Below are 1,153,433 nucleotides of genomic sequence, written 5' to 3' on the forward strand. Positions count from 1 at the left end.
CCAATTTAAATCAAGGTAGAAGTTTAAATAAAAGTTCTACAATACTCTACACTATAAAAATTCGTAGTAAGTTTCGTAGAAACGTTTATATAATAAACATGGGCACCTATTTAAGTAATGTTAAGAATTAAAAATTAATTGTACACCTTTGCATAGTGAAATGGAAATATCTAAAATTAATCTGATTATCTCAAATCATCATCATATTATATAAAGCAAATTTCCAAAAACGTTGTAATCGCTAACCACGAAAACTACTTAACCAATTTTGCTGAAATTTTGCATACTAATGCTTGAAAATTTCTAGATTGGTTTTACAATTATTTTCTTAAAAAAATTAATAACTATAGCAATTAATAAGCACAAACTTTTGCAAAAAAACGCTACCTTTGCGCTTTAGTTCAGGAGGATTCGCTAGGTGTAGTCGAATTAAAATTAAAGCCACCTAAAATTGAACTAAGTGAGTCTGGTAATAACATTTTCGAGCAGAATTTTAATCACATAGTCGTTCAGTACGTTAAAAACAGAGCTGTTAGGCATGCAGCTAGGTATCCCGGCTCCCAACAACACTCAATAGTCAGTAACTAACACCAATTTCCACCCTGGATCGTCAAGATAACCGAGTGCTACGAAAAAAAGGTTTTCTGTACGCCAACGTCTACAGCATAATACCTAGAGATAACTGATCAGATCACTACCAGCTCCATTGCTTGAAGGCGTTGTGGCTGTTCTTTGATGTAAACGATTTCTATCTTATTACGTGCTGTAACACTTTCATAGTTACTTAAAATTTTCATTAAATTTTAATAACAGTCTGTATTTAATCAATATTCCTATAAATAGGCCACTAAATCAACATCTTATAGATACCAATTTTTAAACTTATAAATATATATAAATTTATAGGAATTTTATAGAAATTCATTGGCTGTGTACGGCCGATAGCTACGTGCATGCTGTCCACAGTAAATGACTACATGATTATACGAGTATTTGCAATAAAACTATAGTACAAAAACCATGCGGTTTCGTAAAACTTATGGATTTTATAAATCCACGTGGCTTTTTTAGCAAAACCGCATGGTTTCTTTTGTAAAACCTCATGGTTATAAAAAACCACGTGGTTTAGAAAACGTGGTTTGTTGTTGCTTGTACTCTGACCATCTTGCACTAGTGTCACTATCCAATAATGACTCTGTAGGCATCGGAAATTAACGTCGTGTTAGAGCGTGAGTTAAATATATCTATCTTAAGGTTATCTAAATAGATCTTGCATATATCATTTGCATCGTAAATATCATTGCATCTATTAACAAGCTGACGAAGCGACATCAAGTTTTCAGCGAGCATATTGGTGCATATCACTCTATCTAGGACCATTTTGTTTTTGTTATTACGACCCAAAACCCACTTTTCTCCCTCCGCTCTAAAGTTCACGGAGGATTTTTTATTCGCGTATTTAACCAATTTTCTTTCATAAATTTTTGGTTCCCCCTTGCGCGTAGAGAGCAAATTTTTGGGTCCAACAACAAATATACTACTCGATGCATTAGATCTAAGCAATTCTATAGTACTTTAACCTTCTTTATACTTGATTTAAATATTTGTAGGACAAGCCATTCTCGCTTTTAAACAGTGTATTAGAATCTGCAATTTTTACATCTGGTACTTTATTGACAATCTTATGGTAAAAGCCATCTCTTTTCTCATCTTCAAGAAAACTCTAAGTTTTACTGACAAGTTCGAAATCTATCAAAATCCATTCAAAATCCATCTTAGTCCATCGAGAAATTCGCAAAATTTAGTATCACTTTGCTTTGCAGGATCAAATCTAACAATTACAGAGTACTAGCTTTATGAAACACTTCACAAATCCTATCTACTGTTATATTTATCATATTTATAACATATATAATTACCACTCTTATACAATTTCGGTTTCGAACCATAGAAAAATAAAGCACATTATGTCAACATAACGACGGATAAAGACATCATAAGTATCATTATCAGTTACTTACTTTCTTTCTTCTGTAAATTTTTCACCATCTTTCTCACCCCACCAGCTGTCACCTCCCCAATCTGCTCGGTCTTACTAGTGGCTGATGTCAATCTCTACGCCGCCTTGTCGATGGCCTGTAAGAAAAGGGGCGCAAGAAAGTGCGGAGGGCAAAAAGAATGCGAGTAAACGCGAGATGGGCTCGATCACAGAGAAAAAAATGGCAGCTAGTGGAGGTCTTGAATACACAACGGCACTACACTTTTTAAGGCCCATAACCTGTTAGCAGTATGGATGTGTGGGTATGTGATCGGGCAATAAAATGTACAACACTGTCGTTTTTATTGTAAAACACGGACACGTTTATTCTCACTATCTTCAGTGTATGCTATCTTTAGTCTTTACAATCAAGGAAACAATCGGGAGCTGAACTGAAATAAAGCAAGATCAAATCAAAGGGAAAATACGAAAAGCAGGGAGTTCGTATCGACAGACTGACTGACCGCGCGAGAGTGGGTAAACTATAGGTATTAGACGCTGAAGTGCAGCGTCACGGCGTCTCGTCTTCTTGCTATTGCGCATGCGTTAGAATTCAGTTACGAGCACCAAATATACATCTAACAATTTTCTAATATAATGAATTAAAAATTATCATGATGTTCTGTGTGACATGGATAAAGTAGGATCATACTTTTTTAACTCCATCAATAAAAATTGATGTATCTATCAGCTGGCTTGCACACCCTTGCATAGTCTATCAGGACCTTTGCAATAAATGATTGTTCGGATTTTTCCATATAACTATCTTCATTAACACATTCACTGACACAGCTGCTGTAATATTGTCGATCATCATTATCATTATCATCACTGCCATCATCATTATCATCAGCGGTTTTCGGAATTTTTTTTGTTCTTGTCGAGTTCTCATCCGGCTTTCCATTTTCTTATACATCGCATTTGAATTTTCTTACAGTACAAACGAGATTCGAACTTTTCATCAATAGTACACGTTGATTTATTACTTTAATTTGTATACAACGATAATTTGGAGTAATTGGAGCAGAAGCTATAACCTTTAAGTTGAAGATGGACCTTCAGGGCCGAGCATGGTCAGTATATGGTAACCGTACCGTCAGGTCGCTTGAACCCCCCCGGACACGCACCTGGTAACGCCACCTACGGGGGCCATAGAAATTAGAGTCCGGTAGCGGGAGATGGCCCTGAAGGAGCCTTACGGTAAACGGAATCTATTTCCATTCGGGTATGCTTTCTGGTCTGTCGCAATTTTGTAGCAGTACCAAGTTCTCCACCAGTTGGTTTAGTGTCAAAAAGGTAGTAAATATATATATATATATATATATATATATATATATATATATATATATATATACTCAAGGGGCTGACGCCCCCCTGTGCGCTCCACGCGCCAACCCCCCAACTTTTAAATCGGTTAAATGCTTCCCTTTTATAAATAAATCATATCGTGGAGCTTAGGAATAGCGGAAAGTGGCTAAGGATAGCTAAAGCTAATTAACGTGGTAAAAACAAAATGAAAATAGAGAAAATTTTTTTTTATCTTACAACAATTCTGATGAACGGTACGTATAATGGCTCTGCATTGGTGTGTTACTATGCAGGTATATGCTATTGTCCTTGGCATAGTAAAAAACCTCGTCAGATTTAAGGGGGCTCCAGCGGGAGGAGTTAAGAGATCACAGGTAGCTTAATTGATAGATAAAAACACGTTGATTCCAACGGTGTCCTTATTTACCCTCTAACCCTGGAAAATTTTGAGATATTTGCTCTCAAAGTTCGTACATTATACATAGCCTCTCATGGAGCAACGTGAAAACATTGGTATTTTCTAACAACAATCAAGGAGTTACATATCAGGGCTGTAACTGTTTTGTAGAAAAAAATATCTCAGCTTTCAGATGGTAACTTCAAAAATATAGGTAAGCCTGTAAATATTTGAGATATTTCGTAAAGTATTGATCAAGTCGTTGAATTATCAGGGTCACAACGGGATGCCATCTTGTTTTTTGTAGGGCGAGCGCTTTTGAATATTTCAGAATTACACTGCAAGTACTTACATAGGATTCATGTCATTAATTGCAACTCTTTTTTAATCGTGTTCTTCTATGGATTACTTACACTTACTTTTTTTTTAATAAAATAGAACATTGAAAAATTTTAACTGCAATTATTTTTTATTTCACAAATTGCGCCAATAATTTTAATATTTAGAGTAACTTTTCATAGATAATAATAAGGTAATACCATTTGTAGGATCATTTTTTTCTTTTGATTGGCACTTTCTTTCATGTTTTATAACACAAAAAAACTAATTCTAAATAAAACGCTCTGTACGTGGCAGAAGCTGCTGTTTGTTTACCATAGGTACGGATACATCATGTATATAGATTTTTTTTTTTTTACATTATAGTGCTCTACGTCCGGCTTCTTTAATAAGGAGCACTACTATGGGCACTTAGCACTTGGGAAAGGGACAAAGAATGGGATGGGAGGCCTCCCATCACTGGGAGGGGGTAGGGGAAAATTAGGCAATGATGCTGCGAGGAGGTCGCCTAAACCCTCCTCGAGGAGCATTGCGTGGTGAAAAAGCACATGTGAAAAATCACAGAGGTACTTGCCCGAAAGTCGCACTAGCCGGGAATCGAACCATGGTTTTCCGCGTGCCAATCCACGACCTAGCCGACTGAGCCACCGCGCGCTCTTCATATATATAGATGATGGTGCTCGCCTGCTCGCATATATATACAAGTATATATAGATATATACTCACAGCAGCGATACCGACTAACCGAATAGTTTTTGGGTTGGTACCAGTGCTCGCTGGAGCCCCCTTCATTGTGACATCTATCACTTACACAACCAGTGTTGTAGATTACACCTCAACACTACTCAACACTACTTTTTCGCTTGGTAACGGTCGTCAATATGAACTTGTATTTTATTAAAATGGAGGTGAAGGGACTTTTTTCTTTTTCTCCTGTGGTTCTGGCTACTTCCAATGTATATAACCGTAGCCTAAAATTTGCAGTTTACAGGGTACTCTTATAAACATTATTATAATGTAAATATTTTTATATCATCAAGCTGCGATTGATATTAGACTTGAGAGGTATATAGAGATCTACCTAAGACTAGAGGTAAGTAAACATTGTCAACAAAAACTTTATTATGTATGAACTTATAATTAAAATTTGTACCTAAAAATTCCTTTACTTTAAGGTTTAGAAAAAAAGAATTTTCCACTAACAGCTTTGTCGTGGAACCTGATTATCAAAACGTTTTAAAGCCATAGATGGAAGTATTACTGTATTCAACACATCAGTCTTAGTCTTATAATATTATTTAGTTTCTTTGTAGAGTGAACATCACTGATAAAATATAATTATTTAGATTGGAAGATTGCAAAAAAAAAATCTTAATCTACGTGAATAACACATCAACGATTTTTTTAAGTTTTGAAATGAATGACGTCAAGGTAAAAGTAAAAGGTGACGGGAACTATTTATTCAGAACTTTTGCATTTTCTTTATACGGAGATATAGGAATAGACCTAAGTCTTCATGGTTTGATAGGGCTTTATAAGTTGACACATAAAATAAGTCATCTTAATGCGAAACTTCCACGGTTTGTATTAATGATAAACTACATGTAAGTAATTTAAATTTTTGTATGTATTGTTATTATTCATTCGTATATAAAATAATATAATACCCTTCTGATAAACATCACCTGATATATCATCTGAGATGTCATCAGACATGTCAGCTGATATGTCATGTCAAAATGTCATCTGACTTGTCATCTGACATGTCACCTGACATGTCATCTGATATGTCATCTTATCTTTTTATAAAAGCAGCCATGCACGTCTATATACGGTAGATGAGAAGCGCTGTTGTCTCAGAGGTATGCGTGCTTGGTACTGACACTATTCTAGGGGTCGTGAGTTCGATTCCCGGTGAAAGAAGATTGTTCTTAAAACTGTTTTCGTTAGAAAGGGTTTGTAAAGACTGTTAGTAGGGATTAGCGGATCCAATGCCAGGCACCAGGCAGAGAGCGCAGACCAAATTGAATGTATTCAAAATGAAGTTAGTATCGAAAAAACTTTTGACATTGATACTGTATGTGTTTACATGATCATTGATAATCTTATGTTACTATGTCCATTACCAAATTTATTACATTATTAACTTTTAAAAAATTTTTTTAAATACTAGTTGATTTTCTCGAAAATTGTAGTTCTATCATCAAAAGAATTGGTTGTTGTTATAATAACATTGTGTGATTAAGTCATAACTCCTACTGCTCATTAGTATGAACGAGATTAAGGTCTTCAACATTTCAACAGAAATCTGTAGTATCGGTTAAATATAGTTGTTGGGTCATACTGCTATAAATAAAGTATACATCGTGCGAATACAGAGGCACTAGGCAATGGCCAAATTTACCGTCTGGGAAACTTCTGAGTGCATATTTTAACAGAAACCTACAAAAGTTTTGGTCCAAAAAGGACCCTCCCTAAAATTATGGAACATGATATTTTAGACTAAGAACTTTGTAGGTTGCTGTTCAAATTTTTACAGTACTTTACAAGGTGACAGAGTGGACTCTTATTTAGTGCTGCTGTGTGTGAATTTTATAATATTTACTTTAATCGTAGTAATATGGCTCAAAAACTGTACTTTATCGGTAAGATGGATTTCTTTTTGAAAAGTTTATACTCCTATCCCCTTAATGATAGTAATAAAAAGTTTGATTTCGATTGTTTTAATTATAATAATCGTTTTACATAAGATTTTTATATGAATAATAAAAATTGAGAAATTTTTTGTATGAATAAAATTTTTTGATTAGAAGGTAAATTTTGTTATTCATTCATACCATTGCCAAAAATTGATGCTTTACAGCAACATCAAACACCAAAAAAAAATAACATGCTACGAATAAATTTTTTAAACATTGTTTATTTAATCATGTAACAGTGACTAAAAAAATATTTTTTAAATTATATGCGAACACAATAAATAACTTTTATTTAGAGACGTTTCTGAATGATCAGATAACCAAATTTTTATATGTAACCTGAAATTATTATTCTATTGTTCAAGAAAAAAATTGTATTTCTTGCTTGGACTGGCATTGCATTCTTTTAACTTCAAAAAAGTGTGACCAGCAATACACAGCTAATCACCATATTTATGTACACTAGTGGATCTCCACTTTCCTACGCGCTACGCGCGCTACCCCTTTGTTATTTTAATTTAAAACAAAAGTAAAGTATAAAATGTTAATGAATAATGCATATAATCTTTTAGTTTTTTTTAAAACCATATACTTCATGAACATTTATTAATCTATATTAATTGGTTAAATTTTATTAACCTTTTAACAATAAATATACTGCTTAGATATCCTCACTACATCCTGAAAGGAATTGTAATTACCAAATTTGGTTATTTAAATTTTTGAATGAAAAGCAACATTTTTTACAAAGAGAAAAATCAATTATTTTTATGAATTAAGAAGAATCGTGTGAAAGGAAAGCAAAGGGGTGGCAGGGGGACAGTCAGGGGTTTGACAAAATATTTATTAGGTTGAAATAATGAAGAAATGCCACGAATTTTCAATTAACTTGTGAGACTACAGGAATAGTGGAGGAAAGTGACGGTTATGCAAAGTGCCCGACACATTTAAATATATAATATAAGAAGGTATACATATTGACGGTTTCCACACATACAACATACTATCACTGTCTCTCACTCTCAATTTTTTTTAACTGTATAGTTAAAAGTTTTTTATTCGTCAGAAAAGCAAGTGATAAAATGTTACCCAAGAAGTATATCGAATTTTGAAATAAATATATATACCACTAACTATATATATATATATATATATATATATATATATATATATATGTATACATATTTTTTATTACCGGGTTACCACAACAACCTACTGGCCAAGTCGCCGGGGCCACTCACTCACGACCTATGTGTGGGGGTGTATTGCCGCACCCATTTCCAAACTCATACCTCACTCATATCCATATCCCATATCACTCAAGTGATATCATACCTAATCATACCATGGACGCGGTGTCAGTACCTTCGGTGGAACATATTGCCAGTTAAGCTGACACTCTTTGCACCAGTGGTGCATCGGGTCCACTCGGCACTGCGTAGCCTTCCCCCGGAGAAGACTCCATTATCTCAGGACGTCCTCTCCACGCCGGCGCTCTCTGCCGAAGCATCGGATCCAGGCTAATTAGCATCCCCGGAGAAGCTCCATGTTTCAGGGGCCACTCCTCACCGATGAGGTCTGCGCTCCCTGCCTGGTGCCTGGCATTGGATCCGCTAATCCCTACTAACAGTCTTTACAAACCCTTTCTAACGAAAACAGTTTTAAGAACAATCTTCTTTCACCGGGAATCGAACTCACGACCCCTAGAATAGTGTCAGTACCAAGCACGCATACCTCTGAGACAACAGCGCTTCTCATCTACCGTATATAGACGTGCATGGCTGCTTTTATAAAAAGATAAGATGACATATCAGATGACATGTCAGGTGACATGTCAGATGACAAGTCAGATGACATTTTGACATGACATATCAGCTGACATGTCTGATGACATCTCAGATGATATATCAGGTGATGTTTATCAGAAGGGTATTATATTATTTTATATACGAATGAATAATAACAATACATACAAAAATTTAAATTACTTACATGTAGTTTATCATTAATACAAACCGTGGAAGTTTCGCATTAAGATGACTTATTTTATGTGTCAACTTATAAAGCCCTATCAAACCATGAAGACTTAGGTCTATTCCTATATCTCCGTATAAAGAAAATGCAAAAGTTCTGAATAAACAGTTCCCGTCACCTTTTACTTTTACCTTGACGTCATTCATTTCAAAACTTAAAAAAATCGTTGATGTGTTATTCACGTAGATTAAGATTTTTTTTTTGCAATCTTCCAATCTAAATAATTATATTTTATCAGTGATGTTCACTCTACAAAGAAACTAAATAATATTATAAGACTAAGACTGATGTGTTGAATACAGTAATACTTCCATCTATGGCTTTAAAACGTTTTGATAATCGGGTTCCACGACAAAGCTGTTAGTGGAAAATTCTTTTTTTCTAAACCTTAAAGTAAAGGAATTTTTAGGTACAAATTTTAATTATAAGTTCATACATAATAAAGTTTTTGTTGACAATGTTTACTTACCTCTAGTCTTAGGTAGATCTCTATATACCTCTCAAGTCTAATATCAATCGCAGCTTGATGATATAAAAATATTTACATTATAATAATGTTTATAAGAGTACCCTGTAAACTGCAAATTTTAGGCTACGGTTATATACATTGGAAGTAGCCAGAACCACAGGAGAAAAAGAAAAAAGTCCCTTCACCTCCATTTTAATAAAATACAAGTTCATATTGACGACCGTTACCAAGCGAAAAAGTAGTGTTGAGTAGTGTTGAGGTGTCATCTACAACACTGGTTGTGTAAGTGATAGATGTCACAATGAAGGGGGCTCCAGCGAGCACTGGTACCAACCCAAAAACTATTCGGTTAGTCGGTATCGCTGCTGTGAGTATATATCTATATATACTTGTATATATATGCGAGCAGGCGAGCACCATCATCTATATATATGAAGAGCGCGCGGTGGCTCAGTCGGCTAGGTCGTGGATTGGCACGCGGAAAACCATGGTTCGATTCCCGGCTAGTGCGACTTTCGGGCAAGTACCTCTGTGATTTTTCACATGTGCTTTTTCACCACGCAATGCTCCTCGAGGAGGGTTTAGGCGACCTCCTCGCAGCATCATTGCCTAATTTTCCCCTACCCCCTCCCAGTGATGGGAGGCCTCCCATCCCATTCTTTGTCCCTTTCCCAAGTGCTAAGTGCCCATAGTAGTGCTCCTTATTAAAGAAGCCGGACGTAGAGCACTATAATGTAAAAAAAAAAAAATCTATATACATGATGTATCCGTACCTATGGTAAACAAACAGCAGCTTCTGCCACGTACAGAGCGTTTTATTTAGAATTAGTTTTTTTGTGTTATAAAACATGAAAGAAAGTGCCAATCAAAAGAAAAAAATGATCCTACAAATGGTATTACCTTATTATTATCTATGAAAAGTTACTCTAAATATTAAAATTATTGGCGCAATTTGTGAAATAAAAAATAATTGCAGTTAAAATTTTTCAATGTTCTATTTTATTAAAAAAAAAGTAAGTGTAAGTAATCCATAGAAGAACACGATTAAAAAAGAGTTGCAATTAATGACATGAATCCTATGTAAGTACTTGCAGTGTAATTCTGAAATATTCAAAAGCGCTCGCCCTACAAAAAACAAGATGGCATCCCGTTGTGACCCTGATAATTCAACGACTTGATCAATACTTTACGAAATATCTCAAATATTTACAGGCTTACCTATATTTTTGAAGTTACCATCTGAAAGCTGAGATATTTTTTTCTACAAAACAGTTACAGCCCTGATATGTAACTCCTTGATTGTTGTTAGAAAATACCAATGTTTTCACGTTGCTCCATGAGAGGCTATGTATAATGTACGAACTTTGAGAGCAAATATCTCAAAATTTTCCAGGGTTAGAGGGTAAATAAGGACACCGTTGGAATCAACGTGTTTTTATCTATCAATTAAGCTACCTGTGATCTCTTAACTCCTCCCGCTGGAGCCCCCTTAAATCTGACGAGGTTTTTTACTATGCCAAGGACAATAGCATATACCTGCATAGTAACACACCAATGCAGAGCCATTATACGTACCGTTCATCAGAATTGTTGTAAGATAAAAAAAAATTTTCTCTATTTTCATTTTGTTTTTACCACGTTAATTAGCTTTAGCTATCCTTAGCCACTTTCCGCTATTCCTAAGCTCCACGATATGATTTATTTATAAAAGGGAAGCATTTAACCGATTTAAAAGTTGGGGGGTTGGCGCGTGGAGCGCACAGGGGGGCGTCAGCCCCTTGAGTATATATATATATATATATATATATATATATATATATATATTTACTACCTTTTTGACACTAAACCAACTGGTGGAGAACTTGGTACTGCTACAAAATTGCGACAGACCAGAAAGCATACCCGAATGGAAATAGATTCCGTTTACCGTAAGGCTCCTTCAGGGCCATCTCCCGCTACCGGACTCTAATTTCTATGGCCCCCGTAGGTGGCGTTACCAGGTGCGTGTCCGGGGGGGTTCAAGCGACCTGACGGTACGGTTACCATATACTGACCATGCTCGGCCCTGAAGGTCCATCTTCAACTTAAAGGTTATAGCTTCTGCTCCAATTACTCCAAATTATCGTTGTATACAAATTAAAGTAATAAATCAACGTGTACTATCGATGAAAAGTTCGAATCTCGTTTGTACTGTAAGAAAATTCAAATGCGATGTATAAGAAAATGGAAAGCCGGATGAGAACTCGACAAGAACAAAAAAAATTCCGAAAACCGCTGATGATAATGATGATGGCAGTGATGATAATGATAATGATGATCGACAATATTACAGCAGCTGTGTCAGTGAATGTGTTAATGAAGATAGTTATATGGAAAAATCCGAACAATCATTTATTGCAAAGGTCCTGATAGACTATGCAAGGGTGTGCAAGCCAGCTGATAGATACATCAATTTTTATTGATGGAGTTAAAAAAGTATGATCCTACTTTATCCATGTCACACAGAACATCATGATAATTTTTAATTCATTATATTAGAAAATTGTTAGATGTATATTTGGTGCTCGTAACTGAATTCTAACGCATGCGCAATAGCAAGAAGACGAGACGCCGTGACGCTGCACTTCAGCGTCTAATACCTATAGTTTACCCACTCTCGCGCGGTCAGTCAGTCTGTCGATACGAACTCCCTGCTTTTCGTATTTTCCCTTTGATTTGATCTTGCTTTATTTCAGTTCAGCTCCCGATTGTTTCCTTGATTGTAAAGACTAAAGATAGCATACACTGAAGATAGTGAGAATAAACGTGTCCGTGTTTTACAATAAAAACGACAGTGTTGTACATTTTATTGCCCGATCACATACCCACACATCCATACTGCTAACAGGTTATGGGCCTTAAAAAGTGTAGTGCCGTTGTGTATTCAAGACCTCCACTAGCTGCCATTTTTTTCTCTGTGATCGAGCCCATCTCGCGTTTACTCGCATTCTTTTTGCCCTCCGCACTTTCTTGCGCCCCTTTTCTTACAGGCCATCGACAAGGCGGCGTAGAGATTGACATCAGCCACTAGTAAGACCGAGCAGATTGGGGAGGTGACAGCTGGTGGGGTGAGAAAGATGGTGAAAAATTTACAGAAGAAAGAAAGTAAGTAACTGATAATGATACTTATGATGTCTTTATCCGTCGTTATGTTGACATAATGTGCTTTATTTTTCTATGGTTCGAAACCGAAATTGTATAAGAGTGGTAATTATATATGTTATAAATATGATAAATATAACAGTAGATAGGATTTGTGAAGTGTTTCATAAAGCTAGTACTCTGTAATTGTTAGATTTGATCCTGCAAAGCAAAGTGATACTAAATTTTGCGAATTTCTCGATGGACTAAGATGGATTTTGAATGGATTTTGATAGATTTCGAACTTGTCAGTAAAACTTAGAGTTTTCTTGAAGATGAGAAAAGAGATGGCTTTTACCATAAGATTGTCAATAAAGTACCAGATGTAAAAATTGCAGATTCTAATACACTGTTTAAAAGCGAGAATGGCTTGTCCTACAAATATTTAAATCAAGTATAAAGAAGGTTAAAGTACTATAGAATTGCTTAGATCTAATGCATCGAGTAGTATATTTGTTGTTGGACCCGAAAATTTGCTCTCTACGCGCAAGGGGGAACCAAAAATTTATGAAAGAAAATTGGTTAAATACGCGAATAAAAAATCCTCCGTGAACTTTAGAGCGGAGGGAGAAAAGTGGGTTTTGGGTCGTAATAACAAAAACAAAATGGTCCTAGATAGAGTGATATGCACCAATATGCTCGCTGAAAACTTGATGTCGCTTCGTCAGCTTGTTAATAGATGCAATGATATTTACGATGCAAATGATATATGCAAGATCTATTTAGATAACCTTAAGATAGATATATTTAACTCACGCTCTAACACGACGTTAATTTCCGATGCCTACAGAGTCATTATTGGATAGTGACACTAGTGCAAGATGGTCAGAGTACAAGCAACAACAAACCACGTTTTCTAAACCACGTGGTTTTTTATAACCATGAGGTTTTACAAAAGAAACCATGCGGTTTTGCTAAAAAAGCCACGTGGATTTATAAAATCCATAAGTTTTACGAAACCGCATGGTTTTTGTACTATAGTTTTATTGCAAATACTCGTATAATCATGTAGTCATTTACTGTGGACAGCATGCACGTAGCTATCGGCCGTACACAGCCAATGAATTTCTATAAAATTCCTATAAATTTATATATATTTATAAGTTTAAAAATTGGTATCTATAAGATGTTGATTTAGTGGCCTATTTATAGGAATATTGATTAAATACAGACTGTTATTAAAATTTAATGAAAATTTTAAGTAACTATGAAAGTGTTACAGCACGTAATAAGATAGAAATCGTTTACATCAAAGAACAGCCACAACGCCTTCAAGCAATGGAGCTGGTAGTGATCTGATCAGTTATCTCTAGGTATTATGCTGTAGACGTTGGCGTACAGAAAACCTTTTTTTCGTAGCACTCGGTTATCTTGACGATCCAGGGTGGAAATTGGTGTTAGTTACTGACTATTGAGTGTTGTTGGGAGCCGGGATACCTAGCTGCATGCCTAACAGCTCTGTTTTTAACGTACTGAACGACTATGTGATTAAAATTCTGCTCGAAAATGTTATTACCAGACTCACTTAGTTCAATTTTAGGTGGCTTTAATTTTAATTCGACTACACCTAGCGAATCCTCCTGAACTAAAGCGCAAAGGTAGCGTTTTTTTGCAAAAGTTTGTGCTTATTAATTGCTATAGTTATTAATTTTTTTAAGAAAATAATTGTAAAACCAATCTAGAAATTTTCAAGCATTAGTATGCAAAATTTCAGCAAAATTGGTTAAGTAGTTTTCGTGGTTAGCGATTACAACGTTTTTGGAAATTTGCTTTATATAATATGATGATGATTTGAGATAATCAGATTAATTTTAGATATTTCCATTTCACTATGCAAAGGTGTACAATTAATTTTTAATTCTTAACATTACTTAAATAGGTGCCCATGTTTATTATATAAACGTTTCTACGAAACTTACTACGAATTTTTATAGTGTAGAGTATTGTAGAACTTTTATTTAAACTTCTACCTTGATTTAAATTGGGAACGAATGGCTTAATAGTTCTTGAGATTTTTGTAGACGTATATGCATATATGTATGTTTATACTTACAAACTATTACTTTTACATAATAGTAAGATTTATGATATACATATTTTTCGGGTTAGTTAATCTGACAATCGAAGCATGTTCAACAGTAGGGACGATTGCCTGAAAAAAGAAAAAAAATAGAGCTAGGGATTAAAACTGCTTATACGCTATCAATGATAACCTTGAAAGTATACGAATTATACTATCAATATTTTATTGAGTGTTAAAAATGCATTTTACAACGTTATTGCGTTTCATGTAACGTTATCACAAAAGGAATAGTTTACATATAAACTGTACGAGAAATTAATGTTATTTCTACTCGCAAGAATCACCGTCTTCCGAGCTGGAACTAATGCTAGAACTACTTTGATCACTGCCACTATCTTCATTTTCTTCAGAGTTATCTATAAAATAATAATTATTGAGTTTAAATAATAAATTTTGTTTTTTGTACTTATCCATTATACCTTTCCGTTTCAATTTCTGGGCTACCAGTTCTGTTTTAATTAGGAAGTTAATGCAGTCACCTGGCTCCCTTTTCCAGGCTTTTTTTTTGATTCTTGTCGTTTTCTTGTTTCCTTGACGTTGTCATCAAGAAATTTTAAATAATATTCTGAAACAATTTTTCACACGTTTAATTTACTAAGGTTTTAAAAAAAATGCTGTAAAAATACTGAAATAAAGTAATATTTAAATGAAACGTGAGACAGAGAGTTCTAAATAAATTGCTGTGTAACGCATAAAGAATTCTATGGATACCAGCACATTCACATAGCTACTAGAAATGACCAAAAGTTATAAACTTGAATTAAATCTTATGGAGCTTTAAAAATCATTGATTAAGCCATAGAAATTAAGACAAAAATGTGTAAAGTAAAGACTACTGTTGTTCGTAAAAACAGATTTATAATAACAGATCAAAAAATTTTATAAAGTAAAACAAATATAAAATTACGCTTATTTAGCAGACAGTATATGGATGTAGAAATAGTTCTTATAAAACTATATTTTAAGTAACTAACTGTGATACATAGAGGGTGGTGCAGTTATCGTTGGAATAAGGATATTCGGAAGTTGGATACAGTTAAATTATATTGAAAAAATTTTGAGAGAGTAAGACGCAATGAAAACTAAAAAATGTATCTATAGATACTCGTATCAATAAGTCAATAATAAGATTCAAAAAAATAAGGTTAAACATTGGTTGAAATATAAAAAAAGCCTAAAAAAATTAAATAAACAATTAGTGATTTATTATAAAGATGTTGATTTATTTAAAATTAAATAAATATTTATTTTTCGATAGAAAGATGCTTGTAAAAAATATTGTTTTAAAGTTTTTAAGAAAATTCATAAATCAAAAGAATAGTTTGTTCATGTATATAAGAGGTCAAATATTTAAAAACAAATGCATCAATAAGTGATTACTACTTATATTAAATATAAGTTGCAAACCACGACGCATAACAAGCATATAGAAGTTTTACTTAAAAAACGCAAATGGGAGAAAGAGAAATTCCGAATTGATTGTAACTATATCTTAGCAGCATAAAAAAATGGTTGATTGATTAACGATTTTAAATTATCTTACTTTTATAATTAAGTTATTTGTATAGTAATTTTTTTCTTTAGCTTATTAAATATTGTTCATAGATTTCAGACAAGTCCTAAAGAAGAAGATAGACGAAGATGGGAACCGCGACGTTTAAAGTGAGGTTGGTGATTCGTGGGTTTAAAGATAGGAATAAGTACGAGTTTCAAGAGACTTATGCTCCTGTATCTGGGTTGGCTCTTATGAGATCGGTAATTTCAACTTTTAATAAATTTAACTTAGAAACTTGTCTGCTGGATGTCAAGATAGCATTCCTGAATGTTTCAATCAAGGAAGAAATAAATATAGAGTTTCCTGAAGGTCTGCTTGACGAAGATTAACTTAAGAAAAGTAAAGTATGTAATTTAGAAAAAGCCCTTTATAGACTCAAGATCAGCTTAAAGAAATGGAGCAAGTGTTTTCGTGTGGTGCTGCACTGAAACTAGTATCACAAACGCACACCAGTAAAACTTGCCTTTACGCATGAAAAGAAAAAGTTAGCCTTGTAATCTTGATTCCATATGAAGATAATATCATGATAGCAAGAAATTAGTAAGTAAACCAAAAGAAATTAAGATTGGTCTGCAGTCTGACTTTAAGATATCAGATCTTGGCGAGGTTGGCACTTTCCTAGTTATCACAGTAAAAAGAGATAAAAAACATAATTTAATTTCACTTACGCAAACACCATACTTCGACAAAGTTCTGGAAAGGTTTGGATTTACCGACTCAAAACCACAAAGAACACCAATGGTGACAAATCAAGCCCTGAATCGGCAAAGAAAAGACAGATAAGAATCGGAAGAAACTGGAGAACTGAACAATAGAACTAAAACTGAAGAAAATGTACCCCACAGGTACGGCCAAGCGGCCGAACCAGGCGCACATTTTTTTTTTATTTGAGAAGCACGGTAGGGGTATAAGAAGAGTGGATTCACGTGGAAATGTCCATATAGGCGCACATTTTGGAGATGCGTGGAAGGGGTATACCGAATGTGCGCCTAGAAGGAGAGGAGTGGAAATGTCGGCTATATAGCTGTATATATCTGAGCGCACAGCCAAAGCAAGCGACGACACGAGTTTTTCTTTTTTGAGAGTCTTTTGACTCTGCAACCGAGTACATGCTATGTATATATTTAACTGACTTGCTCTCGGTCCGGCTTCAATGTTATCTATAAATCTTATCTAATTAAATCGTGGAACTAAATGCTCATTAATTATATACACAGCATTTTGGTTTCAATACATTATTTTTTAACTCTTCCGTACTCTTAAAATTCCCATATCCATTTATGTTTTTAAAAAATATATAGCTTCAACTATTTTTTAAGGTTTTCAGTGCAGCTTTGACCACTAATTTATTAATTTCACACATCTTAGCTGCTGTAAACTGTAGGACAAGCTCCGGAGGATATCCATGAACATATGTGACTTCAAAAGTGATATCTTTCGTTCTTTGGATAGCTAAGATGGTTAAGGCTTATGCCCCTGCGTAGATTGTTTAGCACTTAAGGGTTCAAATCCACTTCATGGTAGATATTTTTCTTAAATTTTTTTATTCAATGTATCATTCTGTCTTCATTTCTTTTATTTTTGTTTCGTTAATATATATATATATATATATATATATATATATATATTCATATAGGTTCCTTAGTACCATTTTATTATGATTCACTTATTACATGATCAAATAATGTATTTAAAAGGCATTGCAGTATTGTATTCCCAGCTACTGCAGTAACATCATTCTTGTACACTGTTGTAAATTCATACAAGTCTTTGAACATTATTACTCCTATTGTTAAAGTACAGCTCAAGTAAAACCCAACAGCGTATATTAAGTGAGAGGGTAACTGATAACGTTGTCATTTAAGCTATGTACAGTACAGTTTTAGCAGAGATACATAGAACGAAATTCCTATGCAAGTATCTGCTACTAAACCTACAATACGTGCTACGTAGAATACTTTGTAACATTTCTTCTGAACTCGCGTCAAATTCCAGTCACAATGTTGAATTTACGAAAAAGTGATTAAATATACACGAAGCAATAGTTCAGCATATACATATATACATTGGAATAATGGTTCGTTTCAGCCACCATCAGTAATATAGCTTAAGAGGATGAACATAAAATATAGATTTTATTGTAGTGAAATATCACGAAAAAATTCAGACTTTCTCAGTAATAGCAAACAATACAAATGTATAACGCTTTTTGAATCAGTAATGTCAAACGGAAATAATAAAAATTGTCTGGCACGTGCGTCACATCAACTCTTCCAAATTGCACATTGGTCAGAACAGAAATCGTTGGTATGATCGTCTTTTATTTTTTTAAATATCAGTCGTAAGGATAACAAATAAGTAAATTCGAGAAAAAGTATAAACAATTTAAAAAAATTATCATGCATTTGTTTACTAGTTCACGCACATATAAATGCTTGTTTGTACGCAAAAGATTTGACATTTCAAATGCTTTTTTTTCTATTATCGGTTGGTAGGGCTGCAAAATACAAACTTACTGTAGTATTTATTTTTAAATGCTCTAATTACAAAAAAAATAACAAGCGTATAAGATGAATGCTTCTGTCAGTCTATGATTGTTTCTCTAATACTACATTAACGCTTCGATTTCCAAAATTTATGATGTAAGGTACAGGTAATAAGATGTTATAGATTTTTTATTTATTATTTTGTTTTGTTTATTTTAGAATAACAGCATGGAACCTGAGCCTTTGGGTACAACTGTACAAAACGACATAATTAACAATATTCCTGAAAAAATTTTTGAAACTAGTTCTGATCAGGAATCAAGTGACACTGAAAATAAAGTTCAACATGCCAAGAGTCATGTAACAGTAAAGAAAGAAAAAATAGTTGTACCACTAAAGGTATAAAAATAAAATGTTTTATATAATATATTTGACTCGTCAACATACTTCATTATCAGTGTAATATCTAAAAAGTAATAGCACATGAATTACAAATGAAATAAACGTACTGTAGCAAAAGTATCTTCTAGGATTCATGCGTAAATAGCGATTACCACCATACTGATAGGAAGCAGAAGAAAAAAACAAAAAGGAAGCACAGTAGCAAAAGTTTGAATGATTTAAAAGATTCACAGTCCGCTAATAAGGTGATAATAAAGTTTAATACAATATTAGTATACATGTTTTATAAAGTCCACATGAAAATGACGGCAAAAAAATATTTCTCCAGTGCGTCGTGAGAAAATTTTGGTATACGAATTCTATAACAAAAACGTTAAACAATCGTGGCTCAGTTGCATAGCGCTTGATTCTCGTCCAAAATCATAGGGCTTGTTCCACACTATGAGATTTTTACAAATACGCATACTTGTATGAAAATTAAATCAAAGTTTACGAAGTGTATCAATTTGCAGGTAACTGCTATGAAAAAAAGAAAGGTCGCAACAGATGACCCTACAACGTATACAAAACCTTCTGGAATCCCAAAGATTATGAATACAGAAATTATTGCTAAGAAATACAAAACTGTTCCTCAGACTAGTCAGATAACTGGCAATATGGTATCTTATCCTCTCTGGCCAAGTGGTAAGATGCTTGCCTGTGAAACTGGGGGCTCAAGATCGTGTCCCACATAAGCCAAATTTTTTTTTTCCTATAATTGTTGATATTTTAGGTAATCATTTTATTGATGTATTAATTATAATTGTTGCACAAAATTTTTTAATTTATTTTTCTTTCCAAAATCTCACCTGAGATCTCAGATGAGAATTTGGCATGAGATCTCAGGTGAGAAATCACATGAGATATCAGATGAGATCTCAGGAGGGAATAAATGTTTACGCAATTGGAAGCTCAGACTTTCAAGGCATATATTTTTTAGTTCTTCTTATACTTTGGATTTTCGTTTAGTACTGCGTATCAAAGTACGTTGAAAAAATATTTAGCTTGAAATATTTTTTGAAGTTGATAGTATGGCTATAAGCACCTTAAATATAAATTATTATTTTTACTTATCATAATCGCTATGAACTGTAGGCCAAGCTCCGGAGGGTATCAATGAACATATGTGACTTTAGGTTATATGAGGTCCAAAGTTTGAATAGCTGAGATGGCTAGGGCTTATGCCTTCGACGGCATATTTTGGCAATTTGGGGTTCAATTCTGATTGCCATTGGATTTTTTTGTTTTTTTTTTAAATTTAATTCAGTATTCTATTTCAATTTTTTATTGCAACTTTCATTTTAATTTATGAATATTGTCAACACTTTTTTTTCGGGCACGTTGAAAAAATTTTATTTTTAAAATTGTGTCACGTACGTAGAATTCTACGCAACAACTGACTATTAAATAATTTATTACGTTAATAGTTATAGCTGGCAAGGCTAATTCATAATTTTAAAGGTAATAATTTGAATGATAGTAACATTGATAACTAACTAAATACTTGGTAGATCATATAAATCTTTATGTGCGTATTCGTATGCTTGCATGTGTGTGATCTCAGACTTTTTGACCGATGTCAATGATTCAGGACTCAGCAGGATTACTTTTTCATATTGTTACGATGGCTTGGGAAAAACAATCGTCATAGCTTTTTAAGGTTGTCATACCTCTTGACGATTTCTTGATTTTTTTAAGCAGATTGTTGTATTATTCAGGTGAAATAAATATTCTTATACGTATTTTAGTTCTACTTAGGGAAAATTCAAACAATTACATTTTTTTAAATCTTTCCATACGTTATACAGTTTTATTTTGAACAAAAAAACAATTTTTTTTCTTTCGATCCATGCATTCAAAATTAGTATTTCAATAAAATTGATAGAACAATTCCCTAATTTGTAATTTTAATTAATTTCTTAACAAGATCTTATTTCATACAGTACGAAAAAACCACATTTTCTATTTTCGTACACTCCATAAGAGTTTTTTTTATAGGATAGTTTTACTTTAATGTGATAAATATTATGATTTCATTGACAGGTTTTACACATCTGAGCTTGTAATTTATATATGTACATTTTAATACTTACTGTAGCTAAAAAAAAAAATGTAGTTTGGTTTGTTCCTTAATATCTTATACGATCGTTTTATTAAAAAAAACTTTAGATTGCAATAAATGACTAAAACTTTTAATTTGCTACTCAACATAATTTAATATTGTTGAATAAATTTCTACCTGCAGAGAAAATACTGAAACAGTTAACGATAGCTCTTTAGACTGTCAGAAAACTGAGTGGATTTTTTAAGATTTTGCACTAAAAATTTGTTTATTTAATGTAAGGCCCGATTTTTATTAATAATTTAGGATGTGGTTCAATTTTTTTTTTAAGTCTTACAATTTCTTGAATCGCTGAATAATGTCGGTGGGTCAGTGCAAGAAATAGTCTGTTCAGAGCAGAAGACATGAAAGAGCTTTTTTAAATCAAGAGGAAAGAAAGGGTTTCTTTGAGTAAATTTTTTTACCTTTAACTTCAAGTTGGCAATAGAAGTATGTATGTTTATATGCATGAATTGATTAAGCATTACTTAATAACACTGTGGTCAATCTCTATGTAACATAGGTCACTTACTGGCCACCTTCTTGAATAATTAATACAACATTTTTCAATAATAGAAATGCGTACTACCACATCATACGGAGTATGTGCGATCAACTATATCAATACAAATTATTGCTTCATTTGTGTGATTATACGCCAGAAAACACTCCGCTTTTACTCTGTATTTCTCAATAGCTTCCAATGACTTGTTAATCGAAAATTTTAATTTTTTTATACAAATTTCTATATTAAAAACAAGAATCTAAGCTTATTGTTTTACATAACTTCTTTTATTAAAGGGTATAATGTTACCAATAAACATATTTTCAGTGCAAAATTTGGGAAGAATTCACACAATTATCTAACACTTTGAATCGCTACCGAGAAACATATTACTGCTTTCTCAGCAATAAAAAAAATCGAAAAAATATTCAAATAAGCTTTTAAAAGTACATGTCAATTAAAACGTTAGATAAGTTAAATTTGTTTAGGAAAGCATAGTATTTATTTTATGAGAATAAAATTATTATTTAATGAAAAAAAAAATAAAGGATCTAAAAACTTTATGGAAAGAAAAAAAATAAAAATTAGGCAATTCGGGCTCTATCAAATAAAATTATTTCGAAAATTAAATTGATATTACAAATAAGGAAATTTTTGTATCAATTTTAATAATATGTAAAGTTTGCATGGATTTATCAAAGCCACTGGTGCAATTTAGATTGTAGGATTTGATATAATTTTAATATCTATGTGCTGACAGCATAAAAATACTAAGCACCCATATTCTTTGATTGAACAAATATTATTGAAGAAATTTACTGGTAATAATTGTTGAGGAAATTATTAAAACGAAAGTGAATTTTTTGGGCCTTTGGCTATTTTCTCTTGTAAACTGGATGTTTATAATTTTTAGAAAGTTTGAAACCATTTAAATTTTATTTATAACCTTAAAAATCATTTGTTTGGTATCATAAAATTATGAATGAGCCTTGCTATCGTTAAATGTTTCAGTATTTTCTCTGCAGGTAGAAATTTATTCAACAATATTAAATTATGTTGAGTAGCAAATTAAAAGTTTTAGTCATTTATTGCAATCTAAAGTTTTTTTTAATGAAACGATCGTATAAGATGTTAAAGAACAAACCAAACTACATTTTTTTTTTTAGCTACAGTAAGTATTAAAATGTACATATATAAATTACAAGCTCAGATGTGTAAAACCTGTCAATGAAATCATAATATTTATCACATTAAAGTAAAACTATCCTATAAAAAAAACTCTTATGGAGTGTGCGAAAATAGAAAATGTGGTTTTTTCGTACTGTATGAAATAAGATCTTGTTAAGAAATTAATTAAAATTACAAATTAGGGAATTGTTCTATCAATTTTATTGAAATACTAATCTTGAATGCATGGATCGAAAGAAAAAAAGTTGTTTTATTGTTCAAAATGAAACTGTATAACGTATGGAGACATTTAAAAAAATGTAATTGTTTGAATTTTCCCTAAGTAGAACTAAAATACGTATAAGAATATTTATTTCACCTGAATAATACAACAATCTGCTTAAAAAAATCAAGAAATCGTCAAGAGGTATGACAACCTTAAAAAGCTATGACGATTGTTTTTCCCAAGCCATCGTAACAATATGAAAAAGTAATCCTGCTGAGTCCTGAATCATTGACATCGGTCAAAAAGTCTGAGATCACACACATGCAAGCATACGAATACGCACATAAAGATTTATATGATCTACCAAGTATTTAGATAGTTATCAATGTTACTATCATTCAAATTATTACCTTTAAAATTATGAATTAGCCTTGCCAGCTATAACTATTAACGTAATAAATTATTTAATAGTCAGTTGTTGCGTAGGATTCTATGTACGTGACACAATTTTAAAAATAAAATTTTTTCAACGTGCCCGAAAAAAAAGTGTTGACAATATTCAGAAATTAAAGTGAAAGTTGCAATAAGAAATTGAAATAGAATACTGAATTAAATTTAAAAAAAAAACAAAAAAATCTAATGGCAATCAGAATTGAACCCCAAATCGCCAAAATATGCCGTCGAAGGCATAAGCCCTAGCCATCTCAGCTATTCAAACTTTGGACCTCATAAAACCTAAAGTCACATATGTTCATTGATACCCTCCGGAGCTTGGCCTACAGTTCATAGCGATCATGATAAGTAAAAATAATAATTTATATTTAAGGTGCTTATAGCCATACTATCAACCTCAAAAAATATTTCAAGCTAAATATTTTTTCAACGTACTTTGATACGCAGTACTAAACGAAAATCCAAAGTATAAGAAGAACTAAAAAATAAATGCCTTGAAAGTCTGAGCTTCCAATTGCGTAAACATTTATTCCCTCCTGAGATCTCATCTGATATCTCATGTGATTTCTCACCTGAGATCTCATGCCAAATTCTCATCTGAGATCTCAGGTGAGATTTTGGAAAGAAAAATAAATTAAAAAATTTTGTGCAACAATTATAATTAATACATCAATAAAATGATTACCTAAAATATCAACAATTATAGGAAAAAAAAGAATTTGGCTTATGTGGGACACGTACTTGAGCCCCCAGTTTCACAGGCAAGCATCTTACCGCTTGGCCAGAGAGAATGAGATACCATATTGACAATTTACGTCTATATAAAGTGTAAGTACTATGTGTTATTGTTTTTCTCATTCACAACTGAATCATACAATTATTAATAGATATAATTCTTCCTAATCCTAATTCTGATAGTTATAACCAACTAGATAATATTCAGGAACATTATTTTCTTCACAAAAAATATTTCCTCTCTTAAAGTTACTTCTAAGGAAGCTTTATATTTAAGTAGGGCATACGTTTTTAATAAGAATTATGAATGTTCATTTAAATGTAATTATAAAGAAAAACTACAATAAAAAACAGGGAGACTTGATGTGTTGTGAATAAATTATTTTTAAAAAATCCAAATTGCTTGCGTGTGTATTATTTTATTTAAAAAAAACAATTATAAAAGTTGGAAATATTTAAAGCTATTCATGTTATTCCAACTTTTCAATGCTTATTACACTCCGTGAATAATTACAGATAAAGTCATCACTGGAAATTTGTTGATACAATTCATGTTTAGTGAGTTAAATGTAATTGTTTTCCGGAAACCCAAAAAAGAAGTGAAAACCTACAGTTTGGTATAAACAATGGAACCTAACTCATTATAATACACATGTATTGTATCATTAAATTTACAGTAATTACTCTATATAAAATTCTTTAAGGAGTATAATAAGTTTAAAAAGTTGGAATAACATGAAAAGCTTTAAGGATTTCCAACTTTTATAAGTGTTTTTTCAAAATAAGGTAATATACACGCAAGTAATTTGGATTTTTTTATAATAATTTATTCACAACACATCAAGCCCCCCTGTTTTATATTGTAGTTTTTCTTTATAATTACATTTAAATAAACATTTACAACAATTATTAAAAACGTATGCCTTACCTGGATATAAAGCCCCCTCAAGAGTAACTTTAAGAGAGAAAAATATTGTTTGTAAAGAAAAGAATGTTCCTGAATATTATCTAGTTGGTTATAACTATCAGAATTAAGATTGGAAAAAATTATATCTATTAATAATTGTATGATTCAGTTTTAAATAAGGAAAACAATAACACATGGTACTTACACTTTATATAGACATAAATTGTCGAACTGGTATCTCATTCACTCTGGCCAAGCGGTAAAATGCTTGCCTGTGAAACTGGAGGCTCGAGTACGTGTCCCATGATGGTCGAATTTTTTTTTTTTTTTTCCTATAACTGTTTATATTTTAGATAATCATTCTACTGATGTATAAATTATAATTGTTGCACAAAATTTTTTTATTTATTTTTCTTTCCAAAATCTCACCTGAGATCTCAGATAAGAATTTGGCATGAGATCTCAGGTGAGAAATCACATGAGATATATCAGATGAGATCTCAGATGAGATTTGTCAGGAGGGTTTGTATGATTTAATTTTCGAAAAATAATATGGCTAGCTTCTCTTAAACTTTCATATGTTATAGAGAATTGTAAATTAAAATAGGTTTTTTTATTTTACAAATATTAGATGTGAAATCTTTTTGTCTTCTCTATTTCCCCTTAATTTCTATGACCTTATTTAAGAAGTTAGTAAGTATATAGCGAGAAAGACTCATCGCTTTCTTTCGCTATGATATACGCGGGTATATATAGTTATATAGCTGTAGTCGGCATTTCCATGCACCACACACCATGCACTCCTCTCTCCGTAGGCACATATTCAGTATACCCCTTCCACGCGTCTCCAAAGTGTATGCCTACATGCCCATTTCCACGCGAATCCGTAGGCACACACTCGGTATACCCCCTCCACGCTTCTCAAATAAAAAAAAAAATATGTGTGCCTGGTTCGACCGCTTGGCCGCGACGGGGCGCTCGAAACAGTGGCCAAAAGTGAACTCGCGCCGTAGCATTGCAGTCAGCAATCTTTCTACTAATCTCTGGCCATGTCGTGCGTCCCATAAGTCTTTATAGGAGAGAGGTTAGCCGCATGGAGAGTAATAAGTCTTCCTGGAGGTTGAGGCTTCCTGAAAATTGACTTAGGGATTATCGAGACCTCAGAGCCTGAGTCGATGAGGAACGTAAGGCGCGAGTTCCTATCCATTATGTGAAGGCGTTTTCCACTAAGTTGAGTTTGTCTCACCTCTGTCGCCTGAACCAGAGGGGGAGAGGTTAGTTTCCCTGACTCAGGAAAAAAGAGCAGGGAGGTGTGTAGTGTCTGGCCTTGGCACCAAACTCCTGATGGAACCAGCAAAGACGTCCACCTGGGCCAGCTCGTGTGTTGGATCTGCTTGGAGATCTGCCTCTCCTTTGACCACCTCTCGCAGGTTGGTTGTTGAGCTGCGGGCTGAGCTGGCTGACCTGCGCTGAGAGGGTCTCTACCCGTTGGGCCAGCTGACTGTCTGGTGTGGACACTGAAGTCAGGCTTGAGTCATTGAGGGCTGGGGTCGAAGGAGGCGGTCGAGTAGTGCTTGAGACTGTGAACACTCCTGGGTTGGTTTCGATCAGGTCGTTTGCCGTAGAGTCCAGCTCCTCCAATGAAGTGGTTTTTATGATCTTCAGAATACGAGTGACCTGTGGAGGGAGCAGGTGAAGCCATTTCACCTTGAGCACTTCCTCTGTGACTTTGTTGTCAGACAGAGATCGCATGGAGCGAAGAAGCTGCGACGGCCTCTTGTCGCCGAGCTCCAGCTTATTGAACAGCTGATCCAGCCTCTTGTCCTGAGAGTCTGTTAGGCGTAACAGAATGGCCTCTTTAAGGACTCTGTAGAGGTTTTCAGTTGGTGGATGTTCCAGCACATCCAGGAGCTCGTTCACTGTTGCTGCTTCGAGGGAGGCCACGACCAAGTCGTACTTGGCCCTGTCATCAGATGTGCCACTGACGTTGAACTTGGCCTCCGCTGACAGAAACCATGTCTTTAGGTTGCTGGCCCAGCAGCGAGGTAGTGAGCTGGGTGCTCTGCCTACTGGTTGTTGCTATTGTTGTTGGGTGGCATCTTCCCCGGCCATATCGGTGTCAGCCAGTTCCTGCAGCTGATGGAGGAAAAGTTGCTGTTCTCGTGATTCTTCGCGACGACGAGCACGCTCCTCGCAGTCCTTTGTCTGTCTGTCGGCCGTGGAGGAAATATCTGGGCTGCTGCTGTCCGAAGAGTTACCCTCCAGTGTCGACGAGATGATGCCGGGGATACAGGCGAATGGACGCCGATTGTCGTGTTAGCGGGCTGTCTGCTAGGCAAAAAGCCAAGCCACACGTGGCACAGTCACTTTGTTTATTTTTTGTTAGGTCTAATGTTCACTCACTCACGTCGTCGTGTATAGATGTAAAAGGTCTATACACGAAGGAAGTATAGGTTATACTGCGGCGAGGGGGAAAAAGAGGGACAGAGCGTTTGGCGGGATCAGCGCCTTGAAGTTCTCGGAAGAGAGAAGGGAAAGAAAATAAACACAAAAACGCCCGTCTGGCTCGTCAGAGGTTTTTACCCTTTTTTTCTCTTTTTTTTTTGCTCACATGGCTGGTGTGAGAGTAATCGCCCGCACAGGTTTTGGCTGGAAGGACACAAGATGCGAGGTCCAACGCGCGTGTTAGGAGAAAAGGCAGATTCGACGCGTTTTTTGTTGTTGTACGGCACTTCGAGTCGAGTGAAGAAAAAAACAATGGTGGTTTGCCGTTTTACTTACGACAGATCACGTCGGGGTCACCAATTGGGGAACCGCTGGGTATGCTCGTGCTTACCCGCGGATAGGAGGGTAGCGCAAGGTTCAAGAAGTTCGACCACACTTGGCTGTATTAAACGTAAAGGTTCATTTGTTAACTAAGTACAGAAATGCGTGTGTTGCTCGCGCAAGCCAAAACCGGACTAATTTGCTGGTCGAGGAGTTGCCAGCTTAACTAGCGGCACATCCCGAGCCTCGATTATGTAGGGGCTTACCCCCACTCTTATACTAGTCGTGCGGTGTAACCGCTTACTGACGACTTCAGTCCTTGCTGAGCTCAAGTCCGAGCCACATATGTCATTTTCTGATTGTAAACAAATGTTTCAAGTGCCAAAAAGAAAAATGGAAATAACAGCTTTACTGCTGGCGGGATTGCGCGGGATCACAGCAAAAATGTCACGAAAAAGAGCAAGTAGACCGACGTTGTCTGCTTTACTGCTGGCGGGATTGCGGATCACATCAGCAGTAAATCGACAGTAGCGCCCCCAACCACGCAACGTTGTCACGTGAGTCACGTCTTACATATGTAACTGCTAGCAGCGATTGCGGATTACATTACACCCATTATCTCTATGTATTGCGCGGCGCAATAGACTTAACACATCCGCTTGTGGGGAAATTCCTATCCTGGTCGCTCTATTGCGCTCTATGTGACTGCAGCCTTATACACCGTGGCTTGCATAGAGATACAAGAATTCTTATTTCTCTGTTCGTTTGCGTGAAAAAGTTCGAAGGTGAATTTTTGTTGCTTTTTGTTTACGCAACCGATTTATGGTAATCGCCAACCCCTTCTGTCAATGCGGAAATGACGTAGAAGACCTCAACCATGTCTTCTGGTCATGCGAACGTTTCAACGTGCAGCGAAGCACCCTTCTGAAATCCCTCTCCAAATTCAAACTCTTCCCCTCATTCACGATCAACTCTTTTCTCTCCTCCCCCTCAGTCAAACTCATAAAAATCCTACATAACTTTTTAGGTGACTGCGAAATTTTTCTCTTATTCTCTACAAACATTCTCACCTACTTGAAACCATCACCATCCTATCGTATTACTCTTAACTGACCTATAATTCTTCACGTTTACACTTCTACCCCCTCCCCCCCCCCAATATATTTACTCATTTGAGATGCCCGGAGCACTCCGGGCGGCCTGGGTACCGCTGGGGCTGGGGCGCGTATCTGCACTTGCGGCCAAAGCTGTAGGTGCGGTCGTGCGCTCCAGCGGCCCGGGGTTGCTCGAGATGCTCTGGACTCCCTAATCGAACAAACCTAATACTTCAAAATTTCTTTCACCGCATGGTGCATGCATGCCGCACAGCCGCACTTCATTGAGCAAGCAGACGATAATAAGTTTTGTTAATGGCCGTTCGGACTAAACCATAGAGGTATACCTCTATGGACTAAACCTAAACGCTACTCGGCTATACTAACACAAAAGTAGCCTCACTGGAGCCACTAACCCCCTCAAGAAGAAGAAGAAGAAGAACCGATTCATGGTGATCGTTTCATTTTTGAAAAATCCTTGAAGCCACCTTAATTAAGCCATAAAGAGAAGTGTGTAGACCGTTACTGATAACGGTTTATTTATTGTACGTAATTATTTATTTAACTGCTACAGATTATTTTCATTAATTGTAAATGCTTTTAGTATTTATAGTCTTTAACATAGAAACGAAGGAAGAGTGAATTTTCTTATCGCAATTACCGTGGATAATATCCTTCACGATTTAATACTTTGTGTAGGAATTCGTTGCATCATATGACATTGATACATATTTGCATTTAGAATTATATCAAGCCGTCGTCACTGAAGTGCTAGTCACTTTGACCCTTATTTAAATATACTTTCGTAAGAGTAACGGAAAACATTAGACTTATAGTAATTTCACTGCTAGAAATAGCTGCTGATACCATGGTCAATACTGGGCTATTAATACTTACTAATCCAGCAAAGGTGGCTAAGCTGTTACCAATCATTAAAAAACATGTTTTAAAAACACTTTATATTCAGTACCTTCCAGATAAAAACATTCTCTATTCTACTTCATACTCCCAGTTACCTTTTAACAAACTGAATGGACCATGTTATTCTCACATTGTTGCAAATATATATGCTTCTGCTTCAAGCTATTCTAACTGCCTGGATGTTAGAGTTTTACTGTTGAGCTTGAAAAATTCTAGTGGATCAACTATACGTACTAAAAGGCCAGTGGAATTGGTTATCTTTGATGAAACCTATAATACTAATGATGTCAATACTTTGATGCAAGATTACTTGGATAATATGTCAATAGATTGTAAATTCTTGATGCTTAATCAGAAAAATCAAGAGTTGAGTTGTGTTAAGAGTAGTACAAACGTACAGAGTTCTGATGGAAAAGTGTACAAGAATGTGGTCTTGGGTGGGACTTTTGACAGATTACACACAGGTCATAAGATTTTTCTGAGTGAAGCCATCCTTCGATGTTCTCACGAATTGACTGTAGGAGTTACAGATTCAAATATGATTCAAAGTAAATAGATTGTTTCATTTAATTTTATTAAATGTAATATCTTAGTGAAAACTATATTCATACTAATAAAATAACAGTAGTAGTGATACTTTGTTTTGTGTTTCAACTATCAGGAAAAATTCTGTGGGAACTAATAGAGCCATGTTCCAAGCGCATTGCATTGTTACAAGATTTTGCAGAAGACGTTGATCCATCGTTAAAATATTACATTGTCCCAATCACTGATATTTATGGTCCAACAAAGGATGATCCTTCTTTTGAACTGATTGTTGTAAGTGAAGAAACAAAGAAAGGTGGTGACTTAATTAACAACAGGAGAACTGAAAATAATTTAAGAAAGTTGGATATTCATGTAGTAAAATTAGCTGAAGATCCTGATCATAATGGACATGAAGAAGTAAAAATAAGCTCAAGTAACAATAGAATGCGTTTATTAGGAACAAGATTGAAACAACCTGTGAATATTTAAAGCACTAATTAAATTAATGTGATTCTCATTTCAAATTTTTAATGGAATTCATCGTATTTTAGAACAGAACAGAAAAACCTATACAACCATATATTATTGGATTAACTGGTGGCATAGCTAGTGGTAAGTCTTCGATAGCAGATAAGTTACAAAAACTAGGAGCAGGGCTCATCAACTGTGATTTCATTGCTCATGCATTGTACGCACCTGGTATGAATTGTTATCATAAAATTATTGATACATTTGGTAATAAGTACTTAAATCAAGATGGTCAAGTCAATAGAAACGCCTTGGGCAGTTTAGTTTTTAATGACAAAGTAAGTATAAATAAAATTCATTTAACCCTATGGATATTAATTAATAATATAACCAATTTGTTGCCTTCCAGAGTGAACTGGAAAAGCTGAATAAAATACTATGGCCAGCTGTTCTTGATGAAGCAAAAAATCAAGTCAACGAACTAAATAAAAAAGGTTTTAAAGTTGTAGTTGTTGAAGCAGCTGTCTTAATTCAAGCTGGTTGGCAGCAAGTTTTCCATGAAATATGGACATGCATAATTCCATACGATGAAGTGAGTTTTGGTTTCTATTTACCAATTTAGATAATATCATTAACTGATTTTTAAAATTACAATTTGTGTCTAAAGGCTGTAAAACGGTTGATGAACAGAAATAATTTAACGAAAGAAGAAGCTGAAAAACGTATTTTGGTTCAGCCTGGTAACATTGAACAAGTAAAAAATGCTCATGTAGTAATTTCAACATTATGGAGTTATGAAGTTACTCAACAACAAGTTGAGAGAGCTTGGAATGAAGTAATAAGAGACTTGTAAAAAACAATTAAAAAGTTATCATTTACGTTAATAATTATAATAATATTAATTTCTTACATCACTTTAGAACTTATTGTACTTTAAATCCAAAACTTGAAACAAATATTTGACCAATGAAAAAAAATTTGTAACAGTAATGAATAAGATCCATTAATTTTGCTATGCAATACAAAAATTATTCATGATAGATATTGTAGTACTGTCGATACCCCACTAATCGTGCGTATCAAACTTAACGCAGCAGAACATAATTGCGAGCTTCGACAATGTAGTGACAACTTTTTTTATTATTATTATTTAAGTTTTAATACGTGAGAATAATCATAACTATGACAGTTATGTTTTATACAATCGTGACATTTTCTGATTGTAAACAAAGTAAAGCAGACGACAGAATGTCGGAAAATGTCACGAAAAAGAGCAAGTAGACGGACGTCGTCTGCTTTACTGCTGGTGAGATTGCGGATCACATCACCAGTAAATCGACAGTAGCGCCCCCAACCACGCAACGTTGTCACGTCGTACATATGTAACTGCTGGCGGCGATTGCGGATTACACCCCAGGCCTGTTTCCGTTTCTGCCCGTGACGAAACGTAACAATAAGACGAGTTCCGTGTAAGTGCGTACAGCACACGCTCGTCAAACCATGATAATCCCGTAAATAACCGGGCGCCCGTGACCGTCCGTCACGGTATTTTGTATGAATAAATCTCGTAAATTTTCGTATGCCCGTGACTAACCATCACGGTTATTTTAGATAAATAGATCCCGTCAATTTCCGTATGCCCATGGCTGTCAATCACAGTAATTTCAGATAAATGAATTCCGTATACCTCCGTAGGCCCGTGGCTGTCCGTCACGGTAATGTTGGATAAAAGAATACTATAAATTTCTGGATGTCCGTGGCTGTCCGTCACGGTAATTTTGTATGAATAAATCCCGTAAATTACCGTATGCCCGTGGCTGTCCGACACGGTAATTTTAGATGAATGAATCCCGTATATTTGCGTACGCCTCTGACTGTCTGTTACGGTAATTTTGTATGAATAAATCCCGTAAATTTCCGTATGCCCGTGGCTGCCCGTCACGGTTATTTTAGACAAGATCCCGTTAATTTCCGTACGCCCATGGCTGTTTGTCACGGTAATTTTGTATGAATAAATCCCGTAAATTCCGTATGCCCGTGGTTGTCCTTTTTCACGTATCATCAATTCATCAGCCCGTGACTGTTCGTATATTAACCGCGTCATGTGTCGGTATTCAGGCTTGGAATCAATGTTAAAAAAGTTTGTGTGGATTTTGGATGGTTTGAGTACTGATATTTGTAACTTTTATCAAATTTTTCTATTGTTTTCATAATTTAGCAACGCTCTTAAATTGCTCCGATAGTTCCGATCGTTTCACATCGTATTGAGATGGCGTTATCGATTATGGTGTTACATCGCTACCTTGATCCTGCTCGGAAATTTAACTAGGCTGGCTCGGTAGTTAGAGGGGGCCTAGGTAGGCCCTAGGTACGTTTTGTTACGGTGGAATTGGTAGCAGTGTGCCGAGATCGTGGCACGATCATCGTGCTGAGAACTCGCGCACACTTGTGCGCAGCCGGCCTCCGATTGGCCGAGCGACTGCGCGTCGTTTGAACGTCCAAAACTCAAAGACACAGCGCTCAAAGCCCGAACACATGAAACCCAAATGCCTAATCCCCAACGACCCAGTGCGCTTACTTGGCCGCACTTTTATTTTATTTATTGGTAAGGTAAATCTCAAGCGGCTAATCCCCAACGACCCAGTGCGCTAACTTGGCCGCACTATCATTTTATTTATTCATAAGAACAATCTCAAGCGGCTAATCCCCAACGACCCAGTGCGCTAACTTGGCCGCACTATCATTTTATTTATTCATAAGAACAATCTCAAGCGGCTAATCCCCAACGACCCAGTGCGCTTACTTGGCCGCACTATCATTTTATTTATTCATAAGAACAATCTCAAGCGGCTAATCCCCAACGACCCAGTGCGCTTACTTGGCCGCACTTTTATTTTGTTTATTGGTAAGGTAAATCTCAAGCGGCTAATCCCCAACGACCGAGTGCGCTTACTTGGCCGCACTATCATTTTATTTATTCATAAGAACAATCTCAAGCGGCTAATCCCCAACGACCCAGTGCGCTTACTTGGCCGCACTATCATTTTATTTATTAATAAGAAAAATCTCATGCGGCTAATCCCCAACGACCCAGTGCGCTTACTTGGCCGCACTTTTATTTTATTTATTAGTAAGGTAAATTTCAAGTGGCTAATCCCCAACGACCCAGTGCGCTTACTTGGCCGCACTATCATTTTATTTATTCATAAGAACAATCTCAAGCGGCTAATCCCCAACGACCCAGTGCGCTTACTTGGCCGCACTTTTATTTTATTTATTAATAAGAAAAATCTCATGCGGCTAATCCCCAACGACCCAGTGCGCTTACTTGGCCGCACTTTTATTTTATTTATTGGTAAGGTAAATTTCAAGCGGCTAATCCCCAACGACCCAGTGCGCTAACTTGGCCGCACTATCATTTTATTTATTCATAAGAACAATCTCAAGTGGCTAATCCCCAACGACCCAGTGCGCTTACTTGGCCGCACTATCATTTTATTTATTGATAAGAACAATCTCAAGCGGCTAATCCCCAACGACCCAGTGCGCTTACTTGGCCGCACTATCATTTTATTTATTGATAAGAAAAATCTCAAGCGGCTAATCCCCAACGACCCAGTGCGCTTACTTGGCCGCACTTTTATTTTATTTATTAATAAGAAAAATCTCATGCGGCTAATCCCCAACGACCCAGTGCGCTTACTTGGCCGCACTTTTATTTTATTTATTGGTAAGGTAAATTTCAAGCGGCTAATCCCCAACGACCCAGTGCGCTAACTTGGCCGCACTATCATTTTATTTATTCATAAGAACAATCTCAAGTGGCTAATCCCCAACGACCCAGTGCGCTTACTTGGCCGCACTATCATTTTATTTATTCATAAGAACAATCTCAAGCGGCTAATCCCCAACGACCCAGTGCGCTTACTTGGCCGCACTTTTATTTTATTTATTAATAAGAAAAATCTCATGCGGCTAATCCCCAACGACCGAGTGCGCTTACTTGGCCGCACTTTTATTTTATTTATTGGTAAGGTAAATTTTAAGCGGCTAATCCCCAACGACCCAGTGCGCTTACTTGGCCGCACTATCATATTATTTATTCATAAGAACAATCTCAAGCGGCTAATCCCCAACGACCGAGTGCGCTTACTTGGCCGCACTATCATTTTATTTATTCATAAGAACAATCTCAAGCGGCTAATCCCCAACGACCCAGTGCGCTTACTTGGCCGCACTTTTATTTTATTTATTGGTAAGGTAAATTTTAAGCGGCTAATCCCCAACGACCCAGTGCGCTTACTTGGCCGCACTATCAATTTATTTATTCATAAGAACAATCTCAAGCGGCTAATCCCCAACGACCCAGTGCGCTTACTTGGCCGCACTTTTATTTTATTTATTAATAAGAAAAATCTCATGCGGCTAATCCCCAACGACCGAGTGCGCTTACTTGGCCGCACTATCATTTTATTTATTCATAAGAACAATCTCAAGCGGCTAATCCCCAACGACCCAGTGCGCTTACTTGGCCGCACTATCATTTTATTTATTCATAAGAACAATCTCAAGCGGCTAATCCCCAACGACCGAGTGCGCTTACTTGGCCGCACTTTTATTTTATTTATTAATAAGAAAAATCTCATGCGGCTAATCCCCAACGACCCAGTGCGCTTACTTGGCCGCACTTTTATTTTATTTATTGGTAAGGTAAATTTTAAGCGGCTAATCCCCAACGACCCAGTGCGCTTACTTGGCCGCACTATCATTTTATTTATTCATAAGAACAATCTCAAGCGGCTAATCCCCAACGACCGAGTGCGCTTACTTGGCCGCACTATCATTTTATTTATTCATAAGAACAATCTCAAGCGGCTAATCCCCAACGACCCAGTGCGCTTACTTGGCCGCACTTTTATTTTATTTATTGGTAAGGTAAATTTTAAGCGGCTAATCCCCAACGACCCAGTGCGCTTACTTGGCCGCACTATCATTTTATTTATTCATAAGAACAATCTCAAGCGGCTAATCCCCAACGACCCAGTGCGCTTACTTGGCCGCACTATCATTTTATTTATTCATAAGAACAATCTCAAGCGGCTAATCCCCAACGACCCAGTGCGCTTACTTGGCCGCACTATCATTTTATTTATTGATAAGAAAAATCTCAAGCGGCTAATCCCCAACGACCCAGTGCGCTTACTTGGCCGCACTTTTATTTTATTTATTAATAAGAAAAATCTCATGCGGCTAATCCCCAACGACCCAGTGCGCTTACTTGGCCGCACTATCATTTTATTTATTGATAAGAACAATCTCAAGCGGCTAATCCCCAACGACCCAGTGCGCTTACTTGGCCGCACTATCATTTTATTTATTGATAAGAACAATCTCAAGCGGCTAATCCCCAACGACCCAGTGCGCTTACTTGGCCGCACTATCATTTTATTTATTGATAAGAACAATCTCAAGCGGCTAATCGCCAACGACCCAGTGCGCTTACTTGGCCGCACTATCATTTTATTTATTGATAAGAAAAATCTCAAGCGGCTAATCCCCAACGACCCAGTGCGCTTACTTGGCCGCACTTTTATTTTATTTATTAATAAGAAAAATCTCATGCGGCTAATCCCCAACGACCGAGTGCGCTTACTTGGCCGCACTATCATTTTATTTATTCATAAGAACAATCTCAAGCGGCTAATCCCCAACGACCGAGTGCGCTTACTTGGCCGCACTATCATTTTATTTATTCATAAGAACAATCTCAAGCGGCTAATCCCCAACGACCCAGTGCGCTTACTTGGCCGCACTTTTATTTTATTTATTGGTAAGGTAAATTTTAAGCGGCTAATCCCCAACGACCCAGTGCGCTTACTTGGCCGCACTATCATTTTATTTATTCATAAGAACAATCTCAAGCGGCTAATCCCCAACGACCGAGTGCGCTTACTTGGCCGCACTATCATTTTATTTATTCATAAGAACAATCTCAAGCGGCTAATCCCCAACGACCCAGTGCGCTTACTTGGCCGCACTTTTATTTTATTTATTGGTAAGGTAAATTTTAAGCGGCTAATCCCCAACGACCCAGTGCGCTTACTTGGCCGCACTATCATTTTATTTATTCATAAGAACAATCTCAAGCGGCTAATCCCCAACGACCCAGTGCGCTTACTTGGCCGCACTTTTATTTTATTTATTAATAAGAAAAATCTCATGCGGCTAATCCCCAACGACCGAGTGCGCTTACTTGGCCGCACTATCATTTTATTTATTCATAAGAACAATCTCAAGCGGCTAATCCCCAACGACCCAGTGCGCTTACTTGGCCGCACTTTTATTTTATTTATTGGTAAGGTAAATCTCAAGCGGCTAATCCCCAACGACCCAGTGCGCTTACTTGGCCGCACTATCATTTTATTTATTCATAAGAACAATCTCAAGCGGCTAATCCCCAACGACCCAGTGCGCTTACTTGGCCGCACTTTTATTTTATTTATTAATAAGAAAAATCTCATGCGGCTAATCCCCAACGACCGAGTGCGCTTACTTGGCCGCACTATCATTATATTTATTGATAAGAACAATCTCAAGCGGCTAATCCCCAACGACCCAGTGCGCTTACTTGGCCGCACTTTTATTTTATTTATTGGTAAGGTAAATTTCAAGCGGCTAATCCCCAACGACCCAGTGCGCTTACTTGGCCGCACTATCATTTTATTTGTTGATAAGAACAATCTCAAGCGGCTAATCCCCAACGACCCAGTGCGCTTACTTGGCCGCACTTTTATTTTATTTATTGGTAAGGTAAATTTCAAGCGGCTAATCCCCAACGACCCAGTGCGCTTACTTGGCCGCACTTTTATTTTATTTATTAATAAGAAAAATCTCATGCGGCTAATCCCCAACGACCCAGTGCGCTTACTTGGCCGCACTATCATTTTATTTATTGATAAGAACAATCTCAAGCGGCTAATCCCCAACGACCCAGTGCGCTAACTTGGCCGCACTATCATTTTATTTATTCATAAGAACAATCTCAAGCGGCTAATCCCCAACGACCCAGTGCGCTTACTTGGCCGCACTATCATTTTATTTATTCATAAGAACAATCTCAAGCGGCTAATCCCCAACGACCCAGTGCGCTTACTTGGCCGCACTATCATTTTATTTATTCATAAGAACAATCTCAAGCGGCTAATCCCCAACGACCCAGTGCGCTTACTTGGCCGCACTATCATTTTATTTATTCATAAGAAAAATCTCATGCGGTTAATCCCCAACGACCCAGTGCGCTTACTTGGCCGCACTATCATTTTATTTATTGATAAGAACAATCTCAAGCGGCTAATCCCCAACGACCCAGTGCGCTTACTTGGCCGCACTATCATTTTATTTATTGATAAGAACAATCTCAAGCGGCTAATCCCCAACGACCCAGTGCGCTTACTTGGCCGCACTATCATTTTATTTATTGATAAGAACAATCTCAAGCGGCTAATCCCCAACGACCCAGTGCGCTTACTTGGCCGCACTATCATTTTATTTATTGATAAGAAAAATCTCAAGCGGCTAATCCCCAACGACCCAGTGCGCTTACTTGGCCGCACTTTTATTTTATTTATTAATAAGAAAAATCTCATGCGGCTAATCCCCAACGACCCAGTGCGCTTACTTGGCCGCACTTTTATTTTATTTATTGGTAAGGTAAATTTCAAGCGGCTAATCCCCAACGACCCAGTGCGCTAACTTGGCCGCACTATCATTTTATTTATTCATAAGAACAATCTCAAGTGGCTAATCCCCAACGACCCAGTGCGCTTACTTGGCCGCACTATCATTTTATTTATTCATAAGAACAATCTCAAGCGGCTAATCCCCAACGACCCAGTGCGCTTACTTGGCCGCACTTTTATTTTATTTATTAATAAGAAAAATCTCATGCGGCTAATCCCCAACGACCGAGTGCGCTTACTTGGCCGCACTATCATTTTATTTATTCATAAGAACAATCTCAAGCGGCTAATCCCCAACGACCCAGTGCGCTTACTTGGCCGCACTTTTATTTTATTTATTGGTAAGGTAAATCTCAAGCGGCTAATCCCCAACGACCCAGTGCGCTTACTTGGCCGCACTATCATTTTATTTATTCATAAGAACAATCTCAAGCGGCTAATCCCCAACGACCCAGTGCGCTTACTTGGCCGCACTATCATTTTATTTATTCATAAGAACAATCTCAAGCGGCTAATCCCCAACGACCCAGTGCGCTTACTTGGCCGCACTTTTATTTTATTTATTAATAAGAAATATCTCATGCGGCTAATCCCCAACGACCGAGTGCGCTTACTTGGCCGCACTATCATTATATTTATTGATAAGAACAATCTCAAGCGGCTAATCCCCAACGACCCAGTGCGCTTACTTGGCCGCACTTTTATTTTATTTATTGGTAAGGTAAATTTCAAGCGGCTAATCCCCAACGACCCAGTGCGCTTACTTGGCCGCACTATCATTTTATTTGTTGATAAGAACAATCTCAAGCGGCTAATCCCCAACGACCCAGTGCGCTTACTTGGCCGCACTTTTACTTTATTTATTGGTAAGGTAAATTTCAAGCGGCTAATCCCCAACGACCCAGTGCGCTTACTTGGCCGCACTATCATTTTATTTGTTGATAAGAACAATCTCAAGTGGCTAATCCCCAACGACCCAGTGCGCTTACTTGGCCGCACTTTTATTTTATTTATTAATAAGAAAAATCTCATGCGGCTAATCCCCAACGACCCAGTGCGCTTACTTGGCCGCACTTTTATTTTATTTATTGGTAAGGTAAATTTCAAGCGGCTAATCCCCAACGACCCAGTGCGCTAACTTGGCCGCACTATCATTTTATTTATTCATAAGAACAATCTCAAGCGGCTAATCCCCAACGACCCAGTGCGCTTACTTGGCCGCACTATCATTTTATTTATTGATAAGAACAATCTCAAGCGGCTAATCCCCAACGACCCAGTGCGCTTACTTGGCCGCACTATCATTTTATTTATTCATAAGAAAAATCTCATGCGGTTAATCCCCAACGACCCAGTGCGCTTACTTGGCCGCACTATCATTTTATTTATTGATAAGAACAATCTCAAGCGGCTAATCCCCAACGACCCAGTGCGCTTACTTGGCCGCACTATCATTTTATTTATTGATAAGAACAATCTCAAGCGGCTAATCCCCAACGACCCAGTGCGCTTACTTGGCCGCACTATCATTTTATTTATTGATAAGAACAATCTCAAGCGGCTAATCCCCAACGACCCAGTGCGCTTACTTGGCCGCACTATCATTTTATTTATTGATAAGAACAATCTCAAGCGGCTAATCCCCAACGACCCAGTGCGCTTACTTGGCCGCACTATCATTTTATTTATTGATAAGAAAAATCTCAAGCGGCTAATCCCCAACGACCCAGTGCGCTTACTTGGCCGCACTTTTATTTTATTTATTAATAAGAAAAATCTCATGCGGCTAATCCCCAACGACCCAGTGCGCTTACTTGGCCGCACTTTTATTTTATTTATTGGTAAGATAAATTTCAAGCGGCTAATCCCCAACGACCCAGTGCGCTAACTTGGCCGCACTATCATTTTATTTATTCATAAGAACAATCTCAAGCGGCTAATCCCCAACGACCCAGTGCGCTTACTTGGCCGCACTATCATTTTATTTATTGATAAGAAAAATCTCATGCGGCTAATCCCCAACGACCCAGTGCGCTTACTTGGCCGCACTATCATTTTATTTATTGATAAGAACAATCTCAAGCGGCTAATCCCCAACGACCCAGTGCGCTTACTTGGCCGCACTTTTATTTTATTTATTGGTAAGGTAAATTTTAAGCGGCTAATCCCCAACGACCCAGTGCGCTTACTTGGCCGCACTTTTATTTTATTTATTGGTAAGGTAAATCTCAAGCGGCTAATCCCCAACGACCCAGTGCGCTAACTTGGCCGCACTATCATTTTATTTATTCATAAGAACAATCTCAAGCGGCTAATCCCCAACGACCCAGTGCGCTTACTTGGCCGCACTATCATTTTATTTGTTGATAAGAACAATCTCAAGCGGCTAATCCCCAACGACCCAGTGCGCTTACTTGGCCGCACTATCATTTTATTTATTGATAAGAAAAATCTCATGCGGCTAATCCCCAACGACCCAGTGCGCTTACTTGGCCGCACTTTTATTTACGTACTCAGCCTAAGTAAATTGAAGCGCTCGCTTGTGTGCGCTTTCATTTATTTGCGAAGTATGTTACATTTCGAGAGCGTATTCTACTGTTAAGTAATTCGAAGTGCTTTCCTTGCCACAGTTTTAGTTATTTATTAATTATTGATCGTTTCAGGGGTTTATCCTAAGAAATTTGAATTTCTCGATTGTGTTCGCTTTCATTTATTAAGTAAATACACTTATTTATATAATGAACTAAACAATTATAATAACTAAATATAAAAAGCCTTATATAATTATAACATACTTTTAGAACTGTTCTTATGTTTGCTTATGTTTCTTTTTGGTTGCTACTTATTTAATTTTCTTCATTATTAGACAGGTTTCCACACCACCGAAGAGGTACTGTCTATGGCGCGTTGGAATTTTTATTGAAACCATTGTTTTTGTTGCCAAAGTGTCTAAAGAATAATAATGTTTTGACATTTTTTGAGAATTTTTAACATGTCATATTTTTAGTTTGAAAAAAAATTTAATTTAGTTTACTCACACATTAGTTTCAACTGTGGACTTCCTTCGCCAAGAGACCTTTTTTTGACTTATTTATCTTATTTCTAATTCTTTGGTAATGTTACTTTAATTTGGTAATAATACTCTTATCCTTAGTCAGTAAAGTTTAAGATCTAGTAATAATTTTCTAATTAAAAAGATCTCTAAGCCCTAAACCACTTAAACTTACTGCAAGAATACTGTTTCTAGTATCAAATCAGAATTTATTGAAACAAAATATATATCTAAGTTAGTCGAAAATTTACTTGGAGTACATATTAGCACTGTTGAATTTATTAAAATGGTTTTCCGTTAATACTAAGTTTTCGCAATTAATATTATACGCCTTTCCGTACGATTTTAAAAAGCATCGCGCATTAAGTAAAGGGATACTAGTTTGATTACTTTTGTCATCCTTAATTTCATTTACAGCAGAAAAAGTTCGCTCAGGTTCCGCGTTTGAGTGAGGTATAGCGAAAATTAATTTAACTAAAGATGTTAACGCAGGATAAAGACATTCGTTTGCCTGATTCTTTAAGTTTATGATTTTACTCCAAAAAGTTTCCGTATCAAAATTCATTAATAAATTTTTTTCCTGCTCGTTAAACTTTGTATGAATATCTTGCCACTCATTAGCAACAGTTTCGGCATCTAAAAATGGAAAATACTTTAAAATAATATTTAAATTTGGATATCGTTGTCGTTCCGTTTCATTTAACACTACTTGTGGATTAAGAAAATCTAAATGTTTGAAAATATCGTCGTTTTGAAGAAAACGCTTTTTGATCTCATGAAAACCGCGAATGTAAAATTTTTTGCAATTACTCCGTAAATTTTCGACTTCCTCTTTTGTTAATTTTTCTTCTATTTCCGAGCATAAGGGTCCTGTATAGATTTTTTCCAAGGACATCAGATTTTCCATTACATCAAAATTTGGTAAAAAGATATCTTCTATTACGTTTACATTTATGAAATTTGTTGCAAGTTGCATTAATAATCTTTTGATGGATTGATTAATCTGGTGTGTTTTATAAGCCTTCGATTGAAAGGCTGCATTAAAAGAGTTAAAGAAATTTAGGTTGAAATGTAAAAAACTTACGTAGGCTTTCACAGTATTATTTTGCAGTAAATTTAAAATTTTTTCCGCGTTCGATTCAGGCCCATTTTTTTCACGCGACAGGCATGTTTTTTCAAAAACTTCTATCGAAAAAAAAGCAATTAAAGCTGGCCACATAGAAAGAAGACGATCATAACATTTAAAAGCTTCGAGCCATCGCGTTCCCGAAAATTTGAGCGCTTTGTTATCAGGCAAATTCAAGTATTCTAAATTTTCCGACAATTCCGCGGTGCGTTTTGGACTAGAGGATAAATAAGAGTACACTGAGCGAGCAAGTTCTTCTATTTCTTTAGGAAGCATACTACAACAATTTTTTGCCACGATCGCGGCCGAGTGACATATACAATTCCGGACAATTAAATTAGGAACATAATCCCGAAGATATTTTTGAAAACTGTTATGTTTGCCGACCATTACACTAGCGTTATCGCACGAAAGAGCAACTATATTTTTAATGTTTATTGAATTATCGTCAAGGAATTTTTTAAACACGCGAAACAACTCTTGTGCACTACCTTTCTGAGCGTCGATTTCAATTAATTGCAAAAGTTGTTGGACAACAGAATTTTTTTGCGGTGAAAAATATTGTACACAAACACAAAGCAATTTTTTATTACTAATGTCGGTGCTTTCGTCAATAAGAACCGAGTAATAAGAATTATTTAAAATACTAGTTAAATTTTCAAACTCATTTTTATACAAAACGTTATTAATGACTTTTGCACATTTATCTTCTTTCATACGAATATTTTTCACGGCTTGAAAATCCTCGACAAGATTTTTAATAAAAGGAATTAAATTGTTTACTATTCGAACACTGACGGGGTTTTGCGCAATAAACATCGATACGCGCATTTCCAAGGCATGAATTCTATCTTGAAAAGATAGTCCTTCATTAACAACTGTTACAATGGTACCTGAATCGATCGCGGCGTTTAAATTATCGACGTGTGTAAAAGTTGTGCTATGAGCAATCAAGTCACTTTTGCTGAAAAACTTTAAATCTTTTTGACAAGCTTTACAGTAAGCCTTTTGCTTATCGGTCGCGTGCTTTACAAGCCAATCTTTTAATATCGGATCGCGTAACCAGTCTTCCTGGAACAAAATAGCCGACCGTCTTTTTTTCGGTGTTTCAGTTGCGCTTTTCTTCGGTCGCTTGTTGTTGTTAGTAATGTCATCAAGGTTAGAAACAAAAGAACTAAAAAAAATCGCGATAACAAGAGCTAATGTGAAAAAAGAAAAAAATAAAATCATCAACATATTCATGATGATAGACTTTCTGCTAACAACAACAAACAAGTAAAGTAAAGTGCAAAGACTGTCACAACTTAAATAAAAAGGTTACAAAAATTCACGTAAAAGCAGAATCTACAGATGTTGCTACAATTATTTACGAAACACAGTACAACTTCTACTCACACCACGCACGTATGTGTATGTTTTTGACACACTTTTACACAAAAATTAATAAAATACCTTATAAATCCGCATGAAGTTGGAAGAAGCAGTTGCTTTACGAAGACATCCAGGCCAAAGAGAGATATATAGATAGCTGTTTGCGACGCTTTGACGTGTGTTGACAGTTGACACGAGCGCGAGCATGCTTTTGCACGTGCATCGCGAATTCGTTTGTTTCGGCGCGAAATACAATAACTCAAAGTATAAAGGATGATTTTAAAAGAAGAGATTTTAAAAATAGAGATCTTTAAAAATTTTTAATAATTATTGTTCTTCTTGAGATTGTTCTTATTAATAAATGAAATAAAAGTGCGGCCAAGTAAGCGCACTGGGTCGTTGGGGATTAGCCGCTTGAGATTTACCTTACCAATAAATAAAATAAAAGTGCGGCCAAGTAAGCGCACTGGGTCGTTGGGGATTAACCGCATGAGATTTTTCTTATTAATAAATAAAATGATAGTGCGGCCAAGTAAGCGCACTGGGTCGTTGGGGATTAGCCGCTTGAGATTGTTCTTATTAATAAATAAAATAAAAGTGCGGCCAAGTGAGCGCACTGGGTCGTTGGGGATTAGCCGCTTGAGATTGTTCTTATCAACAAATAAAATGATAGTGCGGCCAAGTAAGCGCACTGGGTCGTTGGGGATTAGCCGCTTGAGATTGTTCTTATGAATAAATAAAATGATAGTGCGGCCAAGTAAGCGCACTGGGTCGTTGGGGATTAGCCACTTGAGATTGTTCTTATGAATAAATAAAATGATAGTGCGGCCAAGTTAGCGCACTGGGTCGTTGGGGATTAGCCGCTTGAAATTTACCTTACCAATAAATAAAATAAAAGTGCGGCCAAGTAAGCGCACTGGGTCGTTGGGGATTAGCCGCATGAGATTTTTCTTATTAATAAATAAAATGATAGTGCGGCCAAGTAAGCGCACTGGGTCGTTGGGGATTAGCCGCTTGAGATTGTTCTTATCAATAAATAAAATGATAGTGCGGCCAAGTAAGCGCACTGGGTCGTTAGGGATTAGCCGCTTGAGATTGTTCTTATCAATAAATAAAATGATAGTGCGGCCAAGTAAGCGCACTGGGTCGTTGGGGATTAGCCGCTTGAAATTGTTCTTATGAATAAATAAAATGATAGTGCGGCCAAGTTAGCGCACTGGGTCGTTGGGGATTAGCCGCTTGAGATTTACCTTACCAATAAATAAAATAAAAGTGCGGCCAAGTAAGCGCACTGGGTCGTTGGGGATTAGCCGCATGAGATTTTTCTTATTAATAAATAAAATGATAGTGCGGCCAAGTAAGCGCACTGGGTCGTTGGGGATTAGCCACTTGAGATTGTTCTTATGAATAAATAAAATGATAGTGCGGCCAAGTTAGCGCACTGGGTCGTTGGGGATTAGCCGCTTGAGATTGTTCTTATCAACAAATAAAATGATAGTGCGGCCAAGTAAGCGCACTGGGTCGTTGGGGATTAGCCGCTTGAGATTGTTCTTATGAATAAATAAAATGATAGTGCGGCCAAGTAAGCGCACTGGGTCGTTGGGAATTAGCCACTTGAGATTGTTCTTATGAATAAATAAAATGATAGTGCGGCCAAGTTAGCGCACTGGGTCGTTGGGGATTAGCCGCTTGAAATTTACCTTACCAATAAATAAAATAAAAGTGCGGCCAAGTAAGCGCACTGGGTCGTTGGGGATTAGCCGCATGAGATTTTTCTTATTAATAAATAAAATGATAGTGCGGCCAAGTAAGCGCACTGGGTCGTTGGGGATTAGCCGCTTGAGATTTACCTTACCAATAAATAAAATAAAAGTGCGGCCAAGTAAGCGCACTGGGTCGTTGGGGATTAGCCGCTTGAAATTTACCTTACCAATAAATAAAATAAAAGTGCGGCCAAGTAAGCGCACTGGGTCGTTGGGGATTAGCCGCTTGAGATTGTTCTTATGAATAAATAAAATGATAGTGCGGCCAAGTTAGCGCACTGGGTCGTTGGGGATTAGCCGCTTGAGATTTACCTTACCAATAAATAAAATAAAAGTGCGGCCAAGTAAGCGCACTGGGTCGTTGGGGATTAGCCGCATGAGATTTTTCTTATTAATGAATAAAATGATAGTGCGGCCAAGTAAGCGCACTGGGTCGTTGGGGATTAGCCGCTTGAGATTGTTCTTATGAACAAATAAAATGATAGTGCGGCCAAGTAAGCGCACTGGGTCGTTGGGGATTAGCCGCTTGAGATTGTTCTTATGAATAAATAAAATGATAGTGCGGCCAAGTAAGCGCACTGGGTCGTTGGGGATTAGCCACTTGAGATTGTTCTTATGAATAAATAAAATGATAGTGCGGCCAAGTTAGCGCACTGGGTCGTTGGGGATTAGCCGCTTGAAATTTACCTTACCAATAAATAAAATAAAAGTGCGGCCAAGTAAGCGCACTGGGTCGTTGGGGATTAGCCGCATGAGATTTTTCTTATTAATAAATAAAATGATAGTGCGGCCAAGTAAGCGCACTGGGTCGTTGGGGATTAGCCGCTTGAGATTGTTCTTATCAATAAATAAAATGATAGTGCGGCCAAGTAAGCGCACTGGGTCGTTGGGGATTAGCCGCTTGAGATTGTTCTTATGAATAAATAAAATGATAGTGCGGCCAAGTAAGCGCACTGGGTCGTTAGGGATTAGCCACTTGAGATTGTTCTTATGAATAAATAAAATGATAGTGCGGCCAAGTTAGCGCACTGGGTCGTTGGGGATTAGCCGCTTGAAATTTACCTTACCAATAAATAAAATAAAAGTGCGGCCAAGTAAGCGCACTGGGTCGTTGGGGATTAGCCGCTTGAGATTGTTCTTATGAATAAATAAAATGATAGTGCGGCCAAGTTAGCGCACTGGGTCGTTGGGGATTAGCCGCTTGAAATTTACCTTACCAATAAATAAAATAAAAGTGCGGCCAAGTAAGCGTACTGGGTCGTTGGGGATTAGCCGCATGAGATTTTTCTTATTAATAAATAAAATGATAGTGCGGCCAAGTAAGCGCACTGGGTCGTTGGGGATTAGCCGCTTGAGATTGTTCTTATCAATAAATAAAATGATAGTGCGGCCAAGTAAGCGCACTGGGTCGTTGGGGATTAGCCGCTTGAGATTTACCTTACCAATAAATAAAATAAAAGTGCGGCCAAGTAAGCGCACTGGGTCGTTGGGGATTAGCCGCTTGAAATTTACCTTATTAATAAATAAAATAAAAGTGCGGCCAAGTAAGCGCACTGGGTCGTTGGGGATTAGCCGCTTGAGATTGTTCTTATGAATAAATAAAATGATAGTGCGGCCAAGTTAGCGCACTGGGTCGTTGGGGATTAGCCGCTTGAGATTTACCTTACCAATAAATAAAATAAAAGTGCGGCCAAGTAAGCGCACTGGGTCGTTGGGGATTAGCCGCATGAGATTTTTCTTATGAATAAATAAAATGATAGTGCGGCCAAGTTAGCGCACTGGGTCGTTGGGGATTAGCCGCTTGAGATTGTTCTTATCAACAAATAAAATGATAGTGCGGCCAAGTAAGCGCACTGGGTCGTTGGGGATTAGCCGCTTGAGATTGTTCTTATGAATAAATAAAATGATAGTGCGGCCAAGTAAGCGCACTGGGTCGTTGGGGATTAGCCACTTGAGATTGTTCTTATGAATAAATAAAATGATAGTGCGGCCAAGTTAGCGCACTGGGTCGTTGGGGATTAGCCGCTTGAAATTTACCTTACCAATAAATAAAATAAAAGTGCGGCCAAGTAAGCGCACTGGGTCGTTGGGGATTAGCCGCATGAGATTTTTCTTATTAATAAATAAAATGATAGTGCGGCCAAGTAAGTGCACTGGGTCGTTGGGGATTAGCCGCTTGAGATTGTTCTTATCAATAAATAAAATGATAGTGCGGCCAAGTAAGCGCACTGGGTCGTTGGGGATTAGCCGCTTGAGATTGTTCTTATCAATAAATAAAATGATAGTGCGGCCAAGTAAGCGCACTGGGTCGTTGGGGATTAGCCGCTTGAGATTGTTCTTATGAATAAATAAAATGATAGTGCGGCCAAGTTAGCGCACTGGGTCGTTGGGGATTAGCCGCTTGAAATTTACCTTACCAATAAATAAAATAAAAGTGCGGCCAAGTAAGCGCACTGGGTCGTTGGGGATTAGCCGCATGAGATTTTTCTTATTAATAAATAAAATGATAGTGCGGCCAAGTAAGCGCACTGGGTCGTTGGGGATTAGCCACTTGAGATTGTTCTTATGAATAAATAAAATGATAGTGCGGCCAAGTTAGCGCACTGGGTCGTTGGGGATTAGCCGCTTGAAATTTACCTTACCAATAAATAAAATAAAAGTGCGGCCAAGTAAGCGCACTGGGTCGTTGGGGATTAGCCGCATGAGATTTTTCTTATTAATAAATAAAATGATAGTGCGGCCAAGTAAGCGCACTGGGTCGTTGGGGATTAGCCGCTTGAGATTGTTCTTATCAACAAATAAAATGATAGTGCGGCCAAGTAAGCGCACTGGGTCGTTGGGGATTAGCCGCTTGAGATTGTTCTTATGAATAAATAAAATGATAGTGCGGCCAAGTAAGCGCACTGGGTCGTTGGGGATTAGCCGCTTGAGATTGTTCTTATGAATAAATAAAATAATAGTGCGGCCAAGTAAGCGCACTGGGTCGTTGGGGATTAGCCGCATGAGATTTTTCTTATTAATAAATAAAATGATAGTGCGGCCAAGTAAGCTAACTGGGTCGTTGGGGATTAGCCACTTGAGATTGTTCTTATGAATAAATAAAATGATAGTGCGGCCAAGTAAGCGCACTGGGTCGTTGGGGATTAGCCGCATGAGATTTTTCTTATTAATAAATAAAATAAAAGTGCGGCCAAGTAAGCGCACTGGGTCGTTGGGGATTAGCCGCATGAGATTTTTCTTATTAATAAATAAAATGATAGTGCGGCCAAGTAAGCGCACTGGGTCGTTGGGGATTAGCCGCTTGAGATTGTTCTTATCAACAAATAAAATGATAGTGCGGCCAAGTAAGCGCACTGGGTCGTTGGGGATTAGCCGCTTGAGATTGTTCTTATGAATAAATAAAATGATAGTGCGGCCAAGTTAGCGCACTGGGTCGTTGGGGATTAGCCGCTTGAGATTTACCTTACCAATAAATAAAATAAAAGTGCGGCCAAGTAAGCGCACTGGGTCGTTGGGGATTAGGCATTTGGGTTTCATGTGTTCGGGCTTTGAGCGCTGTGTCTTTGAGTTTTGGACGTTCAAACGACGCGCAGTCGCTCGGCCAATCGGAGGCCGGCTGCGCACAAGTGTGCGCGAGTTCTCAGCACGATCTCGGCACACTGATTGGTAGGGACTAGGTAGGAAGCGTAGCTGGGTATCTTTCATCTCACTCTTTTTTATTATATATGTAAGTATTTTATTATTTATTATATATAGCTGAAGCCACAATGTATATAGGTACAACGTAGCTAATGACAGCCATTTTGGAGCAGTGCATGTAAGATAATTAACTGGCATGTTACGGGTTCTCTGCATTTTTATTGAATAGTTTTTTTTATTTTTTTTTGTTTGTAGAATGAGTGAGACAGTGAAACGATCGTTGTCATTAAGTGAGGATAGAGTCAAGAGATATCGTGCTTTCAAACGTGCAATTGCGGAAGAGGAAGAAGAAGAAACATATGATTGCAATATTCGTGCAAATTACGATGGGTTATTGGGTTATTGGGTCAAAACCAAAATGCTGAGGACTTAGACATTTAAAATATTCTGACAGTTTTATTAAATTGACACTATTTTTTCTCTACTGTATTTTTTTACATTGTAAAAATATCTAATTTTTTAAATAAAAGAGTTACCACCGTTCTAAAACATTTTACTATTTTTTATTCTCCTAGTTTAAGAATTCATTTCTTGAAGTATCGTATATTACGCAGACCTAGTGAGGGAGGTTAAGGAGCAGAGCAGAACCTATCGACGCTTCGTACGATGTCTAGCCTTATTCACATCATCTCATTCCAATTAACATTGGATTGTATATAATACTTAAAGAATTTTCGGTGGAGGTATGCAAAAAATACTAGAGGGGTGGCCTAGCCGCCTAGGTAGGGCCAAGCTAAGCAGCGTTGGGTTAGGCGGATTCATTATCGGAACTTTTTCCCTAGATCGTATATATAGCTATACGATCTAGGGAGAATGTTCCGTCGAGCAGACAGCACAGCAGTGAAGGGGCATTGCCAAAGACACGCGGGAATTCAAAATTGTAATATTAATAACACAAGCGCTTATCACCCAATGACCCAGGGCGCTAACTGACCACTCTGTTAAATAAATAATTTTTAATAACACATGCACCTATCACCCAATGACCTGGGGCGCTAACTGGCCACTCTGTTAAATAAATAATTTTTAATAACACAAGCGCCTATCACCCAATGACCCGGGGCGCTAACTGGCAACTCAGTTAAATGAATAATTATTAATAAATAACACAAGCGCCTATCACTCAGTGACTTGGAGCGCTTACTGGCCACTCTTTTAAATAATTAATTATTAAAATAACACAAGCGCCTATCACCTTATGACCCGGGGCGCTTACTGGCTACTATTGAATAATAAATTATCAAGGAATTACAAGAGCGCCATTTAAAAAGATCTTTGTCGTACTAAAAAGGCAATCAAAATTGTGATATGTTTACATATGTTATCGATCAAGTTTTTATTATTTAATAGTGTTCCAAATAAGTGTCCTGGATTATCAGGAAAAAGGTGCTTGACATTTTTATTAATAATTATTTATTTACTAGATTTGCAATTAGCGCCCCAGGTTATACGGTGATAGGCGCTTATGTTATTAATAATTATTAATTTAAAAGAGTGGCCAGTTAGCGCCCCGGGTCATTGGGTGATAGGCGCTTGTGTTATTAATATTACAATTTAGAATTTCCACGTGTCTTAGGCAATGCCCCTTCACTGCTGTGCTGTCTGCTCGACGGAATATATCCCCTAGATCGTATAGCTATATATACGATCTAGGGAGAAAGTTCCGACAGTGAATCCGCCTAACCCAACGCTGAAGCTAAGCTGCGTGCCATCACGCCATCTAGACCGGGCTCTAACAGTGATGAGCCGGGAAAATTATTCGCACCCAACTTTTTTGTGCTTTCGTGTTCTATTAATAGTAATGTACCTAAAAGTTTGTTAAACAATTTTTTAATAAACAATTTCGTCAAAGTTGTTTTTTCGACCTGAAAAAAATAATCTCAGATTCTTTGGCACATTTGGAACAAAAAACCAATTGGAATGTATGTACCTAAACACTACAGTTTTCGAGAAAAAAATTCCCAAAGTCTCAAAAAATGCATTTTTTCCGGTTTTGAGGGCTTCATGAAAGTGTTAAATAAACTCATTTTCATATGTTACAACACATGATCATAAACTATAGCCTTCCTCTACAATCTCTAAAAAAGAAAATGTCGAAAAGTCAAGTGTCAAGATTGTTTTTTGCAATCAACGTTCAGGGCGTTTCAGCGCGCGCTCATATGTGAGTGTATACCTATATATGTATACGTTCTCTATATGCATGAGCCACGAAACCTATATATAGTAATACACTCACTGTGAGTGCGCGCTGAAACGCCCTGAACGTTTATTACAAAAAATAATCTTGCCATTCAACTTTTCGACATTTTCTTTTTTGAAGATTGTAGAGAAAGGCTTACAGTTTATGATCGTGTGTTGCAACATATGAAGATATTTTAATTTAGCACTTTCGTGGAGCCCTGGAAACCGGAGAAAATGCATTTTTTGAAACTTTGGGAATTTTTAACTCGAAAACAGTGGGGTTTAGGTGTATACATCCCACTTCGTTTTTTGTTCTAAATGTGCCAAAGAATCTGAGAATATCTTTTTCAGGTCAAAAAAACTTCTTTGACGAAATTGTTTACAAAAAAAAATTGCTTAAACAATACCTGACCACATTCTTGAGTGTCAAGACAAACTTTCAGGTACATTACTATATTTTGAACAAAAAAGCACAAAAAAATTGGGTGCGAATAATTTTTCCCGGTTCATCACTGTTTGAGCCTGGTTTAATCTGCCTGTACTGTACTTACACTTTTGCCTCGCTAGGAAGCTAGGGGTTGTTAATCATATACACATAGATTTGATTGGACCGTTTCATACATCAAATTGACTTTACTTTAATATGATTGAATCGTTGCCTGTTGTGTCTCACTTATCTACTCAATAAACGCGCTAATAATTATTCTAATCTCGGTCTAATTACAGTGTTATGAAAATTGGAGACAAAAACCTTTCATGAATTCTGTTTCAGACCAACTATTTGAAAAAAAAAATCAAAAAGGGCATTACATTTTTTTACACGTACACGATTTTTCTGGTATTTCAGAGGGGTATAGGGAACATGATAAACTTTGTCCTGAGACTCGCCTTTCAAAAAAATTCTTATTTTCAAGTTACCTAAGCGGTTTTTTGTACAATATCTCATGTATAATACCTAATTCTTACAACCAGCCTCCGTTATTTCTTAGTAAATATATTCTCGGTAATCTATAATGAGTTGTCTTTCAGTTTAACGTACTTTTAAACTTTTCATCAAATATATTGATTTTTTATCGCATATTGACTTTTTCTATAAGCTCATTAGTCAGGTCGCCAAAAGCTCAAAACTGTAGAAAAAAATGGTGGTCTAGCCTTGCGAAGCGTATTTGGGCTTAGAATTAAGAAAAAAATATGAGGAACAATACCTAGAAGTCTTTACTTAAACCAAGATACGCGTCGTAGGTTTTTTAATGCAAAATAATTTTTTTTTCAGCTTTTTTTGATTTTTTTTTGATATTAAGAAAACTATTAATTCTAGAAAAAAATGTGAAATACATCATTTTTAAGGAGATAATATAGCATAAGAAGTAAGTATTTAAAAAAAATACAGAAATCATCTTTCATTGTATAAATAAGCGAGAAAGAAAAAACTGATCAATTAAAATGCGTCAAAATACATATTAAATTACTCTAAAAAAAGTAGAGTTAAAAAAAGTATTATAACTTTATTAAAAATAACTATATTTTTAGGAAAGCTTAGACATACTTACCTAATGACGCAAAAGTATTACGTTTAAAATAATTTTTATTATATTTTAAATAATTTTTATGATGCAGTAGCCCTACAAAAATTGTGACATGACATAAGAAAAATCACTATGTCCAACCTAGTAAAAATTGTGATGGTATAATTTTTGCCACACAACACAGTAAATTTTATTGTTATCGTTTTAAAATGTCCCACATTTTAGAGTAGAATTTGGTATGTGACATAGTAAAATTTTTCATTCCACTGTATTGCTATTCAGTATAGCAAAAATTACTATGTTCGACAGTAATTTCGTACGATGTATATAAGTATATACGCCTAATGAGCTTCGAATTTGAGATTATACGATTGTAAATATTGAAAGAAACATTTTTGATTTATCAGAATTAAAAATTGATACGTGCTAACAACTAATTTTGAATCGACTAATTATTCGTTGTTAACATCTTAGTCCACAGGAAACCCTTTGATTTTTAACTTTATTGTGTGTATGATAAACAGTACACGTTCCCACATGTACTTTATCCGTACTCGCGTGTACACATCCTATCCTGTGGTCTAGTAGTTGCGGAGCCTGACAAGGAAGCGAAAGGATGGAGATTCAAATCCCAGTCACTGCAGATCTTTATTAATGGTACATTACGTCACTAGGCACAAAGTACAAATATTCGGGTGCGCTTTTTGTAAGTTGGTGCCCATGAGTCTCGTATAATGTTTTTCTTACCGAGGGCGCAAAGTGCAATTTTGCGCCCGTGGGCACACTTTGCTCCCAGAAATCACTTTGGGCCCTAGGGCAGAAAAGTACTTTGGGCCCGGAGGGCGCAAAAAACTTTTCTGCCCGTGGGCCCAGAGTGATTACAAGGGCGCAAACTAAGGGCACAACCAGCCTCTCAAAAACGCCCGAGGTAAGAAAAATAATAATATTTTTATAACACATCAATATCTATGTACAATAAGAAAAAAATATCTATACACATTGAAATCTATGTAAAGTAATCTTCTGTTTAACATATATATATTCTCTGGGCAATGTGTATATATATATATATATATATTTCTTCTCTAACTTTAATATAAAAATTCTTTCTGAGTAAAGTAAAAATGACTGTGTCGAAATTTCAAACTTCAATGTTATCTGGTTTTACTATGTAACGTAGTAATTTTTATAATACAGCGAGTATGTCTCAGCTTTCCTATAAAATATAGTAATTTTTATTATAGTTGTAACACTTTTTCTAACACCAATTTTCTCAGTGTAGTAACAATTTTTTAAACAAACTTTACGTTGTAGCTAATAACATTCGCATAAATTAGCATAAATGACTGAATTTGCATAGCAATAAAACTACGAAAGAAATTATCACACTGGGAAACTTAACTTCAATTGCCGATAATTTTAAGAATTCAAAAAACCGAGCTCTTTAATTCATGTCGATGATATATCATTTGTTTATGATAAAATCAGACGAATACATTTTTGTTATTAATCTCTTATATTGATGCAACTCGAAATTACGTATCAGCTCCTGGAATCATACCTTCATTATAGTTGTGTACATAAAAAGTATCATAAATGTAAAAATCAAATTATTTTTGAGATACTGTGCTATTGGATCTTAGTATTTTAATGAACTATCAATAGTTAGTTAGTTTCCATAATAGTAGATCCACCGAATCAATTATGTCCCCTGGAAACCTAACTTCAATTATCTATATATTTGAAAAGGACGTAAAATTTCTTTTACTTGTATATTTATACCTATATTATTCCACTCGCCAACGATAATACAAAAAAATGGACTTTTAATCGGTACTAGTATAAGTTGAGTATAAGCACCTGCAAGTATAGTCTTGATAAAATATGTATAAAATTTTAAAATCTGACATTTTCCCTTAATACGTAAAACGTTATGAGCATAGACGTCAGACAAAAACGTTGGCTTTTGTTGCATTGATCTAGTTTTTCTGCAGAATTTATGTGAATATTGAAGATTGCTGAAAAATTAATCCACTGCTTCATTAATTTTTGTTTGTTTTATTTTTTACTTATTTTTTTTTTTTATGAACAATAACGTGAAAAAAATGCATTTTAAAAATTTAGTTAGTAATATTCTCCCTTCGGTGCACAAATCGGTATATTTTGTCGGTAGAAAATTTTTAGAGAATTACATCATTTATTAAATGAAACACGTTGTGATATTTTATATGCCATTGTTAACTTGCAAATAGCGTACACAGTTAAAAAAGCATGCTTTTCTCAACATTTTATAACTTAAAAATGAAATCATCTGCAAGTTTGAAAGTTCTATTAAATTTTGCTGTCACTGACATAAATAAGCATGATAATTTTCTAGAAAATCGCTTTTTAACTTAGAATTGTAACATTCCGTTATAATTTTTTTCAAAAAATTACAACCGATTATAAATTATGTAACTTTTGTATTTTTTAAAACAGGGCTTCCGCTTCTGTACAGCTTAAAAGTTGCTATTTTTCTACAAATAAAAATAAAAGTATCGTCGTCGTATAGTCCGGAGTCGCGATAATTTTTTTTTGTTTTTTTCCAAAAAATTCGTGTGCCCCCTGTTAGTGCACTGATTGATCTGTAATTTACAAATGTTGCAGCTAAGATCTTTAAGTTTTGATCAACAGTTATTGAGCATATTTTACTGGCCCTTAAATATCGTTAAAATCCACTTAAGGTAGGATCTCCGCCTAAATCTGGGGTACAAGACTGTTTATTGAACTGCTTAGCTCACTCGAAACTTATTGAAGAAAGTCTCGAGTAGAGAGCGTCAGCAGGATTATGATTTAATTAGTAATGTGGTATGAATGATTATCCAAAGGGAAGCAATGACAAAATAAGAAGTCGGATGCGTATCTTAAATCAACAAACAACTATAATTTTAATAAAAGAATTCAACTACATTTATCCAAAAGAAATACGATTTACATTGCTTTAGTTTTGTTAAGTTGCGCGGAAGAAACAACATCAATGTTTAAATGCAACTAGAAAACGCTGATTTTCGATTTAAAAAGAAAGGAACTGTCTTGAACGATAAAACTAGGCTCACCAAGCCGAGGACGAGAAGAATTACATCCCAAGCAGCAAAAGTAGAGAGGCAGCACATAATTATTGAATACCATGATGTGCTTCAAAGACTGTCCCGACTCAGCAGCAGAAAACAGGCTCTCCCGCAGGTGTTACTCGCACACCGGTCTGTAGGCGAAGAGGGCAAGCGCGGGGCCTCAGTGCGTCGAGAAGCCCGAGCGCTCGAGGAGCCGGGGCGGGGATACCCTCGTGAGAGCATGTGTGTTTGGACAGTGGAACTTGGAAGTGGAAATAGAAACTGTAGTAAGCGAACCACTACATTCGTAACACCCACGAGAGCTCCCCACCGCCGCTCCACGGGCGGAGGAATGTAATAACGCCGCTGCTTGGGCTCACCGTCGGCTTGGTGTTACAATCCTATTCTCCCGTGACCATAGCCGCCCGCCTTGACGCCGCTTGCGTCAAAAACGAGAGGAATCAACTCAAAAAAATTAAACTCGCTTATAAGAAAGAAAAAAAATAAAAGAAATTATCTAAATTTTACGTAAACATAATAGTTGAAAAGTCCTTTGGTAGGCAAAAGTACTAAAGATAAGCTATCGCTAATAGAAATAATAGGTCAAATTTGAATCTTTAAATGTAAAAGAAAAGAAAAAAAAAAAAAATGTTCAATCCAGAATGATTAAGGGAAGAGTTACGAATAACATCTAATAAGTAGAAAAAACTAACGGTCAGAATCATGAAAAAAAACAAAGTAAACTATAGAACTTTTAATATGTCAACTGTTAGTGTCACCTTCACTACACTTAGTCACTAGCTTGGTTCTTGAAGTGATCTTGATAACAACGTTGAAGCTCCAATTCAGTGGGTAGTTTCACTAATTTGACCTTTGGTCGCTTAAAGGTGGATGTGGCCGTCTGTACAGTTACTGCACGTACCAAATTGTCATCCCCTTTGTGAGTTATCGTCACCCGACCCAATGGCCAATGGCTTGGCGGAATATTGTCCTCCTTTAAGAGAACGATGTCTCCGACCTGTAGATTTGGCTGGGGCTTCAGCCACTTGTTTCGAAGCTGCATGTGATGCAGCACCTCCTTTTTCCACCTGGCCCAAAAGGAGTCTCTGAGGTCAGTCAGTAGTCTCCAACGGCTGACTCTGTTTGACGAAGTTGGCTTCTCACAGTAGGGCTCAGGGTAGGCCAGTAATGAAGAACCCACTAAAAAATGCGCTGGAGTCAGAGCGACAGCTGAAGCTTCGTCGGAGCTGAGGGGACAAAGAGGGCGTGAGTTCAAGCAGGCCTCTATCTTGGCACATAAAGTTGCCAATTCTCCAAAGGTGAAGGTTGATGTTCCGATCACCCTCTTGAAGTGGTGCTTGAAGGACTTGACTGCTGACTCCCATGTGCCGCCAAACTGCGGCGCTCGAGGAGGTATGAATGTCCACTTTATCTCTCTCATGGCTAGCTGGCTGTTGACGCCCTCGACAAATGCAGATGACTCGTTGAACAATTTGTTGAGCTCCGAGGCAGCTCCCTTAAATGTTGAGGCGTTATCTGAAATTAAAGTCGAGCAAGTACCTCTGCGTGCACAAAAACAGCTAAACGCTGCCAAGAAAGCGTCAACGGTCAAATCTGATACCACCTCAATATGTATGGCCTTAACCACCATACATATAAAGATTACCACGTAACCTTTAGTACTTTTAGCCCCTCTGCCTTTAGAGAACAGGATTAACAGGGGCCCCGCGTAGTCAAGCCCTGTAACTGTGAAAGGCCGAGTTGGGGTTAGACGATACGCTGGAAGTTGTCCCATTAGTTGACTTGCGTTCTTGGCTTGGTGTCGTGCGCAAGAGACACACTGGTGAAAAACTGCCGTGATGACTCTCGTACCCCGAATTATCCAGAACGTCGAGTTGAGAACCGAGAGCATCAACTGAGGGCCTCCATGAATGGTTAAACTATGAGCTTCCTGAACGAGTCTTTTGGTCAGCAAACAGCCTCCTGGGAGTATGATCGGGTGCTTTTCTCCGTAGGTTAGAGTAGAGTGATCAAGCCGACCTCCAACTCGGATCAAGCCTTGCTCACAGATAAACGGGTGTGAGCGTCTTACACTGCTCCGTTTGGTCAGATCTTTGTCCTCGAGTAAGCGACGTCTATCATCGGCAAAGTGACAAATTTGAGCCGCTCTGAAGCAAAATATTCTTGCAGCATTGATCTCATCCACCGTTGGTGGTCCGTGATTTCTCTGGCCACGAGAAAGTTTGGCATTGATTTGCCAACGTTTGGTGTAGGCAAGAATTCGTAGAATTTTTAAGAAACTAGTGGTTTGCTTAAGTGAGGGTAAGCAAAGAGATTCGAGTGGTCTACTAGGTTCGTGAGTGTCCACCAGTTCCTTGGCGAGGAGGGCATGAACTTCTTGCTCGTCCATTCGAGAGCGTGGCCAATCTAACTCGGGTAATGTGAGCCACGCAGGACCATTCCACCAAAGATCAGAGTTTGAGATTTCTGATGTTGTGAATCCCCGAGTTGCGCAGTCCGCTGGGTTCTGGGCCGATCTTACATGCCTCCAAGGGGCGTCTGGAAACGAGGAGATGATCTCGCTTGCCCTATTTGCGATGAAAGTCGGCCACTTGGAAGGCTGACCTTAAGCCACTCCAAGACGATTTGAGAGTCGGTCCAAAAATTATCAGTCGTTGGTGGTCGACGTAGACTTGCCAGGAGCTGTGCAGCAAGCCTGGTGAGAAGTAAACCTCCACACAACTCTAATCTTGGCAGCGAAACTACTCTTAGTGGGGCCACCTTCGACTTTGCTATGAGCAGGGTCGCCTTATTCCCAGGTAACACGAAGTAGAGGCAAGCTGCATAAGCTTGTTTGGATGCGTCGGTGAACCCATGAAGATGCCACTCGCTAGAAATAGTTGAGCCGGTCCACCGTGGTATAGCAATTTCAGCCACTTGAGCTAGATCGCCGCGAAAATGCAGCCAGCGCTGAAGCAATGGATCGGGTAGTGATTCATCCCAGTCCAATTTGTGAAGCCAAAGTTCCTGTAACAGTATTTTCGCGACGACAAGCACTGGGGCTAACAAACCTAGAGGGTCAAACAACCTTGCGATTTCAGAAAGCATTGTACGTTTTGTAGATTCAGTTGCATGTTTGGGCGTTGACACCCAAAAATTGAAATGATCTGTTTTTGTATTCCAAAACAACCCAAGAGTAGATATCACCTCGTTCAATTTCACCTCCACGTTTAATGTGTTGCTTGACAGGAGTCCATCGAGTTCGTAGGGCTGATTGGACGCCCACTTGCTTAGTTTTATACCCGCAGACGCAAGTAGGGAGATGAGCTGATCCCTTATATGACGAGCTCCTTCCAGATCATCCGAGCCAGCAAAGATATCATCGACGTAGAGCTGATACTGAAGAATGGCTGTGGCTTCTAGGTGTGTCTTTTCTCCCTCTAGAGCAAGCTGCCTCATAACTCGCAGAGCTAGAAAAATAGCAGATGCCGTCCCGTACGTCACTGTCGTAGTCCTGAACTCCTGAACTGGCTGTGAATCTTCAGCTCGCCAGAGGATGAACTGCCACTTGGTGTCGTCTTGATGGACCTTGATCTGTCGAAACATTTGGACTACGTTCGTAGTAAAAGCATATCTGAAAAAACGCCATTGAGTTAAGACAGCCGAAATTTCAGTTTGTAACTTAGGACCTGGCAATAGGACATCATTCAACGAGAGCCCAGTTGAATCCTTCTGGGATGCGTTAAATACAACGCGAATTTTTTTTGAATCGTCTCGCTTGACGACGGCATGGTGAGGCATATAATAACCCTCATGAGATCTGGCATTTGGTAATACCAATTCCATGTGATGAGAATCCGAATAGTCGAGCATGAGGGCCTTGTAGGCGTCCGAAAGGCTCTCATTGTGCGCTAACCGTTTCTCTAGACGCAGAAGACAAGCGTGAGCGATTTCTCGAGAGCCGGTGAATCTGGGTATTTGCGAGAAGGGAAGACGCACTACAAACCTATCCTGCTCATCACGATAGTGAGTATCAACGAAATGTTGCTCACAGAATTCTTCTTCTGGAGATAGAATCTTTTGGCACCGAATCTCTTCTATCTCCCAGAATTTTGTAAGAAGACTTGAGATCGACGGTTCCGTGTAGGTATGGAAAACCTGAATTGAACTATTTGTTTCAGACAATACTTTCGAATGGGCCTGACCCGTGAGAAGCCACCCAAACACTGATTGTTGTGCAACAGGTGTCCCAATCGGTCCTACCTTTAGACCATCCTTAATGATTGATGCGTAAATGTCCGCTCCTAACACACAATCAACCCTGCCTGGTTTAGAAAACTGAGGGTCAGCCAACGAAAGTCCTCGAATGTGAGACCAGAGCTGAACCACAAGTCTTCTCGAAGGAATGAGTTTCGTCAACTCATCCAAGACTAAAAGCGCGACGTTTAAGCTGAACTGTGAATCGACTTTGGATTTCACAGACAGGTGCACTTCAGCTTGTGACTTTGACGTGACAGCGCCACCAAGCCCAACAACTGAAATAGCCACCTTAGTAGGTTTTAACGAGAGTTGCTCAACAACTCGTTTGGAAACGAACGATCACTGTGAGCCAGGATCGATCAAAGCTCGAACGGAAACTGAGTTCCCCTTGAAGTTGACTAGCATCACTTGAGCAGACGCTAGTAAAACCATACTCTCCACAGAAGTTGAGTTAGCTACGATGAATGAGATCGTGGCAGAACACGACGTCGTAGCTTGCTGTGTCGAGTCATTGTGTTCTGAAGAGGAAGTGCAACCAGTCACAGGTTTTGAAGAGCAACCTGGTTTTTTGACGTTAGCACCTGGGTTATCTGAATGAAGCCTAGTATGATGTTTTCCTTGACATATAAAACACCGTTTGGCCGAAGAACATTTATCGGCAAAATGGGAAGCCTGAAGACAGTTCAGACAGAGCTTCTCCTTCTTGCAAAACTGAACCCTTTGTTGGATTGACATGTCTTTGAACTTTTTGCACCCGAAAAGCCAGTGCGTACCAGAGCACAACACGCAAAACGGGTTTGACTTGTTAGGAGTAGAATCAACAGTTTGAGCTGTATGGACAGCCGCTTGTTTTTTACTGACTGACTGAAAACCTGACCGAGCATCGGATTTTTCTGCCGTTGTACGCGACTGCTCCAAACTTTGAATTCTTCGTTCGAGAAACTTAGTTAGATCCTTATATGAAGAGAATCCCTGTTTTCCCTCTTGTGAAATCTCCCAGTTTTCTCGTGAGATAGGATCTAACTTCCGAATGATACAATGAGCAATAAAAGAATCAGCCTGAGCGACCTCACACTCTAAATCTAATAAAGCTCGTACTGTTTCCTCGACCTGATCTAAGAGATCGTTCAGGTCTTGTGCGTTCCGTGCACGAACGTTAGGAAGTTGGATAAGTTTTTCCATATTGTTATAATGCCTGAGTCTTATATTGTCGTACCGACGAGTAAGCTTTTCCCAAGCAATGGTATAATTAGCATCAGTGATTTCTAAGCCCTTCAACCTGTGCGCGGCTTTTCCCTGTACTGAAGCTAACAGGTGTGATAGTTTCACGACATTTGAGAGGTTCGTTTTGTTATGAACCAGTGAAGTGAAGCGTTGTTTAAAAGATTCCCACTCTTCGTGATTACCAGAGAAAGTAGGTAACGAGAGTTCAGGAAGAGAAATCTGATCAACTACCGCAGGATTCGGCGTAGGGTCAATAGTTGGCCGTGGGACCGGCGAAAGATCTTTGATTCGCTTACGAATGACAGATTTGGCACGGGTGTAACTATCTTCCGCTTTTGAGTAACAATTTGATTTGAAATAAACGTGTTCTGCTAAGTTAACCTCGTCGAGATTGTCATGAGATTCGAAAAACTGAGACCAGTATTTTTCAAGCATATCTAAACGGGTCTCAAAATGTTCTAAGGTTTGTCTCTCAACACGTACTTTAGAGGTGGAGTTTTCTAGAAAGTTAACTATGTTGTTGAACAGCTTAACCTGCTTTTTCATTAACTTGTCCATGACGAACAACAAAAACCAACAAAGGTTAACTTAGACAACTGAACAATATGTATTTAGGATAACAACGAAGATAAGCACTGTTTAACAAGACAACAAGCAAAAACGTAATAACAAGACTGAAGGTGTATAAGATTTCGAAAAAATAAGGAAAAAGCACTACTGGAATGTGAGAGCGAGAGAGAGAGACAACGTGTGTATACTTACAGTACCTTTCTGCAGAGAGCTTCTTCCCCCGCTCGCTCGACCTCGCTCGATCGTCGAGGAATAGGCGCTTACCGCTGCGAAGCCGACGATGGGGTGATGAAAGAGAAGGTTCAGATGTGACGTAATAGAAAAGGACAGCACGATGAAATGGCTGCCTAGTGTAGACGAGATTTTCCTTTCTCCTTTCCTCCCCGTGCCACCGAACCGATTGCCGAAGAAAAGATGGCCGACGTGTTGAACCACGTCGTCGAAAATGGATGCGGGGCCACGAGATTCCAGGAGACCATATATCTGCAGCTCTGCTACCAATGTTTATTGAACTGCTTAGCTCACTCGAAACTTATTGAAGAAAGTCTCGAGTAGAGAGCGTCAGCAGGATTATGATTTAATTAGTAATGTGGTATGAATGATTATCCAAAGGGAAGCAATGACGAAATAAGAAGTCGGATGCGTATCTTAAATCAACAAACAAGTATAATTTTAATAAAAGAATTCAACTACATTTATCCAAAAAAATACGATTTACATTGCTTTAGTTTTGTTAAGTTGCGCGGAAGAAACAACATCAATGTTTAAATACAACTAGAAAACGCTGATTTACGATTTAAAAAGAAAGGAACTGTCTTGAATGTAAAACTAGGCTCACCAAGCCGAGGACGAGAAGAATTACATCCCAAGCAGCAAAAGTAGAGAGGCAGCACATGATTATTGAATACCATGGTGTGCTTCAAAGACTGTCCCGACTCAGCAGCAGAAAACAGGCTCTCCCGCAGGTGTTACTCGCACACCGGTCTGTAGGCGAAGAGGGCAAGCGCGGGGCCTCAGTGCGTCGAGAAGCCCGAGCGCTCGAGGAGCCGGGGCGGGGATACCCTCGTGAGAGCATGTGTGTTTGGACAGTGGAACTTGGAAGTGGAAATAGAAACTGTAGTTAGCAAACCACTACATTCGTAACACCCACGAGAGCTCCCCACCGCCGCTCCACGGGCGGAGGAATGTAATAGCGCCGCTGCTTGGGCTCACCGTCGGCTTGGTGTTACAATCCTATTCTCCCGTGACCAAAGACTTATGTAATTAAATAGATGAAGACCCGCTATATTCAATGGTACCTTCAGTTATGCCCGATGACGGACAAAATCTCGAGATATTAAAGCTCAAAGTTCGAATGTTTTATACAGGCGCATACAAAAAAACGAGAAAAAAGTGACGTAATCACATATTACGAATAAAAAACGAAAATCTGAGTAAAGTGAGTATATGGAACTTGTAGAGAAAATCCTCTTCTTTCGGATCGTGTTGAGCACAATATGGGTTGACGGCCAATTTCTCGAGATATTTAACAAAAACGAACGTAAATACTGGTTTTGTGATTACGAGAGGTAGTCGGGGAAGCCGCCATATTGGTATATGTTAGCTCGCGGTTTTTTAAAAGCGAGTTGTAACGAAAATGCTTGTGGTGTAAATTTTTTTTTTGTTTTTTGTGCGCGAAACATAAAATATCGGTTAATGAATAATAAATTTGAATGAATATTAGTACAAAATTAATAATAAATAATGAATATCAGTAATAAATTAATACTATAATTAAATTTTATTTAATAAAATTTTTTTTGTACAATCTCATAAACACAGCTTTTAATCACATTAACGTTTGTTAAATTATAATGATTGAGTAAATGTTACAAACTAGTAATTACATTTTTTATTGTATTATTTATAATATTAACAACATCAAGGGAAGACGTTACTCGTACTTTACGATTAATGCTCGCTGATAGTAAAATTTTAATTCCACATTGTATATCCTGGCATCGATGGCTTATAGGCATCGATGAGAATTTGACGTAACGAGTGCCTGGATAGTTTGTTTGCAGAATCTTTTAGATGTTCATTCATTATTTCAAAAATACTTTACTGACAAAAATAACGAACAATAAAATTACTACTAAAAAATAACTACTCTGTCACATTAGCAGACGTACGTGTTTACGCACTGATGCGGGTACACACGTCGTCTGCATTATCGACACTGCTGCCGAAGTCAAACTTGAACTCGCGCAGTAATTTGACTAGTACGGTACTCAGAGGTCCTACCTTAATGTAAAGCATTCTAGCTCAGTGCGCTGAGGCTGATGACAGCACTGGAGTGAGGAGAGCGGGGGACTAGTAGTTAGCTTGACGAGATGAAACGATTCATCATGATTATTTCGATAAAAAAATTAATTTACAGATGGAATACGAAGTTGAAAATACTGTTGATTTTTTGGCTGCTTTTAAAAATCATATTCATTATGAACGTTAATACCAGACTTTTTTTAAATTATCATATGGTTAAGAATGAAATTCTACACCACATATTTAACCGAAAAGTTTATTTTTACACAAAAAATGTTGTTAATAAATAATAAAGTCTACAATCGCATATATTAATATGTATTTTGATTGTTTTGTATACAATTTTAACATCAGGTTCTGATTCTCCATTTAAATTTTCCAGTGCAAGGATCATCCAATCATCTATAATTTCTGCTCGTTCAGTGTCATGTTTGATCTCATCTTAATTGATCTCATTGCGCAAAATCTTTCTTGCAGTTTAAACAGTCGACTCCACAGCAGTATAAATAAAATTGTATCGGCTAAAGACCTGCTCGACTCAATCACAACTTATTTTACACCTACTGGTTCACGAATAGCGTATTTGTTTTAATATATTCTTAGGTACAAGCTTACACTCGCAAAAGATCGGGTCCATACCAAGCTTTGATTGCTTCCAAACCCAAGACAAAAAATTTAATTGGTTTCCAAATCACAGCTGTATCTGATTCTACACTCCTATAATGGTGTTGGACTGCTGTAGATTCTAATGGAGGTATAGTTGTTCTACGCTAAAATTAGCTTTAGATGTCTTAAACGAACTGTAACGAAACCAATTTATACTCATATTAAATTTTTTGGCGCCATACATAATCATGATAATTTTATCGCTTGCACTCCGCAATTTCTTCATAATATCCAAACCATGTGAAATTTTTAAATAAGTCTGGCATTAACGTTCATAATAAATGTGATTTTAAAAGCAGCTAAAATATTGACAATATCTTTGACTCAGTATTTCAACGTTAAATTTTTTTTTAATCAAAATTTTAATAGTTAATTTCATCTTGTCGATACCCACTTGTTCATCGCTCCCTCCACTTCAGGGCTGTTGTCAGTTGCAGCGCATTGAGCTAAAATGCTTTTAATTATGTATATTTTAACGGTAATAGACGGCTAGCTAATGGTGCCGAATAACTTTTGGCCGAAACTTACAGATCTTAGCTGCAACATGTGTAAATTACAGTTCAATCAGTTCATTAACAAGCGTACACAGTAGTGTATGAAATATCACAACAACGCATCTTATTTAATAAATGATTATATTATTATCTATGAATATTTTACTAAAAAAATGTACTAATTTAGGCACTAGAGAGGTGATACTACAAAAAAATTTTAAAAATTATATTTTTCCACGTTTTTGTAGAAAATAATTCGGATCAAGGCGAAAAAAAAACATTTTACCTATTTTCTATTGTCTGACGTTTAGGCTACATATTTTTTGAATATACATGACTATTATTCGAGACTTGCTTATCGAATATATGTGAATGACAATCGTTCTAAATGTTGTGTATTCTTGGTGTGCAATTTTTTACTCAATTCTTATACTAAACGTTTACCTTTATTACACAATCCATCTGATCTCTACTAACTCATTAACTTTGTCTCTGCGTTTAACGTCCTTAAGATTGTCATATTTTAAAAAATGGATGATTTTTTTTTTTTTAAAGTAATTATCACGAGTAAGTATTGCACGTAAGATTTTGTCGTTCACAATATTATCATATTACTGTTAGTATACTTTAAAAATTCTGTGTTTAACATTTTCTGTTATATTACATATACATTCTTTAGTTCTGATTACAGTTTCTTATATTCAATTAATATTTGTAACAAAGTACAAGGATGATAATAATAACCTATTTGTTTCATTATCACTGACAAATGAAGCAATATCTGTATAAGTATAAGATTTATCAAAATTTCTCGTATTTCGATAATACACACATAACTGAGGTTACGTACTTGTGATTTAGTGGCGTTTGGATACAACGTTCCTTAACAAATTTTTTTTGTTTATGATTCACCGTTACCAGTGGAATCAAACTATTAATACCAAAATTACATAAACTATTTCGTTTTTCGGTATTCTAAATATGTACAACAGAGTGAAGATAATGTAATATAAAGTTTAGTATTACTTATCACGTACGAAAAATGAACGTTTCATTCAGATTTCTCCAAACTCGCCAAGCAGGCTACAATTTTTAACGCAAATATGTGCACGTAATTCCTATCACGATAACCATGAAGATAGTTTTAATTTTTTCGTGGATGCAATCTTAAAAAATGTTGTCAAATTATGATAAAATACTTGATTTTAATGAAATTAAAATAAAATACTGGAATTAAATGAATAAATATAATATAGGTAAGAGTCAACTAGGAAACGAACTTCTTAAGTTGTCAGCCAAAGCCCCACTAAATTTATATATCAAGTTAGCTGTAACGACAACATAACAAAACGGAGTAATACATGATAAGGTTAAATTCGCAATGGTCTACAATATATTCATACGTAAATTTAATGGTGTACGTCATTTTACATAAGAAGTCTTAAGTAGTATAACACAATTTGTTTGAAACTTCTACATCATTTTTTAAGAATTTAACGTAAACGTATATACACAGTTAATAAAGGTTATGTTTGCGGGTGTTTAAACTTAAAATATAATTTTACGACATTATAGAGTTAATAATAGAAATATTTCCATCACATTATAACATGGGAATAGCTATGTGTGTTGAAAAACTGTTTTTTGAATACGAGGTGGTACAAACTGCTTCAAGAAATTTTTCTAACTAATATCATTTTCATACAATTATGTTGCTGGACGTTAGTATAAAGAAAAGAATACTGAACTGAAGTATATTTTGTAAGTGGATACAAAATTAAAATTCGTACTGTAATGTACGTAAAATCATGTATTTTACCAAGTCAATTTTTTTAGTAATCCATAACAAAAACAACCATAATCACACATCTAATTACTGCACTACTAGATACAAAATTTACTACAACAAACTTTTACGGCATGATATAGGAATGAAATAAATCAAAACATATCCATCATACAGCTCTCACACATATGTTACAATTCGTGGAGTAGCCTTTTTTATTTTAAATACTGAGTAGACGACTGATGTACCACTACAATAATTTTTTGCGCTCTAACGCGTGTGTTATAAAAAAATTAGTTAATAAATAATTTTGCATCAATTTTGTAAATCTTAACAGAAGCTGTTAGCTTCACATTACAATTTTCTGCCTTTTTTCAGAAATCACTGCCGAAATCTTTGTGATCCTGAAGCTAGTGAGGAAATAATCTTATCATTAAACGATGAGACAAACAGTTGCAAGGTAAATTAATATTTAAGTGCATTGTGTTATAACAGTTCATTTCGTCCGTAGGGTGCAATATGCTATATTGTGTCTATAGGCACAAAATGTGGCCACTAATATCTTTATACCTAATCGGGCCAAAAAATGATGTGATTTAATACAATAAATGTTATCTTCTGTGTTAAAACCACATAATTTACTACGCAATTATTCTTGCCTGGAAGTACTCAGAAAGCGTTCAGGTGGTTGTTGTATAAAACAACTGTCAGCAGAATCAAACAAGTGGCAACATTTATGCAAAACATTATGTATTTCATACAAAGCATGACAAATCCAGAAGATGCCAAAGCAAAAGGTGTTATTTGAATAACAGAATTTAATTTTAATATTATTTCGTCATCTTATCTGAATGATTATTAGTATCAATATTCTAACTTCGAATTAAAACTAACAAATACTTTTTCAGACATTTTAAAACGTGTTTCGATATCAAATATCTTCATAATAACACTATAGAGGTGAATTTAGTACAAAAAAGTGTATTTTTAGAAGATCTATTTTTCGTACTAACTTTTTGTCTAAGATATGTTATTCAAAAATTAGATGGTATTAAACGTTTCTTTGGCTATTTTGAAACGATTTTTCCGATTAAATCGTTAAGACAGCACATTACAACGAAATTTGCTGTACAAAAATTTTCATTTTGATGAGCTCTACAACTTTTGTATTTAACATTATGTTGTGGAATTGCAGAACTTCGAATAGTTGTAGAAATTTATTTCTGTAACAAACAAAACACGTTTTTTGCTGTTTTCGTATATATTTTGCTTTGCAGAGCATCTGCATTGCGATCTATAGCAAAGTGTATGATACAATAATAAATTGTACTTCAATGAAATCTATAACTTTTTCTTTGAATGTGGATGTGTAAAAAAGTTATCACTGAAAAACTGCAGATTTTTTGTCTCAGAGCGCTGCACTAAAAACGCTGTCAAAATTTTTGTTTTTGATGAAACTTGTCTAAATGTAAGCCGTTAGTTTAAACATTCAACTCGAAGTTACGAGTATAATGTGAGACCGTTTGGATTATGATAACTTGAGTTAGACGAAAAACTTGATGACGTACATACATTCTTCCATGCATACTATATGTGACCAACTCGGATGGCCCTGCATGATACTAGGTTAAACATTTATTTTACGCTACAAATGAACGATTCATAAGTGGTTACACTTTTTGCTCTGACATAATTATAAGGCACTCTTATATATTTGTCGTGCCCAATAATACTGAGAAATTCTGTGTACAGTTACAATAGACTACTTTTGCAAATTGTAGAGTATCTTGATGTATAAAAATCCTTGAAAATAACAAATAAAAAATGAACTCTAAACTTGTACTTTTACGGCAACTAAGCATTTCTTTAATAAAAGCTGTTATTTCAAAGCTGTTCTTTACTAAAACTCAATAACTCAATAACCCAAATCTTACATAATTATTTCTACAAAATTTTATATTTGATATCATGATCGAAAATTTTGAATGAGTACTTAATTTGATTCAGTAAACAATATTTACAAATAATGTTTGACGCTTAAGCAGTTATAATAGGTATTAATTTGACTGTCGCGTATCCAACTCACAAATCATGAAATAATCAGCTTCAGTAAAGCCCTAGGGTGCAAAGTGCATGTCCATGTAATACTTGGCATGATTAGTATAACACATCACTGTAAATTTAAGTGTTATTTCAAGCCTCTTTAGTGTGTAATGTCTCGTAATACTTTTTACTTACTGTTATCCATGAAACTTATTACAGGTTAAAGAGTGTATATTATAACTTGCATACGGTAAATGTCCCTATCAAGGCCACAAATTTTACCATATCAAATCAAAATATGCATCAGCAACTGATGTAATTTTTCCATTATAGTAACATACATATCATACTCGATGTCTTTAAATACTTCCAAATCTTGATATCTCTTGGTATGTTTTTTCAGATAAATGTTGATGAAACCGGAGCAAACACATTATTAACTACCGAACAACTTCATGAACTATTAACAAAAGTGTTTATATATCCTGCAACATACCATTTTGAGTAGTTGAAAGCTTACACTTCAAAAACTTTGTGGAAGCTTTGCAAAAATGTGCGAATTTTTACACACCTCCTTGCAGGCAGACTTTGGGCTCTTCTTGTGTACAACGTGTTAATAAGAAAATTACTGAGGAGAGGTTCAAGTTGCTCAATAACACACCAAGTGTTTTGTTAGTCGATGGTTGAAAGAATAAGAGCAACAACAAAAAATATCTAGTTTTTTCTCTTAAAATTAAGAGTACTCCTCACACCTTTTTGACATTTTTAGATTACACTTTACAGTCAGAGGATGGAGAGTCTCTAGCCATTGCTATAAGTGATGCCGTGGTTTTTGCTAAAGAAAACTACAACACTGAAGTATTAACCCTATTGAATGGTTCCGATAAAACACGATAAAAAAAAATTATATCATGATAGATGTGTGTCTTTGCACCAAAACCTGATATATTGATCAGTGTTTTCGTGTAAATATCCCACGATAATTTTATATCAACTTTATAGGATCATACAAGTTTTAAACAGTATTGTAAAATATATAAATTTTTTCTGATTCAAACATACGTCTTACAATTGTTTATAGGTTTTTTTAGGGAGAGTATAGAGCTGACACAAAATTGTATCATGTCGTATAAGATTAATTACATGACCAAATTATTTATCAGGATCCACTAAATTATTACGATACGTGTGACATGATGTTATAACGTGCTATAACGTACATCATATCATATATTTATGTTTCACGCATGATCACACTCAAATATTTTACCTGTGATTATACGGTCAGCTAATTAATATACGTGACTGAAAATTTAATATTTTTAAGAAAATGACTTTAGATGTCTGACTAGAACTCAAATCTTTTGGGAAATTCGATTAATACACTATTATAAAATTCTAACATATTTTCAGTCAAATGAAAATACTTTGTTGAAATTTAAAATAATCATTTGAAAAAATAAAAAACGTATTAAACGTGCCTTTTTTCGCGGCTTGCCTTTGACTAGACTATCTTTACATATATCTTATGTGTTTTTACGTACTTAAGGAGGCTTGGGCGTTTGGTGTCGTATCTATTGAGGGGCCCCTGTGGGGTACTTGTCATACAAATGATTCTTTGTAATATTTTTTTTAAAATCATTTTGATTATACACATGTGTGAACAAAATAGCAATAATACGCGGAAAAGTCATTGGGAAAATGGATATTAAAAAATTTTTTAGTTTTCCCGAGGTACCTTGTGTTAAGAGGACGGCCCTGCCACGATAAAGCTGACAACACTGTACTCTCTTGCTCTCATCTGCTATTATATACCTATACTTGTGTTAGACTTAAATTTTCATTCTTGTATGTTTATGAATGTACAGTGCATGCGCACTTACAGTACCTGAACAAAACATTTCTCATGTTCGATGTTTTCCTCGCTATTTTCTCAATATTTAACGAGTTGATCCTATTCTTTTATTTAAATAATAGATTCTTTATACTTTCAAGTACATGTACCAATTTAATGTGTGGACCCACAGCTTTTTATTGCGGTACGGTAGTCTATTGAATTTCGGGTTCCGTAAGGTTGCGTGTTAAAATGACGAATTTTCACAAGCGATTTTCTCGAAAATAAATGTGTTGACCTACCTATTTTTTTTTCCTAAAAAAATCTAGCAAACTTCATCTATATAATCTCTGAATTTCAGACCTAGCCAGCATTCAATTCAAAATCGCCCAAGCCTCCTTAAGAGCCTAAATATAGATCATATCTTAAATACTAAGTATTTATTTAATGTAATGTAGTTCATAAATTTTAGTCTGACAATTATTATTATTCATCACGTACTTACATAACTTTATATTAATTACCACCCTGAAAATTAAATGTGAAAAATTTCACCGTGAGTTTGATTCGAACCGGAGTCCACAGGTATTTGAATCCGACGTGTGACCGCTGAGCTATGGCAACATTGGATTCGAATGAAGAAAAACTGATATAAATTGTTTAACTGATATAAAAGTATACCTACGTCACGCGGGAATCCATCGATATCTTGTGAATCCGTTACATTGAAGCACACGTTAGAACGTGTATATCACAATTGTAGTTGTTCGTTTAATATTTACACAATATTTTGGCAAGCTCAGCTCCGTGGGCCCTAAGACAAAAAGTTTTATGTTGACATTGTCAGTCATATCCGCATTGAATACCAAACCAGTAGAAATTAGACGAGAATCATATTAATACATCATATGACACCATTTAAAGACTAAAATTATAAGAATATATGTGTGTATTTGCACCTGACATATTTTATAAGACCTGATACACCGAGAATACATCAAAATACTAAGAAAAAAATAACATACATGAAGTTAAATGTGTATGATCCTATATAGTTTATGCATAGTTATTAGCTTGTAAGACATGATACAAATGTATAAAGAATTTCCTTATTCAAACTTATCAGAAGTGTATCAAGAAAAACCTATGTCATAAAGTTTGCGTCGTTAAATAGAGATATTTAATTCTGGACGGGTAATACAAACAAGTCGAAAAGTTGTAAATAAAAATCAAGGTTCGCCATACGCAACAATCAGAAAATAACCTATTTAAAATAATACGTACAACTATTTTGTTAATTACCATATGTACTTGTTATCTACATATAGGTATATTTCGTTCCGAATCATGGTAAATATTTTTACATCATATACACCGATACATTGGGAAGATAAAAAATTTACTGATAAAATATTATACCTCGCAATTTTATGTCCGGTATACAAAAAGAAATTTATATCAGGTTTTATCAAGTAGTACCGGAACCATTTAACAGGGAAGTGTTGTGACTAATAACGACAGTAAGATTGTTTGTGGAGCCCGTTTAGCTGAGTATAAGAAAACACATTTATGGCAATCAACATGCAGCAGTCATAGTGATAATTTATTTTTAAAGACCCTCGTTGATCCCACGTTTGTTGAGATAGTGCGTGAAATAGTTAATGTATTTCGGGAACCAAAATTACAGTTATTATTAATTATCCACGGCGGTTCAAAAGTGCAAAATTATCCAGATACACGTTTTGGAAATTTTAGGGATAGTTGTCAATCTATTCAGGGAAATTTAACTAAAGTGCAGCAAGTAGCCATGATGGAAAATATTTACATAAATAATCATGTTTTCAATACTATGTTTGATGATAACTTTAAGATCTGTTCGTCAGAAACGATTGAATTATTGGATTATGTATGTGTGCTTATAAATACTTGTCAGAATCCGAGAAGTAATGTTGCAGATGCCGTAAAAATATGACTGACACTGAGATCATCTGAAAAATTCGAGCAGGCTTTAATTGATTCAAGGATCAGAAAAGCAATTTGGCCTATTGGTTATGCAGCGTACATACTACACTCGAAGTATCAAGGATGATCATTAAGCGAGGAAGAAGAAAAAAAAGCCTTTGACTTAGAGGATAATTTTGATCACGAAACATTGTGCGAGCTGGATAAATTTTTAAATAATCGATTAGATGTAGTCCAAATATTAATAAATAAATGCAGAAATCCTATAACGTTTTGGCGCTTTTGTGATATTTTTTATCCCCGGTTATCGAAAGCTGCAATTAAAATCTCACTCGTATCCGCTTTTACAGCCCAATAAGAAAGTTTTTATTATTAAAAGAAATAAAAGTCAAAAAAGCAAGACAGTGCCCTGAATTTTATTAAAACCATCTACATCTTCTGATTGTGTACAAGAGGGCGCGAGTTGTTAGTCAAAGTCACTAAAAAAAAAAAAAGAATGATTTGTTATCTCCGATTGTTATTTGTTTTAAAAAAAAGAAAAGCTGAGAATTGAGCGATTGGCAGCTTTCTCTCGCTTACTTCTTGCTCGATCTCAGACTAGTAGCATGTTAAAATCTAAAACGCATAACCTCGTAGTGAATTAAAAAACGCGGTTGGAATTGGCCATCCAACCCGGAGGCGACGAGGTCGTACCTCATCCCTACTGCTGCGAGCTCGGTGCTTCAGCTGCGATCGCTGCGATCGTAAGAGCGCATTTAAATATTGTACGGTAATATTTAATCTCTTGTATGACCTCTTGTAAATATATTTTCTCAACTCGTACCTCTTTTCTTGTTAAATTTGTAAAAGATGTTTTCGTTTAACAAAAGGGTTTCTTATGCTGCAAGGCATTTTTTTCCCACATACGTTGATCTTTTATTTCTATGATTAACAATTCTTAATAATCGGAATGGCGATTCTCACCCCGAAATCTAATCTTTCCACGTGTCAACAGAACAAAAAAAGTTTTGCTCATTATCACAAAATATTTTGGTGCCTCCTATGAGGTATGGATCACATCGTTGAGGCGCTCACTCGGCAACGCAAGCTGTTTCAAAGCAGCTGAAATTTGTCACTTCGTAGACCATCAACTACATTGCTCCTGTACTGACTTCCATCTTTTCTCCTGCCGTCAACCCAGTCACCGTTCCTATCTTTGCTTCCTTGCCTACCTCCTTCATCGCCCTACCAACGATCTACCGTCTCTAGATGCAGTGTGTAACGAGGCAAATTGAGCCTCCCGGCTCATGTTGCTCACGCTGACGCAACGCGTATGACTTCACCAGCAAAAGCTTACCTTCCCGGAATTCTTCTTTTGTTTTGGCTCCTGGAAAAAGGGGAGAAGAGGACGATGCGACGCGGGACACAGCAGCAACAGCGGCGAAAATATACGCGTGAGCGCGCGCACCACTGTTCGGGTCGTGGCGGCGGCCCTCGGGTATGAGAGAGAAAAAAAAAGTAAAAGTCGAGAGGTACGCGCTGTGGTTGCAGCGGGACGGAGAGTTAGTCTCAAGTCGAGAGCCTTCGCGCGCGTATTAACCAGAGATTTGTGAACGAAAGAGAGAGAGAGAATGTGCGAGAGAAAGTTGTTGGCCGATCAAGAGAGAGAGAGAGAAGAGAAAGCTGCTGTGTCCCCGTCGTCGGAGATCATCACCGCGAGGAGAAGATCCATGACGAGAAGCAGAGCGACTGCAGGACGAGAGAGAGAGAGAGAGAGAGCAGGACGAGAAGCAGAGTGGCTGCAGGACGAGAGAGAGAGAGAGTAGGACCGCCGCCGTTAGCTTTACAGACTCACCAGCAGCCCAAGGCCCAGCCGGACGCCAAACGCCGTTGCCGCGAGTCAGAGAGCCGAAAGGTAGTGTGTTTTCCCTCCGTTCTTTTTTGTGCGTCGTGCTAAGGATCGCGAGCGCCGGTAGGCCTCCGGGACTAAGTCCCGGAGTATACAGAGGACTGAGAGAGAGAGAGAGAGAGAGAGAGAGAACCAGGTTACGAGAAGTCGCGGGTGCATGCTTGGGAGTGCCGAATCTTGGGGGTGTTCGCGCGTTTTTCGCTCTAGGTGTGTAGAAAGGACGAGAGAGGGCGAGTACCCCGAACCCCTTTAGCCCACCTCGGGTGGGGGACGCCGGAGCCGATCCCCTCCACGACAACTGCAAAATCAAGGACCAAGGTATGCCAGTATCTTCCCGAAACATCCAGCTGACTTAGGCATGGATCCGGAAGGACCCTTACCCCAGGCTGGTAATCGGGAGGACCGAACGCGGCATGGTGACTGCAGAGAGGAATCCACCCAAGCCAAGGCCGTCAAAGCCCTGCAGAATTGGGGACTGCGTTACACGGGCGAAGAATGCGCGGAGGACCCCGAGGAATTACTTGACCGTTTAGAGGACTGTCGGGCAAGTGTGGGAATAAGCGACCGCGCTTTCTTGGGAGCGCTACCCTGCGTTCTGCTCAAGCGAGCAGCACGCTGGTTCAGGACGAACTGACGAGACTTTGCGACCTGGGAGGTATTCTGCGAGTCGTTTAAGAGGCAGTTTGGTGGAGAATACCAGGAGGAGGATTTACTCCAGGATTTGTACGCCCGGACCCAAGGAAAGACGGAGAGGATCTCTGTATTCTTGACCAATTTCTGATACATTGCCTCCAAGCTAAAAATCCTTCTGTCGAAGCGGACTCTGGCCGACAGGGCCTATCGGAACCTCTTACCAGAGTATCGAAGAGCCATGGCAGACAAAGTGATCTGCCATCTGGAGGACATAGAAAACTACGGACGGCGTTGGGAAAGTCAGAAAGACTTAGATGGACGGTACTGCCCTCCCCCGGGCATGGAAACCGTGCACGTCCAGGGGGCGGCTTATCTCAGCGTTGGGTTAGGCGGATTCAATATCGGAACTTTTTCCCTAGATCGTATATATAGCTATACGATCTAGGGAGAATGTTCCGTCGAGCAGACAACTCAGCAGTAAAGGGGCATTGCCAAAGACACGCGAAAATTCAAAATTGTAATATTAATAACACAAGTGCCTATCACCTTATGACCCGGGGCGCTTACTGGCTACTATTGAATAATAAATTATCAGGAAATTATAAGAGCGCCATTTAAAAAGATCTTTGTCGTACTAGATAGGCAATCAAAATTGTGATATGTTTACATATGTTATCGATCAACTTTTTATTATTTAATAGTGTTGCAAATAAGTGTCCTGGATCATCAGGAAAAAGGTGCTTGACATATTTATTAATAATTATTTATTTATTAGATTTGCAATGAGCACCCCAGGTTATACGGTGATAGGCGCTTGTGTTATTTATTAATAATTATTTATTTAACAGAGTTGTCAGTAAGCGCCCCAGGTCATGAGGTGATAGGCGCTTGTGTTATTTTAGTAATTATTTATTTAAAAGAGTGGCCAGTAAGTGCCCCGGGTCATTGGGTGATAGGCGCTTGTGTTATTAAAAATTATTTATTTAACAGAGTGGCCAGTTAGCGCCCCGGGTCATTGGGTGATAGGCACTTGTGTTATTAATATTACAATTTTAAATTTTCGCGTGTCTTTGGCAATGCCCCTTCACTGCTGAGTTTTCTGCTCGACGGAACATTCTCCCTAGATCGTATAGCTATATATACGATCTAGGGAAAAAGTTCCGATATTGAATCCGCCTAACCCAACGCTGGCTTATCTGAACCCAACGCCACGGACCAGGATATCGGAAAAAACTGAAGTGACTGAACGACTGGAGGGGTTGAATCGAACTCCACCTAGCGGTAACATTGAGAACGAGGACTATCAGGGGAGTGTTCCCCCGAACTTAGAACAGGACGCGCTTTTGGCCACCGTACTACTCAACCCGGTTGATGAAGACGCCTATGCGCAATTGGCTGCTCTAAGGGCCCAAGCCCACGCCAACAGCCAACGACAATCACCAGGACTATTCCCTAGGACGACCAAGACGGACTGGAGTAACAAGCCTGCGTGGAGGCAAGTGACAAGCCCTGCGACAGGAACGGCCGCGCAATCCGGCGCCAAGGAATCCGATAGCTCGTTTCTTGGGGCATGCTTCCTTTATCGTGGCGTAGGACACCGCTCTGCCCAGTGCCCTCTGGTGCAATGTTGTATATGCGGCGAGAAGGGTCATTTGGCCCGCCAATGCCCAACAAGGATTATCGGGACCTTGGACAGCTGTCAGAACTGCGACACCCCCGGGTACACGTTCAAGACGTGCCTGAATTGCGAGGAGTCAAGGAAGAAATTGGAGAACGGGAAGGCGGGGGACTCGATTCGATAGACGCATCCACGACCCCCGCAGTACTGTTGAAGGAGTTGTTAGGGGACTCGATCGGGACGGACGGACGAGGACAGAAACTATATGATCGTCGTGCTCGGAGGACAAAGATTTCGAGCGCTGTTTGACAGTGGCGCGCAATCTTCCATTGGCGGCAGCCACCTAGCGAAGTTATTCCAGTCACGGTTAGTTACAACTAATTTGGCGACCGAAAATGTGAATGGTGGTATAACCCCAATTTGCGGACTGCTAGAACTCAACGTGGAGTTAGCTGGGGTGTCCAAACCCCTTATCCTGCGTGTAGTGGACAACATCAAAAAAGACATGATCCTAGGAATGGACTTTATACGGGCGTTTGAACTTGAAACTCGTCTGGCCCAAGGACATTGGAGACTAATAGACGGCGTATGGTATGAATTCGAGGGAGAATCACGGATAAGGCTACCCGCAGTCGTAGCTGAGTGTGCTGGCATCCACGAGCTGAATCTCGAGGAACGGGAAAAGGTAGACCAGCTTGTCTCGCACACATTGGCAAAATTTCCGGACGAGGTGGGACGGACTTCCTTGACGGAACACGTCATAGACGTAGAGGACCCAACACCCATAAGACACCGGCTTCGCTGCATGTCCCCGAAAATGCTGGAGATAGCGACCCATGAGGTTGATCGCTTGGCTCGGGAAGGAATAATCGAGCGATCTTCAAGCGATTACTCTTGTACCCCGGTGATGATAAGGAAACCGGATGGCACCTACAGATTCTGCATAGACTACCGGGACCTGAATGAGGTGACTAAACGGGACGCCTATCCACTCCCAAGCATGGACTCAATATTGGACAGGCTGCGGAAGGCCAAGTACTTGTCAAAGATCGACCTGAAGCAAGCTTACTACCAGGTTCTCGTGGCTAAGTCGAGCCAACGGTATACGGCCTTTGCCTTGCCTGGCTCGGGACTCTGGCACTTTACTAGGATACCCTTTGGACTTACAAATGCTCCGATGACGTTTCAACATCTTATTGACGCACTCTTTGGCCCAGAGTTGCAACCCCACATTTTTGGGTACCTGGACGATATTGTCATTGGTACTGACTCCTTTGACGAGCATCTCCATTACTTGGAGCTAGTGCTTACTAAACTACGACAGGCCGGACTAGAGGTAAAACCTAGCAAGTGTGAATTCTGTGTGTCAGAGATAACCTATTTGGGGTTTTTACTGGACAAAAACGGACTAAGGCCAGACCCGGACAAGGTAGCGCCCATTCTCGAGTACCCTTCGCCTGTCAACATGAAACAGTTACAGCGATTCTTAGAAATGGTGGGCTGGTACTCGAGATTCATAGATAAGGACTCGGACTTGAAGGTCCCGCTATCTCGCCTACTGCGAAAAGGACAAGAATGGACATGAGGGGACGAACAACAAGAGGCCTTCGAGGAAATGAGAGTGGCCTTGACCACAGCTCCCGTGTTGGCTCGCCCGGACTTTAGCAAACCCTTCACTTTACAAACGGACGCTAGTAGCTATGCTCTTGGAGCCGTCTTAACCCAAGAGGGGGAAGACGGTGAACATCCCGTGGTGTACGTGAGTCGCGCCCTGACTCCGCCAGAGAAAAATTACTCCACCACGGAGAAGGAGTGTCTGGCAGTGGTATGGGCCATTAAAAAACTAAGGCCCTACCTGTAAGGTTATGAGTTCACCGTTATAACGGACCACAGCTCGTTAAGATGGCTATTCGGCTTGGCTGAGCCCTCAGGATGAGTGGCTCGCTGAGTGATGGAGATACAACAATGGACATTCAAGGTGATCCATCGGAAGGGAGCGCTGAAACACGTGCCGAACGCCCTTTCCAGACTATATGAGGACCCAGGGGAGATGGTGGGAGCCATAAGCTCCACCACTCTCGAGGATCCGTGGTATACTCGGATGTTGGGGGATGTGGCCGAAACCCCGGAGAAGTTCCCGGACTGGCGAGTTGAGGATGGAAGGCTTCACCGCTTCCGGAAGGACCCCTTACTGGACCCAATAATCTTCCGGGAAGAAAGTGGCGACTAGTCGTGCCAAAGGACTATCAGGAGCAAGTGCTGGAAGAATCCCATTGCACGCCCTTTACCGGACATCTCGGGATTGAAAAGACATACGATCTAGTCGCCCGCGAGTACTACTGGAAGGGGATGTATCACGACGTACACACCTTCGTGCGCCGTTGCGATACGTGCCAGCGGAATAAGGTGCTGTAATCCGGACCCCAAGGACTAATGGGAACCTATATAGTGGAGCGTCCATGGGCTGTAGTGGCAGCCGACTGCATGGAGTTTCCTCCAAGCAAGCAGGGATTCAAGTACGTAGTGTTGTTTCACGACCTTTTCACTAGGTGGATAGAGGTCAAACCCCTGCGGAAGATTGATGGGAAGTCGATCGCCTGTGCGTTTGAAGAGCTAGTCCTCTTTCGCTGGAAAACTCCGGACTATCTATTAACGGACAATGGACGTGAATTTGAAAATGACTTGCTGAATAAGACACTGGCGGACTATGGGGTAAAACATGTTACCATCCCCCCCCGTATCATCCCCAAGCGGACCCAGCCAAACGAAGCATCCGGACGTTTAAATCGATTATCTCCGCTTTTGTCGGCGAGGACCATCGTAATTAGGACATCCACTTACCCGAATTCAGACATGCCATGAACACAGCCGTGCAAGCCACCACCAAGGTTTCGCCGGCCTTTCTGAACTACGGACGACACCCTAAGCCTGTGCACAGTCTGCGCAACCAGGCTGAGGGACCGAGGCTGGTGAAAAAGGCTGATCCAAAGGACTGGAAGAACCGCATGAAACGACTCGACGCGTTGCGCGACTTAGTGTCGAGACACATCGATCGGGCTCGGGAAAAACAGGAGAGGCAGTACAATAAGGACAAAAAGGACGTACATTTTCCTTTAGGAACACTAGTTCTGCGACGCATCCATCCCCTTTCGGATGCGGCTAAAAGGTTCTCCGCAAAACTCGCACCCAAGTATGAGGGACCGTAAACCATTGTCGAGATCAAGTCTCCGACGGTGTACATATCAGGCGATGATCAAGGACCCACTAGGGAAGTTAACAAGGCTCATGTCTCTGAGCTGAAGCGATACATTCCCCCTAGGACAGTGTCTTCAGGACCTGGACAGGGGGGGAGGGACCCTACTTAGTCATTAGACTAACCTTTTTTTCCTTAGTTCCAGGTATTGAAGCCAAAGGACCACCCTCAACGGATATGGCCACCAAGGAGTCAAGGACATCTGACCCCTCTTCCCTGGAGGGGGACGCCCCAAAAGATATCGTTTTCCTGAAGGTAGAGGTCCCAAGGCACGAGCTGATCGAGGTGCCTTCCGACGGTCAGTGCGGACTCCACGCGCTGCGGGAGTCAGCGCGTAGCCTAGGCGTGGACGCGGTTATTGGGGGTACCTTGCAGCGTCTGGGCTAGACCAACATACCCCGACAGTGGCAGTGGACTGACGACGCTCTGGGAGCCATCGCCTGTACCGCGGGGGTCCAGCTCGTCATTTTTGACGTAACGGCTAAGACCGCTGTTAGTTACGGTTCCCTCGATGCCGTGACCACGATCTTCGTGCACTACGTCGGAAGGCGACTGCGGGGCCACTATCGGGGAGTCAGGCCCCAGGAGGGAGGATCGGGTTTGACCCTCAACTCGGCCCACACGACCTTCGTCCACCCCCGGGCAGCCATGGCCAGCATGGCCGGGCTGACCCTTCCCCCTAGACGTTGCAGCAAGGAACTGCCTCCGAGCCCCACCGTCACTTCATCTCTGAAGGACCGCCCCTTAGCACCTAGTGTCGCTCCCGAGGACCCCATTCCCCTGTCGCAGGAGGATGACCTGCTTCTGTCGGACAGTGAGGACGAGCTCTGGACCCTGGGTGAATTGGAGCGCACGGAGATCGAGAAGATGGCGACGGACGAGCTGGAGAAGCCTTCCCTCGAACCCACGTTTAAGATACCTCTACCCCGGACTACCAAGGACACCCTCATTCCCACTCGAGCTCTCTCAGGTCTGACGCTAAGAGAGGGGGTTGAGTGCCTGGTAGAGATCCCCATGGAGGTAGAATCTCCCGGTGCGCCCCTACCTCTTTTGGCAGACGTGGAGATGCTAGTATGGACCAAAGGAGCCAACCCCCTGCCTTCTCTTCGAGGAGATCGATGGAGAGAGGAGGTGAGATGATTGGAGGAGGTGGAGAAGCGTCAAGAAAACCTAAGAAAGGCCGAACTTCAAGGATGGCTGGATGCGGAGCTGATCCGCCGTCGCCTTGGGATCCGTGAGGACCAGGTGGTTGGCGAAAGGACCCCCATCACTGGACCCTGGGGCGTCGCCGGTAACCGCACTAACCCTGATAACCAGACGGTCCGGCCGTTGGCTCCTCGACCGCGATACGCACCCATCCAGAGCTCTTGGAACCCCCATGCTACAACCAGCCAGGGAGGCCCTGAGGGTCAAGCGGGGTGCGCAGCTGGTCGAGGAAGGACCTCCGAGGAGAACCAGGAGCCTGGAGACAACGGCGTGAGAGGAGGGCGCCCAAAGAAGGCCCGACGGCTGTGCCGGGGAGGCCGCACCCACCCCACCCAACGACCCCCAAATCCCAGCGGGGGAATCTTGCGACTGGAGGACTACGTGGCGGCAACTCCGGAAGCCGATTTGAGAGATCATCAGTCGGAGGCGGGTGTCCCAATCCGGCCCAAGGACAACCCCATCACGTCGCAGCAGGCGCATCCCGCCCCCGAAGGGGAACACCAGCCTCGCACCACGGGGGTGCTGTTCTCGGGATTGCGACCCATCAGAACTGACTCTGCTCTAGACCCACCTCCCCGAGCCTGCTTCAACTGTTGGCAGTAGGAGCATCGAGCCAAGGCGTGTCCCAAGCCCAAAGCCAACATCCACTGCATTAACTGCGGTAGATTAGGCTTGAGCGCGCCCGAATGTCCTCGCTGCGACACCGGCTACGTGCGGTACCGGGAAGGGCAGCGTGACTCCGCCCCCTCTCCCAGGGCCAAAGACCTAAAGGGGAGAACCTCTACCCCGATTAGAGATCCGAAGGATCGTCTTCCCCAAAGCCATGGAAGGAACACTTCGAGCCAGGCAACGAATCTCTGAGATCGCTCCGTCGAGGACGCAAGAGACCTCTTGCGCGGGGCCCCATGGCATGGAACCCTACACCGCAATCCCTGAGAGGGGTGAAACCGGGATGTAGCTCTGGTGTCCCCCACCGTGCAGCTCTCCCAGGTGATATCCACGAGCCGCCCGCTTTCTGAACGTCAGCTGGAGAGGGATAGGGCGCAGCGGGCTCAGGACCACCCTAGCTGGCCTTGGGAGCGAGTGAATCAGGTAGAGCGCGTCTGGGGGAGTCTTCAGGGCTATTCCCAGGACTTGCGGGAGCTGGTGCTCCGTAGGGTGTTCCAAGCGGAACGCGATGAGTAGGCCTGGGGCCTCCGGACGAAACGGACAACGGACTAGGACAGGGGGAGAGGACAAAGGACTAAGAAAGTAGATGACAGGATAGGAGTAGGACCACTGGACGCGAATTGAGGGTAAACCACCGGGACTCATTTAAGGACCAAAGGACTAGCGGACAACTACCATCAAAGATCCTCCCGCGGGGAAGAGGACACCATGGACCAGAGAGGGACCACCCAGGGAGAGGACACCGCTACGGAGCATCTGGACTCTTGGCCACGAGGCCAACGTAAGTATTTTTCCATCTTCTTTCAATTCTTCTAGTGTTGCGTCAGAGAGAGAGACAGAGCGAACCAGATCGGCTTTCGAGCAGCTGGGAGTGCTCTAGTCTAGGGGGGGAGAGTTTGCACAATTTGCACGCAACGCGTATGACTTCACCAGCAAAAGCTTACCTTCCCGGAATTCTTCTTTTGTTTTGGCTTCCGGAAAAGGGGAGAAGAGGACGATGCGACGTGGGACACAGCAGCAACAGCAGCGAAAACATACGCGTGAGCGCGCGCACCACTGTTCGGGTCGCGGCGGTGGCCCTCGGGTATGAGAGAGAGAAAGAAAAAGTAAAAGTCGAGAGGTACGCGCTGTGGTTGCAGCGGGACGGAGAGTTAGTCTTGAGTCGAGAGCCTTCGCGCACGTATTAGCCAGAGATTTGTGAACAAGAGAGAGAGAGAGAAAGTGCGAGAGAAAGTTGTTGGCCGATTAAGAGAGAGAGAGAGAGAAGAGAAAGCTGCTGTGTCCCCGTCGTCGGAGATCATCACCACTAGGAGAAGATCCAGGACGAGAAGCAGAGCGACTGCAGGACGAGAGAGAGAGAGAGAGCAGGACAAGAAGCAGAGCGGCTGCAGGACGAGGGAGAGAAAGTAGGACCGCCGCCGTTAGCTTCACAGACTCGGACGCCATACGCCATTGCCGCGAGTCAGAGAGCCGAAAGGTAGTGTGTTTTTCCTCCGTTCTTTTTTGTGCGTCGTGCTAGGGCTCGCGAGCGCTGGTAGGCCTCCGGGACTAAGTCCCGGAGTATACAGAGGACTGAGAGAGTGAGAGAATTTGAATTTTGAATTCAACAGAACTTATTAATGCCAAGGGTGGTAGATACCCGTATGGCAAAAGCAATTTTACATGGCATACATCGTATAATTATTAGTGGTTAACAATAAACTTAAATCTAAATCACAAGAAACCGCAAGAGCACCATCATTAACAGCATTTACAATATTTACATCAGCAATACAAAGCATTATGAACTCTTAAGTGTATGGTATCGCTACAATATACATTTCAATTTACAAAATTATAACTTTACGACGCAGGATGGTGACAATACAAATCATGAGTATCAGACAAAAGAACAAAAGAAAACGAAGAGCTACATAATTTGCTGTTTTGCGCTAGATAACTGCTTACGTACTTCTATTTTAATCAAACAGATAGTTGTAATATGCTAACTTAAATGATCCAAGCGAGTCCCGCAGTCAGATAGTTGGTGGGATTGAATCCCATAACTTCATTGCTCGCTGAGAAAAAGATAGAGCACAAATATTTAATCAAGTGCGTGAAATATTAAAACCCGACTGCGGTAGGCGCTCTGATCTTCGCAATTCCTGATCTGCCGGCAGAAAAACTTCATATAGATACCTAGGCTTCTGTGTAGTAAGTGTCGTATACGTGGTTACAGCCAAAAAATAGTCACGTCTAACACTCGGTCGCAATCACCCCAGCTTCACATAATATTTTTTCAGCGATGCATCGCGTCTGAGGTTAAATATAAATCTTACAACTGTGTTTGCAAGTCGATCCAATTTCACAGAGAGATAACCTGATAAGCCCCCATACACCAAGCATGAGTAATCCAAATGCCGTATGATGAGAGTGGACGCGAGCATCGCTTTAAAAGAGCTAGATAAGAGTCTTGCCCGATATCGCAACTGATACAGCACCCCGTGCACTCGCGAACATACGGAACCCACATGCGCATTTCAGCTAATATCGTCGGTTAGCCAAACGCCAAGTGTCTTAACCTTTTTCACCAATGGCACCGTCCGACCACCAGCCATGAGGGGTGGAAGGTCCGTCGCATCCACGCGCATGAGGGTCTGACATGTACCTGCCAGGATCGCATATAACTTTCCATAGTTAAATTGGAGCCCACACGCATCTGCCCAATGTACAACCCTTTCTATATCTTCGTTAAATTGATTGATGGTTTGCACCAACTCCACTGGCTTGCATGATAAATAAAGCTGCAAATCATCAGCAAAAAGTACCCCAGTTGCATAAAAGAGTACACTGAGTATTTTGTCAATAAAAATCAGAAAAAGCAGCGGTCCCGTGGATAAACCTTGCGGTATGCCCGATGTTGACGGGAGAAACTCTAAACGTCCGCCACCCGATCCAACCACTGACTGTGTACGACCCGATAAGTAACTGAGAAACCAGCGGAGCGTATTCTCAGCAAATCCTAGGCGGCTCATAGCTCGCAAAAGCACCTAATGGTTAACTGTATCGAAGGCTCAACGAAAATCAAACAGGACGAGTACAGTGACCCTACTCGCTTCCATCCCAGCACGTATATCATCCGTCAGCTTCAGCAGGGCCGTCTGCGTCCCTCTATTCTTTCGAAACCCGGACTGCATTTGTGAAAGCAAATTGTTACCCTCCAAAAACTCCGCCACTCTATTTGCGATCAATTTATCGAAAACCTTCGCAAAATGTGGTAAGTTCGCCACCGGCCGAAAATCGCCCGGGACCTGAGGATCAGTCACCTCGGGCAAAGGAACGATAATCGACTGACGCCACTCTGATGGGTAAGTGTTGCTAGCGATGGACCTGTTGAATATATTGGTTAGAAATGGCACGATAATTCTTATTGATGACCGGAAATAAGTAAGTGACAGCCCATTGAGACTACAACCCCGAGTATTTTCCAAGCACCCAGCGAAGGCTTGCCTAACCTCGATCTCTGTTACCGGCAACAAGGCAAAGTAATTCGCACAAATAGGTCTTTCCGCAATTATGTTCTCGAGAACCTCGGTTGTAGCAGCTAGATGCGCACTGGACACTCGCGAAAAATGGCGAGCCAACTCCTCGAGCCTGTCGTCAAAAATCGATGCACATCGAGCACGACCCACCACCCCATACCGACGCAAAATCGCCCAAGATGCTCCCGGGCCGCACGCGCCACGCAGTGCGTCCCGTAGATATGTGTCCCTAGCTAGTCTAAGATCCCTCTTTACAATACGCCTCTGCTGCCTATAACGATTCAACAGGGCGAAACTTCCTGTTCTCCGCGCCAATCCATAAAGCCGATCACGCTCGTGGCATTTGGCGCGTAACTCTGCATTAAACCATGGTGCCGGTCGACGTCGCTGCAATCTTGTTTCTAAGGGTGCGTGCTGATCTAAGGCCACTCTGAGGGCAGCGGATGAGGCCGCGAGAAATTCATTCACGTCCACAGGGCCCGGGCCTTCCAACCCAGCGGACGGCACGAGCCTTGCCATGAAGGCCTCCGGATCGAACTTACTAAAATCGCGGACCCTGTGTCGAAGAACCTCCTTTTGCACCCCAATTGAATAATCAATGAGAGAGAGAGAGAGAGAGAGAGAGATAGAGAACCAGGTTACGGGAAAACGCGGGTGCATGCTCGGGAGTGCCGAATCTTGGGGGTGTTCGCGCGTTTTCCACTCTAGGTGTGTAGAAAGGACGAGAGAGAGAGAGAGAGAGAGAGAGACCAAGAGAGAGAGAGAGGACCGGGACTAGGGACTGAAGGGGATAAGGAGCAGATTACCGAGAGACAGTGATAGTAAGAAGAGAGAGAGACAGGGTGAGAAAGGTTGACACGGGGCGAGAAAAAAAGGGCGCGATAGCAGAGAGCAGGTGTGTAGCGGGCCGGGAAAGGACAGGGACGAGAGGTTGCGTGTGAGGGTGCGCGTGTGTATGCGTGTGTGACGTGGCTGGGAGCGTTAGGGCAGCGGCCCCTCCTGGTCTCAGGACCCCGAACGTGCGTTCGCGGTTCGCGTGGCGAGGCGGAACCGCTATAGTCCCGTCGAGGAGTTGTGTAGAGCCGTGTGGAGAGTGCAATAAACGATTTCCTTACTTGACACGGTAGCATTCCCCAAAATTATTTCCTCTCGGTAGAACGAGAGGAGAAATCCCGTACAACTCCCCTTTTCAGGAGCAGAATCCAAGAGGACGAGGGACCCGGAGGACTTACGAGACGAGGCAATCCACTTCCTGCGTACCCCCCCCCCCTTTTTTTATTTCAGGGTACAAAGGCAGTGTGACAAGCGGCTCATCAGGTTTAAATGAGATAAGTCTTATTTTTATCATAAAAAAAAAACAAATAAAGACACGAGTAACAGCGTATAAAAAAAACAAGTATACATAACCTTCTTATAAAATTTCTTGTAAATTGTTATGGAGGTGAGGTGTAAAACTATAACAAAATGAGTCAAACGCAATTGAAAAGGATCGCATACATTATTCAAAAAGGCAAAACCTTCTCCGATCAACTAAAAGAAGCAAAAGATGCGCTTGATACTGGAGAAGTAGCTATTGCCAAAGTAGGAATACGTCTAAATCATTTAAACGAAATCTTGCGTAATTATGAAGAGCTTCACGAGTAACTCATTACTCTGAATTCTGAACATGAACAATTAAAGAAAATTCCAGTATTAAGACAACATTTTTATAGCTTGGCTGGACAATTGGACAGCTTATGCTCAACACGATTGAATGACATGGCGTTAAGTAATTTCGTGAATTCTACTTTTTCAGATTGGCCTAAGCTCCCAAAATTGCCGGCAGCATCAATTCCGAATTTCGACGGAAATTTGGAAAATTGGCTGTCCTTTCGAAATGCTTTGAAAACGATCGTTGATTCTCGTTCCGATCTCGATGACGTAGCAAAGTTCACATATTTAAAGGGTGCCTTACAAGGCGAAGCTTTAACAAAACTTTAATTAAAGGAACGATATCAATATAAAAAGAATTTCCGAAACAAATCAACAGCATTCAAATAAATTCCGTAAAAATGGGTTTGGTGCCCGCGTGTTAGTAACTAACGCAAAAAATGTTGGTTCACATTGTGGTGCCGATCATCCGATTTACAAATTTCCGGCTTTTGAAAAATTGAAAATAAGCCAACGATGGGCTTTCGTCGAGGAAAGGGGCATTTGTCGAAATTGTTTACGCATGCATTCTAGAATGTGTAACTCGGGTCATTGTAAACGCTGCAGTAAATTCCATCGTACATTATTGCATAGTGATAACAAACCCTCGTCTAATCTTCCGTCTTATTCTCTGACCAGTGAGCTAAAAAAGCATACGAATGATTGAAAGTCTGTCAAATGACAGTCGAGTATGATGTTGACATTAAATTCGGGCGCTACCGTATCTCAACTTATGATAAGTACCATCGTCATAATAACAAATAGTAGCAGTCAACATACGCGTCCCCGGACTTTACTCGATACCTGCTCACCTGTGCATTTAATCACTGAGAGCACGGTAAAGAATATGAAGTTGCCAACAAAAAAATGTTTGGTAGTAATTAACACTATTGACGGTAATAATACCGAAGCAAATCGGTACGTTATTATTAAAATTAAATCAATTCATAATGGCTTTAATAAAATGATAAGCTTTTTGATTGTTCCACGTATTGCTGATCTTGTTCTCATTGAAAAATTTCCTCGGAATGCAATCAAAATACCGTCGGGTCTCCCTCTTGCTGATCCTTACTTCGATTAACCATGAGGAATAGATGTTTTAATCGGCTCGGGAACTACTCTTTCCTTATTATCTGTTGGTCAAATAAAATTAACAGCAGAACCTTGCAATTTATTTGCAAAGAAAACGCTTCTCGGTAGGGTTATCGTGGGTGGACTAAACTATTATAACGCCGAAAGATCTGTGACGGGTAATTGCACTCAAATCAATCTTAAAATAAACGAATCAAACCAACTAATGGAAGTAACTAACCTAATCCGTAATTTTTGGTAGTCGAAGAAACAACATCAAAGAAAAATAAAAGGGAAGCAGAACAGTCCTCATATGAAACGCATTATCAACAAAATACGACGCGTAACTCAGCCGGACGTTACTTTGTACGTTTACCATTCCGAGCTAAAAATATAGAATTAGGAGATTCAAGAATATCAGCTCTACGCCAATTTTATTCTCTTGAACGTCGTTTGAGGAGCGACCCTACGCTTGAAACAGAATAGAGGCGCATGATGAAGGAGTATGAGATTTTGGGACAAATGTCACCGGTTCTTAACGAAAGGGAGAATGGTTTTTATGCGCCACATCATCCGGTAATCAAGCTTTCTAGCACGACAACGAGAGTCGTTTTTAATGCTTCATCGAAATCAGATAAAAAAATTTCATTAAACAATGTTTTAATGGTCGGTCCTACGGTACAAGATTAACTTTTTGAGCATCTTTTGAGGTTTCGTTCGTACACTTATGTTATGACAGCTGACATCGCTCAAATGTATCGACAAGTTCTCATTGACCCGCGTGATCGTAAATTTCAGCGTATTTTTTGGTGCAATGATCAAAATGAGATAAAACCCTTCGAACTAAATACGGTCACGTTCGGTGTTTCATCTTCCGCATTTCTCGCGATTAGAACCATACAACAGTTGGCCGACGATGAAGGTAATAAACATCCGTTAGCTCGCGATGTTTTAAAATAACATTTCTACGTAGACGATTTTATAACTGGTAGCAATTCATTAAAAAATATTCAACAAACAAGCGAACAAGTAATAAAAATTTTGTCGTTAGGCAGTTTCGATATACGTAAATGGGCCTCTAATCACGAGCATCTTTTGGATAATGCTGACAAAAAAACATTTAACTCAAATGAAGAAGAATCTGAAACAATCATGGCTAAAACTTTAGGAGTTGCTTGGAATTCTAGACGTGACGTGTTCGTATATTCCATAAAACCTATAAATTCTACTAATAAAATAACCAAACAATATATACTGTCAGAAATTGCAAGGATTTTTGATCCTCTCGGTCTATTGAGACCAGTCATTTTTTTTGCAAAGTCAATCATGCAAAGATGTTGGTGCGCTAAAGTTGGCTGGGATGAATCAATTACACACGACATTCATACTTCACGGATTAATTTTACTAACCAACTCGCTGTCATACAAAATTTAACAATTGACAGACATTTAATTTTTGACAATCCTGTGCGCATTGAATTGCACGGATTCTGTGATGCCAGTGATGTAGGCTATGGGGCGTGTTTATATGTAAGATCGATCAATTCGTCGGGAGAAATTAATACCCATCTTGCCTGCTCAAAATCTCGTGTTTCTCAGCTTAAGGGTGCATATACTACGCCACGATTAGAACTGTGCGGTGCGCTCTTACTAGTCAGACTTTTTAAAGAGGCACATTCAGCATTTCATTAACATTCGATAAAATTACATGTTGGAGAGATTCGACAGTCGTTTTATGCTGGTTCAAAAAGTCGCCAGAAAAATTAGACGCTTTTGTAGTACGCTTTTGTAATCGCGTGCTCGAAATTTGAGCTCTAAACATTGAATTATAGTGGAAACACGTGAGAAGCAAAGATAATCCGGCTGATGCATTATCTCGAGGACAAACACCCGTCGTCTTTTTACGTAACACAACGTGGTTTACTGGTCCGACGTGGTTATCTCAAAACGAAACAAGTTGGCCTATTAGTTTAGAGATCGTAGCTTCAAATTAGTCAGACTCTAAAACGGATATCTGCCTTATTACTACAACAAATTGTTCGCTTCTCGAACGATTTTCATCATTTTCGCGTTTGATTAACATTTTATCTTTTTGTTATCGACTGTCACGTGATAATAAATATCGAGATAAACAGATTAGTGTGCAAGAGCGATTAGAAACGGAAACTAAAATATTGCGTTTAATTCGGACCGAAAGATTTCATACTGAAATCAATTACTTACACTCTAGTAACAGAATAAAAAATACAAGACTGAGCTTTCTCAACCCTTTTCTTGATAAGAAAGGTTTATTGCGTGTAGGGAGACGATTAAGAAATTCTACAGTTTCTGAAAATCAAAAATGTCCCATACTTTTACCATGTAACCATCATATCACAGATTTGATTATTCGAGAAACGCATTGCGGCATAAATTTTGGATTTTAGACGGAAAAAATCAAGTAAGAAAGATAATTAGACATTGTGTAATGTATATTCTACATAAGCCTAAACCTATGAATTGTAGAATGGGTGATTTACCTGAAGCGCGCGTGATAAAAGCCGCTCCTTTCCTTCGAGTAGGCATTGATTTTTTTGGACCAATATTTATTAAAGAAAAGAAAGTTAGCGATCGTCAAAAGGTCAAGGTCTATGGCTGTGTTTTTGTTTGTATGGTAACGTACAAAATGTACACATAGGAATCATTAGCGATCTTACGACTGAAGGTTTTTTAGGTGGTTTCCAACATTTCATTGGCAGGCGAGGTGTGCCCGAGCATGTTTACTCTGATAACGGCACTAACTTTGTAGGTACAAATAACCAATTACGTGAACTATTCGAGTTATTGAAGTCAGGAAATTTCCAAGAAGGAATAAACCATTATGCTACTCAAAAAAATTTAGTTTGGCATTTCACACCCCCCCTTTGTCACCGCATTTTGGTAGTCTTTGGGAGGCCGCTGTAAAATCGTTTAAACATCACCTAAAACGTGTGATCGGCAAACAGTTGCTTACCTTTGAAACACTTAACACGCTTGTCATGGAGATCGAGAAAATTCTTAATTTACGTTCTATTTGTTCATTATCATCTGATCTAAATGATCCCATAGTTTTAACGCTTACTCATGCAATCATAGGGAGACTTTTGTCAATGTTGCCTACTCATGATTTCACTCTTGTCCCAGATAATCGCTTATCATCTTGAAACTTTGTCTCACGAGCCCACCAAGATTTCTGGAAATGTTGGCATATCGAGTACCTTAGTGAATTACAAAAGCGTTAAAAATGGCAAAATCCTGAAGGCGAAATTGATGTCAATTCTATAGTTATCGTTATGGACAAAAATGTCCCTTGTACGCACTGGAGATTGGGCGTGATCGTTGGGGTGCATCGAGGAGGCGATGGAGGCATTCGAGTGGCTTTAGTCAACACAGTAAATGGCATTTTTAAAAGGAATATTACTCTTTTATGTCCCTTACCTGTTAAAAAAAATCATGAAGGAAAATTAACGACGATCGTTTGGTTTTTTCACGTAAAGCAAACGATCGTAAAAAAAAAATCTTTTTTAATTTGTATAACGTTTATGAATTTTTAGCGAAATGTATATTAATCTTTAAATTGTTATTTTAGAATAAGTTTTTGCTCATTTTATTTTTCAACGGGGGGAGTAAGTACAAGAGGGAGCGAGTTGTCAGTCAAAGTCACTAAAAAAAAAAAAGAATCATTTGTTATCTCCGATAGTTATTTGTTTTAAAAAAAAAGAAAAGCTGAGAGTTGAGCGGTTGGCAGCTTTCTCTCGCTTACTTCTTGCTCAATCTCCAGACTAGTAGCATGTTAAAATCTAAAACACATAACCTCGTAGTGAATTAAAAAACGCGGTTGGAATTGGCCATCCAACCCGGAGGCGACGAGGTCGTACCTCATCCCTACTGCTGCGCGCTCGGTGCTTCAGCTGCGATCGCTGCGATCGTAAGAGCGCATTTATATATTGTACGGTAATCTTTAATCTCTTGTATGACCTCTTGTAAATATATTTTCTCAACTCGTATCTCTTTTCTTGTTAAATTTGTAAAAGATGCTTTCGTTTAATAAGAGGATTTTTTATGCCGCAAGGCATTTTTTCCCACGTACGTTGATCTTTTATTTCTATGATTCAAAATTCTTAATAGTCAAAAGGGCGATTCTCACCCCGGAATCTAATCTTTCCACGTGTCAACAAAACAAAAAAAGTTTTGCTCATTGTCACGTAACAGATTGTTTTAATAAAAGCAGTTTGATACTGTAGGCTAAACTTTTTACATAGATTGAAGTCCTACCTTAAGGTTTCAGTAAATAATTTAAAAAAAAAACATTTTAAAACTATCGTCAAAATGGAGAATTTGACATACTATCTTAGTTTGATAAATGAAGAAAAGTAACAGCAAGAATAAATATCACTTATTATTTTTTGTGCTTTGATTAAACCACTTTGAAAATTTCATCTATCACCATGGTATGACTATGACAGCACGTTATATTATTCTAATTGTTAAAGATTTATAACGTCATTTATAATAATACGTTCAATATTGTGTTCAAGGCTTATTATGTACGTAAAGTATATTTATTTTAAATATAATAGATTCGCAATTTTGGAGCATTAAATTTAAAACTAGTATTTTAATATATTTTTTTTTTTTGTAACTTTGTCATAAAGAACATCGGAAAGATCCTATTTTCGATATTGAATAATAATACGAATAAATCTTATTTGTTGCTGGTTTTTAAAACCCACTGATAAGTACAATTGTCGGAGTTACACATTTTAAAGCCAAAATATGAATTTTTCTTATTAAATTTATTTAGTGAACATTGTAATATGTTCATTTTACTTCGTTATAGATCAATCTTACCTTAAAATGTTCCTTAAGTTTTTACAAAAGCGTTTCCTTAAGATAGCTAACCCACCTGAAAAAAAATGTCGTAATTCTATGTGGAATTACTTCTGTAATACTTTCAAGAAAGCCATATGGCATTACACATGGTTTTACATATGGCATTACATAAAGGGTTTTAGCTTGGTGATGCCATATGTAATTTTATATGGAGAAACACATGGAATTACTAATTCGAAAAAGAAAAAATTTCTATGATCTAGAAATAACTGCAAAATACCATAATAAGTTATTTGCAGTTAGCAACTTGTCTTACCATCGGGATGATAACTCCAAAACAAGGGGGTTCAGCTGATTTTACTTCTATTTAAAAAAATTTTATTTTTTTTATTCCTGAAATATAACTTGAATCCCCTTGTTTTGGAGTTATCATCCTGATGGTAACACTCATTGTTCTCAGTAAATGACGCATTACAGTATTCTGCAGTTTTTTCTAGATGACAAAATTTTTTTCCTTCTTCCAATTTGTAATTCTACGTGTTTTTTCAAACGGAATTACATATGGCATTACCAAGCTAAAACCCCTTATGTAATGCCATACGTAAAACCATATGTAATGCCACATGGCTTTCCTGAAGGTATTACAGAAGTAATTATACATGGAATTCCGTCTTTCTTTTTCAGTCTTAAGACTTCAAACAATAATGGTATTAATTAAAAATCATACAAAACATCGACTAAAAAGGCATTATTATAAAACCAGTCTTGTGCTTCTAACATGGCACATTTAAACTGTACTAGTTTAAAATACTAAATGAATGTTAATTATTTTTCATAAATGAATGAAGATAATAGCAATGACATTTAATGAATTTTGTAATTTTCTTAGAGTATAAATGTATATTGTCCCAAGTTTAAACGATGTATATTTGTATTTTGTATTGATATAGTATTTTGTTTAATAACGTTTAATGTGTATATATGGACATGGTCTAAAAATAATACTGTTAAAAAGATTATAATTGTAAATAATTTGTATATTAAACTGTATATAAATTCATTTTAATTAAGATAAAGATTTGTTAATCAGTAGTGTATTGTCAGGTAATGAATAAACGTGTATAATTTTTTATTTCTATTGTATTAATTTTGTATAACCATCAGTATCCGCAATTTTTTGGGTACATAATAAATTCTTATCAATTGTTATTACCTCATAGATTACTTTTTCGTCCGACAAGTTAAGTGTTTATAAATTGTTTTAAGTTTGCTATGTATGTCCGAATGTGCAACAAATTTTTAAGAACTTTTACCATGAATTAAAAGAAGAATCATCTTAAAACTGTGATTGAATTATGTTATGTAATATTGACGAACTCTACATGCTAAGATATTTTTTTTTTCGAAACAGTTTTTAAATTGTAACTGAAGCTTTTATTCATTTTTTTTTTCACGACAGGCATTGCATAAATTATTTTGAGGTTATTTTATCTGTTAAAAAAAATTACATGGGAAAAAAAATGAGTTTATGTGGTTCTTCAATGGTTTGCAGTGTGATTTTACTTCTTTTTATACGGTTTTTTGGCTTTAAACATCAAAAATTTGTAGAAACACCAATGAATACGAAATTATGCACTCAAATAATTTGATTATCAGTCAAAGAACTTCGTCTATTAAAAAATGTAGTACAAAATCATGTGATTTTTAAGAAACAACAGTTACAAAACCATGTTGTGTTTTGAGCCAAAAAATCATTTGAAAACGAAATAAAAGCACTACATGAACCATACGAAAAGCACATGAAATCTTGTGGTTGTTCAATGTGGCCTATTTTTAACAGAGATCCCTCTTGTCCATGGTCCCACGTCATTATGATTTTTAGCTTAATTAGCTTTTCCCCACGGTGTTTTGGCGTTTTGACTGATTTAAAGATTATCATATCTGCACTGTGCGATGACATTACTCAGCATCATATATGTGAAAGTAAATCGCTTTAATCTGAAATCCACAGGATATAGTTAAAATAAGAGTTGAATTCGAGTTTATGTTGTTGCATCCCTATTCGTTATTTTATTAGACTTTTCGTATACTTATAGGATTTTGGTTTGTCCTATTCCAATATTTGTGTGGGTAATTTAAATCTTTTAAGAGTGATATTTTTGTTATTTAAATGTAGCGGTTACTCATAGCCCCTTGAGCCAGCTCTTCAAAGCGTAAGTCAGACGTACCTGGTTAGTCCAGCGATAGCCAAAGATCTAACTCAAGTTTCACTTGTAAGAGTCTGTACATTAATCGAGATTCTAACCAAATTTCTTTCAATCAAAAGCTTGGTTTTTAGCTAACTGATCCACTGAAGCACTAATGTTGTACGTTTAAAGTGATCCTAAAAATTATGTAAGTGATGTGAGCACAGGAAAAATTAAAAGAAAATTTTGAATACAATAAGTTAAGAAGTTACCTAACCCATTTTTTTATTTTACGAAAACTTAATATTCTTGTCTAAGTGGAAACTTCTAATAAAAAAATTAAATCTTTTTTTTTCCAATTTATTCAATACAAGCCAAACAAACTTTTACTGATTTTTAGAAAACAATACTCCCCCTGGTATTAAAAAAAAATTTAATAACTCAACTTGTGAAAGCTTATAGGCGCTCTGTGTCGGTAACCAAACCACTCTTAAAATTTATCAAATGTGAAAAAATGTTTTTGTTCCTATAAAATCATTATTAAATAAAGATATGTACTGTAATTAAAATTGTTGGTGATTCCGAGGGAAGTATTGATCTGCAATAATTTAAATTTAGTAAAGTACTGTGATTTACCAGTAAAAATCCTTATTTTGTATTTATTAATAGTTACAACTGTTACGTGGGATTCTCGGTGCGAGAATAAATAGAAGCGTGACTTGTTGTTACTTATGCTTTATTAGAATTACTTATATTTGAGGGAAGTTGTGCGTGTCTTCTCGTCTCGCGGACTTCGTCCTTACCCTCTCGCGTCTCTAGCTTATCTCCCTGCCCCTTCTCTCTCCCTTTCCTATCACCTCTCTTCTCTATTCCCCTACCTTTCAGGCCCAAGCCAGCAGAGGCGCACGCACGCATAGCTATATGCTATCGGACGTAACACGTCCGAGGCCGCGATGCCGACGTCTGAGGTGGCGATTTTCTTTTTGATGTGTATGTCTGTGTTATGTTGTTTGTGTTGTATAGCATTTTCCGGTTAGAGGAAAGAGGGTGGTTTGAAGCGCTCTATCCCTATTTCCGCTACTGGTTTAATTCGTTGTATTTTATGTGTATACATTTTTTGTTTATTGTTTGCACGCTTCCCTTGTACAAAAAATTTATTCTAGAATTCGCTTAGTTACTTATATTATATAATCGCTTAAGTACAGTTTTCTTGCTTATAATTTATGCACATATGCACTATACAGGATTATTAAACAGTTTATTCTCGCATTGGATAAAAATTAATATAATTGTCAGTTTCTTTTTTTTTTTTTTTTTTTTTTTTTGTCAAGGATGTCGAGGGTCAAGGTCTTACTGCGTTCATTAATTTTATTATTAATAAATTTTTTTTTCGTTTTGGTTGCTTGGACAATTATTGCCCTTGTATTAGTATGCCACTTAGATTTGTCTTGATACCTTCCTGTCAAATTATTGCTGGCTTTAAAGCCAAACTATTGTCCAGTGACGTTTCGTTGGCTCTCTGACTAGTGTTCTTTCGCTTGTTACCTGAAATCATTCTATAACAAGTCAGTAGCGGGGCCCCCCGTGAGAATGGCACTTAAATTCGACTATTGCTATAAGAAAAAGAAGGCAAGCTAAGTTAATATGCTGAATCTTTGCACTCAACGTAACAGGGTAAAAATGATTTGTTTAATATTTATTATATGCTAATAGATTTTGCCATTAGGTACTTATTTGTTTTGCACCCCTTTTACACATTATATTTTTCTGGCCTCATGTTCAATTCTTACTTTTCTGTAACAATTCTTTTTTTCGTGTACAAAATGCTTATACTAATTTTCTTATTAAATATAACATTGTTTTTTTTTCTTTCTTTCTTTTTTTTTTTTTTTTTTTGCTTACGTTAGTGGACTCTAAAGGATGTGTTGACTCCATACGCAATTCAATCATATATAAAATGTATTTTTTTTTCTTTTCGTTCAATGTCAATTTAAAATATTTCTCAGCTATAATACTTATTTGTTTCTTTCTCTGATTGGTGATCATGTACGTTGTTGGAAGGGAATTTTATAGGAAATTCGTTGGTATTTTGGCGGTAATTTTTTAGTTTTTATGTTTTTCATTTCTATATGATTTGCAAATGTTTGGTTTTTTTTTTTTTTTTACTGGATACATACTCTTGTTAGACAATACGAGGGTTTTTGACTTCCTATTACGTTGTCATAATCGAGCTGTTTTTTTTTTGTTTTTTTTGGTATGTATCTCTTCTGCCATGGTAGTGCTAGCATTCATTAATAACATTGTGTAGTGTTTCAGTAGTAGAATTGCTCTATTGTTCTGGCAATTTATGTTTTAAGTCCACTGTGGATTTTGAGGAATTTTATCACAGGTGTCTGCTTAGGATGTTCTGGCTTCGTTTATGAGACTAATGACTCGTATTATAGGGGTTTTCCTATATAAATACGTATGTATGTACATATGTAATGTACGTATATGTTTTTTTATTTTTTTTTTATTTTTTTTTTTGTTGAGAACTATCCCCTGTAGGCTTTGCTATGTTATATGACTATGCATGTAGATGCTACTGTTATTGTTGTGGTGAAATGCTGTTTCAGATTTGATTGTGATTTTGATCTCTTATACAGTGGCGGAAGTCTTATCTTATATGGTTTCCATACTAAATGTGTGTGACTATTTCCCTTGTTCAGTTTTATTTTAGTCTCGTTATGTAACCGAATCTCCAGAATTTTCAGTAATTGTTGTCATCCTCTGATAACCGTTGATTTTGATAGTAGGTAAGGAATTTTAGGATCGGCTATGAATAGAGTACTTGCTGGATTATAGCTGAGTGTGCAATTGGTAAAAATTTTTCAATTGCAGCTGTATTTCTTGGATTAAAATCAAAATCATTTGAAAATAAGATCTTTTTTTTTTTGTTAAAACTTTTCATGTCTCACGTCCTTTAAAATCTACTAATAACACTATTCTGAAGTGTGTCACATTTAATCGTAATTGTACTTGTAAATATTTTGTTATTAAATTCCTTTTTTTATGTATTGTTAACAATGTTTTTCTTTTGATTGTTCTTATAGAAAACAATAATAATTATTATTATTTACCTATTCATTATTATTCTTATTATATTTTTTTCTATGGTTTCAAGTACAAACATATAATATTCTTATTATAAACAATATTTCTTATTGGTTTTTTTTTTTGACAATGCCTGTTCTTTTCAAGGGTTGCAAAATACAATAACTTATCTTTTATCCTATTACTGATTTTTCTGTTAGTTGGATGTTGTACAGCCAAAAAAAATTTCACATAAGTATCTTCTTCTCTTTCTTAATTTTTTTTCTTCGCCTTTATTTTGTGTGTGCGTCCGAAGGTCATAACAAGAAAAAGTTTTTTATTTTTTTTTATTTTATCAATATTGTTCCCTTAGGAAAAGGCGGGTGTTAATTATCTGAATGTCTGTTAGTTACGTAGTTATTAGTTATTTTATATTTTCTTTCCGTATAATTTGTTGCTTTCTCTCGTGGCTCGTCCGAGGGCTGCGAATTAATGAAAAACAACGCTTTTTTCTATATATATTAATACACGTACGTTTCTGTGTATCCTGTCTTCCTATACAATATACTATATCGGTATACTATCTTTATTACTCTTAAACTCAGTATTGCTTCTGTAATTATTATTATTATTATATTACTATTATTTTCATTATGAACATTATTAATATTGTTATAACTATCGTCGTTGTATTCTCTTCGGTTAATGGCTTACAGTCGCTTTAAGGGTCTGGTGGGGGTGGTGGTTCAGGTGGGGGCCTTATACGCTTTTCGTTGGGCTCCCGCACTCTTTCTTCCTCTCTCTCACTCTTTTCCTCGCTCTCCGAATCCCATGCGTCCTCTTCATCGTTCTCTCCGTCTTGTCCGTTTACCTTCAAAATTTTCTTCTGTGTTATCTCGAGGTTCCTGGGTATCGGAATCGTCGTTCTGATTCTCATTATTATATTTGGGTGAGTGATCGCCGCTAGTTTCTTCTACGAGGGCTTGATAGTGTTGGTTTCTGAGACGCATGTGTTTAAATTCTGCGTCTTTCTTCCCCATGAATTGTTGGTATACTATCTTATCGGGTGATACTTGTAGGTGTATACATATGTTTGCTTCATATTCTTGTGAAAATATAAAAGCACATTCTCCGTCGCCGAATTCATGGCTGTTATTTAATGTTTGTTTGGTTCCTTTTGGGTCCTTACATTTATTTATCCATTCTGATCCGCGTAGAATTTTTCTGAGCTCGTCTGTTGATTCTGTCAATCCGTATAGAAGTTTTAGGCAATGGAACAGACAACTTCCGTCTCTAAGGACATCGATCATTATTAGCTGTCTGTAAGGTTCTGCGCATTGGGTCCCCGATACTCGAATCTTTGCATCCTCTTCTTCGTTCATTGCGGTTGGTGTGCTATCGCTTTCCCATACATCGATTCTTATGCCCTCTTTTCCTTTGATATCTTTCTTCTCAATGTCGATTGAGACTTTTGCTCGGAATCGATTGGTTGATTCATTAAATATTGACCTTAAATTGGTAATTTGACCTTTTTTATTATTATACTTATCGTTTCTGCTGTTGGGTACCTGTGTATCTGTCGGTTGTTTGCTCTCGTGTTCGTTCAGTGCCGTTCGGCTTTGTTCGGTAATTTCTGTTTCCCGCTCATCTACTTGCTGTCTACCTTTGGCTCTACTCTCTCTCTGGTCATGTACTTCTCCTTTATTTTCCGATTTCCCTTCGCTTTCTTTGTCTCTGTCAGGTGTTTTTGCTGCTGCTGTTTCCCCTATTACTTTCCTAGCTTTCCACTCCCTCTCTTTCTCCGCTCTTTCTGCTGTCTCGCTATTCCGCGCTAGTTGGTAACCCCAATGTTCTTCTTGCTCGGTATTCCTCTGCGTTGCTGTAGGTGTATCACAACATGCGATAATAATTTCCTTTGAGTTGTGCGGTTGCTCGGCGGTGTTAGAAAAATCTGCGATTTTCCTATGTAGAGTATCTAACTGTCGTTTACGGGTTCTGTGTTGTGTTTTCTCTGTTACACCCTTGTGGATAAATGGTGTGCTCATCGTTTTTACCCCTTTTTCCATGTTTTTCTCTTTGCACATGTACGCCAGCTTATCGTCCACTGGTCCTTGTGACAGAATTTCTTCTTTATCGTTTACCGCTGCAAGGGTGTTTTTATCTGCCTTATCTTTTAGTTTTTCCGTCATTTCCCGTTCTGATCCTGTGTCTGTACTACTGCAGTTGTGGGTACTTGATACCTGCTCGCTTTTTCTAAGTTTTCTGGGCTTTTTTTTAATTGCCTTCTCGTCTGGCTCTTCTGAGTCAGACGTTTCTATTTTGACTTTCCTGTTCTTTCGTAGTAGATTCCTCTGTCTCTTTGTACGCATTTTATACATTCGTGCTGGTGGTGCATTTATGTCTTCGTGATTGTCCCTTTCCTGTTTTTCCGCAAGCTCGTATAGCTCCCGGCGTGGTAGTTCTGGGTTTTCTTTCCCGTCTTTGAGTACTGGATTACGAGAAAGAGCATACGGTGCTTTATTTTTCTGTCCAGGTCTATAAACAATATCGTACTTATATCCACGGAGTTCTGCCTTCAATCTTGTGAATCTTCCGGTGGATGAGTCCGGTTTCTTTGATGTGTGGAAATGTTTGAGTGGTTCATAGTCAGTTATGACTGTAAATTTACGACCAAACAAATATGGCCTGAACTGCTCCTTGGCGTACACTATCACCAATAATTCCTTGTCGTATGTCGGATATGATAATTCACTGCCCTTCAAGCATCTGGATGCATATTCGCAAGGGTGATCTTTGCCTATCTCTCTCTGGCTTAAAATTGCTCCGATGGCGTAGTCGGATGCGTCGGTTGTTACGATAAAGGGTTCGTTTATATCTGGAGCCCTCAGCACTGGCTCACTGCACAGAGCGTTTTTAACTTTTATAAATGCATGTTCTTGTTTCTCTTCCCATTTAAATTCGGCTGTTTTTCTTGTAAGCTTTGAGAGGAGTTATGCTATTTTTGCGTAATCCTTGATGAAGCGTCGATAGTACCCTGCCAACCCGAGGAATTTTTTTATATTCCTCGCATTTGTTGGTTTAGAAAAACTTTTTACTGCTTCAATTTTTTCCGGATTTGTTTTGATCTGGCCGTTGCCTACAATATGACCGAGCACTTTCGCTTCTTTTCTAAAGAATTTTTATTTTCTTGGCTCTATTGTGAGGTTTGCATCGGCTAGCCGTTTTAAGAGCCTTTTGAATCTTATCTCGTGTTGTTCCAAGTTTGCTGCGAATACCATGATGTCATCCATATATACCTCTATCTTGCATCCTTGTAAGCCTGCTAGTGCCAGCGTTATTACTCGCATGAATGTACTTGGCGAGTCTATGCATCCCATCGGCATTCGTTTATATTGGTAATGTCCGTTTGGTCCTGAGAACGCAGTTTTATGAGCATCCTCCTCGTGAATCTCTACTTGGACAAACTCGCTCTTCAGATCTACCACGGTTATATATTTTGCAGCTGCTAAATTTTCCAAAATTTTATTCTGGAATAGCAGTGGGTAGCACGTACCAACTGTTATTTCGTTCAATAGCCAGAAATCTGTTACGACCCTCCAGCGTTTTTCCTTGTTTGGTTCCACGTTTTTCGGGACAATCCACATATTTGAGTTATATGGGGATATCGATGGCTCAATTATTTGTTGCTGCAGTAAATTATCTATTTCAACTTGTATCTGTTCCTTTAGTTTTATTAAGTAGCGTACCCTTTTGGCAACTATTGGCTTCTCCGTGCCGTTATTATTCGATGCTTAAGTAAGTTTGTAGCCTTTAGTGGCTCGCCGTCGAGGCCAAATACGAACAGATTGTACTCTATGAGATCCTGGATGTGGTTTAATTCCTCCATGTGGCAGACAGATGTATCGACTATTTCCATTATTTTGCTTACTCAAGCCACTATATCCGATTTCTTAATATCTTTGAAATTTTCAATGTTGTTCTTTATATCATCATTATTTTTACCGCTTACGGCATTTCTTTCTTTTATAATTTTATTATTTTTCACCTTTGCGTCTGAATTTTTAGTGTTAAAAAGCCCAATCATGGCTTCGTTTAACCCTTCAGCGTCGTCCCCAGCGATGCTGAATAGTTCCGCCCCTTGTCTGGTTTCACATTCGAAAACATTTACTTTTGGTACTGGCACGTCAATTGTTTGTCTTTTATTTTTATGATTCCCGCATATATTTTTGATTTTCTATTTTCTCCTATAAAATTTCCTAATAAGATTCCCTCCTTTATATTTTGTAGAGGGACCCAGCCGACTTGTACGTGGCTGCTCTCATCTTTTATACGCGCAAATATTATTTTCCTCGATTTTGCGGGGATTTGAAAATATTCTGATTTTAGTAATGGGATTCTGATGCCTTTTAATTCTAAATAATTTTCTTTGGCGCTTATGAGGCCATTATACAACTTAAAAACGTCCCAGCCAATAATGCCTTCCGTTTCTATCTGAAAGGTATCGGGGACTACGTGCAGATTCATTATTATACCGTTAAGAGGTATTTTAGTTGTCCTTAACGTGCAGCGTGTTCCGTGTGTGAAGCCAGTTATTAGGACTTTTTCTCTGCTCTCTATATGCGTGTCGGTAGTGAGACAGCATTCTTTTATAATTGATACTTCGGCACCAGTATCCGCGTAAAATTTTGCGCCATAAGATTGCAGCTAATTGCTGTTTAATATTACTGATGGTGGTGTGCTTCCAATACTCGATATATTTACTTCGCGGAGAGGTAGGTTCATGCTTTCATGGATTTTTTCTTTACCAGCTAAAGGGCTCCTAGTTATAAATTCTGTTTCAATTCTTTTTTCTTTGGGAGCATTTTCAGCCGTTTGAGGAGCCTGTTCGGAGTCTGTTTCTAGCGATACTTTAATTGTTTCATTTCTCGTATACTTTTCTTTGCGTGATGTCTTGCTATCTTCACCTCCGATGCGTATTTTATTTGACTCTGCTTGTTTCTCTCCTTCAGCTGACTCCGTTTAGTTTTTATGCTCTATCTCCTTCTCTATTCTCGGGGCCCGCTCGGCGCTTGGGGAGCACGACGAGCGTCCTGCGAGTTTAAATGTTCCGTTCTACGCGTGCATATTTTTTCATCAGGTGCATCATTTGTTTCATTCGGAGGTCCTCTGTCGTTATTATTTTCATCCCTATTATAATTTCTGTTGTAATTGTAATTTCCTCGATAATTATTGTAGTTACCGTACTGGTTGTTGTAATTTTTATAATTATTTCTTAAGTAATCAGCGTTTCTGTTGTAGTTATTATATCTGTTGTAGCCTGTATTGTTGTAGGGGTTCCTTCTATAATCGTTGTTATAGTTTTGGTCATACGTATTAGGGGGGTGATTATAATAATTCTGGTAGTTAAAATTTGCTTTCGTATTTTCCCTGTTGTCATTGTTGAATTGTTCGCGTCCATCGCTCCGATTTATTCTCCCATTCTCTGCGTCTCTTACCAGTGTGCGGCATTCGCTTGTATAGTGCCCCCTGCGTTTGCAGTAAGTGCAATTTTTATCCCTTACGTTTTGTTTATCTTGTGATACCTGCACTGGTGGATCATTTGCATTTATGTTTGGATTTTGAATTCTCTTATTTGCTGCGTCTGCTACTAATTTCATATATACTTTGTAGTATGCTCCCCGTATTCATTAAAATTTGAGCAATATTGATAATCCCCTGTTGTTTTATTTTTATCTGTTGTGTCGCGTACTTCTGCCTGCTCATGGCTGCTCGCACGATTGTCCGTATCTCTTGTTTTTGCTCTCGCTCGGTATATTTGGGCCTCGATTTGTGCCGGCATTATTTCTCGTAGGCTTAAGTCGCTTTCCATTTTCAGCGCGGCTACTATAGCTTCGCCTAACGTTTTCGGGTTAAGGCATGTTACCCTGTAGTTGTAAGGTGATTGTATTCCGTACGTATATTGCTTCATAGCTTCTTTTTCAGCGCTCTCTTATAATGCGTGTCGTTGCCCGGGAAATAGTGTCGTGTTCGAATCGTATAGGGTTATTATTCTATCGTATAATTTTTGAACGCGCCTACTGTATTCCCCTACTAATTCCCCTCTGTATTGTTTCACTACTTTTAATTTTGCCAACAACATGTCAACGCTTCCGATGCTGCAATATCTATTTTTCAATTCTACCAAGAATTCATCTACAGATGAAAACTGCGCCAGGCGTGGTATAAATTCGGCAGCTGCTTCTTTTAGCTTATTTGCTAGTGAGCCTATAAAAAATTTTTCATGTACGGGGCTCACAGTCCACGATACCACTCTTACCATTTGTTCAAAAAGGGGTAGTTTAACGAAATCGCCGTCAAATATCGGTATGTTTGCTGCTAGGTGACTTAGTGACGACAGCGTGTTCTGAATTGGGCGTTCGTAATTAAAATTGCCTGTGTAATGTGGGGGTGCTGTAAATCGGTCTTGGGCGTTTAAGTAATTTCTATTTGCCCAACCTGACTTGTTTTCTCCTACAGAATAAAGTGGTGCCGCTGTGTTTTGTTTGTAATAATTATTATTATTGTGGTTTGTATTATAAGTAACGCCATCGTTCCCAATTTCTTGCTTGCCTTGAGCTACTGGGATTCGCATTTGTGTTTGACGCCGTGTAACTTCTCCGTACGTCTGTTGTGATAATTGATGCTTTGGTTGTGTAGGTGTACGTATTCGATTTGTATATTGTTGCACCGCTTGTGCCGCTGCTTCTCTTATTATATCGTGTAGATTTGTGTCGTGTTTGACATGTGTTTTATTGCTATGTGGATTCCGATTGGCTCGTCGATTCATGTCAGTAGTCGCATTTTCACGTTCGGTATATGGAGTTAATTTTTCAAATACGGGGGGTCTATGTGTTTCTGTGTGGGATGGCGCATCAGTTTCGTTATCGCTTATGTCTTGTCTATGAGATAACTGTCCGCGTTTTATGCTTGGCGTTAATTTCCTTAACATTTTTATCATAAAAAGCTTCTGTTTTTTGCTGGCCTTCTGCCACTCTGTCCATGTTTCCGAATCATCTTCTAGATTAATTTATATTACTTCGTCATCTGTGTCAATTGGTTTTGTTTCGTGTATTTCTGTGCACCTCACGGCTTCCTGTACTCCCCTTCCTAGTGTATCATTTGTTTCTACGTCACTCATAGTGTTGCTCTTTAGTCTTTTTTTTTCTGTCGTTCGTCTTGTGCTTTTCTTGTTCGTATATGTATTTTTCTAATCGTAAAACGCCGTCGTTTCTGTGTACTTTGTATTAACCTGATAGATACGCGTGCTCTATCGAGTGTTAGTCGATAGTTTTTTTTTTTCGTTTTTGTTTTCGGTTGGCTACTCCTTGTACTTATTAACTAATTTAAAAAATCTTGTATGGGGTGTTTGTCGTTTGTATCGGTTATATGCTTGTGCATGCAATTATGGGTTGCCGCTAAGGTCTTAGGATATTGCGATTTAGAAATAACATCGATGTATAAGTTTTTTCTTTTAGGTTCGTATTTCCCTCGGGGGTTATGAGTATAGTATATACGAGTGAACGAAAATTCACTGACCAGATCGCCGTGACGATGGTCAGCATGACGATAATCCCGTACATACTTACGGGTCCCTTCTTTGATCCTTCCTGGAGTTGCTCAGCTTCTGCTTCCGCTCGTTGTTCCCTTCCCCTGTGCCGTGTATCCCGTGTTCTCTCTGCGGCTGTCGTCCAGGCTTGGCATACCGTATTTTCTTCTCTTTGTCTGTATTTTCCTGGGTTTAGTGAATGGCAGCTGCCTCTAGTGTCCTGGTATATTGGTCCACTGGCTTGATATCCAGTTTTTCCTTGTCTGGTATCCTTGCGGTATCGAAGATTTTTCCGATTATATCTTCCTGTTCTCCTCTACTTTTCCAATTTCCTTTATATTGTGGCCCTTGACATGCTGAATTTGGCGTCTGGCACTTTTGAATCTTTTTTTTTGCGACGAGAGATACATTCTTTTTATTTCTTTTATTTATTACGTCAATTAAGTCAAGAAAAAAATAGTTAAAAAAATTTTTTTTTTTTGTTCCGCGAGACTAAGTGATTTATACGCACGTAACAGACCGTAAAAAATTTTATCTGTATCCCACTTCTGACACTAGCTGTTACGTGGGATTCTCGGTGCGAGAATAAATAGAAGCGTGACTTGTTGTTACTTATGCTTTATTAGAATCACTTATATTTGAGGAAAGTTGTGCGTGTCTTCTAGTCTCGCGGACTTCGTCCTTACCCTCTCGCGTCTCTAGCTTATCTCCCTGCCCCTTCTCTCTCCCTTTCCTATCACCTCTCTTCTCTATCCCCCTACCTTTCAGGCCCAAGCCAGAAAAGGCGCACGCACGCATAGCTATATGCTATCGTACGTAACACAACATATAAAATTTAATTTTTCTGGAGGAGTTCGAGAAAATTTTTCGTCACGTGAATCACGTACGTAAGCACTGTGTCATGTTTCACTATTCAATGTTTCTTTTTATGACACGCATCCGAAAATTTTCAACAAAGCTTAGTATTCTGATTACATTATCAAAAATAATAATAATAGTAATAATAATAATAATTATTATTATTTTTATTTGAATTAAAATTTTCATTCAGTATTGAGTAATGAATAATAATAATAGTAATGATAATGATAATAACAATAGTAGTAGTAATAATACTAATTTTAATAATAATAATACTAATGATGATAGAAATAATAATAATGACTAAAATAAAAATAAAATTTTTTTGCAATGAACTTTCCGCTACTGCGGAATTGGTTGAAACTAAATGATAAAGAGTAATAGTTAAAAGTCTAATTTGTACAAAATATAAACATATTTTGGAACTGTAACCTTAATAAATATCTAATTTTAAAATACCTATTTCATGAACTTTGTAGAGAAATTTAGTGAAACGTTACATACTTAGCATTAATTTTGTCATAAACGGTAAAAACTTACTACCCATTAAGCTTTTTATCATTTTAAATAAATAATATAAGAAATTTAAAAAGGAAGCTTTTTCAATAGAATTAATTTGATAAAATAAATGATAAGAAAATACAAACAAAATTTTCTTTCAGCTTTGATAAAAACAATAAAAAAAAAAACGTGAGACAGATTAATGCCAAACATATTAAAGAAATCTTTAGATATAAACTCTTAAGAAAGGCATGTCGAAAGTTTTTCACTAAAAAAATGCTAATCAGAATTTTGCAGTGGAATTTGCTGCCTTTCGGCAGTTGGAACTATTGTTCTTATAGCTAAATTGTTCAGAAAAATTTATTATGAACTACTAAAGAACTGGAAACAATGTTTTTTACTTTTAAAAAATTTTTCATACGCCTACAGAATAAGTTGTAGGTGTTAAAAATACCTTAAAAATGAGCGTCGATGCGTTAAAATGAACATATATTTTTTTTTTTTGCAAATTCGAAAAAACAATAAAATCCGTATTTTGCAAAAAATTTGTAAATAAACGATTATTAATATAGAAATATAGAAATTTAGTATATTGTAAGTTCTAGTCCATAGTACAACTGATTTTTTCCGTATATGCTACGTAATCTCTCATTTATGTTAAATTTAATTTTTTCCATATTGGCAAAATTAAATTTTTAAAAACGTTTTAATGGATTCGCTTCAAGATATTTTTCATTAAGAATGCTCGATTTTTATCTGCATTAAAGAAATAAATTGATCCATGTACTAATTCAGCCGAGATGATTTTTTTTTGCAAAATTCTTGATGCGCTCTTTTGCAACGTAGACAATTGAAATTTTCAGGAATGGTAGCCTTACACTTACAGTTTTGTTAAAAAAATATCGTATAGTAATACACTCGAATGTATTACCGCATTAGCGACATTTAGGTAAATGGCTATATGGGAGAATGAAGAGGGAATCAGAAGTTCAGTACCAATTAAGGCTAGCAGAACCAAAAACTCAAGCGTTTTAAATCATGCGTGCCAGAAAAATTATCATCTCGGCTAGTCGGCTTCCTGTGATAGACAATTATAACGAACCGATTCGTTTTGGTTGACAAAACTACCTATATAACATATTTTTTTTGTAGCCAGATGCAACATAATAAATGACAATGTGCAAAAATTTGACGTAGCATAAAAAAAAAGACAATTGAGTCACTACAAGTTCACTCAACAAAAAAAATAGTAGTCTTCCTCCGAGTTTGAAAAGTCTCTGTTTGCGAACCGAGAGGTTTGCGGCCCGAGCCGAGGGCGAGGTCCGTAACGAGGTTCGTAAAGGAGACTTTTCGAACGAGTTCCGGAAAACTGCTTTTTCGCCCGAGGACGTACCAGCCTCCCAAAACCACCCGAGGGTGGAAAAATTCTTTTTTCATTTTTATTTTGTTAAGCTATCCCCAGCTAATTTTAACAGCTGCTTTACCTACGTCACAGACGTAAGATCTTACGATGCACGGTAAATTTTTTAGAAGAGGGAGACACGTTTTATTTCCTTAATGGTTCATAAAATCTTCTTGAACAATTTAGTTTTAAGTACGGAAAGGAAGCTAAGGTAATTGCAAGTTCCTGGTTGGCATTTTTTTTTTTTTTTTTAGATAATGACATTTTTCTCAGTCTAGCTTAGCTATAATTATGTAGACACATACACACGTAACGGTAATTCTAGAAATATATTGACATATGCGTAAAGCTTTTTCTTCCATAAGAGTGCATGATTGTTTTATAAATTTAATGCTTGCAGAACTCAAAAGATTATATACTTGAAAACAATAGTGTAAAACCGAACGACAATTATTATTTCTGTTTTTTACATCGATTCTCTGAATCTAGAAACTTGAAATAGAGAAACCGAAGGTATGCGTAGTTATAACTATTTCAAAAAATACCAAGACACAAATAGTTGTATTTATATGTACATACAAATACGTACAGCCTTGTATGTTAACATCGATTTATTTTATTTTGATGGAAATGCTTTTTTTTAAGAAAAATAAAAAAATATAGTTTTACTAGATTTTTTAATACAGCGAAAATAATTTAAAATAAAGCTTTAAGCTTTCAAATGATCTGTTTCAAAAAAAATTTAAATTAAAAAAGAGGGTTAAATAAAAAATATGTTTTCATCTTTAATGTGTGGAATAAAATAATAAATAAAATATATTTTTAAAAATACCCACACAAAACTTTATTACTTATTTATTGTATATTCGTCTAAATACATTTTTGTTTTTCAATGTCTCATTTTTTACACTCTGCAATATAACTTATTCTTAATGAACAATGCAAAAGGGAATAATTGTTTTTTTAATTTTGTGAATAAAAAATCAGTACGCTAAAGAGAAAAAAAAAAATATAGAAATGTATTATTTATTTTTATTTCATACAATTTTTTGAAACATAGCATTACATTTATTCGATAATCAGAACATAGTTTGGTGATACAGGTAGAAAAATCAATAATTATAAAAGACAAATTTTGAAAATCTTTGTTTAAAAAAGGTACCCACTTAACAGATTTTGCATATGATTGTAGTTAAGGAACTTTTTTCTTATTGCATATGTATACGAGGTGTGATCAAAAAGTAAGGTGACTTTTCATTTTTATAAGAAAATATTTATTTTTTCATCGAAAACTATGTTATCATCTTCAAAATAATCCTCCTCAGATACAATACACTTGTGCCAACGCTTTTTCCAGTCGTCAAAGCACTTCTGAAATGCTATTTTGGGTATTGCTTTAAGCTCCTCCAGCGATGTAGCCTTAATCTCCTCCATCGTGGCAAATCTTCATCCTTTCATGGGCTTTTTCAATTTTGGGAAGAGGAAAAAGTCGCTGGGGGCCAAGTCTGGTGAATACGGTGGCTGAGGCATAATGTAAGTACTGTTTTTGGCCAAAAAACTACTAACTAATAACGAATCACCATAGCCTCAGAGAGAGTCTATATCGAAAGGGTATCATAAACGACCCTACCTGCGAATGTGGATTTGAGGAGCAGAGCCTCAACCACATAATTTGGAACTGTGATTTATATTCGCCTCAAAGGAAAATAATGTTCCAAGATCTTCACAAAATTAATGTCAAGCCCCCTCTAAATATAGAATGTATCATTGCTAATCCCAACATACCAGCGTGCCTTATTACATTAAAGTTTTTTAAGTCATGTAAAATATATGTATAACATATTAGCAATTATACCTTCAAGTACCATTTAACCTTATTATTATTCTCTTAACTAATGTATAAAGTTAATCTCATTATGTACAAGAACGTCTCTGTCTTCGACGCCTCTTGAATTAAATTGATGTGCGCAAATTTAAACTCTCGCGCGAAACGAAAGACTGTTCCATACGAAGCTACTTTTAAGTTGTATTGACCTTTGTATACTTAAGCGACCCTATTATGTATTAAAACTTACTATCACTCTTGTATTATGCAATATATTTTTCTGAATAAAGTAAGCGTCCATACCTCTTGTGAGGTCAGAACCTTAATTGAAAAAAAAAAAAAATCTGTAGTTCGCTTAGACTGAAAAATATATTTCATAGATTCGAAATCTATTGTTCTGACAAAAAATGGTAGTTGTGCGTAAGGTAGAGCAGAGTTTGCCAATGATGTCAAGTTGCATTCAAGGTTGCTCACCTTTTCTTTCTTAATTAGTTTCCAAAACTTTGTTAGTGGGTACGTTTCATTCGCGTTTATAAACGCTGGTCTTGAAAACAGCTTATCATTGTCTCTATATGCAGAAAAAGCTTCTATACAGTCTTCGGCGAGCAAAACATACAGTAATGTAGACATGTCATTTGCATAATTATTAACCGAAAGATATCTCTTCCCCTTTAATCTGCGATTAAGGCAGTTTGACACAAGGGGTAAAGGTTTCAAGAAATGTTCCATCTCTTCTTTAATGGTTTCCACAACATTTACTGATGAGTTCCACTCCTCATAAAGCTGTAACAAATCCTCTACAGCCTCACCCAAGTAGTAAGTATCAGTTAATTTCGCCTTTACCCCATTACATACATCACTAAATGCTGCAAAAGTGTCACTTTCAAGATTTAATTTATTAGCTATGTTGTTAATAACTACAAAAAAAGAGTCATACACTGCAACGTTGAATTTTACTACTCTGCCATTAAAGTTGGCCTCCCATTGAGAATTATTTGAAATAACAATGTTACTCTCTAAAATAACGTAATGAATATTAGTTGTATGACAGTCATAACATTTTTCCACAGAAGACTTATAAAAGTTTCAGTTGTATCAAATAAGTTATCATTAAATTGTAATATTTCTGAGTCAATATAAAAGTATTTTTGATTTTTAATTATCAATGACACAGCATAATATTGGCTGCCTGCTTTGAGTGTCATCATCCCCAATACATTGGATAAATGTAACTGATAATGGTCTCCAAGAAAATACAAGCTTATTAAAGCTAATCGTTATTAAGTCTTTGATCAATTCTATCTTTATCATACTTTGTAGTAGGCTTTATACGGTTTCACTCGTCACCTTCAATACTAATCTCAAAAGTTGTTTTTTGGAAATTGACTGGAATTTTCGAACTATTTTTAAACTTTCATAAATATAAAAATATTATGTCAAACGTCATTCATAATTGCTTAATTTTTAACAAATAAACACCACACAAACATAAATTTTTACCTAATGCACCACGTAGTGTGCCGTTAAAGCTAATTTACAAGACCCGTAGATATAAATTTTCTCTTCACTTGATGATTTCATTCCAAATTTCAAAGGACTTTTCCAAGGGTTGAGGTTTCCTTGCTCAGCAAACTTCAGTGGTGCAGAATTTTTTACAATTTAACCAATGCATGGTGGCGGCTCCCAGTAATAATTTGATCATCTGAAATATATAAGTGCCACGTTAAATACGAATAAGAGTAATACGATGGAAAAATGTTCACAATACGTTTGTTACTGAAATAAGCCAGTTTTTTAGAAACTCGTTATTTGTTTTTACTGATAATTCGCGAATAAATGTAGGAATAAATATATAAAAATACATCAATACATGTAACAACACGCTTCGGCAAGTTTTTAAAAGTGTGCCTTTTCAGGTGACTTGAAACCCGCGAAAATCAAATTTCAATATCGGTAAAGGTAAATTAAAACTATTCATAACCGTATTGGCAAAGTTGTGCACAAACTTATCAACAAAAACTGCATTACCAACTGAAAGGAGTTGAAAACTTTTATAATTTTTACTTATGAAAAAAAAATTAACTAAGAAATATATACAAAACTTTGAATAGGTCGTTGAAACAGCAAAAGTTAATTAATTTTGATACATCTTATAACCAAAAACGCGCTACTCACCAAATTGAAATTGATAGTACTTAGAGCATTAAGATTCAGGAAGGAAAATTGCTTTTCGGCTTTTATCAGTCTCTTTGCAGCGAAAAAAAAAAAATTCTTGGTCTATTTTTCATTGCTGGAGTAATTATGGCAAACAGGAACTTATGATAGTAAAATCCCTATAAACACAGTGATAACGAAATAAGTTGGAATACTTAAAAATAACTTTGTTGTGCAAAATAGAATTTGAATATTATAGTACTTACATTTAGAGTAGCTGCTTTGGTAAATGTTAATTTACCTGTTTAGAATTGGAGTGGTTGAAACTATAAATTGACCAAGTTCGTCGATGTATACAACTTCAACCAGTTTCATCCTGTCTTCGTACACTTAATTCTTTATCAGATGACTTGTAGCAGAGAAGAGAATGAGTGACAAAATCCATGTGAACTTCCTTTTTCTCCCTCTCGTTTCCCATCTCAATTCCATCTCCTTCATCATTTATTGCACACAACGATGAAAATTACGCTGGATTCAGTGAACCTGTTGCAGAAGTGTCTTGAAAAACAATAAACACCACTCTGCAAATCCAAGAGTAAAAGATGATAAAACTATTACGGATACATGATTTAGTACTTGATTTGTGCGATTGATACTCACTTTAAGAAGGGATTCTACTGTTTACAATTGTACTTCTGATACAATTGATAAATACAATGTACTGCCATGAATTAAACGTGCAAATGTAGGTTATATTCCTATGCAAATCCTTTTTTATATATTACACAAAAAAATATCCTGGGACTCCAGGTACTAGTCGACAGTAATATTATATTTGTGACCCCTGGTATCATGGACACGAGTTCTTTCTTTTTGTTTTAGTTTCTACACTCGATGAAAGCGAATAGGTAATTTGGAGTATAAATATCAGTCCACAAAATATGTCGCAAATGGTCCTAGAGCTCAGAAAAGGGGATTTAATTCCAAGATTGTGTACAGCAAATTCCTTGTGAAGTTTAAAGAAAAACGCTCCAATGTTAAAACCCTGTAAAAATATTATTTCATAATTTTATTTGCAATGAATTTACAAAGAAGACATCTGGAACAGCTTATTTTGTTTCAACAATTTTTTTTAAATCTTCTAATTTGACGCTTAATAATTTAATACAATATTAGTAATGTTATACTATTTATGATTTTTTTTAGTCAACCAATTAGCTGTCCATGCATAATAAAATCAATGCCTCGTGATTGTTATCAATCATTGCAGTTAACTGTCTTTGATATAAGACATAATCACTCAGTAGAGGTAATGAATCATCGATATTGAATATAAGCAATTTGAAAAATGTGTAGTACAGTAATGTCCTATTTACAGCCGAGGAAGAGTCAAGGTGATCGTTTAGAAGTAATAAATACTTTAACTCAAAAGTTGGCTCTAATGCTCATGAAAGAAAGTTCTGAAGAAAGTTTCACAGTAAGCGTGCGTAAGCTAATTGATTGAAGCTCTCATTGATTCCAAAAAATATCTTGTTCCAACAGGGATTCTGTTAATGACATCCTCCCATGTGTTGTGGAAGTTATCGATGAATAAGTTATAAGTTTTCACTTCTAAACAGATTCTCTTTTTTACACCTGCACTTACAAATATTTATCACTTTTATAGTGCAGGTAAGAAACTTTAAAAAAAAAATCATTTTATGCAAGAACTCTACACATTTTCAAAGGAAACATAATTTAAAAAAAAAATTTCAATCAATACTTATCAGCAGACAATCATAATATTGTACTTTATCTTTTATTATTAAAAATTACAGGTCATACTTATAAATGTTTTTCTTTGTTTTTCGTGTATATATATAGTGATGAGAATGACATTTGCAGCATGAAGCAGGAGACGTCTCCAATTAACATTGTGCCAAAAACTACCAGAAAACAAATTTCTCTTAGATTAAAAAGCCCAGTAGAGCAACCCAGGGATGAATTAACGTAATTTTGAACGTTTTTGTTATTTATATTTTTTATATAAACTCATGATTCAGTGACAAATGAAATTTTTAATTAAAATTTTGTTACATTGTGGCATCAGTATATTCTCTAGTCAAAATTTTTTAATACGTTTCAAAAATTATATTAAGACGCCATCAAGCACAGTCTAGCATAATTTGTCATAATCTGGCAGAATTTTTGCCAATTTGCGACAAATTATGCCAAATCAAGCAACACTATGCAAGACTGTGCCTGATGAAGAAACTTAGGTTTAGTAGCGTGCATGTTACTATACATGAGTATTATGACAAATAATTTTTATCAATATACGTAAAGAGGCATGCCTTCAGATCAAAATATATTTGTCTGATTTCAGAAGTCACACTGAAGATACGAGTTATAGCGAGCCAAATAGTGGTACCAACAAACAAAGCTCTGAGAATACTGTGAGTCATCGCATTGAAAAAGAACAAAATCTTTTAAATGCAGACTCTTATCTTGAATCAAGCAGTGTGACCAGGTAAGAAATTATTTTATTTATAATAAGTTTCCATTCGTCATATTATTATATTAGTATTTGTTATTTCACCTCACTTTAACTTATTTTTCGTTAGCTACGGCTTCGATGACCAGGAAAAAATAAGCAAAATGGTGCTTGGAAACGCTTTTTCAAATACCGAAAAATCATCGACTTGTAATAAAAAAACGATTTAAGACATCAAGCTCCCAAGTCCATGATGTAAGTTAACTTAAGAACCATACGAATCATCAGAGCAAAAAATCATCGTTAAAACATTAGGACTAAATTCCTACTTCAATTTTAATAAATTTATTTTAGGTCGATTGAAGGTGATGTGTCTCTGAAACCATTATCATCAGTACGTCAGGACATCACAGTCTCATCAATCACCATTAGCAGATAACTCGAATTTAATAGAATCTTCTTTGTCTTTCAAGTGAGTGTTATTTCAAATAAAATCACATCCTCCGTCAAGTATTTTTTAACGCTAACTAGTCGTTTTTTGAGGCTCTTTTTTTCTCTTGATGTTGTATTTTTCAGCAAAGAAAAAGGAAGAGGAAAACGGGTGAAAAAAGCTACGTAAAAAACGAGAAAATCCCAGACTTATGAAACTTAAACCACTAAAAAAGCATTAGGAAAAGGATCTAGGTAAGAAATTATTACCGCATCCATTAAAATTCACGTCCCAACTCTAATCAGTTTATACCGTGTGCTGAGATTTTAATATTCATACTTGTATAAATAAATTAATTTTTTTCTTGCAGATCAAAGGGTAATACCCGCTACCAAAATAAAAAGAATAGTTGGGTTATTGGGGAATATACCAGTGAATCCGAAACAATCGTAGAACCAAATACATCGATTCGTTTACTCTCACCCAATAAAATAAAACCAAGAACTGCATTTATTAATATGACCAGAGAAATGAAATGAAAAATAATGCTGCGTTGGCTAGAGCTACCAGAGCTTGCCGTTGAAAATGTTACATAGAAATAGTTTCAAGTAAGACAGCAAGATTTAAAACTTAATTTTGCTGAATTAATTTGTAACATAAATGATCAAGACTTAAAAATACTTCAAGAATACCTTACAGTTGATTGTTTTAAAAAACTGACAAAAAATATTGAAGAATGTATGAAAACATAGGTATATTCTGTCTGTAAAAAAAATAATGATGGTGTAAAAGGCGCTGTATTTATTTTATGTGAAGCTTTCTTTCAGTATTTTGATTTAGAATGTATAGGCTTGTCTGAAATTCTGGACAGTCACTTTTTTTGTTTGTTCAAACAGTGTACTGCGTAGGAAAAACTTAATTGCAATTAATATTTATTTTTTTCCATGACTGATCCACGCAAAAATCATCGATTATTGCAGTTGAAAAAGAAAATAGCATGTTTTTGCCTCAAACACCAATAATTATGGGAAAGCCAAGACACTCTTTAAAAACAACAATAGAATTAAAAAAAAAGAATTTCTAAGCTTCAAAATACAATTTCTTTTGACAGCATGAGTTGCGTGAAGTTTTGTTATTGTATGAATTAAAATTATGGTTAAAATAATGTCTAGTAACCTTAAGTTGTAAAAATTAAAAATTCTGATGATAATTTAACAAGCAGCCAACATAAATAAATATTTTAAGAAAATAATAACAAAAAGTTTTCGATTTTATACGTCTTGTAAAACCTTGAAATAAAAATTTATAAGACTGGACGATTGTATTATTTCTGTAATTTAACTACCTTAATACTACTTAAAAAATATTTGGTTCATTAGGTTATAATTTCTATACATTTCTCTGCTAGCTTAACAATTATAATTATCATTGACTACGTACAAGATGAAGTAAAGCTACCAAAATCTTTTTAAAATCAGGCTAACAGAAATTTTTGTATACTACGCATAAGTATTTGGATTGGAAAACTTATTTAAAAAAAAGTTAGTAATAATAGATTGGAATGATTGTTTAGATAAAATACATAAATCCAAAATATGTACACATTATACAATATATTCATATTAATTCTTAAACAGCATATGATCTTTAGAATGATAAAAAAAAACGACTTTCTGTTATCGTTTACAGAATGCTTGTTTGTATTTAATGCAGTCATTGAAAACATACATATGTAGACTAAAAATTCAAGAACAATTAAAAGAAATTCTTGTCGTAAGATTTATTTTCGTTAGTAAGAAAAAAATCGATCCCAACTTTTGGAGTCGCGGTGGTGTTCCATGCCATCGTACGAACTTTGTTACAGTTGTTTTTCAGAAACTAGAGTTTCCTAAAATCGTGGCCCCACTGACTGAAACAGTGATTTTCGATCACGAACCTCGACAGCTGTCCTCTTTCATACAATGCTACTGACAAAGCAGAGGGGAGGACAGTGTTGCTTTGCCATTTCTCGATAAACTGTTAAAGCTTCTTCGTTTGACAAGCTGTTCGACATATGAGCAGCTAGAATTTGAAATTGATCGAGTTTTGTAGCATGAAACTTTGGAGATAAAAGTAAATCGATATAAAACACTTACATCCCAACGAAATAAGTGTTGGCACTTGATCGATGATCAAGCTTTTCAAGGGTGAAAGGACGATGGTTATTCCAGATGACATACTTTAACGCTGGTAGTTAATAATAAGAAAATTCGCTACTTTCCATGGACATCAGGATGAAACAATCGAATTCCGAAATGACGGCGTTGATGGATTGCTGCTGATTTAATCAAAACTGGTTCAAGACAAAATTTCGCCAGAATACCTAAAACGAATGACCATCTGGCGTAAATTTGTCTTTTTCGTTAAATTGAAAATAACAAGTTACCGTATTGAATTCATCTTTTTCATATCTAGAAGGTCGCACACCTGTTGGGTCAAGCTTCTTTCCATTCTATAAGATTTTGAATCATAGTTGAAACATTGATCTGAAAATAATATTGAGCGTAAATCATCTGACATAAGCAACAATAAAACTTAAATGAAATCATGGTGATTTATTACCAAAAGCACTTTATAATGACATTAGGAAATTTTTGACATCAATGACAAAAATCGACGAGACTAGGTTCGGATGCGTTTGAGGCTTGTGTTTTACCTCTAGCTTTACTCCTTGCGGAACTTACATCTGAGCTTCTTGCTCTGCTACTGGCCTTCAATGTCCTACAAACAATAATAAAACCCTCATTTAACTGTGTGGCCCCCCCGTCCCAGGAAAGGGGAAACAAAATAAAACCACGCAAGCAGCCTTTAACGACGTGCGAAGTCTTCGCAGCAGCAGCACCGTGCAGTACTGCTATTTTCTGGTGTACAGACTACTACGACCCGTCTCGCCACCTAAGTGTGGCGTTCTAACCAGTTGAGGCAGATAATCTGCCGTAGATTACGCTTAGCAGTCAAACAAGACACACGCGTGCCTAGCCAGCAGAACAAGCTGCATGTAAAATTGGAATAATCGAATAAACGTTGAACTTTATCGTACTCACACGAGTTTTCATTTCGTACGAGCTCCTTACCTTCGGCTACCCTCAAGCTCAGGATAAGCTACCCGGCAATATCCTAAAACTGTACTTGTTTCTTCCTCCATCTAAAATTAAAAGTATATTTGTGGCGCCCCAGGCTAGCGCGCCAACAACACATCCTCGCCGCAAGCAGAAGCTCGAGCCAAAAGAGCCCTTCTAACTAGGCAGTCCAAAACTCCCGCTCCTCCTTCCACTCTTGGCCTGAGCCGCCGCAGCTGAGGCGCCAGCAACGGCGTCATTAGAGCTCTCTCGCCTTCGTGCAGCCCGTCGAGACGCACGTAAATTTCTCTGGCTCACGTCGTGCTCAGAATCTTGAGAAGCTATACTATAAGTGACTCTGAATGTGAATTTCACTCCTTATTGTACTAAAGAAATAAAACTAAGCATTTTGTTCATTCTCTCGCGAGTGTCATCTCAACAGCCTGTGTTCCACCTCCTGACTCCTCGTCACCGAGGCACCCGTTATTCTCCTTGCCTCTAAGAAAAATTAACATAGAGACTCAAATATTAACGAAATGAAGCTTCTACTTGGACAAGCTTGAGGTTTGCGTGAATTTTTTGAAGTGGTCATTGCAAAAACTACTCCTCCTTTTTCTACCACGACACCTACCTCCAGAGTAGTTCCTACCAGTCTCGAAAAAATCTCCATAATCATCCTCCCCATAGGCTTAATATCCAGAACTAGCTTCTGAGACAAGAACGGCTGTGGCTCCTGCCGCCGCCGCTGCTTTCCCTGCCTCCTGCTTTTTGAACAGTTGCACTACAACAGACAATACAATAATCGTTGTCGAAATCAGGCCAATATTAACAAGCTAGTTGATTGTGTAATACAAATATATTTTTTCGGTGACATACTTCCAAGTTATTTCAAACAGAAATTTACCATACTTGTCGAAATTAGAATTTGTAAGGTAAGGTTATTTAAGCATGTCTTTCTCCGATTCCGTCAGCTTTTGGCTCAAAGCTCGCAATGCGATCATGTTCATGAGGGTATTGGCAGTAACGTCCAAAGCACTAGCGATTCCGTTGATAATCCCCACCAACTCTGTGTAGCACGTCTGCTTGAGTTCATAAATTTTCTCATCTAGATTGTGACTATTCTCGTTTGATCCTGGTGCATTAAGAACCGGAGTCGCTGTGGACGGAGACGCAACCTCGTCCATTGTTTATTCCAAAATCATCTACAAATCAATCCAAAAATAATGATTATCTGTTTTATTATTATTATTATATTTTTTAAATAACCTTCATGGTATTTGAATTCATAAACTCAGCAGCTTTTCCTCCAAAAGCTACGTGGGCACAAGAGGTTTTATTCTTAATGTACAAGTTTTCCTTTAGATAAATATCAACCACGAACTTGTGCAATAATCTTTCGATATCGTGCTTGGGTCACCCTTTTGCTTTAACATATGTAGAAAAGATCTTTATCAATATCTTGAGGAGAAACTTAAGGTAAAATTATAGTTTACGACTCCTTACGAGAAGTTAGCTTCAGAACTTGCAGTGTTATGACGAATCAAAAGAAAACTCTACCTCCACCTGTATAACTTTTTTTTCTTGTTCACTCATGGTTTACCCACAGTAATAGTTTGGTTATAGCTCTCTTGCGAGCTTCGCTGGCTCGAGAGCTGTGTTAAAAATAAACAAATCCTGTTTAGTACTGACAGAACAAGAATTACCGACCACATATTAACGCTCAAATTTACCACCTCAATAATTTAGAATTTTCTGCGTTGTTATGTTGGCAGCATTGCGAGTTCTGCAGTCAACTTCTCGTGAGGAGTCGTAAAGTACACATCCGCCAAACAAAAATTTTCTAACGAGTACTAGAATAAAAAGTGTCATCGAACAAAATTCAATATATTGTACTATTATTAATGACCAAAATCTCTTATTTTCTTTATGTTACTCACATTGTAGATGTTCACAATAAATATGAGAGTAGTACGCACTGTTGCTTCTATTTTTTGTGACATGTCTGATAAGCGTATAATGAGTTTTTTGGCTTGTGGTCTAACATCTTCTGCAATGAATTTTTTCGATCGCGTTGACAGTTAAAGCCCAGAGGCTTCAAATTACGGTATAACTATTAAAACTTATTGTTTGTTCACGTTTACGCATAAGATTTTGTTTTACATAATGGAAATGATCAGTCAGTCGGCTGCTATAAGTAAACTAGGAAATAATCAGTCAGTCGACTGCTATAGACTAAATATAGTCTTATAGGATATAATCCCGAACGGAAATTGTAAGTAGGCGATCAGTAAGTAGGGCCTACTTAGGCTGCCTCTCTTGCCAACTGAGGTCTGACGTTGGCAGCGTCAGGTAGCGTTTGGTAGGCCCTAAGTAGGCTGCCTCCATTTACGTAACATAACCACCTTTCAACTGATAAATATAGATATGTACATATGAGAATACATGTATTATAATTGAACAAAAGTCATGCTTCATTTCAAACGAATCATATTTAATTTCTTCATGAAAATTTTTCATCACGGCATTGTTGATCACGTGTAGTTACAAAAATATATTCCTAAGATAAATAGAAATTTTATATAAATGAAGATATAAATGTCACCTTAAAAATATCTCTCATTCACAATTGATATCAAGTTTACAGTATAAACATATGATTCGTGAGTTAGTTCTGAAGAACTATTAAATAATCACTATGTAATAAATACAAATTAAATGCTCACACTGCAGTTTGCTTTTTTTTATACAAAAACATATTGATTCAAGTAAATGACAGATGAACTTGATTTGACGGCAGACATCTAAATGACAGTGTATACAAGCTGTTGAATGTTAAATTTTACAATCTTAGTACGGTTTTTAAATAGTTTTTCTTAAAATTTTTTGAAGCAACCTTATTATTTTTAATTCAGTACTTTGAGAGACTTTGTTTAGTTGACAACAAATTTAATGTCGATTGATTTTGTCAGTCTCATATGGATAAGAATACTCATTAATCATTTGTATCAGATTCAATGAAAAAATAACTTGTGAACCTGTGTATAATTTTACGCTACAGCTTACACTGCAACTGTAGCTGATACAACTATATATACTATTCGAGAAGTAAGATAAAGGTAGGTTATGTAGGCTGCCTAATGAGAACCTCACGCGTACCCCCTGACGTGCCTACTTGTGCCCTCAGTAGGCTGCCTAAGTAGGGCCTCATGAACTAGAGAGGCAACCGACTTTCATTTCCGTCCGGGATAGCAATGTGAACTTGTAATCTGTAAAAGATAATTCGCTGGATATGATCAGTCAATCGGCTGTTAAAGCATAAGTAGGTATAGACTGTTGTTTCGATTCGGGGTCCCTCGGTCCCTGTCGTCAACGACCTGTCATGTGTTATAAATATAGGTATAACTATAAGGTGTGCCACAACTATCGGTATTGAGGTAGCGATATAACGCCATCTCAATACGATATGAAACGATCGGAACTATCGGAGGAATTTAAGAACGTTGCTAAATTATAAAAACAATAAAAAAATTTGATAAAAGTTACAAATATCAGTACTCAAACCATCCAAAATCCACACAAACTTTTTCAACATTTATTCCAAGCCTGAATACCGATACATGACGCGGTTAATATACGAACAGTCACGGGCTGATGATACGTGAAAAAGGACAGCCACGGACATACGGAAATTTACGAGAACTATTCATCTAAGATAACCGTGACGGACAGCCACGGGCATACGGACATTTACGGGATTTATTTATAAAAAATTACCGTGACAGACAGCCACAAGCGTACGAAAATTTACGGGATCTTTTCTCTAAAATTACCGTTTCGAACAGCCACGGGCATACAAAAATTTAAGGGATTTATTCATCTTAAGTAACCGTGACGGACAGCCACGGGCATACGGAAATTTACGGGATCTTTTTATCTAAAATAATCGTGATGGACAGCCACGGGCATACGGAAATTTACGGGATTTATTCATACAAAATTACCGAGACGACAGCCACGGGCGTACGGTGAATTACGGGATTTTTTAATTTCTAGATATTTCAATGGACAACCATGGGCGCCCGGTTATTTATGGGATTATTATGGTTCGACGAGCGTGTGCTGTACGCACTTACACGGGACTCGTCTTATTGTTACGTTTTATCATGGGCAGAAACGGAAACAGGCCATTTACATGCTAGATAAATTATCTGTACGGAAGATGACGGAATTTGTCTTTTTTTCTTCGTTATCTTGAACATTTTTCTACACGGAGACGAAACGGAGGAGTCTGAATATCCACTGTCGACAAAGAAATGTATAAACACTGAAAAACTGGCTTGTGAACTACCGATTTCTACTGTTACCACTTATTTTTATAAATGATTTTATAATTTATTTTCAATGAATTGATAGTTGTATAAAAGAAAGAGAAGTTTTGGGGAGAAAATAATACAAGGTTGTTTCTTACGAAAGACGGCGCTGGATTTAGCCCTTACTACGTCTTTTTTCTTTAAAGTATTTTATAAAAAAATCATATAGACATAGTCCTCTACAATACCATTTACTTAAACTATCAATTATTTCTACTGTAATGTAATCTTTTTGTTAACTATCTATTATTTTTATTTAAATATTACCTTTTTTCTCTTAATTATTGTGGTGAGTAGTCATGATGTAAAAATGTAAGGTGTAGCGGTGCGCATCCATTTTGATTGACCAATCAGGAACGCTTTTATCGCGCTGCCATGTCTGTCTGAAAATTTCAAAAGCTTTTAAAATGTAAAGCATATTAATATCAAGAAACTCGTGAAACAATGTATATTTTTCATTTTCATATTTTCTTTCCAGTTGTTTCAGTGACTAAACGTACAATTCGTGAATATTTACACAGAAAAAACTGACTCAATAGGTAATCATTCATCAACTGACGTACATGTATATTCATGCTTATGTATATATATATATACACATATATGTGTGTCTCATTTCGAGGTGGATGCGTGGGATAGGTTTTAGTTTCAATTTTGGCAATTTTGTTTCATTGTATAGACTCTTTGGCGCTGTAGTAGTCACATCTTTCTCAAATATAGCGTCGTTATGGAAGGCACAGAATGGCACGAAAATGAGACCTTGGAACGCCATACCGTGTATTTTTACATCATGATGAGTAGTAACGGAATTTTTTAGGATATTTATATAAAAAATAAAAAAAGTTTTAAGGGCTTCGACCAACGCTCTTATTAGTGAAAAACAACCACTCATTTGTGTTTCCCTTTAGGAAGTTAGGTCGCTTCCACAGAGAGGTAAAGGGGAGCACGTGTATGTGTGTAAGGCGTCGCATGGTGGGAAAAAAGCACTTTTTTTGTTCAAAAATCTGCCGAATCACAATTTTTAACGTAATCCTCCCATTTTTTTTTATAAACTCCTTAGATGTCAAGTGTTAGTGTAGCACTGCCACTTTTTCTCAAGAGTCCAAACCCTAAACTCAAGAAATCGGGAAATACAAAAAAAACAGATTTAAAAAAAAATTTCTATAAAAATTATTATTAAGGAGTTTTCAAGGTCTTTGATCATGAATTTGTTGTTTGTTTATACAATTTCCAAATGGCAAATACAAAATGGCGGCTAAAAACTACTAATTCTTTTTTATTTTACGTTTTTTTATATAAATTACTACAAACAATCTTTTTCGTCTGTGATTACGAACTTATTTCTTTTATTATGCCACAAGCTTTAGTGTATTACTGCCATTTTTTCTCAAAAGTCAAAACCATAACCTCAAAAAATCGGGAAATACAGAAAAAACAGTTTAAAAAAAACGATATTAGCGAATACTAGTTTTTAGGAGTTTTTAAGGTCTCTGATCATAAATTTATTGTCTATTTATATAATTTTATGATGGTGGATACAAAATGGCGGCCAAAAACTAAAAATTCTGATTTATTGTGCATTTTTTCATGTAAATCACTACAAACGATCTTTTTCGTCTCTGATTACGAACTTATTACTTTTATTATAAAATTTAAAAATGGTCGATACAAAATGAAGATTGGGATCTAAATTTTTTATGTAATAATCACTGTATGAACACTTTTTAATTCGAGTTTTGGAATACAAACTTTATGTTGTTTCCTAAAAATTAAAGTGTCAAATGCAATACAAAGTGATACACACTCAGATTCTCCTTGGTTTAAATTACAAAGGTATCTTTTGTATTTCAGAACTTAAAATAGTAGATACAAATACTTACACACCTACATGTGTCTATATATAAATTTGTGTATGGGACGTTCTTTGTCAAATGGAACAAAGATCTGTCCCAAATTCTATAGGTCGTAAACAATGTTTTAGGGGCACAAACTGTACCTTTGTAAGTAGACTGTTCACGAGGGAAGGGGTTTTATGCTGCTCCCAATCCAGTTCAGTCGTGTAGAGGTGGAAGTGGTTTACGGCGGAAAATAAATATAACGCAAATGTGCAATAAAAATATTTACAATATATTTACAGTGCTTAAATTATGAAAATTTGCTCAAGTGAAGGCAAGCGGAGAGAAGCTTTCTCTGCCGCCGCGGCGCGCTAACTAACTTACTTTGCTCGCAGAGCAATATTTATAGAGACAAAAGTTAAAGTAGAAATTCTAGCTCGAATTCTAGTACATTGATAAATAAAGGTACAAGAGTAAAGGTAAAACGGTCTCTTGGGCATTGCAAATGTACGCGATGATAAAGGCGTATGATCGGAAAATTACTTCAACTTTAATACAAGAATAACAAACGTGACGCAATTTGAATTTAGAAAAGGTTTGTCGGCAAATATTCAGGTACAAAACTGAACATACCGCCCGCCATACTACGGTTCGGGGTAAACGGAGTATTAACAATTAGCACTGCACTTATGTAAAACAAACTTAGAGTCTGTATTTTGAAAATGTCAATAATGTAATGGACCGGAAAGCGTCCAGCCGAATATGGTGCGCTGGGCCATGGGTGTCCCAGGTAGTCCGATGCGTAAGCCCTCTTGAAGAACTCGTGGAAGCACATCAGCTCCTAGCAGCAACTCGATTTCCGTCAGATCGGCTCGAAAGTCGTCTGCAAGCTCCAAACCCTGTAGATACTTCCAGTCGCCTGGAAGCTTGAAGTTTCCTGACCTGTAGCTGGATATGAGCGAGAGCACTAGAGCTTTGCACGTGAGCTTCCCGTCGCTAACCATGGAGGCGAGAGTAAGGTAAGTTTTTCCATGAACTCGCGGAGTCTTGATGCCACCGATGCCAATGACCTCCATGCTGGCCTCTTCATATTCCTGGCGAAGTTTACTTAGCAGGCTCTTTGCAACAAAGGATCGCTGAGAGCAGTTGTCGAGCATGGCACGAGCGATGAGTGTGCGTCCGTCCGGGCCTTGAATTCGGACGAGCGCAGTAGGCAACAGCGTAGTGTTTGAAGAGTCTGGCGATGCCATCCAATGACAGGATACGCGACTCCTTTTCGTGAGTGTAGCAGGCCATGCAGAAGATGCAAGATGCACTGTAGTGGCAGGATTCTCGTGCAGCAGCGTATGGTGATGCCCGTTGCAAGTTAGGCATCGTTTGCTTGATTTGCAGCTTGCGAGTTTGTGAGCACCAAGGCAATTATAGCACATGTTTTTGGCCTCAACAAACTGTTTGCGTTCATGTGGCGATTTTGCTTTGAAATCGGCACAGCGTAGTATGAAATGCTCACCTTGGCAAAAGCGGCATTTCTCCGTAAAGGCGGCATATGCATGCGAAGTAGAAGACGCCGTCTTGTCCTTCTTCCGTGTTGCCTTCTCTGTAGAAGACGCGACGATCTCGAGCATCGAGATGCGTTGTTCAATGAAACACACGAGCGTTTCAAGTGCAGGAGGCTCGTGGGTACTGCTGAGCGATGACTCCCATTCTCGGAAAGTTCGAGCGTCGAGTTTCCGAGCTGTAACAGCGACCACCAAGTCATCCCACTGGTCCGTCGGACGCTTAAGCTGCTTAAGTGCAGCCAAGGCATTTACAGTGCCACTGAGCAATGCCTTGAGTTCGAGCGGCGATTCGTTGCTTACAGCCGGCGCGGCTAGCAAATCGCGAGTTAGCGTGGCAACCAAGCGCCGCTTGTTTGCATAATGATCCTCCAACCTTTTCCATGCAGCCTTGAAGTTGGCGTCGATTACCTGGATCGTCCTCAACAATTCAGCCGCCTCGCCTTGCACATGCGTCTTGAGGTGCTGAAGCTTCTCGACGTTGGAAAGTCGAGAATCGTTGACTATGATCGCAGAGAAGAGATCCTTAAACTCGAGCCAGTCGTTGAAATGTCCGGAAAATGTGGGCACAGCAATGGACGGCAGGTTGCGAGAGTTAGCTGGTGGAACAGGAGCTGGGTCTGATGCGGGCGATGCAGGAAGTTTTCCGAGCTGTTCAGCCAAATTAGCTACCGAATCGAGGTAAGCTTCTTCGGCGATTTCGTAGCTGTTTTCATCGAAATAGCCGATGTCCTTAGTATCGTCTGGAGCAATGTTGAGAATCCTGAGATGAGTGTCCTTGAAGTCATCCCAGTTTATTCGTAGTTGCTGTATACGGCTCTCGATGATTGCACGAGTGAACTTATCCTTGCCGCGCTTCTTGAGGTTTTCGTAAGCATTGCTAATGCTTTTGTACAACTCCTGTTGACGCTTAAGTAAAATTTTGAGTTCCTTGACGTCTGCCATGACGCAGTCGATGTCGCGATGAAGCGCTTGATAATAGGGCTGAGTGTTGGCAGCTAACGACCGCCCGCCTTGGCAAATTCAAGCACGGAGAGCATGCACACACTCTGATTCCTTAAATGACTCACTACTGCAGCTTCGCGAGAGCGCGTTCACCTACACGGCATCAAATGGTCAAGGCAAAATTCAAGGCTTCACTGAGCACTAGCACATATCCACTCCTGCACTGACCGTCGGTCCCTGGAACCACGCTCTGCTACCAAAAATTTTCACGAGGGAAGGGGTTTTATGCTGCTCCCAATCCAGTTCAGTCGTGTAGAGGTGGAAGTGGTTTACGGCGGAAAATAAATATAACGCAAATGTGCAATAAAAATATTTACAATATATTTACAGTGCTTAAATTATGAAAATGTGCTCAAGTGAAGGCAAGCGGAGAGAAGCTTTCTCTGCCGCCACGGCGCGCTAACTAACTTACTTTGCTCGCAGAGCAATATTTATAGAGACAAAAGTTAAAGTAGAAATTCTAGCTCGAATTCTAGTACATTGATAAATAAAGGTACAAGAGTAAAGGTAAAACGGTCTCTTGGGCATTGCAAATGTACGCGATGATAAAGGCGTATGATCGGAAAATTACTTCAACTTTAATACAAGAATAACAAACGTGACGCAATTTGAATTTAGAAAAGGTTTGTCGGCAAATATTCAGGTACAAAACTGAACATAGACTTTTTTTTACCCTCTGGCTTTGTTCCACAATTCAATATGGCGGACCAATATGGTGGCTGCAGTTAGACAAAATCCTCCTGAGATAGCAGTTTTACCTCATTTAAAATTGTTTTGGACCTCCAAAAATTCAAATTGAAGCCTAATAATATGTATTTTTTATCACTGATCACAAATCTATGCTTATTTTTGATCGAGCACATAAATAATTATTTCTTACCTCAAAAAACTTCGAAAAAATGTAGTAAAAAATTCGAAAAATTTATTTTTTTGAACAATTATTTAAAAAAATTAATTTCACCTTTATTGTCTAATTTTTTCGGACTATCGTATTGTTTTTTTTTTTTTAGCAAAAATAACAGTATAGCACTAAACTGCTTTATTCCAGAAATGTCTGAAATAGAATTTCTGTGATGCCTACAAAATTAAGGACTAACACATGTAAAAAAAAGTAAGACATCTTTTTCTTTAATTTCGTAATATTTTTTAAAACAGTGAGGTTCATTATGAAAAAGCGCATAAAAGTATTTACTAGACAATGTAGTATGTTTGGTAAACAAATCATGTACAGCAGAAAAACCTAGGTCGTGTAAAGTATTTCAAGTCAAGTAAGACACAAGAAAATTATATTACTGTTTACTGTCTTCATAAGTAGTTTGTATATGGAATGTTTTATTTTAAAAGTGTGAAAACTTTAATCACATTCAGTTCTTCTTTTAAATAGATAGGTACAAATAAATAACCTTAACTTGAGATGTAGTATTTTTCGGATTGAAGAAATTGTGTACTAATTTGTATTTGAATTTGTATTTGAGTCAACAATGTAAATTACGACTGATTTAAATGTTCCATCATTCATGGAATCAACGTTGAATCAACGTTGGTTCAGCGTTGATTCAACGCTAAAATCAACGTTGATTCAGCATTGATTCAGCACTGAAGTTTTTGATAGGGTAGAGCAAAGCAAAATAAAGCAAAATTTTTAATTTTTGGGCCCATGTTGTCTCCGCAATTTTCAAATTGAGTATACAAACAAATAATTTTTGATCAGAGACCTGAAAAGCCCTGAGAAACTCATTTTCGCAATAATATTTTTTGTTTGATCTATTTCTTCTGTTTTCCGATTTTTTGAGCTTATGGTTTTGACTATTGAGGAAAAATGGTAGAGACACACTAAAGCTTGTTACATAATAAAAGAAATAAGCTCATAATCAGCGACAAAAAAGATCGTTTGTAGTAATTTATACGAAAAAATGCAAAATTAATCAGAATTTATAGTTTTTGACCACCATGTTGTATCCGCCATTTTAAAATTGTATAAACAAACAACAAATTCATGATCAGAGACCTTAAAAACCCCTGAAAACTAATTTTTGCAGAAATTTTTTTTTAAATCTGTTTTTTCTGTATTTTCCGACTTCTTGAGGTTAGGGTTTGGATTCTTGAGAAAAAGTGGCAGTGACACTTTTAAATTTGTGATGCTTGACATTTGAGGAGTTTATAAAAAAAATGGGAGAATTACGTCGAAAATTGTGGTGTCAGCAAATTTTTGAACAAAAAAAGTGTTTTTTCCCACTGTGCGTCGTGACAAAGTCTGCTGTACTAATCTAGCCCAAAAATGTCCGCATAGTCCATCTGATCTTTTTTTGATAAAAGTATGCTATGAATTTTTGAAACTAAAGATTTAAATGATATATCATTAAATTACTGCAAAGTCTCATTAAGGCCTATGCCAAGTCTTAGATCATTAATTTGAGTAGAACGGCTTTTAGAAGTGATTTTGTAAAAAGATCATGCCACGTAAAAAGTCAAGCTGACGACAAACAGTGTACTTAGTGCGTCCTTTTGTCTCCTGCATGAATGTAACATACGAGCTGGAAACAATTTTTTTTACGTTTGTGCAAATATCTCTATAACTGCAGACGCGATTTTGTTGAAACTTTGCACGTGTATCAATAAAATTGTCATTAATAACATATCAGTTTTTAAAGACGTTCTCATAGCTACGTCAAGCGTAATAGGTATTTTTCTAAAACTTTTTTGACAACTTACATTTGAGCCCATGTTAAAGACGATGAAAAAGAGAAATTTCATGAATTTTTTTCTCGAAATCTGTAGACGCGATTGTGTTCAAATTTAGTGATAACATCCTTACAATGTTTTTTTACAACATACATCTTTGTTGAAACGTTTTCATCGTTATATGAATTGAGCTCCAACTCTCTTAATTTCTTTTTCTTGATCTTCCTTCATTAAAATTAAGAAATTGTAAAAAATATAATACATAGTACGAAACATATAACTTATTTTTTATTATACTGCGCCGAAAGTGGGAGATTTCTTTCCGCTTCGCATGACGAAAACCCCTTCTCTCGGCGCAAGATTGATGAAAAACAGAAGACGCACCACGTTCGGAGGTTAAGAAATGCATTAGATTTCACGTTAACCACCCTCAGCTTCGCCTAGGGCGTTTATTCACGTGAAGTCTAAGACATTTTTAACCTCGCTCACTATGTGTGTAATATACTATATATATATTTTGCGTTTCACTGGTGTTGGAACTAGGTTTGGTAGGAAGGGCTGTCATTCCCAGGTCCATTTTACACGTGCGTGCGGTTTTTCTATCCCACAGCACCATTCTTCTACTGAAGAAAGCTACTTCAGTATCACAGGAATAAGGTGATTCATTTTGCAGTCCAATATTTTTAGATTTATAACTTTCCTGTAATGATGTAGGACTGTTAAAAATCTCTTGTAGAAAAGGAGGAGTTAGAATCATTTCTGAAATGTGTCTTTGCCGTGAAGGTATTGGTAGAAATAAGTGATGAGCTGCAACAGAGGTAATATTTTGTACGAAGGTAAGTATAATATACTCGATATTGAGTAGTTTTTAATTAACAAAAATTTATTAAATACCATGTTATTTTTAGTTGATGAATCAGGAAAGACCTTTGATGGAGAAGAAGTTGAAGATGTAGGAACTGAAATGAGAACTAGAAGGTGAACCTGCATAATAATACAACAAAGCAAGATATGAAAAATTTTGAATAAAATAATATTTTAACACACCTGTTTGATCTGATGCACGTCACTCATCTAAGATGATCCATTCTTCTGAAAATTCCTCGTAATGTACTCATGACGTCATGACTCTATCATGATATTCCATTATGTCTTCAACTCTCTTGATTTGCTCCTTCATCTTGTATTGAACGGCAGAACACATCCAAAAAGTTTTGTATGGTAGACATTGTGGTTCTGTTGATAATAAAAGCAACAAAAATAGTGATGTTATAAGCCACTGATAAATAATTCCTAACCAATGTCTTCTGAAATATAAGCAGCAAAATGGTAAAAGTATAAACTGCCAACTAATGAGACCTGCTACTGTAAAATACGTCGTTATCGTTAGCATCAGAGAGAGCGCCAAGTTATCATCGACAGCAGATAGCAGCGTCATCATCGAGAGCGGAGAGCACCACATCATCATCGCCATCACCAGAGAGAGAGAGAGAGAACCACGTTACCGAAAGCAGCGTTATTGACTGCAGCAGAAAGAGCACCACGTCGTCACCAAATCATCATGAGCAAATAGAAAGATAGAGAGAGAGAGAATAAAGGTGTCTATTACGTTTGTTGTAACTCTAAACTAAAAAATAAGTCCAAACACACGTACTCGGAGATGATGACCATACTTGACATCAGGCCGATGACGTGTTCAAGTAGTGCAGCAGCAGCAATCAAGAGCGGCACCAATGATACCAGTAGCACTACAACATCAACGCACACACTGGATGGCAACACGAGGTCAACAAGCCAAAACGACGTCGGAATCCCGAGAATACCGTCGACATCGACGGTACTAGCAGCAGTACAACGAATCGCACACACTTAACGGCAGCACGAGGTTAACACACGAAAACGACGTTGACGATACCCAGGAGTGGCATCGATGGCACTAGCAGCAGCTCAATAACAATGCTCCTCACGTCCTCACACTTAATGGCAGCACGAGGTCAACTCGCGAGAGCGACGTGGACGATACCCGATAGCGGCATCGACAGCACTAGCAGCTGTACATAAAACACACACCCTTGATAGCAGCACGAAGAGAATACGTAAGAGCGACGACGACAAACCTGAAAGCGGCATCAACAGAACCAACTGCATAGTAGGATAGAATTACCAAAAAAAGCATGGTTATTTTTGAAAAATTGCTTCTAATGCGAAAGAAATCTGGGCGGTAGTTAAGCGGTTTCAGAACAAATCCTAATAGTTTTAGACTCCAAATTGTGTCAGCTAACGGCAAAAAAAAAATTGTAATAGTGGCCAAAAATGGTTTTTCGCGTCTTGAAAAAAACTGGAGAGTGGGACAAAAGTTACAGCAGTAAAAAAGATGCGCGATTTCGAGACGAAGAAAATGAGCTCCGGTGGGATAAAATCGGTCCAGCCATTTTTTCGCAATTTGGAAAAAAGTGCTACGTGGGACCTTTTTTTAAAAATATATCTCACGTTCCTTTAAATATTAAGACTTGAAAATTTAATACAAGATATATCTTGTGTTCCTTAATATGCACACCAAATTTTAAGACGATCGTTTGTAAAGTTTTGCAAGAAGCAAACAATAGTTCATCTGCAAAAAAATTAGACGTGGCTGATTTTTCAACATAATACCATTTTTCAAATGGCATTGTACTCGTAAAGTTACTCTACAACCTACCCAAACTACCCAAATTGCTTGCGTGTATATTATTTAATTTTAAAAAAACACTTATAAAAGTTGGAAATCCTTAAAGCTATTCTTGTTATTCCAACTTTTTAAAGCTTATAACTACGTACTGCTTAGAAATATTTTTAAATGACATAAGTTTTAAATTAAATATAATTAACAATATTATAGGATATTAAAACATTGTGGTGGACGTTGCATTTCAAAATATTTTTTATTGTACGATCTAGTTGAATCAAAATAATATTTTGTGAACTATTTTCAAAATTTTTAACCTCCATACTTATGAATATTGTAAGGTACTGTTAGTAATATGACTTCTTAATTTTCACTTCCTGTCACTTAACTTTTAGCTTCGTAGTTAACCCACCTTTTATTCTCTTAGAGTCTTATCAGTAATGAACTTGTTTGCTCAAAATGTAGACAAATCAAAAAAATCAAATTTTATTTTCTTTAGCACTGCTTCCTCGACACTAAACTTTGGTCTAATTTCATTCCCATCAGTGTTCAGTTGTACAAAAATGTATTTTTTATCATACTGCACCGAACGTAGGAACTTTCGTCCTTGTTCGTGGAACGAAAATCCCTTTTCTGGGCACAGAATTGATAAAAAATAGTATACGCACTACGCTTGGAGGTTAAGACATTCTAAACCTCGCTCTCTAGGTGCGTAATATACTATTGACATTATTGTTTTATATTTTAAAAGAGTTTTATGAACGATAATGTTATTCTGCAATGGTAGATTGGAAGAAAATAAAATAGAAGTTAGGGATGAGGATTTGTGCGATTTTGTGGAATCTCGGCCAGCAGTGCAACAATCTCGCTACGGAAGATAAACTGTATCCCGAACATTGCGACGAAGTCACAGAGTCGAACACACGCACACAGAGACATGGCGGTAATAAACTCTCAAGTTTTATATGCGCGTGTCTGTGAGTGTGCTCGACACGATCGGGCAAGCCAATGCCTCTCAGGCCATGGGTCATGCGCGAGCGGCGCTGACGTGACTCGGGATTGAAAGGTGTGGCTTATTGGTTGGTGGTAGATAGACGGTTCGTGGCGGCGCCTCCAGCCTTCACTCTTGAGGGAGTGGAACGGTCTGAAACAGGAGGACCAGACCGGTGGAGGCGCCAGTATAATTTTCCGGTCAAAACCTTATGCCAAAAAGGGTTAAAGAATGATTGAATGAATAAAAGAGGGCGCTAGGGCATGATTAGCCAATCAGCGATCGTTGATCGACGGTGGGCGATCGATCAAGGGATTGATGGTAGGGACTGTTTTTAGTTATCGAGCAGGTGGAAGTAGCTGGGCTGAGCAGTAGCGAAATTTGAGTCTCTTTGAGTAGTTGTTGAGATTCCCTAAGCTCTACGTGATCAAAGAGAAGGATTTTGTAAAGTCTTGCGTGGCTCGCGATTGTCTGGGCTTCCTTCCTAGGATTTTGTGTCCAGGAAAAGAACTCCAAGGTCTTGGCTGGCCGGTTGCGATCGGGTGGCTAAAAAGGTCGAAGGAGCACCTGGGCCGGAGCCGACACCAGGCAACAGGGGACCCAAGAGACCGGGGAATCGCAAGCATCAGGGTGAGTGCTGTTGATACCTAATCAGTGGTGGTAGTGTGTGCAAGGGGCGCGAAACCGTGAGGAGGACGGAGCTGGTAGGGGCAGAGAACTCATGGCTAGTTTACTTCGGAGTAAAGGAAACTCGGGTCACAAGGTGCACTTCGTGCCGTCCTCGAGCATAGCTGGTAGTGACTCCGGGTCACGAGTAGTGGCTTCGGGGAAAATTAGTAGTGGCTTCCTGGGGGGCATTGTTAGTGGCTCGCCAAGTGTTAGCTACTTGATTGATTAATAAGTTTGATTAATAACTGCTGTGCAGGGCACTTTGAGTGGCGGCGCACAGTAGGCTGCAAAAATGCCGTTTTTTATGTCGAAATAAAATAGCGGCCGCTGTGATGGGCCAATCAAGGGGATTCTTTTTGGACCTTGAAACTCAAACACCCCAGAGTATAGGAAAAGTGGTCCAAAGTGGAAAAAATGGTTTTGCATTTCACTCCACATTTTTTAACTAAGATTTAACCCTTTCGTGATTTCATTCTTTGATGAAAGAATCAAAGGTTCGAACTCTTGTTTGTCAGAATCATAGTATAATCTAACTGAGATCTTTTTTGTACACGATTTATTTAAAGCATGTGTAGTAGTTAATACATTTAAGCTAGAATAAGACATGGGATCAGTGATTTCGTCTTCATGGGACCTACGATTGCTAGGGATTGTGTTAACGTATTGGTTGCTCGACTGCTGACACACTACTAAAGTAGGATCGGGTAGCAAAAAAAATGGGACTGACTGTTTTTCAGATCTCTCAAATTGTATCAATAGTAATCACATATCAGTTTTTACTTTCGAGTTGTAAAAAGTGAAACATTACTCTATGAAACAAGTGTCTGCGGGTTTCTTTCGAGTCAAAGTCAAATTTTTACGAGCTCTCGAAATATCATTAAAAACTGTACAAATATCAAGGGACTGGCTTTACTCATTGGTTATGTGATTCTCATATACTCCCATCTTAGCGTTTTTCTTACGGGTATGGTAAAACAGGTGAAGATGCAGAGTTTTGGGAAATACTAGCGCGTGGCTTTCTTTCAAGTCAAAGTCAAATTTTTACGAGCTCTCGAAAAATCATTGAAAACTGTACGAATATCAAGGGACTGGCTCTACTCGTTGTTTTTGTGATTTTCATATACTCTCATCTTAGCATTTTTCTCACGGGTATGGTGAAACAGGAAAAGATGCAGAGCTTTGGAAAATACTAGTGCAAGGCTTTCGTTCGAGTCAAAGTCAAATTTTTACGAGCTTTTTAAAAAAATGTACGAAAATTAAGGGACTGGCTTTACTCACTGTTTATGTGAGTTTCATACTCCCCGCTCCATGCATTTTTCTCTAGAGTAGGGTAAAAGAAGAGAAGCTACAGAGTTGGCGAGGAACTTAAGACCAAAAGGAAGAGTCAGTTTCTATCAGGTACTCGTAGCCAAAACAATATTCTCTTAGCCGTTGAAAAGAAGTAGTGCGCGTGTTTATCATGAATTCGATGATTGAAAAATTGCGGGCTGTAGTATTGCAGTGTGTCATGTATGGGTTCGCGCTTCATGACGTGATTAAATTGGAACACCCGGCGGTTTATATTAATAAGGTGCTACCAAATACATCAGTGCAAGAACTTAAAAAGGTGCTGTGGAAGTTATTCCGAGGGCTTTTTTCTGATAGTGAGGCAAATGTATTGTATGACATTTGTATACAAAAATAGTGAAATTGCTGTGGTTGTGGTAGCCGAAAGTTTACCACTCAACACACGGAACAGTGGCTGATTGAAGCCATTGTTTGACCACTACGTAATAAGTAAGTAAATTTTAACACTTCAAATCAAAGTAATTTTTACATTATTTTTTATGTAATTTTATTGTTACTAATTTCAGCGAATACGATAGCCGAAGAAAACCATTTTTTTTCTTCGCCGTCAGCGACGCTAAGTCCGATAACTTCTACACAGGTCATTGGAAATAGGAAAAGAAATACCGAGAATGATGATGAATTAATGGCTGGTCCATCGAAAATGCAAAAAAATTTTTTTATCTTAGGGCAGATAGAGGTAAATAAATTATCTCATTTAATAAATCATTATAAGTGTAGTTCATTGTGAAAATAGAATGAAAAAACTTTTTTATTTTGGCAGAGCTGACTGATTTGGAATCAAGTGGTCCACAAAAAGAAATAGGACAACAACAGCCTCAACAACAACAGCAGCAACAACAACAACCTCAGCAAACATAACAGCAACAACAACAGAAACAACAACAGCCTCAGGATCAACAGCAGCAGCAGCAAAAATCATATACGACACAGGAAACAAGTGAAGTGAATAGAAAAATTGATTGTGGGTGTAACTGTGCTTGTGCTCTTGTGCAAAAAGGTGGTGGTGTTACGAACGTACACGTACAAAAAGTTGTTCCAGAGGATCGTGGACTAAAAGGTATAGAATTTATTAATATAATAAGCGATGTAGAAAAATATATTAAGGCGTTAAGATTAACAGAGCGTCTGATTACGTTTAAGATGTTACCCTTGAATAAAAATTTAGTAACGCTGGATAAAATAAATGGTTGGTTAGCTTCCGTGATGGGAGAATTTGTAGATATGATTAAAAACCGTTATTCCCAACATAATTATTTAGTAGGAGTGTCTTTAGAATCGGACGGATTGACAGACGGTGCTGTCAGTTTATATTATAGATCTCTTTACACACTCACGGCCGAATATTTTAAAAGTGTTTGAAAGGATCGAACAGAGTAAGAGAATTTTCGATGCTTTACAAAATGTAATTGTTGAGGTAACATACGTACAAGTGCCTCAAGGGTTGAGTGCCTCCGTAGATATTATGAAAAATATAGAAAAGAAAGGAGTATTAAGTATTCATAATAATCATAATTTATGTCTATCTAGGGCTCTTGTTTGCGGCGAGGTTTATACAAATAAAAATGACACTGTCAAATATAAGAAACAGTGAAAAAGTATTAAAAATAAAGAAAAGCAAAAACGAAAAGCTCTAAAACTATTGAAGAATAGTGATATAGTTAAAAAAGATACAGATGTGTAACATTGGTGTATCCACATTAATTTTTTTTCCCCTTTCTTCAAAACTTTCCGTGCCGATTTTATAACATTAAAGGCAGGGGCCAATGTGCATCTGGAAAGAGGTGAATCACCTACAAGAATACTCGTAGCTAAGGTACTACGACCATGCATGACTCACATACATGCACGCTGGCCCACGCTGACCGGAAATGCAAAATAAAATATTTTTCTGCAACCGTAGATACAAAATTTTATCTGGGAACAGTTAAACTGAAATATTAAATGCAGATATAACGTTAGATGAACATAAAGTTAAACATTAGGATAGCTTAGAATTAACACATAGAAATAAGCAAAAATATTATTACAAGCCAGAATCGTCACAAACAACTAGTATGTACTACACCACTAGAAAACAACTACATTACATATTAACTATGAAAAATTTGGTACACAACATTAGTAACCGTCAAAGAACTATCCGATTTTTACCATTCAAGTTCGCAAACTCATAATTTACAGAGTAACAATTTTTTCATCGCATTAATGGTTTCATAAACATACTGCATAGTCTAATTTGTAATCTAGTTGATTGCTAACACTATCTCCGGAATGTAAAGGAAAAACGGAAAATAACCCTTCCCTTTTTCTTGACTCGGAGAGAGAGTCCGTATGCCTGCCTTCAATAGGAGTAACAGAGTTCTGATTCCCTAGGGTACCACGAGATAACTCCCTCTCCAACTACTAGCAGCAGAAAAACATATTTACCAAAATTAAACCAAAATTCTGCAATATTTTTGTAACATTATAAACATTCAAACTACCAGTAAAATAAATTATGTTAACTTACAACAGGCAAAGCACTAGTTTTCTAACAACTGCTATTCTTACTATCATTATTATTGTTGCTATTAAAACTATTGTTATTATTATTATTATTATTATTATTACTATTATTACTATTATTGTAAATACCACCGCTAATTATAAGTTAGTACGGCCGCAGCCACCGTTTTGGCGCTTAAGTAGTAGTATTAATTAACAACTCACCGATCGTTTGTTCACCCTAGCATCAACCGAATTGTTAAGCGATTTTTACCTCTCTTTTTGCAATGAGCTTAGCTGAATGAACAACCGATGTTTAGCATTAGTAAATATTAACAATATCTTGTCGTAATGTTTAGGTTAAAATATATTGAAATTCTGTCAACTTCGTTGTAAAAGGGAAAGGAAGGGCATGAGCCAGTGAATCTCCTTCCCTTCTCTTAGCGCAAAGAGGAGAGTGAACCGGATGTGGGAAGTGCCAATTTCTGAGTGGCTGAACTAGAGCAGTTCTAGCCAATAAGATTTTCGGCTATTATCGTTTTTGCAAGATTTTCCCCTGGCAAGCTCTCCTGCGTTGTTATCTAACCAGCGCGTCACCGAGGTCCACTACTCCTTATAAAAAGGGCCTGAAGGCACAGGAAAAACAGAGTTTAATTTTCACCCTCGAACGGTTGACTAAGTAGCTAGAGTCCGCCTCTACCATCCCACGGTCCTCCACGAGTGCGGTTTTCAATCTTCGATCTCGGATACCCCGCGCTGGTTTGCTCCGGTGTATACTTTAAGACCAGAAATAAAAGTAAGTCAAATTTTAATATTAAAGTGAAAGTTTTTTTTTCCTTTTTCTCTCGGTTCGAAATTTGGTATCGGTAAATATCATGTTACGAATTTAAATAGACAAATTACTTCTCACGTAAAGTCTAGGACAATCACATCTACCCCGGATGGTACTGGTGGATCCTAGACCGGTCGCGAATTTAAACCATTTTCCCCCCTTACGTAACCTCAAGACTGTAACTACCTTTGCTCGTTACGGTAGTGGTAACCTCTAGATCGCGAACGGGATACGGTACGACACATCACACCAAGTATCCTCGATAAATTCGAGGCGCGCTGCGAACAAGTACATCGCATTATGGCTTGACAATCGCGTCGATTTAATCAAAACGGTCGCCCTCACCCCCTTTCAAATACTCAGACAAGAAAAATAACTACCTTTTAGCCCCGCGGTCCACCTTTGCGTCCAGTGCGAGTCCCAAGCTATTAAGCGAAAGCTTAGGCTCGAATAGTACGTTGCGCCGATGTAATAGATGCTTTTGGATATTCAAAAGTTGTAAAGTTTCAAAAATATTTTTTACGAAAAAACATAGCCATTCGCGTTTTTGACTACAAACACTTTGAGACTGGCACGGCCTTAATTAATGACGGGTTAAAAGATATGCCATCAAATTACAGTTCATTTATCAACGTAATGTATGACAATAATATTAAACATTATAATTTAATTTTAAACTTTTTAGTAATCAGAACAAAAATTTCTCTGTTTACCGTGTCATAAAACATACAGACAAATAGTAAATTATTCGTATCCTTTTGTTTGCACGGCATGTAATGCAAACCCTAATTGTAATAATAATACTTCCGAAATGGAAAAAATGAAATGTGATGACCGTGAGCGTACTTTTAATAATAAAAAATGTTTTAAAAATCGTAAGCGTCCAGGGTCATATGCGCGAAGAAAAACACATTGGGCAGTCAAAAGATCTGTATGCGATACCTAAAAAATGTGTAGCTTTTGTGCAAAATTTTACAACCTAGCACAAAAGAAAACACGAGTGTGGAAAAAAACTCTGTGGACAGTGTAAAACTATGCATGCTTTAAATGAATTGTGTATGATTCAAGCTGTAAAAGAGAAAAATTGTAAGAAAAAAAATTGCTTTATTTTTTATGATTTTGAGACACGTCAGGACGAAACTGTGGACGATACGGTAAAAATACGCATACACATATACCGATTTTATGTGTAGCTCAAATTCGATGTGATGACTGTATGGATTAAAAATCATCCATTTGTGAATTTTGTGGTGTGAAAGAAATAATTTTTTGGGGTGAGGAATGTTTAAAAATGTTTGTTGACTTTGCTGTACGAGGAAAAAGTGAAACATTTTCTTCTTTTATATGTATAGCACACAATGTAAAATCGTTTGACGCTCAATCCATTTTAAAACATCTTGCTTCTGAAAACAAAACTTCTAACGTCATTTTAAACGGCCAAAATATCATACAAATAAACATTGGAAAAAACCAAATTCATCGATAGTCTTAATTATTTACTAATGAAATTAGCAGAATTTCTAAAAACCTTTTACTTGACAGATAATTTAAAAAAAGGGTATTTTTCTCATCTTTTTACGAGCAAATAGAATTTTAATTACGAAGGACCGTATCCAGCGATTGAATTTTTTTTACCAGACTCAATGAGTTTGAAAGAACATCAAGAGTTTGTACTTTGGTATGACCAAATTATCAAGGAAAAAAAAAATTTAATATGCAGAAGGATTTAGTAGATTATTGCGTACAAGATGTTAAAATATTGCGTCAGGCGTGTACAGCTTTTAGAAAAATCTTTCTACAAGTCGGAAACGTTGATCCTTTTGTAGAAAGCGTATTGATTGTAAGCACTTGCTCAGTTGTATTTAGAAAAAATTTTTTTAAAAACAATACAATAGGTATTATTCCAGAAAACGGATATACACGCTCAGGTCAATTTTCAGAAAAATCGATTAAATGGTTACTGTGTGAGGAAAAAATAAGAAATATTATAATAATCCATACAGAACGTTCATTAGCATATTGACTTATAGAAGGACCAGTAGTCGATGGTTTTTTAAAATCTATAGCCGGAGAAAAAAATTCTAAAGGTACGGTTTTTTAATTTCATGGTTGCTATTTTTACGGTTGTTCACGTTGTTACCCCGATGAGCGAACAAAGAAACTAACAAATTTCGAAAGCTATTCAGAGCGTTATAAAAATACACTTAAAATGATCTCGAGAATTAAAGAATACGGCTACACTGTAATTGAGATGTGGGAATGGGATTTCGACCGATATTTTGAAAAAAATCAAGAACTTTTTAATTTCGTCAAAAATCACCTGATAGCTCAAAATAATATCTTAAACCCAAGAGACGCTTTTTATGGGGGCCGTATGGGGAATACTGTTACGCAATATGACGCTCAAGAAAATCAAAAATTAATTATTTGGACGTATGTTCCTTATACCCATACATATATAAGACAGGAAAATTTCCGTTAAAACATCTAAAAATTTACAATGCGGATGATTGTTTCATTTTAACAGGAGTTAATTACAAAATTTTTAACGATAACGTCGAGGATTTGGTTAAATGCGCGATCTTACCTCTGCTAAATTTGTTTCATCCCGTACTTCCCACAAAAATGCATGGGAGACTACTTTTTGATCTATTCAAGACGTGTATGGAGAAAGTATGCGAGGATGAATGTTCTCATGATGTAAATGAGCGAATCTTAAAAGGAACTTGGGTTTCCGATAAAATAAAAAAAGCTTTAAAATTGGGTATAAACTTATTTGAATTGATGTAATTTGGCAGTACGAAACTGCTCAGTATGGCCCTGTTTCGTGGAGTGGTGGTCTGTTTACCGAATATATAGATACTTTTTTAAACATCAAAGAAGAGGCGAGCGGTTGGCCTACCAATGTAAAAACAGAAACAAAAAATAATTATTATATTATTTATTACGTAAACGCAGATAAAGTAAAACTAGATAGAAATAATATTTCAAAAAATGCTGGCTTGCGATCTGTAGCCCAGTTGTGTTTAAATAGTTTTTGGGGTAAATTTGGTCAACGCGAAAATCTTCTAAGAACGACCATAGCAAATGATTACAAATCGTCATTAAAGCTGTTATTTGATAAAGAAATTCACGTTAAACATTGTCTTCCGGCAAACGAAAATGTTATGTACGTCACATGAAGGTACAACGACGAAGCGGCACTTTCGTCCCCCTGTAAAAATGTAGCTATAGCTGCTTACACCACAGCTCAAGCACGATTAAAATTTTATTCCTGTTTGAAAAATTTAGGCGGAAGAGTGTTATATTACGATACTGATTTGATTATTTTTGTTACTAACACTAAAGATACCGAGGAATATAATCCGCCCACAGAATCGTTATTAGGCCAACTAACAGACGAGTTGGAGGAGTATGGAGAGGGTTCTTTTATAGAAACTTTTGTGTCCAGAGTACCAAAGTTTTATAGTTATTATGTACGTGTCCCAACCGGTGAGACGCATGACATATGTAAAGTAAAAGGTATTTGTATCAGCTACCAAAATACGTTAAAACTTAATTTTGATACGATTGCCTCTATGGTTGAGAAAAAATTTAAAAATAATAGCGATTATGTGAATAAAAAAAAAAAAAAAAACGTTAAAATTATACAAAACTCTATGATAAAAAAAACTAACACACACGACGTTACAACACGTATCGAAGATAAAACGTATGAAATTGTCTTAAAAAAAAGTGTTTTCATTGATGGAAAACGGTCTTACCCATTCGGTTATAAGAAAATTAAATAATTTTTAGAAACGATTTAAGTGTTTATTCGTAACCTTTTTTTATTTTTCCTAGGTTTATACGATGTCTTGCAGGAAATAAACAAAGGATTCTATATTTGTCCGTGTCAGTTTACACCAAATTGTACTCCGGATTGTAAACCCTACCCTGATTTTAAAAAATCTTTGGAAGGATTGGCATGGCACAGCATGTTTCACAGTTAATACGAACTAAAAAAATTAAAGAAAAATAAATGAGTTTTATACATTGCTAAAATTTGTACGAAGATTAAAATATAAGAGTAATATATCATTTAATGTCATTATCTTTGGTAAAATGCGTAAAGCTGTTTGTATTAAATGGAAATCAGATTCGGAAACGGTTTTACATGAGAAAAAAAATGTCATAAGGAAAAGGTGGAGAGTGGATGATATCATGATTTTAATAAATTTTTAAACATACATGTTTCTGATATAATAAACCTCATAGAAGAAAATGAAATTGAGTCGATCGAATTTGATATATCTAATAGATACCCAGACAGCAAAAACCACCCAAAATGAGTTTATTTAGTACTCAGGTAAATTTAATGAGTTCATCTAAATTCCGTAATATGAACGTAATATTAATTCATTATGAATTATAAACTCAACAAGTTATGTCCTAATAATTGAATTCTCAAAGAATTCATAAAGTATTCTCTAAATTAAAGAAAAATAATTAAATATTTGGTAAAAAATGCAGAAACTGCACTGGAAAAAAGTTGGTCGCCCCGCGCCACCGAATACAGTCACGCCGTGCACTCACTTTCTTGGTCGCGCCGCATGCCTGTTTTGGGCGCGTGGCGCACCCAAAGTACCTGGCGCGTGGGACAACTAAAATTTAGATGCGCGGCAGCACCAGCTACACGTTCGGCAACACGCCCAATGTTTAGGACTGCTGTCTGCCTGTTTTATGAATATATAATGCTATTAGCTTGTGTAGTTTAGCATTGTGAAAAATCACTTGCGTGATTAGTAATAATGTTAATAAAATTAATTTCTAGCATTAAGCACTTATTCAATTCGTACAGTAAATTATTAAACAATTTTTTTTTATTAGTAAGACATATATTTAATTATGTAATACGGTTTTGTATAACAACAATCATATAATGATTGCAGTTTGCTCGCCATTTAAAATGTGTTTTTAATATTTTATTAATAACAAATGACGTAACGTATAGTTAAGTAAAATGTTTTCTCTGGAGTAGGTATGCTTCGATGAAATGAGAAATTTACTTTGAATGATAAGTCTAAAGTAAGTAGAGTATTAGTAATATTCTTTAATGATGTAAATTACAATCATATAAATTTAATTATAATCTAACGTAATTACAAATAATATGGAGCGACAACTAACAAGTCTCCGTTAGATCTAGTATTTAAAGTACAAGGCGAAATGTAAGGTATCTCTGACTGTTTAATTAATCGATATTTATTTTTTTTGTAAATTAAAAAAGCATGAAAATGTTCACAATTGTAATTTCTTCATAAGTTTCCACAAAAAAGTAAACATTGTCGGAGTATACAAAAATATTCAAGATCTTACCAAATTCTTTTTCACTACACGACATGTCTAATACAATAATGTCTTCTGTTATATATTTGATACCATTTACATCAATATACTTGTATGCTACTGATTGACTTTCAAAATCTTTTAACTGAGTTCTAATTGGTATTTTTGGCCCAGATTTATCAACAGGACCAACATTTTCAACATTGTTACATTGAACGTTATTAAAGATTTGACACATTTTAAGTACTTGTTTTGTGGCGACAGTAACTAATAAATTTTTACTTCCACTTGTAGAACAAGCACTAGCTTTAATTCTTTGATTGTACGATTCAAGTCTCATTGTCCAGTAATGTATACAAGGGCCAAGTTTTTCTAAAATGCGTGGATAATGGGTAAGTATATGAAACTTTGGCTTAAGAGGCCCAATAAGAGCAATGTATTTACTGTTTAATTCTGTTATCAGTTCCTTTAAGGCTGAGCAGTCGAATAAAACGATTCGTGGAGACAGAAGAATTTCAGTAATTTTACGAAGAACTTTGTACATCTCCCAATACTCATTATCTTCGGGAACTATTTCACCTAAAATTAATCCGAGAAAACGCACAAGATTAAGCATCTCGGCCGATGACATTTTTAAGTTTAATTTTCCTTTTAGCCTATTGACGGTTATAGGTGGGGGCTTGTTAGTACTACTGCCAAAATTAAACGTTTGAATTTTTGTATTTAATGTGTCTAATGAGTAAATTTTTTGTTCAAATACATGTTTAAAAAAAATTGCTCTAAGTACATACTTACAAACCCCCTCCAAAAAATCATGCATCATATCAATGCTCAAATTCTCGAAAATGTTATAGTCAATAACGTCATGAAATACACATCTTTCTTCAACTCCAGTTTCAGATGAATTATTAATTTTTAAGTCTTTCCGATAATTAGTGTTATTTCGTAATTTTGTCTCATCCTTAACCGTTAGCTTGGCAGCTTCCTCAGAGGTAGCTTTACAAACGCGACAAAATGATTTTGATTTAAAAGACTCTGAAAAACCCAGTATGCTATTCAATGCCAAATTATCGCCAAGTATTAAAATTAATTGGAATTTTATGCATTTTTTCAGCCCATTAACAATAATTTCTATACCTGTTGATCGTAAATAATTCAGTTCTTCAATTACTTTCTTAAATATATTCGGATTTGTACACTTTTTTTTATCTTCAACTGAAAATAAACCCGCAAATAAGATGCTGTTTAAGCGAGATGCAATGTGTGGTGGAAGACATGCTATTAAAGCATAAATAACACCGAATTTGTTAGTGCCAGCATGCGATCCTAACGGGTTACCCACTTCCAAGTCATCATGATGAATGTATAAAGGCAAAACTGTTTCATTTTGGAACTTATTTGCGTACTGTGTAGTCCATAATTTACTTTGTATTACGTTTGATATTACGAAAGGCTCATTCTTTCATTTGTTCATGTAATTTTCAATTTGACTCATAATGTTTGGCATTTGTCAGAAACATTTGAGAAAATCTCGGAGCGGAACGTGAACTGCTTGTAAATTTTGTTGTAAATATTTTGTGCAATTATCAATGCACGTTTCTTTAAATGTTTTTCCGATGGTGAATAATTCGAAGTTCAACAAGCCATAACTTTTTAAAATTTCAAATCGTTTTTGTTCAGTACATACGTCATCGAAAACATTTTCGTGACGTGCTATACACGTCGTTATTTCTTCTAATACATTCATTTGCACATTGTGCTTTTTTAAAATATTGATAACCTCTAAACTAATGGAGGGCAAAAAAACCTTTCTGATAAAACCGTCAATTTGTTCAATAACCTGTTGCACGAGTTTTCTGGGGTAATTGGAATCACCATATAATTCAAGAATAAATGTGATTATACATCGCAAAATAAGTTCCTTATTTCTCATGTTGTACAATATTTATTATAAAATGACTCACACTAATGACAACTTAATTACTAAGAAATTTTTGTACTTGTTTGGTATTAAAATAATAGTTTTGATTTTACAGCTACTTGATGTTAGACTTTAAAGTTATTACAGCTGAAAAACTTTTAAAAGGCTTTTCGATCTTATATATAACTGTTTGGATAAAAGAATTCACATAGTCGCACAAAGTTGGCCAAGTTCGTAGTGCTGTTAAACACTTGTATATAAATTCTACGGCCTCCACTATATTTTTTTTTGTAAATTTTTCCAAGTTGACCACAACGTATATCTCACTAATATTGTCAAGGGTACCGCAAATCACAGTATATGGAAGTACTGGAAGCTGAAGATTTTTCAAAAATTCATGAAAACGTGCTTGTTCTCTATCTTTGTCTGCTATGTTCTAAAATAATAACAAAATTTTTATCAACCACTTATTATTTTGGCTTATACTCATTAAAATTCTTTTAACATTAGTCTTTACATTGTATCTTACCTCAATATGTAGAATAAAGCTTTTACTCAGCTCGCTTTTCCAAATCCCTTCTCCATTTACTTTTTTTGAAACTGTCATACACAGTAGTAACAATAATAGTGCTAAAATTTCATTGTGAGTACCTAGGTGAATAAACAATAATGCATAAAAAATAGGTGGGTACTTAACTATACTGCACCGGTTCTATGTAACGGGGTATGAAATTACATTAAAATATAATACCTGCTGTGAGAAGAATCTTATGTTTTTCCATAAAAGATTGTACCTCTGGTATACGAGATTTTTTTTTTAAATTTAAAATTTTTGGTGTGATAAGCGTCCACGTTGTACTGAATAATGACGGGTATAGCTTAGCAAGATCAGCATCGATGATGCTATTTTGTTGCAATAAAGCTGTGTGAGCGTCGAAATCTAGTTGAAACTGAGAAAATTTTGGTTGTCATTGAATTACTTTTACATGATAATTCATTTAAAAAGTAGAAGTATACCAGCGTAGTTCCAAGCGATGTAGTTAAACACGGAAAACTTAGAAAGTATGTTTCTAATGAATTAATTAGATTCTTTTTATTTACTAGAAGACTGGAGCACTCAACAAAACTATTTTTCCACTGCAAAATTACATCACATGGATTTACCAGGCACTTCTTAACATCCGATAAACAGTCATCCAACTGCACTGGACAGTCTGTAATTTTTTAAAATAAATTTAAAATCATTTATAACAAGGTAAGAGGTGATAAGCACAAAAATCAATAAAATAGCATTTGATAAAACAATCTAACAATAAAGGCTACTCCATCCGATGGCAACTGAGTTCGAGCCGATTAAATTTTTACTGTTAATAAATTTTCACGGGTTTTTTATTAACAATGGCTAATGTAATATTGTTGATCGGTCATAAGACCCAATATATTTGTTAATGTTTTTTTATATATTTTTACCGTTTTTTTGAACTTCAGAATCTTCATCATCGTATTGCAGTAAGCTACCCTCAAGTAAATATTTTCGCCAATATTTGTAGCCAGAATAAAGTAGACCTCGCGCACAAATCGTTTGTTGTTGATCATTAGTATAATAAGGCTCGTAAAAATATTCCTTGCTCTTGCCCTCCGGAAACAAATCAATAACTTGATCTCTCAAACTAATGAAGTCAGATTCCTTTAATCTAAAAGACAAAATGAAAACAAGAATTGTTATACCTAACACAGTGTTTGAGCTTCTTTTTTCTCAAAAATCCATAGACTGAATTTTGTATTCTTTTTTAATAATTAAATTAATATTAACAAAATTATGAATAAAAGTATCTTGATAAAGTAACACGCATAAAATAATTAATTCATTGCAGATACAATAATTTTGACGCCAGTAGTAGTAAGAGTATTTAATGCCATTGAAACTGTAAATTTGTAAATGTTATACCATAATCAATATATTTGTCTTACTTAAAACATTGTTTTTCTTCAAATTTAAAAATAATGCACTGATCCTTCAGACGAGCCTCATCAATTTTTTTAGTATGTTTGTACCTTTGTAATAGGGCATTGCCTATAAAATTACCTGGTGCACTTAGATATTTATATAAATCATTTGATACAAATGAATTGTTACCTAAAGAAAATAATTAAATAATTTATCTACGTGTGGTTTCAAAACCAAATGTATTTGCTCATCTAAATTCATTTTAAATCGAAAATAAACTAGTAAGAACTACGTACTATTTGTCATCATTACTAAAGTCTCTCAAATAAAAGAATAACTATAAAAATTTGCTTACTCGTCTGTTCATGTGAAAGAGTATGATTAAACCTATTAGGAGAGGCAGTAGAGCAAGGGTCTAGAGCTACTGTATGCAGAGATGAGTGATCATGATTGCTGGATGATTGAGTGGACATTGCTGTGGTAGTGTCAATAGGGAGTATATCTGATTTTTCGTGTAAAACGTCAAGTGCAAAGTTATCTACAAATTCCATGGGAATATCCGTATCCATCTGATCATTTTTTTCAAAACTTGCAACAACCTCATATTTGCCACGCATATTTTCATGAGTATTCCCTTCGCTTTCATAATCAGAGAGATTTACTACCATACTATCACTCAACTTTTTACCCTTCTCAAAATTATAATGACTTATGAATTCTAATACATCTCCAATCTCAAACTCCGTAGTTAAAACATTAATTAATTGAGTATTATCAATATCATAAAAATTATTGTCTGATATACCACCTATTCAAATCAATCAACATAATACTAACTGTAACAGTGTATACATATACTTAAAAATGAAAATTTATTTTTGGTTAGGTATACTCACGCTGCATAAACGACTTCCGTATATCGTCATGCTGATAATTTTGGAAAAACTCTTCCATTGCGCTTTGGTGAATACCAGTTTCAATACTCGAAGTTAAAAAATGATAAATGTAAACACAAGTGCCGTCCCCAGCTTTTCAAGATGTACACACTCCTGCAAGAGAGTTGATAAGGCTAACTGGGAAATTTTCGTTACGACGCATGCATGTAAGCGTGTATACGTAAGGTACACTGGTATATTACCTGGAAGATATACACATACACTTACAATAAAAACACTGCCACTAATTTTTACAACTATACATTAAATTATAAATAAAAGTTAACTGCACAGCGTTTAAGCCACATCACCTCTTTTAAACCAAAACAGGCAGACAGCAGTCCTAAACATTGGGCGTACTGCCGAACGTGTAGCTGGTGCTGCCGCGCATCTAAATTTTAGTTGTCCCACGCGCCAGGTACTTTGGGTGCGCCACGCGCCCAAAACAGGCATGCGGCGCGACCAAGAAAGTGAGTGCACGGCGTGACTGTATTCGGTGGCGCGGGGCGACCAACTTTTTTCCAGTGTGGGTCTCGAACTCGGGCCTTCCGCGTGCTAGCTTAAAGCTCTACCGTGAAGCTATAGAGTACTTCGACTATAAAAGCAATCCTGATCTACTTAAGATGGAGATAAATTTATTTTATTTCATTTCGCATAATACTTACTAACAAAACACATTTTCTTCATCATAATATAGTTTTTATTAAAGTAAAATTCAAACGTGATCCAGCATTATTATATAACATTCGTTATCCGTTGTAATAAATAAAGGTTATGATACAACACGTACACTAAAAGTGTTCTCAAAGAGTTCATTAAATATTCATTTTATACTACAGTGTCGCCAGATTTCAAAAATTAGCACTTTAGTAAATAAGTATTTTACACGTAAACGATGTTGTATATATAAAGAAAAATAATTTTGTCAAAATAGATAATCAATTTTAGTTTTTAAGCAAGTAAGTTTACATTATAATTAAAGTTAGGTCTAGAAGTTATCATAAGCACAGGGGTAGGCCAACGAACGTATGTAATCTTATTGCAGTGACATGTCTGATTGCTTATAGCAGAAGGGTAAGACGGTTACTTGTGGGCGCAGAGATCGTGGGGTCAATTCCCCGAGTAGGATATATATTTTTTTTTGTTATCCCGATATTTATGATTAAAATTTTTTTTCCAACGTTTTTAACGCATGAACAACTAGTCAAATTAATAGGTTTCAAATTATAAAACAAATAAGCAAACAAGTGTACACTTTTGTTTCCAATTAAAAGAAAATTATTTTTCTAGCTGGTCACGGGAGAATAGGATTGTAGCACCAAGCCGACGGTGAGCCCAATCAGAGGCGCTATTATATTCCTCCGCCCGTGGAGCGGTGGTGGGGAGCTCTCGTGGGTGTTACGAATGTAATCTATTTCCAAGTTCCATAGTCCAAACACACATGCTCTCACAAGGATATCCCCGCCCCGGCTCCTCGAGCGCTCGGGCTTCTCAACGCAACGAGGCCCTGCGCTTGCTCACTTCGCCTACAGACTGATGTGCGAGTAACACCTGCGGGAGAGCCTGTTTTCTGCTGCTGAGTCGGGACAGTTTTTTAAGCACATCATGCTATTCAATAATTATGTGCTGCCTCTCTACTTTTGCTGCTTGGGATGTAATCCTTCTCGTCCTCGGCTTGGTGAGCCTGGTTTTACATTCAAGACAGTTCCTTTCTCTTTAAATCGAAAATCAGCGTTTTCTAGTTGTATTTAAACATTAATGTTTTTTCTTCCGCGCAACTTGAAAATATTAAAGCAACGTATATCGTATTTCTTTTGGATAAATGTAGTTGAATTCTTTTGCTAAAATTATAGTTGTTTGTTGATTTAAGATACGCATCCAACTTCTTATTTCGTCATTGATTCCCTTTGAATAACCATTCATACCACAATACTAATTAAATCGTAATCCTGCTGACGCTCTCTACTCGAGACTTTCTTTAATAAGTTTCGAGTGAGCTAAGCAGTTCATTAAACATTGGTAGCAGAGCTGCACATCCATGGCCTTCTGGAATCTCGTGGCCCCACATCCATTTTCGACGACGTGGTTCAACACGTCGGCCATCTTTTCTTCGGCAATCGATTCGGTGGCACGGGGAGGAGAGAAGAGAGGAAAATCTTGTCTACACTAGGCAGTTATTTTTATCGTGCTGTCCTTTTCTATTACGTCACATCTGCACCTTCTCTTTTATCGCCCCATCGTCGGCTTCGCAGTGGTAAGCGCCTATACCTCGACAATCGAGCGAGGTCGAGCGAGCGGGGGGAGAAGCTCTCTTCAGAAAGGTACTGTAAGTATACATACGTTCTCTTTCTCTCTCGCTCTCACATTCCAGTAGTGCTTTTTCCTTTTTTTTTTTTTAATCTTATACGCCTCCAGGCTTGTTATTACGTTTTTGCTTGTTGTCTTGTTAAACAGTGGTTATCTTCGTTGTTATCGTAAATACATATTGTTCAGTTGTTTAAGTTAACCTTTGTTGGTTTTTTGTTGTTCGTCATGGACAAGTTAATGAAGAAGCAGGTTAAGCTGTTCAACAACATAGTTAACTTTCGAGAAAACTCCACCTCTACAGTAGGTGTTGAGAGACAAACCTTAGAACATTTTGAGACCCGTTTAGATATGCTTGAAAAATACTGGTCTCAGTTTTTCGAATCTCATGACGATCTCGACGAGGTTAGCTTAGCAGAACACGTTTATTCCAAATCAAATTGTTACTCAAAAGCGGAAGATAGTTACACCCTTGCCAAATCTGTCATTCGTAAGCGAACCAAAGATCTCTTGCCGGTCCCACGGTCAACTATTGACCCTACCCCTAATCCTGCGGTAGTTGATCAGATTTCTCTTCCTGCACTCTCGTTACCTACTTTCTTCGGTAATCACGAAGAGTGGAAATCCTTTAAACAACGCTTTACTTCGCTAGTTCATAACAAAACGAACCTCTCAAATGTCGCGAAACTATCACACCTGTTAGCTTCAGTACAGGGAAAAGCCGCGCACAGGTTGAAGGGTTTAGAAATCACTAATGCAAATTATACCATTGCTTGGGAAAAGCTTACTCGTCGGTACGACAATATAAGACTCAGGCATTATAACAATGTGGAAAAACTTATCCAGCTTCCTAACGTTAGTGCATGAACGATCTCTTAGATCAGGTCGAGGAAACAGTACGAGCTTTATTAGATTTAGACTGTGAGGTTGCTCAGGCTGATTCTTTTATTGCTCATTGTATTATTTGTAAGTTAGATCCTATCTTGTGAGAAAACTAGGAGATTTCACAAGAGGGAAAACGGGGATTCTCTTCATATAAGGATCTAACTAAGTTTCTTGAACGTAGAATTCAAAGTTTGGAGCAGTCGCATACAACGGCAGAAAAATCCGATGTTCGTTCAGGTTTTCAGTCAGTCGGTAAAAAACAAGCGGCTGTCCATACAGCCCAAACTGTTGATTCTACACCTAACAAGTCAAATCCGTTTTGCGTGTTGTGCTCTGGTACGCACTGGCTTTTCGGGTGCAAAAAGTTCGAAGACATGTCAATTTAACAAAGGGTTCAGTTTTGCAAAAAGAAGAAGCTCTGTCTAAACTATCTTCAGGCTTCCCATTTTGCCAATAAATGTTCTTCAGCCAAACGGTGTTTTGTATGTCAAGGAAAACATCATACTAGGCTTCATCCAGATAATCCAGGTGCTAATGTCACAAGACCAGGTTGTTCTTCAAAACCTGTGACTGGTTGCTTGTTGTGACTTCTTCTTCAGAACACAATGACTCGACACAGCAAGCTACGACGTCGTGTTCTACCACGATCTCATCCATCGCAGCTAACTCAACTTCTGTGGAGAGTATGGTTTTACCAGCTACTGCTTAAGTGATGCTAGTTGACTCCAAGGGAAACTCAGTTTCCGTTCGTGCTTTGATCGATCCTGGCTCACAGTGATTGTTCGTTTCCAAACGAGTTGTTGAGCAACTCTCTTGACGAAACTCATTCCTTCGAGAAGACCTGTGGTTCAGCTCTGGTCTTACATTCGAGGACTTTCTTTGGCTGACCCTCAGTTTTCTAAACCAGGCAGGGTTGATTGTGTATTAGGCGCGGACATTTATGCATCAATCATTAAGGATGGTCTAAAGGTTGGGCCAATTGGGACACCTGTTGCACAACAATCAGTTTTTGGGTGGCTGCTCACGGGTTAGGCCCATTCGAAAGTATTATCTGAAACAAATAGTTCAATTCAGGTTTTCCATACCTACACGGAACCGTCGATCTCAAGTCTTCTTACAAAATTCTGGGAGATAGAAGAGATTCGGTGCCAAAAGATTCTATCTCCAGAAGAAGAATTCTGTGAGCAACATTTCGTTGATGCTCACTACCGTGATGAGCAGGGTAGGTTTTTAGTGCGTCTTCCCTTCTCGCAAATACCCAGATTCACCGGCTCTCGAGAAATCAATCACGCTTGTCTTCTGCGTCTAGAGAAACGGTTAGCGCACAATGAGAGCCTTTCGGACGCATGCTCGACTATTCGGATTCTAATCACATGGAATTGGTATTACCAAATGCCAGATCTCATGAGGGTTATTTCATGCCTTACCATGCCGTAGTCAAGCGAGACGATTCAAAAAAAATTCGCGTTGTATTTAACGCATCCCAGAAGGATTCAACTGGGCTCTCGTTGAATGATGTCCTATTGCCAGGTCCTAAGTTACAAACTGAAATTTCGGCTGTCTTAACTCAATGGCGTTTTTTCAGATATGCTTTTACTACGGACGTAGTCCAAATGTTTCGACAGATCAAGGTCCATCAAGACGACACCAAGTGGCAGTCCATCCTCTGGCGAGCTGAAGATTCACAGCCAGTTCAGGAGTTCAGGACTACGACAGTGACGTATGGGACGGCATCTACTCCTTTTCTAGCTCTGCGAGTTATGAGGCAGCTTGCACTAGAGGGAGAGAAGACTCACCCAGAAGCCGCAGCCATTCTTCAGTATCAGCTCTACGTCGATGATATCTTTGCTGGCTCGGATGATCTGGAAGGAGCTCGTCATATAAGAAATCAGCTCATCTCCCTACTTGCGTCTGCGGGTATGAAACTAAGCAAGTGGGCATCCAATCAGCCCTACGTACTCGATGGACTCCTGTCAAGCAACACATCGAACGTGGTGATGAAATTGAACGAGGTGATATCTACTCTTGGGTTGTTTTGGAATACAAAAACAGATCATTTCAATTTTCGGGTGTCAACGCTCAAACATGCAACTGAATCTACAAAGCGTACAATACTTTCTGAAATCGCAAGGTTGTTTGATCCTCTAGGTTTGTTAGCCCCAGTGCTTGTCGTCGCGAAAATACTGTTACAGGAACTTTGGCTTCACAAATTGAACTGGGATGAATCACTACCCGATCCATTGCTTCAGCGCTGGCTGCATTTTTGCGGCGATCTAGCTCGAGTGGCTGAAATCGCTATACCACGGTGGACCAGCTCAACTACCTCTAGCGAGTGGCATCTTCATGGGTTCACCGACGCATCTAAACAAGCTTATGCAGCTTGCCTCTACGTCGTGCTACCTGGGAATAAGGCGACTCTGCTCACAGCAAAGTCGAAGGTGGCCCCACTAAGAGTAGTTTCGCTGCCAAGGTTAGAGTTGTGTGGAGGCTTACTTCTCACCAGGCTTGCTGCACAGCTTCTGGCAAGTCTACGCTGACCACCAACGACCGTTATTTTTTGGATCGACTCTCAAATTGTCTTGGAGTGGCTGAAGGGTCAGCCTCCCAAGTGGCCGACTTTCATCGCAAATAGGGCAAGCGGGATCATCTCCTCGTTTCCAGACGCCCCTTGGAGGCATGTAAGTTCGGCCCAGAATCCAGTGGACTGCGCAACTCGGGGATTCACAACATCAGAAATTTCAAACTCTGATCTTTGGTGGAATGGTCCTGCGTGGCTCACATCACCCGAGTTAGAGTGGCCACGCTCTCGAATGGACGAGCAAGAAGTTCATGCCCTCCTCGCCAAGGAACTGGTGGACACTCACGAACCTAGTAGACCACTCGAATCTCTTTGCTTACCCTCACTTAAGCAAACCACTAGTTTCTTGAAAATTCTACGAATTCTGGCCTACATCAAACGTTGGCAAATCAATGCCAAACTTTCTCGTGGCCAGAGAAATCATGGACCACCGACGGTGGATGAGATCAACGCTGCAAGAATTTTTTGCTTCAGAGTGGCTCAAATTTGTCACTTTGCCGACGATAGACGTCGCTTACTCGAGGACAAAGATCTGACCAAACGGAGCAGTTTAAGACGCTCACATTCGTTTATCTGTGAGCAAGGCTTGATCCGAGTTGGGGGTCGGCTTGATTACTCTACTCTAACCTACAGAGAAAAGCACGCGATCATACTCCCAGGAGGCTGTTTGCTGACCAAAAGACTCGTTCAGGAAGCTCATAGTTTAACCATTCATGGAGGCCCTCAGTTGATGCTCTCAGTTCTCAACTCGACGTTCTGGATCATTCGGGGTACGACAGTCATCACGGCAGTTTTTCACCAGTGTGTCTCTTGTGCACGACACTAAGCCAAGAATGCAAGTCAACTAATGGGACAACTTCCAGCGTATCGTCTAACCCCAACTCGGCCTTTCACAGTTACAGGGCTTGACTACGCGGGCCCCCTGTCAATCCTGTTCTCTAAAGGCAGAGGGGCTAAAAGTAACAAAGGTTACGTGGTAACCTTCATATGTATGGTGGTTAAGGCCATACATATTGAGGTGGTATCAGATTTGACCGTTGTTTGGTTTCGCGCCCGAGCGCGACAGCCGAGCGAGGCGCTGCGTGCACTTCCGCCATGCTCACGGGCTTCCTCCTTGCCGGGAGCCGCCTCTACGTTCGGGCACTTGAGCACTGCTCTCCAAGACGACCAGACGCTTGTCCCGCTCACACTCACGACGCCTCTCACGCTGTAATCAACCCTCTTGTACAATATCAAATAAAGTGTTTTACCAAACATTGGTCCTTTGAGAGCCAGATTCCGTGAAGATGACCAGCGACCAGCAGCCCAGAGGACAGCTGGTGGTTCTACATTATTTGAAGCAATGTAAGTATAAGTGACAAACAAAGCGCGAACATGGCCGCTGCGATCGCCATACTGCCCGTGGCCTGGCACCAGTCGTTCGGCCACGGCAATGTCGAAGCCGTGTCGCCCTGCCCGCGTGAAATGTTGTGAGGGACTGCCGCGACTGACAGAGCTCGCGGTCCAGTCATTTGGCCCAGCTACGGCGGCAAGCAGGCTGTGTCGCTGACGGCCAAAGTTAACGAGTGGTACAGACGTGGCCCGGCTTTATCAAGCCACCATTGTTGCAATGATCCGCCGACGGCCTCCTTGTCGGCCGTGGCGGCCATCTTGTCCGCTCAAGCGCGTTGCCTGCCGATTCGACTCGAATTGTCGACCCCTTTAACACCGCCAGCTGTGTCTCGGTGGCATATTCCGCTTAAGCGTCGAATACTAATGTTTCAGAATGGACGAAGGCTGGACCGCGCTGTTCGGTGCTCAGTCGGCTCTCGCCGAGGTTGTTGGCCGGGCCAGCCCGCACCATTTATGAGATGGAGCCAGTCCGCTGGAGCTCGGGCATGTTAGAAGCGAGGTCGGAGTTGCTCGGTGGATATTGGGGCGATTTTCAAGCCAACCATCTCAAGCTCATCGAAGCTCCGCCACCGGAAAAGGCGTCTCGGTTGGTCCAGCTGAACACTGACGTGGAAGCGCACTACCTCGACGCACGGTCTTGCCTCTACGATGCGAGAGACTCCCTGGCGCCGGCACCTGTCCCTCCCAGGCCATTTCCGGGCCCAGAGAACCCGGCTTTGAGCCGTGGGCCTCGCTTGCCGAGAATCAGCATTCCGAACTTCTCCGGGAGACGAGAAGACTGGGAGAGCTTCCGTGATCTCTTCCGAGCGCTGATCCACGAGGACTGCCAACTTACCATCGTCGAGCGCCTGTTCTATTTGAAGTCGCTCGCTCAGGGAGACGCTAAGACGGCCCTCGATACGGTCCAGGTAGCTGAGGCCAATTACTCTACGGCATGGGCTCTGCTTGAAGCGCGCTACGAGCACAGCCGCCTTCTCGTCCACGACCATGTCACAGCCCTGTGGAACATCAAGCCACTCAGAGACGAGTCCGCCCGCGGGTTGCAGAGCCTCTTGGACACCCTGGAAGAACATCGCGACCAGCGTCGCGCTTTAGGTCGTCCCGTAGCCGGCTGGGACGATTGGTTTGTCTCGTGTGGAATGACTGGCATGGATCCAGCGACGAGGCGTGCATGGGAGGAGGAGCTCCAACGGTTGGAGAGTACCATTTCCGGCTCCGAGGTTGACGTTGCCACATTCGCCACCTTGACCGACTTTCTTCAGCGCCGTTGCCGCGCCGCTAGCTCTGTCGAAGCCTCGCAGCCCGCACGTCCCTTCAGTGGGACAGCCTCACGCTCGAACTCCTCGACATCAGGACGCAATAACTACGCCTTCGCCACGAGCAACGATACGCCGTCGTGCCCGGCGTGCCACGAGGGCCATTATCCCGGGCGTTGTGCGCAGTTCCAGGGGCTTGATGTACGCGCACGGAGGGAGCTCGTCTACCAGGCACTGCTGTACTTCAATTGCCTCCGACCCGGGCACGCTGTGAAGTACTGCCCCTCCCGGTCGGCTTGCTAATATTGCCGAGAGCAGCATCACAGCTCACTGCATGACGGTGCCCGTCGCCGCCGCTCAGGGCAGCCCGACGGCTCTACATCATCAAAGCAGCCCCGGACGGACCCGCCCACCTCTTCATCGGGAGAGCACTCGACTGACGCATCACCTCAAGCGTGACTAGCCGTGCTTCCGACCGCCCTCGTCCATCTGAGCGGTCCTCCTGGTCGTCGAGTTCCGGCCCAAGCGCTGATGAATGCGTGCTCCGAGGTCACCGTCATCTCTGCGACTCTTGTGCGCCTGGTCAGCGCACGACTAGAAACCATCGAAGCCAGCATTTCCGGCATTGGCGGCGAGTCCGCCGTCCGGTCCAGAGTCCGGGCCCATCTCCACCTAGAGCTTCCAGGGCTCGCACCACCGGTCGCGCTGACAGCGCTGTGTTTGCCCAGGCTCGGCCTGGTATACCCCTCCACCCCGTTGCACCCGGAGGCAATCCGGTAGTGGGCTGACTGCGAGGGCCTCGCCGATCCTTCGTTTGGCACGCCACAACGCGTCGACCTCCTCATCGGCACCGACTACTACCACTTGCTGCTACGACCCGGCTACACTCAACGAGGAGAAATCGTCAGGCAGCGCACAGTCTTCGGCTGGGTATTGGCAGGCCGTGCCGTCGGGCTCGCTCCAGGTACGTCGGCCGTCTGTGCAGCCGCCCAATTCGACGTGGCTCCGCCTTGGCACAACGAGCTAACCGCTCTGCTACAGCGATTCTGGGAGATGGAGGATCTTACTCAGGCTCACCGCCGCTCAGATGAGGACATCGAGTGCGAGCGTGCGTTCACAGACCACCGACGCGCCGCGAACGGACGGTACATCGTGCACCTCCCGCTGAAGGGCAGCGGTTCGCTTCTTCTTGGCGACAGTCTTCAGAGCGCCAAGAACTCCTTGGCAGCCCTGCAACGCCGGCTTCGGCGAAGCCCCGACATGGCTGTGGAGTATAGTCGATTCATGGCTGACTATCTCGCGATGGGCCACATGCGCCCACTCACCAGCACTGAGCTTGCAGCTACAGCTGGGCGGCCCGTCAACTACATCCATCATCATGGCATCTGGCAGCATGCTGTTCGCAGGCGCAAGCTCCGAGTAGTCTTCAACGCGTCCAACCCGACTTCCAGTGGCCACAGCTTGAATGACGTCCTCCACGCTGGACCCAGACTCCAAGCCGCGCTCCCATCGGTGCTCATGCGCTGGCGGCGGCACCGCATCGCCTTCTGCAGCGACATCCGCATAATGTTCCGGCAGATTTGGATCGACTACCGTGACGTCGACCTGCAGCGGATCGTCTGGGCTGCCGATCCCAGCCAGCCTCCAACCCACTACCAGCTGCTCACTGTGACTTACGGCGAATCGTGCTCGCCTTACCTGTCGCTGCGTACCCTCAAACAGCTATGCCAGGACGAAGGCCACAACTGGCCCGAAGCTGTGTCAGCCACCCTGTGTGACCGCTACGCCGACGACTTTCTCTCCAGGGCCGACGACGTCACCGCGGCTCGGCGCCTCGGCGACCAGCTGAGCGGGCTCATGAAGGCCGGCGGCTTTCCCCTGCGGAAGTGGGTGGCCAATGTCCGCGAGCTGCTCGACGATCTGCCTGACGATGTCCGCTTACGTCCGACCTGGGAGCAGCTCAACGCTGAAGGCCTCGTCAGCGAGCTCGGGGTCAAGTGGGATCCACCGTTGGACTGCTTTCAGTTGACGCCTCCACCACTCCAGCCGCAGAGCACAAAGCGGACGATGCTCGCGGCGCTCGCGGGTCTGTTCAACCCATGCGGCTGGCTCGCGCCGATCGTGTTGAATGCCAAGCTCTTGCTCCAGGATCTCTGGCGCGCCAGACTGGGCTGGGACGAGCCTGCGCCGATCTCAATGACTCGCCGATGGGCGGAATTTACCGCCGAGCTCCAGGCCACCTTCACCTTACCGCGCTGGATCGGAATCGGGCCTTCTTCCAAGCTTCACCTGCACGGCTTTTCGGACGCCAGTCGCCGCGTGATGGCAGCCGTCATCTACTCTCGCCTCGCGCCCAGGGCTGGACCGGCGCTCTGCCACATTATTCTGGCTCGGACGAAGCTCTCGCCGATTCGCTCGCTCAAGTCGGCGCCAGAGACATCCGCGCGCATGACGATTCCGCGCCTCGAGCTCCGCGCCACACTGATTGCCGCCAAGCTCCTGCGGACCACTGCCGACGAGCTACGCGTACCTGTCGACCGCTGTCACGCATGGTGCGACTCACAGATCGTTCTGCACTGGCTGCGTTCCGACAGGCCAACCAACAACGTGCTGATCGACAACTATGTCGCCCAAATCCAGGAAATCCTGCCTTCGAGCGTCTGGCGATACGTGCCGACCCAGTCAAATCCAGCCGACCTCGCGACCAGAGGTGCCGACATGACCGGCCTTCGCTCGCAGCGCACTTGGTGGGAGGGCCCCGCTTGGCTCGCCGAGGACGTCGACTCGTGGCCCCTAGACCCGCTCCCCGCACCAAACCAGCATTCATCCATCTGCTGCGTAGTCGACGCCAGCTACCTCGAGCAATTCTCCAACTTACGCATGCTACTAAGCTTCCTCGTACACATTCGTCGATTTGTCCGGAGCCGCTTGGGCAGGGGCCCCGTGCTTTCGGTCGCTTCACCTCTTACGCCGACCGAACTCCACGACGCTTTTCTCGCGTGTGTACGCCTCAGCCAGGAGAGATCATTCTCGGACGACCTCCAGTGTCTTTGACGGGGCGAACGTCTGCGGAAGACGAACCCCTTGGTACCGTTAGCAGCCTTCCTCGATGATGACGGGATTCTGCGCGTCGGCGGGCGGCTCGAGCATTCACCGCTGACCTACGAGGAGTGGCACCCGCCAATTCTCAGCGGTGCCTCTTCCCTCGCTTCCATGGTCATCGCCTGGGCGCACTCTCAGGCGCTGCACGGTGGATACCGTGTCACCAGTGCCTACGTCTGTAAGCGCGCTTGGCTCCTCGGTGGGCCCCGGATGATCGAGGCTCACCTCCGCAGGTGCGTCGTCTGCATCCGGCTGCGAGCGCGACCGGCGACTCAACTCATGGCCCCACTGCCGTCGTCTCGAGTCTCCCCTTCTCGTGCCTTTGCCTGCACCGGAGTGGACTACGCCGGCCCTTTCCATGTACTCTCCGCCAGAGGACGAGGAGTCCGGACCACGAAAGGCTACATCGCCGTTTTTGTGTGCCTCGCCACCAAGGCCCTACACCTGGAGCTGGTCGACGATCTCTCGGCTGCGTCCTTCTTGGGCACCCTCCACCGATTTGCTGGACGCCGCGGTCGGCCCGGTGAGATATGGAGCGACAACGCGACTTGCTTCCGCCGCGCTGATGTTGAGCTGCGCGATGCCTTACTGACAGCCAAGCTGGACTGGGGATTGGTCGCGGGCTTTCTCGCCGATCAAGGAATTGCTTGGAAGTTCATTCCACCGGGTGCTTCTCACTTTGGTGGCTTGTGGGAGGCCGCCGTCAAGTCAACCAAAAGTCACCTCCAGCGCGTCATGGGGTCGCGCCATCTCACCTACGAGGAATTTTCCACGGTGCTCGTTAGCATCGAGATGGTCTTAAATAGCCGACCACTGACACCGCTATCTGGAGACACTGGAGACCTCGATATTCTCACCCCTGGGCACTTCCTTGTCGGTGGCCCTCTCAACTCCATCGTTCTGCCCGGCCCCCCTGCGGAGAGCTTGGATGCGCTCGCCCACTGGGAGCTCATTCGGGGGGTCCGCGCCCAGTTTTGGTCCCGCTGGAGCCGAGAATACCTCAACACACTCCAACAGCAGTCAAAATGAACTACTCCTCGCCGGAACTTCATCGTCGGCGATGTGGTCGTCCTCCTCGACGCTACACTTCTGCAGTCCAGCGGCCGATGACCGATCGGCCGTGTCATCAGCGTCCACCCGGGAGCCGACGGCTTTGTCCGCGCTGCTACCCTCAAGACAGCGACTGGCGTGTACAAGCAATCCATCACCAAGATGGTCTTGCTGCCTGTGTCAGCGCCTCCCGCGGCTCCGCCACCTTCAGCAGACTCCCCGACCGACCCCGGTTTGGCGGGCGGCACGTAGTTATTCGATCCAGGATCGAGGCGGGCGGATTGTTTCGTTTTGCGCCCGAGCGCGACAGCCGAGCGAGGCGCTGCGTGCACTTCCGCCATGCTCACGGGCTTCCGCCTTGCCAGGAGCCGCCTCTACGTTCGGGCACTTGAGCACTGCTCTCCAAGACGACCAGACGCTTGTCCCGCTCACACTCACGACGCCTCTCACGCTGTAATCAACCCTCTTGTACAATATCAAATAAAGTGTTTTACCAAACAACCGTTGATGCTTTCTTGGCAGCGTTTAGCCGTTTTTGTGCACGCAGAGGTACTTGCTCGACTTTAATTTCAGATAACGCCTCAACATTTAAGGGAGCTGCCTTGGAGCTCAATGAATTGTTCAACGAGTCATTTGCATTTGTCGAGGGCGTCAACAGCCAGCTAGCCATGAGAGGGATAAAGTGGACATTCATACCTCCTCGAGTGCCGCACTTTGGCGGCACATGGGAGTCAGCAGTCAAGTCCTTCAAGCACCACTTCAAGAGGGTGGTTGGAACATCAACCTTCACCTTTGAAGAATTGGCATTTTTATGTGCCAAGATAGAGGCCTGCTTGAGCTCACTCCCTCTTTGTCCCCTCATCTCCGATGAATCTTCAGCTGTTGCTCTGACTCCAGCGCATTTTTTAGTGGGTTCTTTGCTACTGGCTTACCCTGAGCCCTACTGTAAGAAGCCAACTTCGTCAAACAGAGTCAGCCATTGGAGACTACTGACTAACCTCAGAGACTCCTTTTGGGCCAGGTGGAAAAAGGAGGTGCTGCATCACAAGCAGCTTCGCAACAAGTGGCTGAAGCCCCAGCCAAATCTACAGGTCGGTGACATCGTTCTCATAAAAGAGGACAATATTCCACCAAGCCATTGGCCATTGGGTCGGGTAACGATAACTCACAAAGAAGATGACAATTTGGTACGTGCAGTAACTGTACAGACGGCCACATCCACCTTTAGGCGACCAGTGGTCAAATTAGTGAAACTACCCACTGAATCGGAGCTTCAACGTTGTTATCAAGATCACTTCAAGAACCAAGCTAGTGACTAAGTGCAGTGAAGGTAACACTAACAGTTGACATATTAAAAGTTCGATAGTTTACTTTGTTTTTTATGATTCTGACCGTTAGTTTCTTCTACTAATTAGATGTTATTTGTAACTCTTCCCTTAATCATTCTGGATTACACATTTTTTTTTACATTTAAAAATTCAAATTTGACCTATTATTTCTATTAGTGATAGCTTATCTTTAGTATTTTTGCCTGCCAAAGGACTTTTCAACTATGAAGTTTACGTAAAATCTAGATGATTTCCTTTTTTTTCTTATAAGCAAATTTGCTTCTTTTGAGTTGATTCCTCTCGTTTTTGACGCAAGTGGCGTCAGAGCGGGCGGCTATGGTCACGGGAGAATAGGATTGTAACACCAAGCCGACGGTGAGCCCCAGCAGCGGCGCTATTACATTCCTCCGCCAGTGGAGCGGCAGTGGGGAGCTCTCGTGGGTGTTACGAATGTAGTGGTTTGCTTACTACAGATTCTATTTCCAAGTTCCACAGTCCAAACACACATGCTCTCACGAGGATATTCCTGCCCCGGCTCCTCGAGCGCTCGGGCTTCTTAACGCAACGAGGCCCCGCGCTTGCTCTCTTCGCCTACAGACTGATGTGCGAGTAACACCTGCGGGAGAGCCTGTTTTCTGCTGCTGAGTCGGGACAGTTTTTCAAGCACATCATGCTATTCAATAATTATGTGCTACCTTTCTACTTTTGCTGCTTGGGATCTAATCCTTCTCGTCCTCGGCTTGGTGAGCCTAGTTTTACATTCAAGACAGTTTCTTTCTCTTTAAATCGAAAATCAGCGTTTTCTAGCTGTATTTAAACATTAATTTTTTTTCTTCCGCGCAACTTGACAATATTAAAGCAACGTAGATCGTATTTCTTTTGGATAAATGTAGTTGAATTCTTTTGCTAAAATTATAGTTGTTTGTTGATTTAAGATACGCATCCAACTTCTTATTTCGTCATTGCTTTCCTTTAGATAACCATTCATACCATAATACTAATTAAATCGTAATCCTGCTGACGCTCTCTACTCGACACTTTCTTCAATAAGTTTCGAGTGAGCTAAGCAGTTCACTTAATACTAGCAACCTTACTAACTAGCAATGTTGAAAGAATTATATTTTTTACTAAGCATGAATTACTAGACATTTACTAAACATGAATATTAAGGTAATATTTTTAACATAAACTTTATAACAAAAATCAAAATAAGTGTGCAATCATTGTTTTTTATATAATACGTAACCTCTTACTTACTTAACGTAACTATTTATTCGAAACGTTTCATGATAATTGTTTTCATCAAAATGAATGTAGTCACATCAGCGTATTATTCAACTGGAAATGGGATGCGTTTACCGAAGTGTAAGAATTCAATCAATAAAAGTACATATAAGCGAGCACAAGGCATTACTAACAATTGGCTAATGGAAAATACAATTATTCATTATATGAATCAAAGTGTCAACAAAAAGCATATTTAGAAATTATAAACACTATAAAGAAGCACGAAACTATAAGAACTTAAAAACATATCGTGCTTAAAGTATTTTATTTATCAAACAAAAAAATTTAATCAATTTAATGAACAAGTGTAAGATCAATAACGATACATTCAAATAACATAAAATTATCAAAAACATTGAAATGTAAGCTAACGAATCAAATATAATTATATCGACGGTTATGCAGAAGAAGGAGTCAGCTTAAAGTTTGGATAAAGGTGTCAGTTCTGAATTCGATTAAAAAATGTGTCAGCTCGAACTTATGCTGAAGAAGGTGTCAGTTTAATTTTGAGTTAAAAAGGTGTCAGTTAAAAACAAATTTTTTCCCTTGGTTTTGTAATGATAGCATTGATTAAAGCTCAATCCCTATGTTTTTTTCAAGACTCGAAGACATATTTATTAATTTATTATTATCTAAATGCTATTTAGTATAAAATACGCTCTGTAACTAATCCCAAGTATTTAATCTCAATTAACCCAACAAAGTAACTGGTATTTAAATAACATTATACCTATTTACTAAATAAATAAAATCACAAACAACTAATCCCCAATAACTTAATGCGCTAGCTTGCCTGCAGATTTGTTTATTTCCAAATAATCAGAATTCCAAACAGCTAATCCCTAATGACTCAATGCACTCGTTTGTCTGCACTTTTGTTTATTTTCTTAAACTTAACACACTTACAAGCTCTTCTTTAAAATTAAAGAAGAGTAAAACATCTAAGTAATAAGTACAACTTATGCTAAATTTAGAATAAATTTTAATTTACGAAAGCATACGCAATTAAAGGTTAAGCTTTTCGGTACATACTATGAACATATGTAAGTTCTTGTTTTAAAAATTGTGTAGTGTGTTAGCTCAATTGGATACGCACTTTGTTTTGGACCTACAGGTTGTGAGTTCGAGACACTCAAGGTCACTTTTTTTTTTTTTTTTTTTTTTTCGTATTAAGTTACTCAAAGCACTAGCTTGTGTGCCCTTTCATTTATTTACTAAGTATTGTACATTTTAAGAGCGTATTTTAATGCCGAGTAATCCGAAGCGCTCGTTCAGCCGTGCTTTTAAGTATATATTGATTAAGTCTTTAACATTTTGAGAGCCTAATTCCAAGTTTTTTGAAGCGCTCGCGTGTGTGCGCTTTAATATATGAAATAAATTTACTTACAATGAATATCATAATAAACAAAATAATTTTCATAATTAACATTAAAATGCATTATAAAGTTACGATGTAATATTAGAACTGTTTACAATAAGTAATAAAAGCGCACACAAGCGAGCGCTTCAAGTTACTTGAGATTAGGCTCTCAAAATGTTGAATTCTTGATAAAAAAATAAAAGCGTAGCTAAGCGGGCGTGTCGGGATACTGGGGATTACATGCTTAAGGTGTTGGGTGTTACTTACTAAAAAAAACGAGTGGACCAGTAAGCGCATTGGGTTTTTTTTTTACATTACGACTAATAAGTATATTTAAGCATGAGCGGACCGAGCGTATTGGGTTATTGGCATTGATTTCATGCATGCAAGTTTTCCTATAGTTAATCATTTATAAATATATAAATAGCTGAACCCATTCAAATACGAAATAATAAAAAAAAAAGTGAATCTTAGAGTCTTGACCTCACAGTAGTTGGGTCCAAAAGAGGGTGCGTATCCAATTGAGCTAACACACTACACGACCTGAGTAAACAAAAACTTACATATGTTGATAGTGTGTACCGGAACTTAACCGTTATTTGTAAAAGAAGAGAGTTTACAACTTCTTAATCCCAAAACGCCCGTTCTTCTGCACTTTTATTTATTTATTATGTATTTTACTGCTCTAGAGCCTAATATCAAGTAACTTGAAGAGCTTACTTGTGTGCGCGTTTATTATTTATTGTAAACAGTTCTAATATTATATTATAACTTTATAATGCTTTTTTATGCTAATAAGAAAAAGTATTTTGTGTATTATATAGTAATTATAAGTAAATTTATTTAATATATAAACTTTTGCCAAACTTTACCGATGGCACTGAGCCAAACTTTATTTGAACTTGTCAATTTTCATAGGCATAAGTTTTTATTGAGTTCTTAGAAAGTTCTTAGGAAGTTTATTTATATTTATCAAAAATTAAGTGGAAAATTTATAGTTATAGATTGATTTTAGTTTAGTATTGAGAAAGTTTTTTATAACTTTTTTAAAAACTACTTAAAAACTTTTTTTTAGTTATTTCAAACTTTTTATTAAAAAAAAATGTTTGAACAACAATATTCTTAAAAACGTATAAATTTGACAAATTTTTATTAACTTCGTCTCATTAATAGAAAGAATTTTTTTAGAAAAAAAAATCATTATCATAATTTATTAATCATAGGTGAACTGGCTATATTTTTTAAAATAAACAATAAATGATGTACAAGTTGATTACACAAGCTATTTTTAATTCCATTATCCTGTTATTCAAACAGATCATGGTAAGAATACAGCTGAGAGATCCTGTGCCTCAATGAATAGAATAAGTTGCTCATAAACTGAATCCATGGACCCTAGAGAATACAAAAATTTCACGAAGATCAATCATCTTTTCAATAAAAGAACATTTTGAAAATGAGTAGTAAAAAGGCAACTTATCTAATTAGGCTTCATTGAGGAATCGATTAAAAAACCCATGATTTTGTACAGCTTTCTGCGGACAGATTAAGCTACCAGCACACGTTCGTCTCTGCACCTGAACAAGCAGCATTTAAATAAACATGGCCTAAACAGCGAAAATCTGAAAATAATTTTATGTTAATTGTTGTAAGTTGTTATTATACCTATTATAAGTTATTGCAATCCTGATTTTGATCGGTTTATAATGATTGCGAAAAAAATTTTGCGTTAAATGGTGATATGACTGAGTTGTGAAACATTCAGTTCGTAAATCAAATAAAATAAAAGCTTGAAAAAGCCGAGAGACGTTCAACATTTATTAAAAAGAAACAAAGTTTAAAACGAAAAATTCCTGAAAAATTACTTTAACTTTTTTGCCACTTACACATTCATCCAACGAACAACAGCTTTTCACTGTCAGCCAAGAAATCAATTGAAATATTCATCACTTGAACGAGAAAACCTATGCAGAATCCAGCTATGCCCCCATCAGCAATCTTAGCTTGCACGTTTTTTGAAAATGGCAATGACGACGTTGTATAGGTTATACAAAACTGTGGATTAAAAAAATTGGTGGCGATGTTACAATCCGTTGAGGTACTATAAAATCAAACATTGCTCTCCAAGATAAACACAACAGCTTGATCGACACTCTTATTTGTACGCATTAATTCGACATCATTTTTTCTAAATCCGACTCATTACTTCCCTGAGAAAAAATAAATATTCAAGCTGATTCACCAACTAAAAAACTGGCAGCAAGTTGCTGTGACGAGAAAATTTTTTTGACACAAAACGTTTGCCACAAAAAAAAAAAAAACGTTCGTTTATTTAAATTACATAGAATACAAATGAACGCTCTTTTTTTTACGTGGCAAACGTTGTGTCGTTGAGTGTCGAAAAAATTTGCACGTGAATGTTCTGTGTTGTTGTTCCCTAGTACTGCAGTCCAATAAAAACCAATAAAAAAACGGTCAGTTTGATTGCACAAAATGAAGACCCAATAAAAATTTTATTGTTTCCTATTTGCCACTTATATGGCAAATTTATTTTATTCGAGTTCATAGTAAAGAGCCCATAATTTTTTTTCAAATAATAGTTTTTAAGATCGTATTTTCAGAGCCAAATAAATAGTTTATTGGAGTTTATAGGAATAATATTGAATCTAATCATATGAGGTAATCGTATAATACATTTTATGTGTGTTTATAGTTGTTCGTTAATAAAATTTTTATACGTTTTTATGAGTAAAAACCCTTCAAATTTTTACTGAAAAGAATTTTGTTGAACCATTGGAAGACTTTATAAGATAATTCTTATAATTTCTTTATTGTATTTTATAGTCAAATCGCAATTTATAACCATGCTTGTGATATTATCAAACGTTTGCAAATATATGAGGTAATTTTTTTTTTATTGCAATTTAAAAGAAAAGTGCATTTTTTAACTATGCTCATAAAGTTATATGTTTGGAATTCCACGTATCCAAATTGGGGTATACGGGTGCAAAAAATACTGATGATGGCCGCAATTTATTGAAATTTATTAGTTTCTCCCGGTTTATCAGTGTGCATAAATTTATTTTGTTTAATTTTTAGGCATCGATCCCTTTATCCACAACTTTGTTTTTTCTTAGGATACTAGTTAATTTCTAGTTCGCATGTATGCTGTAACAAGCTTTAATTCTCCTACACGTAATGTTTTCTAATGATTATCATTTTTGAGTTTGCTAAATAATAAATATCTACATAAATTGATGTTTAACATTCGTTATTAATTTTTTGCAGCTTACATCATAAATAAAAAGTTTACAGCTGACGGGACTCATCTGTAAAACCATCATGTAACTTATGCTTTCAATACGATAAATGAATTCTATATAAACTTAAGTATCGCATACAGCCCGTACATTATTTTTGGTAAATAGTTAACGTGTTATTTGCAAAGTGGAATTTAGGATAAGTTTGATTTTATAGGAATAATAATTTAACTCTTACTTCTATATAACTATTTAGAAATATTTCGACTTATAATTATATTGTCTTCATCAGTTATTTGTGTTTTAATTTGAGAATCACCATTTTATAGCATATATAGTTATTTAATCTCATTAGGTAATTATTGCATACTATATGTAACTTATCTAATTAATGTTATACACGCTTTTTATAATCTGTACGTTGGATTATTTGTCTATTATTTATTATACAGTGAGCGCTTATAGTAAATAAAAGTTTATTGATACTTATCCAGTTTTGGCAATAAAACTTACATATGAATGCATACAAATCGTAAAGATATAGGCAAACGCATGTCGGTCATTATTGATTGCAGTACTTTTTAAATAAATCACTTTTTATGATCGATTTTACGTTTAGTTTAATGTACCATCTTCTTCAGTGGATGATTTTTTGTCTAACATCGAAACGGGAATCTTATACAGTTTTCAATACAAAATTTTACTACTCAATACGAACCAAGAGAAATAATTATATAAATAGCTAATAAGTGAAATAAGTTCCAACAGATTTTAAACAATCGCGCTCAGAAATCACGTTTTTCTTATAAATTCCAATAAAATTTATCGGTCAAAAGTAGAGCTACAGGTATATCTACAAATGACGATAAGAATCCATAAGAAACTAATTATGTAGTAGTACAAATTCTGTTAAAAATCATAATACAAAGCAAGTACACTAGTTTAGTAGTACCAAATAACTACAATTGAGATTGGGCAGGTATTCTCAATAAGAACCAATAATATCAATGCCTCAAATCGCTGTTATGTATAATAAAAACCAATATTTCCTTAAAAGTATCGTGCCTTGTTCGAATTTTCCTTGTAAATTCCAATACAAAGTTAAATTTTAATGCAGGGCTTTTAGATTTTAGATACACCTGCAAAGTCGAATAATCGAATATGCAGTTGTAAAGTATTAATGTTGGGTGTATGGGAAGGTGGAACCGGAGCAATAAGAAGGCAGGCACCTTAACTAGAATGTATATATATATATACATATATACATATATATATATACATAGATATTCATGTATTCAATTACAGTAAAGAGTACATATCGAGTATTCGTGTACAGAGTAGGCCAGAGACTGCCGAACATTCGGTGCTCAACTAAGATAATCGGCGCTCGGAACTGTACGCGTGTGACTCACTCACCGATTTGGTAGCCGGACGGGGTGAGCGTCGGGGAAAAGGCAAATCACTCCCCATCTGAATTAATTGATCTACGTGTCGCTTACGTACAACGCCTGGTGCTAACCAACTTCATTTGTCGAAGGTGTTATTTGTTTTTTAATCTTAGCTTCGACTCTTTTACCACCTGCAACCCCGTAATTGTCTACCAAGACCGAGTCACCCTCCTGGAGGATGACCTTCCTATCGCCCTTACGCACCGCAATCTGAGCTTGTTGTCTTTCAAACATGGTGTCTGCTATCCTAGGCCTCATCAAATCAAATCGTGTTCTCATTTCACGTCTACAAAAACTGCGTCCTGTTGTACAGTGCGGCGTACTACGGTAATCCATTAAAAATATGTTAATTGCGTCTTGCAGTGTCTCTCCCCCTTTTACAATCTTTTCGACCTTATGTTTAAAAGTATTGACAAAATTTTCAGCCGCACCATTTGTTGCTGGGTGATAAGGAGGAGTATTCTTTACGCTGCTCTGCTTAAGAAACATACCAAATTCCTCGCTCCTAAACTGTGGACCATTGTCCGTTACCAAGCGTAATGGATCACCGTATCTAGCAAATAACTCTTTAATTTTAAGCACTAAATTAGTGGCCTTCGTATTTTGTTTAAAGTTAATTATTTCCGGCCATTTCGAGTGCGCATCTAACACAACGAGGTACATGCTACCATAAAACGGCCCCAAAAAATCAGCATGCACACGGCTCCAAACTTTCTCCGGCCATGGCCAAGGTGTTAAAACAGTGTGAGCGGGTTTTTTTGCTCTTCCAAACAAATTCTACACGATTTAACCATTACTTCAATGTCGCCGTCAATATGCGGCCACCACACATAAGACCTGGCTAACATTTTTATCTTAACTATTCCCATATAAGATTAATGGAATTCGCGCAATACCACGTCTTGCAGCCTTTCAGGAATATTAATCCTGTTTCCCCATGTTCATAAAATCTGCTTGAGCTTACTGGCTGGATATGGGGGGAGGATGAGATGCACGTGGGCGCAATGATCGCCTATATTGAAACTCAGAACACACTTTATTGAACATCTTACTTGTGTTTTATACAGGTGGTTAAACCGTCCAAAGCACCAATCAAAGCAGGGTCGTGCTCGACCCTCGAGAGAAAACAATAATAGTAAGAAACTTAATGGTATAGGTATTATAGAAAATCACGACGCTTCTCCTTTTGACACGCTGTTGGCTCTCTCCGTGCTTCTTGCAGAGCTCTCCACTATTTTTCCACAGTCTTGACAGGCTCCGTTGCTGCGATGGTGGCGCTGGCGTGGGCGTGTGGCGCGGAAAAACCAAACATACCGCCCGCCTCGTTCCAGGAACGATTGCACGTGGTTCATTTGTGGCCATTATGAGCCTGGCCGCCCGCCGTGAGCCCGGTAGCTGGTCCGACCAGGATTGTCTGTTGCGTGATCAGCACGCTCAATGACGGGAAGCCGGGCAATATTGGTGATAGGACGGACGTACCCTTCCGAGGCAGTTCTTACCCGAATGACGTGGATGGACCCATCTGGTCCTGGTTTGACGTCGACGATTCGGCCCAGTGGCCACTTCCCGATAGAGTTCAAAAGCACAAGGGTCCAATGGGTCAGGCGGTCTAGGTTTTCAGAAGTGTTGGTGGCAGGCAGAGAAGTAAGGGGTCCTCCGATCAGAAAGTGAGCTGGCGTGAGCATGTCCAAGTCCTCCGTATCTCCAGATAACAAGCCCAGAGAGCGACAGTTGAGAATCATTTTAATCTCTGCAAGCAGGGTTGAAAACTCCTTGACTTAACCCCAGCTTCCCATAAGCCTCCAAAGTGTGGGGCGGATGGCGGAATAAAATGCCAGTCGATTCCCTCGTTGGCCAGACTCTCAGCCACTGAATCCCAGTCGTGGTTGGCCCCAGCCATCAGTTGCTTGAGTTCGTGATCTGCCCCGTGGAAGTTTGTTGCGTTGTCGCTCCAGATTTCCTTCGGTTTTCCTCTGCGGCCTATGAAGCGAGTGAGTGCACCGAGGAAACTCGCTGTTGTTAGGTCTCCAACAGGTTCAAGGTGTAGGGCTTTTGACCACATGCAGACAAAAACAGCGACGTATCCCTTGACCGACTTGGCACCTCGACCCTTGGATCGGAGGATGGAGAAATGTCCCGCGTAGTCTACTCCAGTTCGGCTGAAGGGCCGAGCGGGCGTCACGCGTGCTGTTGGCAAGGGAGCCATGAATTGGTGAAGGGGTCGAGCTGGTGCTTTCGAGCATACAACGCACTGATGAACTCGTCGCTTTATCTCCACTGCTTCTGCAACGATCCAAGCCCGTCGCATGACGTGCGAGTACGTTGAGCGAAAGCCGCCGTGCAAGGCTCGCTGATGTGCCCAGTCGATCACTAGCCTCGACAAAGGACATCTAGCATCCAGGACTGGTGGGTGTTTCTCTTCATAAGCAAGTGGCGAGTGACGAAGACGGCCGCTGACTCGTAGTATGCCTTCATCGTCCAAGAAGGCGCTTAGCCGGCTGAGGGGTCTTGATGTCGGCAGAAAAGTAACGAACTTGACTGAGTTTAGCGCAGCAAAGAAAACTGTGCTGGAGTTCTGCGACCGTGATTGGAGCTTCGGATTTCATGCAATCGGGTATTCTGATACCAGTCATGAGTTTCTCACACTCGATACGAGCCCTTAGTATCAAGATAAACCGTCGGCATCTGACGAGCACTCGGAGCATGCGCAGCAAATTAGAAAAGTCGTCCATGAAATCGCGGCTTCCTTGCAAGATGGTCCGGCAGGTGGTTGACGCGATGGTGTGTCGATCTCCGTCGTAGTGACCGGTTGGAGAAGGCGGCTGCTGTAAGGTTGAGGGACACGTTTAAGGTGGGCCTGTTAGCCAAGACGGGCTGGTCCATCAGAGGATGTTGTATTGAAGAGTCGAAGGTTCCGCACCCCTGGTAGCGATGTTAGCCGGGTTGTCGCTGGAGGGAACGTAGCGCCAGGTACCGTGAGCTGTGAGTTCCTGAATGTAATGGACATAATTGTTGACAAGATCGTTCCCAACAGGCTCGCTGGAGTGTAGCCAGCTGAGTACCGTGCTCGAGTCACTCCAAAGGTAATACGTGCAATCCAAGATCGTCAAGCTCGCATCCACGAGTCTGAGTAGGCGAGCAGCAAGAAGAGCAGCTTTCAGCTCTAATCGGGGAATAGTCATCCGTGTATTCTGTCGCTCCGGTGGAACGAGACTTTTGATCGGAGAAAGCTTTGTCTTCGCGCTGATGAGACTCACATTTACCGTGCCAGATTCCTGCTCGACTCTGATGTAGACCACCGTCGCCAAGGCTCTTCTGCTCGCGTCGGCAAATGCGTGTAGTTGGATCGAACTGGCCGGGGACGGTTGAAGCCATCGAGTAAGGGTGAGTAGGGAGACGTCAGAGAGCTTGGAGCGAAATGACTCCCATCCCGCTTTGTCAGTGTATCGCTCTTGTTGAATGCAGGGGGGGAAAACCGAAAGCAATCAGCACTCGGATCCCAAGCAATTCCCAACTCATTCACTGGACCATCCGTGGTGAAGTGAAGCCAACTCGGTCGCAGAAAATCTTCGACTTTCAAATCGTGCAAGAGAGATGGCGTGTTTGAGACCCACTTCTTGAGTACGAAGCCGCCCGCCTTCAGGAGTTGAACCAGTTGATCTCTGCGCTCTCTGGCCGTGTCCTCGTCGTCTGCGCCAGTCAAGAAGTCGTCGACATAAAGATTTTGGTGGATCAACTGCTTCAGGAACGGCAGCTCCTTCGTCCTCGCACAGTTGCGTTAGAGTCTTCAACGCCAAATAAGGTGCGCTAGCCTCTCCGTAGATGACTGTAAGCAAGACGTAGAGAGTCTCCGACTCATTTTCACCTTGACTCCAGATGACTCGTAAATGCACGTCCTCCTTTCGGATTTGTATCTGATGGAACATCATCTTGATGTCTGCACAGAAGGCTACTCGGTAAAGTCTCCACTGAGTGAGGACACTGACAATGTCATTTTGTAGTTTGGGCTCTGGATAGAGAGCGTCGTTCAGACTGTATCCCGTTGAGGTGGGGCTCGAGGCGTTCAAAACAACGCGAAGGCGCCGCCCGCCATCACTGCGCTGCCAGATGGCGTGATGAGGTATATAGTTAACCCTCTGAGGGCAGTTCTCCATCTCCTGCTCCGACACTGGACGCATGTGGCCTAATCGGATGTATTCGCTCATAGCCTGGTTTAAGCCGTCTCCAAGTAGATCGATATAGTCTTCTTTGACAGGGAGAGGGACGACATATCTGCTACTGCTGTCTCTCGAGTGGTGCTAAGCGTAACAAGCTTCGCACTTGGCATCAGCTGAAGAGACTCGAACTACACTTGGTATTTCTTCGACCGCCCAATACCGCTGCATTAGTCCCACGAGGCACTCACTCCAGAGTCCCGTGTCCTGCAGCATTGCTAGGCTTGATGTGGTAGGAGCCGGGGGATCGCTTTGAGCTCCAGTAATCGTCTAACCAAATATCGTTCGTTGAGCGATGAAGCTCCCTCGGCTGACGAGGCCGGAACGAAGAATTTGGCCATACACGTCTGCCCCAAGGACAAAGTCGACTGGTCTGGGTGACGAAAAGTCTGGGTCGGCCAGTTTGAGTCCATGGAACAACGCGACGGCATTAAAGTTGAGCTTCCTGGAGGGAGTAATCAGACCGATATGCTGCAGCACGTGGGCGTTAACTTGAAAGACCTTTTGCCCATCGGAAAGGCTTAGCTTTGTGCACGCCAATGAGGAGCTCATGACACCGCCCGAGATTTCAACAACCCGGATGGAAGAGTTCCTTAAGCCGTCACCGTACTTTCGAGCTAGTCGTAAGGTGGTAAGAGTCAACTCTGAACTAGGATCGAGAAGGGCTCGAGCTCTTCCGGAACGTCCAGCGCCACCACCCACGCTGATGATTGCCGTTGGTAGAAGGCCTAGTCAGAATGACTCGGAGCCATTCGAGGGACCCTCGCTGGGTTGTGTGTCCAGCTTAGGGAATTTCGGAGGCCTATTGGAATCGGTGGAGGAGTTTGTTCGCTTTCCGGAGGCATCGTGAAGGGACGTGTAATGTTGTGCCCTGCAGGCCTAACATGACATTGAAGAAGGGCATTTGCCCACGGAGTGGCTCTCTCGCAAACAGTTGTAGCACAATCGATTTTTGGTGGCTAATCCATGCCGATCATTTGGTGACATTCGTTTATAGGTGGTGCAGCGCCCAACGTAGTGAGGTTCCTTGCACGCAGCGCAGCGCGCTGAGCCAGCTGTAGTCGCGGCCACACTACGCGGGTTGGACGAGCAAACGGGCTTGACTGCGGATCGCCCCTGGAAGTCGTAGCAGTTGATCTCGGTGCGTCTTTTGGCGCTAGAGACGAAAGGGTTCTGCAGCGACATCGGAGGAAATCGGCCAGGTCCTTGAAAGTAGGGTAGAAGTTTTCACTACCACTGGAGCCCTTGTCGGACACTTCCAGCTCTTCTTCCCAATCTCGCCGAGTGGCTGTATCCATGGCGTCGGAAGCAAGAAAGATGAACCAATCATCCCACGAGTCAACGGGGCGAGCCAACGTTCGCAGTTGGTCGCGGTGTCCCTCCAGATCATCGAGCAACGCTTGAAGTCTGTGAGCAGACTCTTCCTTGAGCTGGTGTAGAGATTTGAGAGCTTTAATATGCTCTTGAGTCAACAGTCTCTGGTGGTCGTAGCGGGACTCCAAAATGGACCATGCGACGGCGTAGTTGGACTTGGTGATCTGTAGGCTGTCAGTTGCTGCCTTCGCCTCGTCGAGCACGCATGTCTTGAGGAAGTACAGCTTGTCTACGGCAGGGATTGTGTCTTTACCGTGAACTAGAGACTTAAACAGGTCCCTGAATGTCTCCCAGTTCTCTCGTCGTCTATCAAATGTCGGCAGAGTGATCTTTGGCAGTATTGAGGTGCCGTAGTTCGCTTGGGGTTGGATCTGGGGAGGCGGGTCGTTTCGAGAGAAACATGCACGTTTATTGTACAGGTGGCCTCTAGCTTCAACGTAAAGGGCCTCCACGGCGAAGTACTTGTTATCTGTGAAGTACGGTGCGTCTTTCGCTTCAGATGCTGTCAGCAATCGGACATGAGTGTCGGTGAAGTTGGCCCAGTAACCCTCAAGGAGTTCAAGTCGACTGAGAACGAGATTTTCCGTCCACTGTTCTGATTGAGTATCTCGAACCACTCGAGAAGTATTCTCAATTACTTGACTCAGAGCAAGTTGAGAGTTGAGCATGTCCATGATTCTGAAAATAGATCAATTGCGTTGTAGCAAGGGTTTTGAAAGTAGTCACTTGAGTCAATTGAAGTGAGAAATGGTAAGAGAGGGGCTACAAGTATGCAAGCAGCGTCTTGGGTTGCATCGTTAACATGAAGGACTGTTAACGACCAGGGTTGTTCGATCTCTTTGTGTGAGCGTTGTTGCTCGAAAGGAGAGAACTGTGAGTCTCGGGTAAAGAAAAGTTCCATGGCTTTATGACCGTTGTTGGTCAATGACCTCCTGACCACCTTCGTTGAAGCGTCGTTGCTTGACCACAGTGGCCAGGCCGTCCTGTTGAATAAGCAGTTGTTGCTTTTGATGCTTGCACGTTTAGCGTTGGGGCTGTGAGTAATTTTTGATTCGAGTGGTCTCGTGCTGGGGACCACTCCATGTACGAAGCGATATCGGCAAGCGGCTGTTGTAAGCCCTTTGCCACATGGTATAAGAAGCCGTTCTAACCTCAATAGAACTGTCGCGAGAAAAGTGTACTCCAGCCACTCTGGGCTCTCGGCCCACACAGAACCACACGTACACACATGTATACACACATACGTACATACACATGTGTGTGTGTTAAAGGGAGGGACAGATATGTATGATTATTGGAGAGATCACGAACTGCATCGTGCCCTGCAGCAGAATGTAGTAAGATAACCACACATAGGCGCACGTACACACACGGACACACACATATAGATGCACACACACATGTGTGTGTGAGAGAGAGAGAGAGAATGATACATGATTTTTTGAGAGAGAGAGAGCGCGAACTGCATCGTGCCCTGCAGCAAAATCTAGCAGGATAGAGCACTGTTAACCTCCTGGTGCCCGGGCGTTTCCGCATCGCTGCACTCGGACGGGCACTCATTGCACACACCACTGTGCGACGAACGCTGGTTCGGGGCGCGAGGATGACAAAGCAGCGTAACGGTGGCTGAGCACAAAGAGCGAGGAAAAGAGCGCATCCCATCGCGCGCTCACGGGGTGCAGAGAGGGGCGGGCTAATAAGCCTGCTCTGGGTATCATAACCTGGCTGTCGTCCACGAGTGGGACCTTTTGCACGAGCACCGAGATCGTTCCCCTCAGATCCGGCTCGAAGGACCATGTTCAGAAAATCTGCTTGAGCTTACTGGCCGGATATGGGGGGAGGATGAGATGCACGTGGGCGCAATGATCGCCTATATTGAAACTCAGAACACACTTTATTGAACAACTTACTTGTGTTTTATACAGGTGGTTAAACCGTCCAAAGCACCAATCAAAGCAGGGTCGCGCTCGATCCTCGAGAATCAATAATAATAGTAAGAAACTTAAAGGTATAGGTATTATAGAAAATTACGACGCTTCTCCTCTTGACACGCTGTTGGCTCTCTCCGTGCTTATTGTAGAGTTTTCCACTCTTTTTCCACAGTCTCGACAGGCTCCGTTGCTGCGATGGTGGCGCTGGCGTGGGCGTGACGCGCGGAAAAACCAAACACCCCACAAAAGGCAACCCTCTTCTATTGCTAATTCGATTCGTCTAGTAAAAAATATCTTTTCTACTTCTGATAATTCACTGTTTTCCGGCCAACCTAAAGTGGAGTATCTCATAATTTTACTTAAAACAGTATCATTTTTGGTTTCTTTCGCAATTTCGATACAGTCAACTCTCTCAAGGCCTTCCTTAATGTAGTAAATTGGATTGAAATCCGCCTTAAAAATATTCAGATTGTCTTGCACCAGAAGCCGTGAAAGAGCGTCACAATTACCATTTTTTTCGGATTTAATAAACTCAATTGTATACTGAGATCCTGACATAAAATAAGACCATCTTTGTAGCCTGCTAGTCGCAGTTAGTGGAATGCCTTTATTTTTCCCTAGTATATACTCTAGCGGCTTACGATCTGTTTTGAGAATAATTTCCTTGCCGTAAATATAATCGTAGAATTTCTTGAACCCGAATACTATTGCACTAGCTTTCTTATCAATTATCGTCCTACTGATTTCTTGTTTTGGAATTTTTTTTGACGCGTATGCGATCGGATGCTCGCTACTATCCTTATACCTATGAGACAGTATAGCTGACAGACCGTACGCGGAAGCATCGCATGCGAGTACAATCTTCTTACGTGGATTATAATGAGCCAAGACGCGCGGTCATATCAACTCTCTCTTAACCCATTCAAACGCCTTGTCACACTCTGCATTCCGTTTAAAGTCTGTATTTTTTGCACATTCGTACAAGGCTTTGAGATTTTTGGAACGATTCGGCAAAAATCGAGCATAAAAATTAATTAACTCAAGAAATGTAAGCAATTGCTTTGAATTTACAGGCTTAGGCGCTTCCACCATGGCCTTGGCCTTTGATTTAGCCTTATGTAGCCCACGCTCATCAATCTCAAAACCTAGCACCTTGATACTCGCTTTAAAATACTCACATTTTAATCTATTAAGTCGCAACCCGCATTCCTCTGAACGCGTACAAACTTTTACTAAATTTTGAACATGCTTTTCATCCGTGTCCCCAGTTATATATATATATTATCCAGATAAGGAATAACGCCTTGTATTCCACTCAGAACGTTTTCCATTATCTTTTGAAACTCCCCTGGGCCTGACGCAATGCCCTCAGCGGCTTTTGTGCATCGTAAGTAACCAATGTGCGTTGCTATAGTCAACAGTGGCCTAGAACTTTCTCCTACCGGTACCTACATATACGCGTGCTTTAAATCAAGTTACGAGTATCTTTTGCCGCCTTGAAGAACGCGAAATATGTCTTCAATGAGTGGTAGCGGGTGATTATGCATAATAATAATAAATAAATTTATAGTTAATTTGAAATCCCCACATACCCTTACCTCGCCGTTACTCTTTATAATCGGAACTATGGAAGTCGCCCATTCGCTCGACTCAACCTGGTCTAACTGACCAGCTTTTATCAATCTTTTCAATTCGTTTTCGATTTTCTCTTTTAACGCATACGGTGCATGCCTGGCCCTTAAAGCTATCGGAGTCGTCCCTTATTTAATTTTAATGGAAATTTCCCCTTTGTTATAATATCCGGGCTCCGGGCTGAACAATTTCAGAAATTTTACACTTATTTCTTCGCTAACACTGATTGAATCTTGCTTAAAAATTTTGATCTGTTCGTTTACAAACAATTTGAGAGGCCACAAACCGAACGCTCGCAGCCACTGTCGACCAATCAACGACGGTCCTGCTTCCGATATTACCAAGCAACTTGAAGTTTCCGTTTTATCATTCAATGTTACTCACAAATTATTTAATTGGCCTATCGGATACAACGGATCATGATCATAGCCGCGCAAGTACGCATTCGTTTCGCTCAAATTAAAATTAATTAATTTATCATCTCTAGTTTTTTCCAAAATAACCGAAAAATAGGTGCCCGTATCTATTTCCATTAACAATCGTGTACCATTAATCATGACTTTAACATACATTGGCTTGGCGTCGCACGCAGTTACGTTTTGCTCCAATTTACCGTTAAAATACCTACAACTATGGTCTCTTAAACAAAAAAAATCGGTTTCACCGTAAAAATTCGCTGTGCCGCTGCTTGCAGCTTCTTCTCCGTCCTCTTCTTCGCCTTGCAGAAAATTCATTTCATTACCTTTAAGTTTCTTTTTACATGCTGCTTCTAAGTAGCCCCGGATTTTACAAAAGTTACAGGTTCTGAGTCTATGTTGACAAACATTGGCCCGATGATTGGCTTTACCACAACAGTAACAGAGACTTTCTATACTTCGATTTCCTTTGTTGCTGGCTCGCTGTTGTGTTGCTCTCGTGTGTACACTCGCGTCGCACAAGCTTTCCCTTCGCGCATGCTGGCCCCCAGCTTTGCTTGACTGTCTAAATTTGTCATTATAACTAGTTCTCAGTACAAAGATTTGCTCTTGAGAATTGCTGTGGCCTAATGTTTGTTTTGAACCAGCCGCATTTTTCAGCGCGCTTTCTATTGCTGTGGCCTCAGCTAGGGCGGAATCGAACGTTAATTTACTGGATTTAAATAATTCCACGCAAGTCGCTTCGTCTCTAATACCGCACACCAATTGATTTCGCAAAGACTCCTTTAGGTCCTTAAAATTACAATGCAAAGACATACTTTTCAACTGTGCTGCGAATTCTGCCACCGACTCCGTTGCGTTTTGCTTTGCTTGATTGAATCGACATCTCTTAATAACCTCCGATGGTTTTGGGCATAAGTGGTCATCCATTAATTTCTTGAGTTCGTCGTACGTTTTCGTAGCCGGTTTGCTCGGTGCACACAAATTTCTCAATAGCATAAATGCTTCTTCATCAAGTTTGGTTAACATTGTTACAACCTTTTTCTTATCAGTGGCGACTTCTTTAGCTTCGAAATAGATCTCCATTCGTTCTATGAATAACTCCCAATTGTCGTTTTTGAGCCGGAACTCTAGCCTGGATGACTCTGCCGACATTTCGCTGCCACTATAGCTTGTGTCCGAATCCTCACCTTCAGTGGCAGGTGTCTCTGACCTTTCTCTTTCTTCACTGGCTATCTCCTCGCGTACCACGTCAGCTAGCCTTCTTCGTAACGTGTCCAAGGTCTCACTCTTAGTTACATTTAAATTCCTGGCTTTTAACTCACTCACTGCCTGTTCTTTATTCAAATGGTAAACCCAATTTACGCCTTTGACCTTGTTACTATTCTCCTGTTCCTCGACGTTTATGTCGTCACCCATTAACTATAATTTGTACGCTCACTCACGACACCTCAACTTAACGATACGCGCACCAAATCCAACTTAATTTTATTTAATTACTCCCATCCTCGTCGCCAGTGTAAAGTATTGATGTTGGGCGTATGGGAAGGAGGAACCAGAGCAATCAGAAGGCAGGCACCTTAACTAAAATGTATACGTATATATATATATATATATATATATATATATATATTCATGTATTCGATTACAGTAGAGAGTACATATCGTGTATTCGTGTACAGAGCGGGGCAGAGACTGCCGAACATTCGGTGCTCAACTAAGATAATTGGCGATCGGAACAGTACGCGTGTGACTCACTCACATATACAATACAGCAGTAATCTCCACAACCATCCCTACTAAAAATATTCAGGTGACGTGTAATGTTATTGGTCAGGTGACATGTCAGGTAAAAATTTGTGCCAATTCACCATGTAGAAGTGTCGTGTTGAATTGTCATGTGAAAGTGTCATATGGATTTTTTTATAAGCTAGATCTTTACCAATTAAAAAATAAAAAAATAAAACTTGTACTTTTAACTGCTTAAAAGCTGTTAGAATAGCTAATATAATTAGTAAAAACAAAAAAAGCATCCCCTAGCTCTGGTAAAGGGATTTGAACCTGCTCCGGAACATTGGTGGTCAAGTGTCTTTACCACTTGGCAAGAATGGATTAGACACCTAGGACATAATTTATGTCCTAATAATGTACATCTGAAATTAAAGTTTATTTTATCATTTCGTGAATTACATTTACCGCTTTAGTTACCTAATTGATAATTAACTTTTTGTAAATGTACATTTTACATTTTCGTGTCTGTTTATACGTTCGTCAATAGTAAATTTAGTAATTGATTTTACAACTTCTTTTCGTTCACAGATTTTACTTAAACCTTACTTATACTATTTATTCCAAAGGAAAATATGTTGTAATTGCTACAACAAAGATATGGATTATCTATTCCTCTTTATAATACTTTCATGTGCGTATCGAATACAAGCAAAAAAAATAATTTCTCACTTATTTGAACAGTACTCAGATAAATTGTATAAATTCCTGCAACGTTAGCTTATACATAAAATAAGGTTTTTTCGAAAACTATTAGATTCAAAGAAAAATTTTAAAATACTATCTTAACTAGAATTGGAGATTTACAAAGCATTATTTTAAAGACATTCCTGCTGGTATTCGATCTACACATTAAAGTATTGAAGAGAAAAAAGTAATCCACAACTTCCTTGTAGCAGTTAAGACAAATTTACAACATTTTTAATAATAGACTTTTTTCTCTTGGAACGTAAGGTATCTGTAAAGATAAAGAAATGATAAAATAAACATTAGTCTCAGATGTACCTCATTAGGACGTAAATTCTGTCCCGAGTGTCTAATCTACTCTGGCTAAGTGGGAAAGACACTCGACTGCCAATGTTCCGCACCAGGTTCATGTCCCTTTACTGGAGCTAAGGGATGCTTTTTTTGTTTATATTAGCTATTTTAAGATGTATTAAGCAGTTAGAAGTAAAAATTTACTTTCTCATTTTTCAATTGCCAAAGATCTAGCTTATAAAAATCCACATGACAATTCTACATGACACTTTTATATGATAAATTAGCATGACTTTTTACCTGACATGTCACTTGACAAATAACATGAAAGTCACCTAAATATTTTCAGTAGGGATGACAACACTAAAAAAAATGTATTACTGTACACTAACATAATACACGATCAAATTACTAATTCATTTGGTCAATCCACTCTTAATAACCTTTTTTTAATTTATTAACAAATTTTCTTATAAAGCAGCATGCATTCTGGCGATCTTAGCGAAGGACAATGTCTCTCACTCGACGGCTTCACCTGACTTAGGCACATAGCAAATAGAAGACTCTGGGAGTACTGAGAGGACTGATGAGAGAACCGATGATAGTACTTGAGATGTGAAAACTTTAACTTATAAGTGAGAACTAAGAGACCTGAGAGTACTAGTGTGAGGACTCTGGAGGACTAAAAGTATTAGTGTGAGGACTAATAATCTATTATATGTGAGTAAGCATCGGTGATTAGAAACCCAATATTTTATCAGTGGATGTACTGATAAAATAATGTCTTTGGCGAATAAGCATCAACAATTAGAAACCCAATCGTTTATCAGTGAACTTATTAATAAAATAATCTTTTTGGCTAGTAAGCATTGCCGATTAGAAATGCAATATTTTTCTAGTGAGTTTATTAACAAAAGAATCTCTAAGGCAAGCAGGCATTGGTAATAAAAAATTTAATGATTATTAAGTATATTAATTGATAAACCGCTAAAAAAGTTATTTTATTAACAAATTCCCTAAAAAACGGTTGGTTTTCTGATCACCGATGCTCATTTGCCTAAGACATTATTTTATCGATAAATCCACTGATAAACTATTGAATTTCTTATCGCTGATGCTTACTTGCGTAAGGGATTATTTTATTAATAAATTCATTAAAAACTGTAGGATTTCTAATCACGAATGCTTAGTCGCCAAAGAGACTATTTTTTAAATAAATTTACTGATAAACGATTGGATTTATAATCGCTGATGCTTACTCACCAAAGAGATATTTTTATTAATAAATTTACTGATAAACGATTAAGTTTTTAATTGCCGATGCTTACTCGCCAAAGAAATTATTTTGTCAATTAATCTACAGTAAAACTATTAAGTAACTCATCTACTTCGTAATCTCAGTGTCTTGATTTATATCGTTGTCGTAGTTTTTCTTTAATTTACTTTTGTTCTCACAACTTCTCACTGGGGTACTCTTTGTTCTCTTTAATTCCTCTTGGTACTCTCTTTAGTTATCTGGTTATCTAAATATAAAATTTACTTAGACTAAGCATTGTTCGTTTATTAAATCAAATTTATTGCAACAAGAGCGGTGAAAATCGCCCAATATTTCATGTAGGTGTTGACTGAATAATCATCCACTGCGTTGCTGTATTAATAATAGGGTTAGTTATAATAATTTTTACACATTAATAACTATAACAGTTGCTAGAGTTGCCAGATACATTAATCGAACAAAATGATGGTTGGAAATAGTAATTGTTAACAGTGGTCCAACCATTTATCTGTGAAGCAGCTGTAGTTGTGGTCCAACTACTTATCGGGTGTTTGTCATAAGAAAAAAATTTTTTATTACGATTCCACGTAAAACACATGAACCCCCTGTTTTGGTGTTGCCATCCAGATGATAGTACTTAATTTGTCAATTTACTTGTATTCCATCTTGTGCTCGTAAAAAAATAGATATGAGAAAAATTAACGTTTGGACGTTATTGTTATTTATGTGATTTTCCTAGTGCAATAACCGAATATAAACAGACAAAACAAATTTTATCAGTTTTTGTTAGACATTTTCAATTGGGAGCGTAGTAGATACAGCGGTGGACTTCGGTGCAGCAGGTTCCAGGTTCGAGACTCCTCAGATGCAGATTTTTTCAGGACAATTTTCTGTTTCATGATTTCCCTCTTAGATTTGAGGAGGCTTCATCGCCTACTGTGGTAGTCAGTTCAGTGACGATCGATACGATGTCACTAGACGAAAGCACCCTTTTATACACGTAGTATATTGGTTTAGAAGTTTGTTCTATTTTCAACTGAATCCACCTGCTATTATGTATAGTTTACTACATATTTATGCAGTCAGCTGTTGAATAATTTAATATTAATTATTGCCATAATTTCATGCGTTATTACCTAACAAATAAAAATTGAAAATTCATTATAAAAGTTTTTAAGTTTTTTTCAAAATTCAACATTTTTTTATTGTGCGCGCTCCCTAGACCAATATGGCCAGTAGTGTTTTTCACTGCACTCATTGAACGTAACTGCAGACAAAAATAGTATTATAGCTATTTTATCAATTTTTACTACATGTGTAATATACATTAATAATACTGATATTATGCATGTGTAATTTACATTAATAATACATATATTATTTCTTGATATGTTATTATTAAATATTCACATGGGTGATATTTTTATGCGTAAAGAGAAATAAGTAAAAAATTATTAGATAATATTATATATTTTCTGGGTATAATATTGTTGGTACCAACGCTTAATATCTATTAGAATATATTTAAGCATGAGTATATATATTATTATAAGTTACTTATGACGTTCAAGGAGGCTTTATCACGGAATGTACAAGAACTTCGACTTATATATTATTAAAGTTGAGATTGCGCTGAATCCAATGGTATCTTTATTTTTATGGGTTGGCGATCAAAATTCGGACATAATTCAATCTAAATTCAGCGCTTTACAAGCTCGCTTTACACAGTCTCTTACGGTCGAAGGCCTGAAGCAAACTTTCGACAATTAATTAATTTCTACTAAAATGGGATGAACAAGCAAAAAAAATATACTAACCGTAACCCTGACCCTCTCATCTTAAAAAAACTGGTCGACTCTATGGGCGTTGGCAATGAAAAAATTGATAAAATAGCTATAATACTATTTTTGTCTGCAGTTACGTTCAATAAGTGCAGTGAAAATCACTACCGGCCATATTGGTCTAGGGAGCGCGCACAATAAAAAAATTTTGAATTTTTAAAATAACTTGAAAACTTTTATAATGAATTTTCAATTTTCATTTGTTGGGTAATAACGCATGAAATTATGGCAATAATTAATATTAAATTATTCGACAGCTGACTGTATAAATATGTAGTAAACTATACATAATAGCAGGTGGATTCAGTTGAAAATAGAACAAACTTCAAAACCAATATACTACGTGTATAAAAGGGTGCTTTCGTCTAGTGACATCGTATCGATCGTCACTGAACTGACTACCACAGTAGGCGATGAAGCCTCCTCAAATCTAAGAGGGAAATCATGAAACAGAAAATTGTCCTGAAAAAATCTGCATCTGAGGAGTCTCGAACCTGGAACCTGCTGCACCGAAGTCCACCGCTGTATCTACTACGCTCCCAATTGAAAATGTCTAACAAAAACTGATAAAATTTGTTTTGTCTGTTTATATTCGGTTATTGCACTAGGAAAATCACATAAATAACAACAACGTCCAAACGTTAATTTTTCTCATATCTATTTTTTTACGAGCACAAGATGGAATACAAGTAAATTGACAAATTAAGTACTATCATCTGGATGGCAACACCAAAACAGGGGGTTCATGTGTTTTACGTGGAATCGTAATAAAAAATTTTTTTCTTATGACAAACACCCGATAAGTAGTTGGACCACAACTACAGCTGCTTCACAGATAAATGGTTGGACCACTGTTAACAATTACTATTTCCAACCATCATTTTGTTCGATTAATGTATCTGGCAACTCTAGCAACTGTTATAGTTATTAATGTGTAAAAATTATTATAACTAACCCTATTATTAATACAGCAACGCAGTGGATGATTATTCAGTCAACACCTACATGAAATATTGGGCGATTTTCACCGCTCTTGTTGCAATAAATTTGATTTAATAAACGAACAATGCTTAGTCTAAGTAAATTTTATATTTAGATAACCAGATAACTAAAGAGAGTACCAAGAGGAATTAAAGAGAACAAAGAGTACCCCAGTGAGAAGTTGTGAGAACAAAAGTAAATTAAAGAAAAACTACGACAACGATATAAATCAAGACACTGAGATTACGAAGTAGATGAGTTACTTAATAGTTTTACTGTAGATTAATTGACAAAATAATTTCTTTGGCGAGTAAGCATCGGCAATTAAAAACTTAATCGTTTATCAGTAAATTTATTAATAAAAATATCTCTTTGGTGAGTAAGCATCGGCGATTATAAATCCAATCGTTTATCAGTAAATTTATTAAAAAAATAGTCTCTTTGGCGACTAAGCATTCGTGATTAGAAATCCTACAGTTTGTGATGAATTTATTAATAAATAAATCCCTTACGCAAGTAAGCATCAGCGATAAGAAATCCAATAGTTTATCAGTGGATTTATCAATAAAATAATGTCTTAGGCAAATGAGCATCGGTGATCAGAAAACCAACCGTTTTTTAGGGAATCTATTAATAAAATAACCTTTTTAGCGGTTTATCAATTAATATACTAAATAATTATTAAATCTTTTATTACCGATGCCTGCTTGCCTTAAAGATTCTTTTGTTAATAAATTCACTAAAAAAATGTTGCATTTCTAATCGGCAATGCTTACTAGCCAAAAAGATTATTTTATTAATAAGTTTACTGATAAACGATTGGGTTTCTAATTGTTGATGCTTATTCGCCAAAGACATTATTTTATTAGTACATCCACTGATAAAATATTGGGGTTATCTAATCACCGATGCTTACTCACCTATAATAGATTATTAGTCCTCACACTAATACTTTTAGTCCTCCAGAGTCCTCACACTAGTACTCTCAGGTCTCTTAGTTCTCACTTATGCGTTAAAGTTTTCGCATCTCAAGTACTATCATCGGTTCTCTCATCAGTCCTCTCAGTACTCCCAGATTCTTCTATTTGCTATGTGCCTAAGTCAGGTGAAGCCGTCGAGTGAGAGACATTGTCCTTCGCTAAGATCGCCAGAATGCATGCTGCTTTATAAGAAAATTTGTTAATAAATTAAAAAAAGGTTATTAAGAGTGGATTGACCAAATGAATTAGTAATTTGATCGTGTATTATGTTAGTGTACAGTAATACATTTTTTTTAGTGTTGTCATCCCTACTGAAAATATTTAGGTGACTTTCATGTTATTTGTCAGGTGACATGTCAGGTAAAAAGTCATGCTAATTTATCATATAAAAGTGTCATGTAGAATTGTCATGTGGATTTTTATAAGCTAGATCTTCGGCAATTGAAAAATGAGAAAGTAAATTTTTACTTCTAACTGCTTAATACATCTTAAAATAGCTAATATAAACAGTAAAAACAAAAAAAAGCATCCCTTAGCTCCAGTAAAGGGACATGAACCTGGTGCGGAACATTGGCAGTCGAGTGTCTTTCCCACTTGGCCAGAGTAGATTAGACACTCGGGACAGAATTTACGTCCTAATGAGGTTCATCTGAAACTAATGTTTATTTCATCATTTCTTTATCTTTACAGATACTTTACGTTCCAAGAGAAAAAAGTCTATTATTAAAAATGTTGTAAATTTGTCTTAACTGCTACAAGAAAGTTGTGGATTACTTTTTTCTCTTCAATACTGTAATGTGTAGATCGAATACCAGCAGTAATGTCTTTAAAATAATGCTTTGTAAATCTCCAATTCTTGTTAAGATAGTATTTTAAAATTTTTCTTTGAATCTAATAGTTTTCGAAAAAACTTTATTTTATGTATAAGCTTACGTTGCAGGAATTTATACAATTTATCTGAGTACTGTACAAATAAGTGAGAAATTATTTTTTTTGCTTGTATTCGATACGCACATGAAAGTATTATAAAGAGGAATAGATAATCCATATCTTTGTTGTAGCAATTACGACATATTTTCCTTCGGAATAAATAGTATATGTAAGGTTTAAGTAAAATCCGTGAACGAAAACTAGTTGTCAAATTAATTACTAAATTTACTATTGACGAACGTATAAACAGACACGAAAGTGTAAAATGTACATTTACAAAAAGTTAAGTATCAATTAGGTAACTAAGGCGGTAAATATAATTTACGACTTATCTGATTAATTTATCTGGCAACTCTAGCAACTATTATAGTAATTAATGTGTAAAAATTATTATTACTTACCCTATTATTAATACAGCAACGCAGTGAATGATTATTTAGTTAACACCTACATGATATTTGGGGGGATTTTCACCGCTTTTGTTGCAATAAATTTGATTGAATTAGCGAACAATGCTTAGTCTAAGTAAATTTTAGCAATATGTCATCTTAATGTCAATATTAAATAACATGGAAGATCTGTAAAATCTTGATGTAAAAGAGAAAGGAAGGGTGCAAGTGAGTGACACACCTTCCCCTTTCTTGACGCATGTAGGAAAGCTAGCCAGAGGTGGGAAGTGCCAATTTTGAGTGGCTAAACTAGAGCTACTCCAGCTAATTAGATCTCCGGCTATTGTCATTTCTCCCAAAATTTTCGACGGCAAGCTTTCCTGCGTCGTTTTCCAGCCAGCACGTGGTCGAGGTCCGCTACTCCTTATAGAAAGAGCCTGGAGGCACAGTGAGAAACAGTTACAGTTTAACTTTACCCTCGGACGGTTGACTAGATAGTTAGAGTCCGCCTCTGCTGTCTCATGGTTCTCCACGAGTGCGGTTTCAAATCTTTGATCTTGGACACTTTGCGCTGGTTTGGCTCTCTGTACGTTTCATACCGAAAATAAAAGTAAGTCAAATTGAAATACTAAAGTGACAAGTCTTTTTCTTTATCTCAGTTTTAACGCAGACGTGTTTTTTTTAGAGTTTTTTTTAGAGTTTTTATAGAAATTCTGTATCGGTAAAATACCACGCTACGAGATTAAATAAAAGAATTATTCCTCACATAAAATCTAGGACAATCACATTTACTCCGGATGGTACTGGTGGATCCTAGACCGGTCGCGAACTTTAACCATTTTATTCCCTTGCGTAACCTCTACAGTGTAACTACCTTTGCTTGTTATGGTACTGGTAACCTCTAGATCGCGAACGGGATACTATTCGACCCATTGCACTTGGTATTCTCAATAAATTCGAAGTACTCCGCGAACGAGTGCATTGCATTATTGCTCGACAACTGCGTCGATTTAATCAAAACGGCCGTTTTTGCTCCCTTTTAAATACTCGGACAAGAAATATAACTACCTTTTGGATCCACGTCCCACCTACGCGCCCAGTGCGGGTCCCGAGTTATCAAGCGAAAACTTAGACTCGAATAATCCGTTGCGCCGATGTAACACTATATTACTTTAACCAAGTTAAATTTTTTCTTTCTTCTAGAGAATATTAACTTGGAACTATTCAAGCATAAAATTTACTTAAATCTAGTATATTTATATTTAAATTTCCCATAAGAATTGACAATATATGATCTAATCAAAATTTAATAAAATGTAGTAAATTAAACTCTAATCTAAGTAAATATCAATTGAACATGGTTGTTTAGAATTAAGAAAATTAGTTTACTGTATTCAAGAATTTATTTTTTTTTTTCTAGAAAGTATTTTCTTATTTCTAGTATGTTTTACTTGTTTCTATGTAATTTTTTGGTTACCTTATAATTGTTTAAATACAAGAAAAATTCACTTAAAACTTAAAAAAATTTTCTTGAATTAGGTAATTAATTTCTTGATTTTACCAAATTTAATTCAAGTAAATGGAATTTCTTGAATCAAGTAAATTTTTTTTTTTAGTGTGCTCTTTCTCAAAAAAAGAGAGAAAATTTTATTTTTCTCTGAATAATAAGACGCGATTGAGCAAAATTATACTTCTATTTTATTTAACATACGTTTCCCTTTATATAAATTTCAATTTTATCGTTCAAATATTGATAAGTAATAATCAACTTAATTTAAATGATTTTGCTCCTACCTCTGCAATACGATTTGGCTTTGTTTACATACATTAGGTCATTTTCACAGATGGCCGCGAGGTTAGCAGCACAGGCGGTTACACATAGCGGATAGAGGAAAAATAGAAGTCTTGTTGTTGTAAGAAAAAAACAGGGAAAAAGCAACAAACAATATCAGTAAATGCGTCTACGGCGTTGAGTGGAAGCAAACAAAAATACCCTCATAATTTCTTCCCTAAATCTGACACCATAAGAAAAGAGAGACGAGAAGTGAGGAGAACATAGTATTAAAAGATGTAAGGATGAACAATACTAGAAAAATCTACGGCACAGGTCAAAACTTAAATTCTGAATACACTGCCGTGAAATGATTTTTTTTATTCATACTTAAAAATTGTCTTGACCAAAACACAAGTAAAATGTAAGACAATAGATCGTCAAACTATCAGACTCTACAGTGTTTTCGAATATGTTATATCCACGGTTGGGTAAAAGACACAGCCAACTCAGATAATTGGTGAAAAAGGAGCCAACTCGAAGTTTGGGTTGAGAAAGCAGTCAACTCAGATTTGGCTTGAAAAAGGAGCCAACTCAGGTTCGGGTTGAAGAAGCAGCCAACCTCAGCAGTTATTTTTTTTCATCAAATTTTGTCGTGGCAGCACTGACATTCACAATAAAGGTATATCTATGTAAACGAACAAAGATTTTTTAATAATCCAATGTTTCAGAAAAATAATTTATGTTATTATAGTAGAGCGTACTATATTTATTTAATTGTGCTTACTACTATTCTGCTGTGATCATATGAGGGAGAAAAAATGTTTAAAAAATATGGAATTGTTGTGTATGATACCTTATTTTTTCTGCACAAGAATATCACAGTTTTTATAAAAATATTAAAAAATAGTTCGCCATGTTGACATTGAATTCATGATTTTATAATTAGGAAAAAATTAGAAAATATAATAACTATTTATACTAAAGTTAAAAAAAAAATCATCATTAGTTAAATTAAGTTATTTTTTTAAGATGATGTTTAAAAAAAAAAAGATTAGTTTAAAATGTTTTAAATAACATTCAAAACGAATTACGTTTACAGTCTAATCATAAAATTATGTCTGATGGCAAAAGACTTGTAAAGTACACAATTTAATAAGTATAGTACGCTCTACTACAATATCATAAATTATTTTTCTAAAACATTGGATTATTAAAAAATATTTGTTTCATTCTTATAGGTGTTGTTAAAAGTGGCCTTTGTGGGTAAGCGACTTTGAACAAGGGGGGTGTTGTTCAACGCAACCGCTGTCACTTCGGGAGAGCCAAGTCGTCCCTTCGTGGATGAACGATGAAGGTGATATCGCCCTGACGTCGTACGTGCAGTGGGTACGCAGGCTTCGTTGAAGTTTAGAGCGTTGAAGGAGGGTAATGTCAGAGCAGTAATCCTTTATGACCTAGTTGACCTTGCTGGGGTTTTTGATGTCACCTTGAAAATCGTCTCGATGTTGAGAGATTTTTGGGTCTTGGACCAAAGGCAACGTCTGGCCTACACCTCGAGCAAAGGGTTTTTAACCTCCCTCTCCGTTATGGAATAGCAGCCGTCGGCAAGGTAGTGGAAGTTGCGACCTTCGGAGAGAGGAGGCACTCGTATTGAGGGTGCCCCGAGTAGACTTACGGAGAGTCGTCGATGATCGAGCGAGGTCCACTCAGTCCGAGTGTGTTTTCGTCGTCCAAGTGGCTCATATATACTTATGAGGCGTGAGAGAGAGATAGGAAGGGCGTATGGCGAGATTTAAAGAAAGTAATAGAGTGGTTTAGTGTACAGTGATTTTTATTGAATGTGTTTTCTACTACCACTGCTTCGTATATTTTAATTATACCAAGTGAGTGATTCATGCATTGCACGATATGCATGATCTGAGGCGATCTCGATAGTCGTCACGCAGGTCTTCTTATATACTTTACGTTGCCTTCTTACTTGCGATGTTCACTACAGACTAGTAGTTGCCATCTAGCAAGCGGTAGACGGTACTATCAAGTGAAAAGTTTGAAGTCGGAGCTGCGCGCGATATTTCAAAATTCAAATTTACGTAAAACGATCGAATTTAAAGAAAAATAGTTCTTTTAATATATAATAATTATTAAAATAATAGCCCAGACGGTCACAGTGTGTACCTATATGGTGAATGTCAGTGCTTACATAGAGTTTGGGCAAATATTTAGCACACGAACTGAAACGCTTGCTCGTAGGAAGGAACCAGGGTTAGCAACTAATATCTCACAGTTTTATATATTACAGGGTTGATAAATTCAGGAATGGGGCTTCTTTTTCTTATTTATAAGTACCTTCTATATCGTAGGGTCCTACTATTAAGGAGGTTCCCTCGTGCACAAGGGCCAACCTCGTCATAGGTCTCGAATTTTCTCGCAAACTTAGGTATAGTTGGCATCACTGGCGCAAGGGAATACACAATCAATATTGTTATACACTCAGCACACGATCAGAGGAAACTGAATGATTGGAACAGCAAAAATATTAATGTAAAGAGAACAGTGGTTCTCTACAACTGAATGAAAGAATGAGTGAAGAATATTAAACTACAGGAAAAATACGGATAACAGAATACAATACAGCACACACTTGCACACTTGCAAACAAATCTACATGCTAAACATCGTAAAAGTCAAAAAGCCAGCGTCGTCGAAGGCAACGTCACTGCCTCGGACGTGTTACGTACGATATGTTGGGCATATCATACTGACTCTCCCTGGTAACATCAAGGATATTCTAGCAGAGGGCATTAACAGGAGGGGAACAGGAGACATAATTAAGGCCCAGCGAGCCTTAAATCCGGGCAGTCGAACGTTACCAAAGCAAGAGACCAGGCAATAATTAAGGAGAACACGACGAGCCTTGAATGGAAACACAAGCACGATTTTGAATTATAAATGTGGTATCTGGAATAAAGGTCTTTAAGAAGTTAGCTGATGATCATTTTCGCGACGCACCTCCTTACCAATCTCTTTTCTGCGTAACAGGCGTTAACAAAGATGTTTTTTTACCCTCAGAGTCAGAAAATTTCTGTGACAGTGGTTCTATGCATAAATTATTGTATAAAAACGTTTTAAAAATTTTCAGCAATAATTATTTTTGCAGTGGGGATTCACTATTTCAAAGGTCTACTTTTAGGTTGTAGAAAAATTCCAATTTGGTCGCAAATAGTATCACTTGGGAATTAACTGTAATTGTAAATTGTATTTCTCATCCGTTGGACTACGTTACGGCTAGTATAAACTTGATTGCACTTTTTATATTCCAATATAACTTGTGATCAAGTGAAAAAATCACAAAATGACTTTGGATTTATTCGAATCCTGACTTTTCTCAACTTTTGTAAAACTTGAGGCAGATTTTTTTCACACACTCCGGGCTCAGCTCTTACTCCATTACGCGTCCCACCTGAAAAAGAAAAACGGAATTCCATGTGTGATTACTTCTGTAATACCTTCAGGAAAGCCATGTGGCATTACATATGGTTTTACGTATGGCATTACATAAGGTTTTAGGTTGGTTATGCCATATGTAATTCCATTTGAAAAAACACATAGATTTACAAATTGCAAAAAGGAAAAAAATTTTGTCATCTAGAAATAACTGCAGAATACTGTAATGCGTCATTTACTGTTTACAATTAGTGTTACCATCTGGATGATAACTCGAAAACAAGGGGATTCAAGTTTTATTTTAGGAATAAAAAAAAAAATAAAAAAAAAAATTTTTTTTCTATAGAAGTAAAATTAGCTTAACCCCCTTGTTTTGGAGTTATCATCCCGATGGTAATACAAATTGCAAACTGCAAATAACTTATTATGGTATTTTGCAGTTATTTCTAGATGATAGAAATTTTTTCTTTTTCGAATTAGTAATTCCATGTGTTTTTCCATATAAAATTACATATGGCATCACCAAGCTAAAACCCTTTATGTAATGCCATATGTAAAACCATGTGTAATGCCATATAGCTTTCTTGAAAGTATTACAGAAGTAATTCCACATAGAATTACGACATTTTTTTTCAGGTGGGTTGTACTCTCCGTTTAGTCATATAACTAGCGCAAAAATATAATAATTAAAATAAAAATTTGGACTTCTTTTTGACGCGGGAGAAGAAGAAATTCATCGAGATTTTCTCAATGTGAGTGACGTACCGTTACACTTTTTTACCCAAAAAATTGGGAGATTCCTACAAGTTATGTAAATGCTATTAAACGTGATTTTAAACATCGATTTTTTAAAATGTAACATTTAATATGTGTTACATATATAAAATACTGGTACAGTCAAATGAGCTGCAATTATTGTGGGTATTTTTTATGCTATTTCAATGTACGTTTGACATTTGAATAATATCTGTCAAAGAAACCATGATGAAGTGATGAACGTCCTGAAGGGACATTCACTGGGATATAATACTACCCTATTGTAGAAAGCTATAATACAGGATGGTTTTTCCTAATTTTCTATGTACAATTATATTTTAGATGTTAAATATGGACTAGAAATAAGTGTGGGATCGTATATATATGGTAGATGTGAGCGTGATATGTTACAGATGTAATCAGCGTATTAGGAATATGCCGGTACCAGGTGACATTGGGATATATATATATATATATATATATATATATATGCATGACAATAAGAGGAAAATTAGTACAGGCCTTATGGGAGAAATTAATTTTTTTTCCAGGTAGAAAAGGGTGTTGAACATAAAAAGTTTCCGGAGTACATATTTTTAACGTTGTAAGAGTTGGGTTCTTGTCTTTTTTATATGATGAAATCGTTTGTTAAGGCAGTAAACAGCGTTTTGAAGATACGAAGTACATATTAACCTAACATGAAGCTGCTTGTTTACCTTTGAGCAGGCACAACAGTGACCGCAGCAGCAGCAGAAACAAGTAGCTCAATGTAGGGTTAACTGTACTTTGCACCTTCAAAACGCTGTTTACGGCCTTGATAAACGATTTCATTGTATGAAAAAAATAACAACCTAACTTTCATAATGTTAAAAATATGTAATCCAATAATTTTTTGTATTCAACACCTTTTGCACCACGAAAAACAATAAAAACTTATTTTCTCCTATAAGGCCTGTACTACTTTTTCTCTTATTGTTATATAGATGTATATCGCCATGTCACGCAGTACAGGCATATTCCTAATAGGCAGTAAGAAGTTGTTTTGAAACCATCGGAAGATTTGATGAAAGCGCAATCTTGTACTGGCCAGCCTATATACTATTCTTATTGTATTGTTCCGTGACATATTTTTCATAATTTTCAACTCATTAAACATTAATTGAAATCATACTCAATCTATGAACGTATACTCATTCTCACGATGATTGCACTACCTTCGTACACAATATTGTTTTATACAAGGTATTTTTATACTTAAAATTATATTGTTTGCCATACAGTTTTATAGAAGTATAACTTAATACTTGGGTACTTAAGCACTCACTTTCTACTGGTTTTTATTATTAAGATGTATTTAATCATCATTATTTATAATGAAATAGAGTTAAAAAGTTTGCTCGTAATAAGAGTAAGCAGTATTTTTAGAGCCATTTACGCATCTGCTGAGCGTGCTGCTAGTATGTGGACCGTGAAGCATATGTTTTATAACTTATTAGTTTAAATGCTTATTACTTTACCAAAAATCTCATTTTTTGTTATGTCATCTTAAAGTTCCAATTTTGTTTTTAAAATCCAACCATTAAGTTTGGAATATTATTTGGAGTACTGTAGAGTGAAAATTCAATAGTATCTGTTTGATGTCTTTTTATTGAGGACACTTAATTAAATTTTCGCTGAAATATTAGATCTGAGTCTTATGGCTATGACTAGAGACTTTTCAACAGACTTACTAAACCCAGCAGACACAGGACTAATAAGCCTATCAGACGTCTGGTATCATCATAGAGATAATATAATAGAGGAAGCGAACTGTATATTCTTCTGTAAGTGGAAGCGTACGGTCAGTAGACAGAGGAAGACGACTGTGTTGGTCTTGCATCTCTCTCTGCTCTTTGCATTGATGGGCTGCTGCTTAACAGTTTATATAGTAGTAGTTATAGTAGAGTAGTAGGTATATATATTGAATTGGAGGCAGAAAAGGGCATTTAAAATAACCAATCAGGATAAGAGCAGAGAGAGATGCAAGACCAACACAATCTTCTTTCTTCGTCTAGCATCTGTATGCGGTCACGGCTTGTTCGCTTCCTCTATTATATTATCTCCATGGGTATCATAGGCATTTTTAATATGCCTGCCTACTATACAGTATCCATATTTCTTTGTCAGCAGACATCTCTGCCAGGTGGTTGGTGGGCGGCTGTAAGGCAGCACGGGGTGGCTGAGGGAAGGTGTGGTGGCTTTAATTTAATTAAAATTTTTTTTTTAAATCACGTCAAAATAACAAAAATTTGAGGTTATATTGTGTAATGATCTGGTGGGGTGGGGTGGCTAGTAGGCATGGATCTAAAAAGAACTGTATAATATAAAAATTAAGACACGTATACATACATACGTGTAAATATATAATTTTATTATTATTATTGCATGATTTCTTATTAGCAGAGTTAATTATACACTCGTTTAAGTTTTTAATACTTCCAAATTCAACTTATATGCGTCGATTATCTGGTCTCCATGCACTCATAAAATTTTTTTCAACTTGACAGTATACTTGTAGATTGTTAGTAAGTATTATGCGAAATGATGTACAATAAATTAAACCCTATGTTAAATAGAACAAAATTGCTTTTATTCTCAAAGTACTCTGTATTCCTGTGATAGCCCTATCCCAAGTTAAGACGTCATTAAAGACGTTATTAATGACGTTATTCAACATGTATCTAGAGACGTAATTAAAGACGTCTCTGAAGACGTAACCAAAGACATATCTAGAGACGTTTATGTGTGACAAAAGACCTCACTAAAGACGTCTGTTAAGACTATAAGACATCTTTAAATACTTCGTAAAGGACATTTATAATGACATCTTTCAATACGTCATTAGAGACGTCTTTAAATACGTTACCAAAGACGTCTCAGAGTCTTTAGAGACGTCGGTTATGACGTCTTAACTTTGGTTAGGGAGAGCTACAAGCTAATTCGTAGAGGGCCTGAGTTTAAGACTCAATGGCTGCATTTTTTTCCAAATATTTTATCATTTTACTTAAAAGTAAGAATGTCTAATGAACTCTTCAAGATCTCTATTATTAAGACATAAGTTTTTGAGTTTTTAAATTCATAAGGGATTTATATTCCGTTTATACTAATGTAGAAAATCTCTCAAAATTACTAAAAAAAATTAAGAAGTTGTTAACTTATTTAATGTTAAAAACATGGAGTATTTTCTGATTCAAAAAGAAAGGTCCAAATTAAATAGTCTTCCTGACACAAGGTTTAAGTACATTTGAAATACATGTGATAGTATTTAAAAGAATTTGAAAGATTTCTACGGGACCGTGGTTAACTTTGAGTTATGATAAAAACAGATTCAAAGATTAAATGCAAAACAGAATTTCGAAATGCTTTTATCCTGTAGTCTATGCAGCAATTTACCGTTGAAATACATGCAAAGGCAAAAGATTAAAGAAGCACAAAAACGGAAAGTCCTTAATTTCGTTAAGAAATGTACAGTTGTAGAGACGTTTGTGGAATTTATGTGTATTCCAATGTCTGAAAATAAGTGAGTTTGCTCTCGAGATTATAATGATATCAGCATTGACGGCAGACTTTGAGGGTATTTTTGCAAATAAACATTTTATTATTCTCTATATTTAAACAGATTGGGAGAAATTAAATCTTGTATACAAGCTGATATATTTTAACCATTTTCTCCAGCATTTTTAAAAGTAAAAAATCCTTGCCATGTATGGAACATTTAATTTATTTGTAGAGCTTGAATTATTTTTTGTACCAAGTCCAATTACAAATTAATCATCTAGGTCCAACTGTTTCACTAGACGGGGCCAAGAGATCTACCACATCTATTTCTTTGTTATAGAATGTCAAACATCTAATTCGTTAGTCATTTTAATATAATATCGGGAGGAGGTCAAGCGCAGAATTTGGTGGGTAGCCGTGATAGTGTCAGAGTGTCTTTAGGATCATGGTTTGAACTGGCAATAAAAAAAAGAGATGGTTATTACTAGGCATAAATGGTTTATGGGGGACTTTTGTCTGAACGTTGTGGGTTAGGTGATTTGCGCGAGTCTGGTAGTACGCCACCTAGAAGTGTAAATCGACTCTTAACTTACCTTTTGGGACCACAAGAGGGCAAAATACGGCTTCTAGTATCGGTCTCCAACTCAGTACTGCTGTACGACGTGGATGTGTGAACAGATGTACTGGCAAGACGGAGCGTCCGAAAGCACCTTACTTCTGTGTAGCGCACCGAATCCCTAAGAATCGGGTGCGCCTACCGCGAGGTCTCTTCTGCTGCCGTTATGGTAATTTGAAGCAAACGATTCCAGTCATGTTGCTTGCGCTAGAGTGACGAAGGAAATTCCTGGGCTATGGTGACGAAAGGCTGCGTTCACAGTAAAAGAACTTTCTGGCTGCCAAGATTACTCGTACCCCTGAACGTTGACTGGCCCTAGCGCCATCCAGCGCGATCTTGTGTTTTAAAACAATTCCTAGGACTCTCGGTTCAATGAGCATATCCAAGATCAGTGATTATAAGTCAGCCTCAGCTATCCTCTGGATCTCATCGTGAAATCCAGTGCATTGATAAAGCTTGGCTTTGTTCGGCGAACCACTATTGAGTAGATAATTCACATTGTCGAACTTTCTACAAAATTTAGGATTCTTACTAACTCGTCCTGGGATAAAACACATACAATCTCGATCACCACCTGAAGTACACCTGTTCAACCAAGCTGCTAAGGCAGCTCGTGTGACCTCCAAGTATGGCACGCAGACAACATGAAAGTATTGGGTAGTGCCTTGCTTAAGTTGCGTATGCACTTGTAAGCGACCCAATTTCTAATAAGGATAGTATAATCTGGCGAAATTGAGCTTATCACTATGCTACCGTAGCTTCCTTGCATTTTAATTTCATAATTATGCATATACATCAGCTGCGTTTTTGTATCATCTGACGCGCCCTTGTGCTCGTATTATAGGCGATGCCTACCAAGGCTAACAAGCACGTCTTGTCATCTGAGCGCCACTAATCATTTGCGTAGGACCAGTGATTTCAACCCCACCTAACCAGATTTTGTAATCATTCACTTGTCAGACATTCTCCAGTGGCATTCAACATGTCTCATACGTGGCTCCGCGTATCAGACGTACCTCAGCACAACCAAAAATATTCTTCAGCTATTTCGTAAGTGAGCAATGTTTGAGAGAGTTCTGAATGATCTATTTTTTTATATATAACCGTCTTCCCGTTAGACAAGCCCTAGTGCTACCTGACATGTCCACGCGTCCTTAGCATATCACAGCATTACCTAAAATTGTCCCTATATATCCGTGAGAATTTGGTGTGCTCGAGTGTAACCTAATTTATCCCTCACAGAAGGATGCGAGTGTTAGATAGAACCCACAGACTGTGTCTTCCACCGTAAGACCTTACGTCCTCTAAATCAGCCAGACAACTATTGGGTGTATGTTTAACCCCCTTTCAATGCGTCCAACAAATACTAGTGCACACAAATAGTTACGAAAATATGCGAGCATAGGTAAACGTGTTCTAGGAGTACTAGCATACACGAGCGCCTCTGAGGAACACTAGCGTATACGAGAATACGTGAACACAGCAGAGGAATACCAGCGTGTGCGAGTGCATGTTAACATATCCGAGGAGTACTAGCTTATACGAGCGCATGCAAGGACTACTAGTATAAACGAGCATGTCTCAGAAATACGAGCTTATACAGGCGCATTCAAAAAATAGTAGCTTATACGAGTGCTTCCTACAAACGCACGTCTGAGGAACACTAGAATATGTGAGCTTACGCGAACGCACCAGAAAAAATACTAGCGTACACAAGCGTGCCTGAATGTACTACAGCGTACACGAGGGCACGCTAGCGCAACCGAAAGAGCATTGGTGCTTCCGAAGGCGCGCTGGCATTATCGAGCGAGCACCTATCATATCTGAGCGAGCGCTGGCGTACCCAAAGGCGTGCTAGTGCATCCGAGAGTGCACTAGTGCATCCGAGTGAGCGCTGGTGCACCCAAGGGGGCACTCGTGCATTTAAGCGAGCGCTAGCGCATCCGAGGGCGCACCAGTACATCCGAGCGATTTAAGAATATAACAGCGTGTGCACATACAAGTAGTAAACTATTTTTTTTAAATCTAATTGTAATGTATAGCAAAACTTAAAGGTATTAGTGATTTTTAGTGACCAGTATTGTCATTTATAAGACGGTTATATTTTTTCAATAAATGAATTTTGTAAGAAAGAAAAATAATGTAAAAAGCTATAAGTTATTATCTCAAAACCTAGTAAGTTATCTGTACATTCAAACGTATAAGACCTTAATATCCAGTAATTTTTATTTTTTATGAGATTACAACCTTACATCCTAGGAAATTTAATGCTACAGGAGATTTTTTTTACTAATTTCAACTATACTTTTTGAGATTTTCACCAATGTAGTGCCATGTATCTCAACATAAATCAAAAAAAACTTTTGCAATAGAGGCTTCATTGGAACCTAGTGGATTAATTCTTTGATGTCGATATCCTTAAAGTTATACTTATACAAAAATGTCGTGCACTACACAGTTAGTCAATGATTTTTTATTGGTGACCTTGAGAAAATGTTAATGAAAGTAAATGTCTGATTTTATCTTCCTTCCCACCTCATCACCACTCACCACACTGCGCCAACCAATAATCTAATTTTATAGCATCATTTTCTAACGTGAATTCGAATTCAATTAGCGATATAAACATGTCATAAAATATCACAAATACAGCTTATCAAAGATTAAGCATCGAAGATTAAAATTATAAAAGCTAAGATTTGCAGGACAAAAGCAGAAGAATGCATGTTCGAAAATTGACTCACATATAAGCAGCTAAATTCCTACCAATAAAGACAAAAATTTTTTTGCTAAGATAAAAAAGTATTTTCGTAAAAAAAAATCTGCAACTACAAATATGTTTCAGAAAAAAATGGAAAAAACGGAATGGCATCTTAAACTTAATATCAGGATAAAAAGTTTGCTAGAAGTTTGTGAAAATATAAAGAACATTTTAATAAAAACGCTAACCTGTTAACATAACAAAAAATACTCGAAATGAAAAATGAAATATTTATGAGTTTAAAGTCTGACGTATAATTGCAATTAATTCAGAGATAAGAATTCAGTGTTAAGAAAAATAATTTTATTAGGAACTAAAGGGAGGAAGCTGTCGGGATTCACTACATTTTTCGAAAATATGCCAAAAAATACAGGCTACAGCGTGGAACCTATCTATCGTGGTAACTATAACGTCGTTGTAAGAATCTTTGACATTTAGGTAAGAACGTAACATAATCGATGGATTTATTTATATACTTTCTATTTTTAACAGTTGAAGTTAAAATACTAATATTTTAAATACGGTATATATGATATAATTTTGAAATTTGAACTATGTATGTAAGCACCTTGAGTTTCGTATTGTCAAAACAAATTTGACAAAAAAAAAAGAAGAATGGTAAAAATGTTTGGCCCCCCTCAACCCTTCTCTAACCCTTTCTCAGCCCACCTCATCAGCACTAGATACCCCCTTAGCTCCCATCAATATAAGGTAAAGTTAGTCAGTTTGTCCGTGACTTTATTAGGTTAAATTTTTTAAAGAATCCCCCTTTGACTCCCTTATTTTTATCATAACCTCTTAAACCCTATAGTACTTAATTTTCTCTTCAGTCTTTTTTATGCTTATGATACCATCTTGCCTTCATTCGACCCTCTCAATTTGAAACTATTTAAGTTTGTCTGTTTTTTGAGTGGGTAAGATTTTTATTTTATTTTCTACCTCCCAATGCTTTATGATACCCTCTTAGCCTCGCTTTGGCCAACTTTACTAGAAAATAAAACTATTAAAGTTGATTTGTTATTCGATTTAGTTAAATTTTCTATTAGATCTTCTAAGCTCCACAACTCCTTCTTAACTTTAACTTTAACAAATCAGTACCATATTCTGATCATGCAAACATTAAAATATTCTTTCAGATATCCGTGTCAAGAAATCAAGCTGAGAGAGTACTTCATCTGCATGTTCCAGCATCTGTTAATAAATCTCAACGTCAAATTGGTGAGTAGGAGCATGAAATGCCTAAAACGTCTTTGATTTCTGACGAGGCACCCTCATCTTTTGTTGGCCAAAACAGCTTTGATGAGTGTACTGATGGATTGTGTTTGGTGTTTTACAAAGCTTTAAAGTAAGTACTGATATTGAAAGTGTCAAAAAGATTTTGTCGAAGGCTGAAGTGTTAGAAGACGTTGATTTGATGCAAAAATTATCTGACAGCTCTTCTTATGCACACCACAATTCTTGTATGAGTAGCTTCATTCACAAGTATGAGACATTAATGCGTCCACAAGAATCAGATTCAGGAACCGGATAAAAATCAGGGCTTTCTATCGAAGTGCATTTGATTCTTTTGTTACATTTATTAATACTGAGATTTTACAAAACGACAAAGTTTTTTTCAAACGATCTTTATTAACGTTATACATTTTTACTCCTAGAGTCAAGATTGCAAAAAAGTGATTTCAAAAATTACCAACCAAAAAATTTGCAAGAAAAAATATCGATGTACTTTGGTTATCAAATTGAAATTATAAGTAGTTTCAAATGCAATAACAGAAAATTGTGTACAAAACTGGATTAAACTAAGAAGATTTATTACTAACACATGCTATCTCTGAAAACTTAAATAAGATGAAATATCAAAACTTAGCTTACGACGACTTGTGGCTGCAAATCCGTAATATTCAGTCACAACAAACACAAAATAATAGTATTACCGTAGAAAACATTTTAAATGATGATTGTACAGTTTCATCACTCCTTCTTGACTTTACTTGCAATCTTGTCCAAGGTCCTGATACAAGACGGAAGAATTTAACTGACAACTCTGTGAAAATAAAATCAATTTACAATGACATTATTTTTTTTACCAAAAAAATTAGAATAAGGCCAGCAAAACATTAACTGCTAGGGCTGACAATAAAGTTACTAACGAGTACTCGTAGGATACTCGATATAAATCGATTGGGCCATTCTGTAAATTATCCTGTTGCTGAAGCGCTCGAGACTGAGATGACCTACTCTGCTGGACGGAGTAATCGGCTTGTTTCGCCGGGACTACTGTTACGTCCAGAGCTTTGTACCCACTTGGCTAGTGACAATTATGACACCTTCATCAAAATTATCTAGCAAGGATACTCTTCATGACATTGTGTTCATAGCCTATCAGTGCTGCTCTCTAAGTGCTGGTAATGGCGGACCATCACTTAATATCGGTTCATTACCATTAGAGCAACTTCAAAGTTCCAATACTCTCACCGATGATTTTTTTAGTCCTATTCCTGCTAAAAGACGCAGAAGGTACGATGAAATATCTTGTGATATTCAGCCTTACCATAAAAAACCTCTTGCCGTGACGAGTTTGATTGATATTTGTGATATAAATTATTTTTTAAGTACATGCAAAATCTCTCTTGAAAATGTTTTGTGGTTGTTCAATTTCTCAGAAGTATTGGACACACTAATGTAGACAGGTTTAAATAGTAAAACGACAATAGATACCAGTAGTCAACAAAAAATTTTTTACTTACCACAAATAAATAAATCACTGATAATAAGTTACGTAGCTTATGAAACGTTGATGCGAGCCAAAAATTTGGCTACTGCATGCGGTCAAGATCAAATAATTATTACTTACGATCTAGGTATCTTCAAAACAGCAATGCAAACATAAATATCCGAAGATCCAACGTTTTGAAATGTTTTTATAAATCTTGGAGCATTCCACATTGAATGCGCTTTCTTTAAAGCTTTGGAAAAATATATTTACGGTTGTGGTATTACCGTAATCCTAACAGAAGCCAACGTACTGACAGACAGCTCTAATGGTTTCTTAGATGGTAAGAATTTTAATAGATGCAAGAGATTATATCCCCCTTTGTCAGTAGCTCTTCAAACACTACACATTCAACAGTTTATCTCAGAGTACAATGTAGAAGTAGCATTGTTGCAGGAAGAATTATGGAGATTAAAATATATTCGTACAGATTCTACAGTGCTGAGCATTAGTCCTTATTTAAATAATATTTTGAATGATTATATGATGTACGTTGAGGCAACAGTGGTCGATACTCTCGGGAAAACCGTGCAATTTTACATGCAGTATATTATTGCAATACACATGTATCTATCGTTTTCACATAGTATTAGATGAAGTGATTATTAGTTATATACATTTCGTCATTGTATAAATTATTGAACTAGTTTTTTATCACGAATCAGCCAAATTATGCAAGATATACCATTCTATACATTTGCAATTTAATGAATCTTAAAAATAAGATATTGTCTCTTTTTGAGCAATTTTCTAAAGAAGCATTTGGTGTAAAGAGAACGAAAGTACCTTGCTCTCACGCTTCTGTTGACCTTGGCTTGGAATAATCAATCAATCAACAAATAGCAAATACTTTGAAAGGAAATAGTAACTTTAGTAATTCCGTGACATTGAGACAACGTTAGGCAGTAAGTCATAGCTTACAAATGGAACTTTTGACAGCATTTTTAGAAGAACTGATACTACTGAGTACTAAAGGTACTGTTCGTGACCTTCAGCCACATCGAATCAATAAAGATCGAGAAGCATTTTGTAATTTCAGAGAGTGTGTCATAAAAAATTAAAATCGATTCAGTCCTGATGTTGATAAAGATAACCTGTTTAATGTAGCAACGGGAAGAGCTGCATCTAAAAGTATGACAGAATTTTTACTAACAGCAAACAGTTTTGGGAATCCACAGAAACAAAAATTTATTACAGAGTGCAGTATTAATGCTGAACAATTCGAGCAGTTATTGCCCTATCAAAAGTATTAATATTGATTCATCGTTAAAATCAACATTAATTCAATGTTAAAATCAACGTTGAATCAACGTTGAATCGACGTTGATCAATGTTGAATCAACGTTGCTTTTAACATTGAAATCAATGATTTAAACGCCACGTTGATCTATGTTGATCAACGCTGATCTGTGGATTACAATCAGCATTGATTCAACGTTAAAAACTATCCTAATTTAAGTATTTATTCTTAAGTGGAAATTGTTTTATGAATTATTACGTAATGGAGTAAAATAACATTTGTGGTAAATAATTTGAAACTTCGTAAGTACAGTAAGTAATTTATTTCACTTTTATTTTTTTCTGATCCAATTCTTATTCAACAACAATAAAGTCAATTTTAAAACTCGTTTCATGAGTTGCTCTTAAGAGTGTTTTTTAAATTATTTTTAATGATATAAATGTAAAAATGCAGTCACACTAATACATTTCCAGACTCTTCTTGATTGTATGACAAAATACAAAACTTTACTTATTCGATAAGCAACTACAGATATAATAACTAAAAATACATTTTAAAAAAGGTTAAAAAATATGTTAATTCAACTTTCGTTACGTTTTGTCTAGCTATCTAATTTTGTAGACAATTTTTTTTCAAATATAACATTTAATCTTATTTTTTTCAGCATCAATGTCATAAATAAATGTTTCTCTTAAAAGTAATAATAGTTTATTACGATGTTTATTTAATTACATACATGCTCACAAATTTCTGTTTTTTTCTTTGACACCAAAGTTGTAATCAGCGTTGATCAACATTGAAATCAACATTGATCAACGTTGCGTTTTATCATTGATTTCAATATTAAACTCAACATCGATCAACGTTGATTCAACGTTGATTTAACGTTGATTTTAACATTGAATCAATGTTGATTTTAACGAACTATCAGTATTCATACTTTAGATAGGGTGAAAAGAAACAAAATCAAAAATTTTGCGGCAGAATGTTTAAAAAAAAATATTTCAAAAGGTTCTAAGAATATAATACTAAAAATGGAGCGAGATATATTTGGGAGATTGTTTTCTGTTGTATTGGAAAACAAGATTGATATGTCCATTTGCTTATCATATCCTTTGGCCCTAGCTTCACCTGCCTTGTCTGACATGATTCAATGTTAAAAACAGACAAATTAGTTCTGTTGTCTAAAGTACGCTCTTTAACTAATCAGTGCTCACCTCCAAATATGTTGAACGTTGAAATTATTGACGTCTTTTACCTTATGAACCACTTGGGTCCTTAACCCACAACTTTTGATAAAATTGCAGAAGTAATCATGAAAAAGCTTTGCAATTCTTCAGCATCAGAAATTCACCTTATGTATAAAAGATATTTCACTCCGTCAATGAAAGACACAGAGCAGCGCACAGAATATAACGCTTCCTAATTCATTTCAGGTGGACCGCAAAAACGACCTCCAATCTTCATCAAATATTAAATTTAAAGAAGCTTTGGTACAGTTTCTATTAATTTTTTTTAAAAATAAGCCCATTACATCTGTAACTGGTAATAAAATAATTTATTTGACTGTAGATGATTGGTGTTACTCTTACGTATTAGGTAATCACAAAATAGTTAAAACAGATGAACTGGAATACCGATGTGACCATTAAGAAGCAGATGCAAGAATTATCTTTCACTTAAGCAAACTCAAAACAGCTTAAAACATTATAATTAAAGCGTCTGATACAGATATTATTATCATACTTCTTGGGAATTCTTATAAATTAAAATATTTAAACATAGTTTGTAGTTATATTGGTTCCAAACAATTTTTTTTTTTCAATTGCTTTAATTTAGCCAATACTTTGGGTGATAATTTGTGCAAATCACTTCCAGCTTTGCACGCCTTGACAGGATCAGACTACACGAGTCGTTTTTACAAAATAGGAAAAAAAACCGTTCGAAGTTTTAAGGAAAAATAATAAAATGGTGAAGTAATATACGGTATTAAAAATTGCCAGAGTGTAAATAAAGCAAGATTATTATTATTTCAAAAATCTTATTGATCTCACGATAACACCACAGATTTTTTAAGAAGCGTTAAATCTTTTATTTCAGCGTCTATTCCACCATGTTTTGAATCATTAAAGAAAAAAATTTTGCTCACAATATTCGTTAGCCGAATGTGGCTAAATGCTACAAATTCAAAATTATTAAATTTGGATATGAATCAATGTGGTTGGATCAGAGACAACGATAAAATTAAACCTCTTTGGTACGAATGTTCAAGTACACCTCTCCAAATTGAAGATACTTTAGCTGTAGATATAGACAAAGCAGAAGAAGATTAAAACGGTTGTTTTGACTCAAGTTTCTTGGATGACAGGTGCACTGCTGATATATAACTATATAAAAAATTTTCTTACTATATAGAGACGTGAAAACCAAAATTTTTATTTCTTATTTCTGTTTCATGCATAACCAGAATTATAGGAATTATCATTGTTTTATTTAAAGTTTAAGACCATTTTCGTAACAAAAATATATTGCAGCTTTATGGAAATTTCAATTTTTTTTTTAAATTATTAAATGCAAACAGTTATTTGTCATTTGTTTTTTAACCAGAATTACAAAATTTTATTTTTCTACTGCACTATCACAAAACAATTGTATTTTTGTGATCGATTTTTTTACAGTAAAGAAATTTAGTTAATATAAGAATTGCAATATTTTATTTATTAAATAAAGTCAATTTTACTTTATTATTTTTTTTTAATATAAAACGATTTTATTGTATTAATCTACTCTTACTCATCCACAGCCCAGGAACGAGGTAGTTTTAAGTGTTATAAGATGAAGAAATTTCTAAATTATTTTTAATACAAAAGAAGTTAAAAAGCATATAAGTAAGTAAGTATACACACAATCCCTAAAAATGTACAGTTGAACTTGAGTTTCCAAGATAACTATTTATAAATTTAAGCATATTATTCCATAAAAAAGATAAATACAGAATTGCATACAATTTTTTTTAGAACTATTTACCTCTTGCAATATAAATACTACTTTATAATTTATGAAGATAAATATTTGTTGAAAATTTAGAGAAAAGTACATTACAATAAATATTTCTAATGCTATAAACTTTGAAGAATGATGGAAAATAAAGCATAGCATTTATAACGTCAGAAGCACCAAAATACATTGATATTTGCATGATCTTACAACTATTATTATTTTTATATATTTATTTTTAAAAAACTTTTATCATGAAAATTAATTTAAAAAAAAAACTTTTTTCAAGAACATTTATTGATATTAAAAAAAAATAATCTCTGACGTCTTACAGCATTAAAAGAACTCAAAATAATTTGAGAGATAGGTATACGTTCATTATAAGTCGTAAGAGTAACCTTGTAAATTTATTGCCCTAGTGGAGAACGAATGGTACCACCATAAACGTCAAACTTTCAAAGTCTTACCCTTTATCTACTGCTTGTGGAGCATTATCATACATACATAAGAACATTCACTTACGTTATTTATTGATATTACGCTAAGCAATCATCAGTTTTTCTTTATTGTTAGTAGGATAGATATCGTGATTGAAACTGGTTTTGAGAGTATAATTTATTCAATTGAATTTACGCTGCAAGTTTAAAAATGGAAAGTAACTAATTACATGTCAGTAGTCACGCCGTTGTGCAAAGGAATACACAAGCAACAGTGTAATTTTTCAAATCGAGGCTACAGTCATTCGTCAAACAACAGTCACCTCAAATTCTAATAAATTTATTATAGGCATAAGTTTATTACAAAATGAACAAGTTTTTTATTAATTGTAGTGTTGTGTTAACCTTTTTATGTTTCTTTATGCGGTCATCCAGCTCAATATTTATTTTTTCTTGTAACAAATAGCAAAAGACATTCAAACTTTAATGCCTTAGCTGTTTTTGAGCGATAAGGATAAAATGCAACACAACATTCAGTTCTTTCGGGCACGATTGTTAACAATGAAAACCTAAGCTGCTTCGTTACCATACATACAGTATATTTTAGCATGAGTGTGTTATTAAAGGTGTACAAGCTATAAAATTTTATATGGTGATACTTCACTGTTGAACGGTAAACACACAGTATTTATAGTTTATATCGGTCTAAACACATCAAAAATATTTTTGGTGACTTATACCAAGAAATTAATAATTTATCGCAAGATTAATTGATTATTTTGTATGCTTGTGAGTGAGTATATAATAGTTGTAGGGGGTTAAACGCGTTACACCATCTTCTAGCTGCACTAGGCCAATAAAGAATCTTGTTTTAACATTCTAGGGCAAATATTCATTGTTTTCCATTTTGATGGAATATTAAGTATTTTCGTTTTTCTATATTTAATTTAGAATACTATTTTTGAGATTAACATGATGTTTTTAAAGCAATTATCGACATTTAATTTTAAATATGAAATTGAAATCAACAAAATGATTATTTAAAGGTTTCATTAATGACCATACTCCGAATTCTTCTTGTGAAAAAAAGTGTTTGACAAAAATCTCCTCCGTTAACTATCAATTTGTTTCCAAAAAAAATTTTCGTATTACAAAGACCATGTAGAGTATTATCTCATATTTCTGAAGCTTATTAATCATAGAAGCCTTACTCCATACATAGAAATCCACTTCTTTTTTTTCATGCATCCATGGTTTTTGCATATATATGTTATAACTAGCCATCAGCATGCATTTAAATACGAGTATATGTGTAGTAAAACTTCCTACTACTTCAAATGCTATCAACAATAAACTTAACACAAACAATTATTATTGTTTTTTCTATTTATTTTATTACTGAGATGATACATATAGTAAAGAATGTTATAGTTAATTTTGGATTACAAAACTTTTACTATATATAGAGTTTTTTTAAGGTACAAAAGCTCATTCCACAACGACTTGAATACATGAGATATTATTAAAAGAATTCTGAAGTATGCATAGAGATGCATACATAAATACAAATATGCATACATACATACATACACACACATAAATCTTCCTATATGATATAGTTGTATTGACGAAAGTGAGTCTCAGCCCCCCCCCGCTCCTTCTCAGCTCTCCCTCGATTTACGTAGTTATTTGCTTGTTTTAACGTCATTTTTTATCAAATTATATTTGAGTGAGCTCCCCCTCGCTCCCCCTTCACCTCCCCCTCCACCTCCACCAATGAATACTTATTTATAGAATGTTTTACCATCATAAATGTTAAAAAATATACGTAATTTAGTACCCAAGTCATACCTCATTTTTAGGGGTTTTTAAGTCACTGATCATAGGTCTCCCTCTGTCTATTTGCTCCACCTTACTCACTATATTTCTCTGAAGTACCATTATTTGTTTAACTTGGTTGAACTTTTACATTTCAAATTTCTTTCTGGTCCATGTTTACTTTACCCAAATATAAAATTCTTGATTACCTGAGGACTTTATTAACAAAAAGACAAAATTCAGAAGGAGGTGTAATTAAATAGACAAACACAATTAAGCTTTTCAAACAATAAATCATTCTGATAGCTTAATGTTGTAACATTTTATGTGTCGTTTTAACCTATCTGTTCTTTTAAAACCCTTTCCACGTTTTTCACATATTTGTTTTTCATGGTTTTTATGAATTAACATACATCTGTTTAAATGTGACGATCTTTAAAGTAAAATACTTTTGAATTACTGAAAAATTTCTTGCCAAACAATATTTTTAGTTTCTGATTTATTCTCAGATTCAATTCGAATAAAAATTTTTTTTGGATTCTTACATCTTAATAAAGCAACGTATAATCGTCTGTAAGAGAATAAAAATTTTTTAATATACAATCCTAAGGAATCAAAACTCTGTTTTTGTGATTTGTTGATAAACATAGAGAGACGTCGGACTGTTTTCGTTATTCTTAAATGTATTATCTATTATCCAGACAGTTTATCTACTACTACGGACTTCCTGCGTACTTAAATATTAACTTATTATTACAAATATTTATACATTTTTCCATACCGCTCAAGACATAAATCCATCGACTTAATGCATCGACTTTATGCAATTAATAGTTAAATTATTTAGATAACAAAGAGTTAGATGTTAAATAAGCTGATATTATTTAATTTTAAGTTATATAGTATAAATTTCTTGAGGTGCTAAGCTATTTTTATAGTAATATTGATGATAAACCATGCAAAGACCTTTAATTTTTCATTTATTTATGTATGAAATAATACTGATAAATACATAAATTTAAAATACAATTAATTATACTATAATCCGAAAGACAAAAGTATTGCCCTATTAAGAAAAAGAACTCACAGAACCACAAAAGTAATTTAAATAATATTTATTGTGCTATTAGATGCACGCATATTTCTACGGAAGCTTCAAAATTATTTTTGTATTTCACATAGAGTACGACAAAATAAAAATAATCATCTCTGTTGGAGATAAAAAGATGAAAAATATTTGTACAAAGCTTAAAGCAGTAGGTTCATTTAAACACAGTTGGCTTATCCTTATTAGAATTTTATCAAGCAGGAGAAAATTCTTCATACTAAGTATATCATTAAATGTGGGAAAAGAATCGATGTTAAATAACGTTTAATGTCATTTAATTTTTTTTTCAGCTTCAAATCAAAAACTAAAAACTGTGGACTACAGTCTCACGCTCCTTCACAGGCTGCGGGACAGCAGATAGTCCAACTATTTGTTTGTTTAAGAAAAATTAAAAGGAAGGAAAAAGTAGAGTGTTAAATATAATATCCAGATTAACTTACCTTTCTTTCCGCTATTATTGATTCTGATGGCCTGCACTTCCTCTTTCCGTTGATTTATAATTATTTATTTTTATATTTATTTGTTTAATATTTATTATTTTATAATAATTTCAATTTCTTTTCCAATTAGTTTTATATTACTTTGTTTTATATTACTAGTATACATATAAAATGAAACAGAAAAGGAAAAAAAATAGACGGAACGTCTGGTTGATCTTAGAAAATTAGTTATTACGTCTGTGCTTGATGAGCGGCAGCAGGCTACTAACTAAAATGCCGCGCAAAGAAATGCACCTTGCACAAAGTTTTAATTAAACTTCTTTGTCTTACTTGCTATAAGGCCGGTACTTGCTGACTTCATGTGTTTAGGCTTTGTGGCTCGCTTCGGTTGTCACTTGACACTTTTAAGAGCCACGAAGTTCACAGTCAGCTTTGTTAGGCGACGACTCTCGTTGAGTACGACTCTGTAAAGAGTCTTAAAATTTTATCATTGGGAATGAAATATAACAGGATAAAATAAAATAAAAATAAAAATTTATTAATTTACGCAAGTTGTCACCTAACAGCCTCCCCTTCTTAAGACTATTACCGTCCTCGGTGAATATAATATATTATATTATTTTAGTGGTTTTTTTTTTTTTTTTTTGCTATATTTTCATCTTATAAGGAAACATTTATGAGTTACATAACATTAACATTTTACAATAATCCTTATAGTAATGTAATAAAGTATTAATTTACAGAATTATTACATTTGTTTATTCGGGACTGAGAGTAAGGAAAGGAATGGACTCATGAATATTACGTCTTCTTCTTCTCCTTGGCCCTTGATTTTGTGTTGTTAATTACTAGTCTATTAAGTGCATCAAGATTTGCTGACACTCCCATCTCAAGGCATAGTTTATAGTGCCAGTCGTATTTTACCAAGTTGATATTTTTCTGGCATGATGGGCAGATCTTTTTTAATTTCATTTGTGTTTTGCACAGAAGACTGTGCACCTCAAGGTGGCATTTGGATATTAAATTTCCACCCGATGAATGTGTTATTATTTCACGGTTTTTTGGCGAGTCTTTTTGGGAGTAATTCACCCCATACATTTTGAGTCCTTTGAGGGCCCTGTCTGTCGATTCTTCGTTACAGTATGTAGCGAAGCTTAGGTATAACTGTCTTCCATCGTCGCGTATGACATCTAGTGGGTAGTAGTTTAAATGGCTCAAAGGACCAAAAATCATCAACAACCGGGTGTATTCATCTGGATTCATAATGGCCGGTACCTTAGATACTATTTTTCGCGGAAGGAGTCATTGTCCTTTGGATCGTTATTTATTTTAATCGTGTTTTCTGTTTTTGGTTCTTTTGTGATTACATTTTTTGGCTGCTGAGTTATGCAATACACTACTATCTGGCGCATGTTTTCTGCTCACTCAGCAGATCCATACGTTATATAAACGGGAACAATATCTTTTTGTGTTTGTTTTTTGGTTGAAAAATGAATATCTTCTATTGGATATTTGTTTTTGAAAAATTTAATAATATAGTTTGTGTTAATAGGTATTTTTTTAACGACGCTTATTTTAGTCCTGGTACGATTCACGCTTACAAATCGTAATATTGGACTAAGCTCTTCTTCAGTCATTTTTTAAAAGGTTTTGACCTTTGTCGTTGATTCTACATTCTTAGCTGGTGCTTCGATGTTTCGTGAAGATGATTTGTCTTCTATTTCTATGGATGTTGTATCATTTCACGTTGCTGCAGCAACTGCTGCATGACATAGTTGGTAATATTCGACCTCGTAGCTGGTGGACAGGGCCGAACATGGCTGTTCTTCTTATGATAACATCGGACCAATTTGTTAAGCGATGTTTCCAATTGACGCTTGTCAATTGGTTCTTCGGTCATTATGTTTAACCAACGTCCATTTTTTGATATATTGTGGACCTTGACTTGTCTTTTATTTGGCAAGGGGACAGGTGCCGTTGACTTTGCCCAATTCCTCTCGTCTGAAACATTCGACAATGAGTCGAATAGCTCCTGTAGCGTTGGCGCTGCATTTAGGTTATCAGCTGCTAACGCTGCCTCCCGTGGTAAAAGGAATGCCACTTCGTAACTTGAGTACCCCATAGCACAGGGTTCCCGTTCGATCGACTTCATTATCCTGAAGTTTTCCAGAATTTTTTTTAGCATTAGCCTACTATAACCCCCCTGCAGCAGTATGCTGAGCTGGGATCTATCAGCCATTGCTTCTATGATATTAGCGTTTTGTTTGTCCATTGTGTGTGTAATTCTGCAATCGTAAATATGATGGATGTTGTGAGGATCATCACTTGATACTGTACATGTATGAGTGTTCTTGTAGTGTACTTCGCGTTGTTATTGTTCGTAAGTGATGTATGGAATGCAGATATGAGAATAAAATTAGGTTTATAAAACTAGTGGATAATGGGTAGGGAATACATGGATAGATACAATTATTACTTATCATGCTATGCCAAAATAATTGCGTATTTGTAATACAATTGAATAAGTAGTTTTATTACATGCTAAAACTTAATATTACAAAAAAAGAGAGAAAAAAAATTTTGACAATAGAGTAACATGCAGCTAAAATAGAATACAACGTGTGCTTTTAAATTTAAAGCCTAATTCTGATTATTTTTATAATCATTACATTTATTTATTTATGTATATATATGTACAGCATGATATGTAACGGTGGCATTTCCCGAGAACCACGTGTAAAGCGATTTTTTCTGACGCGAACCCCGTTGGAATTAATTTTTTAGGGCAACTATCTTTTAAATGGGAGCCGATTGAAAATACGTTCCAAACTACCCCTAAATGGGGTTGGAAAGCTATAGCGCGCCCGCATAAGCTCACAACGTTGCCACATTGTTATTGGAGCTTAGTCGGTAAGCAGTGAGAATTATATTCATGTGGTACGCAAGAGCGTCAGCTACTGCTAGTATTTTGTAAGTTTGATGTAAAAATTTTTACCTTGAGGTAAATATTGTCTGCTCCTTATGTTGTCAGTTGTTTTATCCATCAAGCGCTTACTGTCTTTCTCACTCTCATGTTGGACAAAAACATCTTTAAATTTTTATACTTAAGTAATGTTACCTCGAATGAAAGTAAAATACCATATTAGTAGGGATTTTTTCACTCTACACGATAATATTTTTGCAAAAATAGTCGAGCTCTCGGTCAAAAATATTGTTGTTAGGTATGTCTTGCTTACGTTCCCGGGTAAGTCGTCTGTACACGGTTTAGAACGAGTCCATTCATAAATTGCAATAATCAAGTACCCGGGTAGTACCCGCCAAGTGCCCGGGAAGTACCCATCAAGTTCCCGGGAAGTGCCCGCCAAGTACCCGGGAAGTACCCGACTGTATTGTACTAGGCGGGGCACTTGGCGGGTACTTCCCGGGCACTTAGCGGGTACTTCCCGGGAACTTGGCGGGTACTTCCCGGGCACTTCCTTAGGTACTACCCGGGCACTTTCCGGGCACTTCCAAGGTACTTGGCGGGCACTTGGCGGGTACTTCCCGGGCACTTCCTTGGGTACTTGGCTGGTACTTTCCAGGTCCTTCCCGGGTACTTGGCGGGCACTTCCCGGGAACTTGCCGGGTACTTCTCGGGCACTTGGCGGGTACTTCCCGGGCACTTGGCAGGTACTTCCCGGGCACTTCCTTGGGTACTTCCCGGGCACTTTCCGGGCACTTCCCAGGTACTCGGCGGGCACTTTGCGGGTACTTCCCGGGCACTTCCTTGGGTACTTAGCGGGTACTTTCCAGGTCCTTCCCGGATACTTGGCAGGCACTTCCCAGGAACTTGCCGGGTACTTCCCGGGCATTTGGCGGGTACTTCCCGGGTACTTGATTATTGCAATTTATGAATAGACTCGTTCTAAATCGTGTACAGACGACATACCCGGGAACGTAAGCAAGATATACCTAACAACAAAATTTTTGACCGAGAGCTCGACTATTTTTGCAAAAATACTATCGTGTAGAGTGGAAAAATCCCTACTGATATGGTATTTTACTTTCATTCGAGGTAACATTACTTAAGTATAACAATTTAAAGATGTTTTTGTCCAACATGAGAGTGAGAAAGACAGTAAGCGCGTGATGGATTAACAACTGACAACATAAGGAGCAGACAATATTTACCTTAAGGTAAAAGTTTTTACATCAAACTTTCAAGTTACCAGCAGTAGCTGACGCTCTTGCGTGTGCACATGGACATAGTTCTCACTGCTTACCGACTTAGCTCCAATAACAATGTGGCAACGTCGCGAGTTCATGCGGGTGCGCTATTGCTTTCCAACCCCATTTAGGGGTAGTTTGGAACGTATTTTCAATCGGCTCCCATTTAAAAGCTAGTTGCCCTAAAAAATTAATTCCAACGGGGTTCGCCTCAGAAAAATCGCTCTACACGCGGTTCTCGGTAAATTCCACCGTTAAATATCATGCTGTATATATATATATACGTATATTTTTTTTTTAGTTTTACTAATAATAAACGTACTTCATATAAATCCTACAGATAAAATTTAAAAATAGACTGAAGTTGAGAAGAAGGAATACGTGGAAGAAGAAAATTGATTTTACAAATTTTAAAGATAGAATCTCAGAACTAAGTGATGTGTGTTCAACGTAGAAGGTAGCCAGTTGAATGGTAAGGTTCAAGTCTTGGGTTCATTTTCTGCTACTTTTGATCTTTTCTCGTAGATCAATGGTTTTGGTATGGATTGACTTTGTTTCTGTTGTTTGTGTACAGCGTTGTCTTCTGCATGTAATCACATGTCTGTGGTAAGTCATTAACTCAACTTGTTGTTGACATAATGGGTGAGTCAATTTTCGGTTCATTTTGTATTTTGTACTCCTTTTAATTGATTCAGCGTATTTCGTGCGATATTCAAGTTTATCGTTCTGCAATGCTAAAATAGCGCTTTTAGGATCCATGTATTTTACATATCCTTGGGATAATCTTCCCCGCCGATCTCTAACGGCATAACAATATTCTAGGGTGCCAAATTGAGAAAAATAATTAAAGTAATCTCTTTCCCTTTTCTTTTCTTTTATATCCCATGGCAGAAGACACATAAGTCTTTTTAAATCAATGTTTGGTGTATCATTGTTGTTTCTTGATAGTGTTGAGAAAGAGATCTTTTCTGCTTGACAAATAGTGGATTTTATATTAAAAGGAGAAAGTGGTTGTATTTTTTCTCCTGTATTTAGTGTTTCATCAGTTACTTTAGTAAATGAATCACTATTGTATTTGGCGGTTATAGTTCGATGTTCATTACTATGTAAATCCGTAAGTATGTGCATTTCGTTAATATTTCCTTTATTTTCTAATTGTTCGATAACTTCATGTGAAGGTTGGTTTATGTTGACTCTAGTCTTTATTGTTATTTTATATTCGGGGTTCATTGTTTTACCTGGAAAAAAAATAGTATCAAATAACTATTGATTTATGAGTCCATTTCCAGTTTTTGGGGTGTATGGCGTGGGAGTATCAAACTACGTGTCTTCATTATAGGTCTAGCTTTAGATGATTTAGGTATTTTTTGTCTTTCTTCAATTTCAACATACAGTTCAATTGGTTCGTGTTCATTTGGTTCTTGTTTTGTGGTTACTCGGGGTTCAGCATTCAGTGGGTTGATGGTACGTTTTATAAATTTTTCCGAGACACTACGTTTCATAATCTTCTTGAAACAGCTTCTTGCTTTGCTGATGAGTATTGCTATTATAATTTTAATAATAATAGCTTCAATGACATTTCATATTAAAGAAAAAAGAGAAGTTTGTTTTTTCTCCAACTTTCGGGTGCGTATTTTCTCCATTTGATTTATTATATTTTGTACATTTAATTCTTCATCTGTCCATGCTTGTTTATTGAAGTTTAATTCTCGAATAGATTTTATAGCGTCATGGAAGTCATTAGTGTCTTTTGAGGGTTTATGTAGTACTGGTAAGTTTAAGTTCACTTCTACCTGATAGATATATTGTATTTGAGTGATAATCTTATGTTCACTGGTTAAGGTTAATCTGTGAGTTTTTCCCGTACATTCATCATTCATTCGTAGAAGACCTATACCTCTTACTCTTTCTTGTTGATCCATTTTATTAGGACAGATAATGTTCAATTGTTCTTCATTGGGTGTTGAGAATAACCATGAACTATCAGCTGGTAAATAAATCCATTGGCTTTCGGTTTTCGGCGTAAACATAATTTCACAGTATTTAAATACTTCTGGTACAGGTCGTAATAACATAAGAATTTCACATTTGTTCATAGAATAGGGTTCCTTCAGCGGTTCCATAGCCAAGCATATATAACCATATACCGTCTTATCGCATTGGTTAAATGTAACTTTGTTTAGTCGTAAATACGAATAATGGTTTGCTGCTACTGCTAGGTAAAGGTACGACGGTCTTATGTAGGCAGATTAATTTTGCCCAGATTGGGGTATCATGACTAAATGTAGTCTATAAAGATTGTAAGAAGTTTGATCTACGAGTGTCAAATGTAATATTACCATGGTTCTATTTTCTTGAGGTAGAACATCTAATTTGCTTAGGGTACTTATTTTGCCAGCATAAAGGTTTCTATTGGTGCTACAAATTCTAGATTTCCCGCAAGGTTCTTTACATCCCGGGCTACTGTTCTGAATATATTTGAAGAAAATAGCTTTGGATGTGCTTGACCTCTTTGTAAATCATGCAAGATGTCAATCAAATCTTCATGGGAACAAATAATGTGATCTAGGGTAGCCTCAGTTCTTCTAAGGTATGCTGACAAATGAATCAGATATCTGTCAAGAGTAAAATCCTGTCCTGAAGTCAATACATCAGCAACTTGTTTTAAAATATGCTTATGGCGTTTCGTGGTATTAAATAGTTTTTTGAATGCGGCTGCAAAAATATGGCTATTTTGTTCGTACAATTCAATATATTCTTTTTGATTGGTATCCAAATTATTGATGTTAGTGTTTATAACGTTAATATCATCTTCTGTGACTAAGCCGTTAAGTCCTTGAGCAATACTCCCAATAATTCCAAAAGGTATCAGTCTTTTTGCTTGTATGCTGGGGCGTGGAATAATATTATCTCCTGCATGAATTCTACAGTATTTATTATGTTCAATAGTGTTGCTTTGAGATTTGTCAATCGCTTTATTTTTAAATTCAAAAGGTCCATTTCCATATAGCGAGTGCAATTAAAATAACCAAACTGTACAATACGATATCGAAAAGTTTCGTTTAATCCTTGAGTAGGTGTTTTTTTCAATATGAATTTATTAACATCCAGCCATATCACAATCTTCCAATCGGCTCTCTTAATTTTTGTCATACTGATTCGTTTGTAGTATATTCCAGGGTTTGTTTCAAGTGGTTCTATGCTATAGTTGCCATGATTAGCATAGTTTAAATCTGCGCGGCCTTCGAACGCTATTGTCATTAAGATGGGCAATGTAATCTGCATCGTTGTGTTTTTTTTCTCTGCAAGACATGTAGAATATGTTTCTTACAAGATATTATAATCGGGAAACTAGATTTAATTTATTCGTATGTTTGCGTATGGTTTCACCATTGATTTTTTAAGTAACACATTATTTTCCTCTAAAACTGTTCTAACCTTTAGGGGTTCATAATAAAAGCGATTAAATTTATGGAAACGCACTTCTTTCTTTACCCAAACGTAATCTCCTGGTTTAAAATTTAGAGTCTTTAATTTTTTATTATATTTTGTTTTTGCTTGTACTTTCATCTTTATTTGTTGATGTCCTGCCGCATTTTGCAATTCTTGAAGTCGCCTTATAAGATTTTGTAAATATAGTGGGTATGTTCGTAATCTTTTATCTTCAGGTATCTTTAAGAACAACCTCGCTACTCTCCCAAATACTAGTTTATAAGGCGCAAAATTTGTAGCTGCATGTACACTCGTGTTATACGTGAAAGCTGCAAATTTTGCTAAGTTGTCCCAGTCATCATATGTTTCAGAGTAAGTTCGTATAAAGTCAGCTAGGGCAGCATGACTTTGCTCTAGTGATCCATTTGTTTGAGGGTGGTATGCTAATGTAGTCAGATAATTAGTTTTGAGGGTTCTCATGAGTTGTTTCAATAAATTAGACATAAATGTAGCATGTCTATCTGATAGAACTGCTCTAGGCGCACCATAAACTAATATTAGATTTTGTACGAGTGCATCGGCAAGAGTGCTTGATCTAAGGTCTGGTACAGGGACTCATATAATATATTTAGTCAAACTACACTGTATGGTCAGCAAATGGCAATTACCATTTGGTGTTATTCCTAATTTACCAACGGTATCGATGAAAACCTTATCGAAAGCTTCTATAGGTGTATCTGTAAGTACTAAGGGTTCTTTTTTTTAGTCGTTCAATTTTTTTTTCTTGACACTTGCTGCATTTACGTTCATAATTGAAAATATTATTTCTCATTCTGGGCCAATAAAACCGTTCTCTTATTTTTTGGTAAGTTTGGTTTATTCCCTTATGTCCTCCAACAGGGCTGTCATGTAAGAGACAGTAATTTCTATGGGTGTTTTATCAAAAATTGTTAATAACATTTCTGTTATCAATCCAGGTTCTAATTTGTCTGTAAGATCTCCCCTTCTTGAAATTCGGAATGTTTTAAGATTTCGTCTCAATAAAATTTTTTTTAACGATTTAAAAGCTTTTGTAAGACTTTCTAAAGATACTAAATCAGTCGACGTTTCATTAATAACGATTGACAGTATATTATGTCCTCCATAAGGTGTTATTAAAACTTGGCCAACTCTTGGTTTCTTCGATTTCAAATAGCTAAAGTCCAGTTCACCTTTCGATTTCAACAGCCTTAAGACAGATGTGACTGGTTGACAATCCTTGCTAATAAAATGAACTATATTGTCTCTTTTGTATGTAAGGCAATATCTGGTGGTAATGACATTGTTTACTAGTTTAGCTCCATTTTCGTTCTTATAATTATCAGTACTACTGCTACTATCACTAAGACTTACATACACTTTTCCGTGCTGTTGTTTGTATCGATTGATGGGTTGAAAAGAGTATGAGTCCGATAGTAACATGAAATCAGGTGCAATAGTTCGATTCATTGATTTATTTTTATTGCAGTTTATTTGCTTGTTGTTTTCATTTCAGTTATCCAGGGTTTCTTTTGTTATTTGTTGCAAGTCCGACGCTTTAGATCGTCTGTTTTTTGCAGTAGCAAAAGTACTCGTTTGCGTCGGTGTGCTAGAACTTAAGGGTGTATTTTCTTGAATACGTGGGGTAATTGATAATTTTCCACTTGTCCTATATTTTCTCTAAATTTCTTCTTCATCGAATAGGGGTTCAAGACCTGTTGTCTTGATATATCCGCAAGTTTTTCATCTAATACAGAATCATCAAAATTATTAGGATTGTAGGTGTCCATTTCGGTTAATATGTTTTGAATTTCGTGGTCCGGTTTATCTTGTTTAGAAAATCTAGTTACTGATAGAAAATCAGCCTGTTCAGGCTCATCATCGTTGTTAGACTTGTCCAATTATTCTTGGATGCTTTGGTTGAATCTCTTTGTTAACTCTTCTATTTCTTGAAGCTTTATCAGTATTATTTGTCGTAGTTTTAGGTTGGTCTTCAAAAACGTCATCATTTGAACTTTCGCTGAGTGAAATTGGTGTATCGGAAATTTTAGTATTTGTCATCTCTGAGTCTGAATCAGTATCCGTATTTGAGTCTATTTCTGTTTCAGTCAGTTCTTGCCGTAGTCCACTTCGTCTAGGGTCATATATTGGTTTTTAAGTATCTTCTCTTGACGATTCTTTAGTATCACTTGGGTCATTTTTGGAAAACATACTCGTTCTTGACGATGCACCAAAGTTAATTATATCTCTAACTGGTAATTGTGTCATTTCCTCATTTTTGGAACTATTATGTTTTATTTCTGTAGTTTCTAAATTCGTATCGCTAGCCTGTGATGTTGAGGCTACTAATTCTGAAAAATTCACTTTTAATGAGCTAGAATCTTTTGATGTATTTTTAGTGACATTTCTTAATCAATTCGGTTGAGATGCAGATGATTTCTGTGGCTGTGGAAATGTTTTTGTTCGGGTTCTTTGAGCAATCACACTATGATCTAATTTCGGCCGTTCTTTGTTTGTTTTTAAACCAAGGAGTCGTCCAGGGCCCTTGATCAACTTAGGTACATCTGGTTCTGATTTGGTCATGCTTCTTGGTTTTGTTACTCCTATTATTTCCTTCGAGGTTGTTGGCAATGCTTTCGGTTTGATCGTCGTTAATTTGGGTGCTCTTTCTATTCCTTTCCTCTGACTTTGTAATTCTGTTTTCTTCTTTTCCTCTATTTTCTTTCGACCCATCATCATAACTCTTAGTCATGGTAATCCATTGTTTATATCATTTTCTGCATAAAAAAATGGTCCTACTGGGTTTCTACATAATGCATCAGCGTTGGTATTGAGTCTTCCTGGTTTGTATTTAAAAGTGTATTCATAATCGGTGAATTTAAACATCCAGCGCATTAAACGCTGACCTGGGTCTTTTCTTGTATGCATCCAATTCAACGGCTCATGATCGGCTACGAGAACGAATTTATTTCCTAATAAATACGAACGAAAGTGATGCATTGCATATAGTGTGGCTAGACATTCCTTTTCAGTCGTGGAATAATTTATTTCGGCTTTATTTAAAGTTCTTGAAAGGTAAGCGACAGGATGGTCAAACCCATTTTTTTTTTGACTCAATACCGCTCCAATTACACAGTCAGATGCATCTGTTGTTAACTTGAATGATTTACTTAAGTCGGGGAATTGTAAAATAGGCTCTTTGCATAGGTGATCCTTTAGTATTTGAAAACTCTTTTCCTGCACTTCAGTCCATTCAAACTTTTCTCCCTTTTTTATAAATCTGATAATGGTTTACCTCTTTTTGAAAAATCTTTAATAAAGCGTCTATAGTATCCTGCTAGTCCTAAAAATTGTCTAATATTTTTCATAGTTTTTGGTTTGGGAAATTTTCTAACGACTTGTATCTTTTTAGGGTCTGGTTAAATCCCTTGTTGACTCACTATGTGCCTAAAAAAGATTATTTCTTTTCGCAAAAATTTAATTTTATCTGGTTGAAGTACCATGTTCGTTAATCTCAATTAATCGAAAAATAACCTAACTTTACGGTCGTGATCTACTAGATCTTTTGCGGAAATAATAATACCATTTAAATACACTAGAATTTCAACATTCAATAAGCCTCTCAATATGAGATCCATTATCCGTTGGAACGTGGCAGGTGCGTTTTTTAGGCCTTCGGGCATTCGTCTATATTGGTAATGTCCATGGGGTATCGTAAATGCTGTTTTATACTTATCATGTTCATCGATGGGAAATTGTTGGAATCCACTTGCCAAATCGAAAAATGAAAAGTATACGGCTCCTCCCAACTGGTCCATAATATCTGCGATATTAGGCAATGGATATGCATCACCAATGGTCTTTTTATTAGGTTCTCGGAAATCAATTACTACCCTTCATCTTGGGTTTCCCTGGCTATCAGGTTTTTTAGGGACAATCTAAAGAGGTAAATTATACAGTGATGACGAAGGTCTGATTATTCCATCGTTAAGTTTTTTTGCTACGTGTTCCTCTAAAACTTTTCTATATACTGGTGGGTGACGATATTGTTTAGTGTTGATAAAGATGTTATTTTTTGTCGGGATTTCGTGTGCGACGAGGTTAGTACACGGTAAAGTGTCTCCTGGTTACAAGAAGATTTCCGAGAATTTAGAAATCAGTTGATATATTTGGTCTCGTTCTTCTAAATTTCAATGACCGGTGCGCACGAGTCCTTCTAGGTCGTTTATTCTATCCTGTTTATTTTAAACAATTGGTCTTTCATGTTCGCTGCTAGTATTGGGATCAAATTTAGGTGCAATGTATTCGAAACATAGGATTTCTCTTGGGTCTATTTCAATCGTAATATCATCCTTATTAGTATTTATCGCCATAATATTACATTGACCGTTCTCATTTTTTACTATTCCTTTTTCTTAATATATGTTATCACACCCTACATTTATTCGCGGTAAAAATCCTTTAGTTAAATTAGTATTAATTAGATTAATTCTTACTATTTGACGTGTTCAAGCCTTAATCGTATACGTAGTTGCTTTACTGGTGTTTTTTTGTTCCTTATTAGGGCAATGTTCTTCACTAGGAGTATTTTTATTCTGATCAATGGCATGAGATTGGTCAACTAATTCATTATTTTCACTGTATATCCCACTTTTATCAGTTTTATTATCAGTGGCCTTCATAAGATTTTTACCTCTTTCTGATAAGATCAATTTATCAAACTCATTTCGAAAATGAAAATCAGCTTTTATGTATCCAAATTTTTCGTACTTAGGTATATTTGACCTTTTGGGTGGGCCTACAATGTATTCGTCATAAAATTTCTGAAGGTTAATTTTATCCTTAGGGCATTCCGTTTCTTTGTTAGTATCAAGGGTTGTAGCTAAAATTTGATTTTTCTGTACTTGTTTTTTGAGTTTTATGGTTTTTTGTTTTTTTTCATCTCTTTCCAATTGCTCTATTTTCTTAAGAGTTTTAAAAAAAGGGATGGGATTCATTACGTCATCATCTAGTACTATAGCATCATGATAATATGATAATGTGGCTCGTCATTCCTTACAAGAGTTTCGACTTAATAAACCGCCATCTTTGATCGGAAAATCGTTAGGGATCACATGAAAAATTGTAGGTTTTTCTTGTATAGTCATATACGTTGTTTCTTTAGTTAAAACTGGGTGAGGTGTGATTCCAGTAAGGTTAATAATTTCACTAGTCTCTACTCGTGAATATGGGTGCAACTGATCTCATTTAATCAGATTTGTGGCGGCGCCATTATCGAGCATGAGTGTTATAAAGTGATTTTTTCCTTCTGGGATTTATAACCTTATGATTGTAGGCTCGTCGTCTACGCCAAGTTCCTGGCAGGTACCAATGTGGACGGTTTCAATTCTGTTGCTATTTTCATTACCTGCGCTGAAACATTTGGTGTAGGGGTTGAATTCTGTCTTTAGGGGCTCACCTCTGAACGACGATTGGGGTAAGCTGCCTGAGAGTTTAAATGATGCGGCAAACGGTCGCCTCCTGGTTGGTATTGATTTTAAAATTTCTGATTCTGATAGTTTGGATTAAAACTTTGTTGATTATAACTATTATAATTATCATTTTGGGATTACCTATTGTTAATCTGACCTCTGCCTCGGTATCCTTGATTATTACCAGGATTAAAATTAGCATTCCTTTGAGTGTAATAATCATTAGGATATTCGTTATTATATCGTCCGAAATTATTCTGATAATAATTAGAGTTTCTCGATTGATTTTGAAAATTCCAATTTCTTTCCTGATTCTGATAATTTTTACAGTAATTCTGTCCATTGTTTTGTTGTTGATATGGTCTATTATAATTTTGATAATTATTATACTGCCTATCAGCGTGATTATTCTTATTGTCGATCTGTTGTTCATTAACTTGTGCCACTTGATGTGATGAGAATGGCTGATCGGGATACCTATTCTGCTGTTGATATGAGTTGTTAAGATTATTTCTAAAGTTACTACGAGGTAGTTCTTGATATCGCGTATCCGGAATTATACCCACTCTCATTCGGCTCTCAAATCTCAACGCGTAATCGAAGGCGTTGGCTAGAGAAGCAGGTTCTTTTGCATCTACCTGCTGGCTTATTATAGGTGCTAGTGCTTTTATGAACATGTCTTACGCCATGTCTTTTATGAGGGTCATCATTTGTGCGTTGTATGTATTGCCTTTATCTTCCATCAAGGCTTTTTCAGCACCGCTTAGAAGTAGGTTAACATAATCATAATATTCACCAACCGATTGGCATTGTCGTTGGCGCCCTTTCTGTAGCTGAGTTTGATAGTAAGCAACGGTTTTCCCTGTTGCATATCTTTTTTCTAAATGGGTTTTAAATGCTTCAAGGTTTTCAAAATCTTGTCCACTTACGCTTATGCGTGCGGCACCTCGTAGATTTTGCAATGCTGCTATTTTATACAAATCTTTTTGATCATCTCTGACCCAGCTTTCTCCATTTCTCACATCTTGTATATAATCCTTCAGTGGAATATTTTTTCCATTAAATATAGGGATGTATTTAATCGCATTCTGAAATTAGAAGTTGGCATTGAGAGACTCCATCAGCGCTTTGGCTACTGTGATATCGGCATCATCGTTTCCATTGACTATTTTTTTAGTTGTATAATACCTTACGTGCGGTTTTTTTTTCTCCTTTTTTTTTTATGTTTTTTTTTCAAACCTTTTTTATTTAAATTTTTTTTTTTATGTTTTATTTGTGTAATACTTACAAAAAAAAATTATACTACTATTTTGCTTTGTTTCTTTGTTTTGGAAAAATATTCTATTGAATCCTTGACATTTATCGCAGAAGACATAACTTATAAAGAAAGAATCGTATATATATATATATATATCTGTGTATTTATTCGTGTGTAGATGTGTATGTATTTAATGTGAGCGTTTGCTTAACGCACGCAAGTGCAATAAGTTTGCTTTAATTTTTATAGGTATACGATAAGTGTACTATGTGTATGCCCAAAAACTAAAGTGAGAGAGTGTAATCGAGCACGCTAATATGATATCATCTGCTTTAAGCAAGGTAGTATACGGCGTAGGGATTTTTAATGTGGCATGTGCAGCTATACATACAAATTGCTACGCGAGCATTAGCTAGTGCGCGGTGTAATGTTGGAGGGCTCTTTCTGTACGAGAGTATCCGACTTAACTTAACACTTTTTTTTCTTTAAGCAAGAATGGGCTTGACGGTCACGGTTTTAATACCGTACTAATAATTTTTTGATATATTCGTATGTATATGAGTAATCTTCTGCCTATGCATTTATATGTTCTTGAGTGCCTTTAAGAAACTCTTTTTTCGCGAAAGCAATCAATTCATCAAATTGTGTATTTTATCGAATTTTAAAATCATCGCATTTCCACTGAACATTATTTTCTGAATTATAAAAATTATTTTTCTAAAACGTACTTGTTTTTCGATTTTTTTGTTTTTTGATAAATTACTGTTTAATGTATCACAGTTATAGTAATTTTGTAACTGATTATTAATAAAATCTAATTTTTTTTTAAGAATATTTTTCTCTTTTATAAGCTCCTGCATGAACAATTTTCTACCACTTTTCTTACCTTTTTTATTACTCGCAAAATTATTTGTTGGCTGTTTTATGAAATATTATTTTATAAACAATCGTGGGTATATAAGTGAAATCATTAATTATATTAAATCTTTACTCCGTTTTTTTAAGAATTCTTCTTCTACTAACACTATTACGGGCAAATATCTCTGTGTGTATGTATTTGTTCTTTGATAGACCGCTTCAAGTAGCAGATCTAGGGTAAGGAGTGTCCGCTATTTCAGCAGGACTAATGGGGATAAAACGCTCTGGTTAGCAGATTCAGGGTAGAAAGAGAAAGACCGCTCTGGTTAGCAGATCTTGGGTATAGAATTTCCGCTATTTCAGCAGGACAAGAGGGATGAACCGCTCTGGTTAGCAGATTCAGGGTAGGAACAGTGTATTTGTTCTGTCTTGTAAGCGTGTAGTATAAGAGGTCACTATTTTCTTATTTTTTTATTATCATTTAAAACACATTATTATATTTTTACGTTTATTTATTAATGTAGTATTATATTTATTATTCCCTTTTTCTAGTTTATTTATTTATTTATTTTTTTTTTAGTTTTAACGAAATATCGCATATACCATGCTATCCGCCAAAGCACAGCATACACGCGTCCGCGCACAGTGTACTATATGGGGTATTACGCGTCATTCATTAACATGCTTCATTGAATGGTGTTTGGTGTTTCTTAAGAGAAAGATAGTAATAAGAGAAAATATAATAAACAAAAAAATAGCTAGAGATCATAAACCACGCTCTGCTACCAATTTTGTTAAATAACATTTATTGTTATTTAAGTTTGTTTTTAGCTTCAAATTAAAAACTAAAAACTGTGGACTACAGTCTAACGCTCCTTCACAGGCTGCGGGACAGCAGATAGTCCAACTATTTGTTTATTTAAGAAAAATTAAAAGGAAGGAAGAAGAAGAGTGTTGAATATCATATCTAGATTAACTTACCTTTTTTTCCGCTATTATTGATTCTGATGGCCTGCACTTCCTCTTTCCGTTGATTTATAATTATTTATTTTTTTATTTATTTATTTAATATCTATTATTTTATAATAATTTAAATTCCTTTTTCAATTACTTTTATATTACTTTATTTTATATTACTAGTATGCATATAAAATGAAACAGAAAAGGAAAAAAAATAGACGGAACGTCTGGTTGATCTTAGAAAATTAGTTATTACGTCTGTGCTTGATGAGCGGCAGCAGGCTACTAACTAAAATGCCGCGCAAAGAAATGCACCTTGCACGAAGTTTCAGTTAAACTTCTTTGTCTTACTTGCTATGGGGCCGGTACTTGCTGACTTCATGTGTTTAGGCTTCATGGCTCGCTTCGGTTGTCACTTGACACTTCCAAGAGCCAAAAAGTTCACAGTCAGCTTTGTTAGGCAACGACTCTCGTTGAGTATGACTCTGTAAAGAGTCTTAAAATTTTATCATTGGGAATGAAATATAACAGGATAAAATAGAATAAAATTAAAAATTTATTAATTTACGCAAGTCGTCACCCAACAATCGAATCAAATCATTCTTTTTATACCACTACGAAAAAAACATCAGGACCTGAAAAAGTTTAAAATATAGGAGATACATGTGAACAATCTCTTTTGTTATTGCATGCAGGGGTAGATGGTCCTATTATTGATAGTCTAACAAAAACTTTTAGAAAACGCATGTAACGTTCAAATTTTACTAAATCATTTTATTGAGATTTGGATCAACATCAATTTTTCACCTCATTTTCTTCAAGTGTCCATTTTTCTTATTTAAAAAATTGATAACAAATATTTTATATTAATTTTATAAAAAACTTTTTAGCTGGTTTTATAATGTCAATGTATCCATCGTCGAGTTTCTATTATCAATACCGTTTGACCTAAACATTTTCTTACTTAGACTGTTTGTACATAAAGTTGCGTGCATGTTTATAAAAATTAATAAGTTTTTTAAGGTAACAAATATGTATATCCATGTAATGCATTAAAAACAAATCCAAACGATTATTTATTAAAGGCGAGATTGAGATTAGATACGCTGATAACTGAGGGCATTGGCTTAGGGGAACGATACAAGTAGTGAACTTAATATCGACTTTGTTGTTAATATAACGAAAAACAACAAAAATTTTGGAATAAAAATTATTTTAATTTTGGCTGAAAGTATTATTTATGCTATGTATGTAATTAAAGCAGTAAACTTTTTCCAACATAGTGAAATATTCATTTTCTTACGATTCCTGGTGCAAGATCTCTCGAAAACTTTAGTTCAATAATGTAACTTTCCTTTTTACATGTTTATTACATGAGAGTGACTGTTATTTAAACTATATGGGTTTTGTAGGCTACATTATCCCATAAATTTATAGAAAAAAAAAGTTTATACGAGTATATTGACCTGTTTTTAAGGAGGTTTGAGAGTATCATTCAGAGAGGTGAGAAATGCGGAGTCCCCCCTGCCTGTGGAGATGTATCCTCTTTACCACACACCTCCTTTTGCACTCAACCAACTTGAATCTGTCCGGCAGTAATTAATTATATTTACAGAGCGTCTATATGGCAATTTTTAGTGAATTTTATGATACAATAAAGTCATACTTTATTGAGATCGACAACCCTGGCTTTAAATACGAACGTGTAAAAAAAAGTATGTAAAAAAAAGTGATTGCTGAAAAACTAATTTTTTGTCTCTGACTACTGCACGAAAAATGCTGTCAAAATATTTCCTCTAAATAAAACTTGTGTAATTATAGATTATTAGTTGAACATTTTATTTAAAGCTACAAACATAATTTTATCCCATTTGAATCATAATTACTTGAGTTGGTCGACAAACTTAATATCGTACATATATATTTCTACATATATGCAGAAGTAAATAGCCAAAAAACTTTTTTACGCCATCTAATTTTTATACATCACGTTTTTAGATTAAATACTTAATACTAAAATCATAGATCTTCTAATAACAACCTTTTTTATATTAATCAATTTTATCTACAATGTTGTTATACACTTAACATCGAAAAACGAGTTAACGTCCCTGATTAAGCATTTTGTGGCACGTAGGTTTGTGGGTTTGAATTGAAAGTTACTACTGTTACGAAACAAGCTTCAGGAATTCTCGAGTAGATGGGGAGCAGGTAATTCCGATTTATTAAATAAATGGATTAAAAAGTCTGAAATATTGTAGAGAAATGCTCCGCCAAAAAGGCGGAGCAGGGGCTCGAACCCGTCAACTAATGATTCACAAAACTTTACGCTGACCGCTCAGCCACGACCGCCGCCACGAGCGGCTGTATTAATTGCACTCTTAGATGCACTCTATTGTGTCGTCAGTTGTACGCCAGTGTGCCAAGACACGGGCGCTGGCTTGACTGGAGCAAGCCACGTCCGTAATACTACATTAGTATTAAAACTCAGTTAGATATAACAGATCAATAGCAAAATTGACTTCTATTGTTTGAATAATACTTTTTGTTCTGGCACCTTGTAGATTGGTCATGCCTTACATGCAAGACATAAAGTTAAATTTTACGCTTTTTTCAGATTTTATGTCTAAAAAAACATTCTTTATATTTTTGAAGTCCAAAGGTGAACAAAATATTGTATAAATAATCATTATTTTTGAAAGCGACACTAATGCTTTAACTGTCCAAGCCTTTGATTTTAACTTCGAGAAATAAAGTAATTAACTGCTGTTTTGTACACACAAATTTTTCATGCCCCTTGAGGATAAGCAATAAAGTAATATTTTTTGTTCACTCGCACATATTTCCAAAATTATTTATTAGAATACCATTTCACTGAAAATACAGTGAATTGAAAATGTCTTCATAGAATGCCACTTTTTGAGTAAAATCGTTTTGGTTTAAGTTCATTTTTCTTAAAATCACTGAATTCAAAGATAAGTGTGATCTATCTCCAGTTTCATAAATGTGACGCATGTGCACAAGAGCTTGGTTTTTTGAAATAACAATAAAATTTTCTGTAGTAAATTTCTATATTTTTCCCCTATTTTCCAGTATGAATATTTTTTAGAATCAAGAACAACGGAAAAACTGTCTTTATTGAAAAAAACACATTTCTATATTTTTTTAATTTTGTCGACCTGAGTAATATGATTAACGAAACTCATATACATATTGCTTTTAAAAAAATGTTTATAATTAATGTTCATATGATTTTTTAAATTTTCCAACAATGGTGCAGTATATTTTTTATGATATCAGTTTTAAAAAGAATCGCTTACAATACTTAGAAGATACTATGTTTAATAGGCGTATTGCTGTATTTTCTTTAACTTTTTATTTTCTTCTAAGATCTTCAGATCCATATTAGAGGTATAGTTTTCAAAAACATTCAGATAGTTTAATGATTCTACAGAATTTTTGATTTGTATTCAATCAAACTAAACCGTCAGGAGTGTCTGCCATTTGTTAGTGAATTTTTTATTTTATTTCCGTTAAATTTTAATTTTTGCTTCTTTTCGAAATGTATATTGAATAAACTCTTATTCAGTAAACTTTATTGTATTGATTTCATTGTATTCAGTAAGCGATAAGGATTTGTAACGATACTAAAAATGTTAGTAAAAATGTAAATGTTTTTAATATTCCAACTGTATTAGATAGTTATATACTCATATATAATAATTTTTTAGCAAAAAGATTTGTAATTGTTAAAAGTTATCTCAAATTAAATTAACATTCTGATATTGGAAGCAAAAATATAATCGTTAAAAGAACATAACTTTTTACGTAAAAATTTTATAGTAAATGTATAGTTTCATGTAGGATTATGAAAAAAAAGATTTATTTAGCCAATGATATGAAACAATTAGAGATATAAGAGATAAAGAGAATTACGGGAGGTGAAAAAACTGTATTTGGGCTGGCAATAATGAATCTCAGGAGAAATTAGAGATGGATTTAAGAAAGATTATGAGGAAATCCGGAACTGGTGAAAGGCTTTGAGGAAGCTCCAAAGACAGAAATTTAGTGACCATAGCTATATATATGTATGTTTAGTAGTTATTAAAATGGAAGTTAATAGCAGTATATCTTAATACGCAACTGAAATAAGTACAACAGCCTACATGTGTTGCTATGGGTGCCATTATAAGCTCTATCTATTACCTTACACATTCAGGCTAAGCACTTTGGGAATCGACTGCTGGTAAGGGAAATCTTATGGATCTTTTGCACAAAAGAGTTCTTGATTGTTCCGACTTTGGATCTTTTTTTGGTCTGATGACCAATGGAACTACTGACACAATTGGCTCTAATTACTTCCTTGACTTAGTTGTTCAGGAAGTTGCTAAGAAATGTGGGCTCATTTCCAACTCTATTTCTCTTGTAAAAGACGTATCAAATGCTATCCTAAAGTTTCCTCAACGAAAGACTATTTTCTGTAACACTGTAATATGAATTGAAGGTTATAATTTAACACTTCAATCAAAATGACTAACTGTATTATGCCTGAATAGATGGTGTGTTGAAGCCAATTGAATGAGGAACTTTATAGAAAGTTTTGACCAAATTTAAGAAACTCTTGCAGTAATGCTAGATGATAGGCCGTTAGTATTTGTGTTTGCAGTTTAAGAGCTAGCAGAGTAAATGGCTCTGGAAATATTAAATACACTGCTCCTAGTGTGTTTCTGCACGAACATTACGAAGCTCGTAGAACTCAATGAGTGAATCTGATTTCGATCGTACGTGGACAGCTACATTAAAAACTAATGTTGATAAAAATGAGGAATTATTTATGCCTACAATGCCATATATTGAAGTTCCTCCAAAACACCTGGATCAGATTGGTGATAAAGCTGTAGCTATGCAGCTATCACCTACAGATAGTCTTAGCCAGAAATTTATTTTAGTGTTAGATTGGTCCAAAAATGAGTTGGAAAGGACGTTTGAACGAGTTAGTATTGATAACCTGACTTAGCTTTAATCTTTTATTCTGAATGGTTCAGAAAACTTGTCAGAAATTGACCTGGAGGCTCAATTAGGTGTGTAAGCAACCGATTTCGATATTAAGTTATTAACAGTGCAAATGAAAATAGCTAGAAAAGTGGTATCTTAAATGAAGACTATTCAGAATAACGCTAGAAAACTAGCTAACCTACCAAAATTATCGAGAGGAATGATTGATCCAGTAAAAAGGTTAGTAGTCTCGCTCCTTGCAGTACCAGATGCACCGATGTTATGCGAACTGTTGCTAAGTTCTTCCAACTTCTAGTCAACCAAAGATGACTAAGCCTACTACTGCATGTACACAGAGAATAGACGTTTGCTTAAGACTTGAATAAAATTCTTAGGGAATTCATTACAAAAATCTCCGAAAGGCACAATGTATTAAGAATTAACGGAATCTTTTAAGTTGTTCCTACTGAACTGTTAATATAACTTTTAAAGTTATTATAACGATTAATAAAATATTCTTTAAATTACTTCCACGATTCCTGGTTAGCTTATCACATTCAGTTTAAACGTGAGCAAATAAAAATACATTCGTTTATTTAAATTTTTGGTTACCAATATTCTATCATTATTTGATGGTTTTAAAAAAAAATAGTTTTGATAGACAAGTGAAGGTGTGTTTTTAAAGCATTAAATACACTGAGACACTCTCTTGATGTCATTTCTTTGCCTTGCCAAAAGTTGATGTGAAAATTATTTACTTAAATCTGGAAAAGGAACTACTTCTTGATAAATTTTATGAGAGTTTGTAATGAAAGTAATGCTTTTAGTGATTATTTTCTATTACAAAATAGTTTTATAAGACGTTTGATTTTTTTTTATTTCTCATTTTTGAATAAAGTTAATATAATCAAAACCCAGTCTTGTAGTTAAATTTTGCAATAAACGTAAAGCAAATAGAAACATATACTATCTTTGTTATGAAGTAATTTCTCAAATGTACGTAGCAAATTAATTATAGTGATTACGTAGTATTTGTATTAAACGTTACTTGACATCGTTTTATTTATTTTAAAAAATAATAAACATGAAATCATTGTATCTGCGAGTTATAAGAACAAATTTTATAAGACGTGATAATATCTAGTCTTCCCTGAAAAGTAGAACAGAATAATGGATCGATAAATAATTTATCAGCTTTAGCTGAAATATTTATGTTTCAAACTGTAGATTAGTTTTATCAAATACTTAATATAAAAAAAATGCAGGTATCGCTCATTATAAAGAAAAGTTCTAAATGCTATTAAGCATTTCATTTTCTTTGTAAAATTCTGTCATAATACCATGTCTGATATCATGCAGGCATCTCACTACAAATACTTGTATAGAGCAAAACTTAAAGCATTTTAATAGACTACAAACGTATATATAAATGTATTTTGTCAAAAGTGGTATTGTTTGTTTGACAAAAATATTCATTAATCAATGTAATGATTAAAAAGAACCTTAGGCACTCTGAAAACATAATTTTATCTTATAAATTAATTATTGTTCTTCTCTGCAATATATGCCCTAAAAAGAACAGTCTACACTGAGAGAGCGTTGATGACGCTGAAGCGCCAACTGTAGTTACAATAGCAGACTAACGTCGTGGTACGCACGCTTCACCAATTTTGGGAGCGCTCCACTCCTAAACAGTAGTGCACGTGCACCAACACGCCGGTCAAGACCTATACATTTTGTTTGCACAGCACTTACGCCGAATAAGATAAAGGACTCACCAACTTGTACTTACGTCTTAGTGCTAGTACTTTCTGATTTTTTACACAATGACACTCTTATTAAGGTGAAGTATTTGCGGTACGTCTCTAATGATATTGTACATATAGAAGCATAGATATAATGGGCTATATAACTTTGTATAGTTTGTGAGTAAGACCACGGGATTCCATCGATTGATTTTGATTAAAAATGGCTTTTTCTTTTTAATCAGAAGCTCATAACTGCAGAAGCAAAAAAAGTTTTCTTATCATTTTTTTAAATAAATTTTTCAGATCTGACGGTGGCTTCCTACCTCTACATTGCACACAATGTATATGGATTTATCAAGATGCCTGATTAAATACAATAATAAAGAGATAGGATAATATGGAATAGGGGTACTTGTGAAGATAGAGAAAAATTATTATATAAAATTAACAATTACGTTTTTATCTGATTTCAATTTTTATTAAGCTTGTTCTATTCCTAAAACAAGATGCTACAAACAATTGCATCTATGTTATTGCGCATTAAATATTTTTAAAAAATTTTCAATGATATTATATTCAATTTTCCAAACAGCACTAAAAAGCTATTAAAATTTACAACTGAATATAAAATTAAAAACATTTCTGTGTTTTTTGAATGCAATGGTAAAATTTAGATTTGTACACAAATGCAAAATAGTAAATTTTATAAAGTAATTCTTTTCAATCTTATAAATTACTCTTCTCTCGTATTATACTGTACATTTTTTATTGTATAACAACAGCTACATTAACAATTAAAAAATTTGTTCTATTTAGTGGTTGGGAGATACCCTAAGTGTTTAAAGATGCGTAATTTAGGAAATCATGAAATAATAAAACAAGTATTCTTAAAAAAAAGAAATCAAATCATAAATTTATAATGTTTCAGTATGATTAAAATATGTGTTATATTTACATATCAAGGAATTAAAAACTTGTGTAATTGAAAGAAACTGTATGCCAAAACGTTTAAAGCAGTTTTTAACCTATCAAGAATGTATACAATAAAAAGCCAAACAAACAGCAGGTGGTGATATATATTATAGATTCATTAAACAGGCGGTCAGTGGTTGTTCTCTCACACGAAACAAGAAGTGTGTCAGCTGTACTTTAGTTGGTAAGGTATCCAACATAACGTACTGGTAGTGTTGCTGCCCGACTTTTGGTAAGGCTGCAATCTCAAACGGGAGAGCAGCCCTCCCAAGATGTGAGGGCGCTGCGAAATCAAAACAAGGTATGGTAGCCGTTCCGTTCGGGACTGCAGCGTCATCAACGTTCTCTCAGTGTAGTTATTAAGAAACATAGTAAAGATGAGGATTTATTTACAATTTTTCTTATAATCATCAATATTTGTGAAATTTTTTATAAAAATCTGTTTTTTTTTTTTTTATCAAAACTAGCAAGCAAACCATTATTGTTAACAGTTAGTTAAGTGCGCCATTATACGACACGTTTTAAAGAAAGATGCCGTTTCTTACCATGAGCTATCAGCTATTTGTTAAAAATTGCGCTCATATGATGACAATATACTTACCAGCTTGTTAGTATTTTCTCATTCTCCTTCTACCTTTCTCATTAGGATTAACAAGAGCGGAAATCGTAGGGCATACTCACACACACACACAATAACTAATAATCATCTAATTATATTTTACCTTCTAGTACACTCCGTGAGTAGAGGACAAAGTACAAACATGAGCGCCTGATGGACGCAGTTGTTCTATGCTGGTGTCCAAGTCGCGTATAATGTTTTTCTTAAGGAGGGCACAAAGTGAAATTTTGCGCTCAGTAAATCTCTTTGGGCTCTGGCAGAAAAGTATCTTTGGCCCGGAGGGTGCAAAAAATTTTTCTGCCCGTGGGCCCAAAGTGATAACAAGGGCGCAAAGCGGCAGTTGCACTTTGTGCCCATGGTAAGAAATGTAAGATTTTTAACGATTTTTTAACATAAATTTAAATTTATACTACTTAATTGTTTAAATAAAGCTACTTTATTCAATGTATGAAAAAATTTCAAACAAAAACAGTTGAAAGTTGGAAAACTTATATACTTAACACATTTTTCATATTTTTTTAAGACATAAATCAGTCAGTTGGTATTATTAAAATTAATTATTATTCATACATTTTTTTACTTCTTTTATAAAAGAGTCAAGTGGTGGCAAATAGGGTTCCGTAAGTTTTAATAAAGTAATTTACATAGTAGTCTGACACCCTTTTCATTCATCTGGCCATGTTGTTGCTGCAAAGAAGAAAAAAATGAATTTAAATCCTCATAACATGCTTAAGCTTAAATATATAGTCATGCAAAAAGGTTTGACATCTTATAAAAAAATACAGACCTTTGTACCGCATATCTGTAGCCATCGTTGGGCATTTTGCTGTTTCTGATCGCTAAAATATAATCATGTAGAAATTAATTAAAACTTTTTGAGTAGTGTCAGAATTAATAATATATAATTGAATACAGTTTATTACAATGGTACGAAAAGTTAACACTTTAACGATTTCAAATAGCAAATATGAATATTAAAAAACACAGTCGATTCTTCTTAAAAAAAAAAAAAAAATTAACTTCACAAATATAACTCTATTCATAAACTATATCATCCAAACGTTAAAAAAAAAAAAAAAAGAAAAAAAATTGTAAAGGACCTGAATGCATTTCAAATAAAAGAAATTAATACTACAAATATATAAAACCACTGGTCAGTGGGCGCTTAGGTACCTAAGTATAAAGTTATGTTTCTGTGTTGCAAAAAATATGAATGGAATTATACCTTCTATGAAACGATATTTTAAAAATTCAATTCAATGTATCAAAGGTGGTGCTATTACTTTTTAAATAAGAATATTTAATAATCAAGTATGGTTACAAAACAGTTTTTTTTATATTATTGAATTAATAAATTGTAAAAAATATGTCGTACAAATAAGTAAGAGAATATTATCTTTGAGGTAGAATACACCTGTTTCAAATACGTTGTGAGCGCACGCCACTTCATGTTACATGTGTATGCTCGAGCTCATAAGCAGGCAGAGCTCGTCTGCACGCTGTAAAATATGATCGTGAAGCACTGCGTTAATATTGTGTGTAGATGACTGATTGGGATTTATTAAACTATTTTTATGAAGTAAATCATTTACTACTTGCTTTTGCCAACCTCTCCTCTGCCTGCCATATTATAAGGTCTTCATGTTATAGGCCTGCAACTGCATTTCACTGTGTGCATAGAGGTTGGTTTTATTTTCTTTTGTTAACGATATTCTGTACGATTAAGAAAAGACTGTATTCGAGTGAAAGATATCTGAAGAAGCCAGAAGTCATGAGATGGGGGATGGTTTACTCGATAAAGTGGTCAGCGTTCAGCCTCAACTTGGCGTTAACTTGCCAATCAGGAAAGACGAAGTTAGTTAACAAGACACTACAGTATTCCTTTTATTATTTTATTTTTGTTGCCATGGGTGTACAAAATAATGCGTTTTTATCATTGTCCCAGGTAGTATATAAGATTGTGTGAGTAGGTTGTCACATGCTCGCCTGGCCAGCTGCTCCTGTCAGCGTTGCTGTAGGTAGTATGGCAGCCAATTTTTTTTTGTTTCAATTATAGAGAAAAACAATTTAAACCTGTTTATAAAAATTTCTGATAAGAATTTGAACTTAAGTACATTGCACCAAGGCAAGGTTGTCAAAATGACACAGATAGAAGATATTATACAGCTTACAACTAAAACTGGCACCGAACATAAACTAGGTTTGCAAAATTAATTTTCTTTGTTCACGTTTAGCTGACAGAAAGCGCTAATGTGCTCGTGATATTATTTTAATCTTTAACAACAGTATAACATATATAATGTAGTTATTTGAAGAGGATTGAGCCTCTAATCCTCCTCCATCACCCACTAATTTCTTTAAAATACCTTGTTATCCGTTTGTTTTCTTGCTATTTTTTATATTTCATTAAATTCTTCACGCATCCCCCTTAAATCTCTCTCCATAATCCTCCATCACCCACCCATTCCTCAAACTTTAAACCGTTTCGTGGTCAAGGATTTTCCCCAAAGTTAATTAGTTTATTATTGAATGTCTTGAATTTTGATATCTTTTGAAATTTTTTAACTTTGAAAACCGATTTTCACATTTTGCACCAATTTGTTTAATTTAATGTTTACTGTGAATTTTCATCTTTCTATTTATTTGTTCCTTGTGCTGTTGCATAATTATAACCAATACTGTGTTGTAGAATGTGCCACTTTTTTCATACCGTTTCGTATTTCATTGTCTAATAATTAAGTGTATATGTTATGTGATGTTTAAATAACACAGTTAATACAAAAAAGTTTGTTTATCAAAAATTTAGCAGCAAAAGTCTTTCGTTTTTCATTCATATGGTATTATAAAAGAATTAATTTTACCTTCTCCTATAACTAATAAAAACGAAGCAAACTTTTCATTGAGCAATCTTTGATTTTTGTTTAATTTAAAAATATTAAAGTGTTTCCATGATAAGAGTCCTTCACAGTTTTTCTATAATAGCTGATATGAAGTTATTTTTTAAATCCAGTAAAATTTTTCTGTAGTCTCCGCCTAATATCATTGTTTTTTTACCAAAATGTTAATACGTTTAATTTATTATTTTGAAAGCTTTCTTTGAAATAATTGACACTTTATTTCATATTCTAATATGTACCTCTTTTAATTTTTTTGTCCGATTCACGTTCTAAAAATACTGTTTTAATCTTATTTAAATCTAAAGGTAATCTAAAAATTCTGAAATTTGCCATACCTCCTGGTCACTAAATAAAAGAAATTCTCCACTAATCTCCCACAGTTTTTAGAAAAATCCTGGTGGCCCCCACTGACCACCTCATTTTTCTGAAAAATCCAGAGGCCCCCCGCTGCCTCGCACAACTTTCAGAAAAACGTATCCATAGGCCCCTACTGACCCCCTACATATTTAAATAATACTTTGTCTTATTATGATGAGGTCTTAATTTTTTTTAAACTTTTAATTTCCTACACAATAGGTAAAAACTTTCGTTAAAAGATTTATTAAGTTTCTACTTTATCTCAAATAAAATGTTCTTGTGCAATTCACATAATTAAGATGTTAAGCAAATTTCCACCTACCTATGGGGTATTGCTAATGGCTTGCTGGTGACTTTTTATTGGATTTTTAAAAAGTATGTTAATGATATTGTAGAGAAAGTAGAATTCTACTATATGATAAAATTATACTAATGCAATATGCAATTGATCAATCATTTGAATATCTAAATCCTGGCTCTTGCCATTCGTCCTTTTTTTCACGAAAAAGCAATTTAAATAATTCAGTAGAGTTTACAGAATTATTTCGTTTTTTTTTGTATTTTTCAAGCAGTTCATATACTAGACCAAAAAATTTGTCATAAGCTTTTTAAGTATAAGTTAAAAATTTGTACTTTTCAAAAAGGAATTTTTTGTTCTACATTTCAATCTTGAAATCATTATTAGAAAAACTTGAAGATAAAACTATTCCGTAAAATTTGTTAATTTAATACAATTTTATTGCATTAAAAAACTTTTTTGAAACTATATTTTTTATTTCTAATTTATTATCACGATTAACTTGAATGAAATGAATCCATTTTTACTTTTGCATCTTAATAAAGCAACATGCAATAAACCTTGCAAGAATAATTTTATTTTAAAGGTGAACCGTTTTTGTCAAAACTCTGGTCGTGAGATTTATTTATTTATTTATTATGAATGGTCATTGAAAATACTAATACTATAGGAAATTTCATTTGGTACAAAAAGAAGGGTAATGAAGATTTATTTACAGTATTTAAAGTTATCTGTAAAATAAAAAGTGTACTTTTGATTTTTGCACCAGTTAAAACTTCAGCTGCAATGCTATGTTTAAATAATTTTATAATATATAATCTTGTGCCATTAGATAAACTATCAGCAACTTAAAAATTTCTAATTAGCATTACAATCGCTTTTGTTTATAAATTTAGCTCATGAGGTGGTTAACCTTCGTAAATATTAATAAAACTTTAAATAAAAAATTTGTCAATATCGTCGTCAGACTTATCAATCCTTTTATAAGTTCTATGCTATAGTTTGTGTTTACTTCTCTTGTGAATGATTTAGAATTTTGTTGTTTTGAAAAGAAGTGAAAATAACATTATATGTCGAACAAGCATAAATTATCAGTTTTAAATGTTTAATAATATTTGCATGATCTTATTTTTCTTCTTCGATTTTTAAGAATAATTATTAAAATTCTGGGTTTTACAGCAAATATTATCTTTTTTTATTGTATAAAAATATGATTAAAGAAACGATAACATATAACTTTTAGATATAATCATACTTCTATTACTCTTTCTTAAAACTGTCAGAATTTTACGGAAATCTCAAAATGAGTGTCTATATTACATAAATCACGCAAAGTTCTGTCGATTATTTATTATGCTCGTTTTAAAATCATTGAGGCCTCATTCCAAATTATTAAATATTCTTGTAATTTTTTTCTTTTCTATTTCACATCGATAAATCAACTGTCAGTATTATTCAAATCCAATGGTAAACGAAAAGTTTTTTAGCTGTTTATTCCTTAGGAAGTAATATTAAGGTATCACAAGTCCATGTTATCAATAAAATTTACTTAAGAAGAGAAATAATTTAATATATCATGGTTTTGTACAGGAATATTTTTTTAAACCATCAGGATCATAAATAAAGATATTTCTATTTTTTTCTCCGTATACCGTCTTGAAAGTTTTATTTAATCTGGATTTGATTTACCGTAAATATTTTAAAACATTTCTGTATGAATTGCAATTTACTTATAATTATTATTTTTCTTTGATTGACTAATTGCAGAAATCGGTAAGCTTAATGATTTACAAGATGTATCTTTCGATAACAAAATTAGATTTCTGTGTAAAAGAGCATGGTTATGTTTATTAAGAATAAAATCTTCCCTAAAATGATCTTAACATTTTTCTCAAATTTTATTACTTTGTATATTCTTCGTAATAAAAAACCAAGCTAAAATTTCTGGAGTTAATATGTTGACATAAAAATACTACCTTTTTAAAATAAATCATTGATTTATGACTTACAATTAATTAATCTATAGATTCAAAATTCAATCAAAGACTAAATTCATTGTTCTTTTGTTTATTCTGGGGGATTGGCGCATGGAGCGAGCAGAGGGCGTTAGCCTCACTAGTATATATGTGTGTGTTAACCCAATATCATTATTGATTACCTCCACCCTTCTGGCCCCTCACTGCTCCTTAATTTGTTCTTGCACCTGCTTGCCACCTCTTATTGTCTTTTCACGCTTTTCTTGCCCCCTCATTGGCCTTATTCGTTGCCTTTAAACTCGTTTTTACGCCTGCTTGCCCCCCCCCCCCCCTACTCATTGTCTTTTCACGATTTTCTTTCCCCCACCTTAGCCCCTTCTTATAAGGAGTCAAAACTTCGTTTATTTACATGTAAGATTTTTAACTAGTACAAACTGAGTCAATGATTCCATGTAATATTAACCGAATGTAGTATATTTTTATCTGCTTTTTTTATACCACCCATGACTTAAATAGACAGGTGCGTTGATCTTTTTTGTTGTTGTTTTTATGTAGATGCGTATATGAGATGTTGTACATATATACATGTAATTATAAAATTCTATACTATGGTAAAATGATAATTACAGTGGAGATTATCGCTAATCAGTCTTTTTGTGAAATCATGAAAATGTGCCCTATATTAAAAATGAAATTCGTAATATAATATAAAAATCAAAAGTACTCCTTAAAAATATTGCAACACAAAAAAGTAGCAAGTAATTAGAACTTTGAGGATAAAATATAATAAAACTATTAAAAAAATTTTTGTCTGTCTAAAAAATTTCTAAACTATGTAACGTGGACTTTTACTTTTTTTCATACATAATAATCATAGTAATATAATCATGAAAATGAATGTATATATATATAGGGACAAGAAACTTTTCTGCAGTAATGTAAAAAGTCAATTGCCCCATGAAACATGGCAAGACAGAGAATCAAAACAAACAATGACAAAGTCACTGTATAAATGATTGAAAAGTTTCGATCCACACAATATTTTTTACCTCAGTGCAATTTTCATTTTTGTTTTGTATGACAATACCATCCTTTGCCATACATTCTGATGAGGCAACATATAATTGACCGTATAAAATCAATGATTTCTTAAAATATAGTCCTACCGTATTAAAAGTTTGATCTTATAATTTATTTGTTGTCATTGCAAAAACTTTAACTAAAAGAAAATGCTTTCTGTATAAAACAAATAGAAATAAAGGTATATTTAAAGTATTTAAGGTAATTGTGGTAAAAAAACTATTTGTTTCATTTTTTTACTAAATATTATTTCTACCTTAATATTAAATTTAAACACCTTCACTATTTTTAACATTGTGCGAATACATAAACCATTAAATGTACTCAAATTTTTTGTTAACGTAATGACTACTCTAATTTTCAAATTTAGTTGATAAGGTAGTAGACCTTTACCTATTGTTCCGTCGGCACAACGTACCATTCGAGCCTAAGCTTTTGCTTAATAGCTCGGGACTCGCACTGGACGTGTAGGTGCAACGCGGGGCTAAAAGGTTTATTTTTCTTGTCTGAGTATTTGAAAGGGGGTGAGGGCGATCGTTTCGATTAAATCGACGCGATTGTCGAGCAATAATGCGATGTATTTGTTCGCGGCGTGCCTCGAATTTATCGAGGATACTTGGTGTGATGTGTCGTATCGTATCCCGTTCGTGATCTAGAGGTTACCAGTACCGTAACGAGCAAAGGTAGTTACGCTCTAGAGGTAACGTAAGGGGGAAAATGCTTTAAGTTCGTGACTGGTCTAGGATCCACAAGTACCATCCGGGGTAAATGCGATTGTCCTAGACCTTACGTGAGGAGTAATTAGTCTATTTAAATTCGTAGTGCGATATTCACCGATACCGAATTTCAAACCGAGAGAAAAAGGAAAAACTTTTACTTTAATATTACAATTTGACTTACTTTTATTTCTGGTTTAAAGTATACAGTGGAGCGAACCAGCGCGAGGTATCCGAGATCGAAGCTTTGAAACCGCACTCGTGGCGGACCGTGAGATGGCAGAGGTCTAGCTGCCTAGTCAACCATTCGAGGGTGAAATTAAACTCTGACTGTACCTTGCTTCGCAGTAGACTGGGTTGTAGCAGAGGCGGACTCTTACTACTCAGTCTACTTTGAAGGGCTATCGTCGAGCCGAGTCGAGTCGAGTTGAGTCGAACTCCGAACTGCGAACTAATTTTTCTCTGGGCCTCCAGGCCTTTTTATTGCAAAAAGTGGACCTCAGTCACGCGCTGGCTCGAAAATCGCAGGAAAACTTGCCAGAGGAAAATTTTGAAGAAAAGATAACAGCCAAAAATCTAATTGGCTAGAACTGCTCTAGTTTAGCTACTCGGAAATTGGCACATCCCACATCTGGCTTGTTCTCCTCTATGCGCCAAGAGAAGGGAAGGTGATCCACTTTGTCATGCCCTTCCTTTCTCTTTTACATCAAAAAGTTACAAGATTTTATCATAACTTAATATTAACATTGAGATGTGGTATTATCATTATTAACGAATAGTAAACATTGTTCATCCATTCCATCGAGCCCAATTTGAAAAGAGCGGTGAAAAACGCTTAATATTTAGGTTTGATTAAATAGATGTTCAGTACCTCGTGGTATTAATAATAGTCTTAGTAGTAGTTAATTTTAGATATTAATAACTATAATAACTGCTAGAATTTCCGCTAGTTACACCTGTACACGTGAGCATTGATCGGACTAATAAATAATCATCAATGATTAATTAACAATAGCGGTTTCTGTGGTTAAAATACTATTGTTTTTTTTTATTAGTGAACTATTATATTGTTAACTTACTTAGGTTTATGGATAGTTTCCATTCGTTGTTAGTTGTAAATGTATTTCGAAATGTTAGTAGAATTTTGTCAACTATGGTCTTCTCTGCTTGTTGTAGGAGAGGAAGTCGGCTCAGGATGCCCTGGGGAATCGGGAATTCCGTTACTCATGTTGGGGGCAAGAGTGACTCTCTCTCGACATCTCTGTATCAGGAAAAGGGGGAAGTGCCATGACTTTCCCGTTTTCCTTTACATTTGAAACAGTGACAGTTTTTAACAAGATTACAATTTAGGCCATTGCAGTATGTTTATGAAATTGTTAACGCGATACAAAAGGGTTGTACAGTTAACCATGAGCCTGTGAACATGAATGGTAAAAATCGGATAATTCTTTGAAAGTCAATAAGATTGCTTTCGTAGGCTTATGTAATATTGTTGCTGGCTAATGGTGTAGCGTGCACAGGTTGTATTAGTCATATTCTATGGGTCTTAACTCTAAGTTATCCTGGTTTTTAACATACTCAATCTATATATACTAATATCTAATATTAAATCTTAGCGCAGCTATTCCCAGTTAAGTTCTTTAAAGGTATTATTTTACGCTTTGAAAAGTACTTCATTTGATTTCTTTTCCGGTCAGCATGGGCCAGCGTGTATGTATGTAAGTCATGCATGGTCGTAGTACCTTAGCTACGAGCAATCTTGTCGGTGATTCACCTCTTTGCAGATGCACATTGGCCCCTGCGTTTCGTGTTATAAAATCGGTACGGAAAGGTTTGAAGAAAGGGGGAAAAAAAATTAATGTGGATACACCGATGTTACAATAGCTAGATTTGGAAACTTTACTAAAACAATGAAACTTATTATCACTTCGAAAACGAAAGCTATGCGAATCATAAAATTGATGTTGTAAAAGTTGTTTCAGAAGAAAACATAGCAGATATTTTCATCAAAGCTTTAGATAGAAAAAAGTTCGAAAGACTAAGAAATTTGTTGAATGTAGTTTAAAATACTAAAATTGAGATTCTAATATAAATTTAAGGAGGGGCTTAGAATATAAGTAAATTTACATTAGATGCGTATGTAGTGACATATATTATGTGGCATGGTCACTGTGAGTGCGAGATGATGTGTGTGTGCCTTGTAATTTGTACAGTCATGCATGTGAGAAAGACAGAACATAACCGTTGCCACGTATGCATGCTCTCATATAGTCTCTCGGTACAAGGAGATCTTGTAATCCTACTTAATCATTATTTCTAGTAATAAAAAGATTGTCTTAAGTGTTAATAAGGTTATATTATTGATCCACTACTTTATAGTATATTTATTTAATAGGAACTTTTAGATACGAAGCATCAAAAACGATTTAAGAATCTTCAAAAACATATTATCTACATCTGAACTTTATTATTTAAAATTTTTAGACATAATGTAAAAGATCAACTAATTTTTTAAATAATATTAAGCTGACCGATCCACAATACAATTGATTTGTTTCGTTTAATCATTCTCAATACGTAAGCATTTTATTCTCAAGTGATACCTTGTAGGCCAGGCTCTAATGATTTAATACAAAATGTTCTGATGACTATCAAGATTTTATTCGTTTGGATGAACTTAACAATTAAGATGTTAATTAATAACACAAGTGCCTATCACCTGGTGATCCGGGGTGCTTACTGGATACATTCAAAAACAAAAAAAAATTTTAACTTATAATACAAGCTCCTATCATCCAATGACCCTGGGCACTTACTGGCCACATTATTAAATAATAATATGTTAACGCATAACACTAATGCCTATCACCCAGTGACCCGGGGCGCTTACTGGCCACTCTATGAATTAATAAAATGATAATTAATAACCCAAGGACCTATCACCAAGTGACCCAGAGCACTTACTGGACACATTAAAAAAAAAAAAAAAAATTAACTCATAACACAAGCGCCTATCATCCAATGTCCCGGGGCGCTTACTGGCAGCTCTGAAAAATAGTAAAATTCTAAATAATAACCCAAGCTCTAATTGCCCAATAACATGGAGCGTTAACTGGCCACACTATAAAATTATAAATTATTAACTAATAACACGAGAGTCACCAGGTCATAGGCACTTATGTTATTTAAGATTTAATTATATCTTTTAGTGGCAAATAAGCGCCCTGGGTTATTGGGTGATAAGAGCTTGTGTTATAAGTTAACGTTTTATTATTATTTAATGTGTCCAATAAGCGCCCCTGGTCACTTGGTAATAAGCCCTTGGGTAATTAATTAACATTTTATCAATCCATAGAGTGGCCAGTAAGCGCCCTTGTACACTTGGTGATAGGCCCTTGGGTAATTAACTAACATTTTATTAATCTATAGAGTGTAGTAAGCGCCTGGGGTCATTGGATGATAGGAGCTTGTATTATGAGTTAATATTTTAATATTTCATGATGTGGCCAGTAAGCGCCCCCGGGTCACTTGGTAATAGGTCCTTGGGTAATTAATTAACATTTTATTAACCTATAGAGTGTCCAGTAAGCGCCCGGGGTCATTGGATGATAGGCGCTTGTGTTATTATTTAGGATTTTACTATTTATTAGAGTTACTAGTAAGCGCCCCGAGTCATCGGGTCATAGGTACTTGTATTGTTTAAGATTTTATTATTTCTTTTAGTGGCAAATAAGCGCCCTGGGTTATTGGGTGATAAGAGCTTGTGTTATAAGTTACCGTTTTATTATTATTTAATGTGTCCAGTAAGCGCCCCTGGTCACTTAGTAATAGGCCCTTGGATAATTAATTAACATTTTATCAATCTATAGAGTGGCCAGTAAGCGCCCTTGGACACTTGGTGATAGGCCCTTGGGTAATTAACTAACATTTTATTAATCTATAGAGTGTCTAGTAAGCGCCTGGGGTCATTGGATGATAGGAGCTTGTATTATGAGTTAATATTTTAATATTTCATGATGTGGCCAGTAAGCGCCCCCGGGTCACTTGGTAATAGGCCCTTGGGTAATTAATTAACATTTTATTAATCTATAGAGTGTCCAGTAAGCGCCCGGGGTCATTGGATGATAGGAGCTTGTATTATGAGTTAACATTTCAATATTTCATAATGTGGCCAGTAAGCGCCCCGGGTCACTGGGTGGTAGGCATTAGTGTTATGAGTTAACATATTATTATTTAATAATGTGGCCAGTAAGGGCCCGGGGTCATTGGATGATAGGAGCTTGTATTATGAGTTAAAATTTTTTTTTTTAATGTGTATAGTAAGTGCCCCGGGTCACCGGGTGATAGGCACTTGTGGTAATAATTAACATCTTATTTATTCATAGAGTGGTCAGTAAGCGCCCCAGGTTCCGAGTCGTTGCGTGATAGGCGCTGGTATGTATACATCATATATGTACATCAGCGATAGTTCACAGCTTGGCTGGTGGTGGCGCTGATAAAGAAGCGCTCTGAAGGTTGCGGTTGGCAGAAAATTTTTGACCATCGTGGGCAACACTGACCTGACAGGGATCGTACAATCTTTCTTGTACCTTGAAGTGTATACAGACATGTCCGTGTCATACATGGATTAATCTATTATTTTAAATCTGCTTTGTTATAAATTACTTAAAAAGAAAACTGTCTTGTCAACATGAATTATCTTATCGTCAAGAAAAAACTGAAAGTTATGATTGATTCAAGTAAGGTCGTTGCGCAAAGCGTCATTATAATTATATATTTAATTGTAAAGTTATCTGTTATATCATATAGTTAAATGTGTGGGGCATTTTAAGCAACGTTTCACCGTATAATACCATTTATGTTGGTCGTTAAAAAATTATTTATTTATTTATTTATGTCTTATTCAAAGTCTTTCAATAAAAATATAATTTAATGCATCGTAAAAATGATATGTCATACATATTTTTTAACTGTAAAAATGCTCATTTGTAAAGAATGTTAAGAAATAAAAACTTTTTTTTTTTACTATAAACTTTTTTTCTATTTATTTTTCCACACCGCTAAAATGGACTTTATACATACGAATAGTTATTAACCATTCCATTTATAGAACTAAGAGTACGATTACAAACTTGTTCCTATCAATTGTAGTTCAGTTTTTTTGTAAGTATTAAGTTCTTGGTACGCGAAGTTTTTGTTTTGTTAGCATTTATGATAAACTATGCGTAAAATGTTAGTTTTTATGTGTATATATTGTATCATTTCGTATATTTGTTAATAAAACTAATACGTACATAAATTTAAATTACATTTATTTACCATTCAAACCTACCGTGGATGTTTTGCATTAAGATGACTTATTTTATGAGTCAACTTATAAAGCCCTATTAAATTACGAAGACTTAGGTCTATTTCTATTCCGTTTTAAATTAATTTAAAAATTGGTACAATAGATGGACACAATATACATGTATGGGATGTATTATTAGGTAATAAATTTTGTCTATACATATAAGAATATTTAAATTATGTTGTTATTATTAGATACATTATAACTCATAATCAAAAATTTTTTCCAAACTATATTTTCCATATTTAAAATGTTTTCTCTATCGATTGAAACGAAAATTCTTTTTTTATTATTGCATCTCCCTTACGTAAGTTTTGATACATAAGATCATGCAAAAAAAAAACTGCAAGAAATCTTGCAAATTTTTTTGAAAGATTTCCTGCATAGTTATATGAATGTTGTATTGCAGCTGTTCTTGCATTATTTTATTCATGGTACCTTGCATTGATTTCGACCAATGGTGCAAAACATGGTACAATGTAATGGTCACTACGGTTGTTCCTATTGTTATCACAAAGGAAAGCAGGTTGCTGTTGGCAGAGGCCATGCCAGAGTGTATGACTATCGCCAGAAGCAGCTGCGAAATAAAAAAGAACATGATCGTCATGTCTTACAAACTAATAAAGGTGAAATAATAAAAGGGGTTAAGGGTCCCTCTCTCGTTTCACTTTTGTCTTCATTTGACATAATAAAATCATTTCCACCGGATTACTTACATAGTTAATTGCTTGGGGTTGCAAAATTGTTCTCCTCGGCTTGGTTTGATTCACAAAACTTGAATGAAATATACTACCTGGGCAACAAAGTAGATGTATGAAAAGGTCAAAGGCCAGTAAAGCTCCTGGTCTTTGGTTGATTTTTTGCCGGGACCGGGAGTACACCAGGTTGGGGAAAGGACGTTAGGAATTGAAGGGGTGCCGTAGAAGGTGTTAAAATAAAATGACACACAACACTGCACTTATTTTGAATAACATTAAACACAACCAAATTACTTTATTCGAGCAAATAATAAAAGGTACTATATGACCTAGAAATCACTATTGAGCGTATTGGATCAAATCATTTGAAAATAGAATTAGAAAACAATCGCAGTAGATGAGAACTATTCAACTAGTTGTGAACAGAGAGGTAAGTAATAAAACTGAATTTGCAGTGGTGTTCAAATAACCGAAAAGAAAAAGATGGCAGAGTTATGCCGGTATACGCGTGGGCAGCGCAACACGTAAAAAGGAGCTGCAGGAGCAAAGACGATGAAACACGTCTGTCCACTAGCCATGTACGAAGGAGACTTATCCGCACATCGCGTGTATCAGTGCACACGTTGCGCAGCGCTACACTCTCACCCATGCATACACACATGCATACATCTAGTCCTATAGTCACACGCTAGAGACTCCTAAATACAATGCAGTTAGCTAAGGCGGTCTATATTCCGTTTAATGCGCCCAACAAAACCCGATAAAGATCTTGAATTTTAAACAGTAGATGAGTTTAATAAGCGATTGATGTCTACAAAAGTTCTATGCGAAATAACTAGGAGACCGCAATCAGTAATAAATAAACCAAAGCGGATTCAAGAATTTTGCACTTTACTATTCCATACCTTGTCTGACGGGCTTGTTGGACAATAAGTGTGTAAAACATTGGAATACGTTTATTGTAGGTTTAAGTTTACTTTTAAGAGAAAAAATTTCTCCAGAGCAATTTTTTGGTGCCAAATTAGCTTTAAATGAATTTCTAAGTGGCGTTCCAAAATTGTACGGAAAAAAATATATGAAGTTTAACATGCATTTGTTAATGCATTTACCAGAATACGTGATAAATTATGGAGCCTTGTGAGCATGGTCAGCATTTCCATTTGAGGGCTTCAGTGCTGTGATATAAAATTTATTTTCCGGTACTCAATGCGTTTCAGAACAAATTTGTAGAGCGTATTATAGACTAAGATATCTTAGAAATAATGCCAATATTTTTGGTAACCCAAATTGTAATAAAAAAACTGTTTCTTTTTTTATCAACTTAATGAATGGCTGTCATGTAAAAAACTGTGTAGAGTTCATACTCCTCATGGAAGACTTAACCGTATTTGGCAATGGAAAAAATGTTGATTTAACAAGGCTTCAAATTTTTGTTATAGAAGAATTTCTCGGTGAAACCATCGAAGTTAAATGCCGATCATTTAATCGATGTATTTTGCAGTAAAATTTGCAACGATTCTGGCAACGCGAAATCAATGCAAGATACAATGCATAAAATTATGCAAGAATAGTTGCAATACAATATTTATATAACAATTTTTTTTGCATGATCTTATGCATAAAAACTTACGTAAGGGATAGCTTGATAAAGCCACGGACAATTGACCTTGAGAAAATAATGGTTTTTCTAGAATAATCCCACATTATCAAAGCTTTGACCTTGAGACTCGTTTATAGTCATAGCAAATGCTACGACCCATGCGAATTGTTTTCTATATTAAATGAAAGGTAATGATAAATTATTTTTGGTATTTATTGTAATTTTTGTAATGAAAACTTAATTACCAAATTTTTCTCCCGTAATTATTTTGCCTTCTACGTTATACTTAACCAATTTAGTAATTCGCAATCGTGTACCGTTGCATAAGCCGTCTGATATTCAAAAATTTCAAATAAAGGCTACTATTGTACCTATTTAAAATTTATGTTCATAAGGTGGCAAGCCTTCACTTATATCGTTTAACATTTCTATGGATAAATTTATTATGATATTTTCATTCAATATATTAACATCTTTATAGGTTGCATTATCGATGCTGTATGACAAATACAGCATGTCGATCCAATGGTATTTCCTTTATTATTTCGAGTAGGCGATGTAAGATGGAGTACATATACGATAGACACAAATTTTTAACAAGAGCAGAAAAGCTTATGTTGCTTCAATATTTCTTTTATTAAACTTTTTATCGACCAAATAGTAAAATTTTTAGTCCAATACTCTATGCTGGAAGATTAACGCAACAATTTTTTTTGCATGCATAGATTATGATAGAAAGCAATAGAATAAATTTTTTTCGCAATAACTGAAAAATTCTAAGGATTGAATGTTATCAAGGATTAATAGATCACATAATGGGTAGGGCCTTGAATAACTCTAAAAATTTTGAAAATAATAAAATTGGAAATATTTTTATTTCACATACATCGGTAGTAGTAGGTGTATGCAGAACACTATCAAGAAGATTCAATGGTAATAATGCGAAAGCTTAGACGATCTGATTTTTTTTATCACCGTAATGTTTAACCCTAAATAAAAATAAGCAAAGCAAATTTTGAAAAACTTTTTTAAAGGTACCATTCCAAATGATATACCGAATATAACTGTTATATTATTTCATACAAAATTAAAATTAATTTCAGACGATATAACTAAAAACAATATTTTTGGAAAAGTTGTTGCTTACGTTTATACCATTAAATTTTGAAGAAAAAGAATGCCTCATTCGCATATTATTGTAACATTGCATCCAAACAATAAATCATATACTACTACAGACATAGATAAATATATTTCAGCGGAAATTCCTTTTGATTCACAAATGCAAAAATTAGTTACAAAACGTATGCTCCATGGACCTCGTGGTGAAGATAGTCAATGCCTTACCAGTTATCAAAAAATTTGGACAAAAAAGTTTCCGAAAAAGTTCACTTATCATACAGTTTTTACCAAAAATAAATATCTAAATTACAAAATAAGTGACAATAGAAAAAATTCCAGTTTATAATTCAATGGTAGTACCGTACAATCCATTTTTATTAACAAAATATATTTGTCACATAAATGTGGAGAATTGTGCATCCTGTCGAAGTATAAAGTATATTTTTGATTATGTTCATGAAGGAGGAAATAGTGCATAACGTTAAATAACGAAAACATATACGAGTGATAAAAAGACAATGTAGAAATTTTTGATGAAATATCAGAGTATGTAGATGGCCACATTTTCAACCTCATGGAAGCAGCATGGCAATTGCAAGAGTTCCGTCTGTGTGGACGTCAGCGATGTTTTACCAAGTGTATCACGCACGTAGTCTATGACTGAAGAACTGAAGCACCGCGCAACGGCAGCATCAGTGTATACATAATAGTTATGTTAATAATTGTTTTAAAAAAAGATTTATTTATTTTTCATTACATGAACATAGTTATTAAGCGATTTTTATCATAAATTTTTTTTTACGTTTTCATTACAGTAGTTACTTGTAAAGTTTTCACGCTAAAACTGACGCGCTGTACCGCGGTGCTTTAGTTCTTCAGTCATAGACCATGTGCGTGATACACTTGATAAAACAACGCTGGTGGACGTAGTCATTCTGTATTTAATTTATCAGTATATATTTAAAATATACAAAAAAAATAGTTTTTTTGTTAAAAATAAGATCTTTAAAGCAATAGAAAGCTCTGAAACAGCATTAACTGCTTCGTTTGAATCAAATGAAATAGATAGTTTCGCAAAAATTACATACGTGAATGTTCCTGAATATTACTGTTTTAATTCGTCAGTAAAAACTTGGGTTAAAAAAGAAAGAGTTAGACGTAATTCAACAATAAATCGACTTAATATAGTTTCACCTCAGGACTTTGAGTGTTTTTTTTAAAATTGATTTTAAATTGGGTGAGTGGAGCTAAATCTTTTAAAAGTTCAAAAATAGTTGATAACATACATGACAGAATGTTTAGATATACTGCTACTGCTGAAGGCTAAGTTAAACACGACTCTAAAATATATAAAGAATCTTGTAACTTCATGCTGCCATATTAACTGAGAAAACTTTTCACATGGTTTTGAATATCCGAAAACGTTTGTGGTAAGTTTATTTGGGAATCACCCTAAAAATTTAATATTCAAGATTCAAAAGACGATAAACAAAATACTATGTTTTATTACATTTAAATGAAATCTTCAAGTTTCAAGAAAATTGATGTAAAGGTTATGGATCAACAGAACCGAATGAAACAGTAAAATCTGAGAGTATTGAGGACAATAAAACTGTTATTGATTAAGAAGCAAATTTTAAGGATTTATTTGCTACGTAAATAGTGCTGAAAAAATAATTTTTAATAAAAATAGTAACAATGATACAAAAATATATTTTATTAATGGTCCAGGAAGTTCTGGAAAAATATTTTCATACAAAACATTAATTTTTTTTTTGTTTGGCCAGGAATTGCTTTGATTTTATTACCTAAAGGAATGACAAGCGATAGAACATTTTGAATACCATTAAATGTATATAATATTGCAAGTTCTTTCTTTGAATACAAAGCTGATTGAAAAAAAGTTACGGGAAGTAAATGTAATTATTTGGGACAAAGCTTCAATGATCCCTAAAAATTTACATTTGGAAATAGAAGATAGACTTTGAAAAGTTTTATGCGATTATAATATTCTATTTGGTGGAAAATCATTTATTTTAGGAGGCGATTTTAGACAAAGTGATAAAGTATGAGTGTGAAAGTTCTATAATTAGTAAAACAATGAGGTGTTCATTTCTATGGAAACACTGTAAAATAATGAAAGCGAAAAGTAATATGCGGTGTACAAATTTGAAACTTTCATTATTGGTAATGGACATTGGAGGGAGGGAAAACTGATAATGTTTCTAAAAAAATTTATAGAGATGGTATAAATAGCTGCTTATACAAAGTAATTCTAACTACTCATAACGAACTTTCGTACATTTCAAATAATAAAATTTTGAGTTTTATTAAAGGAAAAGAACATACTTATAACAGCATAGATTTTGCAAAATATAAAGGTAGCGATTGCACAGATAAAAAAAATAAACATAAATTTTTCTATCGAAACTCTAAATAATATACATGAAGGATTACAGCTATATTTTTTAAATTTTAAAGTACATGCTATTGTTATGATGATAAGAAATGTGAATATATTTGATGGATTGTGCAACGGCAACTAGACAACGTAAAACAAAATTATTTAAATATAATTCGGAAGGAGAAATAATAACTGGTAAGAAATCTGGTTATAAAGTTTTCATTTCAAGAATCACGGTTAATACTGGTTATAATTCATTTTTAGTGATTATTATATACAGAAAACAATTTCCAATAGTTCTAGCTTCTTCCATGACAATTAATAAATCGCAAGATCAAAGTTTTGATAAATTAGGATTTTACTACAAAAGACCTTTATTTTCTCATGGTCAACTATATGTATTGTATCAAGATGTAAAAGTCCTGAGACTATATTTATATAAAGTGTATGGAGAACCAAGGAAACATTGAAAACATTGTATGGCAAAAAATTTTTTATTGCTAAAAATTTTATTGTTTGTTACTCAAGGTTTATTCCTTATAATTTCTTATTTTTCTCTAAAAAATTAGTTTTTTTAAATATATAGAATACATCTTGTAAATTAGAACCCTAACAAGTGAAAACATAAAAAAACTGATGTATCACGATACTGTATTTTTTAATTCTTCTATTAAAAAAAAAAATGCTCTTATTACAAACTTTTTCATGTATATTGTAACTTTGACATTTATCTTGAAAATTTTGAATTTTGGTAAAAAATTAATTTTACGAAATTGAAATACAAGACAGCTTCTAATTTCGTACTAGAAATTCTATAATGACAAAAATTGTCGTATATTTTTAAATCCTGATTTCATAATTATGAAATTTCTATACTTTTATTTTTTGTGCCAAATACCATATCCCTGCTACGTTATAATAATGTTGAATATTGATTGATAAATATTTTAATTCATACGATCGTACAGTTATGTACATTTTCCTTTTACAAAAACGACTTTCTACTGAAATCTTTATCTCTGAAAACTTTAACTCCAAATATAAGTTGTATTTCTCATTTAATAAAAAATTATGATACGAAACTATATGTTGTATGTATATTTTAAGTATATTATAATATAAAAAGCATTATGAAGAAACGTAAGCAAACTGAAAAACAATTGATTATTCATCCAACAAGTCCATCATTTTGTAAATATTAATTTTCAATTATACGTTGTTATTTAATTTATAAGTTTTAAACATTCTTGGGGGGTTGGGACGCAAAGCGTGCAGGGGGCAAAGCCCCAGTAGTGTATATATATTGTTCGATTTCAAAGGTTTTGGAAATTCCACGATTATGTTAAATATTAATGATGCTGACAAAATTTAAAAGATTAATGAAATTAAATTGTAAAAATGTGTAAGAGTAAATAAAATTCAAATAAAGTAACTTTTACTTGAAGAAGTGACACAATTAGAGTGAAAGTGCATTTTCACGAAGGAAATTTCAGGCGTAAATATAAGTTGAACTCAAAATTACGTTTTGATCATTTCTACGATTATTTACCATCTAAATTGAGATCGTTGGATTTATTATACGTGATAGAACCGAACGTTAGTTCTGCAACTGCTTATCCAATCTTTAAAGAGGAAAATAAATTTAAAGTTAGTGATATCTTAATAAATGGTATCAAATTAAGTTATTATTTAAAATACATTTATTTTAAAAGTCCAATAGGTGTAATTTAAAAATTACGCAAAGTTAAGAAAGGAGAGACAAACGTTACCTCGATTGTAGCGAAATAGAAATTAATAATAATCTTAATTTAAAAAAAGATTAAGCATCCAATTTTATTTGTTGATTTGAAAGATTATCTTGAAAATATGATAATAGTGAATACTGTCAGCCTCTTAGAGACGATGAAAAGTTTGAAATGTTTGAAGCAGTTATGTCTGTGCCAGACATTCAAAACTTAGATTTTTTATCTCCTCAAAGTACTGAAAAGGACTGGACGAATAAAGGCATTAAAAAGTTCAGTAACAAACTGGAGGCCCTAAAAAATTCTCGCGCTGATGCTACTGCTATGCAAATGGGTATATCATTGGAAAAATACTATGATTGTGATACTTATGGTGGTCACAATGTAATCTTGCCCATACAAGCAATTGAAATGAAAATTCTGTTATTGTTTGTAAGGAGCTCGCTCCTCATATTGCCATGGATTAATCTACAAGAAAAGCAGAACAAGCTGCTTTTAATCTGGGAGTGGTATCTCAAAAAAAGAAGCTTTGGTGGGGTTTCATTCAAGAAGATTTAAAGCAAGTTGGTTCTACTAATAATAAAAATAGTGACAATGGTTCTAATAAGCCTGGGTGGCTTAACAAGCGTAAAGCTACTAATTTAAATTATAATGATAAACGGCCTAAAAGTAACAAAAATCTGAATAAAAACACGAACAATTATCCATGCAGCAACTTATATTTCGACAATCTTAATCAGCCTGATTCCAATACGTTGAACAAACCTAGAGGCCAAAGTCCTAGTAACAAACCTTTAGGTAAGGAAGTTCTGTTTTTTGCTGCTTTTGGTGAAGGTATAGAATCTGTTAACGTAACAAATAAATCCATTGCTAAGTTCGTTGCAGACGCTGGCACTACTGACCATTTGATAAAATTAAGAATTATTTTCCAAACCTTTGAATATGATTGAAGCACTATTAAATGTGCTAACAGCAACTCAGAAGCAAACTTAGAATCAGAGGGAGTAGGAACGATCTTTGCAAAAAAATGACGGTAAAGTGATTGCTCTTAATGAAGTAATTTGTTCGAAAGATCTAGTTAAGAATTTTCTACCTTGGCATAAATTTATAGGGACGGGATTTGTGATTTATTCAGACAATGAAAAAAAGATATCATTGACTCAAAATCGAATAAACGTGTGATAACTGGTGTGTTAAAACAACTTTACGGGTCGATTGAGTTTAAGATTGATGAACTTATCAAAGATAGTAAAAAAAATTTATATGAATAGATTGTTGCATACTTGATAAAATATTTAGAAAATGGTCTGCCTAGATACATAACTTAAAAAGCAAGTGTGGCAATTAATAATGAAGATTTACCAGTCCGACAACTTACGTCTATATAAAGTGTAAGTACCATGTGTTATTATTTTTCTTATTCACAACTGACTCATACAATTATTAATAGATATAATTTTTCCCAATCGTAATTCTGATGGTTAACCAACTAGATAATATTCAGAAACATTATTTTCTTCACAAACAATATTTCCTCTCTGAAAGTAACTCTTAAGGAGGCTTTATATGCAAGTATAGCATAATTTTTTAATAATAATTGTAAATGTTTGTTTAAAAGTAATAATAAAGAAAAACTAGAATGTAAAACAGGGGGACTTGATGTGTTGTAAATAAATTATTAAAAAAAAATCCAAATTGCTTGCGTGCATATTATTTCATTTTAAAAAGACACTTATAAAAGTTGGAAATCCTTAAAGCTATTCATGTTACTCCAACTTTTCAAAGCTTATTATACTCCGTAAATAATTACAGATAAAGTCATCACTGAAAATTTGTTGATACAATTCATGTTTAGTGAGTTAAATGTAATTGTTTTACGAAAACGCAAAAAACGAGTGAAAACCAACAGTTTGTTATAAACAATTGTAGCTAACTCATGTATTACACATGTGTTGTATCATAAAATTTACAGTAATTACTCTATCTAAAATTCTTTAAGGAGTATAATATGTTTGAAAAGTTGAAATAACATAAATAGAGCTTTAAGGATTTTTAATTTTTATAAGTGTTTTTTAAAAATAAGATAATATACACGCAAGTAATTTGGATTTCTTAAAAATAACCTATTCACAACACATCAAGTCCCCCTGTTTTATATTGTAGTTTTTCTTTATTATTACATTTAAATAAACATTCATAATAATTATTGAAAACGTATGCCTTACTTGGATATAAAGCCCCTTCAAGAGTAACTTTAAGAGAGAAAATTTTGTTTGTGAAGAAAATAATGTTCCTGAATATTATCTAGTTAGTTAACTATCAGAATGAAGATTGGGAAAAATTATATCTAAAAATAATCGTATGATTCAGTTGTGAATAAGAAAAACAATAACACATGGTACTTACACTTTATATAGACGTAAGTTGTCGGACTGGTATCTCATCCTCTCTGGCCAAGCGGTAAGATGCTTGCCTGATAAACTGGTGGCTTGAGTTCGTGTCCTATTTAAGCCAATTTTTTTTTTTTTTTCCTATAACTGTTGATATTTTAGGTAATCGTTCTATTGATGTATCAATTGTAATCGTTGCATAAAATTTTTTTATTTCTTTTTCTTTCAGAAATCTCACCTAAGATCTCAGGCGAGATTTGTCAGAAGGGTAATATCTAGGTTAGCCTTGGATCGAGCTGTTCTAGCCACAGTTACTGAGTTTGACTTGGACACTAGACATTTGATGTAAAGACTGGCTTTTTAAATGGCTATATAACAGAGGATATGATTTAGCTAAAGTTTGAAAGCAAAAGGTTTGTAAACTGATTTTTTTTCATTTAACTTAAACAATCGTTTGTTTAAAATAAGATGTTAAATCATTTATTCTGTTTGTGTGGGTGACCAAAGGTGATTGAGGAGCTGTAGATACGCAAAACATCTGGGTGAGTGCTTGGTTAAAATTAATATTAAAAATTTATCAGCTACTTTTTATGATTTGTTTTCGAATGATTGATGGATTAGATGCATTAACTTGTGATTCCAAGTTTATTTCTTGAAAGTGATTGTATTAAACTTGATTGAGGACGTTCATCACACATAGCGTTTTCTGTACGATCTTCCTAAAATTTCAACAGGATGCTCACAATGATGTGAGAAAGTTACATATAAATTTTGAGATCGTTTCACTACATCATTTTTTAAATATTGAATGTTGAAAAAACTTCAATGTAACACGTAACCTTCTGGAGGAGTCACATAAAAAAGGAATTTATAAAAATATGGTATGTAGAATTTTTCCAATTTTTTTTGCATGACGCAATATCATAATACTGGTCTTATTTTCAATTTTCAGAGAGATCAACAAGTTACATTTGTAGTTAAATAAACAAACAGTATCTGACGCCTATACATAGGTATAAAAATTTATTCAAAACAGTTGCCAGCGCTGCCCCGTGCTCGCTCCCCCCTCACTGCACTCTCTACATTTCCCCTCTAACTGTGATGAACGTCCTTAAGCTACCTCATTGAAAAAGAAGTAGAAGAATATTATCTCTGAGGTAGTATACACTTGAGTATTAAATGTTGTGTGCACGCACCACTTCATGTTACATACGTACGCTCGAGCCCGTAAGTAGGCAGAGCTCATCTGCGCAACGTAGAGCACGTACATAATGTACTATATTAACATTATAAATTGCTGATTCAAATTTATTAAATGTTTTTTTGTTTAAAAGCTGTTATTAGAATTAGTATATTATTATTTTTTTTAATCAATAATAGTTTTTCTAATCTCTGGCAGTTGATAAAAAATTTTGTGAAAACTGCTTCGGATTTGTTATCTCGTCTGGACTCATGAGTCAAAATTTATAGGTTACGAAACCATCTTTGAAGTGTGCATTTTAGGAAAGCGATAAATCATCTTGGTTGTTTTGATTGACACACACATGCGCACAAAAAGGTGAAAATCAGCACGATACCTAAAACAATAAACACGAACGTTCGCACCGACAGATGTTTCAACCCTTTGAATTTGAAGGGTCACTCAAGTAAAGCATCGTAGTAGATAAGCTATGGCGATTCCAGCCCAGGTGGGCTCGAGTCGCCAGGCGATTTCGGCCCACTCCCTCTCCACGGCGAGCGGCCCCTCTTTTCGGGTGGAGTAGTCCCTGCTGCAGCCAATGGGCGAGCAGGAGCTGTGGATTCCTCGCATTCCTTGTGCGTGCGCTGCTTGAGGTTGCGTGCGCCAGCTGCAGTGCTGCTTGAGTTTGCGCGCACTGTTTGAGTTTATGCGCAATGTGCATTAGCGCCTGTAGCGCCGCGTGCGCCAGCTGGTGACGTGCTACGTAGTTTAAGTTTGCGCGAGATGCAATGTGCATAAGTCGTCTGCAGCGCTGATTTGCGCGCGCTGTTTGAATGAGCGAAATCGTGTGCAGCTTGTGCACGTGGTGATTATATGCATACAAAAACTTTTTGTGTTAGCGAGCGCGTTACGATTTTGTTAAACATGTTCTTAAAATACAATACAATGCATTCTTACAGCTCTATATTATTATTATTATCATCGTCATCATCAACATCAACCCATTCCATATTAAAGTAAAATTTTTTCATTCGCTTCACATTATGAAGAGCACACATGAATATGGAAGCTCCGTTGTGATGTGTGCAAGTAGTCATCAATCTTGGAAGTTCAAACAGTGGATAGTGTGTCATATCAGTGACCTTAAAGCCAAATTTTTCAAGCCACTTTTTTTTTTAATCTCAAATGACATGTATTTTTGTAGCATTTTTAAGATTCTCCCGTAAAATGTTTCCTACCTCCGTATACTCAATTTTTTCCGAGTTCCAGGTTAATCCGTGATAGCAAAGTTCAAGGTATAAATTTTCATGTTTATACTTTTGTGGTAATTTACGACAGGTAAAGGGTGCTTTTAACAGAAATACTTGGGATTCTGCATCGTTAGCATTAAGTAAAAGGATAGCCAATTCTTTGAGCACATAATCATTACTTGGTTTCTTGAAAACTGGCATGTCCACAAAATACTCCATCTTCCGCAACTACAATTTTTAATTTTATTGTTTTTGTATTTTTTCGTTACCTTCATTATTAGGACGAAACCCTTTGTTGATTTAATATTTATCGACAAAGTTATTTAGCCCAGATTTCTTATTTCTATCATTATTATCCTTAGTTTAAATTTTTTGATACTTGAAATTAGTTGTAAAATTACTCGTACACGGTTTACGTAGCATATTAATTAAAGTAAAGCTTACAACAATATTAATTATTTAACAATTTTACAGTCCTTATCTTTTGATTTTTTCGCTGATTTTGTTTCATCAACTTTAATGTATTTTTTTTCCTTTCTTCTCATAAATTTTTCCCACTCTTCTTGTCGTCGTTTGTTTTCTGCTTCTTCTTTACTCTAGCTGTTGCTCTGACCTTTATCCTTTGTGGTTGAAAATAAACTGATGCTAACAAAGCCCTGAATCAACTTTATATTTACACAAGTTTCTTGACATCCCCACTCATTGGACTGTATTGAACTATACGGTCGTGCAAAATTAAGCAACAAGCTGACTTATTGGCAGAAAAGTTTGTATGTGACTTAAATTTTAGCCTCACATCTACTGGAGCATTTTTTCAATGACTCGTTTTGTTTCAAACGATCGAGAACGATTAAAGGTATTCGATTAAGAAAGTGCTTCTTCTTAAACAGAAGAAGTACCAGAAAGGCTTAATGTTAATGTTTCTTCCATCGTTGTCAAAGTATAACTAAGAGGTTTCTCTTGACGTAAAAAAGTTATATTTGTTTTGAAAGAAACTTTAAGCACAAATGACCGCAGTTGTAAGAGTTAAATTTTTGATAACGCTTATAATTATATTTCACCTTATTAACTTTTAGTTATAACATTAAGTCGATAGGTGGCTGAAGATCTCCAAAACTGTCAAAATATACAACATTATAACCACGTTTTCGATAAGCTACCCAGTGAGTTCCAGGTCTATTCTTATCATCAAGATTTACTATAGGTGTTTCAAAAAACCGCGGGCCATCAGCAGGTAAGTTGTTTCTCATGAATACTCTACGAGAACGTGGGATTTTTAAGATTTTAGAATATTTCATCAAATCTATGTTGGTCAGAGCTCGATCAGGTAATTTTACTGCTTTGAACTTTTTTTGATTTGATTTTTTTTGTTTTTGTTTATTTTTTAAATCTTTTCCAATGTAAGGCTTTAAATAGACTCCTAATCTAGTTTTATGAGGCAGCTTTAATAATTGCACTTAAAGCACTACCTTGTTTTTTTAAGCTACTCTTTTTTCTTTTCCTTTTGTTAATACAATGTTTTTTCTTCTTCTTCTCCTTCTTCAGCCCCATACCAAATTTACTTTTAAGCTTCATAGCGCCAGTCACAAAGGTAGCTGCTGCTTTTTCACCAACACTTGAATCTGAAGCTTTAACTCTTTGCCAAGCCTTATCAGCAAAAATTTTATCTGCTTCGCGTCTGGCTTTTAAATCTTGTCGATTTTTTGAGTATGCTATATCATGCTCTTTACACGCGGCGTCCAGCGGATTAACTTCTGAATCTCCTCTAGCAAGATGATTAGCAAGCTTAGTACCAGGCCCACAATACTGATATCCAGGCAAACGAAGCCCTACTGGTAAAGAATTCGTGATTTTATTTACAAGACCTCGTCCTCTCTTACGATGCATGATCATGATGATACATAATGATGATTAGACTTCAGAGGTTGAATTATGACTAAGCGTTCGAGAAAACAAATAATGTATTCATAGCAGACGAATTTGTTACAATAAATAGCTCAAAATATAGAAGCGTTATACTATTTAATTAAAAGATTAGTTGTCACTCATTCTTCATACTAAATAGACATGGAATTCGAAGAACAATCCATAAAATTACAAGTGCCGAATTTTGACGCTATTGTAAAACAAGAAAAGCGTTCAAATCAACATGGTGAACTACTCCCTGATAGTATTCGTGCAGTATTTTGCGGTCCATCTAATTGTGGTAAGACTAATAGCTTATTGGCTTTAATCGTGCGTCCCAATGGCGTTAAGTTTGAAAATGTGTTTGTGTATTCTTAATCGCTGCATCAGCCAAAATACTAGTTTTTAAAAGATTTTTTGGAGCCTATAGAGGGTGTGAAATACTCACCTTTCAGCGAACATGAGACTGTAGTTTCGCCCGATGATGCTTTACCAAATTGTATGATGATTTTTGATGATATAGCTTGTGAAAAACAAGACAATGTAAAGGCCTTTTTCTGTTTGGGTAGACACAAAAATGTTGACTGCTTCTTTTTTTGTCAGTCTTATGCTCAAGTCCCAAAGCATCTTGTAAGGGGTAACGTTAATTTTTTTTTTTTATTCCGTCAAGATGAAGTTAATTTGAAGCATGTGTATAATGATCATGTAAACTTCGACATGCCATACATTCAATTTAAAAATTTATGCTCTAATTGCTGGAATGATAATAAACATGGATTTGTTGTTATAAATGAAGATAAACAAATGAATAATTGTCCATACAGAAAAGGGTTTGATAATTTTTCTGTTCATTCAGGACATACCTAGTGCAATCACTACAGTCAGTCGCAAGACATTGAAGCATCATCATCATCATTGTCAGCATCATTATCATTATGTATGAACAAGAGAAAAACGTTCTACATCAGTTAGTGAAGGCACGTGAGGCTGTTAGAAAAAAGTACAGACTATTGAAGTTTGGGAAAAATGAGGCTGAAAAAGTGCTTAGTGAAACTTTTAAACCAAGTACAGACCCTCTAATGGAAATTGTTGCCGAAACAAAAAAACGAAAAAATAACAATAATTCTGTTACTCATAATTATTTTTATAATAAAAACGATGAAGAAAATAATAAAGTTTATAAAGAAAAGCATCCAAAAGACAGAGAAAACTTTAGTGAGAGTGATATAGCATTCGAGTCTGCCATTAGTAAAAGTGATGATGATACTGATTTAAATAATACTATTCAGAATCAATCAGTTGATTCAGTGCAAATTAGTTAGAATTCATTAAATAATTTTTATTTACAAATACTTGATGAAAATCAGAAAGATTTATTAGATTTAAAGTATGGAGTGTGGAAAGAAAATGAGTTTTACAAAATTGGCGATTTGCGAGTAGAATTTGAAAATAATCATATCAAAATAGATGATTTAAAGTATCCAATGAATCCAGGATTAATAGAGCAACTCATCACAAAGCATCCTAATGAATCTCTGTTGACACAGGAGGATTTTGAAAAATACTACGTATTATTAAAAATATCAAATGTTCACAGAAAAGAGTTTAAAAAAAACGGAGCTATACGAACCCATAATAGTAATAAGTTTATTAAAATGATTGCTCCAATGTTCGATCTCACGGTTCGTAAAAAAGGTGGATCGCTGCTACCTCATTATAAAACTGCTCAAATAATGCAACAAGTAGATTATACATACTGGGATGATCCTAATTAGTTAGTAGATCGCTTACGCTTATTAATAGCTGAAAAGTCGGCAGGAAATACAAGTCTTGACAATGAAATTTTATCATCGAAGAGCTTCGTGAAGGAGGACATATATATTGATGTGCAAAATTTTTGCTTTAGTATCAAAATGAGTGTCGATGTATTCCGTCGAAAAGTAGATAAAACCGAAGGCGGTAGCCGAGGTTCTCCTGGTATTGGATATAAACTTACAACAGATGGGCAGTATGACTTAAATAAAAAAAGACTGTGCAATGTTGGAACACCAAAACAGCCTTAAAATGCAGTAAATTATGCTTACTTAATTGAAGTTATTAAAAAGCTTGATTAAGAAATAGATAGCCTTCCAATTTTTATCTTTAACTTACAAAAAAAATTTCTATTTATTCAAGCTGATTCAGAAAACTTAAACCTAGACAGTTAATACATGGAGCAAATCGTTGAGGAACTACATAAGGCAGCAAAGCGTAATTATCCTAGCCGAAAATTCAACATACGTGGTTAAGATGAGACTTGGCAAGCAGACTTTGTAGAGATGCAGCGTTACGCTTTCGAAAACAAAGGATATATCGGTATATGCTCACTGTAATAGATATTTTCTCCAAGTACGCATGGGCTGTACCCATCAAGAAAAAAACTGGTGAAGAAGTAACTGAAGCAATGCATTTGATATTAAAAAAAGGATGGGTACCAGTAAACATGCAAACTGATCGTGGCAAAGAATTATATCGTGCAAACTTCCAAAATCTCATGCAAAAATATAAAATAAATTTATACTTAACTTACAGCAATCTTAAAGCTTCAATATGCAAGCGATTTAATCGTACTTTAAAAGATTTGATGTGGAAAAAATTTAGTTTGCAAGGCAATTATAAGTGGTTGAATTTAATACAAACGTGAGTTAAATTATATAACAATAGGAAGCATCGAACAATTGGTTTGAAACTGAAAGACGTTACTGCTGAAAATAAAGTTTAAGTCTTGAAAAAACAAAAAAATAAAATATAAAAATAGCAGTGAGCCAAAATTTAAAATTGGCAATAAAGTACGTGTGAGCAAGACAAAACAAGCATGCGAAAAAGGTTATAGACCAAATTGGTCGACAGAAATATTTACAATCACGCGAGTAGCAGCAACAAATCTAACGACATATCACCTGAAAGATTATCAAGATCAACATATTTCTGGAGGTTTCTACGAGCAAGAACTGCAAAATACAAAACATCCTGATGTATACCTCATAGAGAAGATCCTTCAAAGGCGTGGCAATCGAGTTTTTGTTAAATGGTTGGGTTTTGACAGTACTCACAATAGTTGGACGAATAAATAACTAAGATATTTGAATTACTTTGAGTTAAAAAATTATAAGATTGTAATATGTATCAAGTAATAATGAAAATGTTACATAGGAAGAATGTTTTAAATAAATACTTGAATTTTAGAGAAAATTGTAATTGATTTTTTTTTTCACTTTTTTACATCACACATAAAAAAAAATAATGTGTTTTCCATTGTATACAATAAATAATTTAAATTTATTTACAGCATCCAATAATTTATTGTAGAATTCTTTGTTTTTAAACAAAGCTGCACTTATACTAGTCTGCAGAAAAATTTGAGATTCATCGTCAAGTTCTGCAACTTTTTTGGGTCCGAATTTAGTATAAGCTTTTTTTAGTTTTGACACCATGTAGTTTTGGTCAGGAATCAATTCGGAAAGTTTTCTTGTTGGGAGAAAATCAGTGTCAGCGATTTTGTTGAGTGTTGCAAGATCCATCTTTTAACAAACAAAAAAAAAAAAAAACATGAAAGTTAGCATAAATTATTCAAATATTACATATGCTGAGCGGATATGCACAAATATTTACTATAAGAAAAAAAAAATAAAAAAAATAAAATAAAAATGAAAATAAAAAAATATGTTACCTTGACTGTATTAGTTTCTTACGAGGTGGTTCACTTAAAGGTGATGTCAGCTTGTGTTGATTGAGTTTAACCTTACTTGGACCTCTGCTGGGGTGTAGAATAAGCTTTCCTGGTCGAGATGACTCCTTATATGGTACCGACCCCCTCACTGTAGGCTCATCTGCTAGTGTTCTGTCTATTTTTGAGGGATCCAATGCAGGAACAGTCCTTGCAGCTTCTTCTACCTGATTGGCTACCCCTTCTATCGATCTTTTCCTCTTATTGGAAGTTTAATCTCCCACCATGCTATAATGACCCCATGGTAGAGAATCGGTACAACCAGATTGAAAAAATCGTTTGTCGTCGTGTGCACTTAAGGCAATTTTCATTTTTTTTAGTGAATAGTTGATGATGACGAGATCTAATAATTTTTTGCTCTCGAGTGATGCTGGAATTTTCAGTCAGACACTTGATGTAATCTTCAAAGGTTATCGTAGCTCCTACAATTGCGCTTTTTACACCTTTAGCTTTTTTAAATATTTTTTGATTTTGAATTTTCACGCTATACATTTTACTTCGCTATCCTACAAATTCCAACATAATATTACCATTGCATTTATCTTTCATAAGACCAACAATTTTTTTGTTTTTACAAGGCATATTAAAGTCATTGTTGATAGGATAGTCCCACGTGTCAAATTCTCTGATATTCTCACGCATCATATTATAGATATTTTTATTCGTTATTTCATATATAAGACTATCAGTGTCGGTATACAACAGTTTGCACTGATCCCTAATTTTATTTCTCATAAAATCATAACGAAATTTATATACAAGTGTTTTGGACAGGTCCAAGACACTTAATCCTATGTATATTAGTTTTTTAATAAAAATATCAGTGCGCATTAATTGTATAGCAACAAGCTGCTCGTCAAATATGTCACAACTATGAAAATTGGGACGTGAAATATATGCTTCTACCCCAAATCTTCCTGCCCACTTGTTGATAAGCTTAAAATCAATTCGCTTGCGCTCATTTTCCATTGTTTTTCCATATACTGCATTATTAAATAATTTGTACAAAATCTTCTCAAAGTCATTTTTTGCATTTTGACGTTTTTGACTGTTTCAGTCAATGTATGTTTTTAACCAGGAACTTTGATCAAACTGTATGGCTCTATGAATTTTTGTTATATGAAGACCATGACTCACAGCTTGCTTGAGTGCCCGATATTGTATTACATATCGTTTTTTGCCGTACAGAGTAGTCAATAATTTTTTTTGTTTGGATCCTGGAGGTGTCAGGTGCTCAGCACAGAATGGCAAATCCTTGTGTGCGTTATGGAGAGTTTCGGGGTAAGTAAGATCTACTTCGAGTATACACCCGATTTCAGCATCATCTTCTACATTAAAAATAACTGTTTGGTTAATATTTTTAATCCATTTGAAACCAGCGTAAGGCAATGGTTGCGTCATGGCCCAACCATACAAATTATTGACATCATAATACATTATATATTTTTCATCCATATCATCGCGTTTGCCTTCTTTCATGTATGCATTATTTGCTTTAGCATAGCGATTACAACATTGACTGATGCCACCTCGTATGCCGCGCTCAATAAACATAAGCATGTCAATATCTGTTAACAATTCAAGCTTTACATGAAATCAATTAACATCATTAATATTATTATTTCATAATGAATTATGATTTTAAAAAGTATTTTTAAACCTTTGTATACTTCAACATGGTTTCCCAAGTTAAACCAGGTGTTGTATGATAATGAGCTGGATCTAATTCATTTGCTTTGAGACAATTGTTTCGAAAATTTTCGAAAACTTCGGCAAGTAGTAGCACATCAGTCTTCAAGTATAAATCTGAATACTGCCCAGGTGTTTAAATGTTAAAAGTATTTCAGATACTTTTAGCATGCTTATACTCTTCATCAGTAATATGAGCTTCGTATAAGCTACTATGAAAATCTTGTTTTGTTGGTATCTTTTTTTCTTCTAGTTTTTCAAACGAGGATATATAATCAGACGGGAATATGCCTCTCCTTTTTAATAAATTTATTAGATTCATATCGTAGTTATCATCATTTGAAAAAACACTTTCGATAATTTTCATTTCATCTAAATATGATGACAGTTTGTCGAGAGATGATGGCATAAATTTGAAGGTATCTATGAATCGTGGATTAATATCAGTTTTTTCAACATATTTTGTAAAAGAAATATACTTTTCTTTTGTCTGAGGTAAAAGTTGAACTCTTCCAGGGAAGTTAATCGCGAGTTCTTTTATAAATAAATGAGAATTACAACCACTTAAGTTATGAAAAATTATCGGTATCATTCGTGAATCATGATAATTAATATTACACTTGCTATGTGCAGGACCTCGAAACCTGCAATAGAAAAAAATATTTTTTTGTTTGGTGTATGAAATAATAATAATTGCTAAAGTAAAATAAGAAAATAAAAATATGCGTACTTTTCAGTCAGATGACAATGATCTCGTACTTTTTTATCAACTAAACTAAAGGGCTAGTTGCATATATGACATAAACAAGCTTGATCATACATGACCTTTTCTGCTGTTGTCAAATCAATTATCTTGATCGGATTTTTATACGATTCTTCCAGTTTTAAAGCAAGAAGGTAAAGAATATTGACAAACCATTTAGCAGGTGTCTCATCATTATTTACATCATTTTGTCTATAAATTTTATACTCTGATTGACTATCATCATAACTGAATTTGATATAACATCCAATACTATATGCTACATGATGTTGATACGCACGTTTATTTTCAACGGATTCTAATAAACATTCAAAGTGTGTAAATGTGTTGTTAAAAGTGTTCTTCAGTCAGTGACATCGATGTACTTTGAGAGTCACCGATCTCCTCATCAACTTTTTCATACACTGAGACTTTTGATGCTCTTCGAGCAGCCACAGCAGCAAAATATATTACAGAGCAAACAGCTCCACTTGATCTGTCGGTAGTCTTACAGCCGGCAGAAACCAAAACCACCATTATCAATGTAGAAGATGTTAAATTTAAAGGTGAGTTTAATTACTTTTAACTATTTTCTCTCTAGTTTTTCTAAACGTTTCTTCCTCTAATTTTTTTTCTTTTCGTTCTTTTTAACATTATTTTTTTATTTTGTTTAACAGATCATGAGGATTCATGTCCCTCAGGTAGTAAAACCGATATAGTTCGAGAATCACCGATCTCTCCAACACCATCGTACACGGAGACTTTTTATGCTCTTTGAGCAGCTACAGCAGCAGAGAATATTACGGAGCAAACAGCTCCACTTGATCTATCGGTAGTTTTACAGCCGACAAAAAGTGAGTTTAATTACTTTTAATTTTTTTTTTCTCTAATCTTCTTAAACGTTTCTTCTTCTTATTTTTTCTTTTCTTTCTTTTTAACATAATTTTTTTATTTTGTTCAACAGATTATGAGGATTCATGTTCCTCAGGCGATGAATCACTGGACTCTCCAACTCTTCCATACACTGAGAGTTTTTACTCTCTCGAAACAGAAATTGGGAGTATTTCACCGCAAAGAGTACCTTTAGACTTAAGCACATCACTCCAGTTAGCACAGGGGTCACAAATTATAATTATCGATTTGACCTCTTCGCCAGAAGTTGCGGTCATATCCATTTCTCCGCAGCTGAAAATCGAATCATCTCCGGAAATAGTTGAAGTTAAGAATTTATTAAAAAAAAAAGGGTTGAGGAAGAAGTTGAAAATGAAAAAAAAAAAAAAAAAAGAGTATGTAGCAAGTTAAAATTTTTATATTGTTAATAAATTGTAAAATATATTGAAAATAAATTGTAAAATATGTTGTAAATAGATTGTAAAATATATCGTATTTTGATAAAGAAATATTATAAAAATAACTGCATTTTAAAGATTACAGAGTCTTAAAATTTATTACACACTATATCCCAAGGTCCGACAAACTTGCTACCTGCATTTTATGACCAAGTGCACATAGCCATAAGTTTTCAAAGTATTATACGCACGTCAATAAAATGTATACAGTGAAAATCTATTTCAGATGTATTGAGGTAAAGAATTATGCTCAATTTACATAAAAGGATCGGGATGCATGGTTTATTGGGTATTTAGTGTAATGTACTTTAACGCTGTATTCATTTGTTTGTATACTCTCGACCAAAGACGGTATATTTCTCTTTTAGTGATGGAGTAAATTGTAGATATTTAGGGTTTTAAGACTACAAATAATAAATTTCTTTTTAAACAAATTTCATATGTCGAACTTGGGAGAAATAGGGATTCCATGGCAGTTGTAATAGTGCTTAAGCCCCCTTTCGCGTGGAAAAATTTATCTTATAAGGACAAGAAACAAAATCGTTAGTTGATAACTAATTTCCATGGTATACGCTGGAATGTCGGAAACATTTCCTATGAAACAGCGCTTAATATATTTAAAACTGAACTTGTTGACGCGAAAACAGTTTTCGTCAAGGGTCTTGAAAAAAAAAAAAAAAATACCTGGAAGAAATACTAACATGCAAGTATGTATATATGGTCACATGATAGAATATAATAAGGGTGCAAGTCATTCATGTTTTCTACACTTTTAGAGTCGTTAATATTGAGGAGTATGGATGCCTTCCACTTGCAAAACTTAACGAAGTCTATTTGCCATGCAAATACCATGCCTTTAACATTAACTCTTCATGTACTATCAGAAATGTTTCTGCAATAAGGGATTGGATATTTTTTTAATTAAATAAAAAAATGTGCTTAGTTTGATGTATAAAGTAGTTTTTCCTTATTAAAAATTTTTTTGCCAATAATAATAAAAAACTGTTTGAATATGTAAATAATAATTCAAGAATAAGATGTAAAAATAATTTTTAAAAGTAAAGTTGTGCTTCTAAGCTATTTCAATGACCGATTATAATCACAAAAGCGGCTCAGGCACTTGGAAAAAAGGAAAGCAACATCTCATACTTGCTCGTGGACAGAGATTGCGCAATTTTACGCAGCGCTGTTGGGTGGGCAGAGGTCACTAGCTCTGATAAAGAAAAGTTATAAATACAGGTTGTATATTATTATTCACTCAGCTTTATCCATGTGACACAAGTAGTAACAGGAATGGTGAAAATGAGAGCCTTGTCAAATAAAAAATTTATTAGAAAAAATAATTTTCAACTTAAATATTAACAATTTCTAAACATCATGGATTTCATCATTAGTATCTACGGCTTTTATAATGCTGACAGACACTTCATACCGAAAGAATTTTCAGTTGTTTCCTTGCAAGGAAACGTTGTTGGCCATTGGATAATCAAACCACCTTGCAATTTTAATAATTTACCGTCTGATATAAAAAAGCATAATAATTACCAGACGGTAGAAGTCCACGGAATTGAATGGTTTAAGGGTGATGATACTTTAAATGACTTAAAGTATCATCTAATAACTATTGCCAAGAACCTGAAAAGAATTTATACTTACGGAAGTGATGAAGCTAAGTTTATAAGTTCAATCCTGACACGTAAAGTTCACGATTTGTCCCAAATGCATCGTACTTTCAAAGACTTTGAAGAGAAAGTCTCTTCTCCAGTATGCCTTACACACGGACAAAACCATTTTGAAAAGAAAAAACTATCTTGTGCCCTACATAAAGCACATTTATTAAAACTATTTTGTGCCCTACATAAAGCACATTTATTATGTTTATTATGCACGTTGCGCATAAGCTCCAACAGCGCGCGCAAACTCAAGCAGCACTGCAGCTGGTGCACGCAACCTCAAGAAGCGCATGCACAAGGAATGCGAGGAAGCCACAGCTCCTGCTCGCTCATTGGCTGCGCTGCAGCAGGGACCACTCCACCCGAAAAGAGGGGCCGCTCGCCGTGGAGAGGGAGTGGGCCGAAATCGCCTGGCGACTCGAGTCCACCTGGGCTGGAATTGCCATAGCTTATCTACTCATCGTGATTGTAAAAAGTTACAACAGATTAACTACGTCAACTTAATGTACGAATAACTGCTGAGGATTTACAACAAAGAATTTGTGATTTCTGTCATCTGCACATCTCAAGAAGTGTTAAAAAAAATGAAGATACAGCTGAAGTTGAAATGGTATTACTTATATGACATGAAGTTTATGGAATATACTTATTTTTCAATCAATTTTCGATGCTAATAATCATGTTTTATCCTTTTATAGCAGAAAAATGAACTAGAGTCATCTAACGAAGTATCTGATGAATAACTGAGTAGTGATGGAACTTTGAGATCTTTAGGTGAAAACCAAAAGTTATTGAATGACAGTCTTAAAGGTCTAAATAAGGGATTGCTTTTCTTTATTAAAAAGCGAAAATTAAAACAAAGACGTTATTCTGAGCAAAAAGTTGAAAAAATTACTGGGACAATAAAAAAAAAGTTTTTCATGCAAATATCGATGATCCAGATAATATTGATAAAGTTGGTGATGATGTCGCAAATTTAAAAACCTTACAAGAAATTTTAAGCACTAGTAGAGACTGATGTCATAAAGCAAAAGTTATAACTATTTTACACTGGTCTTATCAAAAAATCCAGGTAAACTTCCCCACAGCTATTCGCTACATGATAATTGTTGCAACAAATATTGCTTAAGATAAAGGAATATTAGGCAACCCAAGTCTCAAAAGCCATCTATCCTTAGGAGTGGAAGTTATTAATAGTATAATGAACTTCTATCAATCCAAGGAACAAACACAAATTATGCTCGATAAAAAGATTTCGTCTCCGTGATAGTGGATGGTCACAAAATACAGATGCAAAAATGGCTCAATTTAAATAATTATAAGAAATTGTATGAACTGTTTAAATAAGAGTATCTGACATTAGAGTCTAGTTTTTTAAAGTTTACTATCCTACGACCAAAACATTGCGTACTGGTAGAAGCCAGTAGTCTCATTGAGTGTGTGTGTGTGGGTGTGTGGGTGTGTATCCGAAGCATGAAAATATTAAATTCATGATAGATGGAGTGATTTTAAAATGTATTACAGTTGTTTCTAAAAGACCAATAACTGATTATCATGATCGTTTGGATCAAATGATGTGTGATATTTAATCTACTAATTGTTTTTTAAAGTTATGTATTTATTTTACAAAATTCCATACAAGGTGTACATTAGACTAAAGATCAAGCAACTGTACCTCCATTCTCAATTTACTATAAAGACGAAAAAGATGAATGAAATGTTAAAAGTTTTGTTCGTATTTTCGAATGCTTCTATCATAACACAGTTGCTGTTCAAATATGTATATGTCGAATATGTATAATTGATAGTACACCGAAAGACAGCGCAGATTATGGCGGCAAATTATCTGCAAGTTGACTAGAAAAGGCGCTGCCACGCGGGGAAGCACGTTCCTCCTCCAGCAAACCTGGGACGCGGAGATTCACTGCCTACCCAGACCTAGAATTTTCCCGTGCCCTGGTACTAACCGCGATGAGTACGAGCCGAGAGAGAGAGAGAGAGAGAGAGAGAGAAAGAGCGACCACGTAGTAGAGATACTAGGGAAAGTGCCAGTGTTTCTTGGGCGAAGTACTTAGATAGATTATTAGAGCTTTACTCCAGGTACCCAAAGGCCCCAAAGACGACCTAGCCTTACATGACTCTTTCAGGATAGGCATAGAGCCGAGGACTAACACTCCGTGGCTGTACTTATCATCTGCCCTAGTCTAACCAAGTGTACGTCGCAGAGAATTTGTGTGGGAAAATTTATAAATCCTTTTAAAAATCCTTTAAAATCAAGATTGACAAAATTTAAAGTTAAAAATGTAATTTGTCTTGTATTCAAGCGCGAAATTCAACTTATTTTAGAAATAAAATGGAAACTTTTTGGTTGTTTATTAAAAAATTGCGTTAGTTATTAAAATTAATATAAGGGAAAAGCCCAGTGATTAAAAACATAATATTCTTATTAAAATAAAAGTGTATCAATTAAAGACAGAGAATAATTGATTGTACTAATTTTGTTAAATCTACCCCTCCATAGGTGATTGCTAGTCCCAATATAACTTAAAATTTATTCAAGAATTTAATTATTAGTAATTTTGTTATTTAGTCTATAATTTAAATAATAGAAATTTTCGTTGTTTTATCTATTTCTGAGTTTACGAGTGGATAATAAATTGAGTTATAGATAATAATAGTAAGTTTCAACGTATTAGATTTACATCTCAGCCCAACGAGATATAAATCAATTCACTTAAAATAAGAATGAATTACCAAAGGAGAAATTAATAAAGCAATAATCAAAAATAATCGCTGTATGTATTGCGGAGATTCATACATTATTTAACACCTAATTAAAATTTAGATAAAAGCTACTTAAAGATGTTTTTCTTCATAGAATTGGCAACCCGAGTGATTTCGCTTTTATACACTAAGAAACGAACCCATCCTTCAAGACATAATTACTACAATTGATTGTGTGTTTGCTCCTGATCTCAGAGTTTCCCTGTCACAGATAAAATTCTTAGCCGTTACGTAACTACCGCCAACTAGTCAGGGTTACACTCAAAGAAAGGGAGGTCGTAAACTTGTAGAATTTATTAAGACGAATTTGAATGGTGTTGACAAATTAATATACTTTCCAGACAGTGCAAGCACACAGTACAAAAATAAGAAAAACCTTATTACTCTGACTTATTATGTAGAAAATTGTGGAATATCAGCCGATTGGCATTTTTTCTCCACGTCTCGTGGCAAGGGACCATGCGACGGAATAGGTGGGATGCTAAAATGACTTGCTGCCAGAGTTTGTTTTTAAAGGATAAATGATTCTATTAGAACATTCCATAAATTATTTACTTAGGCAACAGAAGAGTTGCAAAGCATAACGTGTCGTTATTCAACAAATGATGAGTATGACGGGGTCATTTTTCATTTTGAGCCGAAAAACACTAAAACTCGACTCTATGTAAAATTTGATGTTTAAGGCTCGTTTTAATGCCCTGTGTACGTGTGTTTGTTTTTCATTATTTTTCATGTGAAAGTAAGAATAATAAGCAGAAATGCGTAATTAAAGGACTAAAAGTGGTATTAACGTCAATACTCTGTGCACAGGTATATCTACGTGTACATTTTAGTGTAAATCTGTAGGTTAGTGGGAAAATAGATGGGTTGTCGATTTGTAGCGATCATTGTAATTATTGATTGTATTTTTACTGTGTCTTTGGTAAAATTGTAATGCGCCGGGAATATAGGGAGTGTGTGTATATATGTGTCGTTAAGGGGAAAAAAGGACGTGTGCGAGCTTGGTTGTATGAGAAAAGTAGGGGAAAGAAAGAGATAGAAAAGATTTTGAGGCAGTAGGACGTGAGCAGCGAGACTAAGAGGACTCCTTGACGGGCCTTCAAGAGGGAAGAATGTAGAGCGTATGCGCGATCGAGACATCGTCCAACTTTCGTCCGTCACCAGCTCTTGGCGATCTACGGGAGGCGTCATCTGCAGCCTGGTTAAATACTACGCAATTATGAGAAGCAGGATGGCAGTGGGCGACATCGCGAGGACACGCTGCCGGCATCTATCCTGGAGATGGTGGTCTGGAGGTATTTCGCGGTATTTCGTCTGGAGGTAGTGCGTGGTAAGGTTAGCGACTAGTGGGGAAGTGAGGGAGAGGGACATAGAGTGTGGCATCAAGGTGAGGTTGTGCGGGGGGTGGGATGTGTCGAAGGTAAGGATAAAAAGCAGGCTTGTGGATGAGTGTGCGTGGTTGACAGTACTGTGAATTTCTTCGTGGTTAAGGAGAAGATTAAGAAGTGTACGCGAGGGGTCAAAGTTTCTGAGAGAGTGAGAGAGCGAGAGGAAGTGAGAATAAGGTAGATGTGAGAGAAACGCGTACGTGAGAGCGAAATCAGGTTGTCTGAGAGGAAGACGTTCGGGTCCGGGAAGAGATCGCTTTAATCGTGGGTGAGTCGATGCATTCAGGATCACGGAAAACTGTAGCACTGCGCGTTAAAGAGGTATTGAAAGTGTGTATGTGTGTGTGTGCGTATTTGAGGAGCTGTCTGAGCTCGGTAGTCGGTGAGAGGCTGCTTGCCCGTGGCAACAAGGTGAAGAGAGAGCGTGCGTATCCAGAGTCACCTGAGCCTTGGTAGTCAGTAAAAGGTCGTATGTCTGCTGCAATAGGACATAGTGGGAAAAGTGTGTGTGTGCGCGTTCGCAGACTCGTCTGAGACTCGGCAGACCAGCTGGTGAGGCCACCGGTAGGACACCTTGTGGACAACGAGAGAACGTGTAGCGTGTGTTCTAGTCGTTGAGTTGATGCGTGAGATAGCTCGTGATCAGAGGCGTTGCGTTATGGCCAAGTGCTCTCGTAATTGAACTGGGTTGTCGTAACCACGGAGCCAGCCATTCTTTAGGTAAGGGCAAGAACTTTGGGAGTGTGCGTGTGCGTGTAGGTGTAGGTAAATGTTCAAATGAGAGGTATGAGAGCAAAAATGTGCATGTACTGCGAATTGCGAGTTAGTGACGGAGGTAGCGTCGATTCTTCAGAAGTGTTTATCTATTGTAAATGAAATAAAGAGTAGACTACAGATAAAATTTGTGTTAGTATATTTATTTATATGAGTGTGAAATATTCACATCCTCGTCATTTCCCTCGGGAACTGTCCACCTCCTGTCGGACAGTCCGCAGTGGGGCCTCCTTTAGGTAAGGAGTCTACATCGGAAGAGCAGAGCTGAGCCAAGCCAAGGTGTTCGAGAGAGTATTGGGTCGCAGAGTTTTGTCGTTTTAGGTGTCGTGTGTGATCGGAGGTGTTTTAGTGCGTTGCATCGGGACAGCTTCGTGTGGACGAGAAAACGTCGATTCGGGGCTGAAAATGCAATGTTACATGAGTATGAGAAGGAAGAACGAATATTGTCAGAACAATTTCAAAAAGCTTTAACAATAAAAGGCACTTAACAATTCCATTGCATGATCTCGATCCTTCTTCAGAGACTAGAAGCAAAAATGTTTTTACTTAATGATAAAACAACAATTGTAAAAATCTTTAAATAGACTTTAAGTTGATTATAAGTCATCGTTCAAAATGGAAATAAATGAGTTCTTTTATTTACCAACATATTATTATTTTTTAAACCATTAATGTTATTGAGAAAAACGTAGGGCTAGAACGAGAGGTGTGCAGAGGTTGCCGTGCTTATACAACGTGCCATGCTACATAAATTACTGTATCCATTCCAGTAATAATAGTTTTCCCATTAATTAAAAACATATTTCTTATAGAAAATGTTATCTAAAATACGATGGTTGTATTAATTAATTCCTAAATTTTGGGGACCATAATTAAAAATTGATTTACGCATGTAAATTGTTAATAAGAATATGAAATCGTTAACAAGTTTTGTTGTAAATACATTTTTTATTAAATTTACTTTATTATCTTTCAAATGCAGAAAAAATTTACTCTTGCTTCAAAAGAACCGGAGTTATGAGTATTTGAAAACGAGTTTCCAAGGCAAAAATCACGAAACTCTCAAATTTGTAACCCCTCTATCGATGAAAAAATACTCTAAAAGGTTTATTTTTTTTTTTTATATAGAACCCGTAAAAGAAATTTAAGCCAAATAAAAATTGTGCTGGTCAGATTTTGCCTCAATCTGACCGGTTTGTCAAAGAATTACCCAAAAACATGTAGAAATACCTGTTAATGCCAAGGAACACTTAGAAATAGACTATTTTATTAAAAAACTGTTTTTAAATGTTTAACAACAACTTAAGCCACTAAGTCATTATTGTGCGCAAATAAAGCATCACAACCCAAATTTTTTTCATGACGGATTCTCGACTCTTTTAAACGACTTTTCACAAGAGGTAGAAAATAGACGAATTTTTATGATAACTGCTCAAGAGCCTATGTACTTTCACATAGATATATTTAGACTTAAAGGCAAGGCCCTTGAGAGTTAAATAAGTTCTTTTTTTGATTTTATTAATCAGCTAAAGAATTACCTTAACCAAGAATTTTCCCAAACCAAATTGTATTATAAATACATGGCAGAGCTTTGAAATATAAAAAAATGAAACAAAACAAGACAGTTAAAAATTTTTATCGTAGAATAATTTCTCTTACATAAAATATTTCAATTACCCTATTAATTGAATTAAAAAATAACAAACTTAAAATAGTTCAAAAACTAAAACTTGAAAAATTAGCACTACAAACGTTATTAACGATTTATCTTAAGTATAAAAATTAAGTATAGTACTTTCAAAATCTAAAGAAATTCTTTTCCACATACTAACGACAAAAATTATGTCAAGATGACTAAACCAAAATTTAATGAGTATGTTATGTGCGTATAGTCAAAAAATAGTACATACTGAACTTAGCTATGCACCTTAACGTCAATCAAATATTCCTACACCTAGTCATACACAGAATTTCAAAATTTTCAACCACCACTATTTTGTCTACCTAACTACGTTCAAACATAATATCCTTAACTACCCCACTCAACTCGAGACTATCCTTACCATCGACAAGCCCTTTTTCAGTACTACGTAGTAAGGTCCAAAAGTTTTCGGCCTAAACTATAAAATGAAGTAAAAATCTCAAACTACTTATATTATTTTTCAACATAATCACCCTTTATTTCAATAAATTTTCCACTGCGCTTAATCAACATTTCTATACCCTTGAAAAAATAGTCTGAAGTTTTCCTTTAAAAATGTGACAAAACCGCTGACTTCACTTCTCAATCAGTGTTAAATTTTTTTTCTCGTGAGCCCTATCTCAATTTTGAAAACAAATAATAGTCACTTGGGGCCAAGTCAGGACTATGCGGTGGATGATCGAGCTTAGTGAAACCGTATTATTTAATGGTAGCTAAGAAACACCTGATGTGGGAACTGGCACGTTGTCATGAAGCAACAACACTCCTCGTGACAGTTTTCCTTGACGTTCTTTTTAAATAGCATCTAACAACTGATGCAACAAGAAAGCATAGTATTCGCCGGTCATAGCTACTAATTGTTTAGTCTTAAGCCGTCTGTCCTCCAGTACTTTCTGCTCCACAAATTCAATGTTTACATCAGTAATGGCCTCAGATGGGCGTCCTAGACAAGGTTAATCTTCAATTGGTTCTCTTCCCAAACAAAATTGTTTTGCCCATTCTTTGACGGTGAAATACGAAGGAAACGATTGCCCGTATACAGCATTCAAACAATGTTTGATTTCGACAATTGTGTTGCTTTATTTCGTTAAGAATTTGATCACAGCTCGATACTGAATTTTATCCAATTCGAACTCTTAATCTACTATCTGACTTAAAAATGCTATATCTTTCTCATAAAATGAAGCGACTTAATATTTTTTATTGTGGGTGGGTAACTAAAAGTCTAGTAATTTAATGATGGGTTAGTTTTGTGTCTCCAATTTATATAATGTGGAAAGGCCAGAAACTTTTGGACCTTACCACGTACCACTAAGTCATATCAAAATAATTATCAAGAACGATACTGAGACTCTCGTTCTAATTCTCCAAAAAATCAGAACGAACCTTGTTATTTGAACTCAACTGCAAGCTTCAACATGACAATGAAATCCACAAAGCTTTCGACCAAGAACAATAAGAAATTAGCCAGCAGTTGAGCAACGTTGCGAAACATTTTTAAAAAATTCAAAAATTTTTGTTACATTTGGGCGTGGAAGTAAATGTTTTTCGTTATAACGCGATAAAAAAGGGCACAAAAAAAATTGGGATAATAGAAGTGAACTAAAAGGAACAGCTCCGCAGTTAATGTGCACTCTAGGTACTGTTATGGTTAAGTTATTAGATGCAGATCATGATTATTACGTAATAAGTCCTAAATCGCCAATAAATAATAAGCGTATTTCGAAAAATGCGTATTTTATTCAAGAAAACGCTAAAATAGATGATGTTTTTGATGCATTAATAGTGAGAAACAAACTAATTAAACTTCCACCCTGCAGGGGAAATTCTTTATCACCTATATAATATACAATTGTTATTCCTGTTACTTGTTTTAATTTTTTTTCAATAATTAATGAAAATACATTAAATTCACCAAGTTAAAATTTAAAGAGTTGGCGTGAAGCATATAATGTGCGCTGTCAAGTATGTACAAGAAGCTATATAAGATATGCACAAGGATTATCGGCAAATATGTTGTGATGTGTCACACCTTGCTCACGTTGCAGTCAGCAGCAAGACACGGAACATAAAAATTTAACTATAGTGCTAAATGGATAGGATGGATAGTTGGAACTTAAACACGTATGAATCAGTGAGATCAACATTCAAGCATTTATTTGCATTTTGTATTTCCTTGCAACTTAACACAATAATTCTATAAAAAGACTACACTGCCTAACTATCCGACCTGGCCTGACTTCATGCAGCCTTAGTCCTGCGGGTGCAGGTTCGGAAACTGCTGCTCGGCCCAACGCTTTCACGCGGTAGGGACGGGATACAAAGGAAGCAGGCCTACCGTTTTCACTACTGCAGGGGTATCTTCAGTAGCACTAGCTTCGGGCACTGGGAGATCCGATTGGCAGGTGTTGGCACTTGGACCCAACTGTCCTTGGCAGTGTGTATGTGTGGGTTGTCGCAGCAGCCTGGGTCGTCAACAGGTAGCCGTTGCTGCGTCTCCTGTTTTCGCTCGGTGAAGTATACAATACTATTGTAAACAATTCGCACACAAGGCCGTGGAAACTCACAGTGGATACCTTATAGTTCTCAGATCACGCGTCCTGACAGTAAGCAGACAAGAGCGAGAGTCTCTCTTGCCGGCCCGCCAATTCGTGCTGACTTGATACCTTAGCTACCTGCATAGGTGTGCGTTGATACGCACACATTCCAGCCACTGCACACGGTCAAGAGCTGGCCGTGCTGCCCATAATAGGGATAGTTGAAGGTACGAGGGCCTGGGATAAGGTAGGGTTAGTGCGCATTGTACCGCCTTTCTTCTTGTCTGCTACTGTAAAGCATGCATACTGCAAAGAATACAGAACTAGGAACACAGAAAAACATAGTAGACACGCTTCACAGGTTGGTTTAAGAAACAAACATACAAATGGTTATGTAATATCATTCAAGTTCAAAAGTGTTTCCAAAAACCATATTTTAATAATAAACTTTAGATAACAAATTATTTAAGAAAAAAAGCAATATGAAGATAAAATATAGTATTTTTCAATGACTATAAAAAATTTTTTTTAAGTTATAAGCAAACAAAAAGCATAGAACAACGTCATTTAAAGATTTAAAAACACATAAAAATATTGAATACAAAACGTTGAAGGACGCTGTAATAGTATGATAGATTGAGCTTCAAATTATAACGAGCGTCAGCTAGCTTTAGTTTAAAACGTCAATGTCCTTACATGCGCGCCGAAAGGCGCAAATTCAGGTGGTAATCAGCACCATGCTACTACAAATCGCTCCTTAATACCCTAAGACGATTGCAACAATACTGTATCAGCTCTATTAAACTCGGAACCTTTACTTACATGAAATTCCACAGTGGTCATCACTACTTCCAACACAATGGTAGTAAAAAACTATATAAAGAAGAGAACAACGGCTAATCGGCAGTTGACCAACAACCTACAGTGTAACTAGACGTCAGCATTTAATAAAGGATACACTAAACGGGATATTGTCTCCTTATCAAATACACGCGACAGGATATTGTCTCCTTACCCTACTTACCTAAACAGCAGAAAAAAACCCTTACAAGGACATTAGGGATATAAGTTTCCAATACTTATATCTGTAACATTGGTGGCAACGGAAACCGTCATTTGGATAAGTTTGGTGTCTTTGGACGTAGGCCGTCCACCTTTAAGCAGATCAGGACGTTAATTCCAGGATGCAATTTTAGATGCGGCATCACTTTATTAATGAGGATCACAAGGGAGAGCATGATAATAATTCTAGTTGCCTTTGCAAGCATTGTGACTCTGAACAGGTAAGTAGACATCAATATAAGGAATAAATTACTACCTATCATTGCCCCCCCCCCATAATTGCTCACAAATATATCACAATTGCTAACTGGTCACACCTCGTAAACTTAATTAGTTATCAGCTTACACTAGAAATTATTTTAAAGTATTAAATATCTTTTTAATTTAACCGTAAATTAATTATTTTATTTAAGTCACCTTTGTGCTTAAAAGAATAATATTGAAAAATATGTTGAAGAACAAGTTTGCGAAATTTTCCTCTAGAAGCGAAGATAATTTACATAATAAATCGTCAGAAGCAGACGAAAATACTATCACTTCTAAAGATTTATTAATGCATAAGCAGGTAGAATATGAGAAAAGTTTAGAAAAATATGACCCTAGACTTAGTGCGATTATTTGACAAGAGAAATAAAAATGGTTAAAACTGTTAACACAACCAGTTGATACAATATTCGATAACGGTAGTACAAAAGAAGTCAGATTTGACCGAGATATGGGTAAACACCAGCCTATGACAATGGCAGGGGCATCTGGGTCGAGCAAAAATAAAACAAAAGCGTTTAATGGGGATGAGAATCATTTTGGTCGACTCGGTACACTATCGGATGCAAGGGAGTCATCTGACACGAGTGGAGGTTCGCCGGGTAGTATAGGCAGTAAACTCCGCTACTTCGGCCGAATACTAGGCTTTAATTGGCAGTTCCAAAGTTTCAACGATGAGAAACTCGAAGAGAATTTTGACGAAAGTGATTTTTTACCTAATAACCCAGCTAATATAAGAATTTCGAATAGCGTAACAAATAAATTCATATTGACACCAAAAGAAGCCGAGAGTTCAGTTCACTACACAGCAACACACACTCAACACACATTAGAAGACCGAGCATTAGCATCACACAAAAAAATATGTAAGAAGCTACACACACACGAAAATTGGGAGACCAGGCCCTTGACAACACCACCTAACGCACATAGCACAGAGTTGAAAAAAACTATACAAAGCAGCACGCCTTTCGGCGAACAAAAGGATAAACGGATTGGCAGGCCAGTGAGAAAAGGACCCCCCAATGACCTCAAACATCAAATACCCCCTAAACAATCAAACATTGAGATGACACAAATAACAGAACACTGTTTGCAAACCCAAGCATGCGACACTTGCTCAACACGGTATCGGGAAATCAAATGCTGACCCTCGCCCTTTTTCAACCATCACCTTACGACACAACAAAGAGATTATGCGAATAAGCAAGCCAGATGGCTAGATGAACACTCTCTCGTCACTGGAATGTCTCTAATACTACTGATTGGAATGATTCCAACATTTGACGGAAACACAGACAGCCTTGCAAGGTTTTGTAGGAGAGTCCGACACGTCACCGCACGGCTCCCCTAGTACGAAGAGGACATTTTATTTAGTCTGGAGGCGAAACTGACAGGTGATGCCGCGGGTATATTTTCACCACACATGGCGTCCTATAATACGGTTAAGGCGTTTCTAGCAAGCATACCATATCATTATAACAGCACCTTTAATGTAGAAAGTTTGCAGGCACAAATTCGAGCAGTCACTCAGGGGAAGGAAGAAAATTCTGAAAAATACGGTCAACAAGTGCAAAGTCTATTGAATAAGCTTACGTTGGCTTATGAGACTGATGTGAACATGCCAGTGGAGGCAAAAAATTATCTGGTACGAATGGCAGGGGATGACGTGGTACAGTATTTCATGATTGGGCTGAGAGAGCCATTAAACATGTGGGTAAGGTGCTTTAGGCCCGCAGATCTACGTGAAGCAGTCGCATCTGTCCATCAATGCGAGGCAAAGATGCAAATAAGAGCCCCACTAGAGAAAGTGATCCAGAATACCATAACCTCATTAAAACAACCGTCTACAGATATAAACAACGTAACAATACCGAAACTCAACCAAGAGCGAATATTATTCCCACAGAATATGGTCGAGATCAAATACGCCACGGAAAGAAAGAATAATATCTTAGGTAATCAGTTTCAGAAAAACAATGATCCCCAACAGCATGACAAGGACGGTACTAAGAAGATTAATGCATCGTGTTACTACTGTGATAAAAAAGGGCATACCTTCCGGCAATGCAAGAAACTAGCGCGAGATTTGAAATCAAAAAGATCATCGCATGCATCTGAAGAAAACAAGGACAGAAATGAAAGTACCACTAACGAAGGATGGGCGCAAGCAAACAGCAGTGATAGCGAACAACGGAAACAACAGAATAAAAATGATAAAGCAAGAAATGACTTGGGTGCTCAGTACTAATCTCGGGTACGGAGCAGACAATGGACGATGCTGGCAACTTAAAAGAACCCAAAGTAGTTAACATCAACTTGATTTAAACGGGACACAGACCCCCCGTTATTTGTCTAGAGAGCCATAATTTGATGAATGGAAGGGCCTTGTTCATCGTGGACACTGGCGCGGATGTCTCGGTTATCAAGGAAAATCGGCTTGAAGCGGGTACACACATGAATACAAAAGTGATACTGCACATACAAGGGATAACAGATGGTATTAGCCGCACCCTTAAAAGTATCAATATTATGCTTAATGGACTACCATGTTTATAACACATGACTTTACACTAATGTTACACATAACTTTACACTAATATTACTCATAATAGGTGTAACTTTAAAAAAAAAATAAGTCGAACGCTACGATACAAAATAATGACTGCTGCAATTTTCTCACATGGAGAGGACGAAAATGCCTTTGCACTGTCACTTTTCACCGTAATCTAAATCAAGCAGACAGCAATTAAAAACTCACAAAACAACAGATATTCAACATTACATTTTGCTTTTGTCACCTTCCCGCATTCCCTCATTGGTACTGGCAGTGCGCTGTATAAAGCTGAATGCCACAATCAGCGTAACATAATCAATTGCGTATACTGTCAAAATATATGCACGACCGCATCGCCACACATTGCTCCTAATGTACAATTATAATAATAATAATAATAACAATAATAATAATAATAAAAAAAAAATAAGTCTACTATACTTATTATCTTGTGTAGTACTTCCTGATAGCTTGCCCAATATTATAAGTGAGTGGAAGAGGCAATTGCCTGGTGAATTGTTTGGTATTTTGTTCCACCTTATTAATTTCGTGTTTGGGTCGGCACAGTTATCCTGCACCCTGAATATTTCCGTAGCTATATTGATTTCATGTAAATCAGAGAAAGCTTAAATAAAAAAAAAAAAAAAAAATATTTCCGTGTTTATCTCTCTCATTATCTCTTCGTTATCCTCCTGTTCCGATTTCCTTAAGTCCATATTTAACGTTGTGCTGTTGTTACTATCAGATGATTTTGTTGTATTATTATGTGCTCTTCCAATATTTTCCTGGTCAGGAGTACAAGCAGCCTGGACGTTGCCAAATGTCTCTAGGTTGTCACTTAAACGCGAAAGTTCACGATTTTCTTGCTGACAGCTTATGATAATTTCCTCTCTTGTTATTTTGACCAAACAGTTCCGTTCTTTTGGCTTTAAAATTGGTTTATTTTTTCCTGTTTTATCAAATCTCTGGTTTAGTGTTGTGTTATCCTTTTTGTGTATTTCCAAACTCACTTTCTCATCATCTGAGCTTGCTTTTTCAGAATCTCCAACTTTGGTTTCTCCACGGTTGGTTTTGTCGTCGTTCGTATGAGTCATAAATATTCTCGCTGGAGGACTGATCTCGTTGCATAAAGCTTGTTCCTCTTGTACGTCTGCCAGTTAGTAAAACTCTTGACGAGGCAGTTCAGGGTTTACTTCCCCTTCCTTGACCACGGGATTTCGTTACAAGTTGTCGGGAGCGTTGTTTTTCACGCCTTGTTGGTACACGATGTCGAAGTTGTATCCTCTGAGATCAGCCTTAAGTCTGTTGAACCTAAGGTCAGGTTTCTTAGTCGTATGAAAATGTTTTAGTGGTTCGTGGTCTGTTACTACGGTGAATGGTCTTCCGTATAAGGATGGTCAAAATTGCTCCTTTGTGAATACGATCACCAGCAACCCCTTATCATAAGTGGGATACCTCAGTTCACTTCCTCTTAGGCAGAGAGAAGCGTACCCGCAAGGTTGGTCCTTGCCAATTATCACATAATCAGATGCGTCTATAGTCACTACGAATGGTTTATTTAAGTTTGGTGCAGCTAAAACTGGCTCTTTACACATAATGTCTTCAAGCATCTCAAAAGATTCTTGTTGTTTTTGGTCCCAAACGAAGTTGGATTTCTTTCTGAGGAAAGAGCTCAGAGGTTTCGCTATTTACGAAAAGTTCGGTATAAAACTTCTGTAATTATACATAAAGCCAAGGAATTGCTGAATTTTTTTAAGGGTTTGTGGAAGCAGGATAATTTCTTACAGGTTAAACTTTTAAAGTTTATGTTCTGATTTTACCAATTATATGCCCCAGTATCTTTGCCTCTTGTTTTAAGAATTGGCGTTTCTTAGGATCTACAGTGAGGCCAGCATCACTAAGTTTTTTAAGTCACTTTTGGCAACGATCTTTGGGATGTTTTAAGTCCGCTGCAGGTATAATTATATTATCAAGATATACTTCTAATTCATGACCTTGTAAACCAGCTAACGCGAGACTCATTGCTTTTGAAAACGTGTCTGTTGCTCCCACGCATCCCATCGGCATTCTTTGATATTGATAGTGGCAAGGGATTAACAGTTAAATAAGATTACAGTAGGAACCTGTGTATAGTAGAATATTGATAGTGGCCGTCTGGCCCTGAGAACGCCGTTTTGTGCATCTCTTTCGTCTATTTTCATTTAGATGAAACCTTGCCTTAAGTCCATTACAGAGATGTACTTTGCATCTGCTAATCGATCTATTATTTGACTCTAAAACGGCATTGGGTAACAGGTTCCTACTGTAATCTTATTTAACTGTTAATCCCTTGCCACTATCAATATTAAAGAATGCCGATGGGATGCGTGGGAGCAACAGACACGTTTTCAAAAGCAATGAGTCTCGCGTTAGCTGGTTTACAAGGTCATGAATTAGAAGTTTATCTTGATAATATAATTATACCTGCAGCGGACTTAAAACAACCCAAAGATCGTTGCCAAAAGTGACTTAAAAAACTTAGTGATGCTGGCCTCACTGTAGATCCTAAGAAATGCCAATTCTTAAAACGAGAGGCAAAGATACAAAGGCATATAATCAGTAAAATCAGAACATAAACTTTAAAAGTTGAAGCTGTAAGAAATTATCCTGCTTCCACAAACCTTTAAAAAAATTCAGCAATTCCTTGGCTTTATGTATTATTACAGAAGGTTTATACCGAACTTTTCAAAAATAGCGAAACCTCTGAGCTCTTTCCTCAGAAAGAAATCCAACTTCGTTTGGGACCAAAAACAACAAGAATCTTTTGAGATGCTTGAAGACATTATGTGTAAAGAGCCAGTTTTAGCTGCACCAAACTTAAATAAACCATTCGTAGTGACTATAGACGCATCTGATTATGTGATAATTGGCAAGGACCAACCTTGCGGGTACGCTTCTCTCTGCCTAAGAGGGAGTGAACTGAGGTATCCCACTTATGATAAGGGGTTGCTGGTGATCGTATTCACAAAGGAGCAATTTTGACCATCCTTATACGGAAGACCATTCACCGTAGTAACAGACCACGAACCACTAAAACATTTTCATACGACTAAGAAACCTGACCTTAGGTTCAACAGACTTAAGGCTGATCTCAGAGGATACAACTTCGACATCGTGTACCAACAAGGCGTGAAAAACAACGCTCCCGACAACTTGTAACGAAATCCCGTGGTCAAGGAAGGGGAAGTAAACCCTGAACTGCCTCGTCAAGAGTTTTACTAACTGGCAGACGTACAAGAGGAACAAGCTTTATGCAACGAGATCAGTCCTCCAGCGAGAATATTTATGACTCATACGAACGACGACAAAACCAACCGTGGAGAAACCAAAGTTGGAGATTCTGAAAAAGCAAGCTCAGATGATGAGAAAGTGAGTTTGGAAATACACAAAAAGGATAACACAACACTAAACCAGAGATTTGATAAAACAGGAAAAAATAAACCAATTTTAAAGCCAAAAGAACGGAACTGTTTGGTCAAAATAACAAGAGAGGAAATTATCATAAGCTGTCAGCAAGAAAATCGTGAACTTTCGCGTTTAAGTGACAACCTAGAGACATTTGGCAACGTCCAGGCTGCTTGTACTCCTGACCAGGAAAATATTGGAAGAGCACATAATAATACAACAAAATCATCTGATAGTAACAACAGCACAACGTTAAATATGGACTTAAGGAAATCGGAACAGGAGGATAACGAAGAGATAATGAGAGAGATAAACACGGAAATATTTTTTTTTTTTTTTTTTATTTAAGCTTTCTCTGATTTACATGAAATCAATATAGCTACGGAAATATTCAGGGTGCAGGATAACTGTGCCGACCCAAACACGAAATTAATAAGGTGGAACAAAATACCAAACAATTCACCAGGCAATTGCCTCTTCCACTCACTTATAATATTGGGCAAGCTATCAGGAAGTACTACACAAGATAATAAGTATAGTAGACTTATTTTTTTTTTATTATTATTATTATTGTTATTATTATTATTATTATAATTGTACATTAGGAGCAATGTGTGGCGATGCGGTCGTGCATATATTTTGACAGTATACGCAATTGATTATGTTACGCTGATTGTGGCATTCAGCTTTATACAGCGCACTGCCAGTACCAATGAGGGAATGCGGGAAGGTGACAAAAGCAAAATGTAATGTTGAATATCTGTTGTTTTGTGAGTTTTTAATTGCTGTCTGCTTGATTTAGATTACGGTGAAAAGTGACAGTGCAAAGGCATTTTCGTCCTCTCCATGTGAGAAAATTGCAGCAGTCATTATTTTGTATCGTAGCGTTCGACTTATTTTTTTTTTAAAGTTACACCTATTATGAGTAATATTAGTGTAAAGTTATGTGTAACATTAGTGTAAAGTCATGTGTTATAAACATGGTAGTCCATTAAGCATAATATTGATACTTTTAAGGGTGCGGCTAATACCATCTGTTATCCCTTGTATGTGCAGTATCACTTTTGTATTCATGTGTGTACCCGCTTCAAGCCGATTTTCCTTGATAACCGAGACATCCGCGCCAGTGTCCACGATGAACAAGGCCCTTCCATTCATCAAATTATGGCTCTCTAGACAAATAACGGGGGGTCTGTGTCCCGTTTAAATCAAGTTGATGTTAACTACTTTGGGTTCTTTTAAGTTGCCAGCATCGTCCATTGTCTGCTCCGTACCCGAGATTAGTACTGAGCACCCAAGTCATTTCTTGCTTTATCATTTTTATTCTGTTGTTTCCGTTGTTCGCTATCACTGCTGTTTGCTTGCGCCCATCCTTCGTTAGTGGTACTTTCATTTCTGTCCTTGTTTTCTTCAGATGCATGCGATGATCTTTTTGATTTCAAATCTCGCGCTAGTTTCTTGCATTGCCGGAAGGTATGCCCTTTTTTATCACAGTAGTAACACGATGCATTAATCTTCTTAGTACCGTCCTTGTCATGCTGTTGGGGATCATTGTTTTTCTGAAACTGATTACCTAAGACATTATTCTTTCTTTCCGTGGCGTATTTGATCTCGACCATATTCTGTGGGAATAATATTCGCTCTTGGTTGAGTTTCGGTATTGTTACGTTGTTTATATCTGTAGACGGTTGTTTTAATGAGGTTATGGTATTCTGGATCACTTTCTCTAGTGGGGCTCTTATTTGCATCTTTGCCTCGCATTGATGGACAGATGCGACTGCTTCACGTAGATCTGCGGGCCTAAAGCACCTTACCCACATGTTTAATGGCTCTCTCAGCCCAATCATGAAATACTGTACCACGTCATCCCCTGCCATTCGTACCAGATAATTTTTTGCCTCCACTGGCATGTTCACATCAGTCTCATAAGCCAACGTAAGCTTATTCAATAGACTTTGCACTTGTTGACCGTATTTTTCAGAATTTTCTTCCTTCCCCTGAGTGACTGCTCGAATTTGTGCCTGCAAACTTTCTACATTAAAGGTGCTGTTATAATGATATGGTATGCTTGCTAGAAACGCCTTAACCGTATTATAGGACGCCATGTGTGGTGAAAATATACCCGCGGCATCACCTGTCAGTTTCGCCTCCAGACTAAATAAAATGTCCTCTTCGTACTAGGGGAGCCGTGCGGTGACGTGTCGGACTCTCCTACAAAACCTTGCAAGGCTGTCTGTGTTTCCGTCAAATGTTGGAATCATTCCAATCAGTAGTATTAGAGACATTCCAGTGACGAGAGAGTGTTCATCTAGCCATCTGGCTTGCTTATTCGCATAATCTCTTTGTTGTGTCGTAAGGTGATGGTTGAAAAAGGGCGAGGGTCAGCATTTGATTTCCCGATACCGTGTTGAGCAAGTGTCGCATGCTTGGGTTTGCAAACAGTGTTCTGTTATTTGTGTCATCTCAATGTTTGATTGTTTAGGGGGTATTTGATGTTTGAGGTCATTGGGGGGTCCTTTTCTCACTGGCCTGCCAATCCGTTTATCCTTTTGTTCGCCGAAAGGCGTGCTGCTTTGTATAGTTTTTTTCAACTCTGTGCTATGTGCGTTAGGTGGTGTTGTCAAGGGCCTGGTCTCCCAATTTTCGTGTGTGTGTAGCTTCTTACATATTTTTTTGTGTGATGCTAATGCTCGGTCTTCTAATGTGTGTTGAGTGTGTGTTGCTGTGTAGTGAACTGAACTCTCGGCTTCTTTTGGTGTCAATATGAATTTATTTGTTACGCTATTCGAAATTCTTATATTAGCTGGGTTATTAGGTAAAAAATCACTTTCGTCAAAATTCTCTTCGAGTTTCTCATCGTTGAAACTTTGGAACTGCCAATTAAAGCCTAGTATTCGGCCGAAGTAGCGGAGTTTACTGCCTATACTACCCGGCGAACCTCCACTCGTGTCAGATGACTCCCTTGCATCCGATAGTGTACCGAGTCGACCAAAATGATTCTCATCCCCACTAAACGCTTTTGTTTTATTTTTGCTCGACCCAGATGCCCCTGCCATTGTCATAGGCTGGTGTTTACCCATATCTCGGTCAAATCTGACTTCTTTTGTACTACCGTTATCGAATATTGTATCAACTGGTTGTGTTAACAGTTTTAACCATTTTTATTTCTCTTGTCAAATAATCGCACTAAGTCTAGGGTCATATTTTTCTAAACTTTTCTCATATTCTACCTGCTTATGCATTAATAAATCTTTAGAAGTGATAGTATTTTTGTCTGCTTCTGACGATTTATTATGTAAATTATCTTCGCTTCTAGAGGAAAATTTCGCAAACTTGTTCTTCAACATATTTTTCAATATTATTCTTTTAAGCACAAAGGTGACTTAAATAAAATAATTAATTTACGGTTAAATTAAAAAGATATTTAATACTTTAAAATAATTTCTAGTGTAAGCTGATAACTAATTAAGTTTACGAGGTGTGACCAGTTAGCAATTGTGATATATTTGTGAGCAATTATGGGGGGGGGGCAATGATAGGTAGTAATTTATTCCTTATATTGATGTCTACTTACCTGTTCAGAGTCACAATGCTTGCAAAGGCAACTAGAATTATTATCATGCTCTCCCTTGTGATCCTCATTAATAAAGTGATGCCGCATCTAAAATTGCATCCAGGAATTAACGTCCTGATCTGCTTAAAGGTGGACGGTCTACGTCCAAAGACACCAAACTTATCCAAATGATGGTTTCCACTGCCACCAATGTTACAGATATAAGTATTGGAAACTTATATCCCTAATGTCCTTGTAAGGGTTTTTTTCCGCTGTTTAGGTAAGTAAGGTAAGGAGACAATATCCCGTTTAGTGTATCCTTTATTCAATGCTGACGTCTAGTTACACTGTAGGTTGTTGGTCAACTGCCGATTAGCCGTTGTTTTCTTCTTTATATAGTTTTTTACTACCATTGTGTTGGAAGTAGTAATGACCACTGTGGAATTTCATGTAAGTAAAGGTTTCAAGTTTAATAGAGCTGATACAGTATTGTTGCAATCGTCTAAGGGTATTAAGGAGCGATTTGTAGTAGCATGGTGCTGATTACCACCTGAATTAGCGCCTTTCGGCGCGCATGTAAGGACATTGACGTTTTAAACTAAAGCTAGCTGACGCTCGTTATAATTTGAAGCTCATTCTATCATACTATTACAGCGTCCTTCAACGTTTTGTATTTAATATTTTTATGTGTTTTTGAATCTTTAAATGACGTTGTTCCATGCTTTTAATTTGCTAATAACTTAAAAGAAACTAAAAACCGTACAAAAAAAGCTTTTTGCGAACTGCTATCAAAACTACAAGAAGATCCTTTCGTAAAATGTCTATAAAAAAGTTTTGGCGTAACGTAGGTTTATTTTAAAAAAACGCTTTACTTTGTCAAGAGTTTATTGATAAGATCTCTAAATACCGTTTCATTTAACTATAGGCAAGTATGTTAAGCAATAATTGTAAAAAACTGGTCCTCCTCGCTTGGCGCACTTGGCTGAGTAGTGGGATGGCAGTGACTTATCTAAGTGGCTCAGTTGTGAACAATTTACAACCGATCTAATTTGTATTTAGTGTGTATGTTAAGGGCACTGATACTCATCTACCTTGTTTCTAAATTTGAGGTCTCAATATTTATTAGAACGCGAGTTATTGAGTTTTAAAAAATGGCCGAAAATAAGAGTTTTTTTTGCAATTTTTGCGAAAGTGGCTTTTCCGTTTGGACTTTTACGCATCTTATTCATTCCGTCTCAAATTGCGCAAATTTTTTGTGTTTAACTTCTTTTCATACAATTTTTAGTTTTTCTTTTTAGGCACAAAAAACCTGTTTTGTGCCACTTTTACAAAAAGCTAATTCTATCATACTATAATTACTATAAGTTTAATTGATCGTTACTTTAAAATTGATGAAATTTTCAAGAAGCAGGCACAATTAGGCTCTTTTTCCGATCACGAAAATTTGTATGTGAACGAATTTTCGTACGGCGTTTATATCTACGTAACATATCTTAAAGTTATTCTATAGAAGATTTTTTTGATAACAAAGAAAACAGTGCTTTTCTACACATAAGCTAATGTTTTAATTAGAAGGTAAATAATACTTATCGTTTTAATTACCAGTCAAAAAAAAAACTCAAACTAGAACGGTATCGCTAAAGAAGTTGCTTTTTGTAAACACATGTCTTACTCAAAATGTCTTCATGGGAACGATGATCGAAAAAGCATTATTTGTCAGCAAACAAATACAATTTTTTTATTAATAGTTATTTAGTGACTATCAGCATAAATGAATAAATTTTTTCGTTATTTTATTTTCTATCATATTTATTCCCTTTCTCAATGATAAAATTTTAAACTTCTTAAAAGAGTCAAATTTAACAAAAATCGTCACCCAACAAAGCTGACTGTGTACTTCGTGGCTCTCGGAAGTGTGCAGGGACAACCAAAGCGAGTCGCTAAGCCTGAACGCATAAAGTCAGCAAGTATCGACCCCATAGCATATATGACAAAAAAGTTTTTATTTTATTAATTAATTTCTTCTCTAACTATTACCCTTGAGATATTCGAAAAAATTTAATACAATTATAAGATATTTCTTATCATTGACAAAATTTTTATCTCAAGTTCATTGTTTATTAGCGAGGTACATGCAATAGAAGCGCTCTAAAAAACGACAGTCCATAAGCCTACATGTAAAAATTAGCTAAATATGAATGTTAATTAGTTGGCTCCTAGGAACCCTCGTGCCTTCAAATTTTTACAGTGCTATTTTCATGACTTTATTCATTTATCAATAAATCTTCATCAATTTCTTATTGTTAATGCTGTAACCGATAGAAATTTCTTAACTAAAGCTTCGCGCAAGGTGCCATTCATCGTGTAGCATTTTAGTAAGTAGCTTTTCACCACTCATCGAGTGTGGACCCATTGTTCATTAATTTTTGTCAGAGATGCCACTAACCAGTTTATTATACGTGACCCAATAGTGGTTTCAATAATATCGATAAGTGTGATATAATCTGAATATATATATGTAAAAATAAAAGCTTAAATTTAATCAAATTATAATAGGACATGGTAACAACTTGTAAAGAGAGATTGAAAAGGTACATAATCTCCATGGAATGAAGAATAAGGTAAGTCGATTTAATATTTTCCGATACTTACACACACACTGTCTTGCTCTTTCTTTCTCTCTCTCTCTCTTTTATCTTTCTTAAATACTAAGCAAACAAATAGTTGGACAGCCTGCTGATACCGCAGCCTGTGAAGGAGCGTGAGACTGCAATCCACAACCTTCAGCTTCAAATCGAAGGCAAGGTTGAATGATAGTAATAGTAATTTTTACTTTTTTTCGTACAACCTTGTTACCAGAGCAACAAAGTCCTAGAGCTTAATCTCTCAATTTTTCATTGCTACGACGAATACAAATATTCATTATCCTATTTATTTAAAAAACTGGAAGATTTAATACTGTCAGGGTTATAACAAAAAGCTGATCTCTCATTTCAGAAATTCTTTATTTATTATTTTTTATGCTGCCTGCTTCAATCTCGATAAATGTACGTTCTGCGTCTGTTTCTTGACACAAAAAATTTTTAACATTTAAAGTATTTGAAGTTTTCCTTCCAATTCTCCCTCTTGTGACTGTAGGCATAGTTAAAACTTTTGTGAGCCCTAAAAGCTGTTTTTTGTCAGCTTTGTTAAGTTCTTATATATTTGTTGGCAAGTTAGTTCGACGTCTGATGGCTGTTAAAATGACTAGTGAGCTTCTTAAGTAAACTCCTTTTCGACTGAAGTTTCCAGCAAACATGACTGCTTGGATACCTCAGGGTTATATTCTCTGGCCTGCTGTTGTAGCACCAGACCGATCGGGAGGAAAACTACAACGTTTGAAGCATTAGAGCTAGTTGTAGAACTTTTTTCCAACGTCTTCTGACATTACACTGGAGACGTTGGTGTCTAAAGCACCTTTTTTTGCGGAGCTCTGTTTTTGGTAATTTAAGATGGGGGGACTGGTTCGTGATACTTAGTTTTATAAGTCTTACTTATATTTTAGTACATCTGTATGCTTGGATATTAAAAGAAAGTAATTAATAAGATAACCAAATACGAATAGTTATTATCAATTTTAAAGTAAAATACGAATTATGTTTTTTGATTTTTCTGAAATGATCAAGTAAAAAAAAATTTTATTTCATTACACAGTATACTTTTTCTATTTCATTGTTAAACTTTCGCAACTAAGAAAATAGATAATCCTATGGTCACAGTTATGTTAACTGAATAAAACAGTTAGGATTTAATTAAAAGATTTTTATTTAATTTTTGTTCAAAAATACTGTTTATATTAAATTATTTTGTATAAATCATGTACTATCAATAAATTATATTCATTTTTATTAATATAGTCCTCTAAAAATAAAGAATAATATTAATTATAACATAAATACAATGAGAACTTTACTTAACATTAGTCAAAAAGTTTTGACAAAGACATCGGCCAAATTGTAAATGTTTGCTATGAGAAGGGGAGGTCAAAAAAAGGCAATGGACGTAGTCATGAAAGCTTGAACGGATATAATGCGATAGTTAGATTCCTGAGTTATAAAATTATAGACTATACGACTTATAATAGAAAATGTAAGAAAAATCAAACAGGCAGTCCACAATCAGATCATGACTGTTGACTTAACTACTGCGGATCAGCCTCATCTATAGTAACGAATGTTGATGCAGATTTAGTAAATAATAGTAAAATTTTGAAAAAGAATAATCTAAAAGTAATCGCTGTAAGTAGTAAGGGTGAATAATTTCCAGACACCTCTGAAGTCACCGTCTGGCACTGACAGTCGGGGCTCGGGGTGAGTGTTTGGTCGTGCTGTTGGAGGAGAGGAAGGAGAGAGGTCTCTAGCTGGGGATTTTCGGGGCCTTCAAAAAGTGATGCAGTTTTTAAAGTCTAGTAGAATTTTGGTGGTTGGTGAGGGAATTGGTGAGGTGAAAATAATGAAGTTGTTAGAAGTGGGGTTGACAAAATTGATTTATAGCGAGGTATAAAGTAATACAAGTACAAATACAGTGTAAAAACTTAATATAAGTATTTATAGCATAAAATGCATTGTGATGTAATATTAATACATATAGGTAAAGTTATCACTGAAAAACAGTGTCGTTAATCTAAGAGGTTATAGTTTCACACAATATACGTCATAGGTAGATCGCGCGATGTCTAGTTGTTTTTTGTGATAAACTTCAATGCAAGGATGTACCTTTAAAAATTAATTAAAGTAGAATACTTCTAGACTAACAATTTTAATAACATGTTGATAATGTAATGTGCCTATTTTGTAAATGCTTACGTCTATTAATTATTTTGTACTAAGTTACACTTATTTTATCATTAGTTGATGAAGTTCTAGGAAATATTGAACATAACATACCCAAAGTGATACAGAAATGATGACATACTCGAGAGTCAATACTCTGCAATTGCAGTACGTTCCACTTGTAACTAATACATTTTCTTCTTAGTCGATCAACATAGTGTGAGACAGAGTGTAGCAACCCATTGCTGTCAAAGAAGACTCCGTGTCCACTGGTATTGACATAGAAGGCAACTCAATGCGTGCTGGGTCTTATGCTCTCGTCTATATTATCTACAAAGGCACACAAACTTGTCCAAACAAAACAAAAGCTTGTCTGCTTGAAATGACTCGACTGTTGGTGTCAGAATATGCTGGAGCACTTTTTGTAATTGTAGTGACTTATTTTGGCGTACACAGATGCAGTAGAGTCCTCACTTTTTCTAGATTTCAAAAGGTTAATGCTTTTCATAAGATCCCCAACCTCTTATGTAGCAGCAGCAGAGAAAGATGACGACTGGTTGAAACGTGCTAGTTTTATTATCGGTTTTTTTTTTTTTTTTTTTTTTTCTTTTTTTTATCGAAGGCATTATCTGGTGTGGTGTGAGAGAAAAAAACTTCTGTAGAATGCACTGTCTTATTGATCCAGGTTCGTAACGTATAAACACGAGTTAAATCACAGCTGAAAGCTTCCTTTTTTGGACCATGATAACAGCGAAAGGAATCATTATCACGAGAAAGATTCTTAAAAAATTGGACAAGAGTACTCTTCGAGATTTATTATTTAACACCCCAAAACTTTCTCACGTAATTTTTGCTTTCAATTACGTAGAAAGTTGATGTAAAGAGCCCTTCTTGCTATATCACGTAGAGCGCTATATACACCCTCGACATCAGCTTCACCATCCAACCACTCAAACTGTTGAAAATAACACGTTAAATAACTATTTGTAGCTAAAACTTCTGATGTCAATTCCGTAGTGTTGTAGGGTGATTTTATACTCTATTGTAAACTTAAGTTACAGTCAACGCCCACCACTCCGATTTCTTTTGGTAAAACATTATCATTTTGATCGTAAAGTGCTTGAATGTCTACGATGCAATTAACTTTTTTCATAGTTTATTGTGAGCCGCAGCGTTCAATATATTAAGTGGTACGTAGCATACTGATCGGTTAACGAAAGACTAATGACTACGGGATGAAAAAAAAAAGGTTTGTAACAGCGCTTAAGAAGTGGTGGTGAATATGAGAAAAGTAGTGATAGGGAAGTTGTGGTAGTAGTGGTACAAGGAAGGTAATGATAAGAGAGAAATAGAAATTCCTTTTAGGCGTTAAAATCCACAACTATCTTACGATTTGAGTCTATTTCTAACACGTTGTCAAACTCTGAGTAAAGAACGCAATTTATCGTTTTTGTCAAAGGCGTCTCAAAACGTACTTCTATTCAAAAAGAACCGTTTTTTACTAAATACCAATGGCCTAGAAAGTGCGCAGACAAATCTAGTGTAAGATCAAATCAAAAAGACAAAACCCTTTTGGGTAATTTTTTCTGTGTATGATGTTTCCCTTGTTCATGTAATGTATTTCAGAGCCAGAAAATAACGTATAATAATCTTTAACGTACAGAAATCCGCTTCCTGTGAAAGTAGCTTGTAATGGTTTGCTTGGAATTTGTACTCCATCAACATTTAATGACAAAAAAATTAATGGAGTAATTTTGGAAATTAAAGGAATTAAGTTTTCTGTCCCCGTTGAAAGCTTTATTGTCGATGAATCCTAGTATTATTCTTTTTGGTAACTAGCCAAGAATAACGTTTTCGAAACAGTCGCCTGTAATACCGTGCATAGTAAAAGATTTAAATTCAACACGGGTGATTGGATATTTTGCAGTAGTGCTTGCTAAAGTCTTTGCATATGCAATCAAAACTATAGGGCTTATTTTTACTTGTAGTACGAGAAGTGTTGCTTCGGTAATACTGACTGAATAATTCCTTGTAGATGCATCCATCAGACAAGATGCATCCTTCAAATGACACATTAAGTCTCCCTTCCTACCATCCTTTATATACTCTTGACGTTTTGAGAGAGATATATTTTTCTCTGATCCAGGTAGTTCATCCATCTAACCAGCCTCATCGGTTTTCCAAAGACTCGTGGACAGTTTTGCTGCAGGTTCGTAATTTTATAGTGTTTCGATATATACTCCGTATGGATAACCATTATTAGGAAGGGTCATTAGTTTTTGATTAAAATATTGGTTAATTGAATTAAATATAGTGTGTAAGAAATTGTTTACTGGAGCCACAGAAGCATCTCTATCCTTGTCATAAGATATTTATTTTACATAAACTCTCAGCATTGTGTGTGCGAGGGCTAAACAATCCTTATTTTGAGAGCTTAGGAGAAACTCAATTGGACTTTCGTTGGTCAGTAAAAAAACAGGTTTATAATAAATTCATCAACTTGCCTCTAACGCTGTCTAAGTAAGAGGGAAAAAAAAGATCCAACGCACTCTTGAGACACGGATAAGTGTGACTAAATAAGAAAGATATTATTAATATTTAACTAAAAATATTGGTCGTTTCAGATTTATTTGTTAAATAACATTTAAAGTCATTTAAGTTTGTTTTCAGCTTTAAACCAAAAACTAAAAACTGTGGACTACAGTCTCACGCTCCTTCACAGGCTGCGGGACAGCAGATAGTCCAACTATTTATTTGTTTAATAAAAATTAAAAGGAAGAAAGAAAAAGAGTGTTAAATATAATATCCAGATTAACTCACCTTTCTTTCCGCTAATTTTTAATTTGGATGACCTGTACTTCCTCTTTCCGTCGATTTATAATTAATTATTTTAATATTCATTTATTTATTATTCATTATTTTATAAGAATTTGAATTCCTTCTCCAATAAGTTTTGTGTCACTTTATTTTATGTTACTAGTATACATATAAAAAAGAACAGAAAAGAAAAAATAAGACGGATCGTCTGGTTAATCTTATGAAATTAGTTATTACGTCTGCACTTGATGAGCGGCAGCGGGCTACTAACTAAAACGCCGCGCAAAGAAATGCACCTTGCACGAAGTTTTGGTTAAAACTTTTTCGTCCTACTTGCTATGGGGCCGGTACTTGCTGACTTCATGTGTTTAAGCTTCATGGCTCGCTTCGGTTTTCACTTGACACTTCCAAGAGCCACGAAGTACACAGTCAGCTTTGTTAGGCGACAATTCTCGTTGAGTATGACTCTGTAAACAGTCTTAAAATTTTATCATTGGGAATGAAATATAACAGAATAAAATAGAATTAAAATAAAAATTTTCTAATTTACGCAAGTCGTCACCTAACAGCCTCCCCTTCTTAAAACTATCACCGTCCTCGGTGAATGTATATTATATTTTTTTTTTTTTTGTTTTGTTTCTTTTTTTTTTGTTATTATTTTATCTTATAAGTAAACATTTATAAGTTACAAAATATAAACATATTATAATAATTCTTATAGTAATATAATAAAGTATCAATTTACAGAATTATGACATTTGTTCATTCGGGACTGAGAGTAAGGGAAGGAATGGACTCTTGAATATTACGTCTTCTTCTTCTCCTTAGCCCCTGGTTTTGTGTTGTTAATTACTAGTCTATTAAGTGTATCAAGATTTGCTGACACTCCCATCTCAAGGCATAGTTTATAGAGCCAGTCGTATTTTACCAAGTTGATATTTTCCTGGCTTGATGGGCAGATTTTTTTAAATTTTATTTGTGTTTTACACAGAAGACTGTGCACTTCAAGGTGGCATGTGTATATTAAATTTTCACACGATAAATGTGTTACTATTTCACGGCTTTTTTGCAAGTCTTGTGGGAGTAATTTGCCCCATACATTTTGAGTCTTTGAGGGCCCTTTCCGTCGATTCTTCGTTACAGTATGTAGCAAAGCTTAGGTATACCTGTCTTCCATCGTCGCGTATGACATCTAGTGGGTAGTAGTTTAAATGGCTCAAAGGACCAAAAATCATCAACAACTGGGTGTATTCATCTGGATTCATAATGGCCGGTACCTTAGATACTATTTTTCGCGGAAGGAGTCATTGTCTTTTGGATCGTTATTTATTTTAATCGTGTTTTCTGTTTTTGGTTCTTTTGTGATTACATTTTTTGGCTAATGAGTTATGCAATACACTTCTATCTGGCGCATGTTTTCTGCCCACTCAGCGGATCCATACGTTATATGAACGGGAATACTGTCTTCCCGTGTTTATTTTTTGGTTGAAAAAAGAAAATCTTCTATTGGATATTTGTTTTCGACAAATTCAATAATATAGTTTGTATTAATAGATTTTTTCATAATGACGCTTAATTTAGTCCCAGTACGATTTACTCTTACAAATCGTAATATTGGACTAAGCTCTTCTTCAGTAACTTTTTTAAGGGTTTTGACTTCCGTCGCTGACTCTACATTCTTAGTTGGTGCTTCGATGTTTCGTGAAGATGATTTGTCTTCTATTTCAATGGTTGCTGTGTCATTTAAGGTTGCTGCAGCAATTGCCACATCACATAGTTGGTAATATTCGGCTTCGTAGCTGGTGTATGGGGCCAAATATGGCTGTTCTTTTAATGATAACATCGGACCAAATTTGTTAAGCGATGTTTCCAATTGGCGCTTATCAATTGGTTCTTTGGTCATTACGTTTAACCAACGGCCATTTTCCGATGTATTGTGGACCTTGACTTGTCTTTTATTTGGCAAGGGGACAGGTGCCGTTGACTTTGCCCAATTCCTCTCGTCTGAAACATTCAAAAATGAGTCGAATAGCTCCTGTAGCGTTGGCGCCGCATTTAGGTTATTAGCCGCTATCGCTGCCTCCCGTGGTGAAAGGAATGCCACTTTGTAACTTGAGTACCCCATAACACAGGGTTTCTGTTTGATGGACCTCACAATCCCGAAGTTTTCCAGAATTTTTTTCAGCATTAGCCTACTACAATCCCCCTACAGCAGTATGCTATGCTGGGATCCATCAGCCATTGCTTTTGTGATTTAGCGTTTTGTTTGTCCATTGTATGTGTAATCCTGAAAACGTAAATAGGATGGATGTTGTGAGGATCATTACTTAATACTGTACGTGTATGAGTGCTTTTGTAGTGTAATTTGTGTTGTTATTGTTCGTAAGTGATGTATGAAATGCAGATATGAGAACAAAATTAGGTTTATGGAGTTATTCGATAATGGGTTAGAAATATATGGATAGATAAAATTATTTCTTATCATGCTATGCCGAAATTTTTACGTATTTATAATACAATTGAATAAGTGGTTCCAATGCATGCTCAAGCTTAATATTACAAAAGAGGAAAAAAAAATTTTGACAATAGAGTAACATGCAGCTCAAATAGAATACAACATGCGCTTTTAAATTCAAAGCCTAATTATTATTATTTTTATAATTATTAAATTTATTTATTTATATTTAAATTTATTTTTAGATACATATACATATACATATATATTTTTTTTTTTAATTAGCAAATAATAAACGTACTTCATATAAATCCTGAAGATAAAATTAAACAATAAAGTGAAGTTAAGGAGAAAGAATATGTGAAAGGAAAAATTGAGCTTACAAAGCTTAAAGTTAAAATCTTAGAACTAAGTGATGTGTATTCGATGTAGAAGGTGGCTAGCTAAATGGTAGGGTTCAATTATGGGGTTTATTTTCTGCTACTGTTGATCTTTTCTTGTAGATCAATGGTTTTAGTATGGATTGACTTTGTTTCTGTAGTTTGTGTACAGCGTTGTCTTCTGCATGTAATCACATGTCTGTGGTAGGTCATTAACTCACTTTGTTGTTGACATTATTGGTGAGTCAATTTTCAGTTTATTTTGTATTTTGTACTCCTATTAATTGGTTCAGCGTATTCCATGCGATATTCTGGTTCATCGTTCTGCAATGCTAAAATAGCGCTTTAAGGATCTATGTACTTTACATATCCTTAGGATAATCTTTCCCACCGATCTCTAACGGCATAACAATATTCTAGGGTGCCAAATTTAGAGAAATAATTAAAGAAATCTCTTTCCCTTTTCGTTTTTTCTATATCCCATGGCAGAAGACACATAAGTCTCTTTGGATCAATGTTTGGTGTATCATTGTCGTTTCTTGATGGTGTTGGTGAAGAGATCTTTTCTGCTTGACAAATAGTGGATTTTATTTTAAGAGGAAAAAGTGTTTAAACTTCTTTTCCTGTATTAAGTGTTTCATTAGTTACTTTAGTAAATGAATCACTATTGTATTTGGCAGTTATAGTTCGATATTCATAACTATGTAAATCTGTAAGTATGTGCATTTCCTTAATATTTTCTTCATTTTCTAATTGTTAGATAACTTCATGTGAAGGTTGGTTTATGTTGACTCTAGTCTTTATTGTTACTATTGTTGACAAATAACTATTGATTTATGAGTTCATTTCCAGTTTTTGGGGTGTATGGCGTGGGAGTATCAAACTCCGTGTCTTTATTATAGGTCTAGCTTTAGATGATTTAGGTATTTTTGTTTTTCTTCAATTTTAACATACAGTCCAGTTGGTTCGTGTTCATTTGGTTCTTGTTTTATGGTTACTCGGGGTTCTGCGTTCAGTGGGTTGATGGTACGTTTTATAAATTTTTTCAAGACACTACGTTTCATAATCTTCTTGAAACAGCTTCTTGCTTTGCTGATGAGTATTGCTATCATAATTATAATAATAACAGCTTCAATTACATTTCGTATCAGAAAAGAAAGAGAAGTTTGTTTTTCCTCCAACTTTCGGGTCCGTATTTCTCCGATTTAATTTATTATATTTTGTACATTTAATTCTTCATCTGTCCATGCTTGTTCATTGAAGTTTATTCTCGAATCGATTTTATAGCGTCATGGAAGTCATCAGTGTCTTTTAAGGGTTTATGTAGTACTGTTAAGTTTAAGTTCACTTCTACCTGATACATATATTGTATTTGAGTGATAATCTTATGTTAACTTATTAAAGTTAATCTGTTAGTTTTTCCCGTACATTCATCATTCATTCGTAAAAGACCTATTTCTTTTACTCTTTCTTGTCGATCCATTTTATTAGGACAGATACTGTTCAATTGTTCTTCGTTGGGTGTTGAATGTAACCATGAACTATCAGCTGGTAAATAAATTCATTGGCTTTCGGTTTTCGGCGTAAACATAATTTCACAGTATTTAAATTCTTCTGGTCCAGGTCGTAATAACATAAGAATTTCACATTCGTTTATGAAATAGGGTTTCTTTAGCAGTTCTATAGCTGAGCATATATAACCATATACCGTCTTATCACATTGGTTAAATGTAACTTCGTTTCGTCGTAAATACGAATTATGGTCTGCTGCTACTGCTAAGTCAGGATATGACGGTTTTATGTAGGCAGATCCATTTTGTCCAGACTGGGGTATCATGACTGGATGTTGTCCATTAAGATTGTAAGGGGTTCGATCTACGAGTATCAAATGTTATATTACCATGGTTCTATTTTCTTGATGTACAACATCTAATTCGCTCAGGGTACTTATTTCACCAGCATAAAGATTTTTTATTGGTGCTACAAATTCTAGATTTCCCAAAAGGTTCTTTACATCCCGGGCTATGTTCTTAGTATATTTGGAAAAAATAGCTTCTGATGTGCTTGACCTCTTTGTAAATCATGCAAGATGTCAATCAGATCTTCATGGGAACGAATAATATGATCTAGGGTTGCCTCAGTTCTTCTAAGGTATGCTGAAAAATAAATCAGATACCTGTCAAGAGTAAAATCCTATCCTGAAGTCAATATATCAGCAACTTGTTTTAAAATATGCTCATGGCGTTACGTGGTATTGTATATTTCTTTGAATGCGGCTGCAAAAATATGGTTATTTTGTTCATACAATTTAATATATTCTTTTTGATTGGTATCCAAATTGTTGATGTTAGTGTTTATAACGTTTATATCATCTTCTGTGACTAAGCCGTAAAGTCCATAAGCAATGCTCCCAATAATTCCAAAAGGTGTCAGTCTTTTTGCTCATATGCTGGGGGGTGGGATAATGTTATCTCCCGCATGGATTCCAACAGTATTTATTATGTTTAATAGTGTTGCTTTGAGGTTTGTCAATCGCTTTATTTTTAAATTCACGAGGTCTATTTCCATGTAGCGAGTGCAAATAGAATAACTTAACTGTACAATACGATATCGAAAAGTTTCGTTTAATCCTTGAGTAGGAGTTTGTTCCAATATGAATTCATTAACATCCAGCCATATCACAATCTTCCAATTGGCTCTCTTAATTTTTGTTATACCGATTCGTTCGTAGTATATTCCAGGGTTTGTTTCAAGTGGTTCTATGCTATAGTTGCCATGATTAGCATAGTTTAAATCTGCGCGACCTTCGAACTCTATTGTCATTAAGATGGGCAATATAATCTGCATCGTTGTGTTTTTTTTTCTCTGGAAGACATGTAGAATATGTTTTTCACAAGATATTGTTATCGGGGAACAAGTTTTAATTTATCTTATGTTTGCGTATGGTTTTATCATTGGTTTTTTCAAGTAACACATTATTTCCCTCTAAAACTGTTCTACTCTTTAGGGGTTCATTATAAAAGCGATCAAATTCATAGGAACGCACTTCTTCCTTTACCTAAACGTAATCTTCTGGTTCAACATTTAGAGGCTTTAATTTTTTATCATATCTTGTTTTTGCTTGTACTTCCATCTTTATTTGTTGATTTCCTGCCGCAATTTGCATTTCTTGAAGTCGCTTTATAAGATCTTGTAAATATAGTGAGTATGTTCGTAATCTTTCATCTTCAGGTATCTTCAAGGGCAACTTTGCTACTCTCCTAAATACTAGTTCATAAGGCGTAAAATTTGTAGCTGCATGTACACTCGTGTTATACGTGAAAGTTGCTAATTTTGCTAAGTTGTCCCAGTCATCATATGTTTCAGAGTAAGTTCGTATAAAGTCAGCTAGGGCAGCACGTCCTCGCTCTAGTGATCCGTTTGTTTGAGGTTGGTATGCTGATGTAGTTAGATGATTGGTTTTAAGGGTTCTCATGAGTTGTTCCAATTAGTTAGACATAAATGTAGCATGTCTATCTGATAGAATTGTTCTAGGCGCATTATAAACTAATATTAGACTTTGTACGAGTGCATCGACTAGAGTGCTTGATCTTAGGTCTGGTACAGGGACTTATGTGATATATTTAGTCAAATTACACTGTATGGTCAGCAAATGGCAACTATTAGTTGGTGTTATTCTTAATTTACCAACGGTATCGATGGAAACCTAATCAAAAGCTTCAATAGGTGTATTTGTAAGTACCAAGGGTTCTCTTGTTTTAAGTCGTTCAATTTCTTTCTCTTGACACTTGCTGCATTTACGTTCATAATTAAAAATATCATTTCTCATTTTGGGCCAATTAAACCGTTCTTTTATTTTCCTATAAGTTTGGTTTATTCCCTTATGTCCTTCAACAGGGCTGTCATGTAATGTTTGTATTTTGTCATTACGTTCTTGGATTTTCGGAAAATCAACTTTACCGTAACAGACAGTAATTTGCATGGGTATTTTAAAAAACTAATATTAACATTTCTGTTATCAATCCAGGTTCTAATTTGTCTGTAAGATCTCCCTTTCTTGAAATTCAGATGGTTTTAAGATTTCGTCTCAATAATATTTTTTTAAGCGATTTAAAAGCTTTTGTAAGACTTTTTGAAGATACTTAATTAGTCGACGTTTTATTAATAACGATTGACAGTATATTATGTCCTCCATAAGGTGTTATTAAAATTTGGCCAACTCTTGGTTTCTTCGATTTCAAATAGCTTAAGTCCAGTGCACCTATCGATTTCAACAGCCTTAAGACAGATGTGACTGGTTGACAATCCTTGCTAATAAAATGAACTATATTGTCTTTTTTGTATGTAAGGCAATATTTGGTGGTAATGACATTGTTTACTAGCTAAGCTTCATTTTTGTTCTTATAATTATCAGTTCTACTGCTACTATCACTAAGACTCACAAACACTTTTCCATGCTGTTGCTTGTATCGATTGATGGGTTCAAAAGAGTATAAGTCCGATAGTAACATAAAATCAGGTGCAATAGTTCGATTCATTGATTTATTTTTATTGCAGTTTATTTGTTTGTTGTTTTCATTTAAGTTATCCGGGGTTTCTTCTGTTATTTATTGCAAGTCCGGCGCTTTAGATCGTCTGTTTTTTGCAGTAGCAAACGTACTCGTTTGCGTCGGTGTGCTAGAACTTGAGGGTGTATTTTCCTGAATACGTGGGGTAATTGATAATTTTCCACTAGTCCTACATTTTCTTAAAATTTCTTCTTCATCGAATAGGGGTTTAAGACCTCTTGTACGTCTTGATATATCCGCAATTCTTTCATCTAATACAGAATTATCAAAATAATCAGGACCATAGGTGTCCATTTCAGTTAATATGTCTTGTTACGGGGTGTACAACGCGGATCAACGAGGCGGAGTCTCTCCACTTCGACCGGGCCTGTGTTGCCCGGATACCTAACGTTGACACTCCCTGTAAAATATTTCGCGGGTCTCGTTCGCCGAGACACCGCAGGGGCCAAGTATCGCGGCGACCTTGAACGTCGTCGCCTCTCGTGACGCCTTTAATACGACACACGGGAATCGGGCACACACAAAAGGAAGCACTCGCGACCAAGTTTAAAATCAGAAATATATTTAACTAAATAATATTAAATGTAATACAAAATATTACTCGCGGATGTGTATGTTTATGTGTGTGCCTGTGTACGTACGCTCGTTAAGCGAGAATACTCGACGAGCACGCGGCGCAAACTCGCGAACCAGGCAGACAACGCGGGCTAATCTAGGGCCGCTGCCCTTTACAATAAACTGCCTGTTGGCAGGTACTTACGGCGATGCGGGGTCGCTCTCCGACGATGCCTCTCGCAGGCCAAGTCTACACGGGAGCAGTGGAGCGGCTACGCTAAGGTCAGTAGGCGTCCCTACTGGCAGCGTTCAAAGGCCGAGATCGGCGGTATCGGCCTCGGTGACCCTGAGTCCGGCGTCGCCTGCTATCCCAGCAGGACCCGGACACTCAGCACCAAGCACTGTACCGGGGACAGCTCAAGCACAGCCGCCACGACAACAATCGCAGGAACGGAAACACTCCAGAGGACGCGTCTCACGTCCTCCAAAACAGAATTCGCTTCTCGCGGGGGAAATCGCCTTGAGGAAATTGCTTCTCGCAACCCCCAATAAAAACTCGCTTCACGCGCGTTCGCTGGCCCAAGCTAATCTGATCTCTTTTCAGCCTTTTCTTCCCTTCCCATCCTTTCCTAACTGTCCTCTCCGTTTTTCCCTTTTCCTTCTTTCCCTATCGGTCCTAGCCTACCGATGATGGCTCGACGGTATCTCACCGTCACAGTCTTGAAATTCGGGGTCTGGCTTATCTCCATCAGAAAATCTAGTTACTGATAAAAAATCGGCCTGTTCGGGCTCATCATCGTTGTTAGACTTGTTCAAATATTCTTGAAGGCTTTGGTTAAATCTCTTTGTTAACTCTTTCATTTCTTGATAAGTAACTTTATCAGTATTATTTGTCAAAGTTTTAGGTTGGTCTTTAAAAACGTCATCATTTAAACTTTCGCTAAGTAAAATTGGTGTAACGGAAATTTCAGTATTTGTCATGTCTGAGTGAATCAGTATCCGTATTCCAATCTATTTCTGTTTTAGTCAGTTCTTGCCGTAATCCACTTTGTCTAGGGTCATATACTGGTATTTGAGTGTCTTCTCTTGACGATTCTTTAGCATCGCTTGGGTCATTTTCGGAAAACATACTTGTTTTTGATGATGCACCAACGTCAATTACATCTCTAACTGATAATTGTGTCATTTCTTCATTTTTAAAACTATTATGTTTCATTTCTGTAGTTTCTAAATTCGCATCGCTGGCGTGTTATGTTGAGGCTACTGATTCTGGAAAATTCACTTTTAATGAGCTAGAATCTTTTGATGTATTTTTAGTGACATTTCTTATTATTTTCGGTTAAGATGTTGATGATTTCTGTGGCTGTGGAAATGTTTTTGGTCGGGTTCTTTAAGCAATCACACTATGATCTAATTCCGGCCGTTCTGTGTTTGTTTTTGAACAAAGGGGTCGTCCAGGTCCCTTGATCAACTTGAGTACATCTGGTTCTGATTTGGTCATGCTTCTTGGTTTTGTTACTTCTATTATTTTCTTCGAGGTTATTGGCAATGCTTTAGGTTTGATCGTCGTTAATTTGGATGCTTTTACTATTTTTTTCCTCTGACTTTGTGATTCTGTTTTCTTCTTTTTCTCTATTTTCTTTCGACCCATCATCATAACTCTTAGTCATGGTAATCTATTGTTTATATTATTTTCTGCATAAAGAAATGGTCCTACTGGGTTTCTAAATAATGCATCAGCGTTGGTATTGAGTCTTCCTGGTTTGTAGTTAAAAGTGTATTCATAATCGGAGAATTTAAACGTTTAGCGCATCAAACGCTGACTTGGGTCTTTTCTTGTATGCATCCAATTTAATTGCTCATGATCGGCTACGAGAACAAATTTGTTTCCTAATAAATACGAACGAAAGTGATGCATTGCATATAGTGTGGCTAGACGTTCTATTTAAGTCGTGGAATAATTTATTTCGGCTTTATTTAAAGTTCTTGAAAGGTAAGCGACAGGATAGTCAAACCCATCTTTTTCTTGACTCAATACTGCTCTAAGTGCATAGTCAGGTGCATCTGTTGTTAACTTGAATGATTTACTAAAGTCGAGAAACTGTCAAATAGGCTCTTGGTATAGGTGATCCCTTAGTATTTAAAAATTCTTTTCCTGCACTTCAGTTCATTAAAATTATTCTCACTCTTTTAATAAATTTGATAATGGTTTAGTTATTTTTAAAAAATCTTTAATAAAGCATCTATAGTATCCTGGTAGTCCTAAAAATTGTCTTATATTTGTCATAGTTTTTGGTTGGGGTAATTCTCTAACGGCTTGTATATTTTTAGGGTCTGGTTCAACTCCTCGTTGACTTACTATGTGCCCAAGAAATATTACTTCTTTCAGCAAAAATTCAACTTTATCTGGTTGGAGTACCATATTTGCTTATCTTAACCGATCGAAAAGTAACCTAACTTTATGGTCGTGATCTACTAGATCTTTTGCGAAAATAATAATACCATTCAAATACACTAGCATTTTAACATTCAATAAGCCTCTCAATATGAGATCCATCAGTCGTTGGAACGTGGCAGGTGCGTTTTTTAGGCCTTTGGGCATTCGTCTATATTGGTAATGCCCATGGGGTGTCGTTGATGCTATTTTATACTTATCATGGTCATCCATGGGAATTTGTTGGAATCCACTTGCCAAATCAACAACTGAAAAATATACGGCTCCTCTCAACTGGTCCATAATATTTGCGATATTAGGCAATGGATATGCATCACCAATGGTTTTTTTTGTTAAGTTTTTGGAAATCAATTACTACCCTCCATCTTGGGTTTCCATGGCTATTAGGTTTTTTTGTGACAATCAAAAGAGGTGAATTATACGGTGATGACGCAGGCTCAATCATTCCATCGTTAAGTTTTTGCTACGTGTTCCTCTAAAACATATCTATGTACTGGTAGGTGACGAAATTGTTTAGTGTTGATAGGGATGTTATTTTCCGTCGTGATTTTGTGTGCGACGAGGTTAGTACACGGTAAAGTGTCTCCTGGTAACAAGAATATTTCTGAGATTTCAGAAATCAATTGATATATTTGGTCTCGTTCTTTCAAGTTTAAATGACCAGTGCGCACAATTCCTTTCAGGTCGTTTATTCTTCCTCGTTTATTTTTTACTATTGGTCTCTTATGCTCACTGCTAGTATCGGGATCAAATTCAGGTGCAATATATAAAAAAAGTAGGATTTCTCTTGGGCTTATTTCAATCGTAATATTATCCTTATCAATATTTATTGCCATAATACTACATTACTGTTTTCATTTTTTACTATTCCTTCTTCTTAATATATGTTACCACACCCTACATCTATTCGTGGTAAGTATCCTTCAGTTAAATTAGTATTAATTATATAAATACTTATTATTTGACGTGTTCAAGCCTTCTTCGTGTATTAAGTTGCTTTACTGGTATTTTTTTGTTCCTCTTTAGGGTAATGTTCTACACTAGGAGTATTTTTATTCTGTTTAATAGCATGGGGTTGGAGTATATCTTGGTCGACTAATTCATTATTTTCACTGTATATCCCACTTTTATCAGTTTTATTATCAGTGGCCTTCATAAAATTTTCCCCTCTTTCTGATAAGATCAATTTGTCAAACTCATCTCGAAAATGAAAATCAGCTTTTTTGTCTCTAAATTTTTTGTATTTAGGTATATTTGACCTTTCGGGCGGGCCTACGATGTATTCGTCATAAAGTTTCTGTTGATTAATTTCATCCTTAAGGCATTCTGTCTCTTTGTTAGTATCAAGGGTTGTAGCTAAAATGTGATTTTTCTGTGCTTGTTTTTTGAGTTTTATGGTTTTTTGTTTTTTTTCATCTCTTTCCAATTGCTCTATTTTCTCAATTGTTTTTAAAAAAGGGATTGGGTTCATTATGTTATCATCTAGTACTATAGCATCATGATAATATGATAATGTTGCTTGTCGTTCCTTACAAAAGTTTCAACCCAATAAACAACCATCTTTGGTCGGAAAATCGTTAGGGATCACATGAAAAATTGTAGGTTTTCCTTGTTTGGTCATATACGTTGTTTTCTTAGTTAAAACTGGGTGAGATGTGATTTCAGTAAGGTTAATAATTTCACTAGTCTCTACTTATGAATATGGGTGCAACTGATCTCATTTAATCAGATTTGTGGCGGCGCCATTCTCGAGCATGAGTGTTATAAAGTGATTTTTCCCTTCTGGGATTGATAACCTTATGCTTGTAGGCTCGTCGTCTACGCCAAGTCCCCGGCAGGTACCAATGTGGACGGTTTTAATTCTGTTGCTATTTTTATAACCTGCACTGAAACATTCTATGTAGGGGTTAAATTCTTCCTTTTGGGGCTCACCTCTAAACGACGATTGGGGTGAGCTGCCTGAGAGTTTGAATGATGTGGCAAACGGTCGCCTCCTGGTTGGTATTGATTTTGAAAGTTCTGATTCTGATAATTAGGATTAAAACTTTGTTTATTATAATTATTATTTCAGAGGTACCTATTATAATTCTGACCTCTGCCCCGGTATCCTTAATTATTACCAGGATTAAAATTAGCATTCTTTTGAGTGTAATAATCATTAGGATTTTCGTTATTACATCGTCCGAAATTATTCTTATGATAGTTAGACTTTCTTGATTGATTTTTCTTTTCTGATTCTGATAATTTTTACAGTGAATTCTGTCCATTATTTTGTTGTTGATATGGTCCATTATAATTTTGATAATTATTATACTGCCTATCAGCGTGATTATTCTCATTGTCGATCTGTTGTTCATTAACTTGTGCCACTTGATGTGATGAGAATGGCTGATCGGGATACCTATTCTGCTGTTAATATGAGTTGTTTAAATTATTTCTAAAGTCACTACGAGGTAGTCCTTGATATTGCGTATCCGGAATTATACCCGCTCTCATTCGGCTCTCTAATCTCAACGCGTAATCGAAGGCGTTGACTAGAAAAGCAGGTTCTTTCGCATCTACCTGCTGGCTTATCATAGGTGCTAGTCTTTTTATGAGCATGTCTAACGCCATGTCTTTTATAGGGGTCATCATATGCGCGTTGTATGCATTACCTTTATCTTCCATCAACGCTTTTTCAGCACCGCTTAGCAGTAGGTTTACATAATCATAATATTTACCAACCGATTGGCCTTGTCGTTGGCGCCCTTTCTGTAGCTGAACTTGATAGTAAGCAACGGTTATTCCTGTTGCATATCTTTTTTATAAATGGGTTATAAATGCTTCAAGGTTTTTGAAATTTTGGCCACTTACGCTTATGCGTGCGGCACCTCGTAGATTCTGCAATACTGCTCTTTTATATCAACCTTTTCGATTATCTCTGACCCAGCTATCTTTATTTCTAACATCTTGTATATAATCCTTTAGTGGAATATATTTCCCATCAAATATAGGGATGGATTTAATCGTATGCAAAAATAAGAAGTTGGCATTGAGAGACTCCATCAGCGCTTCGGCTACTGTGATATCAGCATTTTCGTTTTTATTGACCATTTTCTTAGTTGTATAATACTTTACGTGCGTTTTTTTTTCTTCTCCTTTTTTTTTTAATTTTTTTTTTTTTTAATCTTTTTTTATTTTATTATTTTTCCATTCTTCATGTGTGTAATACTAAAAAAAAAAATTATACAACTTTTTTTTTTGTTTCTTTGTCTCGGAAAAATATTCTATTAAATCCTTGACATTTATCGCAGAAGACATAAGTAATAAACAATAATTGTACGTATATATATATATATATATTTGGATTTGGTCTGTGTATTTATTCGTGTGTGAATGTGTATGTCTTTAACGTGAGCGTTTGCTTAACGCATGCAAGTGCAATAAGTTTTCCTTAATTTTTTATAGGTATACGATAAGTGTACGATGTCTATGCCCAAAAACTAAAGTAAAGAGTGATATCATCTGCTTTAAGAAAGGGAGTATACGGTGCAGGGATTTCTAATGTGGCATGTGCAGCTATATATACAAATTGCTACGCGCGCATCAGCTAGTGTGCGGTGTAATATTAAAGGGCTTTTTCAGTTCGAGAGTATCTGCCTTAACTTAACATTTTTCCCTCTTTAAGCAAGAATGGGCTCGATGGTCACGGTTTCAATACCGTATTAATAATTTTTTTTATATATTCGTATGTATATGAGTAATCTTCTGCCTATGCGTTTATATGTTCTTGAGTGCCTTTAAGAAATTATTTTTTCGCGAAAGCAATTAATTCATCAAATTGTGTATTTAATTGAATTTTAAAATTATAGCATTTCCGCTGAACATTAATTTCTGAATTATAAAAATTATTCTTCTGAAACGTACTTACTACTTGTTTTCCGACTTTTTTGTTTTTTGATAAATTATTGTTTAATGTATTACAGTTATAGTAATTTTGTAACTGATTATTAATAACATCTAATTTTTTTTCTAGAACGTTTTTCTCTTTTATAAGCTCCTGCATAAACAATTTCCTACCACTTTTCTTACTTTTTTTATTACTCGCAGAACTATTCGTTGGCGGTTTTATTAAATATTATTTTATAAACAATCGTGGGTATATAAGTGAAATCAATAATTATATTAAATCTTTACTCCGTTTTTTTAAGAATTCTTCTTCTACTAACACTATTACGGGCAAATATCTCTGTGTGTATGTATTTGTGATTTTGATAGACCGCTTTAAGTAGCAGATCTAGGGTAAGGAGTGTCCGCTATTTCAGCAGGACTAATGGGGATAAAACGCTCTGGTTAGCAGATTCAGGGTCGAAAGAGAAAGACCGCTCTGGTTAGCAGATCTAAGGTAAAGAATGTCCGCTATTTCAGCAGGACAAGAGGGATGAACCACTCTGGTTAGCAGATTCAGGGTAGGAACAGTGTATTTGTTCTGTCTTGTAAGCGTAGAGTATAAGAGGTTATTATTTTCTTATTTTTCTATTATCATTCAAAACATAATATTATCTTATTATTTATTTATTTTTTTGTTAATTTAACGACAGTTAACTCTTATTTTTTTTCCGTTCATTTATTATTGTAGTATTATATTAATTATTCTCTTTATTTACTTTATTTATTTATATATTTTTTTTTTAGTTTTACGGAAATACCGCATATACCATGCTGTCCACAAAAGCACAGTATGTACGCGTTCGCGCACAGTGTACTATATGGGGTGTTACGCGTCATTTATTAACATGCTTCATTAAATGGTGTTTGATGTTTTTTAAGAGAAAGATAGTAATAAGAGAATATATAATGAACAAACAAATAGCTAGATACCATAATTCACGCTCTGCTTCGAATTTTGTTAAATAACGTTTTATGTCATTTATGTTTGTTTTCAGCTTCAAACCAAAAAATAAAAATGTGGACTACAGTCTCACTCTCCTTTACAGGCTGCGGGACAGCAGATAGTCTAATTATTTGTTTGTTTGATAAAAATTAAAAGGAAGGAAGAAGTAAAGTGTTAAAAATAATATCCAGATTAACTCACCTTTCTTTCCGCTAATTATTAATTTGGATGACCTGTACTTCCTCTTTCCGTCAATTTATAATTATTTATTTTAATATTTATTTATTTGTTTATTATTTATTATTTTATAATAATTTTAATTCCTTCTCCAATGAGTTTTGTGTTACTTCATTTTATGTTAATAGTATACATATAAAAGGAAACAGAAAAGAAAAAAAAAAGACGGAACGTCTGGTTAATCTTATAAAATTAGTTATTACGTCTGCACTTGATGAGTGGCAGCGGGCTACTAACTAAAACGCTGCGCAAAGAAATGCACCTTGCACGAAGTTTTGGTTAAAACTTCTTCGTCTTACTTGCTATGGGGCCGGTACTTACTGACTTCATGTGTTTAAGCTTCATGGCTCGCTTTGGTTGTCACTTGACACTTCTAAGAGCCACGAAGTACACACTCAGCTTTGTTAAGCGACGACTTTCGTTGAGAATGACTCTGTAAAGAGTCTTAAAATTTTATCTTTGGGAATGAAATATAATAGAATAAAATAGAATAAACATAAAAATTTTTTAATTTACGCAAGTCATCACCTAACATTATTTTTTTTCTGCAACTCTTTATTCTTTTAAAGTTAACACGCTTATTTTTCTTACTATTTATTTTTGCCTCCTCTACTTTCATCCTTCGTAACAATTCTTTTCTTTCATCCTTGTTTTAACACTTGAGATGTTTTCTTCTTAGCAAGGGTCGTAGAAATGTGATGGGTAGCGCTTCTGTTACGAGATTGTGCTCAACGTTTATACGGTAAAGAATTACATCCGGATACTTCCATTAATTTTACAAGCTTTTCTGTTGCTTTACGTTTCAAGTTTATACCTGATTATGTTGCACTATTTTTTAATGTGTCTTTAAATGGCAAATTACGTTAACTAATTGTGTAAGTAATATTAATACCAGCTCAGAAATCTTTTTTTCCAATAGCGCGTGCACTTTTTGTTGAATATGGCATAGCTGTGTGAATAAGCCTCATTAAAAGAGAGCCTAATCTATGGCCTCTCTGTCCATGCAAACCAGTAAACACATGCTTAACACCTCTACCTCTACCACCGTACTGAGAATGATACACATCGTAAAAACTCATTTTGTATAAGGATTCTAAAAAAAAGCTTTTCTAAAATGTAACACTACCGTCAGTGCCCCAAGCTTGAATGCTATCAGCTTACCAAATTGGTCTCTTATATCTATATCGATTATATGAACTCTATTATTGAGGAGGGGTACGTATGAAATAGACCTATACCTCTTGACGATTATACTACCAAAATGAACTTCTTTAGCATCCAAGTTAACTATTTATGATAAAGGTGCAAGCATGTCCCCAACAATACACGGTTCACATATATTAGAATAATTAAAAAGTTTATCGGACACTGTTCTTGACATACTTGCTGGTTGTTTACCGTAAATCAATATCAGGTTCTCATCCTTTATTTCCGTACGATCTTTTTAGATATCAATTATTCTTTCTTCGAATCCTAAAGGGTTCCTATTCTTCTAAGGAGGCCACACCAATAAATACAAATCCATCGTCCTTCTTATTAATAAGCTTACGCTGATATTCTTCCTCTTTAGAGATATATTCCATCTATTTATTATTTATTGCTTCACATAAGCTATTTATAGAGTCGTATATGCCATGTTAAAAATTACATTTTTCTTAATGCTTAGGTGCACTTAGTGAAACGTCCTCTCGAATGACATATAAAACAGTGTATGATACGTGAATCTTGAAAATTTCAACCTCCCATTTTTCGCACAGCTCGATTTCTTTTGGTGATTGAGTAGAAACATTTTTTGTAGTGATGTTAGGAAAATATTTCATACTGCTGTTGCTTGGCAAAGTTATCATAAAATTGTTATGGAGCATTCCTAAACTTTTTTTTAAAAATCCACGTATTAAACTTTTCTGGGTAATCCACCCAACTAACAAAATATTGTTTGTTTATTCCTTACCTTTATTTGAATTATTTTTTTCGATTTTATGTTCCTGATTTAATTGTTGTTGTTTAGGGACTGGGCTAAGCTCCTCAGGGTAAAAAAATCTATCAGTACTTTAACCATTTAAATTATGCAAATAATATGTGTATAAATTCTGTATTTTGGAAACACTGACAATTTTAAATATTTCTTCACTCCAGGATTTCACGGCACCTTTTTTTAATACATTTTTCTCACGACTGATACGCACGTAGTCTCAAACTCTATACTTTGATTTAGCTTGACGATTCTGACGATGTTTTTGCTTTTGTGTTCGTGACTTAACTAAATCTTTTCTCGCAACATGCACGTTTTGTATAATTACTGCACTGTGTGCTAGCTTAATTATGGATTGGGGTGATTTATTGTACCCATCAATTAAATCTTGTAGTACATCGATGTAGTGGTATGTATTTTTACATGTAAAATATCTGTAAACATAGGCTTCTTTTCAATTGCATTATGCTTTAACAACTGTTAGAACTTGCTTCCAAAAAATTCTTTTTCCTGATCTGTTTGGACTGTTTTTGAAAACCAATAGTGTTTATTATCGAGAATTTTTTTAAAAGCTGTTGTTACTTCACAGCAAGTTTTATCACATAATGGTTGAGCTCATACAAATTTACTCAAAACATCTATTACAACGAGAATATACGATATACCGCTGTTGTATACTTTAATATATGCCAATTGAATGAGATCAGTTTCCCACAAGTCATTTGAAGCGTTGACATCGTAAAAATGGCGTGGAAACTTACGTCAAATAGTTTTGTGAAACGTGTAAATGCCTTATCCCTTCAAATATTCCTTTGTTTTATCTGATGAAACATTTTTATTTAACCTCTTAAGTTTCTAGCACCGGTAAAACCAGCCTCATGTTTGGGTGTAAGGTGTTGTTTTTCCAGTAAGTTCATTTTTCCAAAATTTATGCCACTGTCCTCCTCCTACTCTTCCTTCCTTTGGCAAAAGGGTAGATGTCTTGGATGGACTTTTGATGTCACTTTTAATAATATCATTCTCTTTAATAGTAGTTTATCCAAATAATTAAGACGCTTTACTGTCGTCTTTACTTGACAATTCATTGGTAATATCGTCATAGTCACGCTCTATCTTCTCTCTCTAGTTAAATAATTTTTTTCAAGTCTTTAATCAATTCTCGACTTGGTTGACGTTACGAATCTCCCTCAGATCATAATTTCCTATAAATTCTCAAGAAGTAAGGATCTCGTGCAACATATTACCAAATTTTTTTCTGCCCACAGATTTAACTTTTTTTTTGCGTCTTGAAGCATCATTTATTAACTCAATAGTATTAAAACCTCGTATTTTTTTACCATCAATGGTCACGACACCCTCACTTTTCCAATCAATTGTACGATTATTCTTCTTTAAATAATTTAAAAGTAATTCAGACTTTTTTGATATGCTTTAGGTAGAGTTTTCGGAATCATATCATCACTTATTCGACCATTTGCATCTGCATCATATTTTTCCTCCTCTTTTTCCGTTAATACGTATGGATTTCTTTGTTCGTCTACGAAATGGAAGTACCTTTGTAAGACTCTTAAGTATTCTTTAAAATATTCATGTTCTTCATTGAATGTATTGGAGTCGAGAATTCTTTTTATTTTATCACCTAAACGACTGACGTTGTTTCCAACAATTGGCGTAGATTGTAAAACTCGTTGCGACAAAGAATCGTTAGTAGCAGTGGAAACAGGTATTACAGTCTCATGGAGGGGTTTAACATTTTTATTGTGTATTCTTTTGAGCTGTTATTTTGAAATTAGAACCATTTTTTCGCTTTCTCCGTAACACTTTGTAACTTTGTATTTTATGAAGCTCTTATTAATATTGCACTTAACACTGCTTCAATTATAAAAAGAACAGACCATTACCTTGTTGTACAATAGTTTTTCTTCTTCTTTTCTAAGAATCTCCACTGTCACGGCCTCCTTTATTTTTCTTTATCTCTTCCTTCTTAAAAATTTCTTTCCTCAATACATTTTAAAATTTTTTAAGTTTTGACTTTAGTGATTTTTTTTAAGGAACAACACTTTTTAGTACATTTAAAACGCACTTCTAAATACTATGAGTTAATTTTTATTGGCTTTTCTTAAGAATGCGACTCACTGGTATTTTTTGAAATACTCGAGAGCTTCCAACATTATCATATATTTTTTTTTCAAACGGTATTTTTGAAGAAAACGAGGAGTTTGAGGACCTGTGACTATTTTGGTGTAAGTGTTGACCTGTCACCGTTGTGATGCAGATGCTTCCATCGTTCAAACAAAACTGGAGATACAAACTTTAGTAAATATAAATATTGATACTCATTAGGAAATATGCTTGTACAAAATCTAAGCCCGTTCAGTGGTACTTGCTTACAATCGATCATCAAATATCCATTTCCTTTTTTCGTTGCATCCTGATAAGCTTTTTGTAAAAATTTAGGATCATCAGAAAAAATTTGTCTTGCCAAGTGTTGTATTTAAGTACGATTACGACGATTTCTAAACAAAACAATAAACGAAGTGATGAGACATATCACGCGAATGAGTAGATTCGTGAAAAATATTTTGACTTATAAACATAACACTTATATTTTTATGATGATTGCCTTTTGTAAACAAATCCACAACAACGTTGTTTCACAATTCACACATTAAATCATCGATAATGAGTAATTTATTCTCTATACTTGACAATTTATCGATAAAATTCAAGAATCTTTTGACGATGATGGTGTTACTACACCCCGTAGCACGACAAATTATACTTGGCCATGGATAGTGCCAGCACGTATCCATCACATCATTTGAACTAAACTACGCATGTTAGTACGGTCGACTTTATAAAAGCATCGAATTTAAAAATTATAAAACAGATAAACCCTTTCGTAGCAGCGGTGGTGGTGGTAAGTACCGAGATTAATAACGTTTGAGTTGTACGTTTCACTTCTGCCGGGGGTCCCAAGATCCACACCTGGTTTTTTTGTTTTTTTTTGTTTTTAAAGATCGCATACTTTCAAATTTATCAACAATAAATGAAGATGTTTTATGACAGAAGGTGGTAACAGAGGTCAAATGATAGATGTAGGAAAATCTTTTGATGTATCGCAATCTGCCATAGAATGTAATATAGTCATTTATGAGTTAAAACAACGTTTTTTGAGCTTACCGCCCCGAGCAATTTTATATAGGTTAGGAAATATTTTAATAATATCGTGGTTACGTAGCTCTCGTTGGACCAATCTCACGTGGATACTTATTGTTGAACAGCTGAAAACAGAACTTTTAGGGCTTTTTTCATCAACGAAGGATTAATGTATAGTAGTTCTTACATTTTCTTTCCAGTGATACAATAAGTGGATTTAACCGAATGGTTATTCGTTTAAATACAACGATATCTGTATTTAACATGGCAAGAATTGATTCTACTAGATTCAATCACCTTGATGGGTCTAATGAGTCACCTGTTAGTTTGACTCGTTGTGTCCCTGTTCTATCATCGTCATCATCATCATAATTATCATCATTGTCGTCGTCGTCATCGTCGTCGTCGTCGTCGTTGTCATCATCATCATCGTCGTCATCATCATCGTCATCATCATCGTCATCATCATCGTCATCATCATTGTCATCATCATCGTCATTATCATCGTCATCATCATCGTCATCATCATCATCATCATCGTCGTCGTCGTCACCTCCTTTTTTCTTAAGAGAAAACAATTGATGCAATCTGTTCTTTACTCGACTTTCTGGATCACTTCATGCAAAAAAATCGTCCCCAAAGTATTCCAATAGTGCGAGTTCTGCACACGACACATTGCCAAGGGCACAATTAAACAAATGGGGCAACTTCCAGCATATCGTCTTGACCTAACTCGACCATTCACTGTAACTGGGCTTGACTATGCTGGCCCTTTCTCGATTTCGTTCTCCAGAGGCCGTGGTGCAAAATTTTCTGAAGGTTACGTCCTTATCTTCATTTGTATGGCAGTCAAAGCCATATACATTGAGGTGGTATTCGATCTGACAGTTGACGCCTTCTTGGGAGCCTTAAGTCGCTTCTGTGGACGCAGAATAACTTGCTTTACTTTGTTTTCAGACAATGCCTCAACTTTTTAAGGAGCTGCCACAGAACTTGACAAGCTGTTAAAAAAGTCGTCGTCATTTGTTGAGGGCTTCAAAGGTCTGCTGGTATTAAGAGGGATCAAATGGACTTTCATACCTCTAAGAGCACCACATTTTGGCAGTATCTGGAAATCGGCCATTAAATCCTTTAAGCACCACTTTAAGAGGGTGATCGGCAAATTAACGCTAACCTCTAAAGAACTATTGACCTTGTTCGATAAGATCAAGGCGTGCTTGAACTCATGGCCACTTTGTCTAATCAGCTCCAACGCTATCTCAGCAGTAACATTGACTCCAGCTTACTTCCTAGTTCGAACGTCGTTATTCGCTTATTCCGAACCCTACACCAAGAACTCTGCTCCTTCAGGCAATATAAATCGATAGGCTACTTACTAATCTTCAAAACTCCCTCTGGGCCGGGTGAAGAAACGAGGTACTACACCACATGTAGCTCCATGACAAGTGGCTGAAGCCTTAGCCCAACCTGCTAGTTAGTGACGAAAAGTTCTTTGAAAAGAAAACAATACTCCATCTTATCATTGCCCCCTACGAAAAATCATCGAGACACATCTAGGGGATGATGGCCAAGTGATTACAGTACAAATAGCCGCATCAGCATTTAAGCGGCCAGTCATCACATTGTTGAAGCTCCCAACAGAGTTGGAGCTGCAGAGTTGTTATCAGGAACATTCTTAAGACTAGTAACTATGTGCAGTGAAAATAGCAATTTACTATTTCTAGAGACTTCAAGATTTTTATTAAAATCAGCTTCCTTGAGATTATACGATCTTACTTCACTAGATCTTTTTTTGTGAATAGTTCTATATTTCATGTACTTAACTTCCATTTAATTTTTTTTTTACACTTTAGATTGTGCAGTTCACAAATTTTACACTGTTTAAAGTCTTTGATTTAATAAGTTAATTAGGTTTTATTCTATTTTTAATGATTGTTCTTTTCTTTTCTTCTTTTTTTTTTTTTTGACGCAAGATGCGTAAAGTTGGGCAGTTATGTTAAGTTCTTATAAAAAAATCCTGTACCACCAAGCCGACAGCGATCTCAAGTAGCTCATAACTTTGTTCTCTTTATCGATGGTAAAAAGGGAGGCTCTTGTGTGTGCTACGAATGTAGTAGTAGTCAACCTTCTAGTTTTTTTGTATGTCTCATAGCCGCGTGTGCATGTGTTACACACGAGCGTTGCCTCCCACCCCGACAACATGAGCGCTCTTCCCTTTTTCTCTGCGGCTTTGTCTCGCACTCACCCTCTCTTCTTTGATCTCTCTCTCTCTCTCTCTCCCTCTCTCTCTCTCTCTCCCTCTCTCTCTCTCTCTCTCTCTCTCTCTCTCTCTCTCGTTCGGATCGGTGTCGGAGACATACCTTAGTACCTTACTTAAGGAGCTACTTGTCTACTCCAGAGCTGTCGTCTCTTCAAGCAGTTTATCTGTCTTAACTTACTACACTTTGCTGCTTGAGTCCAGTCCTTGAGCAGGTGAGCCATTATCCATTATAACAAGATAAAACAAGCCTTTATTGACTTTCTTTGTTGTTGAAAGATACGTGCTCTTATTGAGTATTATTCTGACTTGTATTTGGTAAATACAGATGATAATTGTGAGTCAATTATCTTGTTCAGTTTTGTACCTGAACATTTGCTGACAAACCTTTTCTAAATTTAAATTTCGTCACGTTCGTTATCTTTATATTACAGTTGAAGTAATTTTCCGATCATACGCCTATATCATCGCGTACATTTGCAATGCCCAAGAGACCGTTTTACCTTTACTCTTGTACCTTTATTTATCAATGTACTAGAAGTTTCTACTTTAACTTTTGTCTCTATAAATATTGCTCTGCGAGCATACTAAGTTAGTTAGCGCGCCGCGGCGGCAGAGAAAGCTTCTCTCCGCTTGCCTTCACTTGAGCACATTTTCCTAATTTAAGCACTGTAAATATATTGTATAAATTTTTATTGCACATTTGCGTTACATTTATTTTGCCGTAAACCACTTCCACCTCCACACGACTGAACTGGATTGGGAGCAGCGTAAAACCCCTTCCCTCGTGAACATATCTCTTGAGTTGATTTTTTTATAATAAGTTCCTTATTCATTGGCTTAAATGGTTTATTCCTACGTCTCAAATTAAATACTAATACACATTTTGACTATTTGCTAATGCTCTTTAATTGAGACCTTAAAATCAGTCTAGAGTAAGCCAAGCAGTAAGGATAGGTACAGACTACAGTAGGAAAGGCTAAAGGGGTAGATCTAGAAATGATAAGGAATGGTTAGGGGCTTAGGAGTGGTAAACGAAAACGTTTTAAGAATTTAACTTTGTTTTGAAGAAGGTGAGAGAAGTCTCGATGGAGAAAGTTGGGGTTGATGAAGGGGAGGCGAGATGCGTAGAATCATCCTCTAAAATTACCATGTCTTATAAAACGATATTTCTTTCTATACTTCGTCGTTGTTCGTATTGAGTATTTTAGACAAACCCCCTAGAGCCCACTACAGACCCATGTGTCCTCCTACCACCCTCTACAAAATAATGAGAGATTCCATCATTTTCTCTCTTGATTCGGTGTAGTTCACATTTTTTCTAGTCCCCCCACCACCCCCACAGTCCTATCACGAACGTCTCTTACAGCCTCTCAGGAATCCCTTTAACTACCCTACCAACCCACCTGCAGAATTGTTCTTGACTTCCCCCACACCATTTTTTGTGAAATCGAACTAAAATCTGATGAACTGTCACTGACTCTTCCACCTTCTCACACCCACATATATTTAAACATATTATTTAGCTTTAAAACTAATTTTATCATCAAATTACCATGAGACATGAGTTTGAAAAATAAACTAATACATAAATGTACGCGTATTAGTGGACATTATTTGCTAGTATTTGATATGTATAACATACAATATCAAGCGTTTCCGTTGTTCTAAATTATATTATTTACTATTCAGACACACCACCACCCACCACTAACCTCACATGGGTAATTCTTTTATAAACCAAACACTTTTTGACCAACCCATCTCCGATTTAGCTGAAATTTTTTTTACAGTTTCTATGTCAAAAAATAAAAGGTACGTGTACGGAAAATTTTTTTTTACTTTTTTCTGTTGAACCAAGATTCGAAAAAAATTTTTTTTTTTTTGAGTCTTTTTCAAAAATTTCTTGCTCAGAACCCTTACGATCTAAAAAAATTTTACTCATTACACTTTTGTAGCTAATGGATTGAATTTTAGGAAAAAAAACTGAAGTAAAAAATTATCAACAAATTCATATTTTTATTAACAATTAAAAATTTTAATCATTTTTTAGCAATGATTACCCCCTTTTTTTGTTTTTAGCATATTGATCGTATTCTTCGTCGAATTTTACATAAAAAACTATTGTAAAATTTATGGGACCGCAATAACTTCTATTAGAGGTATATTGATTTACTAAGCGCGAGACGAGAAAAATTACGGTTTTTCCGTGTTACAACGAAATCTGTAGTTGTATCCAAAAAAGTTAAACATAAATGTAGATGATAAAAAGATCTACAACTTTTGTATCCACTATTTTCTGACATAACATCAAAATTAAGGAATGAAATGCAAAAAACGTTAAAAATTTTTTTTTTTTCAATTTGTTCAATACAAATGGCAACTATTTTACAAACCTTACACCTTTGTTATATACAACACTTTATTATTAGATGTAGTCATTAATATTTCTAATGGATAAAGTCAATTTATCTCACGCACCTCGTCATATTGTTTACGAGATACAATTTAAGTCACATTTTTTTACCTCGAATCGTATGTATTCGTAATATAAGTAATTGTTATACTTTTTTGATAAAAAATGTTACTTATTAGAAAAATCAACAGTATAATAACGCAACAATAATATTAAATGAATAATCATTATTTTAGCAAAAAAAAAATTTATTGAGATTTCAATCGATTATTACTATTAAATACGTAAGCATAGCTCTTACAACCTACCGAGTATTTACTTGAAAACTTTTACTTCATTACTTCTATCATAAAGGAGAACTTCCTTTGCTAGTACTTTTTGAGGAGACAGGAATCATACAATGGTATTTTAATGTGCCTTTTATGGTTACAGCCTTTTCAAAACGTTCCTTCAAAGCGTTTTTTCCTTTTCATAATCATCGTTAGTTGAGTAGTGACATGTGATACTCGGTAGAGCTTCTGTTGCCCAGTGAAACAGTTCGAATGGCTTCTGGATCGGGTCATTAACTGTTTGAAGACTTGCTCTGGCAACTATTTTTTTTAATGTTCCACTTATACCTTTACACGGTTCCTTTTCATGTGAGGTAGGGAAGAAGTGCCACTCAGCTGCCATCTGGAAATCTTCTAGGTGGTGCGTCAAATTGATAAAATTTTTCTTATTCTTGTATTGTCCACTAGTATCATCGGAAATGTACACTTTATTATTCATCCACGATAGATTTTCTTTCATAAATTCGATGACCTGTTTTTGAAAAAGGTGAATTGACACGGTATCATGACACAAACATTCAGAAATTGAAACAAAGTTTTTGGTTGTTTATTCATCCTTGTCATCTTTATAATAGAATAAAAATAGGTGTATCGTTGCTTGGTCATTATTCCAATAAATACCTTGAATAGATTTTTGAAAGACGGAAGCAACGTCTTAAGAAAAGTCATACATCACTATGCATTCATCTTTTGTTATAGTTTTTTTTTTATTTTATTTAAAAATTGTCTTTGCTTCGTCACTTAAGACGAATGTAATTATAACTTTTGTAAGATAGTAGCGTTTTTATTGAAGCCCTTTCCACCATGATCCACTGATTGTGTTTAACATTGTCAATGTATTTATCCTCGAATGTTTGCTCCAATCGTTTTACAATGTTTTCGACACCCGGGCACTTGTCACATAACCCTAAGAAACAATTAACTGATTTTTTGTTACATACCATTCTATCCAAGCAATCATTATAATTTGTTATTGGTTGCTGCTAATCTGCTGTAAGCAATGTAGTATTTACACCAGCTTTTAATAACTTGAGGTTTTCATGAATTTAGCGAGCACATACCGAGTGAGTACCACTAGCTCCAGCCGATACACAATTTTTCAATCGCAAAGAAGCAAATTTCGAAAAACTACATTTTGTTTCTGGGTTCTTACTTGTAAATAGTTTTTACAAATATTTCAAATCATTCAACAGTAGTTTTTTTTGTAGTTGCATTTTTTGTTCATCTACTTTGATGGTTACGTAATCTTTCTTGTCTGGCATCAATTGGGTGTTATCATCTGATTAATAAAAGCTGCCAATAGCGTTTACGTGTGATGTAGGTAAAGATGGATGACTTTTAGTATTAGAATCTTTTAATATCTCTTTATCTGCAGCAATATTTTTAGCTACGCTAATCATGTGGCAAGTGGCTGTTGAAAAACTTTGTTCAATTTTTTGGTAAGACCCATGTCTGAAAATTATCAAAATTCTGATTTTATGTTGTCTGTCCGTAGTAGTTGTGTTAATACTTTTTTTCAAAGTCAAATTCTTATATATTTACTTCTTCCATCTAAATTGCGACTTCTATCTATTTTTTTTTAATTATAGAAACGTCATGCTTTTTTTCAAAGTCTTTAAAATGGAAATATCATTATCGTTCTCATCGATGTCATCTGTGCCATCCACACTATTTTTTTTTAACATTTTTTCCTTCAATGCAGATAAAATTTTTTTGAGTTTCTCTGCCGAATACCTCTTTTGCTCCTTTTTTTTTCTTAATCGGTGAAGATTTGGTAAAGCTTAATGCTTCATTCACTGAGTTGATGCGATCATTAATTAATGCTGGATTTTCACTGGAAACGCAAGAAGATTCGCCACTGCCAATTTTTGGATCTAATTCATCATTTGAAAAAATCACTTCTCTGTTGGTGGTTATTCTGTGGCTGAAAAAAAAATCTAGCTTAATGATGACTACAATAAATCTAGTAATTAGAAACATTTGAAAAATAATAAACTTGAAGAAGGTCACTGACTACAAGTTTACGAGAAGTAGGATAGCAGAACGCTGCTGCAGATTATGGTGTACTTTTAGTTCCTCTATTAATGCATAAAATGTCTTACACGCAACAGCATATTTGCGCGTTGGGAAAGTAAGGTACTATCAAACTACCATAATATGATATATTAACCTACCATTGCCACTTGATTGTTCTCTCCCTCACTTGCACTTTCTTGTTTCGTATAGGCGATGCGCTTTCAACAAGCGTCGCAAATTTTGTATTCTTGCTTTTCTAATATTACACTCAAATTCAATGCTTGTAGTTGACTCTCATTTACTTTTCGTAAATTCAAACTTCTCTTTCTTGTATGTTTTCTTATCCTGAAGGGATTAAAACAAACATCGAAAAGAGTTTAGGGTACTTGCTCTCTTGCAAATATGGTCAATAACTAAGGATCTTCACAATCTGAAAGAAAACCAGAGCAAGAACAGGAACAATAAACACATATAATGAGAAAAATGAGGCCTTTAGGTTGAGGAAAAAGTACTACAAACAGCACTAACAACAATCGTTGAAAGCAGGCAAGCAGATGATTTAACACGTGTTAGGTTAGGCACGAATACTGTTGAACATTAAGGGTGTATTTTGATGGAGTCTGGTATTTTGCAGAATGCCAGAATCTCGCAAGTTTTGAATTTTTTGAAATATTTATTTCTTATGTCATTCAATTATTTCCATATTAACTAAAAAAAATTGATTTACTATTATCTATTAATTAAAAATTACTTGCATCACACTAAACGCAGGACAAAACGGGTTAAATATAGATGCTTACCTCGACGTAGCCTGACTAGAGAAAATTTTGATCTTACTTACTTGACACGTTTTATTCTGATTAAACGTTAATGTAATTATTATTATAATATATAAAAGGGAGTGAATTAATTTTTTTAAGTGTTGTATTTAACGAAAGTGTAAGGTTTGTAAAATAATTGCCATTTGTATTGAATAAATTAAAAAAAGAAAATTTTTTTACATTTTTTGCATTTTATTCCTTAATTTTGATGTTATGTCAGAAAATAGCGGACACAAAAGTTGTAGATCTTTTAATTATCTACAACTTCTACGTTCAACTTTTTTTGATACAAGCTATAGATTTCGTTGTAACACGGAAAAGCCGTAATTTTTCACGTGTTGTGCTTAGTGAATTATTATACCTTTAATAGAAGTTATTGCGGTGCCATAAATTTTACAATGGTTCTTTATGTAAAATTTAACGTAGAATACGATAGACATGCTAAGAACAAAAAAAATGGAGGAATCATTGCTAAAAATTGATTTAAAAATTATAATTGATAGTAACCATATGAATTGCTTGATAATTTTTTTTTTTTATTTCATTTTTTTTTTTAATTCGATCCTTCAACTACACAAGTGTAATTAGTAAAATTTTTTTTGATCGTAAGGGTTCTGAGCTAGAAGTTTTTGAAAAAGACTCGAAAAAGAAAGAAAATTTTTTTCAAATTTTGGATCTCTTGTATCAACGGAAAAAGCAAAAAAAAGTTTTCTGGACACGTATCTTTTATTATTTGATACAGAAACTGTAAAAAAAATTTTAGCCAAATTAGAGATGGATCTGACAAAAAGTGTTTGGTTTGTAATTACCCACATATTAAAAAATGTACTGTTTAATTCATATTTTAATTATACCGCATTAGGAAACAAATGCATGGACTTTATATATACGAATAGTTTATAATTAGGTTAATTAGATTTGTAAGAGTTAGGTCTCAAATTTATTAATGTTTATTCTATTTATATATAAGTATACAGCTCATGAGGTACTAAGCTCTTTTTTTGGTAATATTGGTCATAAACAATGCAAAATATTTTAGTTTTTTAGTTGCGTGTGTATAACATGATACCAATAAATACTTACAATGATGACACTGAAGTATACAATAGAACAAACCAGAGATATATTTTCCTTTTAAGAAGGTCAGCTTACAGAACCAGTTAAGTATTTAATAATTTGTATTTTACGTAGAGGATGACGAGGATAAAATAGTCATCTCCTTTGACGGTTAAAATTCAAAAAAATGTTTATAAAGCTTGGATTAGTAGATTTATTTAAAAATACTTTGCTAAAACCCATTGGAATTTAATGAAGGGGGAGAAAATTCGTTATACCGTGTTAATTATTAAACGTGAGATAAGAGTGAAATCCAAGAATGCCTTTTACACTATAACAGAAGGAATATTAGAATCTAGATAAGTTATAAAAATGGGAGATACATACGAACAGTTTTCCATTATTGCATGTAGGGTTAGACGGCCTTATTACTGACAGTCTAAGAAAAACTTTCAGGAAACTCATGTTACATTATGATTATAAAAAACCTTTGAAGTATTATTTGAATTATTATTAATGATTTATCTGATTTTCTGTAATAGTTCATTTTTCTGAATTGAGAGATCGCTGATTCATATTTTTTATCGATTAAATAAAAAATTTTTGATTTGGAATTATAAAGCCCTGAGACCGTTAATGTAACAATTATCAAGTTCCTATAATCTACGTAATATTTACTTACTTAAAATAATTTTATATAAAGGTGTGTACATATTCATGAAAACTGATGAGTATTCTTCAAAGTAATAGTTACGTACATCAATTTGTTGCATCAAAAATAAATCGAAATAAAAATTAATTTAAGGAAAGATTTAGGTGACACATGCTTCTACTGCTTATCAAGGGCAGCAATTTTAGAGGCACGATACAAGTAGTGCACGTATTATCGACTTATTTTGTTTTTAATAGAAAATAAAAAATAAAGAATTTAGGCAAAAAATTCACCATCGCGTAGTAAAAAATATTACGATATTGATGTTACATTTATGCGATGTATATCAACTAGGCAGCTAATTTTTCGTAAGATAGTGAAATATGCATTTCCTTATGGCTTTCAGTAAGTAATCACACAAACGCTGTAGTTTAATGATGTAACCTCACTTTTTACATGTTAATTACAAAAGTGTCAATAATTTAAACTTTGAGGGTTTCGTAGGCTACGTTATCCAATAAATGTAAGGAAAAAGAGTTTATGTGTGTATATTAACCTCTTAGAAATGTTTCCGTAAATGTAGCTCAGACCCTTGACAATTAAGACGGATAGGTAATAGGATTATCTACTCTGTTTTCAGAAAAAACTGTCTTATGTTGGACAAATACATTTTTTATTTAAATACATTATTTTCTACCTGAAAAAGTATGGATTAACTAAAAATTGTGAGAGTTGGCACGTGAAGCACGTAAGCTGTTAGAGTCTTACTAGTTTATTTGTATGTACATGTTGATCATAGATGACTTAAGTGGAAATTCATGAAAAAAATAAAAAAATTATTATAAAGTCAAAATTGTATATTTGCAAGGGTCTGCATGTCACTTTTTACTTATCTTCATATACATGTTTATGGGCATAGCTATGTGTTAGTGGGATTTTTTCCTCTGCACGTTTGGCGTGCTTAATGCTACAATTTTTTGTCATTCCATTCTTTTTTGGGTGTATATTTATGTACAAAATATATTTGTGCAATATGAAAATGTTTTGGGTCAAAGAGCGTGTCATGATAGATAACTGTTTGTATGCAGCTTCCATTTGATAACTTTTCTAGATCATGATATCTCTTTCAGGTTAGAACAGGGAGCATTCTTTGATGCCGCTCGTTTGTAAACATAATAATAAATCGCTAAACAATGCATTATCACTTAACATTTTTTTACATTGAAAAATGTGCCCCATGTAAAAAATCTGTCCCTTTTGATGAAATTTCTAGTCAATGGGAATCGAAAAATTGTTTTGAAAAAAATTGACTTTTTGAAGCTTCATGCACTATTTTGTGGATCAGTAGAAACAGTCATGTATTTCTAGTGCGTTGATTTCGTCCAAAGGTATATTCGGTCTTTAAAAAAATAGTTAAAAAATTTGCATGTGCTCTCCTCTCACACTTTTTTTAAAAAGCTCAGGCTTACACATCTCTCACTTCTAACCTACAAAAAAGTTTGTTTTTTGTTACCTTTATGTTTGTCAACTTTCTGGTTACTTAAGACGCAGTGCCCCAAAAATGTCCGTCTCTAGACTTAATATTTATGTGATGACGAAAACGTGGATCTACCTGGACACTTATCCTGAAACTTAAAGCACCGGCTCATCTTGATGGACCTTCCCTCTTGAGAGGGAGTTTGGTTTACAACCCAGCTGAAAGGTTTTTTGTTAAAAGGTATTGTCACGCTGCACTCCTGTACCTGTAAAGAGGGAAAAAGAAAAAGGGGGGGGGGGTAGTACCGAAACCGTGGATGTTACGCGTCTCGTCCGTCTCTTCGTTGTCCCTCATCCTCTGGATTTCTGCTCCTGTAATGAAGAAGTGGGGGTCTGTGCGGGATTTCTTTCCTTCTAAAGAGAGAGGGAATAAAGGGGACACAATCACTTTAGATTTAAGGAAATTATTAAATCAAACTCTTCCCCCTGTGGTACAAGTTTACTCCTCGACGGCCCTTCAGCGGTTCCACCTCGCTGTGCGAACCGCGAGCGCACGTTCGGGGTCTTGAGACCAGGAGGGGATGCTGCCCTAAAGCGCTCCTGGCCACGTCATGCACACACACTTACTCGCGCACACCCTCACACGCAACCTCTTGTCCCTGTCCCTTGCCTGCTGAACACACCACCTGACTCTCTTCTCCCGCCGCCCTTTCCTTCTTGTCTGGTTAAATTTTCTTCGCACTCTCTCTGTCTCCCGGTAACCTTATCCTTGTCCTCTTTTGTCCCTAGTCCTGGCCCTCTTTCTCTCGGCTACGCCCCTCTATCTTGCACACCTGGAAGGGGTACGTGCGAACACCCCAAAATCCGGCACTCCCGAGCATGCACCCGCAACTTCTCGTGCCCTGGCCCTCCCTCTCTCTCTCTCACTTGCACTCGTATATCCTCACCCTCTTTTTCACTCACTTTTCCAGTTCTCTCCTCTACTCCTGGATCTGGACCCAGCGTCCTGCTGGTGCTCGCGAGCCCTAGCACGACGCACGAAAATGGAGGGGGGGGAGACACTCTACCTCTCGGCTCCTCGAACTCATGCAGGTGGTGTATCAGCGTCTCGCTGGGGCTTGAGCTACCTGGTGGTCTTCGGGCCGTGGCTAGTCCTTTAAGTCTCTCTCCCTTCCTCTCGTTCGGATCCTCGCTTTCTCTGTCTCTCTCTCTCCCGGGAAGGCTGATGTCCTGGGGCACGGGCACAGCAGTGACGTCGCTATCCTCATCACTCTTCCTTTCTTCTCGTGACCCCGGATTCGCACACCCAAAGAAAGGAAGAATAGCGACACACACAATTTCCTTCTCTTCCTTAAACGAGTCACACACTATCTCTCTTTCGCATAAGAACAAAAAAAAACTTCGCTAGCACTCTCTGCTCACAATGGCTCCTTACTCGAGACTGCGTCAGCCCGTCCCGCGACAACCGCAGCGCGTACATCTCGGTGCCTTTTTCTCTTTCTCTCTCATACCCGAGGGCCGCCGCCGCGGCCCGAACAGTGCTGCACGCGTTCATTCTTATTCTTTCCCTGCTGTTGCTGCTGTGCCCTGCGTCTCGTCGTCCTCTTCCCCTTTTTCCGGGAGCCAAAACAAAAAAATAATTCCGGGAAAGTAAGCCTCTGCTGGTGTGATGTCATACGCGTTGCGTCATCGAGGGCAGCATAAGCCTGGAGGGAATATTTACCTTGTTACAAACCCTTCCTTTCTAGGCTAGAGCACTCCCAGCTGCTCAAAAGCCAATCTTAATCGCTCTAACTCTCTCTCTGACGCAACAACAGAAGAAATGAGACAATATTGAAAGGTTCTTACGTTGGCCTCGTGGCCAGGGGTCCGGATGTTTTGTAGCAGTGTCCTCTCTCTGACTGATCCCTATATGGTCCGTGGTGGCCTCTTACTGGCGGGATGGTCTCTAATGGTAGTTATCCGCTAGTCCTGTGGTTCTCGAGTGAGTGCCGGTGGTTTCAATGAAATCTTTTAAAATTTGGATATGTTGCAGTTCGTTATTTACTGAACAAACGTTGTCATAGGTTCAAGTCTGAAGAATGCACAGATTTTAAGAAATTAATTATTTAAGTTACCTATTTCAGACATGGTTAGTTTGAAATGCAATGGTGTACAGTCAACACTCAGGTCAGATTTCATATAAAAACAGGTAAGATAAGGTCAATGTCCCAATTATCGCTCGTTTAAGCTTCTGCTCCCACTCTATAATTGACTGTATTTACTCAAAAATAGAGAACTAATTAAAAATCAAACTACTTTTTTAAAAATAATTCATTAATTATTGTTAGCTATTAAAAAATATTCATTGAATCATGAAATTATACAAAAAATTTGAATTAAACAAACGCATTCATTGTCACAATTATCGCTCACGAAAAATCAGTTGTCTCTATTATTGCTCATCTTATGTCCCAATTATCGCTCATACATTTAAATATATTTTTCCACAGACTTTAATAGCTCAGATGCAGTGAAACAAGAGTGAACGAGATCAAATGATCTTCATTTTATAAATAATGCAACGTATAATACACTATCAAACTCTCATACATATCTTTTTGAGGTCATATACATTATTCAGTCGTTCAATAAAAATTGCGTGAAATTAACAAAAATGAGAAAGATTTAAAAAAAAATTCTTTTAACAATTACTTTACTTTTTCAACTTTCTGGTTTTTAATGCCTTAAATGTGTTTTCCTTTTTCATTTCTAACATTCTTAATTTTCTGTCTTCACGTTGTTTTTGCAGTTTCAATTTTTCTTCTTGCTTTTCCTTTTTGATTCTGATACTCTCAAGTTTTCTTAATTTTTTTTCGTCTTCTTCTTTTTTCTTTTTCTGCAATTCGTCTTGTTTAAATTTACGCCAATTTTCAGATGTGACAGTTGCAGGCAGCTTGACTTTTTTTACGTGTCTTGTATCTTTTGCTTTTGTAGGTAAATTATTAGGCCAGAATAAAGTTGACTTGAATGAATCCGGTATACCGTTTTGGACATCATCTGCATGAAAATAAAATTGTGTATACTTTTCAGAACAAATGTAAATAATGGTAACGAAATATTTTCTTACCACAAATATTTGAAAGCTCACTGTCCTCTATTTTTTTGTTTTCACTGATTACTTTTGAAGTTGTTGGAGCTTCGTTCACCAAGTTACTCGCTGGTGTGTGCCAACACTGATAAGTTCAGTCGCGTCTAACTGAGTAGTTAATGGCAAATCTTGGTAACAAACGATTTCAGCTTCAGCAAAACTATTTTTATCAACAGCATTTTCGGAGTCCACTATTTCAATAGGTATGTTCTCAAGAAGAGATGCATGATCTGTTATTTCCTCATGAATTGTTGAACTGATACTAATACCAGAAAAATCTTCATTTTTATCAATGCCACTATGATTGGGTGTCTTAGGGATGGCTCTACTTGAAATCTATAATTTTGTAATAATAAATTATAAAACATTAAAAAAGTTATCTAATTTAAAGTTAATACATTTTCTTTAAAAAGTTGATTGTATTGAATTTAACTCTAAAACAAATGTTTATAACAAAACATAATTATTATAAATTTTTTGAGTAAACTATTATTGAAGAAAATTTTATATAAAACTATTTGTTGGAAATAAATAGAACTTCATCAACCAGAATCTCTTCATTCTCCAGTATAGATGACTTGTGACATTTTTTTCATAAATTAAAAAACTCTTTATAGTGATCTTCTCGAGTCCAATCTCCATTGTGCAACTCTGTGACTTTAAATTCTGTAATTAATTTTTCATCAAGTGTTCTTGATAAGAAATCTGAAGTATTCTGGCACAGAATATTAAACATCTCAGTATTTTCATCAACCAATGTCAAAGAACTACTTTTTTTTTTTACTATTTCCAAGTAAAACGTTGTAGTTTATTGCATTTTCATCAAGCGGTGACAAACCACAGGTTTTAAATCCATGTGATAGTAGTGTACGTAAATCAATCGATAACAAAGCTTCCTGAAGGACGGGCGCAAATTCATGCTTCGTCAAAGCATCTCCACCATGCTGCATTCTAAATTGAGTTACACACTTTCTGTAAGAATTTTTCAATGATTTAAATATTGATACGTCCATAGGCTGTATAATATGCGTTGCATTAGGAGGAAGCAATATTAATTCAATGCCATTTTCAACACAAAAATCGCTCAAGGCAGAGTTGCATATGAAGAGTGACCGTCAACGTAAAGGATAATAGGAAATTCTATATTTTCTTTCAAACACCAAGGATGAAAAACGTTAGTAACGTATTCATAAAAGTTTTCAGCCGTCATCCAGCCAGAGTGAGATCGGCCAAGACCCCAATGCTTCGGCGTTGACTCAACAATGTTAGCTGGCAATTTTTTGTATGAGTGAATCACTAATGGAGGCGCTAAATCTCCTGCTGCACTACCTGAAATTGAACACATTTAAAATGTAATATCATTGGAATCGTCATTTAAAAATTCATTTTATGAATTACCTGTGATTAAAGCAGTCAAACACTCTTTGTCATTTGATCCACACATGGTAAAAGAATTTTTGTTGTCCTTGGGTACCAAAACTTTATCCCCTGTTGGATTTAGCATGAATGATGATTCATCACAATTAAAAATCCTGTTTGAATCTATCTTTAATAAATTTTTGTCTTTTAAGTACTTCGTTATTTCCTGAAACCAGTTACGAATATAACTTTCAGTAACATTTGCTCTGCTACTGGATAAATTTCTTGCTTTCTTCATTGATAATTGAGGATGCCGAGTCTGGAAACTCTCGAACCAATGCCGTCCAGGTCTACCATTGATGAATGGATTTTCTCTGGGTACATTTTTCAAAAGAAGATATACGCTGTCGAGTAACATAGTTTTGGTAACAGGGAAACCAATTTCGCTTAATGAAGTTATCCAGACAACGAGCTTTGCTTCCTCTACTGTCGACAAGACACTGGTAGGGCTAGGCTTCTTTTCGGGATCTTGTTTTTGTTTTATTTTATCTCTCAACGTAGAGAATGGCACTTGGTATTTTATACTGGCTTTTCTCACTGACAATTGTTTTGATTTAGCAGCAGCAACTGCTTGGACTAGGTCTTCTTTTTTATACTGCATCCTTTTTACTTTCACATGTTTTTTTTTACTTTTAACAACCTTGGCCTTCTTTTTCGACATAGCTTTAACCTACAATAGTGTATTTAATTTGTTTAATGCAACAAAGATATCATACTTATAAAAAAGTAAGTACAAGGCATGAACGGTACTTACGTACGTGTTAGGTGAGCGGTATCTAGTACAGTTAGGTTATGTCTATGACAACATCACCGATCACCTTTTTTTTCACTACACTATCGCAAATTCGTATTTTCTTACACCTGGAAGTAATAGTTCAGGAGTTTTTCTATCGCCCTCTGTATAATATAAACTATCTTGACTTAATTTACTCACCAAAAAAAGCTTGAGAAGCACGCGTACTCTCGATAGGTAGAACAACAGTATGTTATGAAAAATAGCTCTGTATCAGAACAGCGAGACAATTTTTTTTTTGGCGGTAAATTTAAATTAAAACGAACTTTTGAATCACTACATATATCAATTAAATATCAAAGATTACGATGTAAATTTTGTAAAAAATATCTTTCTCCTAATAAATTATTAATAATAACAATAATACTTTACTGAGCGATAATTGGGACGTGAGCGATAATTGGGACTTTGACCTATGGTTACGTCGTTCAAGTGCACTACCCATGTACACCAACTATATTTTAAATATATAATAGTCTTAGTGATATTTTTTAAAAATATTTTCAGGGATTAGGTTATTGCAAATACTTATTGAACAACTACAAGTTCCGTTGTCTCTTAATGTTCTCTTTTTACCTCGGTAGGTTTTAAGCGATTGCTGTGCCCATGGTTCTGAATATTGCATAGGCCATATGCGCATCTATCAAGAGTGATTACAATGATCCCATTCTTCAGAGATTTACCTTGTAAAATGTTCCATGCCCTAAATAGTATATACTCATAGTAATACTTATTTACGAAGAAAAATTGTTATTGATCATCTTAAAGTAGGATACGTTGATTTTTTTTTTGATTCCTGACATTTTCAGGAGCCTAATGTATCTTTCCAGAGTCAACATCCAGAATCTGCAGAGTCTACATCAAGACGATTATTAACAGCAGCTTTGAGATCCATTTCAAGACCAATATTTTACGTACTCAGAGTCTTATTTACTTGCCTTCTCCATGACTAACTTTGAAAGTCATTTTGAAACAGAAATTAAAAATGTACAAAAACACGTAAGAATAAACAGCACCCCCATGCATTCTTTACGTTGTCGGTTGAAGGAATCTGCCACTGGGACATGGATACAACAGTCCTTAAAGCACATGATGTTTAAAAAATGATTTTAAAACTTTGTAAAGTCGAAAAAAGGTTCTTATAATATTGTAAATACGTTTTGAAAAGTTCTGTGCTCTTAGGGAGTCAAGGGGAAGCGTGGATACAGATTCTGGATGTTGACTCTGAAAAGATACATTAGGCTCCTGAAAATGTCAGAAACCAAAAAAAAAAAAATCAACGTATACTACTTTAAGATGATCAATAACAATTTTTCTTCGTAAATAAGTATTACCATGAGTATATACTATTTAGGGCATAGAATATTTTACAAGGTGAATCTCTAAAGAATGGGATTGTTGTGATTACTCTTGATGGATAATTTCGTAACTAGTTTTAAGAAAAACATTTAGACAAGCACTGAAACTTATTATGAGACCAGGTTTTGTTACGCATTTGAGACCTATTATTACATCTGTTTTGAGACTTTCTTTCAGAATCATATGGAGACTATTTTTGTCTATTTTTTCTCAAATTCCTAGACGTGCTCTGGACTAATCCAAAGACAAACCTAAAGAGCAGCATTAGGATCTACGTTATGACCAATTTTTTTACGGAGTCAGAGACCTGTTTACTTGCATCCTCGGTGACAAACTTTGAAACTCATCTAGAGACCAGTGTTTTACGTGTACTCTGGGAACTACTTAAATACTTGTTTTGAGACAAACTTAAAGACTTGTTTCGTATTTTGTTGTGGGACAAACATTATGACTAGCTTTGAGACTTATGTTGAGACCAGTTTTCCACGCATTTTAAGATCTATTTCATTACGTGTTTTGAGACTTACTATGAGATTTACTCGGAGAATAGTTTTAAGACAAACATAGAGACTAGATTCAACATTGATAACTAATCGCTGCAATCGTTACAGTTACTCTATTTTGAAAGAATCATAGAGGACACCAGGCAAGGTGACAATAATACAGCAGTGACCACCATTACTCACACAATATTAAATTATTCGATGGAGCATGCACATTATTAATTTGATATCAATTTAATGTATGCTTTATCACAGCCATGGGTAGTGCACGCAAACGACATAACCATTCCAATAAGCAAAGTTTTTAGAAGAAAAAATTTTTTTTTTAACACTTGAATGTTCGCTTCAATAGAATTCTTAAAAGATCCTTGTACTGCTCTAAAAGTAATCGAAAAGAATTCTAATAGGCCTTATTTAAAGTATTCTTTTAGCATACTTAAAATAATATCATCTTATACTGTTATCTTAAAATAATGGCCAACTTTCAAGCTAAAAGAATACTTTTCAAATTTTTATATAATACTATAAGTGTACACAAAATATACTTTACGAAAAATTATTCATGTGTATAAAAATATTTTTTTCTAACTTTTTATGTATATTATAATTAATTATAAATTTTTTTTTTGAAGAATATCAGAATTTTGAACTTGATAAAAAAAAAAATTTTGCGTAGTTATTAAACCCCCTGATTTCTGGTCATTTTATAAGAACTACGGAGAAAAACTTTAGTTTTTTTTGTATTGTATATTTGCGTGATATCACGATGTTAGAAATACATACTTGTTTTTTACGATTTGTAATGCTGTCCATACGAAATGCGTAAGGGGTGTTGATTGCAGGAAGATTGAGCGATATCCCAAATAGCAGATTTTCGGGGTAAAACAATTGTTTGAAAAATATACGAATCTCTGCATGAATAGAATTCTTTAAAGATTCTTGCGGTGTTGAAAAAAGGATAAGAAAAGTTTTATAAACGTTAACTAAAGTATGTTTTTAGTATTCTTTAACTATTCTTATAAATTACTGTAGAATTAAAGTGACGTAGCCACCAGAAGCGTTACAAGAATCGTGTTACAAAAGATTTAAATTAATTTTATGTACTCATTGAATGATTTGCTAACAAACTATTATCTTAAAATATGTACTAAAATCTAACTCAATTCAAAAAACAACTCAAATTAAAGTTTTTTTTACAGTAAGAGATACGTAAAAATTATTATTCTAAAAAATCCAAAATGTTTTCATTTAGTAAGTTAGTTAACGAAAATAAGAATTGTATTTCTAATAAAGTTAAAGTAACGTCAATAAAATATAATACGTGATACTTGTACCTTATATTGATTTACTTATAGAATTTTTATGTTGCGAAGAAATATCCCTAAGCTGTACTAAAAGAAGTCTTATTTGACACTAAACTCTTTGCTTAATAGTAAACAAAAAATATGTACTACATTTGCGGTAAAATTATCCTTTTAACGTAAATGCACTTAGAAAATTTACTATTCCAGCTAAAAATTATTCATAAGAACTGTTATAAGTTCTCAGATAAGTTTTTGTACCAGTTTTTTGATAAGAACTTACATAAAAACTTATAATTAATTATCTTTTAAGGACTGACATAAACTTGTACAAAAATTTATAAAGTCTTTATGCCTGTTTTTGTTATAAAGAAATAAATTTAAAATTTAATTATAAACCCAATAATGGGGTGTTACAGTATTTCAAATAAGTTTTTAAAAAAGTTAAACTTTTTATCTTTTTTATAAATATTTACCTTATTAATTGGTATACATTAAAAAAAAATCTAAAAGAATTCTTATCAGCAATTAATGAAATGTTTTTCTTAGTATTCTTCAATTATTCTGATGTATTACTAGATAATTAAAGTGATGTAGCCTCTAAATACGATATAAATATCGTATACTTTTTTTTGTTAGATATACTTAAATAGTTTACAAATACATATATAGTTAAATTGATTTTATTTATTTATTTAATAATTTGCTAACAAACTATTACAAAACACTTAATAAAATTAAGCTCAACTTGAAAAAAAAGAGAACATAAATTATAATCCTTAAAGTAGAATAAAAAAAATTATTGCTTTTAAAAGACACAAACGTTTATATTTAGTTAGTCTACAAAAACAAAAATTATTTTTTTGATAAAGTTGCAGTACCATTTAACGTAAATAAAATTAGGTGTTTGGTATTTGTACCTTATATGGATATAAATTGTATGCCAAGTAGATAATCCTCTCCAGTCAAGTCAAAAAGGTACATGATTTCTAATCTCACGGATCAAGTTCGTGTCCTGAAGTCGGCCAGTTTTTACTTCTCTCACTATTATTGTAGTTATTTTTTATGAATTTAGGTGATAAAAGTATAATTAAAAAAATTTTTTTTTAATTTACACTAAATGAAGGTACTTCTTAAAAAGATTCTTATTTTGTTCTTCTTGATTAATTATAATAGTATTTTTACTGTGAATGAAAGAAATCTTTAAGACTTCAAATGAAGCGGACGTTTGTGTTTACTTGAAGACTTAAATTAGTGTTCTTTTTGATAACTTTTTGGAAGAAAGAATTCTTCCAGAATTCTTATTGTCTACATATAATAATCTTCATGCGTATTGGGATAGTATCTCATCTGTCTGTATATGAAATCTGGTGCGTATGTTGACTGTACACCGTCGCATGTCAAAATAACCATGTCTGAAATAGATGACTTAGAAAATTAATTACTTAAAATCTGTCCATTATTGAGACTTGAACCTATGTCAGTATTTGTTCAGTAAATAACGAACTGCAATATATCCAAATTTTAAGAGATTTCATTGAGACCCAAAATCATAGCGTTTGTGTGGGGTCCTTTGATTTATTATTTTAGTATTGTAAATACAATAACTGTAAATTGTTTATTCATGTTAAGTCCATCTATTTATCTTCTAGGTTATGCGGAACAATCGAGTCATGTGGGAGCGTGACGAGGCAATTAATTTGAGAAAGCAGACAAAGCCTCGGTGACTGCTAAACTATTTACTCGAGAATAGCGTACTTTAATTTTCAAAGCACGATAAAACATTACTTTTATTGGTATGCCCCATGTATTTAGATTCAATTCAGTATATGTGATGATAACATATAGATCCACTAAAAAATATTGGTGGAAGTACTGCTCTGATATTGTAAATGCGGTACACGTATATGGAAATGTTCAAATAAAAATTTCTTCAGTTTCAATTTTAGCGTGAAAATTTTTTTACCATGAAGTTGGCTGTGAGTAAAATTTTTTTTGCTTGAAACAGATGGACATGCTATTTAGGTAGTGTCGCTAACAATTGTGTAGTTAATGTAAGTTGGATACAGTTTCGTATATATATGGAATCACTGACGGTGGGCTTTCCCGAGCCCGAGGAAAGCCGGAGGTAGTGTCAGGTCGTGGAATAAGCACTCGAGACGTCTGAGTGTATTATAGTTTATTGAAGTAAGTTACATAAAAGGAATTACGGTGAAAAGTGTCTAAACGGGAGCACCGTGCAGTGAGAGCTCGTGCCGTCTCGCGCGAGTAATCGTCCGGAAGTGAAGCGTCGAGAGTGCCACACTAGCTGGGCGCCGTGAGGTGAGTCACAGGGCGCTGCTTGAGCCCTGAGATGGCGGCACTGTACGGGGACGTCGCGAAGATCTGGCGTAAGACGATTTGCTGCTTGCGCTTGTGTGTGGCTCGGTTTGTGGGCGAATTGGCCTGGGACGCTACATATACCCCAGCGGAAATTTGAAAACGTAACAAAATGTAAGAAAAAGTAAATATGTGTAATAATATGCCGTAGCCTGCAAGAAAATGTAAAAAATATAAGGAACTGTAATATTTTTATGGATTTTGGACGTTTTTTACATTTTGTTATCTTGTGTTACGTTTTCTCACATTTTCTTACGTTTTTTACCACACTAATAATTTTTCATAATAATTACTCAACTTTTTTTTTTTATTTAAGGCAAATTTTGTTCAAAAATGTAAGGAAATGTGTCTTAAAGTTATTAACTAACAAAATATTAAAAAAGTGTAATACATCGCCAAAAACTGTAAGCAGTTACATAATGTTACAGATGACAATACTTCATTACAGTTTATTTTAGGTTATTACAGTTGCTTTTTCACGAGATTCAAGTGTCTTTCTAGAATTATAATAGAATGTAACGAGTCGTAAGATAATGTTTTGGGTTGTAGTAGACTATTATCAAACGAAACAAAATGTAACAAACGGTAACTGTGGTCCAAAATCCAACCAAACTTCATATCATATCACAGAAAGTTACGGTTTGCTACGTTTTTTTACATTAATTTTTTCCCTTACGGTATACTTTACCCACAAACATGTGATGGTTTGATGATAAATTTATGTACATCTGACAGTGAGATGAATTGGACAGCTGCAGCCAGAGACTGGGTAAGACATTAAATTGTGAAATGCAAGCTCTTTAAGAAAAAAGATAAATGATGGATATTGTGTTTTAGAAAGAATTTCTGCAGGAAACAATAGGCTTATAATCTTGCTGTGAAGACAAGTTTTTACATAAATGATTTTATCACAGTCCACATAAGAAAAAAATCAATCAATAATTTGGCTCACAACAAGATCAATGTTGCTTGATATCAAGTAAGATTGTCAATCTAGCCTCAAAAAGTAAATTTCTTTTTTTTTGAAATTGTGATACAAGATTTCACACATGTAAACTGAGTTGGTACGTAAGCGAGAAATTTAAGTATCATACAACTAATATATGACTGCAGGTGGTCGATGAAAAAATTGGACAAAATCTTATGTGCTTGTAAGATCTCCAGTTGAAAGTCTTAAGCGCATTCGCTTATTAATAGATTGCTAACTTAATTCATGTACTAGTAAACGTGTATGTTTAATTGTTCAGACTCAGATAAACCTATAAAATTACTAATTTTTTTATTTAATATAACTTTCTAAGATTATTTGAGTTGCAATATGACCGATGGATAAAAAACTACTCTGTACCTACAAAAGTCAACAGAAATGTACATAAACTAAAAATTTAAACGCTACTTATAGTGCCTAGAAGTTGAGACAAATATTGCACTTCATTTGTGTTCCAAAAATTTCTAACAATTCAATCTGTTTCTTGAAGGTCTTTGATTACAACTAGGTATAAACTATTACTTTTAATCCATTCTAGCTATAATTAGATCTCTGTATCATCTTAAACCAGAAGCTGAGGTCTGAAGATGGTCAAAAATTAATACCAGCCGTAACTCTCGCAGGATTTGTGAATTGTTTTAATGCGTGAGGATCCAAAATACTTTTGTTATGTTTTATTTTGTTCAAAAATTTGTTGGTATTTGAGAAGTGCCATGTTAATTGTTAAGTATGACGGTGCTAGACTTGTGATCTTATAGCGTTGTTAGCATAAAAAGATCCGTATACTTCTTATATTTTTTTGTTACTTGAGGTTGATTATTTAACTTTTATAGACAATAGTATTGTACGTTATGGGTGGAATAACCCTTTTGTTTGACACACATTTTGTACGTATTGAAATTTAATCTTTAGTACTATAGCTGTGAATTATTTGCTTTTTGCAGTGCAGCAAAACCGTAGCACTGAATAAACTTTAATAATCATTTAAAAAACTTCTTACTAAATAATTTTGACAGGCTTTGAGAACAGTTATAAAAATATCAATTTTCTTGTGGAAATCAAACAGTTTTTAGAAGAAATTTTTAATAAATTTAACAAAACTATAGAAAATAACATTTAATAATGTTATTATGTCTTAAGGATATTGCTTATTTACAGTCTCTAATTCTAGTTGAGAAAAACTTTTCCTTATTTTGATATAAATCTAATAGTTCTTTAGAATACTTTATTTTATGTATAATCTTATGTTGTAAGAATTAATATAATTTATCTGAGTACTATATAAATAAGTAGAAAATTGTTTTTCCTGATGGTATTCGATACCAGATTAAAATATTAAAGAGGAAAAGGTAATCTACAACTTTTTTGTGACAATTACAATAAATTTATTACACTTTTAAATATCGACTAATTTTCCCTTGGAATGAAAAGTATATGTAAAGTATAAGTAAAATCAGTGAACGAAAAGTAGTTGTTAAATCAATTACTAGATTTATTATTGACGAACGTGTTAAAAGAGACACAAAATAATATAAAATGTACAGTTATAAGATGTTAATTATCAATTAGGTAACGAAGGTGATAAATATTATTCACGAAATGATGAAATAATAAACATAAGTTTCAGATGTAGCTCATAAGGACGTAGATTCTTTTCCGAGTGTCTCATCCACTCTGGCCAAGTGGGTAAGACACTCGACTACGAGTCCTGCAGACCAGATTCGAATCTCCTAACTGGTGCAAAGAGATGCTTTTTTTTACTACTTAAGTATATTAGCTTTTCTAAGAGGTTTTAAGCAAAAAAAATTTAAAATTACATGGGTTATAATTTATACTTTCTTATTTTTTAGTTGCCAAAAATCTTGCTTAATATTGTGTAGGATATCATGTAGACTATTATGCAAGCAGTCTTGCACGATATCCTACAAGATTTCGTGTTGGATATCTTGTAAGATATTGTGTAGGATGTCTTGCACGATATGGCACAGGAATTTTTTTACGGGTGATTTCCAATAAGTTTATCAATTGCACTACTCTATATTAACATAATAATTCTTTCAATTTTTAAATTAAGCTAATGTGGAGGTAAGCCTCCACAAATAGTGTTTAGAAATTCAATGGAAAATTAATGTAAATATCACTATCAGATTTGTCAACACTTTTGTAAGTAGCAAGATTTATGCTATAATATGTTCTCATCTCTCTTTTTACATGGTTTGGAAATACATTATTTAATAAGTGAGTATTTTTATTATAAGAAGTAAGTATAACTTTGTTTATTGAAAAGTTAATATCTTTACAATTGGGCTTCATTCTTTTTAGGCTCAGTCACTATGTATTTATCCATGTACTCTAGCTGTGACAACCTTACCGTTAAAAGGTAAGTATTATTGTCAATACAATTCAATGCGTTAAAGTCAATTTTACGGAAACACAAAAATAGTTTTTAGTATTCTTACATAACTTAGAGTGAATAAGAGTAAAAACAGTCATTTACCTCGAAGATAAAAGTTCTTACTCTTTTTCTGGGGGATCTATACTCCCAGGAAGTGAGTTAACTCTCTAGATAATCATAAGTGACAGAATTAGCTTGGCTGCATGATATAGCTTTATTCCTAGCTTTTTTTGGCTTCATTTATTTTTCTACGTCTTATCTTTCTCTATTGATTTTTCCCTCACTACTTCCCTCTCCATTTTTCTAAGACCTCATTATCCAGACAAAAAGTATATTTACTAGCTGGAGATCTGTATCATATTGAGTGACATAGCCCCATAGTAGCATATGTGTATTATCTGAGAGTAACTGACGTTTATTATATTAAGAACTGAGAGTTATTTTTTAATGTATCTCTGTAAGGACGATGTATAGTCTAAAGCGTATGTTTTTCTGATAAGTAACTGTAGGCTTATTAAAGAGACAATACCTATAGTCTTCAAAGTCAATTTTGGTCTTCATAGCAGCTGTTATTTTAGTACGTATTAGCTAGATGGCAACAAGATTTTCATCAAAAATTGAGTGATTGTGAAAGATTAGTCGAGCAATGAGTATTTCCATACTATAGCAGCCTTCCAACTTGTTGACCAACTCATCATCCACTCGTTCATGCTCATTCTCTATGATCTTGCCATACATGGCGTTAATCAATCTTGAATTTAAAGAACAGCTTCTTGAATTTCCATTTTACTCAGCTTGCTCCTCTCCGTATTCAAATCTTCGTAGGACTCAAGCCACGGACTTTTTCTTAACACGATACTCTATAAACTTCCTTGAGTACTAGTCCATGTCTAAGAGCTTGCTTTAGTACCTCTTAATGTATGCCATAGCACTTTTTATCATACAAAGTCATCATAAGCTTTTGCTGCTTAGAACGAGATGGAGCCATATGTTGTAAGCAGACACTCAAATTCCTATGATCATCGTGGATAGCTACTGAATACTCTGGATCTATTTTGAATATATAGCCATAAGAATAGTCTTGTATATCGAGAAAGTTCGATTCTATGATGACGTCAACCTATTGCAAATCTTCCATTCATAGTGGCTGCGTGATTTTCCATACTAGTTGTTTACATTGAAGCACATGAGGTATTTTTTGTTTTTCTGAAGATTTTTATCTTTACCCATTTATTTATTGTTGGCCTTGGCATAGTGGTTGTGGAATCGACTAACTTTTTCTTTGATTTTTTTTTCCACAAATAGGAGCATATCCATATTGATAAGTAACTCTACTTAAATTTGAGTGTACTGCAGCATGGCATCTGACGTTAGACTGGATATGGTATATTATGCAGACATACAAGTTGAGCAAAGTTCTCAATGATGTCTGCTAACAGTGAAACGTCGGTCTTCAAAAAAAGTTCATAGTACTCTCCAATTTTTATTCCGACTGATTGCTTAATATTCTACGCGTGCTCATGGACCCTCATCGGAAATTTCACTATTGCTACACTTGCTGTGAAATTGTGTCTTAGATTGCAGCACTTTTTCTCTTATCTTCTCCAAAAAACTTACATAGTCATGAGGGAATACACCATTCCTTACTATGTACACGTTGGAATTCACTTATAGTAATCTCATACTTATCTAAATATTATGCCATTTTTCTAATATAGAGGGCATGAATCAGAAGAAATCGATAATTCAAAAATTGATTCTACTGCCTTTTACGTGCTTTATAAATAAAATGTACTTCTCCTTATTTTCAGCGAATTCACTGATGGTCAACTCTTCAATGATGAAGTGTGAGTCATAGCTTGTTAGGTTATGGAATGTATCTTAAATTTTGGTAAAAGATGCGGCAACTTTCTTGTTCCAAACCTCTAAATTTTTTAGTCAGATGATGAGGATCTCGTTCTTTATTCTAACTTTTTTTCAATAAATCACAACAACCATGACAAGCTTCATTCTGCAATATATATTATATTATATTATTTTTTTAGTTCTTGAACAAACCACTATGCTAAAGTCTCTACATTATTTTTTCTTGGGCTGCTCTTTTAAACTGGTCCGCTGTTGTCGAAGCTGAATTTTATGTAGTAACCTATACTGTAGGCTTGATACTTTTTAAATCTACGTACATCTCTCTTTACAGGCTCAAGTAAACACTCAGAGTCCATATGGATGATGTTAGGGGCTTGTTGAAGAAAATTGAAGTGTTTAAACTTTAAAATATTGTTTCCTCCCATTGGAATCTAAATCTAACACTTGTCAGTATGGACACAATCACTTTCATGGTTTTTGAGTTTATCTTTAGTATAGAAAAAATGTAAATATCTATTACAAACTCCACATTTTATGTTTCTCTTTACAGGTTTTCTGACCTTAACAGATTTTTAATCCGTTCATAATGATGTTTTAGTTCTGGAACATTCTCATTCTCGTTTTTATTATCTGCATTATTATAAGAACTGTGTATAAGAAGTAATTTAACATTACTATTTTTCTCCGTGGAGCTTTTATAGCATAGTGGAACTGTATGTCTATCACACCATATTTCCACATCATATACACATTAACAGAGATAGGATTTTGTTTCTAAAATTTTTCCATTTATTCCAAAGTAATTGAGAATTTTATTCTGTTAAAGTTCAGTTGTTCTCGACAAGGGTACTTGTTAATAAGCGATCTAATTGTAAGTACTTCCTTTCTTTCTTTTTAATAAAATAGAAGTTACATTTTCGTAGGAGAAGGTGCTTTTCGAGCGTTTCAAGCATGATAGTCGTTGATACGTACTAGGGACACTTATGGCGCTTGTATTCTCGTCCACATATTGTATTATTAACACAGCTTAGTATCAATAACCGTCATGTTATTAAAAATTAGTTATAAGATAATCAGAAAAATCAAAAATTTTTATTTAAAAGTCATACATAGATGGCACAGACATGTAAAGAGTAAAACGTAAATTAAGATAGGTGCACAAACCAAACACACATCATAGGAAACAGTGATCATAAAGGGCATTCAGTATATCATTTGAAGTATCTACCTTACTGGTGGCCTTGCGTCAACACATTTTTTTAAATTAATAACTGTGTAGTTAGCTTCACGTAAAATAATGAGAAGAGGCACAAAGCTAGGACTCTGAGTAATAATTCTAAACAAAATTTATTACAATCCGTTAAAAAGTGAGAGAAAAAAGTTGCAACGTGTGATCATAAACGAGCATTGAAGTACTTTTTATCTGAGTTGTAGTTTTTAAAAAAAAGTAATGTATGAAATGCCCTGAAATTTTTACAGGACTTACAAAATAAAAACTTCAATGTGTCTTTTCTCATGTTTTAGGGAAATGTTGACTTTGAAAACCGAAGTTTTAACGACAACAGTGCACATAACCTGGAAATATACGTATTTTCTGTACATATCAAATGAAGAGATGTTTATGTATGACAAAAAAAAGAAAACACGTATTCATAGTTTGTCAAACAATGCATTGATAGTGGCTTTTTGGTGAAATTCAGAGAAATGTAGTAGAAAAGTACATTCCAATCCTGATATCATTACAAAGTAATTACAGAATATTAAATGTATTTGCTTAGTTATAAGCCTAGTCCCAGTTTTGTTTGAGGGAGGTCACCACCATGATTTATACCTACTGGCTGTGGGCTATCTATATTATAGGTATAATTATAACTTGATGTACACTTTGTATAGTTGTATAGTTTATTAGTTTCGTTACTGTATTAGTTTGTATACATATAATATAATTGCATAACACAATACAATTTTACAGTAACAGCAGTCTGCAGAAAGAGAGAGAGAGAGACAAAATTACACATGCACATAAACAGACACGAAACAAAATTACAGAAAAAAAATGATGACTAACGTGCTTGCGTGAATGGTGTTTGTTTGCATGAAGACTATTCTTTTTAGAGTTGCCATTACAAAAAGAGCTAAGGAAATTCCTAATTCTTCTTATGTACATATAGATGCCTGGATTATGATTTTTGTACAGTATTTTTTTCTATATATTTTTAGAGTAAGGCAATGCCGTTATACATACAGAGCTCATTTTTTGTGGCATATTTGAAAATAGTGTCGTTATTTTCTATTATGAGGTTAAATTATGTTGGAAGATCTACTAATGATTAGATTAACTTTCCAGTTGCTGAGTCGATGAGTATGGGGTTTTAATAATAAGGGCAAAAAATGAAGGAGTTTTTGCAGCTTGCTCTGCATCAACTGGGTGGTTTCTCTCTGGCATTTAGCTACAGGGAAGTCGGATATTATAGAGTGGTATATATTCAGTTCTTATGTTTTGGTTATAAGAGTTGTGTTATATTATGGTAAGAGTTTGAATACAAATTTATGTGAAAGAAGTACGATGCTATGTTATAAATGTGGTATTCCTAATTCAGTGTGAATTAAGTTGATAAGAGTAAATTCTCGATATTCTAAATTATTTGCAGCACTCCCATCATTAGATACTTCACTACACACAACCACTATATATTTGATGCTGCTATAACATTTGACAGTTTTTTTTGGTACAATGCATATCCCTGTTATAGTCCATTGACATGAATGGTATGGACTAGTAAAGTATATTTTTATCAAATAAGTTTATTGGCTTTGAATATAAATTCATATAGCCATGATACTCTATAGAGACGTATAAATATTGACATACTATAAAATATACATTAGGTACGGTTGTTACTATTAATAAATTACAATATATATGTGTTCATAAATGTATGCACAGAACGCAAATAATAGAGAAGGGATCAATTTGGCAGGTTTTGGAGTGTATTAACAAGGGGTGATGGACAAGTTTAATGAACGTATGCTAGAATTAGAATACAAGATTTTTTAAGTGTCAATTGAATCATTGGTGTTTATCATTCTAGAGGCAGGAGTTGTATATTTAAATGATAGTGTCTATTCGGACACAGTCCATGTATGTTCCGTGTAGAAAATTTTTGCAAACGGCTACAAAATAGAGCTTTCCGTTTATGTCTATGCTTGCAATAAAGTTGAATATTGCATAAATTATTTCAAAGTTCATATTATTAAACAGAGAAAGTATGGGAAACGGCCCATACACGTTTGGGTCATGTAGCTTTTTTATGACAACATCTCTTTGCGGTATGTATAGTATAACTCACAGACTCAAAATATATGTTTAATTACGTCTGGAGCCCTTTTGCATATGGATCATTCAGTCGTCAGTGGCTCAAAATGCCTTCAAAATCTTTTAAAAAATAATCAAATGAAAAAATTATTTTACATAGTAGTTCTACTTCAAATACCACCCACAACAAATATCCAAAGCAATTCTACTACAAAGTTTTTGGGTCTACAGATAAGTATATGGTTTTTTTGTAAGTAAATTTTAGTCTATTTTAGAAACAAATAGTCTGCTTCTGATGCGTGTAGCCAAGCTGCTTGCGTAGGTAAAGTGTTCTAATCCAAATTAAATGAAAGCTAGGATCAAACCCTAACGATTAGAAAAAAAATTTGTTTAATTTGGTGCCTCCGTTAAGTTAAAAAGTTATAGTTGTTTAAAGAGAAGCGATAAAAATCGCTAAAAAAGAGATTTTGTAGATTTTTGCTGGAAATTTGAAATAAATAAAAAAATCCCTATAACTTTTGATTGGTGGCACCAAATTCAACAATTTTTTTTTTTTTTTAATTAACACAGCTTCGTTTTAGCAGTAGTCGTTTAACTATATTTTGGACCTTCTAAAATAGTATATTTCTTCATTACTAATGTTAGAAGTGGAATCGATGTTCATCGATGTATCTTACCACAAAAGGCCAATTAGACCAAACGCTGAGATACGTGTCTCATGGTTTATCTCAGTAGCATTAAAGAAAAAGTTTCGTAAAGTTCTGATGTACGAAAGCTAGAATAATAGACACTTTTACCATTGGGAGGTACGGAAGTGACATTTCGAGCTTTGGAGTACTATTGCGACTCGTAGAGTTAACATAAACGGTTTTCCGCTAACAAAACATCTTCCCCCAAAAAATAGTACAAGAAAAAATTTTTTCCTTACCCGTATGAGTTACAGAGTGCTGGAGCCAGGGGGGGATGGAATAAGTGACCAAAATTTTTGTACACACGAAAATTAAAAATTAAAATGTGTGTCAATTAAAGAAATTGGAATTTTTGACAGCTTTGGCTTGTGTGTTTGTCTTATCATAATGTAAGATTTGAAAAGTGACCCCCAAAAGGTGTGACGAAACACACAAGTGTGGTATTTGAAGTGATTTCCGCTATAACCGACATTTTTGTTCGAATCGTAGGACATTGGAAATTTGGTTAAAACTCTTGTTTATATATTAAAAATAAATGTTACTATGGCATGAATGTAACACACGATGCATATACTTGACGATGTATGTGCGAGGATGCGGCAGAAAATGTTTTTTTTTTTCCAAGTAGGAGCTTTTAGGTGCGAAATTGAGATTGGGACAGGGTACGGAAGTAACATTTTGACTATATTATCTTATTTATCTCTTCGAGGAGTCAATGTATCAGCTTAAAAGTTTTTGCCAAAAAAGTTTAACACTCTCAACACAGCTTTACGCAATTTATACCTTTAATTTTAGTTTCTTGTAGTATACTACATATATACTCATGCTATAGCATGAGCTTTGGACACGAATTTGGCCACTTACGGCAGAATCACCCATATAAATGTGTCAGAGTCTACTATTTTGTACTTAAATAGGCAATTATTTAGAGAGGTATAATTACTTCTGATATAATTAATGGATGAGAAAGTTCTTCTGGTTTAGTTGAATTTTGAGAACCAGGGCTTTTTGGAGCTGTTACAGAAATTTTAATGATAGAATAATCCACTGTCCTCAATGATGTTATCGAGTAGGATATTGTTTTTTTCGTAACAAAGTTCTGTATGATAATAAACGAAGTCAGAGGAGAGGATGTCGAACGCCATTAGACCACCCCCAAGGCAGCTTTTTTTGCTTCTCTGTTGGTCTGCTCGTTGCCATGTTCCATCGAAAGGACAACTTGGTTTTTTCTGTATGTTAGGCGCCTTAAGGAGGTTGTCATGATATTTCTTTTTTCTTAAGAAATTTCTGAAAAAATTTGTACAGATATATTTCATTATCATAAATAACATATTAAAACTTCAAAGGGTCTAGCTTCACCATTTTTGAGGAATAAAATCGCAAAGTTGGCCACTTATACACATGCTCTAATGAAAGGCATTTATTACACGTGGTACACTAAAACAAAAATTAAATTCATACAACATTTGTAAGAACAAAAAAAAAATTTTATTAAAGTACAAATAGAAATTGATGATTACTGAACATATTCTTACAACAAACTTACAACATTCCACACAGATGTCAGTATTACAAAAAATTATTCATCATAATTCGTTGTGATGATTTCTCGTTAACAATTATACATAAGTGCGGTATGAATAAAAAAAATATTGCATAACATGTATGCAATAACCAATTTTCAGTCTTCAACGAAATAAACTCTTAAGATAAAAATTTGTTACAATAATGACTTTCATAGTGGGCAACTAGTTGTAACAGTGAGTAATACAGACACAGTCAGAAAAATAAAGATAATTTTCAGACTTTCGGAAAAAAGTGGACACATGTGAGAGAATGTCTCCGAAAATATTTCACCAACAATATTTCACCTACAACCAGAGATGAGTAGTCTACTTATCTCTGCTACAACTTGAACGAAAGTTAATAAGCCAAGCTTAAATAATGATATGTCAAAGAGTATAATTTACAAAGAAATCTTAAATTTTTGGAGGATTTTCAAACTTCCATAAATTGTGAAAACATGAGTAGGATAGTGTCTCCGGAAATCTTTCACCGACAGTATTTTACTTACAACTCCAGCAAAAGTTTATGTACCAAGCTATAATGGCAGTGTGTAGTGTGAATTTCTTAATCACATGATATATTTGTCAATAAATTATAAAAAAAAAATAAAAAAGTTACTATGCACACATATACCTCATGTATCTTTCTTAACTGTACAAAATTCTTGATTTTCTGACTTCCTCTAGCCTGTGTAGTTTCTGAAATATTTTCAGTTTATTAACAAGATTTCTTAGCAAATGGTTGTAACATCTAATTCTCATCGGTATTACATTGTACTCTTGGTACACGTTATTATCAACGATGTTTTTGTACAAGCAACTATCTCCATCGGCAACCATGATCTTATAAATCAGTCCATGAGTCTTTACACTATCTTGAAATTCTTCGACTAGAATATCTGCCTCCATTGCCGTTGATGGCATCGATGAATCCCAGTTTTTATAGCAATTGTGTAGCTAGGTAAAGTGGGGTAATTTTTTACACCTTTCGGCGTAGGCACATGTTGCACAGTATTTATTTCTTACACCTATGTGAAGCACCTTACCCGTGCGTTGACCAATCATAATTGCTAATTCCAAAAATGAATTATAATCAGTACCGTATCTGCGGGTCATCCAAGCACCATCTGTAATAACAGTTATCTATGGTATTTCATCTTGTAACTGTCCATTTTCCACAGCTAGTCACTTTTCTTTCTCTCCAGCCATTTTAATACTATGCTCCGCACTTTCTTTTAAATGGTCCAGTATAATTTGCTGATGAGTTGCAAACGTTTTTTCTGACAAACTGTGTACATTTATGCTTGCTAGTAAATCTTCTAACTGTGTTTGATCAATTCCAACATGTATAGATCCTAATACTGCTGCATCATTTATTGTTAATAACTCAGACTGCTTATCCTCTGACCATACAAAGTTAATGTATCCACAAGATTCACAGGTGTAAGTAAACTTGGTTCTTAGTTCACGACATACACGTTTTGCACATTGTAAAACAAAACCACAACCACTTTCTTTAACGTGATTGTGAGATATTTTTAATAACTCCCGGGTGAAATACTCCTATTCAACTATTTTTCGAACTCTGTTGATTGGACAATAATTTTCTGTTATTCTAATATCATTATCTATAACGTTACAGTTTTCTAACGACAAATCACCTGTTCATTGTTTACTAGAGTTTCCATTATCATTGCTTGACCTTTTCTCGTACATGAAATCTTCCGTTTTGTGATTTCCACAGTTTAAATCTTCGCTGTTCAAGAGAGGTTCATCGAATTCTCGCATACGGCATCCACAATTCATGAAGAATTCTTTATAAACTCACCAAGGAACTTGTTTTTGTATTCGCAAAGTGTTCCTAAAGTGTTCTTAGAGTATTCCTATAATATTTAACGTATGTCCCCTCTTTTAAATTCTTTACAAGTTCACCATGAGTTTTTTTTTTTAAATCTTAATCCATGAAGAGTTCTAAAAGTGTTTATTTTAATCCCACGGTACTAAAAAATTAAACTTAAAAAAAAAAAATTATTTCTTTAACAACTAGATTCTCTTCTGTACACACTTACTCGCTCCGGCTTCGGATATACACTAATATCCAAAAAAAAGTCTGCAGACAAGTGGAATCAAACCCAGGTAGCTAGAGCCCAAGAGTGACACAAACACGCTTCACCACTCAGCTATCAAGGATTCGGAAATTCCCTAACATTAAACGCCTACATTAACAATTTACAAAAACTATGATTCTTTGTTACTTTAATTCCCTCTTATAATTAGAAAATTGTGTGAAAAATATCTCTGCTCTTCTCGCTTATGAACAACGCTATCTTATAACTTTTTACTACACGCGCTCTTATCTCTACATATTATAGCAACATCGTATGATTTAGATTATGTGTAATTGTAAGTGCATGATCTTATACTGCGAATTATAAAATAAAGTCTTTGGACGTGTAAAAAAATTATTTTCAACACAAATAAATACCAAATTGAGATTGCAAAATAAATCGTAAAGCGAGCTTCCATTTTTAGGACAAGCTTCGGAGCTTCACCATAAACATAATGAACTTCCGACCTTAAGATTCCCAGTGCTTTTGTAGCACAGTTGGCTCGCACGCGTGTCTATCGTTTCATTTTTGCATTCTCGGGTTCGAATCTCAGTATGGAAGATGATTTTTTTTTTTTGTTTCAGTGGTCTTACTGGTTATTCTGTTTTTTTTACTCGACAAGCTCTTTTATTATTAATACTTATGCAGACATTTAAATTTAAATTAAATGTTTAATACCTGAAATAATTTCATTTTTATTGTCCAATAAGCTCCAGATTGTATTTTTGTATCTTATACATATTTCTTCTTTTAACTTTTTTTCGATTCATATAAATAAGTTTTTTCCTATTTCTAGAAAAAAATAATAAATAGGATGTCGTATAAAAATTTTTCTTATCACTTAATAATTATTCTTCAGATTTATTTTTGATTTTAGTGATAGCTTATTTCGTGTTATTTTAGTTGTTAGTAAGTAAAGCAGTGTTAAAAAATAATAAAAAATACAGGCACTAACGAAAAAAGTCTCGAAATGATTTCTAATTGAAGTTGAATTTATTTTTTGTAGAAACAGAAAAAAATCAATTAAGTAATGCACCATAATATACATTTACTACCGTATTAAATATTTAATTTTTACTTACGTATCTACTTAATTAATAGTAAAAGAAGACTTCAAGTAAAAGAAGTTGATAAATAAATAATATAATGATTAAAAAAAAGGTAGATCACATGGACGAAGATTAGAGTCCAAGATGAGAATTATTATTTAAAAGTCTTGCACGTGTAATCGAAATAGCTTACACAGCTTTCCCTTAGCGCAGATGGCTCGCGTGCAAGTTCGATGTTTCGTTTGAGCATTTTTGGACTCGAATCTTCGTCTATGTGATCTGACTTTTTTTTAAATTATTTTGACAGCCTTATTAGTTGTTTATTTACTTTTTCTACTTCAAGTCTTCTGTTACTATAAATTAAGTAGACACGTGATTAAAAATTAAATATTTAATACGGTAGTAAATGTATTTTATGGTGCACTACTTATTTAATTTTCGCCTGTTGCTACAAAAAATAAATTAAACTCAAACCAGATATCATTCCAAGACTTTTTTCGTTTGTGCATAAATTTTTTATTGTTTTTTAACACTGCTTTACTTTTTAACAACTAAAATGACACAAATATATAAGCTATCGCTAAAATTCAAAATGAATCTGAAGAATTATTATTAAGTTATAAGGAAAATTTTTATACGACATTCTATTGACTATTTTTTTTTTTAGAAATAGCAAAAAACTTACTTACATAAATCGAAAAAAAGTTAAATGAAGAAATATGTATAAGATACAAAAATACAATCTGGAGCTTATTGGACAATAAAAATAAAATTATTCAAGGTATTTAATATTTAATTTAAATTGAAATGTCTGCATAAGTATTAATGATAAAAGAGTTTTTCGAGTAAAAAATACAGAATAACTAGTAAGACCACTGAAACAAAAAAAAAATAATTTTTCATATTGAGATTCAAACCTAGAATGCAAAAACGAATAGATAGACACGCGTGTGGGCCACCGGTGCTACGAAAGCACTGTTAGTCTTGAGGTCGAAAGTTAATCATGTTCATGGTGAAGCTCCGAAGCTTGTCCTAAATATTGAAGCTCGCTATGATTATACAATTTATTTTGCAATCTCAATGTGGTATTTATTTGTGTTAAAAATAATTTTTATTACACGTCCGAAGACTTTATTTTATAATTTGCAGTATAAGATCATGTACTTACAATTATACATAATCTAAATCGTACGACGTTGCTATAATATGTAGAGATAAGTGCGCGTGTAATAAAAAGTTATAAGATAGCGTTGTCCAGAAGCGAGAAGAGAAGAGAGATTTTTCACACAATTTTTAATTTAAAAGAGGTAATTAAAATAACAAGGAATCAGAGTTTTTGTAAATAGTTAATGTAGGCGTTTAATGTTAGGGAATCTCTGAATCCTCGATATCCGTGTGGTGAAGCGTGTTTGTGTCACACGTGGGCTTTAGCTACTAGGGTTTGATTCCACTTGTCTGCAGACTTTTTTTCGGATATTAATGTATATCCGAAGCTGGAGTGAGGAAGTGTGGACAGTAGAGAGCCGACATGATAACGAAATAATTTTCTATTTAAGCTTAATTTTTAAGTACCGTGGGATCAAAATGAATACTTTAAGAATTCTTTATCGATTAGGATTTAAAAAAATGAACTCTTGGCGATCTTGTTAAGAATTCAAAAGAGGGGACATACGTTGAATATCATAGAAATACTCTAAGAACACTTTAGGAATCTTTTGCGAATACAAAAACAAGTTCAATAGTGAATTCATAAAGAATTCTTTATAAATTGTGGATGCCGTCTGGGTCTACTTCTGTTATTTCATACATAATTTCACATGTTTCTTCACATAATGGTCTTTTACTTTCTACATCTTTAGATTTAATGTTGATAGAAGAAATCGTATAATTCTAGATGCAGTTGATAACACATACATCATTCCATTCTTTAATACCTACACTATCATGCATGACGATATCTTGTCTTTGAACAATGACCATACTATCAGAAAGGGCACTTCGACTCAGATTGGATTCGAAACCTTTTAACTTAATGCGCCTGTACAATAATGAAAGATTCAACTTATTATATATATACATAGTAATTTATCAACTGTAACAAATAAATAATGACTTCAGAGAGGTAGGGATATTTGAAAGATAGAGGTGTTTTTGATTAAGTATAATACATACCATGCATATCATAGACAATTTCGTAGAAGTTGTCTATCGGTCTTACAAAGTTTTGCTTATTTTACTTTTCTTTATGAAAGGTAAGTTGCAGGCAATGTCGATAAAAAATAGTACAATACGCCACTAGAGTATAAAGTGTCACTTTAGGCCTGTGCGCAGTACAGTGGGTTGAGGGACAGTGCGGCAGATAGCCGCCATGTTTAAGTCATTTCACTATATATAGCAATTTACTACTACTGACTATGTATTGCGATATATACAAAAAATTAACTGTATAAATGTATAGATTAAAGCATTATAAACTATACCTATACGTAATGAAATATCTTAAACATGGAGCAGCCAATCAGGATCGCACTTCACTATCCACCACATGCACTGTCCATCGACCCACTGTAGTGGGCAGCAAAGTACTTTGTATCCACAAGGTGGAAATAGTATATTACGCACCAAGGGAACAAAGTATGCCATTCCCTCCTGGTGTGTAGTTGGCGCCTAAGTGAAGCGAGGGCGCCATACACCGGGAGTGAGTGGCATGATTTGTTCCCGCGGAGCGTATACTTTTTTTACCATACCCGGCCGAAAGTTCGTTCAATATTTTATAACAAACAAAGTCAGCTAGATACTGAAGGTTTCGTTATTTACAAAAAGCTCGTTTAGTACTGACGGCCAAGACTCATCTCTGCCAAGGCCATATTACAGCATTAGTTATTCTGCACGAACGCAAGTATACGAAAATGACAGTGTACACTGTACAGGTGTATCCGAAACTGTGCAAGATACACGACATAGGTTGTGATTTGTTCATGAGTAACTACTCTTTTTTAATTTGGTAAAAGGGTCCTGTAAAAACATAACCTATACACTAAAACCCGTTGTATACAAAGCGTCAAGTTAATTCACTAAGATTTGCATTCTGCTGAATTTCAACGGAAAATAACAGTAGTTATTGCTCTTATCAGGGTAAAGTCTCTCCGATTAGTAAAGTGTAACTGCGAGTAGAAACTGATAGCATCCCGTATCTTGTGTATTTGCAGTGTGTTTGCCATTGGATACTATAGATACAAATACTGTTGAGCGGATTCTCCGTGAGAAGGGATCGGCGTGGGGCTTATCAGGCAATGAAACACACAACACAATGGCAATATGAAAAGATATAAATGTATTCAAAAATAACAGAAAAAGGTCAGCAACATATCCACAAGAAAGTTCGTATTAAATTAAATTAAATAAAATTAACTGTACTGCAATTAATAAAACAAAGGTAATTGAATAAAAACACTCGCGTTTGAATGTGATACAGAAATAATTAATAGTCTAAAGAAAATAGTCTAAAGTTTGAGAAAAGTTTGAACAGCGCTGTAATTGAAAGTCACGTAACTTATATATTGAGAAATAAAGTCTTAAAAGTCAAGCACTAGCACAACACACACACACAATTCTCAGCGTCTTGAAAGAAGGGGCTTACTCTGCGTTGTCTGATGTAAACAAACACGGTGCCTGGAAATCAAGACAACTTGCGAATGCTTCTGGGTGAGACTGTCCTTGTGAGATGCCTATTGAGAACTCTGCCGCACACGAGTACTTCTATTAGCGTGCACTCATGCACACCAACAGAAAAACTACCGGTGGTGAAATCACTCACTATTAATTTGAGATGTCAAAAAAAACAAACCACTGCAGTAAGCAGCACGTTATTGTACAAATAACGAGTGTACTGTATGTTTGAGAAAACTTCATATCAATGAGACGCACCAGAGAAAATCCAATCGTTCTCCTACTAATAGCGATGGATGCGAGTGTCTCTCTAAGATAAAACCGAACAAATCAACGGCTCGCTCAACATTCAGCGGGCACCAACCAATCAGCGGCTCCCTAAGCGCCGCGCGACTTGGCAGTTGGCATCGGCGCCGACCGACAAGCACACACACACACGGGCGCGCACACAAACAAGCCAACACAGCTGAGATGGGACCATGGGACGGTCGTTTTCTAGCTTGATCCACGCAAGTTCTCAAACAAATACAGTTGCACGATTTTGAGTGCATTTATACACTGTCTCTTTTAAATACTGCTTAGATTTCTCATACCTACATAAAAATAGAGTCAAAACAGTTAAATGTAGCAGAAGGAGCTCAACGAGCTGCTGAGCCAGAGCAGTATACATAGTAATATTCTACTGCATGACGCAAATAATGCAAAGACAAACACATACGCACAGTATGCTCTGTGCATCCAAATAATAGGGAGACAATGGCTTGCTTTGCTCCCTGATATGCGGGAGTACACGCGAACTTTCGGCGTGGGGATGGTAAAAAGTACCTAAAGTAGTCGAAGGGCGCAAAGTTCGCACTAGTACTGGGAGTTAGCTCAGGCGCGCGCGGAAATGGCCTGAACGTTTATAGTAAAAAACAATGTTGCCATTAACTTTCTTCAAATTTCTGTTTTTGAAAGTTTTAGAGAAAGGTTTATACTTAATATTTATAAAGTGTATTTTACAAAAAATGTATTATTTTCATTCCTCACCAAAGCTCTGAAAATGGAAAGATTCGCATTTTTCAGAACTTTGGGAACTTTTTACTCGAAAACTGTGGGGTTTTGATATGTAGATCCCAATTAGTTTTTTGTTTTGAATGACTCAAAGAAACTAAAAGTATTTTTTTTTTATCGAAAAAACCACTTTTACCAACTTGTTTCAAAAAAGTTTATTTAAACACATGTGATCAGGTTGTGCGGTGGCATCATGAAGTTTCTTCATCTGCAATGTCACACGAATTTATGCAAGAAAAATTAATCACCAATAATCTAACACGACGCCGACAGTTTTGACCGATCTACTGGCTCGTAAAAAGACATGAGTGTGACGCGAGTGACCATAAATTTAGTCTTTACAAGCTTTGTTTAATTAACTATTACTAAAGTACAGCACTATCAACTTTTATTCATCTTTAAAAAAAAAAATGTAAAGCTTACGTTCATGATATATATATAGTTAGCGTTACCATTATGTCTGACAAGTCAAAGTGGTTAAAAAATACAATAATGTATGATTAATAGTGCATTGAGTCCTCAAAAATATGGCACATCTGCAATGTTCTCTCACCATAGGCTCTGTTACCGTTCTACTGTATCCCTCCAATGATCAAACACAGTAAATAGTTTTTCATCTGCAAACAAGTACGGTCCTTCTTACACACACGTATACACTCGTGCTATTGCATGAACTAACATAGAAGTGTGATTAAAGTGGTACGGTAGGTGCCTAGGTGGAAGTAGTGGTAGTGGTTGGCAAGCTGATCCCAAGCCTGACTTCTGGCGGTCGATTTTCTATACTCCCTCATTACCACCTTCGATATCCTGAATACCATTTAAGAATGATGTTCACAAAAAAAGATGTGTAGCATATAGTGTTTAGCTGACAGTCTAAAAAAGAATATACATAAAAACCATATTATAACTTGACGGTTCATATGGAACGGTATTCAGTTTATCAAAGCAATAAATCAGACTCCAGATCTAAAGTCAGAGATACATTAGGAAACGGAGCGCTGGCCTGAACAGAAATCTTGTTGAGGGGATCGAGAGGCCCTCTAGAGGATACGTATCTCAGACGGCATCCACAAATCATAAAGAATTCCTTATGAATTCACCAAGGAACTTGTTTTTGTATTCGCAAAGTGTTCCTAAAGTGTTCTTAGAGTATTCCTATAATATTCAACGTATGTCCCCTCTTTTGAATTCTTTACAAGTTCACCAAGAGTTGATTTTTTTAAAATCTCAATCCATGAAGAGTTCTAAAAGTGTTTATTTCAATCCCACGGTACTAAAAAATTAAACTTAAAAAAAACAAATTATTTTGTTAACAAGTCGGTTTTCTTCCGTTCACACTTACTCACTCCGGCTTCGGATATACATTAATATCCGAAAAAAAGTCTGCAGACAAGTGGAATCGAACCCAGGTAGCCAGAGCCAGCGTGTGACACAAACACGCTTCACCACTCGGCTATCGAGGAGTCGAAAATTCCATAACATTAAACGCCTACAGTAACTATTTACAAGAACTATGAGTCTTTGTTATTTTAATTCCCTCTTATAATTAGACAATTGTGTGTAAAATCTCTTTGCTCTTCTCGCTTATGAACAACGCCATCTTATAACTTTTTATTATACGCGCACTTATCTCTACATATTATAGCAACGTCGTATGATTTAGATTATGTATAATTGTAAGTACATGATCTTATAATGCAAATTATAAAATAAAGTCTTCGGACGTGTAATAAAAATTATTAAACACAAATAAATACCAAATTAGGATGGCAGAATAATCGTATAATCATAGCGAGCTTCCATATTTAGGACAAGCTTCGGCGCTTTACCATAAACATGAATTACTTTCGACCTTAAGATTCCCAGTGCTTTTGTAGCACAGTTGGCTCGCACGCGTGTCTATCGTTTCGTTTTTGCATTCTTGGGTTCGAATCTCAGTATGGAAGATGAATTTTTTTTTGTTTCAGTGGTCTTACTGGATATTCTGTATTTTTTACTCGACAAACTCTTTTATTATTCATACTTACGCAGACATTTAAATTTAAATCAAATATTAAATACCTTAAATAATTTTATTTTCATTGTCCAATGTCTAAAAATAATGTCCAATAATTCAATAAGCTCCAGATTGTATTTTTGTATCTTATACATATTTTTTCATTTAACTTCTATTCGACTCATATAAATAAGTTTTTGGCTATTTTGAGAAAATAATAAAGAATAGGATGTCGTTAAAAAATTTTTCTTATAACTTAATAATAATTCTTCAGATTTATTTTGAATTTTAGCGATGGCTAATTTTGTGTTATTTTAGTTGTTAAAAAGTAAAGCAGTGTTAAAAAACAATAAAAAATTTATGCACAAACGAAAAAAGTCTTAAAATGATATCTTATTTAAGTTTAATTTATTTTTTGTAGCATCAGGCGAAAATTAACTAAGTAGTGCACTATAATAAACTTTTACTACCTTATTAAATATTTAATTTTCACATGCGTGTCTACCTAATTAATAGTAATAGAAGACTCTAAGTAAAAAAAGTTAACAAATAAATAATAAGGCCTTTAAAGTAATTTAAAAAAAATCAGATCACATGGACGAAGAGTCGAGTTCAAGAATGCAAAAACGAAACGACGAACTTGCACGCGAGCCATCTGCGTTAAGGGGAAGCTGTGTAAGCTACAGTCAAAAGTCACTTATATTTATAACAAAGCTCTAAATCTTGTCCTAAACATCGCTGGGGCTCGCTGGAATTATTGTATTTATTTTGCAACTTCAACTTGGTATGTGTTCGTATTGATAATAATTTCGATTACACGTGCAAAAACTTTAAATAATAATTTTCATCGTTACAAGAAAACTCTGTAAAATTACATCACTGTTACTATAACCTTTCTCCAGTACACACCTTAAATTCTTTTCCGCCCTAACAAGAATTTGTTGGTTGGTCAATTATTTATTAGTTTCTTGAAGGCAAAGGCATGTGTGTGTCTCGCGCGGTGTTCCCTACTTATCGCCCGGCCTTTTGCCTAACAGACGCTCGAGTTGCTTTACAGCAAGTAGCTTGACTTTAAGAATTTTTAAGTATGGTGTAGTGATTTGAACAGTAGTTAAGTAGGGAATAACGCACGAAACACACACATGCTTTTGCCTTGAAGAAGCTAATAAATAATTGACCAACGAGTTAAGCTCTTTTTGTGACGCACCTCCTTACCAGTTTCTCAATCTCACGGAACACAGCATCGAAAAATTATTTATTTTGATGTATTTGACACAAAGAGTTGACAACGTACATAAATTTAAATAGAAGTTATACTAAGAAATTGAAATAGAATAATCCATAGTATTAAAAAAAAAAAAAAAAAAAAAAAAAAATGATGGTGACAATGAGGATCAGACCCAGCTTTGCGAAATAATCTCCCCATAAGTATGAGCCTTAATCGTCTGAGCTATCGAGACATTGTGCCATGATAGTTTGGAGGTCACACATGTTTATCGACAACCTCCGGAGCTTGGCCTACAGCTTATGATTATTAAAATTAATAAATCTTTTTACTCATCTGTGATCGTAAAGTACGTAATTTCATATAATTTGATTTCATTCTTGTTAGAATGGAAAAAAATTTAAGGTGTGTACTGGAGAAAGGTTGCAGTTACGGTGATGTTATTCCACAGAGTTATCTTGTAACGATGAAAGTTGTTATTTAAAGTTTTAGCACGTTTAATCGAAATTATTATTAATACGAACACATACTAAGTTGAGATTCCAAAATAAATATAATAATTCCAGCGAGCCCCAGCGATAAGCAATTTTAGTACTTTTGAGACACAATATCTCATTTAATCAATAATTAAAATATTTTTAGGTTAGATTTTTTTTCATTTATTAAACGATTGTCATCATAATTTGTTTACAGAATCTAGCAGCTCTCTTACTTTGAGAGATTAACTCTGTTTCTGTCCCTCACTTTTGTTGAATCCATACATATATTTATTGACTGGAAAAATGCTTTAAGTTCGGTTAGATACACGGTTATTTAGGATAGCTAAATAAGACCTACTATACGCCGCGTTACTTTGCCTCAATAAGTCCGCTGTAAGATACCTATAGAGGACCTCATGAACTAAGGAGGTATCCTCAATACATTTCTGTTCGGGGGAATGGACTGACCGAACGAACGATCGAAGGACCATTAAAAAAATACCCTAGAGAACACATTACAATGGGCTTGTTTCTAACATCAGGTGGCACTAGTGTGCCCAGGTAAGATTTCCATAGGAGTATATCTATATATTGAATAAAATCCATTTGGAATTCATCAAATGTATAGGTGCACTCCTATGGAAATCTTACACGGGCACACTAGCGCCAGCTGATGCTAGAAACAAGCCCATTGTGAAAAAGTATTAATACATCTACAGCATCATTTATTTGTTCGGAAAACTTTGTATGGTATTGAAATAACCCTCTCCTCTTTTGTACATTTAGGAAACGTCATAGGAAGAATATCATCTCAATCAGAATTTATTAACTCAATCGAAAAAAGGCTGTTATGCATTGTTGAAGATTACTTTTTTTTAACTTCATTTCCTTATTTCTAAGAAAATTGCTTATTTAAGAACCTACTATTAATATCCAAAAATAGTAAGACATATGTCACACTCAAATTTAAGACTAACTTGTTAAAAAATCTATGAATTTTAACTAACAATGTCAATTGACAATTCAAGTTACGGAAATGTGTACACTAAGGTAAATTTACCTGTAATTAGTAATTTTACCTACAAAGCCTACACAATCATAAAAAGTGTCTGTAGATAGGGATTCTTGCACTCGTTGTGATGCATCCCTTAGTGAACACGATGAATGCTTTCATAATGCTTGAGTAACTTGTATTTTTTTACAAATAAATATGCACATTTTTCTTATGTGCCAACTCTTTTGAAAAAAACCATATCGAAAAACCACACAGTAAAACCATGTAAAAAAACCACATAAAAACATGTGGTTTTACCACTCCGTTTTCATGTGGTTTCTTGTCTCAAATCACCATGTGATTTTTAAGTAAAACCATATAGTTTTTAGAGGCTTTTCTTTTTGTAAAAGAAATTATTTCTACTTAAATTTAACTATTTAAGAATCTTAATAACGCATCAACAATGAATACAAAAATAGAATAAAAGAAAAAAATATCTCTAAGGTGAATTGAACTTTGGCTAACAGATTCTTAGCCAAGTATTTTATCCATTGGGCTAGAGTAGATTTGATTCTAGTTTTCAATTTTGTGTCCTTATAAGGTACAGAAGGCACATTATTCTATTATTTATTGTATTTGTACATAACTAGTTCTTTACATATAAACTACAGTAAAATCGTGTGAATTTATGTATGCAACAAATTGAACAGTGTTATTATTATATGTTTTAAGATATTTGTTTCCAAGATAAAATGGCTACGGCAATTGAACCTTTAATTTAATTTGCTGATTATACATACCAAAATGATACACTTTTAAGTCATACATTATCCAATTATTATTTTAGTATTTAATAAATAACTAATCAAAATTATAACTTATGTGTTTTGCTATATATTTAAGAATCAAACAAATAACAGAAAAATAATAATAAGTGATTAAGCATTATAGTTTTTGTAAATTACCGGAAGATAAATATCATAATATCATGTATTTTAAATTAAACTCCTTGAAATTCATAGATGTAAGTAATACATACGATTTTACTCTAAATAACATATAATAACAATTTGTGTACCTAAGTATCTCATCCACATGACCAGAGGGGACTTGATGCTGGCTTAGAATTTTTCGTCTTTATAAGCTACACAAAATATAGTGTTATGTTATTGGTATTTGTACATACTTCTATTCATGATAAATTAATTTCAAGAATCTTCATTTGCAATATATATTTTTAGAATATTAATAATTAAGGGAAATTTTTTTATTTACAACTAAAAAGTAAAACACAATTATTATTTTGATTAGTTATTCATTAAATATCAATATAATTATTGGATAATGTATGACTGAAAAGTGTGTCATTTCAGTATGTATAATCAACAAATTAAATTAAAGGTTTAATCGCCATAGCTATTTTATAACGGAAACAAATATCTTTACACGTATTATTAGTAACAATGTTAAATTTATTGCATACTCAAATTCACACGATTTTACTGTAGTTTATTTGTAAAGAGCTAGTTATCTTCCTAATATATAAAGCAAAGTCGCAAAAACCGTTGTAATAGCTAACCACGAAAACTACTGAACCGATTTTGCTGAAATTTTGCACACTGATTCATGATACTTCCTAGATGGTTTTAGTATAGTTTTTATCATAAAAAATTTAATAACAATTACAATAAATGAGCTTAAAGTTTTGCAAAAATACGCCAGCTTTTCACTTTAGTTCAGTAAAATCCGCTAGGTAGCGTTGAAATAAAATCGAGGCTACCTGCAACAGAGTTAAATAAGTGTGGTTATAATACGCCGGAGCGTCTCGATAGTAATGCAGTCGTGCCTTGGCAGTTCAACGAGCTGCATAGAGAATGCTGATGATAGTCTTGCAGCTGGAGATCCCGGTTACGGACGACACTCATTTGTAAAGGGGAAGGGACCTATAGGTGTCCATTCAGCCTGAATCTCGACGAGTGCGAAAAAAAAAAACTCATGCCAACTAGTGACGTCTCTGGCATAATACCAGGAGACATACCTAGCCAGAGCACATTCTGCACTAACTCTTCAGAGTTGTGTGGCAGTCTCACCATCCTGCCTGGTGCAGATAGAGAATTTTTGGCTACAAATGTATACCAGGAAAAACAGCTCTGATGGGCATGGGCAGCCACAATGGCTACCTTCTTGGTCGTCGCGTCCCCAACGCGCTCACCCACATGTTTCCGTCTAACGATGAGTGGTTAGTTATCTGGGGAACGTCCTGAAGACGAGATATTCTTTGATGAGCAGCGCACCTCCCTCCGTCACAGTCTCCGTACATCGAGATTCTCAGGATAAGAATCAAGCTACTCGTAGCCAGCTCTTCATCATCAGGAATAATAATAAAGAATAGCCTGGAAGTTTTACCACTGACGCTTTACAGGGCCATTATAAGTATTTACGTTCCCTACTTCACCATCAATTTTGTCGGTTCTTTTTAGGGGCCCCCTAAGTGTAAACTACCTTGCCAACAAATACATTTCAACTACCGTTTCTGGAAGCGATTCGTCGACTAAAAGATTATATTAACTGAAGACGGGCACTATTGAACCAAGTCAGCCATTCACTAGCAGACGTCACCTGCGGAGTTGTATTTCGCAAGGCTGGAAAACCTGGTGACCGACGACCCTTTATTACCCTCTCGACTCTAAGCATTCAACCAGGAATCACTGATCCTCTCCAAGGTCTGCGCTGGGCAAACCTATAACAGCTATGAAGGAAAAAAAACTTGAGCCAACGGGACAGCCTACACTGGACGAGTATCACTAACCAATCTTCCCATCTAAGATCACCAAAACAACTGAATCTGCAAATAAAAAGGTGCTTTAGACACCAACGTCTTCAACGTTATACCGGGAGACGTTGGGGAAGAGCACTACAACTAGCCCCAAAGCTTTGAACTTTGTAATTTTTCTCCCGATCAGTCTGGGTTTTCAACAGTAGGCCAGAGAAGATTACCCTGAGGTATTCAGGCAGTCACAATTGCTGTTAACTGCAGTAAAGAAAGAGTTAACTTAAGAAGCTTACCGGTCTTTTTTGGGCCATCGGACGTAGAACTACCTTGCCAACAACTATATTAGATCTTAACAAAGTTGACAGAAAACAGTTTTTAGGGGTCACAAAAATTTTAAGCATGCCAAAAGTCGCAAGAGGGTGAATTGGAAGAAAAACTTCAAATGTATCTAATAAATACAATTTTACTTAGGCGTCAAGAAACTGACGCAGAAAATTTATCGAGATTGAAACAGCAGCGTTAAAATTGACAACTAAAGAGTCTATTACATGAGAGATCAGCTTTTCATTGTACCCTCACAGCAATCTCTGAAATCTTTAAAGGTCCTACTTCAGATTTTTAAATAAGTAGAAAATGTATTTGTGTTTTTGTGGCAATTAAAATGTAGGGTTGAAGGTCCAGGACTTTGTTGCTCTAGTAATTAAGTTGTGAGATATGAGAAAAAAAATTTTTTTTTTAATTAAATTTTTTGGGGGTTTGAAATCTTAACAGCTTTAAAAAAATAGCCCTTTTTGTGAATTACACGGGAGAAACTGTAAATCAACGGCTTTTTATGGCCACCGATTATTTTATGGCATAAAGAACGCACGGTATTTTTCAGCATAATTATTTTTTTGAATTTTTACACCTTATTATTAGACCAAATAAACTATATGGATTCCAAAAAAATTTGTTTTTAATAAGAAGATCTTTGTTCTGAGATGTGTCAGGAATATGCGTAAAATTACTAACTGAAAACGTTTAACATTACATGTCAACACACTTACGGTGTTTTATTTAGGAAGTCTCGGGCGAAGTCGAGACGGGGGGCTGCTAGTGTACAAATACAAATAATAGAATACTGTGTCTTTTGTACCTTATAAGGACACAAAATTGGAAACTAGAATCAATTTTACTCTACCTCAATGGATAAGGTACATGGCTAAGAATCTGTAAGCCAAAGTTCAATTCACCTTAAAGGCTTTTTTTTCGTTTGTTTTATTTTTATATTGATTGCTGATGCGTTCTTAAGATTTTTAAATAGTAAAATTTAACTAGAAATAATTCCTTTTATCAATAAATAATTAAGAAGAGCTTGTAAAAACCATATAGTCTTACTGAAAAACCACATGGTGATTTGAGGCAAGAAACCACATGAAAACGGAGTGGTGAAACCACGTGGTTTTACGTAGTTTTTTTACATGGTTTTACTATGTGGTTTTTTGATATGGTTTTTTTCTCAAGAAAAACTTCGTGTGCTTCTGCTCATGCAGCTTATCGTCAATTTTAGGTAAAAATTATGCAGATTGTTACAAATTGTAAATAAAATATAATGAAAGAAGAATATTGAATCTAAAAATTATACTTTTTGGAATTAAGATAAGAGTAACAATAACATTGTCCAGAGGCTCAGTTTGAAGGCACATGTTTCTGTTAAGTAAAATAAGAGCAGGCCTTTAAATGTACTGGTTATTTATAAAAAATATATAGTACGTGTATTAAGTGTAGAACTCTTCTGTAAGGGATCAGGTGATCGTAGTAAAGAGCAACAATGTGCATAACAATTAACTGACCTTTTGCGGTACTTGAATTTCTTTGAGCGTTTTATACTGTATGCTCCATTACGTAACTTTTTCCAACCGGAAGAGCCCATGATTCTTCATCTTACTACAAAATACACTGCAATTTCTAAATAAAAAAAAAAAAAAAAAAGAAACATTTGCGAGTAATCGTGCTATCGATCACTCGTGCTCTTGACAGTTTTTTGTTTTACCTATTAACCAAAAAGATACACTTATAAGTATGTTATAGGGGCAGTGTTGGCGTCACTCCGGTTCCTCAGCGCATCGTTGGTGCTGCTAATCCAATCAAATAACTGTCAAATTTAAATATTCATCACCATTTTTTAAATTTGCTTTTATACGTTGAGTGATCAGACCAGCAAATCTTTAGAACGTCAATTTACCAGTTACAAAAAATTGTTGAAGATAAACTGTATTTGGCTTGAATCTCGTAAAAGATTGAACGTGTGTGATGGAAATAAAATTATCGGTATAGATCAAAAAATTATGTATCAATTTAGTTTATTATTCATGTTTTGATACGCATAACTTGTAAGATTTTAATTAGCAGTTTTTTTTGCATTTGCTTGGAGAGTGGGTGAAAAAAAATACTAATACCATCGATTGATGTAATAATTCCCACGAAACCACCATGAGCACGAACACTACGAGCGACTTACAATATTTTTTTAAAAACAAAAGCTGTGAATTGCTATTACAAAAGTAAGTAAAATAACATATAGTCATATACTCTTAATAATGTTAACATTTTCATTACAAGTATGAAAATACTCATATTATGTATGGATGAGAAACTATTTATGTTCTTGTTGAAAAATGAAAATATTTAATCGTAGAATACACACAAAGAATTTTAAATAAATTTCTTACACTGATGTAATATATTAAATAATTGTCACAAGAAGGTTGTTGGTATACTTTTGGTAAAGCAGTTGAAATTCTGTGCTTAGAAAAATGTGTGCAGAGAATTTAAATACATTTGTATATTTATATACACAGTAATACATAATTTGTGCTATGAAGATGTTAATATTAACAGTATTTTCTTTGACAAAGCAATTATTATAACAAAATTCTAACTTCTATGGAGTTTAAAACTTAAGAAATATTTATACAAATTTGACTAGAAAAATTTAATATCTTAATGTTTGATTCGATCATTTGAATTGAAATGTGTAAAATGACTAAGTGCTTGCCAATATATATCTAATTTAAAGTTATAATTGAAACCATAGCACTGTACACATGTATGTGTTTAAAATCTTATGGATTCTGTGCATCATCACCGTTCGAATTGGGACGCTTTTTTTTCCATGGACATCTTCTCTTCTAATCTCAGAATTTTTATTGTGTACAACTGCATGTACATGATCAACGCTCCTTCCATCTTGCTGATTGTATCTACCTCTTTTTTCGTTTTTGTTGAATGATTTGTACCTTCCTCCGTCGTGCACAAATTTCAGTGTCTGAAATGATATTTTATAAAATTAATACACGCTTGCATGCATTTGAACCTAACGCATATAGATAAAATATATCTACATAAACATGTAAGAACTGAACATGTAATTTACAACGTTCTCGTGTACGTGTAAATTTATGTGCACATACGTATTTAATTTTAAAATAAATATATACACATCCTTATGAGGCCGGATACATACAGTTCGTTTGAAAAATCTTTTGGCTGAATTTAAATACAATACTCATTTATTACTGTAAGAAATAAAAAAAAATACTTTGTACATACCATGTTATCTATATGACGTATCTGCTCTCGCAGAACTTTATTTTGTGCTTCAAGATCGTGGATTTTATTTTTTTGTTTGTTGTAATTATACATAGTTATTTTATTTCTCTGAAGTATTTGTAACAAGTTATTAATATGTAAATAGTATTGAATATATATTTTTAAATAATTAAATAATCTGCGATTAACAAACACTACCCAAAAATAATCAACAGCATTTATACTGTAGTTATAAATTTTTTAAAATTAATCAAGTGCACTACATTAAAGGTGAATCACAATATAATGTTTCTGGAAATTTAAATTAACTATCCAACTTTGTTAACAATAATAGTATGACAATGCTTGTGTCTAAATACCTTATTTCATTTATCATATTTCTCCCACAATTTATTCAAGAGATTTACGTCTCTTTCTTCATTCGTTTCAAAACTGTGATTGTTACCCAAACGTCTATTTTCTGAAGCTTCAATCTCCCTCTCAATATTTTCTCGGCGTTGTGTAGCTTCTGCAACAGTCCTTTTTTCTTCTTGCCTTTTTTTTCATACTCTTGAGTAGCTCGCTGTCTAGAAGAGTTAATTAAATTAACTTTTTCTTGGGTAATCCGTTGCTTGATAGCAGAAATCGTATCATTCTCCATTTGAGCTAGGCGCTGTTTTGCATCCTCAATAAGCTCACTTTCCCGCAAATAAACTCGTTCGTTGATGGACTCCAAAAATTCAGCTTCTCTCTGCTTGGCAGCCTCTAAGAGGCTAGCTTCCTCGATCGAAACTCTTCGCCTTGCATCTTCGAGAAGAAAAATCTCAGCATGGGAGATTTTTATTTTTATAGCCCCCATAAGGTTTGCTTCTTTATTTAGGATTTTCTGTTACAAGGCTTCATAAGTGCTAACTTCTTACGTTACAGAAGCTTCTTTGTCTACAACTTGCTGTAAAGCATCTTTGACACAGTTATTTTCATTTAAATTTGTCTTTTAGGAACGTTTTCCTGTATCCATTGTTGTTTGAACATTATTACTGTTCTTTTCGATACTGTTATCTTTCAAAACAGTGGACTGGCTAAGCTTAGTTTGATGTCGTGTTGACTGGCTAGGAGACTTATCGTCATTTATAAACAAAAAGGTATTAGAGTGGTGCTTCTAAAATTTGATAAATGTCATGTCTATCTTAGTGTGTACAATTAACAAGAAATAATTTAAAAGTATAAATATTGACACATGTTGTAAAAGACAAACCTTTTTTTATTTTTCTTCCATATCGTCAAAACCCATCAGTTTACTTCACTTTGAAAAGATGCAGCGTTATTTATCAAAAGGTTTTCGTTGTTCTAATTAAAAGTCTAAGACTCTGCAACGTGCGTGCTATGTAGGTATATAAGCACACTAAATCCGTATCTCCGACCGTTTCATTAACTGAAGCATTACCAGCAGGATCGGCTTCCGCAAACATCGTCAAAAGTAAGTTCACTTGACAACAGATTATTAGTACAGTTGTAAGGGAGATAGCATGATACCTCGAAATCTCTCGCACTAACACCTTATCTGTATTTTTACTGTAGATTTGTTCGAGGCTGTAGCTCAAAGGTGATCGGAGGCCACAATATTCATATACATTTCAATGAAGAGCTTTAGAGGTCCCGGAGCTAATATAATATGCCTCGAACAAATCTTGTGAATGAGTGGCCTTACTAAACGGCATGCCGAGGTTAGAATCTGGCTGCCAGAAGTATTCAGTAAATGGTGGGGGGTTTTCTACGTTACCAACAGCCGTACCTCAATACATTTTTATTAATTATTAATTTATTAACTACTTTTACGCAAAATGATGAGAAAAGGCACAAAGCTTGTACTTTGAGAAATCGCTTAAACCTAAAGTTGTCATAATTCATTGAGAATTGAAGCTGGAAAGTTGCAGCTCGTGATTGCTAAAATTAAATCTTAGGCTATAAGCACCTCAGCATTCTTTTACAATCAAGCGTTGCAACTTTCTAGCTTTAGTTCTCAATGGATTATGATAAATTTAGATTTTAATGAATCCTCAACGTATTAGATTCGTGCCTTTCCTCATTATTTTGCGTAAAATTAGTTATTAAATTAATAATTTAATAAAATGTACTGAGATGAGGCTCTCAGTAAGGTAGAAGCTCTCACTGATTTACTGGATGCCCTGTGTCAGAGTATGTAACATTTCCAGTATATGACTAAAGGAGCTCTCCGATTGGTCAACATTTTCTCTGACATACAGTGTTGAGTGTTCATCTTGGTTGCATTTTACCTAACTATACCTTTCTTTTTATTTTGGGTAGTTGATTTTAGTTGTGTTCCGAATAGGCATTAGTAAGCTGGTTAGAAATTGGCAACGTTGCATTATGAGAACTGCAAGGGCGCAGGACCTTAGCAGCATAGTCAATTACCCAGTAAATTTGGCAATAGCCTTTGCAAAACGCATCCTTGAACTCAGCTAAAGTGCTGAAGCGTCAACAAGTATACGACTGCGGAGGTGCGGAGTATATGTGCTAATTTATGATGAATGTTGCAGAATCCGTGAGTCCTCATGGGATAATTGGGATTCAGGGACTTCTCCTTCGTTTTTGCACTTACTCCCTAGGCTTATTAGATGTTATATTTAGTGTTTACTCTCAGTAAGTAGTTACACTTATCAGTATCATTTTTAGTGTAAAGTTAAAAGATTGCTCGATGATCGAATGTGATGTCCTAGTCGCAAATTAAAATAAAGATTCATAAGCCGCATAAAATTGTAAATTTTCATTTATCACGACAAAAATCATTTCTGCTAAGTACATTGTTGACTTTTAACGTAGATATAACTTCTGGTGGGACTTATTAACTAAGACTAGGAAAAATACTGATATTAAAAGTGAACTAAGTGTATAAAGTGAAAATGAAGCAGATTTTAATCTCCTCTGTAACCTATATGTAGTATACAATGTGAAAAAATAGTCTTGCGTGAGTGAGCTTATTTTTGCCTTATCATTGTAAAAAAAATACCTCGTCTACCTCATACACGTTTGAAATACATAATGTGCTGAAAATGATGTGCTACATGAAAAAAATTAGGTGTATGACGTCTTTAATGTTTAGATGTAACCTGACTCCTTGGTGTAGGCCTACGAACAGACCATCGTCTAGCTCTCAACAGTGAATGGGTTCTTTACTGGAATCAATATCAGCAGATGGCGAGACTCAAGATACACCATTGCTAAATTGCTTGTGCATACACATACTGGTATTGGGCAGCCAAGCTAAACATTCATGTATATAGTCGTATAAGGATCATAAAAATAAAAAAATATGCCAAAGGTTAAAGTCTTTAATAATTTTTTTTTTTTTTTTTCTTACAAATAATAATAGCTGACCTTCAAAGCATCTGATTTTTACATAATGATGTTCTGTACCAGCAGGCAATGCACACTACCACCCTGTCAAAAAAATAAAAAAAAGAAATTAAATAAAGGAAATACAAAAAAATTAAAAAGATGTAATAAAATGAAGTGTGAAAAAAAATAAAACAAGAAACGAAAAAAAAATAATACAACAAGAAATGAATAAAAGAATAAAACAAGAAATTAAAAGAAAAAAAAACAAATAAAAAAATTATAAAGGAAATTAAAAAAACAAACCAGGGGGTATTAATGGGTCATGGGACCCACGGTAAGAACGAAGTTCTTTAAACATGAGATGGGTATGGACACAATTTCTCAGGTAACAAGGGGGTCGCCAGACCCACAGAAAGAAAGAAGCTCTGTAAACGTTAGTACTGCATTCATGAAAAAAAAAAAAAAAAATAAGTAGTTTAGTACTCACGATGGTTGAACTTCGTGAGTACTGTATTTATGCACGACGTTCTCACGAAGTTCAACCATCGTGAGTACTAAGCTACTTATTTTTTTCTTTTTTTTCATTCGTTTTTCAAGTTTTTTTTTTTGGTAAACAACATGAATGCAGTACTAACGTTTACAGAGCTTCTTTCTTCCTGTGGGTCTGGCGACCCCCTTGTTACCTGAGAAATTGTGTCTATACCCATCTCATGTTTAAAGAACTTTGTTCTTACCGTGGGTCCAATGACCCATTAATACCCCCTGGTTTGTTGTTTTAATTTCTTTTATAATTTTTTCATTTGTTTTTTTTTCTTTTAATTTCTTGATTTATTTTTTCTTAATTTCTTGTTATATTCTTTTTTTTTCATTTCTTGTTTCATTTTTTTTCATATTTCATTTTATTACATTTTTTTTATTTTTTTGTATTTCCTTTATTTAATCTCTTTTTTTATTTTCATATTTAATCATTTTTTTCCATTCCCTTTTTTATTTCTTTTTTTTTTCATTTCATTGTATTTATTCTTGTCTTTTGTAATTTTATTTTATGTTATATTCATATTTCATTTCATCAATTTAAAAAAAATTTTTTTTTCACTTATTTTTTTGCGATTTTATAGCCCATTAATACAATTTTAGTTTTATTTTTATATAATTACTCAATGACATTGGGCCATTATCTAATTATCAAATTAAAAATAAGTGCCCATAAAAACCATTAAATTAATATGAAATTCAGAATATATTTATATAATGATCTTGCATAATTCATTTATAATTGATGTAATGAATTACTTTATTTATGTAATTATGTGATATAGTAACATAATTTGTTTGTCGAATTCGAAATGAGCGCCTCTCAAAACCATTGATTCGTTCTTCAATTAATACGTTCTTCAACTCTATTCTACATAATTATTTTTTTTTTTTTTTTTTTTTTTTTATATGTATTTTTTAGAAAACAAATACATAATTGAATGTATTATCAGTGAATACATTAAAAAATGGAATGTTATAGTTACGAACCACACGATAAGTACAAGAAACCGAGTTCCCAAAGTCAGCAGCGCTCGTAGCAGAGTGGGTAATGTACTGGACTCATATGCAGGAGGTCGAGGGTTCAAATCTATTTATTGGAAAATGTTTTTTTTTTTTTTTTTTTTTTTGTTGGAATTGTAGAAGAAAAAAATTCAAAGTGAAAGAAAAATTATTGTGGGAAAATAAAATAAAAATTTGTTTAAAAATTAATCGCTTGGGAGTGTGAGGGGGAATGGTGGGTAAAGGTGTGCAGAAGAGTAACACGGCACGGTTGGCAGATATACACATATAGTGGGGAAAGGGGAAGTGTATAGAGAACAGTTGGTAAGGGGGACGGGGTAAGGGGGGAAACTTAAGAGGAAGAGACTCTGGGTAAACGACTTTCATTTCAAAAACAAAAAATCTGGCGGTTTTAAAATTCCAGCCCCCCGAGTAACGTGACATAAAGACCTTCGTTCTAATATTGAACAATATATCAAGTACCCACAGTGATCACCGGTATCCTAAACCACAAAAAAGACAGCAATAAATACTGATAAATGGTACTGATATGGTACTACTTGAACTGGCAAAGGTTAGTCATATTTTTTTAGTTTGCGTTATGTTATTTATCATGTGTACTTGGAAGGTGTACGTAGAAAAAATTGAAAGATCGAGGCTTATGTTGTAGTACTTCAAACGAATGGAGGAGCTTTAGAGCAACACAGTTTTCTGATCACCAGACTACAGAAAATTCTACATTATTTTAGAGATACATGTGCAATAGAAAAGGGGAGCAAGTACAAGAGAACCAGTCATTTGATATTGCAACCAGGAATAAAGAAAATGTTAAAGGTACTACTGCATATTTTGTATAATATTTTAAGAAGGGGTAACAAATTTTGTTTGGATGACTTGTGATAAGAAGTGACCTATATAAAAATGAATGAAAAACAAATTTCTTCACTCATTTTTCAGTTCAATTATCGTTGTTAAAAGTGTACGGCTCTCTTAATTAAAAATTTATTATTTTCTATAAAAAAAAAAAAAAAAAAAAAATTGAATAAAACCTTTTTTCTTAGTGCGCATTCATTAAAGTAATTATTATCGTTAGTGCATGGTAAAACTGTTATTTTTTAAATAATACTAGCAGACACTAAGAAAAAATGGTTAATAGCTTAGCATACAAATTAGTTGACATTTAAGTGTATTTATTTAAAGATGCCTAGAAAATTTTTAAATATGAGAGAATATTACTCTAAAACGTTGCATCACAAATGTAATCAGCTTGGTCAGCCTAATGTATTTTTATTTACAGATCTGTAAAGACCTGAGTACCCTCCAAAAACAATTATGTATTCTTGTTACTTGACGAATTTATGTCATGAAATAACATTTTAACCACGTAGTAAATTTGGACAACCTTGACGCGATTTTCTACGTTATGAACAATCCATGCCCAACAATCAGTAAGATGTAAGAGACAAAACGGTACGATACGATGTAAAATACGATAATGCTGGGTGAGTACAAGGTTTTATTTTGTTTAAAAACTTAATTAATGCATAAAATTCGTGCTTTACCAATTAAAATGAGCATTATTGATTTAGTACGAGTTCTAATTAAACGAGGTATTTCCAAGAAAGGAGAGAAGGTAATTCTATTACTTTTAAATTTCTGATTCAAAATACCTAATTTTGTAAATACTATCATTTCAAAACGTTTTTTTAACTTGCTTTGAATACGTATGCTAGATCTGCTGTCAAATAAAACAAATGTTTTAATCACATCTCCTTACCGATACATTAGTAAAAATTAAAGAAGATTTAATAAATGAAGCCAGAACTTAAGGCTTACTGTAAGAATTTTTATCCGATAAAGCTCAAAATTGTTGGATAGCTTCATGTTCGTATTTTAGAACATATGTTAATGTAAATATTCAGAGAGATTTCTTAAACGGGACAAAACCAATTCCTCCGCTACTGCAGAAATAAAAAGTAACAGAGTATTACTTTTACGCAAGTATGCTTTAGTAGAAAGACTTCGATATAAAAACTTGAAATTAAGCTGCAATATGTTCATTTAAAGTCCTGATGTAGGTTTAATATTAAAAAATTTTCTTTAGATGAAATGTGCAGTATTTAAAAAAAAACTATAAGTTATGTGATTTATAAATTTAGAGCTTACTTAAATGTAAATTTGTGGATATTGTAGAAGCACATGTCACCGCTCACGAACTAATTTATAAATGCAAACAGAGGGTATAACTTGAACCACAAATATATGTAAGGGAGAAGATTTGTTTCAAAAAAAATGCATGGCTTGTGTGATAATATTTTTCGCTTCAGTACAAATATGAGGAATAGCTATGAAGCATCTGAGTTTGATAAAATTTCATACTTTCAAAAACGTTTCTTATACTTTTGAAACAGTTTCTTTTTATACCAAAACATTCCGTTTCCAATCTGTTGTACCGAAAGGACAGAAATTTTTGGACCTTTTGTTACTTAGCTCCATAGAAAACCATCTGACATACCATTGTGAGTCGGTGTTTCACAAAAGAGTGTACTGATGCTTTTTAACTAAAATATACCTTTTTTCGTGCACGTATGGTGCAAATGAGTTATTGCACGTACAGTGCATAAATAAGCATTTATAATACTCAAACTTAATAATGCTTTAAGCTCGATATTCCTCTTGAAAGATCAATTTTTAGTAGAAGTATGCAATATGTACAAAAATCTGAAATTCCCTGAATTTTCAGAAAAAGATGGGTTAAAGGCCCAAAAGTAGATTTCATAACCTTAAAATTAAAAACTAAACTTTGAAAACTGAAAAAGAGGGCATGCAATCCAAGCTTTCAACCTCAAAAAATTTATGATGTCAGCTTAGTGAGCTAGGAATATGCTCCCACAAATCCGATTATGGTAGTTTTATGGTGTAGACAAAAAAACAATAAAGATAGACGGAGTTATTGCCAAAAATTCCGGTAAATTGCAGTATTTTGGTATTTTAACAACAGTTGCGCCATCTACAGCTACGTAGTGTCTTATTTTTATCAGTTATATACAAAAAAATTTATTAACTATGCAATGGTACGTTGAAAAAAAATTAATTGTTACCTAAACGTACGCGTTACGATGGCTGGAAACACTCTAAAATTACCCTCGAAATTTATTTTACTTTTAAAGTATGAATCACAAAATTTTATTACGTATTTGCTTTGTTTTGACCAAATCAATACGATGACACATAGTTTATATTTTTTAGATAAACTGTTATTTAATAGACTATTTACTAACAACTGAAAATGTTAATTAAAACATTAATTTCTAATATTTACTTTATTTTTGTTTGCGAGTACTTGTCACTACTCGAAAAAACCTTACATCTTCTAATTTTCTCATTGACGATAGGTATCTTACAGTGTTGTTGCTGCAGATCTTAAATTCGACTACTGTTTCTAAAACAAACAGTCAACTTTTTTACAGTTTTATTGTAATCAGTCTTCTCCGAGTATGCAAAGTAAACGGTCTTATAATTACCATAACTTTTCAACCAATCATACAAAGCTAAAGTAGTTAAAATTTGTTTGTCCGTTGGCGATCTGAAGCTTGCCTTCGCTGCAGACCTTTTAACAGATCCTCCTAACCCATCACATGCTCCTTTTCCATAAGCTGTTGGGAAATAGTGTCATTCTGCAAGACTCTAAAGTCTTTTTCGTGATAAAATAAGTTTAAAATATTCTTATAATTTTTAAATTGCTGTGGAGCACTATCAGTATAATAATATATTTTTTGTACTGTGAAATTTCGCATTAGATAATTAATAATTATTTGTTGATGTGTATGATCTGCAACGGTGTCGTGATATAAATTATCGGATATTGCGAAGAAACCAAAACTACCGTTTTTATTATTTTGTTTGTAATAAACGAACGCAGTAAATATTGTTGCCTGGTTATTGTTCCAATGAAAGCCAGGTGAAGCATTCTGGACGAAAAAGGCGTAGTTTTCTGCAAAATCTGAGTTAATGACAAACTCACCATCTTTCAAATTGTTTTTCAATTCTTTGAAAAATTAACTCTGCTGGTGAGAAACAAATGCATGAGACAATAACTTTGTAACCTCACCACAAAAATATTGGATAAAATCATGTGACTCATCAATAATGTTTTTCAAAGTCTTTACAGGAGTTGGCACCCATTGGTAGTAGCTGACCTCTTCAATTAGTGAAACTTCAAAAATTTCGTTCAAAAAAATCTGCAACTTATCAACACCTGGGCACTTTGAGCAGTTACTAAACAGAGATTAGAACGGAGATTGCCAGCGCCTATGGTAGAGAGTGTGTCGCTTTTTTTCCACTGTTTTAAGCGCCTCGTTGCGGCAAATCAGCCGTACTATACGCACGTTTTAGCAGCGGAGAAGACCAAATTGTGCGTACGATAGGTACCTAGTAGAGGGGGAAGGAATATGTGTGTATTAAATACTTGTACAGCTAAATACTGAGTTTTCCTCGTATAAAATATTTTAGGGAAAAATGAATCGGGAGCGCTAGGTGAATTTTAGTGAAAGGTTTATTACAATAAGTACATAACGACAAAGAGAACGTCTCCGTAGGACGGTAGACTGTCGACTGACTTAGTTTCCCGTGCAGCGGCGCATACTAGGATGGTACGAAATATACATGAGTCATTCATGCAAACTGAACTTTAGATATAAGTAACACACACAACACTTGATTACAAGCTAGTAACGTTGTACAATATCCAACACACCCCTGCAATGAGATAGCGCGAAATAGAAGTAAAAGAAAAACACGAATATGTTTAAAAACAATCTAAGAGAATAAAGATGACTAGAGTTAAAGCACGCCTAGCTCCTTCGTGCACTTCTCGTGCTTCGGGAAGGACAACGCCTTGGTCAGGATGTCAGCTGTCATCTCTTCCGTCGGTAGGCACTCGATTCTGATCGGATAATCCTGGATCGCCCTTCTGATGAAATGGTGCCGGATCTCGATATGTTTCGATCTCCCTTGAAAAACGGGATTAAGAGCGAGTCTGCGAGCCGACTGATTGTCGTTTCAAATGGTGATATTAGCCAGGTCTGGTCGCTTGAGCTCCCGCAAGAACTACTTCAGGTAGATGGCTTTCTTGGACGCTTTGAACAGGCATAGATACTCCGCCTCTGTTGATGGTAGGCCACTGTTCTTTGTTCCCGCGAGGACCAGGAGATCGCTCCTCCAAACATCACGAAGGCGTAGCCCGAGTATGACCTTCGGTCCACGATGCATCCACATCAGTCAGCGTCGGCAAACGCGGAAATTCCTTCTTTTCTTCTTGTGTATACCAGCTTTCGATCGATCGTGCCCTTCAAATAGCGTAAGACTCGTTTCGCCGCAGTCCAGTGCGTCAAGCCGTGAGCGTGGTTGAATTGGCTGAGCATGCTGACAGCGTACGCCATATTGGGCCTCGTCGCGATCGCCAGGTACGTGAGCTCCCCGATTAACTCTCTAAACGGAAACGTTTTGTCAGCTTCTAAGGGCCCTTCGGCGACGAGTTTTTCGCCTAGAGCAACAGGAGCCTTCACTGGTTCGCAGTCCGACATCCTGAACTTGTTTAAAATGTCGGCGATGAAACCGCTTTGACTCAGCGTGATCTGTCCGCTTGACTGTTTGATGTTGATCCCGAGGCAGTAGTTTATCTCTCCGAGGTCCTTCAACTCGAAGTGGCGCGATAGTACTCGCTTCAGCTTTGCCACTCGTTCAACGTCGTTGGATGCGACGACGATGTCGTCCACGTAGATCAGTATGTAGGTTGTTCCTTCGCTTCCGTTGCCGGTGTAAACGCAGGCGTCCAAGCTTGTTAGAGAAAATCCGAGCTCTCGAAGAGTTTGGTCCAATTTCTTGTGCCACTGACGACCAGCCTGTCGGAGTCCGTAGATCGCCTTTTGTCATCTGCATACCTTCCTGCCCGAGTTGAAATCTTGAAGCATAGAAAGGGCCTTGCGAGTTAATTCTGGGTCCTTTTCGACTTTTGCGATTCTTTCGAGCATCTGGGGCAGCAATTCAGGGGCCTTCATGAGCACCATGGTGTCCATTTCTCCGTTCAGGTACGCCGTCACAACGTCGAACTGAGACACGGTGAGGTTGCCTTCGACGGAGAGAGACAGCAGCAGGCGAAGGGATTCAAGCCTTGCTACGGGAGCGAATGTGTCAGTGAAATCCACTCCAGGGATTTGAGAGAAGCCTTGAGCCACTATCCTGGCCTTTCTGCGGACCAAAGATCCGTCCGCCCTAAGCTTGTTTCGAAGGACAACTCATCCCACGACCTTGCTGTTGGGAGGTGGTTGTACGAGTTTCCAGGTATCGTTGGCAATGAGGCTTCGGGTCTCCTGGTAGATTGCCTCTAGCCATTCGGCGCTGTCTGGACCGCTGATGGCATTGCGCAGAGGGATCTCGGAGGCGACCATGGCAAAGCACCCGTCCATGGGATCGCCAATGTTGCCTGCCCCTTCTCCGAGAGACTTGCCTTGCTGGCAGATGGCTTCGAACGCTTAGCGAATGACCTGGCTCTCGCTGTCTTCGTCCAGACTCATTTCAGGAAGTGCGTCTTCGAAGGCCTCGTCTTCCTCGGTCGCGTTGGCGTTCAGGAAACGCTCGGTCGAGCCGGATTTGTCCTTGGAAAATCCGTGAAACGGTGGTTCTTCGGTGTAGTCCTCGTCCGTTGCTTGATCAGACTTGCTTTGAGGTTCGTTGACGCGAGACAACAGTAGAATGTCCTGGGAGTCATCGACTTTCTCGGGCTCTTCGTCCGATGGCTTGGAGTCCGTGACAGGGTCCGGCAGGAACCTGACGTCTCGATACGTGCACACCTTCCGTTCGTTTGAGAGCCAGACGCGGTACGTATGCGTCGTACCGGTGTACCCCACAAAAATGCCCGGAATGCCCCTTGGATCGAACTTTCCTTTCGTGGGAGTTTTGTCGAGCAGGTACACCCTGGCGCCGAACGGTCGCAGATGTGCTACGTTTGGCCGCTTCCCTGTCCAGAGCTGATATAGATATATAGAGCTGTCCAGGGCGTCCCATGATCGATTCCCTTCGTTGGACATCGATTGCGAGTGTAGTTGGTGGTCGCGATGGCTTCTGCCCAAAAACTACGTGGCAGACCGGATTCAAGCAGCATGCAGCGCGCCATCTCCACGAGCGTGCGATTCCTGCGTTCGGCCCCGCCATTCTGTTGCGGAGTGTGAGGAACGGTCGGCCTGTGCAGGATGCCGCGATCCGTCATGATCTGCTTGAGCCTGTTATTGACGTATTCTCGTCCGTTGTCGGACTGAATCACCTTGATTTTCATGCCCGTGAGATTTTCTACTTGGTTTTTATATTCCAAGAACTTGTCGACAACTTCACTCTTGTTCTTCAAGAAATAGGTTTGGCACCATCGACTCTTGTCGTCGATGAAGGTGACAAAGTAGTGAGCGCCTCCTAAAGACGAATCTCTCATGGGCCCACAGACGTCAGTGTGAATAAGCTCGAGCAGCTCACTCGTAGAACTCTCGCGAGTAGGAAACGCCTGGCTGGACATTTTTCCCGCGAGGCAGATTTTGCACCGACCCTCGTTCTCTGGAAGTTGAAACTTGAGGCCGTCGACGACGCGGCTTTTCAACATCAGCTGCATGTTTCGTTCGTTGAGATGGCCCAGGCGTTTGTGCCAGGTAGCGTGTGTGTCACACGGCTCGGCGACTGCACATGTCTCGACACCCGCGTCCACGCAAAATAAATCTCCGACTTTATCGGCGACCAGCCGGATAGTTCCGCCGGGGTCTTTTACTTCTGCACGGTTTTTCTTGAAAACGACCTCGCAGCCTTTATCGACGATCTTGGCGACCGAAATGAGGTTAAACCAGAGGTTAGGGACATAAAGGGCATCCTTAAAGGTGACCGTACCGCCGTAATCTCCCTTAGCCTTAATTGTGACGTCACCTTTTGCCTCTATCGTTGTCGTGGCGTTGCTGGCGAGTCTCAACTCATGGTTGATCGCTTTGGGGCTCGTGAAAGCTTCTTTTATATTGCACAAGTGCGATGAACAGCCGCTGTCTATAAGCCAGGGAGCTCCTGTGTGTTGAGACTGGGCGTGGGCCGCGAAGCAGATGTTCGCTTTCTCGGCTTCAACCTGGTTCGCTTGAGCCTTTTTCTTGCGACAGTCCGCCTCTTTGTGCCCCACTTTCTTGCAAAAACCGCACTTGAATTTGGGGTTCTGCTTGCCCTGTTTATTCGCATTTCCGCCGGGTTTTGCCTGGCCTTGGTCCTTCGGCACGTGACCCGAGTGAGCAAACATTGCGCTAGAGTCGACGTCTTTTTGCTGTCTGGCGTCGTGCTCTTCAATGATCTTGATTTTGAGCATCTCCGCGTTTGGCAGCGCGTCGCGTGACTCTATTGCGCACCGGAAATTTTCGAAGCTGCTAGGGAGACTGTAGAGCAGCATGATGGCCAAGAGGTCGTCGTTGACTTGAACCTCCATGGCTTCCAGCTTGTCTACCGCATCGAAAAACCCGTTTAAGTGTTCGATAAGATCACCGCCATCTTGCATACGAGATTGCGTAAGTCGTTTCAGCAAGGTGGCTTTTCGGGCGGGACCCTTGGATGCATAGATGGCTTTGAGCCTTTTCCATACCTCTCTCAATGTGGTGCAGCCTCTCGTGTGCTGCAGCTCCGATGGCCTGATCAAGAGGATGATGTCGGATTTGGTGATCTGGTCTTCGGACAACCATTTTTGGTGGGCTGTCCGAGACTGTGTCAGGGTCGAGTCGGTGCCTTCTTCTTTTACCTCTGGGGACTCGCCCGATACATACTTCCACGTATCGTTCTTGACGAGCAGGGCCTCCATTTGGATCTTCCACGTGTTGTAGTTTTCCCTGGATAGCAACTCAAAACGGTCGACGTGTGAAGTAGCAGCACCTGCCATTTTTTTTTTTTTTTTTTTTTCTTTGTCCCGACTATCTCGTTGATTCACTACTCGTGCTTTCTGTTAACCGGTTAGGTTAACGAGTATGCGTTTATGCGTTTTTCTGGGCCCATAACCTTTTAGGGAAAAATGAATCAGGAGCGCTAGGTAAATTTTACTGATAGGTTTATTACAATAAGTACATAACGACAAAGAGAATGTCTCCGTGGGACGGTAGACTGTCAACCGACTTAGTTGCCCACGCAGCGGCGCATACTAGGACGGTGCGAAATATATATGAGTCATTCATGCAAACTAAACTTTAGATATAAGTAACACACACAACACTTAATTATGCGCAAGTAACGTTGTACAATATCTAACAAAATAAAAAATTTAGTTATAAAAACGTAAGCCCCGATATTTAATGTAACTTCTTGAAATTTGATCTCTGTATGATAATCATTTTTACAACTTGAATAATTTATGTTTTTATAGATTTATAAAAATTTAGCACATTAAAAATATCAGAATAATACACACACACTTCACTTTGATTTTTAAGTTTATTCAATAGAGAATGAATTTTTCTGTAATTCAAATGTCATTCTTTAACACATGTAACTTTTCTAATAAGAATAAGTAATTGTGAAAATATTCAGAAAAATAATTCTACTTGTAGGTCAAACTTTAACACACTTATCAATATAAAGAAAAAAAAAACTAATACTTAAACTTAAACCCTGAAACTTCACGATAAACATGTGTTACTTTAAGTGCTTAGGGAAACAGTGCGTTGGTAGTCGAGGTAGCTAAGTACCGCATCGTGTACTTTTGCTTTGAGCATTCTGGGTTTAAAATCTCGCCCGCAGCTGAATTTTATTTTTTTTTACGATTTCCTTTCTTTTTTTTTTTTTTTTTTTTTTATAGTAGTACAAAACTTTTTTTCGATAATACTATTTAATTTTTATGTATATGTTGCAACGACTACGCTTTCTAAATTCATTCCTTGTAAAGTTGGGTGATTTTGTTAGATATTTAAATTTAAAAAAAAATATAATATCATTAGTGAGGAAAATGCTAATTACCACTTTATCCTTTTTTAGATGGCTATAAAACTATTATTGATGATGTTAAAAATCATCCAAAAGTAATTTAATAGTACTAAGTTATTTTACACTATTCTAACAAAATGGTTATGATCTCATTTCGATGGGGATCACACTTTTTACAACCTAATTAATAATAGTGTAAAACTTATTCAAACAATTAATTAAACTATTAGAAACCAGGAAAATTTTTGAAAACACTTTTTATCAAATGATTTTTTATTGCTATTCCAAGTTAAACACGAGTTTATTGATAAAAAGCTTTGTTAACTGGAGAGCAAAGTATGGCATCGCTTAACATAAAGGAAACCATGAAAACATTAGGAAAATAAAAGGCAAGGTATTAAATATTAAGGACTTAAAATTTTTTCTTCTATTTTAGAACTAAATTTTGCCTATTATATACATATAACTTATGTTGTACAAGTTCTTGGACTAATTTTGATGATTCAGATCAAAAAATTTTTTCTAAATCCATACGGCATTTACCAAAAAAATTAAATTTATAGTACTTTATAATTTTTCCAGAGCCATAATTGTGACCACTTATTAATCGTCTATATTTTGTTTGAAAAATTTTTAATCTAATAAAAGGGTAGTCTGAGTATGTCTGATGGTGTATACATATCATAAAATGTATGTAAAAAAACGTATTGCGGGAAAACTGGGTTTTTTTTGTCCATGAGCACTGCACTAAAAATGCTCTCAAAATTTTACGCTTTGATTAAACTTGTCTGATTGTAAACCCTCAGCTGAGACATTTAGCCCAAATCTAACAAAAAAATTGCGGCCTGTTTAGATCATAACTTCTTAAGTTAATCTTAAAACTTGATAACATGTATATGCGTCCGCGTTCACAGACAGAGTTCTATTTCTCGTCAAAATTCAACTTTTAAGTACTGTATGTTTTGCTGCAGATACCAGTTAATGCAGACGCTTTATAATGCAAAATAAACATAAAAACATTAAAAAAAGATTTTGTATCTGTTACAGAAATAAAGCTAAATTCTACAACAAAGTATTACATACAAACTTTGTAGATCTTATAAAAAAGAAACTTTTGAAAGTGATTTTTTTTTTTTTTTTAATATCTTCTGAACGATTTAATCACCAATAATCGTTTTTAAATGGCTGAAAAATTGTTTAACACCATTTAATGGAAAAAAGCAGTGATAGTTTTCTGTGTTTATTTTCTATAAAAAATACTTAAATAAGACTACCACCTAAACAATGAAATAAAATGCGTTCATCAAACGTGGTCTTTAGATATCTTTAGTATAAAAAGTACTAGGTTGATTTCTGGGATAAATAATAATGATAATATTCATAATAATAATAATAATAATAACAATAATAATTAAAAATATTTCGAGTAGAATTTTTATAAAATCATTTAATAGTCTGCTGAGAAACTAGTGATTTCTCGAATGAATCGTAGTAGGTATTGAGAAAAAAAAATCTCTGCCAATTACTCAGCTCTTAACTTTTTATTAATACTTTTCATTTCCTAATTTTCATGTTGCACTAAATTAGTTATACTAATATTTATTGAATCCAGGTATAATTATAGTCACTTTAAAAATTTGGTTTAGTCCTATAATTTTTGTTGGAAAATATTTAATATTTGTCATTTAAAATATTTACATAATATCATATGATTCTTTATTTGAAAATAATAAAGATATCGATAAAAATTCAAGCAACTTTAGGCACGGGATTAGAAGCAACTAGGCTTACTAAATATTTTCAAAAGATTGTAGAGATATGTGAGTATTGATGCATACGTACACCCGAATTTACCTATATCAAATTTTATTTTTATTTTTATTTATTTAATTTTTTTTAATCATGCTTTTAGTCAGGAACTTAATGTTGCTGTGAAGTTTTAATCATAAAATATAACACTAAAAAAATAATTAAGAACAAAAAGCAAAACTTTTTTTATTTTAACATTGATTTTTAGAGGCTCATATGTTTTAATAAAAAACAAATTGACCGATTACATTGGTTTTTTTAGCTTTAGTACGTATACCAAAACAAAATCATAAGCTAAGGTTTATTAGAACCGATCATGAGAATTTTTTATTATAGGTACAAAAAATTATAGAGGTATGTAGTCAGAGATTAAAACTTACCAACATATTTACATTGAAATTAAAAAAATGTATAAGTAAAATTAAAATTTCGTCCATCGATGGTAGTACTAATTTTAAGATCAAAAATTTTAAGTTTGTTAAAATTGTTTCAAAAAGTTCTAAAATGTGAATTGTAACATATTGATGTGTGTACATATACATACACATACGCTTATTATATGCATCAATTGATGGGCATTTTTGTGAGATAAAGGTAAATCGAGTATTAACTCAAAAAAAAGTATTATTACAGTACTAAAAAGTTGTTTACAGTGTTAGAATAGTGTAAAATAACTTAGTACTACTCAATTACTTTTAGATGATTTTTAACTTCATCAATAATAGTTTTATAGCCATCTATAAAAGGATGAAGTGGTAATTAGCATTTTCCTCACTAATGATATTATATTTTTTTTTTAAATTTAAATATCTAACAAAATCACCGAACTTTACAAGAAATAAATTAACAAAGCGTATACGCAACATATACATAAAAATTAAATAGTATTATCGAAAAAAAGTTTTGTACTACCATCAAAAAAAAAAAAAAAAAAAAAAAAAAAAAAAAAAAAAAAAAAAAAAATCGTAAAAAAAAAAAAATTCTGCTGCGGGCGAGATTTGAAGCCCAGAATGCTCAAAGCAAAAGTACACGATGTGGTACTTAGCTACCTTGACTACCAACGCACTGTTTCCCTAAGCACTGAAAGTGACACATGTTTATCGTGAAGCTCCAGGGTTTAAGTTTAAGTATTAGTTTATTTTTTTTTTATATTGATAATTGTGTTAAAGTTTGACCTACAAGTAGAATCATTTTTCTGAATATTTTCACAATTACTTATTCTTATTAGAAAAGTTACATGTGTTGAAGAATGACATTTGAATAACAGAAAAAGTCATTGTCTATTGAATAAACTTAAAAATCAAAGTGAAGCGTGTGTGTATTATTCTGATATTTTTAATGTGCTAAATTTTTATAAATCTATAAAAACATAAATTATTCAAGTTGTAAAAATGATTATTTTATAGAGATCAAGTTTCAAGAAGTAACATTAAATATGGGTATTACGTTTTTATTACTTAATTTTATATTTTATAGGAGTAAAACTTAGTATTTAGCTGTACAAGTATTTAATACACATTTAATGAGTAATATATGACCGGACATATAATAACTGTCCAACATTCAAAACCGCTTTTGAGGGAACATCACATCAGGAATAGATATAGGTATACGCATGCATGCGAGAGCGGCGAGCTGCGAGAGCCGGGAGCCGAGAGCCGAGGCAGCTAGAATACATAACATATATAGCTATACCCGTGTACACGCACATGTTCCTTCCCCCTCTACTAGGTACCTATCGTACGCATAATTTGGTCTTCTCCTCCGCTGCTGAAACGTGCGTATAGTTCGGCTGATTTGCCGCAACGGGGCGCTTAAAACGGTGTAAAAAAAGCGACACACTCTCTACCATAGGCGCTGGCAATCTCCCTTCTAATCTCTGTTACTAAAATAACAGTCTGATGGTGAAGTACAAGATTGTCGATCACAAATTACAAAATTTAAGACATCGTTTTAATTTTTAAGAGCAGTTTTTCCGTTCTTTTTAAGTTGCGATAAGTTACAACCTGAAAATAATACTTTTTTTAAAACAAACTTTAGTCTACAAATCATAAGTTAATTTAGAAAACTTGTAGAAAGTAAGTTCTGTGCATATTGTGTTTGTTAAGTAGATATAAAATATAATTTATACATTACCTTCTATTAACAAAGTCACATTTTGATGTTTCGAACACACACACACAGAATGAGTACCACTGCTTCCAGCAAGCATACAACATTTAGACCTTAGTTTTGCAAACGTAGAAAAACCAACAGGTTCATTAGGGTAGTCTTCATAGAATAATGCATACAGTTTATTTCAATTGCACAGAAGTCAATGTTTTTGTATGCTTTGTGCCTCACCGTTCTCATTTTTTACAGTCCCATAATCTTTTTTTCCAGGTAACATGTACGTATTATCTTCGATCGCATAAAAACTGACTATTCAATTCTCAGTTGTTTGTAATAAAGATTTACCTGAAATCAGTGTTGTATAGAAATAAATAAAACTATTAATAAGCCACACCAATTTTCAAGAATTGTAAAATTAAGATTTTAATTATTGCACTGTTATTGCATGATGGTTTTATTTTCTTTATAGCTTTTTTTACTCTAAGAGGAGACATTATTCTTTTTGCACTTTGCAGCTGTCTGCTTAATGAAAACATATACTTTGATACTTTAAAATGAATTTGTGTGTCGGTGTAGGTCCAACTTGCAGGTAGACTTGTTAGAATTTGATACTTTTCGTGTTTTGTTGTATTGCAATCGTGGAATTTAAGGCCGCGTTCACAGTGGCGCATTAATCGACTATCACCGACAAGAACAGTAGTGAACGATGGTGCCCAAGCAATAATAAATAAAATTGTTTTCACAATTTTAATGTTCAATCTTCAATAAACACAATGACAATCAGTGTTGTATGATATAAGGATGCTGGGCTGTTGTGTATAAGAAGGAATACATGGAGTAATAATAATGTAATGTACATACAACGACTATAATAAAGAGCATTATAATTCAGTCACGTGGAAATCTGTAAAAGTCATAAATCACTTTCAAGTAAAAAACTACGAGCCATGCATAAACGGCTTAGGCAAAAATAAATTGAATTATCATGTGAAACGATTAAATGGTTCATCTAGTCATTATATCTGTGCTTGTTTACATGAGAATTCATTAGGATATCATACCAAACTAAAAAACAGATGGGCTGCTCATCAGTGGTTCTTGTTCTGCATAGAGTTGATAAATTTGTTGAAGTATTACTGGTTTTATATTTCACTTTTATTACTGCTAGTAAAACAGCTGCATGAATAACTGATATGAGAACTCAAAAAGTCAAAAAGCGATTAATTTTTGATTTGGTACACTTATTTGTATTAGTAATAGCAACATTTTTATAAAAAATTTAATTTCGTAAATGGTTTATGTTCGATGCGCAAAACACGTTTTTAAAACTTAAAACATTTGCGAGTAAACTAATGCATATAAAATATTGTAACACATCTTTTATTTCTAAAATAATGAAATTTTTTACAAATTGTCTATCGAGTGCGTGTACCGATTTATGGACCGGAAAAGAGATATTACGAAACAACAAAAAAAGAAAAATAAATTTTACGTTATTGTCGACAGCAAAAATAAAGCAGGACAATTTTTTGGCAAACTAAGTGTATTGTAATATCCACATAAATGTACCGATTTCTGCAGAGCAACTAGATCGAGACAAAAGAATCGTTTTACCAACTTTTTTTTGTCTAACTTCTAGGTCATACCTGAACAAGAGTCAGCGTGTTGACTACGAGTATCTCTCAGGTGGTGCCACTAACGCTGGAGCTCCGTACAAAACTTGCCAACATGAAACTATGGGGTATTAATATGGGAACGGTTATATTTTAATCACTTAAAATGATATTTTCATGTGACACTTTACGGAATCCGTACATATTACAAGAATTTGGTATACATTAATAAATACAAATTATTTTTGAGTGATTACTACATTCATTACGTTACAAAGTCAAAATTAATTTCATACTAGCCAGGCAAGGTTAGTCAGCTCATCGGATGTACCATATTTATAGGTGTTACTAATATGTGTTGTTTACCTGACTAGCTCCTTTACTCTTATGTTCTTGTTCTTCTGCCTATATATTTTTTCAATGAATTATTTTAATAACTGTTGATAGAACTAGTTTTATAAATTAACAAGTAAAAGTAAAATTTTAATTAATTAAAATATGACCATTCCTATAAAATCCCATGCTTTCATGCTAGCTTATTTAATACTACGCTCCTGCATTGTTGGCGCTATCCGAGATGTTCGCTCATAGTCAATACCATTATGCCCAAACGTACACTAACAAATCTGGGTATGATCCACTATATAACCACTAACTTTCAAAAATTATAATTATAAAAATAAAGATAATCTGAATAATGATGCTTCAAACAATATCTGAGGGGGTAAACTCAATATGTAAATATTTAATGCAATAACATGTTTATTGGACAATCGATATTATAGCAATGGGATTTAACAATGGTTATTGTTAAAGTAAATACATATTTATTGATGTCCTGCATGATGTTCAGCAGCATATTTTAAAATGACGAGACGAATCTCATTCCTAAATGATAATTTGTCTTCAGGATAAATATTGCGCACATACTGTAAAAGCTCTTGGAAGAACCGTTCATCTCCATCCATCTTGGTTTGCTGTTGTTTGTTGTAGAATTGTCTGGAAAAAAACTAACATATACATGTGCCCTACACATAGTCTTTGAAAGGATAAGAGAACCGTGCCCCAGTACTTAAATATACTATATTTGTGCATGCAACTCGATAAATCTTAAGAAATAATGTGAAAAAGAAATTGAAAATCGTTTGCTTGTCAGTGGATACAATAAAGAGAAACAGCATTATTTATGTATACCGATTCTTAATTCAATTACTCTTTGTAACGCTCACGTACAATCTTACTCACATAGTGATTATTTTTAATCTGATAAAAAAAATAAGCTTTTCACCATAAGCCCGCCCTAAAATTTAACGAATCGTACATAAAAATATACTGCAGTACAAAAAAAGACAGAAACTCTGCACAAGCTGGAATTACTCACAGTTTTTTTCGTCGTTTTAGAGTAATAATGAAAAAAATCACGTAGTAACACACTACACTTAATCTTCTTTTATATTGTTTTGTCAATATTCAATGTTTAGGACGTTCAGAGTGGTTGTTTCAGTATAAAGGTGCGGTATAAAGGTGCGATATAGTTTGAAGTATCATTATTCAGATTATCTTTATTTTTATAATTATAATTTTTGAAAGTTAGTGGTTATATAGTGGATCATACCCAGATTTGTTAGTGTACGTTTGGGCATAATGGTATTGACTATGAGCGAACATCTCGGATAGCGCCAACAATGCAGGAGCGTAGTATTAAATAAGCTAGCATGAAAGCATGGGATTTTATAGGAATGGTCATATTTTAATTAATTAAAATTTTACTTTTACTTGTTAATTTATAAAACTAGTTCTATCAACAGTTATTAAAATAATTCATTGAAAAAATATATAGGCAGAAGAACAAGAACATAAGAGTAAAGGAGCTTGTCAGGTAAACAACACATATTAGTAACACCTATAAATATGGTACATCCGATGAGCTGACTAACCTTGCCTGGCTAGTATGAAATTAATTTTGACTTTGTAACGTAATGAATGTAGTAATCACTCAAAAATAATTTGTATTTAATATTGTTAACCAATCTCTTGTAATATGTACGGATTCCGTAAAGTATCACATGAAAATACCATTTTAAGTGATTAAAATATAACCGTTCCCATATAAATAGCCCATGGTTTCATGTTGGCAAGTTTTGTACGGAGCTCCAGCGTTAGTGGCGCCACCTGAGAGATACTCGTAGTCAACACGCTAACTCTCGTTCAGGTATGACCTAGACGTTAGACAAAAAAAAGTTGGTAAAACGATTCTTTTGTCTCGATCTAGTTGCTCTGCAGAAATCGGTACACTTATGTGGATATTACAATACACTTAGTTTGCCAAAAATTGTCCTGCTTTATTTTTGCTGTCGACAATAACGTGAAATTTGTTTTTCTTTTTTTGTTGTTTCGTAATATCTCTTTTCCGCTGCAAAAATCGGTACACGCACTCGATAGACAATTTGTAAAAAATTGCATTATTTCAGAAATAAAAGATGTGTTACAATATTTTATATACATTAGTTTACTCGCAAATGTTTTAAGTTTTAAAAACGTGCTTTGCGCATCGAACATAAACTATTTATGAAATTAAATTTTTTATAAAAATGTTGCTATTACTAATACAAATAAGTGTACCAAATCAAAAATAAATCGCTTTTTGACTTTTTTAGTTCTCATATCAGTTTTTCATGCAGCTGTTTTACTAGCAGTAATAAAAGAGAAATATAAAACCAGTAATACTTCAACAAATTTATTAACTCTATGCAGAACAAGAACCACTGATGAGCAGCCCATCTGTTTTTCAGTTTGGTATAATATCCTAATGAATTCTCATGTAAACAAGCACAGATATAATGACTAGATGAACCATTTAATCGTTCCACATGATAATTCAATTTATTTTTGCCTAAGCGGTTTATGCATGGCTTGTAGTTTTTTACTTGAAAGTGATTTATGACTTTTACAGATTTCCACGTGACTGAATTATAATGCTCTTTATTATAGTCGTTGTATGTACATTACATTATTATTACTCCATGTATTCCTTCTTATACACAACAGCCCAGCATCCTTATATCATACAACACTGATTGTCATTGTGTTTATCGAAGATTGAACATTGAAATTGTAAAAACAATTTTAGTTATTATTGCTTGGGCACCATCGTTCACTACCGTTCTTGTCGCTGATAGTCGATTAATGCGCCACTGTGAACGCGGCCTAATTTTTAAATTATTGAGCAAGTCGGTAAGGTGTTTTAAGTTACTCACTGAAACTTCTGCGGTCAACAGTTCGTCATCAATTCAATCTTCTACAATACTGGAAATGTCTTCGTTGTAAACCTCCCTTTCACTAGAACCTAAATTTTGCGAGACAAATATTATGATTTTCAGGTAGGAGTCTCAGGTAAATAAAGTATTTTAAATTCTCACTTTTTGATGACTTTTCAGATTCACATTTACTACACAAAGTCAGCAATTGTAGCACACTTTATCACTCGTTGCTAGACGAGGGGAAAAAGAGTATTTTTCATTAAGACTTTTTCTCATTTCTAGAAAAAAATTTCTCAGGTTTTTTGTAGAACAAGACCTATCTGTTTCAAAGGGTTTTCTACATCTATTTCCACTTGCATGATGTAAGCTTCGTTTTTTGACATTTTTTTCATTTTCCTCCATTTCAGAGGTCGAAAGAAATAGTTTATTCAATGGAGTATAAGAAATTCACTACAAGACTATACTTTCTTGCTGTTTAATAAATTTAATATGCTATGAAGACATTTGTAAATAAGAAAACTTAAAGGCTCTGTCAACCCCAAAAAATTAATACATTACTGTGATAAAGAGCCTATTCCAAAAGTGGGATGCCTGAAAAGGGATGGAAATATACTCTGCAAAGGTGTACTATCCCTACATCGCTTAAAAAAAGTGTACCTACAAATAAAACTATGCTTTGAAGGAAACAACAAATGAAATTTAAGAAACAAAACGTATTGCAATCGACTAAGTCTCATACCGGTACATAATTAAAAATAACTATAAATCATTGCTAAAATAATATGAGTGTTCTTTTAACCTTTAGAATAAGCTTTATTCTATTACTTTTGTCAAAAAAAAGCAAATACGTAATGAAATTTTGTGATTCATACTTTAAAAGTAAAATAAATTTTGAGGGTAATTTTAGAGTGTTTCCAGCCATCGTAACGCGTACGTATAGGTAGCAATTAATATTTTTCAATGTAACATTGCATAGTTAATGAATTATTTTGTATACAACTGGTAAAAATAAGACACTTTGTAGCTGTAGATGGCGCAACTATTGTTAAAATACCGAAATACTGCAATTTACCGGAATTTTTGGCAATAACTTCGTCTATCTTTATTGTTTTTTTGTCTACACCATAAAACTACCATAATCGGATTTGAGGAAGCATGTTCCTAGCCCACTAAGCTGACATCATAAATTTTTTGAGGTTGAAAGCTTGGATTGCATGCCCTCTTTTTCAGTTTTCAAAGTTTAGTTTTCGATTTTAAGGTTATGAAATCTACTTTTGGGCCTTTAACCCATCTTTTTCTGAAAATTCGGGCAATTTCAGATTTTTGTACATATTGCATATTTTCACTAAAAATTGATCTTTCAAGAGGAATATCGAGCTTAAAATTACACTAAATCTTAAAAAACGCCAAAAATTGAAAGTTTAGGGGTCCATAGCTTGCTGTGGTGACTTTTAAAAAATCTAAAAAAATTCATCGGCATTTGTAACATTGTTTGAAATACATTTTTTAACTTTCATAAAGATCTATTTTTTTTTGCGCTTGATTTGACAGAGAATCACCCATATATATATAATTGAAAATGTTACAGTGGCATTCAGTGCTATCTATAAGGCATTTTACTTGACAAAAATTCTAATTTTCAAGTAATTATTTTAATTATTATCAAAGGTCGATAATGCAGATTTCTCAAACCCCATATAAGTGGAACTTTTGTACTAAATGCCCTTAATGGTTCCGAAAAATTTTTTTTAAATAGCTTACAAATTTATTTCACTGTGATTTTAGTTGCCTAAGAATAATAAAAATTTCTTATTATCTAATACTAACGGACAACTTCAAAGATTTACATTTTCTTTTTACTAAGAATGGCTCATTCGTTTTAAGGTGTAGTAAGTGAAGGGCTATGCTTGTTCTTGAATAGTGAGAATAAATGGTTGTCCCTCGAAGGTAAAAACGTTTGGTTAGGGCTCGTATGAAGCGTGCTTCTAAAAAAAAATAATTTCTAATTTAGTAAGGAAAGTGATAAGTTTTGTTAAATTACCGCAAGCATACATAGGTATAATTAATAATGAAGTCATATTTGTTATTTTCAAGTCATCTTTTAAAAAAATCCTAGTTTTTTTGGGTTCTCTTGGTTGTTTGTAAAAAAATGTGGAATAATATAAGCCAACTTTCATATATTTTAAATTGCACAGATTTACTTCTAAGAATAAAAACAGCACATGCACGTACACAAAAACTGCACATATCGTCTAGTTGTGTTTCTCATAAAGAGTTATTGGTTGTCCTGTATCCTGGAGGGAAAGTAATTAGGAAATAAAGAGCTCAGCCAGTCGCTAGACATTGTTAAGGATATATCTATCCGTCAACGACTTTGACCACCGACTAAGCCCCTTAGTTGTCTCATGACTGCTCTGTGTTGAGAAACGGTGAACAAACGGGAATAAGTCGTATGGATAGAAAAGGTAGGACGAGCGTGGTGGCACCATGAACATAGAGTAAGAAAGTGCTACAATCATATGTAACTAAGAGAAGTGTTAGGACTTGACCATGACTGTGCTCACACCACAGTAGTTCTACTGCAGCGGAGGGATGTTAGCACAAGGGTAGCACTAGCATACGTGCTGAATAGAAGAGGCTCTGCTCGCACTCCCATAGCTTATTTACTTCTAACACACGAACAAAAGGTTCCATCTATTTAGGTTTGTTATAATATGTGTAGGTAAGGTATTTAATTTTTGACTTTATGAATACTTTTTATGGTCTCTGTAATAAAAAAAAAAAGTTAACTCATTTTCTGCGTGCGTTCTTTAGATTTTTGTAAGCTTGAAAATCAATTATACTTTATAGGTTGGATGTCAATACTTTAATGACCTCGTTTTTTAAAAATCTGCTTAAAAGTACAGCATATGTGAAAAAAACAGCTTTCTATTCTCAAGATATTCTAAAACTTTACATTTGACTGAAATTTATACTTTTGAGTCTCATGTATATCTTGCATTCTTAACATGTCGAACATTTAATTTGTAATAATATAAGACGTCCAATGACAGTTGGTTACTAATTATAATAACGTCCAATGGTGGTACTGTCGAATTTTGTATTTATTAAAAAACGAAACGACGTTTCGGCCATTTGGACAATGTCCCGGCCCTCATCAGTTACAAAAATCTATGAGTAATAAAAAAATTCTTTACGATACAAATTCTGGTAAATACAATAAACGCAAATTAAGTCAAGTGCATAATATATCTCTCACTCTTACTAAGAGGATGTCAAATCGTAATGTAGTCAGGATTTTAAGTTTTGTTGCTTTTATACCCTGTACATACAGAAGTGACATAGTATACGCACATAATACAATCAAATAAGAATCGCAAGCAGTTCCTTGTGAGACACACGTTAACAGAACATGTTTTCCTAATACCATAAATAAAGGGGCCCTCAAGGCATGTATATCAAGTAAGCCTTCTTTCTTAATTGACTTAACAAGGGAGTTGTAACAATTTTTCAATTTTTTTTGTCTTGTTTTTTATTAATATTATTATTAAAATAATATATATTTAACATTTCGGAAAACAGGCGCTTTTCATAGTTTTGTTCTGTGTCTTAAGTTTTTATTGTATCAAAATTGAAGTTGTGTGTAAATTCAATGCCATGTTGTGATAGTACAGATGTATCCTTTTTTTCCTATGTCCCTTTTATGTTCTACCGTTATTAATTCTATAGCTCTCGATGTTTGACCGACATAACAGCAATTGCAATTTGCACATGGTATATATAGTAAACGACATTATTATTATCAAGTGGCTCGGTTACATCTTTTCCAAGTGAAAAGATTAAATTTAATTTATTGTTTAAGATGGCTCCAGCGCCTAGTGCCGTATCAAAATGGGGAGACTAAAAATTAATGATTCTTTTCTTTAAAATATGGTATAAAATTTTTGTAGAGACTGTTGTAAGCCATATTTTACATTTTATCTGTTACTTTAGTGAGTTAATATAAAAAAACAAAAAGTTTTATGGTGCCCTAATTGATGAACTGTTACGGTACGCTCCTAAGTTCAAGAGTAGTTACATCTATATATATGTACTCTGCAGAATGCAGACAGCTGAGAGCTGACTTGCACTCGCAACTGTACACTTAGTCTCCGATTATTTAAAGATTTTGTTCGATAACAAGACAATTTTCTCATGTCATCGAAAACTGCGTAATAGTATATACAAGATAGTATGTTTTTTACACCTTACGGGTTATTTATATAAGTGCAGCAGTAGGTTGTATATCGCGTAAGCTTGCATTTCCTATCCAACCCGTCTTAAAACTACGATTTTGTAAGCATGATTTCTTACAATTTTCATCGTCAACCTTAATTTTTTTTTCATACGAATAGAAAGATGGGAATTTAAAGAATATAATTCAATTTTATTAATCTCGGTTGGGTTATTTATAATTTTAACATTGAGGCCACTGGAGCCACCTTAAACTGTAAACAAGACGAATGTGAAGCTTATTACAAAAATATTTAATAGGACCGTGCAAGAGGGGAATATACGGTAATGATAATGTTAGTTTATAATTATTGTTGTTTCTATTGCAATTGTCAATTATTACGTTCATGTTTTTTTAGGTATTTATTATTTTGTTTAAAAATTTATCAATAAATTTTTGATAGTTGTTAGCTAGTAAAAATTTATTGATAAATTTTGAATGATCCTTGTGGAATTGAGTGTCGGCTTATTTAATGGAAAAGTCTTCTAAAGTGTAAATGATACCTATTTTATGTTGTATTGGATAGTGGGAGAAAAAATTCAAGTATCGGCTTAAATGTGTGGGTTTTTGGTACTAACTAGTAAGTACTGTATTATTTTGTTAAATGATAATTTTTAAATCCAAGAAACTAATGCCGTTGCATGTCTCAACAGTGAATTGTAATTCTGGACAATAACAAGTAAAAATGTTTTTAGTTTAGTTAATGTATTTAGTAGGTACACATATGACAATATCATTTACATACTGCACATTCAGTGTAACATCAAAACATAACTTCTTTAAGTATTAAATTTAAAGCAAACGCATTACAAGATCACACAGCACTGGACTACAGGAACTGCCCATTGGAGAGAAAAAACTTGTTTATAAAATTTGTTGATAAAATGAAAAAAAATTGAATTCAAAATTATAGATACACCTGTGCAAAATTCATTAAGAGAAACATTGATTTTACCATTCAAGAATTTCCAAAATTGTATAATTGCATTTATGATTAAGGCTTTACTAGTATTAGTAAATATACTAACATCATCTAGACTAATAAGAGTGTGACCAGGTTTGATGATAATATCATAAAATAAAACATTTTTACAGCAACAACAACAGCATTAGTTTCTTAGATTTGAAAATTATCATTCATCAAAATAATACAGTACTAACTAATTGGTAACAAAAACCCACACATTCAAGCTGATATTTTTTTTTCTCCCACTATTCAATACAACGTAAAATAGGTATTATTTACACATTAGTAGACTTTTCCATTAAATAAGCCGACACTCAATTCCATAAGTATCATTTAAAATTTGTCAATAAATTTTTACTAGCAAACAACTATCAAGAATTCATTGATAAATTTTTAAACAGAAGAATAAATACCTAAAAAAACATGAACGTGATTGACAATTGCAATAGAAACAATAATAATTATAAACTAATATTATCATGACCGTATATTCCCCACTTGCATGGTCCTATTAAATATTTTTGTAATAAGCTTCACATTCGTCTTGTTTACAGTTTAAACAATAAATTAAATTCAATCTTTTCCCTTGGAAAAGATGTAACCGAGCCACTCGATAAAAATAATGTCATTTACAATATACCATGTGCAAATTGTAAATGCTGTTATGTCGGTCAAACATCGAGAGCTGTAAAATTAAGAATGGTAGAACATAAAAAAGACATAGGAAAAAAAGGATACATCTGAACTATCACAACATAGCATTAAATTTACACACAACTTCAATTTTGATACAATAAAAACTTTAGATACAGAACAAAACTATGAAAAGCGCCTGTTTTCCGAAATGTTAAATATTTATTATTTCAATAATAATATTAATAAAAAACAAGACAAAAAAAATTGAAAAATTGTTACAACTCCCTTGTTTAGTCAATTAAGAAAGAAGGCTTACTTGATGTACATGCCTTGAGGGCCCCTTTATTTATGGTATTAGGAAAACATGTTCTGTTTACGTGTGTTTCACAAGGAACTGCTTGCGATTCTTATTTGATTGTATTATGTGCGTATACTATGTCACTTCTGTATGTACAGGGTATAGAAGCAACAAAACTTAAAATCCTGACTACATTACGATTTGACATCCTCTTAGTAAGAGTGAGAGATATATCATACACTTGACTTAATTTGCGTTTATTGTATTTACCAGAATTTGTATCGTAAAGAATTTTTTTATTACTCATAGATTTTTGTAACTGATGAGGGCCGGGACATTGTCCAAATGGCCGAAACGTCGTTTTGTTTTTTAATAAATACAAAATTCGACAGTACCACCATTGGACGTTATTTTAATAAATTTTTTTGTAAGTTTAATTTTTTAGAAAAGGACTGGATTTTCGTCTCACTGTAATTTTTTTTTGATTTTGCCTTAAAAAACAAAACAATTTTAAAAAAAATGAATTTTGTATTGGCTTGCGTTCTCGAAAGATGCATTAAAATTTTTTGCCTAATATTTGTTCTTTCATTACTTTTTGAGAACACGTTTTCAGCAAATATTATTAACATCTGATTGCTTTGTTTGTTTTTCTAAGCTCTAGGTTGTAGTACAATTTGTCGGTAAAATTCTAATTTTTTTGCCTTTCTAAAAACTTTTATTATTCCTTAAGATAGTGAAAACTTTACTTTGAGTAAAATTTCTCCATTGGAATTTTTTTTTTTTGAGCCTCATAAATATATTTTTTCTTACATTTTGAAAATCGAAATAAAAAAATTTTTTTAATTTGATTTTCATCTGCTTGTTTGTTTAAGGTACTTACTTTTAAATGTAAAAAGTTACTAATGGTTGCAAATAAAGTATTGATTTTTATTAGACTACATTAATTCTTTTTTTTTTATGTATTTCCAAAAATCTAAGGAAATTGAAAAAGTTAAGTGTACATTTGCTTGCAATCTCTAAATGTTCTAAAATCTTAGGACTATTTAAAATTTATGAGCTAGGTTTTTTTTGCCTTGCCAAGTAAGTTTTTTAAAATTGTTCTAAGAAAAAAAAAGGAAAAAAAAATTTAGTCTCACTCGCATTTTCGAGACATTTATGGATACAATATTTAACTATTTGTAAGTCTCATTCTTTTATACATTGCCTTTCTGTTTTTTTTTCGACTTTTTTTTACTATGTTACAATAAATAAAGTATGTAAATATAAAAAAAAGTGGTATCTGCTTGTGATTATATTTTACAGCACATGGCTTCAGTAATCTTTGGGCGTTAGATTTGGAAATTTTAGATTTATATGTATATGTATGTACGTAATGTAGTGATTTCAGAGAGGCATTTCATACATAGTCTTTTAACTCCCCCCCTCCCTCCCCTCAAAACCCATCCATCTTTTTAAAAAAAACACGTTAACTTTTTTTCAATTTCTTCGTTATTTTAATTGCTTTGAATATTTTATTGCTTTCCATCAACCAATTCTCTTAACCTCCTCAGCTCACCTTTTTATCTCAAGTCCCTCTCAGCTCCACCTAATATCAGGTTAAATTCGTACAGTTTGTCCATAGTTTTATTGAATTTAATTTTTCAAAGAATTTCAAGAAGAATTTGTTGTTGCTACTAATCTTCAGTTAAAATATTCCTAATAATAAATTTTTTTTTTCCTGTTAGTAAAGAAAATCGTTTATTTTAGTACTTCAGGAACTAACTTTACAGTTATATCTTACCTAAAAGCCTTCGGTTTCTTCATTGTTTTCGATATGGAATAATATTTTTTACTATTTACTTGTGGAAAAAGCAAATATTAATATTTGATTCTAAAATATAAAAATCAAACCTGAGAAATAGTTATTCAGATTATTTTTCTATGATGATGCTCTGATTACTACTTGTTGAAGTAGAAAGTATTCAACTAAAATTTCTTTTCAAACTATTAACTTGTTATTAAAAAATTTTCGTATCACGTTTAGTCTTTTTTTACATTTTCACAGTTTTTTTGAAATCAGAGAAGCATAATTCCACAAAATTTAATCAATTGCTTTTTTTCCTTTGAATCGCTTAATATAACAATCAATAACAAGAAAAAGGATTCTTAATTAATCAAAGAAGAAGCTGGAACTACAGAATCATCACGACTCTGCAAGCTTGAAACCTTTTCTTCATAAATTAAGAAAAAGTTAGACGTCTAATTAAATGTAACTTATGCTGAATTTATAATAGCATTTAATTAATTAAAGCATACACAAGGAAAAGTAAAGCTATGGTACACACTATAAACATACGTAAGTGTTTGATAGTAAAGGCTGTGTAGTGTGTTATCTCAGTTGGGTTTGTTTTATTTATTTTAAAACCAAGGATTGTGAGTTAGAGAGACGAAACAATCTTTTTTTTGTTTTTTTTTACATCGTATTTCGTATACATTAAGATATTTATTTATTTGTAAATTATTACAGGAAAGCATCTACATCTAAAAAACTAACTTCAGTAACCCAATACGCTCCACCCGCACAGTTTTCAAGCAGCTCATACTCAATGATGCAAAGCACTCGCTTGGCTACACTTTTATTTATTTCTTTATTATTTAAGTTTTTAGAGTCTTATTCCAAGAAAGTTAAAGCATTCATTTGTGTACTTTTTAATTTACTTATTTATTATTTCACAATTTGTCAGTTTGATCTCAAGATATTTCAAGCATTCGCTTGTGTGCGCTATCATTTATTTATTAATTACTCAACATTTTGCATGTCTTATTCTAAGTAATTCAAAGTGCTCACAAGTGTGTGCCTTGATGTATTTTCAAAGTGTTTCAGATAATTAATAGCATATTTTAATGCTCAGTAATTCGAAGCCCTCTCTTGGTCACCTTTTTTTCCATTCATTCGGTATTCAACATTTTGAGAGCTTTATCCCAATATATTTAAACATTTTGTCGTAAACTTTTATTTATTAAATAAATAATTTTTAGTTATTATAGTAAAGTTAACAATTTTTATAATCGAAGTCTAAATGTATTGTGAAGTTATCTATTGTTATGTTGGTGTGACGATTTATTCGAGTCTAAGCTTTCGCTCAATAATTCGGGATTTACGCTGGGTACATCGGTGGGACGCAAGGATAGAGGATAGTTACATTAAGCGATAAGGTATTTGTAAAGGGGTATGACTGTATTCGAGTGAAGTTAATCATTATGAAACGACTTAGAGCGGCTGTTGTGCAATATTCCGATGCACTCACTCACGGTTCGCCTAAGGTTTATCAATGCGACTCGGAGCGGCGTATTGAAATATATCCTGTTCGCGATCTAGACGCGATTAGTACCGTTACGAGTTAAGGTATCGTTTCTAGAGGTTACGTAAAAGGAGATGATTGTATTTTAATTCTTGACCTGTCTAGAATCTATCAATACCACCACGAGTAATGGTATTCATTCTAGTTTTAACGCGTGATTCCATCGGTTTTTTAATTCTCATGGTCCTGGGGTATTAATACTGTAGTAAGTAATGGCGTGCATGTTGACTTAATTATTTTACGGTGTTCCATGGCTACCACTAATGTAGCGAGTAACGGTGTGCATCTTAGAGTTTGTGCCCAAGCCGAAAAAAAAGGAAATTAGAAAAATAAAATAGAAATTAAACACTTACTTTCATTTAAAAAAAAAACGCTTGCATACGCAGCAAACCATTTCAAGAATTCCAAAATCGTAATTAAACCGTGCTTGTAAAGGACCGTATTGAAGTAGAGGTGGACTCTAGCTATTCAATCAACCGTTTAAGGGTAAAAATGGACTGTGCCATCACCTTGTGATGCACAGCAAGGTATAAGAGGCGGACTCTAACTGCTTATTCTACCGTTCAAGGGGTGAGAATTAACTGAGTAATTTTGAGGCTTCCAGGGCTTTTAATAGGGAGTAGCGGAATTCGGTCACACGCTGGCTCGAAAACCACGCAGAAGAAGTTTCCCGGAAAGACTCTTTAATAATAGTAATAGCTGAAAATCTTATTAGCCAGAGCTGCTCTAGTTCAGCCACTCAGAAATTGGCACTTCCCACATCCAGCTTGCTCTCCTACATGCGTCAAGAAAAGGAGAAGTGATTCACTCACTCCTGCACGTCCTTTCTCTTTTACGTTGAAATTTTACAGAAAATCATTATGAATAAACATCAACATTGAAATAAAATATTATAAATATTTCAATATGCTTAATGAAGTTCCTTTGTTCAGTTGAACTCGTTGCAAAAATAGTAGCAGAAATCTCCTAACATTTCAATAAATGCTCTGGTAAATCAACAGCCAGTGTGTTACGGTATATAAATGAGAACTAGTAGTTAATTAGTAGTAATAGTGGCCGTTGCTATGATAACTTATGATTATACTATTATTATTGTTGTTTTTATTACTATCATTAGTAGTAATAGTAGTGGTAGCAGTAGTTTCTTTTTTTTTTTTTTTTTGTGAAGGCAGGGAAAATGCACTTAAGCACATGACAGGAGCAGTGGTAGTGTAAAACTTGGTAGATTTTTTTATTAGATTACCCATACCCACTCAACCCCCCCCCCATGCAGCGTGGCTTTTGAATCCGTCCCGGAACCGCGTTAGCATTACTTCAGGGTGGAGCCACCAGGAAGACCATCGCGTCTCACAGCATTAACGAACAAGCTCGTCACCATTTGCTAGAGGTGCCAATCCTCTCGAGTCCTAAAAAGGACTCAGGCTCCCTGAAAACCAGCTCCCTGTCTAGCGCTCTATAGTAGGCTGCTTACTTAGCAAGCACAACTATAAGCTTGATGCTTTCACTTGCGGATAGGTAAAAGTACTTAGAGCAGCGTGGGTTTACATTAAACCACCTTTCTACTCAAGGCCCTTCCGTGTTATTTGCGTCCTGCCTGAGCTTTTTTTCTAGTCTCTTCTATCGCTTTTCTAAATAGCGAGCAGCTCTCACTGCCAGCTTCGTGCTTTTTGTCCGTCGTTAGATTGAGAAAACACCATGCTGGGCCTGAACACTCTTTTTTCCGGTAGTTGCAGCTTGCACACCGGAAGCAAAGCTTGGACCTACTTTCTTCTTTAAAGTTGCCTGAGACATGTCCATATCCCAGGCATTGGTAACATCTTGTTACTTCGATTCTTCGTCAGATTTGGCAGCTTACGAAGCTGACTCTAAGCCTGCCTTCATTGTCTACTTGTCTAGCAGTTGCTTCCTCTACCATTATTAACGCCAGCCTCTATCCTCTAATGCTTGGTTTTAAGAGAGCTCCTTAAAGTTTCTGACTATCTAGTCCAAAAGACTTTTTACCATAAACCAATTTTAAAATTAGAGTTTTTTTAGCATTCAGTTTATTTACAGAAATCCAAGTTTTATTTTTGTTTCAATAATCTATTTCTCCGATTTTCACTCATTACTATTCATCGCATCATTATAGGAAACAGGTGTCTCAGCATTTGTATAATTTACATAAATAATATTACTATGTACAAAATTTTCATCTCTCTATCTATCGTGATCTTTTCTTTCCCTAATTGACCGTCTTAAGTTGAAATTTTTATTTTTATTATTGCTGTTCGTATTTAATGGCCATTTATATTTTTAGAATAGTTTTCATTCAAACTAACTTTTACTATATAATTTTCTGACTCTAAACTAATACAATTTTGGCCATTCTCAGTAATTTCAACATGACTTACAACTACTATTTTATTATTTCTGAGAACTCTATAACCAACATTTTCATAACCTAACAAAATTCATAAATCTTCTTTTTTGTTCTATTTTTAATTTCTTTTTTTCTCTAGTTTTCTCATGAAAACTCTACTTCCATAAATTTTTACATTTTTTATATTAGGCTTTTCCCAAAACATAATTTCAGAATGTGTTTTATTCTTTTTAACAGTGTTAGTGATAATTCTATTTTTTCAATGAGCTGTTGTTTTAAAGATCTCTGTTCAAAGTCTATTATGAACCCTTGCTTTTTTTAATAAACATTTTGAAATATCCATAATATTCCTGTTATATTTTCCTGCCATTCCATTTAATTCACATACATAAGGTGGACAAGGTTCAATATATGTACCTTTCTTAATTGCAAAACTACTTATATCCTATTCTATACGTTCCTTTTCATTATCACAAATTAGTCTTTTTATTTTTTTCCTGTCTGATTTTTAATTAAACTGACATAGTTAACAAAACAGTTATATACTTGATCATTCGATTCAATACAATACGCTTTAGCTACTTTACTGTAATCATCGATGAAACTCAGAAAATATTTTTTGCCATTTAACTAGTAGTACCATGAGGTCAATTTAAATCGCTATGTATAACTTCTAAAATATTATGGGCTTTTAATATTAAATATAACTATTTTTACTAGCCAATGCAATTGAATTTCCATTTTTAATAAAAATCTTTGACGTATTTCCTATTGACACAATCTTGTTTGCTTTTTTTACTTTACCATTACTTATTAAATTTCTATATATATCTTTAACAAAGAAAAAATTTTTTATTATATTTATTTTACTTTGACCATCAACAATAAACTTTTGCCTAATATTACCAACTTTTGTTGCTTTGAGAAAACGACTATTACCTACTTTTATATTTATAGGCTTTTTAGAACGAAGTTCTTCGCGTTACTCGGGGGGCTGGAATTTTAAAACCGACAGATTTTTTTTTTTTTGAAAAAAAGTGGTTTACTTTTCCTCTCAAGTTTCCTCCCCTTACCCCGTCCCCCTCACCGACTATTCTCTATACACTTCCCCTCTCCCCACTATATATGTATATCGGCCAACCGTGCCGTGTTACTCTTCCACACACCTTTGCTCACCATTCTCCCTCACACTCCCAATTTTATTTTCTCACAATAATTTTTATTTCACTTTGAATTTTTTTCTTTTACAATTCTTGAAAAAGAGAAAAAAAAAAAAAAAAAAAAAAAAAAAAAAAAAAACATTTTCCAATAAAGAGTTTTGAACCCTCGACCTCCTGCATGTGAGTCCAGTACCTTACCCACTCTGCTACGAGCGCTGCCGTCTATAGAAACTCGATTTCTTGTACTTATGGTGTGGTTCGTAACTATAACATTCCATTTTTACATGCATTCACTGATAATACATTCGAATCATGATAAATTATATTTGTATTTGTTTTCTAAATACTTGATAAAAAAAAAAAAAAAAAAAAAAAAAAAAAAAAAAAAAAAAAAAAAAAAAAAAACCATGTGGAATAGAGTTGAAGAATGTATCAATGGTTTTTAGAGGCGCTTATTTCGAATTCGATAAACAAATTATGTTACATTATCACATAATTATATAAATAAAGTAATTCAAAGTTAATCAATTATAAATGAATTATGTAAGATCATTATATAAATATAATTCGAGTTTCATATCATTTTCATGGTTTTTAAGGGTACTTATTTTGAATTTGATAAACAAATAATGGCACAATGTCATTGAGTAATTGTATAAAAATAAAATAAAAATTGCATTAATAAGCTATAAAATCGCAAAAAAATAAGTGAAAAAAAAAATTTTTAAAAAAATTAATGAAATGAAATATGAAAATAAAATGAAATAAAATTACAAAAGACATGAATAAATACAACGGAATAAAAAAAAAAAAAATAAAAAAGGGAATGAAAAAAAAAGATTAAATATGAAAATAAAAAAAGGAATTAAATGAAGGAAATACAAAAAAATGAAAAAAATGTATTAAAATGAAATATCAAAAAAAATTAAAACAAGAAATAAAAAAAAAATTAAAACAAGAAACAAAAAAAAAATAAAACAAGAAATTAAAAACAAACCAGGGGGTAAAAATGGGTCATGGGACCCACGGTAAGAACGAAGTTCTTTAAACATGACATGAGTATAAAAACACAATTTCTCAGGTAACAAGGGGGTCGCCAGACCCGTAGAAAGAACGAAGCTCTATAAACGTTAGTACTGCATTTATGTAGTTCACTAAACAAAAACTTGAAAAACGAATTAAAGAAAAAAATTAAAAAAATAGTTCAGTACTCACGATAGTTGAACTTCGTGAGAACGGCGTGCATAAATACAGTACTCACGAAGTTCAACCATCGTGAGTACTGAACTATTTTTTTAATTTTTTTCTTTAATTCGTTTTTCAAGTTTTTGTTTAGTGAACTACATAAATGCAGTACTAACGTTTATAGAGCTTTGTTCTTTCTACGGGTCTGGCGACCCCCTTGTTACCTGAGAAATTGTGTTTTTATACTCATGTCATGTTTAAAGAACTTCGTTCTTACCGTGGGTCCCATGACCCATTTATACCCCCTGGTTTTTAATTTAACAGATTCATAAAAATATTGATCGTCATTTATAGCATGATTACAACATAAGCAATTGCTTTCGAGTTACCATTCAATCTTACTAACAGAGCTGTTTACTTAAACACGCGACTCATTAGGTCTTTTCTCGAATTCCGGATTAAGACTACTCAAATGACCATCTTCATTTTAATGTCCTGGATTATTTTGTCACCAACTGTCTCCTCGACGATGTTGACAAAAGCCTTTTTCAGCTTCACGACCATAGCCTCGGCCACCGCTGTTGTTGTTGTCACCCGTCTTGTGGCTGCTCCACCTTGCTCCCATGAGTTATCGCTTTGTCTTGTCCTCGCACACTGTGCATCGAAGTGTCTGTATTTTGCACACTTGAAACATGCTCCATAATTTTTTCTTTCAGTTTTAAATGCACTTGAACTGTTTTTGCTTCCATCTTCTTTTTATTTTAAATCAAAAGTTTTTATTTTACTTTTCACGTATACAACTGTTTGATCAAATTCTTGTCACACATGGGTTGAATCACCAATATAATTTAATGAACTTGGAAGCATCTTTATCATATAGCTTAGTTTTTCTTTTTCAGTCACATTTGCACCAACACTTTTCAACTCATGAATTAATATTTCAAACTCAGTAAAAAATGTAGTTGAGTTTTCAGAGTGTTTTATCTTTAATTTTTCTAACTTGTTTCTTACAAAAATTTGGAGAGCAGTAGACTGCTTTACATACATTTCATTACATTCCTTCATTATTTCGTATGGTGTTTCTTTATCTTTCATGAACTGTAATTAATCATTTGAAATTCGACTAAATATATTATATTGATAGCCTTCAAGTCTTTTTCATTTCTCTTTGAATTTTTTTAGTTTAAAATTCATCGTGACTATCCATTTTTAACACTCAATACCTTTTCCATCAAATTCCGAAATTTTCACTTCATCTGACATTTTCGTTTCTTCTTCTCTGTCTGAATCTTCTAAAATTTTATTTTCTATACCTACTTTTCTTATCATTTTCATAAGACTCTTTATTAAATGCTTAATTCGTGTTAGGTTGCCACTATTTTTAGATTTTATAAATGTTGGATTAATACTTTTGCTTGAACCCGTACTAGATGATCATCACAAGCTGCCGAAGCTACACGTGAAAATCAAAGAAGAGAAATACTAACGACGGACTCAGTTACCATGTTAAATAAATATACTACGAGGTAGTCAATTAATAAGATAACACTTGTCAAGACCTTAATTCTTATATTTTACAATAGAAATAAAGATTAAACAAGATTACAAGTTCTGCTCTTATATTACCGGGAGACTCCACAAGAAAGTGCGTTCAAGGCAACGGCCATCTTCTGTATCTCTCAACTGCATCACTGTACAAACTACAAAGCACACACACATCATTTCGCCCTCGCAGTGCCTATGCCATATGACAGATATCACTACTTACGTATCTAACATAAATTTACTTATATTCTAACAAGTATCTATTTTGGAAAGATGTACTAATGTTTCTCTTATGCTTCACTTCTCTGTCGTTTTTGGATGATTCTTGCCTAGTTACATTATTATAAGCCTTTATTTACATTCTTTTCTACAGTGACCTGATTTTTTGCAATAGTTATATGTCCTTCTCATTTGTTTAACTATTTGTGTCATTAGTTAAGTCTAATCCTTGTCAAATGTATTGATTTTGTACACTATTTCTTGGTTGATATGTAGAGGAAAGATAAATATGTTATGGTGGACTTCATGACACACGCTTTTCTAGTAACTTAATTCTAAGTCGTGTATAGCAGTGGCTTGGACGACGTTTGATCATAGACATAGAAATATAGTAAACGCATTCTAAGCCATCGTTTCGTCCTTTACTTGTCGAGTTACGTGATTGGCAGGCCTCCTCTCAACTACCTTGGCGTCTTGACTTTAACTTGGCCAACCAATCACTTAACTCGACAAGACAAGGGCAGAATGATGGCTTAGAATGCATTTTTATCCTTCTGACTATGCCACTTGCAAGCCAGCACAGCTGTCATGTACTCTGTTCTTATATCTCTATGATTATGGATGGTGTAGCATTGTACACGGACGGGGCTTGACGTGCTTGACTTACGCTTTGCATGGTGATCGTCAGTTAAAATAAATTCCAAATTAATTTAACCTTGAATTTCTTAGAGATTGTTAGTGTTATGTTTGGTAAGAAGTAGTTTAATTAAAAACAAAAATATAAGCCTTTTAAAAAAATAACAACTTTCAGCTTAATCCGTCTTTTGCTTTTGTAAAAAACATAACAATTTTTCAAAATTTTTTTTTGTCTTTTTTATGAAATCGTTTAAGCTCACCCTTAACTTTATTTTTATGTGTTTTGGTTGAGATAAAAACAAAAAAAATAGTGAACTTTTTTGAATTTTTATAAACTTTTTTGATCTCATTGAGATTTACACAGGTCATTAATTTAAAATTATTACAAATTTTTCTTGAAATTAAAACAAAATATCTCTATAACGAAGATGTGCCATGATTCGCGCTTTGTTTTCATTAACTAGAGAATGTTTGTGTCGATAAATAAATTAGCATATATATCTTGCACCCAAGTACCAAGAATATAGCAAACCACTCTGGGTAAATAAATACAAACTTATGTAGACAATAAAGGTACCTTATTTACTAACTCCACTTCTATTTTGTTTTTTCTAGCTTTTATGATGGCGGTTTTTCTTTAAGTAATTACTTACATCTATTTATTCACAAAAGATAAGAATTCATCTAGATTTAATTTATAGTAACCCAAAACATATGTACCTAACGTACAAGCATTTTCTAATATGTATAACTAAACTGGTCGACAGACAGAACTGGAATAGAAGAAAAAATAAGGTAAAAGCAGGTATACTGGGACAAATTTCAATGGGTATGATTTTCAACCTAAGATTTTAACCTTAAAAAGTTGATTACATTCAAGTAAAACTGTTTGTTCGAAAATACAGGTGTTCGAGATTATTAAAAGTTTAAAAAATCAATTATTCTCATTGTAATATGAATCTAATCCATGGTTTAACCGTGTCCATAAGGCATCTAAAGTGGGACACACCTTTTTCAACTGGGCAGGTAAATATGGACGCGCTGGCTCCTAAAGCTGGACAAGATAAATTCAAACATCTTTTGACTATCAAATTAATTTTTTTATTTAAATGCATATTGTATATACTATGAGCATTGAGATCGTAGTTAAGTAAAATATAAGTTACATAAAAAATATTTGTAAAGATAGGTAATGATAGTGGAATTAAGTGACTATAAATTTTTTTTTTTTATTCAAATTTAACTTTGAAATAAATTAACCTCACACTCTGTCATTTCTTTTTCAAAGATTTCTAATTGAGAAGTACTCTCTTTTAATTGTTGAAGAAGTTTCTGTGCGTGTTCCTTGTCCATTTCTGTTTTTAAATTCTTTTTCAACATTTTAATTTTTGCGTTTAATTCTTTTTTATCCTCCACGATTTTTTTTCTTTTCATCTGGGATTGTTTGTTAAGTGACTGTTCTTGTTCTTTCGCTATTTTGTTTTTTTCTCGATCTTGTTTATTAATAAGTGTTTGTTGTTCGTTTAGTTTTTTCTCCTCTTCTTTTTTCTCACAATATTCTAAAAATTCTTCTACAACAGCCACAGGCTTAGTTTTTTCATTTTTTTTTTTATTTGAAAGAATATTGGTATTCAGAAGAGTGGAAATGGTTTTTAGAATACTTGATGTTTGATCGTTCCCTTAAAAAAAAAAAAAATTCCTGATCCTCAAATTTATTAAAACTAAAATTAAAAGAAAATAAACACTGAGATCAAAAATTACAAGTTACCTGAACAGTTCGACTTTTTATGCTCATGAACGTTTTCAACTTTTAATTCAGTATTTTCTTCGCAAGAGTTATTAGAATCATTTAAAAAATTTTTAGTTTAAATATTGTTTTTTGTTGTATACGTCAAAAAAATTTATTAGTTACTCGAGCGTACCCGTAGGGTAACATGAAACTGATACTTCAATGTCGTTGCTTACACTCGATGAAAGAGATTTCAGATCTGCTAGTTCTACATTACTAGTACTTAAATCGTTTAGATTTGAAGTAGAATTAATTGTGACCAGTGCATTCTCGTTAACAGAAGTACCATCTAAAACTGGTACAACTTGCATTTGACCGTTTTCATCAAAAATTTCGACTTCAGTTATTTGAACATCATCATTACAGTCAGCTATCGAATGTACGTCTTGGATATCACAGCTTGATGAATCATGAACAGAAATATTAAATTTGTTCTCACTAATACCAATCAAGTTCGTAGGAATAGGTGAGTCATTGATAGGAATGGCAGAATTGTTTTTTGAAAATGAAACATCGTCGGAATCTTGGAGTGGATTTCTGAAGCTTATAACTAAGTTATCATAAAGATTTTTTAATTTTTCTGGAACTTTATCAAAACTAATAATTTTTGGTACATCGTTACCAACGCTAGAATTAAAATTTTTGCTACTGTCATCATGACAGTATTGAGTGACTTGTGTTTCTTGAACTTTATCTGTTAATTAGTAAAACAGAATTTATGGCAAAAATACTCTTCGTGAATTATATTTCATTCAATGTAAAAAAACTTTGGAACATAAATAGTTTATGATAAACGAAAATGTTATGTATGATGTAAATAAATTGGGATACTGTCTAAATATAATTGTGAATAGTTTTAAATTTACCAAGAAAGAGGATGCAAATTTTTGAGGAATAGTTGAGAGTTACAAGTAACAGTTCCTATGTAAACTCGGCTATTTTGGGGTGGGTTTTTCAGTGGAATCTTCCTTCAGAGTAATTCCATGATTTTTTGTTTGCCCCACAGGTCTTCACGCCTGGGTGAATGTGAAACAGTGTTAGGAGAGTAGGGATTAGCGGATCACATGCACCAGGCAGGGATCGCTGGCCTTACCGGCGAGGAGTGATCCCTGAAACATGGGGCTTCTCCGGGGATGCTAATTAGCTTGGATCCGATGCTTCGGCAGAGAGTACTGGCTTAACCGGTGAGGAGTAGACGTCCTGAAATATTGTGGAGTTCTCTCCGGGGAAAGGCTACTCAGTGGCAAGTGGACCCAATGCACCATAGGTGCAGAGAGCGTCAGCTTATCTGGCAAGGTGTTCCACCAGAGATACTCACACTGTGCCCATGGATTCAGGTATAATATCAGTAAAAAGGGTTGAAAATGGGCGCGGCAATACACCCTCACACACAGGTTGTGAGTGGGTGGCTCCAGCGACTAGGCCAGTAAGCTGTCACGGTAACCCAGCAAAAAAAAAAAAAAAATTAAAGAATCTGTAAATAAACACTAAGAAAATCACAGTTTATGATCTTACATTCAAAAAAAAGCACTTAAAAAACGTTGATTGTAATATGCTCTCTTCTAAAACTTATAGAATAATTAACAAAAATATTTACTTCTAGTAACTGCGGTCAAATAAGAAGTCATTGTAAATTAATAAAATACTTTTATTAATTTTTGAAAGACTCTACTACGATCATAACGAAAGTATGTTAGCAATTAAGATTTTATGAAGATTGTAATATTAAATTCTTCTATTATTTGATAGCTCATTCGTAGTTTCTTTAAGTAATTGCAGTTCTTTGAATTAAGAAACCTTTAAGATCGTAGCAGAAGAAATAGTGGATTATTGAGAATCTTTGACTCTCCTAATTTGGATAACGACATCAACTATAGGCTTTATATGAATAAAGATAAGGTTGTATATGTTTTTCTTATTATGTGTCTCATAACAAAAAAAATTCATATTTCTTACAACGTGCTGAACAAAAATCTATTGTTTATGAATAATATTTGTTAAGCCAATAGTTTAAGTATTTAAAATTTTATTAAGGATCAAAAAACAAACCTTGCGGAAGTCTATATTTGTTCGTACAGTTCTATGATAAAGTCCTTGTAAGGGTCTTGAATTGTTTCCAAGTGGTGCTTTTGGTGTATTATCTGGGCCTTGCATCACTCTTCTAAGAGCATAAAGCTAGTAATATAAAAAACGTGATTTAAAATATTATTGTAAGCTATTTGACACAAAAGAATTTTTTGTTGAAAATCGTATAATGTTTTAAATACTATCAAATAATTCCAAAAACTGTAGCTATTTTACATGCAAACCAATGAATATTGAGTTTTATATACTAGTCAATATTGCGATGTTTATTCATATCAGTGATGGGTACTATTATTTTGACTATGTTGTTATATAAAGGGTACCATGTATTGTACAACCTAATGAATTACAAATTCTGCCTATATATGTATCTTGTTGAGTTCATCTAAACAAATAAAATCTTGATAGTCATCAGAACATTTTGTATTAAATCATTAGAGCCTGGCCTGCAAGGTATCACTTGAGAATAAAATGCTTACGTATTGAGAATGATTTAACGAAACAAATCAATTGTATTGTGGATCGGTCAGCTTAATATTATTTAAAAAATTAGTTGATCTTTTACATTATGTCTTAAAATTTTAAATAATAAAGTTCAGATGTAGATAATGTGTTTTTGAAGATTCTTAAATCATTTTTGATGTTTCGTATCTAAAAGTTCCTATTAAATAAATATATAATATACTATAAAGTAGTAGATCAATAAAATGACCTTATTCACACTTAAAACAATATATTTATTACTAGAAATAATAATTAAGTAGGATTACAAGATCTCTTTGTACCGAGAGACTATACAAGAGCATGCATGCGTGGCAACGGTTATGTTCTGTCTTTCTCAAATGCATGACTGTACAAATTACAAGGCACACACACACATCATCTCGCACTCACAGTGACCATGCCACATAACATATGTCACTACATACGCATCTAATGTAAATTTACTTATATTCTAAGCCCCTCCTTAAATTAATATTAGAATCTCAATTTTAGTATTTTAAACTACATTCAACAAATTTCTAAGTCTTTCGAACTTTTTTCTATCTAAAGCTTTGATAAAAATATCTGCTATATTTTCTTCTGAAACAACTTTTACAACATTAATTTCATGATTCGCATAGCTTTCGTTTTCGAAGTGATAATGAGTTTCATTGTTTCAGTAAAGTTTCCAAATCTAGCTATTGTAACATCGGTGTATCCACATTAATTTTTTTTCCCCCTTTCTTCAAACTTTTCCGTACCGATTTTATAACACTAAACGCAGGGGCCAATGTGCATCTGCAAAAAGGTGAATCACCGACAAAATTGCTCGTAGCTAAGGTACTACGACCATGCATGACTTACATACAAACACGCTGGCCCATGCTGACCGGAAAAGAAATCAAATGAAGTACTTTTCAAAGCGTAAAATAATACCTTTAAAGAACTTAACTGGGAATAGCTGCGCTGAGATTTAATATTAGATATTAGTATATATAGATTGAGTATGTTAAAAACCAGGATAACTTAGAGTTAAGACCCATAGACTATGACTAATACAACAAGTTCATCGCATTATTGATTGACAACCACGCCGATTTAATTAAAACGGTCGCTCTCACCTCCTTTCCAATACTCAGACAAGAAAAAAAACTACCTTTTAGCCCCGCGTCCCACCTACGCGCCTAGTGCGAGTCCCGAGTTATTAAGCAAAAGCTTAGGCTCAAATAGTACGTTGCGCCGACGTACGTAACATTATACTTTTCGCACCAGAATTATCTTCACAGTTCTTAATTGAATTGCGAACTTCAATTTTTAAATCAAGCAGTAAATCTTTTATAACTTTTAATTTACTCACACACTCAGACAACGCTACAAACTTAGCTTCTGTTGATGATTTAGTTACACTAATCTGTTTTTTAGATTTTCAATAAATTTCATTTCCATACATTCTTATTACATAACCTGTCGTCGATTTTCTATCAATTATATCACCAACCTAATCAGCATCGACAAAGCAATGAATAGTATTATAATAACTACTTTTTTCATCAATGAGTTATAAATCCTTTGTTAAAAATAAATATTTAAAATTTCTCAAAGCATATTTGAAATGTTTTTTATCATAACTATTTTGAAATCGACTTGAATAATTTACACTAATGCTAATGTCAGGTGTTCCCGCCATTTTGAACAAAAGAGCTCCAATTAAGCTGATTACGCTACTTCTAATTATAAATTTTGGTCCGTAGGGCTTGCATACAATTTTAAATTTTAAATATCATACTCCGTGGCTAATTTTTTAATATAGTTTTTCTGATGGAATGTCATTTTTTCATTTTCATAGGCATAGTTGATGGTAAAACCTAAATAAGTTGTTATTTTTCCCAAATCTTTTATATTAAACTTTTTTAGTAACAATTTTTCAATAAAACTCAGTTTTTCATTATTTTTACAACAAAATAGTAAGTTATCCACAATAAAATTAGGTACACATTATTAATCTTGTCATCTTAGATCCATAAACAACTGTCATTCTCACTCCTTTTAAAATTTAAATTTTTGAAATAAGTATCAAGCTCTTGGGCTTTCTTTTGATCCATACAAAGCTTTATCTAATTTTAATACCTTATTAGAGCCATCATAGTAGCCTTGTGGCTGTTTTACATATACTTCAGATTTGACTTTACCGTTAAAAAATGCTCTTTTAACAACCATTTGTTCAATAATTAAATTATTTTGACAACAATAAGAAAGTAACATTCTTAGAGTTTGCATTCTTGCAACTAGTATATATATATATATATATATCATCAATTAAATCATTTTGCTGATAACCTCTAACAAGTAATCTGGCCTTAACAATATTATTAGCCGTTTAAGTATAAACCCATTTTACATATAAAGCTTTTTTATTACTTGGTTCATTTTCGAAAATCCAAGTCTTATTTTTATTTAAAGAATCTATTTCTCTATCCACTGCTTTTTTCTAATTTTCAGACTCATTACTATTTATCGCATTATTATATAAAACAGGTGTCTCAGCATTTGTATAATTTACATAAATAATATTACTATATGCAAACTTTTCATCCCTGTATCTATCAGGCTCTTCTCTTTTTCTAGTTGACTGTCTTAAATTAAAATTTGTATTTTCATCATTGCCGCTTACATTTAAATCGCCATCTTCGTTTTCATTCAAACTAATTTTTACCGTGTAATTTTCTGATTTTAAACCAATACAATCTGTGCCATCTTCAATAATATCAACATGTTTAGCTACTACTACTTTATTATTTAACAGAACTCTATTACCAACATTTTCATAACCTAAAAAAATTTCTAAAACTGTTTTCTTATTGTCCCATTTCGAGTCTCTCTTTTGTTCGGGTATTCGTCCAAAACTCAACTTCCATAAATTTTTATATTTTCAGTACTAGGCTCTTCTCCAAACATAATTTCAAAAGGATTTTTATTTTGTTCAATAGTATTAATCATAATTCTATTTTTCAAATAAGCTGCTGTTTTAACTATTTCTGGCCAAAATCTATTATGAACCCTTGCTTCTTCTAATAAACGCCTAGACATGTGTATAATGCCCCTGTTATACTTTCCTGCTGTTCCATTTAATTTATGTACGTAAGGTGGGCACGGTTCAACAGAAATACCTTATTCCTAGCAAAATTTCTTATATTATTATTAATATACTCCTTGCCATTATGGCATCTTAACCTTTTTACCTTTTTTCCTGCCTTACTTCCAATCAAATCAACACAGCCAATAGAACAATTATAAATTTAATCTTTTAATTTAATACAATAAAATATTAAAATAATACTGTATTCACTTTAATAAAAATTCTTCTAGTCATTTTTTTGAATTATATGAGAATTTTAAAAGAATTCTTTTATTAGGGATATTCGCGTATTCTTAAAGAATTCTTTTACAGTGAAAATCTGCGTATTGGGATTTTACTGTAATCATCTATAAATCTCAAAAAATATTTTTTACCGCTTGAGCCAGTAGTACTATGTGGTCCGTTCAAATCGCTATGTACAGTTTCTAAAATATCTTTGGCCCTTGACCTTTCATTTCTAAATGGTAAGTTATGCATTTCATTTTCCAAGCAAATCCCATATTTTGAATAATCAGGTTATAATTTCCTGGGTGAACCATCAAGAATTTGTTTATCACACATTGTGTATAAATAATTAAAATTTACACAACCTTGTGTTCTACGTAATTTTTCCTTTTCTGTTAACTTTTTTTTTGTCATTGAATTAGACTCGCTATACCTAATTTTACTAGTCATATGATAGATATCATCATTTTTAATAGCTAACGCAATTGAATTACCATTTTTATCAAAACTTTTTCATGTATTTTCTACTGACACGATCTTATTTGTTTTTTTTATTTTACCGTAACTTGTTAAATTTGTATTTATATTTTTAACAAAAAAAAAAAAACATTTTTCATTTTGTTCATCTTACTTTTTGACCATAGACATTAAACTCGCTCCTAATATTACCAACTTAAGTTTCTTTCAAAGACCTTTTGTCTCCTACTTCTACATCCAAGGCTATTTTAATTCAAAAGATTCGTAAAAATATTGATCAGCATTTACAACATGATCTGAGCAACTGCTATCGTGTTACTATTCAAACTTAATAGCACAGCTATTTACTTGAATACGCGACTCATTAGGTCTTTTTCAAATCCCGCATTAAAACTACTTAAATTCAAGGTGTGCAACAACCTTGAAGAAGCTATAAAAGCTTATATTTGGGAGATGTCTATAGTATTCAATTTCTTTGCACATCTGTGCTCTTTTTCCTTAGTGAATATGACGAAAATCGCTTCAGGTATTGTTTATAGACTACTTTGTCTCGAAATATTTTTGGTATTTGATTTAAGTTTTTTTGGGTATTTTGCCATCAAAAAAACGCCTTTTGCTATTTGCTAAAATGTTAGTGTACCAAAGTAGCATGTATGTCTTATGATAACTTATGTTACATTTCATCCATCTTTATAGTGCACATTAGTAGTTTATTTAGAAGTTAAAAGCTTTTTTTATATTAGACAGTTCGTCAACTTTAAAAAAAGTTATTTTTCCGCCCTCGGGTGGTTTTGGGAGGCTGGTACTTCCTCAAGCGAAAAAGCAGTTTTCCGGAACTCGTTCAAAAAGTCTCCTTTACGAACCTCGTTACGTCCCTCGCCTTCGGCTCGGGCCGCAAACCTCTCGGTTCGCAGACAAAGACTTTTCAAACTCGTAGGAAAACTACCATTTATGTAATTTAAAGTTTTTTTTGCCATGTGCATTAAGTGCAACCACCACTTAGCAACTTTTGGCCACGCTTTGCACCCTTGTAATCATTTTAGGCCCAGCAACAGATAAATTCTTACTCTCTCCGGGGCCAAAGTACGTTTCTGCCCTAAGACCCCAAAGTGATTTACTAGGTGCAAAAAGTGCTCAAGGGCGTGAAACTGCACTTTTTACCCTTGGTAAGAGAAAAAATGAATGTGACTCGGACACAAACGTACTATAACCGCACTCTTTATGTGCCCACGTCTGTACTTTATGCCTTAGTGACTTAATTCCAAGAATTTTCAGCACTGCCCATACAGCCAAGTATTAAAAAAGTACTATCATACTAATTGGTTAATACTGTGTTCCAGTCAATACTTGCTTCAATACTGATATGATAATTTTGGGCCAACATATTTGGAATAGAATTTTGCCATTCAAGATCACGTACTATTTTACCGTGGGCAATAAAATGAAATTCGAAGCATTGGCGATGTATACTATACCGTCTTCGTAGCAGTTTTTACACCTAATTAATAAAATATCTACCCTAATGTCAGATATGTTTAAACTAACCCTTTATTGTTCAAATGCTTAAATTCAACAAAATGCTACTTTAGCTACTATATAACTATTTAAAAAAAATTTAGAATATTGAAAACATTAAAAAAATTATCTTCTACAATTTTTATCACCAACGTTTTCGTAAACTTTATCTTTAATAGTACTGAATTAGAATTTAGAAAATAAAATTCTAACTGTAAATGTTTTAGCAGGAACTTAGTCAAATACTCAGAATCCTCCAAAAACTAAAAACAAAGTATTTACATTACTTATTTAGTAGACGATTTTTATATTTTTCAAGTTCTTTTTTACATGATTTTCCCAAAATCTCATACTTTTAGCCCTGACCTGTCATTATGCAAAATTAAAAGTGTCACTATGTACCTTGTTAATATGAGAAAAAATAATTAATCTTTGAGCATTAATATAGAGTCTACAAAATTTTTTTATAATTTGTAAGAGCAATAGAGTTTATTAATTTTTTTTTTTTTAATATTCGTTTTCCTTTCATAAGATTGACGTATACTTTCTTTAAATTTATTTATTTTTAACTGATTCAATATCTCTTTTTTTTAGATACCATACAGCACTCTAAAAAATATCAGTTTACTTTGAAAATTACAAGACTAAAAGATAATTTATATTTGTTAACTAAAAAATTTGAAAATTAGTAAACTGTTACATATTTTACACAAAAAAAGGTTGATAGTAGTTTTCGTTGGATATTGCCGTCGTTTTGGCGGCTATTTTGCGACCCAAGAGACGTAAGGTAGCTGTGAAGCGATGGCATTTATGTGGCGAATCCTATTTTTCCTACTAAGGGCATACCAGCCTCTCAAAAATGCCCAAGGCCAGAAAAAGATACTTTTCTACCATTGGCCCAAAGTGCAACTGCCGCTTTGCGCCCTCGGGTCCCACTTTTCACCCTTGGAATCACTTTGGGACCACAGGAAAAAAAGTTTGGATCTTTATTAAAAACGAAAAGAAATGTTTAGTTAGTCTAGAATCCTTTAAACAGCTAAATTTTACAAAAAATGTTTATATATTTTTTGAAAAAATTGAAGAGTATTTATGATAAAAATATTTTTGTAAGATAAAAATATTTATACACTTGTGAAAGTTAATGGTCATCCTTTCTTTAAAAATTAAAACAGATAATCTTTACCTTTTTAAGTAACAATTTATGATGAAACTTAGATCTGTAAGCTAGATGTGGTAGTGTTACGTCTGAACTTCTTAGTAAAGGATGAAACCTGTTGATTTGTTCTACACACAAATAAATCTCACTTTTGTTCATCAAGAACCAGCCGTTGGCCCAAAGGCCTTATTTACCTTACTCACAGTGTATTTTTCTTTTAAATCATCGATCTGACGTTGTGGTGTTAGTTTTTACCGAATGGTATGTATGGAGTGGTGTCAGTGGTAATAGTAGCGTATCTTATTTGTCTCTTTATTTTATGCCCTTATAAAAGTCCTTGTCATTTAAGATTTGTTTGATTTTTGCTTGGTATTTCATTTATTTATAAAAACTAGAGTTATGCTTCTATGAATTAGAATTTCGAATCTTGGTAGATTTGAATTAAGAAAATCAATTTAATTAGTAACCAAACAACGTCTTATCTGATGATTTAATACATTGAGTAAAGCCAGAAATAATCAACTTTTACAAATAATATAGAAGGATAAAGTTTTCAGTAAGCATTCACAGTATTTTAACAGTTTGTATTTTTTCATAACTTAACTTACTTCTACAATCGTTGGTTAGCCTTAGTCTTGCTCGAACCCTTGTACTCAACGCATGTTTTTTGTGCACGCCCACTACGCAACGCTCTTACTCAGACTTGAATTATCTTGTTACGGCTCTTTTCAGAGCTCGATCTCTCTCTCTCTACCTTTGGTCCTTAGCCTAATAAATCTACTCTACTCTACTCTACTCTACTCTCTTTCTCTATCTCTCTCTCTCTCTTTTGGTAACTGCGACTTCGTCGTATCTTGTGACAGTGCTTCCGTTGCTCCTAACACAAACGTACACGCCACTCTCAAGGGTAGCCTGCATAGCTGCACGCAAAAAAAATGCTAGCTCTCAAAGCCTGTTTGCATACGCTACCAGTGTTTAAGTGACGCTATAAGGCTCTTACTGCATGATTATTTGGGTCTGTTTGCGTCAAATATCGTTTCGTACGGGCACAAATAGGTGTTGAGCTGCCATAACACAACGATAAGTATGTCGGAAGATATATTTCGGATGTGTACAGCGCGCCATAGTGGTGAGCTATTAAAGCTTGTTAGGAAGAGCTGCGAAAGCCGGCCGATTGGGCTTCCACAGCACAAAGTCGAGGCTCGGAAGTAGTGAGCATCAGCTGACGTCAATTGGCAACACAGCATGTGCCCTGCTCTGGATTTTCTTGCAGTTTTTAGTATAAACAGTTAAAGAGTAATCGATATGATCATATGAGTATTGGATTGATGTATTAAAGATCTGGTAGCTTATAACAGAAAACATACGGCATACTATTTTACATGGTATAAATAATATAGTTTAAGATACGAATGCTTCCAGTTTTTCGTGCTTGATCGTTTAACCTAGAAGTAACCCAAATTTTCTTCATACATTACAATTGTCCTTTGATTACCAACTTTCTCACTTTTACGAATGTATAATTTTATCCAACATTAGATAAACAAGTATACATTTCATGTGTGAGTGCACCTCCAAGATCGTCAACAATATTCAGGTGAAATGTATAGTTATCTGGATCCAAATGAACATAGTGGGTTATCCGGTAAATCCTTGTTATTATTTACTTTGAACTATTTTCAATTTTGTATTATTCCATTCAATTGCATTACTAATCTATTTACAGGTTTTAGGTAGATCATTCATACATATTTATTGTATCGTAACATATTTATTTAGGTTACATTCTTCAAGCTACTCCGATAGCATTGATTGATGTTCCTTCGGATACACTCTGCTCAATACACTCGATACACTCAGTTCTTGTGCATAAAATCGATGACAATGGTCCATGCTTTTGTAAAATTGAAAAAATTTATAAATTATATGATTTTGCATATTTCTTAGTAAGAGAAGTCAACACTATCTATTTTTATCATCATCTGTATGTATATAAAGTAAATTTGAATAATAATTCTCAATTATTGTACAGTGCAAAAAATTTGCCAAATATAGATCCTTGTTTGCTGTATGAAAGAAATAAAGAATTTCATGTTGCGACTAGGTACAATGTTTAATTTTATAATAACAATTTATGTATATTTCAAATACAAATACATTCAATGGACAATTTTTCATGCATAGAAATTATTCATTATTTTATTGTTGATCCAATTAACTAGTCCAGCTTTTATATCAATTCCTGCTAACTACAATCTACAAATTCATATAATGATAAATTTCATTAAAAAAAAATTGCCAAATTTATAGCCTCTTCATTAAATAAATCAAAAAATTTACGACTTAGCAATTATCAATTATGTGTTTATATAATTTTTTTATATACACATAATTTTTAAAACTCTTAAAGCCTTTTGAGGAATCACATTTCAAAAATAACAATAAATATTAGAGACGAAAGTTAAGTACTTGGAAGCTTTAAGAAGCAGCCTGTACATTGAACTTTGACATTGTGCTGTGGATGCCCGATCGGCCGGCTTTTGCAGCTCTTCCTAACAAGCTTTAATAGCTCACCACTATGGCGCGCTGTACACATCCGAAATATATCTTCCGACATACTTATCGTTGTGTTATGGCAGCTCAACACCTATTTGTGCCCGTACAAAACGATCTTTGACACAAGCAGACCCAAATAATCATGCAGTAAGAGCTCTAGCGTCACTTGAACACTGGTAGCGTATGCAAACAGGCTTTGAGAGCTAGCATTTTTTTTGCGTGTGGCCCTTTGTGAGGGCGCAGCCATACATATTTGACGGTGGATAGTTCACAATTTACGGTCATTGTGATCAACTCTTTTCACGCGCTGTTGAAAGAAACTGCTCGTCATCTTCTGAGATGTCCGCGAGAAATAGTGCAAGTGCAGATGCCCGTGCTAGTGCCAATAGTGCTCAGTTTTCTCCAATGTCCTGTATTGCAGACAGCCAACTAGCATATCAACAATCTCTCAAGCTCAACAGCCGAGGCCCCTGCGTCATCCAACGCAACTTTCAGTGATGCCCACGATTGCCAAGGAACTTGACAACAAGCAAAAACAGATTCAGTACCTGGATCGTATAGCAAGTGAGTACTTTGTTCAGTTGTAAAACTCCATCCAGCAGAAACCTGCTTTGAAATGCTCTATCGAGTAGAAAGACTCAACTATAGCAGCACTTTCCGCGAAGTCTCCCTTCACCGTGCAAATTCCACTCTTAAAAGACTCGGACTTTATTAATCTATCAACCACAAATAGTGACCCCCTGAACTTTTTAAATTCTTCCACTATGGAAGTTGAACAATTGTTCTCGTTACCAAAATCATCGAATGACGCATCTGCGATATTCTCAGCTACAAAGCCAAATCCAAAAAAACAGCAAAATCAAAATACCGTCGTGGAAAATTCCACAGCCAAACTCTCCAACATCGATTTAGAGAAATCTCCGAACTTCTGATCAACACTAAGCTCTTTCTTAGCAGGGAAGAACGTATTTGACGGCTACCTTGAAGACTCAGCGCAACCTGAATTGAGGAGACTACTAGTACCCCCCCAAAAAAGGCACCAACTCCTATTATGATCTTGGAACAAAAACTCTAGCCCAAGATCAACAAAGCCCTCACCACGATAAATATTACTGTCCAACACGTGATCACCACCTCTCAGGGCACTTGCATATATTCCGAGAATGTCGACAGTTTCCGACAAATCGTCCACGACCTTGATGAAAAAAAGGCGATTTATCACTCACCAGCTTCACGGAGACCATAAAGTGGTAGTTGTCATCCGTGAAGTCAACATCGGCTATACGGAAACAGAAATCTTGGACATGATCCAAAAAAAAATTCCCTTCGCCTTTTGTGTCTATCATATGAAAAAAGGTGATGGGACCCTAGTCCTTAGTCATGGTATATTTTGACGCATCAGGCAACTAATACCAAGTTATTTACGACCTTGAGTCTTTCGGGGGCACTTCTGTCAGAGTGGAACAAAAACGCCAGTCTAATGACACCCCCCCCCCAACACCGTCACTGCCAAAAGGATCAGCCTACGGCTGCGCCATCATTATCTGTGGTTGCTGCAGTTCAAGCTACACTACCGCAACCTGTCTAAAAAAAAATACTTACCCAATCACTTCTCGTTGCACAAACTGCAACGGCAAGTACCACGCTTTTTACTAAGGATTCGAGAAAATCCCGCAAAAAGGAGCTCATGCTTTTAAGAAAAGCACTGCCTCTCCTCCCCCTTTTGTGAAATCCACTCACCGTGTAACAGTCCATGGTGGAGTCTTCTAAGCAGCATGAGACAAGAGCTCAACCCCAAAGTCCTCTTCTCAACAAACCCCCTACAATTGAGACTATCCTCCAGTCTATCATGATTCTGCTAACACGTTTTGATCACAGAGTATCCGGTCTCAAGGGCAACAAAACAGCAGCACGCTAGACAGAAACTTCTCAGTACTTAACTGGAACGCGAATAATATAACACACAAAACGATTGAATTCGTGCAAGGACTTCACTTGCATGCACTACCAAAATGCACCTAGACAGCACAAAGTCACTCTACATACTCAGCTACACGGTTCACAGATGAGACAAATGCGAGCAACCCCATTGCGAGGTGGCTACCCTTATTCACAAGGGCATCCACCATTAAGTCGTTAGAACAGTCACTGTCAACTACAAAGCAGTTGGAGTCAATGTATACACCACTTTATCCGCTTCTGTTAAAATCATCTCCCTCTATTCCCCTAAGTACGATCCTATCTCCAATGCATAACCTCTCTGTTTAACTTCAACATCGCTATGATCGTGGCTGGTGACTTAAACAACAAACACAAATCGTAGGGATGAAAACACTTATATCATAAAGAACGCTTTCTTCTCAAACACTTGCGTAACCTTAATATTAAAATTGGGGTTCCGACTGGACCAACCCATAATCCCAGCTTCCACAAACCAGGTCCTGGACTTCTTAGCCATATTCCTGACGTAAAATTCGACCATCCCTACGGAACCACAAGCCTCTTCGGATCTTCCTCGCAACCATCACCCAGTATACCTAGAAATCCCTAGATACCTCCTTATCATACTCGTTACTACCAGCAGCATTAACTGAGTCCACCTTGGCTACAACCTTGAATCCTCTGCTTTCAAACACCGGCCTATGAGATTTTAAATGGAACTCGACGAACTTTATAGGTATTCTCAAGATGCCACTAAAACAACCACAACTCCCCAACATGTACTTGAACTCCCATACGACCTTAGGCATATAATTAAGAAGAAGAAAAGAGTCCAGAAACTCTGGCAAAAACGAAGAAACCGCAAACTAAAGATCCAGCTTTACTCTTTTGAAAGAGCAGATTCATCCCAAGTTTTCTAATTCCAAAACAAAGAGCTTAACAAATTCACAGCCAAGGTGGAGTCCCACTCAATAAATGCTTAAAAGGTCGTTGAAAAACTTCGCAACAAACGGCCTTCCCTCCCACCCCTTCAACTAGGGAACACCCTTTATTTACTAGATTTAGAAAAAGCAGAGATTTTTGCAGATTTATTGCAAAATCAATGCTCATTTAATCTTAGCACTGAAAAATTAGCTGAGAAATGCACGAGAATTAATCGTATGGTGTAGCAACAGGTCCTTGACAACCCGAATTTTTAACACTGCACACCCTTTGAAAACAGATGTATCATCCACTCCCTAAAGACTTGGTAAGCCCCTCGAAGAGAAGGTATCTCCAACAGTGTCCTGAAAATCCTCTCTTAAAAATTGATTACGGTGATTTGCAGCATCACAAACGTCGTAATATGCCTTCGTTATTTTGCAAGAGCATCAGTACCTACATGATTCCAACGTGGCCCCGCAAAAGGAAACCGACTGAAGGGTATCCAAAGCCCTTTCGTGAGGATACTGAGGTTGGTCCTGAGTATTTCATGTTTATTTTATGGTACAAAAGAAATACTCAGATTATCAAGAAGTTTCACATCGTCCCTCCAATACAGCTCCTGTATTTGCGTCTGTTTAGTCGAAACGACTAAAATTCGTAGATCACCTCGTGAGCGGTGGAGGATCAACCTCGCAGCATGCCGAAGGTGGCATCACACTGAGTTCACACAAAATTCATCACATATTTACATATGCAAGTGCCGGTCAATTTCTTTCTTACCTTCATTCTTTTTCTCCTTTTGTTTCAGTCGGTACAATTAAGCACTCTCGCGCCAACTCTCATTATGTCTCTCTCTCTACACTCTCATTAGCTAGACATTTTCTCTCCTTCTCTATCATGCGTCTACATCTCCATCTCCTTTGCTCTTATTAAGTGTCCTCGGGTCATAGGTCTCTCCCCCTCTCTTAATTGCTTACATCATTCTCTCTCTCTCTTTTCCTGGCTTTTCACATAAGGTGTAAGGGATTAATGGGTCCTGACGACTGCAGCGGGTGGGAGAATTAAAAAGGGAAGGGGGGTCTTGCAACTACTTTGGGTGGGCGCGCCGGGTCAGTTCCGAACTATCTGTCTATACAGAGCGGTCTACAGTTGTCAACTGCGATCTCAAGTATCTGGCATAGCTGGGTATTATATTCGTCCTACTGGTTTCTACATTTTTCCTCATCATCATCACGCACACGTGTATCTGGGGGTCACCTTTTTGGAGTTAATTTCTCTCACACTTTCTTTTCTTATCATCATCGTCATCTGCATCATCTTCGAGAAGCTCGGCGTGCTGCAAGTAAAGCACGACGAAAATCCGCTTCACGGACCGTGCGATGTTTGTCGATTCGTGAGTTTTTCGAGACACGTGCGGACGCGCACGTATACGTTTTCTACACACAATACACAAATACACACTTTTCATTGCAGGAAGTTTATCTTAAATTTGTTGTTCAACCTCACTCGTTTGTATTTTCATTAATTTTTCTTCTCTTGGGTTTCTCTTCGGAGTTTTTCCCTTAAGCCACGAAATATATCTTCGTTCGCGGCTCATAATCAGTGCATTTTAAATTTATTTCACCTAGTTCATTCCCATCCTCCGTTCCGATAAATTCAGCAAAATTGGCTTTTTTCAGGTGGATTTTAATTAATCATTTGTAAATTGAGTAGTATTTTTGTGCCGCGATCCCTCCTAAATTTTAAGTAACAAATTAGTTGACTTCGTCAAAATAGACGCAGCCAACAGGGCAGCAACACTCTTGCTACAATGCAGCGTCCAAACTACGAGCCACCATTGTGGACCACGCAAACCCCACCATCACCGCACTTGCAAACATCCAACGTGGGCACTTCATCCCTATAACACGTCCATTCGCTCTCTCTCAGAATCTTAAGGATCCTCACATTACTCTAGGTCTTTAATCTCCCATGCTTTCATTGGATGCATCTCCATAATTTCGCCAAATAACTACGACTTCAATTCGTACCCTCCCATTAGAAATACTCTTCTGTCCACCGTATCCTTTACGGCTTGTACTTAATACAACACTTACACAAATCACAAGTACGCCTCTAAACACAATACACACACATATGATGATACCGAAGTTTAAACTCCTCCAACTCTATTCTGGAGCAAGCCAATATTCAAGCTTTGCCCAGATGCGTAAGTGCCACTCCTCTCATCCCTTTAAGAGCGAGCTGGCCTCTTAAATTCTCCAATGTTTTTCTTTTTGCTTCTTGTCTCAGGCCCCTTTTATCTTCTAACGGACCTATCCCATGCAAAGAGTTTAGTTTTTAGTCGGTAGGCACACTGAGTGAGTCCAACACTACTACCAGAATAGCCAGGGTGTCTCTGAAGATTTTTCCCTCGATCTATCAAACATTCTAATCCTACAGTGGCCTGGTTTACTTGAGATTTTCTCACGCTACTTAATCACCGAATTAAGTTTCAAATTTGCTTAAAAGCAACAACAGAAATCACCCTCCAATCTTTATAGTTACTTTAAAGCACTTGATGAAAGAGAAAAAGCCAATATTAGTGTGTGCAAGGAGTTCCTATGCTCTTGCATTTGAAAAGGATTATGGTGAGTGACACTAATACAAATACAAAGGCGTTTTGTGCACCAACATCTCCGGCGTAATACCAGGGAACGTCTAGCTAGAGTATAATCTGCTCTAGCAAACCTTTTAACTTACTTCGTGTTAACAGAGCAGATTTTGCTACAACGTCAAGCCAGGGAAAATAATCCTAAGGGATTCGGATAGATACAACAGCCTCCTCCTCAGCGGTTCATCCCACAGTATACCCCCAGAGAAGGTATTTTCCAGTCCCACTTTCCCGACTAACAATGAGTGGTTAGTTATCTGGGCGAGGATTGATCCGAAGATGAAACATTTTATGGCCAGTGGCGTACCTCCCTCCAGCACGGTCTCCATACCCAGAGACTCCGAGCGTAAGAGTCAAACTACCTGCAGCCAGCTCTTCATCATCAAGAATAATAATAAGCAATGGCTAGAAGTATCACCACACGCCCTTTTCAGGGCCATCAAAAGTATTCATGTTCCCTACTGAACCATCAATCTCACCGGTTCTTTTAGGGCCACCTACTGTTAAACTACTTTGCCAGAAAAAATATTTTTCCATTTCTGGCAACAATTCATCGACTAGAATACTGTATAAAGTCAACCACTAATAAACCAAGTCAGTTATTCACTCACCCTTCACACCAGTGACCAACGACCCTACATTCCATTACTCTCTCGACTCTAATCATTCAGCCAAGAATCACCGCTCATCTCCAAGGTCTGCGCTGGGCAAACCTAACAGCAACAAAGGAAAGTAAATTTGAGCAAATGGGACAGTCTCCAACGGGCAAGCATCACGAAGCGATCTCCCCACCTTAGGTCGCTAAAACGACTAAGCTGTGCAAAAAAAGTTGGTGCTTTAGATATCAATGTTTCTAGTGTAACACCAACAGACGTTGGGAAAGAGCTCTACAATTATCTCTAACGTTTCGGACAAAGCTTTCCTTCCGGTCAGTCTGGTGCTACAATAGCAAGTCAAAGAAGATCACCCGTGACGTTTGCTGAAAATTTTAGCCAAGAAAGAGTTTAGCTGACCGGTCCTTTTTGAGGCCATTCAACCTTGAAGTACTTTTCCAACAAGTTTATGACAACTTAACAAAGTTGAAAAAAACAGACGTTAGGGCTCACAAAAGTTTTAACCATGCTTCTAGTAGCAAGAGAGCAAATTGGAAGGAAAACTTTCAATGATTTAAATGTTGACAATTTAAGGCGTCAGGAAACTGTCGCAGAACATACTCGACGGCTCCGAAGAAAAAAAGCATTAAATAAATTTTAGCGAAAACTAATGACAGTGAAGACTTCTGACTAAAACTATCAACAATCACTTAGTTTCGACGAATACTAACGTTCACCGCTCCTTTTTGACTAAGACTATCAATATACACAGGTTTTTGAGAAAGACTAATAAAACTCAAGGCTTTTAATCAAAACTATCAACACTCGCTGCACTTCGACAAAGAGTAGCAAGAGTCGCGAGTCCTCCAAGCAAGATTATCAAAACTCACTGCTTTTTCAAGAAAATGAACAACAATAGCTGCACCTCAATAAAGAATAGTAAGAGTCCTAAATCCCACGAGCAAGACCATAAAAACTCGTTACTTTTTCAAAAAGATTAACAATACTCGCTGAGTTCAAATGAAAACTAACAAGAGCCGCGAGTCCTCCGATCAAAGCTATCATTCCTCTTCGATTAAGATCATCAATAATTGTTTTTCCTTGGAAGTAAGTAGCATAAATAATATTTATCAGATCCACAAATATTAGTTACACTACTTGTGCTTTTATTGAAATACTGATAACAGCTCAAAAGTCAAATAAACTTTTTAGAAATATCATGTGTTTGTTGTTTAATTCAGAAAAGTAAATTATGATTAAAAAACTTACAAATGACAAACAAGCAATTTTTTTTACACAGAGAGAGAGGGAGAGAGAGAGAGAGAGAGGGAGAAGGAGAAAGAGAGAGAGAAAGAAAGAGAGAAAGGCAGACATTTTTAAAAAATAATACCTTATTTCTTATTTCATATAAAATATTTTTATCCCCAATTTACGATATATTTTTTTTTTGCTGATACAAAACTTTTTCTCTTTAAATGCAAAAAAAAGCATAAAATTTTTCGTGTGATTCTTGTCTCATTACTATTTTATAAAATTACAATAACGTAAGTGCACAGTTTTTATAAGAATATTTATTTATAAGAAAAAAAAGTGTTTCTTCAGATTTGCATTTTCGTAGAGTGATACAAAAAAACACAAGAACATAACTAAAGAATTTTTACATAAATATTTGTTTAAAATATTTGTATTATTAGGTCATCAAAACTTGTACACTTATGTATTTGAAATTGAATTAAAATCTTGCAAAGACTCATGTGGTATAAGACCTTTTTCACCATGCTCTGTAGGTCTTTTTTCTTTTTATCTCCAAGTGGAATTCTTATGGTGTACGCTTGATTAATGGGACACTCAATCAATTCCGGAAGTAAAGCATTACTTTTCAAAATATTTATTTTCTGTGGTTGCTCGAAATGATTATATTCAACAAATACCGCAGTACTTTTTGGTATTACACTGATCTCACGAATGCTAGCTATTTTTAGAATTCTCCAAGTGCATTTATCTGCCACAGTGTCGAATTCAAAAATCTCGTTTTGCTCTATTTGCATCACGCTGTACGGTTTTCCATCTTTTTTACAAGATGAAATGTGAGTTGCCCATTCATTTTGCGTAAAAATAGTTTTTTTTCCAAGCGACTTTTCGATCAGGGCATGCATGCTGTCCTTCTGCTTGAGTATGCCCGACTTCCATATACCTATTAAACACAAAAGATTTATCGCAAATTAAAATTAATTAACACTGAATATCAATGCTTACGACAAAATAAATTAATAACCGATTGTTGAAATAATTCTACGGGCTTACAATAAACGTTGCAATTTTCAATAATATCTTAGTATTTTGCTCGTAAACAAGAGACACAACAGGCATATCAATGAGGTGAAGTTAGCTGCTAGGGCTAGCCGCTATGCTGTAAGAAAGGGTCCGTAAAAAAGCCGTTTTCAAGATTAAATTTAAGAGGCTTCAGTACGCATTAGACCTTTTCATTAGTAGTTACCGAAGACTAGTTTATAATAAAATGTGCGTGCAATGTATTTATTTAAACAAAGCCTCTAAATAATAATTAAGAGGTCCTAAAAAGCTCATTTTTTTATGCCTCACATTACGAAACTATTTTTTTTGAGGCACAAAAGTTATTAACAATGCTCTGTTTATACATAAGCTGCTGCAACTATGAGAAAGTAAGACTCTCTCAAAAAATATCATTTTTACAACGCCTCAAGCAAATAGTTGAAAGGTCCTATGGAGCTTTTTTTTTTTTTTTTTTTTTCAACACAAAACAATATCGAGTCATTTGATTTAAGGCATGACAGGTTAGAACAATGTTTCGTTTTTAATAAAGCTAGTTCAATGACGTGAAACTAACATTTATTCGAAGAAAATCATTTTTATGAAGCCTCAAAATGACAATGAGCTCTTAACTATTTTTTTTTTAAAACACAAAAATTATAAATAAAGACATGTTTGCAATAAAGCTGCTTAAATCGCGCGAAACTTAGATTTTCTTGAAGAAAATTATTTTTACAAAGCCTCAAAATGATAATTAAGAGGCTCTACGGGGCTTCATGTTCCTCTTTTATAATGGTTGATAATGTCTTATTAATTTATTCGAAACACGAAACTCATAAACAATGTTTTGGTCATGTTATTAACAAAGCATTGTTCATCTTAGAAAATCTTAGTTTCTCGTTATTGTAGAAGCTGTATTATAAACAAAGAATTGTTTATAAATTATGGACATATAGGACATCTTAATTATTTTGGGCCTCACAAAAATATCTTGCTACCAAAAATCTCTTTCCTTCGTCTATGAGTCAGAACAACTGAAATGTAATAAGATATTACGGTGATTTGCAATAGAAAATAAGATTTTATTAATGCCTCATAAGCAAAATCTACTGATAAAATAGCATTGGAATTGCAATGTTCTCCAAATTGCAGAAATATTGTTTTTAAAATGCAAAAATCGGTATGATAACCGTGGATAATTAAAAATGGTGGATGGATTTTTTATATATAACTGATCACACACACACATACACACATGCACATGCACTTGCACGCACGCGCGCGAAAGATACTATAAAAAAAAAAAAGTAAATTACTTACTGATCTTTCTTTGGTTGGAAAAATCCAATGTTAATGTTGAACTCATTATTAAAAATTGCATAGTACATTGACTCGTGAACTATTGTACTTAAATCTTCTGATCCCTTTTCGACTTTCTCTGCCTTATAGAGCCTGTACATTTCAGCAATGGTTAGTCCCTCTTCTAAGTACTCTTTCTTTGTGTTTTCACGACAGTAATAGTTTTCAACCGTCGGAAACTTTTTGATGTGGTCCCTTACTTCATTTTTTAACTCCTCGGGGTACTTATATGGGCAATTTTGATGGGTCCCCCTTAGATTTTTGGTTATAACCCCAGTGACACCTGCATTTCTTTTTTTTTCTTGGGCTGTTCTGACCACTTGATATGATATATCTTCGTCATACACAAGTTTATTATGTATACTATTCGGTATTTTTTTAACTGTTCAATTTCTGAGCTACTTACTAATTTATTAAAAAATGTGATGAATACATGGATTAAAATTATGATTGATCAAATGACATTATTTTTTGACATAAATAAATATATTTATCAGGATAAAAATTTATCACAATAACGTAATGGTCAAATTTTTACCAAAAAATCAATTGTTTTTTAAAGATACTCGCAATTCTGATAAATATTAAAAGCGGTCCAAACATACTTTAAATTTTCTATTTTATCACGACTCGACTTTATTTTATAAATAAAAATTTTTTAGACAAAAGTTTGTGGCCTTTTTACGTGAACTATTGAGAGGTACGAAATACGCATTCTCTTAAAGTGTAAATGTTGGGGCTAACAGTCGTGAATGTGCATGTGTGTGTGTGTAGAAAATAACTAGTATTGCAGTAACTGATTTTTTAAGCTCGAAATGTAATATACGTCCGTATCTTTTCCATCCAACTTAATAATCAGACTAGATATTTTTAACTCTTTAGGGCAATGGAACTTCATCAAACTGTTTTTCAAGCATTGTTGCATAAGCTGAAATTACATAGAACTGTATGGTACGAAAGGGGCATTACAATCAATTAATCAAACTATTATTTAATTACACTCGATAAATATCTCAAGAGAATTTATGCGTGCGGCAATGATGAAGCCAAGTTTGTTTGTGAAATCTAAGTAAGTGAGTATTCGGATGTAGCACAGACAGTCCACTGTGTCACTACAAATGACTTTCAAGCCATGGCATTACTTTAAAATTGGAAATTTTTCGCTAATGATAGTGCCCAAACTATAAACGCCCGTACCTCTGCGAACAATGGAGATATTACGAAATAAGCGATAATTTTGAGCCATTAAAATTCAAAAAATATTTTTTTTCAATTCGCGTAGATGAGGGCTTGGCCATCGTTTTAGAAATCATTTTAACAACTAAAATAAAAATAGTGTAAAATAATAGTTATAATGAAAAAGCTGAAATAAACAAGATTTATATATTTTCAAATTTGTGTCAAATATAACTTACACAAACCGTGTGTAGCCTGTTCAAATTTAAACATAATTTTTCTGTTTAAAATTAAACAGATTTTTAAATGCCAGTAACAGACGTACTTTTTTGAAAAATAATTTAAAACTCAATTTTATACAATGTTAATATTTCTAGTTCAATTACTTTGAATATTTTTTATCAATACGTTGTAAGGTAGGAATAACTTTTTTAAACCAACATTTCTGAAAACCTTTTTTAAAATCGTTTTGAGTTAGTTACGGTGGCATTAACCAAGTAAGACCGAAATGTGAGTTACTTATAAATAAATCGGAAAGTTAGTAACGACGCATTTCACGTTACTTACCTAATGTTTCAAGAAACATCTTCTGGCAGACTGGAGTAAGTCCAGTTGTGGAAGGAAGCATAAATTGACTGTATTCTTTTCTGGTATTTCTATCAAATAGTTGTGCTATCTCTGTAGACTCTTCGTCCGATTTGGTAGGTCTTACTGTCATTCAGTTATTTATGCAGTCCCACTGTTTGACTTAGTCCTTTAACTCCCAATAACTGTGAAAAGCTGTCTCCCTGTCCTCGGTCGATATCTTCTCACTACACTCGGATCTGCATTTGACATCATCTTCACTACATCCTGATTTCATACGTCTTGCAATAATTGCACGTTTATTACGGCCATCGCCTTCTTTTCTTTCATTATGAGCTTTTTTGGATTTTACATCAAGCCATTCAGTTGATTTTGACTTTCTTTTTCTAGTTGCCGATTTCGTAGCACTACCTTCGATCTTTTTTCCATTCAATAGTCTTCTTCTGATAACTGAAGGTGCAGACGAAGATTCACCGTCTACGACAAAAAATAATGTCATTAAACTTAACGTACCTCACAATCTTTCAAATTGACAAGATAGTTGATTATTTTTCATTGCAATTATTTATGATTTACGTAACTCTTCTTAAAAAAATCTTAGAAGATTTTAAATTTACAGATACCACAGGAAAAACTTTTAACTTTCCAGAAAGTCAAAAAATTGTTGAATAAGTTCATTTTCATGTAGATGTCCTAGTTTCATGAAAAACTGTACAACATAAAAGGATATTTTAAAAAACTGAGCGGAAAAATAGTCTGAAATTTAAATAAATTATGATAAGATTCATCGAAATTAACGTATCAAATTTTTTAAAATAATTTGTTGAGTAGATTTTTCAATATATTTAAACATTATTTTTTACAGGGCTTACATATTTATACTTCCCATGTTTAAAAGTAAAATTTTAATACCTTCTATTTTGACAAAGGTACGGGCAATCTTTTCAACATTTTTTACTTGTAATGTTTGGCACTATTACAAACTGTTACAAGGTCAAAAAGATTTTAACGTGATTACGCAGTACATAAATAAATCTTATGAATCAATGATAAAGCTTCGTTATAGACTGTTAATCACCTTGGGTTATTAGTTTACATTTGGTTGAAAATGTAGACATAATATATGATGTATTAAATGCCTCTTGACAGATATCGCCATCGTTGCAGTAGGGTGAAGAGAAAATTAATTTCACATCTTGTAATCATTTTTTGTAACAATTTATCAATTTTGAAACAATAGTATTTTCTATTTTGAAGATAAAAATGAATTTTATCTGATTCAATGTTTTTTTCTTGTAAAGCATAGTTAAAATTTAAATTAATATTTGTTTCAAATTATTAGATTTATCTTGCATCAGAGAAATACTAAGATTTAATTGAAAATAGGTCGTAATTTTTATTGCTAATGGGCAAATTGTAAATGTTAAACCGTTTCTGTTTAGTCCACGATATTTTATCAGTGCTATTTTATTAATAAACAAAATTTTTTTAACAAACAGCCATGTCTTAGAAATTTACCAACTAATTTTCATGATTGACGCATTTGAGCTTTAATTTATTTGTGTTGACAATTGTTTGATGATATTAATAATAATAGTAATAATAATAATAATAATAATAATAATAATAATAATAATAATATGGTTTAGGACTTAAATACAACTTTCAAAACAATTTTTCTACTTTTAGAATAAGCCATTAAAAATAAACAATTCAGACTTTACGTTAAAATAATTAAAGAAATACGATAAAATTTTCAAGTAAAAAATTTAATAAAAAAATAAATGTTAAGCAAATCTTTGGCATCACTATTCATGGTATTTTGTACTGGTTATATCATTGAAGGTTGCAATAAATGCATCAGTTTTGTCTCACATTGTCGAGTAGGTTTTTCAACTGAAACATTGCCCTTGAAGCTAAAACTAGAGTCAGGATCACCATCATTCACTTGGGATGCATGAATAATTTCCGGCACACTTGAGGAACCGTTCCCAAGTTCATTTGGTAACGGTTTATTGGTAGTTGCAACACAACAACTAATATCTATGAAAATAAATAGTGTAATAAAGTTTATCAAAATCGTATTATTGTGTTAATTACAAATTTTTTATCGTAGCATTTATGGTTGTGACTTTATAATATTTATTAAAGTTACAAAAGTCATATAAAAGCAAATATATTTTCATTTATTCAACATCACGAACTAAACAAATATGAACTACATAATCGCAACTCTTACTGGTTTGCAAATCGTTTCACATATTCAAACAGTTGTATAATAAATATATTTACCTAGTTAAGATGATGATGACTCCAGAGGAGAATAATCAAACGGCACAGAAACTGGTTGGAGTGGCTTTCTACACCAATAATCTACATTGAAATAAGTTAAAAGCTGTAAGTTATTATTTGTTTTAGAAAGTTTTGCTGAACTAGATATAAAATATTTTTTTTTTACGACGAATTTTACATTAATGTACTCGTAAGAGACATACAATTAATCCATTAAAAAATAAGCTATTTAATTTTTTCTTACCTAGTTGATCAAAATTTTTGGTTGAAACATTGTCAATAAGACTTGCACTCGAGCCAGCATCACTAGCATTTTTTGTAAGTGCACGAGCAATCGTTGGTATGCTTGAAAACTCATTTGCAAGTGCATCGTTGCACAAGGGTTGATCGTTGTGGACACTATTAATGCTAATGTCTACTAAAATAAACACTACGTACGGTTAATATCTATGTCAATAAATTATAACAACTAAAAAATTCGTTGTTGTATTTTTATAATTTGCTTTGATAACATCCCACAAAAAGTTGGATAAGCACAAAAACAATCAATTTGCTTGACTCTAACATCAATAATTCACATTTAAAAATGTATATTGTTTCAAAGCTAAAAACTAATTGTTAAATTTTTTAAAAATAATTTTGTTTACTATCTTAATAACTTTATCATTAAAAATTGTGTTAAAATCCTTTATAACGTCACGCACTATTCGGTGCACTAGGTCACCAAATTCCAAACATTTGAACAACGCGCACCTTTACGGCCAATCAGCGTTGATGGTAAATCTCGTGCGCAGTAGTGTGCGCGATTACAAAGTACGGTATCGGCTAGCGCCGTATATGTGCCACTCAGACCCGACACGTAAACGTAAACATGCATCTAACCTATAAAGAAGAACTGTTTTTCGAATTTAATGTGATAGCGCTACAAGTGGGAATTTTTTTAGTTGTAAAAAAATAATAGTTATGATACGATACGGGCTTAAATGCCAAATAAACACATGAGAGTGCCAATTTATGAAATATAAGACTATACAATACTTTCATGTTCGATTGCATCGTTTTTTACGAAAAATTTACTCGCAAATTCCGTGCCCACGAAATAAAAGAACGAGAAAAAGTTTTATAAAATTTCAATATTCGTATCACTTAGCTGCACGTCTGACGAACGTGTGGTAACACAGATTTTTGAGAATGTACACTACACAAAAAATACTCTAAAAATTTTTTTGTTTTACATAGTCGGCAATTGTATACGAATTGACTCTACACGAGTATTAAATTTATAAACGATACAATCAATGAACGAGCTAATCCTTGAGAGTAATCAATTGAAACTCTTTAGGTATCACTATAATTAAAACATGTTATGTACTTACCATCTTGTCCGTTTTCGTCCATCGAGATTCTCAGAATCCAATAAAGTTAAAATTAATATATAATACTCTACACAAACTCCGACACAAACAATGGCACTTTCAAGAAAAAGGTAAAAGACGAGAATTTTTTTCGCATTCTATGTTGCTGATGCTAAGGTTGGTGGGCTTCTGCTTTTTCTGTAGATAATTACACACATGTGGGAGATTTTATTATCCGTGAGACAGGGACAAGGAGGAAGATGCGTTATTACTACTGGTTGAGTTGGTGGGAACCAGTGAGTACCAAGTACAGAATAAAAATTTAATGGATGATTGCTTTGAGTACCTTAAATGCCAATTTTATTTAGTTTCGAAATAAAATAAAAAAAATAAAATAAAATATTTATTTGTGAAGTGCTTTATTAAACATATAACTCTAAATTGATATAAATTTTTTTTGGAACTTCAGAATTTTGGATATTTCAAAACAAGATAAACCACAGTCCACCAAGGTGCAAGAACTGAACGTAACCAGCAGATAATGTTTAGTGGTACAAATACTATTATAACTTTCTACGCAAAATTGACGGTTAGTAAGTATTATTCATTAATAGCAAAAAACTTATTTAATAGCAAAAGTCGATTATTATTAAGAAACTAGGTTAAAATTAAAAAAAAATTTTTTTTATAGTATTAAAGTTCTCTGTATTGTTAACAAAATGCCGTTAGAATTTTAGGTCTGACTATTTTTGTTGCTTTGAGTGAGCAAATAAATTTTTAAATTAACAATTGAATTATGACGTGATTTCTTGAAATAAACAAAAAAAAGCCTATGAATGGTTGAAGGTACTTGTAATAGATACTTTTAATAGGTCCTTAATCCCAATTTAAAATTTTTTTTCAATAATAAAGAAAGAAACTAGAAATACACAAGGATTGATTTTTAAAACAGAAAGTTTTAGATTTTTTGCAATGTAACATTGCAAAAAACAAATTTTTGAATAATTGGAAGGATCTAAATTGATAGGAAATGTTATTAGTGACAATTTTACTTTTTTATACTCTTTTAACTTTATTTAAGTAAATACAACCAAAAATGTGAAAAAAAATTCGATTAATTTTCACAATTTGTTTAATAAAAATTACAGTCGATGCCTTGATTGGACGAAACAATTCTTCTCCATTACAATCGTTAGCGATTAAAACGATTTCCTTCTTCATCAATTTTTCACACTTAAATTAGCGGACTATCAATCACTTGCTATTTCTAAATAAGATAATTATATGTAATAACTCAAATATCTTTCTGCAATTTAATAGATATTTCATACTACATTTAAGAATCAAGAAAGGCAGCGATAAGTCAGGCATAATTTTTTACAGTATTTAACACTTAAATGATTTAATATTTTATTTAGTAATTAAAAACTACGAATACATAACATAAAATTATCATAAAAAAGTATTTCTCCTCAGTTATTCTAGATACCCTCAGTGCTAAAAAGTGAAGCGTTATCATATCGTAAATTTGACGTTTCATTTTGGCCTGTTACAGGTATTTAAATTACAGCACAAGAAATTTTGCTAATGTTAGCAAATATGATCAATGTTATATCTGCTACTTACCGTCAAAGAACATTTGATTTAATTTTAGCTGGTCCTAATAAAAGGGTAATGATGGCTTTGATCGGAAGAGTCGCGGCTCTTGTTAGTTTTCATTTGAACTCAGCGAGTATTGTTGATCTTTTTGGAAAAGTAACGAGTTTTTATGGTCTTGCTCGTAGGATTTAGGACTCTTGCTATTCTTTATCAAGGTGCAGCTATTGTTGTTGATCTTCTTGAAAAAGCAGTGAGTTTTGATAGTCTTGCTTGGAGGACTCGCGACTCTTGCTACTCTTTGTCGAAGTGCAGCGAGTGTTGATAGTTTTGATCAAAAGCCTCGAGTTTTGTTAGTCTTTCTCAAAAACCTGTGTGTATTGATAGTCTTGGTCAAAAGTAGCAAGTATAGCTAGTTTTAATCAGAACACAACGAGTTTGGTTAGTTTTTGAAAAACGCTAAAATTTTCTGCTTTTTTTCTTATTACATTTATCGAGATTGAGTGGATTATATGAATGAGTAGAAACAACAAAACGTAAATTATTTTTTTATGACAACGATAAAACAATACTTATCTTATAAAATACGAAGAAATAAGGCTTGGTAAAGTCAGAGAGTTTCCGTAGAAATACCTTACAACCCAGCACCTGTCCTGATATTCTTTTACTTTGTAACAAACCTAACTTTTTTACCTAGACCATTTATCTCAAAAGATCTTACTTTATTGTAATCATTAGGCTGGATCAAACTTATTATTCATCCACACTTGATTACCAGACCTCCTGATTGTAATCAACGACGCACAGTGCGGCAAAACGGACTTTTTTGTACATAAATTAAATAGTTCCAGCTGCTGTGGACCGATGGACATGATTTTTTTTTTGAAATTGTAGGTAAATGCACAAGAAATACCAGAAAAATGGTCCCAACCTGTAAAAAGGTGTAAAAAGGGTTAAAACTACCCTTAAAAATTGAAAGAAAGGTAGAAATGACACATAGTTCCGTCTAGCTTATTTAATTAAGACTTATCAATACTTGAATACGGACATTTTTACATAAGATAGCGAGATTTTAACAAATTACATAGCAATGGGTTAATCTAGATCTCATGGAGGTTAATATAGTACAAAACTACGTATTAAATTTGACTTTTCGTACTGTAAGAAATAAATAAGTTATAATTCTGTAATTATCTCTAAAATTTATTTTATATTTCACAAACTTATCAGTTATGTTGTGAGTAAGTGCTGGAAAAAGTACAGCTTAGTGTTACAAGGGTTGAAAAATTTTCAAACTTACCCCAAAATTGCAATTTTTAGTGATATTAGTGTCAAATAAATAATGTTTTCCCGACTTTGTAAAAGAATATCATAGACTTTACTGAGAAGGAATAAACCACAAGTTCGATATAATAAAAAATAATTGGGTGATATTATGGCCTGAAGGGTGAAAAATTTAACAAAAAAACCCCTAGAAGAGTTAATTTACGTATATTATTTGCTCTTATGATTACTGAAAATCAATCCACAAGTAATGCAAATAATATATAATACATAGTCAAATATTTAGATTATGCTATACAGGCTTTTTCATATCACCAAACCACCCCTAAATTAAAATATTTTCGTATTACTTGTAACAAAAGAATAATATTTTTATAAGTTTGTCTAAAAATATTTTTAATTACGCTTAGGACAAATTAGTCAATGATTTTGTGACCAAATACTGCAGAAAAATATTATTAAGCTTAGTACGGGGGTAAAGTAATCTATAGTTGACCTTTATATAGAAATTATTTTTGTTTATTAAACAAATTTGTTATTCATTTGTACATTTATCTATAATTATATCGAAGGTTGCTGAAGCGATATCTAGCAGTAATTTCACGAAGATTTCTGGTGCACTGAATTCGAATCTGGCTTTATAATTGCTGTATCATGTGAGGTTCTTAAAACATCGTAACCAATAAGTGCAAGAAACACTTTTTTTCGACATAACTGAGGTTATTTTACACCCCTCAATATGTATTATTAAAAAAGCCGTTGGCACTCCTTTTTTTTAATTCTATATTAAATCATCTACATATCTTTTTTTTACCGACGTATAAAAATATAAAACTAGTTTTTACATTGATCCATACGGAAGCAAGAATTTAAATATGGGAAACAAATTTCAAATTGTTATATCTTGGTCACGGAAAAGATGTTTTGGCAGTATAAAATTTAGATAAAAAAAAAAATAATACTTTTAAGCAATGATAGTGGTTTACTTAAAATATAAATTTCTTGTGATGTTGACTAACCTTAAATATGTTCAAATACAGTATTTTTTGCGATTCTAGGTTACGTTTTCCCAACAATCTGACCTAATAGGGCAACTCTAAAGCCAGATTTGAATTCGCCGCACACAAATTCTTTGATTTCGTATACCAGTATTTATATTTCCAGACTCTTGTTTGACTGTTTCATTTATATAGAAGTTTTTTCTAATGCATAAGTTTTCCATTATATTTGTATACGAGTTATAAGTTAATCTTCAATGTTATTTAGGTAAGCGTATTGTTTTAAAAATAGTTTAAAAATAGACTGCAAACACATTTAAAAGCCTTATGAACAAATGAATTTAATTTGAAAATGTAGATAAAAGAATAATGTATTAAAGTTAGTTATACTTTCCTAAAAATGCATTTTTCTAAACATATCAGTACAGAATTTGTTAAATACATATTGTGTTGCACAATCCATAGTGATGATGAAAATTATTTGGATTTAAAAAAAATATTTTTTAATATTACAAAGAATTCTATAATATATTCATCGGCTTTAATAGATTTAAGGTACAGAATTAATTTTGACTTTTTTAACTTTGTTTATGTTAAATAATTTGATTACGCATACACGAACATTACTCTCAGTTTGGAAGATTATCTGTAATTTGGTGAGAATCATGTGAAAGTCTGGTGGACATACGCTGATTATCATCTGACACTAGGCAACCGGGCAGGATCAGTCCATAGAGTGACATACGTAGAGCGCGCATCGAAATAAAGAACGTGTAGTCAACATCGCAGGAATGGGAAGAGTGGGATGGGAAGGAATGGGATTTTAGTATACTTCAACCCCCATTAGGCATAACATTACTTCTCTGCAGGATTTTGTCACAAAATTATTGATCAATTTGTCAAAAACTAAACTATAAACGATGATAGACTAACCTTAAGCAATACTATTCTTTTGTTCAAAGCATAACAAAAACTCTTGAGTTCAGGGGTAGTTTTGCGATATTACGAAGCCTGTATAGCTTAATATGAACATTTGACAATTTATTGTACATTTTCTTTACTGATATATTGATCTTGAATAATCATTACAGCAATAACATACGAGCTTGCACGAATATCAAGTACCACATACTTTATGAGAAAATACCACTGATAGAGGTAGTTTTTTATCATATTAACTTATGTGTAGCTTTATAGTAGTTTTCACAAAATTTTCGTCACGAAGGACAGGTTAAATCGTTTTCAACAGTAACATAAAAAAAGGTTAGAGGAACAGTATTTATGTTACCTGTATAATAGGTAAAATAGCCTATTTATAGGTTGTTTAACGATATTTTTCCCCTGTACAGTGGAGAAGTACAATTTGGCTTTTTATCACACCTAATTCCTGGTCAATTTGTTATGAGTGCACTCCCTTAAAAACAAGTACAGATAAACAAAGAAAAATGCCCTAGAAGTGATGCCCTTACAATTATCCCAACAATGTTTAAAATAGGGGAAGTTTTGTATTATGGCAACCCGTTTACAGGTCAACAATTATTTTATGATGAACTGCAGGACAATGGTACAAATAAATTCGTTTTCAGTTATCTAACAAACAATCAATGATAATCTGAGCAGAAGTATAATAGTGCTAAGAAAAACATATGAATGTATATCAATTGTAAGGATAGTTTTTGGTTGATTCAGACCCTGTGTATCCTTGCAGTAGTGTTATCGCACTCTCCGTTACAAAGAATAGGTCAATTAGTTATTAGAAGTAATAAATTGCAAAGTTTAAGAAATATACTTCACTTGACCCTAACACGTAAATTAACTCTTGTAGGGGTTATTTTATTAAATTTTTCACCCTTTACTCCATAATATCACCCAATCATTTTTTATCATACGAACTTGTGGTTTATTCCTTCTCAGTAAAGTCTATAATATTCTTTTATAAAGTCGGAAAAGTATTATTTATTTGACACTAATATTACTAAAAATTGCAATTTTGGGGCACGTTTCAAAATTTTTCAACCCTTGTGACACTAAGCTGTACTTTTCCAGCACTTGCTCACAACATAACTGGTAAATTTGTAAAATATAATATAAATTATAGAGCAAATTACAGAATTATCAATTTATCTCTGACGGTACAAATATTCAAATTTAAGAGGTAGTTTTGTACTATATTAACCTCCATGAGACCTATAATAAACCATTTTAATGTAATTTGTTAAAATCTTGCTATCTTATGTAAAAATGTTTGTATTTAAGTATTGATAAGTCCTAATTAAATAAGCTAGACGAAACTATGTGTCATTTTTACCTTTCTTTCAATTCTTAAGGGTAGTTTTAACCCCTTTTACATCTTTTTTCGGGTCGGGACCATTTTTCTGGTATTCCTTGAGCATTTACCTACAATTTCCAAGAAAAATATGTCGATTGGTCCACAGCAGCCGGTGCTATTTTATTTATGCACACTAAAGTCTATTTTGCCCCACTGTGCAACGTATCAGGTGATTAGAAAAATGAAGATTAATGTATTAAGTAAGAAATTATTAAATTTAGTTAAAGTATTGTTCACTTACATTGCAGTTAATCTGTTCAACTTAATAATCAAATCTTAAGTAATGTTTTACTTTTTGTAACCTTTTACTAATTAAGTTTATTTAAACTTTTGATTTTATTTTTCAATGTATTCTTATCAGATGTATATCTGTAGCAAAAGAATCATGTGATGATAGAAAAATCAAAAAATGTGCTATTAAATTGAGAATCACAAGTCAACGAAGAAAAAGTAATCTATCTCACAAAAAATAATGTTTTCCAATAGAAAAACGAAGTACTTGAATGTATGATGTAAAAATCATCAAAAAATCAAAGAATGTAAACAAATTTGTATTTTAAATTACTTATTTATAACAAAAATTTATTGCACGGTTTTTTTCTTACTCCAAAACAGAAAGACAAAAAGTTAAAAAGTGGTTATGGAACGATTTATTTTTAAAGTTTCAAAACTGATACTTTAAAAGCAGAGGAAAGAAGTAACAAGAGTAATGTTATGATACATACGATTGAATAGGATCTGACTCATTAGTTAAACAATATTTTTTAAATTAGAAAGATACCAGAATTCTAATTATTATTACTAATCTTTTATTTTACATTAAGGCGTCGCTTCTACTCAAAACTTTATTGGAATTCCAAGAATGTAATGCAGAAGTTAATTTAAATACTTCAGTAAAGAACAAGTTAGTAACTACTTATGTTTTTATCACCTTGATTTGAAAGAAATCATTGTTCTTACAGATTTTAAATATTTGATAGTACCTTTGGATGACTAGAATTGTTATACTAAATAAGAAAATAATAAAATAGTACTAAAAAAAACTGAAAGTTATAAAAAATCAATAAGAAGTATAAATTATTAATCTCTGTCGTCAAAAACCATTGAACAAGAGTATTCAAGCTTTGATCGTTGAACGAAGAGATAAAAGAAAGAATACCTTAGTGGCATTGCATCGTACAAAAACACGAGAGCAATATATTGAAAAGTATACAAATAAATTTTACTAAAAATCATTTTTCTAGGCAAAAATAAAGTTGATTGTACTTACCTAATAGTACAGAAGCAATTTTATTTTGTTATTCAGGTTATAAGACGATAATAAATTATTATTTATTATTAAGGCCCACAACTCAAAAGTTTGAGGAGCCATTAGAGCGAATATAAGGTTGTATATCAAAGTGATTTTCTAGAGCTGGAGACCAAGGTGAACAGTAACAACAAGGACATTACACTAGTTACTGATAATATTCGAGGTAGTTAATAGAGAAGAATATTTAAATAAGGATATTCTTATTTTTTCTCGTTCCTAACCTGTTACTTACAGTGTCCAAGATGATACACATTAAATACTTGTTGATGTAGCTTATTATTTCAATATTTTGTTTGACTTATTTGTTAATACTTATATTCATTCATTATAAAAAGTGTGAATGTGAAATTTACGTCAAAATAAATTTGAGAATTAAATTTTAAAATATCGTTCGTTATTATTAACATAACTAGTAATATCACGATGCAAATATTATGGAGTAACTGAAAAAGTATTATATACTAAGAAAAAAAATCATGGTAAGCCATTACATAATCGATACGATGCTAGTAATTGATAATGAATATTACTTGAGCTCAGCATATAACTACAAAAAGAGCACTGAAATGAAGATGTAGGCTCAATATGATATTATTTCTATTATGATTTAATATTAAATCATTTAACCATTATTCGATGGGATGTACCACTTTTTAAGACCACACTGTAATGCAACTTATTAAAGCTGTCAACTAAAGTCATTGGTGGATTTGCCTCAAGTCTGCTTAGCTTCTTAAAAATAATTCTTTTTATTGTAAGACTTTTTCAAAAACCTAACAAAACTAATTCTCTACATTTTTTTTATTTCACTCAATGTATTAATCAGTTTTTAGCTCTTTAGATAGCTAATTTAACCGTTGTGTATTTTTCCAACATATGTTGCTACTTTTTGAAAACATTACTTTTTTATTGGCCTCCATGCTATGTACGTACATTGTTATACGATTTTACATCTTCTTGGGCGAATAATAAACAAAAGATTTTTTAGTTTAGCAACATTTTGTAAACTGCTGCGTTGATCTCTTAAGGGTTCTTTAAAAACTAATGAAAAATTTTTCTATAAGATGACTTAAGTTGTATAAAACATTTATACGTATGTATACATAAAGATATACGAATACGACTTCACCCTTTGTTCGCATCGCGTGCGAACCCCGCAATTCTCTATCTCAAAATAAAAATTATGTGATTTAATTTTTCTACTTTATTTTGAGACTTAAATTAGAAGTCATGTGATTTCATACTTTAAAAAGTAACGTAACTTGCAAGCAAATATTTTCATCATGGAATTTTAGGAAAAGAAGTTAAGTTAAATTTTTTTTTTAAATTTATGATATTTTCATAACAACCAAATATGAAAATCTCAATTCCCTTTAGAGTATTGGAAATAATTCAAGTAAATTAAATTAAAAATTTTTCACTAGTCGTTATCACACAAAATTCTATTTTGTCACAACGCAATTATTTTAAAATTAAGAAAAAACGAAAAAAAGTTACTAACAAAAGGTATAATGTTGAAAGAACAAAAAACGTAAATAGTAACACAAATATTAAAATAAAATAAAACAAAAAATTGTTTGGAAAAAAAGAGTGTCAACAAATAGAATAAACATGAATAAAAATGTTAAACACAAAGAACTAAAAATTTATAAAAACAATCTGTTACAGCGAACGTATTTCTACAGAAGTAAGGTCATCATATAGATGTACTAGAGGGGCTCCATCCTCCTGCGCACTCTGTGCGCCAACCCCCCAATTTTTGAATCAGTTTAATATTTTATTTTTTCAGTTCACTTTTTAAAGTTAAAAAAATAAAAAAAATTTTGTAAAGCAGCTTAGGAGTCAACACAAAAGCAGTGTAAATTTAATAAATACTTTTTTACAAACTTATAAGACCATTTCTGCCTCATTTCTAATTGCAGAAAACATCTTAGGAGATGAAATTGAAGGAATATTTTTAATCATTGTTGATTATATAGTGATTCCAAAAAAAGGTCTAACAGGTTCTTTTTACTTTACTTCAACATCCCAATATGAGATTTTGATTAGGCCTTATATCAAGTACAGATAAGAATATTCAAAGAAGTAATAAGAATTAAAAAGTGGTGGTTATAACGATAAAAGATTACAAATTATAAAATATACTCTCTGGCCGTAATGAATCTCTCTGATCGTGAATTACAATGTGAACAGATACAATTTTTTTTTATTAATGGCCCAGGAGGCTTAGGAAAAATATTTCTGTATAAAATGTTAGTTTCTTATTTCATTTTGCGTGGAAAAAAATTTGATCTATAGCAAGGACTGGTATAACATTAATAATACTTCCAAAAGGAATGACCAGTCATAGAACATTTTGTTTACCATTAGACTTAAACAATGTAGAAAGTTTGCTCTTAAAATTTGAATCTGAAAAAAAATTGAAGAAAGGAGATTTAATTATATTGGACAAAGCTTCTATGATCCAAAAAAAGCCTTAGACATAGTTAAAAGAACATTATGTGATTTATGTAAAACAAACATCCATTTTGGTTATATACTAATTGTTTTAAAAAGTGATTTTTGACAGATTCTTCCAGTTTCAAAAAATAGTAATAGAAGCATGATTATACAAGAAAGTGATAATATCTTTGGCCATTATTTCGTATTGTAAAACTTAATATTAATGTTCGTTTAACTAACAAAACATTTTCAAAATTATTATTAGATATTGGAGGAGGAAAACCTAAATCATTTTAAGTATCAAATAAATAGAAAACAACTGTTGTTTCTTCCGAAATTTTTGGTAAGAATATGAACTTTTACAAGGGTGTCAATACATCTGATAATAATATTTATATAAATTGTTCAAGTAAATTTCTAATTAATATTTATGAAGGCTTACCAACACATGAGCTTCATTTAAAAATGAGGGTAATTGTTATGTTGATACGAAATTTAAGTATAGTTGATGGCTTATGTAATAATAAAAGATTAAAAATTATAAAATTACTTAAATATAACATTAAAGCAAAAATTATAACTAGGGAAAAACTTGAAAAGATAGTTTTTATACCAAAAATAACTCTTAATACCGATAACTTTTATCATTGCCTTTTATTTCATACAGAAAACAATTTCCTTTAGTATTAATGTTTTCAAAGACTATTAATAAATCTCAAGAGTTTTAATAATATTTAATTATAATTGAAAAAACCACTGTTTTTGCATGTTTAATTATACATCGCGTTATCAAGATGCAAACGTGAAAATGAAATTTATAGTAAAATAGAATGTGATGATAATTTAAAAATAGAAAATATTGTTTGAAAAGAAATTTTGGACGTTAACTCATCGCAAGTAGATACTGAAGAATTTTATTTCTTTACATTAGCAAAAGTAAAAAGTAATACATCATATTCTTGCGCAGTTCTTGTAAATAATAAATAAATTTACTAAACCAATAAAATTATTATTTAAATATTGTTCCCTGACGATGCGCATTGTTTAAAATCTTTTGATACATATGATTTTTATCTTTTCGTGGTAAATAGGGCTACGAGCTTGATCTATGGTTTAAATATTCTATAAGTTTATTTGTTGTTATTGATAAAGTGAAGAAGTATAGTATAAAGTTCATATTTAAACTTAATAATGCAATTGATAAGCTTTTAAGAAATTTAAGAAAACAAAGCCAGCGCGCCATAGCACTACCTCAGCAGTGGTGCGAAAATGTGCTAATGTGTTAAAAATTATAGGCTTTCTTGAAACTGTGAGGAGATCTAAGATAGAAGATACAAAAGACACAAAAACTGATATAATTTGACCTTATTTACAGATGCAGCTGAAAGGTGACTGGAGCTTTTTAAAATTGTGTAAGATTATCGGGTTATTGGGTCATAAAGTTATGAAGGGGGGGGGGAAGTGAAAAGGGACTTAACAAAAATAAAACTTAATAAAAAAAAAATTGAAAACTAACAGTATAGAAGTGTGCTTACGAATCATACAGCTGAAATAATTATTAATTTAAAATAAGAAATAATAACGTGGAACTGACGAGAAATGAAAAGTGACTGTTTAGAAATTGTGAAAGGTCTGAGAGATTTTCTTCAAAAGCGTGAGAAGAGCTGAGACTTGGGGTTAGGAACGTTATAAAACTAAAAATAACATAATTACCGATGAAATTTCACTACATTTAGAGATGCTACTAATGAAAGGCTGATGACACTTTTAATTTATGAGCGAAGTTTATTGGGTTATTCGGTTATTGAGTTATAAAACTTTAAGGGCGAAAATAAAGAGACGGTGAAGGGAGGGCTCAACAAAAATTTAACCTAATAAAAATGACAATTAGATTTTAGTCTTTTAGTTTGAAAAAATTTTGCACATCTAAATTTGTTAAGTAAATATTCTTAAGTACTACTGTCTTAATTAAGTAACGAAAACTCAGGTGACACATTATAGTTCGAAGTAGATTAAAAATTGAACAACAGGTTGGCTTAATAAAGTGTCTCCTAAGGACTCTAAGCATTATTCATGTAAGCTCAACTTAACTAAAATAATGTAAAAAAGTTCCTAGATATGTTAAGAACAAGTTGATAAATGCTGCTGATGGTTAAGGTTAAATAAAACACGATCTTCCAATTTATAATATTCTTGAAGAAGCATGTACCGTTATAGTGACATGCTAATTCAAAAAATTTTTTGCGTGGCTTTTAATGTTTAAATATTTTTGAGGTGAATGATTTTTTGGGGAACATTAAAGCAAATTTTTTTTTAAGATTCTAAATTTAACCTTATAGAAAGAAGGTCAAGGATTATAAAACCAAACCTTATTTAAAGAGGGTCCAAGAAAGCGGAGCTGAGGGGATGGTGGAGGTGTTGTGCGTTAGGACCTTTTAAAAACTTTATTATAAATATTTATATGTATGTATCGTCCTATATTATATAGTCGTAAGAGATAGGGCGAGGTTTTGCAGCCCAACCCGCTTCCCCCACCACCCCTTGCACGCCCCTAGCTCCCCCTCTAATAAGGTAGTTATTCTTTCATTTTCTTGAATTTTTCAGATAATCTTACTTTTTTTGCTAGCTCCACCCACTCCCACCCACCTCTCCCTGCTCCCCCCAGCTCCCCCAGCTTCCCCATATATTGGGATTATGCCTCTACCACGTGACCTCAGTATATATATGACTAATATAGAGGCGAAATATTACAGGTCTTATGGGAGAAATCTTGTTTTTATTTTTTTTTGCACTTAAAAAGATATTGAGCTTAAAAAGGTTGTTAATTCCATGTTACTGACATAATGAGAGTTACGTAGTTATTTTTTTCCTTTGGTGAATTCGTTCATGAAGGTTGAAACAGCGTTTTGAACGTATACGAAGAGCCGTTTAACCCTACTTTGAGCTGTTTGTTTCAGCTGTTGCAGCTGCTGCGCCACTGCTGCTGATGCTCAGAGGTAAACAAACAGCTCAAAGTAGGGTTAAACGGCTCTCCGTATACGTTCAAAACGCTGTTTCAACCTTCATGAACGAATTCACCAAAGAAAAAAAATAACTACGTAACTCTCGTTATGTCAGTAACATGGAATTAACAACCTTTTTAAGCTCAATATCTTTTTAAGTGCAAAAAAAATAAAAACAAGATTCCTCCCATAAGACCTGTGTTATTTTGCCTCTATATTAGTCATATATATACTGAGGTCACGTGGTAGAGGCATAATCCCAATAATGAGAATAAATTTGTAAAGCCTTATATAATAACTGTTACAAATGGTCTAATTTTCACATATAATTTGATTTGACCATAACAAAAAATTTTGTTACAATCATCTCCCTTACGATGTTTATTTTAATTACATACTCTAAAATGTCTTTTGAGGTGCTTTGCTCTTACATGACATTTCCCACAATTTTGACAAATATTTTTTTGAACGTTTTTTTCATGACTTTTCAAATGTCTGTGTAAGTGATAATTGCTATTGAAACTTAGTTCGCACTTAATACACTTAAAATTTTTTTCAATGTTTTGGCATTCCTTTGTGTGACGCAAGTAGTTTTTCTTTTCCAATATGATAAAATGCTACACAGATCACGTACAAAAAATTCTTTTTGTGAATTTTTTTGTGCGATGATAGACACTCTTGATTTGAAAATTTTGAGTTACATTTGTCACACTGATAAAATTTTGCATCCATGATGGTGTATCTGAAAATATATTTACATAAAACGGATTGTTCATGATTTCGTTAATCTGGGTTCTAGTTGGTACTGAAATTTTCTTTTTTAATAGAGAAAAAATTTGCAAGGAAGTAAAAAAATATTAATGAACTATGGAATATTTTTTGGTTACTCTTAAATTTCATTCCAAACAATATTTTCAATTTCAAATTTATTTTCTGATTCTAATTAGACACTAATTTTTTTCGGGTTTCTACATCTGGACAATGCAACAAATAATTGCCCATGAGAAAGTAATGGTTTTTTAAGGTATACTCCTAAGGCATCAAAACTCTGACCTTGAGATTTATTGATAGTCATAGAAAAAGCTAAGGTAAATTGAAATTGTTTTCTGTACAATATAAACAGTAGCGAAAAAGAATTGCTTGTATTTAGGTTTATTCTTGGAATAAAAGCTTAATTTTCTTTTTTTCATCTGTGATTATTTCAGCTTCGATGCTGTATTTGAATAATTTTGTAATTCATTATCTCATACCATTGCAAAGTCCTTCAAATGTGTTTAAGTTTCGTATTAACATAACAACAGCGTTTATTTTCGAATTCAATTCATGTGGAGGAAGACCTTCTTTAATACTATTTAAATATTCTTTAGAAAAATTAATATAAATATCATCGTCTGATTGATCTACTTCTTTGGGAGTTGCTTTATTAATACTATAGTGTGTTACCAATGTTCCTACCATGTTATTTACAATTTTTTGGTATTAAAGTTAGTGTATTTAGTGTAAGATGTTAATATAGCTTTACTTATCAAAAAATCATTATCATCATTAAAAATTTTAGAACATATATCACTTGTTTTCCATGTCTGAGGAATTGTAAAAGTATTTATTTTGCCTTCCCCTGTATCGAGTGGCATTAAAAAGAATTTTTTATCAATTGAACGTATATTATTTTTTAATTAAAAAATAATAAATAAAGGCCAAAAATTGGAGAATTTTGTGGTTTCTTGAAGGATAGTAATTTTGCTTTCATTTTTTACTACTGGGAGAATTTAATGAAAGTCTCCATCTAAAATTATTATTTTATTTCGAAAAGGTTTATTACTACTAGATAAATCTTTTAAAGTCCTATCAACGATTTCTAACGCTTTTTTTGGTATCATCGAAGCTTCATCCCAAATAATTACTGTAACATTACGTAATTTTTGTTTATCTGGCTCAAATTGAAAGAATGCACTTTCTATAGTGCTTAAGTCTAAAGGATGTCTGAAAGTTCTGTGAGTGGTCATTCCATTTTGGAGCAGAATGGTAGCAATACCTTTGGGCCAAAATTTTGGTTTTAAAATTTTAATAGAAAAAAAACAATCAAATACCGATACGGTTAAAACAAAATTAATTCGTGATTTTAACAATATCGTTATTTTGTTATTTTTTACGATATTTAAAATCTTTTAATACGTTGTCGTTTTAAATATATAAAAATTAGGTATTAGTCAGGGAAAAAAAAAGTGATTGTTAAAAATTCATGTAATTAATTATGATCAATATACATTTATTATATACATAAATTTTAAGTAAGAATTATCATAATTCGGCTTTTTTTTCTATACTTCGTAGATGTAACTTGCAATTACGGGGGTTGGTGCGCAGAGCGTGCAGGGGACATATTTAGTTGTAAGAGCTTAGAAATATTTATTGACACATACAGAATAGACAGCTCATTTAAAAAAGGAAGCTACTAGAAGAAATAATAAAGCTCACTAACAAAAAGTCAAGGGCACATCCCTCTGTCTAAATAAACTTTACCACTTTTATTTGAAATTAGCAGCTTGTTCTTCATATTTTCTCAAAAGAAGACCAGTAATCATTTCCCAGCGCAGAAAATTTATTCCCAAGTGTTTTTGAAAAACGACATAGTCTTCAAAATTCTGTAAAATATACTTCAACATATTATTTTCATACTAACAATTAATTTTATTTTTTTTAAGGCTATGAAAAATATTAATACAAACCTTATTTTTAAAAAATAGCACTTATAACACAATAAAATGGGGGGTTGGCCCGCGGAGCGTGCAGGGGAGCGAAGCCCCACTAGTATATATATATTCGCTCCCCTGCCCGCTCCGCGCGCCAACCCCCTCTTTTATTGTGTTATAAATGTAATTTTTTTTACGTGATCTGTGTAGCATTTTATCATATTGGACGAGAAAAACTACTTCCGTTACTTAAAGGAATGCCAAAACATTGAAAAAAATTTCAAGTGTATTAAATGCGAACAAAGTTTCAAAGGAAATTATCACTGACACAGACATTTGAAAAGTCATGAAAAAAACGTTCAAAAAAATATTTGTCAAAATTGTGGGAAAGCTTATATTAGAGCAAAGCACCTCAAAAGACATTTTAGAGTATGTAATCAAAATAAACATCGTAAGTAAGATGATTGTAACAAAATTTTTTGTTATGGTCAAATCAAATTATAGGTGAAAATTAGACCATTTGTCACAGTTATTATATAAGGCTTTACAAATTTATTCACATTATACATGGGAAGCTGGGGGAGCTGGGGGGAGCTGGGGGAAACGGGGGGGGAGTTAGCAAAAAAGTAGGTTTACTTAAAACATACAAGAAAATGAAAAAATAACTACCTTATTTGGAGGGGAGCTGAGGGGAAGCTAGGGGGAGCGGGAGGGGGGAGCAAAGCCTTGCTCTAACTCTTATAACTATGTAATATTAGAAGATATAAATTTCTGTGTTACATAGTTATCTTAATGGGGAATTTCACACAACCTCTTAAAGCCCTCCACAGACTTCCTACTGCCCCCTAACGAAATAAGGTAAGAACTCGTCATTTTCTCCCTTATTTTAACCCATTGCAGTTTTTCACAAATCCCCTCACAGGTTCCTACACATTTGTTTATGATCCCTCCCCCTACTCCCTGACCCCCACACTATTTTTGGGAAAACTGACAGAAAAATCATTTTCTTGTGTTTGTAGCAATGATATATTAAGGATGCACTGTCAAAACTTCACTTAATATAATACCTAATACCGTAATCTAGATATTTTTAGAATTTTCGATCATAATATTCGGCTTGTTTTAAAAGGCACTTGAAGTCAGCATGTATAACACAAAGAATTTTTCCTTTTTAATAACAATTATCAAAGTGGAGCACTCTTTGATACTTGGCTAGAGGCTTTACTTAAAATTTATTAACCACTTCGTCATTGGTTTCATGTTTTTGAAGTTTATATTCAGCGTCGAAAAAATTGAAACATTTATTAAAAAGGAAGCGCTTACGTCAATTGCTTGATAAGTGACTTTTAACTAAACGTAAATAATTCTTAATCCATACATAGTAGATCTTAAGTTCTGGAACACTTATTTTACTAGCAGCTTTATCATGCTCTTCTATTTCTTCCTAATTTTCATCAGTACAGTAATCCTTAACGAGTAATAAACTGGTATGATTTTTTTTGTTTATCTCAGTTATACAGCATGGAACAACGTCGTAACTGTTTCTAACTTTTTGGAAGATATATAGGTTGTCAGAGGGAGAATTCTGTTTTTTAAATTTCTCAATATCTTATACTGATACTGGAAACGTTATACTACTTAAGTTAAGTTCATTTTGATAGTGCATGTACCAATTTATGTGTTTATTACACATTTTTACTGGAAGATAGCAAATAATAATAAGCTGTTAGCAATATACACGATTGCCTTTTTGCTCTGGTTAGTTTTGATACAGTAAGCTACTCTTCTTGTGTAGAAATCGTCTCCAAAGATAATTGCAGCTATCTACATAAGTCTGAATCATTTACATCCATGCTAGCTACATAATCTTATGAGTGCAGCAGCATTTATATTGCTACTGTGAAGTACTGTTAGTCTGTTATGGTATATTTGATTCTTGATTTAGCTAAAATGACTCCTAGAAAGTTATAACATAGAATTATTAGGTTTGTTATATCACACTTCTTATAAATAACTTTAAAGAAGCTCTTTTAATATTAGAAAGCATAAGAAGCAGAGAGATTGTAGATAGGAGCCCTAACTAGCACCCCCTTCTTGTGTTTAACCACTTTACAGCACAACTACTTTATAATCTTCTACCCCTAATAAGAAATTTTTTTTTTAAATCTTATTATAACATTAAATTTACATAGAAAGCAATACATAAAATAGTTAAAGGTTACATTTCCGCTGTGTTTCTCTTTTCAGTAATTTCTGAAGGTTTTGATTTTTTATCCTCAAATGCGGCGGCTAGTTAGTCGTAAGTATGAAACCAGTGATCTTGGTAGAGGTGATGACGGAGATTTTAAAAACATTAAATTAACGAATTATTTCAAGATCTTATCTGCTATAGACTAATAACAAGGATACTATTCTTCATCGTTTTATTTTTACTTGTCTTTATAAAGTTATGAAACCACTTAAGTTAATGGATATTTACCATTATCAACGGTATAAGAAGGATATATATAAACGTTGTTTGAAATAACCGTATCTTTTTTTTCAAAGTCTCCATTTTCAAGTTTTTATCACACGAATTTTATTTGTGGTGGTGAAGGTGGCTCAGTTTCACTTTCATTCTTAAGTTTTTCCTTATAAGAATCTGATGCTAACGAAGAAGGTGGGTCATTTTCGGAATCGTATCTGACTAGAACACATTCATTATTTCAATTGGATAAATTGAAAAATTCGACGATGGTAGCGAAGATAATGTTACTGAAGAAATTTTGTTTTTGACATAAGTTGAAACCAACAATTGTCTTTTGTCAAGATTAATGAAGAAAACAACCTTTTACTTACAATTGCAATGAGGTAAGTTGTATAATTAATAAAATATACATACATGAATGTGTATCTTTATTTCGATGATGATGCTCGTTGATGTGCTCCCAAGTAACTCTAGGTGAAGCATAATTGCTCTTCTACTTAGAACAGTAGAAGTCGAGACCTTCTGCATCTTAAAGGAAGTTGCAAATTACAGAGAGACCATTCGTCAGCGAGTTGTTGAACTAAAAGGATCTCCTGGAGCAATATCAGCTTAAGTGCTGATTGACAGATCTTCAACATGACGAGAAACTTTCTAAGCCAGATAGACTACGTCGTTGGACTGCAGGGCTTCAAGAGGTTTTTCCAATACCTTTAGCTTGAAGCAAACAGCAATCATGACAGTTCAAGAAGGTGCTACACCTATAGCTTAACTGTTTTAAGCACCTTGCAAGTGGTCAAAACTGTTACCAGAGAAATGCTGGACTAATCAATAGTTAGAATCCCATGACCATAATATTCTATAGGCATTAGCTTCTATACCTTAAGATAAAGTATTCTGCACCCTACACAACGCTATGAAAATTGCTTGGAAGATATTTATAAAAAGGTAAGAGAAAAGAGTTAGTATTTAATTCGAATGGGTTACCATGCTTCTCACCTTATTTCCACTATATTTCATATTATTTTAGAGTAATTTTTAATGTAAATGAGATGAGGTGTTCTTCAAGACAGAGCTTGAACAATAATAAACGAATTTTTTGTTCAAATCCTTTACTAAAGAAAAATTTAGTGTGTGAAACAAAATGGACACGCACTTAAAAAGTGACTTGTGAACTACCGATTACTGATATTTTCTCAAATGAAAGGAAAAGATATTACTAATTTTCATACATGATCTTATTATTAACTTTTAACAGCTTAGTAATTTAACAAAAGAAAGAGAAGTTACAGAGAGACAATGATATAAAGTTATTTCTTACAAATAAGGGCGTAGGATGGAGCCTTTACTATTTTTTTTTTTTTTTTAAAGTATATAATAAGTTTATAGACACTTATTTCTACACAATGCCATTTTTTTAAACTATCTATTATTTTTATTTTAATATTTTTTTTTCCCTAATTGTTTTTTAACTTTTTATGTTTCATTGGAGTAGAAATTAGGTTAGGTAGAGTGGGCTACCATTCCTAGGGCTATTTTATACGTCAAGTTTTTCTATCTCATGACAAAATCTTTCCACTGAAGAAAGCTGTTTTAGTATCTTCACTATTACAACACGTGATTCGTTTTGCAATCCAATATTTTTAGATTAATTGCCTTCTTGTAATGGTGTAGAGCTAAACATCTCTTGTAGGAAAATAGGAGTTTGAATTACTTATGAAATGTATAGTTGCTGTGAAGGTACAGGTAAAAATAAGCGATGACCTGGAACAGAGATAGATGTTATTTAATTTGTGATTAACAAAAACGTATATAATACCAATCTTTAATATTTTTTTTGGTGATGAATCAGGAAATACCTCTAATGAAAAAGTTATTGTCGAAGAACATGTGGAACTTGAAGAGGAACTTGAAGAAGACCTTGGATATAAAATCACGAGTGAAGCAAGACTTGCAGAATAATATAACAAAAACAAGATATGAAAAAATTTACATTTATTTCTTCCTCAACTCTGTATTAATATGCTTCTTTTTTAGCTTGTAGAGAACGACAGAACTTTTAAAGTCCAAAAAGTTTTAAATATATAATAATGTTTTGTTGATAACAAGAGCAGCAAAAATAGTGATGTTATAAGCCTCTGAAAAATAATTCTCAACGGACTTTATCTAAAATATAAGCAGCAAAATAGTAAAAGCATAAACTACCAATTAACGAGACCAACTGCTGTAAAACACGTCATTACCACTGGCAACAGAGAGAGCACCAAGTCGTCATCGACAGCAGAAATCAGCGTGTGTCATCATCAATAGTAGAAAGAGCACTACATCATTATTGCAGGCAACAGAAACAGCACCAAGTCATTATCGAGAGCAGGGAGCAGCGTCATTGGCTTTAGTAGAGAAAGCATCAGGTTGTCATTAAATCATCATAAGCAGATAGAGATAGAAGGAGAGAGAGAGAAAAGTAAACGTATGTATTGGATTTATTAAAAACCTACACTAAAAATAAATACAAACTGTGTTTAAGTAGAGCAGCAGCAGTGATTAAGGCCATTGCCAGCAGCAGCAGTAATCAAGAGCAGCACTGACGACACACTCTACAAACATCACGAAGTAAACGTATGCATAACATTTATTTGAACTCCTCACTAAAAAAATAAATACAAGTACACCTACTAATGACACTATTATTAACGACACTAGCAGCAGCACAATAACAACGCACACACTTGATGGTAATACTCGGTAAACATGCGAGAGCGACGTAGACCATACTCAAGAGTGGCACTGACGATACCAACAGCATTACATCGCACAAACTTTATGGCAGCATGACCGTAATGGGCGAGAGCGAACAGTCGAACACCCAAGAGCAGCAAGTTCAGCAGTGAAACTGCTGTGTGCCAACAGCACCTATGTGCCATATACTGCTATTGCGCAGTAATGTGTGCAGTAAAGAGTTGAGATAGTAGCATGTTGGGATTCTAAACGCAGTAAAATTTTCAGCCACCAAGCTAAAAAACATCTATAAGGGTTCTAATCCAATAAGAATTCCAATCCAGTAAAGATTCTTATTAACTATGTGGATTAGTCTTTTTACTGGATTATTCTTCTCACTAGATTAGAATCCTTATAGTTTACTTACTCTCAAAAAAAAAGGAGAAATGAATTGCTTATTATTTAGAAATCAACTTGTTCTTACTGTACGGAAGCTGCGAAAAAATTGTTCTGATAACGAGTTGGAAATTTTTGTAATATCAGTAGAAGTGTTACCTAAATTATTTTTAAAACATATGTCATGTTTATCTCTCATTAGTGATCCAAGATGAATGTGTAGCCAAGTAGAAAACTGACCTTTTATTACATGTCTAATATTTTAAGAAAAACTTTTCAACACAAGGGTAATTGTTAATGGTATGAAAATATTTATACAGCGTTGAAGAAATCCTTTGATGCAAAAAACAGTACTTTCATCTCGTAGAGAGTCTTGTGGTAGCAGTACTAGTGATAGGCAAGTAATGGAAAGATGTAATGTACTATCTAAATGTGATTCAGAAAATACGGTTATAACCATTCATGGCTTCACAGTCCAAGATATTTTTACTTCATATAACATAACAGGTTTTATTCCTTCTTTTAGAAAGGGTGAAGGGTACTTACCTTTGAAGGAGCTCTTGGAAGATACAAAATTATCTTAGTACTGTATATACGTTAAAAAGATAATTGGTCTGTTGAAGTGTTATGAAATATTTTTAACTAGGCTTCATCCCAAGTATCTTATTATAGCAAAAGAAATAACAAAGGTCTGTTTCATGCTCTATCAATTCAAGGGCTAGATTATAAAACAATAAGCCCATTCAATTCATATTTTATTTTATTTGTAACTTATAAACTTTCTATTTATTTATAACTGATTAGTACGATACATCTATCAAATCAATGTTTTTTTTGTGCGAACATCTTCAACTACTAGTAGTGTTACACAAACATGTTTGCATTGGGCACTGCTAGAATGTTCTACAGCGCATTTACATGAATTTATTTTCAACAATTTTACAATCCAGTTTTAAACTTCTACCTATGAGATAGTATACATGTTTTTTTATTTGGGCACTTCACTGGGACATAACACAATATAAATTATCCAAAGACAATTTGTAATTCTACTGCAACCTACACATTTTATTGATGTTGCCTGTAGTACATGCTATACAATATTTAACGAAATGTAAATACCCATTAGAATAAATATCTAGAATTATTCCTAGTTCTGCATCAAACAATTTAAAGTAGCCTTTTATATGATTTCTTGTAAGTTTAGTCTTTATTAATTCTTCTTCAAAAGCATCAATTGCTAAAACATTTCCGAAAGTGTTGTTGTTATCATAGAATAATAATCTACATACATTGATTACACTTAAAAAATGATGAGAGTGCATGCTAATTTTTAGTTATCATACAGTTGAATATTAACCAATTAATAAAATCTATTTTTCTGCCTCCACGACTAGCATTTCTGTTCCTCAATTCAACTATACAATTTTCATTGAGGCATACCTCAAACTTCTTTAAGATCAACTCATTTTAAATTTTATGCTACTCCATTCCTTATGATCTTATCTGTATACCTATAGTTTCAATACAAGAATAGTAGATATGTATTTGTAAATCTATATGAATTTAAGATGCTATGATGGCATCTGCCACAGTGCTGTAAATCAATCACCTTTGATGGATTACTATTTCCACAAGTAATGCGTTATGCCAACTGTTTGCCAGGTTTTTGACATATAACGCTTTATGGCGTGGCAAAAACTGGAAACTTAGTCCTCCTTAAATTTTTTTTTGCTTTTTTTTTTTGCTAGTTATAAGCCTCTGGCTCAGATATAGCCTTTCTTACACAAGCCAAGTATTTTTCAGCCATCAGTACATCTAAGTTATAACCAGATGTTCATACGTGTAAACACTAAGACCAACTTTATCACACCTATAATCACGTTGACGAAGCATAAGAGAAACAGTTATTAGATCTCTAAAAACCCACAGGACAGGTAAAACAGCAAAAATGAACTATACGGTAAAATATGACAGTTTTTACTTTATTTTTTAGCATAACTAAATAAGTTTAGCAAATAAATAAGTATTTAAAAGTTAAGGTATTCTTTTTATAGCAGCAAAAATGACGTTGGATGTATGAAAGTTATAGTGCCATAAGCTCGTACAGTAACCGACACTACTAATATTGGATATATATAGTCATACAGTAGCTATGTGAACTAAGTTTTGATATACCACTACTTCATAAATAAAGTTTTATTTTGGACATCTGTACGAAAATAGTTGTTTTTTGTATTTATGTTTTTAAACTACTTCTAACGACAAGTTTTAGTAATTAAAAACATTTTAATTTGATAATATTTGCGTCTAATTGTATCTGATATTTTACTTTATGGAATACGTGTTTTTGTGTGCTATGTGGCGTAACTTATGGTTTTTATATGATTGAATACGTTCTAAGTTACCAGTACGGGTATATTTCCTAATTTTATATGTCTGTTAGTAATTTGAAATAAAATTACTTCTGTCAAATGTCACTGAACTATAAATATAAATTAGGTTATCCTATACTACTACAAAAAAATTTCTTAAACTATAGATGGGCCAACCTTTGATAACAATATCCAACTGTGGCATTAAAGAAATTGAATTGCTTTTTTTAACTAACGTAAGCCTTTCTACAAAAGATATTTAAAGCTCTATTGTGGAATATCGGTGAAAATTACACTATCTGCGCTTTTTAAAATGATTCTAAAAATAAAAGAATATACTTTTCTTAAAGACTTCTTTAGCATTGCTTTGAAACTAGATGAAACATTAAAGTCCTATCATCAAGTGATTAAAAACTAAAATTTCCAGTTTTGCCGTAAGAATTTACCATGAATGTGTAAAAAATGCGAGCACTTCGAGATTTTAATTAAAAAACTTAAGTTTTCTTAATGATTTACTTTTCTTAAGGCACATCAAATAATTTATTTAATAAAAGTCCATGTACTCTTGGACCACCGTAATTTATTTTACATGACTTGAAAAAAAAGACCGTTAAGTCACATTTTCATTACATTCAACTTCTTAATACTCGTATTGAACATGATTTGGCAAAAAAAAACTTTTATTACTAATTTTAAATAATAAGTTAAAATAATTATTTAACTATCTCTTTTAGCTTCTTTTACGCAAGTTACGTTAATTGATGTATTAACAAAAGTCCCACAATCTCTTTATAAGAAATTTGAAAGGGTAATCCAAACGTATTCCTTAAATTTTTATAATCTTGTTTTTAGGTCGCATTAAGTAGTTTAAAATAAGCTTAAAAATGTTGGTTAATAAGTTCAACTTATGAAGGTTACTTCACTTCTTGATTTTATAAATAAAATTTTGTAATTCGAAAAGAATAACCACTATAAATAAATTCGTTTTCATAGTACAAGGTAGGTCACTTTTGAGTAAAAATGTAAAAACATTTTGAAATTAATTTTTTAATTTGAAAATGAACTTGCTATTTGTATTAAATCCAATAAGGAAAATTGATACGATAACCTGGTTCCAAACTTATTTTATATTTTGTATTCTAAGGAATATAATGTTTTAGGTCATGAATTCGAACGGCCTTGAGGTAACGTCAAGCATGCTGATGGATGACCAACATTATGATCTTTATAGTTACTAGCATAAGGCCATATTATGGTGGTTGGAAAAAAAATTTTCCATCAAAATTTTTGTGGAATTCCTCTTTTATGTATATTAGTTATACAACATTCAGAGTAGGTAAACTAAAAAGGTACGGGGTCACCTCCCCTCCATCAGAGTTTCATGCTATTGCACGCCCCTCCAGCCCTTCGTTTCGTGCTTGTGCTCGTTCCCACGTAGCTACGAACACAGGCTGTTTAAAAAGTAATTTTAGAAATTTTTAGATTCAAAAATCATTTTTATTCCGTTACCGTACCCCACACTTAGCACTGAAACCTTCAGGTAAAAAAGATATTAGTAAGGAGGTGCGTCGCGAGAATGACCAACACTTGTTATTTCGAAGACCTTTATTCAAGACACCGTAATCACAGACAAAGTAGCGTGTGTGTTTTCCTCGAAGGCTCGCCGTATACTTCCCTGATAGACTCTCTCCTAGCTGGCACTTCCCTTCTCTTGGCCCTAGGGCCCCTAGTTACGAGATTTAAGGAAGCGGAGCGTAAAGTCTCACCTATACTTTCATACGGTACAGTTGTTTCCATTTTTATTTTTTTATTTTTATTTAATATTCAATATTATATTTATTTAATATTTAATATTAATATTTAAAGTTTATTATTATATTAATTTAATAAAAAATTTTCCCCTCGTACAGGATTCGAACCTAGGTCTCCAGGGTGATTCGAAGTGTTAAGTGACTAGTAGCGCTGCCCTGAGGGTTCGATTTGGAACTATATGTTTCCCCAAAGTATGCGTTCAAATCGTCGCGGTCGCAACGACGTAAAAAATGAGTTTTTCTATTTCCTTAACCGATTTAATGGATTATGTGGGTAAAGGTTCACGCAAATACGTGGAAGGTGAAAATGTGGCCAACGCCAACCACATTTTTTACTGTACTATCGAGGCACAATCGTTCAAAGAAGTAAAATTAGTATGCTTGTGTTTGAAGTCCACTGAAATATGATTAAAAATAAAAATTCATCAGTACTACCGCGACTGTTTGAACGCATACTTTGGGGAAACATATAGTTTAAAATCGAACCCTCAGGGCGGCGCTACTAGTCGCTTACCACTTCGAATAGACAGGTATGCTAAGAACTGTGCTATTGAATAATTGGAAGGTACCTGTACTAATACTAATATATTTAGAAGATGGTATCGCATTGTCTTATCAACACAAAGTGTAGATGTCTTAAAAATAACCTTAGGATCATCTGGTATTGTCTTAAAAATTACTTGAATATAACTAAAAGATGGCTTTAAAAATAACTGGAAATTGACTTAAAAATAACTTTAACATGCCTCTTATACTTTTTTTACCCATAAGATGTTTCGAAGAAGTTATACTTCATTGTAATGCTTATTTTGTGGCAAGCTTGATAAGAGCTCCAACCAAACGCTCTTATCCATAAGGTACAACCTTCGAATCTTACCTCTCCAAAGAAGCGTAGAAAAATAAGTTAGTTCGTCTTTTGACTGCTAGATAGCGTTCGTAGAATAAAAAAATATTTAATAGAATGATTAAAAAGCAATGATTACATTCATTTTATGGACTCAGGCAAATCCAAAAGAGACTTTTTGTACAGTCTAACGTTATGATGCTCACAGTTTGCCTTGTACACCCGATTATAATGAGGGAAAACAGTAGGTGAACAACAGGTTTACAACAGGTTTACTTATTTAAAACCCCTTTATGATCTATTAAATAGCGAAAAATTTAAATGGAACAACCATTGTCAAAAATCTTTTGAATGGGTTAAGAACGAACTCATTTCACCCCGCGTATTGGCTTATTTTGACCCGAACGAGGACGTTGTACTGGCTTGTGATGCTTCAGACTACGGATTGTCTGCTATTTCGTCCCACCGCTACAAGGATGGATCGGAAAGACCCATAGCTTACGTGTCTAAAAAAATTCCGAACAATGAGTTCAAAAGAGCCATAATAGACAAGGAGGCTATGGCTATAGTTTTTGGATTTAAGCGATTTTTTCAATTTGTATTTGGTAGAGAGATAACGTTAAGAACTGATAAAAAGCCACAGCAACTAATCCTCGGGCCAAGAAAAGGGATCCTGGTTACAGCGGATAACAGGCTTCAACGATATGCGTACTATTTATCGGGATTCAGATATAAGATCGAGCATATTAAATCGGAAGCAAATGCTAACTGCGATGCACTTTCGAGACTCCCGGTAAATGACGATACGCAGATACTGGATACTAACTTTTCAAACGTATATTATTTCGAGGAGGGAACTTCTGCATTCGACAGTACAATGCTAGAGTATGAGAGCAAAAAAGATTGCGTTATTAGCAGTGTTATTAAGTATGTTGTAACTGGTTGGCCGAGTTTTAATGAGTTATCTTACGAGAAAAAGCTGTATTTCAAGAAACGATTTGAATTAACCGTTGATAAAGGATGTTTATTTTGGGGACTCCGTGCGAGTATTCCTGAAAATATGCAACCTATTATTTTGAGAGAACTACATGCACCCCACCTTGGCATTGTAAAAATCAAAATGCTTGCAGGGTCTTACGTAGGGTAGCCAGGGCTGGATTCTATGATTGAAAACTTGGTAAACAATTGCAAAGTACGTTCATTTACACGAAAAAAACCCGCAAACACGCCATTAATTACGTGGCCTTGGTCAAACAGGGTATGGAATCGCATCCATTGTGATTTTGCGGATCCATTTTTTGGAAATATGTATTCAATTGTATTGGATGCTCACAGTAAATGGCCCGAAATTATTAACTTTAAAAATAATATGAAAAAGTATAGAGTAATTAAGCAATTTAAAATATGATTCGCATGGTTTGGACTTTTACTTCATTGTGTAACGGACGGCGGTCCACAGTTTCAAAGCAGCGAATTCAAAAATTTTTTAAAGAAAAATGGAGTCAAACACAGCCTCTCCCCCCCTTGTCACCCTGCTACAAACGACGCAGCAGAAAACTTTGTTGAAACTTTCAAAGATAAGGTGTCTAAAATTGTCAAGGGAGGAGAGTCGCTGGAAACAGCAATAAATATATTTTTGCGAAGTATAGCGCACTGTACTACGGGCTCAAGTCCCTCACAGTTAATGTACAAGCGTGAACTCAGGACGCGATTTGATTTACTTAAGCCGGATGTCTCTCAAACGGTTGAGACACACCAGAGAGCGCAGATATTAGCTAGGAAAGGGAGTCAAAAAGTGAGCGTTAGAAGTGGCGATGAGGTATTGATGGATAACTTTAGGACAAATGGAGAAAAACGTTCAAAAGGCGAAGTGTTAAAGCAAGTTTCATTATCGACATATTTGGTAAGAACGGATGATAATGCCTTACAAAAGCGACATATAGATCAAATTATTAAACGTAAAAATAAACCTATACGCAGATCCCCTCGTCTGAACACAAATTTAAAAAAAGAGGGAGAGTTGTAGTGTATGTGAGATACGTAAGCAATAACACATTGTAACGGTCGTTTTTGTAATTTGCGTCGATACCGAAATGAGTCAGTCACAGTCAGTCGCACACTAGCTCCCGAGCTGCAAACACTTCGTCTCGAGCCCAAAGCTCCATGTATTCTTTAAGTATAATAAACTCTACGTAATACGTTCATTAAACAATATATTGTGTATTATTCTTTGACACTAAGACATTACACCCAGTATACTATAGAAGCAGCATTTCAACCATAAGTTTTCTCTTCTGTATTTGTCTGAGAGCCGTTGCCATGGAAATGGCTTTTTAAAAAGAAATACTATAGATTCACCATCAGAATGGAGTAGTAGTATAGCTAATTCCTTGAGAGCTAAATTGTTGACAGGTTTATTAAGGCCTTCCATATCAACTGTGTATTCCATGATTCGCTCATAAGCTTCTTCCTATCATATTTTTAGATACTTTCCTACCCAATCTTTATTTTTAATTACTTTTTTCTGATTTTTTCTTCTTCTGCTCAGTCCACTTTACGTATGTGTCAATGAAGTCTTAATACTTTTTGTATCTATCGTATTCTTTTTTCTTTACGCTCTGACTTTGTCCCATGACAGTTGATATATATATATATGATGTTAGCAGAGTTATGCATCAGCCTTATAGCTTTATCCTACCTCCATGATATGTAATCCATTAATCACAATTGCTTATAACCTTTACGTTAAGGAAACGATGATGTATTTGTTGAAAAACTTTTCTGTTAAATCCTTCAACCAAGATTTTTTCTCATCCTTGGTAAAAAGTTTTTGATCTTTTACGTCGTTAGTGAATTTGCTAACAGTCAGCTTGTAAGACATGTCGATAAATGTCTTATGAAAAATAATTCACACTTTTTAACTTTCTCCTTTAATTTTTTTCCATCTATTTCTCTGCCAATCTTTTCTGAAATTTTTCCCACTCTTCTTCTCGTCATTGATTGTCTCCTTTGCTCTCCTGGCCTTTCTCCATGATGGTCGGAAGACAAATGATGTTAGCAGAGCTATGCATGAGCATTTATAGATTTAAATGAGATTCTTAACATCTCAGCTCATTGGACTAAATTGAACAATACGATCGTGTAGAATTGTAGAAGCAGTAGGCTGACGTATTGACGGAAAAATTAGCGCGAGATTTAAAACGGACAAGCCAAAAAAATATTTTACCAGTCTTCTTCAGGAAGAAGCCATTTCAAGGTGTAAAAATATAAAGAGCATCGATATGATACCATAACGTCAATTTTTTTATTTAAGCTATGTTTACATGATACAAATGATTCAGAATCATGATTGAATTATTCTTAATCGTGAATCATTTTTAAACCATCATAAAAATGTGATGATTAAATTTTAAGATCATTGTGTACTCATGAATGTTTCAGACATTCGATTCAAGTGATAGTTCTGATATTTTTTGAAGATAAAAATCGATTTACAGATCATTTAAATTTCAAATTACATACAAATAGGTTATAATTATAACCAAGAGCTCGTAGCATCTCAAAGCGTCAAGATACTGCTACTATTACTAATATTTATACAAATATATTAGAGTCGTCCAAGACAGATTTCTTTAAGAACTTTTTATTTCACCGCAACATATAAAAAAAGCTGACTCGGCCTTCCTTTTATTTTCTGCTTGTAGGTATGGCCGAGATTCAGATTGGATTAAATGAAAAAAAAACTTTCGTACATAAAATATAATATTTCAGTTTAGGTTTGAATTATATTTTGAAGATCTCATTTTTTTCATCGTTAATAAGTGTGCTCCTATAAATAAGTCTGTGAATACAGCTTTAAAAGATGCCTAAAGAAAGATTAACTAACTGTTGGTTAAAAACTATTTTTATACTGTAAAATTTAAAGGTGTTCACTAAGTCCTTCAACTGCGGTGTACTGATACAACTTATCCAAAAAAAAAAAAAAAAATCAGGGACAATTAACATATGATTTCCAAAGTATTCAAAAATGACTCACAAAACGTTCAACAATGATTAAAAAAAAAATTGAGTCATTCGTCATACAAGTTATGAAAGTTCTTCACTACGTTTTTACAAATTTTTCAACACATTTTCAACAGTGTGGTTTTTTTCAGTTTGTTATGGCACTCTTGTACATAACACTACAGAAATTGTTTTAACAGGGAATTAACTTGGTAATAGCAAGAAAATTTATTCATTAAACTTAAAAATCAGTAGACGAGCGCTATGTCTTTTTACTAGTATGTTGTGATTCAGTAACAGTTAAACATATATATATTAAAATATCTTCGTATATTATATAGTCATAAGAGTTAGAGCGAGGTTTTTCTCCCCCCGCTCCCCTCCACCTCCGCTCCGCTTTCCCCCAGCTCCATCCATACTCCCCCCGTTTCCCCCATGAATAATGTGAATAAATTTGTAAAGCCTTATATATTAACTGTTACAAATGGTCTAATTTTCACATACTATTTTATTTGACCATAACAAAAATTTTGTTACAATTAACTTATTTACGATGTTTATTTTGATTACATACTCTAAAATGTCTTTTTAGGTGCTCTGCTGTTACATAACCTTTCCCATAATTTTGACAAACATTTTTTTTAAACTTTTTTTTCATGACTTTTCAACTGTTTCTGTGAGTGATAATTTCTTTTCAAACATTTCAAACATTTAATACACTTTAAATTTTTTTTCAATGTCTTGGAATTCCTTTGTGTGACGCAAATAGTTTTTCTTCACTAATATTATAATGCTACATAGATAATATACAAAAAAATTTTTTTTGTGAATTTTTCCGGGCGATGATAGACACTCTTTATTTCAAAATTTTGAGTAACATTTGTCACACTGATAAAATTTTGCATCCATAATAGTGTATCTGATAACCTATTTACATAAAACGGATTGTTCATGATTTTATAAATTTGGGTACTAGTCAGTACTGAAATTTGCTTTTTTAATAGAGAAAAAATTTGCAAGGAAGTATAAAAATAGTAATAAACTATGGAGTAGTTCTTTTGTTACTCTAAAATTTCATTACAAGCAATATTTTTGATTTCAAATTTGTTTTCTGACTCAATTTGGATAAAAATTTTTTTTGGGCTTCTACATCTAGACCATGCAACATATAATGACCCATGAGAAAATAATGGTTTTCTAAGGTATAATCCTAAGGCATCAAAACTTTGACCTTGAGATTTATTGATAGTCATAGAAAAAGCTAAGATAAATTGAAATTGTTTTCTGTACAATATAAATGGTAGCGAAAAAGAATTGTATTTAGTATTATTCTTGGAATACAGACTTTAGTTCCTATTTTTCACCTGTGATTATTTCAGCTTTGATGCTGTATTTGAATAATTTTGTAATTCATTATTTTGTACCATTGCAAAGTCCTTCAAATATGTTTAAGTTCCGTATTCACATAACAATAGCGTTAATTTTCAAATTTAATTCGTGTCGAGAAAGACCTTCTTTAATACAATTTGAATATTCTGTAGGGAAATTAATTATTAATATTATCGTCCGATTTATCTACTCCTTTGTGAGTTGCTTTAATAATACTATAATACGTTACTACTGTTCCTACCATATTATTTAGAATTTTTTTGTTCTAAAGATGTGTGTATTCATTGTGAGATGTTGATATAGCTTTACTTATAAAAAAATCATCATCATTACTTGAACATTTAAGAGCATATATTATTTGTTTTCCATGTCTAAAGAATTCCAAAATTCTCAATTTTACTTTCTCCTATATCCAGTAGCAATAAAGAAAATTTTCTATCAATTGAACGTATATTATTTTTAAAACGAAAAATATTAAAAAAAGGCCAAAAATTGGGAAATTTTATGGTCTTTTGAACAATAGTAATTTGGCTTTCGTTTTTTACCACTGGGAAAATTCGAAGAAAGTCTTCACCGAATATGAATATTTTATTTTCAAAAGGTTTATAACTACTAGAGAAATCTTCTAAAGTATTACCAACAATTTCAACGCTTTTTTTGGTATCATAGAAGCTTCATCCCAAGCAATAACTTCTACATTACTGAATTTTTTTTTATCTGGCTCAAACTGAAAGAACGCACTTTCTTTAGTGCTAAGGAAGTCTAAAGGAAGTCTGAGTAAAATGTAATATAATTATAAAATAATTATCATTTCATTTCTTAATTCTATTTTTAATACTTTTGAGTTTGGATAAAAACACAAATATATTTTATGAACTAATAAAATCGGGCTTTGCTGACAACATAGACGTACGTCACAGCAAGATTGCGAGAGGACACCGAGCGCAAAATATGGTGGACGGTCGCGATAGTGTTTTGATCCTGCTTGGGCCTCATTCCTGGCCTCTTTTAAGGCTCTTCTAAACAGAGGGCAGCTTCTGCTGCCTGCTTCGTGCTTGTTGTCCGTTGTTGTGCGAAGGAAGCACCGTGCTGGACCTGGGCACTTTTTCTTTTGGTGGTTTAAGCTTCCACACCGGAAGCAAAGCTTGGATCTGTTTTCTTCCTTACAGTTGCCTGAGACGTGTCCATATCCCAGGCATTTGTAACATCTTGTTACTTCAATTTTTCTTCAAATTCAGCAGCTTACAAAGCCAATTCGTAACCTGCCTTCCTTTTGTACTTGTCTGGCAAATGCTTCGTACACCTTTATTAAAGCCAGCTTCTGTCCTCTAGCATTTGGCTTCAAGAGAACTACTTCTAGCTCCTGACTCTGATGTCAAAAAGTCCTAGCGAAAGCCTTTTTGACCTCATCTTTCTCTACAATGGCATCCAGGTCCTGGACCTCTAATGTCACTTTTCTGTTGCTCATTTTGACAGTACCCTGTCCAGCTACCGACTTTTCAATTTGCTGTGAGAATGCAGTAGTATTCTCTACACCTTTGGCCTTAATAAGTATGTCTCCTTTTTTTGTATTGACAATACTTTGGACTGCCACGTTAGCCTTATCGAGGTCAAAGTTCGCCTTCATCGTCTTCAGCACCATTGCAAAGGTCTGTCCTTCAGCCATTTTTACTACAACTGTTGTTGTGGCGTCCACTTTGTTGTTTGCATACATATTTTCTTTATAAAAAAAGACTTTTCTTAGCACCTCTACTTCTTGAAGATGTTTAAGCGTGGCATTAAGCCGATTCTTAACAGCGTTTGCTGTGTTGCCGTACTTATCATTGATTAATTGTAGCGTCTCTGTAATACCTTTCATTGCTGATTTGACTTTATCAGCCACTTGCTGTCGCTTTACTCTGAGCTTAGCACCACTTTTTTTTAAAGAGGCAAGCTCCTCCTGGGTCTGGTGGCTAAATACTTACACGTTACTGTCCTCAGTGTCGTTGGTGCCCATGCTTGACAGGCTTCCTCTTCGTCCTTCGTCCATTAGAAAGGGCCATGGAACATTAAGCAGTCCCTGATGGCCGTGAGACACGTCTTTGTGCCCCCCCACCCCCCAGAATCCGTGGGACCTGCGACAGTCACATGGGCTTTCACCGGATCGGAACTGCTGGCGGATTTTTTCAGAGAGGTTACCACCTGGGGTACAAGTTTTGCATCGACGTTTTTCATGTTGGCATCTTTTTTAATGTCGTTCTGACCCACGAATGCCAGCACTACCCTTCTTTTTAGAAATGAGTATTTATAATGGGTTATTATCAGGGCAGCAGCCCTCTCTGTTGCCAGAGAGAACCGCTACTTGCTTTGTCCGGACGGGAGTCGCCACTCTCCCTTAGTCCCACCCACAAAGACTGCCCTGGCGTTGAGTAACAAGTCTAAGAATGGTGTTTATGAGTATTGTATGTGTATGTTGATACACTACGGTTATCCCAGCGAGACGAGGAGCAACGTTTGGTCCTACGACCGCGCAGACAACCCAACAAAATGTGCTTGCGAAAGGAACTAAGGTGCCGCCATATAGCCTCCTCAGTGGTAGTAAGTCTAGATTAGTCAGCCTACCACGTCTTTTTTGTTCATGAGGCGTACAGCCATATGAGATGTTGTTACCCAGACTTATCTGGGCCTAATCGTCCGGCTTTACTCACCGCCAGGCGTCCTAAATGATCCCTGAATTTTTTTAGATTAAAAAAAAAATATCTATCTGTGCCTATTTAGAAATAACGGTTTTTAGTTCACGTATGCATGTTATACTTGATATAATATACGTTTTCAAATGAGTTTACTTAAAATTGACTTTTAACGATTTGGAAGACAATTATTTTTCATATAAAATTTGTCGTAGAATCCGAATTTCCACCTATTTTCAACCTTAAATTTGAAAATAAATCTGATGCACTTGCAAGTACTCCGTTCGATTCATCTTAATTAATGTAATAGCTATGGTTTTGCTTGGGTGTTAAATCTGATGTCAAAGGCAGGGATGTTAATGTAAGTGGAGTTTTAGTTTTATGAGTTATACAAGTTATACAAGTTATAGGTATAAGTTATATAATTCAGCCTAGTAAACCTTGTCAGAAAACAAATACACGGAAATTACTACTACTAATCTGTCACTTTTCTATTCGTACGAGGCTGACTTGTATAACTTACATAAGTTATACGACTTCCAAAACTAAACTTACATTGAGGCCGCGATCACATGGGCCAGGAGTAGATAAAATTATAGAACGTGATTTGTTGTTTCAACGGAAAGGACCAATCGCATTCTATGCTCTATTCTATTTCTGGTCAGGGATGGACGTGTCATTTATTACGTGTTATGAGTTGAGTTTATGACGCGTCTAAAATTGTAATAAAAAACAGTATGACGAACCTCAATTTCTGACACAAGGGTATTTACGACACGTAAGTAGCCAATGCTTGGTGAAGGCGAGCTTACACTGCTCCACTGCTTCCAAAACAGAGATCCAAGTGATCCAACCCAGTGTGAAAATTCAAAACTTTGCAGCTTAAAACACAAGCGCCTATCATCCAATAACCCAGGGCACTAACTGGCTACTTTAATAATTAATAAAATGTTAAACAATAACATAAGCACAATTCAGCCTATGACACAGGGTGCTTACTGGCTACTCTATTAATTATTCAAATATTTATTAATAAGAAGCGCCTATCACCTGATGACCTGGGGCGCTTACTGGCTATTTTATTAAATAATAAAAAATTAATTCGTAACTAAAGTGCCTATCACCAAGTGACCCGAGGCGCTTACTGGCCACTTGAATAATAAATCAAATGATAATCAACAACACAAGCACCAATCACTAGGCAACTTGGAGTGATTACTAATCGCTTTATTAATCAATAAAATGGAAACTAATAACACAAGCGCCAATTACCCAATGATTAAGGGCGCGTACTGGCCACTCTATTTAATAATCCAATGTTAAACAATAACACAAGCGATTATCACCCGATGACCCAGGGTGCTTACTTGCCACGTTAATAACCAATAAAAGATTAATTTATAACTATAGTGCCTATAATCAAAAGAGCTGGGGAGCTTACTGGCCATATTACTAATTAATAAAATGTTAAACAATAACACAACTGCAAATCGTTAGAGAATCCAGGGCACTTCCTGATTACTACATTAATTAATTAAATGGTTAACAATAACACAAGCGCCTATCACCAAACAACCTAGGGCATTTACTTTATTTGCTTTATTAATTAGTAAAGCATTGAATCATAACACAAGTGCTAATCACTAGGCAAATCGAGGCGCTTACTGGCTAAGTTAAACCTTGGTTTGTCTGGTGATTAGCATTTGTATTATTGTTTAACATTTTATTACTTAATAAAGTGGCCAGTAAGCGCCCTGGGTCATTGGGTGATAGGTGCTTGTGTTATTAATTGAACATTTATTATTTAATACAGTGGCGAGTCAGCACCCTTTGTTATAAATTTTACACCCTTTGTTATTATTGGGTTATTGGCGCTTGTGTTGTAAGCTTAAAAGATTTGAATTTTCGTGCTGGGTTGGGTACCGGTTTTGTGAGTACTGCACTGCTCTCTAAATTTAATATAGTGATATTTATACAATTTATTCAAAATAGTGGATATGCAGTGTAAATCAGTAAATATACACTATTTTAATAGTGAAACAGTCATTTTTAATATTTCAAAGTTGTATACTTATAACATTTTAAATAATGAATATTCACTGCGAAATAGTAAATATTCACTATTCTTCCAAGTTAACGTTTCACTATTTTAATTAGTTGTTAAAACTATTGTTAGTAGTACTTAAAAAATGTGGATGAATTGTGCAATTACCTTTATTTGGATATTTTATTGGATTACTGAAAAATAATTAGAGTTAAAATTTGTATCGATTGGGTGCCAATGAGCAACCCTCATTTTTCACTATTCCGCTAGTGAAAATCTAGTTCACTCGCGCAAACAGTTAAATTTTCACTATTTTAAATTTAGAAAATGCCTTTTTACAGTTCAGGCGTTTTTTTTTTCAGTTTATCTTAAGTTATTGTATCATTATTATTTATGGAACTTATTAGTTATTTATTCGATAGCTTTATCACAATAAGTGTAGAATTATCTTCTACTTGTTGACTCATTATCTTATTCGAATCTCACGCGTTTATTATTTTGATTTTGAATTTAGTGTCATTTATTACATATTATACAATTTACGACACTTATGTCATATTATACACCTCAGGTATCGTAAACTCAGTGTCGCACTATTTACCCATCCCTATTTCCTGGCTCATGTGATCGCAGCCTAACATCCCTGGTCAAAGGATCACTTGTTGTTTTCGGATCCTTAGGCTCAACTGTCATATTACTCATACAGTATCTCTATGATAGTACTATTGTAATGTCATAAAAGCATGCTTGAAATTTTGAAATAATGACAAAAATACTGAAAAATTTATGTACCAAGTATCAAGTTTAAAATTGAAAGCCGTATTATTTGGATGATAATAAGATAATAACTTCTAATTTTTCACTATAAAGGTATATTGTATACTTTTAACTATATTTTTATTCATTTTATCAATGAATATACCATTGGCTGTATTTTTGAAAAATGAGAATTTTGTATAATTTTAATATCTTATTTATTCATAACGAACGTATGAAAAAAATTTCAAGGTCATTTTTTTAAAAAATATCAAAAATGTCTTCTACTAGCAGATTAAATAATATTTTTTTGATTGGTGATGCTATGCCACAAATTATTGGTAATAAGCTACCGACAAAAAGGCAATTATTAAAAGTTTTTTTCTTTAATACAATGCATGTCAATTTAACTATTAAGGATAGTGTAGCTTTAGCAGTCAAAAAAGCTCTGATTTTTTGGGAGCAAGCTTTCATTTCAACCCAGAAGATTGACAGATGCTGTAAAAAGTTGAGCAATTTATATGAAGAGTAAAAAAAGATTCAGATTTTTCGACGGCACGCATGTTTTGAAGCTGAATTTTAAAAAAAATTTTATAATTTGACAAAAAATTTTATAGATGTAAAAGTTTAAGACAATTGAAAGAAAAGTATTAAAAAGTAAGAAAAAAAATAGTCCGTGGAATAAGAATAATTTCTTTTATTAAAAATGTGACTGACCAATTGACCCATTGAATCCATCCTGCCCCTCTTTCCCCTATAACTTGTATAACTTTTATAACTTCTAAAACTAAAACTCCACTTACATTAATATCCCTGCTTTTGACATCCAATTTAAGACACAAGCAAAGCCATAGCTATGACATTAATTAAGATGAACTGAACGGAGTACTTGCAAGTGCATCAGATTTATTCTCAAATAAAAAAAAAGTAAATTAATACTGAATTCAATCTTTAACAACTCACTTTGATTACTTGGGGTGTCACCGTCTCACATCTTTGCCGGGATATAAAGAGAGGATAGGAAAAATTTCACATTAAATTTAGATCAAAATATGAAAAAATTGAAGTTTTTCGTAAATATATTAATTTTTATTCATTGTTGAGCTTGCCAGCTCTTACAAATCCCTTTTCTCTGCAAAATCATTGTAAACTGGCTGGTAATGGCCATTGAAGACCTTTTAACACTATGTAATTAAACTGTAGCTTGGAAATAAGTAGAAAATTAGACTCTACTTTAAATTTCACTGTAAATTCGCTGCTTTTATTTAGTTACGAAAATTTTATCGAGCTTTAATGCAAAAAATCATTAAAAAACGGCCGTTTATCGAAATCAAAGACCTTTTCACGCTATTTGATGTAAATGGAGGTTAAAAATAAGTTAAAATTTGAGAACTATGATCAATTTTACTTTAAGAATGCTATTTTCGTTTATTTACGAGAGTGAAAACGAGCTCAAAGGGCTCTTTGATTTAAAAAATCGTTACGAAAAGGCCATTTAACGATGTAAAAGACCTTTGTACGCTATCTGGTGCACTCAAAGATAAAAAATAGGTGAAAATTCGGATTCAACGACAAATTTCACATGAAAAATAATTATCTTCGAAATCATTAAAAGTCAATTTTAAACAAACTCTTTGAGAAAGTATATTATATCAAGCATAACACGCATACATAAACTAAAAACCGTTATTCCAAAATAGGTACGGTTGAATATTTTTTTTAAAATCTGAAAAAATTTGGGGGTCATTTTTTCACCAAATAGAAGGTTTTTAGGGGGCGGCATGGCAAAAAAAAGATATTGATAACCAAGGGACACCCTTATATATAGATATATATATAATTACATTGGATACATACATGTACCAAAATACATACATATATACATACATGAGTTCGCTTAGGTTTAAATACTTTATGTTTTTATGTAAGAAACTTTTTATTCACTTGAAGCAAATTTATAACAACAATTTATTTGAAAGTTAAGCCTGATTTATATGCGATTGAAACACTAGTAAGAAATAATTTAAACATAAGTTCTTTGATTGCAGCTTTGACATTTCATATCCATGCTTTAGCTTTGCACATAATTATTTACACATTAATAATCTTGACAAACGCATTTTTTAGTTAGCCGTTATTATCTATACCTATTAAGATTATCCACGAAAGAAACTTTGTTAGAAACCAACTTACTTTTAATATTAACAATTATAATTAAATGCGGTGCCAAAAAATATACTATTTTTTAAATTCCCTTATAAGAAAATGAAGCTGCCCCTGATTCAAATTATCGAAAAATAATTTACAGATGATTCACAGGCAATTAAAAAAACATTCAGTAATGATTAAAAAAAAAAATTGAATCGTTCAGCATACAAATTATAAAAGATTTTGCGTAAGCTATTGAATACATTTTCAAAAGTGTGATAGTAAGGACAGAACACTTATTTCACGAACCCAAAAAACTGTAGACGATCGCTACGTCTTTTCTTTTTCGTTTACTGGTATGTTTTAATACATCAATAACTAAATATAGATAAGATTATATGTATCGATATTAATATAGGTACCGTATAATTAAGGTAAAATTTGAAAACGACGAAGAAGTCCTTTATCCCCAATGAACACATATAATTACTATCTACATTTGTAATCGAGTGCGGTGCAAAACAGTATACTAATTTTACGTTTCCTTACAAGTAGGTATCGGTTCCCATGATTGAAATCACCAAAAAGTAATTCACAGATAATTCACAGAAGATTCACAAAGTATTCAATAAGGATTAAACAAAAAATCGAATCATTTGTCATAAAAGTTGTTAAAGTTTTTTGCGTAATATGCTAATCAAATTATTGAAAGTAATTTTTTTTTTTTCTTGTAATGGCACTTTAGTACATACCATTACAGAAATTGTTTCGATGGCGAATTTACTTGGTGATAGCAGGGACATGTATTTTTCGATCCTGAAGAACAGTTGACGATCGCTACGTCCTTTCTTTTTCGTTTACTTGTATTTCTTGATACATCAATAATCGTACTTCCTAAAAATTCGTTATTTGTATACTTACATGTACAAAAAAAAATATACATAATAATTTAATTAGTATCTCATAAAAAAACTTTGACAACTTTTATGAAAAATGATTCGATTTTTTTGTTTAATCATTATTGGATACTTTGTGAATCTCCTGTGAATCATCTGTGAACTATTTTTGGTAGATTAAAGTTAACTTAAGTTTCAAAATTCAATTTTTACAAATATATTAATACCCTGTCTTTCCTATCATTACGTTAATTCTCTGTTGAAACAATTTCTGTAGTGTTATGTACAAGAGTGCCATAGCAAACTACAAAAATCACACTTTTTAAAATGTATTCAATAGCTTACGCAAAATCTTTCATAATTTGTATGCCGAATGATTCAATTTTTTTTTTTAATCATTACTGAATGTTTTTTTAATTGCCTGTAAATCATCTGTGAATTATTTTCCGATGATTTGAATCAGGGGCACCTTCATTTTCTTATAAGGAAGTTTAAAATATAGTATATTTTTTGGCACCGCATTTACTTATAATTGTTAATACTAAACGTCAATATCAAAAGTAAGTTGGTTGCTCACAAAGTTGCTTTCGTGGATAATCTAAATAGGTATAGATAACAACGGCTAACTAAAAAATATGTTTGTTAAGATTAATAATGTATAAATAATTATGTGCAAAGCTAAAGCATGTACATGAAATGTCAAAGCTGTAGTCAAGGAACTTATGTTTAAACTATTCCTTACTAGTGTTTCAATCAAATGTGAGTCAGGCTGAATTTTCAAATAAATTGTTGTGATAAATTTGCTTCATGTGAATAAAAAGTTTCTTATATAAAAACATAAAATATTTAAAATTGTATGAACTAACGAATGTTTATATATGTATTTATGTACATGTATGTGTGAAACATTATTTTATATATACATATATACACATGTATATATTCATATATTTAACTGTCTCACATATATATACTCATATATTCCCTGTTTAAACAATTTCTGTTGTGTTATGTACCAGAGTGCCATAACAAACTGAAAAAAAACACACTTTTAAAAATGTATTTAATAGCTTTCGCTAAAACTTTCATAACTCTTATGACCAATGATTTAATTTTTTTCGAATCATTGTTGAATGTTTTGTGAATCATATGTTCATCATTCGTGAATTTTTTTTTGGAGTTTAAATCAAGGATTACGTAGCTTTTTCGGAGTGCAATTAAAATTAACTTGGAACTATATAATCTTTTTTATTTTTGTAATAAAATTATTTTCGCTATCTAATTGTAAGTTGAGGTAAAAATAGTCGTACGAAACTAGTCACAAAACTATTATAAATGCTAATTTTCCGATTTTTATATACAAGTAGCTTAAATGTTATTTTAATAGAATAAGTGTTGCTTGTTGAACTTATGGATATAGAAGATAATTAATGAAGTATTAATAATTATGATTAATTAAAGAAGCAAATTACAATAAAATAAAATAAAAAAAAAACGAATGATGTAGTAATTCATCGACAGTTCACCAAGAATAAAGATGTTAGTCATGCAGCTGGGCATCCTGGCTACCAATAAACACCCTTCTTTCATGGACAAGCAAAATAAATCGTTTTTTAGAAATTCATACGACCAATAGTATACAAGCGAATAAATAGGAAAGAGAAAGGCGCACGGGCGCTTGCAGTGCCGCGTTACTGATGTGTTCGCGTGGAGAAGCGGGATTGGGAGAGATACCTCGAGACGTGAAGGTGGCAAGACGTGCCGTGTGGCCTGCGAGCGAGAATATGAGAGCGCGTGTACGTGCGAGACGTTGTCTGTGCCCACGACTCATTGTCATCTAATATTTAATAAATATTTTAATTAAAGTACCCCTTGAGCATCTCGCTGAGTTAATCACCCTGAATCCCGTTCCTTACAATTCAGATGGTATACATTCGCTAGTATACCATTGGTCGTATAAATTTCTTATTTATCGACAAGCATTAGAGTCACAAAACTACTAAATCGATTTTCATCCCGGATCGCAAAGACAATCGAGTGCCATGGAACAATAGGCGTTCGAAACGTCAACGTCTCTGGGGAAATACTAGGGGACGTATCTAGCCAGAGCAAAACGTGCACCAATACTTGAGGATTTTTGGCTTCTCAACCATCTTGCTTGGTACCGTCAGTGAACTTTCTACTTCAAATGCAAGCCAGGGAACACAGTTCTGAAGAGAAATGTCAGCAAAAATAGCCTTCTACTTAGTGGTCGTCCCAACTGCATACCTACGGAGAAGGTATTCTCCAGGCCCACTTTTCCGACTAACGATAAGCTATTGATCATCCGGGGAATGACCTGAAGACGAAATAATATTCCTTGGCCAGTGGTGTACCTCCCTCAAGTACTGTCTTCGTACACAGAGACTCCAAGGATAAAAGCCAAGCTACCCACAGCTGGCTCATCATTATCAAGAATAATAATAAGGAATAACTGAAAATTTTATCACTAGCCCTTTTCAGGGCCATTTTAAGTATTTACGTTCCCTACTTAACCATCAAACTCATTAGTTCTTTTAAGGGCCGCCTGAGTTTCAACTAACTTGCCAACAAATACATTTTTACTACCATTTCTGAAAACAATTTTGTGAACGACTAAAAAACTACCTGAAGCCGGCTATTATTAAACCAAGTTAGTCATTCACTGGCAGACGTCACGAGCGGAGTTGCTCATCGCAAAGCTGGGAATCTTGGTGACCGACGATCCTATATTACCCTCTCGACTCTAAGCATTCAACCTGGAATCACCAATCCTTTCGAAGGTCTGCGCTGGGAGAACCGAACAGTTAAGAAGGAGAAATAAACTTGAGCCAACGGGACAGTCTCCAACGGACAATCATCACGAATCTATCTCTCCACCTTGGATCACCAAAAAAACTGAGTCTGCAAAAAAAGAAGGTGCTTTAGACACCAACGTCTTGGACGTTATACCAGGGAACGTTGGAAAAGAGCTTTACAACAAGCTTCTAAGCTTTGAACGTAGTTTTCTTCTCAACCAGTGGAGTGCTACAATAACAGGCCAGAAAATATCATCCTGAGGTATAGAGGCAATCATGTTTGCTGGAAACTTCAGTCAAGAAAGAGTTTACTTAAGAAGCCCACTGGTATTTTTCCGAGTCATCGGACGTTGAACTACCTTGCCAACAAATTAATATATTACAACCTTATAAAGTTGGAAAAAATAGCCTTTAGTACTCACTAAAGTCACAAGAAGTAAAATTGGAAGAAAAACTGCAAATTCTAATGAATACAATTTTTGGCGTCAAGAAAATGACGCTAAACATTTATCAAGATTAAAGCAGCATTAAAATTGATAAATAAAGAATTTATTAAGTGAGAGATAAGCTTTTCACTACAACCCTTACAGTAATCTCTTGAATCTTCCAGATTTTTAAATAGGTAGAATATGCATCTGTATTTTTTCGGCAATAAAAAATGTAGAGATTGAGCTTCAGGACTTTGTTGGTGGGGTAATAAAGTTGTGAGATAAGAGAAAAAATTTTTTTTAATTACACATTTTTTGAGAGTTTTAAGTCTTTACAGCCTTAAAAAATAGCCCTGTTCATAGATTATACGAAAGAAACTGCAAATCAACGACGTTTTAGGGCCACCGATTGTATTATGGCATAAGGAGTGCAAGTTCTTTTCAGCATCATAATATTTTCTCACTTTTTACAGCCTTTTACTTGACCAAATAAACTGTATGGATTCCGAAAAGATATGGTTTTAATAAAAAAAAATTTGTTCTGAGAAGTGTCAGAAATAGACGTGAAATTTTTCACTGAAAACGTTTCACATTACATGGCAACACACTACAGTGTTCCATTTGGTGAGTCTCGGGCGAAGCTGAGACGGGGAGGGCCGCTAGCATACCAATAAAATCCATATTGCACACGATTACTAATATTTAAACGATGAAACTGATTAAAACACACAATGATTCTCTAATCTGTAATAGCTCTGTTTTGAAACAATAGTAGCATTGACAATAAATATGCTAGCGTACAACTAAAAGTAAGGACTCAGAAATCAATAGTAGTACGAGACGTAGAAATTGTGAATCCAAGGCGATTTGAACCCCGTAAAAAATCAAGCAGTAAGTGTAATTCTCATTATCATGCCTATGGCAATTTCTTTTCATATAGGCCTCGCCCACTGTGCCTATCATGACTCTGGGTTTTCTGAGTGGCCCCGTTTAAAATAAAAACGTGCATAAAAAATGATGCTATTTCGGGAATCACGTAAGATAAATTGATAATTTTTTTCTTTTTCAATATGGGGCAGCTTTTAATCATTAAGATTGTGCATATCGACAACTTTATATAAATAATTGGAGGATCTGTGCAATCAACGTTATTAATTTGTTATAACTAACTGTTTATTTGTTTTTCTCCTGCACTTGCCACAGTTGTAGGATATGGTTCTAATTATTTATACAACACTTTAATAACAATAATAAATACTATGAATTATTGCAAAATTATTTGTTTTTCACAATCAACTTTTTTCTTTTTCTAAAAAGGTTTGAAACATCTTAAGATAACTAATATTGAGCTGAATAAGTATGCAAATTATTATTATTTTTATTATTATTATTCTTTAATCATAAAATACATTATTTCTTAATATTCACCGTTTGTGCTTTTTCTACTGATATTGTTATTCTATACCTACAATGTTTTAGTACCCTCGTATAAATTTTTAATTTAATTACTGTTTTTAGTACTATAGCAATGACAGAAGAAACGGTAAATATTAAAAAATAATGTATATAATGATTGAGGAATGATAATAATAAAATAGTAATGATAATAATAATAACAAAAATGATAGTAATAATTTGCATACTTAATGAGCTCAATATTTCTTATCTTCAGATGTTTCAAACGTTTTTAGAAAAAAAAATTTCATTGTTATCACTAAATAACTTTGCAAAAATTTGTAGTAGCTGTTATTGTTATTTAGGTGTTGTATAAGTGATTTGAACAATAACCTACAACTGTGGCACGTGCAAAAGGAAAACAAAGCAACAGTAAGTTATAAAAAATTATCAACATTGATTGCACAGGTCCTCCAATTATTTAAATTATTTATATGAAGTTGTAAATACGAACAATCTTAATATTATTAAAAGCTACCCCATATAATAAGAATTATCAATTTATCTCACGTGGTTCCCAAGATATCGTTATTATTAATACGCGTTTTCATTTTGAATGCGGCTGCTCAGAAATCCCGGAGTCATGATGGAAAGAGTAGGCATGGCCTACGTCGGCGGCTCGCCGCGCCGCATTTCTGGAAAATAGCTGCTTTTTGACATCAATTTTTCTCGTACTTTCAGAATGTCAATCTGAGCGACGTTTTGGTAAGTTGTAAAATAACTCTCGATAAGTACAACGCTGTTTGAAAAATGGCAGTGTGTTGAAAAATCAGTCACGTTTAACTTTTTTGCGGAGAGACCATTTTTTGCTTCTTGCAGCAGTTTGAAAAATTTAGTGTGGATGTTAAAGGGCACAAGATCTACCTTGTATTTAATTCATAAATCTCAATGTTCAAATAAACGTGAGTTATAGATTAAAAAAAAAATGGTTTAAAAGAGCACTTCTTGGCAAATTGCAAAGAAACGGCTGGGCCAATTTTACTTCCCTGAAGCTCATTTTCTTCGTCTTGAAATTGCGCATCTTTTTCAACGGCACAACTTTTTTGTCCAAGTCTCCAGATCTTTTCTAGACGCAAAAAACCATTTTTCACCAAACTTACAATTTTTTGGGCCGTTAGTTGACACAATTTAGAGTCTAAAACTATTTAGATTTTTTCAGAAATTGAACAACTACCACCATCATTTTCTTTGCGCTAATAGCAATTTAATTTATCAAAAAGCTAATTCTATCCTACCATACAGGAATCATTAGTGGAGATAAGAATACGACCGCGTGTTAATTGTTTGAAACTATTCGATGATAGATTATTAGGCTATGCCTATGTTTCCTCTACGTGAATTCGTCACGTCGCAACGATGCGATCAGTTTAACAAATAAAAGGCACTAGTCCACACATCTCGCAGCAGTTGCCCGGTCGATAGCCGTACTATCCACAAGGTCTGACAAGAGGCACTACTACAGTTGTCTTTCATAGTTTTGTCTTGTTAATTGTCTTGTCATTTTCTTCCTAAGTTTCGTGGCAATTACTTCTATTTATTTTTATGCGTACGACACTTAAGTATAGCTCAGGTTTGCAATTAAATTGTATCAATGCAATCTATCTACCACTGCTATCTTAAACTAAAAATAAAAGTAAGTAATCAGATTTTCTGCTCTCTGTAAGAATTAATCCCAACCATACTCTGATTTCCAGTGGACGACTCGTGTATCTATGAGACTCCACATTCCAACACACTGACATCTATACACGTGGAAAAAATGCGTGGACATCAGTGCCAATACTAGTACTCTAAAGTTCACGCGAAACTATTTGATTTAGGGTCCAGAGTCCCTCGGTCTCAGGTGTCAAAGTGCATTGACCCTCGCCTTTTAAAAATCTGTCTCTACCAACCTAGACGAGCAGTAACGTAGACGTTCGATCGTGTTCCTAGTATATGAAATTCGCACCTAGGGCTAAAAGTAAGTAAGTCCTAGTTGCGCCCTTTCGACGTAACGTAGGTTGTAAGAGTTTTGATGCTTATATTAGCAGCTTCAAGTATAGAAACTTAAGTTTTAGGGCCCCTGAAATGAAGATTTTTGGATATAAGAGTCACGGGGTGTGTTTGTTTACACATCTTAAAAAATAAGCCACCATTCTTGAATTGTAACCCATAATATTTACAAATGAACTTTACATAGTTATGAAAAAAAAATTTTAAGCAAAAGTGTTGGTCTTGAAATTTTTTCTTTTTTAAATTTGAGGTAAAGAATAAGGTCCAAAAAACTTTATGTGAACTTGAAATAACCTAAATGTTTCACTTTTATATAAATAAATATGTAAAAGAAATAGTACGGTTTACCTAATTTCTTTGAAAACTCATTTTAAATTGGGATTTATTGAGCATACCCGTGAAACACAATAACTGACTAACAAAACTGATGAATATATAGAAGAGATGGACAAGCTACATACACGGTACAATCAGTTTGCTGTTCATCGTTTTAAAGTATACATCTCTGTAATAACTAATGTAAAATAATAGCTTTTAATGCTGTTTTTTGTTTTAGAGGTAAGCACATAATGTTAAACTTTGTAAATATGTAAGTACAGTAAATGATAAATAACTTGTTCAACAGTAAAACTCAGTGAAGTTATTATTTCCTTAGTTAAGTGATAATAGAAAAGTAAACATATTATAAGACGATATTAATTAAATTCATTTAAATAACGCAATGTATAAGTCGTGTTTTTATTTTGTAGTGATAGATAAACCAGAAGATTTAAAAACAAACATTCACGCGACAATATCCATTACTACTTTAAACAACCAAATTTTTATTATACCTGAAGAATTATAACTTATAGGAAATCACAAAGAAATCATAGAATGAGAGATTTTTAAAAAAGTAAAACCATCTTTTAAAAAAAGGCATGACAAAGGAGAAGTTTGAAATACTCTATCCAATGATTTAAAGGAAGCTTACATTAATAAAGGTAGTATTTAATTTAAAGGCTTTTTATTAGAAAAATGTCAAGAAATAAAGGAAGATAAAAATACAGAAGGAAGTTTACTAAAATTAATAGAAACATTAAAAAACAACGGAAAGGAAGACAGAGAATAACACAAGAATAATTTGACACATATAGAAGAGTTGGTGCTACAGAAATTTTCAACAAAAGTTACAGATGTTCTTCAATGGCCAAATGATTTTAAAAGTAAGCGTGATAGGTTAGGAATAAATACTGACACAGATAAGATCAGTGTATTATCATTGTTAATACAAAAATCTGCTATAGGCTGGTATAATTCTACAATGATAAAAAATTCAATAGATTTCAAATGGAGTATTTGGAAAAACAGCTTATGCAAAGCGATTTCAAATAATGGATGGTCACCAGTTAGATATGCATTGAATTAGAAATATAAATAAGGATTGATACTGGAATATGCTTCGAAAAAAGAAAAATTGTTGCTAGAAATAAATAAATCTATGAAAATACTAACACTTATCAATCTTATTGCCATAGAATTACCAAGTTACAAAGCAGATTATATAGATAGAGAAAAACTACAAACAACAAGTGGTTTCTTGAATTTTATCAGAGGATTCGAGCATTTAATGCGAAAAATAAACTTAACAGGAAAATATGATGACACACATTCAAAAAGCAATTATAAACAAAACAAATGACAATGTAAAATATGTAAAAAGAAAAAGAAAAGTATAAGATTCCACCTGACTCTGCATGCTTGTTTAAAAACAAACAAGATGACAAATATAAGAATATTTAACAAGTAATATATGATAACCTAATCGAAACAGAATTTATAGACATGAACCCAAAAAATCAGTTATGCTGCAATTAATTGACATAACAGTGATTATCAAAAATACACTAAAAAGACTAAGAATTCATTATCCTGTTGCAAATGTATTGACAGTTTATTAGAAATTGTTAAACTATAAAAATAACTAAAAAAAAGTATAATTATAAGGTAAAGACAATTATGCGTGAAAGATACTTTAGGCATGGTATCATTAAAAATAAAAATATTTAATAAAGAAAAGATAACAAATGTATTAGCGATGAATGAGAAAAATTTTTATCATTGCAAAAGACTAGTATGATGTAGAAACAGTGAAAGACTGTGAAGCTCGAATTAACTTAATAATTTATAAATATTGTTACAAAAGGCCACACGGATGCACGATTAAAGATAGAAAAAAAATAGAATCTTAAATATCGACTTTATTAAAAAAAGAATAGAAGATTCTTACAGCCCGTTTACTACTCCAGTAACGTTGGCTTTTAAAAAAGATGATAATTAAAGATCAAGGTTATGCATGAATTTTTGTGATCCAAACAAATAATAATCCCACAATTATAACCTTTTTCTAGAATTGAGGACCTTATGATCAAAATAAGAGTATGTAAATATTTCACAACATTCGATATAAATTCAGCATTCTAGTCAGGACCACTCCAGATCGAATATAAATGCAAAATAGCGTTTGTAACAGAGGAACAGAGGAAGGGCATTGTCAATGGACTTGTCTACATTTTAGTTTGAAAACGTTGTCTGCTGTTTTCCAAAGAATTTTAAGCAGTTTAAGTAAGGAATATAAACTAAATAATTTTACAGTAAATTTTATTAGAGAAATCACTTTTTATAGCAATACATCCCTAACTTATCAATAACGTTAGATCCCTTGTATAATTTACTTAAAAAAGATATAAAATTTATAAGGGATAAAAAATAAAAAAATGTAAAGATACATTTGAAAAGATGGATACACAATGTTTTAAACCCATACTGCCAATTTTTGATCCTAACTAACCAATATATAACTATAACTTTGTAAATACGTAAGTAAAGTTAATAATGAGAACGTTGTTTTACACTGAAACTAAGGTTAGTTATTGTTTTCTTAGTCAATTGAGATTAGAAACATAAATATGATATAAACATCATACGGATATATGCCCCTTGGCCCTTAACAATTTTTTAACTCTAGTCTAAGTAATTTTTTGGAGCCATGCATTTATAATCAGATAAAATAGGGCTTATCAATTGAAATACGATAATATGTGTAAGCCGTTACTCCATAGTATTTAAATATAATTCTTTGTGGGTTTGAGAATTTTTGGTTTAAGGTTTAAGATTTGTGGGCTTAGTGTTTTTCCAGTTGCAAATACAGAGCTTGTACGTTTGGGGATCGTGGGTTTGAGATTTTCAGAAATGTTTATGTGAAGCTTATGGAATAAGGGTATGTTAATTTGGAGTTTGTGACTTTTGAATAAGTAGATTTGTGAATATGAAGCTTGTAGTTTTATGGTTTGTGGCACTTGGTAGAACTGTGAATATGAAAATTGTGAGTCTCGATCTTGTTGATTGGGGATTTACGGATGTAGGATTTGTGCGGTTGAACTTACGAAGCATGTGGGCTTAAGATTTGCTAGTTTGGCTTTTGTAGAAATGTGAATATGGAGTTTGTGAGTTTAGGGCTTCGCGGTTTTTTAGAAATATAGAAATAGATTTTGTAGGGCTAGGGCTTGTTACTTTGGAATTTGCATATTAAGAGATCAAATTTCTACAAAAATTTTACAACAAATCTTGACGTGCTGGCTTAATTTGGCTAATGATTGTGTATTTAGCTACCTCAAAAACAATACGTATACCTATAAGAACCCTACTAGACCGCTGAAACTATGTTGTGGTCCTGCAATATACATACCTTCTTTTTCTTTTAAAATTTAAATTAAGTCTTCTAATTATAAATGTCAGCTGAATGTTTATCTTACTATGCATGAAAGAATACCTGCGTTATAAAATTATTACAGTTTGAAAAAAGACATATTATTATATTAACAACTTTTTGAGATCTTATTTAAAAAAATTATTAAGTTTGTAAATACCTCCTGAGCAGTAATATAAATAGGCTTATTTAAAATTAGCCATACAACAGTTTCCCAGCAACCTGGATGCGTCATACTACCCTCGTAAGTCATATATCCTTCCGTATCTGGTAGAAGTGTCTTTAGTGAAAGATGTTTTACTGGAGCTTTATCTCCTAAAATGTGAGTAAAAAATGAGATTAGATTGTGACTTTCTAAAAAAATGTTATGCATCGATGGACAATATTTATGACTATTTTTAAAACGTAACAAAAATCTAGTGGTATTAGTAAGACGAAGAACAATTAGATACCATTAGAGGAAATAAATTTTCTACAACTGGTTTATTGCTGAGTAACTAGAATTAATGTTACAATACTAACTTTAGTACATATGTTTTAAGTATGGTTTAAGTAAAATAAAACTCCTATCTTCATTTTTCTACCTTTTCACGGATGTTGCTCTCCTACAAATAAGCTTTTTCATTTTTCAAAATAAATGAAAAATGGTGGATACGAAGAGCATGACTATATAGATTAGTTGGATTCAGTTCTAACACTTCGTTGTTTTTCTGACGACCTTTTTAAATAACAGTATACAGGACATACACTTAGGTAACAAAAATAGTGTACAATTGAATTACAAAATATTCCCTATGCAATTGCGATGATTGAAAATCGTTCACAGCATGACCCATTCAAAGTCAATCCACTGGACCCGTAAAAGTATATCGACTACTTATAATGTTAAAACTAGAAATGTTGACAGTGAGTTAATCATATCAAATAAAAATATAAAAATAATATCAGCAACAACAAGATGGTAACAGTTTATTAAAACTTCTGGACCAGAAAATATGTGTTGTGAAATTTTGTGAGTAAGAAAGCAAAGAAGCTAAAGGGCGCATTCACATAACAGCCCATCATAAGGGTCTCTCCAAGACGTAAAGACCCTTCTAATACAAAACTCACTGCACTACCCGACTACTGTAGTGATGAGGATATGGCAAACAGAGATAGCACGAAGCAACAAAAGATGTAGTTGTGAACACCCACCACACTGGCTACCCATCATTTTTTTTACGTCACACAAAAAGATCTTGCATTTTCCCTGCAGTTTACTTAAGTCTAAATTTTAAATCATATTGTCACTTAAAAAAGTGAAACATAAACATTTTTCGAATTATCGTCTTAATTTGATATTTTCCTGGTCCATAATCCTAAATTAAAATAAAAATTATGACCGCAATTTTAGCAACGCATGGCAACTACCAAGCTTTTGTCATACTTATAAACCATGTTTATGCCATCGCCATTGATGTATACTAACGACCACCTTTTATTTACTGTGAATCAATCATTTTTACAGCAGTAGGGACTGACCATTTACACAGTTATGTACCGAATTCAAAATTTATTTAATAATTCTTATGATTATTCACCACTATGTCTCATTTTGTTAAAGAGGTTTGACAATGTTCAGTTATTAAGAAATTTATTATTAATAAGGAATTGTTAGCAGTTAAGCAAAACTTTAACAGAAGTTTCTCTAAAGCTTCTCAAATAGTATTGAAACATTCTGAGAGTGATAATATTATATAATAATAAAAATAATAATAATAATAAGAAAACCAAATTAAGTTTTTTTTTGTAAATTTCATAAATTTATTCTAATGTGGTTGTTATATTAAATACCATTGCAAAAACTGTGAGTGAGTCTTTGTGCAAGATTAGTTCAAATAAACTACTTAAAATTTTCGATAAACCATACGCAACTAATGATTTCAAAGCTTTATTAACAAATTTAAAAATACGAGTGTAGGTGTTTAATGATAATAGTAATTATATTATATTGTAATTGATACAGGTCTCTTAAATGAACTTATTTACTTAAACACTGAGTATGATCTTTCTTTTATCCTTGAGTAGAAAAAATCTAATCATCAGTTTCTAAGACTTTGCTAAGAAATTTGCTGATTTACGATAAACATTATTTATTTATCCTTCATTACAAATCACCCAGTGAATTCCAAACCTCATTTGCAGTAGCTGTTCAAGCACTGACATTGAATTTGTCATTCGACCCCTGGTTTGGGTGTATGTTATATTTTAAAATAAATGTTACCTCTAATTAACGAATTTATGACTATTATTTCACTAATCTCATAATTTTTTCTCCCTAAGTGGGAGAAACACTGTTGCTTTTAGTCATAAATGATGTATCACCCAAACAATATTTTATTTATGCCAATCTTATACCGTTATTTCATAACTTACTTTTATGCCAGTCTACCTATAACACGTGCAGCTTTACTGCATACACTCAAAAACCTCAAAAACCATTATGCATGCGCTGCTCGCATGATTAGTGGCTAGTGGCGTACAAGGGCTTGAGTATCAACTAAATTCATCCATAAAACACTAGAAATCTGAAAATAAAGCTGCAACTGACATGACACTGTTGGCAGAACTTTGTGTCTTAAAGGAAAAGCTTATCTGTATACTGTAGAGAAATAATTTGGCTTGCAGCTAACTTAAGGGTAAAAGCCGTTTCAATGTATCAATGAACCTGGCGATAAAAAATCTTAATAAAAGCATATTAACATTCACATCTCTTATTCACAGTTTCATAAAAGTTGTCTCATTATAATTTCTTGGTAAAGATATTGTTCAGAATTAAAAAAATTGAGCTAAGCAAAAGTTTATGTACATCGATGAATTCATGTTTTTTCGCTATTTAAAAATTCGAGTATGTGATTTTCAAGTAAATACTTGCGCAATCGCCAAGGCTTCATCTTCTTCACGAACTCTTCTCGTTGAGTTTCCGTATGACTTCAAAAGATTTATAAGTTTTGTATTAAACTTTCGCTCCCCACATGACATGTTAGAAAGTTATATGCAATGAAATTATTTTTTAAGTATTTTGAAACGATATCTTGGTTAAAAGTGTTGAGACGACCATATTATACAAATTAATCAATACAAGAAAATCTATTTTTCATAGAAGTTACCAATCTTGTTCTTTTAACTTTATCTACAAGAATAATGTAAAAAATTCGGATATTGAAAAATTAGTTTTAGGCCCTTTTTAAACGATTGTTACGATTTACTGATTTTTAGTGTATTACAATGGGACTACGAAAAAGAACATATCAAACAAAAAGTTTTAATTTAATAAGCTCTAAAACTTTTGTATGAAATACGTTGTCATGGAGTTAGAGCTTTTATTCCCGTAAAAATCTCTCATCAACAGATGACGTTACTTATTTTCATTTGTGACTAAAACAAAAGATTGTTGGAATTAAGGATTTGATCTAACTGAAATTAAATACAAGTATAAAAATGACTTGTAGTAAATAAACTGTCTTTATAAACATGCTTCCTTTTAACTTTCCATCGGTTTATGCTTAGTGTATTAGAAAATATCTTCGTGCTTGAAACTTATTACATATTTATGTATACAGAGTTTGTGATAAACTATTTCTGAATAACTTATCATAATACTGCCCTTTTTTGCATGTCTTTTACGTTTACGTCACTATAAGTATTTTACATATTACAAATAATGCCATTAATGATATGTTCTTTGTAATTATGCATTCCATACATTATAAAATGAATAACCACCTGCATTTAACACTTTTAGAACGTTAGTAAAATGTTTATTAAGACGTATTAAGAAAAAATAGGTCTCTTTCACTAAAAGAAAACAAACATAGGATTATTTGTCTTGACTTATTTAATATTTTATCATTCAATAAAATTTATACTATTAAAAGCTTATGAAAAAAAACAACTGTGTGAAAAAAGCAGCTATGTCTATGAGCTTCAGTAAATGCAAAAAAATAAAAATACTCTTATCAAGAACTATATGCTACCATAACATGTGTAGTTTACTCGAAAAAACCTGGATTTTCAATAGAACCGTTGTAAAATGTCTATCACAGCACTGATAAAGCAGCTTGTTGAATCAGTAAGTTGTCAACGTTCAGTAAATTCAACTTGTGTTAAACAATACGTTTTGGTTGCTACACAGAAGAGGCTGCTAGAATTGCTGCCAATTAGTAAAATCCAACTGAACTTGGCAGCTCTGGCCTAATTTGCATCAATTGAATACTGATAAGGTGAAAATGGATTTTGTAACAGAAGTTGGAAATGCAGTACCAACTGGAATTACCAAATAAAATTTAATGACAAGTAAGTCCATGCTGCACTAGTACCTTCTAGTTCGCCTCTAATTAACTTTGTAGCTGTTGCTACTAAACAAACTCACAGAGTATATGCTATAGCTGCTACCCATACAAAAAAAGCATGTCCAGATGCAACTATCAATTCTTATAAGCAGTAAAATTTGGTTATAATCCAATTGAAAATCGGCTGATACATTAAAAAGAGATTAAAATATCAACTGGTGGATAAACAGATCTTTGAATATTTAAAAAACCAAATTATTGTCACTGAATTGAATACAACAAAAAATCACTATGCTTCATGTTTAAAATAATCTTACAAGAACACTGCATGGTCAATAAAATATTGTGCAGTAAAACAACCTAGACTTAGTGTGTATAGGTATGGTAATCAAAAACGTTTAAAACACCAACAAGAAGATAAGGATAGCTACTTTCATTTCATTCCTGCAAAGTAACCAATGAAGAAAAAGATCAAATAACGAAAGTACGACCTAAACTTTTATTATGACCGGACTTGTTTAAAGTATGGTCTAAAGCGTTTTTTTAATGTTTTTCTTGGGTCTCTTAAAATTCAGCACGTAAGCAATGTTTAATTTTTTTAGTCAAGTAAAAATAATTATTTAAAAAATAAAGATGATTAAAATAAAAGTTTAATTTTTAATTTTTTTATTAAAAAAATTAAAACAGTTATTCTCTTAGGTAAAGTCCACTCAAATCACTTTAACAAGAGTTTTATTTTAATTATATTACTGATAAATAACTTACATCTATCACTGATTTCTGTTACTGCTGCTTCGAAGTTCTCTAATGCTTTGTGCAGTAATGTCCAGTGATTACTTAAATTACAGGAATGAGTTCGTAGTCTGTAAGATGTTGTGGTTTCTATTTTCTCTGCTATCGCTGGAACCACTTTCAGCGCACCTCCTTCGTTGTACCTCACTCCTTAGCGTAGTCAAATATTATTGATACTATCGAACGGCACCCGAGTTGCCTCAGCCAACACGTTATGTCTTACGTGTACAAAAGTAGACTAAAACTTTAGAGGACAGGTGACAGACGTAGAAAGAGTAACTTTCCCTCTTGATGGTGAGTTTTTATAGCCTCACAGCGAGTAAAAGGGGTTTTTGGTTCAATTAGGTCAACCAGTTAGCAATGTTCCTGTAGACTGCGTTGACAGCTAAACCGTAGGCTTGCACAATGATGTTACATGTTATGATTTTATATATCATGAAATAATAATACAACAGTACCAATCGCATTCGTCTGACAAGTTTGATTGAGTTTTTTGGGTCAGTAATGATAAAAGCTAACATCAGCAATAAAAAAAAGCGCCAAATACAAGTTCAAGTGTGAGAGTGAGATTACAAATTTCGAAAATAATCCTTTTGGAGATTTTATGATCACTTTATAATATAATAAAATATCGTAATTATTACAAATTTTCTAATCGGTATACGTTATTAGGAATAGATAATCAATGTGCAGTAAATTTCTTATTCATACATACAATACGATTTATGCATTCATACTTATAACGAACAATTTCCATACATACGTGCATTTTCACAAAGAAGCTGGCTGTAATTTATGTCAGTATATTATAAAACATTAATCTAAAATCTATTACACACACGCATATAGGTGACGTATAAGAGCGTCTTGTCATATGAGCTTCCTGTGTATTCACAATACGCCTTGTTTGAATTTGATGGACGGATAGCGTATTTAGTTATGATATGATTCGTCTGTATTAACTCGGGATGTTACACCACCCTTCTTAAACTGTTGCCACCCTCGTCATACAATCAATTACAGATCGATCAAGAATTCACGCCAGTTGATGAGACGAACTATTATAATATCGTTATAGACGTAAATTTCCTTTTGTTTTTTTTTTGTTGGAAAAATGATTGATTAATCATATACACCCCTACTTTCATCGTAAAGCAGTGTAGGTACCTAGTTGCTAAATATATATTAAATAAAATTGCGTGCATTACGTATTAATTACGTCATATTTTTTTTTTTTTTTTTAATATACATGGATCATTCTCTTACAAACCGAACGAATTTTACGAAAATAAAGCCGTCACCTCTCCGATTTGGCTCAAAATTTTTTTCCAGTTTCTATATTGAAAAACAAGGAATACATATACAAGGAATTTTATTTATCGCCTATTTTCGATTTTATAAGTTATAACAAATTTCATAATAGTGGTTTAAACAATGTATAGCTCTGAATCCTTAAGAGCAAGAAAACTTTTACTAATAGCCCTTTTGTAGCTAAAGAGGTAAACTATAAGAAAAAAAAGTTGAAAAAAAAAAATTAGTAACAAATTAATATTGTTACTAACAATTGTATTGTTTTAATTGACTTTTAACAATTGCCCCAAAAATAAATTGAGTTTTTATTATAACCATCGTTTTCTGCGTCAAATATTACCTAAAAATCAAATTTTTTGGAGACTTTTCAATTGTTATTGTTAATATATTAATTTATGTGGCACGTAATGGTAAAAAAAATTTGTTTTTTAAGTATAAAATGATATCTGTACATCGTATCAAACAAAGTAAAAAGTAAAAGTTGTTGATAATTAAAAGATTTACAACTTTTATACTTGCGATTTGTCAGTATATCCTAAAAATTTCGTATTATCATGCAAAAAAGCGAGACATCGACATTTTATTTATTTATTTCGTATAAATTATTAATAAATACAAATCATGAGCAACTTGTTTTTTAACCTTATCTCCTAAAAGATGAAAAACGAATTTTCATTAAAGAAAAAAAAAATCTATAAACCAATAGAGGAAAAATTAATAACAACACTCGACATAACATCAACACGTAAACTGTTTCTTGTTCTTCAAATTTTTCTATTGCTACTTTGTTTTTTATTGTTTTATTAATTGTTTGCTTTTATATAAAAAATAGATTTTTCATCTCTTTGATTTTTTGGAATTTTAAAATTTTGTGGGGAAGCCTACCTACAGTACGATCTGTGATTCAAAGTATTATCCACGCTTCTCACGTACATTCCTCGTACCACAAGTTTGTTGGCTATTGGATCAGCTGTGCTTTTATTTTAGTATACGACCTAGACATATTCTTACTTATTGTAATTTAAAGTTAAATAATTTTTACTTTGTAACAATGCCATTGAAAAAGGGACGTAAAATGCGTAATACTAGTTATCTATCAGACAGGTGTTTTAATCCTTTCAATCCCAAACGTCCAACAACAAACATTTTTGATTTCAGAACAGCAAATAAAAACTAACTTTTAAAACTGGACTTGGAAATTTTATCAGATGCATTACAATACACATACATATGCAAGATTTTTTCTATTTTTTTCTATTTGTATTGGTAGCTGCGTTATACTTTGTCAATATGTTTGTAAATTATTCGTCCGTTTCCTGATTCTAATACAACATTATTATTACGATGTCTTTCCTCGATTTTGAGAATTTCGTTATAAAATTTATTTTATTTTTTTTTCATATAGTATATATATAACCTCAAAGTCTTGCTCTCCATCTATTTAGCCTACTCAAATAGTCTTTAATAGACTTAATCCAAGATAGTGGTTTATGATCTTCGTGAGCCGTAAATTTTTTGCTGTTCATGTAATGCCGAAAATATTGATCTGCTAAAACTACTGCTAACCACCCTTTTTTCGTTGTAGAATGTTTTTTATCAGCTTTATTTAGAGTTTTTGACATATACGCAATGGGGTGGTCTTTCCCTGGTTCTTCTTAGCTTTATACTGCCTTAATAGCTATGTTGAATGCATCTGTTGTTAATATGAATGGATAATCTAAATCAACGCAAGCTAACATAGGTGCTTTGTATAATATTCTCCTTAACTCTTCAAAGCTTTTTTGCTGAGTATCTGTCCACTTGAATTTCTTTCCTTTCCTTAACAAAGACGTTAAAGGATCTGTGATTTCTGCAAAAATTTTTAGAAAACAACGGTAATACTTTGATAATCTTAAAAATTATCTAACTTTCGTTTAATTTTTTGGTTTCGGAAATTTTTTTCAGCAGCTTTTAATTTTTTTGAATCTGGTTTAACTCTGTAGTTTCCTATTTTATATTCCAAATAAGTTACTTCGGGCATTAACAATTCACATTTGTCCAGTAGTAACTTTAACTTTGATTTCCAAAGTTTTTTGAATAAATGAGTACTTTTAGCACATGATCTTTTAATGTTTTTGAGCATATAATTATGTCATTGAGAAATATAAATAACTCCATGCCTTGAAGTTCCGTCTTCTCAATAATGTATTGTACACATAACTCTCTCTTCCTTATTGCTTCGTATTCGTATTATTTTTGAGTTCGTTCATTCTATATAGTGCGTATACAAGATCAGTAGGGTGCTGACTGCCGTCTGTTTCACACGAGTTACATTCGGATACTATTTAATGTTTTAAGTTTAATCTCCATCAGGTGATTTTAAGTTGTGCGTCCGTTCTCTGTAAACCCCCCCCCCTTTTTTTGTTTTTTTTTGTTTTATGATTCCATATGTGCACATGTGTTAACTTTTAGTTGCCTGATGAGGTCCGAGAAACTTGGACGAAGCGCAGCAAAAATAAAACAATATATACACACTACAACAGTTTGCATATTTATATATGCTCACCCAAGATCCTTCAACGAAAATTCCTATATAATTTTTATTGTCATAATGATAAGTACCATTACTTTTTTCACTTTCATTATCAAAACAATTATTATTCAATTTATTATTATTTTTATATTATTATAGATTTCATTATTATTATCAAGGACATTATTATAATTATCTGCATCGTAGTCAAAATCATAAGCATTATTATCATCGTCGCAATTTTTTATTACTATCCACATTATTAATATCGTTAAAAAAAATATTATCTTTAGTCTCTTTATCATCGTCATCATGCTTATTAACGTTGTAGTTTTTGTCAACTCCATTATTATCATCATAATTGACGTCATCAGCATCACTATCATTATTATTATCATCACCGTCATCAGAATGATTATGATTATCATTATCATTATAATACAATTTATTTTTGTCGTCAACGTTGATAGTATTGTTCTTTCATTTATTATTATTATTATTACCATCATAATAATTATTTTCCTTATCATCATGATTATAATTATTATCCATATTATCATTATAATTAGGAACATCATAACTATCATCATCGTTGGTATATTTACCATTAATATTATCACGAATAATACTATCATAATAATTATGATCAGTATTAATTCTAGCATTAACATCATCATCATTATTGTAACAATTATTTTTCCATCATTACTTTTATAATTATTATCATCAACACCATCATCAACATTAGCATGATTGTTATTTATATTAACATTATCATAGGTTTTATCATTATTATCATCATAACCATCATTATTTATATGATTTGCATTAACATTAATATTATTATTTACATTTTCATCCTTATCGATATTATGATTAACATCATCATTATCATTATTAAAATCAATATTATTAGTATTAATATTACTGTAGTCATTGCCTTTGTCATTAAAAAGTATCATATTTAATAACATAGTCATGGTTATCAGTATTTTTTTAATTATTTTTATCATTATTATTGTTTTTCTTGTCTATACCATAATTTTAAATATTATTACAAGATTTATTTCTGTTTCATTATTACTACCATTATCACCACTATTATCATTATCATTACCGATATCATTAAAATCATTATGATTATTATCATCATCATCATGAATATTTTATAATTATTATTATTTTTCTTACTATTATTGCCATTATAATTATTAATATCATCGATGTCACAGCCATCATTATCGTTAGTGTATTTGTCATGATTATTATCAACGATATAGTCTCTGTCATCACCATCGTTATCATTATCAATATTATTATGATTATCATCAACATTGTTCTGCTTATAAGTATCATTATTTTTATAATCATGATCATGATTATTACGATTATCATTACAATAATTACTATCATCATTGTCCTTATTATCATCATCATTGTCACCATCATCATTTTCATCATCATTAATATTATCGTTAGTGTCATCACTATCATTATCGTCATTATTATCTTTATTATTTTTCAATTATCGTTATTATCGTGATCATTATTAACAATAATATTCTTTTTAGTATTATTACCGTTTTTCTTAACATTTTTATTAACGAAATCATCCATACGATCATTAGTATTATCATTATTACCATCACTATAATAATTATTGTTTCCGCGATAATTCTTCTTTTAATTATAAGAACCATTATTCTTTTGATTATCATTATAATAATAATTATTATTATTATCCTTATAATTATTATTATGATAATTATTATTGTTATTATTATTATTATTATTATTATTATAACTCTTACTATGAGTACTTTTAAAACTGTTATTATTTTGCTTTTGACTATTGTTATCATTATTATTATTGTTATCATCATTACTTCTCGCATTATTATTATAACTAACAATATTATGATTTTCACTGCTACTATCATCGTCAGTGTATTTGTCCTTGTCTTCGTCATCGTCGATGTTATGGTCTTTGTCATCAACATTATTATAATTACTATTACCATTATCATCCTCATCATTATCATTGACATTATCATCATTATAATAATCATTGTTAGAATTATAGTTATTATTACTGTTATTATCACCAATTTTCTTATCGTTCTCATAATTATTATTGTTATGAGTATTAACATTATAATCATTATTATTTTCATAATTCTTTTTATTACTTTTGTCAATACCGTCATCGTTACCATATTTATTATTAACGTTATCTTGATTATTATTGTCATTATTATTATTTTTTCTGTTATTATCATTATGATTGTTATTATCCTTATCTACTTGTATTATTATTATCATCATTGTTAATATTGTCATTGTCGTTGTGTTTGTTACTGTCATCGTCATTATCATGGTTATCGTTTTTGTCCTTGTAAATTCTATCATTCTTGTAACTGCCATTCTTATTGTCATTATTATCGGTATTTTCATCGTAATTGTTGTCGTTTTTTATACTGCTATTGCTGAGGTCATCGTCATGGTTTTTGCTATCGTCTTTGTCATCGTTTTTGCTATCGTTCTTCGTCATCAACATTGTTATCTTCATTAGTATCATTATTGTCATCCCCACTATTATCATTATTTTCGGCATAATAAACGTCATTATTATCATCATTATTATTATTTTTATGATCAGTTTCATTATTATCTTGTTTATTATTATTATTGTCATCGATTTTCTTATTTTCGTTAAAACTTTTAATGTTGTCGTCATTGTCTTTGCTGTTGTTATTCCCATAGCCATCTATCTTTTTAGGCATAGTTATTATTATTGCTATCGTAAAGGTCATTGTTATTATTAAAATATTTGCTGTTATCATCAGCGCCGTTATCATTATAAAAATTTGTATTATCATCATCATTTTTATTGTCATCATTATTACAAGTAACATGATTATTATTGTTATTATAATTATTATTATTGTATTAATTAATGTTATCTTCAACATAATTGTTTTTATTATTATTATTAATAATATTACAATTAGTATCATTATTATGAAGTATACTTTTGTTACTATTAGTATTATTTTAAGTATCGTCGTTATCGTCATCATCCTCTTTATCGATGTCATTTTTGTTATTATTATTTCTATCGTTACCTGTATTATTGTTTGTATTATTCTTTTCAATACCATTATAATCATTTTAATTAATGCTATTGTCATAAGCATTATTACTATAAATAGCATCGTCATTATTTGAACAATCATGACCATCATCATTAATATTAGCATGATTATCATTATTTTTATCATAATTAACATTATAATAATCATCATTAGTAGCGTCATCATTGTTAATATTGCCCTTTTATTGTTATTGCTATCATTATCGACATCTTTATGACCGTCATCTCCATTATCGCTATTGCTATCGTTATTGTCATAGTAATTACTATTGTCCTTGTCATTATTATCGTCAATGTTATTGTTATTGTCGTTATTATCGGCATAGCCATCACTGTTGTTATCGTCTTTATCATTGCTATGATCTTCGTCATTGTCATTATTGTTATTATTATCATCGTTTTCATCGCCATTATAAGAATCAAGAATATAACGTTTGTCATCATTATTATTATTATTCTTATTATTATTATTATTATTGTAATTATTATTTTTATTATTATTATCGTCATCACTATTATTTTTATTATTATTACTATTATTATTATTATTACTATTATCACTATCATCAATATTATTAGTTTTATTATTATTATTATTATTATTATTATAACCATAAATATCATTAATATCGTCATTGTCATTGTGATTGTTATCGTTGTCGTCATCGCTTATGCCATCGTTATTGTTATAATGATTATCATTATCATTAACATAATCATCATCATCATCATTATCAACATAAGTACTATTTTTATTATCAACTACACTCTCATTGTCATTGTTATTGTTATTGTCATCGTCGTTGTCATCGTCATCATCGTCATTATCTCTGTAGCCATTGCGATTGTCATCGTAATTGTCATTACTATTGTCTTCTTTTTTATTATTATTGGTATTATTATTTTTATCATTATCATTATTATCATCATCATTATTATCATCATCATCATTCTCGTCATCATCATCATCATTATCATCTTCATCGTTACCATGATTATTATTTTTATCATCATCGTCATCGTCATTGTTATAGTGTTTGACACTGTTATGGTCATAGTTATAGTCTTTGTCATCGCATTACTAATGTTGTCATCAGTATTATCGTCATTGTTATGGTCATTATTACCGTTTTTTTTTGTCACTGTTATTGTCATTATTATTTTCATTATCATTATTATTTCTATTATTATTGTTATTATCACCATCATTATTTTTATTATTATCGTTATTATCATTATTATTATAATCATTATTATGGCTATCGTTTATACTATGATTATTATCATTATTATTATCATTATTATGATAATTATTATTGTCATAATTTTTATTGTTATTGTTTTTATCATTATTATTATTATGATCGTCATCGTTATTGTTATTGTTATCATCATCGTTATTGTTATCGTTCTGGTTATCGTCACTGTCTATGTCATCGTTATCGTCATAGTCATCGTATTCGTTATCGTCATTGTCATCCATTATCATTATAACTATCATCATCATTATTGTCAGTATGATTATGATCATCATTGTTTTTATTATTATCGTTATCATTATTCGCAGGGCAAAAACTCTTCAAAAACAAGACTAGTAATTTGGAGCCTGGAGGTTGCGTACACTAGTTTTCGAAGGATTGGAACAACTAGAGTACATAGAAAGACACTGTTACTTTAAAGCATATTCAGGTGAGAGTGTCACGTGTGACAATAGTTGGCGCTATGTATAAGTCATTAAAAATGTCTACAATTCCGGCTATGTGTAACCTATACTATTTCGTTAAAATCATTTAAATACATTGCTAGAATAAAGTTTGCGTATGCAGTAACGCATTATAAAATTATATATTTTATTTAGATTAGGAATTTTTTTTGCTTATACATTGTTAGCACATTGAATAGTTTTTTTATATTTTTTGAAGTCTGGCATTGCATAGGCTTGTTCACAACTTTATGTTTGTACGCTGATGAAGCTCGTGTTCGAAGTATGATTATACTACGTTGATTAAGCTTGCGTTCGCAGTGTAGTCAGCACATTCACTGTACTTACCGTTGCGGATGCAAGCTCAGCAGATAATTGAAATAATTGGCCTATAAAATGTATTACTATTGCGTATGCAATGGTTTGCTTACGCAAGTTGGAGTATTAGAAGAGTAAACATATCAGTGACACATGTAGTTTCAAAGAATAGAATGCACGCTCCAGTAGTAATGTATGATGATTCACTACGAATGCAAGCTTCTTCAACGACATATAATTATACTGCAAACGCAAGCTTCATCAGCGTGTTAATATGGTTAATAGTTGTGAGTGTGCGTTTGTAATGCAAGACTTCGAAAAATGTATAAATCTATCCAATATGCTACTGCGTGCGTAGTTATAGTTGTATAAGCGAAAAATATCCTTGATCTTAATAAAATATATAATTTTTTTTGTGCGTTACTGGTTATCCAACTGTTATTGTAGTACTGCGTATTCAACTCATATTGTAGCTATTTATTCAAATGGTTTTAGAACATAGGTTACACACAGCCAAGATTGTGGTTATTCTCAATGGGTTGCATGTAGTGCCAGCTATTGTCACACGTAAGATCCTTTCATTTTTACATTACTATGTTTTAAAGATAGAGTTTTTCTCTTCTTAATCTAGCTGTTTTAATATTTAGAAAGTAGTGAGTGGCACATTCACCGCAAAAAATTACTAGTTTTGTTTTGGGCAACTTATCACAGGCTCTCATCAACATATTACGTGGTGTATGTAATATTTTTTTTATAACTATATAGCATATACTACAGCTATTTCACCTGAAAATTTTAAATTATATTATAATAAAACATCTTAACTTATTAATCTCTGTACAGAAAGCGTTGTTGTATTGTTTCTTAAACTCTCTTTAGTATCTATGTAAAGTACAGGTTCGATTATTTTTTTTTTTTGTCCATTCTACGCCAACAATGCAAGTGCATTAAAACAGTACAAAAAATTGGGTAGTGTAGCGTTGGAGGGGTGGTGGGAAAGCAATGGAGGAGTAGATTGGGGCAATGAGGGGTCATGACTCAATATTTTTTGGGTTTAAATAACGAAAAGGAATAATGAATTGTACCTTTATTTGTGTTAGGACAATAGAGGTGTCAAGGAAGGATAGTGAATGGTCTTTTGAGGGGCCGTGAAAGATAGTAGAGGGGCACTGGGGCGTGATGTGAGATGCCCCACACATTTAGCTATACAATAATATGGGATCTATCATATCCATGTACCGTCTTCTCACTGATATGTAACTGGTAAAACAAATATAGCAAAATTTCAAAAAAACACGCTTAAAATTCTTTTTACACACAAATATATAAAACTTTTAATTTATCTAAGTCAAAAAATTAAACGTATGCAAAATTAAAAAGCAACAATAATTATAAATATTGCAGTGGCATAGCTGCTTAACCAAATAAAATCATTATGAACACTTTATATGTAAATATTTTTTAGAATAGCCATAGCCACACAAAATAAGTTCATATTTGCAAATAATCTTTTGTACGTTATTATTATAGTTGCAAAAAATAAATACTTTAAAATAATAAATACCAATAATGGAGAAAAGTTTTATGTTCCCTTAACGTGATACATTAAACAAGAAAAATTTTCTTTAAATGTTTATGTATTCAATAAAGTTAGTTAAAAAAATCCATTTTATTATTAACAAGTGAATCTTTTTTTTTTAATTAATCAAAGCATTTTGTGATAATTTTTTTTTTGTTCTTGTACGTACCGTAAAAATGTCTTATAAAATCGATTAGCCACAAAATGACCAAATCAAGCAAACTAAGATACCAACGTAGAAACAAGCAACAAGAATTTGGAGTTTTATTAATAAGAATTAAAAAATAAATTATCTAATCTTGTTTAGAAATTGTGGGACTATATGCTTAAGAAAACAAAAATTAGAGAGTAATAAGCTGTAAGTAAAAATTATCTGAACCAAAAATATTATAAAGGAATAAATGTAAGAGTGTTATGACCGGACTTGTTCAGAGTATGGTCTTAACTCTTTTATTTAAAAGCCATTCGTGGGGTTCTTGGAATTCAGCTCATGAAATTTATTTGTTCTTTGTTTTATTGAATAAAAATCGTTATTTAAATAATATAAATAATTTATGTATTTCTTTATTAAAGCAATTTAAAAAAAATTAGTCCTTTTAAATGCACTTTATTCGGATCACTATAACAAGGTTGAGCGTAAATTTTTCAACTGATATTTTACTTACATCTATCACTGATTGATGTTACTGCTGATTTGGAGTTCCCTAATGCTTCGTGCGGAAACCTTCAGTGTTTTCTTAAACTACACAAATGAGTTCGTAGTCAGTAGGATGTTGCGATTTCTGCTTTCTCTGCTATTGCTAAAACCACTTTAAGCCGGCTTCCTTTGCTGTACCTCACTCCTCTGTGTAGTCCGATACTATTGATGTTCTCGATACGCACTGGAGTTGCCTCAGCCAACAGGTTATGCCTTACGTGTATAAGTTACTCACGAGTCGCGAGAGTCAAGAGTAGACTAAAACTTTAAAGGACAGGTGACAGACGTAAAGAAGGCAATTTTTTCTCTTGATGGTGCATTTTTATAGCGTCAGAGGAAGTAAAAGAGGCCTTTGGTTAAATCAGATCAACCAATGAACGATGTTCTTGCAGACTGTGTTGATATTTGCACGATGATTCTACATGTTATGATTTTACATATTAGGAAATAACAATACAACATTACCAATTGCATTTTCTGACAAGTGCAATTAAGTTTTTGGGTCAGTGATGATGAAAGCTCATATCAGCAATATAAGAACGCCAAATACAAATTCAATTGTGACAGTAAGCTTACAAATTTTAAAATTAATCGTTTTGAGGATTTTACAACCAATTTTAAATATAATGAAGTAATGTATGTATTACAACTTCTAAATTAGTATACATTATCAGAATTAAACAATTAATGAGCGAGTAACCATTCATTTATACATACATGAATTTTTACAATGAGGCTGGCTGTATTCTATGTCAGCATATTTTGAAGCATTAACCTTAAAACTAATACACACACATGCACACATAAACGACGTACGAGCTCCTCTTGTCAAATGAGCTTGCTTTATATTTACAATACGTCTTATCTGAATTTTGACGGACAGATAGTTTTTAGTAATATGAACTCGGGATGTAACAAGAGTTATAACGACAACTATTAACATAATAAATATAATGTTGATTAAAATAGAAAAAATAATAAAGACAGTCTCGCTGACAGATACAATAACCGTCCTAAAAATATAAACAAAGTAAGATAATAATGCAAGTTTGCAGTATTAAAAATTTGAAAAAAATACAAATAAAAACAAGGATAATAATAACAATGTCATTTTAATATGAACAATAATAGAAGAAATAATAATAACAATAATAATAATAAAAACAATAAAAATAATTAGAATAATGATGATAATAATAATGATATCATTAATAATAATTATGATGATGATATTAGTGATACTAATATTCATTAAATGATTAGTAATATCATTTACTTTTGCCTTTGGTTTGAAACCAAAGAATGTGGACTATAGTCTTACCCTTCTTCACAGGCTGTGGGACAGCAGATAGTCCAACTATTTGTTCGTTTGTATATTGGGGAAAAGAAGAACAAAAAAAAGAGAGAGTGTTATACTTTGTTATATATAAATGTCTACATACCTTTTCTTGCTTTTTTATTAAATTTTATATGATTGTTTAGTGCTGCTTCTGTTGATATTAATAATTTTATTGAATGTCAACTAATAAAATATTTTGCACAGTTAGGTATACTTTATCTTTTTCATTTATTTAGTTTTATATAAAATCACAATAATAGCTATAAATTGATCAAGCAATATAACTATGAACTTATTAAGTAATTATAACAAACTAGATAGAAATATTAAGCTAATAGTTAGGAACCACACTCGATGAGCAGCGAAAAGCTACTAACTAAAACGCCATGCAAAGAAATGCACCTTGCACGAAGTTTTAGTTCAACTTTTTTGTCTTGCTTGCTATGGGACCAGTACTTGCTGACTTAACGTATTTAGGCTTTGTAGCTTGCTTCGGTTGTCACTTGACACTTTTGATTGCTACAAAGTACACAGTTAGCTTTGTTGGGTGACGATTTTCATGAAGTACAAATCTTTAAGAGTCTTAAGACTTTATTATGGGGGAAATATATACATAATATGAAATAGAATAAAAAAAAAAATTATTTATTCATGCAAGTCGTCCCTTAACAATGATGAAATGGAGAGTAATAATAATAAACATCGACATAACAAATTTTTGGTAATAACAATAATAGAAAAATTCAAAAAACGATAAATATACTGTTAAAAATTGTGATTGTTATAACAATTATAATGCTTAATTTAATCTTGATATTAAAACGTAAGATATTGGTAGGGCTGAAAATAATAGAACACAATACAATTAAAGTGATAAACGTGTCGCGCACTGAAAAAAAAAAAAACATATAAAAAGAGTTAATGTAGCAATAAATATAATTATAAAAAAACCAAAACAACAATCGGTATTATGATAATAATAGTAATTATACTAATTATAGTAACAATAACAATAACAACAATAATAATAATTATAATGATGATAATAATAATAGTAATAATAATAATAATAATAACAATAATCATAATAATAGTAATGGGGGCTCAGGCCGCTGGGGCGTGGCCACGGGACGGTTGGTGTGCGGGATGGGAGCCTGCGTGGGTGTTTAAGCGTGTGGTGACTCCCTTAAACGGCTTCGCTCTATCACCTTCCTACTGATGAACAGTAGCGGCCTGGCAGCCCATGCTTTCGGATGCTCCGCTTCCACTGCCCTTTTTTTTTTTTTTTTTCTTTCTCCTGGCGGGGCTTCTAAGGTGTGGTCACGGGGCGGTCGGTGTGCGGTAAAGAGCTTGCGTGGGTGCTTAAATGCGGGCAGACTCCTGAGAACCACTTTGCTATATCACTATCCTACCGATGAGCGGCTGTACCTTGGTGGCCGAGGTCTGTGTCCCTCGGGCTCTGCGGTGGGTGCGCTACTTGCGCCTTTGTTGGATAATTAGGATAATGATAATCGTTATGAAAATTATAACGATACTAGTAATGATCATAATGAATACAATAAATATGATAATAATAACTATAACAGTATTAATGATAATGTGTATTGTAGTTAAAATCATAACCTTGACTATGATGATAACAGTTTTAATGGTAATGATAGTAGTAATAACTATACAAGTCATAAAAATTTTGATCAAAATGGCAATAATGCTGATATTAATAATAATAATAATGATAAGGATGCTGGCAGTAATAAAGATAGTAACGCTACTTACAATTTTCATAATAAAAAAAGATCTTATAACGATTGTGATAAATCATTTAAAAATATTGAGAATCATTATAATAGCAATAATTATTATAATAATAATGGCAATAGCCATAATAATAGTGATAAAAAGAAATTATAATCATGACAATAGTGCTGATAATGATAACAATGCTAAAGTTAGTAATAATGATGAAGCTTAACACAAAGATTATAATGATAATGATGATCATTTGTATATTAACAATGATAGTAATAATAACGATTATTATAACGATAGTAATGTTTGTCAGAAAAAAACATATTATTATAATAAATGATGATTGTAATAAAGATATAACAAATTCAAATAATGCTAATGATCATGAAGATACAAAAGATGATGATTAAAACAATTGTTATTATAATAATAATAATAGTAATGACAATCATAACAATCACGATAGTATTAATAAAGAAAATGATGATGATGATAATAATGATAAAATAAATGATTATGATTACAATGATAACAGTAAAAATAAAAATTATAATATTAATAATAATTATGATGATATTAATGATATTAGTAATAACGATAATAATAATAATGACAGTAAAGATGATATTAAAAATGATGCTAATGTTGACAATAATAATGATAATGATAATACCGTTGGTAATAATGATAATCACAGTAAAGATAAGGATTATAACCATGAGGTTTATAATGGTACTAAAAGTATTGACGATGATAATGATGATAATAATAATAGTAATGATAATTACTATTACCCTGGTGAAAAAAATAAAATCCACGGTAATGATGATTATAAGGGTGTTGTAAATAACGATAATAATAAAGATAATGATGATAAAAATAATAATGACGATGATAATACTGATGATAATGGTAGCAACAGTAGTGCTAATGATAAAGACAATAATGATGATGACAATAAGAGTGATGTAAGAAATTAGGATGTTAAAGATAATTAATATAATAATAATGATGATAATGACAATAATAATGATGATAATAAAAGTCACTATAATGATAAAGATAACGATATCAATGATAATGACTATGATGATAATGATAATAACATTGGAGATACTAAAAAGAGATTAACAGTAATAATGATTATAACAATAATGATGACGGTAATTATACTGAACATAATGATATCGAAGAAAAAGATAAAAATATAAATGTTTATAATGGTTAAGACTATGATAATATTTGTAGCTTCAATATTTATTATAATAATAAGAAAAATAAGACTACATTTTGGATGTGGATGATGATATCAAAAAAAGTTATAATTGTCATAATTGTAATGATAATAAAAATAATATTAAAGATGATACTCTTGGTGGGTATAATAAAGACATTAGCTATGATAATAAAAACAATGATGATGATACTTATATCAATTATCCAGATAGTAATGATAATGATGATAATGACAAGGATAATAATAATTGTTACGATAGTGAAGATGATTGTTATGACAATGATAATAATATAGATAACAATGATGATGGTAATGATAATGGTGATGACATTCAAAGTAATGATAATAAGAATAATTATAATATCGATACTGCCAATAATAATTATATTCATTATGATGATCATAGCAATAACAATAAAGATGCTACTCATAATTATAAGGATGATGATAACATTAGTAATAATAATAAGAATAATAATGATAATTAACATTATTATAATAATAAAGATGTTAACCATGTTGGTGTCAATTAATTTAAAGATTTTCATAATAATAATGATAGTGAAATAATAGTAAAGTTAGTAATCTCAATTAGTATAATAATTATAATTATAGCAATGACAATAATCAGAGTTATAATGATGTTGATGGTAAAAATGATGATAATAATAATAAGCGGAAAATACTGAGAAAGCCTATAGTAATGATAATAAAAATAATTTTGATAATAATAATAATAATAATAACTATAATGATAATAATAATGATAGTTATAATACTAATAATCATTATAATTATAATACTAACAATAATGATAAGAATAAGGATAATAAATATGATAAAAATGATGATAATCATAATAATAATAGTAATAATTATAATTCGAATAATAATGAAGATGACAATAATTCTGGTAATACATTTAAAAACAGTAGAGATTACAATGATAATAGTCATTACGATATTCTTAGAAAGAATATTAATGTCAATATTTATACTAAAAATAATTTAATTGATATTAATTCTGGTACTGTTAATATTAATAATGATCACGATGAAAAAAGTGATTATGATCTTCATAAAAAAATTATACTGATTACTAAAGTGCTGATAATAACTATAATAATAAAAATAATAACGATGTTGATAATAATGATAATTGTAATATGAATAATGACAATAGTCATGATTTTAATGATAAAGATGAAGATAACTATTACGATGCCAATAATAATGGTGATAAAAATAAAAATAATAACGATGTTCATAATAACAATGATGATGATGATAATGATGATACTAGTTTTAGAAATGATGATGACAGTGATGTCAATTATTACAATTTCGATGATGATTATCATGGTGATGATAACTTTACAAAAATTGATAATAACGACAATAATAATAATTATGATGATGGTAATAATAATCATGGAGATGACGATGAAAAGTATAATTTGATAATGATAATAAAATTTATGATAACTATGATCATAATAGAGATGACGATGAAAAAAATAATAACAATGATGGTGATAGTAATATAAGAATTATGAATAATAATGTTAATAAAAATATTTATAATGATGATAGTCATCACGACGACGACGATGATGATAATAATGTCGATGATAGTGATAATGTTAATGACGATGTAGATGATAATAAGTATAATGATGATCATAATTATAACTATTATGCTTATAATGGTAAGAGTTATACTAATAATCATAACTCTTATAATGATGATAATAGTAATAAGGATGAAAATGACGAAAATAAATATTATGATATGGATGATGATGATGACGATATCGATAAAAATGTATAACAATTAAATTTGTATGATAATGATGATAATAATAATAATGTTAGGGATGGTAATAAAGACAGAAATTATGATATTAATTGTAATGATGTTGATAATAATGATTATTATAGTGATAACAGTAATAAGGATGAAAATGACGAAAATAATTATTATGATATGGATGATGATGATGACGATATCGATAAAAATGTATAACAATTAAATTTGTGTAATAATGATGATGATAATCATAATGTTAGGGATGGTAATAAAGACAATAATTATGATATTAATTGTAATGATGTTGATAATAATGATTATTATAGTGATAATAATAATAATGACGATGACGACAAGAAAAATAATTATGTTGATAAAGTAATAATAATAAAATAATCGACGAAGATAATCATGTTAATAGAAATAATAATTATTATAGTAATAGTAGAGATTTTGACAACAATTATAATCATAATGAAAATAATGATGAGAACATAGATACTAATAATAAGAGTGATAAAGATGGTAGAGATAATTGTAATAATGGGTGATAATAATTATAATGGAGATAATAATACTAATAACGATAATGATAATAATAATGATAATGATGCTGATTGTGAAGATACTAGTTATGATGATGATAGTTATTTTTATAATGATAATAATTATTGTTTTGATGACAATGATAATAAAAATAATTATAATTATAATGATGATAATACTTAAGCTGATAATGTCAATAATAATGATGATGATCATGATTATAGATATGATGTTTTTAATAATTAGAGATGTAAGAGGAAAGATAACCCTTATATTATGAACTATAATAATAAGAAAAAAATAACAAAAATACTGATGGTGGTAAAGATGATGACAATAACGATGTTTTTTTAAATAGTTATGATGATAATATCTATGACAATAATAATGATATCAATGCTTATGTTAGAAATGGTTATAAAGACAACATAGATTATAACATTTATATTAACGTTAACAGTAATAGAAATGATAATCATGGTTATAATAACGATTAAAACATTGATGATGATAATATTTCATCGTTATTACTAGTATCGTTATTCTCCGAATTTTTCTAGGATTATTATCAGAAAAAACTTATTTTCTTTTATCTATCATTCGAAAGCAAATGACAACTGGAGGTCGTTTCAACGATTGGACCAACGAACCACAGGATACAGACCAGAATAGCCAAAATGAATATCAGCTGGCACTGGCTGAAACAACGGTAATTGCTTACCTACAGAAAATCTTGAGTGACACAGAAAAAAGTGGTTGAAGAAAAAGTACTAGGTAGAATGACAGGCGTCCTACAAAGTATAAAAAAAGCAATTGACAGGCAGTTTAACGTCAGCAGCACAGTTAAGAAAGCCAGAGTTTACCTGGAAGAAATCTGTGGGCTCTTAAAGGACCTTAAAGGCCGCCGCCAGAAGATTGTGAGGGAGATGTTCAGGACATCTCTGCTAGCTCGTGTGATTAGACAGCCTGCGAAAAGTAGAGATAGTGACGATGGCGCTACTGAGGATTAGAGCGTTTTGAAAAATAGGAAGAATGACGACGATGGCGAACTGTTGAGGGAAATCGTAAACAAAAGAAAGCAGGCAGTTATGAGCGGCAAGGAGCAAGTGGCTGCTAGAAAAAAGCTAGTTAGTAGCACACTGACTCTAAATAGAAACAAGCCAAAAATGGGAATAAAGAAGTAGATAAAGGCAAAGGAAATTAGCGAGGCCATCCTCATGAAACCAGCAGAAGGAAAGTCATATGCGAAAGTACTGGGGGCATTTCGTAACGCTGTAGATCTGAGAGACTGCAGCACGGAAGTTACCAGAGTACGCAGCACAAAGGCTGGTTGTATTCTGGTGGAGCTCACCAAAAGCACCAAAGACGAGGAGAAGTTGACGCAGGCCACCTCACTGGCTTCTGGTACTACAGGAAAAGTACAATCAAGAAAACCTAGAGTAACCCTGGAGGTACTAGATTTAGAGGCAGTCACTGGTAAAGAGGAAGTTGTAGCAGCTATCTAAGAGGCTGCTAAAACCAGAGAATACCCAGGTAAAATTGAAGTAGCTATGCTACCGCCAAATCGATGAGAGAAGAGAATGGCGCTGGCTAAAACGGATGAGGCTGATGCTTTGTCCCTTTTGAGGAAAGGGACAATAGCAGTAGGATGGATCCGGTGCTGACTAAGACGCAGGATCATCATTCAGCGATGCTACAGGTGCCTGGCATATGGGCACACAAGATACGACTGTAGAGGCCCGGACCAATCAGGCCTATGCTGGAGATGTGTAAAAGACAAACACGAAGCTAAGGACTGCCAGGCCGAACCACGATGTGTCCTATGCAGTGAATCGGCGCACGGAGGAGAGAACACCAATGATGTGCCTGGATCTGGAGCGTGTTAGGCCTTTAAACAGGCCCTGGACACAAAAAAAAGCCGACATAATGCCCAGAGTACTTTAAGGAAGCATGAACGGGGCAATCAACGCAGATACCCTTCGGCCACAAATATTATGTGGAAGAAGCGTAGACGTAGCGCTTATGAGCGAGCAGTACAAAAACTATAAGCTGGCTAAGTGGCTCATCAACGCAACAAATATGTTGGCCATTTCAGTTCCTAAACCTGACAAAATCCGCAAAAACAAGAGCGTATCAAAAAGACATTTTGTCTGATTAAAAAATGGAGACATAATGTATGTCAGCTGCAACTTTTTACCAATCACTTGTGTCGAGGAATTCGAGAGAAGAATAAATTCCCTTGAAGATAACATCAGAGATGGCATGGAAGGCAACCTTATAGTCGCTGGAGACTTCAATGCAAGAGCAGTAGAATAGGGAATAACTACAACAAATTCTAATGGCCGGGCAGTCCTAGATATGGTGGCAAAGCTAGGACTGGTTGTTGTGAACGAAGGAAGTACCACGACTTTCCGAAGGCTGGGATTTGGCGAATCAGTACTAGATATTACACTGGCTTTTAAGAGCCCTGCACCGATAGTAAAGGAATGGCAGGTAATTGAGGATGAAAATGGTAGCAATCACTAATATATCGTCTTTTAAATCACCGATAAAATAGACAGAAGAGGCATAGCACGCAAAATAGAATGGAATGTTGAGAAGCTCAACACAGAACGACTAGCAGAAAAAGTTAAAATTGGTATCGCTGCTATTGAAAGCAATGAACAAAGCCTTAACACAGTAGAAGGAGTGCAGAAGCTCACCGTGGCGGCCATGTGACTCCTTTAAACCGCATGCGAGATTTCCATGCCTAGAAAAAAAAGATTGAACGGCAAACGCCAATGTCTTAAGCACAGACGCCTCTATCAAAAGGCCAGGAACAGACCAGAAACTGGAGAAAGGTACTTCGAGTATTAGCTTATAAAAAAGACGATGCGAGTTGCTATTAAGAAACAACAAAAAGCAGTGCTGGCAGACTTTGTGCCAGGAAGTAAATAATGACCCCTGCGGCGGAGCATACCAGATAGTAATGGGAAGACTGAGAAGACTGGCACTAACTGCAAACAAAGACACAGATACCATGAAGCATTTCGTAGATACGTTTTTTCCGACACATTCAGAACTCGAGAATCCAGCAAACTTGGAGCTTATAGAAGGTGTACCTTTATTTACTCAAAAGGAACTGGAGATAACAGCCAGATTGCTTAAAAACGAAAAAGCTCCATGACTAGATGGTATACCGGCAGAAGTCATAGAGACAGTGGTAAAAAAACACCCACAACTGCTCTTTAGCCTATACGATGCATGTTCGAGGAAGGGATTGTTCCTAACTTTCTAGAAAAACGCACGGCTGATTTTTATCGATAATCTCGTTATCACTCAGGCCGTTATGCATACTGGACATGCCTAGAAATTTGTACGAAAAGCTGCTTAAGGCCCGTCTTCTACAGGACATACAAAATACGGGAGACTTATCCGACAGGCAGTACGAATTAGGAAAATAAAGGTCTACCATAGGAGCAGTAGAAGAAGTAGTAAAAACACCTTAGAGCACTCGAGACTTATGCCATGGAGACCCCTTTAAGACCCCTTGTTCTCCTGGTGACCCCTAATGTCAAGAACGCTTTCAACTCAGCAAGATGAAAGAACATGCTTCTTGCTCTGAAACACACATTCAGAACACCAGACTATCACTGGAGAGTATTAAGAGATTATCTCAAGGACCGTTTCTTGACCTATACGACAACAGAAGGCAAAACAAAAAAAAAACCAACTGCAGGGGTATTCCAGGAATCCATACTTGGACCTGATTTCTGGAACGTGTCATACGATAGACTGCTCTGCCAGGAAATGCCGGAGGGGACCTTTTTGGTAGGATACGTGGAAGATGCTGCTGTAGTAATCGTCAAACGCACGATGGAACTTGTCTAGATGCGACTTAATCAGGTGATGTTGAGTGTGGCTCCATGGATGGAGAACTACGGAGTCAAAGGTGCAGCAGGAAAGACGGAGATGGTACTATTGACTAGAAAATAGGTAGATGCTGTCGTCCCCCTTAAGGTGTAAGAAGAAAAAGTTATGACAAAGGATGTCGTGAAATACCTAAGGGTGACGCTGGATAGAAAACTCACGTTTTCGAGCGTTTTCAGGCAAGCAGCAGACAACGTGGTAGCAAGAGTAGTGGCATTAAGCCAAATCATGCCAAACATTAGGGGTCCAAGGCCTGCAAAATGCAGGCTCCTTATGTTTACAGCCAAGTCTATTATTTTGTATGGGAGTAAGATATAGAAAAATGAGATAAACGTTGAAAAAAAGGGAGTAAAAATCGGCCAAGTTCAAAGAATAGGAGCCTTTGAGATAGCTTGCGCCTATCACACAGTCTTAGAGTCTGCGATAATGGTGATAGCGGGCGTAATTCCCATCTACCTCCTTGGGAGGGAAAGAAGATTAAAGCACCTTACGTAAAAGGACCTAGGGAGAATAAAGGCCAAGAATAACGCCTGGGAAATCACCTGGAAACGCTGGCAACATAGATGACGAGAAAACTAGAGGTATGTGGATGACACGTCTGATAAAAGATGTCAAGAAATGGACTGAGCGAAAACACGGGAAAGTATATTACTACCTTACCAAATTTCTTTCAAATCAGGGGTATTTGCGCTTGTACCTCAACAAGATGTGGAAAACACATACGGCTGCTTTCAAATACTGCAGCTACGAGAAAGATGACGCAGAAAAGTTGTTCTTTGGCTGCATCAAATGCGAAGCAGAACGGAACGTGCTACAGGAGCGGATTGGAACTGTAAATGACAACAACGTCTAGAAAATAATGCTACTCAACGAAGAAAGATGGACTGTGGTAGCCCACTACATACTTATAGTTTTCTGGGCCAAAAAGGAGGACAGTTTTCTGGACGTCTAAGCGGAGGTGATGCGAGCGCGGATCCGGTGCCATCGTGGGGGCGTGGGGTGGTATTTTTACTGCAGCGCCCAGGGGGTGAAGGGAGGATGGTGAGGCCTTGGGGTGGGACCGCTGGGGCGTGTCCGCAAGGTGGTTGGTGTGCGGAATGGGGGCCTGCGTGGGTGCTCAAGCGCGTGCAGACTTCCTTAAACCGCTTCGCTTTATCACCTTTCTACCGATAAGTCGCTGTGGCCTGTGGCCCATGCTTCCTTATGGTGCCTGGTTTCCACTGCCTTACCTTTTTTTTTTTTTTTTTCTGAGCTAGGCTTTTAAAGTGTGGCCACGGGGTGGTCAATGTGTGGTATTGGGGCTTGCGTGGGTGCTTAAATGTGGGCAGGCTCCCTTAAACCGCTTCGCTCTATAACCTTTCTACCAATGAGTGTTTGTACCTCGAAGGCTCAGGTTTCCGCCCTACGGGATCTCGGGCGGATGCACTTCTTGCACCTTTGTTGGGGGTGGCCAGGTTTAGGCTCGTGCTGAGAAGTATTTGCTTATTATTTTGCTCCTTTTCTCTGAATAAACGAAGAGAAGCAGATAGGATGCATCATGGAAACTAGAAAATACCCTAGAGGATGCAAAAATTACAAGATGCGTTGGTAACAAAACACTAAAGGAAGCCTGGATCAGGGGCTAAGCTTCCGTGGCCCCAACTTAAAGTGTAATGTGGGAGCAGATTCCGAGTCGGGTGTCCAAGAAGAAAGGTCTTGCTGGACAGATGGGTGTAGTTATAACGAGTCCCACACAGGGGAGGGTTCGTACACCTTTCTTTCAAGCATGAAGGCATTCTATACGACCTCAGAAAAAAATGATAACAATGATAATAATAATTAAAGAAATTTTGTAATGAATATTTATAACGATAATAATATTTTTGATAAAGACAACAATAAAAACGTTTATTTTATATGTAATAAATAAATTAAAATTTAAATGATAAAGCTGTAGGAAGCAATAGTTATGCTTATGATAATAATGCCCATGAGCAAGATGATTATTATAATGATAATAATAATGATAATAACGATGATAATGTTAATAATGATAATGATAAAGAAGATTATATTCACAGTGATGTATATGATGATAGTGATAGTAATAATGATGATGCTCATGATGATGATGATAATGATAAAGATAACGATGACAGTTATGATGATGATAATGATGATGATGATGATGATGATGATAATGATGATGATGATGATGATGATGATGATGATGAAGATGATGATAATGATGATGATGATGATGATGATGATAATGATGATGATGGTGATAGTGATGATGATGATGATGATGATGATGATGATGATGATGATCGTGATGTAGATGAAAATGAGGATGATGATAATGATGATGATGATGATAATGATGATGATGATGATGATAATGATGATGATGATGATGATGATGATGATGATGATGATGATGATGATGATGATGATATTGACGATGATGATAAAAGTACTGATTGTTACGATGCTGATGAACAAGAAAATTTTTGTAATTAGAATAATAATAACAATGATGTTGATAATGTCAATAATTTTGATTAAAATGATGCCAACCATGATTATAATAATAATTAAGATATGACAGACTCAAACGATGCAAAGAATTACAATGAGGCGGAACATGGTAATAGGTATGTCAATTATGACTATGACAACGATAGAATCTATAATAGTACTTTTTATTGTTAAGAAAATAAACATGACAATCATAATAATCATGAAAATAATAATAATAGTAATGATGATGAATAAAGTGTCTATGATAATGGCGATGATAAAGACAAAAATAATAATGATAATATTAATGATAATAATCATAATAACGATGATAGTAATTATTATTATAATAACAAGAATAATAACAATAGTTATGATTTATAAAAGTATAATAATAATAATAATAATAGAGGCAATAATGATAACAACGACTTTCGGATTAATGATATTAACGATAATGGTTATAATCATCATCACAGGTTATAATCATAATGATGTTGACGATAATTATGATAAGAAAAATGGATTATAATAATGACAATGATGCTGGTGATAGTCATTTTAACTACGATGCTAGTAATAACAGCCATGACAGTCATGACAATGACGATAATAGTAATAATAATAATAAAATTACCATCCATAACGTTGATAATATTGAAGATAATGACGACGATTATAATAATCATGATAATGATAATAATAATAATATCAATAACAATGAAGATCATAATTATAAACGTTATAATTATGATAAGTAGGGTAACAATAATTATAATGACTTTCAAAATGATGATTATGATAATAAGGATAATAATGACGATGACAATAAAAATAATAAGGATAATAATAGTACAGATATTTAAAAAAATGTTTATGATAGTGATAATATTTATAATCATAATAATAAAGATGATAATAATGTTAGCGATAGTAATAAGGACTATACTCAAAATGATGATGTTAATGATGTGATTGATATTGATAATTATTATGATAAGAATAATAATACAAATAATTATACTTAAAAAAATGATGAAAATAAAAATGTTGACAATAATTAAAATGATTTCGATAACAATATCAATAATAAGAATTATTGTTACAATAATAGTAGTAATTATAACAACAATACATTAAATTTAAGCAATTACTATAATAATTATGATAATATCATTACTTACAATAAGATTATTACACATAACGAAAATAATTTTATTTATGATGTCAATAATGATGGCAATGACGATTATTATAGTGATAACGATGTAATTAATAATAATCGTAATGATGATGATATAGACAATAGCAGTTTGAGTAATAATAGTAACTTTTATCATAATGATGAAGATTTTTTAAATGATCATGAAAAATAATCATTAAAATGATAATAATGTAAATGATAATAATTACAATGATAACAATGACTATAATGATGAGAGTGATTATAATAATTTTTAAAATTATAACAACAAGAGGAATAATTATAATAATAAGGATAAAGTTATTTCAATAATGCTGATAATGATTCTCATGATGATGATAATGATGATGATGATGATGATAATGATGATGATGATGATGATGATAATGATGATAATGATGATGATAATGATGATGATGATGATGATGATGATGATGATGATGATGATGATGATGATGATGATGATGATGATGATGATGATGATGATGATAATGATGATGATGATGATAATGATGATAATAATACTGATGGTGATGATAATGCCGATGATGATGATGATCATGATGTGGATGAAAATGAGGATGATGATGATGATAATGATGATGATGATAATGATGATGATGATGATGATGATGATGATGATGATAATGATGATGATGATGATGATGATGATGATGATGACAATGATTGTGATGATAGCGATTGTGATTAAGATGACGTTAATGATTTATGATACTTAGGATTATGAGAATGACGATAATGTTTATAGTCATAATGAAAAGAATAATACTGATAATGATAAGAATGATGATCTCAACAATGAAGATAATGGTTTTGATCATGTAGATGACAATAGTTATAATGATGATAGTAACAATGATTGTAATGGAAATTATTGTGATAAATGTAATGATAATTATTATGATGGTAATGGAAATTATGATGAAGATGCTGTTCATAATAATAACGATGGTGATGATAAACGTTATAATAATAATTACATTTATGATAAAGACAACGACTGTTATAATAGTTTTAATATTTATTATTGTAATGATGAAACAAATGATGATAGTGTCAATGATAATATCGATGAGCATAATAATGATGACGTCGATAGTGATAATGACCATGATGACAATAATTATAATATGTATAGTTATAATAATTTTAATGATTTTAATGATATTAATGGTAATGATATTGATGATAATGTCATGACCAGACTTGTTTTAAGTATGGTCTCAACCTTTTTATTTTAATGTTTTTGTGGATCTCTCAGGATTTGTCACGTTATTTTTATTTGTTTATTTGAGTAAAGTAAAAATAATTATGCAAATATTATACATGACTTTAGTCAACGTTTTATTTTTCATTCTTTGATTAAAATTACACTTAACAGAAATTTTTTTGGATACAGTTCAGTAAGATTATGTTACAGATTCTTATTTTAATTATAATACCATTGAAAAACTCACATCTATTACTGACTGTTGTTACTTCTGCTTTTGGGTTCCCTTATCCTTCTTGTAGTGATTATCTAAACTACATGATCAAGTCCATGGCCTGTAAGGGGTATTAGTTTCTGCTTTGTCTCCTTCGCTTAAATCACTTTCGGTGGGCCTCTTTCGTTGTCCCTTGCTCTTCCGCATAGTCTGATATAATTGATACCCTTGAACTTTACCCGAGTTGCCTTATCTAACACGTTATGCCTTACGTGTATGAAGTACTCACGAGTTGCGGGAGTCAAAAGCAGACGTAAACTTTAGAGGACAGGTGACAGACGTGAAAAGAGCGAGTTTTCCTCTTGATTAGGAGTTTTTAGAATGTCAGAGCGAGTAAAAGAGGCCTTTGGTTCAATTAGATTAACCAACAAGTGATGTTCTTGCAGATTGGGTCGACAGCAAAACAGTAGGCTTGCATGATAATGTTACATGTTATGATTTTGTAAATCAGGAAATAAAGATATAATAGTACCAAGGGCATTTTTCTGAAAAGTGCGATTGAGTTTTTTCTTGGATTAGTGATAATAAATGCTTAAGTAAACATTAAAAAGACGCCAAGTACAAGTTAATGTGCAAAAGTGAGTTTACAAATTTCAAAATTTTTTTTTTTTTAATTTTGAAATAAATAACAATAAATTTTTAAAAACAAATTTTAAAATTGGTTGACGTTATCAGAAGTGGACAATCAATACGATTCAGTTTTTATTTTGGATCAGTGATAATGAATCCTCGCATTGGCAATAAAAAAACGCCAAACACAAGTTAAAGTGTAAGAGTAAGCTTACAAATTTCAAAATTATTCCTTTTCAAAATTTCACACTTAATATTAAATAAATAGCAATAATGTGTTGATTACAAATTTCAAAATTAGTTTGCGTTATTAGAAATGGACAATCAATGGGCAAGTAAATTATTCATTCATACATTTAATACGATTTATGCATTCATACATATAACGTATAATTTCATTACATACGTGCATTTTTACAAAGAGACTGGCTGTTTTGTATGTCATGATATCGTTAGACCCTTACCTTCAAGCTATGACACACACGCATATGAGCGACGTATAAGGTTTTTTCATCATGTGAGCTTGCTGTTTATTTATAAAACGTCTTGTCTGAATTGGACAAATAGATGGTATTTTTTTTTCATTTTTTTTTGTTAAAATATATCTTGTCTGTATCAATTCGGAATAATACACTCGCCTTTTTAGATTGTGGCCGCCATTGTCAACTATAGATTGATCAAGAATTTACGCGATTTTATGATAGAAACTATCGTGATATTGTTATAGATAATACTTCTTTTTTGTTTTTTGTTTTTTTTTGTTGGAAAAATGATTGATTAATTCCTTACACTCCTCTTTTTATCGTCAAGCAGTCTAGCTATCCAGTTGCTGAATACATGTCAAATAAAATTGCGTGCATTCAGAATTAGTTGTGTCGTATGTTATTTTTCCTTAATATATATTTATATATATATATATATCTTCCTATATTATATAGTCGTAAGAGTCAGAGCGAGGTTTTGCTCCCCCCACTCCCCCCAAGCTCCCCCCACCCACTCCCCCCAGCTCCCTCCAAAGATGGTAGTTATTCTTTTATTTTCTTGCATTTTTCAAGTAATCCTACTTTTTTGCTAGCTCCCCCCCGCTCCCCCCAGTTACCAACCCAACTCCCCCCAGCTCCCCCCAAGCTTCCTCATATATAATGTAAATATATTTGTAAAGCCTTATATATTTACTGTTACAAGTGGTCTAATTTTCACATATAATTTTATTTGACCATAATAAAAAATTTTGTTACAATTATCTTACTTACGATGTTTATTTTGATTACATACTCTAAAATGTCTTTTTAGGTGCTCTGCTTTTACATAATCTTTTCCACAATTTCGACAAATATTTTTTTTAACGTTTTTTTCATGGCTTTTCAAATGTCTCTGTAAGTAATAATTTTTTTTGAAACTTTTTTTGCATTTAATACACTTAAAATTTTTTTCAATGTTTTGGCATTCCTTTGTAAGACGCAAATAGTTTTTCTTGTCTAATATTATAATGCTACACAGATCACATACAAAAAATTTTTCTTTGTTCATTATTTCGTGTTAAATATGATAGACAAAGATGATAGACACTCTTGATTTGAAAATTTTAAGTAACGTTTGTCACGCTGATAAAATTTTGCATCCATGATGGTGTATCTGAAAACATATTACAAAAAACGAATTGTTTATGATTACATAAAACTGGGTACTAGATGGTACTGAAATTTGCTTTTTGGATAAAAGAGAAAATTTGCAAGAAAGTATAAAAATAGTAATGAACTATAGAATAGTTTTTTTGTTACTCTGAAATTTCATTTCAAACAATATTTTTAATTTCAAATTTGTTTTCTGATTTAATTTAGATAAAAATGTTTTTTGGGTTTCTACATCTAGACAATGCAACATATAATTGCCCATGAAAAAATAATGGTTTTCTAAGGTATAATCCTCAGGCATCAAAACTTTGACCTTGAGATTTATTAATAGTCATAGAGAAAGCTAAGGTAAATGGAAATTGTTTTCTGTACAATATAAATGGTAGTAAAGAAAAATTATTTGTATTGAGTGTTATTCTTAGACTAAAGATTTTATTCCCTCTATTTTTACCTGAGAATATTCCAGCTTCGATGTTGTATTTAAATAATTTTGTAATTCGTAATCTTGTACCATTGCAAAGTCCTTCAGATATGTTTAAGTTTCGTATTAACATAACAATAGCGTTGATGTTTAAATCTTATTCGTTTGAAAAAAGACCTTTTTTACTACTATTAAAATATTTTGTAGAAAAATAAGTATAAATATTATCGTCTAATTTATCTACTCTTTTGTGAGTTGCTTTATCAATACTATATATATAGCACGTTACTAATGTTCCTATCATATTATTTAAAATTTTTTTGTTGAAAAAGAATATATAAAAGAATTATTATTATCATTAACAATTTAAAAACATATATTATTTATTTTCCATGTCTAAGAAATTATGAAAGTTTTAATTTTGCCTTCTCCTATATCCAGTAGCAATGAAAAAAATTTTTTATTAATTGAACGTATGTTATTTTTTATATAAAAAATATTAAATAAAAGCCAAAAATTGAAAAATTTTATGATTTTTTGAACAATAGTAATTTTGCTTCTGTTTTTTACTACTGGGAGAACTTGACGAAAGTCTCCACCAAAAATTATTATTTTATTTTCAAAAGGTTATCACTACTAGATAAATCTTTTAGAGTCCTATCAACGATTTCTTACGCTTTTTTTGGTACCATTAAAGCTTCATCCCAAATAATTACTTTAACATTACGTAATTTTTGTTTTTCTGACTCAAACTGGAAGAATGCACTTTCTATAGTGCTTAAGTTTAAAGGAAGTCTGAAAGTTCTAAAAGTGGTCATTCCCTTTGGAAGCAGAATAGAAGCAATACTTGTCCAAGCCATCGTAAAAATTTTTTTTCAATTGATTTGAAATAATAAATTAATCTTTTGTATAGAAAAGTTTCTCTAGATCCAATAGGACCATCGATGAAAAAATTTTTTTTTTCAAATTTTATTTTTTCTTGAAAAATTCGACGTTGATCATAGCTAAGTTGTGAGAAAATTTCATGGAATTCATGTTTACAAAATATTTTTTCATCATTGTCAGTATCAAAATTTTTTTTCATCGTTTCTGTTGGTTTTGGTAAACTGAAATCTTTACAAGACATATTTTCAGAATTAAAAATTTTGTTTAAATGTAAAAGAACTTTATTTCAGTTATCTTTACAATCTTCAATGAAAAATTTTTTGTATTTGTTCCAAATAATATTACCAATAAAGTGTTTAGACATAATAAACCATGCAAAAATTTTTCTTAGTTAAAAAGGCAAAATAACGTTACATGATTCTTTAAAAATTATTTCGTTTTAAAAATCATGTTCTACTAATCCCATAGAAATAGCTGTTATTAGTCAGGGAAAATAAAAAAAGATTGTTAAAAATTAATGTATGTAAATTTGCAACTACGGGGGTTGATGCGCAGAGAGCGCAGGGAGCATATATAGTTATAAAAGCTTAGAAATATCTATTGACATGTACAGGATAGACAGCTCATTTAGAAATGGAGCCACTAGAAGAAATAATAAAGCTCACCAACAAAAAGTCAAGGGCACATGTCTCTGTCTATATAAACTTTACCACTTTTTTTAAAATTAGCAGCTTGTTCTTAATATTTTCTTAAAAGCAGACCAGTAATCATTCCTCAGCGTAGAAAATTTATTCCCGAGTATTTACGAAAATGCTATAGTCTTTCGAATTTTGTAAAATATACTTCATCATATTATTTTCATACTAACAATTAATTTTATTATTTTTTAAGGCTTTAAAAAATATTTATACTAACCTTATTTTGAAAAAATTATACTTCAAAACTTAATAAGAGGGGGGGTTGGCACGCAGAGTGCGCAGGGGGGCGGAGCTTCACTAGTAAATATAATATATATATTCCTATGTTATATAGTTTTTTGTGTGTGGAATTCCACATATCCTTTCCAACAGCCCCTCACAGACCCTCCACTGCCCCACAGACCCCCCACAGCCCCCCACAGCCCCCCTACAGCTTTCCACAAATAAGCTAAAATTTGACCGATCTTATCGCTAATTTTTCAGCTATAATCACTAATAATTACAGCCCTTTACACAATTTTACCTGTCCCTCCACAGCCTCCTCACAGGCCCCCCAAAAAATTTTGCCTGTCCCTCCACATACCCCCACAGCCCCTAACAGGCCCCCCACACCATTTTTCATACATCATGTCATGTATACTTGTTAAATGATGAAACATTAATGAGTGACTTTCAATTCATTACTATAAATATTGCCAATTGATCCATAAAATTATTTAGTAAGGTCAATTAATTATGAAAAAATCTCTTTCCAAACAATATTTTCTATTTCTGTATTTTTTTGCCTTTCTACTTGAATAAATAAGTTATTTTTATCTTTGCATCTTGATAAAGCCACATATGATTGACCATGAGAAAAAAAGGGCTTTTTTTAAAAACAAACCAACATTATCGAAACTTTGACCTTGGGATTTGCTTTTTGTCATAGCTGATGCAACAACGATTGGAATTGCTTACGATACAAAATAAACGGTAATGTTGAGGAGTTTTCCGTGTCTAAAGTTATTCTTTGAATAAAGATTCTATTTTCAATTTTTTTTCCAGTTATTATTTCTCCTTTTATATTATACTGTAATAATTTTGTGATTCGAAAACGTGTTATATTACAAAGTTCATCTGATATACTTAAATTTCTCAGTAACATCACTATTGTACAAATTTTTAAATTTAGTTCATGAGGTGGTAATCCTTCACGAATATTGTTCAACATTTCCACTGAAAAATGTAAACAAATGTTATCATCTGATTAATCAACCCTTTTATAAGTTGCGTTATCTATACTTTAGTAAGATTTAATTTCTCCAGTTAATTTATTAAGAATTTCATTATTGAAATAAGAGGTCTTCTCGTTATGCGATGTAAGTATAACAATATTTATCGAACAATTGTAGATATTAGAGAGTATTTAAGAATGTTCATTATTTAAGATCCAATTTTTAAGAATGTAAGAAATTTTAATTTTCCCTTTCCCAATGTGTAATAATAATTTTGAGAATCCTTTATCGTTAGAACAAATATTGATTTCTAATTTTAAAATTTTTAATGAGTTTCATCAAAATGCAGATTTAATAGTTTGTTGAAGTAAAATTTTTTTATTACCGTTTTTTATCACTGAGAGATTCCGACAAAAATCACTTCCTAAAATAATTAATTTACTTCCAAAATATTTTTCAGTGTTAAATATGTCTCTTAACGTAGTGTCTACTATTTTCAATGTTCTTTTTGGAATCATTAAAGCCTCATTTCAAATAATTAAATCGACTTCTCTTAATATTTTTCTATCTGACTTGAATTAAAAATGCACTCTTTATATTATTAAGATCTAGAGGAAGTCTAAACGTTCTATAACTGGTCATCCCCTTTGGAAGCAAAATTGATGATGTGCCAGTCCATGCCATTGACATGATTTTTTTATTCAAAAAAAAAAAACAAATTAACGTTTTATATAAATAAGTTTTTTCTGACCCTCTAGGACTATGTATGAAGAAAATATTATTTATTTGTTCACTAATAATATGAGATATATATTTTTCTGGTCAGTATTCAAACTTTCATACATCGAGTTAAACATTTCTTCATTGAAATGTATTTCATCATCTTTATCTTCTTTTTACTCTTCATTTTTTTTGGTGTAGGTAAATCAAAGCATCCACTTGATTTATCTTCTGATTCTGAAATTTGGTTAATATGTAGAAGAGCTAAATTATCTTTATTATTAGGCAAACTCTTCGTAAAAAATTCTTTGTATTTATTTTATATTTTATCACCTTGAACGTTTTCTGAAATTAAAAATCAAGCAAAAATTTGTCCTTATTGATATCTAAACATAACAGCAATTGCTTCTTTACAAATATCATCGATTTATTCATCATTGTCTATTGAACCCATTGCAATTGCAGTATCTTTAAAAGTTACATAAGGTATTTCTTTATATGTTCTAATGTCTTTAAACGATGTTGAACCAGTTACTTTATTAAGTACAAGTTAAAAAAAAAATCTTTCATGATCTTTTGGGGATGCAATGTTTAATCGACCAATTGCAATATTTTTTATTATATTTTTCTTTTAAGATTGATTTTAGTTTAAGATTACTATTTGAATTTCCATATGTTTAAATATCATTGTTTGACAAATTAACTATTACGTGAACATGTAGTAAATCTGAAAAGCTTTTAATTCCAATACTTTTACCACAAGTCCCATTTTTTGACATTATGTTGATATAATTATCATTACTTTTAACATTTTGATAATAATCGTTTTCTACTATAAATTTATAATTATTTTGCCATTTATTTACAACATTATTGATTACTAAAGAACGAGCTCTCATGTGGAAATCTTCGTCACTGTACAGAAAATAAGAAAAAGTTCTGAATAAATAATTTCCGTCCTCTTTTACGCTATCTTTCATATTGTGCATTTATAGAAATTTTAAAAATATTTAGTTTGATTTCAAATTGGATTTTAATAGTACAAAGTACGATTTTTCTAATTTACAGTTAGGAATACTGTGAAGAAATCAATTTCATATTTGTCATTGAATCTGAGAATGAAAAATTCTTTCTAAGCACTTATATCAATTAATAAAATATAGAATGAAAAATAGTAACAAAATTAATATAAAGTATGTTATATAAAATTGAAATAATTTGTATGTAATCAAAGTAATTAAAACCTTCCGTTGCTTAGAATTTAATCATTATAAAATAATTTATAACTTTTTTCTCTAAACATAACGGAGAGTTTCAAAAAAAACTCTCAACGTACCACAATAGTACCTTCTGGGTGGTGTGGAACTTTACTGATAAATATATAACGAATGCTTAACGATGTAAATCAAAAGCTCTTTCTCCTAACAAAATTCTGGGCAGCAACCTTTCCCCACTAACAGATGAAATTTTAAGACTCTCCTCTAAAGTTAGAACAGTAGGGGGGTGGCGCACGGAGCGCGCAGGGTGGCGAAGCCCCACTCATATATATATATATATATATATTAGTTTAATGGTTAAAGTATTAAATAAATGTTGTAGTTATAATCTTTTCCAGTAACATTCAGTGGATATAGCGGTGATAACGTTTGCTAATACTGTAGGATTGTGGTTTATGCAATACCAAAGTCAAGAAACAGAAAAGCAGCAATGTAATTAAATTTTCATTTCTGACTTTTTTTAGACTTTTTAGGCTCAAGATCAAACATTTCAAGTTTTTTCTAGATATTAAGTATAATATTAATTATATGTAATTACTGAATTCGTTAGTAACACATACATATATATATATATGTATATATACATACATATATATATGTATGTATGTATGTAAGAATATACGAGGAATGTAATACCGTTATATTGGTCAGATATTTAATAGTTGTACCTTGTATTAGCAAGTAATCATTTGTTGTTTAGTCAAAAATTGGTGGTGCTGGATTTTTAAAAATTTTTGTCAATCTACCTTACTAATCTACCTTTCGTTATTACTGCGTTTGTTGTGGACAGTGCGTGCAGGCGTTTAAGTGTTACGGTTGAATTGGCCCATGGTAGTGTATGTTTTTTTTTGTATGAATCAATTTCATTACAAATTTTTGACTGTTGTTCATTTTGTGTCATTAGAGAATGTAGGTGTTCTTGTGACGTGCTTTTCACTGCACTGATAAACGTTTTGTAAGAACTTTGTAAGAAAAATACGGATTTTTCAAAAGAGTTAGTTCATTCTCATACTTCTATTTTATGATCAATTTTTCTATTAACATTGTCTAATCGGCATGCTTCTTTGGTTGAACTTTTCAACTTTTTTATAACTTCTTCATTATGTCTTTCATTTTTTTCTAATTCTATATAGATTTTTTCAAGACATGAGCGTACAACATGAGTCTGTTGTGCTTCTAAATATTATGTTGTTTGTGTAGGGTTGTGAATATTATTTGTATCCATATTTATTGTATCTCGATCATTCGCAACCATGGATCCAAATGATTTTTTCGAAATCCACCCGACGAATTCTAGTGGTGCTCGTCTCATAATTATGAGGCTAAGGATAATATAGGCTTATTACAATATAAGCTTTTACTATATTGTTGGAGTTTATTTCTTTACTATGTATATGTATTTCAGGTGCCAAAAATAGTTTTAAATCTTCGTATGATGATTTTGTTTAGCGGATTATTATTTGACGCGTATCAAAGTATTAAGTTTTTACATTCTTGATTTTTAAGTACTCTAGTACACTATTGAAATACAGTATTTAGCTGTTCATAGTATAGCTCAGTTTGGTCTTCAATGCTACCATTTTCTAACGTAATAGTAACGTGCCATTCAAAACGAATCAGTCTGATTTCATTAGTGTATTTATAATACATACCTGGATTATTTACTAAAAGCGTGCTGTCATAAGGTTTTCCAGGTATCTCTTCTTTGCTTATTATAATACCAGGTCTTAGTGTTAGCAAAAGCAGAAAGGCAATGTTTTTACTTAACATATTGATCGGATCAATGTGTTACAACGAAATCATTGAAAATTTTCTTATTTTTTTCTTTATTGTTCGCTGCGCTTTATTTTGTAAATATGTTTGATAATTATTCTACTAGTTTCTGATCCTAATACGAAGTTATTATAACGATGTACTTCTTTAATTTTGAAGATTCCATTATAAAATCTATCTTATTTTCCTTTCAAGGGTTCTTTGTGCACATAGACTGTCATTCCAACTTTCAAGTTTTGTGGCTTTGACTGATTGTCCAAACGTGATTTTGTATTTTGCTTTGATATTTTAAGTTTATAACGAGCTATTTCTTAGAGGGTACGTCACGATTATACGTTTTTGATTTTAATTTGTTTTAAAGCACATAATAAAGCATTCAGCTTAATTTGCATACCAAATACGACAGTATACATTGGCTTTGAAAGACTTGACAAAGCCATAAATGCTATTCAAGCCGAGGTTATCACCAAGTAATAGAATCAATTGAAATTTTACGTTCATTTTTTCATTTTTTGTTAGTACATTGATTTCAATTTCTCGTAAAAAATGTAGTTCGTTAATAATATGTTTAAAGATCGCAGAATAAGAGCTTTTCTTGATATAACAGTTAAAAAAAAAAATATTGCTTAAACGTAAAACGGGGGTTGGTGGCAGACAACCAATAATAGCATAAATAATACCAAATTTGTTTGCTCCCGCGTGTGATCCCAGTGGATTTCCCACTTTTATCTTGTCGCTCGTATGTACAACGGTATTAATAAATTCTTTCTATTTATACAATTAAAATTTTTTAACCTAAATTTGGCTTGTATAATGTTAGATACGACTTTTTTTTAACTTTAAAGATTTAATAAGATTTTTTAGTTTGTCAAGCATACCAGGCACTTGTAGAAATAACTGTAATGAATCCCTTAGAGGGATGAAAAATTCATTGAGGCTTATTTCTACAGACCTAGAGTAATTCCCAAACTATTGTTCTTCAAATAATTTTCTGAATTTTCAATTTTTGCGGGTGTATGAAACCTTTGTTTTCGAGGGAATTGAGTCTATCACTTTTGCTTGAAACTTTGTTCAAAAATCTACCATGACTTTTAAAACAATCGTCTATTAGAATTAAATTATTTTTTCTTTCCCCCCCTCCACTTCTACGATTTTTAATACTTCTTTTTTGCAAAGTTGGAAGATATGTATTAATTAAAAAAATTTTTTTTAAATTAAGCACTAAATCTACAATGTTCCGATGTTTCGCGGTAATGATGGTTCTGAGTAAAACAACAAAATAAAACTTAAAAGTCTGCTTAAAAGTTCCTGTCAGTTCATTATGTATGTAACAGTGTAACTGCTTAAAATGATTACTTTTTTAATAAATCTTATTAAATGATTTCTTAAGCTCCAAAAAAGGTTATATATAGTAGTAATTTATAACAGCATAAAACTTTGATAACTAATACAGTTTTTTTCTTCTTTTTCTTTTACAGTCTCACTGAATTTGAGTACATTTGTATAATCCTTTGTTACGAATGCAGGAGATGCGTTTGGGTTAAGAGCATAAACTGTCAGTTGGAAGAAATACCAAACGTAATCGCTGACGAATGACCAAGGTTGCAGAGCAGTGCAAACTTTTAAGTAATCTTGGACAGCATCTAAGGGATTTCTATACTCATAATTCTCGTTTCTAATAATGAGATAAATTTTGGTCAGATTTTCCAAAGGTCCACAAAACACATTATATGAATGTATGTCCAAGTCTTATTTATATTATCTCTTGGAAAACGTTGTTTTGCAGGCTTCAATTTAAGATGCATTTTTTTGAAAAAAAAAAAGTAATTTTGACGAATTATTTTGTTTGAATAACGTAAAAGCTTCTTACTAGATAGCTTTTTCATGAATTTACTAATAACTATAATTGAGTATATTTGAACAAGAAAACGAGTGAAAATACTGTTTATGCGAGATAAGAAAAAAAATCAAATGTTCACCTCTACATAAATTATAAAATGTAATGCAATTTTACTTTTCCTTATAGCAACGTTTTCAAGCAATTTTAACTTCACGATTTTTGTCACAGATATAGCAAGTGGTAGTAGAAAAAGTTCAAGCAAGTCACATGTACCTAAATAAAATATTTTATGTTTATGGACACTGACGTCAGTTGAATGTAAGTCTTTTAGCTAAAATTTTTTTCAACGTACCACTAGTAATCAAGCTGGCGTTCTTTTTCCTACATTGCTTAACTTCCATTGCTCTTACTCTTTTAGAACATAAAATAAATTACCAGGTCCAAGGCTAAGGGACGTCTAAAACAAGTGAAAGTATATAGTTACGCTTTGTACTTTATGACTTTTTTTATTTTTGTTTTTTATTAGAATATGAAGCCTTTCCTGCAAAAAAGACTTCTAACGTGACAATACTTCTACTAAATCGTACTTTGTTTGATCACAACTGTTAAGCATTCTATATACGAATCTAAATAATGAAATTTTTTAAGTTAATATGTGGTGGTTGTAACTCTACTATGAACACGGAAACTTTAAGATTTTTAACGGTTACAAAGTATTGAAACACTCCTGTTTTTTAATTAATACAAATTATTTTCTGCATCACGTAGTTCGTGCTTAATGTTGTTAAGCATAAATAGGCAAGAAATAAATTCTTTGAAAATCCATAAATATAAAATCTTATGCTAAGTGCATATTTTTTTTTTTTTTAATTATTTTACAGGAATTGGGTCTTTAACATATCATTGTTTTCACAAATAATCCTCACTGAATTAGATACTCTCGGTACTTTTGAAAACATTCCAGCTCTACCTGATTCAGCCCTCTTCCATTTGTACCCATGGTAAAGATTGCCAGAAGCTCTAACTTCGTGTCCCAAATCATCTTTGTGATGTCGTTCGTACCAGTTTTTGATGTTAATTGTGGAAAACAATTCTTTTAACTGGACACTTACTTAAAAACATCGTTGTATCGTTATGCTCAACAATTTTATTAATTTAAAAAAATTAATGTACGAAAAGTTTATAGTAACCCCATTGTCAACTGAATTCTCTTACTGACTAAGTGATATAAGCTGTCATAAAAAATACGCTATTCATACCTAAGCAGGTATTTTTTATATTTTGTTAAAAGACAGTTAAACGGTGTCAATACAACTCATATTTACATTGTTATAAAATGATAGCACATATGAAATAATGCGTAAAGCCACATTTCTGTACAATAGTCAACTGTACTTTTTAATTTATTGACCATTTGCAAACTTCTAGGTTGGCAAACAAAAGAGATGAGGTTTTTTTTATGAATGTATTGTCTGCAGTCTCATCTGTAAGTAATAGGATTTTCACTTAGAAGTATCTTACTAATAACATCTCTCAAGGCTCGTTCATTCAAACATTTCTTATTTTTTTACACACCTAAAGCTATTTGACCATTTAAGTCTTCATTTATAGCGTAAAACAAGGTATTTTTTACATAATCAAAGCTATCTGAAAAGTTATTTAACAAAAAGAGCATTAAGTTAGGTCCCTGTCATAATACTAATTTCGACGGTTCGGTAAAAAAGCAGTACTGAACTCAAAAAATTCTTAGAACAAGCGCCAACGTAGAGCAATTTTTTTTTTCCTTTTATTTTGTAGTGTTTGCACTGCTGCTTTGATGAAAATAATACCCCTACTAATTACAACGTAAAACTACAGATACTGCGGTAATAAGTAATTGAAAAATAAGAAAAACATTGTCCTTGTTTTGACTGTAAAGAAAAAAACTTAATGAATATATTTTCGGCGTAGTTAATAAAACAGTGATATGTCAAGCTTGAAAGTAATTCGTTAGGTAATAAGACTAGTTTTCCTTAAAATAAAATACTCTAAAAAATGTGTCAGTAACGCCAGTACAAAAAGGATAGAAAAAAGTGCTTCTAATCTAATCAGTTAGAGCTTTTTAAAATAAATTTCTGAGTTTGCACTTTTTAAAGATTTTTGTGATTTAGCGTATTTTAAATAATTTTTTTCATTTGCGAAGTTTTTTCTTAGTTATCGATTTATTGATAAAAAACTTTAATAGAAATGAAAGTGCAAGCATAGAAATGTTTTCATATTTTTGTAATAAAGAACTATCAATATCGAATACAATAATTACATAATTGTATTATGTATTTTGGGCTGTACATTAAACTGCACATTTCTATCGCGATTAGTTTTGCGTATAACCTGGAAGTTCAGTGTGAAATGTTTCTGATTCATTATCGTCAAACTCCTTTGAGTCGATTTTATTGGTCTCAAATAATTCTTCCTCCTAGATAACAGCATTTTTATTTTCTGTAGTCTCTAGCACGTTTGAGGTAATACTTTCAACCTGAAATAGTGTTGATGAGGAATTAGTTCAATTTTCTTCAACTTGCTGAATGTTGCAGAGTCTTGTTGCATGTTTGGTGGGACTAACACTAAGAAAGCTATTTCTCAAAATTTTTTCTTTAGTCAAATCTGTACTAAATTTTGCCAAGGTAGGAGTCTCGTCACTTAGTAATTGAATCAAGTCACTGTCGGTTAGTGAAAAAAGATCTTCTGTTTATAAGAAATCTATACGAAAAGATGTTATGTATTCGAGTCAGTCAGAAAAAGTGTTGCAAAATATGTAGGTACATTACATCATTTAAAAAAAAGAGATGTATAAAAATTAGCCATATGAATAGGAAAGTTTACATTGTTAATTATGAGGACACAACTGTGACTCGTGCAATTAGAGCAACAGAAGTATTTTTGACAAGACCTTACGGATAGATTCATCTGCGTTAAAGTAGGCACCTCCCTCTTTGACCCCTGCCCAATAATCTCCAAAGTCCCCCAAGGCTCCAAACTCTCGCACACCCATCTCAACATATTTTTCCATGACCTGCCCCAGCGTGAAGACATCAACACGTACGTCCATGCAGACAACGCACAGTGGGGCAAATCGCCAAAAAGCTGGCCAAAAATCGAAAAATTAAGTAATTGATATGAAATTCAGTAGTCAGGGGTGTTTTGGAGTCATTGATTACGATTTTTATATCAAACACACAAAAATTCACTCTCTTCATAATTTAAAAAGTTATCAAGTTGTATGCCATTTTCAAGGTTTTTGGGGTCACTGATTTCAAATTCATATCAAACATACAAAAATTCCCTTCTTTTACCCCTTAAGTACCTCCCCTTGCTTAAAATATCACATAATTTATAAATTTATTAAGTTGTGTACCATTTTCAAGGTTTTTGGGATTGCTGATTACGAATTTCATATTAAACATACAAACAAATACCCCCTTTACCCCTCAAGAACCACCACCTTCCATGAAATACCACATAAATTACAAAAATACCAAGTCGTATACCATTTTCAAAGTTTTTTGGATCGATGACTACGAATTTTTTATCAAACATACAATAGTATACCCCATTCACCCCTCAAGAAACACCCCCATGCATGAAATACAGCATAATTTATAAAGTTACCAAGATGTAGAATATTTTTAAGATTTTTGGGGTTGCTGATTACGAATTTCATATTAAACATACAAAAATCTTTCCCCTTCACCCCTTGATGACATTTTTCTAGATTTGTAATAAGGATATCAGAATCTAAAGTAAGAAATAATTTCTTGTTCTTAAGCTTTTATTCATCATATCTATTTTTCTTGCAATGAACTTTTAAAAACTCAAAACTAAACATTAGTATTCAAACAAACTCTGGTTCTGAATCGGAATCACTAGATTTATTTTCTTTGTCACCAGAAATTGTAATACAATCAGTATCCAATAATAATTTTAAAATATCAGTTAAAAATAGCTTCTTCGTTTTCTCAGGTTTCATTTCTAACAATGAAATGTTAGGATCCGAGTGTGAAAGAGCTCCATGAATGATATTTTTGTTAGTCTTGGTACGCGACATTTTCCTGCTGTTGTCTCTTTTTAACAGTTTTGTAACCTTGTGTAAGGTTTCTTGAACTTCTTCTGAGAATCAACCAAGACACAATACGCAATGTAGTATCACTGATTCACCATGAATCAAAATCTAGAACGCGGTACAGGTTAGTAGATAGTATGATTTTTTTCCAACACATACAAAGGTCAAAATAAGGATTGGTGATAAATTAATTCAGTCCTGTTCGGTAGATTGCAAAATGTAGAGCTATTTAAGTTGTTCCGAACTTGAGTCGTGGCTTACAAATTTTATACCCTGTAGTCTGCTACTAAGTTAAAAGAAAAATAGTTACCTTATGAACCGATGGTGGCATGTGATACCAAGAGTACAACATTACATATCACTCTGCGGTTTCCAAGCAATACTTTTTAAAAGCGATTTCATCAGTTTTATATCCTAAGTTATTGTTATAAGTATATTATGAAATCTCTGTATTAGCTCTTCGTCGATCCCTGACAACGAGTCAATTGAAATGAATTTTTCTACAAAAATAGTGACAATGTCAAAAATATTAATTTGTATCAGTTATTTTTGCAGATTTTGGATAGTTCTCAAAAAATCTTCTAGCGGTGCTTCCATTGTTAAAATTTCTAAACCCTTGTTTTGCAAAGTCAACCCTTAATAACAACGGAGATGAAAATTTATTTTGAATTTTTTTTTTCGATTTTCCATTATTTCTTCATACCCACTTTTTACTGTCGCCTAAAAATATTAGGGTAAAAATTATAAATATACTGGTTTTTATTTTCAACAGTCCACATAGTGTTATTGATTGAAATACTTTTCATTCCTTATTTTTCGATGACAAACAATTTATGAACAAACCTTCCATGGCTTCAAATCTAGTCGGTAAGATATATGCAGGCACCAATCGTATAAGTGCAGCCAAGAGTGTAATATGGGTAAGCTGTAAGACAATGCTTGATCATTTTCTGCTTTTTAAATAATTTTATTTAAATCGTTTATTTGTAAAATCAAAGAGTTGCAAATGGAGCAGGCCATGCTTGATGTTGCAGTTAATTCATTAATTTTCAAAAATGGAAAATTAATTTTTTTCATTTTTAAGGCATAAATGAAAACTTTTAAGTTTTTTATAATAATAATTGATTTAAAAAAAAGTGTTCTTCACTATTAAATACCTCTTTATCAAAAGTGTGATATAAATAAAAACTTATTCACCTCATTCTTGGCCATAGTCAAATGAAGTGAAAATAGTATTTTTATGTTTTTTTCGGAAAATAGTTTCAGATAAGAAATTTCATTTTTGAACGTTCATTTTCTTGATGGATTAAGTCCTTGGTTTTTCGTTGCCATTGCAATCTAACAGGTCGACAAAATCTTGTAGAGCATGGCCTTGGGTTATCCCACACTACCACACCAGTGTCTACATTTTTTTATTGCAATGGAACTCTCGATGTAAGAAATAAACTATCGTAACTCGCGGTAAATCCGTGCCAAGATTACTTATACTGGGGGTATCCATAACTCCCGTCAAATTCAAATTTCAATATTAACAAGTAATTATTTTTATGCTAAGCATGAGAAATCAAAAGTCTTTGAAGTATCTTACTGCAAGTATTATTTAACAAAGACTGCAATGAAATTTTATAAGTTTTTTCCATTATTTGAATATCAGCTGGATAAGCAGCTTTTTCAGCTTTTACGATGTTTTTGTAAGTTGGATAGATATCACGATTTTTTGCTGTTGCATTTTGACGAATGGCTTCGTATTGTCGCTTAGTAAAACGGTTTCCAATTATAAAAGTTAAAGCCTTTTCAGGCGTATACTTAGTAATATTATTATATTATTATGTGAGTTTTTCCACGAATCTAAAATTTTTTTGCATGAGTTGGATAACTATCTGTGGTTTTCTTTAACAAATTTGCAGCAGCATCATTTTCATCAGAACGTAAAGCCATTGATGCTGCTGTCGTTAATGCATTTACACTATTTAAACTACAAAGAGATTTTGTTTCCCGTCTTTCACTACGATTAGAACTTTTGCCAAATGACTTTGATTTTCTTCCTCTTTTTGCATTTTCGTCTTTTTCTATGATTTAATCATAATAATAATAAATACGTATTATATTAAACGACTAAGTTAATCTTACGTAGGTGACTGTTTAATGTTAAATCTATTTCAGTATTCAACCAATCTAGCTCTTTCACAAAAAATTGATCATTATTACATTTTGATGCATTCCATTTTGAACTGTATCCGTTGTAAAATCTTGATCTTAGTTTATCTTGGAGAGTTTTTCTTGTAAAACAATCATCAAAAACATTTAATTCATCTTTTGAATTCTGTATAATTTTAACTTTTTTTCAGCTATTGATTTTTCAGTGGTCTTTAGGTGAGCATAATAGAGTTCAGACCGTTGTATTTTATTAATCGTTAAATTGTATGTATATGCGCAGAAAATTTACAATGAGCAAGACAATATTACTTTACTTAAAACAATAATATTGTAGTAGATTATTAATGGACTTCTTTCTTTGCACTATGCAACTGCATCTTACCTTCGATAGTTGTAATCTACTCGAACAGCGCGAAATTTAAAGTTACACAGTTGTACCTGAAAGCGTGGGGTTACCTGCCGAAAGGTTCGTTTTTAGTTAATAGGCACATTAGGTGAATCCAATACTACTATCGAATCAGCTGGGATGTCCTTAAAGATTTTCTCCTCCCCACTTCAACAAACAAAAAAAAAAGATGACAATGCTACTAATAATAAAGATAATGATAATGATGATGATGATGATGATGATGGTAATGATGATGATGGTGATGATGATGATGGTGATGATGATGATGATGATGATGATGATGATGATGATGATGGTAATGATGATGATGGTGATGATGATGATGGTGATGATGATGATGATGATGATGATGATGATAATAATAATGATGATGATGATGATGATGATGATGATGATGATGATGATGATAATAATGATAGTAATAAAAATCGTTATAATAGAAACAACAATAATCGTTATAATATTTCTAATGTTATTGGTATAACAAAAGCTTTGACGACTTAGTGGTTAGCATGCTAGCTTGTGAGCCGAAGATGCTCTAAACGCCGTTAGTTTCAATTCTGTTTATCATCTTTTACATTTTTCTCGGGCTCTTTTGACGAGTTAAGTGGCTGGAACACTAAAAAACTACGTAACTAATTTTTTTAACTAATAGTAAACGTTTTTGATGATTATAAATATCTTAAGACCTTTGAAAAAATTTTTTTTACTTTGAAAAAATACTATTACCCTGCAAGCAGAACAATGAAAGTTTATTGTGTATTTTAAAGGTGGATCATGCAAACTAATATAGATATTTTTACCTAAAAAGAAAGTCGCACCTTGTAGTTAAAGCACTGCATTTTTAAACCTATTTTAAAACTAGCTTATAAACTTCTTTATGAAAGAGAAAAAAAATATTAAAAAGTTTTTACATCATTACTACTTTTTAAGTACATTTTAATAAAGTTCTTAATACACAGATATAAATGTTGTGAAGTAAACACATTAAATGTTATTTTATACTTTTTATTTTGAAGAAATAATTTCAAGAAAAACAGTAGGAGGTCAATCGTAAAAGTTGTAAAGAAGGTTCATCATTCAACTTCATTTTTTATTTTAACCTCATCAGGTGTCTTCCACTCATGTTTATATTAAATGAGCGCCAATGCTGCATTCCAGATGTCGAACAAAATTCTACTGGTTTATGGTACTGTTATGACCAGACTTGTTTGGAGTATGGTCTTTACTTTTTTATTTAAGTGTAATTTGTAGGTCACTTGGGATTCAGCTGCTGAGCTTAATTTGTTTTTTTTATTGAATAATAATCTTTATTAAAGGAACGTGGGTAAATTTAATTAATGTTTTTCTTTATTAAAGCAGTTTAATAATCATTTGTTTTTTCAAATACAATTTACTCGGGTCATTCTTACTAGATTTGGCGATAATTTTATTACTTATAAATAACTTAAATCCATCACTAATCTATGTTACTGCTGCTTCAGAGTTGCCTTATTCTTCGTGCGGTAACCTTCAGTGTTTCCTTAAACTACACGAATGAATTCGTGGCCAGTACAATTTTGCGATTTCTGCTTTCTCTGTTATCGCCGAAACCACTTTTAGCCGGCTTCCTTTGCTGTACCTCGCTTCTCTGTGTATTCCGATACTATTGATGTTATCGATACGCACTCAAGTTGTCTCCACCATTACGTTAGGCCTTACGTGTATAAGGTACTCATGAGTCGCGAGAGTCAAAAGTTGACTAAAACTTTAGAGGACAGGTGACAGATGTGAAGAGAGCGATTTTTTCTCTTGATGGTGAGTTTTTATAGTGTCAGAGCGAGTACAAAAGAGGCCATTGATTAAATTAGGTCAATCAATGAGCGATTTTCTTGCAGACTGCGTTAACAGCAAAATACTAGGCTTGCACGATGATGTTACATGTTATGATTTCATGTATTAGTAAGTAACAATACAACAGTACCAATCGCATTTTTCTGACAAGTGCGATTGAGTTTTTTGGATCAGTGATGATGAAAGCTCGCATCAGTCACAAAAGTAACGCTTAATTCCATTACAAGTGTGACAAACAAGTTTATAAATTTCGCAATTAATCCTTTTGAGGATTTCACAATTGATTTTAAATATAATGAAGTAATGTGTAAATTACAAATTCTAAATTAGTATACATTATCAGCATTTAACAGTTAATTAGCAAGTTACTATGCATTTTTACATGCAATACGATTCATGCATTCATTTATACATGCATTCTTACAACGAGGCTAGCCGTATTCTATGTCAGCACATTATGAAACATTTACCTTAAAGCTAATATGCACACGCATATAAGTGACGTATGAGCTCTTTTTTTCATACGAGCTTGGTTCATATTCACAATAAGTCTTATTTGAGTTCAATGTTATATTAATTATAATATAATTCGTATCAACTTGGGATGTAACACCCCCCTTCTTAGATTGCTGTCACATACGGCAACCACAGATTGATTGAGAATTTACACGAGCTGATGATACGAACTATAACAATAAATGTAAATTTCCCTTCCGTTTTTTTTTTCTTTTTTTTCATAGGTAGCAACGTTTTACTTTGTCAATGTGTTTGTGAACTATTCTTCCGTTTTCTGATTCTAATATGACGTTATGATTACTACGTATTTCTTTAATTTTAAAAATTTTGGTATAAAATCTATATATTTTAATAATTCTAGGAATGTCGAAAGTTAAAATGAAATAAGGTTAATTAGGGTGTATCGAGACAAATTAAGTAAGTACAAAATTTCATCTTCAAAAAAAAAGATTCAACCACCTTCTGCAAATGTATTTATTAGGCTTGGCACAAATGATCGTTACTGTAATAGTATTGGCGCGTTGGATTGTGGGTCACTAAATTGTAAATAAGACGCGGTGTCGTGTTTGTATGACGAGTCCTTTATTTGAGCTCTTGGTGTTTCTTTTCTTAGTCTCACTTTTAATCTTTCTGCTATCGTAGGTGCATTTATTTTACCTTGTCCACCTTCCATACCCCGAGGTACTTTCAATAGTGTATCTGTAGGTTTATTTTTCCTTACTTTAGGGGCTGATATTATGCTTTCAATGGTATTGGAATGAGAGTTATTGGTTTTTGACACATTTTGGCGAGCTATCAAAGTTTTAGTTTGTTTAGGTTTTATAATTTTATAAGTAGCAAACGAGCTTTTGATAATATTTTTTTATTTAAAGAATTATCTTTCTCACTTTCGTCTCTATTCTATTCTATAGGATTTCTTGATAAAGCGTCCACGTTTGTTTTTAGTTTACCAGGTTTGTACTTATAAGTATAGCTATAACCTCGAAGTCTTGCTCTTTATTTATTTAGTCTATTTATATCTTTGATAGACTCAATCCAGGATGGTGGTTCATGATTTCCGTAAACCATGAATTTTCTGCCGTATAAGTTATGTTGAAAACATTGGACTGCTACAACTACTGCTAAGAATTTCTTTTCTCTTGTAGGATAATTTTTTTAACCTTATTTAGAGTTTTTGACATATATGCAAGTGGGTGGTTTTTTTGGTTCTCCTTGTCTTAATACTGCTCCAATAGCTATGTTAGATGCATCTGTTGTTATTAATAATGGCTTATTTATGTATACACTATTTATATTATTGCTATGAATAGCTTGAATTTAAATAACTAAGCTAGCACAGGTGCTTTGCATAATATTCTCCTTAACTCTTCAAAGCTTTTTTGCTGAGTATCTGTCCACTCAAATTTTTTTCCTTTTCTTAACAAGAACGGTAAAGGCTCTGCAAATTTCGTAACATTTTTTATAAAATGGCGGTAATAGTTCGTTAATCCTTCGGGCATAAATAATTTACATTTGTCAAGTTGTTATTTAAATTTTCATTTTGAAAGTTTTTCAAATAAACAAATAATTTTTGTCACAAGATCTCTTAAGGTTTTCAAACATACAATCATGTCATTAGAGAAAATAAATAACTTAATGCTTGCAGCCCTGAGAAAATTACGATTAATCGTCGTTGAAATGTTGCACGTGCATTTAATAGTTCAAATAGTATTTCTACATACTGATTATGATTGTTAGGTGTGCAAAAAGCAGTTTTATGTTTATCTGCAAGGTAAATTTCCATTTGATGGATTCTACTGGCTAGATCAAAAACGGAGAAATAATTCGAGCCTCTAATGTGCTCTAATATTTCAGTAATGTTTGCTAGTGGATAAGCATCAGAGATGGTTTTTCTCGTTTAGTTTACGGTAATCTAATACCAATCTGCATCTTTTTGTTTCATCAGATCCTTATTTTTTGGGTACTATATACAGAGGACTACTGTAAGGGCTGTTTGATTTTATTATTGTACCGTTTGCTATTAATTTTCTTATTTTAGTTTTAATTTCTTGTTGTAATAATAAGGGGTAGCAGTATTGATTATACAGGACGGTCGTATGTCGTAGGTGATTTATGTGTCATAATAGAAGTACGCGGAGCCAGGTCACTTAAAATATAAAATCAGTGAGCGTATTTTTCTATTATTCTTCTTATTTCTAATAGACTAGCTTTTGAGTGATAAGGTATTTTTAGCTTATCCATTATGAATTTAATGCAAATTTTTATAATGTTTAAATCATTTTCTTCGTAGTCAGTGTCGAAAAAGTCTTCAGATTCCATGACATCAAAAGTTTTAAGTTCTTGCACGGGTATTTCTTTTTAAGTTGGCTTATTTTTCGTGTTTATAGCTATTGTATAACAGTGACCTATTTTGCAATCTTCACTGCCTTACCTATATACACTCTGGGTACGGTAGTAATTTTACGAAGATAAGCATGGCCAGTGATCTCGTTTCTAGTTAGTCATTTAATATCTATACTAGTATTCTGTCTGGTAAATCATAACTTCTGTTTTAATTTACTTTAAATCCTTGAGAATTATACTTAATAGTATCGCGTAGGGGTGTGGGTATTTTATCTTCAACGTGAAATGAAAAAATAAAGTTTTCAAAAGTTAATTTGAAATTTTGTTCAGCTTTCAGTCTTAAGGATTTTTCTTGTTTCTTATTTAATTTTATAGATTTGATTTTATTATCTCTGTATAGAAATGGTAAAGGTTTAGTTGGTCTGCTTCCTACTATTAATGCATTTAATCCATAATCGATTCTAGCGCTTTCTTGTGTAAAGAACAGATCTCCTAAAATACGTACATCATTTATTGGCAATTTTGGTCTTATAACGTGAAATTCGTGACTTATCTTGAATAAATACTGTACAGAAAAAGTAAATTCACTATGGAGCTTTGTACCATTCTTCAATGCGTTATACTTATAATATTGACTTCTGTTCCTCAGTCTAATATAAAAATTTCCGAATCTTTCCAAAATGTTTTGCAACGTAACTTTACTGCTAATGAATTTTCTATTGTTCTTGCTCGGAAGGCTCTGTACATTTCACCGCCATTATTGATTTCAGATGCGTCATTAAATTTAAACTCGCAGTCACGTCCAACCAGCGAGTCTCGTTCTCGTTTCTTGGAGAGTTAAGGCGAGAGTCTCGGTATCGTTCTTGGTTATAATTTTGGTATTGTTTTCGGTTGTAGTATTAAACTGGAGCTTGTTGATGGTAAGTGTAGCCTTGAGTATGGGGATAGAGATAATACATTTGTGGGTAGTAAAGTGGATAAAAGGGTGGTGGTTGAAAATATGTAAATTCTTGGAAATTTGGAGGGTAATAATAGTGATGAGATTGATTCTTTCAGGGTGATGGTGGTGTATGGATTGGTGGTGGAGTACTTGATTGTTGTTGAGGTGCGTAGCTAAGAGCGGGATGTACAATTTTTCGACCGTACTCGTTAAATTTTGGTTGAGTCATCATGACATCATTTCTATCGTAGGTATGCGGTAAAGAGAATTTTTCTTGTGGTCCAATGAATCATTAAAACTGACGTATTTTTTTTTAAGGTGAAACTGAGTAAAGACAGAAACACGAATTTTTGTAACGTCCGATATCGAAGCTGTAGGAGTCGTAGAAGTAGAGGTCGTGGGTACGGCCTTGTAAATGTAATTGGCCTGATTGTGTACTAGTGGGCAAGTTCTTTTATTAAGTAAAGCAGCTTTAACTATTTCTTAAGCTCAATGGATCTTTTTGGGTTTCAAAAATGCGAGACTTAATTTTCACGAGTTAGGTTAACCATCAATAAACGTTTGTAATACTAATTTTTAAAGTTGTGGTTTTTGTGTTGTCTTGATTTGGTCATCATTTAATTCAGTCAAGTAAGCTGTTAAAATAGTTTCTGTAAAAGAAATTATTCTAAGATAAAGGTTTTAAACTATTTCGTTTTGTTTCATTGCAGTATTTAAAAATTCTGCCATGTATTCGCGATACAATTTGGTTGGTAAAAATTCTTATTTTAGATGTTTTTTCAACTGATCAATTGATGCAAAAGTAAAACCTACTAAACTCTCTCGAGTTTTGCCTTTGAGTCTAGAAATAACTGGGCGAAGGTACATAGGTTTTTAAGCGGCTGTTGATAGAATTCGTCCATTTTTTACATCTTATAGAAAGTCTTTTAAGGGAGTTAAGTATCCATCATAAAAAGATATGTGTTTAGATGCTTGGTTTATGCACATTAATGGATTAGTCGTACTTAATCCTTGAGAAACATTTGAAAAATGTCGTATAACAGAGTCGTCCACTGACGACTTTTCTCCACCATTTCCGGGCATTTTTATTTACTCATTTTTTTTTCTTATCTATTTCTGTATAATTTATTAAATTAATAATAGTAATTTTTTCTTTTCTTAACAAAACTCAGATTTGAGGAACACACAAGGGACTCCAATTTTTTATGACCGGACGTGTTTAGAGTATGGTCTTAACTTTTTCATCTTATTGTCATTTGTGGGTCTCTTAGGATTCAGCTCGTAAGCTTTATTCGTTTTTTTTTTTTATTGAATCAAAATACTTATTTAAAAAATATAGATAATTTTAATTAATTTATTTTCATACAAGAGCAATTTAAAAACTATTTGTTTTCTTAAATACAATTTACTGGGGTCACTTTACCAAGGTTTGGCGTTAATTTTATTACTGATAAATAACTTTAATCTATAACTGATTAATGTTACTGCTGCTTTGGAGTTCCCTAATGTTTCGTGCGGTAACCTTCAGTGTTTTCTTACACTAAACAAATGAGTTCATGGCCAGTGGGATTTTGCGATTTCTGCTTTCTCTGTCATCGCCGAAAACACTTTTAGCCGGCTTCCTTTGCTGTACCTCGCTCCTCTGTGTAGTCCGATACTATTGATGTTATCGATACGCACTCAAGTTGTCTCCGCCATTACGTTATGCCTTACGTGTAAAAGGTACTCATGAGTCGTGAGAGTCAAAAGTTGACTGAAACTTTAGAGGACAGGTGACAGATGTAAAGAGAGCGATTTTCTCTCTTGATGGTGAGTTTTTATAGTGTCAGAGTGAGTAAAAGAGGCCTTTGGTTGAATTAGGTCAATCAATGAGCGATTTTCTTGCAGACTGCGTTGACAGCAAAATACTAGGCTTGCACAAAGATGTTACATGATATGATTTCATGTATTGGTAAGTAACAATACAACAGTACCAATCGCATTTTTCTGACAAGTGCGATTGAGTTTTTTGGATCAGTTATGATGAAAGCTCGCATCAGTAACAAAAGTAACGCTAAATTACATAACAAGTGTGACAAATAAGTTTTTAAATTTCGCGATTAATCCTTTTGAGCATTTCACAATTGATTTTAAACATAATGAAGTAATATGTAAATTACAAACTCTTAATTAGTATACATTATCAGCATTAAACAGTTAATGAGCAAGTTACTATGCATTTTTACATCAATACGATTTATGCATTTATTTATACATGCATTCTTACAACGAGGCTAGCCGTATTTTATATCAGCATATTATGAAACATTTATCTTAAAGCTTATACGCACACACATATAAATGACGTATGAGCTCCTCTTGTCATATGAGCTTGTTTTATATTCTCAATACGTCTTATTTGAATTTAATGGATGGATAGCTTTTAGTTATAATATAATTCGTATTAACTCGGGATATAGCAGTACAATATAATTGATTGGGAGGTTCATTTATTTTATTATTTGTAGTTTTCGGCTTGCCCTAAACACTTTGTGCAAGCAAAATTTTTTTAGTACTTTCTCCTGCTATGCAAGCTTAATCAAGTATGATCAGACTTGTACCAGCTTTTGTTGATTTATTTATTATATATTTGGAAACATCTAACCCTTTTAACGTACTTTTTTATTTTTTGGTTTTGAACAAAATACTTGTTTTCTGGTTAAAGAAATGAATACTTTTTGTAAATTGTAATATATATTTTTTCTACACAACTTCTTAAAGTAGCGATAACAAGATGTGGAAATGTATCGTACTCTCAGAACCTATCGAATATGTATCGAACGTCTTTTATTCTGTTGTTTTCATATCAAACACTACACTGTCACAGTTATTGTACCTGAAACTTTTTAAAATTGTAAAGTTATAGGTCTATATATCATATGTATTACATAACAGTGAGCCTAAATAAGATTAGGCAATTGCAAGATAAGTATAAGAAAACATTTACGTACCCGCAACCAGACTAACACGATATTTTATAATGATTTTCAGCAGCAAGCCCTTTACGAAATTTGCTTTTTTTCAATTAAAACCGCTTAACTTTGAATCGTGCCTATTTCTTATGCTTAGCAAAGATAACTCTAGTGTTTTTTTTCGGAACTTTTGTGTATATCTCTCGGGTGATAGCTGTAACTACTTGTTCAGTCCCTGAAAAGAATTGTGGCCTTTCCTTTTTTGATAAACGTTTAAGCTAACTTGAAAGGCATTTGTGTCTTTTTAATGATATGCTACTCATAGTATGAATGTGTAAGGTAGGTAGCACTTTGTTGACTTTTGCTTCTCTGATGCCAGTATGCCAGCGTTCTTTTTTTCACGAAATAAATTACCAACACAATACTCAATTTACTTCAACAGCCATCGCAGAAGAGCTGTCAATTTTAAATAATTAATTATATGAAAAGGTAGTATTAAACTATTTTTAATACTTCAATTGCATTGAAACACTGCAGAACACAAGCACATTTGCTGTTTGTGTGCTGTACGCTATATTCAAATATTTGCGCATTAAAGTTGCGCTGCAGAGCCACGACGTTACAATATACTAGGTAAAAGTATCTTTACTGCAAGACATTTCGGAGTATCTTTGACGAAACTGTACGATTTCATAGACGTATAACTATTATTACTTACAATAAAAGCCTTAAAGCATCAGTAAATGAACATTTATTTGTTGAAAACGAATAACTTATAAAGGACAAATAGAAGTGTCTTGGACCACTAACGAGCGAAAACTCATTGTTTCACTTAATTATTGTAAAAAGAAATAGTTCAACTACTGTGCACTGAAATTTTTAACTATGTTTTTCTATTGTATTTGATTAACATTGTAGTAGTTCAATTTAAATTTCAAGTAAGGTATTTGTATTTGTTTCTCATACTATCCTGAATAAAAACGATTATCACTATAAAATCTTTCCTGGATCCATGCTTGGCATATCAGATTTGATATGGATCAAGTATACGGATAAGCGCATACATATTAAAACAACATCCTTATATCCTTATATCCTCATCGTTTAATATAATGCTATTGACACTATATTGTAATACGAAATATCAATATGCAATATATGTGTCACTTTTTAAAGTATGAAATCACATGACTAGTAGTTTAAGACTAAAAATAAAGCAGTCATGATAAACCGCACAACTCTTATTTTGAGACAAAGTATCAGAAATTCGGGAAAAAGTATATAGTTGTGGTCGTGATGCCACAGCGGTAAAGTTGCAGTTCCGTTGATTTCTGAGGTTAAGCAGCATTTGGCGTGACCAGTACTTGGATGGGTGACCGATCAAGTTTTGCCTGTGCGGTTGGTTCTCGAGGGTCGATTAACTGTATTTCTAACGATTCATTAACGTGATCATAGGTGTGATTGAGTTGGTCCTGGTGCATATACGTGCAGACATCTGGTCATAACTCAGGTGCATCGATGGCTGAAAAACGCTATTCTTGTGTGAAAAAAGCCATGTCTGAGCTTATGGGTAAAAATAAATAATAAAAAAAGTATATCTTTGAACTTGGGTTGAGAATAAAATCGAAAAATGCTCCTTCTACTATTACAGAAGGAATATCAGGATCTGGAAAAGACATTAAAATGGGAGATACACGCAAAAGGTTTCTCATAATTGCACATATTCTAAGCCAGAACTCGTTTGTATTGTTCAAATTCCTTTTTTTTTGTAAATATATTGAACATCACTTTAAGAAGCATAGAATAACAGATAATCGTGGAGGTTTGCACATGAAATGTGCTGGAAACGGAGATTGACTAGCATATATACTAGTGGGGTTGTACCCCCACACACTTAAAACGCTAACCCCAAGAGTAAAAATTCTTATGTTTAAAATTGGCTACTGGGGAGTTCTGTCTCTTCATGGTTTTTAGGGTTAACTGGATTTTTGTCATACTATCAAAAGATTCTCCATTACTAGAGTATAAAAAAATTAGACATTAAAATATTTTTATTAACGTAACCTTGCATGTATATGGGCCATTCTACTAAAACTAGCGTACATTAAAGGATTTAAAGGATAAACACTTAAAATGGGTTTTTCATTGTTAAAATTATTTTTGATATTGCCCGTGACCTAAATATTTAAAAATTCTTTTGCCCTGCCAGATCTGCACAACAGAAGTTTTTACCATGACCTTTTATTTTATGTTTGATAAAAAGACGCATAATAGGCTCTTATAAAATTTTATTTCAATTGAAATAATGGCGCTATCCATGAAAATACGATAGTATTTTACATTAGTATCATTCACTGTATAAGTCATATGTATAAGTCACTATCCAAGTCAATAATCCAACATTAAGCGAAGGTACAATGCTTTGATGAATTCGTTGCAAAATCAATATTGTGACACACCAAATGAAAATGAAGCTTTGTCACTACACTTATATTAATATAAAACATCTTGATTTTAATACGTATGACAATTATGATATAGAGTTATTGCAATTAAAAATATTTGTTTGAACTTATTATTTTTCTTCTGTTTGTTATCAATCAATAAAGACATTACCTATCATAAATCTTAATAATAAGTGATTTTTTGTTCAAGCATTTGTTGTCTTTTTAATATGAGTAATTTGTAGACTCCTGGGTCATTAGATTAGTTTAATTGGCTTGGAGTTACTTGTCATGCTGTTACTTTAAACTTATTTTTTAATTATCACTGTTTTTCACAATAAAATTTCTTAACTTAACTATCTATTACCCTATGGGTTATTAGATAAAAGTTCTCTTTGTTATGTGATTAAGGTTGTTGGGATTAATATTGAAAAATTTTTCTGTCATTTAAGACTATGAATATTTTTTTGTAAATCACTCGTCATCCTCTAAGTTATAAGATTAAAGTCAATTGGGACGTAGTAGTGAGCTTTGAGGGAGCAAGTAGCAACACGTGGGACAGTACCTTATTAGCTGTGACGAGTCATAAGATTAACACAGGATTCCACTCATTGCTTGTTGCAAAGTATATATATAAATACACACGCCTTCTAGATCTTACAACAAATGGCTATGATTCTGCTGCTCACTCCCTTGAAGCTCACTATGTTATAGAGGTCTGAGAAATATTTCTATAACATAATTGCACTTTGGAAGGTGACTCTTATCTTTTTAAATTAGTCCGTGACTTTACCAACCAATCAGCACGTTCTTTGCTCTTAGTGAATCACACTGGGTAGACGGACCCAATGCTCCCTCATGAATGTTGTCTGCTATTATTGTCATTCGAGAATAAGGAGGTTCCATTGACAAATATTAACTTGATACGTATGTCTACCGTAAAATACGTGGGTTGGAAGTACTGGGCTGGAGCTAAAAAGTAAGAAAATAATCCAAAAATTTTTTAGGAAATTATTCGTCATCCTCTAGGATATTAGGTTAAAGTCAATTGGGTTATAGACAAGAATGGGTAAGTGACTAACAATTAAAGTTTTTTACACATACATTGTTAGAAAATATCGGAAATATAAGAAAAATGTTGTATGTGTCATAAATGGCACGAACTATACACTGAAAAGAACATCGAGGAGCTGCCTCTCAGAAAATAAGGGACAGCGTTCCCATTACTGTTGAGAAGCCACTACCAGAAATTTGAGTAGGTGGTACTCGATGCAACCAAGTAGCAAGCACACTTTCTCACCGAGTGAAATTTCAAGCCTTGGAGTACCATTGTGGTTCGTAGACTCAGTACAAATGATTTTCGCTTACAAAATTTTTGTCATTAATAAATGATTCAAGAAATAAAATTTTACTTATATGTGTGAGTAACAGAGTGCTGGAGCCAGGGGTTGGCGGAAAAAACCAAAATTTGTGTGGACACGAACACTGAAAATTAAAATACGTATTAATTAGAACGATGAAAATGTTTGACAGCTTTGTCTAGTGCGTTTATCTTGTTCCAATGTGAGATTAAGAAAGAGACCATTAAAAGGTTTCACAAAATGAGATAGTGTTTTTCAAAGTGATTTCCTCTGTAAATAACATTTCATTTTATATCAAATCGTTGGACATTTGATATTTGATGAAGATTTTTGATAATGTATCAGCGACGATTTGACAGAAAAGCTTTTTTTCAAGTAAAAGCTCTTAGGTGCAAATCGATACTGTGACAGGGTGCGGAAATAACGATTCGACTATATTTTCTTAATTATCTTACTGAGAGGTCAATGTATCAGACTAGAAGTTTTTTCAAAGATAGTTTAACACTTTTAACATATTTTCACGCAATTTAAACATTCAATTTTAGTTTTTTCTAGAAAATCTTCAAAAATGCAAATCTATTAGATGTCATGAATGTCAGAATGGGTCAGAAAAAATAAGGAAATTTTTTTGGTATACACATTACTAGTAGATAGATAATAACATTAAAAAAATTAATAAAATACTTAACATAAGATGTAGGAGGTAGAAAAGTAGAGGCAATGCTTTTACTTTTATTATATGTAATAGCTGCATATTATAATATATCATGTCTTCATATCTTAAAAGAAATAAAAAAAGTCAATAGTCTTACTATTTTTCGAGTAATAAAAAAATGATCATACCTTTATAAATATGATACAATTACTCTGACTCTAAGAACTATACAAGTTCCCTTAAGAAAATATTATAGAGAGAAACAGGGAGCTTTATGTGAGGGGTGGACAAATTCAATATGATGGATTGTGTAGTGTCAGTGAGGGAGAGATGGGAAACGGCTCCTAAAAATTGGTGGTGAAGCTTAAAAACAAATAAAGTCCTTACAAATAAGATAGAAGACGAAAGAATTTCCTTTTATCTTGCATAGGGGCTGTTGACGGCCCAAAAAATTTGGCAGGAGGTGTTAAAAATTCTGCTAAAAACACTAAATAATATAGGAAAATTCAATAAGGAGGAGCTGGGGGGTGTTGGAGGGGAAGTGAGGGGAGGGAGGATATTAAAATTTTTTTTACTTTATATTACCACGTATAAATAACTCAGCATCACAAAGAAAAACACAACCATCCCTACCCTACATTTTTTGGGTCGCTAAAAACGAATCTAAACTCAAAAATTTTTCATTAGCTGGTATTGACTTCTTAACGAAAAATATTTGTGCATATTTGTAAGTAAAGAGAAAATTCGTTTTACAGTTAAATTGTTCTATTTAAATATATATTTACTTGCAAAATATATGCCAGCTTTTTGAAAAACTCTTATCTAAGGGTTCATTGTGTCGGACACTTATTATATACTCAGGAATCCCCATAACTTCATAATTCAAACTTCTAAAATGATTAGCTTTTTAAATGAAAATCTATACACTAGTAACGACTTTGTTTATAAGCTTTTCAACTCTTTTGACTTTTGAGCCAATTAGACAACTTTTAGGACACTCAATACTAGCTTAAAAATCTAGTAATCTGATAGAAAAAGCCTTTGAACCAATAGATTCATGAACCTAAGCTCAGAAACTTGTTACTGCTTTGGACATTGGCTCTCATAAGCGTAGCCATAAGTCATAGGGCTAGAGCAGAAATCTTAGATAAAAAATAAAGTTGTAAAAAAAAAGAATGAAATAGTACATCCATAAACATATGAAACAAGCAATAATATAAAGTTGTAAGGACTTAAATCACATGTATGTACATAGTACACGCAACAGAAGTTTTTTCGTTTCTGATTCTCAATTAAATTTAAATGAGAATCAGGTAAGAATCAGAAACGAATTAACTTTCTTCAGGTATACTATTCAATGCTTTTCTAATTACCTATTATGTGTCCAAGATTACTGCTGTGGCCCATAAGCATAAGCAAACGGATAAGAAAATAGCATGTATTAGTATATCTAGTATCTTCGAAAGTATAAGGCACAAGCAGTAGTGCTTGAATTTTACATGCATTAGTGATTTTTTCTGTTATCTACATAGACATACTCATTAATGCTATCTCCTTTTGCTAATACGCTTAAAATAAGTTCATTAATTGCTGATTTTCAATTGAATCTAACTATAAATCAGGTGAAATTAAGGACCAAACCAACTTCCCTTTAATGTACTTGTGCTTCTGCTGATCAGAATGGCTCTGCTTAGTACGAAAGCCTCAACACACAGTACGCTTAAAACTTATAAGCTAAAATTTAGCTTGTTTGTCTTTTTGTATATAAGCATAATGCATACGCGGTAGTACTTCTAAATGCTGCACAATTGACTCATCAAGCTACCTCCAGTCAATTGTTAGAGATGTAACACAAACTAGAGTTGAATTAAATATACATAGGCATACGGAGTATAGCTTTTTATACCTCTGCCTACGAAAATGACTGTAATAAAACAATACAAAGATCTCTTGCTTACGTTCTCACACAGCGCAATGCTTCGTACCTTTGTGCCAATGCTTATTCTTTACTTTTTGTTTCTTAACACATACGTTGAGCCTTTTTAAAGATTGCAGTAACGAAACAAAAATGTTGAAAATAGTCGACGTCTACTAGATTTACCATACTACAGTCTGAATTTTAGGTAAGTCTAGAAGACTTCAAGTATGTTTAACATCACTGGTAATAGGTCAAATCAATTGAGTAGTAATGAAAACTACTTGTCAGCCCTCGTCGATTCTTGTATGAAAAGTATAGATAAACCATTTACCCATGCTTTGCTTTGAATTAAAAAAATATTGAGCAGCAGTATCAAGGATTAAGGAACGATTATATGTTGGCAGATAACAGCTGGAATGTTGAAAAGGATACAAAAATTTTCCACAAAATAAAGCTGTAACAAGGTCATTCGAATCTCAAAAACAATGATATCATAATGAACAAAATTTAATTATTTACATAAAGTCACTTGTTTTTTATTAAATATAAAAAAGCATTACTATAAAGCATTTTTTAAAACTATAAATTAAATTTGAACGGTAAAATCGGCCTATCCAGTGAAAGATCGCCAGAGGGTATTTGACGATTCTGGTTTTATTCCTCGATTTTATTGTCATTCCTTACTGCTAATATATTCAGCGCACCGTTTCCAGGGTGAAAAGTATCATAGAGTAACGTGCACCGTTTTTGTATGAGGTAACTAGATTGTGCAATATGCTGCTGCTTTGTTCGGTTATTTGTAGTCACACTTATATGGTGCGGTGCGCGTGTGCTACAATTATTTCATAATGTTTGTGCGTGTTGACTTTCATGACTATTTAAGGAGTTGATTATTTTGAAAATAGATATGGTAGACTCCTACTCGACATGATACCTCTTTTCTTAAATTGGAACTAAGACTCCGAATGGACACCTAGGAACAATACGCTGAATAAATGAATGGTTGCCTAAAACCATTTGTTATTTGTCAATGACTTATTTGGTATTCATTACTGCAGTTATTAGTAAAGAGAGTTTCTTGTAACTACGTGTAAATTAAGTTGTTAGTTTTAGGTGAATTGGCCCATATGATCCCAGGGTGACTCGTGGTTATAATATGATATCACAAGGGACCTTGTAATATAGGGAAATACCTCCAAAAACCTTTATCGGGATCAAACTTATAATTACGGTTAGTGCAGAGGTTTACTCATGTATATAATACTAAATTTGTCTGAGTTTTTATAACAAATGTTATAATATTTTTAGTTATGCTTGTTAGAGGATAATTATTTTTACTTAATGTAATTCATATTTTACAATTTGAAATAGGTTGAGATGCATATTTACATGTATACACTTTCTTAAATTATCCGAAGACTTATGTTTAAGTCGGTATTATTTATGCAAACTGAGGTAGAAATCGTTTGGCTAAAGGTGCAACTTACTATTTTAATTATATAAGTATAGTTTTAGAGGGTGAGCAATAAGTGGCTTCCTTTATGAAAGTTATCATGGGTGACAAGTTGGTAAAAATAAAAGCTAAGTGAGCTAAATGAGAGTTTTACACCGTTATTACAGTTTGTAAGCTCTTGTTAAATTGTAGTTTTAAAAATAAGGCATTATGAAGTCCGTTAATTTATAGACTTTGTATCTCGGCTTGTCAATTCTATTCCACATTTTTTGTTTTACAGTCAACTTTAGTATTATACCAGTTATTGACTGGGTTGCCTTTGAATTATTAATCTACCACTATTTCAATTTCCATGCAAATTTGTAGATATCCACAATGATGTGTTCCTATTTTGCCATATGTATGGGTTTTGGTTTTTTCCTCATAACCCAACATTTTAAGGAGTTGTTTACAAAGTATAGATTGTATGTGTATACGTCGTTATAATGAAATTACCCTCTTCACCTTTTACGAGCTAAAGTAACTTTACAAAAGTGGAGTTGTAATTAAGTCATTATTATATTGATAAAAGCTGTGATATGGTACGAGAGTTTAATAAACAATTTTGGTAAATAAATAATCTGTCTTTTATCTCATGCAAACACAAATTTCGATTCTTTTTATTCACGAGCAATATATAAGATTATGCCACCTTGAGTTCGCATTGATTATTTATTCATTTGAAAATTTAAAATGTAATATATTGCACTATATTTAGAAAAGTGAAGCTTAAAACCTATGGTTATTAGGTCTTTAATTTTTAGTTAACTCGTTGATGACCATTCTGATGTCCATTTTGCAAGAGTTTTGAAACCCGGATCTTGATTACTGTTAATCTTGGAAATTCTCTGGTGTTGTGTTCTTTAATAATATTAATTACCTGTAGACTATTTTAATTATCGTTTTGCAACGAGTTGAGCCTTATAATTATGGGCAGGAAATCATATTTTGACTTAGTTGCTCTTGATTGGCTTGTTTGCTTGATGTTCTTATCTCGCAGTAATGTTGTCTGTAGCACAGTATGCCCTTTTGGCAGTACTAAGATACGTTGGTTGTTAAAACGTAAAATCAGAGTTTTGACAAGGTGGTATCGTACCCTTACGATGTTGCTCAATTCTTTGTGATCAGCGGTTTTTGGATTCTTGAATAATTATCATGCATTTTTACTCTTGTAATCCTTAAAATTTTTTGACTTCACATTTTATCTTCCTGTTTTCACTTCTGATAGGCCTTTATTTTTCAAAGTCTCCTTTAAGTAGCTGCTGGCAGATAAAGGTTCTTAAAGGTACGAGTTTTCCTTGTTGGTGTTTTCATTAGGGTTGACAAAACTTTTCTGAGTCGCACTATCAACTATGAAGATTGTGGGGTGACTATTTTGAGAGTATATATAAGTCTTAGGCTTAAATCTTTATACTTAAATCGATGTTTCTTGATTGGCCGTGAATTTAATTTTATTAATCGATGTATAATCTGTATTGTCTAGTGGTGACATAGATGTACTAAGACTTAAATCAAAATCTTCTTTACACACCTTAGGTGAAATAATTGACGTATGATCAAACCTATTACATATTTGACAAATCAGTTTATTTTACTGATACTTATTTTTAGTGTGTCCTGGCTTATTACATATTTAGAAGAATATGGTTTATGTCATTTGGTTAGTACAGCTTAGAGTTGTCGGACCACTTTCATTCCATAGTTAACAAATTTCCAGTTGAGCAAATTAAGTCACAGTAATTTTTTTTGTATTGTATCCTACGTTACGTCTGATATTTTTTTGAACTTTATAAGTACTTTAAAATTATTAAATATTCTTTTCACTGATTTGGCTCCAATTATTAAATGACCTAATTCTATTTTCCCTATTAACCTTTATTTTCATGTTATGTTTACCTTTAACCCATAGCAGAAGCCTGTGACAGTATCTTCTTGGAGAATAAAGAGAAATTATTCCGAGTCACCAACCCTTTAGGTATATTTCTTAGCTTTTGTAATTTCTTCTTATCGGTTTTGGATTCTATCTGCATAAGAAGAAACTGATTCGTAATCCCTTTGATATTTTTAAAATAATTTAAGAAATCGTTCGTCATATAATTTTATTTTGATTATTTTAATTATTTAAAGTTTATCTTTCACGGTATCTAAAATATTTGCTGCTTTGATAAAATTATCAAGAAATATGGTTCGAGGTAAATTGTCGCCACTTTCATTGGGAATCGTGCCAATGTTTCTTCCACTTTTCTTGAAACATAATTTTTTTGTGGACAAGGTAGTAGCTTCTTTAATGTTATAACTGATGTAGCAACAAAATAAAATTTGGCTTTATTGTCTGGTATCATCAATATCTTAAGCGATAACCAGTAAGTAGCGGTTAGCATTTTTGAGTAATGTACTGGAAGAAAAAGTGCTGTCGTCAACTCTGTTTTTATTTCTTCTGGTAACTTGTACTTTTGATTCAATTCAGAACCTATTCGGTTACCGTAGTTGTTATACATATAAATTCTTTTCGCTCGTGAACTATGTTAACTTCACGAGGTCTGCTTTTGAAACTTGAAGAAAATGATAATTCTGGAAAAACGTTTATATCACGTGGTAAAAAAAATTACGATATCCACTCTGAACCCATGTAGATGTAACCCTTTCTCTACTCAAAATCAGGTAAAAATTTTTGCATACAAACAAACAGCTTAGAACGTATATTTATGCGTGTAGCTACTTACTGTTGCCACTTGGCAGGCTAGAAAGAGAATGATGACTTCCTCCTGCAGTCCCTTCAGTCGGTTATAAGCAGCTATATGCAAATGTATATATATTCTAAGCTGTTTGCTTACATGCAAGAATTTTTGCCTGATTTTGGCTACAGAGGGCCCAATCCTTGCGTTGGCTTGGAGCAAATTGCCATTACACTTATGCAATGTACGTAATCAAAGCAGTTAATTTTTTACAGATAGTGAAATATGCTTTTCCTAATGATTTTTAGAAGAAGATGACAGACACGCTGTAGTTTAATTATGCAACCTTACTTTTTAGTTGTTTACTAAATTAAAAGGCTAGTGTAGGACTTTCAGAGTTAAATACTCGTGACAGGCTCAATAATAAGATCATCTAGCTTATTGCGATCACGAACTGTCTCGTCTTCCTTAAATAAATTTTCTAGGTAAGAATATTTTTTATTACCTGGAAAAGCACGGAATAAAAAATAATTATGAGGGTTGGTGCACGAAGTGCCCATTAGGTCAGACCCTTGATAGTACATAAATTAGTGAGGCTATGTCTCTCTGTATGCTGTACACGCAAACTCCACACTTGTAGTTTTTAAATTAATTTGAAAAATAAAAAACTTGCTCTCCCTTTATTTTTCTTTTTCTTTTTTTTAATATTTGAATGAAAAATAACCTTATTAAAAAATTTAACTCGTTAAATTTCAACATAAAATATTCAAACGTGATTATTTTCATAATTCCAGCAAAACTTTCAACAAATGAATTATTTATTGTATGCTGATCTTTGCGCGCTCTGCAAGCCATCACCATTAACAAAGAATGGTATGAAGTAAATTCAGAATACTGTACACTTCTCAATTATACATTATTTTAATATATTGTGAAAAGTATTACTTAAAATAAGTTTAGAATATATTGAGAAACATATCGAGTACTAAACTACAAACATAATTATGTGTTTCATACAAAACAATCATGTTAAAGAAGAGAACAGAAGATGTATGTTCAAAAATAATCAAAATGACAGATAATTTTTTAATAAAGCTTGTGATAATTACTTCTCACAACAAGTATACAGATTTTTTACATAATAAAATTTTGTATCAAATGGAAAAAAATTATTACGTAAAATAGTGTTGGAAAAGCAACTAATAAAGATGTGTATGAATCTAACCTTAACATCTGTTTTGATATTTCATTACAAATTTTAAAAAGTATTCGTAATAATTCTCTATCAATTTAAATTAACTTGAAACTTAGAGCAATTGTAATGTTGATAAAAATTTGAGTATATCTGACGGCTTATATTATGAAACATGATCAAAAATATCTAAACTAATAATACATTACATGAAGCAGAAATAATAATTGGTGAAAAAATAAGACAATGTGTATTTAATTCTATTATTACAACAAATTCATAACAACAAATTTTGTAAGCTCTGGAAACTTATCTTTTTTGCCATTTATTTTATACCTAAAACAATTTCTTTTAGTTCTAGCATTTGCTTTGATAGTAAATAAATAGCAAGGTCAAACTTTGGAAAAAGTAGATCTATATTTAAAAAAATATTATTTCCACAAGTTCAATTATATGTTGCCTTACCAAGATGGAGAACTAAAAATGGTGTTTTTATATAATGACAGTGAAAATAATATTGAATCAAAAATATTGTATGGGGAAAAAATAATTCATGTTGCATACAAGCTATAGAAGAAATAAGAAAGTAAGTATGAGAATGTAAGTAACTTACATAATATTGTTCAAAGGCACGATGTTATAATCTTTTATAAATTATAATAATGTTAAAAAAATAATTTATTTATACGATAAATATATTAAGAAAAGTTCATAAGTCAAAATAAAACAATAATTGTGAATATTATAATTATGAATTTTGATAACAAAACTAATTTTTTGTATGATTACTTTTATACGCATTAATAAACAGTTGTACATATTACATATTCTTAATGACTTTGGTAAAATTAATGATTGTTTAAAATAGAAATAATTAATTAGATTGATTAAAATTTATTTTAATTTATTTTTCTTCAATTCATATTCATGGCCGTATGAGACGGGCAGATTTAAAATATAAATTTATTGCATAACTTGATTATTGTTATTTCAGAAAATTATAAACATGGTACAATATGTGTTTCTTTTCCTTAATTAAGTATAGGACAGTTTCGTCCTTTTGTGGTTTAGTAGAGCTTATTGGTCTTAGGCCTAATTTTGAAATAAGACCACTTACTAAGTAAAAAAATAACAATAGGCAAATATGAACTAATGGTTGTTTTCGTCAGATAAGTGGCATCGTCTATGGTACTAAAGTAGTGTTAATGTTACTGTAAAAACTGTATGGTGTTATATGTGGATGAGATAAAGTAAGCCATAGTGGTATGCATCAATGATCATGGAAAGAAAAAAATTCTTATTCTGTCGTTTGGAAATATCAAAATACATTTAACCACAAATTTGATTGGGATAATATTGAAATTTTGAAACAAGAAATCTTTTAACAGTAAGAAATTATAACAAAAATATTTCACATAAAATTGCACAAGAACAACATCAATAGGAAAGAAGATGTCATTTTCTTCAATAAAGTATAACTTTCTTTAACCTATTTAACGGTTTACTTTGTTGCTTTGTCTAGATAAGCACTGATATGTTGCGTCATTTCTCATCATTCTAAAGTTTGGCTTTTGACAAGTAAGTTAAAACACTTACGAATTTTTACGTGATAGAGGTAGTAACTCGTATGCTACAGTTATATTGTTCTGTGTGTTCTCTTATTCAATTTGTTATTGTACCTAATAAAGAATGTTTTTGTCTAATAAAGCTGATACAAATGGTCGACAAAACGTTGCAACAATAAACAAAATGAAAAAAAACCTAAGATGTATTAACTTATTTCTTGAAACTTTTTTGGCCCAATAGGTCACTGATCTCTTTTATGAATTTATTTTCAACTGATAAGAAAAATTATGAACTAATGTTTAGTATTGGAAAAATTTGGTCTTTTTATGTTTAAAGATACGTGTTTTAAATACACTTAAATAAATCTAACAGATGAGTTTAATATAACTAATATAAACTACTTGCTTGCATAGCCATTTAAGTCATTATTAACATCAAACTTTTATAAATTTTTATGCAAGAGGTGATCATACTATCTTGATTTGATTTAAAAAAAGTTCGAACCATCAATGTCAGTTTCTTACTTTTATGTACTTACTTTAACTTACTGTTATGTTTCATGCGAGGCAAGAGGAGAGAAAGAAAGAAAAATACAGCTGGTGAGACTAGCAAGAGAAAAGTGAATGTGAAAAGTGAGAATATGAAGAATAAATATGTATTAAAAGATTCTAATTTATAATGATATTATAACTGTGTGTACAAGTATATATGTGTATATTTCAGTGTTATTTGGTAGAAAAAGTGGGAATACTTATGTTGTCAATTTTTACCGATTATCAGAATTATTAATTGTATTTTTACAGTGTCGTTTGTAAGTCGTATTGCACCAGAAATAAGAAGTGTGTGTGTGTATATACACATATAGTTGGAGGAAAGATAAGTCGTCTTTAAGCTAGTTTGTATGAGAAGAGTAGGGGAAAAAAATGAAGAGATTCTATGTACAGTAGGCCAAGAGCAGCGAGTTGGAATGAATTCTTTGACGGGCCATGTGCGCCATTGAGACATCATCCAACCTTTTTCCATTCACCAGCTCATAGAAACCTAAGAGAGGCATCATATGTGGCAGGGCTTGAGACTTTGCAGTCAACAAGAGGCTTGAAGGTATGGGGCAAAATTATGAGAATATGACGCAGAAATGTACTCTGAAGATGGCTTGCCAGAATAAGTAGTAGCATGAAGCGAGGTAAGATTGACGACTGGTACTAAAGTGTGAGAGCGGGACTTCGTATGTGGCGCTGGAGTGAGATTGTTCGCGTGTAGGCCTTGTGTAAAGAGTGAGGGTAAAAAGCGGGCGTGTAGATGTGTGTGTGGGGGTGTAATTAAGGCATGCGTGATCTTTCTTGTTATTGTGACCACTCAAATTGTGGGTAAGCCGATGCATCTGGAATGGTCGAGAGTTGCAGCACTGCTAGTTGAAGGGGATTAATCGTACACGCGCGCACGTGTGTGTATGTGTGTATGTATAATCATGATATTCGAAGAGTCATCTGAGCCTTGGCCGTCGGCGAGGGGTTGGCTATTCGTTGCAATAAGATAAAGAGTGTGTGTGTCTATTCAAAGAGTCATCTGCGCCTTGGCAGTCAGTGAGGGACTGTCAGTCCGTTTCAATAGGACGTATCAGGAAGAGTATCTGTGGGCGTGGTCGCAGTGTCGTCCCAGACTCGTCAGACTGACTGATGAGGCTGACGGTAGGATGCCCTGTGGACAAAAGAGAGGATGTGCAGTGTGTGCTCTCATCATCGAGTTGATGCATGAGGTGACTCGTGATCGAAGATGTTGCGTGGTGGCCAAGTATTATTGCAGCCATGGCCAGGGTTATTATAACGTCGGAGTTAGTCGTTCTCTGGGTCACGTTCGTGGAATTATGTGTGAGTGTGCGTGCGCATGTACGTTGATATGCGAGTGAGGGTGTTTGAGTGTTGAAGTGCGTGTTTATATCTGCAAATTTCGAGTTAGCGTCTGAGGTAGCGTCAATTCTCTGGAAGTATTTGGCTTGTGTGAATGAATAAGAGAGTAGTCTTTAAGTGAATTCTGTGTTATGTGTATTTATTTGTACGTGTATAATGTATATCCTCGTCATTTCCCCCTGGGAACTGTCTATGTCCCGACGGAAAGTCCGTTGTGGAGCCTTCTCTCGGTGAAGAGCTTACATCGGGGAGCAGAGCTGAGCTAAGCAGAAGTATTGGAAGGTGTATTGGGTCGGAGTGCTTTGGCGTTTTAGGTGTTGTATGTGTTCAGAGGTATTTAAGTGTGTTGCATTGGAACAGCTTCTCGTCTACGTGAAAACCTTGACAGGCTTAGTGAAATGCAACACTACAGGAGTAATAATCGTTTGGTAAATGTAACAGCCTCGAATACACATGTTATACTTTTTTGCGGAGCTTTCATATCCACACCAACCTTATTTTAAGTTCAGAAGTATTTAATTAAGTGTTTCACTGCTTAAATTTTTAATTACAGTCTCATAAGTGCATTATTTCAGAAAAAACGAATGTATCATATATTGTGAGCAAATAAACGAGCTGAGCCATTAATTTTAAGTGGTATTTTACGCTATTTGTCCAAGTAGTGAGATTATAAATATAGCAAGACTGTGTCAATTGTAAAAAATTAATTTTATTACTACGGATGTTTCACACAAAAAAAAAAAAAAAAAAAATTGTAATCATGTGAATTCATAACTCTTATTTTATCTTACAGCTACATTTAAAAGCGTTCTTAGTCATAGCTGATCATAGATACGCCCTATAAAAAAAAATTAATGTTCTTAGTATGTTTTATAATCCAAGCTTAGTAAACTCTTTGTTAATGTTTTTTGTAAAGAGCATGCTCAGTTTATGACGAATTCTAGTTTTCATTCAAAGTTGGCACTTATACCTTGTAATTCAAATTGTTCGTCCAGAAAATGAATATTTGAAATGCAGTACTTTCATAATACACGAGCGATTCTGACCTCACTTTTATTGAATATCATAATAAAGGTAAAAAAAATATACATACTAATTACAAACACTTTGTGGTTTAAAAATCCTCAAAGCTTGATTTACGCTCTTTTTTATTTAAAAAAAGATAAATCTACATTAAACATTTTTTAAATCCATAGCTCATACCTACGATAGATAAGAAGACAGATAAATTCTAATTTATAAATTAACTGTTAATTTCTGATAAAATAGTACCATGAATGTTGGAGGTGGGAAAAATTAATGAAGAAAAAAAGACTTACCACGAAATTGAACCCTGTTAAACACACTAGTTATTATACGCAGCTCAGGATTTGGTGTCTCACCAAGCTGTAATGTAAAAAAAAGACAAAAACATTAATATTTAATTGCAGTTTACTACGTGTTACTATAATAATGATTTTATAGACTTGGATTACTATGTAATCTTTTTTTTTGCTTATTTTTTTAATACACCAAGCAAATTACTTTCTTTTTATAGTTAGCTCATAAATTTTAACCACTTTAAAAAAAAAAATTTTTTCTTTTTTCTAATTGGGTTACTGTGACAGCCTCTTGGCCTAGTCATCAGGACTACTCACTAACCACCTATGTGTGGGGGTATGTTGCCACACCTATTTCACCATTTCTTCATTGATATCACACCTATGATACCTTCCTGGAAAAGACTCTATATTTCAGGACCTCTACTCCTCACAAGTTAAGCTAGTACTCTTTGCCGTAGCATTGGATCCAAGTTAACTAGCACCCCCAGAGAAGCCTCATGTTGCTAAGACTACTCCTCGCTGGTAAGGCTGGCAATCCCTGTCTGGCATCTGGCAAAGTATTCGCTAATTCCTACCTAAATCCCCAATCGGTTTCACATGAACATAGGCAGAACCTGTGGGGTAAGAAAAGAACTCTGGAATCACTATAAAGGAAAATTTCACGGAAAAACCCGCCCCAAAACAGTTGGCGTTTGAGAGCATCTTTTTCCGGTGCTTTTTATTAATTTCCTATGTATAAAATTACATAATAAAAAGATATTGCATGAAAGGCAAAAGGCAAAGAAACTTTGAAAACTAATGTACTCATTCAGGCAAAAGTACTGTAAAAGATATTAAAGCTGTCGCTACGGATTTGGAATATTGTTAGTTTAACTGGGAACCATGTCACTCTTTTCCTCTATCTTACTAGATTTGATGATAACTTAATCATTCTCAAGCTTTTTCTTGCTTGCCTCAGTATTTTCAGAATTTGTTTAAGGTAGGAGAAAAAAGAATCTGATATAATTAATACTCTAAGTATTTTTCACACAAGTATCGATTATACTACAAGAGTTTTTTATAATTTTTTTCTATTTCTTTAGGGACAAATTTTTTTCTGACTTCAATAAGCAATTTTATTCACAAAAAGTGACATACTTTGCTGGTATTTTCTGTACCTCTATGATTGGAGGAATTGATCGATTATTAAATCAACAATATCTCGTTAATTATCCATTGAATCCAAATTTTGTAAAAAGCTTTTCGAGAGCTTTTATATAGAATAAGCTGTATATAGAATGTTTCACGTCAACTGAAACAGTGCTCTAGACATTTTTTACGGATCTAAAAGAACGTTCATGGGCTTAAAATTCTGAAAAAATTGTACGCTTTCGAATGTTGACTGGCAGATTCAAAAATTCAAAGTGGTAGATCCTATATGGTGGATACTTTTCTAAAAATCATTGAATTAAGAAAATAAAAGAATTCTATCATTTTCTAAATTGAATTCCCAGAAGAAAACGATTTCTGCCACTCTTGGATTATTATTTTCGTTTTTGAAAAAGAAATTCTTGAATTTTTGAAAATTTTTTTGCGTGATAAAATACATATTTTGTTCTTATTCATTAAGTAATCGTCATATAATGAAGTTTACTAGGCACTGATATATCTAATCATGCATCTTACGAATTCAAAGTCAGATATTTCAAGACAGTTGAAGAAACAATGTCTGGGTAGATTAAAAATTGAAATTGCTTTGATCATTGAAAAATTGGCCATTATATTAAATCCATAATTTTGACTTTCTAGACACCTAGTCTTTAATTTGTAATCACCTATACCGTATTTTAGATTTATCAAATTTAATACACACCACTGACACATAGGAGTCCCTTAGAGTTTCACCTGCATCGAGTTCTACACACCCCACGGAGTTGTCAAGGAGCACCAAAATTCTACCCATGCCAAGTTCCATTTGTACCGAGTTCTACACACCCCACCGACATATAGGAGCGCATCACTGTTATAATAGCCAATGTTTGATGTTTCCTGTTGCTTATTATTATGGATCTGATAACCTTATTGAGCATAGCAGTTTTATTATACTATCTGATAGTACAGACAGTACAAGTCATGACACAGCTGCTGTGTACATAATTCAGCAAATAATAATGCCAAAAATTAGAAAAAAATGTTCAAACGTTAATAAAGTTATTTACGTCACAGACGGTGCTAAGCAACACTTCAAGAACCGATAGAAAATGTGCAAATTAGTGAATCACTTAGAAGATTCTAACGTTTTAGCTGAATGTTACTGCCACGCAACGGCTCACGGACAGTGCGTTTGCGATGGTTTAGGAGCCGTTTTCGAAAGATAAGCCACAAGAGCAAGTCCTTAAGCCCAACCAACCGAAGCCATATTAACGCTTGAAGCTCCATATGAATGGGAAAGAAAAAAATTTCCCAACATAAAAATATTATTTTATAGCAAACAACAGCACGAAAAAGTGCAAAGTAAACTAAAAAAAAGATTTTTTAATGCTCTTGTGGTCACAAATATTCATAATGGACACACATTTATCTGAAAAAAAATTATTTGTAAAAAGGATGCCGAAAACTGTATAACTACAATTCAATATTGAACAAATTTTGAGAAGTATTAAAATTTATTAAAAAAAAAAATTTGAAATGAAACATCGAATGGTATTTACAAAGTACTTATAACTTATAAGAAACTTAAAAATACCACAACTTATTATTATTAAAGTTTATGATAAAAAGTAGGCACTTACAAATGTTAAATAAATTGTACTTAATTTTCATAACATTTTTTTTGTTGCCATGCCTAATTAAGCGTAAATGAATAATTATTCAGTAGGACATAATCATGATTATGAAACATTTAACATCTCAGTACACGTAAAATAATTTTGAATACTGAAAGCTGGTACACTGTGGCTGTGAGAGTTCAAAGTATGTTGAACTGTGATAGCACGTCAGTATGCGCTGCTATAGTTCAATGCATTGTGTATGTACAGTTCAACGTAGTATTGAGCTGCATGAGCCCGAAGATTGTGCTCTCATAGCACAATCTCTAGGCTTGAGACAACACAACTCTGGGCTCGTACAGCTCAATACTACGTTGAACTGTACATACACAATGCATTGAACTTGAAGCAGCGCATACTGACATGCTATCACAGTTCAACATACTTTGAACTCTCACAGCCACAGTGTACCAGCTTTCAGTGTTCAAAATTATTTTACGTGTATTCTAGAAGCTTTCTTAACAAGACGAGTTTCTTCAACATAAGACTAAAATATGTATTTTGTCAAACGAAAAAATTTTGTCAAACAAAAAATTTTTGAAAAATTCAAGAATTTTTTTCTTGAAAACAAAGTTATAAATCCGTCAACAGCAGGAGTCATTGTCTTCTAGAAATTCAATCTAAAAAACGATAGGAATTTTCTATTTCCAGAATTCAATGATTTTTAGAAAGGTGGCCACCTTATTGGATCCGCCATTTTCAATTTGTTAATCTGCCAATAAACATTCGAAAGTATGTAACTTTTTCAGAATTTTAAGCCCATAAACGTTTCTTTTCGGATTTCTAAAAAATGTCAAGAGCACTGTTTCAGTTGACGTGGAACATCCCATGTATATATATATATATATATGGGTGATTCTGCCGTCACATGCTGATATTGTGCCCGGTCCTTCCACTCACATGCCACAATAAAATCCAAAACCTTAAAAACGTCAAATTGTGTTAAATGTTGTCGACTTAACTTGACATATTATCTTATACCAATATATTGATTGAACCCCTTATTGAGATAATCGATCATTTAGAGTCAAATTTTAATTTCCGACCCATGTCTGTAACTCAATTTCACTCATGAAAACTTTCACCGGTATACAATAAGGCTTATATGCCACTTGGGCGTGTAAGCATTATATTCTCTAGCTATTGGTGATTAGATTTGTACCTCAGTAACACCAAAAATCGACAAAGACGAGTGAGTTTTCACTGTATACATTATGTCCACATATTTGCAAAATCACTTCAAACTAGTAACTTTTTGGATTGGAAATGCTAATCAACGATCACTTTTCAAAGTATAGGACTAAAATAAATAAGTTCTCACTACAGTAGTACCTGAAGTTAATACCTCTCGAAAAGCCAAGCTCTTCTTTTCGCGTATTTCGCGCGTACAAACATTTCGTTCCGTTCCAACCCCCATGGAACAACCACTTTGTGTACGTGTGCAGGTACGCAAACTACAGTTTCTTATTGCATTTGAGGCTAGTAAATAAAGTATGGGTGAAAAAGTCATTGTAATATGTCTATGAGTCGTACGAGCACTACAAACATTAAAAATTCCATTCCAACCCTACCTCACCTCAAAGTGCCGTTTTTTTTCCTTTTAGAACTATCAATCTTAGCCAGACTTTTTTTCGTCACTGTTGGGCTAAAAGACGAGACATATGTCTCGGGGTTTCGTCCACTTGGCCCTTTTTCGCTACATAAATGCAAAAATGGTGGTGCTGCTTCCAACGTTGGTAGCCAAGTGCTACACTCCATTAGGTGGCTTTATCTGGGCTTAAATGGAAGCAAAAACATAGTCCTCATGATTAAAATACGAATTTTTTAATTTTATGCTCCGAAGGAAAAGTTATAGTGATTTTATAAAAAATACTGAATTTTAGCCAAAATCACATTAATAGCGATATTTACGTTTTAATTAAAACAGCTGTAACTTGTGAATGGAGGCACAAAATCAAACAAAATTTTTTTTTTAAACAATAGTTTTTGATCCTAGCTTTCATTCGAGCCTAGTGAAGGCACTTAAACTATTGAAGAAGCTTAGCCACACGTGCTAGAAAGTGACACAATTTTCCAAAAATCGATGAAAACTGCTTTTATAAAATTTCGTATAACTTTTGACCAGAAAATTTAATAGCTGTAGCGCTTTAAACATTTATTACTAATGTTGTGTACAGTAGAAATACCATGAAAAAAATTCTTTTTTTTACCAACTTCATTTAAAAAAATTTTTCAAGTCGATCTAAGCAAGTTACGGCAGAATCACCCATATATATATATAGTGTGTGTTCTTCCTCATTTTGTGTGTAATTAGACCGTAAAATAGTCAAGCAAGATAGCTGCCGTTGCTGCCTAATGTAACTAAAGAGTAATAGCGATTGAAAACGAGACCACGAAAGCGTATGTTTTCTACTATATTCGGCTCAAAGGACTCTGTTTGAAAATAAACAGTGTAATGTTATCCAGGCTGAATTTAAGTTAAGGAAACTAAGTCTTGTTGAATAGTAGTATGTACTAGAAATAAGAAAATAAGTAATTGAGTAGTTTCTCTTTAACAAAAGGAGTATAGTTGTGTTCAAACTTGGATTTTGTTAAACAGAGGTACTATACTGAATTAAATTTCAAGAACTTTTATTCCCTTTTCTAGAACCACAATGATACACTTCCACTGTCTTAACATATAAATTAATACTAAATGGCATAATGAAACTGTTAACAAAAGAAATTCGTGTTCACAGTACCGAGAATCTACTAGAAACATCGATATGAGACAGAGAGGTAGAGAGTAGCGTCTATTTTAAGGAGTTAACGACACACTCTTTTGAACAAGAGTCTTCAAAGAATGAAGTACTGCTTTAGCTAATTAAGTAATTTTTTTTAATTGAAGTAAATAAAACTATAAAGTTTGAGGAAATAAATAAATAAGACCAAGTAAATGCACGAGATGCACTTTTCTTTTTTGAAAATTTTACTTTTATCTCAAATCAGTTTCAAAATTGAGTAGATGTTGATTTGTAGATTAAAAAAAAAGTAACCAAAAGTAAAAATTGGGGCTTCTGCTCATCAAACACGCTTACCATGCTGAGCCTTACCGCCTACTTTAACTTTTAATGCTGAGAACGTTGGAGAGATTAAGAATAATTATGTTGTCATCTTAGATAATAATGCGATTAACAAGCCTGATGCGCAAAATTTTCTTGCTTTTTTTCAAATAGTCATGTGGTACTCCAGTGACCAAGAGGTTCAAGACCTATTGACACGTAGATGGAAAAATAAGCATTCTGATTCGCGCTGAGCTATCGCTCTGAAAGCGTGAGATTTTCTCTAGTTTCGTGATGTAGCTGTTATTTCTCAGACGATAAAGCTGATTAAATACTGATCGTTTTTAAGTAAAATCTTACACGTTAGAGAGGTGTGCCCCATAAACGTACATGTCTTGCTTAATCGTAACTTCGTTTATTATTTCTTATTCTTTTTATTTTCGTAAATCAGACTAAAAAGTTTGATAAAATAAAAATGTTTGACCAAGTAAATGCGTGAAATGAGCTTCTTCTACAGTATACAAAAAATTAAAATTTGATCTCCAAGTAGTTCAACGTTAAAAGATCAACAGTTTTACTGAGTATTTGAGCTTAACGCATGAGACCCTCTCACATTCTGGTTTTTTTTATCAGGCGATGCATGTTCAAAAAAATTTGAATTGAATTGTTTCTCTATAAAATTTACTAAGAAAAAAATTTGCACTGAATAAGTGTAGTGGACGTGCGTAATCATTTAAAAAAAATCAGATCTCCGGTTATAATACTTTGGCCTTGCTATTTGAATTTTGCGCTGGTACGGTAACTGATCAAATCTCTGCAGTCGGTAACCTTGTCTCCTGGCATACCTATTAACACCTTCTCCGTAAAAGATTTTAGCTATGCGTAGTCGCCCCTCCACAATGCTTAGGCCCCACCTCCTGAGGCTAAGTGCTCTGTGATTGGAGAAATTGATCGATTATTAAATCAACAATATCTCGTAAATTATCCATCAAATCTAAATTTTGTAAAAAGCTTTTCGAGAGCTTTTGATGAGCTTTATCTCGTGGTATAGTTTTTTGGGCTCAAAATCAGAACAACCTGTATAGTGGGGCTCTGATCCCCTTCATGTTTCACGCGCCAACCCCCTATGCATGCATTATAATTCTTAACATAGGCTTTAAGGCAGGAGGAAAAAGATTTTAAATGAAGAAATTGTTTTTTAATTGGAAAACATTAATTAAATTAGTAATGATTATAACAATAATGATATAATAAAAACCTTTCACATAAGTTAAATGTAATTGTTGTAAAAGAATCGGCTTCAGTTGATCTGTGGTAAACAGTAAAGAACGGTTTATAATAAAAGTTAATAAAATATAATTATTTCAATTGATAAAAAAAAATTCCAGCATAGTACTTGAGATATGCTAACATTATACATTATTATTCATCAGTCTTATTCTTTCTTTATTTTCTTTTTTATTCACACAAATATTTTAATATATTGATGGGTATATATTTAAACTGCAGCCAAGTTAAGTATCGGTAATCGTGAAAGGTGAAATTTTGATAAGTGAAAATTGACAACTGATTTCTAGCTACAGTTAATTGAATGAAAGTATGGTCTTACGAAATTAAAAATTTATCGTAATTATAGTGTGCGTAGTATCTTATATGTGCAGTTTTAATTAATTATTTGGTTTAACTAATTTGGTGAGATAGTTCTTTGAAAGCTTGAAAACTCGACATATTGTTGATTCAAGTTTGCTAGTTTTGATTAAATACCGATTAAATAGTAGTTTAAATTTAAAACAAGTTGTAACATAGCAATAAAACGTATAATAACAAATTTGTAAACTGTTTTTTTTATTTAAAATTAGTTGACATAAAATGTAGATACTAGTACTATCTTAAAAAATTCGTGAAAACCATACTATATGTATGTATGTAAAATTGAATTAAGTTATAAAAGCAGTTTGTAGACTCTCGATTGCTAAGGCTCAGAATTATTCAACATAAACATAATTATTTCCACCTTGCTATGTAGTTTTGGTTGAATGTAGCTTTCTTCGCTCTTCAAGTTGCAGGTTTAAGACTCACTTCATAGCTGCTGATTTTTTTTGTTTGATATGATCTTCGTCTACTTAGTCTATGACTTAAGAGTCTCTCAATAGTTACAACATACTTTTGCTGAGCTTAGTTTGTTGAATCTTTTTGTACATAGTTTGCTGATTTATATTTGAATTGAGAGTTAACTCTTGGTTATGAAAAATTATCGTCAGGTTTAAAGCGTAATCTATAAGAAAATGAAAGAGGTGAAGCGTCTACAGAAAGAAGCTTTTGGAGCTGTCGATACTCTTGCTACTCTTGGAAGAAACCTGGAGGGTACTGATGTAATAGTTGCGTTAGCTATAGGTTGGATTAATTTCAGACTCCGTAAGGAACGGTTCAATCACCTAGGTGTAGTTCTTCAAAAACCCTCAACTATCGGTCAGCTGAGATCTTTTTCACTTCGCAAGCTCAAACTCTTGAGGCGTTTCAAGGTCAGTATTTTAAGAGATACTTCAAAGCTACTTTTTTTAAATCAAAACTATTTTCTTACAGAATTACCAATGAAGAAAATGCTGACGCTTAAAAGTATTGTCCAGTTTTCACAGGATCGCCCTTGCTTTGGAGTTATTAATCTTTCAGAACGATGACTTGGTTGAGAAAAGAGAGGCTTTGCAAACTCATAGCCTCTTTCTGAATTGCTTCCAAGTACATTAGTTCAAAGATTGCAGTTCTATTTAGGACTATCAGAATTGCAAGAAAAAACATCATACCCTGTTACACAAGGATAGGGATGAGTTTTCTGTAAAAGATAAAGGGAGCTCTTGAAAACCACTTTTCTGACTACTACTTCTGTCAAGGCACCATATATTCTGTCTGGTCAGGTTTTTTATAAGACTAAATCATCAATGTGTGTACTCCTAGCTACTTCTTTCGTTAATGTGCAAAGCCTTCGAAGTGAACGTTATCAGGTTAGAGCTCTTGTAGACCCATGCTCGCAATACTCAGTCTTATAGGTATCTTTGTGTGGTAATAAGCTTTCAGGCTATCAGAGTGAATGTATCATTGACGGAAGTTAGTAGTCAAGTTTTCTTAATTAGCAGAAGAAAGGTTTTATTAATTTTGAAATTGAGAGTAAATCCTAGTTTCCCCTAAAAATTTAAGCTCTAGTACTTCCTCAAAAAGCTATCTATCAGCCACTATGCCTAACTAGCAACAAAAAACGAGTTATTTGAGTCAACTAGCACTGGCTGACCCACAATTTGACAAGACTTAAAGAATAGACCTGCTACTTGGCTTCACTGCTCACTCTATCACCATGCAGGGTGGAGTAGTCAAAGGCAATCCTCTTTAGCCTCTAGTAACATGTACTTGATTTGGTTGGGTCATTTTGGGTCTGATAGAAACTACGATGAAAGTCAGACACAAGTTTGCGCGATAGTTAAAGTCCCCTAAAGATGACACAATACTAGATGTCTTGAAACGACTTTGGGAAGTCGAAAAACTTTTTATTATTTCTTTGCCCCGTTCACCTAAAGCAAAACCAAACGCAAGCAACATTTCTTTGATCTTTACTCTCGAGATCCTTCAGACCATATCAAGTAGGAATCATGAATTTAGTGCATTATATAGCTGATTCGTACGAGATTATGTAGATTCTGGCAATATAAGAAAGAGCTAGTTTGATCAGGTTAAATGTTTCTGCCTTATTATGGCGTAGTCTAGTCGTCAAGTAATACTACCAAACTGAGGATAGTATTTAATGGTGCTTGTCGTCACTCTCTGTGTCCTGCTCCTAAGAAATATTTGCACCCCAGGTCTAATTTACTGTTAAATTTGGCTGATCTTATTTCTAATAAGAGAACTTATCGTTATGTTCGTACCGCTGACATTGCATAAATATTCAGACAAGGAGCAGTACACCTCAAAGATTAATCTTAACAGGCTAAATTGAGTCGAAATAATTCATCTAGGCCTATTAACATTTACTTGTTAACTACTGTTATATACGGTTCAGCTAGTTCTTCCTATTTGACTTCTAGAATCCTTAATTAGTTGGCTTTGGATCATAGAAGTAAGTACCCATTAGGATCTGAAGCTCTTTTAGAATGTAAATACATAGATAATGATTATTATATGACAATAAATTACAATTTATTGTCAGGGGGGCATAATTACCAGAACGTATCTAACGTAGAGACGAGCTATCAAATTTGACGAAGGCTGGATGTTTTCCTCTTTGAAAGTGGAGCGCCAGTTCTCCAAAACTCTTAGTAGGTTTGACACCCTTGTTATAAGCCAGTTTATTAGTTAAGTTTAGTAATCTGACAACATTAACATCTGTTTTAGGATACCTTGCTTAAATCCTCTTCAAAATCACTTCTACTTAAAGGTATCGATTACGTCATTAACGAAGAAATGGACTAAGAAAAAACTTCTGTCGAAAATATCAAAGCTCAGCGACCCCTTAGTTTGGATAGTTTCTACAGTTATAAGAGCCAAAACCATGATACAATCGTTATAGCTCCTCAAATTGGCTGGGGATTAACCAATTTCTGCCTTGATTGCTTAAGATTTATTTACTTGGTGCGAGGAGCTCCTCACTTTAAATAAATTCACAATCTCCTACTGAAATGGCTTCTCCAATGAGATAATTAATTGCAAATTGTACTGTTTTGCCAACGCTTCGAAAATGGCATGTGTGTCTGTTACGTATTCTCAGATAGTAAATAAAAAAGTGAAAGATGTCATTGCCTTGCTTCTGACCAAAACTAAGCTTGCACAAATATATGTATTCCTCGACATGAGTAGTATGGTGCTCACTGGGCTGACAAATGAGTAAGCTATTTTTTGACCAATAATTTTTCCTCTTACGATTTATGATTCATTCATTTATAGTTGGACTAAAAAGATGTGCTTTACTGGCTACAAGATGTTCTTTTACGTTGGCCTGTTTTTGGAACAAATCGTTGTGTGGATATACACACTCTAGTCCTTTTCGCTCAATGACATAGCTCATGGCAACAGTTTTCCTCACGGGAGTACTGGGTGAAAGGATTTTATTTCTTACATGAAGGCAAACCAATTTATCCTTGATTCAAATTAGACAATAAATAGGTTTATTAAATGTTGATACATGCTTGTACCTCGGCTCAATTCATAAGAAAACTTTCTAAAAAATCTGGGTCACTATATCTTTGGTATTTATCGTTAAAAAGACTTTTGGTAATTTCTTCTTCTGTACTTAGGTTTATTTACAAGTGTCATGTCAAAGCTCGCATGATAAGACCAGGGGTTTCTGTATATCTCTTTGATAAAGTAAGCAAACAAAAGAAACAGGATCGTTGATCTCTCAGTTCACTTTCACTCATCCACTAAATTACTAAATAGTACTGAACTGATCAATGCTACATATTGTTGGGTAAGCTATCATGAAGGCTTACATTTTTCAAGAGAAATGCGCATTATTAGTAACAACGAACCAAGACCCTTCGAAGAAAGAGATCCCTTACCCATATACAGTAGAATGGCAAACCTGAAGCTTTTTTTGAGTAAAGGACAAAGTTCGTGAATGATTGAGTGCTTTATTGTTGGATAAAAAGATGAAATTATCTCTTGTATAAACTCCACATAATTACTTTACCAACTTTATCATCAGATATTTGCATGAAATTACTTTGTACGGAGGTGATGAATTGATGGTGACCACTTTAAGAGCTGATTATTGGATTATAAACGAAAGTTAATTTGTTCCTAGCTGTACCAGTAAATGGATAAAGTGTCGACGCCTTTAAGCGTTTAGTATAACATAACAAATGCATAATCCGTCTCTGAAATGCAAGCGACAACCTCACCTTCTAACAAGGTTAGTGTAATTTAGGCTAAACCTTTTTACGTGAGATTATCTAAGAACAGAGGTAAATGAACCACGAAAGCTTATAGCATTGTCTTCATGTGTCTCTAAACTCTAGCTGTTCACTTAGAAATCGTCGAAGATTACATAGCTTAATCGTTCATCATTGCTTTTTAACGAATCACTGTAGGGGGGAGTTATTGCTCTGATTCATTTAGTAACTGTAGATCCAACTTTTTTAAGGGAGTTAGAATTAGCCATAGAAGCTCTGATAAAGGTACCAAAGCTTGCACGTTTGTAAACATGATTAAAAACAAACTGGCCTTTCCATTCTCCCCATACTCCTCACTTTGGTGGTATTTGAGAAACTGTAGTAAAGTCTGTCAAGTTTCACTTCAAACATGTCGTTGGTGTGCAAATTCTCACGATCGTGGAGTGTAGCACGTTATTTTGTAAAGTCAAAGCTTGTTCGAAATTTTGTTTGCTGACTCCTATAATGTTAGATACTTTTGACTCGTTCCCGTTAAATTAAGCTTGCCTATTAACAATGCGTCCTTGGTTTCTGTTGCCTAAGCTTAATGTAACCCCAGAGAAAATTCCAGTGCTTAAAAAATGAAGAATCATATCTCAACTATCTTAAAGTTTTTAGAAACGTTGCTCTTCAGAGTTTTTACAGAGCCTCTGAGTCAGGTGAAAATGGCTCCATTTAAAGGCTTTAAACCAAGTAAATAACCTTACAGTTATCCTTGAGAGACAACAAAACTCAGGTATGAGGAAGTAACAAATTTTTATTGTAAAAAAAGACAGTTTTTATTTACATTAGAATTATTTTATTCTAAAACATTTTATTCCAGACTTGATTTATCTTCTAATTGATACGATACATGAAGAAAGGAGTATGTTCCGGAAACATATATATCATATTTCACTTACTCCGTACGAAGATCGAAATTTTCACGTTAGTTGATGTCAGCAATGACCAATTAGATCTTTCAATGTTACAAAAAGGAAAGAGGAAAAAGGTAAAGAACAGCAGCTGCAGCAGTTTGTTCTAATCGTTTACCTAGTACAGAACGCTGTACTTCGCTCCTTTTAGATTCTCATTTAAAAAATTGTCTTGTTAGTGCTTAATACGGACAATACTTTTCAGCTCTCTATCTAGTCTTGACGTTTCAAGTAAATTCTCGTTACTTTAAACACAAATTACATTTGTTAACCGTGTGATTTTGCAATTGAGTATTAGTTTACACGTTAAGATAATCGAAGTTCATTATTGGGATTCTAAGAAAGGGAATAAAAGTGCTCAAAATTATATTGAGTATAGTGCCTCCATTAGATAAAATCCAAATTTAAATACGATTTAAGCCTTTTTGTTGTAAAGAAACTACATGATTACTCATTTTCTTATTTTAAGTGAACGTTACTATTTAATAAGACCTAGTCTCCCCATCTGTTTTCTGGGCTCGATTATATTAAATAGTCCATTTTTGAACACTTCTATTATCATTTGACACTATGCATACTGTATTTGAATGCCACGTCATGCTTTGCCATAACCGGATCTTATATTTTAGACAATTAAACTCCAAAAGTACAACCGAAAATTACTATTTACTTATTAGTAAGACTCTAATAACATTCAAATAATAGGAATGGTATACCTGACAGTTGGATTAAGGAAGATAATTTTAAAAGTTTAAGTGTTAATGTTTTGTTTATTACTTATGTAAAAATAACATCAATTATTTTACACTCTTGGTTTTGGCGTGTGAAACATAACTATAATATACTTCAGTATCATTTCTGTTGCGGGTCAGGCAGTAGCTATAAGTTAAATGGCTCAACTTATCGAGTTGGTGTATAGTGAGTAGCTTTATTTGGCATAACAAAATTACAAAAGAGCATGAACGTACAATTACACAACTTTTTACATTAATTTTTTATGTCAATAAATACGAAATACGAATTTAAGAAATTTTTCATACAGCCTATTTTGAAAGTATTGCTATGATACTATCTAATTGAGTGTCTTGATTTTTGAGTTCAACGCCACATCCAAGTACTATTTGTCGCAAATATTGATCATTTTTAAAAGAACACAATCACGTATCCGGATCTTTTTACCATACGACTCGCCATGCTGATAGATTAAGAATAAAAAATTATAAAATGTATTAATGGTTCTTTTGGTACAACACACACAAACAACAATATATTTTATTCGGCTGACTGTATGCTATTGAAGGACAAATAAAAATTACAAGAATAAGTAACATACATTTTGAAAGCAATATGAAGTTTTTAATAGTTATTACTTATTTTATTTTAACAAAAAGCAAATTTATAATATAAATTTATAAGTTTATGCATATTTCATTAAATTAAAAAAGCGTAATTTATTAACAGCTAATTTGCACTGTCAAATTTGCAAAAGAATTTTATAAAAAATACTTGGTTGTTCAAATCTCAGAACAGGTATAGTTTGTATAATTTGTTTTTCAGTTTTTAGAGTTGTTTTAAGTTTCGCATTTTTCTTTGTCCAATAGTTATCAATAATTCTAGAAACTAAGTATTATATGATAGACTACTTATGCTGAATTGTAAAGTATTTAAGGTTTATTGGGTTATTATTGTAAGTCAAGCATATTTATATATTTATATAAGTCAAGTAAGGTGATAATTAAAAAAATTTAGATATTGTAATAACTCCACTACTTTTTTTAGTATAAATAGTATTAATAATATTAAACAAATACATCATTAAGAAATATTTATTACTGATAGTTTGGCAAGCAAACGCCAGTGATAGATAATCCAACTATTTTTTAGTTTCTTATAGTAACTAAATTCATTTTTGGGCTATCAACCCCTACTGAAAAGTAGCTTAACTTTTTTTTCTTATATGATATAGCTAACAGCTCTTTTCTGTTATATGACTATTGATTAACAACAGAAGAACTTGAGTGTTCTGGGCCATGTGGCGTATCGTGTGTTTTGTTAAATTAAATTTGTTACCTCACTAATACATAAAACAGAGTCACAAAAATTTTGTAATCGCTAAACGCAAAAACTACTCAATGGATTTTTCTGAAATTCTTACATACTGATTTTTGACTATTCCTAGATGGTATCATATAGTTTTTATCTTGTAAAAATTTATAACTGTAGAGTTAAACTAAAAAATTAAACTATAGTCTTAGCTCAAACTCTTACGAAAATGCGACAGCTTTTCACTATAGCTCCGTAGGATCCAGTAGGTGATGCAGTAGTTAAATTGAATTAGCTGTTGAATTGAATTGAGTTAGCTACAATGCTGCAATAAAAGTAAGTGGGTCTCGTTATAATATCCCCCAGTCAATTACTGAATACGATAGTCTCCCACTGACAGTACGTCAAAAACAGAGTTGTTAGTTGTGCAGCTGGGTATTCTGGCTACCAACGACACTTTTCTTTAATGGGTAGTTGACGTACGTAGAATAACATCCAGAATCGCCAAGATTACGAAGCCTCACAAAACATAGGCCTTTTGAACGCCAACGGCTTCAGCGTAATACCAGGAGATGTCTTATCAAAGCACAATTTGTTCTAATACTTCAGAAATTTGTGGCCGACCTTCCAACCAATCTGATACTGCCAGAGCACCTATTACTATGACAGTAAGTTAGGGAAAATGACCCTCAGGGATTCAGGATGTGGGTAGGGTCCAAAATATCGACAATTCATTTTAATTTTGAAGTAAAGTTATGAATGTTTAATTTAGTGACGTTAATTTTGACGACAGTGACAGCTCAGTGCAACAACTATTCATTATTTGGATACCCAATTACAAGGCAGTTTACTTTGGCTTTATCTTGATACTACTCTGTGATTGGCTGTTGAAGTAGTAAACAGTCGTTGCATTGAGCTATCGCCGTCGTCGAAATACACGTCACTGAAATAAACTTTCATGTATGAACTATAGTTTTACTATAAAATTAGAGTGGGCTGTGGTTATTTTGGGCCCCCCCCCGTGCATCCCCATTGGCTAAAAATCTTATTCGTCTCCTCCTGAGTGGTTCATTCCAACAGCATACCCATGGTTGAGGTATTATCCAGGCCCACTTTCCTGGCTAGCAGTGAGTGATTATATGGAGAACGACCAGAAGACCAGACATTCTTCGGCCAGCGTTAAACTTCCTCAAGACGCACTGGGAGGTTAAGTTAAAGTTGCTTGCTCATTAATGAACATTCTTAGTTTTAGGCAGGAACTAGCAGGTACACCTTTTCTAGGTCCTAAAGAGTCAGTAAAATTGATGGCCATGAAGGTGGCTTGGGCAGTTGGTACCGTACTCAGGGTAGGGTACCATAAGGGCATCTAAAAAATCAATGCTGTTCGACGGTAAATTTTTCTATAAACATAGTTGTTTCGATAAAACTAAAGAATAATATCAAGAAATTGCCAGAAACATACCATGAAATTGTAAGTGTGGAAATCGGGAGATGTTGCAAGGCAAGCCAGATTACTGTTTCATTCTTTTCATCTGATTTTTTCTTAAGTAAATCGTTGACCTTATGTTTTTAAAAATGAAATCGATTCTTTGTAAGAAAATACGGAAGAACTATTTTTAATTTTTGAGGTCAATCAAAAATTTTCGAAAATATAGTCGATATTTGATCCCTGTCTATAAGAGTGCGTGTTAAACTGGTAAATTTTTAGTAGCGATTTGCGAAAAAATTAAGCCGTTGACCACAGTATCTTGTTATCGCAAATAAATTTGGTATACTTTATTTACACAATTTCAGAATTTTAAAGATTTCGATGAAGCCTATAAAAATTGGCCAAGCCAACTTAAAGCGCCTGTCCTAGCTCCCAAGCGTACTACTCATACAGCCTGATAAAATTTACCTCAAGGTTGGCATGGGTGATACACTTGGCATGCCAACGGGCACTCGATTTTTCGTCATATTAAGATAAGGCTAGACCAATCATATGCTTACACCTTTTTCGGAGTACCTCTGTCTTTCTTAGTATAACGCCTCACTTGAGAGGTAAGCACCAGAGTAGAGGAAAAAGTGGCAGCCTAAAGTCTGGAACCTGCGTACCTCTATGTACCTTTTAACAAACGATTATGATAATTACTATTTATTAATAGAAAAGAAACTAGAGAGCACAAACTTATTTTGTTACAGTCGTTCATTTCTCAACATTATTATTGTTTATAGAGGTAAGTAGTCAAACGAACTAGGTCACATTTTTTGAATCGCTTGTTGACCAACAAAAATTAAAATTTTCACAAAACAATAAGACTTGATCGCACTAGTTCAAAGGGAAACTATCTATAGGTATTTGTCTTCCTATAATATGTAACTGCATAAAACTAAATCATCATTATGTTATCATCACTTCTTCTTATGCTTTCTCACTCCTCCTTGCCCCTTCTCGCTCCTAATCAGCTTCTTTTCAAATAACATAGTTTCTCAGTAGTTTTCCAGTCATTTTCAACCCAATAGAATTGGGTCATATCTCATCCACAATCCTCATCACTTTTTCTTAATCCTCTGCACTTCTTCTTAGCTTCTCATTAGCTCCTTCTCCACCTCCCCCTCACCTCCTCCTTCACCTTCTCCTCTGCTCCTTCTCAGCTTCTCCTTAGCTTCTTCTCAGCGTGTCCTCATATAATGTAGTGTTTCAGTAGTTTTCCAGTGATTCTCAATCTATTACAATTTTGACAGTCCTCCACCTTGCTCCTCTATTCTTTTCCTAAATTCCTATCAGCTTCTTCTCTACTTCTTCCCCAGATTTTTCTCAGATGCTTCTCAGCATCTACTTGGCTTCTCTTCAAATAAGATGTATAGTTGTACTGTACCGTTTCTCTGATTTTTAACCAAGGAAAACTGTTTTGTTTCACCTTTTTTTTTCTCATAACTTTGCCTCATCTCTTCTTATCTATAAAAACGTTTTTAAAAGATTTGCCTCTACACCAATACTCTCTTAGCTCATTTTCATTTAAAAAAAACCAAAATGTATAGGATTTAATAAACATTTAACATTTAAACAAAAAAACCGATATAAATATTTATAGCAGTTTTCATTTAAACTTAAAAATTTACTGGGGCAAGACAAGTTATCAGAAAACCTCTACCACATAAAGTGTACACTTTTGTATGTCAATGTTTCTTATGCTTCAACATTCGGCTCAATAAATTTGAAGATTTGTTACATTACTTTTTATATATAATACGTTTAAACTTAATTTTGTATTCTCTCAAAAATTAAATATAATTTTTAACGTTTCGAAATCATAACTTTACAAGTATCACCTATATACAACAGCTTTCTATACATTTTCTTATGTAAAAAAAGTGTTTTAAAGATCTTATATCTTAATTTACAACTCTTGCACGTTAACATACAAATCATGCTTAAATGAAGTTTTCGAAAAACTGTTAAATAATGTTTAATATCATTTAAGTTTGTTTTCAGCTTCAAATCAAAAACTAAAAACTGTGGACTACAGTCTCACGCTCCTTCACAGGCTGCGGGACAGCAGATAGTCCAACTATTTGTTTGTTTAAGAAAAATTAAAAGAAAGAATGAAGTAGAGTTTTAAATATAATATCCAGATTAACTTACCTTTCTTTCCGCTAATTATTAATTTGGATGACCTGCACATCCTCTTTCCATCAATTTATAATTATTTATTTTAATATTTATTTATTCGTTATTTATTATTTTATAATAATTTAAATTCCTTTTCCAATAAGTTTTATGTCACTTTATTTTATGTTACTAGTATGCAATTAAAACAAAACAGAAAAGAAATAAATAGACAGAACGTCTGGTTAATCTTATAAAATTAGTTTTTACGTCTGCACTTGATGAGCGGCAGCGGTCTACTAACTTAAACGCCGCGCAAAGAAATGCACCTTGCACGAAGTTTTGGTTAAAACTTCTTCGTCTTACTTGCTATGGGGCTGGTACTTGCTGACTTCATGTATTTAGGCTTTATAACACGCTTCGGTTGTCACTTGACACTTTCAAAAGCCACGAAGTACACAGTCAGCTTTGTTAAGCGACGACTCTCGTTGAGTATGACTCTGTAAAGAGTCTTAAAATTTGATCATTAGGAATAAAATGTAACAGGATAAAATAGAATAAAAAAAAAATTTTTTAAATTTATTAATTTTGCGCAAGTTGTCACCTAACAGCCTTCCCTTCTTAAAACTATCACCGTCCTTGGTAAATATATATTATATTATATTATTTTATTGTTTTTTTTTTTTTTTTTTTTTTTTTCTATACTATTATCTCAAAGAGAACATTTATGAGTTACATAACATAAACATTTTACAAACATCCTTATAATCCTTATAGTAATGTAATAAAGTATTAATTTACAGAATTATTACATTTGTTTATTCGAGACTGAGAGTAAAAGAAAGAATGGACTCGTAAATATTACGTCTTCTTTTTCTCCTTGGCCCCTGATTTTGTGTTGTTAATTACTAGTCTATTGAGTGCATCGAGATTTGCTGACACTCCCATCTCAAGGCATAGTTTATAGTGCCAGTCGTATTTTACCAAGTTGATATTTTCCTGGTGTTACTATTTCACAGCTTTGCAAGTCTTTTTGGAAGTAATTTGCCCCATACATTTTGAGTCCTTTGAGGGCCCTTTCCGTCAATTCTTTGTTACAGTATGTAGCAAAGCTTAGGTATAACTGTCTTCCATCGTCACGTATGACATCTTATGGGTAGTAGTTTCAATGGCTCAGAGGGCTAAAGGTCATTAACATCCGGGTCTATTCATCCAGATTCATAACAGCCGGGACCTTAGATACTACTTTTCGTGGAAGTGAGTCATTGTCTTTTGGATCGTTATTTATTTTGATCGTGTTTTCTGTTTTTGGGTTTTTTGTGATTACATTTTTTAACTGCTGAGTTATGCAATACACTACTGTCTGGCGCATGTTTTCTGCCCACTCAGTGAGTCCACACGTTATATGAACGGGAATAATATCTTCCCGTGTTTGTTTTTTGGTTTAAAAATGAATATCTTATATTGGATATTTGTTTTCGAAAAATTAAATGATATAGTTCGTATAAATAGGTTTTTTTAAAATGACGCTTATTTGAGTCCCGGTACGATTTACTCTTACAAATCGTAATATTGGACTAAGCTCTTCTTCATTAACTTTTGTAAGGGTTTTGACTTTCGTCGTTGACTCTACATTCTTAGTTGGTGCTTCGATGTTTCGTTAAGATGATTTGTCTTCTATTTTAATAGTTGTTGTTTCATTTAAGGTTGCTGCAGTAACTGCTGCATCACATAGTTGGTAATATTCGGCCTCGTAGCTGGTGTATGGGGCCGAACATGGCTGTTCTTTTAATGATAACATCAGACCAAATTTGTTAAGCGATGTTTCCAATTGGCGCTTATCAATTGGTTCTTTGGTCATTATGTTTAACCAACGTCCATTTTTCAATGTACTATGGACCTTGACTTGTCTTTTATTTGGCAAGGAGACAGGTGCTGTTGACTTTGCCCAATTCCTCTCGTATGATTCATTCGACAATGAGTCAAATAGCTCCTGTAGCGTTGGCGCTGCATTTGGGTTATCAGCCGCTAACACTGCCTCCCGTGGTGAAAGAAATGCCACTTTGTAACCTGAGTATCCCATAGCACAGGGTTCTTCTTAAATGGACCTCACTATCCCGAAGTGTTCCAGAATTTTTTTTAGCATAAGCCTACTATTATCCCCTTGCAGCAGTATGCTAAGCTGGGATCCATTAGACATTGCTTCTGTGATATTAGCGTTTTGTTTGTCTATTGTGTGTGTAATTCTGCAAGTGTAAATATGATGGACGTTGTGAGGATCATCACTTAATACTGTACATGTATGAGTGTTCTTGTAGTGTACTTCGTATTGTTATTGTTCATAAGTGATGTATGGAATGCAGATAAGAGAATAAAATTAGGTTTATTAAGGGATTGGATAATGGGTAGGGAATACATGGATAGCAACAATTATTACTTATCATGCTATGCTGAAATATTTGCGTATTTGTAATACAATTGAATAAGTAGTTTTAATACATGCTAAGGCCTAATGTCCAAGAGAGGAGAAAAAAAAAATCTTTAACAATAGAGTAACATGCAGCTAAAATAGAATATAACATGCGCTTTTAAATTTAAAGCCTAATCATTATTATTCTTATAATTATTAAACTTATTTTTTTATGTTAATATTCATATAGATATATATATATTTTCTTTTTTTTTTTTTTTTAAACTAATAATAAACGTACTTTATATAAATTTTAGAGATAGAATTGAAAAACAAACTGAAGTTAAGAAAAAGAAATACGTAAAAGGAAAAAATAATTTTACAAAGCTTTAAGTTTAAATCTTAGAACGAAGTGATGTTTATTCGACGTAAAAGGTTGCTAGTTAAATGGTAGAGTTTAATTATTGGGTTCATTTTCTGCTACTTTTGATCTTTTCTTGTGGATCAATGGTTTTGTTAAGGATTGACTTTGTTTCTGTAGTTTGTGTACAGCGTTGTCTTCTGCATGTAATCACATGTCTGTGGTAGGTCATTAACTCACTTTGTTGTTGACATAATTGGTAAGTCAATTTTCAGTTTATTTTGTATTTTGCACTCCTATTAATTGGCTCAGCGTATTCCATGCGATATTCTGGTTCATCGTTCTGCAATGCTAAAATAGCGCTTTAAGGATCCATGTACTTTACATATCCTCAGGATAATCTTTCCCACCGATCTCTAACGGCATAACAATATTCTAGGGTGCCGAGTAAAAGAAATAATTAAAGAAATGTCTTTCCCTTTTCGTTTCTTCTATATCCCATGGCAGAAGACACATAAGTCTTCTTGGATCAATGTTTCGTGCATCATTGTCGTTTCTTGATGGTGTTGGTGAAGAGATCTTTTCTGTTTGACAAATAGTAGATTTTATCTTAAAAATAAAGTGTTTGAACTTCTTCTCCTGTATTTAGTGTTTCTTCAGTGACTTGAGTAAATAAATCACTACTGTATTTGGCGCTTATAGTTCGATGTTCATAACTATGTGAATCCGTAAGTATGTGCATTTCCTTGATATTTCCTTTATTTTTAATTGTTCGATAACTGCATGTAAAGGTTGGTTTATGTTGACTCTAGTCTTTATTGTTATTTCATATTCGGGGTTTATTGTTCTACCTGAAAAGAAAAGAATCGAATTACTATTGATTTATTAGTCCATTTCCAGTTTTTGGGGTGTATGGCGTGGAAGTATCAAACTCCGTGTCTTCAGTATAGGTCTAGCTTTAGATAATTTAGTTTTTTTTTTAATTTCAACATACAGTTCAGTTGGTTCATTTTTATTTGGTTCTTGTTTTATGGTTACTTGGAGTTCTGCATTCAGTGGATTGATGGTACGTTTTATAAATTTTTCCAAGACACTACGTTTCATAATCTTCTTGAAACAGCCTCTTGCTTTGCTGATGAGTATTGCTATTATAATCATAATAATAATAGCTTGAATGACATTTCGTATTAAAGAAAAAAGAGAATTTTTTTTTTCCTCCAACTTTTGCGTCCGTATTTTCTTCATTTAATTTATTATATTATGTACATGTAATTCTTCATCTGTGCATAATTGTTTATTAAAATTTAATTATCAAATTAATTTTACAGCGTCATGGAAATCATTAGTGTCTTTTAAAGGTTCACGTAGTACTATTAAGTTTGAGTTCACTTCTACTTGATAGATATATTGTATTTGAGTGATAATCTTATGTTCACTGGTTGAGGTTAATCCGTGAGTATTTTCCGTACATCCATCATTTATTCGTAGAAGACCTATATCTTTTACACTTTCTTGTTAATCCATTTTATTAAAACAGATAATGTTCAATTGTTCTTTATTGGGTGTTGAGAATAACCATGAACAATTAGCTGGTAAATAAATCTATTGGCTATCGGTTGTCAGCGTAGACATAATCTCACAGTATTTAAGTACTTCTGGTCCAGGTCGTAATAACTTAAGAATTTTACATTCGTTCATAGAATAGTGTTTCTTCAGTGGTTCCATTGCCAAACATATACAACCATATACCGTCTTATCACATTGGTTAAATGTAACTCTGTTTAGTCGTAAATACGAATTATGATCTGCTGCTACTGCTAAGTTAGAGTACGATGGTTTTATGTAGGCGGATCCATTTTTTTCAGATTGGGGTATCATGATTGGATGTAGTCTATAAAAATTGAAAGGGGTTTGATCTACGAGTGGCAAATGTAATATAACCATAGTTTTATTTTCTTGATGTACAACATCTAATTTGCTTAGGATACTTATTTCGCCATCATGAAGATTTTCTATTAGTGCTACAAATTCAAAATTTCCCGCAAGGTTCTTTACATCCCGGGCTACTGTTCTTAATATATTTCAAGAAAATAGCTTTCGATATGCTTGACCTCTTTGAAACTCATGTAAGATGTAAATTAGATCTTCATGAAAACGAATAATGTGATCTAGGGTTGCCTCAGTTCTTCTAAAGTATGCTGATGAATGAATCAGATATCTGTCGAGGGTAAAATTCTGTCCTGAAGTCAATACATCATCAACTTGTTTTAAAATATGCTCATGGCGTTTCGTGGTATTGTATAGTTCTTTGAATGTGGCTGCAGAAATTTGGCTATTCTGTTTGTAAAATTTAATATATTGTTTTCGATTGGTATCCGAATTGTTGATGTTAGTAGTAATAACGTTAAAATTATCGTCTGTGACTAACCCGTAAAGTCCTTTAGCAATGCTTGCAATAATTCCAAAAGGTGTCAGTCTTTTTGCTCGTATGCTGGAGGGTAAAACAACGATATCTCCTGCATGGATTTCCACAGTATTTATTATGTTTGTTAGTGTTGCTTTAAGGTTTGTCAATCGCTTGATTTTTAAAGTCAAGAGGTCCATTTTTATATAGCGAGTGCAATTAGAATAACCAAACTGTGCAATACAATATCAAAAAGTTTCGTTTAATCCTTGAGTAGGTGTTTGTTTCAATATAAATTTATTAAAATCCAGCCAGAACACAATCATTCAATCGGCTCTCTTACTTTTTGTTATGCCGATTCGTTCGTAGTAAATTCTAGGGTTTGCTTCAAGTGGTTCTATGCTATAGTTGCCATGATTTGCATATTTTAAATTTGCGTGACCTTCCAACACTATTGTCGTTAAGATGGCCAATATAATCTGCATCGTTGTGTTTTTTTTTCTCTCTGGAAGACATGTAGAACATGTCTCTTACAAGATATTGTTATCGGAGAACTAGTTTTAATTCATCTGTATGTTTGCGTATGGTTTCACCATTTGTTTTTTCAAGTAACATATTATTTTCCTCTAAAACTGTTCTGACTCGTAGGGGTTCATTATAAAAGTGATCAAATTCATGAAAACGCACTTATTTCTTTACCCAAACGTAATCTCCTGATTTAACATTTAGAGGCTTTATTTTTTTATCATATTTTGTTTTTGCTTGTACTTTTATCTTTATTTGTTGATTTCCTGCGACAATTTTCATTTCTTGAAGTCGCCTTACAAGATCTTGTAAATTTAATGGGTACGATTGTAATCTTTCATCTTTAGGTATCTTTATGGGCAACCATTTTACTCTCCCAAATACGAGTTTAAAAGGCGTAAAATTTGTAGCTGTGTGTACACTCGTGTTATACGTAAAACCTGCAAATTTTGCTAAGTTGTCCCAGTCATCATAAGTTTCAGAGTAAATTCGTATAAAGTCAGCTAAGGCAGCATGATTTGGCTCTAGTGATCCCTTCGTTCGAGGATGGTATGCTGATGTAGTTAGATGATTAGTTTTAAGGGTTCTCATGAGTTGTTTCAATAAATTAGACATAAATGTAAAATGTCTGTCTGATAGAATTGCCCTAGGCATTCCGAAAACTAATATTAGATTTTGTACGATTGCATCGGCAAGAGTGCTTGATCTTAGGTCTGGTACAGGGACTAATATAATATACCTAGTCATATAACACTGTATAGTCAGCAAATGGCAATTACCATTTAGTGTTATTCCTATTTTACCAACGGTATTGATGGGAACCTTGTCGAAAGCTTCAATAGGTGTTACTGTAAGTACCTAGGGTTCTCTTGTTTTTAGTCGTTTAATTTTTTTCTCTTGACACTTGCTGCATTAACGTACATAATTGAGAGTAATATTTCTCATTTCGGGCCAATAAAACCTTTCTTTCATTTTCTGGTAAGTATGGTTTATTTCCTTATGTCCTCAAACACGGCTGTCATGTAATGTTTGTATTGTCTTATTACGTTCTTGGATTTTCAGAAAATCAACCTCACCGTAACAGACAGTAATTTGTATCGGTGTTTTATTAAAAATTGTCAGTAACATTTCTGTGATCAATCCAGGTTTTATCTTGTCTGTAAGATCTCCCCTTCTTGAAATTCGGAAGGTTTTAAGATTTCGTGCTAACAATATTTTTTTAAGCGATTTAAAAGCTTTTGTAAGACTTTCTAAAAATATTAAATCGGTTGACGTTTAATTAATAAAGATTGACAGTCTATTATGTCTTTCATGAGGTGTTATGAAAATTTGGCCAACTCTTGGTTTCTTCGATTTTAAATAGCTCAAGTCCGGTGCACCCATCTATCTCAACAGCCTTGAGACAGATGTGACTGGTTGACAATCCTTGCTAATGAAATGAACTATATTGTCTTTTTTGTATGTAAGACAATATTTAGTTGTAATGACATTGTTTACTAGCTTTGCTCCATTCTCGTTATTATAATCATCAGTCCTACTGCTACTTTCACTAAGACTTACATACACTTTACCGTGCTGTTGTTTGTAGCGATTAATGGGTTGAAAAGAGTATAAGTCTAATAGTAACATGAAATCAGGTGCAATAGTTCAATTCATTGATTCATTTTCATTGCAGTTTATTTGTTTGTTGTTTTCATTTAAATTATCCGGGGTTCCTTCTGTTATTTGTTGCAATTCCGGCACTTTAAGATCGTCTGTTTTTTGCACTAGCAAAAGTACTCGTTTGCGTCGATGTGCTAGAATTTAAGGGTGTATTTTCCTGAATACGTTGGGTAATTGATAATTTTCCACTCGTCCTATATTTTCTTAAAATTTCTTCGACATCGAATAAGGGTTTAAGACCTGTTGTACGTCTTGATATATCCGCAATTCTTTCATCTTATACAGAATCATCAAAATTATCAGGATCGTAGTTGTCCATTTCGGTTGATATGTCTTGAATTCCGAGGTCCGGTTTATCTGAATCAGGAAATCTAGTTATTGATAGAAAATCGGCCTGTTCGGGCTCATCATTGTTGTTTGACTTGTCCAAATATTCTTGAAGGCTTTGGTTTAATCTCTTTGTTAACTCTTCTATTTCATGATTAGTAACTTTATCAGTACTATTTCTTGTAGTTTTAGGTTAGTCTTCAAAAACATAATCATTTAAACTTTTGCTAAGTGAAATTGGTGTAATCGAAATTTCAGTATTTGTCATGTCTGAGTCTAAATAAGTATCCGTATTTAAGTCTATTTCGGTTTCAGTCAGTTCTTGCCGTAATCCACTTTGTCTAGGATGAATACCGGTATTTAAGTATCTTCTCTTGACGATTTTTCAGAATCGCTTGGATCATTTTTAAAAAACATACTTGCTCTTGACAAAGCACTAAGGTTAATTATATTTCTATTTGGTAATGGCGGCGTTTCCTCATTTTTGAAACTATTATGTTTTATTTCTGTAGTTTCTAAATTTGTATTGCTAGCGTGTGATGTTGAGGCTACTAATTTTGAAGAATTCACTTTTAATGAGCTAGAATCTTTTGATGTGTTTTTAGTGACATTTTTTAATATATTTAGTTGAGATGTAGACGATTTTTGTGGCTGTGGAAATGTTTTTGTTCGGGTTCTTTAAAAAATCACACTATGGTCTAATTTCGGCCGTTCTTTGATTGTTCTTGAACCAAGGGATCGTCCAAGACCCTTGATCAACTTAGGTACATCTGGTTCGGATTTGGTCATGCTTCTTGGTTTTGTTACTCCTATAACTTCCTTTAAGGTTGTTAGCGAAGCTTTAGGTTTGATCGTCGTTAATTTTGGTGCTCTTACTATTCCTTTTCTCTGAGTTTGTAATTCTGTATTCTTCTTTTCCTTTATTTTCTTTCGACCCATCGTCATAACTCTTAGTAATGGTAATCGATTGTTTATATTATTTTCTGCATAAAGAAATGGTCCTACTGGGTTTCTAAATAATGCATCAGCGTTGGAATTAAGTCTTTCTGGTTTGTATTTAAAAGTGTATTCATAATCGGTGAATTGAAACATCAAGCGCATCAAACGCTGACCTAGGTCTTTTCTTGTATGCATCCAATTCAATAACTCATAATCGGCTAAGAGAACAAATTCATTTCCTAATAAATACGAACGAAAGTGATGCATTGCATATAGTGCAGCTAGACATTCCTTTTCAGTCGTGGAATAAATAAATTATTATTCATTATGGCTTCATTTAAAGTTTTTGAAAGGTTAGTGACAGAATAGTCAAACCCATCTTTTTCTTCACTCAATACTGCTCCAATTGCAGAGTTAGATGCATTTGTTGTTAACTTGAATGATTTACTAAAGTCGGGGAATTGTAAAATAGGCTTTCGGCATAGGTGATCCTTTAGTATTTAAAAATTTCTTTCCTGTAGTTGAGTCCATTCAAATTTTTCTACCTTTTTTAATAAATCTGATAATGGTTAAGATATTTTTGTACAATTTTTCATAAGGCGTCTATAGTATTCTGCTAGTTCTAAAAGTTGTCTAATATATTTCATAATTTTTGGTTGGGGTAATTCTCTAACGGCTTGTATCTTTTTAGAGTCTGTTTTAATCCCTCGTTGACTTACTATATGCCCAAGAAATATTACTTTTTTTTTGCAAAAATTTAACTTTATCTGGTTAGAGTCCAATATTCGCTGATCTTAACCGATCAAAAAGTAACCTAACTTTACGCTAGTGATCTACTAGATCTTTTGCGTACATAATAATATCATCTTAATACACTAGCATTTCTACATTTTATCAGCCTCTCAATATGAGATTCATTAGTCATTGGAACGTGGCAAGTACGTAGTTCAGGCCTTCGGGCATTCGTCTATATTGGTAATGTCTATGGGGTGTTGTAAACGCTGTTTTATTCTTATCATGTTTATCCATGGAAATTTGTTGGAATCCACTTGCCAAACCGAAAACTTAAAAATATTTGGCCCCTCCCAACTGGTCCATAATATCTGCGATATTAGGCAATGGATATGCATCACACATAATCTTTTTATTAGGTTCTCGGATATCAATTACTACCCTTTGTCTTGGGTTTCCATGGCTATCAGGTTTTTTAGGGACAATCTAAAAAGAAGAAATATACGGTGATGACGACGGTTCGATTATTTCATCGTTAAGTTTTTTTGCTACGTGTTCCTCTAAAACTTTTCTATGTACTGGTGGGTGACGATATTGTTTAGTGTTGATAGGGATATTATTTTCCGTCGGGATTTCGTGTGCGACGAGGTTAGTGAAACGTAAAGTGTCTTCTGGTAACAAGAAGATATTTAAGAATTCAGAAATCAATTAATTGATTTAGTCTCGTTCTTACAAGTTCAAATAATCGGTGCGCACAAGTCCTATTAGGTTGTATATTATATCTCGTTTATTTTTAATAATTCGTCTTTTATGTTCGCTGCTAATATCGAGATTGAATTCAGGTGCAATGTTTTTGAAAGGAGGGATTTCTCTTGGGTCCGTTTCAATCGTAATATCATCCTTATAAGTAATTAATGCCATAATATTACATTGACCGTTCTCATTTTTTACTATTTTTTCTTCTAAATATGTGTTATTACACCCTACATCTTCTTATGGTGAGTATCCTTTAGTTACATAAGTATAATTTAAAGTAGTTCTTACTATTTGACGTGTTTAAGCCTTAATCGTATGTTGAGTTGCTTTACTGGTATTTTTTTGTTCCTCATTAGGGCAATGTTCTACACTAGGAGTATTTTTATTGTGTTTCATGGCATAAGGTTGGAGTATATCTTTGTCGACTAATTTATTATTTTTACTGTATATCCCACTTTTATCAGTTTAATTATCAGTGGCCTTCATAAGATTTTTACCTCTTTCTAAAAAAATTAATAAGTCAAACTCATCTTAAACATGAAAATCAGCTTTTATGTCTCCAAATTTTTCGTATTTAGGTATATTCGACCTTTCGGGTGGGCCAACGATGTATTCGTCATGAAATTTCTGTTGGTTAATTTTATCCCTATGGAATTGTGTCTTTTTGTTAGTATCAAGGGTTGTAGCTCAAATTTGATTTTCCTGTGCTTGTTTTTCAAGTTTTATGGTTTTTTGTTTCTTTTCATTTATTTCCAATTGCTCTATTTCCTCAAGAGTTTTTAAAAAAGGGATGGGGTTCATTACGTTATCATCTGGTACTGTAGCATCATTATCATATGATAATGTGGCTCGTCGTTTCTTACAAAAGTTTCAACCCCATAAACCACCATCTTTGATCGAAAAATCATTAGGGATCACAGAAAAAACTGTAGGTTTTCCTTGTATGGTCACATACGTTGTTTTTTTAGTTAAAACTGGGTGAGGTGTTATTCCAGTAAGGTAAATAATTTTACTAGTTTCTACTCGTAAATATTGGTGCAACTGATCTAATTTAATCAGGTTTGTAGCAGCACCATTATCGAGCATGATTGTTATAAAGTGATTTTTTTCTTCTGGGATTGATAACCTTATGATTGTAGGCTCGTCGTCTACGCTAAGTCCCTGGCATGTACCAATGTGGACGGTTTTAATTTCGTTGCTATTTTTACTACCTGCGTTAAAACACTCGGTGTAGGGGTTAAATTCTCTCTTTGGGGGCCCACCTTCGAACGACGATTAGGGTGAGCCGCCTGAGAGTTCAAGTGATGCGGCAAACGGTCGCCTCCTGGTTGGAATTGATTCTGAAAGTTCTAATTCTGATAGTTAGGATTAAAACTTTGTTGATTATAACTATTATAATTATTATTTTGGAGGTACCTATTGTAATTCTAACCTCTGCCTCGGTATCTTTAATTATTACCAAGATTAAATTTAGCTTTCCTTTGAGTGTAATAATCATTAGGATTTTCGTTATTTCATCGTCCGAAATCATTCTAATGATAATAAGAGTTTCTCGATTGATTTTACAATTCTAATTTCTTCCCTGAATCTGATAATTTTTACAGTAATTCTGTCCATTATTTTGTTGTTTATATTGTCTATTATAATTTTGATAATTATTATACTGCCTATTAGCGTGATTATTCTCATTGTCGATCTGTTGTTCATTAACTCGAGCCACTTCATGTGATGATAATGGCTGATTGATATACCTATTCTGCTGTTGATATGAGTTGTTTAAATTATTTCTAAAGTCACTACGAGGTAGTTCTTGATATCGCGTATCCGGAATTATACCCGCTCTTATTCGGCTCTCCAATCTTAACGCGTAATCGAAGGCGTCGGCTAGATATGCAGGTTCTTTTGCATCTCCCTGCTGGCTTATCGGAGGTGCTATTTCTTTTATGAACATGTTTATCGCCATGTCTTCTATAGGGGTCATCATATGTGCGTCGTCTGTGTTGCCTTTATCTTTCGTCAAGGCTTTATCAGCACCGCTTAGCAGTAGGTTTACATAATCATAATATTTACCAACCGATTTGCCTTGTCGTTGGTGCCCTTACTGTATCTGAGTTTGATAGTAAGCAACGGTTTTTCCTGGTGCATATCTTTTTTTTAATAGGTTATGATTGCTCTGAGGTTTTCAAAATCTTGGCCACTTACGCTTATGCGTGCGGCACCGCGTAGATTCTGCAATACTGCTCTTTTATATCAACCTTTTCGATTATCTCTGACCCAGCTATCTTTATTTCTAACACCTTGTATATAATCCTTTAGTAAAATATTTTTCCCATCAAATATAGAGATGGATTTAATCGCATGCTGAAATGAGAAGTTGGCATTCAGAGACTCCATCAGCCCTCCGGCTGCTGTGATATCGGCATTATCGTTTTCATTGACCGTTTTCTTAGTTGTATAATATTTAACGTGCGTTTTTTTCTCCTTTTTTTTCATTTTTTTTTAACTGTTTTTATTTTATTTTATTTTTTTCTCTATGTGGGTACTACTAACAAAAAAAAAAAAATTGTACTACTAAGTTGTTTTGTTTCATTGTTTCATTGTTTTGAAAAAATATTCTATTGCATCCTTGACATTTATCGGAAAAGACATAATTTATAAGAAAATAATTGTATAAATTGATATATATATATATATATATATATGTCTGTGTATTTATTCGTGTCTGGATGTGTATGCCTTTAATGTGAGCGTTTGTTTAACGCATGCAAGTGCAATAAGTTTTATTAATTTTTATAGGTATACGATAAGTGTACTATGTGTATGCCCAAAAACTAAAGTGAGAGAGTGTAATCGAGTGCGCTTATTCATCATCTGCTTTAAGCAAGAAAGCATACGGCGCAGGGATTTCTAATGTGGCATATGTAGCTATAAATACAAATTGCTACGCGAGCATCGGCTAGTGCGCAGTGTAATAATGAAGGGCTCTTTCTGTACGAAAGTATCCGACTTAACTTAACACTTTATCCTCTTTAAGCAAGAATGGGCTCGACGGTCACGGTTTAAATACCGTATTAATAATTTTTTCATATATTCGTATGTATATGAATAATCTTGTCCCTATGCGTTTATATGTTCTTGAGTGCCTTTAAGAAACCCTTTATCTGCGAAAGCAATTAATTCATTGAATTGTGTATTTAATTGAATTTTAAAATTATCACATTTCTGCTAAACATTAATTTCTGAGTTATAGAAATTATTTTTCTAAAACGTACTTACTACTTGTTTTTCGACTTTTTTGTTTTTTTATAAATTACTGTTTAATGTATCACAGTTATAGTAATTCTGTAACTGATTATAAATAAAATCTAATTTTTTCTCTAGAACGTTTTTCTCTCTTTTAAGCTCCTGTATAAACAATTTTTTTATTACTCGCAAAATTATTCGTTGGCGGTTTCATGAAATATTATTTTATTAACAATCGTGGGTATATAAGTGTGCGTAAGTAAGAAATCATTGATTATATTAAATCTTTACTCTGTTTTTAAAAAATTCTTTTTTTGCTAACACTATTACGTACAAATATGTCTGTGTGTATGTAATTGTTATTTTAATAGACCGCTTTAAGTAGCAGATCTTGGGTATAGAATGTCTGTCATTTTAGCAGGACAAGAGGGATGAACCGCTCTGGTTAGCAGATTCAGGGTAGGAACAGTGTATTTGTTCTGCCTTGTAAGCGTGTAGTATGAGAGATTATTATTTTTTAATTCTTCTATTATCATTTAAAACACATAATTATTTTATTACTTATTTATTTTTTTGTTATTTCAACGACAGTTAACTACTTTTTATTTTTCCCTTTATTTATCAATGTAGTATCATATTCGTTATTTTTTTTATTTACTTTATTTATTTATTTTTTTTTTCTATTTTTTTTTTAGTTATAACGAAATATCGCAAATATCATGCTATCCACAAAAGCACAGCATATACGCAGCTGCGCACAGTGTACTATATGGAATATCACGCGTCATTCATTAACATGCTTTATTGAATGGTGTTTAGTGTTTCCTAAGAAAAAGATAGTAATAAGAGATTATACAATAAATAAACAAATAGCTAGAGACCATTAACTACGCTCTGCTACCAATTTTGTTAAATTGTGTTCAATGTCATTTAAGTCTGTTTTCAGCTTCAAATCAAAAACTAAGAACTATGGACTACAGTCTTATGCTCCTTCACAGGCTGTGGGACAGCAGATAGTTTAACTATTTGTTAGTTTAAGAAAAATTGAAAGGAAGGAAGAAGTAGAGTGTTGAATATTATATCCAGATAAACTTACCTTTCTTTCCGCTAATTATTGATTCGGATGACCTGCACTTCCTCTTTCCGTCGATTTATAATTATTTGTTTTAATATTTTTTTATTTGTTATTTATTATTTTATTATAATTTAAATTTCTTTTCCAATCAGTTTTATGTCACTTTATTTTATGTTACTAGTGTACATATAAAACAAAACAGAAAAGAAGAAAATAGACGAAACGTCTGGTTAATCTTATGAAATTAGTTATTACGTCTGCACTTGATGAGCGGCAGCGGGCTACTAACTAAAACGCCGCTCAAAGAAATGCACCTTGCACGAAGTTTTAGTTAAAACTTGTTTGTCTTACTTGCTTTGGGGCTGGTACGTGCTGACTTCATGTGTTAAGGCTTCATGGCTCGCTTCGGTTGTCACTTGACACTTCCAAGAGCCACGTAGTACACAGTCAGCTTTGTTAGGCGACGACTCTCGTTGAGTATGACTCTGTAAAGACTCTTAAAATTATGTCATTGGGAATGAAATATAACAGGATGAAATGGAACAAAAATTAAAATTTATTAATTTACGCAAGTCGTCACCTAAAAAGTACATTATAACTTGTTTTTAAATAATATTCTATAATGCCTAAACACACATCTTGGTGCCACACGTACTTGTTTACAACTGTGTTACGCTCGTTAGCAGGTATGGTGGATAAATATTGTGGATTTACAGATGTTTTTTATACAAAGGTCCATGGATAATGATAAATATAAGGGTTATGCAAAGAAATGTAATACATGTAAAGATTCAGTTTAATGAATGTAAGAATGGTAGCAGGGAGGAAAAAACCTCTCAACAAGTGCTCCGTTAAATATTTTTTGTGTCAGTCCAAACCAAAGTGTGCAACAGTTACTTGCATTATTTGTGAAAATGTTTATCCTCAGAGTGATTTTAACAAACTCAGTAGTGCTAGATATGTTGGTAATGTACTTGTAATTTACCTGGAACATTAAGACATAGATCTAACTTAGATAGTAGAAAAGGATAATCTTACTATCACAGCAAGAAGTATCATTGCCTAATTAGAAATTAAAAAGTAATCGGAAGATTTAAAAGAGCAATTATCATCGGAATTAGACAAAAAATCTCAAGAACTACATGACACCACTATAACCGTTTGTCGTATTGAATATGAATTACTCAAAACAGACAATTTACTACTTTAATAACTGAATAAAAAATGAATGAGAAAAATGCTATTTTAAAAGAGCTTATAAAAAATACATAAACAAAATCAAGTGTTATTGAGTGGCAAACAATAAAAAACTTAAGAAAATGTAACCAAGTCTTTTGATAATGCTTTAAGTAAAAAAATATCTTGTAAACCAAGAATTCCTAAAATTGTAATAAAAACAAATGAAAATGAAAAAATACTGTAAATATACAAAATGAAGTTGCACGAATAATATCTAATACTAAATATATACAAACAAAAAATATATACATTAACAACAACAAAATACTATTAATCTGCATGAATAGTAGACGTGTTAATATGATAGGAAGAATAATAAAAAAGTCACTAAAAGGATAGTATTAAGTTAAAACTGAGCAACTTAACAATTCAAAAATAAAAGTAATTGGGATAGGCAATATAAATAAAATGGATATGGAAGAACTTATAGAAGATATTAACACAAGAAATTTTAGTAAACATAAAGTTAAAGAAAAAGTTTAACACACATATATTCAACCAAAGAAAAAAATTCTTGTACAGTGATGATGGAAGTTAGTTCAGAAGCTTACTAGCAGATAAGAGATAACAACTAGAGAGTCCTTGTTGGATATCCAGTTGTAAATCTTATGATATGGTCATTGTTAAACCGTGTTGTAATTATGGAAGATTTAGTCACAGTGATTTTAAATGCAATAATACAACAGTATACCTAAAATGTTCTGATAATCATAAAGTTACTCAATGCAAAAGTAAAACTCTTAAGTGTACAAACTGTAACTATAGTAATATTGAACACAAAACTGCTTACGATACTAACTATCTAACAAATGATTCTACAAAATGTGTAATTTTACAAAACAGAAAATAAACTAATTGATATAATTGATTATTTCGTTCAATCTGCAATACCAACATGGACTGGTAAGAAAGCACGGTGACTCAGTAGGATATATAATCAACAGATTTTATCAAGATTGACGAATAAACGTGCATATTCAAAACAATAAAGCAAAACGTAAATATGCTTAATGACCTGCTGATGGATTTAGGCAAGCCAAATTTTTGTTACTGTGACATTAGGTCTCTTAATAGAAATATTAATAACAGAGAAAACATTCTATATATTAACGTTAGAAGTTAAAATGTAAATTACGGAAAATTCGAAATCTTTATTAAGAGAGTTAAGATGGAACTGATTATGATTGTGTGTGCTGAGTCGTGTATTTTCAAATATTACCAACTTTATGTTATACAAAGGTACAAGGTATATCTTAATTTTAGAAGAATAAATAAAGCTGATGCAATAGTAGTATATGTTAAAAACAGTATAAATAAAAAACACTGAAATTATTTAATAGAAAACCTACAAATGTAACGTACTTTAATCATGCAAAATACTGATATAAATATAAATTTAACTTTAATGTATAGATACCATGATTTTATTTGCTATACCTTCAGTTTGTGTATCAAAAATTTTTTGAAAAAAATAAGAAATATTAAAAATCACTTGATAATTGGAGACTTCAATATAAATATAGTAGAGCGCAGTATGATTAGTGAAGATTTTTTAAATAATGTAATATGAAATGGATATAATCCAGGTGTTATTGATACAACTAGACCAAAAAATGTTAGTAGAAATGGCTCATATATCAATAACATTCTAAATAAAAAAAAAAAACTTTAAAGTAAATACTTCTAACGTAGAACAGTCAATGCCTGATAATTATGCTTCGTTCATTTAAATAAACAAATATCTAAAAATTATACAAGATAGACAGAAATTTCGTTTTAATTATGATGAACTTAAAATAGTAACTTATAATTTAGATTGAAAGCATATAAAATCACAACATACACCAAATACATCTGAAAATAAAATTATTAATATAATAGAGTATGGTGTAAAAAAGTTTTATAAATTAAGTATTAATAGAGAAAAAATAGTAGCATCCGCGTTGCTAGGAAAAGCTGGAAAAGATACTAGACAAAGTTATAAAAGAGACCAAAATCAACTATAATACAAAATGTATCCAAACAGATAGTAAAAATTCTGGGAAACCTTGGTACATTACAAAATTTTCAAATAAGTAAAAAAATTTTTTAGAACCAGTAGACAGTGGGTGCTTGGGTACCAAAGCATAAAGTTATACTTCTTTAAAATTACATGGCAAATAATATAATTTTGAGTACAAAAATACCTTCAATGAAACAATATTGTGTACGAAGGTCGTGCAATTATCGCGGAAATGAGTATACCTACGTTAATTGGGTATGATTTTCAATAATATTTAATGAGTTAGCGGTTGTAAATAATATATAACGATACAATACAATAAAAATAATATATAGGCTGGCCAGTCCAAGACTGTGCACTTTCATCAAATCTTCCTGTCATTTTAGAACATCATTCTACTGCCTACGCTGATTACATCTGTAACGTGACGCTAACATATTTCACGCACGATCAGACACTTATTTCTGGTCCATGTTTAATACCCAAAATATAATTGTATATAGAAAACTAAGAAAAACCATCCTGTAGTATAGTTTTCTTCGATAGGGTAGTACCACATGCCAGTAAATGTCCCTTCAGGACGTTCATCACATTTAGGTTTTTTTGACAGATATGATTTAAACATCAACAGTATGTAGAAATAGCTTAAACAGAGATAAGTAGAAAAATTGCCAGTGCCTATGTTAAAGAGTGTGCCAATGTTTCAGTGCTAATTTGAGCGCCAATCCATCGTGGCCAGCTCAGGAACTATGCACACGTTTTCTAGTGGCTGGCGGCTTGTAGGTTCGGCTCATGGAGAGAGTTAAGGGGAGATGAATAAGGGAGACATGAGAATCCAAATGTGTCAATCAGTAATAGAGAGAGGAGAAGCTTAACCTATATGTATATGCATACAACGGGCTATATATCTGTAGCTATAGTTGTACACTGCTCAAACGTAAAAGAGCTGCTCGTATTACTTTTTTCGCTTTTCCTCCCTGAAAAAAAAACAAGCTTTTTAAATGCAGTTGATCATTCATTCAACTATAAAAACAATAACATAATTGTCAGGTTATTAACAATTTTTTTTTTAAGTTTTCGAAAAATGACAAGCTCAACGCAATGAACATATTGTTTTGCTTTATTAGTAAACAAGCGCCTTTATCCCAATAATCCAGTGCGCTCAATTGTTTTTCACCTTCATAATAAGTGAAGTTGTTAAATAATAAATGAAGGCATTCACGGCAACGACACAATACGCTATAATATTTTTTGTACTAAGTAATATTATTTACTAATATGCTGAACGCCTTTAACCAAACGACCCATTGCGCTGATATCTTTATTTGTTGATTGATATTTCTTCACCATTAAAACATAGCTTAACGGCAATAAAACAATAAAGCTTCAATTAAATCTCAAGCTTCGAAACTTTACTATAAACATACGTAACTTTTAGTTTTTCCTTACCCTACGCTGTGATAGCTCAGGTGGCTAGAGCTGAAAGGTAAATTTTAGTTTCGCGGCTCCAGGTTCTAATCTCACTCGGTACAACATTTTTTTTTTTTTTTTTCAATACAACATAACTTTAAATGTTTCATACTCATTTTTATGATTACTTACGAATTTTGTTTTACCAGTGACTAAAAAGATTTTTTTTCCAATATTGGTACACGATCCAAGAAAACTATTTTTTCATTCATAGCAAAAAAAATAATTTGACGCATCAAGTAAAAACTTTTCAAGTGCAGTTAATCATTCATACAAATAGAAGAACATAATTGTCAAATTATTAAAATTTTTTTTTGCTTTTCAAAAAATGACTAGCTCCACGCAATTAATATATTACTTTGTTTTATAATAAACGAGCGCCTTCATCCGTATAATCCCGTGCGCTCAATTGTTCTTCACCTTTATGATTAGTGAAAATATGGAATAATAAATAAAGGCATTCACCACAACTACACAATACGCTCGAATATTCTTTGTACTAAGTAATATTATTAACTAATATGCTAAACACCTTTACCCAAACGCCCTATTGCGCTAATATCTTTGTTTGTTAATTTATATTTTTTGTTAGGTGACGACTTACGTAAATAAATAAATTCTTATTTCTATTCTATTTTATCTTGTTATATTTCATTCCCGATGATAAAATTTTAAGACTCCTTAGAGAGTCATACTCAACGAGAGTCGTCGCCTAACAAAGCTGACTGTGTACTTCGTGGCTCTTGGAAGTGTCAAGTGAAAACCGAGGCGAGCCATGAAGCCTAAACACATGAAGTCAGCAAGTACTGGCCCCATAGCAAGTAAGACAAAGAAGTTTTAACTGAAACTTCGTACAAGGTGCATTTCTTTGCGCAGCGTTTAAGTTAGTAGCCCACTGCCGTTCATCAAGTGCAGACGTTAATAACTAATTTTAAAAGATTGACCAGACGTTCCGTCTTTTCTCTGTTTGTTTTTGTATATATACAAGCAACATAAAATAAAGTGATACAAGAGTTGTTAGAAAAAAAGTTTAAGTTATTATAAAATAAATAATTATCAATCAAACGAAAAGAAGAAGTACAAGTCATCCGAATTGGTCATCTGAATTAGTCATTAGAGCAGAGTTGCCAGTATAAGTTTCTAGAGGAAAGAAAGGTAAGTTAACCTGGATCTTATATTTAACTCTCTACTTCTTTCTTCTTTTTTTAAACAAACAAATAGTTGGACTATCTGCTGTCCTGTAGCCTGTAAAGGAGCGTGAGACTGTAGTCCACGGTTTTTAGTTTGAAGCTGAAAACAAACTTAAATGACATTAATCGTTATTTAACAAATTTGGTAGCAAAGCGTGATTGATGGTCTCTAGCTATTTGTTTATTTATTATATATTTTCTTATTACTATCTTTTACTTAAGAAACACCAAACACCATTTAACGAAGCATGTTCATGAATGACGTGGAATACCCCATTTTGTACACTGTGCGCAGACGCGTATATGCTGTGCTTTTGCGGATAGCATGGTATATACGATATTTCGTTATAACTAAAAAAAAAGTAAAAAAATAAATGAATAAATAAATAAATAAAGTACATAAAGGAAATAATGAATAAAATACTAAATTAATTAATAAACAAATAACAAAAAAATATATAAGTAACAAAATAATTATGTGTTTTAAATGATAATATAAAAATAAGAAAATAGTGATCTCTTATACTACAAGCTTACAAGACAGAACAAATACACGGTTCCTCCTTTGAATCTGCTAACCAGAGCAGGTTATCCCTCTTGTCCTGCTGAAATAGCAGACATTCTATACCCAAGATCTGTTAACCAGAGCGGTCTTTTTCTTCCTACCCCAAATCTGCTAACCAGAGCGGTTCATCCCCATTTGTCATGCGGAAATAGCGGACACTCTTTACCCTAGATCTGCTACTTAAAGCGGTCTATCAAAATAACAAATACATACACACAGACATATTTGCACGTAAAAATGTTAGTAGAAGAAGAATTCTCAAAAAATGGAGTAAAGATTCAATATAATTGATGATTTCACTTATGTACCCACGATTGTTAATAAAATAATATTTCATGAAACTGCCAACGAATTATTCTGCGAGAAATAAAGAAGGTAAGAGAAGTAGTAGAAAATTGTTTATGCAGGAGCTTATAAGAGAGAAAAACTTTCTAGGAAAAAAATTAGATTTTATTGACAATCAGTTACAAAATTACTATGACAGTGATACATTAATCAGTAATTTATCAAAAAACAAAAAAATTAAAAAACAAGTTGTAAGTACATTTCAGAAAAATGATTTTTATCATTCAGAAATTATTGTTCAGTGGAAATGCAGTAATTTTAAAATTACATTAGATACACAATTTAATAAATTAATTGTTTTCGCGAAAAAAGAGTTCCTTAAAGAAACTCAAGATCATATAAACGCATAGGCAAAAGATTACTTATATACATGCGAATATATGAAAAAATTATTAATACTGTATTTAAATCGTGGCCGTCAAGCCTATTTTTGCTAAAAGAGGAAAAAGAGGAAATTCGTATATATAGCTACAAACGCCACATTAGAAATCTCTGCACCGTATACTCCCTTGCTTAAAGCAGATGATAACATATAATCGCACTCGATTACTCTCTCTGACTTTAGTATTTAGGCATACACATAGTACACTTATCGTATACCTACAAAAATTAAAGCAAACTTATTGCACTTGCATGCGTTAAGCAAACGCTCACATTAAAGACATACACATCCACACACGAATGAACGCACAGTCATATACATATATATATATATATATATATATATATATATATATATATATATATATGTGTATATAAAAACAAACAATTTTTCCTTTATTACTTATGTCATCTGCGATGAATGTAAAGGATATAATGAAATATTTTTTTGAAACAAATAAACAAAACAAAATAGTAGTATAATCTTTTTTTTGTTAGTATTACACACGTAAAAAGTAGAAAAAAAAAAAAAAAAAAAGAAAGAAAAAAAAACGCATGCAAGGTATTACACAACTAAGGAAACGGTCAATGGAAACGATGATGCTGATATCACAGTAGTCGAAGCGCTGATGTAGTCTCTCAATGCCAACTTCTTATTTTAGCATGCAATCAAATCGATCCCTATATTCGATGGGAAAAATATCCCCCTGAAGGATTACATAAAAAAAGTTGAATATGGAAAAAGCTGGGTCAGAGATAATCGAGAAGATTGATATAAAAGAGCAGTATTGCAGAATCTACGAGGCGCCGCACGCATAAGCGTAAGTGGCCAAGGTTTTAAATACCTCGAAGCATTTATAACCCATTTAAAAAAAAGATATGCAACAGAAAAAACCGTTGCTTACTATTAAACTCAGATACAGAAAGGGTGCCAACGACAAGGCAAATCGGTTGGTAAATATTATGATTATGTAAACCTACTGCTAAGCGGTGCTTAAAAAAGCCTTGATGGAACGTAAAGGCAATGCATACAACGCGCATATGATGACCCCTATAAAAGACATGGCGTTAGACATGATCATAAAAGGACTAGCACCTATGATAATCCAGCAGGTAGATGCGAAAGAACCTGCATATCTAGCCGACGCCTCCGATTACGCGTTGAGACTGAAAAGCAAAATGAGAGCGGATATAATTCCAGATACACGATATCAAGGACTACCTCGTAGTGACTTTAAAAATAATTTAAAGAACTCATATCAACAGCAGAATAGGTATCCCGATCAGCCATTTTCATCACATCAAATGGCACAAGTTAATAAACAACAGATTGACAATGAGAATAATCACGCTGATAGGCAGTATGATGATCATCAAAATTATGATAGACAATATCAACAACGAAATACTGGACAGAATTACTGTAAAAATTATCAGAATCAGGAAAGGAATTAAAATTTTTTAAATCAATTGAGAAACTCTTATTATTATCAGAATAATTTCGGACAATATAATAACGAAAATCCTAATGATTATTACACTCAAAGAAAGGCTAATTTTAATCCTGGTTATAATCAAGGATACCGAGGCAGAGGTCAGAATTAAAATAGGTAACCCTGAATTAGTAATTATAATAGTTTTAATTAAAAAAGTTTTAATCTTAACCATCAGAATTGGAACTTTTCAAATTAATACCAACCAGGAGACGACCGTTTGCCGCATCATTCAAACTCTCAGGCAGCTCATCCCAATTTTCGTTCGTAAGTAAGCCCGCAAAGACAGAATTCAACCCCTACACCAAATGCTTCAGCGCAGGTAATAAAAATATCAACAACATAAAAATTGTCCACATTGGTACGTGCCAGGGACTTGGCGTAGACAACGAGCCTACAGGCATAAGGTTATTAATCTCAGAAGGGAAAAATCACTCTATAACCCTCATGCTCGATAATGGCGCCGCCACAAATCTGATTTAATTAGATCAGTTGCACCCATACTGACGAGTAGAGACTCGAGAAATTATTAACCTTACTGGAATAACACTTCACCCAGTTTTAACTAAAGAAGCAACGTATGTGACCATACAAGGAAAACCTACAGTTTTTCCTGTGATCCCTAACGATTTTCCGATCAAAGATGGCGGTTTATGGGGTTGAAACTTTTGTAAGGAACGACGAGCCACATTATCATATTATCATGATGCTATAGTACCAGATGATGACGTAATTAACCTCATCCTTTTTTTAAAAACTCTTGAGGAAATAGAGCAATGGAAAAAAAATGAAAAGAAACAAAAAACCATAAAACTCAAAAAAGAAGCACAGAAAAATCAAATTTAAGCTACAACCCTTGATACTAACAAAGAGACAAGATGCCTTAAGAATAAAATTAACCAACAGAAATTTTATGACGAATACATCGTAGGCCCACCCGAAAGGTCAAATATACCTAAATACGAAAAATTTGGAGACATAAAAGCTGATTTTCATGTTTAAGATGAGTTTGACTTATTAATTTTTTTAGAAAGAGGTAAAAATCTTATGAAGGCCACTGATAATAAAACTGATAAAAGTGGGATATACAGAAAAAATAATGAATTAGTCGACCAAGATATACTCTAACCTTATGCCATAGAACACAATAAAAATACTCCTAGTGTAGAACATTGCCCTACTGAGGAACAAGGAAATACCAGTAAAGCAACTCAATATACGATTAAGGCTTAAACACGTCAAATATTAAGAACTAATTTAATTAATACTTATTTAACTAAATTATACTCACCACGAATAGATGTAGGGTGTGATAACATATATTTAGGAGAAAAAATAGTAAAAAATGAGAACGGTCGATGTAATATTATGGCAATAAGTACTAATTAGGATGGTATTACGATTGAAATAGACTCAAGAGAAATCCTACTTTTTGAGTACAATGCACCTGAATTTAATTCCGATATTAGCAGCGAACATAAAAGACGAATTATTAAAAATAAACGAGATATAATATATAACCTAAAAGGACTTGTGCGCACTGATCATTTAAACTTGGAAGAACGAGATCAAATCAATCAATTAATTTTTGATTTCTCAGGAATCTTCTTGTTACCAGGAGACACTTTACTTTGTACTAACCTCGTCGCACGCGTAATCTTGACGGAAAATAACATATTTATCAACACTAAACAGTATCGTCACCCACCAGTACATAAAAAAGTTTTAGAGGAACACGTAGCAAAAAAACTTAACGATGGAACAATTGAACCTTCGTCATCACCGTATAATTTATCTCTTTGGATTGTTCCTATAAAACCTGATAGCCATGGAAGCTCACGATGGAGGGTAGTAATTGATTTTCAAGGACTTAATATAAAGACTATTGGTGATGCATATCCATTGCCTAATATCGCAGATATTATGGACCAGTTGGGAGAAGCCGTATATTTTTAAGTTTTCGTTTTGGCAAGTGGATTCCAAGAAATTCCCGTGAATGAACTTAATAAGAATAAAGCAGCATTTACGACACGTCATGGACATTACGAATATAGACAAATTCCCGAAGAACTGAAGAACGCACCTGCTACGTTCCAACGACTAATGGATCCCATATTGAGAGGCTTATTAAATGTTAATATGCTAGTGTATTAGGATGATATTATTATTTACACAAAAGATCTAACAGATCACAATCGTAAGGTTAGGTTACTTTTTTATTGGTTAAGATTAGATAATATGGTACTCCAACCAGATAAAGTTGAATTTTTGCGAAAAGAAGTAATATTTCTTTGGCATATAGTGAGTCCACGGTGAATTGAACCAGACGCTAAAGAGATACAAGCCGTTAGAGAATTACCCCAACCAAAAACTATGAAAAATATTAGACAATTTTTAGGACTAGCAGGATACTATAGACGCTTTATGAAAGATTTTTCGAAAATAGCTGAACCATTATAAGATTAATTAAAAAAGGGAGAAAAATTTGAATGGACTAAAGTGCAGGAAACGAGTTTTCAAATACTAGAGGATCACCTATGCCAAGAGCTTCTTTTACAATTCCCCAACCTGAGTAAATCATTCAAGTTAACAACAAATGCATCTAACTCTGCAATTGGAGCAGTATTGAGTGAAGAAAAAGATGGGTTTGACTATTCTGTCACTTACCTTTTAAAAACTTTAAATGAAGCCATAATAAATAATAATTTATTTATTTCACTACTGAAAAGGAATGTCTAGCTGCACTATATGCAATGCATCACTTTCGTTCATATTTATTAGGAAATGAATTTGTTCTCTTAGCCGATTATGAGTTATTGAATTGGATGCGTACAAGAAAAGACCTAGGTCAGCGTTTGATGCGCTTGATGTTTCAATTCACCGATTATGAATACACTTTTAAATACAAACCAGAAAGACTTAATTCCAACGCTGATGCTTTATTTAGAAACCCAGTAGGACCATTTCTTTATGCAGAAAATAATATAAACAATGGATTACCATTACTAAGAGTTATGATGATGGGTTGAAAGAAAATAAAGGAAAAGAAGAATACAGAATTACAAACTCAGAGAAAAGGAATAGTAAGAGCACCAAAATTAACGACGATCAAACCTAAAGCTTCGCTAACAACCTTAAAGGAAGTTATAGGAGTAACAAAACCAAGAAGCATGACCAAATCTGAACCAGATGTACCTAAGTTGATCAAGGGTCCTGGACGATCCCTTGGTTCAAGAACAATTAAAGAACGGCCGAAATTAGACCATAGTGAGATTGTTTAAAGAACCCGAACAAAAACATTTTCACAGCCACAAAAATCGTCTACATCTCAACTAAATATATTGAGAAATGTCACTTAAAACACATCAAAAGATTCTAGCTCATTAAAAGTGAATTTTTCAAAATCAGTAGCCTCGACATCACACGCTAGCGATAAAAATTTAGAAACTACAGAAATAAAACATAATAGTTCCAAAAATGATAAAATGCCACAATTACCATTTAGAGATGTAATTAACCTTAGTGCTTCGTCAAGAACAAGTATGTTTTCCGAAAATCATTTAAGAGATACTGAAGAATCGTTAAGAGAAGATACTAAAATACTAGTTTATGACCTTAGACAAAGTAAATTACGGCAAGAATTGTCTAAAACAGAAATAGACTCAAATACGGATACTGATTCAGACTCAGACATGACAAATACTGAAATTTTCGTGACACTGATTTCACTTAGCAAAAGTTCAAATGATGACGTTTTTGAAGACCAACCTTAAACTATGACAAATAATACTGATGAAGTGACTTATCAAGAAATAGAAGAGTTAAAAAAAAAATTAAACCAAAGCCTTTAAGAATATTTGGACAAGTCTAACAACGATGATGAGCTCAAACAGGCCATTTTTTTTTTAGTAACTAGATTTTCTGATGGAGATAAACCGGACCCCAAAATTTAAGACATATTAACCGGAATCGACACTTATAATCCTGATTATTTTGATGATTTTGTATTAGATGAAAGAATTGCGGATATCTCAAAACGTACAACAGGTCTTAAACCCCTCTTCGATGAAGAAAAAAATTTTAAGAAAATATAGGACAAGTGAAAAATTATCAATTACCCCACGTATTCAGGAAAAGTTTTAGCACACTGACACAAACGAATACTTTTGCTACTGAAAAAAACCGACGATCTTAAAGCGCCGGACTTGCAACGAATAACAGAAGCAACCCTGGATAACTTAAATGAAAAAAACAAACAAATAAACTGCAATGAAAATGAATCAATGAATTGAACTATTGCACCTGATTTCATGTTACTATCAGACTAATACTACTTTTTTCATTTCATCAATCGATACAAACAACAGCACGAAAAAGTGTATGAAAGTCTTAGTGATAGTAGCAGTAGTACTGATAATTATAAGAACAAACATGGAGCTCAGCTAGTAAACAATGTCGTAACCACCAGATATTGCCTTACATACAAAAAAGACAATATTGTTCATTTTATTAGCAAGGATTTTTAACCAGTTACATCTGTCTTGAGAGTGTTGAGATTGATAGGTGTGCTGGACTTTAGCTATTTGAAATCGAAGAAACCAAGAGTTGGCCAAATTTTAATAAAACCTTATGAAGGACATAATATACTGTAAATCGTTATTTAAAAAACGTCGAGTGATTTAGTATCTTCAAAAAGTCTAATAAAAGCTTCTAAATCGCTCAAAAAAATATTGTTGAGACGAAATCTTAAAACCTTCCAAATTTCAAGAAAGTGTGATCTTACGGACAAATTAAAACCTGGATTGATAACAGAAATGTTATTAACAATTTTTAATAAAACACCCATAATAATAACTGTCTGTTACGGTAAGGTTGATTTCCCGGAAATCCAAGAACGTAATAAATTGATACAAACATTTCATGACAGTCCTGATGGAGGACGTAAGGAAATAAACCAAACTTACCGGAAAGTAAGAAAACGGTTTTATTGGCCCGGAATGAAGAATGATATTCTCAATTATGTACGTAAACGCAGCAAATGTCAAGAAAAAAAAATTAAACGACTAAAAACAAGAGAATCCTTGGTACTTACAGATACACCTAATGAAGCTTTCGATAAGGTTTCCATTGATACTTGTGGTAAATTAGGAATAACACTAAATAATAATCGCCATTTGCTGACCATACAGTGTAATTTGACCAAATATATCATATTAGTCCCTGTACTAGACCTAAGATCAAGGACTCCTGCCGATGCACTCGTACAAAATTTAATATTGGTTTATGGTGCGCCAAAAGCAATTCTATCAGACAGACATTTTACATTTATGTCTAATTTATTGAAACAACTCATGAGAACCCTTAAAACTAATCATCTAACTACATCAGCATACCAGCCTCGAACGAACGGATCACTAGAGCCAAATCATGCTGCCTTAGCTGACTTTATACGAATTTACTCTGAAACTTATGATGACTGGGACAACTTAGCAAAATTTGCAGGTTTTACGTATAACACGAGTGTACACACAGCTACAAATTTTACGCCTCTTAAACTAGTATTTAAAAAAGTAGCAAGGTTGCCCTTAAAGATAATTAAGGATAAAAGATTATGAATGTACCCATTATATTCACAAGATCTTATTAGGTGAGTTCGAGAAATGCAAATTGCAGCAGGAAATCAACAAATTAAGATGAAAGTACAAGCAAAAACAAGGTATGATGAAAAATTAAAGCCTCTAAATGTTAAACCAGGAGATTACGTTTGGATAAAGAAAAAAGTGCGTTTTTATAAATTTGATCACTTTTATAATAAACTCCTATGGGTTAGAACAGTTTTAGAGGGAAATAATGTGTGACTTGAAAAAACCAATGGTGAAACCATATGCAAACATACAGGTAAATTAAAACAAGATTCCCGATGATAATATTTTGTAAGAAACATATTTTACATGTCTTCCAGAGAGAAAAAAAAAACACAACGATGCAGATTATAGTGGCCATCTTGATGACAATAGTGTTCGAAGGTCGCGCAAATTTAAACTATGCTAATCATAGCAACTATAGCATAGAACTACTTGAAACAAACCCTAAAATATAGTACGAAAAAATCGGCATAACAAAAATGAAGGGAGCCGACTAAAAGATTGTGATATGGCTGGATGTTAATAAATTCATATTGGAACAAACACCTACTAAAGGATTAAACGAAACTTTTTGATATTCTATTGTACAGTTTGGTTATTATAACTGCACTCGCCATATGAAAATGGACCTCTTGAATTTAAAAATAAAGCGATTGACAAACCTCAGAGCAACACTATTAAACATAACAAATACTGTGGGAATCCATGCGTGAGATAACATAATTCCATCCTTCAGTATACGAGCAAAGAGACTGACACATTTTGGAATCATTAAGAGCATTGCTAAAGGACTTTACGGCTTAGTCACAGAAGATGATATTAACGTTATAAACACTAACATCAACAATTTGGATACCAATTAAAAAGACTATATTGAATTGTATAAACAAAATAGCCATTTTTAAAATCGCATGTAAAAAAACTATACAATACCACGAAACGCCATGAGCATATTTTAAAACAAAGTGCTGATATATTGACTTCAGGACAGGATTTTACTCTTGACAGATATCTAATTCATTTGTCAGTATACCTAAGAAGTCCTGAGGCTACCTTAGATTACATTATTCATTCCGATGAAGATCTGATTGACATCTTGCACGATTTACAAAGAGGTCAAGCACATCCAGAGCTATTTTCTCAAATTATATTTAGAACAGTAGCCCAGAATGTAAAGAACCTTGCGGGAAATCTAGAATTTGTAGCTCCAATAGAAAATCTTTATGCTGGCTAAATAAGTACCCTAAGCAAATTAGATGTTGTACATCAAGAAAATAGAACCATGGTGATATTACATTTGCTACTCGTAGATCAAACCCCTTTCAATTTTTATAGACTACATCCAGTCATGATACCCCAATCTGGAAAAAATGAATCTGCCTACATAAAACCATCGTACCCTAACTTAGCAGTAGCAGCAGATCATAATCCGTATTTACGACTAAACAGAGTAACATTTAACCAATGTGATAAGACGGTACATGGTTGTATATGTTTGGCAATAGAACCACTGAAGAAACACTATATTATAAACGAATGTGAAATTCTTATTTTATTACGACCTGGACCAGAAGTACTTAAATACTGTGAGATTATGTCCACGCTAAAAACCGAAAGCCAATGGATTTATTTACCAGCTGATAAATCATGGTTTATGTCAACACCCAACGAAGATTAGTTAAACATTATTTGTCCTAATAAAATGGAGCAACAAGAAAGAGTAAAAGGTATAGGTCTTTTACGAATAAATGATGAATGTACGGGAAAAACTCACAGATTAACTTCAACCAGTGAACATAAAATTATCACTCAAATACAATATATCTATCAGGTAGAAGTAAACTTAAACGTAACAGTACTACACGAACCCTTAAAAGACACTGATGACTTCCATGACGCTATAACATCGATTCGAAAATTAAACTTCAATGAACAAGCATGGACAGATAAATAATTAGATGTACGAAGTATAATAAATTAAATGGAAAAAATATGGACCCGAAAGTTGAAGGAAAAACAAGCTTTTTTTTTTTCTCTAATACGAAATGTAATTAAAGCTGTTATTATCATGATTATTATAGCAATACTCATTAGCAAAGCAAGAAACTGTTTCAAGAAGATAACAAAACGTAGTGTCTCGGAAAAATTAATAAAGCGTACCATCAACCCACTGAACGCAGAACCCCGAGTAACCATAAAACAAGAACCGAATGTACACGTACCAACTAAACTGTATGTTGAAATTAAAGAAAAACAAAAAATACTTAAACCATCTAAAGGTAAACCTATATCGAAGACACGGAGTTTAATACTCCCACGCCATACACCCAAAAAAACTAGAATTGGACTCATAAATAAATAGTAATTTGATACTATTTTCCTTCCAGGCAGAACAATGAACCCCGACTATGAAATAACAATAAAAACTAGAGTCAACGTGAACCAACCTTTACATAAAGTTATCGAACATTAAAAAAATGAAAAAAAATATTAAGGAAATTCACATACTTACGGATTTACATAGTTATGAACATCAAACTATAACCGCCAAATACGATAGTAATTCATTTACTAAAGTAACTGATGAAACACTAAATACAGGAGAAGAAGTTCAAACACTTTTTCCTTTTAAGATGAAATCCACTATTTGTCAAGCAGAAAAGATCTCTTTACCAACACCATCAAGAAATGACAATGATACACCAAACATCATTCAAAAGACTTATGTGTCTCCTGCCATGGGATATAGAAGAAACGAAAAGGGAAAGAGATTTTTTAAATAATTTTTCCTCATTTGGCACCCAAGAAAATTATTATGCCCCTAGAGATCGGCAGGAAAGATTATCCTAAGGATATGTAAAATGCATGAATCCTTAAAGCGCTATTTTAGCATTGCAGAACAATGAACCAGAATATCGCATGGAATACGCTGAACCAATGAAAAGGAGTACAAAATACAAAATGAACCGTAAATTGACTTACCCATTATGTTAACAACAAGTTAAGTTAATGACTTACCACAGACATGTGATTACATGCAGAAGACAACGCTGTACACAAACTAAAGAAACAAAGTCAATCCTTACCAAAATCATTGATCCACGAGAAAAGATCAAAAGTAGCAGAAAATGAACCTAACAATTAATCCCTACTATTCAACTAGCCACCTTCTACGTCGAATACACATCATTTAGTTTTAAGATTTTAACTTTAAGCTCTTAAAATCAATTTTTTCTTTTTCGTATTCCTTCTTCTTAACTTTAATTTATTGTTTAATTTTATCTGTAGGATTAATATGAGGTACGTTTTATTTAAGTCAAAAAAAAATTATTATGTATACATATATACATTTATATAAATAAATAAATATGATAATTATAAAAATAATAATAATCAGGCTTTAAATTTAAAACCGCTTGTTGTACTTTATCTTAGCTGCATGCTACTCTATAGTCAAAATTTTTTTTTTTTTTTTTTTTTTTGTTATATTAAGCCTTAGCATAAATTAAAACTACTTATTTAATTGTATTTCGAATACGCAAATATTTTGGCACAGCATGATGAGTAATAATTGTATCTATCCATGTATTCCCTACCCATTATCCAATAGTTTCATGAACCTCATTTTATTTTCATATCTGCATTCCATACATCACTTGCGAACAATAACAACACGAATTACACTACAAGAGCAATCGTAAACGTACATTATTAAGAAATAATCCTCACAACATACATAATATTTACGCTTGAAAAATTACAGACATAATGGACAAACAAAACGCTAATATAACAAAAGCAATGGCTGATGGATCTCAGCTTAGCATACTGCTGCAGGGGGATTATAGTAGGCTGATGCTGAAAGAAATTCTGGAAAACTTCTGGATAGTGAGTTCCATTAAATGGGAACCCTGTGCTATGGGGCACTCAAGTTACAAGGTGGCATTTCTTTTACCACGGGAGGCAGCGATAGTGGCTGATAACCTAAATGCAGCGCCAACGCTACACGAGCTATTCGACTCATTGTCGAATGAATCAGACGAGAGGAATCGGGCTAGGTCAACGGTACCTGTCCCCTTGCCAAATAAAAGACAAGTCAAGGTCCACAATGTATTGGAAAATGGACGTTTGTTAAACATAATGACCGAAGAACCAATTGATACGCGCCAATTGGAAACATCGCTTAACAAATTTGGTCCGATGTTATCATTAAAAGAACAGCCATGTTCGGCCCCTTACACTGGCCACAATGCCGAATATTACCAACTATGTGATGCAGCAGTTGATGCAGCAAACTTAAATGACACAACGACCATTGAAATAGAAGACAAATCATCTTCACGAAACATTGAAGCACCAACCAAGAATGTAGAGTCAACGACGAAAGTCAAACTTCTTTAAAAAGTTAATGAAGAAGAGCTTAGTCTAATATTACGATTTAAAAGAGTAAATCGTACGGAGACTAAAATAAGCGTTATTATTAAAAAACCTATTAATACAAACTATATTATTGAATTTTTTGAAAACAAATATCCAATAGAAGAAATTCATTTTTTAATTAAAAAACAAACACGGGGAGATATTATTTTTGTTCATATAACGTATGGTTCCACTGAGTGGGCAGAAAACATGCACTAAATAGTAGTGTATTGCATAACTCAGCAGCTAAAAAATGTTATCACAAAAAACCCAAAAACAGAAAACACGATCAATACAAATAACGATCCAAAAGACAATGACTCACTTTCGCGAAAAGTAGTATCTAAGGTACCGGCCATTATGAATCCGGATGAATACACTTGGTTGTTAATGACCTTTGGCCTTTTGAGCCATTTAAACTACTACCCATTAGATGTCATTCGCGACGATGGAAGACAGTTATACCCAATTTTAGCTTTATACTGCAACGAAGAATCGACGGAAAGGGCCCTCAAAGGACTTAAAATGTATGGGGCAAATTTCTCCCTTAAAAGACTCGCAAAGCTGTAAAATAGTAACACATTCATCGTATCGTAGAAATTAAATATCCAAATGCTCCCTTGAAGTGCACAGTTTTCTGTGCAAAACACAAATGAAATTAAAAAACATCTGCTCATCATGCCAGGAAAATATCAATTTGGTAAAATACGACTGGCACTATAAACTATGCCTTGAGATGGGAGTGTCAGCAAATCTCAATGCACTTAATAGACAAGTAATTAACATTACAAAACTAGGGGCCAAGAAGAAGAAGACGTTATATTCACGAGTCTATTCCTTCTTTTACTCTCAGTCCTGAATAAACAAACGTAATAATTATGTAAATAAGGACCTTATTATATTACTATTAGGATAATTGTAATGTGCTTGTGTTATGTAACTTATAAATGTTTACTTATGAGATAAAAGTATAACAAAAAAAAATAAAAAACAAACAATAATATAATATAATATATATTCACCGAGGACGTTAATAGTTTTAAAAAGGGGAGGCTGTTAAGTGACGACTTGCGTAACTAAATAAATAATTATTTTTATTCTATTTTATCCTGTTATATTTTATTCCCAATGATAAAATTTTAAGACTCTTTACAGAGTCATACTCAACGAGAGTCGTCGCCTAACATAGCTGACTGTGTACTTCGTGGCTTTTGGAAGTGTCAAGTGACAACCAAAGCGAGCCATAAAGCCTAAACACATGAAGTCAGCAAGTACCGGCCCGATAGCAAGTAAGACAAAGATTTTAACTAAAACTTCGTGCAAGGTGTATTCCTCTACGCGGCGTTTTAGTTAGTAGCCCGCTGCCGCTCATCAAGTGCAGACATTAATAACTAATTTTAAAAGATTGACCAGACGTTCTATCTTTTCTCTGTTTCTTTTTATGTACATACAAAAAACATAAAATAAAGCGATACAAGCGTTATCAGAAAAAGAATTTAAGTTATTATAAAATAAATAATTATAAATCCAACGGAAAGAAGAAGTACAAGTCATCTGAATTGGTCATCCGAATTAGTGATTAAAGCAGATTTACCAGTATTAGTTTCTAGAAGAAAGAAAGGTTAGTTAACCTGGATATTATATTCAACTCTTTACTTCTTTTTTTTTTTTTAAACAAACAAATAGTTAGACTATCCGCTGTTCCGCAGCCTGTGAAGGAGCGTGAGACTGTAGTCTACAGTTTTTGGTTTGAAGCTGGAAACAAACTTAAAAGACATTAATCGTTATTTAACATTTTTTCACTATCAATACATAGCTTAGTGGCAATAATACAATAAAGCTTCAATTAAATCTCAAGCTCCAAAACTTTACTATAAACATACGTAACTTGTAGTCTTTCCTTACTCTAAGCTTTGATAGCTCAGGTGGCTAGAGCTAAAGGATACATTTGAGTTTTGTGGCTCCGGATTCTAATTTCACTCTGTCCAATATGTTTTTTTTTTACTTTATTACTACATGAGTTTAAATATTTCATACTTTTTTTTTATCATTACTTACGTATTTTGTTTGACCAGTGAATAAAAAATTTTTTTTTTTCAATTTTGGTACACGATCCAAGAAAATTTTTTTTTCATTCATGGCTTAAAAAACAATTTGACGCATCAAGTGAAATCTTTTCAAGTGCAGTTAATTATTTTAATTTTATTTTTTCGTTTGCATTACAATTAATGACATTAATAAATTCTTGAATTGCTCGAAAGTATTCCAAAAAGTATTTCTAAACTTTTTTAAAAAATTATGAGAGAAATGCTTTTTTTTATCTCTTGTACATCAATAATGATTGATTAGTATGTCTTAGACAGTCATGTAGAAAAAATAACTTGTTTCGTTGCCAAAAAATTTAGACTGTTTTTGTGTTGTATAAAAGATTTACTAGACATTATTATTATTATTATTATTGCTATTATTATTATTATCATTATTATTATTATTATCATTATTATTATTATTATTATTATTATTATTATTATTATTATTATTATTATTATTATTATTATTATTGGTATTATTACCCGTAATAAATTAAAATAATTTCTCGCTTTAAATGGTACACAAACGAAATACGATGCGCTGCTGTGTGTGATAGGAGTCATGAATAAAAATTTCTGTAAAAACATTGTTTACTACACGACATTCATTATTTTAATAACTATATACGTAATAAATACGTCACTAAGAATCGCATTATACTTTTCAATTCAAGTCGCAAAATAATCGTTTTACAAAATAATTATAGTGCTTCTGGAAAACAACTCAACTTACAAAAAAGTACTTTTAATTATTAGAGTTTCGAAAATTCGTAGTATTTATCAATTTGTTGTAGTATTTTATCAGTACTTTTTATTATTTAATTTGTCTTGAAGTAATATTTTCAATACATTCGTCAAGCACTCAACGAATATTAAAAAAAAAAAAAAAAAAAACGCGCGTGTAATGTGGTCACATTTAGTGTGCCAGTCTTAAGTTCACAAAAACTATAAAGAGAGCGTGCATTTTTTATAATAATCTATTACAGGTATTTTTACTAACAAAGCTGTAATGACTTTTTTTATATAATTACTTCTTGATAAGAAGTAATTGAAAAGAATGTTTTTGGTCACTGGTAAAACAAAATACGTAAATAATCATAAAAGAAAAGTGTGAAACATTTAAAGTAGTGTTGTAATAATTAAAATAAAAAATTGGCTCCAAATGAGATTAAAACCTGGAGCCACAAAATTATTATCTACTTTTCACCTGAAATATCAAAGCTTAGGGTAAGAAAAAACTAAAAGTTACACATGTTTACAGTAAAGTTTCGAAGCTTGAGATTTAATTGAAGCTTTATCGTATTATTGCTGTTAAGCTATGTATTAATGGTGAAAAAATTTGAATTAGCAAATAAAGATATCAGCGCAATGGGTCATTTAGAGAAAGGCGTTCAGCATATTAGTAAATAATACTACTTAGTACAAAAAATTTTTGAGCGTATTGGGTCGTTGTCGTAAATGCCTTCATTTATTATTTAATAATTTCACTTATCATAAAGGTGAAGAACAATTGAGCGCACTGGATTATTGGGATAAAGGCGCTTGTTTACTAATAAAGCAAAATAATATGTTTATTACGGTGAGCTTGTCATTTTTTGAAAAATGAAAGAAAAAATTGTTAATAACCTGACAATTATGTTTTTGTTTTTATAGTTGAACGATTGATCAACTGCATTTAAAAAGCTTATCTTTCTTTTAGAGAGGAAAAGCGAAAAAAGTAATATGCGCAGCTATTTTTTGTATGAGCAGTGTACAACTATAGCTATAGATATTATAACTGTGCCCCACCGTTAGGCCACATTAGTAGGCTAGGGCCGGTAGGGCAGCAGGGAAAAGGGGAAAGAGTAAAAAAGGGCCTAAGTGGAAAAGTGGAAAGGGAAAGTAGGGGAACGGGAGAAAAGGCCGTGAGAGTGGCAGATTAGCTTGGGCCAGCGAACGCGCGTGAAGCGAATTTTTCCTGCTTTGCCGTCTCTCTTTGTTTTTTTGTTGTTTTGGTGCGGGAAGTTTTTGTTGGAGCGATAATGTTTGGAGTTACTTTGACGTCACGGAAAGTGTTGGTGCCGTGAGCCGGCTTCTAAACCCGTTGACAAGGTCGGACCAAGGCCAGGCCTGACGACCTTGACCTCCACACACAGCCAGTAGGGACGCCTACTGGCCTCTGCGAACTCACGCCAACAGCGCCTAGTTCCACCTATCAAAGGCATGTACGAGGAGCAACCTCTTCGCATCGCGTGAGTACCTGCCAACCGGCAGTCTATTGTCAAGGGCAGCAGCCTTAGTAGGTCTGCTGGATTCGCGTTTTCGCGCCGCAAGCACGTTGAGCAATCATGCTCAACGTGCGAGAACCACACTTACACCCACGAGTACGAATTGTAATCTCTTATTTGTTTAATTGAATATATTTCTTACTTTAAACTTGGTCGCGAGTGCTTTCTTTTGTGTGTACCCAATTCCCTTGTGACGTACTAAGGTCGTCGCGAGAGGTGACGACGTGCAAGGTAGCCGTGATACTCGTCACCTGCGGGGTCGCGGAGAGCTGGACTCACGTATAAAGTTTTATCGGAGGTGTCGCTGGGGCTACCCAGGCAACACAGGCCTGGTTGAGGTTGCCAAGTCTGCTTCGCTACTCCGCATCGGCAGCACCCCGTAACATTGGCGCTCGACATAAAAAAACCCACGGTTAGGTATTGCGTGACGTCGTCTACAAGGTAGACGACAAATACTATTGCTATATCAATAGTAATAGTAAAATAGGTGCTGTACAGTAGCTACAGCAAAAACAAGAACACAATAGATCGCGTATATAGCGCGGAGAACGCGTATAACGCACGCGAGAGATACCGGCAGACTCGTATAGGTCGCGCGTGTAAACAAAGCAGTGGCTTTATTTACGTGACAATTTTGAGTCGTTGCAGATTTTTAGCACTTAAAATTTTTGTATACGAGTGCGAGCGAGAAGGGAAATAATATTTCGAGACGAAATATTATATCCGACGGCCAACAAGCTAAGCCTGTGAAATCTGATTTTCACAGGCGACGAACGCTGATCTATAGCACAAGTAGAGCACACAGCGCGTATACGCCGGTATATAGGTATACACAGCTGTTGCCTTCTTGCGACTCATAGTGGAAAGAGCAGGCTGGCAGTAGTGTACGGGTGCAGGTACACTAAACATAATTGTACTTAACATTGTACCACACACATACACACACAAAAGATAGACTTGAGGGAGTTGATTTCCCTACAACTGATAGCTTGTAATAAAAAGCTATAATAAATTATTAATTTAATTTAAAGCCTTAAGGCATAAATTTAGGTGGAAAGTTGCGTCCAACTAACGCTTTGACGCAAATTCCCCCTACCTGTCAGCTCTCTCTCTCCCAAGCTAATCTCTGCGTGCGGCACAGTACACTCACTGCCAAAAATTTTTTATTGTGTAGCGCGCACTTAGTATTAAAAGAATTCTGGCATCAATACCACAGGAGGAAGCTGATGCGGTAAATAAATTTATTAGGTCATCAATAAAAAATGACCTGGGAATAAATTTTTAAATAACCTCGAGCTACTAACGACTGGCAGCAATGCAATCAGGGCTCACCGCCTGTACCAGTGGCTCACTGGAAAATACGTCCCCAAAGATTTTGAGCCAGCGGAGGATGTCAACGATGCTATAATACGACGGATGGAGGCTCGTCACCTCATGATAGCAAAAGCCTGCGAGGAGTTTGAGAAAATAAACGAGCGATCGGACATCATACACCCGCTACAAATAGTGCGGGACAGTGAGGAGGTGAATAACCTCCTTAAAACCACAACGACGGCGGCAATGATAGACACGCAGGCTAAAACCCTGAATGTCCCGACAGCGGTGACAAAGGAAGACGAGCTCCTAATCAATACGTCCTTGCCTATCAGGAACTCGGACTAAAGTGGAGCAACTCAGTCAGAGCAAGCTCTCAAAAGAGAGAATAGATGGCTGCACGATTGGCTATTAAAAGCCAATGAAAAGATCGCGAACTTAATACGAATAAGTTCGGCTGTGGCATCGAACCAGAGTCAGCCACAAAGGAGGAATGTGACATCTCCAAGCGACAACGTGCCGGCGAAAAGGCGTGAAACTATATTTGGCGAACAAGCGTCTGCAAATCTCGCAGGTCCACAGGCTACACCATTCGGAAAAGGCCGATACAACGTTGACTTAGCGTCGGCGTCGGCATACATCCTAGCGCCACCGCCACCCACGACAATGGGACACGTATGGCCACCAAATAGAGTCAGCTGGATACAAGCGATATGCTCATAATGCGCAGCAACTAGCGCATACACATCATCGGTAAGCTACCCGCAAAGGAGTGGGTACTCGATTGCGCCACCGGCGCGTACAACGCAAACGCAAACGTTCATGACGTGGCCACACACGTATGCGGTGAGCGCATCAACACACCCGTCGTACTTAAACCTGCCCCCCTGCTTGGCTGCACCAGTTGACCCCACACGTCCAGCCTGGTCGGGGGGAGTCTCCCACCCTCCGCGGAAAGACAGTCGGGGTCAGGTAGGTCGTACGCCGACCCCGGATGCCGTGACTTAGGACAAATTGTCCGGCGATGGAACGTAAAGTTCATGGGGGAAAGTCACGACAACTTTGACTCCTTCCTCACGCGCATTACGGAGTGCCGCACAACTCCGGGGCTTATGGAAGCAGAGCTTTTCCAAGCTCTGCTAGAGCTTATCACTGGCATCGCAGTGACGTGGTTTCGCAAAAAATGCGACCAGTGGATCAACTGGGCTGATTTTTTAGCCACAGGACAGGAGTGGTATGGCTCAGGCGAAGAAGTGCAACGCCGTCTAATCTCGGATGCGCAAATGCGTACTTACTACGATGGTGAGCCCATACGAAATTTCTTAATGCAGATTAAGAATATCGTGCGGCGAATTCAACCTCCGTGGCCGGTCAAACGTCAGTTGGATCTATTTCACAGGAATATGCGTCCTGAGTTACAGGATCGAATCCGACGAGACGAGGTTCACAGCATGGCAGAGCTGCTGCGAAGAGCCACTGAGGCTGAACGCCTCTTGGAACTCAGGAGTGCGTTCCGTGAGCCACCCCCACCGGAACATTTCTACCTGCCAGAACCGGCATACAAGCCCAAGGCTAAGGCTACTGAGGCCAAGAAACAGCCCAGGGTTGCGGGTATAAGCGAAACCCAACCTTTGAGCGCTAGCATACAGAAAATAGTGGCTATCCAAAACGAGCAAGCTGCCCTTCGTAACCATCTTGGCCACTATACTCAGGACTGCCCGAATAAAAGGCAGGGAAACGAGAGAAGGCAGACGTTAACGAGGGTATAACGCCACCTCCCTCTACCCAATCCTCACAGGCCACAGTTGCATCGGAGGACGCGCGCCGGTGGTGGCTAAAGCTTAAAGTAGCTGGGTACAAGCTGCGAGCGCTATACGACCCTGGCGTTACGCACACGGTCATGCGAGCAGTCGGGCTCCAGATAGCCAATTGCTGTCTTTGGCAACTACGCCCCACGCTAGGAAGCGTGGCTATAGCCGAAAGACGACCGTCACACACCTTAGGCTTCATAACCCTACCCTTCAAGTTGGGAGGGGTGAAACGGAACGTAGACGTCATAGTGTTGCCCGAGTTAGACGCTGACTGCTACGTCGGGGCTAACTTTATCAGTGCTTTTGGGACCGTCCATGACCCTGTTGATAGAGTCCTGGTGCTGAAAGGACCAGGTACCAAGGTCCCTCTAGAGGTAGCGGGCGTGACGGCAACCGGTGAGGTCCGACTCGCTGCCGTCGGGCTGGACGAAATCTCATCCAGACAACAAGAGGAATTGCAGACCCTCCTGAACTGCTACGTCGAGCGTGAAGCTCCCTTACGATGCTCTACAGGAGGTAATCCATGCTCACGTGAGTGAGATGCTCAAAAGTGGCGTGATTGAGCCATCCAATAGTGGCTGGGCAAGCCCCGTGGTAATTATACGCAAGAAGGATGGGAAGTATCGTTTTTGCGTCAATTACCGAAAGGTAAACGTGCCGATCAGCCATTCGACTGAAAAGATGAACAGCAACGATCCTTTGAACAGACAAAGGCTTTACTGACGTCCTCAGTAGTGCTACAACGACCCGACCCCAAGAATCCGTACGTGGTGCAAACGGACGCCAGTGACTTCAGACTAGGTGCCGTATTGTCGCAGATAGTCAACGGGCAGGAAAGAGTGCTGGAGTTTGCAAGCCGTTCGATAACTCCAGCTGAGCGCAATTATAGTGTGACAGAGCGAAAATGCCTCGCGGTCTTATGGGCGATGCGAAAGTTCCACCCCTATATCGAAGGGACACGCTTTAAGGTCGTGACCGATCACAGCAGTCTCCAGTGGTTGGTTAGTTTAAACAACCCGACTGGACGACTGTCAAGATGGGCCATGGAACTTCAAAGCCATGGCTTCGAGGTTGAGCACTGAAAAGGGACGCAAAAATGCGTATCTGATGCCCTGTCACGACTGTATGAGGATAATGAGAGTAGCGCTGTGGCCACGCTCATGTGGGAACCCCCGGCTGGAGATCCTTGGTACCAGGAGATGGTATAGAAGGTACGGGCTTACCCACCGGGTCAACCGCGATGGAAAATCGTCGGGGGATACCTGTATTCGTATCGCCCCGATTCCACGGTTGACGAAACTCTTGGTGACATGGAAGCCCGGAAGCTGGTGGTACCTAAAAGCCAGCACGACCAAGTGCTTCAGGAGTGTTATGATACACTATCTGTGAGCCATATTGGCCGCGAGAAGACGTTCGCGCGTGTCTCCCGGTTGTACTACCGGCCGGGATACTACCAGGATGTTGCCCGTTACGTGCGGAGCTGCTAGGTTTGCCAACAAACCAAGGTAGATCAGAGGCTACCCCCAGGACTTATGGGGCGTAGGATCATCACTGCTCCATGGCAAGTAGTGGCCGCTGACATGATGGGCCCCCTACCAAAGACATCGCATGGCCACGAATTCATTCTCGTGATTGAGGATCTATTTACGAGGTGGGCCGAAGTCGTACCGCTACGGCGAGCCAATGGAAAGGCTGTTGTAAGCGCAGTGAGAGAGCGCGTCATCTGTCGACATGGTACCCTGGAAGCGTTGTTGACGGATAATGGCACCAAGTTCCGGAACAAATACGTCGATGGGTTTTTGGAGAGCCTAAGCATATGGCACATGCTTACACTGCCGTATCACCTGCAGGCGAACCCAGTTAAACGTTTGAACCGTACCATCAAGACCATGATTTGAGCTTTTGTCGAAGCCAATCATAGGTCATGGGACGAGAACCTGCCCGAACATGTGTTCGCTTACAACACAGAGAGGCACGCTTCCACAGGCTTCTCCCCCGCGATGCTTAACAGCAGTAGAGAGCCGTAAACCCCAGGTACGATGCGTCGACAGGCCCAACAACGCCTAGAGAATGAGGCAATAGAGAGCTGGAAGCAGCGCATGGAGCGTCTGCCGATGTTGCACGTAGGAGCAAAGCAGCGAATCGATAAGGCACAGGCCAATGCTACCCGGCATTGCAATGCCAAGCATCGCGACGTGGTCTACGCTCCTGGTGACCAGGTATGGTGGGAGAATCATGTCTTGTCCTTGGCAACGCAATACGTGGCAGCGAAATTGGCTCCAAGGTACGTCAGCCCCTTTACCGTCCGGAGTGCATTGGGTACGAGTCGTACGAGTTGGAATCCGAGGAAGGCACGCAATCAGGCCCCATTCACGTGAGGCAGCTGAAGCCCTACGTGAGCAGACCATCCGTGACGGCGGGAGAAGACCCTCCTGAAGATTCAAGGTCCGAAGAAAAAGTTGCTTGCGCTCCTCAACCACCGTTGGAAAGCGGCGAACAGGCGAAGCACGACTCACCCGTAGCGAATCCATCTGATGTAAGCAAGGCTGCCGGATCAGCCAGGCTAAAGCGAGGCCACCCGCGAAAAGCGACCGTGGCGTCGAAGCCATCCGCCGCGGCTAAGACGCCTGCGATTGAAGGCAGACCACGCGACGACGTCCGAACATGTGACCCAACGACGGGTCAATCGCCGAGCGATATGCGATGGCTGCGGCCCCGTAGAATAGAAAAAAATTTAATTTTGTAAGCGCCTCCATCCCAACTAATTGTGTTTTCTTCTTCTTCCCCACTTTTTGTTTCTTTTATTTTCTGGGGGCAGTATTGTTACAGAGATGGAGTCAGCGCAACTTAGCCTGGGCGGTCTTATTAGACGTCTCAGGCACGTCACCAACGAGCAGGAGAGGATCGTGCTGATCGAGGCCTTTCAACGAGGCCTCAGATTCCAAGTAGGAACGACTTCGTGGCTGGCCATTGAGCCTTGCCGCGAGGACGAGGCCGATCCATCGTTGGCGGTCCAACCAACCCCAGAGGCCACGGAGGCGCCGCAGCTCTTGGCTATCGAAGCCACGGCCGACCCGGACGATGCCTGGGAAGGCATCCTGGAGCGGCTCAACGAGGCCCGGGAATGTGTTGTAGCGAGCCAGAAGAAGGCGCTCGCCGTCTTCATGGAGGTCGAGGCCTTTGTTCGGGAGCACGGCTCCACGACCAAGACCGTCAAGGCCAAGAGGACGGCCCTGATCGGCTGCAAATGTTTTGCGGCTTTCAATGACGCCTGGATTGAGGCGCGCCAACTCCTCGCAGAGGAAAAGCGTCACCACGTCGAGGAGGCCCACTGCCAGGGAGAAAGAAGGAAGGCGGACGCCGAGGCTCAGCAACTCCGCCAGGAGGCCGAACGCCTCCTGACCAGGGCCCATGTGGTCCAGGCACAGGTGCCATGGACCACCGCCCGCCCCGTCTGCTGCTATATGTGCGGACTGCAGGGGGTAAAACGGTCCAAGGAGTGCCCGAGGCGCTCCAAGCACTTCCACTACGAGTGCGTGAATGGGGGCTGGACCCGTAAGTGATACGATCCTAGGAGCAACTAGCCACGGATCGACCGCCCGAATATGATTTTGTTTTGATTTACCTATTTTTTTTTCTTTTTTTTTCATTTTTCATTCCTTTTCTGTTCTTCTTTCTCCACTCACGGCAATAAATAGTGCCTTTTTTAAAAAAATAAAGCCAACGTTGTATTTTCTTTTACCCGCCTTTTTCCTTTTCCCTCCATTAGTTAAAACCCCAGCATTCATAAATGGCGCCTAGGAGGTAGAGTTTAATACTCCGGTATGCAACGTCTAGTCGGGGGGTGTAACGGTGCCCCACCGTTAGGCCACATTAGTAGGCTAGGGCAGGTAGGAAAGCAGGGAAAGGGGGAAAGAGTGGAAAAGGGCCTAAGTGGGAAAGTGGAAAGGGAAAGTAGGGGAACGGGAGAAAGGGCCGAGAGAGCGGCAGATTAGCTTGGGCCAGCGAACGCGCGTAAAGCGAATTTTTCCTTCTTTGCCGACTCTCTTTGTTTTTTCCGTTTTTTTGGTGCGGGAAGTTTTTGTTGGAGCGATAACGTTTGGAGTTACTTCAACGTCATGGAAAGTGTTGGTGCCGTGACTCGGTTCCTGAACCCGTTGACAAGGTCGGACCACGGCCAAGCCTGATGACCTTGACCTCCACACACAGCCAGTAGGGACGCCTACTGGCCTCTGCAAACTCACGCCAACAGCGCCTAGTTCCACCTATCCAAGGCATCTACGAGGAGCAACTTCCCCGCATCGCGTAAGTACCTGCCAACCTGCAGTCAATTGTAACGGGCAGCGGCCCTAGATTAGCCCACGTAGGTCTGCCCGGTTCGCGTTTTTACGCCGCGAGCACGTCGAGCAACCGTGCTCGACGTGCGAGAACCACACTTACACCCGCGAGTACGAATTGTAATCTCTTATTTGTTTAATTGAATATATTCCTTATGTTAAACTTGGTCGCAAGTGCTTCCTTTTGTGTGTGCCCGATTCCCTTATGTCGTACTAAAGTCGTTGCGAGAGGCGACGACGTGCAAGGTCGCCGCGATACTCGTCACCTGCGGAGTCTTGGAGAGCGAGACCCGCGTATAAAGTTTTATCGGAGGTGTCGCTGGGGCTACCGGGGCAACACAGGCCCGGTCGAGGTTGCCAAGTCCACCTCGCTTCTCCGCATCGGCAGCACCCCGTAACAATATATAGCCCGTTGTATGCATATACATATAGGTTTAGCTTCTCCTTTCTCTATCACTGATGCACACATTTGGATTCTCATGTCTTCCTTACTCATCTCCCCATACCTCTCTCCGCGAGCCGAGCCTACAAGCCGCCAGCCAATAGAAAACGTGTGCATAGTTCCTCTGCTGGCCAGAATGGATTGGCGCTCAATTTAGCGCCAAAACATTGACATACTCTTTAACATAGGCACTGGCAATCTCCCTACTAATCTCTGGCTTAAAAAATATCCACGATCATTGCAGCTGGTTTGACTGTACCATTATTTTATACATGATACATTTAAAAAAAAAGATATTTAACACGTAACCATGTGAAAAAATTACATCAAATGGCATTGATATGATATGTACAAATGTCCTAATTTTTTGGGTACAAAAGATTCCTCTAAGGTAACTCATCAAATTTTTAAGTTTTACATAAATTTAGAAAGAGGGGATGAGGTGTGCAAGAAAGCATGTATATGAATATATCTACGTAAGAAAAATAATTGCTAGTTTTACTGTACACATTAGCGTTCCTGTCATTTCTCTTATTTTTCCCCCACAAACTATGTAAAGAACGTCCTTAAGTCAAAAAATCATTTTAATTACGAACGAATAAAATCGGTTTTACAGACGTATTATAGCGATCTTGCTACAGTTTAAAAAAAAAGCCAACTTTGGGGTCAAAGCACTTGGCATTGAACAGTATGATCAGAGTTAATCATGACGTTTATATGGAAAAATACGCTAAGCTGAAAGCTTATTTAAAAACTAAACATTGCACATATTTAGTACTTAGGACTCGGGGTTCTATATAGTACAAGAAAATAATGTTTACAATCAGTACAGGTACATTAAAACAATAGCAAAACTATTAGCCGTAGCATTAATCAGATAAGTCGATTAATACGCAAATAAAATTAATAACTTAATGAATAGCTAAACAGAAATAACAGCAACAACAATTACAGATAACAAATTATTAAAAACTTATATACGGATTAAAGCAAGAGTAACATAAAAAAGCAAAAAAAAACAAATAAATAGATAACTAAAACAAGTGTAAGCTAAGAAAGTGTTAAATTTGTAAAGGGGTTAAGTAAAGAAGTACAAAAAACGAGTTAATAAAACTGATACAAAATAAAACTGATAGTGGTAATTAGCTAGTCAACAAGTTTGTGACGTAGATATGTAATATTGCGCTTTCTCGTCCTGTGACACGTAGAGTGTCCTGCCCAGGGCACTCCCGAAGCAACGCTCGGAGACACTCAATTATTACCAATAGCTGCACTGGAAACAACACGAATGGCACTGCACCTAAAACGCGAAAAATACCACCGCTTAACGACGCTCGTGGCTCGGCCAAACTCAGCTCGGCTCCTGGAGACTCTTACCTAGAGAAAGCCCCGTCGAGGGTAGCCCATCAGGAAGCAAGCTACTCTCCTAGAAAGAAACGAGTCCCACGACCTGAAAGAAAACGCTGTCTGGCAATGGCCTGTAAATAATGACACGAAAGGCGGATTTCTCGGATTATTAAGTTTATTTTATTCGTTACAATAATTACGTGGACGTCTAGGCCCAGAAAATCTCGTCGTGATCCAGCGCTACGCCACGGCACGAATTTTGACAATCACGCTTCTTCTCTCTCACCTGCTCCCACTCTAATGATTTCTTCGAGGCACGATCCCAGGGGCCAGCTCCCACGGCTCGCCCTGGCTACACGTGGCCGATACACACACACATGCTCCCACGCACTACTTCTCGTGACAACACTACACGCTACTTTACCTCGGGGTTTACCATCTTACTCTCTTCTTCAGCGACTGAATCGGCTGGTGACATTGACTTTGCAGTTGACAACTGATGACAGCGGTGATGGTTCCTCGGTCGTCGAGCACAAGGTCGGATATGGCTGGCTGATCATGATCGCTGGCTCTCCTTGTCCTTTTCCTCTTCCTTCTCGTTTCTCTCTCTCAACTACCAAAATCGCGAAAAACTCGGGAGCTTTGGTTCACGAGGATGCTACTACAGAAGTGACGCGTTAGACCCACTAATCACTGCAGCCTCCCGCATTACCACACTATATCTCCGTACATACGTACATCGACAGTCATACTAGCTACTCCTGCTCCTACACATATACTCCTGCTCATACACATACACTCGGACGCGATGCTGCTAACAACAATAGATGACGATACTTTTGGTACATATTTGAGGCGTGGTGGTTATAAGCATACATACGTATGTGACAAGGTACTACAAATTCTTATTTACTAAGTATATGTGTGTGTGTTTTCGTATGCCGTAACTCTTGATGCATGTATTCCTGCAACTCTTTTGTCCATTTTTCTCTCCTTGGCGCTACTCTTGTACTCGATTACTCTCACGTAGCACATGAGACACACAGACCCGGGCCTTCATTAGCTTCTTGTAAATAGAAATAGATTTTACCTTAATGACGCGTTTTGGTGCTTAATTCTGTAGGGTCAGAGAAAAATGATTTCGTTTTATTCCCCTCATATAGAATGAATAGCTCCCTGAGTGTTCAGTCTACTTCGAAAAACGTCTGAAGGGTACATAAAAAATGTAAAAAAAAAGAAAACGACGGTTACTTACCCGGGTATGCTAACTGGCAGCATACTGATCCCTTGGTTGGTGACTCTTGCTCGCAGCGCTGTTTGATACTCTAACATTAAACTTACACCTAGAGAGGAATAAGTAAAAGAGAAAACAGTAGGTACAAAAAAAATTCGAAATTTCTGCTACGTCCTATTTCGCTGTCCAATACGTGTGCAACGCGCTTCTTATTTCCATCGCGAAGGACAAACACTACCGGTGATTTTACTGCAACGATCTTGTACGGTCTCTCGAACTTTAGCGCTAGTTTTGCTGATAATTTCTTTGCGGCGTCAGACTGATGATGAGTATGCTTTATCACTTGCATACCCATGCTAAAACACACATCGCAATGTCGCCAATTATAATGCCTCTCCCGTTTTGATCTTACATCTTTAATGTGCTTAGCCACTAAGTCGTGCAGCGCATCCAGTCGCTTAACTCGATCCTCCCACGCATGTGGTAAAATCCGCTTGATTTTTTCTTTAGATTCGACCTCTCGGCACAGACTTTTCACTGGATTTGGATTTCAGCCGTAGTTTAAGAACGCTGGCAAAACATTTAACGTCGATTGACTTGCAGTGTTAACCATGTGGTAAAACTCATTCACATGCAGATCCCAGTTGCGATGGTCAGCGCCTACAAAAATAGCTATCATGCATCAGCCTTTATAGCTTTACCCCCACCACTATATGTTATCCATTAATCACAATCGTCTATAACCTTCACGTTAAGGAAATAATGATTCATTAGTTGAAAACTTTTCTGTTAAATTTTTTAACCAAGATTTCTTTTCATCATCATCTTTGGTAGAAAGTTTTTGATACTTCACCTCATTGGTGAATTTCCTTTCAGCTGGCTTATGCGACATAGCGATAGAAGTCTTTTGAAGAATAAATTTTTTAAAAATAATTAACACTTTTTTTTTTCTCCTTTGATTTTTTTTCTGCCCATTTCTCTGTGTGTCTCTTCTCAAATTTTGCCCACTCTTCTTGTCGTCGTTTATTATCTTTTTCTTTGCTCTGCTGACCTTTCTCCATGATGGTTGAAAGACAAATGACGTTAGCAGAGCTATGCATGAGCTTTTATAGCTTTATATGAATTTCTTAACGTCTCCACTCGTTGGACTGTATTGAACAATATCATCGTGTAGAATTAGGCAGTAGGCTGATGTATTGTCGGGAAAATTAGCGTGAGATTTAAATTCTAAACGTTCATCTGCTGGAGCATTTTTTAATGAGTCACTTTGCTTGGAGCAATCGATCACAATCAAAGGTGCGACGTTCAAAAAATCATATCTGTTTAACAAAGGTGCGGGGGATTTACCATAATATGAATTCTAGAAATGAGCATACATGTCATACAACAGTGCATACTGATTGTTTGTTATATCGAGATTGAGATCATCATAGGGATAATATTGTGAATTTAAATAGAGTCTCACATTTCTTATATTACAGTGATTGAACTTGCTAGCACTAGCAGCTCCATGATTCTTTCGGTTTGTTTAAAAAGCCAGTATAACATAACGTGGCTTTTTCAACTGATTCGACGTATTGACTGTCCAGATATGCTTAGATATGGTGGACAAGAGTAAATATTCATAAAGCTCCCAAGTACGGAAGCTCATAGATATCAATTTGTCTTTTTGCAAATAATTGACCAGACGACTTTAATAAGAATCTGACATCACAACATAGGGCATAAGCCATCCGAGCTTGAGTATTAATATTTTAAACTCTTCCCAAGTCGGTTGTTCATTAGCATTTGCAGCAGAAATAGCACCTTGAATAACTGCATTTAAATTATTTCTTGATTCGTTAGTATTAGTTTATGTTTCACATTGACCACAATTTTACGATAATCTTTCGCAAAACCTAGAATCATGCTGAGGGGAATCAAGACATCAAAGCAGCTGCCCTCCGTTAGACTTTAAGCGTGAGTTCCATTCTAACCTGCATTCTTACTCAATACATCTTGATATGGACTGAGTGTTAACCAATTTTTCATGAGGGTTGTTAAACCCACATTTTTACACTTATCTATCATGATAGCGTTTATATCATACCTAATTTCTTAAAATAGGTGGCAAATGGCATTATTCACTAGCTCAGTATTCGTAGTTGCTGTATTTTCGTCTGCTTTAATTAATTCTCCATAAATGTGTAACGAGCTGCGAGATGGTAGAAGTCATAGGTCTTGATGTTTAATTGATATACGGACTTCATCACTGTTACCATAAGTTGCGGAGGCGTATGTCTGATGAGCATGAATCTTATAGTATGCTATGGAGTCATCAAAGGTGACAGGAGACTGAATGCCTAGAATTTCTTCCATGTTTTACGCAACAACACAAGAATATGCAAGTTAGTTTCCACCACGGCCTTTTTTTATTCTTAATCCTAAACTTTTCAGAAACTAAGTATTTTGACGAGTCAGTTGTCTTTGACGTGTTGACAGTTGGACTGTTTGTTGTCGACTGACTGCTGGAGCACATGTTGAACTATTTATATAGCTTTTAGTGTTGTATACAATCCCCATTATGATGAAGGTTTTATATGTAACCTCACGGTTATGACTTCTCCACGAAAGTTTACTAAATTACTGTCCTGATTGACAATGCGTTGTTGTGTGTAGTCGATGACGCGTCCAACAATTGATAAATAGATAATTTGTGATGGTACTTCGATGATTTTATAACCTGCTGGAAAAAATTCGTGAATCGCCTGAACTTTTTCTCCGTTTATATAGGCTCCAGTAGTAATATTACACTTAACTCTCAGTGCGTTAACTTTGAGAATAGCCACAGGTAAATCTGAACTGTGGGTAGTGCTACCTTCAAGAAGACGTTCAGTGAAACCTAAGAGGTGAGCTATAGAATCTTTTGGTCTAAAATCAATCGTATGAGTACAAGTAATTTCGCTACGGAGTGTATTATTGTTGGGTTTGATATCAATAGTTATATCGTTAGGCTGTAATGCGTCAACTAAAAATGACTCGATATCTCGAATTTTGTAGCTGCCTGTTGGAAAAACGACTACTTGATCAGCCACGTAAAATTTATTACTACCGACGTCAATATTTGGAATCGAATTGAATGTTAGGAGTTCTACTAAGCCAAGAACGTAGTTATGTTTCGATGATAATTCGATAGGTGGAAAATATAGTGCTTCCAATACAGAAGAAGTTCCAGACAAACTTAGTGTCAGCGTTTCTTCCATGACTCCTGGAAAGCGAATGAATGATTTTACGCTATGATATTACCTTATATACTTTTTGAGATAAATTTTAAGCACAATTGACCACAATTGTGAGAATCATAATCTTGATATTTTACGCGGTTATACTTGCTATTGCTAACTCCCGAGTATAGCATTAAATCGATGTGTGGTTGTAGATTATCAAAACTGTCAAAATGGACAACATTATTACCGCGTTTTTGATACGCCACTTTTACATTTCACATAAATACTCCCCAGAAATTAGGGATTTTTAACTTTTTAGCATATTTCGATAAATCAACATTTGTTAGAGCTCTAGCGGGTAGTTTTACTTCAAGCTTTTTTTTTTTTTAAACCTTTTCCAGCATATGGCTTTAAGTATACACCTAATCCAGTTTTATATGGTTGAAGTCTTAGACCTTTTCCAAGTGCAACGGCCTCCATAGTTTTATTGTGTCTTTGGCTTTCTTGAAGTTGCTGTTTAGCAGCCTTACTTGCACTTATACTTATTAATATTCCAGCTACACCATTAGCTAGTGCACTGGTTGTACTCAAACCAGCAAATAAGGGTATTAGAGGTAGAGCACCACCAGTTTAAGCAGGGAGAGGTAAGATACGTGGTATTTTTACACTTTTATTACCACCTGCTTTCTTAACTGCACAACGTGCCCTCTTCAAAGCTGAACTAATAACTTTGGGTGCATGTTTGCTATTTATTTTCCAAGATGCAGCCATAATAACTGTACTCAAAGCAGTGCAAGGTTTCTTTCTCTTACTTTTCACACCCATACCTAATTTACTTTTAAGCTTCATAGTACTCGTGATAGTTAGAGCAGCTGCTTTTTTCCAAATACTCAAATCTCCTGCCTTGACACTTCGCCAAGCTTTTTCGGCTAATACTTTATCTGATGAATTTCTGGCCACGATGTTTTCTCGATTCTGAGAATAGGCTATATCGTGTTCCTTGCACGCTGCGTCTAGTGGATTTATTCCCTGATCACCTTGAGCCAGACGTTTGACAAGTTTAGTGCCAGGATCGCAGAGCTGGTAGCCTGGTATGTATAATTCTACAGGTAAAGTATTTATAACCCTATTCAAAAGATCACGTTCTCTTGCGCGATGAATGATCATCATTCTTCAGTGGTTGAATCACGACTAAGCACCTTTGTCTAAAAACATTGTATTTATAGGGTATAAAACCATTGCGCATTCAATTATCACATTAGTCGTTATCTAGCCATCATACCATGCAGACATGCAGTTCAAAAAGCAAACTATAAAATTGCAAGTTCCAAACTTTGATGCTATTGTAAAAGAGGAAAAGCGTTCGAATCGACATGTTGAATGACTCTCAGACAATATTCGAGCCGTATTCTGTGATCCATTCAATTGTGGTAAGACACACAGTCTACTAGCACTAATAGTAGACCCCAACCGATTAAGGTTTGAAAACGTCTATTTGTACTTAAAATCGCTTAATCAGCCAAAGTACAAGTTTTTAAAAGAGCTGCTGGAGCCCTTAGATGACATACAATTTTTTGCATTCAATGAACATGAAGCAGTAGTATCTCCAGATAATGCACTACCCAACTCTCATGATTTTTGACGACATAGCTTGTGAAAAGCAGGATAATGTAAGAGCTTTCTACTGTATGGGAAGACACGAAAATGTAGACTCTTTCTATCTACGCCAATCATACGCACAAGTATCAAAACACCTTGTAACAGACAATGTTAATCTTTTAGCTCTATTTCGTCAAGATAAGCTGAATTTGAAACATGCGTATGACGATCATGTGAACTCTGACATGTCTCGTATACCCAGTTCAAAAATCTCTGCACAAACTGTTGGAATGATGATGAATATGGTTTCGCTGTCATCGATAAAGATAAAAATATGAACAGTGGTTGACATCGCAAAGGTTTTGACAATTATGCTATAAATATAATGAAGCATCAACATGTACAAGGGAGAAAAAGATGTTCTTCATCAGCTGATGAAGGCCAGAGAAGCCGTCAAAAAAAAATATCAATTATTGAAGTTTGGAAAAGATAAGGTCGAAAAAGCTCTCAATATGACCTTTAAACCTATTACTGATCCTCTTCGGAAAATTATCACTAAAACAAGGACAAAAAAAATGATTCTGTAATTCCTAATAAGCCACTACCCATCAAACAAATGGAAAAAGAGAAATACAGCGACGATGATATGATGTTTGAGTCTGCTGTTAGTCAAAGAGATGATGATGATGATGATGAAATGAATGTTACCATTCAATTTCTTGACAATGTGTATTTACAAATAGTTCATGAAAATAAAAGAGATTTATTAGATTTGGTTTCTGGAATGCGAAAACAAGGTGGATCATACAAGCTTGGTAATTCATCGATAAACTTATAATCAAATTCACATGGGTGAGTTGAGCTTTCCAATAAGTGATGGGTTAATGGAGCTACTGGTGAAAAAACATCCTGATAGATCTCGCATGAGCCAAGATGATTAGATGAAATATTACTTGCTTTTGAATTCTTTCGAAACATTTTTTTATGTATGAATAATGAAAATCATATATGAGAGTCTTCGATATGACGAGTATGCTCAGACCAACATATATTGGTTTTCTCACGCTGATTTCTGTACAAGCAAGCTGAATAGCCTCAAGATTTTCCGCAAAAATGGAGCGACTGTGGAAGTTTGGTTCGGCTATAAGTGTTTCTGCACTGTATCGTCCCTCCCACTTGTTTACGAGTTTAACATTTACTCGCTTTCGCTCGTTCTCCATGGTCTTACCATACACAGCGTTGATCGTGGGTTTGAAGAAGAGCTTTTCAAACTCATTTTTACTCTGCTTCCTCTTCTTCGTGTTCAGATCAACGTATGGTTTGAGCCATGGACTTTTTTTAAAACGCAAGACTCTACGAACTTTTTTGAACACTAGTCCATGTGCGAGAGCCTGCTTCAATGCCTTATGATGTATGACACATCGCTTTTTATTATATAAAGTTGTTATAAGCTTTTGCTGCCTGGAGCGAGGCGGAGCCACATGTTGCGGACAGAGAGGCAAATCCTTGTGTTCATCGTGGATAGCTACTGGATATTCCATATCTACTTCTAGTATGTGGCCATATCCATCATCATCTGGTACATCGAGGAAATTTGACTCTGTGTCAACCCAATGGAAGTCTCTTTTTGGCAACGGCTGCATCATTGCCCATCCATACAAGTTGTTTGCATCAAAGTACATGAGATATTTGTCTTCAAACTCTGGATTATAATCCTCCATAAACTCATTGTTGGCTTTGGCGTAGCGGTTACAGCACTGGCTCACACCTCCTCTGATGCCTTTTTCCACAAACAAAGCATGTCTATATCTGTGAGTAGCTCTAATTCAACTTGGGTGAGCTTGAGTATGGCGTTCCACGTTAGACCGGGCGTGGTATAATAATGTGCAGGATCTAACTCATATGCTGCCAAGCATGTGGAGCAAAAGTTCTCAAAGACATCTGCCAATAGCAAAACGTCAGTCTTCAAGTACAGATCAGAGTTTTCTCTGATTATTTGAGTCTAAAATGTTCTCCATACATTCTATGCATGCTCGTAATCTGCATCTAAAATTTTACTATCGTTCAACTAGCTGTGAAATGCAGCTTTAGAGGAAAGCTCTTTTCCTCTGAGTTTTTTCAAGGAACTCACATAATCGTAAGGGAATACACCCTTTCTTAGCAAAACTTTTGTCTACTCCTCACTATATACACGTTGAAACTCACTGCTAGTGATGTCACACTTTTCCAGGTATGATGCCAATTTTTCCAAGGAGGAGGGCATGAATCGAAACGAATCGATGAATTTAAAATTGATGTCACTGCCCTTTATGTGCTTCGTGAATGAAATGTAATTCTCCTTGTTCTCAGCTAGAAGATTGACGGGTCCCTAGAAGTCTTCACTGGTGGCCAACTTTTTGATGATAAAGTGCGAGTCGTAGCCATTGAGATTGTGGAATATCACAGGAAATGAATCTTGAATTCTGATAATTAATGTTGCAACTTTCGTGTGCAGCACCTCCAAATTTTCTGATCAGATGACAATGCTCTTGCACTTTCCTCTCATTTTTTTCAAATAAACTACCACAAATATGACAAGCTTTAGCTTGTCTGAACTCATTCTGTTCTGTTTGAGTTAAGATCATTGACTTTAGATTCTCATATAATTCTTGCAGGTAACTTGCAATAGCCCTTAGTTCTCGAACAAGCCACTCTGCTGGAGTCTCCATATCATCTTCTCTTTGGTAACTCTTGTAAACTGATTGGCTGTTGTCAAAGCTACATTTTACATAATAGCCTACAGTAAAGGCTTTATGCTTCTGATATGCACGTATGTTATTCTCCACAGGCTCAAGTAAACACTCCAAGTCCGCATAGATGATGTAAGGGACTTTTTCAGCAGAATTAAAGTTACTGAACTTGATAATGTTGTTTCCTTGAATTGGTAGCTTTATTCGACACTTGTTTACATTAGCACAGTCAGTTTCATGGTTTTTGAGCTTATCGTCACTATAGAAAAAATGTAAACATCTGTCACAAACCTAACATTTCCACTTATTCTTAGATATTTGAGCTGCCACTAGCCTGGACAAATTTTTAATCCATACATAGTAAGTTTTTAGTTTTGAGACGTCTTTATCCTCTTCTTCTTCTTTAATAATCTTATGTAATACATTAGAATTAAAACAAACTTAATATAAAGTAAAACATAAAATTAAATCTCAAAGATAGTTAGCACAGAATACCTATATAGACATAAACTGTAATCAAGTATCCGATCAACGCTAGTTAAATAGATAAAATACCTTCCTCTTGAACAGACAAATACAAATATATTAATTAGCATAAAAAAATAGGATGTATATTTTTTGTATGTAGTTTACCATCAAACTTATGGATTATTCAATAATCAAGTATCTGAAACTCCACAATGTTATCCGTATGGTGATCTCAATCGCGATATGACTAACAATCAGTATGCATTGTTGTATGACATATATGCTTATTTTCAGAATTCATATTATGGTAAATCCCCCGCACCTTTGTTGAACAGATATGATTTTCTGAACGTCGCCCCTTTGATTGTGATTGATTGCTCCAAGCAAAATGACTCACTGAAAAATGCTCCAGTAGATGTGCGTTAGGAATTTGAATCTCGCGCTAATTTTCTCGTCAATACATAAGCCTACTGCCTAATTCTACACGATGATATTTTTCAATACAGTCCAACGAGTGGAGACGTTAAGAAATTCATATAAAGCTATAAAAGCTCATGCATAGCTCTGCTAACGTCATTTGTCTTTTAACCATCATGGAGAAAGGTCAGCAGAGCAAAGAAAAAGATAATAAACGACGACAAGAAGAGTGGGCAAAATTTGAGAAGAGACACACAGAGAAATGGGCAGAAAAAAAATCAAAGGAGAAAAATAAAAAGTGTTAATTATTTTTAAAAAATTTATTTTTCAAAAGACCTCTATCGCTATGTCGCATAAGCCGGCTGAAAGCAAATTCACCAATGACGTAAAGTATCAAAAACTTTCTACCAAGGATGATGATGAAAAGAAAGCTTGGTTAAAAAATTTAACAGAAAAGTTTTCAACTAATAAATCATTATTTCCTTAACGTGAAGGTTATTGACGATTGTGATTAATGGATTACATATAGTGGTGGGGGTAAAGCTATCATCATTCATTTGTTAACCGTTATGGGGCAAGGTCAGAGTGGACAGAAGAGAGAGTACGATAGGAAATATAAAGAGTATGAGAAGTTCATTGACAGGTATGTTAAGTGGACCAAACAGAGCGAAAAAAAATCAGAAAAAAGTAATAAGAAATAAAGATTGGGGAGAAAAGATTCCAAAAATGTGATAGTGAAAAGGTTGTAAGCAATAAATGGATTACATCTTACTAATATATAAAGCAAAGTCGCTAAGACCGTTGTAATCGCTAATCGTGAAAACTACTGAACCGATTTTGCTGAAATTTTGCACACTGATTCATGATACTTCCTAGATGGTTTAAGTATAGTTTTTATCTTAAAAAATTTAATAATAATAGCAATAAATGAGCTCAAAGTTTTGCAAAAATACGCCAGCTTTTCACTTTAGTTCAGTAAAATCCGCTAGGTGGCGTCAACATAAAATCGAAGTTACCTGCAACATAATTAAATAAGTGTGGTTATAATAGGCCGGAGAGTATCCTTAGCTGTATGGTCGAGCTTCGGCAGCTCATCAAGCTGTTCAGAGAATGCTGGTGATAGTCCTGCAGCTGGGTATCCCGGTTACGGACGACACTCTTCTCTAAGGGGGAAGGAACCCATGTCCCTTCACCCTGTATCTCGACGAGTGCGATCAAAGAAAAATAAATTAATTCCAACCGATGCCGTCTCTGCCAAAATACCAGGAGACATATCTAGCCAGAGCACAATCTACCCCAACTCTTCAGAGTTGTGTGGCAGTCCCACCATCCCACCTGGTGTAGTTGAAGAATTTGTGGCTACAAATGTAAGCAAGAAAAAACAGCTCTGATGGGCACGGGAAGCCACAACGGCTACCTTCTTGGTAGTCGCGTCCCTAACGCGCTTACCCACATGTTCCCGTCTAAAGATGAGCAATTAAGCAGTTGGTTATCCGGGGAACGACCTGAGACGAGATATTCTTTGGTCAGTGGCGTACCTCCCTCCATCACAGTCTCCGTACATCGAGACTCCCAGGGTAAAAATCAAGCAACCCGTAGCCAGCTCTTCATCATCAGGAATAATAATAAAGAATAGCCTGGAAGTTTCACCACTGGCACTTTTTAGGGCCATTATAAGTATTTACGTTCCCTACTTAACCATCAATTTCATCGGTTCTTTTTAGAGGCCACCTTAGTGTAAACTACCTTGCCAACAAATACATTTTTATTACCATTTCCGGAAGCGATTTGTCAACTAAAAGGCTATATTAACTAAAGACGGGCACTATTAAACAAAGTCAGCTATTCACTGGCAGACGTCACCTGCGGAGTTGTTCTTCGCAAGGCTGGAAAACCCGGTGACCGACGACTCTATATTACTCTCTCGACTCTAAGCATTCAACTAGGAATCACTGATCCTCTCCAAGGTCTGCGCTGGGCAAACCTATAACAGCTATAAAGGAAAAAAAAACTTGAGCCAACGGGACAGCCTCCACTGGACCAGTATCACTAACCAATCTCCCCATCTAAGATCACCAAAACAACTAAATCTGCAAAATAAAAAAGGTGCTTTAGACACCAACGTCTTTGACGTTGTACCGGGAGACGTTGGGAAAGAGCACTACAACTAGCCCCAAAGCTTCGGACTTTGTAATTTTTCTCCCAATCAGTCTGGGTCTTCAACAGTAAGCCAGAGAAGATCACCCTGAGGTATCCAGGCAGTCACAATTGCTGTTAACTGCAGTCAAAAAAGAGTTAACTTAAGAAGCTCACCGGTCTTTTTTAGGGCCATCGGACGTCGAACTACCTTGCCAACAAATGTATTAAAATTGACAAAGTTGACTGAAAATAGCCTTTAGGGGTCATAAAAGTCGTAAGCATACCAATAGTCGCAAAAGGATATATTGGAAAGAAAACCTTAAATGTATCTAATGAATACAATTTGAGGCGTCAAGAAACTGACGCAGAAAATTTATCGAGATTGAAACAGCAGCGTCAAAATCGTCAAAACTTAAGAGTCCATTACGTGAGAGATCAGCTTTTCATTGTACCCTCACAGCAATCTCTGAAATCTTTAAAGATCCTACTTCAGATTTTTTAATGAGTAGAAAATGTATTTGTGTTTTTGTGGCAATAAAAATGTTGGGTTTAAGGTCCAGGACTTCGTTGCTCTGGTAATAAAATTGTGAGATATGAGAAAAAACAATTTTTTTTTAATATAAATTTTTTGGGGGTTTTAAATCTTAACAGCTTTAAAAAATAGCCCTTTTCGTAAATTACACAGAAGAAACCAAATCAACAAGTTCTTATAGCCAATGATTATTTTATGGCATAAAGAACGCACAGTACTTTTCAGCATAATTATTTTTTTGAATTTGTACACCTTATTATTCGACCAAATAAACTATATGGATTCCGAAAAAATATGTTTTTAATAAGAAGATTTTTGTTCTGAGATGTATCGGGAATATGTGTAAAATTTTCTAAATAAAAATGTTTCACATTACGTGTCAACACACTACGGTGTTTTATTTAGTAAGTCTCGGGCGAAGCCGAGACGGGGGGCTGCTAGTAGTTGATATGCAAGGCTTTAAACATCCTGCCGATGAATTATTTCTCAAGGAATTAGCTATGCTTCCACTCCATTCTGACGGTGAACCTACAGTGTTTTTCTTCAAAGAGCTGTTTTCATGGCAACGACTCTCAGACAAATATAGAAGAGAAAATTTATAATTAGAACGCTGTTTTTATAGTATACCTTCGTAGTCGGGAAATTTCCCGTACAACACTATAGGAACAATTTTTCAAGAACACCTAAAAAATGCAAGAAAAGTGCATGTCTTTGTTTCATTGAGAAACCAACGGTTGGAGAGATTCAAATTCTTTTTTAATTTTAAATCTAAAAAATTTTAAGACGCTGCCTAGGTGAGGTTGCAGCATGGCCAGGCATGGGTGGAGAGAGTGGAGAAGTATGCAATAGCACCAAACTCTGATGGAGAGGAAAGGTTGCACCGTACCTGCCTACCTACGAGGCCATAGCTGGCCTTGGAGCGAGGATAGAGGGGAGATGGCCCCGTATCTGCCTAGCTACGAGGCCATGGAAGGCCTCGGAGCGAGGCCAGGGGGGAGGTGGCCCCGTACCTGTACAGGGACTGGGCTTGGCCCCGTACCTGCCTAATTTACCTACTGGTTATATTTTCTTAAGCTACCCCAGTTTAAAAAAATCGTTTTACGATTCACGGAAGCCGAGATGTCGAAAATTTTTCGACCACAAGTCGTTTTGAGCACGCTGTATAAAATTTTAAATCAGCCACGCGCAAGCAGCTGCAGCAAAAGGGTTCCCTTGAGCCTTGATCGGGACAGTCACCACGCAAATAACTCTCACTATTGCACTGTGTTTTTGATGAAAGTTGGCACTTAATGACCATCAAATATTTTTTCCCTTAAAATAGGTCTTAAAGAGGAACATGTCCAAATCTGAACTGCCTATGTTTATCAACAAAGCTGTGAGAATGAAGACAAAAAAAAAATTTTCTTGGCTTTTAGGGGCCGTAGGGCATATTTTTTATGCTTTTCAATTTTGGAAAAAATTTAAAATTTTTGTTGAAAAAGGTCTGGTAGGGATGACACTTATATTGTTAATAATATTTAATTTGCAATAAAGCGTTCTTCTTGCAGCTTATTTAACCACTAATTTATTACGAAAATTGTATTAATTTAAAGGGAAATGTTAAGTACAACTTTTAACAAACAAAATGAGCTTTCGTTAGACACTGTAGGATTGTCTAAAGACCCCAGGAATTGTCTGGAGATCAGAGATTTCCACCAATCTTAAATTTTTTATTTTTTATTTTAAAGCTGAGATGATTTCCAGGAGATCTTTGGTTGTCAATTAGAAAAAAAAAATTTCTTTTTTATTTAACAATCAATTAGTAAAAATGTTATTATTTACCTATTCACTTTTTTTTGCAATGACAGATAGATTTTTTATCCATATAGAGTATAAAATACTCATAACAAATACTTTACCGTTAGTTGAAACACAAATATGTAGAGGTTAAAACATAACATAACATAACATAACGTAAATGTTAATAACTTAACTTACTGTGAAAAAAAAGTTTGCTGGACTTTCTTAACTTTTATTCAAAAAGTTTTTTCTTGTAAAATTTTTTTTCTGAAAATAACTTTTAGTAATCTCACAATCTACAGCAAAAAAACATATCCCTTTTCACCATCAACAACTAAAAGCTCTTAAGATTGAGTGAGCTCACCATTTAAGCGAGTTAGCTTAGCGATTTTTGATTCTGTATGAATCCACTTATTTGTGAAAGAATTTTTCAAGTTGCAGGCAGAAAAAGCCAGTACTTCTTATAAACTTTTGAAAAGCAAAGTCAACAGCGAGTTTGAATTGGAAACACTGCTAACGTTAATAATTATTCACACAGTAATTTAATATTTATCTCTGTCATTTACAAATAAACGTTACAGTTTTTGCCCTTCCATATAATATTGATTCAAGCATAGCATTCAATTTATTTGACCTAATTATCTGCTTCATACGTAGAAAATGACTTATGGAGTACGATAAAATCAAGCAAGTTAAAACCACTAGATTAAGAAATTGCTCTGTGATTTTCTACACTATGACATCAAAAGCATGACTTAAACAATCAATACGACCCTCTTATTTTGAGTTGAAATAGTAAAAAGTTAGCTTAGAATATAATGTGTACTAGGTAAACTCTTAGATTAGGAACCAACACACAATTAATGTCAGTGATTATATATGTTGGAGAGCGGGTTCTTTGCCCAGTGTAAAAAAGCAAAGTGGCTCGGGTTGCCAATTCTATAAAGAAAAATATAATGTATTCATTTTTACTTTTTTAAGGAAGTTGTATTTTCAACCTCTATGCCTTTCACTTATGTTGATTTCAATAACTAACGCAATTTTTAAATTAACACTCACAATTTTTTAATTGTATTTCAAAGAATTTAAAGCACTCTGAGATGAGTTGAACCTCAAGCTTGGATACAAAATAAAATTATATTTTTAACTTTAATTTTTGCCAAACTGTATTTAAAAAGATTTAAGTTTTCCTGCACAAATTCTCTTCTACGCACACTTGGTTAGACTAGAGTGAATTATTAGTACAGCCGCGGGGTGTTAGTCCTGGGCTCTATGCCTATCGTGAAAGAGTCACTTAGGGCTAGGTCGTCCTCGGGGCCCTTGGGTGTCTTGAGCACAGCTCTAGTAATCAACCCAGGTACTTCGCCCAAGGAGCGTCGTCGCTATTCCTAGTATCTTTACTACTTGATCGCTCTCTCTTGCTTGGCTCGTGCGCACCACGGTTAGTATCAATGCACGGGGGATTTTCAGGTCCGGGTAGGCAGCGGATCTCCGCATCCCACGTTCGCTGGAGGAGGAACATATTTTCTTGCAAATCAGAGCCTTTTACAGCCAACTTGCAGATAATTCGCCGCTGCAATCTGCGCTATATCTCTGTACACTATCGATTATACATATTCGCCGATAATCCTTGCATATGTATTATCTGGCTTGTTAATCGTAATTGACAGCGCTCATTATATGCTTCGCGCTGACTCTTTTAATTTTAACTTTGTAAATTGAATGTATTCTTATTATTTATTTTAAGAGAAAGGAAAACAAATAAGAGGATGTAAACAGGAATAAATAGTGTGTATTATAAATTTCTAGGTGATAAGAAATGCGCTCTTGCAATACTTATCATTACAAATGAAACTACCGTTTCCTAAATTTCTTTGTTTAAAATTATAATTTTTTTGATCTAACAAGATTGTACAAAAAATTTTTTTTAACTTCTATTAATTACATCAGACCAAAGAAAACATGAGTACGTCAGGGGACTTTGGCAAATAAAGTAAGTGTTGTGGGATAAAATAAACAATTAAAAAGGAAAAAATAAGAAAACATACGAAAATGGAAAAAAACTATATGATACATGACTATGCTAACCGTACTTGTTCATTGAGCTTTAGAGCGAAATACCAAATATTATCTCAAGTAAGAAAATATTTTACAAACTAAACTAGAAACGGTGCAGTACACTAAAAAAGGAATAACTAAAGATTCAGTATTAGATCAGTTTGTACTCTGAACCCGTATCATAAATAGCAACATTATTTCGAACTGGAAATTATTTAACCAAGTAGCTAACATTAATGACTTATAAAAGTCTAGAACGTTTTTTTACGGGAAAACATAATCATAATTAAATATTATCTTATTAAATTCTGAAATAGCCACATATTGCAATGTATTCCTTTATCCTAAAAATGAGCCCAAAGATATACCATTTTATATTCATTCAAAATAAATTGTCAGAGTGTATTGACTTAATTAGGCTTTTTCATAAATCAGTCATTCTTAATAAATAATCTTAGACTTACCTGAACCATGAGAGAAATTGCAACTAATCCTTGACTTTTATATTGAGCCTCACTCATGTTATGGTAGAGTTCAGCGTTAAAGCCATAAACTTGAATCTGCAATGAAAATTACTAGTTTCAGAATTTAACATACGTTAAAAAGTTGTTTTTATTACAACTTTACAAGTTTAAAGTTGAATTTAGCAAACTTTAAAAATGTATTTCAATCATTGATACCTTATTAAAGTAGATTTGACATACATAAACATACATAAAAATTATAATATATGATCACTTTTCTGTTTTCACCGATAGCCAACATCCTATTTACAAAAATAAGGCTCCTATAACTTAAGATAACTAGTAGTTCGTGGCATCCTTTCTCAAGTATGAAGTAATACTTCTCTGGCAGATAATATATGGAGGCATATGTATCGTGTACGAAACTATATATTAAATAACTTACTGCAATTTTGCTAAGATGATAGATTTAATTATTTATTCTTAGAAGCATACGGTAATAATGTGTTATTTAGATAAATATTTAAAAATTTAAGAGATAAAAAATTATACAGAATAATGAATTCAAAACCAACTTCTAGACTGATTTTTTAACGTCGCACTCTTACTTGTCACATACGCTTACGCACTTTCCTTCAATCAAGTAAATAACTCCCACATTCTACATACATATATTTTAAGAAATAGTTTGAAATGAATTCAAAAAATTTTGATTAAAACATGTTTGTTCAATCATGAAAAATCGATGATTACCATATTGTCAATTAAAATATATTTCAAACATCTTAATAACTTATTGATAATATGTAATTAAAAATAAAAACAACGGTACCATTCTAAACATGTGCAATTTTTAAAAATATCGCAACTAATCATGTCACCTTATATAAAAATCACGTAAAACTGCATTTCCAAGAAAATGATCCGTAAAAATATAAAAATTTTTTTGTATGATGGAACGATATAGGTTAAACGTACTCAACTTCTAAATAAATCCGCAAATAAATTATTCAATAAAATGAGAAAGAATGCTTTGATTATGCGTGAAAGCATATGTGTAGGTATATCCATACAAACAGAATGATTGCCAACGTTACAGTATATTTGCGTTTCACTCATACGTCTGTAATATTTTCCAACTAATTGTCCTTGACATAAGAAATCATCTTAGTCACGAATAAAACAATTGTAAAAGAATCAGAGGCGAAGGAATTAATCAATGTATTTATAAAACCTCGTGAAAATAAGCTACTAACGGGAAAAGGATTGAAAAATACAAAACTGCTGAAAAACTCTGAAAAAATTAAATAATTTCTTAAATGTTTATTGATATGTTTGTGTTAAAACTGAAAAATTAATAAATATAAAATAAATCTACAATATGTAAAAAAGCTACTATGACAGAAAATTTTATTAAAACTTACAACAGAAAATTTCATTATGTTAATAATTAATTATTGTACATAATAAATAATTTATCTGAAAAAAATTAAATTAGTAAACAGTAAATGAATACTTCAATTAAATTTTTTTTTTAAAAGCAAAGTTGATAAATATAAATTGAACATTGACTTATGTCACTTTTCTTTCAAGCGTGGGACCTGACGTGATAGTAAATATTCACTTTCATTAAACTTTTTTCGAGAGCCGATATTTTAAAATCGTTGATTAACTTCCAAGAAGACATAAGGAGTAATATAACTTGCATGTTTGGTGTTTTTCTACAATCAAATATGTTAAATTTAATAAAAACAGATTAAAAATCTTACAACTTGCTACATAACACTTAACATAGGTAAATATATTAGGTTCTTGTTCTTGCTTCTGATTGCTAGATTTAAAAGTACAGTCTTTTGTAAAAAAGAACTCATATCAAACAAGCAGCCCCCCCGAGAACTACAAAATGGAGCACCCTAGTATAATGACATTTTGTGTAAAACGTTTTCAATTTAAAATTAAACATGTATCCCTATCACTTCTAGGAACAAAAATCTTCTTGTTAAAAACACATTTTCTTGGAATTTATACAATTCACTTGGTCAAATAATAAGCTGTCAAAAAAGAAAAAATATAATTATACTAAAAAGTACCGTGCGTTTCTTACTCCATAAAATAAATGCTGGCCCTGCAGGGCCGTTAATTTGCATTTTCTCACGTTATGATAAATAAAAAGGGCTTTTTGTTTAAACTATTAACATTGGAAACTGAAAAAAAATATATAATTAGAAGATCGTTTTTTTTAATTTTATTTTTTTGTAACCAGAGCAAGAAAGTCCTAGAGCTTAACCTCTCTACTTTTTATTGCCACAATGAAAAAGTACAATCACATTATATTCATTTTACCTATTTAAATATCTGAAATATTTAAATAATTACTATCAGGGTTAAGATGAAAAGCCGATCTCTCACGTAATGGATTCATTCTCTGTCAAATTGGACAATGCTCTTTTAATCTCAATAAATGTTCTGCGTCAGTTTATGGACGCTAAAAATTTTAAACATTTAAAGCATTTGAAGTTCTCCTTCCTGGCCTGAAGTGATTTTCTCTGACCTAATATTATAGCACCAGGCTGATCGGGAGAAAACTACAACGTTTGAAGCTTTAAAGCTTGTTGTAGAGCTCTTTACCAACTTCTCCTGTTGTTACGTCGGAGACGTTGGTGTCTAAAGCACCTTTTTTTTGCTGAGCAGACTTGCGACGGACAACTTCGCTTATAACGTCTGCCAGTAAATGACTCACTAAGTTCAATAGTAGTCGTCATCATATAGTCTTTTAGGGGGCAAATCGTTTTCGGAAATGTTAGTAAAAATATATTTGTTGGCAAGGTAGTACAAACTTAAGTGGCCCTTAAAAGAACTGATGAGATTGATGGTTAAGTAGGGAACATAAATACTTATAATGGCCTTGAAAAGAGCCAGTGGTAAAACTTCCAGCTAATTCTCATTATTATTCTTGATGATAGAGAGCTCACTACGGGTAGCTTGACTCATACCCTTGGAGTCTCTGTGTATGGAGACAAACAGTGCTGGAGAGAGATATGCCACTAGCTAAAAAATATATCATTTTCAGGTCAGTTCTCAGATCACCAACCGCTCATTGTCAGTTGAACAAGTAGGCTTAAAGAATACTTTTTCTGTAGACATGCCGTTCCTACGAACCACTGAGGAGGCCGTTGTGCCTACCCATACTACTCAGGGCTATCTTCCCTGGCTTGCATTTGTAGTGAAAAATTCTTTGACGGCACTAGGCCAGATGGTTGAATGGCTCAAAACTCTGAAGTGTTGGAGCAGGTTGTTTTCTGGCTAGACACGTCTCCTGGTAATTCATTGGAGACGTTATCGTTTAAAACATTTTTTTATTGATGACACTTGTCAATCCTGGTGGGTCAGGGTGGAATTAGACGTAGGTCGCTTGTCCATTAGAAAAGAGTGTGGTCGGAAGCTAGGATACCCAGCTGCACGATTATCAACTCTTTTCTTGATGTGCTGCTGGTAATCGTCTATGGAAATCGTTGAAACGCTCGGACCTATTATAACCACACTTACTTAATTCTATTGCAGGTAGCTTCAATTTTACGTCCACGCCACCTAGTGAATCCTACTGAAGTAATGTGCAAAACTTAGGTATTTTTGCAAAACTTTGAGCTTATTCATTGTTGTTGTTACTAATTTTTTGAAGATAAAAACTATACTTAAATAATCTAGGAAGTGTAGCAATAATCAGTATGCAAAATTTCAGCCAGATTGGTTAAGTAGTTGTCGTGGTTAGTGATTACAACGGTATTAGCGACTTTGCTTTATACATTAGTAAGATGACAAAAAAGATAGGTCAAAGGTTGTCACTGTAGTGGATATAAGTAAAACAATTTCTTTTATCGTGCCTTACTTAATGACTTAACTATCTGTCTCCAAAAATTAGTTTTTAGGCACGACTGATAGTTAAGAGTGCCTGATATTTTTTCCAGAGCAAAATGTGTAAGTACCTTTAAAACTAATTGTTTTTGTGTAAAAAGAGTTTTGGTACAAAAAATTGCGATCGTGGACCTCAGCATCAGGGGTGTATGTATGTATGTATGGACGTAATCAAATTTTTTGATTAACTCATGCAACTCTTGGATTAGGCTGAAATTTGACAAAAAGCTTTATATTTTATGTCTTACGTGATGGTGTAAAGTTCGTAAGGTTTTCTCTTTCAGAAAAAAAATGGCAGTCATTTTACGGTGATTCTTTCAGTAAAAAAAAAAGTTTTTCGGCTATAACATTATAACGTAATATTTTCGAGGTTTGCTGTGAAAGACAAAGTTGTAGGTATACTTAAAATACAATTTTTTCGTACTGAAAATTTTCGTCCATGATGTAACCTTTGTTGTAACCAACGTTTTGTGAGCCAAAAATTGCTGAAAAATCGCAAGCAAGTAGTTTTTCCCTATTTTACTTATTTGTTTTGTACTTTGAAGTATGATATTAATTGTAAAAAAAGTATATCTCATTGAAATACAACTTTTTTCATGTGAAAAATTTTCACCCAGGATTTAACCCACACGTTCTATGAGCTGAAAAGTGCTTGTAAAATGTATAAATAGTCGTTTTCTCCCATCCAACGTTTTTGTTTCACACTTCAGATGATAAGTTAAACGTGATAGTTAAAGATCTTATAAAAATATGACTTTTTAGTACTCAAAATATTTAGTTATATTATTAAATTTGTGCTCTAAGTTACGGAAATGCCGAAAAATTGCGAATTTATTGTTTTCCCCCATCTTACATACTCGTTTTTTTCATTTACATTTCAGATAACGAAGTTAACGTAAGATTAATAGATCTTGAAAAATTATACCTTTTTTATAACTAACACTTATGTCTGTTAGATGAAATTAACGCAATAAATTGTTCAGAACACATACGATTGACACTCAATGCAAAGTGAAGGGCGGTAATCATTGTGTTCTAAGGCTTCCTTTTTTTTTATCTCATGAAAATCTGTACATTTTTTCATCAAACCGTACTAACTTTTTACATAGTGAGGTAATAACAGTAATATATTCCCTCGTATCAGTCGTGCCTTAAATGCAAAACGTAGTTTTTCCATAAATTTAGCCGCTTGATAAAGCTTAGTAGCACCTGTCATTTATCTAAAAAAACTGTTTGTGCTTTAGTTTGTTACCTTAATTTGATTTCTTTATGACAACATATTTTTTATTTTATTTTTTAACATTCTTTTAAAAACTGTTTTAAGGTACAAGTTTGTACCACTCTTTGTTACTGTGTTACTATGCATATAATAGCTTTTATCAGTGATTTGGAATAAAAAACTTCTAAGAAAGTATTAAACAGTTACAACAGCATTCAAAACAACACACTTTGAATAGTTTCATGGTTTGGAAGATCTGGTTAAAAAACATATGTTAGATAACATCTTAGAAGTTTCAACTTTGTCTCATCTTTCTATCATTCATTCTTTTTACTTCCAAAAGTATACCGATACACTTTTTTTTCTATAATTCAGTATCCATTAAATATTTCTTGAGATACAAGGAATGTAGTAATAAAAACAAATACCAAAAATTTAATTATAACATAGGATTATAAGTTTCTCCAGACAAATTTTTTTAGCTTCATTAACTTTCATGGTACTCCAAAGTTACAAGATTTCTGTTATCTTCTTTTCACATACGTCTTTTTTTTTCATGTTAAGCATACCCAATATATGTAAGAAATATAACCATAAGACACTTATCTAGGCTTGTAGGATTTCTTAGAAAGAGAGATATTGACTATAAGAATGTGCTTTACTATGTAGAGCGATATAATTCGATTGGTACGTTTCTATGATTTCCTTGCATAATATGTATACAAAATGATTTGGTGTGAAACCAGCATTTCTCAACAGAGACTTGTGAAAAACAATTTATATTACATACCTTAAAAATTTTAAAGATGGTACAAATAGGGTTTGACTATTGGAAAAAAATTGTACGGATTAAAACAATTGGCTAGGTGCTGGTACACAAAATTTGTTGATTATTTGAAAAGGTTTAATTTACATCCTACTAGTGCAGGTTCTTGTGTTTTTACAAACAATTGTTCAAGGTATCAATCAGTTTTAATCACTTTTGTTAATGATGGAGCCGTAGTTTTTAAAAATAATAAAAAATAGATGAATTACTTAAATTTCTTTGTATTTATTTTTATATTCAAACAAACAATTTACAAACGTTCTTAAAAAATTAAAATTAGTTATTTACCTGATCAATTAATGCTTTTTTATCAACCAACATATAATGAAAAAGTCGTTCATCAATTTAGCTCACAAAATGCAAATAACGTACGTATACAAGCTGACCCTAGTGGTTTCACTTTAATTTTCTGAAATAATAGTAAAGGCAGTTTAAATATACCATATAAAAATGTTATCAATAGTTTACTATTTCTAGCAATAGTTACGAGTCCAGATATTACATTTACAGTGAGAGCTCTCAGCCGTTCTGCCGAAAATTCATCAAAACCTTATTGGAATGCCGTTCAACGTATTATAAAAAATATAAAAAAAAACATGAGGATATGGTTGAATTTAATAAAATAATAATTACCGTTCAAAAATTTCAGCGTTCAGCAATGTTGACTATGCAAATGATCATACAACGCAAAAAATTCGTTTCTAGATTTGTTGTTAAATTAGGAGATAGTTTAGTATCATGGGGCTAGTGTAAACAGAGCATCGCTGACTTTTTGACTACAGATTTTGAATTTCTAGCTATGTGTACTGTGGCCAAAAAAATTGTTTGGACAGAACTAATAATTAAAGACAAATTATATGGTAGTAAAAAACATACTTTGTACGTCGAAAACTAAAGTGCGATACAAATTTTGAAAGACGTACGTTATCATTGTTGCACCAAAGATATCGGTTTAAAATTTATTTCTAAAAAGTAACACTAGTAGATCGTTCGTATGTTCTAATGATCAATAACAAGATGTTCCAAAATAAGGCATTACCCGTGAAATCCTTGAAATATTTAAGAAGTTTAATTGGCCTTAACTTAAAATGATTTACTTGTTTTTTTTTTAAGATTGAAGCTCCATTTGAATTTATGATTTTATCGGTCCATAAAGAAAGATTTTTTTCTTAAATCTTGCTCGCTTGTATGTTTCTAGCTAGCAGTGTTGCATGTTTTAAAGAATCGCATCGTATGTGTAATTGTCTATGCATGTAAGTACATGTATCTTCTTATACTATAGTTATCTCGGTTGGGCATTCCATACAACCCCTCGTGCCCCCCCTCCTATGCAGCCATTAACCCCTACTGCCCCCTACCACCCCCACACTACTTTTGGGGATCGTGACAGAGATCATACAGTTTTTTTCGTACCTTAATATGAATACCGACGTGTACGTCGCATATAAATTAATCTACCATTTTTTAACTCCTCAATTATTAAATTGCTTAAAAACGAAACTGTCTCATTGACATAAATTATCTTATCGTCGAGAAGAAATTTTAAGTTATAATTAAGTTATAGGAGGTCGTTGCGCAAAGCGTTATTACAATGACATAGTGAACTATAAAGTTAACTGTTATATTATATAATTTAGTGTGTAGGGCATTCCAAGCTACGTTCCACTATATAAAACCGTTTATAATGGTAGTCAAAAGATTATTTATTCATTCATGTTTTACTTAAATTCTTTCACTAAAAATGTAATTTAATACATCATAAAAATAATATGTCATTTATATTTTTGTACTGTAAAAATGTTTATATCTAAAAAATAGTAACTAATAAGAAAGAGGTTTATATTAATAAACTTTTTTTTAAATCCATTTTTGCACATCGCTCAGGAAGCAAATAGATGGACTTCATACATACGAATAATTATTAACCATTTTATTTATACAACTAAGAGTACGATAAATAATTAATTTATATTAATTGTATTTGAATTTATTAATAAGTACAAAGTTTTTGGTATGCTAAGTTCTTTTTTGTTAGCATTTATGATAAACTATGTATGAAACATTAATTTTTATGCGTATGTATTATATTATTTTGTATATGTGTTCATAAAATTAATACATACGTACATTTAAATTAAATTTATTTGATCATTCAAATGAGCCGTGAAAGTTTCACATTAGTATGATATATTTTATGACTCAACTTATTAAGTCCTATTTAATCATGAAGACATCGGTCTATCCCTATTCTGTTTTTAATTAATGTTAAAATTGGTACAATAGATGATCACAATATACATTCATGAAATATATTATGAGGTAATAAATTTTGTCCATACATGTAAGAATATTTAAATCATGTTGCTATCACTAGATACATTATAACTTATAATAAAAAATCTTTTTCAACACTATGTTTTCAGTATCTTGTATGTTTTCTCTATCAATTTAATCAAAAATATCATTTTTATTCTTGCATCTCGATAAAGCCACGTACAATTGACCATGGGAAAAAGGTCTTTTGTAGTAAAATCCTCATTTATCAAACCTTTGACCTTGCGATTTATTGATTGTCATGGAAAAAGCTAGAACTTTTGGAAATTGTTTTCTGTATATAATAAACCGTTAAGATAAATTATAACCGGTATTGACCATAATTTTTGGAATACAAGCCATATCACCAAATTTTTCACCAGTTATTGTTTTTGCTTCTAAACTATATTTAAATAATTTTGTTAAGCTTTATCTAGTGCCATTGCACAATCCCTCAAATATATTTAAGTTTCTTATCAACATAACAATAGAATCTGCTTTAAAATTTGAAACATGTGGCTGGAATCCTTCACGTATATTATTTACAGTTTCTATAGAAAAATTCATGGTTACATTTTCATCAGTGTGATCACTACCTTTATATTTTGCATAATCTATGATGTAATAAATATGTTCTTTTCCTTTAACAAAACTAAAAGTTTTATTATTTAAAATGTACAAAAGTTCGTTATGAGTTGTTAGAATTACTTTGTATAGGCAGCTAATGATACTATCTCTATACAATTTTTTAGAAAAATTATCAGTTTTCTAACCCTGTGGAATTTTAAAAGACATTATTGTTCCATTTGCGATGTACGTTAACAATATTAAAAATTTATACTGCTCATTAATTTTTAATTTTATAATCGCTTAAAGCATACAAAGGGCAAAGCCCCACTAATATATATGTATATATATGTGTATATATATATCATAAAGTTATTTGTGCGGGGAATTTTACATATCTTCCTACAGCTCCCCACAATCTCTCTACACATAAGCTGAAATTCAACTGTGTTCACTGTTAATTTTACATTTTTACCTTTTTCCTGAAACCTCCCCACAGCCACTTCACAGCCTTCCTACATCCCCCCACTAATCCCCTACACCATTTTTCTTGCCCACCCCCCCTACAGTCCCCCACACCATTTAACTTGGTAAAGGTAAAAAGAAATGTCATCTATGTTTCCACACCGCCAAGAAAGCAAATGGATGGACTTCATACGTATTGATGATATATAGAACTCATGTTTCGTTATGTATTAATATTAATGAATAATGTATTGCAACACAAGTAACATAAAATTGTTTTTATTTATAAATAATTATAAAGTTCTCGGTGCATACACTTTTTTTGTGATACTATAATTTTAGAGCAATGTTATCTTCATTATTTTTCACATGCACATGTATGGCATGCTACAAATACATATACAAATCAAATCGTTTCACAATTATTAAATATCAATAGCTGTAAAAGTATCGCTTAATTGAAAGAGGTTAAGTGGATAACCCGTTAAATTTAGCTATACCATAATCACAAATAGAGACAGAGCTGCCAGTATCCAATGTTAAATTAGAAAAATAACTGACAATATTTATAAATATTGTGAATTTCTATATTTATTGTAAAAATAATAATTGTAATAAATAAAAATTTTTTTGTAAAGTGTATACTAAGCTATTATATTACAATAAATATTGTTACAAAAATTACAGATTCTTTATTCTGAAAAATTAAAGATTAAATTTTTTTTAACAAAAAAGTATGATTTAAAAAAAAAAATACATCAAGTCATGTATTATTGTCAAACAATGAAATGTTCCTAAGTATGAGAACTTTTATTTATTGCCATAAATTTTGTCAATTTCAAAAAAATTATTATTTATCTATGTAAAGTCAATTAAGTATGTAATATTTCTTTCCAAACAATATTTCCTATTTCTGCATTTTTTTCTATTTCTACTTGAACAAATAAGTGATTTTCATTTTTGCATCTTGATAAAGCCACATATAATTGACCATAAGAAAATAAGGGTTACTTTAAATACAAACCCACATTATCGAAACTTTGACCTTGAGATTTGTTTATTGTCATAGCAAATGCCACAACGATTGGAAATTGCTTACAATACAAAATAAAAAGTAACGTTGAGCTGCTTCCTGTGTCTAAAGTTATTCTGGGAATAAGGACTCTGTTTCCAATTTTTTCTCAAGGTATTATTTCTCCTTTTATGTTATACTGTAATAATTAAGTGATTCGTAAGCGTATTTTATTACACAGCCCATCTGATATACTTACATTTGTATAAGTAGCATCACTATTGTACCAATTTTCAGATTTAGTTCATCAGGTGGTAATCCTTCACGAATATTGCTCAACATTTCCACCGGAAAATTTAAGGAAATATTATCATCCGATTTATCAACTCCTTTAAAAGTTGCGTTATCTATACTATTGTAAGTTTTAATTTCTCCAGTTAATTCTTTAAGTATTTTATCATTCAAATAACGGGTGTATTTGTTATGTGATTTGAGTGTTACACTATTCATCGAACAATTATAGATATTAGAAAATATTTGGGAACAAATCATTTGATATCTAATGTTTAGGAATGTTAAAAATTTTCATTCTCCCTTTTCCAATTTCCAATTATAATTCTGAAAATCCTTTATAGTTAAAAAGAATATTGATTGCTTGTCTTAAAATTTGGAATGAGTTCCATAAAAATGAAGATTTAACAATTTGTTCAATTAAAATTTTTCTATTACCGTTTTTTATCACTGGGAGAATCTGACGGAAATTACCCCCTAAGATAATTAATTTATTTCCAAAACATTTTTTAGTATTACATCAACCTCTTAACGTTGTGTCTAGTATTTTCAATGCTTATTTTGGAATCATTGAAGCCTAATTTCAAATAATTAAATCAACGTCTCCTAATTTCTTTTTATTAGACTTGAATTCTGAAAACGTATTATTATTTTTTCTATATTATTGAGATCTGAAGGAAGTCTAAGAGTTGTATGACTTGTCATTCCCTTTAAAAGCAAAATTGATATTATGCCAGACCATGCCATTGACAAAATTTCTTTATTTTGAGAAGTAAAAAAATAACTTAACGTTTTCTATAAATAAGTCTAAAATTTGTTCAATATGTAAAAAAGCTACATTATCTTTATTGTTTTATGTCAATATTCAATTGTCAACTTGATAATTCAATAACGATATACAGCAACAACAGAGATAATATAGCTCTTTTACATATTCAACAAATTTTTGAATCAGAAGATAAATCATGCTTAAATTTACATGGATCAAAAAAAATAGAGACTAAAACCAGACGTATATACATACATATAAGGTATTCTTTGTGAACGAATGACCCCCTTCTCAAAAATTGGTTTAATTTATTTAAGTTCTGTAGGTAGTCGAAAAAAAGGTCTGAGCAACTAGTTTTCAATGCCAAGTGGCATTGATATAGAGTTAACATTTCTGATTCAATCTGGCTGCCTAAACCACTTGACCTACAGATTTTCTTCAACAAAACAACTATAAATCTCGTGACATGGACTCTGCAGGGATCAAAAAAGCCTTAAATAGAAAGTCTTAAGCTCTTCTAACAAATTTTGTATAAAGAAAATTCTTTTTGCTATAAATGGTGGCAATTACACGTGACCAACAGCTTTTATTCAAGAAAACTACTAAAAATCTCGCAGCCTGAACCCTATAGGGGTCTTAAAAGGCTTAAATAAAAAGTCTTGAGCTCTTCTATCAAAAGATGTATGAAAGAAATTTTTTGTGTGCCATAAAATCAAAAATGGCGGTAATAACACGTGACCTACAGATTTTTTTAAATAAAACTACTAAAGCCTCGTATCATAAATCCTAAATTTATCTAAAAAGGCTTTAATTAAAAGTCTTTAGCTCTTCTATCAATATCAGTATGAAGAAAACTTTTTGTCTGGTATAAAATTAAAAATAATGGCAAAAATACGTGACCTGCGGGTTTTTTTCAATCAAACTACTAAGAAACTAACGATGTAAGCCCTACAGGTATCTTAAAAGGTGTAAATCAGAGGTCTCAAGCTCTTCTATCAAAGCATGTATAAAGAAAACTTTTTGTCTACTGTACAATCCAAAATGTTAACAGAAAGACGTGACCTACAGCTTTTTTACAATTAAGCTACTGTGAGTCTCGTGGCATAAACCCTACAGGAATCTTCAAATTCTCAAATGAAAGGTCTTGAGCTCTTATATTAAGAGCTGTGTATTTCTTGTTAGCTATACAATCTTAAATGGCGAAAAACCACGTGACCCACACCTGATTTTTACTAAAACTATTATGAATGTGCTGCATTTACCCGACTGGGGTCTACAGAGATTTAAATATCGTAACTAGTTCTACACTGATGTATTATTACTATATTACGAACAAATAGATGTATTCTTCGAGTAGGGTATAGTTTTATGGTTTTACATATTATTCTTTGTCAATATGGTGGCATTAACCACGTTATACTAGTATTTTTACTACGAAATGTGTTTCAACAAACACTTTTACAAGGCATATTAGGATATATAAGAGCAGGAGAGAGATATACAATACTATTTAAAATGAAAAGTATTGTTTAGTAGTCTTTTAAACAAAATCGTGGCCAAAAACAAGTTGCATTCCAAGTTTCTTGACCAACCCAGTAACTGTTGTCAGATATGTTTATAATAATAAAAAACAGAACTTATGTTCTGAATCATGAAGTAAGAACAGTTTGTTAATGATGATCACGTATTTTTACGGCCATTTTAGATTTTATAGCAAAAAAAAAATTTATTTTATACATCTTTAGATAAAAACGCTTAAGACTATTTATTCAAGCCATTTCAGACTCCTCTAAGACTCACGCTACGAGATTTATAGTATTTTCCTTCAAAAAAAGCTCTCGGTTACGTGTTATTGACACAATTTTGGACTTTAGAGCAACCAAAAATTTTTTTCAAACATCTTTTGATAGGAGAGCTCAGGATTTTTTACTCAAGCCTTTTTTTACCCCTGCAGGGTATATGCTACGAGATTTATAGAAGTTTTAAAAAAAAAGCTGTTGGTGACGTGTTATTGACAATATTTTTAATGTTATAGCACACAACAAATATTTTATATGTATTTTTTTGATAGGAGAGCTTGAGACATTTTATTTAAGCCTTTTTAGACTCCTGTAGGGATTATCTTGCAAGATTTATAGTACTTTTCTTAAAAAAAAGCTGTTGGTTACTTGTTATTCTTACCATTTTAGATTTCATAGCAGACAAAAAATTTTTTTGTACAACATTTGATAGAAGAGCGTAAGAATTTTGATTAAAACATTTTTAGACCTTTGTAGAGCTTATACTGTAGATTTACAGTAGTTTTCTTGAAAAAAAAGCTGTAGGTAACATGTTATTGTCACCATTTTTAATTTTATAGCAAATAATAAATTTTTATTCTACTTAATTTGTTAAAGAAGCTTGAGACTTCGAATTTAAGCCTTTTTTACCCCTGCAGAGTCTATACTACGAGACTTATAGTAGTTTTATTGAAGAAAGTCCGTAGGTCACGTGGTTCTGGCGGCCATGTTGAATCTAGAATGTTGACTTAACATATATGCCACTCAGCATTATAAACTAGATGCTCAGACCTTTTTTTTAACTACCTACATAACCTAAATAAATCAAACAAATTTTGGATAAGGGGGGTCATTCGGTCACAAAGAACACCTTATATATATATAAGTATGTATGTGTGTGTGTGTGAGTTTATCCAGAGGGTACTTATGTTGATAATCACATGTAGGTGCAGGGAATTATGAGGACAGAAGTTAAATTATGTGGATGTCCACATAATTCTACATCATGTCATTGATATTCACTCCAACACTTTCTATAAACACGTACACACATTATATAAAATTTTTTAAAGATCTTGCTCGCTTGCATGCTTCCAACTGGAAGTGTTGCATGGTTCGAAGAATTGCAAACCCTGTATGTGTGTAATTGTAGGTACATACTTATAAATATACATTATATGTACAGCAGTATTTCATTAACTCTGTTACTATGTCTTTTAACTACATCTTTTCTTAGAAATTATCTTCCACACTATTTGCAAATTTTCTTGGGCTCTGGGTCATGTACATGTAAATAAAGCCCTCAATGTATTGATTTTTTAAATTTTCGGTCACACTGAAGAAAACGTATAATTTTACTGTACGTCTGCTTTCTTACATGGCGTATGTAATTTTTTTTATAACTATATTGCATACGCTATTAAAGAAATGTGTTGTTATTTTTTTCGTATGAATTTTCATTTTTATCGTAGTTCCAAAAACCTATGGGCAACATTTACTCTTAAGTATGATTGTTGACCTGAAATTATCAAACGAATAGTAGAAATTTGGGATTTTTTGCGATCAATCTTTTAGATTGCAATAAACATTTAAGTATTTGATAGAAAAAATATATACATGTATATATAAGCATGTTTGTGTATCCTCCAATAACATATATTAATTTTAAGAGCATTAAGACTGCAACCCCCTCCATATACTTTTATTCCTCTCCCATTCTTCACCTACCTCTACTCACTCCCCCAAAATACGTCGTTATTCGTTTAGTTTCTTGCTGTTTTTTAATATTCAATAACATTCTTCTAGATTCCCCTTCATCTCACTTCATTATCCTCTATCTTTCCCATTCCTTCACTCATCCCCTAAATATCTTCCTTAACTTCTACTTAGATGTTTATCCACTTATTAGTCAAAATTTTTCCATGAAGTTAATTCGGTTATCTTGGGGTTGGTTTCATCGTTTAGGGGTACATGGCGTGTGTGGTTTAATCATAGGTCTAGTTAGCTTTAATGTCCCTAATAGTACGTTAAATAATTGCGTTTATTTAAGTAGTTGATGTTTGTAGAGTTAATTACGCCAATCAATTTATGTTCTGCACAAGAGACTTCAATATTTTGTTTTGAAATTCTAAACTTGTATGATAGTGAAATTTTGTAGCATAATATCCTGGTATAATTGAGAGTAATTAAGTATTTGTTCAACGAAATAATAATTTATTTTAAAAAAACTCTTCACTAAAAACTTATTAATTGGAAATTTTTATTTGTTTTTTAAGATATGTTTTAATACGATAGTAATAATGTGTTCAGGTATGCATAACTTCTGATTCTCCCGCACAATTTGGCCTTATAAGAAAACGTAATGATTTTATGCCCATTTTTATTATTTTTCTAGTTTTTTTTAAAACTCTTACCATCGTCCCTAACAACCTCCCCATCCTTATCATTTACTACAGCCCTTCTTGCCCCCTCAAAGAACTGTTTATTAAACTATACATAAGTCTCTTTCTGCATGATATGTTTAGAGTCCAGAAAATGGTAACTAAACGTGTCTTGAAATTGTAAAACGGGTATTTAAAAGTTTTATTCTGTAATTTAATAGGCATTATGTGAATTTCATACAAAAAATTCACAAATTTTCAGTTAGTGATATAATTCATACAATTATTTATTCACCGGTTAATTCTAAAGACAAGCAATAAATTATTTACGGAGTAACAAAATTGGACGGATCTATTAATAACTGAAAAACTCTTCCAACAGTTCATTCGTTGTTTAATGGTTTATAACTTCTCTCTAATTTTAATAATTATTTGCCGTTTATTCATTCATCACTTGATTATACATTATATTAATTTATAATTATAACGAAAAAAGTTAAAAGGTTAGTAAACAAGCTGCTTTCATCTTATCTATGAATCTAGCATCAACGTAATCGTTAGTTATATCAAATTTTTCGTCGTCTTGGCCTTTTGATCTTTAAATTCTAATGTATACTCCATCGCTACTGCTACGAATGTAGTCATAAATATATTTCATACATTAGATAACACATTTAAGGTTGATGTGAGATTTACACTTAACTAATAGAAATTAATAACGAGAAAAAAACTCTTTACTTATCTACTAAAACTTTAGCTTCTGTTCAAGTTTTATAAATATGTATGTCAATTATATTATTTGTTTTTTTATATCACGAGTAACTATTTCTTTAGAACGTACTTTGAAACAACTGTAAAAGGTTCTGGAAATTTCTTTTCCCACTTCTGATAAAAAATAATTAATACAATGTATAATCAAGTGATTAATGAATAAATGGCAAATAATTATTAAAATTAGAGAGAAGTTATAAACCATTAAACAACAAATGAACTGTTGAAAGAGTTTTCCAGTTATTAATAGACCCATACAATTTTGTTAGCAATAAATTACGTAAATAACTTATTGCTTGTCTTTAGAATTAACAGGTGAATAAATAACTCTATGAATTATACCACTAACTAAAAATTTGTGAATTTTTTTTACGAAATTCACATAATGCCTATTAAATTACAGAATAAAACTTTTAAATACCCGCTTTTCAATTTCAAGACACGTTTAGTTACCATTTTCTGGACTCTAAACAGATCATGCAAAAAAAGAGTTATGTATAGTTTAATAAACAAATGCTTATTTCTCTCTAGTATAACGGGATATAATGCTATAATATATATGTATATATATGGGTAATTCTGCCGTCACTTGCTCATATTGTATCCGGTACTTGCAGTCACATGTCACAATGAAATCTAAATTTTTAAAAACGTTAAGCTGTGTTAAATATTGTCAACTTTACCTGACGTATTGTCTAATACCAATATATTAATGTCTTCATTGAGATTATCGATCATTTAGGGTTGAATTTTCCATTTCAACTCATGTCCACAACTCAATATCACTGATAAAAACTTTCATCGGTAAAAAAAAGGCTTATCTGCCACTTGGGTGTGTATGCATTATATACTTTAGCTATTGGGGATTGGATTTGTACCTTAGCCTTACCAAAATTAACAAAAACGAGTGAGTTTTAACTGCATACACTTTGTCCGCACATTTACACCATAATAACGGTTTTAACGAAAATCAGTTCAAACTAGTAACTTTTTTTATTCAAAATACCAACCAATGGTCACTTTTCAACGGATAGGACTAAAATTATCAAATCCTCACGACAGTAGTACCAGAAAGTATTACGTCTCAAATAGCCACGCTCTTCTATCTGTGTATTTTGTGCGTACAAACATTTTATTCCATTCCAACCCTCCATGGAACAACCACTCGGTGTACGTGTGTAGGTACACAAACTACAGTTTCTAATTGGATTTGAGGCTAGTTAATTAGGTATGGGTGGACAAGTTATTGTAATACGTCTATGAGTCGTACGAGCACTACAAACATTGAAAATTCCATTCCAAACTTTTCCATTCCGACCCCACCTCACCTCAAAGTGCCTTTTTTTTCGTTTTAGAGCAATCAATGCCAGCCAAACTCTCATTTCATTACTGTTAGAGTAATAGATGAGGTACAAAATCGAACAAAATTTTTTTGTAATCGATAGGTCTTCATTCCAGCTTTTATTTAAGCCCAGTAAGAATAATCTAACTCTTGAAGGAGCTCAGCTACATGTGTTAGAAAGAGATACAATTATTCAAAAATCGATGAAAATTGACTTTTCTAAGATTTTGTATAACTTTTAACTAGGTAATCTTGTAGTTGCATCCCTTTAGGTATTTGTTACTAATATTGTGTACAGTTGGAATACCCTAAAAAAATTTTTTGTAACCAACTTCTCTTTGAACAATTTTTTAAGTCTATCTGAGCAAGTTATGACAGAATTGCCCATATACGTTTATATTTCCTTCTCCATCATATAGTGAAATGTGCCGGGCATTCCACATGACCCCCTACCACCCCCTAAAAGATCCCGACTGTCCCTCCAATGCCACTACAAACTGATGTAAAATTTGTCTCATCCTGACCCAATAAATATTGGGCCAAGCCATCACACAATCCCCCATCTGCCCATTGTCCCTCCACACCATTTTTCTTGACTCTTACAGCCCCTTTCTCCCCCCCCCCCGTGTCGCCGTAAACGATTTTTCTACTGTTTTAATGTACTTTTATTATCGGCGTAGAACGGATGAAAAGGATAAACAGTAAAAAGGCCTGTACTAAACATATAAACTAAAGATAGTTTTAGTGACCATACAGGGGCGCTTACTATAATGAGATTGACTCAAAGATTGATCGCAAAAAATCCAAAATTTCTGCTATTCGTCTAATAATTTCAAGTCAACAATTATACTAAAAAGTAAATGTTGCCCATTTGTTTTGGAACTACAATGGAAATAAAAATTTATACGAAAAAAATAACAACACATTTTTTAAATAGCATATGCAATATAGTTATAAAAAAAAATCACATACGCCATGTAAGAAAGCAGACGAACAGTAGAATTATACGTTTTCTTAACTGTGACCGAAAATTTAAAAAATCGATACATTAAGGGCTTTATTTCCATGTACATGACGCACAGCACAAGAAAATTTGTAAATAGTGCGGAAGATAATTTCTAAGAAAAGGTGTAGTTAAAAGGCATAGCAACAGAGTTAATAAAATACTGCTATACTTATAATGTATATTTATATGTATGTACCTATAATTACACACATACAGCGTTCGCAATTCTTCGAACTTTGCAACACTCCCCGTTAGAAACGTGCAAGCGAGCAAGATCGTTAAAAAAGTTTATTGTATGGACCTATGAAATCATAGAATTAAAAGGAGCATGAATTTAAAAAAATATGTAAATCATTTTAAATTAAGTCCAATTAAACTTCTGAAATATTCTAAGGATTCTACTGGTAATGCCTTATTCAAAACACCTTGTTATTGATCATTAAAATATCCGAACTCAACTTTAAACGATCTATAAGGGTTATTTTTTAGAATAAATTTGTACTCAAAACTGATACGTCCGGTGCAACAATGATAACGTAAGTCTTTTATGATTTGTATGGCACTTTAGTTTTCGACGTACAAAGTATGTTTTTTGACACTACATTATAAGTCTTTAGTTAATAGTTATGTCCAAATATTTTTTTGGGCCACAGAACACGTAGCTATAAATTCCGACTCTATAGTCGAAAAAGGCAACGACACTTTATTTACGCGAGCCCCATGATACTAAACTATCTTCTAATTTGAAAACAAATCTAGAAACGAATTTTGACGTTGTATGATCGTTTGCATTGTTAACACAGCTGAACACTAAAATTTTTAAACGGTAATTATTATTTTATTCAATTAAGACATATTCTCATCTTTCTTTTATATATTTTATAATACGTTAAAAGGGATTCCATTGAAGTTTTGATAAATTTTTGGCAAAACGGCTAAGAGCTCTCACTGTAAATGCAATATTTGGACGTGTAACCATTGCTAAAAACAGTGAACTTTCAATTATCTTTTTATGTGGTATATTTAAACTGCCTTAACTACTATTTTTGAAAATTGAAGTAAGACTACTAGGATCAGTTAGTATACATACGTTATTTGCAATCGGTAAACTAAATTCATTTATGACTTTTTCAGTATATGTTTTTTGATTAACAAGCAATAATTAATCAAGTAAATAATTAATTTTAATTTTTAAGAACGTTTGTAAATCATTTGTTTGAATATAAAAATTAATTTAAAGGTACTTGAGTAATCCATGTACTTTTTTATTATTTTTAGAAACTACTGCTCTGTCGTCATCAAAAATGTTCAAAACTAATTGATCTCTTGAATAATTGTTTGTAAGAACTTAAGAATCTGCACCAGTAGGATGTTAATTTAATCTTTTTGAACAATTAACACATTTTGTGTATCAACACCTAGCCAATTGCTTTAATCTATACAATTTTTTTTAATAGTCAAACCTTATTTGTACCATTTTTAAAACCTTTAAGTTACGTAATGTTAAGTGTTTCTAACAAGTCTTTGTTGAGAAATGCTGATTTTACACTAAATCGTTTTGTATACATATTATGCAAGGAAATCACAGCTAGAAAAGTACCAATCAAATTATATCGCGCCACATAGCCAAACACATCTTTATAGTCAAAATCTCTCTTTTGAAGATATCCTTGAAACCTAGCTTCAAAATTTTGATTACTTCATGTCGGTTGTTTTTCATTATATATACTCATCAATTTAATGAAATTTGATTACGAGGAGCATTAACTAAAATCTAAGTTGTGTTAATTGAAAGCTTAAACTTTTTTGTTTATGGCTTCTTTTTATGCATTCAAATTTTGATCTTTCATTACTTGATCGTAAGCACTAAGTCCTAAAAGGGGGGGTGAAGTAGGGTTAAAGTGGACAAAATTAGTAAGTCTGACACTAAATTCGTAATCAGCAGCCTCAAAAATCTCGAAAATAATGCATGACTCAACTACGATGTAAAATATGGGGTAATTCATGCAAGCAGGTGGTGAATTAGGGCTGAAAGGGGTGCAATTTAGCAAGTCTGACATCACATTTGGAATCAGTGATCCCAAAAACCGTAAATATGATAAGTTATTCAAGTATAATGTGGAGTATGAGATATTTTATGTAAGGGGGTAGTTATTTAAGGTTGAAGTGGGTAAAATTTAGGACTTCTAAGGGTAAATTTATAATGATTGACGTCAGAAATGTCTGAGTAAGAAATTTTAGATCAGTTACGTAATTTTTTTATTTTTGGATAGCCTTTTGGGGCTTGGCTTTACTGTGCATAACTATGTTAATAAAGGGAAACACATAGGAAGTGCAGAGGGGTAATTCGATAATGGAGTTTGATTAATTTCCAAAACTCACCATACAAGAGTGTCTTTGAAATATGAAAATAATATAAGTTCTATTTACAACCACTCCTTATATTTCTTTAATTGTAAGAAATTAAAATCGAATTCTTTATCGAAGAAGAGTCAGGGTGTCTACTAGGTCCTTAAAATCCTTAAAGCCTTAAGATATCCTTAATTTTTTTTTATTATCCTTAAAGCCTTAAAATCTCTTTAAATTATAAACACGATCCTTATTTTTATTTCAAGAGAAGCGATGCATTTTTTATATGTATTTTTACATCAAAAATGTTTTTTGAATATCAAATTAATTTGTACTTTCTCGCCAATTAACGTAGCAAAATTCATAACATGGTCTAAGGAAAAGGTAGAGGTATGCTCTTACCGATGGAAAACGTCCACCAAACGCAGCAGTGGAACAAGCTTAAGCCAATTAGAAGGGTGTTAGCGTTTGTATTATTATATAATTACACTATCGCGTTGCATCATGCATGGTTGATTGATAGTACTAAAATTCTACCGCCAGAGTATGCTGCAGTTGCACATCATGGTGTACTATGTTGTCACTTCTGCCTTCTGATAGTGTAACAATGCCGAGTGCCGGACTATCGGCTGTGTTGGTACCTGAACTTAAACAAGTTACTGGGTGCACTCGCGTTTTTATTTATTCCAAACGTACCTACTTATTGTTGCATCACTTGTACATGGTTATTGAATTTGCTGGGCTTACATGCTCCATCGTATAACTAGTGTGGTGTATCCAAAACAAGTTTGAGCAAGCGTATGACTTTTAAAACTAACAACAACTGCCTGTCGATTCCCATACAAAAATCTATGTAAATACAGGTAAGAACCAGATTAACAAAAAATTTTTTTGATGTAGTTTGTAGTCTCGGTTGATTTACGAATAAGTGTTTAATTTACTTAAGTGTTAGTAATTTTATTTACCATGCAGTAAAAATACCTCTAGTGTTTTATTTTTGTATGTTGGTGGTTTGACTAGCCTCATCTTTTTCTTTTTTTAATCGTGCACAAAATACAAACATGATTAACTGATCTACTACTCTAGCTAAAAATAAACATTCAGGAGTTAATTCGAAAACAAGTGCTTACAAGAATCCTTCCCATCAATTTTGTGAGAGAGATTATCAGATAAAAGATAAGATACTTTGTGTTTACGTTTTTTTTTTTCATTGTTTTCGTCTATCAAACTCATGCTTGTTCGGGATTCTCATATTTCACAAATGACTTATTCTCATTCGAAGAGAGAAAATTGACTTTAATCAATGCAAATTTTATATTTACTAGATCTCATTAGCGCGCTACGCGCGCTGAAATAAATATTCAGTATAAATTATTAAGCAACGATGCGTTCTATTTATGAACCTATTATTATTAGAAAATAACACAGAAGAATGTTATAGAGATTCAATCGTTCGATGCAAATTCATTATCTTTGGGATGTCGCTTCAGTTAGGAAATACATGAAAAAAGCACATGTATGTGAAGACGCGCATTTTGCATGAATAAAACAATCTGTACCTTTTTTCAGCGGTATGTAACATTTTATATTTTTTGCCGGAACCTCCTTAAGCTGAAAGTTTTCTAATATTAGAAGATTAAATAATATATTATTGGTATACATTTAATAATTTCACCATTAATAAATATTGCAGATATAATTCTTTGTAAACGTAATTTCTTACATACATGTTTTGTCTTTGGAATCCAAGATAAATTGTTAGAGAGTCCCATGATCTTACCCGAGACATAGCTACATATAATTGTGCATGATTGAAGACATCTCTTCTGAAATCGATCCCTATTTTTTTAGACGTTTGTCCTTGAGATTTGGTTATAGTCATTGCGAAGGCTAATTTTACTGGGAATTGCCTTCTTTTAAAAGTAAATGGATATTCATTCTCACAGTAAAGGGTAATACGATTTAAAAATACAATATTGTTACATTTGTCTCCTGTCAAAACCTTACATTTTAATAAGTAATTAGAAAAATCAATAACCAGCAGTCTTGTGCCATTACATAAGCCTTCATTGATACTTATATTTCTAATCAAAATAATAATGCAATTTTTCTTTAAACGTAATGTATAAGGAGGCAGTCATGGTGGATTTAAAGTATTGAGGTATTCTGGTAAGAGAAGATCAGTAAGCTCACCATTATTGCAGTTTTTAATACTATCAATCCCAGTATAAATGTGTTCAGTAGATTTTTCTAATAAATTAGTAACTTGATCATTAATGTCATCGACATCAACATTTCTAGCAGATAAAATAGCACACTTACTCATTTCTTCGAAATTTTTTTCTTCTATAAATTTTCCGAACACTTCTTGAACAATACAACTTTTTACTGGTAGTATACAATGATTAGGGAGTTGAATATTATCATTCAAGTCATTTAAGGTAATATTTTCTACAGCTAATAAAAACTGAGTGAATTCAAGTTCTTACGGTAAGACTCTCATGTTTGTTTTTAATTGAAATTTCGAAAAATGATGCCATAATGAACTATACTTAGTAGATAAATTTAATATTTCACTTCAAGTTCCATGATTTTTAATAGGGAGAAGTTGTCTAAAGTCTCCACCTAAAAACATAATTTTTCCCCCAAAAGGCAAATTACTATTCATAATATGTTTTAAGATCCCATCTACTACTTCTAAAGCATATCTCGGTGCCATTGGTGCTTATTCCCAGATAAAAACTTTGGTATCTTTCAATAATTTACCCTCTTTTGATTGTGCCTTAATATGTGACGAAGAATCCTGAAATATAGGAACTGGTAAGCCAAAAGTTTTATGAACAGTTTTTCATTTGGTAGTAAAATTGTGGTGATTCCGGTGAAGGCAATCGAACAAATTTTAATGTTTTTTAAAATAAGTCTATTGTAAATGGTAGTACATACAAAAGTTTTTCCAGATCCTCCTGGTCCATCTAAACAAAAACAAGCACAACCATTGTAATTTTCATCCTGGGCAGCTTTAAGTACGATATCCACTATTTCTTTTTGTTCTGCATTCAACTGCTTATATTGACGTTCATTTTCCTCAATTGAGTGTTGTGATAACATGGGACAGTTATGATTTGTGTTCATTACAGATTGTTCCATTGTAGAAAAATCAGCTAAGCTTCGACCTTCATTCTGTAATAACTTGTTTATTTCAGAGTAAGCCATTTGATTACTTGCTTCACGTTCGTTTGTTCGCAAAAAATCTTCAGACATTGCATGTTTATATGCCTCCAACAATTCTTCAGGGTGAATCGATTGACAGTGTATAAGTATACGAACAAATAAAAGACGAAGTCTTTGAGGCATTATCCAAAGCGTTGCTTCTTCCATTGCTTTAATCCATTCTTCATTATCTTCTATAAGTCCGAGTGCTAAGCAAGTTGCCGAAAAAGGTGGTTGTAAGATATTATTTACTGTTTTCAGATCGGTGTAACTTTTGGCACCTTTCACATGAAGTAATAGCAGTCTTAAATAAAATAATTCTGTTTGAGTTGGGCTGACAGATAACATGCGACCTATACAGTTAAATTGTTTTTTTTGAATATTCTAAGAAGTTATAGTAATATTATTAACTTTTGTTTTCTTATGCGTAAAATAACTTGGGATTTCTGTACAAAAATATTGTTACGCTTCCTCACAACTTTCGTTCAATTTGAAATAATCAAGTAACATACTACTTGAAGTATTTAAGTTATCAACAACAACTGCGTCCTTAGCAGCATCTGAAATTATAACGCATTGTTCATTTGGTAAATGTATTGGCAATATAATAATAGCATGACTTTTATCTTGCAATGTTTTACTCAATATACGATAACACGCTTCTACTGGACCAACGTAACGAGTTTCAATGAAATTATGAATTTTGTCGTGAATAATAGTATTACTTTCGTCTGTTTCTCTTATAATCACAGTAGCAGCATCATGACCTTTATCAATATACCTATATAAATATTTAACTGCTTAAATGCTAGAAACAACTTTAACATTCATATGACAGTTAAAAATTTCTAACAGTTCTGGACAATAAGGAACAACCCATTTATTATCTACTAAATGATTTTCTGGCCGTTCATAGGTTATACCAGTGTTTCTTCTACGGTTATTAGGATACCCATTTTCATCTAACGTAGTTTCATTTTGAAATTGCTTAGGAAACTTTTTGGAGCACTTATCACTCACAGTACACCAATCCCCACATGGACCATGTATCATGTTTTTCATAACTGTTTCATGTAATGTAGGATTAGAAGTTTGATCAGGGATTTTAGCAGATATAAATTTATCAACTATGTCGGCTGTATTAATTTTGTAACCACGTTCTAATGTAATTAATAAATGCATGTGAGGCAAGCCTCGCTTTTGGAATTCAACAACATACACGAAACCCGCAACTTTTTCGAAATAATTTTTTTTAATGATAAGATCAAGTAAACGATATTTTTTTGAATGAAATACTCGTCCAACGATATCTGGTCTATCAGAAACTTGTTGTCCTGGTAAGAGATTTTCTTTAATATCACGCCAGTTTGGATTACATGTCATTGTGAAAAGAATATCTGGTTTACCTTTTCTATTAACGATTGCCACGGCATCTCAGTAATATTGTTGCATATGGCGAGGAGATCCATTATATGAGGAAGGAAGAGTTACCGTTTTACCCACGTTAGCCAATAAATCACGAGCAGACGTTTGTATATAATCATGTAAACCTTTGTACGTATCAGCTTTTAGTTGTTTTTGGTGATCTTTGCAATATTGAATTCTATCTTTTTCTATTTTAACATAATGGTCAACTACCCATTGCTGATACAATCTACGACCCATTATAAAAGGATTGAATTCGTTAGATCATTCGATATCTGGTGTAAGCCATTCGAGTTATACGTCGATGATCATTGTTTCGAATCATATTTCTGTGCCAACCTTGTGTACTATATGGATAAAATAAAGGATACATCCATGGTTCGACATTTGGATCCATAGAACTTGCCAACTCTAATTGTTTTGTGTTCTTGTTTCGCACAGTAATATAAGATTCTGGAATTTCTCCATCAGCTGTTGTACTAAAGATAGCTGCAACTTCATTAACTCTTTGAGAATTGTATCTTCGTATGTCTTGACCTGGTTTCAATGAAAATAACAAGTGCAACTCAGGCTGTTGCGTATCGCTATTCAACAGAAGTTGAGCATCTATTTCTTGCTTCATCATTTCATAGGATTTAGCAAAGATATTATTATTACGAATAATAGAATCTAACATAGATAAATGTTTGTAATCTAAAACAGGATTCTCAATCATCATATAACGCACAACTTCTTCTTGGTCAATAATAAAAAGTTGTCCGTTAGTTGGGGAGTCAGTATTAGAAGGACACAAAGAAGTATTAATTTGATAATATATTTGGCCTTGAATTTTAAAATAATATGGTCCAGGACGTCGAGTTTGGAAATTTACTAAATTAGCGTTGAAAGAAGCAAAAGATAAAGAATTACTGTAGTAACGAATACGCTCAAAAAAAGAGTGGACTTATCACTTTCCCCTTTGAATAGTTTTAATAAATCTTGAGGAAAATTTGGTAATGGGCTTAAAGTGACAGAACCGTGACTGCAACAATCGCTTAAAGATAATCCTTTGTTTCAAATTTATTCATCTTTAAAAAGATTTGCATTACAATGTAAACAAAGAACATCCATGAGACCTAAATAATCTTCTGTTGCACGATTATTATCAATAATAAGCTGTCGAGCAGCTTGTCTTCGTTGACGCTGATTCTCTGCACGGCGATCTCGTCTTTCTCTTAGAAACTCTTGTTGTTGTTCTTGTGTGCGATTTGATAAATGTGGCATATTGATTTTAATATTTAAAAGTATTGAAAACTTATCGTATTATAATGACGTCTATTTAAAATTAATCCTGTAACTATTGTTTAAAATAAAAATAAGATTTTTTGTATATTTCTCTTTAAACTGTCAATTTATCAAATGAAATGTAATTAAAGAGGAAAAAAATAAATTAATAAGTAAAGATAGTAACATCAGAAGTATATTAATAAACGTAATATTTTTTGTAAAAACTTGTCATTAATTTAATTCTTATCATCAATTTAGTGCCATGAATGCTCAAAGAAAAATAGAAAATAATAAAATTCAGTTATTATGGTGATTTAGACTATGCTTATGATTTTAATTGAAGCAATGATTAGGTAACGATTATGGTAGTTGTGGTTTTTATTTCAGTTGAGGTGATTTAGGTAACGATTATGGTAGTTGTGGTTTTAAATTCAGTTGAGGTTGTAATTTCAGTTATGGTTACTAATTCTGTTGTTGATATGTAAATTGTGGCTGCAATTTTAGTTTAGTTTTTGAAAGTTAAAATTTGTTAGGTTGTAAATTTTGTTTAGGCTTTAGATTTTGGTCAAGTTTGGTAAAAATATAGTAAAAGTTTGGTACAAGTTTGGTGAAAAATTGGTAAAAGTTTGGTAAAAGTGAGGTAAAAGTTTCATTAAATTGCAATTAGATTGTGAATAAAATTATGAGAAAAATGAGTTCTTATATTATAAGTAGAGTATAAAATTATGAAAAAAATAAATTCTTATATTATAAGTAGAGTATAATTTTATTTGTACATAGTTACATAAGTTTGTTTTGTAAATATGATATAATTATTTAAAAAAAACTTTTATTGAAGCAGCTATGACGGAGTATGATGGATACCTGAAAAGGAATATTTATAATTAAAAAAATAATGCAATCCACGAATATTAAAATTCATAAGCATCCAAATGTGTATTTGTGTCAGTTACGGTAGCCTGAAAAGGCACATGATATGGACATTAAGAGAGTATATTGATTATAATTTCCTATTTATAAGAAAAATATAAATCCTTTTTGCACACGAACACAAAAAAATATTATTTGCTAATGTTATCATTTTATCATTATTATACATAGTTCCCAAGATTGACGTATTTGTTTAATATCACTTGAGTCAGTCGTATGTATGATTACAATAAGACACTTGAAGCTAAGCTATCATAATTAAAAACTTGATAAGTTTCAGAACTGAAAATGATAGACTACTGGTATTGGCTTACGTACAGGTTAAATCTGAGCATCTAAATAAATTTTATCATCCTTGTGGGTGTCAAGAAAGCAAGTAAAGAAAAGGGTCGATATTGCAACTGTCACAGTGAAAGTAAACTTATTGGATTTTATTTCATGATGATTTTGCATGAAAAATAGAAAAAGGCATGAGCTTATTTCTATTGTGACAGTAATATTCTACTTGAAACTATCATCATTAAAAACTTGAAAAGTTTCAAAACTTACATTGACAGACTTATTCTGCCCTGTGTTAACACTAAAACTCGTTGTCTGATGTTTCAACATCCTCATGGATGTTGAGCCATTGAGTGAAGAGAAATAGTCTAAACTTCAAATCTCAGACTAAATTTGTTGTATGGTATTTAATTATAATATGTATTGTTTAAAAATTGTAGTGAAGTAAAATTTATGATTTTGAAATGATACTTTGATTTTAGAAGTATCTAGTCAATCAAGACAGCATAAATATAGTATTTAATTTTACTTTGTTCATAAAAAAAGTAAGAACCCTTATTCTTCAGTAATGAGACAATTAAAATTAAGCTATCATCTTACAATTAAAACAAAGAATCTCAAAAATGTTTATGATAGACTGCTTTTGTATACACACTAAATTTTATATACACATTAAATTTTATCAATATAATCATGGCTGTCAAGCTAGCAATCGAAGAAGAAGAGTAAAAAAATATGTCATGCTGTTTAATGATGACACATTTCATGGAAAATATAATCAAATTCTTCCAGTTTGCATGATAGCATACCGATACTGCCACTCATACGTAGGTTATGTTTACTAAAATTATATCTATTTTTACCTTTTATTTTGTTGTCTTTCGACGTCAACACGCTGTACTCGTTGTTTATGACTGCTTTTCAAGTTATCGAATTTTTCTCTTAAACTCGAGTCTGTCTACACAAACAATTAAAATGATGCAGCCCTTTTAATGCCAGCTGATACCTTCGTAGGTTTTATCTCTGAACCACTCTGTGTTTGTCTTTTGGCAGCAAGTCGCATTGAATAGGACTCAGCCTGGCAAATGTTAAACAGTTGTAGAAGGTTGTTAGTCACCCCGTACCCCCTCCAATCCTTCCTTCTTCTGTCCCTCGCAGTCAGGGCAAATATTTAAAAAACTACCCTGTTACATACGGTTAGGTTGGGTGTCTAGGTTAAGAGTGCTGCATTAAAGCTCATCGAAAGAGAGAAAAAGTTGTTTTCATACCACTCACTTATACAGGCTGAAATCCGGGTCACTGCCCTTCTGATATTTTTTTTTTTCGTATTAACTGTACAGTTGACATAAATGAATAAAGTAAACAATAACTTCAAAGTGTAATTTTATTTAAATACAAAAGGAGCTAAGCCTGGAAGATGAAGCACATAACATTTTATATAATGATGTAATTAAATTACAATTTTTTTTTATAATCTTTCCATACATATATTATTATTATTATTATTATTGTTATTATTATTATTATTATTATTAATGAAAATACATTAAGTTTAGTCAGTCTTCTTACTGTTTGTTATACATATTAATAAAAACCAATGTGCTTTTAGTCTTAAGGTAGTTGTACAGCAAATTGAAATATAGGATAGAAAATTATGATATTTTGCAGGATGGTAGATTAATGCATAAAAATAAAAAATCTAAATTTTTGTGACCCGAGGGTACCTATAAGGGAAGATATTCATAATTATTTGCATGCCTTGAGTTTTTGTTTACATGCCAATTCAACATGGCGTCTTATGGGAAACCGCGGAGCTGTCTGTATATTATCATTCGTATCGTTGCTAATATAGGATAGGTTCTGATGCCCTTTGGACAGTAGAAAGATAATTAAATGACAATTATATATTCGCTTTTAAAACCTTCCAAGGGTACTTGTGAGAAAAGTAATTAAATAGTAAAGCGTGAAGAACGTGCATTTGTGAGACGCTTTTTGAAAATATGGCAACGCCGCATAATCTGATATTACGCGCGCTGTTTAAAAGGTAAATAGGTACATATGATTGCTCGTAAATCCTGATTACTGCAATCTCTCTTGTAGACTTTATATATACGCATTATATACTTTCTCGCTTACCCTTACACCTTTCCAAAAAAACTTCTTATTTTTTTCTTTGCGCATGACTATTTTATCAACTAAAAAAAAGATACACACACTTCTCCTTTTGCTACAGCTGATCAAAGAAGTGCTCCTTCTATGATGCTCTGAACACACACTTACAGGCACACACACATGACCGCAAAGCGACGTTGCCAGATCGTTCTACTACACAAATCAAAAAGTTTCATGACTCTTGCGTTATCTGTACAACTACCTTAATGTAATTTTCTTATAATGTAATTAAATTACATTTTTTATTTTTATAATCTTTTCACCCATATATTATTATTGTTATTATTATTATTAATAATGATCACGCATTAAGTTTAGTCAGTCCTCCTACTGTTTGTTATACATATTAATAAAAACCAATGTGCTTTTAGTCTTAATGTAATTTTCTTATGATGTAATTAAATTACATTTTTTATTTTTATAATCTTTTTACCCATATATTATTATTGTTATTATTATTATTAATAATGATCACGCATTAAGTTTAGTCAGTCCTCCTACTGTTTGTTGTTCATATTAATAAAAACCAATGTGCTTTTAGTCTTATTGTAATTTTCTTAAACAGAAAATCAGTAGGAACTGAGAATTTTTAGAAAATAAGTAGAAAATCAATTAGTCGAAAAACTTAATTTATCCATGAGAATCATAAGAAGACTGTAAATAAAAAAAAATTTTTTAGTTATGATATAATAAGAGTAAAGTTATGTAAAAAAATGACTTGAACTCTTAGGATTCACGAATCCTTCTTTTAGGAGTCCTTATTCTTCGAAGCACGTCCATTGCAGAAATATTTTTAACAGAATTATCCAGTATTACTCCTAAAGAATTTTTGCACATTTTGATTATTGGGGCATCTGAAAAATATTTAAACAATGCAATATATAAAGAGAATGTCGTAAAGTGTAAATTACCATAAATTTACCTGTATCTTTTATAGTGCCCGTAACACAAACGTGGTGTCCCTTTTGAAAATCAAGAGGTGAATAGTTAGTTACGTTAACCGTTATCTTGTGAGACAGATCTGTTATCGCTCCTGATGCATACGTCGAATTGCCAAAGCGACTTGAGACAGCTTCAAACGTAGTTCGGATAAAGCCTCTAATGCCTGATAATATTAAAAAATGCAAATAAAATAGGATTGAAAAAAAGTTTAATAAGCAAAAAAAAATAATTTTGACCATACTTCATACAATTATGGGTACTAGTATTTTTTTTTATACTTACGAATAAGAGAGCCAGTGTCTTCACCGAATGTCATGTGGCTCCTCCAGCACTTTCGTATTATGCATACCCAAAAATTTAATGTTTGTGTGATTCTGAATTATTAATTCAAATGGGACTAACTCTTGCGCAGAGTATGAGGACTTCATTGCTTTGGTGTACCCACGTTCAATGTGGATGATCTGTGAATTAAAACAAAAAATTAAACGATAACTATAATAATGAGTATTTATTAAGAGTGCATATAGTAAGAATTACATTTTATTTTAACCTTGCAAAATGAGATGTCATCCTTGTACTTTGAAATAAGATCGCTACCCCATAATAAACATTGAATTTTTTTGCCAGTTCCATTACTGACAATGAAATTCATTAGTTTCCATTTTTTGTTCGTACCAACTTCATATGGAGCTGTCACTTCGTCGATGTACCCTATAATTTTGCTGTAACAAAAAATAATACAAAAGCCAATAAAAAATAAAAATAAACATTTTAAAAGTTTTTTTTTTAAATTAACTTACGCGTTTGTGTCCTTGTCAGATATCTCAGTAAAAAGTTTGTTTGAAGATTTGTTTGAAGAAAACGGTATCGCCATAGTTTTTCCTCAATAATAACCTGCGAAATAAAAAAAAATTAAAAAATTGTAATAAAATGTCATAAAAAAATTGACGTTAAAACCTTCTTTCACTTAATAGCCTTAACATTCGTAAAAATACATTTATACACAAACGGTCAAATCGGGTGTCAATCGGGTAAGTTAATGGTTACTTCGGGTGACTCGTTGAGTTTCTGTACACAAACAACATATATATATATATATATAACAGCTGTTTTTAATAGAAATCACCCGAAGTTACCATTAAGTCACCCGATTGACTCCCAACGCTCGTTCTTGTGCTGAGTTCGGGCGACTTCAGTTAAACCTGGATCGCCTGCGTTCGCCCTAAACTGGCTTGCGAACATACCTGACTAACACCTTAGTGTACGTATATTGATGTACATATAGGTATGTTCGGGGTCCAAGATTCGGCTGCCCGGGCAATCCGCGGCAGCCTGAGATTGCCCGAAGTTAACCAAAGAACGAGCGTTTTTTGGGCGAGTTCGGGCGACCCACGGTGACCCACGGCTGAGAATCAGCTGTGATATACCTATCAGTTTCACGCGATACAACTATCTCTCTAATACTCATGGGTATATCACAGCTGATTTTCATCCGTGGGTCACCGTGGGTCTCCCAAACTCGCCCAAAGAACGCTCGTTCTTTGGTTAACTTCAGGCGATCTCGGGCTGCCGTGGGCCGCCCACGGCAGCCGAATCTTGGACCCCGAACATACCTTATGTACACTTGACCGACCGACTGATGCAAGAAACAGCTGACATGCATGCACACTATTGGAACCACGTGCTCTTATCCTTAACATATATACACACGCACCCATACAAACTCACGCATGATACAAACGCCTTCTCCTAGAACATACTTGTACACGCACCAGATTGCAACGATTAATTACCCTACTTAAGCCTTCGTCCCCAGTACGTTTTAATATTTTTTTTTTTTTTTTTACGGAAACAAGACAAATATGCTTTGACATGCATGCACGAAACTGGCACATGGCACTACCCTGCACTCTCTCTCACATCCGAACACATCACCTTACGTACACAAATGAATACTATGGCACAAATGACAAACAGTAACACGCACCAGTCAACGTACGCCTTCCCCTCGAACACATTTACGATAACCGATTAAAGGTGACAGTCAAGCCTTCTTCTTAATACTGACTAACTGATCGACGAACGTTTTTGGTTTTCATGTCAAATATACCCCTTGCCCAAAATCACACAAAAATAACGTCACACCCTGCACATGATTAAAACCTACAATACCGCGTCTATTGTAAACCCACATGCTCAATTAACTCTCACGTTTTATTTTGTAAAAAATAATAAAAAACCTTACTTGTACTCGATTCTCCTGCTGAGATGTAGCAGGGCCACAGTAGTGAAGCACGTGGATGGTCGCTGTATTTATCTAATGGCACGTCTTGACGTCCATTCACTGGTACCACTCAATCGGAAATGACCGTTTTTTTTTTCTTCAGTATAGACAGTATGATATATGTTTAACTCAATCACCTCATGCCGCTCATTCGTGCACGTGACACCTTGCGGAGACAATTAAAACTAAACCAATTATCGCGCTTTATACGAACCGCCACCACTTGACCAGATTGGTATGTTACATACCCATCATATTATAATCAATGTTATGTATTAATTTTAATTATTCTGTATTTTATTTCACGTAATTTAAAAATAAATATTAGTTTTTAAGTGTCAAATACTGTAATTATTGATAATTTTAAACTGCATATCCAAGTTAATTTAAATATAAAAACTTTTAAATTTATTTTTTGTAACTAATATAACTGAAAAAGATAAAACTATTATTTTAATTTATTAATACAATTAATTGAATAAAATATCTGTACTAGATTGTTAGATGTGTTAAATAATATTTAAATAACAAAACTTGTATTGTGGATGTAAAAATTAAAACTGAACATTGAACTAAATTAAAAAATCAAATTCAAAAATAGCGCGCTTTTGAGGTAATGACCAATCACTCGTTGACCACGTCTTAGATTCAGCCAATGCTATTGAGGCTTCACTTTCAGGCCATAAAAATTTTAAGATAGGAGAAAATTTATTGTTACAGCTTCTAATTTCTGAGGTTTAATTAATACATCCACGTATCACTAAAGTAAATTATTAAATAACATCGACAAATCGAGATTCTCGATAGTTTTTCACGTTGTCCAATTTTCGGGTGATATGATTGTTTGGATAATATAATTTTTTAGTATAATTAGAAAATTTTGTCGTTTCAAAAAATTCTTATGAATATTTATTCAACCAACATATTTTTATTTAGAGTCAAGCTAGCAATATATCTCTAACTACTAGAATGAAAGGAAAATCTCATTTTCAAATTGAATGGCCAGACAAAAGACATTATCCAGAATTCTTTTGGCTAAGAAAATGCAAAGTTGATACTCAAGCAGGCTGCAATATGAGTACGTGTAAATTTTCAAATGGAACGATGGGAGTATCAGCTTCAAGAGTATATGCAAAGGGAAAAAAAACATCAAAGTGATGCCATAAAAAAAAAATACGTAACCGCTAGCTTTGGATACAACATATAAAACTGGTACAGCTGTCGATAGTGAGTTTTTGGTCAAGAATCTGCCGGAAAACAGTTCAATAGCTGTTTAGTAACGACTTGCGTAAATGAATCAATTTTTTTTAATTTTTATTCTATTTTATATTATATTTGTTCCTTCCATGATAAAATTTTAATACTCTTAAAAGAGTCATACTTAAGGAAAGTCGTCATCTAACAAAGCTGACTGTGTACTTCATGGCTCTCGGAAGTGACAAGTAACAACCGAAGCGAACCACGAAGTCAAAGCACATGGAATCAGTAAGTACCGGCTCCATAGCAAGTAAGACAAAGAAGTTTAACTAAAACTTCGTGTGGTTCCTAACTAATAGTTCAATATTTTAATCTTACTTGTCATAATTGCATGATAAGTTGATAGCTATATTGCTTGATAAATTCATAGTTATTATTGTAATTTATTGTGAAAGTAAGTAAATTAGAAGAAGAAGCATATTAGACTAAGCAGAATATTTTATTAGTTGAAATTCAATAAAATTAATAGTATCAAAGAAAGGAGCACTGAAGAATCATATAAAATTAAATGAAAAACCAAGAGAAGGTATGAGGACATTTATATTTTACAAATCTTAACACTCTCTCTTCATTTTTTTGTTTTTCTTTTCCCCAATATACAAACGAACAAATAGTTGGGCTATCCGCTGTCACGCAGCCTGTGAAAAAGCGTGAAACTGTAGTTCACAATCTTCGGTTTCAAACCAAAGCCAAAATTTAATGATATTATTAATGCTATTAGTAGCAGAGTATGGTTTATGGTCTCTAGCTTTTTGTTTGCTGACTACAAGCTCTCTTAGTGCTATTTTTGAAGAAACAATAAACACCATTCAAATAAGCATGTTTATAAATGATGCGTAACACCCCATGTAGTGCAGTAAGCGTGGACGCGTGTATGCTTTGCCTTTGTGGAGAGCTTGACATATGCAATACTTGGTTACAATGTACTAGCAGCCCCCCGTCTCAGCTTCGCCCGAGACTTACTAAATAAAACACCGTAGTGTGTTGACATGTAATGTAAAACGTTTTCAGTTAGAAATTTTTAACGTATTCCTGACACATCTCAGAACAAAAATCTTCTTATTAAAAACATATTTTTTCGGAATCCATATAGTTTATTTGGTCAAATAATAAGGTGTAAGAATTCAAAAAAATGATTATGCTAAAAAGTACCGTGCGTTCTTTATACCATAAAATAATCGGTGGCCATAAGAAGCCGTTGATTTACAGTTTCTCCCGTGTAATTCACTGAAAGGGCTAATTTTTTAAACTGTTAAGATTTTAAAGCCCCAAAAAATTTATATTAACAAAAAATTTTTTTTCTCATATCTCACAACTTTATTACCAGAGCAACAAAGTCCTGGACCTTAAACCCTACATTTTTATTGCCACAAAAACACAAATACATTTTCTACTTATTTAAAAATCTGAAGTAGGATCTTTAAAGATTTCAGAGATTGCTGTGAGGGTACAATGAAAAGCTGATCTCTCACGTAATGGATTCTTTATTTGCCGATTTTGACGCTGCTGTTTCCATCTCGATAAATTTTCTGCGTCAGTTTCTTGACACCTAAGTAAAATTGTATTTATTAGATACATTTAAAGTTTTTCTTCCAATTTACCCTCTTGCGACTTTTGGGATGCTTAAAATTTTTGTCACCCCTAAAAGCTGTTTTCTGTCAACTTTGTTAAGTTCTAATATATTTGTTGGCAAAGTAGTTCGACGTTCTATGGCCCTAAAAAAGACCGGTGAGCTTCTTAAGTTAACTCTTTCTTGACTGCAGTTAACAGCAATTGTGACTGCCTAGATACCTCAGGGTGATCTTCTCTGGCCTGCTGTTGAAAACCCAGACTGAACAGGAGAAAAATAACAAAGTCCGAAGCTTTGGGGCTAGTGCTCTCTCCCAACGTATCCCGGTATAACGTCGAAGACGTTGGTGTCTAAAGCACCTTTTTTATTTGCAAATTCAGTTGTTTTGGTGATCTTGGATGGGGAGATTGGTTAGTAATACTTGTTCATTGGAGGCTGTCCCGTTGGCTCAAGTTTTTTTTCCTTTATAGCTGTTATAGGTTTGCCCAGTGCAGACCTTGGGAGAGGATCAGTGATTCCTGGTTGAATGCTTAGAGTCGAGAGGATAATATGTAGGGTCGTCGGTCACCACGTTTTCCAGCTTTGCGAAGAACAACTCCGCAGGTGACGTCTGCTAGTGAATGGCTGACTTGGTTTAATAGTGCCCGTCTTTAGTTAATACAGCCTTTTAGTCGACGAATCACTTTCGAAAATGGTAGTAAAAATGTATTTGTTGGCAAGGTAGTTTATACTCAGGTGGCCCCTAAAAAGAACCGATGAAATTGATGGTTAAGTAGGGAACGTAAATACTTATAATGGCCCTAAAAAGCGCCAGAAGTGAAACTTCCAGGCTATTCTTCATTATTATTTCTGATGATAAAGAGCTGGCTACGGGTAGCTTGATTCTTACCATGGGAGTCTCGATATCTTATCCTGGGAATATCTCGTCTTTGGGTCGTTCTCTTGATAACCAACCGCTCATCGTTAGACGGGAACATGTGGGTAAGCGCGTTGGGGACGCGACGACTTAGAAGGTAGCCGTTGTGGTTGCCCGTACTTCTCAGAGCTGTTTTCCCTGGCTTACATTTGTAGCCAAAAATTCCCTGACTGCACCAGGCGGGATGGTGGGACTGCCGCACAACTCTAAAGAGTTGGTGCAGATTGTGCTCAGGCTAGATATGTCTCCTGGTATCATGCCAGAGATGTCTTCGGTTAGAATGAATTGTTTTTTGATCACACTCGTCCAGATTCAGAGTGAATGGAAACCTAGATCCCTTCCCCGTCACTGAAGAGTGTCATCCGTACCCGGGATGTCCAGCTGCAAAACTATTATCAGCATTCCCTATGCAGCTCGTTGAACTGCCGAAGCACGACTGCATCACTATCGAGACGTTTCGTCATATTATAACCATACTTATTTAATTCTGTTGCAGGTAGCCTTGATTTTATGTCGACGCCACCTAGTGGATTTTACTGAACTAAAGTGAAAAGCTGGCGTATTTTTGCAAAATTTTGAGCTTATTTACTGCTATTGTTATTAAATTTTTTAGGATAAAAACTGTACTAAAACCATTTAGGAAGTATCATGAATCAATGGGCAAAATTTCGGCAAAATCGGTTCAGTAGTTTTCGCAGTTAGCGATTACAACGGTTTTAGCGACTTTGCTTTATATATAAGTAAGAAAAAACGCAAGTGACTAAAAAAAAAGTTATTAATAGTAATACGTTAATAAATTAATGGTAAAATAAACAAGTAAAGGTTACTGTTATAAAATAACATAACATTAAGTTTCAAATAGCAGTAGAAAAATAAAAAATAAATAGTGATCTCTTGTACTACACACTTACGAGACAGAACAAATACACTATTCCTATCCTGAACCTGCTAACCAGAGCGGTTCATCCCTTTAATTCTGCTTGAGTAGCGGTTACTCTATACCCAAGATCTGCTAACCAGAGCGGTCTTGGTATTCCTACTCTGAATCTGCTAACTAGAGCGGTTCATCCCCATTAGTTCTACTGAAATAGCGGACATTCTTTATCCTAGAACAGCTACTTAAAGCGATCCATCGAAATAACTTATTCATATACACAAACATCTTCGCACTCAATATTATTAGTTGCAGGAGAAAAATTCTTAAAAATGGAGGAAGGATTTAATATAAGCTAATAATTTCAGTTATATACACATAATTGTTCATAAAATAATATTTAATGAAACCCCCACCACACAATTTTTCGAGTAATAATATTAAAGTAAAAGAAGTGAAAAAAGATTCTTTGTGCGGGAGCTTATAAGAGAGAAAAATTTTTTAGAAAAAATATTGGAATTAATTAATAATCAAATACAAAATAACTATAATTCACACGAAGTAAATACTAAATTATCGGAAAGTAAAATGAATAATTTTAAAGCAGAAATCGACAAACAATTCGACGATTTAATCATCTTTATGAAAATGGAACTCTTAACATTAATAGAAGAAAAATATAAAAAAATCTGGAAATTTACTAATAAATTATTAATAATTCAAAACTTATCATTATATCTCCTTGCCTTATTTATGATTCATAGGCACATAAATTGCGCGTTGCACATACATAACACTCGTATGGATGTATCAATATTATCCACCGTACAAGGTCGCAGTGCATATTTTCAGTAATGTATAACCATGGTAAACAAAATAAAAAGGGGTACAGACAACTGTTCTTAAAAATAACCAGCGTTGGATCCATCGGACTCCTTAAAGATGCCTAGAGGTATAGGCGTGCGTTAGTATACAGTGTGAGAAGAAAACTCTAACTCTTAAATTAAGTCAGAGAGACTCTATCTGTAGGATTGTAGTTGTTGTATGCAACGGGCTGTACGTAGCAGTGAATATGGTTGTAGGGCGCAGTATTCGAATTCTGCCCGGTATTCAAGCACACGCTTCTAGCTATAACAGTCTATCAAGTATATGTACTTCTATACATGATACACTAAATCTGCGCCCCTAGCGTATTTACATATAATCAACTCATATAAGACCTAGGCAGAGTGAACAAACACGACCAAACACCTTATAGGAGCAAGCATATGAGTACTGTATTAATACATACAGTATCATTGGCATTACGGCGTCAGCGCCTGCATTATTAAATACTCACATAAGTGTGTAGTAGAAACAGACACAGATCCATACACTGTTAACAATACGTATGCTAGTCAGTGGTCGAGAGTAGATATAGTGATAGCATATTTAAGCACGCTAGATGTCAAATACTTTCATTTAACGCAGAGAGAGAGTTTTAAATCACACCCTACATTGCGGTGGCATAGTAATTAGGATATATAGCTGCTCAGGCCATGTAAGGAATCCCTGCGAGGTATACTCCCTTGGTTAAAGCAAATGATATCATACAAGCGCGCTTGATTACACTCTTTCACCTTAGTTTCCGGGCATACATATATTACACTTATGGTTCTGTCGGCAGACGTATACTAATGAAAGTTAAAGCAAACTCATTGCACATGCATGCTCCAAACAAACGCTCATATTAGAGACATATACATGCACATACATACACATGTGTACATTTAATTATTTCTTTATTACTTATGTCTTCTGCGATTTATGTTAAGGATTCAATAGAATATATTTTTTGTTGGAAACAAATGAACAAAACAAAATAATAGTATAATTTTTTTTTTTATTACACACACTTATAGAATATAGGATAAAAATAGATAGGAAAAAAAGAAAAAAACGCACGTAAAGCAAATTATACGACTAAGAAAATGGTCAATGAAAACGGTGATGCCGATATGACAGTAGCTGAAGTCCTGATGTAGTCTCTCAATGCCAACTTCTCATTTGAGCATGATGTTAGAAAAGGAGAAAGCTGGGACAGAGATGATCAAAAAGATTCATATGAAAGAGCAGTATTGCAGAATCTACTAGGTGCCGCACGCATAAGCGTGAGCGGCCGAGGTTTCGAAAATCTCGAGGAATTTATAACACATTGAAAAAAAAGATATACAATAGGAAAAACTGTTGCTTATTATCAAACTCAGCTACAGAAAGTGCGCTAACGACAAGGTCAATTGGTTGGTGAATATTGTGATTATGTAAACCTACTGCTGAACGGTGCTGAAAAGGCCTTGATAAAAGATAAAGGTAGTATACACAACGCGCATATGATGACCCCTATAAAAGAATTGGCATTAGATATGTTCATAAAAGGACTAGCACCTATGATAAGCCAGCAGGTAGATGTGAAAGAACCTGCTTCCTCAGCCGATGCCTTCGAGTGTGCATTGAGATAGGAGAGCCGAATGAGAGCGGGTATAATCCCAGACACACGATACCAAGCACTACCTCGCAGTCTTAATAATATCTCAATAACCCATACCCACTTCAGAATAGGTACCCTGACCAGCCATTTTCATGACATCAAATAATACAAGTTAATGAACAACAGATCGACAATCAGAATTATGACGCTAATAGGCAGTATAATAATTATTAAAATAACAATAGACAATGTCAACAGCATAGTAATGGACAACATTACTGTGGAAATTATCAGAATCAGGGGAAAGATCGGAATTCTTGAAATTAGTCGAGAAACTCTAATTATTACCAGAATAGTTTTGGAGGGTATAGTAACGAAAATCCTAACGATTATTGAACTTAAAGGAATGCTAATTTTAAATCTAGAAATAATCAAGGAAACCAAGGCAGAGGTCAGAATTAAAATAGATATTCTAAAAATAAAAATTATAATGATTATAACCAACGATATTTCAGTCCTAATTATCAGAGTCACAATTTTAAAAATCAGTACCAACCAGCAGGTGACCGTTTGCCACATCATTTAAATTCTCAGGCGGCTTACCACAATCGTTGTTCGGAGGTGAGCCCCCAAAGACAGAATTCAACCCCTACATCAAATGTTTCAGCGCAAGTCATGAACATATCAACAGAATCAAAACCGTCCCTTATTGGTGCGTGCCAGGGACTTGGCGTAGACGACGAGTCTACCAGCATAAGGTTGTCAATCCCAGAAGGTTAGGATCGCTTTATCACACTCATGCTCAATAATGGCACCACTACGAATATGATTAAATTAGACCAGTTACACCCATACTTATCTGTAGGGACTAGCGAAATTATAAATCTTACCGGAATAACACTCCACCCAGTTTTAACTAAGCGTACAACGTATAAGACTATACAAGGAAAACCTACAATTTTCCACGTGATCCCTAACGATTTTCCAATTAAAGATGGCAGTTTGTTGGGTCAAAACTTTTGTAAAGAACGACGAGCCACATTATCAAGTTATCACATTGCTATAGTGTTAGATGATGACGTTATGAACCCTATTCTTTTTTTAGAACTCTTGAAGAAATAGTAGTCTCGTGCCAAAACAAATTTTTAACGCAAAAAAAAAAAAAAAAAAATCGAAGGCAAGAACCAGGTGAAAAATGTTGTTAAGGCTCCAAATTTAAGGGAAAAAGCATTTAAACACAAAAACATTAAAAATGGTAAAATAGGGATGCAATTCAGAGGTTGAAAACGGTTTTCTATGATTTACAACAAAACGTAACCTTTTAGCGTAAATTGTTCTATACAAAAGTTTTTGATGGTAAAAAAATCTAATAATTTCGTACCAAACACTTTTTTACATAACCTTAAATGAACCATTAAAATGGTGAAAAACCGATTTTTTAGTATTTACATTTTTTTCTTACGTAAAAATAATTTAATTTGCATGAAAATTTGTGAAAGTGTGTTTTTTTTAAATCGTAAATGAGCATGATTGTTTTGCAGTTCAGAATATGACTATTTCTGAAGTTCAGTATATTTTCGAAAAAAACGACCTTATCTTCCACGAATAATTGTTTTGACGTTTTTTTGTATGTCGAAGTTTCACAAGGGGTCATTTTAATCTTAAAAATGTATCGTAACCTGTAGTACTTTGAGTACGGTTAGCAAGTAGAAAAGCTAGATAGAGAAATAGAGGAATGTCTAAGTGCATAACGAGCAGAGAACAGCGGGAAATAGTAAACTTTGGGTTCAGTTAAGGGACACGCGCGCGCGACTCTGCTTTTACTGCATAAGAAAGAGATTAAAATAAAGAGTGCTGTTTAGAAGAGCACGTGGTGACTGATTTTTTGTTCAAAAAACAACAAAGTAATTATCGACAAGTACTTATCTGCTATCATCATAATATAATAAGGTAAATTAAATATTTGAAGGTAGTACCTCTTTTGTAGCATTGACGCAGACAATAGTTTGAATAATTTTGCTTTTAAAATTAGTGAAAATAAGATGATTAAAAATGTAAATTGTTAGTAATGTTAATATACAAGTGTGAAGTGTACATTTGCTTATAAATAGTAGTATCGTGTCAGGACGACGTGTACAATAAATCTAAGATTTATTGCAGGTTAGGCACGTTGTAGACTAGTTGTAGAAAAACCGTTGACACAGTAAGGAAGAGAAAATACTGCGCATTAACATCTGTCTGGTGACTCACTCTGTATTGTCGTATGTATGCTGTCATAAGGTAAATATTTAACAGTATCATTGTAACTATAAATACTTAACAAATCAAAAATACACATTACGAATTTCTGCAAAACGAAAGTTTTCCACGATCGTAAGAAGCTAATTAATTTACTGAACTTAATTATTTCAGACAAACAAAATGAATGTACTCGCTTGTATTATTTGTAACAAGTTTGATCAAGATGATTTGTATGAAATTAAAGCAAGTGCTATCAATCGTTTGGTTCAGTATAGCAAACTGAGATTCGATAACAAATACAAAACGATGAAAAAATCAACAGCTGCGCACATTCATAAAAAATGTCAAAGTAATTGTAATAGGCGATGTTCAATTGAAGAGTCGAAGAGATTGAGGCAACAGACATTATCTGAAGGTGAACAAATTACTTAAGATAGGCAAAAGTTTATTTTTGAATCTTTTTCCTTTTTTTGTGGTGAAATATGTGATAAATACCGGCATGAAATACGTTTTGTAACAAATGAAACAATGAGACAAAACATTATCGAGACTGCTGAACAACATAAGGCTTCAGATGTACAATGTAAACACGTGCTCGCTCGACTGCATAATGTCAATAAAATTGCAACTACAAAACTCGCATCAGCTTCCACTTTAATGGGCAAAAAGCAATCTGAACGTTCTCGTTGCAATAAATCTATAAATATACCTACGTTTGAATATCAAAATATTAGTAAAATACCGTTTTCGCAAGATAAATTTTTGTTTAATCAAAGTAACAAAAAAATTTAATTACAACTGTATCCGATAAACTGCAATCATATGGATTGTTGTGCAAACAAGCTTCCGAAGACGCTAGTGTATTAATTATTAACACTGCAATTGAATTAGCAAAAGATGACGATAAAACTGTCGTAGCCATTGGCCAAGACATAGACTCACTAGTCCTTCTGCATTAGCTAAATTCATATAGGTTATTTTTTTTCCATGTCTGGTTTTGCTGGTAAAGGAAAAAAAAAATAGTTAAATCGTTATAAAGTATAAAAATTTATCAAGCCTCGTCAGTATTTTCTATACTAAAAATGCAGACCCCATCACCATCGCGCAAAGTGTATATCAACTGATAGCTAGTATTTACAGAAGTAAGAAAATAGATGTATCATTAAATCAATAAAGATTTTAGCTTTACCAACAGGCAACTAACAAATCTACCTTTGAATTGAAAAAACTTCCTCGAACTGAAGGAGCTGCTGCGCAACACTCTTACAGAGTATAGTATCAGTTACAATCTTGGTTAAGTTATTTTGACAGTGAATCTGATAACAGAATAGCGGACAGTGGGACTGGAAAGAACATGAAGGCAGACTAGTGCCCAGATTTCTCTCAGACGGTTAAGACTTCAATTCCCGAAACTTATTAAAAAGTATAAGTTGCAGCTGTCAAAGTGGATATGATAAATAAAGATGTGGCTGCCGAAAACACGGTTAAAAATGTATAAATTTATGCACTAATTGTCATGGGAACTGTTCTAATAGAGATTTAATGATATTGAAAGAAGTAAGTGATTCAGAGGAAACTTTTGATGAGGTACCAGCAAAGAATTTTAATATCGAAATTTAAGACCCCAAGGATGTCGACGATTCTGAAGGTGCTTCTAAAATTTCAACTTTGATTAACGAAAAAGAAAAACAACATCGACACAAAAAATTTAAACTTAATTAGAATTTTATTTTTCGTAAATTTTTGTAAAATGGCATGTATATACGTTTAAAACAGAACAACTAGTTGTAAAAAATAATAAAAATGGTATGGATGAATTAGGTTCTTAGTATAATTTTGTTATTCAAATATTTTAACGTAAGTCATTAAGTATAAACTAGTTATTGTTATAAAAATAATAAAGAAAATCGAAAATTATAAGAAAATATTGAAAAAATCATGATTTAGAAAGACATTTTTTTGGTTTTTCGCAATTTTAAGCAGTTTAACGATTAATAAACCACTAACTTACTGTGACCACTTTATAGTAGACATTTTAAAGATTAAAATGACCACTTATAGGATTTTAAAATACAAAAAAAAACATCAAGACAACTGTTCGTGGAAAATAAGTGTATTTTTTTTTTAAAATGTACATAACTCCAAAAATAATTGTATCCTGAACTGCAAAAAACCTATGCTTATTTAACATAAAAAAAATACTTTTACGAATTTTCATGGAAATTAAGTTATTTCTACGCGAGAAAAAAATATAAATACTGAAATTCAGTTTTCACCATTTTGACGGTTCATTAAAGGTTATGTTAACAAGTGTTGGGTGAAAAATTTTTAGATTTTTTTACCATCTAGAACTTTTGTGTAGAACAATATCCGCTAAAAGGTTACGTTTTCTCGTAAATCGCAGAAAACCGTTTTCAACCCCTAAATTGCATCCCTATTTCACCAATTTAGATGTTTTCGTGTTTAAATATTTTTTTCCCTTAAAGTTGGAGCCTTAACAACATTTTTACCTGGTCCTTGCCTGCTATTTTTTTCGTTTTTTTCAAAAAGATGTAGGCATCAGCCTTCAGAGCAATTGGAAATGGATGAAAAAGAACAAAAAGCAAGAAAACTTACGAAACGAGCACAGGAAAATTAAATTTTAGCTATCACTTACTCTGCTAACAAAGAGACACAGAGCCTTGAGAATAAAATTGACCAACCAAAATTCTATGATAAATACATCGTAGGTTCGTTCAAAAAATCAAATGTACCTCAATATGGAAAATATGAAGACATAAAAGGTGATTCTCATTTTCAAGATAAATTTGATGAATTGATTTTATCAGAAATGTGTGATAATTTTATGAAGCCCACTAATAATGAAAGTAATGGGAGTGGGATACACAGTGAAAATAATGAATTAAACGACCAATATACACTCCAATCTCGTGCCATTAAACTGAGTAAAAATGCACCTAGTGTAGAACAACATTTTCTTAATAAGGAACGAAAAATCACTATTAAGCCAACTCAATATACGATCAAGGCTCAAACACGTCAAGTAGTAAGAATTAGTTTAATCAATACTAATTTAACTGAAGGATACTTACCATGAGTCGACGTAGGCATATTTAGGAGAAGGAAGAGTAAAATAGGATAACAATCAATGTAATATTATGGCGGTAAACACTAATGAGGATGATGTTACAATTGAAATAGACCCAAAAGAAATTCTCCCCTTCAAGTACCAGTCAGGTAAACTTGTAACAACGAGACCAAATTTATTGACTAATTTCCAAATTTTCAGAAATCATTTTATTACCGGAAGACCCCTTATCCTGTTCTAATCTTGTTGTGCATGAAATTCCGACGGAAAATTATATTCCTATTAAACACTAAATAATATCACCACCCACCGGTACATGGAAAAGTCTTAGAAGAGCACGTAGCAAAAAAACTTAATGATTGAATAATTGAGCCTTCGTCATCACCGCATTATTAACTCCTCTGGATTGTTAAAAAAAATCTGATAGCCATGGAAATCCAAGATGGAGGGTAGTGATTGATTTCTGAGAACTTAATAAAAAGACCATTGGTGATGCATATCCCTTGCCCAATATTGCAGATATTATGGACAAGTTGGGAGTGATCCGTATATTTTCCAGTTTTCGATTTAAAAAGTGGATTTCAGCCAATTCATATGGCTGAACATGATAAGTATAAAACAGCATTTACAACATTTCATGGACATTACCAATACAGATCGATGCCTAAGCGTTTAAAAAATGCACCTGCCACGTTCCAACGACTAATGAATCTCTCGACAAAATGTTTATTGAACGTTAAAATGTTAGTGTACTTAGATGATATTATTCAAGCGAAAGATCTAGTAGATTATGATCGTAAAGTTAGGTTACTTTTTAACCGGCTTAGATCAGCGAATATGGTACTCCAACCAGATAAAATTAAGTTTTTGCGGGACGACGTAATATTTCTTGGGCATGTAGTAAGTCAACGAGGAATTGAACCAGACTAAAAAAAACAGGCCGTTAGAGAGTTTCCTCAACCAAAAACTATGACAAACATTAGAGAATTCTAAGGATTAGCAGGATACTATAGACGCTTTGTTGAAAATTTTTTAGAACGAAGTTCATTATGTCGCGTTACTCGGGGATCTCGAATTTCAAAACTGACAGATTTTTTTTTTTTGAAACGAAATTCGTTTACCCAGAGTCTCTTCCTCTCAAGTTTCCCCCCTTACCCCGTCACCCTCACCAACTGTTCTCCATACACTTTCCCTCTCCCCACTATATATGTATATCTGCCAACCGTGCCCTGTTACTCTTCTCCACACCTTTACCCACCATTCCCCTTTGAATTTTTACTTTGAATTTTTTTTTCTTTTACAATTCTAAAAAAAAAAAAAAAAAAAAAAAAAAAAAAAAAAAAAAAAAAAAAAAAAAACATTTTCCAATAAAGAGATTTGAACCCTCGACCTCCTGTATATGAGTCCAGTACCTTACCCACTCTGCTACGAGCGCTGCCGACTATGGAAACTCGGTTTCTTGTACTTATGGTGTGGTTCGTAACTATAACATTCCATTTTTAAATGTATTCACTAATAATACATTCAATTATGTATTTGTTTTCTAAATAATACATCTAAAACAAAAAAAAAAAAAAAAAAAAAAAAGAAAAATAAAATAAAATAAAATAAAATAAAATAAAAAAAAATTTAATTAGCATAAATATATTTATGTAGATTAAACATAATAAGGCGCGTTATTACGCATTTTTTTATGCGTAATAACGCGCCTTATTATGTTTATTTTATTTATTAGTTTTTTTTTTCATATATCTTTCCTTTTTTTTTATATTTAATTTCATTACTTTTTTTTTCATTCTTTTGTATTTCCTTTACTTTAATAATTTATTTATTTATAAAATAATTTATTTATAACAGTAATTAGTAGCATTACTGCAATGCCAAAAAAAACCTCAGGTTTGACAAAAATCGGTCGGTATTTTATGCATCAAATGCATAAAATACAAATATTTAATGCGTAATAACGCGCCTTATTATGTTTAATCTACATAAATATATTCATGCTAATTAAATTTTTTTTTATTTTATTTTATTTTATTTTATTTTATTTTATTTTTATTTTTTTTGTTTTTTTTTTGTTTTAGATGTATTATTTTAAATAACTAAATCATTATCAGATTTTTTAAAAAAGGAAGAAAAATTTAAATGGACTGAAGTGCAAGAAAAGAGTTTTTGAATACTAAAAGATTATCTATGTCGAGAGCCTATTTTACAATTTCCCGACTTTAGTAAATCATTAAAGTTGACAACAGATGCATCTGACTTCGCTATTGGAGTGGTATTAAGTCAAAAAAAAAGATGGGTTTGACCATCCTGTTGCCTATCTTTCAAGAACTCTAAATAAATGTAACATCGTCGTATCCACATTAATTTTTTTTCCTCTTGCTTCAAAACTGTCCATGCTGATTTTAGAACATTAAACGCAGGGGCCAATGTGCATCTAAAAAGAGTTGAATAACCTACAAAATTGTTCTTACCTAAGGTACTACGCCCATGCATGACTCACATACATGCACGCTGGCCCATGCTGACTGGAAAATAAATTAAATGAAATACTTCTCAAAGCATAAAATAATAAAATAACTTTAAAGAACTACCAGATGCAAAAGGTTAGTTAGGAACAGTTGCGCCAGTAAATAAGAACTAAGACAAGTAGACTAAGATAGAGTTAATGTATAGTTAATAAGCAACCACAATATAAATAATAATGTAAAGTAGTATAAACCTAACAAAGCAAAATTATTAGTTTTCACTCGTTTTTGATACATAAGTTTCCAAGCTTCCCTCTTGCAGCATAAAATTTTTATACCATTCGCAAAAACCTTATTTTTGTAATCCGGACAAATGTTGCTACTTTTCAATATGTAAAGGAAAGCGGGAAAGTTAAGCCAACAGTCAACAATAGCTTCTTCCCCTTTTCCTGACTTAGATATGTCAAGAGAAAAAATTTGTACGACCGAGCCAGTATAAGTAACGGAATTTTCAAATCCCCAGGGCACCACGTGCTGACGTCCTCTCCAACGAGTAAGCAAAAGGAAAAATGAGAATTGATCATAGTACTAACATTTTGAAATACATCCATAGCTAACAATAACCGACAAGCTTTGTTAAGTTAACAATCGATGGGTCACGACGAACACCCGATAAGTGCTTGGACCACAACTACAGCTGCTTCAGAGATAAATGGTTAGACCGCTGTTAACAATTACTCTTTTCGACTATCAACTTGTTCGATTAATGTATCTGGCAACTCTAGCAACTATTATAGTTATTAATGTGTATAAATTACTATTACTAACCCTATTATTAATATAGCAACGCAGTGAACGATTATTCAGTCAACACCTACATGAAGTATTGAGTGATTTTCACCGCTCTTGTTGTAATAAATTTGATTAAATAAACGAACAATGCTTAGTCCAAGTAAATATCAGCAACATGTCATCCTAATATTAGTATTAAATAATATGGCAAATCTGTATAATCTTGATGTAAAAGAGAAAGGAAGGGTGCAAGTTAGTGAATCACCTTCCCCTCTCTTGACGCATGTAGGAAAACTAGCCAGAGGCAGGAAGTGCCAATTTTTAGTGGCTGAACTAGAGCAACTCCAGCCAATTAAATCTTCAGCTATTGTCTTTTACACCAAAATTCTCGGTGGCAAGCTTTCCTGTGTCGTTTTCCAGCCAGCGGGTGGTCGAGGTCCGCTACTCCTTATAAAAAGAGCCGGGAGGTACAGTGAGAAACAGTTACAGTTTAATTTTACCCTCGAACAGTTAACTAGGTAGTAAGAATCCGCCTCTGCTATCTCACAGTTCTCCACGAGTGCGGTTTTAAATCTTCGATCTTGGACACTTCGTGCTGGTTCAGTTCGCTGTACGTTTCATACCGAAAATAAAAGTAAGTCAAATTTAAATACTAAAGTGACAAGTGTTTTTTTTCCTCTCAGTTTCAACGCGGACGTGTTTTTTTTAGAGTTCGAAATTCGATATCGGTAAAATACCACGCTACGTGATTAAATAAAAGAATTATTCCTCAGGTAAACTCTAGGGCAATCACATTCACTCCGCATGGTACTGATGGATCCTAGACCGGTTGCGAACTTAAACCATTTTACTCCCTTGTGCAACCTCTAGAGTGTAACTACCTTTGCTCGTTACGGTACTGGTAACCTCTAGATCGTGAACGGGATACTATTTGACAGATTGCACCAGGTATTCTCAATAAACCCGAGGCGCGCCGTGAACGAGTGTATTGCACTATTGCTCGACAACCACGTCGATTTAATTAAAACGGCCGTTCTCACCCCCTGTCAAATACTCAGACAAGAAATTTAACTACCTTTTGGCCCCATGTCCCACCTACGTGCCCAGTGCGAGTTCCGAGTTATCAAGCGAAAGCTCAGACTCGAATAATACGTTGCACCGACGTAACATAAGGCTGAAATAAATTATTATACGACTGAAAAAGATTGCTTAGCTGCACTATACGCAATGCGTCATTTTCGTTTGTATTTATTGGTAAATAGATTTGTTCCTGTAGCTGATTATGAGCCATTGAATTGGATACATACAAAAAAAGATCAGAGTCAGCATTTCATGCGCTGGATGTTTAAATTTACCGATTATTAATGTTCATTTAAATACAAGCCGGAAAAACTCAATACCATTGATGATGCACTATCAAGAAATCCAGTAGGACCACTTCTTTGTACGAAAAACAATATAAACAAGGGATTACTATTACTAAGAGTTATGATGATAGGTCGAATGAAATTAGAGGAAAAGAAGAAAACAGAATTACAAAATCAGAAGAAAGGAATAGTAAGAAAATCCAATCAAACGACTATCAAACCTTAAACACTACTAACAAACTTGAAAGAGACAGTGGTAATGAAAAAACTTGGGATAGGGGCTAAATCAGAAGCAGATGTACCTAAATTGGCCAGAGGTCCTAGACGACCCTTTGGTTTAAAAACAAACAAGAAATGGCCAAAGGTAGATCATAATGTGATTGCTCAAAGGACTTGTACGAATACATGTCTACAACCACTGACATCATCTGCATCTTGACCAAGTATAGTAAAAAATATCACTAAAAATACCTCAAATGATTCTAGCTTAATAAAAGTGAATTTTTCGAAATCAATAGCCTTAACATCACACGCTAGCGATACAAATACAGGAACCACCGGAATAAAACCTAGTAGTCCCACAAGTGAGAAAATGCCACAGTTACTAGTCAGAGATATAATTAACCGTGGTGCATGGTAAAGGACAAGTATGTTTTCCGACGACGATCCAAGTGATACTGAAAAATCGTCATAAGAAGATACACAACCATCAGTATATGAATCTAGACGAAGTGGATTTCGGCAAGAATTAACTAAAATGAAAGCAGACTTAAATACAGATACTGACTAAGACTCAGACGCGACAAATTTTAAAATCTCTGTTACACCCATTTCACTCAGTAAAGGTTCAAATGACAAGGTCTTTGAAGACCAACTTAAAACTACAACCAGTAAAATTGATGAGGTAACCCATCAAGAAATACAAAAGTTAACAAAAAAATTCAACCAAAGTCTTCAAGAATATTTAGACAAGTCTAATAACGATGATGAACTCGAGCAAGCTGATACGGATTTTTTATTAGTAACTAGATTTTCTGATGGAGACAGGCTAGATCCTAAAATTCAGGACGTATTAATCGAAATGGACACCTACGATCCCGATAATTTTGATGATTCTGTATAAGATTAAAAAATTGCAGATCTATTAAGAGGTACAGCGGACTCTGAACCCTTATGATAAAGATGAAATTTTCAGAAAATATGTAACGAGTGGAAAATTACCAATTACTTCTCGTATTCAAGAAAATACACCCTTAAGTTCTACTATACCAACGCACATGAGTAATATTATTGCAAATAAACAGACGGTCTAAAGCACTGGACTTGGGATAAATAACAGAAGAAACTCTAGATAATTTGAATAAAAACAACAAACAAATAAACTGCAATAAACACAAATCGATAAATCGAAGTATTGCACCTGATTTTATGCTACTGTCAAATTTATACTCTTTCTTACCAATCAATCGATACAAACAACAGTATGAAAGGGTATATGTAAGTGTTAGTGATAGTAGCAGTAGTACTGACAATTATAAGAACGTAAATAGAGTCAAGCTAATAAACAACGTAACTACTACCAGGTATTGTCTAACGTGCAAAAGAAACAATATAGTTCATTTCATTAGCAAAGATTGTCAACCAGTCATATCTGTCTCAAAAATGTTGAGATCGATAGGCACACTGGACCTTAGTTATTTGAAATCCAACATACCAAAAGGTAGCCTACTAATAAAAACACCTTATGGAGGACATAATATACTGTCTATTATTATTATTGAAGGATCTACCGATTTAGTCACTTTAAAAAGTCTTACAAAAGCTTTTAAATCACTTAAAAAATATTGTTGGAACAAAATCTTAAAACTTTCCAAATTTTAAGAAGGGGAGATCTAACAGACAAATAAGAACCTGGATTGATGCCACGAATATTATAAGTAACTTTTGCTAAAACACTTATACAAATTACTGTCTGTTGCGGTAAAGATAATTCTTCCAAAATTCAAGAACGTAATGAAATAATATAAACCCTACACGATAGCCCTGTTAGAGGATATAAGGGACTAAACCAAACTTATCGGAAAATAAGAGAACTATTTCATTTACCTGGAATGAGAAATAATATTCTCAATTATGATTGTAAATGCAACTAGTGTCGAGAGAAAAAAATTGAATGAATAACAACATGAGAACCCTTGGTGCTTACAGGTTCACCTATTAAAGATTTTGATAAGGTTTCCATTGATACCATCAGTAAATTAAGAATAATACCAAATGGTAATTGCTACTTGCTAACCATTAACTGTAATTTGACTAAGTATCATATTAGTCCCTGTACCAGACCTAAGATCAAGCACGCATGCCAATGCACTTGTACAAAATCTAATATTAGTTTACGGTACGCCTAGAGCAATTCTATCAGACGGATATGCTACATTTATGTCTAATTTATTGGAAAAACTCATAAGAACCCTCAAAACTAATCATTTAACTACATCAGCATACCATCCTCGAACAAACAGATCACTAGAGCAAAGTCATGCTGCCCTAGCTGACTTTATACGAACTTACTCTGAAACATATGATGACTGGGACAACTTAGCAAAATTTGCAGCTTTTACGTATAACACGAGTGTATATACAGCTACAAATTTTACGCCCTTTAAACTAGTATTTGGGAGACTAGCAACGTTGCCCTTGGAGATACCAAAAAATCAAAAGTTACTGACCTATCTGTTGTATTTACAAGATTTTATTGAGTGACTTCAAGCAATGTGAATTGCAGCAGGAAATCAACAAATAAAAATGAAAATTTAAGCGAAGACAAGATACGAAAAAAAATTGAAGCCTCGAAATGTTAATCCATGAGATAAAATTTAGGTAAAAAAAAAGTACGTTCTCATAAATTTGAATGCTATTATAATGAACCCCTAAAGGTTAAAATAGTTTTAGAGGGAAATAATGTGTTACTTGAAAAAACCAGTGGTAAAATCATACAAAAAAATACAGATAAATTAAAACCAATAATAGTATCCTTGTAGAAATTATACTTAACATATCTTCTTGAAAGAGAGAACACAACGATGCGGATTATATTGCCCATCATAATGACAATGGTGCTTGAAGGTTGCGCAGATCTAAACTATGTTAGTCATGGTAACTTTAGCATTAAACCACTTAAAACGATCTCTGAAATACACTATGAACGAATTGGTATTACAAAAATAAAAAGAGCTGACTGGAAGATAGTAATATGCCTTGACATTAATAAATTTATATTGGAACACACACTTACTCAAGGATTAAATAAAACCTTTCGATATTGTATTGTACAGTTTGGTTATTCTAATTGCACTCGCTATATGGAACTGGACCTCTTGAATTTAAAAATAAAGCGATTGACAAACCTCAAAGCAACACTATTAAACATAATAAATACTGTAGAATTTATGCAGGAGATAACATTATTCCACCCCCAAGCATACGAGCAAAAAGACTGATACCTTTTGGAATTATTGGGAGTATTGCTAAAGGACTTAACGACTTAGTCACAGAAGACGATATTAACGTTATAAACACTAACATCAACAATTTGGATACCAATCAAAAAGAATATATTAAATTGTACGAACAAAATAGCCATATTTTTGGAGCCGCATTCAAAGAACTATTCAATACCACGAAACGCCATGAGCATATTTTAAAACAAGTTGCTGATATATTGACTTCAAGACAGGATTTTACTCTTGACAGATATCTAATTCATTTGTCAGCATACCTAAGAAGAACTGAGGCTACCCTAGATCACATTATTCGTTCCCATGAAGATTTGATTGACATCTTGCATGATTTACAAAGAGGTCAAGCACATCCAAAGCTATTTTCTCCAAATATATTTAGAACAGTAGCCCAGGATGTAAAGAACTTTGCGGGAAATCAAGAATTTGTAGCACCAATAGAAACCTTTATGCTGTCGAAATAAGTACCCTAAGCAAATTAGATGTTCTACATCAAGAAAATAGAACCATGGTAATATTACATTTGCTACTCGTAGATCGAACCCCTTACAATCTTTATAGACTATATCCAGTCATGATACCCCAATCCGGACAAAATGAATCTGCCTACATAAAACCATCGTACCCTTACCTAGCAGTAGCAGCAAACCATTATTCGTATTTACGACTAAACAAAGTTACATTTAACCAATGTGATAAGACGGTATATGGTTATATATGCTCGGCTATGGAACCGCTGAAGGGACCCTATTCTATGAATGAATGTAAAATTTTTATGTTATTACGACCTGGACCAGAAGTATTTAAATACTGTGAAATTATGTTCACGCCGAAAACTGAAACCCAATGAATTTATTTACCAGCTGATAGTTCATGGTTATTCTCAACACCCAATGAAAAACAATTGAACATTATCTGTCCTAATAAAATGGATCAACAAGAAAGAGTAAAAGGTATAGGTTTTCTACGAATGAATGATGGATATACAGAAAAAACTCACAGATTAACCTTAACCAGTAAACATAAGAATATCACTTAAATACAATATATCTATCAGGTAGAAGTGAACTTAAACTTACCAGTACTACATAAACCCTTAAAAGACACTTATGACTTCCATGACGCTATAAAATTGATTCGAGAATTAAACTTCAATGAACAAGCATGAAAGCGCTATTCCAGCGTTGCAGAACGATGAACCTAAGTAATGCACGAAATACGCTGAACGAATTAAAAGGAGAACAAAATACATAATGAACAAAGATTAATTTACCTATTATGTCAACAAAAAGTTAAGTTAATAATATCAAAGACATGTAATTATATGCAGAAGAGAACGCTGTACACAAACTTCAGATACAAAGTCAACCTATGCCAAAATCATCGATCTACGAAAATAGATTAAAAGTAGCAGAAAATGAACCTAATAATTGAACCCTACCATTTAACCAGCCACATTCTACGTCGAAAAACACATAACTCCGTTTTAAGATTCTTACTTTAAGCTTTGTAAAATTAATGAGTGAATTACATTTAGTTAATTATTACCGTCTCATATGCAAATTATATTAGTAAGCACAGATATCACGTAATTCTTTTTCTTAATTGCACTTTGTTGTTTAGTTTTATTTTTAAAATTTATATGAAGTACATTTGTTCTTAGCTATCACTATTAAAAAAGAATAAAAGCATATAAATAAATATATATAAAAATATACCACGTATTAAAACTACTTATTCCATTGTATTGTGAATCAGCGAATATTTTGGCATAGCATGATGGGTAACGATTGTATCTATCCATGTATTTCCTACCCATTATCCAATAGTCTCATAACTCTTATTTTATTTTCATATTTACATTCCATGTATAATTTGCGAATCCTTATAATTAATAAGGTCATGAAACACACTTCAACAGTACTCATAAATATACAGTATCAATTAGTAATCCTCGTAACACCCATCATATTAACGCTTGCAGAATTACATACATGATGAACAGACAAAACTCTAAAATTATAGAAGCAATGGCCGATGGAACCCAACTTACCATACTGCTGCAGGGGGATTATAGCCGGCTCATGGTGCAAGAGATCCTCAAGAACTTCGGGATAGTGCTGTCCATAGAACGGGAACCCTGTGCTAGGGGTTATTCTAGCTATGTGGTGGTGTTTCGATTACCACTAGAGGCAGAAATGGCGGCTGACCGTTAAAATACAGCGCCAACGCTACGGTAGCTACTGGATTTACTATCTAGCCCATCGGATAATGTGAGGAATTAGGTAACGTCAACGGCACCTGAGTCCCAGATACATAGAAAACAAATTAAAGTCCACAATATATCAATAAATGGACGTTGGTTGGATATAATGATGGAAGAACCAGTCAATACACACCAAATAGAAGTGTCTTAAAATATATTTGGTCCCGTGCTATCCTTTAAAGAACAGTCATGTACCACTTCGTACACCAGATATGAGGTCGAATATTACCAGCTATGTGATGCAGTAGTTACTGCAGCCACCCTGAATGAAACAGCACTCATCGAAATAGAAAGGGCAAGCCAATCACCAGTACAAAATGCCCAAGTGCTAGAAAAGAATGTAAGACTAATGACAAAAGGGAAAATCCCTGCAAAAGATAATCAAAAGGGACCTGGTCTAATACCACAATTTGTAAAAGTAAATCGTACTGGGACTAAGATAAACGTCCTTATTGAAAAACCTTACTATACGAACTATACCATCGAGTTTTTTGAACACACGTATCCGATAGAGAATATTTATTTTTCAACCAAGAAAGAAACATGAAAAGATGTTATTCCCTTTCATACAACATATGGATTAGCTGAGTGGGCAGAAGACATGCGCCAAATAATAGTATATTGTATAACGCAGCAGCCTAGAAGTGTAAGCACAAAAAGGCAAGAACAGAAAATGCGGACAGTGAAAATAATTCTTCTGAAAATTATGACCCACTACGGTGGAAAGTGATATCTAAAGTGCCGGCCATCATGAAACCGGATGAGTTGATCCGGTTGCTAATGACTTTTGGCCCCCTAAGCCATTTGAAATATTATCCACTAGATGTCATGCGCGATGGCGGGATACAGCTCTTCACCAAAATAATACAACTCTCAACCAAAAGAGCCTTTGAAGGGCTGAAAATGTATGGAATGAGATATTCCCACAACGGTTGTCAAAAAAATCGCGAAAAAAATGTACATTCACTGTATAGGAATTTCTTATATAAAAGTAATTTAGAGGTGCACAATTTTTTGTGAAAAATATAAATCAAGTTAAAAAAAAAATTGTTCGTCATGCCTGAAAGATATTAATCTAGTGAAAAACGATTAGTACTACAAGCTATGCTTAGAGACGGTTGTTTCAGCAGATCTTGATGCCCTTAATAGATTGGCAATAAACGACAAAAAACTGAGAACAAAGCAGAATGAACAAAAAACACAATCTACGAATAATAAATTATTAATAGTTATATATATATATATATATATATATATATATATATATATATATATATACTAATTATAACAGTTCACAAGTAATAAATCATGAATACCTTATAGTACTAAATCCTATTATCCTTTCGAATTGCACACTTCCCAGGAACTGTAATAGTTCCGTAAAATAATAGAATAAATTACCATTTTAGTGTAGTACGATATAAAAGTTACAAAAAAAAAACCCTCTTTTCAAACAAAGATGTTAAGATCATTGCTAATAAATTTTTATTTTGAGGTTAGAATAATTTTAAGGAAAGGAGTGAGAAGTGAAAAATTTTTCTTTCAAGTATTCAGTTTACCATGATCCACTTTTTACCTTAAATCAGATTAGATTATTTTAATGTATGTACATTCACCAAGGACGGCGATAGTTTTAAGAAACGGAGGCTGCTAAGTGACGACTTGCGTAACTGAATAAACTTTTTTTATTTTTATTCTGTTTTATATTATATTTATTCATTTCATGATAAAATCTTAAGACTTTTAAAAGACTCATACCTAACGAAAGTCATCACCTAACAAAGCTGACCGTGTACTTTGTGGCTCTTGGAAGTGTCAAGTGATAACCAAAGTGAATCACATAGTCTAAGCACATAGAGTCAGCAAGTACTGGCCCCATAGCAAGTAAGACAAAGAAGTTTAACTAAAACTTCGTGCAACGTGCACTTCTTTGCACGGCTTTTTAGTCAGTAGCTTTCAACCGCTTATCGAATTTTGTTCCTAATTATTAGTTTAATATTTTAATCTAACTTGTTATAATTGATTGATAAGTTAATAGTTTTACTGCTCTATAATTTTATACTTATATTGCTTGATAAATTCATAGTTATTATTGTAATTTAATGTGAACGTCAATAAATTAAAAGAAGAAGCTTATTACACTGTGCAGAAAATTTTATTAGTTGAAATTCAACAAAATTAATAATATCAAAATAAGCAGCACTGAATATCATATAAAATTAAAAAAAAAAAAACAAAGAAAAGGTATGTGGACATTTATTTTTTACAAAAATTAACACTTTTTCTTTATTTTTTTGTTATTTCTTTTCCCAATATACAAACGAACAAGTAGTTAGACTATCTGCTGTCCCGCAGCCTGCGAAGGAGCGTGAAGCTGTAGTCCACAATCTTTGGTTTTAAACCAAAGACAAAATTAAATCATATTAATTATTATTTAAAAATATCAGAAAGGTGTATAGATAATGCTATTGAAAGTGCTGGAGGCGTCAAGAATATCAACATAACTGACAAAATGATAATATATTACAAAAGCTCATTATTAAAACAAAAGATGCTTTAAAAGAAAGAGAAGACGCAGAAAAAAATTTGAACTGGCACAAGCCAAAGAAAAACTAGAATTAATTTAAACAAAGAAGTTAGAAGTTGCGATATTAGTAAGAAAAGAAACAAAAAATCTTGAATTAGAAGAAGAAAAACTGAAAAAAGTTCTGAGATCAACCAAAAAAGGTTAAGTTAATCAAAAATATGATCATTTTTGATAAAATTTCATTTTAAATGTATGAAACATTTATTATTTTAATGTATGATGAATTTAACTTTATTTTGTTAAAATAAAACTATTACTGTACAAAAAATTTTATTTACAATTTTATCCGTAAACACCTATATTAATATCCTTAAATATCCTAAAAATAGCCTTAAAATTTTTTTCGAAGCCTAGTAGACATCATGAAGAGACAATTAAGTATTTATATATTTACATATTTAGTATGCATTTCACGTATGACGTGAATTATGTGGAAAAAAATTTTTGTGTTTGATGATAAATTTAATGTATATAATAATTAGATCTATTAAAATACCAAAACAATGGAAAACACATGATGTATGTTTCAAAATTTCTAATGACATTGAAGATTTTTCGGTTAATACTCTAATATTGAAGTTCCACCTTCGATACACGTACTGTCTAAGGTACAAAATTGTAAATAATATGATAGAAGAAGCAGTAATCCGCTACAGCCTCGATTACGATACTCGTAATAGAGTAAATTAAACTGACGATAATTATAAGATTAAATTTCTTATAAAATTCTTTTAAATAATGAAAGAAATTTTTTCGCCAAACAAACTACATTTAAAAAATTATTTTACTAAACTAACAAAGAATTGAGGTAAGGGTGGAGCGTCTTACAATTAAACTCACTATTAGAAATAAGTAAATGATGTAATGATAACATTCAAGCAGAAACAACTACTGATAAAAAACAGAAGAAAAATTTTTTTCTCAACAAATAACATTAAATGTAGGTAATTCATCATCGTTACCTAACATTTATATAGAAATTAATTTGCATTAATTCATCTTTTTTCATAACTATTAGTAAGTCTTGAAACCGAACTTTTCTTTTTGCAGAATTATACTTCAAATGATTTCCATTTTTTCACAAACAATAGAATGTACTACGTAGTTGTAAGAATCTGAAAAAGACATCTATTTAACAAGAATCTAAAATTAAATCTGTCATAAAAAATATTGTATAGAAAAACGGTTATTATTAACACTTTATTCACTAAAGTTTGACATAATATTTTTATTTTTTCCTTAATAGAAAATTATTTTGTCTTCGTTGCTTATTTTTTATTTAAAAATTTATCTGCATTGTGGTTTTTTCATTTTCTCTCAGTTATGTTGCAAACATAAATAAAAAAAAATTCAAAATTATCTTTTTAAACTGTCAAGTTATATTTATTATTATTAAATACTCAAAATTCTTATTACTGAAGCTTACAATATTATTGTTAAATGGTTGTCAATATCATTTAAACCTGCCTTCAAATTAAAACTAAAGGTTTTGTACTTCAGCTTCATGCTCCCTTATAGGCTGTGGGACCAGCTCATAGTCCATTTATTCATTTGTTTATAAAGAACAAAAGAGAAAAAGTTTTAAGTTTCATAAAATATGTAAGTTAATGAACCTTTTTTCCTTCTAGCAAGTAGTTTTACGTCATTCAAGTCCTTCTAGTATTGTGCCTTTTTGGATACAGTTTATTTATTTAAATGAAACACTATTCACAGTTTTATTAGATTCAAATTTTTTTAAATTTAATAATACAAATGATAACTCGTTTTAGATTTGCAACTTAATAAACAAAGAATAAAGAATGAGGACCATATTTGATAAGCAGTGAAAAGGTACTTATTATAATCCCACGCGAAGAAATTCATCTTGCGCAAAGTTTTAGTCAAAACTTTTTCGTCTTACAAACTGTAGGGCTGGCACTTGCTGACTTTATGTGCTAAGGTTTAGAGGCCCACTTTGGTTGTCACTTGACACTTCTGAGAGCCACGAAGTACACAGTCATCTTTGTTAAGGAATGACTTTCGTTAAGGATGACTCTTTCAGGAGTCTTAAAGTTTTATCATTGAAAAAGAAAATATTCCTATTAACTAGGTGCTTTCTTGTACTCAATCTCTATTAGTATCATGTAACAAAACTTCTCAAATCAAATTCTAATCAAATTATCTTAAGGCATTTTTAAATAAGAGGTTTATTCTTTAAATTCCAGATATTAAAATTTTCTTACTTGAACTTTTAAAAACTGGAAGTGGGAAAAAATATACGTGGAGTTAGGTGTTGTTATAAAATAAACTATGATTGGAGAATAGAAATCTTGCTAAGAACTTTGACGACGACAATGACAGTAGATTCAAGAAAGACGCACATATGACAAGACTAGACCGTGGAAAAGTAAATCACAAACAGCCTTGTGCTCCACCATATGACTGGGTATTTTAAACCCTCGAGTACAACAGTGGAAATAATATTTTTTGTCCTGTAGACAATAAGAATAAAAGCTTGACGGGTGAAAATAATTCTTTTGTACGCCCAAGCAACGAAAACACAAATACCATGCTTGATTATTTGCAAAGTCCAGCTATAAACCAGCAAGTAAACAACTGACAACTAGAAGATACTCTACAAAAATTTCCCGATCGCCAAAATGTATGATTCCCCCCTTACACGCATAAGCAGCTGGTGGAAAGCCAATCGTTTTCAGAAAAATGGTACATCTGCCTCATAAGCAAAGTTAGACTAATCTAAGACCATAGATACCTGCAGTAAAGTTACGAAAAAACCGTAGCAATTATCAGTTATAAATTGCTGTAATAACTGAGTGAACCTGCCATTGAATCAATGAGAATGTATATATGTACACTAGTAATTATGATAACAAGGATATAATAAATATTTTTCTCATAAGTTACGTATGGTTGTTATAAACAAATTGCCTTTAGTTCGTCGGTGGAAAACGATAAAGAATGGCTTATAATAGAAGTAAATAAGATATAATTATCTAACTTAATGAAAAAAAAATCCAGCATAGTTCTAGAATACTGTTATAATATACATTTTTATTTATTAGTTTCATTTTCTATTTATCCTCATTATGATTTACAAAAATGTTTTAACATAATAATGAGTACACTTTGACATTCAATCTTCCTTTCCAAATAGTATAATCTCGGTTATAGAAAAAGTAAGAAAATTATAAATTGAACATTACTATAATTGTTGATAATCATTTACATACTTTAAAAATTCCTTATTCACTCTTTCATTAACTTTATCGTTATGCATATTATGTTATTTATTTTAGTTTCCAAAATGCAAAAAATATATATAAATAAGAAAACATGTCACAAAACCTTATATTTAATATTTGCTGTCTTAAACAGATCTGCTTATTTTGGTAAAAACGTTCCTACCCCAAATCTGTTTTTTTGAGACCTTGTTGTTAATCTAAGTTACCTGTATTGGATGATGAAGTAGTCAATGTTTTTAGCTGCTCACTACAGCTCTGACTAAGCTCTGCTGGTTGATGCTGTTTAAGAAGGTTCATACTGTTTAAGATATAATTTTTTTTTTTAATAAATATCTACTACCGTAGTGTATTTATTTTTAGGCTCTATTATAAACTAATACATATAGCCTTGCTACAGTAAGGAACATTTTACAATATTTTGGATACATATTACAAAGTAATGGTTAGATGTTGTCACATTATTGTTTACATTTTTAATATAACTAGATACAGTTGTAGTTCGTTAGTACAGTGATGATTTCACACACACCATCTCGAGAGCTAAGAATCTAAGTAAGAGGCTTATTTTGCTGAGAGAAACTCGCTCATCCCTTCACGAGGAGCATTTCATGGTGAAAAAGCCCATGTAAGAATTCACAGAGATACTTGCTCAGGAGAGTCCCACTGGCCGGAAATCGAACCGTGATCTCCCGCATACTGATTCACAAACCAGCTGACCGAACCAATGTGTGCTCCAAGATATATGTATTCTTCCACAATTGGTAAAATTTCTCCCTCTACATTAGGTACCTTTTGATTTGCTGCTAGTGTGCTATAATTTTCTGCTCATTTTTAAGTCATTCCCTTCTTTTTATTTTAATTTTATAATAGCCCTTAGGCACCGTATCTATAAGATAGTTTCATAAAATGTATTGCTTATCATCTCTGAAAATAAAAACAACTTTATTTTGCCTCTCAGTGTAGAGCTTCTCATAACATGATAGTATATTAATTTGCTTTTGATTTATGTTTATAATTTAGTCATGTAAGCACTTAGTATAATCATTAAAATCGATAGTTACTTTTACAACGTTACTCTTAACACCCTTCGCTTTCTTAATCACATTTTAATTTCAAAGAGAATACTATTCATCTCACTTCTGAGCCTAACAAATTACCATTACACTCAGCAATCGGACACGGCTAACGCGCCCTTGTAGATAAGAAATAGCTCCGTTACTTGGCAAGGTTCTGCGTTAAAATGGGCGAGCCAACGTTTGTCAGTTGAAAGGGACACACAGCCCGGTCTTCACAATGAAACAGCATACACTTTCTTCCAACTACTTCATACGCCCACTCTTAGAAGAATTTAAAAAAAAATTAACACTAAGATGCCTGAATAATGATAAGTGGAAAAAAAACCATTCGCTGATAAGAAATACTTACTCACGCTTGATCATCTTCTTCTCGCTATACGCTGAGCTTGTTAGTAGCCTTCACCCCTCAGGCCATCCTGACGTCAGAGCTCGATTAGCAGCTGGAAGAGAGTCGTTGGTACCATCTAACGCCATAGCTACCAGCATCCATATCAGGAGGTCTCCCAGACGTAACCGCCCAAGTAGTCTTCACCACCCACCACCTGATAGCATAGTTTCCCCCATTATCAGGAGGTACAATCTCGCTCCACTCACTACCTCTCTATTAAGCTGGCCATTCACCGCCTGATCGGCCTTTTCCTTAATTACCACTCCAGGGGGGAGATCTGAAGGAGTTCTAGAATTAGCACAGTTTACCTACCCCAATTAACAAGTACTTCGAGGCTTTTACTGGTTTATAATTAAACTAATTAAGCATTAATTATGAACACAAGCACTAATTACTAGATAGCACAAGATATCTATTTCTGGCCATTTTATTAATTAACAAGGTATTAATCAATTATACAAGCGTCAGTCACCAGGTGACATGGATCACTCACTGACTGTAGTTAAAATATTAAATCAATAGTGTAAAATATTAAAGTGACCAGTAAGTTCCCTATATTATTTAGTGATAAGTTCTTTTATTGATAATTAATTTTTTATTAAGTAACAAGATGGCCAGTACTCACCCTATGCTACTTACTAATGGACGTTTATGTTATAAGTTAATACTTTGTTAATTACGTGTATTACCAACTAAAAATCAGAGCCAAAAAATTTTTGTTAAAAAAGGCCCTTTTTCATAACTAAGTTTAAAAACTTACTTATATCTTACTTTGGAGGGACTCTATTTTACAGATCAGGGGTGGTATTGCATGACTTCTACACCATGCTACGCCACAACTTGACATTATGTTACAATGCATAAGTTAATAGTAACGTACAGTCAGTCTGTGGTGTGGCGTGGTCTAGAAGTTATAAAATACCATCCCTGAAAAACGTAGTCCGTGTCAATAAATAAAAAGAACCTTTAAAAAAACTTATTTAACTGCAAATTCATTCATTAATAAAAAATTATAGCAAGTTTATTTCTCACCATAGGAGCCTGTACTAGGAGAAACAACGTTATAAATTAACACATTCGTAGGGCAAAATCTGTGGAAAAACAACACAGTTTTTTAGTACTTTATAGCTTTGTTAAACGATTTACTACTTTGTCTGTATTTTTAAAAAATCATTAAAGCTCATTAAATAATTTCGAAAAAAAATTTTAGTTTTAGTTACTAATTACATTCTAACGTTTTTAACTAATTAAACAATCGTAGACAATCATTAAAAACAAGCCCAACTTCATATTCTATTCTAAAACTATTGTAAGCATTTGAGCGTGAATGTCATAACCATAGATCAGTAAAATCTGTCGAAGTGATCCTTATATTTATTGTGACATGGTAGCTAAAGTTATCACGTCACTATACACCTATATTTTTGGGCAAGTCATCGGCAGCTACCGAGTCCTATAATATTGTGTATATACATTTGCTATATAATGTATTTGTAAAGAAAGTGTTGTGTCTTCAATTTGAATTTAGCACGTCATATGCGCACTCAAAGAATACAGTCGTAAGATTTTCAGAGAACGATAAACGTAGAGTTACTACGTGGTTCAATAGAAGCACAGAAAGTGTGTACGAGAGGCTGACACGTAGAGGCACTACGGAGCCGTTTGTATCAAGGCGTGGGTCAGCAGTGCAGACTCAGAGACAGAACAGAATGCAAGGCAGTTGAATAGTGGATTAAGAATAAACAATAGTTGTCGTTTGTTCATTTACAGGTAAAATTGCGTATAACATCTATCGTTTGTAAATTATGTATAGAGGGAGAATAGCTAAATAAAACAATAAATAAAATCAACTTTATGTACAGAGAAACATATTGTGTTAATTTAATTATGAAATTCAACTTCTTTATAAAAACGACAACTTTTGATACAAGAAAACCGCAGAAATGGACAAATTGTTGTTTGAAGTTATAATAAAAGAGGTGGATGACCGAAAAAGTAATATAATGTGTGTAGGCTCAATTGAAATGGAATATAGAAGAAAGTTCATAGTACGTCCGAAGTTAAAACATATTGAGTGACATAAAGAACTTAAAAAAACAGGGAGTTATGAGATGTTAAGACAAACATTAACAAGAGGACACCAAAAAAGAAAAATTTTGATCAAGTTGACAAGTCTCTTGAAAAAGTGTACATGGAAAAAATGGATAATATATAGTTGGACAATAAACACTGAGAGGAAGTGAAAGGAGAAAAAGAACAGATGAAGAATCCAGAATTAATTACAATAATTGAAAAATTAATGAAGTCTACAAGAAAAAAAGATGATGAAGTTAATCTGAAATATATTGCAGAAAAATTTATCATAAAAAAATTTACGTGTATAAACTCTAATCCGACACAGTGGTTAGATATCTTCAAAAAAGAATGCACACGATTCCATACACAAAAGGATGAAATAAAAATAAAAATATTAAGATTATCCTTGGAAGGACCCTGCTCAAACTGGTACACCTCCATGTTAATAAAAGATGGTGTGGAAAAAAATATGGTCTGTATGGGAAGAAATCCTTTTAACCTTTGCTTGCTAATAGAGGATGAAACATGGTAACACATGCTCGCTCTTTCAAACATAAAAATGGACTATTAATAGATTACGCAATGAAAGAGGAACGTCTTCTGCTGGAGATAAATAAATCCATAGACCCTACTACATTGATTGACATCATTGTACTAAGACTTTCAGAATTTATTAAAAACAAGAAGAATAGAGATGACGCAAAAAATAGTATGGATCTATTCAACTAAATAAGGAAACATGAAAGTATGATAAATAAAAAAATGTATACCTGTAAGAGAACAAGAGATAATAAGGTAAATCAAATAAAACAAACAAAAGAAACCACGCAAATAATGTAAGAGCTCCAACAAAAGCATAAGACACCATTTTGAAGAGAAATGTTAGTTTAAAACAATAGAACTAAAGAAAATAAGAAACTATGGAGACATGGTACACAGTAACTCAATCATTGAAGTGAAATTTAACACGGAGGAAAAAACAAGTAATTTCACCATTAGTCAAATAAATGTTTTATTAAATGACAAATTTGGAAATAAAAAGAGTATACGATTCAGGCTCACAAATATGGTGAATTAACTAAACATTACTAAAAATAAATTTAAAAAAGAAAATGTTAATAAAGCACTTCTTAAACTGGCTTATAATGTGAAAAGTACAAAAAGGTGAATTAGCATGAGCATAAGAATTTTCAACGTTGAAAAAGAGATGGATGTATTGATAATCGAGAAAGACGATTTTGAACACTTAATAATGGGTCTAGACATAATTAAATAATTTCAATTAATTTGAAATGAAAATTTAGAAGTTTTACAAAAAAAAAGAAGAAAAACCAACAGTATTCTCGGTAAATTTTAATGAGAAAATAAACGAAGAGGAGTTTCAAACTAAAACTGATCATTAAAGAGAAAAAAAAAGACATACAATAAAAGAATTGATAAAAGATTACAGAACAGTATTTGCAAGAGATAAATATAATATAGGAACAAAAAAGGTTATGACGCATGCATAGACTTAGTGATAGACAAATACTGTAGTAAAAGGTCATATAGATGTATAATAGAAGACAAAAAAGATATTGAACAGCAAGTGCCAAAATTACTAGAAAAAAATTTGATTAAGAAATTTTATAGCCCATTTGCTGCTCCACTAACGTTAGCATTCAAAAAAGATGAGAGAAAAAATTCAGGTTCTGTACAGATTTTCAAGATCTGAATAAGATTATAGTACCACAAGCACAACCACTCCCTCTAATAAACGACGTAATAATAAAAACAAGAAACTGCAAGCCATTAGAAGAACTCAATATTAAAGCGAGGACTGACGAGGAACTAGGAGAGTTGATATACTACTTATCGCAATATCATTTTTAATTAAATTTCATACCAAGAAAAGAAAACATTGAAGCGATTACCTAAGGACATAGTTTCAGACCAAGAGATAAATGACGACATGAAGAAAAATAACCACAGTTAAAAAAAAGAATATAATATCTATTATAAAAAGGTGAAGGAAAAGAAAATCATACTATCGGAAGCATTTAGCAAAAATCTAATAAAACAAGTGCACAAAATTGATGCCATAGAGGCATCAGACAGATTCAAGATGAAATTGGCTCGCAATATACTACAAGAAACTTAACGAAAAGTGTATTAAAAGTATGTACGGGATGCAAAATATGCACACAAAATAAAACCAGAGAGCAAAAAAAATTTAGACTGATATCGTACCTTAGACGGACAACGAGACAATTCGGGATAGTATCAATGGACACCATAGGTGGCTTTGGAGGATCTAGATTAACAGAAGAATATTTACACCTCCTTGTGGACCATTCGATGAGATATAATTTTATTGCAATGTCAAAGACGCAAAGCGCAAGTGACTTTATCAACTGGCACAAAAGGTGCATGAAAATAATTATATGGAAGGAAGTCTTACAGATCAGTACCCGGGAATGAATTGAAAAGAATTTGAAGAATTTCTAATAGATAGAAACATACAACTCATCTTTATAACAGTAAATGCACCCTTTTCTAAAAGACTTAATAAAAGACTGAACCAAACGATAGTAAATAAACAAAGATGCGCGATAAGCGAACATAACAACAAAAATCGTAGACAATAATAGCACAAGAATGTATAGAAAAATGTATACTATACAACCAAACACTCAGTAACTAGTTACGCACCAAAATATCATCTAGATGGCTGTGCAACAACAGTAACATTGTACTGATGTAAATAGAAGATTTAGTTTATGAGATTTAAAATCTCGCGCTTTAGGATATTCTCTTACCTATAAGGGCAAATCATAAGCGTGCGCGCGTCAATTATTACACCAATAGACTCTGTTTATACTAACCTTTGTACAGCAGCTTGCTGCTGCTGCGGTTATCGTCAGTCAGCCTCAAACGCCCTTTTTGGTAAGTCGCTTTGCGCTCCTGTTATAATTTTCACGCGTATCGTTTTATATAAGATTATTATAACGAAAACGATACACAATTTAAATTGACACATAATTACTCAGTTTGACTCAAAAATTAGTTCTGTCTTATTTTATCTTGCATGTAAGCAAGTATTATGACTTGTTAAAATAGAGTTAAATAGAGAGATTGTTTTTATAATAAACGGCTAAAGTGTTTAAAAGTATGTTGTGCATTATGACAGTGTCCTCTAATTACATCCTTTTTCACGCTTCCCCAAATCCAGCGTGCGATATAAAAAAATATATACAGTCCACTAACTTACTGAGTTCGATTTCGAACATGGTCCTTCGAGCCGAATGTGGAGAGGTGAATTATAGGTGTAGGAAATTTTCCTTTTGTGTATGACACGTGGTCGTTTTATCGGCCATCTTGGCTTCTTTTCACGTTCTCGGGCGACGAGGCTAACGCGGTCAACGAGCCAGCGCGTAGTCTGTACGCACACACACACACACACACACATATAGCCATATCTCTTTCTCTCTTTTCTTTGTTCGTTTGTCGTCGGGTGTGAGCAAGTCCATTGTTTAAATAGGGGACTCACTGACTGCTGCTCATACTTTGGTCGTCGTCAGCGTGTGCTGCTGCCTGCCTCTGCAGGCTATTGTGACATTACCGCTGCTGCTGCTCGTGCTTTGGTCATCATCAGCGTGTGCTGCTGCCTGCCTCTGCAGGCTATTGAGACAACACCGCTGCTGATGCTGGCTCCACGGGTCCTTTCGTCGTCAGCGTGTGCTGCTGCCTGTCTCTGCAGGCTATTGTGACAACACCGCTGCTACTGCTCGTGCTTTGGTCGTCGTCAGCGTGTGCTGCTGCCTTTCTCTGCAGGCTATTGTGCCAACACCGCTGCTACTGCTCGTACTTTGGTCGTCATCAGCGTGTACTGCTGCCTGCCTCTGCAGGCTACTGTGCCCACACCGCTGCTGCTGCTGGCTTCACGGATCCTTTCGTCGTCAGCGTGTGCCGCTGCCTGCCTCTGCAGGCTATTGTGACAACACCGCTGCTACTGCTCGTACTTTGGTCGTCATCAGCGCGTGCTTCTGCCTGCCTCTGCAGGCTATTGTGCCAACACCGCTGCTGCTGCTGGCTTCACGGGTCCTTTCGTCGTCAGCGTGTGCTGCTGCCTGTCTCTGCAGGCTATTGTGACAACACCGCTGCTACTGCTCGTGCTTTGGTCGTCGTCAGCGTGTGCTGCTGCCTTTCTCTGCAGGCTATTGTGCCAACACTGCTGCTACTGCTCGTACTTTGGTCGTCATCAGCGTGTACTGCTGCCTGCCTCTGCAGGCTACTGTGCCCACACCGCTGCTGCTGCTGGCTTCACGGATCCTTTCGTCGTCAGCGTGTGCCGCTGCCTGCCTCTGCAGGCTATTGTGACAACACCGCTGCTACTGCTCGTACTTTGGTCGTCATCAGTGCGTGCTTCTGCCTGCCTCTGCAGGCTATTGTGCCAACACCGCTGCTGCTGCTGGCTTCACGGGTCCTTTCGTCGTCAGCGTGTGCTGCTGCCTGCCTCTGCAGGCTATTGGGACAACACCGCTGCTACTGCTCGTGCTTTGGTCGTCATCAGCGTGTGCTGCTGCCTGCCTCTGCAGGCTATTGTGCCATCACCGCTGCTACTGCTCGTACTTTGGTCGTCATCAGCGTGTGCTGCTGCCTGCCTCTGCAGGCTATTGTGCCAACACCGCTGCTACTGCTCGTACTTTGGTCGTCATCAGCACGTGCTGCTGCCTGCCTCTGCAGGCTGTTGTGCCAACACCGCTGCTGCTGCTGGCTTCACGTGTCCTTTTGTTGTCAGCGTGTGCTGCTGCCTGCCTCTGCAGGCTATCGTGACAACACTGCTGCTACTGCTCGTGCTTTGGTCGTCAGCGTGTGCTGCTGCCTGTCTCTGCAGGCTATTGAGTCGGCACTGCTGCTGTCAAGTCCTGCAGGTCTTTCGAACTCAACATAACTACGAATACTTGGTCCTGTTTACACGATTGTAAAATTGTATATTTTGTGGTATGTAATATCTGTTTCTTATAGTTTCTCGTTTTTTTGTTTACCGACTTGAATATATTTTTGCCAACTCAACTTCATGTAAGCACTTGTAAAAATTGAGAACACTACCGTCGTTTAGCGTTATTGTTGAATTAGTTAGCTTGTGTCTGACTTAGATTTGGCTACGGTGCGCGGTTGGTATTTATTTATTAAATATTTATTAATTGAATTGAAATTTACCTTATCAAAATGGATAACCTATATGAGGTACAATTTAAACTGTTTAACAGAATTAAAGGTCCCCTTACAATCCTTAAAAAACTTGACCAGGTGAAAATAACCAGGGGTCAGGCTGACTTTAGGCTTAAACAACTCAGAGATACTTTTAAACAGTTTAAATCCACTCATGATAACATTATGAATATAAAACCTTTACCCACAACTCATTATTATTTAAAAAATGAGTGCTTTGAAGTAGGAGAGGATACTTTTTGTTTAGTTCAGGGTGATTTTAACGATTTTTTCAATTCGCTTAATGGTCATTCGAATCCAACAGGCACCTTACCTCCTACTAATGCCAATGGTAGTTCGTTTCAGAGTTTCTCTTCTTTACCTCCAATAGACTTGCCATCCTTTGATGGTGATTTTGCTAACTGGGAGAATTTTCACGATGTTTATAGGGCTATAGTCCATAGGAAGCAAGAAATACCAGCTATTATTTAATATCAACATCTTAGGGCGCATCTAAAGAGTGTAGCTTTAGACCGCATTAAAAATATACCCTTGTCTGAAGAGAGTTATATACAGGCCTGGGATACCATAACCCGGTATTATGACAATAAACGTCGTCTCATTAATACGTATACAACTACTATTCTCAGTTGTCCAGCTATGAGAGGCAGTTCTTGCTCTGAAATGAAGCGCATATCTAAGGAGATGATAAGTTCTGTTGATTTCTTGATATCTTTAGAGAGAGCAGTAGGAGATGCTGACATATTTATCGCTCTTTCAGTTAGTAGATTTGATTTTCAAACGAACAAGGATTAGCAAAAAATGTTAGGTAGTAGCAGTAATCCTTCTACTTTAGGTCAACTACGAGACTTCATTTCGGCACAAATCATTACAATGGAATCGTTTTCTTGTAAACCTGTACATAAGATTGTAAATATTCGCGCAACTACTCCGTTTAAAAATATGGGATCTTCTAGTAGTAAACCTATATCTGGTGTTACTGTACATCAGACAGTTGCTTCAGATTCCATTGTTTGCCAATTTTTTAATCAAAAATATTATCTTGTCTCTTGTGATTCATTTAAATCACAGGAGTGGAGCAATAAATGGTCCCATCGTCTCTGAGTTAATTGTTTTGGTCCTCACCTTAATCGAGAGTGCTCTGGTAATAGTAAGTGTTCACACTGCAACCAAAAGCATCACACCATTATGCACACAGGGGATAAGTCTAGCTCTACATCTGTTTCTGCTAAAAATAAGCAAACGAAATCTTTAAATAATCTGACGAACTCCTTTACTGTACAAAACCAAGCTCAGATTTCTTCAGAGTCTAGTGTGAATGAACAGTCATGTAGTAGTAATAAAATCGTCTCAGCCAAGGTGCTTTTAGCTACTGCTCGTGTTTTCGTGTATGCCACTGATGGATCTCGCATATTGGTACGAGCTCTTATTGATCAGTGCTTACAGAGTTGTCTTATTACTAAATCTCTCTGTAATATGCTGCATTTAAAACCGAGATCAGTAAGTACGACTCTGTCAGGAGTGGGTGGACTGATTTCCATGGACGCTAGTAAATCTGTTGCTTTCAAATTTAGGCCTTATTTTAAGTCTGGTTTTGAGCACTTTGTTGATGCGTTAGTTGTGCCAAAAATTTCTTCCTACGAACCACCTCTAGGTAGTCGTTCGGCAACTTTAGATTATGAGAAGGATGTAATTCTAGCAGATCCAGAATTTTACAGTTTAGATAAAATTGATATTCTGTTAGATGCATCTGTCCATGCAATTATTATCGGTCAGAAAGTTCGCAAATTAGCCCCTGATTACCCAATTGCCTCTGCTTCGCAAATTGGTTGGTTGTTATCTGATCAGATGCCCTTTGGTTCAGGATCCAACTTGTCACAAAAATCATTTGTTATGGTTAATGTTAAGGAAACTCAGCTTAATGAGTTAGTTCAGTGGTTTTGGATTATTGAGAAACCTCTCAAGCCTCGAAAAATTTTGAGTAAAGACGAGATAGCCTGTGATGAGATTTTCATCAATTCACATTCTCGAGATTCTACCGGCAGGTATGTTGTACGGCTTCCTTTCAAAGTTAATCCTAAAACTCTTCCTGGACTACAAAGACAATCGTACCAATCAGCGTTGGCAGTTTTTCACCATTTAGAAAGGAGGTTTGTGAGAGATAAGTCTCTACATGATGCTTATTCAGCATTCATGTCTGATTATATATCTTTGGGCCATATGAAGGAATTACCGGTTGACAAATTAGCAGCTTGTTATCTACCTCATCATGGAGTTTTAAAAAACAACAAGTTGCGAGTAGTTGTTAATAGATCAGCTTCTTGTAATTCTAGTTCCTCGCTCAATTCCATTTTACACTCTGGAGAGAATTTGTTGCTTAGTTTATTTGATTTTATTATCAGATGGAGATTTTACCAATTCGTTTTTACTACTGACATTGAGATAATGTTCCGACAAGTTTTGATAGCTCTTAAAAATCATGAGTTTTAAGCCATTTTATGGAGACCTAATGCATCTGTATCTATTCGATCTTACGTCTTAAACACTGTTACATATGGTTTGACAAGTTCACCTTACTTGGCCACACGTGTTTTAAGACAACTTGCCAAGGATTACACTGAATCTCATCCTATAGCTGCTCAAGTTCTTTGTGAAGACTTCTATGTGGATGATTGTTTGTCTGGTAGCCATACGTTAAAAGATGCTAAGATTAAATGTCAGCAACTAATTGAATTGTGTGAATTAGGTCAATTTCCACTGAGAAAATGGTCAGCCAATTCATCTGAGTTGATAGCTGAGTTACCAGTAAGCCACTTATCTAGTAAGCCAAAGATCCTAAGTGATGATGAACCAATTGTTTCTGTTTTAGGCTTGTATTAGAATCCTAGTAGTGACGAGTTTCGGTTTTGCGTTACAGTAAACGTTGACACACCCGTTCGCTGGACCAAACGTACTTTATTAGCGCAGTTGTCAAAATTTTTTGACCCTTTAGGATGGTTGGCTCCAACGATAGTTTTTGCTAAAATACTATTTCAATCTCTTTGGTTGTTGCAAGTGTCTTGGGATGATTCTCTGTCACCTAATTTGGTTAAAACCTGGTCTCATTGGTTAAATGAAACACTTTCGTTGAACGAAGTTCGAATATCTAGATGGAATCATTTTTCGCTAGACTGTGAATCTCTCGAACTTCATGGTTTTTCCGACGCTTCTGAAAACGCCTATGCAGCGGCTGTTTGTTTACGCGTTGTACGCGAGGGTGAGATTTTTGTACATCTGCAATTAGCCAAAACGAAAGTAGCTCCGATTAAAGCGCTAAGTATTCCAAGACTAGAGCTATGTGCTGCAGAATTGTTATCCACAGTAGTTAGTCATTTCGTTGATGGTAATTCATTGAAAGAAATACCAGTTCACGTGTGGTCCGATTCTAGAAATGTCCTATATTGGCTCAATGGACTTCCTTCTAAATGGCCAGTTTTCATAGCTAATAGGTATTCAAAGATTCATGAATTGACTCCATATGCTAAGTGGCATTATATCACGTCAAAGCAAAATCCAGCTGATGTAGCTTCTAGAGGTGTTCTTCCGGGCCAATTACTGAATTAAATATTATGGTTTCAGGGCCCCCTAAGATTCTTCATGAATTGCACCCTAATTATCCAGAGTTTGGAGTAGAAATGATTGCCCCAACCTCTATAAATGTAAATAGTTCAATGCCTTCTGTAAATAGTTTTGTAAATAGTTCTGAGTCCTTTTATATGACTCTAATAACTCGTTGTTCCAAGTGGGAACGGTTGCTAAGAGTAACAGCATATTGCCTTCGTTTTACATACCGTTGTTTACATAAAGTTAAACAAAAGAATTCATATTTACCTATAGCTGGAGATCTTAAGCCCCCTTTACAGGCTAGTTTGCAGTTTATAGACTTGTATTTTTTTAATGAAGTTGACTCGATTCACCTTTCAACATTAGAATCTGATTGTGCTAGACTGTGTCTAGTTTATGAGCATCAACAATGTCACTTTTCCGCTGAGTTCAAGGTACTAACTCAAAATCAAGATCGTAGTTTAGAAGATAGCTTACCACTACTTCGATCTAGCCGTTTGCTTTATCTTACGCCGTTTATAAACTGTGGATTAATAAGAGTTGGGGGTAGATTGAGTAGAGCCCTACTTGATGATGATGCCAAACATCCCTTGATACTAACAGATAGAGATCGGTTGACACTTATGCTTATTGACTATTATCACCGATTTACTTTACATGGTGGAGTGCAGTTGACGATTATTACATTCCGTCAAACGTACTGGATTGTAAGTGGTAGACGGACTGTAAGAGCTGAGCTTACTCGTTGCATCACTTGTAAAAGATACAAGTCCAAACCACAAACTCAGTTAATGGGAGAATTGCCTCATTCTCGTGTCACTCAGAGTCCTCCTTTTCAAAAATCAGGGATCAATTATGCTGGCTCCTTTCCAATACGCTTGTCAAAACACAAGGATAAAAGAACTTTCAAGGGTTACATTGCAGTTTTCATCTGCATGTCAACTCGTGCAGTACATCTTGAAGTTGTGGAGGATTATACAAAGGAGGCATTTATAGCTGCCTTTCACAAATTTATTTCTAGACGTGGCCACTGCACTGATTAATTCAGTGATCATGGCACGAATTTCATCGGTGCTGATACTGAGTTGAAAAGAATGTTGGTAGAACGTAGTCATGACCCTAATTTTGCCTATAAATTAGGTATTTCAGGTACATAGTGGCACTTCATTCCTGCTTCTGCTCCACATTTTGGGGGCTTATGGGAATCAGCAGTCAGATCCACTAAACATTATTTGAAGCATGTAGTCAGCGATCAGATTTTGACAGTAGTTGAATTTTCTACTTTATTGTGTAGAATAGAGGCATGCCTTAACTCTTGGCCCTTGGCTCGCCTTAATGATGATTCCTCTGAGCTTGATCCTCTTACCCCTGCTCATTTTTTGATCATGAGGTCTTCATTTCTTGTGCCAGAGCCCGATATTTCTACTGAAAATGTATTGCCACTTAAACGTTGGAAGCTAGTGACACAATCTCTCCAAGTCTTCTGGAAAAGGTGGTCACTTAAATACCTTTCTACTTTACAAAGTCGTTGCAAGTGGTTGAATCCTCAACGCTTGGTTAAGCCCGGTGATCTCATGCTCATAAAAAACGAGTCTTCTCCACCTCGTAAATGGCCTTTAGGCATGGTTGTTGAAGTCTATAAGGATGCCAAGTCTCTCGTCAGAGTCACCAAGATTAGAACCGTTTTATCTAGTTTTGTAAGGCCAATACACAAACTCATATTATTGCGTACCGTATCTGAGCTTGAGTCAGGACACAATAATAATTAGTCATATTTAGATCAATTTATTTTCTTTAATTCACTATTATGATTATTAAATCTCATATCTTAAAGTTACAAACCTTCCGAAAATATATATAAAATTATCATTAATTTGTTTATTATGTGTTTTTTTTTTTTTTTTTTTTTTTTTTTTTCGAATTATTTGCTATTGTACGTGGAAAGCGTTTCACTGCTTTCAACACATGGTACTTAATTGTATGTTATTCCATTCGCCTGTCCATCAACCTTGGGACTATGTAAAACATCAGTATTACTGATTGTTACCGGCTAAATGTCATTATATTAAAAAAAAACTTCGTTATTGATATACATTCGTTACACTTCTGTATATCAACCTTGGGACTATGTGCAACATCAGTAACATTGTACTGATGTAAATAGAAGATTTAGTTTATGAGACTTGAAATCTCGCGCTTTAGGATATTCTCTTACCTATAAGGGCCAATCATAAGCGTGCGCGCGTCTATTAATACACCAATAGACTCTGTTTATACTTACCTTTGTCCAGCAGCTTGCTGCTGCTGCGGTTATCGTCAGTCAGCCTCAAACGCCCTTTTCGGTAAGTCGCTTTGCGCTCGAGTTATAATTTTCACGTATATCGTTTTATATAAGATTATTATAAAGAAAACGATTAACAATTTAAATTGACACGTAATTACTTAGTTTGACTCAAAAATTAGTTCTGCCTTTTTTTATCTTGCATGTAAGCAAGTATTAAGACTTGTTAAAGTTGAGTTAAATAGAGAGATTGTTTTTTATAATAAACGGCTGAAGTGTTTAAAAGTGTTTTGAGCATTATTACAGTGTCCTCTTATTACATCCTTTTTCACGCTCCCCCAAATCCGGCGTGCGATATAAAAAAATATATACAGTCTCCTAACTTACTGAGTTCGATTTCAAACAATGGCACTGATAAAAAACTCTTACCAGATAAACTAAAAAATATTGTGAAAGAAGATAACCTTAAGAACGATCGTGAATTATCAGTCAAAAACATTATAAAACCTTACGAATATAAAAAACTTTTATTCGATAAGAACAATAAAGATCACACATTTTATGTAGGAGATAAATTCTACATTGAGAGCAGTAAGAAGTTGAAAAGGAAAAAACTGGAGTCTTTAAGAATCGGTCCCTTCGAAATAACAAAAAAGTTATCAAACACGATTTATGAGATAAACAAGATAAACACAGGAAAAAGAAAATCTGAGACGAATTATTTCTATATAACAAAACTAATACCGATTTTAAACGAGACAGATACAGAAGACAAATGGAAAAAAAATGAGATTAACAGATACAAGAAAAGTTCTTAACAACTTTTACCCGGGGGGGGGGTAAGGAAAATGAAGTTTCATAGAAATTAATACTTTGTAGTTTTACTAACTATATAATAATTATACAAGAAAATTATAGAACTTTCACACCCATGTTTTATTACTGAAAATATTTGTCTAAAATCGCTTTCTAAACTGGATTATTTTCCACCAAATGGAAAATTATTATAACATTAATCTTTCACAGTTTTATTCACTATTTTCGAAGCTTTTCTAGGGATCATTAAAGCTTCGTCTTCAATAATTACATGTACTTCTCGTAATTTTTATGATTAGATTCGTATTTAAAAAAAAAAACTTTCAATGTTACTGAAATCTAATGATAATTAAAATGTTCTATGACTCGTTATTTCTTTTAGTTATTTAATTGAAGATATTCTAGTCCAAGCAGTAGATATTACTTTTTTCTTTTCAGTTTGCCTTTGCTTTATATAATGGAGCCTCAAGTACACATAAGCTTTGCTCAGGCTCAAGCGAAAAAAAGCTTTTCTCAAGCCCTAATGTGGAAAGTAACACGATTCATAACCCATCAACGAAAAAAAGCCTTACATGCTGAGCTTAAGCGAAGTAAAGCCTTACTCGCCACGCTCCAGCAAAAAGAGCTTTACTTGATGCGCACCAGCAAAAAAAAACTTTCTCTATACGCTCCAGCCAGGAAAAAGGTAACTCGCTGCGTTCCAGCGAAAAAAGCCTTATTCACTGCTCTCCCGTGAAAAAAAGCCTCACTCGTAGCGTTCTAGCAAAAAAAGTGCTGCTTATCTCTGTATACCTAGAAATAGTATCTTATACGTTTCAGGTTGGCAGAACAGGAAAAAATATTGTTATTGAAATAAATTGACAAAATTTCTAAAAAATTAAGATTTTTTAAAAGAATCTTCTATAACTTTTAATAAGATTGTAGGATTACTGTAAAAACTGATAAAACTTATCCCTGCATGCATAAAAATTTTATCCAACAACTATAATACCAACAGAAAAGTTAAAAATATTCTTATTTAATAAATTAATCGACAAAATCTCCGAAAAATCAAAACTTACGTAACGTATACCTTACATCTTTAATTTCAATAATAGTAAGACTTACGTCTGATGCAGACTTACCTTGCATATCTACTAATATTATGTTTTAACTATGAAGCCGGTAGGAAAGTTAAAAAAAATTATTAAAAAATTAAATTTCCAAAATCTTTGGAAAAATCAAGATTTTCGTGAAATATAATCCGTAACATTAATTCAAATGATAAGATACCTGTAAGAACCAAGACAGCTCATTCCTAAGTACGTAGAAACAGTATTTCATAAGTAAGATATCAGCAAAAAAGCTTAAAATAATTTTGTTACATAAATAAATAGACAAAATGTTTAAGAAAATCAATACTTTTGTGAAACACTTTCTACAAGTTCAATTCAAATAATATGACGACTGTAAAAACTGACAAAGCTGATCTCTATGATCCTGGCAACAGTACTTTTATGAGATTTGTGTCAGCAAAAAAGTTTAAAGGAACGTTAGTCAATAAATAAATTAATAAATTCTTCGGAATAATTACGATTTTCTTAAAAAGTTAATTTCTATAACTACAATTGAAATAATACTATTTACGATGATAGTAAAAATCAATGCAGCTTATCTATGTACCTACTAACAATATATTGCAACTATTATGTCTGCAGAGAACTTGGGAACTTAATAATAATTTAATGAAATAAATAAATAAACAACATTCCTTAACAGTTGTTTCATCGTTTGAATTAAAGTTATAGAGGAAGTTTTACAAAAATCTTGATTTTCCAAAAATTCTGTCTAATTATTTATTTAATGATATTATTTTCTACTTTCCATCTGACGTTGAACTGTAAAATAATGTTGCTAAGTATATAGGAACCAGCTGTGTCAGTAATTACAGTCATCCTATGGTAAGAATGGAAGTTACAGACACTTTTCTGAAAATGTTGATTTTTTTGAAAATTTCACGTATTTATTTAATTAAAAGTATTATTGTTACGTTTCTTACGACATCATAGTCGTAATATAATATTAGTAGATACACAGAGATAAGCTGCTTAAGTTTTTACAGTAATCCTATCATCCGAATTGAAGTGACAAAGGATATGAAATGTTATTGGTGGATACATATAAGTGTTAAAAGTGTCAGTTTTTACAATAATCCTGTTACCTGTTGAACATCACAGCTAATTTTTTTGAAAATATTGATTTTTCTGGCAATTTTTCCTATTTACTTAGTTAATAACATTATTTTTTACTTTTCTGTTGACATCAAACTTGTATATTACTGTTGCTAGATTTACAGAAATAAGCTGTATTAACTTTAACAATGACCCTGTTATTTGAATTAAAGTTACAGAGAGTGCTTCACAAAAATTTTATTTTTTTCTAAGATTTAGTCTTTTATTTGTTTGCTACAATTTTATCTAACTTTTCTGCTAACACTAAACTTATAACACACTGTTGCTAGGTACACAGAGATCAGCTTCGTTGGTTTGACAGTCAATTTATTATTTTAATTCAAGTTATAGAGAAGATATAACAAAAACCTTGATTTTTCCAAAAATTTTGCCTGTTTATTTAGTCAATAACTTTATCGTTAAATTTTCTGTCGACATTTAACTTATTAGATACTTGTGATAGGTACACAAAGTAAAGTTGTGTCAGTTATTTTAATCTAATTATTTGAATTAAAGTTGTACAGGATATTTCACGACATTTTTTAAAGATTTCGTCTTTTAAATTATTTAATAACAAAAGTATAAACTTTTCTGTCAACATTACAGTTGTATCATGTTGATAGGTCTTCAGAAAGGAACTGCTCTAGTTTTAACAGTCATTTTATCATTTTAATTGTAGTTATGCTGATGTATGACGAAAACATTTTTTCCATTAAAAAGGTTTTACCGAAGATTTTGTCTATTTATTTGTTTAATAAGACTAATTTGTAATATTCTACTGCCATTAAACTTATCAAATATTGTTGCTTGGTAAACAGAAATCACCTGCTTCAGGTTGATAGTCATATTAAAATGAGAATTAAAGTTACAGAGGATATTTTACGAAAATATTAACGATTTTGTCTATTTATCTATTTACTAACATTATTTATAACTTTTCTGCCAACATAAAAGTTTTAACATTATATTAGTTGCTACGCAGAGGTGAGCTGTGTTAGTTTTTATAATAATCCTGTTATTTAAATAGAAATTATATAGTAGATTTTCATGAAAAATCATATTCTTGAAGATTTTGTCTATTCATTTAACTACTTTTTGTAGAGGACTCCATATATTGCGTTGGCTCAATCAGATATCTAAAGTAAATTAGTGAAAATTAGCTACAATCTTATTGTTGATCAACTTACACCATTGTATTGTATAGTTGCGGTTAACTTTTTCAAATCTGATTTTCTAATTTTTTTCCTTTTTTTTTCTTTGTTAATATACTATACAACTTGGGGTATCTATAATTATAACGAAGGAATCGAATTTTCTTTTTTTTTTTTTTTTTTTTTTATACTACAAAATTAGTGGTATATAGAAAAACATTTTTTTTCTACTACAAAATTTGTGGTATGTATACAAATACATTTTTAAAATTTTTGTTTTATTTATTATTATTTTTTTTTATCATATTTAACTATATACGCTTTAAATCCTTATTTTGTTTTGGTGTTGTTTAGAATGATTCCTGTGTAAGTGACAAGATTGCATTGAAAACAAGGCTATAAAGATGAAAAATTAGCAACAAAAATTAAATCAGTTAAAATTAACTACCAATACATTGTTGATCAACTTACAACATTATGATGTATAGTTTCGGTGAATTTTTTCAAATCTGATTTTCTAATTTTTTTTTTTTTTTCTTTGTCAATAAACCACAAAATTTGTGGTATCTATAATTGGAACAAAAAGATCTAATTTTTGTTTTTTTGTTGATACTACAAAATTTGTGGTAAGTATAATAATGACAAATGATCTTTTTTTTCTAATTATATTTAACTATATAGGATTGACAAACTCATACAGTTTACGGTGGTATTTGAAATGATTGCTGTGTAGGTAAAATAAATTTGATAAAAAAAACGGCTGTAAAGATAAAAAATGAGCAACAAAAAATATATGAGTAAGAATTCACTACTATAACATTTTGAATCAACGTAAAACTTTAAGTTCTGTAGTTTTGGTTAATTCATTTAAATCTAGTTAAAAAATTTTTTTTAATATATACCAGAAAATTTGTGGTATCTATAATAGTAACAAAAAATCTAATTTGCCTTTTTTTTCATACTACAAAATTAGTGGTATGTAGAAGAATATTTCTTTTTTGTTTTTTTTCTACTACAAAATTTGGGGTGTATATAAAAATAAATTCATTAATTTCTTTGTCTTATTTATTTGTTATTTTTTTAAATTTTGTTTAACTATATACGCTTTAAAGCCTGATTTTATTTTGGTGTTGTTTAAAATGATTTCTGTGTAAGTGACAAAACTGCATTAACAAGGCTGTAAGGATAAAAAATGAGCAAGAAAAATTAAATAAGTTAAAATTAACTACCGTCACATTGTTGATCAACTTACATCATTTTGTTACGTAGGAAAGATATTAGTAAGGAGGTGCGTCGCGAGAATAATCAGTATGTACATTTTCTTAAACACTTTTATTCAAAATACCCATCTATAAGGCAAAGTCGCGCGTGTGGTTCCGTTTTAGGCTCTTCGTGTCCTTTCGTGGTTATTGAACGACGTTTTGATTCGGTAACGCTTGAGTCCCTTGTTAAGGTCCGACCCTCTTGATAGTGATTGACTACCGAAGGCTGAGAGCACGAATAAATTCCCAAATGCACAAATACTCGACTGTCGCGATTTGAGGGTCGCTGGTCCTTGTATTTCTATGTTCCCCACCTGTCAACGCCTTCTTGATAAAGTAGCCTCACTGTTACTAGGGAGAGTCAGTATGATATGCTTTTCATATCGTACGTTACACGTCTGAGGCTGCGACGTTGTCGCCCTCGACGACGCTGACCTTTCAATTTATGCAGAGTTGAGCCTGTAGGCTTGTTTACGATTGTGCGTGTGTGAGCTGTGCTGTATTCTGTTGTCTGTGTTGTTTATGTAGTTCAGTATTGTACACTTATCCTTCCGTTTAATTGTAGAGAACTACTATTCCCTTTACATTAATACTTTTGCTCTTCTAATCATTCAGTCTTCTCTCATTTTGTGTGGACTGTATAAAAATATTGATTTTGTATGCGCTTTGCCTTACATTACAATTGCATTTAAAATTACGAATTAGGCATCTGCTTAAGACTACTTTACATTAAGTGTTGTTTCACATACAAAATAATAAATTTGGAACAATACATTACGTTACTTTACATGGAGTTCTTATTTTGTCATTTCCCATACACCTATTTATCATTCGTTTATGTTGCAAAAAAAAAAAAAAATTTCATACAAATTTCTTATCATTAGTATGAGCGAGAAGAGAAAATTCTTTCTTGTCTTTGTCCTACGGACTGCGCTCCCCGACACAGTCGAGCGACTCCTGGCGCTCATATCTACTTATTTTTTTATTGATTTACTTTATGTGTTGTGGTTGACGGTAGTACTTTTTGTATATAATTAAACATACTTTACTGTTATTAAGTATGCCGAAAAAAAGAGAATTCTTTCTTGTCTCCGTCCAACGGACTGCGCTCCCTGATACAGTCAAGCGACTCCCGGTGCTCATTTTCGTTTGCTTAGTCTTATAATTATAATAGCTACAATTACCATGTGACCGACGATAGGTAGTTTTTTTCTTTATTTATTTATTATTTTTTTTTTTACATTAAGCTGTAACATTATTTTCGTGACATTACATATTTTGGAAAAAAAATTCTTTCTGACTCTTGTCCTATGGACTGCCCCCCCCCCCTCGATACAGTTGAGCGACTCCCAGCGCTCATTCTCATTTTTCTCATTAATATTATTGTCATTATTATTCTCATGATATTATAACCTTGTAATTTATATTATCATTACAGTATTGTTGTTAAAACATAATTCTTATTGCCATTGTAATATACTCGTCATTTTACTTATGTCTTACTTCTTATTTTATACTCCTTAATTTTGTTAATTCTTCCTCCGGCAATGAAAATCGCTGTATTACGTCACGTGTTTTATGTGGACTCGCGACCTTTGAAAGATGTTTCCGTGCTGATTACTGGGATGTTAATTAGGCGTCTTGGAGTCTTTTTCTGCATTTTGATGGATGTTGGCTGAGGCACTGACGAGTTTAATACCATGGTCCCATCTCTTTCAGAGTTGTTTCCATGGTGACTAACTGCAAACATTCTATAACATATTAGTAGTAGGCCCCCCCGCCGATAGACAAGACACTTATACATAAGAAAAAGAAGGCTCATTGCTGAATTCATCCACCCTGTAATATATAAAACTGTTAACTGTTAGTTGCTTACCCTAGTTCATGTAAGAGCACGCATTTAAGTCCATGTGCTAAATATTTTGCCCAGACACTATGTATACTCTATCGATAGCTATTCATTTAAGTGTATTACCGAATGAACCATACCCTTTTTCTTATTTTTTCTCTTTTTTTGTATCAGCGTTGAACTTCGAGTGTGGCTCTCCCCTTACATTTGAGTATATAATAATGGACGTATATTTTTTAATACTCTTTCTTTACTGTTTTTTATATAATTATTGTAATTTTTTTTAGTGTTTTTGTCAATGTGGGTATTTTTTTTTAGTTCAAAATTCTTAATCGTAAATATGTTTCATTACGTTATCTCTTATTTCGCATCGACCCTACGTGCGCATATGAGTCGCCTATTAAGTTTGTGAGAAGTCGGTTATAATATCATGCTCCCCATCTTACCTGTGGGGCCATATAACATATTCGAAAACATTGTAGAGTCAAATAATTTGACGATTGATAGCCTTTTATTTCACTTGTATTTTTTGGTTGAGACCAGCTTGGAGGTGTGAATGAAAAAAATCATTTCATGGCAGTGTATTCCGCATTTAAGTTTTGACCTGTGTCGTACATTTTTCTAGTATTTTCCATCCATAATGTCTAGAGAAAGTGTACTTTCTAAGGTGTTTGCGTGGCTGACTGAGTTCTCAAAGCTGAGCTTCAACTCTACACGTGTCACACGATTTTTTTTTTTGTGCGCCAGTAGAATCTTCGTGTGTGGTCCATATGGATGCAATCTAATTTTTTTCCCTTCCTGCAGAAGCAGGAGCAGCTCGTGTACACTGTTGCACATTGACATTATGTTAGTAACATCTTATGCGATTGCAAGCATCTTTCATTTCTTTCAGTTAAGCATGAGGGTTGTAGATTCGTATGCCTTCTCTCCAATATCAACGACCCTGTTTGAATGAGGATGGCCTGGTAACGTTATCCTTCGATGGCTAAGTTCTCAGAATTACTGCCGCACACTAGGGGTGGTTGATTATTCCTCGCGATAGTCAACCGATGATCTAGATTCGTTATTATTAGTTTCCCTTACATAAACGATTAAGTACTGGTCTATGTAGTTTTTGCAAAATTATGCTGACTTTGAGGTGGACGGTTTGACGAACAGTCTGTTCGTTGCCTAGGACATGGCAGTCGATTTGATACTTCATGACAACTGTGTGTGTCATTTCAGGCGTTCTGATTGTCAGCAGATCATAACGAAAGGAGTAGGCTTTTTTCTGATGAAGAGTGACGGAAGGGAGGAAGAAAAGGAGGTTCATCCTCTCGTACTTGACATGAGCTAGTGGGCCTGATAAAGAATAAATTATTTCCCTGCGATTGCTTCATTTATTTTACTTTCATTCCTCCATACTTCTCTCTACCTAACAGCAATTGCTAAAATAAGTTTTTCTTATACAACAATGATGTCAATGGGTTAAAAAAAAAATTGTTATTTGTTAAAACTTTTTTCGTTTGTTAATTTAACATTAATTTTTTTCGTATCTCTTGCATATATTCATTTAAGTTGACATATTTATCTTAGCCTATACGTATACATAATTTTGTCTGTTGTACCGTCTATAATATATACATTTTTCCTGTGAATTAATCCTACGCTAATTGGAGTACGTCTCCTCATTAGAGAGTGCCATATGCGCCCCTCATTCGCTTTGTTTTTTTCAATTTATGTAATGCAAATTCTACTATCGATTGATGTTATTAATGTTTTGTTGATGCGTACCTCCCCATTATATTTTTTTTTAACTTGCGTATCTGAGTCTAATATATTTATATATATCTAGTTCGTGGCGAGTCCAGGGGCCGCGAAAATTTTATTGTAAGCCTACTTAATCCCTTCTTTCTGTCATATTTTTGCGCCACGTCCAGGGGCCTCGAAAGTTTTAAGTGAAGTCAAATGTTCAAGCATGTCTCTTCGTGTCCCTTACCCTATTCGCATTCTCTGGCAGTGCCTTTACCATACATGCTTTTTTGATTTTGTCTACGCGGGATACTCTTATTTCGTTACCTCTCTGCAGTTTTACATTTTCGTTAATATAATGAATACCTGTTACTTCATACGGGCCCTCGTATTGCGAATCATATGTACCCTTTGATGGCTCTTTCAGCATATAAACCATTTCTCCCTCTAAGAAATATCTTAAATTCAGTTGGCGGTCATATTAATACTGTGATCAGTATTTCGCCTGAACTTGGTTTATTGCTGTAATGGTTCTCATCTCTTTCAGGGTCTCAACTAACTCTTTGAAATATTCATCCAAGGTTTGGCCCTTAGGTGGCAGTTTGATACTAGATGGTGTTCTAGCTCTTTATCCGAAAACTAGTTCGTGCGGTGAGTATCCCGTACTCTGATGGTCCGTGGTATGGTATAAATGCATGCACATATGTAAATGTTCGTCCCAGTGATCATTTTGTTCTACGTAGGCCTTGATGTACTCCGTAAGAGTATGATATGTACGTTCGATGGCGCCATTCGTTTGTGGGTGGAATGCTGTGCTGCCCATTTGGTCTATTTTAAACAGCCTTGCAAGTTCATCCATACTTTTTTTCATAAAATGAGTACCTCAGTCCGATAATAAATGTTTCGGCGGCCCGAAGTACGCTATAAACTTATCTGTTATCGCTCTTACCGTTTCTTCAGCTATTGCTCTTTTCACGTGTGCTAGTATTATAAATTTTGCTAGCCAGTCTTGTATAGATAAAATATATGTATACTGATTTGATGAGAGTTTACTGATCGGCCCGTACAAGTCCATAGAAATTTTTTCGAACAGTCTACTCGGTGTATCGGTGACGAGAATGGCTTGTTTCGTTTTAATTCGGACGAGCTTTTTCGTTTGGCATGATGTACATTCCGGGATGACTTGTCTTAAATTTGGGCACATGTTTTTCCAGTAGTAGTTTTTGGTGATCCTGTTATATGTCTTATTCATCCCCTATGTCCACCTATTGCCGCTTCGTGGTATTCTCTAATGATTTTAAATCTTTGATCTGCTGATGGAATTACTAGAGTGTTCGTGTAGATTACAGCTGCTAGTCTAATATCAGATTGAGGTTTGCTAGGTTCCTAACGATACCAATCGTTTTTATTTCATTTGCTATTATTCCCTCTTTAAGAGCCTTAGAACATTTTTTAATGTTTGATTTAAGCGCGGTTTCTTCAAAATGCTGCTTTATATATATGTGCATGATTTTTATTCTCCTTGCATTTATTATTTTAGATTCTCCTACACTTCTTTCTTCATTATTCATGCGTGTTGGATTAATATATCCCCTCTCGTACAGCACATCTATGACCTCTGTGTTGGGCACTTCTTCTGTTATCGTCATAAACGCTAAATTGTCTAAGTACTGAAATGGGTGGTCCTCAATCCTGTTTATTTTCTGTAGTAGGGATGGGTATTTCCCCTCTTTTGGTGCCCATGGTGGCCTTGCTGTTGGTAGGTGTGTTTTGCAAACTCTATATTTTTCCATCAATGGTGAGTGTATGACTGTGTTGGCTTTGTTCTCGCTCTCTGTTTTACATATCGCATCATTCAACTCGTTGGCTTGCTCTCTTTCTTCCTCTGCTGTATTTACATTGCTGTCATCGTAGTTGCTCGTTTGCTGTCTGTTGTCTCCCCGTTTTTCCGTATGCTTACTTGTATTTACTGCTCTTCTGGAAGTGTCTTGCCCCTTTTATAAATGACTTTCATCCTCCTTCCCCCGCTTGCCTCTGTCCACTCTCTTGTTTAGTTTGGACGCATGCTTACGCTCCTCACTTCCCTCACTACTACTACGGTCTCTTTGTGGGGTCTCTACCCCTGACTCAAGTTCTGTATTTATTGTGCTAGAAACTTATATATAAGGCGTATAATGTGCATTTTCACTTACGCCTTCTAGATGTAAATGGCCAAATTCACTGTCTGTCGTAGCAATATAATAAGTGTAAGTATAATTTCCGTTGGTTAGTGCAAAATGTACACAAATATTTTTCTTAAATTCTTGAGAGAACAGATAAGTACAATCGCTATTCCCGTCCATTGTTTGTGACTAAACAAAACTTCCAAAACAAAATTTCTTTTACTTTTTTTGGCTCTCTGCATTTTTGTAGTAAATTAGAGTTGCATAAAATCGTTTGTAATTTAGGAGTTGAGATATCAAGTTCGTACAACTATATAAGGCTGTGAAACAAACAGTTTTTGGATTGGTCGGATGGTATTTCCGATATTTTTTCCAGGGTCCTACCAGGTTGTTCGCATTCACAAGTGGCCGTTTGCGTCTCATCTTTTAAATATTCTAGCCATTTATCTGGGGGGGGGGCAACTTTTTCTAGCTGATCATCGCGTTCGTTTAGTACCGTGTTCTCATTTGTCTCTGACTAAGCCTGATTCCCCCCATTATGTGTGTTTTCGTTTACTTCGTCTCTTGTGCGTAGCGCTGCTTTATCTGTCATTACTATCTCACTGGGCTCCCACATATCTATCCTTATTCCTGGTCTGCCTTCTTCATCTTGCTTTTTAATATCGATCATAACTAGAGACCAAAATTCATCAGACCTTTCCTCCAATAAGTAATGTATATTCGGCTCTTCTTGTTTGTCTGTTGAAAATTCCTTCGATTGTTTCGTTTGTGTCTGTGCAAAATGTCAAGTTGTCGTTAGCGTGCTTTTCATAATTTTTCTTTTTGTTCTAATATTGCTGGCGTATTTGTAGCCATTATACCTTTTATAGCCTAATTTTTCGTCTGCTGAACCCTGTAAGATAAGTCCTTTTTTATCTGCAGCATCTTGTGTTTCTAATTTGTTTTGCCCCTTCAGTGCTTGCTGTGGTGGCAAATTATTTTCAAAAGGCTCCTCTAATTCAGAGTCCTCATCTCCATTTTCTTGACCTTCTGTACTCATGACTGAACCTTTTTTAATATTCTCACTGCAATATTGTTTCTTTTTCTGTATAATGACGTTCGAGTTTCCTGAATCGGTACAATGGTTTTTTATTTTCTTCGGCTTACCTTGAATTCTCTTCATAAGAGTTGCCCGTATTTTTAATATGCAAGCTAGAGGTCCGTTGCTATCAGCCAGTTCTTCATTTTCTTGTTCGTCCGCCAGCTGACATAGCTCTTGGTGAGGCCGTTCGAGATTTACTTCCCCCTGTTACAGTACTGGATTTAGTAATAATGCATCAGGTGGTTTGTTGTTTACGCCCGAGCGCTATATAACTTCGAACTCATACTCTCTCAGTTTCACTTCAAGTCTGTTAAAGCGAATGTCAGGTTTTTTAGACAAATGAAAGATGAAAGTGCTTAAGCAGCTCGTGGTCTGTAACCACCGTAAACTTGCGTCCGTTTAAATATGGTCTAAATTACTCTTTTGCAAATACAATCGCTAACAATTTCTTGTCATATGTCGGGTGGCAGACATCACTCCCTTTCAGGCAGCGAGAGGCGTACTCGCACGGTCTATCTTTTCCGATCTCTCCCTGACTAAGAATTGCTCCAATCTCGTAATCTGATGCATCCGTGGTGACGATAAAGGGTTTTTTCAAATCTGGGGCGATAAGTACAGGCCCACTTCACAGTGTATCTACGAGAGTTTTTAATGCCTGCTCCTATTCGTCACCCCATTTAAATGCAGTACCCGTCTTTAAGTGTCTTGACAATGGTTGGGCAATTTGAGCATAATTTTTGACATATCGCCTGTAGCAGCCTACAAATCCTAATAATTGTTTTACTTTCTTCACGTTTGTCGGTCAAGGATAATTTCAAGCTGCTTCAAGTTTCTTGGGGTCAGTCATTATTTGTCCATTGCCTACAATGTGTTTCAACAGTTTCGTGAATTATCTCTCATGTTTTTCAAGACTAGGAGCAAACATTATTATGTTATCAAGATACACTTCTATTTCATGGCCTTGTAATCCTGCGAGTGCTAGTGCAACAGCCCTTAGAAATGTGTTTGGTGAGTCCTTGCACCCCATTGGCATTCTTTTGTATTGGTAGTGCCCGCCTGGGCCTGATAATGCTGTCTTATATGGATCGTCTTCATGTATTTCCAATTGGAAAAATCCCGATTTGAGATCCACTACCGTGATGTAACATGCTGACGCCAGGTTCTCTAAGATATCACTCTGAAACGGTGGCGGGTAACATAAGCCTATCGTAACTTCGTTTAGTAGTCGAAAATCCTCCTGTTGCGTAGGAGTGTCTTCGCACTCTGCAGTATTGCATTCTATACTTCCCTGCACTGCGTAAGTACTCAGGCTGTTGATGCGCGATTCTGCCTCCACTATTTCTCGCTCCACCTCTTGCAGCCTCTCTCTTGCACCTTCTCTCTTGTCAGACACGCTTCTCTTCGTTTTTTTCTCTAATTCCTGTTCAACGTTTTAAGAGCACGCCGAACATCTTGCGAGTTTGAAGCTGCGGGTGCGTCTCTCCTGTTGTTAGGTTGTTAGGGACGTATGGGCCGTTTTCTCGCTAATGTGGGCCCCCATTCTACGGTGGCCCGTTCCTACCTGGGTCCCTGTTATAGCCGTTCCTGCTATCTTGATTCTTATTATTTTTTTCATAACGGTTAGATGTTTCCCCGATTTTGTTATTATACGGGTCACCGTAGCCGCGGTTGGTGTAATAATTACTGCCTGTGGAATTGTAGTTATTGCACCTGTTAATGTAATCATTCCTATCATTATAATCGTCGTATCTATTGTTGTAATTGTTACTTCTGTTTTTTCCATTATTGTAATTGTTGTTTCTGTTATTGTAGTTGTTATTCCCGTTGTAGTAGTTACAATTCCTGTTATAAGGCTCTGTTGGGCCATTGTTATAGCCCCTGTTATAATTATTATCATTATAGTTGTAAGGATTATCATTTATGTTCCCGTAATTACAGGTGTTTCTGTTGGTATTGATGTAATCTACGGGTTAGTTGTGCCCCTCGTTTCGCTGTCTCTTTCGCCCTGTCTTGCTTACGTGAGTGTCAGTCTCTCGCATAATGTCCCAGTCTCTGACAATAATTGCAGTTTTTCTTTGGTTTCATTCCATTATTTCTTGGCGTTTTTCTGTCGTTTAACACTACTAGCAGTTTTCGGCATTCCTTGACTGTATATACAGCGTTTTACTCTTGCTGCTGCTCCTCCTTGTACCCCATTAGTGATTTTCGTGATTTTTTCTAAATTTCTTACCAGTTTTACTAGTGGCTCCCACTCGGTTGTTGCCTTACTGTATATAGGCAGTGCATTTACTGGTATTGCATGCCGTAAGCTAAGGCCGCTCTCTATTTTCAGCGCTTCTATAATTGCTTCGCAGAGGGTCTTCGGGTTTAAAAATGTAATTTTATATATGTGTTGGGTGCAAGCCATGTGTAAATTGCTTTACTGCCTCTGCCTCTGCGCTTTATTTTAGAACCTGCTTCTGAATATGAAGTAGGTTTGAATTCAAATCATGTAACATGGTCAGCCTGTTATACAATCCTTGTACTCTTCCGTCGTAGTCCTCTATTGATTCCCAGTTTTGCTGTCTAATAATCTTTAGTTGTGCCATCAGCGTGTCCAAATTATGTATGTTTCAACATCTCCTCACAAGTTTCTGAAGAAATTCCTGAATTGTCGTGAATTGAGCCAGTCTGAGCACGAAATGTTTAGTTCATTTTCCTTTTAGTCTGCTCGCAAGTGTGCCGAGAAAAAATAATTCATTTTCTCGGCCCACCCTTTCCGCAGTCATCCTTACTATTCTTTCGAATAGTAGCAGGATCTCCATCAAAGAACGGAATGTTGCTTGCCATATGACTGAGCGTGGGCAGAATGTTTAGTTGCGCGTTTTGCGGTCTGTGTGGGTGGTTATGATTGCATGTAGCGTGTGTATCTTCTGTACATTGGGGCACAGTAGGTGCTATATCACTCCGTAGTCTATACTTATTCGAATCTGAATCGGCCCGATTTGTGTAGTTATCAGTTAGTGGTGGTACCGTTACCCTAAATGCGGCTTCTTTCATTTTTTCAAGTTCCTCTCTCATATCTTTTATTCTGTCTTATAGCTGTAGATTATGTAAGTCTCCTATCCTGGGGTTTCCTGATCCTTTATATTCGTAACAGGATGCTACGGAAGTAGGTCACTCCAGTTTCCTTTCGTTGCTGATTCGTCCACCAGAAAAAAGACCCGCTTCTTTGTTTATGCATCCTGTGTTTATGTCTGTGTCACCAGATATATCCCTGTGATCCCTACCAATCGGTGGCAAATTTCGAATTGTCTCTGCGACTACCTTATGAGGGACATTCACCTCCTCTGCTTTTTTTAGCTTCGCTCTAATTTTTGAAAATAAGCCCATCACTATTGCTTTAGTCTTTTCGTCTAGGGTATCTGATTTCTCACACTGCTCTGGTTCAAGCTCTCATTCTAACATTTGTTTTGTCATACTTTCTCTTTGCTGCTTTTTACTGGGCCCTGGCTTGCTTATTTTGGTTATTATATTATCACCTGGGCTCTCGTTATCACTTTCCAACTCATAGGTCATATTACTAAAATAAATCACTTTTTTTTCTACTTTTTATATGTATATATACATATAATGAGCCGTATCTTCCTTATTGATTATACTAGATCTTATGTATTCTCCTACAGTTGCGGGGCTCTGTTCAGTTATCCATGTCGCAGCCTAACAATAATCGGACGAGAGAAAAAAAATAGTAGAGGTCAAGGTAAGAGAATACAAGAGCGGTATTCTTCTCTCACTTAGTTTCTTTGGTTTTACCCTATATTCTGGTTTAGTGGTAAATAAGGGAAAAAATTTTTTGGAAAATTTATCGTCTAGTGTAAAAAAAAATGATAATAAAAACGGCAAAAAATTTTTCAGCCGATATGGATGTGAGTTGTAATTTCTGGATGTTTTCCGTGTCTTACCAAGCTTACTAATAAAATCCCTGTGATTTATGTTCGTTGTGCAAAAATTTTTCTCATCCACAGCTCATTTAACTCTGTTATTTTGTGTGATTTTTGTTTCGGGTCTTAAAAAAAAAAAAAAACACTAATAAGAGGAGCAAACAAAATAATAAAGATATTTCTTAATGATAAAAATTTCTCACGATCTAATTTTTGCCAAGTGAGTGCCTTCCCTATCTTGACTCGGGGGTAAGGGATAAAATTAATTTTATTATAAATGTACTTACGTGCTCGTAGATATGCACGCCAATAAGAATAAAATTTTGGCAACCATTTCCCTTCAGCGCTCGCCGCTTGTCTCCTTGATCCTGGGATTATCTGCGATTGATATTCTAGTCCTGTTGGCTTCCAGGCTGCTGACACCGCTGCTTGTCAAATATGACCGGAACTGTCGTCTTTGATCGGCTCCTTGGATTCTCAATTTTCAATTGTCGTATTCTCGCGGCACTGCACTATGTGTGCTTCTTGGCAGAATTTGTTTTGAAACGCATGCAATGAAAGAAAAAAAAACTCTGACTCTTATCAGAACCCACACTTAGCGCTAAAACTGTTACGTAGGAAAGATATTGATAAAGAGGTGCGTTACAAGAATGATCAGTATATCTATTTTCTTAAACACTTTTATTCGAAATATCCATCGTAACAATATTGTATAGTTTCGGTTAATTTTTTAAAATCTGATTTTCTAATTTTTTTTTTTTTTTTTTTCTTGTGGTATCTGTAAAATTTGTGGTATTTATAATCATAACTAAGAAATTTGATTTTTTTTTTTATTTTTTTAGTTTTTTTTTTTTTTTTTTTTGTTGATACTACAAAATTTGTGGTCAGTATAATAATGACAAATGATCTTTTTTTTTCTAATTATATTTAACTATATAAAACTTACGAACTCCTAGTGCTTACGGTGGTGTTTAAAGTGATTTCTGTGTAGGTAAAATAAATTTAATGAAAAAAACGGCTGTAAAGATAGAAAATGAGCAACAAAAAATATATTAGTTAAAATTGATCACATTGTTGATCATCGTAAAACAGCAGGTTCTGTAGTTTCGGTTAATTTGTTCAAATCTAATTATGAAAATTCTTTTAATGTATACCACAAAATTTGTGGTATCTATAATAATAACAAAAAAATCTAATTTGCATTTTTTTTTTTATACTTTAAAATTAGTGGTATGTAAAAGAATATTTTTTTTTTAATTTCTTTTTTTAAACTACAAAATTTGCGGTATGAATGGAAACAAGTTTTTTTATTTTGTTGGTTTTATTTACTTATTTGTTTTCTTTTTTATTGTATGTAACTATATGCGGTTTAAAACATAATTTTGTTTTGGTTTTGTTTAAAATGATTCCTGTGTGAGTGACAAAATTGCATTGAAAACAAGGCTGTAAGGATAAAAATGAACAACAAAAATTAAATTAGTTCAAATTTTTTACCATTACAGTATTGATCAACGTACACTTCTATGTTATATAAGTTCGGTTAATTTTTTCAAATGTGGTTTCCAAAATTTTTTTTTTGTTATTTTTTTTTATTTGTTAATATACTTACTTTATCTGTTAGTATAATTTATTTGTTATTTTTATTTTTTTTATTTGTTAGGATTTACAAACTGATTTTGTTCACGGTTGTGTTTAAAATAATTTCTGTGTAGGTAAAATCAATTTATTTTAAAAAACGGCTGTAAAGATAAAAAATAAGCAACAAAAAAAATTTAGTTAAAATTCACTACTATTACATTGCTGATGAACTTAAAACATCAGGTTTTGTAGTTTCGGTTAATTTATTCAAATCTAATGAAATACATTTTTTTTCTTCTATTTTTTTTTATTTTTTTTTTGTTGACTACAAAATTTGTGGTATCAAGAAGAAAATTTCTTTTTTTTCTATATTTAACTATATAGGGTTTAAAAACTGATTATTTTTGGTGTTGTTTGAAATGATTCCTGTGTTACTGAAAAAATTGCATTGAAAAATCGCGCAACAATGAAGGCGCAAAAATAAGCAACAATAAATGAATTAGTTATTATTCTCTACCATCACGTTTTTTTATCAACTTTACGCATTAGGTTATATGGTTTTGGTTAATTTTTTACGACTAATATTGATGATTAATGTTTGTACATTTTTATTTTGAAGGGAATGATATTTTGAAGTATTTTGAGAGTTTTTTGCAATTTAAAAAAAATTTGTATTCATCAGTTGGTACTAACTGCCTCGCGCCAATCTCAGTGCCATAGAAGCGCCTCCTTTACTTTTCATAGCAGCCTCACAGACAAGAAAAGTTTTACACACGTGCCTATTTGCTTTTGTGCGAAGCAATGGTCACCAACCTCTACAAGTTGCATAAAAAGAGACCACAGGCGTATTTTTTAAGCAGACTATTTTAAGTTTTTGTCTTTTTTGATCCATGGTAGCGTTAAGTTGCTTTGATGTTCAAGTTGTATACCCATGCATGTAAAAGTGCCTTAACATGCCTACACACTAAAAAAGTGTCTTTTTTTAACCTTGATACGCGTTTTTACATCGTTTCTCATTTATAAGTTGGGTGAATTTGGATCCTCAAATACAAAACATTAAAAAAGGGATATTGCTCATGGTTCTATGGCTGCAGATATTATTATAAACAGTGGTTGATTTATGTTATTGTGAAGAGCACAGCAGTCCATATTAAACATAGTTGCATGATGCGTTGTATTTTTATCTGAGGCAGCTACAGTTTTTTTTTTTTTTTTCTTACGCGTAAAAAGACGCAGTGCATCTTCTCTTTGATTTTGGGAGCACTCAACAGACATCTTGTGAAAATGTTCAGAACCTAATACAGATCTGGTCTTGTCGTGTAACTTACGTTACAATTCAACGTTGCGTTTGAGCAGTTCAGCAGATCTCAATTTCATATATTATACCAGATATCAGATTCTCATTGTATGTACATTTGTATTTGTTCATGCAACAAAAGGATTATAGAAAGTTTCTAATATATTAGTTACGCAGGAGTTTAGTGTGAACATTTTTTTTCGAAAGTATTTAAATGGCTTCTAAAATTATCCATTAATACGACAGGATACACTACTTTTTTTTTATTTAAAAATTTTTTACAAGTTTACTATGTAACTAATAATGACTTGTAATATTTTAGACAGAAGCTGATAATATAACAGACCATCAGCGCCTGTCAACAAAGTAGTGGAGTATCAAACAGAATCTTCATGTGTTTTGTTAGTGTCAGGTATGTTTGCATATTCTTGTCGTTAAGCTATTCTTTAAAACATATAATTTTATCTACACATCTAAACAAATGTTTTTTTTTTTTTAGATAGTGATTACAGGCACACACCTGAGGAATACAGTAGGACTCACATGACTCAAGATTCCAGAGAAGAAATGTACCAACGGTTATCCATTGCTGAGCAACTCAACCTTTATCTTTTTTGCGAGTCAACTCGTGGCTTTAATTCTTTTGCCAACGTAGCACCCTATAACGTGAAAGTTCTCGCTTCGGTAAACCATCAAAGATTCAACACCAGCATTAACTCAAACTTTACAACGGGCGCTGGTGCATCCATAGCATTACAAGCAGAATCAGTAGGAGAGACTAGATTAAACACTGGTGGTACGTTTGAACATGTGCTCCATACTAAATTTTTTCACGTTTATGTAGAGCGAAGAGTCAATAGTGAACAGAAAAAACGATTTGAGATTCAGTTTGTGGACTGTTTTTAATTTTAAGTTAAGGAATTCATTATTACACTTTTCGTGAATAATGTGCATTCTTCTCAGAAGACCTCCTGGCCTGAGGGCGGTTGGATAGCAATGCTCAAGAGATCGCTGGTATCACCTTGGTTGTATGTACATTAGTGGAAAATGATAATTTTTTTTATCGAATGCAAAGTAATCTCTCAAAAACGCCTGAAGTATGAGGAATACTAAAACTTATAGTATTTAAAATATCATTCTGAACATAAAATTTTTATTTTAGATAGTAGTTCTAGGCACGTAACTCAGGAGCACGGTACACCTTACATTTTTTGAGACTCTAATAAAGAACGATGCCACCAATTATCTACTGCTGAACAACTAAACCCTCACTCTTTGGGTGAAGCAACTAGAGGCCTTGATTCTTCTTCCAACATAGCAATCTTATGACGTTCAAGTTTCCGCTCCGTTGGACTATCAAAGAGTCAACACCAGCATTCACTCAAACCTTACAGTGGGCGCTGGTGCGTCCTCAGCATTACCAGCAGAAGCAGTAGGAGAGTCTATAGTAGACACTGGTGGTACTTTGGAACATGTCTTGCATACTGAATACGTTCACATTGATTTAGAGCGTGGAGTCAGTAGTGCCCAAGAAATACAACCATTTGGCACAGAGTCTCATGAAATCGTTAGGAATATGCCACCAGACGAGCCAATAGAATTATTCCATGATGAGCTCAATAAGACAAGTAATGTTAATGGGTGTCAGCTGCAAACAGATCCTTTGAGTGAGTAGCGTATAAATTTTGTTGTATAATACTACAGGTGGTTAAAAAAATTATTTTCCGCCGTCGAGTGGTTTTGGGAGGCTGGTACTTCCTCGGGCGAAAAAGCAGTTTTCCGGAACTCGTTCGAAAAGTCTCCTTTACGAACCTCGTTACGGACCTCGCCTTCGGCTCGGGCCGCAAACCTCTCGGTTCGCAAATAGAGACTTTTTAAACTCGTAGGGAAACTACTATTAACGATCCACACACATCTATTTGTTTTGATAATGGAATAACTTGTTTGACAGACAAAAAATCGCGTGTAAAAATAATACGTTACAAATACGATTCTGGAAGTTTGTAATCAAATCGCACGATTCACGAAACAAATGTGTTTTTTAATGCATATATAATTATGTGCATATGAGTAATCTTTTGTACTTTAATGTGTGCATACAACCTACTGTTTGGCATTTTTTAGTCAACGAAAAAATTTTATGTAATCAAAGATTTTTGTTTTTTTGATAATTAATAATTATTAATTTAACTTAATTTGAAATTATCGAAGGGTGTGTAAAATAATGTAATAACAGAAATATTAAAAGAAGAATTGTGTATGTAAGTGTGCACACTTACGTAGGCATACGCATAATAATCAGTCATGTGTTAAGAATCCCTCGGCCGAATTTAATTAAATTTTAAGAATTTAGACGCCTTCTAATAACCAACAACATAGGCCGTAGTAATGATTGATTAATTATTACTTCACAACGTAAAGTACGTACAAGTACAAAAAAAATAATTCCAATAAATTTCACACAATTTTTAAGCCTGAGGTATGATAATTAGCATAAAAATGGGGTGTCCGTTAAAGTTTGCTTAGTAACCAAATCAAATCGAGCTTATACCGAATCTTTTTTCAATTTTTGGGTAAGATTATGGAAAAGAAATTACCGTAACAGCTATACAAAAGTTTCAAGTCTGGAAAGTTTTCTAGTGGCAGTAAACTAGCGAAACTTGTAATCAAAATCACATTTTTCAACAAGTTCTTGGCAGACAGAAAATGTGCAATTTTTTGGAAAAATTTGAAAGTTTCTTTGCACCCAAGTACAATTAACAAGTGATTTTTGTTTTATCCCATTCTTATTGTTCTTATAATATACTTTTTGTATAAAAAGCATTGTTATGCAGTGTTACGGAGCTTGGACTAACAGAAAATTAGATTCTTTTTCTACGTATAACCCATTACTGAAATATGAAAGTTATGAAATTCGTAATTTTTTTTTATCTTGGAAATCAGACTGTAAAAATAAGCCTTGCAACCAGAACAAAAACAAAATCAATTTTTTTAATCGCCAGTGTATAAACATTCACCTTACGATGTGAAACGTTACTATGTTAAATAAATTTTTAATAAATATTACAAGCACCTATTACTCTATAATCCGGGGTGCTAACTTGTTACTCTGTTAAATAATAAACTTTGAATATATATTACATGAACCTATTACTCAATGACTAGGGGTGCTTACTGGCCACTCTGTTTGATAATAAATTATTAATAAATAAGGCGCTCTAGTTATTTATTTATAATTTATCACTTTACAGAGTGTCCAGTAAGCACCGGGGGTCATTGAATGATAGGCGCTCTTGATAATTATTGAAAATTTATTATTCAACAGAATAATAAGTAAGCGCCAAGGGTCATCGGGTAATAGCTGCTTGTGTTATTTGTTAATAATGTTTATTTAACAGAGTAGCCAGTGCGTGCCCTGGGTCATCGGGTAATAGGTACTTGTTATGTTAGATATTATTTACATTTCGCACCTACGTTTGGTACTACTTTTGGGGACACCCCTTATATTTACTAAGTATCTAGAAAATGATGGAATAGGAACAACGTACTGCCTGATCACAAAAAAAAAAAAAAAAAAAAAACGTACCTACAATTTTCGTGACTCCCCCCTTGGCACTTAGTACTTGCTATTCAGCCTACTGTCCGATTTTTCGGCTCATTGTTTGATTCGACTCAACGTTCGATTCGGCTCACTGCCCTAGTCTCCAGTATGCATACTGATGTACGCTAAGATATTTATTAAAAAATGCGTTTTTCATTAAAAGCTTCGCTATTTTACTGCCCTTAAAAAATTTGCTGGATCTGAAACTTTTGTTTAGCTGCTGCAGTAATTTTCTTACTTGTAACCTTAACAAAAAACGTGAAAAATATTTGGTATACACTTGGTTTCTTTTGGTTACCAAGCAACTTTTCACGAACACCCGATTTTTATACTGATTGTTTATCGAACGTCGCACTAGACAATTTAGTAAAATCCATTGTAATTGTGGTTTTTCTCACTTGTACTTATTTTACGTTCTTAAATGATGATAAATCATTACCAAAGCTTTCGTTATTGGTAAACTTTTAATTTATTTCATTTTGTGCTCAAGTAGAGAAATTAATTTTTTCTTACCAGGTGCAAAGGCTTTGCTTTATTTCGTGCCCATTATAAGAAAATTCAATTTTTATTGTATGAATTTGTATTCTTATTTATTCGTATTTTAATTTCATCGATTTTCTAAAATAAAAGTCTCGTACAATCGATGTCCAAGCAAGATTTGCAAACTGTTAATATTGAGGTTACTGATAAACATTGTGTCTTAGTAATTTATATTAAACAGACTATCAAATGTTCCTCGGGACCAAAGAACTTTATCGTATTTCTTATGAATAGAGAGACAATAATTTTTAATGACTTACAAATAACACAGGTTACTTTGATTCAGCAAATTTTTACATGAAATTTTTTTCTAGTAATAGTTTCGAGCAATTTAGTAAGTGAAACTCTCGATGAACAGTCTCAGACATGTAACAGCACAAAATCAAGTAAGTTCTTGAAAAGAAAATTTAAAAAAAAGCCAACCAAGAAGTTGTTTGTAATTACAAAAAAAAGGCAAAAATGACCGGCACTATGGATGAATGATTTGTCAAAAAAAAATCTCTTGGAAGGCACTGAAGAAGTTGGAAGAAATGGTCCCATACAAGCGAGAATACTGAAACCAGGATGTTCCGAAAAATGCAGATTCAAATGTCTCAATAAAATTTCTTTGCTTAGTCGACAAGCAGCTTTTGAGATGTATTGGGCGTTAGGTAATAAGCAGAAGTAGTGGGACTGCTTAAATAATTGGGTAACTGTAAACTGGCAACCAATGGTGAATGATGAGGAAGCTCTCGAGGTTGTACAGTTGATGAAAGACAGTAGAGAGAGAACTTTGTACAATTTTACTTCGCCCTCTACCACTGGAGCTGTTTCTGTATGTCGTATGTTTTGAAACCCTCGGTAAGTTGCGCAGTATGTTAAGGTGGTTTAGGAAAAAAATTAAAAATGGAGAGATGTGCCAGAAAAAATGTATGTTATATTTGAGCATATAAGGAGCGCACATAAATTTTTTCAGATTTCTTACACAGAAAATCTTCGAGAAAAAAAATTATTAGATGTTGACAGTTTAACACGGTCTCTTACGAGAGAGCAAGATTAGGTTTGCCTTTTAATTGAAATTACCGTGTACTCTAAATTTGTTGGGATGAAAAAAACATGTTTATAGATATCTTAGAAGGAAAGAAAGATTCTTGACAAAAAAAAATCAAGCCTTCTCAGGCGTTTTTCAAAAATATAATCAATTACTAATACAGTCGTACAGTTTTAGGTTTGTACAGTGCAAGAGAAGCTGCACGGTAAAGGGGGCCCAGCTGCGTGGGCAGGGGTATTCCCCGTTCCTCGCTTCTCTGAATGATACTCCCAAACCTCCTAAAGTTTCTATAAAATATCGCAACGTATTAGATAATAAATTAATTTATTTTATCATCTTATTATAATCTATTCAATCAAATAATCCAAACAGCCATAGAGAAAAAAAGAATTCTGGAGATACACGAGTAATGGCTGATGACCTTCGAGGTCGTCACTCAAACAGACCTCATACATATCCTGAAAACATGAAAAATGCTGTGAGAGATCACATTTGACTGTTTTCTGTAGTAAAATCGCACTATTGTAGAGAAAACAGTCATATGAAGTATCTAGAAGAGGGACTTTCTTTAGCAATGATGTACCGTATGTATATCGAAAAAATCGCAAAGAGGGAGGAAAATGGAGATATAGATGACACATCTATTGTGACTCAAAGCTTGTGTGCCAATATATCTAATTCGGAATTCAATTATAGATTCTTTAAGCCCAAAAAAGACCAGTAAGTATCGTTTTACCACTTGAATAAGTTTTTTCGTAATAGTGTATGAACAATTAGTGTTTTCCGGACTGTTAATTTTCGGGGGCACTGCAGCCTTTTAAAAACGCCCGAGATAAAACTTATGTCATATAATGTGATGAAAAAAAAGTAAAGCACAGAATTTGTCGCACACCTAAGAATTTCCTTAAAAAAATGCACCACGCTCAATTTGAAAAATTTTTTGACTGACATACATATAGCGTATATTTAAGTCTCTGTTGATTTTTTTCAAGTATGCCAGCACATTTTTCAGAAGAATGAATCACTCGTTAGTTAAAAATTTAATTTTTCAATATCTTTTTCACAGCTTCAATTTTTCCTCAGACATTTTTTATTTTCTTGCTTAGGAAAAAGATCATTCAATTTTTTGTGTATAGTGGGGGGGGGGGTTTCCGATAAAATTAGTACATGCGTCAACAGCAGCATCGTCAACAGTCAGCATCAACAAACAGCTCGATATAGGTACGACGTATCTGAGTTATACGTATGGGTACAAATATAAATTTTGTTTTGTTTAAATACAAAAAAAAATATCCTCATTAATTTATTTGACTACTTTATAAAATAAAGTGCATATATTATCTAAGGTAAATGCTACAAAAAAAATGAAATTGAAAGATACACAAAATTTTTTTTAAGTTGATTGTATCCAAAGAGAATTTGGAGGAGCATAGTAGTTTTAGTTGTAGTAGTTTCTTAACAACGATCGATAGATTTCAATTTTGATATCGCTCCCTGCACCCCTACCATGGGCTACCCTGGACCCAGTACTTCCTTAACTGCAAACTTATCACCTATACATATATATGCTTGCATGCGTAGTACGTTAGTGTATGCGTTTTGTGAGAAATGTACAAGTAACAGATTTCGTTTATTTAAAATATAACACTATTTTCCTCGCACATATTGCAAAAAATCATGTACGCAAATCTTGTGGAATGATTTCTCGCACTCGTGTGATTGACTTGTATGAGTTACAGGCAACTCCCGCTACTCGTGCAAGTCAATCACATATCGTTCGGGAAATCGTCTTTCCCGAACTTAATACGTAAGTAAGTATTCTACTGCAACCACTGCCGAATAACAATAGTCTTGCTGATTAAAATAATAATGATAGAGTAGTCAGTGCTTTATTAACAATAAATCTCGTGCTTATCTACAAAAATTTACATGGTGTCTTTTTGATAAAAGTATAGGAAATATTGCTATTACCAGCTCTGTTTCAGTTATAGAAAATTAAATTTCCCACATAGTGTATGAAAAAAAGTGTGGAATAATACTGTTCCCACCTCAGTTGTATTTGAGTGTTTGCTGTGCCCTTGATAAAAAAAAGCATACTCCACTCATTTGCATCAAATCAGGGCAGTCCCTACGTTTCCAGGAATCACCCTGGTCGGATAAAAATGAGTGGTGAATGCTGTTTTCCTTGCTGTGGGTACAGCAAACACCCAAAAATACCGCAGGTACATAAAATGTTGTATTTACCAAAATAGTAGAAGTTTCTTTAATGAAATGAAATGGAGTACGTTAAGTAGAAATCGCGCGAGATAAAATGGATTAATTTTTTGGATATAGTATAGTATGTAGAGAGCAGTTACTGGCGTTTAAATAACAATCTTATACTTGTGTATATTTTGACAAGGCCCTTTTTACTGTATCAGTTTGAATTTGCTTAACAATTACAGTTCGTTAAGAAAAAAGATTTCCTTTTTTTTCTCTAATCAGTATTCGTATTTGACGAATTTTATGCGGCTGATTTGGCTACTTTTTCTTATTTATACTATAAATAAATAGTTAGCATGGATAATTTTTATTAGTTTGGTAATTATGATTTACAAAAAATCTCAAGCACGCCAAAAACAGAACTTTCAATGATGTATTTTCTGTCAAAATTGAGTATGTGGAACTTTACTACATTCGAACTCGGAGTAGCAAAAGGGAATTCATTCTTTTGGAATGAAACAGTAGGCCACAGAGGATTAAACGAGATCTCTCCTTTTGTTTTTAAATTCTTACGAGCCAAAGTTGAATCTGATGTTAAAGAAGTTATTTTTTGCACTGATAACTGCTCGGGACAAAACAGGAATTAAAATCTGTATTCGATGTGCATAATGGCAGCTAATCAATTAGTAGTACAAGTAACACATCAGTATGTGTATCTTTACGATTATTATTTGAAATTTCACGGTTGTTATATTGTAGTAAATTAATAAACGTCAGAGTTTTAAATATTTTGATTAATTCGTAATAAAATTAAATTTGTATTAGTCAATTTTCAAATAGCTAATTAATTCATATTCAAACTTAAAATTAAAATTAAATCGTTAATAGTATAAAGATACCATTAACAAGTTAAATTGACTGTCAATAGAAAAACAGTTAAACTCCACATTACTTTACATTTTGTTTAAAAAGACAAGTTACTTTATTTAATTTCTCATAATTTCCACAGTATAAAATGCTATTGAATCATATAGAACACGCAGTAAATGATTAATTATAAAGGTAAATTGATAAATTACAAGATAAGACCTTTATTTATTGTCTCTACACTTTGTGCTATAAAATTACCTGTACATTTAGTAAGCTATTAGTTTAAATAAAACCATTCAGTGCCATTAAGTGTGAATATGAAAAGAAAATTTTTTGTTTTTTCATTTTTACATGCAATCTTTTAAAGTTTGATTATAAACATACATTTTTACATTTAAGTTGCAAGATTTTTTAATTTTTAAATTTTTAAAAAAGTGAAAAAATCTGATTGTCTAGCGAACGGGCAAAAGTTAGTTATCATTCATCCGTTGATTACACTTTTATTTATTATAACCCATTTTTATTTATTCTATGTGTCACTTTCCGGACAAACCGATTAAGTCAACTTCTGTAATTTTCTAGAAAAACAACTGTAAATATTAAAGAGCAATTTTTTTATCGCAATGACTGTATGTGTTTCTCGCTGCACCACTTTAGGTACTAACATAATGCCTTAAATATTTCCATTCACGATCAAAAAATACAATCGACGCTCACGCTACCTGATTTTCGACTTATTTGGTTAGTTTAAGAACATGGCACTTATTGGACCTGGCACATTTGCAAAGATCGAATTAACTAAAAATAAGCTTGAAAAAGCGGCCAACTTAGATTCAGGTTGAAGAAGCAGCCAACTCAGGAGTAATTTTTTTTTATCAAGTTTTGTCGTGTCAGCACTGACATTCACAATATCATAAATGTACCTCTCTAAAGGAACAGAGATTTTTCAGTAATTTTTTTCAAAAATTTTTAGTTTTATTTTGAATTACAAGTACTCTAATCAATATAGATATTTTTTAGCATCTCGATACCTTTAAATGGGTTCGTTGCTTTATCTTTTATAGTTCATTAGGTGAAATTTTTCTACTTTTCTGCCTTTATTATTTATCTATGATGTCAATCATCGCACTATGCATTTTGCATGTTATTTGTATCTAAAACGAGTGTACTTGTGCATTAAACCAAAGTTACTATCGTTGTATTCACTAGATTGTTATGAAATATTATAAGTAAATCGATGCGCTGGACTAAAATAACGTCGTCTTTAAATAATTTTTCAATGAAGGAAGATTAACTGTACATCGTGTTGTAGTTTTGTCAAACGAAGAATATTGTGATTCTTTTTGGTCAAGAGAAAATTATCTTCACAATATATTCCTTGAAAGATAAGTAAAACACGATATTTTTTCATAAGGAATACGAATTGAGTTTTTTTTAACATAAAAAATATTAAATCATGACATTTTTTGTAATATACAGAGACCCGATATTTTTCGTTCGAAGTATCGATTTTAAGAATAAATCTAAGAATATTTGAATAAACGATCAATGCTAGTTTCTAGTATAATAACATAAAAGAAAGAGTTGAGTAGATTGCTGCTAATGTTTTGTTATAATATAATGTTAGTTTATATTTTGTGAAATAGATGTAAGCCACTCTAGGAAAAAAATTATAAAGGGTTATTGTAAAGAATAAGAATTAAAACGCTTGTTTTGTAATACTTTTAAAATTTAATGCATTCTATCTTTTTCAATATTGATATTACTTTCTTATTTCTTTTTTATATAATTTGTACTTGAAGGGTACAGATAATCAGAAGTTTGAAAAGCACATCCAACTACAACACTATGACAGTAATTTACGCTAGTCACTATGATATCGCAACGAGCTAATTTCTATTTATTATATGAAACGCTACGAGTAAGGCTTTTTTTCGCTGGAGCGCAGTAATAAGGCTTTTTCTCACTGGAGCACAGTGAGTAAGGCTTTTTTTCGCTGGAGCTCAGCGACTAATTTTTTTTTCGCTGGAGCGCAGCGACTAAGTCTTTTTTTCTCTGAAGCACTGTGAGTAAGGCTTTTTTTCACTGGAGTGCTGCGACTAAAGCTTTTTTTTGTAAGCAATGCTTTTTTTCAGTAGATATTATGAGCGGTTCCTTTTTTCGCTGGATTCTGCCAAATATACTTTTATTCGCTTGAAGCGTCGATAAGGCCACACAATGCTGTTGAGGTAAAATATATCATTGATCTCAAACAATTATTTAAATGATTGTAATAAAAAATTATATTTCAGTTTAAAGGATTTATTCATCTGCAATGTATGCAAAACAAAATTTTTGAACCCTGAAACATTAATAGATCATGAGCGCGTGGTGGCTCGATCGGCTGGTTTGTGGGATGGCACGCGGCATAAAACAAAATTTCGTTAGGCATCAAAAAGAACATAATTTTTAAAAAACATTCACATGCACACATAGTAATAAAAAATTCAAAAGATCAACACATTTAGTTAGATGTATGAAAATTTACAGTAAATGTGAAATTAAACAAATTTGTACAAAATGTGAAAAAGGGTTTTTAAGATTAGAAAATTAAAAAAAAACATATGAAAAATCACAATTTGCTAATTCATAGTGTATAAATTTTTTTTAAATGAATTTATTTATTTTTTTTACTACTACAGGATATAATTCTGAAAAATGTTACTGTCATACAATTTTAAGACTTCTTAAAAATATATCTTATATACTGTCATACAATGTAAAGTCTTCTTATTTACGTATCGTGTACTACGCTTGAATTGATTAGCGCAATTAAATCAAGAACCAAACAAAATGCAATCATACCCTTAAACTTCCAAAAAGTGTTATAACTGCGGAGAACACAAACAGCAAGAAAACAAACGATTAACTAGGTAATTTGAGGAGGATGGGCCTACCCATAGGATGGAGAGATGGAAGGGGGTATAAAGGAATGAAGGGGGTTAGAAGCTGAATCCCCTAAAAATAACTATAAACTATATAACATAGGAATATATGTATATATTTATGGATAGTGACTTATACGGACTTTGTGTGCTTCTAACATGTATATCTATAACATGATAGAATTATGTGCACATCCGCATAATTCCACTTGTGTCCTCAGAATTAACCTTACATACATGTGATTGTCCGCATAAGTCACCTCTTCATAAACATATATTTATGTGTGTATATGTATGCATTCTTGACACATTATTTGATGCATGTTCTCGGTGCCGTGGACTATGAGCCAAGAAGAGAGAGAAGCACCAAAGGTAATGAAAGAAGTGAATGTGTGTGAGGTATGGTTGAGTAAGTGTATGTGTAAGAGGGATAAAGAAGATAGATAAGCTTGCGACGCGTCAAAAACAAACTGAGGGCCAGGTCGTCGCGTTGAGGAGTTTTTGAAACCTCCAACTATTTACCGGTTGTTAGGAATATTGGAGATCTTTAGATGCAAAAAAAGGGGCGCGCGCACCTATGCAGACTTACTGCATAGCATAGTCAGTATGGTACGAGGCATCAGAGAGAGCAAAGCATAGAGATTAGACTCACGAATCACAGGGGAACTGATGGGTGATATAGGAGATAGCAGTAGAGAGAGAAATATATAAGATGTAAAATTATGCATGTGGGGATAACGTGGATGTTAGATAAGCGTGAGTGTAAGCAAGATTTTTTTGGGTTAGTGACAAGCGCGAAGATGGTGACTGTTACGAGGAGTGCATGACATAGTTCGTCTGAGTGTGTGTGTGTATGTATAATAAATGCGGGCCTCAAACTGCCGAGCCAAGACAGCGAGGACAGCTGGAATACATATACATCGATACAGGCATACTGATCTTAAAAGCACCGTATATTAATGCAAGCATATATTTGTATAAGTAAGAAGAAGAGACGAGTAGAATATTGAGAGTGTGTAAAGAAGCGAATAAATAGTCCAGGCACAGGGTGTTATTTATATCAGTGAGTGTGTTTATTTGTAACAAGTGACCCATTTGGGTAGGGGGCTGATACTACACATAACAACTCTACACGTTACGCACAAAACGATTCAGCACATGGTTATCTCAACACAAAATTACTCAACACTATTATTTTCAATTGTGTATGGACATTAATGGGGTATGCACAAGTGTAGAAGCATAATTATGCCCCTTTTTCATTTACTCTTAGGAGTAATTGGCATTTCGAAGCCAAATACCTGTGGCAGACCTCCTAGAGGAGAGAAATCTAGTGTGTAGGATCTAGGTAAGTAACGTACGAGAGAATTTTGTGACAGGATATCAGGATGGCTGTTTATCGGTTGAATAATTCTCGTCACATTATCTAATAAAAATAAAAGAAACTCTTTAAAAATAAAAATAAATAAATGAATAGAAAACAATAATAGTAAATAAATTTAAAAAAAGACCATGGCATGTGTGAAAATGAAAAATGTAGCTATTTTGTGCTAAATGAAACAAAATTATGTTGGTGATACAGTTAATGTTACAAGTTATAAATTATTGTGAGGAAGAGCAAACTAAAATTTAAAAGCTTTCAAAATTTGGTCTATTAATTGAATCTTGTGATTTGAATATTCATAATAAAAAAAATAGTATTTTATTTGAAAAAATTAGAGTGCATAATGGATTTAGATATAACAAAAAAATATAGTTGTTGGAACTTGTGAGTACGTTAAATTATTGTATAAATTCAATACATTTTTCCCCATTAATAAATGAGCAATCTGCTGTAAAAAAATTAAAAAATCATCATGACAATCTTAAGAATAAATAACAATCGTTTCTTCTGAGCCATTAAGGTAAAAGCACCAGTACGTGAACACTTCCTAAAATTGCACCAGTAGATTGAACAGCTTGAATAAACTATTTTCAATTTAAGTGGATAAAAAAAAAAAATGTTTCTGATATCCTTTGATTGTTCTTTAGATAAAACAAAATTTATATTTCAGTAAGTCTTTATACTCAACGAGAAAAAAATTATTTATTTGTGCAACTTGTATGAGGTGGCTTGTGAGACTGTTCAGGTACTGGTACGTACCATTATGTTTTACCTATACCCAGTACTCGAACACATAAAAATGATTGAAATCACTGTTAATCAATAATAATAGTATGTCAAGCCAGTCGTTATAGTTTTCATAATATGTCACCAACGAAATTAGAAAGAAATTTTTCGATTTGGTTACTTGCAATACATAATAAAAATAGATATCAGTAGAAGGCAGCTAACATAACCTCTCTCCCATTTAATTAACATGGGATGTTCAAGTACTCGGTCAAAAATACGTATCGGTACCAATACCTGAACACGCTGTTCATCTACTGGGTCAGTGGTAAAAAAACTTTAAAATTAATTTATTAATTGTACACATGACCTAGAAAAACTTTTTTGTTTTTTTTTTAAAGGAAAAAATATAAACTTACTGGCGCAATGACTGTTTTGTTGTTATGCAAATCAGAAATTCAATAAAAATGAGAAAACAAAGACTTTCTGGAAAAAGTGTTCACGTACTGGTGCTTTTACCTTATAACGATTTCAAAAAGCAAGCCCTAAATCATTAGAATCAATGAAACAGTTTCTGAGATATCACTGATTAGACACGCAAACACATGCGTGCGTACAAATATCTAAAAACAAAATTTTGTAAGATAAACCATTATTTATCGTAGCTTTGAATGATTCTATGATTTTAGATAATATCTTTTCTAAAAAAGCTAAGCATTCTTACTATTTTCCTATATTTATGTGCTTACATCATTCAAATATTAAGCACTAACTCTTTAAAGTTAAAAAAGTAGCAGTGTTGAGATTTTCAGAATCTCAAAGTAAAGCCGCTTGTCATGAAAACTTTACGAGTTTTTTTTTATCTTCAACAAAATGGAACAAATCCGTTGCTTACGTTTATTTAGAACGTTTATTTAATATTAACTGCAATTACTAATTTGAAAGTGATTCTTTAATAATGAATGATATATATTATAAACAAAAGGTCTAAACTCGTGAGATTAAATTAAAAGTAACCAGTGATACAACTATTCTACTGTTCGAAAAAAGACTTGGCTGAATTGCATTATATAGCTAGAGGTGCTTTCTGAAAATCAATAATGTCAACTACATTGTGTTGCATATGAGGCACAACCAATCGACAGATTACTTGAAGTAAAACTACAATTGTTAAAGTAGGTTTTCAATATTTTTTATTAAAATGATTCAATTAGATCAAAACTGCCAACAACGAAAGTCTAAAAAAAATTACTCCTTTTTCTGACTTATAAAAACGCATTAACATTCCTTAATGAACTGTAGCATAAAAACAGCTTTGTCACTCTCATCTTTATAGTTTATTGAGTTTCTTTATTTTCCTTAAAAAAGTATTACAGTATTTTAAGAAATCTGTTATGTCTCAGAACTTTGTCAAATAATTGTAGTTACTACTTTAATGAAATGTTTCATTTATTATTATTCTTTGGGCAGGTTTAAATAAAAAAGTTGGTTTGCACTTCATTCAAAATATAGAAACTATTTAAATATTTTTATAAGACTGTTTTCTATTTTGCTTTCTTAATTTTTAATTGCTAATGAAAATTTTAGTATTTAGTAGTAAGCAGCAGACAGATGCTGATAAATAAGGTCTTATATAGACTTATAAAATGCAATTAGAATCGAACCCAAGATTGCAAAAGTATTCAATCAGTGGCATAAGCTGTAGCCATCTTGTCTATTCATACTTTAAACGTATTACATTTCGAAGTCACATACATTCAGTGATAAACTTCAGAGCTTAGCTTACAATATCATGGTGGTTATGAAGAGTAAAAACAGTTAATTATTATGAAGGTGGTTATAGCCATACTGTTAACCTCAAAAATAATAAATGCTAAACATTTTTAACCAACCATCTTTGATACACCATGTAAAAAATATGACATAGCAGTATGTGTATAAATATACATGCAATGTATACTTGCAATCTAAAAAATTTTTGTTCACTATTAAATACCCCCTTAATCTCTATGATCTTATTAAAGTATACTTAGAAAGCCTCGTCGCATTCGTTGTTTGCTTTTGTTGTATGCACTTATAGCTGTGTAGCTATAATCAAGATTCTCAATCCCCACTTTGTATAGGCACACATTCGGTATACTTCTTCACGCGTCTCCAAAATGTTCACCTATATGCACACTTCTACGCAAATATGCAGGCACATACTTGTCATACCCCGTCCATGGCTTTCAAATTATATTCATTTACTCTAGTAGGGCTTCACCCCCCTGCGCGCTCTGTGCGCTAACTTCACATAAACAGAGTAATAATACAGTATCAGCAGTAAATTGCTTAGTTAGAGGTGCTTGTGTTGACACTTATTTATTTAGAGGTTAATCAACCTTTTTTAATTTGCTTAAGTTGAACTGGTAGAAAAATAAGAGCTTATTTATGGTGAGCTAAGCAGATTTAAAATCATACGACTTTACTTTTTACCCTCCTACGCGCTTAGTGCGCTGACTTTCTTCAACCAGATAGTAGTTTAGTTCGAAAACATTCTATTTGATGCGCTAACCTTTTATCAGCTAAAATTTTAGAGCAATACGTGAACGTTAAGAGCTGGATGTATTTACTTCTTTAATAAAATAATGATTGTCTTTAGGAAAGTAATAAACTATGTTTATAGAATGGAATTTCACAAACCTGGCTCACCAAATGCACATTTTTTCGTAACACTTCATCCTAACAATAAAATAATTTTACCTGAAAATGATAACAAATTTATGTCAGCTGAAATATCTTTAAATAATAAGAAACTTGCAAGATTGGTTGTTAAACACATGCATCATGGTCCTTACACTAAAAAAAGCCCATGTTTAAATCCATCCAATAACAAATGTATCAAAAAATTTTTGAAAGCCATTTGCTGACATAATATCGTTAGAAAAAATGGTTATTCTGAATTTATCAGAAAAAATAATATTTTGGATAATCACGTATATTAGACTAAAAATAAACATAAAATTACAGTTAACAATTGATTGGTTGTACCGTATAATAAAATTTTGTTAATGAAATGTAGATGCCACACAAACATTGAATGCTGTGCATCTGTTCACAGCATAAAATACATATGCGACTACATTTATAAAGGTGGTGATAAAGCTTTTACCAAAATTAAAAGATTAAGTTATTCTGATGATAAAATTCTAGATAAAGTAAAAAAATATGTTGATGGTAGATATTTTAGCCCTATGGCAGCAGCATAAAAATTACAAGAATATCTTATTTATGGTTGGAGTTACAAGGTTGCAAGTCTTGCTGTGCAGCTCAAAAATAAACAAAAATTAGGTTTCGAAGAAAATAAAATTGGAAAGAAAATAAAAAAATAGCAGACGCATCTAACAGCTTGGTTTGAGATAAATAAAATTAATATATTTACAGAATCTTTAAGCTATGTTTATGTTCAAAAAATTGTATTTTTAATATTCAACTGAAAATTTGGGTAAAAAGAAAAAAAAAAAAATACTGCAATAGGGGGATTCAATACAGTATCATCAAAAAATCATAAAAAATTCTTTTTTAGATTAATATTAAATAATGAAATGGAGCCACTTGATTTGGAGGTGTAAAAACATACAAGCATACAAAATATAAATCATTTTAAGATACTGCAATTGATGATTTTTTCCAAGAAATTAGTACTTACATGCTTTCAATTTATTAGGAAAACTTTTTGCATGGTTTTTTAATACCAGAGAATATACAAGTTAATAAAATTTGTAATAAGTATGAAAACTAGAAAGAGAAGAAGTTTTTGATTAAGAGGAAATACTTTTTTTAAAAGAAAAAAAAATTTAACGAATTGGAAGTTATCACATAAATTAAAACATTATTATTTAGTAGTAGCATATGACATGACTTGCTTATATTTTATTATATAACAATTTGTTAGAAATCATTGAAGTTAAAATTTTAATTCAGGTTAACTATTTATAATATTTTCCTAAATAATATCCTTCTTTCAATACGGTGTTTGTTGAACATGCCGTTCTGCTCCCAATTGTTTCTATGATTTCTTGAAGTTTAGTGCATAAGCACACGATCAGTAAGAGCTAATTTAGGAGTGAGAATAAAAACTCCAAAGTCAGGTGTTAGTTTGAGCAACGTTTCGTTGGTCTTAACGCCAATCTCATCAGGCTCAGTCTATATCGTTAAGACGATCTGTAACGATTTACGTACTATATTACTGTAACGAGAAATTTTTTTATCGCCTATTCTCGATTTTCTAAGTTATAACAAATTTTATAATAGTGGTTAGAGACTCATTTTAAACAATTTAATGCTTCAAATTCTTAAGAGCTACAAAATTTTTACCAATGGCACTTTTGTATCTAAAGAAATAAAGTTTAAACAAACATTTTTTTTTTAATATCAACAAATTAACATTGTTATTGACAATTTCGTTGTTTTAATATATTTTAAACAATTGCCTTTCAGTATGAATTGAGTTTTCATTATTTAAAATATGGAGGCTTTTCAATTGTTATTGTTAAAATATTAATTTACGTAGCACGTCATGGTAAAAAAAACTGTTTTTTTAACATAAAATGATATCTGTACCTCGTATCAAAAAAAGTTGAACGTAAAAGTTGTAGATAATTAAAAGATCTATAACTTTTGTATTTACTATTTGTCAGTATAACTTTAAAATTTTGTATTATCATGCAAAAAAGCGAGAAATCACCATTTTATTATTTAATAAGAGTAACTCTCTACTTGCAAAACGAAGATGAGCAATAATAACTGAAGAAATTATATTTCATTAAATTTATAAAAATCTCTAATAAAAAACCAAGTAACCATTATGATTGCTTAATATTTATTCATAGATGTAATAAAATTTACATGTACAAGTAAAACTTTTTTTCTCCCTCTCCTAGCCGAAAGTACGTACCTACCTCCTGGTTGGTCTGCTTGGCAAGAAAGAGTCTCTTTTGTTTACAGTCAAGACACGAGTTTTTTCGTTTCGAGCCAAGACCAATTAACTTCAGTTTAGTGTCGCAGCAGTATTTCATGGAGTTGTGTGTTTACGAATCACGAGATAGTTGAGGATATCATCCAGTGACAAAATCAAAAAAAGTAACAAAAAAATACAACGGGATCCTCCATAATTAATAAATAACAAACCATTATTTATGTTAAATAATAAAAAAATAAAAACTTGTTTTCGTAGTTTAATAAAGTTTAAATGGTTATATTTAATTTTCGTGGCGATTTTGTGTCGATTCCTATGACATCATTTTTTATTTTGTTAACTTGTGCATGTGCTTTTTAACGCTCACCCCCAACCTGCAAGGCTTCGCCTTCAGCTCAGCCTTCACAGGGTCAGCGGGCGTCAAAACATACATGCACGGCAGCACAGCAGCAAGCATAATCGAGCAACGAGCTGTCAGCTCGTAAGCTTACACTGTTTGCGCATACATCCTCAATACCTAGGTATACATATCAGCATATGCTGTATGTACAGGTATTGTTAATTAAAAACGTACTTTCAGCTAGGGGAGGGAAAAAAGTACTATACGATACTCGGCCGGACAGTTTGAGTCGATGGCATGTGACTTATGACGGCCGAGGCGAAGCTATAAACTCCATTTTTCCGGCCTAGTGTCGTAATCTACTGTTTACAGTTTACTACAAAACTATGTCACTTAAAAATTTACACAATATTTGTTTTTTCGTGCAAAGAAAACAGCCTCGCTTCTAATTCTTGACGAGATAGTGGAACCATGCAATGATAATTTAGCATTCTCTTAATCGCTGTTGCTCTCAAAAATCTCTCTGACACTTAATTTCTTTCTTCTTCGTAATCATCATTTGTAGAATAACGACAAGTAACATTTGGCAGTGATACTGTGGCCCAATCGAAAAGTTCTCGCGGCGTTTGAATGGTATTGTTAATTCTCTGAAGTCTTGCTGTGGCAGCTAGTCATTTTACAGTCCCACCTATTCCGTCACATGGCCCCTTTCCATGTCAAGTGAGGAAAAAAATGCCACCATGCTGCTGCTTTAAAGTCTTCTAAGTGATGAGTGAGATTAATAAAGTTCTTTTTATTTTAATACTGTCCACTCGCACCGCCAGACGTGTATATTATTTTATAAACACACGGTGAATTTATTGTAATAATTCAATCAACTGCTTTTGATATAAATGTACGGCAATAGTGTCATGATGTAGGCATTCAGAAATGCAAACAAAACTTGAAATTTCTTATTCATCTAAGTCATTACTATAGTAAATTGAAAGTAAATTGAAGAATCAACAGTTTTTGCAAACCTTCACTTAACTTCTGTAAAAATTCATCAACGGTAAATATTAGGGTCTGCAATGAGGTTCTTTCAACCGTAACCCATTGTTTCTAGGTAACAATTTCAACATATTTTTCTTCAAAAATTTTCTCCAGTTGCTCAATAACATTCATCACGCCTGGGTACTTCTTACAAGAATTTAAATAACAATCAGTCGTTTTGTTTTTGTATACCAAACGATCTTAACAATCCTTATAATTGATCAAAGGCAGCTTAGAACTGGAAGTAAGTGATTTAAAATTGGCACCACTGACTAATAAACTAAAATTTTCATGTATAGGACATACATAAATAGAGTGAGTATCAGAAGCATCTGCCAAAACACAACATTTCGGCCTTAAGCTAACAAATTTTGAGAAACTATACTTTATAGTTGGATACGTATGAAAACAAATTTTATACAATTCTTCAAAATTATTTCGAAAAATATTAAAAATTTCAATTTTATGAACGCGGTCGGACGAAGTATTGAAACTTTCTTCCAAAGCACTTATTATCGAGGACTCGTCATCATCTGCTTCAAGATCATCTAGATCATCTCGGGTCAAATTAAAATTTTTGTATCAATTGCGGACGATAATTGTTTGATTTTTCTTTTAGATACCTTTTTGACGATAGTTTTCGTTTTTTGATGGGTGAAGATCCTAAGAAGCTTAACCATTTGTTGGAAAAATCCACTCATTCACTTTGCAAAGATAGATTATCTGCCGAAAATCCAGATGTACTTTCACTGCTCCCAACTTTTATATCAGATTCTTCACTTAAAGAATCCTCCTTTTGAGGCGTCTAAAAATAAAATTAGACTGAAACATCGGCATAAAATTTTACAAGAGGTTAGGTATGTCTGAACTCAATATAATAATCAAAATATTGTACGTACCAATTCTAGTAGTTTATTTTCGCTCTCTTTTGTATCTTCTTTTATCAACTTTGATAATTTCAAGTGGCAAGAAAAACAAATTTTTTGTTGTAATGCATCTGACGAAATTGCCAAGTTCAGTTTCAAAAGTTGGTTTTTATTTACTGCCCTCAAATCAGAAGTGCTTGGTCTTGGATGTTTAAGATTAAAAGGATTAAAACATCTGTCCAATCGATAACTAGTATTTTGCATTTTACGTGCCTGTTTCCGTGGCATTGTTATAAAGTAAAAATTATTTAACTTTAAATTACAACGAGTGAGAATGTCTTCGTAGTGGACCAAAATAAACGCCTAGCTGATCCAAAAGCCAACGCATTTGTTGTACGGGGAATGTACGTGAGTAGAGCGGGTAACACTTTAAATTATAGATCGTACTGTAGGCAGGCTTCCCCACGAAATTTTAAGATTTCAAAAAATCAAAGAGATGAAAAATCTATTTTTTATATAAAAGCAGACAATTACTAAGAAAATAGAAAACAAAATAGTAATAAAAAAAATTTGAAGAACAAAAACGCAAACAAAGTTATTGGGTCGTAAATTGAGGTCCAAGAACAGTTTGTGCCCATAGTAAAAACATTATTATTTTATTATTTCAGCTATTTGCTGAAGTAGGACATAGTTTTTCTTACTGAAAACTGTAGAATAAATGGCATGTAACCTAAGTTTAGCTTAACACTCAAGGGGAGTAACAAATAACCCTATCAAATAATGACAAATAATCTTATACTCCTGTGCAGTACTGTTCTGTCCGTATTATCACGTAATTATTTATAAGAGCAAGATTTGCGGGAATACTGTGGGAATAACTCCCTCACACTCATTAGAAAATAATTATGCTATTGAGTAACAAAACATTACCAGACACAGCTGTGCTTTTTCTGCATTAATATGACTGCACTCTGATGAAATTGAAGTTTTCATCGTGTATTTAATAGTGTCCTTACGTTATTAAGCTTATATTATGTATTCTTTTTTTCAATATTTTTATCATGGTTATCTCAATGCAAGCTTAAAGCATTTTTACCATGTTTTAGTAATTTGGTAAAATTTATTGTGCAAAGTGAAAATGTCTTATACAGCAAAAATTTTGAGCCAACAAAAAATTCTATACAATTTTTAAAATGTCTTTTTGTCATATAGCACTATCATTATTAAATTGAACAGCACTTTGTAAGATATTTTCTGGCAGGTCATAAGTTCTTATTTCTCAGGTGCTATAGTGTACATATTTTACTTTTTTCATTTACAGCTCAGCGCTTACTAGGTTAAAAAGATGTCGTTTGGAGTTTCTCAGGTGAAATCCAGCAGCATACCAGACCCTGGAGATGTGGATGTACGTATCTTGTGTATCTCAAAAACTTTATTAATAAATGTAAGGTAAAATTTAAATAGATTAATAAATAGGGCAAGTTTAATCTTTCGGAAAGTTAGAAGTGAGTGCTTCAGAATTCGATTTGCAAGACAGCTGCAGAGTTGAAAAACAGCAATGTACAATATCTTAGCTAATCTGCGTATTTAGTGGTAGTAGAGCAGCAATTAAATAAAGAGAAAAATTAAGTTATAAGTATTCAGTAAATGTAAATCGGGTTGAGCTACTCTGTTAAGGGATGCTTATCAAGTGCACTTTACTAGCTGCTACTGCTGGGGCGTCAGCTTAAATAGTGTTATAGGGATAAACGGTACAGTTATTGACACCTTAAGGTAGTGATTGACCCCTGTATAATTTGTATATATATATATATATATAAAGGCTCCATTTAAAAATGCATGTGGCGGTCAATCACTATCAGAGGGTCAACAACTGTACCCGTTACCCCTACTGGTTGAGCACAGGAAAGGAAGCTATAAAGTGGAGTTTTACGACGTGCTGACAATATGTTTGAATGTCTCTCAGGGGCTTCAAGTAATAAGTGGCACTTGAGTGCTATGACAAAAAGGCTGCAGTAAGAAGAAGCTTGACTACTCTTATCTTCACTTGCGTTTGCTCCAGCAACTCGTTCATTACACAAAGTGGGCCAAACACAGTGGAGCGCGTTAAGGAGATGCTAGCTGAATATAATGCCATTATTTGTACAGATTACAGTATTAGAAATATAAAATAAGGTGAAATAACATGCAAAACATACATCCTGTAAAAGTTATCCAATGACCACTAACTAGATAGTAGATATATTTCTGAATGAATATATTTTAGTTAAAGACTTTCAACTTACAAAATTTAACTTGACAAATGTTCGCTTCTGGCTTAAAACGATATTTATTGGTCATTACAAAAAAAATGAGTTATCTAAGGGTACCAAACTAGATTTTCCTAAATTAAAGATCTTAGTTTTGTATATGGCCTTCTGAAGTTAGATGAAATCAAAATTAGCTAAAAACTTTGTGGCAGCTACAGGAACATTTTTGTACAGCTAATGTTCATTCAAATCCAATTTTTTGAAATTTGTAGAAAGAACATTACAATAATGACCGATCCGTAACTTTTTTAACGCTACTGTTTTCGTGGTAACCCTAAATAAAAGTTTTACATCAAAATTGAATTTAGCATGTTTACTTATCAGGTATCATTGTATATCAGACATTATATCAAAGATAAGCATCTTCTGAACAGAGCAATGATTAAAACGAGATGTATATTGTGCAAATTTGTAAGATTACTCAGTTTGTGCACTTAAAATCGTACCTAAATGTATAGTGTAAATGTATTTGTGATAAGTGCGTCATAGGTGTAAATAAAAAGTGTTTTTAAAATGAAATTTTTTTGAATGCCTGAAATCACATAATCTAGCAGTATTCATCTAAGCCCGTAAGAGTGGAAAAGAGGGAAATGCACAACTAACCTACTACTACTTTAACAGAATATATTTTAATAATTGTTTTCAAACATAGACTAAATGAGCATCTCAGTATTTGTAAAATAACGAACGTTTGAAAAAAATGTAAATCCCGAATTAATCACGCTTATCTAATTGAGTTTTGCGTTCTTAGCATTATACGGGCTAACCACCATGGTCTAAGACTAATTCCTATCAAATTTTAAGACTCACTTAGTCCTCACAATTGCTCTCATGAAAATATAACTTAAAAATTGAATATTATCAGTCAAATATGGCCATCAATTATGCACTTATATACATCTTATTCTTTAATTTCTTTAATTTATGATCTTATTTTATACCCTCTAGTCTAAAACTTCTTATACGTATTTTTTTGTTTATTTGTTGTAATAAAAAACAAAAAAATAACTCTCTGAAATAACTAAATTCAAAAATTTTTTGCATCCCATGTAAATTCATGTTTTTTGTTGAAAGTTATGTTTGCACTCATCACAAATTATAGATTCATGTTTTCAAACTAAAAATTATATCAGCACTTATCACAAATCATGTGATCTTTTGTCTCGCATACTACATCATAACGAGAAATAATAATCATGTACTCCAAAAAATTGAACTTTGCTTGTCAACCAACAGTGTACCAATAGTGTACCAATAGTGTACCAAAGCAAAGTGTATACAAGCGCAAACACGCAAGCGCTTCCAAAAATTTGGAATTAGGCTCTCAAAATATTGAAGACTCAATCAAGAAATACTTAAAAGCACGGCTAAACGAGCGCTTTGGATTACTTGGCATTAAAATATGCTCTTAAAATGTAAAATACTTAGTAAATATATAAAAGGGCACACAAGCGAGTGCTTTCAGTAACTTGGGATTAAACTGTTAAAATGGCAAATACTTAATAAATAAATAAATGTGTGGCCAAACGGATGTTTGAGGATACTGGCGATTACATGCTTTAGGTGTTGGTTGTTTACTTAATAAAAAAATTGAGGGGACCAGTGAGCGCATCGGGTTATTCGGTATTAGCTGTTTGAAATTTTTTGTATTTATTAAATAAACAGGAGTGACGTTTACTGTGTAGCTAACAGTTAATTGCTTCAATTTAGTAAATATATTGAAGCATGTGCAAACCGAGAGTATTAGGTTATTAAAGTTAGCTTTTATGCTTGCAAGCTTTCCTATAGTTAGTTATTCATAAGCTTAAGCTTCGGTACATACTATGAACATACGCGAGTTTTTGTTTTTGAAAGCTGGGTAGTGCGTTAGCTCAGTTAAATACCCACTTTGTTTTGGACCTAAAGGTTGCGAGTTCGAGAAACTCGAAGTCATTCTTTTTTTTTTTTCGTATTTAAATAGATTAAGATATTTATTGATTTATGAATAACTAACTATAGGAAAGCTTGCATGCATAAAAGCTAACTTTAATAACCCAATACTCTCGGTTCGCACATGCTTAAATATATTTACTAATCGTAAATTAAAGCAATTAACTGTTAGCTTCACAGTAAACTTCACTTCTGTTTATTTAATAAGTACAAAAAATTTCAAGCAGCTAATACCGAATAACCCGATGCGCTTACTGGTCCCCTCAATTTTTTTATGAAGTAAACTACCAACACCTAAAGCATGTAATTGCCAGTATCCTCAAACATCCGTTTGGCCACACATTTATTTATTAATTAAGTATTTGACATTTTAACAGTTTAATCCCAAGTTACTGGAAGCACTCGCTTGTGTGCCTTTTTATATATTTACTAAGTATTTTACATTTTGAGAGCATATTTTAATGCCAAGTAATCCAAAGCACTCGTTCAGCCGTGCTTTTAAGTATTTATTGATTGAGTCTTCAATATTTTGAGAGCCTAATTCCAGATTTGTTGAAGCACTTGCGTGTATGCGCTTGTATACATTAAATAAATTTACTTATGATTACTATATAATAAACAATATACTTTTTCTTATGAGCATAAAAAAGCATTATAAAGTTATATATTCTAATATTATAAAATAATGTTCGAACGGTTTATGATAAATAATAAAAGCGCACACAAGCGAGTTCTTCAAGTTACTTGAGATAGGCTCTAGAGCTGTGAAATACGTAATAAATAAATATAAGTGCAGCAGAGCGGGCGTTTCAGGATTAAAAGCTTGTAAGAGCTCTTCTTTTGCAAATAACAGTTAAGCTTCGGTAAAAACTATCAACATATGTAAGTTTTTGTTTACTCAGGTCATGTAGTGTGTTAGCTCAATTGGACCCAACTACTGCGAGGTCAAGACTCTAAAATTCACTTTTTTTTCATTATTTCGTATTTGAATGGGTTCAAATATTTATATATTTATAAATGATTAACTATAGGAAAACTTGCATGCATGAAATCAATGCCAATAACCCAATACGCTCGGTCTACTCATGCATAACTATATTTATTGATCGTAATTTTAAGGAATAACCCAATGCGCTTACTGGTCCACTCGTTTTTTTGATTAAGTAAACAACCAACACCTTAAGCATGTAATTTCCAGTATCCCGAGACGCCCGCTTAGCCACGCTTTTATTTATTTATCAAGAATTTAACATTTTGAGAGCCTAATCTCAAGTTACTTGAAGCACTCGCTTGTGTGCGCTTTTATTACTTATTGTAAGCAGTTCTAATATTATATTATAACTTTATAATAAATTTTAATGTTATTTATAAAAATTATTTTGTTTATTATAATAATAATTTTAGGTACATTTATTTAATATATTTAATATATAAATATTTAATTTATTTAATATGTAAAAGCACACACACGCGAGCGCTTCAAAAAACCTGGAATTAGGATCTCAAAATGTTGAAGACCTAATCAATAAATACTTAAAAGCACGGCTGAACGAGCGCTTTGGATTATTTGGCATTAGAATACGCTCTCAAAATGTACAATACTTAGTAAATATATAAAAGGGCACACAAGCGAGTGCTTCCAGTAACTAAATACGAGAAAAAAGAAAATAAATAAATAAATAAAAGTGACCTTGAGTGTCTCGAACTAGCAACCTGTAAGTCCAAATCAAAGTGCGTATCCAATTGAGCTAACACACTACACAATTTTAAAAACAAAAACTTACATATGTTTCATAGTATGTACCGAAAAGCTTAACCTTTACTTGTGTGTGCTTTTGTAAATGAGGATTTATTCTAAATTTAGCATAAATTGTACTTACTTAATAGTTTTACTCTTCCTTAATTTTAAAGAAGAGCTTCTAAGTGTGCAAAGTTTTAGATAATAAACAAAAATGCAGGCAAGCGAGTGCATTTGGTCATTAGGGATTAGCTGTTTGGGATTTTGATTATTTGGAAATAAACAAAACTGCAGGAAAGCTAGCGCATCAGGTTATTGGAAATTAGTTGTTTGTCATTTTATTTATTTAGTAAATAGGTCTAATATTATTTAAATACCAGTAACTTTTTTGGGTAAATTGAGATTAACTACTTAGTATTAGTGACAGAGCGTATTTTATACTAGATAGCATTTAGGTAATAATAAATTAATAAAAATGTCTTTGAGTCTTGAATAAAACATAGGGATTGAGCTATAATCAATGCTGTCACTACAAAACCAAAGACAAAAAAATTAGTTTTCAACTGACACCTTCTTTACCCAAAAGTTAAACTGACGCCTTCTTCAGCATAAGTTTGAGCTGACACATTTTTTAATCAAATTCTGAACTTACACCTTTATCCAAACCTTGAGCTGACTCCTTCTTTTGCATAACCGTCGATATAATTATAGTCGATTTGTTAGCTAACGATATGTTTTTAAGTTTTTATAGTTCCGTGCTTCTTTATAGTATTTTGAAATTTCTAAATATGGTTTTTTGTGGGCTCTTTGATTCATATAATGAATAATTGTATTTTCCAACAGCCAATTGTTAGTAATGCCTTGTGCTCGCTTACATGTACTTTTATTGATTGAATTCTTACACTTTGGTAAATGCATCTCATCTCCAGTAGAATAATACGCTTTTGTGACTACATTTATTTTGATGAAGACAATGATCATGAAACGTTTCGAATAAATAACTACGTTAAGTAAGTAAGGGGTTGCGTGTTGTAAAAAAAACAATGATTGCACACTTATTTTGACTTTTGTTATAAAGTTTATGTTAAAAATGTTACCTTAATATTTATGTTTAGTAAATGTCTAGTAATTCATGCTTAGTAAAAAATGTAATTCTTTAAACATTTCTAGGTAGTAAGGTTGCTAGAAAAATAATTTTTTTATAATTGGAAACAAAAGTGTACACTTAATTGCTTATTTGTTTTATAATTTGAAACCTATTAATTTGATTAGTTGTTCGTGCTTCAAAAACGTTGGAAAAAAAAATTTTAATTAGGAATATCGCAATAAAAAAAAAATAATAAATCCTACTCGGGGAATTGACCCCACGATCTCTGCGCCCACAAGTAAGCGTCTCACCCCTCTGCTAAAAGCAATCAGATATGTCACTGCAATAAGATTACATACGTTCGTTGGCCTACTCCTGAGCTTATGATAACGTCTGAACCTTACTTTAATTATAATATAAACTTACTTGTTTAAAAACTAAAATCGATTATTTATTTTGACAGTATTATTTTTCTTTATAAATACAACATCGCTTATATGTAAAATACTTATTCACAAAAGTGCTAATTTTTGGAATATGGCAACACTGTAGTATAAAATGAATACCTAATGACGTCTTTGAAAACACTTTTAGTGTACGTGTTGTATCATAACCTTTATTTATTACAATGGATAACGAATGTAATATAATAATGCTGGATCACATTTAAATTTTACTTTAATAAAAACTATATATTGATGAAGAAAATATGGTTTGTTAGTAAGTATAGTGGGAAATAAAATAAAATAAATTTAACTCCATGTTAAGTACAACAGGATTGCTTTCATTGTTGAAGTACTCTGTAGCTCAACGATAGAGCTATAAGCTGGCACGCGGAAGGCCCGAGTTCAAGACCCAGTTTCTGCATTTTTTTTCCAAATATATAATTTTTTTTTTTAATTTAGAGAATACTTTATGAATTCTTTAAAAATTCTTTTATCAAAACATAACTTGTTGAGTTTATAAATTCATAATAAATTTATATTAGATTCATATTTTGGAATTTAGATGAATTCATTAAATTTACCTAAGTACTAAATGAATTCATTTTGGATAGTTTTTGCCGTTCGAGCAGCGTCAGTTGCAGTGAAATCAATAAACCAGTATCATAACCTTTTTCTCTAGAGTCATGCTAAAAAAATAGGTGTAAAAAAAAATTCATGCAAAGTTTACTTGTGGGCAACAGCTATTATTTAAATAAAAAAATACACCAGCTGACTAAACCGAATTTTGTACTATGATTCATAAAACGAAATTTTGGAACAAAGTAACATGATTTTATAAATAATAATTAATAATGTTTTATGTTTATTATCAGATCCTTGATGGTGTATTATTCCAAACTTTATTGCTTTTATTAATATTTTAATAATGTAAAAATAGTAAAAGTCAGTGGTGCACTAACGAACACTCTCGTCCTCAAGAATGTACACTGAATTTTATAACTTTGTTGCAAGTACCTACTTACATTAACAACTATGAGATTCAAATACTGCTTTTAAGGGGGCTCCTTCACGAAAGTCTCCAAACAGAGATATATTATTTCTTGTAAATAAAAGTCTACTGAATTTAATGGTGGTATAAATTATATTTCGAATGATTCAAAATTTTGAGAAATCCGAGCTCAAAGTTGTAATTATTAGCACGTGTTCCTATGGGGCAGCGTGAAAAACAATTCGTTTTCGTTTATAATAAACCTAAATTAAATGTCCCAGCAGACTGAATATAAACGTTTTGTAGATGAAGTCTTCCTCTATAATATGCTGTATTAAAAATTGTGGATAAAGGACCATTTTAGCGAGACATTTGTGATGGAAATAAATAAATAGTGTCCGGGAGGTCAGGAGGTCACGTGGGTAGCAGACGTACTTGTTCACCTAATCGCGCGAGTTTTCCAAAAGTTGAGATTCGTATAGCTTGAATTTTGTATGTACCTAGCATTATTCTTATCGAATAATTGTATTTACAATTAACATTACTTAATACGTCTCCATTTCATATTTCATCCAAGAATTAACTTTACAAACATACCTGGTATAACCTCTTGAGTGCCTTTTTTTTCTCATATTTTGTTACATACTTTTTTTTCACGAACTTGCCTTTCCTCCATCCTCTTGAGACTCTATGTGCGTGGTATTCTTTTTTTTTAGGTGGATTAGAAGGACCATCATCCATTGTTTATCAATTAAATGATGTTAATGACATACAGATACTAAACACTATAGAGGTAGAGTAATAGCAGAAAGGCATGCAAACACGACATATATATACCATATACCTATATATTACATCGCTATACTACACCAACAAAGGTGGTGTACCCACGTATGCACTAGACTGGTCCAAACGATAATTAATTTTTCGTACAAAGTTAAACTAAACACATAAATATCATTTTTCCCACTTCATACGTTATAAAAAATATCATAATGATTTTCAGACACATTTGTTTATTAAAAAACAAGACTTTATTTTTTGTTTGTCTTTGAACTCAGCCGTAGTCGTAGGAGCCCCCTCAACCATCTCTTGCAATGAAGGTCACAACAACTTTTAATAGCTGAGCTTCTGTCTGCAAGAGTAAAGTGGTGTTATTTAAAAATGTACAAGCAAAATAGTGGATCCTTGGTCCAATTAATTAATCGATGGACAGACTAACTGTTGCGCGGGATTCTTACCAGGTACACAGAGAGAAGTATTCACAGCTGGGAGGGAGGACAGACTGTACGTATACAGTAGCGTGCCTGACTACCCGTGAATTGGCATGGTGATGGGTGTTTTCCGCAATCGTCACCAGCAAGTAATTTAAGGTTGCGCTCTACATTACCGTCAGGTCGGTAAGTCAACTACCTTGAATTAAACTGGCGCGCTATTCCGTAATCTGGCCAGTTAAAATAGCAGACGACAGTCAACAGCGATGAAATCCTCACTTTTTCCTCGACTTTCACGTCATCTGCTGTCTTAACTGGCCAGATTACGGAATAGAGCGCCAGTTTAATTCAAGGTAGTTGACTTACCGACCTGACGGTAATGTAGAGCGCAACCTTAAATTACTTGCTGGTGACGATTGCGGAAAACACCCAACGTCCGCTTGTTCGCTGTTGCTGCCACTATGCCAATGCTATGATGGTTATCCCTCCTATTAGACTGTTAGGTACAGAGAGTACAGTAGCGATAGCAGTCCACTATTTAAGCAGTTTCTTCACTCCCATACGGCTGATACGACTAGTATGACAAGTCGTATCTTTGATACACGGGTACAACTTATCATGCCGTACAGGAGTGATGCACCACTAAAATAGTGGACTCCTACCGATAATATACACTGTACCTTCGTAGCAGCTCAGTAGGCATGATAACCATCACAGCGTGGTGCAGTGGTAGCAGCAACAACAGCAAACGAGCAGATACTACGCCATCTATGGTAGTTGAGCACACTCCTTTACGCAAACTAAGCGTACTCACTGCCTGTCATGCCTCCCAGATGTGAATATTTCTCTGGGTGGTAGTACTTAACTTTTATTTCTTCTACAAAATTGTCTGAAAAAACTAATTCATGCCTTAAAATCATCTTATGGCGTCTTTTAGATAAAAACTCGTTTGTTAAGTCAAAGCTAAGAAAGTTAGGTGCTACCACTTCCATGCGCTAGTATTTGAGAATCCTGGCATGGTATCGCGAGAGTTGGGAGTCGTGAAAGGTAAATGTAATGACTATGGTGTCAGACGCCAGTCTTCACCTGTATATTATGGCAGTATTGACCATAGATCAGAGAAATATTAAAATAATTCACTGACACATCGCATCATTTCTCTACAAGTATTTCTGTTAAAAACATTTAAAAAATTTTGATTACCAAACAGTATTTTATTTACTAATTGCAAGATTTTTCCATCCTACCATGGACATACAGACGGGCAAAACGAGACCCAGCCCAGAGGGGGGAAGTCATGACCCCCATGACCCACCCTGAATCTACCCTTGTATATTGTAATACGCCATGCGTTCTTTTATATCTAGTCTTGTGTAATAGTAGTTGACATACAGGGATATAATTATTTACTATATATAAACAAGGTGTGAAAAGTTTTCACCTCCTGATCGGATATCATATCTTGGCTAAAATAGGAACTTGTAATATGTATGTGAATATACTACATACAACTAGAAATAATAGCGAAAAATCGTAATTTAAACAATAGTGATGTTGGCGCCACAGCAGACTTTTAAAAAACCCCTGTGTGGTGCAATCGTGCCTCTTAATACCATAAGTCATACATTTAACAGTATACGTGTGATTAAAGACATTCTTTATATTACCTCCCTAATTGTGTAATATGCAATCTTATGATACCTTGGCCAGAAAATTAAGGTGTGATGAAAAATAATTTCATGATTATGTAAACAAGTTATGATGAAGCAAAGCCGGCATAAAACTTTTTATCAAGAGTACAGTTTATTCATTGTTAAATGCAATAAATAAAAATATAAAAAAACATTACTGCAACCAGTGTGTTGAAGGTTTTATTAAACTTACTAAAAATAATGTGATATGTATATATAAATGATATTAAGCTGAATAAAAGTGATAGTGACTATTTTGAAAAATTCATTTGATTACCCAAAAAGAAAATAATCCAGTTGTAATAAGTAAGACCAGACGTCTTGGTATCTCTGAGAGTACAAATATTCATCCTTTAAAATTCCTAGAAAAGAAACCTATTTAACCAATAGTAGCTAGAATGTTGTATCAACAAAATGTAGACATCCAAGCTACGAAGTACCGAATAAAGATGAATCCAACCCTGTATCAAGTTATGACGTCATTTGTGACATCGCAAAATTTGTCATTCATGACGTCATACATGACATCACATTGACGTCAACATGACGTCATTTACGACGTCGAAAAAGATGTACTTCACGACGCGCACAGTGAGGAAAATAGCCAAAAAGCTGGCCAAAAATAAAAAAATTTAGTAATTGATATAAAATTTAGTAGTCAGGGGTTTTTGGGGTCGCTGATTACGAATTTCATAACATACAAAAATTTACTCCTCTCACCCATTAAGAACCACCCCCTTGCATAAAATATGACATAGTTTAAAAAACTATCAAGTTTATACCATTTTCAATGTTTTTGGGGTCGCTGATTACGAATTTTATATCGAACATACAAAAATCTACCCTTTTTATCCCTTAGGAACCACCCCCTTGCATGAAATATAACATAATTTATAAAGTTACTAAGTCGTATATCATTTTAAAGGTTTTTAGGGTAGCTGATTACGAATTTTATATCAAGCATACAAAAATCTACCCCCTTCGCCCCTTACTGATATTTTTTTAGATTTGTAATAAAGAAATCAAAATTAAAAATAAGAAATAATTTCTTGTTTATAAGTTTTTATTTATCTTATCTATTTTTCTTGCAATAAAATTTTAAAAACTCAAAACTAAACATTAGTATTCAACCAAACTCTAATTCTGATTCAGAATCACTAGATTCGTTTTCTTTGTCAGCGGAAATTGTTATACAACCAGTATTTGTTAATAATTTTGAAATATTAGTTAAAAATGGCTTCTTTGTTTTTTAGGTTTAATTCCTAATATCAAAATGTAAGGATCCGAGTGTAAAAGAAGTCCATGAATGATATTTTCGTTGGACTTTGTATGCAACAGTTTTCTGCTGTTATCTCTTCTTAATAGTTTTGTTACCTTGGGTAAAGTTTCTTGAACTTCTTCTGAAAATCGACCAAGAGGTAATTCGCAATGTCGTATCATTGATGCACCATGAATCAAAATATTTATTTTAATATTATTAAATATACCATATCAAAAATATTTATTTGTACCAGTTATTTCTGCAGATTTGAAACAGTTCTCAAAAAATCTTCTAGGGGTGATTCCATCGTTAAAATTTCCAAACCCTTGTTTTGCAAAGTCAACCCTTAATGACAACTGAGATGAAAATTTATTTTGAAAGTTTTTTTTCGATTTTCCATTATTTCTTAATACCCACTTTTTACCGTAATCTAAAAACATTTGGGTAAAAATTAATTATATACTTGTTTTTATTTTCAACAGTCCACATAGTGCTATAAATAGAAATACTTTTAATTCTTAATTTTTCAATAACAAACAAATTAAAAACAAACCTTCCGTTGCTTAAAATCCAGTCGGTAAGATGTATGCAGGCACTAATCGTATAAGTGCAGCCAAGAATGTAATATGGGTAAGCTATAAGATAATGCTTGATCTATTTCTCCTTTTTTAATAACTTTATTTAAATCATTTATTTGTGAGATGGGAGAGTTGCAAATAGAGCAGGCCATGCTTGACGTTTCAGTTATTTCATTAATTATCAAAAATGGAAAGTTTTTTTTTCATTTTTAAGTTACAAATAAGAACTTTTACGTTTTTTCTAACAAAAATATATAAAAAAGATGTTCTTCACTACTAAATATTCTTTTAACAAAAGTGTGAAAGAAATAAAAACCTATCAACCTTATCATTAGCTATAGTCAAATGGAGTGAAAATATTGTTTTTATATTTTTTTGGAAAATAGTTTCAGATGAGAAATTTCATTTTTTTGAATGTTCATTTTCTTGATTGATTAAATCCTTGGTTTCGCGTTGCCATTGCAATCTTGCAGGTCGACAAAGTCTTGTAGAGCATGGCCTTTGGTTATCCCATACTACCACACCAGTGTCTACATTTTTTAATTGCAATGGAACTCTCGATGTAAGAAATAAACTGTTGTCACTCGCGGTAAATCCGTGCCAAGATTACTTATACTGGAAGTATCCAGAACTCCCGTCAAATCCATATTTCAATATTAACAAGTTATTGTTTTTATGCTCAGCATGAGAAATCGAAAGACTTTGAAGTATTTAACTGCAAGTATTATTCAACAAAGACTGCAATGAAATTTTATAAGCTTTTGCCGTTATTTGAATATCAGCTGGATAATCAGCTTTTTTAGATTTTACGATGTTTTTGTAAGTTGGATAGATATCACAATGTTTTGCTGTCGCATTTTTACGTATGGCTTCGTATTGTCGCTTAGTAAAGCGGTTTTTAATTATAAAAGTTAAAGCCTCTTCAGGTGTTTACTTAGTAATATTATTATGTGAGTTTTCCCACGAATCTAAAATTTTTTTTTGCATGATTTGGATAACCATCTGTGGTTTTCTTTAACAGTTTTGCTGCAGCATTATTTTTATCAGAACGTAAGGCTATTGATGCTGCTGTCACATACGTATTTACACTATTACAACTACGAAGAGATTTTGTTTTCCGTCTTTTACCACAATCAGAACATTTGCTAAATGACTCTGATTTTCTTCCTCTTTTTGCGTTTTGTCTTTTTGTATGATTTAATCATAATAATAATAAATGCGTATTATATCGAAAGACTAAATTAATCTTACGTGGGTGGCTGTTGAATGTGAAATCTATTTCAGTATTTAACCAGTTTTGCTCTTTCACAAAAAATTGATCATTATTACGTTTTGATGCATTCCATTTTTAACTGTATCCGTTGTAAAATCTTGAGTTTAGTTTATCTTGGACAGTTTTTCTTGTAAAACAATTGTTAGAAACATTTAATTTATCTATTGAATTATTTATAATTTTGACTTTTTTTTCAGCAATTGATTTTTTAGTGGTCTTCAGGTAAGCATAATGGAGCTCAGACCGATTTATTCTATTAATCGTTAAATGGTGTACATACGCGTGGAAGATTTACAATTGACGAGACAATATCACTCTACTGATAACATCAATATTAAAGTAGATTATTAAAACTTTTTTTCTCTTTGCACTATGTAACTGCATCTTACCTTCACTAGTCGTAATCCAATCAAACAGCGCGGAATTCTAAGTTACACGGTTATACCTAGTAGCATGAGTAGTAAGGAAACTACTGTTTCAGACATTTTCATAGATATATGTCATACGGCAATCATAGATGTATGCCATACGGCTGGTGCCGAGGACGTAACCTCCGAGGGTCTTATTTTTGGTAGACGACACGTGACCGGTGCGACAGAAAAGTTTAAACCAATAACCCCTGTAAATAATGGCGCTGGATTTTACTGTAAACAATGGCGCTGGATTTTGCGTATTATTTAAACATACTTACCAATATTGGCTGGTAACAATAATTTTTTTCGCAGACGTCACGTTATCCGGTGCCCAGAAAAAAGTGCGAGTTGTCCCGCGTATTTCAAATATAATTACCGACGTTGCTTGGTCAGTAACAATTTTTTTTTTCCAGTGGAGGGAAAATTAAGGAGCCCTCTAATTACGCCGATTGGTTAGTGTGAAAAATTAATGTATTCGAAAGTGCAAAAATTTTAATGCAACTGTGGTTGGTAAGCGCGTAAAATTTTAAATTCTGGAATTGGAAAATAATTCAAAACTTATATGCATATAAAATAGCATGCAATACTTATACATCCACCACTACAGCTAAAGTGTTATAGATGAATTTTTCAAATATATAGGAGATGTCGCTCCATTCTGTAAAAGATGTTATAAATGCATGTTGCTACCTGTTTATTACTTAGTATTTAACGATGTCGACAAGCAGTAAGCAGAAAAAGAGTACTGCAGAAGAGAAGACTCCTCTCCTTAAGATGGAAGACGAGGAGAAAAAAAAAATCCTTATTTTCGTCGGTAAAAGAATTTACAAACGATGGATTCTCCAGTAACCTAAAATCTGATCCAGAGAATAAATATTATAAAAGAGTGTAGTGATTCACCATCATGGATGTCGTAATAGTTATCCAAGTTTTTTATGACTCTGACAGAGATTTTATACCAAAAGAAGTTGTAATGGTATCGATACAAGCAAATGTCATGGTTATTGGTTAATTAAACCACCCCATCTATTTAACGATTTACCTTACGATGTAAGAAAGTATTATAATCACCGCATGCTAGAAGTTCACGGTATAGAGTGGTTGGACAAAGATATCACAATGAATTATTTAAAATATTGTCATATTACACTTACCAAAAATCTCCAGAGAATTTACATGTATGGTGATGATGGAGCCAAATTCAGAAGTTCAATACTAGCACGCGAGGTTCATGACTTTTTGCAAATTTGTACCTGATTCAAAGTGCAATAGAATAAAGAAATTGGTTTGCCAATTTGTCTAACGCATGCGCAAAAACATTTCGAAGACAAGCAGTGCATATAGAGCGTGCATGTTAAAAGAATGGAGTATCAAGACTTTATCTTTAAAAAAAGCATCATCGCAGGATAGTGATGCATATTATAACGCCTTCTAGAATCTTGAACGCCAAAGCCCGCTACCGCCGTTCTCCGGATGTCCAGACGTTGTGGATAGCATCAGTGATTATAAAAAAAAATGAAAGAATTATTTTTACTGTACGTTTTCGAAAAAAACTTATTTTAAAACAAAACCATTTAACTAATATTTTTGCTTTTTAAAGTGCTACCCTAACTAATGATTAATTTTTTAAATTGTATACTTACAAACATTAGGAATAGTAACAAATGTAAATAATTAAGAAAAATTGTACTGTGCAAGTCCTGAAAAACTCAAATTGAATCAACGTTCCATACCAATGAAATCATTAACCAACTAAGCCATTCAGGACTTGCATCTTCGAAAATTCAAATAAGGTACTAGTAATAAAAATATATTAAGATATTGGTCTTTGCTGCATGCTCATTCCATTTACCATAGGAAGTAGTTGAGAAAAGAAGAGAGTGGTGTTTGACGTGTACGTCGAGACAAATCCGTTGACGCTCACACATCGAACCAACCCATGCGTAGATTTATACCTACATATACGAGTATACATATACGTATAAGTATTACCTATATTACCATAGCATCGCAGCCACTACCACCACCTAGTAGGTATGCTTTTAGAAAAGTATTTAACTGACAAGCTTTTCGAAATATAATTAGTATGAAAAATATTGCTATAATAGAAACCCACTGGCCACGCCCATGGACAAGCATGATTTGCGGTCCAACGGGCTGCGGAAAAACAGTTTTTGTTAAAAGATTTTTAAAGAATTTAGAACAAATGGCAAATGTTACGTTTGACCGTATTTTATTTTATTATGCAGAGTGGCGGGATGGTTATAAAATAGAAAACTATTTGAAAAATTGACAGCAAATTGAATTTCACAAGGGGTTATCAAAACCTTCGGATCATTCGAACGATACACATCTAAAAAAACTTATAATCATCGACGATTTAATACATGAGTCGTCAAATCATGTTGTGGTGGATTTTTTTATAAAAGGAAGTCACCATAAAAATATTAGAGTAATTTTCATAACGCAAAATATTCTTCTCAAGTTAACTCATTCACGAGACATAAGTCCCCGTACCAAAATATCTGCGTGATATCCTGCAAGATATGCTACACGATATCTTACAAAATTTCCTACACGAAATCTTATGAAATATCGTGTAAGACTTCTTGCACGATAGTCTACATGATATCCTACACGGTATTAAGCAAGATTTCCGGCAACTAAAAAATAAAAAAGTAAAAATTGTAACCTATGTAATTTTAAATTTTTTCTGATTAAATGCTGTTAGAGAAGCTAATATAAGTAGTAAAAAAAAGCATATCTTTGCTCCAGTTGGGGGATTTGAACCTGGTCCAGAGAACTCGTAGTCGAGTATCTTACCCACTTGGCCAGAGTGGATTAGACACTCGAAAAATAATCTACGTCCTTATGAGGTACATCTGAAACCTATGTTTATTATTTCATAATTTCGTGAATAACATTTGAAATTTTAGATAATATAAGTGATTGAGAAGCTATACGTATAAACCATGTTGACGGTTTTTTATTGTAAAAATGAGTTCTATGTTTTTAAAAGTATGAAACTAAATGAACTTTACATTAATATTTTTAAAACATTTTTGTTTTGCTATTTTAATTTAACATGCATTAATAAGAATGCAAAGTAAACCCTATATGATACTTCTTCACCACATTTCACAAATTCTTTCTCTAACAAAACGATGGAAAAAGAATTATTATTATTATTTTAATTAAAATAAATACAATAAATTAAACACAACTTTATAAAATAACATTTGATAATATTATTATGTCTTTACGATAATGCTTTTTTACAGTTTCTTATTAAGTTGAGAAAAATTTTCCTAATTTTTGTTTAAACCCAATAGTTTTTAAAAAAACTTTATTTTGTGTATAAACTTACGTTATAAGAATTTATGTGATTTACCTAAGCACTGTATGAATAAGTGAAAAATATTTTTTTTCTGCTGGTATTCAATACCCAGATTAAAGTGTTTAAGAGGAAAAGATATTTACAACTTTGTTGTGATAATAACAATAAATTTATTAGACTCTAGTGGGAATTTGCAATCGTAACATAATGAAAGAAAAAGTAAACATGTGTAATAATACGCCATAACACGTAAGGAAACGTAAGAACATATAAGGAAACGTAAGAAGATGTGAGGAACTATTATTCTCATGAAATTCAGACGTTTTTTACATTTTATTAAGTTGTGTTACGTTTTCTTACAATTCCGTTAAGTTTTGATATGATTTACCACATACTATAACACTAATAATTTTTTCATAATAATTACTCAACTTTTCATCGTTAAAAGTAATTTTTATTAAAAAATGTAAGAAAATGTGCATTAAAGTTATTAATTAATACAAAATAAAAAACAGTGTAATAAGCTGCCAAAACTGTTAGCTGTCATAAAATATTACACATGACAACATTTCCTTACGTTTTATTACAGTTTATTACAGTTGCTTTTTCGCGAGATTCGAGTGCCTTTTTAGAATCATAATAGTAAACGTAACGAGTCGTAAGGTAATATATTTGATTGTAGTCGACTGTAAGTAAATGTAACAAAACGTAAAAAACTGTAACGGTGGTACAAAATCTAACCAAACCTTACATTACATCACGGAAAGTTACGGTTTGTATAGTTTTCTTACATCACATTTTTCCGTTGGGGCACTTTTACATATGGACTAATCTTTCCTTGGAATGAAAAGTATATGTAAAGTATAAGTAAAATCCGTGAACGAAAAGTAATTGTTAAATCAATTACTAGATTTATTGTTGACAAACGTGTTAAGAGACACGAAACAATATAAAATGTACATTTATAAGATGTTAGTTATCAATTAGGTAACCAGGTAACCAAGGTGGTAAATATTATTTACGAAATGATAAGATAATAAATATAGGTTTCAGGTGTACCTCATAAGGACGCAAACTCTTTTCCGAGTGTCTAATCCACCCTGGCCAAGTGGGTAAGACACTCGACTACGAGTCCTCTGGACCAGGTTCAAATCCCCCAACTGCAGCAAAGAGACGCTTTTCTTTACTACTTATATTAGCTTATCTAACAGTGTTTAAGCAAAAAAAAAATTTTAAATGACATGGGTTACAATTTATACTTTTTTAATTTCTAGTTGCCGAAAATCTTGCTTAATAACGTGTAGGATATCATGTAGACTATCGTGCAAGAAGTCTTACACGATATTCTATAACATTTCGTGTAGCATATTTTGTAAGGTATCATGTAGGATATCTTGCACGATATCGCACTGAAATTTTGTTACGGGTCTGAACGCGTCCTATATCCTAGTATTTAAGAACCCTCGTGATCGTGCACAAATACAATATTTGGCGAGATAGGTATATCCTGAAGATCCGAAGTTTATGCAAGAGGCGTATCAAGACGCAACGGTTAAAGGTTGTGGTTATCTTATGATTGATTGCAAGTAAAACACTTTGGAAGAGTTAAGATTCCGTGCAAGTATATTGCCCAACGACGAGTATCAGAACGTTTACCTGCCAAAATATGCTACGAGTGCATTCATGCTTCTAGGGTGAATTAACAGATTAAATAGTTAGCAGTAACGCTCAGCTCTCAGTTTTCTTTTAATAATGAAGCGACCAACATCGAAAAACGGGCGTTTTAAACAAGCCCCTCGTCGTGCAAACGACTCTCGCGAAGCCCCGTTCGAGAGAAGGTATATTGCCATTTTAGAAGCTCTCACTTACCTTAACAGAGAACAGAGAGATGCATTGTTAAAAAAAGGGGACAAAAAATTAATCGACTGCTTGTGCGAGTGTTTTCTAAACATTCTAAGAGGTATTGTTTCTCTGAAAAATAGTCAAAAAAAAAAGTTTAAAAAAGTTTAAAGGTATTTTAAGACACTTAATTACCTAAAGTAAAGGTAAAAATTCGTGGAAAAAAAGAGGAAGATTATAGTTCAAAATAGCAACGGTTTTTTATCGTTAATATTGCAATCTATTTTAGGTAAAATATTATCCAGAATATTGTAGAAATGATAAAATGGAAAAAGGGAAAAACATTTGAAATGGCACAAAAACAATTTCAAGTGGGATGCTACAGGTACAGTAATTTTTGAAGGTAAAAAAATCGAAGACTCGAATTTATCAACTTAATTAATGACGTTGCAAGACAAAGAAAAAATGTTTAGTCAGTGGGTAGAGAAATTTTTTCTAGAGTACTTCGAGAGATAAACATTCCTCAAGAACTTGTAGGAAACATCAACCTCTGGAAAATCGTGGACTGCGACAGTTCAAGTTTGCTGTTGGATGGGACCAGTAATATAAGGTCACTCGATGAAGACGAAGAGACATTTAAAAACGATAGTGTTCCATCACCTTTGGAAAAAACTGTACACCATAATAAATCTAATAATGATAAGCATGTAGTATAATCATCTACCCCAAAATCGAGTGGTGTTAAAAATTGGCTACGCTATTAATAAATAATGAATACGTTAGAGAAACAATATCTGAACCCACACCACGAAGCAGCATTTTCTGGTGCATGCCATTTTTTTAAGAGTGAATAAAAACAAAATCTTTTCCAAGAAAATCAAAGAATGGATGAAAAAATCTGACGCTTATACTTTTCATAAAACTATTCGACGAAAGTTTCCACGGTTGTTTTACGATGTTAACTCTAGAGATAAATTATGAGAGGCCGATCTCATTTAACCAACGTCATTAAAAAACTACAATGATGAAGTGTCTTTTATTTTAATTGTAATAGATGTGTTAAGCAAGTTTGTACAGGTGCAACCTTTAAAAGATAAAAGCTGTCGAAGTGTAACAGAAGGTTTTAAAAAAATACTTGAAAATAGTAAATCTCATTTCCCCTTTATGTTACAGATGGATCGAGGGACTGAATTTTTAGGCAATGAATTTCAACGCTTTTTAAAATATAATGCCATAAAATTATAAGTTGCCAAAAATCCTGATGTTAAAGCTGCCGTAGTAGAGCGTGTCATTCGAACGTTCAAAGAGCGTATGTATGAATATTTTACATACAAAAATACGTACTGATACGTAGACGTTTTACGAAATTAATTATTTAATGGATAGGGAAATAAATTAATGGATACAATAATACCCCCCACTTTACAACTAAGTTAGCACCAAGCAGTGTAACAATATATAATGCACATATTGCACGACAAAATTTAGTTAATTCGCGACAACCTAGAACATTACAATGTCAGGGTCAAAGTAAAGATAAATATAAAGTTGGTTATTATGTACGCATAAGCCACGCTAAAAATGTGTTTGAAAAAGGTGCAGTAAAAATCTGGAGTGAAGAAATATTTAAAATTACTTGAATTTCGAATAGACAAAATTTACATGTGAACAAGCTCAGCGATTTAGATGGTGAAAAAATTGAGGGGTTTTCTTCCTCTCAAGAACTTAACCCTGTTCACAAAGAGCGTGTCTCAGAACAGGAGCATAAAAAGAGGAGGAAAAAACGAACAATACTTTGTTAGCTGGGTAGGATACCCCAAAAAATTTAACTCGTGGATAAATTGAAGAGATTTAAAAAACAATGCATCATACCGAGTTTATAGTAATTCTATCTAACAGTAGTAGTATAAAATAATTTCCGAACAACACTACAACAAATTTTTCTACTCAGTTACCGAAAAAAATCGAGCTAAACGGTAGATGGGAGGTTGGAATTTCGGAGATTCATGTACCATTTACTATTCCACGTATCCGACTAGAAAAGGAAGTGATAAGCGAATCAAGTGAAAAAAAAAATGTTGTATTTAACACGGTACCAACTACTCTGTTCATAGTTTATGTGAGGAAATAAATAGAAAATGGTTGGAATATTATCATAAAGGTACGAAATGTCAGCAGCTAATTTATGATTATCGAGGCGGATTTGTATTTATTTAGTTTTTAATAACAGAGCCAGGACGTAAAAAAGAATGTGGCAAGCCCCCTGTTCTATCCACTACAGTGAAACGTATTATTGGGTTTGAGGAAGGGTTGTCAGAGATTGAACGCACCTGTACTAAAATAAGAGGGGATTACAGGCTATTGTTTCATGGTAAACAACCAGCAAGCTTATCAAGAGCAGTACCAGTTTTTATCTATTCTAATATATGTGAACCAAGTATTGTTGGCAATACATTTCCGCCCTTACTGAAGATAGTAAATTTAGCAGCTCAGGAAATTGATTTCGGAAGCACAATTGTCAAGAGGTATTCTCCGCCAGCCCACGTACCTCTCCTTAATAATAGATTTCATACGATCGATATAGATATAAGAAATCAATTTATCAAATCAATATCATTTGAGTTTGTGACACTGACCGTAGTGTTACATTTTAGAAAGTTTTCTTTTAAATGATCGTTACAAAATGGTTTATTACGAGGAGTATCATACACAGCGTGGGGGAGGAAGATTTATTGTGTTGATATATTGTGAAAATAATCCACCACTACTTGATACAGCGTCGTGTTAAGAAATTTCACACTGCTAAATAACATTCATTTTAATGATTTTGTTACCAGACTCTATAGATTTTTTTATTTCATCCGACGTCCATGTACCCACCAAAGCTCGCGCATTTACAGTATCATGAGGGCATTCATCATCATTCACTTCTTCCATAGATGTCCTACATAAACTAAAAACTAATCTACCATGCATTTTTGTGGGGAGCATGGGGTGGAATAAATTTTGAGGTGGTAAAACTACGCACTTTACTAAACCTTCAACGTTGTTAGAGAAATTTTCATAATTTTTCCCTGTTAAATTGAAACAATCATCTCCTGTGTAAATTGTAGGATGTCTTAAAGGGAACTTTCCAGTCTCAAATATAAAGGTGTACAAGGAGCATGCATCCAAATAACTTATTTTTTTAGAATTTTTAGCGTCGTATTATGTGACTATGTTACCTGTACGACCTTCGTAAAAAGCTTTTCGAGGGTTCAAAATAATATCTAGAGCAATAAGGTGATCTCTTACATAATTTTGAAAATTCGAATTTCTTGATAAATTTTCATTATATTCATGTTCCCACATTTCAAGTATATTATACTCACATTCTTTTATTATTAAACTTATTCTTAAACTATTTTCATAACGTTCGGTAAATGTTTCATCGCTTTTTAATTTTTTAAATCGGTCATCAGGACAGCAGTAGGGGCACCCATGGAATAACAATCGTGAAATTGAAAAAATGTTTTTTTACCGTTTAATACCGTACATGCGCTAGCTATACTGACGCTTTCAGCAAAAGGATCCACTTTTCTAACCTAAATAAAGATTTTTCTAAAAGCCGTACAAGCTTGACGTAATATTTTTACGTCTTGCACGCAATAATCAATCAATTCTTTAATCAAGTCGAAGCCTACATTCTCTTCACTCGTGACTTCTGAGTACCATTCTAAAAATTCTTTACGTTTTTTTAACATTCATTGAATTTGGTGTGTAAAATTCGGTGGGAGGATATATATCTTTATAGTTTAAGTTTTTTTTCGTTGTCAATAGGTGTGGAAAATATTCTTTCCTTATGTATCCGGGTAAATTGAATATTTTAGGGAAGTCTGCTAATCGCACAGGTAAATAGTTGAAACTATCTATAAATATTGTTTTCTCTACAGAGAATTTGGGGACTTCAAAAATTTATAACTTTTTCTTGTAAATATATATGCCAGATTCTTAGAAAAAAGATGTTTGAAATAAAAATTTCAATTTTTAAAAATATTTTTATAACTGTTAAAACAATTGTATTTAAGAAAAATTGTACCACTCTAAACAAATTGTAAATAGTCAATTCAGATTCTGCGTAAAAATATATACTAAAAAAAACTTTAAAAAAACCTTTATTCATCCGGTGTAGACTGCTTGTACACCAGAAAAGACCTAGCCCTCGGACGATTGCGCTAACTAAAGAAATGATTTTTCATCTTATTTAAAGAGGAGCAAATATGGGCAAGATTTATTGATAGATTTTCTTTCTAGGTATGTTTCGGTATATGAAATCGCTAGACGACCCGTGAAAGCTCGAGAAAACCTTTTCGATTTTCTACGTTTTCTTTAAATATTTGTATAAATACACCATTTTTTGAAAATAAAATTAAATACCAAAGGATTTATTTATTTCCATATATCAATAAGGAAACTGATTCTTTGTATCAAATTTAATAACATAAAAAAAAAAAAAATTTATGGCTTCATCAAAGCCAAAAATTTTATAATCAATTTAAGAAAAAAAATTCACACAAAAAATCGAAAGTATTTGGAAAAAGCAAAATTCACTCACTTGAAAGCTGCGTATGTTTGAGACCAAATTCTTTTACGTCATGATTTTTACTGATTTATATGCTCTTGAGTATCAAGAAACAGTAAACATCATAATAGATGGCAAATTTGAAACTTGAAAAATTGAATTTGGCCAGCTTTTTGGCGATTTGCCCCATTGTGCGACGTCTCAAAAGACGTCATTTACATAGGTTGTTGTTTAACAAAGGGCTGTGTAAAAAAAAAATTTTGTTATTATTGTAAAAATACTTGAACCACCCGGTTTTAGTGTTACCACCCTGATACTACCACCTACAGAGCCAACAAATGCTTTTAAACATCCCTTTGTTAAAGTACAACCTGTATAAATGACATGTTTTGAGACGTCGTAAGATACTTCTTTAGTGACGTCGTAAATGACGTCATATTGATGATGATGTTACATCATTTATGACATCATAAATGACGTACTTTGCGATGTCACAAATGAAATCATGATTGACGTCATAACTTAAGGTAAGGAAAGCTATTAAACAGTATGAGGATTTATTTCACACTTCAGTAATGACAGTTGGTCTTTTGGTTAGTCAATTAAAATCAACCTTGGATATGTGCTAGACTGGATGGTGTCGTTGACAATAATATGTACTAAACTGTTAAAATGAAGTGACCCATACCTTGTAAAAGTGTTCCTGTTGTAAATTTTGAAGAAAAATTTTTCAATGTCAAATACTTTAAATTTGTTGGAGAGTTTCCTTCTGTGACTGAAAATTCAATGTACTACATTTAAAGTACAGTATATAGCAGTAGCAGTAGTAGACCAAGTAAAATTTGATATTTATTGAAGGTATAGCTGCTAGAATTTGTCTGCTAGTTTCAGCTTCATATACTTAAGTACAAATACAACTGTATGTTTCTGGATTGATGCAATAGTAGTTATTTATTTGTATATGTACTCAAACATACTCAATGGATCTTGCTGTGTTCAAGTTAGTAGAAATGAAAACTTTTTGAAAACTGTTATATGCACCAAAAGTCAAACATTTTACTTTTAAGCTTATCTTCCAAAATTAAGGAAAGATGTTTTATGTAAAGAAAAATTTATTGTACAGGGTAATCCAAGAGTTAAACAAGAACATTAGAATTTTTAAGTAAAAAAACATAATTAATTCATAATGAGTTCGTTGAACTATATGAATCAATTTTAAAAGTAAATTATATTAAAGTAAATGTGAAAGAATATTAGTATTAATAGCCAGTTTTATCTTGAGTTATGACGCAGTAAGTTCATATTAGTCTGAGTAGACAAAAAATTACTAGTTGCTTAAGACAATGTTAACATGTATCTAGCATAACAAAAACAATATGATAACGGTGAAAAAAATTTAATTTTAATTATTTATTATTACATTTATTGCTTCCATAGTTACATCAGCGCGACGTATTATTTAAGTCTAAGCTTGCACTTAATAACTCGGGACTAACACTGGGTACGAAGGTGGGAAGCGGGGCTAAAGAACAGTTGAAAATAGATGGTAAAATACTCAAAAATACGGGACAAATACTTTTGAGCGAAGGGAATCAAGTTTTTATGCCTTGAAGCGGCTGTTATGCTGTTATCGCAATGCATTAACTCGCGACGCACCTAGGGGTTGTCAGTACTACCCAGAGCAGTGTATAGAAGTCGTTCCGTTTTACGATCTAAAAGCTACTAATATGGTCATGAGTAGAGGTAATTGTTCCAGAGCTTACGTAAGGTGAAAATGGTGGTTTAGTTTGCGACCAATCTAGAAGCCATCAACGTCATCAATAGTAAAAGTAATTGTCCTAGATTTTACATATAAACAACTGATTGCGTGTTTCCACGTGGTTGAAAGGGTATAAATACCGCAACGAGTAATGATATAAACACTAGAAATCAAGTCTACATAGACAAGAAAGGAGTAAAAAATAGGTTTAAGCAACTAAATTATTTTAAGTAACTTACTTTTACTTTTCTGAGTCAAAAATAGGGTTCATGCAGTAAATCAGCGTAAGGGATCCCATGTCGAGGTTAAACTGAACTCGTGAAGGACTGTATAATAGCGGACACCAACTCTAGCTGTACATAATCAACCCTTCAATGTACTTACTCGTGAGAATAAGTGTATAGAAGGCGTTTAGATCGGTTAGAAATCTAATGTGTTAGCCATCTAATTGGTTAGTAATCTTCAAATCTTTTTGGTTTTAATCGGTCGCAAACTAAACCACCATTTTCACCTTACGTAAACTCTAGAATAATTACCTCTACTCATGACCATATTAGTAGCTTCTAGATCGCAAAACGGAACACCTTCTATACGCTGTAAGAAAAGGTAAAAATAAAAACTGTGACCTCATCCCGTAAAAGACTGTGATGGAGCACAGGTGGAGTCTAACTACCCACTCTACTGTTGAAATGGTGACTTTTTCTATTAGAAAATGCAAACCTCAGTCACCCTCTTGCCTCTTGCCCAAAAATGACGCAGAAGAGCTTGCGAAAGAAAAATTTTGTAGTAGCAGCAGCGGCAGCAGCAGTGGAAGCAGCAGCAGCAGCAGCCGCAGTAGCAACAGAAGTATTAGTAGTAGTAAAAATGGTTTTTTTTTGTGGAGGCATATCGCAGACAGGCACAATGCAGGGACAGCGGTAGTGTGGGATTTGGTGGATTTTTTTATTAGACCACCACTACCCACTAAACCCCCCCCCATGCCACGTGGCTCTTGTTCCACCACGGAACCGCATTAGCATTACTTCAGGGGGGAGCCACCAGGGAGACTAATGTGTTTACAGCATTAGCGAGCAAGCTCACCACCATTTGCTAGAAATGCCAATCCTCTTGAGTCCTTTTCAGGACTCAAGGTCCTTGAGGACCATCATCCTGTCCAGCACTCCATAGTAGGCTGCTAACTTAGCAAGCACCACTATAAGCTTGCTGTTTCCCTTGTTAATAAGTAAAAGTATTCAGTGCATCATGGATTTACATTAGCTTACTTTTCTACTCAAGGCCTTTTCGCCTTATTTGCATCCTGCTTGGGCCTTTTTTCTGGCCTCTTCTAGTGCTCTTCTACATATGAGCTGCTTCCGCTGCCGTCTTCGCGCTTGTTATCCGTCGTTGGATATAGGAAACGTTGTGCTGGGCTGTGACACAATTTTTCCGGTGGTTAGAGCTTCTACACTGGAAGCAAAGCTCAAACCTTTTTTATTCTGTACAGTTGCCTGAGACATGTCCATATCCTAGGCATTTGTAACATCTTGTTACTGCGATTTTTTTTTGAATTGGCAGCTTACGAAGCTGACTCTTAATCTGCCTACATTTTTTGCTTTCTTTCTGTAGATTCATCTACTGTAATTAGCACCAATCTGTGACCTTTAGTATTAGATTTTAAAAGCATCACTTTAAACTCCGTAGTTTGTTGTCTGAAACCCTCTCAAAAAGCCTTCTACCTTCTTTTCCTCAACAATAGCATCCAGGTCTCGAACCTTGAGTGTACCTTTTTTGTCTGTTACTACCATTCCTTGTCTGGCTACTGACTTTTCAACTTGCTACGAAAATGTCTATTGATCCCTCACCCCTTTAGCTTTTATCAGCAAGTCTATTTTTTTGTAGTGACAACACTTTGTACCGCAGCATCAGCCATGTACGGGTCCTAATTCACTTTCATAGACTTGGGCACATCAGCAAAGGTCTACCCTTCAGCCACCCTTACTGATACTTTAGTCATCTCGTTTACTTTATTTTTCTGGCCTTTTTTGTCATTTAGAAGAACCTCTTCTTGTTGGCCTCTGCCTGTTTTCTTTTTCTTAGAGAGCAGAGCTTTTTAGCGTTGCTCAGAACTATCTGATGGGCTTCTGTTTCTTTTAGCTTGTTCTAGTTCCTTAAGAGCAGTGTTCAGGGTTCTTTTCTGAACATGCCATCGGAAATAATCTCTTCTATGTTTCCTGTATTTCAGAGATTCGAAGCACTCCTTCCAACCTTTTGTAAGCTTTTCTTCTTCAAAGTAAGCCTTTTCTAATTTTCTCAGCTGCTTTCAGGTATTTAAGAGCAGCTTTGAGGCGTTCACTAACGACGTTTGCCGTATCCCCATACCTTTTGTTAATAGCTCCGAGCGTGTTTTCGATTTATCTTGTTGCAGATTTAACTTAAGCAGTCTCTGCCGAGGCTGCGGACACTAAGAAGCCTCCTCCTCCGTTCTTCCTTGAGAAATGGCAATCGGACATTTAACAGTTCTTGATGGCCACGAATAGAGTCTTTGTGCTCCCCTTCCCCCCTAGAATCCGTGGGATCTGCGACAGTCATCCAGGCTTACACCAGATTGGAACCGCTGGTGGATTCCTTCCGAGAAGTTACCGGCTAGAGAACAAGTTTAACGTTGACGTCCTTTATTTTAGCATAATTTTTTATGATGTACTGACCCGCGAAGGCCAGCACTACCTCTTTTTTTAGAAATAAAGATACGGAAAGGGTTAAAACCAAGGCAGTAGCCCTCTCTGTTTCCAGAGAAGAAGGCTACTTGCTCGGACTGGCCGGAAGTCGACACTCTCCCTCTATCCCACCTACGAAGAGTGCCCTGGCATTGTGTAAGAAATGTGAAAGTAGTCATTGTGTGTAGTGTATGTATATGTAGGTACACTACAATTTTATCAACGAGACAAGCGGCAGGTATACATTTCCACGACCGGAGCAGATAACCTGCCAAAACGAGCTGGCCTATACAATGGACTAAAAGTGCCGCCATGTAGCCTCCTCAGTTTAAGTTACCCTAGATTAGCCAGCCTAATACGTCACTTTTGTTCATGAGGCATACAGCCATATCAGATGTGGCTACCCAGCTTTACCTATGCCTCATCGTTTGGCTTTATCCACTGCCAGGCCCCCCAAGCCAGTCAGAGAGAGACTCTGCCACACGCAAACCAAAGCAGTTTGGAAGTATATACGTGCTAGCTTAGTAAGAGTGTCATGTGTGTACCTAAGGTTTTATTTTTTTTTTTTTTTTTTTTTAATGTAGTGTAGGAAACCTTCTATAGGCACCTTTCTAGCGATGTAGTGCCAGATTCTTACTGGCTTAAGCCTACCACCACATGAAAGATCAGCTGTATTGGCTTTACATTTCTATAGAGAGAAGAAAGTAAAAGAAGTGGAGACAAAGATTAGAAGAAAACCAAATGGGACCGTGAAGAGTTGAGGCCAAAACAGAGTTTGAGAGTAGAACTAGTTTGGTGCTGACGCAAGATGGTGCGAGACTCGAGCAGAGTGTTAACCTAATAAATAAGAGTTGAGATTTCTTTACTAGCTGATGGCACTGAGGGGTGTGCAGGACGAGTTGCTAGTTCCGAGTAACTAGCAGATTTCAGGTGTGATTTACCTGAGAAGAATGTTAAAACTGCCGTTTATTTCTATACACGTCGGAGTGCTAGTTTTTGTTGGCCCGCCCCGGATATTTCAATTGCCCGGTGGCCATCATATATAAGAAGCGTGCCCCTATCTGCCACCTAGGAAGCGCGCGGTATGAAGAAACTATTAAAAACCCCCGCCATAAGTGATAGTAGTAGTAGTTTTTTTTTTTTTTTTTTTTGTGGAGAAAGGGGAAATTCATTGAAGCTTATCACAGGGACAGCGGTAGTGTGGCACTTGGTGGATTTTTTTTATTAGACCACCCATATCCACTTAAACCACCCCATGCCACGTTGCTTTAGTTTTACCATGGAACCTCACAGCATAAGTGAGCAAGCTTGTCACCAGTTGCTAGAGGTGCTAATCTTCTCAAGTCCTGAAAAAGATTTGGGGTCCCTGAGAACTGGCATTCGTGTCTACCACTTCCTTGTAGGCTGCAGCCTTTGCAAGCGCCACTAAGTGTTTGGTACTTTCCCTAGATGGTAAATTGAAAAACTCAGAGCAGCATGAATTCGCACAATTTTATCAGAGAGTTGGTTCCTTTCTTTTCTTCTCCCTGAGAACCGTCCAGGCAAATCCGTCAACAGCCCTCCAAGCATCGATGCTCCTTAACATGGCACAGATGATATTTTCAGGTGTGACGACCCCACATAAATGGCTCCAAAGCTGCTGCTGCTGCTGCTCGCACCACCTTCCGCACTGTAAACAAGTGTGCTCTGCTGTATCATCCACTCCAGGGCAATAATCGCAACTAGTTGTTGGCCTTAACGCCATGCGGTGAAAAAATGCATTAAACTATCCATGACCCGAAAGGAGATGGGTAAGGTAGGTAATGGTTAACCTTGCCATAACCATGCTTGAGCCACGGACGCAGGACTGGTATGAGCAGGTATGTCCACCTACACATAGTGGCATTATCCTACTCGTACTGCCAGCGTCGCACGCTTTCTTTCCTTATGACGTCGTCTGACTCTGCCCCACCTGCCAAAAATCTGACTCTGTGCTCCTGCGCTAAAAGGATGATACGCACGGTTCTCGTGATCACCATCACCGTGGCCAAAAACACTGTACGATACGCACAGGTGACTCACAAGGCCCCGATCCGCTGCACCGAAGTTAGGTGGTTTTAAAGCTATGCCACTGTCAACGCATCCACCCAGACCTCTGAACCATACAGCATGATGGAGTTCGCCAACGTGAGAATCCTTCTTTTGGACTCTCACGGCCCACCAATATTCGGCATCAGTCGTGACAGAGCCCGTGTTAACTTCAAGGCTTTTGTTGTAGTTCTCCTAATGCGTTCCCTGAATGTGAGTCGAGAATCGACCCACACTCTGGGGTACCTGACCACGGGGCTCTCACAGTTCGCTGCACCCGCGACGCTCACACGAAATTGTCACCAAACCATCGCTGCCTAGTGAGGACAACCATCTCCGTTTTGTGGCCAGCCAGCTCCAAACTGTGGTCCCCCCCAGCCACTCTGACACTCTGAAGGTCCCCCACTAAATCCTGAGCTCACCTTGGGCCCAAAATCTTGCTAGGATGACCAGGGCAATATCATCCGCAAATTCCACTAGCTTTACTGCCTCAGGCATTTTTAACTGCATGAACCCATCGTTCACTAGATTACAGAGGTCTGGGACCAGTGCAAAGCCCTGAGCCATCTCTGACGTTAATTTCACCTCTCGTGGTCCCTCTATTGTGTCTTACCGAAGGACACGGCCCTGGAGATAGTTGTCCAGGACCCTTGTCAAGTACGCCGGTACCTCCTGTTTGCTTTCTTTATGTCAGACAATCCTACCGAGTTTAAGGCATTCTTAACGTCTAAGGTAATCTCAGCAACAAGCTTGCGCCAACAACGTGTTTTGCTTTCTTTGATTGCCCTTACCAGTTTTTTCTTTGTATCCTTGTAGAGCGCTACCAACTCCTACGCATCTTCCTTTCGCTGGAAGCACTGGGATCCGTGAAGGAGTCCATGACGCTCCCTCCACATGTCCGCGATTTCCTCGGTCCACCAATAGTTCGATTTTCGACTTGACCTGGCGGATTTCCGGGGCATCCTCGTGTCATACCATTTTTTCATGCGTTGCATGGTGGATCCCACAAGCCGCCCAGTCTCCTTTGCATCTGGGATTGTGTTTAGGTCAGCCGGAGATGGCACAGTGGCTAGGGCTTCGTAAAGCGTTTTTCGATTGAGTCACGCAACATTTCACCCGACAGCTCGCGCGCTGAGGGCCTCTTGCGACACAGCACCATGCAACTCACCAACTTCAAATGAAATGAACTGATGATCACTCGCCAAATAGTCCTCCAAAATCCTCCAGACAAACACCCACGCTGCCATTTCTGGCGTTGCAAGCGTCATACCGACTATCGAACACCTGGTCCCTATTCGCCTAAACGTTGCCTCGTTACCAGAGTTCAACACTGTGAGCTCGAGGCTTGAGGCGATCCTCAACACAGCCCATCCTCTGATATTGATTTGCGATTCACCCTAAGAGGTGGCCTTGGAGTTCAGGTCACCGGAAATCACCACATCACCCATTTTCCCAAATCCACGCATGGCATCCTTGAGGGTAGCGAGCTGCTCCCGAAAAACGCCGATCGTTATGTTAGCGGAGATGTAGCAACTTACATAGGTAACGCGGCTACTCCTGATCCATACTAAACCGAGTCAAAGACAGGGAATTTGTCCCTGTTGCAGTCCACTATGGCCGCAATGCCCGTCAGGTCGCTGTACCAGGACGCCTCCAGACGGTCACAGTACTGCTCACTTACTACGAGCAGCACCGCTTCCCAGTCCTGAGAGCACTGATCTAGCAGTATCTGCGAGAGCCAGTTTTTTAGTATGTATATATTTTTTTTTGCACACACTAGATTTCTTATTCGTAAATGGTTTGATCAAACAATGCTTTTATCATCGTTCAAGCTCTTTGTTGAAGGACATTCCATCTTATCCATAATGTATATTTTTTTAAGTATGAAATATAATGTAAACTAGGTTAAAAAGCATGGTAACTCATTTTTAATGGTTACTTACTTGTAATATAAAATTTCTTCAAACCACTTATTTTCTCCAACATTTTAAAGACGTTCGGTAGAGATAACAGGAGAGAACCACTTCTGAGGCAAGGGGGAAGTAGCGATGAGTGAAGACTTGGCATCGCCACACGGGTCTCCAATGTATGAGTGTTCATGTACACACATGTAAACACACATTAGGTGGTGTACACTCTGCAGTGTCTGCACTGTCTGCTGCGTCGGTTATGGCAGCGTACGTGTATATTTGTAATGTATTTGTGCTAAAGATGTAAGTATTTGATTTTTATTCATTATAACAGTGTAAGAATAATGAGTAAATAATTTAAAAGATTTGTGAAAGATATCTGAACATACAATTATATTTGTAGCTAATATAAATAAAATTCTTGAATTTTTATGTGACTTGAAAGGTCTCATTGAAAGTCATATGTTAAATAATTAGGACAGACTCAAGTCTCTGCGATTACTACAAGCATGTGATGTTGCTATCTTGTGTGAAAAAATTGTATTGTATAAAAATTATTAATAATAAATTTTATTACAGAAAATAAATTTGTGATATTATAATACATTATTTTGTTATGGGTACGGGTGGAACGGATGTACATACACTCACACACATGTATAAGCTTATGTTTTATACAGTAATACATAAATATCTACCATAATATTCAAATATTTACTGATTTGTGTCCTGGAACATTTTGAATTTTCCGCTTATTGCGATGTTGCCGTTGCGTTTTTGTCGAACTATTATTTAATTTTTTTATTCATAAACGAATCAGACGATCGTTGTGAAACTTCGTGTACATATAGTTAATAACTTTATCTGTGACATACTAAAAAATTGCAGATATTCATTCCTCTAATTTTTTTAAAACTGAGTTTTTACAAGTATTCCCATAAGCGACCGAGTTAAAATGACTGAACTTTGAAATTTAATATCTCGGAAACGAAACTGACGAACCTCTTGAAATTTTAACAGCTTTATTGTAACAACAATAAGAACGTCTGGTTAAAATTTCAAAAAGATTTATCACAGCGTTCTATTTCTACCGAACGTCCTTAATATACATCTTTGTTTTATTTTTCAGAGAGTTTTAGAGGGTGAAGAGTACTTTATTATAAGATATACAACCTTATGCTTTGCACTGCCAAGGTGCTTAAAACTGGTAAACTATTCACTATGCGCCTATGTCAGGTGGTGCCGTCGAGTGAGAGAAATGGTCCCTCGCTAAGATCGCCAGAATGCGTGGAGTCTTGTACTACAAGATTTGAACAAATAAAAATATGGATTACGACTGTGATAACACAACATATTATACAAGTGTATACATATGCTTGCACTTGTGTACAGCTTAAGAAACACAAGTACTGCTTACATTTATCTATTTCTCACAACACAGTGTTCAATAAAAGTAAATACTAATGACAGGTTAGGTTTACTTATACACATTTATATTACGTTTCCATGGATTACTTGTGTCCTTTAAGTTTTACACAAGTGTAAGCATGTATATGCACTCAAATATGATATGCTATCACAATCGCAATCCATGTTTTTACTTTTTTCAATCTTGTAGTACGTATGATAACACCAAACAAAATTTATTACTCTACACTAACATAATACACACTTAAATTACTGATTCATGTGGTGAATTCACTCTTAGTAACCTTTTTTTAAATTTGTTTAAGAACTTACGTATAAGGCTCCATGTATTCTGGTGATCTTAGTGAGGGACAATTTCTCTCACTCCACGGCGCCACCTGACATAGGTGCATAGTGAATAGGTGTAGCACCTTCTTGAACAGTCATGATTGCTGTTTTCTTCAAGGTAAGATATTGTAAGATCTCTTGAACGTCAACAACGTAGTCCATACGGCACATAAAGTTCCTCGTCAAGTTGTAGTCTTGTCGTTTAGGGCTCAAGGTGCTATTTCTCCAGCAGATACTTTCAGTTCGACAATCAACCGATGAATGACCTCTCTCTGGCTTGCAACGTGCTTATAAAAAAGTTCTAGGTAATTCTCACCTTTTTTACTCACATGTGCATGCGCAGATTACTCTTACTCTAGTCATAGGATGATATAAGGTAGCACTGAGCATCACAGTAGTCACTCTTCATTTGGAGTCATTTAGAAGCACATCGGCAGCAGCAGAAGCAAAGACGTTGAGCTTTACTACACCTGCACAGATGATCTCCATGGTTTCCCTACTTACAGTACAGCGTCGGAAAAGTGGAAATTGGGTACCCAAATGTGCAGACGACAGAAGACAGCTGGGGTAATATTCTTTAACTTTCACACTACACCTCACTACAACTTAACGTCACGTAACAATGCATTGTAAATAGTAACGTATGCAAGTAAATAGTAACGTATCGTCAGCCTGTGGCGTGGCATATCGTAGAAAATTTTAGAATACCACTCCTGAGAAGAAAAACATGCAGGTTAAAATAGTTTCGAGGTCACTTAACAAGTATTAGTATATACTCATGTTGATGGCGTCGTCTGCAAGCTTTTGCATCCGAGTTGCACAATATGCTCACTATGGGCTCTTAGATCGTTTCACCTATCTCCTCCAACAACTCGTACTAAGGGAATAAGGTGTGATTAAGCAGAAGAGTAATCATTTTGCACATGGTGTTAGTCGGGAGAACATGAACAAGCATTATCGAAGTTAGGATATAATTTTAAATATGGACTAATAAGTAAATCATAAGTCAAGAAAATTTTTGGTATTGACTTTGTTGGACAAAGATGAACTATGTTTGGTAAGACTATCCCCACTAAGGTCGTCGAATTTTTCAATCCATTCGATTTAAACAGTGGATGCGTTCTGGTCATATACAATTTCAAAAACTGAGGCACCTCTTTTACCAGTATCAGAAGCATGTAAAAAAAAACTTGAGAATGAAGACTTCAGAGAAATCGATATGGTTATTTCAAACGACGTTTATGTAAATCGTTTTTGTAACGTTGATAATGGTAAATATTTATCAACTCAAGTGATCTCATTATTTGATGAAGAGGAGGAGAAAAAAAGGACATGGTGTTCTTGTCATTAATACCTATTACCAGAAATTGATTTTTCAAGATGGAAGTATATAGCGGATGAGATCTTGGATTAATTCATGAGTAAAAGCTTTTTAAAATCTGTCTTTACCTCTACCAAGATTATCAGTTCCAGATTTACAACTAACTAGCTGCTGTTAACTACTTAAAGATGGAAAATTAGATTTTTCAGAAACAACTAAAAAAAAGGAATGAAGAATAAGCCTTAAACAATTTTGTTTATACTTTTTTCATGGCAATTAAACATTATTTTCAAATTTAAGAAGAATTAGAAGGAGAAATATGTAGAATAGTTATGTTGTATGGTTGTTCTACACCAGGAGAGGGCGCTGCTTGAGGCCTTCTTTTATTTAATCTATTTATAATATTTATTGCTATTAAGAAAGCAAAAGCTGAGCCACAGTTATATGTAAAAAGTGTGATATGATAAGCCTTATCATTCTATGTTTGAACATTCTAGGAGTCATTTCAGATAAATCAAGGATCAAATACACTGTGGCAGTGAAAATGTTGCTGCAGTCATTAGATTATACAGCTACAATAGATTTTTATCATTTAGATTAACGTAAATGGCTGCAATCATCTTCGGAGGTAGTTACTTCACTTGAAGAGTAAGTAACTACATAAAAATTAACCAGAGCAAAAAAGCAGATGGGTATAGCGCTAACAGCAAATATAGTAAGCATTAGGAATAAGCTTACAAGATTTTGGTATAAAACTGGAGGAGAATTAAGATTACAATTGGACGTACAAGTAATACCTAGAAATACTGTGCAATCAAATGATACTGTGTCAGCTTTTGATAACCGTATAAAATCAGGTATTATACCAATCCTGCTCACTTAGACATTGAATCATTTTTAGATGAGGAAAAATTTTTGTTTGACGAAAACATTATGTCAGCTCTGCAGCCGTGCAGTGCATTAGAGGTAAACGTTAAGTTCTCAAGTAAATATGTCATAAATAAAGATGACTCTAAGAGTAGTGCAATTTAATATTTGAGGACTAAGAATGCTCCAATTTATAAGTTAACAAATCTCAGTGAGGGGCTTACTTACTATCTGAGTGAGCCATTAAAACAACAGATAAAAGAGCTTCAAGAAAGTGAGTTATGCCAGTCATTGCAATAGATTACATGTTTAAAGATAAGTATTAATAAGTTAAATCCAATGAAAGGAAGTTTTATTGAATCACCGCATGTTATTCAGAATAAAAGAGCTTTTTTCAATGTAAATAACAATGATGATATACGCAAGTAATTAAATTTATCGACATTTCCCATTAAACACACGATTTCCAAGGTAACTCGAATTTTTCAGTTAAAATTACAGTTTGTAGAAACAATGTTATACGTAGCAATTGAAAAAAGTGCCACCTCAACCAGGAGTTGAAGCTGGAACTCTTTACTTGCAAGGAAAATGCGTTACCAATTTTGCCGTCGAGATCTCGGAGACTCCTCTTCTCAATTGCTGCACTTTACACTGTTTCAGCGATTTTTCAGTCCAACGCCTTGCTCATATGGCATGTAAAAATATTAAATGAGATTGGATGGGAAATGTCGATAATTCAATTACTTGTATTCAATACTTACCCATCAATAAATAAGAATAAATTCTTGTATTCTCTCATATCAATGATGATATATGTTTTATGTGGACAGTCTTGTTTGCTATTTATCCAGTAGAAGTACGCAGCGGACGCATCAATGAGTACATGCAGTATCAAAATAAACACAACTTTAGTGGTATGAGGTTTCCAGTATCAGTGAAAGATGTTGTAAAATTTAAAAAACAAATTTTCCTCTCTGGCAAACTATACATTTTTCAAAAAGTAAGAAACAATTACGATTTTGTTCCATGCTATACAACTTATTCGATGAACAAAGAAAATCATGCCAGTTTATAGCTTGGTTAGGATTACTATACTGAAAAAAATGAGGAAGAAATAGAAGAACACAATGGAGCTGCTGGTAAAATGAGTTTTTCAGAACTTAAGATCCACTATATGTAGATTAAAAATTCATCACGTTGAGTTAAAAGTCTTTTACTGGGCGATAAACGTAAGTGCTTCATTTGTAATAAATGTTTGAATTTTCTTGACGCTAAATATAAACTTAAAAAACATGAAACCAATTGTGTAGTGGTTCATGAATATCAAGGAAAGCTTCCAGCCAAGGATCAAAGCGTGCTCCAGTTTAAGAGTTATAATTATAAAGGAAAAGTTCCTTGTGTTATATATACTGCCTTTAAGTGCCTCTTAAAACCAGTTGAAAATAATGATCGCAAATTCCAAAAACATCTGGCTCCCAGTATCAGATATTATATTTAGTGAAGTTTTGGCAGTGCACCCTTAATATATCATAGCTACAAACCAGAAAAAGATATTAATAGAGCTCAAAATCCTGCCGGTTGGTTTGCGGATAACCTTAAAGCTCTTGCAGATAAACTAGACCAAATGTGTAAAAAACCAAAGCCAATAAATCTTATGAATGGAGAAACGTTCAAGTTCGGATTAGCAAAATCATGTCGTATTTGTGAGAAAATCTTTAGAAAAAAAAGGGGCATTAAGTAATACATCAATGCCATTTAACAGAAAAATTCAGAGGGGCCTATTATGAAGGATGTAACATTAATGATAAAAGTTCAAGATATAAACCTGATGTTTTTCAGAGTCGGACTAGATATGACTTTTACTTTGTAATAAAGGAAATAACGACAGCTGTAGACTTCAAAGGTCGTGTCACAGTAATTGCTAGCTGTAAAGAAATGTACATGTTTTTTACAAAATATATTGATGGTAGTGATATCAACTTTAGATTTGTTGACTCATTCAGATTTGTACTGTCGTCGTTGGAAAAACTAGCATCTTACTTGCATTGATACGATATAACTTCGAGCACATTTCTGTAAGATGGTCACTTTTAAGATCAATTAAAGTTATTATTAGGAAAAGGTATTTTTCCGTATCATTACTTCAAATCCTTCGAGAAGCTCAAAGATGTACAATGTTCCTGTAAAGAAGACTTTTTCAGCAAACTTATCGAAAGCAACATCTCTGAAAATGACTACCATCATGCTTTAAGCGTGTGGAAAATATTTATTATCAAATCTCTTGGTCAATACTCAGATTTATACTTCAATACTGACGTATTATTGTTTGCGGATGATTTCAAAAATTTTGCACAACTTGGATGAACGCATATGGACTTGATCCTCCACACTACTACACGTCACCTGGCTTTGTATGGAGTTCTCAGCGAAAATTTGAAAATGTAACAAAATGTAAGAAAAAGTAAACATGTGTAATAATATGCCGTAACCCGCAAGGAAATGTAAGGAAATGTAAGGAACTGTTATATTTTTATGGATTTTGGACATTTTTTACATTTTATTATGTTGTGTTACGTTTTCTTACATTTTCTTTATGTTTTGATATGATTTACCACATACTATTACACTGATAATTTTTCATAATAATTACTTTATTTTTTTTCATTTAAGGCAAATTTTTTTCAAAAATGTAAAGAAATATGTCTAAAAGTTATTAATTATAACAAAATATAAAAAAGTGTAATAAACTGCAAAAAACTGTAAACTGTTATAAAATATTACAGATAACAACACCCTTATAGCTTATTAGAGTTTACTATAGTTGCTTTCTCACGAGATTCAAGTATCTTTCTAGAATTATAATAAAATGTAACGAGTCGTAAGATAATGCGTTGGGTAGTAGTAGACTGTAATCAAACAAAACAAAACGTAAAAACTGTAACTGTGGTCCAAAATCCAACCAAACCTTACATTACATCACACATAGTTACATTTTGCTACGTTTTCTTACATTAACTTTTTCCTTTGGGGGTGCCAAAGAACATACAATCTCATAGGTAAATTAGAGACTTTGGGTTGTAAGAACTTCCCAGTCTCTTTATCAGCCTCAAAAATACTTTTTCTGTCGACATTTTTACCATAAAATAAATTTTTAGCTCACTTAAAAATCATTGAATTAGAAGATCTTCAATTTTCCTCATTAATATTATTAGCTGTAGTAATGCAAACATTATCTTTCAAAATCAGCAACTTTTTTACTGCGTTTATCAACATTAAACTCATTAAAGCTTAATTTAACCTCAGTTATTTTTTTTTCATGATCTTTAATTAACACAGTGTGAGCATCTTTCAGTTTACCACTATCATGAAAACGTGTATGTTAATAATTTAAAGAGACATTAATCTTCATTAAATCTTGCTTCAACATGACATTAAAGTATTTAAGCGTTTGATCATCAGCACTATTCATATTACTAAATGACTTACTATCATTTAAATAAATTCAAAATACCTAAAGTACTATGATAAAGATCATGCCCCGCTATTATGCTAAGTCCAATTCTTTTCCCATGTACCTCTCATCATCATTGATTGCTCCAAGCAAAATGAGTCGCTAAAAATTCTCAGGTTAATGTAGGTTTGGGATTTGAATCTCATGATAATTCTCCTGCCAAGACATCAGTCTATTGCTTAATTCTGTATGATCACATTGTTCAATACTATCCAATGAGCTGAGATGTCAAGAAACTCATGTAAAATAATGGTGGGGGTAAATGGCGGTAGCGATGGTAGAACTATAAGCTCTCGTACCCAGTTCTTTTCACATCATTCGTCTCTAAATCATCATGGAGGAAGGTCACAGTGGCAGCAGCAGCAGTTGAAGCAGAGGTAAATACGAGAACAATCGGAGACGAGAAGAAAGGGAGAAATTAGAGAAGAGACCTGAGGAGAAGAAATTTGTGCATAAAATATCCGAAGACGAATCTAAGTATAAAAAAACCAGTGGGCAGTGGGGGCTTGGATATCCAATTATAAGGTTATTCTACTAAAAAGTTATATAGCAGACAGTAAAATTATCATTATTTCTCAAATGAAGAATAATAAACAGTATATTACGGCTCAGTACAATAAAAACAATACGTAGGCTGGCCTACAATTCTAAAGTCACGCTCACATCTCTCACGTACGCTTAATTCCTACTGCAAACGTTTTGCTACTTTATATTTAGTACCCAAAATATATATGTATATAAAATATTTAAAAAAACCATTCTGCAGTACTGCTTTCTTCAATAGAGTAGAATTACATGCCAGTGAATGTCTGTTCATGACATTCATATACATAGTTTTTTTTTGACAGATATTATTCAGACGTAAAACGTATTTTCAAAATAGCATAAAAAATACCTACAAAAATTGTAAGTTGCCTAACTGTATCATTTTTTGTAAGTATAATTTTAAAAAATTCCAATTTAACATGTCACCTTACAAAAAAATCATGTAAAATTGCATTTATATGATCTGTAGAAATCTCCTAGTTTCAGTTTGTATGAAATATTGCTTTCAGAGAAACCTACTAAATTTATAAATAGATTCATACGATGTTTTTTTTTTAATAATATAGGAAAAAGGGGTCAAGTATGTGTAAAAGCGGGTAGGTAAGTACATCCATATGAAAAAAAAAAGATTAGTGGATCCGATGCCAGGCGTAGGGCAGGAATCGCCAGCCTTACTGGCAAGGAGTGGTCCCTATAAGATGGGGCCTCTCCAGTGATGCTAATTTACCTCGATCCAATGCTTTAGCAGAAAGCGCTGGCTTAACCAGCGAGGAGTGGGCATCCTGAAATATGGAGTCTTCTCTGGGGAAAGGCTACACAGTGAAGAATAGACCCGATGCACCATTGGTGCAGGGAGTGCTAGCTTAACTGGCATGGTGTTTCACTGGAGATACCCCACTGTGCCCATGGTATGACATAAGTGTGGTATCAGGGATTGATGAATGGGTGTGGCAATAGACCTTCACACATAGGTCGTGAGTGAATAGCCCTGGCGACTGGGCCAATAGGCTGTTGTGGTAACCTGGTATGAAAAAAAAGTTTTTTAATTAGATATGAAATCGTTGATTTGCTCACGCGCACACCACGCCTATATAAAATTAACTTAAAAAAATTTTAGTATTGCTTACAAAGCTATCCATGTATCACTCAAGCCAATCTTTAAAAAATTTATCACACCTACGTGTAATGTAATAAACTTTCAACTAAGGCTGATGCCTAACTTTACTAACATCATTTATCTATTAACAGTCATGGGACAAGGTCAGAGTGTGGAAAAGAAAGATTACGATAAAAAATCTAAAGAGTGTGAAAAGTATGTTGACAAGTATGTGAAACGGAGTAAACAAAAAAAAAAAAAAAAGAATTAGAAGAAAGTAATGAAAAATAGTGATCCATTAGAGACGAGAGCATCAAGTATATAAAACTCGTTATGAGTTTTGGGATCCTCGATGGATGTAGAATGTCAAAGAATATGTTATTAAATTTGGTGGTATTTTCGTTCTCCCGGACACTAAAATTTGTTGTTTACGTCCACTAAGTAAGACATAAATCGACAAATACACGGCTGCGGGATTTCTTTACATCAGCTGAGTGAGGCGCTTCTACGAGATCCGTGCTCTCAAGTGTACAACAATATATTTATCTATGTATGTGGTATCTATAATGAATATCTGTACTTATGTACATGGTGGCCAAGTGTGGTTTTTTTTTTTTTTTTCTTGACGATGAAATGCATATGCACATCGTCTTTCTAGTGCCTTTCCTAGTCCACTTTTGTTATTGCGTCAAGTCAGTTTGCATCTATTAACTATAGCGCTGCTCAGTTTTTTACTTTCTCTTACTTATCGTTTACCATGTAATGTGCTTCTCGTCTCTTGTGCTCACGTTTTAAAAATTACCACTACATGCTTTTTAGAATCTTATTTTAAGTTCAGAGTTACTTATAAGTACTGGTGAGTAATTTTTCATGGCTATCTGAAAATCTTGTATAATCCAGAAAGAGTAAGGAGCTTAAATAACGATTTTTTATAGCTTTGCATCATCAACACATCTACTCTTACATAGTTATCAAAAATGTCGTGAGATAACTCAAGTGACCCTGAGCTTGATAAAAAGATAGCTGTGAGAAACTTAGAAAAAGAGGTGAAGTCAAGGGTTGGGTTTGATTCTCCATCGTTCGTTCGTTCACACTCCATTAGAACCAATGCTTACGGAAAGTTGATTTCACCGAATGACTCATTTTTTTGTTCGTTCCTTAATCATTAGTTCTAACGCCGATATCTAGGTGACCGTACATGAGCCACTTTACGGCTTCGTACCGTATGATACTATTATTTTTGTCACCCTAAATGATATTCATTTCATATTTATGTTTTAAAAAGACAGTTTATTTGTAAATATATATTTTCATCTGTGAGTATTATGGATTAAAAAAAAGCAAATAGTAAATGATGATTACATTTTTGGAGCTATACTCGCATAGGCACGTTCTACACTACAGAGTAAATGAACGACTTCAGATTAGTGACCTTAAGAAAAAGTGTAATGGAAGTGGATTTGGCATGATCCTCCTTTACCCCCCTTCCTTGCCCTGCTTACAGTCTCCTCCGTACCACACAACGCCACCACACCACACCTTACATTTTATAAATTATTTTCCTTTTTCTTTTTAGTAGTTGAAAAAAAAAAAAAAAAAATTACCAAATAGACTGGAACTTCTGACCTCTTGTACTGGAGGTCCTTACCCACTCTGCTACAAGTGAGTTTAACATGAAAATTCCAATTCCTTTTTTTAATGGTGTGGTTCATATCTTGTTTATTATGTTAATTTCTGCTAACTTTTCAATAATTAATTTGGCTGGATCATAAACGGCAGTAATAAATAAAAGAATTTTTTAATGTGTTTTTTTAAAATTTTTTTAATTTTTAATGCTCAGTAGCTTTATTGTGTGATATTAAAAATTGACTTTTTTATAACTAATTTGCTCTTTTTAAAATGAATAAATAGTTGTTTATACGATTTTCTCACATTTTTTAAAAATTTTTATGATTAAAAAAAAAAATATTTTTAGTACTGCATAAATACAATTATTGATTTTCATTGCATTTTGTTTCTTAACAATTTTTTCTTTGTAATTAAAGTAATTTTTTGACTTAAGGACGTTTAAGACGTAGTGAGGAAAAAGTTTAGCTCAAAGTTCAGAAAGGTGGGTCGAGTGTAAATATATGCAGCAACGCTGGAAATTATTTTCCTCATTTGGATGTATTTACATACACACTTTTATGTATACTTGATTCCTTCTTTCTTTTTTGTTAATAAATATATCTTCATAAAAATGAAACAGGTTTATCTAAAAGAAATCTTGTATACTAACACAACTTTAGAGATGTATACAGATAACATAAATGCCATTTCAAGTGATTTCTCCATAAGGTTACATGTTAAATAGCAATTTTTCAAACTAAGCATGTGAAAAAGGAATAGTTAAATAATCAGCAATTTCTTAGGAGGTACTTCTTATGCTTTTTTAAATATACGTTTGATATTTGAATAATATCTGTCGAAACAATTACAAATGTGTGATGAAGGTCCTAAAGGAACATTCACTGGCACGTAATACTATGCTATTGAAGAAAGCACGTACGACACAAAAGTTTTTCTTAATTTTTTAGATACAATTATAATTTAGGTATTAAATATAGACTAGGAATAAGTGTGTGAGCGTATCAGACAGATGTGAGCAAGTCGTTAGACATGTAATCAACGTTGGTGGTTGGAAGATGTTTATTAATTATCAAAAGATTGGAACTCTCTTGTACTGGCAAACCTAAATATTGTTTATATTGGATTGTGCCATAAAACATTGCTTATAACTCTACAGTTATGAAATATTAAAATATCAATTGAAACCACAGTAAACAAACGAATACTCATTCCAACGAAAGTTGCTCCACCTTCGTACACAATATCGCTCCATAGAAGGTATAATTATTATTATTATAATTATATTATCTGCTACATAATTATATAGAAGTATAACTTCATGCTTAAATATCCAAGCAGCCACTATCTACTGGTTTTTATTTATCAACATAAAAACAACGAGAACTAGAAACAACCATAATACACTGTGTATATTATCTATACTACCTACCAACATATAAATACATACATATATTCAACAGTACGTTCATGTGTATTACTTTCCCTGTCTTTGTCTCTTTTCATATATCTGTGAGTGAAATTTTCTGTCTCTTTGCGAAAAATGGGTTAACATAAGGTTTGAGTAAAAACAATTGGAAAACCCTGAACAAATTTTGAAATATAATTAAATCTCTATATTTTAAAAATAATCCTGTTTACAAAAAAGAATTGCAAAAAAAAATAATAAGAAAATAATACTAATTTCAATATTAATTAATTTTTTTATTAATGTATAAAGCAAAGTCGCTAAAACTGTTGTAATCGCTAACTGCGATAACTACTCATTCGATCTCACTAAAATTTCGCGTACTGATAATTAAAACTTCCGAGATGGTTTTAGTATAGTTTTTATCTCAGACAAATAAATAAAAATAGCAACAAATAAGCTCAAAGCTTTGCAAAAAATACGCTAGCTCTTCACGTTAGTTCAGTAGAATCCGCTAGGTTGCGTAGACAATAATTCGAAGCTATCTGCAATAGAATTAATTAAATGTTGTTATAATACGCTGGAGCATCTCAAAGATTTTAGTCGTCTACCAACTTTACATTAAAAATACAGTTGATAGTCATGCAGCTGAGTATCCCCGTAACCGACGACACTCTTCTTCAATGTTCCAGTAACCTACGTCTAATTCTACTCTGAACTACCAGGATTAACGAGTGCTACCAATAAAAAAATTTGTTAAACGATAAGGTCCTTGGCAAAACACCACGGGTATAGCCAGAGCATAACCTGCTGCAACACTTCAGGGTTTTGTGGCCGTTCAACCATCCAGCCTAATGCCATCAGAGAATTTTTTACTGCAAATGCAAGCCAGAAAAAAAAGCTCTGAGGACTATGGGCAGCTACAACGGCTTTATTCTTGGTGGTCGTCCTAACGGCATACCCTCAGAGGAAGTATTCTCCAGGCCCACTTTCCCGACTAACAATGAGTGGTTGGTTATCTGGAGAACAATCCGAAGATGAGATATTCTCTAGTCAGCGGCGTACCTTCTTTCAGCACGGTCTCCACACACAGAGACTTTAAGGGTAAGAGTCACGCAGCCAGCTCTCCATCATCAAAAATAATAGTAAGGAAAAGCTGGAAGTTTCACCACTGGCCCTTTCCAGGGCCATTATAAGTATTTACATTCACTACACAACTATCAATCTCATCGGTTCTTTTTAGGGCCAACTAACGCTTAACAAAATTGCCAACAAATGCATCTTTACTACCGTTTCTAGGAACGATTCGTTGACTAAAAAACTGTATGAATATAAACCCATCCACTATTAAACCGAGTTAGTCATCCACTGGCAGACGTCATGAGTGGAGTTGTTCGTCGCAAGGCTGGGAACCCTGGTGAGTGACGATTCTATATTATCCTCTTCACTCTAAGTATTTAACCAGGAATTATGGATTCTTTCCAAGGTCTGCACTGGAATAATCTCACAGCTATGGAGGAAAAGTAAACTTAAGCAAACAAGACAGTCTTCAACTTGCAAGCATCATGAACCAATATTCCCACCTTAGATCACCAAAACAACTGAGTCTGCAAAAAAAGAAGATGCTTAAGTCACCATTGTCTTTGGTGTAATACCAGGAGACGTTGGGAAAGAGCTCTACAACTAACTCCAAAGATTCAAAATTTGTAGTTTTCCTTCTGCTAAGTCTGGTGCTACAACAGCAGGGCAAAAAAGATCACCCTGAGGTATCTAGGCAGTCTTCACGTTTGCTGAAAACTTCAGTCAAGAAAGAGTTTACTTAAGAAGCTCACCAGTCTTTTTTAGGGCCATCGGACAACGAACTACCTTGCCATAAAATATATTTGAACTTAAAAAAAGTTTTAAAAAAAAGTCTTAAGGGCTCGCAAAAGTGTTAACCATGCCAAAAGTCGCAAGAAGGCAAATTGGAAGGAAAGCTTTAAATTTATCTAATGTATACAATTTTAGACTTCAAGAAACTGACACAGAATATTTATCGAAATTGAAACAGCAGCGTCCAAATCAATAAATAAAGAACTCATTGCGTGAGAGATCACCTTTTTATTGTACCCTCACAGTCAATTTTTAAATTTTCCAGATTTTTAAAGAGGTTGAATGTGTATTTGTATTTTTGTGGCGATATAAAATGTAGGGAGATAAGGCTCCAGAACTTTGTTGCTCTGGTAATAGAGCTGTTATGAGATAAGAAAAACAATTCTTATTGTAATGTTTTTTGTGAGTTTATCATCTTAACTGCTTAAAAAAATATACCTTTTCGTAGATTATACGGAAAAAACTGCAAGTCAACGGCTCTTAAGGGCCAACGATTATTTCATGTCATAAGGAACGCACGGTACTTTTCAGCATACTTATATTTTTTAAGTTCTTACAGCTTATTATTTGATCGAATAAGCTATATGAAATTCAAATAAACATGTTTTTAATAAAAAAATCTTTTTTATGAGAAGTGTCATGAATGGATGTAAAATTTTTAAATGAAAACGTTGCACATTACATGTCAACACACTACGGTGTTTCATCTAGTGAGTTTTGGATGAAGCCGAGACGGGGCGCTAATTTTCTATAATCTCAAAATATTGAGAAAACCAATGAAAAAGGCCTACCTGTATAAGTACAATAGAAAAAGCGAGCGTAATAGCAGACGATCAATAGCCCTCTCTATCTCACTTTTTTATGCAGGTATTGCCAAAATGCTTTTTTCAATTTTTTCTTTTTAACATTTGGCACTTATTGAAACAAAAGTAAAAGTGCTTATTATTGATGAAAAATGTGTTGCCCTACACTCTGGAATTTTTTTTTCTGTATCTCAAACCATTACAAAATATAAGCAAAATGAACTTTAAAACACGATTATAACGTTGATTACAAAAAAAATAGTGATCACTGTTTTATTTCTTATCAGCAAGCTGAATTATATAGAATATAAAAAACGCTCCATTATCAATAAATTTTTTGTTTAAGAAGTTACATGGTTAGTATCTATAAGTAATAAGAACAGAGATAGGCTTGCTTTGTAGCACAATTGATAACGCCTCTGATTACTAATCCAAAGGTTAAGGGTTCGATTTTCGGAGTCAGTATAATTTGATAATTTTTTCAACTGATATTTATGTATGTATATGCGATATGTTTGTGTGTAAGTATGTGTGTGTGCTCGTGCGTGCGCGTGTGTGCGTGTATGTAAGTATTATTTAATTTTTACACACACGCGTATTCATATTAAATAACACACAATCACATATATATTGCATTTATATATGAATATAAGTGAACATATATCATATAAATATATAAGTTTAAAAAATTATCAAATTTCATCGACTCCGAAAATTGAATTCTGTATATATATATATATATATATATATATATATATATATATATATACATTTATACTTCTGTTAGCTATGTATTCGGTTAGTACACTTTAATACAAACAAATCTGTGTATACATGGCAATATAGTTACAGTAACTGTGTATATGTATACTTAGTGGTACAAAACAAGCTTCGGAGATCCTAGTAAAGATAAAGAGCAGATAAATCCATTATACTAAATAAATGGATTAAAGTGGCCAAAATATTGTAGTCAGTAGATTTACCAAAAAAGTGGAGCTGAAGCTTGAACCGATCAACTGAGGATTCGCGAGACTTTATGCTGATCACTTAGCCACGGTTGCTGCCTAAAGCGAATGTCTTAATTGCACTCTTAGGTGCATTATTGTATCGTCAGTTGTATGCCGGCATGCCAACACATATGCGCTAATTTGGCTGACCGAGCCAAACCATGTCCGTGACAAAAGATACACAACATCTACCGCATATGTACGGATATGGACAGAGAAGGAGTGCATAAGTGGTAGAGTGATTAGCAACGAAGGCATGGACCAGACCCCTTACACGGCAGTTCACTGCCTACCATAAGATGTTTTACATCAAAAAAATATGATAGTGAAAAGAAGTCATCTAGAGGTTCTTAGCACTTGTGGTTAATGGATTACATAGTTGATATGCAAGGCTTTAAACAGCCTGTCAACCTTTAGTTCTCAAGAAATAAGCTACAATTCCACTCTGTTTCGGTGTTAAGCATGTAGTATTTCTCTTCAAAGAGCCGTTTTCATAGCAACGATTCTCAGACAAATACAAATGTAATAGAAAAAACTCATAGTTGGATTACTGTTTCCATGGTGTACTGCGGAAGTCAGAAAATTTTCCATCTTACTAATATATAAAGCAAAGTTGCTAAAACCATTGTAATCGCTAACCGTGAAAAATACTAAACCAATTTTGCTGAAATTTTGCATACCGATTCTTGACACTTCGTTAATGGTTTTAATATAGTTCTTATCTTAAAAAATTTAATAACAATATCAATAAATAAGCTCAAAACATGAAAAAACCCGTCAGCTTTTCACGTTAATTCAGTAGGCTTTGCTAGGTGGCGTCGACATAAAAAACAAGCTACCTGCAACAGAATTAAATAAGTGTGGTTGTAATATGCTGGAGCGTCTCGATAAATTTCTGCCGTCGTTTACTGGTAAGTCACCGAGCTGCATTGAGAATGAAGGTGATAGTCGTGCATCTAGGTATCCCGGTGACCGATAACGCTCTTCTCGAATGGGCAAGTGACCTAGGTCTATTGCCTGAAGTTTCAGGATCGACGAGTTCCACCAATAAAAAATATATTCTAACCGATAACGTCTCGGGTGGAATACCAGAAGACGTGTCTATCCAGAGTAACATCTGCTCCAACACTTCAGAGTTATGTGGCCGTACTACAATCTGGCATAGTGCCGTCAGAAAATTTTTTACTACAAGTGTAAGCCAAGGAAGACAGCCCTGAAGAGTACGGGTAGCCACAATAGATTTCTTCTCAGTGGTCGTCCCAACTACATACCCACAGGAAAGGTCTTCTCTAGGCCTAGTTTCCCGACTAACTATGAGCCGTTGTTTTTCCGGGGAACAACCTGAAGACGAAATATTCTTCGGTCAGCGGCGTACCTCCCTCATGAACGGTCTCCATACACAGAAACTCCGAGAGTAAGAGTCAAGCTACCCGCAGCTGGCTCTCCATCATCAAGAATAATAATAAGGAATAACTGAACTTTTCAGGGCCAGTATAAGTTGTTACATCGAGGCTGCGCTCGACGTACCTTTTTTTCCCTCCTCCTCTCCTTATCCTCCTCGTAAAGTCTTCCGGTTCTCGTTCCCTCCCTCCTTATACGTCAACATCGCCTGATGAAATTAAATAATTTTCTATCCTTCCCCTCTTCTGTGTCTTAACCATTCGTAAATAACCCGACGCGCGAGCTGGGATGTTGATCTACACATCGTCCAGCGTTCATGCAACGCAACTCGACAACAGCATGCTATACTCCTACCACCTTCTTTCTCTAACACTCACATATCCAGAGACGTCAAGCCAGAAAATAACGCGAACTATAATACGACCTAATCCCGATAAGCAAGCACTGGGATCAGTATCGTTACTATACTATATTCTTTAGCAAGTAAGCGTCACCCCAAAACCAAAACAACATATGTAAAGGAAGACGGAAAGCATATAGAAAATCTTTCCCTCTCCCTGCCATGAGATGATGCAGACTAATTCTAAGAACCTATGTGCGTCTCGTCGTCTCTGGCCGTAGTGGCAGTGATAAGGAGGCAAGATCTTCGGCTATATAAGCCCATGGCCTCCTGCACGAGCAGCTCAGTCTCAAAAAAATTCGTTCAATGGTCGGGCCAGCTTGGGTGTATACCTAGAGCAGTAGCCAGACTAAAGGCATACGACCTGGAGAACCCGGTCGATGCATTCAATGGTCAGGCCAGCTTGGTAAACCACCGAGAGTAGTAGCCAGACTGGAATACACGACCTGGAGAATCCGGTCGAAGTCTATTCGTGACCTGGAGAATCCGGTCCATAATTTCGATTTAAATTATATCCGGCCACTCAGATCTTGCCTCGACAGCCACTTACATTCCCCTTTTTTTTTTTTTTTTAATAAAAGTAAGTAACAATATTTTCTAAACTTAATTCTTATATATGCCCTAATAGTTTTTTTTTCTCTTCGTAAAACCCACTTTTGCGTGCCGTTCAATCCGGATATTAATGGCCAAACAGGTGGTGAAAAAATCTTTGAATTCAAAAAAAAAATTAATTTAAAAAATCAAGCAACGCTTAGTTGTGTGCCGGTTGGTGCAAATGCCGATGGCCAAACAACTAGCCTCCATTTAAAAATCAAGCAACGCTAAGTTGTGTGCCGGTTGGTGCAAATGCCGATGGCCAAACAACTAGCCTCCATTTAAAAATCAAGCAACGCTAAGTTGTGTGCCGGTTGGTGCAAATGCCGATGGCCAAACAACTAGCCTCTATTGAAAAATCAAGCAACGCTAAGTTGTGTGCCGGTTGATGCAAATTCCGATGGCCAAACAACTAGCCTCCATTTAAAAATCAAGCAACGCTAAGTTGTGTGCTGGTTGGTGCAAATGCCGATGGCCAAACAACTAGCCTCTATTTAAAAATCAAGCAACGCTAAGTTGTGTGCCGGTTGGTGCAAATGCCGATGGCCAAACAACTAGCCTCCATTTAAAAATCAAGCAACGCTAAGTTGTGTGCCGGTTGGTGCAAATACCGATGGCCAAGTAGCTAGCTAACCCTTTTTTAATAATCTACCCTGTTCCTACCCTAGTGCCTCGTCCTCAACCCTTGCTGTCGTGTCCCCAGGCTATTGAGCGAAAGCTTAGGCCTAAATATAAAATTTACTATTACGCCGTCTTCGACGTAACAGAGGATAATTTTTGGAGGCTCCAGAGGGATAGATAGTGTTAGGTTCGCCGTAGCAACGACGTAGAGCACTTGTGCAACAGAGGAAGTTAAAATTTTCAAAGGGAATTTTTTTTTTTTTTTATCTATAAAAGGATTAGGGCGAAGAAGATTAATTAGTTGACCCCCTTTTATTTTTATTTGTATGCGTGTGAATTTAAGTTTTTCTTTCTTTACTTAATTAAGTGAGCGTTCAACTCACCAAAGCTGCTAGAAGACGGATCGAACAGGCACCGTCAGAAGCAGATAAGAGAAAAATAATACGATATATAAAGAAACAACAGAGGTGGACCCTGAAAAATCGAAACAGAAAATTACTTGGGGCCTACCAAAAGAGAGGAGAGTCCTGGAAACCATCCAAGAAAAATCTGGACTTACCACTACCACTGTGGCCAAAAGAAGAGAGTGTTGCGGTGAAATCAAGTCATCACAGAAAACGATCTTCCCAGCCCAAAATTATCAGCGACATTATTTTACCTGCAACATCACAAATAAAGGCAATATATCCGCCAGCGCTAAGAAGGACGTTACATGATCCAAACGCTTATGATCCTGACTATCCGGAGATAGTCACAGCTGCTGATCACGAAATAGAAGCGATCTCACAGCAGCAAACGCCCTTACCCGACCGTCTGCAGCAGCTGATATACGATCCGGAACCTGCTCGTAAACAACCGGAACGCCCAGTGACGCCGGGCAAATGGTATGTGAGCAGGAATACAAGTGCAAAAGTGCAAGTGCAAGTGCGAGTGAGAGTGTGCAATAAAAAAAAAAAAAAAAAAGGGGAACACACACACAGAAAGACTAAAGTGATTTGAGTGTAGTTTCAAAATAATAATAAGTGAAATGTCCTTAAAAAAGGGAACATTTAGAAATAAATACAGTAAATAAGCGCATTTTTTGTATTAAAAAGAAAAAAAAAAACCCTAGATTAATTTGCTTTAAATAATAACGAGTTTGACAAAAATACAAAAATACAGCTTTGGTTGTTCTTTCTATTTGTGGTGCAGGCGAGCTACTAGATTTGACTCTGAAGTGACGCGACTCTAGTACATTTATTTGCGCATAGGCGTATCGAGTAAGCTAAGTCCCTGTGCATTCAATTGCACGGGCTAGCCGTCTCTACGCAACGCCTCCCTTAGGAGTTCAAATTGGAAGCTTGTACGCTCCAAATAACACCTCATCACTGAATACTGTATTTTTTTTTTTTATCAGTAATTATTGTTTTTTTTTTTTCCTTTTTTTTTTTCTTCTTTTTTTCAATTCTGTTTAATGAAGAGTCGAAGGGCAGAAAAACACAGGAGGCGATTTTTAGAAAAGGCACGGCTAATAAACGGGTCAGTTTTAAATCAGAGGATGGTCCAGAGCACCGCCTTAACTCAAACTAAAAAAAACATATCAATTAATAAAGGCGACTACAAAATATTGCAGCCTCGCTACCAAGGGCCCATACCCGTAGCCGTAGTAGCACCATTGCCTAACCCGAATCTACCAGCGCCTGACCAAGTTGCTCAATTACGCGCAATACAACGCATGCCCATACATGTTCTAGATATTATCGAACTCGAAAAGACAATTTCAACTAGGAATTATAAAAATAGTATAAACATTACTAATAAATTAGAAGCATAAAATATTCGGTATTTTAAGCATACTAACTCTTGTAAGGATAAAGGGCAACTAAGCCCGCACCTGTATGACTAAAGTAGTAAAGAGATAAAGGCAAGCCTTGTATTAAAGCTAAAGAGAAGAAAAAGAGAAATAACTGTCAGCAACGACCGAACAGAGATTCTAAAATATTATCTCAAGGTCAGGGACCATTACGGCCAGACAAGAAGTCAAGGGCTTTTAAAGGAAATAAGAGCGAGAAAACATACAAGAGCTCTTGTCTTGACAATAGGCCTCTATGCGTACAAATACGTTGACCGCGGAAAATTCTCACATAGTTATGTTTGAAATTGACGAAATCATCGAATTAGAGATCGAAATTAAAAGGGTAGAGCGAAAAACTCGCAAAATTTCATCGTTAATTTTTATGCACGCTGACAAACTTGTCGAATTCGAGGAAAAATTAGATATTTTAGACACTTTTGACGCAGACCGCTGGGCTACTGTCGCCTCCTTGTGCGATCAAGTAAAAGCCCTGCAAACGTACATCAAAAACTTATACTGAGTCTTGAAAAAAAACCTAAGTGATAAAAAGGATACGGATTTCGACGAACTGAGTGATTTATTCGCACAACTGCATATAGAGTAAATAACACTCAGCGTTTCGATTATGTCACGTGTAAACACGAGCTTTACGGCATTTGAGAAGGCCGCTTTCAATTTGCACTATTCAGCAGCTATTAATTTGACGGAAGCGTTCTACATCTCAAGGCGCGAAGTAAGAGTATATTTATATCACAAGAACGGATGTAGATCAGGAATTTTGAAAACCATTCCATACAAGGGACGCATTATAAAGTATTACGAAATTGACGCGACCGGTATTATTCCGGTCACTTTCTACGATTTGCCCATAAATATCGAATATAACTTGAAAACTGCTGCATCACTATTATGCGATAATGATTATCTTTGGCTCGATGCATGTTCTGGCTATTTCATTTCCACTTGGGTCATTTCAGATTTTGTAGCAAGTAGACCGGAAACGCTATATAGGAACCCCTTTTACTTTTTGAACAACAATTCGTTGCAACAAAACGCCAGACTACTTTGAGATTGCCCTACGTTCGCTATCGATGAAGCTCCTACATTTAAGGAAGTCGACATTCGTATGGAAAGACTCATAACATCTTGGGAAGAAAAATTAAGGCTAGAAATACGTCACACTTATCGCACTCTTACTATCATGTATAGTAATGAGCGGTAAACGCATTACACGGCAACAAGCTTTGCAAAGTAAAACACTTCAAGGCGAAGTCGATAAATTTGCGCAATTTCAAACTCGTTACCTGAATTTAAATACCAATGAAAGCGAATCGTTAGATGATTCGAACTTACTCTTTGATCGAAGTTCAAGCATCCAATCATTGGATATTGATAACAGTGAGTTAGACAAAACAATACGAGAAGTGAATATTTTTCACTCTACCGCAAGAGAAGACAGTGAAGACACTTTCAATAATACTGCTATCGAAGTAAAGGAAGAAAATGTCTCACCCCCACTGGTCGAGCCCCCTGTACCTAGACCTGTAAACCCATTAGTAAAAAATATGGCAGCTCAAACTATCACATTGAAGGACGCCTTAAAGGTGGTACCCGAGTTCAACGGAGAAAATATACCATTGAGTGTATTTCTTGAAGGCTGCGACGAAGCAAAGGAGATAGTAAGAGCCGCAGACGAAGCCAATTTGACCAAGCTATTGAGAAGCAAGCTAGTTGGAGAATCACGTTCAGCTATACATGGAGTAGTCTTCGAAAATATCGACGCCCTCAAAAATCACGTAAAAACTATTTATGCGTCAGCAAAACCCATACACCAATTACAAGGAGAAATGGCCAATGAATTTTAAAGGGATGATGAGTCTGTGATTACCTACGCTAATAGAATCAGAGATATACAAAAACGAATTTTAGAGGCTAAAAGGTTAAAGGACGGAGCTGCCCCACCTGCAGCATTTACTGCAGCTTTCCAGCAAAGTACTGTAGAGTGCTTTAGAAATGGACTTAAACCCGAAATTGAAACTAAGCTAAGCACTATTGCCAACGAGGAAATAAATGACGTACTAACAAGAGCCATCCGAGCTGAGAAAATACTTAAAGTACAACGAGCTTTACGCAATCAAGGAGTAAAACAGGAGCCGCGTATAGAAAAAAACGATATACTCTCCATTGCAACCTATGTCAATCAAGCGAACATACCGTAGATGACTGTGTACTAAAAACAATGTGCCAACTGTGTTAAAAGAGAGACCATACTGCAGACAAATGTAAATCGATAAACCAAGATACCGCTGAAAAATGCAGAATTTGTCGACGAAATAATCACACTGAAGAACAGTGTAGATTCAAACAATTAAGTTGTCAAATATGCAGAAAGGTAGGCCATTAGGCAAGAGATTGTTTCAGAGCCAACAATCAGAATACTCAAATTGTATGCCAATTATGTAATGCCGTAAATCATACTGCCACAAATTGCACCAATGTAGCTAGAACGCCATTATTTTGCAATATTTGCAATAAGCAAGGGCATAACAGAGACAACTGCTATCTTGCTAAAATGGTTTGTCAAATATGTGACACGTCAGGCCACATTGCTAGAAATTGCACACAACTTCAAACGCAAGCCAAGAATTCGCTGCATTGTCAACTGTGCAATAAAAATGGTCATACTGCCGCTACCTGTAAGGTGTGCGCGTATTGCAAAAACACCGGTCACACGATACAAGAATGTAGGAAAAAACAATATAATGAGCATAAAAGACAAGAAAACTAGGGAAACGATTCGGCCCCTCAGGTTATGAGTGCAACTTTAGGGACGCCGAACAACCCGACGCGCTCAGCAGATCTGAATCACTTACTCGACGAGTTAATACCCTTGGTGTAATATATAAAAATAAATGCATACCTTACGTAAATTTTCACTTAGGCGGAAATCCGATAAGCCTCATGATAGATTCTGGATCTCATGAAAATATAATCAAAATCGGAAGTTATCCTAATGGGATTGACATAAACTATCACGACGCAGTAGAATTTCATGGAATAATAAATGAAACTATTCCTTCCATTGGAAAAATTATCTTGAAATTATTTGGGATTAAGGTATTATTTTATGTAGTTGAACAGTCATTTGCCATACCGCACGATGGAATTTTGAGGATAATATTTTTACAAGATACTAAGTGTGAACTGGATTTTGAGCACAAGCTCTTGAAACTCCCAGGACGAGTTATAGGGTTTAAACAAATTTTTGGGTGTCATCCAACACCTACATGTCACTTGAATATTAATGAGACTCGTGGAAAATTTTTATACTTTAACATATATAGACCGAAAAAACAACTACTAGTAGACACTGGATCGGAAATCAGCATAATAAAAAAACGACTAGTTTCAAAAAATTGCAAAATAGACAAAAGTAACACTAGACTTATAATGGGAATCGGGCAAATTCACAAGGAAACTCTCGGTTTAACTACTATTAATCTAGGAGGTATTAATGTAGACTTTCAAGTAATCAATGACGACTCTAACCTACCATTTAAAGGGATTCTCGGCTCAGATTTTCTCACTAAATTTAAGACTAAACTCAATTTTTCAAATAAAATCATGGTAATAAATAAAAAAAAAATTCCCCTTTCAGTAAGAGACGCACATGTAGAATTAGAAAACCAAAAAGAATACGAACTTAGATATAGCGATTCGAATGAGTCAACGAGTGATGAGATTGATGCGTGCGAATCACAAGCAGAATCGCTCTCAGAATTAGAAGACGATGATGTTGAAGACCTTTTCAGTAACGGAGCTATAATCAACGAATTTTGTAGCCTTGGTGAAAGGGAAACGTACATAAACTCAGTACACGAAACTTTTAATGAACTCGATGTACCAATCAAACCAGTGGATGCGTATTTCATACAAGAAGATAGCAGCAGACCTGCAAACACTATCCCTGGGCCAAGAATAGCTCGACTAAAAAAAATAGTGGATTTAAATAACTTAAGTGAACTCGAAAAGGAACAAGCTTATAAATTGCTTGAGCGGCACGACGAAAGATCTTACTTAGAAGGAGACGAGCTTACGGCCACTAACATAGCCACACATCGCATACCAACAATAGACGACCTTCCTGTAACTACTAAGCAATACCGGCTTCCCCATGCCTTAAGGAACGAAGTCGAGCGCCAGGTACAGGAACTACTTGAAAGCGGTATTATATGGCGGTCGCGATCCGGCTATAACACAGCTCTTTGGATAGTTCCAAAGAAAAGTCGCGATGGGAAGCCTAAATGGCGTGTAGTTCTCGATTTCAGGCTCTTAAATAAAAAAACCATACCAATGAGTTTTCCTCTCCCCAACATAACTGACATATTAGATCAAGTAGGAAACTCTAAATATTACACAGTCATAGATTGCAAGTCAGGATTCCATCAAATTTTAGTACACCCCGATGACGTACATAAAACAGCGAATTCTACCCCAAACTGACATTATGAATTCGTCAGAATACCTTTTGGCTTAAGAAATGCCGCTGTCGAATATCAGTCAGCTATGTCACGAACTCTTGACGGATTAATAGGCAAGGGAACTTTTGTGTATATGGACGACATTGTCATTTACGCAAAAACACTTGACGAACACGAGCGACTTTTCGACCTTGTAATGGAAAGATTGAAAAAGGCAAATTGGAAACTAAAGCCTAGTAAATGCAAACTAATGCAACGAGAAGTAAATTACTTTGGGCAAATAATAACCGAAAAAGGGTTAAATCCTGATCCTAAAAAAATTAAAGCAGTAAAGTTATACCCTCGTCCTAAAAACATAAAAAATGTTAGGCAATTTTTAGGATTCGCAGGATATTACCGGCGTTTCATTAAAGACTTTGCTAAAAAGGCCAAGCCCTTAAGTAAATTGCTCCAGAACAATGAAAATTTTCATTGGACAAACGATCAAGAAATGGCCTTTCAGGAGCTAAAGAAAGCATTGTATACGGCACCGTTCTTACAATTTCCCGACATGAGTCAGCCGTTTATTATAACAACAGATGCCTCAGGCTACGCTATAGGGGGTTTTCTGTCTCAAGGAAAAATCGGAAATGATTCACCCATCACATATACTTCTTGCGTATTGAGAGGACCCGAGCTGAGATATGACACGTATGAGAAGGAAGCTCTAGCGATTTTACACTCTGTGCAAACTTTTCGCCCGTACATATACTGCCGAAGGGTTACCATAGTCACGGATCATCAACCACCTACATGGTTTCAAACTGCAGACCTCAATACACGAATACAGAAATGACGATTCAAATTATCCGAATATGATTATGAAATAATCTACCGCCCAGGTAGACTGAATTTGCCTGCAGATGCACTATCACGTAATCCGATAGTAACAGAACAGGTAAATGTGTTAACCAGAAGACAAAAAGCTCTACAAAATCTCGAAGAAAAACCCTTAGAGGAAAGCGAAGGTACTAAGGACGTGCTAGAACCTAAACCACGCGCTATGAGGCAGCAAAAACACCTCAAAAAAGGCTTGACGAGTGTCACACCAAATTTACCAGATAATACTAAACAAAAAATTTCACAAGTAAGAATCAAAAGGAAAAAACAAGACCGAACAAGAAAAATGAAAACCAGTGATAAAAATAAGGAAGAAATCACTGATCAACAACGCTTAGAGCAAGGAAAGGTCAAGAAAAAATTAAACAATCCCATAGACCCGGAATCATCAGACGATAACATCGATCAAGAAAGCGAAGCTGAAGATCTTAACCTTGACAATGATGAACCACTACCTAGGAGGGACTCTATTACCACTGGTGATGAAATCAGCAACACTCAACATGGTGTTAGCAATATCATCGAAACAAAGGACTTATTGGAGCATAGATTAGATAACGTAATATATTTTGTCAACACGACGGGCGCCCCGCTAGACGAGGGTGCGCGTAGATTATTTAAGGCTAATAAAATACCAGCTAACCAAAAATTAGAGTTAGGAAGCATTAAAATTAAGAAGTTAACGAATAAAAGATATCAATTAGCTCTCTGCATCACAGATAAAGAGCAAGTATCGCAAATTATAATAAAAACCCAGATGCAAGATTCTTTCAAAAAATTGCGACTTGTTTTGACAGATAAAAATTTAACTACCATAAGCATATCTAAAAATATAACCATATGTAATTTAGATTGGGCAGAAATATATAGTATGCTCAAAGGTACATTTAATGACAGTAATATCAAGGTCATTATGTGTAAAAATTCCCTTAAATATGTAGAAGATAAGGATAGAGATAACATTTTTTACGAACTCCATAAATCACCCGTTGGAGGACACAGAGGTGTCTCCAAAACTTTCGGTCACATACGCCAAGAGTACTACTGGAAAGGACTAAAGGATGATATACAACGACGTATTCAGCAATGTCTAGAATGTCAATTAAAAAAATTAGTAAGATTGAAAACTAAGCAGCCAATGCTTATACCAGACACGCCTGGCACCGTATTTGAGAAGGTTGCACTAGATATTGTTGGACGCCTACCTAAAACTAGAGAAGGAAATAAGTATATTTTAACAATGCAAGATCAGCTGTCAAAATTTTGCATTGCAGTACCATTAAAGGATGCAACATCTTCCACGATAGCCGACGCATTTATACGACGTTTCATCTGCATTTTTGGAGCACCTAAGGTGATTTTGATAGATCAAGGGAGGAATTTTCTAAGCAACCTAATGAAAAATGTTGCGAAACGCTTCAAGATTAAGAAAGTAAAAACAACAGCTTTCCACCCCCAATCAAACGGATCACTAGAGAGATCGCACTATGCATTGGGCGAATATCTCAAGCAATACGCTGATAGTGAAAACGACTGGGACGAATGGGTAGAGCTGGCTATTCTCAACTATAATACTTGCATACAAAAAAGCACCAAACATACGCCCTACGAAGTTGTGTTTGGAAAACTTGCAAGGTTACCATCATCTGCACCACCAACGAATGAGGATCATCTGCCTACGTATCAAGATTATATTATTAATTTAGTATCTAAGCTTAATTTTATTAGAAAATTAGCGTATGATAACTTAGTTAAAACAAAAATTAAGTCTAAATAATATTATGATAAAAATATAAACGAAAAATTCTTTAGAGTAGGCGAAAACGTTTACTTATTAAAAGGGGTTAAAAAGGGTAAATTCAGAGATTATTTCACTGGGCCTCATAAAATTCTAGAAGTGTTAAATAAATATAATGTTAAAATACAGATAGGAAATAGACACAAAATAGTTCATGCAAATAGGTTAAGAGTATCTAAGATGCTTCCTTTCAACAGAAAGAAAATTAATACGGACTCTAGCGAGTCAAGCAATGAATAAATCACCGAGTACGGGCTAATTTTGTACATAAAAATACTACCCACCCTCCCACCGATACCTTTCTTTCCTCTGTCCTTCTTTCTTTTCATTTCTCACTCATCCAATACGTATGATTTCAGACCTACAAAATGATGATCCTTGGCTTATCACTTCTGATAACAGCCCATATAGCTTACGCTATAGTGGGATTCGATTGCGGAGCTCAAAGCGTGAACGTAACAACCCTGCAGCTACTAGAAGTCGAACCTTGCGATATTCCTTTCGATACCATTAATATAACCAAACGCTACATATAATTGTTACAACTAATTAATTTTGCTATAACACACGTTGTGCAATGCAAAATAGAGATCCAAAGAACCATCAATTATTGTGGCATGCACTCACACAGTTCTATAGTGCATAACGGTGTAGCCGATTTCATAGATAATATTAGTCGTGATGAATGTATGAAAATATACAATACTGGCATATATCAGCGTGACCTACTGACCATAAATAGTGTTGCCATAAACAGATCAACTAGAGCCGCTGTGACCTTTGCAGGTTCGGTAAACTCTGAAGGAAAATGCAGCGGGGCATACTACGCAGATCGCTATGGGTCATGGATTGACGTCACCGTAGTTGGTACCCTCCAAGTAAAATTACAAGAGTTTTAAGCTCGTATAAATTTGCTTGAAGATAAAATAATACTACCTTCTGGAGTTAGGTGCCCTTTTAACGCTGACCACTGTATAGACCTAGACAACAGCAACACCTATTGGGATGTACTACCCAGATCTTCTTGCAACTTCGAATTATATGACGTTTTATTTGAAGGTATTGCTGACCGACTGGTAGACATAGAAAAACCTACAGGGGAAATAATATATTCGTTCAAGTCGGACGACGTAACATTCGCTTTGACAGTAAAAGAAAGAGATAATATTTGCGGGTACAACATATTCAGAACAGAACAGCCAAAACTTCTAATCTTCGAAACAGAAAGAGGTCAATCTTTTGCCACTAATAATGTAAAAAACCTCGATAATATGGATTTATTCGCATACATAAACTCCAAGTTCATCTACGTAGAAAAACACCTTCGATCACAAGTCAAATCTTTATACAAGGACATCTTGACTTAGCGTTGCAGAGTAGAGCGCATTGCACTGCAGAACGCTTTGGCAATAGCTGATAAATCTCCAGATCAATTTGCTAACAATGTTATGAAGGGACCCGGATATATGGCCACAATTATCGGTGAAGCCATACGTATAATCGAGTGTATTTCAATAGAAGTAGCGTTAACAAGGACTAAAGAATGCTACGCCAAACTTCCAGTAAACAACAACGGAACTACAATGTTCCTAACACCTAAAACACGCATACTAAAAAGATATGGTACGAAAATTACCTGTGACCATATTTTTCCACAACTATATAAGATAAACGATAAATGGTATCAAGTATCAGGTACTCCAGTAGAAGTAAAACCGCCCAACGCCTTAAAACCCATGACACAGGCCACATGGCACTATATCAAGCCATCTAATTTAGCAACCAGCGGCATTTATACAGCCAGTGACTTGGAAAATTAAGACATCGCATAATGTTCCCGATTGAGCAAAATTCACTCCTCAACGATCTAGCCCGTGATATGCATGGCCAACCATCCGGCCACGAAAAAAGCTCTATATTTAAACTACTGAACAAAGAATCTCTTAAAAAGCTAGCAAACTCAACGTAGAAGAGAATCTAGAACGGACTAACCAATTTCGGAACTGCAAGTGCCGGTTTCGTAGCATTATACATCCTATTTCAATTCATAAAAACGCTAGCAGAAGCAATGATAAATAGTTACTTACTACATTAAACTTATGGATGGTCTGTACGAATGCTTGGAGCTTTATGGAACATTATAGCAAATTTGCTACTTTTTCTTGGCGAAAGAAATAATAATAATCATCACAGGCCTAAAAATGAAACTCAATTTCATCAAGAAGATGTAGAACCCCAACCTCCGCAAATTTCTCATCAGAATCCAACATCAATTCATCAAGAAAGGTCAACAATGCAAGAAAAGATCCCATACTACCCACAAATTATATACACTCCCATGTTATCAAACCAAGGAAATACCCCACCTTCTTCAACCATTACACAAGCTACAATTCCAAGTGCCCCAACCGTCCAAGCCATTCCAATTATTAACAAACAAAACGAAAACCAATTCTTCGCTGTTCAGTAATTAACATACCTCACCAATTTACATGTACACTGTTAGACTTTACTCCTTAAAGTTTTTTGTAACTATTCTTGTTCGAGAAGGCTTCTAACATTTAATAAATGATTAAGTAAACGATAAGTTGTACTCTACAAAATTATAAGCACATGTCTGCGCAATACCATAGGTTATACGTGTTTTAACAAATATATTTTAAATCTATTATTCATCAATAACCTAACTGACACTTAGTTTGTAAGGAAAATTATAATCTTTACCAACACTACATTATAAATTATATACCATTATGTACCGTCCTTCTCCTAAAGCAACGTACTCAGCGGACTGTTCCCAGGTCATCATTGGAAGCCCTAGTACCAGTTTTAGGAGGGGGGTGATAGGAGAGAATTCGACTCAAAATTATAAAAAAATACCATTTTTTTTTTTTTAGATGTAAGTTCTTGCTAGTTACCATTAAAATATCAAAATCATGTAACCAATAAAATTAAAATAAGAATTAAACAACTAACCTTACAGTATAAAAGTAGTAATAAGTTTTTTGCAAAAACCATTATGTAATAGTTAGTAAGACCTAGTGCGATAAGATTCAATGAATATATATTTTCACACAGCGAACTGTTCCCAGTTCTTCGTTCGAAGTCCTAGCAACAGTCTTAGGAGGGGGGTGTTACATCAAGGCTGCGCTCGACGTACCTTTTTTTTCCCTCCTCCTCTCCTTATCCTCCTCGTAAGGCCGCGTTTTCGTAGCAAGCTAAATGACATACACGCACACATACACCAAGTACCGAAACTAAGGCTTCGTGACACACAAATAAAGAGAAACCGAGCAAGACAAAGAAGAACTAGTCTACATCTCCCTCCCTCCTTATACGTCAACATCGCCTGATGAAATTTTATAATTTTCTATCCTTTCCCTCTTCTGTGTCTTAACCATTCGTAAATAACCCGACGCGCGAGCCGGGATGTTGATCAACACATTGGCCAGCGTTCATGCAACGTGACTTGACAACAGCATGCTATACTCCTACCACCTTCTTTCTCTAACACTCACATATCCAGAGACGCCAAGCCGAAAAATAACGCGAACTATAATACGACCTAATCCCGATAAGCAAGCACTGGGACCAGTATCGTTACTATACTATATTCTTTAGCAAGTAAGCGTCACCCCAAAACCAAAACAACATATGTAAAGGAAGACGGAAAGCATATAGAAAATCTTTCCCTCTCCCTGCCATGAGATGATGCAGACTAATTCTAAGAACCTATGTGCGTCTCGTCGTCTCTGGCCGTAGTGGCAGTGATAAGGAGGCAAGATCTTCGGCTATATAAGCCCATGGCCTCCTGCACGAGCAGCTCAGTCTCAAAAAAACTCGTTCAATGGTCGGGCCAGCTTGGGTGTATACCTAGAGCAGTAGCCAGACTAAAGGCATACGACCTGGAGAACCCGGTCAATGCATTCAATGGTCAGGCCAGCTTGGTAAACCACCGAGAATAGTAGCCAGACTGGAATACACGACCTGGAGAATTCGGTCGAAGTCTATTCGTGACCTGGAGAATCCGGTCCATAATTTCGATTTAAATTATATCCGGCCACCCAGATCTTGCCTCGAGAGCCACTTATATTCCCCCTTTTTTTTCTTTTTAATAAAAATAAGTAACAATGTTTTTTAAACTCAATTCTTATATATCCCCTAATAGTTTTTTTTCTCTTCTTAAAACCCACTTTTGGGTGCCGTTTAATCCAGATATTAATGGCCAAGCAGGTGGTGAAAAAATTTTTTAATTAAAAAAAAAAATTAATTTAAAAAATCAAGCAACGCTAAGTTGTGTGCCGGTTGGACCAAATGCCGATGGCCAAACAACTAGCCTCCATTTAAAAATCAAGCAACGCTCAGTTGTGTGCCGGTTGGTGCAAATGCCGATGGCCAAACAACTAGCCTCTATTTAAAAATCAAGCAACGCTAAGTTGTGTGCCGGTTGGTGCAAATGCTGATGGCCAAACAACTAACCTCCATTTAAAAATCAAGCAACGCTAAGTTGTGTGCCGGTTGGTGCAAACGCCGATAGCCAAACGACTAGCTTCATTAAAAAAAATCAAGCAAGGCTAAGTTACGTGCCGTGGGTACGAATACCGATGGCCAAGTAGCTAGCTAACTCTTCTTTAATCATCTACCCTGTTCCTACCCTAGTGCCTCGTCCTCAACCCTTGCTGTCGTGTCCCCAGGCTATTGAGCGAAAGCTTAGGCCTAAATACAAAATTTACTATTACGCCGTCTTCGACGTAACAAAGTATTAATGTTTCCTACTTAACCATTAATCTCATCGGTTCTTTTGAGGGCCACCTAAGTTTAAACTATCTTGCCAAAAAATACATTTTTACTACCATTTCCTGGAACTTTATTCATCAACTAAAAGACTATGTAAAGCCGGCCACTATTAAAGAAAGTCAGTCATTCACTGGCAGACGTCATGAGTGGAGTTGTTTGTAGTAAGGCTGGAAATCCCAGTGATTGATGACTCTACATAACCCTCTCGACTCTTAGCATTTTACCAGAAATCACCGATCCCAACCAAGATCTGCGCTGGGAGAACCTCACGGCTATAAAGGAAAAATAAGCTTGAGCAAACGGGACAGTCTCCAGCGGGCAAGCATCACGAACGAATTTCTCTACCTTAGATCACCAAAACAACTGAGTCTGCAAAAAAAAGGTGCTTTAGACACCAACATCTTTAACGTTATACCAGGAGACGTTGGGAAAGAGCACTACAACTAGCTCTAAAGCTTCGGACTTTGTTATTTTTCTCCCGATAAGTCTGGGCTTTTAACAACAGCAGGCCAGAGAAGATCACCTTAAGGTATCCAGACAATCACAATTGCTAATTGCTGCAAGCTTCAGTCAAAAAAGCGCTTACTTCAGAATCTCACCGGTATTTTTTAGGGCCATCGGACATCAAACTACCTGACCATCAAATATATTTGAACTTAAAAAAAATTGAAAAAAAAAAAGGTCTTAAGGGCTCGCATAAGTGTTAACCATGCCAAAAGTTGCAAGAAGGTAAATTGGAAGGAAAACTTCAAACGTATCTAATGAGTACAAGTTTAGGCGTCAAGAAACTGACGCGGAAAATTTATCGAGATTGGAACAGCAGCGTCAAAATCGACAAATAAAGAATCCATTGCGTGAGAGATCAGCTTTTCATTGTACCCTTACAGTAATTTTTTAAATCTTTAAAGATCTGAATTCAGATTTTTAAATAAGTAAAAAATGTATTTGTATTTTTGTGTCAATCAAAAATGTAGAGATTAAACTCCAGGACTTTGTTGCTCTGGTAATAAAGTTGTGAGATGAGAGAAAAAAAATTTTTTTAATACATATTTTTTCGGAGTTTCAAATCTTAACAGCTTTAAAAAATAGCCCTATTCGTAAATTATCTGAGAGAAACTGCAAATTAATGGCTCCTTATAGCCAAAGATAGTTTTATAGCATAAGGAACTCACGGTACATTTCAGCATAATTATATTTTTCTTAATTTTTACAGCTTATTATTTGACCAAATAAACCGTATGGATTGTGAACAAATATATTTTTAATAAGAAAATTTTTGTTCTGAGAAGTGTCAGGAGTAGACGTCAAATTTCTAACTGAAAACGGTTCACATTACATGTCAATACGCTACAGTGTTCCATTTAGTAAGTCTCGGGCGAAGCCGAGACGGGGGGCCGCTAGTACAGTATAACACGAACAATTCTTTAAGAACATTAACAGAATGCTAGAAACGTGCATGTATTGGCTCCTTGAGGAAACAATCGTTAAAAAGATTCAAATTCATTATGAACTACAAAAACTCTAATTATTTCAAACTTTCTTAGTTGTTCACAATTCAAGATAAAATACAAGTAACAATTTGGTTTGTTAAGTTCATAAAAAGTCGTAGTCAACAAAATAAAGTGTTATTAATTTTTTTATATTCCAATTCATTGTTCATGATATGACTGATTTGCGCTTTCCTCCAACATGTAAAATAAAACCAATCACTGTTTGCCCGCATAACAATAAGGCGTACAAGGTTAACTGTGTGCATCATAGTGGTAGACTGTACAGAAAGTTTTTCCTAGATTTGCCTAATTCCATAGAACTAATATTTGTGATATTTATGAAACTAACATAATTAACTCCTATTTTTTGATCAAATTTTGGACAGATCAAATATCGTGTAAACACCAATCTTGGTACTGTGATTTTAACTTCCAACTGAAGTAATTTCAAACTAAGTTTCATTTCATTCTCAATGATGTGTGAAAGTTTGTCTTGAAAGCTGGTAGTTACTTAAAATAAATAATGAAAGCCCGTAACAAATAATAGCTTTTTGTTTTTCAACTTGGATATTAAATACTGAAAAATAGTTTATTCTTTCTAACGCACATTATCCTCCACTTCTCTATCTATAAGCGCAATGTCAATCTTGTTCCTCTCATATGTTGTTGTACATCGTATATTGTCGTTCATTAAATTTCTGTAAGAGAGTAGGTTTCATGATACTACGTTCATTCATTCTTAGATTTCTTAATTTCGTTGATAAGGTTGACTTAAATCGTCGAAGAGCTACTTCGACTACTTTAATTAAAACAATTATTTTGTGTCCTGTCTACATTTGGTCACTTTAAAGAATCACTATTACTTCAAAAACTAAAACAATTAGACGGCCATGTGTAAAATAAAGGTTTTTATATCAATGAAAATTGTCGATATTTTGCCCCTCAACGAGGCCTCTTCCAAATAAATTAACAGTCCTAATTGAGTAGGTGTCTCAAGCAGTGATGCAAGACGGGACGGCATCCCCCTCAAACCAAAGTTCAGTACTCTTGAGGCTCACAGGCTATAGGCTACTAGAGTACAGCTCAAAAAAGTCTCTACTGCAGTGCCCCGTCTCCTTTACTTTTCCTCTCCATGTGATGTGCATGATTACCCCAAGCCCGCTCAAACAGCTTATACATTACATTTGTACGCCCTCGTATACAACACACCGTAGCTAAGTGGATAGAATCATTTTCGTTTCTATGGTCTATTAAAATTAATCTATGCTTTTGAAAGCTGCATCGACAATTCATTTTTATTTGAGTTTTATACATTGACGGCTTTCAAAAAAAGATTAAATTCAAGCCCATCAAAAGAATAATTATGTGCCCTTAAGTTATTTTTTATTAATTGTAAATGATAATGCTAATTATCTTCTAAGGATTTTGATTTAACTATGTACTGCTGTTATGCTCATTTATTTATGTAGGATGTTCTTATATTGTATGGATTAATTTTAACGCAAATACCGTCATTTTTTAACGTCGTTATATTCTAAAGAGTCTTAGTAAGTTGTATGAATAGGCAAATACCTTTTTTTTAAAAATGCTGAAGACATAATTATTTTTATTCGTAATGATTTCAATAAATTATTATTGAAAAAAATGTAAAATTAGAGAAAAATAATAGAGCTTTTTCGTTTTAATACCGAAATGTGCTATTTTTTTGTTAAAAACAAGTAATCTTACATATTTATATAGAAAAGCCTTGACTAATTGATAATTAGTAAATTATTATAATATATATAATTATAACTAATACTTAGCAAAAAAGAAGCAAAATTTATTGTATAATGCTGTTTATTTGACTTTATTAATGTTACGAACTTCAAAACTTATTATTATTATTTATAAATGAAATTTCAAACAAGTCTTTAAAACTGTTTATTAACCTACCCCTAAGCTTTTTATGTTTATTAATTAGAACTGTTCTTAAAAAGTTATCTGAACAACGTAAGGCTATTAACAAAAATTCTCTTATTATATTTTATTCCGTAGCAATTATTTATTGCATTTATAACCAATGGTAATAAAAATTTAATACTCAGCATTTAACATTAGAAGTCTGCAAGTCTCTAGAGTACTAAGCTCTGATTTGAGGAAAATGCCGTTCTGTCTGGCATCACTGATCTCAAGCACTCCCCACAACTTACAATCTGCATGTGAGGAGTGCTTGAGGCACCTACTCAGGTGGGAGTGTTGATTTCTCTTGAAGAAGTCTCCTTGAGGGGCAAGACGTTGATAATTTTTATTGAATTAAAGATATTCAATCCACACATGTCTTTCTAATTGTTTTATTTATTGGAGATACACATACGGAGTAAGAGCAAGAAAAAAAAACCATGAAAATTACTATTACTATTATTTTGGCCTGAATTTGTGTTACAATTTGGGTGACTGGTTGTGTGCTTATGGTTAGAATTATTTCCATGATCACACTAGCTTGTATTTTGTGAATTTAGTGTTAGTGCTTGGAATTTTTATTATTATTTTAATTGGTGCTATAATTGACTGGTCTTCCAGAGTCTACAATCAAATGTTTTCTTTAATTTTTATGAAGCTACTTAATGCTCACACCGTATCTATAGAGTCTCAAAACACAACTAAATCGTCAATTTTGTTCATTCACTGAAGATTTAAAAACTGCTGGATAACCTTGTTACGTCAGCACGATGATGTATTTGAGTGTAAACTTTCGCTTGATGAATCGGGTTTCACGCTGGGCGCGTAGGTAGAACGTGGGGCTGAAGGATAGTTCAATCAAACGACACGGTAGTTGCAAAGAGCTACGACTGTTTGAACACAACTTGAAGTGACTATTATGCAATATCCCGGTGCATTTGCTCGCTTTAATCCGATTATTCTTGGGTGTTTTGGTAGTACCACTACCGTAGCGAGTAATGGTGTAGGCGTAAGAGCTTATTATTTCTCGGTGATCCACGGGTACCACTACTGTAGCCAGTAATGGTGTGCACGTATAAAATTATTATTTTCCGGTGATCCACGGGTATTACCATCGTAGCGAGTAATGATGTCCACGTTAGGAAAGAAAAGAAAAAAGAAATTGAAATTCTTATTTAACCTTGATCACGTACTTTTAGTCGAACAAAAATTAAAGACACGTTAAGCCAGCGTGAATTAAAGTAGGAACCACACTCGTGGAGGACTGGGCGATAACAGAGGTGGACTCTAGCTATACAGTCGGCTGTTCGAGGGTGACAACGAAAAATTGACTGCACTTCAGGGCCTCTAGGCCCTTTTTACATAGAGTAGCGGACCTCGACCACGCAATGGCTCTTAATTGACGCAGGAAATCTTGCCGGGGGGGAAATCTTGAGGGAGTGATAGTAGCCAACAATTTAATCAGTTAGAACTGTGTTGACACTTTCCACACCCGGATTTTCTCCTGTACGTGTCAAGAGAAGGGAAGATGATCCGTTGATTCAAGGTCTTCCTTTCTCCTTAACATCAACATGTTACAAAATCTTACTATTACTTAATAGTAACCTTTAGATAGAATATTATTAATGTTGACTAATGTTAAATGTTGTTTGCTTATTCAGTCAAGCTCATTAAAAAAAGTGGTTAAAACTGGCTAAGATCTTAAGAGATGATTGGGTGAGTAAACGATCAGTGTGTTATTATGTATCAATTAGCACTCATACTTAGATGGTAATAACAATGGTTGTTGCCATAATAGCTGGTAATTATAATATTAGTAGTAGTAATTATAATAATAGTAATAATAACAAAAATGAAAGGAATTAATAATAGTGCTATGTTTTTTGAGTCAACATTACTCTGTTTATGGGTATTTTTGACTGATTATAATGTTGAAAAAGAAAAAGAGAAAAAAAAATAAATCGGAGTTTTAGTAGAATTTCGATAAAAATGTTTTCGCCATTGGTCGTTGGAGAGGAAATCATGACGCATGCCTCTAAAAGTAGAAAATGCTATTGCCCACATTGAAGATAGATGTGTGGATTTTCTTACGCCTTATAAGCGCCAGGGCGAGACTTTCTTGTTTTCCTTTACCTTTGATAGAAGTGATGAAAATTTAACCAGTTTACAAATTAGGCTACTGCAGTTGGTTTATAAAATCATCAGTGTAAAAGAAGGATTACTCGATAAATCATGCATCTGCGAGCATGAACGGTAGAAATCGGTTAATTCCTTGGAAGTTAACGAAGTCGTTCTGTTAGATTCACCGTAGTTAACGCTTCTATGGCTGCTACTCGCTACATGTGTAGCATGTATGAGTTGTTTTATGTTATATGTGATAACTGTGGCATTTAGTATTATTTCTTTTTGATTTTAATCTACGTACATTGATTTTAAATGATTCTAGCACTATATCTCAGTGCAGTTGCTCCCAGCTAGATGTTTGCCATTATTGGTTTTTCCCTGAGGATGTTTTTATTTGATTTTGTATACAAAAGTACTATTTTTCATTTTCAGTTAGTATGAGCAAGCAAAAAAACTTATTGATTATTGTCGTCTATCAACGTTACATTCTAATTAAAATTATTTCAAAACTTTTTGATGGCTTCTGCCTCAGTTGGTAGAGCCCTTAGTATATTAACATAGCTATATAAATTAAGAACATATGTACTACGACGTATGTAAATCGCAGTTTCGTAAGTGCCTGCTGAACTTAAGCTTGGACAGTGACGTTCCAAAATTTACTTAATCACAGAGTATTAAAGTCCTAAATAAAGCGTATCTTTCCTTTTACCTGCTCAAACTAATCTTTAACTACTCAGTTTAACGCTCCCAACAGCAGTTACTGTTTTTCCTCGTCTGTATTTTTGATGTCTTACCTCGGCAGGAAATGCATAATTATTGATGCGATGCTCTGAACCATGGTTATTATCCAGACCGTAATGAATATAAATCTCTTCAAACTGGTAGTGATATGCCAGGGGCCCACCTGTAATGTTGACTCGTACTTTTGAATCCTTTTCAGCGTGGAATATCAAAAATTGTCCAGTGTTGTGCAAATTACCGGATACCTACAGAAAAAGTAAATAATTTTTAGTTATACTAAACTGTTTAATACATAACATGCTGAATAAATTTGTTAGTACTAGTTTTTCATTGATGATGCACTTGAAAGTTTGTTTATTTATATTCTTTAATTCATATTATAGACTTTTATTACATTTCTTTTTCTGTAAAATTCTTTAATTAAATACACTATTGCTAGGCTGACAAGATTTAATACGATATTCCTCATGAAACTGCTTGGACAATCAGAGCAAAAGTTCAACATACGTAAGGAAGATGTAGGTTCTTGGTATCAGTTAAATTTTTAATTACTATTCACCATAAAAGTTGATTTATTGTCTATTTCAATTTCATGGATGAATTTTAAACTATTATGGTAAAAATTTAAGACATGCAATGTAGAATCTGCGTTAACATTCTTAAATCAAAGCGCTACATTACCTACATAACAAAAATATGGAACTATGGTATACTTTAATTTTTTGTTTTTATTTAGCTTTGCAGTTTGTCTTCAAGTCATTTACTACAAGGACGGTGGATAAAGAAGATGCAGGAGAAACTAGGTTAGTCAGATCAAGAGATATGCCATATGAACTAGGTAACTACCACCGACAGTGACATCAGGTGACAGAATATTTTAATTAAGAGGTAAGAAAAGCTCAACAGGTGTATTATAACCATATAAAAAGAGCTATGTCATTTGTAAGTTAAAAGTGATTATAAAATGCTGAAAAGGATATAAATATAGTTAAAACGAATATTTTTTCATAATATGAGTAATCTACAAAACTAACATCACATGAAATGAACTGACTATGCGGAACCAGTTAAAGCGTGTAAGAGCGAAAGAGCTGCCAGCTCTGTTCGTCCCTCTCTCTTGCTCACACGTGCTTGAATAGATCGTTGCAAGAATTTAGCAAGCGTTATGTATAAAACGATTTCCAAATTTAAAACTCAAATAAAAATAATGAATAGGTAATAAAAAACAAAAGTAATGAGTACGCACATATGTTTTAAGCTTCAGAGAACGGTCGTTAAATAATACAGTATTTACAATATTTACAATGTAGTCGATGCTACTAACAAATAATACACACACAAAATCATTATAATAAACACATTAGCGGCTTGTACAAGTAATTGAGCATTTACATATATTCTTTTCTATTGATTGTATGTGTAGAAGAATTCATGTGTAACATTTCAGAAACTATTCTTTTCTAATAATTATTTTTCACATCTAAAATCATAACATTACCGAAATTAGAGCTGTTGTTTAATTCAAACGCATGCAAAGTAACTACAGAACTATCAGTCTTACTGTTTTCATATTTATTTAACTTTTTTTTTCAAGCCCTGTTTACTTCACCGTGATTTTTAGCTGGATGCATCGTGCACTTAAACCCATAGATTACATTAGTCTGGTTAAACTTGTCTACTTTGTCTTTCCTTAAAACAATGGCTTGATTTAATTTGTTAATAATGGTTGGCCTTAATTAAACGTTAAATTTATTTAAAAGTCTTGTGTAAGATTGAAAAAACTATATTATAAGGTATGGACAGTTTTATTTTTTTGGGCTTGTAGCGTTACTGAATCATCATTATTAGGACTGTTAGTATTGTTTGATTTGTATTTAATATAATTGCCTCTTGTTTTATTGTATTTTTCCATAAAGTTTTTTGTAAACTTATTGTTGTACAGAATCTTTTTAACTTGCAAAATATTTTTCCGTCAGCACTTTTATTGTATAATAACAAAACTTTTTCTATTAAGTTATAAACAGTATTAATTGTGAGAGTAATATGGTAATTAGAATCAAAATTTATCAATCTATTGTAGGCCATTAGGTTTTACATACCATCAAAATTTATTTGAAATTTTTGATGCATGAGAAACATAAACTAAGGTCTATTATTAATTTAAATTGCATGTGTAAGTTTTAAAGATTCATTTATGAGATCTGTTTACTGAACACATTTAATACTACATCAACAAAATCGTTAAGAATAAAGAGGCAGGAATCATTTACATAGTGTGTATAGAATAAGAATATGCAGTTACATTTTAATTTTAAGGTATGTTGAGCTAGCATTATCATTTTGATTACGTCCTGGAAAGGGTTTTTTGAAAATTCATTATTAAGGCAAGTTTTTTTCTTTTTTTTCTTAAGTATTAATAACAAATTGTAAAAATATGTTGGTGAAATGAGACGTGACATCTAAAGATATAAAGATATAATTATCAGAAATTTTTAATTGTTTAATATGGCTCACAAATTCGATGTTATTGTTAATATGCAACGAAGAGACTTTGGAACACTTCTCTAAGGAGTGTTGGAGTACAGAAAGCTAAAAAATTTGTTAGAGAGTTAACCAAAGAAGCAATAGGTCCGAATGAGAGAGATGGTTTATGGTTTTTTGGTAGTGCATAGAATTTTGCAAGCTGTGCACTTGCTTGAGTTGATTGGTCCTAATGATATTTAATATGATATTTGCGAGACTCTTCATTAATCAAATCTATAAGAATATTATATTCATTGGACGAAAAGTGAATTTCTTTTAGTTCTAACGTAAGTTTTGTCATTACTTAGTTGTTTATCCATTTGAGTTGTATGTAATTCTCTATCCAGACCCACAGTTACATTTTCCTTATTTAATTTGTGTCATGTATAACCAGGTGTGGGTCTCGGAACCCCCAGCAGAAGTAATACTTCCAACTCAAATGTGATTAAGCTTGGTATAACAAAAACTGAGAAAATAAGTGTGCATCTAATTTCAATAGATCTTTAAGAATCCCATATTCAAATGCGAAAAATATTAACATTATTACATATTCAAGCTCGCACGTGCATAGAATACATATACCTTCATATATTACTTATGTTATGATTCGCGTATTCTAAGTAAAAAAAGAAGGTAATTTTGTTCCATTACGTGGGACCAAAATTCCTTTTATTTGAAATTAATATTCGTGCATTTGATATGACATTATATTTGAATATTAAATTCTTGTTGGAATCGTTGTATCCGACAAATAAAAATTTTTCTTTATTTTGGCAACCATAAAAGTAACATAATCCACTATACCTTATTAAGATTAAGAAAAACAAGAAACATATAGCTATTTTTCATTGTAAAATTGTAATTTTTTATTTTAGTCGTTTTCTATAATAATTTAGAATCAAAAATTGAAATTCACCTGTGCTTAACTAATGTCTACTCATCTCAAAGTTTATAAAAAAATTTAGGTTTGGGTCAGGTGACAAGTTCTCTTATAATACATTATAGAGAACAGAAAATGAATCAATTTATAGGTAGGATATGAATGTTATTGTTTTTAAAGCTGCCTGCATATCAAGCCTTAAAACTCGCAAGCTGCTTAGCTTGCTACCAGAAACTTTATTACCAAACTGTAATTGGAACGTTTGCCTTTACTACATGTTGGTGCTTGTATCATTAAATATGGGAACATTCTTAAGATACTGTGAGTATTGTATTCATTGACAGCACGCTATCTGGCTTTCATCAGACCAACATCACGGTTCGTGAGCGTTATGCGGCCCTATGCGCTTGTGTAAGTGTGGCGATTCTCTGCCTGGGGCAGTGTGACTCACTCTGGTCAAGGCCCTAGTATTCTGTTACTTGGATAACTACCCTGGCCTTTTCTTAAAAATTTCACTTGACCTTCATACTAAACTGTGCCAATGTAAAAATGCTGCACTGCGTTTCGTTACTTGTACCAGGATCTACGAGCACATTACCCCTGTATTTAGGCAGCTCTGAGTACTTGGTTACAAGGATGATCGTAATTATCAGTGTCTGTGTCTGCTTGCTAATGTGCTCGGTCGTGATGTGCTCTGTTGCTTATCGAAAAGCTTGCAATTTAACACCGTAGACGGTCCAGGGTCAAAGAGACGTTTCGAAATGGACCTGATTATTTCCCACGCACGCACGGAGTGTTTCAAGCATTCTTTCACGGTCTAGACCTCAAGGCTATGTGACTTGCCATCGTTTTGAGGAGACAGACTGGGAGCCCGAAATTAAAGATACATCTACGAAAAAGTTTCCACTCATCCTTTCTCCATAATGTTAATTGACCTACAATAACTTTTCAGGGCTCAGCTTGCCCATTTGCCTTTGGACTTTCTGTACATGACATCTACTTTACGAATTTGTTAACTAGCCTATTTCCACTATCAGTTTTCTTTTATTTAGCTCTTGCCAACAACTTGTTCTTTGTACTTATTCACTTGACCTCTTAACAAATTTAACACTTTTTAACTTCCACATATTTCAGTTATTTATTTATTCATTTTTTTCTATCTTACATGACTCTGCTTTTAATCTGTATTTTATAATTTGTTGTCTGTTATTGTTGTTGCTGTTATTGCTACTTATCTATTCGTTTAGTTATTTATTTTATTAACGTATTAATAAACTTATCTGATTAACGCTCCAGCTAATAGTTATGCTATTATTTTAATGTACCTGTACAGATTGTAAACAATATTGTCATGTACTATATAGAGCCCCTGAGTTCTTAGTGCTGAATAAATGATTTGATGATTCAATTATCCTCTCTCTCTCTCTTTCTCTCTCTCTCTCTCTCTCTCTTTCTCTCTCTCTCTGTAAACTATACATAAACGTAACGTTACCCAACCATACGAAAATTTTAAAGTGAAAAAACGAGAAAGGACACCGCACCAACCCAATGAGATAGTGGTTCCCAATGAAATGGTCTGAAATTTTAATATGTTATAGTTTAGTCCTTTCTGAACAAAAGTTACTATAGTCACAGGACCCAAAAATGGACCGTTTTAGAGAAAATAATTATTTATGTCACGGATTTTGGAAAAGGTTAGTTTGACTGGCGGTATGGTTCAGTACAGACAATGAATATAGCTCGCTCGATGTACGGAGATATAATCGGAAATGGTTATGTCGAGTGCATCTACCATTTTTGACTATCAATGGACGCAATGTAAAATTATTTTAGTTTAGACAGTAGTAGCGTAGCTCATTGGCACAAATGTCTTGTATGATAGATCAATATCTAGGTAATAAGAAAAATCTCTAGTATGAGGAAGTGCTTATCGTAAGTAACCGATAAATATTTGGCTTTATAATTTTTTAACTATAGATAGCCGAAAAAATACTAAATCAGGTTCATTAATATAAGTTGTCATCACAATTATTCTTATTAAAATATACAAACTAATCCTATTTTGACAATAAGCCTCCAGCTAAGTTTATTGAAGATATCAGCTGGGCTTTGCTGCAAATCTTATTAGACAGTTTTCTCGCGAAGAAAAAAATTATCGATCGATTCCTGTTGTTTCAACTTTGACGTTGGTCCAAAAGTTAAGCTTATAGTAGATATCATCTGAGCACTGCTGAAAGTCTGGACGCAATTGAGTTTTCTAGCCATGTTTTTCCCAAAGAAACACGAAATCAAAGAACCGCGAGTGGGAAGGTTCGATGATGAGCCTCGAGTGAAGCTTATGGAAGATATCAGCTAGGCACTGCTGAGAACATTATCAGACCACTGTCTTGCAAAAAAAACTTTGACTGCAAGCCACGAGTAGATCTTATCGGAGATATAAGGTAGGTATTGCTGGAAGTCAACACGAACTAATTCTATTCGGCAGTGACTATCTTAAGTAAAATGTTATCAAATATGCTATTAGATGAAACTTTGACGATCGGCCTCTAGTAAAGCTTATTAAATATATTAGGTAGACATGGCTGGAAATCCGCAAAAACTGGTTTAACCAGACAGTTATTATCTCACAAAGTATGGCTCATACTGGTCCAATGTATTGCTGAATTTATGGCTGAATCTATGGCTAACAGTATGGCCAAATATCTGGCTACACGACTGGCATGTTGTCTGACTAATTGTCTAGAGTTGTACAGTTAGTATACAGAACTTGATGATTTTTTCTCTAATTTCAATCAACATAGTGAATTTAAAAAATAATTGTGTATATTGAACGGTAAAACATATATCATCGAACAGTTTGATAGACCTTGGACTTCAAACTTTGTCATTTGTTTTTTTTGTACAGGTTACAAATGCAGTAAAATTGTACCTAATGAGGATATAATTATTCTTCGTAGCCAAGAAAAACTAACCGTGCTAATTCACACAAGTTTTCAGGCACTTAAAAATGTGCATGGGAAATGTGAAACAATTTTCTTACTTGGTACGCAAATGATCAGAGTTGGTCACTTAAGCATGCCCATACGCATATGGGTAATTCTGACTTAACTAACTTAGACGATGCTTTGAGAACGTATAGGTACGCACACATAACTATTATGCAGTGATAACTTGGTCCGCATTTATGTTAATGATGACGCTCTTTCTCCTTGAATGATTAAAGCCAGAATTTGAAGCCATTTTCAACCTGTGTCACCTGTTAATTGTCTTACCTTATGGCCCTCACATAGCGAACACTGCGATTGGATATCTCAACTGCAGGTACACTTTAAAACTTGAGGATTTGTTAATCTTTGAATCCAATTGATAAGTAGTGTTTCAGTCACTACACCTCAAAAACAAAAAGTTCATGGCACTACATGTATTTTGGTTGTTTAACTGTAGTATTTAATAAATAAATTTGCAGTGCTCGTTACGCTAAGAGACTAGCTTAAAGAACTGCCAAAAATGTGGCTTAAAGTATGGCTTGAAGTATGGCTTAATGTCTGGCTTAATGTACGGCTTAATATCTGGCTAAAAGTGTGGCTCAAAGTCTGGCTGAATGTATCGGTAAAAGTATGACTCGGAGTATGGGTTAATGTATAGCTAAAAGTACGGCTTAAAGTATGGCCCAACTATGGCTATAAAATTATGGCTTTGAGTATGGCTAAAAGTACAGCTCTAAGTATGGCACGATATCTGGCTAAATTTATGGCTTCAAGTATAGCTCAAAGTCTGATACAATGTCTGGCTCAATGGTGGCTGAATGTACGGCTAAAAGTATGGTTAAAAGTATAGCTCAAAGTACGGTACAATAAGTGGCCTAAAAGTATGGCTTAATGTATGGCTTAAATTATGACTTAAAGTGTAGCACAAAGTATGGCTCAATTTATGGCTGAATTCACGGCTGAAAGTATAGCTAAAAGTATGGCTGCATAACTGACATATTGTCTGGCTAATTGTCTAGACTTATACAGTTAATCTACAGAATAGTGTGATCTTTCCTCTAGACTTAATTAATACAGTGCATTAGAAAAATAATTGTATTCATTCAATAGTAAAACATGTATAATTGAACACGATGCTGGACCTCGGAAACCTTCAAACTTTGTCATTTGTTTCTTTTCTACGGGTTAAGAACACAGTAAAATTGTACGTAATGACAATATAATTATTTTTCGTAACCAATAAAGACTTTCCGTGCTGATTTACGCAAGTTTTTAGGCACTAAAAGCTGTCTCTGAGCGGGAAACTTTGACATTAACCAAAGAGTCAAACTTACAGGAGTGTAGGCTAGGTCCTGCTGAAAATTAGGAAGAACTGGTTTTATAAGACAGTGATTGTTGTAAAGAAAATACACTATCAAAGATTCCCGCACGGGAAACTTTGACAATGGTCCTTGAGCTCTGCTGACGAAACAGATGTTATCTGACAACTTTTCCTGCAAAGAAAAAAAAGTATGAAAAGTGTTATGAAGCGCTGCTGCACAAAAAACTTTGACGTTGGTCTTTGAGACGAGTTTATCGGAGATATAAGCTGTAGTTCACCAAAAACTTTGCATGATCTAGAGTTGCCTTACCCTTATCAAAGATTCCTGCATGGAAAACTTTGACTATAAAATAAGAGTCAATCTTATCGGTGATATCAGGTAGGAACTGCTGAAAATTTACAAGAAATAATATTATTTAGCAGTGATTATCTTAAAGTAAAACGTTATTGAATATCCCCTTAGATAAGACTTTGACGATGGTCCGCAAATGAAGCTTATTTTAATATATTAGGTAGACACGGCTGAAAATTCGCAAGACCTAGTTTAATCAGTCACTTATTACCGCAAAGTAACACGTTATCGAAGATCTTCGCGCGGAAAGCTTTGACAATAGGTCTGGATCTAAGCTTATCGAAGATATTAGCTGGGCACTGCTGCATCTTATTAGACAGTTTTCTCGCGAAGAAAAAGTTTGTCAAACGATTTCAGTTGTGTTATCTTTGACGTTGGGCCAAAAGTTAAACCTATAGAAGATATCGTCTGAGTACTGCTGAAAGTGTGGACGCAATACAGCTTTCTAACCGTGTTTCTTCCAAAGAAACACGCAATCAAAGAATCCCGGCAAACTTTGACGATGAGCTGTGAGTAAAGCTTATCGAAGATGTAAGCTGGGCACTGCTGAAAATCATATCAGACAGTGTTTCTTGCTAAAAAACACGCTATCAAAGATACCCGCATGGGAAACTGTGGTGACAAAAATTTTGTAAAGTTACAAGTGAAAAACTTGGGGAAGTCGTCGGTCGATCTTGGGTTACTGCAATGGAATTTTCACATTAAAATTAGAGATTTGTACATACACTTTAGGTCTACAATCTAGTCAAAAAGTAGTGTACTGCCTATTACATTTGGAAAACAAGACTAAGGGGCTAATAGCATCGTAACTAGCAGGTATACTAAAGCTGATACTTACAGTTACTGAATCATAATGCTTTACACAATTGAGATGCTTGAATAAGTATGACAGTTAAGAAACAGAATTGAATTATGGTCTACTAAAATAAATTAAAATAAATTAATGGGTCTTAGGATTTAACATTAGGTTTCATCACATTGTTATTTATTAAATTAAGATAGTGGTTTTACTAATGAATCTCAACAATGTCCTTGTAATTTAAAAATAACATGTTATCATTATTCTTTTAAAAAAAAGTTGTAAGGATAAAGGTATTATGTGTCGCAAGAGATACTAATTCATCTTAGAAGAACTTGATCTTGTCTGGGAATTAGCAATCATTGCCACAGGTTAAGGTTCAGGATAATGGAGGATCAACAAATAGTAAGTCTTAGAGACTGGACGACAAAGAGGTGGTGGAGTCGAGATCCAAGTTCACTGTACCTGTAATCAATAGTGAAAGTAAAATTGTTAGAAGAGTGTAAATGTAAGATCTATTCTTTATCAGCAATTGATTAATCTTATTATTGACAGCATAGATTCTGCAAATAATAATGTTGTTAAATAACCAACATGTAGTTGTAAATTAGGGTCAGTTTGTCTATGTAAATATGAATAACTGTGACAAAAACTTATATTAATGAACCTGATTCAGTATTTTTTCGGCTATTTACAGTTAAAAAATTATAAAGCCAAATATTTATCGGTTACTTACGAAAAGCACCTCCTCATACTAGAGATCTTTTTTATCACCTAGATGTTGATCTACCATACAAGACAATCATGCCAATGAGCTACGCTACTACTGTCTAAACTAGAATAATTTTACATTGCGTCCATTGATAGTCAAAAATGGTAGATGCACTCGACATAACCATTTCCGATGATATCTCCGTACATCGAGCGAGCTATATTCATTGTCTGTACTGAACCATACCGCCAGTCAAACTAACCTTTTCCAAAATCCGTGACACAAATAATTATTTTCTCTAAAACGGTCCATTTTTGGGTCCTGTGACTATAGTAACTTTTGTTCAGAAAGGAATAAACTACAACACATTAAAATTTCAGACCATTTCATTGGGAACTACTATCCCATTGGGTTGGTGCGGGATCTTTTTCTCAGAAAAGTAGATAGTTCGGAAAATCATTGGACCCAGAGTAAAATGTATAAATAAGGTAAAACTGAAAATACTGGGACACCGAAAAAGTGTTACCTAAAACGGCATAGCATGACAAAGTATTGGTTATTAGTTTATAACAAGTAACTTCTATGAAACAAACATTTCCTTATGACATTGAGTATTCTAACTACACGGAGGAAAAAATTATGGAGCAAACACATTGCGGCCATGGAAATTCCCCCCTCCCTTTTTTGAACCTATGTGGTTGGCTCATAGCGTGTGTACTTTCAACGCATGTAAGCTATAGCACACAAGCATTAGTGCTAACCTTGGAGCAAATGCATGAGAACACTGGCTTTTTTTCCATTGTATGCGTTTTTGGGAGAGGGGGGATACGGTCCTATAGTAGTCAGCATAGGTACGTATACACTTCTAGTCTACTACACACTATAGCTGACTGTACACTGAGAGAAAATAAAATAAAAATTACTGTGCTAGAATGGTAATTTGGTACTATTCGGTCAACTAGAGACTTTTTACTTTTGAGACAATAATTTTTAGTGCTTAAAACAGTAACTTCTGTTGTAAGTGTAGTGATTTCTACTAATTGTACAATAGAAATTACTGTCCAGAATGGTAAAAATTAGGTTGGCCAAAGTAAAAAGTCCCTAGACGTCGAAATGACAGCAGATAACCATTCCAGCACAGTAATTCTTAGTATATTTTTTTCTTAGTGTAGGACGGTATCCCCTTTTTCCCGAAAACGCATAAGCACGATGGAACAAAAGCCACTGCCTTAATACGTTTGCTCCGTGGTTAGCACTTTATGCTTAAGGGCTATGGCTTACATACGTTGAAAGCACATGCGTCATGAGCCAATTGCATAGATTAAAAAAAGGAGGGGCATGTCCATCACTTCTCCATGTATGTATGAAACTCAGAAGTTTCTAAAATAATTATTGTTATGTCTTGATAAATATAGTTCTATTTACGCGTGACTTATTTTAATTGTCGTACTTTGAGTTGGCTTAAAAGCATTCCACATGTCTTAAGTAAGAAACTAAAAAAAATGTAAAAATCTCAACTTGTGTGGTGCAACGCAGTATCTCAGACTATCTGTCATTCCAACAGCACGAATTTATATGCATTAAATATCTTGTTTTTAATCTTACATACCTTTACCTATTGTTAGTTTACGAGTAAAATTAAATTTCTACATATTTAGATTAGGTGTTCCTTGGGCAAGGGTTGTTCCGGTTAAGCAAACGAAAAATTAATAAAATGAGCTGTTGTCCCACTTTAAAAGAATAACCTTTTTGTCTTTCAATATCATTTGAAAAACTTAAAGTGTTATAGTCAGGAATTAATTTTTTTTAATAGGTACTTGAATACAAAAGTTACTGATCTCAAAAAGATTTGCTCAAAAACATGATTATATTTTCTTTTATTAAGGATACATAAATTAGGTTTGTGTAAGTTGTCCTGGTATAAGGTGTTTTATTTTATGTCAAACAGTATGGCAAAAGTACGTCAGATGAATTGTCATACACGTAAAAAAGAATCAGTTAATCAAGTACGTGGGAAGAATAAGAAAATCCGGTCAGTTGATACGTAACACCTGAAAAGTATATGCAAACTCAAATATTGCCACCACCATCGATGCCATGTTTGCTCTTAATTTAGATAAAGTCGAATCATTTACATTTGTATTTTATATTTTTCTTACCACAAGCCTGTAGTTTCCACTATGAAAACTCTTCAGGGTTAATAACTAAATGTAATAATGACTAAGCATTGATAATCTTGGAATTTTGTAAGCGAAATAATGTTAATAAATAATTACTATTAAATTTTATGATTTTAAAATGCATTTCTTTATGGAAACTTCATTAAAGGTTCACTTTTACTATGGCTCCTACGATCCAAATTTTTTTTTCATTTTATTAAAAAACAAACGCAATTGAATGCCACAAGATATACATAAAAAAAACTAATTATTAACAGACATGATCCTCTGTTACAAGTTTTTACAAATAGTTACAAATAATTTTTCAATCCTTTATCTAGAAATCTAAATTTTCGAGGGATTCAAGAGAATAATGGTATTTCCCGATTTTAATAAGGCAGATCTCAATTTATTGCGGTGTGCATACTGTACGAGTCATTAAAACTATTAAGAGCCTTGCAAATGGCCACCACTTTAGAATTTTGTGTTTGGACTTTGTATTTATTGTTAAAGACACTAATGTTCGTAATCAACATAATGCTCACTAAATTTTAAATTATTTAACGTGTATTTTGACGCATTTTTGAATTTAGAGTTTTTTTTCTCAATTTTTAGCTTATTAAAGCGGCACAAAACGCCTTAACTTACATACCTAATTTTTATTTGTGTCATATTGACAGCAAAATATTATTCCGCACGTATATGATGCATCATAGTCAAATATAACAACTTTTTTCTATTATTGCCATCCAATAAAAATAAATAAAAACAATATTTTATTATTTGTTATTCAGTATTTTCACCTTTTCTTCAAGTATTATACAACAAAAATCTCTGCTTTACTATATTTTTTAAGTATCCCACGACTAATTTTTAATTGTACTTATCAGGTTTTGGGGGAGAGGATCTTCTGGAGGAAAGTTATTTCGAATACTCGTTAACTTTTATGAGGTAAATTGAATTTTCAAAAAATGAACATACATTTTTTGGTCTTCTCTTTCATTATATAGAAATTGTGTTTATACAAAAGTAGTTCTCATTAAGATTCATACGACTTTCTTATTAAAAAACAATACAAACGTATAAAATTAAATCATTAATAATAAAAATTTATAAATGTAAGAAACTGTTTCAAATCTATTTTACGATTATATCAAGTAGTAACATATTTAATAACAACTAATTTATTATCCTAAGCGCAACATAGAAATAAATTTTTTGTACGTGTTAATTGAGCTAAATCAAACTTTGCCAGGGAGACTTCTCATAATGCAATCATTTTATTGTGTGGTCGTTCGTTTGTATAAAATAATTTAAGTAAAAATCTAATTATTCAAAAGTAGTATAATTGTATTACTCTACATATTACAAAGCATAAGGGTAAAATAAAATGAATTCTGGAAACTTTCTTGGTATAATAGAAATAAGGTTCTCGCTTGGATTGTTGTGAAACATTTCTAGTCAATGCGTAATTAACTATTGATTTATAAATTATGATTTCAATTTGTCAGTTTTACAGTTACTTTTTAATATTTAAAAATACTATTAATAATAAAGCAACTCTCAAACTGCAACATATTATTGTAAATAATTGAATTATTAATAAGTTTTATCCGTATCTTACAATTGAATGTTTCCTCAACTACTTAGAAAGATGCAATATAAGTATTTGAGAACGATTCATAACTTATAATTATCTGTAGGTATAGGAACAGCAGAGTAGACGTATCCAAATAGATAAAGCTATTAGTATGGTAGAATCAGCTGAAAATCATAACGATATCTCTAAAATTCTAACTAGCTCGAAAAAAAATAGGGTAGTAGTTTAAATATATTGTAACAAATGAAAACAGAATTTAACCAGTAGAAATGTTAGCAAGAAATTTCAACTTCATCGATTCTAAAGTTTTCGCGAACCGCAGCACCAACCAAAAAAAGGTCCCTCCGAAAAATGGCTATAATAAAGTTGTTAGCCAACATAGGTACATTTTTCAAAAGTATTTTGCTTCGTCCTTATTTACTCTACAAGTACCTTAAACACCACTCATTTTTACCAACTAAAAGTATCTTAAAAATTAATTGCAAAAAACAGTTTTTGCAAAAAAAAGCACATTTCGCTTTAAATGCGCTTGAGGAAAACATGCATGCGGAAAGTATGCGCGGCCTCTAGCAACGGCTAGTCAAGCCTCCAATTCCACTGACCGAAGAGCAAAAAGCCGTTTTTTGCAATCAATTTTTAAGATACTTCTTATTAGTAAAAATGAATGGCATTTAAGGTACTTGTGGAGTAAATATAGTCAACGCAAAATACGTTTGAAAAATGTACCTATGTTGTCTAACGACGTTTTTACGGCCATTTTTCGGAAGGACCTTTTTTCGGTTTTTGCTGCGGTTTGCAAAAACTTTAAAACCAATTAAACTAAAATCTTATGTGTATGATAAGGGCTATAATATCTGTCTTGTGTTGAAATTTTAGCTCTAAATATTGTATAGAATACAAGAAATTGAATTCCAAAAAAATGGCCTAATACGGCAATCTTTTGCAATTTGCGAAAAAAAAGCTGAGTCGATTTGGGCCCAACGTAACTTTTTTCGTTCACCTTAAAATTGCATATCTTTTTCACCTCAAGCTTTTTTCTACGATTGTTAATCATTAGTTCTAGGGTCAAAAAACCGGTTTTGATCATTTTTACTAGTTTTTTTGAGGCTTTGGCTGACATATTTTTTTCTCCATTTCTGGTACAAATTGATGTTATACGTAAAAACTAGCAACTTAACTTTTTTGGAACTAACAACAATTTTCTTGCCCAAAAAACTAATTTTGTCCTGCATATGTAGGTATCATCACGCAGTACAGCTTGCTGCTGTACGTTGCATTGCAGCTTGAGGAGATCCTGGCCAGCCTACAAATAGCGTGGTCTACCTCTGAAACCCTTATTAATATAAACTGGCAGTTTTTTGCGATTTGCAAAAAAGCGGTTAAACTAATCTGAACCCAAGACGGTTTATATTGTTCCTTTTAAAGTTGCACATCTTTTTCAAAACACTTTTTTGTGTACGATTTTTTGGTTTTCTTCCAGACGTGAAAAACTTGTTTTTGACATTTTTGCCATTTTTTTGGGGGATCTTGCTGACATTTCTTCTTGTTCAATTCTGTTTAAATTTGTTGTAATACATTGAAACTACTACCCTTTTTTTCGATGTAGTCAGAATTTTCTGGGCCGAATAACTAATTCCACCATACTATATTAGATTTAACAAAACTAACTGAATAAAATTTTTATATCTATCTGACTCTTGTCAGTTTTTGCAACCGCATTTTGAAATTGGACTATGAATTTGCTCTAATGTAAGAAATAATATGAACTATTTTTTTTAACAGGATTATACCAATAAAAGGTATGCTAGAAAAATTTTACGAAATAAGGGTTTTGTTCAATCTTTCATACTTTAATAAAAATTGCACGATTCTTACAAACAAAACTATACGTAGATGGCATCTAAAAAATTCAAATACAACCTTATAAAAATAAACAATAGTATGAAATCAATACATTGCATTACATTTTTTATCGATAACAATACAGTGCTTGTATAGAGTCCTACATGTACAGTCTAATAGAAATATTTTTTAAATTTTTGAAAGAGATTGAACAATAAAATTATGTAGAATTTACTATTCCTATAAATCACTTATAAAAACAAGTAATAACTTTATTAGAAATTCTTGGATCAAAATAGAAGAGCATATTCTTACTAGTTTTCATAGGATACGAGTAACAAATTTAAATTTACTGACTTTCATATAGTTTACTGAATTCCACATTGTTTATTAACTCCTTCATAATTTACCTACTTTTATACAGTTTATTAATATGTTTATTCAAAACAAAACTGACATGGAAAGTTAATATGGATTGTCTTAATAGAGCAGTACCAAGGGTCCTCATCAAATTAACAACGGTTATTTGTAAGCAGCTGCTCAGGCTTCCCTTATGTTGGCTGTTATCAGAATATATAGTAATAGATATTACTTGTTAGGGGACAGGAAGCAATAATTGACTCAATTAATCAGCAGGAGCAGTACCAGATTATATCAATACTTTATTTTAATACTTAAACCTCGTAAACATAAAAGTATCTTACTTTATAACAGTTGCCCTTAAAGAAACTCTCTTTTGCACGATACAACATACACGTTATTAAGCGAGTTGTCTTTTCTCTGCATCAGTCCACGCATCTGTCAGACTCTCTGTCTCGATATGGTAGCCGTACTCTTGTGCCATCTATACACCTGAAGCCTCATTTACAACACTTCCTCCGCTTTAGTGTACTAACAAACCAAGCTTATGCATTCTTTAATCAAAGGAACATTTTATGCTCTAGGGTTATATAAAATATAAATGACTTAATTAAATACGTATGTACAAAATGAAGAATAATAAACAAAAAATGTAGTTAAACTCTGAAACGTACAGACGGAGCTAATCGACAATCACAGACTTTGTTTGACTTTTGATTAATCCTTATCTTCCTCTGCACTGCTCTACTCTAATATCTCTTTTTTACTTACTCTTACCTTACCTTTAGATCAGCAATATTCCATGAAATCCCCATGGGAATTAGCCATAGCAGGGTTCTTACCAGTCTTCTTCCTTTCAGTTAGTCTCTCTTTTATGTCTTCAACCTCGTAGTCAAAATCTTTTAAATAATGGCTACCTTTCGTTTGTATACATTTTTCAACAGACTTATTATCACACCATAATTTTACTGGGTACATAGATTTGCCCAAAATATCTCTTACAGGTTTGTTCATGGTTATTATTTCTTTACTTGCTCCACTGATAGTGAGATATTCCGCTTAACAAGTTGACAGAGATGGGTAGGACTGTTGTTGACTTCCCCATGCAACTGTGTTTCAAAAGAGTTTTATCACATAGCTGCCTGTAGAGAATGAATTCTTCAAGTCTCTGATGCTCAAGTCGATCTAGGCTTCTATCTTTTCTCCTTCAGCAGTATATGTAAAATCCAACTCTTTTTTTCCTCTGAAATAACAAAATATCTCTTAACATCTTGCCAATCTTTTTTTATTGGTGTCAACCTATTGCTTTTCTGTAAGGGGCTGTTATCAGTGTATTAAGATTTAACAAATCTTGTGTATTCTTTTTTTCCCTTCAGTATCTTCTTTTCTTCTTGTCTTGTTAGCATTGGTGTTTCTTGCAAATTACACTCTTTCATGTTAAATATTTTCAACATCTTTTCTATACACATAATTTTTTAGTATGACAGTTATTTTTCTCTTTATTTGATCTCTTTTGATTATCATGTCTAGAAAGTTTTCTTCGTCTCCCAGCTCTTTGATTTCAAAGGCATTTTTCGAGTAATCTGCAACTTGATCTATCTTCTCTTTATCATTACTAGTGGTTATTAAGTCATCTGCGTATAATAAAATAAATACTATTTCACTCTCATTTCACCAGGTGAATAAGCTTGGATCGTTTATATCATTTTCCCAGTCTAATTTTAGGATCTCATCCTTAAATTTTTCGTACCATATCTTGGGACTAACTGGTAAGCCATACAGTGTTTTAAATAATTTTTATACTTTAAACTCTTGATCTTGATTATTATACTCGTAGCCTTCTTGTATTTCTATTTAGACAGGTATTACTAGTTCACCTTTTAATAAGGCTTCGTTAACATTTTGCTATCCTCTTATGTCAAGTCTAGCTTTGTAAATAATTCTTCCCTCTTTCAGCATTTTTTTTTTTAATATCCTTCTGGAATCCAGTATGTAAAAGTCGAATGGTCTATCCACCAGTTTGAAAACTTTATTATTTTCTAAGGACAGTTTCTCTTCTTCTATTGCTCTTGCCAGAAGACTCTTGTGTTTGCTTTGTATGATACTTTGTAACTGCTAGGATCTTCATTCACTTCAGCCAGCATTATTTGCCTCTTTTCAGGACTCAAGGTCTCCTTGCTGTTTATATCTGCAGTATAAGCAAATATATTATCTCTCTGGAGTTTGTGTGGTCTCGAGGATATTCGGATTATTTTGTTTTTAGATTCAGTTTGGTTTTTCTCTTCTCCTAGTTCTCTTTTTTTAGGTCTAAGTTTTTCTGGTGCTTCTTCAATTTGAGTTAGAAGATTCCTAGTCTCTTAAAGTGTGTTCTCTTGAAGTATACTTTCTTGTGTCTCCTGCTTATTTTTCCCAACTCTCTTTCATTGAATTATGGCTCTGAACTAATATCATTATTTAAATTAAGGTTAATTATTAAATTAAATAAATGACTATTAATTCTATAGTCGATCCTCACTTTTATTTGTTACAAACGTTACAGCTGTTTCGATATCACAGTACCTTCTGTAGTCATATATGTGACAACACTAAGTAATATGCGGCGTTTAAATAGTAACAATACACACAGGCTTACATATGTTTCGGTTTTACAACAACAGATAATACGTACAAATCGTACATAGTCAATATACATATATTATCTTAATTCTAAATTTAGTAAAGGTGAGGTATTGAGATTTAGCATATCATTCAGTAATACGTTTGAATTTTTCAATTTATTAATCTCTAATGCTTCTAAGTAATCTAGCTTTTTACCCTTCTTACATGTATGCAAAATCTTAAAATTATCATTATAAGCATGATTACAGTCATTCATATGGGTAGCATAGCTAGAACTATCTAATATTTTTATGTGAGCATTTTTATGTTCGTTCATCCTATATTTAAACGCTATGCCCGTTTGTCCTATACACTTACAAGCACAAGATCCGCAATAAAGTTCGTAAACACCAGAATTATTTCTTTTTTCTATTTTGTCTTTATTGTTTTTAATGACTGTTTGTAGACTTTTATTAGACTTGAATGCTGTTTGTATATGATAGTTTCTTAAATGATTTTTTATTTTTTCTGAATACTTTTTTATCGCCATTTTATATTTATATTTTTAACTATTTTATTAATAACTTCCGTATTATAACCGTTGTTGTATGCTATTTGTTTGATAATATTTAATTTATTATCGTAACTAATAGAATTTAATGGTATGGAGAGAAGTCACTAAATGAAACTTTAATATGCAGACATTTCATGTAAGAAAAAATGGATGGAAGTATTATGTGTGGTACTGTCTGTGTGCGTCGGCTAATGAAAAATACTATACTCTATTTGACTGTTAATTCTGTGTAATGTTAGATCTTAAAAATTAGTTTTATTGTTGTTTTCTCATTCAACTGTGAATTCGACATTTTTATGTACTGTATTAATGTAATCTAAAAAAGTATTTAGTTGTCTATTTGTGCCAGTCCAGCAAAAAATTACATCATCGACGTAACGATACCAAAATAGTAAATCATTACTTAAATTATGCTTTATAATATATATCTCTAAATAATCTATAAAATATAAGATAGTTCTAGTAATGCTACCCATATGAATGACTATAATCATGCTTATAATGATGATTTTAAGATTTTGCATACATGTGAGAAGGATAAAAAGCTAGATTTTTTAGAAGCATTATAAATTAATGAATTGAAAAATTCAAACGTATTACTGAATAAAATGCTAAATCTCAATACCTCATCTTTACTAAATTTAGAATTAAGATAATGTATATGTATTGACTATGTACGATTTGTATGGGTTATCCGTTGTTGTTGAACTGAAACATATGTATGCCTGTGTGTACTATTACTATATAAACATGGTATATTACTTAGTCTTGTCGTACATAAGTCTGAAGAAGGTACTGTGATACCGAAACAGCTGTAACGTTTGTAACGAACAAAAGTGAAGATCGATTATTGAATCAAGAGTCATTTATTTAATTTAATAATTAATTTGACATGGATCTTCATCAAGTAGCGACCAATACTGTCAAACAATTATTTAAATTGTTTGTTTTGTACACATCTTTATAATCTGGATTTTCATGAAACGTAACGTTCCTCGAAGTTAAAAACTTATTTTTTGAGGGTTCTCACAAAATGTAATCTGTCTTAGAAAATCCAACTAAGATTGTCCTAATCGCTCTTTTAGTAAATTTTGATTCTATCTTAGCTAAGTATGAGTAAGCTGTGTATCCAAATCTCTTAATTTTGGGATTTTACTCTTGGATTTAATTTATTTAGTGGGATATCAAATACAATCGTTTTATGAGGAGTCCTATTATAAACATTAACCCCTGCCTCCATTACTAATACCCACATGAATTCATGTAAGCCAAAGTCTCTTAAAAGTGCTCTTGTTTTCTGTTGAAGAGTTTTATTGGATCTTTCAGCTGACCCGTTAAGTTTAGGAGTGTATGGTGGAGCACAGTTGACTTCAATGTTTTCTCTTTTCATTGTTTTTTTAAACTCTCCTTCTTTATTTTCTTTTACATTATCCATTTTAAAATCACATATTTTCTCATTTTTCCCTACTAAATTTCTCGTAGTCGTAATGACCCATAATGTCTGTGTAAATAGTATAAAGGGGCCTATCAGCCAGCGTTCTTGTCTCTTTGTATGGTAGTTTTTCCATCTTTAATAATTGACAAGCTTCGCAATTTAATACACTGCTATCAAATGAAACGTTTCTTCAATACTCGTTGCAACTCTTTAACTATTCTAAATATTGTAAATTAGGCTGTCCTAATATAATATGACAGAGCATACCTTGGTCTAGTTTTACTAGTTTATCATTTTCGGTATTCAACGCTATCAATATTGTTAATCTCTTCTACATTTTGAATGGAGTATATATCCCATATTTTTCAATTGATCGTTTGTGCATTAAATTTAAAATCAGTTATCTTTTGCTCTTCGATGACTTTACTTTTCTCTTTTTCCCTCGCAATCTCTGATTGTATGGCAATGTTTAAAATTTTCTCATGTACTCCCTCTGACTCTTTTCTTGTAAGCAATTTCGATTTATTCTGAGATTGTTTCGTAAGAGCCAATTCTAAAATAATCTCTGCATTATACGTATATGCAGTATACTCGTGCTGCTCTTAGTTTTTACTTTTGACCGAAAAATTTATTCTCCAGTTTGATTTCTCATAATGTCCCAATAAGTAAATCTCTTTCGTCTCTTTATCGAAAATTTTAAATTTCTCATTATCTAAGTATATACCTAAGTGTAAGTCTGCGAGTCGTCTGAAAAAGAAATAAGATTTTCTGAAATGTTTTCCGCAGCCAATGCATTTGTTAGTTTCATTTCATTACTTTTACATTTAAAATTAAGATTTTCTCTACCACCTATCTCGATATCTGCAGATCGATTTTTATTTTTGATCTTCATAATGGCATTCGGACATTTTTAAAAATTCCTTAAAATAAGACTCTTATTAATCATATACTTTGTTGCTTCTAAAGCTGCCAAAAACGTTATGTTATTTTTATTATTTAAAACTTAAGTATAATTACCTGTTATTTGTGTCTTCTGTTGTTATAGTGCTAGTGCTGTATTTGCTGGTGCTAATGCCACCTGTGATATTTTATTGTTGTATTCTTCTTTTTCTCTTTTTGTAACCCTACCTCTTGTATTACTCTTTTTGTCCCTCGTTCCACCGTTTAATGTTTCTCCTTAACTATTGTTCAAATTACCCCTAACTTTCTTTGCAGTTAATGGCTGCAAGGTTAACGTATAAGCTCTTTCCTCTTGATTCATAACATGATTGGCTCTCTTCTATGCTTCGAGCAGTTATTAAAAGTCTTTAATCTGGCTTATTTTTATCTCTCTTTTATTTTATTGTTTAAATGAGATGCTATAAACAATAATCTCTGGCATTGCATTACTTACTACTTGAAGGAATGTAGAATGCTTCTTTACGCTCGTCAGAGGAATTGCTTCACTACTATACTACTATTCTCTTATTATATTATCAAACTTGCGACAAAATTCTGCTACACTCTCATTTTTGCTCACCTGTGATACGTAAAGCCCCTCTCTGACGGACATGTGAGTCACGTTATTTTCAATCCTTATTTCTTCTTTTTTTTTTTTTCAATTTCTTTTGATTTTGTTATACTTATTATCAGTTTGTCATAAGTATCATCAATGTGGCTTACAATTATTTCCCTTACAATTGTTTTCCTCTTACTTCTTTTAATTTCATCAATGTTGAAAGGTTTTTGTACCATGGGGTCAATTACATCAATTAGTTTTTGAGATCTTAATTTTGTTTTTAATTTATCATACAAAATGTTACAATCAGATTCATGGTTTAAGTTAATGTTTCTCTGAACATAACTAGTATGGTTCGTTTGAGTTAAATTATTTAAACTACTAAAGATTTCGTTTAATTTGTTAGAAATTTCATTATTTAAAGTTGAGTTATTGGAGGAGCCTATTGAAGATAAATCTGTATGTGAAGGTTTAAAATAATAATTGGCAGCAGTAGAGTTACATAATGGGTTAACCTGAATTTTAATAGCATTAAGCTGTCTTGTGCGGCTCTCTAGGGTGGACCTTAGAGCTTCATCTTCTTGTTTGACTATTTCTAGAAAATCTTGGTAGTGGGTCTCTCTCTCATTTTTTTTCTCTCTTTTTCTTTCAGAACTTTTTAAAGCTTATTTATTCCGTCCTTCTTTTTCATCTTTTTGCAACTTTTTGGCTTCTTCCGCTTTTTTCTTGACTTCTCCTGGTTCCTTGTCTCTTTCCATTTTCTCTTTGAAATTTTTCTACTCATTCTTCTTCGTCACTCTTTCTCTTACATGCTCTTTCAGCATCTCTCTAAGCTTCTTGTATTTCATAGATGCTATAAGATTGCCAATTATTGCTCTTTATTTCAGCTGATTGAGCATCTGTTTTTTTCAGTCCATCAGGGAGTCGTTTATATTGCAGACTTCTGATTTAGACTCTTTTCGCGTTTGAGCTGGTTTAGGCATAGTGTTTTGGCGTGTGAGATAATTAAACACAAGGATTTATTTTATTGTTTTAATGTAAATAATAATAACAGAATGTGTGACGGAGTCACTTTTTCTCCTCCAAGCCTAGAGCGCCAGAATTCGATTCGATCGCAAAATGTGCCGACGCTCTTTTTTTTCGCTAATGCTATTGTGTGTCTGATTTGATTTTGGGTGAGACGAGAGGGAAGGAGACAGCGACGAGGAATCATAAGGCACCGGTTACCAGGACATTGGAAAGAAGATCGTGGGAATATGAAATATATAATAAGGAACGCGAAATGTACGAATTAGCTTGTAACGACCGTCGTCGAATTAAATATAGAGTTGTATTGTTCTAAAGGTGAAAAAATGTACGAGAGTGGCTAGTGTAGAGTATAGCTTTGGGGAAATACAGGGGAATGCGCGAGGTGTGGACGAATGGTGCCAATAGGCCAAGATGCATGGCAAATCAGCGGTGGGCTAGGCAGTATGAATGAGAGCGAGAGAGACCGGTAATTAGGAAAATTTGCGCGAGTCAGTGGGCCCGCAGGGGGGGGCACTTTTGAACTAGCTTCCAAGCAGTAAAGAGTAAATACGCGTGCGCTTCTAGACTACGCTAGATACAGCAGCTCAACCTCCATCCTGTTAACGACTTCACCAGCCTCAGATCAGCAACAGCCCTTGGACATCCTCCCCAAGGTCCGAGACCAAGACTCCGGAACTGCCCAAGGTGGAGAAAGTGGAGCCGAGAGACGAGGAAGATCGCGAGAGAAAGAATCCAGGAATCGACTCAATGGCTCGTATCGAGGTAAAGCGACACCGTGCGTAGGGAGCGGTACAGAGGATTTGGGTGACGCGAGAGGACGAGCGAGTGTGTGCGTGAGTGCCTGTAGGGATATCCGGGGTTGACGAAGTGATAGAGAGAGAGAGAGAGAGAGAGCCGCACCGTCAGAGGAAACCATCAGGGTGGGAATTTTTGCCGGAGTACATGAGGGTTTGGGATAGGCGATGCGTTGCGCCGGATGGCGCCAGTGACCTGGTGAAGTGTAAGCTTGGTGCCGATATAAATAAACGTGCGTCGTTGTATTATACCTGTTGTTTCTTTTTTTTGAGCGGCTAGTGCCCGACTAGCCGCCCGCGACGGGACCCCCCTTTTTTCTTTGCATGAATTTCAGGTTGGGACAGCTGGGTAGAGCTTTGCGGTGTAGCCCAGGAGGTGTGGAGGACGGGACGGCATACGTGCGAGAATTTTCTTCGTGCGAGGTGATCGGGACGGCCTGGTCTAGATATTTACGTCTAGGGGCCCGGTAAACGCCTCGTTACACTTTCGATTACGGAAAATGCATTTGTGTTCAACTCGACAGTACTCGTTAATGTTTAAATATTATTCTTAAAAAAAATTACAAAATATTCTTTAAGGTATCTAGTTTTTTCAGGTATTAATCAAATAGCCTAAATACTTTCTCTGTGCGAGATAAGAAATAAGGAGTAAACGGTATAATTAATCTGATTTTTTTTAAATAAAAGTGTACTATAAATTTTCGAAATTAGAGATTTTAATGGTATAGCATTAAATTATAAGGTCTCATTAAGGCTGATAACAAGTTTGAGATCATAATTTTGAGTAGAATAGCTTCTAGAAGTGATTTTGTGAAAAGCTATTGCGCCACGGAGAAAGTCGAGCTCACAGCAAACAGTGTACTCAGTGCGTCCTTGTCTGCCACATGAATGTAGCATACAAGCTGAAAATAAATTTGTTTACGTTTGTTTATATATCTCCATAACTGCAGACGCGATTTTGTTGAAACTTCACACGTATACGAATCAAGTTGTCATAAATAACATCTCAGTTTTTTAAAACATTCTTATCACTGTGTCAAAAGTAATAGGTATTTTTTTACAACTTTCTTGATAACTTACATTTGAGCCCATGTTAAAGACGACGAGAAAGGGACACTTCATGAACTTTTTTCTCGAAATCTGTAGACACGATTGTGTTTAAATTTGGTGACTACATCTACGCAATGTTCCTTTACAACATATATTAAAAAAAAAATATTTTCATTATTAAGTGAATTGCAACCCAACTCCCTTAAACGTAAGGTTCTGAAGTTTTATTATCAGAATGTGTTCTCCGAATTAAATAAAGTCTCTTTCTCAATGTGGGCACAAAAATACTCTGTTTTACGGTAAGTTACATAAAACTTATTCCTAATATTTTTTGTCTTTACTCCGTACAATTTTTTTATACTGAAGGTATAATAAAAGATGGGATTTGAATTGTACTAGTAGTTAATTAGTGTGCGTACTGAGTGCATGTATTTCATACTGAAACGATTTTCAATTTCGAATAGTCTACAAACACCCAATGGCATGTATTCCTTTTCTTACATTACAGAATTCATGACGGAAACTTAGAAGTCAGTTAAAAGATTTTCAAAGTCATGTTACGTCATTTGCATGAATGTAGATAGAGTCAGAATGACCCTTTGTACCTATTAGGTGTAATATTTAAAATCAAATTCTTGTTATTAAATTTACTAGTTTTCCAAACTTAAAAAAATTTAGAAAGTTTGGAATAACATTATTTTATTCGGAACTTTTCAAACCTTTGAAATGTTCGGCAAACTTCGGAGGTGAACTAAAATCGAAAGAAAGGCGAAAAGTTAATATTTTAATTTTATACAGAATTAAATAAATAATAACTCAACTAGAATCTGAAGGTTTTTAAGCCAGTATTTATGGAGAACTTCAATAATTAGTATTTCAAATGTATCAACTACAGAGGTCCTAAAAAAAGTGCTGATGGTCTGACTATACTTTTCTATAATATTCTTTCCAGCTAAAAGCAAATCTACAAAAAAAAAAGTAAAGATTTTTTAGGTAACTTATGGAAAAAATCGACAAATCCATCAAAAAATTTTTAATTTATAGTTTTTTTCTAGTTTTCTCAAAAATCTAGGTCTACACAAAAGAGTCTGAGTGTACATCTTTATCGTACTTTTTACTACTGTTTTCTATCACTGCAGAAAAAAACGTTTATGGGGGTCAAAACATTCGATAGCGTTTGAATTTTGAGCAATGAGGCAAATTCCAATAAACGTTTTACACATTTCAAAAAGCTATAATTTAATGCTGATACACAACGATTCCATGTATGTCAAACATTTTTACAGAGAATTACACGAAATACATTTTATATTCCTCCTTCGGATACGAATATTAATCATTCTAAAAGATAATTTTGTAACAAAAAATGTTTTTATCAGGTAAGTGTACCAATGCTTGACCACCTTCGTAGGCCAATTTTTAAAGTACTTCATAAAAAAAAAAAAGTGAAATTTCATGTCCTAATATGTATTATTGGATGGTTTTGATACTATCCTAAGCTGTACCCAGGATAATTAATTTTTTTTAAACACAAAAAAAAAGTTCTCATTTATTATTAGAGTTAGTCGAATGTCCCAATTCTTGGCTACTGTAAAAAAACTTGTCTCTGTGTCCAAAACTTCAAGTGCCAATAACTGACCATTCGTATGAATTGTACACAATTAAAGTTGGCCAGTTATTAGGACGCACCAAAAGTGAGGTTACGTTAACAGATGTCCCAAAGCCTGGCCAGACGATCAAAGTCACTTTCTAAAAACACTTTTTTGTAATTTTTGGATAAAAGTATCATCGAGATAACTTTTAACAATGAAGTGTATGTAATTTTTAAGCACGAATATTGGATAAAGTATATTTTACAGCTGCAGAAATTCGTATTAATCGTGAAATTGTGATTGTGTCCAAGTTTTGGGACCAATTTTTTGGAGGCCAAGCATTGGTACATTTACCTGAAGTCAAACAGATGGAAGACGATAGTTTTCACCGAGTTACAGCTGCCGAAGTCCTCAGTTAGAATTACCATTTAACAAATTGAAAAAGTAAAAGGTTGCAATCTTAAATGACCCAGTGCCTTTTGACGTTATCACCTTATTTTATGCTAGTGTTAGTCTCTTACATTATAATTATTTGTCCTAATAGCTATCTATAGATTGTTGTCCTTATTTTACTTATTACTCACACATTATATTATGGTTCATTTACACTATATTTAAAAAAGAACAGTAGTTATTGGGACACAGTAGCCCGTCACAACAAACCTCCACCACCGGGTGGGAGTTTCCGAACGGAGCCACTGTGCCAGCGCTCACTTACTAAAAAAGTAAGAAGGACTACTCTTACCCCTTCTCCGCCTATGATTACCTAAAATTTAAATAAAGGAGGTGGTAAGACGGGTAGGAAGAGCATGTGAAATCTTAGAGTAGTAGAAAAATCGACGTGGTGTAATATTATAGGTATCCTATTACATACTAAGTATGTAGCTTTGAAAGAGCCAAAGTGTTGCATTATGGAAGATGGTATGACCAGTGGGGAGAGTATAGGGAGTAACTATATTAAACATACTAAGAAAGAGAGAGACATATATTATGGCAAACAACTTACTACTTAGGAGAGCGAAAGAAAGAGATGCGAGTGGTGATACTGTTAGATGATTGTCCAAAGACGCTATTTTCAAGATTGAGTTCCTGAACAGAACCACTGTGTTGCCGTAAACTTACTGTAGGAGGGGATATCCTCTCCACCTGAACTAGACAGACTTTCCGGGGCAGACCACCGTACATTCCCCCTCCTCACATTTTCTTACCAATCTACTGCTACGATTGCCTAAGCCCTCTTTGTGTATGTATTTGTATTAATTGTTAATAAGCGAGTATACCGAAAGGGTTTTCGGCCTATTTACTTTCATTTTATATTTTAATTTGCATTGTAATAAGAACAAGAAGTAAGTTTACGGTTAAATGAAAATGAGAAGAACAAATTTATTTTATTTATTTCTATGATTCATAGCATTAACAAGGGCGTTTACATAAAAAGACGCAATATTGTACACAATATCATACATAAGATCTTTTGTCAAAGTCTCCTATTTTACAATTTCATGTGCTAAAATTTTTTCATACATACTCTGCACATCGTCATCATTCAAATCTCTCACAATATTTTCTACAATATTGGGTGTGTAGTAATCAATTTCCACTACATGCACATTACTACTTTTTTCTAAAATAAAGTTTATAAACTTCTGTGCTACGATAGGCATATAATTTGATATTTCACTAAATTTGTGTAAATTATAATCGACGCAATGTACAATAAATTTGCTTAAATGATCGAATGTTACTTTTTTTAACACTAAACTTCGATGATACTTTCTTGCAGCTCTCTCGTCTGCACATTGTCGTCTCATTACTTTAATCTCGATGGCTTTTTCCATACAGCTCATCGTAAGCTTCAAGGATCAGCTGGACCCGTAAATCTTGATATCTTGCAAGTTACTGTCGTCCATGTTAAAGTATTTTTCAATGTTGGAAAAGGCTAATTTAAACTTGTTCTAACTAGAAATTGTGAAAGGAATTTCTTTAAAATCTACGCTCAACAGACGACCAATAGGTTCCCAATCGTTGTCCAACAATTTTTCATATTCAAGCTCAATAATTATTTTTTTACCAAATGATTTGTTCAATCCGTAAAGCTTGCAAATAATCTGAGGGAGCGATGATAGTTGATGCTACCTTGAGGCTGACAGATCAAAAGCTTCTCTTTCCAAGACTCTTTTTTTCACAGGCTCCATTGTCTCCTCGTTACAATTTATTAACTGCTGGATGATAAGCCAGAGACTGACAGCTGTTTTTTGTTGAAGCATAAATGTATGCTACTCATTATTCAAAAGAGCGGGGGTATTAAGAACGCATGAAGGTGGTAAATAACGTTTGAGCTTGTCTGCACTACCAAGCGTTTTGGACGAAGGCACAACTTTTTCTAATTTTTTTTTATTTTTCAGCGTCGCCGTTGATTCAGTACCACTTTTATCAAGAAAACTCCTACTATTCAACGTAGATCTTGGACTCTTATTTGGCGATTTTGATTTATCATTGTCATCATCGTCATCGATCAGTAATATTAATATTCGTACATTTCCGACACACTCTTGTGAAATGTTTGCCATACGAAGTTCTACCGAAACTGATCACGCCCCACTGGTGTGCGTTTTTTCCTGTCCCTCAAGGTATTGTTCACCAGATCGACAATGATTGACTGTGGTATGCGAACGCCACCTATGATGACGGTATGATCATTGCTCCAGTCAAAGTTATCAGTAGCGCGCAATCGTCATACGATAACTGCAGCTTGTTGACGATACTTTTTCGGTACGCTTTCGATAACCTTAGCATCCTGTTTTTCCTCTTCTTTACGCTTTTCTTCGTCCTTGTCAACGTCATTATCACCGGGATCGTTATCTTGTGATGCCTTGGTGTTAGCCGTAATCACGTCAGCATGTCGCTTTTTTTCATAATCGAATTTCTTAAGCTGTTATACCGTTGCAAAATTGGTTGATATTTCTTCCACTTTTGTGGCTCGTTGGTATACGATAAATTCAAGATGTCGTTTATTTCTGCGTCTAGTCAACTCATCGTTGTACCCGGCGTTTGCACAGATTTTAGACCATCGTTGAGAAAAGTGCTTCGCAATCGGTCCACGCTTTCTCAAGGCAGAAGAAACATTTTTTTTGCATGCTCCATTTTTGTTATAGCATCGACAATACCGTTTTAAGGAGCGGACCTAACAAAGCAGGCAAGAAACTTCCTCCTTGCTGCACAATGATTTTTTTCTTTGACGAAGAATAAATTTTTGCGGTACCGAGTTTTCTGAGAATGTTAGCGTGTTTACGCAAGCGTTGTTTGTGTGACATGGTTAGCCGATCGTTTCCTTCGAGAATGTTCAATGCGCATTTGCAAATATACTTGATTAGCGTCGTGTCGGCTTTGCGCAACAGGGCCCTCTGTTGTTCAGTATCGAGATGATAAAGGACTCTTTAAATGGCGATGTGTTTTCGACCAAACGGGGAACGTCACTCTGACACCATTATAACGATACGATTGTAACTTAATTCACTGTGTCGCTTCCTTTTATCTGTTTTTTAGCCACGCATACGTACAGATACTCGTCATCTGGGAAAATAGAAGTTCGAAATCGACAATTGTCCCGTGTATTTTGCTTGAGATCCGAGAAAAGGTAACCAAATGGTCGGAAAGTAGCGTCCCAATACGCTTCTTGCAAGAACTGAGGATTTTTCGAATACAAAGTCTCGAAAGATGTTATATTCGTGCGTGCGTGCGTGCGTGCGTGCGTGCGTGCGAACTGAGGATTTTTCGGATACAAAGTCTCGAAAGATGTTATATTCGTGCGTGATATCGTAAATTTCTAAAGATAACAATGTATTGCAAGTTTAGCGATATATTGCACTGGCCCTTACCTTGATGAAATACATTTTGCGAGATAAAGATTACGCTCAAATTATTATAATGACTGCCTTCAGTAAATAAGTTGACGATACCACCTCTACCAGATGATTCGCGCATCAAATTATCAATAATGAAATAAATCAGTTTTGGTCTGTGGTCGCCCGCCCCTTCGCTATTTTGTGGCAATCCCTCATGGAATTCGATATTACTCCCAAGATATCGGTAACCAGACTGCCACTCACCGTAACAAAAAATGATCTGTTCGAAGCGAGTATCACTCATACGATCAATATGTCGCAAAAAACAAACACGGTTTTACCGCAACCAGTAAATCCACTCAGAGTGCACGTCTACGGGTATTGCCATCGAGTATCCATACTGTCAAACTAAACTCTGGCAAAAAAGCTGATTGACCGGCGGGGGCCTTCGTGGACCACTCGTGGGACTGTGAGCGCTGTTGAAGAACTAGCGCAAAGGTGGATCACGCAGACAATCAGCTCGTTTCGTGGATTCAACCGTCAATTAAGTTGTTGTTACCACCACCGCCACCACTGCCACTGCTGCTGAAACATACAGCTCGGATTTACTTAAAAGCCGTTTGCACGACCAATCAGTTTAAATACATGTTGTAATGGTGGCGATAACTTTCCAGAAAGTTTTAGTTTCCAAGACTAAAGAGTGTACTGATGTAAAATCTCTTAGAATATGTTTTATGTTTCACTAAACAATGAAGTATAAACATCCCTGGCAACGTTAGTGCTGAAGTTGATTATAAATCATTCACCGCAACACTTTTATTAATGTGCTCACATATAGTAACTAGATACATTTATACAACCAAAAAGCACGCAGAACATTCTCGCTTGAAATTTCATACTTTTTAATGAGTAAAGTGTTGGCCCTGAAAACGGCCGTTTTTTTCTATTATTTATTTTTTGATAAGTTTGTACCCATTTTTTTGGGATTGTGGAAAACAGTTTGAGAAACATATTTTTCATTTTTCTTAGCACATGATTTTTCTAAAAATGAAATCCGGCAATCGTTATCATTATCACTCTTTGAGTGAGATGCGATAAAATTTGATTTACTTAGTTTTGGATCCATCTTTTCGGTTAGTTGTTGAAGCGTACACCATTGGAACAGAAACGATCGAACCAAAGACCAGGGTCGTTCTTTAGGCTGTTAAGCATTTCCCGTTCCTCTACTCCATCATTATACTTTACAAAATGCCTTTTGCCGCAAAATGATTGAGTCATCACAATGCAAAACGCATCCATAAACTAACTGCTCAGTCGTGTGTTTTGTATCCGTATGGGTAACTTATATCTGCAGTTACAAATCTCTTTTTTTCGTAAACTAGTTTGCAAGTTTTTCTTTCAGGTTGTGTTATCACATCATGAAAAGCTGTTCGCCATATAACATTATTTGACAAGGTAATTTCTGATACATCCGATGTAATCAATTCGTGAACTGTGTCAAAATTTATCTAATGACTGTTGGTATAATTTAATCTAATACCCTTTACCTTGCAAACGTACTCTTCGTCATCGCCGTTAGTTTTTTTGTATTTGTACGCATAAAACTTTGGTTGACTAGATAAAAACGAGGTTATGTATGTACCGATACCTTTATCGGATAATTCATCTGTAATACAGCCAAGTGTTCTACCTAGAGGTAAATCGGGTTCTCCTTCTCGACTCACGTAAAAAATATAATCCGTATCATAATATAGTCCATGCGGTCCGAATACATGCAAATAGCTAAACAATTTAATCCGAACTTCGAGCTTGGGCCATAACAAAAACAGCTATAACTACGCTAGTTGACGCAGTTGGTGATAAAACCTCGATTTTATAACTCCAGTTCACGTACAAATTGTCATCGTCTACGGCCAAAATACCGTTAACATCTATTTCTGTACTGGTAAGCAATTCCATCAATCTTTTAGCTGTCATTACGACTTCTGGTTTTTTTTAATTTTCGGGTTGATCAAATTTACCCCACAAAGAATTCAGACACAATTTACCAACAGATTTTATTCCAGAATTTAAATTTATTTCACTTTTATCGAGGTCTAACCCTCCAGCCTCTCGTATTTCATCAATATACGTATCCTTGTCTTTATTTGTGAGACACTTGGGGGAAGAACTGGAGGCCTGTATTTTTTGCTTAAAAACTCGTCGATGTATTTTGCTAATAAACCTCCTTCTTTAGTTTCTTGATTGAATTGTGTCATTCTATACTGCCATATTTCATAAACATTTTTTACTACATAACCTACTTAAACAGCCATCTTGACTTCGTCAGATATCCATGACTCTTCAAAATACGGTAATTCAGATATTCGTGCGGACAACCTTCTTGAATCATATTTCCGCAACATGTATGACACAGTGAAAAAGTTAACTTGTTATGCATTTTGACTGGTAACACGAGATGGTATAAATTTTGCGGTGGTAGCACATCACACATGATTAAACCATTTACAAGGGATAAGTTATTGTTGTGTCCAATAATTCTTCGACACTCTACTTGTCCTACGTATTAATGGATGACTGACGGGAAAGTTACCACGTTTGCATACGTAAGGGTCCAATGAACAAACGCATTACGTGGGTTGAGAGGTTTTTATCTTCAATAACCTTTATTTACTTGAAGAAAACCTCGAAGGTTCTCGTTGTTACGTATTTTTTTATGAAAAAGCCATTTCCACTTTTCGATCAGCTGATAATTGCACGCCGTTATTCTTTCACTGATGGCACAGGTTCTTTCATATCTTCCGTCCATTGTATCGCTAGTTGTTAAAGAAAAATCTCTGTCTATTCTGAAACATCGTAGACAACCATGCCAGAAAAAACCATGAAACTGTAATATGATGCATTGATGGTTATCCACACCAATTTGTGGAATGCAATAGCCATTAACAACGATACCTTCTGGTAACCGTTTCTCTTTACATCGTCCAGCATGTTCGATGAGTCGATCGAAAACACACTTCTTTATCCAACACAGCCACTTTAGCGCTACTTCAGACTAATTATTTACTAATCTTTAACCTCTTAGTGGTATAATACCGATTTGATTTAAAAAAAAAATTTTTTTTGTAGACATGCATAAATGTTAGGCTATTGTCGTGCATTCGATTAAAGGATCCACTTTAAATTTTGCCAGATTTTTTCGATAAGCCACGCAAGCTAGTCCTAAAATTTTTACATCTTGTTGACAGTATTTAACAAATTCCCTTTGGAAATCAAATATACAATTATTTGTTACTTGTTTGCCGTACCATTTCAAAAAAACTTCTCCTTCTTATGCAGACATACTATCGGGCGAATATACATCCCATGGTGGTAGAGGACCTGTGTATGATTGATTTTCGCGTATGTTGAAAAAATGTGGGAAAACGCCCTTTGCAATACCAGTCAGACCATACGTCTTGGGTAGACTACTCAAAGGCATGTGAAAATGATTAAGACTATTGATAAATTTTATCTTCGTAAATTCCATCAAAATAATTTTAGACCCATTCATATTAACGAATGATGTCACTCGCTCGCTGTGTGTTTCAACGATATACTTATAAATAAATTGTGCGCCAAATCCTTGGGTATTATGGGCAATGCAGACAATTTGCGAAAAATGTTTTTAATGATTAAGCGCGAGATCTATAAAATGTTTCACCAGATTAATTCGAAAAATGCATTCACGTACTCCACAGGGATCGCATCTCGTTGAAACTGTCTCTTGTTCCGAATCAGTATAAAAATTACAAACTTGTTCCACGATGCATAAATTTACTACATGAATTTTTTTCGTCACCAACACAGATACTGACTGCTGCGTCTCAAAGTCGAAATACAATACTCCATACAGTGCTTTCTTATCAGACGTCTTAAAAGACTGTATATAACGGAGATGACTAATAGGTAAGTGTTCTTTATATGTATTGCAAAAAGAAATTCTACAAGCGTGTATTTGATTTTTGTTTGTTCACACGATTTTACAACATATTCGACAAACTTTAATTTTTTCACAAATAGTGGATGATTTATTAAGCGACCCTTTATCCAAGTGATTTTTAAAACAATTGTTATTAATAAACCATCGATTACATGAGCCACATTTTTTAGAGTCAACAGTTATTTCAAACTGTGATGATTAAAAACATTTGTAACATTTATTAGAGCATCTATGATCTTCAACGGGCCAAAAACTTTTACTACAAGGTATGCAGTACCCTGTACTTCCACTAGCGCCAAGCAAATTCAGAATCGGTTCGAAATGATGTTGATTTTTGTAATACATTAATGTTAGCATGTTACTTATGCTTCCGTATGTATCTGTTACCGGCAAAGTGTATAATCAGGCATTCTATAGAATGCCTAGGTTAACAGAGTTAGGCAAAATATATAATAAGTCTATATTTCACACTTTGCCTAGGCATTCTATAGAATGTCTAAGAGATACCCGGCAAAGTATGAAATTATCAACAAATGCTCGTTGATTAGCGAATTACTTCTCAGTTTGCTGTTTACTTTTGACGTACACGGTCGTAGTTTGAGGACTGGCTTAGAAATGGCTCAGGAAGCGAAAGAAATCATGAGGCAGCGTTTTGAGAATAAACTGAAATCAGTAGACAGCAAATCGAATTTGGTTATACTTAGTAATGTGAAAATCTTAGATCTAATAAAAGAAGTTAAAGAAGGAAAGTGCAAAGAGGCTGGTAAATCTTCACGACATTATTGGTTGCTGCAACACTACGATGTGCTAAACGTTGAAGGACGCGAAAAGTTAATTTTGCCAATTAGTGAAGCGAATGCTGATATTAAGTATTATTGTGCCATGGAAGATTTATTAATGTTCTTGCAAATCGCAATGTACGACAAAAAAATGTATATGTTTTAAAAATAACAGACTGTGTAATTCGTGATGTCATAAAAGTTTATCGTGTTGTAACAAATAAGTTTTTTTTAACCATATTAATTTAAATAGATCGTCTGTAAATAGTTTTGTAATTGGAATAAATGCACTTTTTCGATGCAACTGCAAATTCCGAGCCTCAAATAAATTTACTATTAACAGATTATCCTTAATTTTTACTTTGCCGGATACCTCTTAAGCATTCTATAGAATATCTAGGCGTTTCATAGAATGCCTAGGCAAAGTGTTGAAATAATCTAGTATTTCATACTTTGCCTAAAACAGCCCGGCATTCTATAGAATGCCTGAATTTTATACTTTACCGGAAACATATCCACGACAATACGTGTACCATCGTACAGGGGTGTATAACCGTGACCAAAATTTTGTAAAGAATATACGACGATGGCTGTTCCACGAGTGGCAAAAAAGAATTGAAAATCTTGAATTTCATTGAGACTGCATCCCATTTCCGGTACTCTGACCCTCACCTCTCTAATTAAATAATTAGCTGCTTTCTTGCGTCAGCCCGTAATCACATCTAAAAAGGTTCCAATATCAATGCAACCTACCTGTGCGTATCTTCCCCCTGATAACGTAAGCATAGGCTGCCGCCAAGGCTATCAGAAGGTAGAGGTTGTCATGGTTTCTGATAGGTAATATAGATTGTTTCTTCACTGTATCTTTGCTCAATCGTACGTGGTCACGCCTTCTAGTACCATTTACGATTGCACATGTAATCGACAGTGTGTCGTCAATTTCAAAGTCGTTTGAACTTCGCCCAGCGCCAAACAACACTTCCCACAAATCTTTGACACGAAAATCGTGCACTGGTCTAAATGACAACCATAAAGGTCCGTCATTGAATTTCTTTGAAATTATTGTTACACCAATGAGGTCGTTGGGTTTACTTTGACTAATAAGCTGTCTATGCAAATAATTCACGCACTTTTCTAGCCAGGTATATACATTGACGTTTGGTGGTGGTCTTGACAAGCATCCACGCACCTCTTTTCCTTTATAGTTAAAGCTACAATAACGTTAAACAACCTCAGACTCGAGAATAAAGAGTGGCCGCTCTTTTTCTTTATACTGTAATGGAAAATCTGTAATGACGTTTATAATAAATCAATACAAGTGATATTAATACTCTATATTATGTAGTGTGCCAGTATCACTGCTACTCATAGTGTCAGTGCTGCTGTTGCTACTAGTAATACTATCACTACTGCTACTGCTAGTAAAATCATTACTATTTTCATCTAAAAAGTAAATGCGTTGAAATAATTTTAAATATGGTTGTTAGACGAAAAATATAAGTAATTCTGTTACTTACCATCATCTCTGACGTCTTCATGTACAGTTTTGTCGACTCTGCTCGTTGACAGAATTTTTTTATCCACAAAAAAAAATTAATTGGAGTTACGATCATATTATTTAAATAAAATACATCGTGTACTCTATTCGCCTTCTTTCGTAGCTGCATTGACGTATTGCATTATTACCTCATCTCCGGATGTGTCGTTATGTATACGTCTAAGTACTGTAACAAGTACTTTAATGAAAAAAAAAAATCATAAAAAATTGATTTTATACGGATGAAAATAAAAAAAAAACTTGCAGGAACATCGTGTTAAATCTTTTGCCAGTGGGTCCTTATTGTCAACTCTTTGTTTGACTGCTTTCACAACTGTTTCGAGAATCACTATGTTGTTAAAAAGCCTGCGCTGAAACCCATCACTAATCGTTCTTATTGGACAATGCAGTACACGGAAATACAGCTTTTTTACTAGAAAATCCATCGATAATGATACTAAATGACGACTCCACTCACTACCGCACATTGTAGGAATATGAGATTCTTAAACATTTGCAATACGTAACATTTGCAACACCTAATAACGCTAATTAAATGCATTTTGGTAATACCCTCCATAATAGTACGTGTTGAACAAAGAGAAAGAAAATACTGTGGACTAGCAGCTCACAAAGTTTCTTATCTATAGAATGTGTGTATGACAAATGACAAATCCACAGAGAATTGTTTTGACATTTTATTAATTCGACGATGTATTCGATAAAAGAAATAATGCTGATTTTGTATTTCATACGAATAATAAATTGTCTTACATGGTAATTAACACAGTGTATGTTAAGGGCACACGCACATGTATGTAACTTGAGACTTCTGGAGCGTATTCTACATCATACGATATCTATTGAAAAAAAACTACGGCTTTTGCAAGTTTTTGTATTTTATTTGAACAATCAAATGTCTTACATGATGGATTTGTCCATCTTTACGCAAAAAGTGTCTATTACTAATTATTATTTTTTACCCAGGAATACTTGCACAGTGTGCATTTTTCAGTCGTCTGCACGCGCTCGTATGTAACCACAGACGCCTGGAGCCTTAGGCAGACTGTTTCGATGAAAGAATCTTGTACGACATGATCATTATTAAAAAAAAAAAAAAAAAAATACAATTTTTGCAGTTTTTGCATTTTATACCTCACAACAGAATACTGCTCTGAGATGCTTTTGACAAAAAGATCGTACGTCATGTAAATCGTATTAACGAAGAAAGTCGACAACTGTTTCCATTTCTGCGTAAAAGTCTCAACAAGCTGATTATAGTTTTTTGACTTTTCATCCAGGTATAATTTCACAGTGTGCATTTTACAGTCGTGTGCACGCGCACGTATGTAACTTTAGATGCCTGGAACCTTGGGCAGACTGTTTGACATTATATATATATTACAGTGAACATTATAGTGAACATTATACATACATGTGGGTGTTCGTATGTAACTTTTAACATGTAACTTATCGTCGTTTTGTCCAACGAAAGAAAACATACGTAGTGACAAATGTTCGTATGTGCCTCGCGTATAAAATTGTGCTAACTATAAAATTTCAACGTACCACATTATTGGTACGATATGTACCATCAAGTCAGTAAAAAATATGTTTCTGGAGGATAAGGAGCCTTCGGAAGGTGATAAAATTCCATATTATGACATTGTAACCGAGAGTGCGCGCGAACCGCAGTCTGATCCAATTTTTTTGGAAATTTTACAGGCACGGAGTGAACGACTATGTCCATTTACTAATTTTGCGAGAGTGCATGTAATCAGTGAAATTTTGTTGTTTCAGACTTGTTTCAGAGTGTAACAAACCAGTTTAGTGAGTTTTAAAATTGTGGCAAGAGATTTTGGAATCGTTAATCCACAATGGCTTTCCAGAAAAACATTTTACAGGGCCGAAATAATCGTCAACCAGTGTACGCAGTGATTTCTTTCAATCAAAATAATTACATAATAATAGAACATTGTTTAATGAAGAAATATAAAAAGTTAGTTTAACGCCGATACATTTTTTAAAAACTATGGTTAAAAACAATTTTTGTTCCTTACCTTTAAAAAAAACTACTGTCTGATGGAAATAACCCTGTTTTATTACATTTCAAAAAACGGTTCGTGAATAGTTTGAATGAAAATAGTGATAGCGAGTGGGATAAAAATATAGATATAATTATTTATAGTGCTAGTAATACGCTAAGTGATAATAGTGACAGTAAATGTGATAAAAAACAGTTATTGCATTAAACAGTGATGGAAATAGTGAAATTTCTGTTGGAAATGACGAATTCGTTATCTACAGTAATTTTGATTGCGTGGCGCATTTAAATAGTGTATCCAGTAATAATGAAAATAATGCGATTTTCTGTGTGATTTCCGTTGGTAGAGAAATAGCTTACAATTGTAAAGAGTACGGTAGTGACAGTGACAGTGAAAATAATTTTAAAGGATTTAGCAATGCTAACTATGACTGTAAAATGTCTGAGCAAAACTTAATCTCAGTAATATACGGATGTTAAAAAAAAAAAATAAAAGTTAGACTTGGTGGCAAGTTTGTATGGTGTAATAAAATTTATTACAAAGAGAAAAAAAAAGGTGAATATGTGTGGGGATTCTATAAAAGTGTTAATGTGTGGTTGTGCCAAAAATGCCAATCCAAGTTGAATGCCCATTAAAAACATGTATTTGCTTCGCATTGCAGCTACCAATCGTCGTCATTATAGATAAAGGTACGTATAAGATAACTTTTTTTTGGCATAAATTTTCGATCAAGTAAAAGCTAAGCCAGAACTATGACGAGAACTCTTATACTTTCTATTTCTCTCACTCTATCTTCATAAGGTAATTTATACTCCCTCCAATCAATTTAATAGAATAAAGCACATACATGTATGCAAACGGGGCTCCTGTAATCTTAATAGCGGTGGGGATAGGCAGGTGAAAGGAGGGGATCGTTGTAATCTCTCCTAGTAACTGTACAGCGTTACAGTGCCTCATCAGTAAAGTCTTACCAGTCTACACTGAAAGAAATTTGGATGTAGGATATCTCCAACCTTGGAACTATCCGAGCTCAATCCATTTCTTACTTTCAAAATACTACTGACATCAATCCAAACTTGGTAATACATCAAATAGAAATTTTTTGAAGTATTTTGTTTCCAAATTGGAAGGCTCATCGTACAAATTTAGTTGCGTCAGATGTCGACGAATCTTTGGACGCAGAGAGCACGACGCTGGAAGCGTCAAACCTCGGAGTTGGCGAGCTGAGCTTCCCAACTTGGGAGAGTAAGAGCTCGACATTAGTTGAGGTCGCTCGGTCCCATTATCGAGCCATAATACTTCGGCATTGAGTACAAAAAGTATACATAAAGACTAAAATATCTATAAATGAGAGGAAATATATATATACATCTATATATATCGACAGCTGCGACGAAGACAATCACAGAGTAACGTCACGCCGTGTTATTTCAAATGGGGTGATGGCACTCTGTGGTTGTGTTCGTCGCAGCCATCGATATATAAATATATATACAAATTTTAGGATTCATCCCAAGCAACTGATCCTCAGTTACCCAGTACGATCACATACTTTGATTCATTATTAGTTCAAACATAAATAAAAACTCAACAAACTAATTGCTGGAGTCCTGACACACTTGAAGGCCGCCGCTTAAAAGCTTTTCTTCTAAAATTGAGGAAAAGTACAATATCCAAGTAGGTTTAACTTAGGGTATACAAAACTAAAATCAAAATGTAATCAACGAAAGCATACACAAGTAAAGGTTAAGCTCTGGTACATACTATGAACATATGTAAGTTTTAAATTCAATCACCCATATTGAGTGTTAGCTCAGTTGAGTACGCGTTTCTATTTTGTACCCAATAATCATAAGTTCAAGACTCGATAGAGTCACTTTTTTTTCTTTTTATTTAGTTATTCCGTATTAAATATGTTAGGATATTTAATTATTTATAAATTACTAACAACAGAAAAACATGTATGTATAAAAACTCACTCACGAAACCCAATACGCACGGTTCACTCAATTTTAAATATAGTTACTAATCAAGAGTTTCTACCCAAGTAATTTCTCGCGCGCGCTTCACCACACTTTTATTTACTTAACAAGTATTTAAAATTTTAAGAGCCTTATCCCAAGTAATTTAGAGCGCTCGCTTGTGTGCGAGTTTTTTTATTTAATAAGTATTTAAAAATTCAAGAGCTTCCTCCGAAGTAATATTGAGCGCTCGCTTGTGTGCGCTTTGATTTATTTAATAAGTATTCAATAATTTAAGAGTGTCAAACATAAACAAACATGAAATAAATTTAACACAGTTGTAATATCAAATAATAACCTTATAAAAATATTTAATCTTAATAATATAATTTATTTGGTTATAATCATATTTAATATATATATATATAATTAGAGCGCACATGAGCAAGCACTTTAAATTACTTGAGCTGAAGCCCTCAAAGTTCAAAATACTTGTTAGATACATAAAAGCGCACACATGCGAGCTCTTAAGTCTCTCGGTATGAGGTTCTTACATACATGCAAATTTTAAGACTCATTCTCAAAACACTAAACAAGAAAATATATATACCCCCCATTAACATTACGCCAATACACCGTGATATGCCAAGTATATATTATACATTACTCCTCTCTCCCATCAATGTATTTGAATCGGTTTACCTACATACTTTTGACACTCAATGCCGAAGTATTATAGCTCGATAATAGGACCGAGCAACCTAAACTAATGTCAAGCTCTTACTCTCCCAAGTTGGGAAGCTCAGCTTACCAACTCCGAGGTTTGACGCTTCCAGCGTCGTGCTCTCTGCGTCCAACGATTCGTTGACATCTGACGCTACCAAATACGTACGGCGAGTCTTCCAATTTGTAAACAGAACACTTCAAAATTCTCCGACCTGGTATATTCCAAATTTCGTAGTGTTAGCATTCAATGTTATTAAGGTCTCTTGATACAGAGAAAATTGGTAAGATCCTACATCAAATTTTCTTTCAGTGTACGACACAGTGCCTCGTCACCAAAATCTCACTAGTCTAGGTGGTGGGGGTTTGTTGTGACGGGCCACTGTGTCGTAATAACTACTTAGAACATATATTTGGCACAGTTTAATCTAAGGTCTTCGTACAACTGTAGAAGGATTGTAATTTATCATTTATGTTTCGCTATCAATGTAGGATGTAACGTTAAAATTTCAAATTAAGGTAATCAAATAAAATGGTTACCACATATTAAGATTCAACATTTTTAATGTATCTTAATAAGCTTACAGTGAAGCATACGTACATTAAATGTATTTAATACCATGCTGTCTTTTTAAAAGTCGTGGTACAGCTAATTTCCACTCATTTTCAGATTTTATTAAATCATTAAAAAAATTTACCAAGGCCACTTTTTACTCTATGTTTAGAAGCTGTTACTAGGTTTTGTTTTCGTCTGTATTTGCGTTATACGTGCTTTGCTTCATGTTATCGCTAATTATTTATCGACGTTTATTGACACACTATAAACATACGATTCTAAATGTCTTATTATACATAATGGAAAAGTTACGCTAATGGTACAATACTTAAGATTACTACTATATCGTTGCTTTGTTTCTTGCTCATATCATTTATTTTCGGAATTTAATGGATTTTTTTTTATACCCTACAGTGTGAGGTGTTAAGTCAAACAATTATTCCTACGAATATCAATAAAATTCACTGACAAGTAATATAAGTAACTATGTACTATTGATTTTTTTATGATTAATAAAGTGTATGGTTAGCAACCATTACCTACAAAATGATGATGTTTGTATTACAAAAAACTCACTTTTTAAATATTACATACATCACTTTGTCATAGTATTAACTATGGAAAAGATTTATGCTATAAGTTAGACACTATTCATTAAAAATTTACATGACTTCTCATAAACATTAGTACAACACTTTTACACAATATTGAAAAGCTAAACATTCCTAGATTTAAGAAATTAGCACGAAATACTCACTAAAGAGCTTTAGTACTTATTTTAAGTCGTTTTTAAATGAAACTTTTATAGCTGCGTATTGAAAATCTAGTGGTGAGTGAAACCAGCTGATGTAACACATAAGTGTCCATTCGGTTCTTCATAGTGTGGGAAGAGCGGGGAGCGGGGTATGGGAGTAGCGCGCACGTGAATCAAAGTACATGTATGGTGGGAAGAGAGAAAGAAAGAAAGAGAGAGAAAGAGCAAGCGCATGCGTCTACAGAAATAGGTATATGTTTATTTAGAAACCAATATATTATATAGCAGAGACCCGAACCGTTTGCATGCATGTGTGCATGCACGTAGAGACTTTCTCTGTAAAGGAAACTTGTGGATCTAGCCACTGTAAGTATTAAATATTATTATTTTGCAACCATTCAGAGTTTCAACGATTTCTCCTTAATTGTGGATTCATTTATCACTTGAAATTTTATTTGCAAATCAATAGTTTGCAAGATATTTGTAGAATAAAAAGTCAAAAGAGAAAGTCGTGACACTGAAATATAAAAATCTAACTTAAAAGTACTAGTTAAGATTAAAATTTAATTCTACTTGTATGATTCGATTTCTCCTCACTTGCAGATTACGGAGGTACAAACATTAACGTAATTAAATGTCACCAAGTTTGTAAATCATGAATTTAATTATAACGTTAGAAAATCGTGTAAGGAAAAAAGTAATATATTTACGTTTTTTCTTTTGTTCTTTTTTTATTCGTTGAGAGAGCAAGGAATTTAGAATTGAGGCATTTACAGGGTGATTGTAAATTAAGTTTTTGGAAATAAAAATACGAATGTAAGATCACCTAAGATCCGAAATACTTGGTAAAAGCATAGTGCCTGTCACCGTAAATAAAACTAAATGTAATAAATGGGAATAAAATAAACAGAAATAATAATAAATAATTATTAAAATAAAAAATTTAAAGCAACTCTTGGAAAATATATAAGTTATGATCCACAATCAAATGTTGTTTCTTAATTCGTTTGTAGCAAATCAAATGGTTTTGGAATTCAGGCATTTTTAAAGTACTTTTTAATTTTATTTTCAACAAAGGTTAAAATACGTCAGTTCGGAAATACCTAAAAAGTCAGAGCTTTCATCTTCAAAAATTTAATTAAATGTAATAAGTATCAATAAAATAAGACTCTACAATAAAAAATTATATTAAAAACATTATTATTTAAGAAAGACGTTAAGTATATTTCTCATTGGTAGGGACTGAGACCGTGGAACAATGGCTCATTCATAATGTTTTTTTTTTTTTTTTTTTCACAATAACAATTGACACTGAAAGGATGTTAAGGTACGTACGTTTTAGCTTCATTTATTATTTTATATCATTAAAACCCAAGCAAAAATCATATAATAACAAAGTAGATTGATGGGCCATAGTATGTGTATATTTTGAATTCAAATTTCATGCCGTCAACGCATAACAACTGTAATTATGATAGCATGACTATTTATAAAATAAAGTGAATACAAGAAAGTGATCTACTTGTCAAGCTTTTTTTAAAATACTTACTATTAAAATCATTAAATTTATAAAAAGTGTACCTAACACTTTACGATTTCCAAAATCCTGAGTTCCATAACTCACTAGTTGGAAGTTTCACTTCTGCCGGAGGTCCCGAGACCCACACCTGATTTTTTATCTTTGACAGTTTTTAACAGAATAACTGCTGACTGTGTGACAGTCAAAAAATTATTTTTTGTACTTTACAGGGGTGCCAGATTCTCTTACGGTAACAATTGTTTGCAAAGTACTGAAAATATTTCAGTTTCATTTAAATTAAACATAAAGTTGTATTTTTATTTTAAAATTGAGTTTGTAATTTAATTCAGTCTTGACTAATCACAAATCCGAAAAATAGATCAACGAAAAATGTGTAAATCAATCTTGTATCGCAAGGTTTATACAAAAAAATTATGATAATACAGTTGAAAAATTCTTGTTGAAAATAAGAAACACATTTTTGTCATTATAAATAAATTTAAAGAATATAATCAGTATGGTGAACGTCCAAAAATCTTTGTATTCGAGCATCCCTTGATTTATATCGAGTTAAACATATTAATCTTTAGAATATCTTTTGTCGGGTTCAATGCAAAGATCCGACCTGTCTTGGTACTTAGACCACTTTATGTATATATTCTACATCTTTTTTATTTCCTTCATTCGTTGATATTAAGCCACTCATTTAATATAGTCCTATATACTATTATTTCAGATATCTCTGAACATTTATGCCATTATCCTGTAAATATTGTACTTGAAGTCTTAACCTCGTAGGGAATACGAAAAAATATTCATAAAAATGATCATCTCTGGGAATTAACGATTGTGATCTTTTACGCTGGACTAAGCTAAGATTTTATTCAGAAAAAGTAAAAAATTATAATAGTAGTACGTATTTGATAAATAAATCTGCCGTTCTACTAAAAAAAAGGTATATGTGCAGTTGGAGAAAACTGAGAAAATTAATAAAAATTAATTGCCCTAATAAATCAATGAAGTAAGTGGGCTTACGGTTTCTTCAGTTTTAAAGTGGCTGAACGTGTACTGACCTTCCAACAGAAATAAACGGTAACTAACATTTTAGAATTATTGTAAGCTTATTCGTAGTTGTCACTTATGGTATCAGAGCTCACGTATTTTCCAATATAAAAAAATGGTAAGGGCAGTTACCCTTTTTAGTTTGGAAATCAAGCCAGCTTTCGTTGACTTTTCTACGCAATAAAAGTGTTAATACGCTTATACTGCCGTCTCAAAGCAATTTTCTTGTTTTATATGACTTCTGGTGTTGCTCTAATGAATTTTTTTTTTAATATAAATAAATTATTGTAAAAAACAAATGAATAATATCAATTTTTGGATATTGCAGTTAGATTTGAAAACGTCTCACAAATCGATTGATATAAAAATGTTAGTTTTAACCGCAAACACTTATAATTTTTTTGCATTAGAAGGTAAAAATTATATCCGTTAAAGAAACATTTCTGATATTCACATACGCATCTACTCAATTGTAAAAAAAGTTGTTACACGCTATGTTTTAATGTTTATTATAGTTTTTGTATTGATAAATATGAAGACTTAACTGCTTATTTTTTATTCAACTGCTACTCGAGTAATAACATGGTTCTCTACCTTCATAATTGTGCATCCACACGATAGCAGTAATATCTGTCAAAATATTTTTTTCCATGAGATTTTATTATTTACACTGATATAACTTGTTACATTATTGATAGACTGTTCATTAGGTCTTCAAGTGTGCGGCTTACCTGATGAACGTTGGATGTGTGAACTTATAACGATTGCCTTTCTGATCACTCAGATTTTTGCTGTCTTATATGAAAAGCTTTGTGTAGGTGAAGAATTAAGTTTTTTTTGCTATATGTCAGAAAAGTCTTGTACAGTGTCTCAAGTGGAAAAACAAGTTTTCAGAATAAGTCTGGATATGCGTGTATAAGGGTATGTATGTTCTTATGTAGTCAGTCAAATCTAAAAAGTCCAACGACCGATTTTGATGATCCAGGGTTTAAAATAGTTTTTTTCTAATCTTTATGTCAGTTCGAAGAAATAATTATGTTTCATACCTTATTAAGGTTGTTATAATAACATTAGATTATCGAAAACCGTTTTTATGCCTTATGAAGGGTCTTAACTTAATAACGTAGAGTATTAAATGTTCTCATTAAATACAGTATAAGAATATCTTAATTTTTTGCTTTACGAACTCTTAATAACTAAATTATTTTTTTCAGCTTTTATATCCAAAATAATAAGATTTTGATGATAAATAAGTATGTCTTTTTCACAAATTAACACATTTTAGTAATCAATGGTTTAAAACCATGAATTTTTTATACTTTCAGCTGTACAGTATAACAAAATTTGATTTTACACGTTATTCATATTTTAATAATGATATTTAATTGTCAATAAAGGTTTTTTTGTTTGTTGGTGTAAAAAATATGATACACACATCTATAACTACTCTTATTCGATAAGATATAAAGAAACATTCATTTTCCATCATGCAGAGTCTTGATGATTAATTCTTTTAGCTTCATTTAGGTAGTACTACGATTTCAGTGGAAAACAGGTATGTCTTTTCATCGAATTGACATATCTAAAAAATTATTTTTTCAGTATTTCTTAGCTGTCCTACAAATAAATGACATTTTTTTACTATATTAACGTTTAAATTAGGAATTTTAATACTCAAGAACGATTTTTCACTACGCTCAACAAAAAAATGTTTTTTATAATATTACAAAAATAGTTACTAGTACAAAGCACCTTGTTTAATTTCAACAAAAGTCACATTTTATAGATCATTAAAATTGTATCATTCTTTGTTTGTAATCATAAGGCACAATTTATACTAACTTTCCATTATTATGTAAGCATAAATGACTATTTTTGCTTATTACAGGAACGATAAAGTTCATTGTTAATCTTACTTATATATATAAAGCAGTCGCTAAAACCGTTGTAAGCGCTAACCACGAGAACTACTGAACCGACTTTGCTAAAATTTCGCATACCGATTTTTGACACTTCCTACATGGTTTAATTATAGTTTTTATCTTGAAAAATTTAATAACAATAACAATAAAATAAAAGGTTTTGCAAAAATTCGCCAGCTTTTCACTTTAGTTCAGTAGGATCCACTAGGTGGTGTCGACATAAAATTGAAGCTACCTGCAACATAATTGAGAAAGTGTGGTTATAATACACCGGAGTGTCTCAAAAATTTCTGCAATCGTCTCTCGGCAGTTCATCGAGCTGCATCGGGAATGTAGATGATAGTCGTTCAACTGAATATCCCAGTTACCGACGACACTCTTCTCGAATGGGCAAGTGAACTAGATCTTCTTTCACCCTGAACCTTCAGGATTAACGTGTGCCACGAAAAAAAAAATTATTCTAACACATTACGTCTCCGGCGGAATACCAGGAAACGTATCTAGCTAGAGCACAACCTGCTCACAACCTTTAGAGTTATGTGGCCGTTCCACCATCCCACCTGGTGCTGTTACAGAATTTTTTACTACAAATGTAAGCCAGGCAAGACAGCCCTAAGGAGCATGGGTAGCCACAACGGATTTCTTCTCAGTGGTCGTCCCAACGATATACCCACAAGAAAGGTCTTCTCTAGGCCTAGTTTCCCGACTAACGATGAACCGTTGGTTTTCCGAAAAACGACCCGAAGACGAGATATTCTTTGGTCAGCGGCGTACCTTCCTCCATCACGGTCTTCGTACACAGAGACTTCGAGGGTAAGAGTCAAGCTACCCTCAGCCAGCTTTTCATCATCAAGAATAATAATAAGGAATAGCTGAAAATCTTACCACTGGCCCTGTTCAGGGCCACTATAAGTATTTACGTTCCCTACTTAACCATCAATCTCATCGATTCTTTTAAGAGCCACTTAAGTTTAAACTAGCTTGCCAATCAAAAAATTTTTACTACCATTTTTAAAAAAGATTATGTGAACGACTAGAAGACTATGTAAAGCTGCCTACTATTCAACCAAGTCAGTCATTCACTGACAGACGTCACGAGCGGAGTTATTTGTTGTAAGGCTGGGAACCCCGGTGACCGACGACCCTATATTACTCTCTCGACTCAAAGCATTCAACTAGGAATCATCGATCTTTTCCAAGGTCTGCGCTGGGAAAACCTAACAGCTATGAAGAAAAAACGAAGTTAAGCCAACGGGACAGTCTCTAACGGGCAAGCATCATGAACCTATATCTCCACCTTGAATCACTAAAACATTTGAGTATGCAAAAAAAGAAGGTACTTTAGACACCAACATCTTTGACATTATACCAGGAGACGTTAGGAAAGAGCTCTAATAACAAGCTTCAAAGCTTCAAACGTAGTTCTCTTTTCGATCAGTGTAGTGCTACAATAACAGGCCAGAGAAGATCATCCTGAGGTATAGAGGCATCTCATCAATCCTTTTCAGGGTCATCTGACGTCCAACTACCTTACCAACAAATATGTTACAACCTAATGAAATTGAAAAAAATATTCTTTAGAGCTCACAAAAGTCCTAACTATGCCCAAAGTTGCAAGAAGTCTAATTGGAAGAAAAACTTTAAATACATCTAATGAATACAATTTTAGGCATCAAGAAAATGATGCTTAACATTTATCGAGAGTGAAATAGCATTAAAATCAATTGATAAAGAACTTATTAAGCGAGAAATCAGCTTTTTATTACCCTCATAGTAATCTCTTGAATTTTTCAGATTTTTAAATAGGTAAGACATGTATTTGTATTATTATGGCGATAAAAACTGTAGAGATTAAGCTCCAGGACTTAGTTGCTATGGTAATAAAGTTGTGAGATAAGAGAAAAAAAATTTTTTTTAATTACATTTGTTTTGGAAGTTATAAATCCATACAGCTTTAAAAAATAGCTCTGTTTATAGATTATACGAGAGAAACTGGAAATCAACGACCTTTTAGGGCCAACGATTATCTCATAGCATAAGGAATGCATGGTACCTTTAAGCGTAATTATATTTTTTTACTTTTTACAGCTTATTATTTAATCAAATGAACTGTATGGATTCCTAATAAATATGTTTTAATAAGAAGACTTTTGTTATGAGATGTGTCAGGAATAGATGTAAAATTTCTTACTGAAAACGTTTCACTTTGCATGTCAACACAGCACGGTGTTCAATTTAGTCAGTCTAGGGCGAAGTCGAGATGGGGAGAGGCTTGTGCTTATTACATTCTAACTACATTGTCTAAACGTAATTATTGTAATACATTTTTAATTATTATTGCTATTTTGATATTATTCCGACCTATATAAATCTGGTATATGTGTTTCTAGACTAAAATTGTAGAGTTTTCAGACTTTTATAATTTTTTTTAACGTTTTTATACAAACCTTTAAAACTTTTCGAGAAAATTAACAGAGCACAACAATTGGTATACTTCCTGACCTATTAAGAATACAGAAATGTTTTATTGTGACTTAAGACAGTGATGATAACAAATTCACAAAGTATCAAAGCGATCGCTGCATTTTCAGACGACTGCCGAGCATCCGCTAATTTACACTGCTATATGTATGTTTATATGTATATCAATCACATTTATGGTGTATTGAATTAATCATTGTCATTGTCTTACAGTAAGTAATATATTTTTTGGTGTAAAGATTGATCGAATTAAATAGATGTCCTAATCATACATTTACAAGTATAATGTAGCCCCTTAAAAATATTTTTTAACAAAACTGAAATGTTAGATAAATTTGACATATTGAATTCATATTTCATAAGGAATTTCTGAACCTTTATACACACTTTTAATGAATAGTATTCTTCCTAATAAATATGTAGCCTCAAAAAGTTCTGAAATCAAAATATAATAACGGTCAAGTTTTTTTTTCTTTTTTTGGTGCAGCATACAATTTGTACGGAATTTGTAGTATAATACTGTTTAGTACTCGTACTTTAACAAAATTAAATTAAGTAATATTGCCTTTTGCCCTAATATTTATATGTACTTTTTACATAGCAAGGCATGAACGTTTTTGATCTGAGGTTTGCATGAAGTACCAGTTAAAAGTCAATGTTACTTAGTTTGACTTTGTTAAAGTACGAGTACTAAACAGTATTATACTACGAATATTGTATAGAATGTATGCTGCCAAAAAAAAAAAAAAAAAAAAACTTGACCGTTTTAACAGTTTGATTTCAGAACTTTTTAAGGCTACACATTTATTAGGAAGAATACTATTCATTGCCAGTGTGTACAAATGTTCAGAAACTCCTTACGAAATATAAACTCAGTACATCAAACTTACCTTACATTTTAGTTTTGTTAAAAGCTATTTTTAAGGGGATATAATAACTTTTCAAGAAAATACCATTTTTTAATGTTTAATGTTAAAAATTTAATATTATTAGATATTGCTCATATTAGAATGTACTGGATAAAAACGAGGTCTGTAAAACATAGCTACGGTGATCTACGAAAATCCCACTAAATTTCTACTTAAATTTGCTCATTTGAAGATATTTAAAGTATATATGAATGCAGTTAATTTATAGAAACATCTCCTTGATTTACCAAATAAAGTAAATTGTCTTAAAAAATACAGTTTCAGAATTTTTATCTAAGATAGTAAGATGCTCTTTACTTGTAATTTTTATTATTAAACAACTTTATCACATCATTCTTGGCAATTTTTCTTTAAGCTAACTACATAAATTCAATTACTTCTTCCAACCAATTTTTTAGATAAAATACTTAGTAATTATAAACATCGAAAATCCTAAATTTGTCATTTACTCAACTAGCTTTAATCACTATGTCTTTTCTATGTAATGATAAAATCCAAATATTCTAAGCTACAGTAATTTAATACCTAAGGATTTCTCACAAAAAAAAATTATTTATCATGAAAATACATACAAAAGTTGTAAAAGTGATGTATAAGTTACTAAAACAATTAATTTTATTCAATGATTTCCTACTTGACTATTACTTAAGAAATTGATTAATAATGTGTGATTAGTTATCACCCAAATCTCTGAGTCAAATGAGGCTTAGGTTTACAGCTTGTTATTCAGGGCACTCTGGGAAATAATTAGAGTTTCCAATCTAATCGATCAGATTGTGTTGATACTGTTACAGCTGTGGTACACGATTAATTTTAAATAGCCGAAAAAACTAAACTAAAAAAATAATACAATCGATTACTAGTAATTAATTTATTCATTACAAATTTTAATTAAGATACTGAAATTAATGTGTTTAAATTTAAGGCACACGAAATTCAGGGTTAGGATAATAGGATATTGAAGTATTATAAATATTTAAATTTTTATTTATTTTCAAAATTTGCCGCTGGTAGGTATCCTACCTTAACAACACCTCATCTTGTCTTTCATTGTTCAAATGGCTGGGTACATTTTACATGCTTATAAGTGCATACATACATAATGGACTTTGATTCGCAACATATTTTTCATTATTTGTGTTATTTATCATTTAGGGGACAATTTTACTATGAGAGAGTCAATATTCACCACCCCTTCTTCTGAGACATCGTTGGTTCTTGCTATTAACTGCAAATCTGCATGTCACGATAAAATTCTATGTACCAGTAGCCTATTTATATGATATCCTAGTGATTAGGTCATATTGTAAGAACCACCTAGTTACCCGGGAAAAGTGACGGAACGAAATCTCAAACCCGAGCTCTGCAGGCGGAAGCAAGCGCTCTACCACCTTAGCCACTGAGAACCCTTCGTCACTGCATGCTACCCATTGTGAAATTAGGAAGTACCGGTAGCCAACATTACACTGTTGACGGCTCTGCTTGACTTTAAGAACATGCCTATCCCAATTATACACAGGAAAAAATTTGCTTGCAGCTAACTTAACGATAAGACCATTTCTGGGAGACTGAACCTGAAAAAATCTTGTTTTGAGGGTTTTGAGATACACATGTCTCGTTTTCGTTTATCTAATAACTTTTTGACCTATATTTTTCGGTAAAACTGTGTAGTAGGATTAAAGAGACTGAATTAAATCAAAATTCATCAAGCATACCGGCAAAAATACTTATTTTTTAGTATTTAGAAATTCAAGTGTGCAAATCAGAAGTAGCGCTATCACCGAGGCTTCGTCTGCTTTCTCAAACTTACCTTGTCGTGCTCCCGCGTGACTTAATTTTAGTATGACATTGTACACTGCCATAATTATAATACGCTATGAATCTAGTTTTAATAATTTACCGAATAAATATTAGTTATCTAACATACGTAATGGATCTAAAATGTAGATGCATAATATTAGAAGAATTTCTTTACTCCTCATATTTAATTATTGTTAGCTACATATAAACTTCACTTCAACGTTACAAACGCTAAGGGCAGCAGTACATACAAAAACGTGCACCCCGAAGAATTGGGGAAGAAAGTCTTTAAAACAAACCATGAATATGTTGGCCACTCTACTGTCAACTCTCAAAAATCTTTCTCAGAATCTTCCAATGACAATGAATGTTTATCAGACTGGGATAATGATTTTTTTTTTGCATCTGAAGATGGCAACATAAGCGAGGAACTAATTTTAATAATGTGACTAAATCTTTTACCAATAATAGTAGAATAATGTTTTCAGGAAACAGTGTAACAGTTTCTGATGTACTTCTCATGCTGGAGACTATAACAGTTAAGTTCAATTGCATTTGGAAAATGCAAAATGCTTTATTCAATTTTGTACAGGTGTTTGCTGGAAAAAATTCGAAACATTATACTACACTCTGTATTTATTGTCTAAAACTTTGGCATGGCGTATAGAGCGAGCAACTTCAAATGCATCTTATTTGATATCCGTTTTTTATTTTATTAACTATGTAGATAATGGTGACAGAAATGTTATCAAAGGAGAAATTGTTTTAAATGTGGGTCAAATTTTATTTTGTGGGATAACTTCTGAAACTAAAAATAAGATCCAAATAATGTCTTTTGTTTTAAATATGGCACTCTTCGGCTTTCTACCTTTATAAAATATGTTAAAGCTACTATAGGTTTGAAAATTTATTACAGACGATAGAAATACCTAGTCAAAAATATTACATCTGTGACACTGTGTTTATATGTTTCATTCAACCAACTTTGCAACTACACACACAATCTAGTTGTTTGCCCTTTTTTCACAAGCTATAACACAGGTCTTACGTTATGGAGACATTAAATAAAACGAGCAAGAGATTGACGGTGCTTTACGTTTGAACACATGATAACGACCAACTAGGTTTCTATTCCAACACACCAGGCCAGTGCTACATGGTGAATTAGTTTTTATTATCTTTTGTCAGTGACTACTGAAAAATACATAGTTTATTTCATGAAAGTGCTACTTTTGCTTTTTTATAGAACTTTTTGACACTATAGTAGTTAGAAGCCAAACCAAAACGAGTCATGCATAGAATCAATTACTAAATTATCACAGCGGATTGAAAAACGAACATTATTTAGAAAAAAAATTTTTTTAATATAATTCTATCATTTTTTAAATTATCAATGACTAATTTTATTATCAGCGATAATTTAGACATATTCCCATACAGTTGAACACGTAAAATTGTATAATTTCATATGGGTAATACGAAAAGTATATCCTTCATAAAAGTGTATGTCACTCACAAAAAAGTGCAACTTTGAGTTATTTGTGTTTAACTGTAGAACAAGTTAACAATAAATATTGATTATGTTCCTTAAATCTAACTTATTGAACTCTTAAGAGTGTACTCAAACTTTGGGATCTCATCGAGATTAGTTAATTTGTAGATGATGACACATACTTGATGATTGGCTAAGGCTGTACCGATAACAATTAGTAATGAGCATATACATTAAAAATATCAAATTGTGAATTGTATAGTTCTCCTAAATTCCATGTATTTTTTATTATATTTTTAAAGGGTATCGATTCTAACAAAACTACACAATTTTTATGTTTGTATTTGGCATGAATTACCAGATTATATGTACGAAGCACTTCTTCGGGTCACGAAACAATTATTACTTAAATGGAAACGAGATTTGACCAAACAGCATTTGAAACAACTTAATACTCGTATAGAGAACTTGAGATTGATTAGAGACTTACGCCGTTTTCTACGTACACTAGAATTTATGAAAAAATATAAAGTACTAGAATATAGAATATGGTTGCTGCTAGATAGTCCAATATGTTTGAAAGAAGTATTGTTCATTGAAAACATGTATACACTTCTACGACATAATATTTCGCAGGATGACTATGACCGTTAGAAGTATAACTTATTAAAATTTATTGAGGAATGTCAGATATTTTATAAAAAAAATTCTGCACTTAGAACCTTCATAGTCCTTTCGAATACGCAAGGAGTGCAAAAAAACGGGTTTATTATGGGCAACATCGATTTTCCTATTCGAAGGCACAATAGAATTTTTCATGAAAGAGATCAATGCACCCAACGGTGGATGTCAACAAATCGCTAAAAGAACATGTTGATAAAATTTGTAGTTAACAATAACAAAAACTCAGCAGTATCTGTTAACTGCTGTAAAATACTTTTCCAAAGACCTTCACCAGTGCAACGCGTGACTCTCATTAGAGATGTGACTTTTATTGGTAAAGGACTGACAGTTGCATGCATGCAGAAGATTATTCAAACGTTTTGTAAAAAAAAAGTGCTTCCATTTAGGTTTGTCATAAATGTATAGCCAATAATATACTTTATTACTTTTTTGGATAGGAAAGAGCAAAAAAAACAAATAATTCTATAATGTAATTAAATAGTGGAAGGATTCTGGAAACTCATTACTTTGCCATTGATGACGAATCTTTGCTTGTTTGCGAAGTAGAATCGCTTACTTTTAGTAGTGAACTTAGTTATCAGGTTGATTCTTTAGCCAAACATATTTTAAAAGTGTCAAAGAAACAAACGAAATTTAAAGCATTTAACACCAATGTAATTAGGAAAAAATTTATCGTGCTGAAAAACAGAACGTAGCATATCTATCCAACAATGTCAAAGCGCATTAGATGGTAAGCTTCAGCTATAGAAAATTCAAGAATACATTACGCTAAACTACTAAACCTGACTGTACCTGCTTTATTAAATGCAAAGTTAAAAATCCACCTGGCTGAATGGGGGAGGAAGGGGGAAGAGAAACAGTTATAAACTATACAGAGAGTGTATGAGTTTTATACAAAACAGAAAAAAAGGCTTTTCGATTCAAGAATGCTAAACTAAAATTCATAAATCTATACTTTACGTTAAAATAATTTAAGACCTATAAATTTAGTAGAAAATCAAAGAAAAAATCAGAAAAATAGTAATGAAAGAAGCTTTTTGCTAATTTATTGTTAGCAGATTAGTTTTAACTATGTCATGTTCCACTGTATTAATTAACAGTTTCCCCACTTAGAAATAGAACATTAAGGAGTTAAGATTGGCAGCAGTTATACTAGATGACATATCCAAAAGTATTTAGTTTCTAGCTATAACACACATCTTGATAAGAAAAGGGAAAAAAACAGGCTTACACATGCCATAACTTAAACACAGCCAGACATTATCTTATCAAAATTCGTTTATAGTTCAATATCCACGTATTCAAGTACTAAACAAATTAAAAGGCACTTACTACTCAAATAACTTTGCTTTTATTTCTTTATTGGAGAAGCCGTTAAGCTAATGCTTTACTGCTTTATCTTTTAGAAGAATTAACAATTCTTCTGTTCCTTTAAAGGTCAATATTGGCCAACAGTTTGAAAACTGTGGATTATTATTATTATTGTGACAAATATGTTTCAACAATAATTGCTGTTGGAATATAGATAAATTTATATTAGATGTAGGGGCGCACAGCCCTCCTGCGGCCAGAGTCGACAACTCTCTGCTCTGCCTGACCGATCAGGCTCGGCGACTGTGCCATGGCTTGCGCGCATGCAACAGTCTCTGCTTGTTGCTTAAACTGAGCACATGTATTGGCTCATGTATCAGCTGTAATACAACTCGATCCTAATAAAGTTTCTTTGTCTCTAGATCGAGTTACTTCTCTCTCCTCCATCCACCTACCTGGCAGCTGTGGGCTGTCATCCTCTGACACTCCTGCTCAGGGTGATTAACATCTCACATTAGATGTGTATGTAGCGATATCTGTTATGCGGCATGGGCACTATCAGTGCAAGATGATGTGTGTGTGTGCTTTGTAGTTTGTAAAGTAATACAGTTGAGACAGACAAAACATGGTTGTCGCCATGCATTCACGCTCTTGTATAACCTCTCAGTACAATAAGAGGTGATCTTGTAATCTATCTTAATCTTTATTTCTATCATTAAATATATTTTCTCAAGTGTTAATAAGGGTAATATTATTGATCCACTAACTTACAGTAAATTTATTTAACATGGTAGCAGAGGTCCGTGGTAAGTAGTGGTATTTTTTGATTTTCACGTGTTGCTTCGGCGGGTCGCGACAATCAACTACTACGGGTTCAACTGAAAGTGTCAATCGAACACTAATTAAGAATTTGAGAAAAAGTTTCGTGAAAATAACGAGAAAAGTTCTTGCAGTAAGGAAAATTCTAGAAGATTAGAACAGAGAAAAAGAAACCAACATGCCGGATGAAGTGAAAATTCTGGTGTTTGATGGAAAAGACTATGAGTGTTGAAAAAGGAGAATCACGATGATTCTAAAACTGAAAAAATGCGACATAAAAGCAACGACAGCCATGACAAGGATATATAGAGAAGAAGAGTGGATCGAAAAGGACTGAAAGGCGATTAATGTAATATATAGTGGCATTTCAAATAATCAATTACAGTTTGTGAAAGACAAAGGAACAGCGTACAAAATAATGAAGAAATCCGATGAAATATGTATAAAAGAGTCTACTGCACTGCAAATTTGTGTAAGAAACACGTTAGAAAAATTTAAGTTGAAAGACTTCAAAAACTTGAAAGCATTTTTCACCGAATTTAAAGTATTGATGAATGAATAAAAAAGTGCTGGTGCAAATAAGACGGAAAAAGAAAAATTAAGCTACATGATAAAGATGCTTCCAAGTTCATTAAGTTATATTGGTGATTTAATCGATGTGTAAAAAGAATGATCAAATAGTTGAGAACGTGAAAAGTAGAATAAAAATGTGTGAAATAAAAGAAAAGAAAAGTGGAAGCAAAAACAGTTCAAGTGCGTTTATAACTGAAGAAAAAAAGAGGAAGCATGTTTTAAGTGCGGAAAATATGGAGACTTCAAGGCACAATGCACAAAAAACGAGACAGAGGGATAATTCATGGCAGCAAGGTAATGCGCAGCAGCAACGAGGCGGGTGCCAACAACAACAACAATAACAATAACAACATTAACAGTGGCAACATCATGGCAGCGGAGGCTGAGGTCATAGAGCTGGAAGAGGCTCTCATCAACATCATCGAGGAGGTAGTTGGCAGCAAATAATCAAGGACATTAAAATAAAGACGGTAATTTGAGTGGTTTTAATGCCAAATTTGAGGGCAGATCTAATAAGTCGCGTGTTAAAGTAAATAGCTATGCTAGTAAGGTTGAATGCTTACTTGATAGTGGTTGCTCAGATCATGTTGTAAATGATGATCGGTTTTTTTTATGAATCTGTAAAATTAAAAGACCCTATTAATGTGAAAATACGAAACAAAAGGTCTTTAAAGGCAATTAAAGTTGGTAATACAAGGCACAAGTTTAATGTCTATGGTCAAAGTAAGATGAATATAATTAAAAATGTTTTTTTTATTAAAGACATGGATAGAAATTTAATAAGTAACGGTAAAGTAACAAAACAAATAAGATTGTGTCAATTAGAAGTATGTCAGAAATTTTTGATAAAAATGGAAATTTAATTGTGTTGGCTATTAAACACAATGATATCCATCATATGACAAGTTAAATTATGTATAGTGAATTAAATTCAATCATAAAAAAATAAGTGCACAGAAAAATTGCATAGAACACTAGGTCATGTACATCTTAATAATTTAAAAACAATGTGCAATAAACAAATGCTTGATGGTTTACCCAGGGATAAGAAGCTGATTTTTAAGAATGTAAGATTTGTTTCAAAAATAAAACGCATAATTTACCATTTAAAAGTGAAAGGTCTAGGGCCAAAGATATTTTAGAAATTCTACATACCGATTTGAATGGACCACATAGTACTACTGGCTCAAGCGATGAAAAAAATTTTTTGAGTTTGATAGATGATTACAGTAAAATCCCAGTACGCGGATTTTTACTGTAGAAGAATACGCGAATGTCCTTAATAAAAGAATTCTTTTAAAATTTTTATATAATTCAAAAAGATGCCTAAAAGAATTTTTATTAAAGTTAATACAGTATTCTTTTGATATTTTATCAAATTAAAAGATCAAATTTATAATTGTTTTGTTGGCTGTGTTGATTTGATTGAAAGTAAGGCAGAAAAAAACATAAAAAGTATATTAATAATGATATAAGAAATTTTGCTAGGAATAAGGTATATCTATTGAACCGGGCCCACTTTACGTACATAAATTGAATGGAACAGCAGAAAAGTATAACAGGGACATTATAGATACGTCTAGGCGTTTATTCAAAGAAGCAAGGGATCATAATAGATTTTGGCCAGAAATAGTTAAAACAGCAGCTTATTTCAAAAATAGAATTATTACTAATACTATTGAACAAAATAAAACTCCTTTTAAAATTATGTTTGGAGAAGAGCCTAGTACTTAAAATATCAAAATTTATGGAAGTAGAGTTTTTGACGAAAACCCGAACAAAAGAGAGACTCGAAATGGGAGAATAAGAAAACAGTCTTAGGAATTTTGTTAGGTTATGAAAATGTTGGTTATAGAGTTCTGATAAATAATAAAGTAGTAGTAGCTAAACATGTTGATATTATTAAAGATGGCACAGATTGTATTGGTTTAAAATTAGAAAATTACACAGTAAAAATTAGTTTGAATGAAAACAAAGATGGTGATTTAAATGTAAGCGGCAATGATGAAAATACAAATTTTAATTTAAGACAGTCAATTAGAAAAAGAGAAGAACCTGATAGATACAGGGATGAAAAGTTTGCAAAAAGTAATATTATTTATGTAAATTATACAAATGCTGAGACACCTGTCTTTTATAATAATGCGATAAATAGTAATGAGTCTGAAAATTGGAAAAAAGCAGTGGATAGAGAAATAGATTCTTTAAATAAAAATAAGACTTGGATTTTCAAAAATAAACCAAGTAATAAAAAAGCATGTAAAATGGGCTTATACTTAAACGGCTTATAATATTTTCAAGGCCAGATTAGTTGTTAGAGGTTATCAGCAAAATGATTTAATTGATGATATATAAATAGATATATATATATATACCAGTTGCAAGAATGCAAACTCTAAAAATGTTACTTTCTTATTGTTGTCAAAATAATTTGATCATTGAACAAATGGATGTTGAAACAGCGTTTTTGAACAGTAAAGTCTTAAGTATATGTAAAACAGCCACAAGGCTACGATGATGGCTCTGATAAGGTATTTAAATTAGATAAAGCATTGTATGGATTAAAACAAAGCCCAAGAGCTTGATACTTATTTCAAAAGTTTTAATTTTAACAGGAGCGACAATGACAGTTGTTTATACATCTTAGATGACAAGATTAATTATAAATGTTTAATTTTTTGTGGATGACTTATTACTTTGTTGTAAAAATGATAAAAAATTGAATTTTGTTAAAAAATTATTTCTAAAAATATATAATATGAATGATTTGGAAAAAATAAGAACTTATTTACGTATTAGCATAAACTATGACTATGAAAATGAAAAAATGACACTTCATCAGAAAAACTGTATTGAAACATTAGCCACGGAGTATGATATTAAAAATTCAAAATTGTATGCGAGCCCTATGGACCAAAATTTGAAATTAGAAGTAGCGTAATCAGTATGTGATGATATTAAGTTTAACTATAAAACTTTACTAAAACAATCAAACTCATTATCACTTCGGAAACTAAAGCCATGCAAATTATGAAATTGATGTTGTAAAAGTTGATTTAGAAGAAAATATAGCAGACATTTTTACCAAGGCTTTAGGCAGAAATAAGTTCGGAAGATTAAGAAATATGTTGATCGTAAAGTAGTTTAAGATACTTAAATTGAGATTGCACTATAAATTTAAGAAGACGTGTTGGAATATAAATAAATTTATATTAGATGCGTACATAGTGACATCTGTTATGTAGCATGGGCACTGTAAGTGCGTGATTATTCGTGTGGCTTGTTGCTTTGAAATTGGCTGTCGAAGTTCTGAGATATAACTGAGGACTAACACGCACTTGCGTGCACGATAGCACACATACACGCATTCATGACATGTAGGTGGACAAATATTTTTGATTATAGAGATCAAATTACGTTTATTAGCTTGTTATCTCGAAATGTGATTTTTCGTAAATCACAGTAGTAGTAACGGAACTATTTCTCCAGAACGACTCATAGATTTATGTCAAATGGCTAGCACCGGAAGCGTCGCCTCGAAAAGTCCTACTTTTCGCAGACATCAGGTGATTCGGCGAGCCAATAATGCAATAACCTAATAACTCTGAGAATTCTGAAATAATAACGCTAGATTTTGCGCGTAATTTAAATGTAACCGCCAACATTACTTGGCTGGTAGAAATAATTTTTTTTTTGTAGGCATCATGTAACTTGGTGAGCCAATTAACCAATAAGCAGTGCACAGAAAAAAGCGTGAGATATCTCGCAGAATTTAAATATCATCACCGACGTTGCTTGGCCGGTAAGAACAAATTTTTTTCTAGCAGAGGAAAACTTAAGGGGCCACCTAATTACCAACTGTGCTGGTGGGTAAGCGTATAAAAATTAATAAATTCAAAAGTGCAAAAATTTGAACGCAACTGTGGTTGACAAGCAAGCAGAATTTCCGAATTCTGAAATTTGAAAATATTTTAAAACTTACATGCATAAAAAAAGTGTGCATAACTTATACATCCACCACTACAACCAAAGTTTTATTGATTATTTTCTCAAATATATAAGAAAGATGTTGCTCCATTTTGTAAAAAGATATTGTTAATGAATGTTGCAAACTGTTTTTTACATAGCATTTTACGATATCATTAAGTAACAAAAAGGAAAAGGGTACTAAAGAAGAAAAGTTCTCTCTGCTTAAGAGGAAGGACGTGGAGAAAAGAAGAAGTCGCTGTTTTCATCGGTGAAAAAATTCACAACCGATCGATTATCCAGTAACCAAAAATCTTTTCCAGAGAATAAATATTACAAGAGAGTATAGTGGTTCACCATCATGGATTTTGTCATCGATATCCAAAGCTTATATGACTCTGACAGGCATTTTATACCAAAAGAAGTTGCAGTGGTATCGATACAAGCAAACGTCATCGATCATTGGATAATCAAACTACCCCACTCATTTAAAGATTTACCGAACGATGTAAAAAAAATATAATCATTACCGAACGCTAGAAGCTCATGGGATAGAGTAGTTTGAGGTGATATCACAATAAATAAATTAATATATTGCCTTATTACAGTTACGAAAAATCTCAAGAGAATTCGCATGTACGGTAATGATGGAACTTAATTCAGAAGTTTGATATTAGAATGCAAGGTTGATGACTTATCGCAAATTCATACCACGCTTACAATGCATAATAATAAAAATAAAATTGCTTGACCTATATGTCTAATGCATGCGCAAAAACATTCCGAAGACAAACAATTATTTTGTGCACTGCATTGAGCGTGTTTATTTAAAGAATTGATCATCAAGACTATCTTTAAAAGCATCATCATAGGATAGTGATACATATTATAACACCGTCTAGAATCTTAAACGTAAAAGTTCACAACCATCATTTTTCAGTTGCCAAGTTAATGTAGGTAGCATCTGTAATAATAAAAAATAATCGCTTATTTTTTACTGTACGTTTTTGAAAAAAAAGTTATTGCGAAATAAATCCGTCTTACCAACGTTGTAGCTTTTTTTGGAGTGGTCTTCCATCCGAGAATTCATTTAAAAAATTATATACTTACGAATATTAGGAATAGTATCAAATACGAAAAATTTAAAAAATAAAATTAAAAAAAGAATAATAGCAATATGCAACTCCCGGAGAAATTTACTTAAATCAACGGCTTTCTACAAATAAAATTATTAACCAAATGAGCTATTCGGGACTTGCATCTTTCAAAATCTGATAATAAAAATATACATGTCGATTATCTGCGTCGTTGGATGCCAAGAAGGGTAATATTTTTGCGTTGGTTATTCGTTCCTTTTACTCATGGGAGTAGCTGAGAAAAGGAGAAAGTGGTGATTGATGTACATGCAGAGTCAAATCAGCTGACACTCACACTTTGAACCTGCCATGTGTAGATTGATATCTATATATTTGAGTATACATATATACACGTAAGTACTAGCTACGCCACCGTACTGTCGCTTTCATTATTACCTAGTATTTAACGTAAAAGCTTTTCAAAATATAAATAGTATAAAAAATATTGTCATAATGGATACAAGCTGGCAACGCCCGTAGACAAGCATTATTTACGGTCTGACTAGCTGTGTAAAAACAGTTTTTGTTAAAAGGTTTTTAAATAATATAGAACAAATGCCAAACGTTACGTTTGACTGTGTCTTATTTTATTATGCAGAGTGGTAGGATGGCTATAAAAGTGGAAATTTTTTGAAAAACGGACGGCAAATTGAATTTCATGAAGGAAAATCAATACGATCAAATTATTTAAATGATCTTTATCTTAAAAAAACTTTTAACCATTGACGATCTGATGCGTGAGTCGTCGAATCCTGTTGTTATAGATCTTTTTACAAAAGAAAGTCACCATAAAAATATTAGTGTAATGTTTATGACACAAAATATTTTTCACAAATTAACTTATTCAAGAGAATTCAGTCTGAGCACATCGTATAATGTCGTACTTAAAAATCCTCATGATCGCGCGCAAATACAACATTAAGCGAAACAGATGTATCCTGAAGATCTGAAATTATGCAAGAGGCCTATTAAGATGTAACTGCTAAGGGTCATAATTATCTTTTGATTCATTGCAAGCAAAACATTTTGGATGAGTTAAGATTCAGTGTAAGTATATTTTCCGACGAGTGTTCGTACGCTTACCTGTAGAAGTTAATCAACTGCTTGTGCGAATGTGTTTTAAATATTTTTAAAGTTGTAGTTTCTCTAAAAAAATAGGCAAAAAAATTGTTTCTAAGTTTAAAAGTGTTCTAATATAGATAATTGCGGAAGGTGAAGATAAAAATTCGTGGAAAAAATGAGCAAAATTCAATTCAAAACGGTCATGGTTTTTTACCGTCAATATTACGACCTATTCTTCAAAAAAATATTATTAAGAATATTGTAAAAAACATTAGAATTGAAAAAAGAGAAAAAAAGATTTTATGATCTAAACATCAGCTCGAAAGAATAAAGAGAGAAAGCACTACCATGGGCGCGAACCCCAGTCTTTTTACCCCTATAGCCGCAAATAATTTTTTCACACAACTTGTTTCACAAACCACGCAGACAGTCAGAGATAACTTGAGTCGGTCAGACGACTTGATGAAAATAATTCTAGATTTTAATTCGTATAGTAATTAATATAAAAAATTGAAGGAATACTTGAGAGTTTTACACAGATACCTATACTTTATTGATGAAAAGTGTGAGCCAATACTTATTGCAGAAAATGAGGTTGAAAATGTCACTACTACAGATGAATGTGGAATAAATGGTAATATAAGTGTCAGTATTGTACCTAAAGTGTACCAATAATATTCTATGCTGCTTTTAAAACATTAAAAAAGATACAAAAATAATACTTAGCAAGATAGTACATGTATAGAAATTTATAAAGGTAAAATCATCGAAGGGTCGAAAATTATCGACTTAATTAATAACGCTGCTAAGCAAAGATAAAATGTTGAATCAGTGGGTAGAAAAACATTTGCTAGAGTACTTTGAAAAATAAAAACTTCTAAAAAACTCGTGGGAAACACCGACCTTTTGAAAGTCGTAACCCACGACATTTCAAGTTTGCAGTTGGATGGGACCAGTCATACAAATTCGCTCGGTGAAGACGAAGAAACAAGTAAAAAGAAGAGTCTTTCATCACCTTTGGGAAAAACTGTACACCATAACAAATCTAATGACGATAAACATTTAGTACAATTATCTACTCCGAAATCAAGTGGTGTTAAAAATGGGCTACGCTATTATTAAATAATAAATATGGTAGAGAAACAATATTTTCATTCACACCACGGAGCAGCATTTTCTGGTACGCACAATTCAATAAGAGTAAATGAAAATAAAATCGATTCCGAGAAAATCAAAAAGTGACTGCAAAAACATGATGCTTATACTTTGCACAAAACTATTCGACGAAAAAAGAATGAATTGGTATCTTTCATTTTAATTGTAATCGATGTATCAAGCATGTTTGTATGGGTGCAACCTTTAAGTGATAAAAGTTGCCGTAGTGTAACAGCAGAGTTTTCAAAAATTCTTGAAAATAGTAAATCTTGTTCTTCTCTTATGTTACGAACTGATCAAGGGACTGAATTTTAAAACATTGAATTGCAATACTTTTTGAAAGATGATGCCATTAAGTTTTCAGTTGCCAAAAATCCTGATGCTAAAACTGCGGTAGTAGAGCGTGTAATTTGAATGCCTAAGGAGTATATGTACAGATATTTTACATACAAAAATACGTACCGTGACGTAGATGTTTTACGAGATGTAATTAGTGGTTACAATTATACTCCAGAACTAAGTTAGTATCAATCTACAATGCACATGTAGCAAAACAAAATTTTTTAAATTCGAGACAACCTCAAACTAAACAATGTTACAGCCAAGGTAAAGATAAGTATAAATTAGGAGATTATGTATGCAAAACCCGTGATAAAAATGTATTCGAAAAAGATGCGGTTAAAACATAGAGTGAAAAAATATTTAAAACTACTCGAGTTTTGAAAACACAAAGTTTAGTGTAGTAAATTTAGTACACAAAAAGTGTACAAGCTCAATGATTTAGATGGTAAAAAACTGAGGGGTTTTTTTAATTTGAAGAACTTAATCTTGTTCACACAGACCCTGTCCGTGAGTAGGAGCATAAAATTAATAAGATCTTGCAAACCAGAGGGAAAGGAAAAAACAACACTAAGTAAGTAGGGTAGAATACCCTGGAAAGTTTAACTCGTGTGTAAATTCAAAAGATTTAAAAAACAATGCATTATAACGAGTTTACGGTGACTCTACTTAGCAATAGTAGAATATAACTTTTCCCAAACAACACTACAACAAACTTTTCCACTCAGTTATCGAAAAAAAATTAGCAAAGCGGTTAATAGGAGGTTAGAACTTCCGAGATTAACGTACTATGTTGCATATTAGACATGACGAGACAATGATAAGTAAACTAGGCAAAGAAAAAGAGTAGACTATTATCACAAAGATAATAAATGTCAACAGCTTATTTATGATTATCGAGGAAGATTTGTATTTATTGGTTTTTCAATAACAGGGCCAGGACGTACAAGAACATGTGGAAAAACTTTAATCATATCAACGACAGTAAAACGTGTTATTGGGTTTGAGGAAGGATTGACTGAGATTGAGCATGGCTGTGCCAAAATAAGAGGGGATTACAGGCTATTAATTCACTTCAATTAAGTATTGTAGGTAATACATTTGTACCCTTGCTAAAGATAGTAAATTTAGCTGCTCAGGAAATTCATTTTACTAGAAAAATTTCCAATCAATTTGGTAAGCCAATATCATTTAAGTATGGGACACTAATCGTGGTGTTACATTTTAGAAAAGTTTTTTTTCAAGCAAGTCGTTACAAATTTGTTTATAAGCGGTGACTGTTTAGATAATGTTATCCTTGGACACCTTCTGAAAAGAATCAGTTAAGGTTTTGTAGACAACAAAGCCTACAATGGGGATCGTAAGATAAATCCTTTCAACTTTAAAAATCATTCTATAAATTTTTTGTTGTTACACGTTGACGGTGTACAAGTACTTAGTAAACCGCTACAACAAACTCTTACAGCACACCTATGTACATGGAAGCATATCATACTGCATTTTTAGGCATCAGGATCTATTACAACACGTATTATAACATTGTGAATATTTGTTTTTCTTATCATAGTATTTGAAGTATTTATGAAATTTTATTTGTGTTGTAAGCATCGTTATTAAATTTTCTATCAACCATGAAAGATGTTGAATCAAAAATAATTTTCAAAGAGTTTTCGTAATTGAGACGGATATGTTTACCTTCACAAGTCTCGTATGATTTACGGGAGTAAGGCCAGATGCGGTAACCGTAAAATTTTAGTCCCCCTGAAACAAACTTTTTTATAAAAGATTATCCCCCATACTCCACCAACTCATTCGTTAGTTCTCCTAAAAATGATGCTGCGGGAGATAGATACTCATAAGGATTCTAACTACTAAAAATTATTATAGAGTCTGTATCATTCTCCTATCTAGTTTTTCTAAGTAACTGTATCATTTTAACTGTGTTTGATCTGTTGTAAGTGCAGCAATTCCTACGTTTGTACAAGGTAAAGATGGTGATGCCTCTTCCTTAGAACGCCAAGTAACTCATACTGTATTATAGTTACCAGAAAGATAATACTCAACGAAAATTTCTAAATTACAAAGTAGTTTAAGTAAAATATTACAACCGTCAACTACACTAGTCTGAGCTAAATTTGCTCTCTGACCAAATTTACCCCAAAACGGATCCAAACACAACTTCGTGACAGACCTTAGTCCCGAATTTATTTCAATTTTTTTAACATCTAACCTAACCCCTTCTTTTTCCTCATACTGCTCAATATCTCAATACTCCTCAATACAATTTTTTCTCATCCTTCTCCATTTTAATATTGCTCAGCCACCCACCTGCTTCTTGTTTTATTTTTAAAAAAGTGTCGATGTATTGTGAAAATAATCCACCACTACGTGATACAGCGACGTATTGTACAATTTAATACTGCCAAATGACATCTATTTTAATGATTCTGTAACCACACTATAAATTTTTTTATTTTATCTTATACCCATGTACCCACCAAAGCTCGCACATTTACAGAATCGTGAGGGCATTTATCATCGTTCACTTCTTCTATGCATGTCCTACATAAACCGAAAAGTCATCTTCTACGCATTTTTGTGGGGAGCACTAGGTGCAATTAATTTTGCAGTGATAAGACTACGCATTTTTCTAAGGCTATGTTTGCATAGGCTCTGTTAATTTAAGTCAGTTAACATCACGTGATCATTTATAACCAGTGCGAGTGAGATGGTGACATTATGTTGTCTCCCTCGTACTTATGATAAATGATCAGGTGATTTTAACTGACTTAACAAACGGAGCCTTATGCGAACACAGCCTAAATCATTAACTTTGTTGGTGAAATCCTCATATTTTTTTCCTGTTGAAATAAAACTATAATCCCCTGTTTCAATCTTACGATGTCTTAAAGGGAATTTTTCAGTCTTGCATATAAAGGGTTACAAGGAGCATTCATCGAAATAACTTATTTTTTCAGAATCTTTAGCGTCGTACCTAATGACAATATTACCTTTACGATCTCCGTAAAAGGCTTCTCGTGGGCTTACAATAATATCTCGAGCAATAGGGTGATCTCTTACGTAATTTTGAAAATTTTTGATAAATTCTCATCAAAGCCATGTTCCCACATTTTAATTATATTATACCCATATTCTTTTAATATTTTACTTATTTTTTAAGTATTTCTATAACGTTTGGTAAATGATTCATTGTTACTTAATTTTTCAAATCAATCATTAGGATAGGGACATCCATGGAAATAACAACTGTAAAATTCAATAGCTGTTCCTTTAACGTTTATATTTTTTCCTTTTAAATAACCGTCAACAAGGAATTCTTCTTTTAAACGATATTCTTAAAATTGACGTGCTTGAATAATCTCTGTTTTTCTCATTTCCCTCCCCCCCCCCCCACAAAAGCCAATTAATATATTTTTTGTGAAATTCACTCACGCGACTATACCCTGTAGTAGGCATAACGCCAACTGTCTCTTTTATTTAATTCTTCTTTTATAATACCAAACACGTGCAAGCTATAGTCACGCTTTCCGCAAAAGGTTCCACTTTTCAAACTTGAATAAAGATTTTTCTAAAAGCTGTACAAGCTTAACTTAGTATTTTTACGTCTTGCACGCAATAATCACTTAGTTCCTTATTTAAGTCGAACTCTACATTCTCTTTCCTCGTAATTTTTCAGTACCATTCTAAAATTCTTTACAATCCTTAACATTCGTTGTATAAGATTCGATGGGAGGATATGCACTCTTGTAATTTAAGTTTTCTTTTGTTGTAAGTAGATGTGGAAAACATCGTTTTCTTATGTTTTCATTTAAATTGAATGTTATAGGGAAGTCTACTGATCGCATACGTAAATAGTTTAAACCATCTATAAACATTGTTTTCTTTACAGACATACGTATACTATTTCTATCAGAAAGTCTAACATCAGGAGTTATTCCATTATTATTATTCACTACAGATTTTAAGATAAGTTGTGCATCACCCGATTTTGCATTATGTGCTATGCAAATGAAGAAAGAGAAAGTTTTACTTTCAAACCTTATAACGAAATCAACAAATTTTTTTAAACACTCCTCTTCCTCAAAAATAAGTTGTTTAACTCTGCAACATGGGCATGAATACGAATACCGTACCACCTCTGGAACTTTCAAAATTCAGAAGGACCAAACCCATCTTAGTTATTTAAATCATTTTTACACGCTTGCATTAATTCAACTGTCTTACTATTTTGTTTTTTTTTTAGTTTTTATGTTACACCATTTCTTATACTAAGTAGTCGAGAATTTTTTTTTTGTCAAAACTTTACCTCATACAAGTGCTATAGCTAACATAGATTATCTTGATTCTTCGTAGAGGAGATACCTTTTTTACTTAAATTATTTAATACATCTTCCGGTGCACCCCACCTTCGTGGGAGTTTGACATACGTAACCTCAACTACTGAGCTTTTTGCGATATTGATGATTCGTTTACTATGTTCGATTTTTTGACATGAACCCCAGATATCGTTGAGACTTATTTAGAAAGAAGATTAGATTTTTTCATGTTTATTTAAATAAAACAGTCTAAGTTCCGTTAGTCTTGTACGGGGCATCGGTACTAAGACAAAAAAGTTTAGCTACGGTAAGGCGACATAAGTCAATAAAATGGATTTTGGATCAACAAAGTTCGATGCAGAAAATCACATGGAAAACTGTAAATAATGGTGGTAAATTTAGAAAATTTTATATTTTCATTAATTACGATAAACACAATATTCGTTCAAATACTTATAACATGTTAGTAAGTGTTAGAAATTATTCTATGAAATTTTCTAAACAACTCACAATTGAAATGGAGTCCAACGGCTAGTTGTGAGAATATTCTGCAAGTATTCTTATTTAAAACGTTACGTTATAGCATTTTATAATATTAAAAAAAAAGTAATATGTGGTAGTCCTACATAAAACAAAGTTTTGGCTCTTAAAGTTTTGTATACGAAGCTCTAATATCAAACGTCTCATTACTATACCAAACAAAAAAAATTGTATAGTGTTATTATCATAGAATCTGATAACTAGATGTGAGAATTATCTGAGGTATAATAATCCCCTATAGACAAAATGTTCTAACTCTTGTAAGAGCTTCTTTACGGAACTATGTACGTTACTGCATTCTATAAGAATTTACAGATAATGAAAAAGTTAACAAAAAAGCTCTATACACAATTATGAACGAATTTGGAACACTTCAAATTCTGGCCGTTATGGAGTTGGTTCCCAAAATCAGAAAAACAATGCAATTGGTTCTCGGCTCATTAAGATGCATACTGGAGTTGGTTCCCGGGTGTTTGAGAAGTATACTGGAATTGATTCCCAATACATAAAATCGTACAAAGAGTTAAAAAAAACATTTTTAACTTAAAACTCTTGCAAAAATAAGTAAACACTGCTCTCATAATCATGATGATAATCTATCCATGTAATAATTGATCTTGTAAGGAACTATATAGGTACATAGTATATGAAGCTCGACTAAAAGTAAACATGTGGTCATTCATCTTGTAAGGAACTGTGTAGTTATTGAGTGTACATAGTATATAAGGCTCGACTAAAAGTATATTCATAGAATCCGGGGCTCTCGACGTGTAAAGTAGTATTTCTTTTATAATATTCAGTGTAAGTTTATTGACATTCTGTTCATTTCATATAACATTGTGTTTAGCACTTGAAGAAGCAGCTGTAGTATTTGATTAGTTAACGAGTAATCTTGTTATTGTGTGAAATGGAAAGTATGACGGAAAATATATTGAACATATTAGTATGAAAGACATGGCACATTTTTTTTTACGGCCAGGAACCAACTCCAGTATGAATTCTAATGAGCTGGTAACCAACTCTATAATGATTATATCTGAAGGAATGCGTCGGGAACCAATTCAGGATCACGGCGAATTCTATACTCAAAACTCTTGTATAATAATGTTAAAAATAATAAAATATACTGAAAGTCTTATAGTTTGATAAATGCAAAATATAATAATTAGTAAAAATAAACTTAGCACTTATAAATCCTCATAAATAAAATGTTAGCTCTCAAACTTATAAGAACTTTTGTAGTAAAACTTTTAAGTTACAGCATTTTATAAGTTCTTATGGACATTATTGTACAACTTAATGAAATAGTACTTTGTTTGATAATTTTTTCCGGATGAAATATTATAAAATCTAATACATGTCTATAGCATAATACTAATATAAACGTTAACTTAATACTAATATAGAACAAATCATTTTATGTTTTAGTAAAGTTACAGATGACATGTTGACGCGACATATCAGATGAGATCTTAGATGAGATATCAGCTGACGTTCATTACGAAGCTACGGACCCACTACAATGGATAAAGAATGTATGTCTCTTGTAAAATTGTACTGTTTTATTTTAATTTTTTTTTTTTTTTTTTTTTTTTGCAGAACTGATAAATCTGCCAGTTTTATATAGAGTAGCTGCAGACGTTGCTAACGATTCCACAGTTTTGGGTATTTTTTTCAAATGAAAACTAGCAAGTTGCTCGCGGAGTTTGCAGAACCCTACTTACGCCATTTTCGGGACCACATGAGTGGTTTTTTTTGTAACGGGAAAGTAAGTGCGTCCATTAACTCTGTCAAAACTGTGATATTGTAGAAGTAAAAGGATTTATTTTACAAGATCACCAATAACCACTATTTCTCCTGCTGCTTGGCTCTAGATCCACTTCGAAACTACGTTAGCATTTTTCTGGGTGGAGCCATCAGAGAGACTATTGTATTTTGCTGCATTTTATAGTATAAGCGAGTTAGCATTTTAGATAAACAAATCGTTCATTGACTTTTTTTACCGAATACTTATGAAAAAAAAAGCAACAATCGCTGAGTATATTTCTGGACAGCAAATTTTTATGGAATCTCTGTGAAAAAACGTCGAAAATATCCGTAAAACAGGATCTCAGGGGTTTTCGATGCGAAAAAAAAATTAAATAAATAACGCTTAAAATTTAGAAATACAGCGTGACTGTATATCAATAATAATCTTCAAAACCCGATATTTCGACATCCTGCAGATGTCCTCTTCAGGGCAATAAAATTGTGAGGATAATACGCGATTTCGTCGCATGAAGCTCGCAAAAGAAAATTAGTCAATCATGGCTACTGGATAATGACACGCCAAACAAAAGTACTGCGTAATTTGTACATACATTTGTACATACAGAATGTATGTACAAATTATACGGTTCTTTTGTTTGGCGTGTCGTTATCTAATAGCCATCTGTAACTAATTTTTGTTTGCGCGCTTCCTGCAACGTAATCGCGTGTTATCCTCACACTTTTATTGCCCTAGGGACATCTGCAGAATTTCGAAATATTAGCTTTTATACATGATTATGAAAATACAGTCATGCTCTATTTTCAAATTTTAAACGTTATTTTTTTATTATTCAACAAGGGAACAAGTGTTTGAAAGATTTTTAACCTTAAGACATTTGATTTAGATATGGACGAACAAAAATTTTTTGACAAAAATAAAAAAATGTCTGAGATAACATGCAATAATGAGTTGTTTCAGATCCAAATCAGTCCACAACTTTCCCACAAAAAAATAAAAACTGCTGAAAATTGCCGTTTATTGACCTTTAATTAGAGGGCTTTTAATAAATAGTCCTAAAAACCTTTTTTCAGGGCTTAAATTGTAGACATTTGTAATATCTAGCTTTAATAAGAATTTGGTTGCCAAACTTGTTTTTAGTTTTTCCGTGATTCGTTGAAGCGTGAAAAAAAATGTTTTGTCAAGAGAACGGATAAATCGCTAAAAATGGGCCAAATTTAGTTTTTCAAAGCGATATGTATTCTGCAAATTTTTGTCCATGACACAATCATCGTTTTAAATCCTCATAATGTTTTCAAGCTTTAAAAAAACGTACTGAAAATTAGAGAAATTTTTCGGCTTTGGGCATCGAGGCAAGCCAGTGAAAAGGAAAGGATACATGGTAAGGAAAGCCTCTCTGCTGCGCTGGCTAGATTTGGCTAAGCGAACGCTTGAAACTGAATGTGTATCATTTAATCACCCGTGCTTTAAAAGAGTACCACGACTTTGAAAGTATGGGGCCGATTTAGATGATATTTTTTTAATACACAGTATCTTTGAGGCGTACAAGCTTATTGAAAAATGGCTTCAAACTGTAAAGAAATAGCGGAGTTTCCTTTAACCGACGATTTCTTTCTACCATCAAAATCATCGAGTTGGTGAACACATGCGTTTTAGTGCCATGTATTTAAGGCATGCATTGGCATAGTGTGGTTAGTGATAGAGTAGTACATAACTTGCCTATCCGGGTCTAGTAGAGAAACATCTGCAGAAAATGAATCACTTCAAAAAATTAGATTTGGATCATTTTTAGCGATTTCTCTATTATGTACACAAAACACCTATAATATATCATGCACCTAATGAGTGAGATTAGGAATGTCGCAGATTTCAAATTGTGTACACTATTTTTTTGCATACTCTTGTCGAAAGAGCTGATTATCTGTTTTGTAGCAGGGTAGGTATGAGACACTTTTGGCGGGGGTACACGGAAAATCTATTGTACGGATTATTTTGATGTTTTTTCACATAGATTCCGGGAAAATTTGCTTTCTAAAAATGTACTCAGCTATTTTTGCTATTTTTTTTATAATTATCTAGTTAAAAAATTGGGCGGGGAATTTTTTTGAAAATATGGGGTCAAACACGCTAATTCACCTGTTCTATGGGCTACAATTTTTTGAAGTCAAACTTTTCTAGGCATGCCTTATGTGGAGAACTAGCCCATAAAATGAACAAGTGAGTGAACAAACCAACAGTGGCGTGTACATATCTATGGATATCATCTACGTACTAGCCAGCGCTAACTGCAGCGCAGAAATCTTTTTGTCTGTCTCTCTCTTCCTCTCTCTCTTTTTCCCTCTCACATGCGCACAATGATGTGCCACAGTTAGTCTATCTTTATAATATGTAATACATGCTCTCTTTATACCTAGTGTTGCATGGTGGAAATCGTAACGTGGCTGTGATACTAGCTAAGCTGGGCCTATGTTGCAGCTAAGGTACTATCAAGTAAATAATGCCAGATATACCAAAAATAATTCCGCGTATAGAAAATAAGTGTTGAGATGCATAAATATACCTTACACGCATACATACAAACAATTAAAATAGTTCCAAAAATAATAAGAGTCGTATCTCAAAGACAAAGCTTCATCCTACATACAGTACCTATAAATTAATTGACTTTTTATTCTCAATTATGTATTGTAAGAATAACTGTCAGTTGACTGAAACCTACATTCTCAGTATTAATATTGTAAATGGTAGAAACTAGTGAAGCACGGGTGAATTTGAATGTTAAACTAAAATTAATTGTATAAAACAAATAAAATTACTGATTACAACCTTAAAATGAAAAAAAGCTATGTCTATTTTTTTTCTTTATCAGATTTAGCGGATTATTTTACTTTTATGGTAGACAAAATTCAAAAAAAAATTTTAATTTCTCGGATACACAGATTCCAACAAGAATTGAGTATATAAATGAAGTCATATCAAACTCACCAATAATACTTTACACACCTATACGGAGCAAAAGTAAAGTAAGTCTCAGATCTAACATAGATAGTCGTCCGAGGCATAGCCAGGGGTACCAAATGACGTAAGATCTGAGGCTTCATCACCTTTATCTATAGGGTGGAAACAATTTTTTACCAATGATGCACCGATAAAATAAATTATTGTCCCACGTAACGGAAAATTCCTTCTTTTGGCACCATATGGTAAAAATTTTTGTTTCGTTCTGCGTAACATGACCACCAATTCGTATATGTGTTAATACATATATCACAGCATACATAGAAGTATTTAGAAGTCGTATATTACGTGTATCATAAGTAGTATATTAAAGTATATGTACTTTATGCGCGTGCGTGCTTGAATGTGTAATAATAGTAAAATTTTCACTATTTTTACATCTCATTCTGTAAAACCTACTGAAATTAGTTGTACTCTAATTTTCTCACTTTCTGTTGTACCGAGTTCAATAACATGCAAGTTGAAACTACTGTCAGGGGTCCCGAGACCTACACCTGGTTTTTTTTATTTCTTTCTAATTGTTTTTATAGTAACAACAGATATAATGCTATTGATTTAAAAAATTAGTATTAAAATGTGACTAAGATATTGTTTTTTTTTATTTATGTCGCAAGAAAAATCTTATTTTTGTGTTGAATTTTTCATAAAACTTATTGCAATGTTGTGCGTATGAAGAATAAATTGATTTTCAAAAAATTAAGTAACATTATGCACACGTATACCCAGAAATTTTCAAGGTACTTATGTTTCAGGCGCAATACTTTTGTTGTAAGTTACATTGGAAAAAATTCCTTTTGCTTGGATAAACTATTGTGCTAAGGATGATAATTAAAGTTAAAAATAGTTTTTAGTCGATCACTGTAAACTGCACTGCTCTTTAGTAAACATATAGAAGTAAATTTTTTTTTGGATTTAACTTATAACTGAAGCGGCCTTTTTTTGTAAGTTTCAAGTACAATATTACTTACAGCTTACTTTTTTTTAAAATTCCATAGTAAACAAAATGACGTATCAAAAATTTTCCTGCACGTGAGAAAGCAGATATAGGCTTTGATTAATGATATTGTTAATTTACTTTTTAACGAAAAAAAATCAACATGGGAGACTTAGGCAAAAGTTTTTATGAATGCAATGAATTACAAGTATGGGTGTGATTAAACCATAAATTTCAGAATATTTAATAAGTATAAAAATAATTTTAGTGTACAGCAACAGTTATAAATAATGAAAATAAAAGTCATTCAATTTGATATTAAATTAAAAATTTGTAATTCCATTAAATGTCAATTGGTTATCTTAAAGTTAAAAAATTATTAACTTCTGTTTATTTAATAAATAGCTTCAAACTTTACTCTTTGATGTATTAATCGGGTGGATAAGAATTTCAAAATCGTTTTTTAAATTAACCGTGGGAGGAGATGCAATATTATTTTTTATTTCTGGAAGAGAGTATAATTATACACTGTGTAAACTGTGCACCCAGGATCAAGCTTGAATAGGTCTAGTTAACATAGACGGGTCACTATCTACAATGATCTTAGCCTGCTAAGCCTATAAAACAAGGAAAGTTTCCTGTAGACCTGGATTATAGAACAAGAAGTTTGCTAAATTTGTTTGTGTGTACGTTAAGCTGGTGAGTATGCGATACGCGATAATGAGAGAATTCTTAAAAATTACCTTATGCTTGTCTACATGCACTGGCCTTAGATGGGGATCAAAAAGTAGCTTCTCTGGCTCGATGTTAAGGGGGCTTTGCCTTCTACCTTTACTGCATAAAGACCATTGTGGATTAATGAGACCCCAAAACGATGGACCTGAAATTATAAAATGTTCTATTTATAATTTCTTCTACTTTCACCATTTAATTAATTTCTTCTATACATTTTTTTTGCTTCGTTCTTATAAACACTTGGGAATCATACATGCCATACTTATTCTACAAGGCACATATAACTCTAAGTAACGTACAAATAAGAAAACATAAGACTATAAGTAAACTTCATTAGTGATAAATAATTTTCTCCAATAAAAATGGGTATAATCGTTTACATTTTTGATCAGTAAATCGAAAGCCCAAAAACAAAAACAATTATAATAGAATTTAGTATTTAGGCAGATTTGACTAATCCCTCAACGACTTTTAATTTGCCTCATAAGAACTTATTTTTAGTACACAATTCAATCACCTTAGGTACAATTCATTAATTAAAGTCCTTAGGATTTTTTGAAAAGTTATTATAAAATAAATAACTTACAGCAGCTTCGATGAATTGATTTCTACATAATTGTTTATGAAACGGATAAAAGTTCTTTCTGAACGCAATGTCAACGACTAATCTATAACACTTGTCACACGCTGCAATGAAGTTAATAAAAACTGTTTATTGTTTGTTTTATACTTAACATCACAACAGTACTATTTCAATTAATTGCATTAGATTATAACACATACATGAAAGGTTAGCTCCTCTTAAAAAAAGCCGCCGTATTTCGTTTCGATGTAAAATTAAATTTTTTTTAAATGAAAACTTCTTTAGGTCCACCTTGGTCGGGTATCGAAGCAGTAGAAACGTACGTAACGTACGGCAGAAATCTATGTAAGGTACGAACATACCTATATATACTGCCACTCGGTAGTGCTCGAGTCTCACCGTTCGTTTTCGGATTCTACTGCATATATGTTCTTATGGTATTTAGTGATACAGTTTTATCAATGAATTAATTGAAAAAGCTCATTTTTTAAAAGATTGGAAAACTTCTCTTACTACCTTGATAGCTAAAAAAAAATCCTATACATCATCATCTGATGCACGTCCAATGTTAAAGCTTTCTGAGCTTTCCAAGGTTATGCAGCAACTGATATATGATCAACTGACTCATTACTTTGGGGCATGCAACCTGCTTGATTTTCACCAGTCAGATTTCTGAAAGGGGTATAGTATCCAGACAGTTATGCTTACTATCCTTGATGGAATATGTACTGGAATAGGCTGTAAAGAATTAACGATCCTAGTGCTGTTTAGTTTTTCTGAAGCCTTTAATACAGTTTTGCGCACCCTGCTGCTAGAGAAAATGCGGTACTTAAATTATGATGATTATTCTATTAGATAGTTTTACGGTTACCTCTATAATCGTAAGCAAGCTATTTCATAAGATGGACACGCTATTTCAGACTGGATGATGCCTACATCTGGTGTGCCCCAGGGCAGTAATCTACGACAACTATTGTTTTTAAAATTTTTTATTTTTTTTTTTTATATACCGGGTTACCACGACAGCCTACTTGGCCTAGTCGCGGGGGCCACCCACTCACCACCTATGTGTGGGGGGTGTATTGCCACACCCATCTCTAAACCTTTTTCCTCACATCCTACCTAAATCCATGGGCACAGTGTGAGCATCTCCAGTGGAACACCTTGCCAGTTAAGCTGACACTCTCTGCACCGATGGTGCATCGGGTCCACTCACCACTGTGTAGCCTTTCCCCGGAGAAGTCTCCATTATTCCAGTATGTCCACTCCTCGCCGGTTCAGCTGGCGATCTCTGCCGAAGCATCGGATCCAGGCTAATTAGCATCCCCGAAGAAGCCCCATGTTTCGGGGGCCACTCCTCGCTGGTAAGGCCGGCGATCCCTTCCCGACACCTGGCATCGGGTCCGCTAATCCCTACCTATAGCCCTAACACTCTTTCGTATTCACCCAGGCCCGAAAACCTGTGGGGCAAGGAAAAAACCCTGGAATCACTCTGAAGGAAAATTCCATGGAAAAACCCGCCCCAAAACAGCCCGGGTTACATAGGAACTTTTCCCGATGAAAACAGTTTTTGAAAAAATCTGCATTTACCGGGAATCGAACCCATGACCCCTAGAACTGCGTTGTATTAGTAACAAGCACGCTTACCACTGAGCCAACGCCACTCCTAACTATTATTTTTAATATTCATTAATAGTATCTCATACATGATTCAGTACTGTTAATTTAAACTCTATCCTGATGACTTACAAATATATTTCAATTTTTCTCCAGATGATATTATTGATTATTTTAATAAGGACATGACACTAGCAGCATAGCAGATTGATCGGATCTCCACTATCTCTACTATTTTAAAATTGACTTTCTTAAAATCTTAGTAATGTTACTTAGTGGTACTACTTTATTTCATAAATTTATCTGGCCATTCATACATATTTTGAGATTCGCACTTCAGCAGTGTGGTGCCCGTTATGCTTTGCGTTTTTGAAGTTTTTCTTCCATAGGCATGTTATGCCCGAGATAAATCAATGATTTCAGATTTGTGACGTTGAGAAGATGCATAATGGAAGTGAATTTTACATGTTACTCTCCCTTCACCCTACCTTTTTTGCCGTACCACTTGACGTCAGTTTCCTCCACATCACACAATTTCATACTACCATGCCACATATTTGAAATTTATGAATTTTGTTTTTTTATCTATACGAACACAAAAAAAGCACTTTTCATAAGACTTGAACTCTCTGTTATGGCGTGGTTCGTAACTCATTTTCAACGTAAAATTTTTATTACCAATTATCAATAAATTGAGTTTAATTATAAATTAAATTATTAAATAACTATTTCATTAAATAAACTTTTTCTTTTGATGTTATTTTTCAAAACTTAGAAATTAGTACATTTTAGCAGAGCTGCTTTCCAATGTATTATTAAATATTTTTGCTTACCCATCATTAATTTGTTACTTTTTACATCTGTTGGAAATGAGAGCGACCGACAGTAGGCCCGGCTTTTGTGTACATTGTGTACATTTGTAGTCTCTGTCGGCTCAACGCTCTGTGCGTGTGCGCTTGGTCGACTTGGCGCGCTGCAGGTGTGTGTGAGCGTATTCACGCGGCAAGCTTTGTATACTGTAAGCGCCAGATTATACTCAGCTCTCGTCGAAGAAAGACTCTCTTAAGTTACGTTGCCAAACTCTAGCATTCAAAGGTGCATACATCACCTTAAATGCTAGTGTAAATCTTCTGATTAACTCTCGCTATACAGTGGACAAAACTCAGTTGTGCAGTGCAGTGCACTTAGTGCTTTGTTTAAGTTGCTCATTGCATAATTTGTAGACCAGCTCAAATAGTTAATCTCATCGAACTACCAGTGATTATCAACAGCAAGACTGAGTGAAACTCTAGTGTATTTCCACAGACAGTAATTGTGCATTTTTTAACAGACAGTGGTTTATAGTTAATCAATATTTCGATCAGTTATACTCTATCAGTGCTTTCATGTTCACATTTATTTCGTGTAACTTTCAAACTCTCTTGCGAGCTCAAGGCCAGTGCGTGTTTACATATTGTGTTATTCAACTTGACTCTTTTCTTTCTACATTCTTCACATTTTATATTTCAATAGTTCATTGCTTTAAGACTATAGACAGTATTAATTTTCTCCGGTATAAGTTTGACCTTTACAATTTTTGTGAATATTAACTGTGTTTTCTTGACCTATGAGTGACATTAAAAACTGTTATTTTTATGCTGTTTAATTTTATTGTATTTTATTGTGTCTTCCCAATCACCCTATCCGATCCTAGTGTGTGCTAACGTATACGCCTCGTACAAAATCAATAAACCATTGTTTACACAGTTTTTTATATTACTTTGAAATTTTCAAGAATTAAAAAAAAGTTTTTTGTATTCTATAAATACAATTGATTTTCATCGCGTTTTATTCTTTTACAATTTTGCCATTCGTAACGAAGGTAATCTTCTGACTTAAGGATGTTCATCATGCAGTTAGCGGGGAAAAATTTCTGAGAGGTGAGAGGAAAGCAAATATAGGTACGTAGCAATGTTGGCAATTGGTTTTCTTATGTGTCAACGCATACTTTGCCTGTTTTTTCGGGTGCTATAAGATAAAAAAAACTTGTGGGTCTACTTGACAATTTAATAGGTTCATTTGAAACTAGTCTTTCATACGAAAAAAAAATGAGAGATTACTACACATCATTTTAATGCAATTTTACATAATTTTTTCATAAGGTTATATGCTAAATTGCGATTTTTTAAAATTAAAGAAATAAAAAAGGAGACAGTTTAATAGTCTGCTATTTTTATGCTTATCTTTTATGCTACTTCAAACATACGTCTTATGTTTAAATAATATCTGTCAAAAAAATCTATGTGAGATGAGCATCCTAAAGGGAAATCACTAGCATGTAACATTACTCTATTGAGGAAAGCGGTACTACAGGATATTTTTTCTTAACCTTTTAGTTTTAATTACATTCTGAGTGTTAAATATGGATTAGGAATAAGTGTGTCAGTGAGTGTGATAGACAAGCGTGACGTTAAAGATGGAATCAATGTAGATGGTAGGAAGTTCTTTTGAAATCATTGAAAGATTCGATAAAAGCGCTGGACAGCCTACATATTGTTTATGCTGTATTGTACCGTATTTAATTACTTATAATCGTTTATGTATCAAATATTGAAATATTTATTAAAATCACACCCAGTTTTTGAGTGTATACTCATTTCAACGATAATTGCACCATCTATCGTACGCAATATTGTTTCATAGTAGGTACATTCATAATCATAGTTATATTGTTTCCCGTATAATTTCATAGAAGTATAACTTTATGGTACACAAATACCCACTGCCCGCTGTTTTTTTGCTTTGGCATCTTCCTTAAGAAGGAAAGCATCAGATTTCTGACTTAAATCATCCAAGAGTTTGAGGACCCAGTATAGAGCTCATCTCAACAAAATGGTGTGCATGCAGGGCTATACCTAAATATTGGACCTTGCAAATCTTGTAGAGAAGAGTAAGCACGTCTGGCCGTTGCCATCTAGTGGTTATAAAGTAGTTCTAAGAACACTGATAGACAGAGGATAAAGAAAGAGGAGTGCGCAGAGACCCAAAAATCGTGCACATTACTGTGCAGATGGCGTCTGATTGGTCGAGAAGTTGCCTGTCTTTCAAACCAGAGAGTACTAGAGAGAAGGAAACTCAACTTTTTATACCAGGAATGGGTACAGTTCGTAGGACAAAAATCACCCAGTACGCTTGTTAAAATAGCTTGCTACTAATAGGTTTCAGAGCCTCAAGAGCTCACTAAAAAAACAAGATTATAAATAACAAACGGTCAATAAAATTTAAACAACATTTAGTAGAGATAGAATGCAATCACAAGAAATCACATACAACCAAAGCTTAGCTAATGAACATATGGCATTGCTTCTTTACAAAAGTGCTAACCATATTAGTTGCAAATTGTTTATTTTCTCAGTTTTTTGAATAGAATTCTGATAATTTTTTGTTTTATAATTTTACACATTTCAAGCATTTAAAGTTTTTCTCGAAATTCGCCCTCTAGTAACTGTAGGCATCGTTAAAACTCCTGTGAGCTCTCACGGCCATTTTTTGTCAGTTTTTCACATTGATATATATTTGTAGGCAAGGTAGTTTGACGTTCGATGGCCCTAAAAAGGACAGGTGCAAACAACAACTTATCCCACGAGCGCAATGGTAGCGCGCGTCATCTGCAGGGGAAGAAGCTCTCTAGAGCGCCCACCTTTAGGTGGCGAGTGCAGCCCACGACACAGACAGCTTTTGACTCTACCAGCGTCGACATCGGCAGTATCAGCACGCGCCCATCCGCTGCGAACGGAGCTACGACCCATTCAAGTTCTTACCTTACAATTTGTTTGTACTGAATGAAGAGTTTTCTTTTTTTATAAGTTTTTGTACACGTTGCTTTAACCTGTCACGCACCATCTATCGTCCTCGAGCTCCGGGGTAAGCTCCTCGTGTCAAACCCCAAATATATACATGGGGCTTCGCCTTTTGTGCGCTTCGCACAACAACATCCCAAAAATTATTTAAAACTTAAAAATCTTATAACTAAATATCTACGAAGTGATTGACTTGTTGGTTCTATAATCTAATTCTAAGGGGTGTTACTCAATTTGTTTAACTTTTTTTTACGATGTTTCAAATATCTTAATATACATTACATACATTAAATATACATACAACTTGTGATTTCGTATAACATTATTATATTTTAAGACCAACGTGTACTTAGAATTAAAATATTCAGAGATCAAAACTTTATTATAAAAACTTTTTTTGTAAAAAAAAAAATTCTACACAAATGTACGAAAGTATAAAACAAAATATTTATAAATAAATATCAAACTCTTTAATTACATAACAGCAACATGGTTTTTGGCACAGGAAAAAAAATTATAAAAGATTCATTATTATAAAATTTGTGTTTAAAAATAAACGAAGATTTTTTTAATGATAAAGTTTCAAGTACGAAAATTTTTTTAATGATAAAGTTTCAAGTACGAAATTGAAGGCTGTTCCATTCTTTAATTTTGTAAAATTAATTTCTCACTGAAATTCAAATTTTTCAAAATAGAAGTCACAGTTATAGTACAAATGAAGAATTTTGTATTGTTAATATTTCTTTTTTTTTCGTCAACGTAAGAATTTGAAAATGCAGTGTCGTTATGAATAAGCAATTTTTTTTTTGGCTTTTTCACTTGTTAAATGTCTAATTTTAAAGATGCATTTTACATGTTTTGAAAAAAGAATATCTTAGAGAAAACAGAAAAATCATAAGAAATAAGTTTTGACAAAAAAAAAAAAAAAAAAAAAAAAAACATGAAATTGTTTACAATCAAAATTTTCTTGCCACACAATGTTTTCAATGTTTGCTTGATTCTGCGAATCACTTTGTGTAAATATATTTTCAGGACGTTTATATCTTGATACTAATACGTATAGTTGATCATGAGAAAACAAACGTCTTTTGTAGTAAAATTCTAAAATTTACAAAAACTTCGACTTTGCGATTTATTCATTGTCATGGAAGAAACTAGAACTAAAGGAAACTGTTTTCTATATGTAATAAAAGAAAAAGACCAGTTCTTACTGGTATTCAGCGTGATTTGTAAAATAAAAACGTTGTTACCAGATTTTTCATCAGTTATTGCTTCTGCTTCTAAATTATATTTAAATTATTTTGTTATACGAGTTTTTTTACCATTGCACAAGCCATCGAATATTCTCAAGTTTCTTATCAACATAACAATAGTCACTAGTTGAAAATTCGACACATGAGGGAGTAATTCTCCATGTATATTGTTTAAAGTTTCTATAAAAAAATTTCTGCTCATATTTTCAAAATTGAAAATTCGAAAATTTATTATTTAAAATATGCGAGAATTGGTTGTAAAATGTCAAAATAACTTCGTTTAAGCAGCTGTTTATACGGTTCTCATTTTTTTGTTTACAAACAATATTAGTTTTCTGACCCTAAAGAATTTCAAAAGACTTTATAACTCCTTTTCGAATGTCCATTATCAATAATAAAAATTGTCAATCCGTACACCACATATTATTTTCCAATTTTATAACTTTTAAGCGCTTCTATCAAAAAAATACTTTATAGCTTTACTTATTATAAAACTTATACACCTATGCTTCATCACTGAAAGTGTTTGTTTAAGGTCACCTTCTAAAATAAATCATTTTTCACTGAATGGAATATTATTATCAGATAAGTCATTGAAAGTTTTATCCACTTTTTTCTAAGCTTTCTAAAGGATTATAAACCTTCGTCCCAAATAATCACATTTTTTCTCATAATTTTCTTTTATGAGTTTCGTATTCTCAAAAAGAGCTTTTAATGTTATTTAAATCTAGTGGTAATCGAAATGTTGTTTGACTCGTCATCTGTTTAAGTAATAAAATTATAGCAATTTCCATTCAAGCCATAAATATGACCTTTTGCTTTTTCAACAAAAAATAAAATTAAATGTTACATACAAGCATGTTATCACAGAACCTTCTGGACCATCAATAAAATATAATTTTGTATCACTATAAATAATTTTATTAAAAATATCTTTTGACCACTATTCAGTGTAACAAATAAATCCTTAAAATTCCTTTCTAAATTATTTACAGTTTCATTTTCTTCAGATAACCTTCACATAATTTTTGTTTAAATTTAAAGATTTCATTTAAATGTAATAAAGCATTGTTTTGCTGATCGTTTTTCAAAACTTAAATGAAAAAATTTTTTTGAATGATTTACAAAAAGTCTTACCACAAATATCTGCAAATATTAAAAACCATGCAAAACATTTTCTCAGTTAATATCGTAGCATCAGAGATTAGTACGGAGATTGCTAACTGCAATGCTACGGAGTATGCCAACTTTTTTCCACCGGTTCAAGCACTGCAGCCAAGCGGCCGAACCAGGTGCCCATTAATTTTTTATTCAAAAAGCATGGTAGGGGTATGCGCCTACAAGGAGAGGAATCTGAATATGCACTGGTTAGTTAAATACAGAATGACTTTGTCCACACACGCAATCGCCACACTACTTCAATAGGGCTTAAAAAGAGACCGTCTACGTACTCTGATATTTCATCAAAAATTCATGTATCGTCTTCTTTATTGCTTGTATATGTTCTCGTTATTTAACATAATGCTCTATCTCTTCCTTTATAAATATAATTAAAATTATACCTTTTACTTTACTTGTTCCAAATTAAAAAAAAAAATGTATTTTCTTTTTCAAATCTTAATCCCGACTAGTAGACTGTCAGCTGGTGACAGAAAAACTTAACCAACTATTTACAGTCTGCCAATTATAGGGGATATATTTACAGCCCCAAGCTACAGAAAAATGTATTAAATAAGATTCTATACGCGTTAATGCATTGTTAAACATTAATGTTAGTTTGCAAAAAAAACAGCTTTTCAAAACAACTTTTTACAATCTGCCACTTATTTAAATAAAAGACCAGACTGTTCAACATACTACAAATTTATTGGCAGACGACTACTCCAAATAATAACTTTTACATAATACTATTAATTTGCAAAAATATAAATAGTACTAGACACAATGTTTTACAGTCTGCCAAGGATAGTGTAGAGTTGCGTTGGAGAAATTTCACATGGCAGACGAATTTACGATGTATATATATTTTAGACGTACTGGCGAATTAGCATTTTTTTCCCAATAACTCGGAACAATTTTTTACAGTCTCAAACTTGTTTTGTTACAAGCTTAACAATGCAAAATGTTAAATAACATGAATGGCAGACAAAAACAACTCATTAAGGACACTGCAAAACTGTTTTCAACTTGCAAAAAAAAAAACCAATAATTTTTTACAATGTTTTCCAGTCTGCCAATTTTTTTTCGCAATATTTAGGTGTCAAATAGACAAACTACAAAATGGCAGACGATTAATTATGATATTAGTGTCCATGTAAAAAAAAAAAGATAAAATTTATTCCTCATACTGGCCTCTTACAGTATTATAACAAATAAATCAATTTTTTCCAGTCTGCCGCTATTTTGCAGCATTAATCAGTTGATTAATTAACAACATATTGATAGGCAGACGTTGTTACTCGTGGTAAAAGTGTTAATTAAACAGATTAAACAATTAATTGAACAAGTTAACAATTTTTTAGATATTTTATAAACCCAAAACTTTAAAACATCATATTCTGAAAAATTTTTTTCGACAGCTGCTCAGAAGATGAAAATGTTATAAGTACATATCTTATAAAAAACACGAAAATATGTAATTTTAAAAGCGTAGAAAAAAAAGGAAAATTAATGTTGCTGGTAAAGTACAAAAAGTAAGATTGCAGCGGGATTTATTTGGCAGATTAGTCGGCATCTCACTAGAAGCGAATATTGATCTGGAAAAGGTATTAGATACAACTTACGTAATATTAATAATCGTAAATTAAATGTTCATAAAAGAAATCGCATTTTGATATATATGCACCAACATATTTCAATCCAGTTGTTTAATTCTTCTGTATAACCGAACAGAATACTGTATTTGTATTTCCCATAATATCAAAAGTAAGAAAAATAAATTTATTGCTATTTATTTTTCAGATACTTTTTTTCTTACGACTATTAGTTATATGAACAATGTGTGAATTTTAGAATCCGTAATTAATATTTCTAGGTCACAGCTTTGTTAATAAATATACTTCATACTACTTTCACTAATTTTGATAGTAACTTAAAATATTTTTCGTATTTACAATATTCCGTAAAATAAATTATTTATCTTACATTTATTTTATCGAAACAAAAATTACCACGTATTTTTTAAGGAACTGTTCTTCCAGACTTCATGAAGGCGTTTTAGTTATAAGTTTGGCTAATATGGTCCAATTTGATGATGGTCTTTTTGTTTGGTTGCAGTTTGGAGTAGGAAATAATACCAGGTTTATTAATGTAAACGAAATCAGAAATAGTCTGGGCAGCCTACTCTGCTCTGCACTACCTGCTTTTCATGCGTTTACTGGTAGTGATTTTACGCCAGCATTTCATGAAAGAGGGAAAAGCAAACCCTATCAAAAACTTCAATGCTAAATCAACGTTGATTTTAGCATTGAATCAACGCTGAACCAACGTTAAATCAACGTTGATTCCATGAATGACGGAACACTGAAATCAGTCGTAATTTACATTGTTGATTCAACACTGATTCAACGTTGAATCAGCGTTGACTCAGCGTTGATTAAAATGTTAAAATTAAATTTTCAGAAATTAAAAAGTAGTATAATAACATTTGGAGCAAACATATTGACGTATAAGGAGGTACTATCCGTATGGTAACACCAAAACAGGGGGGTTCAGTTATTTTATGTGAAACTTTATTGAATACGCATTATATTTTTCTAATATTAAATTAACATTTAAATCAACGCTGATTTAACGGTGATTCAACGCTGATTCAACGTTGAATCAGTGTTCATTCAACGTTGAATCATTGTTGAATCAACAATGTAAATTACGACTGATTTCAGTGTTCCGTCATTCACGGAATCAACGTTGATTCAACGTTGGTTTAGCGTTGATTTATCGCTGAAATTAACGTTGATTCAGCATTGATTCAGCATTGAAGTTTTTGATTGGGTATGGATAAATGCGGTAGAAAATATTCCTTCATCATTAGATGCAACCAATTATGGTTGGATTTTAAGTGATGATGGCCATTACGAATTTAAATGGTTTGATGGCCCTGAAACACCAGAAACCATCAAAGAAATTCGATTGCCAACAGAATATTCTCATGGTATGTTATTATTAAAATAAATTGTCATAAGATATTGCAGTTTGTTTTGAAATTTTTGCCGATAATGAGTGTTATGTAATGTAAATTCTTTTTTTTATTTAACAGAAGAAGAAGACGAGAATGTGTTACAGGAAAACGAATCGTTGCATGATGATAGTGATGACTTTGATCATAATAGTGACGCGGAAAGCGATATCAGCATTGACATAAACATGTCTCATAAAGGTGAATCTGATGAAAGCTCTTACTTAAATTTATTTACTTATTGTATTTTCTAATTGAAATTTTTTTTTTACTGTTTTATACGATGTAATTTGTAAGTGCTAACTGTTGTGAAAGTAAAAAAAATTTTCATACGTATAACAAAAACTTGTACCATGAATAAGACGTCTGCCAATTAATATTTAGACAATTAATTAACTAATCAATGCTGCAAAACAGCGGCAGACTAGAAAAAATTGATTTATTCGTTACAATACTGTAAGAGGCCAGTATGGGGAATAAATTTTTTCTTCTTTTTTTTACATGGACACTAATATTAAAATAAATCGTCTGCCATTTTGTAGTTTGTCTATTTAACAACTAAATATTGCGAAAAAAAATTGGCAGACTGAAATACATTGTTAAAAATTGTTGTGTTTTTTTAACAAGTTTAACCTCGTCTGCCTACACGTCTAACTTTTGCGAATAAGTATGCCCATAATTTTAAATGTCATATTTAATTACAAATTTGCATTGATTAAAAAGGCAGACTGTAAAAAATTGTTCCGAGTTATTGGAAAAAAAATGCTAATTCACCAGTACGTCTAAAATATTTATACATCGTAAATTCGTCTGCCATGTGAAATTTTTCCAACCTTATGCTTGCGCAACTCTACACTATCCTTGGCAGACTGTAAAACATTGTGTCTAGTACTATTTATTTTTTTTGCAAACTAATAATATTATGTAAAAGTTAGTATTTGGAGTAGTCGTCTGCCAATAAATTTGTAGTATGTTGAACAGTCTGGTCTTTCATTTAAATAAGTGGCAGACTGTAAAAAGTTGTTTTGAAAAGCTGTTTTTTTTTTTGCAAACTAACATTAATGTTTAACAATGCATTAACGCGTATAGAATCTTATTTAATACATTTTTCTGTAGCTTGGGGCTGTAAATATGTCCCCTATAATTGGCAGACTGTAAAAAGTTGGTTAATTTTTTTTGTCACCAGCTGACAGTCTATAGACTTTACTTTGTAACTATATTTTTAAACTAAGTAAGTATAAAATAAGATTTCTTAGATATCATTTACCGATTAAATTAAAGTGTAAGGTCAAAATATTAAAAAAAAAAAAAATACTTTATAGTTACATTCATTATAAAAGTTTTCAAAGGAAAACTAACATCTGGCCAGCTCATCGAGCAAAGGCATTGTCAGTTATAAAAAGGTTAGTACAGTGACCTCAATAGTTTATTGGAAAATCTTTTTTTTATTTAACTTGATGATAGCTTAAGTATGATTAAGACCATCGCTGTACCCTATAAAAAGTACCCAGTAGGAAGGATAATATCGTACTATCATTGATTTATGAACTAAACTTTTTTTATTACTATTATTTATTTTGTACATGTAATTATCACATCTATCATTACTTATTTAACATGAAAATTAAACATGTGTGAAACTAAATTATCCTGATAAAATAAATATAATAAGATTAGTACAACATAACCGAATCATAGTGAGTAGCCAAAAAGGCGATCGGAAAAGAGTTTTAAAGTTAATAGAGGGCCAAGAAGAGGCAGGAAGGGCGAGGGAATATAGATAAAATTGGATAATTTTTAGTAGGGTAAAAAATAAGACAGAAATTTTAGGATTTTTTCCTTGTTCTCAGGGGGGCTTGAAAGATATTCCAGAATTTTTATGAAGGCGAGGGAGGTGAGGGAAGTGAGGAAGAGGCTGGAGACTGAATTTGGTTGTACAACTATATAATATAAGAAAGATACATAAACATAAACTTCTATAGCTTGCTTAATATGTTTGCGCACCTTGAATGCTTGTATCGTAGTGTACTGATTTAGTTCAATGGCCATCTTTGCATATAAATTTTCTAGAATTCGTGCAGCCTTAGCCTTGCTAGTTATACTACCAAAATATGGGTTGATCCATCTGTGTATATGTCATGGGGAATTGGTATATAATGTGTAAAAATTTGAGACTTATAAATCTTCGTTATTCCAGAATAATGACTCTCTAGGAGATGATCGGGAAAAAATATGAAGGAGATAGAAATGTTCTTGGTATTAGTAATACTAGTGCTTTTACGCGAACTATTTTGGAACGGTTTCATGATACCCTAAACGAGTGTACTTATCTTGTGTTCGCTACAATGACTCTGTTTCACGAGTAATAGGTGCTTCAGTTGTTGTCTTTTTGATGATTTATCAGTAACCTTATTAATCATATCAAAATCATATCTTGTATTATTTTGAAAGAAAAAAAGTAATTGTATAGATGAAAAGACGAAATTTTGGGTAGAAACCCAAGAGTCATTCTTACTTCATTCATATGTATATATATATATATATATATATATATATATATATATATATATATATATATATATATATATATGGGTACCAATAGCAAACAAGACATTAAAATGCTCAAGAATTAAAATAAAATTTGTTGTTTATTTAATTTTATCAGTTTTAAAATAATACAAAAGAAGCTCATCTCTTGTGATAATAGACAGAGCTAGTATTATTGACAATAAGTCTATTTTCTTGGTTTTGGTAGAGTTACAGAAGAAGGACTGTGAGCCGTAGGGGGCAGGCCTACGACTTTCTATCAACTCCTGGCTGGAACTACCACTCTATGCTGATTCTCGCTTGACGTTTCGCTTCGCTTCTTGAGCCACCTATTCCGCTATAATTACGTGATGTCAAATATAACATGTACAATTTATTTTACGTGCGTACGATGATTTTAAATATATAGGTTTTTTAAACAGTTTTAATAAGATACGATCGGAAAATTCTATTACAGTTATAGCATCAGATTCATTAGGGTTAAAAACAAAATGCTCTGAAGTGTTGGAGATAGTTCTAGTGCTGTTTTTCAATATCTTCTAGTGTTATACTGGAGACACTGATGTCTAAAGTACTTTTTTTTTGGCAGCACTTAGTCGTTTTGGTAATCTAAGGTAGGGAGATTGGTTCATAATGCTTACCTGTTAGATACTGTCCCATATTCTCAAGTTTATTTTTCCTTAGTAGATTCAATGGTCCAACTGCGGGCAGCTTGACTTTTACCCTACGAGTCTTTGAGTATAGAAATCATGCTGGAGGGAGGTACGCCGCTGACCTTAGAATATCTCGTTGTCAGCTTATTCCACAGGTATCTAACCGCTCACTGTTGGTATGGAAAGTGGGCCTGGACAATACCTCCTCTATGGAAATATCGTTGAGACAAATTATTAAACAGGAGGCTGATAAAAATTTTGGCCGATGTAACTGCCCAAACTTCTTAGGGTTGTTTTTCCTAACTTTCTCTTGTAGCAATAGTTGCTCTGGTACTATCAGATTAGTTGCAAGAACGCCTCAAAATTCTGATAGTGTTACAATAGATTGTGCTCTAGCTGGACGTCATCAAGTTTATTGCTAGAGACGATGGCATTCAGTACTTTTATTTCATCGTGGCACCCGGTAATCTTGGTGATTCAGGGCAAAATTCGACGTAAGTTGCGTGTCCATTGAAAAAGAGTGTCCTTGGAAGCCAAAGTACCCTTCTGCAAGAGTATCATCTCTATTTTTGATGTAATGCTGGTGAACGACTATGGTGATTGTTAATTTTCTCGGCAATATAACAATCAGACCCTCTCACTTCGATTGCGGGTATCTTACTTAGATTTTACTACGACGCCAGCTAGCAGATCCTTAACTAAAATAAAAAGCTATTTTTGTCACAAAGGTTTGAGCTTACATATTACCATTGTTATTAATTTTTTCAGGATAAAGACTATACAAAGACCATCTAGAAAGTCTAAGGAACCAGTATTCAAAATTTCAGCAAGATCGCTTGAGTAGTTTTCACGGTCACCGATTACAACGGTCTTTGCGATGTTGCTTTATATATTAGTAAGGTTAGTACTCATTCAGTAATGGCTCATGTTAAATGTTTTGTAATACATGTATTCATTTGTTCTGTGTTATTATATTTCATGCCTTCCTAGTGCATATTTGATTCTGGGTTCTCGTGGTGTGCTTCGCTTACAGGCCCACCACATCAATTTTCGGGACCGAGGAAAAATACTTAAATGGGCCCCTTTAAGAAAAATGGAATCTCTCTCACGCACACCACAATCGTGCGCCCGCGTGCCCACACACACACACACACACATAACGTCTTAGATAACATCTCGGTAGATAACGTCTTACTCGGAAGATTTTATATTTTGAAACTAGATAGGAAAAAAATGTATTTCACATCCACCTAGAGCATGGATAATCTATTCAGTAAAAAATAAATCCTAGAACGTCATGAGTTATCAATTAACTCCTATCATGCATGTGAAGACGGTAAAATACGGTTATATACCCTATTAAATTTAGCTGTAATGGAGGAGGTCACGCCAATTTGAGTTTGGACGAGTAACGAGAAAGTAGACGCAATATTTAAGGGTGTCTGTATATGGAAGATCTGCAGTCTAAATAATGACAGCCAAAGCTTCGACAAATGATTTTGTTTAAATGATTAGAGATTAACATTAACTTATTTTTTGCATACAACATAATAGACACCTTGTTTTCAATAGAACTATACTTTAAAGTCGTATTTTGATGTCACAAACACTATTATGTTAAGAAGTTAGAAAAAATTTTAGTTAAATGAGTAATCGGTAAGAAAGAAAATTGTGTTAACAGACATTTAGACGAGAACTTATTTTTGAAATATATTGATTCTGTTGCCTAAATAAGCTTCCACTGCTATAATGTAATTACATTATTAAGTTTTATTGCAAGAAAAGTATGTATTTATTTATTTCCCTGTATCTAATAGAATAAAATTGATGTTGGTCTTTATCAATTTGAATTGAATCACTTACGGAAGATGTAATTGGCCCTCTCCAGATTGCATCTTCCACATACAGGCACCTTAAGTACGACATTTTTCGAATGACATAGAAAAATATGATTCTTGTATTACAAGGGCAAGTGCATCTATCAAATACATTTTGCTTGTTAAATTGTTTCTTCATTTCGAAAATGTTATTAATGTGCCGTCTCTGCCAGGACTTGTTTGGACCTATGCTTGTACATAGGTTTTCCTATTGACAAGATACACTAGTGCAGCTCCACTAGTTGGATTAACACAACACTAGAGACAAATTTTTACAGTGTTACCAACATACATTCACTTAAAAATATAAGCTAGTCTTAAGACAACGCCATGCAAGAGCATAGCGTTAGTAGGTAAAACACATTATGTGGTTAGGGCAATTCTTAATCAATTTTAATTTAATCTCCCACCAATACCTTAGTAGGAAGTCTTAATACTTTTAAAGGTGCGGTCAAAATTTGAAAGTACTTACAACTGCCCTCAGACGTCCATGTTCAGGCACCCTAACCCGAATAACATGAACTGAGCGCTTGGTTCAGGAAAAAAACCTATTACTATTGCCTTTAACTCTAGCAGTTTTTTTTTACTTGAATTATCTGTTGCAAATTTATTTAATAGAGGTGAAAATACTATAGTCAGAGAGTAGGCTAACTGAAATATGTATTCTTTAAGTTGCAACGTAACACGTACTCCTATGATTTGGGTCTAATTTTATTGCTTTAGAGTGAGCTTTTTTCCACAAAACAAAGGATCTGTACAAAGTAGTAAGTTATGAGTATCTGAAAATGTAATTATTGTAATAAATGTAATAATTAGGTACTTGTATTAATACATAAGCTTAATATCTGCTTTCTTACAAAATGAGTTAATATACTCGAGAAAAAGTCACTTAGACAAAACAGAGCAGCTTATTAAGAGTTTACCTTGTCATTAACTACGCTAATTATTAAAGCCTTATGATATTTTTTATAGTCTACTGCTCATTTAAATAATAATTAATATAAGTTCTTTAGATTTATTGGTAATGAAGCGAAGTTACTTAAGTGGATCTAAAAAAAAAAAAAAATTAAAGAAAGCAGAAAATGTAAGAAAAAGAACAACATTCAATCAGTTTGGTATATATTACATTAGTAAAGATGTTAGTGATGTTAATCAAAAAGACGAAAATAATACTTTAAGTGACTTAATTGAAAATTATTCACAAAATTGTATTAACGAAACTAAAAAATCATTGTAAAACATAAATAATGCTTCAGAAAAAGAAAAAAAATCTGACGATTCAATAAAAATCTCAAACCATTACTCATTATCCTGGTACGTAGAAAAGTAATAGTCAACGTGATAGAGACTTTATTATATTGAAAGGTTCACCAAACCATCTACCAGAATTTTCCAAACATTTGTTTAATCGTATATTTGCCAAAGATATTTTTAAAATACAGCTACAAAATGGAGAAAAAGTTGATCGAGATTGCATACTCAGCAGATTATTATAGCTGTTAGCTACGTTTTTGGAAATAACAATAAATGGAAAATTCACGAAATATTTCTGGAATTTATCGATTGTGAAAAAAACGAAAGAAGATATCTCTAACGTTTAATTAGAAACTCTCGAAAAAAGCAAATAAATTTTCAAAACCTTTGAGGTCAAAGTAATAATAATACTTGTAACATGGCTAGAAAGGATAAAAAAGTGTATAGTAGCATTTTAGAAAAAAATCCTTCTGCTACTTTTTTTTTGTAAGGTTCACTTACTAAATTACTAACAAGAAGACAGTGATAAAATGAAAAATTTATTGAAAAAAATCCTAATTACCTGTAATTCTTGTAATACAATCTTGAACAAAGCTAAATCCAAAGCAACAAGTATGTATATCTCTATCGAATTTAAAAAAGTTTTGTAACGAGGTATCGTCCGATGCACACATTCACCTGAGCAGAAATTTAAAGTAGAAGTTTTTTCAACTAGAATTAATAGCTTTATATCTGATTTTTGAAAGATTATAAGCACAAGTGGTTCCATATAAGCTAGATTTTCGGCGATTCAAAAGTAAAAAAGTAAAACTTGTACTTCTAACTGCTTAAAAGCTGTGAGAATAGTTTTTATTAATGGTAAAAAAAGCATCCAGTAAAGGGATTTGAACTTGGTTCGGATAATTGGTAGTCGAATGTCTTTACCACTTGGCCAGAATGGATTAGACACTTGGAACAGAATCTACGTCCTTATCAGGTACATCTAAAACTAATGTTCATTTTATGATTTCGTGAATAACGTTTACCACCTTAGTTACCTAATTGATAATTAACTTTTTGTAAATGTACATTTTACATTGTTTCATGTCTCTTAATACGTCCGTCAACAGTAAATCTAGTAATTAATTTTACAACTTCTTTTTGTTCATAGATTTTACTTAAACTTTACAGATACTTCACTTTCCAAGGGAAAAAGTCTATTTTTAAAAATGTTATAAATTTGTTATAACTGCTAATACAAAGTTGTGTATTGCATTTTTCTCTTTAATACTTTAATGTGCGTATCGAATACCAACAGAAATGTATTTAAGATAATGCTTTTTACAATTTCCAATTCTAGTTGAGATAACAATTTCCAAATTTTTGTTTGAATTTAATAGTTTTCGAAAAAATCTTTTTTTGTGTATACGCTTACGTTGCAGGAAATTGTATAATTTATCTGAGTACTGTACAAATGAGTGAAAAATTATTTTTTTTGCTTGTATTCGATACGCACATTAAAGTATTGAAAAGAAACAGATAATCCACATCTTTGTTGTAGCAATTACAACAAATTTATTACACTTTTATTAATGGACTATTATTCTTTAGAATCAGAACTATATGTAAAGTTTAAGTAAAATCTGTGAACGAAAAGTAGTTGTAAGATTAATTACTAAATTTACTGTTGATGAACGTATTAAGAGACACGAAACAATATAAAATGTACATTTACAAAAAGCTAATTATCAATTAGATAACTTAGGCAGTAAATGTTATTCACGAAATCATAAAATAAACATTAGTCTTAGATGTACCTGATAAGGACGTAAGTTATGTCCCAAGTGTCTAATCCATTCTGGCCAAGTGGTAAAGACACTCGACTACCAATGATCCGGACCAAGTTCAAATTCCTTTACTGGTGGCTTTTTTTTTACTATTTATATAAACTATTCTCACAGCTTTTAAGCAGTTAGAAGTACAAGTTTTACTTTTTCACTTTTGAATCGCCGAAAATCTAGCTTATAAAAATCCACATGACCATTCTACATGACACTTCTATATGGTAAATTGGCACGGCTTTTGACCTGACATGTCACCTGACAAGTAACATGACAAGTCACCTGAATATTTTCAGTAGGGTTCAAATTCGTGTTAATAAATTCTACAAGTTGTTTTGGAAAATATGAACAGCAAATGTATTATGATGCAAGCGTTCAAAAATGCAAACAAAATTTTTAGCATTTAATTCATCTTTTTCGTCTTTGTAGTAAATTGAGATTGATCATTAGATTGATCATCAGATTAATAAATTGATCATTATTCCAGTGCACACCTTGTACGGAATTTTGTAAAACAAATGCATAGTTTTCGCTAAAATCACATGTTACAATACATTTATTTTTCATTAGTTTTTTCTTTTAATGTTCCAGAATTCTGTTTGTTTTTCAATAAAAAAAGATTGGATCAGAAATTTTTTCAAGCCATTGATGAAAAGTTGTAAGAATTCATCTACATTAGATATCAAAGTTTGTAATGCAGTTCTATCTATTATCACCAACTATTTATATTGCATATTTCCGATGAATTTACTATCGAAAGTCGTTGTGATTCTTCAATAAAATTATCTACACCGGGACATTCATTGTATAGTTCCAAAAAATAATTAGTAGATTGAATAAATAATCACACGTCACATGATCCAAGCAATCATAATATTTAGTTGTTGATCTTTTAGAGTCAACAGTGATATATTTAAAATTCGCTCCGTTTATCATGATTTAAATATTTTTATGTATCGGATTGACACACACCGAATGATTGCCACTGGTTCCTGCCAGTACACAATGTTTTAGTCGTATGCTAGCAAACTTTGAAACCCTACACTTTATTATCGGATACTCTTTTTCAAATAGTTCGTACAATTCATTTAAATTATTCAAAATCAGCCGTTTTTGCATCTGTATTTTGTGACCATTCACTATCACGGAGACAAAATCTTTTTACCAGGAGTAATTTGTGTGTGTCTATCAGATGGATGGAAGTTCATTGTATTGGTAATAACATTCACTCCTAAAGACGGATGGCTGTTGGGACTTGTACCGCCTAATATTTCATTATCTTTAGCAATATCTTTGGCAACAGTTTTTATATGGCGAGTAGCTGTGTAAAAGTTCACCTGAATTTTCTGATAAGACCAGTGTTTGAAAAAAGTCCAAACTCTTACTTTATGACATCGGTCTGTACTGGTGTTAAAACTTTTTTGTAAGGTTCTCAAAATTGCTACATCAGCATCAACTTCATCAACATCATTTGGATCGTCGATGTTTGAATGAAAAACTTGCTTTTTGATTGTCTCGGTAACTTTTTAAACTTTCTTCTCAGAATAATGTTTTTTCTTTAAATTGCGTTTTTTAATAGTCGATGATCCCAAGAAACGCAATCCTCTATTCAAATGATCAGCACTGTCATTCAATAACTTTTGGTTTTTACGTAAAGATCTCGAGGTTCCATCACTATTTAATTGCACATCAGATACTCGTTAGATGACTCTAGTTCATTTTCCTGCTGTGAGGAATAAAACATGATTATAAGCATCAAAGTTTGATTAAAAAATAAGTATACTCCCTAGATCTCATGTTGTATAATTAATACCATTTTAATTTCAGCTGTATCTTAATTTTTAAACATATTTTGAGACGTGCAGACAATCGGAATCGCAAATACTTTGTTGTAAAGCCTCAGCAGTTATTCGTACATTAAGTTGACATATTTGACTTGTAATACCTTTTCGCAGTCACGTCGTTTTACTTAGGTGACCTCTTAAATTTAAAGGGTTGAAACATCTGTCAGTGTACTTAAACGTTCGTGCTTATGGTTTTAGGCATTGTGCTGCTTTCAACTTTTCCCACGCGAGCGCGTGCATGTGAGTGCCAGCCAAAACAATCAAGATGACTCGTCACTTTCCTAAAATACACACTTTAAAAATAGTTTCGTAACCTATAAATTTAGATACGTTAGTCCAGACGAGACAACCAATCATATTCAAGAAATTTTTTATCAACTACCAAACAGAGATCAGAAAAACTAATAATTAAAAACAAAATTAATACATCCATTCTAATAACAGCTTTTAAGTAAAACTTTCAATGCTTTCACAAAGAAAAAAAGTTGTAACTCTAACAGTTTACGACAATGTACTAACAATGGTGACTAGTACATCTTGAGCATACGCTGTCATCTGTAGTTTATTTGTAACCACAATCCACTAAATTCAAAAGTAGAAACAACAAAATAGACTAGTAGTTTAATAGCCATAGCAAGAACAACCATAGAATAGAAGGAATAATATTTTTTAAATGATAAAACAACATTTGTAAAAATCTTTAAGTAGACATTAAGGTGATTATAAGTCATGTTCTAAAATAAAAATAAATATTTTATTTTATTTACTAACAATTTATTATTTTGATAAACATTAACGTTCTCGAGAAAAACGATGTAGGGTTAGAAGGAAAGGCGTGCAGAAGGGCCCACACACTGATACGACGTGCCACGCTACATAAATTAACGTATCTCTTCCAGTAATAATAATTTCTCCATTAATTAACAACATGTTTTTTTTTTATAAAAATTTTGTTGTAGAATACCATGGTTGTATTAATTAATCGTCTAATTCTGGGGACCATAGTTAAAAATCAATTCAAACATTCAAATTATTTATATCAACGTAAAGTTATTCATGAATTTTGTAGTGAATTTTTTTTTCTTAAAATTTACTTTACTATCTTCTAAACCAAAAAAAAAAATTCTTCTAGTTACGAAAAACTGAAGTTACAAGTGGTTGAACATGAGTCTCCAAGGCAAAAATTACATACTCTCAAATTTTAATCCCCCCTCTATCTAAGAAATAAAGAATCCTTGAATATATATGTACTTCTTTTTATAAAGAACCCATAAAAAAATTTTCAGCTATATAAAAAAATTAAAAACGTGATGGTCAGAAAGGTGTTCAGTTTGTAAAAGGATTACCTATATAGCAGAATCTGGTTGTCTTCAGTTTTACTATGTATAGGTATGATTTGTAAAAAAAAGTATATGTATACAGTGCAGGACTGAACCGAACAAAAATAGGGTGTAAACAAATTAATTGATTGCAGTTTAAAGATAACTTAGGTGAAGTATCGTATCTAAAAAAAACTACTCTTTTTAAAATTTCTGTATGATTTTTTAACCAACAAGACCATATCATTTACTTGACACCTGTAAGTATAACTTGTGGTACTTATTTCTAAGATACGAAAATGGCACTTGGATTTTTAAATATTGGATCACGAATACTTAAAAACGCCTGTTATTTATACATTTTTCATATTTATTTTAGTGGGACTAGTATGCATAGTATCTGCTTTCAAATCATTACAAGCACACGGTGAAACGTCATTTCCTACAACAGTATTATAGGTGTAAGTATTTCTTCACAATAAGATGTTACTATTAAGGGTATTATTTTATTAGTTATAAGTACTTAAAACAATCACTTATGATAATGTTTAATCGTTTTACATACATTTGATTTTCAAACATCGCACGCAGTTTAAATCTCAAAACTTCGTGCCTGATAGTACCACCTACCGTTCGCTAGGTGGTGACTACTAGTTCCTAGAGCCCAATCCTTAGCGATCGCATGGGTCCACTTGGGTGGTGAAGCCTATGCACAGCAGTGGCTGGGGCCAGTTTAAAGCTCAAGAAAATTCACTGTACATTACACAAACTTACTCTTGCGCACTGTCTATCCACACTCTCTGGCACTATCATCCAGAGACCGAGAGAACGAGACTCCAAGCACTTCGGCTACCAGCTCATCTTACCTGATGTATATCACCACGCATCCCCCATCAACGGTATCAGTTCCAGTGACATCTTGGGATCAAACGGAAGCACTACCTTATCACGCCTAGAGCCTTTGGTACAGAGTGCTCATCGTTGGTCGATCTTGACAGTCAATTTGACACCCTCAAAGGTGGCTCACGATCTCCCCAACTCACCCTCTGTTCAAAGCCACCTGACCCAACAGGTCAATGCTAACAATTTGGGGCCAACTCCAGGTCGAATTTTTTACTAACCAAGCTTACCCATACAGAGAAAACCGATCACCGTCCATGCTTAAACACCCGCTTCAACAGACTGGCATTAGTACTTCACATCACACTAATACTCCTCTTCAGAACTCACGCTCTTACTTCAAGTAAGATTGTAGATTTTATTTAAATAAACCTTCTAGGCTTAATCAGGGGATAAAGTCAACTATTATGTAAGCATTTAAACAAAGTGGATTAGTCAGTTAGACCGTTTTAAGTCAGCTTAGTTGAGTCACTTCAATTACTAGCAGAGCCACCCTGAGGCCCAGACAAGCCTAATCAAGGGTCTTGTTAAAATCAAAGGTATTGTTTCAATAATTATCAATTATTAAGGTAATAATTAATCATTAAGTTCAATCATTTTACAGTCGGTAAACTATGGGAGTTCCGGGCCAAGCCACATAGAAAAATAACAAAACTTAAATGATTAAAGGTCCTAAATAATCATGCAAAACCAAGTAACATGAAACATAAAATAATTTTTTTATTTTTCAAGAAAATATAATACATCCATGGCTTTGACTGGCATTGAATCTTTAAAACTTCTAAAAAATTAGACAAGCTATTAAAATTTATTTTTACTTTTAGATTAAGCCAATAGTAAAACTGTTATGCAGGGATTATAATCAGAAAAAAAAAATAAAAAATGATTTTATTATAATGTGGAACGAGGCTTCTATGATTCTATGAAAAAGCTAGAAAATAAAAAATAAGTCTTATCTAATTAACAGATCAAAGCGTATTTCTGTCGTATACTTCCTGTTAAAAAAAATTGTCAGCGCATGATCAGTAAAGAAACTGCTAAATTACCGGTCTCGTTAGTTTTCATTTTGTATATTGAAATTGTCTATTGATTTCATTTGGATAAAAAACAAGACTTTAAATATCATTGTTAAAAAATAAATACAGAAAAATAGAAAATTTTAATGCCACTGAAAATTGTAGGACAAAAAATTGTTGCGCAACAATGTTTTAACAACATTTTTTGTAAAGTAATAGCGTTAAACTTAAGACTTATAATAAATATACTTATTTTTAAAATTATCTTGAGATAATTTTACATCGTGAAATGTCGACTATGTTAATGAACTTGATGAAATTTTTTAAAGTAAAATTTGTGGGTTTCAAAATTACGTTTTTATGAAAAAAAATTTCTAACATTTGCAAGTACAGTTTGCTTCACTTTTATTAAATGCAAAAAGTGGTTCTTACTTACTAATTTATTTATTTAATAATTTATTAATTCTTCGTCAACTGTTCTGAACCATTGAACTCAATTTGGAGCAGCGATAACTTTCTTGTTATTTACAAGATCCTTGTTCAATCAAGCAATCAAGGCGTGCGTCAGTTCATTTTCAACCTCTGCGATCAAGTAATCGATATTATCCTCAGACTGAAACAGCTCATTCAAATTGCTCCAATGACTCCTGCAAACCTCGTTTTATTGACAGCAATATATTATCTGGCGTGTTCTTGAACAAGCTTTCTGTTTTTCCTTGGTCATTCTTACTATCTTTTGACTCCTTGCTCTGCCTCCATTCATAATAACTTTTAACAACTATAGTTATCAAACTTAATAAGCCATTTACTTTGTTTAGTAGCTATCTTAAGGTTATTGCAGCTCGTTATCTTATTCTTTGCCCATATATCTCCGAATATAATTCTAACATGGAATCTTATATCCCTGTACTTTGTGTGTCGTATTCGGATCTTACTTTTTTTCGATCTGAATACTCACCACACAATACAATCTTCTGATTTGAATTATATCCATCTTGCAATATAAAACAACCATATTTAAAAGAACCATCATTTTGTTAGACCAGTGTGGTGCATGATTATATACGTACACTGCAGAAGCCAATGCTGAATTCCACATATTTTTCCTAAACCTGAAGTCACATATGTCGGCTCACACTTTGCCCTGCAACCAAATTACTCTGTGATGCAGTTGTGTCTATCCAGTGTTTGGACAGGCCAGTTAGTGCTTAGCTCCAAGCCCCTGGAAAAATTCTACTGTTGAACCTTCCGTAAACTTTGTGCCCTAATCAGTTTATAAAAAGCACATCTTTGCTTCAAAGCCGAGATAACTCCGTGCGTTGGGTATGATAAAAAAATATCTAGACAACATCCTGCTTTACATTTTGTTTTTATAGGGTATGCCAGCGTTAATCTTTAGAAGTCCTGTATGTGAACAATTGTGAACTTCTATCCTTCAGGATTGGTAGCTAGACCAATTGATCCCACTGTGTTGGCGTAAGCTATCTCAGTTGGTTTGATTTCTCCCTCACTAATAGTGTTAAAAGGCAATATTCTAATTTCGGCTATTTGTATGTTGAAATGAAATTATCGAACACACCTTTACGTAATTTTTTGCTTTATTTGTCACTCGAAGTGAGACTAACAGCTATTTTAACAGTTACACCACTGTCAAAGGTTTGACATACACTGAATAAATAAGAGGTATACACGACAATGTATACGTATCTCTCTATTGTTTCTGATTAATTTAATTTTATGCTTCATTTGCAATTCATAATTAGATGCATTATGCAACAATTTTAGATGATTTAAGTCTGGAAAATGTCATATCCATCATTTGTCACTAAGCATTTTAATAGGGTTACCTCTATGCCGTAGTAATTTTTTCGTAAAGACATCGACAAAAATATATGAACAAAAGAGAAAGACACATTTTAAGTTTGACGGACTGTTTTAAATTATGTAGCACTAGAGTGTCAGTAAAAGTTAGTTTTCTATATAGTTCACAAACTAACTTGACATTTTTTTGTGTTATTTTTAAGGCTAGAAAGTTCAAACTATTATTTTTTTTATATTTCAATCGTAAAGTTAATACTGGGTTCAAGGGTACTTACGTAGTTAAACAATTTTTTTCATGAGTACTGTATTTATGCGCGATGTTCTCACAAAGTTCAACCATCGTGAGTACTGAACTATTTTTTTTATTTTTTTTTTTTATTTGTTTTTCAAGTTTTTGTTTAGTGAACTACATGAATGCAGTACTAACGTTTATAGAGCTTCGTTCTTCCTACGGGTCTGGCAATCGCCTTGTTACCTGAGAAATTGTGTTTTTATACTCATGTCATGTTTAAAGAACTTCGTTCTTACCGTGGGTCCCATGACCCATTTATCTCCCCTGGTTTGTTGTTTTAATTCCCTTTATATTTTATTCATTTGTTTGATTTTTTTTTTATTTCTTGTTTAATTTTATTTCTTTTAATTTCCTTTTTTTTTTTTTTTTGTTTTCATATTTCATTTCTCTTTTTTCATATTTAATTTCTTTACTTTTTTTTTCATTGTTTTGTATTTCCTTTATTTCATTACTTTGTTTATTTTTCTCTTTAATCTTACATTTTTCATTCCCTTTTTTTGTATTTGTCATTTCTCGTTTTTTTTCATATTTCATTTTATTTCATTTCATTATTTTTTAATATTACATTTTATTAGTTCATATTTCATTTCATTTCATTATTATTGTTTTTTATATCTTATTTTTTCATATTTTTCATTTATTATTGATGTAATAAATTACTATATTTATATAATTATGTGACATTGTAACATAATTAGTTAGTCGAATTAAAAATCTTAAAAACCATTGATATGTTGTGCAACTCTATCGTATATGTTTATTTTAATAATTTATGTACTTATAAAATGATTTATTTGTAACAGTAATTATTAGCATCACTGTAATGCCAAAAAAACCTCAGGTTTAATAAAAATCAGTTGGTATTTTATGCATCAAATACATAAAATACAAATATTTCATGCGTAATAACGCGCCTTAAAGAAACTGAGTTTCTATAGTCGGCAGCGCTCATAGCAGAGTGGATAAGGTACAAGACTTATATGCAGGAGATCGAGGGTATCAAATCTCTGAAGTGAAGTGTTTTTTTTTTTTTTTTTTTTTTTTTTTTTTTTTTTTTTTTTTTTTTTTTTTAAGAACTGCAAACGAAAAAATTTCTAAGTTAAAGAAAAATTATTGTGAAAAAATGAAATTAAAATTTGTTTAAAAATTAATTGCTTGGAAGTGTGAGGGGGAATGGTGGGCAAAGATGTGCAGAAGAGCAACACGGCACGGTTGGCAGATACACATGTATAGTGGGAGGAGGGGAAGTGTGTAGAGAACAGTAGGTGAGGGGGACGGGGTAAGGGGGGAAACTTGAGAGGAAGAGACTTTGGGTAACCCACTTCCGTTTCAAAAAATCTGTCGGTTTTAAAATTCCAGCCTCCCAAGTACGCGACATAAAAAACTTCGTTCTGAAAGTCAATCGCACTTGTCAGAAAAATGCAATTGGCACTGTTGTATTGTTATTTTCTAATACATCAAATCAGACGATATAACATCATCGTGCAACCTACTGTTTTGATGTTAAAGCCGTCCACAAGAACATCACTCATTGGTTGACCTGATTCAACCAAATGCTTCTTTGACTCGCTCTGACGCTATAAAAACGCACTATCAAGAGGAACAATCGCTTTTTTTATGTATGTCACCTGTCCTCCACAGTTTTAGCCTACTTTTGACTTTTGCGACTTACAAGTATCTTATACACGTAAGGCATAACGTGTTGACTGAGGCAACTCGGGTGCAATTTGATAGTATCAATAATATCGGATTACGCTGAGGAGCGAGGTACAACGAAGGAGGCCCACTGAAAGTGGTTCCAGCGATAGCAGAGAAAGCAGAAACCACACCAACCTACAGGCCATGAACTCATTTGTGTGATTTAAGTAATCACTGGACATTACTGCATGCATCATTAGGAAATTCCGAAGCAGCAGTAACAACAATCAGTGACAGATATGTAAGGTATTTATCTTACTAATATATAAAGCAAAGTCGCTAAAACCGTTGTAATCGCTAACCGCGAAAACTACTGAACCGATTTTGCTGAAATTTTGCACACTGATTCATAATACTTCCTAGATGGTTTTAGTATAGTTTTTATCTTAAAAAATTTAATAACAATAGCAATAAATGAGCTCAAAGTTTTGCAAAAATACGCCAGCTTTTCACTTTAGTTCAGTAAAATCCGCTAGGTGGCGTCGACATAAAATCGAAGCTACCTGCAACATAATTAAAAAAGTGTGGTTATAATAGGCCGGAGCGTATCGATAGTGGTATAGTCGAGCTTCGGCAGCTCAACAAGCTGTTTAGAGAACGCTGGTGATACTCCTGCAGCTGGATTTCCCGGTTACGGACGACACTCTTCTCTAAGGGGGCAAGGACCTAAGTGTCCCTTCACCCTGAATCTCGACGAGTGCAATCAAAAAAAATTAAACTACTTCCAGCCGATGCCGTCTCTGCCAGAATTACCACGAGACATATCTAGCCAGAGCACAATCTGCACCAACTCTTCAGAGTTGTGTGGCAGTCCCACCTTCCCACCTGGTGTAGTTAGAGAATTTGTGGCTACAAATGTAAGCAAGGGAAAACAGCTCTGAGGGGCACGGGTAGCCACAACGGGAACCTTCTTGGTCGTCGTGTTCCCCAACGCGCTTACCCACATGTTTCCGTCTAAAGATAAGCAATTGAGCAGTTGGTTATCCGGGGAACGACCTGAGATGAGATATTCTTTGGTCAGCGGCGTACCTCCCTCCATCACAGTCTCCGTACATCGAGACTCCCAGGGTAAGAATCAAGTAACCCGTAGCCAGCTCTTCATCATCAGGAATAATAATAAAGTAAAGCCTGGAAGTTTCACGACTGGCGCTTTTTAGGGCCATTATAAGTATTTACGTTCCCTACTTAACCATCAATTTCATCGGTTCTTTTTAGGGGCCACCTAAGTGTAAACTACCTTGCCAACAAATACATTTTTATTACCATTTCTGAAAGCGATTCGTCAACTAAAAGACTATATTAACTAAAGACGGGCACTATTAAACCAAGTCAGCTATTCACTGGCAGACGTCACCTGCGGAGTTGTTCTTCGCAAGGCTGGGAAACCCGGTGACCGACGACTCTATATTACCCTCTCGACTCTAAGCATTCAACCAGGAATCACTGATCCTCTCCAAGGTCTGCGCTGGGCAAACCTATAACAGCTATAAAGGAAAAAAAACTTGAGCCAACGGGACAGCCTCCACTGGACAAGTATCACTAACCAATCTCCCCATCTAAGATCACCAAAACAACTGAATCTGCAAATAAAAAAGGTGCTTTAGACACCAACGTCTTCGACGTTATACCGGGAGACGTTGGGAAAGAGCACTACAACTAGCCCCAAAGCTTCGGACTTTGTAATTTTTCTCCCAATCAGTCTGGGTCTTCAACAGTAAGCCAGAGAAGATCACCCTGAGGTATCCAGGCAGTCACAATTGCTGTTAACTGCAGTCAAGAAAGAGTTAACTTAAGAAGCTCACCGGTCTTTTTTAGGGCCATCAAACGTCGAACTACCTTGCCAACAAATGTATTAAAATTAACAAAGTTGACTGAAAATAGCCTTTAGGGGTCATAAAAGTCGTAAGCATACCAATAGTCGCAAAAGGGTACATTGGAAAGAAAACCTCAAATGTATCTAATGAATACAATCTTACTTAGGCGTCAAGAAACTGACGCAGAAAATTTATCGAGATTGAAACAGCAGCGTCAAAATCGTCAACTAAACAGTCCATTACGTGAGAGATCAGCTTTTCATTGTACCCTCACAGCAATCTCTGAAATCTTTAAAGATCCTACTTCAGATTTTTCAATGAGTAGAAAATGTATTTGTGTTTTTGTGGCAATAAAAAATGTAGGGTTTAAGGTCCAGGACTTTGTTGCTCTGGTAATAAAGTTATGAGATGAGAGAAAAAACAATTTTTTTTTAATATAAATTTTTGGGGGTTTAAAATCTTAGCAGCTTTAAAAAATAGCCCTTTTCGTGAATTACACAGAAGAAACTAAATCAACAACTTCTTATAGCCATCGATTATTTTATGGCATAAATTTTCAGCATAATTATTTTTTTGAATTTTTACACCTTATTATTTGACCAAATAAACTATATGGATTCCGAAAAAATATGTTTTTAATAAGAAGATTTTTGTTCTGAGATGTATCGGGAATATGTGTAAAATTTTCTAACTAAAAATGTTTCACATTACATGTCAACACACTACGGTGTTTTATTTAGTAAGTCTCGGGCGAAGCCGAGACGGGGGGCTGCTAGTTAGTAATATAATTAACGCTAAAGCTTGTTTAAGTGACCTGAGTAAATTGTGTTTGACAGAACAAATTATTTTGAATTGTTTTAATAACTAAATTAAAATCATCCATTTTATTTAAATAAAGATTTTTACTATACAACAAAAAATAAATAACACTCGCCAGTTAAATCCTAAGACATCCACGCATGATTCTACAATGAGATGGTTAAGACCTTACTCTTAACAAGTCCAGTCACAACAAATTGGCATCCCTTGCTTGTTCTTCAAATCTTAGTTTTAATAAAAAAAAAAATACCCAAACAATTTATAAATAAATAAATAATAAAAAAAGAATGAAAATATATAAATAAATAGAAATGCCTGGAAATGTTGGAGAAAACTCCTCGGACGACTCGATTATCCAACAGTTTTTAAAATGTCTCACAAAGATTAAATGCAACTAATTCATTAATGTGAATTAATCAAACATCTCAACACATACCCGTTCATGATTGATACTCGTCTTCTTCAAAAGACTTTTTACAAGACGTAGAAAATGGACCAACTCTGGTAACTGCCGCTCAAGAATCTATGAACTTTTGAACAGTTTCTCTCACAAAAATTACTTTCACTACTTAACTGACTAAATTAAATGACGATAAACTTGAGACGATATCAAAACCACAACTTGAAAAATAAGACTACAAACGTTCATTAACGGATTACCTAACTCGTGAAAATTAAATAGAGCACTTCCGAAACTTATCGATATAAATGAAGCTTAAGAAGCTGTATTACTTACTAAATAAACTTGCCAACCAGCATACAATCAGGCTAAAGACGTTGACAAGGTTGACCAGAAGTTACCAAAACTCCTGTTCCTGTCTCTACTCAGTTCGATCATCAAAATAAATGAGTCAGTTTCAACAACCCATTGACCCACAATAAAAATTTTTTTTCGCATACTTCCGATAAAAAAGATCTCAAGATGACTCAACCAAAATTCGACGAGTATGGTCGAAGAATTGTCCATCCCGCACTTAGCTACGCACCTCAACGTCGACCAAGCACTACGCCATGAAGCCAAACACCACCACCACCACCTTGAAGTAATCAACCTGATCATTATTATTACCCTATCAATTCCCAAGAATCTCCATATTTTCAAGTACCACCTTTTTATCCACCTTACTACCCACAAATGTATAATTCTTATACTCATACTCAAGACTATCCTTACAATCAACAAGACTCATTTCTGTACCATAATCAAAAACAATATCAAAAATATAATCCAGAATGATACCGAGCCTTCCACACTAACTTTCTAAAAAACGAGAACGAGACTCACCATTTGGAGGTGACAGCGAGTTTGAATCCGATCATGCATCCAAAATCAATAATGACAATAAAATTTACAGAGTCTTTCAAACAAAAATGATAAGAAATTCGCCAGTGGTTAAGTTACGTTGCGAAACATTTTGGAAAAATTCATAAATTTTTATATTAGTTTTGAGTGCAGAATAAAATGTCATTAGTTATAATGCATAAAAGAATGGCACAAAAACAAATTTTAATAATAGAATTAAACTAGAAGGAATAGCTCAGTAGAAAACATGCGGTGTAAGTACTGTTACGGTAAACTTATTTGATACAGATCACAAATTTTACGTTATAAGTCCAGAATTGCTAATAAATAATGTATATAGTTTTGGAGATCCATCTTTTTGCAAGAAAACGCTAGAATCGATTACAGATTAAATGCATTAATAGTAGGAAACAAATTCATTTAAACTATACCTTTGCTTTATCGAAATAATAAAATGAAGTCTATAAAATAAATTAAATAAAAAAACCCTAAGGTTAAAAAACTAAACAAAATGTCAAATAAACTTATGAAAAATTTATTTTTTCATTTCACAACGAAGAGAAAATACCCACACCCCCACGCGATACTTTTGATTATAGTTCTTAAGGATTTAAAATAAATAAAAATAAAAGTTTTAATTTACCAGACTAAACAAGAGTAGCTATTAAATTACCAACTTAAAACAAGGTCACCGGCCATGCTTAACTTTATAGAATTACTCCCGTACCCACAGTGTATATAGGCAAGGCAGTAGTAAATTGCAAAGAAGGTCACTATTATACAATAGCTATAAATACAAGAGAGGAGCCGACAAAAATAAAAATACCCGCACAAGAACTTGAGCATTTTAATATTATAGAATCTGAAGACTTTTTCAATACTGACTTCGAAGAAAACGATTTAAACGTTATAAAAGATTGCAGTAAATTTATATTGGATAAACTGGAAAGACTCATCACTCAAAAGCTAGTCAATCAGAAGTAACAAAAATTGTAGAAAGTTTCGCTTACTTATTTAACATTCTAGGCGATCTGGCTCCTCGTACTTCTATTATGACACATAAAATACCTATAAAAGACGACCGTCCTGTATATGTCAAATAATACCGCTACCCCTTATCGTTACACTAAAAAATTAAAAAAAAAATGAAAATTATAACCAGACGGTACAATCTTGAAATCAAACAGCCCTTACAATGGTTCTCTCTGAATAGTACCCAAAAAATAAAGACTTGGTGGAACAAAAAGATACAGATTAGTAATTGATTACCATAAACTTAACGAAAAAACCACCCCTGATACCTATTCACTACCAAAGATTACTGAAATATTAGAGAAAATCAGAGGCTCAAATAACTTCTCCGTATTTGCTCTGGCCAGTGGAGTCCATCAAATAAAAGTTGACCCTACAGAAAGACATAAAACTGCTTTTAGCACACCTAATGGTCATCGAATGTGTAGGAATGCCGTTTGGATTATGCAATGCACCTGCAACATTTCAACGTGTAATGGACGTTATTTTGTCAAGACTGCAAGGCATTGAGTTATTTATGTTTCTTTATGAGATAACTGTATAATCAAAAACTTGAAAAGATCATGTGACAAAAATCACTCATTTATTTGAAAAACTTATAAAATTGAATTTAGAATTACAACTTAACAATTGTGAATTATTAAAGCCCAAAGTAATTTATTTAGGACATAAAAGAGTTAAGCTAGATTAAAAAAATTAGAAGTCGTTGAAAAATTTCCAAAACCAAAAAATCAAACAAATGTTAGAAAATTTTTAGGATTAGCAAACTATTACTGTCGTTTTGTCAAAAATTTTGCAAAAACCAAAGAGCCGTTATTGTCCTTATTGAGGAAAGGAAAAAAATTTGACTGGATAGATACTCAGTTAAAAAGATTTGAAGAGTTAAGAAGAACATTGTGCAAGGCACCTGTATCAGCTTGCATACATTTAAAAAACCATTTGTATTTACAAAAAGCGCATGTTATATAGCTATTGGGGCCGTATTGAGCCAAGGAGAACCAGGAAAGAGCGTCCAATTCTGTATATGTCAAAAACACTAAATAAAGTAAAAAAAGTTATCGTACAACGGAAAAAGAATGTTTAGCAATAATTGTTGAAGTCCAATGTTTTTGCCATTACTTAAACGGCAGAAAATTTACGGCTTACGGAGATCATGAGCCACTATCTTGAATTGACTCTATCAAAAATCCTTGGAGTAGGCTAAATAAATGGAGAGCAAGACTTTAAGGTTATAGCTATACTTATAAGTAAAAACCTGGTAGACTAAATACTAACGCAGACGCCTTATCAAGAAATCTAATAGAATTAAACGAAGACAAAAGCGGTAAAAATAATTCTTTAGGCGAAGAAATATCATTAAAAGTTTGTTTGTAACCTATAAAATCTAAGCAAACTGAGACTTAAGTAGATCGCTAAAATACGTCAAAAACCCATTAATCTCATTCTTATACAATTAAAAGCATCCAGTTAGCACCTAGAGTAAGAACAAATAAACCTAGAGATACACTATTAGAAGTATCATGGGGTATGGAAGGCAGACAAGGTGAATTAACTGCTCCTACAACAGCAAAAAGATTTAAAGCGAGACGAAGAAAAAATACACTAAGAGCTTAAATAAAAGAGTTGTTATCTAAGCCCAACACTGCGTCTACTTCACAGTTTAGTGACCCACAATTCGACGCACAAATACCATTACAAGAGCGATTATTTATGCCAAGCTCAATAAATTCCCTTGCACAAGAGACCTTTCAGAATAAAATGGAAAACTTAAGTGATGAAAATTTGGAAATCAATGAAATTGAAGGAATTATCGATAAAAATGTAGGTTTTTCATCAAAACGCGCTTACATTACAATCTAACCCAGTACATCTAGAGCCAATGACATTAATAAAAAATCTGTAATATTTCAACCAGACAAAGACTCTACTTCTACTGACAAAGAAACTTTAAATTCAACTACAATAAAACCAGAATTTTAGTCTACTTTTCAATGCTCTGTACAAGATCAGGCAAACTATTCAAATAAAAATAAAGTGCACTTGTCGGATTTATGAATTAATACTTACAGTAATGAAGATTGTGACACAGAAAAATTTATCTAAGAATGGAATCGAAACTCATTATAGTGGGATAGTTACAACAAGAAAAATAAAATACCAAGTAACAGCATTCTTGGAGAGATACAGTATTTACCAACATCCCCTACTGAACGTCATGACGGCAGTTACTTAAATCAAGAAAAGTAATGTCACTTTTATCGTCACCTCAAAATTTAATCTCCCTTACTACAGTAAATGAATGGATCGATAAAACAAAGAATGAATTTGTTGTGAATGGAAATCCCATGAAAGCGAAATTTCCAATGAAGCCACACAGGAATGGTCCTACCAAAAACAAGTTACAAAACTCTAATGATGAACTATTCAGAAGAACTTTATTACCTATTGAACAAAAAAGCAGTGAAAAAAGGGACGACAACCTATCTGAATCGAAAAACATGAAAAATAAAACTGATCATGAAACCAAGACAACTTCCAATTAAAATATTTTACCGCAAGCAAATCATACCCCAGCGTTAGAACCCGTACAGAAAAATTGGAACTTGGCTTATAGTTAAAAAGTAACAAGAAATGTAAGTCTGGTTGAAGATCAATCTGATATAACTTATAAAGTAAATAAATTAAATTTTTTAATACTCGTGAAAATTTAACTTATATCAATGATAATTACATCCATTTTATCTCTGAAAGTGTAGATTTAAAATTAATAAACAATGAACTACTATCAAATATAAGAGTTACATCTAAAGAAGGATAAATCATTAAACTAACAAAACAAAAACAAAAAAAAATTAATTTATGTATATGTTTATCTTCCTATTTTATATAGTTATCTCGGTAGGGCTTTCTACACAACCCGTCAACAGCCCCAATACATTATAACTTATAATCAAAAAAATTTTTCCAAACTACATTGTCAATATCTAAAATGTTTTCTCTATCGATTTAAATTCAAATTTCATTTTTATTTTTGCATTTCGATTAAACCACGTACAATTGACCATCAGAAAATAAAGGTTTTTTCAAGAATGATCCCATATTATCAAAACTTTGACCTTAAGACTTGTTTATAGTCATAGCAAATGCTGCAACTAATGCAAATTCTTTTCTGTATGAAATAAAAGGTAATGATAAAGTATTTTTGGTATTTGTTGTAATTTTTAAAATTCATATTTTATTACCAATTTTTTTTTCCCATAAGTATTTTGCCTTCTACGTTATATTTCACTAATTTAGTGATTCGCAATCGTGTACCATTACAATAGCCGTCTGATGTACAAAAGTCTCGAATTAACGCAACTATTGTACCTATTTTAAATTTAAGTTCATGAGGTGGCAAGCCTTCGCTATTATTTTTAACATTTCTACAGGAAAATTTATATAAACATTATCATCTGATTTATTAACACCTTTATAGGTTGCATTATTGATACTGTATGCCGAATACAGCATATCGATCAAATGGTATTTCCTTTTTCATTTTCAGTCAGAGATGTAGGATGGAGTATATACAATAGACAAAAATTTTTAACAAGAGCAGAAATTCTCACGTTGCTTTAATATTACTTATATCGAACTTCTTATCGACGAAATAATAAAATTTTTAGTCCCGTACCCTATGCTGTAAGATTAACATAACAATTTTTTTTTCATGCGTATATTATGATAGAAAGCAATAGAACAAACTTATTTCACAATAACCAAACAATTCTAAGAATTAAATGTTATCAAGGTTTAATAGATCACGTAATGTGTAGTGCCTCAAAAAATTCTAAAAATTTTGAAAACAATAAAGTTGGAAATATGTTCATTTTACCTTCAACATACATTGGTGGTACTAGACTAGGTATATGCAGAAACATTATTAAGATGCAATTTCAATAATGCAAAAGTTTGACTGACCTGATTTTATTATCACCGTAACATTTAACCTCAAATGTAAATAAATAAAGCAAATTTTAAAAACTTATCGAAAGGTATCACTCCAAATGATATACCGAATTTAACTGTTAGATTATTTCATACAAAATTGAAATTAATTTTAGACGATATGACTAAACACAATATTTCTGGAAAAGTCATTGCTTACGTTAACCATTGAATTTCAAAAAACAGAAATACCTTATTTTCATATGATTGTAACATTGCATCCAAACAATTAATTATATACTACTACAGACCTAGATCAGTATATTTCAGTGGAAATTCCACTTGATTTACAAATACAAAGATTAGTTATTAAACACATGCTTCATAGACCTCATGGTTAAGATAGTCCATGTCTTACCAGTCATCAAAAAATTTGTACAAAAAAGTTTCCGAAAAAGTTCCACTAGTCATACTTTTTTTTATAAAAAAAAGAAACCCAAATTACAAAAGAAGTGACAATAGATGTGATAATCACACATATAGAATCAAAAATAGTAATTAAATAATTTTAGTTTGTAATTTAATGATAGTACCATACAATCCATTTTTATTAATAAAATATAATTGCCACATTAATTTTTAGTATTGTGCATCTATTTAAAATTTAAAGTATATTTTTGATTATGTAGTTGGCCACTATTTCAGCCCCATGAAAACAGCCTGGCGATTGCAACAGTTCCGTTTATGTGGACGTAGTCATTCCGTATTTAATTTACCAGTAAATAATGAAAATCAACACAAAATAGTTTTTCAAGAAATTAATATGTTTAAAGCAATAGAAAACTTTGAGATGGCATTAACGGCTTGGTTTAAATTAAATGAAATATATAGTTTCGCAAACAAAATAGATACGTAAATATTCCAGAATATTACTGTTTCAATTCAACAGTAAAAACTTGGGTTAGAAAAGAACGAGTAAGACGTAATTTCATAATAGGGCGACCAAATACAGTGTCACCTAAGGACTTTGATCGTTTTAAAAAAAAATTAATTTTAAATTGGGTGAGTGGAGCTAAATCTTTTAAACGTTTGGAAACAGTTGATCACATACATAACAGTACATTTAGATATACTGCTATTGCTTAAAGTTAAGTTAAACACGACTCTAAAATATATAAAATATTTAAAGAAGCTTGTAACGTTATGCTGCCATATGAACTGAGAACACTTTTCGCATGGTTTTTATAGATAAAGACGCTTGTAATAAGTCTATTTAAGAATCACTCCAAAAATTTTTTATTGAAGATTCAAAAGACGATAAATCAAATAATGCTTTACAATATTAAGATAAATTCTTTCAATTTAAAGAAAATTCATGTAAAAATTATGGACTACCAGAACCAAATGAAACAGTAAAATCTGAAAATATTGAGAATAAAAAAATGTAATTGATTTAGAAACAAGTTTTAAGGATTTATTGCTGACCTAAATAGTGATCAAAAAATAGATTTTTCATAGAAATATTAACAGTGATACAAATATATATTTTACTGATCGTCCAGGAGGTTCTGAAAAAACACCTTTATACAAAACATTAACTTTTTTTTGGTTTTGTTTAAAAAAAAAATGGTTATATCTATGGCTTGGGCACGAATTGCTTTAAGGGTTACTTTTATTTAATTTTATTACCTAAAGAAATGACAAGTCATAGAACATTTTGATTACTATTAGATGTCGATCACATTGAAAACTCTTTTTTAGAATGCAAAGCCGATTAACGAAAATTACGATAAGTACGTGTCATTATTTGGGCCAAAGCTTTCATGATCCCAAAAAAGCTTTAGAAATAGTAGATAAAACTTTGAAATATTCATGTGATAATGTTGTTCCATTTGTAAAAAAATTATCTACCTTAGGAGGCGATTTTAGACAACTACTTCCGGTGATAAAGCATGAGTGTGAAAGTTTTATAATTAATGAAACTATAAGGTAATAACTTCTATTGAAACACTGTTAAATTATGAAATTAAAAAGTAAAATGCGGTATAAAGATTAAAAATTTTTATTATTGTTAATGGACATTGCAAATGGAACAATTAAATCTTTCGAAATTCCACAGGGATAAAAAACTGACGATGTTTCTAAAAAAATTTGTAGAGATGGTATAAATAGCTGCCTATATACAGTAATTCTAGCAAATTATAACGCACTAACGTACATTTTTAATAATAAATATTTTAGTTTTATTAAGGGAAAAAAACATACTTCTAACAGCATAGATCATGCAAAATATAAAGGTAGTGATCGCACTGATGAAAATGTAAATATTTTTGTATAGAGACTGCAAATAATATACATAAAGGATCGCAGCCACATGTTTCAAATTTAAAAGCAGATGCTATTGTTATGTTGATAAGAAACTCGAGTATATTTGATGGATTGTGCAATGACACTAGGTAACGTATAATAAAATCATTTAAATGTTATTTAGAAGCAGAAATAATAACTGGTGAAAAATCTGGTAATAAAGTTTTCATTCCAAGAATTACAGTAAATACCAGTTATAATTAATCTTTATCGTTTATTGTATACAGTAAACAATTTTCAATAGTACTAGCTTTTAACATGACAATTAATAAATCGCAAGGTCAAAGTTTTGATATATTAGGATTTTACTACAAAAGACCTTCATTTTCTTATGGTTAATTATACATATTATTATTAAGATGAAAAGTCCTGAGAATATATTTATACAAAATGATTCAGAGAATTAAGCAAACATTGAAAACATGGTTTGGCAAGAAATTTTTAATCGTTAATAATTTTTTTATTTGCTTGCCAAAGTTTATTCCTTATAATTTTTGTTTCTCTGAGAAATCAAAACTTTTAAATACATAAAATGAATCTTGAAAATTGGAATTTCAACAAGTAAAAGCATAAAAAAAACTGATATATCAAGATACTGTATTTTTAAATTCTCTCATTGAAAAATATAGAAATGCTAACATTACAAAATTTTTTATGCATATTATAACTTTGACATTTATCTTAAAAATTTTTCAAGTTTAGTAAAAAATTAATCTTACGAAATTGAAGGACAGGACAGCCCTTAATTTTGTACTAAAAATTTTATAACGACAAAAATCGTCGTATAATTTCAATCGCTGATTTTATAATTATAAAAATTTCATACTTTTATTTTTTGTGCCAAATACCATTTTGCTGATATGTTTTGATGGTAATGAATATTGATTAATGAATATTTCATTTCATATGATGACACAGATTTGTAAATTTTCTTTTACAAAAAAGCTTTTCTAATAAAATTTTCATCCCTGAATACTTTAACTCTAAATAGAAGTTGTATTTATTATATAATACAATATTGTGATACCAAGTTATATGTTGTGTGTATATTTTAAATATACTGGAGTATAAGAAACATTATTAAGGAAAATGAGCAAACTGAGTAATAGTTGATTATTTATCCAACAAGTTCACCATTGTGTAGATATTAAATTTAAATTGTATGTTGTTATTAAATTTGTAAGTTTTAAGTACTCTCAGGGGGTTGTCACGCGAAGCATGCAGGGGGGCGAATGTATACATATATTTTTGTATGAAAAAAAAAAACATACGACGTAACTAATGTCTAATGCACGCAATTTTATTTAACATATATCTATCAACAAGATACATACACTGTTTTACGATAAAAGAAGAAGTGTAAATGATTGATCAATCATTATTTCAACAAAAAGAAAACAAAAGGGAATTGACATCTATAACGATATTATAATAGTTTGTCTCATTAACTCGCGAGAATTCTCGATTGATCTCTAGTCACCGAGGGTGGAAAAAAACTAAGAAGAGGAGTGTCATATCCTGAGTTAATACAGACGAACCATATTATAACTAAAAACGCTATCCATCTGTCAAATCCAGACAAGAAGTATCGTGAATATACAGCAAGCTCATATGACAAGAGAAGCTTATACGCTACTTATATGCGTGTGAGTAATAGCTTTAAGGTGAATGTTTCATAATATGCTGACATATGATACAGCCAGCCTTTTTGTAAGAATGCACGTATGTATTAAAATAACACGTCATACATATGAATGCATAAGTTGTATTGTATATATGAATGAATAATTTACTTGCGCATTGATTGTCCACTTCTAATAACGTATACCGATTTTACAATTTGTCATTAACGCACTATTTCATTATATTTAAAGTTGATTGTAAAATCCCCAAAAGGATTGATTGTGAAGCTGTGAGCTTATTTGTCACACTTCAACATGTATTTGGCGTTCTTTTGTTGCTAATGCGAGCTTCCATCATCAATAACCCAAAAAACTCAATCGCACTTGTTAGAAAATGCGATTGGTACTGTTGCATTGTTATTTTATAATACATGAAATCGTAATATGTAACATCATTGTGCAAGCCTACTGTTTTTCTGTCAACGCAGTCTACAAGAACATCGCTCATTGGCTGACCTGATTCAACCAAAGGCCTCTTTGACTCGTTCTGATGCTATAAAAACGCACCATCAAGAGTAAAAATCGCTCTTTTTGCGTATGTTATCTGTCCTCTAAACTTTTAGCCTACTTTTGACTTTTGCGACTCACGAGTACCTTATACACGTAAGGCACAACATGTTGGCTGAGGGAACTCGGGTCCAGTTCAATAGCATCAATAATATCCGACTACGCTAAGGAGCGAGGTACAATGAAGGAGGTCCACTAAAAGTGGTTCCAGCGACATCAGAGATAGCAGAAACCGCAACATCTTACAGACCACGAACTCATTCGTGTAGTTTAAGTAATTACTAGAAATAACTGCACAGAGCATTAAGGAACTCTGAAGCAGCATTAACAGCAGTCAGTGATGGATGTCAGTTATTTATCAGTAATATAATTAACATCAAAATCTTGTTAAAATGATCCGAACGGACTGTATCTAAAAGAATCTTAAGAATTTAGTTATCAGTACATTATTCAAAGTTATATACAGCAGCTTACCTGTGAGTATCTCCACGAACAAAAATTAGTAGGCACTTTTCATGCTTTCAATACATACTGTACTTTTTCTTTACCTCTTATAATAAGTAAGGACTGACACATAACTATTGTAAGAGTATTATAAAAACATTTAGTTTCACTAGCTTTCATTTTTCCTGTCCTTTAGTTTAGAATTAAAATATTTGAGAATCATAGCTACAAATTCAGTATTTGCTTTGTACACAAACAGCATTAATTGGAACTTCGAAACTCAATTTTCATTTGAAATACGTGTATTAGTCAACACTAGTACTGAACCTATAGATTTGGCGCTAGTATTGACTAGTGGACGTGTTTTAAATGCGAATCAGGTGTTAAAGTCCTAATTTTTGCTAGTTGTTCACGGAGTAAATATCCTATACTACACAATAAATTTACGATTTCTATCTTAGCGAATTCGGGATATAACGAACAGCCATTCTCTCAGCCTTCACAGTCATCTAATATATGCTCTATGGTTCCTGAATTTTTTTTTGCACAAAACACACACCCTCTTCTCCTCTTCTAACTAATATTTACCAGATGCTTTAAAACTATCACACCTCACTTTCACAATATAACTTATATTTAAACCTTTTTTACGAAATTTTAAATACTTAACATATTAATAGCCGCTATAGTATGATATTGCTTGTTTCACTCCAATACATTAATTTTTGTCTCACATTTTCGCTTTTCGATGTCTTTCAGTCTTTTACATAACTAATTATACATACTCTTACCTTTGTTTTTTTTTTTTTTTTTTAATTTAAATTTACTATATCCAAATCTATTAAAAAACTTTTTTCCGTCCACACTCGACTGCGATCTCGACTCTTCCTTAGATATTTCCTGAAAAAATAGCTTTATAAGCATATTCTCTTCAAGGATTGATACCTTATTTTCAAACTTTACGGTCTTAATCCAAAATCAATTGGCAGTTTATCATTTCCTGTCTCATTTAAAATCAAATATCGCAGAGTACAGAATTCTAATTTCAACACCCATTATAAGTAATTATAATGATTTTTTTTAGCATTTGAAACTCCATATGCTCAAAAAGCTTCACCCCATAGCTCATAACACTTTTTACTGAGTAGTTAAACAAGATCTAGCTTTTATTAAAGTCCTCTTTACATTTTATTTCTCCCAGGATCCAAGCTAACTTTTCTAACATTGCCCCCTTTTTCCTTAATTTATCCATACGATCCTTGAAATCTCCCTCACTGATAAAAATAAAGCCTAAATATTCAAACTTATTAACTTCCTCTATTATATCATTACACCTATACCAGTCTTTTTTTCTATTTCCAATCCTACTGTAGAAAACTACAATTTAGTTTCAACGCAGCTTAGTAATAGTTTCCTTTTAACTACAAAGGTTTTGAATGTTAGCATCATATCCAGAATCGCCTACCTGTTTAAGGCTTCTAAGACAAAGTAAGTTTAACTATAAACTAGTGGGGCTCCACTTTCCTGCGTGATCTATGCACCAACCTCCATTTTAAGAATTTAGAAGTGATTAGAAAAAAGGAAAAGTTTCTTAGTTTTTTTTTTGTTTTTTTTTACAACGGTTCAAGAAAAAGTAACCTCATCGAAAATTTTACTAAAAATGGTAAGAGAAATAAGACCATTTACTAAAAATATTAATAACAATAGAAAAATATGTATTATTATTAATTTTATCCACATATTAACATGTGTAATAGTAAAACGTTTCAGTATTTTTCTTTAAACTGCCTTTTTATAGATTGTGCACGTGACTAATTAGGGATGACTTCCGCAGTTGTTATCATTATATAAGTTTTGATCATTCAACATATATCTATATTATGTCACATACTTCCACATATTGAATAGAAGAATGTTAATACTAATGTACAAATAATAATAACACAAAAAAGGATAGCGCCAGTCTATATTAACTTCGTCAGCAGTGTGGAAAAAACATAAAAATTTTTTTAGTTTTTTTCTATTTTTTTTTTTTAATCGATAAAGGGTAATATGAATTAGTATAATCTAAGTAAAATATATACAAGACCATATTATTTGGAAACACGTCAGCAACGATAAAAATAAAGATAATGATACACTTAAATGAAGTAGGGTTTTCTTCAGGTTACACAAAAGTCATTCTAACGAAAAATTCTATTTTTTTCTTATACCATATTGGACATGAAAAAACAGTAGAATAGGAGTTTTTCGATAAGGGTGTGTGAAGGAGGGATGTAAACATACCCACCAAAATAAATATGTTATATAAAAATATGTAAACGTTATATAATTCAATACAACATCGTGACTTTAAACCTCATAAGCCACCTGCGTTGAAAAAATTTTTATTTATAATTTAATTGATTATTACTTAGAAAGAAACTAATGCAACAGAAAAAAAAACAAATAAAATTTTGTAAGCAGTAGAGGTGAGGTGTCGATAAATATACAAATAACAGATATCTAAGGACAACTCTAATTTTTTAATAAAAGGGATAGAGGATCATCCTCACTTGACGATGTCATTAAGAAATTTCACAAAATAGTTATAAGGTAATGTGAGGAGTGTGAGGGGTGTGCGGGGAGGCTGTGAAGTAAGTAACCCACATTGACCCTATGATAAAGTATCTTCTCAATACATTCTAAGTTTTTATAGGGGCGATGTAGGGAGTTGTGGGGTAGGCAAATGAACCCAAGTGTTTCTTTCTATGACATATTTTTACAAAAAATTTATGCTTGTTATGGGGGGGCTGTAAAAGGAAAACCTTATATTCAGAGCGATGTGTGGAGAAGGGTATGCAGGGTTTTTTTCTTCAAACTTTTTGTTAGGTGAAAATTACAGAAAAATGTAGAGAATTTTTTTAAGGAGGTATCGAGGAATAATAGGAGGTATAGAGGGCATCAGAAAGCAAGGTAGCTATAAAATTTTCAAGATATATTCCAAGTTTCTGCGAGAGGTATCAAAGGGATGAAGGGAACACTAATTTGGCGAAGAAGGGTCGTGGGAGGAAGTGGGATTGGGGGGGGGGTACAAACTTTTTGGGGTTAAATTCACACAGAAATATAGAGAATTTTTCATAGTTTTGTGGAGAGACTGTTAGGGGGACCGTGGGAGGAGAGTATGAAGGAATATGAGGACAAACCCACCAGAATAACCATATAATATAAAAAGATATTATCAATCGTGGCTTTCCCTTTCCTTCAATCTGCTTGCCCTTCCAGAAGTATCTTCCTTTGATCTCTTTTATGTTTTAATTGCATCCTAATTATCTCGTTGTAAAGTTTGTAAGCTGTTAGGAACAGTGAAATACCAGAACCATGGTTCTCTAATCCTTCGGAATCTCTTTATTCACCAAGATTTTGAAAATTATTCCTGCCAGTTTTTTAATAACTTCTTCCCCTAGACGAATGCTTAGCTTTAAATTCCATGGAACCCAGCTGCCTTTTTTTTTAATTTGATCATTTCTAACCTAATGTCCTTCTTACTCAGCAATCCAATTCCTGGTTCTCTGGCTATCATTTCTTCCCTGATTCAAATCTTTTTCGCTACTTTACCACCAGATAACAATCTACAATGCTCCCTCCATGTATCGACACTTAAATTATTTTCTATCGTTTCCTTTTGTTCACTGATTATATTCAGAAATGTTTAAACCTTGCTTTTTATTTTTTGAATGTTTTAAAGTCTCTAACTTAAAATTCTTATAATTTTTTTCTTTATTTGCACAATAGTATCTCTACTCCTTTTTTTCAATTACATGTTAGATCTTTGGGACTTTACTTGTTCTTAACTTTTTTAAAGCTAGCTCCACTGCTTTCTACTTCTTTATACAAGAGCTATCCCACCATGCCCTACATCCTTACTTCTACTTTTTTTAACTTCTTCTTTCACCATCGCCTAAATAAAATTTTTTTTTTAACTTTTCCCAGAGCACTTTCCCTATCGTCTACCCTCATTTCTATTTTTTCTAAATTACATTTATATCCTATGAAACAATTCTTAATCCATGAATGAACTGTTGTTTTTTTAACTCTTTTCTAAGCTGATTCTTCAAGTCCAGAACAATAATCTAACTCTATCTGAAGTGGTGGATGATCTGTTACATCTAGATTCTACCAAAATGTTGATTATTATTTTCACACTTGACTCGTTAACCATGATATAATCTATAACTAAACTGCCCCTTGCCCTCATATATCTATATTATACCTTGTTTATCCCCTCTCCAGTTGCTATTAAGTAGATACCTATACCAATAACCTTTATTATGCCATAGCTCAGCTAATTTATGCCCATCATTACTTATTACTAAGTCTTAGCTATTTCTTTTATAATTCAAGTTTTTCCACTTCAGCCTTGCTCCACAACTCCAACTTTCCATCTTTGTATTAAAATCTCTACCTATTATCATTTTTCCCTCTTCTAAAAAGTCTATGTTTTTTAGCTTTTTGATAATATTACCTAAGTACCCTGAATTATAGACCGATAGTATATTTATTTCATTACAGCCAGTTACTAATTCTGTTTTTATAAGTCATTGCTCTAAGACTTCTACCCATCTACTTTCTACTTATATCTAGTCTACTTTACAGCAGTTAACGACCCATTTTTTGCCATACCTTTTTAGTGTCTCCTGACAGTGGTTACTGCCTTCCACACAAAACTGTCATGATTATTTATTTTTTCATTAAATCCCAATTTTTAGTCTCCAGCCATGTTTCAGACAGACTCATAAAGTCAATGTCCTCTAAATACCTTCAAAAATCACAATTCTTATTTCACAATCTCACTATGTTCCAAAACTACATGTTTCTCTTTTACTTACATTTTTTTACAACTATTTTTTTCTCTGATTTTTCTTTTAACCACTGGTTCATTAAAAAATCTGAAAGATGTCTTCCTTCCTTCCATTATTTCTGTCCCCCTTTTTCTCTCTTTATTTACACTGTTTTTTATTTCCACGCTTACTTTATTTTTCAAAATGGTAACTATGCCTGCCTCACTTGGATCAACACTAAACAATTTATGTAACCCACTATCACTCATCATTTGCAAATTTTCCCATCTTCACCAAAACCCACCCACTCTGACTTTCCCTTCCCCGTTTCTACCTTGAAACTACTCTACATTACAATACAGAACTCTCTTACCAGTGAAAAACCACATGCATACAAGAGAATGTTGCATTCAAATTTTTCTGGTGCCAATTTTAGGGCACGAGTCATATACTTGTACACTACGTACAATAACGTTCTAAGTAATTAAAATCAAACAAAAACTAAAAACAAAATGGATTCACGAGTATAAATACCACAAGATTTAACAGTTTACCTGATATTAGAATCATATATATATAAGGAGGGTAAATAAATGTTAATGGCACAAAATAGATAGTGTAAAAGCAAAATTAAAAAAAATTACTGGCATGTTAGCAAACTAAAACTTCAATTACAGGAAATGAAGGGTACGATTTCTGATATAAATTTTAAATTATAATATTCCAGCCAACGTGATTCTTCTGCATTTTCTCAAATTTTCAAAATACTCAAAATCATTCTAGAGGTAGCAGAATGTTATTTCCGAAGAATCGACAAAATTTAGAACGCGTAGAATTGTTATGCATAAAACAAACTCATTAGCTTTCTTCTGTGTTACATACCTTCTGTGATCTTACACTTACTGTACATGAAACTAAACTTGATTCGTAAAAAGCGCACAGGCACGTTCATGTCAATAATGCACGAAAATACAGACAAGGGAGACGAGAAAAAAAAGTAAGACTTTACTGACAAAAATCAGTCATAGAAGACGTAGTACAGCTATTCGTAGAAAATGAAAGGTTGACTAAGTGATTACAAACAATTGATTATCGTCAAAACAATGAAAATATAGTTTTGCTACGCGATCAATATCAAGCTAAATTCAAAAATTTAGAACAGTTCGTGAACAATGTCACATAAGCATTATTAAAAAACAATAATGACGTATTAAAGATAATGAAAGATCAAAAAAATGTGGTCTAACGCGTTAAAAAAATTTTTGCAAATCACCAAAAGAAAACAGTTAAGTGTTTTGATTGTTTAATCAAACAAGTAAGTGCTTATGTCAAATTATTTAATGGAAAAATTTATAGAGCATCCCTAAATAGCGTTATGTTTCTAAAAATTACGGTACAACAACTTAATTGTAGGGATTGGGAAAAAGACTAATAAATACAATCTGGTTATCCAAGTCATGTTAAATTACATTCCATTATTTTGAGTTGGTTTAAGCATAACGCAAAGGATTAGTAGTATTTATGGAAAACAGAAGTTAAAAATTATAATCACGTTTTGAAAAAATGTAAGGACTGTTATTGGGATTCAAACATCCAACAATCTTTGACATTAGCTCGAGTTAAATATGCCACACAAATTTTGAGGTATCCACGGGTTTTAGGCATATTCTCCGAGGAAAAATCTTCTTTATTGTCCATCGCGTACCATTTTTATTGAGTTATACGCCAAACAATGATAAATGATCATAATGTTAATATTAATACCTTATTGAAGATGCTAGCGGAGTTCGATACCGATGATAACCACACAAATGTTAACCCTGAACTTTTAAATAACAATTGCGATCCTAATGATAGACCAAAGCAACAACCAAACAAAAATCCTGCGTATAATGATAGCACACAAAAAAATGAAACTTGGCCAAGAATGCACAAACATTCTCAAACGTGATAAACAGAACAAATTTTGTTGATAACAAAGCAGCACGCGAATCACAAATGCCAAAAAAAATTAAATGAAAATCCTAGAACCAGCGGATGGAATGTTTTCCTTTCAGCCTACGGCTACAAAGAATCAGGAATTGACTAAAACACTCAAAATAATTTTAATGTACACTAAACCTTCAAAAAATGACCTAAAGTTGTGCTGAATCCATGGGGGTACGCTTTGCCAATCTAAGCATGAATAGATACTCGACATCCCTTAATGAAGTCGTGGATCGAACATGAGAATGACTAGTACATTTATATAATTAGAGAAGAATTGTCAAAATTTTAAATAACAAATCCATTAAAGGAGTATCCCTTTTATGTATAATAACTTCAAGATTTTTATGATATTTAAATTGTCGATATTGTAGACAAATAATGGCAAGAAAAAGCTCCAGCTAAAATTTTAAGAGTGTTCAGAGCTTTGGAAGTGAGTTATCAATGAAAATCTGTCTTTCAATTAAACATGGCATTTAATAATAGTACGAATTTTTTGCCTCTTCATCTGTTAATATCTCAATAAATGACGTCAAATTAAGGTCATATTGTTTAATGAGAAGAATAATATACAAGAATCACGTAAGTGTTTTTTTAGTAACCACTCAGTGAACGTAAAATTACTAAGAAATGAAAAAAACAAACAAAAAACTAGGTTAAAACTCATATATACATGTATAAAATGTATTTAAAACTATGCTAGTACTATAGTTTTCCACAGCAAATCTAGTCAATTAAGGGCACACTCTCTTAAAATTTAAGGAAAAACAAAATGTTTTAATTTTAAGTGGAATAAAGAAAATGAGAATTAAAAGTAATCTCAACTAGATGCGCTAGGAGAGAATTTAAAGTTTTTCAATTTTAACACATCTATATCAGTCATTCCACAAAAAAAATTTCAATGCTCAAACCCAAATTACGTTGTACTCAAATTATTATTGAAATATTAGGGAAAGAGGTAGTACTTATCGATTGAGGTAGTGAAATTACGTGTGTATCTGAAAAATTTTATTAGTATTATAATTTGTTGAAAGACATTATCACCTCACCATTGAAGGTACGTCGGTGAAAGTTACTACTGGCCAAAAACTATGCGCGTTAATAAACAAGTATGTATGAATACTAAACTTGAGCACTTACATACTTTGTTGCTATTTGTGGTTGTTCTGAAATTAACGAGAAATGTAATAATTGGGTTCGATGTGATTGAACAATTGAGTATGATCGTGGAATCAACAAAAAATATAGTATCAACCAATGTAAATGATCAAAAAATAGATATAAGAAGGCTAAAACGAGTTAAGTTAGATGCATCGGTTCAGTCTTTTCAAATTGTTGTGAAGTTATATTCTGAAGGATCTACTAACCCGTCGCTAATTTTAACAAATGAGCATTTTATTGACGAAACCTTGCATACTAATGACTAGTCTTACTATGTGTGAACCTGAAATGAAACATATTTAAAAATTGGTTCTTATACAAATGTAAAAAGAAAGCAAAAATAACAACTGGTAGTATTGATAAATGAAAATTAAAATATGTTTGAAAAACAGCTGGGTACGATAAATACGTACCATTACTGATTAATTTTTAAGAACGATTATCCTTTTTTTTACGTGACAGTACCCTATCCCGTTTAATTATTGTCAACAGATACAAGATAAAATATGTAAAGTGTTGGATATAAATTTGCAGATCGAGTAGTCCTTATAGTAATTTCATGCGAATAATAATCGAAAACGAGAATACTGTGCGCTTATGTATGGACACGAAAAAACTTAAGGAGAACTTAACTAACGATTTTAAATCGCCTCTTCCCCTTGGGATAGAATAATTGTTTTCAAAATGTTAAAATACCAAGTTCATTTCTGAATAGGATCTAACATAGAGTTTTTAAAAAAATACACGGCGTTCGAGTTCGATCACCATGTATAAAAATAAAATGTTACACAGATTCATTCAAACAACCATTCTAATTTTTAAAATAATAAGTCATATCTCAAAGGTGAAGCTACATCCTACACATCCTAGATATAAATTGATTTATTTTTCATTCTCTATCATGTATTATAAGAATACTTGCCATGTGACCAAAATCTATGTTTTTATTATAAATTTTGAGATGAGTAGAAATTAGTTATAAGCACGGGTAAACTTTAATACTAAATAAAGTCACGTGAGAGTGCGACGAGGTAAGTTTGAAAAAGCAGACGAAGCCTCAGCGATCGTGCTACTATTTACTTCTGATTTGCATACTCGAATTTTTAAACATCGAAAATTAAGTATTATTTCCAGTAAGCCTGATAAATTTTGGTTTAATGAGGTCTATTCAATCCTACTCCACAAATTTACCAAAACATTTACGTCAGAAAGACGTTGTAACATCGAAAATAAGGCATGTGTATCCCAAAATGCTCGAACTAGGATTGAAATTTCTTTAGTTTTAGTTTCAGCCTGAAAATGTTTTTACCATGGAGTTGGCTGCAAGCTGAATTTTTTTCGTGTATAATTCAGAAGATAGGCATGTTCTTAAAATTAAGTAAAACTACCAACAGTGTGATATTCGCTACAAGTATTTCCTATAACGTCATAGTATATATCATAGATATCGTGCAGTATTGAAAGTTTGCAGTGGCTAACATGGTAGAAGGCTGGCTATCCACCTGGAAAGCTTGGGTTCGAGACTCCACTCTGTCACCTTCTTCTAAATACGCTGTGGTGTTCTTCATTTGACCTAATCACTAAGATATCATACAAGTAGGCAAGTTATAATTTAATGCCTATTTACCGTAGCATGCAGATTTGCAGATAAAATTACAGAACAATCATGCCTCAGAACAAGGAGGGTGGGTGTGTGACTCTCTCATAGTAGAATCTTACTAAAATATAAAGCAAAGTCGCTAAAACCGTTGTAATCGCTAACCGCAAAAACAACTGAACCAATTTTACTGAAATTTTGCATACTGATTCTAAATAACTCCAAAATGGTCTTCACATAGTTTTTTTCTTGAAAAAGTTAGTAACAATAGCGATAAATAAGCTTAAAGGTTTGCTAGAGTAAGATAGCTTTGCACTTTAGTTTAGTAGGATCTGTTAGTTTGCGTCAAGGTGAAATTAAAGCCACCACAATTAAAGATAGTTAACATGACCCATCGAGTTATCGATTATCGTAGTCATTCATCGGCAGTACACCAAGAATAGAGTTAATAGTCGTACAACTGGGCATCCTGGCTACCAATGACACACTTCTTTCATGGGCAAGCGAAATAAACCGGTTTTTATCCCGGATCACCAAGACAACCGAGTGCCATAAAAAAACAGGTGTTTAAAACGTCAACGTTTCCAGGGAAATACCAGAGGACATGTCTAGCCAGAACACAACTTGCTCCAACACTCCAGAGTTTTGTGGCCGTTCAACTATTCGGCCTGGTGCCGTCAGAGAATTTTGTACTTTAAATGGAAGCCAGAGAAGACAGCCCTGATGAGTACGGGCAGCCGTAACTGCCTCCTTCTTAGTGGTCGTCCTAACAGCACCCATACTGAGAAGGTATTCTCCAGGCCTTCTTTCCAGACAAACTATTAGCGGTAAGTTATCCGGGAAACGCCCTGACGACGAGATATTCTTTTATCAGTGGCATACCTCCCTCCAGTACGTTCTCTGAACAGAAAGACTTCGAGGATAAGAGTCAAGCTACCGGAAGCTAGCTCTCCATCATCAAGGATAATAAAAAGGAATAACTAAAAATTTTACCACTTGCCCTTTTCAGAGCCATCATAAGTACTTACATTCCCTACTTAACCATCAATCTCTCTGGTTTATTTAAGGGCCACCTAAGTTTAAACTACCTTGCCAACAAATTAATTTTTACTACCATTTCTGAAAACGATATTCGTCAACTAAAAGACTATGTAAAGCTGACCACTACTAAACGAAGTCAGTCATTCACTCGCAGACGTCACGAGAAGAGTTACTCGTCGTAAGGCTGGAAATCTCCTTGACCAACGACCCAATATCACCATCTTGACTCGAAGCATTCAACCAAGAATCACCGATCGTCTCGAAGGTCTGGGTTGGGAGAACCTAACCTAACAGCTATGAAGGAAAAATAAACTTGAACCAATAGAACAATCTCCAACGGACAAGCAACACGAACCAATCTCTCCACCTTAAATCACAAAAACAACTAAATCAGGCAAACGTGCTTAAGACACCAATGTTTTCGACAATATACCAGGAGACATTGGGAAAGTGCTCTACAACTAGCTCCAAAGCTTCAAACGTTATAGCTTTCCTCCCAATAAGTGTGGTGCTACAACAGTAGGCCAAAGAAGATCACCCTGAGGTATAGAGGCAATCACGTTTGCTGGAAACTTCAGTCAAGAAAGAGTTTATTTAAGAAACTCACCGGTCCTTTTAAGGATCATCGAACCTCGAACTACCTTAATTGCCAACAAATATATTAAAACCTAATGAAGTTGAAAAAAATATCCATTAGAGCTCACAAAAGTCCAAACTATGCCCAAAGTTGCAAGAAGTCTAATTGGAAGGAAAACTTCAAATGCATCTAATGAATACAATTTTAGGCGTCAAGAAAATGATGCTTAACATTTATTGAGATTAGAATAGCATTAAAATCAATTAATAAAGAACTTATTAAGCGAGAAATTAGCCTCTCATAACTCTCATAGTAATCTCTTGAATTTTTCAGATTTTTAAATAGGTAAGACATGTATTTGTATTTTTATGGCTATAAAAACTGTAGAGATTAAGCTCCAGGACTTAGTTGCTATGGTAATAAAGTTGTGAGATAAGAGAAAAAAAAATTTTTTTAATTACATTTTTTTGGAAGTTATAAATCCATACAGGTTTAAAAAATATCCCTGTTTATAGATTATACGGGAAAAACTGGAAATCAACGACCTCTTAGGGCCAACGATTATTTCATGGCATAAGGAATGCATGGTACCTTTAAGCATAATTATATTTTTTTACTTCTTACAGCTTTTTACATGATCAAAAAAACTGTTTGGATTCCGAACAAATATGATTTTAATAAAAAGATTTTTATTCTGGGTAGTGTCAGAAATAGATGTAAAACTTTTAACTGAAAACGTTTCACATTACGTGTCAACTCACTACGGTATTTCATTTAGTCAGTCTCGGGCGAAATCGAGACGGGGGCCTGCTAGTTGTCCAATATAATTAAAAATATAAATAATAAAATATTATGCGGCGAATTAAATTCGTGTGTATGTATGTTTGTGCATTTTTATTGCTGTAATGTAAAGGCAGGCAAGACGTGGCGTTGCTGAGGTAGGAGACTTACTTAGTGGCAAATTTTGAATACGCACGAAAATTCAAATATCTCGAATGCATTTAAATCCTATCGTTCTAACCCTGACTTTCATGTGCTTTGAACATAAACACCTTGATTTTAGTATCGTAATAGGAATTTTTGATAAATAAATAAATTATCAGCAATAAATTTTATCATTCCTTAGTGACAGTGGTAAGTTATTACTCGTACTATTGTAACGGTTTTCGTAGACGAATTAAACGTAGAAAGAGTTTAATTTTTGAAATAATTATAAATTATTGATAATAAACAATGAATAATAAATAATTAAAAGGAAATTGAAATTTTAAACTTTAATAATGAGATCCTTTTAAGTAACAACTTAATTTATAAAACTTACTAAAGAAGACTAGTATTTTATTTTTAAAAAAACATTTCTGCTCTACTCTACCGTTAATCATAATTAGTTAATCTCACATTTGGCAACCTAATTTGGAGCTCTAGGAGAAAAATAAGATGACAGACGAATAAAACATAACCTTATTTTTAATTTTTTAAATCGTGTATCATGAGTTAAAGATGCATTCAATAAATTTTTTGATTTACATATAATCCTCTCATCAAAAAAAGAGTTACACGTGACTGTCGTCGGAATAACTCTTGACCTGATTGGTCGAGAGTTAAGATGTGTTTACGAAAGGCGGTAAATTCAAAATTTAAATATATTACATTTAGTTTATAAAAAAAAAACCTTTGATACGTAATTATAAATATAACACTTAATTTAAATAACGATTTATAATGTTTCTTTATTCGATTATTTCTTACATTTCTTTACGACTTCCAAATAGAAAGCCCGTGCACATACGTATACTGTTTGCTTTGTGACTAAAGTGTAAGTGGTGCCACGCGTTTTTAATTAAACCCGAGCGCGAGTGGCGAGACGCGTCGCGATTGTCGCGAGTCACGAGTTGCGAGTCATACTGTATCTACATGTTTGTATAGGTATAGAACTGGATCAAGGATCGACATTTACTGACTTGTACACCGGTGCATGTAATCTTTTATAATCGCTAGGAGAAAACACATAATTTGTGAAATTCGTCTCAAATAAGAACGAAAGTACACCTAGCAAAGTTTATTTTGTACTATATTTGTGATTGTAAGTAATCGTAGTGATATACAATAAACTCGTGCGTTTGTTACGTTGTGTACATAACCAAACAAGCGTAAGCTTTTTGTATTATGTGTTATGTTTTTGTATTATGTATTATGTGGTGGTTTGCACCACCAATTAATCGAGGTTATACTCAAAGAAAGGGAAGTCGTAAATGGTACCCCTGGTGGGACTTGCAATCGTAAGAGGGAGTGTTTAAACGGGTGCAAAAAAATTTATCAAACGTTTTATATTATTTGTCTCTTTTAAAAATGGTTAAAACACGACGAGGGGGCAATAATGAAGAAACACAACAAGTAACGGCTCAGATTCACGGGGAAAACGAAGATAATTTAATTGGAATTTTTCTATTAAAGGAGTTACCTCAGTCCAATACAGTGGGTGGAAATGATGGAAATATTTTCGAGGTCATAGGGGTCCAAAAGCAGCTAATGGCTGAAATTCTACCTCTCAACCCTGAGAATAATTTGGAACAAATTATCGACAAAGTAAATAAAGTCATTACACAAACGAACACACTGAAAGAACAATCGATGCGACTTACACATACGTACGATGCACTGGAGATCCATATAGAACGACTCACACAAACACAAAATCAAATACGTACTTAAAACGCACAACGTCAGGCAGAACTCATTAGACAATCAGAAATACTCAATAACTTAAATAAACAATTCGATCAACTTGCACTAAACATAGGGAAAACAACACAAACATTTCAAAAACTTAATCAAACAGTCACGGCACAAACACAAGCCATAGTAAATTTAGAATAGGAAGATGATCGCATATACGAGGCTATTGCCCAACACAAAAAAGACGTGGAATCGATGATCACCCGAAAATTAAATAACGTACAAGGCAAAGGAGTTTCCCAATTGAAAGTAGATTTACCCACTTTTAGTGCAGCTGCAAGTGATTGACCAATCAAATTCCTTAAAGCCTTAAAAACTTACATTGAAATAACTTCCATAGAAACCGATACGATTAAATTAGTATTATCTCAAGCATTAAAAGGCCTGGCACTTGATTGGTTTGAGCACACCGAAGAAAGAATAAATTCCATGAATGATTTTGAAACTTTATTTTTAAATAAATATTGGAATGCAACGGTACAAGCTAAAGTTCGTCGAGCGCTCGAATGGAATGCATACGAAGCAACAAATAATATGAGCCGTAGCGAATATGTGCTAAATTTATACAGTTACGTTAAAATGTTATCAGCACCGCCCACTGAAGCGGAGGCCGTTGAGAAATTCGCAAATCATTTTGACGAAGTCATACAACAGTCTATAATTCAGGGAATTAACAAAATTGACGATCTCATGAAACTCTTAGATTCTATGGATGCAGTAGGCGCGTTAAATAGCTCAATTACGATTCGAGAAAATGCATACATAGATTCCGGGAGACAAATAAACTCAAGCCCTCCGCGGAATTATAGCAACTTCCGAACCTCAACACCAAACCCACCAAATAGCAATTGGCGTGATCGCGGTAACAATGCAAGTAACACCACCATTAACCGAAATACAAACTCAGGCCAAAAAACCAACAATAACAATAATTTTTCAAATCAACCATACGTAGAAAGACCACAAAGTAACTCATATAATCGAGGAACTCAGGAAGCTTAGATAAATTTAATTGAAGAAATCACCAATCAGGAAAACGATTAAACGTTGTATCTAAAACCCCAAAAGATTCTGAAGCAGATATCTTATGAGATACAACGACAGGAGAGGGCATTTTAAGGACCAATGAATCAAAACATTGTCCAACTAAACTAAAAAGAAACTACTGTATAAATATCCAAGGAGAATTCCCAGTAAAGGCACATGAATAATTAAGACCAATGGCATTCCCAGTAGTATTTACATTTAATACCCAATTTAAAGGGAAAAGGAAAGATGATAAGAAATCGGATACCATTAAAAATGCACACACAAATCAAAGCAAAAATTTTTCTTTAGTAAATCTGAAAATAAATACAGTGTTCGAAGATTTGAAACAGACATTACTAGAGGAACCGCAAAAACGGGAATCTTTCAACCAGTAAAACTTTTGTATGCCCGGAAATAAATTTTGAAATTAAAAGGGTTAAGCTGGAGGCATTAATAGATACGGGAAGTAAATTACCAAGTACATCCGAATACATTTATAAGAAATATAACGACACACGAAAAATTTTCCCGACTCTTCCGGTAATTAAATTTTCAACATGTAGATTTATTGGTAAAATTTTTCTTGAAGCTAAGAAACAATCCAAGGCTGAAGTAAAAATAAATACTAGTAAAATCGCACTCAGAGCCATCTCATGCGATGGGAACGAAAAAGGAATATACGTTGCAAATAGATCAATACAGGGGGCAGAGAAATATTATTCCACCACAGAGATCAAAGTATTAGCAATCGTTTCGATATTACACCAATTTCCTTCGTCCATATTGGATTACAGTTTTAAAACATCATCAATCAAGAGAAGTAAAACCGCGGCAGCCATTTCGATAAACCGACACATCAATAAAAAAGACCGAAAAAGTATCGAGGATTTTAATACATTAAAAAAATTGGCAAGAAAACCAAACGATAATATACCTTAACAATCAAGATTGACATCTAACGTACGATCAAACGATGAAAAATGGCACATAACCAAACAAAACATAATAAATGGACAGGAATATAATCGGTATAAACTGAAAGGGACAATCCTGTATAAATTATGTAACCATAGAAAGAAAATTCTTTTGCAAACATGCCTCGGAAAGGAGCTCATTACCTCTGAAGAAAAAATTCCTGCTGGTTAAAAAAATGAGACATCTAAAAAGCAATGATGTTAATAATAACTAACAAAACTTATTCCTCAAACCTAATTTGTTCAAAGAAAAAAATTTTTTTATTTTCACAAATTAGAGGGGGCAGATGCAAGGGGGCACTTCTATCACCTAGAATTTATAATATACGCTTTACATTTATATTTATTTTCTTGTAATAAAAAATCCGTCCAATAGACAATTCAAGGGTACACATTTTTTTTATACATAAAAAATTCCTATGTGAAACACGAAAATACAAATTTGAACGCTGCGCGCGGGAAATGTGCGTCTAGTACGTTAAGGAAACGCTAGAGCGCGTTCACCCAAAGAAGGGAAAACCTGCTACTGAAAAGGACATAACGTTAGCATAAAAGGCACTAGTGCGCAATGAAAAGATGAGTTTTCTTCCAGCAAGCCTTGGACGCGGAAACTCCGTTGCTCACCCAGACCTGGAATTTTCCCGTGCACCGGTATAATACCGCGACGAGCACAAAGGGAGAGAAAGAGACGAAGTACGAAGGCTAATAGCTAAAAAGTAAGTTTGTACACCACCAACAGGTAACACTTCCACTAAACGGTATCTACTTGGACTATTCGGTGCTCGACTGCTTTCAGCGTAGAGACGACGCATCCCCAAGTAGTCGAGGCACTAGGGTTAGCGACCACGTTCTTAGGCGAAGTTCCTGGGTCGACGACTTGAGCAGTGCTCAAGACACCCAAGGGCCCTGAGAACGACCTAATCTTACGTGACTTGGTAGGATAGGTAGTTACCTAACACTAACTTTCCGTGGTTGTAATAAAAAGTCGTATGAGTCTAACCTAACGTGTTTAAGCAGAGATATTAAGGAGGGAAAATTCAAATTGTCATTTATATAAAATTCTCTATTTAAAGGGCGGATAAATTTGAAGTATATTATCGAGTATATTATATATTTCCTTTTGTCATTATTAACGTAAATAATAGCGATTACTCAAACACAATTAATACATAAAGATACAATTTCCTTAGAATTATATAATTGAATAAATATAAGATAATTAAAAATAAATTGATTGTACTTATTTAAGCAAACCTTTCCCTCCACGTAAGATTTCCAGTTCCTTTTATAGTTTAAGATAAAAACTAAAAAAAATAACTGTTAAGATTTGAAATCGTTTATATAAACTGAGAATATTATCTGGACCTCAAAAAGGGACAGGAATAAAATAAAAAAGATATTAGATTAGAAAAATATTGAATAAGTTGAAAAAGATATTAAATTTGTTGGCATGTACGACTTTTCAATAGGCTGTATATATAGTGTGTAAGACAGCGCCACAGGCAAGGTGATACTTGCGGGCCCTGTGGTTAGTACAGTGTAAGCCACCGTGCCTTCTACACCTCTCGTCGTTTCTAGCTTTATTGTCTTTGTCTGATAAGTCGGTTTAAAGTCTGTAAAGTCAGTGAATTGTATCTGTTGTGTTCTACGTCGGTCGGCAGTTTTGTTAAATAAACTTTTTGTCTAACTTGTAATACTCGTTTTATTATTTCGCGCACCCCCTTTACTCACACCTCTTCAGGTTACGGGCCCCAGACTCGCTTCCACCGCGCGTGATCTTTGTTTGTGTGGGCGAGAGTGATAAAAGGGAGGATGGCGGAAAGGGCTGAAACAGCAAAGGATGGACAAGAGAGTCCGATCGAGGAAGCGGCCGAGAGCGTGACCCCTGGTGACCAGGCCGAGTCCGTTGTCGACCAGGCGTTGTCGACGCCGGTCGAGGAAAGGGGAGCAAATCTGGACGCCGGAACCGAGATCAGCGGTAGGTCAACACTTTGTCTTTTTCTTGAGTGATGCCTAGGTTGGACGCTACGACGTCAGGTAAAAAGGGGATTTCTTGTACATTCTGAGAAATGCGCGGGATTCCAAGAAACACGTGGCGTCGGTAGCGCGACACGCACATACAAGAGCGGGGCGGATCGAGAGGGGGACAACATATTGCGGCTGAGAAGAGAGTTTGGTCTCTCTCTCTCCCTCTCGTGATGACGCGAGGCTTTTTGACTGAAAACATATAACGAGGCCATTTGTGTTTTGTTTTCGTGCTTTCTCGCGTCTCTTGTTTTTGTCGCCTCGACTGTTGTGTGCGCGTTACAATATAAATGTCTGAACTGGGAAAGTTTGAACGTGTGTCGGCAGAAAATTATATATGTCCTTTCCCGGTGCTTTTAATTAATTGAACTCTAGGCAATAAATATTCAAGGTGGTTTTCAGATTTAGTCAGAAATGGCTGATATTTTGAAAGCTTACATTTTCTTTTAGACGAGCAAACTATCGATGTTCTGTCGAGAAAATGTCGGGGAATTTCATCCCAAGTCAAGTCAGAGGGGCGACAGCAAGCTGCTATCTTGTTGGTGGATAAAAGGGGAATAATGGCATGTGTCGGGCAAAGGGATATTCCCGCCAAAGGTGTGTAAACGAAATTATTTTCCGTGTGACTCGCACAGTCACGTTAGACTTGTGTTCGGTCGCGCGCGGCTGTGTGAGTGCCCAGCGTGCAATCGTGCTTTGTGTTCGAGCACGAGAACACGCTTCGGGCCACGTTGACTAGATTCGGCTTGCGTTCGGTCGATTTCTAGTTGACTCCCTAAAAACAATGTCCGTCTTTTGTTTTAGATTACCTGATCGGTGACGATTACAAATACATCGTTGAATTCCTTTGTAAAAAGGGAGGCAAAGTGACGTTGCCAGAAAATCTATTCAGGGAAGACGGGCAATGCGAGGAACCTGCTCGTGATAAACCCGGGTTATTTGAAAAGTCGGTCGATGTGTTTAAAATGTCAGATGAGAAAAAGTCCAAAATGTCAGAAGTCTGAAACCTTGATGAGATAAATGTAGACAGTGAAAATCTTTGGCAGAAATTAGGCGGAAATGAGTCTGTACACGAAGCACCCCCCTCTTCCCCGTCGCGCACACCGGAAAATACCCAACTTAAAATAAAGAAAGTGCGAACCATTAAAAACAAATATAAATGGATAAACGTCAGCAAAACGAAGTTGCATATGGCAGATAAACAGAAAAATGAAAATTTTTCAGAAAACACCAGCTGGCCAGTTTTGACTCAATGTTGGCCGCGATTAGTCAGATGATCAAAAGGCAGGAGAAAGCAAACGAGGAGGCAAGGAAGGCAGAGGAAGAACGGGCAAGGAAGGCAGAGAAAGAAAGGCAGGAGGCTGAGAGAACAAGGGAGGAGATAATTATGGTCATGCGCAATTTCGACCAGAGGTTGTCCCGGTTGGGCGAGCGGGTGAACAGGGTCGAGTCATCCGAGGCCCAATCGTCAACCGGGGCACCCCTGCAGTCATCAACTCCTCGCAACGACAGAAGACGGGTGAGTCTGCAAGACAAATTAAAAATGTTCTTGAATGACACAAAAAATGAAAATTTGTCAAAAGGCAGCGTGGAACTTCTCGCGACAACCATCAGTCAAATACATAAATTCGGCCGTGATACTCAACACATATACAATTACCATCTGTCTAAAGATATGAAGTTCGAAGTTTTTCTCGATAAATTTAAGTCTGAACTCCGGTCTAAAGGATTATTACATGTCATTGATTCGTCGATTAAAAATACGGAATTTACTAACGAAGACATGATCAAAGAAGACAAATTAAAAGTCAGAGATATTTTTATTAAGTAGAGTAACAGAAAAATATCATTTAAGAACTTTTCATCTGCAAGATCCGGTTGTAATATTAGAAAGTCTGAAAAAACTTAAAAAGGGGGAGACGCCCCTTACAACGGCCGCAATTCGTAAAAAATTGCATGAAATTAAATTTTACAAAGGGAAAGAATCAGTTGCTAAATTCATAGAAAAATTTGAGGAACTGGTCAGAAATTATGAGACTATAAGTACGTCTGGTCCCTTTTCTGAAGAAGAAAAGCGAGATGCCTTTTATACTTCCGTAATCGGAGCGGTACCTAGCGTGCAGGTGACAGACTTCACGCTTAAAATGCAAAGCAGAGATGGAAAGGGTATGACATATGAAAACCTCATGTCGTACATGTTAAAGGTCGAGTCAGAAGGCCTAGCAAAAGCCACTGGAGGTCGCCCCACGAGGGCAGCTTTGACTGCCTCTTGGCCCCAGGACCGTTTCCGTTGCTTCAACTGTGATGACTGGGACCACATGGCTGTCAAGTGTCCGAAGGCAGGTACCGGACTCAAAAAGTGTTACACGTGTGGCACGTTCGTGTATGACATCCCAGCTCACAAGAGAAGCAGCCCGAGATGTGGTGAGCAAAATAAGTCTGATTCATGGAATTTTAAAAGGCAGGGCCGTAGAAGTCGAGGGAATTGAGGTGGCTGCGGCGGTGGCCGTGGCAGTGGCCGAGGCCGCTCAAATTCCCGAAACTTTGGGCAGAAAAGGGACTCTAGCAACGTCAGGGACGAAAAAGATCCCAAAAGGCAGAAAGTTTCTGACCAGGGCCGGGAGACGTAGGGAAAACGAGATGCTTCAGGGTCAAATAAAGGTGAGTCTCTGACGTTGATCGAGCCCCCCAATACTCTGTTTTCAAACTCTGCAGGTTGGGTAAATAATTCAGAATCGGATGGAGAAAATAAAATTCAATTTGTCGCTGATTCGGGAGCTACTGATCATTTTGCAAAGTCAGGAAAATTATTTAAAAATATTGACAGAAACAAAATTGGTAAAATAAAATGTGCAAACTAAGACTTATCCGCAGATTTAAAAACGGAGGGAGTGGGAAATTTGCTGCTTAAGATTTGCAATAACGACGTTGAGTTGCAGGGAGTGGTGTGTGCTCGCGACTTGATCGGGAATTTATTGTCGCTTCGGAAATTTGCTGATATGGGCTTGTCAATCTATTTAGATGACAAGGAGATTAGTATTTTCGATGCTAATACTGAAAATGTCTGGATATCGGGAATATATGAAAAACCCTACTGGATGAATGAATTTGTTAAGTCGTACAACAAAAGAATGAAAGTCTTGACGGCTGAGTCAAAAGCACATACTATTCCTGAAAATTCAACTGCAGATATAAAATTGAATAATAAGTCGGAAAATTCAGAGAGCTCGGTCGGTAAGTTCAATAATGACAGTTTTGAAGATGTATTTTTAATAAATGACAGAAAATTTCATGAAGTCGGAAAAGTCCTGACCGAAGAAATAAAAGACATTCAAAGTCCGTTTAGCGAAAATTATAAAAAATTCAAAGATAACAACGGGGCCATGCTGTGGCATGTCAGACTGGGCCATGCTTCGTTGGGGTATCTAAGGGAACTGCAGAAAAACTATCCGGAAGTAAAAAGTCTGAAAGAAGCCATATTTGATGATGTGATTAAGACTTGTGATGTGTGTTTAAGAACAAAATCCCAAAAACTGCCTTTCCCTTCGGTACGCGAACGAGCATCCCAACCTCTACAAATAATTCATTCAGATACAATGGGAATTATTAGTCCACCCTCTTACCCAAAAAGATACAGATTTATTTCGGTATTTATTGATGATTATTCCAAATTTGCAATTGCTTACCCGATGAAAAACAAAAGTGATACGGGTGAATGTTTAGATAATTTTGTTAAAGGCTGTAGAAATCTTCTCGGGTTTAAAGCTGAAGTGTGTTATCTGAGGTCTGATCAGGGTACCGAGTACACGGAAAGCTCCGTGCGAAAAATATTAAATGACCTTGGAGCTAAACTCCAACTGAGTTGTCCGGATACCCCTGAACATAATGGCACGTCAGAAAGGCTGAACAAAACAATTCAAGTGAAAGTCCGAGCTCTGATATGTGATTCGGGACTCCCGGAAGACATGTGGGACTTGGCACTCAACGCAGCTGTATTTGCGTACAATCGTACTCCGCATCGCTCAAATAACATGGAAATCCCTTTAATGAAGCTGGCTCCGAATAAAAGGACAGACCTAAGTCAGATGAAAAGATTCGGCTGCATCGCGTATTTGAGAGTTCAGAAAAACACTGAAACTAAATTCCATGCAAAAGGGAAACGAGCAGTTATGGTAGGATACACGCTGACAGGGTATCGTCTGCTTTGTCCGGATGAAGGAAAGTTTTATGAAAGTCGGGACGTCAGATTTAACGAGCGTTTTGTGTATGGAGACGTTTTTGGTAAAAATTCAATTAAAAACTGAGAAAATGTGACTGTAGATATTAAATTAGACGAGTGGTTTTTAAAATTCGAAAAGGAAAGAGAAGAGACAGTGTCATCGGAGGAAGCGCCCCCGGTGGTACAACGGAAAAGAGGAAGGCCAAAAAGGCTGATAGAAACAATGGAGGCCAACTTGGTCCAAGAAAGTCGTGTAAAGGACGTCAGCTTGGCGGGCTTAGCTCTCGGGGAAGAATTAACAAAAGGCCTAATTTTTAAGAACGGTGATACTGAAACGTCAGGAAATAATGCCATTTATGCGAAAGATCTAGTTTACCACTCTTTGCTGGCAGAAATAAATAAGGATCCAGCTTCATATAAAGAAGCAATTAAGGCTGTGGATAAAGAAGGCTGGAATCAAGCCATCCAAGAAGAACTTGACTCAATGGCAAAGAATCAAGTCTGGAAGTTGGTAAACAGACCTGCAGGACTGGTAAATGGTAAACGTCCGAATATCATCGATTCTCGATGGGTTCTTAAGAAAAAGGTAGATGCTCAAGGATGTGAGAAACACAAAGCATGGCTGGTAATACGGGGTTTTAAAGATAAAAATGAATATGATCTTACGGAGACTTACGCCCCGGTGTCAAGACTGACTTAAATAAGGACTGCTTTGGCTGTAATCAATAAATTAAATTTAGATACATGTCAGCTTGACGTTAAAACGGCAATTTTAAATGGTAACCTACTATAGTAACTAATACTATAGTAACTTATACTATAGTAACCAGTTTCGTCTTAAAAAAAGTTTATAGTTTTGATTCTTCTGTTTTTTTTTTATTTTCTTAATTAACACTTTTAATATGATCAGGTATGTATCCGCGTTTATACATTTGATCGAATACGCGAAAAGCTTTATTACATGACAAAATTCGTGTTCCGATGGCTCAATACGTAACATGTTTTTCTTCTTTTTTTTTTTATGCAGTCAACTTTTCATTATTTTGTTTGGCGAACGCATATGATTTTCATGAGAATATCGTTCAATCACTTTATGTATCAGATTCCGTAGAGCAGCAGTACTCAACAAGCCACTGAACGCAAGAACACGAAAAAAACTTAAAAGATAGATAAATACATGTATTATTTAATTAATCGTTAAGACTAAGACTTACATATTCTAACGTTATTTGACTGATGTAGTTTTAAAGAAAAAAGTCAGAAACAGTATTAAATAAAGATATTGTTATATCAATCCAAAGTTTATCGTTTTCTTATAGTTATTAACGATAATTAAATATCTAACTTATATACGTTCATTGACGTTTCTTTATTACTAATAAATATAAGTATTTATTCATCGTACAAGAATTCAATCATTCAAGTTATTGATGATAAACCATTTTTTTACTAATTTAATTTATTTTGTAATCCTTCATCAACAATAAAAATGTTTAAGTGAACGTGAAATAGTGAAAAAAACTACATGTAACTAAGTATTATTTTGATATTAATTAAATTTTTTATTTTGAAATTATTACAAAAGACTTGAATTGTGATAAGAGTGATGCCTTACTTAAATATATTATTGTTCTTGTAAACATTTTCTAATAAAAAGCATGTACTGTACGTATAAAAATTTATCCTAATTCATTTCATTGAATAAATTTTATAATTATTTTGTTGTTACTATTATTATTTTTAACAGTAAGTATAAATATGTAATATGACAGATAATTATAAAAATTGTCGATGCGAACGATGTTTAAAAATCCTTACTCTGACTATTACTGTCACCGAGATATATGTATGTATATATACATATGTATATACATATGTATAACTATATGTATAACATTGAAAAAATCAATTTTTCAAATAAGGCTGAAGACACATGTACGACGAATGACGATTGACGAATGACCAATGCTCATAAGACGTTGTGAGAGCGACAGAGAGATTCCTATTCTGCAACCTCTCTCTCACTCCCACGGCATCTTATGCAGATTCGTCATTCATCAATCGTCATTCGTCGTACATGTGTCTTTGGCCTAACGGTTCATGTTGTCCGCAAGAAACGAGTGCACACGTTGTTCGTGTATTGTGAAGAGTTTTTTATTAAAAATACAAAAGCGACGCATTCTTTATTAGTGTTTACATACAAATTCCTATTTTGATTGATTATTTCTATCAAATTAAGACTACTAAGACGTCATCGAAATAGTAGTTACGTGTGCTGGTGTGCACATGTTCGGCTTTCAATTTTTGTTCATCTAATTTTCAAATGCAGCTCAGCTAAGGTTAAAAGCTATACATTATCATTTTTTTTGTACTTAACTCTACTTTTTCAAACAGTTGATTGATTAATTGATTATTTGACAAGAAAAATATTTATGTAAAAAAAAAAGTTATGTTTTCTCAATTTTTTTATTTTTTATTCTTATTATTAGAGAAAAAATTTGTGATTATTTTAAGATACAAAAGTAGACGTATTATAATTACAAAGATCGATTATTAAGAAATCTATTAAATTTCAGATTTGTAAGACTGCCTCAACGTCTTAGAGATAATTAAATAAGGGCTGGCTTTCGCTATCATCAGCAGTCTATGAAGCATTCTCCAGACAGCACAGCCAGAAAGTTGTCAATATTTTATGAACAAAATATGACCATTATATGATTTTACCTTTCATGGTAAGTTACATCAATAACTTCAAGATTAAAATACAGTTCTAGAAAATGTACACAAAGTATACAGTATAAAGTATACGTACTAGGACAAAAAGTAAACAGCTCGTGACAGGAGGGTTTATCGAATATAGACATCAAACCAACGAAAAATTTCAGTTAAAGGGCTATAATTTGAGATATGAATCATAAAAGAGCGTTCAATTTGCTTCAGCAATAATAATTTATGCTCACCATCACGTTTAATAGCGTAATTTTCGATTTGAATAGGTAACAGAACTGACACTCTGACCCTTAAATGATCTCCAGATCAAAGTGTGTACTTTAAAGTCAGGTCTTAAGCTGCAGTCACATGGTGCAGGATAGAGCTGCAGGATAGAATTTCTGCCGTGTTAAGTCTATCCTGCTGCAGGACGTGCAGGAGTGCAGGATGGATTTAACACGGCAGCAATTCTATCCAGCAGCTCTATCCTGCACCATGTGACTGCAGCCTTATAGCGTGACAAAGTTGGGCACCAACACTACACGTACAAGTTAAAAAAAAAATTTTTTTCTTACTTTAATTTAAAATATGTACGTTGGCACCCATAGGGTTACCTATTTCACTCTTAATTCTGCGCACGAGACCAGGACACCAATAGTGCAAGTTTCGCCGGAATGACCCATATGCATACAGTATATGTGGATAATGGGGATCTTCGTTTGGTGTCTCCAGTAACTGCCCAGTAAGGAGATCATGTGACCGCATCATCACGTGACTGTACTGGAAAATCGTTCGGATGATGAACAGTAAATCAGTCACGTGATGGTATCACGTGATGTCTTTACTGCGCTGCAGTTACTGGAGACACCAAACAAACATCCCCAAAATATATAAGTATTATAAGTATGCAAAACTCAGCGTGTTTATAGATATACCAACCAATACGTTAAAAGCTTGGCAAATGTTTCAACATCTCTCTCTCTCACACTCATGCGGGCTCATGGCGAGTTTTTTAACTCGAAACTCCATGTGTATAGGTAGCCTGACGTAGACTTTAAGGGGGCTCCTTCACGAAAGTCCCCAAACAGAGACATATTATTTTCCTTACACCTCCGCCGAAAGTTCGTTCCATCTGACCCGATTTTGAGCTAGAAAAAGCCTCATATCAGTCCTGCCATATGTGCGCAGAACAAAGTGCGCAGATATATATAGTTATATATTCAGCACCGAGAAGCAGCAGTAGTTATACACTACATATATATATATACGGCTAACGGAGTTATAACCTTTGTAGTTTATACAACACAGAAAATCGTTGGATATTTATTTACATAAATTATTGGACATATATATATTTTTTTTTTGCACAATTTACATGTATATATAAATTTATTAATTTCATATGAACAGAGTACACAACACAAAATTAAAACTACCAAACTAATGTTTTTTGATCAGTTACTTTCACTTTAATGATTTATTTAGTATATAAATGTAGTATATACATCTCATATTACAAAAATAAACTATGAAATCTTTTATTTAATCGAATTATGCTTATCACAATTATAATAGTTATTGATAATAACCTGATTTATTTTGCACTTAAGGATATAAACATTAGGATTTTTAAAATGATTTTTATAGGATCCATGATTCGAATTTAAACGGATTTCTCTTCCTCTCGTTTTGCCAGCACGACCAACCTGCACAAATCCTCGGCCCAATCTGATTCTATATAATATACTACAGTCTCGGCGAGCGTATATATATAGATATACCTATACACATGTACACTCATCTGCGTGCATTTAAGTGGTATTGTTCGAGCGACCGATCGATCAACAATAATGCATAATGCACTAAATCTTTGACTGGATCTTTGAACCATCATTTTTAACAAAACTAAAACCGTGGTGACGAACTTTCGGCGGAGGTGTAAGGAAAAAAAGTATACGTACCACGGCCAAAAAGTGGGGCTACATCTGACCGCGAATTACCGGCCTCGCCTTCGGCTCGGCCGATAATATAGCGCGGTCAGTAATAGCCCCACTTTCTGGCCTAGGTACGTAATATACTATTCTTGTAAATAAAAGTACTGAATTTAATGGTGGTCTAAATTATATTTCGAATGGGTCAAAATTTTGAAAAATCCAAGCTCAAAGTTGTAACTATTAGCACGTGTTCCTATGGGGCAGCGTGAAAAACAATTTGTTTTAGTTTATAATAAACCTAAATTAAATGTCCCAGCAGACTGAATATATACGTTTTGTAGATGAAGTCTTCCTCTGTAATATGCTGTATTAAAAATTGTGGATAAAGGACCATTTTAGCGAGATATTTGTGATGGAAATAAATAAATAGTGTCCGGGAGGTCAGGAGGTCACGTGGGTAGCAGACGTACTTGTTCACCTAATCGCGCGAGTTTTCCAAAAGTTGAGATTCGTAGAGCTTGAATTTTGTATGTACCTAGCATTATTCTTATCGAATAATTGTATTTACAATTAACATTACTTAATACGTCTCCATTTCATATTTCATCCAAGAATTAACTTTACAAACATACCTGGTATAACCTCTTGAGTGCCTTTTTTTTCTCACATTTTGTTACATACTTTTTTTCATGAACTTGCCTTTCCTCCATCCTCTTGAGACTCTATGTGCGTGGTGTTTTTTTTTTTAGGTGGATTAGAAGGACCGTCATCCATTGTTTATCAATTAAATGATGTTAATGACATACAGATACTCAACACTATAGAGGTAGAGTAATAGCAGAAGGGCATACAAACACGACATATATGTACCATATACCTATATAGTACATCACTATACTACACCAACACAGGTGGTGTACCCTCGTATGCACTAGACTGGTCAAAACAATAATTAATTTTTCGTACAAAGTAAAACTACAGACATGAATATCATTTTTCCCACTTCATACGTTATAAAAAATATCATAATGATTTTTAGACACATTTATTTATTGAAAAACAAAACTTTATTTTTTGTTTGTTTTTGACCTCAGCAGTAGTTGTAGGAGCCCCCTTAAGCTATGATATGTTTTTTTTTTTCAAAACTAGAACTTACCATGCGCGCTTCGCGCGCTCTATTTTCATGAATTTAAATTACTTTTTTTTTAAGTTTCAAAAACTAATTTTCTAATTAACCCGCTCTTGACCAGTCTTGACCAATCACAGAACAAATAAAAAGGCTTTATCACGTGACCCATCATTTTTTTTAGATAGGATTAAAATCTACTACAATCATTTAATTAAGATTTATAACCTAAATCGATCGAATCAGCTTATTCGATAACATTATTTTATGTAACTAAAAAATATTTCTTAGTTTGGTGATTTTAGTAATAATTTTTTTTTTTATTTATATGAATTATAATAATTTACATTTTTTCAATAAATGTATGACAACAATTTCCTTTTTTCTGTTTCAGGTTTTGGCAGAAAACCCATTAAAAGCCATTCAACACAGTGATACTGGATGTAATTTTATATCATTGACCATAAGTTTGTGATTTACGTACAAGCATATTTATAGCTATTGCACTTATTATTTACGTGTGTATTTGTAATATAGATTGATCTTATTAATGTCCATGTTTTTATAACAGTAATTTTTGTCAATAAATTATTTTAAATAAATAAATTATATTCGAATTTTTTTTTATTGTATCATTACTAAATTTATCAAGAAAAAAAAAAAGAAAAACAAAGTCGAAATCATTTGAACCTGGTTGTATTCCGTAACTTGAACTTTACGCTAAGTCTTGTGTTAAAAGCATAGCGAAAATCAGTTACGGATTACCACCAGCTTATAGAAACCGTGACCACTCAATTAAAACTGTAACCACAACTATAACTACAACCACAACTACAACCAATTATCAAAACCACAACTAAAACCATTTACCAAAATCACAGCTATAACCAATTATCAAAACCACAACTACAACCAATTACCAAAATCACAATTACAATAACAACCGTACCTGAAGAAAACCAACCATCTTCTAACTACATTCAACTGCTTTTTATAAAAAACAAACTAAATTTATGCAATAACTCGAAAATACCAAAACTATTGTGATCAACGACGAAAAATTTTACCTGTTACTGAAATTAACCACCACTGAAATAAGACTTTAAAAAAACTACAACCATCATTAACTTTAACTACAGTTTACTTGTGTATAAAACTTTTTTAATATAAATTAAAAATATAAAACATCTATTTAGTTTTTCTTGAAACTCCTTGTGATTTTATTGTAATCAAATTCCTGCAGCAAGACTTTTCAATTTCTTACTTAACTTGTCTTTATTTTTTGATTTAACAAAAAATTTTGTTTGGTTTAATTTTATTCAATTCAATTTTTTCTAAGATCGTTGTTCAAAATGCCTCGAGCAAAAGTTTCCCGTACAAATGAAGAACAAGAACTCTTCAATGCAAGAAGACGTGCACGAAATATAGAAAATAAACGTAGAGAACGTCAAAATGCTCGTCAACTTCGAATAGATAATAATCGTATTGCAGAATCACTTGAAACATCTCGTTTAAATCAGACTCCGGAAGACCATTTGGGACTCATGAATGAATTGTGTTTACATTGTAAAGCAAAACATTTTAACGACAAGAAGGTTTCAGGAAAGGGATTATCCTTTAATGATTATTGTGGACATGGCTCGGTAACGCTTTAACAACTACCTAAATTTTCTAATGATCTTGAATCTTTATTGAAAGGAGAACATTTACTTTCTAATCAATTTTTCGAACGAATTTGTCATTACAACAATTCTCTGTCTTTTGCGTCATTCAATACGAATTTGGTTAATTTTTCGTCTGGTCGACGAGGGCCGTTTTGTTTTAAAATACAAGGTCAAATATATTATCAAATAAACACTTCTTTGTATCCTCGTGATGATGAGTGCCCATCATATGGTCAACTTTTTATTGTCGATCAAGAAGAAGCTGTTAACTACCGTGTCATGCAAAATCCAGTCATTGATTATCAACTTATGTCAATTTTAGATACCATTATACGAAATAACAATATTTTTGCAAAATCTTATGAAATGATGCGAGAAGAAATAAATTCACAGCAACTTTTAGATAACAATGAAGGACAACCAGAATTACAATTATTGTTTTCCTTGAAGCCTGGTCAAGATGCACGTCGATACAATTTCCAGAGAGTTAATGAAGTTGCTGCTATATTCTCTACAACAGCTGACGGTGAAATTCCTGATTCATACGTTACCGTGCGAAACAAAAGTACAAAAGATTTACAATACGTAAGTTACATGGATCCTAATGTTGAACCTTGGATTTATCCATTGTTTTATCCTTATGGCACCCAAGGATGGCATAAAAATATGATATGCGATAATGATTCACAACGACGTATCACACGAATGTCTTATATTCGATATCGCATGGCTGTGAGACCTGAAGAATTTAATCCTTTTGTTATGGGCCGGAGATTGTACCAACAATGGTTAGTTGATAGCTATGTTAAAATTGAAAAGGACAGAATACAATACTGTAAAGACAATCAAAAAAAGTTAAAAGCAGACACTTATAAAGGTTTACATGATTACTAAGAAATTTCTGCAAATGATATAGGTGGTTACGTTGGTAAAACTGTAATACTTCCTTCAACGTTTATTGGCTCTCCTCGATATATGCAACAATGTTACCAAGATGCTATGGCAATCGTAAACAAAAAAGGGAAACCTGACATTTTTCTCACTATGACATGCAACCCTAAGTAGTGTGAGATTAAAGATAATTTACTACCTGGTCAACAAGTTGCGGATAGATCAGATTTAGCAGCACGTGTATTTCATTTAAAAAAGGAGCGCTTACTTGATCTCATTGTAAAAAACAATTATTTCGGGAATGTTGCTGCATACGTATACGTTATTGAATTCCAAAAACGAGGGTTGCCTCATATGCATTTATTAATTACATTAGAATGTGGCTATAAATTTACTACCAGACATTGTTGATAAATTTATATCAGCAGAAATTCCTGGCGACGCAGTAAGCCCCACTTTGCATCAAATCGTAATCAAAAATATGATACATGGTCCTTGTGCTGCTTGGTGTGTGAGAGATGATAAATGCACAAAAAAATTCCCAAAGCAGTTTAATGATGAAACAACCATGGATAAAAATGGATATCCTCAATATCGCAGAAGAAACACTGGTAAAAATTTATGAACGTCCTGGTAGTTATGAAGTAGACAATAAATGGGTAGTTCCATACTGTCCAGAATTATTGGAGATGTTTAATTGTCACATGAATGTAAAAGCTGTTTCAAGTGTTTCAGCTGTAAAGTATTTATACAAATATATATACAAAGGACATGATGCTGCTTCAGTAACAATAGGAGAAGCAGAGGGAAATAGTACAGTTGATCATGATGAAATTAAAAACTTCATTGAAACTCGCTACGTCGGACCTGTAGAAGCTTGTTATCGTATTTTAAGTAAACCATTACAAGGTAAAAGTCACACTATTACTAGATTGTCACTGCATTTGCCAAATGAGCAATGTGTTATTATTTCAGAAAATGTAGACGATCCAGTTATAATGAATAATTTAAATAATTCAAGCAGCATGCTTCTTGATTATTTTAAATTAAACATTAGTAATGAAAACGCTTGATAATATTTTTATTCTGAAATCCCAACTTATTTCACGTGTGAAAAAACTAAGAATGGTAATGTGACTACAACTTCATGGAATGGTCGAAAACAAAGATTCAATTGTATTGGGCGTATGATTTCTATAAGTCCAACTCAAGTAGAATTATTTTACTTAAGATTATTATTGCTACATATTAAGGACGCTACGAGTTATAATGACTTAAAAACGGTTGATGGCATTCTACAACCTTGCTTTACAGCAACGTGCTTGGCTTTAGGACTTATTGAAGACGATGATGAGTGGATTAAAGCAATGAACAAAGCTACGGTATGGATGATGCCACAAAGACTTCGACTTTTGTTTCTTCGTATATTGATACATTGCCAAGGGGCAAAACCATGTGGTCACGACGCTAAGAAAAGCTAATACTAAACTCGGCACGAAAGCTGTCGCCAAACTAGACGACCACTTTTCGGATATTTTTACCTAATCAAGTATCTGAGTATCTTGTGAGTGATGAACTATCATTTAATAGGTTGTTGGAATTCATCGATAGAAAGAAGCTGTCAGTTCACTATAATGGTGATAGCGTTGAACTTTTTAACCCATAAAAATTTAATTATACCAAAATGTGGAACTAGTTTTACGTGAGAAAAATAAATGATACAATTCATTATATGTTTCAAGTTTTTATTTATCTCAATGAACCTAGTGTAAAATATAACATTTGCACGTATAGCAAAGGAAAATTTCAGTTGCACACATAGTGGATTCCATTCAAAGACTATAACAAGTTTTATACAAATTTCTTACATTTTCTTAATTTTAATAATTTTACAGTACATATTTTAATTTTTTGTTATCATCAACCTAACTGTTATGGGTATTATCAAAGCCCAACCACTTGACGAATATTTAATTTCCTTGCCGACAAAGAATTTTTTCAACAAGATAAGTATCAGGATACTTGGTTTTCTGCAGTTCTTCCAGAAATTGGCTGATTTTGATAGTCCTGCGAATGTTGGGCACAACTCTTGCTTAAAAACGAATGTAAAAGTCGATGGTTGGAGTTTAATTACCACGATATTTGTTGGAGCTTGGTAGAAGTTTCCTGCGATGATCCAACGACAAACTTTTGAGTCATCATTAAAGAAGATGATATTATTTACGTGAAAGGTCTTAAAAAAATTGAATGGTTGCGCCGTGTGCTATTTAAACGTACATGACTCATAGTATGATTTATACGTTTTACTAAAATATGCATAATATAAATATTTTATAGGCACATTTATGATAATAGGCAATGTCCATCTTTAGAAAAAAGTAGTATGGATGATGTTGAATGCACGAATCACTTATTTAATTCAGTTCATTGTGCTGTAAAAAATGCTACAGCTTAAAAAAAATGAATTTAAAAACAGCAACAACGACAAAACGATATTCTTTACTCCTTGTACACCGGATACATAATACTTATGCAATAAATTAGTTGTTCATGAATCTATGTAAATTTTTTTAATTCACACCTCCTTATCACTGTACCGATTAATAGTTATTTACGTAACAAGTGCGGAAAAGACGATTTCCCGCACGAGTCGTGATTGACTCGCACGAGTGACCAGAGTTGACGGAAATGAGTGCCCGTTGAGCACACGAGTGCGTAGCACGAGTGTGATCGCATGGCACGAGTTACCGTCACCAACCACGAGTGCGAGTCTATCACACGAGTGCGGAAAATCGTGCCGCACGAGTTGCGTACAAGTTTTTTCGCAATAAGTGTGGGAAAAATAGATGTTTTCTGCTCTGATAAGAGTGTGAAAAATCGATTTTCCACACCAATATCAGTGCGAAAAACACCTATTTTCCGCACACTATTGCAAAAATTAACTGTATTGTATTAACTGACTGCATTCATTGGCAAGGTACTGCGGAGACGAGGAGTAAGCCAAGCAATGTTGGGATACGCCTTTGGTTATGAAATGGTATACATGTTCTCTCTGGCAACTAGTATCACTCGATACGTCCGCTCTTGCTAAGAAAAGATATTACGCTTGTGCATAATGTGACTAAGGAAGGAGCGGTGAATGATTAGTCACGGCTAAAGCATGCATGAAGATGAGAAATGATAGCTATATTTATTGGCAAGGTACTGCATCAAAAAAATGAGTGAGCAAGCAATGAGGAATTAAAAGGGATACGCGATTTACTTTAAGTAATAAAATAGTATACATGCATTCTCTGACAGCTCACATCACTTAATACATCAGCTCTCAAGAAAAAAAAAAAATAACTCTGGTACATTATACGCCTAAATGAGAAACGAAAAGTCATTGGTCACGGCTTACACATCTGTGTAAACAAGAAATAATAGCTCCATTACTTGGCAAGGTACTGCATCGAGTAAGCCAGCGTTGGTTAGTTGAAAAGGCTTCCGCTTTTCTTTATGAAAGAGTCTACATTTTCTCTCCAACAACTCGATACACCTACTCTTGAGAAAAAAATATTGCATCACCCGGTGCGCCCGCTCTCGAAAAGAAAAAATATTATGCTAGTACAGTATAAGCCTAAGTAAGAAGCTGTAAATCATCGTGCACAGCTAAAGCATGCATGTAGATAAGAAATGATAGCTACATTAGTTGACAAGATACAGTGTCAAAAATAAGTGATCAAGCGTTGGGCAATTAAAAGGGATATGTTATCTGCTTTGGTAACATAATAGTATAAACGTTTTCTTAGACATCTCACATCACTCGATACGCCCGTACTTGAGAACATAAAATATTGCGCTGATTTATTATTCGCCTCAATAGCAAGCAAAAAGCCATCGGTTACAGCTAACGTATCCATGTAGATAAGAAATAATATCTTTAAGATACTGCGTCGAGTGATCTGGCGTTGGTCAGTTGAGAGGGTGTCTGCTTTTCTTAATAAAAAAGTATACACTTCCTCTCCAACAACTCGATACGCCCACTCATAAGAAGAAATGATTTTGCTGAGACGCCTTAAATAATTAGCGGAAGAAAGAAAAAAAATATCCCCTGATAAGAAATACTCGTTCAAGCTTGATCATCTTTCTCTCGCTATATGCTGAGCTTTTTAGTAGCCTCTTGGACCGTCCTGATTCCAGAGGTCGATTCGCAACCAGAAACGAAGGCAGTCCTCGGTACCATCCAACGTCATAGCGAGCAGCATCCGGATCATAAGACCCCACGTTACCGCCCGAGTAATCCTCATCACCCAACGCCTTGTCAGTACCATCCAACGGCATAGCTACCAGCATCCGATTCACAAGGCCCCACGTTACCACCCGGAGTAATCCTCACCACCCAATTGCTCAATTTTCCCCACCACCAAGTGGCCCAATCCCACCCCACCCACCGGCTCTTTCTGCGACCCGGTCATGCTATAGCTCAAACCTCTCCCCCCTACACCACCACTTTCTCTCCTCTACCCACAGCCTGAGCCTCTTTCCCCACCACCACCCCAGGGGAAGATGGGGGGGTGCCAAAACCGCCACAGATTACAAAATGCTTTCCATATTTAAATAATTTATATTACTTTTTGATGGCTCCACTAGGCTTCACTTATTGATAGAGTACGCCTGTTTCTCCCTTGTAAATTTTGATGCTCTAACGTCTCCCAGTAATCTGAATAATGTATTATGTGTGACCTATATTTAGCGAGATTATCAAAATCTTTTCAATACCAACCGCTGTCAATTTTTTTCTTGTATGATAACGAGTCCTTATTTATTATTATTCCAACAGTTTCTGCAGAGATCTTTAAGCTGAATATATAACATGTAAGAGTTCACGTGATCATCATATACGTGTTCTGAATCTAGATTATCCTAACGAAATAGAGCTATAATGTTTATATTGCTTCTCACAAGGTGTTGATACTTGTGGGTATGACTGGTAGAGGTTGAAATAGTAAACATTGTTGTGTCTTCCCATACAGTACAAACTTCTTACATCATTCTACTTTCCACAAGCTTTGTTATCAAGTATTATGACAGAGTTGGGTATCGCCTTACCCAGAGATACTACTGCTTTATTTTCACTTAGTATAAATTATTATACATCATTTAAGGGCTCCAACAGCTCTTTCAAACACTTGGACTGTGGCAATGCTTACGCGATTTTAAATACAAATAAATGTTTTCGAACCTCAATCCGTTGGGGTCTTCAATTAGCACCAGTAGGCTATTTGTTTTATCACAGTTAGATAGACTACAGAATATGACTCAAATACTATTTAAGAGTAATTCACTATGTCGAATCAAATGCGTCTGATGTTTGATGATGGTTGAGGTTCCGATAAAGTTTGGAATTTACAGTTTTACAGTTAGTTTTATAAGCTACGTTTCCGTACAATATAGTAGCTAAATAACGACTTGAAGAATAACTGAATGTATAATAATTTTATAATATGGCTATACAGTGCTTTCAGATGACGGTGCTTAGTTGTAATTCAACAATCGAAAGAGTGATGATTATTCGTCTTACAAGATGATGTGGTCTTTTAAATAAGGTCATGAATACTTTACCTGTAAATCTGCACATAATACGCTTTCAGTACTGCGACCCAGGCACTAAACTTGTCAAACATCTGTTTAGAGGTGAAAAGGAAATGAATCTAGTAGATGCAGCATGCAAGAAACAGGATGTAGCCTAGTCTAAAAATTGAGACAACATTGAGACTAGAAACTCTGTAAATAAGATTTTAGTGGAGAAAGCTTGGCAATAACTAAAAGCCGGAGATTTAAGTATTGGAAAATTGTAACTACTATTGGAGGGTAGCTACATTTATCCGCAGAATTTTAGGTTTTGCTGAAGATTATCAAAAGATAGTTGTCGATATGAAACATTAACTCATACTTACGTGATCGAGAATTAATTTAAATTCAGTTTTGAAGGTGCTGTTTCTGCTGCAAATGTATGTTAATGAGCTGCCTACTTGAAAAGAGTTGAAAATAGTAGTAATTAAACTCGAATGGCTCATGCCCTATACAGTACGTTAGATTCTCATAATATTTATTTGCTCAATTGTTTGCAAGAAGACAAATCGCTATCTATGAGTTTTCGTACTTATAAGCTTTATGAATATCTACTTTAACTCATGACACCGAAGCATATCCAAATAAGCAAGAGATCTAATCAGTTAGGAAAGTTATGAAACGTTGTATTAGTTTTTCAAACAAACCGAAAAAATTAGAGAGCCGCTAATGCTAGGAAGTCCGATTACTATAACATAAAAAATGTAAAATCTTATTAAAATGAAAAACATTATCCTTATTGTAAACGTTATCAGTGTCGGAACAAAAGAGGGTAAGAAAATCATTTACAGAAATGTTAAGTTGGCTTAACAGAAGAATCGGAATTTAAAAAGTATTTAAAAAAGTTATCTTTCATAAAGTTAAACTGCAGGTATCAAAAACATGATAACAAAAGAAAGAGTGAGCAAGAGATAGCCATTAAATAAACAAGATAAGTATAAGTACCAGTTGTAACATCGGTGTATCCACATTAATTTTTTTCCCCTTTCTTCAAAACTTTCCGTGCCGATTTTAGAACACTAAACGCAGGGGCCAATGTGCATCTGAAAAATGTGAATCACCTACAACATTGCTCGTAGCTACGGTACTACGACCATGCATGACTCACTTACACGCTGGCCCATGCTGACCGGAAAAGAAATTAAATGAAATACTTCTCAAAGCATAAAATAATAAAATAACCTTAAAGAACTAACAGATGCAAAAGGTTAGCTAGGAACAGTTGCGCCGGTAGATAAGAACTAAGACAAGTAGACTAAGATAGAGTTAGTGTATAGTTGATAAGCAACCATAATATAAGTAATAACGTTAACTACTGTAAACCTGACAAATCGACATTATTAGTTTTTCGCTCGTTTTTAATACATGAGTTGCCAAGCTACCCTCTTACACCATAGAATTTTTATACCATTCACAAAAACCTTATTTTTGTAATCCGGATAAATGATGCTACTTTTCAGTATGTAAAGAAAAGCGGGAAAGTTGAGCCAACAGTCAACAATAGCTCCTTTCCCTTTTCCTGACTCAGATATTTCGAGAGAGAGAGTTTGTACGACCGAGCCAGTATAAGTAACGGAATTTTCAAATCCTAAGGGCACAACGTGCCGACGTCCTCTCTGACGAGTAAACAAAAGGAAAAATGAGAATTGATCATGGTACTAACATTTTGAAATACATTCGTAGCTAACAATAACTGACAAGCTTAGTTAAGTTAACAATCGATGGGTCGCGACAAACATCCGATAAGTGCTTGGACCACAACTACAGCTGCTTCAGAGATAAATGGTTGGACCGCTGTTAACAATTACTCTTTCCGACTATCAACTTGTTCGATAAATGTATCTGGCAACTCTAGAAACTATTATCGTTAATAATGTGTGTAAATTATAACTAACCCTATTATTAATATAGCAACGCAGTGAACGATTATTCAGTCAACACCTACATGAAATATTGAGTGGTTTTCACCGCTCTTGTTGTAATAAATTTGATTGAATAAACGAAAAATGCTTAGTCTAAGTAAATTTCAGCAATATGTCATCCTAATATTAATATTAAATAACATGGCAAATCTGTAAAATCTTGATGTAAAAGAGAAAGGAAGGGAACAAGTGAGTGAATCACCTTCCCCTCTCTTGACGCATGTAGGAAAGCTAGCCAGAGGTGGGAAGTGCCAATTTTGAGTGGCTAAACTCCAGCCAATTAGATCTCCGGCTATTGTCTTTTCCCCCAAAATTTTCGACGGCAAGCTTTCCTGCGTCGTTTTCCAGCCAGCGTGTGGTCGAGGTCCGCTACTCCTTATAAAAAGAGCCTGGAGGCACTGTGAGAAACAGTTACAGTTTAATTTCACCCTCGGACGATTGACTAGGTAGTTAGAGTCCGCCTCTGCTATCTCACGATCCTCCACGAGTGCGGTTTTAAATCTTCGATCTCGGACACTTCGCGCTGGTTCGGTTCGCTGTACGTTTCATACCGAAAATAAAAGTAAGTCAAATTTAAATACTAAAGTGACAAGTGTTTTTTTTCCTCTCAGTTTCAACGCGAACGGGTTTTTTTTTAGAGTTCGAAATTCGATTTTGGTAAAATACCACGCTACGAGATCAAATAAAAGAATTATTCCTCACGTAAAGTCTAGGGCAATCACATTTACTCCGCATGGTACTGGTGGATCCTAGACCGGTCGCGAACTTAAACCATTTTACCCCCTTGTGCAACCTCTAGAGTGTAACTACCTTTGCTTGTTACGGTACTGGTAACCTCTAGATCGCGAACGGACTATTTGACAGATTGCACCAGGTATTCTCGATAAATGTGAGGCACGCTGCGAACGAGTGCATCGCATTATTGCTCGACAACCACGTTAATTTAATCAAAACGGCCGTTCTCACCCCCTGTCAAATACTCAGACAAAAAATATAATTATTTTTTGGCCCAACGTCCCACGTACGCGCCCAGTGCGAGTCCCGAGTTATTAAGCGAAAGCTAAGATTCAAAAAATACATTGCGCCGACGTAACATAGTTAAAACGTTTTACAAATAATTATACATCAAATACAAAATTATTTGCCACGAGTGATAAATACAAAAATATAAAACAATATCAGTGGGTCAGTCTTGGAACTGTTAGTATAAACTATGATTCTTTGCCGTAATAAAAATATTGGAAAAGCAACTTTCAGGCCGATGCAAGCAAATACATGTGCTCATATGAAAGAGAAGTTGTAATTCACACGTATCCATACATTTGTAGATTAACATGTTTGATAGTTGTATACACATGCGTAGACATACGCAAAAGACATACGTACATAAACCCACACACACATCTGCGCACGTATACGCATACATATACAAATATAAATTCATTTCTATATATGTACTTATGTATTAGGTATACACACCTTAATATCAGTACACTATAGTAAAAAAGAATAGACATTTATGTGTGTGAACCTATACGCATTAGCAGATGTGAATATATTTATGTATACATATAGATATTAATATTTACATACGAATTGAAAAAAATACGTATACTTATATGTATTATACATCTTCCTACATTAAACAGTTCTTTGGTGGGGCTATCGACACCCCTCCTACCATATTTGTTTGCCCCTCTCCCCCCCCCCTATAGTGCCACCCCAAAAAACAGAAGAAAATTTTTTTTTGTTTTTCTTTGCGTAAACTTCATTCATTTTTAAGCCCCAACGATCCCTATCTCCTAACCCAAAATTTTTATGAGCTTCCCGCACCTTCCTCGACATCCCCTACACCCTTTGTCATTAATAACTTTAGTTTCCCTCACATCAGTTCTTATGGGCTGTCCTCTTAAAAAACTCTCTTTATTCGAACTAAACTATTAACAATTCTTTCAAACTCCTTGTAACTCTCTATTATATTAAAAAACCTATATACTTCTAAGATTTAGAATAGTCATATCTAAACTTGTTCTCTCTTAGTGTTTTAGAAGTAAGTGAAATTTGTCAATTCTGAACCCCACATTGGCCGTCAAAAAAAGTGATTGTTGTTTTTTTTTTTTTTAATGTGTTTGTCGCATTTTTTCTGTATTTTGACAATTACACCTTAACAACCAACTGCATTTTATCGTATAGATTTTTATACGAATAATAAAAAAAATGTGTTGCTTTTCATCACCAGGAGAAAAAATATGTATCTTACTAATATATAAAGCAAAGTCGCTAAAACCGTTGTAATCGCTAACCGCGGAAACTACTGAACCAATTTTGCTAAAATTTCGCACACTAATTCATGATACTTCCTAGATGGTTTTAGTATAGTTTTTATTTTAAAAAATTTAATAACAATAGCAATAAATGAGCTTAAAGTTTTGCAAAAATACGCCAGCTTTTCACTTAAGTTCAGTAAAATCCGCTAGGTGGCGTCGACATGAAATCGAGGCTACCGGCAACAGAATTAAATAAGTGTAGTTATAATAAGCTGGAGCGTCTCCATCACTGATGCAATCGTTCTTCGGCAGTTCAACGAGCTGCATGGAGAATGTTGTCGATAGTCTTAAAGCTGGATAACCCGGTTACGACCGGCACTCTTCCGTAAAGGGGAAGGGACCTAGGTTTCCATTCGCCCTGAATCTCGACGAGGGCGATAAAAAAAAATTTATTCTAACCGATGACGTCTCTGGCATAATACCAGGAGACATATCTAGCCAGAGCACAATCTGCACCGACTCTTCAGAGTTGCGTGGCAGTGCTACCATCCCGCCTGGTGCAGTCAGAGAATTTTTAGCTACAAATATAAGCCAGAAAAAACAGCTCTGAGGGGCACGGGCAACCACAACGGCTACCTTCTTAGTCATCGCGTCTCCAACGCGCTTACCCACATGTTCCCGTCTAACGCTGAGCGGTTGGTAATCCGGAGAACGACTCGAAGACCGAAGACGAGATATTCTTTGGTCAGCGGCGTTTCTCCCTCCATCACAGTCTATGTACATTGAGACTCCCAGGGTAAGAATCAAGCTACCCGTAGCCAGCTCTTCATCATCAGGAATAATAATAAAGAATAGCCTGGAAGTTTCACCACTAGCGCTTTTTAGGGCCATTATAAGTATTTACGTTCCCTGCTTAACCATCAATTTCATCGGTTTTTTTTAGGGGCCACCTAAGTGTAAACTACCTTGTCACCAAATATATTGTTATTACCATTTCTGGAAGCGATTCGTCAACTAAAAGACTATATAAACTAAAGACGGGCACTATTAAACCAAGTCAGCTATTCATTGACAGACGTCACCTGCGGAGTTGTTCTTTGCAAGGCTGGAAAACCCGGTGACCGACGACCCTATATTACCCTCTTGACTCTAATAATTTAACCAGGAATCACTGATCCTCTCTAAGGTCTGCGCTGGGCAAACCTATAACAGCTGTGAAGGAAAAAAAACTTAAGCCAACGGGACAGCCTCTACTGGACAAGTATCACTAACCAATCTCCCCATCTAAGATCAACAAAACAACTAAATCTGCAAAATTAAAAAGGTGCTTTAGGCACCAACGTCTTTAACGTTATACCGGGAGACGTTGGAAAAGAGCACTAGCCCCAAAGCTTCGGACTTTGTAATTTTTCTCCCATTCAGTCTGGGTTTTTAACAGCAGGCCAGAGAAGATCACCCTGAAGTATCTGGGCAGTCATAATTGCTGTTAACTGCAGTCAAGAAAGAGTTAACTTAAGAAGATTTTGTTTAAAGTAGCTTTTAACATAAGCTTACAACCCTGATATTACTCTCTGATATATCAAAGCTAAAATAACCTAACCTCAAACTCCCACAAATCTAATAACGTAAATTTTTCTACAAAACTCTGTGAATTTATGGACTCTTTGGCCTTACAACTAAAAATCTATCATAAAGTAGCTTCAAACACTAACCATCAACTTGAGGGTTACTGGTTAAACCACCCAAGCTGAAATTGGCCTGACCTAAAATGTTAAAAACCCAATAACTTTAGCTTTCTTATGAAATTCTGTAAACTTATGCACCAAATGGCACATCTAACAAAAGTTCTCCAACAGATTTACTTCAAACCACTAGCCAACGATCTTCAAATCTTGACGTGCTGGAGGAATTCTGAATGTCACAGGTTATATATTTACAGTCAAGTACGTAGTTTAAGATAGTGGAATCAAAATAGCTGTCAAAAAAAAATTCTAATTATAAAAATACTTGCGGTTCAGAGCATACGACTAAAAAATATGGGTTGCAGGAGACCCATGGAAGAGGCGAAACTTCATTGAGATTTTGAATGAAGAAACTCGTTTTTTAAGATATACATCTATTTGGAAATTGTTCATCAATATTATATTTTTTTTTTAATTAAAAAATTTATTGATGCTCATTTATTACGAAATTCTGTCATTGACACAAATAACTCATTTTGGCTTTTAACAGTAGTAACTATGGGAATGTAGTACAAAAAATATGAAATATACATCAAAGATTTGACGTTATCTTATTAACAAGCAAAGACAGATCGATGATTGTTTTATATACAGTGGTTGATTGCAATAGGTTATTATTTATATTTCAGTTAAGTTTAACTTCTAAAAATTGAATTATTAGGTGATATATGAATAGCTAAAATCATTGTCTCTTTGTCTATTGGCACAAGCCTTTTACATTGACAAACTTTTACTATTGAACTCTTGCTTATTTTAGCATTTGTTATATTTGGAATGCGAAAACTGTTTAACTGATCAAATTTTTGTGCCGTTTTATAACGCGTCACTTGGTTACATATATTTCTTTGATACTTTATCTTTGAAATTTTGTATTTGACCCATTTGATTAAGAGTTTTTTGAGTCTGATTTTACTTTTGAATTTTCTTTTCCATTTAGTAGTGTCACTCGATTTATAATAATTTTTTTTTTTTTGTAATGTATGAGTTACGTATCATGATGTTCTAATGATGAAGAAACGATAATACTGGTTATTCTAAGAAAAAAATTTTGGTACATCGTTCGAAATTTAAATACAGGAGGCCCGCGTGTCAGTCAGATCATCAGTCCACTATACTTTACAGCTCGACTTTTCTTGTTGCATAAGTTCAGTATATATTATACCAACTACTTCTTTACATATGTATCGTTGACAGAACAACAAAATAGAAAAAGAGAAAGAAAGAGAGAGATAGTGTTTACTTCACACGTACAAGAAACGTGTTTTTTTTCGAAAAAATGTAATACTAGAAAATTTTTTAATATTTTTGATGTAAAAAAAAAAAAAAAGAAAAAAAGAAAAACAAGATTTGGAAACCTTCTTAATTACTTTTACTTAGTTTAAATTTTGAAATCAGAAAAGAAAGAAAGTTATTTAATAATTACAAAACGGCTATCTTTGCTTTTTTTGCGCATCAAAATGGCACCTACCAGATGTCAATCAATAGGTTTATTAGAATCTCCACCTTTGTTACTTGACTTTTCCGTATTCGATGTTAACTTAACTTTTTTTTTTTGTTATTTTAAAAAGACCGTTTTTTTGACATTTGTGAATTTCTTAGCTCAACTTTTCTATCGATTTGCCGTAAACAAAGAACACTTAGTTTTTTGATTCGTTTTCTTTCATATTAATTTTTTTTTCGTTTTGTGATAACAATTTTGTCAAATTTCTTATTGAGCTTTCTCAGATTGGTTGGACTATACCTTTACTCAATAAAATATTAATAAAAATACAGAAATGCAAACAGTATTAAATTTGAAATGTCCGTAACTCTATTAAGGGTCCCGAAAGTCCCCAAACAGAGATATATTATTTCTTGTAAATAAAAGTCTACTGAATTTAATAGTGGTCTAAATTAGATTTTTAATGGGTCAAAATTTTGAGGAATCCGAGCTCAAAGTTGTGACTATTAGCACGTGTTCCTATGGGGCAGCGTGAAAAACAATTTGTTTTCGTTTATAATAAACCTGAATTAAATGTCCCAGCAGACTGAATATATACGTTTTGTAGATGAAGTCTTCCTCTGTAATATGCTGTATTAAAAAGTGTGGATACAGGACCATTTTAGCAAGATATTTGTGATGGAAATAAATAAATAGTGTCCGGGAGGTCAGTAGCAGACGTACTTGTTCACGACATATAAGTACCATATACCTATATATTACATCGCTATACTACACCAACACAGGTGGTCTGGTCTGGTGGTGTACCCTCGTATGCACTAGACTGGTCACAAGAGTAATTAATTTTTCGTACAAAGTTAAACTACACACGTAAATATCATTTTTCCCACTTCATACGTTATTAAAAATATCATAATGATTTTCAGACACATTTGTTCATTGAAAAACAAAACTTTATTTTTTGTTTGTCTTTGACATCAGCAGTAGTCGTAGGAGCCCCCTTATTATAGAAGTATTAGTACATTAAAAAAAATTGCATTGTACATGAGTTGCTGTAGCCCATTGTAAAAAAAATAAATTTTTTTTTATTTAATACTAATATTAAATAATTTATGTAATTAGGCAGTAAACTTCAATTAGCGAGAACTTTTATTTGAATCAACTAAAATATAAGAAACACAATTTTTTTAAAAGTTAATTTCATAAAGGTAGGAAGAATTGCCATTGAGGTCGATTAACATAAATCTGCTATTAAAGTCATTTGATTTTATTAATTTTAGAGTTTTAATTAAAATCATGAAATTTCAATGGTGATTTTTTCGATTTAACTAGATTCAATATAAAGAAGAAAAATTAAAGTAGATTAATAATTGATAGTGATTGCTGTTGAAGTCAATTAAATAATCTCATCCGGAATGCCTCATGCAATTGATAAGCTTTGATGCCTTTTTATTTTTAAAATGAATTTATTTAATCCTGTTCAAAATTCTGGTTTTAATTAATAAACTCTTATGCCAATTTTAACTATTTAGTTTAACCACAACTAAACTCTGGAACATTCCTATTGGAGTCAATTTATTTCAGTCAAATTAAGTTATTTATTAAGAATCCATACTATTTAGCTAACTCAGAAAGATGCTAAACGTAAGAACTGTGAAAATTTTAATGACTGTGAACATTGCGCAAACTTCAACTTATTTTTAATGAAGTAAATGTGAAAAATACCCTCATGATGAATCCAGTTACATCTACGTTTGACAACCCAAACATGATGAAATACGGAAAATTGTGTTATTAACCGTGCATTGTACCAGCAGAAGTCCTGAAGTTACACACTTTTATCTCACCATGGGCTCTTCAATTGCTTTGTGTTAACCCCAACAACTAATTGCAAGAAGTGAATACTCTGATAGGTTTTTAACTATAATACATCAAGTTTAATGAATATCATACCTCTAGCGCACGTACACATACGCATGCGTAGTGCATGTATGAATGTATTTATAAATTTACACACTGTACATTAGGGAGCTCAGATTTTACATGGCAAAGTTAGTCCCTATGCTGGTACAGAAAGAACCCGTACCACTCATCGTATTTTGTAGTACTGAGCACAGTAAATAATCTATCATGTAGGGCCCTGTCACTTATCATTAATTATAATCCAATCTTAATTTATATCTAAATACAATAATTCTATTTCAGAGTGGTGTTGAAGAGATCTCACAAAAAAATTGGCATAGGTAGGAACTGTGGGGTTAAAAGTTAAAAAAAATATAATTTAATTCCTTGGTATCTGGTACTAAAGTTGACAAGCTTACGCTTTTAATGCTCTTATAACTCTGCTTTCACTAGCATTGGTGAGTGATTGATCTTACTTTTCTTACAATGGGCTCAAGATTTTTGTACTCTCCAGTCTTGATTTGCACTTCAAATCATTTTGTGCTCATAAGTACATAAGTACCCTCAGAAAGAAGAATGACTTTCAGACCTAAGGCACAAACATACAAAAATCCTATCTTTTGAGCGAGATTTCCTTGCTTTTTGCGCATAGTACAAAGAATACTATTTTATGTTTTCTTATATGATTAAAATATTTACAAGATATTTTATGTGTACTTGTAGCTCAATATTGTCAGTTGATTTAAAAATAAGGATAAACGTTTTTTTTTTTTCTGTTTTACCTGATATTCCATCGTATGTCCACCAGTCATCCCAGCTAGCTGTAGCATCTGTAAAAGTAAAAATATATTGTTAATCATTCACTTAACAAAAATTTATGAATAATATAAGTAATGTAAGCTTAAGAAATGATCAAAAACAAACGAATGTAAAGTGAATTCCTCCTCAAAAAAAGAAAAAGTGACGATAAACAGCCCATACGAATGTAAACAGTTTATTTGTTATTATATTTAATATATTTTTTTACTACCTTATACATTTATTGAACATGTGCCAAAGAAGGTTAAAATACATCACTTAGTAAGACATTACATAAAATAGGATAAGTATAAAAAAAACTTTTACAATATGTAACGACATAAAGCTTGGGTAATAAACGATGTTTTTCTATGTTTAAACACTAGTTATCATCACAACATACTAAATTACAGTAAGGTCACAGTTTTTCTAGATACAATACTTTTGGAAATGGTACAAAGTTTTGGGTAGTTACAAAACCAGATAAGCCATTTTTTAAACAAAAATCCTTTAACTCAACTCAAAGAAAATAAAATATAAAAGACTGCAAATAGTCATGTCAGATCGTAGTGTTATACTTATTATCAGGGGCACACGCTCAAAAAAACATAAATGATTCATTTTAGCAAGATGATTCCACAACTATTTCAAAAAGTTAACGATCGCTTTTTTTATGTGCGATCCTTCGGTTTTCTTCTGGACGCAAAAAAAAAATGTTTTTGCCATTTTTTCCCATTTCTTTGGGAGTTTTTGCTAACTTTTCTACTAGTCAAATTCTGTGTTAATTTTTTACCATGCATCTACTACCCTATTTTTTTGAGCTAGTCAGAACTTTTGGGATATCGACATGATTTTTAGCTAATTCTACCGTATTATGTAAATTGATATAGCTTACTTACGAAAGCAGTAACAATCAACTTTGCTTACAGCATGCTTGTGGCACAATGAACGAGAGTTGACCTTTGAAAATCATACGTATGCATCATAATTTTTTTTTTTTTTCTAATGCCATTATTTTTAGTGGCCTTATTTAGTTGAGTTTGTAGTTTTTCAACATCTTGTAGTTCTTTTAATTCTTTACTTTTTCACATTTTGTTGTTTTCTATTTCTTTGCAATATTATAATTTGATGCGTACTCTTCTATCAATTAAAGGGTTTATACATGCTTCTGATATAGCATCACTTTATACCACTCTTGCTTCTTCGTTAATAGAAAATGTGTTAACTTAAACTGAGGAAAAGTTATTCATTTATTCAATAATAATAAGAATATCCGTAGATACATGCACTACATTGATAACTATGTTATTATAAAGACTTATTGCATGTTAAAGGTTTTTAAGTAATTCAATAAAGTTTATTTATACATTCAATTAACAGTAAAACTTACAGAAAATGACTCTCTTCTATGTTTAGATATTTAAATCTTTAATGTTCGCAATTCAATTTAGATTATACATTGGGCGTTTGTAAAAAAAATCTGATTTCGGACCTTTACTTCATTTCGTTTCTTATAAATCGGTTAGTCAAAAGAGAGCTATAATTTTTTTTTTTTTTTTAACTGTAACTTTTTTAACAATTTTTATAGAAGAGCTAGTTCAATGCTGAAATATTAGTAATAAATATTTAGAATAAAGTCATGCTCTTAGTATTATGACTTGTAGATTCTTATTTATTTATCAAAAAAGAAGCAAGTGTTTGGATAGTACATGTTTTTTTTCGCTAGCATTATCAAAATTATCATGATGATTATTATTATTTTTACTATTACTATGAATGTTATTATAAATAGTGTTGGTTAAGTCAATTTTTTCTAAATAATTTTTCTAATTTGATTTTTTTTACCTATATTTTTTTTGCTATTTTTTCTTTTTGGGCTCGTTCCTGGACCTTCTTTCTAATATTTTTATGGTAGTGACTCAGTTATATATTTTTTGCAATCTACTCTTCTTCTAAGTAAATCGCTATGCATCTTTTCCTCCAGTATTGGTTGGCTCGATTTGATCTTACTCAGTATAGTGGATCACTGCTTGCTATACCCTTGAATTTGTACTTGCTTACTCTACTCTTAAACTTGCGAAGCATAAGTCTCTATTTTAAGAAGAAAGAAAATTTTATGAGCTCGTGAGTGGCAGTGGTGACTGTAAACCCAAGCCTTAATAGATTTCGTTAAAATTGCACTTTCACAAAAACTCTGACTGACAATTCCTTGCCCTATACTGATTAGCAGAGAAACATAATATAGTGCATTAGTTGTTTCAATAAAAGGTTTATTTACATTGGGAATAATTAGTTCTGACTCACAATAAACAGCGCTTCTTTAGTTTTAAAAATTCTCATGCTGGTGGCTATTTCCTATCGAATTTGACTATTATTATTATGTGCTTTGAGAGTAACTTTGTGATTTTTTAATAATTTTTTATTATGCGTCGATAACGACCTTCAAGCAAAAAAAAACTTTATACTCGTATTAGTTGGTTTCATATAATTTTTTACGGCTTATATTTTTCCAAGTTTTGTGAATTTAGTGGTGCCCAACTGCATGGTCAAACATTTTTGCCTCTTTCTTGAGCATTTTTTGATTCTGTAGAGAAAATTGTAATAGGTAGCTGTTTTGAGAGTCATTTAAATCTTATCCCGTATTATTCCTCGTTTTTCAACTGTTAGATTAATGTATTTAGAGAGACCATGTTTTGGGGCCTGAAAAAGCTATTTTAAGCACATCCTTTTGACAAAGTTAAACTTTTGCAGAAAAACTCTCTCTTCAAATCTAGCCACCACCAAGTTTTTTAAAATTTCGTTCCAGAATAGCAATAAGTAGCATGTGCTTACTTTTACCTTGCTTAGCAACATCAGGTCAGTAACGACCTTCCAGCATTTTTCTTCGGCCTGTCCCAAATAATTTTAGATAATTTTTTTTCAACTGTAGAAAAATTCAGTAAATTGGATTATGACTTGACGTAAGAATTTATGTATCTAGCTAACCATTAAGTCATCGAAGCTTTCGATTAATCTGTTGTCGTTGTTGTTCTGTGTTCAAGAACATCAGTAGGCCTTAGTGATATCCCATCTAGGGCTAATACAAGAGGACTGAGATTTCCTAGTTTCCTGACATGCTCTGATTCCTGTTCATTACAGCTTAAAGTGTCCACAGTTCTTATTATTTTAGTAAATCGTACATTAGTGACACTATTGATAAGCTGCTATTTATCTCGATTTATAGGCATAGAGCTTGTATCACTAACTTTATCGACTTTTTTAGTATTTTTTTCATCATGAGTTCTTGTTAATGTTTTTATAGCCTTGTTAAAGCCATTCAAATAGACTACAATGATGCGCAATGTTCTGCTCCTTTTCTAATTATTCATTCGAATACATTTACCTATAGGTTAGGTACCTCATCCTGTTTATTTGTAATATTCATGATTTCCACGTATACCTTCCAAATGTTTATTTTCCGCTATAAGATCTACAAAAGAGTACCTTTTTCCATACTCTGTATAGGAAGCCAACTAGCATGTAATTTCTATTTTTGTTTTGTACTGAAACAAAAACTATTATTCTTAGTTTGAGTAATAGCTTAAAACATTTTGATTGTAATGAAAAACGTTTTGTTGCTACTTTAAAAACTTTTCCTCGTGAATACTAAGGATATTATATCATTCAAGCAAAATTAAGCTAATAATACTATGTATCTTGATTAAAAAGTTATGTGGAACAACGAACAGAGTTGTCATAATATCGTTAATTTTATCTTTTTAGTCTTTTCTCTTGTACAGCGTGCTATGTGTGTGATAATAGTTATAACGACCTTATCTTTGATATTAATGCACGTGTCTAAAGTAAGGTATTTTTCATGAATAATAAGATATAAGATACCAGTATCTTTATAAAAGTTTAGTTATTTCGATTGTTACTCTTTACTTCTGTTTAGTAGTGGTTAATCTGGTAGTTGTTCCTTTAATATTCCTACTCATCACAAAGTGGAATATAACTATTTTGATGTAAAAAATTTAAAGACTACAATTATTTGAGTTTTTTTTTTAATATTTAATAACTTTTAAGACTACTGTCAAGGCCAATCGGCGAAAAATACTTCAAACAGTAACAAATCATAGAAAAACATATTCTTATTTAAACAAGTATGACGAAAGTTTAACATTTTATGAGTAACAAAAAACATCTATCTATCTTAAAAATGGTAAAGCTAATAAGTAAAAAATCAAAAAATATATAACACTTCTTGTTCTACCCTAAATTTCTGCAATATCCATAACACCTATCGAATAAATGAAAACTCTGAGAAAAGTGCGTTGTGATATAGTGCATAGAATTCTAATTTTTGGTAGAATATTACGTAAAAATGGCTGTTACTCCACCTTTTTCAACGTAAGATCGTGTAGAGGTTTCTCAAATCTATGAGAAGTAACTAATAATAATCTATTTGAGATGCATCAACTAAATAAAATGATTTATAGTATATTGTGAAAAATCAATGATAAAATGATACAAATTATTGATACATATTACAAATTTTTTTTCTAAGAATCGTAGTTTTAACTGAAAAATTGAGTTGCCTTGGCAATCTCGTACCAGACGGGAAAATGTCGACAAATTCAATTACTCCCGATAATACTTACCCACCGATAAAATTAGATTAATTTAAAATATTTTTATATACTATAAGAGCAAGCGTCGACTAAAAAATCGCCAAAAGTATAAAATGTAGCAATTGAGAAGTGGAGTCACCGAGACCTTGGTGGCGAAAATGGTAACGCACTTTCCTGGCAAGAAAAGAGTTCCAGGTTCAAATCCTGGTCAAGGTGGCACTTTTGTTCAATTGCTACGTATGACAATTTTGTTACGAATCGTAGTTTGAACTAAAAAAATTGAGTTGTCTTGGTAATCTCGTACTAGATGGGAGAATGTCGATAAATTCCATTACTCACCTTAATACTTACCCATCGATTAAGTTAGACTAATTTCTAGTTTTCTTATATAATACAAATTTCTTTATCCTCTTGATTATTTAAACTTTCCTATCAGTGACACAACGATTCTAGCACCTTCTCTTTTAACTGCACAAATATATCGTTATTCGATAGGATGCTTCTACAGTTATTTTGTTGTTGTCCTTAATATTTAACCTCAATAAGAAGACTCCATTTTTTCTTTGATTACCACTCTAAGCCACAACAGCATTTTTTTAAATAAAATGACCTTTTTTTTTTTTTCTTAGTATGTAAGACCTCTGTTTACATTCTACATGCTCTAATAATAGTTAAAAACATACTTGGAAATAGATTTTCTTTAGTAGTTAAAATTTCAGATATCTAGTTTTATAACTGTTGACAAACTGTTGACTTAAAAGTCTGTACACAGTAACATTTATTTCTGTAGTACTTTATGATAACTTCCAATTATTTCTTTTGATTTCAGCCACTAAGAATATATTCAAAGAACTATCGCTTCAAAGAACTAAACTCTTACGTATCAATGTCATTAAACCGAGTTTGTAAACTTCTGTTAGTTGCAACTAAATCATAGTAATGACTTAGATTTTGTCAAAAGCTTTACCTGTTCTGATACGTTACCATAGTCTGAAGTGAAAATGTCATTTTAGTATTATGACATTACATTGTATATTATATTCCACATGTACAGATTGCAGAATTTTTACTCATTGCAATACCTACCAATGCCATGATTTTTCCCATAACCTCCTTTCCTTTTTTAAAGCATGCTAGTCTTTTGTGACAATATTTAATAAAAGGTTTTCGTTGGGCAATTTTTCCATTTATTTTTCTTGGTACCTTTTTTTAGGCAGACCGTTTCTTTTAGGGACACTCTAGCCATAGTCAGATGTTTAAAAAGGGCTTATCTAGATTTACTATACAAAAAAATTCATAAAAATGATCGTGATTTCACTGACAACTTGGTAAAGTGTGAGCTTCTTTCAGAAAGGAAACCCTAAGAGGTTTCTAATCTTCATTTTATTTGATATATTTCAAACTTATAACTCTGTAAGTTCTTCTAGCTAGAAGGCTAGCTTGCTAACTACTTAAATTGTAAAGATTCACGAAACTTAAGTATTATATGTACTTTACTCGTAAATTTTGCTCTGTTCATAAATTAGAATTGAGGACCCGGATCAAGGAACTGGCTCTGCACTTGAAGATCTCAAAAAATACTGTCCTGAAACTGAAACTTTGAAAAACATCCAGTCAATTTGAAAAAAATAAAAAAACTTTTAAAAAATGAAAAAATGCATCTTTCTCATATTTTAAGTTTTTTGGCTTGATACACAGTTTTCGAGATAAAAATTAAATGATGAACAGTTTGCACGACTCAAAACTATAGATTTCTTTAATTTAAATCTCTGTATCTCTGTAAATAATGCATTAACCAATTTGAAATTTTTAAAGTAAGTTAATAAGGTATATACGCTTGGTAGGTATCGCTAATAGGGCTGCTTATCAGCAGTAAGCTTCAATAACTTGGTGGAACAAGCTAGTAGAGTACGGCAGAACTATGTGAAAAGTGTTATTTTGTTTTCAAGTTTTGCGTGATTGTTAAGTACTTCGAGGCTTATAAATGTTTGCAACGATGAAATGAGTTATTCAAAAAAGAGAAACAAAAGTATTTTTAAACAAACGCTGTTTTATACAGCAGAAATCAACGGCTGAGAAAGCCTATTTAAGCCCATGAGAGCGAGAGAAACAAGAAACAGGTAAGTTCTGCTTGTCCCTTTTGCTGTCTCACTTGCTCTCACAGGCTTGAACAGGCTCTGCTTGGTCATAGATTTTAGCTTAATACAGCAATTTAGCTTTAAAATACGGTTGACATACTTATTTAATATGTAATTTCATTGTTACAAGTGTTTATTAGCCTCGAAGTACTAATAATCACACAAAAAATTTGAAAATAAAACTACCCTTTTTGAATGCTTATACTGTACCTTATTAACTTGTACCATCTAGCTATTGAAATTTTCACTCATAGGATGGCATGAGCGCTCCGCACCAGAGATACTTACCGAGCATATTGACAATGACAAAAAGATGTCTAGGAAAATGAAGACTGTTCATGGTACAATAATAATTAATTAATAAGTTTGCAGCATCAAAGGTTATGGCTTTCGTCATTTACTTAAAAAGTGCGCTAGAAGTTTTCCTTTAAATTTCAACAAGATCCAATGATTATTTCCTTAAACACAGTGATTTTAAGTCACGGCAGGAATTGCGTATCGTGCCAAGGTTCAGTCTGTACAAAAGTTTTTTGAGTAATCAATATTATACTACATTCATCATTGTATGGATTTAGCCCCGATGTATCCACGGAAGTAATTAATCAATTTTATTGAAATTTTGAAAAAAAAATTTTTTTGTAGAGGAATAAATCTTTGCTGAAAGTTCTCCCAACTCGAAAATTTGTAGCACACTTTTTTGAGGGATCATAAAAGCCATAACCCCTGATGCTGCAAGCTTATCAACTGATTATTATTGTTCTATGAACATTATTCACTGTTCTAGACATGTATCCAGCATCGCCAACACCGTTTTAACTTGTGTTAAAGTTGATTCATTAATTTTTTTCCAGACATACGCCGATTTAAATTTAAAAAATCAATAAATTTATTCCTCAATTGACAATCTTTAGAGTCAGTCAACTATTTTACTTTCATGACTCACTTCTGTGTTGTACTTATTACCACCGTAATTTACTGTGCATCCAAATTCTCTACAAACTTTTTTGACAAACTTTTATTTTTCTTAAGCAGTTAACTGCTGAATTTATATCTTTTAAATTATTATTCTCTTAGTCTTTTTAATGGTTACATTAAAAAAAATCAAGTCATTCGCAAATCAAGAAAAGTGCAAACACTTACAGCTCAGAATTAAAAATTATTTCCCCTAACTGTATCAAGATCGTGATCGCATGAAACAACTGACTTGAGATCTCCTTTTCCTGCACAACAAAATGATCTTACGAATATTAGTACTGTAGATCACCAAATCTCTTTAATTGAAATCAAAATTGAAAAGTACAGTACGATTTTCTTTGACCCAAACTCCAAGACAATTACATGATTTTAAACCAGATTTATTAGAATTCTTATGCAACTTAAAATTAGGTCATAGTATTTTGGTAAAGGAGAAAAGTGGAATATTGTACTTACGTGTTTATTTTTTATTAAAAATGCAAGTGATACAACAGAAAGTTTAAATCAAGAATTATATTCTTCAATTGATACTGCTGTATTGTTATTTCTTAATATATAAAATCATAACATATAACATCATCGTGCAAGCCTATTGTTTTGCTGTCAACGCAGTCTGCAAGAACATTGCTCATCGGTTGACCTAATTCAACCAAAGGCCTCTTTTACTCGTTCTTATGCTGTAAAAACGCACCATGAAGAGGAACAATCGCTCTCTTTACGTCTGTCACCTGTCCTCTAAGGTTTTAGTCAACTCTTGACTCTTGCGATTCGTGAGTACCTTATACACGTAAGGCATAACGTGTTGGCTGAGGCAACTCGAGTGCGTATCGAGAACATCAATAATATTGGACTACACAGAGGAGCGAGTTACAGCAAAGGAAGCCCGCCAAAAGTGATTTCAGCGATAGCAGAAAAAGCAGAAGTCGCAAAATTCTACTGGCCACGAACTCATTCGTGTAGTTTAAGGAAACACCGAAGGTAACCGCACGAAGCATTAGGGAACTCCGAAGCAGCAGTAACAACAATCAGTGATAGATGTCAGTTATTTATCGGTAATAAAATTAACGCTGAACCTTGTTAAAGTGACCCGAGTAAATTGTATTTAAAAGAACAAATTATTATTTAATTGCTTTAATAAAGAAATCTATTAATTAAAATTACCCATATTATTTAAATTATTATTCAATTAGAAAGGACAAATAAGGCTTACAAGCTGAATCCTAAGAGACCCATGAATGACACTTGAATAAAACAGTTAAGACCATGCTCTAAACAAGTCCAGCCATAACAATAGCAATAAATTTAATAAAATTATTTCTCCAATGTTCAATCTCATTATTAGAATACTGCAGCAAGTAGGTTATGTATACTGGGACTATCCTTATGAACTAGTAGACCGTTTACGATTACGGACAGCTGAAAAGTTAGCAGGAAATACAAGTTATTATAATGAAATTATATCAGTCATTAAAGAGCTTCGCGAGGTAGGGTATATATTATATTAACGTATGTAATTATTGATTTAGTATCAAAATGAGTGTCGACGTATTCGGTCAAAAACTAGGTAGCCGAGGTCCTCCTGGTATTGGATACAAACTCACCACAGATGGACAGTATGACTTAAATAATAGAAGACTGTGCAATGTCGGAACACCAAAACAGCCTTGAGATGCAATAAATTATGCTTACTCAAGAGAAGTCATTGAAAGTATTGAAAAAGAAATAGATATCTTTCGAATATAAAACTCGATGAATTTTCTTCATACGAAAACCATGATTTATGGCTTATTTAAGAGCTCGATAGTAAATCACGTATTGTTTTTTATCATAAAGCGTAGTCATCAACTTTCTTTTTTTTGAACCCGGTGGTGCTATATGCTCAGCACAAAATGGTAAATCTTTATGAGCATTATGAATTTTTCAGGATATTCCATGTCTACTACTTCAAGGATGGAGCCAATTTCAGCATTATTATATACACTAGAAACATCTAACTGATCAATATTTTCGATCCACTGAAAACCATTTTGAGGTAAAGATTGAGTCCTAGCTGAACCGTACAGATTGTTGACGTCATAATACATAATTTTTTCTTCGTTTTCACTAGGTTGATAGCCTCTTTTTATGTATGAACTGTTTTCTTTTTCATATCGATTGTAACACTGACTAATTCCACCCCGTATACCTCGCTTAACAAATATAAACATGTTGATGTCAGTTAACGATTCTAATGTTACCTGTAACATAGATATCGTACACAAATTTTTATTTTATTTTATTTTCTTATTGTATTTCCTTAAGTAATATAAATTACGTTCGTTTATTTCAGCATTGCGTCCCAAGTGAAACCAGGTGTTGTGTAATAATATGCAGGGTCTAGTTCATACGCTGCAAAACAATTTTTTCAAAAGTTTTCAAACACTTCAGCAAAGGGCAATACATCTGTTTTCAAGTACTAATCGAAGTATTGTCCAAGCATTTCGTTATTAAAAGCACTCCAAACTTTTTTTGCATGTTCATACTCTTCTTCAAATATATGAGCTTGATATAAGCTGCTGTAAAAATTGTCTTTCAAAAGTATACTGGCTTCTTTAAGTTTTTCAAAAAAGAAGACATAACTATATGGATATAGTCCTTTTCTTTTTAATAAGTTTATCTGTTCTACTGTATATTTATCGTTGTCTAAAAATATTTTTTTCAACGTGTCAAACTTCTTTAGATAACATGATAACTTGTCGAGGGACGAAGCCATAAACTTTAAAGGAGTCGACAAAACGAAGATTTATATCATTTCCTTCGATATAGTATGTAAATGAAATATATTTTTCCTTGCTTTGCGGTAAAAGCTATACTCGACCAGGAAAGCATATTGAGAGTTCTTTTATGAATAAATGAGAATCATATCCACTAAAATTGTGAAATGTGACTTGTATAACTCTTGAATCTTGATAATTAATATAATTAATGTTGATTTTTCTGTGTGCAGTGCCTCAATATCTATAGTGAGGAAAAAAATTTTTTTTTTGTAAAATAGACTATATCTTATACAATAAGAAACATAGAATTATACATATTTTCCTGTTGGATGACAGTGATCTCTTACTTTTGTATCAGTTGAGTTAAGAGATTTATTACATCTATGACATTGAGTCGCACTTTTAAACTCAGCTTGTTCGTTAAAGGTGAGATTTATCATTTTCAACAGATTTATGTAAATTGTCTCCAATTCTACAGCTAGAAAATGCAGATTTTTTACGAACCATGTAGCAGGTGTTTCATCATCTTCTTTACTTTGTGTATTGCTGTTGTACAACGACTCAGAATAATCATAGCTACATCTAATATAAAAACCAATGCTGAATACATCATGATGTTGAAATACATGCCTAGTTTTAACAGATTCTAGTAAACACTCGAAATCTGCATACACAACGAAAGGTGCACAGTTCTTGTACATAAAGTTTTTAAATTTTAGTAAATGCTCATTTTCCATTTTATTGGGAAGTACTATGTTACATTTATTGACATTTCTACAATCAACTTCGTGCGCATTTAACTTTTGCTCGGTGAAAAAGTAGTGAAAGCAGCGCTCACATATATATGTTCTATAATTATGTTTAGACAACTGTTTGCTCACCAAACAAGATGAATTTTTTTCCAAATATAGTGAAATTTATACTCTGCATGGACATTAGGTTTCTCCATTTTATTTTCTTCTGTTTAAAAGCGTTCAACAAGCAAAAGTTTGACGTAATTTTCTTTTTTTACACTTATCAAACGACTTGGTAAAACATTATATATATATATATTCAATACAAATAAATGGAGATTTTATTCTGTTCTTCACACTTGGCTATATTTCTTTTATCTGCTGTAAATTCAATACCATCAAAATTATACTTATTTTCATATGGAATGTAGTGTCTCTCAAGATGTGTTTTTCTGCACTGGATACAATGCTGACAAGATAGCCTATTCATAACATTGCTGGTCATTATTCTCTACGGTAACACAACCTTTTTATTTTTTATATAGTCTGGAAGTCTAATGTAAGAACTTTCTTTCATATGACTGTATTTATTGAAATTAACGACCAGGTTTAGTATGCACTGCCAGACCCAACCCCATTCTTTCTCTTGAAAATCTTCTAAATTTTCATCTATTGGCTGTCGTACGTTATTATGAAACCACTTACTTAAATCTGTTCTTTAATAAATTGTATAAGATTTTGTGTTAAAATATTTCATGTCAAAACTTTCTTCATCATCTTTTATAATTAAAAATTCAGCAGCTGGTACTGTATTCACTTTCAAACTTTCATAATCTTTTCAAGTTTCTTGAATGTATTTTAAAAACTGTAATTACACATCTTTTAAAAATTTTTTTGAGGTCTCAGTGTTCGAAGTTCGTTATAAGTGCAGTCCTTATTCAATTTTTAAAATCACTATTTACGTCTTTCCAGCCAAGAGATACATTTTCATCAGAATCCAACTTACTTTTAATTCCAGAATTTTTTCGTTGTTGAATGCTCTGCGCCTTGAACTGTTTCAATGGCGTTTCGTTTATTTTCGAATGTATCTTAATTGTAGAGCACTTTGTTTGTAGAAGTTTGTATTAAAACTATTGCAGCTTGTAATTTTTGTTTATCAGACGTAGTTAAATCTGATAGTTGACTGAAACTTTTAGCTTGTTTGAAAAGTGCGTTCGCTATGTTCATCAGTTTTTTCACTAGCGTCTTATCTTTTGTTTCTAAATTTTTTTTTTAAATACCAAATTCTCTCAGCTGCATCTTTAAAGTACTGTGCCATAGACGTGGTTGAGTTTGTCTTCAAACCGCTTAGGAGATCAAGTAATAGGAATGTAAGATTGAGGGGCTATTTATACAGTAGTATCAGGTATATAGTAACAGGAATAGAGAGGGAGATTGAAAGACATGATAAGTTAATATACGAGAATTTTGCAAAGTGGTGGAACACTATGAGCCTTGCGTAGAATCACAAACAGCGCCTTCAAACGAAACAGCAAAGATCACTCGTGGTTAAGAAAACTGCAAGTGATTTTTTTTCTGCTAAATCAAAAATTTTAATACTTGCAGTTTCAACTTATATTCTTTATTGTACATGCAACTGTATAAGGATCAAATATTGACAGTCATTAGGGTTACAAAATATTCATATTGTTATTGAAATTGTTATTACCTAAAACTACAAAATATTTTCCATAACTATATTACATAGTCAGCTTCAAACGAAGCTCTACTTTAAATAAAATCGCTTTGATACATAAGAGCTACAAGTATCTTTCAAATCTTTCTTCCTTTTGACTGATGTCTTGTTAAGCTGTCTTTGGAACCTTTCTTCTCTTTTTGACTGCAGTCTCACCGTCTTTTTTTTTTCGAGGTTAGTTTTTCTTTCTGCTTAATTTTTTTTTTTATCATTCTTTCTCTTCCCCTAGCCCTTATACTATTTTCCATGATTTCTAAGTTCAGTACGAATTTGAACTTTTCGTTTCTCGTCCTCGCTTAATATTAATACTTGTTTTCTGTAATTACTTATTTTTTCTTGTTCTTTATTCTCTTCTTCTTCTTTTTTTTCTTCTTCTTGTTCTTTATTTTCTTCTTCTTTTTCTTTTATTGTTTCTTGCACTTGTTTATTTACCATATTATTTTTATAAAAAAGTGGTTTTATTTTAAATCTTCTTTCATTGCTGATAACTTCATCCTTAAGCACTCGCAATCGTGGTATTAGCTTTGGTAGCGTTGTGAATGCTATTACTGGTGTTGTAGTGAGCTGTGATACTGATGGTATTGGTGGTGGAACTGGTGTTAGTTTTTTTTGCAGTGGTAATGATTGTGAAGCTGGTTTTGAAGGTTGTTGCATCAACCACCGTTTTATAGGGCTTCCGCTAGGTAAAGTCATATCTGCTACATTTGGTACATAAGATGCTGCTGCTGTTGCTGCTGCTGTAGAAGGAAGCGCTTCTGCAGCTATTGTTGGTAGCGTTGCTGCTGTTAGCACTTCTGCTGCAGCTGTTGTTGGTAGCGTTGCTGCTGTTGATGCTAACGTTGCTGGTGTTGATGGTAGCATTGCTGCTGGTAGCGCTGCTACTGCTGTTGATAGCATTGATACTGGTTGTGGTAGTGTTGCTGCTGCTGCTGTGGATGGTAGCATTGTTTCTGCTGTTTCTGTTAGTAGCGCTGCTACTTCTCAACCATGTTAAGGGAGAAAGGGTACTAAGAGATTAGGAAAGTATAATTTTGTACAAGGATGGCAAATCTATGTATACAAACCATTGAACTATCTCGTTAAGAGATTAAATAGGGGGTATTTTTTAGAATATAAGAGCTGAGATAGTAGTAGGTACGCAGTTTAATTGTTTTGGGACATCAATGACTTGGACTGTAATATTTTTGACTGCTGCAATTCAATGTATTGGAAGTGGTCGAGACAGAAAATAAGAGAAAAATTATTTGAAACTGCAAATGTGAAGTATGAATTGGCGTAACACTAATCATGCACTTAAGGTGATGGAAAATACCTGTTATTTAGGCAGCGTATTCCCTGTTCGTTAGACTCAATACAATTAGAAGAGAGGTAGAAAGGGCTAAGAAAATAAGTTTTGTATTAAAAATATGTAACTAGTAGAGAAAGGAGAGTGCATGCTATTAACACAGAAAAACTTTATGCATCAAAACTATATAATAGTTTTTGAGAACTTTTATTCATCCTCTACAGCACACATTGTTTGGCATGCATGCAGATGATGAATGAGCAAACACTGTCGCTGTTGATAGAAGATGACCTACCACATATTTTCAAAGAGAAATAATTTTCAGCAAGAGCTAGAAGAACGCCTCGTATGTTATGGTAATGACACAGCCTCTTAATACTCTGCTTATTGGCGCTGAGAGACTATTCACTGCATAGCTCGTCCAATAAGAGCGGTCTGCATCCTGACCACATGCGAAGCAAAATATGATTTTCCGAAGAAAAAAAAAAATTCTGATTAACATACAAAACAAAGTATGCGCTAACTCTTAGTCAACGCAAACAGTGTGCACAAAGAGAGAGAAAAAAATATTTCCACACTTTCTTTAATTTTTCTGAAAAAAAAAGAAAAATATAAAAAATATCACATACCCGGTATGCGCTCTACATTCGTCAACGCTTAACAGCGCACGCAGAGAGAGAGAGAGAGAGAGAGAGAGAGAGAGAGAAGACAATATTTTTACACTTCCCTTAATTTTTCTGAAAAAGAAAAAAGAAATATTACGTACCCTGTGTGCACTCCACGTGGTTTCCCCCTCCACATTTAAGCCAGAACCAGCCTAGCCTACCTGCTAACCGTCAAACTGGAAAAACCTCCTGATGGAAGAGCAAAGTGTGGGAGCCATAGAGATCCACCTTTGTACATGCGTAGTTAAACTCGTTGTCTCAGCTGTTTCCCATGTGCTTCCAACTAACTTTAACCAAAGAATGACTGCTTCGCATTACACAGCGTCGATAATGCACATTCATGGATTTATTTTACTCATGGGAACGTAGATTTCCATTACCGTCAGATGCTTCACTAAACTTTTAATTTGAAAATTATTGAGTACTTATTCATAATAAAATACTATTTTTCCATATTTTGCCTATTTCCACGAATAATTTTGATTATAGTTTTGGCTTTTTCAATTTATATTTTTCCTTATTCAATGACATGAATTTTTTTTTTTTCTTAACTTTGGCTAAGCAGGTCAAAAAAAGGGGTGAAAGGACAGTAGGGGTAGGGTGTAGTAGGGGTGCGGTTGAAAACTCCTGTAAGAATTCTGATTCAGTAAGGATGATACTCCAGTAAGAAAGATAATCCAGTTAGTAGACTAATTAACGTTAGTAGACAACAACTCTGCTGAAAGCAAATCCTAGCTATCAGAAAAAAAATAGACCAGGCTTAATCAATGATAAACCAGAAAAAATTATTAGTATCCAGTTTTTTTGTGCCTATTTATTCAAAATGTGGTACTGCGCCTAAAAGTTCATCTTGACACCTAAAAATGTGGTCAGGTATTGTTAAAGCAATTTTTTAATAAAAAACTTTGCCACAGTTGCTTCTTTAATCTGAAAAAATATTTTGAGATTCTTTGTTGCATTAGGAATTAAAAACCAATTGGGTTGTATAAGCCAAAATCCCACAGTTTTTGAGGAAATAACTTGCAAAATTTTAAAAATCCGTTTTTCAAATTTTCAGAGCCTTGGCAAAGAATAAAAATAAAATATTTTCACAAGGTACATCACGTAAACATTAACTACCAACCTTCCTCTACCATCTTAAAAATAAAATCTTAATAAATTAAGTGTCAACATTATTTTTTACAGTAAACGTTCAGGGAATTTCGGTATGCGTGCCTGGACAAGTGTATACCTACATATAAGTACTTACAACTCGTGCCTCTGTGTACCGTGCACATAAGTGGGTTTGGACTGGGAAAAATTATTTGCACCAATTTTTGTTATACTTTGTTATTCAAAATGTTGTACTTTACCTCAAAGCCCATCTTGGTATTTAAAAATTCAGTAAGGTTTTGTTTAAATAAACATTTTTAAAACAAATTACAAAAATTTAGTCACTTGTTTCCTCTTCTACATCCCAAAATAAACAAACAATGTTGTACATTTTTGTAAATTTGACAGATTTTGAGTAACAATTCGAAAAAATCAGAAAATAGGTAATATTCAACGCTTAAAAGAATGAAAGAAAGAAATATGATTTACTGGAATGCGTTTACGCGTGCACCAGCATGTATTCGCATACGTGTGTATCTGTAAATAAGTTTATATTTGCTTACTATCCATCAAATTTTACGTGCTTTTCTTTGAAACATTCATAGCCGAATATTGTATATAATTAAAGTTAACATCTAACACCGTTACAAGATCAGCGAAAAACAATGAAATAAGGGATTCCATTGGTATGCAGAGGATTTGTTGGAAAAATTTATTGTTGAACATGAAATAACTGTTATTATATAAAAATTATGTGCACTTTTAAATTTTGTTAGGGGCTCAACATTTATAAATTATACTCGATGGGCGCCAGTCGTTGCTCCTCAATACTAAGTCTAAAGGGATATTAGTGAATAAGGAGCTGACGTCTGAAGAAATTAATATTTGATTGGGGAGAGATTATATATTCTTTAATTCACGTTTGAGTACATAAACTGAATTTTTGATTCCGTTGTAAATCGTTTTAGTGAGAATATATGTAGAACTGTTGACTATGCATATGATAGGATGCAAAAGAGCATCGACCTTGTGTATCTCTGGCAATGTGTTTGGGTAAAAACAGTCCAGCGTCTTGTGTCGGTGAGACAGAGGGAGCAACTGAAATACGCATAAATAAACACAGAAAGCAAAAAATTTTGATTCTGTCATTTATGCACATCAATTTACACACAATGATTGGAAAGTACAATGGATTGAGTTTAATTGGAATAATGTAAAAATACTCAACAAAGAAGCTAACTATAACAAACGAATTATTTATGTAATGTTCTGTATAAAGTCAGACAGTAATAACATCAACAGCAAGAAAGACGTACTATGCTTCAATAAATCATACCTTTCATAATTACGAAAATTTAAATGTCCCGAGCGACGGTCATGCATTTAGACGTCTACTTATGTCGTGCCAGCTATACAAGCCCCACGAAGCCTTATCATGTAACTTAGTCCATCGTTCAAATTAATAAATACAAATACTCTAGGTGTTATTCTTCCTTGAACCTTGATCCCAACAAATCACTCGTTAACTTACTTCTTAATTTATTGGAGGGTACTGATATAACTCACTCAACTTTTATGTTTATGATTATTAAAAGCAGTATTAACAAGATTTTTAGGGCACAATAGTGATGTTTAAACTATATTCAATAAACTCTAATGTCTGTGAGCCTTCGTGAAAAGTATTATTGTGCCTGTCATGATTCTTATACCTGCATGAAAAGTACCTTTGAGATTGTTAAAAAATTGTATCGTCGTGTTTACTTTGTATAGTAGTATTTAAAAAATCTCAACACCATAACATTTCAGATACTCACGTAAAACATCTCACCTAATTTTATTGATACAAATAATTGAAAAGCATTACCTGTTGACGGTAATCTTATTGTGAAAGTTAAGCAAACTCAATACGATACTTTTCTACGATAGGGTCAAAAGTACTACGTACTCATTGTTTAGTTGCTAAAAATCTCGCTTAGTATCATGTAGGATGTCCTGCAGCAAATTGTAAAAAAATCTTTCGCCATATTTTGTAAGGTTAAGTGTAGGATATCTTGTGAGATATCTTGTAGGATATCGTGCAGAAATTTTGTTACGGGTGATGTCCATGAAGAGAAGAGAAGGGAAATTGAATGGTGTTGGTTGTGATTTAGAGTTAGAGCAATCACAAAATAGATCATTGGCGATATCAGTAGCTTGGGTTGGTATTACTCAGAATTAAGAGGCTATTAAAAAAGGGGTCTTATTATATTCTATGAAAAATTCTGTACACGAATAGTAATTATCATTTTATGTGGGGGAATAAACTTAATACTTGAGATTCATGTAGTTATAACCTGTAGAATGAAAGCCAAACAATAAAAGATAATTAGAATGCTGTGAAAATTACAAGCTTATTAAAACTAAGAACATATTTGGTGACAGTGTTAATTTATTGCATTTGCACAACATTCATAACGGTAAACTGGCTAGGGATCAAAGTTCTTCGTATTTCCTATCGCTAAGAGTATATGGAGAAGACTTATTCAAAAATTTTATTGAGGAACGTTTCATACAAAAAGGAGAAGGTGTTTTTGATCGGCCTCCGAAAATAAGGGTTAGAAATTTCAACTACAAGAAACCCGATAAAAGAATTGTAAAAAAAAAAGAAACGAGAAAATGCAGAGTGCCAAAGAAATTACAGATATTTAAGAGTATGTGGTGCTCTGTATTCTATAGGTTTTAATGTAACACAGCTTGCTTCACATAAAGTATCATGTTGTCTTGAAGCTCATGCTGACGCAGATGGATTTTAAAAAATTGATTAGCTATGAGCTTATTAATGGTATTGAGAAAGTGATATCTTGTAATAATGATTATTCTGCAATTACCTCTTCTGCGAATAAAAAAATTCAAATATACGATGCAATGGCTCTATTTTGTTAACTTAAAATGAACAGATATCAAATGCTTAGAAAGTTTGCTACTTCGTTTTATCACTATATACTTCAATTTTTTAACAACTGAAATGTTTCAAAAATTCATCTTGTTTTTTATAGATACAAAAATATAGGTTTAAAGTACGTGGAAAGCATATTGAAAGCTATCAATATTCAAGAATCAGAAATTACCATTTCAAATTCGAACACTGTAATTCCAAGAATTATTAAAATTTTATTATACAATCCTAAAAATAAATTAGAATTAGTGAAATGGGTTCGTGAGGACTTCTTATATAAATGTTTAATTAACTAAGAATCAAAAACTTTTTTGTAAATACCTGGAGAATTTCAGAAAATTGAAAAATTCTTGTAATCGAAGGTGACATTATGTATGAAGTTAATGAACTTAAGAGTAATCACTTAACAGCTGATACTCGAAAATTTAGTCATGCTTTACATGCAACTAAGTAAGGATCCAAAATTTTCGCTCATAGCGTCGCTAAAAATGTATTTATTTTGGAAATGTATTGTTGACATTATTAAAATCTCTTGAATTTTCAGTAGTATGGTTTACATTGAGTAATAAGAAATCTTAATGCCTAGGTTGCCTTATTGCAGCTAATACTCTCACACATGACATTTATGATGTTCTACCTGCCTTACATGCTTTAACGGACTGTAATAGTACAAGTAACATAAGTTAAGAAAATAAACGTTAGATTTTCTCTTATCAAGAAAATACATACAGCGTTAAAAACACTTGGAAACGGCTTAAAATTTAGAAAAATGATAAATTTTGAGCTATTAAAAAATTGTATTTGTACCTATTAGGAAAAAAAAGGCGATGCAGCTAATGATGCCACGGTAAATATCTTTTTGCGTTGGTGCGGTATACGAATTGAATTACCTGATGTAACACATATGTCAAATGCCTTGTATTTGTGCACATTGAAAGCGTCAGCACAAATATATACATAAAAAAATTCTATTAACTTACAGTGTAGGCAATTAGATTTGATACATTTTGGCGATGCATAAAAAAGTAATAACCTTCTATCTATTTTAATCAGAAAAAATTCTCTACTCGATGGATTGGTAAAATCATGCCAAAAGTTGTGAAGCACTAAGATGTTTAGTTATAAAAAAAATTTCATACCGTGTATACCTATGTATAGCTGTGACATAGGCTGTTGTATAAATGTAAAGTTTAATAATATTTCAATCCTTAAGTATAATTCTATTGAAAAAAATGGAAACCGTCCAAAATATTTTTTCATTTTTTTTAATCCTTCTTAGTATAGAAGCATATATTGTTAACATACAGTAAATTAAAAAAAATTTTTATAACAAAAAATTTAACTTTATTATTTATTATCCTAGATTAACAAAAGAAGAAAGAAAGATTGTCTTCTGAGTTGAATCATAAGTAATCGAAAAAAAAATTTATAAATAATTTAATAAGACAATCACTGCTAGACATTAACTTCAACATTATACAATATTTAGCTATAAATTTTTTTAAAGAAAAGCACGAAAAATTTAATGGAAAATAAGCAAACATACTCATACTTACAGATACTCACATATGCAAATAACTGCTGGTACATGCCTAAACGTATTTCTAAAAATAAAAAAAAGGAAAAAGGGAACTTATGAACCTAGAATAATAATAATCTGTCTAGAATATAATTATGTTAATATCAAAGTATACCAAACAAAATTTTGCCCAAAGAAAATATCTTTCTTTCCCGTATTCTTTTAAGTGCTAAGAATCGTCGATCTTTCGATTTTTCTAAGTTCTTACTGAAAATCTATCGAATTTAAAGAAAATATCGTACGATATTGTTTGTTTTTTTTACGATGAAAAATACGAAAAAAATTTTTTCAAAACAAATTAATACGTTTTTGCTATTTTTTTAAAAAACATTTAAACAATACCTTACCAAATTCTTGGATGGCAAAATGAACTTTTAGGTTAAGTATAACATTTTGTGACATAGTAGCTCAAGCTATCACGTCACTATATACCTATATTTTTAGGCAAATCATGGGCAGCTACCGAGTCGTATAATAATGTATACATTTGCTATACACATATATTTTTGACACATTATTTAATGTGGGTTCTCGGTGCTACATAACACGAGCCAAGGGAAGAGAGAAAGACTGAAGATAAGGAGAGAAGTTGAATGTGTCTGAGGTATGGCTGAGTGAGTGTATGTAGAAGAGAAAGAAGGGAGATATATAAGCTGGTGACGCGTCAGGAACAAACCAAGGGCCAGTTCGTCACGTCAAGGACTTAGTTTTGAAAACCTCCAACGCTTTACCGGTTTTTCGGAGCGTTGAAGGTTGTAAGATGCAAAGGGAGGGGTGCGCACACCTATGCAGACTTACTGCATAGCCGTCAGTATGGTACGAGGCATCAAAGAGAGCAGAGCGTAGAGATCAGAGTCGAGAATTCCAGGGAAGGTGACAGGTAATAGAGAGAATAGCAGAGAGAGAGAACCAGAGGATGAGGGTATCCAGCTAGACAACAGGACAGTTGCCGTGAAGGGGATCACTGGAAGCTAGCGGTGTGACCAAGCCACCGCCGGGACTAGGACGAGTCCCAGGTAGCGCAGCGTAATCGTAAGGATATTATAAAGGTACTGGGCATAGAATACTAGAGTCTGGTATGGGGATAGAGGTATCTGGGTGATCCGAGCGAACGAGTGTGTGAGTAAATGCGGGGATAGGGTGAACGTTAGAGACGCGTGAGTCTGTGCGAGATTTTTTGGGGTAGTGACGCGTGCGAGGATGGTGACCGTTACGAGGTGTGTATAAAATGATGCATCCGGATATATGAGTGTGTATATGAGATAGGTGCGGGCCTCCAACAGCCGAGCCAAGGAGAAGTTCGACCGCGAGGACGACCGGAACACATAAATAGAGTGGCATATTGACCTCGAAGGCACTGTCTGTTAATGCTAATATTTATAGTAAAGAGAGGGAAAAAGTTTGTGATATTCGAGAGTGTGTAGAGGACCAATAAATAGCGTGGGCGCGCTGTAAAATTTACGTTAGTGATTGTGTTTATTGGTAATTAGTACCCCCTGTTTCCCCTTTTTAATTTTCTTTTAGGAGTGTTTGGCGTTCCCGGGCCGGACATCTGTGACAGACCTCCTGGAGAAGAGAAATCCAGTGTGTATGGACTAGTAAGTGCCGTACGTGAGAGAATCTTTGTGATAGGATCCGGGTGGCTGTTTATCGGCTGAAAAATCCTCGTCACAATTTTGAACAAGAAAGCATGAATACACGAGGTGTAAATAACTTTTAACATTCCGTACCCACATATGTTTACGACACACTGAGGTACGAATTGTAAATACGTATGTATAGGTATACACTTGTAAAGATTAGTAGTTAATGTTACCGTTATACACCTTGTGTAAATGTTTTATTTTCATTCTTTGCTAAGGCTCTGAAAATTAAAAAAAAAGCATTGTTCAAAACTTTAAGAATTTTTTACTCAAAATCTGTGGGACTTAGGTGTATACATCTCCATTGGTTTTCAATTCCAAAAGTGCCGAAGAATCTTAAAATATTATTTTTAGATTAAAGAAACAACTTTGGCGAAATTATTTATCAAAAAATTGTTAAAACAATACCAACAAATACAACAAAAACAAATTGTTAAAATAACAATGATTCCATTTCTGGGTGGCAAGATGAACTTTGAGGTACTGTACCACAGTTTGAACCAGAAGGCTCAAAAAAATTAGGTGTGGATTATTTTTCCTGGTTCATCATTGCTTGAGCCTGGTCTAAAAGAAACTCTATGTAAAAAAAGATTGGGATGAATCAAAAGTGGCGAAAACGACTATAAGAGTAGACAAGCTAATAAAAATGCCAGAGTAGTTAATGCAGAAGAGATATAGGTACTCTAGTATGCAGTACAAACCATTTTTTCCAGCAATGAAGAACGCTAAAGAGTATAGACAAATTTGCTGAAAGCAACATCAAGTCAATTTCGACTCGCATGTTTATAAAGTCGCTAGACTGTTGTACAAAAAGTAAAGTTATGAAAATATAAAAAAAGCAAAATTCAAGTGAAAGTGATTTTGAAGTATATAAATTAGGCCAATAAAATTTTGTGAAGTACTTTTTTTTGACAGCTCACGATTTAGAGACTCCTGTTTCAGCAGAAAGCTTCATCCTTGAAGATACAGAGTCAGAATACAAGGTCTGAGAAGTTAAAAAATTGAACAGACACAAAAAAAGCTCAAAGAAAGTAAGAAGTGGCTGCCAAGTAAAGGTAAGGCTGAACTTCTTTTCTACAAAGGACAAGAACTACCAAACAGGAGTAGATAGGCTAGGCTGATTCTGGACTCAACCCCCCTAGTATGGTAGGGTGAAGGGGAAAGGGGGAGCCCAAGCTGTTGTACGAGTGCTTTTGACCATGGTAGTGGTGGGGGGGGGGATAGTGCGTCAGCTCGCCGACAGCTCGCACTGTTATACGAGGGCTCCAGGGGACGATGGAGGGGGAAACCACGTGAGTAAGTTTTTTTTTCTCTCGCTCAAATGTAAGGTTTGTGGATGAACACACTGCGTGCATAAGCTATTTCTTCTCGCTTTTACCTTACATTCGTAGATGGGGAAATATGATCGTCCTATTGCATGAGATACCTTGCAAGCTTCATAAAGTAGTGGATGGGGGAGCTGTTAGACGATATATGGAGGGCTCACTCTCTCATCATATTTTTTACTCTCTACGAATGCTTTCATATTCTACTTTATATAATAGTATAGTATATGAGCTATTATGCACACACAAGCTTACACGCTTGTGTATACAAACGCATGAAAACATGCAATAACTCTCGCGCGAACATATGTGTTTAAACTCTGTCTCTCTCTTTATGCAAAAGTCCTCGAGAGTGTCATCTATCTGTATGTTATATATATTGCTCCACAGAGAGCTCGCTCTTTCTTCCTCGTTATACGTTATTCTTGTACAAACACACGCGTACATGCGCTAGTGTTTGCATACATGCACGAGCGCTCATATGCACCACTCGCGAGTGTACGCATGCTCACACAAGGTTATCTTTCTTCTCATTTCTTTTTATAAATTTTTCCCACTCTTCTTGACGTCATTTATTTTCTACTTTTTCTGTACTCCAGCTGTTCCTCCAACCTTTATTCATGGTGGTTGAAAATGTAATAATGCTAGCAGAGCTTTGAATTGACTTAATACATCTTTACACGAGTTTCTTGACATCCTCACTCATCGGACTATGCTGAACGATGCGGTCATGCAACATTAAGCAATAAGCTGACGTATTGAAAGGAAAATTTGTATGCGATTCAAATCCAGCCTCACATCTACTGGAACATTTTTCAATGACTTATTTTGTTTGGAACAATCGAGGACGATTAAGGGTGCTCGATTGAAAAAGTGATCTTTGCCCCGTAAAAGTGTACAATCTTTGCCATAGTACGCATATTGAAAATTAGCATACATATGATATAGCAATGCATGCCGATTACGCATTATATCACGATTTAGATTACCATAAGAATAATATTGTGAAGTTAAATAGAACTTTACATTTCTTATGTTGCAGTAATCAAACATACTAGCACTTACATCGTTCTGATTTTTTCGGTTAGTTTGGAAAGCTAAAATAAGGTAATATAATTTTCCAACTGATTAGATTCACGTGACCAGAGAGGTGGGGGATTCAAACATAGCTTCATATAAGTATAAACATAGGTCGGTAAAAATAATTTTTTTTTTTCGCCAACGTTACGTGACTTGGTGAGTCAATAATCCTGTAAACGCGTGGTGCACAGAAAAAAGTGCGAGGTATCCCGAGTAATTTTAATATAATTACCGACGTTGCTTGGCCGGTAAAAATAGGTTTTTCTTTTTTTCTTTTTTAATTATTATTAAGGTAACAGAAGTGGGTAGGAAGTGAGGTTTTTTGAAAAAAAAATTTTCAAAATTCATTTAAAGTTCATTCAATACACACATTTTACGAGAAACATACACTATACGCTTGCATATAATTTTAAAAATGTACAAAAAATGCCTAAGAATATTTTTTGCTTTTAAAAAATAAAAAAATTACATTAATGCTTATAAACTTAAGAAAATGGGCTGCTTTTATCTAATTCTCAGTTTACTTATTTTTCTCAACATATTTTTTGGAAGCATAACCAGCTCACATTCCGCAGTGAAATACACTTAAGGCTTGCGACACTTTTCTTAACACCCCTTTGTTTCACATTTCACTTCAAGTATATTTAAGTTATGGAGACAAAAGTGGTGGCTCCAAAACTTCACAGTAGTCTCTCAAACTGTATGTTCAACTTCGTTTGATAATCTGAACATACATAAAAACTTTTTCCGTAACAGAGGTTCAAAACAGATCAGAATACTGCCCAATCAAAAACTTTAATGCTGAATCAATGCTGGATCAACGTTGATTTTAGCGATAAATCAATGCTGAACCAACGTTGAATCAACGTTGATTCCATAAATGACGGAACACTGAAATAAGTCGTAATTTACATTGTTGATTCAACAATGATTCAACGTTGAATAAACACTGATTCATCGTTAAATCAGCGTTGAATCAGCGTTGATTTAAACGTTAATTTAATAATAAAAAAATATAATGCGTATTCAATACAGTTTAACATTAAATAACTGAACCCCCCTGTTTTGGTGTTACCATACCGATAGTACCTCCATTAGCGTCAATATATCTGCTCCAAATATTATTATACTACTTTGTAATTTTTAAAAATTTAATTTTAACGTTTTGATCAACGCTGAATCAGCGTTGATTCAACGCTAAAATCAACGTTGATTCAGCATTGATTCAGCATTGAAGAATTCTTATCATCAGTACCATTGTATATTAGCACAAATCCTTCTGTAATCTTGAGAATATAACAAATATGGTACTGTCACGCTGCATTCGTACCTGAAAATTAAAATGGGGGGGGGGGTTACGTAGAAAGTGGACACCTCATCTCGTGCGTCCTCCAGGTCCCTCATCATCCTAGATTCTGCTCCTAAAAAGGGAAGTTTGCACGGGAATTTTCTCTCGTTCTACCGAGAAAAATAAATATGGGAAATTCTATCACGTCAAGTTAAGGAAATTGTTTATTACAACTCTTCACACTGCTCTACAAATAACTCCTCGACGGTGCTACAGCGGCTCCACTTCGCCGCGCGAACCGCGAGCGCACGTTCGGGGTTATGAGACCAGGAGGGACCGCTGCCCTAACACACACCTGGCCACGTCACGCACGCACACATGCACACTCGCGCACGCCCTCACACACAACCTCTCACCTCTGTCCCTTCCCTGCCAAACACACAATATTACTATCTTCTACCACTGCCTTTTCCTTCTTATCCGGTTAAAATTTTCTTCGCTCTTTCTCTCTTTCTCTCTCTCTCTCTCGTACTCTCACTGTCTCCTGGTAACCTTGCCCTTGTCCTCTTTTGTCTCTAGTCCCGGTCCTTTTCTCTCTCTCTCTCTTCCTCTCTCTCACTCTCTCCTTTGGCTATGCCCCTCTGTCCTGCACACCTAGAGCGGAAACGCGCGAACACCTGAAATCCGGCACTCCCGAGCATGCACCCACGACTTTTCGTGACCTGGCCCTATCTCTCTCTCTCTCTCTCTCACACACTCGCACTCTCTCTCTCTCTCTCTCTTTTCCTATCCTCTGTCTACTCTTATACCTCATCCAGAAGGCCTGCCAGTGCTCGCGAGCCCTAGCACGGCGCACGAAAAACGGAGGGAAAAGAAACACGCTACCTTTCGGCTCTCTGACTCGTGACAAAGGCGTATGGCGTCCTGCTGGGCCTCGAGCTGCTGGTGAGTCTGTGGGGCTGATGGCTACGGTCTTACTCTCTCTCTTTCTTTCTCGTTCTGCGGTCGCTCTCTCTCTCTCTCTCTCGTCCTGGATCTCCTCACGGTGATGGTCTCCGACGACGGGGATACAGCAGCTCTCTTTTCTCTCTCTCTCGATCTGAAAACAGCTTTCTCTCGCTCTCTCTCTTAAACTCGCAAAACCTCTGGCTTCTAGGCACACGCGATGGCTCTCGACTGAGACTGAGTCAGCCCATTCCGCTGCAACTACAGCGCATACATCTCGGCGCCTTTTTCTCTCTCTCTCTCTCTCTCTCTCTCTCATACCCAAGGGCCGCCGCCGTGGCCCAAACAGTGCTGCGCACGCTCACTCGTATTCTTTTGCCGCTGTTGCTGCTGTGTCCCGCGTTGCGTCGTCCTCTTCTCCTTTTTCCCGGGAGCTAAAACAGAAAATAATTCCAGGAAAGTAAGCCTTTGCCAGTGTGACGTCATACGCGTTGCGTCAGCGAGAATAGCATGAGTCTGGAGGCCAGATTTACCTCGTTACAGTACTCCACACACATTTTTTTCTTTAGTTGTCTATGTTTAAGACAGTCCTCAGAACGTAGTGAGGTTATTACACTGTTGATCAAGATTCCACATTACACCACGAAAATGAGACAAAACACTCTCCTTAACTAAATTTTATTATTTATAAAAATAATTACACTTTGGTTTTGAATCCTTTTATCTGTAGGCATGTGTTTACATAAAATTACATTCTGTATGTCTTTGTGTATAAAATATTTCTCTAATTGACGATTAAAAACTCTTATTATTCCGATTAAAAAAAGTATCGAAGTACATTTTTCGTATAACCAAATACTGACGGGGGTAGAAATTAGACTAAACCCTAGTGTTGAGATAGCAGTGTTCAAGAAAATAAAATTTAATTTTTGAATGTGTCAACATTTTAAGAAATAGTTGATTACACACAAAGCTCTAGGGTTATGTAGATGAATTAACCACGAAGCTAAAAATGTAGGTGAAAGTGAAGGAGTCGTATTACCTGCACTACCTAACAATATTTGTAAATCTTAGAGGTGATGTAAGAATTTTGAAAATAGTTTGCGAAACTATGAACGATATCTTGAAACGAAGCGTGAAACACGATGTTTTAATGTCCTGCAATATTATTTATTCTATTCAATTTAAAATGTATGTCATTTTAAAGTATTTCTAATCAGCACGTAGTTAACTCTTAAAATACCTTGTAAAAATTTTCCTCTAAAAATAAATTATCAATTACAGAATAAGTATTTCCTTTAAAATTTTTTTGTGAAGTTAAGTAATGTTCTTTAATCAACTCATCCAAATTTAATACACTGGTTTGTTCCACTAGAGTTTTACTTTCTAATAAAACAGTTAACTCATCCACTATAAATTCCTTGCACTTATTAACTAACATTGCTGCACACTCGATATGGCTTAGTCTTTTATCCACACATATAACAGCTTAAGTGAGTCCTAAAAAGATACCATGTTGCATGACAATGGTTGAACCGTTCGTTTTCTTTTTTTTCTTATTTTCATCTTGTCCATCGCTAATTGCATTTTTAACAAAAATTATTGATTTCATTCCGTAAGATAATGTGAATATCCACTCGATATTACCCACTTGTATGCGTTCCGTTTGACTAATGTTTTTATTGTTAAGCCCTTCTTTCAGTAAGTATGCTTTATGTAATACACAAAATCGCTATTCACTTTTGAAATGTTGATGTGCATATGTAAGACGTATAGGTAAAAAGTTATCTTCAATTTCTTCCAAGTAAGGACAAACTTACTTTTATAACCATCCTGCGACTCCGCATAATAAAATAAAATACGCTTAATCGTAAAATTTGTCATTTATTATACATTGTTTAAAAATCTTTTAACAAAAACTGTTTTCCCATAGGCAGTTGGACCGCACATCATACTTGTCCACGGGTGTTACCGGCGGGTATCCATTATGGCAATATTTTTTATACTTATTATCCTTTGAAAAGCTTGTACGTTGAATACTGGGTGATGGTGTTTGTAATGGTACGGTGATATAGCTAATATTTTTACATGTACATGTATACTTACATACTCACATAAATAGATATACATCTACGTATGGCTTGGTTCAATGTGTGTGCGCCAGCTAATTTGTCTCTACGCTCACATCAAACGCCACTTTTTCCTCTTAACTACTCTATTAGGTAAATAGAGCGAGCATGCAGCGGAAAAACGTTACCTGACTTGGTATCCAACAACAAAAATGATCGACTCGTATACTTCTATTACTTTTAGTACTTACAAAGTTATTTTAGTACCTTATTCGGATTTTGGAGAATGCAAGTCCTGAATAGTTTAGGTGATTAATGGTTTTATTGGCGTGAAACGTTGATTTAACTCGAGCTCTTCAGGACTTACATACTTTTTTTTATTTATATATTTTTTATTCCTCATGCTTATAAGTATAGAATTTTTTTAAATTAAATTTTGGATAGGAAACCTCTTTAAAAGACCCATAATTATTAGTTACATCGTTTATTTGCAATATCTTTATAAAAAGTACAGTAAAAATTCATTGATTATTTTTTTATCATCACTGATAATGTCTACTACGACTTGACAACTGGAAAATGGTGGTTGTGAACTTTTGCTTTTAAGATTCCAAAAGGCGTTACAGGATGCGTCACTATCCTGCGATAATAATAAGTTAATTTATAAATTAAAATAGAAGAAATTAAAAGTTCAAGTCTTCAACAGATCAATATGATAAACCATTGTATACCAATGAGATGGTTAACCATCTGAGCTATTCAGGACTTGCATATTATAGATCACGGGTGAGATCTACATTTAACAACGGCATGCACATATGCAAATTTTTTGAACGCAAAGTTATGTTGCTTTCTGTATGATAATTTAAGATTATAAATATACTTATCTATTATCTTGTGAGAGCTTGTATGCTTGTGCGTGCATGCGTACGCTCACACGTGGTGCTCGCGTGTAAGCTCAATCGTGATGCACATGTACCATCGCGTGAGCATGCGTACGCTCGCACGACCATGCGTACACTCGCGCATGATGCATGTGTACGCTCTTGCGTGATGCACGCATACGCTTGCACATCGTGCATGCGTACGTTCGTACGTTATGTATGCATACGATCGCATGTATGCGTACGCTCGTGCTTGTACGCGTGTGCTTGTGTATAAGTAACATATAAGCATGTGCGTTATTTCGTAGGAGTATGCAAACGTGCAGGTGCACTGAGAAAGATTTGGCGCTGTCAGAGTACCACTGGTAGTACAGTGCTAGTTTGTAAGTTTAGTGCATCAGCAATACCAGTTGAGACGAGAGCTGCACAAGACCTGTATATGCGATGCACCTAACCTATGATACATACGTCGAACCACACTATAGGTAACGCTACTATACTTGAGCTCGTACGTACGCTGCTCCGACTGGGATACCTACTGCTATCCCAGTAGTCAGAGACAGCAGACTAATAGTGATTTGGTATAGCTGCTGTAGGGGGAGGGACAACTGCAGCACCAAATCTTTCTCAGTGTGTATACGCAAACGTGTAAATGAGAGGACGATCATAAATATATACGTACACATACATAGAGCAAACTCCATTTCCATTCTCTTTGGTTATTGTTTCTCTTTCTACGGTGTATTTCAATTACTTTGTAATTCCTAATCAAATACTAATACATAAGCCATCTGATAAACTCAAATTTCTATTGAATCATGAAAGGTCCATACTACTCAATCGAATCATCTCTTTGTTATTTTTTGTGATAGCTTTTGAATTCCAAGACTACACTTTTTACATTGTTCCAGAGTAACGGAAGTCTGAAAATTCTATGACTTCTTATACCTTCAAGAAGCAATACTGATGCTGTAGCAGTCTGAGTCATTAACAAATTTCTTTACCTTGACATATAAAATGATAACTTGATGGTTTTTATAAATAGTTTTTTCTTAAAATTTCAGAGCCATTAATAGAAAAAATTCCTTCATTTTTATTGAAAATTGTATAGAATATTTTTTTAAATCAGCATTTACATTGATATACAATGAATCAAACGTTCCTCAATTAAAAGATACTTCTTCATCCATAAGATTTTGTATCTCTTATTTATTTTCGGGTAGGTAGATTAAAATATTTACATGATTTATTTACTAAATTAAAAATTAAGTGCATTTATACAAAAGCACGATGATCCTGATTACCGACAAAATCTTCTGTAATATTGTTTGTGTTGATTTTGTATTTTATTACGTATAAAAATTTCTGTAATCAAAAATCACGCAAAAAATTGTCTTGATTAAGTAGGAAACCTAAGAGTCTTCGCTTCTTCAAAAATATTATCGATTTACAAATCACGATCAATTAAACTCAGTGCAGTTGCAGTATTTTTAAAGGTTTAATTTTTAATTTTATTGTATGTTTCAATGTCTCCAAAAGATGTTGCACCATTCACTTTATATAATATGAATTTAAAAGGAAGCCGTTCATGATCCTTTGAAGATATTCCGTTAAGTCTACTTATTGCAATATTTTTTATTATATTTTCTCTTTTTACCCCAATTTTTAGTTTCACAGTGAGAATGTAATATTCTGAAATATTTACTCACTTTACTAATTTTGTAAAATAATCATGTTTCTTAAACTACATTCAAACTATTGATTGCATTAAATCCTTTTATACTATTTTTAGAATTTATTTTATTGAATATAAGTTTTCCTTAAGTTTCCAAGGTAGACTGCTCAATTATTAGCTGTATGACTTCTAACAAAAATTAAAAACTCTTCTGCCACTGCCTCGATGATAGTACTCATTAATTCATTGTATGCTTTAAATTAATGCACAACATTTATTATCAATAAGATGTTTATATTTTATATCAAAAAATTTATCATAAGACACAACTGTTCAATCATCTAATAAAGTTTTATCTCTTGTCCAAGTTTTGTTAACATGGCCATGAGATATATTATTTGTTCTTTTATATTGTAGACAACCATTTGTTTAAAATAAAGACTTTTTAAAATAATTCTAGTTCACCATATTTTCTCATCATCGCTGTTGACTCCTGATATAAATATAAATATAAGACAATCTGTATTCATAGTATTGAGACACAGAAAGTTTTCTATTTTTCATTAAGTAATTTTTTATGTAACAATACCAATACCAATGTCTTATAGAGGAAAAAATAATGGACTTTGTGAACCATAAAATAAGATAGTTAACTTAAAAATACATCATTTAGATAGGTATCTAGTGATTCCTTTGGGTTAACACAGAAATTAAAATGTTCCAGAAGTTCCAAGTTTAAAATTATAATAATAATACATTCTGGTGTTGATGGTTTAATATACGTATGTTTGATTTTGTGACAATTTTTTAATAAAAAAAAATTTTTTTATAACTTGGTAGTTTTGTCTTCGTATGTAATTCAAATAAATCTTTGTACTTTTTGGATATTCAATTTTTTTTTATTATCTTTGTCAAAGTTTTGCTATGCTCTTTGATAAGATTACAGTTTTTTTTTTAAATCAGTCTTCAATCAAAAGCAATATCTGCTTATGTAAATGTGTACTGAAGAGGCTTCATCCACCTGTGCGCTTCATGCACCAACCTCCCAATACTCTGTTCCAAAATAAGATTGGTATGATTTAACACAACTACTCCATTTTTAGTTTTATTTCATAAGTCATGCGATTTTATACTCTAAAAAGAAACGTATATTGCATATAAATAATTTAATAAAAAAAATGGAATTCTCGGAACAGAAGTTCAACTACAAAGTTTTGTTAAGATTCATGGTACTTTTTAACAATTTAATATGAAAATTAAAATTTTACTGATAGTATTGGAAACATATCAAGTAATCTATATTTCACACCATTTTTTGGTGATAATGACAGCGGAGCTTATGACTTACTACAACATAATAATGTCAGAGGTCAGGAAAAACTAAAGAAAATCATTAACGAATAGTATTGAATTTTGAAATAAAAGAAAGTTGCAAGACAATATAAGCTTAACAATTTCTAAAAAAAAAGAAAAATTTTTAGTGTCACCAATAGTAACATAAAATCGAAAAATTATGATTCAGAAAAATTAAATAGGTCAACAAATTAAACAGATACAAATAAAAATGATGTATACAACAACAAAAAAACTTGTTAAAATAAGCAATTTTGGCAAACGTTTTTCTTCTGAAAAGAGGTCATCATCATAAATATATAACTGACTGTTAAAGGATTATTAGAATTGTTCATAAAAGATTCAGGTGTCATGCGACACACTTGATCTTGAATTTTTTAATTATAAATAGTTTTTTTTTACTAACGACATTAGCACTTAATAATGCAAGAAAGGAAATATTATTGTAATATCGATTTAAATTTTTAAAACTATTATCGTGTTATTAGGTGCTTTAATTAATTATCATGCAGACTTGAATCAGGTACAAATAATCTTCCACGTTAACAACAATTAAAGTTTTGTCTTTCACATTGCCAAAATTTTGCACAAAAATATTTGTTATGATAATATTCTTAAATACTACTGTTTTAATTAAATAACAAGAACATGGGTGAAATGAGAAAGGGTTTGAAATAATTTAAATACAGGTCAACATACCATAGTGCCTCCTAAGGACTAAAAACGTTCTGTTTAAACTAATTATTAATCGCATTAATGAATTAAAATCTTTTGAAATGTTAGGAACAGTTACTGGAATTCCTTTTAGTACCTTTAAAGACGCTGATATCACTTCAGATTTAGTGGAACACGATTTTTAAATAATTATATTTTTTTAAGAAACATGTAACGTTATACTGTTGTGCTATTTGAAAGATTTTTTTGTGTGGTTCTTAGTGTCCAGAATCATTTAAGGAAAAAGTTTTACAAAAAAATAATAACAATTTTTAATTAAACATTTCAAAAGAGAAAAAAAACTTAATACTTTAGTACAGCCAAATTCAATTTTTAAATTCGCAGAAATCACCAAAAAACCTCTCAAAAAAGTTTTTGATTGACAAAACATTGTTAAAATTATTATTAATTATTGCAGGAATAAAAATAAAATTATTACAAGTACTTATGACAAATAAATGAAAAACAACTGAAGTTCGTTTCAAAATTTTTGATAAAGATATTAAATTTTCAGTAAATAACGTTATACTTACATCCGACAAATATACTGACTTTTTGAGTCATAAAATTTCTGAATCGTGTAAAAAGGAAATAAGAACATATTACAGCATAGATCATGCTACTTACAAAGTTGCTGAAGAATTTGATGATAATATTTAAATAAATTTACCAATTAAATTTATAAATAATATACGTGAAGGCTTATTTCCACATAAGCTTAGTTTAAGAATTGGAATGATTGTTATGGTGATTTAAAATAATGCCACTAATTGACTTATCGAGAACTAATTTCTTGTTTTTTGATTAAGTATGAAAATATAATGTTATATACTTGTTCATTTTGATTAATGCAATTAATAAACTTACAGAGAATTGAACAAAAAAAATCAGTGCGCCATAGCACTACCTCAAGGGTAATGTGGAAAAATGCTACTTATTGCAATATTTTTTATTATATTTTCTCTTTTTACCCCAATTTTTAGTTTCACAGTGAGAATGTAATATTCTGAAATATTCACTCACTTTACTAATTTTGTAAAATAATCATGTTTCTTAAACTACATTCAAACTATTGATTGCATTAAATCCTTTTATACTATTTTTAGAATTTATTTTATTGAATATAAGTTTTCCTTAAGTTTCCAAGGTAGACTGCTCAATTATTAGCTGTATGACTTCTAACAAAAATTAAAAACTCTTTTGCCACTGCCTCGATGATAGTACTCATTAATTCATTGTATGCTTTAAATTAATGCACAACATTTATTATCAATAAAATGTTTATATTTTATATCAAAAAATTTATCATAAGACACATTTGTTCAATCATCTAATAAAGTTTTATCTCTTATCCAAGTTTTGTTAACATGGCCATGAGATATATTATTTGTTCTTTTATATTGTAGACAACCATTTGTTTAAAATAAAGACTTTTTAAAATAATTCTAGTTCACCATATTTTTTCATCATCGCTGTTGACTCCTGATATAAATATAAATATAAGACAATCTGTATTCATAGTATTGAGACACAGAAAGTTTTCTATTTTTCATTAAGTAATTTTTTATGTAACAATACCAATACCAATGTCTTATAGAGGAAAAAATAATGGACTTTGTGAACCATAAAATAAAATAGTTAACTTAAAAATACATCATTTAGATAGGTATCTAGTGATTCCTTTGGGTAAACACAGAAATTAAAATGTTCCAGAAGTTCCAAGTTTAAAATTATAATAATAATACATTCTGGTGTTGATGGTTTAATATACGTATGTTTGATTTTGTGACAATTTTTTAATAAAAAAAAATTTTTTTATAACTTGGTAGTTTTGTCTTCGTATGTAATTCAAATAAATCTTTGTACTTTTTGGATATTCAATTTTTTTTTATTATCTTTGTCAAAGTTTTGCTATGCTCTTTGATAAGATTACAGTTTTTTTTTTAAATCAGTCTTCAATCAAAAGCAATATCTGCTTATGTAAATGTGTACTGAAGAGGCTTCATCCACCTGTGCGCTTCATGCACCAACCTCCCAATACTCTGTTCCAAAATAAGATTGGTATGATTTAACACAACTACTCCATTTTTAGTTTTATTTTATAAGTCATGCGATTTTATACTCTAAAAAGAAACGTATATTGCATATAAATAATTTAATAAAAAAAATGGAATTCTCGGAACAGAAGTTCAACTACAAAGTTTTGTTAAGATTCATGGTACTTTTTAACAATTTAATATGAAAATTAAAATTTTACTGATAGTATTGAAAACATATCAAGTAATCTATATTTCACACCATTTTTTGGTGATAATGACAGCGGAGCTTATGACTTACTACAACATAATAATGTCAGTGGTCAGGAAAAACTAAAGAAAATCATTAACGAATAGTATTGAATTTTGAAATAAAAGAAAGTTGCAAGACAATATAAGCTTAACAATTTCTAAAAAAAAAGAAAAATTTTTAGTGTCACCAATAGTAACATAAAATCGAAAAATTATGATTCAGAAAAATTAAATAAGTCAACAAATTAAACAGATACAAATAAAAATGATGTATACAACAACAAAAAAACTTGTTAAAATAAGCAATTTTGGCAAACGTTTTTCTTCTGAAAAGAGGTCATCATCATAAATATATAACTGACTGTTAAAGGATTATTAGAATTGTTCATAAAAGATTCAGGTGTCATGCGACACACTTGATCTTGAATTTTTTAATTATAAATAGTTTTTTTTTACTTACGACATTAGCACTTAATAATGCAAGAAAGGAAATATTATTGTAATATCGATTTAAATTTTTAAAACTATTATCGTGTTATTAGGTGCTTTAATTAATTATCATGCAGACTTGAATCAGGTACAAATAATCTTCCACGTTAACAACAATTAAAGTTTTGTCTTTCACATTGCCAAAATTTTGCACAAAAATATTTGTTATGATAATATTCTTAAATACTACTGTTTTAATTAAATAACAAGAACATGGGTGAAATGAGAAAGGGTTTGAAATAATTTAAATACAGGTCAACATACCATAGTGCCTCCTAAGGACTAAAAACGTTCTGTTTAAACTAATTATTAATCGCATTAATGAATTAAAATCTTTTGAAATGTTAGGAACAGTTACTGGAATTCCTTTTAGTACCTTTAAAGACGCTGATATCACTTCAGATTTAGTGGAACACGATTTTTAAATAATTATATTTTTTTAAGAAACATGTAACGTTATACTGTTGTGCTATTTGAAAGATTTTTTTGTGTGGTTCTTAGTGTCCAGAATCATTTAAGGAAAAAGTTTTACAAAAAAATAATAACAATTTTTAATTAAACATTTCAAAAGAGAAAAAAAACTTAATACTTTAGTACAGCCAAATTCAATTTTTAAATTCGCAGAAATCACCAAAAAACCTCTCAAAAAAGTTTTTGATTGACAAAACATTGTTAAAATTATTATTAATTATTGCAGGAATAAAAATAAAATTATTACAAGTACTTATGACAAATAAATGAAAAACAACTGAAGTTCGTTTCAAAATTTTTGATAAAGATATTAAATTTTCAGTAAATAACGTTATACTTACATCCGACAAATATACTGACTTTTTGAGTCATAAAATTTCTGAATCGTGTAAAAAGGAAATAAGAACATATTACAGCATAGATCATGCTACTTACAAAGTTGCTGAAGAATTTGATGATAATATTTAAATAAATTTACCAATTAAATTTATAAATAATATACGTAAAGGCTTATTTCCACATAAGCTTAGTTTAAGAATTGGAATGATTGTTATGGTGATTTAAAATAATGCCACTAATTGACTTATCGAGAACTAATTTCTTGTTTTTTGATTAAGTATGAAAATATAATGTTATATACTTGTTCATTTTGATTAATGCAATTAATAAACTTACAGAGAATTGAACAAAAAAAATCAGTGCGCCATAGCACTACCTCAAGGGTAATGTGGAAAAATGCTACTTATTGCAATATTTTTTATTATATTTTCTCTTTTTACCCCAATTTTTAGTTTCACAGTGAGAATGTAATATTCTGAAATATTCACTCACTTTACTAATTTTGTAAAATAATCATGTTTCTTAAACTACATTCAAACTATTGATTGCATTAAATCCTTTTATACTATTTTTAGAATTTATTTTATTGAATATAAGTTTTCCTTAAGTTTCCAAGGTAGACTGCTCAATTATTAGCTGTATGACTTCTAACAAAAATTAAAAACTCTTTTGCCACTGCCTCGATGATAGTACTCATTAATTCATTGTATGCTTTAAATTAATGCACAACATTTATTATCAATAAAATGTTTATATTTTATATCAAAAAATTTATCATAAGACACATTTGTTCAATCATCTAATAAAGTTTTATCTCTTATCCAAGTTTTGTTAACATGGCCATGAGATATATTATTTGTTCTTTTATATTGTAGACAACCATTTGTTTAAAATAAAGACTTTTTAAAATAATTCTAGTTCACCATATTTTTTCATCATCGCTGTTGACTCCTGATATAAATATAAATATAAGACAATCTGTATTCATAGTATTGAGACACAGAAAGTTTTCTATTTTTCATTAAGTAATTTTTTATGTAACAATACCAATACCAATGTCTTATAGAGGAAAAAATAATGGACTTTGTGAACCATAAAATAAAATAGTTAACTTAAAAATACATCATTTAGATAGGTATCTAGTGATTCCTTTGGGTAAACACAGAAATTAAAATGTTCCAGAAGTTCCAAGTTTAAAATTATAATAATAATACATTCTGGTGTTGATGGTTTAATATACGTATGTTTGATTTTGTGACAATTTTTTAATAAAAAAAAATTTTTTTATAACTTGGTAGTTTTGTCTTCGTATGTAATTCAAATAAATCTTTGTACTTTTTGGATATTCAATTTTTTTTTATTATCTTTGTCAAAGTTTTGCTATGCTCTTTGATAAGATTACAGTTTTTTTTTTAAATCAGTCTTCAATCAAAAGCAATATCTGCTTATGTAAATGTGTACTGAAGAGGCTTCATCCACCTGTGCGCTTCATGCACCAACCTCCCAATACTCTGTTCCAAAATAAGATTGGTATGATTTAACACAACTACTCCATTTTTAGTTTTATTTTATAAGTCATGCGATTTTATACTCTAAAAAGAAACGTATATTGCATATAAATAATTTAATAAAAAAAATGGAATTCTCGGAACAGAAGTTCAACTACAAAGTTTTGTTAAGATTCATGGTACTTTTTAACAATTTAATATGAAAATTAAAATTTTACTGATAGTATTGGAAACATATCAAGTAATCTATATTTCACACCATTTTTTGGTGATAATGACAGAGGAGCTTATGACTTACTACAACATAATAATGTCAGAGGTCAGGAAAAACTAAAGAAAATCATTAACGAATAGTATTGAATTTTGAAATGAAAGAAAGTTGCAAGACAATATAAGCTTAACAATTTCTAAAAAAAAAGAAAAATTTTTAGTGTCACCAATAGTAACATAAAATCGAAAAATTATGATTTAGAAAAATTAAATAAGTCAACAAATTAAACAGATACAAATAAAAATGATGTATACAACAACAAAAAAACTTGTTAAAATAAGCAATTTTGGCAAACGTTTTTCTTCTGAAAAGAGGTCATCATCATAAATATATAACTGACTGTTGAAGGATTATTAGAATTGTTCATAAAAGATTCAGGTGTCATGCGACACACTTGATCTTGAATTTTTTAATTATAAATAGTTTTTTTTTACTTACGACATTAGCACTTAATAATGCAAGAAAGAAAATATTATTGTAATATCGATTTAAATTTTTAAAACTATTATCGTGTTATTAGGTGCTTTAATTAATTATCATGCAGACTTGAATCAGGTACAAATAATCTTCCACGTTAACAACAATTAAAGTTTTGTCTTTCACATTGCCAAAATTTTGCACAAAAATATTTGTTATGATAATATTCTTAAATACTACTGTTTTAATTAAATAACAAAAACATGGGTAAAATAAGAAAGGGTTTGAAATAATTTAAATACAGGTCAACATACCATAGTGCCTCCTAAGGACTAAAAACGTTCTATTTAAACTAATTATTAATCGCATTAATGAATTAAAATCTTTTGAAATGTTAGGAACAGTTACTAGAATTCCTTTTAGTACCTTTAAAGACGCTGATATCACTTCAGATTTAGTGGAACACGATTTTTAAATAATTATATTTTTTTAAGAAACATGTAACGTTATACTGTTGTGCTATTTAAAAGACTTTTTTGTGTGGTTCTTAGTGTCCAGAATCATTTAAGGAAAAAGTTTTACAAAAAAATAATAACAATTTTTAATTAAACATTTCAAAAGAGAAAAAAAACTTAATACTTTAGTACAGCCAAATTCAATTTTTAAATTCGCAGAAATCACCAAAAAACCTCTCAAAAAAGTTTTTGATTGACAAAACATTGTTAAAATTATTATTAATTATTGCAGGAATAAAAATAAAATTATTACAAGTACTTATGACAAATAAATAAAAAACAACTGAAGTTCGTTTCAAAATTTTTGATAAAGATATTAAATTTTTAGTAAATAACGTTATACTTACATCCGACAAATATACTGACTTTTTGAGTCATAAAATTTCTAAATCGTGTAAAAAGGAGATAAGAACATATGACAGCATAGATCATGCTACTTACAAAGTTGCTGAAGAATCTGATGATAATATTTAAATAAATTTACCAATTAAATTTCTAAATAATATACGTGAAGGCTTATTTCCACATAAGCTTAGTTTAAGAATTGGAATGATTGTTATGGTGATTTAAAATAATGCCACTAATTAACTTATCGAGAACTAATTTCTTGTTTTTTGATTAAGTATGAAAATATAATGTTATATTCTTGTACATTTTGATTAATGCAATTAATAAACTTACAGAGAATTGAACAAAAAAAATCAGTGCGCCATAGCACTACCTCAAGGGTAATGTGGAAAAATGCTACTTATTGCAATATTTTTTATTATATTTTCTCTTTTTACCCCAATTTTTAGTTTCACAGTGAGAATGTAATATTCTGAAATATTCATTCACTTTACTAATTTTGTAAAATAATCATGTTTCTTAAACTACATTCAAACTATTGATTGCATTAAATCCTTTTATACTATTTTTAGAATTTATTTTATTGAATATAAGTTTTCCTTAAGTTTCCAAGGTAGACTGCTCAATTATTAGCTGTATGACTTCTAACAAAAATTAAAAACTCTTTTGCCACTGCCTCGATGATAGTACTCATTAATTCATTGTATGCTTTAAATTAATGCACAACATTTATTATCAATAAAATGTTTATATTTTATATCAAAAAATTTATCATAAGACACATTTGTTCAATCATCTAATAAAGTTTTATCTCTTATCCAAGTTTTGTTAACATGGCCATGAGATATATTATTTGTTCTTTTATATTGTAAACAACCATTTGTTTAAAATAAAGACTTTTTAAAATAATTCTAGTTCACCATATTTTCTCATCATCGCTGTTGACTCCTGATATAAATATAAATATAAGACAATCTGTATTCATAGTATTGAGACACAGAAAGTTTTCTATTTTTCATTAAGTAATTTTTTATGTAACAATACCAATACCAATGTCTTATAGAGGAAAAAATAATGGACTTTGTGAACCATAAAATAAAATAGTTAACTCAAAAATACATCATTTAGATAGGTATCTAGTGATTCCTTTGGGTAAACACAGAAATTAAGATGTTCCAGAAGTTCCAAGTTTAAAATTATAATAATAATACATTCTGTTGTTGATGGTTTAATATACGTATGTTTGATTTTGTGACAATTTTTTAATAAAAAAAAATTTTTTTATAACTTGGTAGTTTTGTCTTCGTATGTAATTCAAATAAATCTTTGTACTTTTTGGATATTCAATTTTTTTTTATTATCTTTGTCAAAGTTTTGCTATGCTCTTTGATAAGATTACAGTTTTTTTTTTAAATCAGTCTTCAATCAAAAGCAATATCTGCTTATGTAAATGTGTACTGAAGAGGCTTTATCCACCTGTGCGCTCCATGCACCAACCTCCCAATTCTCTGTTCCAAAATAAGATTGGTATGATTTAACACAACTACTCCATTTTTAGTTTTATCTTATAAGTCATGCGATTTTATACTCTAAAAAGAAACGTATATTGCATATAAATAATTTAATAAAAAAAATGGAATTCTCGGAACAGAAGTTCAACTACAAAGTTTTGTTAAGATTCATGGTACTTTTCAACAATTTAATATGAAAATTAAAATTTTACTGATAGTATTGGAAACATATCAAGTAATCTATATTTCACACCATTTTTTGGTGATAATGACAGCGGAGCTTATGACTTACTACAACATAATAATGTCAGAGGTCAGGAAAAACTAAAGAAAATCATTAACGAATAGTATTGAATTTTGAAATAAAAGAAAGTTGCAAGACAATATAAGCTTAACAATTTCTTAAAAAAAAAGAAAAATTTTTAGTGTCACCAATAGTAACATAAAATCGAAAAATTATGATTCAGAAAAATTAAATAAGTCAACAAAATAAACAGATACAAATAAAAATGATGTATACAACAAAAAAAACCTTGTTAAAATAAGCAATTTTGGCAAACGTTTTTCTTCTGAAAAGAGGTCATCATCATAAATATATAACTGACTGTTAAAGGATTATTAGAATTGTTCATAAAAGATTCAGGTGTCATGCGACACACTTGATCTTGAATTTTTCAATTATAAATAGTTTTTTTTTAACTTACGACATTGGCACTTAATAATGCAAGATAGAAAATATTATTGTAATATCGATTTAAATTTTTAAAACTATTATCGTGTTATTAGGTGCTTTAATTAATTATCATGCAGACTTAAATAAGGTACAAATAATCTTCCACGTTAACAACAATTAAAGTTTTGTCTTTCACATTGCCAAAATTTTGCACAAAAATATTTGTTATGATAATATTCTTAAATACTACTGTTTTAATTAAATAACAAGAACATGGGTGAAATGAGAAAGGGTTTGAAATAATTTAAATACAGGTCAACATACCATAGTGCCTCCTAAGGACTAAAAACGTTCTATTTAAACTAATTATTAATCGCATTAATGAATTAAAATCTTTTGAAATGTTAGGAACAGTTACTGGAATTCCTTTTAGTACCTTTAAAGACGCTGATATCACTTCAGATTTAGTGGAACACGATTTTTAAATAATAATATTTTTTTAAGAAACATGTAACGTTATACTGTTGTGCTATTTGAAAAATTTTTTTGTGTGGTTCTTAGTGTCCAGAATCATTTAAGGAAAAAGTTTCACAAAAAAATAATAACAATTTTTAATTAAACATTTCAAAAGAGAAAAAAAACTTAATACTTTAGTACAGCCAAATTTAATTTTTAAATTCGCAGAAATCACCAAAAAACCTCTCAAAAAAGTTTTTGATTGACAAAACATTGTTAAAATTATTATTAATTATTGCAGGAATAAAAATAAAATTATTACAAGTACTTATGACAAATAAATGAAAAACAACTGAAGTTCGTTTCAAAATTTTTGATAAAGATATTAAATTTTCAGTAAATAACGTTATACTTACATCCGACAACAAATATACTGACTTTTTGAGTCATAAAATTTCTGAATCGTGTAAAAAGGAGATAAGAACATATTACAGCATAGATCATGCTACTTACAAAGTTGCTGAAGAATCTGATGATAATATTTAAATAAATTTACCAATTAAATTTCTAAATAATATACGTGAAGGCTTATTTCCACATAAGCTTAGTTTAAGAATTGGAATGATTGTTATGGTGATTTAAAATAATGCCACTAATTGACTTATCGAGAACTAATTTCTTGTTTTTTGATTAAGTATGAGAACATAATGTTATATTCTTGTACATTTTGATTAATGCAATTAATAAACTTACAGAGAATTGAACAAAAAAAATCAGTGCGCCATAGCACTACCTCAAGGGTAATGTGAAAAAATGTTAACAAATTATATAGATAAAATAATTATCAAAGGAGTAGTGTAAAATGGTTGAAGATAGCTATTAAAAATATTGGAACATTTCTCATTGTGTTTAGAAGTTGTGTCAAGTTTCTCTTAAGCTTCTATATTAACCCATATCATTCTTTTATTCAAAAATGCAGCTGGAGAGTGGCTAGAGAGATTTCTTTAAGTCGTAAGGGAGCATCATTGGGTTATCCAGTTATAGTGTGATACAATTGTGATAGAGGGCTGGGGAGGGGACAAAATGGGTCTGAACAAAAATTTAGGGAGGCAGAGCCCTTTTAGTATATATGTATACATATACTTCGTGTGGGGCCGTAACAATACCCCTTCCAACCTTCTAGGCTCCGTACAAAAAAGGTTGTTACAAATGCCCCCCCCCCCACAAAATAAGGTGAAATTTAATCATTTTCTACGTGATTCTGACGTAGAAAAAAATATGCCAGCTTCACATTGAGTTTCCCACCATTCCCTACAGGTTTTTCTGGTCTCCTTGCTGCCCTCCCCCCTATTTCAACGTGCCGAACGTAAGAATAAAGGGTAAGCACCTAATTCTTCTAAACATGTTTACTCTGTCTACAGTCTGAACACCTTTAGGCTTATTTTTGTTTATTGTGAAAACCTTTGGGAGCGTTAGACTTTTGCTCGTCAGTCAGCTCAGTCGTTTCCTTTTTTAAGTAAATCTTCCGTACGCTCACCTTCTATGGGAAGTTAACCCGTGAAACAAGCGAGCGAGCTAACACAAGCTTGTATACGTATATCTATGCGTTCAATATGCCAATGCAGAGAAATCCATTATAAACAAATAGGCTGATGGTACTAGCAAGGACGACAACGTCCAGTGGACAACGTGAACATTATTGTTCTCTTTACACGATAGTTCCACGAAATAAATACCATAAAATATAGCATATACTTAAATATTTGTTTTATGCTATACTACTTTTACTGTTTGTCCATTTTTCTCTTACTCACACATACGACAGTGTACCAAAGCCGCAATAGCTCTATATATCTATATTCATGGCCTCTGTTTATACTGCTGCTGCGTAGTGAAAATCGTAAGGTATAATATGTATGTACGTAAATAGTTTTAATTGATGCAATCAATTATAATAATGATAAAAATCAAAAAATAAATCATTATAGACTTTAACCAACCGATCCAAGAAAAAATACCAGGGGTATTAATAGAATCTAAGCGTCCTTACTTGAAACAGGGGGTTAACATGCAGAGCGCCAGGGAGGAATTCCCACCACCCACACGCAATCTCGCAAACACTCTTAATATCAAGAAATTAGCCGCATCCTTATCAGGAATAATAGACACGGAAACACAAGTATTTGTCAAGACGAATGAATGATTAATATCTTAAAAGATTTGCTTACTCAAAATATAAATCCCTTGAAAATAATAACTGCCATTCAGCAAAAAAAAGCAATCGCCGACTTCAACCAAGAAATAAGTAAACTTTTAACGAATGACGTGGAAATTACCGAAGATCTTTCAAACTAGACCTCAATAGCCCACTTAATCCATACATGAGAGCATCACAGTTCACCAACCCTAATAGAACAAATTATGAATCGTAATTTTCACTAGGCAATAATATAACTAAATCAACTGAGAACAAAATCACTAACACTTCAAGCACCGGCACACTTCCCAAAATTATCGTAACACCTAAAAATCGCAACTCCAATAATTTTACTCACAATAATTACTCCAGTTTTTTTAAAAACCTCTCATCAAGCACTCCTTTCTAAACTACAAATACCTTTTATAACGTAAGTAATTCAAATCTGACACCCATTTGCAATCTTTCTATAAAAGACGCAATCGAAATGATACCTATGTATAACGGGTCAAATATTCCACTCTCAACCTTTTTAGACGGCTGCCGAGAAGTATGCCACGTAATTCCAAAAATAAACGAACCCAATCTGGAAAAATTAATTAAAATGCCACTTTCAGGAGAAGTGTTACATTCCATCAAAAATAAAATTTTTGACACCATCAAAGAAATAGCAATATTTTTTACAAACATTTTCGGATCCGCAAAAACATGGAATCAAATAATAGGCGAGCTAGCGGCATTAAAACAAAGAATAGAAGAGAACGTTATCTCCTTTTCTAATAGAGTTAAAGGTACCACCCAAGAATTAATTGAAGCAACTCTCCTTGATGGTTAAATACATCAGGAGTTCTATGCATAACTAGAACAGAACAAAGTTGAATATTACATAAGAGGGTGACAGTGGGTAATAAAAGCACGTATGGGCCACGCAAACAACCTAGAAACTGTCACAACCCAAGCGATAGAAATCGAAAGAGATTTCGCGTATTATGAACCTGAACATCCACAAGAAACAGTAAAAATCATAACTAATAGACAAAGTCAAGATGCACGAATAAACTTAATCCAAACTCCGGAAAAGTGTCAAATTTGTGAAAGATAAGGGCACACAGCAGGCAATTGCTGGTTTCGCTATAATACTAGTAAGGTTGATACTCACCAAGCCACGCCTATGTACAATGCTACATCATCCACCACAGAACGTCATCTTGGCCACTCCTCTATACCGTTATACACTCAGTCCCCAAAAAAAGGCATGTCATGGAGTCAACTATCACATAATAATCCCACACCTACATATGAATCTAACAATTATATACTAAATCAATACACACAGGAACAAACTTCGAATTCAATTAATGATGATCAAAACAATCAAAAACGTGCAACTATTGCAAAAAATTAGGTTACTGGAAAAGTGAATGTAAAAAACGGCCTACCACTCAAAATCAAACAAGAGGCATCAGGAAACGACTCAGGTTTCTTCGTGAGGAAAAGCTTAAGAGAAACCAGCAATGTAATACTAACATCTTTCCAAAACAGACAATAGTTGACAAAACCATCTAACTAAACATCAAAACCCAAACACCTACCGTAACAATCCAATTCAGTGAAATCAATCGACCCTTGTCGTTTATTCTCGACACCAGTGCAGATGCATCACTCATTAAAGAATCCATCATTTCACCCAACATCATAATTTTTCAAGATATCATTCCGCACCTAAAAGGCATCATCATTTTAAGCTTTTAAGAATGCTTATTCGAATTTCACATCATAACGGATGATTTCCTTTTAGAAACATACGGCCTGATAGGAAACGAGATATTTTGTACTTATCAAGTACAAATTAATTACTATGAATATTACTTAAAAATAAGAAATTACGTAATACCTATCCAAACAAAAACGAATAACACTAGGCATTTCCAAAAACATCGTGAAAATTTCTTTGCATGCACAACTATTCCATACAACTTCTTACGAATTAAAAAAATGGAGCACTCTCACTCAGAACCTTCGAAAACTGCACAATCCAAACTCACTCGTAACCAGAAAATGAGAAATTCCAAACTATCAAAGATCTTCGTAATCCAAAATCATTAAATTAAAAATGACATTCCGAAAGCCGAAACCCGAAATCATGAATCAAGAAATGAAATTCCAAAAAACTGAAATTCAAGATTCTGAAATAAAAAAAAATTCTTCAAAAGCCGAAATCCAAAATCACGAAATGTAAGCTAACATTACAATCACCGAAATCCAAAATCAAAAAATAAAAAACTATTCTACGAACGCCAAGATCCGAAATCAAGATACAAAAACTTCTCCGAAATCCAAAATCCAAAAAATCAGAATACAAACAATCATGACACAAAAATCTAACACTTTAAACCCAACAATAATCAGGTATCCATATTTAAAAATCAAAAAAATTCAAACCCAGTAAGAAAATATTGCGAAACTGCCATTAATTGCAAAAGCCCAAAAGTAGAAAATCATAACGACAATCTATACGCTCAGCATCGTGATACGAATGAAAGTGACATGGAAAACAAACTTATTGATAGCCTCAAAAGCTTAGAAAATTATTTATGTACAAAAATGAAGAACATGACTTCATTTTATATTTAAACCTTTAAAAAATATTAAAGCGAAAGAACGTGCCAACAGTTGCATCAAAAACCTCAAATTACAAATAAAAGGGAAATTAACTCCAAACGTTGAAAATGATAAGATTTTAAACACATCAGTAAACTTGAACGTAACACCACGTGAACAAAAGATTCTAAATTTATTACGTTTTGAGCACATCAAGCATAACAAGCTAACAACCATAAAAAAATAATAGTAGACTATGTCGACAGATTTCACCTTGAACTTGAAAGTTTATCTGCTACGGACGTTATCGAGCTAAACATCTTAACAATAACTAGTACCCCTCTTAAAATTAAGTATTTCCGGCAACCTCTTGTCTTACAGGAAGAAATAAATAAACAAGTCAAAGAAATGCTTCAAAACGAAGTTATTGAGCCATTTATTAGCGTTTTTGTGGTACACGTTTTCTGCATGCCAAAAAAGCTGGGACCTGACGGACAAACAAGATACAGAGTTGTAATAGACTTTAGAAAACTTAATGACGTAATGCTCGACTATAATCATCCCATACCAAACATAGCAGATACATAAAAGAAGACAGACATAAAACTGCCTCTATGTGTGATCTAGGACTTTTTCACTTTAAAAGATGCCCTTTTGGATTAAAAACAAGTGCACCCATATTTCTATCACTCATAGCTGCCTTAATTTCACACATTAAAGGAGCAGTTTCTCTCTTCGACGATATATATATTTACTCTCAAAAATTTGATAAGCACTGTGAAATTATTACTCAATTCTTAAGGCAACTAAGAAAAGCAAATTTAGTATTGCAGCCAGAAAAATACGAATTTGCAAAATAAGAGATAAATTATCTTGATCACATAGTTAGTAGAGGAGGACTGAAACCCAACCTAAAAAAGATAGAGGCAGTTAAAGAATTTTCTCGACCAAAAAATCAAAAAAAGGTTTAATAATTTTTTGGATTAGTAGGCTACTACCATAAATTTATAGAATACTTTGCCAAAATAGCAAACTCCTTAAACACACTACTAAATTTTCAGGATCAGGACTAAATAGGATCAGGAGTTTTCATAGAACAAAGAAACTCAAAGAGCATTTGACATCTTGAGAGATAAAATATGCCTTCCTCCGATTTTTTATCAACCTTGACTTCAAAAAAACGTTTATACTTACAACAGATGCTTCAGGCTACGCCATAGGAGGGGTACTCTCACAGGGAGAAATTGGTAAAGATAAGCCCATCGCATTAATATCCCGCACCTTGTCTAAAAGTGAAAGCAACTATTGTACGTTCTCCAAAGAAACTCTAGCTTTAATATATTGCATAGAGCAATTTAGAAAGTACCTGTACGGAAAAAAATTCATGTTAGTGACCGCTCATTGGCCCCTTGTATGGCTCAATTCGATGAAAGATCCATACTCGCGAGTTACACGCAGGTGACTGAAACTCGCTGATTTCCAATTTGATATAATACATAAACCAGCCTTCCAGATCGTTAAGGCAGACGCCTTATCTAGAAACTTAATTGACGCTCACATAGTAAAAATTTACTCAACTGCAGAAAAGAAGAGCTGCAACAGCTGCCAAATACAATATCAGACGAAACCCAGCAATATGGCATAATGACATGCCAAGGGCAGGCAAAAGCGTCAGCTCACACTACAAAGAAGCCCTATCAGTTTTATCTCCCAAAAAACGAAAACTCCACAACAGCAAGAACAAAGACGCTACGCAACCAGCTCATCTGTTTTTTAAATCACTGAGCAAGAACAGATGGTCTTTCCCGTAGAAGAAGGACAAACAGAAGGAAACTTGCCAAACACCCAATCATGTGACCAATAAAAGTCAACAGCAAGACCCTCATAACGGCTAAGAAAATTTTTCCCATATTCTACCCTTATGTGAAGCATCTATTCTAAGAGTATACGAAGAAAATAATACACAGAACAATAATAATTATAATAGTTCACCCCTCCCCCCATATCACGCCAAAAAAATTAAATAATTTTTTCAAGAGAAAAGATCTATATGAAAAAAGACAATAATGTTTACTTCGACGACAACCTTAGTTAACCATTAGATGATGTAGCACAAGATATTTGTACAGCAAACAAATTACTCCAATTGGAAAAATAAACAATCAGCACACCTAAATTAACTAAACACAACACCAATTTTCACATAGTTTTACCCATAAGAGGTCAAAACAGAGAAAGCATAACAAACATAACAACAGTGCTAAATAAGTCACTTATTAACTGAAACGAAATATAAATAGAAAATAATATATCAACATTTAGCATCGCTAAAACCACCAAATTAGAAAATATCGAGTTCCAAAAAATACTACAGATGTTACAAAAATACATTACACAAACCAATATAATAAGTTGTCTGGGAATAATACAACACTCACCGCCACAGGAAAGATATAACATTATTAAGAAAATTCATAACTCCGCGACAGGAGGACACAAAAGTGCGAATAAAACTTACAATAAACTAAAGCACAAAAATTTTTGGGAACATCAGAAAAAAGACTTCCAATTGTACTTACAAAAATGCCTCGAATGCCAATTGAAAAAATTAGTGCGTGTAAAAACTAAACAAAAATTATTTATTTTCAACATACCTACCAGAATTTATGCCAAACTTGCTCTAGACATAGTGGGTTTATTACCAGCAACTCAATAAAATAATAAGTATATTCCAACCATGGAGTGTTTATTCTCAAAATACGCTATTGCAGTGCCATTAAAAGCTCAAACTGCTGTATCAATAGAACTTTTGTCAAGAAATTCATTTATGTTTACGGATTTCCAGCTGTTGTACTGACAGATCAAGGCAGAGTATAGTAGTATACACAAAGTATAGACACAATTGGTATGAATGTGTATTCTAACATCAACTGATAATAAATAAAATTTTTTTGTTAGTATTGTAAAAATAACTACAGAGTACGTTTGGCACTGTTAAGAGTACTTTGGCTCTTTCTGGATTAGCATTTTGACACACTCATGTGTCACTATTCATACACACACACACGCACGCACGCACACATGTAAACAATGTACATGGAACATACAGCCACATGAGTATACAGTACGACGTAGTAATACGAATACGAAGTCGGTGAGAGATCAGAAAAGGACTTCGAGTCGGCCAAACTCGACCACTTCTGAGCTCGTACGACCAATTTTGAACACTATACAGTAGCAGCAGCAGCACCAGCAGTAGCAGTGCCTATATATATATGTATACACACGTCCCGCCATTGCGATACTGAGCGGAGTGGGGGAAGCATGTCGGTCGTTTTCAATCTGTCACTTTTTGCTCACTCCCAGCCCCAGAACGCCCCATAAAAAGCTTTGCTTCAAAAACATCCACACATACTTACGCACGCATGCGCCACCTGCAGATAAGTATACTCTTTTAGCTTGCTGAACACTTGTGTGTGTTAATTATCGTTGTCATTTTTGTTAGATGTGCTGCAAAGATCACGTTAAAGCATGAGTCAATAATAATAATCACGAGAAACAAATTACAAATTTATTATTTTACACATGAAGAGAATTATCTGGCTATTCATCTTTTACAAAATCGTCAACTGAGCCACAGCAATCATTGGATATGACTTCGGCCACGCTTTAGTTAATTTTACAACTTTTTCTTTAGTCAATATAGGAGAATACGACATTCCTGAACCAGCCATAAATTCAACTAGAGTACACGTGTTGCTCATCCAATTAAATGACTACGCTTCCACACGTATTATTTATTGCAAAATCAAGCTTAAGGAAATAATACAACACTGTGGCGTGTGGTCGTATTATTCAGTAATAAAAAATGGAAAAATGGAATACCTCAGAGAAATAACATGAGACAAATGCAATAGGATGCATTTACACAGAAGTATAACACTGTATGCCAACATAATATAAGACATTCCCATCAACAATATGAAAAACTTTTTCGTAAAATTAGCAGGCTTCGTAGGCTCTAACAGCACCTGTAAAAACGCAGGATTATATACAGACGCATACGGGAAATATGAAAAAGTATTCGTTATAAGAACGTTATAATGCCAGATATCTAAACAATAACAAAATGAGATCATGTACCTTCGCAGACAATCACTGCACTGACAGCGTTTATGGACACGCATTTTGGAACGTAATCTTAATTGACTCATGCGACCGTAATTGCTACACAAATCTTTTTACAGGATACGTAAACAAGGTACTCGAAAGAGAAAATGAGTTAAAATCACTGTATGTACTCGAATCAGACCATGTGTCGTACACATTCAAACACATGGGTACTGTAAACACATTTTCTTTCTCACTTATTAAAACAGAGTGTTACATCGCGAGTTGTTACAGACGAATCATACTGTAAGTAAGAACGCAGTTCACCCGTAAAACTCATTAAGATTTATTGTGAACATATAGTAAGCTCATACGACAAGTGGAGCTTATACTTCACTTATATGCGTGCGTGTGTATTAGCTTCAAGGTGAATGTTTCATAATATGCTGACATATAATACGACCAGTCTCGTTGTAAGAAAACGCATGTATGTGTTGATATTGTACGTAACCTGCATGAATCATAAATCGTATTTTATGTATAAATGAATAGTTTACTTGTGCATTGATTGTCTATATTTAATAATGTATGCCAATTTTTAAATAGTAATGAGCACGTCATTTCATCATGCTAAAAATTGATATTAAAGTCCCTAAAAGGTTTTATTGCGAAATTGTAAACTTATTTGTCATACTTAAACTTGTGTTTGGCGTTCTTTTGTTGCTGATGCGCGCTTTCATCATCACTAATCCAAAAAACTTAATCGAACTTGTCAGAAAATGCGATTGGTACTGTTGCATTGTTATTTTATAATACATGAAATCATAATATGTAACATCATTGTGCAAGCCTACTGTTTAGCTGTCAACGCAGTCTGCAAGAACATCGCTCATTGGTTGACCCAATTCAACCAAAGGCCTCTTTTACTCGCTCTGACGCTATAAAAACTCACCATCAAGAGGAAAAATCGCTCTTTTTACGTCTGTCACCTGTCTTCTACAGTTTTAGTCTACTCTTGACTCCTGTGACTCGCGAGTACATTGTACACGTAAGGCATAACGTTTTGGCTGAGGCAACTCGGGTGTAGTTTAAGAGCATCAATAATATCGGACTATGCTAAGGAGCGAGGTACAACGAAAGAGGCCCATCGAAAGTGGTTCTGGCGATAGCAAAATAAGTAGAAACCGAACATCACTGAAAATTACTGCACGAAGCGTAAGGACACTTCGAAGCAGCAGTAACAGCAATCAGTGATAGATGTGAGTTGTTTATCAGTAATATAATTAACGCCAAAACCTTGTTAAAGTAATCTGAGAAGATTGTATTTAAAAAAAATAATATTTTAAATTGTTTCAATAAAAGAATTAAACATCCACATTAACTTATCCATATTATTAAAATAAATATTTTTACTCAATTGAGAAGACCAAATAAAGATAACAAGCTGAATTCTAAGAAATCTATGAATAACACTAAAATAAAACGGTTAAGACAATACTCTAAACAAGACTGGTCATAACAAATTTCAGAGAACCAAAAAAATTTTTACTGACCAATCCTAAGAAGCAAAATTTCCCAGCAGAAAAAAGCATCGATATTAACAACATATATATGTTTACATACGTCGATTCTTACTTTATCTTCATAGACTAACACTTCTGAAAACAAATAAAAGAGCATTACAGAGGCGTACTGTTGAAACAATATAAATGAGAGAGAATAGTAATCGAAAACGCACTCAATACAACCACCATTTCACCAAATAACTTTGCTTATCAACTTATGTCCGACCCAGGTTACATAAGCTTTTTGGCTGGGAAGGTAGCGCATGTTATTAAGTGTGTACAAGTAGAACAACGCATAAGTACGCGAAAAACCGTATTTTCTGGCGCCACGCACTCACGTACTTGAAGAATACGGTACAAAAACAGGATGTGATACGTTACTCCCCATAATGGCTAATTATGGACTAAGATGGTTTAAAGTATTGAAAGTTACAACCCAAGATGATCCACAGTTACTAAAACCAGATATCAAATACACTTGGAAATACTCCAATCCCCTTAACTTATCAAATAGCGGTATTTATTTTTATGACGATATAGAAAAATTAAAAACCTATATCTGTTTCCTTCTGAACGCTCAGTGGTAGTAAATCAAGTAGCAGCAAGTATAACAGGGAAAACAAGACTTACACAACAATTTTCTACTCTTACGTATCTTTGACGAAAACACTTTACAAACACTCGTGGAAAATACTTACAACAAAATATCGCAAAAATTTACTTCTTTCGGCTCAGCAAATGCCACTTTTATCACTATACTAATAATTTTTAATTTTTAGAACCATTAAATTTATTCTAGACACAATTATTTACGGTTACGCTTTACACAGTATTTATAGATGGTTAATTCACATTCTAGGAGCAATCTGGAACTCACTAAAGAATCTGCTACCGTATCTGGCTTGATCGCCGACTGACGGCAAAAACTCAGGCAACGGAGGAAATGCCACTGCACCAAGTTACCAGAAAATACCAGTGAAGCAACTCACTGAAATAATATTTATAGACTCTATTAAGACCACCGCACCTCCAAAAACTTATGCACACTTTTACCCTATAATACACGAACCCCGAATTTCATCTCTAGCTATACATACTAAAAACGCAGAAACATCTGTTTAAAAACCCCTTTAACATGGAGCAAGAAATTCATAAATCTCTAAACTTAATTCAGAAAAGAAATTCTCTCAACCATTTAATTGATATCAATGACGCAATAATTTGGACAAAACAACGTAAAGATGAATCAGCGACAAATTATTGCCATAGAAATGATCGTGTCCTACAGTTATATATTAGAGCTGGTAAAATATCGCAACACAACTACTCAGAAATAACACAAACACCCTAGGAGCGTGAAAACTAGCAATAGCTTGTTTCATCAAAGGGTTTAAAGCCACAGTAGTTGCTACATGTGCCCACCCACGTACTATACAACTCTCAAAGAGTCCCACCAATACGCCGAACGAGTCGACAATCACATACGAGATCTTGAAAATCTAAGACTGCAGCAATACTTAGATATAACTATGTAATACGAAAAAAAGGTAAATAATTTCCCTTGTTTCACTTAGAGTATCTTTAATTCATTTGCAGATATCAGAAATGTTCTTCAGTTATATTATAATTACAATCATAACAATGACGAGTGCCAAGGTGATACCGGAATTCCACCAGTCAAACTTTTTAACCCAGGAATCGCTTTTGACCAATCTTAACACCACTGTTCTGGAAAAAGCATCCATAATAACACCGTGTCTTACACAATACAAGAATTAGCAATCAAAATTTAAGAACTAGGCAATCTCAACTATAAATGCAACAGATTGTTAAAATCGTATAAAATCAACAACACAAAAACTCATTCTAAAGAAATAATAATTTTCAAACATATGTGTAGCACCAAACAGCAAACCATCGCTAAACAGGAAAAATGTACCTACTACATAGACAATGAAATAAACCAAAGCGAGAAAGTGGCTACGGAGCGACTAAAGAAATGAAAAGCAAATCTTACTGAATTTAAAAAGAAAGCCAGCACACTCACTAAGACACAAGCGCAAGCAGACATCTTGTTACTTGAAACCAACCACATCTTTGTCGTCTGTAAAAATCTTACAGAAAAAATTACCAACTCAATGCAACAAAATAAGTTTGTATTTTCAGTAAGATTAATACAATATGCTAGTTATTTTATATACACCATGTCTAAACAAGAAGTGCCGATTCCAGTCGTAGCAATAAATACTCAATCTTTATATAAATACAGTTAACTTTCATTTCATGTATTCGACAGCAAAATCATAATACAGTTAATATTTCCACTCGTACCAATGATGAAGTTCAAGCTATTCAAGTGCATTTCATGGCTAGTATTTCAGAAAACAAATAGACACAATAGCACGATCACAGCCCGCATAATACCCACAGCAGATTATTAAGCGCTAGCAGATGGTCACCATGAATACTATTTTATTGATCAATCAGAACTAAGTAAAAATCTTTTTATCGACGTGTAAATATGCCAATCACTACAGCGTACAATAAAACCGAACTCTTACGAAATAGAAATATTTCGTAATTCTAAAAATATCAATCTCTACAGGTGTATACATAAACAAATATTTAACGCTAGGTCATCTTATATTATTAGAACATACAACCCCCCTCATTGGCTTTTTTCAACAGAAAATAAACCCAATGTCACCATACTCTGTGGAGAAAATAAGAAACTTTCGACTCTTGGACCAAAATATACGTGAACAGTAATATAATTATTCCACCGGTCACCCTCACGATATATGAACCTGAAAAAATTTTAAATTATATTTGTACGTATTCGCCACAACAACAAATGTATCTTACAGTTGATTCAAAAACCCAAACGAATATCATTATAGCCGGAACAATACTCCTGATGAGATTTATGCTATCCCTCTTAATCCTCATTATATGTGGTATATACTGCAACGGTCCACTTTTGTTGAGGGTGGTTCGAGGCTCAATAATGGCAGACAGAGGAGTTTAGGGTAGAGGCAACGGAATAATGTTAAAACTCAATGGGAATTTAGATTAACTTTGCAATATTTATTCAAACTTAAACGAAAAACAAAATACACATCGTATTTTCAGCTTTAATGGTCGATTATTTATTTCAATAATCAAAACTCATTTCCGATGGTTTGTAGAACAATAATTAACGCAATATAAAATAAACTTTGTGTGTTTCAAAGATTAACGAAAAAGTTATACAAATAAAAATGAACTTTGTGAGTTCACCAAATAAATTTATGAAAGGTCATCGCATGCTCTGATCAAGGAATCCAAATTTACACTTAAGAAATTTGTAACAAAGTATCGCACCACCTTGGATTACAAGAAAAATCTATAATTGATTCATGATCACTTTTGTGGAATCTTCCCTATATATCGCCGTTCGTCACTACGTGACCCTTCTTGGTCAAACTTGTTTTTCTCAAAGTTAGGCTTACAAACTATTTACTTACGAGAACTCAAAACACAATTCTATTAATACAAAAACAAAAAATATTAAAGGGTAGGGTAATTATACGTTTAAAATTATTATTAATTAAACTAACATCATCGAAATGCACCACGGCTCATACTCTACAGTTTTGATGTATGGAAACTGTATATTCAAAACAAAAGAAAAGAAAAGTCCAGAGGCAGCGTACACATACAGCCCGTGCCACTGTGCAGACCATGAGAGCGTCGTTTACCCAATTAAAAACTCATCAAGAAAAAAATAAAATTGATTCCCAACAAACGAAAGTTCCCCAAGAATAATAAAAAAGCGGTCAGAACGTCACCTCTCGGTTGACTAAACAGCCGGGGATTTCAACCTGCCAACTAAATGGTCTCAATAAGTAAGATTAACGCTTATCATTCATTATTCAAAAAATAGAAAAGATACTCTGATCCTACCAACGACTCGAATAATAATTCCCAAAGAAGCGTGACGTCCGATAAAGAAAAAATACACGGAAACGCCGGGGATCTTCCTCAAAGCCAAAACACTGCGCACCGAGAAACTTAACACACACAGAAAATAGCCCTCCTTTGTTACCAGTCGCCGACTCAGGACCACCACTTGGTTGAATTAATTAAGTAAGCAACCAGGGAGATTTTCTGTCCCGAGTCTGAACTCATCAACAAAAGTTAATGAGAAGACGATCCCAGCAGACAAAGGGCACACTTACTATTTTTCGACCGTGCAGCAGTATGTAGTGATGTTGTTAGCTTCTTTTTGGAGAGTTCCCGCAGCAAACAAGAAGTGATGGCTGTCCCACACGGGCCCCTGATTGATGGTTGTGTCGTTTCCTTGGGCTTACCGACTCCAACTGCCTATCCGAGCTCTCTTTAGCTCCTTTCCAGTGAGGCCCCACTCCCGGACCGCTACCCAATGCCACCGTCATGCTGCGCGTTCCTTACCAACTCAATTCTCGCGCATTTCCCATGCTAGATTGTCCCCCAACGCTCTCGTGCACACACACACACATGAGGCACCCCTATATGTGTACTCTCAATACTAAAAGAGCTTTTGAGAAATTAATAACAAAGCTAGACCAAACTAGCATTAGCTATACACCTATCAGTAACATTGGCCCCGATTTTCACTGCAACTTCAAAGGCCCAACATACACTCCCCAGAGTAACGCGAACCCCGAAGCCAAACGGACAGAGTAAATTTACGACGTCATGAGCTTTCCTCCTATATGATCCATATATAGTGATGGTAAACGAGTCACAGTCATAGAAGCAGGCACGAGAAAGGCTGTACACTATTCAAACGTTCGTAAGTATAATTAAATGACCTTATAACGATAATATCAACTTATCCCGTTATGACGCCTACTTGAGCGGCTAAAATGACTCACAACATCCCAGGAAAATGGGAGTAGTAAAAAGCAGACACCCTCAAAAATTTTTTTTTACAGTGATCGAGCGATTGGTCCTGAATTTCCTACACTCAAGACTGTCTTCCTTTTCCTGGCTCTAATCGAAGTACAGAAAGTATAGAATGTCACACCCGATTCTTTTGTGCCTTTTTCAAAGAAGGGAATTAGAAACAGTATTTAAGCTCAAGCACAGCACATTTTTTGCATTATTCTTGAGCCAAACAACTAACGTTTTCTTTACATTTACCTCAAAAAAATAAAAATTAATTTTTTTAAATAAGAAAAAATAAGCTGCAGAAATAGGACCGATCTACGAAAAAGTCACCTCAACTCCAGAGGTCATAGTTTTTCTCAGCCAGCACTGTTGGCATATTGGTTCGTCGAAAGAATAACAGAACTAAGGACACCCATCAATCCCAACCAGTGCGAGAAAGTTGGTGCAGCAAAAACAAGACGCACCAATACAAAAAAAGCAAGGAAGAAAAAATACCAGGATAAAGAGCTCATATGAATGCTCAACTATGGTTTGGCTGGACTTCATCGCGAACAACAGAAACTGCCACAGACAAGTTTCAAAAACAAAGTATAATTAGTAGTGAATAAAATATTGTAGGAGAAAGAGTTTTTTCACAAAGCTATCCAGGAAACTAGTCAAAACATCGCATTAGACAAGACAATGCGGAGGAGGTTGAACTACAGGTATTCGCATCGTGAAGTGAACGCACTATCGGACATCTGCAGAAAGACGCCTACGAACTTCTTTCTCGACAACAAGCAGCTTCAGACAGTCACGAAATAACTTATGCTGGTTTCCTTGAAACAGAAAATCTTGGAGGGAAAGACAGCCTCACCAATTCACCTAAGTTTGGCACTTGCCAAGATTGTGGAACCAGATTGCCAGTCTGGCGATCATGCAAGCAGTGTTATTATCACCGTATTAATTATAGGTTCAAAGACATACAATCAAAGTGCATCTTTGAATGTACCAAAGAAGACTATGTAAGAGAACTGTCAAACCAACAATACTGTTAAATTTTACCTTACAACTTTATTTCCAGAGCAACAAAATCCTGAAGCTTAATCTCTACATTTTTTATCGACACAAAAATACACATACATATTCTACCTATTTAAAAATCTAAAAGATTAAGGAGATTACTATAAGAGTTATAGTAAAAAGCTTATTTCTCACTTTATAAATTCTTTATTTATCGATTTTGATACTGCTTTAATCTCAATAACTGTTCAGCATCATTTTCTTGACGTCTAAAGTTGTATTCATTAGATGCGTTTAAAGTCTTCCTTTCAATTTAACTTCTTGAGACTTTTGGCATAGTTAAGACTTTTGTGAGCCCTAATGGCTATTTTTTTCAACTTTATTGGGTTGTGATATATTTGTTCGGAAGGTAGTTCGACGTCCGATGACTGTGAAAAGGACTGGTGAGCTTCTTAAGTAAATTTTTCCTTAACTTAAGTTTCCAGCAAACGTGATTACCTCTATACTTTAGGATGATCTTCTCTGGCCTGTTATTGTAGCACCACACTGATCTAGAAAAAAACTACGTTTGAAGCTTTGAAGCTTGTTGTAAAGCTGTTTCCCAACGTCTCCTGGTATAATGTCGAAGATGTTGGTGTCTAAAGCACCTTCTTTTTTTGCAGACTCAGTTGTTTTGGTGATTCAAGGTGGAGAAATAGGTTCATGATGCTTGCCCGTTGGAGACTGTCCCATTGGCTTAACTTTATTTTTCCTTCATAGCTGTTCGGTTTTCCTAGCGCAGACCTTGAAGGAGATCGGTGGTTCCAGGTTTCATGCTTAGAGTCGAGGGGGTAATATAGGGTCGTTGGTCACCAGGATTCTCAGCCTTGCGACGAACAACTCCGCTCGTGACGTCTGCCAGTAAATGACTGACTAATTTTAATAGCGTGCAGCTTTACATAGTCTTCTGTTCTTCACATAATCGTTTCTAAAAATGGTAGTAAAAATGTATTGATTGGCAAGCTTGTTTAAACTTAAGTGGCTCTTAAAAGAATCGATGAGATTGATGGTTAAGTAGGAAACGTAAGTACTTTTAATGGCCCTGAAAAGGGCCAGTGATGAAATTTCGAGTTATTCCTTATTATCATTTTTGATGATGGAGAGACAGCTATGGGTAGCTTGACTCTTATCCTTGGATTCTCGGTGTACGAAAACCGTACTGGAGGAAGGTACACTGGTGGCCAGAGAATATTATCTCGTCTTCAGGTTGTTTCCGGGATAACCAACCGATCATCGTTAGTCGGGAACGTGGGCCTAGAGAATACCGTCTTTGTAGGTATGCCGTTGGGATGACCACTAAGTAGGAGGCCGTTGTGGCTGCCCGTACTCTTCAGGGCTGTCTTCCCTGGCTTTCATTCGAAAATGTTGGAACCAGGCCGGATGGTTGAACGGCCACAAAACTCTGAAGTATTGGAGCAGGCTGTGCTCTGGCTAGACACGTCTCCTGGTATTCCACTGAAGACGCTGACGTTCCAAATTTTCCGTGGCGCTTGGTTATCATGGTGATCCGAAGTAAAATCCGATTCATTTTGATTATCCATAAAAGAAGGGTGTTTATTGGTAGCCGGAATACCCAGCTTAATGACTGACAACTTCATTCTTGGTGTACTGCCGATGAACGACTACGATTATCAACACTTCGATGGGGAAGCGGGAAAAATCTTATTTGAAGCAGCTCTCTACATCTATGATGTGAGGCAAATACGTGCATTGAACAGCACTTGCAAACGATACTTGGATAGCTTGATCGAAGATATGGTAATAAATATATTACTGGACGATTCCGAATTCAGTTCCCAAGTCACTATTAAACACTAATCAACGCGAGCATTTAAGGTAACCCTTAGAAAGTCAAACAACAGCCTTCAGTATTGTAAAGTAAGAAAGTTCATAGAACACCCTGAATAAGACCGAGCTTAAACCCGTGAACGAGAGCAAGCCACGATCAGCACAGCTAGTATAACATACGCCAGTTTTTTTAGAGCAATTATTAGAGCAATTATTTCAAATTATTATCAAAAAATTAGAGCAATCCATTGGGAGAAAGAAGTAACGATCATCATGTAACGCTTCAGCGATGAAACATTTGTCTCCTAGATATTAAACCTTGGAAAGATTGCTTTGCATGCACCATACATCATTTCTAAGGATGGAGACGATACCTTGCAAGATACCAGACCAAGTACCCCAACCCAGTACACCACCGGAATACGTATAGTGATGTTTGCCATCACTATCAGTCTACTTTAAACAAATTTGACTTTAGCATCGTGGCCCAGCGATAACCACCTTTTTTTTGTGTCATCCCATTTGAACGTCACCATTACTGCCTGTTTACTACATTAACCTTATACCATCGTAATCAACTAAAATAATATTTTTAAGAAATTGTAACGACAATAGAAATTAAGCACATCTCTGATAGCTTACCAAAGCTATTGCTTAAATGTTAATTTTGAATACAGTTGTAGTTGGTAGGTAAAAAAAAAAAAAAAAAAAAAAAAAATAGTTATTTACGTAACAAATGCGGAAAAGACGATTTCCCGCACGAGTAGTGATTGACTCACACGAGTGCCGGAGTTGACGGGAACGAGTACCAGTTGAGCACACGAGTGCGTAGCACGAGTGTGATCGCAAGGTACGAGTTACCGTCACCGGCCACGAGTGCGAGTCTATCACACGAGTGCGGGAAATCGTCCCGCACGAGTTGCGTACAAGTTTTTTCACAATGTGTGAGGAAAATAGGTACAAAATAGGTTTGAATTTTGATTTCCAGTGTGTAGCAAAATTTTTTCCGGTGTGTGGCAAAACCTTTTCCACACACCTTTTCCGCACACTGTGCGGCAAAAACCTTTGCCGCACACTTTTTCCACACACTGTGCGACAAAAACCTTTGCCACACACCTTTTCCGCACAGTGTGCGGAAAAACCTTTGCCGCACACCTTTGTCGCACACAATGTGGGAAAATCGATTTTCCACACTAATACCAGTGCGGAAAACACCCATTTTCCGCACACTATTGCGAAAAAAATTAAACATATAAAACAATACAGAAAATAATAATAATAATAAAATCCCAAAATACCGCACTTTATCAGTACGTCACTTACAGTACCATTAGAAAATAAGATAATCGTTAGCTGTTAACTGACATTGTAATATGTAATACTAATATCTAAAGACAATATTTCATGCGAATGTAACCATAGCTATACTCAAATTGTGTAAAACATATATCTGTAAAACGCGAGCCAATTTTACCAGGCAAAAATTCGCCCAGAAAGTAAAAACTTAAGGGGGGAATGTCACGTTTAGTGACGTCTATCCACAGATAGTAACGAATACCATACGGCGCTTCTCACCTAGCGGCTGCATCCATGGAGCGATATCAAAGCATGCTCGATCGGTCGCGTGCTCACTAGCAATTCCCTGCTCCCTAACTCCTCCCCCGCCAAATTTAACATCTATCCTACGCCTGCAGCTGCACCTTTTTCCAAGAGTATGTTAATAAAATTCACCTCCACTCCTTCACTCACCACTGGTCCAACCCCCGATTATCGATGCAATTAAGGCGGCTCATCACATTTTTGAAAGTCGAGCCATTGCACCCAAATTGAAATTTATGTTAAAATATGACTAAACGGATGTACAGTTAAAATTTTAGGGCATGTTGCCGGCCAAAATCGAAAAATAATCATATTGAAAGTTTGAAATTTTAGCATTGATCTTATGGAGCAGTCTGATTTTTTCACCGAAAGTGTTAGATTTCGTAGGCTAAAAGTCGGGCCACAGTCTCCAGAAACTGAGAGCAAGTAGTTTAAATAATCCTCTTTCTAACAAAATCGCAAAAGTCCAAGATTACCGGTAAAAACAAAAAGATATAAAGTCTTGAAAGTTCTAATCGCAGGATAACCTCAATTTTGATTCTTGGCGCTAGCCCGGGAGATTCAAATGTCACATATAAGAATGTGGGCAAAAAAATTGTAAAAATATTGTTTACATCTAAAACTGGAATGTCATGCTCAGTTTTGAACGCATATTATTGCAAAAACTTTGTGTAAAAATATTAAATAACAATAATTTAAATAAATAGGTTGAATAAAAAATAGTTGAAAATAAAACTTTTATATTAATTGTTCATTTGATGACAACATAGCAATAACGCCATAAATAATATAAATTCCAATCAAATAAAATATCCTTTACTTTTCATTACAAACAAATATTTGGCTTATTTTGTCTAATACTTTTGTGTTAGTAGTCACCCGTGGCTTTTCTCTAACATTCTCGCTTAGAAAAAGCCTTAGTCCTTTTTCTCCACTTTTCGTAAATACTTCATTTAAAATAGATTTATTTACTTGCGCCTTAGCCATTTTCAGCATCATCCCATTCGAAATATTATTTTTGTACTCTAGTAAAGACGCTTTATTCAAAGAAACAGCTGCTTCTTCGTTTTTCTGTTTCAAAATATAAGAAATACTTTGAGACTTTTCCCTTATAATATCATCACTTATTCCTAATTTAACTAACAAATTTCTGAGAACTCGCACATCTTCCACAGCGTTATGAAGTGATTCTGTGTTTTCTGTTTGTAAAAAATCACTAACTAATGCTTCCATTGAAAATTAGCATTCATTTTATACAAGCATTAATTTAATATTTACTGGTAAAAAAATACACACAAAACAAGTATAAGAAAGTTGACAGGTGCTGGAGCTGAGGCACACGCGCGAGTTCGTCTGCTTGGATAGGGACGTACGCAGCTTTTCCTGCAAGCTCGTCCTCTTTTCTGAAGAAATCAGCTACCAATAAGCAAGTAGCTGGTATTAACTAAAGCGAGTTGTATTATTAAACGTCCATCTGATTGTTTTAGTTATCGTTATAATATTTGTGAACCAATTAAGCAAGTTTAGCTAACTATTCAATTGAGCTTTTTGTTTCTTACAATATATTACCGGCTTAACACGCAATCTACTTCACCGGCCATCGCAGGAGAGCGGTCAGCTTCTGATCGTCCATTACTCGTAAAGGTACTGGTATATTACTTTTAATATTTTAACGACATTGCAAACACTGGTGAATACAAACACATTTACGAATTTGCTGTCCACGCGCTGCACGCTGCATTCAAATACTCGTGGGCAAAAGTTACGTCGAAGAGCCACGACATAACATAATCATTCATAATTGATTGAAAGTAAAAAGTTGTACGGGTTTCCTGCAAGAAAACGAAATCATTGAGGTGTACAAAAAAAAAGTCTCAGTTGATGTTACATCATAACTTGAATACTACCTATTCAATGCAATATCTTTAGACAATTGGTATTAAAAGGAGTCATAAAATTACAGCATAATTGGGAAATAATTACAAGCATTTAGAATCAATTTTCAAACTAGTCGATCCCAAAACAACCTTAAAATGAGGAAAAATCGCAATACCTTGTAAGAAAGAAAAGATAGATTAAAATTAGTCATTTTTTACAAGTGTCTTAAGGGAAAAAACATCATAGAGGCGTTCTTACAGGGAGGTCTTAATTAATGTTAGAACGTAACCTTAATATTAACCAGAGTTTATTTATTTTTTTTTTTATGTACAACCAAAGTTGATTTAGCAGTTTTATTACTCATTTATTGCTATAAGTTACTATTACTTATGAATGGCTTACATTGCTATTAACAGTTTTGTAATGTTATGCAGTTTAGCATGTAAAACGATGTACTACAGCCCTTAACTTTGTTAAAATACGCATACATACCTTCCTATATAGGTAAGTGTGCTGGAAATTTAATACAACACCTCCCCCAACAGACCCCCTAGAAAATAAGGTGAAATTCCGTCATTTTCTCCCTTATTTTTACACATCAGGATTTCTCTCAGAACCCCCTACCACCTTCCTACGCCTTTACGAGTTTTTTAACATTTGAATAATATATTAATAAATACATTTTTTTAAATTTCTAATTCAGAAATATACACGCATACATTTACATAATGGTCTATGTATACCTATATGTACCTATATATACATACAAGCAGGCCCCCTTATCTCGGCCCTAATTTATGAAACTGCCGATTTGGAATCGCGAGTTTTTTCTACGTATAAAAAAAAATTTAATTTTCTGCATTAAAAAAGTACGTTGTCAGTCATCTTGACGCTAGCACCCCCTCTCCTCGGCTTTTCCTGAGACTTACTTAATGCAACACCATAGTGTGTTGACACGTAATGTAAAATTTTTTTGAGTTAACTATTTTCTCGGACTAAAAAACTCACTAAACTTACTAAATTACCAGAGCAACAAAGTCCTGGAGCATAATCTCTCCATTTTTTATTGCCACGATGAATAAAAAATATATATTCATCTACCTATTTCAAAATCTGGAGGATTTCAGTGATTATTGTCAGGATTATAATGGAAAGCTGATCTCTCACATAATGGATTCTTTATTTGTAAATTTTGACGCTGGTGTTTCAATCTCGATAAATGTTCCAAGTTAGTCTTATGACGCTTAAAATTGTATACATTCAAAGCATTTAAAGTTTTCCTTTCAATTCGTCCTCTTGCAACCATAGGCATGGTTAAAGCTTCTATGAGCCCTGAAGGCTATTTTTATCAATTTCGTTAAGTTGTAGTATATTTGTTGGCAAGGTAGTATGACTGTCAATGACCCTAAAAAGGACAAGTGATCTAAACTCTTTCTTAACTGACGTTTCCAGCAAACGTGACTGCCTGAATACTTCAGGGTACTCTTCTCTGGCCTGCTGTTATAGCACTAGACTATTTAGGAAGTATTACCAGTGAGATTTGAACTGTATACCACAGTCTTCCCCCATCTTGCTTGAGCTTTTCTAGTTTTTAGCTGAACTTCTTTAGTCGGTAATACACTTATTTCTCCTAACTCTTTCCACATAAATAAGGCAAATATGTTGTTAGTTAACAAATTTTTTTATCTGATAATCTTTAACATATTAGTAGGAGTTAACAAACAAACATTGAAGTTTGATAACAAATGAGCTGTACAATAATTTGAAAGAGATAACTTTATTTACCCATAGTGAAAAATCGATAAATATTTTTTGATGGTGGCTAACTTTCTATAAACTTATTTTTCAAATCTCTAATTCAGGGCGTTGAGACAAAATATTTTATTTCTTAGAAAAATTGTGCTTACTTGCAAAAAACATTACTTTGCCATTTTTATAACATTCTGCACATATTTGTAAACACTGACAAAAGCATATAGTCATAGAATGCTATGAATAAAACCTATGTACTCTATGTTGTTATTGAAATATAAAATACATGAAGAGTTTGTTTTTTTTTATTTTGCGCATCCGTTACTGTTTAAAAATATGTACTATTCTTCAAAAGTCCATTAAAAAAGCAATTGTTTTGATTAAAATTAATATTGTTAGAAAAAAAAATATTATTAACATTGAACGGCAACATTGTAAGCTTTCTATCATTACCTACAATGAAACAATTTTGACTAATTCTTTTTAACTTTTGCCTATGAGTACCAGATTTTTCTACCTTTTTACGAAATTGGTATACTTAACATTCTTCTCTTATACGTTTACATTTGACCTGCTCATAACATAAATATTTTTATATAAGGTACAATTTGTAATTGGGGATGATTTGATCCATGCACATAATTTTTTTTGGTTAAAATCAGCCATTAAATTTTTCGAAAACTGTACACAATATTACCCATAGAGATTTAAATTTTTTGACATCGTCGGTTGATGTAATAACAAGTGCATATTACAAGTAAACAACTAAACTCTGTGGTATGAGGTTCCTATACGGTCCGCAAACTTAGCATGGATGGTGTACTGTAGCTAAGAGAAAAATGGCGTCACATTGACACAAATGTACTATTCATGATCTCCTGACGTCAGTATGACAGATATGTTGTCACATAAGTAAGTTTACATTACCGTGTACCATCGTCACTTATAGTCGTAGTGTGTCAGTGACGCCATTATTCTCTTACCTACAGCACGCCATCTATGCTGAGTTTTCTGATCGTACTTGTAGGAACCTCATACTCAGAGAGAAGACGGCGAGATATTTCTATCAAATATATTCCAAATACTATCAGCATATGATATTGAAAATACCTTTCATTTACAATGTTCTCATATATTATCTCTTACATCTTTGTTTGCTCAGTAGTTCTTATATAAGCGTTCTGCATTAGAGGATAAACTTTAACGTTATCAACTTTTTGAGTCTTAATCTCACAGTTTAGTCAACCATACTTGCCATTTTACTGCTGCAGGTTTAAAAATAGTGCTCTACCCTATTGTTGCGGTCCAATAAAAACCAATAAAAAATTCTTTGATTTTACCATAGGATTTTTCTATTAGTTTGTTATCGGTATTTGCACCCGTAAATCCAAATAAAATCCGAAATGGTCAAAAATAGATTTTCTATATCATTTATTATAACTAGGACATGATTGAACAAAAATAAATTGACAAATTTATGTCATACCATCCGGATGGTAACACCAAAACGGGGGGACTAAAGTATTTTTTACAAAATTCTAATAAAAATTAATAACTAACTTTTCTTTCAATTTACATATAAAATACTCTAATCCCCCCGTTTTGATGTTACCATCCGGATGGTATGACATAAATTTGTCAATTTATTTTTGTTCAATCATGTCCTAGTTATAATAAATGATATAGAAAATCTATTTTTAACCATTTCGGATTTTATTTGGATTTACGGGTGCAAATACCGATAAGAAACTAATAGAAAAATCCCATTGTAAAATTTTATTGGTTTTTATTGGACCGCAACAACAGGGTAGCTAGAAGATCTAAAGTAATTTTAACAAGTAAATTTGATAACTGTTAAAAGTAAATTAACCTGTGGTTTTGTTTGACAGAACCATAGACCTGCAAGTATAACATTTTTTTTTTTTGCACGCTCTGATGGAGATAATGCAGTAAGTAATTTTTTAGTACAGAGACCAGATACCTATCTACCTACCTACCTAGATACCTATTTTCAACGACTTAAACAAATGTACTCCATCAGAGTTTCAGGTGAATATGATATTATTTTTGTTAATTATAAATTTTTCAAGTTAAGATTCATGTATCGATCCGTCATAAATGTCTTTGTAATTTGTTCATTTCTTTTTTCTCTTGTTAAGCGATAATTTAATATTCCTTGGAAGCCTTCTCATTTGTACATTGACGACAATTGATGTGAATTAGAATTTCTATAAGGTAGTTTAAATTTTTACCTTGCTCACAACCAAAGCAGTAATTATTAACTTTCGAAAAGCATGGAGTGCAATAGTAACGTTTAATTATAGGAGCTTCTATCCTTGAAAAAAATTTCTTAAATTTGTAAAGTGTCTTTACACAATTATAAGGACGGATATAATGTAATTCAATGAGCCATAAAATGTTTGACAAAAGCACACCTGTTATCAAAAAACGGTTGACCAACACAAAAATAGCTATAATAATTTCAGCTACAGTAAGAGAAGCTCCTTTATACAGGGGTTGATTTGTCTCATCATCATATACCTCATAATCAGTACTTGATTCGTCGCTTAAGGCAGTTGTTTCCTAAATCAAAAGTATCTAAAAAGGTACGAAATTTTCAGCAAAACTAATATAAGTGTCGAGAAATATGTGTGAAAAATTTGAGACCGATTAACCACGTCATTATTAAAATATCCTCGTCAAAAAATCACTCCTTTAACATTAGAGAAAAAGTGCAAACACTACATAGCCCCATTATTTTAAAAAGTGTAACTTACCGCATATCCGTAAATAATTAAAAAACTACTGAAACCTACCGTAGACAGTAAAGAAACACATGTATTTCTTTGACAATTTTTTACCACATAGTTTTAAAGTAATAGTAATCAAAAAAGTGCTCTTCGTTTGATTTTGAAAGATAACCAAGTCAGTATCGCGTATTTGGCAACGTCACATTGTCATATGAGTACAAGTAGATATATGTATGTTTATGTGCGTATAAGTGTACGCAAAGGCATTCATGTTTTTTTCTGATATTTTAAATACGGGATGATATACGAACATAACCTTAGTATTGTACATGTATATACATACGATTGACCTATGTATTGGGAAACAACTACCTTAAAATTACATGCAAATTGGAATAGCAAACTACTTTCTTGCTTTTTTTTGTTCTGTCTTTGCCCAAACTTTGACTTTGTTTCATTCTTGATGACAAGAAGATAAGTAAAAATATTATGTTATTTTTACATTGCCAATGTTGTTCCATACTTTTTTACAACACATTGGATGTCTATGTTATAAGTAGGCAATCGAGACGAAGTCTTCTTTTTGATTTAAATTTTTTGCCTTAATTTAAACGTGATGTGTTTGTTTATAAAATTAAATGGATAAGTATTCTGTACAAAAATGTTTTTTGCCTTGGCAATGTTTAGAAAAAAGACAGTCAGGGAGGAAAATTTTCACCCACTTTCCCTTCTCCTTGCGAACGCAAAAGCCCTTTCAACATTAAAAAGTTGGAGGCATTTTAATGTAATTGTAAAGCTGAAAAGTTATAAACAATGGTTTAACGCAGCTTAGTACAAGTAATTGCTCATAATAGTGACACACACTTATTAAAACTTACAAAGGATATTGGGAAACAACTTCCTAAACAGAAATTATAAGTAGGCGATCAGCCTACTTAGGCTGCCTCTCTAGCCTACTGAGGTCGTACGTTGGCAGCGTCAGGGAGCGTTTGGTAGGCCTTAAGTAAACTGCCTCCATTGACGTAACATAACCACCTTTCAATCGATAAATATACGTATGGAAGTATGAGAATACATAGTGTATTATAATTAAACAAAAGTAATGCTTCATTTCAAATGAATCATATTTAAATTCTTCATGAAAATTTTTTATTACGGCATTGTTGATCACGTGTAGTTACAAAAAAATAACGGTAAGATTAATATAATTTTTATGTAAATAAAAATATAAATGTACACCGAGAATTAAATAACCGTAATTTTTACCGTGAAATTAACTGTAAAAGTGTGACACTGCGAGAGTCAATATAGTTTTTACCGTAGTTTAGGGGTAATTTTTATCCCAGTAAAATTTGTCTTGAAAAGACCATAATTTTTACCATGAAGCAACTGTAATTTTTACTCAGCTGTTGAGGTAAAGCTAGGATCGCGTGGTACACAGGGGAGAAGCTATAGGACAGAGCAGACGTCTGCTGCACCTGCTTAACCTGCAAATTGACACGTCTTATGTTGGTAGTTATCAACAGTGATAACAATTAAAAATTTGTTAGAAAAACATTACCCACGTTCGTACCATTCACTAACGTGTTTAGCTGTTGAAATCAAAATATTGCGATAGAAATTTATTGATCCACACAATTTTACTGAGTAGTACATTTTTTACAGTAAAGTTATTTTAAAGTTACAATAAAGGTATTGTCTTTGGATGTATTAACAGATTATGAGGCAATACAACCACTCCAATCTGCATCCTGGCACTAGAAAATTGTCTAACAAGTATAAACAAATAGGCGTTTCTACGTTGTCGACCTCTATTGCATGCGGGTTTGATTTTTATTGGGCAGGATGCAAAGAACGTTTATGAGCCGACAAAATTGCCTTTCTTTTTAGATTAAACATTCACACCGTAATTGTTCGCAGTTATTCACATCGCTTGTATAAACTTAAGACGTGTCAATTTTCAGGTTAAGCAGATGCAGCAGACGTCTGCTCTATCCTATAGCTTCTCCTCTGTACCACGTGACCCTAGCTTTACCTTTACAGCTGAATAAAAATTACAATTACTTCACGGTAAAAATTATGGTATTTTCAAGACGAATTTTACTGGAATAAAAATTACTCCTAATCTACGGTAAAAAGTATGGTGACTGTCATAGTGTCACACTTTTACAGTTGCTTTCACGGTAATATTTACAGTCATTTATTTCTCCGTGTAACCTTAAAAATATTACTCATTTACAATTGATATCAAGTTAACCATATAAACATATGATTCGTGAGTTAACTCTGAGAAACTATTAAATAATAACCAAGTAATAAAAAAAAATTAAGTGCTCACACTGCAGTTTACTTTTTTTTCATACAAAAACATATTGACTCAATTGAATGACAGATGAACTTGACTTGACGGCAGACATCTAAATGACAGTGTACAAACTGTTGGATGTGAAAATTTTCAAATCTTAGTACGGTTTTTAAATAGTTTTTATTGAAATTTTTTGAAGCAACAACTATTGTTTCTGATTCGGTACTTTGAGAAACTTTGTTTGGTTGACAGAAAATTTAATGTCGATTGATTTTGTCAGTCTCACATGTATAAGAATACTCATCCATTATTCAAATAGAACTTAATAGAAAACACTTGTAACTTGTGTAGCTATGTATAATTTTACGCTACAGTTTACACTGCAACTGTAGCTGATACAACTGTACATACAATTCGAGGGGTAAGATAAAGGTAGGTTATGTAGGCTGTCTAATGAGTACCTCACGCACGCCCCCTGACGCGCCTACATGTGCCCTCAGTAGGCTGCCTAAGTAGGGCCTCATGAACTAGAGAGGCAACCGACTTTTATTGAGACAACTTAATTAGCAGGATAATTTAACCACTAAGCCATCGAAGCTCTCCTAGTAAAATAATACATCTGCATATTTTTAAGTGATAAAAATACTAGTTTTTACCGTTTTTATAAGCATTAAGATAAAGGCACTAGTTACTGGCCACGACCAGTACCTGGCCACCAACACTATTTCACAAATTATAAGAATTAACTTTAATACTAATTCGTGCCAGGATAACATTACTGTAAAAACTTATCAATAATTCATTTTAAAATGCAATGAAGATAGTTTTTTTAGTTCCAGACTTTAAAAAATAATTTTGAAAAAGTGGTGGCCTAGTACTAGAGCACTTGTACATTAAATGTGTACATAACCTAACTTCTGCGAGCACTAGTAGCCAACCACCTCGATTTATGTACATTTAGCAAGGGGTGGCCAGTTACTGGCTCTTAAATTTGGGCCACTAAAGCAACCTTTTTTTTCAGTGGCCATGTACTAAAGCATCTGACATACTCAGATTATTATAAATTATTATTGTCTACGGTCGGATATACGACTTCTATTTATCGTATAGTTCAAAATACATTCATAGCTTTCAAATGATACCTAACAGAAGTTAAAATTTTAAAAACTGTTTAAAATATATGATGTTCTTTTGATAACAGCTACTAAGTGGCCAGTAACTAGTACTTTTACCTTATGCGCAGATTATCTTCTATCATCGTCAATTGCACCATCATCAGCAGGATCAACAGTATTACAGCTATCGTCACAATTTACTCGGTATTCGTTAAATTCATTTTCACACCTATCATTCGATTATATTACATAAGTCTCAGAATAGAACGCTATCAAGCAAAAATCAATTCAGCAAATAAAAATATGAAAATATTACTTACAACTATCTTGCTTTTTTATGAAATTCGTTTTTTTCTGCAATCTCATACAAAAATTTTATGGCTGATACAATACACTTTTTCCAAACAAGTGCACAAAAAAATTTCTATTGGAGTCAATCGAGAGCAATAATATTATAAGTAGTAAGTAAATTTATTTCTTTGTAAGATATGCTATAATTTTGTGACGTGAAGTACAAAGAAAGTAAGTTTTACAGTGCTCCGCCGATAAGTGGTTACGAATAACTTATGTTTTTCAAAAAACTGCGACGTACCGTACTTTTTTATAACTAAAAATTTTATGTAATACTTACTTAACATAGCGTACCAGCCCCTTCGTGTCTATGTGGTCTTTTTGTCCATTGCAGAAAACCAGCTTATCCTTTGTAGGTGAACAGCTTATTTGTAGCTAAGTTGTTCAAGCTATAGGTGAGCTTTTAGCCCATGAAAAACGAGTCGGCTATTTTTAACGGGCTAACAAACCACCTTATAGGGTAGGTACTTAAACTTGGGGTTAGGTAAGCTGTGTACCTAATTTTATGTCAGGAAACATATTCCAAAATTGACTTCATAAGCATAATAAAATTGTTGAATTTCTTACCCCTCTTATAATTTTTTTGCTAAGTCCGAAAATACATATTAACATCAAGTGTTGAAAAAAGGTTAAAAATTTTTTCAAAACTTCATTCGTGTTACCTTTTTATCATTGGTTGGGCAGTTATCAAAACTTTCATTTTCCGAAGTACAAGATTAACCTTCATTTTCAGTGTCGATCGGTGAGATTGAATCAGTGCATATTGAAAGATCGGTGTCACTATCACTTGATTCACGAACTTTTGACAAGAGACGATATTAACTAGCTCGAGAATACTCGGAGTAGTCGAGTTGCGTCCAAAAAACAGAAAAGTAGTGTCGCTGCATCCCAATCTCTAATGACACATGGTAAGGTTGCGTCCCGATCATTATATCTCAATAAGTCATATTTATAAAATATAATGTTGCTTTTACATGCGTTAAATATCCAACAAAACATATTGATGGCTGTCGAAAAACAAAGAATATGGTCTGTGATGTTGTTTACGAGTACCAAATTCTCATTCGTATTTCAACGAAGTTAAAGATTGTGGGGAACCTCGTGAAATTCTGTTATCGAAGTTAGGCAAAATAGGTGATTTGCTACTTCTAGATGCACTCCTGATTCGGCGAATGAATTAAACATCGCTGAGCGTCAGAGAAGAAACATCGCATTTCTTTCATTCGTCGTATAATAATTTTGATGGGCATGTTGAAATATCATCAGTGGCCTTGCGTTTAAGTGTATTAATTACGACTTGTCTATTTAATGTAGCTTCATTAATGTTACTATGATTATGCGACATAACCTCTCCCAGCAAGCACGGAAACACAACATAAATTGTAATTGAATTTTTTTTTTTTAATTCTTAAAGAATTGATTAGAATGAATTAATATGTATTCAATATGTGATCATATGTCTTCAAAAGAATTCTTAATGAATTCTTTTTAAATATAATTTTACGTCGTTAAGTACACGTTAAGAATTCATAAATTCATCAACTTATGTCATGTGAGATGGGCCCAACAAGAGTTCTTAAAGAATTCATTAGTCTTCATGTAAAAAATCTTCTTTATCGACTGCCTGAAATTATCGCACATATATATATCAGCCTGATATCTTAATTCGTTCCCAGTTCAAATGATTTATTTATTTAATTACAAATAATAACCTGAACATAAAAATAAATTGATGTCACTTTGTTACGAGGTTAATCCTGACACAACTTTCATTTATCTACAACTACGATATGGTTATGATTATTACTCGTATTTTATTATAATTGATAAAAAGAGTTTAAATTTTGCGGGAAACGGGCTAATGTATGTATGTGTGTACATTGAGTCCGTTTTTTTTAGTAATCGGTCGGTCGGTAAACTGGTTCATGAGTCTATTTAGATGTTTATCATTGAAAACTCTCGGTGCCGATCACCAGGACATCGTCATCAGCACCCTCGTATACCTGGACTCGTTTATGAGTCTATTTAAATATTTATAACTAAAAGCTCTCAGTGCCGATCACCAGGAAATCGTCATCGGCACCCCCGTATACCTAGACTCTCGTTAGAGTCTAATTGAATTTTTTTAATTAAAAACTCTAGGTGACGATTACCAGAACATCGTCATCAGCACCCTCGTGTACCTAGACTCGTTTCTGGCTGTATTCAAGAGTTTATAACTAATGAAAACATTGAATTTCAGATGGAATCCTAAAATCATCAAAAGAGTATACGAAACAAACATGTAGTCATAATGTGAAGACTTGGCTTCAACATACCTCTGACAGGCTTAAACAAAAAACTAAGAAGACTACTGCCGCAGAGCTGGCTCTGAACCTGTTATTTTAAGTTTTGAGAACATTACTTTGTTTTGATGTTTAATGCTTTAAAAAAGTATTTTCATTGTAGTTACTTGGAAGTTTTACTATTGTTCTTAAACAAAACCCGTTTTTACACATATATTTCAAATTTTATTTACATATATTTCAAATCTGTTTAATAATCTTTAAATAATTATACAGATTTTTGAAACCTCACATTTAACTAAGTAAAATTAGAAAAAACAACATAATATATATTATTATTATTTACTCAATCGAGAAGTACTTAAAAAATGTTAATTTAAGTACATTAAAATAGTTTCAAAATTTAACATTTACATAATAAATTCATTACTTTTTGTCAGTCACTGCTTATTTCAATACAAAAAATCGAAGCTAGTCTATTTTAAATAGTCAGTCAATGCTAAGAGTAATTTATATCAGTATGTAAAATACGATGTAACTTTTTTGTAGTAATTATTGTCAGAGCCTGGACCATCGTATTTTCTTGAGACGTACCTAAGCACCCTAAAAATTATTACTGGGTTAATTGATTTAAGAGATTGCATTGTTACTAACATGTGTTTCATAATCATTTAGGAAAATTTTTTTTTGTATCCCATTTTAATCCCACGGTACTTAAAAATTAAACTTGAATAAAAAACTATTTCGTTAACAAGTCGGATTTCTTCTGCACACACTTACTCACTCCGGCTCTGGATATACATTAATATCCGAAAAAAGTCTGCAGACAAGTGGAATCGAACCCCGGTAGCTAGAGCCCGCGTGTGACACAAACACGCTTTACCACTCGGCTATCGAGAATTCGGAAATTCCCTAACAATAAACGCCTACATTAACTGTTAACAAAAGCTATGATTCTTTGTTATTTTAATTTCCTCTTATGATTAAAAAATTGTGTAGAAAATCTCTCTGCTCTTCTCGCATATGGACAACGCTATCTTATAACTTTATGTTACACGCGCCTTTATCTCTACATATTATAGCAACGTCGTACGATCTGGATTATAAATTATTGTAAGTACATGATCTTATAATGCAAATTATAAAATAAAGTCTTCGGACGTGTAATAAAAATATTTTTTGACACAAATAAATAACAAATTGAGATTGCGAAAAAAATCGTATAATCATAGCGAGCTCCCATATCTAGGACAAGCTTCGGAGCTTCACCATAAACATGATTAACTTTCGACCTTAAGACTCCCAGTGCTTTCGTAGCACAGGTGGCTCGCTCGCGTGTCTATCGTTTCGTTTTTGCATTCTCGGGTTCGAATCTCAGTATGGAAGATGACTTTTTTTTTGTTTCAGTGGTCTTACTGGTTATTCTGTATTTTTTACTCGACAAACTCTTTTATCATTAATACTTATGCAGATATTTAAATTTAAATTAAATATTAAATACCTTAAAAAATTTTATTTTCATTGTCCAATAAGCTCCAGATTGTATTTTTGTATCTTATACATACTTCTTCATTTAACTTTTATTCAATTCATATAACCAAGTTTTTTGCTACTTCGAGAAAAAAATAATAAATAGGATGTCGTATAAAAATTTTTCTTATAACTTACTAATAATTCTTCAAATTTATTTTGAATTTTAGCGATTGCTTATTTCGTGTCGTTGTAGTTGTTAAAAATAAGCAGTGTTATAAAACAATAAGAAATTCATGCACAAACGAAAAACGTCTCAAAATGATATCTAATTTAAGTTTCATTTATTTTTTGTAGCAACAGGCGAAAATCAATTAAGTAGTGCACCATAATAAACTTTTACTACCTTATTAAATATTTAATTTTTACTTGCGTGTCTACCTAATTAATAGTTATAGAAGACTTCAAGTAAAAAAAGTTAATAAATAATTAATAAGGCCTTCGAAGTGATTTTTAAAAAATCAGATCACATGAACGAAGAGGAGTCCAAGAATGCAAAAACGAAATGACGAACTTGCATGCGAGCCATCTGCGTTAAGGGGTAGCTGTGTAAGCTACAGTCAAAAGTCACTTATATTCATAACAAAGCTCCAAAGCTTGTTCTAAACATCGCTGGGGCTAGTTGGAATTATTATATTTATTTTGCAATCTCAACTTGGTATGTGTTTGTATTGATAATAATTTCGATTACACGTGCAAAAACTTTAAATAATAATTTTCATCGTCACAAGAAAACTCTGTGAAATTACATCACCGTAACTGCAACCTTTCTCCAGTACACACCCTAAATTTTTTTCCGCCCTAACAAGAATTTAATAAAATTATATAAAATAACGTACTTCACGATCACAGATGAGTAGAAAGATTCATTAATTTTACTCATCATAAGCTGTAGGCCAAGCTCCGGAGGTGGTCAATGAACATATGTGACTTCCAAACTATCATGATACAACGTCTCGATAGCTCAGACGGTTAAGGCTTATACCTATGGAAAGGTTATTTTGCAATGCTGGGTTTGATCCTCATTGTTACCATCATTTTTTTTTTTTTTTTTTTTTTTTTAAGCAATAGATTATTCTGTTTTAATTTCTTAGTATAACTTTTATTTAAATTTTTGTACGTTGTCAACTCTTTGTGTCGAATACATCAAAATGAATAATTTTTCAATGCTGTGTTACGTGAGATTGAGAAGCTGGTAAGGAGGTGCGTCACAGAAAGAACTTAACTCGTTGGTCAATTATTTATTAGCTTCTTGAAAGCAAAGGCATGTGTGTGTCTCGCGCGTTGTTCCCTACTTATCGACTGTTCAAATCACTACACCATATTTAAAAATTCTAAAAGTCAAGCTCCTTGCTGTAAAGCTACTCGAGCGTCTTTCAGGCCAGAGGCCGGGCGATAAGTAGGGAACACCACACGAGACACACACATGCCTTCGCCTTCAAGAATCTAATAAATAATTGACCAACGAGTTAAGTTCTTTTTGTGACGCACCTCCTTACCAGCTTCTCAATCTCACGTAACACAGTTAAAAAATTAATCATTTTGATGTTTTCGACACAAAGAGTTGACAACGTACATTAATTTAAATAAAAGTTATACAAAGAAATTAAAACAGAATAATACATTACTAAAAAAAGAAAAAAAAAAAAAATGATGGTGACAATGAGGATCGAACTCAGCATTGCAAAATAACCTCTCCATAGATATAAGCTTTAACCGTCTGAGCTATTAAGACATTGTGTCATGATAGTTTGGAAGTCACATATGCTCATCGACCACCTCCGGAGCTTGGCCTACAGCTTATGATGAGTAAAATTAATAAATCTTTCTACTCATCTGTGATCGTGAAGTACGTAATTTCATATAATTTTATTTAATTCTTGTTAGGGCGGAAAAAAATTTAAGGTGTGTACTGGATAAAGGTTGCAGTTACGGTGATGTAATTTCACGGAGTTTTCTTGTGACAATAAAAATTATTATTTAAAGTTTTTGCACGTGTAATCGAAATTATTATCAATACGAACACATACCAAGTTGAGATTGCAAAATAAATATAATAATTTCAACGAGCCCCAGCGATGTTTAGGACAAGCTTTGGAACTTGGTTATGAATATAAGTGACTTTTAACTGTAGCTTACACAGCTTCCCCTTAACGCAGATGATTCGCATGCAAGTTCGTCGTTTCGTTTTTGCATTCTTGGACTCGACTCTTCGTCCATGTGATCTGATTTTGAAAATCACTTTGAAGGCCTCATTAATTATTTATTAACTTTTTTTACTTGAAGTCTTCTATTACTATTAATTAGGTAGACACGCAAGTAAAAATTAAATATTTAATAAGGTAGTAAAAGTTTATTATGGTGCACTACTTAATTGATTTTCGCCTGTTGCTACAAAAAATAAATGAAACTTAAATTAGATATCATTTTGAGACTTTTTTCGTTTGTGCATGAATTTTTTATTGTTTTTTAACACTGCTTTACTTTTTAACAACTAAAACGACACGAAATAAGCTATCGCTAAAATTCAAAATAAATCTGAAGAATTATTATTTAGTTATAAGAAAAATTTTTAAACGACATCCCATTTATTATTTTTTTCTCGAAGTAGCAAAAAACTTATTTATATGAATTGAATAAAAGTTAAATGAAGAAGTATGTATAAGATACAAAAATACAATCTGGAGCTTATTGGACAATGAAAATAAAAATTTTTAAGGTATTTAATATTTAATTTAAATTTAAATATCTGCGTAAGTATAAATGATAAAAGAGTTTGTCGAGTAAAAAATACATAATAACCAGTAAGACCACTGAAACAAAAAAAAAAGTCATCTTCCATACTGAGATTCGAACCCGAGAATGCAAAAACGAAACGATAGACACGCGTGCGAGCCACCTGTGCTACAAAAGCACTGGGAGTCTCAAGGTCGAAAGTTAATCATGTTTATGGTGAAAGTCTGAAGCTTGTCCTAAATATGGAAGCTCGCTATGATTATACGATTTTTTTCGCAATCTCAATTTGTTATTTATTTGTGTTAAAAATAATTTTTATTACACGTCCAAAGACTTCATTTTATAATTTGCATTATAAGATCATGTACTTACAATAATTTGTAATCCAGATCATATGACGTTGCTATAATATGTAGAGATAAGTGCGCGTGTAATAAAAAGTTATAAGACACCCGAGCAGAAATGAAATGAGGACATCTTTATTTCAGATTAGGGCCTGATCAGTCATCGTGATCAGGTCCTGGTCACGCTTGTAACGCTTATCTAATCAGGTACTGGTCAGCCAGCATGATTTTATCCTTAGAGCGTTCGCTATGTGTGTATATATATATATATGTATATATATATATATATACATATATGTGTATGCATACTCACATATGTCTAGCAGAAAGCCAAGGTACTGCTCTAAAATAAATCAATTTTTTATAAATATATGATTAAAAGAAAACTAAGATAACTATAATATAAATAAGAAAAAAAAATTTAAGTTGACTACAATTCCTTAAAAATGGACAGCAAAAAAAGGAAGGCTTTGCTTACCAAATATAGAGTCCGTAAGTATAGGTTAACTCAAAAATTTGGTTCTTGTAGTGATAGCAGTGACAGTGATAATTTTGAAAATAACATTAAAACAAACAAACCAGATAATTTACTCAATACACAAAATGCAACTACGTTTACAACCGTTAAAACATCACAGGTTACCAATAACAATTAAAAAAATACGTATTTTGAAGGCAGCTATGGAAATGTAAATTAATATTTTTATCCATCTCATAAGACCCAATGTAACTTTGACGTTAACCCGGACAATTATTAAGAAAAAACCAAATCTAAAGAGTGTTTTACTACTAGTGATATTTCAAACAAAAACACGTTTGAAACAGAAGAAAGTATTGGTGAGTCTGAGAGTTCTGATAGTAGCGATTCACAAATAAACTCTTATTTGCATTCTCAAATTCCGACTAGCAATTATACATACAAATACTTATATTTATAACAAAGATAAGAAAATAAAAATCATATATCCAAATTGGATGGTTATAACTTAGATGACAAAGATTCATCGATCACGCAATGCGCATGTGCGGTCAGAATAAGTAAGGATAATACATGCTGTCTGACCAGTACCTGGTCAGATAAGCGTTACAAGCGTGATCAGGACCTGATCACTTAAAAGGATGGCATGATCAGGGACTGATCAGATCCCTAATTAATTTCCTGCTCGGGTAGCGTTGTCCATAAGCGAGAAGAGCAGAGATTTTTTACACAATTTTTTAATCATAAGAGGAAATTAAAATAACAAAGAATCATAGCTTTTGTAAATAGTTAATGTAGGCGTTTAATGTTAGGGAATTTCCGAATCCTCGATAGCCGAGTGGTGAAGCGTGTTTGTGTCACACGCGGGCTCTAGCTACCCGGGTTCGATTCCACTTGTCTGCAGACTTTTTTCGTATATTAATGTATATCCAAAGCCGGAGTGAGTAAGTGTGTACAGAAGAAAACCGACTTGTTAACGAAATAACTTTTTATTCAAGTTTAATTTTTAAGTACCGTGGGATCAAAATGAATACTTTAGGAATACTCTAAGAACACTTCAGGAACACTTTTCGAATACAAAAACAAGTTCCTTGATGAATTCATAAAGAATTCTTTATGATTTGTGGTTGCCGTACTACATTATAAGAAAGTAGTGGTTATTTGTTTATTGATGAGTAGTTGGTAGTTTAAATATCTGTCAATGCTGTAACTAATTTATGTGATTTATGTTTACAACATATTAGATAAGTAGAACGATTAGTGCTATTTTATAAATTTATGATTTGTTTAAAGGTACACTATTATTCGTAGTCATATAATATAATTATATTCTAAACATAGAGATTCTAACATTTGTTACATGTTAAAAAAATATTAGAAAATAAATATGATGCAAAAATTTTTTTTTTTTCTGTTGTTACTGCATAGCAATTTGATAAAAAGTATGTACCAAATTTTTTTAAATGAATTCCTTAGGGACAGTAAATGAATTCATTACATTTACTAAAGAATGATCAATGTATTTATAATGAACTTTAAATGAATTCTTTTTAATGGTCTTTCAGCAGCTCTCCCCACAAAAGTAATAAAAAGTTTCTTTAAAAGAATTCTTGAAGAATTCTTTGCGAACTCAAGACACATGACATAACCTGATGAGATTATGCATTCATTAAGAATTTATTTAGCTCAAATCATGACAACCTGTAGAATTCATTAAAATATTCTATGCAAAAATTATATACATATATGCATTCTTTAAAAAAATAGCATTTATGAGATCTGTGTGAAATCCGTAATATTTGTTTGTTTGAAAGATTACTTTAAGATAAATCTATTTTATTTTCACATAGATCTATAATTTTTTTTTTTTTTTCTTTTCTTTTTTTTTAATAACAAAAAAAAGGGTCAAGTATGCGTAGAAGCGTGTATGTAAGTTCATTCATTTGAGAAAAACAGTTTCGAGCGTTGCTGCATATATTTGCGCTCCTCTCACCTTTCCAAATTTTTTCTCAACCACATAAGAAAAATTATGAAAGAAGAAACACAATAAAAATTAGTTATGGTATTTATCTAGTACGAAATTTTTTTTTTTTTTAATTATGAAAATTCTGAAAAAACGTGAAGATTTGTAAATTATCATTTATTTGTTTTTTAAAATTAAAAATTAATAATAAATAAATAAATGTTCATTAATACAAATGAAAGCTGCTCTGCTAATATGTACACTTATTTCCAAATTTTTGAAAAAACATGTACCAAAAAAATATAATTTATTAAATAACTTATTTATTTAATGTAAAATGAAACCAAATAAATGAATACACAATAAATGAAAATTTACATTGAAAATAAGTTACGAACTGTAAGATAAAATGCAGTAATCGGTTTTCCGTTGACAGGCCCGCTTATAGCAGAGCTGATAGAGAGCTTGTCCAGTATGCAAGAGGTCAGGGGTTTCAATCTCTTTGTGAACTGTTGGTGCTATGATATTGTATGGTGTAATGGAGACCGCAAGTACGTCATGAGGGTCAGCGTAAAGAGGGAGAATCAAGCAAAATCCACTTCTGTTACACTTGTTCTCAAGGTTACCAATCTGAAATCGTTGATTTACTCTGTCGGGCACAACGCGCCAATAGAATTATAACTTAAAAAATCGAAAATTTCTTATTTCAGCTAATAATTACTTCTCTCTTCTTTCATCCACTCTAAATAAAGATTTTGTATAGTCAGCGAAATATACCTTATATCTTTTATTTCTAGTGGGCTGATTTTCATTAGAATCTACACTGCTGTTTTACAAATTACATGTAACTTACATGTCAAGGTCCCATGTTAAACATATTAAAGTACTAATGTTGATAAATATTTCCCCTGTTGTGAAACCTCGCAAAATTTTAACTGAGCAATTTTTACATGAAAATGTACAAATTAGCCAAGTTTACTAAAAATTTTCATTGTCAATAGACTATCGATAGTCCTCCCGTAAAGACGTCTTTTGCGCAATTTGTATTTTGTATTGGTAAGAACTCAAACCACTTGCAAGAATGTTTAAATTGTACTGTCAAACTATCTATACGGTGATTAAATAAATGTATATGTCTACAAGTATGGATATTTAATTAAATACCTTATTTTTATCTTCAACCGTTTATTTTTATGTATCTTAGATTGTTTCATAATGTTGCATGTTAAAATTTCATTGCGAGTAAAATTAAAAAAAAAGTTACATCTTGTGTGTAAGACAGTTGTGGCAGACTGTTAAAAGTTGTTTTTTGGTAGATATTTTATTTTACAAACTAATATTACTATGTAATTTTATACGCATCAATATATGGTTAAACATTACAATCAGTTTAAAAAAAAAAACTTTTTCAAACAACTTTTTACAGTCTGCCACTTATTGAAATAAAAAGCCAGACTGTCCAATGTAATGCAATTGTACTTAATTTGAACTGGAGTTTAAATTAAAATATAAGGTGCAAATTTTACACTTCGAGCTTGTCTTCTTAATGTAATTGCCAACACACTAGATGCGCATGAAGTTCTCAGATTTCTCGCTCCCTCTGTGCGACATTTGTGTAGATTGTGTACGGGGTGTACTCTATATGCCTTAAAAAAGAGTACGCAGTAAACGTAAACTGTGAGCGCTAACTGGGTGCGTAGTAGACTGTGCGCAGATTGCTTTTCAGACAGCGGCCAGCGGCGTGGCGGTACTGCAGGCTGCGGTGACGATGACGCCGTCAACAAGTGCACGATGCCAGAGATTAGTAGGGAGATTGCTGACTGCCATGCTACGGAGTGTGCCCACTTTTTTCCAGTGGTTCGAGCGCCCCGCCGCGGCCAAGCGGCCGAACCAGGCGCACATTTTTTTTTTTATTTGCGAAGCACGGTAGAGGTATGAGAAGAGTGGATTTGCGTGGAAATGTCCATATAGGCGCACATTTTGGAGACGTGTGGAAGGGGTATACCGAATGTGCGCCTACGAGGAGAGGAGTGGAAATGTCGGCTATATAGCTGTATATATCTGAACGCACAGCCAAAGCAAGCGACGATACGAGTTTTTCTTTTTTGAGAGTCTTTTGACTCTGCAACCGAGTACTATGTATATATTTAACTGACTTGCTCTCGCTCTGGCTTCAATGTTATCTATAAATCTTATTTAATTAAATCGTGGAACTAAAGGCTCATTAATTATATACACAGAATTTTGATTTCAATACGTTATTTTTTAACTTTCCCGTACTTTTAAAATTCCCAAATCCATTTATGTTTTCAAAAAATTAACCACTAATTTATTAATTTCACACATCCTAACTGCTGTAAACTGTAGGACAAGCTCCGGAGGATATCCATGAACATATGTGACTTCAAAAGAATCACCTTCCGTCCTTCGGATAGCTAAGATGGTTAAGGCTTATGCCCCTTTATAGATTGTTTTGCACTTAAGGGTTCAAATCCACTTAATGGTAGATTTTTACTTTATTTTTTATTTTATTTAATGTATCATTTTGTCTTCATTACTTTTATTTATGTTTCGTTAAAAATGTATATTTATATATATGTAGTCAACATTTTTTTTCGGATACATCAAAACAAATTAAATTAATATTGTTACTTTGATACAAGGCAATTCTATAATTTTACAATACTAAAATAACTTTTAAGGATTTTAACATAATTTGTGTATTCTAAAACTCCTAAGAAATTGTGAACATCCTATTTACGACAAAAAAAGTTACCCGTTTACTGCTATTTACCTAATGTTGAAATTTTAATTAGTAAATAAATTTGATGAACACAATACAAAATAGTTTTGTAAATGTTTTATAATTGTTTGCAAATCTTTAATAAGGTGTGCTACTTTTATTTATTTTTAGACAGCCAGAAGAACAATAATGAATGAAACAGTTCGATGAATAAGTAATAAAATTTATTCGGCAAGATTCTGAGACTAAACATTTTTTATAATACCGCAGTTTTTTGTTAAAAACGAAAAAAAAAAATGAATTACCTTTAAGGGTGATGATTGTAATAAACATATTCTTAGGCTGTAGATTATAAAGGAAGTTTAATCATTCATCTTGAATGCAGGAAAAGCATCGTAATACCTTTAACAATGATACCATCGGGTGAGTGCAAGAAAGAGTCTTTTTAAATTTTCAGGCAGAATAAAGTCTTCTTAAACTAAAAGAAATAGCCTTTTTATACAGAGGTACACTCGCACTTAGGTGTCGGCGTCGATTGGTATAATTAAGCCCAACGAAACGTCGCTCAAGATTATTCTTCGACATTTTTGAGTTCTTATTTGCTCCTCACCCAGCTCACGGTTGGTCTCGTACCCCTGTACGAATCCACACATTTATTCTATACTGGAGAGCAAAACGAGGAGTTCAACAAAAAGATATCAATGCCTTTTTAACTAATTTGTTTACTTCTATTTTAAGGTAGTAATGTATATATTTTTATTGATCAATTATATATATACACACATAAATGTAGTACCAACTTAAAATCGGAGAAATGAAAATTAAAGGCTCTTTCTTATATTGAGTTTGAAAAGGCTCTTTTACGCCTATTACTCTGAGAAGACTCTTTATTATACTAACGTGATCAATTATTTAGAATCAGGAATTGTGAGAACTAAAAAAAATTTTCAACTACAAATTTCTATATTAGTAAAAACTGAGTCTGAATCTATTTCTGCTAGCAAAAACTTTGATTAAGTTACGGGGGATGTTGTGATATTTCATTGTTTTAAGAAATTTCTGAAAAAATTTGTATAGGTATGTTTCACTATCATAAATAACATATTAAAATTTCAAAGAGCCTAGATACACCATTTTTGAGAAATAAAATCGCGAAGTTGGCCACTTATACACATGCTTTTAGATGGAGTTGTCGAAAAATGCACGTTTTTACTCATAACTTTTGAAATTTTCTTAAGAATCTTTTAAAAAATAAAATTGTTAGGGTTTATTATAGTTAAAATAAGTATACTAAAATTGGGGAAGCCTAGCTTCACCGTTTTTAAAATATAACAGTTTAAAGTCCAGTTACAACGTTACTAGAAAACCTATATAGTGGTACAGTCCGAGGCGAAAGTTAGGTTAATTTGTTGTTTTAACGTTTGTGTTTACTTTCCTGGGCATTTTTCTGTTCCATACACCTAATTTTTAAATTATTTACCTGTTTTGTTAAGAATAATCACAACAAAGACATTTCTAACACGAAAATTTAATTTTGAAATTGACTGTACCACGACATCCCCCTTAAAATAGTATGAACATACACATTTGTAGTGCAAAATATTTAAAAAATCTACAGTTTTCTGAAAAATCGACCAATTATTTATTCTAGTTTTCCAGTTTATTCTTAAAATCGTGAAGTATTCAAACTATTATTGTTTACTGTATTTAAGTGCATACTTCTTTATGATAAATTAATTCAGCTATGATTCTCAAAATTTAATATGTAGAGCTATGAAAAAGGCATTTTAAAGATTTTAACGTTAAGCTACTCGTGGTGAAAGTTCCGCGAACTTTTTAATAAAAGCAACCTGTGCCACGTGGTTTAAGATACCGACAATGCAGTTGTTACTATAACTACAAACAAAAAAAAAAAATTAGCTGCCTTGCGTTGTGTGGCAAGAGGTGTTTTTTGATGGTTTATCTTATCAACTACAAACAATCGAATAAATTTATGCGAATCATTGTGTGTTGCATACGATGTAAAATTAATTGATCGATTGCAATAGTTAAAAGAGCAATTTCATTTGTGAAATTTTAATATTTTGTAAAGTTATTCATCTATAAAAATATATATAAAGGCACCTTCCAAACAGAGGAAAAAAAATTTTTGTTAACTGTACATGATTTACGCACTGTCAAAAATTTTGGTAACTATTTCTGAAAAATTACAATAACAATTGATTATAAGTAAAAGGATTAATTGTTTACACGGAATACAATTTTTTTTTTTTAAACCATACTCTGACTTACAAGTGGTGAAAACTAGTATGTGTTGAATAAAAAAAGCTTCGTTCAGTCTCTGTAAGACTCTTTAATCTAAAATACGCACTATTTATAAAGACTAAAAAATCTACTTTCATGTTTGTACATATATATGTAGTACGAATTTTGTCAACGCAATAACCACAAGGTATTGATAAGGAATGTAAATATAAGCACAAAAATATAATATATGTACGTAGTTAAATATTCACGTATAATTGGATGTAAGTTGAACTTTACTGTTAATGATATAATCGTAGTAAAAGTATGAGTTTTCTTCTGCCTTCGCCTTTTTTTTTTTGTCGTAAATAGGATGTTCACAATTTTTCAGGAGTTTTAGAATACACAAATTATGTTAAAATCCTTAAAAGTTATTTTAGTATTGTAAAATTATAGAATTGCCTTGTATCAAAGTAACAATATTAATTTAATTTGTTTTGATGTATCCGAAAAAAAATGTTGACTACATATATATAAATATACATTTTTAACGAAACATAAATAAAAGTAATGAAGACAAAATGATACATTAAATAAAATAAAAAATAAAGTAAAAATCTACCATTAAGTGGATTTGAACCCTTAAGTGCAAAACAATCTATAAAGGGGCATAAGCCTTAACCATCTTAGCTATCCGAAGGACGGAAGGTGATTCTTTTGAAGTCACATATGTTCATGGATATCCTCCGGAGCTTGTCCTACAGTTTACAGCAGTTAGGATGTGTGAAATTAATAAATTAGTGGTTAATTTTTTGAAAACATAAATGGATTTGGGAATTTTAAAAGTACGGGAAAGTTAAAAAATAACGTATTGAAATCAAAATTCTGTGTATATAATTAATGAGCCTTTAGTTCCACGATTTAATTAAATAAGATTTATAGATAACATTGAAGCCAGAGCGAGAGCAAGTCAGTTAAATATATACATAGTACTCGGTTGCAGAGTCAAAAGACTCTCAAAAAAGAAAAACTCGTATCGTCGCTTGCTTTGGCTGTGCGTTCAGATATATACAGCTATATAGCCGACATTTCCACTCCTCTCCTCGTAGGCGCACATTCGGTATACCCCTTCCACACGTCTCCAAAATGTGCGCCTATATGGACATTTCCACGCAAATCCACTCTTCTCATATCCCTACCGTGCTTCGCAAATAAAAAAAAAAATGTGCACCTGGTTCGGCCGCTTGGCCGCGGCGGGGCGCTCGAACCACTGGAAAAAAGTGGGCACACTCCGTAGCATGGCAGTCAGCAATCTCCCTACTAATCTCTGACGATGCATTAAACTGCTTCAAAAGCTCAGACGTATCAGATCAAATTTTTTTGGTGATCATGAACAAAGTGAGTTGTTAATTACATAACACAATTTTACTACCTTATATGTATTTGTTTAACTTATGAGTTTGTGAGTGACTTAAACGTTGGAAACAGAAACGCTGCTAAATTTATAAGGAGAAAGAGAGTTTTAATTACCAATGACATGTTGTTTTCAGAACCAATCAGTAAATAAGGTCTTTCCCCTGCAGGTGCAGAGTAATTTGTTGATACCGCTCAAAATGATGGACCCGACTTCCAGTCACTTCTACACTCTTTATGTAACTCAAGAAGATCATGATAGAGCTCTTGTAGGTACGTACTATTTATTGGTATAAACTTATGTATAGTTTAATGTGATAAAATATTAGCTAAGCAAAATTATGATTTTTTTTCTTCAGACATACAGTTTGCTTCTATGCTGCTGGATAATTATTTAAGGACTAATAGCACATCTGGAACAGAAAAAGTTTTTAAGCTAAATCTGCATGACGAAAAAAGTTCCAAACACACGATTTACGTTGACAATGCAAGTTTTGTACATGCATTGAATGGCAAGTATTTTGTATGTTTCAAATTAATGATAGTTTGCAATGATAAACGTTAATTATTTAATATCATTAAATTTGCTTGCAGATAAAGACTATGCCGCAAAACTTCTGCAAAACCATCTCAAATTATTAGATTCACAATTTTATTTCACTCTTGTCGCTGATAACACGGGAAAAACATCAGTAACTACAGCCACTGATGTATTTAAAGAGATTTCTTTTATCAAAAAGACGCTGGCTACCACAAAGAAAGAAAAAAAAAAAATGTAATAAATATGTAATCAAAGATATAAAGATATTGTAAATACTTGAGCCTTATAATTTGGCAATTCACAAATTTTTTGTACTTAACTTGTAAAAGTAACAAATTTTTCTTGGTGCCATAAATCCACTTTGTGCCGTCTAAAATGCTACGGGGAATTAGACGGTGTTATAAGCTCAGGAAAAATAACGTACAAACAGGTTTGGGCCAGAGTTACATTCGAAATGTTGTCAGAAGGTTATAGCGTTATAGCATGTCAGTGTAGTTATAAAGTGGACCAGCTCAAAAATGATTACAAGAATGTGATTGATCATAATAGACAAAGTGGAGTTGATCCTATCACTTGTTCATTTTCTGATGTACGTAACCTATAAATTTTTTATTTCATACTGTTAATTACACAAGTAATATAAAAAGTCTTGGATATCACCTCTGTCTACGGCTGGATCAAGTCTTCCAATCTCAATGCCTGATATGAAGGATGAACCGAAAAGTAAGTTTTATAAATCTATAAAAAAATGCATCTAGTAGCATGAATTAAACAACGTTTTTTGCAGAACGGCAGCTGAATGAAGTTAAAAAAAAATTGAATTCATGGAAGAATCGTTGCAACTGAAGAAATCAAAGCAAACAGCCCGAGAAAGTTATGAAAAGCAAAAACTTGAACTGTTGAAAAAATCGTTTAATGTGAAAGATAAAAATTTAGTTGCAACGATGTCTAGAAAAGCTATTCTATATTTTTTTAATTAAGTTTGGTGGAGTTCACTGAACTATAATACAAAAGTGTGGTCCTCCCATTTCATCTCATCGTATAAAGTAAAAAAATTAAATGTTACTTTTAGTTCGTATAAGTATTCCAATTAGTTTACGGTTTATTTAAAATTGAAAGCATGTGTTCATGAAATGACACTGTCGATGATAGAAAAATATCATCGAGAGATTAAATGACTGTGATAATCTAGAGTTAATCAGTAAATTTAATTAAAAATATTATGAAGTACAGTCAATTAATAATGTATGTCAAAAAATTGTTATAATACATTGTAAGACAGAGTCTAATCGTTTATCACATGAGGATACCAAAAACATATATGTATTATTATTTAAAAAATTCCAATAAACTGTTACGTGGGAAAGAGATAGGTAGGAGGTGCGTCGCGAGAATGACCAACAATTGATTATATCAAGAGCTTTATTCAAATCACCAAAATTAAAGGCAAAGTAGCGCGTGTATTTCCCTCGAAGGCTCATCGTGTACCCTTAATTCCCAAATCCACGATTGCCCGACTGCTCGACTCCTTGACTCTTGACTCTTGACTCCCTGACTGGTTGACTGCCCGAGTGTGCCGCCTGAGTGCCGCGATTTGAGGCTCGCTGGGCCTTGTATTAGCTTGTTCTCCACCTGTCGATGCGTTTTTGATAAAGAAGCCTCGCTGTTACTAGGGAGAGTCAGTATGATATGCCTTGCATATCCTACGTTACAGAATATTATACTTGTATATTTGACAATATCTTTTTATATAACTTTTTCCATTGTCCAAATAAATTAAGTCACTATCAGAATGTATTAAGAAAAAATTTAATTGTGATCATACATTTATTTATTTAGTAAAACAATGGTATACAAATCGCACAAATTTAACTTGTATAGACTTTGGTAACCTGGATTGAAGCAGACTGAAGTTGTAAAAAAAAAAAAAACAATCGTAGGCTTCTGAGTTATTGGACACTAGTTATTTTTTTAGAAAATTGGATTTTTATCGAACAACGCTCTTTTCGAGCACCTACACAGCAAGCAGAAATCTGTAAAAAGAAACTACTTAGTCTTATAATCCAGACAGCTGGAGGAATTTTGTATTGATGCAATATGATAAATAATCAATTATTGTCTACTTCATAAAGTTTGTATTATTTTATCACTTTTGATTGTGCCTTCTTCTCTCAGTTAGACTGGAACATCTGACGGTTCAGAGTAATTGTCTTTTCCAATTTGGCACGATAAGAGGGTATTCCAGTTCATCGCATGTAAAAGATAGAGGTTGTAAAGCACACAGCAGCATAATATGTAATGTGAAATGAGATCAGTTCGACGCATTGGTAACTTGTCCAGTAGACATCTCCATCTACACTTAAGTAGACCAAGGCTATTTCTACGAACATCCGTGATTTGGATAGAACAGTATTAAAATATATGTTTTCAACTAACAGTCGACCGTCATCGTGAAAAGGAACCATAAAATTTTTTTGTAACGTATACGCAGTCACCTAACAAATGGCTATCGTTAGAAAAAAATTCATCAGTACATCTGTCTTGAATCCAGAACATTTAAATACTCGTTGATCATGGACAGATCCAGGGAGACCAACGTAACAAGAAATAACTTCTCGTTTTTCATTGTAAATGACCTGTATAAATTATAAAAACATGAATTGTTGCCACTATATTAATAGTATTAAAGTTATTTTTTACTATGATACACAAATCTTCTATCTTACTTACAACTGATTTGAATGCACGCCCTTTTGATTAACATACGACTGAGAATCTCTTTTGGGTTTTGCAATCTGTATATAGGTTCCATCAACGATTCCGATGACATTAGGGAACCCATACTTCTCTCTAATGCTTTGAGATGTCATCAAGTATTTCTGTTGACTTGACCATTTGATGAATTCATTTTTTAACAGACATATTTCAAATACAACTCTTCGTACTGTACGCCAGGCTGTTGCTTCTCCAACATCCAATTTACTTATGACAGACCTGGCTCAAAGTATACGTATGCATTTTAAACTACAAAGGGTATAAAATTTGTTGTACAATCTGGAACAGTCTGATGTTGCGAGGTATGATAGAGTAACATAGAGTTGTTTTTCTGGAGAAATAGGAATTTTTCCCCAAGCAGGTTTCAATTCCAATACTTCATATAGAGTATGAAGCAGGTATTCAAATGCAGTTTTCAGTAACCTAATAAGCAAGATCCTTGTTACCCAAAAAATATTTAATTTATATGTATTCAGACTTGGGGAAAATTTTTTCCATTTTTTTGTTAAAAAACATGTAGTGCTTTATTTAGACGAAAGAAACTTTTTTAAATTACTACGTGTAAAACAAAACTCAACAAATTTTTTTGCAATCGTAACAATGTATTACAATTTAAGAGAAAAATAAACTCAGAAGACAAAAATAGTACAGTATTTAAAAGAGAATTTAAATATTTAATGCGATAAACTATGCAACAAAATTTAAAATGTTTAATGTACTACAATTATCTGCTAGGAAAACAAATTTTATTTTAAAGAAATTAAAAGGGCATGCGAAAATTGTGCTTGGAAATATGCATTTTTACCTATGACCACCAATAAATACCTAAAATTTTGCTGAAATTCTACTGCGGTGTATCTGTTTATTACAGTCTCGATGTAATGTTGCACTCTGGTTATTTTTCAATAAAACACTGTTCATCGCTGACATCACTAATGATTTCATCAATACTAGAATCAGTAGAGCTTGATTCACTCGACGAATCAAGTAGTTCTAATCTTTCAAAATCCATTCTTGACAAAACTTAATTTTTTGCTGTGTTAATTCTTTATAACAACTTGTTATAATTGCAGAAGTACTGCGATGACGTTTTGAGTCAAAATTTTTGACAGAAAACAACCTGCGCACAGCCTACTACGCACCCATTTAGCGCGCATAGTTTACTGCGCACTCTTTTTCAAGGCATATGGAATACACCCTCAATCACAAATGATGAGAGAAAAGTTAACCCCCTCATACTAGCACCATTAGGAAAACGAGAGTAACATGAAAAGCAAATTCAACAAATTAAACTGAACAAATCATCAATAATAACGACAAGCGTTCAATTCCATAGTATTTTAAACGAACTAAGATACTTTGACTGTACTACAAATAACGTTTTTGACATAATGCACAGATTTTAGTATAAGTTTATTTGTACTACTTTAATTGTACTTCTCAAGACAAAATAAATGATTGTAACTTAACCACTCTGAAAATGTGCATTAATTTGTTCTCATGTTTGTAATTAGAGATAACTTAAAAAGTTATTTTATTTCTGATGTAAAAATAAGTATTACTTATTTTTGAGAAAAAGGGGGGGGGCCTGGTAGCACAGTATTTGCAATTCTAACGTACTTCTTGCACAAGATTTACATCGACAGCGAAATTTTGTAAGTCTGCATCTAGTCTGCTTCCAAAATTTTACGTAATTCTGATGCACGACGGGTGAGCAAGACTCTTGCGTAAGAAGTGCACAAATCTGACGATCAGTCGAGTGCGTTATTTGTCTTGATTTGACGTACTCCTGATTGCGGCAGATTTGCGCAAATTTTTTTTTTTGCCGACACAATAAAATTTCCCTAATGAGTTAACAAAACTAGTGTATTCATAATATTTTCATAATATTTTCTTATATAAAGGTAATTTGTAATCTTGAGGTGCCGATTGTACATAAAAAAATGTCAATGCACAAAAATAAGTATCTCCCACAAGCATATTAAAAAATCTCAAGAAGTTTCTGATGTTAAAATCTCACTTGAGAAATTTCTTCACAATTTCTACACCAGCAAAAACCTATAAAATATGTTATTACAAGCAAAATAAGTCAATACTATGGTTAAAACAGCTTACGAAAATTATTGTCTCCCAAGAATTCTGCAAAATTCTGCAACAAGGAGGAGTGCATTGAATAAATAATAACGCACTCGATTGACCATTAGATCTATACCTACTGCTGCATGATGGAAATCGTAAGGTACTATGAGGTAAATAATGACTGACACAAAACGTCACTTGATCTCTTCGATGTCCTCAAAAATACATAGTAAAAATCGTTTTCCTTTCCTATTTATCTTATCATGCATATATAAACGTAAATTAACGTGCATATGGTATGACATACGTAGAATATGACAACCTAACGTTTGAAAATAAGAAAAAAACGCTGTATCTCAAAAGTGAAGCAAAATTGGCTAAAAATAACAATTTTTATGAGTTTTCATAAAGGAAACTACATAACCAACGCGCATCAATAGGGAGAGGTTTGACTATGCACAAACATAACCATAACATTTTCGTTTTTTAACTGTATCTTGAAATAAAGAAGTCAAAAAAACATTTTATTGAGTATGGCACGTTTAGAAAATTAATGTGGACTGTAACAAAATCTTCGGAAAATATTATAAAAAATATAATCCACAGGTATAATTTTTATTGATAACAATTTTTCTTATACAAATCATAAGAAATCGTTAGCGAAAAATATACTGTTAGTGTTGAGTTAAAAATGTACTGTTTCTGTTGGTAAATTATTGAAAATCCTAAGCTCTCGTAACTGTCGCTGTACACACATATATCTGTTTCTCTATTTAATGATACAGTTTTCTTGGCTGGTTATTTCAACCCCCCTCTGTCACGATATCTTGGCCTTTCTAACCACACTGCCAAGTAAGGAACACTTCAGTTATTTTCTCTAATATGTTTAAGGTAAAAGCACCAGTACGTGAACACTTTTTCCGTAAAGTCTTTGTTTTCTCATTTTTATTGAAATTCTGATTTGCATAACAACAAAACAATCGTTGCGCAAGTAAGTTTATATTTTTTCCTTTAAAAAAAAAACAAAAAAGTTTTTCTAGGTCATGTGTACAATTAATAAATTAATTTTCAAGTTTTTTTACCAATGACCCAGTAAATGAACAGCGTGTTCAGGTATTGGTACCAATACGTATTTTTGACCGAGTACTTGAACATCCCACGTTAATTAAATGCGAGAGAGGTTATGTTAGCTGCCTTCTACTGATTTCTATTTTTATTATATATTGCAAATAACCAAATCGAAAAATTTCTTTCTAATTTCATAGGTAACATATTATCAAAACTATAACGACTGGCTTGACATACTATCATTATTGATTAACAGTGATTTCAATCGTTTTTATGTGTTCGAGTACTGGACATAGGTAAAACCTAATGATACCAGTACCTGAACAGTCTCACAAGCCACCTCATACAAGTTGCACGAATAAATAATTTTTTTCTCGTTGAGTGTAAAGACTTACTGAAATATAAATTTTGTTTTATCTAAAGAACGATCAAAGGATATAAGAAAAAAATTTTTTTTATTCACTTAAATTGAAAATAGTTTATTCAAGCTGTTCTACGGGTGCAATTTTAGGAAGTGTTCACGTACTGGTGCTTTTACCTTATAGGGTGTATTCGTTATGAGAAATATTTATACCCCTACCCAAAATTTTCATATTTGCACCTTACACTCCTGCCATGATATCCACTGAATATTTTATTTTAAAATATATTTGGATCAACTTGTTAACTAGTGATTTTATTATAGAATATATTTTATTTATGTTTACAATCTGATACATCTATTTTTTTCGCGCCACTTCATTATTTCAATCCTTTTGATCCAAATTTTATGAGAGTAAAGTGTTAATACGTTTTTTATGTTATCTATAGTTGCTTTCCTGAGACATTATCGAGTCTTGAAATTTTTGTATTGTATATATTCAAAGTAATAAAAAAACTTTCTAAAAGGATTGAAAATATAAAATAGGATTGATTCTACTCACTCTAAATAATTTTAAAAGCAAAAAAAAATGTATCGCAAAACCATGTCAAAAATTGAAAACGAACAGCAGCAACCTTTTGGTAAGGTGCAAAACTAAAATTTGTTCTTCAAGCCGGTATAAGTGTGCAAAAACAATAAGTTTAAACCCGAAATCATTGAAATCGGACCACAGAGCTCTGAGACATGACCGATCACATGTATACACACATATACATACGCACACATGTACACACATTTTTTAATTATGAACTTTTTTCTATTCTAATACTTCAAAAAACGCTGGTAACTTTAGCTCTACTGCGCTCGTGATGAAAAAAATAGTATGCACCACATAAGTGCAATTCAACCAAGGCTAACAAGCAGTCCCTCAGGCCCAGAAATAGTCTCGGTGACGATGGCACTTACCTGACGAAAACTGCTATTTTGTTCCAAGGACGTTAAGATTTTCAGCTCTGGATCTGTATTTTAGGCCATAGGTACAAAATTGAATGTACTCTAAAAAAGAGTTTTTGAACTAACTAAGGGTGTGCATAAATACGAAATAATGAAATCGATATGAAAGACATGGGCATATGTCTGAGAGGTCCGTTAATAAAACTGCGGACACTAATCCAACAGATAAAAACATCCAGCCAAATAAATTTTTTTATTTCAGTATTATTTAGAATTTTCAACCAGATTCTTTTTTTAAAGAGATATATTTATTGTTTTCGATAAAATCCGTATCATTAGACAAGCTTAAAATATAATGTTGCATTAAAAATCCTAGTTACACCACTCTTAGATTTTCATAAAATCGAATAATATGAGAAATGTAATTTATTACGGTGTTATAACTTGTATAACTCAATATAACTTTATCCCAAACACAATTCTTGTCAGTGACAATAACAATTTCTATTAAACATAGTATTAAATTCATTAGAGTTTAAACTAGAATAGATAATAACATAGACGATTGATTGGTATTGTACTGTTATTTGTAACTCGATAAATTGGCAAAAATTCAATATTGAGCTTCAAGGATACTGTTTGTCAATGGAATCAGCATTTTTTTTAGAAAGTTTTCGTACTAAAAAGAAATAATATATTGTAACGCAGCATCAATTACCGAAAATTCTTTAAACATAATTCTCTTACAATAGATAATTTTTACTATTGTTTATAGGTTGCGGTTTCTAAAGAATATACGGAATCCGTTGTTGATCCGGTAGAGTTTTTTAACAATAACCCTAACCAAACAGAACATAACACAGATGTGTTAACTACTCCTTATCCTGCAAATATGGAAAGTATTGAAGATGAAGCCAACAAGTCCGTAGTGGGGGATGGTATTACTAACAAAAATGTTGAATCTGTCGAACAAAGAAAAAAAATTTCTTGCCTGGAAAAAATACGAAAATTTTGTAGATGTAATGATTATTTATACGAAGGTGAGACTTAACCTTAGTACTTATACGTAAAAGTTTTATAACTATACATTTTTAATTTACGTGCATTTCGCTTTTATAACTGTTAGATGGAAATTAAATTATTAATATAGGCTCGTATGCTAACTTTGATAGCACTAGAGTTTTACTATTTTCAATGTTTTTGTAAACCAAAATTTAAATAGAGATTTAAGTATCGCGTTTTTATTCTTTTTTCTTCCAGTATCTTAATAATAACCCAATACGCAGATTTTCACTGTAAAATAATTCTTTTAAAATTCTTATATTATTCAAAATGGTGACTAATAGAATTCTTATTAAAGTGCACGAAGTATTCTTTTAAACAATCTTATGTAATACTGTAGTATAGAAGTTATAGTGAACTTTTTAATGAAAAAAAACACTGACAAAATTCTTGTGCTGTGAGAAAATATTCATAAATTGCAGTAATAGGAATCTCACTTGACACTTTATTGTATTTTTAATGGTAAAAAAAATACGTATTGCATTTGGGTGTCAAAATAATTCGTTTTTATGTCTTTGTTTTATAAATATACGTCATTATAAAATATTTTTAATAAAATAATGATTAAGTCATGAGGAAATATTTTTATCAAATATTTCCTGTGAGTCACTATCGCATGAGATCTTACCTAAGATCTCAGGTAACTATCTAACTATCTAATTAACTATCTCATGCCTAAAAATTTACTATCCCATTAGTCAAAAATTATCAGCTTTTATTTCATCTAATAATCAAAGCTGTATTTAGAGCTATAATTGGAAACATTAATAGCTTAATTTTGTTGTTTAAAAATCGCGTGAAATTCATAACTGTAAATGTGGGTAAATAGATACTTTTTATAGTAATTTTTAGTACATGGTTAAAGCTACTTTGTAATCAGTTAGTTATTATTGTAGATGATTATAGCTGTAAATGTAGCTATATATATATATATATATATATATATATATATATATATATATATATATATATATATATATATATGTATATATATATATATGTATATATATATATGCTATAATTAATCGGTAAAGTAATAGCTAATAATTTTTGACTAAACCAGCTTAAAATTACTTATAAGAACTGTTGTAAGTTCCATGCCACTTCTGACTATACTAGTCGATTGACTTTAATTCCTCTTTGAACTATTAAAGTCAACTTGTTTATGAACCACACTGGCACATATTGAAAACAGATGTTTCATTTTAAATATACTTAAAAATAAAATTAAATGCACTTGTCATTATTAAAAGTAAACTTGAGTTCCATTAAACAGATTGAATTTGACTTTCAGTATATAATTATTAAAATTACACCACCTATTTAAGTCTGTTGTAGCTCAATCGATGAAGTGTCAGCTAACCACTCCAAGGGATCCAAGTTCAATTCCCCATCACTGCAAGTATTTTTAATCATTTTTAGTAAAAGGCTATTAATATTAACAGGATTCTTAAAAAATTTGTATGAATAGACAGTGGTATAATAAACGAACTGGACCTCAAAAATTACATTTTTAAAACTATTAAAATGAGTAAAAAAAATTTTTTTCTAACATCTTTTTGAAAAAATGAAATTTAATGTGTTACTTGCAGAATTTTTAATGCAATGTTTTCACTACAAAAAAAATTTGTCTATGCCCAATATAGTTTTTTTCATTAAACAAAAAGAATTCTTTTATAATTTTAATATAGTAGACATTCGCGATTACTTAAAGAAGTTAAAAAGTATTTTTTTGTTTTTATAACATTTGGAAAACAAGAGATCTTTTAAAATTCTTATAGAACTATTAAAATAATCTTTCTGCGTATTGGGAACTCTCCCTCTCTTCTTAAGGACGTTCGGTAAAGATAGTGGGGGAACCTCTTGCGGGGCAAGGGGAAAACAGCGATGAGTAAAGACTTGGCATCACCGCACGGGTCTCCAATGTGTGAGTTTTCATGTACACACACATATACACACATCAGGTGGTGTGCACTCTGCAGTGTCTGTTGCGTCGGTTACGGCAGCGTATGTGTATATTTGTAATGTATTTGTGCTAAAGATGTCAGTATTTGATTTTTATTCGTTATAACAATGTCATAAAAATGAGTAAATAATTAAAAAGACTTGTGACGGATATATGTACGTACAATTATATTCGTAGCTCTCATTCGTAAAGTAGATTTTAACGTAATTATTGATAAATTTATGGGAGGTGGCCCTAGTTTAAGGTCGTTTTTATTAAATGAACAAAATCCTTTTATCAAAAGAGAAGCTAATGCAAATAAAATTCTTAAATTTTTATGTGAATTGAAAAGTCTCATTGAAAGTGATATGTTAAATAATTAGGACATACTCTAGTCTCTGCGATTACTACAAGCATGTGATTTTGTTATCTTGTGTAAAAAAATTGTATTGTATAAAAATTAGAAATCAAAAATTTTATTAAGAAAAAGAAAATTTTATAAGCTTACGTTTTACATAGAAGTACATAAATATCTACCATGATATTCAAATATTTACTGACTTACGTCCTGGAACAATTTGAATTTCCCGCTTCTCGAGACGTTGCCGTTGTGTTTTTGTCGAACTATTATTTAATTTTTTTATTCATAAACTAATCAGACGATTGTCACAAAACTTTGCGTACATATATTTAATAACATTATCTGTGACATATAAAAAAATTGGAGACATTTATTACGCCAATTTTTTAAAAACTGAGTTTTTATAAGTTTCTCCATAAGCGACCGTGTTGAAATGACTGAACTTTGAAATTCAATATCTCGGAAACGAAACAGACGAACCTGTTAAAATTTTAAAAGCTTCATTGCAACAACAATAAGAACGTCTGGTTAAAGTTTCAAAAAGATTCATTACAGGGTTCTATCTCTACTGAACGTCCTTAACGTACAAACCACCTGAATGTAGATATTTGTTTATTTTAATTTTATAGTTTACAGCGTAATTCGCGTGTTAACCCCCAACTTTCCAATAAACAAATATTATCACGATTTTTTGAAAAATTACCATGAATATTAAATTTTTTCTTACAGGTAATAGTCTTCATTCCAAACAGAAATTCAAATAATTTTGTAATAATTTTTCAAAGTCTTAATTTTTTGTTTACAAAATCTGAATTAGTTTTAATTAATCTGGCATGTAATGTACAAACTTGTCAAATATTATTCTCTTATAATTTGATAATCAAATTAAATTTCTGTGGAGCTTAATTTTAACGTAACTTATATCAATTATCAATAATTATTGTTTATTGCAATTTATATAGAAAAAAGGAGTATGTAAATAACAAACGATCTAAAAGCAGTAGTCTGGCAAAGACGATAATTTCATAAAAATTTTTTGCTGTCACGTACGATAGCATATTCGCTCCAAGTCGATGCAGAGGCCGATGCAGTGCCCTCTGCAGCAAATATTTGACAAAAGTTCTTGTATGTAAACAAATGGCTTATAGTGCATATTGCTACTTGAAATAAGCAGGCTCATTGAAAAAAACTGCAGGAGGGAACTGATGTTCTAACTCTAGCCAGTCAATCACAAGTATAGCCATATGCTATGGGGCTTTTGTTTACGTGCAAAAATTTTTATCAAATATCTGCTACAGAGGGCGCAGCCTCTGCATTGGCTTGGAGCAAATAGTCATGCGTCCGTGTGCCCCTTCTAGATAGAAGATTTGGGCCCTAAAAGATAGAAGAACAGAGATGATAAAAGAGTAAAGGGTAGTCGGTTGGTAGTTATAGCAAAGAACCGGAAGTTAACGGTAAAAGGAGTTGTGTGTACTCTTACCTCGTCAATATAAGTAATAAAGCACAGTTGAGCATAATCGTCTTTGTTCTCCTGCGTGCACCTCAAACCACCGTTTTTCCCCGTAGCATTACATAAGTTTAAAATACATTCAATAATCCTTATTACACAATTTAATATAGGAAATCGTTAGCTAATTATAACAAAGCGCAAGCCCACCATTTCTGTAGGATCTTAAAATAAACGAATAACACTGCACTTCAGTAGCACACAGAAATTATAGAGTCTCTTCTACTAACGTATTGTTGTGTTAAGTAATAAAGAATTGTATGAAATTTTTTTGTTTATTAGAGTAAAATGTTTCTAGATAAAATCTACTGCTATTGATGGTATATGACGTAGTATTCCCAAAAGATGACACTATTTACTCATGTTTGAAAGCTGAACTTGATTTACTGCATGCCCAAAAAATTAAACTGACTAATTTTGTATGCTCGAGGATGATCGATTTGTGGGGTGATTCGTAAGATAAACACTTATACGTTGTTAAATGATTCGTATTGTATACTTTTAATGAATAATGATGTAGGTATCCAGCCCACTGCTTTAAAAGTAAAGTTGCACAACAAATAAAAAAAGAATATCTAGCTTTCGCATGTGCAGAGTATCGTGAAGGTTACGTAAGTGATATTTATATACAACTTCTTACTTGAGATCTTATAATTTTTTTGTGTACCTAAGTAAGTAATTGCAATGAATTAATATAGTATACAGACACTACAGCACACGCACGTTTGAATGCGCTTTTTTTTAATTCACTGGTATACAAATCGTTAATTCATTTACTGTGCGTTGTAATTATTTGCCCTGACATTTCACTATTTTTTTTTCTTATGTTCATTTGTTAATTAACTTACATGTTTTTCATGACAATGTTTGCTCCATCCAAAAATTGTTTACTCCAATGGGGAATTTTTTGTGTATTATTTCAAACAGTTATTTGTGCACGTCCCCTAACCATTTTGACATTTTGTCAATAAAATATAAATGTAATTGAAGGTAAAAAAAATTGCAGTAATACAGTTTGCAAAGAAAAATAAACCACTTATGAAACAAAACAAAAATATCTTAATAACTACATGATTAATTACAATTCTGCGAATAAAGTAAATGAAGTACTAACGTTGATAAATTGACATTTTCCATTTACATTAATAAATTAAATTTCCGTTAACCAAAACATCCTGTTTTTAAAAATATAGTGAACTTCTATTAGAAAAAAGGCTTTTGAACTTCAAAGTAGAATTTTTATAACAGTAGCATACAATATTTTACGTACAATCGTATTTTATACTGTACATTAAAAAAAAAAGTATATGAACAAAAGTGGGGCTATATGGTATCAAACGGTTTCTGTCCGTACCCGACTTCTGTATATTTACCTAAAAAAAGTATTCTATAGAAAGTTTTCTACAAATCGTGTACAATCGTGCTCGAAAACTTATACTTTTTGCAAATGTCTGTTTAGCAATAATGTACAATAATTAGTACGGTAGAAAACCAACAGCATTAGCCGTGGAAAGAGAAAAATTAATTATCCTTTATTATCGAAAGTTTTTTTTGCGCACTTACTTATCAGTGAATTAAAAAATTTTTTAAATGTGTATAGTATTATTTTGAAAGCATTAAATCGCATGTAATTAAGTTCTATTAAAAATTACTTCCAGCATGAATATATAACCTAAACAAGTGGGGCTTATAGATGGGTCGAAATTGGTGGCGTCGTGCTAGATCAATGGCAAAGGAATTTTTTTGCATAAATATGTTCATTAGATCCCAGAGATTAAGAAACTTCATGTTGCCACCGCGCAACCTGACCACAATTTGCTTAAACTAACTTCTTTTAAACAAATTAGTAAAAGTGATTTTTTCGATCTAAAAATAATATATTCCGTTTCTTTGAGTCAGTCTAAACAAAAAACCAATCGGGACGTATATACCTTAACCCCACTGTTTTTGAGCAAAAAATTCCCAAAGATCTGAAAAATACGATATTTTCAATTTTGAGACGGTTGGTCAGGAATGAAAATAAAACATTTTTGAAAGGCACACCACGTAAACATAAAGTGTTAACCTTCCTCTACAACATACAAGAAACAAAAATTGAAAAAAGTAATGGCAACATTGTTTTTTTACAATAAACATTTAAGCTATTTCCGCGCGCGCCCAAACTGACTCCCAGTACTAGTGTATGACTATATAATTGAAAATCAAACGAACTTACCTGTAAGTGAAGTTCGATCGAGATTATACGAAGAGCCTCGTTCGAAGAGATTACATGTAGTTACCCTTACGCCCGCCAGAGGTCACAACGTTTAGAGTCTACTTTTTTTTTTTTTGGAGGGGATCCCGAGACCCTTGCTGTACCGCTGAGTGGTGTATCCTCTTCATATCTTCAGAGCTAAGTGATAAAATTGCGAAGAAATTAAGGGTTGGGAATAGGAAAAGTTCAGTAAGTCGGAATAATACGAGCGGCAGTGAGCTGGAGATATGCTTGAAATAATAAAAGAAACTTTTCTGGGAGGGACCGTAATCTCTTCGAACGAGGCTCTTCGTATAATCTCGATCGAACTTCACTTACAGGTAAGTTCGTTTGATCTTCAATTATACTTCATTCGCCTCGTTCTCGAGATTACATGTAGATGTTCAGAGCGATGAAGGAGGCAATTTTATCCATAAGTAAAAGGAGACATATATATGTTTGAATGATCATTTATTTCCCTTTTATTGGGTCAAACTTATACTTAAGTACATTTATCAAGTCACAGTGAATACATGGCTGGCGGTAAACTCTACAGGTTTAGCCCGCCTCGTTTGACTTTACCACCTTCGAAAACACTCTGGAGTTGAACTCATATAAGTCAGGTGCGATAGGTCTATTGTAAAATTTTGCAAAGGTTTGGGATCCTTCCGCCCACCCTGCCGTTCTCCTTATAGTATCTAAGTTAACTCCTGCGTTCAAAGCCGCCGAGGATGCGGCATGACGTGTAGAGTGACTCTTAGTTCAAAGTCGAGGCCACACAGAGACTAGGGTCCTCTTTAAACGTTGGGAGGACTAATAGTGGCTGATATCGGCCTGGCGCCGACGTCTTGACTAGGTCACTTATCCTAATTTCTACTCCCCGTGAGGTTTCATATATATTTCTTGTTTTAATACTTGCCAACGTCTGAGCCCTGTGCTCTGTACCTAGTGCAAGGAGCGTGACCGTTTTATATGTGGCCTCTTCGAGGCTTAGCTTGTGCAACGGATGGAGGGGTCTTAAGTACTCCAGAACTAGCGACACATCCCACGTTTGCGCGTACTTTGGTGTAGCCGGCCGCAGCTTGAAAACTCCTTTCAGAAATCTTGATACTAGGGGGTCTTCTCCAAGATTACCAATCGAGATAAGCGATATTGCCGATCTCATTGTGTTTAGGGACGCGTAGGACGCTCCCCCTACAAACTGGGCTGATAGGAACTTTAACAAACTGAGCCTATCAGGGGCGCCGAAAACCATACCCTCCGAGGCACAGAAAATAAACCATCTCTTCAGGGCTGATCCATACTGCTTCATGGTGGATGGGGCCAGAGATGCCAGCAGCACTTCCAGTGCCTCCTGCGGTGCCCCCTTCCTTAGAAAGGCCTCCCTGACACTTTGCCAGCAATTAAACGGAGGCGGCTGGCATGTGGGTGAGGCTTGTTCCTAAAAGGGGAAATTAGTAAGTTAGGAGCTGGTCCCAGAAGAACTTGCTTAGAGATAAGCAGTTCAAGGAAAAGGGGGAACCATGGCTGGCTTGGCCAGTGGGGTACCACCACGATTCCTGTAGCTTTCTCCCGTCTAATCTTGGCGAGTACTTTAGTGATTAGGCTAAACGGGGAAAAGCAATAAAAATCGAGATCTGCCCAATTCACTGTAAAGGCGTCGATCTGGAGAGCTCTCGGATCGGGCTTCCAAGAGAAGAAGGATTCACATTTTGTGTTCTCCGAACTGGCAAAAAGGTCCACCCATGGAGCACCCAAGGATCTTTTAATCTGCCCAAACGCATCGGAATGCAACTCCCACTCGGTGTCCTCGTTTGCTATCCTAGACAAACCGTCTGCTACGCAATTCTCCACGAAGGGGATATAAGATGCGAATAGGAATAGCCTTCTTTCCTCAGCCCAATTCCAGATCTCTCTAGAGAGACTGTTATAGTGGGGATATCGCACGCCACCCATCTTGTTCACGTAGGCAATAGCCGTCGTATTATCGACCCTTAATAGAATTTGACAGTCGGATAAGTCGCTGGCGAGACACTCCAGCGCCAGCTTAACCGCGAAAAGTTCCTTGAGATTAATGTGCCATAGCCTTTGCTCCGCGTCCCAGTGGCCATATATTTCACGCACGCCGTCGGTTGCGCCCCACCCGGTATCCGAGGCGTCTGTAAACAACGTTATGGCAAAATCCAAGGTCTTAAATGTGTTAAAAGCAGCCGGGAGGTTGCGCAACCACCACTCTAAGTCTGCACGAACTTCCCTCGTGATGGGCATAGATTTTTCGTAATTGAAACCACCCCTAAATAATGCCAAGGTCTTTTCCCTTTCAAGAGTTTTGGTATGCACGAAACCAAACTCCACGGCCGGTGCTGCCGCAATCAAGTTTCCTAACACCTTGGTGAGCTCCATAATTTTACACGAGTTTCTCCCAAGCAGCGCCTTCACGAGATTAGTTAGTTTTATTTTCTTTTCCTCCGGCAGCTCTAGTTTGTAATGGACCGAATCAATGATCATACCCAAAAAGGTGCGTCTCGTAGATGGGACTAGGCGGCATTTTCCCCAATCGATTAGGAAACTTAATTCGGTCAAAAGCGACACCGTGGTCCTCGCGTTCTCCGCGCATCTATCCGCGTTCGAGGCGATACAGAGAAAATCATCTAAATAAAGAACCGATAAATAACCGTCTTCTCTCAACCGGCTCACCACCGGCTTTAATAGCTTTGTGAAGATATACGGGGCTATGCTAAGACCAAACGGTAAGCACGTAAAGCGAAACAGTTGTCCTTTCCAAATAAAACTTAGGAATTTTTGACTCTGTTCATGTATAGCCACGGAGAAGTAGGCATCTTCTAGGTCGATCTTGCACATAAATGAGTCTTTAGACACCAGGGCGCAAGCCGTGCGAATATCTTCAAGCTTGAAGTGGGGGACATTATAAATTTGTTAAACCTTTTGAGGTTAGGTACGAACCGATGAGACCCGTTTGGTTTGGGGACCAAGAAATAGCTGGAGATGAAGTGCCCCTCCCAGTTAGCGCACGACTCTATGGCTCCCTTATCAATTAAGGAGGCGATGGCCTTCTGCACCTGTTGCTCCTCCTTAACCGAGGGAAAATGAGGGATCGGTGGGACACCCTACTTAAATGGAGCGATCAACCGAATCTTTACCCCCGATATACATTCTAGAATGAAAGGATCTGATGATATATTCTCCCATTCTGTCCTAAAATTACATAGACGACCCGCTGACTTACGTACGTTTTCTATTTTTGTTGATTGTAAGTCAATCCCCTGCCGCGTCCCTGATACTGCGCCTTCTGGTTGAACGGCTGGTTTCGTGGAGTAGATTGGAAACTCAGGCGCGACTTGAACCTGTTCTGGTATGAGTCCTGTTGACGACCTGCAGGCGGGGCGAAACGCTTTCCCTGCAGGCTGCTCGAGTTTAAATTATCGAGCGTCGTGAGGGGCTGACGGGAGGTCTGCACAGCTGGCTTCATGAGGGCTCTAGCAACCCTCTCCATAGTTTGCGCGTTCTTGACTTTCTCACTGAGGTTAGAACCAAAAAGCAGACCATCTGGTTTGGTGTCCTCGAGAAGGGCCCTCGTGTCTTTGTCCACACCTGCTAGTATAAAGGCCTTGCGCGCCTTAACCTGGCTGTTCATCAGCTCCGCCAGCATCCTGCCCGCATCATGCAATTTTTTAGTGCAGGCCAATCCGTCGATGTCCTCCTTTTCTTCGACGAAATCCAATAACACCGATCCTATAGCACTCAATGCCGCTGCCGCTAGCCTCTGCCTCTTAACCATCGAGGCGTCCCTTGTCTTCGCATGCGATTGCAGCTTGACTAAAATCTCGAGTTTGACAGCCGACACGTGAAAATCCAGTGGACTACCATAGTCCGCGATCAAGGTCTCCCTTAGTCCTTTGTCTAGCCCATTCTCAAAAATATACCGCCATCTGGATCCAACATCCGCATTGATGCGCGCGGAGGACACCTTTGAGCCAAAAGGTTCCTTGCCCAATATTTCCAAGATCGAATCGTCTAACGGGATCTTCTTAGGACTCGGCTCATTTTCCTTTTGCTCTATAGCCCCGTCTCCTGCAACAGAGAGCAGCGACTATTAGGAGATTATATGGAGTGTGAGAGGGAAGTGGGGAAGGAGGGGCATCAGATGTTAGATACTTAAAAGTTGCGAGCATGCCTTTACAAGATGGCTAATCATACGAGATGCCCATGTAGCGCGTGCAATGAGAAATATTAGACTGTCGCGAAAAAATTTGCGTCGTACGAGCGCCATAGGATGAGAGAAGCCGCCTCTCCCCTTGAGTTGCGAGCTTAAGCAATCCTCGAAATATATAGGTTTTCACATATTCAAACTCGATTGCGAATTCCCGGCGCATGGCTAACAGAGAAAACTGTCGCTAAGCCACGAGGCCTTGCCCAAACACGTCATACGAGCGTGTGCGCGGGAAAAACAAATACAAACTCTTGTCTGGCATACCTGCGAAGCAGGTAGCCTGTACCACCAAGGAGGCTATGAGCGCAAAAGGTGCAAGAGAAACGGAGTATTGTCCCTGCAAACCACAAATTATCTACTATATCTCCGAAGAAATAATGTGAATAAAGTGGCGCATGACCTACTACCATTCCTCCCAGCAAGTGGCACCACGTCTTACGAGCGAAGCGCACGGGAAGAAAGCCAAGTACGCATGCCATGCAGGTATTCCGGTTTATGGAGACCAAAGCAGCGTCATGCGAGCGCGGGAAAGTGCGAAGGGAGAGAAGATACCATATCCCTAAGCACAGCCAAGCACCACGTCCTACGAGCGCGTGCGCGAGGCAAGAGACTACCTCATTCGCGCCCCTAAGGCAAAAACAAAGCAACGTACGTCCTACGAGCGTACCTTGCGTCCTGGCAAGCCCACAACACACACTGGGGTGCCTGATTAACAACACCATACATCCTTACCTATAAAGGGAGAAAAAATATTTAGGGTACTGACCTTTACCGACCCCATCTCCAGGGGTGACGTCTGAGTCCTCACTATCGTAGTCCTTGGCGAAAAACTCGTCCTCCTCCCCACCGTAGATGTCATCCTCGTGCTCGCGGCCCTTCAGGTAGGCTAGCTGTTCCCCGAGAAGCTTCATCTGCTTCCAGATTGCTTGGGTGTCCATCTCATCACCTTTCCTCTTGCTCATGTTCCTAACACGCGATGTATATCGTTAGCGGGACAAAGGAATATAGACTGCTAAAAACGTGTGACCTCTTAGGCACAACGGAAGAATATGAAGAGGATACACCACTCAGCGGTACAGCAAGGGTCTCGGGACCCCCTCCAGAAAAAAAAAAAAAAAAAAGTAGACTCTAAACGTTGTGACCTCTGGCGGGCGTAAGGGTAACTACATGTAATCTCAAGAACGAGGCGAATGAAGTATAATTATTATGTCATCGACGCGGCAGGCGCATTCGGGCTCGATGATATATATAGCCATACACTAGTACTGGGAGTCAGCTTGGGCGCGCGCGGAAATAGCTTAAATGTTTATTGTAAAAAAACAATGTTGCCATTACTTTTTTCAATCTTCGTTTCTTGGAAGTTGTAGAGGAAAGTTAACACTTCATGTTTACGTGGTGTATCTTCCAAAAATGTTTTATTTTCATTTCTCACTATCGCTCTGAAAATTCAAAAATTTGCATTTTTCAGATCTTTGGGAATATTTTTCTCCAAAACTGTGGGGTTTAGGTATATACATCTCCATTGGTTTTTTGTTTAGAATGACTCAAAGAAACTGAATAGATTTTTTTTAGATCGAAAAAATCACTTTTACTAATTTGTTTAAAAGAAGTTAGTTTTAACAAATTGTGACCAGGTTGCGCGGTGGCAACATGAAGTTTCCTAATCTGTGGGATCTAATGAACATGTTAATGCAAAAAAAATTCCTTTGCCATTTATCTAGCACGACGCCGCCAATTATGACCCGTCTATTAGACTTTCAGAGGCATATTTAATTTAAAAAATACAAACAAATGAAACCATCAACTTTTAAAAGTTGAAGTCATGCAAGTAGTATACAAAAAAATTCGAAGTTCCTTTTTTTCTATCAACTTAAAAAGTAGAAGATCTCATCACACAATTACTTATGTATTAAATAATCTATATTTAGATCCGTAACGTAGTCGAAAGTCAATATTACTTAGTTTAATGTTTGTAATGTACGCTTATTAGATGGTTGAATACTAAAATATTAAAAGTAATTTAGAAGATAAAAAAATTATTGAAAATGAACAAAGTGAATCCATACAAGAAATAGATGGTGATAATGAAAGTGCTAGTGAAGAAGATTATGATCATAAATATAGGTTTGAGACATGTAGCAGTGAAAGTGAATCTGATGTTGAAAGTGGCATTAAAATTAATTTGGAATGCAAGAAATCGATTGCACAAATTTTAAAAGATTATGCGAAAGATTGTAAGCCTCCAAACGGTCATATTGATTATTTATTAAAAAAATTTTAATTAATTGACAATACTTTACCATTATCACACAAAATATTATTCAAAGAAAATCTGATTAAAAAATATTAAGTTTAAAAATTTGATCTAAGTGATGCTAGTCACAATTCAAAGATAGCTTACTTTGGAAGATTACTTTAAATAATTAAAAGAAAAAACAATAATGCATGCAATTTACTCTGTCTGCTAGTCGTTTTCAGTACACAGCTTCAAGGGTAGTACGCGGGCAGTCCATGGGAGCCATAACATACGGCAGCCGTGTACTGTCCTTACACGTACCTGATCACACGCGGTAAACAGGCCGTACATGGCCCGCTAGTTGGACCGTACACGGGGCCTCCGGCACCGTGAGTGGGCCGTACACGCCGCGTGGATTCATTTCTAATCGGGATCCTGATGACATCGGAGCTCGATTCACGGTCGGAAAGAAAGGGAGCCGTCAGTACCATCCGACGTCACAGCATCTGGAAGCCTTCCCCTGACGTTACCGCCCGAGTAGTCCTTACCACCCACCACCCCCACTACCTCTCCTATACCGCCCGTGTCCCTCCTCCCTCCGCCCGATCAGCCTCTCCCCCTACCACAGCCTCTCCTCCACCCACACTACTGTGTAACACCCACTACCTACTTTACTTTTTCTTCCATTTTGTTATGATTGCAAATTTCCGCTAGGATCTTATGAATTTATTGTTATCATCAGAACAAAGTTGTAAATAACTTTTTCCTCTATAACACATTAATCTGGGTTATCAAATACCAGCAGAAAAGATCATATTTTATTCTTACTTATACAGTACTCCGATAATTTATATAAATTCTTACAGCATAAATTTATACATAAAATGGAGTTTTTTAAAAAACTATTACATTTAAACAAAGATTCAAAAAATGTTCTCGCAACTCGAATAAGAGACTGTAAGAATGTATTATCTTAAGGACATAATAACACCGTCAAATATTATTTTGTATAGTTTTGCTTCATTCATTGTATTTTTTATAATTTTTATAATGATAATAATTCTGTTTTCATCGTTTTGTTAAAAAAAGTCATTGTGAAATATGGTGAAGAAGTATCATTTAGGATTCACTTTGCATTCCTATTAATGCATGTTGAATTAACATAGCAAAACAAAAACGTTTTCAAAATATTCATGTAAATTTTATTTAGTTCCACACTTTTAAAAACACGAAACTTATTTTTACAATAAAGAAACCGTCAACAAGTAATGCTTCTCAATCATTTATATTATTTAAAAATTGTGTAAGTTGTATCACTTTAGTATGCTGAAATGTAATGGGATAAGGATCTTTTTAATACTACTACACAAAGTAAATATATACATATTTACACACACATTTAACAATTTTAAATGTACGGTTCATGAAGATACAAGACTTATGACAGTGACAATAATAGTTTTCAAGAAGCATCGATCAAATACTGTGTTTTTGTTCACAGACTCAAATTTTTAAATTGTTTTTACTAAAAACATTATAAGTACCTGCTTAACTACTCTCTTTAAATACACCTATATGTATAATCATAAGAATTAATTTCATTAATGGAAACGGTAAATATTCGTAGGAAGCGCAAGCGGTAAAAGTTGTTTGATGTATATAACATACTTATTGCAAATACTTTGCGCATTACTATTCTGCCCTGAGAATTTTCTTATTACTGCTTGTAATAAAAATAAAAATCATTATTTCTTGTCACATAAATTTTTAGATTCTTAAAAAAAATAGTATTCCTGTTTTATTTTGAATAACCCTAAATTCACGAGTTTTCCGTGAAAATGCAGAGAAATATTACTTTGACCTTATGAACACCTTTTCAAGCCATCATACATTAAACAAATAATTTTCAGTCTATTATAGATGTATAAAATGATCCCAAAAATAGAAACAAACAATTAAGTAAGTCAGTTCATTAGAAAAAAAGATTATGGGAAAATCTGTGTCTAAAGCCTGATAAATCTGGGTCAAAAGCTAATGGTCTAGCTGACTGTGCTAGACTTGTGATCTTATAGCGTTAGCATGAAAAGTTCCGTATACTCTTTGTATTTTTTAATTATTTAATTTTTTTAATCAATTGTATCATATATTATGGTTGAAATCAACACTTTTGTTTGACACACATTATTTAAACGTATTGAAATTTAATCTTCAGTACCAAAACTATAAATAACTTGCTTTCTGCAGTGCAGCAAAACTGTAGCACTGAATAAACTTTCATAGTTATTTAAAAAACTTTCGGTTATGCTGTTAAAACTTAATCTTTATTATTAAAAATGTTAAACAAAATGAATATGATCCTTCTTTACAATTTTAATAATTTGTTTTTTTCTAAGCTATGTAAACAGAATTATTGTGATTAAATTTATAAAAAATGAAATTTTTTAAATCGAGTTTTACATGAAATAACATTTTATAAAGTTTCTATGTTCTTGCGAAATGAGTTTGACAGGCTTTGATGATGGTTACAAAAATTTTAATTTACTTGTAAAAATGGAACAATTTATATAACAAATTTTAAATAAATTAAACAAAGTTATAGAAAATAACATTGAATAATGTTATCATGTCTTAAGGATATTGCTTATTTACAGTCTCTAATTCTAGTTGAGAAAAAATTTTCCTTATTTCCATTCAAATCTAATAGTTCTCAAGAATACTTTATTTTATGTATAAACTCATGTTGTAAGAATTAATATAATTTATCTGAGTACTGTATAAATAAGTAAAAAATTGTCTTTCCAGCTGGTATTCGACAGATTAAAGTATTAAAGAGGAAAAAGTAATTTACAATATTGTTGTGACAATTACAATAAATTGATTATACTTTTAAACATCAACTAATTTTCCCTTGAAATGCAAAGTATATGTAAAGTACAAGTAAAATCCGTGAAAGAAAAGTAGTTGTAAAATCAATGACTAGATTTATTTTTGACGAACCTGTTAAGAGACACGAAACAATATAAAATGTACATTCATAAGATGTTAATTATTAATTAGGTAACCAAGGTGATAAATATTGTTTACGAAATGACGAAATAATAAACATAAGTTTTAGATGTACCTCATAAAGACGTAAATTCTTTTTTGAGTGTCTACTGGCCAAGTGGGTAAGACACTTGTCTACATGAATAAACTATATGAATAAACTCATATTAGACTGCACAGCTAAAATAAACACCAGGATTGACACCATCATTATACAGACCGAATGCAACGCACAAAGGATAGAACTGTTAGCTGCCCATCTGGAGATTGAATGGCAGCATAGGACTCCCCCCTTGGCACCCAGTATTTGCCACACTCCTGGCTATTCGGCTCACCGTCCGATTTTTCGGCTCATTGTCCGATTCGGCTCAACGTCCGATTCGGCTCATTGCCCTAGTCTCGTAAACGGTACAGTTATTGACACCTTAAGGTAGTGATTGACCCCTGTATAATTTGTATATCTATATATAAAGGCTCCATTTAAAAATGCATGTGGCGGTTAATCACTATCGGGGGGTCAACAACTGTACTCTTTACCCCTATGGAAGCAGAATAACTAACAACAGAGAAACGGTAATGCAAGACTCAGGTAAAACAAAAATAATAGAAGCAAACATAAACTCACTTAAGTCTAATTATAAAAGACTTGAAGTGCAAAAAGTGATTAAAAATTATGATCCGGATATCATATGTTTATGTGAAACAAAACTGGTTCCATCCCTTAAACCTAATTTTAAGAATTATAAAATATACAGAAATGACAGGATTGTGAGTGGAGGTGGCGGCACTGCAATTATGATAAAAGAGAAATATGAAGTGGAACTAATACACCTAAGCAAGAAATTGGCTCTACTAGAATTGACAATAGTCAGACTAACTTTATCAAACAAGCAAGAACTCTATATCATAAGTGCAAATGCATCCAGCACCAACAAAAACAAAATCAGCGCAGACTTGTCAACTCTCTTTAATGACCTAAGACTCAACGAAACCAACAACTTATATATATTGGCAAGAGATTTAAATGCTAGACATCCTCACTTTAGAGATAATAAAACGAACTACCGTGGTAGCAATTTAAAGAGCTGGGTTAATGACAACAGCATAATTTACAAACTTAACATAATAAACGCAGAATGTGCTACCTTCCCTCTTTCTGATGCATATCTTGATCTGATGTTCACAGACACAAGACTCAAAGCAGACAAACCGCTACTAACAACCATAAATATAGACAGTGACCATAGGGCCACCCTAGCCACCATAAAATTACCTGATAATTGTCACTAGAAATAGATAACAATAAACCTATCTCCTATATATACAAAAAAACCAACTGGAAAAAATTCCAAAAACAATTAAGTAAAGACTACTCTCTCAAAATACCTCATAACAGGAACTTAACAAACGAGGAGATGGATGACTATATTAATCAAAGCCAAAGGATCATCAATGAAACAATTTCAAAAACGATCCCAAAATATAAGCAGGTTGACTCTCTTGAAAAATTTCAATCGCCAAACTTGAGAAGCTATACAAACGAAAACATAAATTACAATCACGTATACACAGATTAATAAATAAGACAGACTATAATAATATAATGTTAACACTTGATTTAAAAGACGAAATGAAAATAATAAAATTAAAAATACAACACGAACTATCAGCAATATCTAAAGCACACTGGAGGGATACTATAAAAACCATAGATTATAAGGACACGGCAAATTTTTTTCCGCCCCTTAACAAGATTTTCAGAAAAAAAAACAACAACAATATCGATCACTTTCTGATTCAAGAAACTGAACTAAAGAAGCTGGATGGCATCGATGCCAGCAGCCTATCCATGCAGAAAAATGAAAAAGACCAGATAAAAGTAACAAACACTAAAATTATGCCAGACATCATCGGCTCACAGCTGAAAAACATAAATACGGATAGTAATCAGTACACGCCACTAAGAAACATCGTGAATAAGGAAGTTGAAAAACTAACACGACAAATACAACAAACTCACAACATAACCTGTTTCAGTAACTCGAATAAGGCCACGAGCCCCACAAACGTAGCAGAAGCTAGCATCGACTTTACGAATACGCGCGCAATTTTAAAAGTGATAGCTAAAATGAGTAATAAAGTCTCAGTGGGCTGGGACGGTATACCGAACTTAATTATAAAACACCTACCTGAATATATAATAAATGATTATATGATAATATTTAATAACGCATTAAACAATGGTTACTATCCAGAAACGTGGAAATTGGCTAAACTAATAATTCTGAAAAAAAAACAAAGTGAACCGATAACCATAGAAAACATAAGACCAATTAGTATGCTACCAGCCATAAGCAAAATATTCGAAAGAATAATAAATAATTCGATTCAAAAAATAGTAAAGGAAAAAAATCTAATCCCAGATGCACAATTTGGACTTAAAAATAATCATTCCACTACACATGCAATAAACAAACTGCTAGCAGACTTTAACTGGCATCTTAACAAAAAAGAAATAGTAGGCGCTTGTCTAACAGATTTTAAAAAAGCGTTTGATTCAGTCTGGCTAGGAGGACTTATATTCAAGTTAATAAAAAGTAAGTTTCCTACTTATATGTTAAAACTAATAAAAAACATGATAAATAAAAGAAGTTTCAAAGTAAATATTAAGAACAACCCACCACAAAAAACATTCATCATAACTAAAGGACTACAACAGGGCACAATTAACTCACCCTTACTATTCAATATCTTTAATGCAAGTGTACTTAATATCTTCGGCATAAACAAAGAAAATAACCTCTACGGCATAGCCTTTGCAGACGATCTGATCATTTATTCCGCGGATAAAAGCGTTAAAAAAGTAAATAAAACGATCCAAGATAAATACAATAAAATAAAAACTTTTTACAACAATTGGCTTCTAGATACTAATGCGAAAAAATGTGAAACGATACTATTTAGGAATAAACTAATGGGCGCCTCAGAATCAGTAAAAAAGAATTGGAAAAAGTTCAAAATGAAGGATCAAATAGACAATGCATTTATCCCACATAAAAGAACAGTTAAATACCTTGGTATTCACTTAGATGGCAGACTTCACTTCGCAAACCATCTAAACATTCAAATCGAAAGAGCGAATGTAGTATTCCAATCGCTTCACTAACTCTTTTATTCACCATATTTAAGCAATAGAGCTAAAATAATTTCCTACCAATGTATCATCCAACCAATCTTAACTTATTCATGCCCAAGCTGGTTTAACATCAGCGTAAGCATAATGGAGAAATTAAGATTTTTCGAAAGAAAATGCCTGCGCGTCAGCTTAAAAGCGTACAGAACTGCAAAAAGTGACTATACAAAAAAAATTAGTAATAAAGGACTATATGAAATGGCAAAAATATCGAGAATCAATGTATTTATAATAAAACTAATAAGAAACCATATAAAAGAAGCCATAACGAACAAAAATGGCCTTATAAGCCATCTATACTACCCTAGTGAACTATACCATTAAAATGCGATAAGGACAGGCTTTGTCCCGCCTACTTTCTTCTTGTACTTAGATTTAAACAATTATTTAATAAATAAAGACTATACCTATCTTATATCACACACATAGACATTACAACAATAAAAAAATACTGTATGACCCAAATAATATTAATAAAAGAAACTTAAGTTACTCAACAAACATCTTCAAAGTAGATATAGATATTTTGAAAAACTTTAATTATCATAAAAAAATAAAAAAAAACCTTCTCTCTTTTCCTACTGTTGTTATTTCTCTTACTTCTACTTGCTTGTTAATTAGTTTTAAGACCTCTATGTACAAAATGAAGCGAAATAAGCACTGCTAGTTTTTATACTTTTCTAGCAAAGCAATAATATTAGGTAGAATCTTGGCTGCGACCAAGCAAAACAATGTAAATGAAAACCAAAATAATAAAAATAATCAATCACAGCGAGAGCATAATAAGCCATTCTGTATAAAATGTACACCTTTCGGCATGCAACGGTAATGATGGGCGTTTTTCCAAATTTTTTTTCACGCCTTGTAAGTAATTTATGTAAAGCTATGAATAAAAACTATTTTTCAAAAAAAAAAAAAAAAAAAAAAAAAAAAGACTAGTCGACGAGTCTTCCAGACCAGGTTCAAATCCCCTACCTGGGGCAAAGAGATACTTTTTTTTTTACTACTTATATTAGCTTTTCTAACAGCTGGTAAGCAGAAAAAATTTAATAGTACATGGGTTACAATTTATACTTTCATATTTTTTAGTTGCCGAAAATTTTGCTTAATATCGTGTAGGATATCATGTAAACTATCGTGCAAGAAGTCTTACACGATGTCCTTTAAAATTTTGTGTAGGATACCTTGTAAGATATCGGGTAGGATATTTTGCACCATATCGCGCAGAAATTTTGTTACGGGTACAGGTATATAAAATGATATCACAAGGTATAAATATATATTTTTTAAATCATTATGAATTTTAAATGCTACGTGCACTTTTTTCACTTTGATAAAATGGAAATTCGTGCATGTCATACTGATAACGTTCTGCCTTATTAATTTTTTTAGATTATTTGTTTCACTTATATTAGAATAATAATATATCGTCACAATAGTAAGTGATAGCTTCCAAATGTTAATGCATCTTTTCCACTGTGTAAGCGCATATAAAAATGCAGGTTGCTATTCAACACTGATATTAACGCTACTGATCTCATAAAGGCATAACTAGCGCTTCGGCGAAAACGTCAGATCCGATCATCTAACCACATTTAGTGGAAAATACATTCCTTATTATTTACTCATGATACATGACAGAAATCTCCCGCAAATAGGTTAAAGTACATTTTTAATATCTCATACAGCAATAAAATTATTATTTCACCCTCACGCAAAGACAATATTCATACTTCACTATTTTGTGAAGAGTGATTCTTGGGATTATGGCTCTGTTCGGAAATGATGCGTTGGTTAAGCATTAAGTTGGTACCTACCCCCACCCTGGCTTAACTAACTGACCGTGTGTTCGCACATGTAAACAATAGTTAATCAGCTGGTCACGTTTTGGCGCACTTTGAGCGCTTTCAAGTTCTCTCTATAACCTTAAAAGCGCTTAAAGTGCGCCAAAACGTGATCAGCTGATTAACTATTGTTTACATGTGCGAACGCACGGTCAGTTAGTTAAGCCAGGGTGGGGGTAGGTACCAACCAAAAATCTAACCAATGTATCATTTCCGAATAAAGCCTATATCTTTTGCAATTTTTTATACTTTCAATTTCATAGAGTATCGCAATTTGTAATTAACTATTTTGTTAGGATTTTTATTACTTGATTCTAGAATTCTCAAAAACAGAAAATGCGAATTTTAATTTTCTACTTTTATAAAGTAAAAAATAGTGTTTTACTCTTTTGTAAAGATTGAATTATTGGATATCATCTTTTGAAAGAGCGAGTTTCAGTTTTCTACTTATATTAAGTAAAAAACAGTATTTCGCTCTTTTGTAAAGATTGAATTATATATTTCCATCTTTTAAGAGAGCAAATCTCAGTTTTCTACTTTTATAAAGTAAGAAACAAATATTTCGCGCTTTTGTAGAGATTAAATTATACAATTCCATGATTTAAAAGAGCAAAATGCACATTTTTTACTTTTATAAAGATTGTTTTTATTGATTCGCTCTCTGAAAAGTAAGAATCAACCAAATCAATCTTTTACAAACAATGAATTAAGTCCTTGCAACTTTTAATCTTTTAGCTTTAGAGTATACTGGCCACTTTATTAAGTAATAAAATACGATTAAACCATACAAGTGCCAATTACCAGATTACTCGGGGCACCTACTAATCACTTTATTAAATAAAAAAGTACGTTTACAAAAAACGCTTTCTGTCAGCTTTATTGATTAATAAATTATTACTTTGTAATTTAAGTGCTAATCATTAAAGGGCGCTTGTAATAACTTAATTAATTAATATAAACACTATTTAATAACGCAAGCACCACTCGCCAGGTAACTCTGGGCGTTGACTGGATATACTTTATAACATAAACAGAGCATTAACTATTAATACAAGCACCAGTAACCAGGTAAGCTGGACTCTTTTCAGACAACTTCTTGAAATAAGAACCATTAATTATTGAGCGCTATACACCAGAATATTCGGAGTGTTCACTATATCCACTTTATCAGATTATGAAGCAATAATTCGTAACATAAGTGCTAATCACGAGATAACTTTGAGCGCTTGTTGGCATCTAAACAAATCAATAAATCACTACTTAACAAACGAGTGCTAATCATCAGGTAACCCGGAATGACTACTGACTACTAAAGAAGTCAATCAAAACCGTACATAATATTAGCGCTAATTACCAGGTGACCTAGGGCACTTGTTGAATATACAACGGATTATTAAAAACAATGCGCAATAACAAATATACTACTAAATAGAAAATCAAAGCGCTTGCGTTACCAAGTGATGCTTTATTAACTAATGAAGTGGTCAAAAGACGTACGTTCCGGGTCATATGGTATCTGGTGTTTGTGTTCCGAATTGACACTGTATTAACTAATAAAGTAAGCAGTAAATTTTTTGAGTTACCTTATTATTAGTGATTATGTTGTTTGTCGCTTCTTTATTAATTTATTAAGCAGCAGCAGGTGCCTCAAGACACCTAGTAACTGGAATTTGTATTATTTAATCGTGCTTCATTAATATATCAAGTGCAAGTAAGTTCCACGGGTGATAATATGATAATTTGCACTAGTGTTTAGAAGTATCAATTTATGATTTACCAAAATGAAAAGTAAGCGTTCAAAATTACTTGGTTATCGGTAATAGTGTTAATGATTATTTTTATTATAATTTATTAAGCTACCTGCGATTGCCCCGAAAATTATCTGGTGATTGGCACTTGTGTTGTTTAGTAGTATTTTATTATTTAATAAAGAGGTCAGTAGGTGCCCCAGGTTATCTGGTGATTTTCACTCGCATTATTAATTTGACTGTTTATGGAAACAGGTAATGGGGTTAAACAGCTCATGAAAAATTGGGTTATGTGGTTAAAGGCTTAGAGATTTCTGGGATAAGCTATTAAATACGTTAGGGTTATTTGATTTAAGAGCATAGGTTAAAATTTTTTTGATTTTTCCGGGATTTCGGATTCACTTTTAAATTTTGTCCTAATCGTTCAGAACTGTGCTGCTTACTATCAATAGCGCCAATTCAGTCAGATTGGGACATCGAGAATTATTTGCTGGGCAGCTCTGACTGGTATAAATATTCATTACTTTACTTAAAAATTGAAGTAAACTGTTGATATGTGAGACCCCCCCCCAGTCATACTTGCATCAGAGAATATACAATATATCTCTTTATGTATAGAAGATCAAAGTATCCAGTTTCTTGATGCTAAAAACACACGTCCCCCAGCTGTAATAGGCCCCCCGTTAGCCAGGTGGCGTTAGCTCCGATGCGGCAGTTGCCAATCCCAGCAGGCATTATTTATTCTAAATGAATTCATTTTAAATTCAGAAGATTTTAATGAATTCTACAGGTTGTCATAATATGAGCTAAATGAATTCTTAATGTATTCATAATCTCATCGGGTTATGTCATGTGTCTTAAGTTCGCAAAGAATTCTTAAAGAATTCTTTTAAAGAAACTTTTTATTACTTTTGTGGGGAGAGCTGCTGAAAAACCATTAAAAAGAATTCATTTAAAGTTCATGATGAATACATTGATCATTCTTTAGTAAGTGTAATAAATTCATTTACTGTCCCTAAGGAATTCATTTAAAAAATTTTGGTACATACTTTTTATCAATTTGCTATACAGTAACAACAGGAAAAAATAATTTTTGTATCATATTGATTTTCTAAAATTTTTTTAACATTTAACAAATGTTATAATCTCTATGTTTAAAATATAATTATATTATATGACTACGAATAATAGAGTACCTTTAAACAAATCATAAATTTATAAAATAGCACTAATCGTTTTACTTATCTAATATGTTGTTAACATAAATCACATAAATTGGTTACAGCATTGACAGATATTTAAACTACCAACAACTCATCAATAAACAAATAACCACTACTTTCTTATAATGTAGTACGGCAACCACAAATCATGAAGAATTCTTTATGAATTCACCAAGGAACTTGTTTTTGTATTCGAAAAGTGTTCCTGAAGTGTTCTTAGAGTATTCCTAAGGTATTCATTTTGATCCCACGGTACTTAAAAATTAAACTTGAATAAAGAATTATTTCGTTAATAAGTCGGTTTTCTTCTGTACACACTTACTCTTTCCGACTTTGGATATACATTATTATCCGAAAAAAATCTGCAGACAAGTGAAATCAAACCCAGGTAGCTAGAGCCCGCGTGTGACACAAACACGCTTCACCACTCAGCTATCGAGGATTCAGAAATTTCCTAACATTAAACGCCTACATTAACTATTTACAATAGCTATGATTCTTTGTTATTTTAATTCCCTCTTATGATTAAAAAATTGTGTGAAAAATCTCTCTGCTCTTCTTGCTAATGGACAACGCTATCTTATAACTTTTTATTACACGCGCACTTATCTCTACATATTATAGCAACGTCGTACGATCTGGATTATGTATTATTGTAAGTACATGATCTTATAATGCAAATTATAAAATAAAGTCTTCTGACGAGTAACAAAAATTATTTTTAACACAAATAAATACCAAATCAAGATTGCAAAAAAAATCGTATAATCATAGCGAGCTTCCATATTTAGGAAAAGCTTCGGCAATTCACCAAAAACATAATAAACTTTCGACCTAAAGACAACCAGTGCTTTCGTAGCACAGGTGGCTCGCACGCGTATCTACCGTTTCGTTTTTGCATTCTCGGGTTCGAATCTCAGTATGAAAGATGACTTTTTTTTTTTGTTTCAGTGGTCTTACTGGTTATTATGTATTTTTTACTCGACAAATTCTTTTATCATTAATACTTCTGCAGATATTTAAATTTAAATTAAATATTAAATACCTTGAAAATTTTTTTTTTCATTGTCCAATAAGCTCCGGAATTGTATTTTTGTAACTTATACATACTTCTTCATTTAACTTTTATTCGATTCATATAAATAAGTTTTTTGCTACTTCGAGAAAAAAATAATATATAGGATGTCGTATAAAAATTTTTCTTATAACTTAATAATAATTCTTCAGATTTATTTTAAATTTTAGCGATACCTTATTTCGTGTCGTTTTAGTTGTTAAGAAGTAAAGCAGTGTTAAAAAACAATAAAAAATTTATGCAAAAACGAAAAAAGTCTCAAAATGATATCTAATTTAAGTTTCATTAATTTTTTGTAGCAACAGGCGAAACTCAATAGAGTAGTGCACCATAATAAACTTTTACTACCTTATTAAATATTTAATTTTTACTTGCGTGTCTACCTAATTAATAGTAATAGAAGACTTCAAGTAAAAAAAGTTAATAAATAATTAATAAGGCCTTCAAAGTGATTTTTAAAAATCAGATTACATGGACGAAGAGGAGTCTAAGAATGCAAAAACGAAACGACAAACTTGCATGCGAGCCATCTGCGTTAAGGGGAAGCTGTGTAAGCTACAGTCAAAAGTCACTTATATTTATAACAAAGCTCCAAAGCTTGTCCTAAACATCGCTGGGGCTCGTTGGAATAATTATATTTATTTTGCAATCTCAACTTAGTATGTGTTCGTATTGATAATAATTTCGATTACACGTGCAAAAACTTTAAAAAATAATTTTCATCGTCACAAGAAAACTCTGTGAAATAACATCACCGTAACTGCAACCTTTCTCCAGTACACACCTTAAATTTTTTTCCGCCCTAACAAGAATTAAATAAAATTATATGAAGCTACGTACTTCACGATCACAGATAAATAGAAAGATTTATTAATTTTACTCATCATAAGCTGTAGGCCAAGCTCTGGAGGTGGTCGATGAACATATGAGACTTCCAAACTATCATGACACAATGTCTTGATAGCTCAGACGTTTAAGGCTTGTACCTATGAAGAGATTATTTTGCAATGCTGGGTTCGATTCTCATTGTCTCCCTCATTTTTTTTTTTTTCATTTTTTTTTAAGTAATGGATTATTCTGTTTCAATTTCTTAGTATAACTTTTATTTAAACTTATGTACGTTGTCAACTCTTTGTTTCGAATACATCAAAATAAATAATTTTTCAATGCTGTGTTACGTGAGATTGAAAGGCTGGTAAGGAGGTGCGTCACAAAAAGAACTAAACTCGTTGGTCAATTATTTATTAGCTTTTTGAAGGCAAAGGCATGTGTGTGTCTCGCGTGGTGTTCTCTACTTATTGCCCGGCCTCTTGCCTGAAAGACGCTGGAGTAGCTTTACAGCAAGTAGCTTGACTTTTAGAATTTTTAAATATGGTGTAGTGATTTGAACAGTAGATAAGTAGGGAACACCGCGCGAGACACACACACGCGCGATTTTATACGACATCCTATTTATTATTTTTTTCTCGAAATAGCAAAAAACTTATTTATATGAATCAAATAAAAGTTAAATGAAGAAGTACGTAAAAGATACAAAAATACAATCTGGAGCTTATTGGACAATGAAAATAAAATTTTTCAAGGTATTTAATATTTAATTTCAATTTAAATATCTGCATAAGTATTAATAATAAAAGAGTTTTCGCGTTAATAATACAGAATAACCAGTAAGAACACTAAAACAAAAAAAAAGTCATCTTCCATACTGAGATTTGAACCCGAGAATGCAAAAACGAAACGGTAGACACGCGTGCGAGCCACGTGAGCTACAAAAGCACTGGTAGTCTTTAGGTCGAAAGTTAATCATGTTTATGGTGAAGCTCCGAAGCTTGTCCTAAATATGGAAGCTCGCTATGATTATACGATTTTTTTTTCATTCTCAATTTGGTATTTATTTGTGTTAAAAATAATTTTTACTACACGTCAGAAGACTTTATTTTATAATTTGCATTATAAGATCACGTACTTACAATAATACATAATCCAGATCGTACGACGTTGCCATAATATGTAGAGATAAGTGCGCGTGTAATAAAAAGTTATAAGATAGCGTTGTTCATTAGCGAGAAGAGCAGAGAGATTCTTAACACAATTTTTTAATCATAAGAAGGAGTTAAAATAACAAAGAATCATAGCTTTTGTAAATAGTTAATGTAGGCGTTTAATGTTAGGGGATTTCCGAATCCTTGATAGCCGAGTGGTGAAGCGTGTTCGTGTCACACGTGGGCTCTAGCTACCTGGGTTCGATTCCACTTGTCTGCAGACTTTTTTCGGATACTAATGTATATCCGAAGCCGGAGTAAGTAAGTGTGTACAGAAGAAATCCAACTTGTTAACGAAGTAATTTTTTATTCAAGTTTAATTTTTAAGTACCGCGGGATCAAAATGGAAAACCAAAAAAAATTTTTTCAAATGATTATGAAACACATGTAAGTAACAACGCAATCTCTTAAATCAATGAACCCAGTAATTATTTTAAGGGTGCTTAGGTACGTCTCAAGAAAATACGATGGTCTAGGCTCTGACAACAATAATTACTACAAAAAAGTTGCATCGTATTTTACATACTGATATAAATTACTCTTAGCATCGACTGAGTATTTAAAATAGGTTTTAATAATTTTAGGATTCCATCTGAAATTTAATGTTTTCATTAGTCTTTGTTTTAATAAGGATGAAAACTCTTTTTATTAAAAAAAAAATTTGATACCATTAAATTTTTTGAGTACCAAATTATGGAATGAAAATAAAATATTAATAAATCAAAAAATTTTAGAGTTCAAATAAAGTAAAAAAGATGGTTCTTGTTTGTTTCTTAGAATAGTTTGATTTTAATTTTTAAAGCTTAGCACACGGTTTGATGATTTTCATGAATAGGTCCATGCATTGCGCAATATTTCAAGTTAAAAAATGAAAATTTTTTTTTCTTATTACTAAGTATAGTATAAACAAAGTATTAACACAGTAACAGAATTTTTTTGAGCTCCTGTTTTTGTATTTTATTGGTATTAGACAAAAGCAGTACCAAAATAAAATAAAATTTTTTTTTTTTCAATAAAACAACTTCTTATACTCATTACAGCAAAGTAAAATGTTATAAAACTAATATATTAATGGAAAAATATACCCAAAAAATTAAAAAAAAAAGACTGCCCACGGGAATTGAATGCATGAGTGCAAAAGTAAACCTTATGGTCTTAACCACGCAGCCGTTGATAATACTTCTAGAATCAGAGTTATTAATAAAAAGTGTGTAACCAGAAATCAGAGCTTGAGATGAAATTGGAGATTATTATTCAATATTTATATATTTAAGTTTATAACTATTGTTTTCGTTATTTTTCTGACGGAATATTACTGTTTTACTGTATTCCTCATTATTCATGTAACATCGGTAGCTACCGCATCGGAGCTAACGCCACCTGCCTTATGGGGGGCCTATTATAGCTGGGGGACGTGTGTTTTCAGCATTAAGAAATTGGTTACATCGGCCTTCTATACATAAAGAGATATATTCTATATTCTCTGCTTGCGTGCGCGTAAGCACATACGCACATACACCCTTATATATTACTTATTCACTGAGCACGCACAATAAACAGTTTTTTTAATTGCATTAGTTATAACTTGATGTCATACTCAAACCAGCATTACTTGGCGTGACGTCAAACCTTCTAAATTGTCTAGGGCCCGTTCAGTTAATGCAGGTGTGTCAATATTTGTACCAACCGTTGTATCTGCCTTTAATTACAGACAAACCGTATTTATCTCACTAATATATAAAGCAAAGTCGTTTAAACCGTTGTGATGACTAACCGCAAGAACCACTTAACCGATCTTGCTTGAATTTTGCATACTGATTCTTGACATTTCCTCGATGGTTTAAAAATAGTTTTTATCTTGAAAAAACTAATATCAATAGCAAAAAATAAGCTTAAAGTCTTGTAAAAATACGCTATCTTTTCCCTTCAGTTCAGCGTTGGCCACGATGTTCAAAAGTTTGCTGCTGATCGCAACCTTTAGAACACTTTTTTATCAGTGCCACCTCTGGCTAAGCTGTGAACTATCGCTGATGTATACATATGTGTATACATTTAATGTCTATTTACAAGCTCTTATCACCCGATGACCTGGGGCGCTTACTGGCCACTCTATTAATTGATAAAATATTAATTAAAAGCACACGTGCCAATCAGCCAAGGATCTGGGGCTGTATTTACTATTAAAAAAAAAAAAAATGATTTTAAAATAGTATTCAATTGAACTAAATAAATAACAAACTATAAATGAACACGAAAGCTCTTATTGGTTTATTACATAGAGTAATATTTGTAAGGGTGATAGTCAATTATTTGTTGATAATATTAATTATTAGGAACGCAACGACTCATGATGAAACGTGTACTAACGGAGAAAAATTTTTACAAAGATTCTGAAACTTATTATTCATTAATCAATAGGCCTTAATAACACTAGGATAATTATATACATTAAAACACTTTTTCTTTGTACTGTTACATGAAAATGTAGCGTCTAAAGCGAACAATTTTATAGGGTTGCGATGTCAGCAATTAAGTATTTCAATTAATTGTAAAATTTGACAAGGACCTTTAATAATAGGCGATTATGTTATGAGTAAACATTTTATTATTTTATAATGTGACTAGTAAGCACCCTGGGTCACTGTGTGATAGGCACTTGTGTTATTAATAAACAACCTATTAATCAATAGAGTGACCAATAAGCGCTCCAGGTCATTGGGTAATAGGCACTTGTATATGTAAATCATATGTATGCATCAGTGATAGTTCACAGCTTGTCCGGTGGTGGCACTGATAAAGAAGCGCCCTAAAGGTTGCGGTCAGCAGCAAACTTTTGACCATCGCGGCCTACGCTGCTTCAGTTTAGTAGGATCCGCTGGGTGGCGTGGAAGTAAAATTGAAGCTTCCTACAATAGAGTAAGCTAAATCTGGTTATTATATCCCCAAGCAAAAAGCCGAATACCACAGTCGATCATCGGCAGTGCATGAAACATAGGGCCAGTAGTTGTGAAGCTGGATAACGAGGTTACCGACAACACTGTTCTCTAATGGACAAGCGACTTACGTCAAACTGCATCCCGATCCACCAATATTGACAAATGCCACCAATAAAAAGGTGTTCTAAATGCTAACTATCCAGCATAATACTAGGAGACGTGTCTAGCCAGAGCTCAGTCTGCTCCAGCATTTTGGGGTTTCATGGCCATTCTTCCAACTGTCCTGAAGCTATCAAAGCAGATGTTGCTACAACAGCAAGCCAGAAAAAGCAACCCTAAGAAGTTTAGGCAGCCACAATGGCCTCCTTCTCAGTGATCTGCCCAACAGTATACTCACAGAGAAGGTACTCTCCATGCCCTTTTTTCCGACTAACGATGAGCGGTTGGTTATCTGGAGACAATATATTCTTTGGTCAGCGGGGCGTACCTCCCTCCAGCACAGTCTCCGTATACAGAGACTTGGAGGGTTATAGCCAAGCTACCCGCAGCAAGCTCTCTATTATCAAAAGTAATAATAAGGAATAGCTGAAAGAGTGGCGTTGGCTCAGTGGTAAGCGTGCTTGTAACTGATAAAACGCTGTTCTAGGGGTCATGGGTTAGATTTCTGGTGAATGCAGATTTTTTTAAAACTGTTTTCATCGGGAAAAGTTCCTTGTAACCCCGGCTGTTTCGGGGCGGGTTTTTCCGTGGAATTTTTCTTCAGAGTAATTCCAGGGTTTTTTCCTTGTCCCACAGGTCTTCGGGCTTGGGCGAATGCGAAACATTATTAGGGCTATAGGTAAAGGTTAGCGGATCCGATGCGCTAGGCAGGGATCGTTGGCCTTACCAGCGAGAAGTGGTCGCTGAAACATGGGGCTTCTCCAGGAATGCTAATTAGCCTGGATCCATTACTTCGGCAGAAAGCGCCAGCTTAACCGGTGAGGAGTGGACGTCCTGGAATATGAAGTCCTCTCCAGGGAAAGGCTACAAAGTGGCGAGTGGACCCAATGCACCATTGGTGCAGAGAATGTCAGCTTAACTGGCAAGTTGTTTCACTGGAGATACTCGCACTGTGCCCATGGATTAAGTATAACATCAGTTAAAGGGTTGGAAATGGGTGTGGCAGTATACCCCTACATGTAGTTGGTGAGTGGGTGGCCCCAGCGACTAGGCTAGTACGCTGTCACAGTAACCCAGTAAAAAGAAAGGAATAGCTAGAAGGAATAGCTTTTCAGGGTCATTATAAGTATTTAAGTTCACTACTTGACCATCCATCGGTTCTTTTAAGGGATACCTAAAGTTAAAGTACCTCGTGAACAAATACATTTTTACTACCTTTTTCGGTGACAATTAATCGACTAAAATACTATACAAAGCCAGCAACTACTGAATCAAATCAGTCATTCACTGGCAGACGTCACGAGCGGATTTGTTCGTAACGAGGATTAATTGAAACCCCGGCGACCGATGACCCTACATTACCCTTTCGACTGTAAGCATTTAATCAGGAATTACTGATTCTCTCAAAGGTCTGCGCTTGATGAGTCTAACAGCTAAAAAAGAAAAATTAAACATGAGAAAACGGGACAGTCTCTAACGGGCAAGTATCACGAACCAATCACTCTACCTTAGATTACCAAAGCTACAGAGCTCTGCAAAAAAAAAGGTGCTTTAGACACCAACGTCTCTAGAGTAATACCAAGATATGTTGGACAAGAGTACCACAACTACCTTTAACACTTAAGAGAGTTGTGGTTATGCTTCCAACCAGTCTGAATCTACAACCGTAGGCCAGAGGAGATCGCCCTGAGGTATTCAGGCAGTCAGGTTTGCTGTAAACTTCAGTCAAAAAAGAATTCAGCTTGCTGGCTCTTTTCATGGCCATCGAACGTCGAAGTACCTTTCTAACAAATATACTACAACTTAATTATAAAATTGACAAAAAATAGACATTAGGAGTCACACAAATTTTTACTATGCCTATAGCCGCAAGAGGGCAAATTGTAAGGAAAACTTCGAACGCATCAAATGTATACAATTTTAGGGGTCAAGAAACTTACGCAGATCATTTATCGAGATTAAAATAGCAGCGTCAAAATCAACAAATAAACAATCCATTACGTGAAAGATCAGCTTTTTATGATAGCCCTTACAGTAATCACTTAAATCTTCCAGATTTTTTAATAGGTAGAATAATGTATGTTTGTATTCATTGTGGCGATAAATAATAGAGAGATTACACTCCAAAACTTTGTTGCTCTGGTAACAAAGTTGTAAGACTAACAGAAAAAATAATTTTTTTATCATACATTTTTGTCAGATTCAAATCATTACCGTTTCAACAAATAGCCTTTTTTATTTATTATAATGTGAAAAAGTGATAATCAACGACCCTTAAGGGCCAACAACCATTTCATGACGTAATGAATGCATAGTACTTTTCAGAATCATTATATTTTTTTCACGTTTTACAGTTTATTATTTGACCAAATAAACTGCATGGATTCCGAACAAATATGTTTTCATTAAGAAGATGTTCGTTCTGAGTAGTGTCAGGAATAGATGTAACATTTTTAACTGAAAACGTATCACATTACAGGTCAACACACTACGGTATTCCATTTACTGAGTCTCGGGCGAAGCCAACGAGGGGGGGGGGCGCTAGTGTGTGATAAAACAATGTTCCTAATGAAAGCTTCATGTTACACTAACGTAAGCTAGAAAAGTTAGAAAAACCTTATGTCCGAACCATGTAATATTGATGTAAATAAGACTTCGATTATTATGCTTAGAAATACTTTAATTCTTGTTTTTAGACTCATTATTAATTACAAGGTCTTATAATTAGCGTACGCTTTTGGCACTAATTGATAATATTTATTAGTGATACATACCTCTATGAACTGTTTTTGATTAATTATGAAACTTTTTCTTCTTTGTAGAACATTTATTTTTATCTTGCTAAAAAACTGTGTAACTTATGTAACCTATACATTGTGGAGTCATTATCTTAAATTATAATTTACATCTTGCTTTTTTCCGAACCGAAAAATCAGTTAAGAATCATTTTAGAATGATTGGTTTCAGCAATGAGATATTCAGGGATCAGCATGAATTTTGAGCACTTTCTATTGAGTTGTTAAAAAGCAGTAAAGTCAGAAATCGCAAAGTAAGCTTTTATGCCAAGTTGAATTTTTCTAAACATATTTTTAAGAAAAAATGAGTACAACAGAATACCACAAAACCAAAAATTAACGCAAGATAACACGTGCAATCCAAAACAAATTGGTATCTCCAAAAATATTTTCCACTAATCATTAATTGTCAAAGATATAAATCAAAACATGAATAGATTATCTAATCCATACTACATGCATGGAAAAAAGAGTGCTGTTTAAGCTTGGACGATATAACGCATTTTGATAAAATTATTTATGAAGTTTTTTATTCGATATCTCCGTATAAGAATTTGTTTATACACGTAAAAGTTATAAGCAAATGATGGAAAATTTTAAAAATACTTATTGACAAATTTCAAGGGACTTCTATGGCCTCAAGTTTGTAATGTTAGGTAAAGTTTTTTTTAAAATAAATGGCAGATTCTAAGACTTTTTATTAACCATATGAAGAACTAGATATTTTAACGAGTATTTTACGAATACATTACGTTGCAATAGTGAATCGATCAGTGCTTGATTAACTCGACGTTCAGTTGACGAAGACAGTTAGGTACAAACCTCCTCTCCAATATGGCCAGCACACCCAATAATGTAAGAGGTTTAAAATGCAATCATAGATTTCAAGAGTTTTTTGCTAATTTATAATAGTTCTGAAAAAAATTTCCTTTCCAATTTTAACTTGCACTTACGGGCTTTTTAAAGATGTCTCTTAAAAATAAAATAAATTATTACCACGATAGTTGTCAGAAAATACACTTTTCATATGGTTTTGCTAAGACTTTGAGAACATGTTTATAAAAGTGCTATTTTCTAAATCTTTTTGTGGGAATATGGATCTTTAGTAACATGAGAGTTATAAGCAAAACATGCTATGAGATTATATTTAACGAATATACATCTCAAAAATGAGTCATACCGTTCTTTAAAAAAACTGATAATGATAATTAATGGTGTATAGAATATAATGGAAAAAAACAGAGGCCCTTTTCATACAAAGTTATTGTCAAGCTGATTCGAAGTTCACAAACTAAGCAATCCAGGTGCAGACAGATGAACATATGACAACAGTGCAAGTATTCGAAGTATGTATTTGCGCGAGGCAGACGTTTTTCGTGTATTATGTTATATTGAGATAAATTTTTTATAAACTTTATAGTAAATGCCCATAAAAATTACCGTGCAAAACGGTAAACATGAGACTAGGTCATTACTCCGGAATTTTTACCTAACCTTAACCATTTTTCTCGTTACGTCCAGTAAAAATCATGGGGTGCCCAACAAAAATTCCCCTCATGACTCACAAGTAAATGTTCACTGTAGGTAAAACAGAGACCGTAGTTGAATTGCATTGTATTTGAAGCAATAAAATTGTTATAGTTTCATACATTCTTTATTACAGTATATACATTCTTTCAAAATATTATATATATATCAGACATTCCGCTTGCAATGTCAAATCAGTTTAGCTTAAAAATCTTTCAATAAATTTAATTGATGCATTTCAATTATTGTAAAGAAATATTTATTTCAAATGGTACAATGTCTAACCAATTACATTTAAAAAAAAAAAAAAAAAAAATGACAAGAGTGATAGCGTACTACAATCAAGTAGTTAAAAAAAAAAAATATTTTTTGTCGCATCTTGTACTGACAACAAATACGTTAACTGTGGTCTCTGTTTTACCTACAGTGAACTTGGCTCGTGAATCGTGAGGAGAATTTTTGTTGGGCGCCCGATAACTTTTACTAGGCGTAACGGTAAAAATTGTTGAGGTTAGGGAAAAAGTCCGGAGTGACGATCTAGTCTCACGTTTACCGTTCCGCACGGTAATTTTAATGGGCATTTACGATAAAATTTATAAAAAATTTTTATGAGTGTATATATTTTATAACTTAAAATTCTTAAGATTTATTTAAAACAGTTTATCAAAATACAACTGTACATTGCTGCCATACTTTCATCAGCTTAAGAGCAGACGAATGTTTTACCTAGGAGTGTAGTAAGTATTTCACGTTGATGTTTTCTGAATAAGTACAATTTTTCAACAGTTACTTTAATTCTAATATGGCTCAAATAATTTAGGAAAATATTTTTTTTAACACTTGGATTGTATGTACTATCGATACTTTCTAAAAATTAGACCCACATAATATTTGTACAGATAATTATCATTAAACATTTGTATAATTAGATAACTTTTACAGTTTTAATGATCAATGGCAATGTAGTGTTTATCAAAGAAAGCCAATATTAAATGTTATATCGTGTATGTTTAAAAATTTCTATAAATCGTACAATAAAAATATTATTCAAGAGAATTATTTATTGGTTCTAAGTAATTACAAAAAATTACTTTATTTTAGATGATTACCGGAATCTAAAAGAATAAGAATCAAGTTTAAACTACTCACAAAAACTTGGTGATTAAGAAAACTTGCATTTCAGCAAGGTACTAAACATGATGTAAACGTTCCTATCCAAGCAGACGAACTTGCACGTGTGATATATTACCTGTGTTTGTGTACACGCAAATAAATACATTAATTTTAACTGCAATGTTTGATACATGTGTAAAAAACAACCTATGTCTTACTATTAACATTAAAGTATTAAAATATAAGAATATATTAAATACTTTACTGTCATTGTATATTAAAATATTTCATTTGATCACGGTAATCATTATTTATGTCGTTAATAAAGTATTTATTGGCAATCAAATGCAAAACAAAAATGGAAAAAAATTTTTTTGAATATTTAATTCTTTTTTATTTAACATATTCTTTCAAACTACTATCATTAAATAATTTTGTACAAAGTTTTTGCAATAACGTTTATCTAAAATACTACGCGTCACACAAGTTGAAGGTCAAGATAATATTTTTAAATTTTTTTTTTACAATTTCTTATTTCTGATGCAATCTCGTGGACTTGCTCATAGAATTTAGACTTTCAATACTTGCCTTTTTTTTCACTGGGCATCCTTTAACTTCTGTGATTTCATTAGAAAAAGTATTATTTTAACCATCTTATTTTAGTTTTTGTAGCATATGGCATAACTATTAGCCGAAGAAAGCTGTCACTTTCAGTAGAAAATTCAAAATGCCCCCTCTAAGACCCACGTAAAAATTTGAATTTTGAAATCAGTTTTTTTTTTACTTTTGTGGGCAACATGCTTTGAAATTTTATCCATACATTCGGTGAGTCTTATTTTACCATGGATCTTAACGTGAGTGCAATGGCTCAACGATTAAAAAGGTAATGGGCCTCCTTAATGATTGATATTTTCCGTTACTGCTGTTTCTAACAGTTAAAGTCCTAAGTAGGGCTGATTACAGTTCGTTATCAACACTCATTAGAAATCTGCAACAGTTCAATTTTTTACCCCAGGGAAAAAAATTAAACAGGTGAAAAATGTATTACGTTATATTTTATTTTTTTCGTAATTCATTGTTAAAAGCTCGTAAAATAATTTATTATTGTATTAGAACACATTTTATAAAGTTGAAAACGTGTTTACAAATCTCTGTAGGATACATTTAGACCTTCTGAGAATGGACTTTAACTAAAAAAATCATGTTTTATTTGCTTGTTTGAATCTTTTAATATAGTTATATAAGATTTTGTAAGCAGTGAGATAGTTCTAAGAGTTTAAGATAAGTTGTTTTAGGAAAGAATATTGCATAAGAACGAATAATAGTCAAAATTTTGATGTCATTTTATGATTCCACAAAAAATTACACGAAAATCGAATGTTAAACACTTACCTTGAAGAACAGCAAAAATTCCAAATATGGTTACAAAAAGTGATCGAAAAACCATATTTACTGCGCTCCCTTGTTGGCTCACTTTTTTTGATCTCCGACTCGACTAGCTATAGTTAATAAACTTGTAGTCAGCCAGCAGAGAAAACTAGCACTTACACTTTCACATCACTTATAACAGATCTCTGCATTTGTGTACTTACACGTACGCAAATCACCTAAGAAGCCGGTAAGCCGGCTGTACAGAAACTACCGATTGTCGGTGGCTCTCATAACGCTCACTTTTCTGTATTACCATATTCAGACAATTTTCAGACCTTGTCTAGAACTAAGGCAAATTCTTATCCCAACTAACCTTGGTCCAGGTCCGTTGGAAACCTTGCCTCATGAGTTTTTGCTGCTCAACTCTTTTTAGACGAGTAGCTGGCATTTATACGAGACTGGAAGCCGGTAAGGCTAATAAATGTATTTTTTAAAGTAAAATATCAATTAAGCCTGCTCACATTACACGCACTTACGATCACGGGTCATAGCCGATGTTCATCGCACAAAAAAATCTTTACTCCTGCGGCGGTATGTAGCTTGCTCGGACTCACAGCACACACTGAGGTTACAGCATGGAGCACGTTGATAGTCCATCAGGGGGTGGTACAAGAAGCTAGCTCCAGCGTCGGTACCATCCTTTACGGGGTGGGAGCTGCGCACGCGTTAGATGCATCCCCAATTTATATGTATGGAGAAAGCGTTCAGTAGTACTAAAAGTCACTTTAAGGTCTGAGTAAATCGAATTGTACAAGTAGGGGTGAAATACCTTTAGTGTAGAATCGCATTCCCTAGCCTCCCATCTCTTATCTTCGGTATGTTCTCACACTTTACGATTCCAAAAAGCTTGTAAGCAACTCAAAAACCTTGCTGACATTAACACGTTCGAAAACAATCGATATTCAGAAAGTTTATAGCAGCAAGCAAAGGTATAGAGAGTTCAATTTCTACCTACTAACGTATCAGACATCATCCTGATCGATTGCTCCCCTAACTAATGTAACCCATGCAGTGATTATAGCTGCAAATATAGCTATAATTGACAGGTAAAATAATAGCCAATAATTTTTGACTGAGCCAGCTTAAAATTATTAATGATAACTGTTGTAAGTTCCATGCCACTTCTGACTATACTAGTCGATTGACTTCAATACCTCTTTGAACTATTAAAGTCAACTTGTTTGCCACACTGGCACACATTGAAAAAAGTTATTTCATTTAACATATACATAAAAATGAAATTTAATGCAGTTGCCAGTAATAAAAGTAAATTTGAGTTCCATTAAATTGATTAAAATTTGACTTTCAGTATATAATTATTAAAATTACACCATCTATCGAAGTCTGTTTTAGCTCAATCGTTTAAGTGCCAGCCTACCACTCTAAAGGATCTAAGTTCAATTCCCCGTCACTGCAAATATTTTTAATCATTGTTAGTAGGCTTTTAATAATAACAGAATTTTTAAACAATTTGTATAAATACAAAGTGGTGTAATTTACAAACTGGAGCTTAAAAAATTTAGTTTTTCGCAGCTATTTAAGGTGGCTCCTCACTATAAATCCCACAAGAAGAGTAAGCATACTGCAACACAGCTTTTCATTGGCTGTGAAGGTTCTTGACTAAAAATTGATAGGTACCTACAGTCCCTTCAAAAAAAGTTTAGTCACATCTACACCGTTGACCTATATCGTACAATACAGTGACCCGAGCAGACGTATGTATACAAATCTGACAACATAACCATTGTATGTAAATAACAATAAGCTGACGATAAGTACCTAACAAAAAAGACAAGTACTTAAAGTACAGAATAAAGGTACTTTATTACAGTACAAAGACAACTTGTCTTCAAGAATAGTAAACAAAATGGCAGAAACTGGTATTACTAATACCGTTTTACAAGTAGCATTCAGCACAAACGGTAAAGAGGGTCTCCGCATTTTACTCTCTGAAAATGTTAATAATAAGCCACGGGTGACCAATGACAAAAAAACTTAAGAAAAAATCTGCAAGTTATTTATTAATGACGAGTAAATACAACCGTGTCCTAACTTTATCGTGATATATTCTATTAATTTTATCTATTAGTCAAAAAAGTACATAAGTCAGCCCCGCATTAAATTATTTTCTTAGTTCAGCGTCTCATTTATTTTTATTATAATTACGATTCCCCACAACTCCTATTCATTTTACGTACAACTTTCTGACCAATTCAAACTACGCGGGCTACCGCTCTTCGGTGTAGTAGACGCCCCACTCTTTTCATCTGTTCCGTGAATTGCACAGTTATCAACTATTTTCACAAAATATCCTATAAAATCCATGGTAATGTCCAAGTACCTGAATGTCGTTGGAAAGATTCTGATTTATGGAAATTCAAAGTGATCAGTGATCCGTTGGGGGCGAAATGTAAGAAAATAAATAAATACAAGTAAAGTGTATTTAAATTTTCTGCGTTGATTTATTGATGCGCAACGTTTCGCTGACAATATGCGTCAGCCTCATCAGGCTACAAAATTAAAATTAAAAACACACAATGAGTGATCTGGAAGGCTCAAACACAAAAATACAATAAATTTTTTTTTTTTTTGTAAATTGTTACCGCAGGTACGCGAAAATTCGTAAGTTTGGTTGACTTACTCGTCACCTGTCGTGCTGTCGACTGACAATAAATTACAACCACAAGCCAGCGCTTATATAGGCGGAGCCGCAAAGGTAGACGGTAAAGGGCGATGAACTCGATCGGGACATTTAAACTTTCGTAGTAAAGAAAGGTATGCTCTATGAAAGGAAAGCACATCCTCCTTTCTATTGATGTTATGTTTGTCGAGTTTTATATAAAGCATTTCGGAAATAATTCTTTTTTTATAATTGGATTCTTTGTCAAGGATTTTAAAGTTATCCCAATCGAATTCATGGTCAAAATTGATTTGGTGTGCACAAACAACGGAATCGGAGTTTTTACTTTTCATATGTTCACTGATGCGGACCTCCGCCGCTCGCTTTGTTTCACCCACATATGACGCAGGACAATTTTTACAATAAAACTTATATACTACATTTGTCTGTTTATGTTTATTCGTTGTATCTTTTCCTAAGCGGACGATATGCTGCAGTTTATTGTTAATAAGAGGGTAAGTGTGAATATTGTAGGGTTTTAACATGGTTGAAATTTTTTCAAAATTATTGTCAATATATGGTATGCCAATTTTGCAGAGACGGTAGGTGTTTGTAGTGCTTCTGTTATGATTACTATATTTGTGTCTTTTTAATCTGACCTTTATGTTTTTATTAATAAAGTTAAAAGGGTAATTGTTTTTTATCAACAGGTTTTTCACCCTAGCAATATTCACACCGTGAAAACGTGTACTGGCAAGTAAGATCGCCCTATCAACCAAATTAAAAACAATATTTCTCTTATAGCTAACTGGATGACCAGAAAAATAATTTAAGATTCGTCCGGAAGAAGTAGGTTTTTCAAACCAGTCAAAATTAAAATAATTAGAATTTCTTATTATCGTCAAGTCTAAAAAGTTGAGTTTCTTGTCAATCTCCATTTCATATGTAAATTGTAGTTTGGGATGATATGAATTAAAAATATTTAAGATTTGGTCAATATGGTCAACATTAATAAAAAGTAATACATCATCCACGTAACGAAAATAAAAAGATGGAATAATATTATAGTTATTTTTTAAGATGGAGAGACAATCATTTTCCAGGTCGTCCATTACAAGGTCAGCAAACAGAGGTGAAATAGGAGAACCCATTGGCGTGCCGAAAATTTGTTGATAAAAAATGTTGTCAAAAGTAAAAAAAGTATTATTGAACAAAAATTCTGTACATTGTCGAATTTCATCAACCGGGATTCGACATTTATTCATTATGGTCACAATACGTCGATCGATGCTCCGTAGTACCAACTCTAGAGGAATATTAGTAAATAGGGAGCTGACATCTAAAGACATTAGTCTATAAGTCTTTAGATAGACATAGTCTATAAGTCTATATTAGTCTTTGCGGCTCCGCCTATATAAGCGCTGGCTTGTGGTTGTAATTTATTGTCAGTCGACAGCACGACAGGTGACGAGTAAGTCAACCAAACTTACGAATTTTCGCGTACCTGCGGTAACAATTTACAAAAAAAAAAAAAATTTATTGTATTTTTGTGTTTGAGCCTTCCAGATCACTCATTGTGTGTTTTTAATTTTAATTTTGTAGCCTGATGAGGCTGACGCATATTGTCAGCGAAACGTTGCGCATCAATAAATCAACGCAGAAAATTTAAATACACTTTACTTGTATTTATTTATTTTCTTACATTTCGCCCCCAACGGATCACTGATCACTTTGAATTTCCAAATTCACCGGAGGGCACTGATATATACTAACAAATCAGATTCTGATTTATCTTCTACATAGTTTTCTATTAAGAACTACAGTATCTTTGCTGAGATATCATACAACCTGCGCCACAAATTTAACGACCCTCCATAAGAGGCTATGTTACAGAGTATATTTTCCAGTTAGTTTTTTTCAACAATTTTGGTGGTGACGAGGTCTAAAATTTTGGGAAAAGACTCCTTGCACCTTCAAGAATCATCCTTTAAAATATTATTTAATACTCCAGTGTTTTGATTTAGTGAGGAGCCACCTTAAATCAGTAAAAAAAATATTTTCCTACGTCTTTTTGAAAAGAATGAGATTTAATGCGTTTCTTTTAATTTTTGAAAGTTATCTTATCACAAAAAAAAAACTTTTCTATGCCTGTTAAAATTTCTTTTCATCAAACCAAAAGAATTCTTTAATAATTTTAATACAGTGGACATTCGCGATTACTCAAAGAAGTTAGTAAGTATTCTTCTTGATTACTTTTGGGAAAAAAGAATTCTTTTTGAATTCTTATAGAATTATTAAAGTAATCTTTGTTCATATTAAGACGTTTATACATAATGACAATGTGACGTGATACTTATTCTATCATTATTTTCTGGCAAGAAAAACATTGTTTTTTTACGAAAGTTATAAACGTTAGGGTTATTTAAAGTTTTTTATCAAAAATAATGGATCGCAGTGATCAGGTACATTACTAGACTCTGAAATCTATTTACTGCGGTTTTTTGTACTACTGAATTGACCTTGTTGCCTGTACACGAAGGGTATACACGCACAGTTGCTGTAAGCTTTATGAAGGTGGATAGTTTAAGTACAAGTAATCGGTATCTTGTGTTTACATACAGTATGTATATAACCTATAATTTACAGTTCCCCTAAAAGATGGTCAGAGGCATGGGAAAGACGAAAAAACATTCTACGAAGGTTAACGAAAAGAAAAAGAAAAACGTCAGATTACAGTATACAAAGGATAAAGTTCTACTGGCATTGAAAAAAGTAAAGCAAGGATTGTCAGTGTCAAGTACTTCAAGAAAGTATGCATGGAATTCCTGAGTCAACAATCAGGATACGTTGGTAAGAAACTAAGTCCATCATCGTACTTGAGTGCCGATGTGAAATAACAACTGGTAGAATGAATCCTGAAACGTGCAGTAAGTTCTGGATTTCCTGTCACAAAACTCGAAATCTTTAAGGGGGCTTCTACGACTACTGCCGAGGTCAAAGACAAACAAAAAATAAAGTTTTGTTTTTCAATAAACAAATGTGTCTGAAAATCATTATGACATTTTTAATAACGTATGAAGTGGAAAAAATGATATTTATGTCTGTAGTTTAACTTTGTACGAAAAATTAATTATTGTTTTGACCAGTCTAGTGCATACGAGGGTACACCACCAGACCAGACCACCTGTGTTTGTGTAGTATAGCGATGTAATATATAGGTATATAGGTATATGGTATATATATGTCGTGAACAAGTACGTCTGCTACCAACGTGACCTCCTGACCTCCCGGACACTATTTATTTATTTCCATCACAAATATATCGCTAAAATGGTCCTTTATCCACAATTTTTAATACAGCATATTACAGAGGAAGACTTCATCTACAAAACGTATGTATTCAGTCTGCTGGGACATTTAATTTAGGTTTATTATAAATGAAAACAAATTGTTTTTCACGCTGCCCCATAGGAACACGTGCTAATAGTTACAACTTTGAGCTCGGATTTTTAAAAATTTTGACCCATTCGAAATATAATTTAGACCACCATTAAATTCAGTAGACTTTTATTTACAAAAAATAATATATCTCTGTTTGGGGACTTTCGTGAAGGAGCCCCCTTAAAACTGTATAAATGATTTGTGTACGTATGAAATAAAGACTCTATTTATTGATAATAAGCCAAGAAAAAGTTGGTGCAAGACTGTTCTTATTCGTAACCTGGAACTGAGTAAAAGAATTACAGAGAATGTGACGATAAGTCGAGCCATGGTTTCAGAAAGTACCCAATAAACAAATTTTTTAGAAGAAAGAATCCTTTTTTAACACTTAAACGTCCGCTTTAATAGAATTCTTATAAGATCCTTGTACTGCTTTTAAAGTAATAGAAAAGAATTCTAATAATCATTGTGAAAAGTATTATTTTAGCATACTTAAAATAAGATGATCTAATACTGTAATCTTAAAATAATGGCCAATTTCCAAGCTAAAAAAATACTTTTCAAATTCTTATATAGAACTATAAGTGTACATAAAATAGACTATACGAAAAATCATTCATGTGTATAAAAAAAAATTTTTCTAACGTCTTATGTATATTATAAATAATTAAAAATTTTTTTTTTTAACCTCAGAATTTTGAACTTAATAAAAAAAAATCTGCTATCGTATCATATCTGCTAAATCGTATCTGCTGGAAATATTTGCAAAATGTCGCCGGGATGCTATTAAACCCCATGATTTCTGATAATTTTATAAGAACTGCGGAGAAAAACTTTAGATTTTGTTTGTATTGCGTATTTGCGTGATATCACGATATTAGGAATACATACTTTAACTGAAGTATTTTTTTAGGATTCTTTGACTATTCTTATAAATTACTGTAAAATTGAAGTGACGTAGCCAGCAGACGCGTTACAAGAATCGTGTTACAAAATATTTAAATTAATTTTATGTACTCATTAAATGATTTGCTAACAAACTATTATCTTAAAATATATACTAAAATCTAACTCAATTAAAAAAAACAACACAAATTGAAATTTTGTTTTCAGTAAGAGATAAATAAAGATTATTAAAGTCCAAAATGTTTACATTTAGTAAGTTGGTTAACGAAAATAAGAATTGTAATTCTACTAAAGTTAAACTATCATAAATAAAATTAAATACGTGATACTTGTACCTCATAAGAATATACTTATACAGTTCTTATGTTGTGAAAAAAAATTCATAAACTGTACGAAAAAAAGTCTTATTTGACACTAAATTCTATGCTTGATAGTAAAAAAAGTATGTACCAAGACGACAACCACAAATCATAAAGAATTCTTTATAAATCCACCAAGGAACTTGTTTTTGTATTCGCAAAGTGTTCCTGAAGTGTTCTTAGAGTATTCCTATAATATTTAACTTATGTCCCCTCTTTTAAAGTCTTTACAAGTTCACCAAGAGTTCTTTTATTTTAAATCATAATCCATAAAGAGTTCTTAAAGTATTCATTTTGATCCCAGGGTACTTAAAAATTAAACGTATATAAAAAATTAATTTGTTAGCAAGTCGGTTTTCTTCTGTACACAATTACTCCCTCCAGCTTCGGATATACATTAATATCCGAATAAAAGTCTGCAGGCAAGTGGAATCAAACCCTGGTAGCTAGCCCAGCAGGCATTATTTATTCTAAATAAACTCATTTTGAATTCAGAATATTTTAATGAATTCTACAGGTTGTCATGATATGAGCTAAATGAATTCTTAAACGAATTCATAATTTCATCGGGTTATATCATGTGTCTTAGGTTCGCAAAGAATTCTTCAAGAATTCTTTTAAAGAAACTTTTTATTACTTTTGTGGAGAGAGCTGCTGAACGACCATCAAAAAGAATTCATTTAAAAATCATTATGAATACATTGATCATTCTTTAGTAAATGTAATGAATTCATTTACTGTCCCTAAGGAATTCATTTGAAAAATTTTAGTACATACTTTAAATCAATTTGCTATACAGTAACAACAGAAAAAAATAATTTTTGCATCATATTTATTTTCTAATATTTTTTTAACATGTAACAAATGTTAGAATCTCTATGTTTAGAATATAATTATATTATATGACGACGAATAATAGTGTACCTTTAAACAAATCATAAATTTATAAAATAGCACTAATCGTTTTACTTATCTAATATGTTATAAACATGCATCACATAAACTAGTTACAGCATTGACAGATATTTAAACTACCAACTACTCATCAATAAACAAATAACCACTGATTTCTTATAATGTAGTACGGCAACCACAAATCATACAAATTTCTTTATGAATTCACCAAGAAACTTTTTTTTGTATTCGCAAAGTATTCCTAAAGTATTCTTAAAGTATTCCTAAAGTATTCATTTTGATCCCACGGTACTTAAAAATTAAACTTGAATAAAAAATTATCTCGTTAACAAGTGGGTTTTCTTCTGTACACACTTACTCACTCTGGCTTTGGATATACATTAATATCCGAAAAAAGTCTGCAGACAAGTGGAATCGAACCCATAGGTAGCTAGAGCTCGCGTGTGACACAAACACGCTTCACCACTCGGCTATCGAGGATTCGGAGATTCCTTAACATTAAGCGCCTACAGTAACTATTTACAAGAACTATGATTCTTTGTTATTTTAATTCCCTCTTATAATTAGAAAATTGTGTGAAAAATCTCTCTGCTCTTCTCTCTTATGAACAACGCTATCTTATAACTTTTTATTACACGCGCACTTATCTCTACATATTATAGCAACGTCGTACGATCTGGATTATGTATTATTGTAAGTACATGATCTTATAATGCAAATTATAAAATAAAGTCTTCGGACGTGTAATAAAAATTATTTTTAACACAAATAAATACCAAATTGAGATTGAAAAATAAATCGTATAATCGTAGCGAGCTTCCATATGTAGGACATGCTTCGGAGCTTCACCATAAGCATGATTAACTTTCGACCTTAAGACTCCCAGTGCTTTTGTAGCACAGGTGGCTCGCACGCGTGTCTATTGTTTCTTTTTTGCATTCTCGGGTTCGAATTTTAGTATGGAAGATGACTTTTTTTTTGTTTCAGTGGTGTTACTGGTATTCTGTATTTTTTACTTAACAAACTTTTTCATTATTAATACTTATGCAAACATTTAAATTTAAATTGAATATTAAATACCTTAAATAATTTTATTTTCATTGTCCAATAAGCTTCAGATTGTATTTTTGTATCTTATACATACTTCTTCATTTAACTTTTATTCAATTTATATAAATAAGTTTTTTGCTACTTTCAGAAAAAAATAATAAATAGGATGTCGTATAAAAATTTTTCTGATAACTTAATAATAAATATTCAGATTTATTTTGAATTTTAGCGATAGCTTATTTCGTGTCGTTTTAGTTGTTAAAAAGTAAAGCAGTGTTAAAAAACAATAAAAAATTCATGCACAAACGAAAAAAGTCTTTAAATGATATCTAATTTAAGTTTTATTTATTTTTTGTAGCAACAGGTGAAAATCAATAAAGTAAAGCACCATAATAGACTTTTAGTACCTTATTAAATATTTAATTTTTACTTACGTGTCTACCTAATTAATAGTAATAGAAGACTTCAAGTAAAAAAAGTTAATCAATAATTAATGAGGCCTTCAAAGTGATTTTTAAAAAATCAGATCAAATGGACGAAGAGTTGAGTCCAAGAATGCAAAAACGAAACGACGAACTTGAATGCGAGCCATCTGCGTTAAGGGAAAGCTGCATAAGCTACAGTCAAAAGTCACTTATATTCATATCAAAGCTCCAAAGCTTGTCCAAAACATCGCTGGGGTTCGTTGGAATTATTATTTTTATTTTGCAATCTCAACTTAGTATGTGTTCGTATTAATAATAATTTCGATAACACGTGCAAAAACTTTAAATAATTATTTTCATCGTCACAAGAAAACTCTGTAAAATCACATCATAAATTTAAATGAAAGTTATACTAAGAAATTGAAACAGAATAATCGATTACTTAAAAAAAAATTAAAAAAAAATAAAAATGAGGGTGACAATGAGGATCGAACCCAGCATTGCAAAATAATCTCTCCATAGGTATAAGCCTTAACCGTCTGAGCTATCGAGACATTGTGTCATGATAGTTTAAAAGTCACATATGTTCATCGACCACCTCCGGAGCTTGGCCTACAGCTTATGATGAGTAAAATTAATAAATCTTTTTACTCATCTGTGATCGTGAAGTACGTAATTTCATATAATTTCATTTAATTCTTGTTAGGGCGGAAAAAAATTAAAGGTGTGTACTGGAGAAAGGTTGCAGTTACGGTGATGTTATTTCACAGAATTTTCTTGTGACGATGAAAATTATTATTTAAAGTTTTTGCACGTGTAATCGAAATTATTATCAATACGAACACATACTAAGTTGAGATTGCAAAATAAATATAATTATTCCAACGAGCCCCAGCGATGTTTAGGACAAGCTTTGGAGCTTTGTTATAAATATAAGTGACTTTTGACTGTAGCTTACACAGCTTCCCCTTAACGCAGATGGCTCGCATGCAAGTTCGTCGTTTCGTTTTTGCATTCTTAGACTCCTCTTCGTCCATGTGATCTGATTTTTAAAAATCACTTTGAAGGCCTTATTAATTATTTATTAACTTTTTTTACTTGAAGTCTTCTATTACTATTAATTAGGTAGACACGTTAGTAAAAATTAAATATTTAATAAGGTACTAAAAGTTTATTATGGTGCACTACTTTATTGATTTTCACCGGTTGCTACAAAAAATAAATAAAACTTAAGGTAAATATCATTTTGAGACTTTTTTCGTTTGTGCATGAATTTTTTATTGTTTTTTAACACTGCTTTACTTTTTAACAACTAAAACGACACAAAATAAGCTATCGCTAAAATTCAAAATAAATCTTAAAAATTATTATTAAGTTATAAGAAAAATTTTTATACGACATCCTATTTATTATTTTTTTCTCGAAGTAGCAAAAAACTTATTTATATGAATCGAATAAAAGTTAAATGAAGAAGTATGTATAAGATACAAAAATACAATCTGAAGCTTATTGGACAATGAAAATAAAATTTTTTGAGTTATTTAATATTTAATTTCAATTTAATTATCTGCATAAGTAATAATGATAAAAGAGTTTGTTGAGTAAAAAATACAGAATAACCATTAAGACCACTGAAACAAAAAAAAAGTCATCTTCCATACTGAGATTCGAACCCGAGAATGCAAAAATGAAACGATAGACACGCGTGCGAGCCACCTGTGCTACGAAAGCACTGGGAGTCTTAAGTCCAAAAGTTAATGATGTTTATGGTGAAGCTCCGAAGCTTGTCCTAAATATGGAAGCTCGCTACGATTATACGATTTTTATGCAATCTCAATTTGTTATTTATTTGTGTTAAAAATAATTTTTAATACACGTCTGAAGTTTTTATTTTATAATTTGCATTATATGATCATGTACTTACAATAATTTATAATCCAGATCGTACGACGTTGCTATAATATGTAGAGATAAGTGCGCGTGTAATAAAAAGTTATAAGATAGCGTTGTTCATAATCGAGAAGAGCAGAGAGATTTTTTACACAATTTTTTAATCATAAGAGGAAATTAAAATAACAAAGAATCATAGCATTTGTAAATAGTAAATGTAGGCGTTTAATGTTAGGGAATTTCCAAATCCTCGATAGCCAAGTGGTGAAGCGTCTTTGTGTCACACGCGGGCTCTAGCTACCTGGGTTCGATTCCACTTGTCTGCAGACTTTTTTCGGATATGAATGTATATCCACAGCCGGAGTAAGTAAGTGTGTACAGAAGAAAACCGACTTGTTAACGAAATAATTTATCATTCAAGTTTAATTTTTAAGTACCGTGGGATAAAAATGAGATACAAAAAAAAATTTTTCTAAATGATTATGAAACACATGTTAGTAACAATGCAATCTCTTAAATCAATTAACCCAGTAATAATTTTCAGGGTGCTTAGGTACGTCTCAAGAAAATACGATGGTCTAGGCTCTGACAATAATTACTACAAAAAAAGGTACATCGTATTTAACATACTGATATAAATTACTCTTAGCATTGACTGACTATTTAAAATAGAATAGCTTCAATCTTTTGTATTGAAACAAGCAGTGACTGACAAAAAGTAGTGAATTTATTATGTAAATGTTAAATTTTGAAACTATTTTAATGTACTTCAATTAACATTATTTAAGTACTTCTTGATTGAGTAGAAAATAATAATAAATATTATGTTGTTTTTTATAATTATACTTAGTTAAATGTGAGGTTTCAAAAATCTGTATAATAATTTAAAGAACAGATTTGAAATATATGTAAATAAAATTTGAAATATATGTGTAAAAACGGGTTTCGTTTAAGAACGATAGTAAAACTTTCAAGTAACTACAATGAAAACATTTTTGAAAGCATTAAACATCAAAACAAGGTAATGTTCTCAACTCATAATAACAGGTTCAGAGCCAGCTCTGCGGCAGTAGTCTTCTTATTTTTTTGTTTAAGCCTGTCAGAGGTATGTTAAAGCCAAGTCTTCACATGATGACTACATTTTTGTTTCGTATTCTCTTTTGATGATTTTAGGATTCCATCTGAAATTCAATGTTTTCATTAGTTGTAAACTCTTAAATACAGCCAGAAACGAGTCTAGCTACACGAGGGTGCTGATGACGATGTTCTGGTAATCGTCACCTAGAGTTTTTAATTAAAAAAATTCAATTAGACTCTAACAAGAGTCTAGGTATACGGGGGTGCCGATGACGATGTCCTGGTGATCGGCACTGAGAGCTTTTAGTTATAAATATTTAAATAGACTCATAAACGAGTCCAGGTATACGAGGGTGCTGATGACGATGTCCTGGTGATCGGCACCGAGAGTTTTCAATTAAAAACATCTAAATAGACTCATAAACAAGTTTACCGACCGACCGACTACTTAAAAAAACGCACTCAATGTACACACATACATACATTAGCCTGTTCCCCGCAAAATTTAAACTCTTTTTATTAATTATAATAAAATACGAGTAATAATCATAACCATATCGTAGTTGTAAATAAATGAAAGTTGTGTCAGAATTAACCTCGTAACAAAGTGACATCAATTTATTTTGACGTTCAGGTTATTATTTGTAATTAAATAAATAAATCATTTAAATTTCGCTGGGAACGAATTAAGATATCAGGCTGATATATATATATGTAATATGTGCGATAATTTCAGGCAGTCGATAAAGAAGATTTTTTACATGAAGACTGTTAAATTCTTTAAGAACTCTTGTTGGGCTTATCTCACATGACATAAGCTGATGAATTTATGAATTCTTAACGTGTACTTAACGACGTAATATTATATTTAAAAAGAATTTATTAAAAATTCTTTTGAAGACAAATGATTACATATTAAATACATATTAAATTCATTCTAATAAATTCTTTAAAAAAAAAAAAAAAAAGAATTTAATTACAATTCACATTGTGTTTCCGTGCCTGCTGGGTAGAGCCCGCGTGTGACACAAACACGCTTCACCACTCGGCTACTGAGGATTCGGAAATTCCCTAACATTAAACGCCTACAGTAACTATTTACCAGAACTATGATTCTTTGTTATTTTAATTCCCTCTTATAATTAGAAAATTGTTTAAAAAATCTCTCTGCTCTCCTCGCTTATAAATAACGCTATCTTATAACTTTTTATTACACACGCACTTATCTCTACATATTATATCAACGTCGTACGATCTGGATTATGTATTATTGTAAGTATATGATCTTATAATGCAAATTATAAATAAAGTCTTCGGACGTGTAGTAAAAATTATTTTTAACACAAATAAATACCAAATTGAGATTGAAAAATAAATCGTAAAATCGTAGCGAGCTTCCATATGTAGGACAAGCTTCGGAGCTTCACCTTAAGCATGATTAACTTTCGACCTTACGACTCCCAGTGCTTTCGTAGCACACGTGGCTCGCACGCGTGTCTATCGTTTCGTTTTTGCATTCTCGGGTTCGAATCTCAGTATGGAAGATGACTTTTTTTTTGTTTCAGTGGTCTTACTGGTTATTCTGTATTTTTTACTCAACAAACTCTTTTATTATTAATACTTATGCAGACATTTAGATTTAAATTAAATATTAAATACCTAAAATAATTTTATCTTCATTGTCCAATAAGCTCCAGATTGTATTTTTGTATCTTATACATATTTCTTCATTTAACTTTTATTCGATTCATATAAAAAAGTTTTTTGCTATTTCGAGAAAAAAATAACAAATAGGATGTCGTATAAGAATTTCTCTTATAACTTGATAATAATTCTTCACATTTATTTTAAATTTCAGCGATAGCTTATTTCGTGTTGTTTTAGTTGTTAAAAAGTAAAGCAGTATTAAAAAACAATAAAATGCGTGCAAGTCCGTCGTTTCGTTTTTGCATTCTTGGACTCGACTCTTCGTCCATATGATCTGATTTTTTCCAAATCACTTTAGAGGCCTTATTATTCATTTATTAAATTTTTTTACTTCGAGTCTTCTATTACTACTAATTAGGTAGACACGTAAGTAAAAACATTTATTTAATAAGGTAGTATAAGTTTATTATGGTGCACTACTTAATTGATTTTCGCCTGTTGCTACAAAAAATAAGTTAAACCTAAATTAGAGATCATTTTAAGACTTTTTTCGTTTGTGCATAAATTTTTTATTGTTTTTTAATACTGCTTTACTTTTAAACAACCAAAACGACACGAAATAAGCTACCGCTAAAATTCAAAATAAATCTGTAGAATTATTTTTAAGTTATAAGAAAAATTTTAATACGACGTCCTATTTGTTATTTTTTTCTCGAAATAGCAAAAAACTTTTTTATATAAATCAAATAATAGTTTAATGAAGAAATATGTATAAGAAACAATAGTTATTTACGTAACAAGTGCGGAAAAGACGATTTCCCGCACGAGTAGTGATTGACTCACACGAGTGCCGGAGTTGACGGGAACGAGTACCAGTTGAGCACACGAGTGCGTAGCACGAGTGTGATCGCAAGGTACGAGTTACCGTCACCGGCCACGAGTGCGAGTCTATCACACGAGTGCGGGAAATCGTCCCGCACGAGTTGCGTACAAGTTTTTTCGCAATGTGTGAGGAAAATAGGTACAAAATAGGTTTGAATTTTGATTTCCAGTGTGTAGCAAAATTTTTTTCAGTGTGTGGCAAAACCTTTTCCACACACCTTTTCCGCACACTGTGCGGAAAAAACCTCTGCCGCACACTTTTTCCACACACTGTGCGACAAAAACCTTTGCCACACACCTTTTCTGCACAGAGTGCAGAAAAACCTTTGCCGCACACGTTTGTCGCACACAATGTGGGAAAATCGATTTTCCACACTAAAACCAGTGCGGAAAACACCCATTTTTCGCACATTATTGCGAAAAAATTGAATCTGGAGCTTATTGGACAATGAAAATAAAATTATTTAAGGTTTTTAACATTCAATTTAAATTTAAATGTTTGCATAAGTATTAATAATAAAAGAGTTTGTTAAGTAAAAAATACAGAATACCAGTAAGACCACTGAAACAAAAAAAAAGTCATCTTCCATACTAAGATTCGAACCCGAGAATGCAAAAAAGAAACAATAGACACGCGTGCGAGCCACCTGTGCTACAAAAGCACTGGGAGTCTTAAGGTCGAAAGTTAATCATGCTTATGGTGAAGCTCCGAAGCATGTCCTACATATG

At 34.0% G+C, this 1,153,433-nt stretch overlaps 8 protein-coding genes across 9 annotated transcripts; 3 read left to right on the forward strand and 5 right to left on the reverse strand.

Moving 5' to 3' along the window:
- Nucleotides 1-26,159: 26,159 nt before the first annotated feature.
- LOC149373809 (uncharacterized) lies at nucleotides 26,160-27,140 on the reverse strand. The gene is made up of 3 exons (XM_089595645.1): nucleotides 27,110-27,140; nucleotides 26,450-27,048; nucleotides 26,160-26,378 (listed from the first exon to the last, which is right to left on the reverse strand). The coding sequence occupies exons 1-3, from the start codon at nucleotides 27,138-27,140 to the stop codon at nucleotides 26,160-26,162; spliced, it is 849 nt and encodes a 282-aa protein (XP_089451771.1).
- A 2,144-nt stretch (nucleotides 27,141-29,284) lies between these two features.
- On the forward strand, nucleotides 29,285-31,809 carry Ppat-Dpck (Bifunctional Phosphopantetheine adenylyltransferase - Dephospho-CoA kinase). 2 transcript variants are annotated; one of them, XM_089595594.1, is made up of 6 exons: nucleotides 29,285-29,528; nucleotides 29,588-30,452; nucleotides 30,566-30,909; nucleotides 30,984-31,238; nucleotides 31,310-31,492; nucleotides 31,568-31,809. In XM_089595594.1, exons 2-6 carry the CDS (start codon nucleotides 29,852-29,854, stop codon nucleotides 31,751-31,753), a joined length of 1,569 nt encoding a protein of 522 aa, XP_089451720.1. In that variant the 5' UTR covers nucleotides 29,285-29,528; nucleotides 29,588-29,851; the 3' UTR covers nucleotides 31,754-31,809. The 2 variants fall into 2 exon arrangements, with proteins under 2 accessions (XP_089451720.1, XP_014205751.2); XM_014350265.2 differs by having other exon boundaries at nucleotides 29,285-30,452.
- A 25,427-nt stretch (nucleotides 31,810-57,236) lies between these two features.
- Nucleotides 57,237-58,856, reverse strand: LOC149373810 (uncharacterized). Its single transcript, XM_089595646.1, has one exon. It carries the CDS (start codon nucleotides 58,854-58,856, stop codon nucleotides 57,237-57,239), a length of 1,620 nt encoding a protein of 539 aa, XP_089451772.1.
- A 128-nt stretch (nucleotides 58,857-58,984) lies between these two features.
- Nucleotides 58,985-62,488, reverse strand: LOC149373811 (uncharacterized). The gene is made up of 2 exons (XM_089595647.1): nucleotides 61,115-62,488; nucleotides 58,985-60,994 (listed from the first exon to the last, which is right to left on the reverse strand). Exons 1-2 carry the CDS (start codon nucleotides 62,486-62,488, stop codon nucleotides 58,985-58,987), a joined length of 3,384 nt encoding a protein of 1,127 aa, XP_089451773.1.
- A 94,799-nt stretch (nucleotides 62,489-157,287) lies between these two features.
- LOC111643396 (uncharacterized) lies at nucleotides 157,288-162,692 on the forward strand. The gene is made up of 6 exons (XM_089595648.1): nucleotides 157,288-157,382; nucleotides 157,434-157,579; nucleotides 157,678-158,762; nucleotides 159,111-159,299; nucleotides 159,342-161,607; nucleotides 161,659-162,692. Exons 1-6 carry the CDS (start codon nucleotides 157,288-157,290, stop codon nucleotides 162,690-162,692), a joined length of 4,815 nt encoding a protein of 1,604 aa, XP_089451774.1.
- A 183-nt stretch (nucleotides 162,693-162,875) lies between these two features.
- LOC149373812 (uncharacterized) lies at nucleotides 162,876-164,032 on the forward strand. Its single transcript, XM_089595649.1, has 2 exons — nucleotides 162,876-162,945; nucleotides 163,287-164,032. The coding sequence occupies exons 1-2, from the start codon at nucleotides 162,876-162,878 to the stop codon at nucleotides 164,030-164,032; spliced, it is 816 nt and encodes a 271-aa protein (XP_089451775.1).
- Nucleotides 164,033-173,134: 9,102 nt separating this feature from the next.
- Nucleotides 173,135-174,578, reverse strand: LOC149373813 (uncharacterized). Its single transcript, XM_089595650.1, has 3 exons — nucleotides 174,315-174,578; nucleotides 174,087-174,221; nucleotides 173,135-173,989 (listed from the first exon to the last, which is right to left on the reverse strand). Exons 1-3 carry the CDS (start codon nucleotides 174,576-174,578, stop codon nucleotides 173,135-173,137), a joined length of 1,254 nt encoding a protein of 417 aa, XP_089451776.1.
- Nucleotides 174,579-239,028: 64,450 nt separating this feature from the next.
- On the reverse strand, nucleotides 239,029-915,901 carry CARPA (Carbonic anhydrase-related protein A). The gene is made up of 9 exons (XM_089595651.1): nucleotides 915,874-915,901; nucleotides 914,967-915,121; nucleotides 839,143-839,334; nucleotides 650,749-650,844; nucleotides 569,024-569,090; nucleotides 494,178-494,332; nucleotides 418,660-418,785; nucleotides 239,152-239,203; nucleotides 239,029-239,051 (listed from the first exon to the last, which is right to left on the reverse strand). Exons 1-9 carry the CDS (start codon nucleotides 915,899-915,901, stop codon nucleotides 239,029-239,031), a joined length of 894 nt encoding a protein of 297 aa, XP_089451777.1.
- Between the last annotated feature and the right edge of the window lie 237,532 nt (nucleotides 915,902-1,153,433).

Source organism: Copidosoma floridanum, unplaced genomic scaffold (assembly GCF_036245765.1).
Source record: "Copidosoma floridanum isolate Cflo_tuat_1 unplaced genomic scaffold, Cflo_Japanese_pri ptg000026l, whole genome shotgun sequence".
Taxonomy (NCBI): domain Eukaryota; kingdom Metazoa; phylum Arthropoda; class Insecta; order Hymenoptera; family Encyrtidae; genus Copidosoma; species Copidosoma floridanum.

What these genes read in the sequence shown, in the direction of transcription:
- LOC149373809 (XM_089595645.1), bottom strand. Translation starts at nt 27,140, where the DNA reads ATGGTTTCTGTCAGCGGAGGCCAAGTTCAAC. An exon ending in CAGCGGAGGCCAAGTTCAAC is followed by an intron (nt 27,049 to 27,109) that starts GTCAGTGGCACA and finishes CCCTCGAAGCAG; the next exon opens with CAACAGTGAACGAGCTCCTG. An exon ending in ATCAGGAGTTTGGTGCCAAG is followed by an intron (nt 26,379 to 26,449) that starts GCCAGACACTAC and finishes CCTCTGGTTCAG; the next exon opens with GCGACAGAGGTGAGACAAAC.
- Ppat-Dpck (XM_014350265.2), top strand. Translation starts at nt 29,852, where the DNA reads ATGGTCAATACTGGGCTATTAATACTTACTAATCCAGCAAAGGTGGCT. An exon ending in GAACAAGATTGAAACAACCT is followed by an intron (nt 30,910 to 30,983) that starts GTGAATATTTAA and finishes ATCGTATTTTAG; the next exon opens with AACAGAACAGAAAAACCTAT. An exon ending in GTTTAGTTTTTAATGACAAA is followed by an intron (nt 31,239 to 31,309) that starts GTAAGTATAAAT and finishes GTTGCCTTCCAG; the next exon opens with AGTGAACTGGAAAAGCTGAA.
- LOC149373810 (XM_089595646.1), bottom strand. Translation starts at nt 58,856, where the DNA reads ATGGACGAGCAAGAAGTTCATGCCCTCCTCGCCAAGGAACTGGTGGAC.
- LOC149373811 (XM_089595647.1), bottom strand. Translation starts at nt 62,488, where the DNA reads ATGGACAAGTTAATGAAAAAGCAGGTTAAGCTGTTCAACAACATAGTT. An exon ending in TTTTACTAGCGTCTGCTCAA is followed by an intron (nt 60,995 to 61,114) that starts GTGATGCTAGTC and finishes AAACCTACTAAG; the next exon opens with GTGGCTATTTCAGTTGTTGG.
- LOC111643396 (XM_089595648.1), top strand. Translation starts at nt 157,288, where the DNA reads ATGGCCGCTGCGATCGCCATACTGCCCGTGGCCTGGCACCAGTCGTTC. An exon ending in CCCTGCCCGCGTGAAATGTT is followed by an intron (nt 157,383 to 157,433) that starts GTGAGGGACTGC and finishes CATTTGGCCCAG; the next exon opens with CTACGGCGGCAAGCAGGCTG. An exon ending in CATCTTGTCCGCTCAAGCGC is followed by an intron (nt 157,580 to 157,677) that starts GTTGCCTGCCGA and finishes CTAATGTTTCAG; the next exon opens with AATGGACGAAGGCTGGACCG.
- LOC149373812 (XM_089595649.1), top strand. Translation starts at nt 162,876, where the DNA reads ATGGTCTTGCTGCCTGTGTCAGCGCCTCCCGCGGCTCCGCCACCTTCA. An exon ending in AGACTCCCCGACCGACCCCG is followed by an intron (nt 162,946 to 163,286) that starts GTTTGGCGGGCG and finishes CTTTAATTTCAG; the next exon opens with ATAACGCCTCAACATTTAAG.
- LOC149373813 (XM_089595650.1), bottom strand. Translation starts at nt 174,578, where the DNA reads ATGACTATTCCCCGATTAGAGCTGAAAGCTGCTCTTCTTGCTGCTCGC. An exon ending in CTAACATCGCTACCAGGGGT is followed by an intron (nt 174,222 to 174,314) that starts GCGGAACCTTCG and finishes TCAACCTTACAG; the next exon opens with CAGCCGCCTTCTCCAACCGG. An exon ending in TGCGCATGCTCCGAGTGCTC is followed by an intron (nt 173,990 to 174,086) that starts GTCAGATGCCGA and finishes TGAAATCCGAAG; the next exon opens with CTCCAATCACGGTCGCAGAA.
- CARPA (XM_089595651.1), bottom strand. Translation starts at nt 915,901, where the DNA reads ATGTTCGTACCTTACATAGATTTCTGCC. An exon ending in CAATTTCTCTCATGGTTCAG is followed by an intron (nt 569,091 to 650,748) that starts GTAAGTCTAAGA and finishes TTTACATTACAG; the next exon opens with CTTGGTGAGACACCAAATCC. An exon ending in TTTATATTACTGCTCAGGAG is followed by an intron (nt 418,786 to 494,177) that starts GTATTTACAAAC and finishes TTATATTACTAG; the next exon opens with CTTTATGCTCTTAGAAGAGT.